Genomic DNA, 1,153,433 nt, shown 5'->3' on the forward strand with positions numbered 1-1,153,433 from the left:
CCTCTGGAACAGATGGGACTTGAATCCAGGTCTCCTGGCTCAAAGATAGGGATACTACCACTGCACCACAAGAGCCCTCCAAGTTAGCTCGATATCAATTGTGTTTAATGGTAGACAGGCGCTGGATATTAAACTGGGCATTCATTTAAGAGCCTGTAAGAAATAGGTTGACTTAAATTTTGGTTTTTGGGTTTAGAAGTAAATGTTTGTAAAATGTCATGTAAATAAATATAAGTGTGTGTAACGTTTGCCTCCAGTTCTATCCTTTACCAATCAGCTTTCTGAAAAAGGACAGTACAGATAAACAAACTACTAATACGAGTGGCACAGTTTAATAAAGCCATTTAATAAAAATAAATCAAAGCAACAGCATTCATTTTTAGCATGTTAAAGTTGGAAGGTTTATTGTAATGTTAAATTTTTATGCTACCTCAGGTACAGTACGGACTACTGTGCATAACTGTGGACTCCACATCAAGACATTAGAAACATTGCAAAAATTATTCATTGAAATGATTTCCAGTGCTCTGAAGTTATACACAATGATGGAGATTGAATGGCCTCCTCCTGTCTTCTCTTTTCTAATAGAAGATGGACTTCAGAGAGAGAGAGAGAGAGGTTTTAAAGAGTTGGACTTAGAAAAAAAGTTTCTGTTTTGTTGCCAAGACTGAAACTTGGCATTTTAAACATAAATTGAAAAACAGAATACTGCAGTCCCTGGAAATTTGAAATTAAAACCAATATTGTTGGATATACTGTGTGAACTGAGAAGCAGAATCTTCTAATGAGAAGTCATCAACTTGAAATGCTAACTCTTTTTCTCTCTGTAGATACTGACTGACCTGCTGAGTATTTCCAGTGTTTCCTGTTTTTATTTCTACCCTGATATTTAAGAGTCAGCAATAAATAAATCAAACCGCACACTCATCTAACTCAATAGCCTGTTACTGTTTTTTTTTTGTTCCATAACCTTTAATCCCTTTAGCCCTAATCCCACTCCTCCTAAAAATCATACAATGGTCTGGCCTCAACTGCTATTTTTTCATTACAAATTACTCAAGCTTACCACTCTCGAGGTGAACAAATTTTTCTTCATATCAATTCTCAATAGTTTATCCCATATCTCTGAACTGTGATCTCTAGTTCTGGACTTTCCTACTTCTCCTGCAATCTCACTCTTGTCCTGTTAAACTCGATCGTTTTCTATTTCCACTCATTCTCCTGATCTGCAGCAAATATCCTCCTAGCCCAGTCACCTTTCCACATAAATCAATCCTGCCATCTCAGAATCAGTTTTGGGTCCTAAGGAAGTTATGAGGAAGGGTCACTGGATCTGAAACATTAACTTTGATTTCTCTCGGCAGCTGCTGAGCTTTTCCAACAATTTCTGTTTTTGTTTATTGGGTCTTTGATCAGTTTGAAATAAAAGCTGAGGCACCCAACTTCACTTATCATAGTTCAAAATCACACAACACCAGATTATAGTCCAACAGGTTTAATTGGAAGCACACTAGCTTTCGGAGCGTCAATCCTTCATCACTACCACCTGATGAAGGAGCGACGCTCCGAAAGCTAGTGTGCTTCCAATTAAACCTGTTGGACCATAACCTGGTGTTGTGTGATTTTTAACTTTGTACACCCCAGTCCAATATCGGCATTGCCAAATTATTACTTATCACGTGCATGGCGTACTTTTTCTCTGATGGCTGGCTTCAATAATTGTATTTTCTTTGGGGTTGCCAACCGTGGCTAAACGTATTCCAGCAAATGTCATCACATGACCTTATACCTTGAATGGGCTCTCCCCCAGACTTATGCCATTGGTCATCCAACATGTCAGTCAGAACATGCCTTCCATTGGCTTTTCAATGAGTCCCTGTTCTGAATTTTGAAAATCTGGGCAGCATGGTGGCTCAGTGGTTAGCACTGCTGCCTTACAGCCCCAGGGACCTGGGTTCAATTCCAACCTCAGGGTGTCTGTCTGTGTGGAGTTTGCACGTTCTCTCTGTGTCTGCATGAGTTTCCTTCAGGTGCAATGTTTTCCTCCAAAGACATGTAGGTTAGGTGGATTGACTATGCTAAATTACCCGGAACATCCAGGGATGTGCAGGTTAGGTGGGGTTAGCCAATGGAAATGTAGGGTTAGAGGGATGAGGTGGGATGCTCTTCGGAGTGTCAATGTGAACTCAATGGGCTGAATGGGCTGCTCCTACACTGTAGGGATTCTATGGTCACTCGAGGTGGGAAGGCTGTCCAGAGAATGGAAGAGTGACAGTTAAGTCATGATCTTATCAAAAGGTAGAACAGGCTTGAATCATATGTATGGTCTGTTATCTTCATTATCAGGTTTTACTTTCATTCATTTTAACTTCTGAAAAGAAAAACCAAGAGAAAATAGAAATGGTAGTAAACGAGCAGGAAACATAAACACAGGCTGTAACGTTTTTATGGGTATGTAATCTAGATCCATTATAAATAGAGTCAGGAGAATTTGAAAATGAAAGAAATGAAATGGCATAGAAATGAAATGAATACTTGGCCTCTATTTTCACAGAGAAAATTATCAGTCTCCTACAGATAATGGAGAAGCTAGGGACTAGTGTAACCAAAGCACTGCAAGAAATTAATATTAGTTTTAAACCTAGTACTATAAAATTTGAGGGGACTTAAAGTAGATAAATCCTCTGGACCAGATGTTCTACGTCAGAATTTTGAAAGAAATTGCTATAGAGGTGTTTGGTAGTCATCTTTAAAAATTTTATATATAACAACATATTTAAGAAAGGAGGGAGAGATAAAATGGCTAACGATGACCTGTTAGCCTAACTTCAGTCATAGGGAAAATGTTAAAATTTATAATAAAGTGATAAAAGGACACTTAGAAAATAATGTTAAAAATCATGCAACACCAGGTTATTGTCCAACAGGTTTATTTGGAAGCACTAACTTTTGGAGCACAGTTTCTTTATCAGGTGGTTTTGGAGCAGAATCCTACAGCACAGACTTTATAGCAACAGGATTGCAGTGACATGGAATGTAATATTAAACAAATTTAGCTTAAATCTTTCATCTTTTAGAGCGATCATGTTAGGTTTGGTTCCTTCATATGTAAATCCTAGAACTTTTTAAAGTTGCATTCTCAAGATAGCCTTTAACAATACATGTCATCACTGAAGGTGTGAAGTTAAAGTCTGTCTGTGTCCCAATGTTAGGTCAAACTGATTCTATTTCCAAAGTGGGATTTATAGAATTTGAGATGGATTTATGCAGTTTTTGAGCAAGATAAGACTTTCACTTCACACCTTCAATGTTATCTGAGTTGAGATGGCACCTATTGTTAAAAGCGATCTTGAGAATGTAATTTCAAAAAAACTTCTGGGATTTACATATGAAGGAACTGAAACTAACATGATCATTCTAAAACAAGACTTAAGCTAAAGTTGTTTGATATTACATTCCATGTCACTGCAATCCTGTTGCTATAAAGTCTGTGAATTATGATTCTGCTCCATAACCGTTTGATGAAGAAGCAGTGCTTTGAAAGCTCGTGCTTCCAAATAAACCAGTTGGACTATAACCTGGTGTTGTGGGATTTTTAAGTTTGCCCACCCCAACCCATCGCAGGCATCTCCAAATTAGAAAATAATGGTAGGATTGGGCCGAGTCATCACTGATTTATGAAAGGAGAATCGTGCCTAACAAACTTGTTGTAGTTTTTTGATGAGAAGAGAAGAAGTGGGTATGGTGCGTTTCAATTTTCAGAAATCTTTTGATAAGGTCCAACCCAAAAGGTTAGTAAATAAAAAATGACACGTGTAAAATTGTGGAGGGAATATAGTGGTGTGCTGGTTGAAAGCTGATTCATGAGAAGCGGGGTATGGCAGGTGTCAATGCACGAGCTTCAGCTACTTACAATCTATACTGAATATTTGTGAGGATTAAATGTAATATTGTCAGTTTTCAGATGGCACAAAAGAGAGGAGTGGGAGTTTTGAGGTTTATGCAAAGAGCTTTTATAGAGCTGAAGTGAGTGGGCAAATTTGGCAGATGGAATACAGTGTGGAGAAATACCCAACTTTGGCTGGAAAACAGAAATAAAGAGTATTTCTTAAGTGTTGAGAGGCTGAGAAGGTGGTGTTGTGATGTGGTAATGTCACTGGTCTAGTAATCCAGAACCCCAGGCTAGTTATCCAGGCACATGGGTTTATATTGTACCATAGCAGGTGGTGATATTTGAATCCAATGAAAATCTGGAATAAAAAGCTCTCCTGATGGCAATCATCTAATCACTGCCAATTGTCATGAAAATCATTGTAGTGTAATGCCCTTCAAAGGGAAAATAAATTGCTGTCCTTACTCAGTTTGACCTACATGTAATTCCAGTCCCGAAGCAACATGGTTAACTCTTAACGCCCTCTGGTCATTTTGAGATAAGCATTAAATACCAGAAAAGCCAATGATGTCTACTGACTAGTAAATGAATTTACAAAGGTGTTAGCTTTCAAAAGGACTTGGATATTTGTATTCATGAGCCACTGAAAGTTAACATGGAGGTACAGCAAACAACCAAAAAGGATAATGAGATGATTTGATATGATATATAAGTAAAGATTATTATTTGGTGATATCATACTCAGAGTGTGCACTTTTGATATCCTTATCCATACAAAGTGGAGGTGCTGGTGTTGGCCTGGGGTGGACATGTGTGTGACTTCTGACCTTATCCATACAAAGATATACTTGCCAGCAAAGGTTCACCAAATTAATTCCTGTGATGGAGGGATTGTTGTATGAGTAAATGTTACATTGACTGGACCTATATTTTCTGGGGTTGAGAAGAATAAGAGGTGATCTCATTCAATTGTACAAAATTTTAATAGGGATTGACAGGGTAGATGCAGGAAAAATGTTTCCTTTGGCTGACAGGTCTTAGAATCAAGGGGATACTACCATAGAATAATGAACAAGACATTGGAATAGTGAAGAAGGCGTTTGGTATGCATTCCTTTATTAGTCAGAGTATTGAGTACAGGAGTTGGGAGGTCATGTTGCGGCTGTACAGGACATTGGTTAGGCCACTATAGGCATATTGCGTGCATTTCTGGTCTCCTTCCTATCGGAAAGATGTTGTGAAACTTGAAAGGGTTCAGAAAAGATTTACAAGGATGTTGCCAGGTTTGGAGGAATTGAGCTATAGGGAGAGGCTGAACAGGCTGGGGCTGTTTTCCCTGAAGCGTCAGAGGCTGAGGGGTGACCTTATAGAGGTTTATAAAATTATGAGGGGCATGGATAGAATAAATGTCTTTTCCCTGGGGTCGGAGAGTCCAGAACTAGAGGGCATAGGTTTAGGATGAGAGGGGAAAGATTTGAAAGAGACCTAAGGGGCAACATTTTCACGCAGAGGGTGGTACATGTATGGAAAGAGCTGCCAGAGGATGTGGTGGAGGCTGGTATAATTGCAACATTTAAGAGGCATTTGGATGGGTACATGAATAGGAATGGTCTGGATGCTGGCAAGTGCGACTAAATTGGGTTGAGGTATCTGGTCGGCATGAACGGGTTAGACCGAAGGGTCTGTTTCCCTGCTGTACATCTCTGACTATTTAGAGAAAAGTAGAATGATGTATCTTTCAAATTCTCTTCACCTCGAGCACTGTGGAGACTCTCACCGGGTACATTTAGTACTTAGATTAATAGATTTCTATATATTAAAAATATCAAAGGATACAAAGATGGTGTAGGAAATGGTGTTTGATCTCATTGAATGGTGGTGATGGCTTGAAGGGTAGGATGACCTACTCCTGTGCTGATTTCTTAGATTTTTAAAGGATATGTCAGTGGATACATTTTAATCATGTTACCGTGAATTTTTTTATTCATTCAAGGGATGTGGACCTTGCTGACCGGGTCATCCTAACTTGCTCTTGAGAACATGGTGGTGAGCTGCTGCCTTGAAGTGCTACAGTCATTGATTGGGGTTTAGACTCATCTACAGCGCTGTTGAGAATGGAGTTTGAGGATTTTGATCCCTCAGCAGTGACAGAATAATGATCTAGTTCTAAGTCCGGTTGTGTGTAGATTGAAGCAAATCTTCACATGTATCTGCACACCACATCATTCTAGGTTGTTGTGATTGGGAGGTGCTGCCCAAGGAATCATTATGAGTTGCTGCACAGCATCTTCCCTATGGTTCACGCTGTTGCACTGTGTGTCAGTGATGAAGGGAGTGAATGTTCAAAATGGTGGATACCTACACAGTCCAAGCAGAAACCTTTGTCCTAGATGGTGTTGAACTTCACGAGTGTTGTTGAAACTGCACTTTCCACTCAAACAAGTGGAAAGTATTCCATCACAATCCTGGCATGTTCTTTGTAGAAGGTTTACAGGCATTAGGGAGGTAGGGGGTAAGCTTTTCTTGCTGCATAATTCCTAGCCTCGGAATTACTTTTGTAGCCACAGTATTTATGTGGTTAGTCCAGTTCAGTTACTAGTCAGTATAACCCCAGGATATTGATGGTGGAGAAATTAGCAACTATAATACCATTGAATGTCAAGGGGAGTTGGTTGGAATTTGCCTGGCACTTCTGTCATCTGAATGTTAATTGTCACTTAGCAGCCCAAATTGGTGGCCTCGCAGCATATAGACACCAGCCTCTTCAATATCTGAGAAGCAATGAACGCTGTGGAACATTGTGCAATAACTTCTGACCTTATAAATCTATAACTTCTCAGGGTATGGGAGATCTCCACAGTAATAGAACATAGAACAGTACAGCACAGTACAGGCCCTTCGGCCCTTGATATTGCGCTGACCTGTGAAACCAATCTGAACCCCATCTAACTTACACTATTCCATTATCATCCATATGTTTATCCAATGACCATTTAAATGCCCTTAAAGTCGGCGAGTCTAGTACTGTTGTAGGCAGGGTGTTCCATGTAAGTACTCACAGTGGAGGAACAGTCGTTGAGGCCCCTGAAGATGGTTGATCCGAGGTCACTATTCTGCGGAGTTCCTGCAAAGATGCCCTCAGAATGAGATGATTGATCTCCAACAATCACAACCATCTTCCTTTTTGCTGGGTCTAACATAGACTAATGGATTTCCATTGACTCCAATGTTGCCACACTTGGTCAAATACTGTGAAGGAAAGTCACTCTCACTTCACCTCTGGAGTTTAGTTCTTTTGTCCGAGGCTGGATAAAGGCAGGATCTGAGTGGCCCTGACACTATACAAACTGAGCATCAGTGATAAATATGTAATAATTGCTTTCCTTATTGTTGATTCAGACATTCAATCCCATTTCAATTTTGATTTGGTAATCTTTTGGTTTAAGCCACTACCAAAGTTTTGATAATGTTAGTACTGATGGTGCAACTGTGCACAAAAAACTAAAAAATACGACACAGAATGATCCCGCCCCACTACTTGCCTGATGAAGGAACAGCCCTCTGAAAGCTAGTACTTCCAAATAAACCTGTTGGACTATAACAAGGTGTTGCATGGTTTTTAACATTATCCACCCCAGTCCAACACCGGCACTTCCACATCATGCCCAAAAACACTGTCAAACAATAGGAGTTAATGTTAGATTGAAGCCTTATTTTTATTATTGCTTATGGACATATTCTTGAGTATTTATTTTGAGAAATTAAATTAAGCTTGGATGGTTTCAAAAAACACCATGAAGTAATTCTTGATTTCAGCTTGCAGGATGGTCCATAGATATGGTTGTGGCACTGATTTAAATTTAATCCGCTGAAATTTCCATTTGCAGCCTCAAATTCAGGTCTATTTACGTAATGTTTTGCATGGGAGTACAAATTGTAAACAGCATTTTGCTGTTATTACAACTGCATATTTTGACAATTAAGCTATATCTTACATCTGTTTACAGGATTTTCCAGGATATGCTCGTGTGAGTCCAATACACTTAACCAACGGGAGCCCACGTACCTGCAGGAATCCCACGTTGGGTGCTGTAAGTCCAGATGGAGCCAGACTTGTCAACAGACGCAGGTAAGATGATCTCCAAAATGATTTATTTTTACAAGTGAATGCTTTTTGCAGATAAGATTCCTGATTCTTTTTTATTTTTATACGGAGAGCATGAAAGTAAAAAATTTTGTGTTGTACACATCTCCCTAATTACCCATTGGATCAGGTAGCTGAAAGAGCATTACTATTTAATTTCATATAGTTATTTTTCCTGATAGAGCACAATTTAATTCTAGTGATGTTTTCTTAACCCCACTGCTCTTCATTGTTGAAATAATTTCACATGTTTATGTAATTTGAAAACCATATTTCTTGTTGGGCACTTTTGGCTAAAGTAATAATACCATGTTAACCGCATAGTTCAGTTGAGACGGGAGAGGAAAACATTGCTCAAGGAGTTGCAAAAATACAACCTTCCTACAGAAAAACAAAATCCAAGCAACAATTTTATTTCTCTCCACCCACAGGAACTAAGTGGTACTAGAGTTAAATCCTTATGGTTCATTTAAATACCGTAATCCCATAATGCTAATATTTTGATTCAGCCCTTCTACAACCATCCAAATTCATGTGAAAGAACCTTATCAATCTATACATCTCAACGTATGTGACATCTGAGTGGTTTTCTCCACAATAGGTACTGACGTGAAATGTTCATTTAGGATCTCCTGTGATTCCATACATTGATGACCCCGTTGATCTTTTGGGGTCCTATTTTCTCTCTAGTTATTCTTCTGCCTGATTATACTTGTAGAATCTGTTTGGATTCTCATTAAACTTATCTGCCCAAGCTATCTCGTGTCCACTAATGGCCCTCCTGAATTCCCTCCCTACAGTGTACCCCTACATCCTCTATACTCCTCAAGGGATTCACTTGATCCAAGCTGTCTCTACCTGACATATGCCTCCTTTTTCATGACCAGATTCACAATATCTTTGTGTAATCATAAGCATATAACTTAGCTGAAAAGTGATTTTGAAACTTTTGTGGGACAGGCTGGCATTAGTTTATTTGGATAAAGAAAGTAACTGCCCAGCAACAGGATTTGGATTGGTTGTAACTGGGAGTTAGTCACAGCACTGAGAGGAGAGCAGACAGTTGGGATATTCCCACTATGGTCATGATATCATCCATCAAGCAGACACATTCCATTTGAACACTCCAGCAAAGCTTAAAGTTATTTCAATACACAAAGTATGCTGATTTATTTTTCGTATTTTACAGTGGCCACATTTCATTCAGATTGGCACAAGGTTAAAAAAAGATTAGACTTAAATCAAAAGACTGTTTTAATTATACAATAAAAGAATCTCAACCAGAGTGAAATAACCCCACAGAGGCCGGTATCCCATCACCAAGTCACCCTTTATTTACATATGGAGAGTCTTTGACACTGATCCAGCTCCCTCAGAGCCAGCTCTCAGATACAACAGGATGTCTGACCCTCCTGATCTGTCAGCCAGGCCTCTCTGGTCCGATTAACAGCCCCAATCAGGAAACTCATATTCTGTGAGGTCCACCTGGCTGACATTGTTACAATCACTACATCCTTTTCCCTCTGAGTGTGAGGACATCGGCTATTTTTTTTTTTGAAGCTCCTGCTGGGGTGTTTTAGCATTGGAACAGATTCCTCCAACTCTGTCTCTGATTCAGGGTGTGTGTAATGCACAGTAGCTCACCTCTTTTGCCCGGAGCATCTCGGAAGAAATTCATCCTCTTCTCCATCTGCCATGTGCACCTCAAGGTCTCTTCAATGTTTGACAGAGAGGGACAATCCACGGGTTCCAGAACAGATGTCAAGGAGCTGGGCACATTTTGCTCCCACAGCATTTTCAAGTTTGCACCTTTCATATGGTCCACATGCTTGTTCAGGACGGTCACACCGACCCAAACATTATACATTATTATTGGACCTGACCTTGTGTCGTCCATGCCTCTTATCCATGCAGGGTCATTCCTGTGGTTCCTTCACCAAACTTCATCCTATCGAGTAAACTTTCTCTCTCGCGTAGTGGAGTGTTGTGTCTGGCACTGATGTTCCTGGTGCCATTTCACCCCCCTTCCCCTGCGGTCCAGGAAGATCCGAATCAACCTGCTACAAGTCTTTTTCCCCATTAGCAACTCTGCTGGAGCTATCCCTGTAGTTGCATGAGGAGTGATCCTATAATCAAACAGGAACTGAGACAGTTTTGTATCTAGTGAAACTGTAAGCTGTTTCTTTAGACCTGCCTTCAAAGTTTGTATGATGGATGGGAGGAACTGTGTTTATGTCGAATATTCTTCAACTTTAGGAAATAATCAAATTCCCTGCTGGTAAACAATGTTATCTGTAACCAACACTTCTAGAAGTCCATGTATTGCAAAGGATGCATGCAGTATTTCCATAGCGACCCCCCACCATATTTGACGAATGAACTCTACGCATGTACAAACATTATGAATGGGCATCTACAATGACTAAGAACATTGAGCCCATGAAAGGACGTGCATAATCAACATGTAACCAAGTCCAGGGCTTACCCAGCCATTCCCACAAATATGGGGAGCTGGTGGTGGTGGGTTTTGTCCTTGTTGGCACTCTGGGTACTGCCTCACCAATGCGGCTATGTTAATGTCCAGTCCTGGCCACCAGACATAACTTCTCACCAACATCTGCATTTTGGAAATCCCGGGATGACCCTGATGGAGTTCAGCCAGTATCTGGTTGTGACATTGCTCGGGACAATCACTCTTGCACCGCATAATATCATACAATTCTCAACTCTGATCTGATATCTCCAGGTCAAAAAAGGTTTCAATTCTGATTGTGGTGGCCCTTTAGTTTCCCTCATCACCATCAGCTGTGACTGTCCAGATTGGGGGTCTGTCCAGAAGTTTTAAAACCGTTACGGATTCTTTCATGATGCTGCCAGTAGTCACATGAGGTCACTAATGGTGCCTGGATCACATTTTCCCTTCTAAGGCATATGCCCACCTTGGAGAAACATCTAAGGACTCTGACCAAGTTCTCCAAGTGCTCAAAATTGATCTCCCCTGTTATTAGCACATCATCTATATAAATGGTGACCTGGGTAGACCTTATAAGATGTTCTCTGTCATCTGCTAAAAGGTGGTACAGGCTGATGATACCCTAAATAGCAGTTTTGTATATTGGTACAAACCCTGATGGATAATAATTGTAGCATACATCTGGGAGAATCCTTATCTAACCGCAATTGCATGGCTGATGTCCAGCTTCATGAAGGACAGCATTCTGCCCTTCTTTTCTTTACCCCCCCCCCCACTACTGCCTAACTGCAGCAGTGCTTATTTTTCCTCAGCACCCATGTTGTGTGTGTGTAGGTGACAGTCCTGGTTTATCTGTCAGCCAGGGCTCCCTGATTGGACCAGGTGAACAAGCCCAATCGGGGAACTCATTGTATGAGGTCCACTGGCTGACCTCGTCATAATCACAACACAGAGAGCTGGCTCTTAGAAGACAATTTTCTGTGCCTCCATTGGGAATTTCTAAGTGTTGGGGCACTCTTAACCATTTTGAAGACAAATCCTATGTCTCTGTTCTGGTGAGCCATATTGTCATGGTGCTCCTTTGCAGCTCTGATTCAATATAATATCAGATGGTTCAGAGGCCCACCTAGTCTTCAAGAAAGTAGGTTTGAGAGGTTGGTAGAGTACTTCATTGAAGAAGAGTGATGGCTGACAAATTTTCTTGAGGACCACAGGGGATTGATTGTTAGCAGCACACAAACTATTTATTGCTTTGGAGCTGCTTGTTCTTAGCTGCTGACTCTTCTAAAGCATCTGTAACTCATGTACTGCTGTACAAGACATTGGTGAGGCCACATTTGGAGTACTGCATGTAATTCTGGTCACCTTGCTATAGGAAGGATATTATTAAACTGGAAAGGGTGCAAAGAAGATTTCTAAGGATGCTACCAAGACTGAAGGGTTTGAGTTCTGAGGAGACACTGGACAGATGGTGGGGGGAAGCTCTTTTTCTTGGAGCATAACAGGCTGTCGGGTGACCTTATAAAGATTTATAAAATCATGAGGGGCATAGATAAGGTCTTTAGCCAAGGTCTTTTCCCCAGGGTCAGGGAGTCCAAAACTAGAGGGCATTGGTTTAGGGTGAGAGGGGAAAGATATAAGAGACCTGAGGGGCAACTTTTTCACACAGAGGGTGGTATGTATATGTAATGAGCTGCCAAAGGAAGTGATAGATGCGAGTACAATTACAACATTTAAAAGGCATTGGGACAGGTACATGGGTAGGAAAGGTTTACTGCCATATGGGCTCCACACAGGCAAATTAGACTAGTTCAGTTTAGGAAAGCTGGTCTGTTTCTGTGCTGCATGGACTCTGATTCTGATTCTAAGAGACCTCACAGATCTACTTGTATTTCAAGTCTTTTTTTAAAGAACTCATAATCCAAATTTTTTTTCCAAAATAGTAATAATAAAACATGTGTGGTCCTTGCAAAGGCAGATTTATATTTCTAACTTAAATCAATGCTGACTGGGTTCAATGTAGGCTCATGTCTATGATCATTAATCTCTCAATACGTTCACATTCTGACATCCTATTCTCTTCTCTTTTCCAATTCCTGCACTACAACTCTCAGGTCTTAACTGGAAACATTCCAGTTTGGGATTTCCTGCAGCTGCTTTTTGGTTGACGTGTCAAGAAATTCACTTCAGTTTGAAGGTGACAGTGATCCCCTCATAACCCTTCAAAACATCCCTTGCATTAAAGAGAAAGCAGAGTTAACATTTCATAACACTAATGAAGGGTCATTGGACCAAAAACATTAATTCTGCTTTCTCTCCACAGATACTGCCAGACCTGCTGAGTTTTCCAGCAATTTCTGTTTTTTCTGATTTCTCAGTATCCGCAATTCTTTGTTTTTTATACCCTTTCCTTATACTTTGTTGGCAAACAACGGCAAATCTAGCTCTTGCAAAGTTCTTGAGAGCTCATGTACGTCAGTTGAGACTGAGATGTGAACTTCAAGAATCCACACTTTAAAGCTGCAAATAGCTGGTTGTCTTTATATTTGTCAAACGAACTCTCAATGAACAACCAGCATGTTGTATGAAGCATTGGGAAGAGAGTGGCTTATTTATGTACTAGTTTGCTATGAGTACCTCCTGCTCTTTAAACCACCAAAGTCAATAAGGAAAATAGTAAAATATTGGACTTTAAACTATTGAGCAACTTATTTAAAATTTCTTTCAATGCAGCACATCATTTACTCATGCTGCAAAATAAACAATGTCAATTTGTTAATCCTGGTGTGTGCTTTGCTGTTTTTTGCAGTCCATTAAGTTACCCAGCATTCAACAGGTATTCTTCTTCTTCATTATCGTCACAAGCATCAGCTGAAGTTAGCAACATCACTGGGCAGTCTGAAAGTTCTGATGAAGTTTTTCAAATGCAGGTATATCACGTCTTCTCCAAATAGAAATCACTGATAATAAAGGTAAAGTCATTATAGTCCTCCCAGGCCATAGGGCTGCACTCTCATTCAAGAGATGTCTAGTGGTAATTGAATCTGAGGGTCACCATACTTCAGGTGAGAGGAGAGATTAAAAGAAAAATGTCCTTCGTGGTCACCCAACTGGAGCAGGAAGTGAACCCAGGCTGTTGGTTTCCTTTTGCATTGCAAGCCAGCTGTCCGATCAACTGAGCTAACTGACCCCCAGCCCTGACAATATTCTTCTAGTCAATGTTTCCAGTTTTGTTTCAACATCTCCATATTTGAACTGGCTAAATTTATGTAGCTGTCTTGCGTCCATTGACATAAGTAGTTTTCTGAAATGAGACATTTCTGTACAATAGATATTGCTGATGCAAGATAGAAAGTGGCTCAAGTGTTGTTTTATTCACCCATGAGATATGGGTATTGCTGGCTGGGCTGGGCTGGGCTGGCATTTATTGCCTGTCCTTAATTACCTTTAAAAAGGTGGTGGTGACCTGCCTTCTTAAACTGCTACAGTCCACAATATTTTACCCTGAAAACACTGTCCATCTGCAAAAACCTTTTGCACATAATTTGTGTCATTCTCTGTATCTTTATTTGTTTCAGTTTGGAAAACAAATTTAGATCGGCATAGGGGTTGTCTCCATCAGTGGAAAACTGTGCAGTTGCAGCTTCTTTTCCATTTATGAGACGTGTGGGAGGACTCAAAACTGAACTGTTCATTAAAATAGCTGTCACTGACCTTGGGGTAACTTTCCTTGGTTGCATGGAAGAACTGCTCTTACACACAAATGAACATTTTTTTTCCCTATCATCAAATCACCCATAGTATCTTTTTCACCTGTTTACCACCACCAATAAATCACCTGGATTTTACAATTGATTAATTTACATTCAAAACCTGTAAAGTTTCTGCTTTATGCACTAATAGTTGACATTTGCACCAGTAATTTCAGCAGCATGTAATGCGATAAGAGATTAATAATTGACTCTGTAACAATCCAGACTTTATATATCTGTATATATCAGTAATAAAGGAAAGGACCCTCCGGGGTGGAGAGATCTCTCTACACCGGAGGCTCCCTGCCTTCATTACTGACGAAGGGCTTTTGCCCGAAACGTTGATTTTCCTGTTCCTCGGATGCTGCCTGAACTGCTGTGCTTTTCCAGCACAACTCTAATCTAGACTCTGATTTCCAGCACCTTTTGCCTGTCTGAACTCCTAGCAGGGCCTAATATGCCAGTTTACAGAATGTAGATATATGTGGTCTGTACCTCTGTCAGATTTCACTAAGTGTTGGCAATTCCTAAGTTCTCCCCTCCTCTACTGAGGCAATTGCAGAGGGTCTGTACCTACAAAGACAATTTGGCTACTTTGATCAAAACTAACTGGGTCTTAGAGTAATTTGAGACCCTTCTGGGACATGTGCCTTCTGATTACTTGATGCTCCCGGTTGGAGGCTGCAGTTCTTTTTAGACCAGTTTGGGCTATGAAAAAGAAATGGTTCAGAAGTGATGTTAAGCTTGTAATTTTTTTGAAGTACTAAAAGACATTGTGGGTAATGTTACTCAGCAGTGGAGCATAAATACCATACAGAATGATTAGATCAAATGGGGTTTGAGTAGCAGAGGAGCTGTGGTATGGATGACGCTGAGCGTAGTTACAGATATGGAAATAAGCAATCTTAGTGGTGGTGCATTATGTTCTTCATGGCTCGTCTCTGGGTAAAATGTGACATCAATGTTGCGGATAGTCTGAGTTAGATGATGGCCAGGGGAAAGGAATGTAATTTCCAATTAAAGAAGTAAGTTTTAGATAGGGATTGAAAAACAATATCTTCAATCTTCCCAAGTTTAACTGGAGAGTAATTCTGCATTGAGTGCTGGATATGTAATCTGACAAATTGAGGGATTTTTTTTTAGATTCCTTTCAGTGTGGAAACAGGCCCTTTAGCCCAACCAGTCCACACCGACCCTCCGAAGAGTAACCCACCCAGACCCATTTCCCTCTGACTAATGCACCTTAACACTATGGCCAATTTAACATGACCAATTCAGCTGGCCTGCACATCTTTGTGACTGTGGGAAGAAACTGGAGCACCCGGAGGAAACCCACGCAGACACGGGGAGAACTTGCAAACTCCACACAGCAGTCACCTGAGGCTGGAATTGAATCTGGGACTCTAGTGCTGTGAGGCAGCAGTGCTAACCACTGAGCCACCATGCGATTGATGTGCTGGTAATGAGCTAGAATTGGATGTTATCAGTGCATGTGTGAAAACTGATGATCTGATTATGGGATGCTGTCACCAAGGGAGGACAGTGGATGAAAAATAGGAGAGGCTGAAGCCTAAGTATTTCCAGGTCAAGGCAATGTGACTTGAAGGGGCTAAAAAGGTAAAAACAATGACTGCAGATTCTGGAAACCAGATTCTGGATTAGTGATGCTGGAAGAGCACAGCAGTTCAGGCAGCATCCGAGGAGCTTCGAAATCGACGTTTCGGGCAAAGACTTCGGGTAGAGATGGCAGGTTTGGAAAATGCTGTTGAAAATCCCTTTATGCATTACATTGTGCATATAGTAGCTGGTGTAGGGTGTAGCTACGCGGAGTGGATGATGGAGGGAATGTATGTTTTAAGGCAGCAGATAACCAATCAAGCCAGCTACTTCATCTGGATTCTTGACTATTGTTGAGCTTCACTTATTCAGGCAACTATATCTCTACATTGGAATAACTCTTATCCCATCACCAATTCACCCTTTATTTACATGTGTAAATTCCTTGACACTAATCCAGCTCCCTCAGAGCCAGTTCTCGGAGTGAACTAGATGTCTGCTGTTTTTTATCTGTCCTCCAGGGCTCCCTAATTGAACCAGGTTAATAGCCCCAATCAGGGAACTCCTATTCTGAGGTCCACCTAGTTGACCTTGTTACAATCACTTAATTTGTCTATCGTGAAGACATATGTTATTTTAAAATCATAGCTACTGCATTAATTTACACTGACTTTGTTCAAACAGTTCCTGAGCTTCTTATTTATCTAGCATTGGCAATGTCAGACTAACTCTGATATCATTCACCAGTGTATTTATATTTTTGTTTAAATTAACAATAGCTAGCATGCATCTTTAGGAGCATGCAATTATTTACTTTTCTCCTTTTTGCTGATTTGTTGAGACTTGATAGGCTGCTTTACATGATAGAATGTTTTCTTGGTAGTCATCTAGGTTTTATTAAAATAATTATGTGCAGCTGTATCAAAAATCCAGTAACTTCACCGACACTAATTGATTTGTTGCTATGTTAGCTAAACTTTCTTGACTTTGACAAGGTAACTTGCTTTGATCACAGTGAATTACCAATAATATCAGCAAAACCATTCAGTGTTTCTTCACAGTTCGTCGTTTTTGAGAGGAAATGTGAGAAATGCACAACCCAGCTGTTTCTGATTGCATTTGAAAATCTTCAACATCATGGGTCCAACAATATACTAATAATATTACTAATAATATAATATTAACATTAAATATATAATATACATTAATGTACTTCACTTGGCACCACTGAACACCTGTTGTGTGTTATTTCTAAGTGTCCAGCAGTAATGCTAAATCTAATGTAAGCATTTATTTAGTTAAATACACCTGCCCCTGTACGGCTAGCTATTTTATTATTCATTCACGGGATGAGGGCATCGCTGGCTAGGCCAGAGCTTATTGCCCATTATTAATTGCCCACAGTACAGTTAAGAGTCAACCACCTTGCAGTGGGTCTGAAGTCACACGTAGGCGAGACCATGTAAGGATGGCAGTTTCCTTCCCAAAAGACATTTGTGAACCAGTTGGGGTTTTCTGACAATCAGTAATGGATTGTTAGTCGTCATTAGACTCTTAATTCCAGATATTTCTGAATTGAATTCAAATTCCATCAGTTGCCATGATGGGATTCAAAATCAGTCCCCAGTACATTATCTGGGTCTCCGGATTAAGAACCCAGCAATAATACCATTAGACCATCGCCTTCCCCCCGAATTCTCTAGGATGTGATGCTATAACAGACTTTATAATAAAATTAGGTCAGGATTCGCTTAACAGTTTGGGAGTGAGTTACTGGTCTTTAAAAGTCAAGTTGCTTTGTTAATAATCAAATTGTGTATTATTTGTAGGCAAGTCCATCTACCTCAAGCTTAAGCTCCACTCATTCAGCATCTCCAAATGTTACTAGTTCAGCTCCATCCAGTGCCAGAGGTAAGTCTGTTCAATCCAATTAAAATGGTAACATTTAAACTATTTATTAAAAGATGTAAAATATTTTCAGCTCTGAATTATTTCAGAGTTAATAGAACTATTATGGCCAAACAGCTTAAAAGAAAGACCATTTGTTTCCTTACTGTATATTTTAGGTTCCCCGCTGCTATCTGATAAACACAAACATTCAAGAGAAAATACATGTTTGTCTCCCAGAGAACGACCTTGTAGTGCCAGTTATCCAATATCTATGGAACCTGCACAGGTAAGCATATGATAAAGAAAGCACATAGTGTCATTCTTTCTCTCAAATAAAAATACAAAAAGCCACATACAAAACTCTAGCTGCCCTGTAATTGATGTTTTCAGTTCCTAAATGTGGACTTTATCAAAGCATTTAAAATAGAATGAACCATTTCTTCTGAGAAAAAGTAGTTTAAGCTTTGTGATTAGTTTGGTGGAAAATAAAAGTTGGATACATGTCTTATTCAAAACACAGTCAAAGGGAAGTTGGCACATAGGTGATTAAATGGTCTTTGGAAACAAAGGCCTGTATCTTCTGATGTGGGAATGGAAAATGGCTCCACCTTAAGTTGCTGATATGCCTCTCGACTCTGAGAAAGTTCTGATGTGTGCACATGCACATTACATGTACATGAAGTTTAAATTTCCCAATGCCAGCTTTTCCCTGCTTGGCTTACTGCACAATTGTGAATTGGAATGTGATTGCCAGAACCCATCCAGACTGTCTGCCCTTTTACTTTCTCAATTTTTTTCGACAGATTCACTTTGACCTTTTTCTTGCAGCTGCTGATGATTTCAGCTTGAAGTAAATCAGCTGGAGTGTCAAAGCATTCCAGTACAACAGCAACGTTGACACATATCACACCGCTACTTCCCCCTTCCACAGCTCAGTGCACTTAGCTTCCACTACAAACACAGCTCAACATAACGTCCCCTAATTCTGCTCACAATCCACACATCCCTGACAGTTTACAAGCTGTGTCATTGTGAGTAAGCCCCACACCCCTCTCCTCTGATTGCCCAACTCCCTCCCAAGCATTGCCATCTGCCCTCTTCCTAACAATGTTCTCCCAGCCTCTAAACAGTGTTTAATTGCTGCACTTCATCGGCTCACCACTCCAGAATTCCCTGGCACCTATCCAACTGATGTCAGAAGAGTCAGCTTTATCGAGGCGGTGAGGGGGTGGGGGGAATGGTTTGCTGCATTGTTCAGGATGGAAAGGATGGGGGTGAGCCAGGAGGCGTTGAGCATTGTTTAAAGGAGAGCATTGTTGAAATATAGTGAGGGAGGAAGAATGCATTTTCTAAGGTGGGTAAGTACAGTGAGCATTTTGGGGTGTCTGGGAGGTGTTAGCATTTTTGGAGTGAACGTTGTGGAGGGGGGGAGTGAGCAAGTGACTGTGAGGCTTGGCAAGGGTGTCAGGGAGGAGCGACCATTATAAAAGGAAGTTGTGTAATACTGTCAGTGATAGGGACATTATAAACTCTGCACAAAAAAATGAGTCAGTGTCTTTAGTTACACTGTGTCACTAATCCTCTTGACTCTGCTTGTTGATGGATTCAAACTGGAACCCAGACTGGAAAGATGAAAGGCTCCAGTGCTGCTGACCTTAGGATCTGCTTCAACGACTTCTACACTCCTGACAACATGAAAAAGTGGAATTCAATCAGTTAACTGAAACTATTTTGATGAAGGACTTTAAGTGTGTCCTGAACACAGAATAAAAGAATAGAGGCTTACATACAGGATGAAAGTGAAGATTATTATCTGTCAATCCTGAACAGATCAATATCAACACCAGTTAACAAGATCATCAAATGAAATTAAGAGAAAACTGCTGCTTTAGATTTGTTTTTTTTCATTTCCACACACAAGTCACAAGATAATATACAGTGAGGATGGTAATCTGTTTTTCAACTTGATTTTGCATTTTCCTCACTTATTTATAACCTTGGGGAGATTAAAATGCTGATTGTGTATTATTCCCCATATCCTGATGTGAAACAGTGTCCTTTGGTGATGTATGAGGCGACCATTTATGTTTTATAATTGATAATGCTGCACAAGATATGAAATTAAATTGCTTTGTGGAAAGATTTTTAGCAATGATCTTCATTTTGAAAGCTTGTCACCAAAATATATCTTTTACGACAGATTCTGGATTCATAAAAAAAAAATCCCTTGTTGATTATGAACAAAGTTGAATTGTTGCGGTCTTTTACAATGCCATAATTTTACCAGATATTTTATTATAAGAATGTCTTATTTCTGATTGGTGCTTTAGCTAGTGGTTGAGAGGCATTGTACCAATTTATTATATTTTATGAACTGTGCTTCTCATGCATTGTTTCAACCTTCTGTTCATCAGCAGACACTTACCCAGCAGATTGGTGATCCCTGCATGCCCAGAAGTGATCCCAATTTATCTGCACCTGAAAAAGGTGGGTTTATGCTGTAATTTCCTTTCTAAATATACCTTTTTTTCAGTAAGTAACATTGTTGTTAATTAGTATTGGACAATAGATATCAGTTGCTCAGTCTAGAAATTGAACACAAGATCAGAATGTACAGATGAGGAGAACCCGCAGGCCATCATAATCCTTTCATCCTGAATTACCCCATAGTCTTTCTATTTCAGCATCTTAAATGAATCTAGGATTTTTACCTGCACTACTTGAGAAAATATTTATTGCATTGATTATCTGTTTTTCAAAGAATAGTTTCCTGATACTGTCTTAAATGTACTTACTTTGTAGCTGTGAATGCTTGCAGTACTCTTTGTTCAATTTAAAGCAATATTCTGAAGTTGCTTCTTTCCACTCTCCTATCTGTAAATTTATTTCTCAGGTGCCTCTTGTGGAGATCAAAGTGTTTGAGAGTGATTTGATAGCTTATCTCTGTATTCTCTCCACTGTCTCTCATTTTCCACGATTGGAACTGTTCACAGAACTTGAGTTGGTTTGACCAGAACATAAAGTTCTTACAATTTTGATGGATTCAAGTTAAACATTTTTGCTTGTAGTTCAATATTCTGTTATCTTTAAAAAATTGTATTTGCCATGGTTGAACATGTGGTGTGCAATTTTTGAGTATCTCAGCTTCATAATTGACCATTACAGCACCAATCATAAAGTACAGATGTTATCCATTTCACCTTCCTTTGTGCAGAATTTTATAAATGTCTGTTAGGTTTCACACATCACTGCTCTGTCCACACACATAGTTTGTTACGACACGGCAGTGAACTGTTAATTAAACCAAACACCCAGAAAAGCTCAGTTCACCTCACCTCATAATCTATTTAAAATATGAGTGACAAAGAACTCTCAAATTCCACTATTTAAAGAAAATAATATCAATTTATTCTTTAACTCTAAAAGTGAACATTAAACAACATCTGTTCACAACTCTGAACCCTCTTTCTCTTAACTGCTTATTATCTGCCTCCAACTCTAACAATATACTGTTCCAACAAACAGTTATTAAAATTACAGCAATTTAATTTCAAAACCATACAGTGACTATCATCATTGCTGTCTTTCTTCCTTCAACTGAAGATCTCTCTGAGTTGTCATCTTTCTTTTTACTGTGATGATGTTTCATATGAAAAAGGTACCTTTGATAGAGAGTCTTTCAATCTTTTGGGTCTCTTTATCGCTCTCGATGGCAGTTACTTTGTCTGATTTTCAAACTGCCTGCTTTTTTGTACCCCCAACATTGGATCATGTCATTGGTTTGTTGTTGACAAAAACAATAAATTCTAACTCAATTGGGTTTTAGTATCCTGGGGCATAATTTAAACTGGTTAAATTCAAATTGTTGTCAAAACAGCAACCAACTCAGATATCTATACCACAGCCAAATGTTACATCTTTTCAATTTTCCAGTACAATCTGGGATTGCTAGTTAGGCATATGACAGGTGTTTATAAGCTCTTAATGCAAAACAGCATTCATTCTCTCTTTAAGATACAGTACATGTCTTCAACTTCATTACACAACTAATTAATGCTGAATTTTAATTTTTGGAATGAGCAGTACATGGGCTGAAGGAACTTTTTTAACACTTAAATTCCTTCAAAGCTTTTCTTTTTGGCTTTTTCCTTTTCTGTTCTTACTAGCTCCTTCATTGAGTGATACAGTCAAGTTATAACAATGTCTTCTGTATTTGTGATGGTGTATGGGGAATTTGGACACTCACGGATGTATAATCAGAATAATTCAATAAATATTCTCAATATTTATCTATGCAGCATTAAACTTAAAGCCATACTGCACAAGGAAAGCATTAATTTTCAGATAGATTTGCTTTTGAGGTGGCATAAGATAGGCACAGAAACAGAAAGCCAACCAGCTTTCTTAAACTTAACTAGTGCCATTGCCTGCATTTGGCCTATTTCCCTCTAAACCTTTCCTATTCATGTAGCTGTCCAAATGTCTTTTAAATATTGTAATCATACCTGCTTCCACCACTTCCTCTGACAGCTTGTTCCATATACACATCACCCTTTGTGTGAGAAAGTTGCCCCTCAAATCCCTTTTAAAGTTTTCTCCTTTCTCTTTAAATCAATGCCCTTTACTTTTGGACTCACTTATCCTATGAAGGGAAAAAAACCTTGGCTATTAATCTTGTCTGTGCTCTCTCATGACTCGTATACTCAATGCTCTGACCAATGAAGCATGGCAAATGCCTTCTTCATCACCCTGTCTACCTGCGATGCCACTTTGAAGGAACTATGTACGTGTATGCCTAGGCGTCTCTGTTCGACAACACTCCCTCGGGCCCTACCATTAACTGTCTTGGGTTTTGTTACCAAACTAAAATACCTCACATTTATCTGCATTAAACTCCATCTGTCATTCCTCAACCCAAGATCCACTGTTAGCAGCAAAGATTTCTTTACAAAATAACTGACCCATTTCTACACACGCAATGCCATCACCCTAAACATGCCTGTATTTGGGTGTAATGACTGAATAAGATATATAAGATCACTTCATACCCAGGTATGCTTATAGCATCAGAGAGTTTATTGTGAGAAGAAAGCTTTGTGCATTTCAGGGACTTGTCCAGTTTTAATACTTGTGTTTTTAGCCCACTTTTGGTTGTTACAAACCAATCATATGATTATACATTTATCCAACCAGATGAATCATGTGATTGTGAGATCTGTCCATGATAGCTTTAGGTTGTCCAAGGATGTTTACCAGATTCCCTTATCCAGGCCTTCCCAACCTGTCTTACTCAACCACATTCCAAATGTTAGCTGCTGTACCAGTTACTCAGCGCTATCTTGTTAAAATCAACTTCTGCTCCTCGGATGCTGCCTGACCTGCTGTGCTTTTCCTGCACCACTCTAATCTCGACCCCCACTATCTTGTTAAAAGTCTAACTGAGACTGAATGTCTACAGAAATATAGTTCTTATCCAGCAGGACTCCATTGTATGCATTTCACAAGACCCACTGTTTTGTTTTAATCTCATTAACTTGGATATACTTTCTTTTGCAGAGTCAAAAATCACATGCCACCGGGTTATGGTCCAACAGGTTTATTTGAAACCAGAAGCTTCTAGAGCCACCTCTCCTTCCTCAGGCAGCGAGTGAGAGAGAATAAAAGGACACAGAATTAAATTCTCTCCCACTAGCTGCCTGAGGAAGGAGCGGGAGCTCCGAAAGCTTGCAGTTTCAAATAAACCTGTTGGGCTATAGCCTAAGTGTTGTGTGATTTTTGACTTTGTCCACCCCAGTCCAACACCGGCTCCTCCACATCACTTCTTTTACACAAGTGATCATTACTCCAACTTATAGTTTAAGTTCAACCATTAGGCTATGGAAGTCTGCAATTTTAGTTGAAAATCTTCCTCAGCCATTTTATGTCAACTGAGAACCACTTTTGGACATTTTATGTTAACTTTAGCCATAGCCAGCCCTAAAATCTGCAGATTGTTGAGGTCACAACTAATCTGCTTCTAGTTCACATGTACAATGCTGGAAGATTTTAACCAGGCAGTTAAAAGCTTTATTTTCATCATCTCTGATCTCAGTATTGGATTTGAATTGAATAATTGACAGTTTTTGTTACAAGGGAATACATCACATTTTTATACTTCTAGCCCCTGAGCTTGTGCAGTGTAAAGCTAGAGATTCCATATTAATTTTCAAGGAATTCATCTCATCAGCAATTTCAAGTTCATTGGCCCTAATTAGCTGCATATTAATTTGTTGACAGTTTAAAGTAGTTTTCTCTCCTTTTTGGACACTGTTCTTTCCAGTGCAGCCTCCATCTTTTCTCCTATCTCTTGCAGTCTCTATTTGCCACTTCATAGCCACCACTTCATCCCCATTGTGGTTTCCTTCTCTCCCCATCCCTGCATCAACCTCTTCCTCTTCTCCCTCTTGCAGTCTACTCTTCCTGCCAGTTGCAATCTCCCTCTCCCTCACTGTTATTACCTTTCTCTTCCCACCTGCAGCCTCCCCCTCCTTGCCTTTGCCACCACCTACTTCCCAACCTGCTCCAGCCTTGTAGACAGCTCCTCCCCGAGGCCCCAGCTGACCTGAAACTGCCTGAACCCCAATAAAAGTCTCAGGCAGCTTTAGACATTCAGAATTGTGCACCACCACCATTTACCTTCCCTACAGCTCACTGCTTAAGGAATCGGAGACTGTTTCTTTCCTATCCTTGCTAACAATAGTTTATGATCCCATCTCATGGTGGTACTGAACAAGTCAGATTTTAGAATGAAATCTGGCTTGTTAGTTTATTTTTGTTTAATTGGTTAATGTGATAGTTAGTCACTGAGGCAATCCCATGAGGCTGCATATTTCCTTTAACAACAGGATGGAAGTGTATTACACAAAAGAAATAAAACAATGATCCAAATATCACAGGCAGTTAGATTGATCTCAAAACACACAGTAAAACATATTTTCAATCTGTTAACTCTAAGGTTTTATTTAAATAACTAATTCTAGGTTCTTTTCCATTGATTGTGGGCACAGTTAAATGAGTCCTTACCAAATCTGTTGACATGAACTTTTCACAAATCTGAGAGTCTAAATGTTCTCTTTTCTAATAATCTGCAGATTTCTAACCATTTTTTCCTGTCTTACAAGCTTCACAATCTTAAACCCTTCTGTTGAGGTGATTTGTTACTGACCTGCACTGAATCCTTTCTCCAGGAGAGAAACTAAACTTGCTTGTAATCTCAAAGCCAGTGTCCTCTGAACTGAGCAAAAATAAAATCCCAAATTCTTCTGAACCGGAAACAAAACCTTGCAGTCTAATTCATTTGCTCTGCCTGTTAGAGGAGGCAATGGTCTCGTGGTATTTTCACCAGACCGTTAATTCAGAAACCCAGGTAATGTTCTGGGGACCCGGGTTTGAACCCCACCAAGGCAAATGGTATAATTTGAACTCAGTAAAATCTGGAAGTAAGAGTCTAATGATGACCGTGAATCCATTGTCAGTTGTTGAAGAAATCCATTTGTTCACTAATGTCCTTTAGGGAGGGACTCTGCCATCATAACCCAATATGGCCTATGTGTGACTCTAGACCCACAGTAATGTGGTTGACTTTTAACTGCCCTCTGGGCAATTAGGGATGGGCAATAAATGCTGGCTTGGCCAGCCACGCCCACATCCCATGAATGAATTACAAAAAAACCTGTTGTGCCCAGATTTCCATTAATACTAGAGGGGATTTTGCAGTCATCTGGTCTCTGACACATACTCAATTAGGTAACTTCCAGAATTACTCTCTGACCTTGTTTTTGGATTTAAAAAATCTTCAAAAGTTACCAACGCCCATATGATATGTATAAATTGTACACCTTTGGTCACAACATACACGTTATGAACAGTAAACTGAGGGGGAGAGCCATCAATGATTGGAGGAACAGCTTATCACAGATTCTGTCTCTCATATGTATTGATGACAATGCTTCCCTGATTGTTTGCACAATGATTGAATATTCCCAGGCATTTTGGGACAAGAGTGGGACAATGCACTAATACAACATCTTCCCCCGCCCAAAACCAGTATCTTTAGAGTGCTCCAGTTCATCAATATTTCTTTTTATTATATTCAGTATTCAGATAAATATTCATGGAAAATTATTGTGTCATACACGAATGTAGTATAATTCGTAGTGCATGACAACCTATCAGCTGTATGCATTTTGAAATATATGCCTATTTACAGCAATAATTTATTGCCTTTAACCTGGAAAAAAATCCCAAGTCACTTCATAGAGACCTTGTCTGACAAAACTGAACTCTGAGCCAAAGGTCTTTTTTAGCAGGGTGGATCAAAAATGTAGCCAAAGAGATAGATCTTGGAAGATGTAGAAGCAGAGAAGTAAGATGTTCGAGGTATTGGGACCTGGCGAGCTACAGGGAGGGCCAACAAATTAAAGTGAATGGAATACAGGATTCCTAACTGGTCAAATTTAGAGAACATGGGCATTGAAAGAGAAATGAAAGTATAAAGAAGCTTACAGGAGTATGGAGCACAAGGTTTCAAGGATTTGAACAGAAGGATGAAAATTTTAATTTGGAGACATTGTGGAACTTGAAAGCTAATGTATGTTAATGAACACAAGCCAATCCACTGAAAGATATAACCCCAAACATAAAAGAATGGAATAAATTAATTGGGGACTCGTTACAGGACTTTAAACAGTGCATGTATTATTCTTTCACAGTAATGAATCCAACTCCTAGTAGTTGGAGTCTAGACAGTGGTAAGGAAGCTCGAAACTGTGTACCAGACAGTGCAAGGCTGGTGTCACCTCCTGTCCCACCCAGGCCACCACATACAGGTAAAATAATGTAGTCAATCTCCAAATCAGTTAATGGCCAAACCTTGGCATTTTGACAAAACCACTTGAAGAAATTTATATGAAGACTACTGGCACAACGAATCAGAATGGCCATTATTCTATAATACAAACAGAAAATGCTGGAGAAACCCAGCTGCTTTGCCAACATTTGTGGAGGAAGAATCTGATTTAATGTTTTGAGTCCAATATAACACTATTTCAGAACTGACGAGCATGGAAAGGTGATTGGTTTTATGGTATCAAAATAAAGTAAGGAGGAGCAAGTGAAACAAATGGTCTGGCACAAAGCAATGGCAACAGGAATGCTAATGGCAATAGAGAAGTGATATAGATTGAGAGCAGATGTTAGTGACAGATGTTCATAGCAGAAAATAGGTCAACCCTGCTGAGAGCAAAACCAGGCAAACAAGGTGCTTTGGCAGATAAAATGGAAGGAAAGTTCAAAGTTTGTGCGAAGATTTGTAGCTCGGGTGCTCGTTGTTGTGGTTCTGTTCGCCGAGCTGGAAGTTTTTGTTGCAAATGTTTCGTCCCCTGGCTAGGCGACATCATCAGTGCTTGGGAGCCTCCTGCGAAGCGCTTCTTTGATGTTTCCTCCGGTGTTTATAGTGGTCTGTCCCTGCCGCTTCCGGTTGTCAGTTTCACACACGCAGACAACAAGCAACATGAATTCGACTGGGACAACACTACTATATAGGGCAAGCCAGACAGAGAACAGCCAGGGAATTCCTAGAGGCATGGCATTCATCCACAAACTCCATCAACAAACACATCGACCTGGACCCAATATACCAACCACTACAGCGGACAGCTGAAACTGACAACCGGAAGCGGCAGGGACAGACCACTATAAACACCGGAGGAAACATCAAAGAAGCGCTTCGCAGGAGGCTCCCAAGCACTGATGATGTCGCCTAGCCAGGGAAGGAAAGTGTTGACCATGTGATCAATATTGAGGAAAGTGTTCACGGTATAAGGTCATTAAGGTTGAGTCCTGAAGGTGGTTAAGTCCCAAGTCAAGAAATGAGCTTCCTGTCCTTCAGATTACATTAAGCTTTGCTGGAACACTGCAGCAGGCCTAGGACTGGCAATCTTTAAATGAAAGTAGAATGGTGAAACAGCAAGAGACCGAAGGAATAATTATGGTCATTATGGGAAAGAGGTATTTTGCAAAGTAATCACTCAGAATGCTTTTGGGTCTGGCCAAAAATTGTGAGCAGCAAACACAATTGCGGATTCTTGTGGTGCAGTGGTAGCATCCCTATCTCCGAGCAAGGAAGCCTGAGTTCAGGTTCTACCTGCTCCAAAGGTGTGTAATAACATCTCTGGATAGGTTGATTAGAAAAATATCTAGACTTGGTTGAAAGACATACAGGTAAATTGCTGCTTCATCTGGAAGTGTTTGTAGCCTTGGACAGTTAAGCAGAAAGTACATAAAGGAGCAAGTGTATTGGAAGATCCCATAGTGGAGGTGGGTGGAGGATGGTGATGGTGGTGGTGACAAAGGGGTGTTCAAAGTGAAGAAGGTTTAGACCATGATGTTACAGAGACTCCCTTGACTTGGCAAGTTTTTCCAGCATTTCTTGTTTGTATTTCACCTACAGTACTTTTCTCTTAATTTGATTGTTATTTTAATGAACTTAAAAGCATCTTTTATTCTCATTTGCGTTATTTTTTATTTATATTTTATGAGTTTTTTTTGGTGTATTTGTGATGTGCCTTCAAATGACAATGGAGTGGAGAATAGTGAGAGTAATATCATCATGAATATGTAATTAAAGGAATAATTTAAAACCTACCATGTCAGACTTAATTTACATATTTCAAACCAATTTTGTTATTTTATTTAATGAATTAGAGTATTTAAAACTTCACCTTTTATTCAACCCAAAATGCATACCCTCCACCAAAACGCTGCCTGATGTGGTTGAGTCATAGAGATGTACAGCACGGAAATGGACCCATCGGTCCAACTTATCCATGCCGATCAGATATCCTAACCCAATCTAGTTCCATTTGTCAGCACTTGGCCCATATCCTTTTAAACCCTTCCTATTCTTATACCTATCCAGATGCCTTTTAAAATTTTGTAATTGTAATTGTACCAGCCTCCATCACTTCCTCTGGCAGCTCATTCCATACACGCACCGCCCTCTGTGTGTAAAAGTTGCCCCATAGGTTCCTTTTATATCTTTCCCCTCTCACCCTAAACCTATGCCCTCTAGTTCTGGACTCCCCTACCCCAGGGAAAAGACCTTATCTAATATTCCTATCCATGTTTCCATGATTTTGTAAACCTCTATAAGGTCATCCCTCAGCCTCTGATGCTCCAGGGAAAATAGCCTCAGCCTATTCAGCCTCTCCCTATAGCTCAAATCTTCCAATTCTGGCAACATCCTGGTACATCCTTTCTGAACCCTTCCAAGTTTCACAAGATCCTTCCAATAGGAGGGAGACCAGAATTGCATGCAGTATTCCAAAAGTGGCCTAATCAATGTCCTGTACAAGCGCAACATGACCTCCCAACTCCTATATTCAATGCCCTGACCAATAAAAGAAAGCATACCAAATGCCACCTTCACTATCGTATCTACCTGCGACTCCACTTTCAAGGAATAATGAACCTGCACTCCAAGGTGTCTCTGTTTAGTAACACTGTCCAGGACTTTTCCCATAAGTGTATAAGCCCTGCTTTGATTTGCCTTTCCAAAATGCAACACCTCACAATTATCTGAATTAAACTCCATCTGCCAGTCCTCACCCCATTGGCCTATCAGATCAAGATCCCATTGTACTCTGAGGTAACTTTCGATGTCCACTCTACCTCCAATTTTGGTATCATCTGCAAACTTTCTAACTATACCTCTTATGTTCACTCCAATTCATTTATAAAAATGACAAAAGCAGTACACCCAGCATCGATCCTTGTGGCACACCAATGGTCACAGGCCTTCTACCTTCATAACTACATTAGTTCATTTGGTACTGACTTGGTCTGCTGTACATTTCCCCGTATTCCAAACTTTTCATGATCAATTTGCCATCTCCAAAAGAAAGTTCAGTTAGGTCAAAACTCTGCAATCTATGTTGTTTCTTACACCAATTCCACCAATCATACTTTCTACTCCTCTCCTCTTCCCCTTAACTCACAACTCCTCAAATAATTTAGAATTCTTATCCTCATATAAAATCCCTCCATGAGCCAACTCTTAGAAACATTCTATTCCTTTGCGTCTGATGTCTTGTGTAATCCCCACCCTTACGCCCTCTCACTCCATCATTGATGGGCTTCCCATCAGAAATGTTCTATGTCAAACCCCTTTTACCTGTTGTTTCATGAAATCTTCGGTCATCCTGTTAACACCCTCTTTCACTGAGCATCCATTTTTCTCTTGTGCCTCTGTGAAGTACTTAGGACTGCTTTGCTATGCTAAAGGCACAACTTAAAAACAAATAAAAGTATCTTTGTGGATACTCAGCCTCTCAGTACTCTCGTGGCAACATTATAGCAAGAATAATTTATATCGCTTTTGCTATATTTTTCTCAGTGAGATTTTTTGGGGATCCAACTCCTTCCTGAGTGGTATTAAAATGTTTGCGATTCACCCAGCAAATACTACCTTGGTAGTCCATGAAGTCATGCATATGTAAGGTGTCAGTGCATTGTTTGAGATAGGGCTTAAAAAAATAACTCATAACATTTAATACCTTTGAGATTAACATTTGTAATGCCTAAAGTAAAAGTCCAAACTTGCTTTAAGCAATAATTAAAATCCTTATTGTGCATCATATTCTGGACAACAGATTGTTTACATCTTAGTGGTAATAATACTTCGGGCTGGGAAACTTAATTGTTCGGTAGGACTGTTGCAGGAGTGTAGATGAATGTTGGTCAGCAGAAATAGCAGACTATTTACAGGTCTGGCAACAGTTATATCAGCTTAGCTCAATGTTCATTTTTAACGGAAAATACCTTTTACCACAAGTCTGTAAGCAAGGACTAACCATGCTTCTGTAGTTGCCACATATTTTCTGCTTCCCTCTTAATGTGGCATTTGTCAATGTTAATAGGTGAAGTTCTCTAATTCAGTTTTCTTATAGTAAATAGTGGTCTACAATAATAATTTCACCTCTGTGAACTATCAGCACTTATTTTTTTTTAAATTTAATACTACAGGTTCACCTGCAAAGACATACAGGGCCTTTTCTCCACAGGCATTTGAAACACCTCCTGCCCATCCCAGATCTCCTCATAAGGTATGTCTTTTAATCGCAAAGGCAATATGATACAATGTAGCTGTGTTTACGTAGTTTAACTTTGAGCCTGAATGAGTTTGTAACATGAAGTATTGGGAACATAAATAAGCTTTATGTAAACAACAGTTTTTGGACTATCGCAGGACATCGGTAGAAATAGAAGTTATTGTTTCAGTATCAGATTTATTCACCAATAAGGCAATGATACTAAGAACAATCTTTACCCAATTTTCATATTTGGACAATTCAAACAGAATAGGGATTTTTTTTAACAAACCTATTCAGAAATGTTATGACACACACCTGGAACAGATGGGACTTAACGTAGGATTTTTGGTTTGGGGTAGAGACACTACCACTGTGCCACAACAACCTTCAAACAGGAAAGAACAATAACAAATACAGACATAAATCAAATCTATTTTACTTTGGCATTTTGGGCTGAATTGTCAGGATACAGCAGCTGTATCTGGTCTGTGGAATATTGTTTGGAGATCCTTAATCAAATAGTTGATGTGTAAATTAATGATAAATGATGTTTCAACAAATATAAATACAATACATGTATACACAGCATGTCAATATGTCAAGTGTTCAATGCATGGAAGAATTTCTGTTTTATATAAAAAAAAATATATGTCTGCATATGAATATAGATAGCTTATACATCTGGGTATTCATTTATTAAATATATGTAATTAAAGGTCTGATTCCTTCATATTGCATTGAAGTTTGCAGAACTGAATCAATTTTGTTATCAGTGTAGTTGGGAAATCACATTTACTTAATCCTACATATTACTGTAACATTGGAGATAGTTGAACTCTATGCATATGTGCTGTGTTGAATTACAGGCATTGCTCTCTAGATAAATTGTCTCAAATATATTAATTGACCTTTCTGGCAGGCTTCATACAATCTGCTTTGTTTAATGTATAGACTGTGTACTTGATCATTTACAATTGCCTTTCGGTACAAAGTGCACGTTGAAGTGATTTCAAGATGTATCATTAAATATTTTACAACAGGCCTGATGAGAATTCGTGGATTTTGTGTGTGTGGCAGTCTGTCACCGAGGAAATGACAGACAATCAAAACCAATATATAAAGACGGAATAGGATGAGAGGAATGATAGTTCAATGAACTCAAATTGTTGTCTAAAACATCTTTCAGAATCTATCTGTTTCCACTTATATCTGATTAATTGTCTGTCCAAGTTACCATTTGAGTTCATTGGCACTATTATATATGAAATACCTAACAACATCCACCTTACCTCATGTCCTTCAATGTCAGCTTAAGTTTCAAATCATTTTTGAAATATGTAGCTCATTGACATGTAACAGTAAAACAAGATGATAGAAGGCAGGTGCTACACCATAAACATAGTTGTTCCATTTAAGGCAGCTATTGATTTGTGACTGGTACTTTGTTAATGCATTTTGTAGCATTGAGACATTTCATCTTTCCAGCAGTATTGTAGTTTTCATGTCTATTAGCTGGTCTTTGCATAATCGATGATGCTCTTCACTTATTTCTGTGAGAGATTATTGCATTCTTTGTGAAAGTATTGTGCACATCAAAAGCAAAAAAAGTTGACATTAGAAATACATTTTAAAAAAAAAACAAAAACTCAGGTAAAATCTTTGGAGAGACCAAAGAAATTAAAATTTGGATGCATACCCTTTGCAGATATTGTAATTTTAATAGTTGGGTTGTCCCCAAAATGTCCAGCAATTATGTTTCTAAAATAAAAATATGAAGAGCTGAAAATACTTACCAGTGCAATTAATATATGGTAAAAAAAACTATTAATAATTTGTTTTCTTCAAGATGGTAAAATAAGGGGACAGAGGACAGAAAACCATATTGATACAGTGACAGAGTTGGTGCATTTTATACAAGAGGCAAATAAAAATCAGAAAGAAAATTGACAAAGAGGAAATATTAAATAGTAAAACTGATCATCTCAGTTAAATAATAGAAGCATTAAAATAACGAAGAGACAAGTATGGTGTAAATATCTTCTAAAAAATCAGTTCATACAATAAAATGGGAGAGATGGAAAACCCGGGGATAAGGTATGACGTAACAGCCTGAAATGAGAATGTAGCTTAAGGTTAATGTTACACAAATTTGAATCTACATGTTTCCCAAACCTTTTTCTAATTGTATTAATATTATTTTCACTGTGAAGTTGTGAAATTATGACAGTGACTTTTTATTCTGCATCATTGTGTGATGCAGTGCAGTTAATTATTACAGTGCTGTGTTATAATGTTCTAATTATTACATCATATAGACATACTATTTTGGTTTTGGGATGGAAGCTATTAAAATTACAAGCTTAATTAGGTTATGATGTTTGGAACTCTACCTGTAATTTAAGATAAAATGAAAGGGATTAGATTAGGTTAGAATCCCTACAGTGTGGAAACAGGCCCTTTGGCCCAACAAGTCCACACTGACCCTCCGAAGAGTAACCCACCCAGTCCCATTTCCCTCTGACTAATGCATCTAACACTATGGGCAATTTAGCATGGCCAAATCACCTGGCCTGCACATCTTTGGACTGTGGGAGGAAACCCACACAGACAAAGGGAGAACATGTAAACTCCACACAGATAGTCGGCCAAGGCTAGAATCGAACCTGGGACCCTGGTGCTGTGAAGCAGCAGTGCTAACCACTGAGCCACTCATGTAACCTGTTCTGAAGTCTGTCTGAAAGGAAGCCTAGATGATTTAAATGTTAATTGTCAAATGTTTGATTGTTTTACTGAGGTCGTACAAATGATTTCTTTTTCTTTGTCGGCAGCAGTCTATGAATCAGCAGTGCAGATTGTTATAACAATTTTGCTTTAAATTGTCAGTTCAGTTCCAAGACAAGAATTGGACTCTTGAGAATGGCAGAAAGTGGGTACTACAGATGCTGGAGATTAGTCAAGATTAGAGTGGTGCTAGAAATGTACAGCAGGTCAGACAGCATCTGAGGAGTAGCAAAATTAACGTGTTGGGCAAAAGCCAATTGCTGATGAAGGGTATTTGCCCAAAATGTTGATTTTCCTGCCCCTCAGACTCTTGAGAATAGCTAGTTAGCATATTTACCTAGATGGAAGGCCTGTGTGATTCATGTTGCCAGAGGAAGCCCTTATGAACATCATGTATCTTGGAATATTGCTGAATATTGAAAACCCTGTTTGCAATCCACCTGGATCCAGGGAAGAGAGAATAAGTGGAGGCCAAAAAAACCCTCCAGGATTTATCATGCAGGAATGTGGTTGGAAGTTGAAGTTTTGATTGAAAAGACTAAATTCTTGGGAAATTAAAATAAGCTTGCAACGGTCATCTATCTTGGACTAGAGGAGAAATCTCCAGGAGAAAAAATGAACTCTGTGAAAAATAGATTTAAGATTTTTCAGAAGATTTGTAGCTCAGGTTGATAATTAAGTTAGCTGGCTAACTGGAAGATTTGTTTTCAGATGTTTCGTCACCATACTAGTAACATCATCAGAGAGAGTCTCTGGTGAAGCGTTGGTGGTATGTCCCGCTTCTCTATAAATAGTTCTTGATTTCTTAAGGTGGGTGATGTCATTTCCGGACAGGTGAAAGAAAGAAGCGCATGAGAATTCTTAGGGGCGTGGCATTCTAACCAGAACTCCATCAATAAACACATTGATTTAGATCCTCTGTACCTTTCCTTGAAAAAAGAACCATAAATAACATCACCCTCCTTTAGAAACCAAGACCTATAAATAGAGAGGTAGGACATACCACCGGAGACTCTCACTGATGTTACCTAGTATGGTGACGAAACATCTGGAAACAAATCTTCCAGCTCAGTGAGCTAACTTACAGATTTCAGATGGCACGTTACTAACATACAAATAAAAAATAAGCCCTTAGGAACTGTGAATCAATTTGGATTGTTTTGGGAAATCTAAATGTTTATGAAAAGCACAAGGTGTACCAGTGATTTTTCTTTTGTTGATCTGAGAATAAGAAATATTCCATTATATAATTTAAATGTATGTTGCCTATAAAAATGGTGTTTGGCCAATGGTGTTTTGGCTATTTTTTACCGTACAAGGTTTAACATATAATATCTTGTCATTTTTTTCAACTGTTATCAAGTGACAAGTAGGTTAGACCAGGGAAACCCAGTGGATGTGGTCTATCTAGACTTCCAAAAGGCCTTTGATAAGGTGCCACACGAGAGGCTACTGAGTAAGGTGAGGGCCCATGGTGTTCGAGGTGAGCTACTGGTATGGATTGAGGATTGGCTGTCTGTCAGAAGGCAGAGAGTTGGGATAAAAGGTTCTTTTTCGGAATGGCAGCCAGTGACAAGCGGTGTCCCACAGGGTTCAGTGTTGGGGCCGCAGCTGTTCACGTTATATATTAATGATCTGGATGAAGGGACTGGGGGCATTCTAGCGAAGTTTGCCGATGATACGAAGTTAGGTGGACAGGCAGATAGTGAGGAAGTGGGGAGGCTGCAGAAGGATCTAGACAATTTGGGAGAGGGGTCCAAGAAGTGGCTGATGGAATTCAATGTGAGCAAATGTGAGGTCTTGCACTTTGGAAAAAAGAATTCAAGCATGGACTACTTTCTAAACGGTGAGAAAATTCATAAAGCCAAAGTACAAAGGGATCTGGGAGTGCTAGTCGAGGATTCTCTAAAGGTAAACATGCAGGTTGAGTCCATGATTAAGAAAACGAATGCAATGTTGTCATTTATCTCAAGAGGGTTGGAATATAAAAGCAGCGATGTGCTACTGAGACTTTATAAAGCTCTGGTTAGGCCCCATTTGGAGTACTGTGTCCAGTTTTGGTCCCCACACCTCAGGAAGGACATACTGGCACTGGAGCGTGTCCAGCAGAGATTCACAAGGTTGATCCCTGGAATGATAGGTCTAACATACGAGGAACAGCTGAGGATCCTGGGATTGTATTCATTGGCTTTTAGAAGATTAAGGGGAGATCTAATAGAAACTTACAAGATAATACATGGCTTGGAAAGGGTGGACGCTAGGAAATTGTTTCCGTTAGGCGAGGAGACGAGGACCCGTGGACACAGCCTTAGAATTAGAGGGGGTACATTCAGAACAGAAATGCGGAGACATTTCTTCAGCCAGAGAATGGTGGGCCTGTGGAACTCATTGCTGCAGAGTGCAGTGGAGGCCGGGACGCTAAATGTCTTCAAGGCAGAGATTGATAAATTCTTGATGTCACAAGGAATTAAGGGCTACGGGGAGAATGAGGGTAAGTGGAGTTGAAATGCCCATCAGCCATGGTTGAATGGCGGAGTGGACTTGATGGGCCGAATGGCCTTATTTCCACTCCTATGTCTTATGGTCTTATGGTTATCGGCATCGAATTAAAAAAGTATCAGGTTTTGAAATCCTAACTCTTTTTCCACCAAAATGAGTTGGGGGAGGAGGGGAAAAAAAGGTTGTGTTTTAAGTTATTAGTCTCAACAGGGATCATAACGAATGAAATATGTTTAGGTCGTAGTTCAATGCTTGTGTACATGTAGGTGTTTGCATTGCCAGGGTTGACATAGCCAGAGTATTCATTATGTTTTAAAAATAAATGAAAGGCTTTTCAGGACAGGAGTGAAACTCCTGGATTTACTAATTTGTTTCAGATAGAAATTTATTTTAGGAAATGCATATTTCAGGAAATAAGTTCACAGGGTACTAATACAGCTGTAATTATTCTTGCACCGGCATGTATGAAAATTGAGGCCATGGTGTTTTCGGGATCTGATGCTTCTAATGTCAACTGTTCATTGCTTCTATTTTCATCCAAAAATGTGTATCACAGTAACTGAGATGCCATATATTCCCCATTGGGGCAAGTCATGTGTAATCACCACTCTCAACCCCTGATCCACATCTAGCGTGGTGGAAATGTATTAATGAAATATATCAGGCTGAGATTGTTCACATCTTTCTAGCAAATTTGTTTAAGCTCAAAAATAATTTAAAATTAATATCAACAAAAGCAAAAACAACATAGTTATAAGAAGGAAAGTAGCGTAAATTCAGAACAGATACATAAGAATCTGTAAATGGATAAATGCTAACATGTTTGAGTTGTGTTAAAAAGGTTGAATACCCAAAAATGCATTGTTTGTTTAAGAAATGAAACATGTTTAGGTCGTAGTTCAATGATCAGCCATGATCATATTGAAAGGTGGTGCAGGCTCGAAGGGCAGAATGGCCTACTCCTGCACCTATTGTCCATTGTCTATTGAAATATTAAAGAACCTGCTGTATTTTGAGTATTTCCTATATTTTAGGATTCTGCAGTTCTATAAGTTTGTTCAAGCATAATAGGACACATTCTGTGAGACCAATCTGCCCTTATGATATTGAAACCTGTAACTGTATTCATCTTGTCTTTTCCAACAGAGTTCTGTTCAATCATTGACTCCTTCTCCCACTGATTATCAATCCTTGGGGCCAGTTTACAACTCGCCTGTGCTGTCTGGAAGCAGTAGCAGTGGTATTTCTTCCCTGAGCAGGGGAAGTGTGACCGAGACGACCTTGACTGATGGAACAATTACATGCACCTTAATTGGGTCTGAGGAATTAATTAAAAGGGAGAATGAAACCTTTGCTTGTATGCCACCACGTTACAACTTATCTGAACACGGCACTGGAACTTCAAGACGTCGAGCTCCTCTACCTCATAGCCTGTCTGTTCCTCCCAATGCTGAGCCACCAGCTCTCCCTCCTAAACCTCATGTACTGCGAGTACATAGGTCAGAAGGTGAAAACCGAATGGATGAAATTCTTGTCAGACCCAGATCTCAGCCTCGAAAAGTGTCTCAACTATAGAAAATCTGAATACTGGCAAAAATTTTGTTCAACCTAAATGCTAATTTGGCCAAAAGAATCCAGGTGGGCACCTTAAACTTAAACTGTTTTGACCATATGTATGTACCCATTGATCAGTGATTCTGCTGATATGTAATGGAGCATTGTTATGCAATAGGTCAGGATGGAGAAACAGAAGTAACTAGCACATGAATGGTTATCCAGTTGCAATGAGGAGTCCCCTTTTTCCCCAATTTGCATTTGTGCTAATGATACAAATGCTATACTATGTCTAATGTCTGTTAGCCAGGGATCTAAAAGAAAGCACATTAGTTGATATAAAAATAGAGTCTGCATTCCACTTTGTTTGCCATTTTGATACTTGCACATATAGAATAGAACACATATAGTTCATCGTTCATGATAATGACTTTTGAATGAGAGGTGGCTTCCCTCCTGAAACTAATTTGGAAGGAGATATTTCTTATTTATCTCCCTCCTTCATCCTCTTTCTGTTTCTCAATCTTCATCTCTGTCTCACTTTATTTTTGAGCTCAGTACACTGTAGTATTTGCATTTGTAATATTTGTATTTTTCACCAAATTGTTCAAGTATCACATTTGGAAATCCATCTTACTATTTTTCCAGCAAAATTAGTTAGGGTAAGGGGTAAATAAATTGTTTAAAGATTGTATTTAAAACTAAATTTGTTTACACATTGAAAAAAGGCAAAGAAACAAAAAGTGTTTAAAACTAGCAGTTTTCCTCCAATAATGTACATGTATCATGTCCCAACAGCCTTAAAATGCAGAGCTTTTGGCTAATTGTCCAGCATTACAGGAAAGAAGAAAAACTATTTTGTTAGAAACTGTCTAATTTATGACTTGACTCCAAATCCTTTACTTAGTAACAGCACATAGGCCATTCATTAAAAGAGGTGGTGATTGTTTCACATAATGTTCCTCCCCTTGCCTCAGACTACCCTACCAATATATCCTTTTATCATTTTTCCCAGTTGCACCTATAAATATTGATGCAACAGTGTCCATATTGTTGCACAAAAGTAATTACAGCTGCCTTAATTGGGGTACAAGTTGAGATAGGTAATCATTTTTCACAGTTTGCATGTACTGAAAAATTTGTTAAGTAATTTGTAACTTTACACAAGCTTTTGCGAGGTTAATGGTGTAAAAGTACCGTTAATTCTACATTTTTAATTCTGATTTTTACAGACTGGGATTGACTTTGGGAGGGTCCTGTTTGTGGGACAGTGATCTTTGTGGCAATCAGCTATTTATTAGCTGAAAGCAGATGCCTGAAATGTCATCATCTAACTCTGCAGACTGGCTTATTTATGAGATTGTTGAAGTATATGAAATATCTTGTCCACTTTTCCCGTTAATATAAAAAGTCACAAACTGTCTATGACCTTGTAATTAAAACAAGAACCTATCAACCTTCGTTAAAATAATTCAAATTTCCTTTGTCAGTCAAGTGCCTGCCTGAATACTTTTAGGTTGAACAGAGTATATCAAATTTCTGGTCTGGCATTTGGCTACATTTACAGAGGGACTACTTAATCTGGTGCCAGTAGCCTTCATCAGCCCAAACTATTAGCAATGTAATTGTTCAAACACATACAGTAAATATTATCCATGAAGCAAAATTTGGAGAGGAGTTGCCAAAATGAGTTCCTGGAATTTTTCTTCAGTATTTCAAAATGTCATTATTAATGGAGAGGACAAATGTTTTAAAAATTTCCATTACATTTTAACAATGATTGTAAAAGTGATAAAAGGGCTAATTTGAATAATCTTCGAAAAGCACAAACAGTATCTATGAGTAAGAGTACTCAGAGCGAAGTCAATTTAAAAGGGAAGTGAATGTTTATGCTCGAAAGGTATATTTCTTGAAAAAATTACAAGTTGAATGTTTGAAGCAATGTATTATAATAGCACACAGTGAACGTACATTTTAAACATGCTTTTGGAATTTGAACAGTGTCAATAGCAAAGTTGGGGCAAAAAGAAGATATTTTCAACATTAAAAATGGAAAAAAAAGACTTTAAACAGTTAGATCAAAAAATGTTTTATGAATGAGCTGGTGGACCATACAAATCTACCTGTTTATCAACAAGAACTTTAGAAGAATGGTTACTTGCGAAATTTCAAAGGCTTTCAGCTGAAGTGTCCTATAATGTGGCTGCTTTTTCTGTTTTTGAAGGGAATGTATGTTTTTCCTGATCAGATATTTAAAGCAATCTTCAGAGACTGAGATACACAGATAATTGCGGTTTATTTTCAGAACATTATTCAATCATTCTCTGCATGCTTCTACGTAAACATTCTAAATTGCATATTTATATATTCTGGCAGTTTGCTCAGTGATCCAGTGAAAAACCTGCAAATAACCTATTTAAGTAATTTTACAGAACAATGCAGTCAAATCAGTGTGACTTTCATTCAATTGATACCCGACATAAAATGACCTGTGCTAAAGCTTTATATCATAGGTCAAGTCGAATGCAACAAACAATTCAATTCCTTTTTCATATCAATGTAAAAACAGACTTGCTTGAGATGCAGCAGGTGGAAATATAAACTGAGAAATTTTGTGAGCTTGTTCTCAATCATCAAAACCATATCTTAATTGCTGTTTTCTTTATTCAAAAATATGTAGGTCCTGTTGCAAATCTTAACAACTTGTTAAAACTGCCAAATTTAAATTTGTCACTGGCGGTTACATATTTTGACCTTGGTTGCTATAAAAACCTTCAGGTTCAGTAATGTCTTCAAGGGAAGGAAATCTGACATGCTCACCGAGTCGAACCTATGTGTGACTCCATTCCATTACCAATATAGTTGAGTCTTAGTTGTTCTAACTTGTATTATACCACTAGTGGTTTCAGAAAACCCACCATTACCACTTCAGCATAACCAGAGATAGCCAATAAAGATACTTCCTTTGACAATGATCCCCACAACTTACTTCATCCATTTAGAAAATTGTCCGTATTTCAGCATCAAATTTCTTCTCATAACATCTGGGTGTTCCCCTCCACTGTTCCATCTGAACATCTATTCTTTGCACTAATCACTGTTTTTCTAATGGAGAATTGTGTGAAATCCATCATAGACATACCTTTAACTACTGTTGGACCTGTGTTTCCCCTATTCTACTCTCACAAGTTAATTTATGTTCCAGATTTATCTTGCCCATTTCCATAACTAGCTTGACCACTGTGACTATAATTTCTTGGTAGACTAAAATGCACAATTTTCTTTGACCTTTTCCTGTAATACAAAACTTTGACACTGGATGTTAAACCATGTGGCCCTACTTGTGATGGTCTCTCGTATTTAGAAGGAAGATATAGCAATTTTCACCATGAAATAAAGTGTTGGGAAATTTTGACAGCTAATTTGCACAGGGCTAGATCACACAAACAAGGTGACAAATTACAAAGTAAAAATGTTTTATTCATATAGAGTGACAGATTTTTCAGCATACCAGGAAAACTCCCCTGCTTACTTTCAACTTAGTGTCATCCCACCTTTAATGTCCACATGAGGAAAAAAAGGTGGAGCCTGGATTTAATTTAGGGTGGCACAGTGGCTCAATGGTTAGCACGGCTGCCTTATAGCACCAGGGTCCCAGGTTCAATTCCAGCCTCGGGTGACTGTCTGTGTGGAGTTTGCATATTCTCCCCGTGACTGCGTGGGTTTCCTCCAGGTGCTCTGGTTTCCTCCCACAGACCAGATGTGCAGGTCAGGTGAATTGGCTATGCTAAATTGCCCATGGTGTTAGGTGCATTAGGCAGAGGGAAATGGGACTGGGTGGGTTACTCTTCAGAGGGTCAGTGTGAACTGGTTGGGCCGAAGGGCCTGTTTCCACACTGTAGGGAATCTAATCTAATATCTCATTCAAAACACAGCACTTTTCTCAGGTTCAATTATGTCTTCAAGTCCTGGAGTGGATCTTAATCCCATAATCATTTGATTTAGAGGAAAGGTTACTGCCATTGACTAATGCTTAATCTTTGGCTCGATTTTACTTTTCTGCAAATGGGTCATTCTGAAACTGTTAGAATCTTGCTTATTATTTCTTGCCAAAACTAGAATGGATGCAGCGTACATCTCAAACATAGTTTCCTCAGATTTATGCTCTGCTGTTTTGCCAAGCTGAACATCTGTTGCTTGTTTGGACTGTTGCTTTGTATTGGTCATACATGTGAATTGAGTCCGCTCAATTCAGAGGTCTCTTGTGGCTTCATCTGTACCTATTTTGTCACCATCCATAACATATTTGCATTGTTGTTCATTTTAATGTGCAATACTTTACATTATCTGTATTTTGAAGAAAGTGAGGACTGCAGATGCTGGAGATCAGAGCTGAAAATGTGTTGCTGGAAAAGTGCAGCAGGTCAGGCAGCATCCAAAGAGCAGGAGAATCGACGTTTCGGCCATGAACACGAATTCCTGAAGACGGGCTCATGCCCGAAACGTCAATTCATTATCTGTATTTACCCCATCTATGTTTGTTGTACCCACTAAATGTTTTTAACTAATTCTCTTGCTTTTAATTTATCCTCATTGCTTTGTGTCTTTTCTGTAAATTAGAAATAATGATCACAACACTAACCCTTCAATCTCCCATATAAGCTCTTCCCACCTGTCCTCTCCCAATCTATTGATAAATACTCACCTGTACCTAAACCATAGCTTTGAATGGAAGAAATAATCTTTCATATGGACCTATTTTGCAAAATTAGATTAGATTAGATTAGATTACTTACAGTGTGGAAACAGGCCCTTCGGCCCAACAAGTCCACACCGACCCGCTGAAGCGCAACCCACCCATACCCATACATTTACCCCTTACCTAACACTACGGGCAATTTAGCATGGCCAATTCACCTGCACATCTTTGTGATTGTGGGAGGAAACCGGAGCACCCAGAGGAAACCCATGCAGACACGGGGAGAATGTGCAAACTCCACACAGTCAGTCGCCTGAGGCGGGAATTGAACCCGGGTCTCCGGTGCTGTGAGGCAGCAGTGCTAACCACTGTGCCACCGTGCCGCCCATAAAATCTTCTGGCAGTCCAGTTATGTCCACCTGAGGCTGTTATTTCCTTAAAGGAATTGAGGTTTATTAGATTCTCTGTTGACACCAATTTACCACTTTTGTGCAGATAATCCTCAGATTTACAATTGATAATTGTTCCATTTTTGTTTTGTATGGAAAGGCGAATGAGCCTGCAGTTGTGATTGTTAGTTTTACCTCATCAAACCTTTTTAGCCATTCGAAATGCCATCTTATTTATATTGAGCACATTGGGAGTAAAATTCATCTTGGATGGTAGCAAAAAAAACACAGGTGATAACACATCAGCATGCTCGCCAAATTTTCTTTTCCACAAAATGCAACATCGGGCAAGTAGAAAATATAGTTGACTTGCTATGTTTTGCTGTGCACTATACCCAAGTTGAATTTTACTCTTGTTGAATTTAAATAGAATATCTATTTTAGAAGGGTATATGATAAATATCTTGAAATATTCATGTAGACTATTGTTATTTCAAATTACTCATATGTTATCTAGGTGCCTGCAAGAAATCTTTACGTAATGGTCACAAAGAGGATGTTAAAAAAGCTCAAATTAAATCACAGAACCCTGTTGCTGCTGCATTTGTTACTTAAAATAACTAAATGTGTGATCTCACTTTCTGAAGGAATTAATTAAACCAATAATGTAAGAGCAACGTCAGTTAAAAGGAAACCAATGTTGCAATTGTATGGAAGGTCAGGATTTCTATGGTATTGATATAGACAAACTACATCTGCTTTTTGTAAATGTAAAATATAACAACTAATGTTACTGTTCTATTAATTATCATTTTTATGGCTGCTGGTTTTTTAAGAAAAAGCATTATGGATACATGCTTTGGTATGTAGATGTTCAGTGCAATTTTGTCTAGTAGCACTGGTTTAAAAAAAACATGGAAAATTCAATAAAAGATCAGTAGTAAATGAAAACTATGTTAGAAGAGGTTTCCTGGGAGGAAATTAAACAAATGCACCCTCCTTCAGAGGCTCAGAATATTTTAATATCTGTTTGCTAGTCAAACACGGTTCAATATGCCAATTATCTTTGTGGCCAGATCCAGCTACTAAGCTAGTTGTTACTTTAGATTAAAAGCATGCATTTTCTTTTTTTTTCACCATGTCTTAAAACATGCCAGTTTTCAAAATAATCTGGCCTGAGAAGTTAATGCATTTACTAAAATCAAACACTTGAACACATTATTTTGGGAAATTCCAGTTGCTCTAGGTTGCCTTTGTGCATGCTGTACCCAACTACTAATTAAAACATTGGTCTGTCCTAATTATTAGTTAAAAATATCTCCAATCTACAATGTAGGACATCTTATTTCTATGCCATGTTTCAGTGTAATGACTTTGTACTACAAGAAAGCAAAATAAATAGTATGTTTTTTTAAAAAAATAAAGTACTTGGGTGAACTGAAGAAAGTAAGATTAGTGAATCAGTTTTTACGATAATTAAAGTTTCTGTAGATGTTTTCACATTTAAATTGACCTTTTTAATATTAAACTAAAGCAAATTACAGTGTGAATGTTGTTGCATTGCCAAATGTTTATCTATTAAGATTGTACATAAGTGTTTTTATAAGAATTCAGCCATATTAACTTACAACATTGAATGTTGGAAGAACAAATTCCTAATATATGTTTAGTATTTATATGATGTTTAGTGATGATATGTAAGCTCATAGGAACATGTTAATTTTATTGAGCATTTATTAAAATGCTAGTACTGGATTTCTCTAACTCTTGGTTCGTTTTGCAACAAGCTGAATTTTATCATTTATGAGTAATGTAATTTGTCGTCAAAGCACATGAAAGCCTAAATGACTGTATTTTATTAAAATAAATTGTTTGTACAATTAATTTTGCTTCCTAAATCTTGATAAGGTGTCAAAATATCCAAACTGTATCAAACCTGCTGACAGTATTGTCTTGTATGATATTTTTGTATATATGAAGTTGACCTGCTGTAAGTCAGTGTTTTTTGATTACTTGAAGCACAATATATAGTGTTTCATTGGTAATCATCCACTGATTCCACACTTTGAATGTTGTATACAAAACTGCCAGATATGACTACTTTGTATAGAGGAGGGTTTGCAATGGTTTCAATGGCTAATTGCACATTGACTATCTTAGAATGTTCACAAATGAAAATAAAGCATTTTATCTCCAATTTGACTTTCAATTTACACTTTTTTTAATGTCATAAGTCAGGTTGGTGTTTCTTTTTTTAAAGCTTAGATGTGTTTAGTGTTCTTAAAATGAAGACTGAAAAAAAATATTATTAACATTGCAACAAGACGTTGATGCAAGTAAAAATTAAGTTTAAAAAATCACAACATCAGGTTATAGTCCAACCGGTTTATATGGAAGCACTAGCTTTCAGAGTGCTCCTCCTTCATCAGGTGGTTGTGGAGTATAAGATCGTAAGACACAGAATTTATAGCAAAAATCTGCAGTGTGATGTAACTGAAATTATACATTGAAGAATTGATGGTCTGTTAAGCCTTTCATCTGTTAGAATACAGTGATAGTTTCACTTCTTTCATGTGTAAATACACTCTGAAAAAAGTGAAACTATCACTGTATTCTAACAGATGAAAGGCTTAACAGACAATCAATTCTTCAATGTATAATTTCAGTTACATCACACTGCAGATGTTTGCTATATATTCTGTGTTACGATCGAGCCCTCCACAATCACCTGATGAAGGAGCGTCGCTCCGAAAGCTAGTGTGCTTCCAATTAAACCTGTTGGACTATAACCTGGTGTTGCGTGATTTTTAACTTTTAACAATTAGTGTCATGTTGGCCCAGATAAGGCAGTGTGAGCTGCCCTGTGTGAGATTGTTTGTGCCACAATTATTCTAATCTTAAAAAATGGATTTACAGAATCTTACATGGATTCATGCAGTTTTTGAGAAAAGTAAAATGTAATTCTGCAAGTACAAACTCACCCCACAAACTTGTATGTGTATGTGTGCATATGTGTGTGGGGGGGTTGGGGTGGGGGCGGGGTTTATGAGTGTCTTTGAGTGTGTGTGTATAGTGTGAGTGTAAAGTGGTAGAAGTCTGTGAGAGGGTGCATGTATGAATGTGGGAGAGTACATGTGAGCGGATGAGGGAGTGTCTGTGCGTGGGTGTCTGTGTGTGAGTATAGTGCAATGGGGTCACCTGTAGTGTGACATGAGCCCAAGGTCCCGGTTGAGGCCATCCCCATGGGTACCGACCTTGGCTATCAACCTCTGCTCGGCCACTTTCCGTTGTCCCGAAGTCCGCCTTGGAGGATGGTCACCTGAAGGTCCGAGTTTCAATGTCCTGGACCGCTGAAGTGTCCTCTGGCTGGGAGGAAACACTCCTGTCTGTTGATTGCTGTGCAGTGTCCATTCATCCGTTGCCGTACCCTCTGCTTGGTCTCGCCAAAGTACCATGCCTCAGGGCATCCTTGCCTGCAGTGTATGAGATAGATAGCATTGGCTGAGTCGCATGAGTACCTGCCACATACATGGTGGAAGGTGCCCCAAGCGTAATGGTGGTATCCGTGTCGACATTTTGACACGTCTTGCAGTGTCCACCATGATAACGTTGTATGGTTTTGTCCTGAAAGCCGAGCAATTTGCTATGAACAATGATCTGTTTGAGGTTTGGTGGTGTTTAAAGGTGAGAAGTGGAGGTGTGGGGAAGGTCTTCGTGAGGTGCTCATCCTCATTGATAATGTGTTGCAGGCCGCGAAGAACATGGCGTAGTTTTTCAGCTCCTGGGAAGTACTGGACAACTAAGGGTAACCTGTCTGTTGCAGCTCGTGTCTGTCTCCTGAGGAGGTCATTACGGTTTCTCGCTGTGACACTTCAGAACTGGCGGTCGACGAGTTGAGCATTGTACCCCGTTCTTGAGTACTTCCAGGTGCCCATCATGTTCCTCCTCATCTGAACAGATCCTGTGTATGTGTAGATCTTGTCCATAGGCGATGGCTGTTTCGGGTGGAAGTTGGAGAAGTGTAGCATCGTGAAGTTATCTGTGGGTTTGCGGTAGAGTGAGGTGCTGATCCTTGATGGAGATGCATTTGTCCAAGAAAGAGACGGATAGTAGACGGTAGTCCATGGTGAGTTTGACGATGGGATGAAACGCGTTGATATCACTGTGTAGTTGTTTCAGTAACTCCTTGCCTTGGGTCCAGATGAGTCCTGCCTCCTCGCCTTTCAACAACTACCAAACCTCAAACAGATCATTGTTCATAGCAAACTGCCTGGGTTTCAGGTCAGCACCATACAACCTTGTCATGGTGGACACTGCAAGATGTGTCAGAGTGTCGACACGGATACCACCATTACGCATGGGGACACCTCCCACCATGTACGTGGCAGGTACTCGTGCGATTCAGCCAATCTCATACACTGCAGGCAAGGATGCCCTGAGGCATGGTACATTGGCGAGACCAAGAAGGGGCTACGTTAATGGATGAATGGACACTGCTCAACAATCAACAGACTTCAGTGGTCCAGGACATTTGACCTCGGACCTTCAGGTGACCGTCCTCCAAGGCGAATTCGGGACAGGCAACAACGAAAAGTGGTCGAGCAGAGGTTGATATCCAAGTTTGGTATCCATAGGGAGGGCCTCAACTAGGACATTGGGTTCATGTCACACTGCAGGTGACCCCATTGCACTATATACACACACACAGATAGACACATATACAGACACTCCTTCAGACACTCCTTCAGACATTCCTTCAGACATACATACTCTCTCATACGCTCACATATGCACTCTCTCAGACTTATACCCCTTTGCACTCTCACACGGACACTCAACCCCGTGCCCCCTCCCACTCCAACACACCCACGTTCACACATACACATACAAGTTTGTGGGGTGAATTTGTACTTGCAGAATTACATTTTACTTTGCTCAAAAACTGCATGAATCCATGTAAGATTCTGTAAATCAATCTTTTAGACGAGAATCAGTCTGACCATTGTGGCAAAGACAGCCTTACACAGGGCAGCTCACATCTTAAATGCATTATCTGGGCCGACATGACACCAACTGTTAAAGTTCACTTGAGAATGTAACTTACAAATGTTCTGCGATTTACATATGAAAGAACTGAAACCAACATATTCATTTAACAAACAATCCAGGTCTTTTTCAATATATAATTTCAGTTATATCACACTGTAAACTTTCGCTATAAATTCAGTGTCCGACCATCTTATACTCCACAACCGCCTGATGAAGAAGCAGTGCCCTGAAAGCGAGTGCTTCCAAATAAACGTGTTGGACTGAAACCTGGTGTTGTGTGATTTTTAACTTTGTCCACCCTAGTCCAACACCGGCAACTCCAAATCAGTAAAAATTAATTTTCATTCCTTCAAGTAGCAATCCCTATTTTAGGATAATCCACCCAACAGGTTCAGGGGTCAGACATGGGTTTTGTACCTTGCCTATTCTATATTCTGTTGAATTAAATAAAGCCTGTCCCTCTTCTCATAGAGTCATAGAGATGTACAGCATGGAAACAGACCCTTCGGTCCAACCTATCCATGCCGACCAGATATCCCAACCCAATCGAGTCCCACCTACCAGCACTCGGCCCATATCCCTCCAAACCCTTCCTATTCGTATACCCATCCAAATGCCTCTTAAATGTTGCAATTGTACCAGCCCCCACCACATCCTCTGGCATCTCATTCCATACACGTACCACCCTCTGCGTGAAAATGTTGCCCCTTAGGTCTCTTTTATATCTTTCCCCTCCCACCCTAAACCTATTCTCTCTAGTTCTGAACTCCCTGACCCCAGGGCAAAGATAATAGACAATAGGTGCAGGAGTAGGCCATTCTGCCCTTCGAGCCTGCACCACCACTCAATATGATCATGGCTGATCATCCTTAATCAGTATCCTGTTCCTGCCTTATCTCCATAACCGTTTGATTCCACAATCCTTGAGAGCTCTATCCAACTCTTTCTTAAATGAATCCAGAGACTGGGCCTCCACTGCCCTCTGGGGCAGAACATTCCACACAGCCACCACTCTCTGGGTGAAGAAGTTTCTCCTCATCTCTGTCCTAAATGGTCTACCCTGTATTTTTAAGCTGTGTCCTCTGGTTCGGCACTCACCCATCAGCGGAAACATGTTTCCTGTCTCCAGAGTGTCCAATCCTTTAATAATCTTATGTCTCAATCAGATCCCCTCTCAGTCTTCCAAACGCAAGGGTATACAAGCCCAGTCGCTCCAGTCTTTCAGTGTAAGGTAATCCCGCCATTCCAGGAATTGACCTCGTGAACCTACGCTGCACTCCCTCAATAGCCAGAATGTCTTTCCTCAAATTTGGAGACCAGAACTGCACACAGTACTCCAGGTGTGGTCTCACCAGGGCCCTGTACAGCTGCAGAAGCACCTCTTTGCTTCTATACTCAATCCCTCTTGTTATGAAGGCCAGCATGCTATTAGCCTTCTTCACTACCTGCTGTACCTGCATGCTTACCTTCATTGACTGGTGTACAAGAACACCCAGATCTCTCTGTACTGCCCCTTTACCTAAATTGACTCCATTTAGGTAATAATCTGCCTTCCTGTTCTTGCCACCAAAGTGGATAACCATACATTTATCCACATTAAACTGCATCTGACCACTCACCTAACCTGCCAAGGTCACCCTGTAATCTCCTAACATCCTCATCACATTTCACCCTGCCACCCAGCTTAGTATCATCAGCAAATTTGCTAATGTTATTACTAATACCATCTTCTATATCATTAACATATTGTAAAAAGCTGTGGTCCCAGTACTGATCCCTGCGGAACCCCACTGGTCACTGCCTGCCATTCCGAAATGGAGCTGTTTATCACTACTCTTTGTTTCCTATCAGCCAACCAACTTTCAATCCAAGTTAGTACTTTGCCCCCAATACCATGTGCCCTAATTTTGCTCACTAACCTCCTATGTGGGACTTTATCAAAAGCTTTCTGAAAGTCCAGGTACACTACATCTACTGGATCTCCCTTTTCCATCTTCAGAGTTACATCCTCAAAAAATTCCAGAAGATTAGTCAAGCATGATTTCCCCTTCATAAATCCATGCTGACTCTGACCTATCCTGTTACTACTGTCCAGATGTGTCGTAATTTCATCCTTTATAATAGACTCCAGCATCTTTCCCACCACTGAGGTCAGACTAACTGGTCTATAATTTCCTGTTTTCTCTCTCCCACCTTTCTTAAAAAGTGGTACAACATTAGCCACCCTACAATCCGCAGGAACTGATCCAGAATCTATCGAACTCTGGAAAATAATCACCAACGCATCCACGATTTCTCGAGCCACCTCCTTCAGTACCCTGGGATGTAGACCATCAGGCCCCGGGGACTTATCAGACCTAACAGTCTCTCCAACACCAATTCCTGGCAAATATAAATTCCCTTCAGTTCAGGTCCTTCAGCCACTGTTACCTCTGGGAGATTGCTTATGTCTTCCCCAGTGAACACAGATCTGAAGTACCAATTCAATTCTTCTGCTATTTCTTTGTTCCCCGTAATATATTCCCCTGTTTCTGTCTTCCAGGGCCCAATTTTAGTCTTAACCATTTTTTTGCCTTTCACATACCTAAAAAAACTTTTACTATCCTCCTTTATATTATTGGCCAGTTTACCTTCGTACCTCATTTTTTCTCTGCGTATTTCCTTCTTAGTAATCCTCTATTGATCTTTAAAAGCTTTTCAGTCCTCCGTTTTCCCACTTATCTTTGCTATGTTATACTTTTTCTCTTTTAACTTTATATGTTTCTTTACTTCCCTCGTCAGCCACGGCACCCTGCCTCCCACTTAGGATCTTTCTTCCTTTTTAGAATGAACTGATCTGCAACCTCTGCATTATACACAGAAATATCTGCCATTGTTCCTCCACTGTCATTCCTGCACACCATTGAACTTTGGCCAGCTCCTCCCTCATAGCTCCATAGTTCCCTTTATTCAACAGAAATATTGTCACTTCCGATTGTACCCTCTCCCTCTCAAGTTGCAGATTGAAGCTTATTGTATTATGGTCACTACTTCCCAATGGCTCCTTCACTTCGAGGTCCCTGACAAATTCTGGTTCATTGCACAATACCAGATCCAGAATTGCCTTCTCCCTGGTCAGCTCCAGCACCAGCTGTTCTAAGAATCCATCTCTGAGGCACTCCACAAAGTTTCTTTCTTGAGGTCCAATACCATCCTGATTCTTCCAGTCTAGCTGCATGTTGAAATCCCCCATAACAACCGTAGTAGCATCTTTGCGACAGGCCAATTTCAGCTCCTGATTTAACTTACATCCGACATCCAGTCTACTGTTTGGGGGCCTGTAGATAACTCCCAAGAGGGTCTTTTTACCCTTAGTATTTCTCAGCTCTATCCACACTGACTCTACATCCCCTGACTCTAGGTCCCCCCGCGTAAGGGACTGAATATCATCCCTTACCAACATATCCACCCCACCCCCTCTGCCCATCAGTCTGTCCTTAGGATAGCACATGTAGCCCTGAATATTCACTTCCCAGGCCCTGTCCACTTGAAGCCACGTCTCAGTTATCCCCACAATATCGTATCTGCCAATTTCCAAAAGAGCCTCAAGCTCGTCCATCTTATTTCTAATGCTTCATGCATTCATGGATAGTATTTTTAATTTGTTACTGCCCTCACCCTTCCCATCAACTCCTATTTCACTCAACCTTACAGCATGATCCCTTTCTGAGTTTTCTGCCTCATTGATACAGTTGTCTTTCTTGACTTCCCTTGTTCTAACTTTCCCTCCAATTTTCTTCTTAAACATCCAGTTTGTCCCCCCCCCAGCTACTTAATTTAAACGTAGCTGTGTTGCAGTAGCAAACCTGCCTGCCAGAATGCTGGTCCCTAACCTATTAAGGTGCAAACCGTCGCTCTTGTAGAATTTATGCTTACCACAAAACACACCCCAGTGATCCAAGAATTTAAATCCTTGCTTCCTGCACCAGTTCCCCAGCCACACGTTCAAGTCCATTATCTCCCTGTTTCTGGCCTCACCAGCCCGAGGGACTGGAAGCAAACCGGAGATAACCACCTTGAAGGTCCTGCTTTTCAGCCTTCTTCCTAGTTCTCCGAAATCCCGCTGTAGTATGTTCCTCCTCTTCTTCCTGACATCATTTGTGCTGACATATACCACCACCTCTGGCTCTTCACCTTCATCCTTGAGGATTTCCTGCACTCTGTCTGTGATGTCTTTAACCCTGGCACTAGGAAGGCAACACACCATCCTTAAGTCCCGTCGACTGCCACAAAAACTCCGGAAGGTTCCTCTTACTATGGAGTTCCCTATTACCACGGCTCTGTGCGATGTCCGACTCTTCCGCTCTGTCTCCATGCCAACGTTTGATTGAGAGACCTGGCCGCCTCGCGGACTGGCAGTGTCATCTATCTCGACTGTTTCCAAAAGATTCAACTTGTTTTTGACAGGTACTTCCCGGGCTCTTGTGCCCCTGTCTCCTCTCTGCCTTCCTCATCGTCTGATCTCTTCTGCCCTCTTCTGGTACGATTGGTGTAATAACCTCGCTGAAGGTCTTGTCCAGAAAGATCTCGTTCTCTCGGATGAGCCTAAGGTCCTCGAGTTCTTTCATCAGTGCTGCAATATGCTCTGTCAGTAGCTGAACATGCACACACTTTCCACACTGATATGAGTCATTGACCTCCCACATCAAGCACGTAGCGCACTGAACTAGCTTGGCAGTCATGTCTTCACCCTCTTCAACTGTGGCGTAATCACTTCACTCAACCTCCTTGTCAAAGACTCCTGAGCTAAAGCCTCACTCTTCAATCCACAGGAACTTCCTTGGACCCTCTTTTTGGGGCAAGTCTGTGGACTTTTAATTTAGGTTAGAGGAGGAGGGAGGGAGGGAGGTCCTACTTTGTAGGACCTGGGGTCTAGAACACACCCACTCAAATAACAATCACTTACCTTCCCGACTGGCTTTGCGCTCTGGCTTCACTTGCGCCCAGCTCCCGCCGCTCTCTGATGTGAAAAAAATAGACTTTGTATATTTATCCTATCCATGCCCCTCATAATTTTGTAAACCTCTATAAGGTCACCCCTCAGCCTCCGACGATCCAGGGAAAACATCCCCAGCCTATTCAGCCTCTCCCTATAGCTCAGATCCTCCAACCCTGACAACATCCTTGTAAATCTTTTCTGAACGCTTTCAAGTTTCACAACATCCTTCCCATAGGAAGGAGACCAGAATTGCATGCAATATTCCAACAGTCACCTAACCAATGTCCTGGATAGCCAAAACATGACCTCCCAACTCCTGTCCTCAATACTCTGACCAATAAAGGAAACCATACCAAACACCTTCTTCACTATCCTATCTACCTGTGACTCCACTTTCAAGGAGCTTTGAACCTGCACTCCAAGATCTCTTTGTTCAGCAACACTCCCTAGGACCTTACCATTAAGTGTATAAGTCCAGCTAAGATTTGCTTTCCCAAAATGCAGCACCTCGCATTTATCTGAATTAAACTCCATCTGCCACTTCTCAGCCCATTAGCCCATCCGGTCCAAATCCTGTTGAAATCTGAGGTAACCCTCTTCGCTGTCCACTACACCTCCAATTTTGGTGTCATCTGCAAACTAACTAACTGTACCTCTTATGCTCGTATCCAAATCATTTATGTAAATGACAAAATGTAGAGGACCCAGCACCAATCCTTGTGGCACTCCACTGTTCACAGGTCTCCAGTCTGAAAAACAACCCTCCATCACCACCCTCTGTCTTCTACCTTTGAGCCAGTTCTGTATCCAAATGGCTAGTTCTCCCTGTATTCCATAAGATCTAAGCTTGTTAATCAGTCTCCCATGGGGAACCTTGACGAACGCCTTACTAAAGTCCATATAGATCACATCTACTGCTCTACCCTCATCAATCTTCTTTGTTACTTCTTCCAAAAACTCAATCAAGTTTGTGAGACATGATGTCTCATGCACAAAGCCATGTTGGCTATCCCTAATCAGTCCTTGCCTTTCCAAATACATGTACATCCTGTCCCTCAGGATTCCCTCCAACAACTTGCCCACCACTGAGGTCAGGCTCACCCGTCTATAGTTCCCTGGCATGTCTTTACTGCCATTCTTAAACAATGGCACCACATTTGTCAACCTCCAGTCTCCCGGCACCTCACTTGTGACTATCGATGTTACAAATATCTCAGCAAGATGCCCAGCAATTACTTCTCTAGCTTCCCACAGAGTTCTCGGGTACACCTGATCAGGTCCTGGGGATTTATCCACCTTTGAACGTTTCAAGACATCCAGCACTTCCTCCTCTGTAATCTGGACATTTTTCAAGATGTCACCATCTATTTCCCTACAGTCTATATCGTCCATATTCTTTTCCACAGGAAATACTGATGCAAAATATTCATTTAGTATCTTCCCCATTTTCTGTGGCTCCACACAAAGGCCGCCTTGCTGATCTTTGAGGGGCCCTATTCTCTCCCTAGTTACCCTTTTGTCCTTAATATATTTGTAAAAACCCTTTGGATTCTCCTTAATTCTATTTGCCAAAGCTATCTCCTGTCTCTTTTTTGCCCTCCTGATTTCCCTCTTAAGTATACTCTTACTGCCTTTATACTCTTCTAAGGATTCACTCGATCTATCCTGTCTATACCTTCTTTTTCTTAACCAAACCTTCACTTTCTTTAGTCATCCAGCATTTCCTATACCTACCAGCCTTCCCTTTCACCCTGATAGGAATATACTTCCTCTGGATTCTTGTTATCTCATTTATGAAGGCTTCCCATTTTCCAGCCATCCCTTTACCTGTGAACATCTGCCTCCAATCAGCTTTCGAAAGTTCTTGCCTAATACTGTCAAAATTGGCCTTTCTCCAATTTAGAACTTCACCTTTTAGATCTGGTCTATCCTTTTCCATCACGATTTTAAAACGAATAGACTTATGGTCGCTGGCCCCAAAGTGCTCCCCCACTGACACCTCAGTCACCTGCCCTGCCTTATTTCCCAAAAGTTGGTCAAGTTTTGCACCTTCTCTGGTAGGTACATCCACATACTGAATCAGAAAATTGTCTTGTATGCACTTAAGAAATTCCTCTCCATCTAAACCTTTAATACTATGGCAGTCCCAGTCGATGTTTGGAAAGTTAAAATCCCCTACCATAACTACCCTATTATTGTTATAGATAGCTGAGATCTCCTTACAAGTTTGTTTCTCAATTTCCCTCTGACTATTAGGGGGTCAATAATACAATCCCAATAAGGTGATCGTCCCTTTCTTATTTCTCAGTTCCACCCAAATAACTTCCCTGAATGTATTTCCAGGAATATCCTCCTTCAGCACAGCTGTAATGCTATCCCTTATCAAAAATGCCACTCCCCCTCCTCTCTTGCCTCCCTTTCTATCCTTCCTGTAGCATTTGTATCCTGGAACATTAAGCTGCCAGTCCTGCCCATCCCTGAGCCATGTTTCTGTAATTGCTATGATATCCCAGTCCCATGTTCCTAACCATGCCCTGAGTTCATCTGCCTTCCCTGTTAGACCCCTTGCATTGAAATAAATACAGTCTAATTTATTAGTCCTACCTTGTCCCAGCCTGCCCTGACTGTTTGACTCGCTTCTGTTCTCAACTGTACTTGTCTCAGATTGATCTCTTTCCTCCCCAGCTCCCTGGGTCCCACCTCCTCACCTTACTAGCTTAAATCCTCTCAAGCAGTTGTAGCAAATTTCCCTGCCAGTATATTAGTCCTCTTCCAATTTAGGTGCAATCTGTCCTTCTTGTACAGGTCACTTCTACCCCAAAAGAGATTCCAATGATCCAAAAAAATGAATCCTTCTCCCATACACCAGCTCCTCAGCCATGCATTCATCTGCTCTATCCTCCTATTCCTGCCCTCACTAGCTCGTAGCACTGGGAGTAATCCAGATATTACTACCTTTGAGGACCTCCTTCTTAAATTTCTGCCTAACTCTCTGTAATCTCCCTTCAGAATCTCAACCTTTTCCCTTCCTATATCATTGGTTCCAATGTGGACAATGACCTCTTGCTGGCCCCTCTCCCCCGTGAGAACATTCTGCACCGTCTCTGAGACATCCTTGATTCTGGCACCAGGGAGTCAACAGACCATTCTGCTTTTTCTCTGCTGGCCACAGAAACGTCTGTCTGTACCTCGGAATCCCCTAACACAATTGATCTCTTCTTTTGAACAAAGGCTGGCTGTATCAGATGCTCTTAGTTCAAGGCTATCTCGACTATTGCATACAGTCAAGGCATGGGAGCTGCTCAAACCTATTGTCACCAATAGGTTATTGAGATGGCAGCACTAAATTTGTAAGCTGCCCACCTTCACCAGACCTGATGAGCATTTTATAAATCTTGATTAATATGCCTAAGAAAATAGGAAAAAACAATTGTTGAACCATTTCCCCTTCCTTCACAGAAAACATCTACGCCCTGTAAAAACTCCCTGCACACCCCTTGCCTTGGTCCATCTACCTCCTGAAACTTTAGTACATATTTCTCTCAATGTTCCTCTTGGTAGTCTGTCATCCTTCTATATTTGTAAATACTAATTTACACCACATTTTGCTGCAATCCTTGTATCTTATCCTCCTGGAAGTTCCATTTTTTCATCATTACTTTGGTTTCTAGCTCACCAGCACCTCAAATTTCAAATTATTATATTTGTGAGTGGCACAGTAGCTCAGTGGTTAGCACTGCCCACAGCACCAGGGACCTGGGTTCAATTCCAGCCTTGGGCTGGAATTGTGGAGTTTGTCTGTGTGGAGTTTGCACATCCTCTCTGTGTCTGCATGGGTTTCCTCTAAGTGCTCCGGTTTCGTCTCACAATCCAAAGATGTGCAGGTTAGGTGAATTAGCCATGTTAAAATTGCCCATAGTGTTCAGGGGTGTGAAGGTTAGGTATATTAGTCTGGGGTAAATGTAGAGCAGTAGGGGAATGGGTCTGGGTGGGTTACTCTTTGCAGGGTCAGTGTGGACTTGTTGGGCTGAAGGACCTGTTTCCACACCGTAGAGATTCTATTCTATATGTAGGTGTGACCTGACTCTGCTCTCTTCTCGATAACCCAATTCAATGCATCTCTCTTTTCCTCCAAACCTAATCTTCTGTACATCCTCATCCTCCCTGTGCAACGTGCATTTTGTAGTAGACAGCTTATGTGCTGAACTACAGAAATGTTACCCCACTAAACTTTAAAAGACTGAAAATCCTCTTCCATGGTTATGTCTTGTCCCTTAATTGGACACTTTTATTTTCAAGGACCAGTTCAAATCTATTCTCAACTTCCTCTAGCTTGCTTTTATCTTTCATTTCTAGCCTGGTAACTACTTTTCCTCAAACTGACTTTCATGGTATGTGTTACTCTGGGCTCCCTCCCTCAAGCCAAAGTTGAGCACAACATCCAGCCTCGTATAAATCTTCGTCTCATAAACTTGCTCTCTTGGAATGTGATGACCTTTCTGTTTTCTGCATGGTGAACAATAGAAGCACTCTTGCTTTCTCCCTGATTCTTACAGATTAACCTTCAGGTAAAAAAACACTGCTTCGAGACAATATTCTTTACTTTGCAAATTTTTTTTTACAAGCAGAATAAAAGTAGTAAACTAATCTTAAATTTTTCCTTGTTATTAATGCTTCCTTCATAGAATAATGTAAAACGCAATACGAAGTGTTTAAAGAAGCAGTTTTAATTTTAACCTTCCTCTTGAAGGGATTAGAATGCATGTCGGTAAAAATTAGGATGAGGATGACTTACTTCTTCTCTGGTTTGATGAGTTCTGGGATGGCTGAAAAGCTCAATGTGCAACCTGCAAATTCTGTCACGCATTTGGAGAAATAATGGAATTCTGATGATTAATGCTCGTTTCAGAGATAGCATTTTACATTGCTTTAAGCAGTTGAATAAATTGAATGTTTGGCTCCACTGAATTTTATTGTCACCCACAATTCAACATCTACTTAGGTGGCATATTATTAGATTGGACTCTTTCCAGTCCAGGTTCGTTAACCTTGAAATATTTTATTGAGAATAAAAATAATGAACATTGGACAAAATATATATTTAATAACATTACAAATTGCTTTGAGGAATCTGATCAACTAGAGAAAGGAATTATTCCCTGCATTCACTTCAAAATAATAGAAATCAATGGCTGGGGGAATGCACGGAACATTCAGGGCATCTAAATATGTCAACCCAGTACACCGATTCACCTGGATATTATTGTATTACAGTACAAAAATAAAATCATTACTAAACTTTTGAATTTTAGAAAACGAAACTGAAGAAAGCAATCTTCTGTGACGTTCTGTGGATTTAAAGAAGTTTGAAACAATGCCATTCAAGAAATTGAAATTAGCTGTATGGCTACTTGCACATGATGTGTTATCTTTAAAGCCAATATAACTTTAATGGACACTAAAATCATTTGAGCAAGAATGACTAAGTTTGATGACAAAATTGAGTTATTCAGAGAATTAAAAATATGCATAGAGTTATTGAAATATACTTTACCTGTTATTTCACGTCCCATAGTCATTGCCAATATTTTATGGAGATCTAAAGAACAGTGGAAATGCAGAAGTGCAGGAAAAATATATTTTATCTCTTCAAATGATATTTTATACTTCACTGATGAGAAGCAATACATTTAATCTATCTCTGAACCTAACATTTTTATTATTAAGATTCTGTGTTTTAAAGTAATCTGTCTTGTATAGTTTTAATACTTTTATAATGTTCTATAAATGTTATATTGGGTTTTTGTTATAGGACTATGATGTTATTTTATTAAAATTATATGGTGGTTTGGGGACACACTGCAATGCAACACAATGGAAGCACTTTTGAATACCTGCACATGTCAATCACTTTGTGGTAGAATGTCCCTTCCAAAAAGGAATTGAGTGTTACCAAGTAAGCCAGTTACAGAGTCATAGAGTCATACAGCATGGAAGCAGCTTTGGTCCAACTCATCTGTGCTGACTAGACATCCGAATCTGACTGAGTCCCATTTGGCCCATATCACTCTCTGAACCCTTCCCATTCACATACCCAAGCCAGATGCCTTCTAAATGTTGTAATTGTACCCATCTCAACCACTACCTTTGGCAACTCCTTCCATACACAAATCACCCTCTGAATGAAAAAATTACCCCTCCGGTCCTTTTGAAATCTTTCCCTTCCAATCTTAATCCATTTTAGGAAAACTACCTTAGCTATTCACTTTATCCATGCCCCTCATGATTTGGTAAACCTCTATAAATGAACATGGAGGGAAAAGCAATGTAAGATGGAAAATAAAACAGAATACTGAAGTTCTGACTAAAAAAGTGCTTCACAGATGTGTTTCTAGTCAGGTCTGTGGACCTCTGATGTGCCTCAGTGTACTTGCAAATGTGTATTGTAAATACAAGTAATTGCATTTGATATGAAACATTCTCTGGTACATATACTCCAAATGGTTTTATATTTACTTAGTATACTGCTGCAGAAGGGTTGTAGACTACGACCATTCCCTTTCAAACCTTTGTGGCAGCTGATCAAAGCCTTAGTACATCCCTCAGCATGTGGTCCTGGACTTGAAATGTGTCAGTTCATGATACACAGTCATTACTGACAGTCCTTTGTACTGTGTCATGATATTTTTAAGATACCATTAACACTTCTAATATCTTATTTGTGAAATTCCAAAAACCCAGGTATTTACTATAAGAATGAAGCCACAAGAGACACAAAATCATAATGATAAATAACAAGAACATTTGATTTGGAGATGCCAGTATTGGACTGGGGTGTACAAAGTTAAAAATCACACAACACTAGGTTATAGTCCAACAGGTTTAATTGGGAACACTTTGTTGGAGGGAATCCTGAGGGACAGGATGTACATGTATTTGGAAAGACAAGGACTGATTCGGGATAGTCAACATGGCTTTGTGTGTGGGAAATCATGTCTCACAACTTGATTGAGTTTTTTGAAGAAGTAACAAAGAAGATTGATGAGGGTAGAGCAAAAGATGTGATTTATATGGACTTTAGTAAGGCGTTCGACAAGGTTCCCCAGGGGAGACTGATTAGCAAGCTTAGATCTCATAGAATACAGGGAGAACTAGCCATTTGGATACAGAACTGGCTCAAAGGTAGAAGACAGAGGATGGTGGTGGAGGGTTGTTTTTTAGACTGGAGACCTGTGACTAGTGGAGTGCCATAAGGATCAGTACTGGGCCCTCTACTTTTTGTCATTTACATAAATGATTTGGATGCGAGCATAAGAGGTACAGTTAGTTAGTTTGCAGATGACACCAAAATTGGAGGTGTAGTGGACAGTGAAGAGGGTTACCTCAGATTACAACAGGATCTTGACCAGATGGGCCAATGGGCTGAGAAGTGGCAGATGAAGTTTAATTCAGATAAATGCGAGGTGCTGCATTTGGGAAAGCAAATCTTAGCAGGACTTATACACTTAATGGTAGGTTCCTAGGGAGTGTTGCTGAACAAAGAGACCTTGGAATGCAGGTTCCTAGCTCCTTGAAAGTAGAGTCGCAGGTAGATACGATAGTGAAGAAGGCGTTCGATATGCTTTCCTTTATTGGTCAGAGTATTGAGCACAGGAGTTGGGAGGTCATGTTGTGGCTGTACAGGACATTGGTTAGGCCACTGTTGGAATATTGCATGCAATTCTGGTCTCCTTCCTATCGGAAAGATATTGTGAACCTTGAAAGGGTTCAGAAAAGATTTACAAGGATGTTGCAGGGTTGGAGGATCTGAGCTATAGGAAGAGGCTGAACAGGCTGGAGCTGTTTTCCCTGGAGCGTCGGATGCTGAGGGGTGACCTTATAGAGGTTTACAAAATTATGAGGGGCATGGATAGGATAAATAGACAAAATCTTTTCCCTGGGGTCGGGGAGTCCAGTACTAGAGGGCATAGGTTTAGGGTGAGACGGGAAAGATATAAAAGAGACCTAAGGGGCAACTTTTTCACGCAGAGGGTGGTGCGTGTTTGGAAAGAGCTGCCAGAGGATGTGGTGGAGGCTGGTACAATTGCAACATTTAAGAGGCATTTGGATGGATTTATGAATAGGAAGGCTTTGGAGGGATATGGGCCGGGTGCTGGCATGTGGGACTAGATTGGGTTGGGATATCTGGTCGGCATGGATGGGTTGGACCGAAGGGTCTGTTTCCATGCTGTACATCTCTATGATTCTTTGACTAACTTTCGGAGTGTCACTCCTTCATTAGGTGGTTGTGGAGGACACAGATACTCTCACACACCCCTACAGACACATACACTCCCACACTCACGCATGCATCCTCTCACAGACTTAGACCACTCTACACTCCCACACACATATACACTCTCTCTCACAGACACTCACAACCCCTCACCCCAGACACACACACATACTCCCACACTCACACATTCACCCCCTCACAGAATTAGACACTCTACACAGACACTCACATATACACTCTCTCTCTGTCATTAACAACGCCCCCACCCCAGACAGACACGCAGACAAGAAAACCCACATGCACACATACACATATATGTTTGTTGGGTGAATTTGTACTTGCAGAGTTACATTGTACTTTGCTCAAAAACTGCATGAATTCATGTAAGACTCTGTTATCTCACTTTTTAGATTAGAATCAGTCTAAACATTATGGCACAGACAGACAACACAGGGGGCGAACACCTTCAACATATTGAGCTGAAAAATGTGTTGCTGAAAAAGCACAGCAGGTCAGGCAGCATCCAAGGAGCAGGAGAATCGATGTTTCGGGCATAAGCCCTTCTTCAGGAAATCATTTCCTGAAGAAGGGCTTATGCCGGAAACGTCGATTCTCCTGCTCCTTGGATGCTGCCTGACCTGCTGCGCTTTTCCAGCAACACAGTTTTCAGCTCTGATTTCCAGCATCTGCAGTCCTCACTTTCTCCTGCCTTCAACATATTATCTGGCTAACACCAATTGTTACAGTTAACCTGAGAATGTAACTTTTAAAAAAAAGTTTTGTGATTTACATATGAAAGAAGTGAAACTATCATGGTATTCGAACAGATGAAAGACTCAACAAACAATCAAGGTATTTTTCACTGTATAATTTCAGTTACATCACACTGTAAACGTTTGCTATAAATTCTGTGTCTTACAATTGTGTACTCCACAACCACCTGATGAAGGAATGGCGCTCCGAAAACCAGTGCTTCCAATTAACTCTGTTGGATTATAACCTGGTGTTGTGTGATTTTTAACTAAGAACATTTGAACTAGTCACTCATTTTAGAGATATTAAAAAGTAAAATAGACACAGTTGGTGATGCTTCAAACTAAATTCAAATTTCAAATTATAGCATTTGACTATCTTCCTGAAAAACTCAAGTCAAGGGATTCACATTTTTGGATGAGTATTCACATTTTTGGATCACTGGAATCTCTTTTGGGGTAGAAGTGACCTGCACAGGAAGGATGGATTGCACCTAAATTGGAAAGGCACTAATACACTGACAGGGAGATTTGTTAGAGCTGCTCAGGAGGATTTAAACTAGTAAGGTAGGGGGGGAGGGGGGGAGGGGGGCAGGGAGGTTGTGAGAAAAGTGATCAATCTGAAACTGGTACAATTGACAAAAGAAGCAAGTCAAACAATCAGGCAAGGACAAAACTTGTGTTGGGCCGAAGGGCGTGTTTCCACACTGTAGGGGATCTAACCTAATTTCAGTCCCTGAGGCTGCTACCATCAGAGCTGAACAGGTGGTGTAGCAAAAGTTTGAAAAAGGGTGGCACGGTGGCAAAGTGGTTAGCACTGCTGCCTCACAGCACCAGAGACCAGGGATCAATTCCTGCCTCAGGCAACTGTCTGTGTGGAGTTTGCACATTCTCCCAGTGTCTACGTGGGTTTCCTCCGGGTGCTCCGGTTTCCTCCCTCAGTCCAAAGATGTGCAGGTCAGGTGAATTGGCCATGCTAAATTGTCCGTAGTGTTAGGTGAAGGGGTAAATGTAGGGGAATGCGTCTGGGTGGGTTGCTCTTCGGAGGGTTGGTGTGGAATTTTTGGGCCGAAGGGCCTGTTTCCACACTGTAGGGAATCTAATCTAATCTAAAACAGAGAACAAGGGAAGACTGGTAAATTAGACTGCATTTATTTCAATGCAAGGGGCCTAACAGGGAAGGCAGATGAACTCAGGGCATGGTTAGGAATATGGGACTGGGATATCATAGCAATTACAGAAACATGGCTCAGGGATGGGCAGGACTGGCAGCTTAATATTCCAGGATACAAATGCTACAAGAAGGATAGAAAGGGAGGCAAGAGAGGAGGGGGAGTGGCATTTTTGATAAGGGATAGCATTACAGCAGTGCTGAAGGAAGATATTCTTGGAAATACATCCAGGGAAGTTATTTGGGTGGAACTGAGAAATAAGAAAGGGATGATCACCATATTGGGATTGTATTATTGACCCCCTAATAGTCAGAGGGAAATTGAGAAACAAAATTGTAAGGAGATCTCAGCTATCTGTAAGAATAATAAGGTGGTTATGGTAGGGGATTTTAACTTTCCAAGCATCGACTGGGACTGCCATAGTATTAAAGGTTTAGATGGAGAGGAATTTCTTAAGTGCATACAAGACAATTTTCTGATTCAGTATGTGGGTGTATCTGCTAGAGAAGGTGCAAAACTTGACCTACTCTTGGGAAATAAGGCAGGGGAGATGACTGAGGTGTCAGTGGGGGAGCACTTTGGGGCCAGCGACCACAATTTTATTAGATTTAAAATAGTGATGGAAAAGGATAGACCAGATCTAAAAGTTGAAATTCTAAATTGGAGAAAGGCCAATTTTGACAGTATTAGGCAAGAACTTTTGAAAGCTGATTGGAGGCAGATGTTCGCAGGTAAAGGGACGGCTGGAAAATGGGAAGCCTTCAGAAATGAGATAACAAGAATCCAGAGAAAGTAGAAAATAGAATTAAGGAGAATCCAAAGGGTTTTTACAAATATATTAAGGACAAAAGGGTAACTAGGGAGAGAATAGGGCCCCTCAGAGATCAGCAAAGCGGCCTTTGTGTGGAGCCACAGAAAATGGGGGAGATACTAAATGAATATTTTGCATCAGTATTTACTGTGGAAAAGGACAGGGAAGATATAGGGAAATAGATGGTGACATCTTGAAAAATGTCCAGATTACAGAGGAGGAAGTGCCTGGACCCAGGACCTGATCAGGTGTACCCGAGAACTCTGTGGGAAGCTAGAGAAGTAATTGCTGGGCATCTTGCTGAGATATTTGTATCATCGATAGTCACAAGTGAGGTGCTAGAAGACTGGAGGCTGACAAACGTGGTGGCACTATTTAAGAACAGCAGTAAAGACATGTCAGGGAACTATAGACCGGAGAGCCTGACCTCAGTGGTGGGCAAGTTGTTGGAGAGAATCCTGAGGGACAGGATGTACATGTATTTGGAAAGGCAAGGACTGATTAGGGATAGCCAACATGGCTTTGTGCATGGGAAATCATGTCTCACAAACTTGATTGAGTTTTTTGAAGAAGTAACAAAGAAGATTAATGAAGGCAGAGCAGTAGATGTGTTCTATTTGGACTTTAGTAAGGCGTTCGTCAAGGTTCCCCATGGGAGACTGATTAGCAAGCTTAGATCTCATGGAATACAGGGAGAGCTAGCCATTTGGATACAGAACTGGCTCAAAGGTAGAAGACAGAGGATGGCGGTGGAGGGTTGTTTTTTAGACTGGAGACCTGTGAACAGTGGAGTGCCACAAGGATCGGTGCTGGGCCCTCTACTTTGTTATTTACATAAATGATTTGGATGCGAGCATAAGAGGTACAGTTAGTAAGTTGCAGATGACACCAAAATTGGAGGTGTAGTGACAGCGAAGAGGGTTACCTCAGATTACAACAGGATTTGGACCGGATGGGCTAATGGGCTGAGAAGTGGCAGATGGAGTTTAATTCAGATAAATCCGAGGTGCTGCATTTTGGGAAAGCAAATTTTAACTGGACTTATACACTTAATGGTAAGGTCCTAGGGAGTGTTGCTGAACAAAGAGACCTTGGAGTGCAGGTTCAAAGCTCCTTGAAAGTGGAGTCGCAGGTAGATAGGATAGTGAAGAAGGCGTTTGGTATGCTTTCCTTTATTGGTCAGAGTATTGAGCACAGGGGTTGGGAGGTCATGTTGTGGCTGTACAGGACATTGGTTAGGCCACTTTTGGAAAATTGCATGCAATTCTGGTCTCCTTCCTATTGGAAGGATGTTGTGAAACTTGAAAGGGTTCAGAAAAAATTTACAAGGATGTTGTCATGGTTGGAGGATTTGAGTTATAGGGAGAGGTTAAATAGGCTGGAGCTTTTTTCTCTGGAGCAGACGGTGAGGGGTGACCTTATAGATGTTTATAAAATCACAAGAGACATGGGTAGGGTTAATAGACAACATCTTTTCCCTGGGGTGGGGAGTCCAGAACTAGAGAGTATAGGTTTACGGTGAGAGGGGAAAGATATAAAAGAGACCTAAGATTCAACTTTTTCACGCAGAGGGTGGTGTGTGTGTGGAATGAGCTGCTAGAGGAAGTGGTGGAGGCTGGTACCTTTTAAATGATGGATATATGAATAGGGTTTGGAGGGATATGGGCCAGGTGCTGGCAAGTGGGACTAGATTGTGTTGGGATATCTGGTCAGCATGGATGAGTTGGACTGAAGGGTCTGTTTCCATGCTGTACATCTCTATGACTCTCTGACTTTAAGTACTGTTGGAGAAAGATCTTAAAGTGGAGTATGAGTCATGTGTTCAGTTGCACAAATCAATCTTTACTGGAGCTCCATTTCCACCTATGGGAAAGGACAGAGACCGCTGCGTCAGCAAAAATATCCTTCGATTGTCTGTGTCAGTTAAAACTAAAACCCCGAATAGACATTTTGTCATATTCAGCCCTGCGCAACTACAACCACTCCCCCTTTTAGGCACTTGGCCTAAGCACCAAGCTGGCTTATATCTTACGCCATTGACATAAGCAATAATGCCTGTTTTCTCAATTCTCTTCCACCGTATTTTCCTTTTTTTAATTGCTCATTATCTTGTCCAATTAGCCCTTAATGATTAACTCTTCGTGGAGGTATATTTTGAAGATATCATTTTTATTCTTTCATTATGTACACTCTTTAATCAAGGCCATACATAAGCATGTACATGTTCAATAATCGCAAGATGACTATATATATATGAGAAAGTTTAAGGTCAGCTCATGCCTAACTGATGACTGATTATGGATTAACTTAAAAGATTCTCAACCTCTTCCTTCATTTTTACCTATCTTGTGGATATTTCTTCAGTATTTTTCCTTCTCTGTCTCCAATTGCAATTTTTACCATCTTCTCACCAATACCAAAAGTCAGTTTCTTTATGGATTTTGTCAGTGCCTTATCACTTAAAATACTTTTTTGCGCTCTTCCAGGCCGCACAAATCATTTAATCGAATAGGTGTACATGTCTGAGGCCTGATCTTCAGTGATATTTTCATCATGTGTTCCTGCATGTTTGTTACTTCAGATGTAGCATGGTGGCTCAGTGGTTAGCACTGCTGCCTCACAGCATCAGAGTCCCAGGTTCAATTCCAGCCTCGGACAACTATCTATGTGGAGTTTGCACATTCTCCCAGTGTCTGTGTGGGTTTCGTCTGGGTGCTCCGGTTTCCTGATATGCAGGTCAGGTGAATTGGCTATGCTAAATTGCTGAAGAAGGGCCTGTGCCCGAAACGTCGAATCTCCTGTTCCCTAGATGCTGCCTGACCTGCTGTGCTGTTCCAGCAATAAAGTTTCAACTATGCTAAATTGCCCCATAGTGTTAGGTGCATTGGTCAGAGGGAAATGGGTCTCGGTGGGTTACTCTTCGGAGGGTCGGTGTGGACTTATTTCCACACTGCAGGGAATCTAATCTAACTGCACTCTTACATCAGTTTACCAGGATTATGCCATACACTCTTGACTTTCAGATGATCTTTTTGAAAGATCAAAAGTCATTGGAGGGTGCCAGTGTATCTTCCTTACCTGATCCAATGCTCCTGGTAAAAACTCAAAAAAAGCTGCTGATGCTGTAAATCAGAAACAAAACAGAAATTGTTGGGAAAGCTCAGCAGATCTGACAGCATCTGTGGAGACCAATCAGAATTAATGTTCTGGGTGGAGTGATTCCTTCCAAAAAGGTTGATCTATGTTTTGAAAACAAGCTTGATCTATGTTTTGAAAACAAGCTTAAAACATTTTTATAAGTGGTGGCCAAATCAGCCAATTCAGTTTCCCGCAAAATAAACTCTCACGGCTCAAATATCTCCAAAAGATACGATTAGTTATCTAATTCTACTTACATTTTGATTTCATTGGATATATTCCATTTAGCTATCCACAAGGTGAATTGTTCCCACTTCCATTTGATGCTGTCACTTTTATTTTCCTGTTACTAAAGTTGTTGAAATTGATATTGAGTCCAAAAGGCTGTATTGTCCCAAAGTGGAAAATCAGGTGCTGTTCTTCCATATTCCGCTGAGCTTTGCTGACTGAGACAGAGATGTTGGCCTGGGAACAGAGTAGTGTGTTGAAACAGCAGTCAACTTGGAGCTCAGGGTTTTTTTGGCAAACAGGAAGTAGATCGCTCAGTCCTATGCTTTATTTCCCAATTTGGAGGAGATCACGTGAGCAGCGAATGCAGAAGATGATGTTGTGTGAATTGCAGGTAAAGTGCTGCTTCACCTGGAAGCTTTGTTTGTGCCCTTGGATACTGAGGAGGGAGAAAGTAAACAGATAGGTTGTTACACCTTCTCTGGTTGTAGGCGATGGTGTTGTGAGGTTGTAGGGGGAATGTTGGGAGTGTAGGATGTGTGAACTAGCATGTTCCGGATGGAACTGTCCCTGTGGAAGGCTGACAAGGGAGGGGAGGGGAATGGTAGTTACATCTCACTGGAGGTGGTGGAAATGGCAGCTAATGATCCTCTGGATGTGGATAGAACACATTCTTCTTGATTCCTGTAAAGACTCTAATCTGTTCTCCCAGTTCCTCGGTCTTCACCACATTTGTTCTGATGATGCCAACTTTAACAAGGGAGCCTTTAAAATGTCCACCTTCTTCCTCAACTGAGGATTCCCCTGCATCATTATTGACAAGGCCCTCAACCGGATCTGACCCATCTTCTGCACTTTGGCCCTCACTCCCTCTCTTCCCTCCTGCAAAAGTGATACGATTCCCCAATCACCCTCCTACAAACCAGGTGAATTGACAGGGCTCCAATTAGCTTTAATCATTTGGTCAATTTGTTTCTTATGTTTCGATGACGATAGTCTTGATTTTGATCCCTCCAGACCCCATTTGACATTATCCTTTTTTTCCCCTGTTCAATTGTGGAGCTCCTTACAGTCCCTGGGATGGACTTAGATCTGTCGATTGTCCATCACACATGGCACAACTCCCTTCTCTCTCTTAGTTCTTTTAGTACCACAACTTATGGCTAGGAATGAGGAGTCTGTCCTCTATCTAAAGGGTGTAACATTACACATACTCATCCAATTAGGGAACACATAGTTGTTCTCAAACCAGTGCAGTTCCCCGCTCGGGAAAACTCCAATGGATTTTGAATTAGTCTTAACCAGTCTGCCATCATTAGAAATTCAAAACTTAACTACTTGGTCTGAATACTACTTCAAAGAATCAAATAAGAATCAAGATTTCTTGGGCCTTCTGCTTACTTTAGGTAAAGTTGTTCCTTTCAGATATCCAACATTTGTAGATTCCTAGTTCAACATAGACACTGCTAACATTTTAAGTACAGCCAACTCGGGTAGGAACTCTCCTACTTCTAATATTGCTTAACTCTAGTCTTGCATCCAAGAAATTTCTTTCTCTTCTGAGCTTACCTGTCCCAGAGGTCCAAATGTTAAAACATACTTTATTATCAAGGGATTAAAACATGTTTTCGCTTTCATTATCAGGGGAATCAAGTTTAAGAGCTGCGAGGTTTTCTGCAGCTCTTCAAGTTCCTGGTGAGACCACACTTGGAATATTGTGTCCGGTTCTGGTCACCCTACTATAGGAAAGATACAGAGGCTTTGGAGAGGGTGCAAAGAAGGTTTACCAGGATGCTGCCTGGACTGGAGGGCTTGCCTTATGAAGAAAGGTTGAATAAGCTCAGACTTTTCCCTCCGGAGAGAAGGAGGAAGAGAGGAGACCTGATCAAGGTGTACAAAATAATGAGTGGAATAGATAGAGTCAATAGCCAGAGACTTTTCCCCAGGGCTGGATTGACTGGTATGAGGAGTCATAGTTTGAAGATATTAGGAGGAAGGTATAAAGGAGACATCGGAGGTCAGTTCTTTACGCAGAGAGTTGTGAATGCATGGAATTGCCAGCTGTGGTGATGGAAGCAGAGTCATTGGGGACATTTAAGCGACTGCTGGGCCTGGCATTCTAAAACATTTAAAAGGAATAGTTACCTAAAAATTTGAAAGGATTCTGGAAAATGATAAAATGCATGCACAGTCTCAGTGGTTTTAATGCATAAAAGATTGTTAGTGATTTTGAGGGAGTAAACAAAATATTGAATTTGGACAAATCTATATATAGATATACTAAATATCTAGAATGAGTTATCAAACAACTTTTTTTGAAAAAAAATTGGAGTCAACTCAAAGAAAGAATGAACAAAGTAATGTCTGACTTCTGTTTTAAGATATTACCAGAATATATTCCATGGACTGCAAATCTCTCCAGACTCTGGAATTAGATAGGATGGTACTATTTGAATTATGAAATTGGATGAGGGGAAATGTTTAAGGGTGGAGAATGAGGGAAATGTTACAGAGATATAGGAATGTGGACTCTGGGGAAATATAGTGAGCTGAGTGAAGGGGCCCATTGGATGACACACAGATACCCCACCTTGAGCTGTTGTATGATACATGTATTCCAGTATTTAAACAAGTAAGTGAAATTGTAATGTGTTGGGACTGTTAGTGAAGTGAAAGAAGGCCAATTTAAGACTCAGGTGGTGTAGGAGTGTGTAGTAGAGAACCCCAGGAAAAATAAAAGGCGGGAAGTATAAGCAGAAGATAAAGCCTGATGAACACACCACAATTTTTTAGAGTGGTTTTGTTTAATACCATGTACACTGTAGGTCAATAGGGGTATTTGCATAATGAAGGTAGTTACCATTCAATGATACAGCTATTCATAAAATTGGCAAGAAGGAAACATATTGAAGAAATATCCTCAAGATGGATATAGACAAAGACAGCTGGAGAAATTGTGTGATGTTATTTTTCTGTTATTAAGTGGGGTGATCTGTAAGTAGAGAACTGGAGGATAAAAAAGACAAATTAAGGAGCATGAATCTGAATTTATAATATTCAGAGGTTCCAGAATTTGTGCAGAGTAAATTTTAGAACAATTTATGTAAATAGATTAACTGAAAGAGAAAATGATATAGTTAATTTGAGCAGATCATTACACTCAAGGAAAGTAAGTGTAACTGCTTGATATTTCAAGATCAAGGAAATATTATGAGGGAAGGCTCACACTGCCTGGGCAGTGGTAGATGTTGAGGGAAACCTGATGGCCAAGCAGCAGATTCCTGGTAGACAGTCAGCCCAAGCAGCAGAATAAAAAGCCTGAATGGAAACACTGAAATGAGCCAGAGGTGAGAGAGTTAACATGTATACTGATAGCAGGTATGCCTCTAATATAGCATGTGATAATGTGATGGCCTGGGTTCTGCAATGGTTTATCACCTTGTCCAGGGACCAAATGCAACATGAAGATTTAGTTAACGATTTAGTGGAATCAGGAAAACTGTCCAAACAAACTGCAGTAATTAAAATTTAGGAAAGCACTGTACCAATACAAAGGCTGTGGATAAATCCAATATTGTGACTTGGAAAAATTGGGTATTGATGTTGAAACTGATGTTGAAATGAACTTCTCCTCTGGTATAGGAAACAAAATCAAAACATGACTGACAGAAATCTGTGAAGAGACAGCAGCAGGGACTGTTACCTTGCAAGACCTTGAGTGTATTGTTAGCAGCGTAATGTCACCCATGAGCCAGAAATTGTGAACAAAGAAATAGGAGCTGGGGGTACAGTTAGAGAAGAGATCAACAAGTCCCCTTCCTCCATTCAAGTTAAAGAAGCCCTCTGTGAAAATTAGATTGTTATCACAGAGAATTACCAAAACAATTACAAGTAGAGCATCCCTTACCTTCAGCTGAGATCGTATTAAGATAAGGAATAGTCCAAAAGCATCATACATTTAAGACTTTCAAACCTTATTTCATTGAAAAATTTAAAACTTCTTTTAAGCTGCAGTAGAAAAGATGTTGTGGTAAAAATATTTTTAGCTTGTTTTCAAAACATAGATCAGCCTTTTTGGAAGGATCCAATTTGAAGTCTGAATTTGGAATGAGAAATGTTTTGTTTGTATACCTACTTAGAAAATGTTTTCTTTAAGACAATAGAAATTTAAAATGTCAGTTTGAGATAAGTAATATAAAATTCTAAACAGTTTTTTAAAAACTGAATTCATCACCTTCTGACTTGGGCTCTGCCCCTTCTGAGACCAACAGAGTTAACTCTTTCTACTTAGAACATAGAACATGACAGCGCAGTATAGGCTGTTTGGCCCTCGATGTTGCACTGACCCACTAAATTAATCTGAAGCTTATATAACTTACACTGTTCAATTATTATCCATATATATGTCTAATGCCCATTTAAATGCCCTTAATGTTGGCAAGTCTACTACGATTGCAGGCAGGCTGTTTCACACCCCTACTACTCTCTGAGTGAAGAAATTACCCCTGATATCTATCCTAAAGCTATGTCCCCTTGTGATAGCTTTCACCATTCGAGGAAAAAGGCTCTCACTGTCCACCCTGTCTAATCCTCTGATCATCTTATACGTCTCGACTAAGTCACCTCTCAACCTTCTTCTCTGCAATGAAAACAGCCTCAGTTTCCTCAGCCTTTCCTCATAAGACCTTCCTTCCTTCCATACCAGGCAATGTCTTAGTAAATCTCCTCTGAGCCCTTTCCAAAGCTTACACATCCTTCCTATAATGCGGTGAATTGAATTGTACGCAACACTCCAGGTGCAGCCTTACCAGTGTCTTGTACAGCTGAAGCATGACCTCGTGGTTCTGAACCTGAATCCCCATACAAATAAATGCCAACACACCATGCCTTCTTAACAACTCTATCAACCTGGCAACTTTCAGGGATTTATGCACTCAGACACCGAGATCTCTCTGTTCATCTTCACTGTCAAGAATTTTACCATTAGCCCTGTACTCTGCATTCCTGTTACGTCTTCTGAACTGAACTACCACACACTTTTCCGCATTAAACTCCATTTGCCACTTCTCAGCCCAGCTGTGCATCTTATCTATGTCCCTCTTTAACCCACAACATCTTTCCACACTATCCACAACTCTGTCTTCTTTCAGCTAGCCAATTTCTAATCCAAACCGTTAAATCACCTTCAATCCCGAAACTCCTTATTTCGTGCAATAGCATACCGTGTGGAACCTTATCAAACACCTTGCTGAAATCCATATACACCACATCAACCATCTTACCTTCATCCACAGGATGCATGGAATTGCCAGCTGTGGTGGTGGAAGCAGAGTCATTGGGGACATTTAAGCGACTGCTGGACATGCACATGGATGGCAGTGAGTTGAGGGGTGCGTAGGTTAAGTTACTATATTTTACATTAGGATTAAACCCTGGCACAACATCGTGGCCAAAGGGCCTGTTCTGTGCTGTACTTTTCTATGTTCTATGTTCTATTACATAGCAAATGAATCTTCCTCAAAAGAGATGCTTCTAGCAACAAGTTTGTTCTAAACTAAAACTAAACCACTTGAAACAAACCATTTAAGAAATTATTTTTTGTTTACCATTTTTGTGAGGTGGCATGGTAGCTCAGTGATTAGTAGTACTGCCTCACAGCGCCAGGTACCTGGGTTCAATTCCAGCCTTGGGTGACTGTCTGTGTGGAGTTTGCACATTCTCTTTGCTATGTGGGTTTCCTCCCACAGTCCAAAGATGTGCAGGTTAGGTGAATTGGCCATGCTAAATTGCCCATAGTGTTAGGTGCATTAGTCAGAGGGAAATAGGTTTGGGTGGGTTATTCTTTGGAGGGTCAGTGTGGACTTGTTGGGCCGAAGGGCCTGTTTTCACATTGTAGGGAATCTAATCTAATTTAATTTTTATAACTATTGATTATCTGTCAGGGCAGCTAGGTAACATATTCAGTTACTTGGAAGCAAAGATTTTTTTTTTTAAATAACAAGAAACCATTTTCCAGTTGAATCTGGGTGGGATTTTTCCCTCCTCAATGTGCCATGGGAAATGGTGAAAATGTTAGGAAAATATAATGAGAAATTTTTAAAAATCAAAATCTCTACGTCAAGAAACTTTTTTTCTGATTTTATCCTTAAGCTTTAGATGACAACTTCAGAATCTTGCTATTAAGTAGTAAAAGCCATATTTCTATGGATTTGCATCTCATTATTAGCTCAACTCACTTTATTCCTGCATTTCTTCCAATTTTCTCCTCATTCCAAGAAACTGTATGGCACAAATTCCTGAAACATAAGTCAGAACAAGTACCTGGTGGCTACTGTTAGTTAATTGCTTGCCACCGTCATGATCCAAACATACCTTCAACAATATCCCTCCGTGCTTTTATGGCCACAATACACCTCCACACTTTTCCCTCACAGGGACACCTACTTACTACATCATTATCCCTGCTTTCGGAGCAACTTACACACTACTTTTTCCCCTCAATACTTTAGAGCTTTGACTTATGTGCTTCTGCCAGGTCGCTTTGTGCACAGGGACAGTTGCATCTAAACAGGATGCATATTATGGCTTAGTTTACTTTCTTTGCACTCATTTTGTACTTGCTTGGAGGTTATCAAACTCTGTGGCTTTCATTATGGTCTTCAATACTCAGTAACAGGATGCTACCCCTTGTGGCTTACATTACTTGTTAGCACAGAGGGAGATGCAGTCAGCTTGACATGGTGAGGCGCACTGAACAGTCAATGAAGTGGATGTGCAGCAGTATGGCATCAGGCCACATCAATGTCACATTTTCAGCTGCACCAGTACCTTACATAGCAAATCTTTTTTTTAATTATTCATTAACGGGATGTGTGTATCGCTGGCTGGACTTGTATTTATTGCTTATCCCTAGGTGCCCGTGAGGTGGCAGTGAGCTGCATTCTTGAGCTGCTGCAGTCCATATTCTATTAATAGATGCACATTTCTGTTAGGGATGGAATTCCAGGAGTTTGATCTACAGACTTTGAAGGAATGGCAATATATTTCCAAATCAGCATGGTGAGTGCCTTGAAAGGAAATTTCTAGGTGGTTGTGTTCCCATATATCTGCTGCCCTTGGCCTTGTAGGTTGACAATCTTGTGGATTTGGAAGGTACTGTCTAAGGGGCCATGGTGAATTCTACAGTGCATCTTGTATGTGATACACACTGCTGCGAATGAATATTGGTCTTGCCAAACACCCAAGAACTGTAAAGCACAGGAACAGCCCCTTCAGTCACCAAGCCTGTGTTGACACTTGACTCTTTTCTAATCTAAAAGCCTTTTGTCGATACATTGCCTGTATTCCTCTCTTCCTTGCCAATTCATGTATCTGTCAAGATATCTCTTAAATATTGCTATTTTGTCTGCTTCTACCACCTTCTCTGGCAGCACATTCCAGGCACTTATCACGGTCTGCATAAAAAAACTTGCCTCTTACAACTCTTTTAACTTTCCTCCTTTTACCTTAAACTTTTGTCCTCTAGTAATTGATATTTCTATTTGGAAAAAAGATTCCAACTATCCATTCTATCTATGCCTCTCGTAATTTTGTAAATTTCTATCAATCACCCCTCAGCCTCTGACATTCAAGTGATAACAAACTAAGTTTGTCCAATCTCTCCTCATAGCTAATACCTCCTGAAGAAGGGTTATATGTGAAATGTTGATTTCTCCACCTCCTGGTGCTGTCTGGCTTGCTGTATTTTTCTAGCTCCCTGCTGGAATACCTTCAAAACCAGGCAACATCAAAACCAGGCAAATTTTTCAATATGTTTCCATGTTGTCTGGTGGTGTGACAATCAGAACTGTATACAATATTCCAAATGTGGTCTCAACCACCTGATGAAGGAGCAACGCTCCAAAAGCTAGTGCTTCAAATTAAACCTGTTGGACTATAATCTGGTGCTGTGTGATTTTTAACTTTGTACACCCAGTCCAACACAGGCATCTCCGAATCATAACTAAAATTCTAATAGCTGTAACATGACTTGACAATTTTTATATTCTGTGCCCTGCCATTTTCAGTGAACTGTATATATCTAGGTTCCCTTGTATGACCTTCGAAAATGTAGTATCTTGCATTTAGTGTCATAGAGCTTTACAGCATGGAAACAGATACTTTGGTCCAACTTGTCCATGCCAACCAGATATCCTAAATTAATCTAGTCCCATTTGGCAGCATTTCACCCATATCCCTCTAAACCCTTCCTATTCATATACCCATCCAGGTGCCTTTTAAATATTGTATTTGTACCAGCTTCCACCACTTCTGCTAGCTGTTCATTCTATACACGTACCATACTGTGCAAAAAGGTTTCTCCTTAGGTCCCTTTTAAATCTTTCCCTCTCATCTCTAAACAATACACTCCAGCTTTGGACTCCTCCACCCTGGGAAAAGACCATGCCCTTCATGATTTTATAAATCTCTATAAAGTCACCCCTTTGCCTCTAGCACTCCAGGGAAAATAGCCCCAGTCTATTCAGCCTCTCCCTATAGTTTACTTTTCAACCCTGGCAACATCCTCACAGATCTTTTCTAAACCTTTTCGAGTTTCACAACATCTTTCCTATAGCAAGGAGACCAGAATTGTATACAGTATTCCAAAAGTGGCCTAAACAATGTCCTGTACAAACACAACATGACCTCCCAACTTCTATAGACATTGCACTGACCAATAAAGGCAAGTGTTCCAAATACCGCCTTCACTATCGTGTCTACCTGGGACTCAACTTACAAGGAACTATGAACCTGCACTCCAAGATATCTTTGTTCAGCAACACTCTCCAGGACCTTCCCATTAAGTGTATAAGTCCTGCCCTGATTTGACTTTCCAAAATGCAGCACCTCATATTTATCTAAATTAAATTTCATCTGCCACTCCTCGACTCATTGGTCCATCTTTATACTCTGAAGTAACCTTCCTCGCTGTCCACTACACCTCCAACTTTGGTGTCAACTGCAAACTGTCTAACCATACCTCCTATGTTCACATCCAAATCACTTATTGGACCCAGCACCGATCATTGTGGCACATGACTGGTCACAGGCCTCCAACTTGAAAAGCAACCACCCCACCACTACCTTTGAGCCAGTTCTGTATCCAAATGGCTACTTCTCCCTTGATTCCATTTTATCTAACCTTGCTAACCAGTCTAACTTTTAGATCCAGTCTATCCTTTTCCATCACTATTTTAACACTAATAGAATTATTGTCACTGGCCCTGACGTTCTAACCCACTGATACCTCAGTCACCTGCCTTGTCTTATTTCCCAAGAGTAGGCCAAGTTTTACACCTTCTCTAATGGGTACATCCACATACTGAATTAGAAAAGTTTCTCATACACACTTAACAAATTGCTCTCCATCTAAGCCCTTAACACGATGGCAATCCCAGTCTATGTTAAGAAGTTGAAATCCCCCTCCATGGCCATCCCTTTATTCTTACAGATAACTGAGACCTACTAACAAATTATTTTCTTAATTTCCCACAGACTACATGGGGGTCTATAGTACAATTCCAATAAGGTGAATATTCCCCCTTCCTTATTTCTCAGTTCCATCCAAATAACTTTCCTGGATGTATTCCCAGTAATGTCCTCCCCGTAATGTTATCCCTAATCAAAAATGCCACTCCCCTCCTCTCTTTCCCCCTCCCCCAACCAACTCCTTTCTATCCTTCCTATAACATCTATACCCTGGAACATTAAGCTGCCAGTCCTGTCCATCCATGAGCCACACCTCCATAATCGCTATGATATCCCAGTTCCATGTTTCTAACCATGTCCACAATTCATTTGCCTTACAGTGAGAAAAGAGATCCATCTGAGACTGATGCAGTTGGGAAGTGATCAGGCAGGCAGAAACAAAGCAGAGAACGAGGTAGCACTGGTAAATTAAGCTGCATTTATTTAAATGCAAATGCACAAAATGCCCCATGCTCGAGTTTTTGCCTGCTCCAGTTGCTGTGTCCTCCGTCCAGCCTCTCAGGTTCCTGCTCCCGATCAAGATAAGGCTTGAAACTAGTAGTTAGATTCGATTCGATTCAATTCCCTACGGTGTGGAAATTGTGGTGGCTATCACAACTTCTCCCACAATCCTCCTCAGTTGCCTCTCATTGGTGGCCTCAATTGGTTGCTCTTCCTCCTGTTGAGTACCACATCCTCGGCAAACCCCTTTTCAGTTATGGAGTCTATGCAAATTCTCCCACAAAAGCCCCCTCGGTTGGTTCTCATGGGCACCTGATCTCAGCTGATCACCTGATCTCACCTCAAGAATTCAGCTTACTTGTCCATTTTTGAATCAAAACCATAATAAGGTCAGGATCCAAGAGGCCCTTGTTTAATGAAAACAGGGCATCAGTGAGCAGGTGGCTTCATGACATCTTCGATCATTTTACTGATTATCAAATGTATATGGAGTGGTATTTGGCCAATTGGATTTGTCATGTTTTTAGTGTTCAAAACATACCTGGGCAGTTTTCCACTTGGGTGGGGGGTGTGGGTTGGGGGTGGAGGTGAGCAACCAGGTTCACGGAGCGCCTCAGTGGTGGGACACTCAGATCAGACGGAAGGTGATTCCACTTCCAACGCGAGGGTTACTTGCAATGTGTCTGGCTCCTTGAAGCCCCAGAAGCTAACCAGCACCTCCACATTATGATGGGCACCGTGCCTCTTGACAAGCTTTGGACCTATGCTGAGGTTCGAGGCATGCTCCAGGATCCTCCGATCCACTAAAATGTCCGATACTGTTCTTTAATTGGCTATTACAAATTTGTGGCATCTACAATTGTTTACCACAGGACATCCAGACTTTGCTGCAGTTAGCATACAGGACTCACTGGGTAACCGTAAAAAGCTCTATTGAATTTCCACTGAGCAGTGGCCTAATGTGGGCGCACGCTCTGACTGGCTTGGGAATAGCATTAAAAATGCCATCATGGCCACCGCACGACAACAGGCTGACTTTAGAGAGGTTACCTGTTGCCTGCACAAGGCTAACAAATCCGCCCCCAGTTATATGGGAGTCTTCTCAGGCATCCCCTTGTCAGAGAATGGTAAACTGGTGGTACAGACCCTTGTAAATTATGTGCTGCGCCGACATGCACATGTTTACAAATCCCACAACCTAACCTGCAGATGGTCACGTGGGGAGATGCACTCACCACTCTCAGCAATTTGGATCAACAGGGTCTGTTTGATTATAAAAAGGAAAAGGAGGCATACCCTTGGCTCATGCAAGTGTGGAATCAGGGGCAGAGCCACGGCCAGGGACAATGGCATTGGGACAAAAGTGCAGACAGATCTAGGGCATGTGGCAAACTGGGTCACCGGGAGCGGTATCGTTGGTCAGCATCATTGAAAGCTTCCACCTGTGCACTACCCTTACTTTCCCAGCAATACCATACTCCTTCACAGGGGCAGCCTCAACAGGTCACCTTTACTGCAAATGCCCCATTTCCCTGTGCCCCTAATGCCCAAGGCTGCCTCGATACACCTTTCCCACTCCCTGTCTGAAAATCCTATGATGGGTGTGGAGTTGGGAGGGGGTCATCTCATTTCAGTTTTCGTAGACTCCAGGGCCACACATTTGTCTGCACCTCCCTCAGAGAACCTTCCCCTCAGTTCTGATACTGTCCACACTGTGGGTATCTCTGAAGTGCCTATGGTTGAACCGCTTTCTAATCCAATGCCCTTTAGCATTATGGTCCCTGACAAGGCTATAATTTTCTTGTCCTGTTTGGTGGCCTTCCTGGGCCTCCAAACTCTTTGTAAATGGAATGCTTTTATTCATTGCTCTCCACAGGGTCTCACCCTAGAAATCCCTGATTCCCACTACTCTCTGTTGCAGGCTGCCATGACCACCCTTGTCTTCCTCTGTTCAGTCTGCCTACAGTTGGTCATGCCTGTCCAGACCTATGAGCACCTTTCCTGACCTTTTCCTTTCCTTTTACTGCATGCCCCTTTATCTCCCACAATCTCTTCCCTGTGCTGGATCGTTCTGACAGGTAATTTCTTACATGTATTTCACTGTACTGCGTCTTTCACACGTGAACCGGGGTCACCCTACTCTACTCTTGCCGATCCCTACCTCACTTTGCCCTCTACACTAACGTTGATTGGTCTTTACTTCATTAGCCCTGAAGCAATAGCTGTGGAGGTTCTGCTCACTGATAAGCAGACACTGCTGCTTCGCCATGATCCTGCCTCTGCTCCCTACATCTCACTTATTGTCAAGGCCCCATGGCATCCCAAGGACTTGGTACCCATGGTAACCGGGTTACAGTAACTGCCTCAGCATTTTGCACCACTCAACCCTGGGAAGATCTTGTCAGTTCAGATTGTTGTCACGGGCAGAAAGGATTTTGCGAGTGCTACCTCCCCTCATCCGTGGAGGTGACCTTTACTGTCCAGTCCCCTGGGACACCTCTCCTACGAAGACCCCTTACTACTTGCTGAAAGGTGCGCATAGGTCTGGACGGGCATTCACTGTGGGCATATCTAATCATGCAGGCCTAGTACTCTCCAGCCCACCACATAATGAAGCAGGAAGCTGTTCTGCCATCGGTGCTGTTACGACACAGGGTAAATTTTCCTGCTTAATTTAAAATCAGCAACACAGATAAGATTTATCCTGTGCAGTGATCTGTGAAAATTCGCTAGGCCAAGAACTAGTTAAAGTAAAATTTAACAACTTTATTTTTTAAGGTATAAAAGAGAATAATTAACTAACAACTATTTACAATTCCTTATTTTAACCTGTTACCTTGCTTTCTCCAATGTTAGTCTGATAAAACTTCTGATTACAGTTTACAAAACAAAACTTCTTATCTCAAAATCAGGCAGCCTTCGTTTTCTCTGAATTCCAGTCTTCTTTTCTTCTTCTTAGGGCTTCTGCTTCACAAGTTACTGATTGATAAAGATACCTTTTAAGAGAGCTATTTTTCGGGCAGTCTTTTTACATGCTGGGCTTGGCGGTTCTCCTCTCAACTGTTCAAATTTCCCTGGTCTTACACTCCCAAAGCATCGGATTGTGCCATTGGCTTTCAAGACTGTCAATATACTAAATTCAAACTGGATTGGAGTTTGGTATTTTTCAGGGTATCATTTAAACTGATTGGCCTAACTCAAATCTATTTTGTTGTTTCCAGCAGCCAGCTAATTGAGTTGTTCGACCAAATGGTACATTATACTTCTTTTCAGAACAATTGGTTCTGTCAAGTAGTTCTGCTGCTTTTAACTCTCTTAAAGGTAAAGTACACCCACATATTCATAACATATCCCACTTTAGAAAAAATGAACCATCATAATGAAAAGACGGCTTTTTTTTGTCTACTTTTAAAACACATTACCCTAGCATACAGATAAGTTTAATGTAAGTTCACCTTAACCTCTTCTCATATACCTGTGTATGCATAGCGTTTAGTAAAGATAAAGTTCATCTAAAATCTATCAGTTAAATCTGCTATAATGCATCTGTGATTACATTCTTCCAACCTGCAACATGTATGATTTTTAAATTAAAAGTCTATAGGACTCCAATGAAATTGTCTCATATTTTTGTCTTTAAAGCATTCTAAGCAGATTGTGATCTGTGTATACAACCATCTCCGACACATTGTTCGTGGCATACACATTAAAATGTTATAAGGCCAGTACCAAACTCAATAGTTCCTTTTCGATTGTGGAGTATTTCCTCTGGTGGATGTTGATCTTCAAAAAGTAACCAACAGGCAGTTCAATCCCATCATCATCTTCCTGGAGGATTACACTTCTAACTCCTATGTCACTAGCATCGATGGTAACATTAAAAGCTTTTGAAAAGCTGGGTGTAGCTGAAACTGGTTCGATGGTTAATATGGCTTTCAAATGGTCGAATGCCTCCTGACATTGTTCTGTCCACCGAAACTTCTTCAGCAAATCGGTTAACGGTGCCACTGTACTACTGAAGTTTGGAACAAACTTCCCATAGAATCGCTGAGTCCTAAGAATCGAAGCACCTCTTTCTTTGAGGTTGGTCATGGAAATTCCTCAATGGCCTTCATCTTTGCATTCCGTGGGGTCAACCTTCCATGACCAATGTTATGTCCCAAGAATGTCACCTCTGTTTTCGCAAATTCCGTTTTATTTATCACCAGTTTTGCTTCTTGTAGTCATTCCAAGAGCTCTGCCAACGGTACCATGTGATCTTTCTAGGACTTACTAAAGATCACTACCTTGTCCAAATAGATTATGCAGTTTGTTAACCTAGCCACAGCTCTGTTTATGAGTCTTTGGAATGTGGCAGGTGTGATCTTTATTCCAAAGGGCATCACTTTAAACTGATATAGCCCATTTGGGGTTACAAACACAGAAATTTCTTTTGCCTACTCTGGTAAAGGTACCTGCCAGTAATCACACATTAATTCCAACTTGGTGATGTAATTGGCTTATCCTACCTTCTTGATACAGTCCTCCAATCTAGGAATTCGATATGACTCTGACTTTGTAAGGGCATTGACCTTCTGATAATCCACACAGAATCATCGAGTCCTGTCAGGTTTGGGAACTAAGGTGATCGGCAAACTCCACTCGCTCTGGCTTGATTTGATGATGTCCTCGTTGAGCATGGCCTTCACCTCCATCTGGACTAGGTTGGCTTTGAAACAATTAAGCCGACAGAGGTGTTGTTTTATCGGAGCAGCATTCCTTATGAATACTTCATGTACAATAGCATTAGTCCTCCCCATCTGATTCGTATATATGTCCTTATACTGCAGTAACAAATCTTTTTTGGAGTTGGATAGGCTCCTGGGGCAGCGGTCTCCTACAAGGGCTTTTTGTCCTTGTTGTTGCTTTTATACTTCTCACTGTCCTAATTATTTTTTTTAAGCAGTGGTGCATGCATTTCAGCTCACTACTGCTGCCTTCTGTCCCACTGACTTCACACTTTGCCAAGACTCCCCTTCCTGAACGGCCCTGCCATGAAGTAGAACCCATTGGGCTTGACCACTCTGATTCTGAGGGCTACCTACCTGATTCCAAGCCTCCTTCACCAGGCAATCCCCCTGACTCTGGCTATACTCCCCGTTTTGCCAAAGCTCCTGACCTGCTCTTTTGATTGTAAAAATGGAGGGATTTTGGAAACGATTTTTAGGACCCAGATTGGGCTGTCTTCAGAGGGAACCATTTTTAGCTGAGTTGTTTTCTAACAAGTTGTTTATGAGAATTCTTTTGCTGACCTTTCTGCTGTATCTCCTCACCCACTGATAAGTTCCTCTCTCTTTATATGGGAGCTGTTAGAACTGTGCCATGGCTTATCTGGTACTAACTTCTGCAAATAATGTGCTACATGACTGCCTAATGTTGTTAGACATGCATTGTTCTGTAATTAAGTCAGTGATCTGTAATCCTATATAACCTGTGAAACCCTGTAGCTTGGCAGAGAGGTCATGGTCTATTTGTGCTGAGTGGTCACTGTTCTCTTCCCATGATACCATGAGTAAACATGTCAATTACTCAAGCCCTGCATACAAGATTTAATTAGCGAGAAACGGAAAGTGTCTACAATACCAGTCAACGTTGATAACTCCCAGCACAGCTGCTTCCTGACTGCAAACCACTGTGCTGCACCTGTTCTGCCAGTGGGACAATGATAAATTCTGGGATATTGTAAAGTGTGAATCTATGTCAGGTTATTTTGCTTTACTAGTTGTGACACAGTTCTCCTAATTTTGGCACTAGCCTCCAGATGTTTATTAGGATGGCTTGGCAGGGTCAACAGCTTTGTCATTGTCATTACCAATACCTAGGTCAATATCTAGGTGAACCATCCACTTTCATTTATGTTTTGAGACTTACTTATGATTATTACGACTGACTGGCTTTCTAGGCCATTTCAGAGAGCAGTTAAGAGTTAACCACTTTGCTGGTGGGTCTGGAACAAGGTCAGGATAGCAGATTTCCTTCCTTAAAGGACATAGATAACAGGTAGGTTTTTCTGACAATGGTCCTTATTAGTTTCTTAAATTCAAGTTATGCTGAATTCAAATTCCACCATCTGACATGGTGGGATTCAAACCCAGACATTACCTGAGTCCCTGGATTAATTGTCTGGCAATAATATCACTGGGCTATAATCCCCCTTTAAAAGACCTGGTCATTCTTGGAGTTTTGCTTAATAATAGTCAGGGTTCTTACGCTGTTTGGGAGGATCTAGTCAATGATTTAATTTGAGTCAGAATTGTTACTTACATATGCTTCAAGCAAATTACCATTTCAGAAACCCATAAGAGGAGCAGACCTTAGTGAGGTCAAACTATTGTCAGTCAGTGGTGACATCATATTGGGGCAAAGGGGTCATCTAATCACATGACGGAGGATTGACCACCATCAGTAGGCACTTGGTCCTATTGAAGATTGTTGTCCTTGCAGTTGAGGGATTAGGACATAATCAGTCCTGCAAGTCAACTGCAACTATTCTGGGGATTACAGGTACGTCATACTGTGGAGACACATTAATCTGGGGCTGGCTATGCTCAGTCTGGGCTATCCTGTCAAATCAGTGCAGAGGCTGGATCCTCTTCAGTCTTGGAGCTTTGCTCAATAATGGTTGAAGAGCTTGGGGTGGGACAACTACAAATTCATTTAATTTTAAACAGAATTGACTTCGGCATAAAAGATTCCACTGAGATCATGTCCAATGAGAAGGAAAAAAATTATTCTCAGGAAGGTGATTGACACATGCAGAAAAACTGAGGGCCTGAATGAGCAGCTAGAACCCTTTCATAACAGAAAAGACAGTGTTGAAGTACATTCCTGGCCGAAAGGGCAAACATATTATGGACAAAATTCAGGATGTAAATGCTTTGGAAGACATTACACAAAAAAAAGTATATGTCCAGAGTGGGGAAAGCAGTGTTCTCTGTAATACGTACTGTATTAAATGTTTGGTCAATATGTTGTACAACACATAGGTAACGATTGCCACTGGACAGATATCATTTGTGTGGTGGGCAAAATGTCTTTTTGGCTTGATAAACAACAACCCATTTTTAGAGTAAACCACCACTCATGGGGATTTCCTGCATTGTAACAGCTCAAGACAGCTAGCTTCACCTGTTGTTCAAATGTTTGAAACACCTTTTAGGGGAAAATGTTATGTACATAGTGCCTACCATGAGTTTTTACGACATACAATGAGTGATGATTTGATCAAGGTACTCGTTATCACACAGAGTAGTTTTATTTGCCAGTGTCAAGCTTACATGGTGAGAAGGTGACTAGGGTCCTATTCACGCTGTTGTCAAGAAGATTGATCTTGGAGGACCATAGGAACCCCACGTTTATATTGACCATTAAATATTGGCTTGAGGTAAATAGTTGTTAAGAACTCACTTTCAGACCTCTCAACTAATATGGAGAGCTCACAGTATGGCACAATGAGTCAAGACAGGTTGTGGGCTGCCCAACGTTCAGCTCTTCACACCTTATGAGGAGAAAGTCCTGATCAGTTGACTGATGGTGTCCAAGTCCCTTGACTAGTACCTGAAGCTCTGCTTGATTTATCTTCTTTGACTTGACTGAAGCCTGCTCACAACCATAACAAGCTTCCTTCCATTGCGTCAGCACAAGGAAAGACCGCTGTAATATGAGCCTGCTATCTCTGGCTAAGGGAGCAATTCCGAACAAGGCAAGTTAGGGATGCTCTAAGCATCCAGATAGGCTCAGAATGACAGTCTGCAATGACAGCAAACAAACATCCTCAAGATGCAATCCGATCGAGTCCCTGAGCTGGCTATGTGTCCCTCTAACACAATGTCCTTGCTACAGCATTGCAAAAATAGTTGTGACACAAAGTGCCACATTAAAATGTAAATTAATCCTGTCAATGTCTCAGAGCTGTGCTGTAAGGTTCTTAGAGGCTGACATGTCAGATGCCAATGTCCGTGAATTTAGAGTGCATGTGGCCAGTTCTTACTGGAGAATGCCCTGACATCCAATACGAAGGTTCTTCGAAGCAAACAGCAAGGTGATTTCACCAGGTATACTGAAGGTTTCCATGACATTTTGTTTGTCGGCCAAGTTTCAGAAGATTGCAAGCAGAATATTAATCAGGCAAGATGGGCTGACAACAAGGTGTTAATCCCCATTAATTGGTAACTTGCTGCTGCCAAGCAAGAATCTTGCCAGTCCACCTGTGAAAAGCACAAAATGTTCTTGATTGAGATGGACCTTGCTGAAAGTTTCATTCGATTCTCCCACACATCTCAACATAGCCCACATCACTCAGACCTCTGTAACATTTTGCCCTGTGATTCTAATAGTGGTCTACACTTATCAGACAAGTTCTTGTGAGAGTGAAAAGGTTCCAAAGCTTCATCCATGATCTATCCAGGATGTAATATTCAGTAGCTAACTTGCTTATATTGGTACTCATTACAAACACTTCATTGGGTGATTTTGTCCTAGATTCCATTTCTCATGTTTGACCAATAAAACACTTCTCTTGCCTTCCTTGGACTCAACTCTATCCCTCGGAATGGATTTACTTTATTATCTCTTCTATCAAATGTTTAGGGAAAATGACACTGTTTCTATGTACAGCTTGGGTTGTCAATTCATCTTTAAACATCCAGTACACTCTTGTGACCATTATTTCATGACTAGTTCTTGTAGCCTTGAGAGAGTTCCATCTTGATGGGTAATTTACTTGATTTCAGCAAGGCACTTGTTCATCAAATTCAAAATTCTGCTGGGTTGATAGCTTCTAGAGCATTTGAACTGCTGCATCAAGTTTGATCTGGAAGATTTCACATATACAACCCTCAACTTTCTTTATATGGAATGTTGCTCTTAACAGTCTGCCAGCAATCTACATTATTTCCCTTGCTTGGGTTTCGTGGCTGGATAATATATCTGTAACCAGATCAATATTTATTGCAGTCTAGATTAGAGTGGTGTGTCTAGATTAGAGTGGTGTTGGACAAGCACAGCAGGTTAGGCAGCATCCGAGGAGCAGGAAAATCGACGTATCGGGCAAAAGCCCTTCATCAGGGCCTGATGAAGGGCTTTTGCCCAAAACGTCAATTTTCCTGCTCCTCGGATGCTGCCTGACCTGCTGCGCTTTTCCAGCACCAGTCTAATCTAGACTCTGATTTCTAGCATCTGCAGTCCTCACTTTTGCCTAATATTTACTGCAGATGTTTTGGAAAAGACAGTAGTGATTTGAGGAAAATGTTTTGAAATAGTCTGTGGTTGGACTAAACTTTGTCCCTTCCAAGAAGGTATCAACAAATATTTTCACAGGCACTCTTTCTCACTCTTAGCATAGTTTTTATTGTTGCATTAAGGTTGTTCCAGCTCCTGACTCACTGGTGCCATACTGAAAGGTAATCTTATCATTAATTTCATAATATTTCAGCACTGATGCTGTCAACATTAGTTGCTTGATTTCTGTGATCATTGCTCTTGCTCTGTGCCTAATACCACTATGCATTCTTTGCAGAGAGTTGATATAACGGTTCACAGTCTGATGACAAGTTGAGCAAGAATTTTGCGAAGTAGATGACAAAACCAAATCATTGCCTTGCTTCTAAGTCTGTTGGTTGCTGCATCGCTGAAGCTCTCAGTTTTCCAGGATCTCAGTGAAGACCTTTTGCTCTCAGTACATGATGTATGCACTCAACTTCAGACATTGTTAATTGCACTGCAGATCATTGTCAGAAACGGCTTCTTGTAATGTGTCTCTGCACCCAAAAAACTATCTGATCATCCACGATAATTTCTACTCCAGGAAGATTGTTAACCATCTTATGCTTTCTTTGTTGACCCTTTCTGGAGTCGCAGAAATGCCAAATGGTGCGTGCAATTAGCTATCTCTTGATCATTGTCCAGAATGTAGTTAGTAAACTGCTGCTTTCAGTGAGCTTCTCTTGCCAGTAACCATCCTTTACTTCTAGGATTGTGAAGACTTTTACAAAGAAACGTGTAGCAAAATTCCTTCAATGATTGGCAAGGTGTAATGAGGTCTCTTCTAAACTTTAGTTCAATTCTTTGGGTTAGTGACTATTCTCAGCTATCCAGGATGTTTCACTACTCCTATACTGTTAATCTATTCTGTAGAAGTTGTTACTTGCTTGACTCGATCTTCTTTTCTAGTTATTTGATTCTGCCTTCTAGTCTGGCCTTTTTGGCAGCTGGAGCTCTACTTGGCAGATGCTGAATTGATCTTACACTGTTATCTGCTTAAAATAATATTCTTCAGGAAGACATCCTAACGTACATGATTTTACTTCTCTAGGCTTGTTCTGCAGTTCGTGGCACAATATTCTGTGACATATTGCAAATTGGAGAAATGCATGGAAATTTATTCAGTTCAAAGCCTAATGTCGTACCTTATCCAAACTACTCTTTGAATAGCAAAAAGCTATTGAAACCTTAAGCAGTAACAGGTGTGAGTGGCAACATCAATATGAAATAAAAGAAAGCAAGGCATGAGCACTAAGAGACAACTCAAGTGGTAACTGGATCTATATAGAGTAACAGTCATCTTGATCATATATGGTTGGAAGAGAATGACCATAGGTATTGTCCTTGGACGCTTACAGACAACTGGAGAAACTGGCTTCTACCAGTGGAAAATCAATCTGGAAGTTGTTAAATCGTCATCTGTACTGAGCACAGATCAACCATCAGTCCCAGAGGTTCACACCTCTCCAACAATAGAAATTAAACAAAAGGTACAATGGCAACTCTAATTTGAGATTAAAACTGTAGGTGAAGACATGTTACAAAGATGAACATTAAGAGACCTGCACAATTTAAAAACTACAAATACAATGCATCTTCAGAGAGAGATGAGAACTGCTAATGCATGAGAATAGCTGTCTGCATAACAGGTAATGTGGATAACTCACAATGTGAATGATAATACATGCAAATATTTTGAAAGAAGAGGGAATGGATGTTTGACATAGAAATGCTACTATGACTCCTGCCTTGTCATAGTCATGTCATTTACCATTTGACACTGCACAGCCAGTCACCTCATAGCCAAGCCAATAGTATATCTGAGTGTTATCCTAAGAGCACCTCACAACTTCCACCAGCAGCTTGTTCATTGGGATTATCGCTGTCCCAGTCGTAACATTTCACAATCGTTGCTAAGTAGTCCAACTCCAGGGAGGGGGAGAAAAAGCAAAATGCAACAGATTCTGGGAATCTGAACTAAAATCGAATGAATGTGTAAATATTCAACAGGGCCTGGCATCATCTGTGGAGAGTAATGTTTCAGAAGTGTAATGGGGGGCAGACAGACTCTCGGGGTTGGGTGGGGAATCCTGGTCGTGGGTGACGCGCAAGGCCCGGTGTCTCGGATGGTGTCGTTGGGTCCGGGATCGGTCTCCCACTGGCGGCGGCGGCGGGGGGTGAATGTTGGTCTCCGTGTGCCGGGGGGGGAGGGGGAGAGAGGCGCACGGCCCTGTCTCCGGGTCCCGGAAGAGGCGCAGGGCCCGGTCTCTCGGTGGGGGTGGGGGCTGAATGTTGGACTCCGGGTCCCGGAGGAGCCGCAGGGCTCGGCGCCAGGCCGGTCCGATCCGGTCTGGAGGAAGTGACGGCACCGTGCGGTGCGCGGGGTTTCCCGGGGCCCTGTGTCGGACTCGGGACTCGGTGAACAAACGGTAACTAGCGGCTCCGGAAAAGATTGGTTTAGAAGTTGTCTCTGGGTGTTACTGGGAGGGGGCCGCCTGTTTGTGATGCTGCAGCCTCTGACGGACTGGGTTCCTGGAGGCGGCGAGGCTCCGGCCCGAGCTCGGGCCAACGCTGAGAAGCGGCCGTTGGTCCTCACACTATCTGCTGCTCGAGAGCAGCTGCTTCAGCTGGGGAATGGGGGCGCGCGGGGGGGAGCTCGGACAGCATCTGACAGCATCTGACCCACACTCCAAACATTAATTAATTCCCTCTCTGCCTGCAGATGCTGCCAGACCTGCTGAGTTTCTCCAGTTTTTCCATTTATCTCACATTTCCAAAATTCCGCAGTATTTTGCTTTTATTTCCGCGGAACTGAATCCGCATTTCAGCTCCTCCCCCTTCCCTCTATCAACGCTTCAATTAGTTTCTATTTCCCCACCCTCTCCCAATAGTGACAATATGACAGGTCTGTGCTTCAGCAATATCTGTGGGCTTTTATTAGTTTTGGGTCAGTTGAAAAATTGGGAGCAATAGTGTATATGACATTGTGTTTCTGCTGATTAAATTATATTTGTGTTAAACCCAATATCTAAACTTTCAGTCTTTTATTTTTCTTATCATCTCTGCATCAACACCTGCAGAAAAAGTTAAGATCGAGATAATATGCGAATACCATATACAAAAATAAAAACTTTAAAACAATCTCATTCTAATAGATTGTACAGTTACAAGTAGAATGCAGCATTTTGAGTGGTAAAACAGGTCTGAAGGCATAACTTGACCATCTAAATCTTTTATATTTCTGTCGTCTTAAGGAATTTTGCTGGTAGGTGAAGATAGTTATGCTGTATTGTCCATTGCAAAGTTGTAATTTCAGTTGAAATTTAGTGCATTGTTGCCATTGTCTGTTCTCCATTTTCCACAGCCAGATTGCCACCATTGGTTGGCTCTGGCAATGTGGTGTCGTGAAAAGAATGAATAATGAATGCTTTATCCTCTTATTTTTGTTTTGCTCAAAATTTACAGAGCTTTTAAATAGTAACACTATGTAAAAATGATACAATATCAGCCTTGGTCTTGTTTTCTCAACAACCAACAGTAAGCTTTGCCCTCATAATTTGCTGCATCTGTATAATTACATTTTCAGTACAGAAAAACAAATGCCAAGGTGGTTTATAAAGACAAGGGGAAAAATATGAATGTTGAGCCAAAGAAGATTAGGAAGGGCTAATGTTATGAATTTATTTAAAGGAGGGAATTTGGGTTGGGACTTACATGGCTGAAGACATCTCACAATTATCATTTTAAGGGTGATGCACAAGAAATTGGAATTTGAGCATGATATGTTTGGATGGCTATTGAGTAGAAACATTTGAAATGAAAGACAAGGTCAAGGAATGTGTGAACAAAATAAGACTTTTAAAATTGGGGATTTGCGGAACTGAGAGACAGTGTAGATTACCATAGACTGGAGTGAATGGAGAATGGCGCCCAATATAGATAAGGATATATGCAGCAGAGATTTGGATAGCTGAAGTACATTGAGGGTGGCAATTGGAAGGCCATCAAGATTTTTTTGGTCAGGATAAAAATGGACAGAAATAGAGGCAAGTGATATTATGGAGTTAGAAGTAGCAGCTCTTTGTGATGGAGAGTGTGGGGGATCAGAGTTTAACTGGATCAAAGCATGCAATTGAGAAAATAGGTTATAATTCACCAGTGACAGATTCTCGCTTGACTTGGAATCTTCAATAATTCAAACTTAATTTTCTGGGTGTTACTGTGAATAACAAATTAAAAACAAAGTAGTCACATTAAGGGATGTGTACTTTCTTTTCATTTTCCTGTAAACCTTATTGGCCATGAGGAAAGAAGACTGACAAAGGCAAATTTAATGATGAAACCTCCAGGAATACTTCCACAACTTATGTACCAATATACTCCATGTGGACACATTTGAATTGTGTATCCATATCCATAGAGAACTAGGTTAGGAGAGTACGATCTCTTTCCAATTCCTAATTTTACTTTTGGATTTGGAGTTAAATCCCAAAAATGATTCGATTGAAAACTGTACAAACCAGCAAACTGCGGTACCTTCTCAGGAAGAGTCACTCGACCTGAATCATTAACTCTGATTTCTCTCCATAGATGCTGCCAGAGCTTCTGAGCTTTTCCAGCAATTTCTGTTCTTGTTTCTGCGATACCTTATTTAAAACATTTTTTTATGAAGTGTTTTACTACAAAGCATGTCCTAATCAAAATTTGTTGTTTTTAAGATATTTTTAACAAGAAGAGCTTTAGAGTCAAAAGCAAAATGCTGCAGATGCAGGTTTAAAATACAAACAGAAAGTGCTGGAGGAACTTGGTCCTGGCAGCATCTGTGGAGAGAGAAACAAAGTTAATGTTATTAGGCTAATATGACTCCTTTGGAACATGGAACTTAAGAACAATGGTCTTTTCCCTGGGGTGGGGGAGTCCAGAACTAGAGGGCACAGGTTTGGGGTGAGAGGGGAAAGTTTTAAAAGGATCCTAAGGGGCAACGATTTCACACACAGGGTGGTACGTGTATGGAACGAGCTGCCACAGGAAGTGGTGGAGGCTGGTACAATTACAACATTTAAAAGGCATCTGGACGGGTACATAAATAGAAAGGGTTTAGAGGGATATGGGCCAAGTGCTGTCAAATGGGACTAGATTGGGTTGGGATATCTGGTCGGCCTGGACGAGTTGGACCGAAAAGTCTGTTTTTGTGCTGTACATTTATGTGACTCTATAACAATTGAGTATGGAGGTAGCAAGCGTGTGTAAGGGATTTGGCAGTAGAAAGGCTGCAATAGGGTTCTTAGTGAATATAGTAGTGACAGATAGGATATGTGATTGAAAACGTTTTCAATCTTCTGTTGCAAGGTTGAATGCAATAGAAAAATGCAAGCAGTCTAATTAAGCCTTGCAGTGGGGAATGCGATCAGTGGCAAAAAAAAATTATTTTCTAGCAGGAGTTGAAGAATATGGCTTTGCTGTTTCCTAATTTTGAGCTCTGGTCATTTGAGATTCATCCATGACTTTGTGGGAGGGCAGTTAATTCAGTTGTCTAGGTGACTGGATTGTGATGCAGCGAGACACCAACAGCACAGGTTCAGTTTCCACATTGCCTGAGCTCACCTTGAAGATCCCTCTTTTGCCTGAGGCAATCAGGTTAAACCAACACCAGTCATCTCACCCGAACAAGAGAGCAGCCTATGGTCCTCTGGGACTATGGTGACTTTTACTTTGTGTTGAAGTAATCTAGCAGTATTGAAGTTTGGCACATTATAGAGGTAATGACATTAGAGATAGAATAGTTTTGTTGATTGAATTAAGACACAGAGGAACAGTTGTCGGCAAGGACAACCCGACGGATCCAGACAAAAGTAAGTTAGCATAGAAGGCTGATGGCTTGATCATGAACTGTACTGAATGCTGCAGAAACCATGAAGAAGAAAAAGTGCACAGATAGTATGATTTTGTTTAAGAATTTGCATCAGGTATGAGGGGCATGGATAGGATAAATAGGCAGAGTCTTTTCCTTGCGGTCGGGGAGTCCAGAACTAGAGGGCATAGGTTTAGGGTGAGAGGGGAAAGATATAAAAAAGACCTAAAGGGCAACTTTTTCACGCAGAGGGTGGTACGTGTATGGAATGAGCTGCCAGAGGATGTGTTGGAGGCTGGTACTATTGCAACATTTAAGAGGCATTTGGATGGGTATATGAATAGGAAGGGTTTGGAGGGATATGGTCTGGGTGCTGGCAGGTGGGACTAGATTGGGTTGGGATATCTGGTTGGCATGGATGGGTTGGACCGAAAGGTCTGTTTCCATGCTGTACATCTCTATGACTCTAAGTACATATGAACAGGAAAATCCTTGAGATGAATAATAGTGCATCTTGTTAAGATCTACTAACTCAGCAGGGGAGCACTTACTAAGCGATTGGGCAAGTTCATAATGTCTGCTCTGACTACATAAAAATGCTTAGTATTTTAAGTATAAGCATGTCAAGATAAATTCAATGATATTCAATAGTGTAAGCTTGCAGATTGGTGGTAATCTTGCCTTTATTTTGCAAAATGTGGGTTCCAGGCTACTTGCAGGTCTTAAATGCAAAATCTAGGCTGATGCTGCAGCATAGTTCTGATGGAGTGCTGCACTTTTTGAAGTCTTTTGGATTTAATTTTAAACCTGCCTGAGTTGGTGGATGTAAATGATCCCATTACCTGTATACTCTTTGAAAAACAGCATAAGAATTTGCCCAATGTCCTGAACAACATTTGACATCTTTTAAATAAATAAGTTTGTTATCTATTGCTGTGGGATTTGTCTGCAAATTGTCTACATACCAATAGTGCTACACTTCAATCAACTATGAAGCTTTTCGGAACAGCTTGAGAATGTGACTCATGCTAAATAATTGCAACTGTGTTTCAGTTAAGACAAATTCCATCTTTTATAGTTTATTTGGGATTTTACACACAGATCACCTATTTTGAACCACAATCTGAGAAAGAAATCTTCATTCTTGTAGGAAATAGTATGAGATCACTTTGTTATTTAGTAAATCCACCAACATTGATATATTTGATGGAACTATAGATATGAATAACAGTGACAAAAATCTAAAAATGGTCAGCATTTCATACACAGATCATATTACCAAAATTATAATTGTATGTAAATGACAAGCACAGCAGTATCTTTTAAATTGCCAGTTTTTGTTAAACGCAGTCAGTTCATCTTTAACTATAAGTCCAAAAATCACTTTCTGGAATCACAATGTGCAGGTCTGGAAAGTAAAATAAAGCTGGATCATACATTTGATACTATAACATGCTTGGGGGGGAATTTACATCTGATATTCTGACTAGTTTGACTGCAATGAGCTGAACTTCTGAAGAAATTGAGTAGAACATTGAATTACTTGCCAGTAATGCTGATCTTGCTCCTTCTGACTCGCTATTGAGGCAATAATAACTGAAGAACTGAGGTCGCCTTCTATTACAAAGAAGTTCAAAAGAAGCTTCTATATCAGAGCTTTTTAAAAGTCATGGTGGAACAGTAATGAGAGACAAGTGCCAATTCTTCTTTTCAAAAGTGTTGAAGAATTAAGAAATTATTTTTAGATTTAGAAGCAAGATCTATCACAGATGGCAAATACCTAATCATACACAGGAAAGAAGTTGGCCATTCAGCTCATTGAGCTTCCACCACCATTCAGTTAGATTGTGGCTGATCAAACCGCTGCAGGGTTTCTGTAAAGGTTATAACCCATCTATTTGTCCTAGACTTCCACAGTATAGCCTTTACAGGAACCAGCTTGTCAGTTGCACAGTTTCATAGCGAGAAAGCCATCACAGGGACCCACTTGGAAGGTTTGATCTTGCTTATTTACTTAAGAAAACTATGTTTATGATATATCTTTAAATTCATAATAGTACAATGTTACTGTGGATGACATTAATTTTCACTGCATTATTCCTGTATTTTCAGCATTTAATTTGTATGTAGCACCACTTTTCGTCTCAAGCAAATGCTATCCTTATTGCTATGCTAACAGCTTGTGTTTAAATTTTGTATTTTTTACAGTTTGTATCATCAGCATACAATTGATATCAATGCAGCAAATGATTTTAATGCTCATTGTTTCAACTGAGCACTTACAGCCAAGGCACATTATTCAGATACAGATTATAATTTGCTCTATTCTACCACAACAATGCAGTTATTTGTTACCACACAGAATGTGAAATTGCAGGAATAGAGGCTTTGTAAACTGAGTGCTAAAGTGAGGAATATTGTGTAAGTGAGATTTCTCTAGTAAAGTCACATATTGCATTCCTTAGATGCCAGAGTTGAATTCTGAAGAAAGAGGAGAATAACAGCTTTTGAAATGTGATTATGTTGGAGAATACTGAGAATCAGGCGCATGGACAGAAAGACAAATGAGTGGATTAGATTAAAGTTAGAATTTTATAAACCAAAGCGCTTGCAAACGTATAAGTAGAGAAAAATCATCAAGTATGCACATTGGAAACAAAGACATGGTGGCCTTCTCCTGGCAACTGTTGAAGAAGAGATTGAGGGTAAAAGCAGAAGAACTAAAGAAGAAAGAAGTATAAAACAGACTTAGAAAAAAAATGGATGGAGGATAGTATTGAGATGTGGACTGAGGAAGGTTTGAAGAAAGCCAAAGAATTAATACAATGTCAATTATCCCAATGAGGCTGTGAACAAAAAGAACAAAATGGATATATCTGCTAAGTATTTATCATGCTGTACTTCAGATTAGCATTGAGAATTTGATTTTAATCTGTAAAACTGCAAACTAGTTAAGATAAAAATTGAAAATGCTCACAATACTCAGCAGATCTGGCAGTATTTCAGTCCTTTAAAGTTTTAGGTCACTAACCTTTCATTAGGGCTGTTTATTACTTTAAACTCAAGTGAGGGAAGAATCAGGTGAAAGGAGATTTAGAAATCCAGAGAGAAAAGTCAAGACAATATAGATGTGCAGTGACTTAGAGTCATAGAATTTTACAATATTGAAACCGACCTTTCAGTCCAACTCATTCTTGCCCACTAGATTTCCCAAGCTAGTTTCATTTGCCTGCATTTGGCCTATAATCCTCTAAACTTTCCTATCTATGTACCTCTCCAAATGTCTTTTAGATGTTGTAACTGTACCTGCATCTCCTATTTCCTTTGGCAGATCATTTCATATACTTGCCACCCTCTGTGTGAAAAAGGTTACCCCTCAGCTAAAGCAAACTGAGTGGAAAAAGAATGGACAAGAAATTTAATGGTAATAGTTCATTAGAAAATAAGGTCATGGAATGCATAGTAGTAAATAAAAATAAAAGCCTTTTAACTGAATGTTGGTGGCAGGCCACTGATCTCTTCTGGTAAAAAAAAGCCATGGAAACAGATGTAAGCACATCTTTCACCTGCCTTATGGAAAAACCTCTATGTTTATCTGAATGTGAGATATATTCATAAGAGCTAGACACACAAAATCAAGATGAGTTGTTTTGATCTAATTGCCATTACAAATATATAGTTACTTGGCAAGGCTGGTTGAGAAGTAAACATGCAAGGATACACTTCATTTTGAAAAGGCAGAATGAAAAAAAAGAGGAGCAACCCCAATTGGAAAAGATTACTTGGGGGCCAGTAGTGAGAAAGGATCTTGGGTCAGAAGATCAAGAAATAAAACTAGTAAGTGAAGAGATTAGGAATAAGTAGAGCTAGATTCCAACTGTAGTTATGTAGTTGGACAGAGAATTAAGCAAATAAAAAACTTGGAGCTTGTGATAAAGTCAGTGTAGCAATCTTTTGGTAAAACAGTAAATTCATCAATCTTTCTGTAGATTGAATCAAGCAAATTAGCAAAGGTAATTTGGCAAATGAGATGCCAGAATGCTATCTTACCAGTTTTCTGCACAATATGTTTGTGGAAGTAACTAGGGGTAAATCTATTCCAGATCCTAATATTGTGTGGTGAGGCAGGTTTAGTTATCTCATCATAAAAGATCCTCTGTGAAAACACAATATGATTGAATTCCATTATAAGTTTGACATAGCCCAGTTGCGATAAGAATCTTAAACAGATTCAATTACACAGGAATGAATATAGAAATACCCAAGGTTTACTAAAGTGTACGGTGATAAATAATCATTTAAAGAGCAATTTAAAATGTTTATCAAACATACATTTAAAAATAAACAAAAAACTCATCAAGAAAGGTCACGAAGGAAGTTAATGAAAATATTAGATTAAAAGAAGAAGCTGTACTATTGCAAAAGATGACAATAAGCCTGAAGATTGGGAGTGGCTAAGAAACAAGCAAAACACCAGCAAAGAGACTAAGACTGACTAGTAAACTCACTTTCTGCCTGTTAAAGAAAAATTGCTGACATCCCTGACTGGATGGAAACACCAAGAACTTAAAAGATAACTAATATTCTCTACTGCTGACAGTCACAGAAATAAATTGACTGACTCTGGTCTCATTTTAAATCCTTACAACTTAAGGGCATTCAAATGACTCTACATATTCTTTTTTCTCTCTTTTGTATTGCACATTGTCCTTTATAACTTTGAATAAGTGTGGACCAACGAAACTACACAAAGGCCTTCTGCTTGGCATTGTGCTTTTGTTACTTTTCTTGAGCTAGCATGTAATGAATTTGCTCATTTTTGTCTCAGGAAAACCTTGTACACTGTAATTAGCTCCTTAATAGTTTCAGTGAAAACAGTTAACTACATTTTATTTGAATAAATCTGTAGCTGTGTGATGAGAAGAACTTAAAACCTCAGCTGCAATAAACTAGTGATAATGTTATTTAGGGGTTATTTTCTATTCCAAGTTATGTTTTTCTACATCCAATCAGGTATTTATAAAATCATTGACATTCTGGAAGTTGGATAAAATCAACAGAACTAATTGTGATGTTCTATTTTTTTCTCAAAAATTTGACAGAAAATTGAACTGTAAATGGACATTTGCAATCTGGCTTGCACATATAACCTGTAGTAACATGTCCAGGTTGCTTGTTTTGTGTTGTGGTGCATCTTTTAAAAAATTGTGCTCTCAATCTGTTCTTGTTGCAAGATATTTTCTAATCAACCTGTTCGGAGATGTTATTACACACCTCTGGAGGTTGGACTTGAACGCAGGACTCCTTGGTCCAGTGGCAGGGTCACTGCCGCTGTATTGTAGGATCTCCTGACTCACTTGCACCAAAGGTATTAGACAAAATGGTAGACAACTGATTGAAGGCAGACGTCTATCGTTTAGGACCACGGAAGGAGGAACGGCCATTGTTTTGCAAATGTGGAAGATAAGGGGTGTCTAGAGCCTGGAAGTAAAGGTAACTCCGTTCGGGAGAACAAAAGGTCCGGGGACCCTAAGTAAGAGAGTAGGTTTTGTTTATTCCCAGTGCCAGGGAGGTAATTAGCAGCTACAACCAAGTGATATCTGGGCATTATTGTTTCCCAGATACACTGATGAAACATAAATCTGTACAGTAGCAGATTTCAAGCATGCATGTATAAATACAAATGAGCTAGGTGACAGTAAGATTTTAATAGTGGCATCAGTGTTTTGCAAGAAGGTGGGAGGGCTTTTTCGATAACCGGGAAGTTAAGAATTCTTGCTGTATGTAGGGCATGTGGAAGTTCTGGGAAGATGCTAGTTCTGAAGAATTGAAAGGGAGGGATGATCTTGCTGAGGATAATAGTGTGGGACAGTTGTGGACAGGAAGGTGATGCACGTTTTTGTAGTGAGAACACTGTATTCACTGTCATAACCTGGGAGCTGACTACAAAGTATTTTAAATATTTATGGTGTTTCTTTATTTTGTTGTCTCATATCATCACTTCCACTCACATTTCTTTATATTATAACAACATAAGACTGCTTGTATTGTAATATATATTCAATGTCATGACTAGCAGCAATAAAGAGGTTTTGAGTGATGTTGCAGAGAACTTATGTTGTAATTTTGTTTTGTCAGATAATGGCACGTAGTTTTGGCAAACGTTACCTCAAGGCATTTGTTAGTGGTTTCTTTGTCGCTGTTCCTGTTACTGTGACATTTCTGGATCGTGTGGCATACATTGCAAGAGTGGAGGGTGCATCAATGCAGGTACAGTAGACAAATTTTGCTTTGTGCTCATACGAGGCAAACTGTAAGAATACGATGAAATTGAGCATATTTGCTTCTGTACAACTACTGGTCATTTCATTATGATTGTGCTTAATGTATATTTCGGTCTCGTGCTTCAAGTGCAGAAGTTCAACAGTTGAATACACTTCAGTTATTGGAATTTTGTAATACAGCTTGTTTAGCCATTTTTAACAACTGATTATGCCTATTTTCCTCCAGGAATTCTTGGCTATTAATTGTAGTAATCAAGACCAAATAAAATGTAATCCTTTTGTTTCTTTTATCAATTATGAATTTAATTTGTGAAAATATGAAAAAAAACAATTTAGTTTGAAAAATGCACATGTGCATAAATGCTGAATAATTGCTTAATCACAGTATTTCTGGAAACTCTTTGTGTACCCGATTCAGTTGTTAAAATGGTTTCTGGTGTCATAAGTGTGTAGAATATTTTATCATTCTTATGGCTATCAGGCTATCATTGGGATTTAGGCACTTATTATTTATTTATTTTACCCAATGCAGAGAGTACAAACCATAATTCAGGGCATCCAAAGCAGCTTGGAGCGCCAAATGGGATTGATAAGTGCCTTGGAATAGTGAATGCATCAAAGGATACTTAGGGAAGTAAGGGTGGAAATTATGGAGGCACCAGTCAAAATTGTCCAATCCTCCTTAGATACAGGGGTGGAGAATTGCAAATGTTTCATACTTATTCAAAATTTGATGCAAAGAAACTATAGGCCAATCTTTTAGAAATAATGATATAGATAATAGAAATTATAAATTAATATTGTAGAACAGAGGGGCCTAGTGGTGCATGTACAAAATTCTTTGAAGTTTGTGTCATTTATAGACAGAGTGGTTAAAAAGGCGTTTGGCATGTTGCCTTCATTGCTTAGTCCTTTGAGTATAGGAGTTGGGAAGTCATGTTGAGGTTGTACAGGACAATGGTGAGGCTTCTTCTGGAGTACTGTGTCCAGTTCTGGTCGCCCAGTTATAGGAAGGAAATTATTAAGCTGTAGAGGGAAGAGATTTACCAGGATGTTGCTGCGTATGGAAGGCTTGAATTATAAAGATAGGCTGGAACTTTTTTCACTGAAGTGTAGGAGGTTGACAGGTGATCTTATAGGGTTTATAAAATAATGAGAGGTACAGCTACAGCTAATGGTGGTTTTCTTTTCCCTAGGATGGGGAATTTCAGGACTGGGGGCACATTTTTACGGTGAGAGGAGAAAGATTAAAAAAAATATGAAGAGAAATGTTTTTACATGGAGGGTGGTTAGTGTGTGGAATCAACTTCCAGAAGAAGTGATAGATATGGGTACAATTACCATGTTTAAAAGAGATTTGGATAAGTACACGAATAGGAAAGGTTTGAAGGGTTATGGGTCAGGAGCAGGCAGGTGGGACTAGTTTAGTTTGGGATTACGTTCGGATTGGTTGGACCCAAGGGTCTGTTTCTGTGCTGTATGAATCTATGACAATGAGTCACTTGAGCAATGGTGAGGAGGATATGATAATGAGTAGTCAGAGGTACAATCTACATCAGTGGCTCTGGTGAGGAAACTGAGTCCATTGTACCTAAGTTTGCTGACGGAATAAAATTAGTTGAGAAATTAAGAATTGACGACATTACAAAGGCAAAACAGACGTTCTCAATTAGTGGACAAGAACTTAGCAGATGGAACATAATACAGAGAGCAATATGTATTTAGAAATGGATGCTCAGTATCATCAGCAAAGTGAGAGGGGAACGAGGCACCTCAACCTCACTTCTGGTGCTACTTCAACTTGAGCTAGGATGGTGCCAGCAGGCACCCACAGGTAGGAGGAGCAACTGGCAGGGACTCCAGGACCTCCCTCCAAACTATCAAGAGGTTCCTTCCCTCTCCGCCTTCCTTTTGCTCGTGACTCCATTGTTTGCAGCAGCTGAAGCCAAGGACGGTATGCCTACATCTGTTCAGGAAACTCTCAAGGTCGTAAGCCCTCAAAGGGCACTTGCCAAATTTTTAATTGTCATTGGGGTGTAGCACTCACCAAAAACTGTCCTCTACCCAGATGGAAGGGCAGTACCTAGATGTTGTGGTAGGCAATGGGAAGAAATTATATTTTGAGGGCACATTGGTGGCACAGCTTTGTAATCAATTCATATACTTTTCACCAATGTAGACAGAAAAACCACATGAACAGTTCAAACGTTTGCTGTAGTCTCATTTCCCCACTGGAGGATGACATGTTTGAAATGAAAGCATGGAACATCTTCCCCCATGACAACGGGATGCTTTTTTTCTATCAGAAAACCTTTGATTATCTCACACCATCAGCAATGTGTGTCTAAAGTTGCTCTCATCACCGAGTGAACCATTGACCAGTTTGGGGATAGCAGTCAAGAGTCAAGATTAGAGTGGTGCTGCAAAAGCACAGCAGGTCAGGCAGCATCTGAGGTCTTGACTTTGATCTCCAGCATTTACAGTCCGCACTTTCGCCAATATCAGTCAAGATTCTAGTGATAGCTTTCAAGGGCGCTTACTTTGTCCGACACATTCCCTTTGTCGTTCAAAAGGGATGATACTGGGGTTAGCCACAAAGTAGGTCCCACACAGCCAATTAATGGACAGTGACATTTGACTGGTATCTACAGGGTGCCCGAGGACAAGTTTTTAATGCCATAGCCTCTACAACACTACCAAATGCTCTCAGCATATGGGGCAAGGAATTTCTAGCTGAAATGTGATTCTCTGTGTTCCTTAGTAGGCAAGCATTTCCACTTGCACAGCCATGGTGTTGGAAGCAAGGTCACTGGGACCACTTTGTCCAAGGTATTTGGCCTCCATTTTGCAAGAGACATAGCCCATGTTGTTTTTGCACTCCATAATCCCCTGTTCACAGGGGAGTACCCCTACAATGTAGCTGCTGCCGATGCATTTTTAAAAATTCATTCGCAGGATGAAGGCCCCACCAGCATTTAGTGCCGATCTTCGAGGGCTGTTAGAGTCAGCCAAGTATAGTGTATGTAAGGATGGCAGTTTCCTTCCCTAAAGGAAATTAGTGACCCAGATGGGTTTTACTAACACTGGTTAGTTTTTGAAGAAACTCAACATCCACCAGAGGAAATAATCCATGATTGAAAAAGAACTATTGAGTTCGATACGGGCCTTCTAACATTTTAATGTATTCAAAGTTTGTGAGAAGATTTGTAGCTCGGGTGCTCGTTGCTGTGGTTCTGTTCGCCGAGCTGGAAGTTTTTGTTGCAAACGTTTCGTCCCCTCTCTAGGTGACATCCTCGGTGCTTGGGAGCCTCCTGTGAAGCGCTTCACAGGAGGCTCAAGCACTGAGGATGTCACCTAGACAGGGGACAAAACGTTTGCAACAAAAACTTCCAGCTCGGCGAACAGAACCACAGCATTTTAATGTATTCGTCACAAACAATGTGTCGGAGATGGTTGTGTACACGTATCACAACCTTCTTGCATTCTTTGAACGCTTTAAAGGCAAGAATGTGAGACTATTTCACTGGAGTCTTAGGTTACGGACTTTTAATTTACAAATCACACATGTTGCAGATCGTAAGAAAGTAATTGCAGATGTATTATCATGGATTTAACTGATAAAGTATAGATAAGATTGGTATCTATTCAATGTTATATATGTGGGAAGAAATTAATATGAACTTAGATGAAAGTTATGTGTATGTCATGATAATGTGGTTTAGGAATAGAGAAAAAAAGTGAAGCCATCTTTTCTTTCTGATGGTTCTTTTCTTCTCTTAAGGGGGAAGTGTTATCAGGTGTAGATGTGCACTCTACCCTTAAAAGAGAGGAAGCTAGTAAGGACTAGCATAGTCATCACGCAATAAGTCCAATTTGATGATGTAACTGGCTTGCCAACCTTTCTCGAAACAGTCCTCCAATCTCAGTATTGGTGATGAGTCCGATTTTGTTATGGCGTTGACCTTCCGATAATCCACATAAAATCATTGAGTCCTGTCTGGTTTGGGAACGAGGATGGTCGGCGAATTCCACTCACTCTGGCTTGGTTCGATGATATCCTCGTTGAGCATGGCCTCCACTTCCTTCTTTTCCTGTCTGGCTTTCAAAGGACTGAGCCGATAGGGATATTGCTTTTTTTGGAACAGTATTCCCTATGTCTACTTCATGTGCAATAGCATTAGTCCTCTCCATTTGATTCCTGCATATATCCTCATACTGAAGTAACAAATCTTTCAACTGCATACTATGCTCCAGAGACAGATAGTTTACTAACCTGTCCCAATCCTCAAGGAATTATTCATTTTTAAACATATTTTGAGGCACATCAAGATCCACAATATCTGGATTTGATTCCTCACTCTTCAGGGCAGTAACTAACACCTGTTTCTCCAGTTCTTTCTCTCTAGTATAATACGGTTTCAACATGACATATCCAATACAGTATTTTTCTATTGGTATCTTTACTAGATAGTCCACCTGACTCAACTTTTTCTCAATTTGATAGGGACCATTAAATCTGGCTTTGAAAGGATCTTCTATCACTGGTAACAGTACTAACAGGTCATCCCCTGAGGAAAACATCCGAATCTTAGAGGTTTTATCTGCCACCTGCTTCATTCTATGCTGTGCCCTCTTTAGGTGCTGTTTAACTAACTCACCTAATCAATTTAATCTGTCCCTCATCTCTGATACACAATCTAAGTGTGAGATCTCCGACTTTGGTCCTGTCAATTTTTCTTTAATTAATTTCAAAGGGCCTCTCATACATCATGCCCGAGTATTAACTTGAAGGAAGTGAACTGAATAGATTCATTTGGGGCATCTCTAATGGCAAACAATACGAATGGGATACCTTTATCCCAATCATTCAGGTAATCCTGCTAGTGTGCTGTCAACATGTTTTTCAAGGTCTGATGTCACCTTTCTAAAGCTCCCTGGGATTCATGATGATACACATTGGATTTAAAGTGGTGTATACTTAAGCTATCCACAATCTCCTTAAACAGCCTAGCAGTAAAATTTGACCCTTAGTCTGTCTGAATCGCTCTTGGTAGCCCATACCATGTGAAGAAAGCTACTAACTCCTCTACTACCCTTTTTGCCTTGATATTTCCTAAGGGAATTGCCTCAGGTAATCTGGTCGACACATCCATTATGGTTAACAAGTACTGGTTCCGACTTTTAGTTCTCAAGGAGGGGACCTACACAATCAATTAGAACTTTCGTGAAAGTCTCTTCAAATGTGGGAATTGGCAACAAAGGTACCGCCTGTGGCTTAGCTACCATTTGGCATGTATGACACATACGGCAAAAGTTAACCACATCTTTGTGCATTCCAGGCCAATAAAAATGTTTTTGTGCCTTAGCCTGAGTTGTTTGTATCCCTAGGTGACCTCCTACAGTTCATGTGGTACCCATAATACTTCCTGTCTGTATGCTACCAGCAAAACAACCTGGTGCATTTCAGCCCATTTCTCCTCTGCACTAACTTGCCATGGTCTCCATTTCTCACTTAGAGTTCTATCTTTCACATAGTAATCTTCAGGAATATTTTCTACCTCCTTTTCAGAGTACGTATCCACATATATATCTTTTAGCGTCTTGTCTTTCTGTTGCAAGTCCCTTAGCCTTTCAGGACTAAGCACTTCTGCCTGACCCTCTGCCTGTTCAGGTTTTCCCTGCACCATTTCTCTTTAGTTTTTGCTTCCTGCTGTGACTTATGATAGTGGGATCTGGTTACTACACAATCTAGGAAACTATCAGATATTTTTCTTTTAACTCCTCAGTTTCTTGGTCTTCCTTGGGCTTTTCCACAACAAGATGTGTCACTCCCACCTTGGACCCTGCTAAATCTTTCCCAAGAATAAACTGGATTCCTGGAACTGACACTCTGCAATCACTCCCACTATTACTTCCCCAGTCTTGAGTTGGCATTCCAACCTGATCTTACACAGGGGAATGCTAAATTTCTGTTAATCTAGCCCACAAATGACACTCTCAGGTAACAGATCAGAAAAAGTGCAAATTCGTTCAGTTTTACTTTTAGAAACTGGTTAGATCGTGTATCTCTCAAAATTATAACTTCTTGCCCTTCTCCCCTTGTTCTTTCTGAGTAAACGTTACCCACACAGACAAATTCTTTATAGAAATCAGGCACTAACTCCATACCCAGCCTCTGCCTAGGCTGTACATGCTCCTGCAGCTCCTTGGCTCTTCTTGGGGTTTCCTTTACTACTTTCACTAATGCCACTGGCTTAGCTTCTTTGACCACATCTTTTCCCACAGTGCCTTTCTTTAACAACCAGCACTTTGACTTTACGTATCCCACTTTCTGGCAGTGAAAACTCCTTTTCCAAGTGCCCTTTTTGAACCACCAACGCTGTAATTCTCTGTGTCCCATTCCATTACAGTGAAAACACTGAGGCTTTTCATCTCCTTTTCACCCTGTAAGGATTCTTTAATCTGTGGTAAACTCTTATCAGTGTTCATTGTTTCATAGTATAGGTTCTCCCCTTCTCCCAAATTCTGTCCCTCATAGGACGAAATTCTGGCAGGAAGCTTGTGTTATGCACCAACATGTATTCATCTGCTAACTCTGCTGCCCATCTCACTTCTTGAACTGTCTATTCATTCACATGAATTCCACCATTTCTAGAAGTGAGTTTTAAAGCTCCTCCAGCAGAATAATCTCTCTTAGAGCCTCATAGGTCTTATCTATCTTTAAGGCCCACACCTTTTTATCAAAGTGACTATGTTTAATTCTTTCGAACGCAACATACATCTGACCTGGTTCCTTCTTTATGTTTCTGAACTGCTGTCTATCCACTAGTGGTACCTGTTCATAAGCTCTTAAAATAGCTTGTTTGACCTCTTCATAATCTCTTGACCCCTCATCTGACAGCACAGCAAATACCTCACTCGCTGTGCCTACCAGTTTAGTCTGAACTAGCTTTACCCATAAATCCTCAAACCACCTCATCTGCCTAGCCAATTTTCCAAATGAAATAAAGAAGGCTTCAACATCTTTCTCATCAAAATGTAGCAGAGTTTTGACGTATTTGTATATGTCACTACCATCTCTTTTAATCTACATCCTGTTAACTTGACTTTGCTGACTAAGTTGAAATGTCTCAAATTCATATTCTCTCTTGTTGCTCAACCATAAACCTTCTCTCACTCTCTTTCTTCTCTTTCTCTCTCCCTTTGTTCATCTTCTAACTCCACTTTCCTCAATTGTAATTTAAGTTTTTCTGACTTGACTGCACTTCTCTATTTCTCTGACACACCTAAGTGTTCGAGTAATTCCCTTACAATTTCAGCTTTACTTTTGTCCTTGGTTAAACCCAATTCTAACTTCTTTGCTAATTCTAAGAATATGGGCTTTTTTGTTTCTTTGTAAACTTTCTTGGCAAATTTGGGAATCATCTTCAAATCCTAGAACCTCTTTAGCCATTTTAAGAGCCTTTTCTCTCATTTTTAATTTAACTAACTACAAGTAACCAAAATTAAACCATCTGTCTCACCGATGTTAGAAAAATACACAACACCAGGTTATAGTCCAACAGGTTTATTTGGAAGCACTAGCTTTCGGAGCACTGCTCCTTCAGGTGGTTGTTCATGAAGGAGCAGCGCTCTGAAATCTAGTGCTTCCAAATAAACCTGTAGGACTATAACCTGGTGTTGTGTGATTTTTAATTTTGTACATCCCACTCCAACACGGCATCTCCAAATAATATCTCACCTACGTTTTACTTAAAGATCTAGGACACTAACTGGCAAGTGTTTAAATCTACTGGGCTTTTCTTGTACCTCAAATCTGTCCAAATCTCAGACTGGATCTGTCTAAACCTATTGAAATCACGATTCTGAGACCCAAGCAGTTCAAATCCCAGCAAAGAGCCCCCAAACTGCTATGACACCGAGTAAACCCCTCTGCTAACTTAAACCTGACATACAGAGAAGCTTATCTCGTGCTGTAATCTGTTAAATTTTGAGAGGCAAAGAAGTATCCCAGAGGTCACTATTTAAAATAAAAATTAGCAAGTTTCTTCTTTAAGTCCAAAAGAGAACATTAAACAACTATTTGCAATTCCTTTCGCTTAAATCTATCTTTTTCCCCCAGTCTGCAATGCTGGCTGGATTAAAAAAACCCTGATTAATAATTACAAAAAAATTAATCACGGTTCAAAACCAGTCAGCTTTGTCGATTTTCCCTTGTAAATTTTCTTCTGTAGATTTTTCTCAAGGTCTTCAGTGTTCTCGCACAGATTTCTTATGGACAGGTACATTTCAGAGAGCTGTTTGGTTAGCAGTCTATGCTTGTTGGTGTTGTTGACAGTTCTCCCCCTAACTGTTCAAAAAGTCTGGTTTTATACCCCAAAACATCGGATTATTTCATTGGTTTGAAGTCATCAAAACATTAAATTCAAATTCAAAATTGCATATTTTAAACTGATTGGTTGAAATTCAATTTATTTTTTCCCTATGGCAATGCAACTCCAGCTATTTGTTTCAACCTAGTGTTACATTTTAAATTGTTCAGGACACTCTGTGCTTTTAGTCAGTCTTTGCTAGCTTCCTCCCTCTCTTGAATGTACAGTACACACTTACGCCTTCATAATGCCAAGGATCCCAAATATGTCTTTAACAGCTTTCCCAAATTGGTCTGATACCTTCAAAAACTGTGTACATGTACCTCCCAGTTGTCTCAGTTCTTGTACACCTATCAAAAAGTGTATATTTCCCACTTTTCCTCATAAAATTCTATCTGTACCCTGACTTCCCATTTTGCCAGTGGTTTTATGTTCTTGCTGAAGTCTCATAGTTTACTACCTTTCTGAATTTTGTATCAGCAACAAACTTTAAAATTATGCATTGTCTGCCAAGTTCGGATCATTATCATTAATCAAAAAAGTAGACTCCTAATGTTGACTACTGGGGAGCACCACTAAATACCTATCCATAACTGGAATTCTAAATGGATTGAGCAGTTCAAAAAGCCAGCTCCGACCGCATCTCAAGGGCAGTTAGGATTGGGCAATTAATGCTGGCCCACCCAGTGAAAAGCGCTCACATCTGCATGAATAATACATTTTTAAAATACTGACTTCTTTGGAATATAGGAGTAAGTGAGGACTGCAGATGCTGGAGATCAGAACTGAAAATGTGTTGCTGGAAAAGCGCAGCAGGTCAGGCAGCATCCAAGGAGCAGGAGAATCGACGTTTCGGTCCTGAGCCCTTCTTCAGGAATGAGGAAAGTGTGCCAAGCAGGCTAAGATAAAAGGGAGGGAGGAGGGACTTGGGGGAGGGGCGTTGGAAATGTGATAGGTGGAAGGATGTTAAGGTGAGGTGAGGTGAGTGGGGGTGGGCGCGGAGAGGTCAGGAAGAAGATTGCAGGTTAGGAAGGTGGTGCTGAGTTCGAGGGTTGGGACTGAGACAAGGTGGGGGAGGGGAAATGAGGAAACTGGAGAAATCTGAGTTCATCCCTTGTGGTTAGAGGGTTCCTAGGCGGAAGATGAGGCGCTCTTCCTCCAGCCGTCGTGTTGCTATTGTCTGGCGATGGAGGTGTCCGAGGACCTGCATGTCATTGGTGGAGTGGGAGGGGGAGTTGAAGTGTTGAGCCACGGGGTGGTTGGGTTGGTTGGTCCGGGTGTCCAGAGGTGTTCTCTGAAACGTTCCGCAAGTAGGCGGCCTGTCTCCCCAATATAGAGGAGGCCACATCGGGTGCAGCGGATGCAGTAAATGATGTGTGTGGAGGTGCAGGTGAATTTGTGGCAGATATGGAAGGATCCCTTGGGGCCTTGGAGGGAAGTAAGGGGGGAGGTGTGGGCGCAAGTTTTGCATTATTTGCGGTTGCAGGGGAAGGTGCCGGGAGTGGAGGTTGGGTAGGTGGAAGGTGTGGACCTGACGAGGGAATTACGGAGGGAGTGGTCTTTTCGGAACACTGACAGGGGAAGGGAGGGAAATATATCCCTGGTGGTGGGGTCCGTTTGGAGGTGGCGGAAATGATGACGGATGATACGATGTATATGGAGGTTGGTGGGGTGGTAGGTGAGGACCAGTGGGGTTCTGTCCTGGTGGCGATTGGAAGTGCGGGGCTCAAGGGCGGAGGAGTGGGATGTAGAGGACATGTGGTGGAGAGCATCGTCGATCACGTCTGGGGGGAAATTGCGGTCTTTGAAGAAGGAGGCCATCTGGGTTGTTTGGTATTGGAACTGGTCCTCCTGGGAGCAGATGCGGTGGAGACAAAAGAATTGGGAACATGGGATGGCATTTTTACAGAGGCCACGGTGGGAGGAGGTTTTTTATCTAGGTAGCTGTGGGAGTTGGTCCGTTTATAGTAAATGTCCATGTTGCTTCGGTCGCCCGAGATAGAAATGGAGAGGTCTAGGAAGGGGAGGGAGGAGTCTGAGACGGTCCAGGTAAATTTGAGGTCGGGGTGGAAGGTGTTAATAAAGTGAATGAACTGTTCAACCTTTTTGTGGGAGCAGTCATCGATATGGCGGAGGAAAAGGTGGGGGGTGGTGCCAGTGTAGCTGCGGAAGATGGACTGTTCTACATATCCTACGAAGAGGCAGGCATAGTTGGGGCCCATGCGGGTGCGCATGGCTACTCCTTTGGTTTGGAGGAAGTGGGAGGATTGGAAAGAGAAGTTGTTCAGAGTGAGGACCAGTTCAGTCAGTCGAAGGAGGGTGTTAGTGGAAGGGTACTAGTTGATACTGCGGAAAAGGAACAAGCGGAGGGCTTTGAGTCCTTCGTGATGGGGGATGGAGGTGTACAGGGACTGGAGGTCCATGATGAAGATAAGGCGTTGGGGACCGGGGAAGCGAAAATCATGGACGTGGAGGGCGTGGGTGGTGTCCCGAACGTAGGTGGGGAGTTCTTGGACTAAGGGGGACAGGACCATGTTGAGGTATGCAGAGATATCCATATCCGCCACAAATTCACCTGCACCTCCACACACATCATTTACTGCATCCGCTGCACCCGATGTGGCCTCCTCTATATTGGGGAGACAGGCCGCCTAACTTGCAGAACGTTTCAGAGAACACCTCTGGGATACCCGGACCAACCAACCCAACCACCCCGTGGCTCAACACTTCAACTCCCCCTCCCACTCTCCACCAATGACATGCAGGTCCTCGGACTCCTCCATCGCCAGACCATAGCAACACGACGGCTGGAGGAAGAGCGCCTCATCTTCCGCCTAGGAACCCTCCAACCACAAGGGATGAACTCAGATTTCTCCAGTTTCCTCATTTCCCCTCCCCCCACCTTGTCTCAGTCCCAACCCTCGAACTCAGCACCACCTTCCTAACCTGCAATCTTCTTCTTGACCTCTCCGCCCCACCCCCACTCCGGCCTATTACCCTCACCTTAACCTTCTTCCACCTATCGCATTTCCAACGCCCCTCCCCCAAGTCCCTCCTCCCTACCTTTTATCTTAGCCTGCTTGGCACACTTTCCTCATTCCTGAAGAAGGGATCATGTCCGAAACGTCGATTCTCCTGCTCCTTGGATGCTGCCTGACCTGCTGCGCTTTTCCAGCAAAACATTTTCAGCTTCTTTGGAATATAGAAGCACATTTTATTTTTAAGGAGAAGAGGATCACTTGAGCGCATAATTGGCTAAGAGATCTGGGCAGGACATAATGGTGAACAGCTGCAAGAACTTAATTAACTGAAAGGTTTTGAAAAATCTGCAGTGCATCTTTCATCTAGGCCGTATTGTCTGTGCAAAGTGAAGACAGTTCAGCAATTTCTGCTGACTTATGCTACAACTGACCAGCAATATTTAATATTATCCCTGATAAAGATATTCAATTATCAGACATTAAATGACAGACATCAACAGCATGCATTTTGTCAGGGGTACAAGCCTGGTAGTTGTTAGAAAAATTGTTTGGATGCAATTACAGTGATTAATTGTTTTTGTGCAGCGTAATCTTGAAGTCTTTGAAAATAATATATAAGCACATGTCCTTAGCTGTAATATGGTCATGCTTTTCTCCATGGAAGCTTTTTTTGTGAAAAGATCTAAGGTGATGGAATACCTGAGATAATATTTAGTCATTCATAACAACATAAATTGGAATACAATACATTTAAAATGTTGCAGATTTATAGGCACTCCTAAGAATTATAATTGGGGAAATCCATAAGTAAGATTGCTTTTATAACACAGATTTGCTAGCAGGTTCTGTGGTTATTTTGTAAACCAGCAAAACTGGATAGTTTTTGGTCCTTGGATGATCAAGCGAGACAGTTGCATTTTTAAGTATCCAACATCCCATTTAAAAAACAAAAAATGCTCAAACTCTTCTGACATCACACTGAATTACGTTTTTGTCAAATAAATGACAATAAACATTAGTTAGATATTCACTTTGTTCCTGAAGTAAGGACAAAAGACTTCAGTCACAATCAGTGAGTGATCAAATGAATGAATTAATAATTCTTGGTCATCAGAAGTAAGAAAATCAGAAGAATCTCATGCCTCTTCTTAATTTTGTTCTAAAAACTGGTAAACCCCAAACACCTTATTTGTGGAAAATATCATTTATCCTTAATTGTTGCGGGCAGTCATGTTTGATGCAATGTCTTACATTATGACTTCATAAAGAGGTCAACTATTGTGTTAAACTCAAAAATTATTCCATTGTTTTCATTATTAACTGTCTGAAAAAAAAACTATCATTTTGATTAGAAGATGTAATTGTAAGGTTATATTTTTATCTCTCCAGATCAACCGCTTTTATAGTTTGAATTTTGTATAATATATATTTCTGTGAATTTTGCAAAACAAATGAATTTCAAAGGGATCATAAGATAATTTGCAATGTTAGCAAATGGTGTTGATCTATTCTGTACTTTAAAAGAATAAGATATTGATGAAAGGAATAGCTCAAACACACAAATTCCTTCATGTATCCAGATGGATAGACATATTGTTGATTTTATCTCAACCAATCCTGATGTTATTCTGCAATTTAATTTGTAATTAAATGTACTAGATGTGTCTTTAATTTCTGATACAAATCACTTTCTAATTTCACACTCAGGTGGCTATTAAAACCATCATCTAACAACTTTCTTCCTACCTTACTGTTTCTGTACTGAATTGTGACTGTTACTTATTAAACCTTTTACCTTCGATGTGGTTTTAACACACTGGCAACTTGCCTTCATGGAGGAAGTAGAAACTGCATTACAGTTAGCTGAGCATTCCATTATGGTTCCATCCGCACACACTCCACTGTTGTTTATTACCTGCACTTCATGCTGATCTTCATACTTCATACTGTTGAAAATCTTTGAACATTACATAAATTAAATTCATGAATATGAGAATGTGGCACTTTAAAATTGAATAATTGTTTTGATTGATGCAGAATGTTGAAATGTTCAATTTTTAAAAATGAAGTTCTATTTAGCTAGATTCTGTTTGCTTATCTATGCCTATTGCACTTGAAACAGTACCTTCTCGTACCCTCTGAGTCTTTCTCTTTGAAAGCTGAAGCAAATTAAAAATTTTGTTTGTTCACTGTGCCATCATTCTCATTAGATATTTTCATTGGCTGTATTTTTGATTATTATTTTGGTGTTGATGTGCTTATTGCATAACTTATTATTTTCCTTTCTATTTTTTCTTAATCTATTAACTATCTTCATAACTTTTCCTTTTTTTTCAAGGTTTACTTTTTTTTGCATTGGAATTGTCACACATGTTTTAAATTCACAATTTAATTGCCCTTTCACTGTTGATCCAAGGTTCTTTAGGAAGTGTTGCACTCACTTTACTTGTGGGAATAAGTGGCTATTTAATCATTTCTCATTATTTGTCTGCCGTTTTGGCTACTAATTATTTGTTACAATTGGTCTGGACTACTTTCCTTTATATCTCATGAGAAGTATCATTGTTTCCTAAACTTATCAATTTTTATAACAAAACCAAATATTGTCTTTATCAAGATGGAGAGTGAGATAGTTGAGTCGGAGACTAGGATGCTGAATCTTAATGCAGGAGACAATAAAGATATGAGGCATGAGTTGGCCTTGATAGATTGGGGAGAGGTACTGAAAGGGATGACAGTGACTAGGCCAGAGGTGGGAACCTTTTCATGTTGGAAGGCTGCATTATGTTAGTTGTAGTCTAATAAGGCTGCATCCAAGAAACTTCAATTATACATTCTTCAAAATTCACATTATTTTGTAAAAATCTAACTACTATGTACTAACTAAAAAAAAATTTAAAAAATGTTAATTCTAAAGTTAACTAACCTTTTAATGACTTTGTTGTCTGTTTTTTGTAGGAAAGCATTGGAATATTTGGTTGCAGCAAGGAGGTTTGCAGTTTTAGCTGATCCTCTAGATGGCTGACCTATTTGTAACCTTAAATCTACATTCCTGCAGATTAAAATAAAAATAATAAAGGATGAATAAAAACATATTAATAAAAAATAAAAGATTTGTTCTGCAAAAATTGGATTCATTCAAAAGACCACACACAATGGCCTAGAAGGCTGCATGCGGCCTTAAGGCCGCAGGTTCCCCACCCCTAGACTAGGCAATGGCAATTATTCAAGGAATGCATAAGGGAACTGCAACAACTGTTGACTCCTCTCTGGCACAAAAGCGAAATGGGTAAGAGGACCAATCCATGGCTTACAAAGGAAATTAGAGAAAGTATCCAATCCAGGGAAGAAGATACAGATTGGCCAAGAAAAATAATAGAGACAAAAAAACTGTAGATGCTGGAATCCAAGGTAGACAAGTAGGAAGCTGGAAGAACACAGCAAGCCAGGCAGCATTAGGAGGTAGAAAAGTCGATGTTTTGGGTGTAACGTTTCATCAGATCTGAGGATCGGGAGCAGTTTAGAATTGATCAAAGAAGGATGAAGGGATTGATTGAAAAGGGGAAAATACAGTATGAAAATAATCTTGCAGGGAACATAAAGAATGACACTAAGTGTTTCTATAGATACGTGAAGAGAAAGCAGCTAGTGAAGACAAATATAAGTCCCCTACAGTTAGAAATGGGGGAATATCCAATAGGGGGCAAAGAAATGGCTGAGCAACTGAATACATACTTTGGTTATGTGTTCACAAAAAAGGAACAAATCAAACACCAGAAATGTTGGAAAATGCAAGATTTAGTGAAAGGGAAGAACTGAGGGAGATCAATATTAGTGTTGGGAAAATTCTGGGGATTGAAGGTGGGTAAATCCTCAGGCCTGATAATCTACATTCCAGAGTTCTTAAGGAAGTGACTGTAGAAATAATAGATGCATTGGTGGTAATGTTTCAGGACGCTACAGGCTCTGGAAGAGTCCCTGCAGATTGGTGGGTTGCGAATGTTACTCAAGTATTCAAAAAGGAAGGTCGAGAGAAACCAGGGAATTATAGACCAGTAAGCCTAACATTGGTAGTCGGGAAAATTCTCAAACCCCTTATCAAGAACTTTATAGTGGAGGATTTAGAAAGCAGTGGCAGAATCAGACAGAGGTCAACATGAATTTATGAAAGGGAAATCATGTTTGACAAATCTGTTGGAATTCTATGAAGATGTAGCTAGTAGAGTTGGCATGGGGTAGCCAGTTGATATGGTATATTTGGACTTTCAGAAAGTGTTTGACTCTTGCATAAGAGATTATTGTGCAAGATTAAAGCACATGGGATTGGGGTAAGTGTATTGAGTTGGATAGAAAACTGTTTGACAAAGAGGAAATAAAGAGTAATGTTATGACACGGGGTAAACCCTCCTGCTTCATTAAAATAAGCAACACAGAAAAGATTTACCCCATGCAGTAATCTGTGAAAATTCAAGTGGCCAAGAACTATTTAAAGTAAAAATTAACAACTATATTTCTTAAAGTATAGCAAAGAATAATTAACTAACAGCTATTTATAATTTCTTCCCCAAACCTATCTTTTACCTTCCCTTCTATAATACTAGTTTGATAAAACTCCCAGTTAAGATTTATAGAAAAATTCAAACTTTAAAACCAGCCAGCAGTCGAATCTTCTCTTTATCTTTGGCAGTAGATTGCTTCTGCAGGTCAGTTTTCATTGATTTTTTCCATGCAAACTCCTTCTCTAGACAGGTACCTCTCAGAGAGTTCTGACTAGCAGTCTACAGCTGTTGGTCTGGTGGCAGTTCTCCACTCAACTATTCAATTTTCCCTGGTCTTAAACCCCCCCCCCCCCCCCCCCCGCCCCCAAGCACTGGATTGTGTCATTGGCTTTTAAGATTGTCAATATATTAAATTCAAATTGGATTGGAGTTTGGTATTTTTTAGGGTATAATTTAAACTGATTGGCTTAATTCATATCTGTCATGTCATTTCCAGGCAACCAGCTACCCTAACTGCTGGACCAGAAGGTTACATAATAACTTATGCGGGCGGCACAGTGGTTAGCACTGCTGCCTCACAGCGCCAGAGACCCGGGTTCAATTCCCGCCTCAGGTGACTGACTGTGTGGAGTTTGCACATTCTCCCCGTGTCTGCGTGGGTTTCCTCCGGGTGCTCCGGTTTCCTCCCACAGTCCAAAGATGTGCAGGTCAGGTGAATTGGCCATGCTAAATTGACCGTAGTGTTAGGTAAGGGGTAAATGTAGGGGTATGGGTGGGTTGCGCTTCGGCGAGTCGGTGTGGACTTGTTGGGCCGAAGGGCCTGTTTCCACACTGTAAGTAATCTAATCTTAATGTGAACACTTGGTTCTGTCACTGCTAGCTTTTAACTCTCTTGAAGGTACATTACACCCACATCTTCATAACAGTAGGAATTAAAGGGGCCTTTTCAAATTAGCAGACAGTACCTATTGGTGCAAGGACACCAGCTATTCACACTATATATTAATGATTTGGATGAGGGAAAAAAAAGTAACATCTCAAAGTTTGCAGATGATACCCGATTGGATGGGAGGGTGAACTGTGACGAGGATGCAAAGGTCCTTCAGCACGATCTAGACAGGTTGGGTGAGTGAGCAAATCAATGGCAGATGCAGATACATTGGATAAATATGAAGTTATTCACTTTGGAAGCAAAAACAAGAAAACAGATATTACCTGAATGGCTGTGAGGGGAGTGTGCAGTGGGACCTGGGTGGCCTTGTGCACCAATTGTTGAAGGTAAGCATGCAGGTGATAAAGAAGGCAAATGGTAAGTTGGCCTTCTTTGCGAGAGGTTTCGAATACAGGAACAGGGATGTGTTGTTATAGTTACACAAGCCTTGGTGAGACTGCAGTTAGAATATTATGTGCAGTTTTAGTCTCCTTTTCAATGTTCTCTTTTGGACTTAAAGAATAAAATTGTTAACTTTTAGTTTATAGTTCTTTGCCTCTCGAAATTTAACAGATTACAGCACGAGATGAGCTTCTCTGTGAGTCGGGTTTAAATTAGCAGAGGGGTTTACTCCGTGTTGTAACAGTTTGGGTGTTCTTTGCCGGGATTTAAATAGTTTGGATCTCAGATTCATGATTTGGATAATTTTATACAGATCCAGTCTGAGTTTTGGACAGATTTGAATAGATTTAGGGAATTAAAAAAGCCCAGTAGATTTAACCACTTGCCAGTTAGTGTCCTAGATCTTTAAATAAAACGTAGGTGAGATATGATTTGGAGGTGCCCATGTTGGAGTGAGGTGTACAAAATTAAAAATCACACAACTCCAGGTTATAGTCCAACAGGTTTATTTGGAAGCACTACTTTCAGAGTGCTGCTCCTTCATGAACAACCACCTGATGAAGGAGCGGTGAGACATGGTATAGAGTCGTAGAGATGCACAGCATGGAAACAGACCCTTTGGTCCAACCTGTCCATTCCGACCAGATATCCCAACCTGCCAGCACCCGGCCCATATCCCTCCAAACTCTTCCTATTCATATACCCATCCAAATGCCTCTTAATGTTGCAATTGTACCAGCCTCCACCACTTCCTCTGGCAGCACATTCCGTACCCCTACCAACCTCTGCGTGAAAAAGTTCCCCTGTAGGTGTCTTCTTTATCTTTCCCCTCTCACCCTAAACCTATGCCCTCTAGTTCTGGACTTCCCCACCCCAGGGAACAGGCATTGTCTGTTTACCCTATACATGCCCCTCATAATTTTGTAAACCTCTATAAGGTCACCCCTTAGCCTCTGACACTCCAGGGAAAACAGCCCCAGCCTGTTCAGCCTCTCCCGACAGCTTAATCCTCCACTGTGCTCCGAAAGGTAGTGCTTTCAAATAAACCCTTTGGACGATAACCTGGTGTTGTGTATTTTTCTAACATAGGTGAGACAGATGGTTTAATTTCGGTGACTTATGGTTGGTTAAATTAAAAGTGAGAGAAGTGGATCTTAATATGGCTATAAAGGTTCTAGAGTTTGAATATGATACCCAAGTTTGCCAAAAAGGTTTAGAAAAAGAAAAGACCATGCTCTTAGAATTAGCAAAGAGGTTAGATTTTGGGTTTAACCAAGGACAAAAGTAAAGCTGAAATTGTAAGGGAATTACTCAAACACTTAGGTATTTCAGAGAAACAGACAAATGCAGTAGAGTTAGAAAAATGAGTTAGAAGATAAGCAAAGAGAGAGAAGAAAACGAGAGAGAAGGTTCTTAGTTGAGCAAAGAGAGAGAGAAGAAAAGGAGCGAGACAGAGAGTGTGAAGAATGAGAGTGATAGAGGAAAAAGAAAGAGAGAGAAGGTTCTTAGCTGAGCAAAAATAGAGAGAATTTGAACTTGCGAATTTGTGACTTAGTCAGCAAAGTCAATTTAGCTGGATGGAAATTAAAAAAGAAGGTATAGATATATACAAATATGTCAAAACTCTGCCACTTTTTGATGAGAAAGATGTTGAAGCCTTCTTTATTTCATTTGAAAAATTGGTTCGGCAGATGGAGTCCTCCGAGAATTTATGGATAATGCTAGTTCAGACTAAACTGGTAGGCAGAGCTAGTGAGGTATTTGCCGCACTGTCAGATGAGGGGTTAAGAGACCATGAAGAGGTTAAACAGGTTATTTTAAGTGCTTATGAATTGATACCAGAAGCATACAGACAGCAGTTCAGAAACACAAAGAAGGAACCAGATCAGACTTGAGAGGAGTTCGAAAGAATTAAACAGTCATTTTAGATAGATGGGTGCAGGCTTTAAAGATAGAGATGACCTATAAGGCTCTTAGAGGAATTATTCTGCTGATGGAGTTTAAAAGCTCACTTCCAAAGATGATAAGAATTCACGTGGCTGAACAGTGGTTCAGGAAGTGAGAAGGGCAGCAGAATTAGCAGATGAATACATGTTGGTACATAAGACAAGCTTCCGGCCAGTTAGTGCCTGATCTTGAGAAGAATTTGCCTCTGTTGGTAAAGTTTACTCAGAATAGGGGGAGAAGGCAAAAAGTTATAATTTTGAGAGATAGACGATCTAACCAGTCCCTAAAAGTAAGAGATGAGTGAATTTGCACTCTTTCTGATCTGTTACCTGAGAGTGTGGTAATTTGTGGGATAGATGGACAGAAATTTAGCATTCCCCTATGTAAGATCAGGTTGGAATGCCAGCTCAAGCCTGGGGAACTAACAGTGGGAGTGATTGACAGAGTGTCAGTTCCAGGAATCCAGTTGTTCTTGGGAAAGATTTAGCAGGGTCCAAAATGGGAGTGACACACCTTGTTGCGAAAAAGCCCAAGGAAGACCAAAAAAAACTGAGGAGTTAAAAGAAAAATATCCTGGTATTTTCCTAGACTGTGTAGTAACCAGATCCCACTATCATAAGTCACAGCATGAAACAAAAGCTAAAGAGAAAAATGAAGGAGTTGGGGTTCAGTTAGCAGACACCCTCTTTGAGGAAATGGTGCAGGGAAAACCTGAACAGGTAAAGGGTCAGACAGAAGTGCTTAGTCCTGAAAGGCTAAGGGACTTGCAACAGCAAGACAAGACGATAAAAAATATATATGTGGATGCGTACTCTAAAAAGGAGGTAGAGAATATTTCCTAAGATGGAAATGGAGACCACGGCTGGTTAGTGCAGAGGAGAAATGGGCCAAAGTACACCGGATTGTGTTGCCAGTAGCATGTAGACAGGAAGTTACAAGTAGCACATGAACTACCTGTAGGAGGTCATCTAGGTGTATGAAAGACTCAGTCTAAAACATGTTTATTGGCTTGGAATGCACAAGGATGTGGTTAACGTTTGCTGTACGTGTCATACATGCCAAGTGGTAGGTAAGCTACAGGCGGTAATAAAACCAGCACCTTTGTTACCAATGCCCACATTCGAAGAACCTTTCCTGCGGTATATAATTGATTGTGTAGGTCCTGAGAACTAGAAGTGGGAATCAGTACTTGTTAACCATAATGGATGTGTCTACCAGATTACCTGAGGCAATTCCATTATGGAGTATCAAGGCAAAAAAGGGTGGTAGAAGAGTTAGTAACTTTCTTCACACCATATGGGCTACCCAGGGAGATTCAGTCAGACCAAGGGTCTAATTTTACTGCTCGTGGCGAATTATCAATCAAGAGGAAAATGTAGCTTGTTAAATGTGTGATTGGCACTGCAACTTGCCTCTTTAATGTTCAGCTTACCAATCGGATTGAACAATCTGGATGTTGAGAATTCTCAACATAGAAGTCTGAGCTGACACCTAAAAACTTCAGCTCACTGTTGGCTGTGAGGAGCCTCCATATTTCTCTGCAGCAAACAGCATCTCAGGACACAATCCTTGACAATCAGTCGCATGCGTACATTCACAACTTAGGTTTATTTTTGGTCATTTGGAGTTAAGACTTTAATTTCTAAATCCAAAAGTAATGTGCACTATGAACTATGGAATCAGGTATTCACAACAGAACATACTTAGGTTGACAACTCAGTGCAGCAATCTGCATGAGCTGTAAATAAAGTAGCATTTTTCCCAGATGTGACATTCAATTGAGCCCCTGTTTCAGATAAACATAAAATATCTTATTATATTGTTTCAGGAAAAGGACGTTTCCCTTGTGTTGTGACCAATATGAATGCCTCAATCAACTTTATCTGTTTATTCACACATTGCTTATGGGACTTGGCTCTGGTTTTTTTTGTTTAGAATTTTGGGTCCAGTTTGCTTTGGATTCCAGGGGCTTCTGCCTTTTGGACCAGCTTTCTATCTGGGACCTTGACAAAGGTTGTACTGAAGTCCATTGAAACCACATCAGCTGCACTACCCTCATCAATATGTTTAGTCACCTTTTCAAAAAAAAAACTCAATTAAATTAGACAAGATCTGCCTCCAACAAATCTGTGCTGTTCAGGGAATAGAGTAAGGAGATGAGCAGTGAAATAAACGAGTTAGGTGAGAACATGAGGAAGATCAAAGCCAAAAGGATTGAAAGGAAGGGCAACCAAAAAGGAAATAGGAAGATTTGGGGAGTCACCTAGACTGAGAGGCTGAGTCTGTGACTCATTCCATGAGGTGTAACTGTGGCCCCCTTCGACTGTGATCCAAATAGCAAGTGTGCAATAGAGCTGAAAATGGCTGCCACATAGCTGGAGTGAGCAGAATAAGTGATTCATTCTCTGAAGGAAGGGACTGCATTTTAGTGCGCTGTGAGGTTCTTCAAAGAGTAGAAACATTAAACAGGCCCCAACACAGTGCCGGTGAAAGATACATGTCATCACAAAAGGCTACCTGATGAAGGAGCAGCACTTGAAAGCTAGTACTTCCAAATAAACCTGTTGAAATATAACTTAGTCTTTTAGATTTTAGATTACATTTTTTTTTAGATTAGATTTTTTAGATTAGATTACCTATAGTGTGGAAACAGGGCCTTCGGCCCAACAAGTCCACACCGACCCGCCGAAGCGCAACCCACCCATACCCCTAACCTAACACTACGGGCAATTTAGCATAGCCAATTCACCTGACCTGCACATCTTTGGACTGTGGGAGGAAACCGGAGCACCCGGAGGAAACCCACGCAGACACGGGGAGAACGTGCAAACTCCACACAGTCAGTCGCCTGAGGCGGGAATTGAACCCCGGACTCTATGTGAGGCAGCAGTGCTAACCACTGGGCCACCGTGCCGCCCACTAACATTTATGGAATAGTTATCATAATTCATTTGACTCCCACATAAGTATTTAGATTAGATTACAGTGTGGAAACAGGCCCTTCGGCCCAACAAGTCCACATCGACCCGCCGAAGCGAAACCCACCCATACCCCTACATTTACCCCTTACCTAACACTACAGGCAATTTAGTATGGCCAATTCACCTGACCCTGCACATTTTTGGATGGTGGGAGGAAACCGGAGCACCCGGAGGAAACCCACGCAGACACGGGGAGAACGTGCAAACTCCACACAGTCAGTCGCCTGAGGCGGGAATTGAACCCTGGTCTCTGGCGCTGTGAGGCAGCAGTGCTAACCATGTCATACAACATTACAATGGCTGTGAGGCCCAAGCAATAGTTTGCACCCAGGAAAGATTCACACTCATTACCAAACGAGCAATCACCTTCCAAGGTTGTACAGATTGCACAGGCTGCAACAGCTGCTCAATTCACACCTTGGATCATAAAGCACCTTGTAGAATTAAAGATGGTTAACTTCTGTACAGAAGTTGGAGTTGCAGATAAAATGGCATTCACTCACATGCAGATGATGAGTGAATATTTTAAAATGTAGTCATGTATTTATGTTGAAGTGCCACATACAGGTTCTCAGAAAGGTTGTCTCTTTTGTTTTCCTCCCACTACACCTAGCTGCAATCTCACACTCGGTAGTGAAGCAGAAGCAGCCTGCCCTGTTGACTTTGGAGATTTGGTTTGGTGGCCCGAGGGCAGTTGTGGCTGGAGAATTCAGATATGCTCTGTCTGTCCTGCCCAGAGGCAGGTTCACCCTCCTTGGTGTGATCCACTCCCAGCGATGAGAGTGACAGCCAGGGTGGAGGTGGAAGGCCTGCTCATCTCTGAAGTGATCTGACATAACACGCACAGAATTTACATTTTCACTTTTGGATACTTATTTTCTTCTAATTATTTCCTAGCCATCATTAAATCCTCCGGGAAGAACCACATGTGATGTCGTGCTTTTAAATCGATGGAGTGTGCGGAACTATGAAGTACAACGTGGTGATGTCATCTCCCTGGTGTAAGTAATATATCTTGTAGTTTTCAGTAAAATGGATGTGTTTCTGAATCACTTTCCAGCTTTGAAAATGTACATTGATTGTGTTACTGGCTTGTGTGTTTGTTTCAAAGACAATCTTCAGAGTATAATCTTGTGACTGGTATTCACGTTTTCAATTAAAGAATTCTCTAAAAGAACCATATTTGTTAAATATTTTTGATATTGATGTGATTGGTTGTTTTCTGTTTGCTTGCCTGGATCTGTTTGGTGTGATTCATTATTTCATGTCATCCAGTTATGAAAATGAAAGTTTGCAGAAAGCATCAGATAAAACTATGCTTAGCTTCACCCTAACAGTCTTCTCTACTCTGTAGACTTCTTTGGCCATGTATCATTTTGTGAATGAAGCAATCATGAAACAGAATAAATGCATTGAATTAATATTATTTTAAAACTCAATTGACTTACCTCTTTTCTTGTGATATTTCATCTCTGAAAGTAGAACAAAATATGAAATAAACTTCTCTATGAGAAGTTTGGGGCGGCACAGTGGCTCAGTGGTTAGCACTGCTGCCTCACAGCACCAGGGACCTGGGTTAGATTCCAGTCTCGGGTGACTATCTGTGTGGAGTTTGCACATTCTCCCCGTGTCTGTGTGGGTTTCCTCTGGCTGCTCCAGTTACCTCCCACAGTCCAAAGATGTGCAGGTCAGGTGAATTGGCCATGCTAAATTGCCCACAGTGCATTAGTAAGAGGGAAATGGGTCTGGGTGGGTTACTCTTTGGTGGGTCGGTGTGGACGTGTTGGGCCGAAGGCCCTGTTTCCACACTATAGGGAATCTAATCTAATCTTTTTTGCTGCATTTTCCCGGAGGGGTATGAGGGTTACTGTTCTCCTCCTCCAAGCTAGATAAATCTTCCAACTTCTATTCCTGTCATGGATTCCATCTCCAAACTGACAGCAAGCATTCTGTGCAGTGAACAATAAAGTGCTTTTTTTGTTTAAGGTAAAGGCCTGGCTAACATTTATTCCGTTTGCTCCCTCAACTTTCAGTCTATTCTTAGGCTAAGCTGCTTGTTTCTGGAAGCAGAGGCACAAAGTTACAGCCCACACTAAGGAAAGATCCCTGCAACCTATTTCCATGGTAACATGGCACACTGAGGATACTAACTTTAGCTTCAAAACCAAACCTTTAGACACTGATATCTATATGATGAATTGATATCTCCAATGGAGTTAACAGTCCCTTTTCCAGATTAGCTGTTTCCACTAACACCTATCACCTCTGTTTTCTCCCTTTACCCTAACCCCATCACTCCCCCTTTTCCCATCGCCTCCCTCCCCTTCTCCCATCACACCCTTTCCCCCTTCTCCCATCACCCCCTTCCCCATCACCCACCTTCCGCCTTCTGCTCTTACCCTCCCTTCTCCCATCTCCGTCCCTCCCCTTTCCTCTCTTTCCGTTCTCCCATCTCTCCCCTTTCCCTGCCCCATGTCTCCCCTTTCCTTATCTCCCCCTTTCCCCATCTTGCACCTCTCGTTCCTGCCCTCTTCTCATCTCTCCCATCCTCCCTTTTTACAAAGATGGTCTAACTTCTTCCACCTGAGAATTACTTTTATATAATTTAGATCTCTTATTGGGTAAAAAAGTTACAGCCCTCTCGTCTCTACTGAGCTCAGAGATAGTGCATCAATTTTCTTACTTCCAAACCTCAACTTATTAATTAAACAGACATTACCCTTGAACTGTTACTTTAAGTCTCTTTACCAGTTTCTCAACTAAGTGTTTCCATTTACCTTCATTTAAAATTCAATTTCAGTTATGCACTCTCTGGCACTATGCTTTATATTGATGCCCATGGAATGTTTGAAGCAGCAAAGTGATATTGAGGCAGCATCTTCATTTATGGATGTTGAGTTTCTGATGGCACAACCTGATGTGATCCCAAAACAGTTAATGAATACATTAGATGAGCTACAGTAAACTGGTGTTCAAGGGAAAGCTGACATGCAGAGATATTCCTTTTGGTGCCAAAGAGTGAAGTTGATTTATATGTTTTGGTTGATACAAAAATTGAATATGCCAGTACGTTAATTGTAATAAACTTCTCCCTTCTACTTAATTAGACAGTACTTGACTGACTGAGTTTAATTTTCTCCTTGCAAATAATTGACCTGATCTCTTGCATTCTATGCTGCACTCTTAATTGAGATTCTGAGTCAAAACCTGGGAACCATTTATTTTCTGAGCAGTCAATGTGCCTGTGACTAGAATTTAGCAGTTACTAAGAAGACAGTTTGTCATTTGAAAAACAGAATTTAACACGCATAAACATTATTTTAGTTTACTGTCTGTAAAGTACACTTGTTCCTATGTGCATTTTGATGATGTAAAATTCATTGTTACAAAATATATTGAAGTTATTCTGTTCCTGATTGCTGAAGAATATTGGTGATGATGTTTCTGTATTTAAGCCAGCTGCTGTCAGTTCAGTGGCTTTAGTTAAAAACTTGACTGTGTATTTGAACCCCAGTTCAGGCTTTGCATTGTCTGAGCACTCCTGGAATGCTGTATTGAGAGGAAGCAATGTTTTTAAGAGTTGCATTTTTTAAACTTTGCTTATAGGATGTGGGCATCACTGGCAAGGATAATTGTTTTGAACATCCCTCTTTGTCCTTTCAAAAGTGGTGGTGAATGCCTTATCGAACCACCGTGGTCAACATGGTGCATGGGTAACCATTACCATGTTAGGAAAGGTGTCCGATGGTTTTGGCCCAGCAGCAGTGAGGAATGCGATATATTTTCAGGTCAAATGGCATATGATTTGGAGGGGATATGAAACTCTCCCATTTGCAACCCTTGCGATTCCAGTTGTTCCAGGTCACGGATTTGAAAGGTCCTGTAGAATTAGCCTTGATGAGCTACTGTTGTGTTTTTTGTGGAGAGTGCAGGCTGCTCCCATAATGGAATGCTGATTGAGTGAGTGAATATTCCAAGTCATGGATGGCATGACATTACTTGAATCATTCGCTTGCTTTCGCTCCATGGGTGCTGCCTCATCTGCTGTGATCACCAGCACTTTTTGTTTTCAGTCATGATAATCATTTTGTTCTGGATGATGTTGATTTTTTTGCTAATTGTTGAAGCTGTTGTCATCCAGGTAACTGGGGAGTATTCTATCACCCTCTCCACTTGTAAATGTAAGGTAAAGTTGTCATAGTCTTACCAAAATATAGGGCTGCTCTCCCATTTGAGAGAGGTGATTGGTAATGAAATAACCTGGGGGTCACTATGCCTCAGGTCAGGGGAGAGATTGAGAAGGAGAGAATTCATGGTAACCTCAGCCAGTGCGTGAATTGAACCCAGACTATTGGCATCACACTGCATGACAAATCAGCCACCCAGCCAACTGACCCCCATTCCTGGCCTTTTTACCTTGTGTATGGTGAAGAGGCTTTGGGGAGGCAGGAGGAGAGTGATTCCACCACGAATTCCAGGTCTCCAACTTGCCCTTGTCGCTACAGTATTTGAATGACAATTATGGTTAAGTTTCTGGCCTGTAGTAAACACCAGGATATTTATCGTAGTGGGGAGGGGGCAGATTTAGTAATGAAAACCCCGTTAACTGTTAAGGGGGGATGGTTAGATTATCTCTTGTTGGGAATAGTCATTGTCTGGGCCCTTGTGCAGCGCAAATAGTACTTGTCAAATATTTGCCTTGATTATTGTCCGGATCGTTTTGCTTGTGGGCACAGAATGCATCATTATCTGATGAATTGTGAACAGAGAACTAACTATTGTGCAATCATCGATGAACATTGGCATTTCTAAATCAATGATGGAAGAAAAATCATTGATGTAACAGTGAAGATGGCAGGCCCTAGAACACTGCTGTCTTTCAGTTGTGCCTCTCTGGTGGTTCAGATAACTGTTTACAAATATATGACATTACTTAATAATAGGAATTCTTTGAGTGGCATTGTCCACATTCTTTCTTAAACATTAATATTAAAAACAAATTGTCTAAGGTATTGGTGGCAATAGCAATAATTCAATTTAGAAATGTGACTTTTTAAGAACATGTGTTGAAGATGCAAATTAAATCCGTTGGTTTAGTGTTTGTATATTTGCTTCAAAATATATGCAGATGGAACAAATCCATTATATCACCGACAGTTTGGCTGAGGCATAGGACAATTGGAATATCATGTTGTTTTAAACCTTTTTAACAATTTTCTACAAAAATCATATATCATACTTTATTTCTGGAGATAAATTGATATGTTCCACTTCAGCTTTGAAATGCTTATTTAGTTTTATTATTCTATTTGCTAAATCTATGTAATTTTGCCTTTTTTTGGATGTAATGGCGAAAATGGTTTCTGGATTCAGGTGGTTCTGCTGTAATGCCATAGTTACTTTCCAGCGAAACTTTGCTTAATCGAAAATCACTTAATATAAATAATGGGGCCTTTGGGAAAAGTGGTCTTAGGGGCAAACCAGCAAAAAATATCATTCACAATCGCTTAAAAAACACCCAAAAGTCTAACACAACGTACAGCACAGCCTGAATGAAATCAGATTTATTAACTAAAATAAGTTTAACACAATACATGTAAAAACTGTAGAAAGCTGTTCTCAATACACTACCTCCCACAGAAAGCTGCTCTGTCAGCAGCTAACATTGTGCATCATGGAACAGCATGAAGATCTGCGCATGCACAGAATGAAGCGTGCAAACCGATCCCCTCTGGAATTGCGCTATTGCGAACAGAGATAAGTGTTCTCAAAAATACCATTCCCTAATTCTTCAGTGATGTTATAGCCAAATCATGCTACTAGAACACGAGTTATCCAAGAAGTACCTGTAATTAATTTTCTTTTGGGTGGGCGGCACGGTGGCACAGTGGTTAGCACTGCTGCCTCGCAGCGTCAGAGACCCGGGTTCAATTCCCGACTCAGACGACTGACTGTGTGGAGTTTGCACGTTCTCCCCGTGTCTGCGTGGGTTTCCTCCGGGTGCTCCGGTTTCCTCCCACAGTCCAAAGATGTGCAGGTAAATTGGCCATACTAAATTGCCCGTAGTGTTAGGTAAGGGGTAAATGTAGGGGTATGGGTGGGTTTCGCTTCGGCGGGTCGGTGTGGACTTGTTGGGCCGAAGGGCCTGTTTCCACACTGTAATCTAATCTAATCTAATCTAATCTAAAAAAAAATTTTCATCGGAAGGCTGAAGTTCTGCACTCAGCCACAAGATGGCAATGCTTAGCTGACTAAAATACTGATTTGGAGCAGGCAGGAATGAAGTTCCTTTGTATAGTTTTAAGCAGGAAATATTCTAAGCATTGGTGTTGTCTGGTACCAATTCTTTGAACAGAAATTAAGTTAAATTAACAACTTAGGCTATTGCTAGGTCAGTTAAAAATAAAATTTGTCTGGATATTAGTGAAAGTGGGAGATAGTTTCACTTTGTGAAGTATTACAGTATTGCTTTTCCAGAATAAAGGGGCAGCAGTGTGGCTCAGTGGTTAGCACTGTTGCTTCACAATGCCAGGGAGCCAGGTTCGATTCCACCCTTGAGTTGACTGTCTGTGTGGAGTTTGCACATTCTCCCCGTGTTTGCATGGGCTTTCTCCAGGTGGTTGGGTTTTCTCCCACAATAGGTGGGATTGGCCATAGGAAAGGCAGGGTTACAGGGTGGGGGTGGGTCTAGGTGGGACACTCTTCAGAGGGTTGGTGTGGATTCGATGGGCTGAATTGCCTGCTTCCACATTGAAGGGATTCTATGACTTTGGAGTGTACAGACATGATGGCTTCAGTTCTTATTTGCTAATTTATTTCTACTATTGCTGCACATTATGAAATGTGATATTAAATAATTGTTGTATTTAGTGTTCAAAAGTATTTTGACTAGCATTATCTATAATAATAATACAATTTTATATTATTTATGTTTCTATTTATTGGCAAAATATACCGTATAATCAATGTTCATTAGAAAATCTGTTACTAATTTCCAGACTTATGCTTTTAACTATCTCCCCTCAATCTTATATCTACAATACTCCAGCTTTTATAATCAAATGTTTATGTGGAGTTAGATTTTCAGGATCTGTTATTCTGTCTGTACTCATTATTTCTACTATAATACTACCCTCACTAGACATTTCTGGCAATTCATAATTGTTACCAGACCTTCACTACTGTCTCCACACCATAGTATTTATTAATAAGCCAAACAATTTCCAATAATGTACATTTCTAGGAAACATTCACATCACGTATTGTTTCATGATGTTCAGCCTCACCTTATATCTCAACATTTGCAAGATGTCAACATTTTGTTGTTACCCTTCTTTGGCTCAATCTAAATTACAGAGTTTTCACATCAGACACCCTTGCTTTATGTCCAAGTTATTGATATAGGAAGTGAGCAGCAACTAGCCCTGAATCATGTGGAACATTACTATGCAGTTTGAATGACTTTAACAGGTTGTGATGTACAAGCTTGAGGCCTAGACAACTGAAGGCATGTCTATCAATGCTGGAGCAATTATATAAATGGGAATCTAAAAGCATCCAGAATTAACAGTACAGACATCTTGAAAGCTGCACTAGCTGGGAATTATTACAGAGGTAGAGAGTGACAGGCCTTGTGGGATTTTTAAGGAAGGATGATATTTTAAACTCAAGTTACTTGGTTGAGAGCCGATGTATGCCAGACAGCATTGAGCTGGTAGGGGTAGAATGTAGTGGGAGTTTAGACATGAAAAGTAGAGGTTTGGAGGGTGGAGTGTGTGAGACCTGTCAGGACTGCATTGAAATGGTCCAGTGTTTAGGTAAAGTTACAGATGAATGTTGCAGTAATAGATGAAATGAGTCACGACTGACATGTGGCAATGTTATGATGGTGGAAATGCATCGTCTTAGTGGCTGGAATATTAAGTCAAAAGCTCATCGCGGGATTAGATGTAATCATAGTAAGTACCTGACCTTTTCATTTTGGTTGCATATACAATAAATCATCTTCTATATTGCTTTAGTGTTAGGGGATAATTTTCCAAAATAAAAGTTTGAAATATATGTATGCAAACATTTGTGGATCTTTTAACAGACCTTTTTTAAATTAAAAATATATTTGACTGTGTAAGTAAGTTTGAAAAAATGTGTTGCTGGAAAAGCGCAGCAGGTCAGGTCAGGAATCCTGAAGAAGGGCTTATGCCGGAAACGTCGATTCTCCTTCTCCTTGGATGCTGCCTGACCTGCTGCGCTTTTCCAGCAACACATTTTTAAGCTCTGATCGCCAGCATCTGTCGTCCTCACTTTCTCCTGTGTAAGTAAGTTGGCATGTGTGCTAATAGTGCAGTAATTGCTTAAAAGCAGGGCAGCAAAAGAAGGAACTGATTGACAGCTGAGGAGAGGGGGGACGTTTCTGGAAATTCTGAATGAAACTCTACATAGATTAAGATGCAGCTGATGAATAGGAATGTGACTGAGAAAAGAATAATTGATTTTGATTTTATTATCATGTGTACTCAAGTATAAAAGTACAGATGTACGGTGAAAAGTGTATAATGTCGACACGCAAGGCACCATCTTAGAAACAAATGCCTACATACAGAATCTTAAGAACAAGGTAGAAAAGAAGAACAAAGTTAAATATTAAATGTTGCAGTAATTATAGTACAATGACAGCTTCTGACTTTTAAGTAGAAAATAAAGAAAGAAAGCTGAAAGTTCAAACATTACAGTCTTTCTTAAGTACTGTCAGATCTTATCAATGTTGATGGTAATGAGATTGTAACTTTGCTAGAGCCGGATGTAGGACAATTGTTAGAAATAGCTGCAAAAAGGAATTGGCCATCAGAAATTAGCAGAAGTCAAAACGGATGTATAGCTTGATAATCTGGATTATAAACTGTTGAAAGACTTAGAGAGGAAGTAACAGATGCTTTGGCCACAATTATTCAGTTCTTTTTGGATTTGTTATGATGATATTGTTGCAAAACGGTAAGAGTGGAATTTTAACAAATCAGACCCACACACAAGTAAGAGATCAGTAGTGATTGGCAAATCATTTGTAATTAAAGTCGATTTTGCTATAACTTCTTAAATTAGATTTAGTTTCACAACCAGTCAGAGAAGGCAGGCAAAATGATGTTCCTATTCAGTTGTAACACTGCTTTCTGGATGATGGGATCCTGATGTCAGAAAGGCTGAACTATGCATTGCTTTTTGTAGACTTAGCAACCTCAGGACTGGAAAGAGGGTTTGAGAAGGCTGTTCTCTCCTTGGCCTGGAGATCCTATTGTACATTTAAGAAACTGAAGTGAGCTTGCTATATTCCATGAATAGGAAGAAAGAGGCCAACTAAACTAAATAAGCATAGATGTAAGTTGTCAAGGAAGTGAGTAACAGGGAGCATGGCTTCTTGAATGTGGATACAGTGCCCAAGATGTTCTCCAATACTCTAGATGGCCAGGAAAGGGAATGGTGTAATACTTTGAGATTCCAGGCCCCATCCTCTGGCTTTACTAACATTTTCCTGCACAACAGTCCTCAGCCCAACGCATCTTGCAGCTTTATTTTAAGGTCATTCATTGATTCTATCACATTAAATGTTACCAAGTCTCATCTAATTTACTCACTGGTTGGTTTCAGAATATGTTCTGAGAAACTATCTCAAAAGCATTTATGAGCTCCACATCCAGGCTACTACTGCCAATCTGATTTTACCTAAAAATCACTTATGATTATTGCTGTTCCTTTAGACAAACACACAATTTTTCTTTCTTTTATACTTTGCCCCTTGACTGTGACCACATTGTGGGACAGTGATTTGGTTGCAACGGATGAGAAAATTAAACAGAACACATTGAAATGCCAAGCGTTTGTCTTAAGCCTTTAAACAGTGCGATACAGACAAATCCCAGGTTATTTTTGAGAAACAATGAATGAAGCAGAGACCACTATGGTGATGCAGAGAAGCACTGGATTGTGTTATTAACCAAGCAGGATGCTGGTAAGAGTTGGCTATGTTTGCTGTCTCATTGGAAAGTGCACTTATAATTGCTCATCTGGAGCACATATTTTACAATAATTCTTGTATAATTTTCTTGGAGTCAACCTAAGTCTATGCATGCATTGTGGAGACGGTCCCCGCCAATTTTAAAAAAGCAATGATTCGCAGTAAGTAATGATTATCTTTATTAGTGTAGAAAGGAGCCATTATCCCCAGCTATTCCTGTGAATTTAATAGCTATCATTAATAGTCTTTGAAACTTGGGATAAGACTTTATATAATGAGTCCAGATTATACCGAGCATACGTGCTGCAACATAGCAGAAATGCTAAATAGATGAAATAATTATACCTTGAATTGGAGCAATCCTTGGCAGGAGACAGAATCCAAACTTTAAACTGGTATTCACTTTTTAAGAGAAAGTCTAAAAAGGCATTCACTTGCAGCATCAGGTACTCAGCTTCAGTGTCATATCATTCAATTTTTATAGCTTCCCCAAAAGCATTAACTGCAGGAATTGCCTTTGGCCCTGAACGAGATCAATGATATCATTGGGTGCCCATCTTTACAACAAGTTCATTTTTCTGGCAGTTGCCTGCAACACAGCATTAAGGAAAAAAGAACAGTGTCTCCTATGTCATTGTAATGCTATCAGTCCATACTCGTTTGTCAGAAAACAAAGTGGCTAATTCACTTGGGAAATGCAGCAAATCGTTTTTTCCAGCACATTGCCAGAGGCCTGTTTGACAATTAATTTCAAACTTTCTTTCAACATTCTTGGGTAAAGTCATGTCTCTAAATAATTGCTAGTTACATTGTGTTGTATTTCACCTGTCTGTTGTGAAGAGCATATGGTCAATTGCTGTTGGAATGTTGCTATCTCTGGTTCAGTGGATCTATCTTATAGACTTCTATCTAAATATGTTTCGGAGAAGCTTTTCTTTCATTCTGGGACACCGAACATTTGTCAACAAAATGTACTCTACTATGGTAGCCTATTATGACTCTTTACTGACAAATTCTCAATTAATAGACAGTCAGGACTTTATACTTCCTGCCTGAAGAATGATTGCCTAATTAACAACAATTGCAAGGGTAGATTGTATTCTTTACGGTTCAATGTCTTCCACTGTTCTTTGGTGTATTGTATATTGAAACTGAAAGTGAGATTGAATTTTTACTTGTAAATTATCTGTTATGATGAGCAAGGTAGAGGTACTCCAGTTAAATGCTATAACCTACAATCACAAAAGTTAAATTGGATCTTAAATTAGTTTGGGATTAAAAGGACATCATGAAGAAACTGTGTTGGCAAACTAGAATGAATTACAAATGAACTTAAAGGCTGCAGGAAATTATTCTGGTTTCAGCTGTTTTTTTAAAAACTCCTTTCCTATACTACTCTATCGAACTACAGCCTGCAATATTTAGTTGGATGGGATGTGTTGTGGGAATTTCTGGGGTCTGATAATCGCCCCTATCCTCTGACTCTTATCCACAGAGTGACCAGAGATTTGTAGTGTTAAAATGGCCTTTGTTACTAGCTATAGTAAGGGACTGCATCTAAAAATGAATGTGGAGACCCCAAACAAAGGATTATAGAAGCAGTTATACTCTTGGACTTGGTCATTAGAAATTGACCAGTTAGAAATTGTACAGTTATCTGAATCCAATCATTACTATTGATTAGGTTTACATCATGAATAGAATGAGTACAATTAATCTATCACTACGTTGGTATGTCTAGCTAAATGTAATGTGGTGCTGGAAAAACACAGCAGGCCAGGCAGCATCCGAGGAGCAGGAGAATCGACATTTAAGGCAAAAGCCCTTCTTCAGCTGCCTGGCCTGCTGTGTTTTTCCAGCACCACATTTTTCAACTCTGGTCTCCAGCATCTGCAGTCCTCACTTTCTCCTAGCTAAATGTAATGTATGGTTAGCGTGAAGATATGTACATACTATATTGCACTATAGGCTCCAATTGTCCTTAACATAACGGTTTATGTCTGACTTGTGTATATCAATCATTCTCCCCTGTCTGATATCCCTGGTGTCTTAATGACTTATTTCACATCTCAGAGGTTCAATGAATAAGCAACCTCTTTGTGTAGCTGTGAGTTCTATTATTATTATTCCTTTGCTATCTTGCAGAGAAGTTGGCTCCGAGAAGAAATGATCCCATGTGTTGTTTAATGATCAGTTTTGTCCTTGTGAATTTATCCACAGCTAGCAGCTCACAATTGTGTGTCATTAAATGCTGCTCTTCAAGTTATTGTATTATTTTTAAAAACTCTTTCAGGAACTTAACTCATTGTGCTAATGTACTACATCATATTACTTAACTACAATATTCTTTATAATATAGTAACAATAAAGGATGAGCATTTGTCCTGATAAGTAAAAACACACCTTGAGAGTCGGATGTCTTGTTCAAAATGAGCGATCTTAATCAGATATGAGCAAGCAATAGGAATTCCAACTTTCACATCGAATTACAGGGATTCCATGGCACAATTAATTTGTACAGTTATAGAGATTTGCAATACTTGTCACACAGTTTCTGATGTTAGATGTGATTTTACGATTGGACAACATTTTCCAAATAATTCTGAATCTGTGAAGAACTACTCTGGCAGCAATTTAGGATTTCCAGTTGGACTTGCAGTGTGGTGCAATTCCATGCACTGAAATGACCTCTGTTAATACACAGGGCCTCTTCTTTGCAGACAAGAATGAGTGTGTACACACACTGCACATTTTTCAACTGTCCTGATGAGTGCAAGCCAAAAAGCTTCAATAAAATGTTTCTCAACAATACTCAACTTCTGAACTACTAGATAAACATTTTTTGGTTAATTTATAAAGGTACTCAAACTTCCAGCCTGTAGTACTTATGATTCTTTGTAATGTCCCCACAGTATTTATGTTTCTTTATAAAGCTAACAAAGTCTCTACCTTATGTGATTGGGTCTTAACCTTGAATCAATTATGCCTTACCCTTTTGAATGCTTATAACAATGCTAACCCTCTGTTAGGCTCTTTGCCTGCTGTGTATATTTATCTATGTGACTGATTTCTTCCCCTCTGCAGCATCTCTTGATCCCCTTCGATCCTAATTATAAAGACACACGTTCAAACACACACACATGTACACAAAAATAATCTATTTGTTCCACGTTCAGAAAAGACTAGCCCATGCCTTTAAAGGAAAGAAAACAAATAATTATGAAATAGTAAACATCAATCTGCTTTAAAACCGCCTGCAAAACAAACCAAGAAGGGGTAGAATAGACACTGGCCTGCAAACACATGCAACTGGAAGAGTTTTTTTTGCCTAATCTGTTTGTGTCTCACTCTAGAACAGAAGTAAGGAATTGCTACAACACAGTTAACAGAATCAACCACAGCCTTTTACAGTCGGTTTTTGATGAATATTCTGAGCTGATTGATGTGTCCTCTTTTCTATGTGCTCTTAGCCCATGATACCCAGGTCTACATTTCATCCAATCTGCCTGAAGCCATTCTCTTTTCTTCCAGTAGGGCTGAGTAAGTTCCTGAGCTTGGGATTGTCAGCAATAACTTATTTCTTATGTCTCATTAAAACCATGGAGTTCAGTCTTTTGGGAAATCTGGAGTGATCTTACGGCTCTTGCCCTTATGTCAATTTTCCATCTCAAAGGTGAGCTTCCCAAGTTCCTTAAAAGTGAATGAGACTACAAATTCCTTTTCTAACACTCCTAAACCCTGTGATGGTCCTGGATACAGAACTCTTTCCTCCAGGTCGTCAGCTTTAAACAAGCTGAGCACGTGGGCAAGTGCATGGCAGATGCAGTGTAATGTAGATAACTGTGAGGTTATCTTTTTTTATAGCAAAACAAATGGAAGACACATGATAATCAGAATAACTGTAAATTGAAAGGGGAATGTGCAATGTCCTTGTACACCAGTCACTGCAGGTTAGTACAAAGGTGCAGCAGATAGTAAAGAAAGCAACGAAACCCCTCGTTGTGGCTTTCACAACGAGGGGTATCGAGTACAAGAGCAGGGGTGTCTTACTGCAATTATACAGGGCATTGGTGAAACCACACCTGGAATATTTTGTGCAATTTAGATCATTTTATCTGAGGAAGAATGTTCTTGCTATGGATGGATTGCAGCAAAGACTTTCTAGCTTGATTCCTGGGATGGTAGGTCCAACGTATAAGGAGAATTTGAATTGGTTAGAATTGTATTTGATGTGATCTCATAGAAATCTCAAATACTACAAGGACTAGACAAAGTAGTCACAGGGTGTTCCTGTGGTTGGGGAGTCCAGAACTCAGGATCACAATGACGTAAACCTTTTAGGACTGCAATGAGGGGAATTTTCATCACCCAGAGGTCAGCCTGTGGAATTCATTACCCCAGAAAGTAGTCAAGGCCAAAACATTGTATGATTTCAAGGAGTTGGATATAACACTTGGGGCTAAAAGTATCAAAAGATTTGGTGGGGGGAAGCAGAAACAGGCTATTGAGTTAAATCAACAGCCGTGATCATAATGAGTGGCACAGCAAACATGAAGGGCTCTTATTTTCTATGTTTCTGTGTTTCATTGTTACAACTGAATCCTCTTTCTTTCTCCTCTATGCTGATTTTCTCTTTCTCTTCTTTCACTCGTCCACCTCTTTTGATCATGGAAACTATTTTCCTTAAATATATTTTCATTATGTACTAGCTCTTGAGTGTAGTCATCAGGATCAACAGTTGCAAACTATGTATAAAATCTTTCTGGTAACAGCATTTGCCATTCAGAAAATTGAATTGAAATTCAATGTCTTTGACAACTGAATACTGCTTGTTAAAAAAAAATGAAAAATTGCAAAAGGAACAAAATATTTTTTCAACAGTATATCAGCCATTGTCAGGGATGGTGTTAAATGTACCTATGCATCAGAGATGTAATTTAGGCATTGCTCATTTTTCCTTTAAGTTAAAAAGAAACTGTTAAATTGATGAACTGCCTGAGGAAAATGGTTACAAATTAATGAATGAACCACTGTATTAAAGATGCTGACATCATAATGATTGAATGCATTTAAATTTACTGCACCTCAGTATTCAGAGTCAGCAAAATCCACCCTCCATACTATTTCTGTGATTTGATTTAAGCATAATATTGTTTCAGCTATGTTATAAATGTACACTGCTGATTAAAACAACATGAATAAGTGTTTTCTATTTGCAGCTAGTCAATGATGTGTATAAACAATTAGTTACTCGTGGATTTATACATTGTTTCAGCTTGGAAAACATTCCAAACATCTGGTAGGATTGTACTGAAGTGTCTATAAATAGTATATGAATGGAACTGTCAATGTGTTCCAACAAAGAGTGTAACAATTAAAAATATTATTCTAAGTTTTATTTCAAACTTTGAATTTATATACAATAAAGGGAGATTCAGTTGTTACCAATTAGTTCTTTAATCAGATTTTGGTGACAGAGGCAATTACAAATTTTCTTTATCTACCATACAAAGTGCCAATTAGTCACCAGTGTTAATGCAGTCAAGGTGTGACCTTTACAACAGCACATATGGTTTAATAGGATTGGTAATGATTTTCTGTTTGCATGTTGTTGATTTTCTTTTGCACAATTATTTGTTGCTTGAATGCAGTTTTGTCATTTCTATAGACTACACACTACACAAGCTTCAGACATCAGTAGATCTTTGTATATGTAATTTGCAAAAATGAAATCAATTAGAAAAAGGCTGCTTCTAATTTAGAGCCACTTTTCTTTTTTGCCCAGACATTGTATTCATTGGTGATGTAACTGTGTTGGCTGCTGACATTGATAAAAGCTGCCCACAAAGACCTAGCAAGCTATTAGTGTAGATTTCACATATCCCCATGTTATTATGGTGCCAGCTAAAGGAGGTCTTTGACATTGAACAGTAATGTCATCATGCTGACTGAATAGCCAATCATATTGAAGAACTCATAACAAAAAGGTATTGTTTCATGGAAAGCAAATTAAAGGTGGGTTATGCACAAGAGATTAGATACTAAAATATTAAATACATTTCAAAAATAAATTAAATTTTTATGATTTTAAAAATCTGAAATTTTTAATGACAATTGAGAGTTTGGATATGTATAAATATAAATTCAATTTATCAGGACCCCAGCATTTTTTTCAATATTACTTATGACATAGTAAGCTGTTAATGAGGCTACACCTCAACCAATTAGGCTTAATTTATTTAAGGAACATTGCAATGAGAATAATGCCCAAGAAGAGGTAGTTTGTGTCAGTTCAGTGATTTTTAATCCACTTCTAACTGCAAGGATTTCAACAGTAAAGGATCTGGAAATGATTGACAACAATTTATGGATCTGCAGTGAACTCTGCACACGTGGACACTAAGAAATGCTGAATTTCACAGTAATGATGGATAATGCTGACAGTAACATCATTACAACTGCACAACCTGAGCCTAAACTTGTTTTGTTTTAAAGATGCCTTCAGTGATTATGCTTTTTCGTTGTGGCTACATAATATTAGAGTCACAGAGACGTACAGCACAGAAACGACCCTTCAGTCCAACTCATGCATGTCGACCAGATAACTTAACGTAATCTCGTCCCATTTGCCAGCACACGGCCCATATCCCTCCAAACCCTTCCTATTCATATACCCATCTAAATGCTTTTTAAATGTTGCAATTGTACCAGCCTCCACTACTTCCTCTGGCAGCCCATTCCATACACGTACCACCCTCTGCTTGAAAATGTTGCCTCTTAGGTCTCTTTTACATCTTTCCCTTCTCACCCTAAGCTTATGCCCTCTAGTTCTGGACTCCCCCACCCCAGGGAAAATACTTTGTCTATTTATCTTACCAATGCCCCTGATTTTGTAAACCTTGATAAGGTCACCGCTCGGCCTCCGACGCTCCAGGGAAACCGGACACAGCCTGTTCAGCCTCTCCCATAGCTCAAATCCTCCAACTCTGGCAATATCCTTGTAAATCTTTTCTGAACATTTTCAAGTTTCACAACATCATTCCGATCAGAAGGAGACCAGAATTGCAAATAATATTCCAAAAGTAGCCTAACCAATGTCCTGTATAGCCGCAACATGACCTCCCAACTCCTATACTCAATGCTCTGACCAATAAAGGAAAGCGTACCAAATGCCTTCTTCACTATGCTATCTATCTGTGGATAGGGTCTCTCTTGTTCAGTAACACTCCCCAGGACCTTCCCATTAAGTGTAGAAGTCCTGCTCTGATTTGCTTTTCCAAAATGCAGCACCTCGCATTTAGAGTCATAGAGAAGTATAGCGTGGAAACATACCCTTTGGTCCAACCTGTCCATGTGGACCAGGTATCCCAATCCAATCTAGTCCCAACTGCCAGCACCCGGCCCATATCCCTCTAAACCCTTCCTATTCATATACCCATCCAAATTCCTCTCAAATGTTGCAATTGTACCAGCCTCCACCACATCCTCTGGCAGCTCATTCCATACATGTACCACCCCTCTGCATGAAAAAGTTGCCCCTTAGGTCTCTTTTATATCTTTCCCCTCACACCCTAAACCTATGCCCTCTAATTCTGGACTCCCCGACCCCAGGGAAAAGACTTTGTCTATTTATCCTAACCATGCCCCTGATAATTTTGTAGACCTCTATAAGGTCACCCCTCAGCCTCCGACGCTCCAGGGAAAACAGCCCCAGCCTGTTCAGCCACTCTATATACCTCAAATCCTCCAACCCTGGCAACATCCTTGTATATCTTTTCTGAACCCTTTCAAGTTTCACAACATCTTTTCAATAGGAAGGAGACCAAAATTGCACGCAATATTCCAACAGTGGCCTAACCAATGTCCTGTACAGCCGCAACATGACCTCTCAACTCCTGTACTCAATACTCTGACCAATAAAGGAAAGTATACGAAGCGCCTTCTTCACTATCCTATCTATCTGCGACTCCACTTTCAAAGAGTGATGAACCTGCACTCCAAGGTCTCTTTGTACAGCAACACTCCCTAGGACCCTACCATTAAGTGTATAAGTCCTGCTAAGATTTGCTTTCCCAAAATGCAGCACCTTGCATTTATCTGAATTAAACTCCATCTGCCACTTCTCAGCCCATTGGCCCATCTGGTCCAGATCCTGTTGTGATCTGAGGTAACCCTCTTCCCTGTCCACTACACCTCCAATTTTGGTGTCATCTGCAAACTTACTAATTGTACCTCTTATGCTCGCATCCAAATCATTTATGTAAATGACAAAAAGTAGAGGACCCAGCAGTGATCCTTGTGGCACTCCACTGGTCACAGGCCTCCAGTCTGAAAAACAACCCTCCACCGCCATCCTCTGTCTTCTACCTTTGAGCCAGTTCTGTATCCAAATGGCTAGTTCTCCCTGTATTCCATGAGATCTAACCTTGCTAATCAGTCTCCCATGTGGAACCTTGTTGAATGCCTTACTGAAGTCCATATAAATCACATCTTTTGCTCTACCCTCATCAATCTTCTTTGTTACCTCTTCAAAAAACTCAATCAAGTTTGTGAGACATGATTTCCCACGCACAAAGCCATGTTGACTATCCCTAATCAGTCCTTGCCCTTCCAAATACATGTACATCCTGTCCCTCAGGATTCTCTCCAACAACTTGCCCACCACTGAGGTCAGGCTCACCGGTCTATAGTTCCTTGGCTTGTCTTTATGGCCCTTCTTGAACAGTGGCACCACGTTTGCCAACCTCCAATCTTCCGGCACCTCACCTGTGACTATCAATGATACAAATATCTCAGCAAGAGGCCCAGCAATCACTTCTCTAGCTTCCCACAGAGTCCTCGGGTACACCTGATCAGGTCCTGGGGATTTATCCACCTTTAACCGTTTCAAGACATCCAGCACTTCCTCCTCTGTAATCTGGACATTTTGAAAGATGTCACCATCTATTTCCCTACAATCTGTACCTTCCATATCCTTTTCTACAGTAAATATTGATGCAAAATATTCATTTAGTATCTCTCCCATTTTCTGTGGCTCCACATAAAGGCTGCCTTGCTGATCTTTGAGGGGTCCTATTCTCTGAGGAGAAAGTGAGGACTGCAGATGCTGGAGATCAGAGCTGAAAATGTGTTGCTGGAAAAGCGCAGCAAGTCAGGCAGCAACCAAGGAGCAGGAGAATCGACTTTTCGGGCATGAGCCCTTCTTCAGGAAGAAGGGCGCATGCCCGAAACGTCGATTCTCCTGCTCCTTGGTTGCTGCCTGCCCTACTGCGCTTTTCCAGCAACACATTTTCGAAGGGGTCCTATTCTCTCTCTAGTTACCCTTTTGTCCTTAATATATTTGTAAAAACCCTTTGGATTCTCCTTAATTCTATTTGCCAAAGCTATCTCATGTCCCCTTTTTGCTCTCCTGATTTCCCTCTTAAGTATATTCCTACTTCCTTTATACTCTTCTATTGATTCACTCGATTTATCCTGTATATACCTGACATATGCTTCCTTCTTTTTCTTAACCAAACCCTCAATTTCTTTAGTCATCCAGCATTCCCTGTACCTACCAGCCTTCCCTTTCACCCTGACAGGAATATACTTTCTCTGGATTCTTGTTATCTCATTTCTGAAGGCTTCCCATTTTCCAGTCGTCCCTTTACCTGCAAGCATCTGCCTCCAATCAGCTTTCGAAAGTTCTTGCCTAATACTGTCAAAATTGGCCTTTCTCCTATTTAGAACTTCAACTTTTAGATCTGGTCTATACTTTTCCATCACAATTTTAAAATGAATAGAATTATGGTCGCTGGCTCCAAAGTGCTCCCCCACTGACACCTCAGTCACCTGACCCTGCCTTATTTCCCAAGAGTAGGTCAAGTTTTGCACCTTCTCTAATAGAAATTTATCGAAATTAAACTCCGTCTGCCACTCCTCAGCCCATTGGCCCATCTGATCAAGATCCCATTCTACTCTGAGATAACCTATAATTTTGGTGTCATTTATAAAGTGAATAACTATGCCTCCCATGTTCACATCCATATCATTTATATAAATGACGAAAAGCAGTGGGCCCAGTACTGATCCTTGCTATGCACCACTGGCCATGAGGCCTCCAGTCTGAAAAGCAACCTTCTACCCCACCCTCTGTCTTCTACCTTCGTTCCTGTTCTGTATCCAAATAGCTAGTTCTCCCTGTATTTCATGAGATCTAACCTTGCTAACCAATCTGCAATGGGGAACCTTGTCAAATGCCTTACTGAAGTTCGTGTAGGTGACTTCCACTGCTCTGCCCTCATAAATCCTTTTTGTTCCTTCAAATAACTCAATCAAGTTCAAGAGACATGATTTCCCTCACACAAAGCCATGCTGATTATCTCTAAACAGTGCTTGTCTTTCCAAATACATGTAAATCGTGTTCCTCAGGATTCCCTCCAACAACTCGCCCACCACTGATCTCACGCTCACCAGTCTATAGTTCCTTGGCTTTCCTTTACCACCTTTCTTAAATAGTGGTACCACGTTAGCCAACCTTCAGTCTTCTGGCATCTCACCTATGTCTATCAATGATACAAATATCTCAGCAAGAGGCCCAGCTGGGGTACGTCTGACCAGGTCCTGGGGATTTATTCACTTTTATGCATTCCAAAGCATTCTGCACCACCTCCTCTGTTAAATGGACATTTTTCAAGATGTCAACATCTGTCTCCCCACATTCTATATCTTCCATGTCCTTCTCCACAGTAAATGTTGATGCAAAATACTCATTTCATACCTTCCCTATCTTCTATGGCCCCATACATAGGCTGCCTTGCTGATTTTGGAGGGGCCCTATTCTCTCCCTAGTTACCTGTTTGTCCTTAATGTATTTATAAAAAATCCTTTGGATTCTCCTTAATCCTATTTGCCAAAGCTATCTCATGTCCCCTTTTTGCCCTCCTAATTTCTCTCTTAAGTATACTCCGACTACCTTTATACTCTTCCAAGGATTCTCTCGATCTCTGTTGTCTATACCTCTGCTGACATATGCTTCCTTTGTTTTCTTAATCAAAACCTCAATTTCTCTAGTCATCCAGCAATTCCCTGTACTAATCAGCCCTTCCTTTCACCCTAACAGGAATGTACTGTCTTTAGACTCTTATTGAAGGCCTCCCATTTTCCAGCTGTCCTTTTACCTATGAACAACTGGCCCACTCAGCTTTTGAAAGTTCGTTCCTAATACCGTCAAAATTAGCTTTCCTCCAATTTAGAACTTCACCTTTTCGATCTGGAATATCTTTTTTCATCACTATTTTAAAACTGATAGAATCATGGTCACTGGCCCCAACGTGCTCCCCCACTGACATGTCAGTCACCTGCCCTGCCTTATTTCCCAAGAGTAGGTCAAGTTTTGCACCTTCTCTAGTACGTGCATCCACATACTGAATCAGAAAATTTTCTTGTACACACTTAACAAACTCCTCTCAGCTAATGTAATTAAAATTTAAGAAAATTCTCCTGATCTTATTTAATCTTCAAACTAGGGAGAATATTTATTGGGAAAGAAAAGGTGATGAACAATTCAGCAGTCACTGTACTAAATTTCAATGAAATGTCATTGAATTCCATTCAAGGAAAGTTTTTAAATATCCATTATATCGAAAAAAAACCAATTTTGGTATAAGTGGTCTAGTAATAAATATCTGAACTATCTGCTGCAAATATGTATCTGTAGATATTTGCAAGTTCCAAATTAATTTCTACTTGCAGATCTTCCTTGATGACTGTGAAAGAGCCTGTACAGGCCAGCAATTAGAAATCTGCATTACTAGCTCACAGGAATAGCCTAACTGCTCAGCTTGTTTGATGTTCGACAAAATGAATAGCATTGCTCAAACCAGCACTGCATTAGATCACAACATTGTTGTTAATGTCCAGACAGCTATTTACCGCAGAGCTGTAATTTAAAGTGAACGTATCGATGTACAGATGCAAAATGATATCTGAGGAGATAGTATGAAGGCACGATGACATTGTGATTTAAGGTGAAGGTAAAGAAGCCCTGCAGGACATTTTAAATTTATGAGAATACTGTGACACCATTCATTATTTTGACATCATGCTCACCTGATTTGAAATGGGTTTAGTGAAAAATAGTAAGAAAGCTCTGTCTAATGACTGTCAGTTTTGCGTGCAGAATTATGGGTCTTACATGTGGTTATGTGCTACCCTGGAGGAGTCTCAAATGTACCTTGTTATATAGAGCTGATAATTTCTGGCTGTGAGCCGATATCTGCAGTGGGCTATAAATTTAGCTATGATGTATTACTTTCTAGGTGGAGGATTTGTGCTGGGACTACAATTTGGAGCTTGATTAAATTTCAAATATTTTAAGTTAAAATTTTGTTCAACTCATCATGAAGGAAACAAAAACTAAACAAATTATCTATATCAGTCTATCATGAGCATGATCTTTCTTATTTGGATGAAATAAGTTTGTTTTTGTCATCTGATTAATTGCACTGAACTTCGCACATAACTCTCATACTGGAATAACTGCATCAACAACCACACTTCCATATTTTTAAAATGACAATGATATTTTGTACTAAATACTTTTGTTCATATGAAGAAAGATCATTCTAATAATTTATTTTTACTCTTGTGCATAGAATATTTAAAGCTAATTGTGGTCAAATGTCTTGTCTTTGTATATTTCCATTGATAGACTGCCATTTGATTTAAATATTTATAGAATAATATCTCAGCTGGGTACATTCTATTAAAATGTATTGTGCTATAATTTACCATGCATGCTACACCTTGCTGTGCATCATGTAGTGAAGCTGTTGTAAAATTGTCCAGCTTTCATAGCTTTTCACAGCAATCTAATTTATCCCTGTAATCAATTCTTGTAAATACTTTCTCCAAATTAACTAATACTATCAGTTTGCATGTGAAAAATTAGCTTTTTTCATATAATATATGTATATAAATTTATAGTGTCTGCCGTATTTCTTTTCTCATTGCAGGGTTGTCCTGTTTTGCAATTGTTAGATATTTGGACCACTTTGTGGAGAAGACTTGGATATAATTGAAATGTTTTATGGTAAATTATCAAAGTGAGAAATTCTTCTCCAACAGGGACAGAGAGGTTGATATGGTAATAAAGTTACACCTGAGTACTATTATCCAGGCTGATTCAGAGCAATCAGGAGACTTGTTATCTCATGTCAGGCACTTCAAGCAAACAGTCTTACCATCGGAAGTTTGAATATTCCTATGTGTTGAGGTTTGAAGAAATAGAGATAAAGTTCCATGTCAAGTTCGTGTGTGATTTGCAGGGAAACCTAATGATGGTGATCCCTTCCTCTTTTGGTTGGTGGAAGTTGAGAGTTTGGCTGATATAACTGAGGAAGTTCAAGCAGGTTGCTGCAGTGCATAAGCATTTTCTTGTACCTGTACTCATTCAAGAAACATCACTCTTCTCATTCATGCATTGGAAAGGTTTTGAGGAGTTTGGCTGAAGAATACCCAGCCCCTGGTGTTAATTAAATTTAGAGCTTTACAAATGGAGAGTACTGTTTATGTTTCTTAAACACAGATAAGAGAGGATTTGAGCCATTGAATGATGGTTAAGGAGGAGACAGATATTTGTAATTTTGCTAAATAAACTCGGTACTTTTCAAGATGGTTTCCTATCTTGCCACCTGTCTTTGACGTTTAACATCTGAACTGCTTCAGTAAATACAGAATTTATAAGGCTAGTCCAGCTAAATTTTCATTTTGTGTTTGGATGGGAGAGGTGGGACAATTAGATTAGGTTTCAGTTGGGAAATATTTGGGGGTCACTGGTCAAACTATCAAAGGTGCTAAATCCCAACATCTACAAGGAAAAACTCAGGAGTGTGATTTAATACTCTCCACTACCCTGGATGAATTCAAATCTTACAACATTTCAGAATGTTCATCACCATTCAAAACAAAGCAGCTTGTTTAATAGGCATCCCATCCAACACCTTTTACAATCACTGCCTCAACCCCTAATGCACAGTGGCAATACTATCTATAAAATGCACAGCAAAACTGATTAAGCCTCCATAGACAGCACATTTCAAACCCAAGACCTCTACCAGCTAAAAGGACAAAGATAGCTTGTATGTGGGAACACAATCACCTGGCACGTTCGCCTCTAAACCCCACACCATTCTGATTTGGAAATATATCTCCTTGTTTCTTAAACATATTCAGTAACTGACTCGCTTCCTACAGTCTTCTGCAATAGAGAATTCCACAGGTTCACATCCTTTGAGTGAAGATGTTTCTCCTCATCACAATCAGAAATAGTCTACTACATATCCTGAGACCATGAAAAATTGTCTAAAGCTGTCATAATTTTATATGTTTCAATGAGGATCACTCTCATCGTTCTAAGTTTCAGTGAACACAGACCCAGTTGACCCAATATCTCCTCTTGTGACAAACCTGCAATCCTACGAATCAATCTCGTGATCCTTCACTGCACTCCTGTATGGCAAATATTTTCTTTTAAATAAGGAAACCAAACCTGCATACTCTACTCCAAATGTGATCTCACCAAGGTCCTTGCTGCTCTCAAACCCTCTTGCATGAAGGCCAACGAATTTTAAAAGGTCTTTGATTAAATGCCCTATAGTAGGCTTGTCAGTAAAACTTAACTTTATGGAATGAAACAGCAACAGCACAGATACACAGTTGATAGAAGTCAATAGTGACTGTAAAGTGACAGAGTGACAGGAAAGTTTTTCTGACTGAAAGAAAATATAAAATTAGATTTCCAGGGTTAAATGTTGGGACTCCAGCCGTTCTTGTGCATATTAATTACCTATACTTGGATGTACTGAGCACAATTTCAAAATTTGCAAATAGCATAAAACCTAGAAATGTTGAGATGTAGGGAGGACAGTAATAGAGTTTGAAAAACCAGTAGGATGGGTAGACCAATGGCAAATATGGATAATGCAGTGTGAAGTGAACATGTTGGCAGAAGATTGAGTGAAAGCAATGTATACTAAATGGATGGTTGTAGCTGCTTTAAAGAGGACGTAAAAAAACATTTATGAACATGGCTCCAGGGATGAGGGACTTCAGTTATGTGGATAAAGTGGAGAAGATGGGATTCTTTTCCTTATAATAGTTAAAATTGAGAGGAGGTTTGACAGAGGTGTTCAAAATTTTGAGAAATCTATACGGTTTGTAGGGAGGTACTGTTCCTATTTTGTTGAAGGATTGAGAACCACAAGGCAGCTGTTTACATTGATTGGCAAAAGAATCAATGGAACCATGAGGAAAAACCTTTTAAACAATGAGTGGTACGATTTGGAATGCCCAGTTTAGAGTGTGTGGAGATAGATTTAGTCAGATGTTTCAAAATAGAATAGGATAGCATCCGAAGTAGAAGAAATGCAGGGGTGTATGGTAAGGCTCAGGGAATGACTCCCGTTGCACAGAATCAAAAGCTGTGTGATGTGCTGAATGACCTCCTATTGTGCTGTTACCTTTTTGTGCCATTGTCTCTTTGTTTGCAATCAAAACCTGAACTTCAGGAATTACATGTACTGTATGTAAATCAGTGTCATGCATTCTTCCACCCCATTCAACTTTCAGTATTGAAGAGATTTTCCAATTGTTTTCCCCATGACCTATTGTTAAAATATTAAATAATCATTTGTATATCTCCAGTGCTGCTACCTATTGCTTCTTTGAACTATAGTTCAACCTCAGATCTTGCTATGTTGCTTTGCTCTATGATACTTTTCCTCTTCTGGTGGCTGTTCTTGTCTTGCCTCATTACACTAACCATTCGTTTACTTGGAGGATTCTCTCATTAGTTACGTTTTCTGTCTCTATTCCTGCACCTCAGCATCTGCTTTCCCTTGCATCCCAAATCCTTACTTGTGACCCAGTATTTTTGCCACTCCCAGTTTTCATCCCTCTACTTTTCCATTTTCTTTCTTCTTCTTGTCCTCCATTCACTCCTCTATTCTTATCCTTTCAACTATATTTTCACACCATTTAACATCTTTTCCCCGTATGTTCACTATTCTCTTACTTGCTTTCCCCATCCATCTTCCTTCTTTCTCTCTTTTTCCATCTCGCTCCAATAGCACACCATTGTTAAAATTTTTCATTTCCTCTGAGAGATTGAAACCACTTAACAATATCACTCAATGTTATTTCCTCCACTGAGAGTTCTGTGCTCAAAATCATAGCTGCTGAGAACATTTATAGCATCAGGACTGACCCCATCCAGACCATTTAACATTGGAAGATTTGGAGAGCCAAATTCTCAATTTGAATAGTTGAGAAACTTGAAAATATTTGAGCACTCACTCCAGGCAGCTTCACGTGTTTGAGATCCGTTGAACCTTTCCCATTGGAAGGATTTGTAGTCTGCCCTTCTCTAAAAGATTTCTCTTGTCTTTTCCTACAGTGTTCTCCCTTTCACTTGGCCATCTGTCTCATCCTTACTTCTTCCCCTTCTTCTTCCTTACTCTTGTCTTCTGACCCTCCTTACTCTCTGATAGATTGGTTTCTTCTTCTAATTTGCCTCAACATCGGAGTACAATTGCATGAAACTATAATGCAGAATCAGGTCACATTGAATAAACTATACTTCATGGTATGAGATACGTGCTGAGGCCTTCAGATCACTCAGTCAGTATGTGTGCTCAGACATAGCATATTTCATGATTCTGGTATCAGTACAGCAATGATCACACAACTCTAATACTAATTCCAGCTTTGATCTCCACATTTGCATACATTCTTGAATTCATAACACATGAAAGATGTATATAACTGATGTCAGAATGACAACATAGATCTGACAAACATGCACTTAACTCCTCGATTCTTTCCAATCATTCTATTAACAGAGTTGTTGCTCTCTCAAACACTATGATTATACAGCCCACACATGATCTTTCTCTTGTTTTATTACTATTAAAAACAGATGATCAAATTCATATATTCCAAACAAATTAAACACATCCCACTACCCAAGTTAATCTAAAATAAACTTTGCTAAGTCTCATTGGCACAATGCATGCACATTGAGATATAAGCCGACTTAACTCATCATACTGTGGTCCCACAAACTATACGGGATATGGAGGTCCTGATAGAACTCTCATTTCCATTTCCACTTCTTACCTTTACCCCCTTTCTCCATTTGTATCTAATTTCTTTTCTTCCTTTTGACTTCATTCCTAAACTCGTCCCTCCTTCTCATTTCCAGTTTCTTTCCTCTTCCCTTTTCCTCTCCTTTCTCGAGGCTGTTGTCCTTGAAAGAGTCAATCATCTTACCTTGTTCTCCCTCCTTCATCTGCTGTCTCCTTTCCTCACTCTCTCTGTCCACATCTTCCACTGTCGTATTTTCATTTTGTTTCCCTCTGCTGTTGTCTGCTTCTCCCCCCACTCCTGTTGTCCATTCCTGTTAACCTCCCTCCCTCCTCACCCCCAAACTTACACAGTTCCCCATTCTCCTCTTTGTCCTGCTCCTGGCTGTCCTGGCTCCCCACAGCTCTCATCCTCCCCTTAGCCCTTGGTGTGTCCTGCACTCCCCCCCCCCCCCCTCCCAAAAAAAAGAAACATTTCTCAATCCCAAAACTCTTGGTTGACTCTCACCATTTTCTCCATTCCCCTATTGAATTTAGCCATTCACAATCACAAGTGCCTGTAGAATTCACTACCACAGAAAGTCAAACATTGTGTTTTTAAGGAGGATGTAGATATATCTCCAGGAGCTGAAGGGGTCAAAGGATATGGGGGAGAGCAAGATTAAAATATTGAGCTCCATGATCATAATGAATTGCAGAGCAGACTCGAGGGGTTGAATGGCCTACTCCTGTTACTATCTTCTATGTTTATATAGGTAGTCTCTGACTTTTAGCAGTATTCTAATAATTGAGTCTGTTAAGAAGCAGCAATTTAGTTATGATACATTAGTTAATTACATAAAGTATATAACCATGACAATTAGGGATGGTTCACTGATAGCAGAGGGTAAGCAAGCTGTTGGCGCAGAATGTTTTAGCTGAGCTGTTAGGGAACCTTTCCCTTAGTTGTCTTCCTCTTCTTCTTGTCTGTCTTCCATCTGCCACATGAGGACTGCTGTGGGGCCATCTGATGAGAACTGTTGCCTACAATGTCTGCAGGATGAGGAATGCCCTCTGCTGCTGTGTACTCATTGTTATTCACATTTGAAGGGGCAGGTTAGTTTCTCTATATCAATCAATCATCTGAATCCTTTAGCCAATAGCCACAGGACAAATACTCATAATGTTGAATGGCCATTGTCCCCTAGCCCTCCATTTGAAAATATGTTTGCATTCCTTCTAAGAAGAAAAACCTCTTTATCTTCGAAAACAATATACTGATAATAGGGTACGTTTAGCATTAGATAAACAGTTGATGGTAATTCTATGTGCATTGTGACCTCTGTGTATTTCTTCCTATCAGTATTCCCTTGCAGGAAATTAATTACTGTTGTAATAGCTGGAAAGTTAAATTTTTATATGTACAGTAAATACTCAGAAAATTCAGTTTTTATGGGCCCGCAACATCCAACACCCCCAGTGACTTTCGTTCTCCTCTTTCCACTCCTAATCTCCATTCCTGGCTTCCTCTATAGCTGTTTTCCCCACCTCCTAATTCTCTCTTTCTTTATTTTATTACTCATTTTCATCTCTGTCTCTACCTTCTATTCTCATCAACTTTGCTTAATCTGATTACTGCACCTAAGACCGAACTCCTTGCAGAAATCACCATTGTGGATCATCTAATTTGAATGAAAACTGCAGTGTTATGGCATTTTTTAAGATTTATCATATCAATATAACATCCAGCGTTAAATGTGCAAATATAGAAGTTATGATAACCCTCAAATAAAGAAGAATTAAAAAAATGTTTTTTCTGTGAGGTTGTTGATAAATAGTGCAGAGGCATAGTTATTAGCATGGGTCACAGAACACATTTTAAAGATACCAATTGGTAGCATTTCTTGAGGGAATTGCGGTCACAACTTCCTATTACAGTCTAGCCAAAACAGTGGAAAATCAGTTTTTCAGAAGCATTCTCATTTGCAGTGCAGAGACAATGTTCCAATGACTCTGGTGTAACCTTTCTGGTGTTTAGATCTTATTAAATGGAAATAGCTATACATTTTACAGTCTGAAATATCTGTTCAGTGGAAGAGGGACTTCTAGCCACAGCCCCTGTAGAAAAAATATACTCAGCTGCATGTATGCAGGAAATAATTTTAAATTCGAGTGGCATTCTCAAAATAAATCCAGTTTAGTTTCTGCATTGTAGCAGTAATACTCAATACATTCAAACCATGTAATAATTGGAGATATAGAGTTAAGATACAGCTACTCGGAATTCTAACGTATTAGAAACTTTCATTTGCAATCTGTTATCATATACTCAACATGACCAAAACACTTCATGACAATTGAATTGAGTGAATCATTGATAGCATTCAAACTATGCTAACAATATGAAACCTAGAGCGATATGTTGTGCTTCCTCCTAGGCATCAGGCCACCTCTCCTCAAATTGCTTTATAGTCTGTCTCTTTCAAATGCTTATCTAGATCCCCTTCAATGCATTTCTGCTATTTGGCTAAACTAAACCTTGCAGCAGTGAATTTCAAATTCCAACCACTTGCTGGTGTCACTGTAAATCTTGTATTCAAGGCTCCAAAGGGGCCTTGAAGCAAAAACCTGCTGGATCAGGAGTAAATAAGTTACCAAAAATACATGCAAGTTGGCCAAAAGTTGAAACATTACTTTCATTCATACTTTGTTAATATATATATATATATATATTATTGTTTAAAAATATTTCTCTTGAAAAAAAGTTTTATTGCATTGTGACCTCATCTGTAGAAATTTTTATAATGTCCTGTTTGAATCAATAAATATGCAAAATGTAATTTGCAACTCTGAGGGTGCCAGAGACAATACTAAAAATATTAACTTCCTTCAATTGGAAATGTAATTTTTCTTGCCAATATTTATTTCCTCCATCCATTCATGATTTGGAGATGCAGGTGTTCGACTGGGGTGTACAAAGTTAAAAATCACACAACACCAGGTTATAGTACAACAGGTTTATTTGGAATTACTAGTGCTCCACAACCACCTGATGAAGGAGCAGCGCTCTGAAAGCTAGTGCTTCCAAATAAACTTGTTGGACTATAACCTGGTGTTGTGTGATTTTTAACTTTGTCCATCCATTCAAGTCTTTAGTATCAACTATAGTCCTAATACTTTACAACTTTAGTATATTAGTATACTTTAGGAGTGGCAGAAACCAAAGCTGGCAAAATGCAAGTCCAAGTCTGTTGAAGTTTTTGATAAAAACTTGAAAAGATACATTTTTTGATATTTAATTTCAGAGCGGATAAGAAGATAATGCTGGCCTGAACTGGTATTGTTTGTTTAAAGTTATATCGAGTGACAGAAAAGTAACTTGGATTTTTAGAAATATTATTATTAATAAAAAACCTAGGAAGTCTCAAATTAGGGGGTAAAGTGATCATATATGTAAACACTTACTTTGGCTCCAATTGTTGCCATGACAGAGATCATCTTTGCAGTGAAAATGTAGAAACATGTATGGAATTTCAAATCTCGCCCCTGAACCTTTCTTCTGGGTAGCCAGGGTACATGTCTGGACAGCTGAAGTACCCATGCTGATATGGGCCCACAATATGTTGTGGGTGGATACAGGGATCCTTGGGGTTGGGCATTAGGTATCCTTAGGCTTTAAAGGCCAGGGATACATTGGGCGGAAGTCAAGAGTTTTTTGAGACTGTTAGCTGTTGAGGACATTGAGCATAAAATGTGCATAAGCATTTAGAACTGTCCAACTTGTCAAGAGGTGTCAATCAGCGTCACAGAGTGTTTTTCTTAAAAGTATTTTATCTGCAAATAAGACATTTATTTAATATAACTAAAAATAATCATTTGATAATACTGAACGTCAGTATTGCTGAAAACCTGTGTATTTTGTTAAAGTCTTGCATTCATCAGAATAATTGTCAAGAATGCCAATAAAAGGGTCATCCAATGTTTATACCGTATAAGAGGAGAGTGTTGTCTAATTGGGAAGCGGACTGATTCATAAAGGCATTGCCATGAAGAATGCAGCAATTAAGATTGGTCATTAACTGCCAGGGTTTGTTTAGATTTTAGGTTGAATTTGGTCAGGATAGTGCTGTGAGAAGAAAAAAAGCCAGTGATTGGCTGTCACCTATTTGACTAAGATGCAGTAGAAGTATAGACAGAGCATTTCCACACTCATGCTGGATATTGGGTGAGTTAGCCAGATAAGGGAAGGGCAACAGATGATGTGTACGGGAGGACTGAATTGCCAGTCCTACTCCATGATTCTATGTTGCTGCTTTATATTGACAGATTTGTTTATTACATAATGCAGTTTGTTTGTTTTTTGTGCCAGTCTCTCTCTTCCTGCAGCTAGTACTCTTCCATTACTTGTCAGTGCGTATTTCTGTCTGTATGTCATTCTGTTTTCACTATCACTATTTATCTGGCTGAAGACACTCTGCTCATTGTAATGTTTTACCTATCTATTGCTGGTTCTTATTCTTCATTTGCCAACTTGCTGTCGTTTTTCTCTTCATCTCTCCCAAGATGCATGTTCCTTCATCAGTGTAATTAGCTTTTAACTCAGGATATGCAACTTAGGGCTTAGAATGTCTGCTTAGTTGTACGTAACTCCTTAAATCCTGGATAAGGGCCAGGAGTAGGCAGGTGGGAATAGTTTAGTTTGGGATTGTTTGACATGGATTATTTGGACCAATGACTATATGTGCTCGGTTTGACTTCATAGAGATATCTCAAATGAATCCTCTCAGTTTACTCCCTTTGAGTAAATATTTGGACATGACGGGAGCAACCCTTTGAAATTAATTAAAGAGAAATTGACAGGATCGAAGTCGAAGATTTTCCAACTGGACTGTGTAACTGAGGTGAGAGAGAGATTAAATTGGGTAGGTGAGTTAGCTAAACAGCACCTGAAGAGGGCACAGCATAGAATGAAGCAGGTGGCAGATTAAAAATTCTAAAATTCAGAAATTTTCACATGGGGATGACATATTAGTATTGTTACCAGTGGTAGGAGATCCTTTCAAAGCCAGGTTTCGTGGTCCCTATCAAATTGAGAAAAAGTCAAGTCAGGTAAACTATCTAGTAAAGATACCGGATTTTAAAAAAACTGTATCGTGTATGCCATGTGAATATGTTGAAACTTTATTATAATATACAGGGAACTGGAGAAATAGGTGTTATTTACTTCCCACAGTGAGGAATCAAATCCAGAGGTTGTGGAGTTTGATGTGCCTCAAAATACATTAAACAATGAGGAAATCCTTGAGGATTGGGATAGGTTAGTGAACCATCTGACTTAGAAGCAAAGAACCCAGTTGAAAAGTTTGTTGCAGCAGTATGAGGACATATGCAGGAATAAGATGGGGAGGACGAATATTATTGTGCATGAGGTGGAAGTAAGGAATGCTGTTCTGATAAGACAACACTCTTACAGACTTAATCCTTTCAAAGTCACACAGGTCCAGAAGGAAGTGGATGTGATGCTCAATAGAGATATAATTGAACCGAGTCTGAGTGAGTGGACCTTGCCGATCGTGTTAGTTTCCAAACCTGATGGGACTCAATGATTTTGTGTGGACTATCAGAAGGTCAACACCATAACAAAGTTGGACTCATTCCCAATAGCAAGATTGGAGGACTGCATAGAGCAAGTTGGACAAGCCAGTTACATCACAGACTTGGACTTACTGCGTGATTATTGGCAGGTACCTTTTTCAGAAAAAGTGAAAGAAATTACTGAGTTTGTTACCCCACATGGGCTGTATCAATTCAAAGTGATGCCTTTTGGAATGAAGAACACACCCGCCACATTCCGACGACTCATGAGAGAGTTGCCTGAGTTAACAAACTTTGCAGTTTATCTGGATGATGTAGTGACCTTTAGTGAGTCATGGAAAGATCACATGGCACGGTTGGTAGAGCTCTTTGAATGATTACTGAGATGCAAAACTGGTAATAAACTTAAAGAAAACAGAATTTGCAAGGCAAAGGTGACATTTTTGGGACACAACTTGGTCATGAAAGGCTGACCCCAAGGAATGTGAAGATGAAGGCCTTTGACCATCCTTATAGAAAGAGGTGCTTTGGTTTTTGGAATTAAACGGATTCTACCGGACGTTGTTCCAAACTTTAGTAGCGTGGTGGCACCGCTAACAGATGTACGAAAGATCATTGGATACAACAATTCCAGGAGGCAATTGACATCTGTAACATTTTAATGTCCATGTGATGAGCAGTGTGTTGGAGACAGTTATGTACACAGACCCCAATCCTCTTGCATCCTTGGAACAATTTAAAGACAAAAATATGAGACACTTTTGTTGTAGTCTGAGGTTGCAGACTTTTAATTTACAAATTATACATATTGCAGGTCGTAAGAAATGTGATAGCAGATGTGTTATCATGTATTTAAAAGAAAAACTACAGATCAGATTGAACAGATTCCAATGTTATTTTTTGTGTGCAGAAATTATTATGAACTTAGATTAATGACCTTTGTATTTCATAATAATGGGATTAAGAATTAGGAAAAAAATGAAGCCATCTTTTCATTATGATTTTTTTTTCGAAAGGGGTGGCCTTGTTATAAAGTTGTGGGTGTGTACTATACCTTTAAGAGAATGTATGGTGTTCTGCACTGAGAGCTTACAAGAGCAGTCTCAGAGTTTACAGGAAAATTGAAAATATGTAACATTTGGTTGTGAAATAGATACCTGAGTTGGTTGCTGTTTTGACAACAATTCATATTTAACTAATCAGTTTAAATTATGCCCCAGGATATTAAAACCCAATTGAGTTTGAATTTATTGTTTTGCCAACATCGAACATTGAGACGGCCTGATATTTGGGATATTAAAATAGGCAGGCATTTTGAAAATCAGACAAAGCAACTGCCATTGAAAGCCAAGAACTTAGGAACACTGTCTATCAAAGATACCTTTTCATATGAAACATCTTCACAATAAAAAGAAAGAAGATGATCCAAGAAGATCTTCAGCTGGAAGAAGACAGACATTGAAGACGACAGCCACTGAATGGTTTTGAAATTAAAGTTGATGTAATTTTAATAAGAGATTTATTGGAAGAGTATGTTGTTATAGAGTTGGAGGCAAATAATAAGCAGTTAAGAGAAAGCAGGGCTTTTAGTTGTGAATAGTTGTTGTCTAATGTTCACTTTTAAAGTTAAAGAATAAATTGATATTATTTTCTTTGAATAGTAGAATTTGGGAGTTCTCTTTCACTTATATTTTAACAGATTATAAGGTGCGGTGAGCTTTTCTGGCTGCCTCGTTTAATTAACAGAGGGGTTCACTGCCATGTTGTAACAGTAGAGACTGTTGGGAGGATATAGCTTTCAATCCATTTCCCACAAACTACTTCCATCAAGTCTGGGTAATCCAAGATGGAGGAGAGAAAAATTGTGGCTGTAAGAGCTGCTCCTTTTTTGAGATGTTTGCAGTGTTAGCATTGACTTCCTCGAATTCTAGGATCAGTAATTACTGTTTTATAAGTTGTTGCCTTGTTTTGGAACTTTGGGAAAAAATATAAAAACAACAGTGCTTTAAAATGGAGGAAGACAGACAAAGGTAGTGACCACATGAGAAATGACTCAAACAAAGAAATAAACCTGCACTGCTGACTGACATAGTAGTGAGTCTGCACAGTTGACTGTTCTGCTGTTTAATTTCAAGTATCTCTGCACATTGGAATTCATAAAAAAACACAAACAGCAAAATTCTTAGTTGGCTTTGTAGAAACCTGTGTGGGAGAGCTCACAGTGGGGGAGCAGCTAAGTGGCTTTTTAAAGTGTAACTTTTTTTTCTGTAAATCTACTGCTTTTTGGAGGAGATACTAAATAAGTATTTTGCATCAGTCTTTACCTTAGAAAATAATATGGAAAATATAGAACTTGGAAAAATAAATAGAAACATCTTGAAAAATGGCCATATGACAGAGGAAGTGGTGCTAGATGGCTTAAAATGCATATAGTGAGATATTTGTGTCATTGATAGCCACAGGTGAAGTGTCGTGAGACTGGAGGTTGACTAAAGTGGTGCTACTATTTAAGAAAAGTGGTAAGGAAAAGCTTGGGCACTATACACTGGTGAGTCTGACATGGCTGGTGGGCAAGTTGTTAGAGGGAAGCCTGTATTTGGAAAGGCAAGGTCCTATTAGGGATAGTCAACATGGCTTTGTGCATGGGAAATCATGTCTCACTTACTTGATTGAGTTTTTTGAAGAAGTAACAATGAGGATTGAAGAGGGCAGAGTGGTGAAAGTGATCTATATGGACTTCAGTAAGGTGTTTGACAAGGTTTCTCATGGTAGGCTGGTCAGCAAGGTTGGATAACATGGAGTGCAGGGAGGACTAGCCATTTGGATACAGAATTGGCTTCAAGGTAGAAGATAGAAGGTGGTGGTGGAGGGTTGCTTTTCAGACTGGAGGCCTGTGCCACAAAGATCAGTGCTGGGTCCACTGCTTTTCACCATTTATGTAAATGATTTGAATGTGAACATAGGAGTTATAGTTAGTAAGTTCACAGGCACCAAAATTGGAGGTGTAGTGGACAGCGAAGTAGGTTACCTCACAGTACAATGGGATCTTGATTAAATTGGCCAATGGGCCAAGGAGTGGCAGTTAGAGTTTCATTTAAATAAATGTGAGGTACTGCATTTTGGAAAAGCAAATCAGAGTAGGACTTATACACAATGGTAAGGGAAGTGTTGCTGAACAAAGAGACTTTGGAGTGCAGGTTCATAGTTCCTTGAAAGTGGAGTCCCAAGTTGACAAGATAGTGAAGAAGGCATTTGGTATGCTTGCCTTTATTGGCCTATGCATTGAGTATAGGAATTGGGAGGCAATGTTGCTGCAGTGCAGGACATTGGTTCGGCCACTTTTGGAATACTGTGTGCAGTTCTGGTCTCCGTACTATAGGATATTGTAAAACCAGTAAGTGTTCAGAAAGGATTTACAAAGATGATCCCAGGGTTGGAGTGTTGGAACTATGGGAGGGGCTGAATTGGCTGGAGTGTTGGAGGCTGAGGGGGTGACCTTATAGAGGTTTATAAAATCATGAGGAGCATAGACAGGGTAAATAGACAAGGTCTTTTCACCAGGGTGGGTGAGTCCAAAACTTGAGGGCATAAGTTTAAGGTGAGAGGGGAAAGATTTAAAAGGGACCTAGGGAAACTTTCTCATACAGAGGATGGTGCGTGTACAGTATGAGCTGCCCCAGGAAGTGGTGGAAGCTAGTTCAATTACGACTTTTAACAGGAATTTCAATGGGTATATGAATAGGAAGGGTTTGGAGGGATATGGGCAAAATGCTAGCAAATGGGACTAGATTTATTTAGCATATCTGGTCAGCATGGACAAGTTGGACTGAAGGGTCTGTTTCTGAGCTGTACACCTTTATGTCTCTAAGTCCCTTGACATTATCACTGTGCTTTGTGCTTCTTACTCTCAATCACACATTAACCCTTCCTGATTCTTCCAGATTCATATGGAATTCCATTTTCAAGGGCATTTGAAGGTGTAAAAATTCTAACTTAGTTGGTTTAATTGTGTGGACAGTTATTCAAAAAGCAAATTTGTGCAATTATTTATTGTTCTAAAACAAGTTTACATTATCTGCAGATAGCTCTGAAGAGAAAGCTGCAATTGAAATTAATCCAGATGGCATGTCCTCTTTTAAGTAACTTGAAATCATCGAGACCTCTATTTTAATTGCTTTAATTAATTTAATTCAATGCTGAAACAGCAATATCAATAGGTTTGACACCAGTGCCACAGTAGCATCTAAGAATGGCAAAGGTTCCCCATAGAAGATTTAAATGCAGCTTTGAAATACGTAAAAAATTGTTAAAATCAATTTTCTTTTAATTCGTGCTGATGGTAGTGTTGTAAAGCTTGAATTATTTGTTTTATATAATTAAAGATAGACAATGATTTAACTTTGTTGATTAATATACGCATGAATTGTAATTGTATTTCCACAAATAGGTTAATATGATCCTATTTGCTTCTTTGCACAGATGCATCATATACTGTATAAAAAGCATAGAAATGTACATTTAGTCTTCCCTGTTTATTTAAATTTGCATTCCAAGTAATGCTTGTTTGTTGACATCAGCAATGATTTCTGCTAACTAAAGATTGCACAGAACATTACTCAATGAACCCGGCAAACAAAAACTTTGGGATTTGGACTATCAATAAATTGATTTTGGCCCTGAGCCTACAAAAGAATCTGAAAAAATATTCAATATATTATGCTCATAAACAAAATCACTGTCTAATCAAATCAAACGTGTTCCATTTGAAAAACTTCTTAAAAATCTGTCACCCATTTTAGACTTCTTGTTCAGTGTTTACAGAATGCTTAGTTTTCCACATTTTTGCAATTCATAATTCTATTTGATAGTAAATAGAATGTTTAATCTCTACCATTTCAAAGAGTTTTGGTCGCAGTGTGAGTTAATGTAAATTTAAAACCCAGTTTACTGAAAAGTGACTGTTTATTCTTTAGTATAGAGCTGAAAATGTGTTGCTGGAAAAGCGCAGCAGGTCAGGCAGCATCCAAGGAGCAGGAGAATCGACGTTTCGGGCATAAGCTCATGCCCGAAATGTCGATTCTCCTGCTCCTTGGATGCTGCCTGACCTGCTGTGCTTTTCCAGCAACACATTTTCAGCTCTGATCTCCAGCATCTGCAGTCCTCACTTTCTCCTATTCTTTAGTAAATGCTTCTTCTAAAAGTATCTTATGAAAATTGTACAGTCGCATATTGTAGAAGGCCAGGTGCTTGTGAAGACATGCTACAACATAAAATGAGAAGGCAGTTCTACATAAAACATAAGTTGTAACCAAGAAGGAGACACCTGTTTTTCTTAAATTTCTAATTAGGACTGGTTTGAAGCAACATAAATTAACACTTTTAAGAACATTAGTGGTCACTTTACCATGACATAGATGACTAAGTTTTACAACCAGTTGTGGATTTTAATTTGGTGAATTGTCACTATGCAGGAGGTCATATGGCATATACTGTGACTTTGTTCCTTTGGGTATAAATCTAGTGTGCAAATGCCAAGGGCTGCTGCCTTTTTATAATCACACAAACAAATTTGCATGAATTAGTCATGCTGAATCTGGAATGTGATGCTGATAATATGTTAATTATGTTTTTTAATCAGTTACTGGACAAGTACCAGCCTTTTATTAGGATTTTAGTACCAAGTATAACTGGCACCTGTTAATTGAGACAGCCAGGCAGAGATAAAATTATTCTATTCATCAGTTTGCTTCCATTGAGCAGAACTCATTGGTACTGATTTAAATACATTGGAAATCAATTGGTGCCAAAAAAAGTGCCCTCTGTAAATGATAGTCTTCATCACACACATTCCAATTAACTGACATTCACTGTAATTATAATATAGGAATAGGTGCAGGAAATGCATTTGCTTTCAAAGTGCCCTTTATGCATTATGCATTTCTAGAGTAATTGCTGTTGAGTAATCTGCCTGTACAGTAAACACGTATTTTATATCATACATATAGTCAGTCTGAATGATTTTTAGCTCACAATTTGTTCACCTAAATGTACAGTGAGTACAGTATTTTAGATTAAATTGGAAATTTATTTAACAATTGTTCCAATTTTGTTTTTCTCTGTATGTGTTCTATTTGTCATATCACAGAAATGAAGAAAAATTATGCTTTAAAGAAATGATGATGTTTTGGTTATTTTGCCTATAGAGAATATCTCCAGCTATACATGCTGTTAATGCAAATACTGTAGTTTGTGGAAAGCTGCACTAATACCTGTCTTCCCAGATGTGAAGCATGGATTGAAATTTCATAAACGATCTGCTCAATTGTTATCCCAGTGTGGCTTTAAGGTGTTAATAGTAATTAGTCTGTCACAAACACCAAATATACTTCAAAATCTAGTACTTTCTTGTACCTATCCAGTCTGCTTGAAACCAGCTAGCCTGACCAATATTGCTTGCTAGTTTGTTCTTTTGATGCAAAGATGATCGAACAATAGGTTAGCTATTTACAACCTAAGATCAAACTAGTTTGGGCTGCACGCCAAGACCCATTTTCCCTTTATTCTACAATATCAGTGTTAAACACCCCCTCGAGGGAAAGTCACATCTTGTTGAGAATTTTTAAACAGCTGACATAAATGTTGTTGAACAACGTCTCTGGACCTGAAGACTGTCTTTTTTTTCCAGTTGAAAAATGACAAATGTCTCCATTATGATTACATTTCATGTCTGTAATTCTTGGAAGGGCTTTTGCCCGAAATGTCGATTTCGAAGCTCCTTGGATGCTGCCTGAACTGCTGTGCTCTTCCAGTACCACTAATCCAGAATGTAATTCTTTTATTGTTGACTCCCATTTTAGTCTTATGTCAATGTATAAATATTTTATTTTGCCCTTTTAGATTGATTAAAAAATGAAGGATAACTTAATGTATTTCTTTGACTGCATAGTCTGAAATTGAGACCTTTGTGGGTATCAAGGTAAATTTTGTATAGTGTTACTTCGCCACTGATGTCAAACCCAGATGTTGCTGATGTGAATTTGAGAAAAGGTCCTTTTAAATCTTGGTAAAAGGATCATAACCTCTGGTACTATATATACATGCAAGAAATGGTCTCATTTCGACTGCAAAGAAAGTAAATCAATTATTTGTGGCTACTGATTTTTGGACAGTTCAAGTGCATTTGCTAAAAATTTGATTTTGTTTCCTTGTTAGCATGTTTTCTTGAATCTGCATTTATATTGAAAAAAAATGAACAGTTTTAGGTATTTATTCTGTTTTATGAAAACAAATTCAGAACAGCTCTCTTATCTAAGATTTTATTCTATGGAATTATTCTAAATCTTTGCTGATGCTAACAAGTTTCTTCAAAATTTTGAGATTGTTTAAAAAAAAGCCACAGAACTGCTGCCTCACAGAACCAGGGGCCCGGGTTTACTTCCAGCCTCGGGCGACTGTCTGTGTGGAGTTTGCACATTCTCCTCATGTCTGTGTGGGTTTCCTCTGGGTGCTCTGGTTTCCTCCCACAATCCAAAGATGTGCAGGTTAGGTGAATTGGCCATGCTAAATTGCCCATAGTATTCAGGGATGTGTAGGCTAGTTGCATCAGTCAGGTGTAAATGGAGGATAATAGGGTAGGGGAATGGGTCTGAGTGGGTTATTTTACGGAGGGTCGGTGTGGACTTATTGGGCCGAAGGGCCTGTTTCCATACCGTAGGGATTCTAATACTAATTCTAATTATAAAATGTTGTATGAAAGTGAAATTATTTTGTGAGAAAGTGACGAGCGAAGTGCAATTTTAGAACAAAGTATTTTTAGCTATTACTGACTTTAAACAAATTAAAATATAGGCAAGCATCATTACAGTTGGGTTTTTTTGGATTACCTGACCATGTTTCTAGAGATACTCACAGGAACACTAAAGTAGCTGGGGAGCATTTAAAAACATCACAAGCAGAATGAAAAAATGGGCAGACAGCTAGTGCTCAAGCAGGAGACAAAAGATTGATGTTATTACCTTTGCAAGGTACCTTTGAAAACAAAATTCAATGGTCCACCCAAGGTAGTTATCAGGGTTATTAAAACATTAAAGATAGATATGCCTGATCATAGGAAAAAGAATCAGTTGTATTATAAGCATGTTAAAATGATATCCTCACAGAGAGGAAAATAAGAAAAAAACATGTTTGTCAAATGGTAAGAGTAGTGGAGGCTGACAGAGACACTAAGAATAAAGTAGAAGAGCAATAGATGTACACAAAGTGAACTTCCTCTTATCAATTTGGCCAATACAGTACAGTGGGACAGTTAGTCAATGCATTCTTGTACATGGAAGTAAGACATTGGAAAGTTCTAGTCAGCCTAGGTCAGGACAAGAGTTGCCAAGGAAATTGTACGTGAAGGTCTTGATAGAATTCCCCATTCCTAAAACTAAAAATGAAATTGAGATTTTTGGGAATATATTGGTTTTATCAGAAATTGATGCCAAACCTCAATGCAATAGTCATAGAGATGTACAGCATGGAAATAGACCCTTCGGTCCATGCCGACCAGATATCTAATCCCACCTGCCAGCACCCGGCCCAAATCCCTCCAAACCTTTCCTATTCATACACCCATCCAAATGCCTCTTGTATGTTGCAATTGTATCAGCCTCCACCACATCCTCTGGCAGCTCATTCCATACACGTACCATCCTCTGCATGAAAAAGTTGCCCCTCAGGTCTCTTTTATATCATTCCCCTCTCACCCTAAACCTATGCCTTCTAGTTCTGGACTCCCCGAACCCAGGGAAAAGACTTTGTCTATTTATCTTTTTCATGCCCCTCATAATTTTGTAAACCTCTATAAGGTCACCCCTCAGCCTCCAATGCTCCAGGAAAAACAGCCCCAGCCCGTTCAGCCTCTCCCTTTGGCTCAGATCCTCCAACCCTGGCAACATTCTTGTAAATCTCTTCTGAACCCTTTCAAGTTTCACAACATCTTTCTGATAGGAAGGAGACCAGAATTGCATGCAGTATTCCAACAGTGGCCTAACCAATGGCCTGTACAGCCGCAAAATGACCTCCCAACTCCTATACTCAATACTCTGACCAATAAAGGAAAGCTAACCAAGCGCCTTCTTCACTATCCTACCTAACTGCGACTTCACTTTCAAGGAGCTATGAACTTGCACTCCAAGGTCTCTTTATTCAGCAACACTCCCTGGGACCTTACCATTAAGTGTATAAGTCCTGCTAAGATTTGCTTTCCCAAATTGCAGCACCTCGCATTTATCTGAATTAAACTCTCAACCTCTCAACCCATTGGTCCATCTGGTCCAGGTCCTGTTGTAATCTGAGGTAACCCTCTTCGCTGTCCACCACACCTCCAATTTTGGTGTCATCTGCAAACTTACTAACTGTACCTATTATGCTCGCATCCAAATCATTTATGTAAATGACAAAAAGTAAAGGGCCCAGCACCGATCCTTATAGCACTCCACTGGTCACAAGCCTCCAGTCTGAAAAACAACCCTCCATCACCACCCTCTGTTTTCTACCTTTTAGCCAGTTCTGTATCCAAATGGCTAGTTCTCACTTTATTCCATGAGATCTAAACTTGCTAATCAGTCTCCCATGGGGAACCTTTTTGAACGCCTTACTGAAGTCCATATAGATCACATCTACTGCTCTGCCCTCATCAATCTTCTTTGTTACTTCTTCAAAAAACTCAAAAAAAAAGTTTGAGAGACATGATTTCCCACGCACAAAGCCATGTTGACCATCCCTAATCAGCCCTTGCCTTTCTAAATACATGTACTTCCTGTCCCTCAGGATTCCCTCCAACAACTTGCCCATCACCGAAGTCAGGCTCACCAGTCTATAGTTCCCTGGCATGTCTTTACCGCCTTTCTTCAACAATGGCACCACGTTTGTCAACCTCCAGTCTTCCGGCACCTCACCTGTGACTATCAATGATACAAATATCTCAGCAAGAGGCCCAGCAATCACTTCTCTAGCTTTCCACAGTGTTCTCGGGTACACCCGATCAGGTCCTGGGGATTTATCCGCCTTTAACCGTTTCAAGACATCCAGCACTTCCTCCTCTGTAATATGGACATTTTCAAGATGTCACCATCTATTTCCCTACAGTCTATATCTTCCATATTCTTTTCCACAGTAAATACTGATGCAAAGTATTCATTTAGTATCTCTCCCATTTTCTGTGGCTCCACGCAAAGGCCGCCTTGCTGATCTTTGAGGGGCCCTATTCTCTCCCTAGTTACCCTTTTGTCCTTAATATATTTGTAAAAACCCTTTGGATTCTTCTTAATTCTATTTGCCAAACCTATCTCATGTCCCCATTTTTCCCTCCTGATTTCCCTCTTAAGTATACTCCTACTTTCTTTATACTCTTCTAAGGATTCACTCGATCTATACCTGACATATGCTTCCTTCTTTTTCTTAACCAAACCCTCAATTTCTTTAGTTATCCAGAATTCCCTATACCTACCAGCCTTCCCTTTCACCCTGACAGGAATATACTTTCTCTGGATTCTTGTTATCTCATTTCTGAAGGCTTCCCGTTTTCCAGCCGTCCCTTTACCTGCGAACATCTGCCTCCCATCAGCTTTCGAAAGTTCTTGCCTAATACCGTCAAAATTGGCCTTTCTCCAATTTAGGACTTCAACTTTTAGATCTGGACTATCCTTTTCCATCACTATTTTAAAACAAATAGAATTATGGTCGCTGGCCCCAAAGTGCTTCCCCACTGACACCTCAGTCATCTGCCCTGCGCTATTTCCCAAGAGTAGGTCAAGTTTTGCACCTTCTCTGGTAGGTACATCCACATACTGAATCAGAAAATTGTCTTTTACACACTTAAGAAATTCCTCTCCATCTAAACGTTTAACAATATGGCAATCCCAGTCAATGTTTGGAAAGTTAAAATCCCCTACCATAACTACCCTATTATTCTTAGAGATAGCTGAGATACCCTTACAAGTTTGTTTCTCAATTTCCCTCTGACTATTGGCGGGGTCTGTAATACAATCCCCAAAAGGTGATCATCCCTTTCTTATTTCTCAGTTCCACCCAATTAACCTCCCTGGATGTATTTCTGGGAATATCCTCCGTCAGCACAGCTGTAATGCTGTCCTTTATCAAAAATGCGACTCCCCTCCTCTCTTGCCTCCCTTTCTATCCTTCCTGTAGCATTTGTATCCTGGAACATTCAGCTGCCAGTCCTGCCCATCCCTGAGCCATGTTTCTGTAATTGCTATGATATCCCAGTCCCAAGACCATCACGGAAGCTCAAACTTCCTATCCATGCACTCCATTTATTATTGTCTGAGTGCCAAACTGCTTTTGAAAAGCTGAAGATATTCCTAATCAATTAACCAGTGTTGGATTCCTGTAACTTTTAGCATCACTAGCCGTTTTGAAAGGTTATTAAAGACTTAGTAGTAGGTGCAGGCTTATTACTTTGGGAATAAGTAGCTAGTGTGATACTTAAAAATTAAACCAGTATCAGAATAAGCACTCTAAAGTGAGTTAAAGGAGATGTTGACATAATTATTGACTTGTCAATGTTCCGAAATTGATGTCTGTCACAATTTGACATAAAGTCTTATATATACTAATTTTAGCTTTTGGAGAGAAATTTAACGTCCAAAATGTGAGACTGTTTCAATGAAGCTCATTAATTCAAACTTATAATATCAGAAATGTTCACATTGCTGGAGAAGACATAGATGAATTATCAATAATGTAATTATGCTGGGATAGTTTAAGAATTTGAGAGTAAAGATAACAAGATGTTTTGTAAATTTTCCTCCCGCAGTCCAAAGGTGTGCAAGTCAAGTGAATTGGCCATGCTAAATTGCCCATAGTATTAGGTGCATTAGTTAGAGGGAGATGGGCCTGGATGGGTTACTCTTCGGAGGGTCGGTGTGGACTGGTTGGGCCGAAGGGCCTGTTTCCACACTGTAGGGAATCTAGTCTAGTCTAGTCATTTAAAACGGACGTAAGGGGCAACCTTTTCTTGCAGAGGGTAATGTGTGTATGGAATGAGCTGCCAGAGGAAGTGGTGGAAGCTGGTACAATTACATTTTAAAGGCATCTGGCTGGGTATATGAATAGGATGGGTTTAGAGGGATATGGCCAAGTGCTGGCAAATGGGATTAGATTAATTAAGGATATCTGGTTGGCATGGACAAGTTGACCTGAGGGTCTATTTCTGTGCTGTACATCTCCATGATTCTATGACTCATTTCACCCTGTGTTCTGGACTTTGACAGAATTTGTTTCTCCCTGTCTGTTTTCTATTTGTAGTATTTATATTGAACCATCTGTTTTTTTGTCCATTTTGTGTTTGAATGTATGCATGTTTTGCATTTATCGAGGTATAGCTTAAGTTGTACTGGAGTAAATTATTAGCATAATCTTTTACCATTCATTCAAAAATAAATCTGTTTACAATAAATAGGTTAATTTTCCTGATAATGAAGAAGATTGTTGCAAATTTCTTTTGTCCGAGAAAACAGTCTGCTCGGTCAATTGATCAAATTGATAGGTTAATTACACATTTGTGACAGCTTAGGGAATGGTGTGGTATGATTATTGGCACACACTTTGCAACTGAGTCATGACACTGGGTAAGCTAACATTGATTGTGCATTTGTCAATGGCATGTTGAGGAGATGAGAAGATATTTGAAGAGGGATGAAACAAAATGTAAACACAAAATTCTCCCCGCATGACAGATTTATCAAAATCTGAAATAAACATATTGCCTTTCTAGAGCTGAGAAGTGCTTTGTCAGAACTGTGGAAGGTATTTGTTTTGAGCAGTTATGGAAAGTGATTGGTTTAATCCTTAGATAATTTCACTGAGGCATTGAACTCAGGCTTAATTTTGTAAACTTGCTGCACTTGTCATGGGTGGTTTTACTGGAAGTTCTTGTCTTTTTCTTTGACAAGATATAGTCCACTTTGCAGAGAGATATCTTCCAACCTGTGTGATGACCCCAGACTTGCAGAGAAGTATCTTCCAATCTGTGTGATGATCCCAGACCTGCAGAGAGATATCTTCCAACCTGCGTGATGTCCCCACAATTGCAAAGATATCTTGCAACCTGTATGATGACACCAGAATTGTGTAACAAATTAAATAGATAATTTATCATTTAGAAAGAAAATGAGCTGAATAAATGTTTTATGATGTTCTAAATCCTGATCCAAATGAAAGAAAAACTCTTTTAAAAATTTCTTAAGTAATGACAAAGAATGCCATAATTCAGACTGTTTCCTCTGAGCTCAAAGAACTGGAATTTCTTCTCCAAAATCTCCACCATGTCTTCCGCTCCTTGACCAAACTTCAGGTCACATATACTTGTATGAAAGATGTAAATAGCCATGAAGATACACAGAATGTTTGGAAATGAAAATGGTACACAATTATGCCAACAATAGAAAAAATTGCAACAGCTATGCCAGAATTCACAAGACTATTGAGGACCATAGAGTGCTGTGAAAGGAGATTGTAAGGGCAGATGTAAACTGATTCCCAGATTATGACAGATTACTACTAAATGATTTTTGCCTCAATCTCTACACCTCTAGATGATTCTTATGTTCCAGATGAGGCATGCTAAGTACTGAATGTCATTATTAATATTAAAGTTAATAGAAATATCATAATACAGTAGGAAAACTAAATGCTATTGAGTTTCAACTCCAGATAACAGCTATCCAAAGGAAATTAAAGAAATTGTTTCAGTGGGCCTCTCATCAGTCATTTTAGTCAGTCAGCAGAGTTACGTGAGTTCCTTTAGACTATAACTTGGTCATGTAGGTCTTATTTACTTAAAAAGTGAACAAATCAAAATCAGGAAGTTTCTAAATTTCTGAAACATTAAATGTTTGCCTCCACGCATGCTATCTGCTCAACATTTTCCATTTTTAGTAATACAGGCCTACTAACCTATTCCCCAAAATTGAGAAGATGCTAGCAGGAATCATAAGAAATTTAAAATTGTTGACAGTTTCCAAAAAAAATCAATTCACCAAATTTCAGAGTTTCTTTGGAGAAGTCACTTGTGCAGTAGGTGAGGAAAGTCTAGTTGACATGATCTATCTGATGTTTCAAACAGCATTTAGCATCCTTCACAAGATACCTGCGGAAATGTGAAATACTGGTCTGGAAGTTGGCTCCAATCCTGCAATCAGAAATGATAACTAACTAACTGATGTGATTCAGATTGGAAATAAAAGTGGTGATCCTTGGGGATTAATCCTCGTCCTAATGCTCTTTCTTCATTTTATTAATGACCTAGGAAGTGGTTTGGGGGTATAGGTTTGTCGATAATACCAAAATTTGTGGCTTTAGTTCACTAAATGTGAACAGTTTTAATTTAAGTAGAGTCATGACAATTAGCTGTTCAACTGTTATGGTTAAGGAAATGGTGTGATAATAAAGTCTGTTAGAACCAGGTAAAGGAAAGGAAGTAGCTCCCTCTTTAAGTTCTTCTCAGTCAGTTGCAACATGCAATTTTCTTTTCTTATTTTGTTTTCACAGTTACTGAGTGGGACATCAGGGGACTCCTGTGCTGTCTCTTTCTCTTGCACTGCCTGGCTTATTTTCTATCTGTCTATTTGTCCTTAAGTTGTGGTGTGATCGTTTCTTAGGATGTCCTATCACAAACATCTCTGCCTTGTGAATCTCCTTAGTGACTTGCTTGCTTCTCCAGAGTTACATCTTGTACCCTGGCATAAGCATTTTAGGGCACACTCCATAGACAGTGGCCTTGCACACCCATGTCCATGTATATTGACATTTGACATGTAAGAGTCTCATTATATTGTTATGACACATCTTTGTATCGCTTGCAATACATCGCTGCACTTTGGAGTGTCTCGCGCGCTCCCCCCCCTCCCAGGACATATTTTACAGATGGACAGGTACCTAATGAATTGGATCTCAGGATTCCTCCTTCCCTCTCTTACTGCTCATTCATTTTGTGCATATGTCATTGCTTGCAGCCTTGCTCTTGAGGGCATTAATGAGTTGCACCATTGTATTTTAGTGTTTCCTGCCATGCCTAGCCTTTTTGTGCTTTGTCCCCATAGCCAGATCTTAAAGACTTAACAGGAGTTTTGTCTTGCTTTGCTGTTCAGTGCTTGTCATGGTTATTACGAATCATCATCACTTAAGGGGATGAGCAAGTTGCTGTATGGCATCGTGCTACTTCAATCTTAGATCTGCACCATGTGCCTGCCACTTATATGATAAGGTCTAAGTGGAGTAATCCTCAAGTAACTTTAGGGAGAAAGTCATCAGTAAAGAAAAATCAGCCTCTAATATCTGGTCAGGGCTTGGGCATGGACGCTCATTGCAGTCACTGTCATTGCAGGGGTTCTGTACCTCTACATTCTGCAGTCCAGGGAGTTGAGGGAAGGCAGTCAGGGCTGGTCATTCACAGTTTAGGTCTGTACATCTGAGTTGCTCAAGAGGGAGAGTCATGAAAGGCCTAGTCACCTCTGGAGTGTCCTGATAGGAGAATTCTCATGGCTTGTATGTGGTTCCTCCTTTGGCTGGGTGCCTACTAGCACCATATTGTTTCGTGAGAATGGGGCACCTGGAGTGAGTTCCACATCTCTTGTCTTCTTTGTCACCTTACAATTGGTGCTGAGTACCAATGGCTAGAGTGATGGATTGCAGGTCTGTCTGCCTATCCTGCAGACTCAGAGACTGTTGGACCTGGATCCACATTGATCCCACCAATCTATCCAAGAAGCATGCAGATGATCCCATACCAGAGACAGCAGGGTCCCAACAGCATTAGTGTAGTCTGCAGCCTTGTGTGAGATGGTATAATGAAGGTAGTTTGGCAGCTTCTTGTAAATATGTTCAGTGACTGACCCCGACATTTATCAAATTGCAAAATAATCTATCAAGTCGGGTTTCACTCTTGAATCTGACTTATCCAGTTTTGCCATCAGCTGACATCATAACAAGGTCCCTTTCTGTTCAAAGTAAAGTTTTTATCAAAACTTATTTGATTACTCTGGGATAACCCAAAAATTGCCTATTTGTCTTAAAAGCAAGACATTTAAAAGTATTTACAAATTAATGGGTAAAGAGATTTATCACAGTAAGAAGGCAATGCTGAGTCTTAACTACGTCCTCCTTCCTTTTTTGTTGTCATTTTTACTTAAAATACACTTGCCACTTTAGTACAGTGTTTGAATGCTTATTATAGCAAGGCTTTTTGTTCAGATGTCCCCTGAAAAATTCTTTAAATTACAGTTTGCCAAAATAGAGGATTCTTTGAGCCAGCACTATGGAACTCTGTTACGGTGAGTTACATGAGATGTCCATGGAGAGAAGTGATTGTGGCCATAACCTTTTGCATAGCTCACATGAATTAAATGATTTACCAAACTTGATCCAACAAATGGGGAAGAAACAAAATATTTGATCCCTGGGGATAGAGAATATGTGTTATAAAGTGGAAATTGGTCAATAGATGTAACATTTTATTTACTCTGCAGATCAGACCACAGAGTTACTGGAGAAGGAACTACAGTTAAGTTAAATTTAAATAATCAAAGCATATCAAATGAAAAAGATGGGTTTTTAAGAATCATATTATGCTGTGGTACCCCTTGATTCTGACATGTTATTTGATAGCAATTATTAAATTGTTGTCTGATGTCATTACAGCTGTGCTGAAAGGATGGATCTAGGAACTTACCACTTGCAGTTACAGTAATAAAATCAGCAATTACTGGAAAACCCAGGTCTGGCAGCATCAGTGAAGAGAAAGTAGAGTTAACGTTTAATGTCCAGTGACCCTTCTTCAGACCTGCTGGACCTTTTCAGCAATTTCTGATTTTGCTTCTGATTGCCGGCATCTGCAGGTCTTTGTTTTTATTTAGTTACAGTAATGGTCGTGGACCATTCAAGACAGCATCAATTCTCTTTGTGTAAATCCACCATTCTTGCTTGCATTATAAAAACTGTTTTTCTTTGTGCCTTTTTTAAAATTGTAAGCTAAAATGAGAGAGAGTTGTTTTAAAACCAATGCCTAAAAGGATTGCTGCATGTTTTGAAAAGCAAGTAGCCTGACATCTATGGCGATCATTGTGCAAGTAGCTGTGAGAACAAGCAGGAAGTGAAGTGGTCAAAAACAATTTCAAGGCTTGGCATATTTTTAAGTTGAGAGAAGAGAGATTTTTTAAAAAAGGTGAGGGGCAATTTCTTTTACACAGAGGGTGGTTTGCATGTGGAATGAACTTCCTGAGGAAGTGGTGGATGTGGCACAGTTACAGTGTTTAAAGAACACTTGGATAAGTCCATGAACAGGAATAGTTTCAAGGGATGTGAGTCAGGAGAACCCGGTCGGACCAGTTTAGTTTGGGATTATGTTTGGCATGGACTGGTTAGACTGAAGAGTCTGTTTCCATGCTATATGACTCGATGACAAATTGGATTCTCTGTACAGCCATAGTTAGTCTATGGACTAGTGGCCAGTATCAATGACAAAATCCTTTTGCCTGCCAACAGCTGTGCGGTTGGTTCTTAGGTAACTGAACAGCTTGGAATTGGGACCAAGATACTCTATTCTTTGCCATCAAAACCATTTTACTTCTGAAGAAAGCAGTTCAGCTTTCCTTCACCAGTTGTTATAAGCTGTGACATTCATTTGACAAGTTAGAACCTTTTATCAGCAATCCAGTCATCTTGTGTCTCTTGAAAATTAGTGGAAGCATCCAGAAAAAAGTGATTTAAGAAGCAATGTTCTGAACTGAATCAAAACGATCATCTCAGCAATTTGCAAATAGGAACCATTAAACTGCCTCACAGATTTCTTCTCTGCCCATATCCTATATTTCCATGTTTGATTGTGTGTGTGTGTGTGTAGGATTATAAAGAAGATTAGATTTTTCATTTGTAGTGCTATATGCTGGCAGTTTTATAATGTTTTATCTGTAGCTACAGTCAATTGCTTGCAATAAACAGTAATTATAAATAGTAATAGAAATCTGCTCCATGTTTTCGATCAACCTGGGTCTGAAATCTGATAAATTGGGAATTTTTGTGTACTTATTTTAGAATCTTTAACTTTTGTGATGACTCGAGAATAACTAGACTTGATTTTGAGCATGTTAACCCAGTGAGTTGTGCCAGTATCTGTAATTCTGTATTATTTAATCTGCAATCAATCTGTAACCTGGACATATGCACGTTCGTGTTATCTGGAAGATCACCATGTACTAACAGTAAATTCTGTTACAGTTGTTATGACATTGCAGTGAACCCTTCTGCTAACACCTAGAAAAACTCACCTAACCTTGTACTCTGTTAAAGTTTGAGTGACAGAGAACTCCCAACTTCCACTATTTAAAGAAAAAATATCAATTTTATTCTTTAACTCTGAAAGTGAACATTAAACAACAACTATTTACAACTCCTTACTCTTAAAGGTCTGTTATCTATCTCCAACTCTATAACAATATACTGATCCAATAAAAGCCCCTCTTAACATTACGTCAACTTAATTTTCAAAGCCATACAGAGACTGTTGGCGTCGGTGTCTGTTTTCTTTCAACTAAAGATCTCCCTGGGTCACCTTTGGTCTTTTACTGCAAAGATGTTTCGTATGAAAAAGGCACCTTTGATAAAAATGTTTTGAATGGCAGTCTCTCTCTAGACGGCAGGTTGTTGCTATCTCTCTGGCCATCTCTCAAAATGCCAACTTATTTATACACCAAACATCGGATTGTCTCATTGGTCCTATGTTGTCAAAACAGTAAAATTCAAATTCGATTGGGTTTTAGTATCCTAGGGCATAATTTAAACTAATTGGTTAAGTTTGAACTGTTGTGAACATTTCAGCCAAATGTTACATATTTTCAATTGTCCCATACACTCTGAGACTGCTAGTCAGTCACATGACTCTCACTGCCATAACTTTCACTCTTTCTTAAAGGTACAGTGCATGCCTTCAATTTCATAACACTTTTTAATAAAAGCTATTTCTAAAATACAGTGAGTGCATTGATGAGACATTCTTGTGTTTACTGCTTATCATGTTTAATATTGTTATTTATAACAAATGGTTCCTTCAGGATTTTAACCAATGACTGGCATTAATAGACAATGATTTGTATTTGACAACTCTGGGTTCATGAAGTCACCTGTTTTTACAAATACAGTTACTAACAGCAGCAACTATGAAATGTTCAGTATTAAAGTTGCCCATTAGGAATCAATATTCTGGAAAATCCAATGTTGCTTCACATATCAGGATAAAGGATGATTATGGCTGGCCAATGAACTAAAAAATATGCTTCAGTGTTTTGATGACTACAACTTGTACAAAAAAAGTGCTTTACAGTGTTGGCTTTACATAAAACAGAATAAATATTACCGATAGGCACTTAGAACAATGAAGCTGGAGATATGTGCATTCACACTACATTAAAGATATCTTTCCCATTGCACATTGTTCAGTATATTTTATTTGTATAAAGTGTTTAATCTCCTTTAGAGAACAAAATTTGATAGCCTTATATGTGATTCAGACCCTCAGTTGACTCTTAATTGCCCCTGTGAAATAGCCCAACAAGCCACTCAATTCAAGGGCAATTAGGATGTGCATCAAATGCTGACCTTGCTGGCAATATCCATATCCCATCAATGAATAAAGAGAAAGATACTTTACAGTTGATTAGGTGCTTGCCAGCTTTAGAGGATTTATACTGTCTCTGACATAAAAAGTCAGTTTGTTTATCATATCAGATAGTTAGCAACAGCAAGAAACAGCAAATAATCTTGGCTGAAACCTCAGTTCAGGTGTTAATTTTCATGTAGCCACACTTGGAATGTGTTACCAAATTAAAAGTACTGTGCCATGCAAATTGAGGCTTTTGAACTGAGATTGCTGAATTGTTAGAGGTCTATTCATTGAACCTCTTTAAGTTGGATGTAAAAGATATGCCATGGCACAAATGTAGCAGAAAGATAGTTCTGGCTGACTAAGCACCAATCAATGTATGAAAATAAAATGTCCTGGTCCCTATTCTCATTACTGTTTGTGCGTCTTATCATGTCCGAATTAGTTGTGTTCCTAGAAAACAGTGACTACTTCGCAAAAAGAATTAACTCGTAATGAGATGCTTTGGAATATCTTGACCATATAAATAACACTAAAAATGTCAATGCGTTCTTTTTACGATGTAAGTGCAAATATCTTCTACCAATATATAGAAATCGTTATCAACTTCTAGGTTCTTAACTAGAACCAATAATGCCAGAAAGAAAGAGTACAAAATGGTTTTGATTTTCTGCAGTTTGTTGAAGCTTTAGCTGACTGTAAATTAATGATTACAATTTAACAGGTTAGTTATATTTTATGTAATCACAGTCTTATGAATATTATAATGTATGCCAGGATCTTAATTCTTTACAGTTATCCTTTCAAATTATAAAATAATTAACTTATACTCTACTATGTAAATCATGTGCCAATTCTGTAATTATATCACAATAATTTTTCAAAACTTTAAGTAAAAAAATGTAGTTTTTTTTGCTGGCAGTAATATTGTTTTCATTTTGAAGTGAATGGTTTATTGCATCAAAAGTCGAGAAAATAAGACTTCAAGTTACGGACAAAATTTGACTTCTTTACAGATACTTATCCTCAATATTCTCTTTGTTTTGAAACTTGCTGAATTTTCATAGAGTCATAGAGATGTACAGCAGAGAAACAGATCCTTTAGTCCAACACGTCCATGATGACCAGATATTCTAACCTAATCTAGTCCCATTTGTCAGCACTTGGCCCATATCCTTCTAAACCCTTCCTATTCATATAGCCATCCAGATGCCTTTTAAATGCTGTAGCTGTACAAGCCTCCACCACTTCTTCTGGCAGCTCATTCCATACGTGCACCACCCTCTGTGAAAAAGTTGCTCCTTAACTCTCTTTTTTATTTTTTCCCTCTTGCCCTAAACCTATGCCCTCTTGTGCTGCTCTCTCCCACCCCAGGGAAAATACCTTGTCTGTTTATCCTATTCATTCCCCTCATGATTTTATAAACCTCTATCAGGTCACCCATCAGCCTCTGACCCTCCAGGGAAAACAGCCCCAACCTATTCAGCCTCTCCCTATAGCTCAAACCCTCCAACCCTGGCAACATCCTTGTAAATCTTTTCTGAACTCTTTCAAGCTTCACAACATCCTTCTGATAGAAAGGAGACTAGAATTGCATGCAGTATTCCAAAAGTAGCCTAACCAATGTCCTGTAGAGCTGCAAGGTGACCTCCCAACTCCTATACTCAAAGCTCTCACAATGAAGGAAAACATCCTACACACCTTTTTCACTATCTTATCTATCTGCGACTCTACTTTTAAGGAACTATGAACCTGCACTTCAACGTCTTTTTGTTCAGCAACTCTCCCCAGGATCTTACCATTAAGTGCATAAGTCCTGCTTTGATTTGCTTTCCCAAAATGCAGCACCTTGCATTTATCTAAATTAAACTCCATCTGGAAAGTTGTCATACTTTCCCAACTCTTTCTGCCTTTTCTAAAAATTGGTCAGAGGCTTATGTGGAGGTCTCTGGACACTTCTGGAGGGCGGACAACCTATTTCCATGGTGGTGGTTGGCGAAAATACCCTGGGAACGGCCCTCCCTCCATAGACACTTTAACAAAATGAATTTATTCTCTTGGGAAAATATTTGTACTCCAAGATGCTCTGCAATAACGCAGGGATATCAGTTCATTTTTCAGAAAATGTGCAGGTCAACGACATTTAAAGTGATGTACAAGTTTTGAAAAGATACTTCCAAATATTGACAATAATGCAATGTAATGTTAATAATTTGTTTTAATCTTCCCTTTTTTATGAATTGCAAAGACAACATTTTGATCTTCTTATCAGCATCCATAAATTGGACAATTATTATTCCAAATTGTCTTTAAATTGTATGTAATGAAAGATTTGACATGAGGCCAGGGAGCACAGCACATATCTGTTGAATGAAGGAGGGAATGGGCTTGGTCCTGAGGTGAGACAGCAACACAGGTTGAGAGATCAAGGTGCTGAATGGACACAGGAAATGCAATGTGCAGGTGGGTCGGTGTTAGCTTGTATTTGGGGAGCAGTTTGGTACAGGAAGTGTAAAGTGTGAATCAGGAAGCACTGTGTTTCAAGCCCCAACTTTAATAAAGACGCAAATCTTGTGAAACTAGAACTGCACTGGCAATTTTGCTGTGGAAACAGTTTTTTTTCCTTCATTATATATCAGAAGTTTGATGTTTTCAAATTATATTTGTGTTTCTAAAACCTCAAACAATAAATTGCTATTCAAAATGATATTGAAGTTTAGAGAAAGGATTGAAGTATTAAAGAAATAAATAGGAAGGGGAAGTGCTGAAGAGGAATTGGGGATAGGCAAAATTGTGGGACTTGAAGCAGTAAGGGCAGGTCAAGGTCCCAAGTACATTCTGAAATAAGAAGTGAAGCAGAGAAGAGTGAATTTATCAGAAGGCCATTATTCGTGGAGAACAAATTTTACTTGGCTCCAGGAGCAGCTATGATGTGTTGGTGTACAGATTAGATTTTCCATTAGAGATTAGATATGTTGCAGATAAATTAGTGTATAACCTCCTCCAGTCCTAACTCTGTTCCAACTGTGGACTCTTTAATATACTTGTTTTTAATAACTCACCCTTGGCAGTCTTGGGACAACTGTTAAGATCTTAATTCTGGAATTTCCTTCCTAAACATCTTTTTCTGTCTTTTTACGCTGAAATTATTCCTTAAAACCTAATTCTTATATGAAACCTTTAGTTTGAAAATGCTCCTGTGATACACTTTAAGGTATTGTGCAATGTTAAGTGTACTTTATAAATACAAATTGTGAAGCAAAGTGTACTTGATCAAAGTGTAAATATAACGTTTCTTAAGAGAAGTGACAGGAGAATTAAGCCTGTGGGTCTGCAGTGACCCTAAATTTGGAAAGATGCAAGGTCTAGCAAACTCTTAGAAAGCAGCCAAACTTCGTTCCCAGGCCTATAAGAAAGTGCCGTTCAGACAAAACCTGCCATTATACAAATGGATAAATTATTTCTAATCAGCTGGATTTAGTTTCTGAAAAAGAAAACAACTTAGGCTGTACAGTGCTGTTGCTTAGAATATGGCCCATTAGAACTTAAGTCCCAATTTTAAAAGTTGCCTGTTTCTTAACTGCATGACTCATGATGCTGGAATTGAAATTATAAGCATTTTATTCATAAAGCTAGATTCCATTATTGTGCATTTTGTGTCTTTAACCTATGATAATGGAATGATTATTAATTATATTTTCAATATAAATCTCCATCCTTTTCAAAGGACATTTACCTTCAGAATGTGTATCGGAATTAAGAAATGCTAGATTAGCAAATTAAAATGAAACATTTCGGGAGTGTACCATCCGTAATATAGCAGTCTCCCATTTTGTGATTTTTTAAAATAAGTACATTGCCCCCAGCTCAACATCTCATCAATCAGGCTTTAATTTCCTCTGCAGCATGTGGACAACCCTCAATATAATATGCACTTGACAAGCTGATGTACAGTTGGCAGCTCAAAACCTTACTTTCCATGACTACCTTGACCAAATTAGACAGTATGTAGCAAACATCTTGCCCCAATTCAAGTTTGAGGGTGAGACCCTGGAGCTAAAATTGTTGTTCAGAAGGACATTATACTGGTTAGAGATTTTTACATGAAACTTCTGAACATCTGTACCCAAAGCCATATGAAAACAGAAGTTTGTGAAAATTGACATGTCCTAGGAAGCAAACTGGTGGAATATCTTTTACAGTGACTCCTGCATCATGGCAGATTATTTTCTCCCCTGTTTCTAAATGCGTGGGTTTATTTCTGCTTCATTAAGTACTAATTGAAGCTTTATTCTGCCTCATGGTCTTGAACACACAGGCCTGAACTTTAAAAATCATGCATTGCCTTGCTCATACAACAGATTTTGTCAACCCTGAAGATTTTGCAATGCAAACAGTTTTTTCTTCATGTGTGTTATGAATTTGATGTTTACAGCTAGCATTTGTTTTATTGAAACCTCTTACAATAAATTGCCAAAAACATTTGGAATAGAAGATGCATCATTTTCATGACACTTTGGTGAAGAACACTGAAAATGAGGGTAGAGAATAGGAGTGAATTAGCAGCATTTGTATAATAACGCAACAGCTATCTGGACCAAGTGAAGTAGGGTACTGATTATTTGGATAAGCATGAAGCTCACTGTGTGGCAGCCTTTGTGCAGGTGGAGACCATGACTGAACGCTGACAAAATAGTGCAAAAATCAGGGCAGATATCCTGATGGAAGCGGTATCTATTCTGAGAGAATAAAAGAAGAAATATGTCAAGCCCCTGCTTAACATTAACTCACTTAAAATTATTTAATTTTAACATCATTAACAACATGGTGTCACTATAGTTTCTGAATAAAATAGACTGAGATGGTTTATCTAATTTAGAGAAAATGGTATAGTATAAAGAACAAAAAGTTGGCTTGATAGAAGCTGTGCCGTCTTATTATTGCTTAATATATTTTGAATATGCTGTTAACAAAATAGTTTGGTGATGATGCACATTCCATTACATTTTTACTAAGTGTTGACATTTGTATGCATCATTCTGTATGTATTCATCATGAATTAGGACTTCTATTCATTACTGATTTGACATTTTTATTTTGTGACCATTGTTTGCAGATCTTGTATGATTGAGTACACTAGATTTGTTTCCAAGCAGAATTGTGACTGTAGATACTTGCGGCTATTCTTTGGAAGCAAACATTTTGACATTCAATTACTTGAGTGCAGCTTTGAGATGTTAGGATGGATTGAGTGCACACCAGCCAGCTTGTCGATGCAATTTGTCTCTGAATTATTCCTTTTTTTCAGTTTATAACACTTAATTTACATTTGAATGAGAGTTCTTTACTGAACTGGATTTGTTTCATTTGAAGGTTATAAGGATGAGTACTGTAATTAACGAGGAAGCGCAACATAATTTAAATCAGTTTCAGCAACAAACCAGAAAGAAATGAAAGGATCTTCTGGAGATGCATTGGCCCAGGTATATTGTGCATATGGGAAATACAAGTTCAGTTGGAATAGCTTTGACAGTGGTAATAAAAAAGAAATATTTGAAAATATGAAGCAAATTAGACCGCATCTGTGGACAAAGAGAGTTAATGTTTAAGGTCTGATCTTTCATCAGAACTTGGAATAAAATTAGAAATGTAATGGGCTTTGAGCAAGTGAAAGACAGGGGTGGGGGGGGGTGCAGGGCTGGGAGGGACATTGGCGAACAAAAAAAGATTGATGCTTGATGACTAGAAAAGACATGATGGGCCAAAGGGCCTCTTTCTGTACTGTAAAATTCTACGACTATAGGGTAAAAGGCAGGTGAGGTTAATGACAAATGCTTAAAATACAAAAGTCAAAAGAAGTGATCATGGTCAGACAATATGTTACTCAGTACAGCATGTACGGGCTTTGACTTGCTCTTGGAACCGCAATATTTATGTGGCTTCTGCACATTAGATTTTAGCCAGATTGACCCTCGAGGATGTTGCTGGTGGATAATTTTGATGCCAGTAATCTTTTTGAATATTGGGTGAAACTCTTAGATTCTTTCTTGACAGGAGATGGTCATTGTTAACAAATGTTATTAGTCACTCATTCATCCACAGCTGAGTATGGAGAAGTTGATTATTTGAGGAATTGTGAATGAAATTGTAGAATCATCTTTATATATTCCTACTTCTGACCTTATGGTGGAGAGAAAGTTATTGATGAAGCAGCTGAAGATGACTGAACCTAGGACACTACTGCAACAATGTTAATGTTGAACTGAGATAATGGGTTTCTGACAATCAGAACCACCTTCCTTTGTGTTCGGCATTACTCCAGCTATGGAAAGGTTTCATTAACTTCCCTTTGGTCAGAGTTCCTTAATGTGATCCTCAATCAAATGCTTCCTTGCTGCCTCCAGTAATTTGAATTAGGACTGCTGGCTTTGCAGAAGGAGAAGCTTACATCTGACAATCTTGAATATACTCAATCAACAACTTTACAAGTTTCCTTAGACAGCACCTTCCAAGCTCAAACCTCTCTCTTCCAGGAGGATTAGCCAGCAGATGCAAGTACCCCTCCAAGCTACACACCTTGCTACACACCATCCCTGTTACTTCAATGTCATTAGGTCAACATCCTGAAACTTGGTCCCTAGCATGACTGTAAGTGCATCTACACAATGTGGATGGCACTACTATCACCTTCTCATTTGAAATTAGGGATGGGCATGCGGGTAAGTGGAGTTGAATTGCCCATCAGCCATGATTAAATGGCGGTGTGGACTTGATGGGCCGAATGGCCTTACTTCCACTCCTATGTCTTATGGTCTTAATGCTCATGATCTGTGTATTAATTTTAAAAAAATCTTTACTCCATGTATAAAATTTAATGGCTAATCTGTTAACTTAATTTCATTTTATACGCTTTTGTCAGGAATCTTTGACTACTATTATTCCCTGGTCTTTAAATTTCCAGGTCATGTAGCTTTTCTGGACTAAGTGAGGAAAAAGCATTTCCAGATCATTAAATTGTGGGGGGTATTGCAGTTTCCTCCAGTCTTGTCTTCTGATATCATACTTGCTTAAATGCTAGTCATATTGGCCAATATTAAGAAGCTGGAACCTGAACTATATTTCCTCCTTTCCATAGTGCAGACTGAGATCATTTAAGTTAACACAGGTTTAGGGGAGGCAGTGGTTTTATTGCTAGACTATTAATCTAGAGACCCACGCAACATTCTGGGAACCTGAATCCTGCCAGAGCAGATGATAGAATTTCAATGCAACAAAAGTCCAAAATTAAGAGTTATTGTTACTCATGAAACCATTGTTGATTGCTGAGGGAAATAAAAACACTGGGTTCACTAATATCTTTTAGGGAAAGTAACTGTCGTCCTTACCTGGTCTGGACTACATGTGATTAGGATGGACAATATATGCTGGTGTAGCCAGCGATGCCCACATTCTGTGAATGAATCAAACAAATGTTGAAAGAATTTAATAACTGTGATTGAATACTCATTCAAAATGAATGTTCAATCAATATTGACCATCTGCAGTCATCTAAAATATGTTTTGAAGAGGTCTGGTTGTGGACAAAGAGCTATTGCTAAACCTGCATGAATCATTATTTTGGCTGTAGTTGGAATATTGTCTGTAGGTTTGGGCATCTATTTTATTAAGGATGTTAAGGCCACAGGTGGAGGTGTGTACTAGGTTTATTTGAGTCTAAATGATCTTTTGTGATATCTTTCATTGCACATCAAGATCACGTTTTAATTGAGTTAATTGGATCACGGATCATGATTCAGTCCTCTTTTTAAGTTATGTTCTATTATTGTATTACATTTTGGTTTGATATTGTTTATAGGTTAACATTCACCATTCGGTTGGGAGCATGCCTCTTAGACAGGAGCTTCTTTTTTCTAGTACAGTCCAGAGACTTGATCACAGCATTCTGGGTTCTAGTTTAGTAAATGGGGATTCCATTCCACAGTGTTAAAGGTTTGAGGTACATCATTCTGTAAATTCTCAATTTATTTCAAGGCTTTGATGATTTTCAACACCTACTGGCAGACATATTTAGAAAATGTTCTATGAATATAGAGAGAGATATGGGTGAGTTCATGGAAAGTCATCAGTGAGTGATAGCAGCTTTGGAGCTCACAAGTATCTTAAGTGGCTCATTTCTATAAACCACTACAATTCAATATATACTCCATTGATATAGTACTCATGAGCATTAGAACAGTTCAGTAACAGCATTTAAAATATTAGTCTTTACAGTGTGAAGTGATACTACTGTAAATCATGATGTGGATGTGCAGCTTTTCTTGAATGTCAGTCTGAGGCAGTTATTTGAAGGATGAGGCTGTGCAATGCAGTTTGAAAGTATAGGACTTCAGGTTTGGATGTGTCAGGAATCGGTTACAATTAACAGTTGTATCAGCATTTCCAGTGGATATTGTATCCACATGAATCGTTACATGTTCACTACAGAATCCCTATAGTGTGGAAGCAGACAATTTCAGCCCGTCAAGTCCACACTGACATTCCAAAGAACATCCCTTCCAGTCCCTATGACTATGCATTTCCCATGGCCAATGCACCTAGCCTACATACCTCTGGACACGATAGGCAATTTAGCATGGCCAATCCACCTACACATTTTTGGATTGTGGGAGGAAACCAGAGCACACTGAGGAAACCCACGTGGACACAGAGAGAATGTGCAAACTCCACACGGACAGTCATCCAAGGCTGAAATTGAACCCAGATCCTTGCCACAATGAAGCAGCAGTGCTAACCACTGAGCTCACATACCACGCCATGGTAGTTAGCAGAACAGTAAAATCCCACTATTATATGTTGCAGTTGTAAACTATGGCATTATTGTGACAGCGTACTTAGTTAATTTACCTTTTTTTCTGAATCGTTGAAAAGATAAGTTTGTTTGGCAAGGGAATAATTTTAGCATACATTTGTCAAACTTTGTAGGAGTACTAGGAAAAAGTGAGGACTGCAGATTCTGGAGTACCAGAGTTGAAAAATGTGGTGCTGGAAAAACACAGCAGGGCAGGCAGCATCCGAGGAGCAGGAGAATCGACGTTTCAGGCATAAGCCCTTCTTCAGGAATCTTCAGGATGCTGCCTGGCCTGCTGTGTTTTTCCAGCACCACATTTTTCAACTCTTTGTAGGAGTACTGTTTATTATTTATGAAATCCTGTATATATTTTTAATCAACTTATTTGGGCAAGATGTCACACAGATAGGACTGGAATTCAGAACTATGGCCGATAAGGACCTGGAATCTGATTGAGTTAAGGCTCTTAGAATCATACAGCATGGAAACAGACCCTTCAGTCCAATTTGTTTGTGCTGACCAGGTTTCCCCAAACTAAACTAAACTAGTTCCATGTGCCTGCATTTGGCCCATATCCTTCTTAATCTTGCCTATTTACCTGTCCAAGTGTCTTTTAAATGTTGTAACTGTACCTGCCTGTATCACTTTCTCTGGCAGTTCATTCTATAGACCTATCATCCTCTGTGTGAAAATGTTGCCCCTTAAGTCCGTTTTAAATCTTTGCCATCTCACCTTAAAATTATGCCCTCTAGTTTTGAACTTCCCTATCCTAGGATCAAAACCTTTGCTATTCACCTTATTGATGCTTCTCATGATTTTATGAATCTTTGAAAGGTCAGCCCTCAACATCCTATGCTCCAGGGAAAGGAATCCTGGACTATCTAGCCTCTCCTCATAATTCAAACCCTGCAATTCCAGTAACATCTTTTCTGCACCCTTTCCAATTTAATAACATCCATCCTATAGCAGGACCCCAGAATTGTACGCAGTATTCCAAATGTGGCCTCACCAACACGCCACAACACGATGTCTCAAATTGTATACTCAGTGGTCTGAGCATTGAAGACAAGTGTGCCAAATGCCTTCATCACCACCCTCTCTTAAGATTTTAAAACTTTTAAAAATGCAGCTTAGTAAATACCAGTTACAACATTTTTGACAAAACAAAATGTTTCGATGTGAAACTATAGACTGCATTTTCCATCTGAGTATGAGGTTTGACATCACTGATGTTAACATTGTGCTTATCATTTGAATCTACTCGAAATATGACAGCTGCAAAGAATGAAAAGTGAAGCTAAAAATTCTTGGAAAGGTTTCAAAGCAAGAAACAGCTAAGTTTGAAACATAAGTGGTATATTATTTATAATGCTCATTAGCTTCAGTAATAGAAGCGGTTAATAGAATTCTCATCCATTTATCACTGAGCTTAGGTAACTTTATTTTCTGTAGCTAATATGATTCTTTTAAATTAGATTTACAAATGATTTTGTTATCTCATCCCTAAGTGAGCGGATAGTGCAACACAATTTAATTTTAGTGAAAGTATACCATACTGTTACAATTAAAGATAACACACATGATTAATTGCTGTCTTTGGTGCACTTGTGTGTACTTGAACAGTTTACTGGAATGACCTAAATAACTTTGTAATTTTGAGTGTCCAGAAGTCTGTTAACTGCTAATTAAATGTAGTTGAATATAATCTAATCAACCGCACAATATAACCCATTGTACAACACATTTGATAGAAAATTTGTAGATAAAGTAAAAACACTCTCTGACACAATATATTGGTGGTGAAGGATAGTGCTGAAGGTGGAAAGAGGTGCAACTAATCTGCATTGTAAATTGGAGTTTTGCATCTACATATATTCTTAAAGTTTACGTTTGTTCAGCTTATTAAATCTTTACCAAGCTGTGTTAATGATATTAACCATTTCTATCATTGTTAGCTAATGTAGCTCCAAATAACATACCAAATACGTTTAAATCTTAGCATTTTATTGTTCTTAATAAAATTTACATGCAAATTTTTGTTTCTCTTGCAATTCTTCTTCACGTGTTCTTTGCATCGACCGTGCGTCCGTTGGAGTCAAATTAGAAGTGTAATTTGAACGCTAATGCTGTAAAACTTTATTTTGAGAAGGAAAGGTTTGGCACAGTTTCGCATTGAAACAATGGGTGGAATTTTACAGGGGTCAGAGTGATGTGGGCTCTGGTGAGATGTGTGACAGAATCAGGGTTAAGTATGGAGAGGCCTGTTTCAATGTTCCGATTATCTTGCTCCAATTTTTTAATGCTTTTCGGAAGCATCATGTGAGGTTCTGACGAGGCTTGATTGATTTTTTGTCCCATGTACCGAAGTACAGTGAAAAGTTTTGTTATTACAAGCAGTCTGAGGGCAGATCATAGCAAGCAAGGATGTATAGATCAAAAAGATTTTGAGGCATCCAGGTTACATTGCACAGGGCATGCGCTAGCTGAGATCAATGTTAGCAAGATCAGCATTATTTGAGGCTAGAGAGTCCATTCAACAGTCTAATAAAGGCTAGGAAGAAACTGTTCCAAAACCTGCGGATGTGTGTATAGGCTTCTATATCTTCTGCCTGATGAAAGACATTACAGGAGATCATTACTGGGGTGCGATGGGTCTTTGTTGGCAGCCTTTCCGTGGTAGTGAGCCATGTAAATGGAGTCCATGAATGGAAGGTTGGCTTCTGTGATGGTCTGGGCTATACACGCAATCTTCTGTAGTTTCTTATGGTCCTGGGTAGAGCAGTTACCATACAAGGCAGTCATGAACTCTGACAGTATGCTTTCAATGGTGCATCTGTATAAGTTGATGAGTGTCCTTATAGACATGCCAAATTTTCTGAGCCACTAAAGGATGAAGAAGTGCTGTTGTGCCTTGACCGTCACATCTACATTGAAAGTTCAGGACAGGTTGTCGGTTATCGTCACTCATCCACCATGCGTGAATGGAAGAGTGGACTCGATGGGCCGAATAGCCTTACTTCCACTTTGCTTGCACATATGGACTGGATGCTGGCAGAGTGGGACTAGATTGGGGTGGGATATCTGGTCGGCATGGACGAGTTGGATGTAAGGGTCTGTTTCTGTGCTGTACATCTCTATGACTGTGAGTGACTTGATGCTCTCCACCCTCTCAACCTCAGTTCTTTGATGTAGATGGGGGGCATGTTCTTCTTCTTCCTTTCTGAAGTCAATGATCAGTTCTTTAGGTTTTTCCGACCTTGAAAGAGAAGTTGTTCTCATTTCACCATGTCACCAGCAGTGAGATGCCAATTGACAAGATTTAATTCCTTGTTAACGGTGCAACTTGTTCATTAATATTCATCTTCCCATCTTCAGAAACTCCCCAAGTAAGCTTGATATTGGGAAAACTTGACAAAACCAAAGAGGGTACGTGGTAGACTCTTCAGGTTACTGCTTGCTCCATGTGACTTCTGTGTTGAAAATTGGGCACCAACATGTCAAGACATGTTTCATTGGCAACAGATACATGCACCCTATGAACATAAACATTGGTGTCTGACATGTGCCAGTTTCTAAGAACAAGGGACATCTCCAATCCACTTACAAGATACTTCTGCATTTTAATGCTGCTTCATGGAATGCATTAGCAATTAATGTGCTGGGAGCTCAGGGACATCCATCCAGCTCATGGACTGGACCACCATATTCGCTTGGGTTCAGAATGAGTGAGCACTATCTTGGCGGTCACAGCATCTGCCCCTTCAGCCAGAGATATCAAACTCACATTACTGCTGTTTTGCCTTGCTGTCTAGCACAGATAGAATGCCAAGAAACTTTTCTTGATATCAGTAGGCCTCAGTCAAGACAAAGAGGATAACCTTTTGCTGAGGGGATCCTAGCACACTAAGTCTAGCACAGCTGCTGTTACCAGTCTAGGACCTGCTTGGTGTCCTCAGAATTGGGAGGCTGTCCTTGTAAGGGATGAGGAGCAGACTCTTCTTGCCTATAGTGGGCTATTTTGCCCTGCTGGAATGAGGAAGGGCAGGTATTACATGAGATGAAAATGGGTGGCAGAGCCGTTACTTTTGGGACGAGTGAGAGGGTGTCCCTTGTGAGTAAGTGCATGGGCAGCTCCGAGGGCATGAAACATTGCTGGTGTTGGTGTTTGAAGTAGGTAAGGATGAATGGGAAATAGTGAAAGTGGCAGAGAAAAGCATTGGATTGAGGTAGGTGAGTAGACAAAGGATCATGAGAGTATGAGGTATCAGAGAGAGAGATATGGTGGCACTTGCCATGCAGAGTGGCAGAATAACATTGACCTTTTTCCCACATTACTGGACATTCCTCCAGATGGCTGAGATTGCTTTAACCTGGGTAGAAACTTCACTCCAGGGTGGCAGGGTATGGTGTCGTGGCCTCCATTGTTGATCCTAAGTGAGGGAGCAGACCCTACATTGACACCACCTTGTACAGTATAAGACTGCACGCAAAGTGGGTACCAATTGCCTTGTTGACCATGTCTGTGGCAAATGTCAGGAACAATATAAAGCAACTCAGGACTGAAAAGGTTTATCCAGGTGTACAAAGGGCTTTTACAGATGGCATTGGTGGAAATGATCAGCATTCACTTTAGACTGAACCCCCATCCCCGCCCAACCCGTAACCCACATGGGAATTTTACCATTGCTAACCCACCCAACCTGCATATCCCTGGACAGTACTGGGCAACTTTTAACATGGCCAATCCACGTAGTCTGCATATCATTGAACTGTGGGAGGAAACCAGAGCACCCGGAGGAAATCCATGCAGACGTGGGGAGAATGAGTGGAGTTTGCATGATCATCCAAGGCTCGAATTAGACTCTGGTCCCTAGAGCTGTGAGGCAGCAGTGCTAACCACTGAGCCACCTGAAAGAGAAAAGCCACCATAATCCTATTGGACCAGAGTGTTGCTCTCTCATTAACCCGGGGGTCACCACGTTTCAGACTAAGGGATAGGTTGAAGATATTTCTTCACAGTAACCTCAGTCTGCAGAACAAATGTTAAAATGGGCCAGTATCAGGATTTCTGCAGATATTCACGAAGTGGTGAGTTATTCTGGGAAACTGCTCATAGTATGGGTTGAAAATTGGACATGAGAGATCCATAGAAGCCTGTCAGGTATTAATGAGGTGATTTTGTAAGATAGGGCAAGCAAATTTCTTAGATCTTGCAGCTAAAACCCTCCAAAAAACTTGATGCAACTCAGGCTTAGCCAAAAAAACAGATGCAGCTTGGTATTTTTCTCTTGCTAGAGTCCTTAAACCTTTGTACCTAATGTATATCCAGAGAGCTGCAACAGACTTTTAAAACATCCTGAAGATCTAAATCTCCAGATATGTTGAATAGGGCATATTTAATGAACATTATCTTTTTTTACTTCGTTTAGAGGGATTGCCTGTCAATAATTGCTCTGACGAAGGCGGTAGTGAGCTGCCTTCTTGAACCATTTCAGTCCTTCAGGTTAACCGATCATCAGTCGTCTGTCTGTCTCTCTGTAATGAGAGAGCAGCCCAATGTACTGGTGAGACTGTGACAACTTTACATCCACAGTGCTGTTGTTATGTATTTCTTCAGGGTACTTCTTTTCATCCTTTGGTGATGTTCCCTTTTATCTAAATTTTTCGTTGTTGAAGATGGATGCAGGATGTCAATTTTACAACATCAGTTTGAGGAGCAGATAGTTACAAATGTTTTGAATTAGTCAATAATTTCTGCATTTATCACCCAATCCCCTCTAACTAATTAATCCACTTATCCTGCGTCAACTTCATTTAGGGAGTCCTCTCCATGTACATAGCCTCCAGTCATCCAGCTGGTATCACGGTTAAATCAAAATGTTGCTTTTCACCATGCACATTGATAAGCATTAACATTAATATTTTTCATCTTTAAAGACAGTTAATTCATTGAAGTTCTTTTGAATAACCAGTACTGTGGATTAAGGGGAGCTGGTAGATGTTTGGTTGATGGATTTCAAGAATGCATTTGACAACATGCCACACAAAGTTGGAGATCATAGTTTATGGGGTAACATTTAGCATGCATAGAAAAATGGCTGGGTGACAGAAAACAGAGGGAATGCAAAAATGGGTCTTTTCGGGTATGACGTGTGGAGTTCCACTTCTTACAGTTTGTATCAACATTTTAGCTGAGTAGAACAAAGACATGGTAGTTAGATTTGCAGGTGACACAAAGAAGAATGGAACAGTGTATTGTGAGGAGGCCACAAGAAAGAATATCAAGACAGAGAGGAAGACCTTCTTTAAATTTTTAATGTGGAAGAGAGAAGCCAGAAACAAATACAAGATCGAGGCTTTGCAATCGACCCAATTAAGCTACATATGTTGTAAATGTCATACACTGGTTGCAGTAACATGTTCTATTTTTGCTCTGTCAATGACATAGGCAGGACATTTGCAACTGCTTCTGTTATCAAAATCTTTGATTAGAAACTCAATTGGTATCAATGGGCTTAATTTCCCCTTATTGTGCATTGAACTCAATGATAGAACAAGAAGGCTGGAATCTCTGTTCAGTTGAACAACGTTTTTCAGCACAATTTACCTGAAATCACTAATTAAAGGTTCAAAATATTGCTGAATGTCAAGCACACATCAGGTTTCTGTGATCTTGTATGCCAGTTAAAATATATAATTGCAGGGATCCAAAATGGCGGCGATCTGAAATGTCTGCCCTGCTGAGCTCTGCACTACAGCTCAGGCGAAGTGGTACTTTTATCCTCCCCACCTAAGTTACTTCAGAAAAATTTGATAATTAAATATTGGTGGAATCGTTATAAACCTTTTTTTCAAGCAAGGGGAAATGACTAAAAGTAAAGGTTTGGGTAAGTCCCAACGCACAGAACATTCCCTGTCAGCATCGGACACATATGCTACCGCGCCCGCGACCGTGACTGCGACCGCAGCTTCAGTCTCCTCTACAACTCCGCTGGAATCACTTACTCAACAGACCTTGGCTGCAGAGTTCATGAAGCTCGGGGAGATGATCGAGGCTTCGACTGAGGAGAGTTGCAGCTGGAACCAATCTCAGCCATGCTACACAAACATGAGCAGGAGCTGGAAGGGCTTCGAAAGCAAATGGAGGAGGTTGAATGGTAGATTGCAGCATCAGAGACTATGATTGAGTCCTTGATGGAGCAGACCCAAGCCCTCGAGAAGCAAGTCCGGGCCTTAACAAAGCAGGTCGACGACCTCGAAAACAGAGGTCGGAAGAAGAATATCTGGGTCGTCAGGCTGCTGGAGGGAGCAGAAATCGAATAGCCAGTAAGTTTTTTTGAAGACTGGTTGCCATGATTTCTTGGTTGGGAGGCCAAGGTAGGCTGGGTGAAGGTTGACAGAGTTCACTGGGTTGTGGTGCGCAGGCCTGGTTCAAACCAGTGCCCCCGCCTGGTCCAATGCTGTCTTCACTCGTGCCTCGAGCAGGTGCTGTTACTCTCCATTCTGCTGCTTCCGACTGGCAGAGTAAGAGATAATTATCCCCTGAGCATAAGCCTTAGCAGTCTCCCAAGCAAAGGTTCCCCTTATTAGCCTGTTGTTTTTAGATAAAATGAGGACAATTGCCCAGTACTGTCAGAATCCAATAATTATTAATACTGTCAAAGCATGGAGGGCAATGCGACAGAGTGAGGGTAATATATCTAAAACTTGTTTTCATAGCCCTATAGTTGGTATGCCAAGGTTCTGGCTGGGGATAATGGACCCTGGGTTCAAACTCTAGGTAGCTAGAGAAGTTTCCTGTTTGGGTGACTTATTTGAGGGCAAAGCATTGATATCCTTTGCCGAAATAAGCTACAAGTAAGGATTATTTGGCAGAGACCTTTATTGTTTTTTTCAGATTAGGGACTTTATTCAAAAAGGAACCACACTCTTTACAGATCCGATACAGAGCTGAAAATGTGTTGCTGGAAAAGCGCAGCAGGTCAGGCAGCATCCAAGGAGCAGGAGAATCGACGTTTCGAGCATGAGCCCTTCTTCAGGAATCCTGAAGAAGGGCGCATGCCCGAAACGTCGATTCCCCTGCTCCTTGGATGCTACCTGACCTGCTGCGCTTTTCCAGCAACACATTTTCAGCTCTGATCTCCAGCATCTGCAGTCCTCACTTTCTCCTAGAAGATCCGATACAGAGAAGAGGGTACACCATGTCAAGAGCACTCTCGGTTTTTACTCTGTATAATCTATTGGGGAATGGTCCCACGGATGATATTAAGGAACTATGTGAGTTCTGGGAGAGAGTGTTAGGAGTTGAGATTTCCTCGGAGACATGGGGGGATATCTGTGGAAGTGTGAGAAAGATTTCGATCTGTAATAGGACCCATGCCATGCAGCTGAAGATTCTTTATAAGGTCCATCTGGCCCCAGACTGTCTCTCGAAATTTAAGGTGTGAGTATCCTCAGTGTGCCTCAAGTGTAAAATAAGTACTGGTACTCTCACTCACTGTCTGTGATCATACCACTGTACTGGAGTGCTGTGGCAGGGGTAATAGGGAGGGTCTTGAGGACCGAAGTTATGGTGGACCCGATTTCTGCTCTCCTGGGCTTGCCCAATTTATCTTCTTTAGACACTCATGGGAAAAAGTTTTTTAATATCCTTACTTTCTGTGTGAGGAGAAATATTTTGATGTGTTGGATGTCTGAAACCCTCCCCCCCAACCCCGGGCTTGTCGGGTTGATGTAAGCTAATCATGGAACATAACCCCTGGACTTTCTTACAAATATGGTGCACCAAAAACAGAAAATTTTTATAAGACATGGCAGCCCTATTTGGATTAACTAGACACAGATTTGTCTGCCATTTTAATTAGGGATTTTGTGTAGCCATGACGATCTGATTTAGAGAACTTGGTACCCCAAGAGGAAGAATTTTGAATAAATGCAAGTGTTATATTCAGTGCTCTCGAAGGTTGGGAGCTATTGTTTAGTTGTGCTAAGCAGTGTTATTTATTTATTTATTACTTCTGCTGGACTGTTTATCTTGCAAATGAGGAGAAAGTGAGGACTGCAGATGCTGGAGATCAGAGTCGAGAGTATAGTGCTGGAAAAGCACAGCCGGTCAGGCAGCATTCAAGGAGCAGGAGAATCAACGTTTCGGGCAAGAGCCCCTTCATCCGGAATCCTTACTTTCTGATGAGGGGCTTGTGCCCAAAACATTGATTCTCCTGCCCCTTGGATGCTATCTTGCACATGGGTATAGTTTTGTTTGGTATGAATTGTTTTTTTACTTTTTTTATATTCCTTTTTTTGTATATATAGAGTAGTGTTGTTGTTGGTTTAGTGTTGTTATAATTTTATAAAATAGGAAATCTTTTTTCTGTACAAATATTTAAAAAGATATAACTGCTCTAGAAGTAGGCCACATCAATAAGACTGGCCAGACCCATGGATCAAATTCATTGTTTTTGCACATTGCCACAAATGAAACTGGTTTGCAAGCTTCAAGAAGGCTCTTAAAACTGTGCGTTTTATCTCCACAAGTACACTAATTGGCATATTTTAAAAGCTTGTTTTGTAACTTAATAAAAAACTGACTAACATAAACATACAGAAGCATTTGCAAGTTGAAATAGCTTTCCATTTGTATCAATCATTGATAGAGTAGATACCAATTGAAAATTTAAATCCTTGTGATAAAAGTGTTTTATGGATATTATTTGAACCTGTTGAAACATTTGAAGCCTATGGCCTTCATTTGTTCTGATTCCATTAATATTTAAAATTTATTTAGCAGTCCCCCTAAAATGAAAAGCACATGAATAATATCTGAAAATACAGCCAGATGTACATTGATTAAAACTTATCAGAAGCTATTTTGATGTCACTTTCATGGAATTATAATGCTGACATAGATGCAGCAAGGAAAAAACCTTAGCCTAGAAAGCAAAATTATCAAGGCTGTGGACTCCATATTGATTGTGTTGCATTCAACTTATAATGGTAATTACTAGAGAAATCTCATCCAAAGTGTCCTACAATTGCATTGTGCACTTCATATTTGTTAGTTGGGATAAATGTTAGATTGAGGTTTTTCAGATCCCTCACATCTTTCTCAGTATCTCTGCTTATTTAGTCAGTTTAGGCTGTGGAGTTGTGAAATGACAGTGGTGATGAGTCCAAGAATGATTTATTATTATAATCATTAGAGAAATAACCAAGGCACACTTACAGACAATCTTAGCAAATGTATTTGTTTTGCTAAAGGGAAATTCACATTTATTACTCAGAATGCTAATGTTTATTAAACTCATTTAACAGCTAGCTGTTGCTACTTGGAGATACTCAAACATTGCATATGTAATTCTGTTGCTATGGAGAACAAATTAAAACATAATGGAGCTTTTAGTTTTAGCAGAGACATAATTCAAAGAGTTTCTCACCTCCTTTACTTAATGGTTAGCAATTCTTAAAAGGTGCACTTGGCCAGGTACAAAGTACAAAATAAAACAATTTGCATTTGTATTCGGGTGCATTCACATTTCACTTCTAGTGCAGGTAATTCTAACGCGCATTTCATTAACGCAAATTTGCTGTACCATGATTGACGAAGCATGGACACTTTCTAAAGCCTGAACTTTTAAAATAAGTGTTGGCTGAAACGCGATTACAGCGCCAACACTTAAAGCGCTGTTTCTAAAGTGCGATTTTCCTATAATGCAGGGTTGCACAAGAACACAACCATTGAATTATAGAAGAACTAACTATATTGCATAAATGCAAAACTCCAGTACTATGTAAACTGAATAAATGGCTAGTTTAGACCACTTCCACCTCAGTACCTCATCACCTTTTGTTCTTTCCATCAACAATAAAGAAAAGCATTTAAATGAGACCCATATCTAGTCAGAGGTCATTCTGACCTCAATGCCCCCAATTGCTGCTTCAAAGCTTGCAGCCCCCTAATCCTGTCTGACTACTCCACTGCCAGTCAGAACCCACAATTTTGGAAATGCTGCTTAAAAGGTGTTGTATCTCTGTCGTGGCAGCTCGAGATATCCAGTGCTCTAACAATTAGGTAAAGGTACTTACCCTAATCCAGTTGCTGATTTTCAATTGAAACTACAGGTAACATGTAAAACACTTGAAGAGAACAATGATAAGCTTTGGAATGGGCAGACTAGTGGCAAATTTAAATTAATGTGAAGAAGTGTGGAGTTATGCATTTTGCATGGGGAAAAGAAAAATTAAATTGATGGCCCTTTACCATTGACTCTTTAAAAACATAAAGTCAGAACTATCTTTCCAATAGTCGGTTGCCCTGCAAAACTTTCGGCAGTAATGAAAGGAAGCTCTTTTGATGCTCTTCCATCTGTTTCAAGTTGAAATAATCTGTGTGTTTCAAGTGTCCCCTTGTGACTATTGTTTCTGATGCCTGGTATAATCCTGGTGAAACAATACTTGATGTTCTATTTGCCTTTAATGCATTTACTATATTTAGTTGCGCAAAATATCTCTTCACTTGTACTTATTGTCTTTAAAATCAACAACAGCATTATATATTTTATAATGGTTATGCCTGCAAATGAACACTTATGTACATTAAAATGTATCTGTCATTTTTCTTTTATTCCTCTGAACTGATTTGTCCATCTGAAGTCCTTTACAGTCTTCTACGTTATTGGCCAAACCCCTATAAAGGCATCCTGTAATCTCTATAATATAATACTATTTATATTGAGGATGAAAATGAATTGTAATTATGACCATTTCCAATCTGATTTATACCTCTTAGCCCTTCTACTTTGTTTCCTGTCACTCATCCAACGTTGGCCAAATTGGACCTTTTATTGTGTGATTTTTCTAACCGTAACATGTTATTGAATGAACACAAGAATAAGAACAGCACATTCAGTCATAGAGTCATAGAGATGTACAGCACAGAAACAGACCCTTGGCTCCAACTCATCCGTGCCGACCAGATATCCTAACCTAATCCAGTCCCATTTACCAGCACTTGGACCATATCCCTCTCAACTTATCCTATTCATATTCCCATCCAGATGTCTTTTAAATGCTGGATTTGTACCAGCCTTCTCCACTTCCTGTGGCAGCTCATTCCTTACAAGCACCACCCTCTGTGTGAAAACGTTACTTCTTAGATCCCTTTTATATCTATCCTCTCTCACCTTGAACCTATCCTATCCATGCCCCTCATGATTTTATAAACCTCTATAAGGTCACCCCTCAGCCTCTGACACTCCAGGGAAAACAGCCCCAGCCTATTCAGCCTCTCCCTGTAGCTCAAATCCTCCAACCCTGGCAACATCCTTGTAAATCTTTTCTGAACCCTTTCAAGTTTTGCAAGATCCTTTTGATAGGAAGGAGACCAGCATTGCATGCAGTATTCCAAAAGAGGCATAACCAATGTCCTGTATAGCTGCAACGTGACCTCCCAACTTCTGTACTCAATGCTCTGACCAATAAAAAAAGGCTTACCAAATGCCTTCTTCACCATCCTATTGACCTATGACTCTACTTTCAAGGAACTATGAATGTGCACTCCAAGGTCTCTTTAGGACCTTACCATTAAGTGTATAAATCCTGTACTGATTTCCTTTTCCAAAATGTAACAGCTTGCATTTATCTAAATTAAACTCCATCTGCCACTCCTCAGCTCATTGGCCCATCTGACCAAGGTCCTGTTGTACTCTGAGGTAACTTTCTTCGCTGTCCACTACACCTCCAATTTTGGTATCATTTATAAGGTTAATGACTATACCTCCTATATTCACATCCAAATCATTTATGTAAATGACAAAAATTAGTGGACCCAGCACCGATCCTTGAGGCACACTACTGGTCACAAATCTCCATTCTGAAGAGCAATCCTCCAGCACCATCCTCTGTCTTCTACCTTTGAGCCAGTTCTGTATCCAACTGGCTAGTTCTCGTCCCTTGTATCTGTTTTGCCATTTAAATAGATCATGGCTGATCTATATCTCCAGTGCCATTTTGCTGTTTTTCTTTTCATGATGCTCTTATCCAGCAATGAAAAATTACACACTATCTGTAGCATTTTAATGTGTACTTTCCTTCTGAAACTCCATTTACACAGCATCTACTGCATTCATTTTCTCACTACTGTTAAATTTATCAGAGGCATTTGCCTTTATCGCATCTGTGCTGACTTTTTGAATTGTCCCATTCATCTTGGAATGCTCATTAATTTTATCTTGGATTAAGGATTTTAAGAATTTATCTACAAGCCACAGCTAACAGGCCAATAATTGATATAACTGTAGCCTTATTTTCACATGACTAATGGCATTATATGGACAATTGTAGTCAGATACACTGGTTTTCTTAAAAAAAGTCCAATTTCTTGGAGACTACGATTGAATTTGTATCTACCACTCTATCAGGCAGTGCATTATAAGATGCAAACACTGGTTTTTGAAAGTTGCAACAACAACTTATACTGTGGCCTTTAACGTAATGAAACATTTCCAGGCACTTCACAGGGGCATTATAAAACAATGTATGACAATCAAACTACATCAGGAAATATAAGTTGACCAAAAACTGAGACAAATGTAAAATATTTAACATGTTAAAGGAGGGGAAAATGAGCTGTAGAGCCTGCAAGAGCATATTTCACCAGAGCTTAGGGTATAGTCAACTGAAGGCATGGTTACCAATAGTGGAGTAATTGTGATTAGTCATCTCTGATTATCTTAAATCTATATATTCTCATTACCAACCATTCAACTGTTGGAAACCTTCTCTTTATGTACTCTGTCAAATTTCTCATGATTTTAATCACAAATTTAACTCCTGCTTGAAGGAGAGCAATGCCAACTTCACAAGTCAATGCTACTGTAATCTATTAGATCATTCTAAAAAATCAAATCTTTAACTTGTCTCTAATGACACTGCTAGCCCATTGGCCCACATTACCTAATCACTCTTCTTCCCATTCCCTGTCCTCCCCGAAAACCTGCTATCTTTCTTACTTCAAATACTTAAATCATTTTTCTGTAAAAGATATACCAGTCTCTGCACTGAACTAGTCCCTGGTCTTAAATACAGGTATTTTAGAATAAGTTTTTTTTAACTATTGTTCTGACAAGCAATTGCTTCACATCCTCTCTTTTGTATATCTAAAATCTCAATTCTACCATTCTTTTCAAAAATGATACAAAATATTTTATTTATTATTTATTTCACCTTATGTCATAATTTCTTCCAACATAAACCATGATTGCTAGCTGTTTGATTTGTTTGTCCCAAAACATTTTGCATTGCTCCCTGATATCCTATGCCATGTGCCTAGCAAGGGTATATATTAGATTAGATTAGATTAGATTACATTACAGTGTGGAAACAGGCCCTTCGGCCCAACAAGTCCACACCGCCCCGCCGAAGCGCAACCCACCCATACCCCTATATTTACCCATTGCCTAACACTACGGGCAATTTAACATGCTCAATTCATAATTTGCAACTTTTGGATATAATACGTATGTTCATTTGAACATAAAACTACCTATTGTGATTTTTTTTCTTCACTTTAATTTTCCTTATTTGGCAACTACTTGCTTATGCTGTGATTTTTTTTTATTTCTCCTCGCGGTATCGCTCTCCCAAGTAGTTGTAATTGTCAGGTCCCCGCACTGTCTCCTAGTTCAACAACAATTTTAGCACCTGCAATGTAATAAAATGTCCTAAGCTGCTTCACCTGAACTTGAAAAGTGAAAGTTGGCGAGTGAGCACATGAGCAAGGCTGTATTAAAGAGGTGAGTTTCCTGTTCATTTTAACTGAGAAGAGAGAGGTGAGGAGGTTTATGGAGAGAATTCTAGAGCTCAGAACCTCAGCAGCTGAAGACATGACCACCAGTGATGAAGTGATTAAAATTCAGAATGTCCAAGAAACCACAAGTGGTGGAGTGCAAATGTCTTGGAGGATTGTGAAACTGAAGGCGTGGTGAAGCCGTGAAGGGATTTGAAAACAAGGATGAGAATTTTAAAATTAAAGTGTTGTTTTATTGGGGCCAGTGCATTGTAACATTTCAAGGTAAGAGGGACATGATTAAGGTTTTCAGTAGCACATGAGCTAAGGTATGAGATAGAAGTAGCTCATATGGTGATGGCTGGGATTTATGTGGAAGTTCATCTGAGGGTCAAATGTGACCCTACAGTTGCAAACGGTCAACAGTTGCTAGAGAGAGGGATGGAATTAGTGACTAGGGAATGGAACAAACAGTTTGACAATTTAGACACCATGGAGGGATTAAAAGCAGTTGTAGTGAGGTAGAGCTGGATGTCATCAGCATACATAATCTTCTCCTGTTTCTCTTTCTCGATAATTTATGTCTATTGGCAGAGCACTATTGAAGAATCCTTCAGCCTACTGCACTGATGGAGTGTTCCAGCTGCTTCTCATGTTCAGGACCACAAAGTTCGTAAAATCAAACATAATAATTTTATGATTTAACTCCAATATAATTTCAGATTTACTGCACCTTGAGGCTAAGTTCCTGAGTTTTTGCTCTCCATAGATCCCATGCTGTGCCAGACTCTGTCTAGGCATCTCCCAGAATACTATTTGTTCTTTTATAAATCAAACCTAATTAGCATTCTGTTACTTGCCACTATATTTCAGAGCCTTGAGTTTTTTTTTGACATTTTATATTGTGGTGTTAGTTTTATGACTTTACAAAATCTTCAAAAAATATGAATTTTTAGAAGTGATTTTCTTAAGTCTTTTCTAAATAAATTTTTGAGAATTAAAAACTTTATTGACCTGATTCAGTGGAATTCATCAGTTTGGATTTTCACCGTGGTCATTTTCAACTCTAATATTCTGTTCAGGGATCGAATATTGTATTATTTATATATCACACCTTTCTAAAAATTTATGCAATGTCTATTGTCTAATGAATAAATATATCTACATGTGTGGGTGCAAAATTTACTTAACAGCCATAAACCAGCAGGTTCTTGCTGATGTTTCCAAACTATTTCAACTTGCCCCATAGTTATTGCTGCTGTGCGTTCTGTTCATTATTGCCAGAAAAGAAATATTGTACATAGCTGACACAGATTAACTATCAAATGCCCTTACAGTTTTAAGTGCCCATATGCCAGTTCTCATTGTGCACACAGAGCACAGAACACAACCTGGTAACTTGCCCAAATGGTGAAGAACCATGTTTCAACCTACAGTGAGAAATCTGGACAACTCAACCCCTTGAAGCCAGGCTAGGAAAGATGTGACTATTTGTTCCCCAAGTCAAGCATGATAAAAATCTCAAATTGTGACTGGCCAGCCAAGTCAGACCATTATCTATGTGCTGAACTTAGATCCTGTAAGATCCATTACTGGTGGCATTGCAACCATTCATAGTATGTCAATTGAAGCCATTTAATGAATTGTTAACCTTGATTTTGAACTGTAATTGCTTACCCAGCCATTTAAATAAGGAATCTCAGTGATCTTCTGATCTGTTCCTGTTGCAACCAATAGCATTTATTCATTTAATCATGCTTATTATTGAATACACATGAGAATTATATCTCATTAAGAAACTATTATATCCAATCAGATTGCTAGTTATGGAAATATTGTAATTAATAGTTGTAAAATCATATTAGGATGTAATGTTCCAAATGCATCTTTAATTTTTCATTTAGTTAAACATCAGTTGAAATAAAATTTATTCTAGGCTTCCTTGAGAGACCTTACAGATGCAGGTTCTTTATTGCTATCCTTTTCGTGTCCGTTCAGTCAAGTGTACTATTTTGTAGTATTGTGGTCCCACAAAACAGATCAAAATCCTATTACTAAAGCGAATATTAACAGTTTAAAATGAATGTACACGTCTGTCATATAAGTAGAATTAGCATGATTAGTATTGAGTATAATATTTTACTCCATTCACAAGTAAACATGCAATATTATGCTGAAATCAAGTTTTACACTGTGTCTGATAGTATTCAGGAATTATATTGATGCTTCTTGAGTGCACATTGCATTTTTAAATTGTGGAATGTCTGCAAAGATTTTCTGCACTGAACTTTTTCCCTAGTGTGGGAACATCAAATTCAAAGTAATTTTTTTCTCTATCTAGAGACTGTGAAATTGTTGCAAATTTAGTTTGCATGCTTAAACCATTGAATGTAATGGTATTTTGTTTAGGCTCAGTAATAATTTACAAATTAGTTTTGTTAATGGTTTTATACATGCTGCAGAACTGTACTGAACACATTACATGAGATCAAACAGTAACTTAACAAGCAATATCCAACAGTTGTGAATGCAATTCATTCTCAATTGTACCAGTTGCTTATATTTTAAGAAACGGTTATGAGGAGATAATTAATGTCTTAATATGTTTCCAGAATGTAGGGGTGTTCTGTCTCCAAGACACAATTGGTTTTAATTTTGTCCAACTTCTGATTAGATAACAAATGATGTTGATTCTTAAGGAATAGATAATCTTCTTGAATTTACTGAAATCAAAATTTCTTTCTGTCGAAGTCAACATAAAATGTTGAAAACTAAACATGCAGATACCTTTGAATCCATGCTGTGCACGTTAATGCTAACCTTGACAGCAGAATGTTTATTTCCGATTATAGAACTGACCAGATATTCAAAACTTTCAGTGAGATGTTTCACCCAGAAACCAGCTTACCTCAGCTGATTTCTCTTGACCTTAAGGTATCCTTTTATACCTTGTTAAATCTGTGCCAATCTTTGTTTTTTTAATGGATTATTGTGACAGAGAAGGTTAAGTATGTCTGTGCTTGGAATTTGAATTGAAAAATAAAACAATTCTTGTGAAAATGTCTTAATTATTTAATCAAAGCTGCTTCCTCTCCTCCACCACAGCTAACATCCTCCCCAGTGTTTTGTTTTAGCTGGTCACAGTGAAGCTAATTTGTTTTAAGGAATTAATGTCACTGTACAATAGATTTACGGAATTGCTCCCTGCACTCATGAATTGAATCCTTGTTAGATAGTGAAAGGAAAACCTAACGATTGTTGATATTGCTATTCAGAATTTATGGAACAATCTATATCCAATTTCATATACAACATCTGTTAATTGACTCGATGTCAGAAACTCAGAAAGTCACATTTTCATTAGTTAGAAGCATTTTAGATAAATCTATAGTCACTTATTTTGCTGTAATCGGCATGATCCTGTAATTTGTAATGTTGACATTTATAGTCAACAAAACAATTGACTCTTACTTTTAATTAGTTGATCTATTATGCCTCCCTCATTATTTGCAATGTGTGGAAAAAGAAGCAAAGTCGGATTGCTGTTTTCACTCAATTTTTCAAACACTGAGAAGCTAGGGTATGGAATGCACTGACTATAAATGTGGTAGAGTCATGTTCAGTTGAGGCATTAAAGAGGGAAATTGGGTAGGAATGCATGTGGGGAAAACCATGAATCATAGAATTCCTACAGTATGGAAGCAGGCTATGAGGCCCATCAAGTCCACACCTCCCCTCCAAAGTGCATTCCACCCAGACACACTGGTGTCCCGTACCCCCCCCCCCCCCCCCCAAAAAAAAAAAATTCCCTACATTTCCTATGGTTAATCTGCCTAACCTACACATCTCTGGACACTTCGCGGCAATTTAGCATGGCCAATGCATCTAACCTGCACATATTGCACTGTTGGAGAAAAGCAACACAGAAGCAAGGAGAATGTGCAAACTCCACACAGAGGCTGGAATTGAACCTGCGTCCCTGGCACTGTGAGGCAGCAGTCTAACTACTGAGCCACCATGTAGCCCTGAACATCTATATACGGCATCTCTATGTTTTTATGTTTCTAAATAATTGTTAGAGTTTCATAAAAGGTTCATAAAGTTTGATTTGCCCTGTTTGACATTCAGTACTGATTGACCAAAAGCCTCCTTTAAACAAATTCTTAGAAGATCAAAACCATTGGCAGTGGATGTCTTGCTAGCTGGCTACAGGACTAGTGGGAACCATGCATTGCTAAAAGCCTGTTGGAGGTATGTGCCTGCTGCCTAAACTTGGGCCTTCCCTGAATTTTAAGAGCCTGGGGGTGGAAATCCTACTTTCTGAAAGCTACAGCCTATTCAGAGGCCAATGGCTCCTCATTGTCTGTCAGCACCACAGGAGAAAATAGTAAGATCAACATGGGACAGAATCTTACTTTTCTTTGGCTAAATCTGAGTTGTGTCAAGTTTCTTTTGGTGGGTTTGTTGCAGTGAGGCCTAGCAGGTTCTCTCACATCTTACCAAACTGGTCTCATTAATTGTTTACCACACTTGTATGACCAATTTCCACCCCATCTTATCACACACGATTTCTGAAATAACTTACCACTCACTGGATATTCCAGAATTTATTGACATTCTGTGTGTCCATGCTATCTTTAAAAATCTCTTGCGCATCCAGGCAAGCACAAGGCTTGGTTGCTGACATTTACCCTGGATGTGGCAGACAGAGGCAAATTGGTGCCCACTTTATGAAAGGGTCCTGGAACTCCTCAGCAAAGCTTGGGTCAGGCATAAGACTTCCTTCTCCTCCAGGACTGACTATGGAGTCAACCATGTCAGCTTGGACCCAGCTTACCAACTGAGTTAAAGCAGTCTCAGCCACCCGGAGGAATGCTCAACATTGTACAAAAGTCAATTTTCTTTTTCATTGTGTCAGTATAAGTTCCACCATCAGTATTTTCTGTTCTTACTTCAGATTTCCAACATCTACATTATTGTGCTTTTACTTAAGCTAATTGTTGTGTCAAATGTTTTCATGAAACTCAGTGTTACATACTTTGTGTCTTTATTTAATATTCTTTTCACAGGATGTGACCCAAACATTTGCAGCCCACCCATAATTGCCCTTGTGAAAGTAGTGGTGACTCACTTTGCTGAATTGTTGCAATCCATTTGATATAGGTTCATCCATGGTGCAGTTCGAATCAAAGATGCAGAAGTTTGACCCAGAAACAGTGAAGGGATAGCAATGTAGTTCCAGATTAATATGGTGTGTGACGGAACTTACAGACATAGGTGTTCACATGCAATTGCTGGCCTTGTCCTTCAAGGTGATTCATGTCTTGGGTTTGAAATTCACTTGAATGAATCTTGCTGAGTTGCTGCACTGCATCTCATAGATGGTACACACTACTGCCACTGTATGTCAGTGGTGAAAGGAATGAATGTTGATGGATGGGGTACCAATCAAGCAGGCTGTTTCATCATGGATGGTGTTGGGTTTTCTGTGTGTTTTTGGGGCTGCACCTATCCGGCAAATGAGTATTTCATCACGCTCCTTACTTGCTTGTGCCCTGAAAATTGCATTCATATGGCTGGTCTAATTCAGTTTCTGGTCAATGGTAACCTTCAGGAGATTGATAGGGGGATTCAGCTTGTCTGATATTTGTGTGGCATGAATGTTACTTGCCACTGACCCAGTGTTGTTCAGGTATTGCTGCATACGGACATGGACAGCATCCGTGTCTGAGGAGGCGTGAATGGTACTGAACACTCTGAAATCATTCGTGATCTTCTCCAGTTCTGACCTTATGATGGAGGGAAGGTTACATATGGATAATGAAAAAGTGATTGCAACCAAGAGAGGAATTACTCCATTTATATCCTGGGGATGAGGTGATTGACAATCATCTTCCTTTGTGCTTGGTAACATTCAAACCAATGAATAGTTTTTCCCTGATACCAATTTGCACCTATTTTGTGTGAGCTCTATATTGTCACACGTGGTCAAATAAGACCATAAGACATAGGAGTGGAAGTAAGGCCATTCGGCCCATCGAGTCCACTCCGCCATTTAATCATGGCTGATGGGCATTTCAACTCCACTTACCCGCATTCTCCCCGTAGCCCTTAATTCCTTGTGACATCAAGAATTTATCAATCTCTGCCTTGAAGACATTTAGCGTCCCGGCCTCCACTGCACTCTGCGGCAATGGGTTCCACAGGCCCACCACTCTCTGGCTGAAGAAATGTCTCCGCATTTCTGTTCTGAATTTACCTCCTCTAATTCTAAGGCTGTGTCCATGGGTCCCAGTCTCCTCGCCTAATGGAAACAATTTCTTAGCATCCACCCTTTCCAAGCTATGTATTATCTTGAAGTTTCCATTAGATCTCCCCTTAATCTTCTAAACTCCAATGAATACAATCCCAGGATCCTCAGCTGTTCCTCATATGTTAGACCTACCATTCCAGGGATCATCCTTGTGAATCTCCGCTGAACACGCTCCAGTGCCAGTATGTCCTTCCTGAGGTGTGGGGACCAAAACTGGACACAGTACTCCAACCAGAGCTCTATAAAGTCTCAGTAGCACGACGGTGCTTTTACATTCCAACCCTCTTGAGATAAATGACAACATTGCATTCGCTTTCTTAATCACATACTCAACGCATGTTTACCTTTAGAGAATCCTCGACAAGCACTCCCAGATCCCTTTGTACTTTGGCTTTATGAATTTTCTCACCGTTTAGAAAGTAGTCCATGCTTGTATTCTTTTTTCCAAAGTGCAAGACCTTGCATTTGCTCACATTGAATTCCATCAGCCATTTCCTGAGCCACTCTCCCAACTGTCTAGATCCTTCTGCAGCCTCCCCACTTCCTCAGTACTACCTGCCTATCCAATGTTATGCATCAAGGAGCTCACATGCTGGGAGCAATCTGATGACTGCTCCCTGGAGGTGGAAGAGGCATGTGAATGAGTGGAGGATACAGAGTGGAGATCCTGCTGCCTTCCACCTCCCTCCAATACAATGCAGGGCGGGAAAACTGAAGCAGAGCCTTCCTGCCTGGAGTCCCATTGAAGCCCATAAGTGGCTCTTAATGGTTTCATCCTGTTGCTGCTGGAATTCTACCAGTAATAGGTAGGATAATTCCCTGGACTGGGTTTGCCTGTGACTTCTGTCTGTAGCCCAAAGTTTGAGGCACTGTGAATGATCAGAAACCTTACATCAGGAAAGTGGAGCTCAGTAAGAAGCAAGCCTCTGCCTTTTCTGCTGATTTCCCCCTTTCCCTGGAGCTCTCTTCCTGCAGCCTGATCTTGCTCAATTTACCTGATTACAATGAATTTGTCACTTCTCCTTCGCATAAGTCCCATTGCAATCCTAGCAGTGGTCACCGTACCTGATGACATTATTTATATTGGAGTGCTTTTGACCTGTGATTAACCTTCTGCTCTCTGGAACTGGTATACTCAAAGATTCCTTGATTTAATGTCCCCGATGGAGATCAGTGCACAGGTATCAGGATTTAATCGCAAATTAGGCACTTTACTTTGTCAGAGCTTCTGGAGATTGGGTCATCAGTTCAGCCACCAGATTTATTAAAGAGGACAGTACCCACCATCCATGTTAAACTCCATCTGTGGCCTTGACCCATCATGGCTCAGTCTGCCTCAGAGGGAATAAATGAATGCACATACAAGCACAGAAATCCACTCCAGAACACACAGGAGTTTTGTTGTTACACTCTTAGATTCCACTATTACACACACAAAAACACAGTTGCACACAAATATAATTCAGTTGAGGTCAGCTTGCACAAGAAGTAAATGACTAAGGTAATTTAGTGAGTGCCTCAAGTCAACTTGGTTAGATATCTATACTAGAGCCCTTTTTTTATAACTTGCAGAATAGCAATTCACTGACTTCCATGATATTTGAATACATTTTCTCAACTTTCCCCCATTTTTGTATCCAGTGCAGATCTTGTGCTGTATAATAGTGATAAAGGTTCCAGTTCCACTTAACTGTCTGCTGTGTCTTGCAGATAAAATGCAGGTGTAATCATTCAAGGAGGTCATTGAAGCACTCTCTGAAGTAAGCAAATTGCTTTTGCTTTTGTAGTTCAAACTTTATTTGTTAATTATGTTTTCACAAATTGATAAATACACACATCCTAATTTTTCTAGGAAGTTAGATGAGGCAGTGACTACTGAGCAATAAAGCATTTCTGAATTCTATTTTGTTTGGATTTGAGTCCTGTGGGTGAGCATTCTGAAGCATGTTAATCCCTATATTACACCACTGAATGACTACATAATTCATCATGTACTGGGTACTTGAATGATATAGTCCAAAATGTCAATAAGCTTTTTATTTTTCATGTAACCTATGGGGTGACAAGTCATTCATCACTTTTGCAGATTTTATTGAAGGAAGATTAGAGTTCTTACAGCAGCTGATAGGAGAAATAATCTTTACTGCCCAGACCATCATGTATTGTGCAATAAAATCTTCTTGTTAGAGAGAAAGATTTCATACAAGTTGGAAAAAATAACGAAGTTGTAAAGCGTTTTATTGTCCTGGAAGGCAAAAGCTCATTGGCCTTAATCAATAACTAGAACTTTACTATCCAGACTCTGTGAAAAATCTATGTTTGACTTACTTTCTACGATGGAAAAATAAATCAATTTTACTTGCGTAGTTCCTTGCTAACATTGCTTGGATGTTCTTTAGAAGAGAGGACACTGAAAAACAGCCTATTCTGTCATGCAGTATTGCTCGTTAGAAGAAATTTTATTTTGTTAGGCAGTAGTAATTATTTTTAGGTTCCAAACTCCTTAGTCATTAACCAGCCACTCTAAGATTGTGATCAACCAGCAATTTGAAAAAGTACAAGATTTTCATAAGATTGAAAAATAAAGTATGAAAATATTTTAAAAAAAGGATCATGAGACATGCAGCAGGTTGGCCAACATCCATGGGAAAAATAGAAATTTACATTTTGTGTCTTAAGACCTTTCCTCAGAAAGGAAAATATTATAAATGGATAGCAATGTCAGACAAAACGATGAAAGAGGTAATTCTCTATTTGTATAAAGCTTTGCCACAACTTCAGGATGTTCCAAAGTATTTTACACCCAATGAAGTACACTTAAAATGCAATCACTGTTGTAAGGTGAGAAATCTGGCAATCAAATTATGCATAGTAGGGTCCTGCAAACAGCAGTGTAATAATGACCTGACAATCTGTTTCTGGTGGTAATTGAGGGATAAATATTGGTTTAGACACTGGGGAGAACTCCAGTGTTCTGCCTTAAAATGGTGCCATGAGATCTTTTGCATTCACCTGAGAAGTAGACAATGTAGCTGTCTCAGCACTATATTAGGAGCATCAATATAGATTATTAGCTTGGAATGAGGTTTGAACCTGCAGATTCAGACAAGAGTGTTGGGAACTGGACCATGCCTGTAATTATGAATAGAAGAAAAAAAACAAGTACAGGATTATTAAAAATACCTGGTTAAAATTAAATATTAATAGATATTTCACAATGTGGAAGTTAGATTTATATTGCCTTCAAAAACTGTCATTTAATTTCAAAGACTATGTAGAGGTACCAATTGATGGAAATATGCAAATCATCTTACTCAAAATGTTGACATTGCTTTTGTGTCAAAATGGCCACTACATTATATAAAATATAAATTTAGAATTAGGCACTGTTTCTGCTATCAAAAGTATTTGTCGCCAAATGACTGTGATGTTTTCTGCCTCCTGCATGTTTCTAAGTGTGTCCACCTGCCGCTCCAGATGATGCATGCATTCTGTGAGGAGCTGCAGGTTGTCACAGTTCCTACAGTTGTAATTGTCAGGGAAGTTTGAACTGTCCCTTATTTCCCACACCTCACAGGAGAGGCATACCACACCACACACTGTTATTTTTAAACTGTTTAGTGACTACTGGACTAAAATAATAAACAAGTAGCAAAATGAATAAACTTTATCTAGTTACTTAAATGACAATTATTATTTACCAACCAACAGGCTTACTAAATGTATTATCCTCCAAACAACAGTCCAAATAGTCTACCTTGCACTACAATCAAATTCCCATTACTCTACAACTGTAAAACTATGTAAGAGTTTATAAATGGAAAGTAGGGAAAAGAAGTCATCTGATTAGTACTCACCGATTAGGAGGCTTCCTGTGCAGCAAGTCACTTTTGTGTTCGTGTCCCCAGGTAATACCTCTGAAGGTGGTTTTTTGCAATTCCTTTCTAAGACTTGGTGAGCGAGCTAACTTCTCCCAGAACCCTACTCAATTGCCTCTCTTTGTCGGTCTCTCTTGGACACTTCTCCTCCTGTGAAGCACCGAGTTCTTCACAGTCTCTTTCTTAGTCTCAAACAATGAAAATTCCAAACACTCACCCTTTACTTTAAGTGTTTTCATTACTGTCTGTGGAATTATGAGATGGTGGTGGTGGTGTAGGCAGTATCTGGGCTCCTCAGCCCAGGGCTCATTAATCCTGCCTGCTTTTCTTTTTTCTTGTTCTTCTTTCTAAATTTGTGAATTTTTTTAAAAGAAGAATCTTGTGGAGAGATCAGCAGTGATGTTATCGGAGTGGAGCAGGCTGGAGACCTGGAGCAAAGTGAGGATAGCCATTGAGCCCGGAGTGGAGCAGGCATGGCTGAGGGTTCGAAGCGGAGTGGGGAATGCCAAGGGCCTGGAATGGAGTGGGGATGGCCAAGGGCCCAGAGCAGAGCGGGGATGGCCAAGGGCTAGGGTAGAGCGGGGAGGATCTGGAGCTGAGTGGGGACAGCCAAGGGCCCAGAATGGAGTGGGGATGGCCGAGGACCCGGAGCGAAGCAGGGATGGCCAAGGGCCCGGAATGGAGCGGGGTTGGCCAGAGGATCCAGAGCGAAGTGGGGACGGCCAAGAGCCTGGAGCAGGAATGGCCGACGGCCCGGAGCGGAGTGGGGATGGCCGAGGGCTTGGAGCGGAGCGGGGGACGGCTGAGGGTATGGAGCGGAGCGGGGACGGCTGAGGGTATGGAGCGGAGCAGAGCAGGGACGGCCAACAGCCCGGAGCGGAGTGGGGACGGCCGAGAGCCCGGAGTGGAGCGGGGACGGCTGAGGGCCCAGTGTGGAGTGGGGGTTGCCAAGGGCCTAGAGGGGAGCGGGGACGGCCGAGAGCCCGGAGCGGAGCAGGGACGGCTGAGGGCACAGAGCGGCGATGGCTGAGGGTACGGAGCGGAGCGGAGCAGGGACGGCCAACAGCCCGGAGCGGAGTGGGGACGGCCGAGAGCCCAGAGTGGAGCGGGGACGGTTGAGGGCACGGAGTGGAGCGGGGACGGCTGAGGGTACGGAGCGGAGCGGGGACGGCTGAGGGCCCGGTGTGGAGTGGGGGTTGCCAAGGGCCTAGAGGGGAGCGGGGACGGCCGAGAGCCCGGAGCAGAGCAGAAATGGCCAGAGGCCCGGAGCGGAGTGTAGACGGTCAGAAGGCCTGGAGCGGAGCGGGGACGGTTGAGGGCCTGGAGCGGAGCGGGGACGGCGGAACCCGGGGCGGAGCGGGGATGGCTGAGCGCCTGGTGCGGAGCGGGGACTGGCCGAGGGCCTGGGGCGGAGCAGAGATGGCTGAGGGCCCGCAGCGGAGCGGGGACGGCCGTTGGCCCGGTGCGGAGTGGGAATGGCCAAGGGCCCAGAGGGAAGTGGGGACGGCCGAGGGCCCGGAGGGGAGTGGGGACAGCCGAGACCCAGGACTGGAGTGGGACGGCTGAGAGACCAGAGCGGGGACGGCCGAGAGCCCGGAGCGGAGCGGGACAGTCGAGAGCCCGGAGCGGAGCAGGGACGGCTGAGGGCACAGAGCGGGGACAGCTGAGGGCACGGAGCGGAGCGGGGATGGCTGAGGGTACGGAGCGGAGCGGAGCAGGGACGGCCAACAGCCCGGAGCGGAGTGGGGACGGCCGAGAGCCCGGAGTGGAGCGGGGAAGGCTGAGGGCACGGAGTGGAGCGGGGACGGCTGAGGGTACGGAGCGGAGCGGGGACGGATGAGGGCCCGGTGTGGAGTGGGGGTTGCCGAGGGCCTAGAGGGGAGCGGGGACGGCCGAGAGCCTGGAGCAGAGCAGAAACGGCCAGAAGGCCCGGAGCAGAGTGTAGATGGTCAGAAGGCCTGGAGCGGAGCGGGGACGGTTGAGGGCCTGGAGCGGAGCGGGGACGGCCGAACCCGGGGCGGAGCGGGGATGGCCGAGCGCCTGGGGCAGAGCGGAGATGGCTGAGGGCCCGCAGCGGAGCGGGGATGGCCGTGGGCCCGCAGCGGAGTGGGAATGGCCAAGGGCCCAGAGGGGAGCGGGGACAGCCAAGGGCCTGGAGCGGAGCGGGGACGGCTGAGGGCCCGGACTGGAGCAGGGGCAGCGTAGGGCTTGGAGGGATGTGGGAGTGGCCGAGGGCCCAGTGCAGAGCTGGGCGGCCAAGGGCCTAGAGGGGAGCGGAAATGGCCGAGAGCCCAGAGCAGAGGGGGACGGCCAAGGGTCTGGAGCGGGGACGGTCAGTAGGCCTGGAGCGGAGCGTGGGTGGCCGAGGGCCTGGAGCTGAGCGGAGCAGGGACGGTCAGAAGGCCCCGACTGGGAAGGACAGCCGAGGGCCCAGAGCGGAGCGGGGACGGCCGAGGGCCCGGAGGGGAGTGGGGACAGCCGAGGGCCAGGACTGGAGTGGGACAGCAGAGAGATCAGAGCGGGGACAGTCGAGAGCCCGGAGCGGAGCAGGCACGGTCAGAAGGCCTGGAGTGGAGCGGGATGGCCGAGGGCCCGGAGCAGAGCGGGGACAGCCGAGGGCCCGAAGCAGAGCGGGGATGGCCGAGGGCCAGGAGCAGGGAAGGCCGAGGGCCCGGAGCAGAGCGAGAACAGCCGAGGGCCGGAGCGGAGCGAGAACAGCCGAGGGCCGGAGCGGAGCGAGAACAGCCGAGGGCCCGAAGCAGAGTGGGGACTGCCGAGAGCCCGAAGCAGAGTGGGGACTGCCGAGAGCCCGAAGCAGAGTGGGGACTGCCGAGGGCCAAGAGCGGAGCGGGGATGGCCAAGGGCCAGGAGCAGGGAAGGCTGAGGGCCGGACCGGAGCGGGGATGGCCGAGGGCCCGGAACAGAACGGGGACGGCCGAGGGCCCGGAGTGGAGCGGGGACTGCCGAGGGCCCGGAGTGGAGCGGGACGGCCGAGAGCTGGAGCGGAGTGGGGACAGCCGAGAGCTGGAGCGGAGTGGGGACAGCCGAGGGCCCAGAGCGGAGTGGGGACAGCCGAGGGCCCGAAGCAGAGTGGGGATGGCTGAGGGCCCGGAGCGGGGATGGCCGAGGGCCAGGAGTAGAGCGGGGATGGTCGAGGGCCTGGAGCGGGGACGGCTGAGGGCCAGGAGCGGAGCAGAGACAACCGAGGGCCCGGAGCGGAGCGGGGACGGCCGAGGGCCCGGAGCAGAGCGGGGATGGCCGAGGGCCCGGAGCAGAGCGGGGACGGCCGAGGGCCCGGAGCGGAGTGGGGACGGCCGAGGGCCCGGAGTGGAGTGGGGACTGCCGAGGGCCAGAGTGGAGCGGGGACAGCCGAGGGCCCGGAGTTGAGCGGGGACTGCCGAGGGCCAGAGTGGCGCAGGGACGGCCGAGGGCCCGGAGTGGAGCGGGGTCAGCCAAGGGTCCGGAGCGCAGCGGGGATGATTATTGGACTGGGGACTGGTGCAATTAGTCAGCAGTTGGTCAGACCACTCGTGGAACTCCATGCATTGATTTACTGCAGGTTATTTATAGAATGATTGTAATGTTTATCTTTTCACCTTTATTTCTTTTTGCCATCGCAATTTGGCTGTAGTGCGATTGGTGAATTGGGGAACTCCCATTGGCTATTACATGATTCAATCCCTGGCCACCTTAAGTTCACTCGAGCTGTTTACTTCAGGTCAAGCAAAATAGGTTGGATGATGGGGAAAATCTTTTCTGGCCTTATTGTTGATGTTTTCAAGGATGTTTTTTGAAATTATTGCAAGAGAAAAGATTTGGATTTCAAGATTCTCCTCATTCTAGACAGTGCCAATCCTTTCTCCCACCATTGGTAAGCTTTCTGAAAACATCAAAGTGCTTATCTACCTCTGATAAAGCAACCTCTCTCATTCAACCCATGGACCAGGGTGTAATAGCAGCTTTTAAAGCTTATTATTTAAGGTGCACTTTCAGGAAGCTGATCGCAGCTACTGAGGGGGATAATGAGGACTGTGTTCTTCAATTTTGGAAGAGCTTTAACATTAAAAATACTATTGACATCATTGAGGAAGCCTGGGGTGATGGTCAGTAAGGACTACTTCCGTGTAGCTTGGTGGAAGCTTCCCCCAGATTTTCTTCATGATTTTAAAGGTGTTAAACCATCAGAGGAGGTTCCAGCATTCAAAGAACATTGTAGCTCTTGTAAAGCACGTTGGATTTGAAGAAGTGGAGACTGATCTACGACAACTTGTTGCTGTGGTGGGAATTGAAGCTCAAGATGAAAATGAAATCATCCAGGATGCAACACCTTGAGAATTTTCCAATTCTCTTTTGTCTTGTATCCTGAGAGAAGCTAAGAGGCAGTTGCAGCTCTGACTACATTGCAGAACACAGCAAGATAGCAGTTTGTGGCATAAAAGCTTATCTGGCACCTTGTCAACAGCTTCTTCATGAAAGAAGAAAGATGGCAAAGCAGCAAAAACGAGATGTCTTTTTTAAGCCAACCCACAAGAAACTGTCTGAGGACAATGAATCACAGCTATCCACTTCTGGACTAAATATTTTCTTTCCCTGTAACCCTGTACCCAGAACTGCACCTGAAGGTAATGATGGTGCTGATGATGCACCTCAGCGCCTGTCTTAAAACAGAACTGTGAGTCAGCAAACTTAGAAACCCCTTAAAGTGTTACATATTTTGAAATATTTTATTAAAATATAAGATTTTAGCATTTACTTAAACTGTGCTATTAGTTGTGTTAGGTTAACTCCTATTTTTGTTTTGATTTTTACTGAAATTGTTGGTGGTTCACCCCAACCCTATTTTTCCCTTAGGTCCAGTTATTTCTGTTGCACGATTTTCTATGTGAGGTCATAAGAGAGCACAACTACTGCATTATAGCAGAACAGACTATAACTTTATTTTTATACCTAATATTTGTACCTAGATACTTTGTATCCAAGCTAGCATCATGTGGGATGACACTGTACACATTTGTACTTGAGTACGTGACAATAAACCTAAACCTAACCCTCTTTGTGAAAATGTTTTCCCCCATGTTCCCTCTAATCCTCCTACCAATCACCTTAAATCGGTAATTGATGTCTCTGATCAGCGAATCATTGTTTCCTGTCAACTCTATCCAAGTCCTCATTATTTTGTACATCTTGATATAGGTCGCCCTCAGCCTCCTCTATTCTCGAAGGAGGAGAAGGTAATATATGGTCAGAAGAAACCTGTTGGATCTCAGTGCTTATTAGCGGAAGGTCATGCAGGTTTCCTATGCTGCTTTTTTGTCTTTTTGTATATATATTTGTGTTAATTATTTATAGTGATGAATGATAAGACATCACAATTTTGCATTCTTCCAGAATTAATGGATTGTTGGGCTTTTAGTACTTGAGACAAAAATAGTCACAGTGATTACAAGCAGCAATATTTGTGCCTAATACCAAGGGGGCATCAGCCAAAAATGAGCCAGGTGTTTTCTTTTTCATTTTCCAACAGTCACATCAGGATTTAGGAAACTATCATCTTGATTGATTATTCACAGGGTCAGGTACTTATCCGTATAAATCACTTCGTAGGTGATGTAGCAAATTGACTGTCATCCATTTTGTTTAAGACTATCATTGCACTTAAATTCCATTTGTTTTTCATTTCATCATTGTGGCATGGTGCTGTAAGCAACATTTTTTTACAACCTGATTTTAAGTTGTATTGATAGTTTGAAGTTTAGAAGAAGCTTTTCTACATTTGTTTATTTTTCCTTTTGCCAAGGCTTAGCAGAAAGCCTCTCTGTAAATTTGAACATGGTTTTATCACTCCTTTTGATAACGTTCAACGCCAGCAAATGGTTTGGAAATTCATGGAAAGATAGCTGGGGTCTACCTGAGCAAAAGGTTGACAGAAGTTTAACTTTAAGTGAGAAGTCTTAAGTGAGACATCATGTGATAGGGCAGTCATTGCTTAATGAAAGCTTACTGTAATTATTGTAAATAGTTTGAGATGACAATGAGGGAAAGTATTCCGAACATCATTGGAGCTTCCTGAACCTTTGAATTTCTGGGCTGCCCAAAACAAAGCAGCAACAAAAACCAATCAGTTTGAGCAAGCAGGTATTTTAAACACTATATTGAGGTTGAAAGATTTAACCAACTTTGCAGGTTTAACTGTGGCAGGTTCCCAGCATATTAGCAACTAAAATGCACTCTGTTATGTTCCCGTAAAATTTAGATCTTCAGTGCAGATAAATATTCATTATGTGTTTAAGAAAATTGCAAATCATTATTTGTGAAGCACAATGATAAAGTGCAAGGTTGTTTTATTTTTTAAAAACCATAGTTCTCATTTATTGTAACTATTCATCCATTCATGTGTGCTTTGCCTGGAGGCAAGTCCATTGCTAATTGTATGCTGATGTTTTATTCTGAACTGTTTCCTTAGATTTTTTTTGTCATTGGTGATCTGCTATTGCCTTTTATTCTCAGGGCAGACAAAGGAGGTAGGTTCCCAGTTCACCTCGGCTGGTACTGGAACAAGAACTAACACTTGCTAGCCATCTAGCTAACTGGCCCCTTAACAATACACCTCAAAATAACAATGCCTTTGGAGACAGGTTTTGCAGTGTTCTGTATGTCTAAAGCTATGCTGATTCAACTGGAATTTTCCTATTTAGTCCTTTTATTAAAGATGAACAACTTTTAAGTTGAATTATTTTAGTATTTTTCCTTCTGTGCGATGTTATGTCTGTCATTTGGAGTGCTCTTGTTGTTAGCTAGATGTAATCAAGTAGCTTAAAGCAGAATGCAAAGTGAACCCAAAATACCTTCCTTGAGCATGTTGCTCATACTTTCACAAGATGCTTTTATTATTTGAAACTTGTGGGAATTTGTGATTAACAGTGTTGATTGGCAAGAAAGTAGCAGCCAACATCTTATTGTAAGGTTATCGTATTTGCCTTTTAGTTGTCTCTTTTTAAGACATTTATTTTGTATTAGAATAGATTTCACAGTTTGAGTTTCTTTTAGGGTTGTAGTTGTCTTTACAAGTAGGTGAGTTGAATGCACTATTGGTTTGTTTGTGCTAAATTCAATTTGCAGTGTATTTCTAAGGATTAGTGATCGAGAAATTGCTTGGATTTGTTTTTGCATGGACGAATGGGAGAAGACAGGGTTTGAGCACCATCTCAAATTACATAAGGCACTTGAGTTCGCAGATGTGAGTAAGAAAATTGGGTCTTTTCTGTGCTTGACAGATGTGTGAAACCTCCAATATCCTGAGGGATAATTTCATTAAAGATAATAGCTTTTGACTGAAATTGTTACCATCCTGTGCAAAAATCACAAAATATGTATTCTACATTTTTGAACCAGGCTGGATTGATGTGTCTGAGTTGCAGGATCTGGCCTTCTGGAACAAACTTGGTTCAAGGTAAGCCAGAAGCACAGAAGTTTACAGTACAGAAAGAAGCCTTTCAGTCAATGGCTGCTGTCATCTGAAGCTTAAATCCATTGGCTTGTTCTCTCCCAACTCGTAGCATTTTCCACTGCTTCAGATAGTTACTGAAATTTCTTTTGAATGATTTCTCTCTGCCTCTGCCACATTCAGAAATCCAACAGAATTTTCAATGATGAGTTTTCTTAACCCACTATCCTTGCTTCCTTTGTGGAAAATTCAAATTGACCTCTTGTCACTGATTCCCCAAACAGAAGTACTCGTCTTTCTCTATACACTCAGTCCAACCTTTTGACAGTTTCAAAATATTTTGGGTCAAAGTGTTTTCTTTTATTGGTATTTTTGAAGAATGCTGAACAGATCATGCTCCACAGCACTAGCTGCCCCGGGGAAAATGAAGAGTCAACCCTCTCAATATCCCTATACTGTATCCTTCTGCTCCCATGGAAATAATCATAGTACCTCATTCCTTTATTATTATAGTTTTCTTTCTCTGGTATTGTCCTAATGAATCTATGTTAATCACTGTTTGTCAAAAGTATCCTTTCTTCTATCTGTGTCCTATTTATAAAACTTATAAATATGTTGACCTTGTAAAAGCATTATCTACTCATGTCCTACCTTTCAATGAAGGATGTTTATGAACTTCATTCTGTTCACCTATTTATCGTATTGAATGTGTCCAATATGTTTAATATTTGTCAAGTTGAACTGAAATTATTTACATCACAAATGCTTCTGCTGTCTTTCCATCCTGATGATTACTGAAGTCTTTTATAGGTCTTACTATTTGCCAGATTTTCTACTTTTTGTCATCAATACCTTTTGGTTTGTGTTCCCTGTGGAACACTGAAACATAAGACTTATGATAAGGAGTGGGCTATTTAGCCTTTCAATCCTGTTCCACCATTCAATGTGTTCATGGCTAACTTCTAGTGATCTCAACTGCATTTCTATATAACATCCTCCATTATCTTTGATTTCCTTGCAAGACAGAATTTTGTTCGAGTCTATCTAACTCAGGTTTGAGAATAATCAGTGATGCTCCCTCAACTGTTTCTGGGGGAAAAGAATTCCATAAACTAACAACCCTCAGGAAAAATAAATGCTGTCTTTTCCATCTTAGATGGGAGACCTCTTATTTTTAAACTGTGCCACAGTTCTCGTTTCATCCTTGATAGTACAAGTCCTCTCATAATACATTCTATTTATTTCCATGTGCCTATTCCCATGTTATTTGCTTATAGTGAGAACAAAGTGAACCCATTATTGCCTGCTGGGATACAATATCCCAGCAGGCAATAATGTGGGCGGCACGGTGGCACAGTGGTTAGCACTGCTGCCTCACAGCGCCAGAGACCCAGGTTCAATTCCCGCCTCAGGCGACTGACTGTGTGGAGTTTGCACGTTCTCCCCGTGTCTGTGTGGGTTTCCTCCGGGTGCTCCGGTTTCCTCCCACAGTCCAAAGATGTGCAGGTTCAGGTGAATTGGCCAAACTAAATTGTCTGTAGTGTTAGGTAAGGGGTAAATGTAGGGGTATGGGTGGGTTTCGCTTCGGCGGGTCGGTGTGGAATTGTTGGGCCGAAGGGCCTGTTTCCACACTGTAATGTAATCTAATCTAAAAAAAATATTTTTAACTATTTTACGTGTCTGAGAAATGCACGTTTACTCCTGTCCATCAGACCATTTATCACTTGTATCATGTCCTCTAATATCATCTGTCTGTTTGCCTGAATGTTCCTACCAAGCTTGTTATGAGGCAACCTTCTGAAAATATGTATTGGGTTATGCTGTGTAATGAGGCAACTGGCACTTACTAATGTAATCTTCAAGCATACTGGAGTGCTAATTCAGCAAAAGATAGAGATTTCCTCAAATTTGACATCCTTAATAAATGTTGTAAAATTTGGAAAACAAAGAAAATCTGCTTCTGGAACATAGTGCAGACTGCATTGTAATTATGATAGGTACAGCTGTTCCCTGTTATACCCTTTCCTACATAGAAAATACTGTGAATCCTCTGGAAAGGAAGGAAGCCTCCATAGTGAGGCTCACAGGAAGAAAGCTGATTGCTGTGTCCAGTGTTATGGACTAGGCCAGACCACTCAGTGCATTCTTAAGCAGGCAGCCGAGACCATAACTTTGCAATTTGTTTTGATAAGTATACAGTGAAAATCACCCGGAGTAAGGGAGCTAGGTTGACTACTAGGTTTTAAAACAGACAAAAATTTATTCACAAGGTTACACAATTAAACACAAAGAACAGAATAAAGATCCCTTACAGAACTCAGTCTATCCAAACTAGACTTAATCATGCTTTTACAATCCTAATAAGCAAACCCCCTTAAAACCCAGTACATATGGAACACATGCTAACAGATTGATGTTAGAAGGGCAGAAAGAGAGAGAGTTTGTTTCCACACAGCTCACTGTTGAATTCCCAACTAGTTCTGGACTGAACTGCTCAGCGAGAGAGCTGACCACCCCCCCCTTTCATTATACAGGTCACTTCTAAAACATGACCACTTTGGCCTGAAGTCTCATCTGTTCGCATATTAATAAAAAGGCCTCTCAATATGCTTTAACCACTGTACCAAACCAGTCTAATTGGCACCGGGAGCGATCTACGGCTCCTCTGAAAAAGCCAAGGACATAGTATCCTTGAGAAAAGGAACTGCTTTTAGAAAAAAGAAACCAGCTTTGTGATACCAGGTTGTGAAGTTTGCTAGCGATTGGAACTCTTATGCAACCATGGAAAATATTTCTTGCTTAAATATTTGAAACCTTTCATAAATAGATATTAAATTTAATTTTATATATTTATAAACGTTATCCTGGCTGATTTGATGAGCCTGAACACAAATTACGTCTGGAGACTCAGTGTATAATTAATTGAAAATTTATTCCAGGCAGGGAAAGTGCCTATCATCTATGATCAGAATTTTATCAGCTATCGGCAAAGTGTCAATTTTGGTGAATTTTGTGGAGGTTTCTTTTTGTGAACTCGAGAAAGATTTCTCACAGTATTCTCTGAATTTTGCCTCATTACTGATGCACCACATGTCGACGGAACCCCATTCGTTCTGTCTTACCTCAGGTCACTGCCTAGCTCCTCTGGGATTCCTGGTGTTGGTACAAATTTTAAAGCTCAGCTATGTACCAAAGTCAAATGCTGTCAGTCAGGAGTTGTGCTTCACCATGCACATAGTGGGAGTGGAATCAAAAACAAAGATTTCTCAGGGAATATTGCTAACACTTCCTTACAAATACATTCTTAAATCTATTGCTATTTCAGAAACAAGCTACACAGATTACCTGCCCTTCATAGCATCCCACCTTAAAACCCTGTTGAAGGCTGTTCCCAATGCCCTGTGTCGCCTAACATGTTGTTGTTCCATGTGGGAACATTACATACTGGAAAGCCTTGGGTGGTTGAATATATTCGCTTTTATTTATCAACCATCGAGGCAAAGAATAAACAAATACACAGAATCTGTATTTATCTCCGGAAACAGACAGGAACTGCTTGCCTTTTGAGCACCAATAACCGTTCAGTCAATGAGTGATCACCATGCTCTGCTCCTCAGTGGGTTACATAACAGAGCTTTTAGCATTGGCTGCAGAGTGTAGCTCTCGTCTCCCAAGAAGCATCCTTGCAAGACATCCAAACCTGGCACCAAAGCATGAACATGAGCATTCTCAAGGATGTAAACACCATGGCAGCTCCAGTGGTACCTTGTGCAGGCTTTGAGGACATGATACTGATGATCACAGATGACTTGAATATTGAAATTTGGAACCGTTTTGTATTGATGAAGTTAGCTTTGGCATGACATGATGCTGTCAGTGTAATGTCCCATATAAGTATAATGCTCCACACCTAGAGGAAGCTAGCTTTCTTTGCGAAGTCAACTGTGCAAACTGCAGCACTGAGCTTGTCATGGGGAAATTGGGTAAATTGCTGTGTTCACCCTTAATACATTTGTGGGTCAAGGGTTTTGCGATCCCACACAGATCCCATCAGTGCCTTGGAAGAAGCCAGTTGCATATCAAGTTAAATGCAGCTATCACCTTAATAGGCACCAGGGTAGGATGGCCATCCACTCCTTTGTATCGCAGCTCCCGATCTAGCAGCTGGTGTAGTTCTGTGACAGTTTCCTGGGACATCCTGATTCTGTGGTGACACTATGCCTCGCTCATCTGGTGGAAGTGACATTGAGGTAGATAGACTCTTGATATTCTGTGTCTAGATTTGAGTGGTGCTGGAAAAGTGCAGCAAGTCAGGCAGCATCCGAGGGGCAGGAAAATCGACGTTTCGGGCAAAAGCCCTTCATTAGGAATGAAGGTATTCTGTATCTCCTGCACATCCTGAGAGGACCTTCAGTTGTGACTTTTTCGTGTGGAGGTAACTGCTGGAAGTTGTTGCTAGCCCTGAACTTGCTGGTGCAGCTGTTCCTCCTTCTCTGAGTTCTCTTTGCACCACAGCAATGGTGGTAATAACCCCTGCTGTGACTGAATCCATTTGGCATGTTTCTGATTAGTTTATGTATGGAATATAAGAGACACAGTGAAGTGAACAGTTAAATAAAGTGAACAGTTAGCATCAGTTTGCATAATTCAATGGGTTATGGAGGACTTCATCAAGGAGAGCCGAAAATGTGTTGCTGGAAAAGCGCAGCAGGTCAGGCAGCATCCAAGGAACAGGAGAATCGACGTTTCGGGCATAAGCCCTTCTTCAGGAATGGCTTATTGCTGAAGAAGGGCTTATGTCCGAAATGTCGATTCTTCTGTTCCTTGGATGCTGCCTGACCTGCTGCGCTTTTCCAGCAACACATTTTCGGCTCTGGTCTCCAGCATCTGCAGCCCTCACTTTCTCCTCCTTCATCAAGGAGAGCCATGGATTACCACTGTGTGGACTTTTGACAAATGGACATCATTCTAATGAATACAATACAAGCTATGTCACACAAATATAGTAGGAGATCCTAAGTGGTATATAATTACTGATTCCTTTTCCTTTCACCCCTACATAACTCAGACAGAGGAAATCAGATCCATTCCTATTCTGCAGCTTCCAGATCTTGGATAGTTTTTGAATTGTGGCCCACAGATGCCACTTTTGAGGTCAGCTGTGATTACTTCTGCTTCATAAGGATGACTGTCTTCAATCTGCAATGACCAATGATACAGTCAAGATTGCTTGTCATCAGATTTATATGTGTGACAATGTATCCCACACGATTGGTCATTGCATGCATTTCATGTGCAGGGTTCTATGATCACAGATATCTTCAATCTATCCTGTAAAAGGGCCTGATTAATACAGTTACCCCTTGAAAGGATTTGCATCACTCACAAGTACAGCCATGTATTCAGATGGAAATAAAATCCATCACTCATTCCGGGTGTGATCACAGATTCTGCATTTCCATTGCATGAGGACGGAAGGCACGCAAGTTGCAAGTTTAGGCTGGTAATCCATGGACCCCCTCGAAGTTCCATCTTTCTTTCTTTCTGGTGGTCCTATCAAGCCAGCTGTGTTATGCTTCCAAATTTCCCACCAATTTCTTTGAATTACCACTTCATCTCAAAATTACTGCCTGAACCAAGGCCTGCCAGCTTAGTCATGCCAACCATCAATGTTGCCTTGTCCCCTATGGAGACCAGCATTGTTTTGCCCATCAGTGCACTCCCTTCTTCTACAACTCATGTATTCCAATATACTATTGTCTCCCCTCCTTATATATCGAATTTCCCTTTTCACAATTGTCTCCTCTGTACTGCAGCATGGTACCTTTAATCCTCACAATTGACTCCCTTATTTTCCAGTTTTCCCTACCACACCTGATACCGCCCCCCATTTTTCAGTGAGGTGACCCCCGAATGAATGCTGACATTCCTCTGACTGACATGGACGGACAGCTCACCCATGTGACAGGACCCCCAACAGGTCTTTGACTGACTCATTCCAATTCCCTGGACTGGTTGAGCTAGATTTGAAGAGCTAAACCTGGACCATTCCCTGGGATGTAACACTGTGACACCTTGACCCTGACAGTCGAAACAGCCAACTGACTGTGTTCAAGCTCATGGACTGATAGTGGTCACTGTCTTTGACTTTCAGTGCCATCCTGATGGAAGGCTGACTACTTTGACTTGACTAAGGACTATTCCCTTTAGACATTGAGACATGGCCATTTGGTTGTAACACGTACAAAGTGTTTGCATTGTCAGCTTGCTGGCACATGGTACAGATGTGAAATTGATGCTGTGCAAGTCCAGGAATTGACACCTTATAGGTTCTCTCCATCAATTGGGAGAATGCAAAACTGCAAAGTAATGAGGCGAGATTAGGTAATAATCATATAGGGTCTTCGATGCTCTCTCACAAGATTCACATCTCTCCACTTAGTACTTAGATGAAGAATCAGCTCTCAATCTCAAGAATGTTATTACCTCCAATCTCATTCTATTTCCCAACTTTCTCATTAATGTTCACCTTATTCTGGGCTGGGAAGATTCTGCCTTATGTATGATTGATGGCAGAGTTAACACTGGTACAGATATTCTGTTTTTCTATTTGGATATATTTGTGGGAATAGGTATATTTAGGTATACTTGTACAAGATGGAAGTTAAAGTTATTCCAAATATAGATTTCTATTTGATTGTTTAAATCATTAATATAGTTATTTTTTCACGGTAGTTTTGACATGTGTGAACTTAAAACAGAATTGTAACCTTATATTATTCAGCAAATTATTTTCCACCTCTTCCTTACCCTGTGATCATTTTTACAGCATTAAACAAATTGTTTCTACACTATATTTATGTTCATACTTTGTGTGCAAAAGTTAGATAATCAAAAATAGCTTATGTATCAATGAGGCAGTTTCACTCCATCTTTCAGCATTTAGTTTAGTTGTTGTGATTCTGTTCGCCGAGCTGGGAATTTGTGTTGCAGACGTTTCGTCCCCTGTCTAGGTGACATCCTCAGTGCTTGGGAGCCTCCTGTGAAGCTCTTCTGTGATGTTTTCTCCAGCATTTATAGTGATTTGTATCTGCTGCTTCCGGTTGTCAGTTCCAGCTGTCTGCTGCAGTGGCCGGTATATTGGGTCCAAGACGGTGTGCTTATTGATTGAATCTATGGATGAGTGCCATGCCTCTAGGAATTCCCTGGCTGTTCTCTGTTTGGCTTGTCCTATAATAGCAACATGAGTTCGACTGGGACAACACTACTATTATAGGACAAGCCAAACAGAGAACAGCCAGGGAATTCCTAGGAATTCTGATGAAGGGCTTATGCCTGAAACGTCGAATCTCCTGCTCCTTGGATGCTGCCTGACCTGCTGTGCTTTTCCAGCACCACACGCTTGACTCATGCTTTTCCTCTGTCTGTGCTCTGCACTGACCACCCCTAAACCCATGTTCCTGTCATGCTCTTTTCTTGACTCTGCTGAAATATTGCATTCCTGCCTTCCTCATCTTGTACTGCTATTGCATTTCTCCAAACAATGATCTTGGTCATTCTCTTGCTCCCAATCAAGCTCATCTCTTTGTTATTCTGCTTTCTGCCCCTGGTACTCTCCACAAACTTCTGATCTAATTGTGATGTGTTACCCCAGTGGTCCTGATCTTCCCTTACCTTCCTTGTCTTTCTTGATGCTCTTCGGTCCCCAGTTCCTGCTAGACAGGCTTTGTTATGAGAAGCAGGTCCATCCACTCACTTATAATATGTACGTAACAGCTTTGTTAAACCCTTCTTTAAAATGTAACTCTTCCAAAAATATGACTGGTATTTAGTAATATAATTTCAATAAGGCTGCTGTGATCATTAGTCTGTCTGAAAAGAGATGGTTCACAAAAATTTTGGGGAACCACTGCTCTACTTCATGAAAGCATTTTAACTTACAATGTTTTATTTGTTGTTTAATCTTCACCAAGTATTATTGTCTGTATGATTTTATTTTTTGCTGTGAGCATCAATCGTCTATTATATTTGTTTCTATCATCAGAGATATGCCTTTGCTTTTTCACTACTAAGTCTTTTCTGAGATGGCATCATTGTGTTCTTGTCTCTGATGTGCTGCATCCTCTGAAGCTCTTGCATCCGATTCATAATAGAACTTTTATTGTTACAATAAGTTTATTGTTTTTCTCCTTTTCTGTATTTTTTATACACTTCTATATTGTATGTTGGCAGCAGATCAAGAAATAATTTAGAAATGGGTGTCATTGTAAATGCAGACATAGCAGCATTACAATAACAAGTGCTGTAAAATTGTGGTTTCTTAAGGATGTAAATAAAGTTGGAAACATATATAATTACTTCCTACAAGTATTCATTAGAGAAGACAGTTGTATCATACGACCTACTATTGGGAGTTCTACTAAATTTATTTTAGTAATTTCAGTGTCACTGGATGATTGTGCCGAGAAGCATAAGAATCCCCAAACAAATAAATCCCAGGGCAGTAATGATGGCTCTCAAGGACTTAGTAAAATTAAAGCAGAAATCTGGAAAATGTTGACAGTGATCACAAGGTGGCTAATCATAAGCGCAGGAGGTCCACTGGGACTAAAACAGGTCACTATTATGTGTATTTTCACAAAGTACATGATGCGCTAAATCTGAATAACTAATAGTCTTTCTTCAATAATTGGCAAAATAATGAATGCCCATTCTAACTCACAGCTGACCTGCTAAGAATTTAACCAGTGCCTCAACACTGCACTAAACGTCAGCCTGGATTATGAGCTCAAAACTCAGAAGCTTCAACCCATTACTACATAACTGAAAGGTATGAATATTACTGCTTAGAACATATCAACCAAATGTGCTTTTATTTTGCTACGGAGTAAGTTCATGTGAAGTGATGCCTGAGTTATTTTTAAGTCAACCCAATTTTGGAAGATCAAATCCAGGTGCAAATTATACAATAAATGGCAGAACCCTTAGGAACATTGACATAAAGAGGGATGTACAGGTCCACAGATTCCTGAAAGTGGTGACACAGGTGGATAAGGTGGTCAAGAAGGCATTCAGCATGCTTGCTATCATCTGCAAGGACATCAAATATAAAAGTTGGCAAGTTATGTTACAGCTGAATAAAATTTCAGTGAGGGCAAATTTGAAATATTGCATGCAGTTCTGGTCACCACGCTACCACTAGAAGGACATTGATGCCTTGTAGAGGGTGCAGAGAAAGTTTACCACGATGTTGCCTGGTGTAGAGGGTTTTAGATGTGGGGAGAGGTTGGATGAACTCGGATTATTTTCACTGGAATGATAAAGGCTGAAGAGTGACCTGATAGAGGTCTACAAAATTATGAGTGGCATAGATAGGGTGGATAATCAGAGGCTTTTTCAAGGGGGGAGAATGCAGGGAAATGTTTTCACAAAGAAGATGGTAGGTGCCTGAAACGTGCTGTGAGTGGAGGTGGTGGAAGCAGAAATGTTAGCCATGTTTAAGGCATATCTTGATAGACACATGAATAGGAGGCGAATAGAGGGATAGAAACCCCGCATGACCAGTAGGTAGTGGATATAAATAAGGATTAGGAATTGGCACAGGCTTGGTGGGCCAAATGGCTTCTGCTGTATTGGATGTTCGTGGAAAACCTTTTGATAAATATCACATGCTATCTGTTGAAATGTAGCACACTTCATTTTTCCCACAGTAATTATGCATTTTACTCAGGTGAAACTTGGATTTTCTGCAATCATCTCAAAGTAATCATATTTAAACTCCAGCTGCAAATCTGCAATATTGTCCAGAAGCCACCTAACTGAGAAAGGAAAGATTTGGTGGTGATTTTTAAAATGTATATTGCTGGTAGCCACGAGTACTTGTGACAATGTGGCGAACACCAAAGCCACCCTTGCTGTCTCCAGTTCTTTCTCCAAATTTAAATCAGTGCTTGTCAATTAAGCATTTGTACGAACAAATTATTGAGTCACCTTCCTAAAAGTTTAATCTGTTAAGAGCTGGTACAAGGGAGGTGATAGTGTAATGGTAATGTCACTGGTCCAATAATCTAGAACTCCAGGTGTTGTTCTGGCGATGTGGGTTCAAATCCCACTATATTAGATGGTGAAATTTCAATTAAAAACAAAAATCTGGAGTTAAAATTTGCCTCATGGTGACTGTGTATCTAATGTCAATTGTCGTAAAAACCCATGTGGCTCACTACTGTCCTTTAGGGAAGGAAGTATACTTATCTTGTCTGGCCTACATTTAATTCTAGACCCATTGTTGTAGTTTTTGTTGATAGAATCAAAATAGGAGCTACCAATTTGTAATGAACTTAAAACTAGTTATCCAGTGTTCTCTTTATAAAGATTGATGATAAAGTTAACCTTTGTTCATTGAGGCATAACAGAATTTTTAATAATGTACTGAGACGTAATTACTATTGAGCGACTATCCTCAGACTGAAAAAGAAATATTACACGTGTAGTCTAATTCACTTGGAAGAAAATGTGAAAATTCTAGCTATCTTTTGAACAAAGTTTAGAAATTTTGTTGAAAATTTGTTTTGAAATTCAACTCTCTCTCTTATCTATGTATATCATATAATCTCCATTTTGTTTCCCATACAATAATTTAAATGAAATTTATATTTGTTGGAAATACCTATCTAGTTCAGTAATGTCCTTTAGGGAAGGAAATCTGCCATCCTTATCAGATCTGGCCTTTATGTGACTCCAGACCCACATTAATGTGGTTGACTCTTAACAGCTCTTTGGGTGAATTAGGATTGATCAACAAATGCAGGCCTGACCAGTGATGCTCTCATCCCATGAATGAGTAAAGAAAAAACAAGTTTGCTCTTTACTTTTTGCTATGTCTTGTGTAAGAGCTCTTCAGTCCAGTTAATTGTCCTGCCTTTAGTGTATACTGTCACTCGATGTCTTAGAAGGTGTCACAATCAAGCTGTTATTGAAATACAGGAAATATATACCCCACACCCAACTCAGACATTGTGAGCAGCTTTTATTGAGGCCAGTGGTGAGCACTGTCACAATATTATTGACCAGAAAATCTAGCCAGTAGATCGATTTAACATCTCAAGTTTACCTCATTACTTTTTAAATGTTGATTTCATGGCTTGAATTCAAGTGCTTCCTGAAATTACAAGAACCATGAATAAAGATTATGTGTGTATGACTGAAAAAATACATGCTGTTGAAGTTTTATGTTTTGCATTCATCAGATACAAAGGAAAGAATTGTCACAATTTGTACTACATGAGAAAATGATACTGATTTGTCAGCAAATTAATTCTGGTTGCAGTGTTGCCAAAGAGAATGTGCTGGGGACTTTTGTCCCCAGGCTCCTTGATCCAAAAAGGCACATTGCTTGGACATGATCCTTCTGGCTGCAGAAGGGAAATGAACAAAGGCAAAGTTAGCCATTTCACACTGTTACTGTACAATAACAACACAAGTGATATTTTCTACTAACCAGATACAATTGATTAGGCAAAAAGATATGCTGCCTACCATGCAATGAGTAATGTGGTACATGAATTATATTGTTAGCGTAATGCAATATACATAGGCCAAGAGCTTCAGTGACTGGCAGACAATATAAAACAGAACACTCCATTGGCTGTTCACTATCGAAAGTATTGATAATACTCAACTAGTCCTTGTTTGCACATCACAACTTACTGTCGAATATTAGATGTATATACTGTGGACAGCACTTAACTCAACAATTCTGAACATGCTAACCATTAATTCACAATAAATCTCACAATATAGTTCACCATTGCTTGTAATTCATACACAGGGACCTGTCCTCATGGTAAAAGAAAAAATGTGCATTATGCATCTTTTGAATTAAATTTTAAAAAGGGACAGTTGTTCCCTGTTGCATCCCCCATGACATTAAGTTGTGATGTGCAAACAAGGACCAGTTGAGAATCATCAATACTTTCTATAGTGAACAGCCGATGGGGGTGTTCTGTTTTATATTGCCTCAACCAATCAAATTCAACTTGCCAACCAATTAGTACTCTTTTGCGGTATAAATTGTTTTTTCCTTTGTGATGTGTTATTCTTATGGCTGTTCTGATGAGCGCAGGATGAAGAGCTTCAATGGATGTCTTTTTTACAACAATACTAAAGTTCTGCATTGTGAAGCAACTTATTAATTATGTAGTCATTTCATCATAATGACCGAAGTACAATTGCAACAGAGGCAAAACACAGTGTAGCAAAGCCAATAACAAAAACATCTTCTTGCTTTGTCCGATAATGTGACTAAAGCCTTTACAAATGGAAATCAACTTCATGTTTAATGTTACTACTTTTCTTTGGTTTGCCCCATGATGTTGCATTATAATGACCATAAAAGGATTATGTTTCTTTGATCAGAATGTTGGTTATCTGCCCTAATATCTGATGTGTCGTCTGTCAAATTTTGTTTGATAATATTTCTGGTGAAATGCCTTGCAAAGGATGTTATATTGATGCTTGTTGTCAATGTCGGTTTTCCACATACGTAATGTCATATTTTTGTGATGCACAGTGGCGTAATTCTTCGTGATCTTTAATGATTATTAGTTCTCATACAGTCCCTGCAGATTTATTGATAGAAACAATATTGAGTACTGTTGGTATTTCTATTGTTATGAAGTCATACAATTAGTTTTATCTTCATAATTGAAAATAAAATTAGATATTTGGTTACCCTTTAAAATTCAATGACATTATGGTAATTATTAATATTTCACAAATTTGCTTCTTTAGGCTGTGAGCTCAATGCAATATGATTAGCATATCATGTTATACTTAGAATACACAAGTCAGAGAATATAAAAAACTTGATACTGCTGCATTGTGTTACTCAATATGGCAAACATACTAGCAAATTTTAACATACCCTGACATCTATATTGTATTGTGTACCTATATACAATTTGTATAAAATCCTAACACTTCCTGGATATTTTACCTCAGGCCCTTTTCTTTTGTTTTTCTTGTAGATTTTACAGCTTAGGTAACCCAAATGGTCAAATGAGACCATTTATCACACTTTGTCCCTCTGGGAGGAATTGTTTTTATTTGTTCACAGGATGAGGGCAACCTGTGATAGGCCCATTGAGCTCTTTAGAGTCATAGAGTCATAGAGATGTACAGCATGGAAACAGACCGTTCGGTCCAATCTGTGCACGCCGACCAGATATCCCATCCCAATCTAGTCCCATCTGCCATCACCCGGCCCATATCCCTCGAAACCCTTCCTATTCATATACTCATCCAAATGCCTCTTAAATGTGGCAGTTGTACCAGCCTCCACCACATCCTCTGGCAGCTCATTGCATACACCCTCTGTGTGAAAAGGTTGCCCCTTAGGTCTCTTTTATATCTTTCCCCTCTCATCCTAAACTCATGCCCTCTAGTTCTGGACTCCCCAACCCAAGGGAAAAGACTTTGTCTATTTATCCTATCCATGCCCCTCATAATTTTGCAAACCTCTATAAGGTCACCCCTCAGCCTCCGACATTCCAGGGAAAACAGCCCCAGCCTGTTCATCCTCTCCCTATAGCTCAAATCCTCCAACCCCGGCAACATCCTTGTAAATCTTTTCTGAACCCTTTCAAGTTTTACAGCATCTTTTTCATAGGAAGGAGACCAGAACTGCACACAATATTCCAACAGTGGCCTAACCAATGTCCTGTACAGCCGCAACACGACCTTCAAACTCCTATATACAATACTCTGACCAATAAAGGAAAGCATACCAAACGCCTTCTTCACTATCCTATCTACCTGCGACTCCACTTTCAAGGAACTATGAACCCGCACTCCAAGATCTCTTTGTTCAGCAACACTCCCGAGGACCTTTCCATTAAGTGTATAAGTCCTGCGAAGATTTGCTTTCAAAAAATGCAGCACCTCACATTTATCTGAATAAAACTCCATCTGCCACTTTTCAGCCCATTGGCCCATCTGGTCCAGATCCTGTTGTAATCTGAGGTAACCCTTTTCGCTCCAATTTTGGTGTCATCTGCAAACTTACTAACTGTACCTCTTATGCCCGCATCCAAATCATTTATGTAAATGACAAGAAGTAGAGGGCCAGTACTGATCCTTATGGCACTTCACTGGTCACAGTCTCCAGTCTGAAAAACAACCCTCCACCACCATCCTCTGTATTCTACCTTTGAGCCAGTTCTGTATCCAAATGGCTAGTTCTCCCTGTATTCCATGAGATCTAAGCTTGCTAATCAGTCTCCCATGGGAAACCTTGTCGAACGCCTTACTAAAGTCCATATAGATCACATCTACTGCTCTGCCCCCATCAATCTTCTTTGTTACTTCTTCAAAAAACTCAATCAAGTTTGTGAGACATGATTTCCCAGGTACAAAGCGATGTTGACTATCCCTAATCAGTCCTTGTCTTTCCAAATACATGTACATCCTGTCCCTCAGGATTCCCTCCAACAACTTGCCCACCACTTAGATCAGGCTCACCGGTCTATAGTTCCCTGGCTTGTCTTTACCGCCCTTCTTAAACAGTGGCACCACTTTTGCAAACCTCCAGTCTTCCGGTACCTCACCTGTGATTATCGATGATACAAATATCTCAGCAAGAGGCCCAGCAATCACTTCTCTAGCTTCCCACAGAGTTCTCGGGTACACCTGATCAGGTCCTGGGGATTTATTCACCTACAACCGTTTCAAGACATCCAGCACTTCCTCCTCTGTAATCTGGACATTTTTCAAGATGTCACCATCTATTTCCCTACAGTCTATACTTCCATATCCTTTTCCACAGTAAATACTGATGCAAAATATTCATTTAGTATCTCTCCCATTTTCTGTGGCTCCACACAAAGGCCGCCTTGCTGATCTTTAAGGTGCCCTATTCTCTCCCTAGTTACCCTTTTGTCCTTAATATATTTGTAAAAACCCTTTGGATTCTCCTTAATTCTATTTGCCAAAGCTATCTCATGTCCCCTTTTTGCCCTCCTGATTTCCCTCTTAAGTATACTCCTATTTCCTTTATTCTCTTCCAAAGATTCACTCGATCTATCCTGTCTATACCTGACATATGCTTCTTTCTTTTTCTTAACCACACCCTCAATTCCTTTCGTCAATCAGCATTCCCTATACCTACCAGCCTTCCCTTTCACCCTGACAGGAATATTCTCTGGATTCTTGTTATCTCATTTCTGAAGGCTTCCCATTTTCCAGCCGTCCCTTTACCTGCGAACATCTGCCTCCAATCAGCTTTCGAAAGTTCTTGCCTAATACCGTCAAAATTGGCCTGTCTCCAATTTAGAACTTCAACTTTTAGATCTGGTCTATCCTTTTCCATCATGATTTTAATACAAATAGAATTATGGTCACTGGTCCCAAAGTGCTCCCCACTGACACCTCAGTCACCTGCCCTGTCTTATTTCCCAAAAGTAGGTCAAGTTTTGCACCTTCTCTAGTAGATACATCCACGTGCTGTATCAGAAAATTGTCTTGTACGCACATAAGAAATTCCTCTCCATTGAAACCTTTAATTTCGAGATTTTTTAAATTGAATTCTAATTTCACTGGCCCGTCTGCCCTGGTGAGATTCAAATTCAGAACTCAGAACTGGGTCTTTGGATTAACAGTCCAGTAATAATGCCATTAGGCTATTGCCTCTACATTTCTCCGAATCCATAGTACTAAGAATACAGAGCTCTTTGCATTATGTACCATGTCACAAATTGCAGATGCAATTTATTTCCTTGTAATTTGCATTTTGCTGGCTTTTTTGTGTAATTAAGCATGCTGGTTAGATGTATTATAGTTTTGATATACATTTATTGGAGAGTAATTTGATTTTTTTTCTCTGTAACTTAGCTGCTCATTTGCTAATGTAACAGACTGTCATTGGAAAATATCGTAACATATGGGCAAGTAATCTCCAGGACCTTGTCCAAGTCACCATCTTCATGTGTGAAGGACATTGCAGCCAGACCTTATCTAAGTAATTATGGATAGCAATCAGGAGCAAGAACCCAGGCTGCTTTCGTGATTTAATTACGCAGGGATGCTGAGATCAGTTGAGATACCCCTACTGCACTTAAGCTGAAGTCACAAAAAAATTGCAGCTAGGATGCTTTCTGGGCCATGTAGCTCATCCTGACACAGAACTCTCAGCAAATTCTATCACAACATTCAAGTATTAGTTAGATGTTTCAAATGTTACTTTATTTGTGAATTACATGTTACAAATAGCTCTTTGACAACCCAGTCTTTGATTTTCCTTAAAATAGTTTGTACATATTTCATTTTACCACACAATTACTTAAAACTAACCTTCCCTTTCCCATCTTGCTTTTTTTTAATACATCAATAAGGATCTACCTTATCTATCTACTTTTCCAAGTTTTTAGTATCTTTCTTTGTAACTCAGCCTCTTTAATGTGTCTCTTTACGACTGTGTTTGCAATGCTTGGTGATTGAGTGGAATGACTAAATGATTCTCTTGATAACTAGGCCCACTTCAAGCATGAAAGAGTTGCCCTACACCAGTGGGGAGAGAGTATCTGGACAGTCCAGGGACTTTCCCACCGATCAAATGAAAACGTACACTTTCATATTTGCCTTTAGTCTACTTTGTCTGTTACAAACCAATTAATTAATTGATTACTTATGTATCCAATCAGGTTAATCAGGTATCCATGGACAACTTTAGATCATCCTGTGATCTCAAGATGTTTACCAGACTCCTTTATCATTTATCCTCAGATCTTTACCATACATCTTATTAAACCACATTCCAGACTTAGCTCCTGCACCAGTCATACAGCACTTTCTATACAGCTAATAGAAAAGGGCCTCTTCTGCCTTAGACTGAATATCCTCAGGAATGTAGTTAACTGTCACAAGACCCTTGGTATATTATCTTCATCCAGTTATTTGGATATTCTGTGAAGGCAGTTAATTACCCTAGCTTACAGTTTAATTTCCCATAGCAGACTATAGAAACTGCTTTTTCAGCTAAAAATCTTGCTCAGCCATTTTATCTCAACTGAGAACCACTTTGAGCCATTTTATACTGCTTTAACTATGGGAAGTCCTAACAGATCACCTTCAGTAACAGAGTGGAGACCAATTATTGAACTTGGGTCCTTTCTAATCTATAGAAATCAATATGTCACCTCTTGGTTTATTTACCTAATGAGTCAGTAGGAAAGCCTATTGGCATTTGAGCTTCACTAATTTTAACACAAAGTTCACAAATAAACTGAGAATTCTGTATTTTTTAATTGGACAACTGAACCATTACTCTCTTTTTATTGAAGTGATTTGATATTTTTAATACGAAATGTAATATTTCTCTCATAACAATCTCCATTTCTATGGCTTAACTTTCTCAAAGAAATTCCTCACTATTTTAAAGCGCTTTTTGTAATGATTACTTGTAATTATAAAGTGCTTTAAATATAGGGTAAAATTCCCCAAGGAATATAGGAACACTAATCATGCATTTAATACTGAACAGTGTGTGGCAGAACAATTGAAATTGGGAATATTCAAGTGGTCAGATTTGGAGGAGTGGAAACCTTTTGGTGAGTTGTAGTCCTGGGGAAAGTTACTTTGATAGGGAGGGTTCAGAGAATGGAGGGAGTTGATAGCAAAGATAAGAATTTTAAAATAGAGCATTTACTGGAGTGGGGAGCCAGGTAGATCAGCAAGCACAAGCAGGAATGGGAGTTGGTGTAAGTTCAGATGGTGAAAGATGGGAAGTGGACTAGAAAGTCTCAAAATAGCCAAATCTAGAGGTGGTGAGGCAAACATGAGAGTTTTGACAGTGGATGAATTCGGCAGTATTAACATTTTTCAACCTCCCTAAAAATGCTGTCTTGATAAAATGTACCCATGCTTGGAATCTCATTATCTTAGGATCAATTAGTAAGAGGTGTCCTTGTCCTGTTTTGTCCATTCATTGAGGGAAAGACAGGTGCCATTTCTGTGTAAGTTGAATCTGATGTAAAGTTTTGATGTCTCATCAAGAGACAACATATATGAAAAGTTGGAGGAAACCAAGGAAAGAAGTCACTCCAGATATAATATTGCAGGTGTAGAAAGTGAATTGCAGGTCACTATTGGGCTGTAACTGGATATACAAAAGTAGAAAATACAAAGACATCTCTTAACCATGAGTAATTGCACATACTTAAAGATGGAACTGCATTCCATCTTTGAATTGTGCTCAAGAAGATAAATTTACGATATTTATATTTGTTCAAAACTCAAGCTGTATTTTCTTACATAGATTCATTCTAAGAATAGAGATAGATATACTAAATTATTCATTAAAATTCCACCTAAAACAGCATATCTATCTTCTGGACTGCTTATGTAAATTAAATTGTGTGTGGAGTGAGAAGAGATCTTTGGAATTGGAATGAATAATCATTTTATTTGTGTAAAATCTATTACAAATATGAATTGCAATTGGCACAATAACTGCAGTGACCTGGCTTTTATGGCTTGTGAACACTGAGCTAACTTCATGGAACTTAACCTTCTTCCTATTTGAAGAGAAAATTCCTGCAAAACTGAAAGTGAAACTGAACTTGTGAGCAGATCTCATGTGGGATTACTCACAGCAAGTAGAAATATATTTATTTTATAACAGAGTTGTGAGCACTGCAACATTCATTGCTATTAAGCATGGGAATAACAGCAATTTCCAGTGTAGTCACTTGTGCCGCAAGTCAGAATTAAAAAAAAAATCTTTGGGATGTGGGCATCGCCGACAAGGCCAGTATTTATTTTTCATTACTAATTGCCTTTGAACTGAATGGTTTTCTAGGCCATTCCAGAGGGCAATTAAAGTCTGTTCCATCGCTGTGGATCTGGAGCCACCTATATTTCAGGCTAAGTCAGGATAACAGATTTCCTTTCTTAAAGGAGACTAGTGAACGAGAGAGATTTTTTATGGCAATCAGTGCAAAACCTCAGTGCAATCTCATGATGGTCTGGGTTGATATATTGTCAATATGAGCTAATTGTTCACAACAAGCACTGGATCTAATATTGATTTATTTAGAATTGCAATTAACAGGCACAGAAACCTGCATGGAATCAGAAGTAGGCCATTTGGCCCACCAACTCTACTCTGCCATTCAATTAGATCTGATAATCTACTGATTAAAAATCTGTATCTCAGCCTTGAATATACTTAATGAACCAGCCTCCACGGATCTTTGAGGGAAAGATTTACACAGATTCACTATTTTATGAGAGAAGAAATTCCTCCATGTCTCTGTCTTAAATAGGTGACCCTCTCTAAGATAATATTCTACAATTTATATAGGCAGACAATAACAATAATACAGTAGTTTTCAGGTGAAGCAGGGGTTACACAACAGGGATCTGGTCCTACATCCTCCCACAAATATCTGAATTATCTTGTATGTTTCAATAAGGTCTTCTCTCATTCTTCAAAATTCCAAGTCCAACCTGCTCAACCTCTTCTCATCAGAAAATCCGTTGATACCCGATATTAACCTCGTGAACCTTCTCTGAGTTCCCTCCGATGACAGTATATCTTTGCTTATGTAAGGGGACCAAACTGTTCATAGTATTTGTAGGTGTGGTCTGACTAGTGCTGTGTATAGTTTTTGTAAAACTTGCCTATTTTTATGTCCATTACTTTTGAAATAAATGCCAATATTCCACTTGCTTCATCTGTACATGCTACATCCGAGAAAGGAATAAATTAAATGTAAGGAGTTAACCCTTTCTGTTTAAAATTTGGAAACAATTCTCAAACCATTTTGACTTAATTTGTACCAAGGATAAATTATTGTAAATAATGAAGTCCCAAACACTGAGTTCTAATCTTGTACAGCTGTTAATTCTTCAAATACTGGTGTCAGCAAAAGGACAGTACTGTGGCATCCTCGCACATTCATAGTCTTCAGAGGCTTTTTTCAGAGTTGCATTAACAGTTCTGGGTAATCCAAGATGGAGGACAGGAAAAATTTCTGGCTGTAAGAGCTGCTCTTTTTTTGAGGTATTTTAGGTGTTGGAGGTGATTTCCTCGAATTCCAGGAGCAGCAATTACTGTTTTATATGCTGTTGCATTGTTTTGGAACTTTGGGAAAACAAAATCAAAACAACAGTAGTTTTAAAAGGGAGAAGAGCAGACAAAGGAAGCACATGGTGCAGACAGTGCAGGAGAGAGAGAGAGCCTGCACAGTTACCGCCTTTGCTGTTTGAATTCGTGTATTGCTGGACATCGGAGTGCATCTGGGAAAATTCACAAACAGTGAAATTCTCAACTAATCTTGGAGAACTGTTGGGCGAAGTTCACAGCACAGAATCAGATAAGTTAATTGTTGTTTTAAGTCTGTCCAAGAGAAAGGCTGTATTAGTGAGTACAGTGGGTTCTTTCTTGATTATATGTTTTTGGAGATAAGTCTCTTGATTAAACTTAAAATATAAGCCATAGCTATTAATTTAACCTGGGGCAGTGTTTGTAGAGGAATAAGACAGTGTTATTTTCTGGGTCTGTAAATTGTGAAGGAGCAAAAATAGCCTTTGCAGTGAAATGTACTTCTTGTCAGATGTGGGAGTTTAAAGATTATATCTGCCATAAATGTGAATCTTATCAGATCGAGTGGATTGGTTGGAGAGACAGATAGAAGTGATGAGGAATTTGCAACAGCAACAGTATGTGATGGATGGCAGTGAGAAGGAAGGGAGGAAAGTCTCAGATACAATCACATAAATGGGTTAACTCCAGGAAGGGTAAGAGAGGTAGGCAGCTTGTGCAGGGGTCTTTTGTGGATATACCCATTTCAAACAGGTATGCTGTTTTGGAAACTGTAGGGGGTGATGGATTCTCAGGGGAACGTAGCACAAACAGCCAAGTTTCTGGTATTGCTCTAATGCAACGAGGGGTATGTCGGCTTCCAAGAGATCAATTGTGTTAGGGGATTCTGTAGTCAGAGCAACAGACAGATGTTTCTGTGGCCAGCAGAGAAAAAGCAGAATGGTGTGTTGTTTCCCTGGTACCAGGATCAAGGATGCCTCAGAGAGAGTGCAGAATGTTCTCATGGGAAAGAGGGGCCAGCAGGAGGTCATTGTCCACATTGGAACCAACGACATTGGAAGGGAAATGGTTGAGATTCTGAAGGGAGATTACAGAGAGTTAGGCAGAAATTTAAAAAGCAGGTCCTCAAGGGTAGTAATATCTGTATTACTCCCAGTGCTACGACCTAATGAGGACAGGAATAGGTGGATAGAGCAGACGATTGCATGGCTGAGGAGCTGGTGTATGGGAGAAGGATTCACATTTTTGGATCATTGGAATCTCCTTTTGGGGTAGAAGTGACCTGTACAAGAAGGATGGATTGCACCTAAATTGGAAGGGGACTAATATACTGGCAGGGAAATTTTCTAGAACTGCTTGAAAGGATTTAAACTAGTAAGGTGGGGGTGGGACCCAGGGAGATAGTGAGAAAGAGTCAATCTGAGAGTGGTACAGTTGAGAATGGAAGAGAGTCAAACAGTCAGGGCAGGCAGGGGCAAGGTGGGACTAATAAATTAAACTGCAGTTATTTCAATGCAAGGGGCCTAAAAGGGAAGGCAGATGAACTCAGGGCATGGTTAGGAACATGGGACTAGAATATCATAGCAATTACAGAAACATGGCTCAGGGCTGGGCAGGACTGGCAGCTTAATGTTCAGGATACAAATGCAACAGGAAGGATAGAAAGGGAGGCAACAGAGGAGGGGGAGTGGCATTTTTGATCAAGGACAGCATTACAGCTGTGCTGAGGGAGGATATTTTCGGAAATACATCCAGGGAAGTTATTTGGGTGGAACTGAGAAATAAGAAAGGGATGATCACCTTATTGGGATTGGAATATAGACCCCCTAATAGTCAGAGGGAAATTGAGAAAAAAAACTTGTAAGGAGATCTCAGCTATCTGTAGGAATAATAGGGTAGTTATAATAGGGGATTTTAACTTTCCAAACATCGATTGGGACTGCCATGGTGTTAAAGGTTTAGATGGAGTGGAATTTCTTAAGTGTGTACAAGACAATTTTCTGATTCAGTATGTGGATGTACCTACTAGAGAAGGTGCAAAACTTGACCTACTCTTGGGAAATAAGGCAGGGCAGGTGACTGAGGTGTCAGTGGGGGAGCACTTTGGGGCCAGCGACCATAATTCTATTCGTTTTAAAATCGTGATGGAAAAGGATAGACCAGATCTAAAAGTTGAAGCTCTAAATTGGAGAAAGGCCAATTTTGACGGTATTAGGCAAGAACTTTCGAAAGCTGATTGGAGGCAGATGTTCGCAGGTAAAGGGACGGCTGGAAAATGGGAAGCCTTCAGAAATGAGATAACGAGTCCAGAGAAAGTATATTCCTGTCAGGGTGAAAGGGAAGGCTGGTAGGTATAGGGAATGCTGGATGACTAAAGAAATTGAGGGTTTGGTTAAGAGAAAGAAGGAAGCATATGTCAGGAATAGACAGGATAGATCGAGTGAATCCTTGGAAGAGTTTCAAGGAAGTAGGAGTATACTTAAAAGGGAAATCAGGAGGGCAAAAAGGGGACATGAGATAGCTTTGGCAAATAGAATTAAGGAGAATCCAAAGGGTTTTTACAAATATATTAAGGACAAAAGGGTAACTAGGGAGAGAATAGGACACCTTAAAGATCAGCAAGGCGGCCTTTGTGTGGAGCCACAGAAAATGGGAGAGATACTAAATGAATATTTTGCATCAGTATTTACTGTGGAAAAGGATATGGACGATATAGACTGTAGGGAAATAGATGGTGACATCTTGAAAAATGTCCAGATTACAGAGGAGGAAGTGCTGGATGTCTTGAAAAGGTTGTAGGTGAATAAATCCCCAGGACCTGATCAGGTGTACCTGAGAACTCCGTGGGAAGCTAGAGAAGTGATTGCTGGGCCTCTTGCTGAGATATTTGTATCATCGATAGTCACAGGTGAGGTACCTGAAGACTGGAGATTGGCAAACGTGGTGCCACTGGTTAAGAAGGGTGGTAAGGACAAGCCAGGGAACTATAGACCGGTGAGCCTGATCTCAGTGGTGGGCAAGTTGTTGGAGGGAATCCTGAGGGACAGGATGTACATGTATTTGGAAAGGCAAGGACTGATTCGGGATAGTCAACATGGCTTTGTACGTAAGAAATCATGTCTCACAAACTTGACTGAGTTTTTTGAAGAAGTAACAAAGAAGATTAATGGGGGCAGAGCAGTAGATGTGATCTATATGGACTTCAGTAAGGCATTCGACAAGGTTTCCCATGGGAGACTGATTAGCAAGCTTAGATCTCATGGGAGAACTAGCCATTTGGATACAGAACTGGCTCAAAGGTAGAATACAGAGGGTGGTGGTGGAGGGTTGTTTTTCAGATTGGAGGCCTGTAACCAGTGGAGTGCCACAAGGATCGGTGCTGGGCCCTTTACTTTTTGTCATTTACATAAATGATTTGGATGCGAGCATAAGAGGTACAGTTAGTAAGTTTGCAGATGACACCAAAATTGGAGGTGTAGTGGACAGCGAAGATGGTTACCTCAGATTACAAGAGGATTTGGACCAGATGAGCCAATGGGCTGAGAAATGGCAGATGGAGTTTAATTCAGATAAATGCGAAGCGCTGCATTTTGGGAAAGCAAATCTTAGCAGGACTTATACACTTAATGGAAAGGTCCTCGGGCGTGTTGCTGAACAGAGAGACCTTGGAGTGCAGGTTCATAGCTCCTTGAAAGTGGAGTCGCAGGTAGATAGGATAGTGAAGAAGGCGTTTGGTATGCTTTCCTTTATTGGTCAGAGTATTCAGTACAGGAGTTGGGAGGTCGTGTTGTGGCTGTACAGGACATTGGTTAGGCCACTGTTGGAATATGCAGTTCTGGTCTCCTTCCTATGAAAAAGATGCTGTGAAACTTGAAAGTGTTCAGAAAAGATTTACAAGGATGTTGCCAGGGTTGAAGGATTTTGAACTAAAGGGAGAGGCTGAACAGGCTGGGGCTGTTTTCCCTGGAGCGTCAGAGGCTGAGGGGTGACCTTATAAAGGTCTACAAAATTATCAGGGGCATGGTTAGGATAAATAGACAAAGTCTTTTCCCTGGGGTCAGGGAGTCCAGAATTAGAGGGCATAGGTTTAGGGTGTGAGGGGAAAGATATAAAAGAGACCTAAGGGGCAACGTTTTCACACAGAGGGTGGTATGTGTATGGAATGAGCTGCCAGAGGATGTGGTGGAGGCTGGTACAATTGCCACATTTAAGAGGCATTTGGATGGGTACATGAATAGGAAGGGTTTGGAGGGATATGGGCCGGGTGCTGGCAGGTGGGGCTAGATTGGGTTGGGATATGTGGTCGGCATGGACAGGTTGGATTGAAAGGTCTGTTTCCATGCTGTACATCTCTATGACTCTAAACCACTGAATTTGGTCACTTCCCCATGATGTTCTTTTGCTGGAAGTTGCCATTATCTTAGGCCACTTGTTGAAAACAAACTTATTTGTCCACTCTAACCCTAATGTTCAACTATTTTAAAGCCTATAGTTGTATATGCAATTATTTAAAAGTTTACAGAAGTTTTTAAGAGAGTTTCAAAGTATTTGGAATAGTCATAAAACACTCTCCTGTCTTTGAGCTGAATGTCACAGAATAGTCACAACACTGAAGCAGGGCATTCAGCCCATCTTGACTACACAAGCATAACTCTGCTAGCCCTATTTTTCTATCCTTTCTCGAGAGCCTCACAAAGTCACTCTTGAGGTTCTGACTGACCTTAAGAGTTTGGTGTATGACCTGTCATGTCATTAGGCAACATGCTTTCAGTCTTTGTGCCACATTACAAGACCTCGCTCATCCTTTTGTTATTGAACCTTGCTTCCGTCAGAAATAGGCACTCTTGCCAATCATAGAATCATAGAATTTACGGTAAAGAAGGATGCCATTCAACCCACTGAGAGGCACTCAGTAGTCCCATTCTCTAGCCCTATCTCTGTAGCTCTCTAACTTAAGCAGTTTCAAAATTATATCCAGCTCTTTTTTGAAACCTGGTATGGAATTCACCTCCACTCTCAAAGGCAGCACATTCCAGATCCTAACAACTCTGAGTAAAGACATTCCTCCACATCTCACTGCTCGCTCTCTTGTTGAAAATTTTGCTAAAGCCTATTGTTGTCTGAAGTTTTTCTGTCTTCACTGTTCCTTCTCATGAATTGAACCACTAAAGCCCAGGCCTTATTCATCCATAAATGAAAACAGAGTTAATGTTTTGAGTCAGATATGACTCTTCAGTTAATCAATTGTTAATTCTGCTGTTCTCTCCAGAGACACTGCCATACCTGCTGAGTTTCTTCAGCTCTTTCTGTTTTTCAGATTTCTAGCATCTGTAGTATTTTGCCTGGATTAATCTTTAGAAGTCACTGCCCCTGTCCATGATCTGAGGCATCTTGAACTCTCATTGACTTATTAATGAATGACCAGTTAGTTCATGGTTAATCCTGGATTCATAAGCAACATGTCCCAAAAGACCCATTTGAATGTTTTCAAAATCTATTGATATTGTTTAACTATAAGAATCATGTGTATGACTACACAATAGTTGTTGATTCGTAAAGGAAATTAAAGCTCAAAATGACTATACAGATTAATACACACAGGTCTGTTACATATGTTAAGTAATAATTTCAAAATGTAGAAGACTTTTTAGTCTCAAAACACTTTCACATTTGTTAGCCTGCATTTACTTTAACTTAATCCATAGAGCAGCAATAAAAACAAACTACTGTTCTTTTCACCTTTCATACACCTTTCTTCCTTTCATCAAGTGATAACTAACCACAATTAAACAGTATAATTTAATGCAAAAACAGATGTTGCTGCTGCAGATCTTGCAGCATCTGTGAAGAGAAATCAAAGTTAACAATAGATGCTGCCAGACCTGCTGAGCTTTTCCAGCAACTTATACTTTGGTTTCTGATTTACAACATGCGCAGTTCTTTTGTTTTTTAATAGTATAATTTAATTCCTCACTTAACTAAATGCGCCAAAATGGCAAATTATTGAAAAACATCTTGATCCTTCAATTTATATGGGCAGACAATAACTACAATACAGTAGTCTTCAGGTGAAGCAGGGGTTACACACCGGTTATCACAGCATGCAAATATAATCCAGTTTTCATTTTTACATCTACATTTCCTCATTTTGCATATGACAGCAATTTGATGTTATCTTCAGTAATAGCAATATTGTTATAAGAGTAACAAGTAGCAATGCTTACTAAATTTTGGGAAGTAGAGTTGGGGCTTAGGAGTTTCTTTGCAGTTCATATGGAGGAAATGGAAGAGGCAGAAGTAAAGTGCTACTGCAGCAGAGATAGATGATAACAAGATTACATAATAAAATCAAACATGGACATTTATAAGGGAAGTAGTTATGAAGTATGTAGATGTACCAACAGAGCTGATATTTATGTAGCACTTTTAAAACATATCAAGATATTGCATAGCACCATTACAAAATTAGACACTAACTCACATAAGGTAAAGCTCAGACAGCCAAAAATGTTGTAAAAGAGGTTTTAAGGAATGTCTTAACAGAAAAAAAAGGGTTAGAGAGTAATTGTTAATATATTCTAAGTATATAATTATAGCTCAATTTATAGCTGTATCTAGATATGATTAAACTTTTTCAACATATGACCTATTTGTCATTATTACCCAAGGATCAAGAATAGTCTTCATGTGAAAAACAGGTAAAAGCTGGTTGTAACTAGATAAAGATCTACAGAATCTGAATTAGAAATCATACATTCTTTCCTTTATGGTTCTCTCCCCCTTATAAATTCCACTGTCCATAACTGTATACTTTTCATCAGTCTTCACTCCAGTATGTTGTGCACAATTGCTATCAATCCATTGCATCGGTGTCTCTCTAACTGAAAAATTCAAGGTAGTTGCAGATTGATTCCTGTAATGAATTAGGGATCTCAAACCAGGTAAAGCTCTTGTACTATCTCTGCCGGTCCTACCTTGATGTGAGTGTAAATCTGATGAGGCTTAAAGATTGAGAATTGTGAGCTGCTTGCTTTTATATTTCAGTTTACTAGAATTGTGGATTAAATTGGTGGTGTGAAATGTTAAATATGGAAAAATACACTGTCACATCTAAATTTGATGGGAAATGGACTTGTATTTGGCAGATAATATTACTTGTTGATAAATTTAGCAAAATACTTTAATACTAAGCATATAATTACCATGGAAGCTCTACTAAAATTTTGTCAGCAAGTAAAAGATCTGGGTGTAATAGTGTATGAATTTCTAAAGGTTAATGGTCAATGCCACAAGATGATAGCAACAACTCGTAAAGCAGTGGGATTTATTGCTGGGACCTTCCCATAAAAGATAAACAGCACTCAAGCGCCCTTGTGCATAATCTTGGTTAGACTTCATGGACAGTACTATGCCTACTTTTGATCTGTTCTATAAAAGGTTTAGCAGGGTCTATAGAATGGTGTTAGTTATGACAGCAGACTTAGAGAGCTATGTCTTTTTATTGGGGAGAAATGTAGATTTGTATTGGAGTTTGAGCTGAATTTTACCAAAAATTGGCTAAGTTTTATTCCGTGGACCCAAATGAGTGTTCTCACACTATCCTCTACGGATTAGTAAATTAGCTCTACAATGCACCCTGCTTGCGCTATCTTCCTTCTTCAGCAGCAAATGTATTAGTCACTGACGGGACTTAGTGGGAGTTCTAGCACGAGCACTGTTTTTAAAGCCTGGTCATGTACCAGAATAAACCCTGCAAGAAACACTTCTGAGGGCTCATAGGAGGTGTTTCTGACATGTCATTACAAATACAAGTGCACATTCATAAAGGCATTGTGGTTTAAGAAACAAGCTACACAGCTTGTCAGCCTTAGAGCCATCCCATCCTAGCACCATGTCTGTAGGAATGCAATTCTTTCCATAATGTCTGACAGAGCCAAACCTCTTATTGTTCAAAGTGTGACCATCGCATACTGAAAGGCCTTCAAACGTTTGAAAGCATTCACTTTTATTTATCAACAGCAAAAGCAAAGAAAGAACAAACAAATGCTCCCTTTCCTTCCAGGACTGCTTGCCTTTTTGAGCAACAAAGATTTATAGTCAATAAATGATTGCTGCACCAGCTCATATCTATTGGAGCCAACTGCTGATTAGGTCCTGTCTGACTTGTGCCTGATGCTGCAGCACTGGAACCTCCTCTTTAGCATGCCTATTGGCTGCTCAAGATGCTTGGCCTGAGTCAGGGTTGCAGAAGGTAGCCCTTGTTTTCCAACAACTATGCATTTGAGGTATTCGGCCATGAAGCAAACCAGAAACATGAGAATTCACAAAGATGTAGACATCACAGCAGCTCCCAGGATACATAGTGCAGACTTCCAAGATGTGATACCAATGATTACATTGGTGAATGGGAATTCTTTTCTGTTTGTGACATCAACTACGTTATGTTATAGTGCTTTGAATGTGATATATGTACAGTCTGTAGTGCCCTGCTCCTGGGGGTAGCCAGCTATGTTGGCAAAGCCTACTGTCCATGCTGCAGCACTAACATTGTCACAGGGAAATGAGATGAAGCAATGCGATCTGGTACAAATTAAATTAATTAACAGCAATGCTGCAGTCAAAGGTTGTGATCCACAAAGTCCCCATTGGATCCTTGGAAACAGCCAGTTGCATACAGGGTGCACCTGTCACCCTGACAACCATGGGGATAGGATGGCCACCCATTCTTTCAGGTTGCAGGTCCTACTCCAACAGTTGGCATAGCTCTGTGACAGTGTCGTAGGACATCCTTAGTCAGTGGTGACACCGTGTCTTGCAATTGGCTTCAAGAATGATAGACTTTGGCTCTCTTGGACTAATTAGTCCCCTCAGGACTAATGTGCATCCTGAGGGGACTTTCAGCTGCAATTTCAATTTTTTTTCTATTCATAGGTTCGGTAAATTTGTAGGTAATGGTTTGAAGTAATAAAGCAAGAAGTCTGAGAAACCAGACTTCTTAGTAAACCACACTTCTCAAGTCCAGTTGGCGTTTTGCAAGAATCACTATAACCAGGAGAATGTTGATCTACATGGCTAAAACAGTAGCAGACATCCCAGACATGAGTCGTGCCCTGGTCACATTGTATCTGGGCTGCCATATCCAGTTCTGATCATCAAAAAATACTAGTGAGACATTCATGTGCTGGAGGGAGTATGGAAAAGAGCTACAAGATTGGTCCTTAGTGTGATGGGCAAGAGGCTTGTTACTTGTGATTTTATAGAGTTATATAAAATAGTCAACGGTATAGAAAATATTAGTCCAGTACACCACTTTAAATTCATGAGAGTAGGACAAAGTTTTATGCTATAAATGGCAATTTGAAGATGATATCAAGAAGTTGTTCCTTGGAGTGTGAAATGGATTTCTGGGCAGAGTGGTGCAGATATCAAACCTCAGCTGTAATTAAGAAACAACTAGATGCAGTGATGGTTTTGTGGGGAAGTGGTAGGGAACTGTCTAGTGCTTCTGGATGGATGAATTTAGATTAGTATTTCTCATCCCCTATCATCACATCAAACTTGATTAAATCTAAAAAGTGGATTGTGAAGGATAATCTCTGTGAGAAAAAAAAACTCAGAGGGACCAAGATGTAATATTCAGGTAATAGAAATCATTTCTATTAACATCAAAATGTGCAGGAAGGGTTGCACTTCTTGGTTACATTATCATGTCACTCAAAATGTTTTAAATGCCTTCTGGTACATTGAAAGTGACAGTTATGCATCCAAATGTGGCAGTTATTCTTTACAAATAATCATTTAAATGGTGACTTCATCTACTTTCTTTAGACATATCATTGGCTGAGATACTATACTCTCTGTTATTTGGAAAGTGATGAAAAGATATTGTCTGTTTTCCTTAACCACTGGAATAATGAAAAGAGGTTAGGCTTAAACTGAAATTAGAGATTTATTGTCAAGTGAGTTGTATAGCTGAATCTCACATACATACATCAGGTTAGAATGGAGAAGGGAGTTATTCAGGTGAGAAAACTCAGTTGGGAGGCAGATGGAAAGATAAAGTAAAATGAACCAAAGAAAGAAATGTGTCACCTTTTTTAAAAGCTTCTTGCTTATTTAAACAATAATGATGTATTTTATTAAACATTTTGTTCATTTTCACCATTTAAGTACTTAACCGAACAAACTAGTTGTTTATTGGAGTCTATCTCTGTCTCGGAACTTATACGATCAGATTTTTCAAGCAATCCTGAAGTATCCTTTTGTCAACATTGAAAGTGCGCATAATTAATTTGTACCATTGTATATAATATTCAATTTTTAGTGTGTCTAGAATGCATAAAATTAAAAACTGGTTTTGATTGTGGACATCTATTTGTATTTACTCCAACACTTGAGAATCATAGTCATAGAGTCAATGCAGCACAGAAGCAGACCTTCAGTCCAACCAGTCCAGGCCAAACATAAACCCAAACTAAACTAGTCTCATCTGCCTGCTCCTGGTCCATATCCCTCCTATTCATGGATTTATCTCAATGTGTTTTAAGTGTTGTAACTGTACCCACACCCACCACTTTCTCAGGAAGTTCATTATATATGTGAATCACTGTCTGTGTAAAAGATTTGCCCCTCATATCTTTTTTAAATCTCTCTCCTCTCACTATAAAAATATAACCCCTAGTGAAATTGCCTATCTGAGGGAAAAGACAACTACCATTAACTCTATCTGTGTCCCTCATTACCTTATAAACATTTAAAAGGCCGTCACTCAACCTTCTATGCTCCATTTTGGTTTTTCATTTTTTTAGGAAGAGGTACAAAAACCCTGCTGTACACTTTTTGTCCTTTTTTATTGCAAAACGTTTTGATTATGAGTCATTTTATGCTTCAATGAAACATGCAGGCAGCTGTTCTTACTTTCCACTATATTGTGGCTCCATTTATAGGTCAAAGTAAGGAAGGTTTACCTTCATGTTTAGATAAAAACTTTTACCTGGTAAAGCAAAATTGTGCACATTATGATTCAGGCACTTGAACAGACTACAAACTTCCAATATGCATGTTATGAGATTTAATTCTTAATTTGTACTTATAAATATTTGTGTAAGAATTTGCTAAATTGACTGCAAAGTCTTAGTTGGAAAATGTTTTCTTGCAAATGCTAATTCTTTTATATTCTTCAATAAATAGTATAATATGTAATATCCAATTTATTGAGAGCTTGCATATCTCTGAAAAATCTTACATTCTATCATATCTCCATAAATCTATTAAAAGTTGAATGTATAATTTTACTATTGTGATGGAAATATAATAAAGCTGATTAGATGAATATGACTGATTGGGGTGATCAAACAAAATTGAATTGCTGAGACCACCGCTGTTTTTTTAAAAATTGCTTTGACAGCATCAGATTTGTTTGCTGCAAGGAAATTTCTTGTAAAATATAATTGAATGCGTCACAATCATAAATCAAATTTCTCAGCTGACTGTGCACTCTGGTGATGTGACAATTACATAAGGCCTGGCTGTGTTAGGAGGAAATGAAACTGTCTGCAACATGAAATAGTGTAACAGTTGTGCCATTTTAAGTGTCGCTCTTCCTTTTAATCACCACAGTGAACAAAGCAGCTGGGGTTGGGCTGTTTCATTTGCCTGACTAAAGTATGTCCAACAGGGTCCATTACTTGGCATACAACAGGTGTGACTCTATGTGTCTGATAATTAACTGGAGATCTAATGTCACTCTGTCTGAAGCAAGGTTTTGGAGTTCAAGCTGGGGTTGCTTTACCACTGAAATATTATTTCCCTTTAGGCAGTCACCTATTGTTCAAAATCTAAGTGTAAGGCTTTATTTTCTGTAATCTGCAGTAAACTGATCATAACTTTTGGGTGATACATAGAACATAGGATAGTACAGCACAGCACAGGCCCTTCAGCCTTCGATATTGTGCCGACCTTTTATCCCACTCTAAGATCAAACTAGCTTACATACCCTATATTTTACTTTCATCCATTTGCCTATTTAAGAGTCGCTTAGATGTCTCTAATGTATCTGATTCTAATATGGCTGGCAGTGCATTCCATGCACCCACTACTCTTTGTGTAAAGAACCTACCTCTGACATCTCCCCTAAAGCTTCCTCCAATCGCCTTAAAATTATGCCCTCTTGTAATAGCCATTCCTGCCCTGGGAAAAAGTCTTTGGCTATCCACTCTATTGATGCCGCTCTTTATCTTGTACACCTCGATCAGGTCACTGCTCATTCTTCTTCGCTCCAATGAGAAAAGCTGTAACTCCCTCAATCTTTCTTCGTAAGGCATTCCCTCTGGTCCATGCAGCATCCTGGTAAATCTCCTCTGCACAACTCTCTAAAGCTTCTACATCCTTCCTATAATGAGGTGACCAGGACTGAACACAATATTCCAAGTGTGGTCTAACCAGGGTTCTATGGAGCTGCAGCATAACCTCGCAGCTCTTAAAGTCAATCCCCCTGCTAATGAAAGCCAACACACTATATGCCTTCTTAACACCCCTCTCAACTTGGGCGGCAACTTTGAGGGATCGATGGATGTGGGCCCCAAGATCCCTGTGTTCCTCCACACTGCCAAGAATCCTGCCTTTAACCCTGTAATTTGCATTCAAATTCAACCTTCCAAAGTGAATCACTTCACACTTTTCCATCTGCCAATTGTCAGGCCAGCTCTGCATCCTGTCAATGTCCTGTTACAACCTACAACAGCCCTCCGCACTATTCACCACTCCATAAACTTTTGTGTAATCAGCAAACTTATAAACCCACCCTTTCACTTCCTCATCCAAGTCATTTATAAAAATCACAAAGACCAGAGGTCCTAGAACAGATCCCTGTGGAACACCATAGGTCACCGAGGTGCGGGCTGAATACTTTCCATCAGCTACCAGCCTCTGCCTTCTATGGGCCAGCCAATTCTGTATCCAGACAGCCAGGTTCCCTGCATTTCATGCATCCTTACTTTCTGAATGAGCCAACTGTGGGGAACCTTACCAAATGCCTTGCTAAAATCCATGTAAACCACATCCACTACTCTACCTTCATCAATGTGTTTTGTCACATCCTCAAAGAATTCAGTGAGACTTGTGAGGCATGACCTGCCCCTCACAAAGCCAAGTTGACTATCCTAATCAAGCTTTGCTTTTCCAAATAATAATAAATCCTGTCGCTTAGAATCCTCTCCAGTATTTTGTGCACCACAGACGTAAGACTCACTGGTCTGTAATTCCCAGGGTTATCCCTAATCCCTGTCTTGATCAAGGGAATAACATTTGCCACCATCCAATCATCTGGTTCTACTCCAGTGGACAGTGAGGACGCAAGAGATCATTGCCAAAGACGCAGCAATTTCTTCCCTCGCTTCCTGTAAAATCTAGGGTATATCCAATTGGCCCAGGGGATTTATCTATCCTCATGTTTTTCAAAATTTCCAGCACATCCTCCTTCTTACCATCAACCTGTTTGAGCGTATCAGCCTATTTTCACATTGTCCTCACAAATGGGAAGATCCTTCTTACAAGTGAATACTGAAGCAAAGTATTCATTAAGGACCTCCTCTATCTCCTCCGACTCCAGGCACAAGTTCCCTCCAGTATCCTGGTCAGCCCTACCCTCACTCTGGCCATCATCTTGTTCCTCACATAAGTGTAGAACACTTTGGGGTTTTCCTTAATCCTATCCACCAAGGCTTTTTCATGCCCCCTTCTAGCTCTTGTAAGTCCATTCCTCAGTTCCTTCCTGGCTACTATGCAGCCCTCTAGAGCGTTGTCTGATCCTTGCTTCCTCGACCTTAAGTAAGCTTCCATCTTCCTCTTGACTAGATGTTCCACATCTCTTGTCATCCAAGGTTCCTTCACCTTACCATCCTTTCCTTGCCTCAGTGGGACAAACCTATCCAGCGCTCTTAACAAGTGCTCCCTAAACAACCTCTCCACATATCCCTGAGAATATCTGATCCCAATTTATGCTCCACAGTTCCTGCCTAATAGCATTATAATTCCCCGTCTTCCAAATGAATACTTTCCCATACTATCTGCTCCTATCCTTCTCCATGACTATAGTAAAGGTCAGGGAGTTGTGATCACTATCACCAAAATGCTCTCCCACTGAAAGATCTGACACCTGACCTGGTTTATTGCCAAGCACCAAATTCAATTGTCAGCCTATCTACATATTGAGTCAAGAATCCTCCTGGACATACATGACAAAGTCTGCTCCATCCAAATATTTGCACCAAGGAGGTTCAATCAATATTAGGGAAGTTGAAAGTCACTCATGACAACAACTCTGCACCTGTCCAAAATCTGCCTCCCAATCTGCTCCACAGTGTCTCTGTTGCTATGTGGGGGGCCGGGGGGAGCGGAGGTGGGGGGGTCTATAGAAAACTTCATAAAGTGACTGCTCCTTTCTTGTTTCTGACTACCACCCATAATGACTCAGTAGACAAACCATCCTCAACATCGTCCCTTTCTGCAGCAGTTATAATATCCCTGATTAGCAATCCAGCTCCCAACCACTTTTACCTCCCTCCCTATTACTTTTGAAGCATCAAAACCTGGAACATCTAACAACCATTCCTGCCTGTGTGATATCCACATCTCCATAATGACCACAACATTGTAGCTCCAAGTACCTTCCATGCTCTATGTTCATCACCCTTATACCTGACACTTCTTGCATTAAAATAGACACACTTCAATGCATCACAGACTCTCTGCACGCTGTATCCGCCTGTTCCCCAGCTACCTCCACCTCTGATCCGTAGCTCTGGTTCCCATCCCCCTGCCAAATTAGTTTAATCCCTCCCGAAGAGCTCTAGCAAACCTCCTGCCCAGGATATTGGTGCCCCTCCAGTTCAGGTACAACCCATCCTGCTTGTACAGGTCCCACTTTCCCCAGAAGGTATCCCAATGAACCACATATCTGAAGCCCTCCCTCTTACACCAGCTCTGCAGCCAGGTGTTCAGCTGCACTTGGTCTCTGTTCCTAGCCTCACTAGCACTTGCTATTGGTAGCAATCGTGAAATTACTACTCTGCTTGTCCTGCCTTTTAGCTTCCAAATTTAATCCGTATATTCATTTTTCAGGTCTTCAACCATTTTCCTAGCTGTGTCATTAGTACCGATGTGTACCATGACTTCTGGCTGCTCAGCCTCCACCTTACGATTCCTGGAGACTCAATCCCAGACATCCCTGACACTGGTCCAGGAGGCAACATATCAGCTGGGCGTGTTGTTCACGACCACAGAATCTCCTGTCTGTTCCTCTAACCAATGAATCTCCTAACACTATCACTCTGCTATCATCCCCCCTTCCTTTTTGAGCCACAGAGCCAGGCTCTGTTGCAGACACCTGGCCGTTGTGGCTTTCCCCTGGTAGGTCCGCCCCCCCAACAGTATCCAAAGTGGTATAATTACTATTGAGGGGAATGGCCACCGGGGATCCCTTCACTGACTGCCTATTCCTTTTCTCTCTCCTCCCCTGACGGTCACACAGCAACTTTTATCCTGTAACTTAGGTGTGACTACCTCCCTATAACTCCTCTCTATCACCCCCTCAGCCTCCTGAAAGAGCAATACATAATTCTCTAGATATAAAGGTATTTTAATGAGTGATTTGCCTTAAAATACAATATTTAAATTTGAGGACACATATTCAAACATCCAATAAGGAATCTAAAACCTGAGTAGGGAATTTAATTTTAATGTGATAGTTAGTTGTTTAAGCCCTTGCATAACAAGTTTCCACTTCTTTCCTTTATACAATGAGTACATTTTATTTTCCGATTTTTTTCATGAGCAGCGAGATTGTGAAAGTTTTTCAAAGGGAAGTTGTGTTTGAGAATTCAGATATACAGACGTTTTGAGAATGTAACTAGTTGGATAAAAGGGAACCATTGGATGCAAAATATTTAATAGTTTTAAAGACATGTGATAAGGTTCCACATTAAAAAGCTGTTACTTGAAATAAAGACACATGGGTTTGAAGAATAATTTAGTAGTGTAGATGAGTAATTAGTTTATAAACAGAAAAAAAGAGTTGGAATAAACAGGTCATTCTGATCAGGAAACTGATATGAGTGGGATACTGTAGGATTTAAGGATCAGTGCTGAGATCTCAGCTATTTATAATATAGATCAATTACTTTGAAGGAATCATATAGAGTGTGTTCAAGTATCCTGATGATACAGAACCAAGAAAGAATGTAACTTGGGTGGAGTCCAATGAATCTGAAAAGGGCTATGCATATGTAATTTACCCACAGCTGAAGTCAGACATACAGGTTCATAGCTCCCCAGTTTCTTCTTACAACGATTTTTAAACAAAGGTATATCATTAACCACCCTCCAGTCATCAGGCAACTCATGCATAGTTATAGATGACACAAATATTTCTGCAAGTTTGAGTTTTGTTTTTCACAGAGGGGGTAATTGGTCAGGCTCCAACCATGCTGGGTTTGAAAGGTTTATTGGCACCCTTTTTGGTTGCCCCTAACAGATAATGCCTCTGACCTAAGGCATTCACGTTTTAAAACAAAAGGTATAGTCAAAGGGGAGTGACCAGCTAGCTGTGTAGCGAGCCTTCGTTTAGATTCGAGTTTTTGATTCAGTTCAGCAGCAGTGTGTATGAAGAAAGGCTGCTGAGGCAAGTCCAATTGGGTACTCTCTCTCTCTCTCTCGCTCTCTTCTCTCTCTAACTTCAAGCCTGTAAGCTTGTTTCATTTTTACTCTTTGTGCTAAGGGATTTGTTTATTGGGACTGTTGCAACTTTTTTTGGAACAGCATCATTACGTCAGGATAGTCTGTCAGGTTTTAGATAGGATAAGTTTTCCAGTATTCTATTTTCTGTTCTTTGTGTTTCCTTTTGTAATTTTGTAAATAAATTCTGTTTGTTTAAAACGTGGCAGTCAAACCAGTTAATTCACTCCGGGAATATCCACTATACACTTCCCTCAAACAAATATCAAAGTTACGGTCTGGGCGACCTGCCTAAAAATGTTTTGAGAGGTCGGGCCTGGTCAATAACACAATACACTCGTTATATTGATTGAGATTCAATTGTACCAAGTTGTTCAGATCTAAAATAAGTCACTTTTATTCTTGACTGGAACCACAATATTTGTATTCATCCATTGAGCCTTAATCTTATCAGCCTTCCCTTCACTCTAACAGGAGCATAGTGCCTCTGAATTCTTGTCATCACACTTTTGAACGCCTCCCACTTGTCAGGTATTCTTTTACCTGTGAACAGTCTAATCCAATCAACTCTTGAAAGTTCTTGTCTCATACCATTAAAACTTGCCTTACTCCAATTGAAAAAAATGACTTTTCCATAGGGAAGGGGAAGCATGGTGGCTCAGTGGTTAGCACTGCTGTCTCACAGTGCCAGGGACCCACGTTTAATTCCAGCCTTGGGCGAATGTCTCTGTGGAGTTTGCACATTCTCCCCGTGTCTGTGTGGGTTTCTTCCGGGTTCTTCGGTTTCTTCCCACAGTCCAAAGCTGTGCAGGTTAGGTGAATTGGCCATGGGAAATTGCCCATAGTGTTCAGGGGTGTGCAGGTTAGGTGCATTAGTCAGGGGTAAATGTAAAGTAATAGGTTAGAGGAATGAGTCTGAGTAGGATACTCTTCAGAGGGTTGGTGTAGACTTATTGGGCAAAATGGCCTGTTTCCACACTGTAGGGATTCTATGATAACCAGTTTGAAACTAATATAAGTATGATCGCTAGACCCAAAGTGCTCCCCCACTTTTACTTCAGTCACCTGTCCTGCCTTCATGCCCAAAGTAAGGTCTGATTTTACTTCTTCTGCAGTAGGAGCATTCACATATCGATACAGATAATTTTCTTGAACACATCTGACAAATTCTTCACCATCCAAACCTTTAACCCTATGGTAGCCATAGTACATGTTTGCAAAATTAAAATCCCCCAAAATAATACAACATTATTATGCTTACATATATCTGAAATCTCCTTACATATTTGTTTTTCAATTTCTCTCTCATTATTGTGTGGTCGATAGTACAATCCCATCTAAGTGAAATTTCCTTTCTGATTTGTAATTTCTACCCATATATTTTCACTGGATGATTTTTCAGAAATATCTTCCCTAGTTACAGCAGTAATGTATTCCTTAAATCGTGTCTCACAAACTGAATTGAGTTCTTTGAGGAAGTTACCTAAAAGATTGATGATGGAGTACATAGCAGTAGACATTATTTATTTGGATTTTAGTAAAGCATTTGACAAGGTTCTGCATGGTAGACTAATTAGTAAAGTTAGATCACATGGGATTTAGGGTGAACTTGCCAATTGGATACATAATTGGCTTAATGGTAGGAGACAGAGTAACAGTGGGGGATTGCTTTTTGGACTGGAAGCCTGTGATCAGTGGTGTTAGACAGGGATCGGTTCTGGGGACTCTTTTGTTTGTCATGTATATAAATGATTTGGATGACAGAAATGGTTAGTAAGTTTGTGGATGACACCAAAGTTGGTGGCATAATAGATAGTGAAGAAAGTTTTCTAAGATTACAAAGGAATCTTGATCAAATGGGTCAATGGGCTGAAAAAATGGCAGATGGAGTTCAATCTGGATAAATGCGTGGTATTGTATTTTGGTAAAACAAACAAGGGTGGAGCTTATACAATTAATGGTAGGGTTGTTGGTAGTATTGTAGAACAGAAGGACCTCAGGGTGCAAGTACATAATTCTTTGAAGTTTGCATGTAAACAGAGTGGTTAAAAAGAAATTTGGCACACTTGCCTTTATTGCTTAATCCTTTGAATATAGGAAAGTCATGTTCAGTTTGTACAGGACATTGGTGAGACCTATTCTGGAATATTGTGTCTGGTTCAGGTTGCCCAGTTGTAGGAAGTATATTATCAATCTGGAGAGGGTTCAGAAGAGATTTGCCAGAATGTTGCTGGGTATGGAAGTTTAGGTTATAAAGAGATGCCGAATTGGCTGGGGCTTTTTTCACTAGCGTGTAGAAGGTTAAGAGACGGCCTGATAGAAGTTAAGAAAATAATGAGATGTATAGATAGAGTTAATGGTATTTATCTTTTTCTGAGGATGGAGGATTTCAAGATTGGGGGCACATTTTTAAGGTGAGGGGAAAGAGATTTAAAAAAGATAAGAGGCTAATTTTTTTTATACACAGGGTGGTTCGTGTGTGGAATTAACTTCCTGAGGAAGTGATGGATCTGTGTACAATTACAATGTTTAAATGACATTTAGCTAAGTATAAGAATGGGAAAGATTGGGAGGGATATGGGTAATGAGCAGGCAGGTGAGACTAGTTTAGTTTGGGATTATGTTTGGCATGGATGGTTGGACCAAACGGTTTGTTTCTGTGCTGTATGACTCAGTCACTAAATAAGTGTATTAGGAAATTGCAGATGGCGCATCTCTATGACTGTGACTCTGTGAGTTAAAAACATTAAATAATGAGAAATTAAGAAATGTTGATATTCCAAAGAATTTGTTTATTCTCTCAACCACAGAAAATTAACCTGGAGTTTCAACAAGTAATTGGTTAATCCTTGTGGTAAAGGTAATTGACTTAACTTGCAAGTGGGGTGTTGTACAGGAGTAAGGAGGTTTTGTTGCAATTGTACAGGGCTTTGGTGAGATAACACTTGGAATATAGGATATCATTTTCTCTACAAAGGAGAGGACATGTTTCTCTTGGAATGGATGCAAAGATGGTTCAAATTGATATATGAATTGATATTATTGGATTGATTCCTGGAATGATAGAAGAGATTGAGTAGAATGGGGTTTCGATGAATGGGAGCTCCATCTCATTGAATAGGATTCTGAGAATCTTAGCCTAGATACACACTATGAATTTGCTTTTCCAGGATGTCTCGAATTCAGGAAGATTGCCTCAAAATAATTGACTTACTGTTTAGGATTCAAGCGAAGATCAATATTTTCACTTGGAACATTGTAAATCTTCAGAAATCTCTACTCAGAGAGCACATTATGAGTTGTATATGATGTTGCATTTTCCTGGAACAGTGTGAATGAAGGTAAATGAAATGGAGGCAATGGGTCCTAAACTTGGGCAATTGCTTGACAGGTGTGGCACATTGGCTCAGTCGTTAGCTCTTCTGCCTCACAGCACATGGGACTGGGTTCGATTCCACCCTCAGGCAACTGTCTGGGTGCACATTCGCCCTGTGTCTACATGAGTTTCCTCCAGGTGTTCTGGTTCCCTCCCGCAATCCAAAGGTATGCAGATTAGTTGGATTGGCCATGCTAAATTACCCATAGTGTTCAGAGACGTACAAGATAGGTGGATTAGCCATGGGGAGTGCAGGGTTACAGGCATAGAACAGGGGGGTGAGTTTGGGTAGAATGCTCTTCAGAGATTCCAAAGGGCTGAATGGCCTGCTTCCACACAGTAGGGATTCTATGATTGGCTCTCCGCAATAAACGAGTTTGGAGATTGTACAATTAAATCTCTGCCGGATTTGGAATCCGGTGCTGTCGACATGGTGTCCTCTACATTGGAGATACTGAGCACAAACTCGTGGAACAGTTCAGAGAATATCTCTGGTGTACGCACCTACCAACCCCACCTTCCTGTGACCATTCACTTCCCTGAGGGCATATCCATTCTGGATCTACTCCATCGCCTACACAAGGCCCTCCACAGACTGGAGGAGGAATACCTCATCTTCCACCTTGAGAGCCTACACCATACAACAAAAATATTAATTCCACCAGTTTCCAAATCTCCCCACCGCCCCCCAACGCCATCCTAGATCCAACCCTCCAACTCACATCTGCCCTCTTGACCTGACCTACCTGTCCGTCATCCTTCCCACCTATCCACTCTACACTTCCCACCATTCTATCCCCATCACCTCCTACCTTGGCTCAGCTATCGCCATCTCACCTACCTTTCTCCTAGCCCCAACCCCCCATTTATCTCTCAGCACCCTTCCCCCTCCCTTGTTCTGAAGAAGGGTTATGCCCAAAACATCGATTGTCTTGTTCCTTGGATGCTGCCTGATCTGCTGTGCTTTTCCAAAGTCACGTTTTATCAACTCTGACTCTTCAGTACCTGCAGTCCTCACTTTCTCCTTCTTCTTCTCTGTGCAAATCTCTTTCCCTATTTTTATTAAACAGGCTCTTCTTTATGCTGAAAAATGTGAACACTGGCTTTAAGCTATTACTGTCTCTTTTTCCTTGTATTAAGAGAGGATTCTGTTACCTTTGCTACTTTTCATGCCAGGTCAAATTATATCAGTCAACTGCACTCATGCAAAGCCACTTTTAAATCACAGGTACAGCATAAAATGTCAATGTAGGTCAGTTGGTAACATGCTTATTTCAGAATTGAAAAGTAGTAGGTTCCTTCTCAGTGCTGGAACTTGAGCATAAAATCAGTGTCATACAAAGGGAATGCACCACTGTCAGAGGTCCCGCACAGTAAGAGGTGCTGCTTTTCCGACTAAATTAGATGTTAAACTTGTCTGCTTTCTCAGATGCTGAAAGTCATTCAATCATAAAACTTTGAAGAACAACTGGAATCTATCCATTATTTTGGATAATACAGGTAGATGATCCTTTTATCCAAAGTTCTAAAATCCAAAACACTCTGAAATCCAAAGTTTTGTTTGTGAATTTTTTTTCATTAACAAGGTTGTTTGGCATGCAGTTAACACAAGTTAACTCACACTTGATGTGTGTCACTCAGATGTGACATGGGTGGTGTGGCCCAGCACCAGCAGGCCTGGATTTTCTCTCAAGGCCTGTTTTACTTAGTAAATTTGCCCCTCCAGTAAGATTTTTTAAAATTTCACCATCAAACTGTCACTTATTCTGAAATCCGAAAAATTCCAAATTCTGAAAAACAGCTGGTCCCGATGAGTTTGGATAAAGGCGGCATGGTGGCTCAGTGGTGAGCACTGCTGCCGCACAGTGCCAGGGTCCCAGGTTCGATTCCAGCCTCGGGCAACTGTCTGTGTGGAGTTTGCACATTCTCCTCTTGTCTGCGTGGGTTTCCTCCGGGTGCTCTGGTTTCCTCCCACAGTCCAAAGATGTGCAGGTCAGGTGAATTGGCCATGTTAAATTGCCCATAGTGTTAGATGCATTAGTCAGAGGGAAATGGGTCTGGGTGAGTTACTCTTCGGAGGGTCGGCGTGGACTGTTTGGGCCGAAGGGCCTGTTTCTACACTGTAGGGAATCTAATCTAATCAAGTCTACCTGTACTAAATCCTTAAACAGCAAACGAAACATATAAGTTGGTCATTATCACTCTGATATTGTAGCAGCTTACTGTGCGCAATATTGGCTCTGTGTTTACAACATTCCAACATTGGCAAAATTTTGAAAGTTCTTTCTTGGCTGTAAAATGCATTGGGGTGTACTGAGAATTTGAGAAGCATTATATAAATGCAAGTTTTTCTTCTGTAATTTCAGATGGACAGGTGAACTTGTATACTTACTTAGAGTTGAATAGTAAATAGCAGTTAAAACACATAATATATTGGTAATTTTTATTCCTATTAAGTGGTTATTTTAATAAATATGTTAAAAAATTCAAAGTTCAGTAGATGCTGAACTAGGGTGGGGCGTAGAGAGGAATGGCTGTTGATTTGTCAAAACAAGGAGTGGACAGATCAATGACAAATGAAACTCAATACAGTCAGAATCACACCACTACGTGTAGGAAAGACAATTAGCAACCCAGCACACTATGTTTTTGAAGTCACTAAGGGTGAAGTCGAAAGAAACCTTAACAGACTCAACAGGAGTCAGGGCAGCAATCAATAAAACCAATCGAATGTTGAATTATATAGCCCAAGCTGTCAACTAGAAGTCAAAGGAAAACAGAGCAGAAAAAGACAGAGGAAGTAAACAGAACTAGGGAATAGAATACATTCAAATTGACACATCGGGCAGTGATAGACCAAAGGAAGATCTATAATTTCGGAATTGTTCTGGACTCTGCTTGTACAGCTATCTGTGCATTTGTAGAAGAGATCTGGGAACAAGCAATTCTTGCGCTTACATGCTACGAATGCCATATGGAGTGTGGGGCTTCCACGAAAAGCAATGTTTAAAATGGGGCAGCAGGAGAGCTCACGTACTGCAGTATGATGTCGCCATGAATGCAATTTACAGATACTCAAGTATTAAATTGTGTTTACTCAGCTTGTTGTCATCTTATAAAATTGGTTGAAAACTTTTTAAGATTTGACTTACTTAATTTGGAATGCAGTCAGTATAGGGTCTTTTCCATGTTTATTGTAATGTCATGTTCTTTCTCCCTCTCTCTCTCACTGGTCTCTACATTTAACTTTTTAGCCTCCTCTTTCATTTCTTCTTTTCTGGAATGTGGACAACGCTACCTGGCCAGAATTTTATTGTCTTTCCTTGGTTCCTCTTGAGAACCTATTGGTAGGGTGCCTTCTAGAAGCACTGCAGTCCACATGCTGTGGCTTGACCCATAATGCACTCAGGGAGGGCCTTACCTTCATTTCTCACTTGAATTACATTTCATTTCTTTTCTCTCTGGTTCTGAGAATGTAATTTATATTATTCTGCTATCTTCTAATGACACTGGAAAACTTCCAACAAGTTGTAATTAAAAGCAAATGTTATAAGTCTTTTTAAACCTCTGTACCTTTGTTAGCTGAGTTAAAAGTCACACAACACCAGATTGTAGTCCAACAGGTTTATTTGAAATCAGAAGCTTTTGGAGAGCTGCTCCTTCGTCAGGTGATGTCAAACTCCGAAAGCTTGCGATTTCAAGTAAACCTGTTGGACTGTAACCTGGTGTCCTATTACTTCTGACTTTGTCCACTCCAGTCCAACACCGGCACCTCCACATCTTTGTTAGCTGAGGTGTAGGAAAGGCAAAAAAGTCTTTATAAATATGTATCCATGCTTTTTTTGCTGATCCTAGAGATGAAAGAACCCTGAAATTACAAATAAAAACAGATGTCCAAACATTTCAGGATCTATAACGGAAAATATGTAGTATTTGGGAGAATATCTAGTACTTTGAAAGCATGAACTCATTGGACTAGAATTCTGATGGTATTGCATCTGTTCAAGTAAAGAACACACACACTAAAGTGCTCAATATGGTGAAATGTGATGCGCTTTTTCATTGGGAGCTGAAAGTACTATTTTGATAGAAGCAGAAAAGGAGCTGTCCCGGTTCTGTAGCTGAAATAGAAATGGGGTGCCTAATACCTGGTTAAGGACCCATTCATAAAATTAAACTGCCCTGTAGCAAGGCAGGAAATTGTTGTCTCTCTGTCTTTACACGAAGCATGGGATGTTGCCAGCAAAAACATCAGCTTCATGAAAACAGCTTATTTGATTGTGAAGCCAGATGATGCAGGAATATTCTCCCTGACTCCACTTCAATGCTAAAGTCTGGGCCAACTCTCTCTCACTTGACGGCTGAAGCCAGCTTTTATCTGCTGAAATGGAAAATCTCTTGGGTGGCATTCTGCATATGAAACCCAGTATATATCTGTATCTCATGGGTCTCTGATAAACCTTTTTATACCAAGTGTGCATTGACAGACACCTTTCTCCTTTTGCGATTCTGACAGACCTGCAGTATATTTTCATTTATTTCTGCACCTGTTCTTATTAGGTAGGATGGAGTTGATTTAAAGCATTCAATTTCCAGGGAAAAAAGGAGAAAGAGAATCTAAAGTAGAAAAAGAAAATGTTTGAAATACAACTTTCATTCAGTGAGCATTTGAAGACGAAGATCTCGCGACTTGTATATCAGCATCTTCTTGATGAATGTAAACCTTTCAGTGCATAAAATTTGAAAAATGTAGAGGAAAGGGGGAACATTCATTTCAAGCATTTGCCCTTTCTACAGTTTGAATTGTGGGGGAGTGACATATAAAAGGATACAGTAGAATAGCATGACTTGTGTCTCAAACTTCGAAAGAGTGGTGTGAATCCAGTGCTGGCTTGAGTAATGGCTACACTGACAGAATCATTTGTTCATTTCTTAAGTAACATTAAATATCAAAAGTTCCCGGGGTAATATACTTTCTTGATATTCATTTACAAACCTTTGCTCAGAGGTAAGTGAAAATGACATTCATATTTTGGTCAAGTACAAAAGCCTTATCAGCAATCTCTCCTCTAATTTTTTTTGTTGTTGTGTAGCCCGTTTGTTTCAAAGCGTGGTACCTTCAAATGTTTTTTGCGTGGCCACTGATGCATGTATGTTACCTTCAAGAGGGGGCAACATATGATTGGCCTTCTGGGTGGCTGTACACATGCACAGAATTTTAGCTTTTACAGGATTGATATTTCCATTTTGAATTGATATGTGCAAGGAAGTGTGATGGTGGGAGAAGGATGCTGGGGAGGGACAGTTTAGGGTTCAGCAGCAGCTCCCTGCTTGATCCCTCAATTAGGCCCCAAGAGCCTTTGAATGAGGGACCCTTCTGAGAGTCCTTCTGAAAATATATCTGGGTTTACATGTTGTGCTTCCTACATAGTGAGCCCCCTGCCCTAAAGGTTAATATCAGTGGTGGTGTGTGAAGCAGTGGACACTGAATGCTCCTTCTTCAAGCACAAATCCAACCACAGAAGAGAAGCATGCAGTCAGGACAAATCACTGTCTCAACTATCTGCTGCCTGATCCCATTAGTGGTCAAATGAGGCACTGCAATAAATTAGTGAGGAGATCTTCTCTCTGCCTTGGCCCACTTCTGCATTCTGTGGCCAAAGATCAAGAATATTAGGGAGCAGTCCTTTAAATTTGCCAAGGGGTGGGGATCTACAACCTTAAATGCCTGATATAAACAGACTCCTCAGAAATGTAGGCAATCCATTAGTCCATGAACCAACCTCATTATGATTGTTAGGGACTAATGTATACTAACCCCTATCTCAGATTCCCAATGGACAAAGGGAGAACTAACAGGTCGAGAGCCCTGAAGTATCTCTTTCTAAGTGCTCAAATAATAAATGCCCCTAATGTATCCAACTACAAAGGGGCTTGGTAGCTTAAATTGAATTCCAGGTACAAAATATGCAATAAGGTACTGTGCGGTGAGCTGAATAATGGTAAATGCTTGTGTTACTTAGTTCAAAAAGGGGAAGCCTTGCCAAAAGATCAATCTTTTTAAAAAGTGACACATCAACTGAAAAAGGGAGGAGGATGTCTGTGTTAGGAAAAAACTCATAAAGGATGATTCATGATGACATAACACTTTGTTTGAAGCAATGTATATGCAACTGATTGAAAGGAAGAGAATCCATAGATTGAGAAAACATCAGCCCAAGATCAGTCTCTAATCCAGTATTGTTTGTGTGAGAAGTATTCTTTGTGATATCAGATACATGGCAGGTGGAGCTTCAACCTGCATCTTCTGGCCCAGAGGAGGGACATAGCCACTGTCCCACAGGACTTTATAACTCTCGCTCACCCCAGTATTAATTGAACTTGACTCATGGGATTCCATTCAACAACAATGCCAATTATCATCTGAATCTAATTGTTCATTGTCGATCAAAAAAAGGAGAACATTTAAAGCTCTGAACCTCAGCAGATTCTGTTAGTGATAGTATTTAAAATTAGGTAGATGAACAATAACTTGCATAATCACAGCAATAACGGTGTGGTGAGCGTATGGAATGGAGTTGCCAGAGGAAGTGGTAGAGGCTGATACAGTTACAACATTTAAAAGGCATCTGGATGGGTACATGAATAGAAACGTTTAGAGAGATATGGGCCAAATGCTGCCAAATGGGACGATATTAGGTTAAGGTATCTGGTCGGCATGGACAAGTTGCAGCGAAGAATCTGTTTCCATGCTGTACATCTCTATGACTCCATGTGGAACAAATTTTAATGCCCAGCGAATTGTTAGTCTGAGCAAGTACCTCGCCTGAATTCCATTCAATTCTGAATAGTTCAATTTCGTATTGTTCCTGGGTTATGATGTCAAAGGGTATATAAGAAATCAAAGTGTAATTTGGCAGGAATGGATCACACTAATCTATTTGTGTCAAATCATTCAGTGGTTCATAAATCTTATTATATTTTTGCAACTTACATTTTGCTTTCAGAAGAGCATCAGGACTGTTTGAATATTTGGAAAATTACGTGCATTATCAGATTTAAATAAGCTACTCTTTATAGATTAAAAAGACTTAAATGTCTAACAGAGCTATTTTCTTTCAATAACTGTTCACGATTTACAGGGATTGTTGAATCATCTCCCCATGTGTCTCAATTTAGAAATATCCAAATTGACTTCTGTCAGACAACATGTGTAAAGAAAGTGATGATGGATTTTACACATTATCTTTATAATGCAATAGAAAAAGCACAAAATTTGTTGTGAACCAACTAAATGCAATTTTTATAAAATAATTCAGAGGTATTATAGTATAGCTTTTAATTGTGCTCAACTTCTGAAGACATGTTCAATTGATCGAGCAAATTGTATCAAACGTGAATACACTATTCTTTAAAATGGTGTAAACTGGCTTTTCCAGTCAGGGTGGTGAAGCAATGACACTTGCCACTGACCTTGAAGAAAGCTGTCCACAAATATCTAACATACTTTTTGGATGGACTTCCCCTTTCCCTTTGTCAGCTTTGTAGGAAATTGCCAGGGGAAAATCTTTGTGTCATTTCTAACACAAACCGTAATTACAAGTTTTCGTGGAATATGTACACAGTTCATTATGGAACACAACAGTCTTGTCATCAAGAGTCAGAGAGAGCAACTAGTAGTATTGAAATATTTACACAGGCAGCAAAGCAAAAATTAAAATCAGTGAATCTCTTCATATTTAAATTTTGAAATTGTATCGTCAGCAAGATAAACGATTGGGACATACGCACGGAATGAAGATAAAGCTAACATTTCAAAGCTTTAAATAAAGTTATTGTTTAAATGGTTTTCTCCCAGAAATCTTTTAATTTTAAATTCAAATTTTAAGATTCTGCAAAAAATAAAATTATTCTCAGTGCCAGTGAAAATGTTTCACTGAAAGTATGAATTTACTGTTAAAACCTGGACAAGTTTATTTCAACATAATATAATACTTTTAAAGGCTTCTACAGTTAGATCAATGGTGTAAATTGTCATCCTTCCAGTGATTTTTAATTGACTGCGTTTGCAAGTTCTCAACGGTGCCTGTTTTGGTGAAGCATTAAACCATTGCCAGATGGATGTAGATTTTGACATGTAGCTATGAAAGATCAGACTCCAGGAGTTGTGATGGCAAACGTTGACAGTTTCAACATCGCTAGTTGTACAACCTTCAGGCCTGTGTTGGAAGAAATTAATTTTCCAAACCTTTTCATATGAAAAATTAGTTAAAAATTCTTGTTTCATAACAGTGCCTGTCTTTATTAATTGGCATACCCCTTTGCTTGCAGTTGATGCAACTTTTACCAATAAGGTCTAGTTGAATGCTCCATAGGAACAAAGGAACAGAAGAAATAGGAGTAGGAGTGGACCATTTGGCCTGTTGAGTCTGCTCTGCCATTCAGTGCAATTATGGTTGATCATCTGCCTCAACTACATGCATTTCCATATTATAGGATTCCTTGTGCGACCAAAGATCTGTCTATCTCATCATTCTGTGTCATTTGTTGTCTCTGAAAGACAAAGTTCCAGAAACCATAGCTGAAATTGCTTGGAAGACCCAGCAGGTCTGGCAGCATCTGTGGAGAGAAAGTAGAGTCAACATTTTAAGTCCAGTGACCCTATTTCAGAACTCTGAAATTCCAGGTTGAATTCCTCAAGGGTTGAGCACAAACACAAGGATATCACGGCAGCAAAGTACAAAGTAGGTACTTTACTGTTGGAGATGCTGTCTTTTGCATGATGCTGTCTTCTAACTTTTGGAAGAGTCTGTAAACTCAGTAAGTTCTTCAGGTTTTCTTTTTTTCTCTCTTCCTTGTTTAGTCCTGTATGGGCTTTCAGATTAGCTGGGTAAGGCTGATAGGGTAGTTCCATGCTCCTCCTATGGAATGTGGCAGGTGAGAGACATGACACATGTAACTGCCGACCACATCTGCAGGAAGTGCACCCAACTCGAGCTCCTCAAAAACCAAGTTAGGGTACTGGAGCTGGAGCTGGATGAACTGTGGATCATCCAGGACGCTGAGGGGGAAATGGAGAGGATGAACAGGGAGGTGGTCACTCCTCAGGCGCAGGATAAGGACAGCTGGGTTACATCAAGGGGAGGAATGGGAACTGACAAACAGAGCAGGGATCCCCGTGGCCGTTCCCCTCAGCAATAAGTATACCGTTTTGGATACTGCTGGTGGGGACAGTCTACCAGGGGAAAGCCATAGTTGTTAGGTGTCTGACACTGAGCCTGGCACTGTGGCTCAGAAGGGAAGGGGGGAGAATAGAAAAGTGCTAGTGGTAGGGGACTCAATAGTTAGATGGATTGACAGGAGATTTTGTGGTCAGGAATAGGACTCCCGGAAGGTATGTTGCCTCCCTGGTGCCAGGATCCAGAATGTTGCTGATCGTATTTACAGGATTCTGAAGGGGGAAGAGAGCAGCCAGAAATCATGGTACATATTAGCACCAATGACATAGCCAGGAAAGGGATTGAGGATCTGAAAAGTGACTACAGAGAGCTCGGTTGGAAGCTGAAGAGCAGGACGAGTAGTGTTCTCAGGTTTGCTACCAGTGCCATGAGATAGTGAGATGAGGAACAAGCAGCTTAACACGTGGCTGCGCAGCAGGTGCAGGAGGGAGGGCTTCAGGTACTTAGATCATTGGGAAGCTTTCTGGGGAAGGTGGGACGGCACATGAAGGACAGGTACATGAACTGGAGGGACACAAATGTCCTGGGTGGGAGATTTGCTCGTGTGATTCAGGAGGGTTTAAACTAGTTTGGCTGGGGTTGGGAACCAGAGCTACATATCTGAGAGGGGGTAGTTGTAGATGGGCAGCGACAGGATGTAGTGAATCTATCAGGGATTTTCATGTGATGAAAGGGATCAGTTAAAGTGTGTCTGCTTTAATGCAAGGAATGTCAGAAATGTTAGTCATGAACTTAGAGCATCGATCAGTACTTGGGACTGTGATGTTGTGGCCGTAACAGAGAGTTGGGTTTCACAAGGGAAGGAATGGTTGCTAGATGTTCCAGGGTTTAGAACATATAAAAAGAACAGGGAGAGGTGTTTAATATTGCTAATCAGAGAGTACTTCCACACTGTAGAGATTCAATGATTTCTACGATTCTATGACTTGAAACTGTCCTGTTTTTGCCTGCTGCCTGCTTCCTGTCTGGTAATAGATTATCTATCCTTGCTAATATAATTACTCCCAACTCCCTGAGCCCTTAGTTTGTGCATTAAGCTTTGTTGTGTTACCTTATCAGACCCAGGTATGATATACTGTTGGTTCCACCATATCTATGCTACCAGTTTGGTCCTCAAGTAAAAAAAAGAACAATGTCAAGCCCTATTTCCCTTTTGTAAACCATAGAATGGTTATAGCACAGAAGATCATTTGGCTCATTGTGTCTAAGCCTGCTTTTTGCCATTCCACACCCCAAAACTTTATGTCTGAAAAGATTTCCTTTTCTGATAATGATCTGGTTCTAATGGAAAACTAAAATTGATTCTGCATCCACGCTCTCAGGCACTGCATTTCAGGGCCCAACCTCTTACTGTACAAACAACATTCTTCTTCATGCCATCATTGCTGTTTTGGTCAACCGCCTTACATTCGTTTCCTTTCAATTTCAATCTTTCTATCCGTTTGGAAGAATTTCTTCCTTCATACACAGTCTAGACCACTAATGATTTTGAATTTGTGTGATCATACGGTGATATTATAAGGATATTGTTAGCACTTTGTTAATAAGAAACTCCAATATTAGAGTCATAGAGTCATAGAGATGTACAGCATGGAAACAGGCCCTTTGATCCAACCTCTCCATGCCGACCAGATATCCCAACCCAATCTAGTCCCACCTGCCAGCACCCAGCCCATATCCCTCTAAGCCCTTCCTATTCACACTCCCATCCAAATGCCTCTTAAATGTTGCAATTGTACCAGCCTCCACCACTTTCTCTGGCAGCTCATTCCATATACGTACCACCCTCTGCGTGAAAACGTTGCCCCTTAGGTCTCTTTTATATCTTTTCCCTATCACCCTAAACGTATACCCTCTAGTTCTGGACTCCCCGACCCCAGGGAAAAGACTTTGCCTATTTACCCTATCCATGCCCCTCATAATTTTGTAAACCTCTGTAAGGTCACCCCTCAGCCTCCAACGCTCCAGGGAAAACAGCCCCAGCCTGTTCAGCCTCTCCTTATAGCTCAAATCCTCCAACCCTGGCAATATCCTTGTAAATCTTTTCTGAATCTTTTCAAGTTTCACAACATCTTTCCGATAAGAAGGAGACCAGAATTGCACGCAATATTCCAACAGTGGCCTAACCAATGTCCTGTACAGCCATAGCATGACCTCCCAACTCCTGTACTCAATACTCTGACCAATAAAGGAAAGCATACCAAACGTCTTCTTCACTATCCTATCTTCTTTGAACAACTGATTTAAAACTAACTGGCCTGCAGTTACGAGTATTCTCTCTTACTTTCTTTTTAAATAGTGGTATTTGCTAACTTCCAAACCACTTAGACTGCTCTAGAATGTTTCTTATTGTTGAATTTTTATTTTTAATAACATGTATTTTTGTTGAATGGCTTGAATTCTTTCTATAACAGTCCTCCATAATGTATTTGCCATTTTGTTCATTCTCCAGCCTATCTTTCAGTTTGTTTGCACGGGCAACCTTCAAAAGCCTTCTTCTCATACAATGGAGTTGACTGTGTTGAAGCTTAAGATTCTTGTTTGGGGCTGGGCTATGTCACTTTCAAACTTGATATGGCATTTTGCAATATTATAGGCACATACCCAGTGGCTGTTTTACTGTACCATTGCTCAAAAGCCCTTCTTCATTGCACAAATTGTTTCAACAAATAATTCCAAATCTGCTTTCTCAATTTGATTAGTCCAGAGCATCTGAAAAGTGAAGGTGCCACAATTACCTTTGCCATAAGCTCCAATAATATCTTGCTTAATGCTCTGTCCTACAGTAAATGTCTGGGGGCTTAAAAACTACTCCCATTGGTGATGTTTTGACCCTTGCTATTCTTAAACTCCACTCATAATGATTCTACTTCTTGAAATGATTAGTGATAATTCTTTCTCTCAACTGGCCTATGTCACTATTTACTATGAGGTTTACCCTTCCTCCTTTTTCATCCTGCCTATTTGTTTTCTGAAATGTTATGCATTGTTGTGAAACCTCAACTAGGAAACAAAAGCAGTTAGCTGGAAGATTCAGTTTGGACTTTCTGAACAAACTCCAAATTGGAAATGGGCACCGACATCATGGAGCACGCTGCATGGACACTGGCATCCAACATGTGTCAGCATCTGAGAAACCTCACTGTACATCTCTAATCCATTTACGGGACGCTTCTGCACTTTAATACTGCATCATCAAATACTATTGTAATGTTGCAGTGAAGACACACACTCAATTCACAATCTGAGTCAGGCTGCACCTCTGTCCACTCTGAGCTTATCAAACCTTGCATTGCATTGCCTTGCTTTTATTGTGCTTTGTCCCCTCAGCCTGAAATACTAGGTTCAAATTATTGCTATCTTGGTATACAGTTTAGCGTAGGCATAAAGCAAGGAAGCTTTCGTAGTTGACAGCAGGCCTCAATCAAGACAAGGGGGATAGGCTTTGCTCAGGGCATCCCTGCACAGCAAGTCAAGAGCAGCCTCAAATACCAGTGCATAGCCAAAGAAAACTGAAATCAGCCCCCACATGTCAAGTGGCAGGCTTTGAAATACGACATGACTTTGAACTCTTCTTCTGTTGCCTTTGTCTCCATGCCCATTTCTTTGGACAAAGAATCCTCTCCTGGTCCCATAGACCCCTTCACCACCTGCAACACACTCCCTTCACCGGCCTCCTCGACCATTTTGCTCGACCTGGTCATCGAGAAGTGTCAACATGACATTGGTCACCTCAATTTCTCTGCCCTGTTTACGCATTTTTCCCTATCTCCCACTGAACTGACTGCACTCCGTGCTGTCTGATCCAACCCTGACTTTGTAATGAAGCCTGCTGTCAAGGGTGGTGCTGCTGTCTGGCAGACTGACCGCTACATTGTAGAGGCTGAGTACTTGCTCTCAGATACCTCCTTCTCTCTGTCTTGGGTCATGATCCCGCAATAGAACATCAGGCTGTCCTGTCCACAATGGTCACTAACCTAATTTAATTTGGTGATCTAACCCCGCTGCCTCCAAGTTTATAGTCTCCAAATCCCACATAGTGTGCTTCTACCTCCTTCCCAAAATCTACAAACAGGACTGCCGGGGCAGACCCATTGTTTCTGCCTGCTCCTGTCCCACAGAACTCATCTCTTCCTACTTGATTCAGTTTTTCTCCCCTTGTCTAGTCCCTTTCCACTTAAGTCCATGATGCCTCTGACCTTCACATCTGTGTCAGAATTTCCAGTTTGTGGCCTCCAGTCGCTGACTCTTTATCATATACATACAATCCCTTTACACTTCCATCTCCCATCAGGATGGTCTCAGGGTTCTTTGCTTCTTCCTGGAAGAAAGGTCTGAATCATTCCAATCCACCATCACCCTTCTCCATCTGAATGAGCTTGTCCTCACTCTGAGCAACCTCTCTTTTAAGTCTTCTCACTTTCTTCTGGTCAGTGCCTGTCTCTTTATGGGGTACATGCAAACAGGCCCTTTGATCCAACTAGTCCACGCCGACCATGTTCCCAAACGACTGATCCCTATGGAAGACCCACCCACAACTCTTTCTCTGGTATGTTGATGATATCATTGGTTCCGTTGCCCTCTCTCATCCAAAATTAGAAAAGTTTATCAATTTCGCTTCCAATTTCCACCATCCTCTCACCTTTACCTGGTCCATCTCTGACTCCTCTCTTCTCTTCCTTGACATCTCTGTTTCCATTTCTGGGGATAGACTGGCCACTGATATCTACTACAAATCAACCAACTCTGACAGTTACCTTGTCGATGCATCCTCATACCCTGCTTACTTAAAAATTTTTCTGTTCTCCTAGTTCCCTCATCTCCATCTTTTCTGATAATACCAGCTTCAACAGGGCAATCTCTTAAAAATCCACCTTTTGCCCTCAGCTGATCTGACCCATCTCCCACACTCCAGCTCTCATCCCCTCTCTTCCCTCCTCAACCAGCAATGGGGTCCCTCTTGCCCTTATCTAAAACCCCACCAGCATCCACGTCCAGAGCATCACTGTCCACCATTTCCGCCACCTCCAGCGGGATACCACTATCAGGTACATATTCCAACCCCCCATCCCCTTGTCAGTCGCAACTACCGTTTCCTCTGGGACCCCAAGGTCCATTCCTCCTTCTATGCCAACACCCTCCTCCAGCCCCACTGCATCTTCCCTTGCAAATGCAGAAGGTATGACACTTGCCTTTTCACCTCCCCCCCCCCTCCTCAGTATCCAAGGGCCCAAAACACAACTTCCAGGCGAAGCAGCGTTTTACCTGCACTTCATTCCATCTAGACTACTGCATTCCCTGCTCACAATGTGGTCTCCTCTACATTGGGAAAACGAAGTTGAGACTAGATGAACACTTCAGAGAAGTGGGCGGCATGGTGGCATAGTGGTTAGCACTGCTGCCTCACAGCGCCAGAGACGCCTCAGGCGATTGACTGTGTGGAGCTTGCACGTTCTCCCCGTGTCTGCGTGGGTTTCCTCCGGGTGCTCCGGTTTCCTCCCACAGTCCAAAGATGTGCAGGTCAGGTGAATTGGCCATGCTAAATTGCCCATAGTGTTAGGTAAGGGGTGAATGTAGGGGTATGGGTGGGTTGCGCTTCGACGGGGCGGTGTGGACTTGTTGGGCCGAAGGGCCTGTTTCCACACTGTAAGTAATCTAATCTAATCTAATCTAATCTAATCTAATCTAACACCTATGTTCTGTCTCCAATAAAGACCCTGAGCTTCCAGTGCCTGTCACTTCAACACACCAAGTTATTCCCTGGCCACCATCTCTGTCTCGGGCCTGCTGCAGTGCTTCAGTGAAGTTCAGTGCAAGCTGGAAGGACAACACCTCATTTTCAGCTTCGGAACCCTTTCTGGACTCAATATCAAGATCAACCATTTTAGAGCTTGAGCACCTTCCCCATGCTTTCCCCCACCTCCACACACCAAGCCTTATTGTCATATGGTCTGTTATTACACACAACCCATTGTTAGCCACAATTAGTCCCCACTAGCAGCTATTCATTCTCCTAAACTGACTGTTATCCATTCCTTTGTTCAACTGTTTTTCCCTCTCCTTGGGCTCTATCTCCACATCTCAGTTACTTCTTATCCCCTCCTCCCACCCAATCTTTTGCATAAAAAGCAATTTCTTTTCTAGTTACCATCAGTTCTGCAGAAGGGTCACTGGACCCGAAATATTAACTCTGCTTTTTCTTCTGAGTTGCTGCCGGACCTGCTCAGTTTTTCCAGCAATTTCTGCTTTTGTTTCTGATTTCCAGCATCCACAGTTCTTCCGTTTTTTTTAATTTTGCCAGACTAAACACCCTTGACAAATGAGGTATTAACAAATGAGGAGGCTTTTGTTACATAAATAAATTAAGATAGCCTATTCGTCTCTTCGCGATGTGGATACATTTTGTAGCATTTGGTCAGGATCTGGAATACTGTACTTAAATGTGAAAGCAGTTTCAATGAAAGCCTTCAAAAGAGATGTGTATAATTATCTGCAGTGGAATTATTTGCAGGGGAATGGAACTGGATGAGTTTTTCTACCATGGACCTGTGATACAGAATGATCCCTTTCTGTGCTGTTAACCATTGTACATTCCTATAAAATGATTCCTGTGTCAATCTGCTTAGCTTTACTCAAATCACTACACCATTACATTGACTCAACCTTTTGCTTTAGACTTCTAGATCTCTATTCACCCAAACCTACTTGACATTAATCCCATTTCAACAGAACATCCTCTTCTTTCTTGCACACTGGTGTCAGATCCTTCATTGGACTTCCAAGATGTCAGCAGCATTTGGCTTCTGAGCGCGGAGCTTGAATGCTTATGGCTCATGCGGCCATATCCACATGGCTTCATCGTTGTCTTTCCAGCTCAGTAACGTTTCTATTGGTTTTGGTTGCTCTGGGGTCTCCTCCTGATGTCCTCCAACCCGCACCATCTTGGGTGGCAGGATCGGAAGACGAGCCGACGGTCGATCAGAGCCAGGACCTGTTAATTGACGTTCAGCATCAGAGGAGGTGTGGGACCCATGGAGTGTGACAGTCCCCAGCTTGGAGATGGCAGACGCCCAAGTGACCATGGTGCTAGAAAAGGAGCACATTGCCAGGACCCTGGAGATGGTAGCAACTGGAGGAGCAGAGAGGGTGGTCAATGGAGAGGGGAAGATGAACTTTTGAAGCTGTTTCAGTTTTAGTAATAATTTATTCAGTATTTTGCCATTTATAAAATTTATTCAGTAATTTATTCTGTAATCCAAGATAGCGCTGAAATGTGGTGACATTATCCACTTTTTACTGTGCCTTGGTACAAGAGACAATATATTAAATAAATCTACTGAAAATAAATAAATCAAGAATCAAAATCCTTTCACACACCACTTTTTGAGTTACATCATTTTAGTCCTTTTTATCTTATGTAGTGAGCAGTTGTTTATGCTTATTTTCATATATTTTTATGTAATTAATTCAATCAAAATGATTCTACTTGACCATTTTCCTAAGCATAGGCAAAATCGCTTTACATATAGGAACTATACTTGTATGTTATGACTAGCATGTATAGTGACTTGCAGCTGAATCAGTTGCTCATTGACATATCCACCCACAGGGATTATTAATCGTTTACAGAAATGCAGTTTAGAATGTTGAATGCGAGTGATGGATTTATGTATTCTCTCCAATTTTAGGGGAATTGAGGTCTTAATTTATTGTTAGAACTGCTTGTGAGATTGATCTCTCAAGCAGTTAATATGTAGATTAATCCCCAGTATGGAACGGTGCCATTCCAGCTGATCTGGGGAAATCTAAGTTTTTAATGAGATGTAAATATCCAGTTTAAATTTTAGTTCAACAATGAATAGCAGGTGTTTATGGAATTGAAGCATTTTGTTTTTAACTCAAACTAAACTGAACTTCATAACAGTGGAGGGAATTATCATAGAAATCAGTTATGTTTTCTGCAAAATCCAATGTACAATCAAACAAGGTTCCTCCTTGTGTCACAAATGACATAATCCTTAATTGTAATCACAGTAAACACTTCCACATTGTGCTTCTCCACCTGTCTCCAGCCTTTACTTCAGTTGACCATACCTTCTCTACTGCCTCTATTTCATCTAGCTTTCCATTCTTATCTAATCAAACAGCATAATACTGTGGATGCTGCAAACATGAAATAAGAACAGAAAATGTTGGGAATACTGAGTGGGACAGATACAATGTTCAACTTTAATCCTGTTTGTCTTTCCTGATTATATTCTGTACTCAATTCCTACTTACTTAGTCATAGCCTGAGTATTAGTGGGAATAGTTTCTCTTTCAATTCCCATATCAATACTTGTCTGCCTCCTATTTTCTCATAGACAAACCACCCCTTGGCGATACCATCGATGATCACATCAGATTTCCACACGTATGCTGAGACTACTCAGCCCTAACACACCACCAATCTGCTTAACCTCTTCATTCTTTAAATTGTCAGAACGTTTCTGACACCCTGACTCAGATCCATTCCCAATCTAGATGAGAGTGTTTGAAACCTTGGTATTGAACTGGATATACACACTATCATCATAACTTCCTTACTTGTGACTTCATAATGTCACTATCCTTGCCTCAGTTCATCTATTGCTAAAAATCTCATCCATTTGTTATCTCTAGAGTATTCTAATTTGCTAATGCCACCTTCCTCCTTTTCACTTTCCATCATCTGAAACTCATCCAAAACTTTCTGGATGGCGTCTTAGCTTGCATCAAATCCCAAACAATTATCACTCCTGTGCTAACTGACATATTGATTTTCACTTGAGACACATCCTGATTTTAAAATCAAGGAATTATATAAATATAAACTGTTGGTAGAAATAATTAGGTGAATATTTAGAATTTCAAAATCACCAAATTAAATGCTTTTTTTTAATGTAAAACTGACATAACTTTTTAGCAAAGTTGATTGTTGCTATCTTGAATCGTGGATCTCAAAATATTAATATGCAAGCAAGGCAAATGACTAGGAAGTCAAATGGAATGTTGCATTTATTGCAAGGGGAATTGAGTATAAAAGTAGGGATATTTTGCGACAATTATGCAGGGTATTTGACAGTGCATCAGAAATACTGTGCACAGTTTTGGTTCCCTTACTTAAGAAAGGATATAATTGGATTAGAAGCCATGCAGAAGTGATTAACATGACTGATTCCTGGAATGAAGGGGTTATCTTCTGAAGAAAGGTTGAACATATTGTGCCTGTATCTAATGGAGTTTAGAAGATAAGGGACTTGATAGGGTGATGCTGAGAGGATGTTTCCCCTTATGACAGAGGGAGACGAGAACTAGGGAAGATGGTTTAACTAGAAGAGGCTTCCATTTACTGTTAGGATTAGAATTTTTCACTCCAGAGGATCATGGGTTTTTGGAATGATTTTCCCAGAGATCTGTAGAGACTGGTGCTGTGAATATTTTTAAGGCTGGATTCGAGAGCTTTTCGACTGGCAAGGGAGTAAAGGTTATTAGGAATAGGTAGGAAGGTGAAACTGAAGTCATAATCAGGTCACCCATGATTTTATCAAATGCAGAGCAGGCTCAAGGGGCTTAGTGGCCTATTCTGCTCCTAATTTGTATGTTAGACTGGACCTAAGCCATTTTGAGCAAATGGTGTTACAGCTTTAATTTTCATTTTCAGCAATTATATTCTCATCAATCAAACAGGGATATTTTGACCTTCCTAAAATGTAGGAACTGGGCAGAAACACCTTGAAAATGATGGCATCTGATCATTCAGAGCCCACCATTGATATCCTCCCTTGAGTTGAGTGGCATTTTTAATATGAAAATTGGGGTTCTATGATTCAGACTCCTGCCTAAGATTGAACTCCCCACTTGACTAGCACCCTAAGGCTAAAGTGGCTGCCTAATTTGATCCTAATTTGGTCCTAAGGCACTCATCTCAGGCTGGTCAGTGGGCACATTCTGCTGGCTGGCTATCCAAAAACACAGTGGCACAGTGGTTAGCACTGCTGCCTCACAGCGCCAGGGACCCGGATTCAATTTTGCACATTCTCCCCGTGTCTGTGTGGTTTCCTCCAGGTGCTCCGGTTTCCTCCCACAGTCCAAAGATGTGCAGGTTAGGTGAATTGGCCATGCTAAATTGCCCGTAGTGTTAGATGGATTAGTCAGGGGCAAATATAGGGTGGTGGGTTTCTCTTCGGAGGCTCGGTGTGGACTTGTTGGCTGAAGGGCCTGTTTCCACACTGTTGGTAATTAATCTAATCTAATCTCCATTTGTGTAAGTTGTCCTTTATCATTCTTGCAAAATTTGAAATTTTACCTACAGCACAAAAGGTGAGAAAGGTGATTGCATTTTCTGATTTTATGTGATATACTTTGGTGATAGTGTACTGTGATCTCTCATGCTACGTGCACACAGGTTACCCAGTGCAGAAGAGTAGACTTGTCTAACTTGATGCTTGACAGCTTGAATAGGTTGGGCAGTAAATATGATAAATGATCTTGGAGCTATAAAACTGCTGTTGGTACCTTAATACAGCTGCTGTGGGATTGCTCTTAACATAGACAGGTGTTCCAGCTGAAGCCAGAAAGATCTTTTAAATATCTAGGTGATACTATTTAATATAAAGTGACAGGATGAAATTGATATAAATAATTTGTGAGATATTAATGTAATGAAATAGAATATATTCTTATTGCTCAAAAGTAGAGTTGAATTTCCTTGAGCCTTACCTAACAAAATGCTTTCTTTGCTCTCTTCCCCTTTCAACAGCACGTGTGAAGCATTTCAGTCTCCTACACCAGATATCCTGATGGCTATTTTTTAATGAAACTGTCATGATCCTGTTAGAGTTGACAACTCTTCTACATTAACCTTGAGTAGGAGCCTGGGGAATAAGGGATCAAGGAGTAAGGGTGGAAAAGGATTGGGAGGGAAGAAAGGAAACTAGAGCATGAGGGTTAGGGAAGCAGGAAACCCAGGGAATAGGAGGGGCGCTGGGGGTGTCAGGGAGAGATAAGGAAGGCCAATTGAAGTTGTGAAGAGAAAAGCTGGATAATAGAGTACAGGAAACATAAACACTTTGGACTGAGGTTGGCTTAGAGTGTTGGTGTATTTATTACTCATAAGTGATTTGAGAAGAAGACAGTGGAGGCCATAAATTCTATTTATAAAAGCCAAACAGGAAAGGTAGTAGGAAGGTCCTTGAAGTAGTGCTATTAGATCATCAAATGTTTCACTAAAATTGGCTGCTGACATGAATTAAAACGTGAAGAAATGGAATAAGTGTTTGTAAAGGTGTTATGACAGAATCTGGAGGAAAACAACAAAACATGTTGGCACAGCCACTGGAGTCAAATGCTCTCCTCATGTACTTTGATCTTTCTTTAAAACTCCCCATTATTGAGTGTGAGCCTAGAGAGTGGTTTGAATTGTTGATACTGAGTTATATTAGGGTGACATGCTCTGTGAGAAATATCCCAAACATTGAGCTCATTGGCCTTTGCGTAATCTCTTTTTTTGGTTCAGGTGAGACCTTGCTGGCCAATTTTGTTGTATAAAGTCTAAATACAGATTGCCTATGACTGAGGCTTCCAGCTTTGCACAAAACCAGAACTGAAGAGAAAGGAAGAGATAAGGCCTATAAAAGGAGGGTCTGCATATAGTTTTAGGAAGAGTTTTGATGGCTATAAGATTACAATACGTTGTAGGTGAGATATTTCGATGATCCATTTATTATCGCCAGTTACGTCTAGGCATACCAGTGAATGATTATATTAATATCAGTTATGAAGAAGTTTGGAGTGTTATTAATCATTATCAGTGGAACTTCAATGAATTATCTGAGTTCCTCTCTCCTGTGGGTTCCCATCAGCAAATTGCTTTTTATTTTCTTTTTCATCTACTCATGAGTGCTTCTTGGTCTTTAGAGTTGTTATAGCAGCTCTACTCACATGAATGAACAACATATGGTTGTAAGCTACTCAGAACTTGAATATTAAGGCAATGGTGCCCAAAGTCTTTTGTTCTTGGACTATTGTTTAGATTTACCAAGACTTTGGTGTCCCTCATAGGAAGTTTCTTTCTTTAAATATCCCTCTTGTGGTAATTCATCTTGTAAATCACAATAATCATACAGTACAGGTAAACATAGTCATAGAGATGTACAGCTTGGAAACAGACCCTTAGGTCCAACTCATCCATGCCAACCACATATCCTAACCTAATCTAGTCCCATTTGGCAGCATGTCTAGAATTTTTTTTGATCATTAGCAGTCTTTATTCCCAATCAGCCTTCTCCCATTCACTCAACAGGCCCTCATCCCAAACACCTAACCTGCGTTCACTTCTTTTACCTTTTTATTAAAGGACCTCACCAGGGGAAAGGAGTTGGCCAGGCAGACTGAGGCGATGAGTCGATCAGCTGCAGTACCTGCTGGGACAGTGTTTTGGCCAGTAGCTGCTCCTCTCACATCACCTATGCTCATATTCATGTACCGACACTTTCCCAATGCTCGCTATCAGCAGCCAGTATGAGATATAAATAATTTGTGATTGCAGGAAAGTGAGTAGCAGCATATGAGCCTGAGTACCATAGACATTTATGTTTGGGAAGAACCTCTTGATAATGGAGAGTGAGAAGTGGAGGTGAGAAAAATATTTCATCTCTGAAAGTCTGCCACATGACCAAAAGAAAATATACCCGCTGAAGGCATCTGTGTATACTCTACTTTGGGAAACACTTATTTAAGCTATGTGCAGTAACATTTGTAATCATCAAACAATGAGAATGTGTGTTAGACTGTTGTTTCATAGGTATTCCAGATTCTCTGGTCAAAGCAAATTTGCACTGCAATGTACAGCCTAGGTTTTTTTTTACAAAAAGTTTCATGTTTCTATTTGCAAGACAGCAGTTAAATCTGCAATAAAAAGTGTGTGCACAAGTTTCTGCACAGTTTTTAAGAAGTGGCAAAGGGGCAATTTTTGTGAGGTGTCTCTGTTATGTGCAATAAGTTTGGTAGCTTCCTCCTGCCCAATGTTCTCATCCTGTTCATTGGAAGACTGTTCCCTTTCCCTCAGTTCCTCAGCATCTATCATATCGCCTCATTACTAATTCCAGTTGTCCAGAGCAAAGCATATGGCACATTCTGTTCAGACTATACTGGAGGCCCCTCAGATCGGTCCAGTAGTGGAACCGCACCTTCGGCAGTATCTGCTCCACCATGGCCCTTTTTGAGGCATGGGCAGCATTATATTTTCATCACGTGTTAGTCAAGAGGTTGCGTATTGGTGTTCTGAGTCATGGTTTCATTGGATAGTCCTTATCTTCCAACAACCGGCCTTTATAAGGCACCTGGAACTTCACCTGCACCAGATACATGCTGAGAATGTCGGAACCATGATGGATGCCAGGGTAGTGGGCGCATACCTCCAGGAAGTGGTAATGGTGATCATGGATGATCAGAGTTCCCTCTAAGCTCTGCTGTGACATTCCATGTATGGCAATAGTGTGCCATTGTGGATCACCCGATTCTTTACTGGTTTCAGAAGTCAGTGTCCCACATAGACTTCAGCGGTCCATGTTGAAGAAAAAAGAAACTAGCAGGAAGGCTGCATCTGAATTCTGCAGTATGTTAGTACAGTCCTCTCAGTGCCACATATGTACAGTCAAAGAGTCATACAGCATGGAAACAGACCTTTTGATTCAACTTGTCTATGCCGACCAAGTTTCCCAAACTAAACTAGTCCCATTTGCCTGCTTTTGCCCCATATCCCTTTATACCTGTCCAAATGTCTTTTAAATGTTGTAATTGTATCCTATAACAGGGCAGATTTTATAAATGTTTGGTTTGTAAGAGAAAACGCATGGACAGAATTATATATTGAAGCATTAAAACTCAGAATACAGGAGTGACCTTATAGAGGTTTACAAAATTATGAGGGGCATGGATAGGATAAATAGACAAAGTCTTTTCCCTGGGATCGGGGAATCCAGAACTAGAGGGCATAGGCTTAAGGTGAGAGGGGAAAGATATCAAAGAGACCTAAGGGGCAATTCTTTCATGCAGAGGGTGGTGCGTGTGTGGAATGAGCTGCCAGAGAAATGGTGGAGGCTGGTACAATTTTGCAACATTTAAGAGGCATTTGGATGGGAGTGTGAATAGGAAGGGTTTGGAGGGATATGGGCTGGGTGCTGGCAGGTGGGACTAGATTGGACAGGGACATCTGGTCGGCATGTACGAATTGGACTGTTTCCATGCTGTACATCTGTATGATTCTATGACTCTATCTGCGTCAAGGCAGATATACTAAGGTGTGGGACCCTCTATTTACATTAATGGCGGTCACAAAGAGACAGAGGTGGTACACGTTCATCCACCATTCCCTTGAAATACATGGTGGACAATAAACACTTTGAAAGGAATATTCCTCAGGTACTTTTATTGTAAGTGCTGGTGGATGGAAAATTGGGAGATTCAATTGAAATATTGAATTTTGTTTTTGGAGAGGTCAAGTTGTGTTGATTTAATATTTGGTAAAAGATTTCACATATTAGCTGAAAAATATTCTTCTTGTTAAAAAGGAAGATTCATCAGATATGAGTGAAAAGATTTTAGAAAAGCTGTCAGATGAATTAAAAAGATAGACACGTGATTATTCTATTGATGAGGAATATGAGCACCGTTTGTATGTTCAAGAGTTTCTACAGCCTAACTCCAATGCGTGTGCCAATGCACAAACTTTGAAGCAAAGAAGGAGCATTTAAAATGTTGAGAGCCAACTTGAACCTGTAATGGAATAAGATTGGTTATTCAAAAAGCTAGTTTCTTCAATGATAGCTGCTGGAATTATAACAGGCAGATTTCAAGGGAATGAAGTGTTTATTCCTTGGATAATATTGAACCCCTTAGATGGAAAACTATCTTTTCAACTCTGGAAAAAAGAGGCAGCAATTGATTCTTCACTTTCAATGCCTCTTTAGGTCACATGGTCAGATGTTTGCCCTGTTTTACATGTTACTTTATGTAGTTTTTCCGGCGTAAGGGGATTTGATTTTGTTCAAGTCTTTTGTGAAAGAATAACAAGAAATCATGTATTTAAAGAACTATTATTTTGGCTATTAGTATTTTGCTTGTCCCTTTTAGAATCAAAAGAGTGGCGTGGGATACATGGAATGGCAGAAGAGGGACCAACTGGCATGGGAAGGATGGCATAAAAGGGGTGGATGAAATTATAGAATTGCCTCAGTAAACAACTTAGACAGCAAATGGCTTGTTGATCTCTCCTAATTTTTAATAAAAGATAGGAAATGCTAAAATACTCAGCAGCTCAGACAATATTCATACGGAGTAAAACAGCAGTAACTTTTCAGGTCAGTGAACTTTATTCAGAGGCTTGTCGCTCCATTGTTGTTTCCAAACCTTTTGAGTATTTTCAGCAGTTTCAGGTTTTAATTCAATACCTTGGGTATTGTGGTTTAAAAATGATTAAGACTGAGTGTGAAAGACTCAAAACTCTGTCTGAATACTGAACCCTTTACTGTTGTCCCATATGTCAATAACTTAGATTTGTCGATCATTCACAGTTTACAGATGATACAAAATTGGTGATGTAGTTGTTAGTGAGGAAAAAGCTGTGGACTGCAGCAAGACATTAATAGATTTGTCAAATCGGAAAGATGTTGTGAAACTTGAAAGGGTTCAGAAAAGATTTACAAGGATGTTGCCAGGGTTGGAGGATTTGAGCTAATGGGAGAGGTTGAACAGGCTGTGGCTGTTTTCCCTGGAGCTTCGAAGGCTGAGGAGAGACCTCATAGAGGTTTTTAAAATCAGAGGGGCATGGATAGGATAAATAGACAAAGTCTTATCCCTGGGGTGGGAGAGTCCAGAACTAGAGGGCGTAGGTTTAGGGTGAGGGGGGAAAGATATAAAAGAAACCTAAGGGGCAACGTTTTCATGCAGAGAGTGGTACGTGTATGGAATGAACTGCCAGAGGATGTGGTGGAGGCTGGTACAATTGCAACATTTAAAAGGCATTTGAATGGTTATATGAATAGGAAGGGTTTGGAGCGATATGGGCTGGGTGCTGGCAGGTGGGACTAGATTGGGTTGGGATATCTGGTCGGCATGGACAAGATAGCTAGAAGGGTCTGTTTCCATGCTGTACATCTCTATGACTCTAAATGGACAAAAGAGTGACAAATGTAATTAAATCCAGAAAAGTGTGAGGTAGAATATTTGGGCAAAATAAGGTGAGGAAATACAGAACAAATTAAAAGGTTCTGAGAAATGTAGAGGAACCAATGAACCTTAGAGCACATGCTAGTGGTGACCATGTAATCATTGTCAATCATCATAAAAACGGAATGTCTTTTCGGGAACAAATCTACCATCCTTATTGAGTCTGGTCTGTATGTGACTCCAGATTCACAACAATGTGGTTGACTCTTAACTGCTCTCTGAAATGATCTAAGCAAGCCACTTCGTTCAAAGGTTTTTAGAGATGGGCAACAAATGCTGACTTCACCAGTAGTTCTTCCTCCCATCAAAGAATTAATAAAAATCAACTGATCCTATTTACTAAGGATACACATCAGCAATGGTTAGATACTTTTGATAATTTCTGGATCAGTGGTGCTGGAAGAGCACAGCAATTCAGGCAGCATCCAACGAGCAGCAAAATCGACGTTTCGGGCAAAAGCCCTTCATCAGGAATAAAGGCTTTTATTCCTCGTTTTTACCTCGTTACTTTTGATAATTTGACAGGCCCAAGGTGCAGAACAGGCAAAAGAGGATTGACAATGAACTATCCTAAACAACCCTTACCCTATACCATATATTGGCTGATGTGGCAGATACCATGAGGTATCACTGCTGGTACTGAGGGTACTATTAAAACTGCCATACCTATAAGGCAACCGGCAAAAGCTGAAAGTTATGATGAAGTTAGATTGCTCTTCTTGGCCAGCACAGATACAATGGACTAAATGTCCTCCTTCTGTCTCATAAATGTTTCCATGTTTTCTGTTCAATTCTGCACTGCTTGTGTCAATCATATCTAGCTTATATCAGGCTTTGTATAAATCTGCATTGTAGATACATTGTAGATTAATCTGCTTAAAAATGCTGCTATTCTTGGACTGGGTTTTTATGTCAACCTAGAGAGAGGGTGCAAAGGGGACCGAAATGGGAAAGGGCACCCTCCAATGATAGCACCTAATTTCTTCCCACAATTTTAAGCACTTATTTAAAATAAATGTGAATTCCACTTTACTTGGCAGCTCACATCAATCGTATTATGGTGTGGGCAGTGTAATATTGGGGTCAGTTGAGGATTTAACAAGCTCAATTGATCTTTAATTATTTACTTACATATAATGGGTGTGTCACCAATTTTGGCAATTGCCCACCTATCACCCAAAACATGCTTGCTAAGGATATGTAATATCCAGCTCGATCGTGTATCTGGAATTTATTTGTTGGTGCATTTTTGACTCAATGGCTAATTTTTTTGATCGCATTAGTATTCACTTTAGGAATTGAAGCTCTCAAATTGGAAATAACTGAGATGGATAAAATATTCAAACATCTTTTCTTCCTTGTTATCAAGCAGTTGCATGGTTCATTGATTCAAAATAAATGAAACTTTTAATTAAAACTATTTCCACTTTGCTAGCTTGTTAAAGGGATATAATTTTAGCCACTTTGGGTCTTTAACAATATTGATATTCATAGCATAATGACATTGTGAAACCTTGCCTGTGTAATTGGCTTTTATGTGATTCGACGCTCAGAGAAAAACCTGTTTTAATTCACTATGTAAAAGTTAGATCTGATTGACAGAAACTTGCTGTATTCACACTTATTGCATTGAGAAATAACAGTTATAGCTTTATACATTCGTAAAGGGAAGATATGGCTTTGGAGTTACTGACAGAATTCTACTTCATGATTTAAATTAATAAATCAAATACAATATTGAAATGATTCATATTCTACCATTTAACATATTAAATAAACAATATATTTTCTGCTGGAAATCAGCCTGTTGAGAATTTTGATCAAGCCTCAGTTCAGGCAGTTAGTGCTCAATTCTTATGCGAATCATTCTGAAGGGACCGCTTCCTCCATCACACCTGGGCACATTTTTCATTCATCTCCAATACTTTGCAACCTTCATGTTGCAAATGTAGGAGATGTAATGGCTGTCGTGTTTTTTGCTCTCACCACCCAACGACCAAAATACTTCCTACTATCATATGACTTTCAATCTTGTCAAATTTACTGCTCATAATGTGGTCTCCTCTGCACTGGGGAAAGCAAATGCAGGTTTGTTATGGACAATGTTTAGTCTGCAGATATGACTCTGAGTGCTGGTGGCATTTTAATCCTTCACCTTGCTCTGATGCTTTTATCTCTGTCCTGTGCCTTCTGCATTGCTTCAGTGAAATTCAGTCTTTGTTAAAGGACCAGCAACTCATCATTTGATTAAGCATTTCACAACCTTCTAGACTCAACATTGATTTCAACAATTTCGACAAAAACTCACTTTTGTTTCAGGAACAAATGAGACAGACAAAGCCAAAATAATATTCACATTTATGGGATGCTGAATTTTAAAAAAAAGTGTACCTCCATCCCCTTGTTGTTTGCTTAACTTTACACATTTAATTTTTTTCTTAATTTTTCTTCTATAGCATCTTGATATGTACTTTAGGTACTTTTTTTTTCTTTATCTCACAACAGATGCTACCAATAACGTATTGAGTATTTCTTGCATTTTCTATTTTTATTCAAAATCCCATAAATGTTAATACTGTTTTGGCTTTGTATGTCTCATTAGTTTCTGAAACAAAAGTGAATTTTTGTTGCAAACTTAGCATTCACTTGAAAAAGCCTCATGCAAACAAATTTTAATGCTGATCACGGGACTCACTATCCTACAGTGAACTGCTATATCCTTAGCCCATCCACAAATTAGTTCACTTCCGGTGCTATAAAAAGGTGGATTCGGTTAGTATAATTCCAATATCTGTAATCATTTGGCAGATTTCTGAAATTCTCAACTGGGATGTTTTTACATGTAGAACTACTGTTTTTGAGCCTTATAATTAGGCAGCCATTGGTCAGCATGGTACTTTTCTCAAATCAGGAATCTTTTTTGTCATTAATATTGGCCAGAGCAAATGTCAGTGGTTTGAACAGGTTGAAGAATCAGATGGTGTTACAACTGCAGAGAGGCCACAGAGGAAGAGAATTGTGACATTTTTACTCTGCCAGAGTTACATAACTACATTTAAAAAAAATTATTCCTTGCAATCATCTTCTTTGGTTCCAGTTCCTCCTACGTGCAACAGGGAATGTCAAAAAAATCAGAAACCCTTAACTCGTGCTTGGAATAGCTGGGTGACGATGCTATGTCTGTTACAACAAGTGACTTTGATACATCTCTGATAGTTAGTTTGAAACAGCAGATCTTCCAAGGTCTCGATGACCACAAATATCCCCAGCAAGCTTCTCTTAATAAGCCAATGTGCTTTGTAATTTGCCAACACGTCTCCTACATCAATGTGTAATTTGTATATGATACCAGTGCCGTGTTATTCCTTGGCACCTGCCATGACTCTTTATCTGCTGTTCGTTCATTCACCATCTTTCCCTATAAGCAGAGAAATATTGTAAAAACCATTTCCTGTATGCACATCTAATCACAGCTCTCAGAAATTTGGATTTGCTGTCTACAGAAAGATTCAAATGTCAATAGAATCCTCTGAATAAACACGATGTGCTCAATTCTGCTTCCTGGACAATCATAGAATCCCTGACGAGAAAGTGAGGTCTGCAGATGCTGGAGATCAGAGCTGAAAATGTGTTGCTGGAACAGCACAGCAGGTCAGGCAGCATCCAGGGAACAGGAGAATCGACATTTCGGGCATAAGCCCTTCTTCAGGAATCTGAAGAAGGGCTTATGCCTGAAACGTCGATTCTCCTGTTCCTGGATGCTGCCTGACCTGCTGCGCTGTTCCAGCAACACATTTTCAGCAATCATAGAATCCCTACAATGTGGAAATAGGCCATTCAGTCAATCCAGTCCACACCAACCTTCCAAAGAGCATCCCAGCCCTATCCTCATAATCCCATAACTACCATGACTAATCCATCTAGCCTGCATATTCTTAGACACAATGATCAATTTAGCATAGCCAATCCATCAAACCTGCACATCTATGGACTGTCGGAGGAAACCAGAGCACCAGAAGAAAACCCATGCAGACACGAGGAGAACATGCAAACTCCACATGGACAGTCGCCCAAGGCTGGAATCAAACCCGGGATCCTGAAACTGTGAGGCAGCAGTGCTAACCACTGAGCCACCATGCCACCCAGTAGTTTCTTCCAGTACAGCTTACAAAGGATATCTTATAGATTTGCAGTACTGCAGTGAAGTTGATACACTCTGGTGGTTCAGACAAAGACCTTTGAGATGCAAGTGGCCAGTAACCTTTTAATTCTTGACCCTCAGAAAGTCCAGCAGCTGATTATAGAATCTTAGCAGCTGCAAGGACAAAAATATTACAACGTTACACAGCCTATAAGGAAGGCCCAGCTGTGGATACACTGAGGGAATCATGTGTTCTGGGGTTGACTGCAAGTTGGCTTTAATGGCAGGGCCACTGGCCACTGTATGTTGCCTAGTAGCAAACTGGTTACATGCAGAAATAAACATAGAGTCATAGAGATGTACAGCATGGAAACAGATCCTTCGGTCCAACCTGTCCATGCCGACCAGATATCCCAACCCAATCTAGTCCCACCTGCCAGCACCCGGCCCATATCCCTCTAAACCCTTCCTAATCACACTCCCATCCAAATGCCTCTTAAATGTTGCAATTGTATTAGCCTCCACCACTTCCTCTGGCAGCTCATTCCATACACGTACCACTCTCTGCGTGAAAGAGTTGGCCCTTAGGTCTCTTTTATATCTTACCCCTCTCACCCTAAATCTATACCCTCTAGTTCTGGACTCCCCGATCCCAGGGAAAAGACTTTGTCTATTTATCCTATCCATGCCCCTCATAATTTTGTAAACCTCTATAAGGTCACCCCTCAGCCTCCGACGCTCCAGAGAAAACAGCCCCAGCTTGTTCAGCCTCTCCCTGTAACTCAAACCCTCCAACCCTGGCAACATCCTTGTAAATCTTTTCTGAACCCTTTCAAGTTTCACAATATCTTTCCGATAGGAAGGAGACCAGAATTGCACGCAATATTCCAACAGTGGCCTAACCAATGTCCTGTACAGCTGCAGCATGACCTCCCAACTCCTGTACTCAATACTCTGACCAATAAAAGAAAGCATACCAAACAACATTGCCAGATCACTGCTGGGTAAAGATAATCACTAAATTTATGCCAATGTTATCAGTCAATTAGAGCAGGCATTATACTCACTTCTCCTTTTTGGTCCAAATTAATTTTGAGGCATAAGATTAATTTTACAATAATTTAAATGCCACATTCTGAACTCCAAGATGTTGCTGAACAGAGATGTATACATTCTAACTGCTTTATTTTCAAGCATCTTTTCACAGCTAATACTGCATTGACATTGATGGAAGCCAGAACACAGGCCATTGACTTGTTTTTCTGTTTCTGATGGTTTGGATCTGAAAGGAATTTGGTAAGTTTTTTTTAATTTAAAAAGAAGTACGTGTAAAAAGGAAAAGATAGCACCTAATGGGAAACTGAATCTCAGTGGTTCTTTTTCAACAAATGTTAAAAATTGTAGCAAAGAAAATTTGTCTACTCCCTTTTTTTAAAAAAAGCAAAAGTAGCCTTCCTCCAACTTTCAAACAATTCATGTCAGAAAAATAAATCTGACAATCTTGAAGCTAGTCACTGCAGCCAAGACTGTTCTCCATCTATATTGGTGCTTCTGTTTTCCATTCACAAAGACATTCAAACTTGAGTTCAGACATTGCAGAAGAACAAATGGAACATTTTGAACAGCTGTGTTTTCTTTCCATCTGACAAAAGGATCAAGTCTGAATGTTCTGACAGTAACAATAAATCTGTTTTCAAATGTTCACATTTCTCTCCTGAAAAAAGGTAAGGGAAATACACTTTTACTGAAATTGGAAGCCTTGGCTAGTTTCACCACATTGGATGAAATTTGAGGTTGGGATTCATCTTACATGTAACAAAATGGTGATTTGGATTAAAGCAAAGTTGTCATTTATGCCCAGACCTGCAAATGAAAACAAATGCAAGGTAAATGCATTTTGTTCCATAAAGTAAATTTTCCAGCACAAAAATGTGCCATTGAATTATTTTACTTCAATTGCTCTTATATAGTTTAAAAATGAGAATTGTCAGGATTTTTTTGGGTTACAGAGATTATGCATTGAGAAAGTCTTGATGTATTTTCATTGCCACAGGTATAGAATTCCTAAACATTCATGATCGAGCATTACCAGAATTGAGTGTTATGAATCATTATCCTCAAGAATTAGCCAGATCTTTGAATATTTGCCCTCACAGCAAGTAAAGTTTCTACAGCAAGAAGCACTGCTTTCCTTATCCAGTTGGCGCAATTTTCCTCCTTTGTTGTATGAAGGACATCATGCCAAATATTTATGTGCATTTGGGACTCCAGATGTTAAAGAATGTTAAAATGAATGATTCCAGCAAAGTGATTTATTGCTGGGCAATTAAAGATTCTGGGAAGGAGAAGTGCACTGAGTATAAAGTGCACCTTGTGTGAGAGCAGACTTATTGTAGTGTTGTCCAAGAGATTTCACTTACTTGCCATATCACTGTAAATTTATAATCTGGCAGCTGTAAACTGTATTTTTGAGATCATTGGAGTGATCTCTACAGTTGCTTGTTATTGATTGTCGTTGCTTTCTTCTATTGGCCTGGACTGGTTGATCTAATTGGTTAAGGTGACAATGCTAACTACTGCTTTCTCCACACAATGTCGCTGATATTTTAATGGTCCAATGCTTACACTTGTGTTACATATCAAAGTAGCATTAAACAAAAAGCAGTGACCAAAGATAGTAAACACATTTGCACACACTGTTTTCCAGTAGCATAAAAGATTAAAGGATGCATTGCATACACAATTCAAGGATGAGTATTGAGGTGACATCTTATATAATATATATAAATAAATATAAATATTCATTTACAGTTCCGAATCAAAACTGTAGCTTGTCACTTCTGGCTTCCCAATTAACTTTATACAGCTAGTGGATAACATACTGCACAAGAGTCTGGGAAATTTGCAACTCTGAGACGGTACATTGATTGTAGTAGTGCAGTCACTGTTGAGAAACCTAGATGGGTTTATCATAATATAGAGAAATTATGAAGTTTGGGTACACATTTGGAAGTGTAGATGCTGGAGGTTTGAATTGGATTGTGAATTACTAATGAAGTATTGTAATAATAAAATGATAACTACCAGCTCTTTGATGTAGTTGCAAGAGTATATGTTGACGTGATGAATAGTTTGCCAGAATTATGCTTTATATCAAGGTCCAAGAAATGTTCTTTGCAAATCTTGTTTATAAATTTTAAAATTTACATATCCTCAAATTAAACATTGCAATATTGTTTTATCAAAGCGATAAGGTTAGTTTAGTTTTAAATTATCTCTTTGCACCAGGTACTTTCCCTTACTAAAGTGGCTTAGATATTTGTTTATCTGGGTTGATATCATTCATTTGATACTTTAATTATGTCAACACTTTTCCATTTGGCCTATACCTTTTGGGAAGATAATTGTCGAGGGAGCAGAGACTGGAGTTGCACATCAGGACCGTGTGGGTGTCCTGATGCAGCTGAATCCCCATGAATTGTCCCTGCCTTTTTGATTAGCCAGTACCTGACATCTGGAAGGTTTCAATAATAACAATAATAATCATCGTCATAATGTTAATAGTTGAATAGTTACCCAAATTCAAATCAACCAATTCCTGGATAATTATTAAATTGACTTCCCCCAACTCACCACAGACTTACAACTTCAACCTTACCATGGAAATCCAATTTGACAGTTCCCAACCTCTGACTCCCTTTCAGAATCCAATGTCCAATCCCTCAGTGAGCTACACCAGAATCATCGTCCCACAGGCCTAACTGTCTGCTCCCTTCCAACCTCAGAACCTGACTCCCCTCACCATACCCAGCTCTAACTCCATACCCTCCATATACCTTTGACAGACAACCAACATCCTCCCTACCTTGGACTGGATATTCACCACCTCTTAACCCCTCCCAGTAACCCACCCCAGCCCAATACCCTTCAACTCCCCATGCTCTAATCCCGCCCACTTCCTCTCCCCAGTCCTGACAACATCAATTATAAAATAATTGTGACTTGAGAAATCACTGTCATCTTTTGGATGACATTATTTCACGTGAGCTAAAGCTATCTTGATAAAGCAACATGTAATCAGGCTTTCGTGCAGTATTTGAATATTGTGATAAAGGGCTTCATGACTACGAATCTGATTAATTGTTTCAAATTCTATGAATGTTACCAACATTATAAAAGTACCTAATTTCTAATAAAGTCAAGATGAAGCAAATAATTTAATTTCAACAACAAACCAGCTTGTGTGATTGTATGTTAATGTTCTATAAATTACAGGCATCTCTTAAAGAGTCTGCATCAACTCGTTGGCTTATATCAATCGATTGTTTACCTTGAATTAATAAGCTCCAACCAAAGAATCATTCTCTGTGCAAACATTTCTTTGCTTTTTCTTACTTACAATTTAGGTTTTTTAATGTGCTATGATTGTCATGTTTGCAAAAAAGTGCAAGAGTGTAATTTTCAATGCACAATTCCTTTGAGATCTTTTCTGCTTTTTGGTGAATTTATTATTCATGTTTGGGTGCATCTCAATAATGTCGCTGATGCTATGACAATCTGCTCATAATTAATTATCTTAATACTGTATTTTTAATGCAGAATTCTTTAATTGGATCAATGAATATTTAAAGATGACTTCTTCAAGACCTCAAATTGATGATTTAAAAAAAGATTGGGTGAAACAAAGACAGAAAATCATATTTGGCACTTTAACATATAATGAAACGTTAGTCCAAAATATAGATTTCTTTTGCTGCCTAACCTTTTGGAATTTTCATTAATGACAAGTCACGTAGCAACCCCATAACTCTGACACTGAATGTGTCTAGTGTTACAGCCACCAACTGTTTCCAGAACATAGTAAGTTGAATCAATGTGCCTCATGTAGCACACCCCAACTTTAATTTGTAATGATTCAAGTTAATCAGTAGTCAAATCTCTTGTTTAAACTGGTTAATTTATTCCAAACTATTACAAAGAAAGAGATAAAGCTATTAACTAAAGATTATGATATCAAAATTAAAGTGTAGATAATGCAAAATAATACTTCCAAGAGGAATATCCTGATACTGACTGTAGTGTATGGTTGTGGTTTGTTGCTTGAGTTCCTTCTGACTCAAGTGAGGAGGTTAACACTTGAAGTCAGATCCAACAGTTGCAATTACTTCTGTTGTTCAATAGGTGATGCTTTCTATAAAATGGACCAACAGACAATAGATGTTGGGAGGGAGAGAAGTCACCTTAGGCTTCACTAATTCTGTTGTCTTGATACTTTCACACTGCCTATTTTTTCCTTTCGAAGAACAGTATTTAGTTTCTGTATGACTTTTCTTTTTGTCCTTCCCTCTCTGAGGGTGAACTTAAAGCTGCCTTCTTGGAGTTCTGTTCTCTGGCTGATCTTAACCATCTTTTTTTCAATACTCTTCAAAGTTTAAAATTATGCTGTTAATTTTGAGAAATAAAGAGTTTCTCAAAAGAAAAAGTAAGATGTTTTGATGTTCAGCATCTATCTGCTGTCCTGTCTGAAGCTTGAATTCTAACGCCTCCACTGATGCCTTAGAAACTCCTGGTATTTCAAAAGCATTTACATACCTAGGTATGCCCAAAGGCATAGGCAAAATCCTCAGAGCAGCAGAGATGTGTGTTTAAGAAACTGACCGCAGAATATAATGTGAAGATGAAGGGAATACACTGTCAAATGTTAGTTATTATCATATCAAATTGACAAGGATTCTCAATTTTAAAGCAACAAGACAGCATTCCTGAAAAGGAATAAATTGTTAAAAGTGGAACATCAATTTCTCAAGAAGGTTGTTTCTGTCTGCTCCTATATATTTTGATTGCTAACCATTTATTTGCTTCATCTTACGGCATTGCTTAGATTTAAATTATTCCTGTCTGTCTATTCTGATAATGAAACTTGTCGCACTACATTATGTTTGGTGTGGAAATTTGAACTGCAGTCATTTTTCTTCAAAAGTTCTTCCATCTAAAAGGACAAGAGCAGCATTTACAAGGTAACACGACCAAGTTCCCCTCCAAGCCACTCACCATCTTGACTTGGAAATATATCATTATTCCTTCATTGTCACTGGGTTAAAATCCTGGAATTCCCTCCCTAACAATATTGTACATAGACTGCAGCAGTTCAAGAAGGCAGATCACCACCCCTTTCTCAAGGGCAACTAGGAATGAATAATAAATGCTGGCCAGCTAGTGGCACCTACATCCTATGAGTGAATAAAAAAAGCAAAGCAAGCATCAGTATACCTGTAAAAGCAATTCTTAAAATCTAAGGCAAAATAGACTTTCATTTATCACAAGATTTTTTAAAAAGCCACAGGCCATTTTATCTGAAAATTACTTCTTCTCTGGAATTGTATTACTCTATTTGAAAACCTTCAAAGCTTTCTTCTGTTGCAAAAGGATGTTCCAAAATCATTAGTCACCTGAGGCTCTTTCCCTCCCCTTCCAAAAATAACACAGAGGTCTTCTTTAAGTTTTTTGCACGGTGAGGGCCTTCTTAATGTCAGCAGTTTAAAGAATGCAGGAGACCATGCAAACATTGCATTTGACCCAACATTCTGTGTTGTGTTATGAATTCAAGGCTGTAAATAGTTCTGACCACATTTTACTCAGTGTTCCCATATCTCTTCAACTTATTCCAGTTGACATGAACGATCTTAATTTGGCCTGCTGTTGAAAGGCTTTTGGGAAACATTTATTGTACAGGTACTTATAAATGAGGCAAAGTGAAATGATAAAATTAGCATTAGTTTACTGTGTTTCATATCCTCTAAGTTCAATTGTTGATCATCATCTGATCTAGCTTTTGGTATTTGTATTTATAATACAAATATTTTAAACATTTTTTTTATCTGGAGGTCTTGTATTTAAACGATCCATTCTTCAAAATATAACTAACTCTTGTAGTTTTGACCTCAAAGCTTCTTTCACAGCTGAAAGTATTTGTGAATACCTCCATAAGAGGTAACTAGTGTAACTTATGTAACTAGTGAGGAAGCTATATGCTCAACTGCAATACAAACTACCCTTCTTGAAGATAGTTAAAAATCACAACACCAGGTTATAGTCCAACAGGTTTAATTGGAAGCACACTAGCTTTCGGAGCGACGCTCCTTCATCAGGTGATGTGGAGGGCTCGATCGTAACACAGAATATATAGCAAAAATCTGCAGTGTGATGTAACTGAAATTATACATTGAAGAATTGATTGTCTGTTAAGCCTTTCATCTGTTAGAATACAGTGATAGTTTCACTTCTTTCATGTGTAAATCACAAAACCCTTTTTTTTAAGTTGCATTCTCGGGTTAGCTGTTAACAATGGTGATAGCTAGACAATATGTTGAAGGTGTTAGCCCCCTGTGTTCTCTGTCTATGACCTGATGATTCCAATCTAAAAAGTGAAATAACAGAGTTTTACATAAATTCATGCAGTTTTTGAGCTTAGAGTTCGACATGAATCTATGTGGTTTTTGAGCAAAGTGCAATGTAACTCTGAACTCACTATACACACACACACTTTCTCACACTCACAACCCCCACCCCAGACAGACACACACACACACAGACAGACAAAGACCCACATGCATACATATATATTGTGTGTGATGAATTTTTTGGGTACTTTCAGAGTTACATTGCACTTTGCTCAAAAACCACATAGATTCATGTCGAACTCTGAGCTCAAAAAATGCATGAATTTATGTAAAACTCTGTTATTTCACTCTTTAGATTGGAATCAATCTAAACATCAGGTCATAGACAGAGAACACAGGGGGCTAACACCTTCAACATATTGTCTAGCTATCACCATTGTTAACAGCTAACCCGAGAATGCAACTTTAAAAAACAGGGTTTTGTGATTTACACATGAAAGAAGTGAAACTATCACTGTATTCTAACAGATGAAAGGCTTAACAGACAATCAATTCTTCAATGTATAATTTCAGTTACATCACACGGCAGATTTTTGCTATATATTCTGTGTTACGATCGAGCCCTCCACAATCACCTGATGAAGGAGCGTCGTTCCGAAAGCTAGTGTGCTTCCAATTAAACCTGTTGGACTATAACCTGGTGTTGCGTGATTTTTAACTTTGTACACCCCAGTCCAACACCGGCATCTCCGAATCATTCTTGAAGATAGCCTTTCATAACCTTCCATCATCATAAACAGGCAAGTTAGTGAATTTTCACTTTGACCATGCTGTTCCACTATTTGAAAGCAGCCCTCAATGATTTATTGACTTTTCCTCAATTATTATTATTGCTAATCCAGTCCCAGTGGCTTTGGTGATATTATGTCATTCTACCTACCAACATTATAAACCTCTTATTTAACTTAGAGGTCTCCATTTGTATGACTGCTGTATGACTCTTGCTACAGGTATCTGTTGTATTATGTTCGTCTGATAATTCTGTGGTTCTTATTTTTGAAAGTCCTTTTGAATCAAGGAGCACAGTAATCCATACAGATACAGCTCTGTCCTTGTATAATTATAGGCTTGAATACAATCAGTATGAGTGGCTACAAATATAATATCTTTCCCAAATCAAATAACTATACGGAATATAGCAATCAAGGATTGGCAGAGGCCCTGTGCTCTGACAGCTTTCTCTTAAACAGCTCCAATGTGGATTTCTAATATGAGATGAATCCTTATGTTGTTGAGACTGCCACCTGCACTATCTGGCTATGTTTATGCTTATCTGTGAAACAAAATTGATCAAGAATAGGCCAGGCCAATTGACCAATGACAATCACTTCTTTTCGTAAATTCTCTGTTAATGACACAAATTATTAGTGTAACCCTTCTATTTTCACAGTTAGCATCTTGCTAAATTCTTTGATACTATTGTGTCTGTAGAATCCATTCCTGTATATTTATGTTTTACAAATATAACATTTCCTTCTCTTTATATGTTTTGTGCTGCTTCATTACAACAATATTGTATCTTTCATATTGTCGTTTTTTTTTCTCTTCCAACCATGACCTATTCACAATTAACACATTCTCTGCTGCACACTCACCAGCTAAAAAGAAATTTGGCAGTGCAACTAAAGGACTCTTACTTGTCCTTGAAACATTCTTGAGGTTGGCTGAGCAGTCCAAATGGTTGAATGAAATTGTCAACATTTATACTGGTTGGCTGGCTCATTAACTGCTTGAGAAGTGTTAAGGCAGAACATAATAGTAGGTTTTGGCTGATTTTTTTTGTCACTTTTTTCAGTTGTGTGCTTCCCTGTGGCTCATTACGTTCAACCAAATACATTGGCTCATCCCATTTCCCAAGAAAGTTTGAGAAACTTTTTGAAAAAGTATTTCTAAAATAAACATTCCTCAATTTTAATTTTTTAAATTTATTGTTAATAATTTTGCAAGTTTTTGTGTGGTTAGATATTCTATGATATCTCATTTGTCAGTGGACAAAAGAAATGAAAAAGACGTCTAATAATTTATATGTTTTAAAATGTAAAAATATATAGTAGAATATGTAAGAAATTACAAGAGAGTGAGAGACAGACAGACCCCAGGATATAATAATCCATATGAGGCAGAAGTATACCCCAAACCACCTCACTCTTGATTTTTGACCTATTCTAATCTACCAGATGCAGACTCACATTCTTTAATCAAGTCAGAGAGTTAATTATCACAAAGATTGTCAAAGTAAATACTCAAAATAATAATAAAAATGCTGAGAGTCTCAGCTCTAATGGTTCTTGCTTCTAAGCTCTCTGGGTCACAGTATTATCATCTTTTTTCTGTTTTCTGTTGGCCATTGTTTCGCTTTTAGATATATTCCAATACTGGTCTGTAATTTTCTTTTTATTCCGACAGAAAGACCCTTTATCTAGCTATCTTAAAGGGATAGTGCTTTTCTGAGAGCTGTGCTGTAATACAATTAAAATATTCACTTATCTATTAATAGGTTACCATCTGCAATTCTGCTGTTTCATGCTCATTTTATCTGTTATTTTTACAAGTGAGTCCTAATGACTTCTTATCTCCTCCATTATCAAAGAAATGTACAATCCCAACAGTGCGGAAAGGGCCATTTAGCCCATTGAGTCTGCACCAACTCTCCAAAGAGCATTCCACATAGACCCAGTCCCCCCTATCTATCCCTGTAACTCATCATTTACCATGGCCAATCCACCTAACCTGCACATTCCTGAACACTGTGGGGCAATTTAGAATGGCCAGTCCACCTAATCTGCACATCTTTGGACTACAGGAGGAAACCAGAGCATCCAGTGGAAACCCATGCAGAAACCTGGAGGATATGAAAACTCTAGGCAGACAGTCTCCCAAGGCTTGAGATGAACACAGATCCCTGGCACTGTGTAGCAATAGTGCTAACCACTGAGCTACATTATCTCTTCCAAGTTTGTGAGAAGATTTGTAGCTCGGGTGCTCGTTGCTGTGGTTCTGTTCGCCGAGCTGGAAGTTTTTGTTGCAAACGTTTCGTCCCTGTCTAGGTGACATCCTCAGTGCTTGGGAGCCTCCTGTGAAGCGCTTAGATTAGATTAGATTAGATTACTTACAGTGTGGAAACAGGCCCTTTGGCCCAACAAGTCCACACCGCCCTGCCGAAACGCAACCCACCCATACCCCTACATTTACCCCTTACCTAACACTACGGGCAATTTAGCATGGCCAATTCACCTGACCTGCACATCTTTGGAGTGTGAGAGGAAACCGGAGCACCCGGAGGAAACCCACGCAGACACAGGGAGAACGTGCAAACTCCACACAGTCAGTCGCCTGAGTTGGGAATTGAACCCGGGTCTCTGGCGCTGTGAGGCAGCAGTGCTAACCACTGTGCCACCGTGCCGCTTCTGTGGTGTTTCCTCCGGCATTTATAGTGGCCTGTCCCTGCCGCTTCCGGTTGTCAGTTTCAGCTGTCCGCTGTAGTGGCCGGTACATTGGGTCCAGGTCGATGTGTTTGTTGATGGAGTTTGTGGATGAGTGCCATGCTTCTAGGAATTCCCTGGCTGTTCTTTGTTTGCCTAGGGACAAACAAAGAACACTACATTAGTGTAGTGTACTACATGCCACAACCCAAAGGACTAGCCACACTACCATACATCAGGAGCATTTCAGAACTGACAGCCAGACTACTGCGACCACTAGGACTTATAACAGCACACAAACCAACAGCCACCCTCAGACAACAACTCACCAGAACGAAGGACCCGATACCCAGCATGAGCAAAACTAATGTAGTGTACAAAATCCCATGCAAGGACTGCACAAAACACTATATAGGACAAACAGGAAGACAGCTAATGATCCGCATCCATGAACATCAACTAGCCACGAAATGCCACGACCAGCTATCCTTAGTAGCCACACACGCAGACGACAAGCAACATGAATTTGACTGGGACAACACTACCATTATAGGGCAAGACAAACAAAGAACAGTCAGGGAATTCCTAGAAGCATGGCACTCATCCACAAACTCCATCAACAAACACATCAACCTGGACCCAATATACCGGCCATACAGCGGACAGCTGAAACTGACAACCGGAAGCGGCGGGGACAGGCCACTATAAATGCCAGAGGAAACACCACAGAAGCGCTTCACAGGAGGCTCCCAAGCACTGAGGATGTCACCTAGACAGGGGACAAAACGTTTGCAACAAAAATTTCCAGCTCGGCGAACAGAACCACAACAACGAGCACCCGAGCTACAAATCTTCACCCAAACTTTTAACTGTTTTAGTTTTCAAAAAATGTAAAGTGCATTATGGCTTATAGTCTGTGATGAATCACATTTTATTGTTCTATGAGTCTATTTCATCTATGAAACTTACTGTTTCTAATGCTTGAAACTGTACATAACCCACACATATGCATATCATTGGATTGACAAAATTTACAATTTTTAGTGAAGCTAACCATCATGCTTTTAGTCCAACATTGACATTATGATTTCTTAAGAAGAATACTGCAGAATTATTATTGAAGACAACACAGTAAAATCTACTAATTATTACAAACAGGACTTTATATTCTTGCATAATGAAATATTGAATATTAAATAATGTAGAGATGGTCAAACCTATTACAGATTTTATAAAGGATTTTGTCCTGACTTGCAAGTCTGGCATTTATTGCTCATCATGAGTTGCCTTGAGAAGGCAAATATTGGCCCTTTCCTTGAACTGCTATTGAACTGGTGAAAGTGCATCCACAGTGCTATTTAATATGATGTTCCATGATTTTCAGTGTGCTATGGTGAAGGAATGATGATATATGGAACCTGAGAGGGAGGGAGAAGGAGGTGATGTTTGCATGTACCTGCTAATGTTATCGTTCTTGATGATGGAGGCTATGGATTTGGAAATTACTGCTGAAGAATTGGCAATTTTTTAGGCGTCAATGACAGAACACTCTGCAGCCATGGTATGCCACTTTTCACAGAATACTCTTAAACACAGCAATTAGATGGCTGTCTCAGTTGAGTTTTTCATCAACAATGAGACCCCTTCCAATTGTACTACAATTGAATGTCAAGTGGAAGTGGCTAAATTTTCTCTTGTGCAAGATAGACATTGCCTGCCATTTGTGTGATGCATATGTTACTTGCCACTTAAAAGCCCAAGAGTGAATATTGTTCAGTTCAGTCTACATGTCGGCATTGACTGCTTAATTGTATGAGGAATTATATTGGAACTGAACATTGAAATAATTCATGAATAGCCTCACTTCTAATCTTTATAATGGAAGGAAGATCATCGATCAGCTAAAACTGGCGGGGCCTAGAGTTCTGCCCTGAGGAACTCATGCAGTAATATTCCAGGTTTGAAATGACTGGCCTCCAACAATTAGAGCCATCTTCCTTTGTGGCAGAATTTCTTCAGTCATTGGACAGTTTCCCCACTGCTTTCAGTTCTAATGGAACTTGTTGGTACCACACCCAATCAAAGTATGTCTTGATGTCAATGTTGGTTACACTTGCCCTCACCTTTGGAATTCAGTTCCTCGGCTCATATTTGGATCAAGACTGTAACAACTGGAGCTGAGTGATCCTTTTAAATCTAAGATGAGTATGTGAACAGGTTATTGATGAATTAGTGATACTGAATGATCTGGTTGATGCCCTCATCTCTGCAGTTAGTTGCATGTATTTTGGTAGGACATTTATTAGGTACAATAGAATTGTCTTGCATTTTATGGATGAGAAATATCTAGCTGATATATTGTCATGTAGACACCATTGTTTAGCAAGACTGGGACAACTTGACTTGAGGTATAGCACTTGTGAAAGAATTGGGAACAATGCACAGATTTAAAGTAATTAATGAAAGAAGCATAAGTGCGATGAGAGAAAATATTTTCACATGGCGAATGGTTAAGGTCTAGAATGCACTGCCAAAGAGTAGTTGAAGCTGGTTCAATCAAGGCATTCAAAATATTTGTGAGATATTGTTTCACACAACAAGTAGTAGGGTATGGAATGCGTTGTCTGAAAATATGGTAGAGGCAGGTTCAGTTATTGATTTCAGAAAGGGTTTGGTCATTATTTGGATAGAAATGGTGTGCAGAAAAGTGGGAAAATGGAGGAGGTTAGCACTAGGTAATAGAACTGATGCAGGCCCGATTGGCTGAATAGCCTCTTCCTGTGTCATTACAATTGTATGATTGTATGATTCTGAATTCTATAGTTACTAGCAGGGGTGCTCAACTGGGACATTTTGGGGTTCTACAGCGTTTTTGTGTTCTACAAGTCAGCCGATTCTTTGTGGCCATGGACTGAACAAAATTGGCTGAAGACCTTACATCTGTGATGGATGCATATATTTCAGCCTTGTCCTTTATATTCATGACCCTGAAACTGGAGATGTTTCTTGATCCTTCTCCCCCGATAGATGCTCAACTGTCCACATGTATTTATAATTAAAATTGGCAGTAATGTAGATCTTTGATTGTGGGAATATATGGCTCTATCTGTAGCATATGGCCGTCACTGATTAGCATACATGTTGTCTTGTTTTATAGCTTCATTGGATAGCACTGCATTTTCAGATACACTTGATGTTACGTTCAGCATGCTTTTCTACATCCTACATAAACCATGGTTGGCTGTTTGAATTGATTGTGACAGAGGAGCCTGCCTGTAAATTTATAGGTTGAAGTGGTACAAAATGGCATTGGCATGTTAGATCTGTTTTTAATCTATTGCAGTTTGCTCAATGTGTTGCCATTAGACATGTTGGACGGTGTCCACGATGTGACAGACTGCATAGTAATCACTCTAATGTCTTCATGAGCTGACATGTCCATGGTGGGTAGGTTGGTGTCAATAGGATCAAGTAAGCTAATTCACTGTGTTATTTCATCACTTACATAAGCTGAGTTTAGCAGTTATGTCCTTTTGGATTTGGCACCTAAGTTAAGCTACTTGTTGATAAACATTCAAATCCCTTATCCACAGTATTGTGTGGCCCTTGCTAGCTTCAGTGCTTCTTTTGATTGGTGTAATGGGTCAGCACTGAATCATCTGTTGAGAGGATACAATAACTGACAATCAGCTGTTTTTAAGAATGCCAGGACTACTCTTCCCTGACTATATATCATTGGTGCTGGATCAGTGGTGCTGGAAGAGCACAGCAATTCAGACAGCATCCGACAAGCAGCAAAATCGACGTTTCGGGCAAAAGCCCTTCATCAGGAAGGATGAAGGGCTTTTGCCCGAAACGTCGATTTTGCTGCTTGTCGGATGCTGCCTGAATTGCTGTGCTCTTCCAGCACCACTGATTCAGAATCTGGTTTCCAGCATCTACAGTCATTGTTTTTACCTCTATATATCATTGGTGGTTTGTCTTGCTCTGTGATGTACAAATGTAGAAATGGTGGTGAAGAAGTATTGAATGTGTACAGAGTGGAATTTACAGAATTTGGAATGCCCATGAGGCCAGAAATAGAGGAGCATAGATATCTGAGAGGGTTGTAGAGTTGGAGGGAGTGAGATAGCTGCAGAGGTAGTGAGCAACAAGGCTACACTGAAATTGGAAAGCCAAAAATCAAGACATTACATGACTAGGAACCAATCTAGGTGAGCAAGCACAAAGATGATAAAGGAATGAGATAACCTCAAGTTTACAGACTGTAGAATGAGAGGAATCAGCTAGGAGTGCAGTGGAATAATAGTTTTGAGGAAATAATGATGGAAGAGCAAACGTTGTCCATTCAACCCATCAAATCTGCTGATATGATAATCCCCAACGCCACATTCCTGCCTTTTCCCTATAACATTTGATTTCCTTCCTGTCTATCTCAGCCTTGTATAGGGCTTTTGCCCGAAACGTCGATTTCGCTGCTCCTTGGATGCTGCCTGAACGTCTGTGCTCTTCCAGCACCACTAATCCAGAATCTGGTTTCCAGCATCTGCAGTCATTGTTTTTACCCCATACTTAATGACTCAGCCTTATGAAACCTTGATACACAGGCAAAAGTGGGTGATGTTGTGGAGGTGGGAACAGACCGAGCCAATGATGGCTTCTCAGAATTAAATATGATGTTGCCCCAGTTGTTTTGGGAAATATTCTCGACTTGCATCCCTTTACATCCCCGCTCTCACCCTGTGTGTGTACATACAGAATGAAGCCACTCATGCTTCCTCCTATCCCATTGCCCCGTATACCCTCTAAGCCATTTTAGTGCCAATTCATCCCAAACCCATGTCTTGCCATCCACCATCCTTTGCCCTTTTATTCTCCATGCAAATACACCTTGGATACTATGGACCTCAGGATCCACATTGAAATGAGACAAAATAAAGTTTTAGATAGATATCACAGATATGAAAAAAACAGTCACTCGCGAAACCTCATTCAGTGCATGTAAATCCTCTCAAGGATTTAATCCCGTATAAAAACATTTATATTCATAATGCCATTTCAAAGAAAAAGCATTCAATGACCCCTTTGGGTTTGGGTTGCCCCTATGTGTAAGTGATACTGTCCCTGTTTTCAAAGATCTGATTTGTTTGAAATAGGGACAGAATTTTCAAACCTGGATTCTCAGTGCTGCTCTGAGTACGCTGTGGAGTCTTGATGACTGCACGAAAGTTTGGCCCAAGATTGCAGAATGACTTAATATCAGCCTGTTTCCAGGGAAATAGATACACCTGGTATCTACAGAACTGAGTTTGGAGTAGTCACTGAAAACAATGGCTTTAGTCTTTCAAATATTTAATTGGAGGATGTATCCACCCACCCAATACTGCATGGCAGTTAAATAGTCTGATAATTGAGTAACAAAAGCAGAAATTGCTGGAAAAGCTCAGCAAGTCTGGCAGCATCTGTGAAAAGAAATCAATATTAATGTTTCAGGTCCAATGGCCCTTTCTTCAAACAGATTTATGGATTTGATAATTGAGTAATGTTGGAGGAGTTGAGAGAGGTAATGGTGAGGTAGAGTTGGGTTTATTCAGTGTATGTGTGAAAACTAATAGTGTGTGTTCTGATTCTGTCACAATGGACAGCATGTAAATGAGAAGTAGAAAGGGACCAAAGATAGATCCTTGGAGCATACCAGAGATGATGATGTTGGGATAAGAAGAAATGTTACTCTGGCTGATGCAATGATTCTGATTCAATGAATAAGAATGGAACCAGATGATAGCAGTCCTACTCAGTCAGACAGCAGTGAAGAGATGTTGGAGGAGGATGTGATAAAACATGTCAGAAGCTGCCAAGAGCTCAAGACTGTTGAGGAACTTACCATTGTCTAATCCACAATGAGTATTGTTTGTAATTTTGGTAAGAGCCTTTTCGATACCACGAAAGGGCATAAACCTGATTGGAGTATCCACGCATAGAGTTCCATGAAAGATGAATTGCATTTTGGAGTTGACATGATCTTAAGGGTTTCAGAGAGGAAAGGCAGGTTAGAAATGGGACATTATTTCCAAAGGTTGAGGGTCATGGGTTAGGTTTTTTTGAGTAACAGAATTGCAAAAGAAGAGGCAATAATAACTCCTATGACTGTGATTTTAATTAGATGTTTAAATATTTCTAGGTTGTGCATTATGCTGTTGAAAATTAAATAAGCATAGCTGTGATCTCATAGGATATGTTTCTTTTGTTAAGAGGAGTGTGGCTTATTACAAGGAAAATTCTGGCCTGTGGGTTGTTAAATATAGCATGATACTGTTAATCATTATCAGAATTTATATTATTACTTTATGGATTATTTATACATTACTCCTTACTTTCAGTTTGCATAATTGCCTTGAAGCAAGTTATGGAAATTATTCAAGGAAACGGATGAACAAGTAGAGTACTAATTGCCTACATTAAAATGCATCATTGTATTTGTACTATGCAACATAAATGATTCCTTGATCTAAAAATGACCATATGTTAGGAGAAATATTGTCTTCATCCTGTAAATACAAGTCCGTCTTTTTTCTGAATTTCTGTCATGATCCTGATTTGTTCAATCAGAAGATAAATGGAGTTTGAAACTAACACTGGAATGGGCTCAGCTGTGATTGTAGAAAGGCGAACATCCACAATAAAATCAACACTTTTTATGGCTGTGCTGTGAATGCTTATTTGTGTGGAACTCGCATCCAGAGTTTTGTGTGCTTGAATGCTTATTATGCACAAGGCTTTTAATCATTAAGCCATTATAACATTAACCTGGATTAACTTCTTCACTGTTACTATCCATATTCTTGTAGTCAAGGTACAAAACATAGAGATCACATTCATAGTCCTTTGTGACAATGATCAGTATTTTTATAGATCAAATGCAGTGAATATTGTTTTGTTGTATTTTAAACAAAAGCATGAGTCATGTTCTATAATTATAGACTATTTAACTGAATTGCAGATAATTCAAACCAGAATGATTACATTCATAGATCAAATAACCAATTTGAAGAAATTATTGTCAAAAATTAATACATTTCTTTATCAGAGAATGACCTTGATACAGAAAATGAACAACTGCCATAAGAAATCTCCATATTTTGAAATGGGAAACTGATATCAATTTACAGATGAAGTGTGAAAGGAAGTGTAATGGTACTGCTTCCTTGACGTACCATTTTTATAACAGTTTGTCTGCTATGATTGCAGTTTGAAGAATGTGGATGATTTCTTTAGGGATTCTTCTGATAACCTGCCATTACATGGCAGAAAGGTTATGGAAACCAGCAGAAAACAGCTGAACCACAGGAACCCAAGAAGACCCCCATGGAAACTCAACCTTTAAAGTTTTATGATGGAGTTGATCTGTAACAATTCACCATACATGACTGACTTTGTTTTGACCAATAATAATGCAAAGGAAGAAGAAGCAGTGAGCAGTATAAGGTATTGAGGAGAAGATAGTGGCACTTAGGTTGGTGGAGTGGAGGAGGAGAGGTTCTTGCGTTGGCACTATCCCATTTAGCAGGACCTCCAGGACCCTGTCCTCAAATTGAGCATCAATTTAACCCTTTCTGCAATGTCCTGGACAAATGTTAATAACGGTGCAGGGCAGCTCCAGACTGACAGTGCTTGTCTGGGTGTACAACAGGCTTTTATAAATGGCATCAGCACAAGGGTGCTGGTGAATTCATGATATCTGGTGAGTGGCGTTTTGTTCCAGGAATGGCAGGTGGTGAGATAGGATGGAAAATGAACATGAATATACCTTTGGAGCATGGTAAATAAGTTGTGTGTGGCAACATATGGCAAACAACCTTGTGGCGACAAACCTTCCAAAAATCTCTTGCAACTCAGACCCAGACAAATATGAGATTCATTGGCACGCCGTTAAGAGAATCCTGCAAGCGATCTGTCGACTTTGAATATTTAATTCACCTAACAATATTTCAGGAGCAAAAACCCCTTCTTCATCCAGTCTGCAAAATGTATTTTCCATGATGAGACAATTATATGAATTATAAACTCTTCTGTTATTTATAGACTTGTAAAAAAATCTGTATGTGTATTTTCCTTCAATTTGTGTAGATGAAAGAATGAGTGGCATAGCTTTAAATTTTCAGAATGCATATGTGAAGAAATAATGTGTTTACTTAAACCCATTTTTGTTTGTTTGTTTGTTGCTGGTTCCTAACTTATGGACGCACTAATGACTGAAGAAATACATCATCCTGTTTAAATAAATAGACATTGGTTATGAATGGTAAGGGATGGAAACAGTCACTTTAGTAATTCTGTCTCATTCTGACTATAACATAAAGTTCTTGTTTGGGTGGTTGAAGAACATTACCATGATAGCTTTCAGCTGAAAATCAGTAGTGATATGCTAGTCAATTATGTAACAGAATATTGTATTATGATTTTTCCCATTTATTTGAACAACTGAACGAGCAACAAATTTCAAATTCTATTTGTGTAAATTTTTAAAATTGCATGTTCTAGAAATTAATGTTTCTCAGCTGGACTTAGATTTTTGCAGTACTTCATTGATAATGAAAATGAGGCAATGTCTTTGACTTAATTTGTTTTTAATTTCTGGAGTTTTTTTTCAATTTTTAAATTACATATCAATGTTTATTGAATGGAAGCAGGGAGATTAATATTGCTTTAATCTAAGTTAATGGAATGGTCTCTTCTGGATAATCATTCTTTGAAACCAAGCACTGTGATTCAGGAAACCATTATTACAGCTATAAGAAAAGGAATTATTTGCCCAAATCAATATTACATGTGCTATTATGCCAACCACTACCAGCTCGTGATTGGGCTAGTTATCATCACTAGCCCAATCACTATCCTTGACTGGGTCTATTGGTCTACTTGGTTTACAATGGGGTGGAGAGACTAAATAAGAAGAGTCTCTTGTCTGAAACAAGGTATAGTTTATTGTGTGATAGCAGTTAGGTAAAAGGTACATTAGTATATTAGACATTGTTATGAAGACCTGTGAACATTAGTCTTGAACCTACAAGATCTTAAGATAATCCACGGTTTCCCACTTAAGTCCTTGTGACATTATCAGATTGGGTGAACTTAATGTAGTCTCCATCATTAACACTTTCAGAACCATTACTTTATACAATATTAACCACACCCCTAAAATTAAACATGATAAGCACTGAGTGACAAATTATGCATATTCAGTAAATCCTATGGGCTGTCCTAGCCTATTACATCTTAAAGCAGGATTGCACAAAGTATTACTGCATGAAACACTTTTTATGATATAATTTTCATTCCACTTAGGTTGTTAAAGTAACTTTTTATTACCTTGCTATATTTTATTTCCCTTTTGACTTTGTGTGCATTTCTGGTGAGGTTTCATCCATATTAAGTCACAAAAGATATTGATTTGTCTCATGTCTTTAAATTTTGCCAATGAATAACATCCCATGGTTTCCATAAGACCAATTCCCAAGGTTTAAGCTATTCTACTGAAGCACAGGAAAAGAGACACATCCATTTTAAATCTTTCAGTTCTAATAAATTTTTGATAGTGTAATAAATGAAATAATCGATAATGTACCCTCTTCTATGATGCAGTAGTTTAAAAATGTCCTATGGTGGAGGATCTTTTTGTTTTGGAAAGCAATTTTGTTTCGTCAGGTTGCTGTGCTGAATAATTTTCAGAGCTTGAATGGGAAAAATCATAATACAATATTGTTACATAATTGACCTTGTTTTGGATAATTTATTTTTTATGTATTTCAGACATGCATTTTATGGTTTACTAATGCAGAAATCTGTTATTCTGATATGAGAATTTCTTACACATTTTCTCCATTATCACCTTATTTTTAGTCAACGATCAGTCTCTTCTCTTTAAAAAGAAGCACATACATTCTAGAATTATGGAGGAGCCAATTACTGCAGATGCTGAAATCTGTACTGAAAACACAAAATGCTGGCAATCACAGTGGATGCTGACTGACCCGTTGTGATTTCCAGCATTTTTGTTTTCATTCTAAAGTTGTGGTATTGTGACAATGCAATATATAGTCTTTTGTGAAAGCTTTTATATAAAGTCATAGCAACATGAAGCATAGTGTGAACACTGAATAAATTGATTTTATTGTACTTTAATTGAGTGTACTTTTGTGCTGAAGAAGTTCACTTTTGCTTCCAAGAATAGTTGAAAAGATCTACTGAACTTCCATGTTACAATGGAATGTGGTTCAGTTCAGTATAATTTTGGATTAATCACACTTGTTTTTTTTCTCAAGACTGAATCCTCCAATATTATAGGAAAGTGTTATTTTCGTGGAGTTTCACGGTGAGATTCTCTCGGCAAGGCCTAGCGAGATTTCTCACACTATAGCGCCAGACTGACCTCATTAACTACCTACTCCTCCACTGTTAGACCATTTTTATTTGATGCTAGCCTGGTTCTCCCCACTCACTCAAGCTGGAAATACTCACCACTGCTGGGATATCCTCACCTCGTTTTAAAAAGCCATTGTGCTCCTGGTTAAGTGTTTGCAGTCAGGAGCTTGAGATTAAAGGGAGTCAAGATTGGGAGAAGGTGCAAAATATTAATACTTTAAAATAAAACCAGGTTGTGTGTTAACAATGGGTGAGCTGTCAATGGCCAAAGTTCCAGAAAAATGATGAAAATTTTCGGTTGTAAACTTTTATTGTTGAAACAGTCCATTTACTTCCAAGATCAAAGAGAGTTAGGTTCTCATGGATAAGTAATCAGCATCGTTACCGGAATACAAGGCCCATGTGATATACATTGCCACAGAAATGTACTTTTAATGTGAAAGGGCTCCTTAGTTATGTCTGAAACTCTCAGTTGTAGTTAGTCTGCCAGATTCTGTGAGAAAGAACAGCTAGAAGGTGAAAGACTCTGTGGTTCTCTGTGATGGAACAGATGTAGGACCATATGCTCAGACTGAAAAAACCAAATTCCTGAGGAATTAAAACAAAGCTGGATGATTTTCTTATCTTTAGTTAGAGGGCAAAGTTTTCAGAAAAATCTTGCATTTTGAAAGACAGGTCTGGAGTCAGTAGTTTCCGAGCTGGGAAAGAAAAAGAAGTAAGAATAATTTTGGACTGACTCTGGGAGAATTAAATGTTTACTTAAAGAACTGACTAATGTAAACTTGTGTGTTTTTTAAAGTTACACTAAAAATATCAAGGGCATTGTTCTCTTCCATGATTTAACTTACATGTTACCCTTAAAGATAGTCTTTAGTCAGTTGTTCAAGTAAATTTATTAAAACACAAGAAATCTTGTCATCATCCTTTCAGTTGTTTGATTTTTTTTTAAAGTTATCAGTCTCTGTGCAGATCATATTGGTAATCAATAAGGAATTTTGATATGACAATGTGACAATTTGCTAGGATCAATGATGCAAAAAAAAAATCAGTCTCAGGAACAAGAGGTTACATATTTTTGTATAAATATTTGAAAGTACGAGAGAATGTTTTAGACTTAGTTTGTGGATTGTATAGTAAATATAGTAAGCATTTTTTCTGAAAGGAAGGAAATGGCCTGTTTTGATGCATGATGTAATGTTCACTCTGGGCTTACATTCTTATAATTTGCTATGGCAAAATAGAATTTAAAGAAGCTTTGGGATGATTAACAGCATGTAATATTACATTACATAAGGACCAGACACTGACCATCTCTGGTAAGAGAGAATTTAAACATCTTCCCTTGACATTTACTGCCATGATCATTGCTAAATCATTTACCATCAATGTTCTGTGAGTTACCATTGTCCAAAACTGAACTGGACCAGTCATTCTAAATACTGGTGGATGCAAGATTAGGTCCACCATCTACAAAACACAAGCAAAGAGTGTAATGAAATTCTGTACACATGTGGAAATCAGCAGAGTAACAGCATTCAAGAAAATCAACATCATTCAAGGCAAGGCAACCTGCTTGATTTTCACACCATCCATCACCTGAGACATTCGCTCTTGTAACACTAATGCACATTGGTAGCAGTGTGTACTGTCTTCAACAACTTGTCGAAGAGATGCTGTCCTGTTCGGTGCTCTACTCATGTTCCAAATATGAGTGGAAGCTTCTGTGATGAGATGCTTCTTCAAACAGATGCCATTTCTCTGATTATTCATTTGCTGTCCTCATTTCCTGTTGATAGCTTTTAAGCAACAAATGCAGGAGAGGAATGGCCTCAGATTAGAAGAGCCACAAGCTGTCACCCTGAAACTGCATTCTGGTAATAGCAACAATGCCGGTAGTCAGTCTGCTTAGAATGTGGGCAAGGCACTGTATGGATGTAATGCCTGCAGGGTAGGTGATGTTGAAAGAGGCTTTGAATTGCTGGAGAGACATTCAAAACCAGAGGAGGAGAACAAAGAACAGTATCGCACAGGAACAGATCCTTTGACCACCAACACTGTGCTGACACTTGAAGCCTTTCCAAACTAAAAGCCCTTCACCTCTACACTGTCTGTATCCCTCTATTCCCTGCCTATTCATGTATCTGTCAAGATGTCTCTTAAACAACGCTATTATATTCATTTCCACCACCTCCTCTGGCAATGCATTTACCATTCTCAATGTAAATAACTTGCCTCTCACATCTCCTTTAAACTTATTCCCTTTTACTTTTAAACTTACGTCCACTAGTAATTGGCTTTTCTACTCTGGGAAAAAAGACTCTGACTATCCATTCTATCCATGCCTCTCATAATTTTGTAAACTTCTATTAGGTCACCCAGCAGCCTCTGACATTCAAGTGAAAATAAACCAAGTTTGTCCAATCTCACCTCATAGCTAATACTCTGCAAATCAGGCAATATTCTGGTAAACCATTTCTCTACTCTCTCCAAAGCCTCCACATCCGTCTGATAATGTGGTGATCAGAATTGTACACAATATTCTAAATATGATCTAACTGAAGTTCTATACAACTGCAATATAAGTTGTTAATTTTTTTATACGGTATGCGCCAACCTATGACCGCAAGCATGACTAATGTCTTTTTGACCACCTTATCCACTTGTTGCCACTTTCAGGGAACTGTGGACTTGTACCCCTAGGTTCCTTTGTGTGTTGATGCTACAAAGGGTTTTGTTGTGTGCTTCCCTTCTGTATTAGATCTTCCAAAATGCATCACCTCACATTTGTCCAAATTAAACTACATCTGCCATTTCTCCACCCAAGTCTCCAACCTATCTATATCCTGCTGTATTCTCTGACAATCTTCCTCACTATCTGCAGTGCTCTCCTTTCTGCACAGATGCCATGCACTGCAGGAGTCCATAAGGATGCAATTTGGGTCTGTCAAATATTTTCTTGTGAAAATCCTATGTTCTTCTCCAAACATATTTGATATTGAGCACTTTTTCACTTCTATGATTAATTAGCCTTACAGTAGGTCGAGTGACCGTTGGGGATTCCAGGAAAAGGCTCAATATCATCTCTTACCAAACTCAAAGACTCTGTCAAAAGGGAAACTGGCCACTTTGAGGTCAATGAGAAAGGCTAATAGTGGGGTAATCATGCTGTTGGCAGTGGAAATGTTTGTAGGGCAGAGCTCCAGACATCATTTTTCTTGTAGCTTAAAGGGGCAGGGAGAGTCGGAGTGGAAGAATGGTAAGAGAGTGTTAAAGGGGTAAGAAAGAGAGAGAAAGAGTGAGAGGAAACGTGGGCAATGGAGATGGAAAGGAGTGAGAGCAAAAGGTAAACTGGAGAGAGAAAGGAAGTATTGGAAGCAGGAGAAGGAAATGTGCATGAAGGATGAGAGTGAGTAAGAGTAGGGTAGGCAATGAATATGTGAGGTTTGAAGAGATGGAGTGACAGCGAGGATGTAAACCCTGAGACTGAGTGAGCCGGATATAGACCATCCTTTTCCTTTTCTTTCTTCTTACGTGTCCACAAAGTAGGTTCAGAAAGGCAAAAAGCCCAGATTGAAAGGCAACCCACTTCTGACCCACACATTCATCTAATTTTCTCGAGGCCAGTTTGATATGTGTGACACCAAAGTAGGGTTGATTGAACTCAACTCCATTTATTTAAATTATTGATTTATTAGTTTGAATTTTTTTTCTAAATATCATATTTACTTTTGTGGCAAATCTTTCCCTCTGGCACCCTCAAAGTGAGAGAGAAACTGTCCAAAAAGATTGGACAGTGCTGATTGATAAAATGTAATGCAGCAACTGATCAAGGTTCCTTTAAAAGTGCCTTCCAAACCTGCAATCACTGTCAAGAGCAGCGGCTGCATGGGAATGATAGCACTTGCAGGTTTCGTGCCAAGACACACATCATTCTGACTTGGAAATATTTTCCTGTTCCTTCTACTCTTGTTGGGCCAGGAATTTGCAACTCCCTTCCCGCAACAACACTGAACATACCTACAGCACATGTACTGTAGCAGTTCAAGAAGGCCACTTGCTTTAGTGCAATTAGGAATGGAAAACAATCCTGGGCGTGGTAATGAAATAAACAACCCATAAGCAGAAAATAAAATGAAAACATAAATATTTTATTGCAAACTGAAGTTAACTAATTTTATATGAATCTGTTAAGTTTACCTATCAGTGGCTTTCTTCATTGCCATTAAAATAGAAATGCACCATTTGCACTGCTAGCAGGGTTACTAATGCTCACTGCTAAGCCTCTCACATGAGAATCTTCCTAAGCTTTTTAACTGAATGAATGAACAGTTTTCCATGAATCAAGTTCCTGGAACTAAGTACCAGTAAATCCTCTTCACACATTTATATAGGCAGTGGCTTGTTTCATTTGAAACTTACTATTACCATTAATATAAAAATGCACCACTTGCATCCCTGGAAGGATTAGTCATGCACCTTGCTAAGTCTTTCCTATGAGAATCTTGGTAAGATTTTTCATAAAAAGTAGGAACAAACAGCTTTCCTTGAATGAAGTTCATGGATCAAGTGCTTGTAAATCCTGTACACATGGCAGTGTGGTTACCCAATATATTTTGGCAATGTGCCCACACTTTAACGGGATAAGTTGAATGTTAGTACACAGAGATAATAGTAGATCAGAAATGTTCCTGTCCTGGGAGTATATGTTACAACTTATTTCAAAGGTGAATGTAACACCTTTCCATAAAATATTTTTTGCTCCCTAAAAATTAACAAACCAATTGTTTTTTTTTAGCTGGCTTAATTCCTTAACAGCATGTTGGTATGTAGTATAGAACATGTCAAAAATACTTTTAATGTACATTTTATGAACCCATTTTTGCTGCTGACTGTACATTGGGAATATTGTTAATGTAAAAGCTCTGTTATTAATTTTGCAGCAACATCATTTGACATGGTAGGATGTGTGTTTAGACATTCAGTCTTTTATATATTGATCATGGCCATGTATTTTGTGAAATATAGGAAGTGCAGACTACTTCTTCCCCACAGGAAATTAGTAGAATTTCAAAGATGGTTTACCTGTGCCATTTTCACATGTTTGCTTGCTGTTTACTTCAGAATGTTATTAATGTGGGCACACTTTCTACCCATGACTCTGTTGAGGACAATGGTGCTGGTAGAGCCAAAGTTCATAAGTTCATAAGATAGAGGATTAAAATTAGGCTATTTGGCCCATCGAGTCTGCTCAGCCATTCAATCATGACTACTCTATTTCTCACCTTTATTTTCCTGCCTTCTCCCCATAATGTTTCAACTCATTATGAATTAAAAACCTCTCTAACCCCATTTTAAATTTATTTACTGTCCCAGCATCCACCACACTTTGGGGTAGTGAATTCCACAGATTCACAACCATTTGAGATAAATAGTTTCTCCTCAACTCTGTTTTAAGTTTGTTACCCCTTATTCTAAGACAATTACCTCTCATCCTAGAATGCTCCACAAGAGGGAAGCATCTGCTCCATGTCTATTTTATCCAGACCTTTTATCATCTCGAAACCTTAATTCAATCTCCCTCATTTTTCTAAATTCCAGAGAGTATGGGCCTAAACTGTTCAATCTCTTTTCATTTAACAAAGCCCTCATCTCTGAGATCAATCGAGTGAACCTCCTCAGAACTGCCTCCAATGCCACTGCATCTTTCCTCAAAACTGTGCATGATACTCCAGGTGCAGTCTTTTCAATTTCAAGTGGACCTATAGTGTATTTATGTTTGGTAACATCCAATATTTTTGGACATCCGGCTAATGGTCACAGTTCACTAATCCTGCTTCCATCCCCAATGACTGCCTGGCCTCTCAGTGCCAGATGTTAACACCTGGTGCCATCCATTTGCTTGAATGCTCAATATGTTACAAACATCGAAACTGAGGTGTGCAATAATCCATTGGCAAGAGATTTCTATTTCAGCCTCTGAATGCTGTATTTTAAAAATAAATTGTTTATATTTCTAAAAAAGCTGAAAAGGCTTGAGTACCTTTGAAACTAATTAGTTGAGTAATGCATCTAATTCAAAATTCAAACAGCAATGGGCACTGATCATCCTATCAGTCTCTTTGTAAACAACTGACCTTTGTCAGAATCTTTATTATTAGGTATTACATCCACTATTCCCAGCTCTTGAATATTTTCAACAGCTGTCAGAGTTCACAGATAACTTATATTCTAGTTTGGATTTCTTGATCAGAATTTTGGGACTTTGTTTCCCCATGACTTTTCCAGATCAAGTTCAAGTTATATGAAGCTACAGACAGCTGAGTTTTATCAATTAGATGTTACATTTCTAACAAAAAATTGATAGTTCAGTCTCACAATCTAAACTAGAAAAAGTTAACAAATATTTGGATACATAAAACTTCACCTAATTGAGATTAATTCTGAATTGCAGTATATTCAGAAAGTCGACTTTTGATGAGGTTAAGTTAGGTGCCATCTGGTAGCTTGTTCATTTCTGTTCCATTTAACTGTAATGAGCTTGTATCTAATTATTGATATAATATATGAATTTGAACTTCAACTTCGTGTACCTAGGTTGAGTGTATGGTTTTGATATCATGAATCTGAAGTTTATCACTTTCACATTATCAGATGTTAAGTGTCCTGACTTTGAAATACCTCAAAATATGAAAAAATAAACCCAAATGGTATCAATTACTACCTTTGTAAAATTATGTCTGTTATAAAATAAAGATGCCATTTAATTTTATGAAGTATTAATTTTTAGTCTCATCACATTTTCTTTCAGTGTTCTTATGCTTTTTTGTCTAAACATTTGAGGAAACCACCAGCCATTTACCTCATGATGGCTTCATTGAGATTTGGATTACACATCATAGATAGTTTTATACGTGCTTTATACTTGTATGGCATTATATACTCTGTCTTCAGGCTGTCCTCTATATTCCTTCTAAAATTCAGTTTTTGGGGGCTTGCTGATTTTATGTTGCAATATATTTTAGCATTTCGCTTTTGATTAACAAAATATTGACTATGTGTGAAACTCATCTCTTCTTTTGAGTCTCCAGTTCAAATCTGTACTCACCTGTAGAGTATTAGTTTGCCCATTAAAGCATACACTGTTGGAACATATTTCAATTACCCTAGTCCAGGGAGCTTAAATTCGTATAACCAATGTGATGGGTTTTACTCGTGCTTGGGTGTATCTCTGAAATTTAACACAGATTAAGTGTTTAGTATTCCAACTTTGTGCCAATGTGCTTCATTGGTAAGTGCTTCGGTTGTGAAAGAACAGATTAATAGCAAGAAGAAAGAATATGAGAATGTCAGAGCATCAAGTTTGTGTTGTTCAGAGTGCAAAAACCAAAAGATAACTAGGATGGTAAAAAAATTTAGTTTGAAGAAATATATGTTAAATATATATTTATAAGTTTTTGCGGTCCACTTTACAAGTGAAACTTAAGTTAATTACAATTATAAATTAAGTTTGAGAGAGTCAATCTATTTGAGTCTAAAACTAACTCAAATAGATAGTTGTAAACAGTTTCTATAAAGGAAGAAAAACATACAACTCTGGTCAAAGTATGGTTATGGGTTTACAGTTTTATCATTGTGTCGCGACTCAGGTTAATGTAGAGTTTGACTAACACATGTGAAAATGCCTTGAGGGAATCGTATTTTACTCAAGGACACAACTATATTTTAAATTTTTAGTTTTGTAACTTAGTATGAACAGGTCTTGCAGGTCTATACATATACACACATACTCGAGGAACCTCGATTATCCGAATACCAATTATCTGAAAATTGGATTATCTGAAGGAGATCTCGATGTCCTATTGGAAACATTACATCAAAGACATAATGTTTTTTCTCTGTATTGTCACGAGTTTGGCATTAAGTGCCAGATTGCCGTTTTCACGGTAGTTACTGCTCAGCTTAGGGTTAACTTGGAGTACTGTGAGCAGATCTGGGCACTCTACTTTAGAATGGATATATTGTCCTTGAAGGGATAAAAATGTAGAGTTACAAGAATGATACCTGGACTCCAGTGGTTAAGTTATGAGAAATTATACAAATTAAACCTATTTTCTCTAGAATTCAGAATTTTAACAGGTGATCTGATGGAAGTCTTCAAAATATTAACAGGAAAAGACAAGGTACATAATATTTCCATGTTGCAGATTATAGAACTAGGGATCATAGCCTAAAAATTAGGATCACAGGAGAGATATTAGGAAGCACTTATACACACACAGGTTGGTACATATTTGGAACTCTCTTCCACAAATGGCAGTTGATGCTAAATTAGTTGTTAATTTTAAATCTGAGCCAGAGAAACTTTTCTTGAGCAAAGGTATTAAGGGATATGGGCCAAAAATAGCTATATGGAGTTCGGCCATAGATCAGCCATGATCTCATTGAATGATGGAACAGGCATGAGGGGCTGAATGGCATACTCCTGTTTCTGTGTTTAACCCTTTTGCATGAGTCATGTAACCAAAGAAGGTGTTTTACTGAACTTATAGTTTTCAAATCTTGCACCTGTTTGTCAATTTGTTTCTGGATAACACAGTAAAATACTGTATAATTATATCTTTGAATCACAGAAACCATTTTTCAAACATCATTTAGGATAGCTTATATCATATTTGTGAAGTAATTTGTTTTCGTCTGAATTATTAACTGCTAATCTATCAGTGAGAAGAGATTTTAAAACTGTATTGGACTGATCTCATGTACCTCTGAGTCAGTGTTCATGGAGAGGCAAAGACAGGGTAATTTGCCCTTCCTTTCATTGGGCATAAGAACTTCAGGAAGCTGAATAATGAAAGAAAATGTGATATATGCTGCTTATAAATATAAGTGTATACCATGTTGCAACTACAAATATAGAATTAGTTTACATCCAATGCTTGGATATAACTGTGTTCAATACACTAAATTATTTGGAGTTCAGAAAATGTAAATGTGCATTAAATCAAAAAAAGTTATTTCCTTAATAGTCAATCAACATGAACAAGAATTTTCCATTTTGCAGTATTTTCCATTCACAACTGAAATATAGGTCATGGCTTTTAGCGAATGGTCTCCTGGAAGTTTTCACCATTGCTATCTGTGGGAAAACCCTGCTTTTGCTTTGCCAGCTGCTTCAGTGACTAAGCAAAATTGAGCTCAGTATAAGATAAGTCACCAGTGTAAATAAACTTCATACTATTTTGCAGTGGAACTTATTATCAGTAAGTCTCTTTACTGGGCAACCAAGCTGCCTTTTCAAATTGCAATTTTTCACAAGTTGAGACATTTAAAGAAATCCAGTTTGCATATTTTAGCTGTTAAAGAGGTAAGCAGACTTCACTATATTGAAATATGTTCAGAAGTTGCATTGCTGTATTTAGTTTTCAAAATTATTTGATTGGCAGATAGAAGTATGTTACAAATCTCTGTTGCTTAAGAAATTATTGGTGATAGGGCATAGCATTTGAGTATTATGGAGCAGCACTTAACAATAGTAAGTACAACTGTAACTTCTCAGATTGAAGAATTTGAATTCTTCAAACTCATGGAAGAGTAATTACTGTAGATTGCATTAAATAAAATGCCCTTTGAATCGTTGAATCATTCTGAAGGAGGGAGCCAATTTGTATGTAATGTATAAAATGTGAACCACTCTTGTCAATACAGGAACATCTGTTTCTTTGTTGGTTTCCATTTGCATTGTGGTGTGTGTGGTCTTGTCTTGCCTAACACTCCCTTGCATCTTGTTGGCACAATGGACTGTTTTGCCCACTTGATCCCATGCACCTTGCATATAACAAAATATATTGTCATAAATCCTAAATGTGTAGTTGGTTATAGGTTTAAGCAAGTATTTTGGTGCTGAGAAAACTGCAACTTTAATGAATGAAGTCAACTTAAACAGCTACAGTAAGTAACATGATTTGTGCTTGATTACATTATATATATATATATATATATATATCTGCTGTTATAATTCTTCAATATTTTATCCCTAACTTCATTTTTATTAATTGATTTCTATAATTTTAACTGCAAGATAATTACTAAAACAATAATAAAGTTACTATGTGAAATGCAATGTGGAGATTGTGACTCTAGTGCTATTCACATAATTTTGTTAACTGGTGAATTATTCAACACTTGACAAATGATTGCAAATCAGATTTCTAAGCAAAATATTTCCATATTCCTTCAGCTACCACCTCAAAGTGATATTATATTGTCATTCACTGGTTTTCAGTGGTTACATATATTGTCTCCCATGTTTCAAACAAAGAAATACAAGACTCTTGAAAATCTATATTCAAATTTACACATGATTTCTTTTAAAATTATGCCTTCCTTGTAAAATTATGTTTTGTTTGATTCATATAATTGACTGAAACTCAGAAAGGAGCTTGTCCTGATTAATTATTTACACCACTTATTTGTGTAAGTAAATTTAATTTTGAGAAGGCACATAGATTGTTATGTCAGAACCATATTATTTATCTTACTTGAATCATTTATCTTTTTTTTAGTATTTTATGTATTATTTATATACATAATTATGCCTTGCATAATCTTGGTTTAGATCATACAGAATCCATCAAGCAAAACCTATTATATACATTAGGACCCAATTCAAATTTTCTTAATAAATTTCTGATCTGATGCTAAAAGATATTGGCCTTCAATTAACGACGGTTTGCCTAAACAATTGTAATAACTTAAGAGTTTTTCAAGACATATTCCTCTCCTTTTTCTAAGAAGATGACTCTTACTGGATTATAAGTTCATAAATACCAGCAGTGTCAAGAGTGAGTGAAAAACAGTTGTGTTGATAATCAGTTTATTACTCTGGGCGTTCTTGATATTTGAAAACAGTCATTTTATATAATTGTTGCTCATGCCTATGTTTGCACAGACAAAAATAAAAATAAATAATTTTCTACTTGTGCCCCACTCTTACTATTTTTCTCTGTCTGTGCCTTTGGGTGAATGTTTAGCTCATTTAGCTTTCACATTTATGCTGACAACTGACAATTTTACCTCAGCACCAACTCCCTCGATTCCTCCATTGTTGCTAAGTCATCAAGCTGATAGCACATCATCCAGTGCCAAAAGAGCAGAAATTTCCTCCAATTAAATATTGGGTGGACTAATGTTTCCCATCTGAATTCCAAACACCATTCTCTAGCTACTGACACCATCTCTCCGATGATAATAGTTTGAGATTAAGTCAATGCGTTAAGTCAATTCATAATCTTGGGGTCACCTTTGATCCCAAGATGAACTTTAGACCTCTTATTTGCACCATCACCATGACTCCTTTTTTTAACTTCCATGCAATAGCCTGACTTCACTCTGTCTCAGCTTATTTGCTGCTGAAATCCTCATCCATTCCTTTGTTTCCTCTAGAGTCAACTTTTCCAAAACATTTCCGGCCATCCTCCCAAATTCTATCCGCTGTAAATTTGAAGTCATTCAGAAACTAATGTCTGTGTTGTTATTTGTAGAAAGTCCCATTCCTCTATCACTTCTCTCTTTGCTGACCTACATTTACAAATATAAATTGCACGAGCTTTGCTTATTTCTATCTTATAAAACAATGCAATTTTGTAAAATCTATTTTTTGTCAATATAAATCTTTGGTAATTTGAAGTGATTGTCATTGAATATTTTTACTGCAGTGCCCTGTTTTACTTATAAAAGTGGTTCATCAAACAGATGACATTTTGTAACTTTTGAACTCCACTATTAATGGCTACTAAACTTAAGAGAGAATTAGAGGAGAATGTTAGATATATGAGCATGTTCCTGCTGATCTGTTCAATACCTGCATTGTAATGGGTTGTATTTCAAATCTCTTGCCTTTGACAAATCGCCTAGCACTAGAAGCTTTGTCCAAGGTGCTGAAATCTGTGGTGATGCATGAACAAGCCTACCTGATAAATTCGAGTGTCACATTGTGTGTGATGGTGATTTATCAATTTTCTCAGTTTTTTTTGGTGTGGAAAAGACATTAGCATTGTAAAGATACAAATCAGCAGTATTACCAGACATTTTGGAAGCTACTTCCCCATATTGCTTCAGTTTTAATTTTTCCAATAATGTAATGGCACTCTGAATCTGAAGAAAACCTCCCTGACTATAATAATTAGATAAAATTGCAGTGTTAGATCTTGAAATGATATTTATGAAAATGTATGATTTTGGAAAATTGCTGATTAAGGAAGGCATATTTCTGCTGTTCGATTTCATGAGTAAAGACAAAATTAGTTTGAAATGTGGATGAAGTTCAGTAAATGAAAAAAAAAGCCTCATTTCACCTGAAGATCAAACAAAACCAGGCACAAGTCAGACGCTCGTGCAGAAATATCTGCCAATTAGGTGAAACTGAAATTCCTGTTTATCTCTTTGCATAAAAAAAACTTATTGTGGTTACTGATAACGCACTTTCCATTCAGAAAAATATTTATAACACTTGAATTTAAAAGAAAACCAGACATAATTGCAAGTTTATTCAAAAATGTTAATTTTGTTCCAAAAAATCAATTTCACATACTGATTTTATTCACTGTGTGATCTACTCTAACGGATTGTATCCATTCAATAACACCACATCTGGCATTCTATTTTAAACTGCCCACCTTCTAAACAACTGCCAGCTAAAGTATTGTGTAAAACAGGACAGGAGGTATTGCTTGGAGACCACTATTACAGTCCACTACTTTACACATTACATAGTTAAATACAGGAAAAATACTTTTAACCTTTACTTAGCATCACTGTGCCATTGTACCATATCTTTTGACTGTAGTGAGCAGTTTAACATTAATAGAATAGAAGTTAGGCTGTTACAACTTATATTGGCTGGTGATTGTTTCTTTTGAAAGTTGTAATTCTTACAAGGACACTCTCACCAATCCACATCTTTGTCTTGTCTTTATTAGTTTGATGTATGTCTGTCCATCGTACAGCATGTACAGTATAGAAGAGGGGTCTCCTCCCATTTCCTGCAAGTATTGTGAGCAGGGCCTGTGCTTTTTTTTTCTTCTTCTTTTGTATCCAACGTTTAAAAGCAGTCCAGTTGTAACTGGCATTTTAAAATATCACCAATTTATGAACAGGTTGCTGATACATCTATTACCGTGGCTTTAACTTCCAGTGGTCCTTTCTTCTCTTTTGCTGTGTCCCAAATATTGATAATTGGAGGGTAGAAGTTGTTTGATGGAAATATTGCTTGACTTGGCATGTACTTTCCTGAACAGCTGTGGCCAGAATTATACTTCATCCTCCAAGTCACATAAGAGCAGAGACATGTCATGCTAATGACACCAAACATTGCACCAAGGACAGCCACAAGTGCTGAGGTTGTAGTTTGTCCATTTGATTTTACAGCGAAGTCCAATCCATTTGTTGTGACATTGGTACATTTCTTTTCAGTTTGTTGATGAAGGTTAGTTACGTGAACACATACCTCATACTCAGTTGACGGGTTCAAATGCGTTAGATTATATGTACGTATATCGATTGGAACTCTGGCTGTATACGTAAGTTGGGGGCTGTCAGAATTCGTTTTGGCAGACCATTGGATATTTGATGACATACAGTTGGAAACAGCCTTCCAAGACACTAAGATAGAATATGATGCCACATTTTGTATTTTGATATTCAGAGATTCATTCATGGATTGTGCAAGTGAACCATTCACTGTGATAAGAACTGTCTTCAAATCTGCTCCAACCAGATTGTGCGCCACACAAGTATACAAGCCTGTTTCATTGTTGCTTATATGAAATAAATCCAGTGTTCCTTCAAGTTGCATGTTGTATTTATTGGTTGCAGTGTTAGGCAGAAGTTTATCACCCGATGGTGTGATCCAGTAGATTTCAGGCTCTGGTAGTCCTGTAGCTCGACAGTGTAGAGATACTGAGCTCCCACTGCTTACATTTAGAGCAGAAGGGAAACTTCCTGATGCTATTAACGGAAGGCACATATCTGTCATTTCTCGGAAGGGAATCTCTCGGACATGCTGACCTTTAAATTCAGGTGGGTCAAAACAAAACAAAGACTGTGGTTCCATAAATCGAATGTGTGTTTTGTTCATGTTAATCCAACGAATGACACAATCGCATCTGATTGGATTGCTATGAATGCTGACTTCCTGCAGCTTGGGTAAAGATTCCACTGTGCCTCTGTAGAGAGCACTCAGTGCGTTGCTGTTAAGCATTAATGTTTCAAGTTGGGGAGCTCTGTAGAATGCGTTTGGATGGATATACGATAGTTTTGGGTTGTTTGTTGCTTCAATTTTTGTTAGTTCAGGCAAATTGTCGAGAGCAAGACAGTCAATAGAAACCAATTCTGCCATATTATTAATGCCTAACTCTTTCAAGTGCAACATATTTCTGAAATCTCCTTGCCGTATTCTCTGAATAGGATTTTTATTCAAATCCAAGAATTTGAGATTTGGAACTTTTTGAAGAGCTGCATGGGGCACGGTGATAAGTCTGTTGTCATAAAAAGAGATGCTTTCTAAATTGTTTAGGCCAACTAATGTATTGTCCCCCAGTTCTGAAAGCTTAATTCCTGCCAAAACCAAACTCCTCAGATTGATGAGGGGTTTGAAGCTCATCTCTTGAATTTTAGTGATCGGATTTTCCCCTATTGTTAGAATCTCTAAGCTTGGGATAGCTTCAAACCAGTTGCTTTTAACCGTTGTTAATAGGTTGGAATTAAGGTGCAATCTGAGAAGAGTATTAAGACCTATAAAGGCTCCCATTGCAATTCTGGAAATCTGGTTATGATTAACATAAAGTTCCTGTAGGTTGCTGAGTCCAAGCAAACAGTTGTCAGGCAACTCTGTGAGCTTATTTTCCTCCAGGTGCAGTGACATTAGCTGAAGCATTTTTCCCAGGTTGATATCACGGATTGATAAAAAATTGTTTTGAGATAAATCTATTTCTGTAAGGTTAACCAAATAGTCTATTTTGTTCTCGATTTTTGAAATGTTGTTACTTTGCAGTAGCAAAACTTGGGTCTCAGCTGGTATTTTTGGAGGAAGTGAAGCCAAGTTTAAATCATTGCATTCTATTGTAGGAGCTTCCATATAAATAGATCTTGGCGTGAACCATGGTCTGATTTCACAAATGCAGGATTTCGGACAGTCCATATTTCTTCCTACCGTTTGTACTAGTGCAGTGATTGCAAGCCCAATAAAAACACAGGCATTGAGCGATGTGTCCTTCATCATGGAATGGTTTCCTGTGCCCAATAATAGTTGTTTAAGGATTCTGCAATTACTTCTGTTCAGTTTAATCACCAGATCATTTGTTATCAAGCACTGAACATTTTCTGTCTCATATATTCCATGTGAGTGGCAGATTTTTGTCCTTGAAAGAAAGTAGTAAACTTTCAATTACCCCGTCCAAAGATGCCATGCATTTAAGGCTGTTCAATCCTTGATACTGTGAAAGTGATAAACTGGGATAATTTCTCAGAAAATTCTGTAAATATATTCTGAGCCTCATTTATTCTTCTATGGTCTGCTCATTTTTCCTGAACATCATGAAAATAACATTGGATCACCTACAATAAACAAAAAAAACTTCATTAGGCAATGTAAAGCTATGTATCCATACATTTAGAAATGCTTTAGCTTTGTATCTATACATTTGCATAATTAATTTGTATTGAGTAAACATACATAGATATATTTATGCTATAGGTACAAACTTCTAAAAAAGTAAACAGAAGTAACCACTGTGCCACCGTGCCGCCCAAATACATGTGTCTGCGTGGGTTTCCTCCGGGTGCTCCGGTTTCCTCCCACAATCCAAAAATGTGCAGGTTAGGTGAATTGGCCATGCTAAATTGCCCATAGTGTTAGGTGAAGGGGTAAATGTAAGGGAATGGGTCTGGGTGGGTTGTGCTTCAGCAGGTCAGTGTGGACTTGTTAGGCCGAAGGGCCTGTTTCCTGTAAGTAATCTAATCAATCTAAGTAATCTAATCAATATTACTTTCTTTACAGTATTCATTTATACATCAGAGTATTTGGCAGAGGATTTTGTGTTTCCCCAAACCATTGACTTTTCACAAAACAGAGATTTACTTTTTAAAGTAAATTCCATTGAAATGTCAGGACTTCTGTGGGAACCTAGAGAAGTGATTGCTGGGCCTCTTGCTGAGATATTTGTATTATTGATAGTCACAGGTGAGGTGTCGGAGGACTGGAGGTTGGCTAATGTGGTGCCACTGTTTAAGAAGGGTGGTAAGGAAAGCCAGGGAACTATAGACCAGTGAGCCTGATGTCGGTGGTGGGCAGGTTGTTGGAGGGAATCCTGAGGGACAGGATGTACATGCATTGGGCGGCACGGTAGCACAGTGGTTAGCACTGCTGCCTCACAGCGCCAGAGACCCGGGTTCATTTCCCGCCTCAGGCGACTGACTGTGTGGAGTTTGCACATTCTCCCAGTGTCTGCGTGGGTTTCCTCCGGGTGCTCCGGTTTCCTTCCACAGTCCAAAAATGTGCAGGTTAGGTGAATTGGCTATGCTAAATTGCCCGTAGTGTTAGGTGAAGGGGTAAATGTAGGGGAATGGGTTTGGGTGAGTTGCGCTTCGGCAGGTCGGTGTGGACTTGTTGGGCCGAAGGGCCTGTTTCCACACTGTAAGTAATCTAATCTAAGAAGTATATTTGAATGTGTAGAATACTGTGTTTGATTAACTTGTACTGTTAATAATGTTAATTGAGTCAATAATCTTCACTGATCAAAAACACTCTTTCATATGTTCAATATTGCACTTTCTCCAACATTATAATGTATGAAAGCCTGCATTAGCTTCTACAGAATTTTATTAACTGAAAGGAATATAGTGATCTGTTTTTGTTGTTACACACTAGGAAATCTGACAATATTGCTTTTATCAGAATTTTGAATTACAAAATAAGTGATTGACTAGCCCTAATCTTACTCTAGTCACTCTTTTACTCCAGTTGTGCTTGTACAATTTCTTGTAAAACACATTCAAAATGCACAACTGTCTCAGCATCTGTAAGGAGAAAAGATGGATTAATGGTTCAAGTGTAAACTCTTCATTACAAGTGTAAACTAAAAAATAGGCAAGCATTTTACTGGGGTTTGGAGGAAAGTGAGCACAGAAGTGTTTTGATGAAATTGCCTGAAAAAACACCGTTAGGAACTGTAAATGGGGATTTTTTTTTTTGTTTTTGGTGCTTTATCTTCTAATGGAGCAGACATTTTCACCATCTATTTGCACAATGCTTTTTTTTCAACTAATGGAAAGTGAAATTCAGACATGTTTTAAATTAGGCTGGTGATCATCCTCTTGGTCTATTTTCTGTGTAGAAGAGGGAACATAATGACCAGTGTGTTCTGTTAAATATCATATTCCTTACCTTGTAAATCACCTGAAATCTATGTTACCCTGAGCAGTGGTACCGATGATTTTCTATTAATATGTTAAAGAGAATGCATCAGAACACATGTGCAAATAACATAAAAAATGCACATTAAATTACTTGGTTTTTGAAGCCAAGACAACATTTCACCTTTTAAACTTATTAGCCAATAAAAACATGGGGCCAAATTTTCCTAAGCAGTATTAAGACAGAAATGAGGTATGATGTCAATAAAATAACACAGGTGGCTTGTGTGCCAGTCTGCTATCTGTTCTCCTATCTTTCCTAAGGACAGCAATGTACGAAGGACAGGCAGGAAATTAAATTGACTGCCTCATTAATTAGATGGATTGAGGTCATTATGTAGCTCATTGAATGATCTTCCAAGAGTTTCATGCATTTTGTTGGCTATTAGGAGTACTCTGAAGTTGTTGCAAACTGGGTGGGAAAAGGGGTGGCAGAATTTTATTAATTTGAAAAAAAGATGGAAGCCTGCACAAAACGTGCTTAGCAGTGATGAAATTTCACTAACCTATCTTTTTCCTACCTTATCCTTGGTCCCAGCTTGCAGCTTGTCTGACCACTTTAAAGGTAAAGATAATTTTTTTAAGACCAGGCATAGACAGCAGCCACAACAATCACTGCTGTTCACTTCTCTGATGACCTGTTGCTATTCCTGCCCATTAATTGGTGGCAGACCAATTTCTAGGATTGTCAATGCTCTAACCCTGTGAAAAGCTAATGCTTCACTGCAAGCTTAAATTTGTGGTGGCTCTACAAATTGAATGCACCTTCCAATTCCTGCCTTTGACACAAAAGTCTGACCCTTCAGTTCTGAATGATGCAAAAGTTTCATACTCTAATTTGTAAGTTTTCATATGGGGTAATGATTAAACAGTGAATGCCCGAAGTCTTTGTTTGCCTAAAACGAAGACTTTGTAGGTTTCCGTTAAGCTCAGTCAAAATTCGAGCCTAAATCACATAATACTAACATCCTCCTCAAGGGAAGGCAGTGGCATAGTGGGAAAGTCAGTGGTCTAGTAATCCAGAACACTGGACTAATATTATGAGGGCATAGGGTCAATTCCTGCATGGCAGTTTGAGAAACTTGAATTCAATAAAACATCTGGAATAAAAAAGATAAACTAATCTAATGATCACTATTTAGCCATTAGTGAACCAGACAATGTTCTTCTGGAAAGAAATTCTCTCCTTATCAGGTCTCACCTTCATGTGGTTCCAGACCCATGGCAATGTGTTTGGCCCTTATCTGCTCTCTGGCTAACTAGGTCTTCGGTCTAATGTTCACATCCATGAACAAATAAAGAAAATTCCTCTGTTCTTGCTTCTGTACAGAGCACCTCCACATGAAAACTTCTTGACTTAATGTTCAAACCCCTTTGTGATTTAGATCTGCTCTGACTTGCAATCTTCGAAAAGTTCTATGTTCCTCCATCTTTCATAGTCCTGTTCCATTACCTCACCAATATTTCCCAAAAGGAGGAGCCTATGACTTCCTTCTTCTCTTTATGTATTCATTAAATCCTACCTCTTCTGACCAAACTTTCGGCTATTTGTCCTATGTATCATTCTTTGACCCAATGTCAACTTTTGTCTCATAATGCTCATCTGAGCTGCCTTTGGATGATTTCCTACATTAAAATTGCTATATAAATACAACTTGTTGACTTATATGAACAGAGCTCTAACATACTATCCATGTTGTGGAATGGGAGACCTGTCTCTGAAGGATAGAGATTTATCTAAGAAAGCAGAGAGTAAGTGGGATGATTTAAAGGAATCATGAAGCAATTGTGTTTATTTTCTGGGAATCTGTTTACACATTTACTGCTTTGAGGAGAAAATCTGGTTTTCTCTTGGGAATTGTTTGTTTTGAATCTATTGTTTCCTAATCCACAACGAAATTTGACAACAGAAACTTGTTTTGATACTGCACTTGTCACCTACAATATTTCTCAAGGTGCTTTGCAGAGGAATAGCAAGAGGAAAGATGCACTGATGCAGGAGATGGTGAGAGAACATTATTCAATACAATGAACTTTGAGGAGGCAGGAAAAAGTGAGGCTGTGGTGACTTTGGCAGGAAGGATAAGGATGTCAAAATAAATGGTTCAGGAATAAGAACTTTATGCAGACCAGTAAATAAACAGACAATAGACAAATCTATTGTAGTATGAATGAGATCTGCTTTGCTTGAGATAAACTTGAGTTTATGAAGGGTAGCTGACAGAAGACCTGCAAAATGTGGAATAAAATATGGAAGTGACAAGGGCAGAGATGGGAATGATGTGGAAATAGCAGAAAGTCTACTTCTTGACATCCAAATTAAATATCTTGGGAGATTCATAGAATCATACATCTTAGTTTAAATTTGATGATCTAGCTATGATTGAGTTTTTTGAAAAAGTAACAAAGATGGTTGATGAGGACAGAGCGGTGGATGTGATTTATAAGGACTTCGGTAAGGTGTTCGACAAGGTTCCCCATGGTAGACTGGTTAGCAAGGTTATATCTCATGGAATACAGGGAGAACTAGCCATTTGGATACAGAACTGGCTCAAAGGTAGAAGACAGAGGGTGGTGATGGAGGGTTGTTTTTCAGACTGGAGGCCTGTGACCAGTGGAGTGCCAGAAGGATTGGTGCTGGGTCCACTACTTTTTGTCATTTATATCCAAATCACTTATATGAGCATAGGAGATATAGTTAGCACTTTTGCAGATGACACCAAAATTGGAAGTGTAGTGGACAGCAAAGAAGGTTACCTCCAATTACAACGGGATCTTGATCAGATGGGCCAATGGGCTGAGGAGTGGCAGATGGAGTTTAAGTTAGGCAAATGCGATGTGCTGTATTTTGGGAAAGCATATTTTAGCAGGACTTATACACTTAATGGTAAGGTCCTAGGGAGTGTTGCTGAACAAGGAGACCTTGAAGTGCCGATTCATAACCCCTTGAAAGTAGTCGCAGATAGATAGGATAGTGAAGAAGGCGTTTGGTATGCTTTCCTTTATTGGTAAGAGCATTGAGTACAGGAGTTGGGAGGTCATGTTGCGGCTGTACAGGATGTTGGTTAGGTCACTTTTGGAATATTGCATGCAATTCTAATCTCCTTCCTATCAGAAAGATGTTGTGAAACTTGAATGGGTTCAGAAAAGATTTACAAGGATGTTGCCAGGGTTGGAGGATTTGAGCTATAGGGAGAGGCTGTATAGGATGCGGCTGTTTTCCCTGGAGTGTTGAAGGCTGAGGGGTGACCTCAGAGGTTTATAAAATCATGAGGGGCATGGATAGGATAAATAGGCAAAGTCTTGTCTCTGGGGTGGAGGAGTCCAGAACTGGAGGGCATAGGTTTAGCGTGAGAGGGAAAGGATATAAATGGGACCTAAGGGGCAACCTTTTCACACAGAGGGTGGTGTGTGTATGGAATGAGCTGCCAGAGGAAGTGGTGGCAGCTGGTAAAATTATAGCATTTAAAAAGCATCTGGATGTGTATATGAATAGGAAGGGTTTGGAGGGATATGGGCCAAGTGCTGGCAAATGGATTAAGTTGGGATATCTGATCAGCATGGACGAGTTGGACTGAAGGGTCTGTTTTCGTGCTGTATGATTCTATGACTCTATCTGTAATGCATTCACTGTTGCTGAATTTTTGATGCAGGATATCCTATTAAAAGTTATTTCAATTAAAACAAGTTTGATAACTTAGCTATTGTAAATTCAGTAATAAACATTTTGACCACTTATTCTCCCCAGGTAAGAGCCTAATTGTACGTTGTTTCATAGGTTGAGCAATCACACAGCATGATCACTACTTCTCAGTGCACATTATTAGCACCTTGTTGTGGTTGCTATGCAACAACCAAGCAACCTGTGGCAATGTCTTCACTGGTGCTAATAATATGAAATGGTGTTATTTTGTGATGTCTGTCAATGGAATCAGATACACAGCATTCTAGCTAAAGATATGTAAAATATCTAGACAGATGCCAATAAGATCAAAATGTGACTTGCTAATGCTGCCTACCAATCAGTATAGTTTGAGATTATAACTGTAAAAGTTAAAACAGGTTTAATATGAGAATGTCAGTGCTAAGCATCTTCACAAATCCATGTAAAAGTAATTATATTGTGATTTTTAAACATTCTACAGACAGGATGTGAACATCGCTGGTAAGGCCAGCATTTATTGCTGTTTCTAATTGCCTTTGAGAAGATGGTGGTAAGCCACCTTCTTGAACCTCTGCAGTATGTGTGGTTTTGGTACACCCAGAGTGCTGTTAAGAGAGGGGCTTTCAGGATTTTGACCTAGTGCTGTGATTTCCCCATTTCTCAATTAGGTCTGAAGCAGGAGGGAAACTGATGGTCAAATGAGGTGCGCAGAAGGAAAGACCAGTAAAACTTGCAAATGGCACATTCTAGTCCTACTCTTCATGTACACTTCAAAATAGCACTCCTTTACATTCACGTCCAAGTAGTACTGTGTGTTTTCTCTCTGTCAACAAATCTATCAGATCTTCTAGCGATCAAGTAGCTGACAGGCTCATTGCAGGTATTAAAACTGCAGACCAGGATGACCTGCCCAACTGGAGTTGTAGCTAGTCAGAGGCAGCCTAACAGCAGAGGTTGTAGTTGCTGCAAGGACAGCCCCACCCTGAACCTGATTCCCAAGATGGAGTATCAAATTCTGTTTGGCGAACAGAACCACAACAAATATAGAGTATCACCGTCAGGAAAGGGAAGTTTTATTTAGGGTAGAGTGGTGGTGTTTCTGGGGTTGGGTTGATCACAGGGAGAGGGATCAGAATCAAGGGAATGGGAGTTGCTCTCAGTGGCCTGTCCTGGGTCCAGTCTCTTGGTCTTGCATGAATCACTCTCCTGCCTGCCTGTATTGGGTTACCAGTCAGGTTGGCCAACTCCTCCTTTTCCCATCTGGAGCTGAAGTCATTAATTGACCACTCAGGGCCTCAATTGAAGCCAAAATAACAAGGTCGAACTTGGGTCTTCCCAAACAGAATTTTATTGAAGCCTGGTTGGGTAGGTCTGCCATCAACCTAGCTAATTAAGTTGACTTCCCACTTTTTCAGCCTGATAGATTTAGCCCACAACAGGGAAGGAACAGTGAAGCATTTCTAAATCAGGATGGTGGATGCTTGGAGGGAAATGTGATGGTGGTATTGTTCTCATGCAGCTGCAGCCTTTGTCCTCCTACGAGTAGAAATCTTAAGTTTGGAAAGTACTATTGAAAGAGCTTTGGTGAGTTTTCCCAATGTATCTTATAATGGTACACACTGTTGTAGTTGCATATTGGTAGTGGAGGGAGTGAAAGTTGGTGAATGGGTTGCCAGTTGAGTTGGCTGCTTTTATATTAGATGAGATTAGATTCCCTACAGTGTGGAAAAAGGCCCTTTATGTAAGATGTTGAGTTTCTTGGAGATTGGAGCTGCATTCATTCAGGCACTCTACTTTCAAGGGGTTATGCCATCACACTCCTAACCAGTGCTTTGTGGATGGTGGATGCATTTTGGGAAGTCAGTATGTGAGTTACTTGCTGCAGAACCCCTATCTCTGACCTGATTTTGCAACCACTCTTTTGGCTGGTCAAATGTGGTCTCTGATTGATAGCAACCACTAGGATATTGAGAATTTGGTGATAGTAATGCCAAAAAGATGGTTAGATGCTCTGTTATTGGAAATGGTCATTGACTGGCACTTGAGTGAAGCTGGCATTCTGTAGGCAGGAGTCACACAATATCAGGCGATAGTCCATCAGGTTTATTTGAAATCACAACCTTTTGGAACGTAGCCCCTGAAGTGGATACACTCTAAAAGCTTCTGATTTCAAATAAACCTGTTGGACTATCACCTGATGTTGTGTGATTTCTCATTTTGTCCACCCAGTTCAACACTGGCACCTCCACATCATGGTGTTCTGCACGTTATTCTGTTTTCTGTTCAACAGTAGATACAAAACTTGAAACTAAACTTCATATTTATGAAAACACTGACAAATTATTCACCAATTTACATTGGAATGTACTATCACAAGGCTGACTTATAACTCTACAATTAATCCAACTGTGAGAGCATAGCATCAGAAGGGAAAATTGAAAAATATTTAGAATAATAACCATAAAATGCATAATAAATAGCATTTGGAATTTTCCTTCTAAAATTAAGTGTTTTAAAATTGAATGAAAGCTAAAAGAAAAACGAATATATAAATACATTTTGTAAACTAAAATATGTGTATAAGAATGGATTGGATTCTAGTCCAACCCAATAATGTTCTGAAAACTCTGTCACATTCCCTGTTTAGCAACGTAACTGTTTGTTTTCACAGACCTGTCATATCTGTTTCCACTTCTGATTTGCTACCAAGGTAGAATTGGTATATTCGGAAGGAAAGACCATCAGAAATTATACCTACTTCATGTTGTATTTGGATAAACCTAAATTGAAAACTTTCCATGTAAGTGTATTAATCTGTAACTGCTCCATTGATTTTGCACATAAACAAATCATATGCTTTGAAAAAAAGGCAGAAATTGCCAGAGAAACTCAGCAGGTGTGGCAGTATCTATGGGAAGAAAGCAGAGTGAACATTTCGAGTCCAGTGACTCTTCATCAGAACTGGTGTTTTGCTTTGATAGTGAGCATATGGGCAAGGAAAATCCCAGGGTCTGTTCGTGGTGTCTGCTGAGATACCAGGATATCTTTAGGGGCTGAACAGTTGCCTCAAGTGTTCTGCGATGTTAAGAAGGAAAATATAAAGATGGTTTAAAAGATAAACGTTGCCCCAGCCGATGATTCCAGTCTGCCTTCAAATATGTTTAGTGCTGCATGTTAGATATTGAAGTTAGTCAACAAAGCACAGCCAACACATTAACAAAGAAAAATAAACATTAAAATTTTCACATCAAGAGATTTTGCAATGTTTTTGGGAAACCAGGTATCTTGCGGAGCATTATATTAACATGATGCTAGCTTAATTTTATTACTGGACAACTCAAGATTCCTGAATAAAATAGAGCTTGATAGATTTTTAAAAAAAAAGTTAGTTAAAATGGTTGTCAGTCACTGGGACATATTCACATGAGACTGCAGACTTCCTTTAACAACACAATGAAATTTTATTATTTTAATACGGTATATAAAATGTAAAGCGAAACAAAGCTTCAACCTGTTTTGTTTTATACTAACCAATGGAGAGACTCAAATCCAGGGAAAGTACACTCCATCTCTGAACTTGTTTGGGTTTAGTTAACTGGCTGCTGACAGTTTGTTTGCTGTGGAATGTGGAGACTATATGATGCGTTTTTTTTCCCAAATCCACCAGCATGAATTCATCCACAATGGCAAGAGACTAAACTTTCTCACTTCTAATAACCGCAGATTTCTAACCAAACTCTCCTGGTTTCGAAGTTTCACAAAACAAACCTTTCCATTGAGGTGACTGTGTTTTCCCTGAACTGTTTTATCCTCCTTTAAGAGAAAATTTGCTTCTGATCCCAGTCAGGTCAACTCCAAATGGTCTTAAAAATTTTAAATCGTTTGGTTTTATTAACTAAATTCAATCCTCCACTATCCTGAACTGAAGACAAGCTCATGGCCTTCACTGTTTGCTCTACCTGTCATAAAAACTGCCATATAAGCATCTGATTCTATTAACGCTCCACAGGTTCACAGTCATCTACTCTGCAACACATCTGAATTAGGTCACTGTTCCAAAAGGACTGCCTAACCGCATATATTTTTTTTTAAAAGCTAACTTACTTGTGTTTAGAAACAAATTTCTTTCTTTTAAAAGGAAATGAATATGCCCATTTTAGAAACCCTTCATACACTAACAAAAAATATATTTCTTGTCAATTCACAAATTGGACACCTGAATTTGGTGTCACTTCACTGGTTATTTGAAAGGCTTAAACTAATGTAACAAAACTCAAATAGTAAAATCAACAGTACATAGTCAACATGGCTTTGTGCATGGGAAATCGTGTTTCACAAACTTCATTGAGTTTGTTGAAGAAGTAACAAAGAGGATGGATGAGGGCAGAGCAGTGGACGTGATTTATGTGGACCTTAGTAAGGTATTCAACAAGGTTCCTCATTATAAACCGGTTAGCAAGGTTACAGAAGAACTAGCCATTTGGATACAGACTGTCTTAAAATAGAAGACGGTGTGAACAGTGGTGTGCCACAAGGATCAGTGCTGGGTCCACTGCTTTTCATCATTTGATTTTGATATGAACATAGGAGGAATAGTTAGTAAGCTTGGAGGTGCAGTGGACAGTGAAGAAGGTTACCTCAGAGTACAATGGGATCTTGATCAGATGGGCCAATGGGCTGAGAAGTGACAGGTGGAGTTTAATTTAGATAAATGTGAGGTGCTGCATTTTAGAAAGGCAAATCAGGGTGTAGGTATAGTTTTAGGGTGCAAGGGGAAAGGTTTAAAAAGGGACCTAAGGGGCAACTTATACATTTAATGGTAAGGTCCTGGGGAGTGTTAACAAAGAGACCTTGGAGTGCAGGTTCATAGCTCCTTGAAAGTAGAGTCACAGGTAAATAGGATAGTGAAGAAGGTGTTTGGTATGCTTTCCTTTATTGGTCAGAACATTGAGTAAAGGAGTTAGGAGGTCATGTTGCTGTACAGGACATTAATTAGGCCACTTTTGGAATATTACGTGCAATTCTGGTCTCCTTCCTATCAGAAGGATGTTTTGAAACTTGAAAGGGTTCAAAAAAGATTTACAAGGATGTTGCCAGGGTTGGAGGGTTTGAGCTATAGGCAGAAGCTTAATAGGCTGGGGCTGTTTTCCCTGGAGCATTGGAGGCTGAGGGGCGACCTGATGGAGGTTTATAAAATCACGAGGGGCATGGATAGAGTAAATAGACAAGATCTTTTCCCTGGGATCCATAACTAGAAGGTAAAGGCTTAGGGTGCAAGGGGAAAGATTTAAAAAAGGGACCTAAGGGGCAATGTCTTCAAGCAGAGGGTGATCATGTATGGAATGAGCTGCCAGAGGAAGTAGTGGGGCTGGTACAATTGCAACATTTAAAAGGCATCTGGATAGGTATATGAATTGGAAGAGTTTAGAGGGATATGGGACAAATGCTGACAAATGGGACTAGATTAATTTAGGATATCTGGTCAGCATGGATGAGTTGGACCAAAGGATCTGTTCCATGCTGTACATCTCTTTGACGCTATGACTCTAATAGCTTCCACATGGCTTTTCTATACACATCTCATAATGGTGTGATTCTACACCTTTTACTTTCTTCAGTTAATTGATGTACATTTTCAGTTATACCAAGTAATTTTAATGTTTTTCTTTTGCTTATTACAAAATGTGTTTCCTCCGCATTACTAGGCATTCATCTGTTGATTTGTTTTCATAAATTGGACTGTGTTCTTGGTGTATGGGCCATGTTGTACACAATCGACACTGTGACTATGTAAAGCTGGCTTGGTCTCTCATTCCCAGTGTTTTAACATGATCTTAGTTATTGGTACAAAGTTAGATCCATATCTTTTGGCTTCTGTGGCATCACTCATCCTGAGGATTTTACATTTGTGGAAATGATTCAAACTGCCCTTTGGGTCCTTGAGCAATAGGATTACTAGGGTCTGACCTCAACTAAATATCATTACTGTTTTCAAAATATTTTCTTAAATTTCTGTGATGAAAAACCAGACAACCACTTGTTAAGACAAAGCTTGATACAAAACATTTTATTGATCTGAACTCAAATTTTGTTTGATAATGTTTCTGTGAATCATTTTATATGTTTTGCTACATTAAGATGTTATGTAAATGCAGTTTGTTGTTTTTAAAGTCTGATTATGGTGGTGTCCCGGTCTTTCTTGTTCACAAACAATCAGAGGTCAATGAATTTTAAAGCAATGCATATGAGCAATTTTGTAATAAATTTGATAAGCTGACATTGTTTAATTTTGGAGAAAAATGCTTTCACAGCACTGGCATTTGAAATGTTAATCACATTCCACTTTTTTTAAGCTCACAAGACCAGGCTTTAATTAAAAAAGCCAAATTATTTAATGTTGAAAATAATCAAAAATGATTTGAACCATGGAAATTATGGTCTGAAATGCGGACTTTTAACTGTATACTGTATTGTAAAAATTGATACTGTTCCCGTTGGAACCTTTTCCTTAATTGAAACATTTCTTTGTATTTGTTATTAATTGAAGATTAGTGAGTTACAAACCTTGATTATAGATAATAAATAAATAAATGTGATGGTTCCCTTTAACTTTGTTTTCCTAAACTGCTTCCCACTTCCAAGTTGAACAAGAAACGTTTATTTTCCTCCAACCTAATTTGCCAGAGAAGAAAATAATTTCACAGTTTGCATTACCCACATACTTAACCATAGTCTAAAGTATGCAAAGTATTTATTTCCTCTAATTCTAAAACTGTTAAACACACAGCTTTGAAGTTAAATGGATAGTGTCCTAGGTCAGCTGATTCACCAATGAACTTCCCTCCAACATAAGGTCAGAAGAGGACATTCGCTGATGATTGCACAATGCTCAATACCATGCAGCAATACCTGAACAATATCTAACCTGGGCTGATAAATGGCAAGTAACATTTCAGCTGCATAGGTGCCAGGCAATGACCGTCTGCAAGAAGAGAGAATCTAACCATTATTCCCTGCCATTCAATGTCACAATCATTGTTGAATATGACTGAGCTGATCTAGTCACTTAAGTAATGTGGTTTCAAGAACAAGCCAGATGCTAGGAATCCTGCAGCTAGCAACTCATATCTCAACTCCCCAAAGTCAGTTCACAATTTACAAGTCATAAGTCAGGAACATAATGGAATACACTAACAACATTTGAGAAGCTTAACATCATCCAGTACAATGTAACCCCCTTGACTGGCACCAGATCTACAGTTATTCACTTCTCAACCTCTTGTCCCATCAACGAATTAAAAAAAACTCTCCACTGCAATACCATAGTGGAGGGTGATCCCAAGGATAATGTGAAGGTTCACTTGAAAGTCAATTATCATGTCCAGAGTTTCATTCAATGATGTACCACTTGAATGTATGTGAAAAAAATCACTCATTCAAAAAAACACTTGTCATCGAATTTGGCAGCTTCTCAAAAGCTTGCCTTTGGCTGATCTGTCTGGTTGTTTGTGGCTCAATCTCTTTACATAAATTTCCTCTAGGATTTTATTCTTTGATCTGCTCCTTTAGACCACAAAATCCAGAAAGAAGAATGTTCTCTTTTATTACAAGTATTGTTTTGCAACTATCCTGACATAAACACAATATGAATTTTTGGTTTTAAATGTACGATATGCTATTGCTAATTTTGTGATAAGTGGTTTCTCACGGTTGGTGCTACTAATCACAAATAAAAAATAGCTGCAGTCCTCTGTAGCCTGGAGTGTACTTTTTTTTCTGTCCAGTATCTACTCAACCACAATTTATGACTCAGGAATCATGTAGTTTGTTGAGAGTGTGGTGCTGGAAAAACACAGCAGGTCAGGCAGTATCTGAGAAGCAGGAGAATAAACGTTTCGGGTTGCCTGATTCTCCTGCTGCTCAGATGCGGCCTGACCTGCTGTACTTTTCCAGCACCACATTCTCAATTCTATAATCTCCAGCATCTGCAGTACTCACTTTCGCCTAATCGTATGATTTGTGGTCACCATATATTGCTGACAATTAGCAAACAGGGTGCTAGTGGACATCTAGCTTGTGGTTGATGCCATCTGTTGTCTGAAAATGGTGGTGCTTGGGCCCATCTGCATGTGCCCCTGCTCAAAACAGAATTTTACATTGGCTCCAGAGTCCTGAACCTCCCTCAAGAGCCCACGCTCCTCAACTTCAAGCTACCTCTTAGCTAAGTGTAGTGTCTTTCCACCTTGCAAAGAGGTGTTTTTTGTGCAGGCTGTTGCTGCACACCTTCCTACGTTCACTGCCCAGAAATGCCTTGGCCGCTTATTAGCTGTCGGACGGTGGGGATCCCCAATGGAGGGCGCTTTACACAGGAGTCCTCCCATTTTCCATCAAGGACCTGGGGTGGAGGGTGTTGCGTGCAGCAGTCCCATGTAACCGCAGATTGTGGCAGTTCATGGACTCCTAGCTAAATGTTTATTTTGCAGCGCAGTGGAGTCTGTGGACCATGTATATATTAGTAGTGGATGTTTGCATCGCTGTTTTTAGTTATTTGAAAAATCTTTTGATGCATTTGTTTGGTTGCAATTCAGCACCATGCTCCTAATCTTTGGGCATCCAGTGCAGAGGAGAGTAGGCAGATAAGAGGAACTCTTAGAGAGACTGCTCCTGGACCTGGCCAGGCTGGCTATAAATAGGTCCAGACAGCCGGGTCTGGAGGGAGCCATCTCTACTGACTGTCTGTCCTCTGGGGTTATGTTTGTGCCCGGGTGTCCATGGAGCAGGAGCACACAGTGTTCATCAGTGCTCTCGATGCCTTTCGAGAGAGGTGGCATCGCTGGGGATACAGTGCTTTATCTCCCACCCCCACCCCTGTTATTCTGTTATTTTGAAAATAATCCCCTTTTCGTTTAAAATCTTTCTCTGACACACATTCTACATCGTTTCCAATTTTGATGTTAGTTCGATGATCATCCTTATTTAGGATGGAAGTTTCCACTAATGATTGAAATGAGTGCCCTGAGATGATGATTGTTCTCCTTCTATTCTTTTTGCTCACTCTACAAAGAAGGAACCTGATTCAGAGACCTTTGCAATTAACAGAAAATATCAATTGCTGATAGTGTTTAATTCACTAACATGAAACCTCACTATCTTTAATTCTTTCCTGACCATGTCCTGAGACAACATTTTAAATCTTAGCATAAAAGCTGTCTTTACTCATTCTGCTATATGCAAAAGAGGTAGGTATCAATCTAGTTTCAAAGCATGATTATAATCTTTGCTTCATTGCATATTGATATCTGGATAATGGAACAGTTTTAAATTTTAAGGTAGTGTGTCTTTCAAATGTTCAAGCTGCACCGTCTTAGAATCACACATTTTTTTTGCCTAATTTCATATCGTCCTTTAGAAATAAAATTCTTATTGCTGGTGTTAAAGCAGTACAGTGAATTGAGCTATAATCTGTGCTCTGAAGGAAGATGGGACGTATATTTGAACTACTGGATGTACATCTGAATCCAGAAAATGAGCCAAAGCTGAACAAATGCTTTAAAATAAGGTGAAACAGTCCACAATACAGATCCTGATACAAGGTGTAGTAGTGTTTGACTCTTTTGCAAGGATGAAAAAGCATTGCAGGTCCACTGGCTCTGTAGAGTTCATTTATATGTTACAGACTGGATATAAGATTGTTGAAATTCTAAAATTTAGTTTCTAAGAAAGTCTGGGTGTATTTCCACCACAGAATTTTGGTTCTTGATACATTTGGTTCATTTTCAAACTTATTGTTTTTGTATTAAATTTCAGCTATAGGTGTTGCCCTAAATAGTTTGCAGGATCCATTTACTTTCACTGGAAGCTAACCACTGAATTAACAGACATGCAGTGCACTGCAGGTTCGAAAGATAAAACTAGTTTGTTGCTCTATTGTTTCTTATCCTGGATTTGATGGCAGGCTAGATCTAGATAGGAAGTTATCTGATTTGATTATTTTAAACAAATACTTTTCTTTAAATTTAAGTAACTTCAGGAGGAATGAGGCTTAGTTGAAACCAGTTAAACCAAACATTAGAATAAACACCCAATTAAGAGTCACAATAAAATATTAACGATTTTGTCATCCTGTTTTAGATGTTGACCGATCTGAAGTATATGAATTGACTGCTATTTAAACAGAAACGGATACCTATTTAAAACAAACAACTGACCTGACCAGTATTGACAGTTTCTACTAGACCTGCTGTTCAATTTGACACCACCAATCCCAGATTAGAAAAGAATTTCCTTGTGAAATGCTGACAAGCTTGCACGTAGATTAAATACTGACTTTGATCGTTGGCATATATGATAACAGCTGTAAGCAGCTAATAGTGTAACCATGGCAACATTCTGGACATGCAGGGAGTACTTCCTATTTCAGAATGCTAAATTATAGCAAGGCACGAAGACTAGTAAACTGAAAAAATCAATTTCTTGTGATGTACTGTGGCTCATCAACTCTGACTAACATTGAAAAGAAAAAGAAATAAAATACCATCCTTCATGGATAGGAAAAAATGAGGACTGCAGATGCTGGAGATCAGGTTGAGAGTGTGGTGCTGGAAAAGCACCGCTGGTCAGGCATAAGCCCTTGCCCGAAATGTCGAACCTCCTGCTCCTAGGATGCTGCCTGACCTGCTGTGTATTTCTGGCATCACACTCTTGACATCCTTCATGGATAGTCAAGCCTGTTTTCATATTACATCAGTGCTAAGCAAGAACATTATATAAAATTGAGCACAACAGCAAAAAATGGACACTTGAGATGATGGGTGAACAGGATGCAATCAACGTTTGACATTTGGCACCCCACAAAAATGCATTGCTTCTGCTAGCCAATGTTTAAGTTCCATTGATACTTATGACAAAACATGAGATGTGGGCTGCTTCTTGAACCATTGCAGTCCATAGGTGAGGCATGCGGGTAGATAAACCCACAGTTCTATTGTGGTGTTTTTCAAGGATTTTGACCCAACAGTGAAGGGACAATGATATAGTTCCAAATGAGGATGGTATATGGCTTGGAGGGGAACTTGCACCTGTTACCTTTGCTTTTCTGACTGATCGATGTTGCAGGTTTGGAAGCTACTATTAAAGGAGTCTGCTGAGTTGCTGCAGTACATGTTGAATATTGTACATAGTGTTCTGTGTGTCGGTGGTGGAGGGTGAATGTTGAAGGTGGTGTGATGGTTAAATAGGCTGTTTTGTCACTTCTTGAGTGTTGTTGGAGTGCACCCATTCAGATAAGTGGATATTCTGTCAAATCCTCAACTTGTACCTTATAGATGATAGATAGGATTTTGGAAAAAGAGGAGGTGAGTAACATGTTGCAAGATTCCTAGCCTCTAAACTGCTTTTGGAGCCACAGTATATTTACATGGCTGGTGCAGTTCAAGTTCTGATCAATGATAACCCCAAGGTTGTTGACAGTGAAGGATTCTGCAAAGGTAATACAAATGAAAATCATAGGGTGATGGCTAGAATTTCTTTTGCTGGAGATGGCATCATCTGGCAATTGTATATAATGATTGTTACTTCTTACTTGCTAGCCAAAGCCTGAATGTTATCCAGGTCTTGCTGCATATGGCCAAAGATAACTTCATTATCTGAGGAATTGCAAAAAGTGCTGAGCATTGTACAATCATCAACAAACATCCCCACTTATAATCTCATGATAGTCATTCATAAAGGAGCTGAACAACTGTGACATGATTCTGAGGTACACCTGCAGTGATGTGCTAAGACTTAGATGCTTAACTTACAATCACAAACATCTTCCTTAATGTAGGTATGGTCCTAGTCAGTGGAGAGTTTTCCATCAATGCACATTGATGCCAGTTTTACTCAAGCTCCTTGATGCTATATTTGGTCAAATGCTGCCTTGATGTCAGTCTGAGCTCATCTTGCATTTTGATTGTATTTAGACCAAGACTGGAATGAGATGAGGACCTGAGTGGCCCTCGTGAAACTCAAATGAGCGGTGATATTGCTGAAAAACTGGCACTTGCCAATGACTCCATTCATGGGTGGTTTAAATAAGAAATGTGGCAGTGAGATTTCTGGGATTAAACTTAACAATTTGAATAAAAAGTATGTTCTTTTAAAATGCGCAAGGCATTTAAGGATGCCATGCTTTTTTCTACAAATGAGATATAATATAGCAGATAAAATGAATTAATTACTTGCTCTCAAAGATAATGTCACATCACTCAAGCTTGTTTGCTTTTAACCTGGTTTGTTGATATTTCTACTTTGATAGCATGCTGTAAGTCTGCTGGTGAAGGACCTGAGTAAAAGAATGTAACCTTTCCTTCTCTCCTTCCCCACATAATCAGATTTGTAAGTTCCCAGCTTTAAGGAACTGTGCCAAGACTGGTTATTGCAGTCCATGGTTGATCTCTGCTATCCCCATGTTTGATCTCTGCTATCCCCATATTTGAAGTAGTTCTACATTGGCAGGAAACCACAAGAAATAGAACCAGTGAGAAAGTTTTTTTGTGATCTGATACAAACTATTATTCACATTATAAAGATTTAGTTTGCTAAATCACAATGTATTACTGTTTGAATCACCTTATCTTTTTACATCAGCAGTCTACCTCCTGGTACATCATTAGAAATGTCATTTTATGTTTTATAATTTAAAAATGATGACTTCTTCCTCATGTAATATGAGAATATACATGAGAAAGGTCTATTACATTCTAATTGGACGATCTGAAATCTACAGTTGAAAAATATCACCTAATACCATTCAGCAGGTACAATATGTAAATGTAATCATTTAGTTTAAAATTAACAATATACCACAAAGATGGTCAGCAGTTTAAGGTCTCCTCTGGTAATCTGATCAAATTATGTCAAGCCATGGGGATTACAACATTTCTCAATATAATGAAGGGAATGTTAGACAGGTGAACAATTCCAAATAAAATTATAAGTTGCTTACTTAGTTTTCCATACACAGAGAAACCTTGATAATCTGACATTCGATTATCTGAACATCGGATTATCCGGCAAGATCGTAAAGTCCTTAAACTTGGCTAAACTATGTTATCCGGCATTCGATTATCCGGAATTCGATTAACTGAACAAATTATTCCCCGCCCGTGCCCTTTGGATAATCAAGGTTCCTCTGTACTACAGAATTGGAATATTGAGGACCTACATAAACTGCACAATATGGACTGCAGTGCTTCAAGAATGTAGCTCACCAGGCCCATTGGAGGTGCATAATGAATACTACTTGGCTTGTGATACCCACATTCCATTAATGAATTAAAAATGCATAATTTTCAAAAAAATAAAAAAAATCCTGTGATAGAATAATAAAATATCTGCACATAATCCAGTAAGAATATTTTTGCTAAAGTTAAAATCCCACGATAATTTTCACAAATCCTGGTATAAAAAGGATTATTGCGAACTCCAAAGTGTAAATATTTGTCAAAGACTCAGCTTCCTGTCTTTTTATGAACTGCATCATGTGATGTTGGCTTCTCACTAGTTACAGCACAAAATTAGCATGACTATTGCAATAAATTTGCAACTTAAATGACTTGTCTTACCCACTACACTTAAAAACAAAACGGTGGTTTCTCACAAAATATATTCCATTATAGCTAGAGAATTTACCTTTAATTTGCAAAGGCCCCTTTGTAATAAATAATGAAACTCTGGACAGATTAATTGCAGTATCATGGTGATAGAATATGATTGGAATCTCATAATTAGATTTGTTTCACATGCTGTCAGTCTGTATATTCCACGCTTCACTTCACAAGGAGAGGCGACATTGTTCCTGATAGAAAGGCGTTCTCAGCTAGGATAAGCCAAGCATTGTTGCTCATCACCAGAGCAACAGAGAAGTAAAGCAAGACAAGCAGGAAGGAGGAGTAAAAAAAGTGTGGTGAGCCTTGGCACTTGTTCTGTTTCCACTTCAATTGTTAGAAAGATGGTAATTAAAAAGTAAAAATGCAGCAGTTACATAGTACCATGCCCTACTGCCAATAAGGCGAGCAACTCAGCTTATCGCACCATTTTACAGGCTGTGAGCATTTTCAAAGCCCAGCTGTTGCTCCATAATAGCCTTTCTTCAAGCACAATGAATTAAAGAACTGCTTTACACTTTCTGCCTTTGCAGTCATTCATAGAATCCCAACAGTGCAGAAAGAGATCATTCGGCCCATTGAGTCCACACCAACCCTCTGAAGAGCATCCCACCCAGACCCCCACCTTAACCCCATAATCCCACATTTACCATGGCTTACCCACCTAGCCTGCGCATCCCTGGATACTGAACAATTTAGATGGCAATCCATCTAATCTGCACATCTTTAGACCGTGGGAGGAAACCGGAACACCTGGAGGAAACCCATGGAGACACAGGGCAAACATGCAAACTCACACAGACACAGGGTTGAATCACACCAGGGTCCCTGGTGCTGTGAGGCAGCAGTGCTAACCTCTGAACCACTGTGTGGCCCCATTTTAAGTCTAACTTCCTACAGCCTTGTAAATTCACCTACAGAAAGGGAAAAGAAAGCATGATTTAATACAATATTGGCTTTCTGAATTGTAGTTAGCTGAGAAATGTGACCATGCGTTGCACTTAGCAAATCTGGACTGCTCTTTTTCAAAATGAAACATGTAGACTGTAGTTTGATGGGGACATTTTAATACCTGTCCTGTGTTCTCTTTGTGGTGGATAGGAGCTGGCAGGGAATGCGTAAGGATGAGTAGGGGAGGTGGCTTGTCAATAATTTGACTTAGAGGGTATGAGGGGTGCTAGAAGTTAGGGGGTGTGGTGACAGGTGTTGGCATGTATGGTAGAGTGAGGTGGGGGGGGGGGGACGTCTGAGGGCCTAATATTCAACAAAACAACTGGGACAAAATTTCCAGACAACCAAAATGAATCTTTTAAATAGCCGATCTTGATACTCAGTCATCTCTGTGGCTACCTTGAACCTGTGTTGAGGGACAGTGGCCTGACTGCATCCCACACCAACCCCATGCACACAGCAAAGTTCTGTTATTTAGGGAAATTTCTGCCATGATGTCGTGGCACGCCTGAGAGATTTTCCAACTTGAACAATCCAACCCAGGATCAAAAAACTAGACTGCAACTGTTTGCCATAAGGTTAGAAGTGGGGATATTTACTGGTGATTGCTCAACGTTCAGAATTATTACAACTCATCAGATACTGAGGCAGCCTGTGACCAAATCCAGGAAGATCTTTGCAACATCCAGGCTTGGACTGAGAAGTGGTAACATTCACACTATAGTAGTACCAGGCAATGACAATCCCCAGGAAGACAGAGTCTAACCATCACCCCTTGATGATCAATAGCATTATCATTGCTCTCCCACTGTTACTATCAACCAGAAACCGAAGTGGACGAGCCATATAAATACTTCATCCATAAAAGCAGTCACAGACCAGGAATTCTGAGATGAGTAATTCACCTTCTGTTTCCATAAACCTTGTAAACCACCTACACAGCATAGGTTAGGAGTGCAACAGAATACTCTCCACTTGCTTACAGTTCCAACAGCACTCAAGACGTTTGGGAGAATCCAAGATAAAATAGCCCACTTGATTGGCACCTCCCTCACTACCTTTAACATTCACTCTCTTCACCACCAATGCACAGATGCTACCAGATGCATTGCAGTAAGGCTCCTCCAATCAATCCCATGAGCTTTACCACCAAGAAAGTGTATGGAAACACCACACATCATCCTGACCTGGAATTTTGTCATTATTTTTTCATTGTCACTGAGTCAATATTCTAGAGCTTCCACATAGCTCTATAGGTTTCCCTGTTCTCTAAAGAATACAGCAGTTCTAGAAGATAGTTCACTACCATCTTGGATGATGAGCAATAATGCAGGCTTAGCCATGAACAAATAAACAAAAATATGAACCAAAAGTATGTTGTTACCCTGAGTACATTTATGTTTAAGATAAAATGACAAAGAACGGGAGATAATTCCATTGCTCTGGAACAGCATACTACATTACATGTTTTATAAAACTTTGCTGCTTAAACAAAACCTTAAATCACCAATAGCATTCCTCAGAAGAGTGATATTGTTAAATAATTCTTCACGATTATTTTTATCCTACAATTTGATCTGTTCCTGACAAGGATAATTCGTGAAAAATGCTGTCAAAGAAAATGGAAATCATGCACAATGAAACTCCAAAAGGTAGCTTTTAGTTGTAACAGACAAATGAACAGCTCACTGATGGGTCAACAACCCTGTCTATTCAAATTCCCAGAGTATCTCCAAGAAAAGTAGGAGCAAATTACTACAGATGCTGGAATATGTACTAAAAGCAAATTGTGAACCATTTCATCCCTTTCTTTTAGCTTCTTATCATGCCCTCTCTTCTCTCCACCCATCTCCGTGTCAGTCCTTTCAAGTCTGGCAAGAAACACACCATTGTTCTGCCATTCTCACATTCCAATCACTTAATCTGAACTATCAACATCTTTCTCTCCCAGCATCCTACACGCACTCCCCCGAACTCTCCAAACTATAGAATAAATGCTGCCCCCTCCACACTTCACTTCAGCTCTGATGAAGAGTCATCTAGACTGGAAACATTAGCTTGCTCTCTCTCTCTCTCTATGGATGCTGTCTGACCCACTGTGATCTCCAGCATTTGTTGTTTTCAGTATCTCTAAGAAATGCTGCACTGATTGGGAGATCTGGGGACCTATGGTGAGGAAGAATACATAGCTCGCCTATTGAGAATTAACCTTATGGCTTCCCAAACTATTAGTTTCTTTTAAAGCATTTTATTAAATTATTGAAGTGGAAAAAAAAGGACTTGAAAAACAACAAATGCATATATAAGAAATGAAAACAGTACTGACGAAACTCAAGTATGTTTGATAGCATCTGTGGCAGAGTCGATGTTTTGAGTCCAATAGGACTCTTCTTTGAAACTGAAGAATTCAAATCTCCAGCATTCAGTACGTTGTTTTTATTTTAAGTTATGAGACGAGCACACTTTGTTCATTGCCTTCTCTTTTGTCACTGTCAACAGTTGATTAGTGTACTTCTTCCAATAGAATCCATAATATTACATACTGAGGCAGGGACATTCATTACTCTATTATGGTCTCTTCAAGAGAATAATACCGTTGTGAAGATTTATGAAAGTAGCAATTCTGTTAGATTATTATGAACAGTTCGACTGACTTCCACCTCATGGTAATGCTGATTTGTAATATTCTTTTGAACAAAATTATTTTTACACAATTGTGAAATAAGGCAAATTAAACCAGGCCAGTGGTCTGTTACAGGAAGTCAATAATTTAAGGTTCTCCTTTTTAAATGACAATCAAATGTTCTATCAAATGCAATATGATCTTATTTTGTAACATGGAAATACTGGCTTGTACTGTTGAATTATGGTCCTTTTATAGCCAGTAATGGCTGGTTTCAGGAATTCCTATCTAAAGATCTTCACGCATTATCAAAATGGATGTGTTTTGTGCAGTAATGGGTTTATTGTCAAATTAGACTGTAATTTAGAGTGACTGATGTGTGAACTGAACTGCTGATTAGCTAAGTGGGACCTTGATGTGCAAAAACTGCACATTGTGAAAATCTAATAGCTCTAATATTTCCTTCCAATGTCATTGATGTTAACACAAAAGAGAAACAGAACTTCCTTTCACTTTCATAATTCAACTTTGTATTCTACAGCATAAATGTGCTCTGGGGATATGGTCAGTTGGTTTGCATTAAGTGTATTTAACATGGTTAGAACTGTACCACGTTGGATTGGGCTTTAGTTACATGATGAATATGACTTCCTGCAGCTCATAATAGTTAATCTGCTGTGCTTCACAATTGATTCATAATTATATTTTTCTGGAACTCAGCTGAAGAAACTATCCTGTTTTATGATTTCAGCAGCATTAGTAACAAGGGTATTTAAGTATTTTGCACACTTCAGAAATGTGCAGGTTATGTTTGGTTTTACAGCACTCAATCTTGGTTTATATCCAGCATAATGAAAGGTAAAACTAACATGAAGAACTAGTAGAAAATCAACCATTTGATAATGTTTAATACTGAAGATATTTGATTTTTTTGATTAAACTCAACCAGCATACAGCCCATGTTATTTACAGTAGTTATTGAAAAGACTAGCACAATGCAAGCCTCAATCCTCAGGTGGATTCTTAATTTTAGCATTTATATCCATGCCATTCTTGCTGTAGTCCCAGACTCTTCTATTACCACATCAGCAAAACAAATGATAAGAAAGTTGCATTTAATACTGATTAGGTATCATCTAATTAAAAAGTCAAATCAGCCAGAGAACAGACAAGAACGAAGGGCAGAAATGTGCCAAACCTGCTGCATTTTATGTTGCAGGGGGAGTTAGGACATTATCCCATCTAGAAAAATAAATGAATATTATTAGAAGTAGGCAAGATTAAAGGAAAATTATGGTGTCTGCTTTGTAATTTTCAATTCATAGTGGAACTTAAATAATCAAAAAATATTATCTCAACATAACCAAGTCAATAGCAAAATACTGAATCTCAAATCAAGTTCAATTTGTGTTCCTTAATTTATTGCACCATTACATTGAGTTTTCCAGTTGGAAAGCAAAATATTTGTTTTTGTTTGTTAACTCTGAAACATTTCCAAAAGACTTGCATTTATATACTGTGGTGGCTTTCTTGTTTTAGGACATCCAAAGTCCTTGCCACTAATGAAGCATTGTTCATTTAATTATGTAGGAAATGTCATATTTCAAAATTCTGTGTTCCCAGTATAGAAATGTCTGGTGTGGTAATGTCAAGCAAAACCAGCATAATTTAGAAAAGTGTAATACCAGATTGGTTCCTGTAACAATGATGGGGGAAGGGCTACCCTATATTTGAAACATTACAATTCTTCTCTGCACTTGTCACATGGGTAAATTAACTCAGCAGTTGCAATCTTGTTTCTCAAGTCAGAAGGTCATGGGATCAAGCCCTCTTTTAGAAATGAGGCAAATGATTTGGACTGTCACTTCAATGCATTATAGAGGTACTGCACAACTGGACTGTCTTTCAGGTAAGATATCAAAGAAAGGCTCTGTACACCTATTCTGGTTGTACTATTTGAAGAAAGCAAGAAGTTCTCTGTGACCTGAGCAATTTCCTTTCCTTCACCCAGATGTCACTAAAGCAGATTGTCATTATTACGTTCAATAGACTCTTACTGTCTTGCAAATTTGCCAACATGATAATAATCACCATTTCAAAAATAATTAATTGTTTTTAAAAGCTTTATGCAACATGATATCGTGAGAAGTATAAGATTTGTCCTTAATTCCCATGTAAAGCAGTCATAACAGAAATTTAATTTTTTTTAGTGGAAAGTTGCCAGATCAGTAACTGCACTACTATTAAAAGTACTGTTATTAGTTCAGGTCTGTTCTTTGGGCTTTTTTTTATTTCAGTTGAGTCAGTTGCTTTTGCAAACAGAATTACCATTATGAAAGCTAATTCATACTCCTTTATATCTATTTGTACTTTAATAGGACCTGGGGGTCCACTTGGTGAACTGAGATTAGTACCTGTGGCCTTTGTCAATACATGCCTTCAATATTCCTGAAAAAGGTCCAAGTTAATAATAGATATGGAGACGCTGCTCATATTATTTTGATCCATAGTAAAGTGTACATGCAGCATCATAGTTAAAATCAGATTTGCTCAGATTTCAATAGATCCAGCTTATTCCTGTGCATCGACATGAAAATAATGAAAATATTATGCTTCCTTTCATTTATGGGCTATATTTCTTGAATTAAATATTAAGGCATTTTAAAAATTTGACACTTTTCCTAGCCTTTATTGCCTGTTATTTCTTTATCATAACAGTAAAATAAATTACTCTTGGCATAAAAATGGGAAAAAATTGCAGATGCTGTAAATCAGAAAGAAAAACAAGTTGTTGGAAAAGCTCAGCAGGCTTAGCAGCATCTGTGGAGAGAAATAAGAGTTAACGTTTTGGGTCTAGTGAGCCTTCCTGCTTTCTGAGGAAGTGTCACTCAACCTGAAACGTTAACTCTGATTTCTCTCCACAAATGCTGCCAGACCTGCTGAGCTTTTACAGCAATTTCTGTTTTTGGTTCTATATTTGATATGTTTAATTGTCTGCTCTTTTCCTGATTTTTCACAATCAGAAGGAAATCCAAAACATTCCTACATGATGGATGTGAGATATTCACATACAAGTTAGACAATTAGCATCTTGGATCTGCTTCTTTTTATTACAGTTATCAGTCATACAGATAAATGCTCTGAGCTAAGTCTTCATTTGGGACATATACCATTTTAAAGGCTTATGGAAGTATCAATAATACTATGTACACCTGTTGAGCCAAGCTTTTGAAACTCAGCCAAGCATTCACAACAGAGAAGATTATCATTTTCAATACTAAACTTTAACACAGCACAGCACAGTATAGCACAGCATTAAATTTTCACACTTCCTGATGTTTGTGAAATCACTGTGAGGTTCACTGTCTGTAGTGGTATCATATACTTAAATTTTACCCAAGCTTTTTTTTTTGGCAATTCCCATCCCCCAGGAGTGAGAACGAAAACAGACTGATGTAAAAAAAAATACACTTCTGGAAGATTATTACAGAATATTAGCATAAGACATCGGAAATCAAAATTGCGCCTGTGTGAAGAATATGGGCTAGATTTTATTGCTGTATGCCTGATGCATTTTTGGCAGAAGTGGAGAGGGGATGGGACAAATAGATCTGTAATGTGACTAGCCCATCACCTGCCCACAGATTCCCAACCCAGTCCCAATTAAACAGTAGATGGCTATTGATTTTGGTGTCACTGACTTCTTTTACAACAAATGGACAATCAAGCTTGTTAACAAGTCTATGATTGAAATTACTCAAAAAGCAGAATACTGCTGATGCTGGAAATCTGAAATGAAACAGTTGGAAAACCTCGGCAAATTAGGCTGCATCAACAGAGAGAGAAACAGAGTTAAATGTTATGCGGTGCAGACCACAATATGCATTTGGGCAAGGAATGTCGTAGGCTTTTCTTTTTAACACAGCTGGTTAAATGGGCCAAATGAGGGTGGGGGGGAGGGGGGGTCGTCTGCAGACTGTGCATTAGGTTCATACAACTCCCCCCTCCCAAAAAAAAAAGAGTTGCCCTGGCTTTGATATTTCCTGCCTAGCCCCCAAAACGCAGCATCCATGTTTCCTGTCGCCATTCCCCCCTCCCCAAAAACTATCCTGAGCCTCCCTGATTCCAGAACACCTAAAGATGCCCATGACTTGCATGCACCTGGAATCTATCCTATTTCAATGCAGTCTGCAATACTTAAAGTCCCAGCCACACCCATTAATTTCTTCTGGAGTTTCTTGGATAGCTAGGACTGTTAATTAACCAAGTCTATTGACAGTTCACCAGGGCAAGACATACTCCCACTGAGGAGCAGGAATCGGATCAGCACCTGCCATTATGGCTGTGGAGGGGTCTTGCTTAAAATTTGGTGCTAACATCTTAGCTGGCGCCCTGCTCCAATTCAGTAAAAATCAGTCCCCCATGTATGGATCTTCATTTGCAATGTCACTGCATGCACGATGATACCCTATTCACATTTCTGTACTTGACCTCATTTACTGCTTTGCCCCTTCTAACTGTGCTATAGTTTGCAGACAATTTTTCCATTTCAGGAACCAAGCTTACTGCTTAATCTTTCTCTTGCTGAATCAGTAGAATATTAACTAAGACAGTGTAAATACAGGCAACTAGTTAACTGATACTGATTGTGATTTCTTGCGAGTATATCCAAACAACTGTGGCTATTGCAAGATAACGATCATTGTATGGTGCTAATGATTAAAGGATGCAAAAAAGATTTGTTGAGTATTATTAGTTTATCAATAATGCGAAGACTTTTAGAAGACCTTTATTTTTGCAGAATATTTGCATCTGCAGGATTGACTACTAAACTCGATAAACAGGTTAGCGTATTCGCAGAAATGATTCGAGCTAAAACTTGGAAAAACTCCTAATCTTTCCAAATGATTGATAATTTTTGATCTATAGATTCAACCAGACAGCACAATGTGGTTTAGTGTAGGAAACTAATAAACATAGTTTGTTGGATTAGTTAGTGGAGGACTGTGTTATGACATAACACTACAGGAGTGTCAAGTAGGAGCCAGTGGGTTCTTTTGTCATTTTTATTATATTTTAAATCTGAGTGACAGTTTAATCTTCATTGAGACTGCATGGTCTACTTATGTTCAGAGTTCCTGCTCCTGGATTGGGAAGGATATTAGTAACAGCTAGTTTCCGAATTGAGTGAATAATAATCTCCACAAGGCCAGATGGAGGTTGCATCCAGACTGGGACCTCAGTGCCTGACTCATTCTTCACAGGTAAATGACCAACCCAGATTCATTGTGGAGGTCATGCTAGGCATACATAAAGATAAATTATCAACCTGTTGATACTATACCACAGACTGCTAAAAAATGAAGGCAGTATCATATAGACCAAGCAATGCAATCACACAAATGACAAATTATGTCAAAACACTGCCACATCTAGTTGTAAATATTGGTGGACCATTAAGCAATGAAAAGGAGGTGACAAGTTCTCCTTTTAACCTTACCTTCTGTTTTCTTGCAAGATAATAAGTGAAACCTTTAGCATATTTCTTTGTCCAAATATGTTACTTTACCTGCTGACTATTTTGAGCATTGTCTGTTGTTATATAAAATTGTATAGATATGCTGTTCGAACAAAAAGCAGTGCATTGCTGCCTTGTCAATTCACTCACAATCATCTGCAACCTGATGGAAACAGTGTCTTCAAGCAGCATTTACTGATCTCACCAACCCCTCGGCTCACAGCCTCATTCCTGATGAAGGGCTTTTGTCGACTCTCCTGCTCCTCGAATGCTGCCTGACCTGATGTGCTTCTTCAGCACCACACTCGACATTCAATTCTCCCAGATCATTCCAAAGTGATTCTTAGCTCTCGGAGGTTTTCTTTGTTTTTTTGCTTCTTCAATTTAAGCAATTTTAAATTCAGAGTTGTCTTCTACGACGAGGTTTTCTTTCCAGAGATCCTAGCTACGTGAATCTCCCAGCCCTTTCTTGAGCTTTCACATTCCTGTGTGGTACAACATACCTAGTGAAAATTTCACAGTGCCTGGAAGATGGTGGAAAATATGATGAGAATGATAACAAGCAGATTCTCAGTGTTGAGAAAATGAAGTCCAATTTTTCCCTTAAGGTTTCAAAGGCTATAAGAGAATCTGCCTTTAAATGGCAATGATTCTATGCAGCTCATTATTATCTAATCTCTCCCTATTTATATGCTGTTTGTGATTATCCTTGGTATGGTGAGGATCTTGACAGTTTGGGCAGATACGTGCAGCTTGCTGATGGCTTTTTCAGATCTTCATGTTGACCATCATCCTCAACAACTTATAGCATGCTCTATGGGCAGCAACTGCCTCCATTCTTTATCCACTGAAGTCAGCTTTGGCAAATAAACGGCCTTACCACATCATCATGGTCAATCTTGGACTGATAACGTACAATGCACTTAAATCTCCAGGTTCATTAATATCTTTTAAGGAAGGAAGTCTGCCACCTTTACCCAGTGTAGCCTACATGTGACTCCTGAACCACAGCAATGACTTTTAACAGCCCTCTGGGCAACGAGGAATGAATAATAAATTCTGGCCAACTAGTAATGCCCACATCCCATAAATGAATAAAAAGCACTTCACTTCAACACTGAATTTTGGAGCTTGTAGATGCCTTAGATTGTAATGATGCGGTCAGGTTGCTCTTTGTGTAGGGCGACATACCCATCTCAGGCATCTGTAAAGTGTGCATCTCAGACGGCACAGCCTGCTTTCATCATATTTACTCTCTTCACAGCTACTTGGAATGAGTATCACTGCTTTGCCTTTTACAACAGACAGAAACCCAGCTTCGCATGGTTGCCAGCACTGAACAGTAAAGAGAATGGTCACGTTGCCATATGGCACCATACTACATTGAAGTCAGAGCTACAGAACATGCCATCTGATTATGCAGCAAGCGCACGGCATGTGCTTCCATCAGGTAGCTATGTCTGAAAGTCTAAACGAAGTAACCCTTAGTCAAGTCAAAAGGGACAATGCTTAGTCCAGGGTCACCAGCTTCAGTTAAGAGCATCGTTTGATCTCAGTTCAGAGGTTAGCAACGATCAGAATTACTGCTGTTATGACGGAGATGGAAACCATTCAGCCTACTACATTTGCACCAGCTCTCCAAATAAGCATAATTTCTCTGATTCAGTTCTGCAGGTCATGTCCAACTGGAATTTACGGGCATCTGTGTCAGAGTGTTGGGAAGACATCAGTACAAGGGGCAGTGGGACATTTCTTCCTGCAGTGGGACAAAGGCAGAGATTGAATATGTTGGAAGTGAATATAACTGCATGTCTTTCTTTAACCGTCCTTAGATTTTCACAGATGATTCATCCTCTCATAAAAGGTTTCTTTCAAAAGAATGTAAGGCAATTATTGGTTTGGAAAACTGATATATGAAGGATTGCTAACACATTTTGTTGTTTTTGTGGAAAAGTTTTTTACCAGAATGTTCTTTACAGCACTCCCACTAGGCAACAAAATTCTGATGAACTGTTGGTTTTCTACCAAATCATTTCCCTCGGTCATTAATCTACATTCACATCAATATTCAGTCTTGAACTCAGAGACTGTACCAGGAATTCACATTCTCAACTCTATCAAACAACATTGAAACTGGTTGCACAGTTATACGACTAGTCTCAAAGACTGTAATTAGCAGAATTTGTAACTCACTGTATCAGAAACAAAACTTGAGATAGTTTTCACTCAATTATCAGAGGCTATCAAAATGAATATTTCTGACTCATGATAATAATCTTTTAAGTTTCCATTCACTAGGCACAAAGATTGGTACATCTTTCAAAACTGCGTAGAAATGCATTTTTGAAAGGAGATTCAGAGGTGTAGAATTAGCCAGGGTACTGTTTATCTGGGAGGTAGACCTGAATTCAAGACCCACTTAGTCCATAGGTGTGTAACAACATCTGATCAGAAAGTATCCTTAAGTGGAACGGACTCTGCAAGCCTATGTTGACTTATACTCTGTTAATCTTGTATATTACTAGATGGACAAAGAAATGTAATGAGAACCCTGCAAGTCCCAACATGAAACACATCATTAATTTTTATTGAGAATGTCATGCAGACAGCTAAGCTCCAAGTAGATGGATGCTGTCATGCATACAATATAAATTTGAGATCTGCAATTGAAACTCTAAGATAGTGTGTAAGTTTTACTTAGCTCAAATGGTACAGTTAATTTTACTTGAGAGTACAATGGAGAGGCAATGGCCTAGAAGTATTATCATTAGACTATTAATTCAGAAACTCAAACTAATGTTCTGGGGACCCACATTCAAATCCTGCCACAGCAGATGGTCCAATTTAAATTCAATTAAAATAAATCTGGAATTAAGAATCTTCTGATGACCATTAAGCCATTGTCAGGAAAACCCATATGACTCACTCATATCCTTTGCATATCTGTGGACTGTCAGAGGAACCCAGAGCACCTGGTGGAAACACGCAGGAAATCTCCACTGTCACCCAAGGCTGAAATCAAACCCTGGTTCCTGGTGCTGTGAGGTAACAGTGCTGCTTATGTGATAGACCAGTTAGCTTGATCCTGGTCATTGGTAAAATTTTAGAATCCATTGTTAAGGTTGAGATTGCAAGTACTTGGAAATGCATGATAAAACAGGACTGAGTCATGACGGTTTCATCAAAGGGTCTTTTTCAGGATGGCAGCTGGTGACTAATGAAGTTCCACAGGGTCTGTATTGGGACCATAACTATTTACATACCTTAAAAATCTGGACAAAGGTGACTGAGGGCATTGTTGCTAAGTTTGCAGATGACACAGATAGATGGAGGGACAGGTCGTGTTGAGGAAGCTGGCGGCTGCAGAAGGACTTGGACAGGCTAGGAGGGTGAGCAAAGAAGTTGCAGATGGAATACAAGGTGGGAAAGTGTGTGGTTATGCACTTTTGTGAAAAAAAGGCATAAACTATTTTCTAATGGGGAAAGAAATCATAGGCATAAAAAGAATTAGGAGTCCCAATTCAGGATTCTCTTAATATGCAAGTTCAGTTGCCAGTTGGGTAGGCAAATGCAGTTTTAGCATTCATTTCAAGAGGGCTAGAGTACAAGAGCAGAGATGTACTGCTGAGGCTGTATAAGGCTCTGGTCAGACATGATTTGGATTATTGTAAGCAGTTTGGGCCCCCTAGTTAATGAAGGATGTCCTGGCATTGAAGGGAGTCCAGAGGAGATTTACAAGAATGATCCCAGGGATGAAGACTGTGGAAGGAAACTGGAGCACCTGGAGCAAACCCATGCAGACCACAGGGAGAATGTGCAAACTCCACACAGACAAACACCTGAGGCTGGAATTGAACCTCGGTCACTGGCGCTGTGAGGCAACAGTGCTAACCACTGAGCCAGTGGATGGTTAATCTGTGGTATTCATTGTCACCGAGGGCTGTAGAGTTCAAGTCATTGAGTGCATTTAAGACAGATATAGATGGGTTCTTGATCAGTAAGGGGATCAAGCGTTATGGGGAGAAAGTGGGAGAATAAGGTTGAGAAACATGAACAGACCTGATGGACCTTCTCAAGGGTAATTTGGGATGGGTATTAAATGCTATCCAGCCAGTGAAGCCTACATCCCAGAACTTTTGTTTAAGATTTATATAATTGATTTGAATCTGAATTTAGGGGACATGGTTAGTATGTTTGCAGATGACGTCACAATTAGTGGTACAGTGGACAATGAAGAAGGTTTTCTCAGATTGGGTCAATTGGGTCAATGGGCTGAGGAGTGGCAGATGGAGTTTAATTTGGATAAATGTGTGGTATTGCATTTTGGTAAAACAAACAAAGGCAGGACTTACACAATCAATGATTGGTCCCTGGGTCATGTTGTAGAACAGATAGACCTACGGCTTCAGGTACATAACTCTTTGAAATTGTGTCACATGTAGACAGGGAGCTTAATAAGGCATTTAGCATGCTTGCCTTCATTGTTCAGGCCTTTGTGAATAGGAGGTGAGATATCATATTGAGGTTGTACAGGACGTTGGTAAGGCCTCTTCTGGAATACTGTGTACAGTGGTGATCGCCCTACTATAGGAAGGATATTATTAAATTGGAGATGGTTCAGAAAAGATTTCCCAGAATGTTGCCGGGAATGGAAGATTTGAGATACAAAGATAGGCTGGATAGGCGAGAACTCTTTTGCACTGGAGTGTAGAAGGTCGAGGTTTATAAAATTACGAAGGACATTGATGACATCTGCTGAGAAGATTAGACGGTGTTTTAAATATATAGTTATCCCTAAGTTGGCAAGTTTCAAACATGTACATTTAGATTAAATCTCCAAAGTAGTTACATGGAATATTATCCTTGTGCCAAGCATTATTATTTGAATCTGTCTCCAGAGAGATGCAATTTGGCAGATCTTTGATTCTATCTGCCTTGGGCTGCAAGCAGACAGATTCTCCTTTTTTGAATATGTGCACCACTATGAGAACTAAGACTGACAAGTGAAGGATCAAAAAAACAACACATTATTTATCTTTAAGTGTCATAGCCTTTGTTCTTCAGATTAATTTCTTTTCCTAATACTACATCTAGCACATTCATTGCCTCCAGAATATTCACTTCTAGTTTTCGATGATTTCTCTAGTATTGGATTTTCTGTCATAGGTTGAAAGCATTTTCTGGATTCATGCTATCTAGTTTGAAGAAAGAAATCAGTGGGGAGCAAAGATTACATGTGTATCAGAGGATTTTTGAAATTTCACATGCTGGTTTTCAGATTTTAATTTTGGTACAAATGAGGAACTGCAACCTTGGACCATATTGTGGTATAGATAGAGTAAAGTTATCCATAGATATACTCTTCCTGTTGCAACGAACTGGAGAAAAAGCGAATGAGAAAAATGAAATATTGGACATATAATCTAAGGTACCATATATATCTGAGTAACAGTTGAATTTTTTGACTTTTTAAAGTTAAATTTATAGGATCGACGATTATGTGGACACTACCTTTGAGGGGCTGAAATTCATGCCCGTCAAAATTCTGACCGCATCATGATCAGAAGCCCAATTGATCTAAGTGAACCTGGAGAGGAACACACCAGCCAGTGGGCTGGAAACCAGGAGTGGAGTGGAACAACCGGCAGACTGGAAAGCTGGAGTGGAACGTGACAGCTGGCACACTGTTTCATAAATGTTGATCTGTTATCTGTGAAGAACTAGGGTCGACTTTTACAGAAGATATATGCAAAATTCCAGGTTATTTGGCCAAAAATAGGGGGTCGACTTTTACATGAGATCGATTATTACTCGAGTGTATATGGTAGGTCTTGCAACTGATTACTTGCAATTTATTGAACAGCAAACACTGAATTATTAACTTGACACTATGTCTGTCTATATCCTGTTCCACAGAAGTGATTAATGACATTATCAAATGTGCTTTAAGCTTTAATATTGCCATACTATAACAAGTAAAAAGTAGATATTACATTCATTTCAATATATGTGCATTCAAGTAGGTCACACTGTTTGATGATTTCAGATAATTTTAGATAACAATATAATTAATCACTCGTAATTATATCTAGTGAGTGTCCTGTAATCAAACACGATATTTGCAAGCATGGTACTTCCTTATTTTGTTGGTCAAACAATTTTGCATGACTGCTGTTGCTTAGTCTTTCTGAGATTAGTAAAGCTGTCAAATGAAAGTTGAACCATATGCTTTTTGTTTAGAATGACTGCCTGTTACTTTGCTCAATACTATATATTGCAATCATTGGATTTAGTGATCAGTGTACTTTTGGGTGTAAAATGTTGATTTGGTATTACAACTCATTAATCCTTATTTCCCTCTCTTACATGTTTAATGTTTACAAGGAGCTTTTTGCACTGCTGCGCAAGCTTAGATGGCAGTGCATAGCCAGAAGAATGTTCATGATATTACAAGCAGTAGTCAATGGTAATACTTTAGAACAGTTTTGAGTGTTTGGTGCAGTCAATACCAGTACAGCATAAGACTTTCAAGCTGGAGTTTTCTTTTCTTAGGTGATAAAAGTGGTATCTAAAAGGCTGAGCAAATTAGACACAGGAGCTATTGAACTTTCTCAGTATAAAGACTATAATCAGATATTTAAATTGTGAACATTTTTCTCTATCAAGGCAAGAGTTCAACAGAATATCTTATATTCAACCTGCTTATTCTGTTGTGTGTAAATAGGTGTTGTTTCAGCCTTTTCATACAAGGCCTGGTGCTTCAGGTTTTTGCTAAAGTTGTAAACCATGATCTCTAGAATCAATATGGTGGTTCTCCTCCTACATGAAACAGACATCAGCAAATAATTAAGAAAACATACATTACAGTGTTTTCTCTACATGCAGTAATTCAAACAATTATACAAAATTTTGGTGAACCAAACTATAGAAAGCAAAGATTAGATTAAATGTCTTGCTAAATCCAAAATGGCAGCTGTGTTCACTGACGCAGGCCTTATGTAATCCAAAAAGTACTCGAATCAAGTATATTAAAAGTGATTGAAAAAAAATATCTAGCGAAAGTGTTTTCCACCCCTCATGGCATGAGGCAGTCCTTAAAGTCTTTCAATGTCACTTTTAATGATGATCACCAGGGAATGTTTGAGAATGAAACAAATTGACTTAGCTAATAATTCTTTCTCTCTTTCCCTTTCTCTGGGAAAGTGTCTTTCCCAGTCCAGCTGGTTGAGATCAGGAATTCACAAAATGTCACCACATTGTAAACCAGAGAAGTAGTATACACTTCACTGTTTGCTAGCACAGTACATTAGTCTAGCTTCACAATGCACCACCAAACCACATGTTAGTTATCATGAACGTTTCATTATCAGTTTCTGTCCAGTTTTTTTTTGTGACAATTCTACATTGATTTTCTAAAATTATTTGAATCGTAGTTAGTGAATTTTTTGGTGTGGAATCCACGTTAGTCAGACAGTACTGATGCTCATGAGATGTATATTTATGATGATAACAGCTCAATATAAAGTATAGCAGATTATTTGTCAGACTAAAAGGCTATCTACTTCTATTTCAGCAAATCGATACATTTTACAAAACCTACTTGCCTTAGATTCTGGATGGGTCATTTCTCCTGCATGCACTAAAGTATCCTTTATTTTAGAATTTGGACTTTGAACTAGTGGGCTGTAGGTTTTGCTCTGTGTGTATGAGGAAGTAGAATGTTAACCTACCTGTACTTTTGGAGCTAGGACTTCTTTAAGCCATATGACAGAGGGGGTCCCTGGGGTTATAATTTGTTTGTGTTGGAACAGTTTTACAAGTGAACAGTGTAAACATTGAGAAACATTAGGTTGTTTTCAGTTTAGACATATCAGGCTTTTTTGTATAGGAGAAAGCCCGTAGCTTGGAAAGTATTTCATTTCACATGGATCTCAGTGAAAGTTCTGTGTATGAGAAAGGTTCTCCTGAAGGAAACAAATAGTTTAGAACCTTCAAAAAATGTTTCCTCAGTGTCAGGATTTAATTTGAAAGTTCCAGACCAGAAGTGTTTGGTTATAGCCCAGAGGAGTTATTCAAATATTAGGAAAGCCTAAGCTAAGTTGTGTAACTAATCAAAGAGGTGGCTACTAAACTCTCAAAACTGAAATGGGAAAAAAACAGGTTAGACTTATAAATGTGATGGGCAAGCAAAGTGTCTTTCTTTTTTGAGCAATGTAATAAGATGGTCGTGTAATAGATGGGATTGTTTCTTTACTAAGATATTTTGAAATGTTTCAAATTGTGTTATATATTAACAGCTTGTTTTATTCTATTTTATCTTTTCTTTTGTGTACAAGCTTCTGTTTATTGTTACAAGTAAATCTGCAGCATTGTGCTTGGGTTTCAGTGAAAGATTACTTTTTAAAAAATCTATCAAATCAGAGTTCAATCTGCAATCTGACTTGTCCAGTAAAAAAAATAATCAAGGGATCATAAAACTGACATACAAGACCTTCTTTTATATAGATTAATCAGTGATTACCAGCAATAAATGGGCGGCACGGTTGCTGAATGGGCAGCACGGTGGCTCAGTGGTTAGCACTGCTGCCTCAAAGCGCCAAGGACCCCCCGGGTTCAATTTCCACCTCGGGCCCTTTCTGTGTGGAGTTTGCGTTCTCCTCATGTCTGCGTGGGTTTCTTCCGGGTGCTCCAGTTTCCTCCCACAATCCAAAGATGTGCAGATCAGGTGAATTGGCTGTGCTAAATTGCCCACAATTTTATGTCCATTAGTCATGGGTAAATGTAGGGAAATGGGTCTGAGAGGGTTACTCTTCGGAGGGTCGGTATGTGCTTATTGGGCCAAATGGCCTATGTTCACACTGTAGGGAATCTAATCTAAAAAAAATGTGTTTTTACTGACGGAATAATGAAGCTGGAATTTTGCAGACTTTGTTCCTCATTTTATTAAAAAAAAGCATACTGGCCAGCAGAGGAAACAGGGTCATACTTAAAAGTGAATAAGGACAGTTATGACAGAACGTACTCCTTCAAACCCCAGTATCAACCGTGAACACATCACTTGAAAATTGAATTACATTGACCATAATCGAGAAGAGTATTCCAATGCCTTTACCAGCTTCCGCCAAAATACCTACATCAGCCAAACAATTAGAAGAGCGATAAAGTGACATGGGATATTTTGTCAAAAAATCTTTCCCTCATTACAAAGAAACATACAACTTTCACATTGTCTCACTAAAAAACTTGGCAAAAGGTGAAAATTAGGCATTTACTATGTTGAGATTCATTGGTTCAATTTAGTTGCACAGGAAATATTAAATAAAGTCACTTTATAATAGAGCTTCATAAAAAAAATGTTTCCAAGGACCTGTTAAAAAGAAATATTTTGTAAAGTTATAGATTTTGTTATCTGTGTGCCATTTTATTAATTGTCATAATTTGTTTCTACTGTCTTATTCATGGTAGTGAGAAATCTGTTCTTTTTCAGGCCCCCTGGGTTGCCATACCAATTCTGCATTTGCTCAGAACCATGAATGCATTAAGCTAAGCTACCATTATATATTTTCATATTGTTTTAGCAAGAAACTGATGAAAACCTGTATGACCTGATTAAATAATAAAGATCCATCTGACCACAACAAGGATGAGAGCAAATATTTCATGTAACTGAACGGCATGAAGACATAACCTCACTAGAGTTTATTCTTCAAATAAAAATCAGATTAGGGACAAACCCATTACAGTTAAGCACACTGATGATAATGGTGAGCATAGGTGACTTACATTATAGTAATTATTTTTATTTAAAAAGCTAATTATATCATTATTTACATTAATATGGCTTCATTGACTCTAAGGCACACATCAAACAATTCAGAAATCATCAGTTGGGATTTCTACAACGAATTAATAAAAACTGGTTTTGGTTTATTTTGCCAAAGAAAGTTATACATATTCCTTAAAATAAGAGAATTTGAGGTAACTGACCGTAAAGCCATTGAGTTTCACATTTCAGTTTAAATATCATCTTCACTGGTTCAATGGTACTAATTATCTTTACTATTGATAAGATGCTGCAACTGATTATTTTATGCAGCTAAACTCACAACATCACCTTATCTCTTGATTGGTTTTATGTGCTGCAGTGGTCATAATTAAGACAATGGATTTGTAAATATGAAAGATTTCCCAAATTATATTTTGATTAATTAAAGGCTAAATTGGGCTTCTTGTCTAGCACTTCTCTAAAATTTTTTGTTTGAAATACTGGAGCTCTTATCCTTGATAACTATGAATTCTTACTGCATCCTGCACAATCAAATATGTGCATGTACACAAGTTGTATTTCTAACGCAACCCAAAGAACTCTCTAAAGAGATCATGGGCTTCATCATGTAATGATACAGCGAAGGTTTTCTAGTGAATGTCAGATTATTTAAGATCAATTGCCCGAATGTTGCCATTTTGTAACATTTTTAGAAAAATCAAAGATTTATATATGTACCAAGTACAGGCCTTATGGGTTTGGGTCATTGTGGACCTACCAGAAATCAATATTGAGACTTCGGAATGTACGGGTTGTTAAAACGCAGTTATATGCATGGTTAATTCGAAAAGGTAGCTGAAAATGTGTGGCTGGAAAAGTGCAGCAGGTCAGGCAGCATCCAAGGAGCAGGAGAATCAATGTTTCGGGCATGAGCTCTTCAGGAATGAAGAAGGGCTCATGCCCGAAACGTCGATTCTCCTGCTCCTTGGATGCTGCCTGACCTGCTGCGTTTTTCCAGCAACACATTTTCAGCTCTGATCTCCAGCATCTGCAGTCCTCACTTTCTCCTAATTAGAAAAGGTAGACAGACATACAACTGAAAGTATTTACCAAATAGTCACGTTGTAAATTTTTGAATAACAGTCTCCATAGGGATAAATTAAGATTTTTAACAATCACTATTCATTTCCCTATAGAACAACAGTACACTGGTACTTTATAGAAGTGGAATCAGTGTGTTTATAGAAATAAATTGTGCAAGTGCTTTCTTCACTCAACATTTTTACTCAGCAAGAGACTGTAAAGTGTATAGGTACTGTTAATTTATAAATTATAATTGCATAGGAAGACTGTTACAAAAATCATGATCATACTGATGATTGTAATCCTAATGGAGCAAGGCCATCAATAGCAAATGGCATGGTATTGAAGATCAATGTTGTCTTTCTCATTGTCAAAAGTTTTGATCTATAAACATCAAGATAACACTATAGCGTATGTGACTATATTAATGGGACCCTTTCCCCTCAAGTACTGCAAATAAATGTTACTTGTCCACAAAGCACTTACTCCAGTGAAATTTGGTAAACAGTGAAAAAAGATCATCAAATCTCAATACTTTAGTGTTTAGCTGTTTCCATGAAGTAGGCACAACTACTCAAAAAAAAACCTTCAGTGATGGAAAGATTTGGGGCCAATGGATCTTAAGTCATCTGTTGAGAATGGTATCTGCTAACACTGCTGTATAAGGACATTTTCAATTGCATTAAAATGTGTTTTATAATTACAATTTGTTGATGCTTCTCCCAGGAATATTTACAGGAATGCTTTTGCATATTCTCTCTCTCTCATAGCAGTGGTTAAAGTTACAGCTGCTATCAATCCTATCTCCCAATTATAGATTTTAGTCCCAGATTTTCTTCCTGTTATGTGTTCCTCTTTGGCTTTACAGCAGTATATTGTTGTTCCCGAATTCCTATATGATAATATACTTTCTTATTGCATATTTCCTTTGTCCATTCATATAAAAAGTGGGAAATAAGAACACAGTGTAGCCTCTCATTATTTCTTCTGCCCTCAGCCAATATTCTGAGGGTTGCATTTATTACAAGTGATGGTTGCAAGTTATGTCAGAGAGTGACATGTACCGCCAGCACTTACATCAATCATTCAATGGATGTTTTGTATTTTAAACTTTTAAAACCAGCATTGCCACTCCATTAAAAAAAAGGTTGAATGTGGACAACCTCAGTGTCTTGTTTGACGGTATTTCAAAATCTATTATTGACTGCTTACCTCTTGACTGGTCTCACCCTCATATGTACTAAGTCATGGTTTCTTCAACAGCGTCTTTGCTAATGCCCTCAGCCCCATCTCAAACCAGTTCCAAATATTTCAAAATGTTGCCACCAGAAACTCTTAGGGAATTAAGTTCCATTTTCCCTCCTGTGGCTTACTGCTTTCCCAAGATTCCTTGTCCTTGTTATAAATTCCTTTATGGTTGTACTCTCCAACCTCATCTCTGCAAAGTTTTGATGTGCACTGCTATACAATCTATACATCAGTACTTAATCGCTGGTCTCCTGTGTATCACCCTCTATTTGTTCAGCCATTTTCTCCCTAAAGCTATCTCTTTTTCTGCATGATTTTGAACTAGGTTTTTTATTGCATCTCCAAAATTTTGTTACTTCTCATTCACTCATTGTATGTTAAGAACTTTATTATATTCAGAGCTTTAAATATAATGTGTTCTTGCATCACATGGACTTAGGTACTTCAGATCACCAAATTGCCAAATAGAAAGATTCATAGCATAATTTCTGAAGCACAGGATTAAAATTAAGCATTGGTAAACACTACTTCTGGCGACATAACTACTTTTTCATTTATATTACTACTTTGGTAGTGATTTTGGCATTGCAGAAAATTGGCGATACAAATGTGCTCTAAATGCTAACCAACTAGTGCTAAACATCCTGAAATTTGTAGCTATAAAATAATAGAACACAAATCTCCTTTGCTGCTGTTGTAACTTGGATAGAAAGTTTAAATGGCAGCAATGGATAATTGAGCCATTTATGAAAGCTGAGGCATGTTACTGTAGGTCTAACACTTCTAACTGATGGGAAAAAGACATTAATTATAGCAACTATTAGCTCTGCTGTTCAGCATAAAGGTTAATGCTTCAAGTATGAGGGCTGTAAATTTTAAAAAATAATCGAAGATTTATGTGTTTCATTGTACAGAGGCGACAGTAATTGAATCTTAAGGCAAATTGGTGAATACAGTGCACTGATATCAAGGTCAGATGTTGGACCTGCTCTGTATTACAATGTTGTCTGCTTTTATGCTTTTATTTCAGATTGACAGCATTGGCAGTGTTCTTTACTTAAGGCTGTTTTCCCATTCACCCTTCCTACTTGCAACACTCACCAAATCTTCCCTCCCTCCTCCAAACACCCCTCCAACCACCACCACGCTCCCCCAACCCTGAATCCATCCAAGTATTTTTGTCCAAGCTTCCCTTTATATTTCCCTGTAGGTGAATGGTTAAAAGCACAGCAGGAAATCAAAAGTATGAAAACAATTTAACTGTTCTCACAAAAACGTTATTGTGACCTTATGGGGATGACGGAACATCTATTGATGCAAATTTTAAATTACAAGAGCATGGATGTTTTAAATGCGGCTGTACAGGGCTTTGCTCAGATCGCATTTGGAGTTCTGTGTACAGTTTTGATCTCCTTATTTGAAAAGCTACGATATATTGCATTAGATTCAATGCAGAGGTGATTCGTCTGACTCATTCCTGGAATGAAAAACCTGTCTCTATAAGATAAGCCCAATTGCCTTAAAGCCATTGAAGTTTAGAAGAATAAGAGTTGATTGTATTGAAAAACATATGCCGGGGTAATGTTTCCTTTTGTGGGCAAGACTAAAACTAGTGGACACAGTCGAAGAAGAAAGAGGTCTTTTTAAGATGGAGATTTTGAGATTTTATTTTTTTCAGAGGATTTTCAGTGAATGAAATTATCTTTCCCAGTAAGTGGAGGCTGGGCCATTGCATTTATTAAAGGCAGAATTTTGTTGGAAAATCAAGGGTTATGGAGGAATGATTGGAAAGTGATGTTATTTTTTTTGAATGGCAAAGCAAATTAAAAGGAGCAAATGGCCTACTCTTGCCCCTAAATCTGTGTTCATAAGTTCTTCATGGGTCCGTCCAAGTCTTGTTCGTTCTTCCAACTAACATTGTGCGCACACTTCCTGCCTCTACCACGATTCTCTTAAGCTATATATAATGATATGGCTTCCTCTTTTTCTTGTCCAATCTCATTGGGAAAGCTCTAGCCTATATTTGGAGTAGTTTATCTCCTAGCACTTTATCAGAGAGTATGTTGATACTGGTGTCAGTTATGAGGATTTTAAACTTGTATGACGATTTCATCCTTATTACTAAAACTGGTTTGTTGTCATAATTGTGTCATTTAGACACAATTTTGAAAATTCCAATGTTATTGATTTTTTCGTGCATGCATTGTAAAATATACTGGTATCAGTAGATTCAAAATTGGGTGTTTGTCAAAACCTAATGTTCTTAGATAGCAATTATTTTTGTATGGCCATCTCAGCATGCAACCTTTATTAGATTATAAATCTGTTTTCATATTTTACTTAGTGGATCTATTTGTGCCGGCTAGTCTGACTTACAGTACAAATGAAATTCCATATAATGAGATGTAAACAGCAATGGTTTCCAGTTCCCACCCATAATATTCATCTGGTGCTTGCTGTTGAGAACTTGCTGAGTCCAGCAAAGCAGCTTTAGAGCAGTTGCAGAAACCAAGTCTGTCCTTGTCCCTACAGCATGCCACTACTATTGTGTTTCTTTTGTATATTGTTTACTTTGCTACAGACACACTGTAATGTTAGAATATTAGCTTCAAATATGTTTGAAGAACTGATACCTTTAGAGTAACTCTCACCACCAATCAAGAACATATAATCAGGAACAAGTCTCTTCTTCATGGCAGTTTTCACCACGGCTTATTAAGAAACACACGTGGAGGCGGATTTTACAGCAAATGTGTTCTATTGCTACTAACTTTTCTAGAAGCCAGACTGATTTAAGAGGTGTAGATTAAAATGGGGAGCTAAAGAGTTTCCTTCACAACTTGCAACACAGAATTATAATTCCTAATTTGAATTGTGATTATAGCACTTAAATAATTGTACTTAATATGTATCATAAAAGGAGAGCTTGGCTGAAATGAGAAATGTATTCTGGAAAAATTGTTCTTGTATTAATGCTATACCAGTGGAGCATGCTGGATATGACTAAATCAGATCTCAGTGTAACCATGGTGAAAACAACGTGAACACCATCTTCGGTGATTTAATCTTAACAACTTGGTCTCAAATCATTGTAAACCATACAAGGTCTTTTTGAATTGAATTAAATGGGATTTAGATTGTGAACATCAATGAGCTAAAATTTACATATTTATTGTATTCCTTTTTTAATTGCTTAAAACACTGGTGGATTCATTTTGATGCATTGTATGCTGACAAAGTTACTTTGACTACAGTTGACTTCACTTCCTTTCTTGTTTGAATGCTGCTAATGTATTGCATACATTTGCCATGGTTCATTCTTTTTGTTTTTGTTGTATATGCCAGTTTACAAATACAATATTTTTCATATTATTCTACCAACTTAGCTTCAAAATTTACAATCTCTTTATCAGATATACAGACTTGGGTATGGAATTCATGTTGTATTTGCAGTTTTTGCAGGATTTCAAATTTCTTCTAGTTGAAAAGCAGTTTCCTATTGAACAATTTATATAGATGCATTTTTTGGCTGTCAGTGTATAGGTTCTTACAGACATTAGGACATAATGGGGGGAAGACAGTAACTTATTATCATGTGTATACCACCCACTACTGTTCATGTCGGTATACATTAAAGGTTAGCATTTGCTGAAACATTTCAGTTGTCTTGCCTACTTGCATTTAGTAAGTACTTAAAATGTTTACAAAAATTAATTTGAATGAATGTAAGGCCTTGTTGACAACCTAGTAGAAAATGGAAGTAAGTGGTCATGCTTCATCAAAGTTAGAGACAACATCACTTCTCCACTTCACTCACCCACTGCAATTATGTATGAACTGTTGTTCTTTTGCAATTTAATGAATTTCTTTATCAATGAGATTGTCCTGTAACAAGCAGTAATTATATATTTAGATGTAAGATTGATCTAGTATAGTTCTATTAGAAAAACCTGTATGAAAGACAATAGATTTAATAATACAATAGACCTATTCAAACTACAGTTCTTTTATTATTCAGTCATGGAAAAAAGACAATGTTGCCTCATGCTGTAGAAACAGCTTTATTATAATTTACCAAGGTTGTTTGATTAAATTAACTCCTTAGCATCTGAGCAATTAATTTAGGACCTTTTTCAAAGGGTGAAGCCAAATCAGAGTTTTGGATTTTTTAAAAGAAAAATCCTGATCTAATAGAAAACAAAAGTGTTCTTTGATTTTATATAACAATGCAGCACAGTATCAATGTTGGACAGTCTGATAACGGAAGGAAATGTTAAATGCTTTGAGAAATATTGTCAGATGAAGATAACATATAAAAGCTCCAATTCTACAATCTTGGTCCATATGGATGGAGTTAAAAGTAGTAGATATAATGTTATTTTATCTGTAGTTATTTTGCACCAATATGTCAAATGTATCAGCAATTGGATTTTATAACTGCCCTATTTTTGTTGAGCTGTTTTAAAGATTGTTATTTACTACCAATCTGCAGACCTAGATCAACAGAAGGTCAATACGCTTTCGTAATAAGCTCATTTTGTCTTTGTGCCATGAGTTCATTTTGTTCATGATCCAAGGCAGATCACAAGCTTTAAACTAAAACCACCTTTTTTAAAAAGAGGTTACCCTGTGTTCACTATTAGTTACTTAGGATAGATAACTGAATGCTCATCTTCAACTGCAATAGTCTCCCTGCTCATTTCTACTGATATGAAACATAAGATTTAACATCCCAGGCACCTTTTGTATTATACCTGTGCTGACCTTTTTTTATTATATCTACACTGACAATCTCTTCAAAATTTTATTTTAATTTCCGTTATGCGTTTTCTGATTTGACGCCTTTAAGAATAAATCACAACTTTATAAATCCCAAATATTCATAATGTTCTTGATTAAGAGGAGGGATTGGAATAAGAGAGTTCAGTTTAACTAAAGACTCATTAATCTAAGACACATGCATCTGTTGTGCATGTGTTTTAGTAATAATACTGTATCTGGAATTGACATGAAGCATTAAAATTAAAATGTAAAATGAGCTTACCGTAACATCCTCAAGCATCTAGTTCAATCCGCTTGGTTTCTCCAGAGCTTCTGAGCAAGGTCTGTTTCAGATAGGAAAGATGTTCAGAAGCATGTATCCTGCTCTCGGATGAGCAGCAATACTTGAGCTGTGTCTTAACAATAAGCATCTGTTTGTATTGTTTGCAGTACCTCTGCCGTCGAGCCGAGGCTGACAATCCGGTGTATGAAAATGCTGCTAAGCTCCTTTATATTTCCCCTCGTATCCAGAGTCCTTAGTGGTGCATGATTCACACTATCAGTTGTCACATTATCGGACTGCCTGCTCAGCGGTCATTAATAACTGAACACCCTCCATTCCCCAGAGAACAGCCAATGATTTCCAAGAGCCAAGGTGTATCCTTTACAACTGCTTGAGTCTGGTTGGATGAAATAACTTGTCCATCATCTGGCAGTTCTGCTGAAGAGTGGGTAAAAGGACCGAGTGTTCAGATTTCCCTTTGTATCCTCAGGAGCTGCTCTGCTCACAGTCGGGGACGTAACAGCGACACTTCTTGAGACATTGTTGGTGCCTTGCACTTAGCAATGTTCGATGGTGCATTTGATTTTAATGATTGGCGAAACTAACCTCGTTTTATCTCTGAGGGCTGTGAGCATCTCGCTTTATTTGTTTTCACACTGTAGGGATGGTGACTAACTCCTGGCAGGAAAACAAGCCGTGCCAGACACATGTGATAAGGTAGTGACCTCCCTCCCCTTTCCTATTAATTCATCAACAACAGCACCGAGCTTGGCGTAGACACGCGCATATCTGTGCTGTTCTCCTGTGCATAAACTTTAAAAAAAGTGTCTCGCAATATTTGCGAAGCATCTACTGGATTGTATTTGGAATCCATTTGGAACATAAGCTTTATCCTGTAACGGTCTTGACAGCTACAGGATCAATGGGTTCAGGAGTATTATTTTAGGTTTTGCTTCATTTTCTGTTATGTCGTCGTAGAATACTGATTTAAGAGTTGTATAGTTAGAAAGCCTTCGGTTATGTTTTACTAGGGAACTTGGTAACCTTAACGGAAGTACATGTGAACTCTGCTGAATTCAAATAAGGATAACGCCCGAGAGACACATGACTGCACTGTAAATACAAGCGAGGACAAAGCTCTTTGGTCTGCTGCAGTTTGAGGAAGTTTTGGTGTCTGTTACTGTTTTGTGAGCCACCTGCCCACATTCTGATTCTTTCCCAAGTGATACAATTAAAGGTTTCAGTTGTCTGGAAAGCGGGGAAGCCTGAGCAATTTGTACAGATATTTAAACTGACCGTGAGCATTATTCGATTTTTGAAAAAAAATGATTGCCCCCTTCGTTTAGGATTTTAAAAACGTCAGTTTAATTGAGAATTCCCACTCACCAGCAGGACAATGCACTTGGCTTTCCTTAATTTTTATTTGTGTAAAATGTTTGAAACAATATTTAACCACATATTAGTAAAAATAGGTGGTTATATTCCTGAATCGGTGTGCAGTCCTTCACGTCATATTTGTGCTGGGAGCGTTGGTGAGGCCGTGCCTAGTGTATTGAGAGCAATTTTGGACTCCTTCCAGAGGGAAAAATCTACTTCCCAGATTGCGAGGGCAACAAGGTTCATTACTTTAGTTCCTCGGGTGGAGGAATTTTGCTATGGGGCAAGATTAATAGACTTGTCCTATATGCTCTGAAGTTTACAGAATAAAATGTGATCCATTGGAACCATACAAGAGACAGAATTCTTACAAGGACCTTCAGACTGAATGCAGGGAGTATGTAGAGGGGAGGGGAGAAGTTCTACAACCAGGGGATAAAGTCTCAGAATAAAAGACTGATCATTGAGGACTGAAGTGAGAAATTTATTCATTTAGAGGGGATGAATTTAGAATTCCCTATTACAGACAGCTGTGAGTGCTCAATCAGTGAGTATATTCAAAATTAAGACTGATTGATAGATTTCTACATATCAAAAACATATAGAGGCATGGCAATAGTGTAGGAAAATGGCTTAATCCAGAGGTGAAAGGTCAGTATTCAATCCAGTACCATCCCTGGAAGCATGGTTAATAATGGTTCAGTTCAGATTCAGTTGAGTCACAAGTATCTGTTTGTTAACTGGTTTTCTCCTCCAAATTTGTTCTTAATACAAATTCTCTAGAGTTCAACAGATGTCAATTAAATCCCTCTTCAAAGGATTGCTGTTGTGAATTTTTCAATAGATTGAATTGAATAATTGATTGGCATGGACAGGTTGGACCAAAGGGTCTGTTTCCATGCTGCACATCTCTATGACTATGACTCTATAAGTTGAAGTTTAGAAAACTAAAGCTGGTGACTCCAGACCCTATTGAAATTACAATTCAGCAAATAATGAGACATTAAAAAGCATACATTACTACTAAATTAATACTAGTACCTTTCCCATGCAGGTCTTTCTTCTATTTTCTTTATTGCGTTCAGTTGCTTGGCCAAATGGTAGATATGCAAATACAGGTTTCATTCAGGAAGGCAACGATTGACAAGTGAGATTCTGTAATATATTGATAATGTGTGCAAGGTGATTCTGGAGGAAAGTGTGACTATTTTACTTTTAATAAAAAGAAAGTTTATTTGAGAAGGCACAAAACACATTGAAGGACTTCATGAAGGGCATGCAGAAGTGAAGTCAAAGAGTCAGAGACAGAGAAAACTCATCTACCCAATTCTTCAAACATCATCTTCTTTGCTCTGTATATGGCAGAGTCTGCACAATATCTAATGAAGCTGTCAGCCATCTCAGATCTCATTGAACTGGATTAGCAGCAAGTTACCCTTAGTTCCCAATGACTGCTTAAGAAAATTATTGGAAAGAAATAGTTATAAATTCTTCAGAAGTTGTGAAACGTTCTGTCAGACTTGAAACGTTACTCTGTTTCTGACTCTACTGATGCTACCAGAACTGTTAAGTTTCTCCAGCATTCTCTGGGGTTGTTTTAGTTATACTTCTTCTCAGTTAAGAACTGGTTTCGAACCAACCTCAAAGACTAGTGCCATTTTTACCTTCAGAAAGCACATTTGGGATTCCTTTCTCTGTAAGATTATTTTAATTCTTTTACGTGTCTAAGCATCATTGGTAAGGCCAGTTTTTGTAGCTGTTCTCTAAATTTCTTGAGATTTGGTGGCAAGCTGGTGAGAACAGTGATGAATGCCTTTTTCACATTTATTTGAGGTTCCTCCCAGCAGCAATTCAAACAGACCATTCAGAAACAAAAATGTATAAATGAGGTGGTGTTACTACCTGTTTGTAGCTGAGGCACTATTTAAACAGTGCTTTTTGATAATCTAGCTCTATTATAGATTCTCTTGAACTGGTTTAGTACTGCGTGGACCAACATTCAAGATTTAAAATGTAAAATAAAAGTGTTGTTAATTATCAAAAGTTTTGAATTATTCATTATCTAAGTGTATAATTAACTTTTTTTAATGAAACCTCTTGAGTTAAAAAAGGCTTCATCTGATTCTTGGTCAATGGATCAACCATTTAAATGGCTAATTTTGAAATGACTGCATGTAATTTATTGCTGAACTTAAATGAATGCACCATTATACTTTAAAAACAATGTAACAATCAATTGTAATTAAAAAGGTATTTAGAAATCATGGGTAAAACTTGTTTTTGCCACTAATAAGGTAATTATTACACGCATGGGAAGATTTTTGATTATTCATCCACTCCCCTAATGAAAATATCATTAGATGCTCAAGGACGTTAGGCGTGTATCTTGCATACCCTCATTATATTTATGTTTTTTCACCAACTATTTAAATTTGTCTTGGTATAAAATTGGTACCAGCTTGGTGGTATAACAATAGATGCCCTGTTTCTTCTATAGTTGATAGTTCATTTCACTTGCTCCAGCAGCATTTCACATGGAAAGGTTTTGAATATGGTTTCATGTTGTATTGGTTCCAGTATAACAGCGTACATCTCCTAGTGTAAATGGAAACTAGTAATTCTTGTTTGTGGTGTATTTTCAACCCTTCACAGAATGGATAGATCAGTCCTGGTGCTGAAAATGTGTTGCTGGAAAAGCGCAACAGGTCAGGCAGCATCCAGGGAACAGGAGAATCGACGTTTCGGGCATAAGCCCTTCTTCAGGAATCTTATGCCCGAAACGTCGATTCTCCTGTTCCCTGGATGCTGCCTGACCTGCTGCGCTTTTCCAGCAACACATTTTCAGCTCTGATCTCCAGCATCTGCAGACCTCACTTTCTCCTCAAAGATCAGTGCTGGTAACAAGTTTCATGTGTGAGTGGCTGGAAGAAGTAAATATATGGTGTAAACACACAATGTATAGTTCAAGTTCTTCTAAGTTAGGATAGAATGCATCAAGCATATTGCTCCTTGTGTGGGTGGCCCAGATATTGTTACCATGAGACTAGCAAGGCTATCAACGTTTACCATGTTGACAAGGTAAGTCTGTCAACAACTCTGGCTTCTCCATAAGCCTAGTGAAATGTGAAAATTGTTAAGTTTCTTTAAGAGATATCTTGCTTGTCCACAGGGGGCACTGGTGCAATCCTTGCTAATAGACTGAAATCCCTGTAATGGTATGAATTTGCTGTACGCAGCCTCTCATTGGTATGCTTAGGAGTAAGTTGAGTTTTTAACAATGTAAAAAGTGATAAGTATTGCTGAACAACCACATTATCCTGGAGAAAAAAATAATTTTATAAGTTTACAGACTTTATTTCTCAAGAAAAATAATATTACAGAGGTTTTGTTTTGCTTTTTCTGTGTTTCTTTAAAATTTATCTCTGTTTCTTAATCTCATCTGTATTTCCCAAGCATTATTGCCCTTCCTAGAGTTAGTTTAAATAGAGTTTTTATTTCCAATTTTTTGCTTTCTTAATTTGATTGATGTTGCCCAATGAAGTTACTTCATCCAAATTGGCCAGCCTTTCTGCTGCTTGCACTGTTCACAGATATTACTAATCCTTTGTAGGAAGCATTGCCCAGACAAATATGTCAAATTATTGGAACCTCCATTGATAACTTCCGGTAATGGTAAGCAAGGGAGCAGGAAAACGTCTTTCTTTGCTGGTGAGGGAAAAATCTAGACCATTATTGTTTTATTTACTCAGTGTTGACATTATAGAAGAGTTCACAGAAAAGCTAGTGAGAAGATTTTAAACTGCCTAACTTGGTCTTGTATTGTGTTCAAAGAGTAACCATTTACTGAAGTGTTTATAGTCGGTCAATAATGTATGTGATGTGGCCTCATGCTTTTTTCATTTCAAACAGCCTGCATATTGGACACTATTAATCCATCTTCTAAGATGTAAACCATAGTGTGCCAATGTAACATAATGGTGGCAGTTCCCTTGGAGGATACACAATTGTGTTATCACAAGCAAGATTGTCAAACAGTTTAAATTTTAAAGAATTAGTTGTCAAAGATCTTCATACCTTTGTCTTTGCATTGAAGATACTCTGCACCATATTGTGTTGTAATTTTACACTGCTAAATGGGATAGACTTGAACAGATCTAGCAACTTAAAACTGGGCATCTATTAAGTGGTGTGGACCATTGGCAGAATTGTATTCAGCTACAATATGTAACCATTTACCCCAGCATAATTCCTAATCTACCATTTCCTATCAAGTCAGGAGATCAGCATTGTTTCAATGCAGAGTGCAGGAAGGCATGCCAAGAGTATCACCAGACGTATATAAAAATGAAGTGTCAACCTGATGAAGCTATAACACATGATGAGTCGGACAGCAGAAGCAGATAGGGCTAAGCAATCCAACAAACAAAAGATCAGATGTATACTCTGTAATCCTGACACATCCAGTTGTGAGTGGTGGTGGATGATTAAACACTAGTACCATTATCCTGCATTTTTATTGATAGGGAAGCATATCACGTCAGTGTAAAAGACAAAGTTGAAACTTGAGATCTACCTTCAGCCAGAAGTGTCAACTGGATAGTCCATTTTGGCCTCCTCCTAATGTCCCCAGCATCATAGATACCAATCTTCAACCAATGCAAATCATTGTGTCTAGTAGCAAGAAATGGCTGAAGGCATTGGAGCCTGCAAAGGCTGTGGAGCCTGTCAATCATTTGGCAATATTACTAAGAATCGTGCTCAAGAACTTGTCGCATCTCTAGACAAGCTGTTCCAGTAGTGACACCACTGGTATGTACTCGACAATGTGGAAAATTACCTAGATGTACCTTCCCACATTTATAAAGGAATAACATACTTGTTGATGTTCAGTTTGTGTTCTGCTCGGTCCATTTAACTCCTGATCTAATTATAACCTTGATCTGAATATGGACAAAAGAGCTGAATTCCAGAGGTGAGGTGAGAGTAACTGGCCTTAACATAGAAGCATAGGAAATAGGAAAATAAGGTTTTTTGGCTTTTCAAGCTTTCTCCATCAATCAATGTGATTATGGGTGATCATCCAACTCAATTCCTGTTTTCTTCCCAAACCCTTTGATCCCTTTAGCCCTACAATCTGTATCTAACTCATTCTTGAAACTATTCAATGTTTATGCCTCAACCAGTTTCTGTGGTAGAGGATTCCACAGGCTTACCATTCACTGCTAAAGGAACTTCTCTTCATCTTGGTCCTAAACGACTACCCCATATCCTTAGACTGTGACCTCTGTTCTGGATGTTCTGGACATCAAGAAGCATTTGTCTGAGTGTAACTTTGAGGAACTCTAGCAAAAATGGAGTCAATAGGAATGATCTGCTATTTGAAGTCATACTTGGCACCAAGGAAGATGGTTGATGGCGATCAATAATCTCAGTCCCAGGACATCTCTGCAGGACAGTCTCAGTCTAGTGTCCTCAGCCCAATCACCTTCAGCTGCTTCATCAATGACATTCCCGCCATACAAGGATTGTGAGCCTGTGGAATTCTTTACCACTGTGGGCTGTGGAGACTCAGTGTTTGTGTCTAAGGAAAATGTTGATAGATTTCTAATTAGCAGTAGTTCACAGGTATATAGGGATGAGGTTAGTAAAAGTGTTCGATGACCATGATCATGTTGAATGGTGGGCAGACTCAAGAGGCAAAATGGCCTACTCCTGTTTTGGTGTTCTATCACCGAATCAAGGACAAAGCATACTGCTTGTTTGGCACCCCATCAATCACGTTAAACATTTACACACATGCATCTGATTCATTTCAACACACAGTGACAGCAATATGTACCATCTTCAAGATGCACAATAGTATCTCTCTGAGGCTCCTTTGATGGCAGCTTCCAAATCCATAACCTCTACAGCTTAGAAGGACTAAGACAGCAACTGCAACCATTTGCAAGTTCACATCCAAACCATGTACCATCCTGATTTGGAACTAGATCATTGTTCCTTCATTTTCACTAGACCGTGCTTCCTAACAGCACTGTGTGTATCCCTACACCTTACTGACTGCAGCTGTTCCAGAAGGAAGGTCACTCCCACCTTCTCCAGGGCAACTCGGTATATAAATGTTGGACTAGTCATCAATGCTAACATCCCATGAACAACGAAAGAAAATATGCAAGATAAGGCTAGAGTTCTCCTAATTCTAAAGCATTGCTGTGCCATTTAATTATTGACAAAATACTTTTATTATTGTGTTTACTTTTTGTTTGTCATTATTGATAACGAGAGTTGCAAGGCATAAAATATATTTCATTTTCAACTATTGGAACAAATTAGACCTATCGTGTTCTAATAAATATAGGTAGTGTTTACATAATATTCCAGGATTGCTTTGCTTTCAATACTAGACACAATTGAATTGTCTTTATGGTTAATTTGTGAGAGAAAGATGATGAAGTAGAAAGTGATGGTTGGTAGAAACTTTACATTTTGGAGGTGATTACGTTTAGAACACAAACTGTCTCTGAAACAAAATGATTTTTGACAAATGGATGTTTTGTTGTGATAGTAAAGTGCTGAGTTAATTAGGTTTACTTAAAATCTTCACATACGAAGCATGCAGTGTAATGAGCACTTAGTTCATCCCATTTAGCTTGTTTGTGTGGTGTTTACCATTAACAATTGTTGCATATCTTCCTTGTTTTAACCTCCTAAAGACTTACCAGTACTTTTCCAACAGTAGTAAAATAGTCAAGCGTAGAGTCTGTTTAAAATGTGTTTTTGAAAACTTGATTTTAAATAATTTGCTGAACATAATTTGCGATTTATTGTTTTATTTTGTCATCAATTCCCTAAGAAAGAGTCTGTGCACTATTTGCTGAATGTCACTTGGCTTTCGCCAATGGATCTCTAACTTTAAAAACAACCTGTTCTGATTCAGAATTGCGAAGTTTATAGATCCAGCCAAACCTCTAGAGGTGGGAACAGCAGCGTAATTATAATTCACATGGTACCCTAAAAATGGTATTGTATTCAATTATCGCTTGCCACTCAGAACAATTATTGGAACCTATTATGTGTTTCCTTGAGGCACCATTTTCCTTTCTGATTTCCCCAAAATTGGCTCTCTTCAGATGGAGCAAGACCATGATTAATGGTGATTTTTTTTTAAATTCACTCATGGGATATGTGTGTTGCTGACTGGCCAGTATTTATTGCCTGTCCCTAATTACCGTTGAGAAGATGGTGGTTATCTGACTTCTTGAAACGCTGCACCTTTTGTACCATAGGTAGACCACATTGATATTAGGAAGGAATTCCAGAATTTTTGACCCCGCGATACTGAAGAAAGATGCATTTCTAAATCAGAGTTAAAAATCACACAACACCAGGTTATAGTCCAACAAGTTTAATTGGAAGCACACTAGCTTTCGGAGCGATGCTCCTTCATCAGGTGATTGTGTTGGACTAGTCATCATTTCTAAATCAGGGCAGTGAGTTGCTTGGAGTGGACTTGAAGGTTGGTGGTCTGCCAAAGTATCAGCTGCTGTTGTAGATGGAAGTGGCCATGGGTTTGGAAGGTGTTGACTAAGGACTTTTGCTCAATATCTGCAGTATGTAGAGTTGCAACTGAGCGTTGGTGGTGAAGGGATGTGGTGCCAATCAAGTGGGCTGCTTTGTCTTGGAAGGTGTGAAGTTTCTTGAATGTTGTTGGCGCTGCACCCATCCAGGCAAATTGAGAGTATTCCATCACATTGAAAGGACAGACAATTGGGCAGAGGGGGTGGGCTTGCCTTGTCAGTAACAAATGAGGTTCGTGACTAACAAAAAGTCATATAGGATGAGAAGGCATAGAATCTGTGCGGGGAAAGAAGAGGAACTGTAAAGGAGAAAAGACCCTGATGGGAGGTGTGTACAGGCCTCCTAGCAGTAGTCAGCATATGGGGAAGAAAATAAATGAGGAGATAGAAAAGGCATGTCAAAAAAGCACTATTAAAATAAACAATGTGCAGGTGGAATGGGAAATCCAGATTGGTAGTGGACCACCAGAAAAGGAGTTAATGGAATGTCTGTGGCAGAAGACAGAAAATTATAGGCCAGTTAACCTGACCTCAGTTGCTGGTAAAAAAAATTTAGATCCATGCTGAAGGATGAGATTGCGAAGTACTTGGATGTGCACAGTAAAATAGGACTGAGTCATTACAGCTTAATAAAGGGGTGGCCTTGTCTGACAACTCTGTTATCATTCTTTTGAGCAAGTAATGAGCAAGTTAGAAAAAAAAGAGCCAGTGGATGTGTTCAATTTGTATTTCCAGAAGGCTTTTGACAAGGTGCTGCACAGGAAGCTGCTATACTGGCAAGGATAGAGGATTGACTGATTGGCAGAAGGCAGAGCGTAGGGGTAAGGATGTCCATTTCAGGAGGGCAGCCGGTAACCATTAGAGTTCTGTGTTTGGATCACAACCATTCATGTTATACTTTAATGATCCAGTCAAAGGAACTGAGGACATTGTTGCTGAGTTTGCAGATGACACAAAGATAGATGGGGGTGGGCGGGGGTAGGCCATACGAGGGAAGTGGGGAGGCTGCAAAAGGCCTTAGACAGGCTAGGAGATTGGGTAAAGAAGTGACAGATGGGATACAATGTGGAAAAGTGTCAGATTTTGCACTTTGGTTGGAAGAATAGAGGCATAGACTATTTTCTAAATGGTAAAGGCTTTGGAAATCTGAAATGTAAAAGACAGGGGTCCTAGTTCAGGATTCTCTTTTAACATGCAGATTTAGTTGGAAGTTGGGAAGGCAAATGTAATGTTAGCCTTCATTTTAGAAGGGCTAGAATACAAGAGCAGGGTTGTACTGCTGAAGCTGTATAAGGCTCCAGTCAGAATCTTCTGAGCAGTTTTGGGCCCCATGTCCAAGGAAGAATGTGCTGGTGTTGGAGTGGGTCCAGGGGATGTTTACAAGATGATCCTGGAGATGAAGGGCTTGTCAAATAAGGACTGGTTGAGGACTCTGGGTCTGTTCTTAAAGTAATTTAGAAGGATAAGGCCTGAATGAAGTGGACGTAGAGAAGATATTTCTACTAGTAGAAGAGACTAGGACAGAGGACACCCTCAGAATGAAGGGATGATCCTTTAGAAGTTAGAGGAAAGCATTTCTTCAGCTAGAAGGTGGTGAATCTGTGGAACTCATTTCTACAGAGAGTTGAGGAGGCCAAGTCATTCAGTATATTTAAGTCAGAGAGAGGTTCTTGATTGGTAAGGGGAGCAAGGGTTAGGGGGAGAAGGCAGGTCATAGAGTCAGAGAGATGTTCAGCCTGGAAACAGACCCTTTGGTCCAATCCGTCCATGCTGACCAGATATCCCAACCCAATCTAGTCCCACCTGCCAGCACCCGGTCCATTTCCCTCCAAACCCTTCCTATTCATATACCCATCCAAATGCCTCTTAAATGTTGCAATTGTACCAGCCTCCACCACATCCTCTGGCAGCTCATTCCATAAAAGTAACACCCTCTGTGTGAAAAAGTTGCCCCTTAGGTTTCTTTTATATCTTTCCCCGCTCAGCCTAAACCTATGCCCTCTAGTTCTGGACTCGGTGACCCCAGGGAAAAGACTTTGCCTATTTATCCTATCCATGACCCTCATAATTTTGTAAACCTTTATAAGGTCACCCATCAGCCTCCGACGCTGCAGGGAAAACAGCCCCAGACTGTTCAGCCTCTCCCTGTAGCTCAGATCCTCCACCCCTGGCAACAACCTTGTAAATCTTTTCTGAACCCTTTCAAGTTTCACAACATCTTTCCGATAGGTAGGAGACCAGAATTGCACACAATATTCCAACAGTGGCCTAACCAATATCCTGTACAGCCGCAATATGTCCTCCCAACTCCTGTACTCAATACTCTGACCAATAAAGGAAAGCATACCAAACGCCTTCTTCACTATCCTATCTACCTGCAACTCCACTTTCAAGGAGCTATGAACCTGCACTCCAAGGTCTCTTTGTTCAGCAACACTCCCTAGGTGAATGGGTTAGAGAAATAGGTCAACCATGATTGAATGGTGAAAAACACTTAATGGACCAAGTGGCCTAATTCTGCTTCTATATCTTATGGTCACTCTCGAATTGTGCTTTGTAGATGGTGGGCAGGCTTTGGTGAGTTAGGAGCTGAGTTACTCGCTACAGTATTTGGAATCTCTGACCTGCTTTTGTAGCCACTGTATTTATATCGTGAGTTTCTGGTCGGATTGGATTTAGAACATAGAACAGTACAGCACAGTACAGGCCTTTTGGCCCGCTACATTGTGCCGACCTTTTACCCTACTCAAAGATAAAACTAATCTACGTAATCTTCATTGTACTATATTCCATGTGCCTCTCCAAGAGTCGCTCAAATGTTCCTAATGTATCTGACTCAACTCTCTGCACTAGCAGTGCATTCCACGCACCCACCACTCTCTGTGTAAAGAACCTTTCTCCAATCACTTTAAAATTATACCCCTTGTGATAGCCATTTCTGCCCTGGGAGAAAGTCTCTGGCTATTCACTCTATGCCTCTTGTACACCTGTATCAAGTCACCTCCCATCCTTCTTTGCTCCAATGCTTTTTGTATACAAGACATACTGGACAATTTTCCAAGCTGTCGGTAGTTGCCAGTGTTGCAACTGTATTGGAAGAGTTTGGTTGGGGAAATTTTGGAGAACATGTCTTCAGTACTATTGCCAGAATATTGTCAGGGCCTAAAGCCTTTGCAGTATCCAGTGCCTCCAATTGTTTCTTGATATCATGTGGAGTCAAATTGAATTGGCTGAAGATTATCATCTGTGATGCTGAGGACCACTGGAAATGTATAAAGAATGTTGTTCAGAAAACTATACTTTTAAAAAAAATTTAAGTCATGTTCTGGTATGTTCATATTGGGTGACAATGTAATAAAGCTGGAAAAATGCTGCACATGACACAGTGCAAATTTATTTAAGTGTTTTGGGATCATCAACAATGAAATGCAAAATGATGCTACATGTGATCAGTCCTTGCACATTGATAGCATTTAACTGCTTGTATTTTTTTATTAATGGACAAGTAATTTATTCATATTTTAACTTTTATATCTAAAATGTGGCCAAATAAACTTAATATCATTTTACATTATCAGTCTTTTCTCCTTTTATATTAGTCAAACTAAATACATTGCATAAAAACCTCTTCTATCAGAGATTTTAACATAAACTGTAATTTTATATCCTGTGACTAAGAACTTGATAGCTAATGTTATCTTGTAAACGTGTAGTGTGTTCTACTTAATCAGTTCATATTTTGTCCCAAAGCTATAGCACATCTGATAGTGTGCTACAATAAATATAGAATGTGACGTTATTGAAAAATCTGAGTAATGAACAAATATTCTCCATAATGTGCTGTCAGGTGGATGTGAAAAAATATTAAAATGTTCCCATTTAAGCAAAATATTGCAGATGCTTGAAATCTGAAACAAATGAAAAGAATGCTGGAGAATCTCAGTCGATTCCTCTTTTTCTTTTCTGGCAACTCAGTCAAATTTAACCATGCTGCTACTCTTCTATTTATCTCCATGCTGAAAAACCTTAAATGAGTCTATCAAATGACTTTGGAAGTCCACATACATTATATCAACTCATCTACCCACTCTAATATTTCTTCAAATTAGCTGATGTGATTTACCCTTAATGAATTAGTGCTGACTGTCCTTAAATAATACACATTTGCCCAAGTGACTCTGAATTTTGCCATTTCTAAATGCTTTCCCAAATTATGGTGCCTTCCTTGCAGTTGCTGGTTTCATCCTTTGTTAAATTGATGTACCATCTTTACAATTCTGCGTTCCTCTAGACCATCCTTGGATCTAAAGTCATTCTAAAATTTCCAGCCTTGCTTCACTCAACGTGTTTAGATTCATACTTGCTTGTCTGAAGTTGGGCCTCCCACAACTAATTGACTCAGATTTTCCAATGCCAGATAGTCATTAGAGCAGCATGGGCTGGAATTTTGCACCTTTTTAATCAGCAATTTCCTGCATCTGTAGAAAAAAAGAGCTTAATTAATGTTGGAGAATTGAATAATAATTTAAAATTTTAAAGAGGAGTACAGTCAGTTGTATCTGTTTCAATAGTAATCTGAATATTTGGCCATTATTTTTACTCTGATTACTTTTGTGCTTTTCTATAGCTAATGGAAAACTTATGATAGTATGATCACTGTTTCCAAAACACTCTTATACTGACAGTTGATTCACATGTCTGAGCTGATTCCCTAGATCTAGACCCAGTATTGCCTCCTTCCTCACTGATTTAAAACCTGTTGTAGAAAACTCTCCATAAAGGTATGACACCTATAAGAATGACTGATACCTTTAACTTTCATATCTATGGTTGAACTGAATTTACCACATATGTACTTTAGTACAATGAAATAAAAAGAAGTGGTGGGAAATGCATTTACTCCAACCATGGGGAACAGATTAATGGATTGATTTGAAACTTGCTTAAAAGTAAAGCAGGAAATTGTTGGTTAATTTATCAGCAAGTTAATGAAAGGTTATTGAGAAAGACATTAATTTGTTAATTTTATTGTCATTTCATCACCCTATTGACATGTACATTAATATTGTAACTAATAGTCCACTACCGGTTTCAGATAATCCATTTATTTCCTCCCCATACTTTGTATATTTTATATTCTTCCTTCCCTTTTTTCTAACAATCCTACTTGTCTAATTTCCAATTTTCAGTTTTGAAGAAGTATTTTAACTTTGTATGCATGCAAATTATGCCAGTTGTGTATCTCAGTTTTGAGTCTGGGATGACCTTTGTCTGATCTTAGCTACTCAGAAGGTAAACTTGCTGAACATTGGAAAAATATGGGCATTCTATTTCAATAATGTTGTCATGTTTTGTTGAGAAACATGGTTATTTTAAAATAAATTAACCGAGATGATTTCATTGCGTGGTAGAGGGCACATTAATTCATTCAAGCAGCTTGGGTTCAGCATCAGACTGCAAGCAAGGTGTAAAATTAAAACAAATGTGGGCTGTATTTTGTTGTCAAATGATTTCTGTGTAAAAACAACTGTTCTCATTATCAGTCTATGTGCTTTATAGCTTTATCAAAATTCAGAAGTGGTCTTATTTGAGTCACAAGTAAATTGTATAAATATTCAACATTGGGAATGATAAATTTGGAATAGTATCAAACAATGAAGTTAATACAAATCAACAGAAATATGATATAGATATGCTAGTAAAAATGCGATCAAGTGGTTGATGAAAATTCATGTGAATAATTGTGAGGTGATGCATTTTGGCAGAATGGAGAGGAAGAGGCAATATAAACATATAACATAAAAAGCACAGTTCTAAAGTGTATTTAGGGATTAAAGAGACACTGGAGGGGTATATGAATAGACATTGAAAATGGCAAACATACTAAGAGTGTGGTTGGAAAAGCATGTGATATAGGATTTTGAGCTTCATTAAAAAAAGGTACTATATATCAAAGAATGGAGTTTATGTTAATTTTGATTAGGACACAATTAGAATTTTGCATGCATTTCTGGTTGCCACACTTCAGAAAGGAAGAGCGAATGCTCCAGAAGATTGCTGTGAAACTCATGGTTTCAAAGCTTCTAATCTTTGAGATGTTGTAAGGAGAAACTGAACAGGGGTACTGACAAAGGAAACTGACCCTTTTTGGTGGTTGCTGAGGAAACTAAGGCTGAAACTGAGATTGAAAACCAAAACTTCTGATCTGAACATTCTAAAAGGAGACAGAGGGAACATAGCTCAGGAGAGGTTGGTAAGTCTAGTGGTGCAGTACAGGCAAGCTGAAGAAGACAGCAGTGAAATCCAGATGCTGAAAATAATAAATGTACTGTTCCTTCAACTATTTCTTTTATTTTAAGTTAACATTGATCGATACTACAGCATTCAGAAACTGTATCACTTTTTGTAAAGATCATACCCAAGGAACTTAAGTGTAAAACGATTAGTTGAGGATCAAGGTAAATCTGAAAAGAGGATCTGAAATTCTACAAGAGGAGCCCAGAGTTTTGAAAGACTTTGTGATGAAAATTGATGCCATATTTGCTGGATTGATTGCCAAAACAATTTAAATTCTGTTCTAGCTATATCTGTCATTTAATATCTAATTTATAGTTTATAATTGACTGCAGTTTGCTTGTTAATTCTTGTTTAACTTGTTGATTTCGGTTTTTTGAGTTTGGGGTTAGCTATGATGGTTTTAATGTTTGCTTTGTTTGAATTTTAAATCATAAAGACTCTTTTGCTTAAACTTTGAAATCTTGTGCCTTGATTTCACATTTTTCTTTCTTTAAAAATCCCAATTTGACTGAGCTGGTAACAGAGTGCAGAATTGCTGGAGTGGTTCCAGATTAGATTGGAGAAATGGGGCTGTTCTCCTGGGAGCAAAGAGGATTGTGGATAGATTGTGAGAAATGTACATAATTACGATAGGTCTGGATAACATGGACCCAGAATAAGATTTTCCCATTAGCTGATATTACAAGGACTGTAGTCGCGTTTAAAGCACTTTGGCAAGAAGTGCTGAGGGAACAACATTTTTATGCAACAAATGGTAATAGCCTGCACCTGGTTTTATGTGCAGGACTATCTTTGCATAACAAAGGATTTTGTACTTGGGTGTGTAATCCCACAATCAACTCATGACTCTTCCATCCTCCAATGTGTTTCTGTTGTGTAATACCTAAATAAAACTGGAGCCAGATATCTGAAAAATTTAAACTGAAAGCATTGCTTACATTTCTTGTGCAGAATTTGTATAAACTAACAACATGCAGGAGTGTACTTAGAAATTCAAAACTGCGTCATCCGGTATAGAGCTAACTATTGGTCTCAGCAAACAGTAATTTGTGATTTCTCTGTTTGTACTACATAAGAATGGAGTGAGTATTTTGCAATATGAGTCAGTCTCAGTGTGCAAAATAACTGCAACCTACTACGTTATCTCACTATCAAGAGGCTCCCCTTTGAGCTAAATGAAAAATACATCCATAGCTTTCCTTGGAAGATGAAAGATTCCACCTGCCTGCTCTAGCTGTTGAAGTTATGTCTATATCTGAAGTTGGTTCTTAACTGACTTCATTTGAAAGAAACTGCCCACTGCCAAGATAATAAATTTCATTAACCATATATGTGACTGATGCAGTGGACCAAACCTACAAGTGATACATGACAAAATCATTAGATTTTATAGCACAGAATGTGTAGGATTCATTATGTAAATTCAATAATAAATCATATTAGTTATTTATACATAAGACTGATGAAAACTCTTCAATGACTGAGAATTAGTGGACCTCGTTTATTGTGTTATAGTACTTTCAGAAATTAGCCAATTATTTGTTTAAACTCTGCCTGTGGAATGTGAGTTCAGTTGTATTTCGTTGAAGCTAGCCATTTTGTAAATTAGCTTTTTCATGGTCTGTTGAACCTAGTTTCCTCATCTCCATGATTAAAGAGCAACCTGTAGGAACAGAATGAATTTGTTTCTAATTTGGAGTAAACTGCTGTGTGGCCAAAAGCACTGATACAAATGATGGATTAGCAATTATAAATAAATCCAACCTCTATTTTTGATTAAATAACCTCTATAAAACATACCTGTGATTACCATTTAAAATTATGTTTGGCTTTGTGGCCGACAAATAAAATGTTATTTACTTAGATTAATTCCTCATCTGATTTCTAGAATTAGGTTAGTTCAATCTGAAAGTAACTTTTCAGATTGAATTTGAAAACAGTGGCAATTTGTATTCATGGTGTTTTTGACATATACTCCCAAGGTGCTTTACAAGCACATGATACAAAAACATTTGACACTGAGCCACATAAGGAGATATTGGGTCAAATGTCAAAAGAAAATTAGGAACAAAGATAGGTTTTAAGTATCTTAAAGATTGACAGGTGCAGAGTTCAAGGGAGGGAATACCATTAAGAAAATTTAAAGTTTAAATAAAATGCTGCAAACACATCATAAACAAAGTAAAGTCTTTATTAAAAAAACTTAAGCAAGATTAAAGGGATTGCAAGAATTCAAAAGTTTTTTTTCATTGCCACATTAAGTACTTGATTCAGATAATACCAGCATGCCATCCTGATATTTAGGAAAAATGTGTTAACATCTTTTCACATAAAAGATATTACGTGAAATATAGAGACTGTGGAAGAGCTTGAGACTAAGGCAAATATAGCTAAGAGGGTAGAACAGTCAGGGAGAGGTTGCTGAGCTCAGCAGAACTGGAGGCTTGGACTGTATTTCCTTTAGTGCGAGAACTGTAACAGGTAGGATGGATGAATTTAGAGCCTGGATTAATGCATGCAGTTATGATGTTGTTGCTATCACAGGGATTTGGTTGAAAGAGGGACAGGGTTGGCAGCTTAATGCTTCAGAATATCAATATTTTAGGTGAGACAGAGGTGGAAGCAAATGAGGTGAGGGAGTTGTAATGTGGTTAGGGTGCATATCATAGCTGTGTTGATAGAGGATACCCTGGAAGGATTTTGCAGTGAGGCATTATGGGTAAAATTCAAGAATAGGAAGTGTGCAATCCAATCCCTCGTGGTGTTCCACAGGGATCAGTGCTGAGACCTTTGTTGCTTGTAATATATATATATATAAATAATCTGGAGAAAAATGCAGGCAGTCCGATTAACAAGTCTCCAGATGATTGGTGAAATCGCAGATCGTAAGGGGAAATTGGCAAAAGGATACAGCAGGATACAGATAGATTGCAGATTTGAGCAGAGAAATGGCAGATGGAGTTCAATCCAGACAAGTGTGAGGTGATGCATTTTGGAAGGTTAGATTCAGGTGTGAATTATACAATGAATGAGAGACCCTTAGGAGTATTGACATACAGAGGGATCTGGGTTTACAGGTCCGCAGATCCCTGAAATTGGCAACACAGGTAGCTAATGTGGTCAAGACAGCATACAGCACGCTTGCCTTCATTGGCTGAGGCATTGATTTTAACAGTTGACAGGGTATGTTACAGCTGTCTGAAATTTCAGTTAGGCCAGATTTGGAATATTGCATGCAGTTCTAGTGACCACGCAACCAGAAGGATGTGGATGCTTTGGAGAGGGTGTAGGGAAGGTTTACTAGGATGATGCCTGGTCTGAGGGGTTTTAGAGATGTTAGATAAATTAAGATTGTTTTCACTGGAAAGATGGAGGCTGAGGGGCAACCTAATAGAGGTCTACAAAATTATGAGAGACAGAGATAAGGTGGGTAGTTAGAGGCTTTTTTCCCAGAGTGAATGTGTCAACTACAAGAGGGCATAGATTCAAGGTGATAAGGGGCAAGTTGAGGGGAGAGGTGCAGGGAAAGATTTTCACATAGAGGGTGGTGGGAGCCTAGAATGCAGTACTAGTGGAGTGGTCGAAGCAGGCACACAGCAATGTTTAAGGCACATGAATGTGAGGCAAACAAAGGGATAGAAACTGCATTTGGGCAATAAGTAGTAGGTATAAGTAAGGATCAGGCATTGGCTCAGGCTTGGTGGGCTGAAGGGCAAGTTCCTGTACTGTATGATATTGTTTGTATTGATGTGCAACTTGCACTCATTCAAAGCAGTTAGTGTTAAGTGAACACATCTGGTTGAATGTGTCTAAATAGGCACTTGTAAAATTTAAAGCATTAATTGATTGAAGGATTTCTAAAGATAACAAATAAAATAGTGTGCATTTTAATACACTCCGAATCGCTTTATTCAGCTGTCACCTTGCTTTTCTTTCAACAATATTGAGTTCTTAACTTGTGTAGCAGATAAAATTGTTACTGCTATATTTTTTCTCTTTTGGTCTTTACCTATTAACCCATAGAAAAATTGAAAACGTAGTTTTCTTTATTAATCTCATCATTAGTTGATATTTTACCTTCAGTCTAATTCATTGTTATAAATTATCTAATCAATCAATCAGAAAAATTACAACCATAATGGTGCAGTATGTTGAGTTTAAACAGAATTTGAAATTATTGCAACACTACTTATAAAGGAGATACATATATGTGCATATGAGTGTGATTAAAAAGTGAATACTCTTCCAGGTCAAACATGATAGCAGGCATGTGCCAACAGTTCTACCTTTTCTCCTGCCTCACGCCTCCCCCCTCCCCCCAATTTATCCTTAGGAGTTTCTCCACATTGCTTATCGCAATAGCGTCCTTCGAAACTGGATCCTTTCTAACCTTTTGCAAAGGTGTTATATCTTTCGAACCCAATTATGCTCTAAAAGTTTTTTTTAAACAATAAAATGTCCAATGGTGCATCTGGCAGATGGCAAATAAAATGGAAAAGATGTTCACTTTGGAAGGAAAAATAAAAAAAAAGCACGGTATTCATTAATTGGGGAATGACTGCAGAATTCCAAGCTGCAGAGCAATCTAGATATTCTCGAACATGAATACCAAAAAGTTAGTATATAAGTACTGCAAGTACTTAGGAATGCTAATGAAATGTTATCCTTCAGTATGAGGGGAATTGAGCATAATGTAAGAATTTTCCTTCAGGCGTACAGGGCACTGGTTATATCTCCAATGTAACGCACAGTTCTGGGCTCCTTATTTAGGGAATGATATATTGGCATTGGAGACAGTTCAGAAGAGTTTTACTAGATTGATACTGTTATGAGTTGAATAGGTTGGACTTGTTTTCACAGAAGCTTAGAGGGTGGGGTGATGACTGAAGTATATAAAATCCTAAAAGGTCTTGATGAGGTGGATATGAGAAAACTATTTCCCTTTGTGTGTCAGTCCAGAACAAGGGGAGACAATTTAAACATTAGGAGTTATTTTTTGGGACACAGGTGAGGAGAATTTCTTTATTTTAGAGGGTTCTGTGGCTTTTGAATTCTCTACCTCAGAAGTCACTAGAGATTGGATCACTGAATATTTTTAAGAGTAGAGGTAGCTAGAAGTAGGTTATTGGAAGAAGGTGGGAATGTGAAATTTGAAATACAAACAAATCAATCATCATCATATTGACTGGCAAAGCAGTCACAATGGGCTGAATGGCCTATTTCTGCTGCTAATTTGTATGTTCATAGGAGTTTTTTTTATTTAAACCATAAAGTGAAAACCAAACCTGTTGTTATTTGCCAACTTTCAGGAGTCTCCAGAATCATCTTATACAATTTTTATCCTTTGCCAACTAAAACTTCAAACCATCTTCTCTTCCGTAATCTTATGCTGTCTCCTGTGGTTTATCTCATAACTCCCTTGAAACATCACATTTCCAGCCTTGAAACTATTTTATCATGGGTTTCATTATTTCATCTATCCATGTTAGTAGCTTATACTCAAAAGTTATTCATAAGGATTGATAACAAGTTGTTCATAATGATTATCAAGTCCAATTGTTCATTCTTATCCGCTTATTAAACGATGGCATGATTCACTAAAGTAACCTTTATTCTACTTCCACAGACTTATTAGTTTTCTCATTTCACAAGCATTTTAACAGAAAGACCTAATATAGTTTTGTAGGATAGTTTCTCGTTTTAAGTGTCCAGTTATTGTTTTACTAATGCAGTGGTTTCATCTATACATGAACCTAAGCTAGCTACCATCACCTAAGAACTATTATAGCTTTGTTTCTGGAGAAATGAAATTTTAAACAATTTCCAGCAGATGAAGCTTACAGCACCAACCTAGTTCTATATTGCAAGTTGGTTAAATATATGTTAATCATCTTGCTAATTTCTGGCAATGGGCAATATGTACCTACCAGGACTAAGTATATTTATCAAATTGTCAGTTCTTATGACTAACTGGAAAAAATCATCAAAGAAACTAAGATGCAAATTCTCTCGACAAAGCTTTATTCATTGAAGCAACAAGATGTGCAATAGCCTGGTGAGAGTAACATGACACAAAAATGTATGTGGAGAAAGTGAGGACTGCAGATGCTGGAGATCAGTGTTGAAATGTGTGGTGCTGCAAAAGCACAGCTGGTTAGGCAGCATCAAAGGAGCATTAGACCATTTCTTCTGTGGCTTCTTTGTTAGGTCCCCACCCCCTACCAAACCACCCTCCATTCCCAGCACCTTTCCCTGTTACCACAAGAAGTACAAAACCTGCACCCATACCTCCCTCCTTACCTCTGTCCAAGGCCTCAAAGAATCTTTCCACATCCGACAGAGATTTATCTGTACTTCCACACACATCATCTACTGTGTCCATTGCTCTCAATATGGTCTCTTCTACATTGGGAAGACAGGACACCAACTTGCGGAATGTTTCAGAGAACATCTCTGGGACACACGCACTACACAACTCCACTGCCCTGTGGCCGAACACTTTAACTCCCTCTCCCACTGTGCCAAGGACATGCAAGTCCTGGGCCTCCTCCACCACCAAACTCTCTAGCCACCCGATGCCTGGAGGAAGAACACCTCATCCTCTGTCTTGGGACCCTCTAACCAAAAGGGATCAATGTGGATTTCACCAGTTTCCTCATTTCCCCTCCTTCCACCTTATTCCCAGATCCAGCCTTCCAACTCGGCACCGCTCTCTTGAACGGCCTTACCTGTCCATCTTCCTGCCCACCTATCCATTCCAACCTCCTCTCGGACCTATCACCATCACCTCCTCCACTTTCATCTACCCATTGCATTCCCAACTACCTTCCCTCAGCCCCAACCCCAACCCCTACCCCCATTTTTCTCTCAGTCCCCTTGGGTTAACCCCTCATTCCTGATCAAGAGCTTTTGTTCAAAATGTCAACTCTCCTGCTTCTTGGATGCTGCCTGACTGGCTGTGCTTTTCTAGCACCACACGTTTCGACAAAAACGTATGTGTAAACTGCAAAGAGGATTCATTACTCAAAAGCTTGTATATATGACCTCAAAAGAAGTAAATTGATCTAACTCCGATGTTAGTTCATGAATGCAACAACATTTTCATTTTTTTATTGAGTCACTTTTTTTGGCTTAATATTAGATTATGACAAAGCAGTAAGATTGATCCACTGACAAATGCAACGTGTGTATTTGTGACACTGTACATTTTGAAGACCCTGATATTACATTATTTTCCCTATTTTGCCAGCAGCTACTGAAGTGCTTGAGAGGCTAAAAGAAGCATTGGCAAATTTATTTTCTTCTCTTCGGCAGACTATTATAATATTGTATGTGATGCAGAAAATATCATTACCTACTGCTTTTAAGATCATTATCAGTGTAATGTTTTGTTTGAATGCCCTTAATAAATGTCATTGGGAAACAATAAATACAAATATGTATAGGTCAAAATGTGTGGTGAAGGAATACAGTTGATTAAAAAAGGAAAGTGATGAGGACAACATACTATGTGAAAACACAGCTGAAAATGTGTTGCTGGAAAAGCGCAGCAGGTCAGGCAGCATCCAGAGAACAGGAGAATCGACATTTCGGGCATAAGCCCTTCTTCAGGAATGAGGAAAGTGTGTCCAGCAGGCTAAGATAAAAGGTAGGGAGGAGGGACTTGGGGGAGGGGCGTCGGAAATGCGATAGGTGGAAAGAGGTCAAGGTGAGGGTGATAGGTCAGACTGGGGTGGGATCCTTTCTTCTCCTATGTGAAAACACAGCTTACTGTACATATTGTTATCTTAAACTACTACAAAGTCTAGAAGTTAACTATAGACAATTTCATAATTTAATACTGGCTAAAAAAAATGAGTTCAGTTCTATTTATGTTCTATAATGCATTTTTCGTGTAAACTGGAGCAAGTATGGATTGAGTATAACAATTTTATAGTGGGAAAGCATTTGTATTAATTCTGTACTTGACCAACTTTATTTATTCATGTTACATGTTATGACACAGGGATAGCAAGCCAAACCAAAACTAAGCTCACTGTTACTGGATTTGTAACACAGTGAAATTAAAACTTTTAATAACCCTTAAATTTGCTAAGTTATTAGTAACCATATTTTACAAATCACAGATCTTGAAAGCCAAATTTTTACCTTCAACAAATTAACAGTTTATAATTAAGAATGCAACTTCAGCAGAACACTGATAAACTACAAGGCAATCTAATTAATACCTACGATCCAAGCCCAATCTTCTTTAATGATAGACTCACTCTCAAGCATTGGCAATCAGGCACTGTTAAGAGATAAATTAAAAAAGAAAATGAAAAATATTGAATTTATCTGTTTGATATCCATTTCAATAATAAATACCTGGCCTTCATGAAGTCCTTAGATGACAGCTTGTATTCCTGGCACTGTATAACATGCTTCAGAAGTCACTGGTCAATGCAAACAACTTTTGCAAACCTCAGGAGACTTACTTATTTCTTATAGACTAGCATTCTTTTCTCAGAACTTCCAACAAATCAATAACTGGAGGTTAACTAAAAACAGCAATAGTCAAAAACAGCCCCAGTCCGAAAGTTTCCTAAACAAAACCTAGTCAGAATCAGTTAATTATTTTATTTTCACTTTAATTCTCAATCTTCGCTTTGGTTGGCTGCCCAGCACTGGTCATCCCTTGATTGACCAGTGTATCATCCACCTATCTCCAGTCCCAAGCGTAGCAAAATCTCAGTGCTGAATTGTCTGCTGTGTCGAGCAGTAATTAACCTCTATTATCTTTTCGGGCCAGTTCCCAATTCTAACTGCTCTTTTTTTAAAGTTAGCTGCTGTTCAAAATTCAAGTCTCAACTGCAACTATCAGTTCCAAACCAAAAATAAGAAAAATAAAAGAAAAAGAGTGCTTTGTCAAATAATCATACTCTACCTTTAAATGTCTGCAAAATATTTATTCCCATAAGTCCAGTAAATGTCTGAGGCAGCAATCAGCTGAGTTTCATTTTGCAAATGCATATTTCTCACTGTCTAAATTATTTCACAAATCTCCTCAAACTGTTAGAAATAGGGTACTAAAACCAGCATTGAGAAAAAGTTAACACATGTAAAAAGTAAAGTTCCATAACTTGTCACAGTGCACAATAAACTGTATTTATGCAATCTAGTTGAATTTTCAGAACTTAATTTAGCTTGTCATTTGATGTTAAATTTATTCAAAATGAGCTTTTAATGTTGCTGACATTAAAAGAGACAAAAGATTGAAGAAAACTGCCCAGTGAGCTCCACCTGTGTAAAGGAATAGAATAACAATGAATGAGAAACTTCTAAGCACAAAAATGCCTCAGGCTTCAGCTGACATTGACAAACTATTTAACCTTTCTCTTGCAGTTAATGACATCTCACCCTCTGGATGCTTCCTTCAGATTAAAAATAAGAATTTGTGTCACAAGATTATGACCTTTTAGTAGGATACCTCTGTATGATGTTATTAAAATTCTAAAGGATTTTGGAATTACCATTTAGATTTCCATTAGGTCTTATGAGACTTGAGAATTTAAGAATCAAATACTTAATTAAAATTAACAGTGCTATCCCAAGTTTATTGCTGCCATTTCACAAACAAGTTAATAACATCCAGCCAAGAATGAATAGACTCCCTATGGAATAAATGTTCTAGAGAGCAGAAAATTCTAGAAAAGGTTCCTGACACAGTTGCAATATAAAGTGATCATTAGGATTTTGGTATTGTCCTTGGGTTCAAGTCCCATTTGCCCCAGAAGTATGTATAAACAGGTTAATTCTGTAATATCTATAAAGGGATTGTGTTAACTCCTTACACATGTATCCTTCAAGCACACAGACAACCTAGACCTGGAAAGTACATTGATGTCTACCCATTATACTGATATGAAATGGACACCTATACATCCAAAATTGTTTTTTTTTTCATTCTTACATGAGTTGTAGGATTTGTGAGCAGGTTGTCCATCCTGAATAGCACTTCAACTGAATGGCTTGCTAGGGCATTTTGGATGGCACTTCAGAGTCAACCCTGATGAAGGGCTTTTGCCTGAAACATCGATTTTACTGCTCCTCGGATGCTGCCTGAACTGCTGTGCTCTTCCAGCACCACTAATCCAGAATCACATTTCTGTAGGTCTAGAGTCACAAGTAGGTCAATTAAATAGCTCCACAGAGGCTGGTATCCTGTCACCAAATCACCCTTTATTTACACATTGGAAAGCCCTTGATACTGATCAAGCTTCCTCAGAGCCAGCTGACACTCTGTTTATACCTGTCAGCAGAGCTCCCTGATTGGACCAGAGTAACAGCCCCAACAGGGACCTCATTATTCTATGAGGTCTACCTGGCTGATGTTACAATCACTACAGTCAGGATGGTGAAATGGCAGCTTTCTTTCCCTTCTCTTTATTAGTAAACCAGATGGAATTTTACAACAAGTGATGTGCATAGTCACTGTTACTAAGATTAGCTTTAATCATACTCTATCTTTAAATGTCTGCAAAATATTTATTCCCATAAGTCCAGTAAATGTCTGAGGCAGCAATCAGCTGAGTTTCATTTTGCAAATGCATATTTCTCACTGTCTAAATTATTTCACAAAATCTCCTCAAATTTGATTTAGGTTCCACCAGCTGTGGTAAGATTTGAATTCAAGTCCCCAGATGTTAGCCTCGGTCTCCTGATTACTACTGCATACCATTATATTGGTATGATATTACCATTATAGTGAAGTCTGTGCATTGTGCTGAAGTTTATTCATTGATAGGATTGCAAATCCACTATATTGAATTGGGCTCATTCACAGATTTCTACAATAAATTCTATATGTCATTTGAATAATACTGAACTAGCGAGTCAGGAATTCAAGCTAATTTTTTGAATGCAGATGATGATGGTTGAATTCAGTAATGTCTGAAATTGAAAGCTTGTATAATAGCAACCATTTGATCACTGGTGATTATCATAAAGAAATCTGTTTCACTAATGTTGTCAAGGGAGGGAAATCTATTGCCCTTACCTGGTCTGGATTACATGCCACTCTAGTTCCATAGAAATGTGCTTGTTCCTTAACTGCCTTCTGAAATAGTCAAGCAAGCCACTCAGTTGAATGAACTACCACAAAGTCTAAAGAAAGCAATGCAGTTGGGTGAGTAGCCCAGCAGCGACCCAAGCACCAGAAATAATAATGGCAAACCCATTCCTGCCAATTTTGCAAGGTCCTCCATACTGACATCTGGGGGGCATGTGCCAAAATTGAGAGAGCTGTTTTATAGAACATTCCAGCAAAAGTTTAGTACTGATTATTCAAAAAGTCTGGTTAGGAATTATTGGGGTCAATTTTGAGGACCTTTGAGCACCTGATTTTGCCAGTCACAGAATCACACCCTGCAGACAATGTCCCAACACGAGTAACACCTTCCCTGTGTATGTCCTGCTCCACCAGTAGGACAAATCCACCAGAGGGGAGGCACAATTGTATATGGTCAGAAGATCAGCATAGTCTCCCTGTTCTTGTACTCTATACCACTATTTATGAAGCCTGGGATATTCTGTGCATTAATAACTTCTCTCTGCAACTCTCTGTCCTATCACCTTCAATGATTTGTGCACCTGCATAGCCAAATACCTCTCCTCCTGCACCCTGTTTCAAATTGTATATCTTGTTTATCTATGTTTTTCCTACTGTTACAATAAGAAGGTAGACAGCCAAATCAAATCAGCCTCACTATCTTTTATAAACAACACGGTTAAATGAAAACGTTCAAAGGTCCTCAAAATTGACCCCAATAATTCTACTACAAACCAACCGACTCCCACAGCTACCTGGACTACACCTCCTCCCATCCTGCCCCCTGTAAAAACGCCATCCCATTCTCCCAATTCCTTCGTCTCCGCCGCATCTGCTCCCAGGAGGACCAGTTCAAAATACGTACAACACAGATGGCCTCCTTCTTCAAGGACCGCAATTTCCCCCCCGACGTGGTCGACGGTGCCCTCCACCGCATCTCCTCCACTTCCTGCTCCTCTGCCCTTGAGCCCCGCCCCTCCAACCGCCACCAGGACAGAACCCCACTGGTCCTCACCTACCACCCCACCAATCTCCATGTACAGCGCATCATCCGCCGTCACTTCTGCCACCTCCAAACAGACCCCAGCACCAAGGATATATTTCCCTCCCATCCCCTATCAGCTTTCCGTAGAGACCACTCCCTCCGCGACTCCCTTGTCAGATCCACACCCCCCACCGACCCAACCTCCACTCCCGGCACCTTCCCTTGCAACCGCAGGAAGTGCAACACTTGCGCCCACACCTCCCCCCTCACTTCTCTCCAAGGCCCCAAAGGAAACTTCCATATCCGCCACAGATTCACCTGCACCTCCACCCACATCATCTACTGCATCCGCTGCAGCCGGTGTGGCCTCCTCTATATTGGGGAGACAGGCCGCCTACTTGCGGAGCGATTCAGAGAGCACCTCTGGGCCACCCAGACGAACCAACCCAACCACCCTGTAGCACAGCATTTCAACTCCCCCTCCCACTCCACCGAGGATATGCAGGTCATTGGACTCATCCACCGCCAAACCACAACAACGCGACGGTCGGAGGAGGAGCGTCTTATCTTCCGACTGGGAACCCTCCAACCACAGGGGATGAACTTGGACTTCACCAGTTTCTTCATCCCCCCTCCCCCCACCTTGTCTCAGCCGAATCCCTCCAGCCCGGCACCGCCTTCCTGACCTGCAGTCTTCTTCTTGACCTCTCCGCCTCCATCCTACTCCGACCTATCACCCTCACCTTGACCTCTTTCCACCTATCACATTTCCAACGCCCCTCCTCCAAGTCCCTCCTCCCTACCTTTTATCTTCTCCTGCTGAACACTCTCTGCTCATTCCTGAAGAAGGGCCTGTGCCCGAAACGTCGAATCTCCTGTTCCCTGGATGCTGCCTGACCTGCTGTGCTGTTCCAGCAATAAAGATTCAACCCAATAATTCCTAACCAGACTTTTTGAATAATCAGTACTAAACTTTGTGAATATCGATATCAGATGCCAAGTTTCTAGCTTAAACAGAGGAATTAACAATTTTTTGTTGATACAGTAGCTTTAGTCAAGCAAAGTTAAACAACAAGATAATCTATTAATGTCTATGATACAAACCCAATCTTCTTTGATTCAATCCAAGTCTCTCAAGACAGACAGTCAAACCAAAACTGTTAAGGAATAATTCAAAATTTAAAAAAATAAATGAGGTGTAGTTGGTACCCTCACCTAAGCAGTTCCATGATCAGTAAGATCACAGGCACGTGGAATTCTATCTTGCTTGGTTTCTGACAACACCAGTCATTGCAAACAGCTTCCAGTAGGCTCTGAGGAATATTCTCTTAATGCATATAAGTAAGATTTTATTCTTTGAACTTTCAATAAGTTGATAATGGGACGAGAACCAGGAAGTAATCAAACCTCCAGCCTATAGCTTTGGCTGTCACAATCCTTCTGACAAAAATACAGTTCAAAACCCATTTAAACTTTAGTTTCCCTTTCTGTGTTTTTTTCAACATTTTCGTAGTTAGACTGATTGGCAACATAACTCCACATGAAGCCTCTGTTAACATTCAAGTCTCTGGCATGTATTTGAGCACAATGCATCTCCAGAACCAAAATGTCTATAATATTCTTTGAACAAGAGTCAACCTGAAATTAATCTCCAAGCCTGTCCTCAAAAGCATATATCAGTTTGTGTATTTTTGAATTAGTTGCTCCTTCAGTCCAAAGGTCACCTTCAATTCTCTGTTCTAAACCAAAAATTACAGCAAAAATTAAAAAGAATGGAAGTCTCAACACTACCAAAATGTGTCCACTTCATACTTGAACTTAATTTCCCATCTATAGAAAGGGAGGCAAGAGAGTGGCGTTTTTGATAAGGGATAGCATTACAGCTGTGCTGAGGGAGGATATGCCTGGAAATACATTCAGGGAAGTTATTTGGGTGGAACTGAGAAATAAGAAAGGGATGATCACCTTATTGGGATTGTATTATAGGCCCCCCCAATAGTCAGAGGGAAATTGAGAAACAAACTTGTAAGGAGATCTCAGCTATCCGTAAGAATAATAGGGTAGTTATGGTACGGGATTCTAACTTTGCAAACATCGACTGGGACTGCCATAGTGTTAAGGGTTTAGACGGAGAGAAATTTCTTAACTGTGTACAAGACAATTTTCTGATTCAGTATGTGGATGTACCTACGAGAGATGGTGCAAAACTTGACCTACTCTTGGGAAATAAGGCAGGGCAGGTGACTGAGGTGTCAGTGGGGGAGCACTCTGGGGCCAGAGACCATAATTCTATTCGTTTTAAAATCTTGATGGAAAAGGATAGACCAGATCTAAAAGTTGAAGTTCTAAAAGTTGGAGAAAGGCCAATTTTGACGGTATGAGGCAAGAACTTTCAAAAGCTGATTGGAGGCAGATGTTCGCAGGTAAAGGGACGGCTGGAAAATGGGAAGCCTTCAGAAATGAGCTAACAAGAATCCAGAGGAAGTATATTCCTGTCAGGGTGAAAGGGAATGCTGACAGGTATAGGGAATGCTGGATGACTAAAAAAAATTGAGGGTTTTGTTAAGAAAAAGAAGGAAGCATATGTCAGGAATAGACAGGATAGATCGAGTGAATCCTTAGAGTGTAAAGGAAGTAGGAGTATACTTAAGAGGGAAATCAGGAGGGCAAGAAGGGGACATGTGATAGCTTTGGCAAATAATATTAAGGAGAATCCAAAGAGTTTTTACAAATATATTAAGGACAAAAGGGTAACTAGGGAGGGAATAGGGCCCCTCAAAGATCAGCAAGGCGGCCTTTGTGTGGAGCCACAGAAAAAGAGGGAGATACTAAATTAATATTTTGCATCAGTATTTACTGTGGAAAAGGATATGGAAGATATAGACTGTAGGGAAATAGATGGTGACATCTTGAAAAATGTCCTGATTACAGAGGAGGAAGTGCTGGATGTCTTGAAACAGTTAAAGTTGGATAAATCCCCAAAACCTGATCAGGTGTACCTGAAGGAAGCTAGAGAAGTGATTGCTGGGCCTCTTGCTGAGATATTTGTATCATCGATAGTCACAGGTGAGGTGCCGGAAGACTGGAGGTTGGCAAACGTGGTGCCACTGTTTAAGAAGGGCGGTAAAGACAAGCCAGGGAACTATAGACCAGTGAGCCTGACCTCAGTGGTGGGCAAATTGTTGGAGGGAATCCTGAGGGACAGGAAGTACATGTATTTGGAAAGGCAAGGAGCCTGATTAGGGATAGCAAACATGGCTTTGTGCATTGGAAATCATGTCTCTCAAAATTTTTTTTTGAGTTTTTTGAAGAAGTAACAAAGAATATTGATGAGGGCAGAGCAGTAGATGTGATCTATATGGACTTCAGTAAGGCGTTCGACAAGTTTCCCCATGGGAGACTGATTAGCAAGGTGAGATCTCATGAAATTCAGGGAGAACTAGCCATTTGGATACAGAACTGGCTCAAAGGTAGAAGACAGAGAGTGGTGATGGAGGGTTGTTTTTCAGACTGGAGGCCTGTGACCAGTGGTGTGCCACAAGGATCGGTGCTGGGTCTTCTACTTTTTGACATTTACGTAAATGATTTGGATGTGAGCATAAGAGGTACAGTTAGTAAGTTTGCAGATGACACCAAAATTGGAAGTGTAGTGGACAGCGAAGAGGGTTACCTCAGATTACAACAGGATCTGGACCAGATGGGACAATGAGCTGAGAAGTGGCAAATGGAGTTTAATTCAGATAAATGCAAGGTGCTGCATTTTGGGAAAGCAAATCTTAGCAGGACTTATACACTTAATGGTAAGGTCCTAGGGTGTGTTGCTGAACAACGAGACCTTGGAGTGCAGGTTCATAGCTCCTTGACAGTGGAGTCGCAGGTAAATAGGATAGTGAAGAACGTGTTTGGTATGCTTTCCTTTATTGGTCAGAGTATTGAGTACAGGAGTTGGGAGGTAATGTTGTGGCTGTACAGGATATTGGTTCGGTCACTGTTAGAATATTGTGTGCAATTCTGGTCTCCTTCCTATTGGAAGATGTTGTGAAACTTGAAAGGGTTCAGAAAAGATTTACAAGGATGTTGCCAGGGTTAGAGGATTTGAGGTATAGAGAGAGGCTGAACAGGCTGGGGCTGTTTTCCCTGGAGTGTCGGAGGCTGAGGGGTGACCTTATAGAGGTTTACAAAATTATGAGGGGCATGGATAGGTTAAATAGACAAAGTCTTTTCCCTGGGGTGGGGGAGTCCAGAACTAGAGGGCATAGGTTTAGGGTGAGAGGGGAAAGATATAAAAGAGTCCTAAGGAGCAACTTTTTCACGCAGAGGGTGGTACGTGTATGGAATGAGCTGTCAGAGGATGTTGTGGAGGCTGGTACAATTGCAACATTTAAGAGGCATTTGGATGGGTATATTAATAGGAAGGGTTTGGAGGGATATGAGCCAGGTGCTGGCAGTGGGACCAGATTGGGTTGGGATATCTGATTGGCATGGGCAGGTTGGACCGAGGGGTCTGTTTCCATGCTGTACATCTCTATGACTCTATCTACCCACACAACCACATGTGTTATAAAATTTTGAATTTCTACGTTGTTTTTCTCACTGTTTTACAATTCTTGCGAGTTTTGAGTCAACTGCAACCTTTAAGGTTGTCTCTTGCACATCTCAATCATGAATACATATCAGTAGAATTCAGAGTCAGATGTCAAGTTAACAGGTCTGTAGTTTCCTGCTTTCTGTTTCACTTCATTTACTGTTTCTCCAAATCTCGGAAATTTTAGGACATTGAAATCAGCTAATCACTATCTCACTAGCCACTTCTTTTAAGACCCCAAGATGAAGTCCATCAGGACCCAGGACTTGTTAGCTCCAAAACTTTATTCAGTATCACTTTCTTAATGATTGTAAATTTCTTGCTTTCTTCCTTCCCTTCTACTTCTGATTCACAGCTATTTTGATGTGTTACATGAATCTTCTACAGAGAAGACTGATGCAAATGATTTGTCAAATTTGTCTGCTATCTCCTTATCTTTCGTTATTAATTTCTGCTTTCACTTTTTGTACAACTAGTACCTACCTTGTTAATTCCTTTCTAAAACGTTTGAAGCTCTTGATGTCTGGTTTTATATTTCTAACAAAATTTCTCTAATTTTTCCCTCATTCTTTTTTTTAGCCATTCCTTCCTTTTTTGTATTTCTATAGTCTTCAGACCTGGAACTTATCTCTGTGTAATCTCTTTAAATTTGATACTAACTTTGACATTTTTTACTTAGCCTGGCATGATGGATCCTCCCATTGCATTTTTTTCTTGTTGCAGCTAGAAAATTAAAAATATGTCCAATTAACCACTCTAGTCTTAATGTGTAAGTATGAAAAGTGTAAGTACTTTACTCTTTAAATCAGTCATTGTAAGCATAATGATAAAATTAAGTTTGTACTCTATCATGCATTAGGAAGGTTACTGTGGAAAAAATACAAATGAACTTTTGAACGAGACATTGATATTTTATCAGGCAAGTGTAATATGTGTTAATTTTGACACAGTTTATTTTTTTAAATCTGCTAAATATACAAATATATATTGGTCTATTTCCAGAAAAACTTCTTATTGTCACATTTATTGGCTAGTGTAATCTGCAGTGTTTCCACTGACTGACATGTTTGTCAAATCATGTGACTTAGAGCTTTACGTAACATACACCTAGTTGATTAGAACAATAAAAGTGGATCCAGAATCCAAAAATGAATTAATAATGTCAGCAAAGCATCTTTCCGGTGTCCAGTACAATGTATGATGTAAGGGAAAATGACCCACATGACTCCCCCCTCAAATATGTTATTTTGTTTGAAGTCCTTATCCATGAAATATTGAAACTATGTTCTCCTCGTAGTATAGCTGGTATCTCCATGCTCATGGTTAGTGTTTTACTATTTAACAATGATGATATTCAGTGATAGAATTCTGAAGTGTCATGCTGACATAATCAGAAAGTCTCTGTAGTCAGTAAATGTTCATCTCGTAAATGTGCTTTCAAAACATTTAATATTGCATGCAATTTTTGAAACGTCACTCATCGTGCAAGCAATGTGAAATGTTCAACCATGAAATAGGATTCTCATTCAATCATTGAAATGCCTGCATATAAATTACCTCAGAGTTATTAGGTCCTTTTCAGTCATTACATAGAAATGGTATTTCATGGCTAAACATTAGGTATATTCAATGTATATGTAGATAAATCAATCATAAGTAATTGGATTGAATGTCAGGAGAGAAAGGGAAAAAATAGCCATTCAGCTTGTAACTTGCCATCAGTCTGTGCATGTTCAAGACCTGTTAATTTTCTGTTTTGTCAATTTCTTGTCTAATTTTTCTCTCCTTGCAGGGATATTATTGAATAATTGTCTGTCGTTATCCCATCCATATTATTAATATTCTTGCTAGAGCTTTGTAGTTGGGCTATTTGTTCACAAACTATTCCTTTTCTTGTTTAAGTCCTTGCACATTCCCAGCCGATGGTGTGGATAGTAACTGGATGCAGGTGCCCTGGATGGTTTCCCTTCCTGAAGCTATTGCAGCATCTAAACAACCATCTTATCTGATATACAGCTGGTTTGGTCAGATCAAAACTTAGATTTTCCTGACTCTGTTCCTCAGCTTACTCATTGGCGAAATACATTGAGCCAACAATAGACACCATCTATTTTTTCAAATGCTCGGCCAACTTCATGCACCATCCATTCATTTGATTACAGTTCAAAGTGAAAGGTTGTTAGACCATATGAGAAAGGAGATATTACAGATTGCAGCCTATGGTGGTAACTTGCTGTTTTTTTTATTTATTGATGCACCAATTCTACAGAGAAACCCCAAAACTATATCATCTACCAATTATTCGACATAAATTCTTGACATTTTTCAATATGCCATCTTTTAAAATGAGCTTTCTGCCACTGGTTTCAGCATTAAATAGGTTGGAATGTTAATTTTAAATGTAATGACTGACTTCTCATGGGAATGGCGTGAACAGCAATCTCTTGGTTCAGCAATGTATCATAATCTCCTTAATGATTTATAGATTTGTATTAATTTTCTGATCAATTATGTTTTTTTTAAATTGCTTCTTCCAAGCCACATCTCTGTGGTAAGACATCTGCATTTTGCCCTGGCAAATTAAGTGATAGTAATTAGTGACTAAATACAAGTTGTAATCTGATGTGTAGGATTCTCATTCCTCAATATTTCTTCACACAAGGCCAATGAGCTGTGCTCAGTTAAATAGAAAGATCTCCCAATGGTGAAGTACTGTATTTCATAATAAATGCTATTTCCAAAGTAGGTCACTGATTGATCCTCTTGTTGAAGTAGAAATGCTAGTCAAATGCTGCCTAAAGAATTGATGGCTGGTAATTTGACTGACCTTGCTGGCTATTTATTAGCCCTTCGGCTGTTCTTTTTCTTAAAAGATGTTGATCAACTCTGAAAGCATTCAGAGATTCTGAAAAGCAATTAAGATTTCATATGACAGAAAACCCTGATTTCTGCAAAGCAGTTGTGATTTATAGATTTCTACAAGGTTAGGTCAGAGATTTGGTAACTACAAAGTTGTTCATTATTAACTGCCACTTCACATTTCCATACGATGCACTAAATTCCTACATTTGTGAATATTGTCTTTGAAACATTTAAGTGAGGATGTCAGCTGAGTTAACTCAAGGGATTTGAGGGGAAAAATGTCACGTAAGAGATGCAATCATTCAGTCATTTCAGTCACTGCTTGATGATTATCTGACCTCCGTTAAGTTAAAAATAGATATTAAGAGTTGTCTGCTGCTCTCATTTAGATATTTAAGTTGCTAGAATACCGACTACAACTTAATGATAAAAGAACAGAGACTCTTGATTAGAATGTTAAGTGTTCTCTATTAGATTATGAAGTGTACTTTATGGCACTTTAGCATACCTTAGGAGAAATGTGCTGAATTGAGGATTAGTTTCATTTCTTCTAACATGAATACATATTCATCCTTAGCATGAAATAGAAAGATTTACATTTTTCCACCAGTGACAGAAAGAGATAATCGAGCTTGTTGCAGTAATCAAGCTGATATGTTTGTACCTATTCTGAACAATAGCACTGTTCAACAACAGTGCCATTGCAACATTTGAAGCAGTCTGGGGAGTGTATCCTGCAGCAGCATCGCAGTGAGGCAGTCTGGGAAGAGTATCTTGCAGCAGCATCGCAGTGACGCTGTCTGGGAAGAGTATCCTATAGCAGCATCGCAATGAAGCAGTCTGGAAGATAATCCTGTAGCAGCATTGCAATGAAGCAATCTGGGAAGAATGTCAAAACTGACATGGAGTGAGGAAGCAGCTAATTGAATGACTAAGGTCAGGTGAATATATATACTATTTTTACCAATTACAGTTTGTAATATCTTTATTTTGGCTTTATAATTTGTAAGGATATTAATGCATGTGTTCCAAGAAAAAAAGACCCTAGAGCAAAATTTCTTTTAATTTTGTTTTCTTCTGATTGGACCTCCTGAGGTCAGTACTTGGCAATGATTGGTAATCAATGCTGCAAAAAGTGTGGTAAGCACAGAATGTTAGAGTAGCTGGCACACATGCAGCTTAGAGGAAACACTGCCCTAGAGCAATGAATATTACTTATTTTCAGGGCACTCTGAGGGTTAATTTGAAGAGATAAGACATGGAAGGAGAGCTCAAAGGTATTGAATGCTCCTCCTGCTCTTTTTGGGAAGTTGGGCATATTTCCAGTGCCTGAAGTGTCTCCAGCTGCAGCTACTGGAAACTTGAGATTTGGAGCTGGAGCAGCAACTGCAGATACTGTAAGTTGGGAGTGTTGTGGATAATATGCACAGAGAGATGACCATTCTGCAGGCTAAGACTCTACAGTCAGGGAGGGAATTGATGACTAGCAGCAGATCAAGAGGACTAACTAAACAATGCAGCAGTCCCCCTTGATCATTCCACAAAATGCAAAACCACTTCGGAGATAGTTGGGGATAATGGCCTCTTGGAGGAGAGTTTCTGGATCAGTGGTGCTGGAAGAGCACAGCAATTCAGGCAGCATCCGAGGCTGCCTGAATTGCTGTGCTCTTCCAGCACCACTGATCCAGAATCTGGTTTCCAGCATCTGCAGTCATTGTTTTTACCTCTTGGAGGAGAGTAGCAATAGCCAAATTCATTGCACCATGGTTGGCTCTGCTGCACAGGAGAAGAGGAATAAGTGTAGACATGCTATAATATTAGGGTCTTCAACTGTAAGGAAAAAATAGATAGACATCACTGTAGCTGCAAACAAGACTCTGGGATGGTATGTTATTTCCAGGGTGCTTTGGTCAAGGAAATTTTGGAGCACTACAGGACACCCTGTGGTTGGTGTGTACAGCTAGTGGTTGTGGTACATGTCAGTATCAATGGCGTGTTTAAAGAAAACGTGCTGAGGTCCTAAAATCAGAATATAGAGAGTTAAGAAGCAAGTTAAAAGTAGAACCTTAAAGGTAGTGATGTCAGGATTGCTACCAGTGCCATATATTAGTCAGTGTAGAAATAGCATGTGAAAACATGGCTGGAGAGATGGTGCGAGGGAGAGGGTTTCAGATTTCTACTCTATTGGGACCAGTTCTGGGGAAATGGGATAAGTACAAGCTGAATGGGTTACACCTGTGAAGGACCAGAACTGATGTCCAAAGGGGAGTATTTTCCAGTGCAGTTGGGGAGGGTTCAATTGAAAATGGCAGCAGGCTGGAAACCTAGAAAAGGGATAGAAGAAAGAGAAATAAAGGAAAAGACAAACAACGGAATGGAAAATAAGAAAAATGATACTCAGATAATTCAAAGGCAAGAATCAAATAGGAGGCCACAAGACAAAATAATATGAATGAGATTAAGAAGATTAAAACGACAAACCCTAAATGGGTTTGATGTAGTTCGGATTAGAGAAACATGGCTGTATGGTGACCAAGGTTGGGAACTGAATATTCTGGGATATTAATGCAATAGTGAGGAAAGATATTAGCTCTGGGAACTGGAATCTGTTTGGGGTAGAGCTTAGAAACTCCAAAAGGTGGAAAATTATTGTGTACATTGTGTACAGACCCCCAACATTGGGAAGGTATTAAACAGGAAATTAGAAACTCAAGCAATAAAAATGCCACTGTAATTATGGACAATTTTTCAAGGATGTAACTAGTAGAGTTGATAAGGGAAAAGCAGTGGATATTGTTTACTTGGACTTTCGAAAAGCTTTCAGTTATGTTCCACATAAGAGATTAGCATGCAAAATTAAAGCACCTGGGATTGGGGTAATGTACTAATGTAGAGAATTGGTTGGCAGACACGAAATAAAGAGATGAAATTGCCTAATGGGATACCACAGGGTGCTTGGACCCAACTATTCACAATTTTTATTAATGATACAGATGAGAGAATGAAATGTAATATCTTGCAAGTTTGCAGATTCTCCAAAGCTGTAGGTTGAACTGTGAGAAGGATGCAGAAATTCTTCAGTGTGATTTGGACACATTGAGTGAGTGACCAAATATGTGGCAAATGACGTTTAATGTGTGTGAATGTGAGGTTATCCATTTTATTGCAAAAATAGGAAGGCAGATCATTATCTGAATGACGACAGATTGGGAAAGGGGAGAGGTGCAATGAGACCTGTATGTACTTGTCTACCAGTGGTTGAAAGTCTTGAAAGTAATCCTGCAGGCATCACAGGTGAATAGTATGTTCGCCTCAATAGTGAGAGTGTTTAAGTTCTGGAGCAGGGATGTCTTGCTACAATTATGCAAGACCTGAGTAAGACCACACTTGGAGTATTCTGTACAGTTTCTGGTGTCCTTATTTGAAGAATAATGTTCTGGCTTTGGAGAGAATACAACAAAACTTTGCCAGGCCAATTTCTAGAATGGCAGGACTGATGCATGAAGAGAAATTGGTTTGGTTTGGGCTATAGTCATTGGAGTTTAGAAGAATGAGGGGAAAATCTCACAGTAATCTATAATATTCTGTCAGAAGTAGACATGGTCAATACAGAAAACATGCTCCCTATGATGGGGGAGTCGAGAAGCAAAGGACACAGTCTAAGGATACAGGCTATGATAGTTAGAACTGTGATGAGGACAAACGTCTTCATTCCAGAGAGTGGTGAACATGTGGAATTCTCTGCCACAGAACGCAGCTGAGGTCAAAACATTGAATGTTTTCAAGACGATGGTAAAATATAATTCTCAGGACAAAAGGGATCAAATAGTGTGGGGAGAAAGCAGGAATAGGGTACTGAGTGGAAAGTAAGCCATGATCATGTAGAATGGCAGAACAAGCTTGAAGGGCTAAATAGTCTACTCCTGCTCCTATTTTCTATGTTTCTATAATTTCTTGAATAAAGCATAACTCAAAAAAATGTTTGAAGGACAAGTTGTCAACATTTTGAATAATTGGTACCAAACTCGTCTCATTTATTAATGCTAATGATACTGCATTTCATGGAGACCTTCACAATGTCTTTATAGAATATTGTTTGCCCTTCCCTGACTTCACTGATTTGAGAGTTGAGAAAAAAGTATCTGACAGACGGGACACATTTCAGCAAATTGACCAACAAATCTATTATGGCTGATCTTGCAGGAGTTTTGTCTGAATATTTTGAGAGCTGGCTTCAAAAGAGACACTGGTGTTTGTTTGATGAGCCTCCCATTGAATATGGAAGATGCAGAAGGGCACATTACTGATGCAATTTCTCTTAAATGTCACTGCCACACAGTCCTGCTCTCACTTCTGTTGAAGGAGCCATGGTGAATTTCTACAGTACATCTTGTACTTTATTGTTGGTTGAAAGAGTGACTAAAGTGCAATTGAATAAGACTCAATCATTCAGGATGGCTTTCAAGCTTTTTTAGTGTTGTTGGAGTTGTAGTTATCCAGTCAAATTTGGAGTATTCCATCACACTCCTGACTTATGCCTTTTAAATGGTAAACAGGGTTTGGGGAATCAGAAGGTAAGTTTTCCATTGCAGGATTCATAGCCTCTGACCTGCTTTTGTAGTCACAATATTTACATGGCTACTCTAATTCAGTTTCTGGTCAATATGGATAATAAAGGACTTAGCAATAGTAATGCCAAATATTGAATGTCAAGGAATGACATTTTCTTGTTGGAGATGGTCATTATCTGACACTTGTATTGTGTTGAATGTTGCCACTTATCAGCCCAAGTTTGGGTATTGTTCAAGTCTTAATGCATTTGGGCATAGAATGCTTCATATCTGAGGAGTTGCGAATTATGCTGAACATTGTTTAGTCATCAATGAATGACCCATTGCCTTCTGACCTTATGATTGAAGGAAGATTACTGATGAAGCATCAGACAATGGTTGAGCAAGGAGATTATCCTGAGGAACTCTTATGGACATGTCCTGGAACTGCGATGACTGATGTCCAGAAACCACAATAACTTTCCTTCAGGCCATGTATGACTCCAAACAACAGAGGGTTTTCCACCAGATTTCCATTTAGTCCAGTTTAACTTTCATGGCACACTCAGCCAAATGCACCCTTCATATAATGGGCAATCATTCTCAAGTCGCTTCAGCTCCAGAGTTCAGTTGCTTTGTCCCATGCCTGCCCCAAGGCTATAATGAAGTCAGGTAATAAGTGGCCCTTGTGGAACCCACACTGAGTGCCAGCAAGCATTTTATTTCTAAACAAGTGCAGCTTGATGGCACTGTTAATGGCCCCCTTTCATCACTTTACTGATGATTAGGAGTAGAATGATTGGTGTTAATTGACTGGGTTGGATATCTTTTCCAGCTTGATCAACAGTGTTTAATACTCATTTTATTATTTTATGTCTAAATTGGAGTATTATATAATTGTTATCTTAGTCATTAAGGCATTATGCCAGTTACTTGAGAAGTTGCCTTCTTTGCCAGTAAGCAGAATGAAATACTGTATGCAATTAAGGAAAAGTGAATTGGGTATTTGAGAATTCATTGGTAACTTTCTCTATCCAAACCTCATTGTGCTCAGGTGGAGAAATTGTGAAACTTGATGATTTTGACTTCAGATCATTTCTTATTTGAGCCCAAGGCATGGATTGGCCACAAGGCAAAAAATATAATCGGTAAAACAAGGCTGCACTATATTGGAGAGATTGAGTGAAGCTTACCCTGGCTCCTTGTGCTTCTTCCTCTCCTGAGTTGAAATTTGTGGCATTTACAACACCAAGATGATTGACAGATTATAAACTTATGCAATTGGAAAGGACAAGTCAACAAAAGGAACCCTTTATAAAAAACATATAGTTCAGAAAATAATTATCACTATCAAATTAGCTAGCAGTTAAGATTAGTATTGGTGCCATATTTAATATTTATTTGTTGCAAATGATGAATCCATCTTCCTGATTTAAAATTCAGCCATCAGCTGTGAAATGCTGTTATATAAGATCACACTACAAGTTGTAGCATCATATTCATGTGGCTGAGAAACATTGCAAACTATCAGAACACTGTTTTGTAGTTTAGCAAAGTTAACCACAAGATTTATTGCGTCCTTGAAACCTCTTGTAGTCTGCATTATTCTGTATAACATGACTGCAAATCACGTTGCTGGCAGTGTTTTTTCAGGAGGAAGTTTTAGCAGCTGATGGAGGCTGGTGTTCAAACAGACAATGAACTCTGAGATTGACTGGACAAGCTATTAGGAGGAGAAAGTGAGGACTGCAGATGCCGGAGATCAGAGCTGAAAATGTGTTGCTGGAAAAGCGCAGCAGGTCAGGCAGCATCCAGGGAACAGGAGAATCGACGTTTCGGGCATAAGCCCTTCTTCAGGAATGGGGAAAGTTTGTCCAGCAGGCTAAGATAAAAGGTAGGGAGGAGGGACTTGGGAGAGGGGCGTCGGAAATGTGATAGGTGGAAAGAGGTCAAGGTGAGGGTGATAGGTCAGACTGGGGTGGGGGCGGAGAGGTCGGGAAGAAGATCTCAGGTTAGGAAGGCGGTGCTGAATTTGATGGATTTGACTGAGACAGGGTGGGGGGAGGGGAAATGAGGAAACTGGTGAAATCCGAGTTCATCCCTTGTGGTTGGAGGGTTCCTAGCCGGAAGATGAGGCGTTCTTCCTCCAACCGTCGTTTTGTTGTGGTCTGACGATGGAGGAGTCCAAAGACCTGCATATCCTTGGTGGAGTGGGAGGGGGAATTGAAATATTGAGCTATAGGGTGGTTGGGTTGGTTGGTCCGGGTGTCCCAGAGGTGTTCTCTGAAACGCTCTGCAAGTAGCCGGCCTGTCTCCCCAATATAGAGGAGGCCACATCGGGTGCAGAGGATGCAATAGATGATATGTGTGGAGGTGCAGGTGAATCTGTGGCGGATATGGAAGTTTCCTTTGGGGCCTTGGAGGGAGGTGAGGGGGGAGGTGTGGGCGCAAGTCTTGCACCTCCTGCGGTTGCAGTGGAAGGTGCCGGGAGTGGAGGTTGGGTTGGTGGGGGGTGTGGATCTGACGAGGGAGTCACGGAGGGAGTGGTCTTTACGGAATGCTGATAGGGGAGGGGAGGGAAATATATCCTTGGTGGTGGGGTCCATTTGGAGGTAGCGGAAATGACGGCGGATGATGCCCTTCCAATCCTCCCACTTCCTCCAGACGAAAGGAGTAGCCATGGGCACCCGCATGGGCCCCAGCTATGCCTGCCTCTTCGTAGGAACAATCCATCTTCCGCAACTACACTGGCCCCACCCCCCACCTTTTCCTCCGCTACATCGATGACTGTATCGGCGCCGCCTCGTGCTCCCACGAGGAAGTTGAACAGTTCATCCACTTCACCAACACCTTCCACCCCGACCTCATATTCACCTGGACAGTCTCAGATTCCTCCCTCCCCTTCCTCGACCTTTCTATTTCCATCTCAGGCGACCGAATCAACACGGACATCTACTACAAACCAACCGACTCCCACAGCTACTTGGACTACACCTCCTCCCATCCTGCCCCCTGTAAAAACGCCATCCCATTCTCCCAATTCCTTCGACTCCGCCGCATCTGCTCCCAGGAGGACCAGTTCCAAAAACGCACAACACAGATGGCCTCCTTCTTCAAGGACCGCAATTTCTCCCCCGACGTGGTCGACGATGCCCTCCACCGCATCTCTTCCACTTCCCGCTCCTCCGCCCTTGAATCCCGCCCCTCCAACCGCCACCAGGACAGAACCCCACTGGTCCTCACCTACCACCCCACCAATCTCCATGTACAGCGCATCATCCGCCGTCATTTCCGCTACCTCCAAACGGACCCCACCACCAAGGATATATTTCCCTCCCCTCCCCTATCAGCATTCCATAAAGACCACTCCCTCCGTGACTCCCTCGTCAGATCCACACCCCCCACCAACCCAACCTCCACTCCCGGCACCTTCCCCTGCAACCGCAGGAGGTGCAAGACTTGCGCCCACACCCCTCCCCTCACCTTCCTCCAAGGCCCCAAAGGAAACTTCCATATCCGCCACAGATTCACCTGCACCTCCACACATATCATCTATTGCATCCTCTGCACCCGATGTGGCCTCCTCTATATTGGGGAGACAGGCCGGCTACTTGCGGAGCGTTTCAGAGAACACCTCTGGGACACCCGGACCAACCAACCCAACCACCCTGTAGCTCAACATTTCAATTCCCCCTCCCACTCCACCAAGGATATGCAGGTCTTTGGACTCCTCCTTCGTCAGACCACAGCGAAACGACGGTTGGAGGAAGAACGCCTCATCTTCCGGCTAGGAACCCTCCAACCACAAGGGATGAACTCGGATTTCACCAGTTTCCTCATTTCCCCTCCCCCCACCCTGTCTCAGTCAAATCCATCAAATTCAGCACCGCCTTCCTAACCTGAGATCTTCTTCCCGACCTCTCCGCCCCCACCCCAGTCTGACCTATCACCCTCACCTTGACCTCTTTCTACCTATCACATTTCCGACGCCCCTCTCCCAAGTCCCTCCTCCCTACCTTTTATCTTAGCCTGCTGGACAAACTTTCCCCATTCCTGAAGAAGGGCTTATGCCCGAAACGTCGATTCTCCTGTTCCCTGGATGCTGCCTGACCTGCTGCGCTTTTCCGGCAACACATTTCCGTCTCTGATCTCCAGCATCTGCAGACCTCACTTTCTCCTCATTAACTAGGAAGAGTCAGCAATGTTTGTTCTAAGGGGAAGATGTGCAGGTTCAGATGGATTAGATCCGGGAAATGTAAGTAATAGGGTAGGGGGAATGTATCTGGGTGGTTTATTGTTCGGAGTGGACTTGTTGGGCCGAAGGGCCTGTTTCCACTCTGTAGGGATTCTCATTCTAATATCAAGTGTTTAACTGACTTGTTGGCGTTCTCTGAAGAGGTAACAGAGTTGATGAGTGTTCCAAAGGGTGTTTGATACAATGTCTCACATCAGACGCAAATGAGAAAATTTATAGCTCGTGAAATAAATAGGACAGCAGTAACATGGATATAAAATAGGCTGGGGGTTAGAAAACAAAAGGTAATGGTTGATGGTTATTTTTCAGGCTGGAGGAAGATTCGTCGTGAAATTCCCTAGAGGTTTTTCCTGACTTAGATTTGAACATGGTTGAATCAATTTCAGTTAGTTAAGGGTTAAATAGGGATATGCAGTTTAAGTTTGAAGTAATTTTAGCTTAAAAATAAATGGGAATATAAACAAAGAGACATTGACATGTTTGTAGGATGGGAAGAGACCGGTAAATGGCAAATCTGGAGAGGTGATATGTTTTGATAGAAAAATATGGAGGTACAGTATAAACTAAAAGACTGTTCAGGAGCAGAGACAGCTGTGTCTATATCTGCACGTATCACTGGAAGAAGTAGGACAAGTAGAGTGAGCAGTTAATAAAGCATACAGTGTACTTTTTTAAAAAATTGGTATAGAGCACAAGAGCAAGGAGGTCATAGAGTCATCGAGATGTACAGCATGGATACAGACCCTTCTGTCAAACCCGTCTATGCCGACCAGATATCCCAACCCAATCTAGTCCCATCTGCCAGCACTTGGCCCATATTCCTCCAAACCCTTCTCTCCATATACCCATCCAAATGCCCTTTAAATGTTGCAATTGTACTAGTCTCCACCACTTCCTCTGGCAGCTCATTCCATACACATACCACCCTCTGTGTGAAAAGGTTACCCCTTAGATCTCTTTTACATCTTACCGCTCTCACCTAAATCTATGCCCTCTAGTTCTAGACTCCCCCACTCCAGGGAAAAGACTTTGTCTATTTATCCTATCCATGCCCCTCATGATTTTGTAAACCTCTATAAGGTCACCCCTCAGCCTCTGACGCTCCAGGGAAAACTTACATAAGACACTGGTCAACTGGGCTATTAGCTACAATTTTGGGAAGACTGTGAATACATTACAAAGCGTGTAGGAGAGTTTTAGGAGAATGGTTCCAAAGATGAGAAACATCAGTTGTGAAGATAGATTGAAGAAGTTGGGACTACCTCCCCTTGAGAGGAGAAGAAGATCTGACAGAAGTTTCCTAATCATGAGGAGGTGATGATGAGAAACTGTTCCCTCTCATAAAAGCATCAAAAATGACAGGGCACAAATCTTTGCAAATTAACTTCCAAAAAAAAAGCCATATGAAAAAATTAACTTTTATACACCGCGAGTAGTTAGTGTTTGGAATTCACTACTTGGAATTGTGATGGAGGCAGGTTCAATTGAAGCATTCAGGAGGGATTTAGATGATTATTTAAATGAAAACAATATTCAGTATTATCGGAAAAAGGCAGGTGAATAGTACAAAGTCACCATGCTCATTTACAGAGTTAGTGTAGCCACGGTCATCTTCCACAACTGTAACAATTCTGTCATTCTATGAATAGGTGCATTCAACTGACTGTCCTTAACATCAGGCTGGTACTTAATCAACTCCAACATCTAAATTTTGTAGGAAAATTGAAGGCAAAGTGAGACCTGGATAAAATTCAGGCTTGCGCTGAATGCCATCCACCACAAAATCAGCTTACTTTATTTAGTACCCCTTTCACCACCTTTTAAATTTACCACCTCCAAAACAAATGCAGATTGGTAGCAGCAGGTACAACCTATAAAATGCACTGCACAAACCCATCAAGGCTCTTATAATAGCACCTTCCAAACCTGTGACCTCTACCATCTCGAAAATACATGAGAACACCATCACTTGCAAGTTCCTCACCAACCTAAACACCATCCTCATTTGGAATGATATCACCAACCTTTAACTATTGTTTGAGTTTAAATCATGAGACTCCTTTCCAAACAACTTTTTGTGTACCTACATCATGTGGACTTCAATAGTTCAAGAATGTGGAGAGACGCTGACATACCATGAATGAATAAAAATAAGCTTGTCTGCATATTTCTCTGACTTTCAAAATCCGTTACTCTGAAGCTACTTTCATACATAAGAGCCAGGTATTTGCAAAATTATGTTGATATGGTTAGTCAGATATTAAATAGGACAGATCACAAATTGCAGGATTCCTGTTGTAATTGCTCAGAAGATACTTATGTTTGTTTTAAAGTTACTGGGGTGACTTGGGCTTCTACAATTGACTTAGCTATTACTCTGTAAGGTCCCAATTTGTTTTTATTCTCCCCTCTTGTGACCTTTGTGAATTTTTTTTAATGCATTCATGGGATGAGGGTGTCTCTGGCCAAGCCAGCGTTTCTTGCCCATCCCTAATTGCCCAGAGGGCTGTTAAGAGTCAACCACATCGCGGTGGATCCGTAGTCCTATGTAGGCCAAACTGGGTAAAAGTGGCACATTCCTTCCCTGAAGGACATTAGTGAACCAGATGGGCTTTTTCTAACAATTGACAATGGATTCACAGTCATCATTAGATTCTTACTTCCAGATTTTACTGAGTTCAAATTACACCATCTATTATGGCAGGATTTGGACCCGGGTCCCCAGGACATTACCTGCGTCTCTGGATTAAAGCCTAACGATAATACCATGAGGCTATTACCTTCCCCAGTGTGTGTTCAAACTCAGTGATACATAAAGATACCTTTGCAATTGAATAGCCATAATTATTCAATATTTAGATTCACCCTTAAAGAATTACATGTGGGTGCCAAATTTGTTTTGGTGACTTGTGTCAACTGAGGTTATAGCACAACGTTTTTATTCACAAAGCTATAAGAATGCAATCAGAAAAGAACCAGATCTATTTTATTTTTCACGGTGTGCTTTCCAATTTCATGTAATATTCTCTCACAATTATGTTGTGCAGTAACGTCATTCACATCAAAATGTCACATTACATCCCTTAGTCAGTGCCTTACTTTTCATCCTTTTCCCAATAAAAAAATTGTCATAACAAGTGTCCATTTGAATTACCAACTCAAGTTTATGAAAGGATTATTGTGAAATACCAGTTTTGAAGGTATAATTTCCACTTCCACTGATAACAGTACACATAAAACATGATAAATAGCTATAATTGAATAGCAATAATGAACTTAACAGTGACTGTTTTAACAGGCTTTACCACACTAGCAAATTAATTATGGCTAATTCACTGTTGAAGCACTAAATGAGGATTTAAATGCAGAAGTAAAGAAATGCTGGTACTTCCAGAAATTATTTAAAAACTCTCAAAGGCAATGAGAGCTTCATGTGTCATTCTGAATTAAAACATTTGTCAGGCCCATAAAGGAAGAAGTACATCTAAACCCTATGGCTTTAAACAAAGTATCTACTTTACAGCTATAATTTTATGTCCACAATAATTTTAAATGCAGAGATTTTCAGTATCATGTCCTGCCTCTTCACTTAGGAATATTGCGCCTTAGATTTATGTAAAATAAATTAAAGATGGTCAATACTTCAGGTCCCAATTTTAGAGTCACCGCGATGTACAGCATGGAAACAGACCCTTCGGTCCAACTTCTCCATGCTGACCAGATGTCCTGAATTGATCTCACCCCATTTGCCAGCACTTGGAATATATCCCTCTAAACACTTCCTTTTGTGGGCGGCACGGTGGCACAGTGGTTAGCACTGCTGCCTCACAGTGCCTGAGACCTGGGTTCAATTCCCGCCTCAGGCAACTGACTGTGGGGAGTTTGCACGTTCTCCCCGTGTCTGCGTGGGTTTCCTCCGGGTGCTCCGGTTTCCTCCCACAGTCCAAAGATGCACAGGTCAGATGAATTGGCCATGCTAAATTGCCCATAGTGTTAGGTAAGGGGTAAATGTAGGGGTATGGGTGGTTGCGCTTCGGCGGGTCGGTGTGGACTTGTTGGGCCGAAGGGCCTGTTTCCACGCTGTAATGTAATCTAAATCTATGTACCCATCAAGATGTCTTTTAAATGTTGTAATTGTACCAGCCTCCACCACTTCCTCTGGCAGCTCATTCCACAGTCTGTGTGAAACAGTTGCCCCTTAGGTCTATTTTAGATCTTTCCTCTCTTACCTTAAATCTATATCCTCTAGTTTTGCACTCTCCTAACCTGAGAAAAAGACCTTGGCTATTCACCCTTTCTATGCCCCTTATGATTTTATAAACTTCTAAAAGGTTACCCATCAGCCGCCGATGCTCAAGGAAAGATAGCTCCAGCCTTCTTACACTTGGAGAAATTTAGAAACAGGAGAATGTCAAACAAAAAAAAACACTTTTCCAGTCCGTCTGTCCTGCATCGCTCCAAAAAGGTACCAAATTGCCTAAAACCGTTATTTCTCATTTTGCTATACCTTCTGACCTAATTTTGTTTTCATCTTTGAGCTGTGACTTGCATCTTTTTCAATTAGAACAAATCCTTAGCTTCCTTATTTTGATATCTTAATTTAAATTCCGCGCACTGAGAAATATCTTACTTGTTTACCTTATTTAGACATGCTATGACACACCATCAAGGTAGGAAGAACTTGAACCCAGACCCTCTAGCCTAGAGTACAGACACAACCACTGTGCCAGAAACTCCTCCTCGCTTGCTCAATTTTGCAACAAATTACACAATGAAAACTTGGACATGAAACTCCATTTTGGAGGTGGTTTGCACCTTATTCAGCAAAGAACAATGTATGCATTTTTTTGGCAAATTTGATCCACCAGTACTTTCTTAATCTTTGTTTTCATATAATATCTGCCAAACCATCCATTACTTGTATGAATATTTTGTCTCACGCTTGCTGAAAGGTATTGCTTACGTAACAGCGAAGAAGCAGTTAATGTAGCAGCTAAACATAAATCAAGAAGATCAATAAAACCCACACAAATCATCAAATAAAAGCAAAATACTGCAGATGCTAGAAATATGAAAACAAGACATAAATTGCAGGTCTGGCAGCACCTGTGGAAAGCTAAATAGAGATAACATTTTGAGTCCAGTATGAATCTTCAGTACTGGACTCAAAATGTTATCTTCCACAGGTGCTGCTGGGCTCAATAAAATGTTGCGAAGGGTCATAGGATTGTACAGTACGGAAACAGACCCTTTGGTCCAACTCATCCATGCCGACCAGATACCCTAAATTAATCTAGTCCCATTTGCTAGCATTTGGCCCATATCCTTAAACCCTTCCTATTCAGGTGACCATCAGATGCCTTTTAAATATTGTAATTGTACCAGCCTCCACTAGTTCCTCTGGCAGCTCACTTCATACATGCACCACCCTCTGCGGGAAGGTGTTGTCCCAAATGTCACTTTTAATCTTTCCCCTCTCACCTTAAACCTATGCCTTCTAGTTTTGAACTTCCCTACCCTGGGGAAAAGACTTTGGCTGTTTAGCCTATACAAGCCCCTCGTGATTTTATAAACCTCCATAAGGTCACCCCTCAGCCTCTGCACTCCTGCAAAAACAGCCCCAGCATCTTCAGCCTCTCACTATACCTGAAATTCTCCAACACCAGCAACATCATTGTAAATCTTCTCTGCACCCTTTCAAGTTTAATAACGTCTTTCTAATAGCAAGGAGATTAGAATTGAATGGAGTATTCCAAAAGTAGCCTAACCAACATCCTGTACAGCCACAACATGACATTCCAATTCCTATGCTTGATGATGTTATGAGTAAAGACAAGTGTACCAAATGCCTTCTTCACTATCTTGTGAACGATACACCCCAAGGTCCCTTGGATCTGCAATACTCACCAGGTCCTTACCATAAAGTGTATAAGTCCTACCCTGATTTGCCTTGTCAAAATGCAGCCCCTCACATTTATCTAAATTAAACTCTGTCTTCCACTCCTCGGCCCATCAGGTGACCCGATCAAGGTCAGAGAGAACCTTCTTCACTGTCCACTACGCCACCTATTTTGATGTCAACTGCAAGCTTACTAACCATTCCTCCTATATTTACATGCAAGTAATTTATATAAATGACAAAAATCAGTGAACCCAGCACCGAACCTTGCAGTACACCACTGGTCACAGGCCTTTAGTCTGAAAAAAACAAACTCCACCACTACCCTCTGATTCCTACTTTCAAGGCAATTTTTTATTCAAATTGCTAGCTCTCCCTTGGATTCAGTGAATATAACCAATTCATAGTCACTAGTCAGCAAAACCAAACAATCATGGCAAGGAAAATGGAATTATTCAAAATATCTTTGAGAAGTTATTTTGTCTGATATTTAAAACAACTTGTATATATAAATAATACCCTCAAATGGTTTGCTGGCAATACATTAATTTTGGTGAGAACGGATTGGAGAGGGTAGCTTGACAGAGTTGAGGAGTATATTACATTGCCGTTGCTGAAGTGATATATATTTTCTAATCAGCCTGTTCAAAAATGTTATTACACACCTGTTGAGCAGGTGTGACTTGAACCCAGGCCTCCAAACTCAGGGATAGGGATATTGCCAGTGTACTACAAGAACCCTGGTTGCTCAAGAGGATATGAATCAGTTAACTTTTGGCATCATCCTCACATAATCTTGTTACGCCCTAATTTCAGAAACTGTGATATATTTAGGTCTTTAGACAAAGTGGCAACTTCAGTAACTGTACAGTGAACAGAATAATTAAATAGAGCTTCATCTTAGCCAGGAATTACAACTGTGTACCTGAGACAATGTGTGAGACATTTCGCCAACTATCTATAATTGTCAGCATTACCTTTGATGAAATCTACCTTCGCATCATGTTCATAATGTACTTATTGGTTATTGTACATGTTTATTTTTATATAAATAAATATTTCTACACAGAATATTTGCATTTTTATTAGTTACAGATCATCATAACACATTATAAGAATTACACTAGCCTATTTAGCATGAGGCCTGGACTGATGAACCATAGATATGAGGTAAGTTTATGACACTTTCAAAATCCACCCACTGGCAAACAGTTCAAATCAAACCCTGTGTTCATGTGCAAATGTGACATCTGGGGAATTTAAATTTAGTTAATTAAATAAATGTCTGAAATAAAAAACTAACACCGGTAATGATGACTGTGAAAATACCAGATTGCTGTAAAACCCATCAGCTTCTTATTCTTTTGGGGAGACACCTATGGGCTTTACCTGGTGTGGTCTATCAGTGTCTTCAGACCCATATCAATGTGATTAACTCTTACTGGGCCTCCAAAATGGCCAAGCAAGCCACTCACCATCACATTCTTAGAGGAAATTAGGAATGGGTTATAACTGTTGACCCTACCAGCATGCCATCCTGTTAATGAATTTTAAAAAAAGCAATTGAAATATTATTCTGTAATCCTCAGCACATTAATAAAAAATAATAATAAAAGTAGGAATGATGCTATTAAATAGGAATTGGCATGAACTTGAAGATGCAGTTAAGTGTGCATATATTGATTTTGTCGTGAGGAAAATGGAAAATAAGGATCAGCAAAATCAAAAAGTAAAATGACAATCCTAATAAGAGGGGAAAATTAGTAAAGCAAGTTGTAACCTATACAAATGAAATAAAAAGATGTGCTCAAATCAATGTTAAATAAGAAATGAATACCTTTAAAGATGAAGTATGTAAATAATGAAGCAGAGTTTAGAATTTTTTTCCAACTGCAGCATAGTTTCCTCTGAAAAGCTATATTCCCAACATAGTACTAAAATGGTGCAGCATGGATCTGAGTTTATAGAGACATTAGTGGTCAGCAATTAAATGGACATTAAACTGGAATGCTTGGAGGTTAATAAAGTACCAGGCCCATATGGAATCCATTGGAGAGCACTAAAACAAATGAGGATAGGGATGGTGTGACAGAAATTTTGCTAAGTTCATTGAATGCAAGCAAGGTATGAGAGAAGTGAAAGTCAGCTAATGTATTTCCAATCTATAAAAATTAAAAAGTTGAATCCTGGAAATTAGAGGCTTGTAACCTAACCTTTGTTGTGACAAAATGCATTATTAGAAAAGGAAGCAATTAAAAGACATTCAGTGAGGTTAAAGGAAATTATTCCAAGCATATAGAGTCATAGAGATGTATAGCATGGAAACAGACCCTTCGGTCCAACCTGTCCATGCCGACCAGATATCCCAACCCAATCTGGTCCCACCTGCAAGTACCTGGCCCATATCCCTCCAAACCCTTCCTATTCAAATACCCATCCAAATGTCTCTTAAATGTTGCAATTGTACCAGCCTCTACCACTTTCTCTGGCAGCTCGTTCCATACACGTACCACCCTCTGCGTGAAAAAGTTGCCCGGTAGGTCTCTTTAATATCTTTCCCCTCTCACCCTAAACTTATGCCCTCTAGTTCTGGGCTCCCCGACTCCAGGGAAAAGACTTTGTCTATTTACCCTATCCATGCCCCTCATAATTTTGTAAACCTCCAAAAGGTCACCCCTCAGCCTCCGACGCTCCAAGGAAAACAGCCCCTGCCTGTTCAGTCTCTCCCTGTAGGTAAATCCTCCAACCCTGGCAACATCCTTGTAAATCTTTTCTGAACCCTTTCAAGTTTCACAACATCTTTCCGATAGGAAGGAGACCAGAATTGCACACAATATTCCAACAGTGGCCTAACCAATGTCCTGTACAGCCGCAACATGACTTCCCACCCAGAACCTGGTTCATGTTAAACACATTATTAAAAAATTTTGAGAGTTTAACACAATTAGTTAATTAGCCAGGAAATGGTAATAGTTCAATGAAGGACAACAGGGATACAAACAAGGGACGATAAATGAGATAGGTTTACACTAAAATAAGGCAAATCTAATTTAATATGACTCACCTTGAGCACCTTTGTTTCCAGCAAGAAAGTGGTAGATTGAAGCCCTATTCAAGAAATTCAGGCACAAGTCTAGACTGACAGTCCGGTGTCACTGAGGGAGTACCACAGTATTGGAGATGCCATCTTTTGAATGACAGATTAAAACAAGACACTGGCTGCACTTCAGGACATGCTCTTTCAACACCAACAGAGATTTAGGAATAATTCAAAGAAAATCAAGGGATTTCTGCCCAATGTCCTCATCAATATTTATTTTTCAATTACCATTAGTAAATAACCATTATTTCCTGGTCATCATTTTTATTGATATTTGTAGGAACCTGAGTGTAAATGCAGCACATACATACAAGTGTTTGTCTTATTTTTTGTAAGTGGAATAAATGTGGCTCATCACAACTGTACATTGACTAAGCAGCCTGACAAGATAGAGGTGATCAAGAGAGACCTGGCAAGATAGCGATTGGAGGTTCATGTGTTTATATGCTTGTGAGATATACAGCAAGCAGATGAGAACAGCAAGGCACCAAGGATATGTCATTTGGGATCTTGGGAGGAAAGGTGTGTGACTGAAATACACAATTTTTGATTGGGTAACTAAAAGTGGATCTATCTGAGTTGGCAACAGAAGAAATGAATGACATGATGCGAAGACAGAGGAAGGATAATGCACTGTAACTGTGGATATACTTTGTGACTGGTTATAGCCATTTCCGTGTAGGTGTAAGAACAGAGAACTGATTGAAGTTTTGAGAAAGATGGACAAAGATTTGGTGGCAGTAGCAGTCAATATGGATTCCAAATTCAACAGGAAACCTATTTTGCTGGTCCTGAACAAGAACTCAAAAGGCAGAGCAATATTTAAATGGACAAAAGTGAGGCTCGGATGCTGCCTGAACTGCTGTGCTCTTCCAGCACCACTAATCCAGAATCTGGTTTCCAGCATCTGCAGTCATTGTTTTTATCTAAAAAGTGAGAACTGCAGATGTTGGAGATTAGAATCAAGAGTGTGGTACTGGAAAAGCAGCAGGTCAGGCAGCATCCAAAGAGCTGCCTGACCTGCTGTGCTTTTCCAGCACCACACTATCAATATTTAAATGGTCTGATTGTTTTTTGTTATTTCTATTATCTTACCATATGTCAATAAAAAATGTGACAGTGCTATATTTCCTTACAAATCTCTGTGTGTATGAAAGGGATATGAACAATTACTGTTTCTGGATGTCTTGAAATTGCAAAGGTCAGTTTTATTTCACCATACAAACAGAAAAAATTTCAATCTATTTATTTGTCTGACCATTGCAGATGCTTAGAGCAATTTAGATTTCCAGTGCAATGTTATACTGTTTTATTTGTTGCTTTGGCATTGTTCTCATCATCTTGCCACTGAGTTTAGAATTTTGCCAATAATTTAACTCTGTTGAAGCTCATTGATTGGGATTGTGGTGACCCATAACCTTTCATTTTTCAAAATGTATCAGCTAATGCAAAATTTCATCCTCTTGTTTTAAGCAATTAGTAACTCAAATGTTTTAAATGAATTTCTTGTGTAACTAGAAAATTAATTGAACCTTTATTGCAATTACATCATTGTCTCCTAACATTAATATACATCAACTGACATATTTAGCTTTTAAGTTTAAGAAAAGTGAACTATGATTAAGGTGCTATTTGTCATACTTGAGTTAAAATAATTCTAAGTAGTTGAATTGCATTTCTTGCATGAAGTTTCTGAAGATTATGCTATTTTAATAAATTGAACATTCCTGTTTAATGAATTTTGAAGACGCATGAAATTATGCTTTGTTACAATGTGTTGAACTTCAATATTTCATGAATTTGGAAATGCATAGAATGATGTAATGTGTAATTATTTAACTAACTTGTTCAGGAAGGTCAGTGAACTTAGTTGGCTAGACAGCTAGATTATGATGCAGAGTGATGCCAACAATTTGGGTTCAATTCCCACACTGGCTGAGGTTGCCATGAAGGACTCCACCTCTTTGTGGTGACCCTCATCATCAGTCATCTCTCTTTAATGAGAGAACAACCTTATGGTCTGATAAAACTGTGGCAATTTGGTATAGGGAAACACAGGTGATTGCATCATAACATTTGACACACTTTACAGTGACTTTGAGAATTCATTCCGTATTTGATTGAGAAATGTATGTACTATCTCCAAACATTTAATATAGCAGAGCTTGTGCAATGAAATACTCTTGTGACATCTTTGAAAGCACATTGATGCTTATATGCACCTGATAGTACAGAACTTCAGTCTTGCTGAAACAAAAGGCATATTGTACAAGCTTTTTGTTCTGCACTCATCAGGACAGACATAAGGATGCCTGATTTCAAAGAGAATAACAATTTACATGCCCATGTTCAAAGAATGTTGATTGGTTGGTCAGTAAATGCTGGTTGAAATATTGTCATAGAGAATTCACCAGAGAACAATCGTCATCACACTTCTTTATTTCAACAACGTTGCAGTATTTGGAGATGTTTCTTTAGTCTGTGGAGTACATGACCTTGTATGTGCATGTATGTACCTTCTTGCAAGTGGAAACCTGACTGAGAATCTGAGGTGCTTAGTAATATGTCAGCTGTTGGGACGTATTACCTATAAATCTACAAATCTCACCACTGAAATTCATTGAACTAAAGAAAAGTCTTAGGACTTGAAATGTCAATTCTGTTTCTCACTTCATAGGTGCTTTGAAGATCTTCTGAATTGCATCAGCATCTCCTTTATTTATTTATCATTTCCAGCATCTGCAATATTTTGCTTTTATTTACTGAAATTCATATACTGTAATGGCAGAGGGGATAATAGTGTCCATGACAATGCTTCAATGAATCAGTTGACTTGCCAAATAATCAACACTCTTTGCTTATATAGCATAAATTGTTGCTCACTTTGAAATTTAGCATTTTCGCATCTGTCCTGATAAATACAAGATCAAAAAATTTGACTGTATGTCTTTTTCATCAGTAAGATCTCTGCTGTGATTTCCCCTTGTAACTACAATATTTGGGCACGTCAGTGGGAAAACAAATGAGATAAGATGGTTGACATCTCCCCTCGAGAAAGGGAATAGATGTGGTTGTGTAACTCGCAGATATGGTAGTATATACCCTTGCTCTGTCCTGAACAGCATTGTCAGTTGTATGACAAGCTGTTCTCCTGAATAGGCAGTGATTCACATTGCTAAGTCGAAGTGTGGGACGAAATGATTACTTTCAAAGCAATGACGACATTTCTAAGCTGCTTTTACTTTGAATATAAGCAATAGTAATCTTCAATGAAAACTGTAACATCATGACACCGTTCAAGTAATCTGATTTTTGTTTTGTGGTACAGTATAAGATCCATCATGTCTCTGAGCAGAAATGAATTCACAATCATATCTGCCTTAAATTTTAATCTTGGATTGAAGATTTTGTTTTATTTTAATCAAATGAAAAACAGCTGAGAATGTGTGTAATTGCTTGCTTCTTGGTACTGGTTGCATGAAGCCAGGTGTTTTGAGGAAGATGAAGGCCATCAATAACTACAGCAAATACTTATTCTAAGGGTGATTTTGATGCTCTGTCGTTAGTCCTATTCCACATATATAGCTGGGCTACACCTTACCAAAATTAATAATCCTGCCATTGGTGCAGTGAAGGGAGAAGAAAACAATTTCAGAGTGGTTTCAATCTTCATTCTTTTGCATGTGAAATATTTCAACGTAAATTTGTTAGGAGGAACATTTTCTCAATTGCCAAAAAGATTCATGCGTTTGAGGTACACATTGCAGAATTTATTAATTTTGAATTCTGTGTTCCACTATGTAAACATAGTTAGATTAGAATCTTGTAGCTGCAACTAGAGGATCATAGATTCAAGATGGATCATCTATCTTGTTGAAATATATTGGCAAACATTAATTTTTGAGGAACAACCAATACAAAGGAATCTATCTGTGCAAACATCTTCACCTGATGTTACGAAATGTGAGCATCACCTTTGGGCCAGTGATATCAGACAATGTAACTGATTACAGCATAAATGTTTGGCTAGCTGGAATATTTTTTCTCATTGTATCAAAACAAGTAAGTGTTTATATTATCACTTAAATATATATCTGAAACTGAATTTATACTTATTAACAGTACAATCAATTAACCTTGCCTGGTGCTATCAAAATAATTGTTGAAAAAGGACATAAATATCAAAAATTTAAAACAGAATTTTTCAGCTGTTTGGTTGCACCATGCAAACTTCTCCAATAAACTGTTCTGCTTGGTGTTTCAACTGTGGATGTGGCCAATTTGAGGGGGACTACAATACAAATCATTTCTTTCTAGAATCTTATCATTTGCTTTCTGGGCAGAAATTTTATTTCCTACGAAGCGATGAGGAGGGCAGCGAATCAGGCAGATTGGCATTGGAAAGACGCCCATCCTCTTTGCTCGCCCCCACCCCCACCCCAGAAATGAAGTTCTACATGTGAAGATCCAGCTTTTTCCTCAGCCTGCTATCAACGATAGTCCATAAGTGGTCAATTAATATGGTGGTAGTGGGAGTGGGTGTGGGGTGGTGTTCCCCTCAATCGGCATTGAATTATTCAAGATGGGAGGGATTGTATCTAAAGCAAGGAGTTGGTCTCTGACAGATACACCTGCTCATGCTTTCGATACTCCTCCATATGACCTCCAAGCCAAGATCACCACCCAGATACTCTTCCCAGATGACATCTTGTATTCTATGAAGTGATCCTCCATCTGAACACTGAGGGGGGGAGGAGGAGTACTGAGTTCCAGTAATGCCAGCCTCTGTTTTCTTGGCATCTACAGGTGGGCAGGACTGGGTTGGTAATTCTGGCAGAAATCCAACAGCAGCCAATCAGCTGTCTGTTTGATGGAATATGAAGCACGCTTTCTGGCCATAGATTTTGTTCAGGAGACCCCTCCACCTTACAGATGTAGCCCAAAAAAAGGAAACCTCCAGCTCCGTCTAGATTGATAAACTAAAATCATTTTTTTTCTGATGCCTGTCATTTTACAAACTAAAATTATGTGTGGTATTTTCAAACCATTTCCTTGTGGGTAATGAATGGTTTCCTGAAATTATAAAGAATTATGTGCTATTTTGAATGACACAATTTACAAGTTATAAGGATATGCAGTGCATAAAATCATAACGTCATCCAAAGATGAATACTAGACCTAAGTTTAATCTGAGACTTAAATAATTTATTTAAACCCCCTCAATAAAGTTTTGTAAGTATGTTCATTTTTGGCCCAAGGGAATTAACAAATAAGAGAAGGATCAGGATTTTGTGGTACTTGGTAATGTCATTACCTTTGGGCTAGAAGATTTGGGTTCTAGGCCTATCTGTTCCAGCGGTATTTGAACAGTTTGATTAAGGTAACTATAAGAGGGAGGATCCTTGGGAAAAACAAGTGAAGAGATTTTAAAAATACGCTATAAATCTTAATCTCGTGCAGATATGAATACATTTAGAATTCACAGTATAACAGTAGGTCAGAGCATCTAGTCTTAAAATGATACCAAACTTGAATTGAGAGAATAAATGAGATTTGGACAATCAGCAGAATAACAAGTGTTGTATCAAAAATATAATGTAAAATCAAATACAGTGACTACTTTCCTAAACTTAGTTTTATCATACGTAATAAAATGTGAAAAAACTAATAAAATGCAAAACGTTATTGTTAGCCTATAACTTTCTAATATTCAGTCAAGCTTGTCTCAGCACTATTATATTCATTATAACTTCTAATATTAGGCAGTCTGTAAGGTTAATTATTCTGGTACTTACAAGATAGCCAAATTAGGTAACATCTCATATTAACTAATTATCCATTAGCCACCTTAATGATTAACTATTAATCTTCTGTGGCATCTATTTGGAAACCAAATGGAAGTGATATTAAGTATTATGTTTAAAATCAATTTTAAGTAAGAATTGCTGTAAAGTTAAAATAAATGCAATGCATTTTAAGAGATCATCGTATTCAATGTAATTCTGCTTTTAAATATTCTTAAAATAATTAGAGTGAGCTAGTTTCACAAAATGTCACATTGATACATTTGGAGGTGGATACTAACATATCTATTATGTATTGTTATGGTCCTGTACAATTTGCAATGTGTTTATGCAGTGAAACATGTTGAAAACTATGCTTTGGCTGCAAATCAGAATTGTTTTGTGGTACTTTATCCTCCACTTTCTTATTTATTCTGTTAATGAGGTTATGTATGTCAATGTGATAATAGGCAGAGGAGGACAGCAAAACAATTTAATATGCGAGATGTAATGTCAGAAGGCATACAAGATGCATAAAGTATTGAACCAGTGCCACTGTATGTTACTGCTTACAAATCAGTTCTGAAAAATTAAGGGAAAATGGATTTGGAGCAAAGGAACACCAATATGAAATACCATATTCTGGTGTATTGTTTGCAAAACAAAAAAAAAATCCCCAACCTTTCTTTCCAGTTGAATTAATCGGGAGATAAACAGGAGCTATGAATCATTGAATCTTACAAAAAAAAGGAATCTATTCAGCCCAGCATGTCTCTTGGAAAGAGCTATCCAATTAATCTCAATATTCTGCTCTTTCCTCATAACCTTTGAGATTTTTCATTTCAAGTTATATATTCAATCTACTTTTGAACATTACCATTGAATTTGCTTCTGCTACCATTCCAGGGAGTGCATTTCAGTTCATTGCAACTCTCAGAGTTATGGAATAACTTCTCATCTCCACATTCATTCTTTCACTAATACACATTTCCAAGTTACTTGCATGTCGAAATTTTCCACATTTCAAGCTTGTTTGATGAGTTTGGCTGAATATTATTGAGGTATAAATCTTCGAGAGAAAGTGAGGGCTGCAGATGCTGGAGATCAGAGCTGAATATGTGTTGCTGGAAAAGTGCAGCAGGTCAGGCAGCATCCAAGGAACAGGAGAATCGACGTTTCTGGCATAAGCCCTTCTTCAGGAATGAGGAAAGTGTGTCCAGCAGGCTAAGATAAAATGTAGGGAGGAGGGACTTGGGGGAGGGGCTTTGGAAATTCGATAGGTGGAGGGAGGTCAAGGTGAGGGTGATAGGCCGGAGTGGGGTGGGGGCAGAGAGGTCAGGAAGATGATTGCAGGTTAGGAATTATTATTGAGGTGTGTTGACTATTGATGATGTGTTTAATAACCAATATTCATTGTTATTTGGCGTAAAGAGAATGCCAGCACCCCACTCCTGAGCAGCATAAAAGATGACACGAGATGATCCTTACATTGTGATAGGCCTTGCTGTACTTGTTGCCCAATTCTACCACACATCTGGCTATAGCCCATGCGGTTCAACCCTCTACAAGATTCCACCTATAGTTACTTCAGGGTTGAAGTAGATTTTAGTTCCTCTAATTTTCTCCTGGCTAAATATTAAGCTAAGTTTATTGGAACCAATTCAGAGTTGGAGACTCAGTGGCTTCTAGACACCAGGTAATTGCCCATCAAAAGTTTCAACTTCCAGAGCAATTCCTGAAGTCAGCTGTGTCAGGACTTTTGCATGGTCCTGATGTACAGCTCCAGTCTATGCTGCTGCAAAGACTATCTTTCCCATTGGAGTAATTTGGGTAATAATTCCATTTCTCTCACCACAGATGCTGTTATATGTTCAGAACTTCATTTTTATTTCATATTTCCAGTAGCTGCAAATATCTAGCTTTTATTTTAGAAGAGTTCCATGACTTTGACTCAAGAAATGATGAATGATCAACTATGTATTGCTAATTGAGGATTTTGTATAACTTGGAAATAAACTTGAAGACAATGTATTCATTGGGAGTTTAAAAGGTGCCATTGAAGTAGGCTTCATGATTTGCTGCTATGCAACTTTAAGACTTTATTGACTGCTGCATCTATGTATCATTAGTGGAGCACATAAACGTTTAAAACAGTGATGTGGTGCAAATCTACTGGGCGGCTTTGTCCCGCATGTAGTTGACGTTCTTGAATTACACTCATCCAGGTAATTGGAAAGTTTTTCTTCACACTCCTAATTTGTTCTTTGTTGTTGGAGGACAGACTTTGCGCAGTCAGTCACCATGGAATACCCAACTTATTTTTTGGCAATAAGTATATGGTTGGTCCAGTTAAGTTTCTGGTCAGTGGTGACCCCCCAGGATTTTAATTGTGGATATTTGGTGATGTTAGTACTGTTCAATGTCAAGGGAAGGGGGTTAAATTTTCTCTTGCTGAGTATGACCATTGTCTATCACTGTGTGATGCTTACATTATTTGCTAACTCTCAGTTGAAGTATGAATGTTGTCCAGCATCTATATAAGGAGTTGTGAATAGAACCAAACACTGCAAATGTCTTGCTATATCCCCACTTTTTACCTTATGAAGGGAAGGGTATTGATGTAAAAGCTGAAGATTGTTCAGATGTTGGGCCTTGTAAACTGACCTGAAGTCTAGCAGCCGAGATTATTGAGCTCCAATAACTGCAACTGCGGTCATTTTTCTTTGTGCTGCCTATGACGAGTGGAGAGTTCTCCCAGTTCCTATCAATTTCAATTTTACCAGAACCTTTTGATGTCAAGGGCAGTCACTCTCACCTACTTCTGTGATTCAGGTTTTTGTCTGTGTAAGAGCCATAATTGTTCTGAGATGAAGAGTTGAGTTGTGCTGTCAGAGTCCAACGTGGGCACTGGTATTGAGTAAGCGTGCTTGATACCTCATTTATTTCCACCTTTCATTTCTCTTCTGATGATTAAGAGTTGGCTGAAGGAGTGGTAATAAGCCAGTTTGAATTTATCTTACTTTTAATTGGATGGTGCTCCTAGAATTGGCCTTTAAATTAGCTGTCACCTTGAAAATCTCATCCATAGCCCTGGCAACCAAGTCCCAATTACCTATCAATAGACAACCCAGCATTGGAACAGAACTCCAGTACTACAATTGACCCCTTTATTCCTCATGAAACACCTTCTGATGCTGAATATCTCTTTTTACAACATGAAAAATACAACAAGAAGACATGTAAGTACAGAGAAAGCAAGCAGTCATTTTTGTAATCATCAAACTAAAAATGAAGACTAAATTGTGGTCTGATACTTACTCCCTCTGTTACAGATACTTAAGTTAATACCAGCTAATTTCTTTGATCTTCAAGTTCTATAAACTATCATTGAAATAAGAGAGATATTTACAATCCAGTATCTGGTAATGTAACCAAAGCGCATTTATACTGATGATTAATGTGAGAGATTGATAATGCATTACAATTATTAAAGAAAGGCTTAATGTATGTCTTGAAAAGACTAAGTTTATTTGGACAAATTATTAGTGATAATATTTTCCTTTGGTATTTTGAGAAAGGCACAACATGATGGGCCAATAATAAGTGAAGCACAATAAATACCATAAATAAATAGCACTCAGCATTTTAGCTTTCCTTTTTATATAAACTGACATTGAAGTTTGAAGCAAGTCTTTTGCAGCTAGTACAAGAAAATTAATAATCTTGTTCCTTTTGTCTAGATATGACACATTATTGTATTTTCCAAATGTGCTGTGCTTGCTTAAAAGGCTCATGGTACATTGAGAAATTTGCTATCCCTCAGGTGTAAAATAAATTTCTTTTGTACCTAGTCTTTAATGAAAGTACATGGCAGGAGTCATTTCTCTATCGTTGGACAAGAGAGGAAAAAAAATCACCTCATCTCCCTGGTGGTTCCTTTTGCTCCCTTCAACATAAATCCACTGTCCGTGTTGGTGATTTCCTGGCATGGAAACTGTTTCATGGCATCACTTCCTGTGTAGAGAGCTCTTCCTGTGATCTTGCTCATTTCAGTGTACTGTTCAGTTTTAGTTTGCACTATGTCTGCTCAGATTCCAAACCACGTGTGTTGTGCTCTCACACTTGGAACTTGTTTTTACCATATTTGTAAAAGGCTCTCTGATCATCAGTCACAACATTGTTTGTGCAAATTAAAGGAAATTGCCCATCTAACTAGCCTAAGCAAGGTTAAAATTTACCTTCTTTTAATCTGTCTAAGTGAAAATCACAAGAGATTTGATTTATACATGACTAGCTCCAGTATCTATACATGGTAAGAACAGCTTAAGATTAAAGTCAATTTGAACGCAAACAGGGGATCATAATTTTATACAATGTTTTCTTATTTGAAAGCTCTACATTAAATCCTGTTCCCAAAAGGTGAATCTAGATTTTGAAGAGTTCGAGTTCTGAGGAAGGGTCACTTGATCTGAAATGGTAACTTTGACTTCTCTTGACAGATGCTGCCAGAGCTGCTGACTTTTTCCAGAAGTTTCTGTTTTTGTTTCTGATTTAAAGCATCTGCAGTTTTTTTCAGTTTTTTGTTAAATCTAGGTTTTCTGCTTTCCTCTCTTGAAGGTAGCCACAGGATATGGGACCAGCTTATCACTGAGTCAGACTGACTCCAGAGCACTTTAAAAATGTTGGCTAGGACGTAATTCCAGATTCCCAGATTTATTGCCAAGTTTTCACATTTTCACCAAAGCCTTTTATGCTTTGTAAGCACACACTCTGCATTCACATCTCAGCTGGCTCCATTGTGGAAATAGGCATAGCCTCTCCTCCTCAGTTTTAACCTGCTTGGAGCGGATTTTTTAAGGACTGTAGTTCATCATAGATCAGAGATGTTGTGATCCATAGTCTGCATGAGAATCCAGTTGAAAGGTCCTTCTCAAGCTGCCCACTGCTAATCTATGCCCTCCTTCTCACCCCACATGCCCTTTATGCACCTATACCTAGATATGGCATTTGCGTGCTGAGTCACACGCAATACATTATTTCAGAGCAATGAACTCTATATTGACAATTATAAAAATAAGCTTTGGAAAAAGATTCATTCATAAATTTTCACTACATTGTTTTAAAACAATGTTTGAAAAGTACTCTTCACTGCAGCCCAATAAAAACTAAATCATCCTTATCCTTTATATTAGATTAGATTCCCTACTGTATGGAAGCAGGCCATTCGACCCAACAAGTCCACACCGATCCTCCAAAGAGTAACCTGTCCAGACCTTTTCTCCATACCCTATATTTACCCCTGGCTAATGCACCTATCACTATTAGCATGGCCAATTCACCTGACCTGCAAATCTTTGGATCTTTAAATTTCCAATATCATTTAAGCATTTGTAAACAAATGCTACAAAATTGAGAGCTGAGATCAGACAGCCAGAGCAGGCATTTCCAAACAATAATGGTTGTCTGCACTCTCAGCTAAGCCTCATTATGTCTTCTTCATGCCACAAGTTGAGATAGAAACAGAAGTACAGTTCCATTCAATTGTGAAAATAGTGCTCTTTAGTTGTGCTGCTCCATTAACTTTGGGGAAAACGTCATCCAGTTAGCTGGTTCACCATTCAAACTGATTGAATTACATGAGGCTGCTGTGCTTATGAACCAAAATTGGCACACAAATTAAGTTTTCACTCTTGCAGTCTAATTAATCTTTTAATCACATAGCTGTTAATTATTGCCACTCAACCCCTCTAATGCTGAAAATTAACCATTACTATTTCTTCAGGTTTTCATTGTTGTTAGAGATTTTATGATTTTAAAAAATTTATTTTTCTGCCTCTCTTTTCTATTGTAATTTTCTCTCACTTGCTTTCTCTCACTGATTTGAAATTGAATCATCCATTCTAATTAGCACTTCCTTCTTTGTCCTTGCCCTGATAATTTCACAATATATCAGTATGACTGGTTAAAGAGAGATGTCATTTCTTGTCCAGTTTGTTCAGCCTCCAGCTATCCAGTTACCATCACTGTAATGTTATCAGATTGCATTTTCAGCAACGTCCCAAACAAAACATTAAAAACCTGAATACTCAAGACCAGTCTAGCTAATGCCAGAAAGTGTTAAAGTGTTAAATACAAATGATAGGAGACCAATTCAAACATCCAATCACAGTCACAGCATTGCTATGGTGCAGAAAGAGGCCATTCAACCCACTGAGCTTACACTAGTCCAATAGTGCCAACTTCCTGCCTTTTTCGCATATCCCTGCACACCATTTCTATCTAAAAATCAACCATGGCCTCTTGAATGTCTGACAAACTACTGTACAATGACTATACTGAGAAGGAATGGCCATTTGTTATAGGAACTTATAGCAGTGTTGTGTCTTTCAAAAGAGTAGCATATAAAACATATAAACCAATACATGAACATCATTTAATTCTATTTGCGTTCACAATGAAACTTTACTTATCCAAGGTGATAGCTGTTCCTGAGAGAGGATGCAGACACATTGCAGTTGCAATTTTACAGTGACTGATTATTCCTTTACACAGCCTCTATTAAGGGCTGCCACCTTCCCCAGCAGAATCTGCTGCTACATTCAACCTTGATCTCTGTGGCAGGCATATTCTTCTGCCCTTCTGCTGCTTCATCAGAGTGCCGAGAAACATTCCAAACGTTTTATAGTTATGATACCTGACAAATACCACAGGCAATGAACAATTGGAAATTATTGGGGGTTGTTACCAAGCTTAATAGCTTGTTATTTCGTCATTTCAAACTATATTTTGATGCCGGTTTGTATCCCAAATTTGGGAGTCCTGTGTGATGATATGGTATTGCTGGTCAAACATCATCACAATATATGTTATTTTGCCAAGTTTTTGTTTGGGGTATTGGGCACAAGTAAATTCCAGCCTCTATGCTCATAAGTGGGAACCATGATGCCTATCAATGATTGTTTTTAAAAAAATTAGTTTGTTTACTAGTGCCCTTTGGGCAAATCTGACATCCTCCAGTCTGACAGACATACTCTCAGAAATGTGGTTGACTCTAAAATGCCTTGGCAACTCACTTAGCTTAGGGGCAATTAGAGATGGGCAAAAATTCATGGCTTTGCCAGAGGAGTCCAAAAATAAATAAAACTTACATTCTTCTTGAAAAATGTTATGGGATTTTACACTGCATTAATCGTTGGTTTATAAGCTTGTTATGCTTTAAAATGTGGAAATATTTGTATGTGGTATGAATGCTGTGATGGACATGTCGTTCAGTTTGGTTTTAAATAATTTTCCCTTATCTTGCAACTATAAATAATTTCCTGATTTACTTTGTCACACTATTCAGAAGAAGTTATTTTGAAAGCCTCACAGCCAGTCATTTTTTTATGTATTGCTTTTAGATGATGGAGTTGGTTTCTGATAAGATGTAACTTCACAGTGGATCTTAACTGTGATTGATACAGCATGTCAAGGAGCACAGTGGCTCCCATATGGCTCTAATGGTCTCTATTTCTGTTTTCTAATTTCAATGAGTTTCTTTAAATGAATCGAATGTTAGAGGACATAATGGATTGTATAATCTTGTCCTTTAATTTTAGGTCACCTAAAAATCCAGAACAGAAAATAATCAAGCGAGTGATTGCCCTTGAAGGAGATATCATCAGGTAAATATTCTATTCTGTAATGACTTGGTTCTTAAGGTTTCTGTGATACGTGACAGTTAATCAACTATAAAACCCAGCTGAATGTCCATACTGGATTCTTGTGATTGCCATGGTGACATATTAGAAAGACCACTTTGTTCTGTTGCTTTTTAAGAGACGTGCTGCCTTTTCATGTTCTGACAAAAGTAAATTCAATATTGCTCATCTACTTCTGATTTAAGACTAAAATCCTAAATATCTAACAAAACTCCCCCGGCAGGGAGAATGTATATTTTGCCCATTTTGTGGTTGGTTTTGCCTGCCAGGTAAATAACTCTCTCAGTGGCTCTCACAATCTTATATTAAAATGGTTCATCTCTGCAGTTCTGCATTGCAAGGTGATCTTGAAATGTGAATCCAAATGGCAGGCAGTAGCAGAACTAATAGGGTTTTGAAATTGATCACCATGGTGGTTATGAGATTTAAATGAGAAATGGACAATAAATGACTCTTACCTTTATCATTATTCTTTTATTCTCATTCTGGTTATTTTGACACCAGGTTGGAGTGCAGAACATTTATTGATAAAAATTAATTGTTTTTAACATGGTAGATAATAACTGATTAAATATAATGTTTGTGTCTTGCACTTGGTTTTCTTGCAATGTTTTCTATTACTAAAACATGTAATGTATCTCTGAAGACTTATTGAGTATCAGTTTCTCGGGAGCTGTCTTGGTGAGCAATGTTTAAGCTATTTATGTAGTGTTGTGTAACGGATCTGACACAGTCAGGATATTATGCAAAGATCAACTCACTTGTATAGGCATTGCCAGAAAATGGCTTAGGTTATCAGTTCTATTGACAAAAATGATGGATGAATCTAACTTGGAAACGAAAAACAGAAAATTAACAGCCGATCAGTCAGTATCTATAAAAACAAAAGGTTTATTGATGTTTTCCATCCTTCACCAGAACTGAAGAGTGAAAGATAAATAGCATTTTACTAAGCTTGGAAAAACATTGAAGAAAAATAGAGGTGGAGGAAGACAATTATCACAAATGATACTCCTACAGATTGCTTAACTAGGTGGAGTGATCTGTAAACTCCTTAATCAAAATATTTGTTGAGATAAGAAATAATTTGTGACATGGAGAAATATAAAAAGGCAAAATAATATGCAGATCATGTAAGATATAGAGATACTCTGACAATGAAATCAATTAATGATATTTCTGTTAACCTTTACAATTTACATGTGGTTTGTGAAGTAAGCATACGGTAGAAAACTAGAAATATTTTAAATATTGTGTGATTGGGTAAAATGATTCAAAAACTATGTAATGTATTTCCCTCTTGATGTCTGTCATTTTTAATTTGTCCTCTCTAATTCTATATTTTCTTGTCTATTCCTTGTATCCTTCAGTCCCGATTTTAACAGAAAATTAATAAGGTATGGGTGATAGGATGAGCATCAACCCAGTTCTCAATCCCTGATATCACTCTTAAGGAATCTGGATATTTTAACACGTGTTCGTTATTTGAATATAATTGAGCGATCCACCATATTTTGCGAACTGAGCAGCAAACCCATGTTTATGGAATGATTCCTGATGACTCTCCTAAGGCCTACTTAAAGGACAGTTAGATTCGCTTCTGCCTGATTCATTTGTTGTATTACTACACCAGGGTTCATTTAGATGAATGACTCTTTGCAGCGCTAACAATGTAACAACAGTGACTACACTTCAGAAACACATCATCAGCTATAAAGTGTTTTGGGAAATACTAAAGTTATGAGAGCTGGCATATAAATGCAAATCTTTCCATTTTTATTTCTTGCTTGCTATCTCCTTGTATGTCCTTGTAGGGGAATCAGGGCAAGTGGGGAACCATTGTCTTCTACCATCCCTGATATCTCTCCAGGATGAATATTCAGCAAGTCTTCAGACAGGTGCCTGAAAGAGTCTATGTCAGTAGCATCACCTTAAGTGCTTGGTCCAATAGCTTAGCAAGGATGAGGTTCTGTGATCATTTGCACAAGTGTTGTGCCGTCTAAAGCCTCTGCTGTTCTGTATGTATCGCCATACCCATGTAATTGATCAATTTGCAAATGCTACCTGCATTTAAACAGGAAGTGTAGAAATATGGCCCAAAAAAAGGGTCAGCATCTCCCAAAAGTTATCTGATATTTATGTTATGAAGATGTAGGAGTACTGATTGTTTAAGAGCGTGGAAAAGCTGGCAAGGACTTAGAGAAACACCGAGTACTGGAAAATTTAAAATATAACATTTGGTCAAACAGCTAGATTAGTTGGGTTGCCTGGATACAAAAACAAATTTGAATTCAGCCAACCAGTTTGAATTATGCCTCAAGATACCAAACTCCAATCGAGTTTGAATTTAGTATTTTGACAATATTAAAACCAATGAAACGATCCGATGTTTTGGGGTATAAATATTAGACATTTTGGAACAGTTATCCAGAGCGGCGAAGAGAACTGCCAATCACCAACAATTCGAGGGAGACTTCTTGCAGAAATATCTGCTCTCTTAAAGTTAGCTTTACCTATCAACAACCTGTGAACCAGAATCCCTAAGAAGAAGAAAAGAAGACAGGCAAATACAGAGGACACTCGGCAAGTTGACTGGTTTTGAAACATGATTATTGTGTTTTGGTAAATCATAATTGGGATTGTATTGTAGAGGGGAAGGTAAAAGATAGGTTTAGATAAATGAGTTGTAAATAGTTGTTCATTATTCTCCATTAAACTTTAAAAAATAAACTTGTTAATTTTTACTTTAAATAGTAACTTTTGGGATAGTTCTTTGTCTCTCAAATTTTCACAGATTACAGCACGGGGTAAATCTTTTCTGTGTTGCTGGTTTAAATTAGTGGGGGTCGGGGGGGAGGTTACCCCATGTTGTAACATTTATTAACAGAGTGCTCTGGAACATAGAACATAGAAAAGTACAACACAGAACAAGCCCTTTGGCCCATGATGTTGTGCCGAGCATGAATCCTACTGTAAAATAAAATAACTTAACCAAGCACCCCTCAATACACTGCTCTCCATGTGCATGTCCAGCAGTCGCTTAAATGTCCCTAATGACTCTGCTGCCACCACCACAGCTGGCAACACATTCTATGCATTCAGAACTCTGTGTAAAAAAAACTTCCTCTGACGTCCCCTCGATACCTTTCTCCTAATATCTTAAAACTATGACCCCTCATGCCAGTCAATCCTGCCCTGGGAAAGATCTCTGGCGATTGCCTCTACCCATTCCTCTCATTACCTTGTATAGTAATACTTTACAACTTCACAGTAATATTTTAAATATCACGTAATGAGATCTGGACTTCCATTGACCAAAGTGCTATCAGTCTCAGTGAAATCTTTCTGATCCCTAGACTTAACCTTGTGTTCAGGAGTCTGAAACTAAAGAATTGCCTTCTTAGTACTACTGTCCTGTAAAGTCATGGAAGAAGAGAACCAGTAGTAGCACAAACAAAAGTCTCAAAGTGATATGCCATTGCAGAATGTTATTACACAGCAGTAAACCCTTCTGCTAATTACACCAAACACACAGAAAATCTCACCTCGCCTTGTAATCTGTTAAAGTATGAGTGACAGAAAGCTATCCAAATTCTACTATTTAAAGAAAAAATATCAATTTTATTCTTTAACTCTAAAAGTGAACATTAAACAACAACTACTTACAATTCTATACCTCCTTTCTCTTAAAGATTTGTTTTTACCTCCCACTCTGTAATAATATACTGATCCGATAAAAACCACTATTAAAATTACAGCAACTTAATTTTCAAAACCAGAAAGCAGCTGTCATCTCCAGTGTCTGTCTTCCTCTGTATGTAGAACATGTATAAATTGGTCTTCTGCTGCAAAGATGTTTTATATGAAAAGGTACCTTTGATAGAGAGTGTTTTCAGGCAGTCTCTTGATGGCACTTGGTGCTCTTCCTCTGGTTAACTCTCAAAATTGGCTTATTTAAACCCCAAACAACGGATCGGCTCATTGGTTTGATGCTGTCAAAAGAGTAAAATTTAAATTCGATTAGATTAGATTCCTACAGTATAGAAACAAGCCCTTCGGTCCGACAAGCCCGCACCTACCCACCGAAGAGTAACCCACCCAGACCCATTCCCCTACCCTACACTCATCCCTGACTATTGCACTTAAGACAATGGGAAATGTAGCAAGGCTAATTCACCTGACCTGCACATCTTTGGATTGTGGGAAGAAACCGGAGGACCCGGAGGAAACCCATGCAGACACGGGGAGAATGTGCAAACTCCACACAGATAGTCACCTGAGGTGGGAATTGTGTTTTAGTATCCTGGGGCATAATTTAAACTGATTGGTTAAATTCAAATGGTGGTCAAAACAACTGAGGTGTCTAGTTTACAGTCAAATGTTACATATTTTCAATTTTCCAGTGCACTCTGAGACTGCTAATCAGTCATATGACAGTTGACTGCAAACTCTCACTGCCATTCACTCTCTCTTAAAGGTAGAGTACATGCCTTCAACTTCATAACAAGAAGACAACAAACCATTCACCATTATCCCTTTTGGAAGTGGTGTGTTTTGTGCTTTTGTTTTGCCAATTTTATATTTCCATAGTCCAATGAGTTCCAAGAGTAAGGTGAGCTAAATTCCAGTTATGAACTGTTGTGTATAAAGAGGTATTTAACCCAGATTTTCACCCTATTGCTATCAAATCTTAGTTTCCTCTTTGCCAGTGCTATCACAAGCTTCAAAATACATTATAAATTGAGTGTGATACAGGTTCAAAATCCACTGTGGCGAAGGGTGAAATACGACTTCAATAAATTAAAGAGTAATCCAGTAGTGACTATCTAATAGTTATTGTAAAAACCCAACTGGTTCACTAATGTCCTTTAAGGAGAGAAAACTGGTCTGGCCTATGAGTGACTGCAGATCCACAGAACATGTATAAATTGAATTAAGGTGATGATTATTGCCATTCAAAATTCTGGTCAGTCTAGAGAGTCCTGACTTAATTCACCATTTGGACACATTGTGTAGGGAGTTGGTCGCATCATGACTGGGCTCTTCGCCAACTAATACCTAGAACATAGAACATTACAGTGCATTACAGGCCTTTGGCCTTGATGTTGCGCCGACCTGTGAAACCAATCTGAAGCCCATCTAACCTAAACTATTCCATTTTCATCAATATGTTTATCTAATGACCATTTAAGTGCTCTTAAAGTTGGCTTCTGAACAAAAAAAAGACTTTCAGCTAATATCTAATATCAATTTGTGAATGACAGCGCTTTGTGGGAAGGATTAACTTAGGAGGCATTAGTGGGTGGTATAACCTATGTTTTGAAAAGCATCCACCCCAGTTCATAGGTTTTCAATGATTACAATGTTATATTCACACTGCCTCAGCCCAGTGATGCTAAAGGCACAGACAGCTCATGATTCCTTGTCTCTCTTATTCTTCCTGTGTCCTCTTGAAATCTGTGCAATGAATTTCAAGTGAGTCCTTTTTGTTCTTTGTAGCCCGAGGCTCTTCCTGTGTTGTCATGTCCTGATCTTGTTACTTCATCCATCAATTCTTCAATCTTGGTGATCACCCACGGTCAAGACCCAGGCAGCATATCCTTTACATATGAACAGACCATTGTTAACTCTTTGCTGAATAAACATTCACAGGATTGTAGACCCATGATTCTTGTTACAATGTGGTTCCATTTAACTCAAGCCACACAGAAAGTACACATCTAAAATTAGTTCTCCACTACCCAAAGAGCAGACACATAAAAAGAGTTTGTTACATAAAGACTAAATCTTATGGTTCTTTTGGCTAAGTTCAAGTTGAATCAAATTCTTCCGAAGGTTTTGGGCCATGAGATTTAGTGACTTTTCTCACGGTATCTTATGAAATTGATCTCATTAATTACTTACCAGCCCCTTTCACGTCCGATTGCTGCCACATTTTACCACATGGCATTCCCAGAATGATTCGCAGTTCAGCAGACATCGTAGTATTCACTGCCATCCTTTAAAGCTCTTTGTGCATCCATACAAGTGCTATCCGTCAAGATGTGCCCTACATGGTTCCTGGCATTTGCCCTGGACCTGGCAGAGAGGAGGGGCGTATATCAGCACCCTGCTTTGCATGGATGTTCCTTGCAGTTGTGCTATATGGGGTATACAGGTCTTTTTCCCAGGAGCAGCAATCACCTCACTGAGGCCTGTTGCCAGGCTTTGTGCCAGGCTTTGGCTGTGCACTAAATGGCACAGCAAGGCAACAGTGTTATAAGCCCAGTATCTCTGACTGATGGGCCAACAAACAAAAAAGCAAGGCAGTACAATGCAGAGGTGGTGTGAATAAAGAGATAAGGATGAAGCAAGTGAGCACTATGCCAGTGAGGGAAGAACCTAAAGATGATGCCTGGTCCAGTCCATGAACTGGGTGCGTGTTCCTGAGCACACAGTGTCCTTGCTGCAACATTGCAATGATAGTTGCCAGAACATTGAAGTACAAAAGAGACCTGTAAGTGAATTGGAGCTATGCTATAAGATTTGTTAGAGACTGATATGTGTCAGAAACCAGTGTCTGTGTGACTGGTATCCTTGGAGTGTGCCCTGAGATATTAGTACCTGGTTTCCAACATAGTGGTTGTTTGGAGTTGCGGCGAGCTAAATCCAATAGATACCCTCTCAGGTTTCCATGTTGAGTTCTCCAGACATCTAATTTGTTTGGTAAGAAGCGAGGCTGAATATTAATATGGTGAATTGTTCAGTTAACAAGGTGTTCCACAAGTGTCAGTCCCCATAAATTGGCATTTTGCTGCTGTCCAGTGAGAACCTCACTCACCACTTGTGAAAAGTTTAAAAAATGGCGCTATGGAGATGGACCTCACCTGACTTTTCCACACATCTTGCAATTGTCCACATTGCTTCGACAGCTATAAGATCCCACCCATTGTATAAAAATACAAAAAGCAAAAAAAGTTTCATCTTTCCTTCTCGCAAGACAGTCAAACTATAGATGGATGTACAACAGAGTGAAAAGGACTGCTGCTTTGCGGTTTCTGAGAAAACTGGGAAATAAAATTTCATCCTGCATCCCAGAATCTATATTATATTTCAAAGGAAGCTAATGTGCAATATTGTTAGCTGGGCCTATTCAGGAAGTCTCCCTGAAGGGTTTACTGGAAGAGTGTATTTCCTGCTGGCAGTGAAATCTTTCCATTGTAAGCTATTATTTCTACAGCTTCCTTTATCAACAAGACATTATAAAATATCTCTGCTGGTTTCTTATGGCCCTTTCAAAGGAGTCTTGGATGAATGCTATAAATGTTTGCAAAACAATTGCTGTCAGGAAATCTGTAGAAATTCCAATTGTTGTCTGTCCAGTGTGTGTCATCATCTCACAAGGTTTTATGCAATATAGGGCTTTTTGCCTGACATTGGAACTGTAGGGTGCCATCCAAACCCTAAAGTCAGTTTGAGGTACTGGTTTGCTTGTGAATGTTACAGCTGATTTTGCAAGCAATACATTGTTCAAGGTACTGAATTTTCATGAGTTGAGTGCAGCTCAGTCAACTAACATAGTGGCTAGTAGCATTGTTTTTTTGCATTAGCTAATGAAAATTGATCTAGTTTCCTTGGTAAATTGCGAATGGTGTGTATAAATCAACAGAGTGTACAAGTTGAAATGCATCTGCAGCCGCCATCATTATCTGTACCCACAGGTGTGTTAACCTACAGGACATCAAATCTAGAGGTACTGGATTTCAAACATGGCCCATCTGACATGTCAGCAGGTAGAACATACCACTGGTTTAGTTTTCATGTTCTTATAATGCTATTAACAAGTAAAAGAGCTCTCAGATATGTAGTACATGAACAGTGGTACAAAATCAGACCATACTGTGGAAGATCATGAGAGAAGTGGGGCAAGGACAATAATTGCTTAATTTCCATCTCTTTCAGGAACAATAAAATCTTTCACCACCATTCCCCCACTTAGCAAGCTGTATTGTCAACATGCCCTAGTATCTACATGATGAGAGTGTGACAGGACCTGTAAAACAATCCTCAAATTGCACTGACCTCAAGATTCTGCCAGTGTAGCAGACGCTGGGTCAGCAGATGAATCCCTTTTCAGAGAGGTCAGTCTTGGGTTGGATACCTCCCCCTTTCATCTAACTTCTTATAGGTTTAAACCTACTAACTTCTTATAGGTTTTAACTCAGACCATGGCAATACAGCATTTTTCAGGCTTCCAAAATGCTACAGCCCATTTATCTGTCCTTCTTGTGGTACTGCAGAACATTTCATTTCCCTGGAAAACAGAGATTGGCTTTCTATGCATGAATAAAGAATCAAACCATGTTGGTGAGAAGCTACGCTCCATCCTTCCCCAATGGAAAATCATCCTGGGGAGATATCAGACAGAAAATGGATTTAGTGTCTTTCTATGGAGAGTTTTTTCAACCTTTCTGCTATTTCCTAAGCTTGTTGATGTTGGATAGCCTAGAGCACTCAATAGCTTGTATCTAAGCTATTGGGTTTTTCTGGAGAGATGATCTTACTTGTTACCAATGAAGTGGTTTCCGAAACAATGTTGCTACAGCTAATCATAATCAAGATTTAACCATTGAAAGGCTCAGAATAACATCCAAAAGAGTACTGCAGATTTTTTAGCTTCTTGCAATCTTTTCTGCCTGAAATTGCATGAGAAAGTCCAAATGAGAAGAAGAGGCAATCTTTGGCTCATCACTTTATCTAAAACAATGAGCCAAACCTCTCAGCAATATTTGTGAGCATCATTCTTTGAGAAAATTATATTATTGCTTCTACCTCTACCTTAAAAGAGTGGACATATTAATAGTCTTGAAATTCTGATGTTTTTGATGTTGCAATGATGTTGTACTGGCACGTGATACCAGAATTGGGGCAGAAATAGGATTTGAACAAAGTATTAACATCTAAATAGTGTCTTTCACAACCTCAACATTCTAAAATGTTTTGCAATGAATGGAGTACTTCCCAACTGCAGTCACTTTTCTGATACGTGAAGAATGGCATCCAATTTGTACACAGCAAAGATATAAAAAACAATAAAATAATCATATTATTATTGTGTTATGAACATGTTATGTCTTCTTTGATTGATGTGAGGCTGAATGAAGGAAAGGTGACACAAACATTCAGTCTGCTGATGTTTGGAATTCTTCTGTTCCATCAGCCATATACCTGTGCTCAGGGTTTTTCTGATTGGCAGTAACCAAATCCTTCTTGGTGGTGGAGGTCTCTGCTTGAGTAATGATCCTGATACTGGGTACATGATTTCGAGTATTGGGCAGAGTTTTCTCTCCAAGGAGTGGAAAACTATTTCTGAATCGTGAACTCACTTCCAGGCAAAGGAATTATCTTGCATGAGGTCAGCCTTTAATTGGTGGCAGAGAGATGTTTGAGGAGAAAGTGAGGTCTGCAGATGCTGGAGATCAGAGCTGAAAATGTGTTGCTGGAAAAGCGCAGCAGGTCAGGCAGCATCCAGGGAACAGGAGAATCGACGTTTCGGGCATAAAGAAGGGCTTATGCCCGAAACATCGATTCTCCTGTTCCCTGGATGCTGCCTGACCTGCTGCGCTTTTCCAGCAACACATTTTCGGCAGAGAGATGTGCCATCCATGTGCCAGTCAGGTGAATTGGCCATGCTAAATTGCCTATAGTGTTTGGTGCGTTAGACAGTGCTAAATATAGGATAGGGGAATGGGTCTGGGTGAGTTAATCTACAGAGGGTTGGTGTGGACTTGTTGGGCTGAAGGGCCTGTTTCCATACTAAAGGAAATCTTTAAAAAAATTAAGGATGCCAGGCAGGCTCTCGAAGCTCTGGCCAATCAGACACCTTCCTGATTTGAATGAAACCGTTGGCTTAAATGTAGAGTAAATAAGGTGTTTCAAAGCGGAACTGCCCTCTATACAGCTTTATTTAGACTTCAGTTTTAAAATTGGATTTCATAATTCACCCAATGCTAAAGGTGTGTATGTGGTGGCCTTACACCCAGACAGTTAAGGAGGGTCTGTTGGACCGGGTATGTTGGACCCTCATTCTGTTGCTGGAAGCCATATCCATGCACTTTAGGCCATAGTCCTGACGAAGGGTTTCAACTCAAAATGTTGACTTTGCTGTCTGACCGGCTTAGCTCTTCCAGCTTCACGTCTATTGACTCTGACTTTCCAGCATCTGCAGTCCTTACTGTCTCCTAGACTTTTAAAGAGCCTGTTTGGCTGGGTAACACTGATACCAAATCCTGCAATGCCCTGCCCCACCCCATCCTGCATCACTCAACAGTAGCCTGGTGGCAGGAGAGAGCAGGGAAACCAGAGTGCACGGCAATGTTTTACTTTCTACTCCCAATGGGAGCTCAAAATCCCACCAATTGAGTGGAACTCATGCCCTGACGTTTTGATGATTAAAACAAAATCCAGGCCATTATCATTCATTGTACAACAACAGCGAAGGAACTTTCTTTTTATTTGTGGCCACAACAGATATAATGAATTCATCATGAACGATTCTATTGTTTGTGCTCTTGACCATAAACTTGGAGTGTATAGCTGCTGCTCTATTTCTTTAGAGGGTGGTTAACCTGTGGAACTCATTGCTGCAGAAGGCAGTTGAGGCCAAGTCATTGAATGTATTTAAGACAGAGATAGTTCTTGATTAGTCCAGAGGATGAAGGGTTCAATGGAGAAAGCAGGAGTATGTGGTTGAGAAACATATCAAGCATATCTCAACATATTGAGAAACATGATCAAAAGGTGGAGCAGACTTGATGGGCTGAATGGCCTAATTCTGTTTCTATATCTGATGGTCTTACACCCCAACAAAATGACATACTATTAACAAAGTATTCAAATTGTTTCAACAGTAGTTGCTCACTTAATTTAACACATGTTGTTGCCTTTGTTTCATTGTTAGATTAAGCCATAAAAGAACAAGATGTTGACCATTGATTATGAAACACTGATCAGAGTGGATATTGCAATGCTTTTTTAACTTGGCAAAGAGTGGTCATTTAAAGAATCATTACCATGCTGTGTGATTTTTAACTTTGTACACCCCAGTCCAACACCGGCATCTTCAAATCATGACTCCCAGCTTAGGTTGTTTAACATCAAACTGCCAGTTCTATCTTGCTCCAGACTTACAAAACTCATACCCTTTGTGTTTTCCTTTCATTTTCTAATCCACCATCTTGTCCTGTCTGGAAACACACCTGGACATTTTTAGTATTATTTCACTGTTGAACCAAATGATGGTGCACATTGTGTGTCACAGTATGTACTATTTTTTGGATCAGAGTGGTGCTAGAAAAGCCTGGGTGCTTTATTTCCATTTTACTTGAATACTACACAGGAAGATAAGCGCCCATTGACTTAGATTCAAACCACAGCCTTAGGCATGTGAAGAAAACATTAGCTGTGAAAATTATGTTTTTTAGTACATCGTGTCCTGCGTCTGGTTCTGGTGTTTTGTACTAGGACAAATGCTTGCATGCAGCTCAGCAGTCAATATTAATTACATATAAGGAATTTACTTTAACATGCTTGACCATAGACATTTCACAGCAGTTAAAATCTGGAAATAGTGTGCAGATTTCTATCACATTATTTTAATCGTTACCAAAACATTCACCACTTACATTTCACATGTAAGGTTAAAACCTTTGATTTTCTACATTAATACAAATGTGTCTTTTTAATGTTATAGCTGAAAATGTGTTGCTGGAAAAGCGCAGCAGGTCAGGCAGCATCCAGGGAACAGGAGAATCGACGTTCGTTTATGCCCGAAACGTCGATTCTCCTGTTCCCTGGATGCTGCCTGACCTGCTGCGCTTTTCCAGCAACACATTTTCAGCTCTGATCTCCAGCATCTGCAGACCTCACTTTCTCCTTTTTAATGTTATAGCCTACTGTCTTTTAAAGTACTTTTGATAGGCATCTCATTTGTTTAAAGGTTAGGTCAATAATATTTTTAGTATAGTAAGGACTGCTCAACTTTATATGTCATTGTAGAATTGGATCTTAAAATATTAATTCAATGAAAATATGCAGATTAGTTACTCCAAGAAATGTGCCCCAACATTCGTTATCTTTTTGAATTAGATACCTCAATAAAATTAATCATATGTTTTATAAATAGTTATGATCACCCCTATGTAATTTCATTTTGGGACAATAAATCATTTCATTATTTCAGAGAAATTATCACTCCATTGTAAGAGAGTCAGATGCTTGTAACAGAAGTCTGTAAGCCCAGAAGAAGTGAACAAAAACGCGAAAGGGTCAAAAAATCTCCTGTGCCTGCCAGCCTTGTCAGCTGGATGATGGAATAGTTGGAGTAGAGGCCTGCATTGTTTCACATAATTTGTTTAATGGCTTCTACAAATTAAAGTGAATCTACTTACAGCAGAGGGAAAGGTCACCTGACCTTAGCAAGCTAGCCAATGCTCTTGCATGCAAATACATTCTTCTAAACAACTCACCATTCATAAAAAAGTGCATGCATAACCACATATCTTGCCTATTTTCCCAAAATGCATGGTTGCCAAAAAAACTATGTTAATTCTAGTGAATCCCATTTGCATCGTTCGCTGCATTTCATGCAGAGTTTTTAAATTGTGCAGGTCTTTTAATGCTGCATATGTGCATTGTCATTGGCTGTTTAACTAGCATTTGCTTCTTCGAATGATGACAATCCTTATTGTGGGAATTTCATTTCTGTGGTGAGTCCTAATGCCATAATAGCTGTTATTGCTGATGTTGCATCATTTTTCACTGTTGGGGAAGAGTGGACCCCTGGAAGTACTCTTTGTAGATGCCTTGAAGCAGATAAATACTTTGCAGAAGATGGTCTGAGTGGTTTGTGGTTGGACACCAATGCCTCTTTGTCTCTCGCAAGCAGATTTTGATTAAATGCTCACAAGCAAAGGTAATGGCCATACACTGTTTCCCAATCTGAGCCTAACATTGTTCAGTCTACATGAATGCCTTGGGCACAAATGCAATTGGTTGACTTTTCTGCACAAGAGTCACTCCAAGTCCTGTCTCACTGGCAAGACAATACAAGGTGACTTCATCATTGACATTGTAATATGTCAGTACTGACATTGCAATCACTGGTTGCTTGACTTCTATAGACTATTCATTTCCATTTCCATATCTCCATAGACTAGCAGATAGCTTCCACTTCAGGAAGATCACTGACTATCTCGTGCTGTCTGTGTTAAGACTCTTCTGGGACAGTGTATGTATCAAAACCCAATCATCTGTATCTCCCAAAAAGCATCCAAAACTCATTTAGAAAACTGTTGCTGTCATCCAGCCTGTGAACATCTTTTGCATCAAGGGCAGTAAAGGTCTTTGCTTTGGCAAGTCATGGTAGAATTTCTTCGGTGGTTGGCATGGAGTAGCAAGATCTCTTCAAAGCATTTTTGAGATCCTTTGCACCTGTTTTCCATATTCAGTTTTTCATAGTATTTTGCACAGTTCACATACTGCTAATCGAATCTGTAGCCATTGCCCCTTTAATGACTGTTTCCTTATTTTCCACCTCTTCTATCTTATCTCTTAGGCTGGACTTGAGGGCAGCTGGAACTCTGCTCAGCAGTTACTGCATTGATATCAGATTCATATCCATGATATTCATTAACCAGATTTTTTTTGTCTTTGTAGTCTTCTGGGATCTATTTGGGAGGTGATGGCTTAGAAGTTTACGAAATGTTGGAAATCTTTTCTGTCACATACCAGGTTACCAGTCTAAATTTTAAACTTGCTTTAGCTGAAATGAATGGGTTTGTGCATTCCACCAACATTTACTAGATTTTCGCCCTCCATGGAAATTTTGGGGCCACTGCTGCCAGAACCTCAAGTAAATACCAATTGTTCTCCTGTCACATTGCAGAACAGGGTTAACTGAAGTAAAATCCTGCAATATTTATATTAGTTAAGTGGGAGAGCATGGTGGATGGGTGAGAAGCGTTACAGGAAATTTCCAATCTAAAATCTAGCCCAAGAGAAAACAAAGAAGACCTCACTCTGAACCATAATGAGGTACTTTGTTTTGATATAGTGAACTTTACACCAGATTTTGTTTTCTGGCCCTGCTTTAGGTTTCAGAGGATTTTCTCAGCAGAAATGCGGTTTGAACCTGCAAGACTTTAGTCAGCTATGGGAGTATTGAGCTCCTGTAATTGCCATCCATCTTAATAATGTCATTTACCTGAACAAAGCATAGATTTGTCTGTTTGGTGAACAGTTTATCAATAAGTTCATAATACTGATATATTATAAAACACGACACAAAAACTATACAGCACAGGAAAGCTCCTTTGGTCCATCAAGCTTGCACTGATTCCTAATCCTTATTTGGATCCGCTACTTATTGCCCACATGTGGTTTCTATCCATCTGTTCACCTTCCATTCATGTGTCTATCAATATTTGCCTTAAATGTTGCTAATGTACCTGCTTCTACCACCTTCACTGGTATTGTGTTTTAGGCACCTACCACTCTCTCTGTGAAAACTTTTCTCCACACTTCTTCCCTAAACTTTGCCCTGCTGTCCTTGATCCTGTGCCCTCTTGTAGTTGACCTTTCCACCCTGGGAAAAAGCCTTTGACTATCCACCCTATCTATACCTCTCAGAATTTTTTAGACATCTATCAGGTCACCCCTGAGCCTCCATCTTTCCAGTGGAAACAGTGTTAGTTTGTCCAACCTCTCTTCATAACTAAAACCCTCCAGACCAGGCACCATCCTGGAAAAGATTAGAGTGGTGTTGGAAAAGCACAGCAGGTCAGGCAGCATCCGAGGAGCAGGAAAATCAACGTTTCGGGCAAAAGCCCTTCATCTGCTCCTTGTATGCTGCCTGACCTGCTGTGCTTTTCCAGCACCACTCTAATCTTGACTCTAATCTCAAGAATCTGCAGTACCCACTTCTGCCTAATATCTGGATAAACCCGTTCCAAAGCATTCCATCCTTCTTGTAGTAAGGTGACCAGAAATGCACGCAAAATTAAAAGTGCAGCCTAACTAGAGTATTATACAGCTGTAACATAACTAGCCAACCTTTATGTTTAATGCCCTGGCCAATGAAGACAAATACACTGTATGCCTTTTGACCACCTTATGCACCTGTGTTACCACGTTCAGAGATCTACAGACAAGTATGCCCAGATACCACTGTATATCAATACTCCTCAGGGTTCTCTCATTTATTGTACAATTTGCACCTGAATTTGATCTTCCAAAATGCATCACCTTGCATTTGTCCAGATTTATCTCCATCTGCGATTTTTCTGCCCAAATCTACAATCTATCTATATCTATTCTTTGACAATCCTCCTCACTATCTGCAACTCCAAAAATGTTGGTGTCATCTGCAAACCTACTAATGAGAACACCTATATTTTCATTCAGATCATGATACATTAATTGACTCTGCAATTGTCATGAATCCTTTGAGTTATCCAATACATTTTGAACTGATTGCCGTAACTCAACACAGTAGCGTGACCCACATAGCACAATTATCATTCAGAATTATTTTTAAATGATGAATAAAAGCCAATGTTTGCACTATCTGAAGCAACAATTAACTAAATGAAGAGCATTGAAGGAGGTACTTACATGGGTTCCTTGTCTCTCAGAGTAGTAAATTTAAAATCATCATCCTTATCCTCATTGCCCCATCTGCCTATTTAATTTCATTTTTGGCCTCCATCTTCCCCTTGGCCTCAGCTGAATTTCCCTATTGATAGCAGAACATTTAAATACTTAGGACACTTTTTATTTCCCTGTGGCTTCTGAACCCAGCCATCAGGCTCAGAGGGAGTTTATACATCCACAAATGTGAGAAACAATCGTAGAGTCATAGAGATGTACAGCATGGAAACAGACCCTTCAGTCCAACCTGTCCATGCCGACCAGATATCCCAACCCAATCTAGTCCCAACTGCCAGCACCCGGCCCATATCCCTCCAAACCCTTCCTATTCATTTACCCATCCAAATGCCTCTTAAATGTTGCAATTGTACCAGCCTCCACCACATCCTCTGGCAGCTCATTCCATACATGTACCACCCTCTGTGTGAATGTTGCCCCTTAGGTCTCTTTTATATCTTTCCCCTCTTACCCTAAACCTATGCCCTCTAGTTCTGGACTCCCCCACCCCAGGGAAAAGACTTTGTCTATTTAACCTCCCCATGCCCCTCATAATTTTGTAAACCTCAATAAGGTCACCCCTCAGCCTCCGACGCTTAAGGGAAAACAGCCCCTGCCTGTTCAGAGTCTCCCTATAGCTCAAATCTTCCAACCCTGGCAATATCTTTGTAAATCTTTTCTGAACCCTTTCAAGTTTTACAACATCTTTCCGATAAGAAGGAGACCAAAATTACATGCAATATTTCAACAGTGGCCTAACCAATGTCCTGTACAGCCGCAACATGACCTCCCAACTCCTGTACTCAATACTCTGACCAATAAAGGAAAGCATACCAAATGCCTTCTTCACTATCCTATCTACCTGCAGTCTATATCTTCCATAATCTTTTCCACGGTAAATACTGATGCAAAATATTCATTTAGTATCTCCCCCATTTTCTGTGGCTCCACTCAAAGGCCGCCTTGCTGATTTTTGAGGGGCCCTATTCTCTCCCTAGTTACCCTTTTGTCCTTAATATATTTGTAAAAACCTTTTGGGATTCTCCTTCATTCTATTTGCCAAAGCTATCTCATGTCCCCTTTTTGCCCTCCTGATTTCCCTCTTAAGTATACTCCTACTTCCTTTATACTCTTCTAAGGATCCACTCGATCTCTCCTGTCTATACCTGACATATGCTTCCTTTTTCTTAACCAAACCCTCAATTTCTTTAGTTATCCAGCATTCCCTATACCTACCAGCCTTCCCTATGGTCGCTGGCCCCAAAGTGCTCCCCCACTGACACCTCAGTTACTTGCCCTGCCTTATTTCCCAAGAGTAGGTCAGGTTTTGCAACTTCTCTATGGCACTATGGCAGTCCCAGTCGATGTTTGGAAAGTTAAAATCCCCTACCATAACTACCCTATTATTCTTACAGACAGCTGAGATCTCCTTACAAGTTTGTTTCTCAATTTCCCTCTGACTATTAGGGTGTATGTAATACAATCCCAATAAGGTGATCACCTTTCTTATTTTTCAGTTCCACCCAAATAGCTTCCCTGGATATATTTCCGTGAATATCCTCCCTCAGCACAGCTGTAATGCTGTCCTTTATCAAAAATGCCACTCCCCCTCCTCTCTTGCCTCCCTTTCTATCCTTCCTGTAGCATTTGTATCCTGGAACATTAAGCTGCCAGTCCTGCCCATCCCTGAGCCATGTTTCTGTACTTGCTATGATATCCCAGTCCCATCTTCCTAACCATACCCTGAGTTCATCTGCCTTTCCTGTTAGGCCCCTTGCATTGGAATAAATGCAATTTTAATTTATTAGTCCCACCTTGTCCCTGCCTGCCCTGACTGTTTGACTCACTTCTGTTCTCAACTGTACCAGTCTCAGATTGATCTCGTTCCTCACTATCTCCCTGGTTCCCACCCTCCCACCTTACTAGTTTAAATCCTCCCGAGCAGTTCTAGCAAATTTCCCTGCCAGTGTATTAGTCCCTTTCCAATTTAGATGAATCCGTCCTTCTTGTACAGGTCACTTCTACCCCAAAAGAGATTTCAATGATCCAAAAATGTGAATCCTTCTCCCATACACCAGCTCCTCAGCCATGCATTCATCTATTCTATCCACCTATTCCTGTCCTCACGAGCTCGTAGCACTGGGAATAATCCAGATATTACTGCCCTTGAGGACCTCCTTTTTAAATTTCTGCCTAACTCTCTATAACCTCCCTCTCTGTAACCTCAACCTTTTCCCTTCCAATGTCATTGGTTCCAATGTGGACAATGACCTCCTGCTGGCCCCTCTCCCCCGTGAGAAACATTCTGCACCCTCTCTGAGACATCCTTGATCCTGGCACCAGAGAAACAACACACCATTCTGCTTTTTCTTTGCTGGCCACAGAAACGTCTGTCTGTACCTCGGACTATAGAATTCCCTGACACAATTGATCTCTTGGAAGCCGACGTAGCCCTCGTTGCATTAGAGCCAGTCTCAATACCAGAAACTTGGCTGTTCGTGCTACGTTCCCCTGAGAATCCATCACTCCCTATATTTTCCAAAACAGCATACCTATTTGAAATGGGTATATCCACAAAAGACTCCTGCACAAGCTGCCTACCTCTCTTACCCTTCCTGGAGTTAACCCATTTATGTGACTGTATCTGAGACTTTCCCCCCTTCCTATAACTGCCATCCATCACAACTGTTGCTGTTACAAATTCCTCATCGCTTCTATCTGTCTCTCCAACCGATCCACTCGATCTGATAAGATTCGCATCCAACAGCATTTATGGCAGCTATAATCCGCAGTAACCCTTAAACTCTCTTTAAACTCCCACATCTGACAAGAAGTACATATCACTGCAAAGGCCATTTTTGCTCCTTCACAATCTACAGACCCAGAAAATAACACCGTCTTGTTCCTCTACAAAACACTGCACCTGGTTAAATTAATAGCTATGGCTTATATTTTAAGTTTAATCAAGAGGCTTATCTCCAAAAACATATAACCAAGAAAGAACCCACTGTACTCATTCTCTTGGACAGACTTAAAACAACAATGAACTTATCTGATTCTGTGTTGTGAACTTCGCCCAAACCGGTTCCTCCAAGATTAGTTGTGAAATTCACTGTTTGTTAATTTTCCCAGATGTACTCCAATGTCCAGCACACATGAATTCAAAAACAGGCAGTAACTGTGCAGGATCTCTCTCTTTCTCTCTCTCTCTCTGGAACCCAGGCAGGCAAGGAAGGCCTCAAAGACACCTGGATTACAAACTTTTGAGGAAATCAACTCCAACTCTGAACATACCTCAAAAAGGAGCAGTTCTTACCGCCACAATTTTTTCCTGTCCTCCATCTTCGATCACCCTTTTTATATTGTACCAACATGCCCTTCCACTCTCAAAGATCTATGAACAAACACTCCAAGGTCCCTTTGTCCCACAGAACTTCCTGGTGTCATGCTGGTTATCCCTATCTTTAACTCTTTGTCGACCCTTTCTACTCTCATTCCTTTTATGTTCTTCTTGCCTTTGCATCACTGTTTCTCTACTGCGCACCTAAAGGTCTTACGTTCCCACCTCTTTACATTTCTAGTAATTTTGTTGCTGAGTCACTTCCTTTCTGTTAATCGTTTGTGTTATGGCTTGGAGTACTGGGCAACTCACAAAATAAATGCAATTGAACAGTGTGGAGTGTATTGAGTATTTCATATAAACTTGACTTTGGCATGAGTTGTTGTGCCTCACATTTTAAAATTCAAAAATAACCAAATTGCATGATGGTTAATGACTGTGAGCAAACAAATTCTGCAAACACTCAATAGGTTAGGCAGCGTATGTCAGGAGAGAAACAGATCTTTCATCAGAATTCAGAGGGAAGAACATACTGAGATTAGCTATTGTTCAATCTGATCAGTGAATTACAAGTTGTAACAGTACTTAAAAAAATTGTTCAACTGCTAACTGAATTCCAAGATAAGAACAATTTGTTTCCAAGTATATAATATAAAAATACAAATGTAAAAAGGAGCGTTAGCGCATTAGATGTAATGTTCAGGAAAATTAGCGTAGCCCCACAGAATTTATATTTTGCTGTTTTATACTAATTGGAGCTTTACTGATTATACAATTCTCTTACAACAACAAGACTTTGCTCTTAAAAGTAAAGCTGTCTGGCCTTTCATGTTCACAAGGTACTTGAAAACTGGTAGAAGGTTAGCTTTGATGTGTAATAGATCAGAGAAAGGGCACATCTCATTTAATCTTTTCATCTTGCACTATATCGCTCATGACAGACTCCTTGCTCAATGCTACTGTAGGTTACATTTGCATCATGAAAGGGGGCTATCAAGCTGTTCTAAGTGGCACGTCATAAACTCTGATTAGTAATAGTCTACTGTATGATCTACTTGAAAGCCAAGTTGATAGACCATAACCTTTATTTGGGCTACAGTTAGCAAACTGGACTTAGAACCATATCTCAGCAAGACCTAGATGACATTTATTGTTATGCTAAAAAAGGAAAACTTGTGCATAAATTGTTATCTGTCTACATAGACTGTGTTTACTAACATACCCATTTGTATGTTTCTCCAAACAACTTTTAAATGCTCCTCATGTTCAAATAAATTAATCTCAAAAGCAAAATACTTGTGCGTTCTGGAAACCTGAAATAAACACAGGGTTATGCTCAGCAGGTCAGGCAACCTCTATTAGGAGAGAAAACTTGAGTTAGCATTTCAGGTTGATTACCCAAGTTGTGATAAAAGGTCATCAACCTGAAATGGTAATTCTCTTCCCTCCACACAAATCTTGCCAGAGTTGTTGAGTGTTTCTTACATTTTCTATTTTTATTTTAAACAAATCTCAATATACTCTTTTCAAAGCCTCACTTTGATCTACATTTCCTCCATGTCAGTGAGATGTAACAGTTAGCATTCAAGTAAAGCCACACTAATTATGTGGACCTATGGAAAGGTGGAGGTGGGAGGCAGAAGATCTTGGACAAAGAACATGAGTGCTTGTTTACCAGCACGAAATAAAGAAAACAAAATGCTCCCTGAAATGTCCATTATAAACTACAATCCTGCTTTTGCTGGAAAATTAGTCCCTATATTATAGAAATTGAACATTGTGAGATATGTGTTGTAAAAACATTGTTGAAAAAATTACAAAGCTATGATATCATAAACCTAGCAAATTATGAAGATTGACTGTTGTGCTTTTGGATTTTATTTTCAGCTATTTTCAAACTATCTTCATTAAAGATGGATCTGAAATGTATTGGATAGTTAAAATTCAATCAGGAATTAGTGAAATTTCACATAGTTAAAATTCAGATGTGCCTGCATTTACTTAAATTGAAGTAAATTTGTTTTTTTTAAATTAAGTCAAGGCTGCACATCAGAAAGTTACTAATATAAATAACCAAGAGATTTACTCTTCATAACCCTCTGATCCCTAAACTGGCTGAATTTGTTTCCATCCATAATATACTGAAAGTTGTGTGTCAGAATTTTGACCTCCATAACATGGCATGCACAGTTTGGATTGCGGTTCCTGTTATTCCAAAGAATGTATTTGTGTGGAATATTGTGTGATGCATTTTTAATACAACACATGGAATATTCAGGGTGGAATAGGAATGGTCAGATGAATGCAAATAACTAGAACTGAAGTATTCAAGAGGCAGTGATCTTATTAGTTTATTGATAAAAGAGAGAGAAGGGAAATTACAGCAAAACAGAGTTTTGTTATATTTGTAGTGCTGAAACAGGCCCATCAGCCCAACAGGACTATCTGTTGTTTTTGCTTCACTTGAACCAAATAAAAAGCACCATAATTTCTGACATCACAAAGAAACTGTAACCAATAATTTACATCATTGTTCTGCTATGAACAAACCAGCTAATTGCTGATGTAGGAAATGAATTGCTTGTCAGACAACAAATATTTTCCTGAATGCCATCCAGCAGTACATGAGAGGTGAACAAGGTGACACAGTTGATATACCTTCCCTGCCACTTAGCTGTATGAGTGAAAATGAACCTTGTAAAACTGGTATACAATAGAACTGTGTCTATAATAAGGCTGTCACAGAGCTGTGTCATTTCCACCATATGTAATATCAGTGTAACAAAGCAGCTCGGTCAAAATCAGACTCCCCCTTAATTATCACATACTGTGTTCTTCCTCAGTCAGCATTAGGGATATCTACAGTGTTAGCCAGCTTTCTGTCGAGAAACACTTCCTGAGAATGACGTATGTTTGTACAATGGGGCCAGTGACTTCAGAACTTCTGCTGCTGATGACTTTTTTTTATGGTTCCAGCTGATGTTATTATCAGACAAATCAGATTCCATATTCAAATTTGGCTTGATAGATTTTTTTCTTTGGTTTTGATATGGTTGTCTTTTACTGAAACGCAAATGTGTAACACTGCAGATTTGGTATTAAACATTAAACAGAAGTTTATTATGCAAAATAAATCAAGATGAAATAGAATAAACCAAACTGTGTGTATATAACATGCATTTAAAGATTTTCCTACATGTCCTACAAATCTTTATAGCACTTCTTTACAATATTCAAACACCAAAGAGAATCTCTTTCTCTTTCACATCTGCAAAACTTAATTTCACTGTGGCTTTTATTCTCCTCTGTCTTGAGAATCTGATAACTTCTTCGTTGAACCTTCATAGAATCGAGTGTAGACTTTGTCAACTTCAAATGACCCCTTCAGGTTTTAACCAAACATTTCTGCTCTGGTACTTTAAACCTGAACTCTTTACACTGAGGTGTCCTATTTCTTAACAGGTCTAATCTAATTTACAGCTCCTTTGATCAGGAGCAACTGTTTTTTACATTCACCTTTAGCCAAGACTACTAAAAGTGCCAAACCGAAACTCAAAGTTTTCTGAGTTATGAGTGTTTCTCTAATCAAAGAAAAAAAGGTCAACAACCTTTTAAACTGAAAACTTATTTCATTATCCTCTTTGCTTTGTTTGGTTGTAAACTCTCCTGATGAAAACAAAACCTCATTACATGCCAGGAACTCAAACTCTAATAGGTTTTTAGAAAGAATCTCACAAATACTTACAATTTAATTGTTAAATCCCATCAGGCAAACACAACAAAACATACATGACACCAGCTTAAATCCAAACTCATGACCACCGTCATCCAGAAGGACAATGGCAGATACATGAGAATGACGTATGCCTCGCCCAGTGAGTTCCCCTTCAACTGACGTACCATTCTGACTTGTAAACATGTTGCCATTCCATTCATGTCACTGGGTCGAAATCCTGGAACTCTTCTTTAACAGCATTGTGGGTGTGCCTGCACCATTGCCCTGTGGCAGTTCAAGTAGACAGCTTAACACCACCTTCTGAAGGACAACTAGGGATAAGTAAGAAATGCTGCCGGTCAGTGATGTCCAACACCCTGTGAGTGAAAAAAATAGATTAATCACACATCTTACGTCTCAACTTACAAATTAACTTGAAAGGATCCAGAAGGTCACCAGTGATACCCTTCAAGGCTCTCATATCTAATTTAAGTTGAGAAATTAAGCATATTGAGATGTGAAGGTATGTGGTGTGGACCCTTGCAGTTTCTCAACAGTGAGTTGCAAAACTGTTCAGATATTGAGCCTTGAGTCTCATGCCTATGTTGCTATTGAATCTTGAAGACCCATCAGTCAACAGAATCTGAAAGTTGGGTCGTTATTAACATTACAGCAAACCTCAGTAAATTTTAGAGGGATTAAGAAATGGTTCCAGGTTTGAGATCAGAGTGAGGGCAGAGTGATTAGGAATTGGAAGCTACAGTGGTTGGAAGTGGTAGAGGGTTGCTATATGTAAAATTGGAAATAGCAGATGTTATTTATCTTCTTTATTGCAGACAAACCATTGACGTATCCTGCCTCAGAGAAGTGCTTTGTGGATGGTGGTCAGGCTTTGAATCCAATCTTGGTTGAGATATTATTCATTACACATTTTCTAAATCTTTTAAAATGAGGTATAAACTTGTGATATGCAATGGCAGAGAACATATTTCTACATCTTCTGCGAAAATACTTGGAAAATTGCTTGTGATTGAAGATGGTAATACGTTTTTCACTGAAGACTATAAAATAGATTTGTAAGTTATTCCCCAGGCTAGCGTATTCTTCTCTGTGGTAAATGAGCTAGCTGAAATATATGGGCTAAAATGATCAAACTTAATGGATGTTTTAATACCACATACAGAAGGAAAACAATAGGAGAGAGGAGATGGGAGGCAGGGTTTATATGGAATATGCAATGATGAGGACTTCAAATTAATAATTGGGAACTATGACAAAGGCAAACAGGATGTTAAGCAAGTAAGGAAGCTAATTACTATCATTGTGGAAACTTTGAATTTCCTACCCAAAACCTAGAAATGGCAAAATATAAAAGAAAAGCTGAAACTATAATTACATTAAGATCATAAAGATAACTGTTAAGAAAATTTGTGACAATTTTTAAAAATAAAAACAATTTGTAATCTAGAAATGACTGAGTATAGAAGTAATTCTTTACTATTTGGGTGTTAAATATCTCTTTGTAGAGTGCAGAAAAGACATTCTGACCCAGAAGATCACACGTATTCTAATAGAGACTGCCTCATTTTCCTCCTTTCAAATGAATGTTCCTCCCCACAGATTTTCTTTTCTTTGCTCCGCTGAAGTGATCTACAACTCCCAGGTGGTGAAGATGAAAATCTGCTACTGGGTTTCGTGCACGCGCTATTTATTAAGATGTGATTTTGTAAGAAAGGCCAAGGACAAAAATAATTCAGATCTGCAAGACTTTGAATGAGCAGCATACCTGAAGTGTTCCAGGGAGGATAAAGTAAGAGGAACTAGCAAATAAGGCAGCAAACTATTTATCATTAAGGGCTGTGAAGGCAAACATGAATTACCATTTGAACTCCGAGCTCTTTAATGCAGAATTAATTTCAATAATCTTAATTCCCTTAAACATCAAGACTTCACTATAAATGCATGCCAAACAATTAACACCACAGGCATCTTTGGTCATAGCTGTTTCTAATGTTGTTTTGCATTGTCTACAATGCTACTGCACAGTTGTGTTACTCAATATGCATGCCAACATATAAAAGCATGATCTGATATGAATTCTTAATGAACGCAGTACTGAAGTTTACAAACTGCTCGTGTACAGTGCATATCACGTCCAGATCCAATATCACAAGTGGGTGCATAATCACTGAGAATCAAATTTAGGCAAGAGAGAAGAAATAAATTGTATGCATGTTATAATAAACTTCTGGTAGGTTGCTTTTTTCATCAGTGCAACATTTTCTTTCGGCCAGCTTCTCTATCACAGCATTTCCCTTGATTTATGCATCATTATTTGTTCTGATATGTAATCCAATCTACTGCAGTAGGAACCATGGAGAATGCCCACTTAATTATGAGAGAAGCCCCCTCATCAGTGTAGTGAGGCTCATGGACTGTGGGATCTGCAAGGCTTTCCTCTACCTCCTGAATGAGATTCCCCAGCAAACACTGTTTGGGTTAGCAGCTCCTTTCTGATGAGGGTGGAAGAGGGCAAGGACTCTGTGCTCAGTTATTTGACTTCACATTAAGATGGGAATTAGAGATGGTGGTTACTGAATGCCATTTTCCTGTATCCCACACTCCTTTTGAATTCTAGTCTGTGACCCTCATGCCAAGCTTGCTCACCTGTGGCACCTCAGTGTCAGAGCTTTCCTGGCAGTTTCCAATCCCAGTAGTGAGGAGTCACTGCCCTCTGATTGACCAGCAACTCTCAGTTGGCAGGATTAGCACTTAAAGCTACGATAGTTCTCCTGAGGAAAAAGGTAGGCATTGACATACGGACAGGCATACATGCGTGTGAGGGCACACACACCGATAAACTACTTTTTGCATTTCATTAAAATATGTCTTCTGCCATTTAAACTAATTTTTTATTGCAAACTTTTCACAATTTGTTTCAAAAGGTGAGACAGAAATCATGCACTAAGTATTTCAAATAGGGAAAGGTGTTATTTAGAAAGAGTGCTGATTGAAATTTGATTCTAATTTTGCTCATCAACAGGTTCATAAATAATGTATTGTTCCCATCTTTTCAACATGTAATTGACATTACATATTTCTTAAGTTATACAATATAAGGGAACTGTGAACTACTTTACAGTTTTAATACAATATATTAATCTCCTAATAAAACAGCCAAGAAGGTGGAAGCAAATTAATATGTAATTCACAAGATGCATAAACATCATATATATATAACATATATATATATATTTCTTGCTAAAAGCTGCAGGTAATTTCAGTGTAAAAGGTTATTTGTGAGCAATACGGATAATATGGTCAGAGCATTGAGTATAGGAGTTGGGAGAAAGTGAGGTCTGCAGATGCTGGAGATCAGAGCTGAAAATGTGTTGCTGGAAAAGCGCAGCAGGTCAGGCAGCATCCAGGGAACAGGAGAATCGACGTTTCGGGCATAAGCCCTTCTTCAGGAATGAGGAAAGTTTGTCCAGCAGGTTCAGGAATGAGGCAAGTTTGTCCAGTATAGGAGTTGGGAGGTCAGGTTGGAGCTGTACAGCACATTGGTTAGGCCACTTTTGGAATATTCTGTGTAATTCTGGTCTCCCTCTAATAGGCAGGATGTTGTGAAACTTGAAAAGGTTCAGAAAAGGTTTGGAAGGATGTTGCCAGGGTTGGAAGTTTTGAGCTATAGATAGAGGCTGAATAGGCTGGGGCTGTTTTCCCTGGAACATTGGAGGCTGAGGGATAACCTTGTAGAGGTTTATAAAATCAAAAGGGACGTGGATAGGGTAACTGGACAAGATCTTTTCCCTGGGGTGGGTGAGTCCAGAACTAGAGGGCATAGTTTTAGAGTGAGAGGGGAAAGATTTAAAAAGGACCTAAAGGGTAGCTTTTTCATGCAAAGGTTGGTGTGTGTATGGAATGAGCTGCCAGAGGAAGTGGTGGAGGCTGGTACAATTACAGCATTTAAAAGGCATCTGGATGGGTGCATGAATGGGAAAAATTTAGAGGGATATTGGCCAAATGCTGGCAAATGGGACTAGTTTGACTTAGTATATCTGGTCAGCATGAATGAATTGGACCGAAGGGTCTGTTTCTGTGCTGTACATCTCCATGACTCTAACACAATAATAACATGAATAAATAAGGTCATAAAGCTGTACAACACGGAAGCAGGTTCAACTTGTCCATGCAGATCAAATATCTGGGTGTTGATGAATTAAGTCTGCTTGACCTGGAGGAATCAGTTTGTATACTTGGTCCCATAACTTCCTTGTTCTTTTCGAATTCTGGAAAACAAATTCACAGAGCAGGACTTTCCCTTTTCTTATCTCTGTCTGGGGGTGGACATCTTTAAGATTGAGACATTTAATGCCTACTCCAGCAGCAAGAAAGCCACTGGATCAAGGACCAGTGAAGCTTCTTAGCCAATTAGTTCCCTTGACAGATGGGTCGTACTCCACTCAAAGAAGACAGCCAATCAAAGGGATGGGCAGAAGATTCTGTTGTAGCAGTCAGGAAGGCTATGAGAATGCTGAGGCCCTTCAGTGGTAGCTAACCCACCCCTTAAGGACTGTAACTATGGCAGGTTGGGAGGGTTGACCATGGGCTTTCCTGCTCGGGGCTTAATTTGTGAGGTGGTGAGAAAGGGCAAGTTATCTCCCAGTCCTAGTCCATCAAATTATTTAACTTTCCTGTCACAGAAAATGCGACACACTGAATTCATCGTGGGCGGCATGGTGGCACAGTGGTTAGCACTGCTGCCTCACAGTGCCAGAGACCCGGGTTCAATTCCCACCTCAGGCGACAGACTGACTGTGTGGAGTTTGCACGTTCTCCCCGTGTCTGCGTGGGTTTCCTCCGGGTGCTCCGGTTTCCTCCCACAGTCCAAAGATGTGCAAGTCAGGTGAATTGGCCATGCTAAATTGCCCGTAGTGTTAGGTAAGGGGTAAAGGTAGGGGTATGGGTGGGTTGCGCTTCGGCGGGTCGGTGTGGACTTGTTGGGCCGAAGGGCCTGTTTCCACACTGTAATGTAAGGTAATCACATTTCAAGTTTGAAACCCATTATTCCTGAGCTCCCTGCAATTCAGTGGTGGCTCAGGGATTAAATGGGAGCTATTCTGCTGTCTCCTGTAGGTTCCCCAGCTATCTTGTTGTGTTTGCCTGCACCCTCCCAAGGGGGGGAGGTGGGGGAGTTGCAGGGAGGATTTCCTCATTATCATACATTCTGTACCTGACTGAGAGAGTAGGTTCGGGGTAAGGGTTGAATTTCACTGAAAACCACCCCTTTTTACCCCTTCTGTGACCACTATTCCTTTTGGCCTGAGATCCTTGATAGTCTGCTGGGCACATTCAATAACTGCTACTGATTGTGCAGAAGCATGTTCAACTGGACAATATGTGTAAGGGGTTACATTCGAGGTCCACACTGAATTGAAAAATCCTTTTATTGTTATTATCACCATTTCCTGCTTTTTACTTGAGATATGTGACTGGGTTTGATGCTACTGGTCATTCCATTAGCATTCCACATGTATATTGAAATCAATTGTCAATTGTTGTTCAGTGCTGGCCCTCACTTCTAAGTGGTATGAGTTCAAGTCTTATTCCAGAAACATGAGTTTTGCAGGTGGTCATCCAAGTGCAGAACAGAGGCAATGCTACACTCGGAGGTGTCAGTTTTTGAGCAGCACATTAAGTCAGTCTGTCTCCCCTTTAATCCACTGCATTTATTAAAGAATAGTAGGGCAGTTCTTCTGGGTATCCTTGCCAAGTTCATTTCTCAATCAACATCACTAAAACAAGATGACAACAACTTTATTTATATAATTTGTAAAAGGTGCTATATAAACACAAATCTTGTTTACTATCTCCGCTGTTAAGTATCTACTTAAACAATAGCATGACCTGGGGCTAGCAATGAGAATCTTTACTCTGTATAACAACTATTGGAATTTTTGCGGATGTTGTCACGTGAATTCTATTATCTTTGGAGAAAGAGAATTGAAAAGAGCATCAAGACAATGCACTTCAGCCTAATAATTCCTGTACTTTATACAAAATGCAGGATACAGTTTTCACAGAAATAAACATCAAGTTTCATGCATTTTATTATGGAAACAATAAAGACACAGTTTACTAACTCTGAGCTCATCTTCTCCACTATGTTTGCTCAGGCTTTTAAAATGCAAAGCAAGATTTTGTTGCAATTGTGAGACCATCACCTTTGCGCATCTGGAGAGGGATGGCACCAGGAGACTTCCAGTACTATTAGCAGAGCTTTAATTCCTTTGCAGTATTTATCTCGCTTCCTCTTAAATGTACCTATGATATTCACCTCCACTCCTACCTCTTCCACATTCCCTGTTTACTTCTGGGAAAGACGTCTCTCCTAACTCTCCTGTTAAATTTATTGTTGATTACCTGAGGTTTGTTCATTTAACTTCCATTTCCCCTGCAAAGAAAAACATATTCTTTACTTCCTCAAAACAGCTTCATAATTGTAAAGGTCTCTGTTGGGACACTCCTTCATTCGCCTTCTGTTTTTGAGAAATAAAAGGAGCTTGTGCCCAGAGCTTTGCATTTTGGTTAACCCAGTTACAATGCAAGTTTAATATGATATCTATGCTTTTCAGTTTGCACAATATTCTTCCCTCTGATCAGCTAATTTGTCATTTTAATCAGAATATTAACCATTCTATTTGAAAGGTGCTTACTTATCGTTTAAAATAAACTGCTGAATCATCTAATTTAGGACAAATCTTCTGCTCCTGGTGTTTGTAAGCTTGAGGTGGGAAAGGTTCTTAATTAGGCAGTGTGTTAGTGCACCCAAACCCTGCCACTTTATTAGATTAGATTAGATTACAGTGTGGAAACAGGCCCTTCGGCCCAACAAGTCCACACCGACCCGCCAAAGCGCAACCCACCCATACCCCTACATTTACCCCTTAACTAACACTAGGGGCAATTTAGCATGGCCAATTCACCTGACCTGCACATCTTTGGAATGTGGGAGGAAACCGGAGCACCTGGAGGAAACCCACGCAGACACGGGGAGAACGTGCAAACTCCAGACAGTCAGTCGCCTGAGGCGGGAATTGAACCCAGGTCTCAGGCGCTGTGAGGCAGCAGTGCTAACCACTGTGCCACCGTGCCACCCACCTCCTCCAGAATTAAGCTGTCAGCAGAAAGGCCTGTGGCATTCTTACTCCTTTGCCAACTGAGGCCCTTAAGTTTGTTTTTATATTTATGCATGAAATGTGGGCATTTCTGATTAGGCCAAAATTTATTTCCCATTCAGAATCATCCTTTATATTGAGTTGCTTTCTTAAACTGCTGCAGTCCATCTGTTATGAGTACATCCACAGTACTGTTAGGGAGAATGTTCAAAAAGTTTGATCCGTTGTCTATGAAGAAACCATGTTATATTTCGAATATGTCATTTAAAGGAAAATGGACATGTGGTGGTGTTCCCACGTATTTGCTCCTCTTGTCCTTTTTGGTGGTGGTAGACTTGGGATTTGGAAAGTTGTGCTGAAGGAGCTGCAACAGGTTTCTTCAATGCACCTTGTAGATGGTGTACATTGCTGCCACTGTGTATCATTGGTGAATGTTTAAAGTGGCGGAGAGAGTCCCAGTCCTCTTTGGTTGCTTTGTTTTGGAATGTATGTCCTTGGTGGAGTGGGAGGGGGAGTTGAAGTGTTGAGCCACGGGGTGGTTGGGATGGTAGGTCCGGATGTCCCAGAGGTGTTCTCTGAAATGTTCCGCAAGTAGGCGGCCTGTCTCCCCAATATAGAGGAGGCCACATCGGGTGCAGTGGATGCAGTAAATGATGTGTGTGGAGGTGCAGGTGAATTTGTGGTGGATATGGAAGGATCACTTGGGGCCTTGGAGGGAAGTAAGGGGGGAGGTGTGGGCGCAAGTTTTGCATTTCTTGCGGTTGCAGGGGAAGGTGCCAGGAGTGAAGGTTGGGTTGGTGGGGGGTGTGGACCTGACGAGGGAGTCACGGAGGGAGTGGTCTTTTCGGAACGCTGATGGGGGAGGGGAGGGAAATATATCCCTGGTGGTGGGGTCCATTTGGAGGTGGCGGAAATGACGGCGGATGATACGATGTATATGGAGGTTGGTGGGGTGGTAGGTGAGGACCAGTGGGGTCTGTCCTGGTGGCGATTGGAGGGGCGGGGCGCCAGGGCAGAGGAGCGGGAAGTGGAGGAGATGCGGTGGAGAGCATCGCCGATCACGTCTGGGGGGAAATTGCGGTCTTTGAAGAAGGAGGCCATCTGGGTTCACCCTCACCTTCACCCTCACCCTCACCTTACCTCCTTCCACCTATCACATTTCCAACACTCCTCCCCCAAGTCCCTCCTCCCTACCTTTTATCTTAGCCTGCTTGGCACACTTTTCTCATTCCTGAAGAAGGGCTCATGCCCGAAACGTTGATTCTCCTGCTTCTTCAATGCTGCCTGACCTGCTGTGCTTTTGCAGCAACACATTTTCAGCTCTGATCTCCAGCATCTGCAGTCCTCACTTTCTCCTTGTTAAATAGTGGACAGACTTTGGAGTCAAGAGATAGTTACTGCTGAATTCTAAGTCTCTACCCTGTTCTTCTAGTCACAGCTAGCCCATTTCAATTTTGGACCCGAAGATGTTTTATTTCAGCACCTGTAACGCTATTGAATGGCAAAAGCACATGGTTGGATTCTCTCTTTGTAAGTGGCCACTGCCTAGCATTTAGAACATAGAACATAGAACAGTACAGCACAATACAGGTCCTTTGGCCCTCGATGATGTGCTGACCCTTTATCCTACTCTAAGATCATATTAACCTACAAACTCTTCATCCATGTCCCTACTCAAGAGTCATTTAAGTGCCTCTATTGTCCCTATCTGACAATACTACCATGGTTGGCAGTGCATTCCACGCACCCACCACTCTCTGTATAAAGAACCTACCTCTGACATCTCCCCTAAACCTTCCTCCAATCACCTTAAAATTATGCCCCCTTGTGATAGCCATTTCTGCATTGGGAAAACCTCTCTGGCTGTCCACTCTATCTATGCATCTCACCACCTTGTGCACCTCTATGAAGTCACCTCTTATCCTTCTTTGCTCCAATGAGAAGAGCCCTAGCTCCCTTAATCTTTCTTCATAAGACATGCCCTCCTGTCCAGCCAGTATCCTGGTAAATCTTCTTTGCACCCTCTGTAAAGCTTCCACATCTTTCCTATAATGAGGCGACCAGAAGTGAACATAATATTTCAAGTGTGGTCTAATCAGGACTCTGAAGAGCTGCAGCATAACCTCACGGCTCTTAAACTCAATCCCCCTCCTACTGAAAGCCAACACACCGTACGCCTTCTTAACAACCCTCTCAACTTGGGTGGCAACTTTGAGGGATCTATCTATCCATCTGTTCCTCTACACTGCCTAGAATCCTGCCTTTAATTCTGTAACCTGCATTCAAATTTGACCTTCCAAAATGAATCACTTCACACTTCTCCAGGTTGAATTCCATCTGCCACTTATCAGCCCAGCTCTGCATCCTGTCAATGTCTCGTTGGAACCTACAACAGCCCTCCACACTATCCACAACTCCACCAACCTTTGTGTCATGACAAACTTACTAACTCACTCTTTCATTTCCTCATCCAAGTCATTTATAAAAATCACAAAGACCAGAGGTCCCAGAACAGATCCCTGTGGAACAACACTAGTTACTGAGCTCCAGGCTGAATACTTTCCATCTACTACCACTCTTTGTCATCTATGGGCCAGCCAATCGGTATCCAGATAGCCAGGTTTCCCTGTATCTCATGCTTCCTTACTTTCTGAATGAACCTACCATCGGCAACCTTTGTGTGGTAAGAATGTTATTTTCCACTTACCAGCCCAAGCCGGAATAAGTGCAGGTCTTGCTGAATATGGTGCGCCCTGTTTCAGTAACTGAGAGTCATGAATGGTGCTGAACATTGTGACCTTATGATGGAAGCAACTGTAGGTGTTTGATTGTAAGACAATACTGTTGCCTTTGAAATATTCTACACAGACATTTCAACTAATTTATTACTCATAGAACGCATTTATCCAGATACTCTTACTGAATGAGACAAGTAAAGGACTGCAATTCAAACTATTTTTTATTAAAACACAATCAAGTTAAAGAAACAAATCTTACAAATAAGTAAAATAAATTAAATGAACTTTTCCCAAACTAGGCTGCCTGCCTGCAAAACACACACTACTCGCTGTGGTGAACTTGTTGGGGCTGCGGGATCCAATTCACTAAATTCTGTCGACAAGGCACTCAGGTGAATCTTGCATGGAGTTTTCACTGAGGGAATGGCTGCAAGATGTCCCTTCTCATCCTCCCCTTTCTGAGCCTTTCTGGAATATTCTCTGACTTCAACCAATAGTGTCACAGGCAGGGGTCACAGTGCCAAATGAGGTCCGTCCAGGTCATCCTTGGTGTAACTGCACCCTTTCCAAGATGTGATTTATTTCGTGGTGCCAAGTGGTCTGGCCAAAACTGGGAAATACACAAACATTACATTTCTCCTTATTATTCCGGCTGAGTATTGCTTAAAGCATTTCAAGTCATAATGACACTTCCTTGTTAAAGTCAACCGCCTTTGTTCAATATGCAGGACAGATTTGGGCTGATCCTTGATAGCTTTTGACCTGTGGTAAACTTGACCTTTTCGCATTCCATGAGGTCCTGCTTGCATAAACTGTTTAGCTGATTTTATGTTGGGCCTAGTTGTTTAGGCCATTGGCTACTTGGCTATTATCTCTTCTCTTGATCCCATAGCTCTCAGTGAATATGATTACACAAATAAATAAGAGTGTGGTGCTGGAAAAAGCATAGTAGGTGAGTTAGCATCTGAGGAGTAGGAGAGTCAACATTTCGAGCAGGACCTTTCATCAGTCTACTGTGACTCTGCAGTCCTCTCTATCTTCTAAACGATCACACAACCTAAACTGAGTTTACCTTGTCAGGCAAGCATTTAAATCTCAGTTAGCCAAAACTATTCTGAGGAACTCCTGCCACAATGTCTTGGGATAAAAGTGATAGACCTCCAACAACTCATAACCATTTCCCTCCCTATGAACTGTGTCCAACCAATAAAGATTACCTCCTCCCCCCCCGATCTCATTAACTTTAATTTTACTAGGGCTGTTTGATAGCTGTACTCAGACAACTACTGATTTGATGTCAAAGGCAGTCACTCTTACACCACCTTTTGCGTTCTGTTCTTTTGGATCAAGAATTTAATGAGGTTAGGAGCTGAGTTGTCCCAGAGAAATCCAAACTGAACATCATCAAGCAGGTCTTGATAGCACTGTCGAGCCTCTTCCACCACTTTGTGATGATCGAGAGTGGACTGATGTGATAATAATTGACTGGGTTAGTTTGTCCCTTGCCTTGTGCAAAGAACATATGTGAGAGATTTTCTACACGGATAGTTGCCAATGTAGCTGTACTGAAATTGTTTAGCTAGAGTATGGCTACTCCTGAAGCAGAATTCCTCTGTTGCATAGCTGGAAGGTTGACAGGATTTTTCCCCTTTGTAGCTTCCATTGCCTTCAGCCATTTCTTGGTGTCACATAGAGTGAATCGAATTGGCTGAAGATTAGTATCTGTGATGCTGGGCAACTCAAAGAGGATCCTCCACTTAACACTTGTGACTGAAAATGATTAGAAATGCTTCAGCCTTTTCTGTTAGACTAATGTGTTGGCTGCCCCACCATTAAAGATTTGTGGTGTCTCCTCCAAATGTTAATAGTTTAATTGCTCACTGACATTCATGGCTGGACGTACAGAACTGAAAAACCTAGATCAGATCCATTTTCAGTGAGATTGCTTAGCCTTGAGCATTGTATGTTGCTTAAGCTGCTTGGTATGTAAGTAGTCCTGTGCTGTAGCTGCAGCTGACTGACACATTAGTTTTTGGTATGTTTGGCGCTGCTCCTGCCATTTGCCCCAGGATTCTTCATTGAATCAGGTTGATTCTGCAGGAGTTAATAATGATAGAATTGGAGTATGCAAGGAGATTATGGAGTTACACATTATAATGTTTCTGTCTTAATGGTTAAGAGCCATAGCTTATAACAACTACTGAGGGAACAATAAACTGGCTTTCTTCAAGTTTATGGTTTTTTATTACTGTAGAGAAAAGAGATCCTCCTGCCCTTGCAGAGATCTGATGACTTCTTTCAAGTTGTTTCAGCTACCTGGGAGCCAATCACATAGTTATTAGCAGAAGAAGACCTTTGTTATTAATAACTGATCACCATATCACAGACCAATCAGTTGCTTGTTGCTAGCTGAAGCTCCATTCATACACACCTCTTGGCACCAGCTTATTTGTAACCAGACTTCCACTACTACTTAAACAAGCTTCCACAAAGAGTTATAGGGGTAGAATACAGGGATGCCAGTTAATCATAAGGAATACCTCAGCTAGGATATTATATTCAGTTCTAAACACTGTGCTGCAAGAAAATGCCAGTGTTTTAAGGTACAGTAGAGTCTCTCAGTTGTGATACCATGCATGAGGACTTCAGTTATGTAAATAAATTATAGTTGTTTTCAAAGGGTAAAACATGTTGAGAGGAGGTTTGGTAGAGGAGTTCAAAACCATAGAAGGTTTTAATAGTAATATATCAGGAATATCTGAAAATGGAAAAACCAATCAATTCTGTCTTATTTTTAAATCTCCTTCTGCAACAATTCAGCCCCATCTTCCCCCTCAATAGAAATATCCTATGCCTTCATGGACATCTTATGGACATACAAATGACATTATAAATAAAAGTTTCATCTGTGTAAGCACAACATTACAGAAGATAAACTAACAAGAATTTTGTAGTTAAATGCTTATGATAATGTTTGCACTGTGATGCACCAAGGAAATATTTTGTTTTGCTAGTTATTAAAGAAAACAGTTTTAAACCAGAATGTTATGATGACAATAGGTCCACTCCTCCTTGTGTTTCACTAACTTCCTACCTTAAAAAAATAGCAAAATATTTGGGAAAGAACACTAATACACAGAAACCTTTGATTGCTGTGAAATCTCAGTGGAAGTTTTCATGTACCAGATTTTTCCAACTGTCTCCAATAGCTGATTTCTGCATTTCAGTTTCAACTGTGATAGATTGAAGTTACCAGCTAATAGTGATTTTATTTTGCTCATATACAGTTACTAGTTTCTAAGCAAGTTTAGTCTGATAGGTGCTTAAGCAAGTCATTTTGATTTAAACAGGGGGAAAGTATATTTCACAAATATTTACTAACCAGAAAGCAAAATGTTCTTAAAATCCCTCATCTTCAGCTTGCTGCAGATTGGCTCCACAGACTATGAATATGATAACATATATTTTCAGCTTGGAAATCAACCATATTTTCCTCTTGTTGAGAATGCTTGAGTGACATTCTACATGTTCTAAATTACGTGGATTCCATGGCCAGCCACCAAAATTTCCATCAACATTTATAAACTTCTCACTGGGATAGTCTGTTTGAAATCAAGCCCAGTTATTCCTGGAGTTGTCAGAAAAGTTAAAGATTTCTAAAATTATATTGAATTCCCCCAGTTTAACATTGACGTTAACAGAAAGCATGGACCAGATTTCTGACCTTTATAAGGATTGCTATTCATTATAAAGAAAATTGTTTGCAGGTGCGAGGTGCTGCATTTCGGGAAAGCAAATCTTAGCAGGACTTAAACACTTAATGGTAAGGTCCGAGGTAGTGTTCCTGAACAAAGAGACCTTGGAGTGCAGGTTCATAGCTCCTTGAAAATGGAGTCGCAGGTAGATAGGATAGTGAAGAAGGTGTTTGGTATGCTTTCTTTTATTGGTCAGAGTATTGAGTACAGGAGTTGGGAGGTCATGTTGCGGCTGTACAGGACATTGGTTAGGCCACTGTTGGAATATTGCGTGCAATTCTGGTCTCCTTCCTATCAGAAAGATGTTGTAAAACTTGAAAGGGTTCAGAAAAGATTTACAAGGATGTTGCCAGGGTTGGAGGATTTGAGCTATAGGGAGACTCTGAACAGGCTGGGGCTGTTTTCCCTGGAGCGTCGGAGGCTGAGGGGTGACCTTATGGAGGTTTACACAATTATGAGGAGCATGGATAGGGTAAATAGGCAAAGTCTTTTCCCTGGGGTCGGGGAGTCCAGAACTAGAGGGCATAGGTTCAGAGTGAGAGGGGAAAGATACAAAAGAGACCTAAGGGGCAACTCTTTCATGCAGAAGGTGGTACGTGTATGGAATGAGCTACCAGAGGATGTGGTGGAATCTGGTACAATTGCAACATTTTAGAGGCATTTGGATGGGAGTATGAATAGGAAGGGTTTGGATGGATATGGGCCGGGTGCTGGCAGGTGGGACTACATTGGGTTGGGATATCTGGTCGGTTGGACCGAAGGGTCTGTTTCCATGCTATACATCTCTATGACTCTATGACTCTATAAACAATTCTGAATCACTGACATACAATTATATTGGTTGAAACTTTAACCCACTTATAAACACCTCTTCCCTCATACTGAGACACATAAATTGGGAGTTATGGAGGAAGGAGAAGGCAGGGAAGTCATTTCAATGGTCCATTTTCCCAGGTATCACTGAGATGGTCGATTTTAGCTTGTAAGGAAGTGTTGCTGCTTGGTTCTCCTTCTCCAAATGTTGTCATTTGTTTGCAGAAGGTGTATGTTGGCTGCTTCAGACTTATAAAGCCTTTGTCTTACAGATTAAGAGTCACAGCTTACAGCAACTGCTGAGGGAATGATAAACTGGCTTTCTTTAGCCTTAAGGTTTCTTATTACTGCAGAGAAAAGAGGTACTCCTGCCCTTGCATTGATCTGATGACTTCTCCCAAGCTGTTTCAGTTCCCTGGGAGCCACCCACAGAGTTATTGGAGCAAGGAGACCTTTGACATTCATAACGGGTCATTGAAGCTCCGTTCATACACACCTCTTGGCACCAGCTTATCTCTAACCAGACTTCCACTACTGCTTAAAATAAGCTTGTCACAGAGTTATGGGGGTAGAGTCCTTACGTATATTTACGGCTCAGATTTTTGATCAGTTATAGGGTTATAGTAAAAGGACAGGAAAGTGGAAGTAAGGAGTGTCAGATCAATCATGATGCTCTGGAACAGTCTAGATCAGTCTCGAGGAGCTGAATGGCCTACTTCTATTCCTATTTCTTACGTTCTTATGTAATGTCAACTGCAGTACGCTGTAAATAACACTTAAAATGAGGGTCAAATTACTTGCTGTTAAAGAATGCAGCAAATCTTCAACAGTCCTTGTTTTTTTTTCAGTAGCACTTTTCTTATTTCAGTCCATAATTAAAAATATAGAAAACTCAAAAATATACAATCTTTGCAACTTCATTAGCTACAAATTTCCTGCTGATTGACAACTATCTGAGGAACTACCTACTTTTCTGGATCATCTGTTCCCAACTGAATAGCATTGAGCAGCTCTATTGTTATTCACAAGAACTAGTCATGATGTAGTTTTCCGACCTTATTGTCAAATTAAAGGAATCAGAATGTATTTCAGTGAGAGTTACATGATTGTATGTCAATTCAGCTTCAGAACAAATTGGTTCACTTCTAATTTAGATATGGAATGATTATAACAATACTTCACATTATGTCTAGATCCTATGACAAGACAAGACTTCTCAGCTTCCTTGAGAATTATAATTTTTTATGATACAACTGGTGAACTGCTTAACTCCCACAGAGTGTTGTATTTTCAGATATTATCACTGCCAGCATATAGCATTCTGGTTAGGGTAGTTCACTGCCATCAATTCTCTATGCTCAATCTAAGATCTACCTAATTATCAGTAGTAGAAGATAGACCATTGGTGCATCTAAACAAAAGAGGCACTTGCCTTGTCTAACAAGATAGTTTCCTACACAATAGATGCTGCCAGACCTGCTGAGCTTTTCAAGCAATTTCTATTTTTGTTTCTAATTTGTAGCATCAACAGTTCTTTTGGTTTTATTTAGGAATCAGTACAGTTTACATTAACTTGCTGAGTATAATTACTCAGGGGATTATTTTTTATTTCACCTATTTTTCTAAACAACCTGTTCAGAGATGTCATTACATACCTCTTGAGCAGGTGGGACTTGAAACTGTGCCTGCTGTAGGGGTGTGGACATTACCACTGCACCACCAGTAGGCCCTCGTAATTGCTAAGGACTCTAAGCCAGAATACAGTTGCTCTCTTCAAAATGAACTCCACTGCCTCCAGTGTCACCAAGCTGGTCCTTTTTTTAAAAGCTGTTCCTTTTCTCAAGGATACTGTGTCTTTGGCTTTTTCAGAGGGGTCGTAAAAACAGTCCAGGCTCTGAAACAACTGGTTTGGTACAGAGATGAAAGGGTTTACTGAGAGGTCTTTTTGTTCATATGTAAGCAGATGAGAATTTAAGCCAAAGCTTTAATGATTTAGAAGTGATGTGTATAATGAAAGGAAGTGGTAAAAACAAGGACTGCAGATGTTGGAAACCAGAGTCTGGATTAGAGTGGTGCTGGAAAAGCACAGCCGTCAGGCAGCATCCGAGGAGCAGGAAAATCGACGTTTTGGGCAAAAGCCCTTCATTCCTGCTCATCGGATGTTGCCTGACCTGCTGTGCTTTTCCAGCACCACTCTAATCTCGACAATGAAAGGGAGTGGTCAATCCTAAAAGCTGAAATCTTGGTTGAGTCAGTTCAGCAGTGGGCTGTGTGGAAATAGGCTGCTGGACTCTCTCTCCTTCTGCCCTCCTAACTTCGACCTGTAAGCCTCTGTTTCAGTTTTACTCTATGTTTAAGGGGTTTGTTTATTGGGACTGTTGTGTATTTTTGGAACAGCATAAGTAAGTCTATATTCTGTTCTTTGTATTTTATTCCGTAATTTTGTGAATGATTTTTTGTCTGTTTTAAAACCTGATAGTCAACCTAGCTAATTTACTCTGGGTACTTTTCACTGTACACTTACCAAAACAAATTGCAAAGCTATGGTATGGGCTGCCTGCTTAAGAATGTTTTGAGTGGTCTGGCTGAGGCCATAACACCAACTAAAGACTGTGTAACATTATCAGACTGGGTAAGCTTAATGCAACATGAATAGAAACTCTCCAGAACCATTCTCTTCTCCAACAAAAGCTACTAAATCACTAAATCACTATGCTTGAGTATTTGTGAGCATCTAATTTTCACTTAACACCATTAATTTTCCCACCTTCTGCAGAGGTATTGATGTCATCACAAAAATTAATAACATTTTGTTTTGTTTGCTAATTAAACATTTTCAAATTAACACAGCATAACATAAGATAGTATATAGTAAATGACACAAAACAAGGGAATTTTCCATGATAAGACAGAGGATACACTATTTTATGTGGATGGGTGGTTTACGTTATCATGGCCAGCTGTTTTTATTGAAAGTCACAAAGCTCAATTGCTAAGTAATCAAACACCGAAGTCATTATTGCAAAATGCCAGAGCAGAATTCTGGTTTTCTTTATTCCATTACATAACCGATGAATTCAGTTAAGGTTAAAATATTCTGATGTCTGACTTAAGTCAATTTCATTTGCTGAGGGCATCATACATCCAAGAATCTGCCTTGTTCTTGTTATGCTTCTCTGTGTGGCACAAATTTGCAATTTGATGGAGTTAGATGGTAAGAAAGGTACACCAGATGTACTGTTTCATTATATCAAATAGAAAAATGTTAAATGGGGCAAATTTAATGCATGAGTCAATGGTATCGTTTAAATTTCATTCTTACTCAACAGTCAGACTGATGCAAGTCTGGAAGAACTTACAATTATCTTTATTACAAAAATAAATCACTACAATATGTGTAAAATACATTTTTAAGAATAAAAATTTGATCATTATGTTTTAAAGAACTATGGGATATAGGAACAGATTCATAAAGATTCCCAATGGCCAATTATGGATTGAAGGAGATCACCATGGACACAGCTTTGACAGCAATGCTTTTGGACCTGTAAGTTTATTCTTTTTTTCTTCAGTCTGTTAAATTAATGTTGTACTTGCAGCAATCAAGATCATGAAATAATGGAAGAAGTAACTCAAATAGATTCTGCAAATTGTTCAATTAGCTTTGTACATATAATTCAGACTGGGTATCTTAATAGGCATAGAATGATGTTATGATGTGCTGTATTTTCACTTGACTACTTAATGACTTTCTGTAAAGCATGGAAAGTTATCGAAATTGTAGAATAAGTAAGTGCAGTCTCATAAAGATGCATATTTCTTATTTAATTATTGGTAAATGTCTTCTATAAGAAAACGAATAGTAAGGCGCTAGAAAGAAATACTTTGAAGTGAAATTCTATTGCTGCATAGCATTTATCATGGAATCATTCTGTAATTTCCACAAAAAACTCCATTGGTAAAACATAATCTGTCCTTTAAAATATATATATACACTTTGTAGCAAATACTTATTTCACATGTTTTAGTTTGAGAAGTTAAGGTGTAAATGCAAAACATGGGTTAAGTGCAATTGAAGCACATGATTTTAATTGTACTTAACAGTTTGGAGCAATTTTGTTTTAAGAAGTTACCCATATCGTTTCATTCAATCAAAGTAGACAAGCTTGTTTGATTTGCGAATTAGAGTAAATTAGCTTTAACGTGTTCAGTGAATTCTAAAAGGCTGTAAAATTCTGAGTAGTCTACATTTTCTTCGAGATGATGGATCTTAAGAAAGTTCCCTGGTTTCAGTTTATAGAGGGAGCTATTGCTGGAAGACATCAGTGGCACTTTGGGGCTGGAAGAGTGCTAAAGCAAGGAAGTGACTTCAGGCAGCTTGTGTGTTGCTGTCAGTAGACTCAGTTAGTTAGGGCAGGAAGAGTCCCTGGGAGCTATTTATAGTTCAGTGCAGTTGATGATGGTGTAAAGGAAGCCAAGAAATAGTATATGTTTGATACACATTGAAGAATGAAGATCTTGGAGTACTCACAGGAGTAGTGATAACTTCATTGTCTATAAGAGAGCTGGAATTGTGTTGAGGAGTTGAAGCTGGGGTGCAGTCTTGGGGACTCTAGTGAAATGCAGTCTCAGGAGGTCAAATTAAACTACCTCAACATGAGAAATCAATGAGATCATTGCTGTCAGAGACGTTTTAGGAAGGTTGAAGGCTGGATTTTCAAGAGTGAAGAATTAGGATCCCTTGTAAAGGAGATAATGGCTAGTATTTTCCAATTTGCCTACAAGAGTGATGGCAAACATAAAATGAGGGATACCCCCAACCATTGTAAATAGGATAGCCCACTGGACCTTCTACTTCTCAGCCATGTAAGATGGTCTCTCAGTGGGCATTTTGTTCAATCACTTCCTACAAGGGCATTATCTTGCACTGTCTAAGGTTGTCAGTCAATCAAATGCCAGCAGTCACAGTGAGCATTACTTCTGAAACCAAGGCTACTGTTGGCATGGTAACCATGAATATAGGAGCAGTGAGAATGGCACGCTTGGGGAGGGGGGGTGGTGATCAGATGGTGGAGATGACAAAGTGAGGTATGGTGGAAGGTAGGGAAGGGTGTTTGTTGTAAGAATGTGGCTTTCATGGCCATCCCTGAATCTCAGTCATTCCCTTAGTGTCACCCAGATTATGGCAAATTGAGTTTCATCCCAATCCTAGTACCAGTTGGGAAGGATGTCTCGTTCTTGCCTGCCAAGAAGAGAATCATAGTGAAATAGTCCTTAGGTTGCTGTTAACTGACTACTTAAGAACCTCAGTTGGTGGTGGAATGGGAAGATTAAGCTTTTGACTTCCCACTCAGGCTTTAATTGCTGTAATGGCAGGAATATTGAATGTATCTCCTGAATGTAAACTTGTCTAATTATCTTCCCATTCTGCCACTTTCCTCACTGCTTTTCAGGAGGGAAGAGTCCACCTGAAATTTTAGTGAGATTTGACAACATGTCACATCACTGGGGTGTCCTGTTTTGACCACATGTTCTATTTGATGTGCTCCATTAGGTATTTGTCCATAATTTCTGTTAAATCATATTCGTCATGTTTATTATGGATATTGTAGTTATATTATGCTTGATTATCTTTGTATAACAAAATTTAATGTGTGTGTTAAAAACAATAGAATGGTATGGCATTATCCTCTTAGAATCATCTGGAACCTCAAACTTTGGTCACTTCAAGCAAAATAAAACAATCCTTTTTTTCGCCAGACCTTAACACTCAGCCCTTCTACCACTGATGAGTAGTGGCAGCAGTGCATACCATATGGAAGATGCACTGTAGCAATTTAGTAAGAATCCTTTGGCAGCCCCTTCGAAACGTGCAAATTCTACCATCAAGGGTAGCAAATGTGTGAGAACACAACCATCTCCAGTTTGTCTCCAAGACACACACCAACCTGACTTGGAAACGTATCACTATTCCCTCCCTGCCAGCAGGTCAAAATTCTGGAACTCTCCCAAACTTTGGTGTACTCAATCTAATAGACTGTGATGGTTTAAGGAGTTCACTGCCACCTTTCAATGGCAAATAGGATGGGCAATAAATGCTGACTGATCCATCAGTACCCACATCTCAAATGAACAAAAAAAAAAGACTAAACGTGGAGATCTCATCAAGGAACATAACAGCTGACTATCACAGATTACCCAAAACCTCTCCAATTGTCACTAACGTTGTCCTATATTCTAGATTAATAAAATTAGACCCATAAGTGACATTAATGCATCTGTGATTTCCTGGCTTTTCCCACTTCTCAAACAAGAAATTTTAAACTAAATTGCAGTCCTTAAAGGAACTTTCAGTTTCCAACAAATCTTTGGTAAATTCTATTTTATACGTCCTTTTACTCTTCCCAGACATGAAAGAATGAGTTTACCAATGGCGAAAATTATCTATATTAAATTTATATTATTTCCCCCTTGCCCAGTGTGTCTAGAACTTGACAAAAGCCAAAGTATATTTACAATATCACAACTAAAGAATGAGTAATAAAAGGGGATAAATTCAGGAGGATGAAAATCCCAAATATTTTTCCCTTTTCAAATCCCTTTTCTGGGCGGAATCTTGTGCTCCTAGATGTCGTGAGGTGGATGCAGTGGTGGGATACACAAATCCCTCACCTCCACCAGAATTAGATTGAGGCTAAGAAGGCCCATGACCAACCTACCCATACCATTGTTAATTGTGGCCAATTATTTGACAGCCACTGTTTGCCTCTGCAGGGATTAGCCCAGCTGTAAGTGGACTCGTCACCATTAGGTTACATTATGAGGGCAGTAGGTTAGCTGGTGGCATGTGGTGGTTCCCTCATCAGAGGAAATCATTGCCTGATTGAGGGACTGGACATTTGACAGGAGCTGTTTGCTGGGAACAACCCTGCTGTCCTTGCCTCCACCACAAACCCCCCCAACCAATCCCCTTAAATGACTGTGTGGAGTTTGCACGTTCTCCCCGTGTATGCGTGGGTTTCCTCCGGGTGCTCCGGTATCCTCCCACAGTCCAAAGATGTGCAGGGTCAGGTGAATTGGCCATACTAAGTTGCGGAGAAAGTGAGGTCTGCAGATGCTGGAGATCAAAGTTGAAACTTTATTGCTGGAACAGCACAGCAGGTCAGGCAGCATCCAGGGAACAGGAGATTCGACGTTTCGGGCACAGGCCCTTCTTCAGGAATCTAAGACCTTGTGCAAGTTCTGACCAACAAGATTTATCAGCTACTCAGTTGATAATCTGCCTAGAGGAGGCAGTAGTTGTTGCTGAACAAACATACTAAGTTGCCCCTAATGTTAGGTAAGGGGTAAATGTAGAGGTATACGCTACGGCGGGTCGGTGTGGACTTGTTGGACCGAAGGGCCTGTTTCCACACTGTAATGTAATGTAATCTAATCTAATCTAATCTAATCACTTACTTTAGTCCTTGGTCCTCTGTAGTTCTGGGATTCGTGAGATGTTTGTTCAGCAACAACTACTGCCTCCTCTAGGCAGATTATCAACTGAGTAGCTGATAAATCTTGTTGGTCAGAACTTGCACAAGGTCTTAATTCCCAGGTGAAGAATCACTGATGGCCTTCCAATGTCTGATTGGCATGTGATTTGGCAGCTGGTTGGAGTGGTAGCATCGAACTGTTGAGACTCCTGCCACATCAGCATAATTCCACTTCCATCTCCTGCAATGAATTCCTCCACCTGTTGGACAGAAACTTTGTGTAGATGTCATTGTCAACTGTCTCCTGTTCTGTCAACTCATAACTCAACCTCGCTGTCCTTCTTAATCCTCAGTCACTGTGTTCAGTTTTCCCTCACCAAGCTGAGCTCTCCTGGTGGATTAAGTGAGATCCTGTTCTGATAATCTCCTGCTCTCCCTTTCTGACCATTCAATTCCCTTTCCTAGAACAGTGTTTGTAGTTAGTTTTCTCAGACCCTTTGCCAGTTTTAAACCACTGATATTACTGTCTATTTGAAAGATTGACCTTTGGCTTGTATATATTATTTAAACAATGAAATTAAACATTAATTTGGTTCAAAATAATATTTCTGACACTCCACTGTTTGGATAATATATGTTGCAACATTTTGTCTTTGGCTGACTTTATTTTCCAAAACAAATACATGTTTGTTCCTTGCAATTCAGTTTAATGCTTGATGACTACTGTACTGTTTATTTAAAAAAATGAACTGCATAACATTAGTTTTTTCAACCTAAAGTTCCCATTAGATTTAGAGTACACAATGTAAAACAGCATATTACAACCAGTTTCTGCTTCATTTAGAGGAGCATAGCTCACTACTTTACAGTTTGATGGATTTTCAATGTAATTCATGCAAAGTAGCATGGTCCCCAGGGTGGGAGTGGTGTCATGGTGATGTCAATGGATCAGTAATCCACAAGCCCAGTTCAAATTCTATCATTGTAGCTGAAGGAATTTAAATTCAGTTAGTTGCATCAGTAAGTCTGGAATTGAGAGCTGGTGTCTGTAATGGTGACTGTGAAACTTGATTGTAAAAACCTATCTGGTTCATTCGTGTCCTTTTGGAAAGGAAATCTGCTGTCCTTACCCAAGATACGTGCATCTTCAAACCCTTATCAACCTTTAATTGCCCTCATGAATGGCTCAACCAGCCACTGAGTTGCACTAAACAGGTAGCAGATGGGTTGCAGCAGTTTAGCCTTTGCGGGACATTTAGAAATGACAAATTCTGACCTTACCAGCAACTGTCTACAACCTATGAAAGAACAAAATAAAGGTGATTTGTATCATGAAGCTGACTGATAGTTTTGTAAAGATGAATGGCTGCATACTTTTCAGCGTTACCTATTACTTACAGCTCAATTTCTTTCAATTGCTGTAATGTTTTAAATTAGTACCTGTAAACAAATAGAGAATTGTAGAAAGAAAAAGAAGTGGATGGTATGCTTCAAATCGTATAAAGGATTACTACTTGAACGAGAATTAATGGTGCAAACTTCCTCTGGAATGCTTTGAAGGTTTCAAGGTTAATCAGTTTCTATTTCAAAGTACTGCTTGTACGTCAGGATAAATTATTGCATAGAAGAAAAATAATAATGTAGTAGTGGCAAAATTTATCATGTCACTCCATTAAATATTTTGAAGGATGGAATTTTCCCATTTTCAGTTTAAGCGTTTTGTTGAATGCAATCCATGGTGTCTAGTCCAGTGTGGATTGGAGCAAAGTTTCTCATGCAATCTTCCAACCTACACCAACTGGAGCTTGGATGCTCGTCTTCTTAAAATCATGGGGAAGGAGAGGTGGAAGTTCTTGCTGCTGCTAGGATCTTCAATGGTTCATGCCTCTGACACTATATTGAAAGTCCAATTGCACACCACTTCAGATGCTACCAGCCAGGACATTCTATGGTGCTGGACCATAGGGAAAGGAATTAGTACCTGCTTCACCTGGAGGTACTAATGAATGGGCTGGCAGAGAGAAGGACCATCCTTTTTCTTGTGGACTGCCACAGGAGGCCATTCCACCAAGCTTATCCAGGCTGGACACAGATAGTAACCCATGTTACTGCTGTGACCCGGGTTAGAGAGAGCACATGTACAGGAAAATGTCACTGACCTTCTCCACTATGAAAGGGTAGCTGTTATCATTTTGTCTTTGCTACCTCACACACACAGGGCCACCGCTCAGCAACTCTACACTGCACAAGCCTTTCGTCAAGGCTCATGGACTACAGCTTTCACTATTATGTGCATCATGTTTACACAATCCAACCTATCCTCCAAAACTACTCATCCTTTCTGCCCTCTGCACTTCCTACTCACTAAGGACAGCTCACCATGTTTCCTACTGCTAAAATTTTGCTGCTAAACAATGACCCAATTGAAAAGGCCATGGCAAAAATAACAGAGATCATGTCCTTCAGAAATCCAAATCCAGTTCATTTGTCTTGGAATGAAGCTTCAACAATGTTACCTCTAGTTTTCATGTATCAATGCATTGTTCTACCATACTGTCTTGGAAATGTGCTGATCCGCATCTTCATCCTCAGAATGTTGCTGTCAATGCCCCATTTCATCCATATCTGGTACATCTCCACTTTTTGAGCTTCAGTTGTGAAGGGTACAGCTAGCGACAAATGAAATGGCACACCCTTTGTGTGCTATACTTCAAGGATTTGCCAGAGTGATGCCAGACATTAAAACCCCTACACTATCTTTAGGAAAGTTTAAGGAAATTGTGACAAGTCCTGTAGATCAGGGTCGCAAGATTCTCCTCCACCCCTTTTGTGAATCTTTACCTGCTGCTTCTCCTTCTGGAGGCTGCATGATTGCTGCTGGAAATTTTCGTTCTTATTGGCTTGCTCTTGATATTTTAATTGTTGTTGTTCAACTCCAAAAAAAATGTCAAAAGACTCCAGGTACATAAGTAGATAATCTCTGGGGATTGTCAGAAAGCAAATACAATTTTTATGAAGGAGGCTGAGCTTTCACATCCATCACAATGAAATCTCATGTTTTGCCCTCACACAGTATGAGTGTGCTTTGCAAAATGTCCTGCCTTCACATGGAGCTTTGAGGTCCATTACCTTATCCAAATGCATGTTGCACAACCAAACTTTGTGTACTATACTGGGAGAGTAGAATTCTGCCCATAAGCCAATATTATAGTTTCCTGCCACCACCACCAAATAAAAAGCTGCCTTGCAAATCACAGATCACATCTTTACAATTCAATTTGCAATTGTGGCAGTTGCAACACATTGTCCTCCAGTGCTGACTGCGGAATTTGTTTGTGAAAACGCAAAAGCAAGTGCAGCTTTTAAACACGTTGGTCTACTTAATTTGATTATCTGACATAACAAGGAGTCAATTAGTGCAAGCAATGTAATGCTCATGATGGCTTGAGGCCGTAAATTTTTAATATGCATTCTTAGGTAATGAATGACCTGCTGATGAAGTATAAATTGAAGCCAGATGGGTGGCATTACTGAATCAGTGGAGACATGATTACCTGCAATTGGCCATAGCAGGCCCTCACAATCCAAAGAGAAAAACTGTAACTTACTCCATTCACTTTGCATGCAGTTGGGGCCATTTTGTGTAGTTATTGTACAGTTGACTTTCAGTCTGACATGGCAATATTCCAACTTTGTTTCTGTGCAAGTGACTTGCAGGGCTTCCCTGCGATGCAAGACCTTCCCCATGTTTCTTTTTTTCTTTGATGTTGCTGTCCTTGTGGCCCCTATGACCTTTTAGCCTCCTTGTGTTTCTATTGAACTCCTTTATATGACTATTAATGTCACCACTTTAACCACCAGAGACCATAGCTTTGGAAATTTCCATGCCTTTATTGCCATTGAGAGGCCTGAGTTACTATTACCTGTTTGTAACCCCACTTCCAGTCCATCTCAGTCATTATGAGGTCACATCTTACTATAGCTGAAAATGTGTTGCTGGAAAAGCACAGCAGGTCAGGCAGCACCCAAGGAGCAGGAGAATCGATGTTTTGGGCATGAGCCCTTCTTCAGGAACGCTTTTCTAACAACACATTTTTAGCTATGATCTCCAGCATCTGCAGTCCTCACTTTCTCCTACATCTTACTATATCCAATTGTCGTCCATCACTGGCACCATTCCTCAAAAACTCAGTGCAATGAAGCCCATTTCCAGATACGAGTTGCTCGCTTTTCCCAGGACTCTATGGGCTCCCCCCCCCCCCGATAAGCACCATGATCATTCTTTGACCAAATTTCTATGACTGGCTATGATCCAGTTCTTCACAGTAACATGGCAGGACAGCCCAGAATGACCCAGCCTCCAGTCTGAGGTGTTCATGACACTTGTAATTCCTGATTACATTTGGCCTGCACGACTGACTGTGGCTCAATCGCTGAACTGTAGGGACACAGATCCCCTGACTTTGGTTGAACCAAGTGCCTGACACATGGTGGCCAACCTCAAGGTAGCCCACTCTAACCCTGGGAGTCATACGTCAGTACTGAATTCAGCGAGAGTGCAATAAGAAAGCAATATGTAGTAGACACAGGCTGGACAGAGGCCTCCAAATAAGTGCAAGTAACTGAGTGTAAAGAAGGTAGATGCATCTCATGTGCAAATACATGAGATGCTTATACTTGTGGACAAAGCAACCTGGCAGAAGCATGTAAGGGACTCTGTATTGAATTGCTGAAGTGGTGTGTAAGTTGGTTCCAAGTGCAGGCATTGTAATGTGGTGAGGCTGTTAGTTTGTCATTGCTGACTTGAATGGACCAAGGGTCAGGGAGAATGCTGTCCATGGAGCGAGCATGAACATTAAAGTGAACATTAAAGTAAATGGTGGTTGGGATAAAAATCATTAAGTGGCAGCTGACAGATACCCACTGTCTGTTTTACATGTCACAATTTTATGTTTAGTTTCTTGGGGATGGACAGGAGAGGGGGTGGTGGTATGTAAAAAAGGTGAGTTCAGCTATTAATGAAATGCAAATGTATGCAAATTAGACATCCTTTGAAAGTAAGATTTTGAAGTCACTGTTTCTGGCTTCAGTAGAAAATTGCAAAATTCATCAAACTCAAATTATGAACTTTCATTTTGTATTTTCCCAACTTTCTCACCATTGCTCACAGCGCACCAGGAATGGAAAACAAAATCTGTCTACTGTGGATCTAACATTAATCAAATTGCAAGATTCAGGTTCTGTAACATTAAAAAATAACTTTCAGTGACAATGAGGTTGTTTGATAGTAATTATTAAGAACAGATAACTAGAAGTATTATAAAATTTACTTACAGGTGTTTAGTATGTATCTAATGTGTATATTTGGATCTTCATACCCTTCATGAGTTGAGGACTGCAGATCACGCTACCTTCCTTTAACACAACCTCTACAATGTCTTGACTTCCACCTTTAACTGTTTCTATCCAATTTTGTCTATATGAATGGAATGTACTAATTCTTTCACCAGTAATCCTACTGTAAAATTTGGGCTTGTGTCCTCTAAATTTAAAATCTAATAAACAAGTTGTTTCAACAATTTTGGTTGCACTTGGATTATTCTGTGAGATTCTGATCAATAGGATCTCTGAGATAAGACTGAAATCACTGAAAGCAGATCAGCAGTGACAGCACTGTAACAATAACTGGAGTGAAGGTATATGTGTTGTTTTCCTCTAGCTGTTAAATTTGGCATTTCATTTACTCAGGCCTTTATAAGAGTGACACATTTCCTTAAAAACATCCCAGTGTAATTAAATTAAATGTTTTATTCTGCAGCATTCAGTCACTCCCTTGAGAAACACAGTGAGAAAAATAGTTGAAAGACAACATTATCACTGACCCATACTGAACTCATTGCAGTAATTCTTAATTATTTCTGTCAGCAGAAAATAGACAAAGTTTAAGTTTTGAATCCAGCCGTCTCATAATTCAACAATGTGTAAAGGGAAAATTTTAATTATTGTAGTGTTTATAAAGGGAACGTAATTAGTGTCAAATGTTAGTTGATGCTTAATGTTTAGAACTAGTGTGGTGAAATTCAATATTTGCTTTGGAATAAACTTTTATCTATAAATAATGGCTAGATGTGGAAGCCCTTATGTATTATTTCATTTTTCGGACTGTGATGAGAACTGAACAAGTTCATACTTCAAAATACTTTTTTCATTCTGTTAATTTCAATTTATTAGATTTTGTGTCTCAGCAGAATATGCTTTTAGGACAAAATTATCCAAGACATTTCATACAAGTGTGACTAAACTCTATGGTCAAAGTATTCTGTATAAAGAAGATGTGAAAGAACAACAAAGAGGTACAGAGGTTTAGGGGCTTTTTCTAGAGCTTGGACCATGGCGATGACACAGCATCCAATAGTGGGCAAAGTATGTCTTAAACTAGAGATGGACGATCATGGAGTTCATGGAGGACTGTAAGACTGGAGAAATTAACAATAAGGGAGAGTGAGATCAAAAAAGGAGTTCAATAGCAAGTTGAGAATTTTCAATGGGAGTCTTTGGTGAACTGGGAGCTGTGAAGGCCAATTAGGAGAGTGGGCAGTGATGGAATTTCGAGGTTTGATTGATGTGAAGTTTAGCAGGGTAATATTTGGGAGTCCAGGCGGAACACCACTGGCATAGTCAGACTTGAATGTGACATAAGCACAGATGAGAATTTCTTGAACAAATGTTGAAAGTAGGGTTGGATGCTGGATAATATTACATATGGGGAAATCATCAAATCCCTACAATGTGGAAACAGGCCATTCAGCCCATCAAGTCCACACAGACCCTCAGAGCTTGATGTGTAATCAAAGGTTTAGCTTAGCATAAAAATGTCAGCTAGGTTGGAAACAGTCTCCTTTATCCTAAGCTGGTGGCAACAATGGGGATAGTATCAATAACACAAAATCAGTGTTTTGGGGAGGAGGGGCCAGTATTGAACTGTAGGATATCATGGCTTATCCAAAACAGTTGGCAACACAATGGCAGTAGAGGCAGAGGGATGGTCAAGATGTAGAATTGACTATAGTTGGTACCATGGACTGAATTTAAGATATCCTGTTGATCATTTGACTGTTTTAACCTTGCTCAATACTCAAACCTAGCCTGCACCATCCTCATCCTGTTGGGCTGTATCCCACCTCAGAGGTCCTGCTGATACTCTGGACTCATGTTCCATCTGATACGCATAATCTCCTCGTCTTTGGGGAATTAGCTTTTGTCCCAATTACAGCCATTAGCTTCACCCTGGCCTAGTGGGGTTATAGAGCTGCTGACTAACAGGATTTTCCAATAGCTCTCTAAGGTAAGAGTTTCTTCTGAGATGGGTGTCACCCTGATCCAAATAGTCATCAGCTGCAGGGCAACAAGCTTTTTCATAAGCGAACTCCTCATCGATTTTGCAGTTGGTCGATGAGGAATGGGAGAGTGGGTGCAAAGATATGACCTTGGGCTATTTTGGTTGGAGGGGTTTGGGGACAGGAAGAGATCATTTGCTAGATGTTTTATGATAAATAAACCTGTGGCACAATAAAGATAGATATGGTTATTCATACCATGTAGGAGATATATCAAAGGAAGACAGTGTTGTCAGTTGTTTCAAACCTGAACCAAATTGAGTTGACAACTAGAAACGTCTACTTAATATTTGAACTATAATAACATTTTTCCTTAAAAAGATTATGAAATCTTTACAATTCTTTAATAAGTTTATGAATAATCATCTCAATTTTGATGCCTTTGTAAGTATGTCATAACAAAGCATTGCGTATCATTCAATGCAGAAAACAAATTATTATTATTCAACAATATTTTAAATATTGTAGTAAAACTGAATGTTGTGTTAAAATAGTGTAGGCACTGTAAGAAAAGCTTCACTGCATGCATCTAAGATGTTGAAAATGCACACTAGGCTTATCTATTATACTTATTCCATGATTCTTCTTGTGGTTTATTTAAATATTGGTAATTAAAATGCTATTGCAAATATATTTCAGTAGTTTGCTTGAGGGTACAGTACCTGATACACATACTGTAACAACTGCTACTAATAACCTTTTTATTGGAACAGCTAGAACATGCCACTAATATGGTACACATCTAGAGATACATCTTTAATTGTTTAACCAAAGGACTTGTTTTGTCACTTCTACGTAAGTATGGTGTTCATTTCTTATGTGTGGAATCCTTTATGATTATATTTTGAGCAGTTTTAAGACATGATCCTTCAGAGTCAAGGCATAAAATGACAAAACAAATCTCATTTATGAAGTTTATCCTGAACTAACAGACTGGGTTGTTATATTTATTGACATTATTAAGTGTGCTTGTAAGGTGAGCTATTTTTGCAAAAAAGTATGCCTTCACAAAGTTCCCAGAAGAGAAATTGAACAAGTTGCATGGCAAAAGTATTCAAGTATTGAATTCTGAAAGCCATTTTTTCCTATTCTGTTTTTACATAAAGAAAGACTGTTTTTCAACATGCTTAGACTGTTGAAGACACCTTTGGGGATGCATGCATTGATTGTTGAATAGGGTGCAAGATGGGTAAGGTGGCTGTGGTATCGTGGGAGGAACACTGCTGAAAGGGATGGGGATGTGATGGCTGGGGGGGGGCGAAACAGAGGCATGTGTAGAGATGTGCATCAATGATGGTGATGGGAGAATCTATAAGTATAAAGGACAGAAGGCAAAAAAAGCAGAGGAGGGCATGATAGACCATAGGAAGGAAGGTTATTTGCAGTAACCATCACTTTGGCCTCACCAGGGTGAGCATCAGTAAGGTGTAATCATGGTGTTCGGGAGGACATTGGATGCAAAGCTTAATGTGGTGGATCTCCACATGGGGAGGATGGGTAGAAGAGTAGAAAATATCTGGGACAGCTTCAAGGCTGGGTGGATTCAGTGTCAATGTCAGCCATCCTCTCTGGGTGGCTGGAAAGGTGACCTTGAACTTTGATGTGACTGGCTCCTTTAGGGAGTGATAGCTGACCTGTGAGGGATCTCTCAGTCATTCATCAAGAGGTGCACCAGGGCTGGTACCATCCCTGCTAGGTTACACCAGTTCGTGTTGTTTCCTGATGATGAGCTCAGTGCTGCAATCCCAGGCAGTAGGATTCGGAAACATAACTGGCTTCCCCCAGGTACAGGGTGCCATCGGCATTCTTGTCCTCGTGCATAATGACCTTTTAAAGATGGGATGAGCTCAAAGATGCCAATCTTTCAGTGGATACCTGATGAGTGGTGAGTTGCTCTGAGAATGAAACATGGTGATAGGGATTAGATTGGACAAGAGGGATACCATTGGGTTAGGGGTCAGTAGTTAATGAGGCAAGTTTTCGAAGACATGATAAGAAACCTCACTCGATCTCATGCATCAAAAACTTACAGGAGACCTGATGCAACTGGCACGTAACCAAAAAGACGTAAAATTCAGTTTTAGGATTCTAACAAAGAAAAACACACTTGAACTTTTTGCCGTGCCTTGTTTTCTCAATAGATTCCTCCTGGGATGCTGAGTAATTAGTTTGGGTTTTTATATCAGATGCCCTTTTTGTCTCCTGCAGGAAACCTCATGTTGCTGGCATTAATTTATTCCACTATTCGGTCAGTAGATTAGACTGAGACAGTGGTGCTGGAAAAGCACAGCAGGTCAGGCAGCATCCAAGGAGCAGGAAAATCGATGTTTCGGGCAAAAGCCCTTCATCAGGAATGAGACACATAATGTACAACATTGGTGTCCTGCTGGTAATCGAATCTTTAAACTTGACATCCATTCCACGATCAACATTGCCTACATTAATCTCTGCAATATTTCCCATTTGTGATCCTAGCCCTTACCCGACCTGCAGTAAACCCTAATCCAAATTTTAATTCACTTTGTGTGTTATTTCCCCTCTGCTGTCCCTGCTATGCCATTATATCCTGTTGCATAACTCATATTCTGTACTGTGTCAAATCCTCCATTGTTCCAACACACATCCTATTATCTAGAATTCTTCAGTCCTCCCTTTCCCATTTTCAAACAAACCAGTTGAGACTTTGATCACTTACCTGGCTTTGCCATATCCTGCTCTTGTTAAGAGGCACAGAAGCAATAGAAACGGGAGTAGACCTAATCTGCCATTCAGCTCGATCATGATTGATTTTCTACCTCAAAGTCATTTTCTGAACAATCTCCATATCACATTGTATCTTTAGTAGAAGTCTGTTAATGTCTGTCTTGATTAAACTGAATGACTGAAACTTCATGGTCATTGAGGGAGAGAATTTCAAACATTCTTGACCATATGAGTGAAGAAATTCCTCTTCATTTTTGTCCTAAATGGCTTATTTTATTCTGAGACTATCGCAAATCAAGAAAAGCACTCTTCCTGCATCGCCCCTATTGACACCACTTTTGAATTTTGTATGCTTCAACTAGAGCACAATCTTATTCTTCTAAACTCCTAGGTCTAAGCTTTGCAATAAGAATAATAATATTCCTTTACCTCATCATTGGGAGCTGCTATTACTATGGTAATCAGATTCTGTATCAAGGGCCAGGATAACTTTGGTTGGCAGTATAATTCCAAATGCTGACATCTTATTGATAGTTTATTGCAGGGGATCTTGAATAATGGATAGTGTTGGTCAAAAGGACTGAGCAAGAGCATCAGCTCCAATCCCATACACAGAATCATGGCATGCTCGCAAGAGATTGGGAGAAATCAAACACTGAGGTGAATTACATTTAGGATAGGGATTCAGTGTAGGTGGGATTAGGGAGAGATACAGAGAACAAAGCTTGGGAGAGGTTGTGTGAATGCAATTCCTATGATGTCTGCCAGATAAAAGACATTTCCCTGAGCAGGGCAAGATTGAAAAAAAATCCTGTATGTACTAGAGAAACATGTTCTTTCAAGAACAAGGAAAAAAGTCAAAACATTTATTTAGCTTGTGCAGTGCATTTTGTGAAATATTGGTGCTCCACTTTCAAACTAGATTATGCTCAATATGTATTTTCAACTGGAGTCACATTGTTCAATTAAAGTCCCATTAATAATCAGATCATTTGTATTTTTAAAACCCCAAAAGTAATTGTTTGCCTGTGTCTTGATAATTTTCCATTTGTGATTGTTTAATTACTCATTTTATAAATGCATGCATGGACAATGACAAGCCTGAGGATTTCAGGGCAAAGTATCCGTTGACAGTTTTTCCAGTTTAATTGGTTATGATAGCAATTAGTGTCACTTATTCTCAAATACATCACATTGAAGCCAACATGACTCAACAGAACAACTCAACTTAAAAGATTCACAAAATTAGCCAATATTTTAAATTGTTAAACACCGTGTGAAATTTACTGGAAATAGGCATGTTTATGATTTTACAATTCAGTAAATCATGCTGATTTTATTGTGTGTGGTAGTTCCCTAGAAACAAAATATTAAGGTCGCTTGAAGACATGTTGGGCAGAAAAGTATTTTGGATTACAGCAGAAATATAAGTTGTGCTGAGTTGGTAACGTTCTTGTTTTCTGAGTCAGATTGTCCTGCTTGAAGGGCTGAATTCAGAGGTGCTCAACAGCTAAACGTAGCCCCATCAGCTGTTTTTTTTCCCCTCCCCCCAACTCCATCACTCCTCCTGGCTATTTTTGAGGATTGGCAGCCATCCTCATATGAAGTCAAAAGAGAAAAGGTATAACATAGCAAAGATAAGTGGGAAAACGGAGGACTGGGAAGCTTTTAAAGAACAACAGAGGATTACTAAGAAGGAAATACGCAGATAAAAAATGAGGTACGAAGGTAAACTGGCCAAAAATATAAAGAAGGACAGTAAAAGCTTTTTTAGGTATGTGAAAGGGAAAAAAATGGTTAAGACTAAAATTGGGCCCTTGAAGACAGAAACAGGGGAATATATTACAGGGAACAAAGAAATGGCAGAAGAGTTGAATTGGTACTTCAGATCTGTGTTCACTGGGGAAGACACAAGCAATCTCCCAGAGGTAACAGTGGCTGAAGGACCTGAACTGAAGGGAATTTATATTTGCCAGGAATTGGTGTTGGAGAGACTGTTAGGTCGGAAGGTTGATAAGTCCCCGGGGCCTGATGGTCTACATCCCAGGGTACTGAAGGAGGTGGCTCGAGAAATCGTGGATGCGTTGGTGACTATTTTCCAGAGTTCGATAGATTCGGGATCAGTTCCTGTGGATTGGAGGGTGGCTAATGTTGTACCACTTTTTAAGAAAGGAGCAAGAGAGAAAACAGGAAATTATAGACCAGTTAGTCTGACCTCGGTAGGAAAGATGCTGGAGTCAATTATAAAGGATGAAATTACAACACATCTGGATAGTAGTAACAGGATAGGTCAGAGCCATGGATTTATGAAGGGGAAATCATGCTTGACTAATCTTCTGGAATTTTTTGAGGATGTAATTCTGAAGATGGACAAGGGAGATCAAGTGGATATAGTGTACCTGGACTTTCAGAAATCCTTTGATAGAGTCCCACATAGGAGGTTAGTGAGCAAAATTAGGGCACATGGTATTGGGTGTCAAAGTACTGACTTGGATTGAAAATTGGTTGGCTGACAGGAAATAAAGAGTAGTGATAAACAGCGTCCTTTCAGAATGGCAGGCAGTGACCAGTGGGGTACCGCAGGCATCAGTGCTGGGACCGCAGCTTTTTACAATATATATTAATGACATAGAAGATGGTATTAATAGTAACATTAGCAAATTTGCTGATGATACTAAGCTGGGTGGCAGGGTGAAATGTGATGAGAATGTTAGGAGATTATAGGGTGACCTGGACAGGTTAGGTGAGTGGTCAGATGCATGGCAGATGCAATTTAATGTGGATAAATGTATGGTTATCCACTTTGGTGGCAAGAACAGGAAGGCAGATTACTACCTAAATGGAGTCAAGTTAGGTAAAGGGGCAGTACAAAGAGATCTGGGTGTTCTTGTACACCAGTCAATGAAGGTAAACATGCAGGTACAGCAGGTAGTGAAGAAAGCTAATAGCGTGCTGGCCTTCATAACAAGAGGGAATTGAGTATAGAAGCAAAGAGGTTCTTCTGCAGCTGTACAGGGCCTTGGTGAGACCGCACCTGGAATATTGTGTGCAAATTTGAGGTCTCCAAATTTGAGGAAAGACATTCTGGCTATTGAGGGAGTGCAGCTTAGGTTCACAAGGTCACTTCCTGGAATGGCGGGACTATCTTAAGTTGAAAGATTGGAGCGACTGGGCTTGTATACCCTTGAGTTTCGAAGACTGAGAGGGTATCTGATTGAGATGTATAAGATTATTAAAGGATTGGACACTCTGGAGGCAGGAAACATGTTTCCGCTGATGGGTGAGTCCCAAACCAGAGGACACGGCTTAAAAGTACGGGGTAGACCATTTAGGACAGAGATGAGGAAAAACCTCTTCACCCAGAGAGTGGTGGGTGTGTGGAATGCTCTGCCCCAGAACGCAGTGGAGGCCCAGTCCCTGGATTCATTTAAGAAAAAGTTGAATAGAGCTCTCAAGGATAGTGGAATCAAGGGTTATGGAGATAAGGCAGGAACAGGATACTGATTGAGGGTGATCAGCCATGATCGTAATGAATGGTGGTGCAGGCTCGAAGGACAGAATGGCCTACTCCTGTACCTATTGTCTATTGTCTATTACCATCAGGGCTATTAGCTTATAAATGGTGGGTCTCAGACCATGCTCATGACAAACCTTAAAAAAGAAGGCTGGCTCGAACCTTCCCAGTCAGCATAGGTGCCTCGCAGCTGGAGCTGCCACCCTCCCATGCTGTGGTGGCCTAGCTGCTTTGATGTAACTGAACCTCCATCTTAAAGTCTCTTCTTTGTGTCACATAACTTTCTTTTTTTTTGTTGTAAAAGCAGTTGCAAAACCGAAAGACTTTATTTCTCCAGTTCCAGGAAATTTTGTGTTACATAAGAAGGTTTTGGAGTTGGTGCGGTGTGTGGAGGTTGATTAAGATGGTCATCCCCCTGACACAAACAACAACTAGAGGAGACTGCATTGTAAAAATATATATTGAATTAAATGATTTCTACTGGAGTATATGTTTCAATATATCAAGTATGATATAGACTGCATGTAGAAATAGATTCCATTAATATATGAGATACAAATACAAAACATTGTCAAAATATTTCATTTCAAATACAGAATTATTGTTCTCTATATTCCAAAGGTTACTCTCTATAAGTGAGTGTAGAGTAATCACAGCATCAGAGCATAGGTGAAACTCAATGGATATAAAGCTGTAGTTTCACCATCCTTCTGTATGGAGCTCAATAATGGGTCCTGTATCATCGTCATGTACACCTTCGAGAGAGCTTTCATTAACACTGCCTCTGCAGCATCATCAAAATCCGCAGGCAGGACCTCATTACAAACATTAACATTCCAGAAAATGCCAGTATCTCCAGCATTGAGGCTATTACCCTGCACTGGGCAGATCACAGTGCCTGGATGGACAGTGCCCAAGATTGTATTGTATGGAGAGCAGAGCATTGGTAAATCAAATAGAAGGGCTTCATGCAAGAAGTCTCTGAAGAAGTCCCTTTCTGTGTGCCACATCAACCATTGCCAGTGGGAAGTACACAGAATCAATCCTGATGACTGAAGGAGCTGCAGTGGGATGTTTATAAACACCTTTGAGACTGAGTGAATAGACCATATGAAAGAGAAAAGGAAGGGAAGGATAAATCCAAATTCCCCACCTTCATCTGTCTCTGCTGTGTGAGGATCTACCAGTTACGCCAGTTCTGACTAGCCACCAGTGAGCATGTAACCAATGAGCTTCAACCTTCCAAAAATCTTCATCCACGAAGCATTGCCAAGAGATGTTCAATATTTAGAGTATTTGTGAATATAAATGAGGACGTACAGAAATTTACTGTAAGGATTGTCTTTTAAGTAATGAATTATACCTTATCAGATTATGATATCAGTTATTAAATAGACCATGTTGCAAAACCAAAATCTTTATGGATTTGTAACCTGCCTTTTTGAATAGTAGATTTAAAAACTCTGATTGACACTTGAGCTTTCTCTGACAAAGATTGTTTAACTAGCACAGATTGTGGCATATAATTTGAAAAGTGTCTCAGTTGCACCAAAAATCAAGTTTTTGCATATGTGTGGTTTCTGTCGCCTCTCTAATTCTACTCATTTGCAGCCTGATAAGTTATATAGGCACTAAAAGTCACTCACAACTGACTCCAAACCTACAGCCCTGTGACTGACACTTAATTGACCTCTTGGCAATTAGGATTGGGCAACAAATACAGGCCTGGCCAGTAACACCCAAACCTATGATGAAGTGAAAAGAAAGAATCCATTTTTTATACTCAGTGTATAAATTAACCATTGTTTTTACAGGAATTTTATCAGGTTTCACCTCTACGTTGATATCTATCATTAGGGGATGTTCTCATTATAGGAGGCTGGAATGATATTTCAGTGTGGAAAAGGGAAATTAGGGCATTGGCTACCTCTTGAGTGTAGTCCAGGATGACGTTAAATATTGAGTGACATGGTTGATATTGGATCATGGAGGGCAATGGGAAATTTATGGAAAATAACCTCTGGTCAGTTTGGAGCTGCAGGCAGAGACAGAGTTTGTCATGTAACATGGTTGGGTGCATTGTGCCAGTCAGCCTCCCCTATTTGTCCCAATGCCAGCTATGTGGAAAGCCAGCCATGAATAGGATTTGAGTGGACACACAATTGCAAGGGAGCGTGCTGAATGGATGGTGACAAGAAGTCGGGAAAGTGAGTTGAGAAAGAGAATGGTGCAGGTTTGGGAGAATTCGGAAGAGTTGGGTTTAGATTTGTCGGCATGAGGGAGGCTTAATGAAATTCAAATGGGCTCTTTTTGAATGGCTTTTAAGTCATATTATCCCGACTAATCTCTCTCTCTCTCTCTCTCTCTCTCTCTCTCTCTCTCTCACACACACACACTGATCGTATGCACATGAACACACATGGCTGATTTAGCACATTTACACCAAAAATAAAGTTTTTTTGTCCTGTCTGATTCCTTAAACAGGTGTCCTTTTATAGTCCCAAGAAAGTTTGAGACCTGCAACCAATTGTATATTCAAGACTAAAGGGAAACTTTCTCCCATTATCTTTTTATTATGATCACTTTTAGACATGTTACTGTACCTCTGTTGAACCTTTGTATCCCTCGATGTGAAAAAGATCACATAGGAAGTGGAATATTTGATCAGTTCAATCTTGTGACAGCCATCACTGCAAATTGCAGTGCCATGAACACAGCAAAATGTTCCAAGGCATTTGAGTTTTAGCTAAAAAAGCCTAGTGTTGTAACATCTCTCCTTGATTTTGATACTAGATCACTATGATCAGGGTTTGCATCAAGATGATTTTTCTCCTCATCCTTCCTAAGATAAAACTCGAAGCATCACCCTATTCAGATTCCCAACTATCAATATCTTTCGTGTTGCATTTAAAAGCTGATTAAAAACTCTAAATAGAAAAGATATAAAGACTTGTGATGTTCACCTATGAAAGAGATCAGATTGAATAAAGAATTGTGCCAATTTCAGAGAGGATTAAAAATGAAAAAGGTCAATATTGAGTCAAAATATTTGAGGTAACCTGGTTATGTTATGTCATTGGTGCAATTTAGCCTGGAATGCAATGTGCAGCTCTAGGCAACAAAGTATAATAAGGATACTGTGCCAACTGTAAAGATGTTGAAAAGAATGTCCAAAATGATTAAGGGGATGGAAGGATTGAATACTGAAGAATAATTGTGTAAACTGGGCATGTTCTCACTTAAAAGAGGTTTCAGAAGTGACATGATCGCTTTTTTTACTATTCTAAAGGGAATAAATAATGTAGACCATGACAAGCTATTTCACCTTGTTCAGAGCATTAGAACCAAGAGGTAAAAATTGTGTTTGGAATTAAATAGATTTCTTGCAGAATGTAACATCTAAGTGACAGAATATCTGGATAACTTGTGACATAGAATTTAGTAAGTGTAACATATTTGGAAGGAACAGATGACTTTGGACCTATGAGTCACAAAGATTTCCATCAATGGGAATATTCTTAGTCCCTGGGTCAGTTGTAGACTGGCTGATAGAGTCAGGTTGCTTTGATTAGTCAACAAGACCATTCATACAGGATGGTATCAGGATGCTAAAAGTTGAACTATGTGGAGTTATGGTTTTTCTCAACTAGAAAATCCTATCTCCATATAAAACTGAAATAGTAAGTGAGCTTGAAATAGATTTCAAAACAACATGGAGGAGAAACTTACAAAAATCTGCATGAAATGAGTGGAAGTAAAAATAAATTTTCAAAGCTTTATCCCTGAGATTTTGAAGGATGCATTCTTTAAATTGAAGATGATTTAACCTATAGATAATCATGAACAGGTTACTCTAAATATTTCTAAAAAAAATTGCATTGATAATCATTTCAAAAACTTAACGATTCTTGTAGTATTTCAGTAAAGGGCATGGTGGAAAAGTGCTCAGTTTTTAGCCCAGATGTCAATGAACGAAAGCCATCTCTGCTACAGTGTCCACAGTATCAATTGTAGCTCTGTTGGTAGCACTGTAATCTGAGTCACAAGGTTGTTGCACTTGAGCACAACATTCCACTGATGTCCCGTGCAGGACTGAGAGAATGTTGCCCTGTCAGAGGTGCTGTTTTTTGGACGAGACATTAAACTGAAACCTCATTTGCTCTCTTAAAGGCATAAAAGATTCCATGGCAGAACTTCAAAGAAGAATAGGTAAATTATTTCCCGTATCTTGGCCAATTTTTATGCCACAAATAAAATAAGTGCTGAAATCCTGAACAACCCTACAGTGAGAAAGTTGGAAAAATATTGTGAGAGGCCAAGCAATTCCTTTTCAATGCTGAGACCAAAAAGTTGGATTTTCCAACCAAGTCGCAGGCATCAGGTCAAGATTGTCACGAGTGAGTGGTGATGATCTATTAATGGCAATAGAAACTAAACGCTGAGAATTCCAAACGTCAAAGTCTAAGTAGGTACCTTGCAATTCCAGCTCACCACTTGCTCCTTCAAGCCTTCAGTTTGGACACCAAGAACCAATATTTCAGGGCACACTCCATCGCCAGTGGTGCATGTACACCTATGTCTACAGGTCTTGGAATCCCACCTGTCCCAGCCTCACACCATCATAATGGCACCTCTCTGATTCAGTTGCAGAATCCCTGTGTGTTTTCTGATAGAAGGTGGTGCCACTTAGCTTCATGGAGTGGAGGTCTGGTGTTATAATCTCTTCTGCCAGGCCTACAGGAAGAAGATGGCCCTTCTCTGCATCACTCCAATCACCAGGATGTCCAGATCTCTGTGCGCAATTGAGTCACGAATTTCCCTTTATCCACCATGTCCACGGTAAATGTTTTGAACTGCTCAGAGCAGCTATGGACTGCTAGTGCTTAACAGAATGCAGAACAGTCTTGTAAAGGTGGTGCGAACGACAGGAATCCCACAATGCGTTGGTACAGTCAAGAACATCTGTCAATGCTGAATGAGAGAATCAGGCGAGCATCAGACAAGAAGGGTTCTATAATGGTGTGGTATCTACTTCATGAGGCAAATTTAGGACAATCATGTGAGAAAACCGGCCAGGCTTTCTAAAGAAAAGGCATCCAACAATGACACTCAGTTGATTTCTCGTAAGATTCAGTTCAAGTTTGCTGCATTCATCATGCGTGAATTTTAAGAAGAGTGACAAAGCCTCCTTTTTGACTTTAAACAAACTGTTGATAATTATAATTAGTGTGAAATGAGAGTTGTGGCATATCACGTAATCCTAGGACAAGAGGCAAGACTGTGTTCTGCTCTAGCAGAATGAGCAGTGCAAATTAAAAATTACAAACATTTATCAGTGGCACGGTGGCTCAGTGGTTAGCACTGCTGCCTCACAGCACCAGGGTTCCAGGTTCAATTCCAGCCTCAGGTGACTGTGTGGAGTTTGCACATTCTCCCCAAGTCGGCATGGGTTTTCTCTGGGTGCTCCGGTTTCCTCCCACAGTCCAAAGATGTGCAGGTTAGGTGAATTGGCCATGCTAAATTGCCCATAGTGTTAGGTGCATTAGTCAGAGTGAAATGGGTCTGGATGGGTTACTCTTCAGAGGGTTGGTGTGCACTGGTTGGGCCAAAGGGCCTGTTTCCATACTATAGGGAATCTAATCTAATATAATTCTAATTGACACTGGCAACTTCAGGGATCTGTGAATTATTACCCCAAAAACCCTCTAAGCTACTCAGTGTCCTGCATTCATTAAATACTCTCTTGTTTATTCTTCCAAAGTGCATCACCTCACACTTATCAGGGCGAAATGTTATCTGTCCCACTGGTCTGCCCATCTGACCAACTTATCTATATCTTCTTGTAACCTACAACCATTTTCATGGCTCTTAGCCAGTCGACTAACCTTGATGTCATCTGCAAATTTGTTCAACATTCCCCCCACATTTTCAGATATGTTATTTATATATACACAAACAGGTAAAGATCCTAGTACTGATCCTTGTGGTACACCGTTGGCCACCAGCCTCTAGTCACTCAAACAGCTTTCTATTACTCCCTTTGTGTCCTATTAATAAGCCAGTTTTTGGTCCATCTGACCAAGTTTCCCTCCATTTCATGTGCTTTAACCTTTTCAGTCAGTCTTCCATGTGTGACCTTGTCAAAAACTTTGCTAAAATCAATATAAACTACATTAACTGAACTTCCCTCATTCACACACTTGATCACATTTTCAAGAAATTCAAATATATTTGTGAGGCATGACCTCTCTCTGACAAAGCCATGATGACTATCCCTAATTAACGTATGCCTTTCCAACTGAGTATTAATTCACTCCTTCAGAATTTTCTCTAAGAATTTGGCATCACGGTGGCTCAGTGGTTAGCACTGCTGCCTCAGAAGCACCAGGGACCCAGGTTCGATTCCACCCTCAGACAATTCTCTGTGTGGAGTTTACACATTTTCCCCATGTGTACTTGGGTTTCCTCCAGGTGCTCCGGTTTCCTTGCACAGTCCAAAGATGAACAGGTTAGGTAGACTGGCCGTGCTGAATTACCCACTGTGTAGTGCAGGATTAGGGTGGGTCGGTAGGTCTGGGTGGGATACTCTCTGGCGGGTCAATGAGGACTCAATGGGCTGAATGGCCTGCTTCCACACTGGAGAGATTCTGTGATTTTCCCTACTACTGATGAGTGACTCACGGTCTGTAATTTCCTGCTTCATATCGACCACCCTTCTTGGTAAAGTGGAACCACATTCGCCATCCTTGAGTCCTCTGTTACTTCCTCCCCTGGCCAGAGGGAAATTAAAAATTTGTGTTAGAGTCCCTGCAATTTCTTGACTCACCCCCCCGCCCCACAGCAGCTTGGGATGCAATTCATCTGGGCCAGGATATTTGTCTGTTTTTAAGTCAACATAGCCTCCCATACCTCCCTATTTACTACGTCAAACTGTGCAAGTTCCTCACAGTCCCTTTTCCTGAATTTCTTACCTACATTCTCCTTTTCTAGAGTGAAGACTGAGAGAGGTATTCATTTAACACCCAATATCCTGCTGCTTCACACTCAAATTGCCCCCTGAGTCCTTAATGTGCTCTTCTCATTCCCTAGTTGGACAAATGAAGATGAAGATTATACAGATAGAGTTACAAAATCAGAGACAATATGTGGTTTGTATTGGACATAAGGGATGCTTTGGACAAATTGGACCAAATGACCCATTTCTGTGTCTCAACCTTATGTGAAACTACCTAGAATAGTGGAGTTCATGTGGAGAGGTTGTTTCTGGGAGGCTCATTTACTGGAGGATATAATTTTTGAGTAGGGACTTGAGATCGTTGCTGAACAAAGAGACCCGGGGTGCCAGTGCATAGTTTCTTAAAAGTAGCTTACAGGTAGACAGGGTAGTGAAGGAAGCATTTGGTACGCTTGCATTCATTGGTCAGAACATTGAATTTCGGAATATCATGTTGCAGCTGTACAGGATATTGGTGAGGCCACTTTAAAAATACTGTGTACAATTCTGGTCATCCTGCAGTAGAAAGGATGTTGTTAAACTTGAGAGGGTACAGAAAAGATTTACAAGGATATTGCCAGGACTGCAGTGTTTAAGTTACAGGGAGAGGCTGAATAGGCTGGGGCTTTTCTTCCCTGGAGGTTCAAGGCTGAGAGGTGACTTTATAAAGGTTTATGAAATCATAAGAGGCATAGATAAGGTGCATAGCTAATCTTACCTTGGGTGAGAGAGTCCAAAACTAGAGGGCATAGGTTTAAGGTGAGAGAAGAAAGATTTTAAAAAGACCTGATGCGTAACTTTTTCATGCAGAGGGTGGTGCGTGTAGGGATTGATCTGCCAGAAGAAATGGTGGAGGCTGGTACAATTACAGCATTGATAAGGCAACTAGATGGGTTTAGTGGGATATGTGCCAAATGCTGGCAAATGAGACTATGTCAGATCAGCATGGACGAGTTGGACTGAAGGGTCTGTTTCTGTGCTGTATGGTTCTATGACATGCAAACCAAAGAGAAAACTGTTTGTCTCTACAAGTTGTTATGTCATGCAGCCTTTGACCACAAGATTCCTTCCATAATGATATTTTTTTCCATTGTCCAGTTGGGTGGGACTATCTCCTGTCATTCAGTCTATTTCCTAAGTAGGTCAGTAATTTGCATTTGTTTGAGCAACATTTAACAGATAGTCTTTTATAGAAAACCTCATCCAATTCCTCCAAAACTCTGTATAAATAATAGCCATAGGCATTTCCCTGAGCACTACTTTAATTACTTCTTCAAAAACTTCAATCAGAATCTGAGACATGTTCTACTCTTTACAAATCCATACTGTCTGGGGTCAGCTGATGTTGTTAATAATGAACAGCCTCCCTATCCTTAGTTAGATTTTAGAAATTTCCCAGCAACAAATCTAAAATTCCCTGATTGTTTTCTAGCTACTTTCTTAAATAATATGCAAGATTTCTAGCCATCAAGAGAACTTTGCAAGATGATAATTAGCATATTAGCAATGATCTCACATACTTCCTTTAAATCCTATGACTGAAAACATCTCATCCTGGGGATCTGTCACTGTTTACCATCATTATTTTCTTAATTACTATTGTTATTGTTACAATAACTTTGTTGAATCCCTGACCAAGTCTTCTTTGGGTATACAACGCATTGATTTCTTCCCCATCTTTAAATACTGTTGCACTGCAGTTATTGAGCATGTTCACCATTTCCTTTTCAGTCGTAACTATCTACTTTGTTACTTTTTGCTTGTGTTAGTATATTTCACATTTGCCAGAACTTGTATGTTTTTTTTCATCTTGTATGAATTTTCTTCTAGTTTAAAGTTGTCTCTTACCTCTTTAGTCCTCAGGTCAGTCTTTCTCAGCAGGTAAAGCTTTTGCCTCTTGGGGATGTAAACTGGTTCTGAATTATATTAAATGACTTTTTTTCCCAAATATATACTTGAACGATAACATTTAAGAAGTAAAGATAATTGAATATAAATTACAGAAAATGTAACAAAATTAAACTTTCCTCTATACAACATATTTCATGAAATGTCTCAATCCAGTTTGGAGCACTTGCTGGGCTCCTATTGATTTGTTAACCACGTAGTCCAATTTAATGTGGACAGTAACTGCCCCATTCCTTTAAAGTCCGACATGTGGTAAATATAAAATACAAATTATTGTTTCCTGGCTGGCCAAGTGTAAATAATGTATTTCCAAAATGAATATCTGCTAAAGTAAGGGCTGAGTGAGAGTTTAGGCAATCTATGGTGCAGAATGACATTGAGAAATTGGTCAGTGGGGAAGGGGCTTCTGAATAATTTAAACCAACTGCATAAATAAATGTATAAATAATCTAATTAATTAGATAAAAGAGAATAAAATTAACTAAATAGAGGATGTCAACATTAAAAGAATCTAAATTGTATTCAATCAAGAGCTGCTATACAATGTTGGGAGCAATGCCACAGGAAAGAAGAGGAAGGAGGTCCAGCTGAGGCAGTATCAGCAGCTTTCATTACCTACTGCATCTATTAGAAGAACAAGGACAGCTGATGCATGAGAACAGCACACCTCTGCACATTCTCCTCTAGGTCACACTCTTGCCCCATCTGGGAAAAAGCACTATTTCTTTATCATTGTTTGATCAAAATACTGGAACTTTGTATCTAATAAGAAAAAGCTCAGATGAACGTTGAGCTTTATTATGACCATAGCTGTACCAAAGTTGACTCCTCAGTTTGTGTCCTATCGATCCTGAACCTTGTTAACAATCTTTCATTTTGCAAACTCTAATGTAAAAGTTCAAATTTTTAGCTATAAATTGTAGCTCCCCTCCTACTGGCTGCAATGTAACACTATATTCTGGAAGGTTCTATCAATTCCTGTCCAACAAAATTGACCCCACAATTATTGGCCTACTTTTCGAAGTTTGTGATTTAGCTCCTGTTATTATTCTCATGCTGTTTCTGAATTCCATAGTTGTTACCTGCTAGAATGTAATAAACCGCCTGCTCATAATCATTGTTCTATTTACCTGCATTTGATAAGCTGTCTGTTCAGGGATACTGCTAAGTAAAAGCAGCTAGATGTGCAAAGATACAGTACACACGGTCAGTCATGTTTCACCTAAACTCTGTCTTCTCACAAAATCTATGAATGAATGTCAGTAAGTGTGAAGTAGCAAATTAATTATTTCCTCCAGCATCACTTTTAGTCATATCTGATATTGTACTTACTATATTCAGCTATTTTCTATTGTGAATCTATTTAATTTGAGACTCAATTTACAAGTTTACGAATAAAAATATGTTTGTAATTTTGTCTTGTTAAATGCTTTTTCAAATTTGGAAAAGCTTTTCAATAATTATTTTACTGACTATATTGAAATAGAGAAGTTTATTTGCACTTAATTTTCAGATGCTTGCTATTTTGGTCTTTTTCAACCAAGAAATATTTTAATGACACCAACAGAAAGTAATTATATAAGTTATAATGGTGAGAAGGATATTAGCTGAAATGTAGGAATAACTTTAATGTTAGGATAAATAAACAAAGTCTCTCCCCTGGAATGGGGGTGTCCAGAACTAGAGGGCATAGGATTAATGTGAGAGGGGAAAAATATAAAAGAGACTTAAGGGTCAACTTTTTCACACAGAGGATTGTCCGTGTATGGAATGAGCTGCCAGAGGAAGTGGTGGAGGCTGGTACAATTGCAACATTTAAAAGGCATCTGGATGGTTATATGAATGGGAAGGGTTTGGAGAGATATGGGCCGGGTGCTGGCAGGTGGGACTAGATTGGGTTGGGATATCTGATCGACATGGACGAGTTGGATCAAAGGGTCCATTTCCGTGCTGTACATCTCTATGACTCTACTGGCTAAAACATAAATACCTCTTGGACAGCTGGGCATATGGAATGACAAATCCTGTTGCTTTTCAGCAATGTATCAATTCAGTAATTAATTGTATGTCACAGGTAGTCAACATGATAATTATGAACTTTTGTGTTCATCATCATATTCTTAGGGGTTGGTTCTAGACTTACGTTTTATAAAAGGATTGAGGGTCATTTGTATCTTATTTCTAAGTAGGCTATCAGACTGTAAGCATTGCATCTCTCAATGCCACACTTTGTGCTGCTGCATTGGCCAGTCACTTCAATTGTGAGAATGATTTGGAGTTGCCGGTGTTGGACTGGGGTTTACAAAGTTAAAAATCACACAACACCAGGTTATAGTCCAACAGGTTTATTTGGAAGTACACTAGCTTTTGGAGCTCCTTCATCAGGTGATTGTGGGAGTGATTTTAAAGACCTGTAACATTGTCAGTTCAATGGTTCAATGATATTTGTATCAGTATGGGCTCATATTTATATGCATGAAACTGAGAAAGTTATGATGTAAGCATAAGGCTGAACAGAAGGACAGTTATCGAGAATGGAGAAGACATATCGCTTTCACCTTGGTCATACAAGGTGTAAATGAAGACTTTAAAGAAAACCTTAATACAACCAGGAAGCTAGTTCAGCCATGACATGTGTCGTTCGTCAGGAAGATAAGCCCAAAGTGGCATTATTTCTGTGAAATTTAATAAATGTAGAAGGTTTCATACATAAATGGTACTTAACAAAGAACAAGTGAAAATCTAGTTAGTCTTTATAGTCTTTACCGCCCATTTCTACCTCCTGCCCAAAATCCACAAACCCGACTGCCCCGGCCGACCCATTGTCTCAGCCTGCTCCTGCCCCACCGAACCCATCTCTGCATACCTTGACTGTCCTGTCCCCCTTAGTCCAAGAACTCCCCACCTACGTTCAGGACACCACCCATGCCCTCCACCTCCTCCATGATTTTCGCTTCCCCGGCCCCCAACGCCTTATCTTCACGATGGACATCCAGTCCCTATACACTTCCATCCCCCATCACGAAGGCCTCCAAGCCCTCCGCTTCTTCCTCTCCTGCTGACCCAACCAGTACCCTTCCACTGACACCCTCCTTCGACTGACTGAACTGGTCCTCACTCTGAGCAACTTCTCTTTCCAATCCTCCCACTTCCTCCAAACCAAAGGAGTAGCCATGGGCACCCGCATGGGCCCCAGCTATGCCTGCCTCTTCGTCGGATATGTGGAACAGTCCATCTTCCGCAGCTACACTGGCACCACCCCCCACCTTTTCCTCCGCAACATCGATGATTGTATTGGCGCTACCTCATGCTTCCACGAGGAGGTTGAACAGTTCATCCACTTTATTAACACCTTCCACCCCGACCTCAAATTTACCTGGACTGTCTCAGACTCCTCCAACCCCTTCCTAGACCTCTTCATTTCTATTTCGGGCGACCGACTCAACACAGACATTTACTACAAACTGACCGACTCTCACAGCTACCTAGATTACACCTCCTCCCACCCTGCCCCCTGTAAAAACGCCATCCCATATTCCCAATTCCTTCACCTACGCCGCATCTGCTCCCAGGAAGACCAATTCCAATACCGAACAACCCAAATGGCCTCCTTCTTCAAAGACCGCAATTTCCCCTCAGACGTGGTTGACGATGCTCTCCGCTGCATCTCCTCCACTTCCCGCACCTCTACCCTTGAACCCCGCCCCTCCAATCGCCACCAGGACAGAACCCTACTGGTCCTCACCTTCCACCCACCAACCTCCGGATACATTGTATCATCATCCATCATTTCCGCCACCTCCAAACAGACCCCACCACCAGGGATATATTTCCCTCCCCACCCCTATCAGCGTTCCAGAGAAACCACTCTCTCCGTGACTCCCTCGTCAGGTCCACACCCCCAACCAACCCAACCTCCACTCCCGGCACCTTCCCCTGCAACCGCAAGAAGTGCAAAACTTGCGCCCACATCTCCCCCCTCGCCTCCCTCCAAGGCCCCAATGGATCCTTCCATATCCGTCGCAAATTCACCTGCACCTCCACACACATCATTTACTGTATCCATTGCACCTCTACATTGGGGAGACAGGCCGCCTACTTGCGGAACGTTTCAGGGAACACCTCTGGGACACCCCACCAACCAACCCAACCGTCCCGTGGCTGAACACTTTAACTCCCCCTCCCACTCCGCCAAGGACATGCAGGCCCTTGGCCTCCTCCATCGCCAGACCCTGACCACACGACGGCTGGAGGAAGAGCGCCTCATCTTCCGTCTAGGACGGGATGAATGTAGATTTCTCCAGCTTCCTCATTTCCCCTCCCCCCACCTTATCTCAGCCCCAACCCCCAGATTCAGCACCGCCCTCTTGACCTACAATCTTCTTCCTGACCTCTCTGCCCCCACCCCCTCTCCGGCCTATCATCCTCACCCTCACCTCCTTCCACTTGTCGTATTCCCAGCGCCCCTCCCCCAAATCCCCTCCCCCCTACCTTTTATCTAAGCCCACCTGGCACACCAGCCTCATTCCTGAAGAAGGGCTTATGCCTGAAACGTCGATTCTCCTGCTCCTTGGATGCTGCCGGGCCTGCTGTGTTTTTCCAGCATCACATTTTTCAGCTCTGGTCTCCAGCATCTGCAGTCCTCACTTTTTCCCAGTCTTTATAATTATCCTAATTGTGCTTTGGACAGCACGCGTGACCCATTGTTTTTTCCACCCATGTGTATATGCACTTACACAGTCTAGATCATTTTGTCTCTTCATTGAGAATGTTCCAGCCCACAGGAAGAACTGAGTTACAGAAAAATATAGTCTAACCATGTGCTTTCTATATCCTGCATGCAACTTGAATACGAACTTGGTGAATTCTGATTGTATGATGGATCCTCCACCACTGCTCATCATGTTCTAAGAGTAACATGCCTCTTGGTCATCATAGAGTAGATTTGCTGTCACTGTCTGTCTTTTAGGTTGGAATCGGCAGGCCCTGTTTTGTCTAGTGTGGCAGAGGAAATCTAGCAAGTTTTCTAACAAGAAGACACTCTTCTTTTAAATGAGATGTAATTTGTACAGTAACAATCCGGTACAAGTTATATTGGTATGATAGACATTGTTACTAAGACTATGGAAGACCTAAATAGAGCTGTACTTCCCATCTCGGTGCTTATGAATCATCTTAGTGGATTGGGCTTATTGTTTTCTTCAACACAAATCCTTTCAGAACCAAACAACTTTCCAGGTATAAGAACCTGTGAACTGCTTCATCACAGCTTTTTCTGTTCTTTGTTGTTTCTGATTCTCTTTCTTTGGCAGTGCAACCGATGATGTTGATGATAATGAGAGTTTTGACTGTATCAAACTCAATGCAATACATTTAGTTTATAATATTTTACACAGTAATTGTAGAGAACTTGAATATTGGTGTAAAAGGATACATTTTACCATTTTTGATAGAGAATTCTGGAAATTTTTTAAGCTGAAAGGAAATGCTTCTAGTTGAGGGAGAGAAACATTTAGTTTCACTTTTGACTTTGAAAGGGTGAGTCCTGTGAAATCCTTGCAACAGAATTTGTTAGAAAAGGCTTGCACTCATCAGGACATTTGCAAGAAGACCATTATTATGATGTTATTAACAGACAAGTCATGTCCCAGACAAGAACGTGGCTTGATCAAATTTTATTTGTTTTGGTTTCGACAATATAGTCTCTCTCTGAAACACACGCTCGGATTGATGTACCTTTTGTTTTGAGTAGCAACATGCAACAGCTAACTTCAAGTCTTGCTCAAACTTTTGATTGACTTTACATTTGATCTGAGGAAAAGGGACACATTTCAAGACCACAAGGTCTGCTTTAGACTATTTCATGAATTTGTACAATATACAACATAAAATCATCCAGTTATGGTAGCCATTATTCTGCAGGACTACTATGATGTGTCCTGTGTCTGCATGTTTGTGTGCTAAGCAAACAATTTGTGCCCTATTTATAATAAAGCTACATTTGAACTAGAGTAGGGAAATTAATTTCCTTTCCTCAATGTCCCAATTACCAAGAAGGCCAATCTCATAATGCATAGACCTGTAGGAATCCTAATATGTATACTAAGCAGTGAATGCAGTTTAGTGGTAGACAGTGGTCAGGATCCCCTGGACAAATTCTCAACTAGGATATTGAAGAAAGGGAGTTAATTTGACTGGTCTAGTCAAAGTGAATTTGAGCGCAGCCTGGAGCCCATGATGGCATGTAAGGAAATTCTTTCATGCAACTGTAGATTCAGATATAGGATCATAGAATCCCTACAATGTGGAAGCAGGCTATTCAGTACATTGAGTCCACACTGATGGTCTGAAGAGTATTCTCCCCAGACCCACCCCGACCCACCCACCTACCCTATGCATTTCTGATGGCCAATCCACTTAGACTGCACATGCCTGAACACTGTGGGCCATTTAGCATGGCCAGTCCATCGAGCACATCTTAGGCTGTGGGAGGAAACTGGAGCACCCACGCAGACACAGAAAGAATGTGCAACCTCCATACAGACAACGGCTCAAGGATGGAATTGAACCCGGGTGCCTGGCACTATGAGGCAGAAGTAGTAATCACTGAGCCACCTTGCTATACTAAACGTATCATCTACAATTCAGAAATATGCAAGGAGTAGGATATTAATGACTGTTACATTCCTAATGGAATCTAGATAATTTCCAAGAGCTAGGCATAGTGGGGATCCTGTGGTAAAGCTATCTAACTGGCATGCATCGTGTTGTTGAAACTGAACTCAACTGTGTAAGTGCTGACTTATAAGTTCAAAGAATACTATTCACACAATGGTGTCAGCTCTAGATCATATTGATAGAGTGCTGCAGTGCAGAGTTCTGATTTCTTTCAGTGAGATATTGGTGAGCAAGAGAGCATTGTTACCGAAATGCCACTCCTATATAGTCTTGCAAATGTGAAGGAATCATTTACTGTGTACGTAGGCAAATAGCATGAAACCAGTTGTCGAAATTCACCCAACCATGTGGCCAGTTCATGATGTGCAGAACTGGTCGTAAATATGGTAGGTTGTGAAGAGACATAATTTTGTGTGGCTTGGGGAACGTGTACATGTGTGGGTGCAGTGACCATGTGGAGGAAACCGATCATCTATATCGGTGGGCAGTTCATTGCTGCTACTTAAATCCAGCAGCTACGTTTTTCAGCTTGCTTTCAAGTAAGGCTGTGACAAATCCAATTAATACAAATTTGGATCTGTAATTAAATTAGTTTGCATTTTGTTGATACGGTGACACTTGATAAGGATGACTCTTATAATCCTTTATTAGGTTTACTGATATTTATGTCCAGGTTGGACATGAGGCTTTCAACACTGCCAGACATTCACATTTCAATTTGTTGGCATTATTTAAGAAGTTCATGGACTTTCCTCGATCAAGTTTACTCAGCTTTGATTCACAGCTAATGGTATTTTGTCGTGTTTTGAATATTTATGATTTTAGTTCTTCTTTGCTTCACATGTTTTTGCAAAAGTTTCTTTTTCCAATTGTCGATCTACATTTAATTTGCTTAGCCTACTTGGGTGGATGTGTTTCACTTCGAATTATGGACATGCCAGAAATATCTTAACTGCAAAATAACTGATTTCTAACCAAAGTGGAAGACACTGTACTGTTGGAATTCTGATCATCTTCTGTTGGAGAATTAATTATAATCAATAATACATGTGTGGAGACAATGGCTGAGATCTTCTGATGCCCAAATTGTCATTATTCCTGCACAGATGAGAGATAAGAACCCTGTGGAATCCTCATTATAGCAAAATCTGCAGAAATTTTCTGGAAAATTGAATATTCCACTGGGTAATTACCCTTTGCCTCGAACCCTCTGAAAATAACTATTTATGTTAAAGTGATGAAATTAAGTAAATAGTTACATATGGTTTGTCTACTTAATTGTCTAACTTTTCTTGCGTAGTCATTTACCTAATTAATTAGACAATTAAAAGCTATTGAATATAAGGTAACTCCCTCCTGAGTAACTATACAACTCACCCTGTGCTTACCTAAATACCCCCAACTACAAGTCCCCCAGACCACTTCAAGCCCCAAGACCATGATCTGACAGACCCTCACGACCTGAACTTGCTCCAAACTTGCTTCCTCCTTTCCCTGCTACAGCTTCCTCTGCCACACTTTCCCCTGCTCCAGACTTACCCCATTTCCCCTGCCTCCCACCCTCTTTTACCCCACACTGGACCCAATTTTCTTCTACCCCAAGAATACAGCCCCTTCCTTTCCCTGATCTGGATCTGATCTGTCTATGCTCTCCTCCCAACTTGCTGTCCACCCATGGAACCTGATAGCACTCCTTGCCACCTTTCTGTAGAGGGAAACATGGATGTTGATGGAGTTATGAATTACTTGTTGGAATATAATTTCTAGCTCCAGTGTTGAGCTAATAGACAGCAGTATAGTCAATGGATAGATACAGTTCTCTATAGTGAGAAGGCTGTATTACCTGTCTGGCATCACAGTTTGGGACATGTGCTTGGGATTGGAGAGGAACTTGCAACGATCCAACTGTGGTAGTTCACAAAGATACCAACAACATCAATAGGACGAGGAAAGAGGTTTTGCAGAGAAAGTATAAGTAGCTAGAAATTAAATTTTAAAAAAGGCACATCAAGGACAAACAGAATATTATGTGGGACAATGTGAATTTGTCCATTTTGGAAGGAAGAATAGGTAAACAGTACCCTACATGGAGAGAGATTCGGAACTAGAGTGTCCTGATATGTGAATTACAAAAGGTAAAGCAAATTACTCAGAAGGCAAATCAACTGTTGGTGTTCGCTACAAGGCAAGTGGAATGTAAAAGACAATAGACAATATGTGCAGGAGTAGGCCATTCTGCCTTCGAGCCTGCACCACCATTCAATATGATCATGGTGGATCATCGTTAATCAATATCCTGTTCCTGCCTTATCTCCATAACCCTTGATTCCACTATCCTTGAAAGCTCTATCCAACTCTTTCTTAAATGAATCCAGAGACTAGGCCTCCACTGCCCTCTGGGGCAGAGCATTCCACACAACCACCACTCTCTGGGTGAAGAAGTTTCTCCTCATCTCTGTCCTAAATGGTCTACCCTGTATTTTTAAGCTGTGTCCTCTGGTTCGGCACTCACCCATCAGCGGAAACATGTTTCCTGACTCCAGAGTGTCCAATCCTTTAATAATCTTATATGTCTCAATCAGATCCCCTCTCAATCTTCTAAACTCAAGGGTATACAAGCCCAGTCGCTCCAGTCTTTCAGTGTAAGGTAATCCCGCCATTCCAGGAATTGACCTTGTGAACCTACGCTGCACTCCCTCAATAGCCAGAATGTCTTTCCTCAAATTTGCACACAGTACTCCAGGTGTGGTCTCACCAGGGCACTGTACAGCTGCAGAAGAACCTCTTTGCTTCTATACTCATTCCCTCTTGTTATGAAGGCCAGCATGCTATTAGCCTTCTTCACTACCTGCTGTACCTGCATGTTTACCTTCATTGACTGGTGTATGAGAACACCCAGATCTCTCTGTACTGCCCCTTTACCTAAATTGATTCCATTTAGGTAGTAATCTACCTTCATGTTCTTGCCACCAAAGTGGATAACCATACATTTATCGACATTAAACTGCATCTGCCATGCATCTGACCACTCACCTAACTTGTCCAGGTCACCCTGTAATCTCCTAACATCCTCATCACATTTCACCCTGCCACCCAGCTTAGTATCATCAGCAAATTTGCTAATGTTATTACTAATACTATCTTCTATATCATTAACATATATTGTAAAAAGCTGCGGTCCCAGTACTGATCCGTGCGGTACCCCACTGGTCACTGCCTGCCATTCCAAAAGGGAGCCGTTTATTACTACTCTTTGTTTCCTATCAGCCAACCAACTTTCAATCCAAGTTAGTACTTTGACCCCATAAGTGAAGGGGTCACTTATGGGGTCAAAGTGCGCCATAAGTGAAGTTTTACTGTAGCTGTGCCACATCTAGAGTACGATGTACAGTTTTGGACTCCTCATTTGTAAAAGGATATGAATATGTTAGAATCATTTGAGAGAATGTTCACTCAACTCATTCTTGGGTGAAAGGCATTTTATGAAAAAGAGTTAAATGGGTTGAAGCCACAGTTAGGGTAAGGCTACCAGATTTACTTCTCCAAAGGACCAGGTGGGGTTTTATGGCATTATATTTATGACTTTTCTTGCTTTCAATTCTAGATTTATCAATTGAATTAAATTCCACCAGCTGCCTGGGCCACTGGAGTATCAGTGCAGTCATAGTACCATTAACCCCTTAATTTCAGAAAATTGCAGGTGGCTTGCATAAACAAATGGCTCAGAGGTTTGTTTTTATCTATTACTCTAAATTTCTCAGTGTTCAGCAAAACATTGTGAGCTGAAGGGCCCACTCCTGTGCTGTACAGTTCTATGTTCAATATCTTGCTTATTTGTGAAATATGATAAACTATCTTACTATTGAGTGATTTCAGAATGTGTACTTGGAACATTCTAATTGTAACCTGTAATGAGACATTTTTTATGCTGTGGACCCTCAGTATTCTATGATTTTATTTTTGCCACAACTTCATCACACACAAATTAGCAGGCACTGATCGAGAAATCAGAACCAAGAGGAACTCTTTGAAGTCTTACTGTGTTCATAGTGCAATGTTAGCAATGATAAATGAAAGCTTAGTGACTAGTTGCTTAAAACTCCTGTTGATACAGTGGACAAAAATGTCAAAATGGTCAAGGTCTGAGCAATTTTAAGCAGGCTTGTTTAGTTACAGTACTCCAAGAACTGAAACTTGGTAATTAAATAAAGATAAAGCAATCCTTTTGAAGTTCAAAGGAAGATAGGTTGGGGCAAGATTTACAGATAGCAAGTGAGTTGCTTTCAGCAATTAGTAAAGCTGAATCCAAAGACCCTGCATAAAAAAAAACAGGAAAAACTGGAACCTGGAAATCAGAAACAAAAACAGAAATTACTGGAAAAGCTCAGCAGGTCTGACAGCACCTCTGCGGATAAATCAGAGTTATCCTTCCTCAGAACTGTTCTTATTTCTGAAGATCCTGCAATTCAGTTCTTGCCTCCTGGTTGTGTTCCCTCTCCCTATGATTTGTTGTCATAGCTGAGTACTCTTTCCATGTCCTTTTTGTTTCCTGGGAGGAAATGTAGAAATATCAAAGTTTAAAGTAAAGCTTTCTACTGACAGAACTGCAACAATAACAGTTTGATTTTGGCACAATAATGATGGAAAATTCCTATAGGGACAAAATAACCCCCTTTGTTAAATGAAACAGAGTGCAGTCTTTACTCACATTCAATTATGATAGCATTGTTTCCTCAGTGAAAGGAATGGAGATGTGATAAGATGACCAGCCATTCATTTTAAAAGAAGAAAGGAAGAAGAATAACTTTAAAAGCCTGCCTCTGAGTTTGTGAACAGTTCTACTTGTTAAAGAATGAGTTCAAATTCAGTTTAACTGCCCAGATACATGACAGACTTGGTGGATACCCGGTTGTCTATCACATTAACTTGCCAAGTTAACAGATATTATACTGATCACAGTTCTTTCGCTACAAGTTGCCTGATTGTTCTACCATCGTAGAAAAATACACATGCTTTTTTTCTGCAGCGTAAACTTGCCACATACAGAAGTAAAGTTTGTATGAAGTGGTTTTGTTTCCTAAGCTCCATATCTTTAAATCTTGAAACTTGTCAGACTTCAGGAGAGTTTACCTTACATCATGAACACAGAATACAATATAATCTAACTTTCCAGGGCTTGGTTCATTTTCCCTTCCAGCTTAATGCATGGTTGTAAAACACTGCTGAGTGTCAGGTTTCATTATTTATTCCTGAACTTTGTCAGTAATCCTGATCCCACTCATCATTACTCACTTACCTTTCCTTCCTTTGGCTTAGCCTGTTGTAAGTGCATTTGTCTGGAATTTCCACTCGATTGCAATTTTAAGGTGCAGTATGTTCACTATTAATGTAAGTGGCACAGAAGATCTCAGAATTTTGAGTGCAGATTTTATTTAACATATATTCGCTTACCAAACTTTTGTGCTAAACTTTAAAGCATTGTGTGTATGCAGGCCTGTCTCTCAAATCAAGCTGTACCCCAGAATGAATTCATCACTATTGTCATAGAGCTGTGCAGCATGGAAACAACCTCCTCAGTCCAACTCATCCATGCCACCCAGATATCCGAAATTAATCTAGTCTGCTGTGGCTCAAATCTCTTTAAACCCTCTCTCTTCATGTACCATCCAGAAGACTTTTATGGAAACTCATTCCATACATGTTTCACCCTCTGTCTGAAAACAATTGTCCCTTAGATCCCTTTTAAGTCGTTTCCCTCTCATCTTAAACCTATGCCGTCAAGTTTTGGACTCCCCTACCATAGAAAAAAGATCTTGGCTATTCACCTTATCCATGCCCCCCCCCCCCCCCCCCTATATCTTTAGAAACCTTTACAAGGTCACTCCTCAGCCTCCAACACAGTAGGGAGAAAGACCCCAGCCTATTCAGCCTCTCCTTATAGCTCAAACGCTCCAACCTCGGCAACATCCTTGTAAGTCTTTTCTGAATCCTCTCAAATTTCACAACATCTTTCCTGCAGCAAGAAGACCAGAATTGAAGGCAGTATTCTAAAAGTGGCCTACTGAATGTCCTATATAGCCGCAACATGATGTCCCAACTCCTGTACTCAATGTTCTGACCGATGAAGGCAACCATGTCAAATGCCCTGTGACTCCATTTTCAAGGAACTATGAACCATCATCCTAAGGTCTCTTTGTTCAGCAACATTGCCCAGAACCCTACCATTAAATTTATAAGACTTCTCCGATTTGCCTTACCAATTGGATGCCTCCTTTAATAGCATTCATTTGTGGATATTCAAGGGGGCTCAGAAATTAACATGGATACTTTGAGTACAGTAATCCTAACAGATAAGTTTTTTTTAAAGATTGAATTTAAATATTGCTAACGAACTGATTACTGGAGGCATGTGTGACTTTGAGACTCTCTGCCTTAGAAAGTGGTGGAGGGAAACTCATTGAATATTTGTGAGACAGTATTGGCTGGATTCTTGTCAGACAGGGAATCATCGGTTGCCAGAGTAGATTGGAATGTGGAATTTGCAACATAAACAGGTCAGCCATGATCTTATTGAATAGCTGAGCAGTCTTGAGGGGCTGAATGGTCTAATTTTCTTCCTATTTCATACATTCATGTATTTATATTTTTTTAAAGACCTCTTCAATAATTTAAAATCATTTTACTCAGGCATTGGTTGACAGTTTTTATAGTACTATACAAAAATTATAGCACACAAAGAGAGCATTTACCATTTCCTATCAACGTAGTTGAAATAAACCAGCCACCTATTCTAATCTGCAATTCACAATGCAGATACACAGTTTTTTTTATTAAATCCCCATTTTCAGCTGTATTAAGAAAACTTTACCAAGTTTCTATTTCTGAAGATGTCAAAAACATTTGTTAAAGCATTTTTAAAATAAATTTTTAAAACATTGTTTCACAAAAGATTTGCGTTCTGTGAGTTCACTGAGCATGCAAATAAGTTCAATGGGCACTAGAGCAAAAATTTGAGGAAACGAAAAATCTCTTTTCAGAACTTGTACAGATTGTAGAGAAATTTAACTGTTTACAACCAAGTGGAAACTCTAGTCACTATAGTGATAGATGTTGATGTTACAATTGCTTTTTATTTGGATTGATACAATGCTTTAGAAGGATTGACATAGGTAAAAGGTCTTGCTGGACAATAGAGTTTTAAAAGTTAGGCTTAATAAATCGACATCTCTTCTGTCGTATAATATTCTGTTCCATTGCAAAACTTATTTTTAAGCTGTACTGACATGAAAATGCAGATGTTGTATCTAATACATTTTTCAATATGCTGTTGCAAAGTGCTATAGATTAAGTAATAAATGACTCTAGTGCCCACAATAGGTTACTCTAGTCCACTCAGTCCATATTAAAAGGGCTATCTAATAATTGTTTATTTGGTTAAATATTTACTTTCAGTTAATTGCTGTATTTTTTTCTTGAAAGCAAATATATACGTTGGTGTTAGGTTATACATGGTACTTTCCTATACTCTGTGTTCACTTTGTCAAAATATGAAAGTTATATGTTTGTAAATGTTTTGACTTGTGACTGTGATATTGTAGTTCATTAATAATGACATCCTCATTGTTATACAGCAAATTTATATCAGCAGAAATATGGGTAAATATACTTTGAATTCGTCAAACAAAATAATTATTTATTTATTTATGCTGATGTCATTTTGCTTCCATCAGAGTTTCTTTTAACCTAATATGGCAATTCTTATATTAGAATAGATTCCCTACAGTGTGGAAACAGGCCCTTCAACCCAAAGGTCCACACCGACCCTCCGAAGAGCAACCAACCCAGCCCAATTCCCCTACATTTACCCCGGACTAATCCACCTAACATTGCAGGCAATTTAGCATGGCCAATTCACCTAACCTGCACATCTTTGGACTGTGGGAGGAAACTGGAGCACCTGGAGGAAACCCACGCAGACACGGGGAGAATGTGCAAATCCCACATAGACAGTCGCCCAAGGCTGGAATTGAACTGGGTTGGGTCCCTGGCACTGTGAGGCAGCACTGCTAACCACTGAGCCACCGTGCCACCTAGGATATGGATGTAATGGTATTGAAGAATCCACAGACATTCATCATAACTAATTATTATGCATAAATGTTACCTTTATGGCACATCAGTATATTGGTTAATATTAAGATATTAAATTATACAGAGCAGCATGCTGTGAGTAGCATTTAGGCTTCAATGATATGAGTTAAGACATTATCTGGCTCTCACCAATTGTTACAGTTAACCTGAGAATGTAACTTCTAAAAAAGGTTTTGTGATTTACATATGAAAGGAGTGAAACAATCAACAAACAATCAAGGTATTTTTCACTGTATAATTTCAGTTACATCACACTGTAGACTTTTGCTATAAATTCTGTGTCTTACAATTGTGTACTCCATGGACTGTAACCTGGTGTTGTGTGATTTTTAACTGAGTTAAGATAGTGCAAGTGATCTTTATAGCCTTTATGTCATTGTCAATGCATATGGAACGTTACAAATCACACAACACCAGGTTATAGTCCAACAGATTTAATTGGAAGCACTAGCTTTCGGAGCGCTGCTCTTTCATCAGGTGGTTGTGGACTGTACAATTGTAAGACACAGAATTTATAGCAAAAGTTTACAGTGTGATGTAATTGAAATTATACATTGAAAAATACCTTGATTGTTTGTTAAGTCTCTCATCTGTTAGAATGAACATGTTAGTTTCACTTCTTTCATATGTAAATCACAAAAGTTTTTTTAAAAAGTTACATTGTCAGGTTAACTGTAACCATTGGTGTCAGTGCAGATAAAATGTTGAGATGTTGAAGGTGTTCGCCCCCTGTGTTCCCTGTCTGTGCCATAATGTTTTGACTGATTCTAATCTAAAAAGTGAGTTAAAAGAATCTTACGTGGATTCATGCAGTTTTTGAGCAAAGTACAATGTAACTCTGCAAGTACAAATTCACCCCATAAACGTATATGTGTATGTGTGCATGTGGGTTTTTTGTGTGTGTGGCTGGGGCAGATGTTTGTGAGTGTCTGTGAGAGAGAGTGTGTGTGAATGTAGAATGGTCTATGTCTGTGAGAGGGTGCATGTGTGAGTGTGGGAGTGTGTGTGTCTGCAGGTGTGTGTGTGTGTGTCTGGGGTGGGGGGTGTTATGGGTGTTTGTGAGAGAGAGCATGTTTCCTCAAGGTATACAAATATACTGATGCAATGTTTTTTGTAATGATTCAGGGATTGAACCTACATTTGTTAATCTAAATTCACTTGCAAAATGACTTCTAGCAAATTCTTGTTCACTCTGTTTATTTTGTACATGAGGAAGTGGTTGTATTATCTGATTCTATGTTGTTAGATTATTAATGAGTACTTCATTATAGAAAGCAGTAACTTATCCTGAAAAACAAAAAGATTTTTTTTCAGGAATAAAGTGTTGAGCTTCTCCCCATATGGATGCACTCACCTTCAATGAATTAAGATCTATTTTTGGTCATTCAATTCCAGCTTTCCTGGGTGTGTGTAATGTTACATTCCAAAGGTATGTGCAGCATTTACAGACTGTGTTAGTCACTTCACTAGGTAAAGAATGACACTGAATACAAACTTAGTGAATAAAATCACAAAGGTCAAGTTCTCCATACAGTTAAAATTGCAAACAGCTCCAGTACTTGCTTTGCTCATTGTATGAATCTGAGGTAGTCCTTTCAGCTTTTTTTAAAGAGAACTCTGTACTATCTCTCTGTAAAGACCATTTTTCCAGAACATTCTGTTTTTTCAGTCCAGTTTAATTGTTCATTAGTTCAATCTGTATTCTTCTACAATATGCATGGTGTAGTTTACTTTTATTGAAAATTTTAATTAAGTGCCAGTAGGTAAAGAGATTCTGATTTGGAATGTTACCATATTAAAGGTTACTATGCCAAACTGCTATTGTTATGATATAAAAGCATTTAATCAAGGTCACATCTAATTCAACATAGAATCCCTACCATGTAGAAGTAGTCCATTCATCGAGTCCACATGACCCTATGAAGAGTATCCCACCTCGACCCAACCCCTACTCTATCCCTGTAACCCTGCATTTCCACAGGTAATCCACCTAGCCTGCATATCTCTGGACACTATGGGCAATTTAGCACGGACAAACTTCACATCTTTAGACTGTGAGAAGATACCGGAGCCCTGGAGGAAAGCTGCACTGATGGGGGAGAATGTGCAAACTCCACACAGTCGATTGAGGGTGGAATTGAACCTGGATCCCTGGCACTGTGAAACTGCAGTGCTAACCACTGAGCCACTGTGAGCTTGAATTTATCAGTCATTATCATCTACTTTTTTGCAATGTGATTGCTTTCTGACAAACCTCTATATGGGGCTATCCCTGAGTGCAAACGCAAATCTCTGAGTATAATGGTTAATGCTTTAACTGTCCTGTGAAGCAAGACCAGCAACAATTGAAAGAAATAGATGATTGTCAGGGACTGTACTGTCCTGCCATGGATGAGAATTGTAACACTTTGTTTGACTCTTCTTTGCTTCATGCTACAAATAGAAAACTAATACTTGTGAAATGTTCTTTACACATTACTCTCTAGTAATGAATAGCATATTTGATGTCACTTAATGTGAAATTTCCATTTCTTTTTGTCCCAAGCAAAGCTGATGTTACGAGGTAGACAGTTTACATGAAGTTAGTTGTAAGTATTGATGATGTGGAGGTGCCAATATTAGACTGGGATGGACAAGGTCAAATGTGACACGACACCAGGTTATAGTCGAACAGGTTTATTTAAAATCACAGGCTTTTCGAGCACTGAACCTTCATCAAGTGAAGTGACTGCACCTGATGAAGGGGCAGTGCTTCAAAATCTTGTGATTTCAAACCAACCTGTTGGAATATAACCTGGTATAGTGTAAGTATTATTGAAAGATATCAATCAAATGGTATAAAATTCATTAATTGATATTTTCATGGATTCTTAATTTAGGATTTAGAGTTAAAAAATGTACACAGCAATAACGTTGAATATCGTTTTCTGCTTGTACATCATTGCTTTGCTAGTTATCTCTCACTTGAGGGCACTTTCAGATGCTAATTCAACTCTCCCCCTCTCCCTATTTTCGTTCCTGCTCACATCCTTATTCTACAGCTAGTAATATCTCACATGATGGGAGTGGGGTTAGGAATCTCAGGTTCAACCTGGAATCAGGTCCCACCTATTATTTTTAAATCTTTGTGTCTTCTTTCTAACATGGAAGGCGGCATGAAAATCTAGATGTGCTCTAATTGAAAAGACTGATTCTCGAACTCTGTGCCACATAGTCAAATTGATAGCATTTTGTAAGTGTTGAGATGCAAAATTGTATAATTCTAAACTAGAAAGAATGCTCTTACAGATTTAAACTGGTTTCAAGATTGAAGAAAACGTATCTATACCATGGGGATTACTATTGACCAGAAACTGAACTAGACCAGCCACTTGAATACAGTGGGTACAAGAGCAAGTCAGAAACTGGAAATCCTGAGGTTAATCATATATCTCCAGACCTCCACAGTGTGTCCAACATCTATAGGCATGAGTCAAGAGCATGCTAGAATATTTTTCACTTGTGTGGATAGGTGCCGCTCCAACAACATCAACAGCACTCAAAAAATTTGGCACCATCTGGGAAGTAGCCCACTTGGTTAACTCTCTCCTGCACCAATGCCCAGTGGCTGCTGACGTTCTATACAATGTGCACTATAGCAGCTCACCAATGTTTTTTTGACAGCAGCCTGTACCAGTGAGAAGGACAAAGGCAGCAGATGTAGGGGAATAGCACCATCTGTACATTTTGCTTCAAGCCTTACACCATCCTGACTCGGAAGTATATCTCTGATCCTTCAATATGCTGGCTTCATATCCTGGAGCTTCATTCCGAAAAGCAATGTGAGTGTACATGTACGACATGTGCTGATTCAAGAGAGCTGCTCAACTCCACCTTCTCAAGGTCAACTTAAAATTGGACAACAAATGCTGTCCTTACCAGTGAAGATCACATCCTTTGAAATATTGAAAATAGAAGATATTTTGACAAGATCACACTGATGAGATACATTAGAATTAAATTATTATCATCAATTGCTATTGTTTTTGTTAGGGTTCTGCTGATCTTTGTCTGCACATAACCAGTCAGATGAGACCTCTTTTATGAAAATTCTAGATCTATGTTTTAGAAAAATGGGGCAATAATTAGTGATAAATAATTAATAATAATTACATATGAATATATTAATAATGTGGTTCCATTTCGCTGCTATATTATGCTCTGTATCATTCTATATCGCTGTCATTTTCTGCACAATGTAGGTTTTTATTCAGTGTTGCCTTTAATTGTTTAGAGACAAAGAAACTGCAGATACTGGAATCCAAGGTAAACAAGCAGGAGGCCAGAAGAACACAGCAAGCCCGGCAGCAGCAGGGGGCGGAGAAGTCAACATTTCAGGTGTAACCTGAGAACAAACGTAACCTCAGGGAACATTTCGCCAAGCAGCTCAACTGGGCCCGCAGGGGCCGACCTGACCTCCCAGTCACCGCACATTCTAATTCCCTTTCTCACTGCCTTTCCGAGATGACCATCCTTGGCCTCCTCCATTGCTACAGTGAATCAGAGTGTAAATTGGAGGAATAATCTGGGCAGCCTACAGTCCGGAGGACTCAACATTGAGTTCTCTAATTTCAAATAGCCTCACGTCCCAACCCCTGACTCCCCTTCCAACCCGTCCCCCTCCCTTCCATTCCTCTGACCAATCCTTTTCTCCAGCTACTAACTGGATTCATTCCTCCCATCGACCAACCAGGTCGTGCCCTCTACCTGTGCTCATCAATCCCTAGCTCACCACTCTGTCCCATCTTCCCACCTAAAGCCCTTCCCTCCCCACTTTATCTGCAGCTCTCTTTGCACCCACTCTCAGTCCTGAAGAAGAATTACACCAGAAACATTGATTTCTCCACCTCGTGATGCTGCTTGGCTTACTGTGTTTTTCCAGCTTCCTGCTTGTCTGCCTTTAATTGTTTGTCTCATTACGAATACAAACAGTCATACCAGCCATGTGGAGGCAGATTTGGTGGTAAGTGGGTGTCAGGAGTCTTAGTCAGAATTCACAGAAATCAAAACTAAAGTTCGATCCAGACCTGAAAGTTTAATTGCTTCCGAGCTCCAAACACACAAGTTAGCTGACAGCAGAGGTGTGGCTACACAAATAATAGATACACAGCAAGATGAAACTCCTGGATGTTTCCCAGATCACTTATTGATATGAAAAATGTCCATTCTAGGAGGAAAAACTGTAGGACCTGAAACAATCAGTGAGGCAATGTAATGTTCTTACAAAGAAGGGATGATTTGTCCTATGTTTAAAATCCTGAAGACTATTTGAATTAAAAAAAACACCTTTATCATCTTTCATTCAGAGCAAAATACATGACCACTGCTCCTGGATTGCTTTAATTAAGAGGACATTTGGTGTAGCTTAATAGAAAAAAGGCTACTTTTTTTTAGTTTTAATTGGCTCCAATATTTGTGTTGTTATTGCTGCTGAGGCTATTGTGAATTCTTTGCTGAGTTTCAGAAATATTATGGCCTTCACATAGATTTCAGCAGCTTCCAAATCTCCCCACCTCATCCCAAGTCCAGCCCTCCCTCTCTGCCCTGCCTCTTCTCCTGACCTAACCTGTCTATCTTCCTGGAGAAAATGAGGACTGCAGATGCTGGAGATCAGAGCTGAAAATGTGCAGCATCCAAGGGGCAGGAGAATCGATGTTTCGGGCATGAACCCTTCTTCAGGAATGAGGAAAGTGTGCCAAGCAGGCTAAGATAAAAGGTAGGGAGGAGGGACTTGGGGGAGGGGCATTGGAAATGCGATAGGTGGAAGGAGGTTAAGGTGAGGGTGATAGGCCGGAGTGGGGGTGGGAGTGGAGGCGGAGAGGTCAGGAAGAAGATTGCAGGTTAGGAAGGTGGTGCTGAGTTTGAGGGTTGGGACTGAGATAAGGTGGGGGGAGGGGAAATGAGGCCTTGGAGGGACATAAGGGGGGAGGTGTGGGCGCAAGTTTTGCATTTCTTGCGGTTGCAGGGGAAGGTGCCAGGAGTGGAGGTTGAGTTGGTGGGGGGTGTGGACCTGACGAGGGAGTCACGGAGGGAGTGACTCCCTCCAGGGATATATTTCCCTCCCCTCCCCTATCAGCACCAGGGATATATTTCCCTCCCCTCCCCTATCAGCGTCCCACCACCAGGGATATATTTTCCTCCCCTCCCCTATCAGCGCCCCACCACCAGGGATATATTTCCTTCTCCTCCCCTATCAGCGTTCTGAAAAGACTACTCCCTCCGTGACTCCCTCGTCAGGTCCACACCCCCCCACCAACCCAACCTCCACTCCCGGCACCTTCCCCTGCAACCACAAGAAATGCAAAACTTGCGCCCACACCTTCCCCCCTTACTTCCCTCCAAGGCCTCATTTCCCCTCCCCCCACCTTGTCTCAGTCCCAACCCTCAAACTCAGCACCACCTTCCTAACCTGCAATCTTCATCCTGACCTCTCCGCCTCCGCCCCCACCCCCACTCCGGCCTATCACCCTCACCTTAACCTCCTTCCACCTTTCGCATTTCCAACGCCCCTCCCCCAAGTCCCTCCTCCCTACCTTTTATCTTAGCCTCCTTGGCACACTTTCCTCATTCCTGAAGAAGGGTTCATGCCCGAAACATTGATTCTCCTGCTCCTTGGATGCTGCCTGACCTGCTGCACTTTTCCAGCAACACATTTTCAGCTCGTGTCTATCTTCCTTTCCACCTATCCAGTCCACTCTTCCCACTGATGTATCACAATCGTCTCCCACCTCTATCCACCTATCACCATCCAATTTCATTTTCTCCAACACCACCCCCTCATTTACCTCTCAGCCCTCTTTCTCCTTCCCATCCTGATGAAAGGTTCCAATCTGAAATGTTAACTCCCCTGCTCCTCTGATGCTGTTTTGATCTGCTGTGCTTTTTGCTGTTCCACACATCGTTGACTTTGACTTTCCAGCATCTGCTTTCCTCACTATCTCCAAGTTTCAGAAAACACCAAAACTACTTAACACCAAAATTCCTATTTTAAGTTACATTTTAAGGAATTAATAAATTATTATCTATCTTTGAAATAGTTGATGAAGTTGATGTTTGGTTATATTTACAACAGTATGATCACTTGAGTGAACTTTTTTTTTGCATATGTTCTGTGGCTAAGAGATTTTCAGCAGGAAGTGTGTGTGAGAGATCTGTTAGATTGTTAGAAATTTAATTTTTGTTCTCCTCTCCATTTTAAATGCACAGTCTGAGGTCTGCGCATATTTGATGCAGGGTAAAAGGAAAGGAAGACAAATTGGAGGGGGAGGGGTTATTGGGAAAGAATAAGAGGGACATGGAAGGGTAGTGGCGGTAAGGCAGGGTTGGTTAGCTCAGTCAGCTAGATGATTGGTTTGTGAAACAGAGTGATGATGCCACCATGGGTTCAATTCCTGTATTGGCTGAGGCTACCATGAAGGATCTCCTTCTCAACATCTCCTCTTGCCTGAGGCTTGATGACTCTCAGATTAAATCACCACCAGATTAAATCTCTCTCTAATGATAGAGCAGCCCTATGGAATAATGGCAACTTTACTTTATGGGGGCAAGGACGAGACTTGAGAAATGAGGGTTTGAGGCCTGACATTAATCATTACATCTGGAGCAATAGTCAGGTAAATTGGGGTAGGCATTCAAACTTCTGACCTGGCCAAACCCGGCTGCCTTTATGCCTGACTCTATTTTATCGTCATTTTGCCTCTGTCTCCCTAACTCATGGATGTGGTAGGCAGAGATCTTTTTGAAAGAATAACAGTGAAATACTATGGCTGTGGAGATCTGAAAAATTTTTGGAAAAAGGAAGTACAGAAGAAACTCACCATGTCTGGCAGCATTAGAAGAGAGGCAAGAGCTCTCTTATCTAGCACTTCCTGTCTTTTTAAAGGAAACAGACTTTCAAGTCAGGCGGTTTCTCACCTTGACCTTCCCACTTCCTGAATGAAAATCTCGTCCATGACTCCTGACTAATCTCTTGAACACTGTTTGGTCTTCAACACTTAAATGACATTTTTCATGTGTAAACCTTGGCAGAGAATTGGTAATCTGTACGTCTGCAGGGTAATCAGCTGAATCTGACTCAGTCTTCCTCTGATATCAACATCCTATATACTTGCAGCTAAGACGCTGAAATTCATCGTCATGACCCTGTAACAAACCTGCCAGTGATGAGCCAGCCAAACACACATTAGAAATTGATGAACTCTGGGAACATTTTTTGTATTATCAAAACTCTGTAGCATTGGGTGGACAATGTGTAGGTGCATGTATAAGGCTTTGCTATATTAAAAAGTCTAAATGAACTTCTTTATTTAATTAAATAAATGTGTACTGTGTTTTGTAATGTACTGTAAACTTAATTTCCTTATTCAATATCAAAATTTAATTTGCTTACAAGCCATGAATATGCTGCTTTGTGATAAGCTAGCCTTTCTGAAAATAAAACCTTGCAGAGTCAATTTAACTTAGTGTAATGTAATCTAATGGTCTTTATGGTGAAGGCACTTTTGTGCATAGCCATATTGGATGCTGTTCTTGAAGTGTATTAGACATGCCATTCACTGTAACATATTGGAATTTTGCTCATCCAAGTGCACAGTCAGAAATATTTCAGAAACAAAATTTTCAGAAGGATGATAAAAATAGTTTGAGAGGAATATTTACTGGATTTTACTGAACAGAAAGGTAAGCTTCCCTTAGTTTTTCAACTCCAGCCCCATTTGCCTATAGCAAATTCAGGAAACCATAACTGCTTTTCTTTTAAAAAAAATGTTCTTAAATGTGGTCATGGAAGCAAAATATCATTTATTGTGATTCTTCAGTTGAGTTGGTATTGGCTCTCAACATGCCAGTCTTGTGTAGAGAAAGCAGCACCAAAGTAAAATTGTAGAACTTGCTCAGGCCAATGGTCACAAAAATTCCATTTAAAATGTTCTACAAGTGATCCATTCATGAGAGTTGCCAGCACTAAAATGTAACCATTGAAAATGTAACTGCACGCTTTAATTCTATTGAAAGCATAATGGAGCTAGATTTATCATGATAGACACCTGTCTCCCAGAATTCAATCATACAAATATCAAATTTAAAATAGCATTATTCAATAGCGGGGTTTGGTTTTGGTGTGTGTCAGACCATCATTATTTGAGATGTTGGTCTTTCTTTTGTAAATGATACCTGACTGTAATAAATGTTCAGGTCTTCTTGTTTCCAGCAACTGTGTACCTGTCAGTCTTAAAAAATCATGTTTTTCTGCATGGCCTAAATTAACTGGATGGCTGCAGACAAACATAGATAAATATCTTTAAAGAGTGTGTCCTCACAGAACTATTATTTTAAAATATGTGAATGCATTTTTGTATATATATGTGTACACATGAAATATATATCTTCAGTTGCAAATAACACTGTAAATACTATACATGCTGAAGAAAAAGTGAGCAAAGACCATAATTTCTTTACTTCTTTTGTGATTCAGATGTTTGTTCACTAAGATTTTTATGCAATTGCCTTTGAAATGATCTATGCATTCCTGAACTGTCAGTTTACAAATTTATTCCATGGTTGGCTGTGTGCTGCATGATGAAATATATTTTTCAGAAAAACCACATCCCCTCAAGCTTCTTTCTGTTATTGTAACACATCTATTACCAAAATTGGTTTGAGTAAGCTATTGAGACCATGGTAAAACTGAAAGCATTATGTGTGGTATTTGCTAAAAGGAACTGACACTAACTAGATGACAAACAAGTTATCAGAATATCACAAATTTGAAATACATGTCAGGTATTATTTTCAAATATATTATGTGATGTTTAATGATTCAGTCCAACTCTATATCCTAAAATGACTTCAGACTTGGGAAATTAATCTATCAAGATCCTACTGTGTTTTGCAGAAAGCTATGTTTTCTATTTCCTGTTGTTTGCAGCAAATCAAAAGTTCACATAGAATGCCAACAGCCAGGAATGCACTTTGCAAGTCAACTGCTATCATTTGTGCATATTATGCTGCCTAAGAGTTTTCTTTTGAGTTAAAAAAAAGTAATATTTATTGTATACTTCTGTCTCTGTGGTATTTCAAATTTTGGATTCCAACCAGTTCAGTGACAATCCTTAATTAGCAGATTGTAGGGTAAGTACAAGACAAAACTAATTTATGATATTAATTATTGTGCGCTTTACATTTAATGTATTATTTCTAACATTCTATATGCAGAGATTTTATATTTAACATTTTTAAACCAAGTTCCTCTTGCGACTTGAGTGCCTTTGTCTTGTTATTCATATTTATCCCTGTGACTAATGCATTCTTCTACATAATCTTTTTTGAATGCAAGAAAACTAGCTAACACAAAAGCCAGGATATTTTTATTGAAAGGTCAGTTTTATTTGTATTTTAACAGCAAAATTAATGATGATCACTTTTTGTATTCTACAAAATAATATATATGATGTGCATGAACAATCCAACTTTCTTTGGATTGAAATAATATGGAACACACAGGTTTTCCAGTAGAAGACGGCGAACAGTATAACTTAGGTTCCCAAGGAATTGAGAACTTAAACTATTTTTGTTGCATATATAACAAAGGAAAACAGGGTCCAGCTCCAGCTAGGAAGATTGTGTCAGCTGCTGGTTGTCTCAGCTACATAAAATGCCACTGCAATATACGTATTGGACTTTGTCCTACTTTCTACAACAGGATCTATTTCTCACCAAAAAATAAAAATCAAAGACAGCCATTAAGTGCTGATGGACATTTTAATTGCCAGATTGTGTGTAGAAGCATAATATTGAGTAGGACTGCATTAATTTCAACGAACTACAGGATATCTCTTAAAGTCATGGTTCTGTTCCTTGAAGTTGGAAGTTCTGGTGAAAACATTTGAAGTGAAGCAGTGATTCCCATTGAAAGCAATGTTAAAACTGGAGTTAGGTTCCACAGGGCCTTCCTGAGCAGAAAAAAATTAAAGCATCATACATCTAATCTCTAGGTTGAAATATTTATGTATTGGTAAATGTTAAAATAAAATGAATTTATAAGGATAAAAGAAATTATACTTATAATATCTTCTATAATGTACCTTCCAAAGCACTGAGGCTTTTTCCTGGTAATATCTCTACCTGCAGCACCACAGGTATAGGGCTAATTGCTGATGGGGAGATAGAAAGAATTTGAGTCCTGTCTGTCTTGGAATGATGGCTGGTCCAGATGGAGTTCTCCTTCATTGTTGAATCATAGAATCCCTACAGTGTAGGAACAGGCCTTTTGGCCCAACAAGTCCACACTGACCCTCCGAATAGTATCCCATCCAGACTAATTCCCCTACCCTATTACTCTGCATTTACCCCTGACTACTGCACCCAGCCTACACATCCCTGAACACTATGGGCAATTTAACATGGCCAATTCACCTAACCTGCACAACTTTTGGACTGTGGGAGGAAACCGGAGCACTTGGAGGAAACCCACGAGACACGGCGAGAATGTGCAAACTCCACACAAACAGTTGTTCTGCTGGCTGCTGGTTGCACTGCCTCAGGGCCCCCTGGTATTCTGGTTCTATCATTTTCAAATTGATCTTGTTAGCAAGATAGGTAGCGATGCTGGCAGCTATGGCAGCTGGCTTGTGTCCTGATGGGTGTGAGTTCCTTAGTGAAGACTTCAGACAGTGTAGCACAGGAAGAAGGCTACAGCCTCATATTTGACAGGGAGGTATCACTCCAAAATGCTGTCATCCTGGTCAGGTAAAATACTGCAGTTCTGTAAATAACATTTCTATGAATCCCCTAACGCTCAAAAAACGTTCAGTCCTAATAATGTTATGTTAAAATGAAATAACACATAAATAGTCAATTTTAAATTCAAACGCTTTGTAATTTGATTTCCTTGAACAACTTGAACAGGTCTTGGATCAATGGAAATTATTTTAAAAATGAGAAAATATCAGAGCTGAGATCAATCCTAGAGTCATAGAGATGCACAGCATGGAAACACACCCTTTGGTCCAAATCGTCCATGCTGACAAGATATCCTAAATTAATCTAATCTCATTTGCCAGCATTTGGACCATATCTCTGTAAACCATCCCTATTCATATACTCATCCAGTTGCCTTTTAAATGCTGTAATTGTACCAGCCACCACTACTTCCTCTGGCAGCTCATTCTCTCCACGCACCACCCTCACATGAAAATGTTGCCTCTTAGGCCCCTTTTAAATTATTCCCCTCTCACCTCAACCCTATGCTGTCTCATTTTGGACGACTCCACCCTGGTGAAATTATCTTGTCTGTTTACCCTATCCATGCCCCTCATGATTTTATAAACCTCGATAAGGTCACCCCTCAGCCTCCGACACTGGAGGAAAACTAGCCCCAGTCTATTCAGCCTCTCCCTGTAGCTGAAACCTTCCAACCCTGACAGCACTTCTTTAAATCTTGTCTGAACCCATCCAAGTTTTACAACATTCCTCCTATAGCAGGGAGACGAGAATTGTATGCAGTATTCCAAAAGTGGTCTAACCCAATGTCCTGTACAGCCACAATGTGACCGTCCAACTCCTATGCTCAATGCACTGACCAATAAAGGAAATTATACCAAACATCCTCTTCACTATCCTATCTACCTGTAGCTCCACTTTCAAAGAAGTATGAATCTGCACTCTAAGGTCTCTTTGTTCAGCAACACTCCCTAGGACCTTAGCATTAAGTGTATAAGTCCTCCCCTGATTTGCCTTTCCAAAATGCAGAACCTAACATTTATCTAAATTAAACTCCATTTCTCACTCTCAGCCCATTAGCTCATCTGATCAAGATCTTGTTGTACTCTGAGGTAGCCTTTTTCGCTGTCCACTACATCTCTAATTTTGGTGTCATCTGCAAACATACTAACAATACCTCCTGTGTTCACATTGAAATCATTTATATAAATGATGAAAAGCAGTGGATCCAGCACTGATCCTTGTGGTACACTGCTGGTGGCAGGCCTCCAGTCTGAGATAATCTCCGCCTCCACCAGCATTCTCTTGTCTTTTACTTTCAAGCCAGTTCTGTACCCAAATGACTAGTTCTCCCTGTATTCTATGTGATCTAACCATGAGGAAGCTTGTGGAATGTCTCACTGAAGCCCATAGAGATCATGTCCACCGTTATGCCTTCATCAATCCTCTTTGTTACTTCTTCAAGAAACTCAGTTAAGTTATCAGAAAGATTTAGTATGCTGGTGCCCTTACTTTAGAAAAGAGAAAGTTGAGGAGTTATCTGATAGATGTCTAAAGTTATGAAAGTTTGATGGGTAGGCATGGAGACGCTGTTTCCATTTGTGGATGAGAAAACAACCATAAATATGGTTATTAAAATTAAATAGAGAGTTCAAAAGAGGTATCTCTCATTGTCATAGTAAGTAGTTGAGATTAGTAACGTATACATATTCAAGAAGAAACTGGATAAACACATGAAAGTGAAAAGAGTAGCAGTATTTCTTGGCTACCTGAGAAAGGACAGTGTGGGAGGATTATAATGTGGAGCATAAGTGCTATATGAACCTATTGGACCAAATGGCCTTAATTGTAATGAAGAAAAAACTGTACAGAGAGCATGGTGCAGTATGTACTGACCTGGATTTTGTAGTTAGCTGTGAAGTAAGGCTAGTCACCGCTGACCTCAAAGAAATTCTTGCAGACAGACATACCAGTCTTTGTGGTCAGAGCTTTAACTCTTGATGTGCAGTGAATTGTAATGTTTTTTAATGAGGATTATCAGCATGTAGTGATGAGATCAAGCTGGATCAACAGCCAAACAGGATAATCACTCATCAGAACAATTTGTAAGAATACTGATTTAAGGGAAGCCAACATATATACTATATTAATAAAGAAAGCCTACTTATCCGGCAAGTGGATTCTGATTTGTACAGGCATTGCCATGGAGAATGTACCAGATAATGATGATAAACAAATAATAGCCAGGCTTTGTTTAAATTTTAAACTAGATCAGACTCAGATTATCTGACCAATATTGTCCAATTGAAGAATCACATTTAATGTTGCATGTTTTCTAAATGTGAGCTTATTGGGTACAGCTGGTATCTTGTTTGTTGTGAACAGTCAAAAGGATACAATGTTTGATATAATCTGTCAGTCTTTGCAATGTATAGCCTACATTCCTGGCATCACATTGGCACTAAAATTCACATACCACATTATTCATTAGTGTAATCGATAGAACTGCTTTTTGGTTTAAAGACAGCATCCTGTTAGTGGCAAACACCACTCGTGTTGCTACTGCACATCGCACAAACTCATGAATGGCTGTAAGGCCATTACCGTTAGTTCTGAAAAGGGCTCAGTTTATCTCAGACTCAGGTATAGTACCTTAAAAGTATGAGCAAAAGGTGAAACTAGCAGACAGCCAGCAGGTTTAGTTTTATCCCTTTCTGCTTTCTAAGATTGGCTCAGAAGTTTCCTATCTCCTTCATTCCTGTAGTACCTCACAATTGTTGTGCTTTTCACATGCACCATTTAACAATTTATTTGTTTTAAATGGCAACTTTGAAATGACCTTGTCACTACTTTTCAGGCTTACCTTACCTTCTCTCCAGTTGTTTTGATCTGAATGTTATTGTGGATTAGGAGCTTTGATCCTGTATCTATGTTTTCCAATTTAATCAGAAATCCAACTTGCATATCTAGCAATAATGCACAATAATCCATGAGAACAGTCCATTATGCAAATTATCGATACTGTTTGAAATAATGTTTCCACTCCCCTCTGAATTAAATTTATTTTCTTCACTGTGGAGAGGTTCCTAGTTTTTAGAACAAGCCTGAACAGCTTATCTTGCTACATTCTCATTTGTAGGAAATCTTCACATAGAGACACCACAAAATTATATGATATTCCAAGCCTTACAAAATTAAATGTGCAGATAGCACTACTTCCTTAGCAAACATTTAAAGCTAGTTTTCTCAATCATGAAATGTGATTGATGTAAGGTGAAGGATGTAAAAAAAATTTAAAACAAGTTTTAAACAAAATTTTGTTTGTTACTTTTAGTGATTTCAATAAAGCCAAATTTAGCTCCTCCGATTATTCACAAGTAGTTGAAAATCAGAAACTGTGACAGAATTTTTAATATTTTAATACTCTGTGAATAATTTCATCTGTTTATGATTTTTCACACAGATACTTCCTGTTCTATGTTGTCCAAGTTTAGACATTTTGTTGAGCTGTTAAGTAGCTCTTCACACAACTTTCCAGCCTTGAATAATGTGCATTTATATTCAGCTGCAGGGAACCCTGTTTTCCTTCTATTTGAAGTTATTCACATCAAAGAAATATATGCTGAAATCACAGTAGCATCTGAGGGAGTGGAGGAGAGTTGGCTGTGTGGTCTGGAGATCATGTATTTGGGAGCAGAGAGACTCAATATCTTGAGTGAGATTTCAGAAAATGGTTTTGTCTGACTAAATCTGCTGTCAAGAAAATGGATAATTTGGTGTGTAGGGTGTGGGGAGTGCAGAGACAGGCAAGTAAATAAATTGCTCCTAATATTTTGAACATCTGTTTAAAGTCTTTGTTTGTGTTCAGTAATGGCACAAAGCATAGTACATTTTTGGGTATACTTTGTAAAACCAATCAAACAAAACTTTATGCTGCATGTTTTTTTTTCCTAAAATAAGCTTCTAGTTTGTTTGATATTTAGCTTTCTAAATAGGGTTAGTGAATGCTAAAGCAAAGGAAAACATGCCAAATCTTTACAAAGTACTGGTTAGGCCTCAACTGGAGCTTTGGACAGAATTTAATGACGTAAACAGGTGAGTTCAGAATTGGGAGGGAAGGTCCATGTAATTGGGCAGGAGGGTGTGGGACCACTGCTGTTTGTCATTTTTATAAATGACTTAGACGCAGGCATAGGTGGATGGATTAATAAATTAAAGTCGGTGGAGTAGTGGACAGTGTGGAAGAATGTTACAGGTTGCAGGGGATTTGAATAAACTGCAGAATTGGGCTGAGAGGTGGCAAATGGAGTTCGATGCAGCTAAATGTGAGGTGATGCACTTTGGGAAGAATAACAGGGAGGCAGAGTACTGGGTCAATGGAAAGATTATTGGTAGTGTGGATGTACAGAGGGATCTTGGAGTCCATGTACATAGATCCCTGAAAGTTGCCACCCAGGTGGATAGTGCTGTTAAGAGGTCATACGGTGTGTTAGGTTTCATTGGTAGAGGGATTGAGTTCTGGAGCCGCAATATCATGTTGCAACTATGTGGCCACACTTTGAATATTGTGTACAGTTCTGGTCCCCATATTTTGGGAAGGATGTGGAAGCATTGGAAAAGGTGCAGAGGAAATTTACCAGGATGTTGCCTGGTCTGGAGGGATGATCTTATGAGGAAAGGCTGCGAGACTTAGTTCTGTTTTCATTGGAAAGAAGAAGGCTAAGAGGGGATTTGATAGAGACATACAAGATGATCAGAGGATTAGATAGGGTAGACAGTGAAAGTCTTTTTCCTTGGATGATGATGTCACCGTGTACGAGGGGGCATAACTACAAATTGAGGGGTGGTAGATTTAAGACAGATGTCAGAGGCAGGTTCTTTACGCAGCGAGTGGTAAGGGCGTGGAATGCCCTACCTTTTAATGCAGTCAACTCAACCACATTAGGGAGATTTAAACAATCCTTAGATAAGCACATGGATGATTTTGGGATAGGGTAGGGGGATGAGCTGAGAATAGCTCACAGGGCCAAAGGACCTGTTCTGGGCTGTATTGTTCTATGTTCTATGTTCATGAGACCACCAGTCCTAATTTTGTTTGATAACCGTAATGTGAAGAACCTGGAGATATTTTATTATGTTCAAGTTGTTATATAAGTGCAAATTATTGTTCTTTAAGGATTGTTTGTGTAAGTTTGCTATATTATACTACTGTCTGTAGGTTGTAATACATTATAGTAAACATCAATAGTTGTCTAGACTCCCTGTAAACAACAATGCAAGTGATGCACTAATCCATTAAAAAAGAAAAGGAGCAAAGTCTGGAAATGATCAATGGGGGAGTCAGAAGAAGAAATCTCTAGAATCAAGTGTGCAGAAAGTGATGGGGCAGGCTGGTAGGCCTATATGTAAAAAGACAGTAAATTTGGAACATAGATATATACTGATCTCTATTAATAGTGAGTTTGCTGCACTATTTTCCAGAATCCCTGATTATTATTGTTGAGAATAGCTGATGAAATTCCCAGTAGAAGCAGCCAAATTAACCATTTTCTTTAATAACAAAAGTTTTGAGTTGCCACTTCAGGGATTCTTAAATTCTTCATATCTCCCTGTGAAATATCACAGGTAATCTTGTCTTGTGTCATTAGATAAAGGAATGGGCCCATAATATAGATTTATAAATGAAGTGTTTCCCACATCTGCATATGTGGTGATGTTGTACCATTTGGTTTGAAAGTATCTTTATGTATCATGTGTAAAATTATCTCCCAATATAAAAAGTATACGAAAAGTCAAACAAAAGAGATCCAGTGTAGCACTGCTTGCAATAGATATTGTTTCCATAATTATATCTTTAAAACACTTTCACAGATATGTAGTTTTTTATGAATATTTGCTTATACATATGTGAAGATATACGTGTAAAATTGACACTTGTACAGAGAAGAACTATAGTATGAGTAAAATAATAATCTGTATATTATTTCAAATATCTGGTCTGAGGTGTACAGTTTCTAATAGACTTTCCCTGAAATCTGCTATTATAGAGTTATTAGTGTCAAATCGATACCAGCAGGTTTATCATCCCTTGAAACATTAATGATCTCACAATTCCAAAGCAATTGAAAAGCATTTATTTGAAAATGATGCTGGATGCTTTACAACAACTGTTATATTTGATTCCCTTGAGTTGGCAGTGTTAACTAAGTGCCAGATAACATCAGGACTAACAAACTCTGAATAGACTATTAAGCACAACAGCTTTCTGCAGAACTCTAATGTATATTTTATCACATTATAAAATATTCCTCCTAAGTAAATCCACATTTTTGGAAAGTTTGTTACTGTAATATACATTGCATTTAAAATATTGTTTTGCTTTATAGAGACTGCCAGTGTGCGCACAAATGCTTTTATTTTGGTTGCTGACCATTTCAACCCAATTAACTTCATATATTTCATGTATTTGTTACAAACTCTGCATTTTATTAACACCTTATAGCTACTCAAACTGTACAAATCAAGTACAGGAAACTTACACGCTAAAGTTAAAATTGGAAACAGCCGGAAACATTTTTTTTAATTAAAAATGCTTTGGGAAGGTGAGCAGAATGATTTTTTTCTCTCTTTTTTTAAACCAGTGGCTGCTTGAAATGTTGTTGCTATCCATTCTTCACTGGCTAGTTACATACGTGGAGTTTTGTTAATCTCAGCACCAGAGATATGATCAATCAGATTTACTCCTCATAATACTTTTTCCTTCTCACATGGATAAATAATTAAATAAATAATTGCCTAACAAGTGACCAGCAGCATTGCACAGGCACTGGTCCTGGGTCCATTTTTGTTTGTCATTTATATAAATGATTTGGGTGAGAATACAGAAGGCTTGGTTAGTAAATTTGCGGATGACATCAAAATTATTAGTATTATAGACAGTGAAGAAGGTTATCTAAGATTAAAAAGAGTTCTTGATCAATTGGGTCAATGGGTTGAAGTATGGCAGATGGAGATTAATTTGGATAAATGCAAAGTTTTGCATTTTGGTAAAACAAACAAGGGCATGACTTATACAATTAGAAGTAGGGCCTTAGGTAATATTATAGGATATGAAGACCTTGGGGTTCAGGTACATAATTCTTTAAAGTTTGCATTACAAACAGACAGGGTGATTAAGACATTTAACATGCTTGTCTTCACTGCTCAGACCTTTCAGTATGGGAATAGGGATGTCATGTTGAGATTGTACAGGATGTTTATGAAGTCTCTTGCGGAGTACTGTGTCCAGTTCTGGTCACCCTATAATTAAACTAGAAGAAATTTACCAGGATTTTGTTGGATATGGAAAGTTTGAGTTATGGGGAGAGGCTGGATAGGCTGAGACGTTTTTCCACTGGAGCATCAGAGGTTGAGAAGTGACCTTATAGAGGTCTATAAAATCATGAGGGCTATCGATAAAATGAATAGTAAGGGTATTTTTCTAGAGTGGGGGATTTCAACACTAAGGGGCATATTTTTAAGGTGAGAGGAGAAAGATTTTTTAAAATGTGACAGGCATTTTTTATACACATAAGTTCATGTATGGAATGAACTTCCAGAGGAAGTGGTGGATGCAGATACAGTTACAGCACTTAAAAGACATTTAGATAAGTATATGAATAAGAAATGTTTGAAGGGATATGGGCCAAGTGCAGGCAAGTGGGACTAGTTTAGTTTGGGATTTTGATCAGCATGGACTGGTTGTACTGAAGGGTCTGTTTCTGTGCTGTATGACTCTATGTAAATCAAGGCAGAGATTGCTAATTTAGCTACAACTGATGAGAACTTATAGACATTCAAGCAGGGCACTTAATTTGCAAAGTCCATACTTTACATATTAGTACAAACAGATTCAATCCTGACTTTCAAATGGGAACTGAATAAATATTCGAAGAGCAAGGAATTTATGCTGTAGGATAAAGACAGGGGTTTAGAATTAATTGGATAGCTTTCACAGTCATGATTGTGAGATGACACTATGGCTTTAAGAAGTGTATTTTGTCTTTTTTTTTAATGAAAAAAGGTTGAGACAGAGTTGACGAGTGGCCTACTCAAAGCCAATCAAGTAAACAGCTTATGAGGCTTTGGGGCTTTTATTTTAAAGTTGAAACAATAGAAGCAGCCTGCTAGATTTTTAGTTTTAGCTCTGCAATTGCTGGGATCTTAAAGCTGGATGTGAAAGCTCTTATTCCTCTCTCTGTTACAGCTAAAAGTTGGGGTTCCCTCCCTGCTGCTAGAATTACATTTGAGACAATCTGTTTTACTGAATTTGCCTTTGCCAAGGGTATGTTCATGGGATGTTATTACATTGGAATATTTAATTGGTAATAGTTAGTATATTTATTATTTTATTAAGCATTTCAATAGAGTTACAGTTAAGCCAGCTCTCTTCTTTTATTCTTATATTGTCTGTATTTTAACTATACTGTAAAAAGAAAGTGTGTTTTGCTTAATGGGGAATAATTTGACCAATTGAATTGCATCTGGAACACAATGCCTTACACTTACCTTTAAAATAAGAAAAAGTTAGGTTCTAGACTATCTACTTAATATATTTTGAGCTGTTCCCTAACAATGGGCTGAATGGTCTCCAGTTCTGTGGCATTCTGTGATGTAAATCTGAGACATATTGAGTAAATACTTCGCTTCCAATCTTTGGTAATGCATTTCTGACCAGCAACAAATGAAAACTTGTTGGTGTCACCAAACTGGGAGGGAATACAAGTTGTGAGGAGGATGCACGGAGACTTCAGGAAGACTTTATGGTAAGTGAATCAGCTAGAATATGGCAGCTAGAACATAGTGTAAACAAGACAAAATTATTTGTTTTAGCAGAGAAACAGAAAGACAGAATACTTCCTTAATGGTAAGAGATTGGGAATTGCAAGTGTCCAAAGTGACCTGGATGTCCTCATCCTTGAGTCACTAAAAGTTAACATGTAAGTTTGCAATTAGGAAGGCAAATGATATGTTAGCTTTCAACATAAGGGAATTTGAGTGTAGGAGCAAAGATCCAGTTGTGTAGAGTCAGTGTAATTTGCACCATTATCTAAAGAGGGGTAAACATAGCATAGAGGGAATGCAAAGGAGGTTCACCAGATTTACTCCTCAATTTCAGGATTGTCTTATGAGGAGCGCTGGAAGAGGTGCGCAAGAGTTTGAATGTGACTTGGAGGCGAAAGGCTGATTATTTTTGCTGTTGAGGGAAAAACACATAAGATTCAATATTTCCCAACTTGACAGCCTCACCTGAGTTTAAATGACTCTGTTAGACTTAATTTTCATTCTAGGGATGTGGATATGGCCATAGCTGAACCCAACAGTCCAGAACTAGGTGCTAGGTGGTAAAAGAATGGGTGATTGCTGAAGTTGTTTAGAAAGCCCAAGTGGGATTTAATCCCAGTTGTTTTAGAAGCTGATAGGCCACCTAGTCTTCATCTTTACCTCCCAATCTCCTTTCCCACCTATCTGCTCCACGCTCCCCTCTGACCTATCACCTCCATTCCCACCCCCATTCAACTATTGTACTCTTTGCTACCTTCTCCCCAGCCCCACTCCCCCCACCCCCATTTATCTCTTAGAGGCTTCCTACCTCTATTCCTGATGAAGGGCTTTTGCCCGAAACATCAATTTTGGATGATGCCTGACCTGCTGTGCTTTTTCAGCACCACTCTGATCTATACACCTAGTCTTCATCTCCCATGCAAGTGAATAAAAATTGGTCTCGCAGAGTTTTTTTTTTCAAAAGGTTTATTTGAAAACTGCAGCTTGATTTTTTAAAGAGTGGGGGATTTAGAAGATAACTTCAGATCATGACATATCTGACCTTCATGAGAGTTTATATCTACTGCTTGAATTTGTAACTCTCAAATGTAAATCAGGTCCATTTAAACTCAGAATTAAATTGAAATGGTCCAGTTGAGCTCAGGTCTGCCTCCTTTGTGAATTATTCTCCCCTTCTACTTGCAGGAATCGGATCTGCTGGAAATGGGGTTGGGTCCTAACAATCTATTTACTGTTCACCCCAGCTGCCTTTGTTATTATTTAGTCAGAATAATTGGCTTGAACACACATATGGTCACCAAGTTGGCTCCTGTGCTTGCATAAATGGACCTAGTGATGTCAGTTACTGGCAGCAGCTGCCCTCAGCCAGAATGTATTTGCATATGTAAGGTCAGTGTCACACAGTACAGTTGTGCACAGATATATAATTAAATGGGCAGCTGGCATTGCAACTAGAATAACTGGGGATAACTGAGTGAGAGGGTTAATATTTATGGATGTACAAGTATTTGATTTGTTAATGATAAACTGTTTTAAGAGTTTCTTGGAAGAATTCAACCTCAGGTCAAGAATTAAGTGGAAAATATTTCATGGGATTACCTGAAGCTTGCAACTAATGGGAACTTGATGCAGTCAAATCCATTGATTTGCAAAAAGGCAGTTATTTCCTTCTTTTTGGAGGTTCTGAGTTCTATATGACTGCCTGAAGTTTTTTTTTCTGATGAGAACAGGAATGTGTGATAGGATACAGCCATAATATAGATATTTTGTTTCCTTTCCCTCAGTTCATCTACCTTCTTTTCTGCAGTTCAGAAATTCAGGAGAGAGATCCCAGGAGGATTAACTGAGTGACAGGCATTTTCTGGGAAGATGGGGATATGGATTTTTTTTTCCATTTGCTGAGATAACCAGCAAAGGGCTTACTTTCTTGGGAAAAGACAGATGGCTCATGCAAAGTGAGTTTGCCAGTAACCCCATGAGCATATGACTCATGAAGTTGCAGAAAACTAACATAGCAGCACACACTTGTGCATCCCATTGAGGATGCTACTCCATAACAGCTATTATGAAAGGTGATCACTACTGATCAGAATTGAAAAAGACATCATTCTTTTATGTCACTCACAGAGTCACACAGCACAGAAACAGACACTTCAGTCTGAAAGTGATAATTCAAAACTAAATTAAATCTACCTATTATATACTTTTTAAGAAATTGTAGGACTTGACTTTAACCACATCAGTTTATATATTTTTGAAGAAAGCTGATGCTGTTGAAATGTAAAATATTCAAACTAGCACCTTCAAAAATAACTATTACGGTAGGAGACATTTATTAGAGATCATCTTTCCTCGCTTTGACATTATCAACAACTACGAGAATATTTTCAAACTTTCATAACACTATAAGATATCAGAACAGAATTAGGCTATTTGACCCATTGAGTCTGCTCTACCATTTCATCATGGCTGATATGTTTCTCAACTCCATTCTCCTGCCTTTTTCCCCGTAACCCTTGAGTCCTTTTAAACATTCTGTCGCCAAATTGCCTTTTCAGATGTTAAAATTTGTATTGTTGAACATGGTAAGACTCGCATCTTTGAGATCACATCATTGGCCTGAATTTGAATAAAAATCAGCTGTCAATTTCAGAGGATGTCTTGGAGGGTTTCTGTCTATAGGCTCCAATGTGTTACATCATGGAATTCTCCACCACCCGCCTCATTCAGTGTGCACCATGCATCTTTGAGTCAAACTTATTCTATCATGCAGTCAACAGCAGCAGAAGTACTTGCCACTTTCGGGACCTCCTGATACTCATGCCACTGGCACCATCTTTAAATCCCAGTTGTGCACCAGATCAAAAGCTACAAGCCAGAAACTGTTATTCACAGTATGTTTATGCGCAGTTCTCCAGGATATAGCTGTGGAAGAGAAATAGCATCAAGCATCACCTAGAGTTCTTAGTGGACAGGATGACGAAGAACAGGACTGTCCTCTTTCGTCATTCCGGTAGAGACCACAACACCACACCCTACCAGCCTGATCTCAAATTATCACCTGGGTCAATGCAATGCCCACAGTCCAGAGGAATACCCATCAATGTAGGAAGAAGATTAATGATCATCTGTGCTGCAGAAGGGTAAGTGCCACTATCCTCTCTCTTCTCTCTCTGCTACCTCATGCTCACTTTAACCCTGCCACTGCTCCCATCTGTTGCCAAAGCACATGATCTATTACTTTTACTGATGCATGCAGCATCTTCCCACAATTGATTTCCCGCACCCCACACCTCCACCTAAATTACTAGCCCTGCACGCCCTCTGGACTGCCTACTCATTTGTTCGGGGCACATCACCAGTAACAGCTGTACCAGTCACTTTCATTTTACTTAATCCCTATTTGTCTCCTGGAAGGAGAAAACAGCTCACAATAAGACGTAGACAGCTAAGACGGGGAATGGGTGTACAACATTTGAGTTCTCACCCCGTATGGGTAGACATAGCTTCCTTACAGAGAGAGGACTGTGATTAATGCGGCAATGCTGAGACCTACAAGTCCCAGCAACCAAGCACGATTCATTATCAAGTGATGCCTGCGTCTCTTTACCACTACTGTGAATGCTATTCTTAACGTGCCCAAGCTTCTGCCCTGATTTTACAAATCAGTCTCTGTCTGGGTTTCTTGCAGACACCAGCAGCATCCATAGTTTTCACCTCGAAGGGAGTAGCCACTCTAAGAAATAGTCGCTCCTCTACCTCAGTGGGAAAATACACAGATCCTTCAGAGGACACAGTGGCAAGAATGCTTCCTGCACCCTCCAATAGCTCAGATAATGACACCTCAGTGGGTATCTCAGCTAGATTAGAGTGGAAAACATAGGTTGGTTAGGAAATCACTGCTGCGTCTCTGCAGCTGATCAACAGAGAATCGCCTCAGGTTAAGAGCACTAAGAGGACTGCTGGAGACCAAACACCTGCTCAGCCTCAGGCACGAGAGGACCCATGATGTGCAGCATTAATAATTTCATAAAAATGTATAGCAGACAAGAAAGTGCAGGCAAGTTTGTCAGAGATACATAGGAGACTGAATTGAATTTTGGAGGAGTTCAGTAATGTTAACAGTTAAGTTATATTATGGATAGGCTGCCATGGAGACCAAAGCTCAGCAAATGTGCAGACAGACATACACTCATCCTTGTAGCTGTTGCGTCTCAGCGTCAAGTGCAAAGTGACAGGGCGACAAGTGACCTTGATCTCTATCCATGTGCCCCTTCCTCACCAGGAGACTGATTGGTGCTAGGAGGCACCCAGCAAGAGGAGGAACCACATAACCTATACATGATTCGGAGATGCCGGTGTTGGACTGGGGTGTAGAAAGTTAAAAATCACACAACACCAGGTTATAGTCCAATAGGTTTAATTGGAATCACACTAGCTTTCGGAGCGACGCTCCTTCATCAGGTGATTCACCTGATGAAGGAGCATCGCTTCGAAAGCTAGTGTGCTTCCAATTAAACCTGTTGGACTATAACCTGGTGTTGTGTGATTTTTAACTTTGTATAACCTATACAGTTCATGATAGGGCCCTGGGGAGTGTTGTCAAACAAAGAGACTGAGGGGTGCAGGTGCATAGCTCCTTGAAAGTGGAGTCGCAGGTCGAGAGAGTGGTGAAGAAAGTGTTTGACTCTTTGGTCAAAACAGTGAGTGTAGGAGTTGGGATGATGTCATGCTGCAGCTGTACAGCATATTGGTGAGGCTACTTTTAGAATACTGAGTACAAGTCTGATCATTCTTCCATAGGATAGAATACAGAAAAGATTTACAAGGATGTTGCCGAAACTGGAGAGTTTGAGTTACCAAGTTAGGCTGGGGCTATTTTCCCTGGAGTGCCGGAGGTTGAGAGGTGACCTTATAGAAATTTTAAAAATCATGAGGCGCATGGGGATAGGATGAATAGCCGAGCGCTTTTTTTCCCAGTGTGGGGTGTCCAAAACTAGAGGGCATAGATTTAAGGTGAGAGGGAAAAGATTTAAAAAGGACCTGAGGGGTAAGTTTATCACTGAGAGGATGGTGCGTGTATAGAATGAGTTACCAGAGGAAGTGGTGGAAGTGGGTACAATTATAACATTGGATGGGTATATGAACAGGAAGGGCTTAGAGGGGTATGGGTCAAATGCTGGCAAATGGGACTAGGTCAGATTGGGATGTTTGGTCTGCATGGACGAGTTGGACCAAAGGGTTTGTTTCTATGCTGTGCTGCAAGACTCTATGACTCTGTAAGTCCCCCTAGATGTTTCCTCTCTAGGCGCCTAGCCCCTTCACTGTCCCCACATGCATTCTCCAATCCTGTGGAAGTTCAAGAGAAGGAGAGTGAACCTGCAACTGATCAGGATACTCTCAGCACATCCCGACTCTTTAGCTACAAATGCCTGGTGTTTACTCTCTGAAACATCAGGCCAACAGACTCCACAGTAGGGCAGGGTCCCTGTAACCCTGCTGCAGATCCCAGTACTGCTCCTAGACAATGGGAGGGAAAGGTAAAGGATTGAGGATGCATATGGGCCAGGATTGACGCTAACCTAATTACTGAAGCCTTGAGATCATTTACACCCACCCAATTCGGCAGGCGGGACCTTGGTTTCACATCTCAACTTCAAGAACACACCTCCAAAATTGCAGCTCTTCAATGGCATGTCAGCTTTGGTTTTTGTGTTCCAGCCCTGAAGTAAGACTTGAACCAGAGCTTCTGACTCTCAGGTAAGAGTGCTAGCAACTGAGCCAAAGCTGAAATGACTACCATTAATGTCTTGTGCCAATTTTGTCGGGTTTTGAGGAACCCTTACTTGGAGTACTATGTTAAATTTTCATCTAATTTCTGAAGGATGGATATACTTTCCTGAGAGAGGATGCAACAAAGGTTCAGTAGTTTGATCTTGGGTTGTCAATGAGGAGAGATTAAACAGAAGTATTCTCCATGGCTGAACTTTATGGATGACTTAGCCTTGCTCCCTAAGTAATAAACCAAAGGGGAAGTGAGTCCAAAATGTGACCTCTTCCCAGCAGGAATTTAAAGTTTGGGGTGGAGTTAATTGCTGTCAGGCTTTCTATCCCTTTTCTTGTGAAAATGAGTGCCACACTGCTTTTTTTCCTGCATCTTCCTGCTCGCAGCCTCTCCTAAACTGAATCAGCACATCCATGCATCTCTGCTGACATCTTCCAATTGCAGCAAATAAGCAGTTGCATCAGATTAGACCTCATGAACAAATATTTAAATCGTTGCATCTCACATTTCTTCAGAAACATCGCAGGGTATCAGACAAGCTCCTTAAACAGTGGACTCATGTTCTTCACCATCTCCCACTTTGAGAACTTTTCTCTGGCTGGCTGCATCAAACAGGTTCATGCACCATTCGACATATGGCCATGACTGGCATCGCAGCTTCATAAAGCATCAATTGGCAGTGCAGCTCAAATACTCTCTGAATGTGTGGCTTTAATCATCAAATGTGTGGCATGTAGAGGAGACTTGGGACCCTAATCATGCTCAACAACTAAAACTGACAGGCTTCCCACATGGCATAGGCATTCTCCTGCCACAGGTAAATACTGATGTGAGTAGGATGGGCTATGATGTAGGCATTAACTAGCCAATGAAGGGTCTCAATACCCTACAGATACATAAGCCACTCAACACCTCTCTGTACGATTTTGAACTGCTCAGTGGAGAGGCAGGTAGGTGATGGGATTTTCTGTGCTCCATTAGATTTTTTGTGCTCCATTAGATTTTCTGTGTTCTCCTCACCTTCAAAACCGTGGTAGGTTGAGAGGAGAGCACACTGTCTGGAATCTGTAACAACGAGAGATGCAATCGGTAAAAACATAAAAGTCTTGGAGGTTTTAGCAGGATAAATACTGAGAGGATGATTTCCCCTGACAGAAGAATCTAGAAATATGGACCATAGGCACTGAAATTGTGATTGCCAGGAATATACTTTGGCAGCAGTTTTTATTGTTCATTGGGTTGGAAAATGTTGCCAAGACTTATAATTTCAAATTAAAGCAACAGAGAGAATGAGGAACTGAAATGTCACAAAGAGTTTGTGCTTCTCTTCAGTGGGCTTCAGGTGTGGTGAAAAGTCTATTGCTGATCGTTATGAGTCCATTTCATGCTGCGCTTTCATCCAATTTCAACCCCATTGTCTCAAGGTACACAGTAGACCACTTAACACAGAGAGGAGGAAAACCTCCTTCATTCAGAATGTGGTAGAGTTTGGAAACCTCTACCTCAGAGTTTTGTGAGTGCTCAGTTTGTGCATATGTTGAAGCCAGTTTGATAGATGTTTTGAGCACTAATAAAATCAAGGGATGCGGAGATAGAATGGGAAGGTGAAGCTGATGTACAAGTTCGGGCACAATCTTATTGATTGATGGACCAGTCTTGAGGGATCATATTTCTTGAATTTCATATGTTGTTAGAAAGAACAGTATGTTTAAAAATGTAATAATGGAAATGTTCTTTTTTTAGCATAACAGATTCTGATATCTTTCAAAATAAATCATTCAAATATGTGGAAAATGCAGTGTAAGTCTCAACAAATAAAAATAAAATAGCTATAAAATATGAGAAATAGTATTATGCTATTCTTCAGAACTGACATAAATACATGGAATTTGCATATCCTGTGATTTTTATCTGGCAGCAAAGGTGTGTTGAGCAATCTGAGGTTTCAGTGTGTGCACTTTTGGAACATTGCAAATAATTCACGTGTAGCAGGTAGAATTTAATCCAGCCCCTTTCAGTGGCCAATATGGTGTCCAGGCTTACTAACTTAGGGAGGAGGTAGCCTATTCATGGCAGAGAATCTTCTATGATTAAGTCACAGGTGAGAAGGAGCCAGTGTACACAAATTACCCTCTCGTAGTGGGAAGGTAATTAGACTCATTAATGAGCCTGCTAAACTTGATTTATTTCTGCCTTTGCACTGTTACATAAACTCCATAGGTCTCTCAGGACTTCTGAAACATATTCACTAAAACCTAATGGCTTTAGAGGGGTATCTCTCAATTAATATAAGTTTTAGGCTGATCTGCATTAAAATTGACTCCATTGTTGTGCTAAGTAGTGGTCCCAGAGACGACACTGCCTCTCCCACAAGATCAAAACTATACTATGCCCATTGTTGGAGGTCAACCTTCGCCCAAGGAGTTACATTTTTTACCTCATGCCATTTAAAGTTACAGCAGTCCTGACTGCCTATGCCATACGCTTCTTCCAGTGGTCTACAGGGGACTTTATGAGTTCTCCCAATACGTCAGTCAAGAAGGCTCATCTTCATAAAATATTGAATGAACAAGAATAGAAAAACTGAACAGTCCAAAGACCTTGGAGGGAATGGCAGATTTTCCATGCGCGCATTGTGCAACCAACTGCACACATGTCATTATCATAGCACCCTCTAACCAACTTCTTTAATCAGCCTGAAGAGATACTACTTCAAATATACAGGTTGCGTTTGATCATTGGATATGAATGCTTCAGGTATGTGCTTAGGTATCCAAGCGGCAGTCAAGATACCTAAATACACTGAAACTCCTGGCTGCCATGACTGCTCACATCATAACAGCAACTCAGTGAATGGAATCTTGGAGATAAGCGATATCCTCTCTGGACCTGACTCATGATGCCTGTGAGCTACACTTACATGGGCCTCTTTAGAGATAGAGAATTATTCAGTTAATCCAACCACAACCCATGAAACTCCTCCTGCCATGACTGACCTCTGGCCTGGGTCACTTTGTAATCCTGAGCTTCAAGTGGCTGTTATTCAGCAGCATCCACCACCTCCCAGTAACAGTGCTAAGCAAACAACTGTTGACCTCTAATTGGTTGGTTCTCAGCAGGTAGGATTTCATTATGGGGTCCTGAACTGGAAAGTTGGCTTCTCAACTGCCTGATTGGCTTGTGTTTTGGTGGGCCTTTCAACCGAAGCAATAAAGATCACTCAATAGACAGTTTAGCCTGTCATTGCCATGACAAGATTTGTCCTTAGTATATCATGCCAAGGCTGAACATCTTAGAAAAGAATTTTTCCTTAGTATTGGGGCACCATAAGAAGGAATGGAATGGAGTCTGTTCAGTTCTGTCTGCTTGCTATGTACAGTCAATTGGAGCAAAATTAATGCTGGGTTTGAGAAGATAACACCAAAGCATTCAGATCTCCCAGATGAATGAGACTGATACATTGAAATTAAGAAAAGGTTAAAAATTAAGAAAGACTAAATTAAGTAAAATGTTAATTGTTTTTATTGATATTTTATATTTTATAACCCATAAATCTGACACTACCTCCATTAGAAAATCTAGCAGCAGTATAGCAAAACATTAATACCATTTCCTTTCTCATTTACTTAAGTGTCAATTAGTTTAAATGAACAATTCATTTATTCGTCAGTCCTATCCAAATATGATAGATTCTACACAAACAATGAAGAGAAATGTTCTACATGCATGTTTGTGGTAAATTCAGTGTTCTGAGTTTGAACAATGTTTAGGTGTAAATACTTTTAATATAATTCAAATGTTTGGCTCTACAATAGATCTTTTCAATTTTATTTGAATAGCAATTGTATTGCATTGTTTATTCTTTTCAACTAATTCACAAACTTAAACAAGGGCGAATGACATTGAAAACAGAGCATACTTAAATGCAAACATTAAAAGCTGCAATAGCCAGTACAATACTTAACACTACAAAAGTGGTCTTATTGGCAAAAATGATAGATTGTATTTGTCCCGACGGGGAGTTTTCTTTTATAGGATCTCTTTTGAGATGGAAAGTGTTTGTCAAAGGATAGGTTTCTGTCTATCATCCCTCTGCAGCAAATGTCTATATGCTTACATTTGATGTGAAATGAAGTCTGAAAATGAACTGCCTAGCAGTTCTGATTACTAGAATGGCAAATAACACTTAAGAGAAAGCAGAGTTGATATAAGTCTTTGGGCAGAATCTAATAGGATTCTGATCAACATGGGCTATGGCAAGAAATGTGGCCAAATTGCATCAGAAGTCCAATGAGGCGAGTCTCAATGTTGGGAATGACTCGCAGCATCTTTTAACTCAGTTCCAGGCATCAAGTCAAGATTCTTGCCAGGCAGCAGTACATTGCCTGTTAAGAGGGATTATTGCATGTTAATGCCATTAGTAACAGCAGATCTTGCCTCAATATGCAGATTTCTATTGTACACAATGAACAAAGTGGTTCTGACGTTTCTCAAAATAAAGCTGGAGCAGGAACCTGGGAACTTCACCTTGTTACTAGCCGTGAAGAGCCTCCATGTTGGTTACCACACAATAGCATCTCACGACACGCTTCATAGGCACCAGCCATATGCACCCGACAAACACAACATTGATAATCTCTAAGAATCCCCCAACCACTTTCTGTCTCCTTTCATATTTCAGTGCTGCATTCAACACACAACTACAATTGTCAATATAAAGCAGCAGCAAGAGTGCTCAGGGACATGCACCTACTCATGGACTGGACCAAGCTATCTGGACTGCTTGCTTGCTCTTTTAGCACTCACTCACTTTGAGTTGACCTGGATACTCATGGAATTTTTGTCTTGCTCTTTTGTGCCTTACCCCTCAGCCAGAAATATCAGGCTCGTAGTGTTGCTTTATTTCTGTGCTATTTCTTGATGCCTGGAACTGAGTTAAAAGATGCATTGAGTCCTTTCCAACATTGACATATGCCTCACTGGACTTCTGATACAATTCAGCCACATGTTTTGCCATAGCCCATGTCGATCAGATCTCTGTAAGATTCTGCCCAAAGAGTTAGATCAACTCTGTTTTCTCCTAAGTGTTATTTGCCAGGAAACTTGTCATCGTTGCTAGCAGTCTTCAGTCAAATTAAGCGAGACAGCCTTCTTTTCTGGGGTCCTGGCACCTTAAGTCAAGGGCAGCCTGTGATACCAGTCAAGAGACTTTGACACAGTCAGTCAGTACAGAATCAGAATCCATTTCTCAGAAGAGCAACATGGCATCAGTCCTGATTCTTTTGCCCTATTGTGGGTTATGTTCCTGCTGAAATGAGAAGGAGATGAAAGTGAGTGGCCCCACTGTTACTTTTGGTTAAGACGTGTTTAGAGTGAGTGAACACACAGCATAGAGGGCATGCAGTGTTAGTGGTGTTGGAATGGATGAGAGCAATTGAGGGAAGATGCTGCAGACAGTGACAGTGGTAGAATATGAGCCTTGATGGGATGTGAATACAGAGTTAAAGTGAGTACGAGGAATTGGAGAGAAGTTAAGCAATTGGAGGAAAGAGAAGCACTTAAGCTGGTGGAATACAGAAGGTCATTGACCTTCTTCCTTCATTGCTGGCATTCCTCCAGACAACTGAGACTATACTGACCTGGATGTCAACTTCTACCCAGGCTGGCATAACCTACTGTTATGGCCCCTGTTACTACCACTTCAGAAAGTATACTGATTCTCAAGCCTCTACTCCTAGGGTTGCCACAAAAGCTTAAGATTTAATCAAAGTATTTAAAGTCCTCAATTTATCTGTCTCATTGATTCAAGTCAACAGAAAATGCTGACTAGGTTCCTGTGCTTAACAGGGTAAACTATGTATCACAAATAAGTACATTCTGATCACAATAAACAGTTATGAACTATGGCTCTACTAGTTAAAAATGCTTCTCCCACCCTTTTAAACCTCTACATGTACACATAACAAAAAATCTAATTTTATGCATGGAGAGCAAAATAATGGGAAATACAGTTCAATAGCACAAGTCTATAGGGTGTGTTGAGATGTTTACTTTGGATTGTCAGGTCATTCTGTTTTTCAATTTCCTTTCTCCACATTATTTTACTTCTTTGCAGAAATATAAGGGTAATCGGAAAACTATCTTGGTGTCTCTTAGAGACAAAATCTTTTAGTTGCTGGTTAAAGATAACAGCTTACAGCAACTGATGAGAGAGCATAATTATTTTCCCTATTGCAAAGAGAAGGGGACACGCAACCATCTACATCATTCACAACTATGACCTGTTCATCTACTCAGGACCCAGTGAGAGAGTTGTTGTTAGTCTGATGACTTTTACCATCCATGACTGATCAAAATTGCACAAACCAATCAGCTACTTGATGCTGGCCAATTCTCACTCTGCACACATGTTTTGGAGCTGTGCTGTCTACAATCATCTTCCTCCTACTGCTTCATCAACGCAGCAGTGTAAACACCACACACAATGAGTTTGTTTTTAAAAGTGCAAGAATTCCACAATCTGTGATCTTAAAATTGTCCATTTTAGTCCGCAATCAAAATTGGAGGAAATAAAATTATATGGTATTTACACCTGCTCTGCTGGTCTTGGTGGAAATGTATATCCGGCTTCTGCACTACAAGGATCTCCACCTCCCTGACCGCAAAGTGAGGCATCAGTTTTCCCTTCTCTGCTATGTCTGGCGAGAATACCAAAATGCATGCAGTTCCAAACTTAGTGCTTGTTTGGGTGCATAACTGTCTTTTAAAGATGACATAATTGCCAGGCCATTCTAGACTATCTGGGCAGAAATGAGTTGTTCTGAGTATGACCAGTAGGAGAATGTGGCTAGGATCAGACAAGAGGGACATCGTAGGAGCTGGTTAAGTAGTTAATGAGATGTGTTTATTAAGATGTGGTGAGGGAACTCACTCAGCCTCATGGAGAGAAAGCCCTTCATGAAACTTGACAAAACTGACATGGTCAAAAAATGTCAAGTTCAGCCCTTCATGCTGATAGCTGAATTTTATTGACTGTGCTATCAAAATCTTGGCAGATGATCTAACATATATCCATTTTCAAAACTTTTAATTCTCTTTTTGTTTAAACTCTGGGTATTTTAGATCTTTGAATTCCCTTGGTGCACTGGCCTTGATGGTCCCTGCGATTGAATGGACGGTATTTAACTCCAAGAGTTGTCTGTAGCCCAGGTCACTAAACTACTCCAGCATCTGCAGTTCAATTCCATAACAAATTTAAACAAACACATTATCTGCTGTATTAAAACCTATTTTCTATTTGTAATTTTGGGATAGAAATTCATGTTGAGTAGGAGTACAAAGAATCAGAACCTAATTTTTACTCCTACCCAAGACAAAGTCCACCATTTACATCAAGCTTTATGTTCCCCTTCTTAAAAACATCAAATAAGACATTTCATCAACATTTAGGTACCATTCTCTGCAGAATCATTATCATTCCTATTGCTTTTTGTATATAATAATAAGGTTAGTCCCTCAAAAACATTTCCAAGTCAGGTGTAGTCTTGTAAATAATTTATGCAGATGTGCTTTTCCTTACCGTCGGTAAAAAACTGTTCCTCTTTCATTCTAAAAGTAAAGACTGAGTAGGATGTGAGGGATGAGGCCGGTTATTTACTAAAGCATAAACCACTGATCAGTGTCAGCAGTTTAACCCATGAGTGGAAATGTAAAGTGAGTTATGCAGACCTGAGTCCCTGGTGATCTACCTTTGGATTGACCACAAACTCTGGTCTGATCTTTCTGGACAATACAACATATTTATTTGTTCTGAGTGTATTTATGAGGAAACATTTTACTTTTAAAGTATAGCCTTGTCAGAGGTTGTTTTCCTCCTGTTTTAGACTTGCTACTTCTACAATGAAGTGCTCACCCATCCATTTGTAGCAGTACCCATTTTGATGCTAAACCTTCCTAGCAAGGTGCATCCTGAACCAACTTAAAATCACTGTGATAATTTCCACTGGAGTAATTCAATGACATGTGCATTGCTAACCTCCACTGATAAGAAATCCAAATAGCTAGTTCTCAGCTGGAAGTGGAAAAGTACGAACGTGAGTATTTTTTTTAAAACACACGTAGCTATAAGAAAATATTCCTCCATATCATTGTTTATTCTTTACTAAATTGAGACAACATAGTATCTTAATTATGTACGGTTTACTATAATGAAAAGCTCTGCAGGCTGAGTGAATGGAGTCATTGCACCATGTGACACAGATGGCAGTTACAAAATTATTGCAGATGCGGAAGACCATTTGGTCTTTCTTAGTTTATCCATCCAGAATGACCTTAAAGGTTTTTATTGCACCATCTAATTACTTCTGAAATTATTCCAGGCTTTTTATCTTCAATACTCTGTCTGGAAATGAAGTCCGCTTGTTGATTGCACTTAGTGTGAAAGGAAACTTCTGATAATGGTCAAATATGTTGCTTTTTAGTAGATTATACCTGTTTCTGTAATTTAAACTGTCAGTCCAGTTAGTGCTTTCCATGTCATTTACAATCTAGAACAATGGTGAATGATGTCGAGAGTGTGGTGCTGGAAAAGCACAGCAGATCAGGCAGCATCTGAGGAGCAGGAGAATCGACGTTTTGGGCAAAAAATCCTTCATCATGGTGAATGATGTCAGGACAAGGAAATCATCTTTAGGACTAAAATGAGAATTCTTTTTCACTTAAAAGGAATGTGTATCTTCAGTATTCTCTCAATTTCATAAAGCTGTGGATGCTCAAATGCTGACTATATTCAAGATAGATATTTGGATACTAAAGCATTCAATGGATAGGAGGATAATAGAATAAGGTAGATTTGAGGTTGAATCTCTGCTTCGATCCCATTAAAACATGTTGCACAAACTCAAAGTTTCTCTTGTCTTTCCTCAAAGTTATGATTCTAACACTAACACAGGGATAATCTCAGTGGTTCTTTCCTGGACTGCCTCCAAGAATGGGGTACAGTCCTTAGTGTGTGCTGACCATGCATAGTACCATATTGTATGATCATGCCTTTCTCTGATCACCTATTTTGGATACCTTAATGTTCTTTTAATTAATGTTCTTTTGACCTTGTAACCTTTTACTGCACACTGGTTAGATGTGTTATGTGAATATCTACTCATACTCTTAGACCATTTACAATTTTGTTCTTGGCTACTTGAGCTCCGGCAATTTACTTTGTGCAATTCTTCCTCATTATTTATACCAAATCTAGTCTCCTGTTCTTCCTGTTTTCAGGTTTTACCAAATGTATTGCACGATTTCTGAGCTTGAACAACTTGCTGCCTTTGAGTCACTAAGTGAGGAACAGTAATGCTCCCAACACCAATTTGTGTATCACTCAACTCTACTCAATACTCCTCTTACTCAGTTGCTGTCTAACCATTAGACTATTCTGATCCTAGAGTCATAAAATTATAGAATTATTACAGCATACAATGAGGCCATTCTGCCCATTCAATATCAGCACTCTGCAAGAACAATTCTGCAAGAACAATCCAACGTTTCCCCATATGCATGCAGACTTTTTCTATTGAGATAATTATCTGATTTCCTTTGCAAAGCTCCATGATTGGTTCTGCCTCCAGTACACCATCAGGCAGTGCATTCTGGATCCTAACCACTCCCTGCTCCTCATTTCTGTTTTTGTCCTTTTGCCATACACCTGAAATCAGGCCCTCTGTTTCTCAACCCTTAAGCCAATGGATGTTGTTTCTTCAGAATCATTACAATTTTGCACACCTCTTTCAAATTTCCTCTCACTCACTTTTCTCCAATCTATCTACAGGAGGAAAGTCCCCAGATCTGGAGTCATTCTCATCAAACCTTTTCTGCATGCTCTCCATTGTCTTCCCATCCTTCCCTAGTTACAATGGTCATAATTGAAAATATTTCTCCAGTTGAGGCTGGCTAAGTGTTTTATAAAGGTTGATAATAATTCCCTTGTTTTTATATTTCATATGTATTACTGACAATTTTCTCGAACTACATTAGTTTTTCAATGCTCTTTTGTGCATTAACCCCAGGTCCCTCTCATATTTTATCCTTTATTTTGTTTTGTCTCTAGTCATTCTTCCTACCTACCGAAGTCTAGTACTTCACTCTTTTCTCCATGAGTTTTCATTTGCCACATTCCACCTGTCTTTTTATGTCCTGTTGAACTCAATTGTTAACTCCTCAAAGTTAACAGTGTTTTTAAGTTTTGTATCATTCTCAAGTTTTCAAATTGTGCCTTGCATGACTAAGTCTTTGTTATTAATATTAAAAAAAAGTGATCCTAGTTCAGACCCTTGGATAACTCCACTTCCTTCGGTCTGCAAAACAATAATTCACCGCCACTCTGTTTCCTATCACTCAACCATCTTCATTCCCATGCTGCTATGTTATCTCTTTTATTCAGGCTTTAACTTTGCTGACAAGCCACAAGCCTTTTATGTGACAGCTTGATAAGCATCTATTGGAATTCCATATCCAGTACATCAACCATCTCTGTTACCTCAGCAAAATAACCAAGTTGGTTAAACACGATTTGCCTTTAACAAATCAGTTTTGGTTTTCCTTATTAATTAATCCAGATTTGTCCAAAGATTGCTAATTTTGTCCAGGATTATTGTTTCCTAAAGTTTTCCCACCAGTGAGGTTAAATTGACTAGCCTGCAGCTGCATCCTTCAAGGCTTTTTTTGAATAAGAGTGTAATATTGGCAGTTCTCCAATTGTCTGACACTATCCACTTATCTAAAGAAGATAATTATCAGCAAACCCCAATTTCTATTCTTTCTTCCCTCAGTGTTCTTTGATATCTCACATACAATCCTGGTGACTTCTCAACTTGAAGTACAGCCAGCCTAACTAACAAGCCCTCTCTATCAATTGTTAACCAGTCCAAGATCTCAACTCTTCTTCTCTTTCCCTGTCACTTTTTTTTTCTTGGTAGATACAGTGTAAAGTGCTTGTTAAGTACTTCATTTCATTTCTCCTGGTCCTTTATGAGCCCCCTCCTCTTTTAACCATCCAAGGACTATTTCTATACCCATAGCAGACATTGGATTCTCTTTTATATTAGCAGCTAGCCTCTAACAATTTATATTTGCATCTTTTGTTTTTACTTTTGTTCTAAATCATGTTTTCAGCCTGAGTCCTGCTTGTATTGCCAACGTAATATCTGATATAGTTTCCTTTTTCTGTTTCATTCTGCTTTCTATCTCCTTCCATGTCCATATTCATCCAGAGTTACCATATCTTTGAGATTAACTGAAGATGTTTGACGAAGTAGCCACTTGCTGAATGAGTGAAACTCAGAAGTGCAATAACATTAAAACAAAAGTTTTTTTGATCGGCTCCAAGGGGAGATGACTTGGTCTTCAACTCACTTGTTACAACTATATTATTTACTCACTAAAAAATGCACAACACCAAATCATCAGGATTATTTTGAACAAAACATTCTTTCCTATTATCTGTTGAGTTAGGACCTCCTTCATTGTCACTGGATCAAAATCCTCAAATTTCCTCCTACATGCCTCATTGGAAATAACACCACAACACACACTGGGAGGGTTTCAGAGGAAGGTGCTGCATCTTATTTCAAGGCATCCAGGATTGTGTAAAGCAAAAGATGACATTGAAGCATTTGCTACAATCTTCAGCCCGAATTGCTGAGTGTTTGATCCATCTTGGCCACCTCCAGTGGTCTAGCACCTCATAGATACCAGTTGTCAGCCAAATTGAATTACACCATGTGATAGCAAGAAATGATTAGAGGCACTAGATGTTTCAAGGTCCATGGGCCCTGACAACATCCCAACAACAGTTCTAAAGGTTTCTGCTTTAGGACTTCTGCATCTTTAGCCAGGCTAATTCAGTATAGCAATAACAATGGCCTCCATCCCACAATATGGAAAATTGCTCAGGGATGTCCTATATACAAAAAGGGGGACAAATCCAATCCAGCCAGTTATTGTCCTATCAGTCTCCTCTCAATCCTCAGTAAAGTGTTTGGAAATGTCATCAACTGTGCTATTGTGTAGCACTTGCTTCGCATTAACCTGCTCACTGTTGTCCATTTTGTGTTCCACCAGGGCCTCTCAGTTCCTGACCTCATTAGAGCCTTGGTGCAAATATGGAAAAAAGAGCTGAATTCCAGAGGCAATGTGAAAGTGACTGCCCTGGACTGCAAGGCCACAGTTGGCTAAGTGTAACATCAAGGAACCCTAGCAAAACTTTAGTCTGTGGGAATCAGGGGTGAACTCTTTGGAGTCTTGCCTGATGCATAGGAAGATGGTTATATTGTTAGAAGTCAGTCATCTCATTTCATGGTCATCTCTGCAGGAGTACCTCAAAGCAGTGCCCTAGGCCCAACCATCTTCAGCTACTTCATCAATTATCTTCCTACCAGCATAAGATCAGAAATGGGGACGTCTACTGGTGACTGCACAGTGTTCAGCAACACTCATCATTTACGAGCACAATTCAGGGGTTTGATGGAATACTCCTCACTTGCCTGAATGAGTGCAGTGCCATCAACAGAGAGAAAGTGAGGGCTACAGATGCTGGAGATCAGAGCTGAAAATGTGTTGCTGGAAAAGCGCAGCAGGTCAGGCAGCATCCAAGGAACAGGAGAATCGACGTTTCGGGCATAAGCCCTTCTTCCTGAAGAAGGGCTTATGCCTGAAACGTCGATTCTCCTGTTCCTTGGATGCTACCTGACCTGCTGCGCTTTTCCAGCAACACAGTTTCAGCAGTGCCATCAACACACAAGCTGTCACCATCATCCACAAACATCTGCTTCCCCCACCATTGATGCTCTGTAGAAGCAGTGTACCAAACATAAGATGCACTGCAGAATTCTCCAAGGCCAGTTAAAGAGTACCTTTCAAACCCATAGCCACTTCCTTCCAGCAGTACATGAGTAGCAGATGCACAGGAAAACCGCCACATTCAAGTTCCTCTCCAAGCCACTCAACATCCTGACTTGTAAATATATATTGCCATTCCTTCAGAGCCATTGGTTCAAAATTCCTAACAACATAAGTCTATTCACAGCATATGGACTGCAGCAGTTCAAGAAGGCAGCTCACCTTCTCAAGAGCCGCTGGGTATGGGCAACAAAAGCTGGTCCAGCCAGTAATGCCCATATCCCATGAGTGGAGAAAAAAAATTTGTGTGGAAAATTGCAACAGTTCTCTAAAGGTCTAGATACTGCACATCATTGTGCTTACAATAGTTCACTTATGAAGTCACTTCTTCAACAACACTAAGAAGGTTGGTCAGGTAGCAGTTTCCAGTTTGAATTCAGGTTGACATTAATCAGATGATAAAGTTAATTTTGAATCTACTGTGCTTCCTTTATCCTGAAGCATGGTTACACAGGTACAAACATTCTTTGTTTTCAGCCAGCATTGTTTCCATTGCAGCTTCCAAGAATCTTGAAACAATGCAAATGTATTGAGATAAACACCTAGTTATTTAAGATATGTTGGTTTAGGATAAAACATTGGCAGTTAATTAGGAAGAACTCCCTGTCCTACTTTAAATGGTGCTGTCGAATGGTTCATTACTGCCTGACACTGCTAGGTGAAAGTGAGAACTGCAGATGCTGGAGATTAGAGTTGACACTGTAGTGCTGGAAAAGCACAGCAGGTCAGGCAGCATCCAAGGAGCAGGAGAGTCGACGTTTCAGGCCAAAACCCTTCTTCAGGAATGAGGGTGTGAGCCAGTGGATGGTGAGATAAATGGGGGGGGAGTGGGGCTGGGGGGGAATGTAGCTGAGAGTGCGATAGATGGATGTGGGGGTAATGTTGAGGGGAGGGTGGAGCAGATAGGTGGGAAGGAAGATGGACAGGTCATGAGGGTGGTGCCGAGTTGGAAGATTGGATCTGGGATAAGGTGGGGGGAGAGGAAATGAGAAACTGGTGAAATCCACATTGATGCCTTGGGGTTGGAGGTCCCGAAGTGAAAGATGAGCGTTCAAACAGCATTCTGCCTGATACTGCTGACTTCCTTTTGGTCAACATTCCATCTAAGAGATAGTATCCCAAACAATGTCCTCACTGGCAGCCACTGCCACACCTTCCATTTTCCCAGTGTTAGGAAAAACCAGGCACTGGTCTGAGGGGTCAATTGTACAAATTAGACTGCTTAGCGTCTTTGGGGGCTGGTGGTAATGTGGGGGGCAATTGAATAGTTTCTCAGGAGTCCGGCTTAAATAACTTTCCCTGAGTAACTACTTACTTAACTGCAGCGAGACCTTCCAAGTTCTCAATTCAAATAGATACCTTCAATGTAGAAGAATTGCCAAGGGAAATCTTAAATTTCCATATGACCGTAAGATATAGGAGCAGAAATTAGGCCTTTCAGCCCGTCGAGTTTATTGTCCTGCTTTCTCCCTGTAACCCTTGATACTGAAAAGCCTATCTATCTCCGTCTTAAATATACTTAATCACCTGGTCCCCACAGTCTTCTGTGGCAATGACTTCCATAGATTCACCACTCTCTGGCTGAATAAGTTTCTTCTTATCTCCTTTCTAAAAGGTCTCCCCTTTATTCTAAGGCTATGCTCTCAGGTCCTAGTCTCTCCTACCAATGGAAATAACATCTACTCTCTCCAGGCCATTCAGTATTCTGTATGTTTAAATTAGATTCCCCCACCCCCACCCCCCACCATTCTTCTAAACTCCATTGAGTATAAACCCAGAACCCTCAAACATTCCTCATATGTTAAGCATTTCATTCCTGGGGCGATTCTCATGAACCTCCTCTGAACACATTCCAGGGCCAGTTCATGAGATATGGGACCCTAAACTGTGCACAACAGTCCAAAGATGGTCTGACCAGAGCATTGTAGAGCCCCAGAAGTACATCCCTGCTTTTAAATTCAAGTTCTCTCAAAATAATTGCATTTGCCTTCCTAACTACTGACTCAACCTGCAGGTTTACCTTGAGAGAATCCTAGACTAGAACTCCAAAGTCTCTTTGCACTTCAGACTTCTGAATTTTCTCCCCATTTAGAAAATAGTCCATGCCTCTATTCTTCCCACCAAAGTGCATGACCTCATAGTTTCCCACGTTGTACTTCAATTTTCTGACATTTCCTTCAGAGTCTGCTACGACAAGGATTCAACAAGTGATCAGATGCACAGCTCCCATTTTCAGTGCAGAAGTGATAATCTTGCCAACAGAAAATTTGGGTCAACAACCTTAGCACGTTTCTGACATAAAATCAGGTTTTGGCTGTTGAATAACACCAATTCCAAAATATGCCTAAAATCACAGTACTACTATTTGTTGTAAAATTGCAGTTTTTCTTGGCAGAATGAAAGGAAACAGTTTTCTCACTCTAATTCATAGCAAGAAACAGTCTGTATCAGCCAGACCACAGGCAGGAACAGTTGTGACAGAGTACTCCCCACAGGCTGGGAGGAGGAGAATGGAGGACAAGTATAGAAACTGGCTCTAAAGCAGCAATAACAAAAGGAAGGAGCTACTTAGTCACCAGCCCACTCAATTGGGAATGGTATATGCCACAATGTAATCTGAAAGAAGAACATTTTAAAATGGGCCATAAATTTTTATGTTTACTTCAGTATTTTCAAAAGATGTAGCTTTTTGACTCACCACAGAAATCCATTATTAAGGTTGCATGAGATTAACAGATCATACAAGATAAAAATGCAACAGTAAGTAGAAAACATCTGAATTTATGGAGTCATAGAGTAATTGATTCATAGAGCACAGATACACACTGTTCGGTCCAACCAGTCCATGCCAAATGTAATCCCAAACTAAACTAGTCCCACCTGCCTGCTCCTGACCCATATCCCTCCAAGTCTTTCCTATTCATGTACCTATCCAAATGTCTTTTAAACATTGTAATTGTACCCACATTCTCAGTAAATTAATTCTACACACGAACCACCCTCTGTGTAAAAAATTTGCCTCTCATGTCTTTTTAAAATCTCTCTCCACTCAACATAAAAATGTGCCCCCTAGTCTTGAAATGCCCCAAAATAGGGAAGACAGCTACCATTAACTCTATCTATATCCCTCACTATTTTATAAACTTCTATCAGGTCGCCTCTCAACCTCCTAAGCTGCAGTGAAAAAAATATTAACCGATTCTTCCTTTATAGCTCAAACCTTCCGACCCGCCAATGTCCTGGTTAATCTCTTCTGACCCCTCTCCAGCTTAATAATATCCTTCCTCTAACTGGGCCACCAGAACTTACTTCATCCTTATCAAATAAAACTGCAAAGATTTCAGTAGGAAAATTGTTGAATTAGTATTTGTGAGTGCTTCACATTGGATACAATTGCTGTAAAATAAATTACAGAATGAGACCATTTGACCCATCATGCCTGTGCTGACTCTTGGAAAGCTATACATTATTGTACATTATTATGTACCTTCAAGCAGCCCTGCAAGTTGCTCATCATTATATACTTGTTCAACTTGCTTTTAAAATTATTATGGAATTGACATCCATCACATTTTCAGAACTTAGCAACTCTCCATTATTGAAACTAAGCATCTCCTCATCTTTCCAAGAAGTCTATAGCATGTCAAGTTGATAAGGTGTTCAAAACTCTACTGGGTACTTGGGATTATAAATGGAGGGATATGATAGAAACAATGTTAAGACTTTACAAATCATTCATTAGGCCTCAGATGAAGTATTGTAGACAATTCTAGATACCACAGCAGGAAAAATCTAAAGGTCTTTGTTAGGGTACAAAGAAGGTGTGCACTAATATTAACTACATGTGTAAATCAAGTTAGAGCCAACAACTTAATTTTGATCTCGTTTTCAGCTGAAGTGGAGTCAAATCTTACCTCCTCATGCTACCTGTAATAAGAATCATAGCACTTTGCCTTGGTTCAATAAATAATCACCTTTGACAAGCCTTTGGGTAGAACACTGAAGAAGATGATTATACTAAATATATCAAAGTGAATATATAACAATGAAACCACATCAGTCACTAGTCAATATTGCTAACTGCCATCCATATACTAAAATAGAAACGATGGAGGTGCTGGTGTTGGACGGTGGATAAGGTTAAAAATCACACAACACCAGATTATAGTCCAACAGGTTTATTTGGAAGCACTCGCTTTCGGAGCACTCCTCTTTCATCAGGTTACCTGAAGGAGCAGCAGTCTGAAAGCTAGTACTTCCAAATAAACTTGTTGGATTATAGCCTGGTGTTGTGTGATTTTTAAAATAGAAACAGTAGATGCTGAGAATACTTGGCTGTTAGAGCAACATCTATGGAGAAATAAATGGAGTTAACATTTCAGAATGATGTGCCTCCATTACATTAGCTATGATGTGGAGGTGCCTCCCAGCATGTACTGTTTCTATTTTAGTATATGGGCAGTAGCTAACATTATTGACTAGTGGCTGACGTGGTTTATTGAGCCTTCACTATTATGTATTCACTTCAATATATTTAATAAAATCATCTTCCTCAGTGTTCTTCCCAAAGGCCTGTCAAAGATGATTATTTATTGAACCATGGCAAAGTGGTTGGAATACATACAAACTCTAACCTCACACCTTTACTGCATTGTCTGAGCTGAGATGTCACCTTTTATTATCAAACCTTATGTTATCTTGGGATTGTGACTTGAAATAAGTTCTGGGATTTAAATATTAATGAATCGAAACCTACAACCCATTCTAAAAGATGAAAGACTTAACAGCAATCTATGTTTGTTCAATATATCATATCAGTTGTATGACACTGATCTTTTGCTATAATTCTGTGTCGCATGATCCTACTCCACTAGCTACCTGATGAAGGAGCAGCGCTCCCAAAGCTTGTACTTCCCAAAAGCTTGTAAAACCTGTTGGACTATAACCTGGTGTGTGTGATTGTTAACATCATTAGAAATAGTAATAAGGAGCACATGTTTGCATCTCCTACATTTGTACAGGAAGTTTAGGAACAATGATGGGGCCAATGTTTTTCTGATACATAACTAGGGAAGAAGAGACTATTTCGAAATAAATAATGAAAGCAAGAGATCTGGGGGAATTGATGGAGAATAAAAGGATAAAGCTAAAGGCTGTGCATCTAAATGTACATGACATTTGAAGCAATGCAGACGAACTAACAGACCAAATACAAATTAAGAAATACGATCTGGTAGCCATTAAAGAAACATGGCTGCAACATAACTTGGAATAGGACTTGGAATCTGAAGATTACAGGATATATAGTTATGGTAGGAATCAAGGAAAAGGTGGAACAATTGTTCCTTTAGTTATTGGTGGTATTAGCACAGTCAAGAGGGATGACCTAACTCAGATGTAGACGCATTTTAAGTCAAAATGATTAATAATAAAGCCTTTTGGGTGTGGTGAACAGGTGGTGTTTCCTAACAGTCACCACATAGGGTAGGGTAGAGCATAAATAAAGAATAATGAGACATGTCAGAAAAATACAGTGATAAACATAGAGGATTTTAATCTACATAAAGATTGGAAAAGTCAAACAGGCAAAGGTAGCCCAGATGAGGAGTTCATAGAAATTTTCAGGTTAGCTTTCTGTAATAGCATATTCTGGAGCTGACCAGAGGACAGGCTGTACTGGACCTGGTATTGTGCAATGTGACAGAATTAATAATTTCCTAAGTAGCAGTGACCACATTATGATTAAATTGTTCTCTCAGATAGAGGGTCTGAGACTTTTTAAAATTAAATGGACAGAATTATGAGGCCATGATAGTAGAGGTAGCTAAATTGAATTGGCCAATCTGGTTAAAGCAGAGGGTCAATACTGATGTAGTGGCAGAAGTATGTCTATGTGTCTGCATAAAAGAGCACATTATTATGGCAGTTTGATAGCTGGTAGGCTCTGGCTGAAGGGCCAACACGCTAACAGGCAAGACACAGCATAGCAGGGAAGGGATGCAAGCAGTCCTGAGATTCAGCCTGGTCCGATCCATGAACTAGGTGACTGTCCCTGCACACGAAGCCCCCTTTCAATGCTAATCGGGTGGCACGGTGGCACAGTAGTTAGCACTGCTGCCTCACACCGCCAGAGACCTGGGTTCAATTCCTGCCTCAGGCAATTGTCTGTGTGGAGTTTGCAGATTCTCCCTGTGTCTCCGTGCGTTTCCTCCGGGTGCTCCGGTTTCCTCCCACAGTTCAAAAATGTGCAGGTTAGGTGAATTGGCCATGCTAAATTGCCCGTAGTGTTAGGTGAAGGGGAATGGGTCTGGGTGGGTGCTCTTCGGAGGGTCGGTGTGGACTAATTGGGCCGAAGGGCCTGTTTCCACACTGTAAGTAATCTAATCTAATCTATCTAATTGCTAGTATGCACCTCAATACTGATCCATGCAGATCCAAGAGGTACTATATGGATGGTGAGGGATTGGCAAATGTTACATGCCGCTGTCCATGAATGAAGAGTGTATGAGGCTAGTGTCCATGGAGCATGCCTGAGATGTTGTTTCGCCATGAACAACATGCAAGTTTCTCACAGCAAGTGGAGAGCTGAAGTTGCCAAGTACCTGCTCTGTCAAGAATTCTCAGCATCTAGCTTGTTCGCCATGGTTGATAAGCTAAATATTAGCGAGGTGAGACATACTGTTAATGAACTATAATCCATCTAAACTGATAACTCACCACTACTAAGTGAGGAACTTGCCTTACTGCTCAACAGAGGCATGTATAATGTAACAAGTTGCTCCCAGCGTTAAGACCTGCCTCCCCAGATTGCCCCAGAAGCTCAACATAGCCCATGTCATTCAGGTGCCTATAAGATTTCACTCTGAGGTTTTGAGATGGGACAGGGAATGGACGATTTACTGTGGAATGAGATTTCTGTTAACCAGTTTACGTGCTTTCATTGACTTTCCTTTGTGGATTTTTTAATCAGTCCTCATAGATTGACTGCAATGAACTTCCAAAAATAACCTTGTTACATTAATTACATCCTAGTGATACATGCTCTGACTGAATTTTGAATATGATAGCAAAATCTGATCACTGACTAATTAAGATTGGACACGTGTCAGCCATTTCATTAATTGCAATTAAACACAGGGTGCATATTTGTATGATCTACCTCTCGGCCAAGATGCCTGAGTTCAAGTCCCATCTGCTGCAGAGGTGTGTAATAACATCTCTGAACAGGTTGATTAGAAAATATCTGCAATAATTAGATTGCACATTATTATTTTTACAAACATAGGGTAATTGGTTTCAACAATTCTAATATGAAGACAAACATTAATACAATTATCAAAACTGGTTTATTTTAAAATGGCTATTTTGTAACAGTGGTTAGATTTTCCAGTAAAATTAGAGATATTTAGACTCCTGTCCTTTGAATCTGAAATGATTTGCAGACAGTGTTTGTTGATTTTCTCAAATAAGGATCATGGTTCTTACATGTCCCTTAAACAATTTAACCTCCCCCTTCCAAAAAGCTGTGTAAATTTAACCAAGAAAATAGCAGAACATTTAATTTTTAAATGAATTGCTTAATTTTTGCTCTTTCTTCAGAGGCATTTCAGATGCCAGGGTAGAAGGAGGTTGGCATCAAATTGATATCAGGAATTAACAGTCTTGTTTTCTTCCTGCGTATTCTTCACCTTACTTATGAGGTCGTTAGGTATTATGTCACGTTGCTCCAATCAATGTCAATCATTTTGATCCCATGCTATCCCTGGGTTGGAAATGATCTGTACTTATACCACTGGCTTGCTGTCTCACAGTCACCAAGGGGAATCAAGCAGAAAAGGCTGTTTTTATCCCTCACAGGAGCCATGAACTTCGAAATATCAAATGAAGAAGTTGCAAAAGTAGGAAACAGCCAGATATTCTATTTATCAGTCTTTGGAGCAAGACTGCCTTTCTTTGCTCCACTAAATGAGTATTCCGCTTCCACGTGAGGAACAAACTCAGAAAAAAGATACTTGAAATCTGAAGTGTAAACAGAAAATGGTCAGTGTCTGTGGAAAGAAAAATGTTTTATCAAAACCAGTTCTGAAGGACGGGCTACTCCAAAACATTCAGCCAGAAATTGCTGTGGTTGCAGATTTGGTAGAGAATTCTTAAATTGGGTTGCTCATCTTTGATAAACACTATATTTCCATGACAATTGCTGGAATGTTGATCTGATAGTGGGACAGTGATGTTGATTGTTGCACGTTGGACCTTACAGTTGATTTTGTATCTCCTTGTTTAATGAAAAAAAATGATAGAGTAAGAAGTAGAGCAAAAAGCATAAGGGATTAGGGTAAATTAGAGCCAAGCTGAAAATGTGTTGCTGGAAAAGCGCAGCAGGTCAGGCAGCATCCAAGGAGCAGGAGAATCGACGTTTCGGGCAAAAGCCCTTCTTCAGGACTGAGGAAAGTGTGTCCAGCAGGCTAAGATAAAAGGTAGGGAGGAGGGACTTGGGAGAGGGGTGTTGGAATTGCGATAGGTGGAGGGATGTCAAGGTGAGGGTGATAGGCCGGAGTGGGGTGGGGGCGGAGAGGTCAGGAAGAAACCCACCCCCACCCCACTCCGGCCTATCACCCTCACCTTGACCTCCCTCCACCTATCGCAATTCCAACGCCCCTCCCCCAAGTCCCTCCTCCCTACCTTTTATCTTAGCCTTCTGGACACACTTTCCTCATTCCTGAAGAAGGGCTTATGCCCGAAACGTCGATTCTCCTGCTCCTTGGATGCTGCCTGACCTGCTGCGCTTTTCCAGCAACACATTTTCTGCTCTGATCTCCGGCATCTGCAGTCCTCACTTTCTCCTCTTAAATTAGAGCCAAACAAATATGAAGACAGAAAGAGGAATAATGAGAGGGGCATGAAGAAGGGAGACAAAAAGAAAGTTGAGGAAAGTTTAAGAAATGTAAACAGAATGAATGTATAGCTCAAGTTAGTGTTTAGACATAATACTGGTAAAAACATGACTTTTGTGGCAATCAGTTAGCCTAACATATGTTAGTTCTGTTTACAAACATATATTACATGCAACCATTTTTTTACAAGTAGAAGTCAGACTAGCAAACATACATTGCTGGAGAAACTCAGCAAGTTTGGCAGCATCTGTGGAGAGAAAATAAATTTAGGATTTTCTCTCCACAGCTGCTATCAGACTGGCTGAGTTTCTCCAGCAATTTCTGTTTCCATTTCAGATCTTCAGCATCCACAGTTCTTTGTTTTATTGACAAAAGCCAGATTGACACTTCAGACAAAACTAAGATTGGATGAGTGTAGTGACATGGATGAACTACAAGAAAAGCAACTCACCTGGGTGCTGTATATTAGAAAATAATGTTTTGAGCATAGTAAAGCATGAAGATTATAAAATCTGCTTAAGCTGCACAATTTGCTTAATTGGCTTGAAACTCACAATATGTCTCGATGTGTTTTGACTGTTTAATATATCTCTCAGCAGTGACAGTTACACCTAAGCACACAAGTTTCCTAGTTATGAAAATAACATTTAAATCCCGCTGTTGCTGAGGCAAATACTGTTACAATCTGCAGCCATTCCAATCAGAGCAGAACATAAGAGCAGGATGGGGCTAACAGTTCTTTTAATGTGTTGCTAAGCAGATTTGATGCAACCATTGTCAGCACAATAAATTCTGGCAGTCTTACGAAAATAAACAAAATTCTATCCATTTGTGTCACCTCAAACCCTTGGTGGGGATATGTGATTTCTGCACATAGATACTGGGGAGGTTTCAAAGAGAAGGAAGAGCACATTGGTAATGGCATTCCATTCGAATTTTGCCACTACTTAAGCATTCTTGTCACAACTGCTCCAGCATCTATGAAAAGGGGAAAACCTACCCTGTGTTCAGCTGTAAAACTGAAACAAACAGAAAATTCTAGAAATGCACTGCAGGTTAAAAGAGGAAAAATATTTCACAAAGAATTCTTCATTCTCAAGAAGGATTACATCCAAAACACTGTTCTATTACTCTTTACAAGTATTTACCGATAGAGTCAGCATCTATAATTTTGTTTATTATAATGCTCATTGTTTTCCAAAAATATATATTATTCATAAAATTTGCAGTAAACCAAAACATAAAAACACTTTGGCTTAAACATTATAAGACTTGCAAGAAACTTCAACTGATATGACTGTTACACTTAAAATTAATGAAATACATTGCATATCAGGGCAGTACAATGATGAAAAAGCACTATTTTCCCAATATAATGAGGTCTCTGAACCTTTATCTGAAGGAAGCAGATGATCTTTTTATTTGTGATGTGTTTGCTCATTTTTTTCCCAAGATCTCCAACTGCAGTTGTAGTTCTGTTGTGATCATAGCCAGTAACTCATGTTATATTAGACTGGACAGTGCTATTCAATGGAATCTTTGTTTTATTCTGTGTTATGCTGGATCAATTAAATCTAGTGCCGTCTGCAGCTGGAAGAATTTGACCAAAACTGTAATAAAATAGTTGAAATTCCTTCTTTCTCTGTGCATCATAGTAAAGTATGTTGGAACAGGGAAGAAACTGGCTGCTTGCCATATTGTTATGAAATCAATCATAACCATTTTACTATTGGGGATAATAGATCGGTGATTTATGTTAAAACTACCAATTTGCATACAAAGATTATGAGAAGCATAGACTTTAGCGCATAACTCAAAAAAATTAATTGGGTGAGTGTGGGATAGTGATATAAGTTAATTCCATTAATTATACTTAATTCATGTTTGCAACTCAGCTGCATTAAAAATAGAATTGATTCTATAAGTACAAGCGAAACATTCTTTATAAAACTTGGGAGTATATAATTATTATGTCATTGTAATGATTTAGTAAAGAATTGGGCTAATTAAACCTAATTTATATGTATAAATTAATTACTATATTACCATTCTACAAGTTAGAGTTATAAATGTTGTAATTGTACAGCTTGGAGGACATAGTGTAGCTTTGGGAAATACATAAATGGGGCAGCGCAGTGGCTCACTGCTGCCTCACAGCGCCAGAGACCTGGGTTTGATTTTAGCCTCAGGCGACTGTCTGTGTGGAGTTTGTACATTCTCCCCATGTCTGAGTGGTTTCATCCATGTGCTCCGTTTTTCTCCTACCGTCCAAAGATGTGCAGGTTAGGTGGCTTGGCTTTGGGAAATACAGAGTTACAGGGATAAGGTGGGTCTGGGTTGGATCCTGTTCAGAGGGTTGGTATGGAATTGATGGGTCAAATGGTCTGCTTCCACACTGAAGGGATTCTATGTTTTTACAATATACTAAAAAGAATATTTTCTACCATTAAAATCTAAGTCTATACTAAATAAACTCCTCCTATCTCCCTTCAACACAAAAAGGTTCCAATTAAATATTTGGTGAATCATATATTCCTGTGTTTTAAAGTGATTTTTTTCCGATGTGTGTAACAGAAATTTCACATATCCTCATTGCATTCGAGTAGTGTTCTGGGATTTTGGTACTGATAGGTTTGGTTTTACCACTTCCCAATTTATCAGTGGATCTGGGGCAGGGTAATTTGAGGACTTACGGCATTCCCACCATCTTGCTGTTTCCAATGGCTGGATTGGACAGGACAAATGACCCTTTTCCCCCTAAGGCAGGATTATTGATCACAGGTTCCAGGCTCAAAGGACCGAATGACCTATTCCTATCCCTAATTCCAATATTCCTATGAGTTACCTGCGAGACCCTGACATACAGCATTCCTTGGTCAGCAGAAGAGGTGCAGTCCTGAAACATTAACTGAATCTTCATCTAAATGATTGATTCCAGTTTATTCTCTTGCTGTTCTAACTACAATCATCCATCGTAGTTCCATATAAGAAAGTTTAATGATACTGTACAATATTTTTCAGAAACAAAGGTTGCTGCAAATGGCATATAACTGACTTAATGCAACAAGTTGACAATGAGTGCAGTTTTTTATCTGGGATCAAATTATCCTTTCTTGGTTCCAATGGAGTGATAGTGAAATAACTTTTCTGCAAAAGTGGTCGTATTTTCTAATGCCACCATGTCCTTGCTCTTCAGTAACGATGATCATGATTTTTGCCTTTATGTCATCATTGCTATGGCAGTATAACCTAAAACATTTATTGGTTAGGTCACAATGCTTTTTCAATTTCAATTAGTAAGAATGACTAACATTTGTACAGTGCCTTTCACAACCTCAGAATGCTCCAAGTGAGCAACTAGGCATTTTTCAAGTTCAGATGTTGTTACAGTGTAAGAAATACAGCAGTAATTTGTGCAACATAAGAACTCTGATATGAGCAATGGAATGATGACCAGACAGTCTGCTTTAGGTATGGTTGAGGTGAAAATTGGCTAGAATGCTAGAGATGGTTACCTCCCTTTCTTTGAAATAGTGTTATTGGATCTTTCAGAGCTTCAGTATGGCACCTCAACCAAAAAAGGGCACTTTTGACAGTCCAATACTCATATCAACCAACAGCAGTGTTAGCTTAGATTTTTGTCTTCAGTGGAATGAGACTTGAGTCAAGAACCTTCTGACTTAGTGATGAAAATGCTAAACTGACTGAACTATTGCAGAGATACGACCATAGTTCATAGTGCATTCATCTTTGTGCTTTTGCAATGTTCGTACATTACTGAGCATGGTATCTTTGCATTTGTAAATGTTGTTGAGAATGGTTTATTTCCACTTGTGAGAATCTAATTGGAAAATTAATGAAGGCTGTGAGTGAAATTGAGGCAGTGAAAGACAGACAGGTCCCAACAAATTTACATCACACACAATGAAGGTTCATTGAGTTTGTTGTATTTTATCATAACATTTCAGCAAAATTTCAGGTCATGGAAATTTGCTTATGAAGTAATAACCCTGTAAAACCTTGGTGGCTACTATGTAAGTCTTCAGTTCCTTTCAGAATCAGATAGAGATCAAACTCCATGAGTCACAGCAGTAGGAAGAATGACTGGAAGAAGGACCAAAATGGCAAAATCAAATCAGCATTAAAACTTGAAAACACTATGAGCAGAAGACGAGTGAATAGAGTTTCTATATAATGAGTACTCATGTTTGAAAACTCACCTTTTTAATATAGAAACCACAATAGAAAGGGACATAATATAAAATTGTGGTGGCTATGATTTATAGATGAGATTCTATGTTCTTTATAAATCCTATCAGTCTCCTTTGAGGAAAAAAAATTATAACTATCATGCTACCTGCAGAGTCATGTTAAAGAAAAATATATAGTAATGATCTGTAGATATATATCATATACTGTAGATGTATCAATGCAGATGACAAAAACAAACTCTCATATCAGCTAAATTCTAATACTTGAATGTCAAGAGGGGAGCACCTGCAGTAGGTAAGCTGCTTGGTTGCCTTTTCCATTGACCACTTCAATTATCACATAACCAGTCATGTTTGAAATGTCTGAACAGATACTCATATAGTCTGGATGCAATGTTCAAATGATTTGATTATGCATGCATGCACAGAGCCAATGCTGAGCAATCCAGGTGTTTCTGCACCAAGGTTCAAGATGACCACAGTTTATGTATGTTTTCTTATCGGGTGTAATGAACAGCCACAGCACAATGGCCTCCAGTGGGCTGATAGTTCTATAACTGTACAATTAAATTTTGGTAGCAGCATTCCAGATACTTGGTATTGTTTTTCCAGAGACAGAATAGAATGTGAGTTTATTTTATGTGAAAGGTTTATGGAGGTGAATCAATGTTGTTTGGAGTCATCTGGCTGTTTGACAGTGTCCCTCTCTATTTCTTAATTAAATTATCTTGTGTTATTGTTTATGCTGCTGGAATGCCTGAGTTTAACCATCCAGTCTCCCTTCACATCCTCTCTGTCCCTTTGTTTAGAATGCTAATATCCATTTGTTATTTGCACATGTTTAGCTAAATTCTGCTTAATTCGAGCTCTACTATAAGACTGTGGTTGTCTGTGTATGTTTCATTACCGTGTTTCTGCTGTTAATTGACACTCTAAAGCCAAATTCTGCACCTTCACCTTCAAATTGTTAATGCACACTAGCATTGTTATATATCTAGCATTTGGAGGGATCAGTCACCAATTTTTAATCTATTCCCAGTGTCTCTGCTTTGTCAATGTTTTCAAGCAATCTGGGTGCATGAGTTCTAGAGCAAAGATCTAGCTGATATCAGAGGATACTGGATGACAAGAGTAAAGCGTGCCATATCATGAGTAGAATCTCTGATCAAACTAATCAGCATTGAACTGATTTCAAAATGCTGCTATGGAGAAATCTGGGAACTGCCAGTTCTCATTAGACAATTTGCCAGGGGTATTCAAAATTTCATGTTTATTAGGCATATTATTGGCATTGACAAGCAAGGAAACCTTGATTTGTTTTACATGAGCTTCAGGTGGTTTGTTAGTAAACATTCATTCATTCTGAGGCTTGTGAAGCTCAGAGCACAACTTTGCAAGATTGTCCTCATCTCATTTCAATTTCTCTGCCTCCAATGGGAAATTCTTTCTGGTTGTCAAGCCATGGAGATGCTGTGTGCAGTGGTGAGGTCCCTGCCTTTGAACCAGAAGATCCAGATTCAAGTCTTACTCCATGACTTGATTTGCATAGTGGTTGTATTGATAATGTTGCCACACATTTTTCCAACATATGCCATTGGTAAATAGTAAGAGCAGGAGAGATTCAAATTGGGAGTGGGGAAGGCATGGATTAGGTTGACTGACTGAGTTGGCTAAATTGCTGGCATGGATCAAAATGGCACCAATAGTAAGGGTTTTAATCCCTCTTCTGGGTGGCATAGATTTAGAGTCTGCTTTTGCCTGTGATGGAGATTGTGGTGCTGTGAGTCAGACTACCCTTCGAATAGAGAACTGAAGACATGATGCTATCTTCCACAAATACTGTTTTTTCAGAGAAGTGAAGATATTGTGTATATTATTAGAGCAGTAATCTGGAGGCCCAAGCTAATGTTTTGGGGATATGGGTTCAAATTGCTCTGTTCTTGGAATTTAAATTTGATTGATAAAACTCTTGAATTATAAAACTAATTTAATCAATGATGATGCTCGTTTAAAAAAAAAACAATCAGGCTCACTCATACTGTTTAGGGAATGAAATCTGACCTACAGCCAGATCCACAGCAATTCGGTTTACATTTTATAACCTTCTAACATGGACTAGCAAGCCGCTCGTGTCAAGGTTAAGGTCAATTAGAGATGGGCAACAAGTGATGGTCTTACCAGTGATACCCAAACCCATAAAAGAGCAAAGAAAACAAAACTTGCATTTTGTTCCAGATTTCCTTGGACCTTTTTCTTAGCATTTAAGTTGAACAAAGTAGCACTTCTGAGAAGTATCTGTCCTTCAGGTTGTTGAACTTATAATTGGAAGTTAGGTGATCAACCATGGAGACTATTTGTCCTAGTAACTAGGTTTGTACAGAGTTAAGCATTACAATATGGCAGCAATTTTTATCACAATGATTGGTGTTTGCAAAGTATAAATTTCGAGAAAATTCCAGCGAGCCTTGGCTTCCTATTTCAGATATTCATCATCTCTAAAGTCGCACTTGTTCATTCCAGAATCCTATACATTATTTCTCAGCTTTGTCAAATAACAGGCTATATTCAAGTGTCACTGTAGCTCTGCCAAGTCATTTTTAGCTAAAAATTTGAAAGCGCAATCTTTGGAAAGAACAGCTGAGACATGAAGTACATTAACCAATAGTTTTCCTTTGAGTGATAGGTAGTATTACAAGAGCTGAAATACCTATTATTGCCAATTCTAACAAAAAGTAAGTGGGAGAAGCAAGAGATGAAATACCACTCATTTTTCATTTTGTTAAAATTAACAAAGACAATGAATTTCAGGATCATGCAGACTTGATTTATTATTCCCTTGTTTATGAGGAAATATTGTACATCTGTTCCATTTTTGACATTTTTATGTTTTTTTGAATCCACAGAAAGCCATGATGATAATTGACAATTTAATTGCATAATTGTGTAAACAAATTCTTTCATTTGGGCCTCCTGCTTCCATTAGTAACTTAAACTAATTAAATGGGAACAGCAGTACTCAGAAGAGCCTTCTAACTATACTGACAGCTGTGATCTTCAATTACTTCAAAATCTGTCATGTGTGCCATCTAAATTGGTGAACTATATAATAGAATATCTCATTTATTTAAAACTATAGCATCATTACAACATGAGCCATTTTTTGTCATCAATCTTCCAAGTTTAAACTCTTAAAAACAAGGATGGTCAACATTGGTGTACTCATCACAGTTATCTTCCATAGTTCTCAGTTTCTTAGATGCTGAGAAGTGTGCATCCTTCCCAGAAACACATAAAACCCATGAAAGAAGAAACAAAAACAGTATAGTTTGTTTAGGATTTAGACAAATGGCAGAGTAGACTTGGATGCACTTAGAGTCATAGAGATGTACAGTATGGAAACAGACCCGGCCCATATCCCTCCAAACCCTTCCTATTCATACACCCATCCAAATGCCTCTTAAATGTTGCAATTGTACCAGCCTCCACCACATCCTCTGGCAGCTCATTCCATACACGTACCACCCTCTGCGTGAAAAAGTTACCCCTTAGGTCTCTTTTATGTCTTTCCCCTCTCACCCTAAACCTATGCCCTCTAGTTCTGGACTCCCAGACTCCAGGGAAAAGACTTTGTCTATTTATCCTATCTATGCCCCTTGTAATTTTGCAAACCTCTATAAGGTCACCCCTCAGCCTCCGACGTTCCAGGGAAAACAGCCCCAGCCTGGTCAGCCTCTCCCTGTAGCTCAGATCCTCCAACCCTGGCAACATCCTTGTAAATCTTTTCTGAACCCTTTCAAGTTTCACAACATCTTTCCAATAGGAAGGAGACCAGAATTGCACACAATATTCTAACAGTAGCCTAACCAATGTTCTGTACAGCCGCAACATGACCTCCCAACTCCTGTACTCAATACTCTGACCAATAAAGGAAAGCATACCAAACGCCTTCTTCACTATCCTATCTACCTGCGACTCCACTTTCAAGGAGCTATGAACCGGCACTTCAAGGTCTCTTTGTTGAGCAACACTCCCTATGACCTTACCATTAAGTGTATAAGTTCTGCTAAGATTTGCTTTCCCAAAAGCACTATTCACTTCCTCACTATGGCGGAAATGCATTAAAGCATCCATTTTGAGCTCCCGTTTTAGTCGTCATCAAAAAGTGAAGAGTAGCACAGCCACTTTGTAAATGCAGTTAAAAGTCTGCTGCAGAACCGCCATATTTTGACACATACTATATTGCTATGTCCATTGTTAAAAATCACACAACACCAGGTTATAGTCCACCAGGTTTATTTGGAAGCACAAGTTTTCGGAGTGCTGCTCCTTCAGGTGTTTGTGGAGTACAGGATCATAAGATGTAGAATTTATAGCAAACGTTTACAGTATGATGTATCTGAAATTATATATTGAAAAAGACCTGGATTGTTTGTTAAGTCTCTCATCTTTTAGAATGACCATGTTGGTTTCTCAAGGGAACTTTAACAATAGGTGCCATGTCAGCCCAGATAATGCATTAAAGGTGTGAGGTGCCCTGTGTATGCTATCATTTCTGTGAACATGTGTCAGTCCAGTTCAATTTCTGTTTTACCACAAATATTCATTGACTAACAGTCTTTTAGATTACATTTGGACACGGTGTCACAGTTTAACAGGTTGTTTTTCTGAGCATAAAATCTAGAAATTTGGATTTTCTGTGGCACAAATAGGCAGAAAGGACGTAGCATAATGTGCCTGAAAACACAGCCCTAAGCGGTGCCTTGTGCCTGAACTGCATAAAAGCAGTAGGTTGCATGTTCCTCAATTCCACTTCCTGACTGAAGCCTGGACAAGTTATCCAGTTCCATGTTGAGTCAAACCACAAGTTGGCATGTGGTGTTAGGCAATAGGAGGGGGTGAAGACTGGGCCAGCTGAAATCTGCAGTGTACCGATAGAGTTAGGAGAATTCGGAAAAGTAAGTAAATAAAATCTTTAATCAACTTTCTTTATGTGTCTCGAAAGGTTGTTTAAGCATCTGTAGTTAGATGGTAGTAAATCTGGAATAGTTGTCTGATGCAAGTTTCACCTTATCTGCTGCAATTAGCATTTGTTTTTAATATTGGGTGCTGACTCTCATTGGCGTAGTAACAGAATTATTTCCTGTTGTAGGCTTGTGCCGATGACAATGAGAAATCACTATCTTCTAAAATTGGCAGCCAATACACTTCTAGAGAAAATCAGGCACATTAAATTGCTCCAGGAACTGGCACATTCAATGAAAATCTTTGCCTAAAAATGGGTATAATGGAGACTGATTTTAACTACCTATTTGAAACTAATTCCACTTGCTTTTGCCAGTGCATGAACGTATGCTGAGAAAACTGACTAAATATTGGCCATTGTTTGCAAAGTTATTCATAGAGCATCTGGACTTTTGTCTTTCATTTGGGATGCGAATTGGGTCAAAAAAGGCTGAACTTAATGAAAGAAAACTATTTTCCTCAGTATTCCCAATACCATACCACTTTTATGTGAAAAATCACACAACACCAGGTTTTCGTCCAACAGGTTTAATTGGAAGCACACTAGCTTTTGGAGCAACGCTCCTTCATCAGGTGATTGTGCATCAGGTGACAATCACCTGATGAAGGAGCGTCGCTCTGAAAGCTAGTGCTTCCAATTAAACCTGTAGGACTATATCCTGGTGTTGTTTGATTTTTAACTTTGTACACCCCAGTCCAACACCGGCATCTCCAAATCATGACTTTTATGTGACCCTTTCTCAGGACAGGTAAGTCGTGGGTGCATATGCCCCTTACATGGGATTGGGTCACCATTGTAAGGATCACCAGTAAGCTACATTTCCTCATGCATGTTTCATCTGCTGATGTGAGTTTTGGAAGCTCTCTAAACTGCGTCTTCTTTGAGAGTTCATGACTACTGAGTGAAGACACCCCATGCGACCCAAGGCAAAGTGACATGTTGGATCCAAAATTGGCTGAGAAACAGGAAGCTAAGGGTGATTGTAGTTTCCGTAACTGGAAATGCATTTCCAGTTTCCCAGGTCTCAGTGCTGGGGTCTTTGTTGTGTGTGGTATGGATATGTACCCCAAGATTGCTCTGTTCCTTTGAGCTTCCTAGTTTCCTGCCATTCATTGAGTACAGCTCTTGTTGCTTCTTTCAAAGTGCATCACCTCACATTTATCAGGATTAAATTCTGTCTGTCACTGATCTGCCCAACTAACCAACGCATCTACATTTTCCTGTAACCTAAGACTTTTGGACTATCGAGACTATACTACCAAAAAATACACTCTAACCCTCACTAATCCCACTTTCCTGTACTCGAGCCATAGCCATGAATATTATGATCATCCACGTACTTCATAAAGAATGTGAGCTTTCCTGTCTCAACTACCCTCCCAAACAGTGCATTCCAGAACTCCACCCCCCCCACCATGGAAAAATATTCTCCTTATTATCCTCTCTAAACCTCCTCCCATACTTTTCAAAAGCGTACCCCCCTTGTTCTTAAACCTTTTCTCAAAGGGGAACAGCTGTTTTTTATCTACCCTGGCCATACCCCTTACAATCTTATGCATCTCTATCATGAAAACAATCTGATTTTATCCAGCTTCTCTTCATGGATGAAATACTTCAATCCAGACAACATCCTGGTAAAACTTGTCTGCATCCCCACCAGTGCAATCACAAACTTCCTACAAGATGGTGGCTAGAACTGGTCACAGTACTCCAGTTGTGGCCTAACCAAAGTGTTGTACAGCTCCAACATAACATCCCAGCTCTTCTAAACATGCCTGGACTGGTAAAGGCAAGCACCCCATGCCTTCTTAACTATCCTATTAGCCTCCCCAGCCACCCTCAGGGATCTGTAGACATACACCTCTAAGGTCTTTCTATTCCTGTGAGCTTCCTAGTATCTTGCCATTCATTGAGAGCTCCCTTGTCTTGCTACTTCATCCAGCCTATCACCTCACATTTATCAGGGTTAAATTCCATTTGCCAAAGATCTGACCATCTGACCGTCTGTAACCTATGGCTTGCCTCCTCACTGCCAACGACCTGGCCCTTCGTTATGTCATCTGGAACTGTATTTATAATCGTCTTCACATTCTAATCTGCATTATTTATGAATATCACAAACAATGGGGACCTAGCACTAATCACTGTGGAATGCCCCTGGTCACCAGTCTCCAGTCACACAAACAGCTTTTTACTATCACCTTTTTTCTCCTGCCACTAAACCAATTGTGGATCCAATTTGCCAAGTCACCCTGAATCCCATGAGATTTAAATTTCTTTATCAGTTTCCCAGGTGAGACTTTCTTGTACAGTAATCATTTTGAAATGATCAAGAAGTTCATGGATGATGCAAAAATTAGTAAGGTCATAAAAAATTAGGAAGATAGCTGTAAATTGCAAGAAGATTTCAATGGACTAGTCAGGTGGGCAGATCAATGGCAAATGGAATTCAACCAGGAAAGTGTAAGTGGGGATGGCTAACATGGCAAAGAATCACATTATGAATGGTAGAACCCTGAAAGGACCTTGATGGGCATATCTACAGAACCCTGAAGGTAGCAGTGCAGGCTGATAAGATTGATAGGAACATGTACGGGATACTTGGCTTTTGTTTTTGAATGATTCTGTCCATTTCAGGCAACTTAGCTGGAAGTTTTGGTTATGGAAGCTGTAGCCATAATGAATGGTTAACCTGGTTACTGCTTGTTTCAGCTTAGCAGGTGGCCTATTGATCCTAAAATGATTAACACATTTAAGATGCTGGAATAACAAAATATGTCTTTGAAGCATTTCTTGTTTATTTATAGATTTAATAGGAACTTAAAAGTTTATCATATTTTTCACTGGAGTAGATTTTGTTTTCTTTCCAAGATCAGAGATACTGGGTTGGAATCAATGGTTTTATTGGATTGGGAAAAAAAAATTAAATTTTTAACAATGATTTTAAGATAACTGTCATCACTGCTGCATATTTTCTAAGGTATGTGCATAGTGGGTACTGAGTGAATGAATATGGAGGGTATGTGCTGCGTAAAGGGAGTGGTATGGATAATCTAAGGGCGGTAGGGATGGAGTAGTATGGGCATGAGATGGGGGGTGAACTATTTTTGCAATAAGGTTTGGAGGATTTTCATAAATAACATGAATTTGGCTGCTATTATGAAGAACTGAGGCAGGCATTCTAACCTGCCGGCTTCAGTTCTCACACTCTTCACACAGTCCGTCGTGGTTTGCAAAATTCACTGTAAATGGATCACTGTGTGAAAAGGCAAAAATCGTAAGCAAAGTCATACTTGCATCATTTCAGGAGGCAGAAATATACGCAGTTCAGATTTTCCTGTGAGTTTTTCCTAAGGGAAAATCTGAGCCAAGGTCTCTTGAATCATTTTTTTTTAGCTAAATGTATATCTACAGAAGGTATTTAAACATTTACAATTAAGGTATTGAGTCACCAATCCCAAGACAATTTTTAATAGCTCTGACAATGATTTCCATCTGTTGAACTAATTATATCAGTGTAATATGGTATAGTACCCACTCAGTCTTTTATACTGACAGTGGAGGGCATATCGACACAATAAAAAAGCAGATTTATTCTCGAGCAACTTAATACTAATAATTTAAATGTCAAATAATATTCATTGATTATGTTGATATACTTAGATTCAATCAACAGATTTATTAAAACAATGGAAAGAAGACAGAGTACAAATTAATTTGCCAGTTCTGTAGTTGTAAAATCAGCACAACACCTTCCAATTTTCAAGCCCAACATCTGAAAGGCTTTCAACCCAAAGATTAAAACAAAATACATAACTATATAAGATGACCCAGAAGTCTATGTTAAACTCCCTGGAAAAATTGGAGCACAAGGAGCAGTGCCTAGCCTGCTCAGTTTAATTTTGCCTGGTCTAAAATTCAGCCATGGCAAGAAAACTACTGACATACATTTTAAACGTTCCTTAAAGATTCCTCTCCCAGGCCCACAACATTCCCGATGGCCACAATCAGCTAACTTTTACCCTGCTCCTATGACCCCAGCACTTAATTGAGGGCCATCAACTGTTTTGCAGAAGATTATAAAATTCAAATCCCCAAGAAATCAAGCTGCTTGTGAGTGTGAGACCTGAAGCCTAGCTTTGAGCTGGAAAAGTTGGGGTCAAACGCCCAATGATGTGCACCAATATGTTTTCAGCTCTGTGTATTTATATTAGAGTAGATTCTGACAGTTAAATACTGCAGTATATTTTGTTTTCAGCTCTGAATTCCTATAGTCATTGTCATGAATGAGCTAGTTGTGATATTCTTGTAATATTGGGGGAGACAATGTCAGAACAACAATGGCTATTATTGCTGGACTATTAATCCACAGAACCAGAGAACATTCTAGGGACCTGGATTCAAATCCGACCAGGGCAGATGGTAGGATTTAACTTCAATAAAAATCTGGAATTAAGAGTCTAATGACAATCATGAAGCTGTTGTTGACTATTGGAAAAGCCCATTTGGTTCACTAATATCCTTTAGGGAAGGAAATTGTCATCCTTCCCTGGTCTGGCCTATATGTGACTCCAGATCCGTATCAATGTGATTGTCTCTTAACTGCCCTCTGGGCAATAAATGCTGATCTAGCCTGCAATTGCCACATCCCATGAATGAATAGATAAATTCTTTGAAAAGCTAATCTGTCTTGAAATAGAGAAAAGAGACCTTGAAAAATAATTGCCAGAAGTCACCGGACCTTCCAACTATAATGTTGTCAAGCTCCTCGAAGGCTCCAAGCTTATTACAGACAGACATACCAGACTCATGTGAAGATCATGTTTATTTCCACAAAGGGAAACACAAACAAAAACTAATTGAAAGTGGCTTCTCAATTGTACATCCAGCTTTTACTTTACCTACCTCACCAAGTGCCTAAAATGGGGAAAAAAATACCCCAAAGAGCTGCAGATGCTGGAAATCAGAAACAAAACACAAATTGCTAGGAAAGCTCAGTAACATCTATGGAGACAAAGCAGAGTTAGTGATTCAGGTCCTGTGACCTTTCTTCAGAATGAATGCATGATTTGTCAAAGTTAACGTAGCAGCTACCTTAAGTTTTGATCTGGACAAGTTAACAAACATCATTGGAAACAGAACACCAAGAAGAATTCTGGTAAGACAGCATCAGAAAGAGGATTCTCAACAGGCAAAGGAGAAAAGGGCAAACCAGTCAATGATTGCTGTACTGAACAAGGATGCCAAGGGCCACAAATTGCATTGCCATGGAAATAAAAGGAGCCTGCACTCCCTCCCAGAAACAAACACAGAGAATGCTGGAAAAACTCAGCAAATCTGGCAACATCCGTGGGGAGAGAAACAAAATTAACATTTTGACTCTGCTTCAGAATTGAAAGGTGTTGAAAAATAGATTCATATTTATGCTTTTGACAGAGGCAGAGGAAGAGCCAGAGGGCAGATGGTGGAGAATGGCAGTGCAAAAAACAAAGGTGTCTTTTGTAGCTTTGAAAGAAAAAAAGAGATGGAAAATGGATGTAAATTTAGGTGTGAAAGAGTGTGAAGTGGTCCTCAGTACTACGTACAAAGTAAACAAGACACAAACATGACATGGCTGAGAGTGATTTGGGAAGAGAAACTGTAAAAAAAATGTAGACAAATATCATGTGGTCAGTTTCTGAAGTTATTGAATTCAATTCTGATATGTTGAGGCTATTGAGTGCCTAAGCAGAAAATAAGGTGCTGCTCCTCAAGCTCTCATTGTGCTGCATTGGAAGATTGCAACAGGCCCAGGACAGAAATGTTAGCATGAGAGCAAGGTGATTTATTCAAACAGCAAGCAACTGGGAAGTCAGGGTCATTCCTATGGGCAGAATAGGGATGTTCTGCAAAGTAGTCATCCAGTCTGTATTCGTCTTGCCAAAGTAAAGGAGACCATATTGTTAGACGTGAATGCAGTGGGCTATATTGACAGAAACAGAAAGTGAGGATTGCAGATGCTGGAGACCCGAGTTAAAAAGTGTGGTGCTAGAAAAGCACAGCCGGTCAGGCAACATCCGAGGAGCAGGAGAGGCAGCGTTTAGAGCATTAACTTCATTCCTGATGAAGAACTTATGCTCGAAGCGTCCACTCTCTTGCTCTTCAGATGCTGCCTGACCGGCTGTGCTTTTCCAGCACCACACTTTTTGACTCTACATTGAAAGAAGTACTGGTAAAATGCTGCCTCACCTTGAAAGTATGTTTGGAGCCTTGGACAGTATGGAGACAGTAGATGAATGGGCAAGTGTTAAACCTTCTACAATTGGAAGGTACCATGGTGAAATGAGGAAGTGTTAGAGAACTTAGAGTCACAGGTGGACAAAGAAGGCATTTGCCACACTTGCCGACATTGATCAGAGCAATGAATATAGGAGTTGGGACATCATGTTGTGGCTGTACAGGACATGTGTGAGCTACTTTTAAAATACTGCGTACAATTCTGGTCACCCTTGAAAGGGTGTAGAGAAGATTTACAAGGATGTTGCTGGGACTGGAACATTTCAGTTATAGGGAGAGGCTGAATAGGCTGGGGCCTTTTTCCCCAGAAGCATCGGAGGCTGGTGGGTGAGCTTATAGAGGTTTATAAAATCATGAGGGGCATAGATAGGTTGAATATCTAAAGTGTTTTTCCTAGGGTTGGGGTGTCGAAAGCTAGAGGGCATAGGTTTAAGGTGAGAAGGAAAAGATTTAGAAAGGACCTGAGGGGCAATAGTTTCATGAAGAGGATGGTACATGTATGGAATAAGCTGCCAGAGGAAGAGGTGAAGGCAGGTATAATTGCAAAATTTAAAAGGCATCAAGATATTTATATGAATAGGGAGGGCTTATAAGGATATGAGCCAAATGCTGGCAAATGGGACTAGGTCTGATTGGGATGTCTGGTCGGTATAAACCAAAGGGTCTGTTTCCATGCTGTATGACTCTATCACTCTTCTGCTCAGTTCACCTGTGGGCAATACTTCCAACTATTCAACTCTGTTGCCACTGTTGAATCCTAACTTCAAGCTTCCAAATTTTTTTGTCAGAAAGAGAAATCTTCAAACAAATAACATGCCTGTAATGATAACAAACTGATTTGATTGTCATCTTTAAAAATTTTTTTTAATCTATTTCTACCTATAATCTTTGTATCTTAATTAATAACAATTATCAATCTTTTATCTAGTAACTTTAAGCAAGACTCGTTTAATGAACTCACTTATAACCTTATTTAAAACTAAAGCTTTGCTGTTGGCTTTCTAAATTGTAACACTCAAAAACTAGAAGGAGATTTAAAAGAACTACATGATTTTGCAGTTCTGCAGATATACCTGTTGTAGACGAGACAGTAGTACATTTTCAGCACTTTAGATTGACTGGTATTTGCCTTCACAGTGTTGCAATAGTGTATGCATGACGGTATTATAGATCTTGAAAATCTTATTTTAAAGGTTGCATTTTTAAATGGACTCTTAGTTGACGTGAACTCCTTGTGAATTCAACCATTTCCCTTGTCTCACTAGGAGACAAAACATGACATTCTCAGACATGAAAGACATTGGAATTCAATAGATGTTCCTCCAGTGTAAACAGAAGCCATTGACTTTGATGGTTTACTTCCAGACACAAAATACATTAACTGATAAGAAATTTTAAGGCATGAAAGTCACCACAGCAGGTGAGAAAAATACTTCAAAGTGCTGATTAAAATTATCTCAATGCTTTATTTGGAAGCTGACTTGGAATTTTTTCCATGTCACATGATATAGTAGCCTCTCTACTCAAAGTTTGGCAAAAAAATTATGAGCTGTAGACAATTAGTCAGAACTTCCATTTCAGAGTGAGAGAAGATGCTGAAAGAAAAGTCATGGCAGCATAGTGGCTCAGTGGTTAGCACTGCTGCCTCACAGCACGAGGGACCGAGCTTCAACTCCACGCTTGTCTGCGTGGGTTTCCTCCGGATGCTCCGGTTTGCTCCCACAGTGCAAAGATGCGCAGGTTAGGTGAATTTTATATAGGGATAGGGCAGGGAAGTGAGTCTGGTTAGGATGCTCTATCGAGTGAGGGCTGGGCTGAATGTAGGGATTCTATGGACTGCTGTGGCTAATTGTGCAACTGAAGTGTCTCACCGCAGCACCATAAAAAAGAGAAAGTCTACTTTAACATCTTCAACTTTACCTGTGAAGACATTCTATGACAGATTAACTAAAGAAATCATTGCAACTATTGAGACATCTGTTCAAAACAACAGGCCTGTACTGAAATAGAGATTCAGTCTTTATAAGTATTGTTTTTATTTTCATCTGTACCTAACCAATGTGTGTGAACGTGTGAGAGAGATGTTGTTTTCTTTTGTAACCTCCTTAATAAGAATGTGGAAAAATAAACTAATTTTTTAATGTTGCTAGATTATTTAAAATTGACTGACTCGAAGCACAAGAAATCATAGAGTCCCTACAGCATGGAAAGGGGTTATTCAGCCCATTCCCATTGAGTTTGCACTGCCCCTCTGAAGAGCATCCCACCTAGACCCCACCCTAACCCTACCCTAACCCTATAACCCTGCATTTACTGTGGTTAATCCACCTAATCGGCACACTTCTGGACACTACGGGCAATTTAGCATGGCTAATCCACCTAACCTGCACATCTTTGGACTGTGGGAGGAAAATGGAGCACCTGGCAGAAACAAGAAGTAGGTGCAAACTCCACACAGACGGTCGCCCGAGAGTGGAATCGAACCTGGTCCACAATGCTGTGAGGCAACTGTGGTAACTACTGAGCCACTGTGCCACCCACGTACACAAGGACATGTCAAATGCAAATATATCGATCAACTTTAAGGAGATACCTTAAAACTGTGACAACAGAAAAATGCAAAATATTAGCAAAGATTCGTTATTGATTTGAATTCGTAATAATTCAAAAATATAACCTGAAATATTTGTGGGTTTTTTTGACATTATCTTAGATTGCCAGTCTAATTAGAATGTACTCAGGGATGTATTAAACCCATAGACTCCAAGATGATTGTCACGCAAATTAATGTCGTCAGACCCAGGAGATGGATGATATGTTCTATGTTTCACCATACTTATTTCAAGGACAATTTACCCCCTACAGATACTCTGATGCTTTAAATTACCTTAATGTCTCAGATTGGATAATTTGCTAATGCAGTGTGATAATTTTCACCTAAGGCTCAATTGTGTGCAATGGTTGACCAGGCTCTCTTTCAGTGCATAATTCTGTATAAATGTGAATCTCATTTTAAAAACACTGTGAGGATTTACATTGGCAGTGTCTGAATTCCTTCCTCGAGCAGTAAATGTTACTGATCTTACCATAATCGTTTGCCAGTACTTTTTGTCAATTTGATTACAATTCAAAGTTGCAGAATGAACCAAAGAGTCTTTCTCTAAGTAGAATAATTCAGGTATTAAAGTGAGAAAATGTCACATTTCAGTAAAGTTTCAGTTATTGCAAAAGGAAATAACACAAGAAATATTTTAAAAAGTGGTTTATTGCCAGTACCATGGGAAATTATGTGTGCTTAGTGTCCTATTCAAAATGTCAGTTATACTACAGCACTCATTCAGATGATTGATTGCATAAGCATTGCTGATGACAGTAAAGAAATGGCTGATGTGGTTTTAATGTTTTGAGGTAATTTTAATGTTGATTAAGGTCAAAGATTTCAATTAGATGGACGGAAATCATTTCCAATTTTTGGACAAAGTCCACGTTATCCCCTTGTAGGTAAACCACAGTGTGCGTTAACTGCCAGCTGAGCCACTGCAATAACATAGTCTGAACATTACTTGAACTGCTAACCTTTCCTGCTTCCTATATTAGTTTGCATTGTGATTTTTTCAGGTTCTGCTGGTTGATTAGTCCCAATTTATGCTGAACAGTCAGCAGCTTTATGCAGTGTGTGATGTACTCTATGAGTCATACCCTTTGGGGTAAGAGACCCTTTGGCCTACTGGGCCTGTGTCAACCTACCTTCACTAATCCCACTTTCCAGCATTGACCCCCAGCCTGTAATGTTATGATATTTCAAGTGGTCATCCACATACTTTTTAAATGTTGAGGTTCCTATCTCTACTGCCTTCTCAGGCAGAGGATTCTAAATTCCCAGGCAGAGGATTCGAAATTCCCACTACCCTCTGAGTGAAAATATTTTCACTCAAATCATCTCTAAACCTCCCGCCCTTCATCTTAAAATTATGCTCCTTCGTTATTGACCCTTCAACCAAGGGGTGCAACAGCTTCCTATCTACCCTGTCCATGCCCCTCATAATCCTATATACCTTAATCAGGTTCCCCCTCAGTCTTCTCTATTCTAAAGCCATGATGTGGAGGTGCCGGTGTTGGACTGGGGTGGACAAACTTAAAAATCACATAACACCAGATTATAGTTCAACAGGTTTATTTGGAAATACTGGCTTTCGGAGTGCTGCTCGTTCATCAGGTAGCCTTGGAGCAGGATCACAGACACAGAATTTATAGTAAAAGATCTCAATGTCATGCAGCCTAGATTGCTGATAAGTCATTCATGGGTTGCAGGTTTCGATTCATTAATATGTAAATTCCAGAATTTCTTTTAAGTCACATTCTTGAGATAACTTAAGGATTTATTTTTAAAAGGCAACAACTCAGCTCAGGCATTGCATTAAAGGTGTGAGGTTCGAGTCTGTCTGTGTCCCAGTCTTGAGTCACATTGGTTCTATTTCCATAGTAGGAATTTATAAAATAATACATGGATTGACTGCCTGCAGCTTGTATGCTTTTTGAGCAAAATAGAATGTGTGCTTAAGTTATCTCGAGAATGTGACTTAAAAGAAGTTTTGGAAATTACATATTAATGATTCAAAACCTGAAACCAATTCCAAAAGATGAAAGACTAAACAGCAATCTAGATTTGTTCAATATATTGTTCCAGTTGCAATATGTGATCTTTTGCTATAAATTCTATGTCTTAAGATCCTGCTCCACAGCTAAAGATGAAGGAACAGAGCTCTGAAAGCTAGGACCTCCAAATAAACCTTTTGGACTATAACTTGGTGTTGTGTGATTTTTAATTTTTTCCTATTCTAAAGCAAACAACTGGAGTCTATCCAGCCTTTGGTCATAGCCAAAATGTTCATTTCTCGGTGACATCCTGGTGAATCTCCTCTGCATTCATCCAGTGTAATCAGTGTAATCACATCTTCCCTATTGTGAGAGAGCTAGAACTGCACACAGTATTTCAGCTGTCGCTTAAACGAAGTTTTGTACAGCTCCAGCATAACCTCCCTGCTATTATAATCTAATCCACATCCATTTAGCACTTCTGACTGAAGATTGTTGCGAATGCATCAGCCTTATCTTTTGTGCTGATGTACTGGGCTCCTCCATCATTGAGTATGGGGATATTTGTGGACCCTCCTGCTCCAGTGAGTTGCTTAATTGTCCACCACCATTCACAACTGGATGTGGCAGGACTGCAGAGCTTAGATCTGATCCATTGGTTGTGCAATTGCTTAGCTCTGTCTATCACTTGCTATTTATGCCATTTGGCACGCAAGTAGACCTTGCTCTGTGCAAATCGACTCTGACATTTCAGTGACCAAATTTCCAAAGTACTTATTCACTAAGTGATTGGATTGCTGTGTGATTGAAAAATTCTATATAAATAGAACTCTTTCCTTACTATTCGAGAAAAGTTATTTTCTTTTCATCAGGCTGAGTTAGATTCAAACTGGATCTTGGAAGTAAACTAAAGGTGTTCTTGCCCCCCGTGACAGTGACAGCTTGTGACCACAGAAAAGTGGAAAATAGGTGCAGAGGTAGGTCATTCAACCCATTGCATCTGCTGTAACATGATCATGGTCCTGCTCCCTCCCCAAACCCCTTGACACCTATAGTTTCTAGCATAACTGTACATGCCTAACCAAGGCAACAATGTTACCATGATAATGTGTCCTTTATGCATGTGTCATTTTATTTTTTTATTCCAAAGCTAGCTTTTATTATATGAAGAAGCAAGACCAAAGTATACAGTAAGATGGGAACCAATGAGCAGATGGCAGAAGTGAAAGCCAACCAACACTTGGCAAAGTCAGCTTCCTTTCTTGAATCCATGATGCACATATCCCAATATGCACATTATAAACCTCCACTGCTCCCTGTAATCCCACAGCCTCGCAGCTCCCGCCCATTCTTGTTCTGTCTCTTTTCACCACAACCACCAATCACGTCCACATTGCCCCCTGCTCCGAACTTCAACTCCAGTCCCAAGCCAAGCCACTGCTCACTTAAATAAAAACAAAATAGTCCAGAAATCCTAAATAATAACAGAAACTGCTAGCGAAGCACAGCAGGTCTGGCAGCATCAGTGGGAAGAGAAATCAAGGTAAAATTTGAGTCCCAAGATTCTTCTTTGGAACTGTTCATTTGGCACCTCTTCTTGTGGAATTTTCCAGCTTTATCCTGCTCACCTGGTGCTCAAGCTGCTGCTGACCAGCACACAGAAGTCCAAATGTGGCTGAGCCTCAGCTTTCTGAAATCTGGATATACTTTTGAAATGCTGTGCTGAGTTATGCATTAAGTCTGGCCACAATGGGAATGGCTGATTTACATGCCAAGAATTTCAAAGCAGTCTAAAGCATGAAACAAAGGTCTTCTTTCAACTTGTTTCATGCTACACAGCTATTTACCAAAATTGGAACCTGTTCTCTTTAAGATTTGATTGTAATAAAGCAACTTTATAGCAGCATTGAGGATTTTATTGTAGGATTGCATTAGATTACTGCTTGCATTTATGTTGTTGTGAGCTTCAGGGGAAATATATATTTCCTGTATATTCTTGAGTTAGGAGAGGTTGAGGATACATTTATTTTACTGCAGTAGCTTCAGTTGAATGGTTCAAATGAAAATCATATGAAAAATCGATTATAAATCTAGAATCAGAGTTCAACGTGACTGAAGCAGAGTTTCTCAACTATCAATTGCAAGTGTCAGAATATTGTTGTTGAAATATGAAGTAGCATATTCTAAGCTTATACATTTGCATTATTTGTTCACTATATCAGTGAAATTTGTTGCTGAGGAGACACAGGAGAAAGTTTCTTGAATTCTATTTTTATTCACATACATTTAGTAGGTAATCATGTATATTTTTCATATACGTTTTCAAATTTTGATCAATTTTGAATTTCGAAACACAAATTCTAGATGTGACGTTAAACCAACACTCCAACTGCCTTAACAGATTTATGTAAAAGACACTGTTTTGAGTAAGGGCAATAGAGTTATCGTCAGTGTTCCAGCCAATGTCTTTCGCTCAAGCAGTGTCAGAGAAACAGATTATCTGATTAGAATTAGAATTAGCTTTATTGTCACGTGCACTCAAGTACAGATGTACAGGAGTACAATGTCACCACACATGTCACCACCTTAGATACAAAGTACCTAGGTACAAATCTTAGATATAACATAGGGAAATAAAGGAAAAAAGTTACATGACCTTACAATTATTCATAGTATATGTTGGAAAGATAAGAAATACAGAGAGGAGGAATGAAAAAAGAAAAAAAGAAAGAAATGGACGGATGGATGGTCCCTGGGCTGAGGAGTCCAGATGCTGCCTACTCCACTGCTGTCATCTGGGAACCTATTGTGTGTAGTTTTGTTGCTGTGCTTCCAACCTTACAGTTACTCTTCAGAAGCACTTTGTTGAATGTAAAACACTTTAAAACATCCTGATGTCTTGAGAAGCATTATGCACATGCTGATCTTTCAAGTCTCTCTGAAGATATAATCGATAACCTTCTAAAATGCAAGATACTTTCCAATGTTTCATGGATCATTTGTGTACTTCCTGGTCATCAATGTGAGACTAGTTATTTTACAAAATCAAAAGGGCTGATTTTTTCCACCCTCTAAATAATATGGGCAATGGTGAGCCAGGTATATGGCAAGGATAAAAAATCGAGTCTCGATGTTGTGAAAAGAAATGTCAGATTATTAATTTATGATTTTCATAGCTAAATGAGACTCTTGCTAATGAGCAGTGAAGAACCTATTTGCATGCAGTTTTGATTAACATAATACAGCTCAGTGCTTCAGTACTGCACTTTGGATGTCACTGACACCTTACATTGCAATTGCTCTTAGCTTGTTTTCTTAGTGTTCACTTTCTTTGTGGTTACTTGGATGCTCACAGCATCCCTTCATTGCGTTGTGTTTCAGTGCAGACAGAACACCAGGCAGTTGGGTCATGTTTGCCTAAGATGAAAAATCAAAGGAGTGGACATGTTGCTGTACAGAACCCTGCAACATCAGTACCTCAGCCACAACATGTGACAGCAGTTACTGTAACAAACACACGGCATAAGCTTCAAACAACATGTCTAGAAAAAGTGAAGTAGTCTTTAGTCCAATTAAGGGGGATTATGACCACTCAGGGGCTTAGTGGTTAGGTGTCCCAGGTGAGTGAGTAGAAAGTGCAAAGGCTATTGATTTGGAGAGGAATGAGGTGGGTGTGAGACATTAAGAGAAGATGAAGGACTCATGCCCGAAACGTCGATTCTACTGCTCTTCGGATGCTGCCTGACCTGCTGTGCTTTTCCAGCACCAAACTTTTCAACTATAATCTCCAGCGCTAAGGCGTGTTGGTCACAAGTTTCCTGTTCTCGAGTTAGACCCTAGTTTTTGAAGCTTTCATTTGTCAGCACTTTCAATTCCTTCATAATTATTCAAACATATTCAGAAAATATGGGGTTTTTTAATCCTAATTTGGATGAAGCTTTGTACATGACAAGGTGCAGGAAATTGGACATCTTTCATGACTTAGTTTCCATGTGTCAGCAATAAATATCAATGTCACCTCAGCTTTGGCGTTCAGTTCTTTTGGCCAAAGATGGTATGAAGTTCTGTTAGAGCAGAAACTGAAGATTGTGACTAGGACATTGATGAGTGCGTCCCTCTTGATAGCATTATTGAGACTCTTTCCATCACTTTGCCAATAATTGAGAATAGATGGCATGGTAATTGGTTAGATTGGATTTATCTTGATTATTATGTTATGTTTGCAACCTACACGGGCAACTGCTCCTCCCCAAAATGAATATTTTGATACTTTGGAAACTGATGAATATTATGTGCAATTTTTTGTCTATCGTACTTCAGCTGAAATACGTAATCGTTTCTACAACTGATAACTGTTCACATTAAATGTGTTTGATTCATGACGCTAGTAGTACCATGAAGTACCCAAAGGATTCATTACTGTACTTAAGGTCGGCATAATCATAAGAAAATTATCAAAGGCAAGAAAATTTACTGACTTGAGCAAAAGGAATTAAAAATCGACATTCCATTGGAAAATTATGCAGTTTTTATTTTTTTCCATCTTACTCATATAACACTTGAACATTCAAAACTGCTAAAATGTACAAAAAATCTTGCAAACTACTTTACACATGGCAGCTTATGTCTAAGTGATTTGGATGATTTAGCTTGCTTACTCCACAGCTCATTGAACAAAAAGAAAAACAACTGTAAAATTGAAACTCTTTTTTTGAAGTGGTGAAGACTCTATTCATTCGCAATGTTCAGCAGTTACTCACTGTGCACCTGACCCTCCCATTTAGAAAGCTTTACACACTAGTCAAATTGATAGAGTGAAGGAGCAAAACAGAATTTTGGAATATGCTTTTCTCATAAATGCAGTTTAAAAATATTTATTCTTGGGAAGTCAAGAGAAATATTTTACCAGAAGTCATGATTAGGAGATGCCGGTGTTGGACTAGGGCGTACAAAGTTAAAAATCACACAACACCAGGTTATAGTCCAACAGGTTTATTTGGAAGCACTCGCTTTCGGAGCACTGCTATTTCATCAGGAGTTGTGACCAGCAGTGGTTACAATCTGGATCTGTGGAGCCAAATTGAGTTGAATAGGTGCAATAAAGAGGAAGCTAACTAAGCAGATAGGAGAAAAGGGCACAAAATGTTGATTGGGGTTAGTTGAGATGCCAAGGTACACAAGACTATGGGCCAAGTGCTAGAAAATGGGATTAGAACAATTAGTTTGAATGGCACGAACCTGATGTGCTGAAGTGCCTTTTTCTATGCTGTCGACCTGTATGACTCTGTGTCAAAGGCAGGAAATGGCTTTTGTGGAGTATAAACACCACATGAACCTTTTGGGCCAAATTACTTTTTGCCATGCCGTGAATATTTTGTAGTTCATATGTTTAAAAGTCTCTCTTGTTCTTTTAGGCTCTAGAAAATGGTTGAAGCGGCAGGTAACTCAAATTAGGCAATCTTGTAACTTGATAAACATACTGTTGGATGGTGTCAAGCCTGCCGCGCCCAAAAGCAGAGTGTAGGCAGCCACAAGTAGGCACAGTTGTGACATGGGCTTGTTAGATGGCCCTCATCAGTTCAATGTGCCTTTGTCCCAGTTGTTTTAAAACATTTTAGGCCCACTAGCCTTCATCCCCAAACTCATCCAAATGTCCCTTCTTATACTCCAATACATCGCCACAGCCATCATGGGATCACGTTCAAATAACAACTGTAATCGGTAAGTGGTGAAAATAGCCTCTTTATTCAGCAATCGCAGTAGCACAGTTTGAGGCGGAAATAGAATCCTGAAATACAATTATTATAGTAGCCTGGATGTCGGTTTGCTCGCTGAGCTTGAAGATTCATTTCCAGACATTCCGTTACTTTACTAGGTAACACCTTCAGTGGGCCTCAGGTGAAGCACTGCTGAAAATTCCTGCTTTCTATTTATATGTTTTGGGTTTCTTTGGGTCGGTGATGTTATTTCCTGTGGTGAAGCCACTTCCTGCTCCTTTTCTCAGGAGGTGGTAGATGCGGTCTAACTCGATGTGTTTGTTGATAGAGTTCCGGTTGGAATGCCATGCTTCTCGGAATTCTTGTGCATGTCTTTGTTTGGCTTGTCCTAGGATGGATGTGCATGAGACATGCACAAGAATTCCTAGAAGCATGGCGTTCCAACCGGAACTCTATCAACGAACACAAGTTAGACCCCATCTACCACCCCCTGAGAAAAGGAACAGGAAGTGACTTCACCACAGAAAATAACATCACCAACCCAAAGAAACCAAGCATATAAATAGAAAGCAGGAACTTTCAGCAGTGCTTTGCCTGAGGCCCACTGAAGATGTTACCTAGTAGGGTAATGAAACATCTGGAAATGAACCTTCAAGATCAGCAAGCAAACCTACATCTAAAACCTCAATCTGAGCTACAAATCTTCTCAAACCTCGCTGTTATTGTAGCCTCGTTACACTGTTCTTACGTGTATTAAAGTTCCATCACTATGATGTTAAATTTTTTTATCTATAGTACACAAAAGTTTGAGGAAACAGGACATGGCCTAAACATTTGCTAAGTGCTAGCTGTTACTGCTGATAGGAGTAATTAAGAAATCTGTCCGGTCTGTTTGCATAATTAAGCGGTGTTAGTTCTTTTGTCTTTTAAGTTAGTAAATGTTCGTAAAAATGCTAAGCCTATATACTCTAAATAAATTAGAAATTATACCTGTACTCAATGAAAGAATAAAGGATATTAAACTGATTACTGCAGTTGGGTTGTGAGATTTGTTTGCTATTTGCCAATATAGTTTCATTCGTTTGTGCAGTTTCACGGAAACACTGATTTGTCAGTTAAGGGGATAGTGGCCTTGTTGAATGGTATTCAACAAATACATACTAATTCGGGAAACTGGTGTTCTGTAATCTATTCAGGTCCGAGAGATGGTTGGTAAGGGCTGATTAACATTATAATGTTTCGTGGAGACTTAATGGGGATGGTATTGTTTCCAATATTGACACCTATTCAGAGGTAGTCATGATTTGGAGTTGCCGGTTTTGGACTGGGGTGTACAAAGTTAAAAATCGCACAACACCAGGTTATAGTCCAACAGGTTTATTTGGAAGTACTAACTTTTGGAGCGCTGCTTCTTCTTTAGGTAGCTGTGGAGCAGGATCATAAGAGAATCTAGGTTTGTTCAATATATCGTTTCAGTTGCATGACACTGTCGTCTTTTGCTATAAATTCTGTGTCTTATGATCCTGCTCCATAGCTACCTGATGAATGAGCAATGCTCGGAAACCAGTACTTACAAATAAACCTGTTGGACTATAAGCTGGTGTTGTGTGATTTTTAACATTGTCCACTCCGGTCCAACACCGGCACCTCCACATTAATCTACATTGTAACAGTAAAATATACTGCAAGTGCGGTTCTATGAATAAATTAATAAAGCCGGGTTATAGTAAACAACTGGTTAGTACAGGGTTATGAATGAATGAATGGGAACCCCGTATTCATGAATATAGTAAGCTGGTAAGTGAGTTGGTAAAGATAACCTATAACACAATATCTCACTCCATTTACCTAGTATCCACCATTGTCAGACCTCTGCTGCAATGTGGAGATGAAATAAAATGAGCTTCCAGCAATCTAATACAACTTTCACTATACAGTCTACATATTTGAAAAAAAATCCCAGTCGTGAAATCATCAAAGTTTTTAAATTTCCATCAGTAAAAAAACAAACATCTCTCACCTTGCTTCTTTAATAGCATCTTCAAGCATCAATCAAACCTAATTCCTAGTGGAGATGATAGGAACTTTTAAAACCAGACACACATAAATACCCTTAAAGAAACATAAATAAAGAACTCCTGCGAAACTATTCAAACTCATGCTATAACAGATGGCCTTTCAATCAAAGCTACCAAAGCTACACAATCACTGACAACTACAATTAGTTCTCTTTTGCAATTTAAAGAAAACTTTTAAAAATTATTCCGATAAAATGTGTTAAACATACCTTTTCTTCCCTGAAAGAGCATTTACATCTATTCCATAAATTTGTGACTCTGAACTCTAGGTTAAGTCCCCTACAACAGCCAAAATTCAGCACAGAGTTGAAGTGGCCTTGCTGAGTCCAGGTTTTCTCTTCTACATAATCCGGACACCATCATTTTTCCTCTATCAGCAAACATTATATGTGTCTGGACTACCTGTGACTTCACTTTTAAGGAACTATGAACCTGCACTCCAAGTTCTCTTTCTTCAGAAACACTCCCCATGGTGTAAAAGTTCTGCCCTGATTTACCTTTCCAAAATGCAGCACCTCACATTTATCCAAATTTAACTCCCTCTGCCTTACACAGGATCACAGTGCTGGGAAATGGGCATGGGGTAATAGATAAAATTAGACTTTTTGGGTGTTCTCCGCTGTTGAAAAGCCTGCTAAGAAATCGAAGCTTCTAAACCCAAAAAGGAGTTAATTTTGAGGGGAAAGCCAAATGATGAAACTGGTAGCAAAATGAAAGAAAACAAGAGGAGTGCTATTTCACTTTCAAAGATAGCATTATGCCAACTCAAGTAGCCTTTAATTTCAAAGAATTCTGACAGGAAATTGTTGAAGCTTTAACATTGTAATAATCTGGGTTTAATATCTGTCCATGGAAGATGTTGAGTCATAGAAATGTCAGAGAGGAAGTCTTTCTTAGCTTGTCAATTGTTCATAACGGAAAGTACAGCTGTTTCTTAGTAACATTAGTTACTGTTGCATTAAAACAGTGACTACACTTCCAAAGTAGTTAATTGGCTGTAAAAAACTTTGAAGGGCATTGTATAAATGTAATTTATTTGACACTCCAACTGAGTTTATTACTTTCTGTGCATCTCTTGCTGTATTCTACTCTTCCATCTTCTCATTGACCTCCATGTACAACATGATTACCAGTATAATGGTTACAGAGAACTACATTTTGAGTTTCATGTTCATTGTACCTTATCATCAAACATTTATTTCTCAGTAGAGATATGCAAAATATTTCAGTTTTGGATAGTATCTTTCAAATAACACCTTCTGAATTTTCATGTTATATCCATGTCTGATTCCTGAGGAAGGGCTCATGCCCGAAGCGTCGCTTCTCCTGTTCCTTGGATGCTGCCTGACCTGCTGTGCTTTTCCAGCAGCACATTTTCGGCTCTGGTCCAAAGAAGAGTCAGAGTAGACTCAAAATGTTATCTCTGATTCTCTTTCCACAGATGCTGCCAGGCCTGCTTAGTTTCTCCACCATTCTTCTTGTTTGTTTCAGTTTATCTAGTTTATCTTGTCTTGGCTTAAGTCTCATGATTTCTTGGAAATGCTGTTCTGCCCTTCTAAAGAAAAGGGTGACCTTCACAGCAACTAAAACCAAAAACACATTTTCCTCTACTTTGGAACCTGAATTCACAATATAAACTTTCATCACAATGTGCAGAAAGTCTTTACAATGGCAGTCCATTCATTTATAATAATCTTAACAAAGTGTGAAAACAGATGGATCACCTGGCATTGTCTTGGCACCAGAAATAACAACAGTAAAAGCAGCCCTGATGATCCTCCAAAGTCCTCCTTACTAACATCTGGGGATCAATGCCAAAACTGAGAGAACTGTCTCACAGATTAGTCAAGCAACAGCCTGGCATGGTCATACTTACAGAATCATGCCTTGCAGTCAATATCTGAGACAACACCATCACCATTACATCCTGTCCCACCAGCAGGACTGGCCCAGCAGAGGTGGCAGCACCGTCAGGAGGGGGTTGGCCTGGAAGTCCTCAATATTAACTCTGGACACCATGAAGTATCATGTCATCAGGTCAAATATGGGCAAGGAAACCTCCTGATGATTACTACCTACCATCCTCCCTCGGCTTATGATTCAGTGCTCCATCATGTTGAGCACCACTTGGAGGAAGCACTGAGACATAGGCCTAGAATGTGAGAGATTTCAATGTCCACCACTCTGGGCATCCATGAGGCACTCTGGGCCATTAGTAGCAGCAGAATTATGTTGTAACATGATCTGCAACCTCATGGCCATCATATGTCCCTCTCTACTATTATCATCAAGCCAGGAGATCAACTCAGTTTCAATGAAGAATGTGAGAGAACATGCCAGGATTAGCATCAGACACATTTAAAAGTTAGGGGTTAACCTGGTGATGTTACAAGACAGGGCTACATCCCTGCCAAACTGCATAAGTAGTTAGTGATAGACAGAGCTAAACAATCCTACAGCCAGCGGATCAGATTTAAATTCTACAGTGCTGCCATATCCCGTTGTGAATGGTGGGGGATCCCAGAACATCAGAGCAAAGAATAAGACTGAACGATTCACAAATCTTCAGTCAGAAGTAGCGAATGAATGATCCATCTTAGCCTCCTCTAGTCTTCAGCGAATTAAATTCACTTCACCTGATATCAAGCAACATTTGGAGGCACTGAATGCTACAGAGGCCCTCATAACATTCCAGAATAGTACTGAAAACATATGCTCCAGAACTTACCACTCTCCTAGCCAAGCTGTTCCAGTACAGCTACAACGTTGACATTATACCCAATAATTTGTAAAAATTCCCAACTATGTTCTGAAATAAAAAACAGGACAATTCCAACCTGGTCAATTACCGCTCCATCAGTCTACTCTCGATCATCCCTAAAGTGATGGAAGGTGTCATCAACAGTGCTATCAAGCAGCACCTGCTCAGCAATAATCTGTTCAGTCTTGATTCAAACATGGACAAAAGAGCTCAATTCCAGACGTGAGGGTGAGAGTGACATCCCTTGATATCATGGCGAAATTTTGACCAAGTATGGCATCAAGGAGCCCTGACAAAACTAGAATCAATGTGAATGAGGGGAAAAACCGTCCACTGGTTGGATTCATACCTGCCACATAGAAAGATGGTTGTGATTGTTGGAGGTCGGCCATCTCAGTTCCAGGACATCTCTGTAGGAGTCCCTCAGGATAACCTTTTCTCCATCATGAGGTCAGAAGTGAGGATAATTTGGAGACGCCGGTGTTGGACTGGCCTGTACAAAGTTAAAAGTCACAACAGCAGGTTATAGTCCAACAGGTTTATTTGGAAGCACTAGCTTTTAGAGTGCTGCTCCTTCTACCTGATGAAGGTGCAACGCTCCGAAAGCTAGTGCTTCCAAATAAACCTGTTGGACTATAACCTGGTGTTGTGTGATTTTTAACTAAGTGGGGGTGTTCACCAATGATTTCATAGTGTTCGGCACCATTCACAAATTCTCAGATACTGAAGCAGCCCATGTTCAAATACAACAAGATCTGGACAATATCCAGGTTTGGGCTGACAGGTGGCAAATAACATTTGTGCCACACAAATTCCAGGCAGTGATATCTCCAACGAAAGGCAATCTAACCACCATCCCTTGACATTCAATGCTAATATCATCACCAATATCCCACTATCAACACAGAGTCATAGAGGCATAGAAATAAACAGCACAGAAACAGACCCTTCGGTCCAGCTCGTCCATGCCGACTAGATATCCCAACCTAATCTAGTCCCATTTGCCAGCACTTGGCCCATATCCCTCTTAACCCTTCCTATTCATATGCCCATTCAGATGCCTTTTAAATGTTGCAATTGTAGCAGCCTCCTCCACTTCCTTTGGCAGCTCATTCCATACACGCACCACCCTTTGTGTGAAAAAAATTGCCCCTTAGAATATGTGATTTCAAACAGCAAAGGCAGTAACTGAGCAGATTCACTGCTGTGTCAGTTTTCTTTCTTTCACTGACCATGTACTGCCTATTGCCGTCCTACTCCCTTATAAAAGTGTTGTTGGTTTGACATTTTTTCTCCAAAGTTCCAAAACAATGCAACAGCATATGAAACTGTAATTGCTGCTCTTGGAATTTGAGGAAATCACCTCTAACACCTAAAATACCTCAAAAAAGAAGCATCTCTTAAACCACACATTTTGCTGTCCTCCATCTTGGATTACCCAGAATCTTTGGGATAACCATAGACCAGAAACTGATCTTGACTCATCACATAAACAGAGTGGCTACAAGTGGAGGTCAGAAGCTAGGAATACTGTGGGGAGTATCTCACTTTCTAACTCCCTAAAGCTTGTCCACTATCTACAAGGCACAAATGGGGAGTGTGCTGGAATACTCTATGTTTGCCTGGATAAGTGCAGCTCCATCAACACTTACAAAGTGTCACATCAACTAGGACGAGGCAACCAGAAACATCCATATCCACCCACTGACACTCAGCAGCAGTATTCTATACCATCTACATGTTGCTCTGCAAAACTTCAAGGCTCCTGAGACATCACCTTCCAAACCCTCAGTGACTACCATCTAGAAAGACAAGAGCAGCAGATACATAGGAACATCACCACTTGCAACTTCCCTCTAAGCCACTCTCCATCCTGACTTGAAAATATATCACCATTCTTTCACTGTAGCTGGATTAACTTGCTGAAATTGTCTCCCTAAAGGAATTGTGGGTCTACCTGCAGTGAGTGGACTGCATTGATTTAAGAAGGCAGCTCACCATCACTTTCTCAGGGATCATTGAATTGAATCCCTACAGTGTGGAAGCAGGCCATTCAGCCCATTGAGGTACTATGAGGCAGCAGCGCTAATCGCTGAGTCACTGTGCCCTACCAGGCACAGAGTACATCTCATAGGGACGAGCAATAAATGGGAGCCCAATCAGCTACGCCTATGTCCTCAAAATCAATAAAAGTGACTCAGGGGCTGTCATGATAGGACCAAATCAAAGTGATTATTTTGAACATTCTGGGAGCTTTGCTGTTTCGATACAGAACTCTACAGTGCAGATAGAAGCCATTCAGACCATTGCATTTACTCTGACTCTCTGAAGAGCATCCCACCCAGACTAATTTCTCACTAGCTGCCATTTTAATTGCTCATTAGTTTTGGTTGGTTCAGGTACAAGCCAGAGGCAGGCAATAGCAACATGGACTATTGCAAATTAATCTGTAATATTGTTAAGGCTCACTTTTGCTTTAATGTAAAAAACATTAAAATCTCATCGAACCTCCACATTTCTGATAAAAACTAATGGGATTGGTCCTGTCATGTTGTTTGGATGATCAGGGACAAGTAATCTTTAAAATTTGAGAAAGAAGCCATCTTCTGGATAAAATGATATGGAAGATGTAAGCTCACAAACTGTGACAAATGGCATTGAAGACCAAAATGCCTAACATGATGTCAAACATAATTACCTTCTGATTGGTTATCCTAAACAAGAAGACATAATCTGAAAATTAGAGCAAAACCATTCGACCCAATAGAAATTATTTTTGTATATGACAGGTAGTGAAAATCTGAACCAAAATGCTGGGCCATTTGAAATTTTCAAGACTAAAATTGACAGATTATGGTTCAGCAAAAACATCTTGGGATTTAGAGCAAAGACAGGTAAGTGTTCCTATGGCAGTGAGCTGATCTCTGGTTGCACAGTTATAAATAGAATACAATTGGGATCAATGCCCTAGGGCTGAGGAAAAGAAAATATCTCAAGTTATTACTTCTGATGGCTGGAAAATCCATGCATTAAATTCCAAGTCAGGTCAGGATTTTTTTTTTTCTGTGCTCCCTGCACCTCCCAATTGCATTGCTTACTGTGACACAAGAAGAATAATTATTAGGGAAAGATAATAGAACATAGCTGGTGTCTATTCAACAAGTAGTTATCAGCTTTAAAAGAAGAGGCTAGGACATTGTCAATGAAAAACCAATTAGTAAAATATATGCAGTGTAAGCAGATATGAATGGAAAGGGCAAAAGTGCAAATATAAAATAATTTTGGAACTGCCGAGTGGAACAGGTTCCACTACCCACATTCTACAACAATCCTACCTCTTGGCACATTTACTGGATGCTGCAAACAACAGCAACCACAACCTGCTAACTGACCCAAGTGGTGACATCCCAAGTTTCAACCTTCCATAGATAATATGGGGAACTTTCAACCTCTTGAGGATGGATCAGGTAAAATATGACCCCATTTGCTTCTCAAATGAGACATGCACGGTAACTTAGTGGTTAGCACTGCTGCCTGACAGCACCAGGGACCTGGGTTCAATTCCAGCCTTGAGTGACTGTCTGTGTGGAGTTTACACATTCTCCCTATGTCTGTGTGGGTTTCCTCTCGCAGTCCAAAGAAAAGCAGGTTAGCTGGATTAGCCGTGGGAGGAAATGGAGGGTTATGGGGATAGGGTAGGGGGCTGTGTCTGGGTGGAATGCTCTTTGGAGGGTCGGTGCAGACTTGATGGACTGAATGGCCTACTTCTGCACTGTAGGGATTCTGTGAGGAAAGTTATGCAAATTATGACTGTAGCCATCTAAGTTAGACTATCAGCCATTAACTGAACACTTACCTCAAAACATTCATTCAGGTAGCATCACAACCTTCACATTGGATTAAGACATGAGTGAATGGTTAACATTAAACTATAACTCCTTCCCTAGCCATATGACAAAATGTTTTGGAATTTATATAATTTTCTTTCAATTTTACACTCTAGTTATTTATAACATACAAGTTTCAAGTGTTTATCAATGTTATATCATTTTTAAAACAAAAACATAAATGTTAGATATCAACCAATTATTGTGAAAATATAATGTTTGAATATAGCACATTTTAAAACTTAAATTTGCAGTAGATCTGTAGTGTACTCAACCATATTAATTTATGCTATCTTGCTGATCATCTGCATTGAAATCTGTTTTGTAAATTTTGCCTTATGATCAAATTTCTAGCATTAAAATTATGCAGATGTAATTGAGACTAAATTGACATGGCACCGAGCTAATTTTTTTATAAATTATAATTCAACTGAACATTAACATAATGAGCAATGAAATAGTACATAACAGTAGAAAAATGAAGCATTAATGCAGAGATGTCACCGAAATATAGAGTCACAGCAATGTACAGCATGGAAACAGACCCTGCGATCCAACCAGGTATCCTAAATTAATCCAGTCCCATTTGCCAGCATTTGGCATCTATCCCCTCTAAACTCTTCCTATTCATATACTTATCCAGATGTCTTTTAAAATATTATAATTGTACCAGCCTCCACCACTTTCTCTGGCACTTCATTCCATAAATGCAAATATGTCGACTATTGCACAAATATTTACGTCTCCTGGAATGCAAAGATAACCTGGCACCAAACATTTCCCCTTCCTCCACACTGAACTCTCATCTCCAACAACAAAAACAGTTTAATGGGCAGACTTCTCACTAAGATGGAGATTATTTAGCTGCCTCTGCTATAGATCCTGACCCCTCCTCCTTGCCCACAAGCTAGATGTGCCCTCTAAGATAGGCATCAAATCACAAATGCCATTTTCTGTGACTGTAACTGATTATTATCCCTCTTGATGCTTCTCAACCCCGCTGCAACCATTAACACATTTATGAGTTAAAAATCACACAACAGCTGATACTTCAGAATAAACCTGTTGTACTATAACCTGATGTTGTGTGATTTTTAACTTTGTCCACCCCAATCCGACACAAGCACCACCATATCATGACATTCATGAGTGGTAGTGAAATTGCTTCAAATGAAATTGAAGGTGAAGTTCTCCCAGCAATCAATTCTCTTCTGGGAAACTCTAAGCATCTATTCTTTCCCTCCTTTTCTCATTCACATACTGACTGTCAGGGAGGTGATGGCCTAGTGGAATTATCATTAGATGACCAATCCAGAGATCTGGGGATAATGTTCTGGGGACCAGGGACTGAATTTAATAAAAATCTGGAATTAAGGTTGTAATGATGATCATGAAACCATTGTCAATAGTTGAAAAAAAGCCTTCTCATTTACTAAAGCTTTTTAGGGAAGAAAACTGTCATCCTTACCTGGCCTGGCCTACATGTGAATCCAAAACTCTAAACCAGGGAATTATAGACCAGTCAACCTGACATTGGTGGTGGGAAAGTTGTTGGAGGGAATTCTGAGGGACAAGTTGTACATGTATTTGGAAAGACAATGACTGATTAGGGATAGTCAACAGGATTACAACAGGATCTTGATCAGATGGGCTGGCAGATGGAGTTTAATTTAGGTAAATGTGAGATGCTGCATTTTGGGAAAGCAAATCTTACCAAGACTTATAAACCTAATGGTAAGGTCCGAGGGAGTGTTGCTGAACAAAGACACCTTGAAGTGCAAGTTCATTGCTGCTTGAAAGTAGAGTCGCAGGTAGATAGGATAGTGAAGAAGGCTTTCCTTTATTGGTCAGTGAATTGAGTACAGGAGTTGAGAGGTCATGTTGCGGCTGTACAGGACATTGGTTAGGACGCTTTTGGAATATTGTGTGCAATTCTAGGCTCCTTCCTATTAGATGGTGTTGTGAAACTTGAAAGGGTTCAGAAAAGATTTACAAGGACATTACCAGGGTTGGATGATTTGAGCTATAGGGAGAGGTTGAATAGGCTGGAGCTGTTTTCCCTGGAATGTTGGAGACTGAGGGATGACCTTATAGTGGTTTATAAAATCATGAGGGGCATGGATAGGATAAATGGACAAAGTCTTCTCCCTGGGGTGGGAGAGTCCAGAACGAGAGGGCATAGGTTTAGGGTGAGAGGGGAAAGATGTAAAAGAGACCTAAGATAGCTTTTTCATGCAGAAGGTGGTACATGTATGGAATGAGTTGCCAGACGAAGTGGTGGAGGCTGGTACAATTGCAATATTTAAAAGGCATCTGGATGGGTATGTGAATATGAGTGGTTTGGAGGGATATGGGCCGGGTGCTGGTAAGTGGGATTAGATTGGGTTGGGATATCTGGTTGGCATGGACGAGTTGGACCAAAGGCTCTGTTTCCATATTGTACATCTCTACATCTACATATAACAGTGTGATTGACTCTTAACTGCCCTCTAGACAATTAGAATTAAGCAATAAATGCTGGCCCAGTAAGTGATGCCTTCACCCTGTGAATAAATAGATAAAGTAATTGGCAGGCATGGGGTCTGGGTCTGCTTGTGCCTAGTGATAGAGAGGGGACACCAGGCTCTACATTTCCATTACAACAGATTTCCATGCCATTTCCTCTGTACAATCAACCTGCTCATTCAACATTGATTCTTGGATAATCTACGGTTTTCTGCAATTGAACATTGAAAAATCCAAAACTACAATCTTTGGTCACATTTGAAACATTCACCAACTGACTTCCAGTTCCAGTAATTTTCTTGATTGTTGTCTCAAGTTGAAACCAGTTGTTCAAACCTTTGGTATACACTTTGACCCTGACTTGACCTTTCCTCATTTTTAGCAAAAAGATCACCTATCTCCATTAAAACGCTTCTCTCCATGACTTAGTTTGTTGCAAAATCACTCATTCATGTATTTGTCCAATGTAAACCTGACAAATGGTCAACCTGCCTTGTCCTGCCCCTGTTCATGGAGAGAAGGAAGGGGACTAGGAATGGTAAATATGACTCAACTCTAGGTTTCTCAACAATTCAGGCAGCATCCAAGGACAGGCTGCCTGAATTGCTGTGCTCTTCCAGCGCCACTGATCCAGAATCTGGTTTCCAGCATCTGCAGTCATTGTTTTTACCTCTAGGTTTCTCAAACCCATTTCCAGCACCAATATTCTTTGCCACTGAGAGATAATGGTGTACCCTGCACTCTCAACCTAGCTGTTCCATTACAGGGGTAAGCATCTCATACCTCCTCCCCACAATGTTCATGGAGTTCTATCAACTTCTAATGGACTCATAGTTCAGGGCACCTCAGGGAAACCATGAGTCCTGGTCTGGATGTTGGACCCTTTTGAAAGATTTGTTTAAAATGGTTACTCATGGTTAAAATGGTTACTATCCCTTCAATGCTCCCCCCATGCCCTCTTTGCTAGTATGCACTATATACAGAACCAAAGGCTCAAGTCTTAAAAGGTCCCATAAAAAGAAACACTCAAACAGAAGTCTTCTTTGAAAAAAGAATGATGCTCTTAGAAATTTATAAAAGTTTCAACCAGCCAATGTTATTCAAAGTTCAATAACAACATCTTTGACCCACTCCGTTCCTCCTAACCTTGTCAAAATAACTGTACGAATGTTGAAAGGGAAAAAAAGTCAAAGAAATAAGAAAAATATATATATTCATAAAGATGTCAGTCAATCAAAACCAAAATTCCAGCTTGCATCAAACAGATCTGTTGAACTAATTCCAGTGAGACCATCTAGAGAAACAGATGTCTGGCCATTTATTTCTTCCGACACTTGTGCCAGACAGTCGAATGATGAATGTTTGGTTAAACTCCAAAACTCTCGTAGTGATCTGTTCAGATAAATAGAAGGTGAGCTTTTCTGCTGACTGCATCTTTAAAAGATTATAGAATATTAACTTTCTTTCAACTGCTTTTTTCAATGTATGGCTATTTGGTCAAGACTTAGAGATGACAAGTAAGGTAAAGATTCTGTTACTTTATAGAACATAGAACAGTGCAGCCCTTTGGCACTCAATATTTTGCTAGCCTTTTATCCTACTCTAAGATCAAACTAACTTCCATATCTTTCATTTTAATATCTTCCGTATGCCGATCCAAGAATCGCTAAATGTCCCTAATGTATCTGACTCTACTACCACTGCTGGCAGTGCATTCCCACACTCACCACTTTCTGTGTAAAGCACCTACCTCTGACATCTCCCCAGACTTTCCTCCAACTACCGAGATCGCTGTGGGAAGCTAGGGAAGTGATTGCTGGGACTCTTCGTGAGATATTTGTATCATCGATAGTCACAGGTAAGGTGCCGGTAGACTAGAGGTTGGCTAATATGGTGTCACTGTTTAAAAAAGGTGGTAAGGACAAGCCAGGGAACTATAGAACAGTGAGCCTGACCTCAGTGGTGGGCAGATTGTTAGAGGGAATCCTAAGGGACAGGATGTACATATATTTGGAAAGGCAAAGACTGATTAGGGATAGTCAACATGGCTTTATGCTTGGGAAATCATGTCTCACAAACTTGATTGAGTTTTTTCAAGAAGTAACAAAGAGGATTGATGGGGGGCATAGCGGTAGATGTGATCTATATGGACTTCAATAAGGTGTTTGACAAAGTTCCCTATGGGAGACTGGTGAGTAAGGTTAGATTTCATGGAATACAGGGAAAACTAGCCATTTGGATACAGAACTGACTCAAAGGTAGAAGTCAGAGGGTGGTGGTGGAGGATTGTTTTTCATACTGGAGGCCTGTGACCAGTGGAGTGCCACAAGGATCGCTGCTGGGTCCACTACTTTTCATCGTTTATATAAGTGATTTGAGTATGAGCATAAGAGGTATAGTTAGTAGGTTTGCAGATGACATAAAAATTGGAGGTGTTGTGGACAGTGAAGAAGGTTACCTCAGGATCTTGATCAGATGGGCCAATGGGCTGAAAAGTGGCAGATGGAGTTTAATTCACATAAATGCGAGGTGCTGCATTTTGGGAAAGCAAATCTTAGCAGGACATATACACTTAATGGTAAGGTCCTAGGAAGTTTTGCTGAACAAAGAGACCTTGGAGTGCAGGTTCATAGCTCCTTGAATGTAGAGTTACAGGTAAATAGGATAGTGAATAAGGTATTTGGTATGCTTTCCTTTATTGGTCAGAGTACTGAGTACAGGAGTTGGGAGGTCATGTTGCAGCTGTACAGGACATTGATTAGGCCACTGTTGGAATATTGTGTGCAATTCTAGTCTCCTTCCTATCAGAAAGATGTTGTGAAACTTGAAAGTGTTCAGAAAAGATTTACAAGGATGTTGCCAGGGTTGAAGGATTTGAGCAATAGGGAGAGGTTGAATAAGCTGGAGCTATTTTCCCTGAAGCGCTGGAGGTTGAGGGGTGACCTCATAGAGGTTTATAAAATCATGAGGGGCATGGATAGGATAAATAGACAAAGATTTTTCCCTGGGGTGGAGGAGTCCAGAACTAGAGGGCATAGGTTTAAGGTGAGAGGGGAAAGATATAAAAGAGACCTAAGGGGTAACTTTTTCACGCAGAGGGTGGTACATGTATGGAATGAGCTGCCTGGGGAAGTGGCAGAGGCTGGTACAATTGCAACACATAAAAGGCATCTGGATGGGTATATGAATAGGAAGGATTTGGAGGGATATTGGCCGGGTGCTGGCAGGTGGGACTAGATTGGGTTGGGATATTTGGTCGGCATGGACGAATTGGACTAAAAGGTCTGTTTCCATGCTGTACATCTTATGACTCTATGACTCTACCTTAAAATTATGCTCCCTCAGTGTTACACATTTAAACATAGAACATTACAGCACAGTACTGGCCCTTTGGCCCTCAATGTTGCACCGACCTGTGGAATCAATCTGAAGCCCATCTAGCCTACACTATTCCATTCTTGTTCATATGCTGATCAAATGACCATTTAAATGCCCTTAAAATTGGTGAGTCTACTACTATTGCAGGCAGTGCATTCCATGCCCCACTATTCTCTGAGTAAAGAAACTACCTCTGACATCTGTCCTACATCTATCACCCCTCAATTTAAAGCTATGTCTCCTCATGCTAGCCATCACCATCTGAGGAAGAAGGCTCTCACTGTCCAACCTATCTAACCCTCTGATTATCTTGTATGTCTCAATTAAGTCGCCTCTCAACCTTCTTTCCACCATGGGAAAAGGTCTCTGGTTATCCACTCTGACTATGTCTCTCATTATCTTATACACCTCTATCAAGTCATCTCCTATCCTTCTTCGCTCCAATGAGAAAAGCCCTGGCTCCCTCAATCTTTCTTCATAAGCCTAACAGCATCCTGATAAATCTCCTCTGCACCCTCTCTAAAGCTTCCACATCTTTCCTATAATGAGGCAACCAGGACTGAACACAATATTCCAAGTGTGGTCTAACCAGGGCTCTATAAATCTGCAGCATAACCTCGCGGCTCTAAAATTCAATCTCCCTGCTAATGAAAGCTAACACACCATATACCTTCTTAACAACCCTAATAACCTAGGCATCAACTTGGAGGGATTCATGAACATGGAACACAAGATCCCCCTGTTCATCCACACTGCTAGGAATCCTGCCTTTAACCCTGTATTCTGCATTCAAATTCGACCTTCCAAAGTGAATGACTTCACACTTTTCCAGGTTGAATTTCATCTGCCATTTATCAGCTCAGTTCTGCATCCTGTCAATGTCCTGTTGCAACCTACAACAACCCTCCACCCTATCCACAATTCCACCAACCTTTGTGTCATCAGCAAACCTAGTAACCCACCTGTCTACTTCCTCATCCAAGTAATTTATAAAAATCACAAAGAACAGAGATCCCAGAATAGATCCCTGCAGGACACCACTGGTCACTGAGCTCCAGCCTAAATACTTTCCATCGACCACCACCCTCTGTTTTCTGTGGGCCAGCCAATTCTGGATTCGGACAGACAGATTTCCCTGCATCCCATGCCTCCTTACTTTCTGAATGAACCTACCATGAGGAACCTTATCAAATGCCTTGCTGAAATCCATGTGCACCATATTCACTGCTCTACCTTCATCAATGTGTTTTGTCACATCCTGAAAGAATTCAATAAGGTTGTGAGGCATGACCTGCCCCTCACAAGGCCATGCTGACTATCTCTAATCAAACTACGGTTTTTCAAGTAATCATAAATCCTGTCTCTCAAAATCCTCTCCAATACTTTGCCCATCACTGACACAAGACTGACTGGTCTGTAATTCCCAGGATTATCCCAATTCCCTTTCTTGAACAAGGGAAAGCCAAAGGCACAGCAATCTCTTCCCTCGCTTCCTGTAGTAACCTCGGGTATATCCCGTCTGGCCTAGAGTGTTTATCTATCCTTATGTTTCCACCTGTTCGAGCATATCAGTCTGTTTCACATTGTCCTCAGAAAAGACAAGGTCCTTCTCAGTAGTAAATACTGAAACAAAGTATTCATTAAGGACCTCCCCTACCTCCTCCGACTCCAGGCACAAGTTCCCTCCACAATCCCTGATCGGCCCTACCCTCACTCTGGCCATCCTCCTGTTCCTTGTTTAAGTGTAGAACGCCTTAGGGTTTTCCTTAATCCTACCTGCTAAAGCTTTTTCATGCTTCTAGCTCTCCTAAGTCCATTCTTCAGTTCCTTCCTGGCTACCTTATAACCCTCTAAAACCCTGTCTGATCCTTGCCTCCTCAACCTTAAGTAAGCTTCCTTCTTTCTCATGACTAGATGTTCCACATCCCTTGTTATCCAAGGTTCCTTCACCCTACCATCCCTTCCTTGCATCAGTGAGACAAACCTGTCCAGCACTATCAGCAGGTGCTTCCTAAACAACCTCCACATTTCTGTTGTGCATTTCCCTGAGAACATCTGTTCCCAATTTAGACAGCCCAGTTCCTGCCCAACAGCATTGTAATTCCCCCTCCCCCAACTAAATACCTTCCCATGCCATCTGCTCCTATCCCGCTGCATGAGTATGGTAAAGGTCAGGGAGTTGTGATCACTAAGACCGAAATGCTCTCCCATTGAGAGACCTGACATTTATGCTGTGAACTATTCCATCTGACATTTCTATCCGGTTGTAACTGCATGATCCCTTTTTGCCAACTAATCCAGTGTGCATTATGTTTACAACCAATCAGCAAAATAACAAAAATGACAAGCCTTGAAATGCTCATGAGAAAGAAAACACCCAATCAGAAACTTGCTTTGAGAAAAATGAGCGCAATGAGTAGGCATGGCGAATGAGTTGGGTGAGAGTGGTTCTTAGAGGTGAAGGTTAGAAAGTCTAACAGTCTTTAATAGAACCAAGAACCCAGAAAACGAAGATGGGGCTTCTAAACCGCCTGCCTTAACATTTGCTTGACTTCACAGTCACTTCGAAACTGCTTCTGGTGGCTGATGGGCCTAACTGAATCCTGCCTTCATGGTGGTAAAATATCCCATGTTCGCGGCATTTATATTGAGTCAGACTTGCTTCATTAGCAAAATGTGCATTGTAAAGAGTGGGCAGGCTTTTGGAGTCAGGAGGTAAACTCCTTGCATCAGAATGCCCTTCCTCTGCCTGTTGCTGTAGCCACAGTATTAGTAGAGAAGTTCTTGTTAGATTTCTAGTGACCGTGATACTAAAGATGTTAATTGTTGTGTGATGATTGCAATGCTATTACTTTGAAGTCTTAAGCCTGAAGTTAGTTTTTGCCTTAGTTTTAGACTTTGCCTTTTCCTCAACCAGTCTGTCTTGCACCCAAAGTCACAGTGTGTCATTGAGCCACACGATAAAAGAGTGACTACAGTGACATTGATTTGTAAAGAGTGACAGCTAGACTCTTTCTTGCTGGAAACATCACAGTCTAATATATATACATCAACCCTCCTAGTTTCTTATCAGCCCAAATATGAATCTTATCCAGATCTTTCTACATGTGGACATGAACTGCTTCATTAGCTGAGGAATTGAATCTCTTCACCCAGCTGTGCTCCTTCAAGACCCTCCTTAAAATTACTTAATTTGACCAAACTTTTAAGAAATCTACTCAGTTACTTTTTTTTCTCTCTTAAATTTTGTTCAATTATACTCCCTGTGAAGAATTGAAAGCCTTCTTAAAGACATTAAACAAATTTTAGGTATAATTTCACAAGCAGGGAAAGTCTATCTGACAGATAAGCAAATCACGGAAACTTAAATCTAATTTCGGCAGTGTGTTTAGTATAATTTGTTAAAAATTGGATGGAGTTAGACAGATAATACATAAATAAATAATTAAAGTGAAGACGTCAACCATTATAATCCACTATATACACCATCTTGTTTTCATTTATTATGCAGATTAGTATCCCAGCAAAATAACTGCTACTTATTCTTTTCAACACAATAACATCTGGAAATGTTTAACAGAATTAAGGAAAATCCAAAGGGTTTTACAAATATATTAAGGACAAAAGAGTAACTAGGGAGAGAATAGGCCCCCTCAACGATCAGCAAGTCAGCCTTTGTGTGGAGCCGCAGAAAATGGGGGAGATACTAAACAAATATTTTGCAACAGTACTTACTGTGGAAAAGGATATGGAAGATATAGAATGTAGGGAAATAGATGGTAATACCTTGCAAAATGTCTATATTACAGAGGAGGAAGTGCTGGATGTCTTGAAATGCATAAAGGTGAATAAATCCCCAGGACCTGATCAGCTGTACTCTAGAACTCTGTGGGAAGCTGGAGAAATGATTACTGGGCCTCTTGCTGAGATATTTGTACCATCGATAGTCACAGGTCAGGTGCCGGAAGACTGGAGGCTGGCTAACGTGGTGCTACTGTTTAAGAAAGGTGGTAAGGGCAAACCAGGGAACTATAGACCAGTGAGCCTGACGTCGGTGGTGGGCAAGTTGATGGAGGGAATCCTGAGGGACAGGATGTACATATATTTGGAAAGGCAAGGACTGATTCGGGATAGTCAACATGGCTTTGTGCGTGGGAAATCATGTCTCACAAACTTGATTGAGTTTTTTGAAGAAGTAACCAAGAGAATTGATGAGAGCAGAGTGGTAGATGTGATCTATATGGACTTCAGTAAGGTGTTTGACAAGGTTCCCTATGGGAGAATGGTGAACAATGTTAGATCTCACAGAATAGGGGGAGAGCTAGCCATTTTGATACAGAACTGGCTCAAAAGTGGTGGTGGAGGGTTGTTTGTTTTTCAGACTGGAGGCCTGTGACCAGTGGAGTGCCCCAAGGATCGATGCTGGGTCCACTACTTTTTGTCATTTACATAAATTATTTGGGTGTGAGCATTAGAAGAACAGTTAGTAAGTTTGCAGATGACACCAAAATTGGAGGTGTAGTGGACAGCGAAGAAGGTTACCTCAGATTACAAACAGACATTGGAGTGCAGGTTCATAACTCCTTGAAAGTGGAGTCACAGGTAGATAGCATAGTGAAGAAAGCATTTTCTATGCTTTCTTTTATTGGTCAGAGTATTGAGTACAGGAGTTGGGAGGTCATGTTGCAGCTGTACAGGACATTGGTTAGGACGCTTTTGGAATATTGCGTGCACTTCTGGTCTCCTTCCTATCGGAAAGATGTTATGAAACTTGAAAGAGTTCAGAAAAGATTTACAAGGATGTTGTCAGGGTTGGAAGATTTGAGCTGTTGGGAGAGGCTGAACAGGCTGTGGCTGTTTTCCCTGTAGTGTCGGAGGCTGAGGGGTGACCTTATAGAGGTTTACAAAATTATGAGGGGCACAGATAGGATAAATAGACAAAGTCTTTTCCCTGGGGTTGGGCAGTCCAGAATTGGAGGGCATTGGTTTAGGGTGAGAAGGGAAAGATATGAAAAAGAGACCTAAGGAGCAACGTTTTCACACAGAGGGTGGTAAGTGTATGGAATGAGCTGCCAGAGGAAGTGGTGGAGGCTAGTACAATTGTATCATATAAAACGCATTTGGATGGGTATATGAATAGGAAGGGTTTGGAGGGATATGGGCTGGGTGCTGGCAGGTGGGATTAGTTTGGGTTGGGATATCTGGACGGATTGGACTGAAGGGTCTGTTTCCATGCTGTACCTCTCTATGACATTAGAAGGTAAAGGAAAAGCAAGTTGAGTGCATCCCAGTTTATGAGGAGAGAATCAAAATTGTTATTGTAATATTATAGGTAATGTTTAGGAGGTCTGACCAAGTCTGAAAAACAGTTTAAAACCTTATTTTAGCTGGCGTGGTGGCTGTTCAGCCAGTTTTGTCTCGAAGCCCATACATTTTATCTTGCAAGCCCCATTTAAATTTATCTGTCCTGTCTCTCACTCTAACTGGGAGTAGATGATGTGAGAACCAGTGGATGACTGTCAGACCCTTGGCTGGAGAACAATTCTTTTGGAGACCTAACATCATGACCCTTGATGTAAGGATCGTGCTGGTCTCTGAAAACAATATCAGAATAAAAGGAGAGAATAAATGGGGAGGCCCAAGGATCATATAGCACGACCCAAAGGAGCTCTCCAGCTCACAAATATTTTAAAAACTAACTTTCGCCCAGCAAATTCTGGCCATTGTTGTTGCCTACCACCAGATTTTACTGGTGAGTTCGGTACCAAATGGTTTCATGCAGTTGTGTTACAAATACTCATCATCTGATCAGGCTGAGACTTGGACATCTTCATTAAGAGCACTGCTAATCTTGGGCAGCCTCCACACTACTGACATTCTGGCAATTTAAATGGTAGGGGTTTCCATCTTGTGCCATTTGGCCCTGTCCATTTCTACCAAGTGGACTAGGTTCAAATCAGAGCTGAAAGTTGATTAAACTAGAACGTTTTCTATAAAACATTAATTTTTCAAGGTGTGTTACATAAAACGTTTATAAAGTTCAATTGTAGCTACATCTTATGTGGAAATGTAGGGTTAACTTCTGAATAATTGAATTTCATAAATAACAGTTTAACTGTATTCTTTAAAGCATTCAACTTCTGTCGAATTCTTTGCATTTTTGTCATTGAATAATATACTCTAGAAATATTAATGTAGAAAGAACCATAAAAAATCTTAACTTGCAATGTTCTTTGCATAATCTGTGAATTGCTATTTTTATTTTGAGTACAATATAATGTTATCCATTTTCCAGAATTTTAACCACGATAATAAAACTAATACATGTCATTCAGTTCCTTGTATAAATTTTGCTGGAAGAATATTTTTGAAAGTCATTTCAATGCCATGCTGCATGTTGGAGTAGTGCAAATGTAATCTCCCTTGAATTAATATGTTTACACTACACAAGGTAATCTGAATTATTATTAATCTATAATGACATCAGATTAAATGTGTAATTGGGAACATGACGAGTTAGAAAATGTCCTTGAGGCAAAATCTAAAGACAGTTGAGTTTTTGCACTCTGTATTTGCAAAGTGGTGTTTGGGATGGAATAGTTCTATTCTTTATGGGGCTAGACATTTAGTTTTGTGAGACCAGTGTTGTGATTTTATTATGTACAATAGCATTTCAGTAAGTACTTAATACCTGCAAACACTAATATTATAACATAGATAAATCTCAAACCAAATATTGAAAAAAACAAAGATGACTAACCAAGTTGCTATTCTTTTTCATTGTCAGTATTTCAGTTGATTGACACACTACATACTCATAAGTTGCATCATCTGCAGATGCACTGAAAAAGTTCACCAAGGCTCTTTAGACAGTACCTTCTAAACCTGCAGCCACTACTATCTATAGAGCAGAGTTAGTAGATACATCTGTAAGTTCTCCAAACCAAACCACACACCATCCTGACTTGGAAATACTGTTCCTCCAGTATCGCTGGGTCAAAATCCTAAAACACTAAAACACCCTCAAAATTGCGTTTTGGGTCTACCTATACCAAATGGGTTGAGCGGATTAAGAAGGCAACTCAATGCCACCATCTCCAGGGCAAACAGAGATGGGCAATAAACAGTGATCCCCATACCCCGTAAATGAATAATGACGTTTCATTTGAATCTTTAGCTTTTCAACAAAATATTTGAAATCTGAACCTATACCTGAATGCATGGTATTCAGGAGAGATAGGGAAGGAAAGAAAGGAAATGCAAACAAAGTACTACAGATTTGGAAGATCTGAAATAAGAATATGAAATGTGAGAGAAACTATGCAGGGTTGTGGCAGTATTTTGGGAGAGCGAAACAGGGTTAATGTTCAGTTCTCTGCTACTGAAAGGAGGTAGATATTTGATGGTTTTTAAGCTTTTGAAAAGGGGAAAGGAACAAGTGAAATAAAAAAAACTAGTGAAAGACTAGAAAGCAGAAGATTAAATTCAAAGGTGTCATGAAACAAAAGGCAAAGGGAGTGTAATGGTTGCTCCAGGAAAAAGGTTAATAGCAGAATGCATGTTAGCTCTGACTGAAAGCAAAAACATGGAAACAATATACAGACTAGCACTTGAGAAAAGAGAAAAAAGTAAAAATGGTGTACAGAGTTCATGGAGTGACATTTTGAACTTTGAGAAGAAGGCTGCAAAATGCCTAACTGGAAAATGTAGTGCTGTTATTCCAAATTGCAGCAGACTTCACTTGAAACATGGAACAGGATTGGGTTGGAAATGTGAACATGGAACAAGATGGTTTATTGGAATGGCATGCAGGCAGAAGTTTGGGGTTATGCGTGCTGACAAGGTGGAGGTGTTCCTCAAATTGGTGACTGTCTGAATTTTATCTTCCCAAAATAGTGGAGACTGCATTTTGAACAACTAATACGGTAATCTGAAATGGAAGAAGTAGAAGTATATCACTGCTTCGACTGAAAGGAGTGTATGGGGTCATGCACAGCGAGGGGGGAGAAGGTAAAAGGTCAACATTTACATCTCCTGTGATTAGATGGAAAGGTGCCATGGTACCAAATTGAGCTTTGTGAGATGTGATAGAGGAGTGGACAAGTATATCTCAGACAGAAATGTACCTGCAGAATTCTGACAGAGGATGGGAGGGGAAGTGAAGATGTGTTTGGTTGTGGCATTGTGCTGGAAATGGCAGAACAGGTACAGAATGATCCTTTGAATGTGAAGGCTGGTGGGGTGAAAAATGAAGTCAAGGGGAACTCTATTCTGTTCTTAGGAAGGATGGGAAGGAGTGGGGTTCTAAAATTCATTGCATGAGAATGTGGTGAACGTAGGGTCATAAGGAGATTAGGCAGTGATTTAAAGATAAGATATTTGCAGTGTAACAAGGAAAGGAAAGAGGACTGAGACTAGCTTAGTTCTTCTTGCAGAGAGATGATACACTACAAATATTTTATCTTTAGATCACTGCCTAATCTGGTGGGCTGAATGGTCTCCTCTGCTGTAACTATTCTGTAAGTCTACATTGGACAAATTATAGCAGAGACTTCAGTTCTAAAACTGTTAGAGCTGTTTTTAGTGGAATAAACTTCCCTGTTAAATTTAAACAATGTACTTCGTGAAGGAATGAAAGTGTAAAGCAGAAATTGTTTTGTTATTGTGTTTTATTGTCAGTGAGGATTTCATCAGTTCTGAAGGGAATAATGGATACCCAGGGGTTATTAGTGAATAACTTCCAGAATATTTTTTAGATGGTATCGTGAAATGCAAGTATGAAACTTCATTTTGTAAGCAATATCTGAGCAAAGCGATGAGGTTAAATCAGCGGTTGTACTGGCACTTTCATGTCAATATAAAGCAGTTTTAGATGCATATTGAAAGGGGTTCTATTTGATGTAAGATCCCATTGTAATCCAAACTCATTTTTAAGCTAGGCAGTCTGAAACATATGCATGGGAAATTTCTCACATCTATTTGCAATCATGCAACCTACAAAATAGCTTGGGAACTTTTACGAACATTGTCAGTCCACTTCCAAATGTGTGCAAGTTTCATTGAAGATGATTTTCTTGCATAATGGATGGATGTTGAGCTGGTATTATAAGTGCAGTCTGGTGGTTATGCATCACACTTTCCCGATATGGGATTGATATCTACAGTATAATTGCAGCCACGTATACAGACATGTTTATTTTTTGTCTATTATTTTTGCTATGTCATTGAAGAAGATGGCTGTTCAGTGCCTCTGCTTCCTGCTTACTATCAGGTATTCTCAGCCAGGCCTCTCCATTTATACAAACTCATTGAAGAATTAATCATTATGATGTGTCAATTGAAGGCATATTGAGTGACAACTTTCTAATTATGTAAAAGTGATATCTGTTATGAAATAATCACTGAAACAAAACTGAGTGTTTTGGGACTATCACAGCTGTACACTAATTAGATTGGTAACTAAATTTGCTTGGTAGAACATGACTATTGAACTAGATTAACAGGACCATCATGCAATAAATTGAAATGAAAATGAAATGACTCAAATGTTGTCATTTTGAGCTTATTTATGAATACTTTCAATTAGCATAAGTTCAATTCATTTAAGAGTTATGGGCACCAGTAAAGAGTACATTCTTTCTGTGCACTACTATTTTTTCATTTCATTCAGGATGTGGTGGCTGATATCTAATGAGCAGCAGAGTGCCAGTATTTTTGGATTCAAAAAGAAGTTTTAATAATATTTTAGATTGAGTGTTTCAGTACCAGAAGCTGGCATTGCTGCCTTTACTAATTTTAATGAAAAATGTAGTGTCAGATATGAAACAGTGAAATTCCACTACTCTGTTCCCTAGCTACTTGATCATTTTTTGGTTCTAAGCTCGTTCCTGCCAGATTTACAGAACACAAGTGTTCTTAAGGTGTCAGTAAAGATCTTAAGTGAAGAGACTTTGATTGGACTTAACCAAAGTTTGTAATCAGCATAAATATATAGTATATTTCTGTTAATTTGGGACATAATAGCAGACGTATAGGATGACATATAGGAAATTATGAATCCAGTGGTATCATAGCTTAAGATCAAAATCCACTATGGAGTAAATTTTGAGAGAATTCCAAAATTAAGATTGTTTGATAGTGATGTTTGGTACTGAAAATAGATCAGTTTCACTTTTGATGCCCTGCATTAGGAAGAAGTTATGGTCCTGAATTAAGAGGATGAACAGTTTCATTTCTGATGCTCAATACACTTTCCTTAGAAGGCAAACACTTAGGGATATGGGCCATGAACAGCAGGTGGGACTAGTTTAGTTTAGGATTATGTTTGGCATGGATTGGTTGGGCCGAAAGGTCTGTTTTCATGCTGTATGACTTTATGGCTGTATAACAGCAAGCATTATGCCAAAGGCACTACTCCATATAAAGATTTTAACTACAGTTTCTTTATTATTCAGACATCAATTCTGTCAAAGCTAAGAGTCTTAACTTGATGTTTCAAGGACTTTTATTGCTATTGCATTGGATCGATCATTGATTAAAATAGTAGCTGATGAGAAATTTAATTAGATATATATGAATAATAATTATTTTGAATGCAATAAATGTGATTTATGTGCAATGAAAATACTTTTCAAACTGAATATTAATTGTAATAATATTTTTTTAAAAATATTCAGCTTTAGAATTCAACATAACTGTAAAATTAATGAGATACATTTTTCCCTCAGTCTTAAGTGAATGGCACCAGCCATTCATTACACTCACACATACCCGTAAGATTCCCTATCAGATTTTTACTGAAACTTACTGCAATAAGAGAATTAACATAACAGAACCACAACCATCTGATGGAGGAGCAGTGCTCCAAAAGCTTGTGCTTCCAATTAAACCTGTTGGACTATAACCTGGTGTTGTGTGATTTTTAACATGACAGATGTTTCACGTTTTCATACATGCAGTTTTCCATTATGGAGTCATACAGCATGGAAACAGACTTTTCGGTCCAACTTGTCCACACTGACCATGTTCCCAAACCAAACTAGTCCCACTCGCCTGTGTTTGGCTCATATCCCTCCATACATTTCCTATTTCTGTACCTGTCCAAATGCCTTTTAAATGTTGTAACTTCACCTGCATCTACTACTTCCTCTGGCAGTTCATTCCACTTATGCACCACTCGTAAAAGTGTTGACCTTCCAACATGTCCTTTTTAAATCTTTCTCCTTTCGCCTGAAAAATGTACCCCTGGTTACCCCATCCTAGGGAAAAGACCCTTGCCATTCACCTTATTTGTGTCCCTCATGATTTTATAAACCTCAATAATGTCACCCCTCAACCTCCTACACTCCAGTAAAACAAAATCCCAGCCTATATTTATAACTCATATCTTCCATTCTGGCAACATCCTGGTAAATCTTTTCTGAACCCTCTGCAAATTAATAATATCCTTCCTATTGCAAGGCAACCAGAACAGTACACAGTACTCCAGAAGATGTCTTACCCAAGCCCTGGACAACCTCAATATTACATCCCAACTCCTATACTGAAAGGTCTGAGCGTTGAAGGCAAGCATGCGAAATGCTTTCTTAACCACCCTCCACCTGTTACGCATATTTCAAAGAATTATGTAGCTGAAGCTGTAGGTCTCTCTATTCTACAACATTACCCAGGGCCCTACTATTCATTATATAAATTCCGTTTTTGTTTTACCAAAATGTAATATCTCATATTTATCTAAATTAAACTCCATGTGCCACTCCTCAGTCCATTGACCCAATTGATCAAGATCTCTTTTTAAGCTTAGATAAGCTTCTTCACTGTCCACAATATCACCAATTTTAGTGTCATCCACAAACTTACTAAACAAATCTCCTGAATTCTCATGTAAATCTGTTTAAAAAAAATGACAAACCAAAGCGGACCCAGGACTGATACCCGTGGAACACAGCTGGTCACAGGCCTCCAGTCTGAAAAACAACCTTCCAGCACCACTCTCTGTCTCCTAACGTCAAGCTAATTTTGAATTGAATTGGCAAGCTCACCCTGAATCCCATGTGCTATAACTTTACTAATTAGTCTACCAAACGAAGAGATTCCTGTTTCAAGCATGCAAACAATGAAAACTAGAAAAGCCAGGTTTGAGATAAAGGAAAAAAAACCATGAGACATTCTCACTACATACTAAAAGTGAATAGAAAAGAAAATGTAACGGCAACATTAATATTCATAAATTATGTTGTTTATTTTACAGGTTTCCCTTGGACTAGTTCATGCCCGTGCTTCACACATCATCTGGCCTCCCAATCGTTGGATGAAATTACAAACAGATCTCCCCGTGGAGCGAAGGCCTTTGTTGATTGAGGGCAATGAATCGGTGGATGGGACGTCCATTTAGCACTGAATGAAGAAAGCAAGCTTCCAGCTTGAAATTGAATTGATCCAGTAGCTGCTGGAAAAGGAAGATTGCATTGTGTTGTTCTGTAGCGTTGTATATTCCATACACTGGCCTTTCCCAAGCCATAAACACTTGTGTTCTACATTGCAAAATTCATTATTACACAGACTTTATTGAACACTTGCCATAATTTTTAGTTGTTTTTCTTACGTGTTTTGAATGATTTCACTGCCTATTGAGCCAAAACTCATCTTGAATTTAGGATGAAATATAAATGAAAGAGTTAATTCCAGTGGAGACCTGGGAGGACACACTGCAGTTTTACCAAGGAAGCCATTAATATACCCTTGATGTTATTGAGATGATGTCAGTCTAGAACCAATAGATTAGGGCCTGAAAATCTCTTATGATCAGTTTGCCAGCGTAAGTGTGGACAATTACAGTTAGCACCTTTCCTCACCTAAAACAAGGAATCTTGTCTCAAACTTCTGGGAAGTTAAGTTCAAAGAATGTCATTTGCATAACTGGACCAGACTGAGATACGTTTACGTTAAAAGAGCAGGGTCCTCTATCATGCAAAAGGCTAAACAAGTTTTGATCTTATATGTAATACAGGACCCATTCTGATGAGAAAATGTAAGAAATATTTCTATTTTTGCATTCTTTAGAAGAGCTCAAAACATGTCCCCCGCACCTCACCCTGCCCATTGGAACTGGCATCTTTTTCATAGCACCACCATTCCTGATGTAAGTAAAGTAGATGCATGATATGTAAGCAGCCCACCAGAACCGAAGGTCCAATCTACATCTGCATGAATCCTGGTAGCATCAGGATCAGACCCAAATTCTGTCTTGGGCATGAAAGAAAACTTAGTTTCACTGCAGCCCCAAGAATATCATGGTCTGGGACTTTTGGGAGGATTTGGTTTTAGCGGACTTTATATAGAAAGTCATTTCATTCATGGCTCCTAGCTCAAAACCTAACTTAGGAGGAAATGACTATTTTCTCTCTCTCTACTGCTGATGAAGGTTTCAATCCAGTTCATCATGGCTGTAGGTTTGCAACTCACAAAGGTCTGGAGTTTACTACAAATTGGCATGCATTTTGGTATCTTATAACAAGATTTAATTAGGGAGTAGGTAAAGTAGGATACTGCTGTTGGGACATAATTGAAAGAACCTTACTTTCTTTGAAATATGCAGCTTTGAAACCAAAGATTACTTAATATTGAATTGACATTGGGTGATACAAGGGAATAGATGCTCCATCCCCCAGCACTGACACTCCAATTTCCTACCCTATTGCCACTGATACAAAGTGTAACACTGAATATTTTTAATTTTTGTCACATCAGAGCAGATCTGAATTAGACTCCACTGCAAGATGGGGTTTTTTTCCACTATTTCAGGCAACTACCCTATTCAAGTAAAATGTTTCTTCAGAGCTTAGAATGTTGTGGCAGTGAAGGCAATATGCTTGACTCAAAAAAACAAATAAGTAAGAATGAGCCCTTGCAATCTTTTATCAAGATAACCAAAAGCATAATTCTTCAAACAGAAACTTCCTTGATCGAGCAGATTCTGAATGACAGTAACATTGAAAAGGATTTGCAGGCTCCTAAGTCATGACATTTTTTAGAAACAGAAGATTTGAGGCACAGACAGAAGTCAGTCAGCCCATTGTGCTCTGAGCCACCCAAGAATGAATTATGTGACTGAATTCCACTGACCATTCCTTGATCCGTAATTATATAGCTTGTGATATTTTATTCCTTTTTAATGTAGTAATGGTTTCTATCACCCTCTCAAGCAATGAGCTCCAGATCTTCACCACCTTCTGGATTCAAAAAAATGTCTCTTTAAACTTTTCCTGTCTGTCCAACTATTATTTTAAATCTTTGTCCCTTCTCATATTTGACTTCCCTATTATGAGATCGAGGTTCTATCTACTACAATTTTTTTTATAATTCTATAATATCTTGCCCCAGCATCCTCTGTTCAAAAGAAAATAATTCTAACTTTTTCAGTTTTTCCACATAACTAAAATTCTTCATTTCTGGCAACACATTTTAAATCTTTATATACCTGAACCAAAAGTATTTCATCCTTCCTGTAATATGGTGACAAAGTCCCTGTAGTACTCTGTATGGTGTATTCTAACTTGTCCTTGATCAGAGTCGATATTTCTATAATTTGAAGCCTTCTTGATTTTGCATTATCTGTATTTTATTCAGTGTGAGCTCAATTTATTAATATGTTCTGTTCTTTACTTAAAATTCACTGGATTGCCACGTATTCTCAGTGGTTCAACTATAAATCCATGAGATGTCATGGCAATCTTTCATACAGCTTGGAAAGATGCCAGGTTTGATCCCTGTAGTCTCAGCTGATGACAGCAGTGCAAAATCATTCTTAACATCACCCAGGGAAAAAATAACCAGAGCAATAGAAACCAGGATTCCTTATTGTCTAGCAACTCCTGCTGGAAGTTTGCATGTTGGATGCAACTATAGTGAGACCTGCTATGGTGGTATTCTTGTGTTTCATGTTAGGATCTGAACTACAATTGTCCAATAAAGAAGGTCATACTTTAGACATGTCAACACAGCTAAATATAATTGTTCATAGATTTGTTCTAACTTTTGAAATGCAAATTTGACTTAAGAAGTAAACTCCATGGAAAGCCAGTGAAACCTTGAATGGCATTTCACATTAGGTCACAAAGGAGTTACATAGAAGCACTATGAAATTTTTTTTTGTGTTCCTTCTAAAACTGGCAAACTAAGGAAGGTGCATCAAATCTTTTATTCCCCTTATGAGAAAGTCAAGGCTAAGGCAGATAAGATAATTACAGTTAAGATAATTGGTCTGGGACAGATCAATGTGAGATCTTTACCCATCATAAATTTTGCAGGGAAGCAAAGTATCTTTGTATTGTAATTGATATCAAATTATTTCTGGAAACTTTAGCAATTAAAGTGGTTAAATGGCCTAATGCTGAATTGCCCTATTCAAGTAGAGCAAGTGGGGCAGCACAGTGGCTCACTGCTGCCTCACCGCCAGGGACCCAGGTTTGATTCCTGCCTCAGGCGACTGTCTGTGTGGAGTTTGCACATTCTCCCCGTGTCTGCGTGGGTTTCCTCAAGGTGCTCAGGTTTTCTCCCCCAATCCAAAGATGTGCATGTCAGGTGAATTGGCCATGCTAAATTGTCCATTGTGTTTGGAGCATTAGGCAGGGGTAAATGTAGGGTAGTGGAATGAGTCTGGGTGGGTTACTTTTCAGAGAATCGGTGTGGACCTGTTGGGCCGAAGGCCTGTTTTCATAATCTAATCAAAAGTTATTCTAACCCCATTTTCCTACTATGTAGAGGTTCTGGTCTTGGACTGGGGTGGACAAAATCAGAAGTCACATAATAGCAGGTTATAGTCCAACAGGTTTATTTGAAATCGCACAAGCTTTCAGACCACACCACCCTGTTCTGTATCTGTAAAATCTTCCGTACTTTTCTGTTTTGATAGCATCACCTTGATAAATTGTCATGATCTTTCTATTTTATTTAGTTTGTTCAGTATTGAATTACTTATTACACTCTCTCATGCACTCTCTCTTTCACACATGCACACTCTCTACAGGTGCACTCTCTCACACACACACAAACATGTGATCTCTCATACTCACACACTCTCACATGCACTTGGGGTGAATCATTTCATCCAAATCGTTTTGTTTATTTGCAGATACATTCTATTTTGTTCAAAAAACACACAATTTATCATCACAGTCAGTCAATATGGCATCTTATAAATTCCAGCTTTCGGAATAAAACCAGCTTGATTCCAGGTTAAAACTCTGAGACAGATTCTGAACAAAGCCCCACACCTACAATTCAGTGTCTGACCTGAGATGTCACCTTTTGTGTGTTCCTATCGCTCTGCCTGATTGTCATGACAGCACAGCACTGACATTGACTTTACGAACACATTTCATACCATCTAACACTCTTGGTCACCTGCAGAGACTTATTATCTGACACTCAACTCACACCAGTTGTGTGATCTTTTGATCTCTCTGCCCTTGATCTCTGCCTATAAACTCTGTGTCTGAGTGTCCTTCTCTCTCATTGAAGGACAAATAGACAAAATATTTTCCTTGGGGTGGGGGAGTCCAGAACTGGAGGTGTTGGGCTTAGGGTGAGACGGGTAAAATATAAAAGATACCTAAGGGGCAACGTTTTCACTTAGAGGATGGTGCGAGGATAGAATGAGCTGCCAGAGGAAGTGGTGGAGGCTGGTACAATTGCAACATTTAAGAGGCATTTGGATGGGTAGATGAATAGGAAGGGTTTGGAGGGATATGCGTCGGGTGCTGGCAGGTGGGACTAAATTAGGCTGGGATATCTGGTCGGCGTGGACGGGTTGGACGGAAGGGTCTCTTTCCGTGCTGTGCATCTCTATGACTATGACCTCACAAAGGGCCTATGCTCTGAAAGCATGTGTGATTTCAAATAAACCTGTTGGACTATAACCTGGTGTCATGTGACTTTTGATTCTGCCTTTTTCCTTGGATTGAACTGTTCTCAGACAGGGAGAAGGAAACACAGGATCACCAATTCACTCTGCAGTGGGGAAGTACATTTCCTTTAGGTTGATCATGGACTGGTTTGCATACTGGCCATCAAACTACACGATGTATGGTAATGAATTAATGTTCAAGGGAAAAAAAACTAGTGTTAAATTTAATTATGGTCTTTTCAGAAATTTGAAAACTAAGATTAACCATTTAAATGTACCAGGTAAAGTTTCATAAGTTTATCTAATATGTTAAGTATATGGTCAATTGTTTGAAACTCTAAAATTGAGGCATATCAATTTTGGAAACAGAGAATAATCGAAGGTTTTTCTTTGAAGATGTAATATTGAACAAAGAAGGAACTCTGATTTTACTTTGCCCAGAGCTCTATTAAAGACATTGTGGCACTTACGGATTCCATAAAGTGCTTTGTACCAGGAAGCTCATGCAAAATAATGTTATCTCTTATCATCAGTCTGAGTTAGGAAATTTTGCAGCCATACTTTGATATTTTTAGTAATCTTATAATGGTATTTTTGAAGTAATTGATATTTTTAATCTCATAATTTAATGCTATCAGATCATGAGCATATCCTTGGCATAATGAAAGTTGCCTTTTCTTTAAGTATTGCTTAAAAGTACACATTTTGCAGATGCTTTTCATCTTGCATTCATTGAGATAATTTGAAATATCAATTTTTTGGGAGTGAGGGAATGAATATATAAACTGTAAGAGAGGAGAATGGTGATTGGAAGCATTGCCATGGAAAATGCACCAGCTAATAATGATTGCCAGTTAAGTGCCAGACCTTGTTTAAATTTTAAAGCAGGCAGGTTCACTCTGATTAGACATGGCACTGTCCTAAGAATGAACCACCGAATGAGTTGAAACAGGCACAGTGCATCTACATGCTTGTTCTATCATTCCAATGTATTCCTATCCTGTGTAGCTTCCAGTACACAGAAATGTCCCATACTGCGAGTCCAACTAGCAATCTTTAATCAATAGTCAGAGTAATGCTTCACTTACTCAGGATTATCCAGCACGATATTCCTCTCCTATTTTTAAGTACACATACATGGAAGCAATGACCAGTACACAAAAGGTGATTCACAGGGTATGCAAGAGGTGTTTGCCTATGTTTACAAATGAATATTGAAAGTCAATGCAATTCTTGGAAACTTCATGCAATTGTAAATAAAAATGTGAAAACAAACTGATGTTTCATTGTTGTACACCATTCTACTTTAATATGTTTGTGAAAAATATCTGTGATGGCATATAGGTAAGTATTATAAATTAATAACCCAAATGTTCCGATGGCAGGTAGTCATTGGAACAACACAAACTGAAGTTATCTGTTGGGAAGATATGGAACCCTAAACACAACAGACTGCACGGAAATTGCCTGGGAAATTAAAGATCTGATTGGCAATTTTACATCTGGAACCCTCTTAGAAAACCCTTAAGATCAAAGAATTTGGAGGCTTACAGCTCTATTAATAGTTATCCAGGAAAAGATACATGATTAAAAACTTAGTTTTAATACCAGGGTAACTGTTAAGATGACATCCCAATTATCAATTTATGACCAGTGCTCCTCCCCTAATCGATCACCATCACCCTATCACTCTCTTCCCCCCCCCCCCCCCCCCCCCCCATAGCACTTACCTGAGTGTCTGGCCCTGACACTATCATGCCTACCAGCCCTGACAACTCCTCACCCCAAACCCCAGCAACTTCTTTGACCAGTGCAACCCCAATAATCCATTCTTCCCACTGCAAGTCACAAGGTACAATCTTGTGATCCAACAGTGAGAAAATCCCCAAAAAAGACACTAACGCTACCCATGCTGTGGCAAGATTAATTTACTTGAAAAGCTCCTTGAAGATACTAGATTCAAAGACATTATAACAGCGATTATAATGAGGTCAGCCAGATGGACCTCACTGAACAGGAATTCCCTGACTGGGGCTGTTAATATGGTCCAATCAGGGAGCCCTGGCTGACAGACATAAACAAGCATGTCAGAGGTTCTGTTCATTTGAGGAGTTAGCTCTGAGGGAATCGGTGTCAACAACTCTCCATGTAAATAAGGGGTGAGTTGGTGAAGGCCTACCAGCCACTGGAGTAATTTCAGTAGCAACAAGAGTAAACCACGATCCTGAAGAAATTCACTTCCAACAGTCATCTTTGAGTTAGGGTAAGCATTTCTGACGTCATGTCATTATTTGGGAAGTTTGACTCATTTGATCATGCCATAAAAGACTGGGCCCAGTATATGGAAAGAATATGATTTTTTTTCTGGGCTAATGACATTGGGGCAGATGAAAAGCAATGATTAATTCTCTTGATAGCTTGTGGACCCACAGCTTTTTCAGTTATTAGGAACCTAAGTTTCACTGAGGCACCAGACATGAAAACCTATGAAGAGCTGGTGGATGTGGTTAAGAAATATTACAACCCAAGACGCCTTTAATTCTGAGGTGCTATCATTTAACCTTGCAATCTGAGAACCAGAGGAATCCCTATTGGGATTTTTTTCACAAGGTTAAGATAACTGAAAAAGTGTGACTTTGGTTTAACTCTTAATGAGATGTGAGAGACTGGTTAGTACATGGGAATACTGATGTAACTGCAAAATCGTCTAATAGCTGAAAACCAACTGGACTTCAAACAGGCACTACAACTGGCTTCATCATTGGAAAATGCGACAAGTGGAGCATTTGAGTTGCAGGGTATTCCAATGGAGGGGGACACCCTCAGGAGTACTACTGAGCTTAGGGAACACCACTTGAGTGAAGGTAATTGCACAGCCTCACTCAGGACATATACTGAACAGCCCATAGCAAAACCCCAAAACAAAACCAAATGGTAAAACGTTTTCTTCGGATCCGGGTCAGAAGGCCAATGTAGTTGCTGCTAGTATGCAAATTCGAAACAGCAAAAGAGTTCCACCAGACCTAAATTGAGTAAGTGAGCTCATCAGCCGGTATCCAGGCGAGTGCACACTCTGGAAAGTCCATCTTCATCTGGTTTGGAACAGTTACATTGCTTAGCAACATCTGAATCAGAACCAATCAAAATAAGCATCTGGTTCTAATGAAAGCCATAAAGTCACAGAATCAAAGAGATACACACCACAGAAACAGACCCTTCTGTCCATTTTGTCCAAGATTGACCAGATATCCCAACCTAATCTAGTCCCATTTGCCAGCATTTGGCCCATATCCCTCTAAACCCTTCCTATTCAAATACTCATCCAGATTTCTTTTAAATGTTGCAATTATACCAGCCTCCACCACTTCCTCTGGCAGCTCATTCCATACACACACCACCCTCTGCATGAAAGGGTTGCCCCTTAGATACCTTTTACATCTTTCCCTTCTCACCCTAAACCTATGCCGTCTAGTTTTGGACACCCTCACCCCAGGGAAAAGACTCTGTCTATTTATCCTATCCATGCCCCTCATGAGTTTATAAACCTCTATGAGGTCACCCCTCAGACTTCAATGCTCCAGGGCACACAGCCCCAGACTATTCAGCCTCTCCCTATAACTCAAATCCTCCAACACTGGCAACATCCTTAAAAATCTTTTCTGAACCCTTTCAAGTTTCACAACATCTTTCCGATAGGAAGGAGCTCAGAATTGCATGCAATATTCCAACAGTGGTTTCTTGAGACTGTACTCTTAACATCTATTCACAGTCACAAGTTGAGCTCTTTGCAGTCAGCTGGGCTTCATAAAGCTGACTCTATTCTTTGATTTTTCTCCACGTTCAAATATTGCTCAGCTTCCTTTATCCCATTCTCAGTCACACTAAGCAAATACTGTTTAAACATAGCTGAAAGGAGATAAGAGGTTGAATCTATTCATCTTGCACTCATCCGATCCAGGACACAAGATACAGACTTAAACAAAGAATCACCATGCTATGCAATGGAGAAGAAGGCAATTTGTTGGGCTGTCATTAACACGGTGATTCTGGAAGAACAGTTACCTATCAATTTTAAATAAAAGGCTAGGCAGGTAAATTCTGATTGGTCAGGATGTTGGAATGGTAATTAATCAGAGATTGGCTATTTCCATGACCCCTACAAGATCAATCTTATTGGTATCTTTATGATCCTAGTCATCCACTTGTATTAAGCTTGATGCTGAGCTAAATGCATTGGAACCATCCTGCATGATAATGGCTACTCCGATTGAATCATTACTCAAAGTAAAAAAACTCATGACAGGTTCATTGTCCACTACGTTTGGCCCTGAACAGAGCCCAGTGTGCCTCAGATTGGTCTGGATGGGAAAGATGTCTCAAATATTTGAATAACAGGTATAGCTAGCTATCTCACACTGCTACTATTTAGTAAATCAGTGAGTTGTTTTCTCTGATAGCAGGATGCTGCATGAAGTTCTGTACTGCCAAGCAATTTTAAAAATATTGCTTGTGGGCTTACTTCATGGACCTCTCAGCTGCACTGTACTATCAAGGGCTTCCCAGGACTTCTCCTGCTTTAACTGTCTGGAGTCTGCTAACAATAATCCTTGTGCTGCCTGAAGTCAATTCTTTGCATAATACTCTCTCAGCTTCAAACTGCAACTAACTTGGCCCAGCAAACACACCCTCACATAAATTGTAACCAGAAAGTCATCTTACTCTCCACCCATCGTCATGAAGGCTTGGCCTGCACTGAGCTTATGCATGTTGCTTCCTTTTAGAGTTCACTCAATTTAATTTAGCTTTAACCCCCAAACAATCTCTCTCAACTGTCATTATTACAATATACAGCACATGTTTCTAACTCAGCAAGCCTACCAGCTATGATGATCCAACCTTTATAACTCTAACCTCAAAAACAATATGAGCATAATCTTTTAAGTGTGCTTTAGGATGTAGGTTTGCTCGCTGAGCTGTAGGTTTGATATCCAGACGTTTCATTACCTGGCTAGGTAACATCATCAGTGGCGACCTCCAAGTGAAGCGAAGCTGTTGTCTCCTGCTTTCTATTTATATGTTTGTCCTGGATGGGGTTTCTGGGGTTTGTGGTGATGTCATTTCCTGTTCATTTTCTGAGGGGTTGATAGATGGTATCTAGATCTATGTGTTTGTTTATGGCGTTGTGATTGGAGTGCCAGGCCTCTAGAAATTCTCTGGCATGTCTTTGCTTAGCCTGTCCCAGGATAGATGGGTTGTCCCAGTCGAAATGATGGTTTTTCCCTCCGTGTGTAGGGCTACGAGGGAGAGAGGGTCGTGTCTTTTTGTGGCTAGCTGTAAGCTTTAAATGTGCTCAACTTAAAGGTGCTTCTGTTGTCTTATCCAATTTTCTACTGTTAATCTGTAATATCTCTTTGTAACCAATCAAATGATTCTTCAGATTTGGCTGATGACAGCCATATTGTCTACTGCTCAAGTGTTGGTTCTGATCCTGTTTGCCACAGCTATCAAAATTCAGGACCCATCTGTTGCAATTCTATTAAGGAAGATGGGTTGGGCATGTCAGCCTCATTCTCTTTGCTTTCATTCTTTTTTATTAAGTTTTCAAAGATAGTGTTAGGCAGCTGAATTTACATGTCACCTCCCTTTTTATAAACAACAACTCTTGGCTAATACAGTAAAGAAGCAACACAGGAAGGTCCTCCTGTAGCATCTCAGTTTCATGACTTCCAATGATTGTTCCAACACTCTCTGTGAGGCTAATATTTTTGAATCAACCAGGTCACACCAGAGGATAAATGCAGTTTATTCTATATAGTATCTATAACTTCTCCACTTACTTATTCATTCCTTAATCCAACTCTACACAATAAGGTCCGAGGGAGTGTTGCTGAACAAAGAGACCTTGGAGTGCAGGTTCATAGCTCCTTGAAAGTGAAGTCGCAGGAATATAGGATAGTGAAGAAGGCATTTGGTATGCTTTCCTTTATTGGTCAGAGTATTGAGTACAGGAGTTGGGAGGTCATGTTGCAACTGTACAGGACATTGGTTAGGCCACTGTTGGAATATTGCGTGCAATTCTGGTCTCCTTCCTATCGTAAGGATATTATGAAACATGAAAGGGTTCAGAAAAGATTTACAAGGGTGTTGCCAGTGTTGGAGGATTTGAGCTATAGGGAGAGGTTGAATAGACTAGGGCTGTTTTCCCTGGAGTATCGAAGATGGAGGAGTGACCACATAGAGGTTTATAAACTCATGAGGGGCATGAATAGGATAAATAGACAAAGTCTCTTCCCTGGGGTGGGGGAGTCCAGAACTAGAGGGCATAGGTTTAGGGTGAGATGGGAAAGATATAAAAAAGACCTAAGGGGTAAGACATTTTTCACGCAGAGGGTGGTGCATGTATGGAATGAGCTGCCAGAGAAAGTGATGGAGGCTAATAGGATTGCAACATTTAAAAGGCATCTGGATGGGTATATGAGTAGGAAGGGTTTGGAGGGCTGGGTGCTGGCAGGTGGGACTAGATTGGGTTGGGATATCTGGTCGGCATGGGCGAGTTGGACCGAAGGGTCTGTTTCTGTGTACCTCTATGACTCTTATAATGGGCCTGGATTGTAAACTCCAAGTATAATTCCAATTTTTTTTCTCTTCAGCCACTCTGGAAAGAAAATCATACTATCAGCCAGCATCAGTGGTTGATTTGCTTCAATATCTTTATTAGTTTAGCTCTTTGAGTAACTAATAAGAAAATAGCTCTCCCTTTGAACTAAAATATTCAGAAACTCCAGTGGTCTGATTGTCTATCAATGATAAAGGAAGAATTTATCTGACTATCCTGAAACTTGTATCCCTTCTGAGTTGGTTCTGAGGAAATACATGATACTGCTTTAAATTTAATACCTATCTCTTCTCCAGATGCTCTTTTTCCTATTGCTGTTATTGGTCTCCCATTTAAATTCTAGTCAGTAGCTTTAATACATCCAGTTTTATTACAAAGGAAGGACATTATTTTCTTTATTTCACTTTTAATTTCTAGCCTTTTCCTTTATTAATGTGCCATGGTTTTGTTTGTTACCTAAAAGTAATACCATTTCCACTTATAGATTTTCTATTCTTCCAATTTCATTGTTGATTCCAGTATGACTATTTGCCTGCATGTAACTGTTTATGTGAGATATCAGAGCTGACTGCCAGAATTTCAGTTTTCAGATCCTTGATGCTTACTTAGATGAGTCTTAAGATTGCTGGAATACTACTGTGTTAATTTTCCATAATCATGATATCTCTCACATTTTCAAATTTCTTCTCTGATATCAGTCTTCAAAATCATTGATGACATTTATTTTACTCATGCAAATTCTGCACATGTGTTATTAGGTTTCTTTCTGATATTCCTCAGCTTTAAGGAATAAACTTTAAGAATACACCCATAACTTGAGTATTGCACTTTTTACAAATTTCCCTACAAATATATCCAAATAGAGTCAAAAAGAATTGTGGGTGTTATGGGCAGAAGCCTGGAAGGACAGTTCAATGTCCCTGTCTACAAGATCCATTGAGGTGATTCCTTTTGGCTTGTCAGTTCCTACTGCTGCTTTATCTTCCTTTTGCAACTGCTTTCACTTTCTTGCAGGAGGTACAGGTAATTGGTTCATACTTGTAAGAGCTTACAAATGATGAGGGTAAGCAAACTAGCTTTCTTCAGGTTTGGGGTGTTTAATCATGCTGCAAAAGACCTTCTTTTCTGGAGGTCCAAAGGCTTTTGACCGAAGATTCACCCCCAAAAGCTGTTCAACTACCTGGGAGCCAATCAAACTGTTGTTGGCAGACAGCCAGCCTTTGACATTGATAACTGTTAACCACTCCACAGACCAATCAACTGCTTGTTGTAAGCCGAATCTCCCTTTGTCCACAACCCCAGCTCCAGGCTGTCTATAGTTCTTCCCCCACCACTTCAACAAGTGGCAGTGTAAAAAACATTTACAGTGAATGTGAAGTAACTTGTTTTTAAAAACTGCAGCAATCCCTTCCCAATCTTCAGTTTTAAAATCAGTCCACAATCAAAATACAGAAAAATATAAAGATACTGTCTTTACACAGAATTGAAAACCAAAAGGCTATTGACCTGTACTTTGCAATCCAAGTTCCCACATAATGATCATTGTATATCATAAACTTTTAACAATATCTGTGATGTAATATATGAATTATTTGTTAAAATGTTTTTTGTTGACATGCTAACTCTCAGATAGACTTTGAATACCTTATTAATTCATGCAATGGCACCAATTGCTTGTGAGTTTTACCTCAATGTAAAATAATGGTAGGTTCTGTAGGTTGCTAGAAACGCTGTAAACTGGCTGAGAACATATGGCGATCCATTACCTATATCACAAGTCTCTGGCAAACTCCATTTTGTAAAATGTAAATGGGTCATTTTGCGACTGTACAGGACATTGGTTAGGCCACTTTTGGAATATTGTGTGCAATTCTGGTCTCCCTCCTATGGGAAGGATATTATGAAACTTGAAAGGGTTCGAGAAAAGATTTATAAGCATTTTGCCAGGGTTGGAGGGTTTGAGCTGTAGGGAGATGCTGAATAGGCTGGGGTGTTTCCTGGATGTGCAGAAGCTGAGGGATGACCTTGTAGAGGTTTATAAAATCATGAGGGACATGTATAGGGTATATGGATAAGGTAATTTCTCCAGGAAGGGGGAGTCCAGAACTAGAGGGCAAAGGTTTAGGTTGAGAGGGGAAAGACATAAAAGAGACCTAAAGGGCAACCTTTTCATGCAGAGAGTGGTGCATGTATGGAATGAGCTGCAGGAGGAAGTGGTGGAGTCTGGTAAAATTACAACGTTGAAAAGACATCTGGATGGTTATATGATAGGAAGGGTTCAGAGGAATATGGGCCGAGTCCTAGCAAATGGGAATAGATTAGTTTAGGATATCTGGTCAGCATGGACAAGTTGGACTGAAGGGTTTGTTTCCATTCTTCACATCTCTATGGTTCTATGACCTAAGTGATGGTTATGAAACCTTTTGTGTTGATTTCCAGCCATTTGCCATGTAGATCATGAACAAGAAGCAAAGAAAATTATTGCTGCAGGCTGGTTGCATTTCTCTAAAAAAATCTACTTGGAGTAGTTGCCATGATTCTGTTGGTAGTGGAGTTGATTGGACAGATGCAGGATGCAGTTAAACAGATTTTTCGCTGAGTATTTATGCTGCACTGTTTCTGGCAAGGTCTTCTATTTTAGAATTCAGCGCTATCCATCAGACTGCTTCATGCGATGATTGTGTAATCTGAACAACACCCAGATGTTATTCATGGACAAGTTGCAATATGTGTTGCTGTAACACTCTTGGATAATTGCTTGAGTTCTGCGTAGGATACAGCTGTCATCAAACAATGTGAGCACATTGAATATGCTGTAGTACAAGACCATTTCTTCTTCTATTTTGTCAGGCATCTTGAGATTTAGGTACCATTTTACTTTCTGCGGTCCACTGTCACAAATTCTGCAATCAACTCCTCTCATGTAACAAGATTCACAATTGTATGTGTGAAATCATCACATTCACATCTCAAATTCCGTTGCTATTGGTAATACTCCTGTGATAGTTCTATAACTACTGAATGTGCATACATTTACAAAGAACCGATGAGATACTCAATCTCAAAGTTCTACTGTGAAGAAATTCTGTCCACCTTTAGAGGCAGAGAGGTCAATGTTGAGCTCCTGAAACAGATGGTAATGTAGTCAATGCTTGTTGGTCAGTGCAGAGAGTGAAATTTCTACAATAGGGATGCATGTGCTAATATGCATAAGCATAAATCGAGGTAAGTGCTTCCTGCTTGTTCCTCAAGTATTTGTATTCATTTCCTAACAGAGGGTGTGACACTTAAGTGATTTCCATTTGCTTCCTCCAATATACTATGCAAGTACAATTTCAGTTGCACTTCCTAACACGTCTGTTATAGCTTGCATTTTCATATGTAATAAAATGTTGAGATGCTAGCTTTGCCTTTAACATGTCCCATGCTGTTTGCTGTTACAATGCTCCATTTCCATATTTTGCACAGCAGCTTCTGAAAAACTTCTGCGACCTTTGTGTATTTGGATAGGAATTTATGGTAAAAGGAATGATGTCAATTCTTTCATGTTAGTTAAGGCTATTCTTGTCAGCCGGCTTCACTCCAGCTGCTGTCACTTTGTGCCTAGGGAACTCAATGCTGTGAATGTGCATTTTTCCCGATTGAGCATCAAATTGTGTTTTGTAAGTCAAGTGAGTATCACTAATAACTGCTGATTTTGTTCTATTTTGTCCCTTCCATGAATAATAACTAAGTAGTGTGGATAGGTTTAGTAACCTAAAATTTGCTGGGTTAGTAATATTTAAAATGAAAGCCTATAAAGCCTGGTCTTTTGAAAAGTCAATGGTTTGATAATGATGACCTAATGATTAGAAAATCACTGGTCTTAATGTTTATATGTCTAAAAGAATATGTGTGTAAAAAGCAAGTCTCTTCAACTCAGCAGTAACGGACAGGAACTCTGAAAGGCTGGCGTCTTGTTAAAAACAGACCTGGTAGTGTGGACTATTTATCAGCTAAACAGAGAGTGTTTGATCTCAGAATTCTGCTGTGTAAATATCGTATGGCTGATTAGGTCCATAAGCATGACAACAGCATGAGCAATAAGCCTGAAATCAAAGTTTATTAAAACTAAAAAAAAGCCTCTTTCTGTGAAAACAAGCAAATGACTTCATGAGTAATTGATCAAACCAGTCATTGTAGATGACACATTATGAAGTTTGCCAATGATCAAATTAATCAAATTGCTGGAGACTGGACAATGTCAAAGTTGGAACACACAGCCTGTCTGAATGGAAAAGAGTAAAAGAAAGGTTCCCTCAGAGCAATAGTTAGCTCGCTCAGGACAAAGTAATCTCAACAGCAACTTGGAGATTGAAACAGAGTGGACTGCTCACCAGTTTCAGTCTGATCTTTGGAAAAGTCCATGTAAACTGGGTCACTTGAGATTGTAAACCTTGTAATGTATAATTATTATTGCACCATTTAGTAGTGTACTTTGCTTTAATAAAGAACAATTGGGTATACCCCATTGTTAAATGAGATTGACTAAGAGAGGAAATATAATACATGAGAGTAAACTCGCAAGGAAAAATAAGTCTGCTTGTAAGACCTTTTATAAATATATAAAAAGAAAATATTGGTGCAGACAAATGTAGGCTATTTACAGTATGAAGCAGAAGAATTAATAATGGAGAACAAGGATATATCTTGGTTCTGTTTTTATAGAAGAAGACATAAATAACTTCCCAAAAGTGCTCAGGAAGCAAGGATCTATTAGGAAGGAGGAATTGAAAAAAATAGTACTAATTAAAAAAGGTGGTGGAGCAATTGATTTGTTTAAAAACTGATAAATCCCCAGGCTCTGCTAATCTACATCCCAGGGTACTAAAGGTATAGCCAGAGAAACAATGGACTAACGCAAAATTCTGTAGATTCTGAAACAGTCTCCACACATTGAAGTGGGGCAAATGTTACTCCACTATTTAAGAAAGGAAGTAGCAAGAAATCTGGGAATTACAGATCTGTTGGCCTAACTTCAGTGGTAAGGAAAATGCTGGAATCTATTAAAAAGTATGTGACAATAGGATACTTAGAAAATACCAACAGCATTACACAAAGCTAACATGCATTTGTGAAAAGGAAATTGTATTTTAAGTTGAGTGAGTGGGCAGATGCAGCATAATAGGATATGTGTGAAGTTATCCACTTCAGTATGAAAAAGCGAATAGCAGAGCTTTATTTAAATATTGATAGATTGGGAAATGGTGGCATACAAAGGACCTGGGCATCTCTGTACACCACTCACTGAAAGCACGCAGTTGCAGCAAACAAATAAGAAGGCAAATGGTACATGGTCTTCATTGCAAGGCGGTTTCAGTACAGGAGTAGGGCTACTCTTATTACAGCTCAACACTTCACCCGATGATGCAGCAGTGCTCCGAAAGCTTGTGATTTTAAATAAACCAGTTGGACTATAAATTAATGTCATGTGACTTCTGACTTTGCAGTTCATCAAAGCCTTGCTGAGATCACAACTAAAGTCTTTTGTGCAGCTTTGATCTCCTTATCTAAAAAAAAGATATATTTGCAATAGAGGGAATGAGCAAAGTGCAGTAGACTGATTCCTGCATTGACAGAATGTCATATGAGAAGAGATTGGGTCAACTGAATTCACTAGAGTTTAAAAGAGTGAGAGGGGGCCTCATTGAAACTTTTAAAATCCTGAATTTAAAGGACTGAACAGACTGAATGCAGAAATGATATCCTCTTTAGCCAGGGGTATCAGAAAAAGGGTTCACCGCTTCAGGATATGGGCTAGGTCATTTTTGATTAAGATGAGGAGAGATTTCTTTAATTAGAGTGTGGTGAACCTGTGGAATTCTCTGCCACAAAAGGCTGTGGAGGCCAAGTCTCTAAATATGTTCAAGAAAGAAGTAGATAGATTAGTAGAGACTAAACATGTCAAGAGGTCTGGGGAGAGAACAGGAGTATGGCACGAGGATAGATGATCAGCCATGATAATGTTGAATGGTGGAGTGGACTCAGTAGACCTAAATGGCCCATGCCTGCTCCTATTTTCTATGTTTTAAATTGATCACAAATTAACTTTTTGATCACTGTACCAAATTTATATGTAGAATATCGGAACATAGGAACAGAAACAGGCCTTTCAGGCCCTCAAGCCTGTTCCATCATTTAATGAGATCATGGCTAATCTGTGGCCTAACTCCAAATAGCTGCCTTTGGCCCTTATCCCTCAATACATTGGCTTAACAAATGCTTATCTATTTCAAATTAACTATTGATCCAGCATTCATTGCTGTCTGTGGCAGAGAGTTCCCAATATCTACCATCCTTTGTGTGTAGAAGTGCTTCCGAACATCTGTCCTGAATAGTCTGGCCTTAATTCTCAGACTGTTCTAGATTCCTCAACAGTGGAAATAGTCTCTTTTTATCAACCTTGTCTTTTCCTGTTAATATCTTGAAAAGATAAACTTCCAAATTCGAGACAAAACAAGCCTAATTTGTGTAATAATTTCTTATAACTTAACCCCTGAAGTTCAGGTAACATTTTTGTACACGTATGTTGCACTCCAACCAACAACCTTCCTAAGGTGAGCTTGCTAGATGTGCTCATAGTACTATTGCTACAGCGCAGTCATGTATTGTTTTATGAGCTCACCATTTCACCTGGCATCTCCAGCGGGAAGAGTATTTCTTTAACCTGAAGTATCTGTCATGAACTCTTGGTGATGTATTAAAAGTTCACATGTCTTCTGTGAGCTGTTCAAATCTTGACTGTGCTTCAGTTCCAAGGCTATGGATAGTATCACCTTACTGTGGGTTGCTGCTATCTGTGGATCATCCATACCATTAGAGCCAAGGTTTTGAACCACGAGATCCGTTGATCCCATGGCATGCATAGATCTCTCTGTGAAGAAGGAAGAAGTGCTGGAACTGGTAAGCTTAAAATGTCTTCCATTCTCATTGTCAGATATTGTGTTTCACACCTCAGAGACATTCAGAGATAACTTGCACCAGGTTCTGTGTATGAACAAGAACTTTATTACAATGTTTTTTATAATGTCTGCTTTCTCATATTTACTGCTTGCATTCTGTTTTTCTAACCACAGCCGCAGGCTTGACTCACAGCACACAGCACAGTGAGCAGTCAACATTCACACCAACCAAACAATTGACTCCAAAAGCAGGCATGGGTAAGAGCTTAATGACAGGGTAGAGAATAGCTGCATCAAAGTAGCATTTGACAGACTGATGAAAACACATTCCCTTTTCTGCGTGCTGCTTATGGTTTATAATTCGACTTGTGTCATTTGGCATGAGATGTTTACTTTGGGTGACTCTTGTATAAACGATATTCTAATATTTGAGGAACAAATTTAATGCAGTTTTATTGTGTTATTATTTGTGTTCATTCTTTTGTTTCTTGATAGTATTGAGTTTTGTACTATCAGTGTTCAGATTTATTGCACAATTAATTATGCTTTCAGTATTTGATTAACCAGTTTGACAGAGCTGTAACTTCCTCTTAAAATAAAACTGCGTTAGATTATTGCAACAATGAAAGGCAGGGAGACCAAAACATTGTACAAATGGTGGAAGCAGAATGTCCACAGGCTCAATAATAAGTCTCTGAGGGTGATCAAAGGTATGAGACTAATAAGTGTTGACTGAAGTCAACATTAGGGCAAGGGGCACCCCTTCCAATGACTGGAGTCACATTAACAAACGTAATTTGAGACTCATTTTCTTGGATTTCTGAGCTGTACTAAATACTAGAATATTGCACGACAAAACTGCATTGCGGTTATTGTCCAGCTAATAACAGAAATTTCCTAGTACTATTTTGACCAGGGAGACAGAAATCCTACAGCCAAATCAAGTTCCATGTTATTTTCTTTAAGTTCCAAAATATTTCTGTGTAGAATCTTTTTCTGAATATAAAATTAATTGTGAGTTTAATTCTGGGATTCCAATTAAGAAAGCAAGTACTTAGGTTTATGTACCATTCAACTTGACATCCCAGAGCACTTCACAACCAATTGAGCATTTTGAAGGGTATTTACCATTGTGATGTTAGGAAAGATAGTAGACAATAATGGCACAACAAGGTCCGACAAACAGCAATGAGATAAACAACCAGATAATCTATTTTTGTGGCATTGGTGAAGGAATAAATATTGGCTAGGATAACCTCCTCTTTGAAATGGCATCATTTACATTCACTTGAGGGAGCTGGTATCTCATCTGAAAGATAGGTTAATAAAAAAAATTCTAAATTTACCTTGTACTTCAGTGTCTTTTGACACATTTGTGCTCTTTTCCATAATATATGTTTCTCAGTAAATTCAATTTTGAAGTATGATCTTGGTTAGGATCATTCATACAGCTCCAGTTAATAATAGTCCAGGAAAATGTCTTGAAATGACCTGAATAATTGAGCCCTATTCCCACAACAATTTACTTTTTAATCTCAAGAAATATAGTTTAAATCATATTAGAACTTAAGCAGATGAGATAGTTGTTTCAGATCATACTTATAGAGCAGTTTTTATTTCTGCAATTGTCTCTGAAAGCCCATATTTTGAAAGATGGAGATTCAGCACATCCTTGATTCGAAATCAAAGGTTCATAGGATTTCTCCAAAGAGAGAAGGTTATTGATTCATTGCGTTCACACAGCTATTGTTTATTTCTGATTCTGTGTGGAAAAATGACTAAGATCACTCTCAGGGGACAAGTAATATGCTTCACCTTAACCCGAGGGGGAGAGAGAAATTGATATTGAATTCCTTTCTCTCCCAAGGTGCAGTAAGACAAATAACTTAAACATTAATTAATCAAGTCTTGCAAGGTGAGCTGCCCACTGACAGTTAATTTTCAGATACTTTTTGCGTAGTTGTAGTTTCAAAACATACTCCAACTTAGAAACTTTTTTCAGCAACTTTGAACATCTCTGGGTCAATGACAAAACGCAAGATGGGTATCTGTGCTCTTTTTCTCCAGGGGTTTGCATGGAACCTGCAGGGTGTGATTTTGAGCACGCTTATGACAATAACAATGAAAACAACCCACATCCATGTTGCACTTTTACCACAGAAAAATTTCCTATGGTGCTCGAGACACAGGATGAAAATAGGTGCCCTTGGAGATTTTGAAGTGATCAAAAATTTGATCAGAGAAGTGATTTTTATTACAGATCTTAATGGAGTAAATCAATCTGGAGATGCAGGGCACTTAAGGTGAGAAATCTGGAATATTTCACCAAGGTTATTCAAAGCCTGGCTACCAATGGAGTGGGACTGGGAGGAGGGGCTTACATAAAGGGCCAGAGGTTGAAAGAAAGCGAGCGGTAATGTCACAAATAAATGTAAACACAAGAGATGACAGTTTTAAATTTGAATAGCTGGATTATTGTGAGTCAAGGGCATGAGGGATATGGCAACATCATCCCTCCGGGTTCTTGTTCAAATCGCACAGCATTCTGACATCAAAATATATTACTTTTGCTGTTGAGTCAAAATCCTGAATCTCTCCAACAAATAGCACTGTCGGGGTGCCTTTGCCACACCAATTATAGTGGTACAAGAATGTGAGTCACCATCACCTTCGCCAGCTAAGGATGGATAATAAACATTAGCCCAGTCAGTGACATCTTATCCCAAGAATGAACTTTTAAAAGCTTCTGTGTTTTCCTTCTTCATTTATTGATATGACCTCACAAATCTTCCATCACCTACTTCTGACATATAATCCAAAGCCCTGACTGGACGTATTAAAATTATATTCACAGCTGAATTTATGTTTGTTGAATCATATTGTACATATGCCTGCGGGAATTTATATCTTTCTTCAACTAAGGAGATTGTAGGGCAGCTTGCCGTATGCTCGAGGAGAAAAATAAAATGCAAGTTATTAATAAATTAGAAAGCAGTTAAAATATGTCAGCAAAAATAGATTTTAAAAGCCTGCATTTCAGACAATGAAGACAAGGTTGAAGTTCCTTGAGGTATTCCAGACTTCTGAGGTCCAGAGCAGAAATGGTATTTGCATGAAATGAAAGAGACCTAGAATTGATGTTCCCCTGATTGAAGTTCAGTGAAAGCTGAGACATTGACCACCATACGGAGTATCACAGCTTGGTTTGCAAATGTTATCTTGTAGTTGACAACCACTACCACACTCAAAAGGATAGCCTCTAAATGCTGCATGAGGCTCTGTGCCAAGTTGGATCCAAACTCTCTAAGATCCTTCTCAGTGATAAACTACTGTCTGGCAGGCCTATCAATGCATTAGGCTTTTTGATGAGCATTCTTGTCAGTGTTGTCCCAAACCTTGCCACATCGAAGCTTTTATTTAAGTCTCCTGCAGTAGAGCTTCATATTCAAGGGAGCTGATGCACAAATTGTCTCATCCCTGTGTTTTGACTGTAGCCTTTTTATGCCTGGTGACTAACCAAATTCTATACTCCACGTCTTAACGTATATGAGTTTAACTTGGTGGATGTATTTGTCCTTGCAAGTGATGGTGACCTTTCTTCAGTAATGTGGTGTTACTTTCTCCCTTATGAGGCTGCAGTGGCTAAGCAAGTGGCTCATTCCCTTGATTGACCTAACCAGACAGCCCCAGATGAGAAGTGCCCAGACCTTGGACTAGTGGCTTATATTTCCCTACTGTATTATCCCATTCCCCAGACAAAAGTTGATAGTTGGGAGGATTGGTGGTAGATGACATTCAATGCAGAGTAGTGTGTGCTGATTGACCTTGGTTGGAAGAACACTGAAAGACAATATAAAATAGGGCACACAATTCTAAAGGGACTGCAGGAGCAAAGGGACCTGGGTACACAGAGCATTGAAGTTGGCCGAACAGATGGAGAGAGCAGTAAATAAAGCAAACAGTGTTCTCAACTTTATTAATAGGGGCATAAAGTACAAGACCAAGGTGATGATGTTGAACTTGTACAAGACTCTTGTTAGACCTCACCTGGAATATTTTGTAGAATTATGGATGCCACATTGTGGGAAAGATGTGAATGCATTGGAATGCAGATGTGATTTACTCGAACGATTCCAGGTATGAGAAACTTTCGCTATGAGGATAGATCGAAGATGTTGGGACAGTTCTCCTGGAAAGAAGGAAGCTGAGAGGAGTTCTGACAGAGGTTTTCAAAATCATGAGTGTGCTGAACATTGTAGTTACGTAGAAGCTGCTTCTGTTTTGTAAAAGAGACAAGAAATTACGGCATAGATTTAAAATTATGTGCAAATGAAGCAAGGGTGATGTGAGGAAGAAACCTTTTCACACAACGAGTAGTTAGGGTGTGAAAAGCACTGCCTGAAAGTATGATGGAGGCAGGTACCATTGAGAACATTGGATGGGTTTTGGAAAGTAATGTGTGCGTAGGTATGGGGAACATTTAGGGGATTGGCACTAGATAATAGAACACAATTAGGTAACAGAGCAGTGCAGGTACAATGGGCTGAATGGCCTCCATCTGCACCATAATAATTCTGTGATTTTGGTCAGGGGTGCTGTGTCTTTGCAGTCCATGGAATGGGTCATGGTATGTCCTGTTGTTCCAAAGTGGTTGAGAACACTGTTTGCTTTATTTACTGCTCTCTTCATCTGTTCTGCCACCTTCAATACTCTGTGCACCAAGGTCCCTTTGCTCTTGCACTCCCTTTAGAATTGTGCGCCCTATTTTAAGGTCAATCAGCACACCTTACTCTGCTTTGAATGTCATCTACCACCTATCCTCTCAACTACCAATGTTTGGAGTTCATCGTTGTCCTCTCACAGTTTGCAATTCTTCAAATTTAATGTCATCTGCAAACTTGAAAGTTGTCCCCTAGATACCAAGATCATTGATGTGTATCAGGAAAAGAAAGGTCTCAGCACCGACCCCTTGGCTACTCCACTATAAACTTGAAAAGTATCCCTTACTCTCTGTTTTCTATCATTCAGCTAATTTTGTATTCACATTGTCACTACCCCTTTTATCCCATGATCTATAACAGTCCTCACAAAACAATTGTGAGATACTGTATCAAATGACTTCTGAAAATGCATGTACAGGCCATTCTGTTATAACGCATGTTACGTTAAATGAGTTCGCTGTAACATGATTAACAAATTGGGGACATTGTTTCTAAAGCACAAACTGTGTGTGTTGGCCGTAACGGAATTACATCACCAACACTTTACGTGCTGCTCCTAAAGCGCAGATTTTCTGTAATGTGATGTTGTACAAGAACGCAACCATTGTGTTATAGAAGAACTATCTGTATACCACTTCATAATTGTTACCTTCATCAACCCTTTTCATTCAAAAAATTCCAGCAAGTTAGTTAAACATGATTTCACTGATTGCTCCTAATTAACCCACTTTCTTTTATGTGACTACTGATTATATCCCGAATACTTGTTTCTGAAGGTTTCCCCACTACCAAAGTTAAACTGAATCTTTTTATTGAACAAGTCCAAAGGTACATGGTGTGAAGGCAGGCCTCGGAGAAAGGAGGGGAAACATCTCCAGCAGTTTTTGCAGCCAAGAACTCTTCTCCTGCACCAAATTGATTTCCAAGTGGAATCGTGCTTGCAAAGCAGTCTTACAATTTTTAGGACAATAATGTTGAGTTGTCCTCGAAGGAAGAATTAAGAAGACATAAAAATACCTTATGAGATGGTGCAATCACTTAACTTCAACCAGCTGATAATGTAATGAACAGGAACAGCATGGAGGATGTTTTATATATGAACTAAGAAGTAAATTTCATCAGACACCAACTCATTCACATTCATTCATTAGAAAAAAACTGTTGAAAGACTCATCTTGTAGAGGTAGGACTTTTCAAATGGGAGATTATCCACTTACTAGACGACAACATTTTAGCTGCTGACTTTTCAGAACTGTGAGAAGTATTATATTTGCAATTGAAAGAAGGGGTTATACCTTAGTAGCCATTGGTATGTATATGGAAGTTAAGGAATCTAGTCATGCAATCAGCTTGTTATTGGTCATTCAGAAATACTTCTGGATGCTTATGAGAAAACAACTATAATAAATTATGATATAAAGTATTTTATTATTGGATTTGTCTTGAATCAATGAAATAACAAAGTGTAACATTGTACTGTAAAAACTACTTTCAACACTTGTGGTTAGCTCAGTATAGAATTATTTTAGCTTGGGATGGGAAGATGTAGATGCTGAAGACAATTCAGTGGATTTGGACAACTCCAGCCCTACAAGTGGTGGTCATTCTAATGGTAGGTATCTATAAGCAATCCCTTTGATATTGTGAGCACAGAGCTACTTTTGTCACAGTAATGATGGATCTATTTTATCTCTGTAACTATTATTGCTTATTTTTATGTATTTTAATTATCATTTCTAATATACTAAGCAATCGAGAGAAATGATAAGAGAAAACTAACACCAATAACAATCACAAGAGAAAAAGTACTAACAAAACAAATAAGGATAATGTTGGATAAATCCCTGGAACCTGGTGGTTTGCATCCGAGGATTTTAAAGGAAGTAGCTACAGAGATAGTGGTTGCACTCGTAATAATTTTCCAGGAATTATTAGATTATGGAAAGGTCCCAAAGGATTGGAAAAACACCAATGTAACACCCTTATTCAAAAAATAAGATAACTATCCATCAGTTAGCTTACTGTTTACTATAAAGAAAATGATAAACTCTATTATAAAGGATATAACAGTACAGCATTTAGGAACATGTGTTATAATCAAGCAGGGTTAACATGCCTCCATGAAGGGGAAATCAATCCTGAAAAATGTATGAGAGTTCCTCGAAGACGTAACAGGCAGGATAAAGGGGAATGAGATGAGGAGGATTTTTTTCTCGCAGAGTTTCGTGAATCTGTGGAATCTTTTACCACCGAAGGGCGAGAAAGGTGAGGTCATTAAGCATATTCAAGGATGAGATCGATCTTTCATCAGTAAAGGAATTAAGGGCAATAGGAAAAAGGCAGGAAAGTGCGGTTGAGGATTATTAAATCAGTCATGATCTCAGTGAATGATGGAGTAGACATTATTAGCCAAAAAGCCTACGTCTGCTACTTTGCATTATGATATTTTCTATGTTCTATAAAAATGTGAATTATGCATGCATTGTCAAGTTTGTATAGTATTATATTTTCAAAGTAATTAATCCAATATTGGGATTGAAAAACAGCCATGAAGATTCCATTTCATGTAAAGAACATGTTTAGACTTGTTTTGCTCATTTAGAGAATTCAAGATATCAACACTGTTCTATGTCAAAAGTTAATGGGTGGCACTTCCTCTAAACACTTGAGATTGCATTTAATTATGCACCCTGGTACGGACCAGGCCAGGCTCCCTCAAAACATTTCAGGAAAGTGGCTCAGACCCTAACTTTGCAAGTTCTTTTAAACAGATATAAAGTGGATATTCCAAGAGAGATGCAGCTGGTCAAACCACTTAGTTTTAAACAAAACAGAATTTATTTACAAGACTACCACATGAAATACAAACAAAAGAGAAGAGGATACCAATCTGAAGATACTTATCCTATCTGAAGACCCAACAGATTATCTCAACTTAATGATGCTGTTCCAAATACTTGCAACAATCCCCATAAACACCCCGTGGCACAAAAGGTAAAATCAGGGTCTTACAGGAGAGAAATCAGAGAGAGAGTACCAGCATGGACCTGCTTCTTTGGATTCAGCAGCTTCACACTACTGCTAAAAACCAAACCAAACCAGAGAAAAACTGAGCTGGGAGAACTGGCCACCCCCCTTTCATTGTACAGTTTGTTTTAGACTTGAAAGCCTGTTTCCTGAGGCAGTATCTGTTAGCTATAATCAAATTGGCCCTAAAACCCTTCAGCCACAGACTTTTTGGAGTCTGTGTCATTTAAAACCACTCTGAATAAAAAGCCAAGGGCAGCATAACAGGATAGCCCCTTGTTAAAGGAACAGCTTTGTCACAACCCATTTTGGAGAAAGTGAGGACTGCAGATGCTGGAGACCAGAGTTGAAAAATGTGGTGCTGGAAAAAGACAGCAGGCCAGGCAGCATCCGAGGAGCAGGAGAATCGATGTTTCGGGCATAAGCCCTTCTACAGCTCATGCCCAAAATATCGATTCTCCTGCTCCTCGGATGCTGCCTGGCCTGCTGTCTTTTTCCAGCACCATATCTCACAACCCATATTATCAATATCAGTTCACACTTAAATTTCCCAGGTGATTTTATTACTATAAGACAAAACACAAAGATAAGTAAGCAGAAATCATATAAATTGGAATGTGAGAAAATAAACTTGCACCCTATACTTGACCCACAAAAAGGTAGCTCCCAGACATTTTGCATTTGGACAGCTGTTAATCAGCCATTCATACCTCATTTAGATACATAAACCCAAAAGAAACAAAATCAGAAATTAATGGAAAAATTCAGCAGGTCTGGCAGCATCTGTGGAGAGAAAGAGAGTCTATGTTTTGGGTCCAGTAATTCTTCTTCAGAACTCACTGTGTTGCATGTGTTTGGAGGATGAAGTGGAACTGGGGGTCAGGGCAGTTATGAGCCAGTGTGAGGTGGTGCTGATGGAAAGAGAGCGTGAGAGTGTACATACCACAACACATGGCACTGAATGTGGATCTCAGAATATCCCAAGAACAGCTATCTGAAGAACATTGAGTGCCATCTAAATAGATCTTTTGTTCTTTAATTTAGCCATTACCACTCTCATTAGGCAGCTAGTGCAGGAGTCTTTTGTGGATATACCCATTTCAAACAGGTATGCTGTTTTGGAAAATGTAGGGGGTGATGGATTCTCAGGGGAACGTAGCATGAACAGCCAAGTTTCTGGTATTGAGACTGGCTCTAATGCAACGAGGGTTACATCAGCTTCCAAGAGATCAATTGTGTTAGGGGATGCCGTAGTCCGAGGTACAGACAGACGTTTCTGTGGCCAGCAAAGAAAAAGTAGAATGGTGTGTTGTTTCGCTGGTGCCAGGATCAAGGATGTCTCAGAGAGGGTGCAGAATGTTCTCACGGGGGAGAGGAGCCAGCAAGAGGTCATTGTCCACATTGGAACCAATGACATTGGAAGGGAAAAGGTTGAGATTCTGAAGGGAGATTACAGAGAGTTAGGCAAAAATTTAAAAAGGAGTTCCTCGAGAGTAATAATATCTGGATTACTCCCAGTGCTACGAGCTAGTGAGGGCAGGAATAGGAGGATACAGCAGATGAATACATGGCTGAGGAGCTGGTGTACGGGAGAAAGATTCACATTTTTGGATCATTGGAATCTCTTTTGGGGTAGAAGTGACCTGTACAAGAAGGACAGATTGCACCTAAATTGGAAGGGACTAATATACTGGCAGGGAAATTTGCTTAAGCTGCTCGGGAGGATTTAAACTAGTAAGATGGAGTGCTGGGACCCAGGGAGATAGTGAGGAAAGAGATTGATCTGAGACGAGTACAGCTGAGAACAGAAGCAAGTCAAACAGTCAGGGCAGGCTGGGACAAGGTGGGACTAATAAATTAAACTGCATTTATTTCAATGCAAGGGGCCGAACAGGGAAGGCAGATGAACTCAGGGCATGGTGAGGAACATGGGACTGGGATATCATAGCAATTACAGAAACATGGCTCAGGGATGGGCAGGACTGGCAGCTTAATGTTCCAGGATACAAATGCTACAGGAAGGATAGAAAGGGAGGCAAGAGAGGAGGAGGAGTGGCATTTTTGATAAGGGATAGCATTACAGCTGTGCTGAGGGAGGATATTCATGGAAATACATCCAGGGAAGTTATTTGGGTGGAATTGAGAAATAAGAAAGGGATGATCACCTTATTGGGATTGTATTATAGACCCCCTAATAGTCAGAGGGAAATTGAGAAACAAACTTGTAAGAGTAATAGGGTGGTTATGGTAGGGGATTTTAACTTTCCAAACATCGACTGGGACTGCCATAGTGTTAAGGGTTTAGATGGAGAGGAATTTGTTAAGAGTGTACAAGATATTTTTTTGATTCAGTATGTGGATGTAACTACTAGAGAAGGTAGAAAACCTGACCTACTCTTGGGAAATAAGGCAGGGCAGGTGACTGAGGTGTCAGTGGGGGAGCACTTTGGGGCCAGTGACCATAATTCTATTAGATTTAAAATAATGATGGAAAAGGATAGACCAGATATAAAAGTTGAAGTTTTAAATTGGAGACAGGCCAATTTTGACGGTATTAGGCAAGAACTTTTGAAAGCTGATTGGGGGCAGATGTTCGCAGGTAAAGGGATGGCTGGAAAATGGGAAGCCTTCAGAAATGAGATAACGAGAATCCAGAGAATGTATATTCCTGTTCGGGTGAAAGGAAAGGCTGGTAGAAATTGAGGGTTTGGTTAAGAAAAAGAAGGAAGCTATCTAAGGTATAGGCAGGATAAATAGAGTGAATCCTTAGAAGAGTAGAAAGGAAGTGCGAGTATACTTAAATCAGGAGGGCAAAAAGGGGACATGAGATAGCATTGGCAAATAGAATTAAGGAGAATCCAAAGAGTGTTGACAAATATATTAAGGACAAAAGGGTAACTAGGGAGAGAATAGGGCCCCTCAAAGATCAGCAAGGCGGCCTTTGTGTGGAGCCGGAGAAAATGGGGGAGATACTAAATGTAGGGAAATAGATGGTGACATCTTGCTAAATGTCCATATTACAGAGGAGCAAGTGCTGGATGTCTTGAAACAGGTAAAGGTGGATAAATCCCCAGGACCTGATCAGGGGTACCCTAGAACTCTATGGGAAGCTAGAGAAGTGATTGCTGGCCCACTTGCTGAGATATTTATATCATCGATAGCCACAGGTGAGGTGCCGGAAGACTGGAGGTTGGCTAATGTGGTGCCACTGTTTAAGAAAGGTGGTAAGGACAAGCCAGGGAACTATAGACCAGTGAGCCTGACGTCGATTATGGACAAGTTGTTGGAGGGAATCCTGAGGGACAGGATGTACATGTATTTGGAAAGGCAAGGACTGATTAGGGATAGTCAACATGGCTTTGAGCGTGGGAAATCATGTCTCTCAAACTTGGTTGAGTTTTTTGAAGAAGTAACAAAGAGGATTGAAGAGAGCAGAGCGGTAGATGTGATCTATATGGACTTCAGTAAGGCGTTCGACAAGGTTCCCCATGGGAGATTGATTAGCAAGATTAGATCTCAAGGGAGAACTAGCCATTTGGATACAGAACTGGCTCAACGGTAGAGGACAGAGGGTGGTGGTGGAGGGTTGTTTTTCAGACTGGAGGCCTGTGACCAGTGGAGTGCCCCAAGGATTGGTGCTGGGCCCTCTACGATTTGTCATTTACATCAATGATTTGGATGCGAGCATAAAAGGTACAGTTAGTAAGTTTGCAGATAAAACCAAAATTGGAGGTGCAGTGGGCAGCGAAGAGGGTTACCTCAGATTACAACAGGATCTGGACCAAATGGGCCAATGGGCTGAGAAGTGGCAGATGGAGTTTAATTCAGATAAATGTGAAGTGCTGCGTTTTGGGAAAGCAAATCTTAATAGGACTTATACACTTAATGGTAAGGTCCTAGGGAGTGTTGCTGACCAAAGAGACCTTGGAGTGCAGGATCGTAGCTCCTTGAAAGTGGAGTCGCAGGTAGATAGGATAGTGAAGAAGGCGATTGGTATGCTTTCCTTTATTGGTCAGAGTATTGAGTACAGGGGTTGGGAGGTCATGTTGCAGCTGTGCAGGACATTGGTAAGGTCACTGTTGGAATATTGTGTGCAATTCTGGTCTCCCTCCTATCAGAAAGATGTTGTGAAACTTGAAAGTGTTCAGAAAAGATTTACAAGGATGTTGCCAGGGTTGTAGGATTTAAGATATAGAGAGAGGCTGAACAGGCTGGGGCTGTTTTCCCTGAAGCATCGGAGGCTGAGGGGTGACCTTATAGAGGCTTACAAAATTATGAGGGGCATGGATAGGGTGAATAGGCAAAGTCTTTTCTCTGGGGTCAGGGAGTCCAGAACTAGAGGGCATAGTTTTAGGGTGAGAGGGGAAAGATATAAAAGAGACCTACAGGGCAACTTTTTCACACAGAGAGTGGTACATGTATGGAATGAGCTGTCAGAGGAAGTGGTGGAGGCCGGTACAGTTGCTACATTTAAGACGCATTTGAATGGGTATATGAATAGGAAGGGTTTGGAGGGATATGGGCCAGGTGCTGGCAGGTGGGACTGGATTGGGTTGGGATATCTGGTTGGACCGAAGGGTCTATTTCCATGCTGCTCATCTCTATGACTCTATCTAAAAAAATTAAATTCCAATGAGCTGTTAAACTTTAAACCTTTCCACCATGAAACCTTTTGTCGTTTTAACTTTGTTTTAATTTCCACAGATGTGGTATAAACAAATCAGAATTTCCAGCATTCCCTGTGTCTATTCCAGATATTCCTTCTTTGGTACAATCATCAACAATCATGCCATTTGGCAAATATTTATGCAAGTTAAGCACAAGATATTAAAAACATGCAATCATGGAAGGTTTTTAGTATTTATTGGTATTTATACTGATGGCATTCAAAGAATCAAAAATCCAGCGCAATCTCTGAATGACGCAATCACTGAGAACAGTACCCACTTACTTAAAAATCACACAATTACAGGATGGGGTCCAACAAATTTATTTGGAAGCACTAGCTTTCAGAGCACTGCTCCTTCATCAGGTGGTTGTGGAGTATAGGATCATAAGACACAGAATTTATTGCAGAAGATTACAGTGTCATACAGTGATATGTTGTTCTGCAAAAACTTGATGTCTGTGTCAATATACGCAATCTTCTTCTACCCACCTATCTACTGGGCTGTCTATTGCAGCAAATTGGTGGCCCTCCACTCAGTGCAGATAAAGCAATGCCATACACTGCATGATGCCAGTGGAACTGGGAATGTCCCCTAAGTGGAGCAGCAGACACCATCGGGGTTTAAACTGCAAAGCAAATTGATTTCAACTTCTCTAACATTTTTAAGTGATCGCATAGTTTCTTTCTTACTTTTTCCTTTTTCCTTTTAACTTGTAATATAGTTAGTATTGTGAATGTCTTTCTTTTTACTTCTTATAAACTTTTAATGCTGTTATGTAATAATTCTAAGTCAATTTTTTCTCTTTGATTCTGAGTAAATGAGTGTCACTGAGGTAGATAAGCAGTTAAGGAGGTAGGGTAGTGGTGGGTGGGGAGACGGGCTGGGTAGATGGTGGGGGGTGGAGTAGGGTGGCAGGTTTGCAGGTGGATAAGGTGGTAGCTAAGTAGGATAGCAGGTAGATAGGGTGGTAGATGTGTAGAATGGTAGATTGATTAGGGTGCAAGACTGGAATGGTGGTAGTTGCATAGGTTGAGATTAGCATATGTTTAGGGTGGACAAGAGGCAAAGGTGGAATGTTAGTGGGTGAGGATGGTAGTGTGGCAGGTGGGTGAGGGGTTGAGGTTGGTCATTCAGAGTCAGGTGGTGAGGTTTGGTTCTGAAGATGGACACAACCTGAAAATTTAAAATGGGGGAGCCAACTGAGAGGAGGCAGGATCATTGCAAAAATCTATACTGAAGTGTGGGAAGCCACGATCAGCACATTATCCACCCAAAGTATCTGCACAACTTGTTTGCATGTGCATATTTGTTCATAGCAGAGATTCAGCTTTCAGATCATCTTTTATTAATGACCCTGATTCTATTTTTGCTGGCAATAATTTTTGTCTTTCTGCCTGCGAATTTCATTGTTACTCTTGAATTAATCTTCATTCTACTGGTGATAAATCACTTTCACTCCTGGCTGCATCTTATTAATTTAAATTTATTTAACCTTTTATGATCATCTTCCATTCCCTCTTTCTGGATTTCTTCACAATTCGTTCCAACCCTGCTTAAACAACCTACCACAGGTCCTTGCCCATGCTGCTCTATGACCAGATGTCAGGAGATACCAGTTCCCCATCCTTTCTTTTTTATTGGGAAATGCCAACTCCCACTTGTTGTGTTACCACTTGTAACTAATAATACTGTAAAAAGTATTATCAGAAAAAGTAGACACAAGCCACAATGCTAATACTCAGTGCCACTGTACATTAACCTAACATGCAAATATATGACACAAGACCTTTCAACATTACAACAAAGCCAATGTTTCTGTTCCCAACATTAAAAAAATTTCAATATTTGTCGGAGAGCTCAAGATCAAAGGAAATAAAATCAAAGATGTTGTTTAACATATCTTTCAAGAATTAAATTTTACCGGTGGATCTTTGAGAATAATTTCGGAATGTAAAAGACATTGAACCGACACTGTAAAGTAAAATTTGGCTATTAAAAGCCTGGACTTTGGGAAGAGGAGAAATTCAATTCCTTTTTCACATTAAAATGAGTGATTCTCTATAACAATCCTGCTGAGCTAATGTTTTCAAGGAAGTAATTATCAGTCCTTTGTTTTCCAAAATTATAGAGATAAAGTAGTTTTGCCAAATTGTATACAAGATAATTAAAACAAAACTCTTTTCATATTGACAAGCTTTGTTTCATATGTTAATGGTTTACATCTTGGCCAACTCTGTGTTTAGGATCAGATTGAGCAGCATCTGTGGAAAGAGAATATTTCAGGTCAATAAAAATTCTCGAACTGGAATGTTTAATCTGTTCCTTTCCTCGAAGATGCTACAGGGCGTGCTGAATATTTTCAGCATTTTCTGTTTTTAGTTCAGGTTTCCAGCATCTTCAAGACAATATTTTACACCTGTGTGGAATGGATCAGCAGCCCCATGCTAGCATGGAGTCTCTCCTGTATTTACTGCTGCAAAGACAGTGGGATAGAGGACTCAATGGACTCTGTTTTCTCAGAGCCTACTGCTCAACCAACTGTGCTTTCTGTTTCTGCTGAGTTCTTCCAATACCCTACAAAGTGTCAACTTCAAGGCATCATAGCTCTCAGTTTACAGTGTCAAAATCTTGATATCTCATTTGCAGGTTTCCTTCTAATGGGAGTACAACTGTCTAGGACTAGTGGCCAGTTCGCTTTACAAAAAGTCTTTCGATACACAGCATGATCCATTCAAACAGTGTGACTGAGACAGCATACACATTGTTGGTGTATTAAGGAAGACATTCTGATGAAATCAACACATTCCAGACTCCTGTATTGGTGACCTAATCCTGCCAAGAATACATCCGAGACAGTAAAAGCTGAAACTATTCAGTTTTTCTCCTGCCTAGCGCATGTTGTCAGGTCTTCTCCCTGACAGAGGTTCACTTGGGACAGAGGTTTGGTGGATTCCTGGTTTGGTGAATTCCTAGTTTGGTGTCCCACACCACACACTTTGACTTTGCTTGCAAAGAACAGCTGTAGCTTCAGTGGTATGTGTGTTGTATGAACAATGTTCAGCAGTGACCATCTTGTGTGATAGTGTCTGCACTATGCTCAATATGGAGTGAGTTCACTGCCACCATCCTCATTTACATTAGAGATCCATAGCCCCTATGGAGCCTGATTTGGTGGAGGAAACCACATTAGTCTATGAGAAGATGATCTTAACTTAAACAAAATGTAGTTTATTGCCTGTTAGCAACTATATACAAATCATACTGGATGTGATAGAGATTGTTAGGGAGGCTATGAAGAGGGCCTGGATGGTACAGTTTCCTGCTTTGAGATACTGTGTTGCTCTCCCACCATGTCTGTATAGCATCATGGTGAGTTTGCTTAAGACACTCCTCAGTATTAAACCTTGCAGAATAATATAATACTTATCTTCAAGTTTTTTTTCCCATTATTAATAGTTATGAGTTTGTATATATGATTAACTCTACCACTACTCCATCCCATCCCCCACCCCCACCACCCCAAGTCTTTGACTTCAAACTTCAGGCATTCTGAGGTTTCACTATTTTCCAAGAATGTTTTTCTTTGGTGTTGGAGGATTAGTACATCTCTGGATTGAAAACTGTGACTTCGATCCTGTTCCTACGAATATGAAGGGCTGAAAGTCCCTTTAGACTGGACATTGCTGAATCTCTTGTATTTCCTTCATGGAGGTTGTCTTTCCTGATGAAATAGACATTTTCTCCATTGCAACAAGTTGAGGACCTTCAATCTGATTTGTTTGCTTCATGGAGGATGGTGGCCCTGTTGAATCAAGTTTAAAATCACACAACATCAGGTTACAGTCCAACATGTTTATTTGGAAGCACTAGCTTTTGCACCGCTGCTCCTTCATCAGGTACTGTACATCAGGTACATACGCAACCAGATTAATGGGTTCGACATGCGTTTCTTCTGCCGTCTCCGCCTCCAGGCCCACTTTTTCAATCAAGGCTCCTGCCCACCCACCGAGGACCCCTTCTCCCACCTCCAACACACCCCATCCACCTGGACTTCCTGTACTGGCCTGTTACCTGCCTTTGACCTTTCATTTCTATCTGCCGCCATGGCATAGACAGCCTCAAGCTGTCCACCCCCCTCACCCACTACAATCTCCTGCTCTTGTAATGCGCAGCCCTCCACTCCAACGCCAGCATCACCATCAAACCAGCAGACAAGGTGGGGCGTGTGGTTATTTGGGGGACCAACCTCTACACTGCTGAAGCCAAGCGCCAACTTGCAGACACCTCCTCCTACTGTCCCTTTGACCACGACCTCCCCTCTCATCACCAAACCATTATCTCCCAGATCTACAACTTCATCACCTCTGGGGATCTCCCATCCACAGTCTCCAACCTCATTGTCCGCGAATCCTGCAACACCCAATTCTACCTCCTACTGAGGATTCACAAATCTGATTTCCCCAGCTGACTCATTTTCTTGACCTACTCCTGTCCTATTTCCTGATGAAGGGCTTATGCCTGAAATGTCAATACTCCTACTCCTTGGATGCTGCCTGACCTGCTGTGATTTTCAAACACCACAGTCTTGACTCTGATCTCCATCATCTGCAGTCCTCACTTTCTCCTACTGTTGAATGAAGGACTGTCATTTTTACTTTCTCCTACTATCAAATCAAGGCATGTCTTTTTTTACCGTATTCTAGATCACTAACTCAGGCAATTTTTTTGTATACTCCTGGATCTCTAGATAATGGTTGGCCCCTCTGAGTTTTGACTTTAAAGTGGTTGTAAGCTCCACATGTTCAATATGTACCAGCAGACTTTTACCCTCAATCTGCTTGTTAGTCTTTGTTGAAGTGTGTGGACTGTTTATTTTGTCTTTTTAATTAGTTTGGACATTTCTATTTGATCTCAGTGATTTCAATATTGGTGAAATCACAATATTACTTCCTTCTGTCTGCTATTTAAGAATTGTTTCTTCTTGGCTTGATCTCTGTCACTGTTACTGAGGATTCTTCCCATTTGGGTGGCACGGTGGCTCAGTGGTTAGCACTGCTACCTCACAGCACCAGGGTCCCAGGTTCAATTCCAGCCTTGGGCGGCTGTCTGTGTCGAGTTTGCACATTCTCCCCATGTCTGCGTAGGTTTCCTCCGGGTACTCCGGTTTCCTTCCACAGTCCAAAGATGTGCAGGTTAGGTGTGTTGGCCATGCTAAATTGCCCATAGTATTTGGTGCATTCGTCAGAGGGAAATGGGAGTAGGTGGGTTACTCTTCAGAGGGTCGGTGTGAACTTGTTGGACCGAAGGGCCTGTTTCCACACTGTAGGGACTCTAATCATTAATATAATAAATGAAATTCTCTGTTAGAACTTGTGCTTTCCAAATTACCTCAGCATCTGCCATCGGTCTTAAATCTCTCAAACTGATTTTTCACCAAGCTGTGCTGCACTCTGAGCTCCCTCAGTGCAAGATATATTAATGAGCTCAAGTACTGCTCATTGGTTATGTAGATGTTAGTATTCATTTGCAAACCTGGCTGAGCTTTGCAATCTGAATTCTCTTTTGTGTTGATACGCTTAGAAAGTATTTCTGCCAATCCAGTATAGTCACAGGTTCCCATCTTGTTTATAGCACAAAACAAATATTTATGCCAACATAATCAATCTCAATGGATTCCCTCTTCAGTTTGGGATCTATTATGGATCAAGGGAGCCCAATGAAATCTTCTACGCATTGTTCTTGGACCGGCCAGTTGTTTCTTAATCGGATGTTCCTTAATATATTGTGCCATGACTGGTTGTTCATGCACCAGTTGCTTTTTGACCGAAACAATTTCATCTGTTTTTGAGGAAAATTAAATTAAAGACATGCATTTCATACTCAAGAGTGAGAATTATTTATTGTGAAGTGTCTATAGTTTTTCTGCTCTCTGAGTCATCCTTTATGCTTGAGAATTATTATAGCATACCTTGAATATTAAGTGCTATATCTCCTATATCATCTAATCACAATTTCATCAGCTGTACACAGTATGTTTTCAACCATGGAACCTTATCTGATGATATAGTGACACAAGTCCCTGAATCATGTTTCAAATTAATAAGATGCCCATTGATATAAATATGCTTTTGCAAAAAAGCTTTTTCTATATCATCAATTCTGCTCAGAACACTATAGGCTTTTCTTCAATTGTAGGTTGTTTTACTTCATTAGTCACTTCATATAGAGAACGGTTTGACTTCCTGCTTTTCTGTGACTGTGTCCTAGTTTGGTACGTTTTCTGTAAGTGGCTTATTGTGTTACAGATAAAGCATTCCTTTTTAATAGCTTTGCATTAACTGAGCCTTTAATGTTTGATGATCCACAGACCTGACAAGGATCCTTTGAATCTGGTGTCTATCCTACTCACTGTTCTGGTTTCTCACTTTTGTCTTTTGTGGTTTCATACCTTAACAGGTGAATGAATTCCACTGATTTCCTGTGATGAGTATGATCTTCTCCTCTGAAGCTTAATCGTGCTGCTTTTGGACTTTGGCTTTGTTCACCATTTGAATGATTTTCTTTAGAATGAGATCTTCTTTTATCTTCAATAAATTTAACAAAGGCTTATCAGCAATTCCGAGAACAATTTGATAACTTAAGGAATATATCTTTAAATCACCAGAGTTGTATTCCACATCCCCCCCCCCCCAATTTGTAGTCACCCTAAATGAACTAATCTATTGATTAGGTGATGATCCTACTCCTTTAACAAGGTTGTGTTGTCCTTGGTGTTCTTTAAGGAGGTTGTAAAAAGCAAAGATTCCCATTTGTCTGAGCTAGGCCACTTTGATTATAGCTAACAGATACTGCCTAAGGCAACATTCAGGGAAAAGGGCATTTAGTTCTTTTTTAAAACACTTGTACAATGAAAGGGGAGTGGCCAGTTCTCCCAGTTCAGGGATTTTTCGAGTTTGGTTAACTTTTTTTTTAGTTGGGGATTTAGAGAAACAGAAGCTGAAGTGAAAAGTGGTTCCATATTAAATCTCTCATGGACATCTCTCTTGTAAGAGTCTGGGTTTGATTACCTTTTTTGCAAAGGGATGTGTTAATGGGGATGTTGCAGGAAATTAGAACAGCATCATTAAGTTAGGATAGAGTTGGTTGGGTTTTCAGATAGGCTATGTTATTCTATAGGTAAAAACAATGACTGCAGATGCTGGAAACCAGATTCTGGAATGGTGGTGCTGGAAGAGCACAGCTGTTCAGGCAGCATCCGAGGAGCAGTAAAATCAACGTTTCGGGCAAAAGCCCTTCATCAGGAATACATGTGTTCTCTTTTGTTCGTGTTTCATTCAGTAGTCTGTAAATAAATTTTGTTTTGTTTAAAACTGTGTGGTTTGACCAGCTGCCTCACTCCTGGAATATCCACTGTACACCTGCTTAAAACAACTTGCAAAGTTAGGATCTGGGTGACCTTTTTGTCATGTTTTGAAGGGGTATGGCCTGGTCCATAACAATTATACCAAATGTTATTAAATCTTGTTTTTTCAACAATGCTATTTGTTCTGAGGTTGAAATAATTGTCAAAGGTTGGGGTACTTCTTCAAATGTATATGTTGTTTCTTTCACACCCTGTTAATCTATAACATCATCAACTATACTCCTAAACAAACATAGCGAATGCTAGAGAAACTCTGCAAGTCTGGCAGCATCCATAGAGAGAGAAACTGAGTTACTGTTTTGAGTCCAGTATGATTCTTCTTCAGAGTGCTATAGGACTACTTTCTATGTAGAATGTATTAAAGTATTCAGCTTATGATTTCGCCTCTTATTCTGTACCTTAAGAATTGTTTTCTCCAAGCTGCTCAATGCTGTGTTTTATTTGGCCCATCTCTGAAATGAAATCTTCCTTAGAATATTATTTCTGTTGTCATGTATTTTTATTTCTTTGCTTAGTTTTGCAGTAATGGCAGTGCTGCTACTTTATATTGCTACTGCAGGGTTTTTCCACATTCTTCCAAGGTGAAATGGAGGATTACCATCCTTTTCCCAACGTCTCTGGATGAATCCTACTATTTGTGACTTTACTTCATGCCTGGGTCTTCAACCTCAAATTGAATTGCTTCTGTGGTGCCTGATTTCCCTTATTCCAGCCCTGCCTCATGGTACTTGCTCACTATGGTGACTACATTTGGTTGGAGGTGAAATTGCTCTTCTTTACTTGTAGCTGTTCCAGCCTATATTTATGTATCATTTGTAAAGCTTTCCCTTGACTACAAAGAATTTTGATTTTACTCACAGATCTCTGATGTCTGTTTACTTTCCTACTGAATCCTGATTTGAGACTCCCTCAATCTGACATGTGTCCTTAAAGCAGGCTAACACTCTTGGAATGACTAGTGGTACCAGAACAAAACTCTGGTTGATTCCTTTGCAGATCTCAAAGGGCTGCAATGTTGCCTTATCATAGCTGGTCATATTCACCATGTTGTCAGGAAAAGAGGAAGCCACATTGTGCAACTTCAGAAGTCTATTTTCTTGAGCAAATTACCATAAAGTAATTGTGGAGAGTGTTTTGCTATAAATTCTTATTAAAACAGTCATTGACTTTAATGGCTACAATATAGATAACAACTAATTTTGCAAATTGTAATATATTTGTAATACAGATTCATTGAAAATTCAGATTGTTTTTCAAAATAGTTGAATATGTAAAAGCAGGTCTTAATTTCTAACTTATTATAGAGTATATCAGTCAGCAATGCAGAGCATCATGCAATTTAGGAAAAGTCCCTTTGTCTCACCATGTCAATGCAGACGAGCAAACACCAAATTACACTAATTCCATTTACTTGCACTTGGTCAATAGCCTACTAATCCCCAGCATTTTAGACGCTCATCCAGATGCTTCTTAAATGTTGTGGGGGTACCTACCTCCACCACCCTCTCAGGCAGTATGTTTCTTATTTCTACCGCCTGCTGGATGGTTTTTTATTTCTCTCAGATCCCCTCTAAACCACTTCCACCTCACCTTAATCTCATGCCCTCTGGTCTTAGACACATCTGCCGTGGAGAAGACATTTGCATAATCTACTCTGTCCATGCCTCTCATAATTTTGTATACTTCAATTGGGTGCCCCCTCAGCCTCCTCTGCTCCAACGAAAACAAACCCAGCCTATCAAGTCCCAACTCATAACTGAGCCTTTCATTCAGGTAACATCCTGGTGAATCTCCTCGATACTGTCTCCACTGCAATCACATCCTTCCAATAGTCTAGGGCTATAGTGCCTTAGTTCTGATATGCAGTGGGGGAATGCTACTGCATCACCAACTCATGAGATGTGCTTTCATCAGGAACTAATCTGCAGTTTTAATTTGGGTTCATGGGGTACTGGAACTCTTAATTCACTTTCCTGTTTACATAGAGGATTTCTAACACTTGGCTACCCAACAGAAGGCTATAGTCACTTTGACTGATGGGAAAACATTGAGCTGAGAATTTCATTACACTTGTATTCCACAATATTTAGTTATCTTGAGTACAAGGAAACATAATGATACGATCAGCAAGCAATTGTATCCAGAAGTAAAAGAAAATCAGGATTTTTGCAAGATTTGTGAAGGTTTGTAGCTCAGGTTGAGTTTAGGGCGTAGGTTTGCTCGCTGTGCTGTAGGTTTGATATCCAGACGTTTCATGACCTGGCTTGGTAACATCATCAGTGGCGACCTCCAAATGAAGCGAAGCTGTTGTCTCCTGCTTTCTCTTTATATGTTTGTCCTGGATGGGGTTCCTGGGGTTTGTGGTGATGTCATTTCCTGTTCATTTTCTGAGGGGTTGATAGATTGTATCTAGATCAATTTGTTTGTTTATGGCGTTGTGGTTGGAGTGCCAAGCCTCTAGGAATTCTCTGGCATGTCTTTGCTTAGCCTGTCCCAGGATCGATGTGTTGTCCCAGTCGAAATGGTGGGGTTTTTTTCTCCGTGTGTAGGGCTACGAGGGAGAGAGGGTTGTGTCTTTTTGTGACTAGCTGGTGTTCATGTATCCTGGTGGCTAACTTTCTTCCTGTTTGTCCTACATAGTGTTTGTGGCAGTCCTTGCACGGAAATTTGTAGATGACGTTGGTTTTGTCCATGGGTTGTACTGGGTCTTTTAAGTTTGTTCGTTTTTGTTTGAGAGTGTTAGTGGGTTTGTGTGCTACTAGGATTCCGAGGGGTCTTAGTAGTCTGGCTGTTTTTTCTGAAACTTCTTTGATATATGGTAAGGTGGTTAGGGTTTCTAGCTGTGTTTGGTCTGCTCGTCGTGGTTTGTCCTTGAGGAATCTGCGCACTGTATTTTTTGAGTATCCGTTCTTCTTGAATACGTTGTATAGGTGGTTCTCCTCTGTTTTCCGAAGTTCGTCTGTGCTGCAGTGTGTGGTGGCTCATTGGAATAGTGTTCTGATACAGTTTTGTTTGTGTGTGTTGGGATGGTTGCTGGTGTAGTTAAGTATTTGGTCAGTGTTTGTCGGTTTTCTGTATACGCAGGTTTGTAGTTCTCCGTTGTCCTTTCTTTCGACTGTGACGTCCAGGAATGCGAGTTTGTTGTTGGTTTTTTTCTTCCTTGGTGAACTTTATGCCTGTGAGGGTGTTGTTGATGATGTTAAATGTCTCTTCTATCTTGTTTCGTTTTGTGATTACAAAGGTGTCATCTACTTGGCAGACCCAGATCTTTGGTTTGATGGTTGGTAGGGCTGTTTATTCCAGTCTTTGCACTACCGCTTCTGCTATGAAACGAACCAACGGCACACCCATGGGATCTCCGCTATCTTTGCTTATTGGGACAGTTGTGTATATTTGGAATAGCATAATTAAGTCTAGTTTAGGTAGACTGAGTTCTATAGGGGTTCTTTATTCTGTTCTTCGTGTTCATTGTGTAATTTCATGAATAAATTTTTGTCTGTTTTAAAACCTGGTACTCCACCTAGTTACCTCACTCTGCGTAATTTTCACTGTATACATACTGAAACAAATTGCAAAGTTTTGGTCTGGATTGCTTTCTTAAGAATGTTTTGAGTGGTCTGGCCTAGTCCATAACAGAGGCTAGGAATGTTAGACAATAGACAATAGACAATAGACAATAGACAATAGGTGCAGGAATAGGCCATTCTGCGCTTCGAGCCTGCACCACCATTCATTATGATCATGGCTGATCATCCTCAAATAGTATCCTGTTCCTGCCTTATCTCCATAACCCTTGATTCCACTATCCTTGAGAGCTCTATCCAACTCTTTCTTAAATGAATCTAGAGACTGGGCCTCCACTGCCCTCTGGGACAGAGCATTCCACACACCCACCACTCTCTGGGTGAAGAAGTTTCTCCTCATCTATCCCTTATTTTTAAGCTGTGTCCTCTGGTTCGGGACTCACCCATCAGCGGAAACATGTTTCCTGCCTCCAGAGTGTCCAATCCTTTAATAATCTTATACTTCTCAATCAGATCCCCTCTCAGCCTTCTAAATTCATGGGTATACAAGCCCAGTCGCTCCAATCTTTCAACATAAGATAGTCCCGCCATTCCAACAATTGACCTTGTGAACCTACGCTGCACTCCCTCAATAGCCAGAATGTCTTTCCTCAAATTTGGAGACCAGAACTGCACACAATATTCCAGGTGCGGTCTCACGTGGGCCATGTACAGCTGCAGAAGAACCTCTTTACTTCTATACTCAATCCCTCTTATTATGAAAGTAAACTGGCCAAAAATATAAAGGAAGATAGTAAAAGCTTTTTTAGGTATGTGAAAGGGAAAAAAATGGTTAAGACTAAAATTGGGCCCTTGAAGACAGAAACAGGGGAATATATTGTGGGGAACAAAGAAATGGCAGAAGGGTTGAATTGGTACTTCAGATCTGTGTTCACCAGGGAAGACACAAGCAATCTCCCAGAGGTACAGTGGCTGAAGGACCTGAACTGAAGGGAATTTATATTTGCCAGGAATTGGTGTTGGAGAGACTGTTAGGTCTGAAGGTTGATAAGTCCCCAGGGCCTGATACATCCCAGGGTACTGAAGGAGGTGGCTCGAGAAGTCGTGGATGCGTTGGTGATTATTTTCCAGAGTTCGATAGATTCGGGATCAATTCCTGCAGATTGGAGGGTGGCTAATGTTGTACCACTTTTTAAGAAAGGAGCGAGAGAGAAAGCAGGAAATTATAGACCAGTTAGTCTGACTTCAGTGGTGGGAAGGATGCTGGAGTCAATTATAAAGGATGAAATTACGACACATCTAGATAGCAGTAACAGGATAGGTCAGAGTCAGCATGGATTTATGAGGAGAAAGTGAGATCTGCAGATGCTGGAGATCAGAGCTGAAAATGTGTTGCTGGAAAAGTGCAGCAGGTCAGGCAGCATCCAGGGAACAGGAGAATCGACGTTTCGGGCATAAGCCCTTCTTCAGGAATGATTCCTGAAGAAGGGCTTATGCCCGAAACGTCGATTCTCCTGTTCCCTGGATGCTGCCTGACCTGCTGCGCTTTTCTAGCAACACATTTTCAGCTCAGCATGGATCTATGAAGGGGAAATCATGCTTGACTAATCTTCTGGAATTTTTTTGAGGATGTAATTCTGAAGATGGACAAGGGAGATCCAGTGGATGTAGTGTACCTGGACTTTCAGAAAGCCTTTGATAAAGTCACACATAGGAGGTTAGTGATCAAAATTAGGGTGCACGGTATTAGGGGCAAAGTACTGACTTGGATTGAAAATTGGTTGGCTGACAGGAAACAAAGAGTAGTGATAAACGGCTCCCTTTCAGAATGGCAGGCAATGACTAATGGGGTACCGCAGGGATCAGTGCTGGGACCGCAGCTTTTTACAATATATATTAATGATATAGAAGATGGTATTAATAGTAACATTAGCAAATTTGCTGATGATACAAAGCTGGGTGGCAGGGTGAAATGTGAGGAGGATGTTAGGAGATTACAGGGTGACTTGGACAGGTTAGGTGAGTGGACAGATGCATGGCAGATGCAGTTTAATATGGATAAATGTATGGTTATCCACTTTGGTGGCAAGAACAGGAAGGCAGATTACTAACTAAATGGAGTCAAGTTAGGTAAAGGGGTAGTACAAAGAGATCTGGGTGTTCTTGTACACCAGTCAATGAAGGTAAGCATGCAGGTACAGCAGGTAGTGAAGAAAGCTAATAGCATGCAGGCTAGGAATGTTAACTTGAAGGCACTGGATAACCAATGGATAACTGCATCAGAGGCAGGTAAGGCAACAGTTTACCAATATAATTAACTTTTCCAATAATGTTTTATTAAAATCAATTTATCTAATACATTTCACATATATGAAAGTGTTGACAAGGAGATAGCAGAGGCCCTATTACCTATATAAACAAATTCATTAAAGAAACATAACAAAGTCAATGATAGCTAAATTCATTTATACACTTAAAAATCAAGACAGAAGAGGTACTTTATGTTAGTGGTGGAAAAATGTGAAATCCCGATTCACTAACGTAAGAGAAAAATGTCTAGAAACTAAAAACATAACAGTTGGCATGGATTTCAAAAGGGAGTTAAGATTAGGGTGGTGCTGGAAAAGCACAGCCGGTCAGGCAGCATCTGAGGAGCAGAAAAGTCGATATTTCGGGCAAAAGCCCTTCATCAGGAAACCCTTCATCACTCCTTCAAAAGGGAGAGTTGTGTATAACCTGTTTTGTTGAATCAGACGAGTAGCAAAGTGTAGTGAAGAGAAATGTGGTAGAAATAATTGGATTTTTAGATGGCTTCCATATGATGTGGAAGACATGTGATGAAGATCTAAATATATGGAGGCAACATAACAACCTGGCTATGAAATAAAACAGTATATAGATTAGAGGTTCTTTTTCAGACTGGCAAAAGGTGTGATGTTGTTTTCTACAAAGATAGGTGCTGGGCCACTATTGTTCACTATCTATTCAAACATTTGGATGCATGAACCATAAATAAAATTTCAACATATTTAATGGATGATATCAAATTGTGGGGAAGAGTTAATAAAGGGGAAGATTGCAACAAAGTTTGGGAAGACATTAATAAACTTGCCAATTAGGCATATAATTGCAAATGAATTCCAATATAAATAAATGCAATGTGGTATATTTTGACAGGAAAATTAATAATGTCTGTTTCTCCGTCTCAGATTGTATCTACGTGAATCACTAAAAATAGAGACAATCCCGTTTATAAGGCCACTCAATAATGAACTAAGGACTGGGGTTCACTCCAAAGGAATATAACTGAAAATAATTTGAATTAATTAAATAAATTAATAAAACTAAGAATACTTTTCCTGATGAAGGGCTTATGCCCAAAACGTGGATTCTCCTGCTTCTCGGATGCTGCCTGACCTGCTGTATTTTTCCAGCACCACATTCTCGACTCCGATTTCCAGCATCTGCAGTCCTCACTTTCTCATGAAAATAAATTATGTTAACCTTTGATAGAACATTTGCTATATCACACTTTAAATGCTACAAATAGTTCTATCTCCATATTGTAAAAAAAGGATCCAGAGGCACTGGAAAAAGTGCAGAAATGATTTGCTGGAATTATGCCAAACTGATAAGTTTTGCATTGCAGAAAAGATTGAATTGGATAAATTAGGGCCCCTTTTTCTGCAAAACAGAATACACTGAGGAGGTGTAGGGGTGGTGCATATCACATTAATGATAATGAACCAATAATTAATTGCTCATCAGAGATTGATATCTCTGTTGGTTTATTTAATACAGTAAAACATACTTTAGTTTGTAAAGCAGAGACTACAGCAGCCAACTGATTTCTGGGTGTGCAACTCACAACACAAAGCAGATTAACAGCCAGGAAGAGTTGCATCATCATACACATTAATCTTATGATGTTCTGAAAGGTGAATTTTCTTAAAAGTGTGACACACCTCTCCTGTCCAAAAGAAAATTTAATTGTTTACAGTGTCAAGTGAGAATATGAACTTTTATTATGTATATGTACTTTTTGGATATGTTCAGATCTTGTGATTCTGTCGAACTGTTATCAAGGACTGCAGTTTTCATGGACTGCAGTTACTGATGCATAATTTGCTTATCCTGATGCACTACAGTCAGGCTTCATTCCAGATTAATCACTAATTGATCTCAGTCTTAAACGTTTCAAGTAGTTCAAAGCTCTTGGCATTTATTGTTTTGTTTCTTAAGGGCTCCCAATTCATTTGGAAGCTTCTGCTTTGACACCCTAGATTCTTCCAAATCCATCAAATGTTTTGCCTTATGTCAGTCCACTATATTTTCTCCTTCAGAACCTGTTGTAAGAACTGTCTGGCATTTTCAAAGTTTTTTCTTTTTGTCTTCTTTGAAGCTTGGACCAATTGCATTTGCTACTTCGATTGTTGTTCATTTTCGTGTCTGTCCTGCTTGAGATTTTTCAATAGAACATCATTGTTGGCATTTATTTCTAAAATAAAAGGAATTAGAACATAGAACATATAACATAGAAGATAGAACAATACAGCGCAGAATAGGCCCATTGACCTTCAATGTTGCGCTGAGCTGTGAACTATTCTAAGCTCATCCCCCTACACTATCCCATCATCAACCATGTGCTTATCCAAGGATTGTTTAAATCTCCATAAAATAACTGAGTTAACTATATTGGCAGGTAGGGCATTCCAAGCCCTTACCATTCTCTGAGTGAAGAACTTGCCTCTGACATCTGTCTTAAATCTATCACCCCTCAATTTGTAGTTATGCCCCCTCGTACAAGCTGATGTCATCATCCTAGGAAAAAGACTTTCACTGTCTACCCTATCTAATCCTCTGATCATCTTGTATGTCTCTATCAAATTCCCTCTTAGCCTTCTTCTTTCCAATGAAAATAAAACTAAGTCTCGCAGTTTTTCTTCATAAGAGCTTCCTTCCAGATCAGGCAACATCCTGATAAATTTCCTCTGCACCTTTTCAATGCTTCCACATCCTTCCTGTAATGGGGCGACCAGAACTGTACACAATATTTCAAGAGCAGCCACACTAGTGTTTTGTATAGTTACAGCATGACATTGCGGCTCCGGAACTCAATTCCTCTACCAATGGAACCTAACACATCGTATGACTTCTTAACAGCACTATCAATCTGGGTGGCAACTTTCAGGGATCTATGCACATGGACTACAAGATCCCTCTGCACATGCACACTACCAATAATCTTTCCATTGACCCAGTACTCTGCCTTCCTGTTATTCTTACCAAAGTGCATCACCTCACATTTAGCTGCATTGAACTCCATTTGCCACCTCTCAGCCCAATTCTGCAGTTTATCCAAATCCCCTGCAACCTGTAACATTCTTCCAAACTGCCCACTACTCCAATAGCTTTTGTGTCATCTGCAAATTTACTAATCCATCCACTAATGCCTGTGTCTAAGTCATTTATAAAAATGACAAACAGCAGTGGTCCCAAAACAGATCCTTGAGACACACCACTAGTAACTGGACTCCAGGCTGAATATTTTCCATCAACCACCACTCGCTGCCCTCTTTCAGAAGCCAGTTTCTAATCCAAACTGCTAAACCACCCTCAATCCCATGCCTCTGCATTTCCTCCAACAGCCTACCATGTGGAACCTTATCAAAGGCTTTACTGAAGTCCATGTACACCACATCAACTGCCCTACGCTCATCTACACGCTTGGTCACCTTCTCAAAAAGCTCAATGAGGTTTGTGAGACACGACCCGCCCTTGACGAAACCATGTTGACTATCTCCAATAAAATTGTTGCTTGCTAGATGATTATAAATCCTATCTTTTATAATCCTTTCCAAAACCTTTCCTACCACAGAAGTAAGGCTCACTAGTCTATAATTATCTGGGTCATCTATAATGCCCTTCTTGAATAAGGGCACAACATTTGCAATCCTTCAGTCCTCTGGTACTAAACCTGTAGACAATGACAACTCAAATATCAAAACCAAAGTCTCCACAATCTCCTCCCTAGCTGTCCAGACAATCCTCAGATAAATCCCATCTGGCCCAGGGGACTTGTCTACATTCACTCCTTCTAGAATTGATAACACCTCGTCAAAACTAACCTCGATCCTTTCTAGTCTAATATCTTGTATCTCATTTGTCTCCTCTACAATATTCTTCTTTTCCTGAGTGAAAACTGATGAGAAATGTTCGTTTAGCACCTCTCTGTTCTCCACAGGGTCCACACTCAACTTCCCACTTCTGTCTTTAACTGGTCCTACTCCTACCCTAGTCATCCTTTTATTCCTCACATACCTATAGAAAGCTTTAGGGTTCTCTTTTGTTCTATCTGCTAAAGACTGCTCATGTCCTCTCTTTGCTTTTCTTAACTCTCTCTTTAGATCCTTCCTAGCTAATCTGTAACTTTCCATCGCCTCATCTGAACCATCTTGTCTCACCAACACATAACCCTCTTTCTTCCGCTTAACAACAGATGCAATTTCTGTAGTAAACCATGGTTCCCTTACCTTATCACTTCCTCCCTGCCTGATTGGGACATTCCTACCAAGGACATATCTGTTCCTTAAACCAGTTGCAGCCGATTGTTGTGTATATTGTGCATCTGCACTTGTTTTTGCAGGTCTGTACGTTTTTCCAACACTGCTCTGCGCTCAAGCCAAATTTTTCAAAGTTGTTTTCCGATTTATTTTATGTACAATTTGCTCCAGATCTTTCTGTAAACCTGCAACTTTTTCATTGGATTCATCCTACTTCCTTTCTTTCTCCTTCAGCTCTTCTGAGCTGAGCTGAGATATCCCCTAAATATTTCATCACCTCAGAAATCATGCTCTTGAGTGTGAATCGTTTCTGAGCTAGTAGTTCAGCCTTTTCCACTTGAACTTACATTTTTCATCCCACAACAAAGAATTGAGATTTTAGCCCTACCCATTCAGAAGAAAATGTTCATCCTTCTTTCTTATTCAGTTCTGCAAATGTTTTTTGAATAGTCTGTAGCAATCTCTGTTGTACTTTCAATGTCTGATTGATTCCATGGATTGTGACTCGTGCAAGGTTCTGGCATGATGGTATTAGCAGCAATTACTGATCCAGCAGATGGCATGATGTAGAACATCTGTAATATCCAAACAGTTTGATTGTATATGCACTCCAGCACATGGGAATTGTAAACCATTGTATGCTGAGGGTTTTGTATTATATTTATATATTTATATCATAGCTTTCCATGTCTGTGGGTACATGTGTCTTAGCATTCATAGGGGTAGTATATTGGCTCTGGAACCCTGTGTCATGTTAGTCAATCGTGAATAGTCACTCTTTTCCTGAGGACAGATGCATTGAATTTTTGCAAACACTTCAGACAGTGTATTGGAGAGGGATTTTAAAGAGGAGCCTGAGTCCTGTGTTCAGAAGCACAAATCAATCTTCATTTGGAGCTTCTTTACCACACATGTGGGAGAGGTCAGAGGTTCTGAATTGGTGGCCGAAAGTGGTCCATGTCTTGTGGGGATCTTTTAGCTCTTTGGCTATTAATCCCAATGTGTTAACTCTGTATAGACTGTTCTTTGAAGTTGCCAAACCAATCATATTGGCTTGGTTTTCTTCATTGGACACGTATCAAGGTATAGACCACAATTCTGAATGCTGTTTAAATATTTCAAATTCTGTTAGGAAGTTTCCTGTGTCCCAATTTCAACCAGGAAATTATGTGGGCATTCTGACAATATCCTTTGACATTCACTTTCCTGCTATTAATTAGACATGCAATCTGCTCACTAGCCTTTCTCAAGTGAGTTAAACTGGTCCATCAGTCGGGATTTGGCTTCCTTTTAACCAGCTGTATTTTCAACACTCTCTAATGCAGTGCTGAACAATGATATTGAGGGTTGTCTCATACACATTACACCTATTGACCATGTATTTTACCTGTATACACTTAATGGTAAGGTCCTAGGGAGTGTTGCTGTACAAAGAGACCTTGGAATGCAGGTTCATAGCTCCTTGAAAGTGGAGTCACAGGTAGATAGCATGGTGAAGAAGGCGTTTGGTATGCTTTCCTTTGTTGGTCAGAGTATTGAGTACAGGAGTTGGGAGGTCATGTTGCGGCTGTACAGGACATTGGTTAAGCCACTGTTGGAATATTACATGCAATTCTGGTCTCCTTCCTAGCGGAAAGATGTTGTGAAACTTGAAAGTGTTCAGAAAAGATTTACAAGGACGTTGCCAGGGTTGGAGGATTTGAGCTATAGGGAGAGGCTGACCAGGCTGGGACTGTTTTCCCTGGAGCGTCAGAGGCTGAGGGGTGACCTTATAGAGGTTTACAAAATTCTGAGGGGCATGGATAGGGTAAATAGGCAAAGTCTTTCCCTGGGGTTGGGGAGACCAGAACTAGAGGGCATAGGTTTAGAGTGAGAGGGAAAAGATATAAAAGACTCCTACGGAGCATCTTTTTCACACAGAGGGTGGTACGTGTATGGAATGAGCTGCCAGAGGAAGTGGTGGAGGCTGGTACAATTGCAACATTTAAGAGGCATTTGGTTGGGTATATGAATAGGAAGGGTTTGGAGGGACATGGGCCGGGTGCTGGCAGGTGGGACTAGATTGGGTTGGGATATCTGGTTGGCATGGACGGGTTGGACCGAAGGGTCTGTTTCCATGCTGTACATCTCTATGACTCTATGACACAGCACATACGGCACTTATGCTGGTAGTGTACTTACCTCTGAACCAGGAGGTTCAAGTCTCACCTGCTCCAGAGGTGTGTAATAAAATCCCTGAACAGGTTGATTAGAAAATATTTACACACAGAACATGGAAACGTTAGAGGTAAATTCTCCAAAAGGCATGAAACAGTGATCTATTCAAAGTCTCTAAGATTATGAAATAGTGAGGCAGAGGAGAGAAGACAGCTCTACATGTGAAATATTCAGTAATTCATCAAGGTTTCTTCATCAACAAACCCACAACTTCTACCAAATCGAAGGATCATGGCAACAGGTAACTAAAAACACCATTTCCTTCCAAATCACCCATTATCCTGGTGTTGGACATATACCATAAATTCACCATTCTTTTCTGACCACTTTCCTGAACTGTTGTAATGTAGAGAATGATAGATTTTGACCAGTGACAGTGAAATAAGGTGATTGACTATCACCTTCTCAAACTGTTATGGTTCATATAAAGGACAACGTTTCAGGATTTTGAATAATGATGAAAGACTGGTGATATATATTCAAACACCACCTTCTCAATGGCAATTAGGGGATGGGCAATAAATCCAAGCTTTGTCCACAGCCCACAAATATGTAAAAAAAAGCATAATTTTGCTAAGTAAGGATGCTAGTACTTTCATCAACTTTATGTACCTAGTGGAATTCAAATAAGATACATTTCACAATGTGACAAGTGATGCACGTCTCCTACACAGTTGAATAGAAAATGTATTAACTTGAGGATTCTCAGACCTATGTATCTGATTTATAGATTTGCAACAAAGCTCTTCATTTGAAAAGGAATTTTCTCTTGTAATGAATGAAGTGTATGATAATTATTGTCACAATGTATGCACACCAGCTGTTGCAGTCTCTTGATTGCACTGGCTTTCATCAGGTACTAGTTATTTATTATTTTTCTATGAGCTTCCTTCTATTATTTTCATGTTTTATTCATTAGGTTACTGTACTGCATTTCGTATTCATAACTACCTTTTGTTGTATTATTTAGGTGCTACCATTTTGATATTTGTATTAGCATGAGAACACTCATTAATAAAATTATAAATCTGCCTGTATATTTCTGTATGTGAGCCAGTTTTCATTCTTAGATGGACGACTGTGATTAGATCAATGACTTCTCATGGTGTGTATTTATGTTAAAGTCTGGAATAAATTTCTTCCAGCATTTAGAAATGTGATTTTAATTCTATTTTTACATGCAGAGATATAATTCTCTCTGAGGGACTTGATAAGGAATAGGTATTCAAACAATATTGTTTTACCACTATTCAGGCCTCATTCAACTGATACAAAACAAATTTGTTTGCAAGGACAAAAAAGTAGGATTTATAAAGAAGTGATTCTTCAAAAACATTGATAATATTTATTTGCATATGAAAAAAGGCCATTTTAAATACTGTGCAGTTATAACCTTTTGGGGATATAAACAATTTGCTGCAGTTCTGAGATGTTCAATGTGGTTGTCACAAAAGTGTCTTACTGTGTTGTTTTCATAAAAAGCTATGGGAACTACTAAACAACTGAGAAATATTCCTCATGGCAATGAAACATTGGGCATGAGTATCAGAGCCTACAAAATAAAATTGTTTTTAATTCCCCAACGTCATCCAAAGCAATCAGAGCACAGGGCTGAGCAGGGGCCCTGAACCCCACAAATTCTTCCAGTGTCAGAGACCTTGGCTGTTACAGTCTCCTCCATCCACAAGGAGGTGTCTGTAATGTGCTTCCCAGTTCTAAAGCTGCAGACCCTCTCCAACCTATGCAAATGTAATTCTGCAGGTGGAGAATTACAATTGATAGAACATTCTTTAGACTGGGGCATTGTCCCTAGAGGTAGAGTCTTCAGTTCTGTTCAGTGCTGGCATTGTGATCAGATGATAGGATCCACCAGTGAATACCCATCACTACAACATAATCACACGTCTCCCGTATTCACAGCCAGGCCTTCACATTTTAACTTAAATTATAGGTTGCCAACAAACAACATTAGCAGAGCTGAAATCTAATCTGCCATCAGGATGCATGCACTCCTTAACAAATCTTGTTCATGAAATATTTCAGTTCGGAAGAAGCAGTTCAGTACAGGAAGAAGCTGGTCAGTCCATCTGGCTTATGCTTGTTCTCTGAAAGAGTCATTGTTTGTCTTTTCCCTATATTCTGTTACTTATTTTCCCTTTTAGATATTTACATTTTGTTTTGAAAGCTTCTGCTTCTATCACTTCCTAGTGCCCTAACAATCTTGTGCCTAAAAACGTTATCCGAGCTTCTCTGTTCTTGTCATATTGATCCTAAATATATGTGCTCCTGTTACTGATTTATTTGCTGGTGAAAATTTTACCTTAGTACTTCCTGTATTCTTATTAAAAATTGCTCATTTTGATTACCGTTGCATTGCATCGTATTTCTATATATTACTCTGAAAAAATAGTGTTATTAGAATTAAAGCAACACTGGGAATTAGTATCTGTTTATGAACACATCAGATTTTTATTGACTCAGATTTTATATCGTTAGGTTGTAAAGGCAACATTTGGTTTTCTTTTGTACTGATGAAATTATGTTTATCAACAATTAGGGCAAGAAGTAACAGACAACGTTTTCTGGGTAGAAGCTATTAATACAATGTCATCTGATGCTTCATGGCATGCGAATGTGTTATCTTCCACTTGTGGTTAACGCGGCTGTAAACTGGGTACGGCTCTGTGGTCACAAAAACAGAAGAGCAGATGTATGACAGCAGGACACTCTGCACTGGCTATAGAGCAGTTCATAATCATTTTTCGTGTGTCTCACATAGATAAGGCATTTGAATAAACACGTATTTACTTAAAAAAAAAATGCAAATACATAGTTCCTAATATACCTGAAACAAAAGCTAAAATTACAAAATACTCATGATTTTGCTGACCTGTTACCCAAAATTTGAGAGCACTGAGCCCCAGCCTTAGTAATCAGAATTTTTATAATATTATTCATAACAATATTCATAAAAAACATATCTGTTGAAGATTATATTGCTTCTTGAATTTGTGGTTTAGCAGCACAATGTGCACACTGAGGGTTATTTATTCTTGTACCAGTAAAAGATTACTAGTGAAGGAAAGTAGATTATGTAACTGTTTTTCCATTCTTCAATGAGATGCGGGTATCACTGGCAAGGCCAACATTTGTTGTCCATTCCTAGTTGCCTTTGAATTGAATCATTTGCTCGGCCATTTCAGAGAGTAGTTAAAGACAATCACCTTACTATAAGCCTGGAGCTACATTTGCAACAATCAGTGATAATTTCATGCTAACTAGTACTAAGGTCAGTTTTCAAAAATAATTATTTATGGAACTTAAACTGGGATGCTGGGATTTGAACTCATGACCTCAGAGCATTAAACTGAGATTTTGGATTACTGGTGCAGTGACATTACCACTACACCACCAGTTCCCTACTTGTACCTTTGCTAACAGGTGGTCACTTGTCGTAGGTCAGGTCTGCTGCCAGTTTAATCCTAATGGCAGCTGGATGAGATTCTTAAATACACCTTAATTGAAGAGGAAGCATGGAGCAAGGGTTTTGGGAAAGGCACACTGTCTGATGGATTAAAGGCACCTTGCTGCCCTCAAACCTGCCAGCAGGAGAGCATTAAATGCAGTTCTTATGACTTGCTTGAAGTCACAGTCTGGGACATTGCTGTCACTGGTGCTGCTGAGACAATAGGATAGACAGCCAATCTGATAGGCAGCTGTCAGAGGAAGAGGCAGAAGTTCCATCTTCATCCAATTCTCATTCTTTTGATGAAACATGGCTGTGGGGCTGCTGTGAGCTCTGGGACATGAAACCCTGCTATCCAAAAAGCACTGCCCCTTGTATGACTGGCTGGCAAATTGGCTAATGTTCTTGGGTTTGTTGGTAATTGCTGGAATTTAAGTTCCATAAATAATTCTGTTGAATGATAATCTAGTCCTAGTTACCTTGAAATTATCATTGACTGTTCAAGTTTTACTGTCATTTTAGGAAGAAAATCTGCCATCACCGTGTCTGGAGCTCCAGACCTGCTGTAATGTCATGTCATCGACCAGTATCACAATCAAGGACCAGTTTTATTTCTAACTTGGCATAAATGGCTCCAATTTGATTAAAGGTAACAAGCCAATTGATAACATATTTGAACCATAATGAACACACTATAAAGTAAAATATTCTCATCTCAAATCAAGCTGTTGTCAACCTTTGTAAACAGGAATTGTTATTTTTCGGTGAGAACAAAACAGAACATTACCAATTTAGTACATGTTTTCCCCTATTGATTGTGTGTTTAGCACTATTGATAGCTCAGAAACTGTAACAACTCCAGAGTAATGTACATTCATGTTTGACAGACCAAAGCACTAGAGACTTCACTTGCGGAGAATTCGTGGAACAGCTTTTTGGTGCTAGGCGAAAGTGAGAACAGCAGATGCTGGAAACCAGAGTTTAGATCAGAGTGGTGCTGGAAAAGCACAGCAGGTCAGGCAGCATCTGAGGAGCAGGAAAATCGACCTTTCGGGCAAAAGCCCTTCATCAGGAATAGACTCTATTCCTGATGAAGGGTTTTGCCTGAAACATCGATTTTCCTGCTCCTCGGATGGTCCCTGACCTGCTGTGCTTTTCCAGCACTACTCTTACCCCAGCTTTATTTTGCATTCTGTCAAAAATTTCTTCCCATCCTGATGATGCTTTATTCGCAAAAAGAAACATTAATATAGATAAGTGCTACTAATACAGTTTAGGAAAATATTAGCAAATGGCATATGCAGAAGTTTACTGTCTCTTTAAAATGTTATTAATGTTAGCAGCAAGTGGACATTTTCACAGCTGGTATGAAATAGTATTCTCTCTGTTTTTATGTCTTGCATGGATATTGAGCCTAGCCTGACCTATCAGCTTGTTAACTATGTCTTTACATGCACCAGGCAACTTTAGTGGTTACATCTTTTTATTCTATATTGAAATCACTTAGTTGGCATGCATATGTCAGCTGAAAGATGTGGCCCATGCAAAGTCATAAAATTACCCCTCACTCCACAGATTCAAAATCATTGCTACATTTAATTACCCATTAAACACACACTGCAAGTCAGCCAAGCTAAGTATCAATAGGAAACATCATTGTGAAATGCTCACATAATATTTTAGGTTTATAATTATGTGAAAAAAGTATTGAAGGTGAAGTACAAATGCTAGTGCAGAGTTGGAAAGTGGAAGAATGCAAATTTGATTTTAGCTACTCCAATCTGTGAGTTTCTAATCATTTTTTTCAAAGGGTAGATAAGGTGTTGATTGTAGGAAACATTATTTTGTTGCTTTAAGGAAGATAAAAAGGAAACAATATTGTTACTGTGTCGTTGCCTTGTACTATTTGGCGTGGATCAGAAAGATGAATCTGTCTAACCCTTAAACCCTTAATGGGATTAAGAAATTGAGGGAATCTCTTATTGTCTGTGGACTGAATATCCGAAAAGCAAAAGAGATTACATTCCTTGGAATAATTCACTTAGAAATCCATTTGATTTGCATTCAGTATTGAAATTCAAATGGTGTTACAACAATGATAAATATGGGCTATTGAATTTTAGCTTCTCCCATTTGATTGTTACACCTGAGACTGTCAATGGAGTACAAGGACAAAGCAACATGGACACAAAACAGTTACAGTGGCCACCTGACCACTGATTGAGGCAATATTTGGGTGATCCATAGAATAATCCAAGCCGTCTGCTCTGAAATTATCATTTTCATCAAAAAAAGACAAACAACTGTGTCAGTATCAGGAAACACACAATTCTCACATTTTAATTCACACTGGTATGATAATTTCACATATCAGAAGATGAAAGGCTCACATATCTGTTTGCCTGCTTGGAAAGACAGTACAGCTTCACTCAAAATTATACAATGAACTATTTTTCAACAGCTGCATTTGAGCAGTGGAAGGAAAGCAGATTAGTAAGCAAGATCCTGGAGACTCTATCTTGCCCTGCCTATTCATCTTGGAATACAATGTATCCATCACAATTGAAGCATCAATTACCAAGATTTTCTTCAGTGAAAGAAAGAGGAATTTTATTTCCTACTAACCCTGAAGAAATTATAAAGTAGAACTTCAAACATGCATTTAAATGTAAGAAGTAAATGTAGAATGATTTGGTACAGACAAGGTTATAACTAAGGTTACATTGTTTAAAAGTCCTTAAGAATCCTTGAAGTATTATTATCTGTGAACATATTTGCTTAATTATTGAATGATTTCCTCAGCAGTAGTGAAATCTTAAATATGTTTGAGTTCTTGGTTATTGGCTATTTTCCAAATTCATTTTCCTATAGCTTCAGCCACCAGCAGTCAACTGAAGTCTTGCCCAGGTCTGTTTCTCATTCTGATGCTAGACTTACTTCAAATTCAGTTAAAGTTAGTTCAGAATTATTTACTTGATCTGTCCTTGGTATATGAGACATGTTGTCAGTTGTCAGGATGATTGATTGATTGGCATGTTTCTTCAGCTGTACCAATTATTTGAACACTTTTTCAGCTTAAATAATTTAAGTTTCGTTATCTTGAACCTCCTATGTCAGGTTCCAGTTGATTTGTGATCAATAACGCTGCTTGATTGCTTCGATTCATGACAGATATTACATTTAGGCTTATATTACTGGGTGGAACTTAATCCTACAAGAGAGGTGGTGCAGCATCACATTTCAGATGCAATTTAGATACTTAATTGCAATTCAGTATTAAGTGCAATTTAGATACTTATTTAACCAGTGGCAGGCCTTCCCCAGGATGCAAGGTGCTGCTGGCCAGTCAGAAGCTGATAATTTATTATAGGCACTACCAGCACTGAATCCAGGTTACAAGTGAGTGAAGGCATGATGGAGGCCATAGGAAAGGAGTGCAGTGGTCCAGCAGCAAAGGGAAAGCAGTAGTTTTCTGTGGCACAGCCTTTCTTGATGTCATGGAATCAGGCACCATGTGATTTTGAACAAAGGATCCCTTCATTGGATATTAGATTAGATTACATTACAGTGTGGAAACAGGCCCTTCGGCCCAAAGTCCACACCAACCCGCTGAAGTGCAACCCACCCATACCCCTACATTTACCCCTTACCTAACACTACGGGCAATTTAGCATAGCCAATTCACCTTACCTGCACATCTTTGGACTGTGGGAGGAAACCGGAGCACCCGGAGGAAACCCACGCAGACACGGGGAGAACGTGCAAATTCCACACAGTCAGTCGCCTGAGGTGGGAATTGAACCTGGGTCTCAGGCACTGTGAGGCAGCAGTGCTAACCACTGTGCCACTGTGCTGCCCAAGTATATCTACAAGTAAATCCAATTGGGTTTTGATTTCTGAGTCCCCTGCCCACTGCTGGTTAAACAGCAGTGGCATTGGGATTTGCTCTTTAAGTAGCACTGCCTACTCAGTTGGTGTTGAGGTGATGGATGGAGAGCTATCATGCCCTGGACTTAATCAAGACAGAGATGGAAGTGAGTGGGGTTTCCACCCTGGACTGGCTCCTGACTTCAAATGTGCCTTGAAAAAAGGCTTTAAATTCCATCCAATTAGTTTGATCAATATGCAGTGTATTAGCAATTATACTATCAGGATTTCCAGGCCAAGGAATGGAGTACATGTGCTTTATCCTTTAAGATATTTCGAGTACTTCATAGGAACCCTATTCTGAATTTTTGTTTTCTTCCATTTTGTGACTCAAAGTGTGGATCTTATGCTGTGGGTGAACCCACTGAACACCAAGTGTTGCTGGATCCTGGAGATGGAGGAACCATTAAAGGTGTTATATAATTAGAAGTTGTTGTTATAATTTATTAGTCAACTGTACTAGGTTTCTGTTATGGCTTTTCTTGTATTGTCCTAAATCATAGCAATGAAAGAGGAGGAAGGCTCAGAACTGAAACAGTTTAGATATCTCTGTATGTTGTTTTTTTTTAAAAATGTTAATATAGTCATTGGTAACCCATTTTGAATGTGTTACTTCCCTTTTCTCACAAAGAAAATTTGAATACTTACTTCTGCATTGTTTTAAAGACCTTACACTTGTACCTGAACTACTGAAGTTGTGGTGTCTGGGGTAACTTTGTCACTGAGCAAACCAAGATTCTCTTTCCAGAAATACAATTTTAAAAAAAACTAATCCCAAAACTATTGGTTATGAAGGTAGCTTCTCACTGTAGTGTTTACTAAATTTAGCACTTTGTTCACAATGCTAAATTCATTAATACCAAGGCTGTTCAAAAATGTAAAACCATCCTCAAAATTCAAGTTGGAGAAAAGATTAGTCCCTATCATGATAGGAATGGCATTGTGGTGTGAATAGTGTCATCGTACACATTAAACATTATTGTTTATGTCTCCTGCTGATGTAATGTGAATCTTTGAAACAATATGAATGACATTATAAAGTTATCAGTCAAAAAAAAATGATTTAGGTATTTTAATGCTTGTACATTGCTTATATGCAACTTAAAGTCTGCTCCAGACTCAAATATGTAATGAAGTTGTCAGTGTGACACTAAATGATGTGTGCTGTTTTGTCAGAACTGCTGATTTTGCAGTGTCACTATTTGAAGAGAAGCGTGAACTTGGTGCAGTGTCCTGTGCAATGTTTACTTCTCCACAATCATTGATAAAAACGGGTTAACCTGTCAGTTGTCTCATTGCTTTTTGTATACTCTTGTTCTGCAGAGACTGGCTGCTACATTTTGAAAATAACAGTGACTGCACTTCAAATAATTAATTGGCTCTAAAGTGCTTTGGGACATTCTGTGGATGCTATTGCAATATATTTTTGTCCTCAGAATGTGGTGATGCTGGCACAGCTGCGTTTATTGTACATCTCAGTTATGCTGAGAAGGTGGTGATGAGCTTTCTCCTTGAACTATTAAAGTTTTTGTGATGACGATGTTACTAAGTAGGGAATTGCAAATAAAAATGCACTGACAATGAAAGAATATTTTATATATGTCCAAACCATGAGTTGAAGGGGAGCCTGGAGGTGATCATGTTCCTATGGTATTGCAAATCTGTATCTCTGTGGTAAAAGGCAGGGGAAGGACATGCTGTTGTTGTAAACTTTCTTTATTCACAAACAGGGTGAAACTTTTTTAAGGAGTCAAATATGTTCTGTCAGGAGTTACTAACTCACTTACCCTCTGGACCAAGCATTTTATTTACCTGACAAGATCTTGATGATTTTTGTTTATCTCAGAACACCTCTCTCAAAGATTTTTTACTATTTTGTTATGCTGATCAAATAGATAAACAGGTGAGGCAGCATCTGAGGAGTAGGAGAGTTAACCGTTCGGGCATAAGCTCTTCATCTAGAATGTTTTACTCAGGAAGCGGTTATGCCTGAAACATCAGCTCTCCTGCTCCTCAGATGCTGCCTGACCTGTTGTGCTTCTTCCAGCACCACACTTTTCGAATCTGACTCACCAGCATCTGCAATCCTCACTCTCTCCTGATCAAATAGATAAAACTACTTTAAATATGGTGCATGGACAGACAAGTATGTCTCATATTAAATAATTTTTTATTGAAGCATGAAAATAACAGCAAGCCTGGAATGAATTGAGATGATAGTAAAATAATGTGGATAAATAACTTGGTTGAACTGGAGGTAAAGAGTAATCCTTTATGATCTAGCAGTTGTGATTTATACACATAGATATTTCCAAAGAATTATCTATTTGTGGGAATCAAGGTTTCTGATAAAATATTAATTAAGCAATGTTAAGGTTACCACAAGTAACAAAGCACACAGGGACAGAAGACTGTTGGCAACAAGCTAGCTTAAGATCGGTCCTCTGAATTCCTTAAAAGAGAATTATTCTATTAAGATTACCCTGTGTGTTGTGGCATTTATTGTAAATGGGATGAAAAGTTGTTATGACTTATTAATGTGTTGTGAAGTGGCCATTTAGTTATTAATTATACTTTCAAGGCATAGTTATGGTTTCCTTATTCTTCGTGTTTTTGTGACTAAATACAGGAGTATCTCTGCAGCTAACCTCTGTTTATGCTGGGACTGCTGTACCATGTCCTTGTCAAACATAATGTAATGAGCTCTGGGGGATAGAGGCAGTCTGGCAGTTAGAGTAGCTGGAAGTCTTAAGATTGAAATTGCTTTGCATTTGACCTGGTCGTTATACAATAAAGTTATTTCTGTTTGTTCTAACTGTGTGGAACAGATCTGCCTCTTCTGTTGCACACCTCCTGAATATAATCCTTCAACATTTCAATAATAATTACTCTGCCTGTGGTTTGTTCCAAAACAGACTGCTCTTAATTTAGAATTCCTGTGGGATCTGAGTCCATGGCTTCAGAATACAGATTTTGCTGTGAACTGAAATGAGCAGGTGTAATGAATAGCATAAGTTGCTTGCATCTGCTGTACTATGACTTGGGATAAACAATTGTGAATAAAGAAATACCAGGACACAGGGTTAGGAATCTCACTTAACTGACTAACAATATTAATAATCTGTACATCAATATTTAGGCAATGGAACAGCTTGAAAGCTAGACGTAGGTGTTAATTACACAAAAGCAGTCCTAAGCTTCTTTACAGACCTTCAAATATAAAGGTATTCAGGAAATTATACATGTGTCTTTTACATTTTCTTGGAAAAAACATCAGCTCCTGACAATATAAAAGGTAAGTAAGCATTTTGTCTCCTAATCATTATGTCTTTCTTTTCAGATGCTGGCAGTCCATAATTTTCTCAAACTGTATTCATGCAAAATTCTAAATAATAGCATTCTATGGTGGAATATTATTGAGGCAGTGAGGTCTTTTCAACTGCCTTGAGATACCCTGGAAAAAATAGGTTTTTCACTGTGTGTCATAAACCTAATATCAATCAGATATTAACAACGCCATTGCTGTGCCTTTGACTGGAACCAAGACCCTTTAACAGGGGTACTGCCTCGATCTTACACACAGGAGTGAAACAGTTCCACAGAAACCAGTATCCTGTCACCAAGTCGCCCATTTTATTTACGCGGGCACAATACTTGACACTGGTCCAGGTTCCTCAGATAGCTCTGAGTGAACAGAACCTCTAACACTCATGTTTATATCCGTCAGCCAAGGCTCCTTGATTGGCCCAGGTTAACAGCCCCAATCAGGGAACTCATGCAGTCCTCCTGGCTGACCTCGCTACAATCACTACATCTTCCCATCTAAGTCCAGGAATGTAGGCCTGTTCTTTCTCTTGTAGCATTTTTGCAATGGGTCCAGTTCCTCTGACTCAGCCTCGGATATGGGAACACATACCAGACTGTAGCCTGCCTCTTCCAGCTAGAGCATCTCGAAAGAAATTCATCTTCTTTTTCAGGCAGTGAAAGTGTCGAGGCTACGACACCCACCATGTCCATCTCCGACTCCGAGCTTCTTCGATGTTAGACAGAGGGGGAGAATTCACTGGTTTTGACAGCTCTTCCGGCAGTTCTCAGGGTTCGGATATGTTTTGCTTCTGCCCTGTTTGCAGTCTTCATGTGATTCACGTGCTTATTCAGAATGGCCGCACCTACCCAAATTTTGTACATCATGGAACCAGACCGTGTGCCGACCACACCTCTTGCCCATGCCAGTCCATTCCTGTGGTTTTGGAACGAACCTTTACCCCCTGAAATAAACTCTCATGCTAAGAGGAATCTTGTGTCCAGCATTGGCATTCTGATGCCATTACACCCCCCCCTACCCCAAAGTCCAGGAAGATCAGATTTAACCTGGTGCAGTCTTTTCCCCCATTAGCATTTCTGCTGGCGCTGACAGATATAAACAAGAATGGCTGACAGACCTGTTAGCCAGGGCTCCCTCATTGGACCAGGAGAACAGCCCCAATCAGGGAACTTATAGTCTGAGGTCCACTTGGCTGACCTAGTTACAATCACAACAGGGAGTATCACTGAGGGAGCCATAGCTGCTGGGAGAAGAGCAATGAGGTTCACAGTGGAGCAAGGTAAGTAATTTCTAGGGAAGGGGGTTTCTGTGGTTGATGGCCCTGGAGGTATGGGCTACAGGGTTTGGAAATAGGACAACAGTGTGGATCCCAGCAGACAATCTCTGCCCTAGATCCAGTCCCTAAATCAAGTATTTCTTGTCTTTAATCAAGGCCCCACTCCACCCCAACAACCTGCCTGCACAGTTTGACCAGTTGGACAGGCTGCATGGCAACAGGCTTACTTGTTGATTGCTGGTGGTGTACTAAGGCCTTTAAATAGTCAATTGGCCTCTTGAGGTTCTGAGAGTAATTGGTCAAACATGGATCTTCCTGCCTCAGTTTTATTTCTAGTGGAAGTAGGAAGACAGGAGTTTTGGTTACACCACTTCCCCACCTACTCAAGTGTCCTTTTTTATCTCCAAGCCTGTGACGTGCAGGAGACCAGAATTCTGCCCCAACATAAAACATGCAGAGCAGATTCATATGCTCTTCCTTTTAATTCAGAGTAAGTCGCATCCATTTTCCTAAGTGACAGCATTAGTTGTTAACTATTAGCATTATATCTAATGAACCCAGCATCATTTTATTCATGATAGTGAGCTTATTAAAATAAAGTTCCAGAATTCAATCAAACAAAGTGTTACATTAAAAGTAAAATTATCTTTGGAAGTGGATTTGAAACTGCTTGGAGAAATGAGTGAAAGAAAGTGTTGGCAATATGGTTAACAAATGCAGTCCAGTAGCTGTAATTCAATAGTCAGTGAGGCAAGATCACAATTAACCGGCCTGGCTGCTGCCTGACAGGAACTTTAATGATTTTGAGAAATGGAACCATGCTGGAATATCGTGTAAGCAGTGTTCGCATTGATAACAGATTTGTTACAAAAGTGAGGAGAGAATCCCTCTTCTCAAGTTATGAGTTTAAGAGAAGTTAATGCATCAGAAATCAAGTCTATGGTGAACTTTGAGAGCCTACTAATCAAACCAGATTTGACACCACTCTAACTTTGTACTGCTTGTGGTGTCATACAAAGCAAAGGTGAACAACTCAAACACACAAGTCTGATTTTACAATTAATAATCAATGAGACCAACTAATTAAACTAAATAAAAATGCTATTTCCGTAGTTTTCATTGCACAATGAAATACTAGTGAGTAGAATGTTGTGCATGTGGCTAAATACAACATCCTGATGAATATCATTGCTACCCAGTTTGTCTCTGTAGTTTTCACTTTTTCTGGGTTTGATAATGTAAGTGTGGCAACTGATCTGGGGCAATCTGTTTGATTATTTAAGCCTGGTTGTAGACTCAGAAAAGTAAGCAAACCAGAGGAGTTGCAAGAAGAGCTGGCCATCACAGCTGAAACACAGAAAACATTTCAAAACCATTACAAATTAAAGCCTGTCACACACACACAGGGACTTGTTTCATCTTTACAAAGCTCACAGATACAAATATATAAAAATGGCAGTATAGTGATTACATATCAAAATACTTTAGACAGGCTCAAAACTGAAGGATTTTTTAAAATCGTCTTATAAAATTGCATTGTTCTTTTCTCAGTTAGGTAATCTATGATCCTTTTGCCAATTATCTTCCTGTTTGCTTCTCTGTAGATATGTCCGGAATCATTTGAATACATGGTACCAGGCTTGGGGGATTATAAATGTTATACCCTTCAGAAAAGGGAGAAACAGAAGGCTGGTAATTAGATGTTAGTCTATTTAGTGTCAATGGTGAGGAAATAATAATTATGATTGGATTGAAGTGCAATCATGTACAAATCTTCTGTCTGCTCTGTTACAGTTATGTGATCTGCACTGAGGTGCACACACTGAGGACAGCCATCTTTGAAGCACTTGCAATTTAGGACAGACCAGTCTGCTGCTTTGTGTACATAGAACATGGTGCCAGAAGTGGGGTTGAAATTAAGTGTTGAAGAGCTATTTTAAAAAAAAAAGAAAATGTACATCTACAGACAGTGAGACACAAGAATATTCAGAACTATGAAAAGTTTAAGAAACAGTCCACAGCTGAAACACTGGTAAGAACCAAAGAATGTAACTTTTTCTCTCCTGGGTCCAGTCAAAATGAAAGGTGACATGAAGCAAAACTAGCTGTTCTTCCAAACATAATGGCAAAGTTACAAAATAGCAGTTTTGTTTGACCAAGCCAGAGCAGCTCAGAATAGCCACACTTGTCACTGTTGGGAAGAGACTGTGTGTTTCAAAGTGTAGTCCACCCTAAATATCTCTTTAAGAATAGAGAAAATAGACTACAGAAATGTTGAAAGTTTTGAAGGCATGCTTTACACTCTTTGAATGTAAATTACGAATGACAAATGTTCAATATTAGGGCTCCTAGGTTTTAAAAAAAAAATCCACTGAACAGCATGTAAATTCATTAATTCAGCTCATGAAATTCTATGAATTTGCATGATGAAAAAGTGATACAATTAAAGAAGGATTACGTTAGACATAAGAGATCCTGCAATGAGAGCAAGTGTACTCAGGAGAAACTTATTCTGAGGAAAACATTTGACAGGTGCTGTGGTTATGATTTAGCAGCAAGACCATATTCATGGCAGAGCAGACTGGCGTTGCAATGTGCTGATAGATACTCCAGGGCAGAATGGACAGGGTCAAAAGACAGGATGTAATTTTACACAGAACAACAAGCAAAAGAGTAGAATACATGTCTAGTGTGGGGAATCAACCTTCTGGTTGTACAAATGTTTAACTAGAAGCAAGTGCAAGAGGGCAGCACGGTGGCTCAGTGGTTAGCACTGCTGCCTCACAGTGCTAGAGACCCGGCTTCAATTCCCGCCTCAGGCGACTCTCTGTGTGGAGTTTGCACATCCTCCCTGTGTCTGCGTGGGTTTCCTCCGGTTGCTCTGATTTTCTCTCACAGTCCAAAAATATGCAAGTTAGGTGAATTGGCCATGTAAAATTGCCCGTAGTGTTGGGTAAATGTAGGGGAATGGGTGGGTTGCGGGTCGGTGTGGACTTGTTGGGCCGAAGGGCCTGTTTCCACACTGTAAGTAATCTAAAATGTTGGAGATTCTGTCAACCATTCTACATTTAATAACAGGTTGGTTCAGTCCTATCGATAAGTATTGGAATGATGACTTCCAAAGGAGAACGTCATGTCTGATAGACACTGATAAGTCATGTAACATTTGAACTTGAGCAAAGTGGCTCAACTTGCAATCCAAAAATGAAGCCCTTTAAAGTGAGGTTGAGAGTAGGTGATGGTACCATTCTCATGCTGAAGAACAGATTATTTTATTTGAGCCCACTGCAATGACATTAATAAAGGTCTGGAGTTCCAGATCATATATAGCAAAAGTCTGTCATCTTAGCTGAAGCAAGTTAAATGCTTGGACTTGTAACCTTCTATGTGCCAAAACAGATTTGCAATGTATCTCTGCACACTAAACCACTGATAGAGGAATACAATTATGTGTTTACAGGCTTACTGTCATCCTGGAGAATATCCGCTTGACGTAAATGAGTGCAAGACCAATTTGATGTCTGCTGAGGAAATGTCCAGCTGTCCTGAAAGACCAGAGAAGAGCTGAAAAAGAAAAGAGTAATCCAAAAATTGTTATCACCAGTTGTTTTTTGGGAACATGCTAGTTGAACTGTGCCCCAATGTCACTGCATGTCCTTGGCTGTGAGTTGGCACAATAATTGACACAAACCTGGCAAGACATGTTGATGAATCCGTCAAATGTTTGCACTGCTTTTAACTCTGGTCGCCACATTACTTTTACAGTTCTTACTCTTGATCAGGTAGAGTGCTAATCCTGTCAATACATGGCTTACACACTTGGTTTTGGGCATTTTAATTTGCAATTTATTTTCTTGTTCAGCTTCAAATTCTTCTAGCATGCTCTTCCTAGCAGTCACAAGTGAAAAATGCAGCCGCTTCATCCAGGTTTGGGGAATTCAACCCCACACATTGCCACTCTATCTCCAGTCAAATAGAAAGGCTGAGGTGGCAGTGAAAATCTTCAAGAAATTAAGCAAAACCAGCCCAGATGTATATAAGGTAATCATCAAGTAGAGAGAGAAACTTACTGAAGGGATGGAACGTAGCCAGTCCAAAGATTAAGCCATGCTCCACTGAATATGTTTTCAATAGTGAAAAATATACTAAAACCCAATGTCATAACAGGTTGGAATAATATCAAATTAGAACAACAGAGCCAAATTTCACTTTTGCCAAGACTGCCAAAGCTTTGCCAGAGTTAAGCATTGGAGAGTCGGTCATGAAGTTGTAAACTTACCATTTGCACAGATCAAACAGCAGAGCAGATGTCCACAATAACCCAACAACAGAAATGGACCAACACAAGGTATCACAGCAACAGGAGAGGAGCTTTGGCATAGTGGGAACGTCATTAGACTGGTAATTCAGACCCCAAATGAATGTTGGGAATCCCACCAAGACATGTGAAATTTGAATTCAACAAAAAAACCCTGAAATTAAACACTAGCCTAAGATTAGTCATGTTACCATTATTTTTAAAAGGCTTGCTAATGTCCTGCAAAAGAAAACATCGGCCTTGGTCTGGCTAGATATGACTCTAGTTCTACAGCAAAGCTGGTTGACTTTTAATGGCCCTCTGGGCAATTAGGAATGGGTAATAAATATTGAACCACCAGCAACACCCACATCCTGGGAAGTAATAATATAAAAACAACATGTGATAGAAAGGATATGCCAAGGGGAAGGAACGTTGCCCAGATTAATGGCCAAAAACAATGTGCATGGATCGCACTTAAAAGACCAACATGATTTAAAGACTATGAACTGAGTTTTACCAGAAATTGGCTACGTGACAATTTTAGGGAGTTTCATAACATGCTGCTCTCCATGAGCTCTAGCAAGTAATCTCTCTCAATTCTTTGCTGCTCATCTCATTATTTAGGGTAGACAAGCACGAGACTGGAAGACACAGCAAGCCAGGTAGTATCAGGAGGTGGGGAAGTCAACATTTCAGGCATAACCCTTCTTCAGGACAAGTTGTTTTTCTCCATCTCTGTTCTTCAAGCCTTCAGCTTGTCTACCTTGGATTCCTGCATCAGCAGGTTTTTTTTTGTGTCTCACCTCATTATTTAGGCACTACATTGCAATGGTGGCAAGCTATCTCATGTTCACCAATAGTTGTACTCCTCACGGTCAGGACCTTCCTGGATTTCCACTATCAGCACAATTTTTGAATTGCAGCTGTGCACCAGATCTATTGCTGCCAGCCAGCATTAACACTTTCTAGTACACCTAATAGGGAAAAAATAATGTTAAACTTCTGTGGGCACATAGGTGGCACAAGTGATACTTAATTGGATATTGAAGCTCACTTTTGGGAATGTTTTGCTATTAAACATCAGCTGTCTGATTGACTTTAATTGTAACTGAAGCTACATAGGCCACCTAAAATTAATACCATACCATGTTACAACCCTGTCTAAGGGACTGTGACTCTTAGTAACATTCAATATGGGAGCATCACATGTTGGAAAAGCTTGAAATGACACACAAATAGAGACTACATCCTCAGAGGAAAAACACTTACTCTGCTTGTGTGGAATATGCGCAGCCACCCAAGGCTGGAATCGAACCTGGTGCTGTGAGGCAGCATTGCTAACCACTGAGCCACCATGCCATCCTGACAGTCATCATCACCCTTCTTTTAACAGGGGTCAGTCAGTGTCTCATGATGGTTGGCATGGGTCAGTTGGAGTTCAGGGATAATGGTGGGAAATGAAGATCTCTGTGGAAGAGTTGGATGGAAACATGTGGAAGCTCAAAATGGAGATGATAAGGAGTACAAGAAAAACTAACTGAACAATCTGCAAAGTGGGACCTACTCTCATCCAAATTACAAAAAGGTGCAATAGAATTGGAAAATGCCTAAGGAAACTCAAGTTGTTATCATCTCATCCCCTGGTCCTAGACATAACAATTATTCAGCTTTCGCTGAGTTCGACTATCGCAAGGTCGAATTGAATGTTTACAGAATTCAAACAGAGATAAGTTAACATCAAACCTTCATCAAAGCATCGTTTACAAATCTCAGTACAGCATTGATTTAAAATTGACTCATTCTCTTTAAATTTCACAGTAAATGGATAATTAATTTCACAGTAAATGGATAATTTTCCATTACATTTTCCCCCTTTTTGTCATTTTATGACAACAAGGACAACTACAGCAACAATTAAAAAAAATACAGAGCCAGATTAGCTATACATCAGAAAATGTTTAGGAAACACCAGGCCTTTCCTCAGATACCATCTCCATGAAACACAGCTTTGTGGTGGTATCGTCACTTGCTCTGGTGTGCCCTGTACGTAGTCCATGTTCACATGTCATACTCATCAAAGCCATGGTAGGGTGGGGTCCACGCAATGCCCCTGCCCTTACGAATAGTCTTACCAGGGCGCTTGCTAAAAGTGTGAGCTGGGGCAGCCCCATATTCGTATGAGGCTTCTAATCACTACTTGCACTTAATTGGTTCCGGTGCTGTCCGATGTCTCCTCAGGCCCAGCTACACGCTTGCAATGGATGGCGTGTATCCACGTGGCTCTTTCTGCAATCTTAACTGCTGTCTGTGTTGTGAGGAGCATTTGAGACGGTCCCAGCCACCTCTTCGCCTTCCAGTTTTTCCTCCTGAAGTCTTTCACCACTACCCAGTCTCCCGGTTCTAGATCGTGCAGCTTCCCTTTGGCTGGTTGGGATAGTGCTGCTTTCACTTGATTCTGTATTTGAGATAAAAGTGTATACAGTAACACAACATCTCATCCTCACAGTGGCCTGTTATCTGTCTTACCTTAGGTGTTGGGCCAATTCCTGTGTTGGGCGGCATACCAAACAAAATCTCAAATGGGCTAAGATTAGCTCTTCCTCTCCTCCTAGATCTCATATACATTAGCACAATCGGAAGTGCCTTTGTCCATGTCACCCCTAGGTCCTTACAATGTTTTGTCAATTTATTTTTTAGGGTAGCATTTTCTCTTTCCACTGCCCCACCACTCGCTGGGTGGTAGGCACAGTGTTGTCTCATATTTATTCCCAAGTAATCTGTTTGTCATTTTTATAAATGACCTGGAAGAGGGGTTAGAAGGTTGGGTGAGCAAGTTTGCGGATGATACGAAAGTCGGAGGAGTTGTTGACAGTGAGGAAGGATGTGGCAGGTTACAGCAGGATATAGAGAAGCTGCAGAGCTGGGCAGAAAGGTGGCAAATGGAATTCAATGTAGCTAAGTGTGAGGTGATTCACTTTGGGAAGAATAACAAAAAGATGGGGTACTGGGCTAATGGTCGGATACTTGGTAGTGTGGATGAGCAGAGGGATCTTGGTGTCCATGTACACAGATCTCTGAAAGTTGCCACCCAGGTAAATAGTGCGGTGAGGAAGGCATATGGCGTACTGGCTTTTATTGGTAGAGGAATTGAGTTCCCGAGTCCTGAGGTCATGATGCAGTTGTATAAGACTCTGGTGCGGCCGCATCTGGAATATTGTGTGCAGTTTTGGTCCCCATATTATAGGAAGGATGTGGAGGCACTGGAACGGGTGCAGAGGAGGTTTACCAGGATGTTGCCTGGTATGGAAGGAAGATCGTATGAGGAAAGACTGAGACACTTGGGGCTGTTTTCATTGGAGAAAAGAAGGTTTAGGGGTGACTTGATTGAGGTGTACAAGATGATTAGGGGTTTAGATAGGGTTGACAGTGTGAACCTTTTCCCGCGTATGGAGTCGGGTATTACAAGGGGGCATAGCTTTAAATTAAGGGGGGGTAGATACAGGACTGAAGTTAGGGGTAGGTTCTTCACTCAGCAAGTCGTAAGTTCATGGAATGCCCTGCCAGCAGCAGTGGTGGACTCTCCCTCTTTATGGGCATTTAAGCGAGCATTGGATAGGTATATGGAGGATAGTGGGTTAGTATAGGTTAGGTGGGCTTGGATCGGCGCAACATCGAGGGCCAAAGGACCTGTACTGCGCTGTATTCTTCTATGTTCTATGTTCTATGTAATCACTGATCTGCTGTAAGGCATTATTGACAAATGGTGTCCCATTGTCACTACTAAGCCTTTCTGGGATGCCCCATCTCAGAATTATCTCACTTAGCAAAGCTTTGGTGACTGCACTGGCATCCTGTTTAGTTGTGGGGAACGCTTCCACCCATTTGGAAACCATATTAACTATTACCAGACAATACCTTTTCCCTTCACTGGGCGTTAGTTCAATGAAATCCATCTGTAAATGTTCAAAAGGTTTTGGGGGTTGGGGGTGTGCTGCCTGACTCATCTGTATTCCCCATCCCACATTATTAGTGGCACAGATAAAACAATGCTCACAATATTTCTGGGAGTAATGAGTAAATCCCTTAGTGTACCAGTGTGCTGAAATACTGTCGTACATCCCCCCTTTTGATGCATGGTCCTTACCGTGTGTCAGTTTGGCATAGAATGGAAATAATGATGGTGGTAGACAGGGTTTACCATTGGGGCCACACCATACTCCTTCCCTCACATACTGCATCCTGCTTTCGTACACTCACGCTTTTCTCCTGGTGTGGCCTGTGACTGTAACTCCCGTACGTCTGCTGTTGGGGTACAAATTTTTGTCATACGCATGTCAGTCTGCTCACCTATTGGCTGCTGGGCTGCTGTTTTCACTGCCGAGTCTGCCCTTGCATTGCCTTAAGAAATAAAATCATTATTTTTTGTGTGGGCTTCACACTTACACACAGTGATTGATTTAGGCAACAGGACCGCTTCCAGGAGGTCAGAAATCAGGCCACGGTGTGTGATGGGCTTTCCGGTGGAGGTCAAGAAGTCCCTATGTTTCCACAGGGTTCCAAAATCATGTACAACCCCGAATGCATATCTGTTATCAGTGTAAATATTCACTGTATTTCTCTCAGCCAATTTACAGGCCTCAGTCAAGGCAATCAGCTTCGCTGCTTGTGCTGACAGATGAGAAGGGAGTGATCCCGCTTTGACTATCTCGTAGGTAGTCACTACAGCATACCCATGAATGCTGACTCGTCCACAAAAAAACTCCATATTCGGATTCTGAAGTGGTGAATCCTGCAAATCTGGTCTAGGGCTGCAAATTTCATTAGTTACAGTGACACAATCATGTGGGTCTCTGTCTCCTGTGGGGAGAAGGCTAGCGGGGTTAAGGATGTAACATTGCTTTATTGTAATGTTAGGCATTTCCAAGAACACAGTATTATAGCTGAGCCAACGTGCTGCTGACATGTGTGCGGTCCTTTCCTCGGACAGCAGTAAGGATACTGCATGTGGGACCAGTAGGGTTAATTCACCATAGTCGACTATATCCCTGGACGCTACAACAGCTTTTTCAGCTGCAGCCACGGCACGCAGGCATTTAGGCAATCCTGCCACTATGGGGTCTAGTTTAGCTGAAAAATAAGCTACTGGCCTCAATCATCCCCCATGATCCTGCAGCAGCACCAATGTCATGCAGCCACGCTTCTCATCCACCGTTTGTACAAAAGGCTTGTTTGGGTTCGGAATCCCCAGTGTAGGTGTAGTTTGGAGCACCTTTTTTAATTCAACAAAGGCACTCTCGGCCTCTGGGGTCCACTGCAACGGACTCTGGTTCTGCAAACCTTTGCCATGGGCTATATCACTTAGGGGTGCCTCATGGGTTGCGTAATGTGGGATAAATATTCTACAGTAGGAGCACATGCCCAAAAAGGACAGCAATTGTTTCTTCGTGTGAGGCTTTGGAATTTGCTGGATTGCTTGAACTCTGTCTTGACCAATAGCTTTCCCTTGTTCGGATATAGTATAGGAGTTAGGAACATTTGGGGCGCGCGTAACAACAGCGCTATTGACTGCCTGCAGGTCTTGAACAAACCTCCATTCCTCCGGTTCACCGGGAATGTTTGCCTTTTTGACCGGAACAATAGGGGTTCTCACCGGTGAGTTTTCACAGGGAATTATCACTCCAGCCTTTAGGAGAGATTCAAAGACTGGAGTAATTCCTTCTATGGCTTCGGGTTTTAACAGGCATTGTGCTCTGCAAGGACGATACTCAGACTTCGGGGTTATCCTTATGGGCTCACAGCCCCGTATGAGCCCTACATCATGTTTGCCCTTTGCCCACAACTCAGTAAGGACCATTTTTAATTTTGAGTCCGAGACTTCTATCTCAGGGAAATGCTAAGCTACTCTCCTAGGCTTTTCAGGGCTAGCGGGGTTACCTGGACTGTCCTATCTGCCTGGGTTAGCCAATTTAGTTTCTTCTTATATGTTCACATATCTGCATTGAACCAAATACCCACATCATCCCTGAAGACCCAACCTGCTACCTGTCACCAGGCACCTTTGCCAGTGACACGTGAGGAGCAGAGCCTTCCACATCAAAAAGATAGGGTCTGCTTGCTGTTACAGATACCTTAAATAAGTTCACACTGACTGCACATCTGTGATCACTCCAATAAAATTCGCACAATAACAACTAATCTGATCTAACCAATCTCCTGAACCACTCCTTCTCATATAGTTCGTCAGGGCCATCATGGTGTATGTGTGCTGTGCAGTGCAGCATATCTCCAGCAAGAAAATCTGTGGTAATCGGATTAACATTGTTGCTTGCTTCCAGGGTGAGTGAATCGCTCACTGAACTTATCGCTCTCTGGCCTAATCGTCAATCATAGACATACATCAGGGGTCGTGGGTCATATTTTACAGCCTGCACTGGTAAATCCTCCCTTTGAATTACCTGCAAGCCCGTCGGAGTACTGACCAAGTCCAACCCCAGTCTCACTATGACATCCCGAGCCATCAGATTTAAAGGACAAAATTCCGATAACAAGAAGGAGAATTGGAATGTTTCCCCGTTTTGCACAATAGGGGCGCAGAAAATCTCTCCCGCACCACAACTCCTGATACACCCATTGTATTCAGGAACCTTTCACTCATCTTTATTTGTGTCGATTGTCTAAACTGGCTTAATGTAAGGACTGAATATGTTGCCCCTGTATCTACCAAAAAGGTAACTGATGTACTTTCCACATATAACATAGAGATGGGCATTGACTTATACACCTCATTGTGATATTGGACATACTGTCCACACTTCGCAATCTCAGTGCTCAACGTAGAGGTGTGACATGTCTCAGTGCCCGTAAGGTTAGTAGAAGAGATTAGCATAAACGAGTCTTTGTTGCCAAGCATAAGGGAAAGAGGCTTACCTCTACCTTGTGGGCTGCCCACCTCCACGTCAGCCTTCCCCTGTCAGTCACCCTGCTGTCTAGCCTCCAGGGCCGATTGAGGCTGTCTGTGTGGGCACTGTCTCGCCCAGTGGTCCATTGCTCCGCAAATAAAGCACCCGCCGGATCTACCTCTGCCCGCGCCTCTTCCGAGACCACTTCCATGACTCTTCCTCTTCCGCGATCTCCACCTCTGCCTCTCTCTCTACCTGCAGCACCTCCGTCCAACGGCTGGGTGACCATTTGCATCAGAGTAAGCTGAGCTTTATGTGCTTGCTGTTCCATCTTTAGTTTCCGCTTATCCTTCTCTTGGGTAAGTAATTTTTCAGCATGGATTGCATGTTGTTCTATCAAATTCAGCTTTCCTGTGTCCCAGGTAATATATGTATCTTTTACCTTTTTCACTATCATCCTTCATTCCATTGATGAAGCTTTTCCTCAGGTGTGCCTCATACGGCGTGATTTCTGCTGCCATTATGACTTCCCGTTGTTTGCACATTGCTATTTTGGTCATGTCCATTCTCACTGGGAATGCCTCCCTACAGGCGGTTGCCAGCACTGCAACAAAAGAATTAAAGTTTCCGTTCTGCTCCGCTTGCAGGTTGGCTACTCTGGCATGGACATTTGCAGATGGCCAGGTATACTTGATTTTGGTGACATCAGCAACTAGTTTTCATCCCAGGAGACGTCTCATCTCATGTGACATGGGATGAAATTCAGTACAGAACTTTGTCACTTCTTCGACAAACTTATTACCTCCAACTTCGAGTGGGTCAGGCAACTGCCCATAGGCACCTTCCAGATCCCTCATGGTCCATGGCCGGTGGACCAACACTGGGCGCCCTTCTGGACCTGCAACTTCAACCATCAGGGCTTGCAGAACTGCCTGGTTAGATGATCGTGCTCTAGTATCCTCGCTGTCTGACTCATCATCCGTCGGGGGGTAATTACGAACAGGCCTTGGATGCCTTTGCATCATGAAGTGGCCATCTTTCTTTTGGGCTTCTTGCTTCAGTTGGTTGCTGGTGTGGTGTGCTATCGGTGATCCAGCAAGCCCTGAGGCGGCGGTCGCTGATGTGGAACCTTCACCAGGCGGACATCATCGGGGGGCTGCAGGTCTCGGAGGGCAGTCATCAAGGTCAGGATCTGAAACAGACTTAAGACACTGTACAGCTTCATTAGGTTGTTTGCCGCGCATCTGCATGTGTGCTGGTGTTTGCACGTATATTTGATCTATCTTTCACTTGAGATTTCCTTTCTCTGATATCAGCCTCAGCCTTCCACATGTTATAAGCACTCCAATTCACAGGTTCTATTTTTCCCTTCCTTTTCTCCTTTTCTCTCTCCTCCAACCTCGACTTCAATATTTCCAGCTGTCTCTTACTAAAACTTCCTCCCTCCGGAAAACCACATTCCTTGATCCATAATTCTAACTGCTTCACAGACTCTGGGCCATAATTATTGAGCATGTATTGTATTTTTGGTTGGCCATTCCAAGTCCTGTGTGGACACTCCCTTTGTTTGCTCTTGCTGCAGCCCATTTTTAGTGTCACTGGAAAAGTGTTCAGTTCTTTCTCTCTCTTGCGGTACCATTACCTTTTCTTTTTTGACTTGCTTTTTACCTCCGGAGGTCCCATCTCACATTGGGCGCATCCGCCTCAATACCTTGGTTTTCATAAACCAAGAAACCATGTACCCAGTACGTCTTAGGCGAGTGCACCTCAGCCAGTGGTGGTTCCAAGTCTAAAACCACCCTTAACCTTGCTGTCTCCTAAACACTCTTGAGACTGCAAGCCCCTTCCCTTGGGGTTTTACTCTAACACCACGCGAGAGTTCACTGAACACTTTTCCTGCTGTATTTATTCTCTTAGAATGAGTCTCTTTACAGGATTACCTTACCCACGACTCTTACCCCGATCTTATTTGATTCAAAACCCCGGCGCTAGGGTGATCCACAGATTCCCAGTCCTCTCACGCAAAAGGGCCAATTCAGTGCTCGCGATGAAGTGAAATACCTTCAAGGTGCTCGCGCGTGCGCCTCCTTAGAATCTTCAGAATCTCACCCAGTCGCGGGATCCCGGACAAGCCCCCGGACAAGTCGTGGAAATTAAATTGACTTAACTCAATAATTAGCAAGAGCAAAGCAAGGGTCTTTATTAAAAGTCTTACAAGATTGACTCATTACACTGTCAGATGCCTCAATGCAATGAATAACGAAAAATTACACAGACGCCTGCCATATAGCGTTCCTTATCACACTCTCAAGGGCAGAGACTGGGGAAACTCAAGTTGTTATCCTCTCATCCCCTGGTCCTAGACATAACAGTTATTTAGCGTTCGCTGAGTTCGACTATTGTAAGGTCAAGTTGAATGTTTTCAGAATTCAAACAGAGATAAACTAACTGCAAACCTTCATCAAAGCATTGTTTATAAATCTCAGTACAGCATTGATTTAAAATGGACTTATTCTCTTTAAATTTCACAGTAAATGGATAATTTTCCATTACAGTAACCCACACATTATCTCTACGCATCCTTTTTAAATGTTGAGTTCCACTAGTAACAATCATTGTTTCCTCTGCATTGCTAATAATCTGTCTCCAATCACCACAATTGACACTCTCTGGAAACAACCATTTTAGAAATACTTTGATAAAGTACAGACCAATCTACTGCCTTGTGAACTTAGAACAAATAACGTCCGGGAAAATCCATTTTGACCACAATGGGCTAATATAAGAAAGCAGACATGATCTTGTTAAAGGCAAGCATTGTTTGACTAACTTAATTGAGGTTTTCTTGATGAGGTAACAGTAGATGGATAAGGGCTTTACGATGGATGTGTGCATTAACTTTCAAAATGTTTCTAAAACTATGGATTACACTTGTTAAAAAAATTGAAAGCATTGGATAAAAGGGGCAGCAGCAGCACGCATTCAAAATTGGTTGAGAGATTAAAAAATAGAGTTGGTGTGAATGGCTGTTTTCATACTGAAGGGAAGTAGATGGAGGAGTTCTCTAAAGTTCAACATGAGGATTACTGCTACCTTTGATATACTTTAATAACATGGACTTGGGATCCAGGGCATGATTTTAAAATTTGCACGTCTTTATTTTGAATCTCTAGTTTCTGGATTATTTTGCATTTATCTTAGCTAACTCTGTTTTACCATCTTCAGCAACTTCAATATCCTTCCTTCTCTCTATCATAAAATCACAAGTGGGGATGTTCACCAAGGTTTGCACATGTTCATCACTATTCATGACTCCCTCAGATTTCAAAGCAGTCCATGTCCAAAGGCAACAAGACCTGGACAATGTCCAGGATTGGTCTGAAAAGTGACAAGTAACAATTGTGCCAAACAATGGCCATCTCCAACAAGAGACAGTCCAACTACTAACCTTTGACATTCAATGATGTTTTTGTTACTGACTTCCCCACTGTCAACATCCTTTGAGTTACCATTGATCAGAAACTCAACTGGAATCTCCACATAAACATAATGGCGACAAGAGCAGGTCAGAGGCTAAGAATTTTGCAGTCGGTAACCCACCTACTGACTCTGCAAAGCTTGTCCACCATCTACAAGATACAGGTCAGAGCTGTACCCCCCACTTGCCTGGATGATTGCTTCTCCAAACAACACTCAAGGAGACTGGCACCATCCAGGACAAAGCAATCCACTTGCTTGGCATTACATCCATAAAAAGCTAGTCACTCTACCACTGACGCTTTGCATCAGTGGTGTTTTTGTTCTACACTATGCCCTATAAAAATTCAAAGATCCTTAGACAGCACCTTTCAAAACCATGGCCACTTTCAAGTCTAAGGACATGGGCAGGAGATAGTACATGAGACCACGACCACCTGCAAGGTGCCCTTGAAGCCACACACATCCTGACTTGGAAAAAATATCACAGTTCCTTCAGTGGTACTCGCTCAAAATCCTGGAAATCACTCCCGAATGGCATTATAGATTAACTTAGATAACATGGTCTGCAGTGGTTCAAGAAACAGATCACCACCATCTCTTCAATGGCAACTGGGATGGGCAATAAATGCGGACTCATCCAGTGACACCCACATCGCACGAATGAAAATTCTAACTCAGTTGCCCAGCACTTTGAACAAGCATATACATTGAATAATGTAACGACCTTCAATAGTTCACATGTAATGTATTATTGACTCATTTTCATCACTCAAGCTCATGGTCAGTACTGTGTGAGAATGAAAGGCAGCTATATCAGTTCAACGTTCATAAAAATACAACAAGCTTGAAAATAGTTCCAAGGGAGCTAAATGCTGTTGTACCATTTGGGGTTCAAATTGACAGATAAACGTATCAAGCTATGGTCTCACAGTTTGATAGCAGGTGAATCTCTTGACTATGTTGTGGTTGAATAATTCCCACCAGCTTTCCATTCTTCTTTACACATCACTGCGTTTGAAATGTGACAGAATGATAATTCACAAGTTATAGAGAATCCTTCTACTTTTTAAAAATGGTGCAAGATGGGACAAACCCAAGAGACCAATAAAGAGCAGGTCACTAAAGTACGTTCTTTTAGAATTTTTAAATCAGTTTGTATTTCTGCTATGATGGTACAATGCTTTCTGGTTTCAGGAACTGTATATTCTGCATAGGAGTTAATTTCCAGAAATAATTAAATTTGGAAAGCAGATACATTTTCACGCAGGTACATTTGTATTAATAAAGTATGAGATATGGAAATTTTAAAATAAATGCTTAAAATTTTCCAAATAGGATGGTATATCATTCTTAAGCTGCAGAAAGTTAAACAGATTTTACTGTCACTGTTCATTAGCAGTTACATTGTTAATTCGGTAAAATCTTATTGGAAAATGGTGTGCATATTTTAGTTCTATTAGCTGTCTTCGGCCTTCAGCTGATGGTAAATTCAGCTTTTTGTTCTCACATAATATTAGTTCTCATCTTTATTTTAGACAATAAGCAAGTTCTAAGAAATAATCATTACATTTCTGACTGGACACATTTTAGAGCAATTTGTTTAATAGGTAGCATTTCAGTCAATGCTTTAGCTTTCTCTCTTTCAGTGTCACTAGTATAATATCAATCACTATTTTTGCCATTTGTGTGGAAAAGGCATGTCGAATTGAGTGCCAGCTCCAAATCTGATGGATCATTAGCATATTATAATGTGTCTCTACATAGTTCTCAATTTCAAGTAGATTTCAGGCATTAAAAGAAATCCAACAAATTACTCTGTACTGACACACAAATGTAACTGAGCAATAAAGAAGTAATTGTTGGTAGTACAGAACATAAACTTTGCTAAAATGAGCCAAGAAGACTAAGATTTTTATCTTGCACTCAACAGAACTCGATTGCATGAAACAGACTTAGAGAAAAGGATACCAATTTCTACAGCATGAGAAGAGGATGCTGATTGGTCGCACCATCACTGACTTGGTGATGCTGCAAAAGCAGTTAACTATCAGCTTTAGTTCTCAGACCAGACAGGTAGGCACTGGTCAAGGCATGCCCAAGGCAATACAGCAGATATTGGTAGTCCCCATGCCCCCTAATATTTTCTTGCAAAACATGTATGTACAAATTTCTTTCACCTGCATAAAACAAACCTGTGAGCCCAACTGATAACCTCTTATGTCTGGTGGAATTCTTAACTTCACATTTTCAGAGAGAATATGCTCTTTTTCCCCCCTCAACGTTGGTGAGCCCTCATCTTCTATTAAATGGAAAGACGTGTTCACTGAGTTTTAACTCCTTCAATACTAGTTAACTCATCACAAACCAACATGCGACAAGTCTACTGAGACCCTTAAAGCACACCTATTGGACCTGGCACATTCACATCGTGAAGCACCTACTGATTTGACAGATTTTTCTTCTGCAACACAAATGACTGGTAGCGTTGCATAATCTCAAGGCAAACGCCAATATAAATCTGACAAAGGGACTGAAGTAGTCATACTAAAAAAAACACCCCACAATTGCATTAACAAAATGCTGCTGTACTCAATGATGGTTCCATGTTTATATGAAAACCTGCCATTACAGATGATCAGACAGCTACATTTAATATCTTAAAATGATTTTACAATCAACAGATTACAAGTAGACTCTTTATTTCGGATGTTGCATGCCTTCAGTTCGAACTTTTTACTTGGTGCAATCTCCTCCCTGTTTAAAGAAAGAAAGCTTGTGTTTGTCCTAAAGAAAAAAAAATCCTATATTTCAATTTACTTGTGTTTGACAGTGTCTGATAATACATGTTCTGGACAAGTACAATTGTCCATCCTTACCCACTTATTAAATGTTCTGATTCTTTTAAAATATGCAACATCATCAAAAATTTGCACCCCCTTCAGTGTCAGCATATGCATGATGAACCTGGTGGATATCTGGCTGATGGTAACAACAATGGCTGGATGTCACATGGACACATTGTCAAAAGATGTATAACAATGCAGGAACAATAGTGGTAATACAGAGTTGTGTACACTAATTGTATGGGGAATGTCTACATGACACAAAGTTAAAAGTCATCCTGTTATAATTAGTTGTGACTCAGAGCTATGTGAACAATGGCACCATTGTCAGAAATTACAGTTATATGGCTCTTTTAGAAATTTGAACAATGCCAGTCAGCATTTTATTTTGGTGGTGACTCAGCTGGGACTAAAGTGCAAACACACTGATTTGTTTTATTTCAGTCTTGCTGCTAAAACATTTAAGACATTTGTAACCATTGCTCCAAAATGGGAAATAACATTAAATAACATCAGTGAAACAGTTTGGTCTTACTAAATGTTTTTAGGAATATAAAAACATAAATGCCCCATCATTTAACAGGATTGTGGCTGATCTTCTACTTAAACTCTGTCTTATTGTAGTTTTGCTATACCTTTCTCAAACTCAAAACCAATTATCCTCCATCTTGAATATATTCAATGACCATTCTGACAATTCACTGTAGCAGTGAATTTCAATGAGTTAATCCTCTTAATGAAGAAATTTTCCTTTTATTTCAGTCCAAATAACTTCCCCCATATTCTGCAACTCTCACTTTGTGGTCTAGGTTCTCCATCCCCAAGGGAAGTTTTTGCTCAACATCTATATCACAGGCCTCTTAATGTTATGTTTCAATTAGTTCATCTCTCATTCTTTTAAACTCCAGGGAACACAGCTCCAATCTCAATGTCTCCACATAGGATGACTTACTCATCCCAAGAACCAGTCTACTCAGCAAATCAAGGGAACCCTTGCTACATTCTCTCAAGGCAAATATATCCTAACTTTGCCAAGGAGATCAACTGCATACTGTTCTCTAGACAAATTATTTTTGAGAGTTAAAATTCACACAACACCAGGTTATAGTCCAATAGGTCTATTTGGAAGCACTAGCTTTCGGAGCACTGCTCCTTCATCAGGTGGTTGTGGAGTATAAGATCATAAGACACAGAATTTATAGCAGAAGATTACAGTGTCATAGAGGGATAAATTATTCTAGATAAACCTGATGTCTGCGTCAATATGCGCAATCTTCTTGTACCCACCTACCTGCTGGATTATCTATTGCAGTAAGTTGGTGGCCCTCCACTCAGTGCAGGTAAAGCAATGCCATACACTGCATGATGCCAGTAGAACTGGGAATGTCTCCTAAGTGGTGCAGCGGACACTATCGGGGTTTAAACTGCAAAGCAAATTGATTTAAACTTCAAGGATATTTAAGTGATTACAGTTGTTTTTTCTTTTTCCATTATCCTTAACTTGTAATATTATTGTTATTATTGTTAACGTCTTTCTTATTGCAAAAATTATTGCCAGCAAAAATAGAATCAGGGTCATTAATAAAAGATGATCTGAAAGCTGAATCTCTGCTATGAACAAATATGCACATGCAAACAAGTTGTGCGGATACTTTGGGTGGATAATGTGCTGATCGTGGCTTCCCACACTTCAGTATAGATTTTTGCAATGATCCTGCCTCCTCTCAGTTGGCTCCCCCATTTTAAATTTTCAGGTTATGTCCATCTCCAGAACCAAACCTCACCACCTGACTCTGAATGACCAACCTCAACCCCTCACCCACCTGCCACACTACCATCCTCACCCACTAACATTCCACCTTTGCCTCTTGTCCACCCTAAACATATGCTAATCTCAACCTATGCAACTACCACCCTTCCAGTCTTGTACCCTAATCAATCTACCATTCTACACATCTACCACCCTATCTACCTGCTATCCTACTTAGCTACCACCTTATCCACCTGCAAGCCTACAATCCTACTCCCCTCACCATCTACCCAGCTGCTTATCTACCTCAGTGACACTCATTTACTCAGAATCAAAGAGAAAAAAATGGACAGAATTATTACGTAACGTCATTAAAGGTTTATAAGAAGTAAAAAGAAAGACATTCACAATACTAGCTATATTACAAGTTAAAAGGAAAATAGTAAGAAAATAATTATGTCATCACTTAAAAATGTTCGAGAAGTTTAAATCAAGTTGCTGTAATCTTCTGCTAAAAAGTCTGTCTTATGATCTTATTCTCCACAACCACTCCAGAGCAGTGCTCTGAAAGCTAGAGTTTCCAATTAAACCTGTTGGACTATAACCTGGTGTTATGTGACTTTTAATTTTGTACACCCCAATCCAATACAGGCATCTCCAAATCATAGTTTTGAGAGAACTTTTACCACTGAGAAACCAGCAGAGCTCCATCTTAGAGTAAACTGGAATTAATTTTACCTTAAACAGAAGCTGGCATCTAATTTCGCAGTTGAGGTAGACCTTGAACCCAACCCCCCCCCCCACCCACTTAGGACCCCTTCTCCTGCCTCCAACACACCCCATCCACCTGGACACCCTGTGCTGGTCTGTTACCTGCCCTTGGCCTCTTCATTTTAAACTGTTGCCATGACATCAACTGCCTCAACCAGTCCAACCGCATCACCCACTCCCACTCTCTCCCTCTCAACGCACAGACCTCTGTTCCAACCCCAACCTCACCATCAAACCTGCAGACAAGAGCTGGGGAGTGCAGTAGTAGTGTGGCGCACCGACCTTGACACTGGTGAAGCTATGTGCCAACTCACACACCCCTCCTCCTACTACCCTTGTGATCATGACCTCACATCCCATCACCCATTCATCATCTCCCAGACCAGCCATAACCTCATCACCTCTGAGGATCTCCCACCACAGCCTCCAACCTTATTGTCCCTGAACCCTGCACTGCCTGATTCTACCTCCTTCCTAAGATTCACAAACCTGACTGGGTCGACTGTGGCATTGTCTCAGCCTGCACCTGTCCCATCTGAACTCCTATCTTCCCACCTTGACACCATCCTGTCCCTGTTAATGTGGAAACTCCCCACCTATGTTCGAGACACCACCCACGCCCTTCACCTCCTCCAAGATTTTCATTTCCCTGGCTCCCAACACCTCATTTTCACCATGGATATCCAGTCCCTGTACACACCGATCTGCCATGACAAAGGTCTGTTTCTTCCTCTCACGCCGTCCCAACTAGTACCCTTCCACTGACACCCTCATCCGCCTGGCTGAAATGGTTCTCACCCTCAACAATTTCTCCTTCCAATCCTCCCACTTCCTCTAAATCAAAGGGGTAGCCATGGGCACCCGGATGGAACCCAGCTATGCCTGCCTGTTTGTTGGCTATGTGGAATAGTCCATCTTCTGCAGTTACATTGACACCATCCCCCACCTGTTCCTCCATTGCATCGATGACTGTATCGGCGCCGCCTCGTGCTCTCACGAGGAGGTTGAACAGTTCATCAACTTTACCAACACCTTCCACCCCGACCACAAATTTACCTGGACCATTTTGGCAACCTCCCTCCCCTTCCTGATCCTCTCCATCACCATCTCTGGCGACCGACTTACCACAGACCAGAAGCCCACCAACTCCCACAGCTACCTGGACTACAACTCCTCCCACCCTACCTCCTGTAAAAACCCCATCCCTTATTCACAATTCCTCTGCCTCATTTGTTCCCAGGATGACCAATTCCACCTCAGAGTACCAGAAGGCCTCCTCCTTCCACGATCTCAACTTCCCTTCCCACGTGGTTGACTATGCCCTCCAGCACATAACCTCCACTTCATGCACCATCGCCCTTGAACCCCACCTCTTGACGCAACAAGGACAATAGCCCTGTGGTCCTCAACTTCCACGCCAATAACCTCCGCATACATTGCATCATGTTCTGCCACCTCTAAATGGACCTCACCACCAGAGAGATATCTCCCTTCCCACCCCAATCAGCGTTCCGAAAACACCATTCCCTCTGCAACTCCCTCATCAAATCCACACTGCCCCTCCCCCCCACCAAACCATACCCCTCTCCTGGCACCTTTCCCTGCACAAAACCTGCGCCCACACCACTCCCCTCACCTCCTGCCAAGGTCCCAAGGGATCCTTCCATATATGTCAGAAATTTACATGTACCTCTATCAATGTCACGTATTGCATCTGTTGCACCCGGTGTGGTCTTTTCTACATTGGGGAGACAGGATGCCTTCTTGCGGATCATTTCAGAGACCATCTCTGGGACACCCGCACCTAACAACACCCCCCCCACCCCTCCACCCCCACCTGTACACTTCAACTCCCCCTCCCACTCCATCAAGGACATGCAGCTCCTGGGCCTCCTCCACTGCCAAACCATTACTACCTGACACCTGGAGGAAAAACAGCTCATATCCTGCCCTGGGACACTGCAACTACATGAGATAAATGTGGATTTCAACAGCTTCCTCATTTTTCCTCCCCCCCACCCCCCACATTATTCCAGTCCCAAGCCTCCAACTCGGCACCACCCTCCACACCTGTCCATCACTTTCCCCTCCCCCCACCCCCAACCTATCACCTTCTCCCTCACCTTCATCCATTTATCACACTCCCAGCTACCTTCCACCCCCAACCTCATTCCACTCCCATTTATGTCTCAGCCCTAGCCCACAAGCCTCATTCCTGATGAAGGGCTCATGCCCGAAACTTCGATTCTCCTGCTCCTCAGCTGTTGCCTGACCTGCTGTGCTTTTCCAGCACTACACTCTTGACTCTCACTTTTTCTTATAAGGATTAAGCAATCCAAGTTAGATTCATTGAGGTATACAGCAAAGAAAAAGATTATTTTGGTCCATCAAGTCTTGGCCAGTCAAAAACAATCAGCTAACTATTCTAATTCCATTTTCCAGCACTAGGCCCATACCCTGGTATGTCTTGATATCACAAGTTCACATGTTTTAAGGGTTACTGCCTCTACAACTCTTGCAGGCAGTGAGTTCCAGATTCCCATAACCCTCAGAGATAAAAAGGTCTTTCCTCAGATCCCCTCTAAACCTCCTGCCCCTTACATTTAAATCTATGCCCTCGATCACTGATTCTTCCATGTAGAGGAAACATTTCTTCATGTCTCCGCTATCTGTGACCTTCATAATTTTATAGATTTCCACCATGTCTCCCCTGAGTTTCCACTGTTCCAAGAAAATATCACCCTAAAACTCTTCAGCCCAGGCAACATACTGGTAAATCTCCTCTGCATCCCCTTCAGTGCAATTAAATCCCTTCTATAATGTGTATTCCAGAGGTGCACATACTATTCTAGCTGTGGCCTAACCAATTTTAATACAGTTCCAGCATAACCTCCCGGCTGTCAAAGTCAATATCTCGTCTAATAAAGGCAAATATTCCATGTACCTTCTTAGCCACTTCACCTGTCCTGCTACTTTTAAGGGAATGGTGGACAAGAACACAAAGGTTCCTCAGATCCTCGTTGCTTCCCGGGGTCCTATCATTCATCATCTATTCCCTTACCTTGTTTGTCTTGCATTATGGACCAGACCAAATGCCCTGAAAATATCTTAAGAAGATAGTTTGCACCCTAACGTTTTCTTATTTTAAAGGTAAGTGTAAGGCATTGTGGTTCAGATGCATTTTGAATGGTCAAACTATTGACTTCAGTCAAAACACTTTTTATTTTTACACTACAGTTAACATACAGACAAAATAGAAAATTTGGCTTAACTGTGTAACTCTCAAAATTCTTAACAAAATAGATATTAACTACTACGAATTAACTGTTCTAGTATGGCAACATTCCATAAACATATCCTTGGCAAAGCAAAATAGATTGTCTCACATGTAATTCTAGCAACAGGATAAGAATCCCAGCTTTTAGGTGTAACAGAGGAATAGGAATTCCACATCCAGCTTCAAGACTCCAGCAACTGCTGAAAGGTAAAACTAAAAATCTTGGTTCTGTGGGAGCTTGACCCCAGTCATGCAGGCTACTTCTATTGTTCCGATTTAAAAAAAAATCCCAAGGCCTCATAAGCTGTTTGTTTTTTGGCTTTGGAGCAGGCTGTTTGGCACCTCTATTTCAATCTTTCTTCTTCATTTTTTTTAAAAAACAGGACAAAATAAACCTCTTAACCATAGTATCGTCACTCTGCCCAAGTGCATCATCTCACACATACCTGGACTGAATTTCATTTGCCATCAATCAGTCCAACAGATTAGCCTGACCAAATCCTTCCATAATCTAAGACTAACCTCCCCACTGTTTGCCACCCCACTAATTTTCATATTATCCACAAACCAATTGATCAATCCTCCTATATTCTAAATCATTTCTACACATAACACAGACAGCAAGTGCCTCAACACTGATTCCGGTGAAATCCTACTGGACACAGGCTTCCAGTCACACAAACAACCCTTGACTATCACCCTCTGCTTCCAACTGACCTATTTTCCTTGGATTCCATGGGTTTTTACCTTTTGCTATCAGTTTCCCATGTGGGAACATCAAAAGCCGTGCTGAAGTCCAAGTAGACTATATCGAATGCATTGCCCTCCTCTGTATGCACAGTTACCTCTTCAAAATATTTAATAAAGTTGGTCAGACATGACCTTAACAAAACCATGCTGATTGTTCTTGATTATTCCGTGTCTTGCCAAGTGTCTCTGAGAATATTTTCCCTGCCACTGGCATTAGACTGACTGGCATATAGTTTTCTGATTTATCTCTTACTCCTTTACTTGAATAGGGTGCCATATGGTCAGCCTTCAGTGTTCTGGTACCTTTCTTATAGCCAGAATTATTGCAAGCAGCCCTGTAATTTCCTCCCTTGTCTCACATAACAGTCTGCAACACATTTCATCTGGTCCTGGAGATTTATCTACTTTTAAGCCTGTCGGTCTATGCAGAATCTCCTCCTCTGTCTGTGCTAATTGCTTTAATTATATCACAGTTCTTCCAACCCTCCCTACCAATTTCTATACCTACATCATCCTTCTCGCTGGTCAACACTCAAAGTATTCATTTAGAACCTTATCCATGTCCTCCAGCTCCTCTCATAAGAACCACTGTGGTATGTATTTGGAACTGACCTTTCCCCTAGTTTTCCTTTTATCATTAATGTACTTGTAAAATAACATAGGATTTTTATTTATTTTACCTGCCATTGCTCTTTCTTGCCCTCTTTTTGCTCTCCTAATTTCTTTTGAAAATTTCCCCCTTGCATGTTCTATATTCCCTCTCTGACTTCTGTTTCGTGTTTTCAGCATCTGCCATAAGCTTCCCATTTTCTCTTTATCCAATCCTCTATGTCCCTTGCTATCTCTATATATCCTTGTTCTTTATTGAAACATGTTGACCCTGTATTCTTCCAGTTTCCTTCTTCAATGTGCCCCACTGTTCTGACACAGATTTACTTAAAAGTAACTACTAGTTCCATTCTGGCCAAAATCATACCTGCTCTTGTTAAAATCAGCCCTCCCCTCTGTATGGAAACCATCCTTTGTCCTTTTCCATAACAATTGTGAATCTTATGATCACTGTCTGCCAAATGCTCCCATGCTGATATTTCAACCACTTGCCCAGCTTTATTACCTAAAATTAAGTTCAAGACCACCCATCTCTCTTCTGGAACCTTCTACATGGCTGAAAAAGCTCTCCGTGATACAATTTAAGAATTCTGCCCCTGTAATACCTTTTCACTGGGATTGGTGTACACATCTGCTATACCTTTTCTGTCAGACTATTAGGGGGTCTAGAATGCACTCCCAGCAATGTGATTGGTCCTCCTTTTGGTTTTTAAGTACCACACATATGGCTTAATTTGAGGACCCTTCTAAGAAATCATCCCTCCTTACTGCTGTAATTGATTTCCTGATCAATATTGTGACACTCCTCCATCTTCCCCGTCTTGCCCCTCTTGCTGTGGGCAGCACGATGGCTCAGTGGTTAGCACTACTGCCTCATAGCGCCAGGGACACAGGTTGGATTCCTGCCTCGGGTGACTGTCTGTGTGGAGTTTGCACATTCTCCCCATGTCTGCGTGGGTTTTCTCCGCTTGCTCTGGTTTCCTCTCTCAATCCAAAGATGTGCGGGTTAGATGCATTGGCTATGCTAAATTGTCCATAGTGAAAGGTGCATTAGTCAGGTGTAAATATGGGGTTTAGGTCTTTTTGGGTTACTCTGCGGTGGGTCGGTGTGGACTTGTTGGGCTGAAAGTCCTGTTTCCATACTGAAGGGAATCTAATCTAATTTCTCTCAACTGTGTCTCAGTGATAATAATTACATCATATCCTATGATTTTAATTTGTACCCTCAACTCCTCTGTCTTGTTTGTCAGATTCCTTGCATTAAAAGAAATACCATTCAAACTTCATAAACTCCCTTGTGCCTTAACTGGCCTATAACTTCTGTGCCTCCTTGACTTCCTTGCCTTCTCTTCCATGCTTGGTTGTGCATTTTCCCCTTCTGTATCTTTCCTCTGGATCCTACCCTCTGCTAAGTTAGTTCAAACCCTCTGCAATAGGAAACCTCCCCACAAGGATGTTGCCCTATTCTGGTCCAGGTGCAACCCATCCACCTTTGACATATCCCACCTACACCAGAACCTGTCCCAATATCCTAGAAATCTAAAGCCATCCCTCCTGCACCATCTCTCCAGACGTGTATTCAACTGGGCTAACCCCTTATATTTACACTCACTCACTAGCTAATTATTTTAAAAGAATATTTGTTTTAATTCAATAGAGTCTGCAGTGGTGGTATTTTAACATTCTAAGAGAGTGCAATAACTTTTGAACACTCATTAAAATGTTAATCATTTTTGATGCTAAACCCAGTGACGGTGCCATAAATATTAGTTAATTAGTGAAATTAAGTCCTGTCAATGGCTGACCAATTTCAATTTAAATAAAGTTCAACTCTTGACATTTATTCACAACAGCTGCTTAATCTATTGATGCCACCTAATTTTTTTAATGATTAATTAACATGAGAATAATTAATTGCTCAATTTTCGTGTTGGACAGAAAAGAATGACAATTTTTTTAGACATGTTTGCATAAGTAATCAATCAGTTGGGAAAAAGAAAACTGATCAAATGCTTCTGACCTTTCATCATAAATCTAAAGAACAGCTAAAACAACATCATCAAACAAATTGAGTTTGTTTTTTTGGTGCCCAACCACAAATATGTCAAACATATCTTAATTTATGGTAAAAACACGACTTGTGCTTGTCATATTCCTAAAAGAACTTTTGTAGTTATGTTAATGCTTTATTTCCACAAAAGTTTTGAATAGTGCATCATCACATACCATTTCCTTGTTATCCAGTGGTAAATACATATCACTTCACTGAGGACTTGGGACAAACATTAAAATGATTAAAGGCAGTCAGCATACCTTTGCCAAAGGTAGATTATGTCTCTCTACCTGTTTTTATTTTGGAGCAGGTAACCACCATGGTGGATTATAAGGAGTAAAATCTTTGTGACTTTTATGGACTTAGCGAAGGCACTCAGCAAATTTCCTCAGAGACTGCTAACAAAAATGACTGCATGCCGAATTGTGTATGGATATGGAATTGAGTAGGATCATAGAGTCAAACAGCATGGAAATAGACTCTTCGGTCCAACCCGTCCATTTCCAAACTAAACTAGTCCCACCTAAATCCATCCAAACATCTATTATTCATGGACTTATCTAAATATCTTTTAAACATTGTAACTGTACCTCCATTCACCACTTCATCAAAGTTCATTCTACACACAAATCACTCCGTGATTTTTCAAAAAAATTGTACCTGTTTAAAAAAGTTTTTCTCCTCTCACTTTAAAAACATGTCCCCTCGTCCTAAAATCCTCCACCCGAGGGAGAAAATATCTGCCATTCACCTTAACGATCCTCTCATGATTTTATAAACCTCGAAGGTCACCCCTCAATCTCCTAAGCTGCAGTGAAAAAAGATCCCAGTCTATCCAGCCTCTCCTTAAGACTGAAACATTCCATTCCCAGCAATATCCTGGTAAATCTCTCCAGAATGCTCTGTAAAGACAAAAGAGGTAGTATTAATAATACTTTACTGACCAGTGGAGTTCAACTGGGGCCTTAGCTTTTCATTGTATTCAGGTGGAGGACTTGGTGAAAAATAATGGTAATATTATTGGAATAATTAATCAATTTAATACAGGATTAACACTCTGCAGTCAAGGGTTCAAATCTTACCAAGACTTAGTGGTTAGCATTGCTGCCTCACAGACCTGGGTTCGATTCTATCCTTGAGCCTGCCTGTGTGGAGTAACACACACACTCTCACTGTGTGTAGGTTACACATTGTTCCTGTAGCTGCGTGGGTTTCCTCCAGGTGCTCCAGTTTTCTCCCACAGCCCTAAAATGGGCAGATTAGGTGGATTGGCCATGCTGGATTTCCCATAGTGCACAGGAATGTGCAGGCATTTTTGGAATATTTAGGGTTGTAGGGATGGGGTGGGTCTGGGTGGGATGCTTTTCAGAAGGTTGGGATTGGCCTGCTTCCACACTGTTAGGATTCTATGACTGTCCAGTGATTACATACTTCCAGAACACTGTAGATAGTTAGTTGTTGGACTCATGGAGAGCTTTTCTCAGGCCTAATTTAAACTAACTGACCATGCTGAGTGCCTTTCACAAAGTAATATTCCCACTATCAGCTTTCAGTTCCAGTGAATACAAGTCAATCAGCACACAACAGAGCCAAACTGGGCTGTTGGGTTAGGATGGACACTGTAATAAAAGTGAGCCAATGAGGTTCACACGATCAGGAACCACTGAGGTTAGCTGTCCTTTAGGTTAACTGCATCTTTGTTTCACTGAGGTCATGTTCCACATTTTATCTGTGATGTCTGTATCATTTTGTTTTGTGCAAAATCAACACTTAAAAATTGGAACAATGGACCTTTGAGCACCTCAATGGATTTTAATTTTGGAAGCGAGCATTTTTCTAGCCTGTGAGTCATGTACTCAGAATGTTGCTGATTAAAGATAAGTTTCAATTCCTCTAATGTAAGGCTGGCAAGACCTCTGTTCTGGCAAAATTCTGGTGTGTTTTTTTCCCCATCTCACTGCTGACCCAGGTTACTGAACTGTTCATTCGTCACTGCTCTTGATAGCCACAAATCCTGTGACTGTGCAATTTCGAGATGCTAGTTCGAGCCAGTTGCTGAAGGTGGAGAATGGAACACGTCTGTTAAATATAGCTGTTCCGAAAAGCTGCACTCATTTACCTTGCAGTTGCAGACAGCGGGTGGCACAGTGGTTAGCACAGCTACCTCACAGCGGCAGAGACCCGGGTTCAATTCCCGCCTCAGGCGACTGACTGTATGGAGTTTGCACATTCTCCCTGTGTCTGCGTGGGTTTCCTCCGGGTGCTCCTGTTTCCTCCCACAGTCTAAAAAAAACGTGCAGGTTAAGTGAATTGGCCACGCTAAGTTGCCCGTAGTGTTAGGTGAAGGGGTAAATGTAGGGGAATAGGTTTGGGTGGATAGCGCTTTGGCGGATTGGTGTGGACTTGTTGGGCCAAAGGGCCTGTTTCCACACTGTAAGTAATCTAATCTAATCTTTCCTTCACTCCCTCAAATACGATAGCTTAAATTTGCTCACAAGTGCCCAAAAGTGGTATTTAAATCAAAAGTAAATGGATTATGATCCCTGAAGAGATAACCAAATTTATGTTGAGGTCTGGCTAGTGACTGGTACCTTTTTTGTTTTGTTTAAAGTAGTGAAAAGTTTAAGATTCCAGCTGGTTAGCAAGAAAATAAACACTCAGCATTTAATGCTTTTGAACAAACAAAATAAACTTTACTATTCAAAGTTAAAAGAATAAAATAATCTGTCATATGCACAAATGCAACTACTCAATATCCAGAATTAATAGTCAAACACCCCATGGAACACATTAAATAGTCAATGCACAGACTTCTCAGCAACCTCTAGATGTTAATGGCACTGAGTCACCCAAATCTTGTTAAATTTTTGACTCTTTTACAACAGATTCCAATTAATCACGTTAATGATTGAGTCTTGAAACTCTCTGAAAAGCTGCTTTGTCACAGACTGCCTGAATAACTGCTTACATCCGAGTAGTTCAATCTCTTCCTGAGGAGATTGTGTTCCACTGGATTCTCAAGACTGCCTTTCAACATCAATATACTGGCTCAATTTCAGTTATTTTGTGGACAGCCAACAAGACTCCCCCTGGGCTTTCTCCAAGCTCAGTAATTTTCAACTGCACCAAGGAAGTGGTGGGTGCGCTTCGGCGGGTCGGTGTGGACTTGTTGGGCCGAAGGGCCTGTTTCCGCACTGTAAGTAACCTAATCTAATCTAGTACACTTGTGGATTTCCTTCAACTGCATTCTCAGCTGTATTGATCTGTCAATGGCTTTAAGTGTATTCTCCTGTCTAACTAACTAGTGTCCGAACATCAGCATTCATTTGGCTTGAATGTCACTTTGTTCTGCAATCGCCCAGCTTCAAATGACAACTAATTGCTCCCAGCAAACCCACAGATAAATTGAAACTAACCAATTTTCTTAAGCTCCACCTATCTCCACTATATCCAGGGCTGCTCTGAGTGCCTTAACTTGACCTTTCAATTTTAAGTCAGCTCTATCTAAGACTGGGAGTGTTGATAGTGCACAATTAGTAAGCTTCATATGAGCAGTTGGGGAGGGCAACTCCTCAGTGAGACACAACAAGAGTGAACGTGTCTTTCTGGAAATTTGGAGCACAATGGGAATTTGGTGCAAAGAGGAAGAGGAGCTCTTTGCTATTTTTTGTGGATTCTAGTTTATAAGGATTATATTCTACAAAAACGAGGACCAGGAAATAATGGCCCTGTAGTAATTGATGTTATTTGATATTAAGCATCTCACAAAAGTTTTAATTGGAAACAGGTAAGTCATTTCAGGAGAGTACAAAACTATGGTGTGTACATCCTGCTCCACATGGGACATCAGAGACATTTCCACAGCTCGGCACCAGTGTGTGTACAGCATGTGTTTCCAGCTGCTGCTCCTGAACGCCTAGGTTTTGCTGCAGGAGCGAGGGCGAGGAAGCATCCACTAGGTGGACCGTGTCATGGATAACACTTATTGAGAAGTGGTCATGCTGCAGGCAAAGACTCCACAGACAGGAAGGGAATGGGTAACTACCAGTCAGATCAAGCAGAACAGGCATCTCCTAGGGCTATTCTCCTGAAAGACAAATATACCACTTTGGATACTGTTGAGGGGAATGGCTTCTTCGGAGAAAACAGCAACAGCCAAATTCATTGCATGATGGTTGGCTCTGCTGTGCAGGGGAGGAGTACAAAGAATGGGAATGGAATAGTTATTGAGGAATAAGGAGAATAGTTAGGGGTTTCTGTGGCTGCAAACAAGATTCTGGGTTGAATTGTTGCCTCGCTGGTGCTAGGGTAAAGGATGTTTCAACATGACTACATGACATCTAGAAGGGGAAGGATGAGCAGCCAATGTTCATGGTACACATCTGCACAAATTGCAGCGGTTTTAAAAATAGGAAATGAGGTCCTCAGGTACAGACTAGAGAGTTAAGAAGTAAATTGAAATGTAGGACCTCAAAGGTAGTGATTTCAGGATTTCTACCAGTGGCATGTGCTAGTCAGTGTAGAAATAGTAGAATCTATCAGATGAATATATGGCTGAAGAGATGGTGTGAGGGGAAGGGTTTCAGATTCTTGGAGCTTTGAGACTGGTCTGGGGAGGTGAGGCCAGTACAAACTGTATAAGGACTGGGACTGATATCTTCGGGAGACTATTTGCCACAGTGGTTGGTGACACTTTAAACTGACATGGCAGCGGAATGGGAACCTATGAAAGGAATCAGAGGTAAAGGGGAGGGGAGGGGGGAGTGAACAATAGGGGAAGATAGACCACAGTGAGCGAAAACAGCAGTTGGACAGGCAAAGGAATAGATAAAGGTCAGCTTGGGGAATGAATAGCTGCTGACATGGACAATTAGCAACTGACAATGGGTTGGTTGTGGAAGCTGCCCGTTGACTTAACAAGACCTGGCATGTGGAAGTTGGGGTAAGGATATGGGAGAAGTGCTCAGGCTCTAAAAATTACTGAACTCAATACTGAGTCCTGAAGGCTGCAGTGAAACACGAGATGTCGTTCTTCCAGCATGTGCTGAGTTTTACTGGAGCACAGGAGCAAACCCAAGACAGAAATGTTGGCCAGGAATGCATTGGTGTGTTGAAGCTCTGGGTCATTTTGCAGATGGAACGTAGGTGTTTCATTCAAGAAGGAGTTAGGTATAGCACTTGGGACTAAAGGGATCAAAGGATTGGAGGGGAAGAAACAGGAACAGGCTATTGAATTGCATAATCAGCCATGATCATTTTGAATAACAGAACAAGCTCGAAGGGATGAATGACTTACTCCTGCTCCTTTTTTCTACGTTTCCAAGTTAACTATCAATCATTTGTATTTAAACTTTAATCTGCTTAAGTAAATTAGTGTTACCACCTTCAGAGTTCATTGAATGCTTTTAAGTTAACTTAACTCTAACTTTCCAAAACTGTCTTTTCTATTCTGAGTCGACCTTTCTGGCATTTAAACCTCCTAAAGCAATATGATCTTTTTTAAGTTTAATAGATTTTCATGTGCTTCAATTTCTTGTATCCAATTTTCCACAGTTAAACTTTATTTCTTAAAATTATCTATTAAAACACATTTACCGGGAACTAGATATTCACAACTACAGCATTAATGTGACCCAGTAAATGAACTGGCCATCTAATCACTTTTCCCAGCAAAAGAAGAAAACAGCAACAGAGTGCTGGTGTCAGTTTATCTGTGGTGAACACCAAGCCGACAGCCATTGCATGCAGCACTTGCTTTGAGCATTTGGGTTTATACAAAATGAGGGCCAGCCCATCAGCCTCTCTCTGTGGATGATCAGTTCCACTGTATCTTGAAAAGAGTACTCCCAGTCTATCCACTCTCACAGTGGGGGTGGATTGGGTGTCAGGTCTGATCTCATGTTTAGGGAGAAGGGACAGATATGTTAGGTCTTGTCCCACAGTAGGCACGTTGGGTCAGGTCAGATTTTAAAAACTAAAGGTGATTTTTTTAGGTAATTCAGAAAGACTGAAATAAAACTCTCAGTGGCTTTACTGTCCTTCCACTTCATATCCTCCCAGTTATTGGATGAGGAAACAGCGCAAAATAATTTTGAAAATAGGAAAAGTAATATAGCTGAGAACTTAACAACAGGAGAAACTGTCAGCATGGAAAGAAGAAGACAATTAAGTAATTGTTTAGTAATAAAAGGATCCTGAGTGATGAATAGTTACTGTAAAACTATTGCTTAGGAACTGATTGAGGAAGAAGTCAACTGAAAATTATTCTGCAACACTGGTTTTCTGTTGCTAAAGTTATGATGTGTTAAGTGCTTTATGTATAACTAATAATTCACCTTTGACTTCCAGTTGAATTTGCCTCATTTTAAGTATATACAGAACTATTGATGTCACTGTACATTTCAGATTCATTCTTTGACTAATTTGCAATTACAGGATAGAAAAGATAGGCAATTATGTTTAATCCAAAACTTAGCACTATAGCAACTGGAGATGAAGATAGTTGCAGATTTCAGCAGAACATAGACAAACTAGTGAAATGGGCAGGCAGATGATAGGTACAATCTAATACTATAAGGATAAAATGATACACTTTAGGAGGAATAACATAAGACAAGGTTGGTAGTGAGTGAATGCAAAAGCAAAGCCAGCAAAATGTATGAAGGGCAAGTTGGGAAAGCAAGGTGGTATTGCTAGGTTATTAACCCAGAAATTCAGTTAATGTTCTGGAGACCTTGATTCAAATCCACCCATGGCCAACGTTGGAATTTGAATTCAATAACGAATGTGGAATTAAGAGTTTAATGATGACTATGAAATCATTATTGCTTGTTGGGAAAAACCCATCTGATTCACCAATGTACTTTAGGGAAGGAAACTACCATCCTTACCTGGTCTGGCCTAAATCTGACTTCTGATCCACAGCAATGTGGTTGACTCTTAACTGCCCACTCAGCAATTAGGGATGGACAATAAATGCTGGTCGAGCCACATCCCATGAGTGTATACACAAAAGGGTCCAGGATAGAAAAAAGTACGTTGTAGTAAACTTTTTACAAAATACAGTTTGACCATGGAGAGTTTACCAGGATGTTATCAGAAATGAAGAACTTTTGATAATGTAGAGAGATTGGAAAAGCTGATATTGCTTTCCTTGGAATAAAGAAAATCAAGGGGTGACCTAATATAACTATTTCAAATTAGGAGGGGATTTGATAGAGTAGATATGGAGAAACCATTTCCTTTGGGAGTGGATTGATAACTAAAAACCATAGCTTTAGAATAATTGCTAAAAGTAGATGGGAATTGAGGAGATTTTTGTTTTCTGTACAGAATTGTTGAGCAAAGAGTTGGAAAGCACTACCTGAAAAGCTGATGAAAGTAAACTGCCTCAGTAGGTACCAATTAATAAATGCACATGAATTTGGAAAAAAAAAAGAATTTGCATTTATAGGGAAGAAGCTGGAATTTGAGAGGATTTGGGCAGCTCCTTTAATGCATAGGACATTCATTCTGAGATTCCTTCTGTAAGGTGTGATGTGATGGATATTGGATGTAAAATTGCTCTTGGATACTAACTTTTATTGGGAGTTCTTTGATGCGAGAATATCTGTTCAATGTTTGGGTTTCTGCTATGGAGCTTTACGTGTCTGAACATGCTGATTTTCAACCAACAGGTCTTTGAACACACTGGGCAGGATATCCACTAGGCAATAGGATCCAGAGAGCAGAATTTGCCTCTTTTTCTTTCCTTCTCTACCTCACCATTAAGGCATTTGGATTTCAATTATGATGCAGTCTAATGGACAAGTTGCTGCCATGCCAAATGATTGGCTCCCCCTAGCCATTACTGCCAGTGCTGTGGTGCTCAAGGAGAGATTCAGAGTGCCTTGGAAGGTTTTGTTTGTCCTCCCCTGGAATGCTGGCAATCTGAGAGTTGGAAACGTATCACCTAGTGAAGTAACTTTCTTCCTGCGTTAAAATAGGGAATGGGCAATAGGAAATTAGGAGCTAATTATACTGCATTGCTTTGTGTTCTATTCCATTGACTTCAATGAAAATAGGATGCTGATTCATTGCCTCCTATTTTCTGCTGCTTGACAAGACTAATTTCACCCATAAAGCCAAGCTATCTCTTCCCAGTGGTAGGAATTTAAAATGAAATATAACCAAACTGACGGAAAAGTGACAACAGCTCCTCTGATAAATTAATGAGAAGTATGTGATGTTTAAGCATAAAATAGATCAAAACAAATAAACCAGTCACACTTCAGAGGGTTTGTTTCATTTTTGGTGAATTAAATTTGTTTCAGTTGAATTCAGGTTAATCAGATAAAGTGGTCGAAGTTCAAAGATTAAAAAATACATTCACAGTCACATTGATCCAGCATGATTGCAATGATTCAACTTGATGCAACACCTCATTATCGAGTATTTAACTTAAATCTGAAAAACATTTATTTTTATCATTCCATTCAGGACTTCCTATTAAGTGTGTAATATCGAGTAACTGCAATAACACATTCACTGAAATTTCAAAATGAATGTATTTTGAGTTGCAATGGAACTGTGCAATGTTTGCAAGTCACACTGTCAATAAAAGCTGAAAATGTGTTGCTGGAAAAGCGCAGCAGGTCATGCAGCATCCAAGGAGCAGGAGAATCGACGGTTCGGAAATGAGCCCTTCTTCAGGAGGGCTTCTTCCTGAAGAAGGCCTCATGCCCGAAACGTCGATTCTCCTGTTCCCTGGATGCTGCCTGACCTGCTGCGCTTTTCCAGCAACACATTTTCAGCTCTGATCTCCAGCATCTGCAGTCCTCACTTTCTCCACACTGTCAATAAAAGGCTGCTATAGTTTATCTGATACACTGTGATCAGTCTCCTTTGTGTCAGCATTTTAAGTGTGGGAAGTGTCATTCTTTATTTGAGATTTAACTTTCTCCAATTGGATCAATAAGGCTAACTGGAAGGTCAGGGATAAACCCCAACAAATCCAGTGAGACAAAGGTTGGTTTCTTATGCAATGTATGGGACAAATATACTGCAGGTGCTGGAATCCAGGGTAGACAATCAGGAAGCTGGAAGAGCACAGCAAGCCAGGCAGCACCTCCTGATGCTGTATGAGGCAAACCAACAAAGCAGGGATTTGCTGTTCAGTAAAACACTCCAAGCAGGTTGGTAGCCTGGAGATTGGTGAGCATCTGAGATACTGGTGGTAATTTTAGGCAGAAAAGTTGGCCGGTGTGTTTGCCTTTGCTTAACTGACTTCCCTGACAGCAAATTAATGACCATTGGTTTGCTAATTGGCTCATGACAGGACGTCTGCCCTCATCTGGGAGGAAATCCCACTTTTGAGAATTGCCAACCAAGCAAATAGCTTCTTTCCAGCAGTGTCACTGGGAGCAATGCCCACTGTTGGGATTGCAGGGAATCCTCCCTGAAGAGGATTCCCTGCAATGGTGGTAAGTCTAGGGAATTGTCTTGACAGTAGGGAGGCTACAGGCATGTCTGGGTAGGCATGTCTAAGATGCTACAGGAGATTACCTTGGTGGGAGCAAAGCTTTCCTGGACACAGGTTGCCTAAACTGAACACAGACATAGACTTGCCACATGGCATGTCTACCTGCTGCTGGTAAAATACCAATCCGTGCAATGATAATGTTTTTAAAAAGAAGTAAGATAAACACATGAGGGATGACATAACAGGAGGATACACTGAAAGAGTTAGATGAATCATAGAATTCCTACAGTGTGGAAGCAGGCCATTCAGGCCATCAAGTCCAAACTGACCCTCCAAAGAACATTCCACCCCATTCCTGCAACTCTGCATTCCCCATGGCTAATCCACCTAGTCTGCACATTCTTGACACACTGGGCAATTTAGCGTGATCAATCCACTTAACCTGCCCATTTTTGAACTTTGGGAGGAAACCGGAGCACCCAGAGGAAACCCACACAGACACAGGGAGAATATGCAAATTCCACACAGACTGTCACCTGAGGGTGGAATCAAACCCAGGTCCCTGTTGTTGTGAGGTAGCAGTGCAAACCACTGAACCACCATGTCACCCGAAAGAGCTGGTGAAGGTAGGCTCACGTCGAGGATAAATAGTTGCATGAACAAGTTCTGTACTGTGGATCCAATACAACTCAATATATAAGGAACAAGAGTTTTGGATCTTTGAGAAACGTTTGAGGATATGTATTTAAGACATCATACTTCAAAATAGGACAGAGCAAAGCATAAATTAAGGGGATGTTGAATAAGACCTAAAAATGTGAATAGTTAATACATGGCCATTCGTTCTGATCCAAAAAACCTGATTGCAACATGCAGCCTTCACTATGCATGCTAGAGAATAGCTGCATGCCTGAAAAGGGACCCCTCAGTGCTGAGAGGCTAGCATGAACTCCAGCTGCATTCTGCTACTTAAATCAAGCCTGTACCACATACAGGGGAAATGCAATTTAGCTGAAATATGCTGAGGTAAAGGAATTGCTTGCTGAATATCTTGGGTGGGTCTGGCGTCCACTGAGAGCCCTCCCCTCCTATTTCTTTCCTCCCTCCTTTGCAGAATGCTGTTCATTTTTATTTAATGTCCTGAAAGTTGCATGCCAGCCTCAGCACCTTACATTTGTTCATATTGACTCTATTGCAATTCACTTCAGTACATCAATTCCCTTAGTTTTCTGGGCTGTACTCTCTCAAAGTCATAAGGTTATATAACAGTGTTCAAGTTTGATTGGAAATATTTGACACTGGACTGTATTGTAATTGAATATTTCTGAAAGGAATGCCAGTGTAAGACTTTGTGTTGATAAATTTCCAATTTTTGCACCATTTACACTTACAACCACTTGAGGTAGAATCAATATTCCACAGTTATTTCATTTATTGACTTAAATACAGTAACTAATATTTGGTGCAGCTGAGAAAAAGAGGGACAGAAGCAGAGTGAGTGGAAAATGAAAGCATGTCTAGCTAATATTTTTCAAACCAATCCATTACAAGACGCTTTTATTTTTTTGAGAAAGATTAACAGGTTTAAAAGGGAAAACATATGGAGCCAAACAAGTTGTTGACAATTTTTGTGGATGATCAGTGCCCAGGGAGATTTCCATTTGAATGGGTAGTAGTTTCACTTTTCAATATTTTGTGTTTTACGTTTTTGATTTTGTGTTGGTAATTCAATTTGCAAAAATTGCTGTCTTTGTGACATACTGGATAAGTCACAACTTTACCCTTCTTAAAACTAGTTAAAATGAAAGGTGATAGATAAGAGCCCATGGTGTTAGGGATAAGGTAATGGCATAGTTAAAGGATTAGCTGACTAGCAGAAGGTAGAAAGTGGAAATAAAGGGGTCTTTCTCAGGAAGGTAGCCTGTGACTAATGGTGTTCTGCAGGGGTCACTGCTAGGACTGCAACTATTCACATTATGCAGTTACAATCTGGATGAAGGAACTGAGGGCATTGTTGCTAAGTTGGCAGATGAAACAAAGGAAGGTGGAGATGAGTTAGACTGGAAAAGGGTATTGAAGGTGAAGGAACCCTTAGGAGGCAGTGGTCATAATATGATTGGATTTATTTTGCAATTTGAGAGGCAGAAGATAGAATTAAAAGGTAATGGTATTACAGATGAATAAAGGCAACTACAGAGGCATGAGGGAAGAGATGGGTAGAATTGATTGGGAGAGGAGCTTAGCAGGAAAGACACTGGAACAGCAATGGCAGGAGCTTCTGGGAGTAATTCAGGAAACACTGTGGAGATTCATCCTGAGGAAAAAGAAACAAGGCACGGGGAAGGTGAGGCAACCATGGTTGACTAGGAAAGTCAGGGATCGCATAAAAACAAAAGAGAAATCATATAATGTGGTGAAGGGCAGTGGGAAACCAGAGGATTGGGAAGCTTAAAAAGACCAATAGAGGGCAACAAAAGAGAAATAAGGAGGGAGAAGATTAAATATGAGGGTAAGCTAGGGAGTAATATAAAGGAAGACTGAGAGCTTTTTAAAGTATATAAAAGGGCAAAAGAGAGGCAAAAGTGGACAATAGGCTGCTGGAAAATAACACTGGGGAGATAGTGGGGAGCAAGGAAATGGCTGTTGAACTGAATAATTACTTTGTGCCAGTCTTCATAATGGAATACATGAGTAATATCCTAAAAATTCAAGGAATTGGGGGGCAGAGCTGAGTACGGTGGCCATTACCAAGGGGAAAGTGCTAGAAAAACTGAATGGCCTGAAGGTGGATAGAATTAGGGAAAGTCCCAGAGGACTGAATAATCACTATTGTGACAACTCGGTTTAAAAAGGGAGTAAGGCAAAAGACAGAAAATTACAGACTGATTAGCCTAACCTCGGTCATGGGTAAGATCCTGAAATCCATTGTGAAGGATGAGATTTCTGAATACTTGGAAGACTATGGTAAAATAGGGCAAAATCAGCATGGTTTCATCAAGGGGCGGTTATGCCTGACAAATCTACTAGAATTCATAGAGGAAGTAACAAGCAGGTTAGACCAAGGACAGCCAATGGATGTTATCTACCTAGACTTCAGGAAGGCCTTTGACAAGGTGCCGCACAGGAGGTTACTGAGTAAGATAAGGGCCCATGGTGTCAGAGGCAATCTGCTAGCATGAATAGAAGCTTGGCTGTCTGACAGAAGGCAGAGAGTGAGGATGAAAGGGTCCTTCTCAGGATGGCACCTAGTGACAAGTGGTGTGCCACAAGACTTCGTGTTGGGGCCACAACTTTTCACTTTATACATTAACAATTCAGAAGAAGGATCTGAAGGCATTCTAGCTACGTTTGCAGATGATACAAAGATAGCTAGAGAGACAGGTAGCATTGAAGAGGCAGGGAAGCTGCAGAAGGTTTTGGACAAGTTAGGAGAGTGGGCAAAGAAGTGGCAGATGGAGTTCAATGTGGGAAGGTATGAGGTCATCCACTTTGGTAGGAAGAATAGAGGCATGGAGTATTTGCTAAATAGGGAGAAAATTCAGAAGTCTGACATACAAAGAGACTTGAGAGTTCTAGTCCAGGATTCTCTCAAGGTAAACTTGCAGGTTGAGACAGTAGCTAAGAAGGCAAATGCAATGATGGAATTTATTTTGAGAAGACTTGAATGTAAAAGCAGGATGTACTTGTGAGGCTCTATAAGGCTCTGGTGAGACCACATTTGAAGTATTATGCACAGTATGGGCCCCATATCTCAGGAAGGATGTACTGGTCCTGGCATGTGTTCAGAGGCGATTCACGAGAGTGGTCCCAGGAATGAAAGGCTTAACATTTAAGGAATGTTTGAGGACTCTGGATCTATACTCTATGGAGTTTAGAAGGATGAGGGAAGATCTAATTGAAACATACTGAATGGCCTGGACAGAGTAGATGTTGGGAAAGTATTTCCATTGGTAGGAGAGATTTAGATCCGAGTGCACAATGTGCAAGTAAAGGCCAGCCTTTTAGAACTGTGATGAGGAGGAGCTATTTCAGCCAGACAATGGTAATTTGTGGAACTCACTTCCACAGAATGTTGTGGAGGCCAAGTCATTGAGTGTATTTAAGACAGTGATTGGTTCTTGATTAAAGGTTTTGGGGAAAAGACTGGACAATGGGATCAAGAAACATATGGCCATGATCCAATGGTGGAGAAGACTCAGTAGGCTGAATGACTAATTCTGCTCCTATGCCTTATGGTCTTATGGTGATATGAAACAGAACTGGCTGCATTTCCATGCACACTCTTCATAAAAGAAGAGGCTAATGAAGTAGTCGATGCATTGATTTTAATTTTCCAAAACCCACTTGATTTGGGGAAAGTCACATTAGATTAAAAGATAGGAATTTTGACTACTTTATTGAAACAACAACCAAAACAAAAGCCAAAGCAGGAAACTGAGGGACAGTTAGCTCAACATCTGGGATAGGGAAAAATTACAAGCTGTTCTGAAAGAAGTCCCAGCAGGCCACTTAAATAAGTTCAAGGCAGAGTCAAATGCTTTGTGAAGGGCAACTAATTTCAATAAATGTTTAAACATTATTTGAGGAAGTAAGGATTAAGGGGAACTGAGAGACATACTGTACTTTGATTTTCAGTAGGTATTTGATCAGTTCCACATCAAAGATTATTGTGGAAAACCAAAGCTCACGGTATGAGGGTCAGAATATTTACATCGAGAAAAAAATGGCTGGATAATAGGAAGAAAAAAGTTGGCATAAATGAATCCTTTTCAGGTTGGCAAGATATAACAACTGGTGGGGCATTGTATCGTTGCCGGGATCTCAACAGTTTAAAATCCCACAGGAAGAAAGAGAAAACAAATTTACTCCCAGGAAAGCAATCGTCATGTGCACAGGCTGTAAATGACCAATGAAAGCAGTATCCTTGCAGAACAGACTAGGCTTTGCATTATGCTGACAGACATTACAGGCTGATAGGGAGCAGCAATTATAGACATAAATACGATGGATAAACAGGGACAGTGACAACAGTGTCACTCCCTGACGAAGGCACATTATCCAGAAAGGAATGCAATACTATATAAATGTGCTTCTTGGCTTGCTGTAGTCAGGTGACCTCTTCCATAAGGCAAACACTTTATAGCCAGTTCAGTAAAGACACAGTAGAAGCCAAGTGTTTATACCATGAGCTCATAACACATTTTGCTCAGTGCTGTACTGGAATATCAATTTTGATTTTTGTGAATGGGTTCTGGAATGCTGTTTGAACTCATAATATTCTGACTCTGAGACAAGACTGATATAACTGAACCACTGATTATACACTTTGGGGTGGCATGGTGGCTCAATGGTGAGGACTGGTGCCTCACAACACCAGGGATCTGTGTTTGATTCCAATCTTGGGTGACAAATAAGGGCATGACTTACTCAGCTAATGTTAGGGCCCTGGGGAATGTTGTCAAACAGAGAGACCTGGGGTGCAGGTACATAGTTTCTTGAAAGTGACATCACAGGTAGACAGCGTGGTGAAGAAGGAGTTTGGCACATTTGCCTTAATCAGTCAGAGCGCTGAGTACAGGAGTTGGGATGTCATGTTGCAGTTGTATAGGATGTTCATGAGGCTACTTTTGGAATAGTGTGTGCCATTCTAGCTGCTTTGCTATAGGTAGGATATTATTAAATTGGAAAGGGTGCAGAAAAGATTTACAAGGATGTTACAGTGACTCGAGGGTTTGAGTTGCAGGGAGAGGTTGGATACTCTGGGATGTTTTTCCCCTGGAACTTGAGAAGCTTGTGAGGTGATCTTCATAGAGGTTTATTGAATCATGAGGGGCATAGATGAGGTGAACAGAAAAGGTCTTTTTCCCGAGGGTAGAGGAGTTCAAAACTGAGGGGCATAATTTTAAGTTGACAAGAGAAAGATTTAAAAGACACCCGAGGGACAACTTTTTCACACAAAGGGTGGACCGTATGTGGAATGAACTGCTAGAGGAAGTGGTAGATGCAGGTACAGTTACAACGTTTAAAAGACATTTGGAGAATTACATGAATAGGAAGGGTTTAAAGGGACCTGGGCCAAGGGTGGGCAAATGGAAATGGTTTAGTTTGAAAAATGTAGTTGGTGTGCATGGTTTGGACCAAAGAACTCTATACATCTATGACTGAATATCTGTCTCTGTGGAATTTACATGTTTTTGCCCATGTCTGCATGGGTTTTCATCCAGTGTTTCTTCCCATAGTCCAAAGATGTGTAAGCCAGGTAGATTGGTAATGCTAAATTGTCCTATAGTGTCTATGGATGTGCAGGCTAGGTGAATTAGCCAGAGCAAATTGGCCCATATTGTTCAGGGATGTGCAGGTTAGGTGGATTAGCAATTGTAAGTAAGGGGATAGAGTGGGGAGTTGGGTTTGGGTGGGATACGCATTGGAGAGTTGGTGTGAACTAGTTGGGCGAATGGCCTCCTTACACACTGTTGAGATTCTATAAGAGATTACTGTGTTATAATTTCTGAATAAAAAATGCTTTCATCCATACCAAACTCTACTCAGCCTGACTTTAGCATTCACAAAGTTTCCTTTTCCTATTTAAATTAAACTGCACAAATTCCAGATTGAGAATTACAATGATCAGAATTAAATAATTGTTGGAAAATAGCCTGGCCACCCTCAAGGATATTATGACCACAATGAAAATTTGACCTTTATCTGCCACACTGGTTTTCAATTGGCTGAATTCATACCAATAAAACACAATCAAAATGGAAGCATAGATCAGACTATTAAATATACTCTAGATAATGCCAATAGGAATGTAAGTAATTTTTCAATAAGTTCAAATCAGTTGCTCTCCTGCAGTTTTATATATTAAGTAACCTTAATTATAATGTGCATGCAAGACATCAAAGCAATTGAGGATGATCACTTTATTTGTCAAACAAAATGTTTAGCTCCTATGTGAGAAAATGTGTAACAACTGATTCAGGATTTCCTGGAGTGAGGAAAATTGCCTCATATCTCTGTAGGAAGCAAATAATTTCCTTCCCAAACTCCTCACTAAGTACTAGATACTGAGTAAGACAATAAAAAAAAATTGTAGTGCGTAATAATTTTAATCAAGCCAAGCTTTGAACAGAATGTCAAACATAATAGCTGATGGGTTTAAGAAATATGACTTTAATCATTTGGAATATCCCATATTTCTTTTCAATTTGGCCGAGTCATTTAATGTTTACTGACTAATCCATTTCTCTCAGGTTTCCTTTTGTTAGGATGCACATTACTGGAGATGTTGTTTTGTTTTCTTAGCAGTGGATAATGAATTTTCAGTTGGACATAAATCCTATCTTGATAAATGACCAATGTGTGTACTTATACTAGATTCTTGCACATTCTCAGCTAAATTTAAAACTATTAACCTTCCAAGAGATCAGCCATCCTATAAAATTTCCATTGCTCATTAGTCTATGGTTGAATGAAACTGAGGAATCTAATTGGCTAGCTAAATAGTTTCTAATTATCATTAAGGATTATCACATCTAAATTAACCTTTATAAAAACATTTAGATATATAAGTGATTCCACCCAACTAACAACTGATAGGATTAAGTAGATTCTATTATAATTTAATAATTTCAATTAAATTAATAACAATTACAGCCATAAAAAATACTTTTGCTCAAATTTGACAATATGCTGTTTTACAACGAGCCACAATTCACAAACAAGCTCAGGTTCTGATAAAACCTTCGTTCTCAAGGCTAATTATGGACAACACACTACAACCCATGAAAAGAGTTTTAAAACAACACTTTGAATCTAAAGAAGTCTATACATCTTTAATACAAGTTATCTTCGACTTTTTACTGATGGTGGTTACTTTTCTGAGCAAGGTTTAAGACTGCTTTTGTCATCTATGTAAATGATTTGGATGTAAATATGGATGGTATTGTTAATAAGTTTGCAGGTGACACCAAAATAGTTGGTGCAGTGGACAGTGAAGAAGATTATCTCAGATTACAATGGAACCTTGATCAGGATGGGCCAATGAACCAAGGAGTGGCCGATGGAGTTTAATTTAGATAAATGTGAGGTGCTGCATTTTGGTAAGGCACATTAGGGCACAACTTCTACACTTAATGATAGGGTCCTGGGGAGTGTCGCCAAGCAAGAAGACCTAGCCTAGGGTGGGGGGAGTCCAAAACTAGAGGGCATAGGTTTCAGGAGAGAGGGGAAAGGACCTGAGAGGTACCTTTTTCACACAGAGGGTGGTGCATGTATGGATCAAGCTGCCAGAGGAAGTGGTGGGGATGGGTATAGTTACAACATTTAAAATGCATCTGGATGGGTATATGAATAGAAAGGATTCAGAGGGATATGGGCCAAATGCTGGCAAATGGGGCTCGGTCAGAGTGGATGTCTAGTCAGTGCGGATGAGTTGGACTGAAGGTCCTACTTCTGTACTGTATAACTCTACAACTTTATGGCCTCTTCCCTCTGACCCTCTTGTAAGGATAAGCCTCCCTTCAGACCTTTTTTAAGTAATTCAAATCTACATACTAGAAAAGAGACCCAGTCATCTCTTGAGAGCGCCAACTGTTAAACGTGTCTGTTAATTTCACCTTTGATTAAATCGTGGATGATGTCTGTTGAAATGAATGTTGGACATTACTGCATTTGGTGCAAATAATTTGAATTATTTGGAAGGAATAGTATTTACATGTGTTTTCTTTACAGTCCATATTTCACTTTGGAGGAAGATTTCTTTCTTTAGCATGTGGAATTGAAATTCTGTTCAGTTTTCCAGTTTGCATTTGATTCGTCCTAAGTTCAATTTTAGAAAGAAATTAAGTGAGTAATTAATTATCCTTAGTTCCACTGAGAATTTGGAAAAGATATATTTGCTAAACTCAGTAGCGTAAATGCACTCTTCTGTTTTCATGGCTGTTTTAAAATATGTAGTAAAAGCTTAAGGTTAAGATAGGTTCTGTGGGGTATATAATTTGAAAATTAAAAAATATTCTATATCTGTGAAATGAGAATTTATTTCATACTTTCTATATTTAATATTGTATTCTTCATATCACTGTGGGCCACAGTAAAAATGAACACAAAACCAAACATTGCTATAGAAGTTTATGAAGTGTTTAAAAAAAAGAGCCTTTGACACAAAATGTTGTCCAAAATGCAGAAAATTCTGCCACCCTAAGTTTAGGTAACATTAATAAACGTACTTCTAAAGATTAACCTGGTAGAGATGATAAAACTTAGGAGATTAGTTTCCTGGCGCAGTCCTTGCTTCTCTATTCTCTTGACTGTGTTCTTTGCCATGGCGTAACTGGGAGTTTAAAAATTAATTGTGCCATTTATTTTGCTGAAATCATTATAAAGATATCCAGAATAGATGGGTGCGCCTGTGAAGACTAACAGGGGTTTTAATTATATTGTATTCTTTTCTGAATTTGCATACAAACTAGCTGATTGTTCATTTCAATATGCAATCTATCAGTATATCTCTTTCAGTATTTACAATTAAAGTAAAAGCTTCACAATATGAAAATGCAGTTCCATTACTAGTTAAAATGTACCCTTCCTAACATTTAATTTTAATGTAACTTGTGGGCAACCTGATATGTTTCTAAAGAGATTCATTTCATACAAGTTTGGATTTTAACTTGAATCCATAAAGCATATTATGATATAAAGATGCTTTAGGCATGCAATAATTTCAGGAGATACAAACAGTAATTGTTTTGTCAGCAGGGGATATTTGATCAGGTCAGATGGTGATGAGTAGGGACCCTATCACTGCCCCAGTTGTGTCAGTGATGGGAAGGCTTGTAACAGCCTTTTCACCCTGCTGCTGATTAATATGTGGACAATTTACTATCACTTAAGGACTTCATCTTTTCTTCACCAGTAGTAGGGGCTCTTGTGGTGTCCCTATCACTGAATCAGGAGACCCAGGTTTAAGTCCTAATTGCTCCAGAAGTGTGTAAAAACATCTCTGAACAGGTTAGTTAGAAAGTATCTTTACCTACCAGGAGACAGAGTGGTTTGGTATGTGGACGGGCCTGAAAAGTGAACCTTGTCAGGGTTGCTTGTGGTGTCCCAAAGGAAGCCTTTCATTTAGAATTTCTTTCCAAGCACATGTTTTTCTCCCCTATGCCCGGCCATCAGCATGTTTTGGCAGGATTTGCAGATTGTTAATCAACTTGTTTGGCTACATTCGTGCCCAGGTGTCCGTGGAGAGGGAGCACGCAGTGCCCACTAATACTCTTGATGCCTTTAGAGAGAGGACACCGCACGGAGTACAGGGCTTTATTTCCCCTTTCAACTCGATTTTGATTTAGCCTCCTGCCCTTCACCCTACCTCTCCCTCACCTTTGATAGTTTGCATTGCCTTTAATGGGCTTTATATGTCAGCAATGTTTGAGAAGATTTGTAGCTCAGGTTGATGATAAGTATGTAAGTTAGCTCGCTGTGCTTGAAGGGCTTTATATGTAAATTATTCCATTGGAAACATGACAATTAACTGGTATAGGCAGCACAGTGGCTTAGTGATTAGCACTGTTGCTTCACAGTACCAGGAGCCTAAATTCGATTCCAGCCTTGGCTGACTGTAGGTGTGGAGTTTGCACATTCTCACCATGTCTGTGTGGGTGTGCTCCAGTTTCCTCCCACAGTCCAAAGATGTGCAGGTCAGGTGAATTGCCCATGCTAAATTGCCTATAGTGATAGGTGCATTAGTCAGGGGTAAATACAGGGTAGGAGAATGGGTCTGGGTGGGTTACTCTTCGGAGGGTCGGTGTGGACTTGTTGGGCCAAAGGGTTTGTTTCCATACTGTAGGGAATCTAATCTAATTGATGTTGGTTACTAGATAGAAGAAAATACTACGGGTGATGAGGTGATAGGGAAGAAAATGTTCACTTCAGCTTAAGAGCACTTCTGCATATATAAAATAAAGAATCAGCCTGTATGATTATATCATGATTGCAAATTCCTTGGCCAGTGGTCCTGGGTGGGATTTGAACTTCCGAATGAGAAACAGTAGTACTACTCCCTACACCACAGCCATCAAATAATACATCACAGACCTTTAAACTGAATGGGTGAGATACAAGGGATGGTCTGCAGACACTGCCGGGAGATATGTAAGACCCTTGAGCCTAAATTATTTGGTGTTATTTGATTTTTTGATAAACGGAAATACAAGTAATGTATGTGGTTAAAAGACTTTGTTTTTAAATGGATGCAGGACTGACCCAAAATCATCAAGCTTCTGATTCAAAACTAAAAGAAGCTTTGCTAGATTCATGTTCTGTAAGTAATGGCTGTGAGAATTGCAATATAGTGAAAACAAGTTCACTGTAAAAATAGAAAATGACCATGAAGTGACAAAGAGCATACTAAATTGGAAAAGACACCTGCAATGGGTGGAGAAGAGATTGTCCCAAATTGTATAGCAACACAACTAAAAGGTAATTTAATAGACTGTCAAGAGAAATGTTCAAACATGAGATGGATAAAGTGCAAACAGCACATTAATGTAATTTGAATAAGAAACACATCAGAAAATAGAATTACTGGAGAAACATGGATTAAAGTTAAACTGAAATTTAAAGAAGGAACATATCACAACATTAGGGCTGACAATGGAAGTCAGTCATCTCAGCTCCAGGACATCTCCACTGGAGTTCCTCAGGGTAGTGTCCTCAGTCCAACCATATTCAGCTGCTTCATCAATACCTTCTCTTCATCATTAGGTCATAAGTGGGGATGTTTGCTGATGATTGCACAATGTTAATTCAATTTGTGACTCCTCAGATACTGAGCGGTCCGTGTTCAAATGCAACTAGATTCTGGCATTGTTCTGACTTTGCTGAAATGTGGCAAGTAATATTTGTGCCTCACAAATGCCAGGCAATGACCATCTCAAAAAAGGGACAATCTACTACTACCCTTTCGCATTCAATGGCATTACCATTACAGAATCCTTCACCATCATCTCCTGGGGATTTCTATTGTCCTGAAACTGTACTGGACTAGCCATATAAACACATTGGTTACAAGAACAGGTCAGGGCTAGGAATACTGCAGTGTTCTGCAGTAACTCATCATCTGACTCCCCAAATCCTGTCTGTCATTTATAAGGCAGACATCAGGAACATGATGGGATACTCCCCACTTGCCTGGTTGGGTGCAGCTCCAAATGTAAAATGTTTTTCATTCACAGATCCTACAGTCAAGTCAGAATGTTAAATCCAGGATCTTTTTATTCTTACTCTAATAAGATTTCTCCTTGCCATTACCATTCAGTCCACTGACATCTGTTATTTTCTTCCACAGTTAACCAGATTAGATCTCGTTTGTGAACCCATAGGCTATGCACAAACTCCATCCATTTAAATATACTCAGCATGCAGATTTTCAGCTAGACATCAAGCAAACACCATATATACCAAGCCCTGTGATGATGAGCAAGTGACAATTGGGACACTAGGTAATGCTGCTGTCAGTCTTCAGCCATAATGCTCTAAATAGGCATTCTGAGGATGTCTGCTGTTCTCCGCAGATAGGGACAGACTTATATTCTCCCGAGGTTACAGAGCAGACCTTTTCAGGCACAGCTCCGCTCCCTACAAACCAGAGAAGAAGAAAGACAGGAAGCCTAAACACTGTCCACTCTCCCTCTACCTGCTGATTGACTGACTGCAACAAATTGATCTGCACATGAGCAGTAAAATGCAAAGAACAAGTCTACAAGCCATTGTCTGAAGCGATCTTCATGGAATGTCAGAACATGCCACAACAATGAGTTAAAACTAAAGTACAAAACCCACTATGACATATGTCAATGTTTAAAAGAATGGAATTAAAATCTAGCCTAATGGTGACAATGTAACATTGTTGTCAATGCCTCTGTTTTATTAATGTCCTTTTAAGGATGGAAATCTGCCAATCTTATCTGGAGGGCCTACATGTGACTTGAGACCGATGACAATATGATTGACTCTTAACTGCCCTCTGAAAAGTCCTTGCAGGCCATTCAGTTCAAGGCATTTTGAATTGTGCAGCAGAGATGCTCACATTCCGTGAATCAACTTCGAAAAGAAATGCAAGAGCCATTTCCTCACCTAAAGTGGTTAAAGTAGGTGATGCAATACAATACAACCTTGCTATTAGGTTGCTCATCTCAGTTTGGGCTTTGCTGAGTTTTGCTGAAAACTGAGTTCTAACAAAGGATTATTGTACCCAAAACATTATCTGTTTTTCTCTCCACAAATGCTGCCAGACCTGCTGAGTTTTTCCAGCACTTTCTGTTTTTATTTCAGACAGCCCACTGCCAATTATACTTTGAAACCATTAACATCTTCTTCAAAGGAGGAGACATCTACCATATTATCATTGCTGGAGCAGCACAGTTTCATAAACACTTGCATATGAACTAGAAGAGCTGGGATTTGAATAAGAGGAGTTGTCTATTGGAGTAAGAATGTCTTGGTGCAGTCATACAGGGCCTTGGTGAGGCCACACTTTGAGTACTGTGTGCAGTTTTGGTCTCCTAGTCTGAGGAAGGACATTCTTGCTATTGGGGGAGTCCAGCGAAGGTTTACCGGACTAATTCCCAGGATAGCGGGACTGACATATGAGGAAAGACAGGATCAACTGGGCTTGTACTTGCTGGAGTTTAGAAGAATGAATGGCATATCATAGGAACATATAAAATTCTGATGGGACTAGACAAGGCTATAGACATGAGAAGAATGTTCCCAATGCTGGCAGAGTCCAGAACTAAGGGTCACAGTCAAAGAATAAGCGGTAAGCCATACAGGAAGAATTTCTTCACTCAGAGTTATGAACCTGTGGAATTCTCTCCCACAGGAAACTGTTGGGCCAGCTTGTTAGATACATTCAAGAGAAAGCTGGACATGGTGCCTGTGGCTAAAGTGATCAAGGGATATGAGGAGACGGTGAGAATGGGATACTGAGATCAGTCATAACCATATTAAATGGTAGTGTAGGCTTGAAGGGCTGAATGGTCTACTCTGGCATCTATTTTTTATGTCTCTAGCTTCAGAAATATCAGCCAGAGTGTGCTAAGGAAACATCTTTGGTTCATTCCAGATTCCTGCTGAATGCTGAGGCTACTCTTGATTCTACATCTCCTAACAGTAATATCACTACCTCTATTAGTTTTATTGATTCAGTCACTTGCCTATCTACTAATAATGATGTAATAAGTCTAATAAGCACAGTTTGTTTTGTTAGGTAGGCTGAAACACTATTGTGTAGGCATAAAACAATTGTGAGGATCTCATGAATAAGATTGTGAGTATTAATCCAGAGTCTGATGATAAAGTAAATAGCTATTAATAGAAATACATTTGACAAGGATTTTACTTATTTGTTCCTCTTGTCTGTTAATTATGTCATGCAAGAAATCCCATGGAAGAGTTGCTAAATCTAACATGGAGGTAACTATATTAAATGTCATTAGGTTAAAGGTTATTAAATATATTATAGTAAGTGGAATCTTCCAACAAATAATTCAATATTTGGAGCGATAACAATTACATTTTGGATGGCAAACTTGAATTTTAAAAATGTTTTTTGGAATTATCGGTTACACAGAGGCTTTGGAATGATACTATGATTGAATCAGACATCGCAAACATTTGTTCAGCCATAAAATCAATGAAATGTTTTTACTGACAATCCTCCATTATCCCTGTGCTTGTCAATCTACATTGTCTCCCAGTTAAACAGCACCTCAATTGTAAAATTTCCTCTTTGTTTCCAGTTAACTTCATGGCTGCAATCCTCCATATCTTGTAGTTTCCAGTCTCTCTGAGATGGCTGCAATACATCAGTCCTGGCACCCGGTGATTCCCCAATTTCATTGATCTATCATTGGTAATGCTGTTTATTGTTTACCATATATTAGACTGCATAAGATATATCATGAATTGTTGCATTCTGTTGAGTTGGATATCTTACAATTTATTTACAATGCTAACTATTCAGAGGTTATAATATCAGACTGAGTTTTATGCCTACTGATGGACTGTACAATGCACTAACACAACAACTGACTGCATTGACCTTATTCACGGAGAACTAATGTGAAGATGGAGCGTATACCTTTACACTGCAACATTGTGTTATTATGTCATGTAAATTATGAAAGGTGACTATTCTGGAATATCTCCTTAAATGTTTGCCACTGCGTCTCTACCTAACTCTTAACCTAATTACATTGTTCACTTTAGCCAGTTCTGTCTTCATGCCCTAATAATTTACCTTTTACATCAGTTTAAAACACTAGCTTTTAATACACTTTTTTTCCCCTTAAATTGAATGCGGGACTTAATCATATGATCACTGCCTATAGGTGCCTTAACTATGATCATTCATTAGTTTTTACTCCATGCACATTATCAGATCTAGTCTAGCCTTTTGACTGGCTCATTCCAGGATGCATTGCTCTAAGAGTGTGTCCCAAAATTGCTCCATACACTCATCATCCAGGCTACCTTTTTTAACCTTTTAATTCACTCACAGAATGTGGGTGTCACTGAATAGGCCAATATTAATTGACCATCCCTAATTGTCCAATGGCAGGTAAGGGTCAACCATCACTGTAGGTCTGGTGTCATATGTAGGCGGACAGGGTCAGGACAGCAGTTTCCTTCCCTCAAAGATATTAGTAAATTTTTCTGAATGACAATGTTTTTTTTGACAATGATTTCATGTACATCATTAGACTCTTGCTAGCAGTTTTTAAAAAATTGGATTCAAACTCCACTATTTGCCAAGAAAAGGACTCCAACTCCGATTCCCAAGGGGACTGGGTCTCTGCACCAAATAGTGTAGCGATAATACCACTAGGCCATCACCTCTGTGTTTATCAGTGCACTGTTTCTCATAAGCTTCCACAATTTTGTGCTGTATACCTACAAAGTTGTTACTATTAGGAAGCTTATACATCACTTCTGCAAGTGACTCCTTACATTTACCTTTCACCATCTCTGTCCAAACTGATTGTACATCTTGATCCCCAGAAATAAGGTCATTTTTCTCCAATGTGCCAATGTCAAACTTAATTAACAGAGCCACCACTATCTTTTCTTAGCTTCCTGTCCTTCCTACATGTCATGAATATTCAGGTCCCAGTCTTTGTCATTTCTATTTTACTGTCAAAGTTATCAGGTCATATTTATCTATTGTAATTTGTGTGATCAATTAAATTGTTTTGTTGCAAATGCCAAGTGCATTCAAGTATAAAGCATTCACTACTTATAAATATTTTTATAACCGTTAGCCTTAGCTGCAAGTGTAAATTTATGGTGTAAACCACCCAGTTAATACTCTCACCTTACTTACCTTGTGCCAACTTGCTTGTGGCTCAGGAAGTAATCGTGAAATTATTACCTTTTGAGGTTCAGCTTTTTTTAAAGTATAGCACAACTGTTCATTTTCTGTTTGAATCTCTTTATTTCTTCTACTTATATTATTGATACCTACTTGGACCATGATCACTGGATCTTAACCCCCCACCTCCCATTGTAAGTTTCTCTGCAGACCAGTACTGGCATCCTGAACTCTAGCACTTGGCAGGCAACACACCCTTCGGGACACTTGCTCTTTCCTATAGACAAAGCTGTGTCTATCCCCTTGTCTATATATTCCCCTGGTCCCACTTCATTCCTAATAATTGTCTTCATCTGAAAGGCTTCCTGAGTGTAGTACTAGGATCAATATACTCATCCACCCTGCAACACTACTTTCAATCATACGGATTGCTAAAACCTCAAATCTATTCCCTGTTAAGACAATTGCAAAGATTGAGTCTCCTCCTTTTGTACGTGTGAGAATGACATAAACCGACTCTGCTGTTGCTGAGTTCTCCTTTTTCTGTGCAGAGAATTGGGTAAGCTGCGTTTATAGGCCTGAAATCAGTAACATTCCATGTGAATAATTACTTTATCATTTTTTTGGCACAATGTTTTGAAGAAACTAAATACAATTGTATGTTGTGTTCCCAAGATCAAAGAAAATAGGTTGACACCTATCTTCACCCTTCAATGTACTTTTTAAATAAATTAAACTTACCTTATATATCGTCTGAAAGTTGGGATTCTTTTCCTGTACTCAAACATTGGCCTGGAGAGTCTGAGGAGTGGCAATCAGTCAGATTGACACTCGATCCTATTTCTTCCTGTTCGGATTGAGCTCCTCATTTCTTGTTGGCAATTCCAATCCTGGCTCCTTCAGAAATTGGGGAGTATACCTCAAATCAAACAGCTCGCTCTTGGTTCAGGAACATCAGAGCATGTCAAACCATTGGCAACTCCTTGTAGTAGTCAGTGTGGCATGTTGTGAGATTTCCTTGTGCAGTGCACAGACAGCCACTTTGACAGGTGCTGTGAAAAGATAAGCATGTGAGGGAAGTGTGGGGTCAGGGTGCCATTGATAAAACGATGGGTACTGTTATGAGGTTGACGGCATGTACTGTACCTTTTAAGAGAGAGTGAATGCTGTTCTGAACTGAGAGCTTACAAGCACCTGTCATATGACTAACGAGCAATCTCAGTGTACTGCAAAATTGAAAATATGTAACATTTGGCTGTGAAATAGATAGGGAGGGAGGGGTTTGTTTCTATTGTTTGGAGTGGAGGATGTTGGGTCTTGGAATGATATTGCAACTGGTGGGTAGTGGTAGCAAATCAGGTTTGGGGAATGGGAGGAATTGGTGAGTTGATACCTGGCAGAGAGAGGGAATTGTATCAGGTGATGGGGATTCAGGCCGGAAGTAGCATGTGTTGATCCCATGTGGTGAGTAATATTGTACTGGTTGCAGAGATTTGTGCATGGGGATGATTGTGAGGGGTCCAGAGGTTGGAAGGAGTCAGAGAAATGTGAGGTGATGCATTTTGAAAGGTCGAATTACAGACCGAACTATACTGTTACCGGAAGAACCTTGGGAAAAGTTGATGAACAGAGAGGTCTGGGAGTTCAGGTCCCTTGTACCCTGAAGGTGGCTGCACAGTTGGAGAGAGTGGTCAAGAAGGCATATGGTATGCTTGCCTTCATTGGATGGGGCATTGAGTATAAGAGTTTAGATCAGAGTGGTGCTGGAACAGGTTGGTTGATGAAGGGCTTTTGCCTGAAACATCGATTTTCCTGCTCTTCGGTTGCTGCCCGACCTGCTGTGCTTTCCCAGCACCACTCTGATCTAAACTCTGGTTTCCAGCATCTGCAGTCCTCACTTTTGTCTTATTAAGCATAAGAGCTGGCTAGTCACATTAAAATTGTACACAACTTTAGTTTGGCCACATTTAGAATACTGTGTGCAGTTCTGGTCGCCAAAAGGATGTGGATGCTTTGGAGAGGGTGCAGATAAGGTTTACGAGGATGTTGCCTGAGATGGAAGATGCTAGCTATGAAGAGAGGTTGAGTAGGTTAAGATTGTTTTTATTAGAAAAAAGGAGATTGAGGGGGACCTGATTGAGGTCTACAAAAAAATGAAGGTGAATAGGGTGAATAGAGATAAGCTTTATCCCAGGGTGAGGGATTCAGTAATGAGAGGTCATGTGTTCAAGGTGACAGGAGAAAAGTTTAAGGGGGATACATGTGGCAAGTACTTTACACAGAGGGTGATAGACAGTGGAATTGGATCGGCACAGGCTTGGGGGCCAAAGGGCCTGTTGCTGGGCTGTAAATTTTCTTTGTTCTTTGTCGGGAACATGTGGTTGTCAGAGTCAATGATGAGTTTTGGGATCAGCCTAATGGTTATGCAGGAGTTAGACTTGGTTTTTAACCCTCTAAATCTTCTTGGTTAACTAAAGGCTTAACTGAGGTGGACCTTTGTAGATTGTCTGACATCGATGGATTCTTTTGGAGAGTTCCAGATGCAGGAGAATTACATGCTAGAATCTTTAGTTTCCCCAGTGATTCACACAGAATTTACTGGCTCTGCAATTCTACATGGTCCTGAAGTGTATAACTGCTCCAGCGACCATCTGGCCATCCGAGTATCTGGCTCAATGATTCATCATTAGCATTGCCTTGAGCACAGAATTGGATAGGAGCTCTGGAAGGTATTGTGAACCTAACTTTCTTCATCCAGGACTTGTCCCACTGGTCTTCTGCAGCATCTCTCCCATGACTGCAGCAAGATCTGCAGCAGGGACAGGGACAGTCAGAAGCTTTGCTGAACCATTCCTGTCAGAGAGGTGCTGCATTAATTGATCTCAGTTGGGTCAGCAGTAGGAAGTCTCATAGTTGGCCTTTATCATTTGCATTAGGGAGCAGCAAGTAAAACTGAAACATCACACTCAATCTCAACCATGTTTTTTTATTGTTGCCTGTGTTACTTAGGTTCAGTTTTCAGGGGTCACGAAATAAGGAGAAAATTGCAGATAAAGTTGGAGCCCAGATTAAGTAAGAGACACACAAGTGAAAATCTGATTTTATTTTATTTGTAACATGATTGGAACTCAAAGTATGAAGGGGACTGAAATTAAAGAACATCTGGTGATTAGTACAAGGTTCACATCGATATACCTCAATATTTACAGGAGAAAACATTGGAAATTTATTTTTGAAACATATAGCTTCAAGGTTTTTCACTCTTGAACACTGGAAGTGACAAAGCAATTGCAGTTGATTCTGTTTCCAAGGAAGAAAACTGTGAAAATTGTCAGGCTACTGTAATTTAAATCCTCTGAAACATTTCTTAAAGGGTCGTACAAGATTGGATCCTCATAATATTGTGTAGGATTGCCAAAATGCAACACTTTGTGGATGTAATTTATGCTTTTTATATCTCTTTGCCACAGTGCAAATGAAATATTCAATTCTTGAAATAGCATTGAAGATTTTGAATATAATCTTTCGAAGAGGCAATCACTATCAAAATTCCAGTTTTCTCTGCTATATCTGAGCCATGCTTATAAGAAGCAGTCTTCAAATGTCACCTTTTCATCTCACAGGATCATTGGTGGAGAGAGTGGGAAGACCCCTTTTAAGAAGTACCCACTCATTAGTGCACTGGAAAGGTTTGGGACGTTGAAATATTTTGGTCAAGATCCTGGAATTCCTTTCCTAACAGTACTGTAGATGTATCCATTCACCCATGGTCTGTAGAAATTCAAAAGAACATCTCATCCCTACCTTCTTGCCCAGTTATAGTTGTGTAATTATTGCTGGCTTAGCCAGCTACAGTCACGTAGAGTCATAGAGACCCTTCCGTCCAACTCATCCATGATGACCTGATATCCTAAATTAATCTAGTCCCATTTGCCAGCATTTTGCCCAGATCCCTCTAATCCCTTCCTATTCATATATCCATCCAGATTTTTAAAAATGTTGTAATTGTACCAGCCTCCACCATTTCCGCTGGCAGTTCATTCCATACATGCACCACCCTCTGTGTGAAAATGTTGCCCGTTAGGATTCTTTTAAATATTTTCCTTCTCACATTAAACCTACACCCTCTAGTTTTGGACTCCCCTACGCTGGGGAAAAGACGTTGACTATTCACCATATCCATGCCCTGTTGATTTTATAAACTTCCATGAGGTCACCCTTCTGCCTCCTTCAGGGAAAATAACCCTAGCCCATTCAGCGAACAAGAAGAAAAAACAAATCAGCTTAATTTGTGAATGGGTGAGTGGGTGAATGTGTAGATATGATTGGGAGTTATGTGAGTGAGGTAAGTGGGTGAGAGGATAAGGTAGAAGGGTGACAGGTTGACAGCTATTCAGAAGGAATAGCCAGTAAAAATTTGTGAATGATGCATCCCTGTCCACCTTGTCTTGTACACATCAGAGCTGTGCTCTGGTACATCCAATACTTTCATTTCCAAGTATTACTTTTTTTTTTTAACTGTGTTTTCCCTCTGGGCATGATAGCTATGTTGTTCAGCTAGCTATCATTGATAGTTAACTGATCCAGCTGCATCACCATGCTAACCCTGACCCAAACAATCTGCACCTCTTTTCATGCTGTAGATATTGGTATGGCCTTTTAAAGTTTCTTTTCTTGCATCCCAGTCATGATGACTGCGAGACAAAAGTGCTTCAATATTGTGTCTCTTGTTGGCAATGTTTAAAAACACATTTCCCGTGTAAATGTTAAAATGCATTTTTAATAAATACTCAATTCTGATGAACACGACCAAAGTTATAGAGTCATAGAGATGTACAGCAAGGAAACAAACCCTTCGGTCCAACTAGCCCATGCTGAACAGATATCCTAAAGTAATCTAGTCCCATTTGCCAGCACTTGGCCTATATGCATCTAAATCCTTCCTATTCATATACCCATCCAGATGCCTTTTAAATGTTGCAGTTGTACCAGCCTCCACTACCTACTCTGCCAGCTCATTCCATACATGCACCACCCTCTGCATAAAAAAGTTGCCCCGTAGGTATCTTTATTTCGTTCCCCTCTCACCCTAAACCTATGCCTCAAGTTCTGGACTCCCCCACCCCAGGGAAAAGGCTTTGTGTATTTATTCTATTCATGCCCCTCATATTTTTATACACGTCTATGAGGTCACCACTCAGCCTTTGACGCTCCAGGGAAAATAGCCCCAGCCTATTCAGCCTCTCCCTATAGCTCAAATCCTCCAACCCTGGTAATATCCTTGTAAATCTTTTTGAAACACTTTCAAGTTTCACAACATCCATCTGATAGGAAGGAGACCAGAATTGCATGCAATATTCCAAAAGTGGCCTGAACAATGTCCTGTACAGTCGCAACATGACCTCCTAACTCCTATAGTCAATGCTCTGACCAATAAAGGAAAGCATACCAAACGCTGCCTTCACTATCCTATCTACCTGCGACTTTACTTTCAAGGAGCTATGAACCTGCACTCTAAGGTCTCTTTGTTCAGCAACATTCCCTAGGACCTCACCATCAAGTGTATAAGTCCTGCTCTGATTTGCTTTCCCAAAACGCAGCACCTCGCATTTATCTAAATTAAGCTCCACCTGCAACTCCTCAGCCCATTGGCCCATCTGATCAAGATCCCGTTGTAATCTGAGGTAACCTTCTTCATTGTCCACTACACCTCCAATTTTGGTGTCATCTGCAAACTTACAAATTATACCTTCTTTGTTCATATCCAAATCATTCATATAAAATGAAATCTTATCTGCCATTGCCTTCTGTAATTTCCCTTTCTAAAGCTAGTACCAAAGCTGCCTTTCATGGGGAGAGTATTACTGGAGAGCTTTCTACAAGTGCAAGGCAGGCAAATCTTGTAGCTTCATTTCAATTTCTTTTCAATCCAGGTCTGAGCATCCACCTACATTCTGCTATGATGAAACATAACAAACGTTTGATCTCCAGCTACGCTTTCTCTTCTGAATCCTAACACACTAACCTGTCAGTAATCAGTTCCAGTTCCAGTCCCAGTTCTGAAGAAGGATCACTGGACCCAAAATATTAACTCTGATTTCTCTCCACAGATGCTGCCAGACCTACTGAGATTTTCTGGCAACTTCTGTTTTTGCTGTTGAACTTGTCAGTAACACTAAGTGATATCTCAGTGAAGCTTATAACCCAATATTACAATAGGTTTCTCTGTGCTCTTCCCAGCTCCAATCCCATTAATATGGCAGTACAGATCACATTGACCTTGTATCTATATAGAGATATTGATTATCAATCCTTGAGACCAAAACTATATTTTATCTTTGAAATAAATGGACAATTTAAAGCATAACTGTTTTCTACCAAATACTGTCAACACTTTTCTGGGACATTGGCGACTCTCAGTGTATTCATTGTTAACACACAAACTACAGCCATTGTCTCCAAGCATAAACATCTTACATCTCCAGTAAAATAATTTGTGCTCCCTTCAATTCCAAAAATCAAACCATTCAGGCTTGCTGTCAGGCAGACTTCAGAACGGGTCACAACACTCTTCCTTTATCCCTTAAATAGACAGAGTCTTCTCAGGTAGAGAACAACCTGTGCTTTTGAGGAGATGTTTGGGAGAATCATATGAAATTAGCAGTGAGGAGCCTTTCACCATTGACAAGGTGAAAGTCACATTTTTCCAACTAAGTGTTGAACTGCGAGATAGGATTCTCTCTAGAGAGGCCGAGTTATAAATATTAGTATATATTAATATCTTCATTATCATGTCATTTCACCTCACTGATATGCAGTTTCCCATTTGCCCAACCACTGTCAAGAAACCAGCAGCAACAACTTGTGACATGAAAGTCAGGGTGGAAACCTGGAGACTTCAGCTTGCTACTTGCTCTCTCAGACTTCCATCAGTCACCAGACTATCAGAACGTGCTCCATGGACAGCAGCAACTTGCATTTCCCAACATCTAGGACCTCTAAGTTCAGTATTTCAGGGGCAATAACATGAACTGTGCAGGGCAGCTGCAGACTACCAGTGCAGGCACAGCTTGGCTTTAAATAAGGCACCAATGCCAGGAATCATGGCAAGTTTTGGCATAGGCAGTTACCTCTGCCATTGAGAAGTTTGAGCATATTACACATGGGATGCTACAGGGGTGGGATGCGTAGGTGATATAGCAAATTTGGGAAGATAATTCTCAGGGATTGTAGAGAGATTCCCTCCATGAAACTGACACAGACAAATTCTGATAAGATTCACCCCAGAGTCCCAAAACATAAGAACCTTACCAACCTCATAATATGCATGTTAATAATTCTTGTGAATTCTCTGTAGGATTGTGAGCTTTGAATGTGATACTTCACATCCACATTGAAGCAAAGGAAACTTACAGGCTCTCTCATCTCCATATTACATCAGATTCCTGATGAAGGGCTTATGCCCGAATCATCGATTCTCCTGCTCATTGGATGCTGCCTGACCTGCTGTGCCTTTACAGCACCACACTCTCGATTTCATGTCTTCCATCCATGAAAGAATAAAATAAATTATTATCTACCTATGCAAATAGTATGGCTTTCCTGATACTGTATACAAAATTGATCTGTCGAGACACTTCATGCTCAATTTCTTCACACTTCCCTCACCAGTGATTTGAATTTAATTTTTATTGACAGGATTTAGTCTAACATTTCCCAAATAGAAGTTAAGTGACAAGTTATGATTGAATTTATCATGGTTTCCAAGCCCATTTTGCTGATCAGCACTTTAAGGTATTAGTTTGGGGGAAATGGTGGATTAATACGGTGAAACAGTTATGAAGTATTTTTATGTCCAGAATCAAAGAACAGTTAAATTGTGTTGGAGTGTAAACCAAGCAGCAGATCCGTTCTCATTCATTTTACATCAAGTGAATTAGGTTAAAATGACTTGTGTAATTCCTAAGGTTGTTGCTTAAATACTAAATGTAGGTTCAGTATTCTGAAATAATAACTGAGAATTGCCAAGGTTTTATAGCTTGATTAGACCATTGTTACATTTAAAATTTATGGTGTTGAAGCCTTACTTTTTTCAATGAATGACTTATTTAGCTCTTTTAAAGGAGCAAAATTTGTTTGCAATTTATGTGTTTTGAGGAGATTTTCCTTCAGGAATAATTGAGTCGAGGTATTTTGTCACAGATGTGTTCCAGTAACACAATGGGAGCAAGCCTCGGAGAGTTAATGGACAAATGAAATGGTTTATACTTGCCTGACAAAAGACAATTTTCTTTTCAATGAAGAAATGTGGAAGTTTTTCAAATGAATGTGAAGGCAGAACCTAGAATTTGACAATGCTTGAAACTCTGGGCATAAAATATTTGCCTTTTCCTTTTATTATGCCTGATATATGCAATAAATCACCAAACAGTCAAAATGCTCCCTTTCAATTTGCATTTAAGGCTGACAGTTCTGAATGGCAAAATCATCCCTTGAAAAAGCAATGGCAAGTTTTGTTTATCAGGACATATTTAATGATGTTGACTGGCAATGAAGAACAACAGGCTGACAGGTAAATGTAAGTCAGATCCAGGTCCCCAGAGCATTACCTGAGTCTCTGGTTTAAAAAGCCAACAATATTACCACTAGGTTGAAGTTGTCTTTCATGGAACTTGCCTATTGTGGTTTGTTTCCCTCAGGAGAATCCATCAAGGTGTAAATTATACATTACTCTTGAAACAAATAGTCTTATAGTTGAGAGAGAATGTTATATTTAAAATATGAATATTTATTTACACAGGCCAGATCAAAAGTGAAAGTAAAATTCTATGATTCCATGCTATTTTGCAGGAATCGTGCAAAAGATAGAACATGTTGCAGTAATAACATCTATATTTCAACATTGGTAAATAATTTTAATTTGTTATTGTTTTAATGGTTTGAGTTGGTCTACATTTACCTGTCAGCCTGTTGTTCTTCATTGCCAGTCAACATGCTGTATACAAAATTGATCTGCCTTGACACTTTATGTTTAATTTCTTCACACTTCCCTCACCAGTGATTTGGATTTAATTTTTATTGACAGGATTTAGTCTAACATTTTCCAAATAGAAGTTAAGTGACAAGTTATGATCGAACTTATCATGGTTTCCATGCCTACTTTGCTGATCAGTACTTACACAATAACTTGCATCAAGATTTCTCATTAAGAGAAATGCTAAGGTACAACAAAGGCGTAAGTTGCAGATCAACCTGCTGTATTCCCTTTTAAGTCCCTATTTATGTATGAAAATTAAAAATTGAAGCCATAACACCATCATTTATGTACATAGGCAAACTGTGCTCAAGAACATGGAAGCTTTTTCATTCTTAGTTCAATTTTGCTGATATTCAGTATATTCATGAAGGAGACCAATAGATTTAAGGGAAAAAAAGGGAATTAAACAATATGCAAATGGAACAGAATAGTGAGGATTATGGAGAAGATCAGACTTAAGTGAATAACAACAAGCTCAAAGATCTTAGGGCCTACTCCTGCTCTGATTTCTTATATCCTTACAATTTTGTCAAAGATACAGAAATCACAGTGTAGTTATCAGTGAAGAGCTTTTTTTGAAAAAAATCACTATATAATGCTAGAAATATGACTGTGTTCTGCAGCACCTAAACTTTGCATTTAAATTTACTACTCATTCAAATTGGCTTAAATGCTCTGATGTTATGCATAAGGGAGGCAGAGAACTATTTAATGAGCAGAAAAGTGTACTGCTAGATGTTTCGCTGACTCAGTGTAAAAGATATTGAGGATGTTCAAGCACAGTGCAAGAAACTAATACACTAATTTTCTCAATCTTTCATGCAGAAAAGTCGCCATTTTGTCTGTTTAACTATATTGCACATGTCACACACACCTTAGCCTCCCAGATGATGCTTGAGAGTTTACAACATTATGGGAACAGGAGGATTCTAAAACTGAGAGAATATGAAAGAATCTGGGTAAGAGTTTAGAAATTTTGACATAGATTTTATACTATTTTTGATTGGTTTCTAAACAAAAAAACTATTCCTCAACATATCCCTCAGTGAAAAGCTAGCTATTTAGTAGCTGGACAAGAAAGACAAGTATTCTGGATCAGTGGTGCTGGAAGAGCACAGCAGTTCAGGCAGCATCCAAGGAGCAGCGAAATCGACGTTTCAGGCAAAAGCCCTTCATCAGGAATAAAGGCAGACAGCCTGAAGCGTGGAGAGATAAGCTAGAAGAGGGTGGGGATGGGGAGAAAGTAGCATAGAGTACAATGGGTGAGTGGGGGAGGGGATGAAGGTGATAGGTCAGGGAGGAGAGGGTGAAGTAGATAGGTGGAAAAGGAGATAGGCAGGTAGGACAAGTCCGGACAAGTCATGGGGACAGTGCTGAGCTGGAAGTTTGGAACTAGGGTGAGGTGGGGGAAGGGGAAATGAGGAAACTGTTGAAGTCCAGTTGATGCCCTGGGGTTGAAGTGTTCCGAGGTGGAAGATGAGGCGTTCTTCCTCCAGGCGTCTGGTGGTGAGGGAGCGGCGGTGAAGGAGGCCCAGGACCTCCATATCCTTGGCAGAGTGGGAGGGGGAGTTGAAATGTTGAAAAGACAAGTAGGCATTTAAAGTTTTATTGTACTTTATATATCAGAACTTATCAATGATATGACAGCTCCATTTTTAAGTGCTCAGGCTACTTTGCAAACCTCTTATTGATTACCATTGCTGCTAATGAAGACATATATCCTTTGTTCTTTTATCTGTATTTATCCTTCTGTAGTGAAACCAGCAGAGACAAAATGAAGTATGAAATTAAAAGGAAGAATGACCCAGATTTTCTGATCAGGATCAGAAATCTAATTTCCAATCCTAATCATACAGAAAAAAAACACAAAAATAAAATAAAGAACTGCAGATGCTGGAAATCTGAAACAAAACCAGAAATTGCTGAAAAGACTCAGCAGGTCTGGCAGCATCTGTGGAAGGAAGGCAGAGTTAACCTTTTGGGTCCAGTAACCCTTGTTCAGAACTGAAGAAAATTGAACACTTTGTTTTAGAGGAGGTCTTCCCTCACATTTTCTGACTAGAAATCTTCCTTTCCAAAAGTAGCATGAACGATGCTACATGGCGGCACGGTGGCACAGTGGTTAGCACTGCTGCCTCACAGCGCCAGAGACCCAGGTTCAATTCCAGCCTCAGGCAACTGTCTGTGTGGAGTTTGCACATTCTCCCCATGTCTGTGTGGGTTTCCTCCTGGGGCACTGGTTTCCTCCCACAGTCCAAAAATGTGTGCAGGTTAGGTGAATTGCCTGTAGTGTTAGGTGAAGGGGTAAAATGTAGGGGAATGGGTCTGGGTGGGTTGCTCTTCGGCGCGTCGGTGTGGACTTGTTGGGCCGATGGGCCTGTTTCCACACTGTAAGTAATCTAATCTAATTCCATGAAGATAGGAGTGGAGAGGTTAGCATGAAAAAAAAATGTAGAATGTTTTAAAAAGGACCTGAGCAGTAATGCAGAGGGTGGTGCATGTTTGGAACAAGCTACCAGAGGAAGCGATAGAGGTGAGTTCAATTGCAACATTGTAAAGATATCTGGATGAGTATGTAAATAGGAAGGGTTTAGAGGACCTTGGGTTAAATGCTGGCAAACGGGACTAGGTCAGATTGGGATGTCTGATTAGTGAGGGTGACTTGGACTGAAGGGTCTGTTTCCATGCTGTATGACTCTGCGTTTCATCCTGTCACCGAAAGACTAGCCATTTGAAAAATGTCAGAGAGAAATTAAGTGTAAGGGTTGGGTATTCAGTAGATGAATTGTATTGGATGCCAGCTGGGCGAGGGGTGAGGGTGGCAAGTGGACGAAGAGGAAGAGTGCCAAGTAGGTGGTGGATTAGAGTGTCAGATTGGGGAAGGGGTATGATGCCAGGTGGGTTAGGGGCTAAGATGGCATGGAGAGGATAGGATACCAGATGGGTGAGGGGTTAGGGTGGAAGGTGGGTGAGGAGGAAATGTATAAGCTGGGGAGGGGGTAAGCTGAGTGTTGTGATAGGGTGCCAAGTCTGGGGATCTTTGGTGAGGAGTGGGAAGGGGCAAGTGTGAGGTCTGATGGGAACGGACCAGAGGAACCAGGTTTGGGGGTTAATTTTTCAGGGTCGGAGGGATGTAGGGATAGTCTGGTAAAGGTGTTAGCAATAAGTCAGGATTTCAGTTTAATACACACTCAGGACTTCAGCAACTTTTAATCCTCCAACATTTGAGTGGGAGCAGCGTCGAAGTAAAAGTGAACCCGGGAGACTACAGCAAAGGTAAGACAGTTTGTTTTAAAATTGCTTACCTGTAGCGGGCAGCGGTGTGTTTTTTTTTACTCTCTCTCTCCACAGAAAGAGCGGGAGCAGCAGAGGAAGTGACGGCAAGCAGACGGGCAGCTGGGAAGGAAAAGTGAGTATATACGTCAGGAAGGCTTATATACGAGATTCTTGCTCCCTGTTCGGATGAGGAAAAGGGCTCTGGACAGGATGAGCCAACTGACCAAGGCACCATGGTGCAGAAGGCCATTCAAGAGGGGGGAGCTAATAGACAAGTAGTGGTTATAGGGGATTCTATAATTGGGGGACAGATAGTATCCTTTGCAAGCCGGATCGGGAGTCTCGCATGGTGTGTTGCCTGCCCGGTGCCAGGGTGCGAGACATCTCCGACCGGCTTGAAAGGATATTGGAGCGGGAGGGGGAGGATCCAGTTGTTGTGGTCCACGTTGGTACCAACAACATAGGCAAGACTAGGGTGGAGGACCTGTTTGGGCATTACGAAGCACTAGGCAGGAAATTGAAGCACAGGTCCTCAAGGGTCATAATCTCCGGATTACTGCCCGAGCCACGTGCCAATTGGCATAGGGACAAGAAAATTAGGCAAGTAAACATGTGGCTAAGGGATTGGTGTGGGAAAGAGGGATTCCACTTCATGGGGCATTGGCATCAGTTTTGGAACAGGGGGGATCTGTACCGTTGGGACGGTCTCCACCTGAACCGATCAGGTACCAATGTTCTAGCGAAGAGGATAAATAGGGTGGTCAGTAGGACTTTAAACTTCTGAGTTGGGGGGAAGGGAAAGTGAAAGTGACAGGGAGTATGGAGGTAAATGGCAAGATAAGCAGCAGGATAGCATGTTTCCAGGTGGATTTAAAATTGAGGCAGACTGAGAATGCAGTAAAAAGCAAGGATAACTTAGGACATATGACTTCCAACATCTCTAATGATAAGGAAGTTAGCATTAAGGCACTTTACCTGAATGCTCGTAGCATTCATAACAAAGCCGATGAACTAATGGCACAGATAATAGTGAATGATTATGATGTAGTAGGCATCACAGAGACTTGGTTACAGGGGGGTCAGGACTGGCAGTTAAACCTCCATGGTTTTTCAACTTATCGAAAAGACAGAGAGGTGGGCAGAGGGGGTGGGGTTGCCTTGTTAGTTAAGAACAAAATTAAATCTATGGTATTGAATGACATAGCGTCGGATGATGTGGAGTCTGTGTGGGTGGAATTGAGGAACCACAAAGGCAAAAAAAACATAATTGGAGTTGTGTATAGACCTCCTAACAGTGGTCAGGACCAGGGACGCAACATGTACCGGGAAATAGAGAAGGCATGTCAGAAAGGCAAGGTTACATTGATCATGGGAGACTTCAATATGCAGGTGGACTGGGGAAATAATGTTGCTAGTGGATCTAAAGAAAGGGAATTCATGGAATGCTTACAGGATGGCTTTTTGGAACAGCTTGTCATGGAGCCCACAAGAGAGCAGGCTATTCTGGACCTAGTGCTTTGCAATGAACCAGACTCTATAAAAGATCTTAAAGTAAGGGAACCCTTAGGAAGTAGCGACCATAATATGATAGAGTTCAGTCTGGAGTTTGAAAGGGAGAAGGCAAAATCGGATGTAATGGTGTTACAGTTGAATAAAGGTAATTATGAGGGCATGAGAGAGGAACTGACTAAAATAGACTGGAAGCAGAGGCTAACCGGGAAGACAGTAGAGCAAAAATGGCAGGAGTTTGTAGGTATAATTGAGGACACTGTACAGAGGATCATTCCCAAGAAAAGAAAGATTAACCGGGGAGGGATTAGACAACCTTGGCTGACAAAGGAAGTCAGGAAATGTATTAAAGAAAAAGAGAGATCCTATAAAGTGGCTAAGAACAGAGGGAAATCAGAAGATTGGGAAGGATACAAAAGCAAACAGAGGATAACAAAGAGTGTAATAAGAAATGAGAGGATCAAATATGAAGGTAGGCTAGCCAGTAATATTAGAAACAATAGTGAAAGTTTCTTTCAGTACATAAGAAACAAACGACAGGCAAAAGTAGACATTGGGCCACTTCAAACTGATGCAGGAAGCCTAGTGATGGGAGATAAGGAAATAGCAGGAGAACTTAACAAGTACTTTGCATCAGTTTTCACAGTGGAAGACATGAATAATATCCCAAAAATTAAAGGGTGTCACGGGGCTGAGTTGAGTATGGTTGCCATTACGAAAGAGATAGTGCTAGAAAAGTTAAAAAGTCTTAAAATTGATAAATCTCCTGGCCCCGATGGGATACACCCTAGAGTTCTGAGAGAGGTGGCTGAGGAAATAGCAGAGGCATTGGTTGAGATCTTTCAAGAGTCACTGGAGTCAGGAAAGGTCCCGGATGATTGGAAGATGGCTGTTGTAACCCCCTTGTTCAAGAAAGGATCAAGGCAAAAGATGGAAAATTATAGGCCAATCAGCTTAACCTCGGTTGTTGGTAAAATTCTAGAATCCATCATTAAGGATGAGGTTTCTAAATTCTTGGAAGAGCAGAGTCTGATTAGAACAAGTCAACATGGATTTAGTAAAGGGAGGTCATGCCTGACAAACCTGTTGGAATGTTTTGAAGAGGTAACAAGTAGGTTAGACCAGGGAAACCCAGTGGATGTGGTCTATCTAGACTTTCAAAAGGCCTTTGATAAGGTGCCACACGGGAGGCTGCTGAGCAAGGTGAGGGCCCATGGTGTTCGAGGTGAGCTGCTGGGATGGATTGAGGATTGGCTGTCTAACAGAAGGCAGAGAGTTGGGATAAAAGGTTCTTTTTTAGAATGGCAGCCGGTGACGAGCGGTATCCCGCAGGGTTCAGTGCTGGGGCCACAGCTGTTCGCATTATATATTAATGATTTGGTTGAGGGAACCGGGGGCATTCTAGCGAAGTTTGCCGATGATACGAAGTTATGTGGACAGGCAGGTAGTACTGAGGAAGTGGGGAGGCTACAGAAGAATCTAGACAGGTTGGGAGAGTGGTCCAGAAAATGGCTGATGGAATTTAACGTGAGCAAGTGCGAGGTCTTGCACTTTGGCAAAAAGAATAAAAGCATAGACTACTTTCTAAATGGTGAGAAAATTAATAAAGCCAAAGCACAAAGGGATCTGGGAGTGCTAGTCAAGGATTCTCTAAAGGTAAACATGCAGGTTGAGTCCGTGATTAAGAAAGCGAATGCAATGTCTCTTATCTCAAGAGGGTTGGAATATAAAAGCAGAGATGTACTACTAAGACTTTATAAAGCTCTGGTTAGGCCCCATTTGGAGTACTGTGTCCAGTTTTGGTCCCCACACCTCAGGAAGGACATACTGGCACTGGAACGTGTCCAGCGGAGATTCACACGGATGATCCCTGGAATGACAGGTCTAACATATGAAGAACGGCTGAGGATACTGGGATTGTATTCGTTGGAGTTTAGAAGATTAAGGGGAGACTTAATAGAGACGTACAAAATAATACATGGCTTGGAAAAGGTGGATGCTAGGAAATTGTTTCCGTTAGACGAGGAGACTAGGACCCGTGGACACAGCCTTAGAATTAGAGGGGGTCATTTCAGAACAGAAATGCGGAGACATTTCTTCAGCCAGAGAGTGGTGGGCCTGTGGAATTCATTGCCACGGAGTGCAGTGGAAGCCGGGACGCTAAACGTCTTCAAGGCCGAGATTGATAGATTCTTGTTGTCTAGAGGAATTAAGAGCTACGGGGAGAACGCTGGTAAGTGGAGCTGAAATGCGCATCAGCCATGATTGAATGGCGGAGTGGACTCGATGGGCCGAATGGCCTTACTTCCACTCCTATGTCTTATGGTCTTATGGTCTTATTTTCTGGGTAGCAACTAAGCTTGTCAGTCACAACCCTCTAAATTCTAATTCTTTTGAGACTTCTTTGGCGGGTAATTGCCAAGGAACATTCAGTTCCCTGGACAATACATGTAGAATCAGTTGTGTCTGGACTTTAGCATTGCCTCAAATCACAATTTCAGTCTTTGCTACTGCAACCAGTCTCTTCCTATCACAAAATCCGGGACGATATTCCAGTTGTATTCTTTGACATTTCAGTGTTTACTCAGTTTTCATCTGCATTGGTATTGCTGGGAGATGTTAGTTTTGGTTTAAACTAAATAGCGCAACAAATTAAATCCTCCATAGGAACTCCTCTGATTTGCTGAGAATATAAATGTACAGGTAATAAGTGTAGATATTGAGTTGTAATATCGTTAACGAAAATAGCACACACAATTGACATTTGGGAATTAGGGTTAGTAAGAACTTGAGCTCTCTCTCTATCTGTCTGTCTCACTCTGTGCCTGTGTCTCTCTCACACTGTGTCTCTCTCTCTCTCTCTGTCTCTCTCTCTCAGAGGGAGAATGCACCGAATTAAAAGCATGCAACTGAATTCCCAAAAAGGGCCACTGATCAATGAAATTTAAAAAATGCTAGCTGCCTCAATATCACATGTTGTTAATGTCACTTAAAAACAATGGGTACCTCATAAAGGGAGTATGCTTCGACTGTGGCAACTATAACTGAAGATTGTGAACAGCGATGCATACAGGAGAATACACAAATACTCTTCACTTTTCTGAGTCTGCATTGAAGTATTAGATGGAGTGTTTAGCAGGGGGTGAAATAAGTTCTATCATCTAGATAGCAAGAAGAATTGCTGCCAACTACTATCATCCGAAATGAGTATTCAAACCTCTTACCCAGTATTTTTCTCTTATGTGAAACACAAAATGCAGGGAGGTGACCAATACTTTAATCAACAAACTCACATTATTTTAACTCTAAGTATTAGTACTCAATATAAAACATATATTCATTGCAAAATTTATTTCTTAATTCAACCTAACTTAACTTCAAATTTAATTCACTTGATTTAACTTCATTTTAGTTTAACTTTAACTAAATCCCCATTTAACCCCAACTCTTACTTTAACTCTGTAAAGTTAAAAGTCACACAACACCAGGTTATAGTCCAGCAAGTTTATTTGGAAGCACTAGCTTTCAGAGCTCTGCTCCTTCATCAGGTAGTTGTGAAGATTAAGATCATGCTCACAGAATTTATAGCCAGAGGAGTCCAGTGTCATGGAGATGTGATACAGTAAACAATTTGAGATTGATTTGGAGATGCCAGTGTTGGACTGGGGTGTACAAAGTTAAAACTCCAGGAGCAGCACTCCGAAAGCTAGTGCTTCCAATTAAACCTGTTGGACTATAACCTGATGTTGTGAGTTTTAACAATCTGAGATTAAAACTTTCATCTTTTATAATGCAATATGCTGGTTTCTGTTCTTTGATATCCCAGAACTTCTTTTGAATTACATTCTCAACGCAGCTCAGGTTTTTAAACAATAGTTGTGAAGTCTGTCGGTGTCCCAATGCTATGTCAGACTGACAAACCCTCTGCATAGTTTTACCCCGTTTTACATGGAATCATGCAGTTTTTGAGCAAAATGAAATGTAACTCTGCAAAAACAAATTCACCCCATAAGCTTATATGTGTGCATGTGTTGGAGTGACAGATTGAATGTGCACGTGAGTGTGTGTGTGCGTGTGTGCGCATGATATATGTGTGAGAAGGTGTATGTGTCGGGGTGAGTGCAGGAGGTGTATGTATGTGCATATGGGAGAGAGCTTGTGTATGAGGGAGGATCTGTGCGAGTGTGTGTGCGAGTGTGTGTGTGTGTCATGCATTGGGGTGACCTGTAGTGTGACATGACACCATTCCCATGGGAATCAAATTTTGCTATCAGCTTCTGCTCAGCCACTCTGCATTGTCGCTTGTCGCGAAGTCAGCCTTAAGGGATGGTCACCAAAAGGTCCGAGGCCGAATGTCCCAGACCGCTGAAGTGTTCCCTAATGGGGAGGGAACACTCCTGCCTGGTGATTGTTGTGCGTTGTCCATTCATCCGTTGTCGTAGCATCTGCTCTGTCTCGCCAATGTACCATGCCTCAGGGCATCCTTGCCTGCAGTGTATGAGGTAGACCATGTTGGCTGAGTACCTTCTGTGTGCATGGTGGGAGGTGTCTCCATGTGTAATTGTGTTACCCAAGTTGCTTCTCTGACATGTCTTGCAGCGGCTGCTGCGGCAGGGTGTATGGTGGTGTTGTCCTCAAGGCTATGAATCATGATCTGTTTAAAGTTTAGTGGTTGTTTAAAGGTGAGAAGTGGAGGCGCAGGAAGGTCTTGGTGAGATGCTCATCCTCATCAATAATGTGTTGCAAGCTGCGAAGAACATGGCGTAGTCGTTCAGCTGCTGGGAAGTACTAGACAACATACTAACTCTATAAGTTTTAATTCTATAGTTTTAACTCTATAAGTTTGACTTGAAACAAATACTACTCCAATTTGAGTGAAGTGGCCAACTTGTGCTCTTGTTGTGGACCTGGCCTCGTGGTTCTTTATCTTCTCTGAGGATAAATTCAGGGCATGTGTTTCTCAAATGTTGGTCCTAAAGTTTCACTCCTGCAAACTGCTCTGTCTTGTGAACTTTGTCCCAAAGTGTGAACACTCTTTAGAAACTCCTCTGGTATTCAGGCAATGAATTGATCAAACCCGATGGTAAATGTAAATGTGGGAGTTTACTCCCAAGTGCTTATACAAAGTCATGAGCCACGTGCCATGCTCCATATGAAATGAAAATTGAAAGAATTGCGGTTGCTGTAAAACCACCTGATGAAGGAGCAGCGCTCCGAAGGCTAGTGCTTCCAAATAAACCTGTTGGACTATAAACTGGTGTTGTGTGATTTTGACTTTGTCCACCCCAGTCCAACATCGGCTTCTCCAAATGATCATTCTGAGGGCACCAATCTCTATTTAAACCAAGATCTGCATTCAATAGAAGACATGAGCTGAATTTTCCGAGGAGTGACGATCCCACAGACTGCACTTCAGTCCTTTTCAGAAAAAGAGAGAACTCAACAATTCTGACAGGTGATTTCAATCAGAGGTCCTTCAGAAATGCAGAGCCATTTGACAGTTCTTTCATAGTGCAGAACAGTCAGAGGAAAGCAAACAATGCTCCTTTTTTTCACAGCAATCAGTTGCTGTATTCTGAAACTTAAATGTTTGGAATCACAGACAACTATTTCAAGAGCTGTGGTCAAACATTATGTGCTGAGTGTAAGGTTAGAATTCCAGGAAGGTAGGGTGCTCGATGGGTAGGGAGGTTGGATGCCGATTAAGTAATGCGGCAGGTGGGATGGATGTCAAGTAGGTAAGGGGATGGGGTGCTAGGTGGTTAGGATGCCAAATAGATACAGTGGTAAGTTTCCATGGGATAGGGTACCAGGTAGGTAGGATGCCAAAAGGATGAAGGGTAGGTATTTATCACTCTTCATATTTGACAGATATAACTAGCGCATATGCTTCTGGGTTTCAGCATGTGCAGCTGAGAATAAATGTGGGCAGGACATGGGTGGGACCATATTGAACAATTTTGAAGCTGATATTTCCTAAGATAGGTTGTGGTTGTTGCCACTCCTTTGAAGCATGGTATAATTTAATAAGATAGGACAAACTGCATGGCATTATGCAAAAGAGTTTCTGCTAGTGTTGCTTGCTATTGCTGCACTACATTGGCGTACAGCAAGATCTAGGTATACAATAGCTGTTGTTGGCAATTGGACATTGAGCAAATTTAAGGAGGAGGTAGACATATTTAAGGAGGAGGTAGACATATTTAAGGAGGTGGTAGACATATTTAAGGAGGAGGTAGACATATTTAAGGAGGTGGTAGACATATTTAAGGAGGTGGTAGACATATTTAAGGAGGTGGTAGACATATTTAAGGAGGTGGTAGACATATTTTTTATTTTGTAATGGGTTGGGCAGGAAAATGAAGTTGACATCGAGGTGAGGTCAGCCATGATCGTATTGAATGACGGAGAAGGCTGGAGGGACTGGATTGCCTACTTTTGCCTGTGCTTCTTAGGTTCTTATGTAAAGGCCAAACGAACATTCTGTGGCAGTTTGCTATTATTTAGCATATTTTTAATGAGACAATCCAGCCAATGCCCCATCCACCCTTTCAGATGGCTATAAAAGATCCAAGGACAACAGCTGTAGAGTTCTTTCCAGCATCCTGGACAAAATTTATCCTTGAATGACAGCATTGTAATAGATTATTTGACCATCATCACATTGCTGTTTAAGTGCTGCAGGTAGATTAGTTTCCTGCACCATAGTTATTTCGACAGTCCTTCTATGACTGTAATGCACCTTGGGACAACCTAAGGTTGTGAAGGGTGCCATCTAAATGCAAGCTATTTTGTTTTCTTTTAATATTCATGATGTGGAATATTCATAAAGGGGCAATAAGCAACATTTCAGATGGTAAACTAAACACTTATTTTCATTTTATGCCATCTTTAATCAGGCACCAGGATACACATGCCCACATACATACACATTTAATCATCAATATTCTTTTCCCATGGAGCTGCAAGAAGAATCAGAGGCCTTGTCATCAGCACTTTCGGAGTGGGACAAAACTGCAAGGATATACTTAATTTCATACAGTTTTTCTGTCAGGTGGCATTTTGCAGACAGTACTTTCTAGGCTGAATCATAATTTAAAAGCTGATTTTGAAAGCCTTGCGAATCAAGAAGTAAAGTCACTTCCTGAGAAATTGATACCTTCAGCAGTATTCACAAGGAATGAGCTCAGATTTAGTTAAAAGGCTACCTTTAATTAATCTTTCAGAAAAATGTGGTACAAGAGCTATTGCTGTTTCTAATTTCGAAAAAAAAGCTGATCAGTTTTTTTTAATCAGCAGATTTGCTAATAGAGTGGAACTTTAATACATTGTTCTTTTGTGCAGTCTGCATTTGTGATGTTCTGCCATTGCTCCCAGAAAGTAAACAATCAAATCCACACTTCCCACTCTTAGCAACACAAACACTGTTTTGGCATTTGCTGCAGTCTTCCTACCTCACACTTTCCGCCTTTCATTACAATATCAATTTGCATTTATACAAATATCTGTAGTAAAAAATGTCCCAAGGTGCATCACAGAAGTGCTATCAAACAGAATTTGGGATTGCACAACATGGGAGGTGTTAGACAGATACTCAAAGCTTGATCAAAGAGGTAAATTTTAAGGAAAAGCAGCAAAAGACTGCGGATGCTGGAAATCTGAAATTAATGCAGGAAATGCTGGTGAAATTCAGAACTGGCAGCATCTGGGGAATCTTGAAGAGTGCCCTAAAAAGAGACAAGTAGAAAGACAGGAATGTTCATTTCGGGAATTCTGGTGTTTAGGGCCTATTCAGCTGAAAGCACAGCTGCCAATGGCGGAGTGATTAATCATAGGGATGTTCAAGAGGTCAGAATTAGAGGAGCATGGAAATCTCAAAGCGTTGTGGTACTGGAGGAATTTAGAGTTACAGTTAACAAGGGCAGAACCTTAGAGAGATTTGACAACATGGAGGAGAATTCAAAAATCATACCCTCATATGTGTAGCCAGTGAATATGATTTTTGAACAATTAATTGTAGGTGTCCCCTGGGAAGTAAAGTCACCATAGTCCCAGAGCACTGCTCTCTCTTTGGAGAGAGAGAGATAACTGCTGCTGAGTTCAACCTTAGGGTTACCACAACTCAACTGAGGTTGAGAAACCTCAGTTGGTGTGGGAATTAAACTCACTCAGTATCACAAACCAACCATTCAGGCAACTGGCACATTTCATTGGATAGGCATATGGACGAGAATGAAATAGTGTAGGTTAGATGGGCTTCAGATTGGTTCCATAGGTCGATGCAACATCGAGGGCCAAAGGGCCTGTACTGCGCTCTAATGTTCTATGTTTTATTCCCCTCTCCTCCCTTGTCAGCCTTCAGCAAGAACCATTCCCTTTGGGACAAACTGGTCCAATCCTCCTTCACTCCCAACAACAGCAAAACCACCTCCCTCTGCACACCTCCCCTACCCCCCCAACACCCACAGCACCTTCCCCCTGCAACCGCTGAAGGTGTAACACCTGCCCATTTACTCCCTCCTCAGTATCTAAGGGCCGAAACAAAACTTCCAGGTGAAGCAGTGCTTTACTTGCACTTCACTCAATCTAATTACTGTATTCACTGCTCACAGTGCTGTCTCCTCTACATTGGGAAAATGAAGTGTAGACTGGGTGACCGCAACATACCACTTTGTTCCCTAGCCACCAACTCTGTCTTCCAAGCTGGGAGAACAACACTTCATTTTCTGCCTGGGAACTGTACAGCCCTCTGGGCTCAAAATCGAGTTCAACAATTTTAGGGCTTGAGTTTCACCTTACCCCAACCCCCACCCACCAGGACTTGTTATCAAATGGTCTCTATTATACACAACACATTGTTAGTTACTAAAAGCCCATTTAGCAGCTATTTGTTTTTCTAGTCTGACCGTTATCCATTGCTTTGTCTGTCCAACTGTTCTTCTCTCTTTGGCTGTATTTCTACTTGTCATGTACTCTTTACCCACTTCTTCACCATCTTCTGCATAAAAAACAACAGTTTCCTAACTACCATCAGTTCTGAAGAAGGGTCACGGGACTGGACCTGAAACGTTAACTTTGATTTCTCTTCACAGATGCTGCCCAATCTGCTGAGCTTTTTCAGCAAAATTTGTTTTTGTTTCTGCTTTCCAGCATCAGCAGTTCTTTTGTTTTTTTTAAAGTCAGTCAACTGAGTTAACCAATTCCATTGGTGCCCATATGCACGCACACACACGTACACACACAGACGTACACACACACACACGCACATACACGTACACACAGGCACGTATACACACACGCACACACACATACCAGCAAAATAGTCTGTGTTCTATTGGAGCAGAATGATTGAATGAATCATGTGACCATTTCCAGCATTGAAGAGTTGATTGTTTTATAGTGGAGTGATTCCACTATACAAAAGAAAACATACACTTTTTATACATTTTGCTTTTTGCCTGCCCTGACTCTTACAAACCAATTGTATTATTAGTTGATTTTAATGATGGGACTGCAAGATCAGTTTATGGACAGCTCGAGACCGACTCATGATCTCACGATGTTTACCGGATCTCCTGAACAATTATCCTTGGGCCTTCACAATGCATCTTCTTCAATTTCATTCTAGGTTTTAGCTCTTGCACCATTTATTCAGTATTCCCCTTTAATAACAAGGGGCTTCTCCTATCTAAGAGTGTATACACATGGAAATGCAATTAAATCCCTTAATGCCGATATAATTAAAACTCCATTTTTTATATAACCTGTGGCAACCATTACTTGAGGGTCTTCTATCCCATGGCCAATATCAGACAATGGACCAGCCTAGTACGGCGGGGGCTTGTGTCAGTATTTCTCAATGACATTCCTTATTAAATTGTCTCTATGCAAGCAGTGCTGCATTTTTCCTTCTTATTCAACAGGACTCTTCTGTCTGCATTTCACAAGATCCTTTGTGTGTTATTTTAACTTTGTTACTGTGGGTATACTCCTTCTATGAAGACAGCTAGCTACTCTAGTTTGTAACTTAGCTTCAAACATCGGACTACAGATGCTGCTGTGTCAGCTAAAAAAGCCTTCCTCAACCGAAAGCCACTTTCAGCCATTTTTATGCTGCTTCATCCATGGACAGTCCCTATCAGGCTGTGGTCTGTTCTATTAACTGTTCATCCATGTTTAAAGTGTTTCATCTAATTTTTCAGTTGGTTTTTGAATTAGTGCTGAAAGGATCTAATAGTTCCCAGTTAATTCAATGATAATCAAGGAGTGGAGTTTGCATCAATGGTGGGAAACATGACTTTGGAATGTTTCTGGATTCCAAAGCTGTCCTAAAGAAAACTGTACCCTCTTGGGGATTTTTGTAGAGATGTTCCCTTGATTAGTATGGAGACAGATTTCCCTGTTAATTAAGGGAGGTCACCAGCCTCTTCTTAATATTGGTTGGCCATTTAGAGATCTTTCAGCTTGCGAGGAACAACAGGCTGTGTTGACATTGTTATGGACCAGGCCAAACTCCCTCAAAACATTTCAAGAAGGTAGCCCAGACCCTAACTTTTCTATTTGTTTTGAGCAGGTATATAGTGGATATTCGAGGCATGATGCAGCTGGTCAAAACCTCTCGGTTTTAAACAAAATACAGTTTATTTACAGAGTACCGAATGAAACACAAACAAAAGAGAATAGAATACAGAATAACTTAACCTATCTGAAACCCAACAGATTATCCCAACTTAATGATGCTGTTGCAAATTCCTGCAACAATCCTCTAAAGACCCCTTGGCAAAAAATATAAAATCAAATACAGGGTTTTATAGGAGAGAGAGAGAGAGAGAGAGAGAGAGAGAGAGAGAGAGAGAGATTTAGAATTCAGCACCTTCTTCGATGTCACTGTTCCTTTTGGATTCCCAGCTAACAACTGACCAGCAGCTCTGAACAAGCAAACTGCTAAAAGCCAAACCAGAGAAAAGCTGAGCTGGGAGAACTGACTGCTCCCCTTTCATTGTACAAATTTTTTTTCTCTAAAAACTTGAAAGCCTTTTTCCACAGGCAGGATCTGTTACATATAATCAAATTGGCCCTTAAGCCCATCAAAGCCAGACACATTTGAACCTGTGTCTTTATAAACCCTCTGAAAAAAACCCAAGGAGAGCATAACCTTGTTACAGGAGCAGCATTGTCACAACATGCACAGAAAGGGCACTTTACCAAGGAGTGTTTCTCACAATCTAAAAAAAAATTCCTGCAGCCAGGTTATTGTGGCAGACAGGGAAGGCCTATAGGCTTGTTTGAATCTCTGACTCACTCCCCCACCTGCCTCCAATTACATTGGTCCCTTGTTGGCTCAAAGAGCAGGCGTCCAATTGAATTTCCCAGTTGCCATCCTTTAATTGCAGTTGATAAAGTTCTTAATGAACCTAATCAGGTATCAGCCTCAGGAGGTCCCCGTCAGGCCTCAAGCCTGTCGGTCATATGGAGTTAGCACCAGTATTTTTGGGCTCTTCACCATTACACAGGGCTTGAAAATCTTGCCCTATTTCTCTGATGATATACTTTTGTTGTGTTTGCTGTGAATTGCATTTGATTGCTGTTCTTACCATTAGAACTGCTACTTGATTGAAACATTTGCGCTGATATTTTGAAGTTCTTCTTGAATTGCTTATGTACTTTCATTTTGCCTATTTCCTGTTTCCATTTAGAAGTTGAGTTGACTTTGTTAGAGAAATGGGTTTTCTAAAGGCAGTCCATAATTATTAATATGCTTTTGGTGTAACTTAACTAGAAACCATCATGCAATATAAGGCAGGTTAATCTGAGCTGACCTCCCCTCCATTGGAAATACGTAGCTGGCATACATTTTGTAAAATTGACTTTGCAAACTTTGATTCAGAAGACAGCACTAGCTGAGCTCACAAATTTTCCACTATCTCCTTCCGTCATACTGTCTTGTTAGTAAAATACCTTGGAATAGTAAGGAAGGTCAAGCTTCTTCTTGCGTTATGAGTTAGAATTATTGTATCAGCTGATCCTTAAAAATATGTTGATGGTAACACCATTATGAACTGAAGGTATGAATGTCTTCGACTCCATCTTAACTGAGGTTACTTGAAGCATGACACTGAAGTATGCAACTATTTGTAACTGGAATAGCTTAATGTCAAATTTCACTGAAGTGTTTGTGAATCTAATGTTTGTATACAACCATAAATTGGAATAAATGTCCTTTTTAATTCTTCAAAGTATTACCCGCATTACTCTTATGATATGGAAGATAAAAAAGCACTGTCACACTGAATCAAAATACCCTGCATGAAACAAAAGACACATCACTCCTTACTATCACCTCATTCTACACCATATTCCAATTGCTAGCAATCAAATAGGGATTGGATCGTTACTCTGTCTCTTCACTCAGTTACAAACTCTGTTTTCTTTTTTTGTTGTTGTACAAGATTTTCCAAAACATTTTATTTATTCATTTAGCCACTGCAGCTTAAAAAATAATTAAATGTATTTGATGTTGTTATCCAGATTTAGGATTCTAACACACTGTCAGAGCTGCAATTTTCCCTCTAAGCTGCACAGCCCTCTGAATGTGTCACAAAATGTCAGCTGGCGTGTGGACACAGTGGTTTCCAATTCTGGAAGTAGTTGCTGTGTGTGGATTTTGGAGATTCGCACTGCATGTATCAGAAAAGATTTGAAGGCCACTGGTCCTTTGACTGTTCAATAGATTCCAGCAGTCCTCTCTTTACAATAAACCTCCCTTTACAAAGATGCTCTTATGAATCTTCAATATCTTCATGGTGAACATCACCTTAAAGTAAATGAGAGTGAGAGACCAACTCCGTGTGCCCAGGAGAGTTACTGCTGCCCTCAAGGACAGCTGGAAAGGTAGGATAGAGGAACAAGTGGCCTCACTAACCTAGGAGGTGGTAACCAATCAAAATAATGATAAATAAGTCAATAAATAGCTTTTGTTCTTGAGGAGCTGGCAGCTGATGATAAGCAAGTTAAAGCAGAAAACACAGTCAGCACACAGCAACAGAAAGAAAAAAAAAGGCGAGAAAAAAAAGAATAGAACAAGAGAAAAGGATGCAAATGAGGAACTTTAAGTCTACTAAATAGGTCATATACTGTCAGTGGATGGACTTAAGCCAGATCCTGACAAGGTGAGAGCAGTAACCGAGATGTCCCAACAACAGGTGTGAAAGCAATGTGATAACATTTTAGATTTGTGAATATCTAGCAAAATTCTTGACTAATTTGTCATCAGAATGTGAACAGCTCACTGTTAACTGTATACATTAATATTGAGGATCAGAACAAGATGCACCATTCACCCGAGTCAAATAAAAACTAGCCACAATAATGAAATGATTTGCAAGCATAGCATAGCAAGCAAATATGATGTTAGAAAGACCTTTTTTGCAGAATGAGCAGCTTGCATCTAGAATCTAGGAGCGTAGTAGATGTTTATGCCCGAAATGTCGATTCTCTTGCTCCTCAGATGCTGCCTCACCGGCTGTGCTTTTCCAGCACCACACTCTCTTCAACTGTAATGGATGCAGAATCAATTGAGGCATTAAGGAGGGCATTGCATGAGTACTTGAATAAAAATTATATGCATAGGTATGGGAAAAGGCAAATGAATGGTATTACATCATAAATCTTGTTGGAGAGCAGGCTTAGATAAGATGGGGATAAGTGACCTCCTGTGCTACTACAACACTATTAATCATATGAAAGTCATCAACCCAGCTGACTCACCGAATGAATATATCAATAATGGTTTGTAGCTCACTCAATGCGCACACACAGGCAACATCTGTGTACTGAAGACTGGTGACAGAAGTTGGGGCAGTCTTGGTTCTGGCTTGAAGGCAAAGGTTGAATAATTCCCATTTATCCTTTAGGTTAGCTCCACTCCGGCAGAAAGCTTCATGGAGATGGAGGTGAAGTGTTGCAAGCAAGGAAGTTGGAGAAGAGTATTGGTACATCGATGCAATCCTGCTTGACTCTGGATTGCACTTATGCCAAGTCTATGGTGGATTCTTTGGTGAGATCAGAGTTTGCATGTCATCATTAAGCAGCCAGAGAATGGTGATTAATTTCTGTAATGGCTGAATTTGAGAAGGACATTCCACACATTCCAACTGTGTCCAGTTCTGGTCTCCCTGTTACAGGAAGGATTCATTAAGATGGAGAGGATTAAGAAATGTATCACCATATTGCCAGGAGTGGAGAGTTTGAATTGCAAAGAGAAGCTGGATAAGCTGAGACTTTTTTCACTAGAGCAGAGGAGGTCTTGAGGTGACCTTGTAGAGGTCCTAAAATAATGAGGGGTAAAGATGAGGTGAATGGCTTATCCCTGGAATGTGGGATTTTAAGACTAGGGGCATATCTTTAAGGTTAAAGGAGAAAATTTTAAATAAGACAAGAAGGGCAATTTCTTTACACAGTGGTTTGTGAGTGGAATGAACTTCCGGAGGAAGTGTTGGATGTGGGTACAGTTACAGCATTTAAAAACATTTAGTTGAGTACATGAATATGAAATGTTTGGAGGGATATGGGCCAAGTGTAAGCAGGTGGGACAATTTAGTTTGGGATTATGGTCAGCATGGATTGGTTGGACCAAAGGGTTTATTTCCACACTTGTATGACTCAATGACTCTATCTGAAAGATAAACTTCGTGCTCTTATCATGTTCTTACCATGTGAATATCATCCCATGGGAAAGAGCATCACCCTGGAACAAGCAGATCAACTAAAAACAATAGAAAAGTTATTAAATGATCTGAATGCTTTAGAGATAAAGGATAAAATGTATGTACAGAAACTAAAGAAAATAGGACTGCACTGAATCAACTCAGAGTTTTGCTAATAAATAATGACTTTCTTTGTTGGCCATGCATATTGGGAAATGGCTAATTTGTAGTGGTATATGGGAGTGCATATTTTATTTTCGTAAAAGGTAGGATATTTGGAGAAATGTACTTGAATGTAGCTTACTGGTTGGCTTGCTGTAATCATACATCTCTACCTCTGCTGTGACTTCATTTTCAATTCAGATTGTGGCAGCAGTTAAACATATTACTTGAAAAACACACTCATTTGGTTTCAAATGCCACGATAAGCAAAAAAAAGCATAAAAGATTCTATGCTTCCCTCTAACATGTAGAGACTTAGTGACTATAAAAACAAAAATGTATTTTATCCTTCTTTGATTGAAGGGTGCCAGGTGTCTTCTAACCTTATGTTGGAGGTGCTTTAAGTGACAAGTGTAGCCCGTTACCCTTGAGAGATGTTTACATGCAGTGTAAAGACCTTTTAAAAGTGCTGCAGTAGCTCATTGATTTTATCAATGCAGAGTATACTGCATTAAACTGCATGATATAAACATCTAAAGATCAATAACCTTCAAGCAGACTGCTTTCCTGTCTATCCAGTCAGCAATGCCTCATTGATAATAATGAAAGAATATTAACCAGTGTGCCTAATTGAGACAGTAGCTTTAAGAACAGCATAATTTGACCACTTTTTAAATTCTGAAATTGTTGCAATGTTCCATTTAATGTAATTTTTGGTAATTACTGCTTTTGGCAATCCTAAACACTTATGTTCTTATCTTTCTCCTTGCTGCTTATGTCATTAGGGAGAGAGGCTTTTCTTAAAGGATTGGATGAATATCAATTTATGTGACACTCATCAAAACTTTAATAATGTTAAAAACAAAGTAAAAAGGTCTTATATTTATACATTTGTACAGTACCTTTCACGACCGACAGATATCCCAAACAACATTTTAATGAATGAAGTACTTTTGCAGTTGTTATTCTAATGGATGGAAAACAGCAATCAAGTTGGATACAGCAAGCCCCCACAGACAGTAATGCAATAATGAATAGATGATTTTCCTATAACATTGATTCAAAGGTAATTCTGTCGAATTACAAAGATGAGGAAGTCTGGCATATCTTGTTAATTCAAGGGGATTTATTCAATTAAAATAAAAGCAACTATGAGAATGAAACATATTTCTTTTGGTACTCCTTGTATAAAACATTTAGAGTCATAGAGATATACAGCACAGAAACAGACCCTTCAGTTCAACTCGTCCATGCCGACCAGATATTCTAACCCAATCTAGTCCCATTTACAAGCACTTGGCCCATATCGCTCTAAACCCTTCCTATTCATATACCTATCCAGATGCCTTTTAAGTGCTGTAATTGTACCAGCCTCCAGCACTTCCTCTGGCAGCCCATTCCACACATGTACCACCCTCTGTGTGAAAATGTTGCCCCTTAGGTCCCTTTTTAATCTTTTCCTTCTCATCCTAAACCTATGCCCCCTAGTTCTGGACTCCCCGACCCCAGGGAAAAGACTTGACTATTTATCCTATCCATGCCCCTCGGGATTTTGTAAACCTCTGTAAGGTCACACCTCAGCCTCCGACGCTCCAGGGAAAACAGCCCTCGCCTATTCAACCTCTCCCTATAGCTCAAACCCTCCAACCCTGGCAACTTGGTTGTAAATCTTTTGAATCCTTTCAAGTATCAAAACATCCTTCCGATAGGAAGGTGACCAGAATTACACACAATATTCCAAACGTGGCCTAACCAATGTCCTGTACAGCCGCAATATGACCTCCCAACTCCTATAGTCAATGCTCTGACCAATAAAGGAAAGCTTACCAATTGCCTCCTTCACTATCCTATCTACCTGCGACTCTACTTCCAGGGAGCTATGAACCTGCACTCCAAGGTCTCTTTATTCAGCTCATTTGATCAAGGTCCCATTGTACTTCTTCGCTGTCCACTACACCTCCATTTTGGTGCCATCTGCAAACTTACTAACTATACCTCCTATATTCACATTTAAGACCATAAGACATAGGAGTGGAAGTAAGGCCATTCGGCCCATCGAGTCCACTCCTGGCTGATGGGCATTTCAACTCCACTTACCCTCATTCTCCCCGTAGCCCTTAATTCCTTGTGACATCAAGAATTTATCAATCTCTGCCTTGAAGACATTTAGCGTCCCGGCCTCCACTGCACTCCGCAGCAATGAATTCCACAGACCCACCACTCTCTGGCTGAAGAAATGTCTCCACATTTCTGTTCTGAATTGACCCCCTCTAATTTTAAGGTCCGAGTCTCCCCACCTAACGGAAACAATTTCTTAGCGTCCACCCTTTCCAAGCCATGTATTATCTTATAAGTTTCTATTAGATCTCCCCTTAACCTTCTAAACTCCAATGAATACAATCCCAGGATCCTCAGCCGTTCCTCGTATGTTAGACCTACCATTCCAGGGATCATCCGTGTGAATCTCCGCTGGACACGCTCCAGTGCCAGTATGTCCCTCCTGAGGTGTGGGGCCCAAAACTGGACACACTACTCCAAATGGGGCCTAACCAGAGCTTTATAAAGTCTCAGTAGCACATTGCTGCTTTTATATTCCAACCCTCTTGAGATAAATGACAACATTGCATTTGCTTTCTTAATCATGGACTCAACCTGCATGTTTACCTTTGGAGAATCCTCGACTAGCACTCCCAGATCCTTTTGTACTTTGGCTTTATGAATTTTCTCATCGTTTAGAAAGTAGTCCATGCTTGTATTCTTTTTTCCAAAGTGCAAGACCTCGCATTTGCTCACATTGAACTTCATCAGCCATTTCCTGGACCACTCTCCCAAACTGTCTAGATCCTTCTGCAGTCTCCCCACTTCCTCAGTACTACCTGCCTGTCCACCTAACTTCGTATCATCGGCAAACTTCGCTAGAATGCCCCCAGTCCCTTCATCCAGATCATTAATATATAACATGAACAGCTGCAGCCCCAACACTGAATCCTGTGGGACACCACTTGTCACTGGCTGCCATTCCAAAAAAGAACCTCTTATCCCAACTCTCTGCCTTCTGTCAGACAGCCAATCCTCAATCCATGCCAGTAGCTCACCTCGAACACCATGGGCCTTCACCTTATTCAGCAGCCTCCCGTGTGGCACCTTATCAAAAGCCTTTTGAAAGTCTAGATAGACCACATCCACTGGGTTTCCCTGGTCTAACCTACTTGTCACCTCTTCAAAGAATTTGTCAGGCATGACCTCCCCTTACTAAATCCATGATGACTTGTTCTAATCTGACCCTGCTCTTCCAAGAATTTAGAAACCTCATCCTTAATGATGGATTCTAGAATTTTACCAACAACCGAGGTTAGGCTAATTGGCCTATAATTTTCCATCTTTTGTCTTGATCCTTTCTTGAACAATGGGGTTACAACAGCGGTCTTCCAATCATCCATGACTTTCCCTGACTCCAGTGACTTTTGAAAGATCTCAACCAACGCCTCCGCTATTTCCTCAGCCACCTCCCTCAGAACTCTAGGATGGAACCCATCGGGGCCAGGAGATTTGTCAATTTTAAGACCTTTTAGCTTTTCTAGCACTATCTCTTTTCTAATGGCAACCATACTCAACTCAGCCCCCTGATTCCCTGTGATTGTTGGGATATTACTCATGTCTTCCACTGTGAAGATTGACGTAAAGTACTTATTAAGTTCTCCAGCTATTTCCTTACCTCCCATCACTAGCCTTCCAGCATCAGTTTGAAGTGGCCCAATGTCTACTTTTGCCTGTCGTTTGTTTCTTATGTATTGAAAGAAAATTTTACTGTCATTTCTAATATTACTGGCTAGCCTACCTTCATATTTCATCCTCTCCTTCCTTATTTCTCTCTTTGTTATCCTCTGTTTGTTTTTGTAGCCTTCCTAATCTTCTGATTTCCCAGTGCTCTTGGCCACTTTATAGGATCTCTCTTTTTCTTTGATACATTTCCTGACTTCCTTTTTCAGCCATGGCTGTCTAATCCCTCCCCGGATAATCTTTCTTTTCTTGGGGATGAACCTCTGTACTGTGTCCTCAATTATACCCACAAACTCCTGCCATTTTTGCTCTACTGTCTTCCCTGCTAGGCTCTGCTTCCAGTCGATTTTCGTCAGTTCCTCTCTCATGCCCTCATAATTACCTTTGTTTAACTGTAACACCATTACATCCGATTTTGCCTTCTCTCTTTCAAACTGCAGACTGAACTCTACCATATTATGATCGCTGCTTCCTAAGTGTTCCCTTACTTTAAGATCTTTTATAAAGATCTTGATGGAATATGGTTATTGCTGATAAGGCCAGACTTTTGTGTCCATCCTAATTGTCTTTGAGAAAATGTTTGAACCATGTGATGTTGTTACACCCATAATTCTAGTAGGCAGAGAATATTTTGCTACAGGGATCTGGGCCATAATGCAAGCCTGGCATTATTCTCACTTTGACTGATGGCACAGCAGCTGCAGAAAGCAAATGCAACACCAAATCTGTCTAAGGACTTGAGATGTGGCATCTCCCACATCATTCACATGTCATTTTTGCATTGATGGCCATTCAGAAAACTTGCATGAAAATTGCTTGCACTGGCAATACCACATTCATGCCTAACACATGAGTTACCCAATGCATTCCTGCACTAGCAGAAAAGGTGTTGGATAGGCTGCAGATCTCTTACACATAAATCTGTAGTTGGGCTTTCACCTAACTCTAAAGTGATGCAGTCAGAAGACGTCTCCTTCCTCGTGTTGTATGCGCAATAGCTAGAAAGATGGGAAAATATGGGAACAATAAAATAAGGTTCTTCTAATTGTTATAATAAAAGCAAACTACTGTAGATGCTGGAAATCTGAAATAAACACTGAGAACACTGGAGAAACTCGGCAGCATCTGTGGGGAGAGAAACAAAGTTGAGGTTTTGAGTCTGGTATGTCTTCTTCAGAACTGAAGAACTTCTTGGGACAGCTGCAGTGATCATGTCTCACTGATTCCCCAGTTTCCTCCATCTCCCTTCAATTTGCACTTAGCATATTGTCAAGGAATGCACATTAAAGATTATGGCTTCAAGTAATTGGCATAATATCATGCACATGAATTGTCTTTTTGTCATATCAGCTGAGATGACTTCATGAGAACAGGAAGCTAAAAGTATAACCTGAACTTCCTATTTTACAACCATATTCCAAAGTGAGGCCTAGAAGACGATGAATTGCACCTGTCAGATTGTCTCACTGAAATGTAAGTCTGCAAGGACATGGCGTGTTATGTGGAAACAAAGCCTTTTTTTTGCATCTGACACGTTAGTGTTATTTTCACCGAAGCACAGCTTTTCACTATGTCCCCCAGGATGAGAAGAGTTAAGTAATTTGAGTAGTGGGACTGTCCACTACGGTTGGTTTCCCCAGGCGCAGGGCACTATTGGTCATACCTGTTTTGCTTTAAGAGCACTATATCATCAATCTTCAGAGTTTGAGAACTGAAAAGACTTCCACTCCATGAATATTCAAATTAAATGTGGCCATAAGTGCCAGATTTCCTGGGAGTTGCCATGTTATTTTCATATTGGAAAACTCAGAGGTTGCTGCATCACTCCAATGTCCTCCTTCTGAGCTGGTGCCTGGTCACTGGTGCATACTCTGAGGGTTCAGTTGTTTCCTCCTTGGAGGTGGAATGGAGCTAGAAGTTTCTGCTGCTGGCCATATCCTGTAGGCATGGCTACTGGGAGACGAGGGGGCGACCCTCCAAATTTTGCTCATAACACTTTTACGAAACTCAGACTGATGCAGAAATGAAGATACAATACTTCTCAGAATTCAGCCAGGATCATTGTGGAACAGACCATAGACTCTAAAAGTTTTGATGTTTGGACAACTCTGGTAGGGTTTTGCAGTACAGCTCAGAAAGCATGTCCCACACCATTGTGGCATAGTGTGCCCTTTATAACTTGAATCAATAAATGTTATCCTGGATGCTAATGGAATGACAGCTGTCTTCTGATGATGAAGATGAGGCTAGGGATCAGGACATTGACCTGAAGGACTGTACAAAACAGCATAACAACACAATCTATTACAGTCCAAGAACCTAATTGTAACTTACTTTTAGGCTAAAAGTTGGATTTGGCGTTCCTTTCATTGTCTCAGATGCTGTAGCTAGCCTGCATAGTAGCCATTTAGAGCAAAAGAAATGTTATCCTTGTCAGTTTTGTGGGCCTTGTTATTTTTGCAGATCTTGACCATTTATGTTGCTGATTAAATGTCTCATTACCCATATGATTATATGCTTGATGTCTTTCTGTGATCTCACTTTAAAATATCTACATGTAATCTATCCTCCATGACTTACATGGGAAAAAGCAACCATCAGTGCATCAGTATTCATTGGTGCTAAGGATAGATGGCTCCTAACACATCTACCAGTATATGACATCCAAGTGTTGTGTAATGAAGTCCCTCAGAATAGCCATCAGGTTGACAGGAATCTTGTAGAGCCTCCTTTTTCTGTAATTGGTAACATTTCAAGGTTTCTGAGTTCCTGTAGATGATAAAGGTGCCCTGAAATTCTTGAGCACTGTCTAAGACAGTATTGACAGATCCTGAGAAAACACCACTTTACCCAGCTTCTCTCTGTACAACAACATGCTGTGAGTGAGATTTGACATGTAAACTGCCTATTGTACATCTTCCAACCTTGAAAGGCAGTGAGCTCTGTTGAAAAGCTCATACATAGAATGAAGAGGTATGCCGAGTCATTCACAAGGTTTGTGTAAGCTTAGAATGATGCGTGCAGGCCAGTATGAGCATTCCCCTGAACATAGCATTTAATCTCAATGTTGTCCATATTTATGTCCAAAAGCTTGGATGCAGTCCTCAGTGTCAGAGTTCAAAGGATTCCTGACAAGGCGTCTTCTGACAGTCTCCTAACCAGATTAGGGTTGCAAGCTTGGGGTGTGGGGCGTGGGGCCTGTGGATGGGTTGTTGAAGGTTGAGGAGGTGGAGTCCCTGTGTATCTCTGATGAGACCTGTGTGAGAGATCCTGTCTCTCAGTCCTCCTCCTGAGTGCCGATTAGCACAACTTTGTCTTTCTGAGATGAAAGGGTGCCTGGACTGGTCAGTGTCCTTCACCATCCCACACTTTCCCTGCCTTATTATTAATAGTGAGCAGCCATGGTGAAAATGGTGGAGCACCAAACCATCCATGTATCTGGCAGGCACTGAGTGTGTTCAACCTGGCTCAACACGGTGGATGCCAACCTCTCCATGGATACAGCCTACCAGGGGCATACTGGACTTAGAACAGCACTGATAACATTGGACACCTCAATCCTTCATCCCAGCTGAATGGATGCCTCTGGCAGTGCTGTCTGGTTTTCCTGTGTTTGTGTCCGCAGGTTGACCAAGTTATTAAGGCTGAGAATGGAGACATGTCATCTGCCTGGCTCTAAGCAGGTGCCTGGTCACTGGTGCATTCTCTGAGGGTTCAGTTGTTTCCTCCTTGGAGGTGGAATGGATCTAGGAGTCTCTGCTGCTGCCAATGTCCTATTGGAAATTAGTTGGATTCTGCTATTGCCAAAACGTGGGAATTGGTTGTTAAAGATACTAAAAAACTTGTGCAGATTAAAAATAGGCTGACACTGGTGTTAATAGGTGAGCCATTAAGTACAACTTAATGAATCTTACTGGACTGTTGCCCATTGAGGTCTCAATATCCCCAAATGAGCAGTCCTGCTCTTCTCTGGCCGGATCTACTATTCCTCCCCCATAAGGAGGTAAGGTGTGGAGACTGATGAGCGCCAGTGCTACCTCCATCCTCGCTCCCTTTATCCCCTCCACTTCTACCTTTCAGTCAGTTACATGTCTCTTTTTCTTACAATGTGGTAATGGGTGGGATTGTGTATGATGGAAGTGATGAACAAAGTTGGTAGTGATGCCATGGTGGAATAGGTGGTTAGGTATCCCCAGTTGGATGCATAGAAAATGCAGAGGGTAAGAAAAGTTAGTAGTTTTGGAAGAAGAAGTGGGTGAAAGCCCTTGAGCAGTCATGATGCATGTAACAGTGAGAGCTACAGTACATGAACCTTGATGGGATGTGTGTGCAGTAAGAAAACATTGGTCTTGTAGGTATGAGGTAGAGGATGGCAGCATTTACCCTTGTAGAATGCCGATGATCATTCATATTTTTGTGCTTCTGGGCATATCTATACAATCAGGGCACTGCACTAGCTTGGGCTTCAATATTTGTCCTGGCTGATTTGTGTCTAATGGTATGGCCTCCTTTTGCAAAGTCTGTCCTCCTCTCCACTATTCTGTCACGCCAACACCTCGAGTCTCTGTCCAGTGGGCGAGCGTGCCTTTCTTCTGGGCCATCTCTTTTGTGATTAGGCTTGAACACCATGACATGAAAGGTACTTCCAGGTATGAAGTGGTGTGTTGCTCAACTTTAAATAATGTGCCTGAGGCATGAATGCTGCAAGAACCTGCCAGCGGCAAGTGCTCCCACCTCTGTGGTCACATAGTTTCCCAGAAAATGTACCAAAGAATTTGGAAGATTGCATGAGACAACCACTTTGGCCCTTGGCAGAACGGGCACCATGAACTCACTTGGCATAACACTTTGTCTGCAAATTGGAAACCTCAGTCCAATGTGGGAGTCCCTTGCAAGGGTTAGCTCCGTAATTCGTAACATGTAACTCCAGTCTGCTGTCAAACCAGGTTTGCAACTTGGCCAGGTTGTCAATTTTAAAGCAGGTTGCTGCTCCCATTAGCACTGTTTAATTATTGGAACCTAACTGCTGGAAGAGGAGTTTTGTACCTGTCTATAATCACATACACAGAATTCTCTCCTCAGGAAAAGAATTGAGATTCCAGCCAGCGAGTTCAAATAAAGCATCATGTTGCCGGAACCAGTTCTGAAAGTGTACCTTGAGTCCTGTAACTGCAATAGATGCCACATAAACCTAGTCGACATTACATTCATAAATCTTCATGGCATATTCTGAATTTATAATCTCATTAAATTCTCATTTAAACTTTAGTTAAGTTAAAATTCAGTTTGGAGTAATCTTCTTTTGCTCATTTTGGCTCATTAGTTTGCCAAATTCCCAATTAAACAGGCTTTCCATTTCTGTGTAATCAGCTTGATTATTGAATCTTTCCATAGATGACCTTAATAGAAGTAAATAAAGTTGAGAAATAAAGTACGAGAAACTATAATGTTTCACAATCTAAATTGTGTTTTGTAATACTCACTGAAAATTTCCATTAACTCCATATTTCACTATTTACATACATTATACAGGTTATAATCATTAACTTTAAATCAAACGAAATAGATGTACTAACTTTTGATGGATATTTTATGCAGAATTATTCTATTAAACCTTGCACTTATGCAAGTATTTGGGCATTAATAGAAAACTTGACTGTTTATGGGCATCACTACTGTGAAATTTTGCCAATTTCTTTTTACTGAAGCAAATTGACAAGGAATAAATTCAACTTTCAATTTATTTAGACACAGATATCTTGAATATGAGTGTAACCAAAAAGGTTATATTTGCTGATAGTTTATTTGCTCCAAGCCTTGCAGAACCCTGACAGGGTTTCAGGAATGTCATACAGTCATAGAGTCATAGAGATGTACAGCATGGGAACAGACCCTTCGGTCCAACCCGTCTGTGCCGACGAGATACCCCAACCCAATCTAGTCCCACCTGCCAGCACCCAGCCCATATCCCTCCAAACCCTTCCTATTCATATACCCACCCAAATGGCTCTTAAATGTTGCAATTGTACCAGCCTTCACCACTTCCTCTGGCAGCTCATTCCATACACGCACCACTGTGTGAAAAAGTTGCCCCTTAGGTCTCTTTTATATCTTTCCCTTCTCACCCTAAATCTATGCCCTCTAGTTCTGGACTCCCCGACCCAAGGAAAAAGACTTTGTATATTTATCCTATCCATGCCCTTCATAATTTTGTAAACCTCTATAAGGTCACCCCTCAGCCTCCGATGCTCCAGGGAAAACAGCCCCAGCCTGTTCAGTCTCTCCCTACAGCTCAGATCCTCCAATCTTGGCAACATCCTTGTAAATCTTTTTTGAACACTTTCAAGTTTCACAACATCTTTCCGATGGGAAGGAGACCAGAATTGCACGCAATATTCCAACAGTGGCCTAACCAATGTCCTGTACAGCCGCAACATGACCTCCCAACTGCTATATTCAATACTCTGACCAATAAAGGAAAGCATACCAAACGCCTTCTTCACTATCCTATCTACTTGTGACTCCACTTTCAAGGAGCTATGAACCTGCACTCCAAGGTCTCTTTGTTCAGTCTTTCTGAGCAGAGATTTTACACCTCAATGTGTTTGAGACTGAGACCATCCAATCAGCTGCCCCTGCTTGATCTGTGCTTTCCTCAATCATTGACCAATCTTCTTCACCCTATCTCTGACCTTGCATGTGCCTGCATTCATGCCTAACAGGGAAAGACTAGTGATCTGCTCTACACAGGTTCAAATCTCACTACTTATCTGAGGGATCTTCTTACAAAATGCCTTACAGGACTGTTGGTTTGTGGCAATATAACCCACTTATTGGTTTTGTGGCCTCTGACACAAAGCTATCCAATGGAAACTACTAACAACCTACATCACAAAGAGAGACCGAATTTCAAAGCAGCTTTTGAAATGGCTACCTCAATGGAGTTGGCAGCCAACGAAGCAACCCAATTGGCTGACAACACCCGGGTACATCAAGTAATGGAAACTCAGCAGAGAGTGGTACCAACTGTAGAATGCCACCCATGTGGCAATGGTGGCCACAGGAGTCAACATGTTGGACTCGAGAAGCCTAGTACCTGTAAGCGAGATATTGCCTGAAATTGCTGATTACGGTGCAAACAACAGAAAGGGAGTCAAGAAGAAACTACTCCAAGGGCAAGGCAAAGGGTACTCACTGCCAGCCAGGAAGTAGACAGAGAGTCAGCCAGGTCTGCGGGTGAAGTAGAAGGCCCAGAAACATCAGAGTTTTGATTAATCATACTGTCGGTGCAGAATGGCTGATTGATTTTGAGTTTTTCCCAAAATAGAAGGGAAGACAGTAAAAATGGAAATGGATACAGGTGCGTGGTGTCCCTGATTTCCGAAACAGCCTTTCAGGAGAAGTTCAAGGCACTGCCATTGAAGCCTGCTAAGATTGAATGACAGACATATGTGGAACAAGTGGTGCCACCAAGGGGCTATGTACTGTTGAAATTACCATTAAGGATCAGTGTGCAGAATTGTCAATTAACATACCTTGCATTAGTCAGATGCTCCTGGTTACAATAAATAAGTTTGAACTGGGTGTGGCTAATAGGCTGGTGGATTCAAAAATGAATTTGCAAAAGATCCTGGACAAGTACAAAGACGACTTCAAAGGAACCTTGGGAGGTACAAAATGAATCAAAATTGAAATGTAGCTGATGCCTGAGGCTTGTCTGAGGATTCTGAAGGCACGTCTAGTACTGTACATTATCCTGCCGAAAGTGGCTGTGGATCCAGATCAGCTGGTGAATGTGGGAGCATTTGAACCATAACCACCAGTGAATGGGCCACTCCCCTTTTTCTGGTCTTAAAAACATATGGTGCAGTGAGGACTTGTGGTGACTTTAAGGTCACAGTCAACCCAGCCCTGAGTGTAGATCAATACACCTTTCCACTCATAGAAGACCTACATAGCGGACTGGCCAGGGGAAAGAAGTTTGTAAAAATGGACTTACAAGTAGGGGTCATAAAGAAAAATTGCAGCTGACGGTAGTGACACCCTAGGGGTCTATTCTTCTATAAGTGACTTGTTTTAGGCATCATGTCAACACCAAGTCAGTTCCACAGGGACATGGATCAACTTGCAGAACGTTTCAGAGAACATCTCCGAGACACATGCACTAAACAACTCCACTGCCCTGTAAGCGAACACTTCAACTCCCCATCCCACTCAAAAACATGCAAGTCCTGGGCCTCCTCCACTGCCAAATCTTAGCCACTCAACGCCTGGAGGAAATATACCTCATCCTCTACCTTGGGACCCTCCAACCACATGGAATCAATGTCAATTTGACCAGTTTCCTAATTTTCCCTCCCCCTACTTTATCTCAGATCAAACCCTCCAACTTGGCACTGCCCTCTTGCACTGTTCTATCTGTTCATCTTCCTTCCCACCTATCCACTCCCCCCCCCACTCCGATTTATCACCATCACCCTCCAACTTCATCTACCTATCGTATTCCCAGCTACCTTCCCCCCAGCCCCACACCCCTCCCATTTATCTCTCAATCTCCTTGGGCCACCTCTTCATTCCTGATGAAGAGCTTATGCTCAAAACATCGACTCTCCTGCTCCTCAGGTGCTGCCTGACCTGCTGTGCTTTTCCAGCATCACACTTTTGTTTCTGGATTAAAGGTCCAGTGAGATTATCACTAGGCTGTCACCTCTACTTAGTGATAGTGAAAATCCTGTGTATTAGTAAGAAACGTGTCACCATTATTGCACTTTCACTCATGGGAATGGCCTCAATCACCATGGCAGCAGTTTCACATTGATTTTGTGGGCCTGTGGAGGGGTGGATGGTTATGATATTGGTAAGAGTGGAAGCAATGATAGACTGACTGGATGAAATGCTAGCAAGTTGTGAATGATGATTGTCCATAGTTTGTTGTGTGAGAGTTTGAGGAGTATCTGGAAAGTCATGGAGTCAGTAGTCTATGAGTGGAATATCTTGTATAAGGGGGGACTGGTCATCCTTCGATGTTTGTCATGCTCTATAAATATTCCTGACTATGTACATATGTTGGCTATAATGCCCGTATAATCTGTATAATTGATGTGTACATGTTTATTATTGGGAGCTTTCAAAACAAAGGCGTGGACGTGTTATGTATGTAGTTGGGGATGTGACTCTTTTAAGAGAGTTGGCCAGGTGATGCAGAGGGTGAAGTTTGGATCCAGTTTAGAGCCAGCTGTGGAGGTGTGAGTGTTCTTGTTTAGATTTACCATTTGTCTACCTGGTGTATAATTCCTGGTTCCAAAGGAGGCACCAAGATATCACGTAGGGTTATGAGTGAACAAGCAAAGTCCCAGGGTCGGACATTATGTGGCAGGTAGTTGAGGAGAGAGTGTGGGAGATGATTAAGAGTATACATGTGGCAGGTAAGTTCATGAGATAATGAGTGTTGGGAAATGTAAGGTTGTAAGCTAGTTGGCTGTTCTTGGGGATAGGATGGGGTAGGTGTGTCTTCATTGTTGTTTTGAGGCATCAGTTTCATATGTAGGCTGGATTTAGAGCATTCTTTAATGTCTCTAATTTTTCCCTGTGCAACTATTAAAGAAAGTAAGTCAGAGCACTTTAAAGTTTACAACTCTAACTGAGAGCTGAGGAGCTTTTCTGAGATTCTAAATGCTGGGTAGTTACCCATTGGAAGTGTAAACTTCCTGGGCATTTACTGCATAATCAGTAGTTGGAATTTCCAAAAGGTACTGTCGTGCATCTGTCATGCTGTGTCTTGTCTCCAATAAATTGAAAACCTGTGCATGATGGGGGAGTTTTGTGATGTGACACTCACAGTATGGAGTCATCGTTTGAAGCATGAGGTAGAGAATTAATATCTAGTTCATGTTGTCTATTTCCACAATTTTCTCCCTTCTGGGAGAACAGAAGATCACCCCTAAAATACTTCCAGAAACATTTGAATATTCTGAAAGCAGTGTATTAATTAATGAGTATTGTGTCACAATGATGGACATATCCACATTATGGAGTGTTGATAGTGACTCCATAATGATTGTTGAAATTATTAATGCATTCTCAGATTTATAAAGGTATTAATTAATACATTTAATTTATGTAGATAATATATATCAATACCATTCTTGAACAGGGGGGATTACAGACACAGACTAATTAACAATGTTCACTTATTTTAAAGAAACAAAAAAATCATGTCTTCTTGAAACTGATTCTAAATTGACATCTTGAAATGTAGCTAGAATGTAGAATAATACAGCACAGTACAGGCCCTTCGGCCCTCGATGTTGCATCAACCTGTGAAGCCGATCTGAAGCTCATCTAACCTACACTATTCCATTATCATTCATATGTTTATCCAATGACCATTTAAATGCCCTTAATGTTGGTGAGCTGAAAGTGTGGTGCTGGAAAAACACAGCAGGTCAAGCAGCATCCGACGAGCAGGAACATCGACGTTTTGGGCAAATGCCCTTCATCGGGAATGAGGCTGGGAGCCTTGGGGATGGAGAGATAAATGGGAGGGGGGGCGGGGCTAGGTGGAAGGTAGCTGAAAGTGCAATAGGTGGAAGGAGGTGGGGGTAAAGGTCGGAGGGGAGGATGGAGCAGATAGGTGGGAAGGACATGACCTAATGTCCAGCATCTGCAATCCTCACTTTCGCCTAGTTAAAAGTTGGCGAATATACTATCGTTGCAGGCAGGGAATTTCACACCCTTACTACTCTCTCAGTAAAGAATCTACCACTGACATTTGTCCTAGATCTATCACCCCTCAGGTTAAAGCTATGTCCCCTTGTGCTAGCCATCACCATCCTGAGGAAAAAGGCTCTCACTGTCCACCCTATCCAATTCTCCGATTAGAACATTAGAACAACAACAGCCTGAAGTCTCTCAGCCTTTCCTCATAAAACCTTTCCTCCATACCAGGCAACATCCTGGTAAGTCTCCTCTGCATACTTTCCAATGCTTCCACGTCCTTCCTATAATGCAGTGACCAGAACTGAATGCAACACTCCAAGTACAGCTGCACCAGATTTTGTACAGCTGCAACATGACCACATGGCTCCAAAACTCAATCCCTCTACTAATAAAAGTTAACACAGCTATCAACCTGGGTGGCAACTTTCAGGGATCTATGTACATGTGCACTGAAATCTGTCTACTCATCCACACTACCAATTTGAATTGAACAATTCTACTTTTAATTATTGAGGATTCACAATGCCTGGAATTGATGACTCTGTCACCTTGAAACAACTTTTTGAGCATGTCAGGGAGTGAGTGGCTCAGGGAGTATGTCTGCTCAGCCAGATAGGACACTGCCTTTCTTGCAGGGACAGAACAGTCTTGAAAGCACATTCAACATTTATCTTCATTGAGAGCAGATGAGTTCATGGAAAAGTAAACATCAGTATTATCAGAAATACAAAACAGATTAGTGTAGAGTGGGAGAGCTCCTTACACATTTGATGGGAACTGCCATTAATTGTATCTGTATTATTCAATTTTATCCTATCACAAATTGCTAATGCATAAAATATGAATCAATGGTTTTCTTTTAAGAAATGTTTTTTCCAGGTAATTGTACACTACAATTAAAACCAGCATAAGTTAATAGGCTGATCATAAGATTGATTATAATTGGTGTTTTTCTCACTAACAGAAAATAAGTTGGTTTCTTTCTCATTTGAAATACTAAGTTGGTGAACAAAATAAATGAAAATGGCCTCCCATTATAATCTGTTTTATTTAAAGGAATTAACTTTTGAAGATTTTAAATCTTTGTTTCAAAATTGTACCCTTTTATTCATTCATAGGTGAGAGCATTGCTGGCTAGATCAGCATTTCTTGCCCATCCCTAATTACCCAGAGGGCAGTTAGAGTCAACCACATTGCTACAGGTCTGGTGTCATATATAAGGCAGACAAGGTAAGGATGGCAGTTTCCATCCCTCATGGATGTTAGCGAACCAGATTGGTTTTTTCCAACAATCAACAATGATCATCCTTAGTCTCTTAATTCCAGATGTTAATTGAATTCAAATTCCACCATCTGCCATGGTGGGATTTGAAGTTGGACCCACAGAACATTACCTGGGTCTCCATAATAACAGTCCAGTGGTAATGCCACTAAGCCATTGCCTCTCCAGCATCCATATTTCTGTGATTTCTTGGAGTCCCATAATGAGCAAATGGAGCATATGATCAGCAATTTATGTAAAATGGCAAAATGCAGGCGGGGTGGCAGGATGTGGTAGTAAATGTGTTCCAAGTGCTGTTGCTCACTGAGACAGTGAGGCACAAGTCTGTCATTTCCAGAAAGCTGTAAAGAAGATATCCTAGCTCAAAGACTCAACTATATGGCTGTGAATTTCTTTCAGAAAGCAGTAATCGAGTGGCAAAGCATAAGCTGTCTTCTGTACTCTTGCACACCAAATCTATCTTGTGCACTGAAGCAAATTTTCAGCACCCCATTTGCCCTACCCTGCCCCCTCTCCCAACTTCCACCTTGTTGCCTGTGTCAGGTTGTAGTTTTCCTGTGAAGCAATGTTCGTGAGGCAGGACTGTTATAAACTGTTGTAAAAGATGTGCTCAATTGGCACCAGATTATTATAGGATCTTCTTCAGATAGGATTCTTCAACTATTCTAACATCAACTCCTCTTTTAATATTAGTCTGTGATGTTTATTAATATGAAGTGGTGAAAGGTTAACCACAAACACCTTGAATCACAAGAAGTAGTTTATTACATAATAGTAATATAACAGGTTACATTAGCTTTAGACTGGGTAATTACATTAACACTAGGTAAGATACATTGCTTTCTCCAACGCCATATGGCTGTAGACTGTATAGCAGATTAACAAGCTGACCAGCATATTCCAGAAATAGATATTCATTTACCAGTGGAGAGGACTATTCTAAAGCTTCTAAGTAAACCCTTTCAGGCCAAGTGCTTTAGACAACTTTGCGAACTTAGCTATTTTCCCTTGACTAGTGCATTGTGTAATTATTTACAGAAATATATCATGTTTACCTTATCCCTTCGCTCATCCAAGTCTCTAACTTTGCAAACTTTTCTTTAGTTGGATGAGTCAGTAATCATTTGCTTGAGGGTGATCTGCAAAAATGCTACTGTTTGTCATCCTTTCCAATTGATAGGTCTTTCATTTCTTGAACGTATTCCACTGAAGATGTTCATTGGTGCTCATGTTTCTGGGGTCTGTATCCTATTTGGAAGATCTTTAATTTCTTCAAAGCATGCAATATAAGACAATTGAGTTGGTGGAAGATGTAATCTTCGTTTAACTTTATCACAGGTAGATTATGAGAACCTTTCACAAGGTTCTTTTTAGAGTCTTTTTAGAGTCATAGAGTCATAGAGATGTACAGCATGGAAACAGACCCTTCGGTCCAACCCGTCCATGCTGATCAGATATCCCAACCCAATCTAGTGCCACCTGCCAGCACCCGGCCCATATCCCTCCAAACCATTCCTATTCATATACCCATCCAAATGCCTCTTCAATGTTGCAATTGTACCAGCCTCCACCACGTCCTCTGGTAGCTCATTCCATACACGTACCACCCTCTGCATGAAAAAGTTGCCCCTTAGGTCTCTTTTATATTTTTCCCCTTTCATCCTAAAGCTATGCCCTCTAGTTTTGGACTCCCCGACCCCAGGGAAAAGACTTTGCCTAGTTATCCTATCCAAGCCCCTCATAATTTTGTAAATCTCTATAAGGTCACCCCTCAGCCTCCGACGCCCAAGGGAAAACAGTCCCAGCCTGTTCAGCCTGTCCCTGTAGCTCAGATCCTCCAACCTTGGCAACATCCTTGTAAATCTTTTCTGAACCCTTTCAAGTTTCGCAACATCGTTCCGATAGGAACAAGACCAGAATTGCACGCAATATTCCAACAGTGGACTAACCAATGTCCTGTACAGCTGCAACATGACCTCCCAACTCCTGTATTCAATACTCTGACCAATAAAGGAAAGTATACCAAATACCTTCTTCACTATCCTATCTACCTGTGACTCCACTTTCAAGGAGCTATGAACCTGCACTCCAAGGTCTCTTTGTTCAGCAACACTCCCTAGGACCTTACCACTAAGTGTATAAATCCTGCTAAGATTTGCTTTCTCAAAATGCGGCACCTCGCATTTATCTGAATTAAATTACATCTGCCACTTCTCAGCCTATTGGCCCATCTGGTCCAGATCGTGTTGTAATCTGAGGTAACCCTCTTCGCTGTCCACTACAACTCCAATTTTGGTGTCATCTGCAAACTTACTAACTGTACCTATTATGCTCGCATCCAAATCATTTATGTAAATGACAAAAAGTAGAGGGCCCAGCACCGATTCATGTGGCACTCCACTGGTCACAGGCCTCCAGTCTGAAAAACAACTGTCCACCACCACCCTCTGTTTTCTACCTTTGAGTCAGTTCTGTATCCAAATGGCTAGTTCTCCCTGTATTCCATGAGATTTAACCTTGCCAACAGTCTCCCATGGGGAACCTTGTCGAACGCCTTACTGAAGTCCATATAGATCACATCTACTGCTCTGCCCTCATCAATCTTCTTTGTTACTTCTGCAAAAAACTCAATCAAGTTTGTGAGACATGATCTCCCACGCACAAAGCTATGTTGACTATCCCAAATCAGTCCTTGCCTTTCCAAATACATATACAAATACACATGTCCATCAGGATTCCCTCCAACACATTGCCCACCACCGAGGTCAGGCTCACCTATCTATAGTTCCCTGTCTTGTCTTTACCACCCTTCTTAAACAGTGGCACCACGTTTGCCAACCTCCAGTCTTCCGGGACTTCACCTGTGACTATCGATGATACAAATATCTCAGCAAGAGGCCCAGCAATCACTTCTCTAGCTTCCCACAGAGTTTTCGGGTACACCTGATCAGGTCCTGGGGATTTATCCACGTTTAACCGTTTCAAGACATCCAGCACTTCCTCCTCTGTAATCTGGACATTTTGCAAGATGTCACCATCTATTTCCCTACAGTCTATATCTTCCATATCCTTTTCCACAGTAAATGCTGATGCAAAATATTCATTTAGTATCTCCTCCATTTTCTGTGGCTCCACACAAAGGCCGCCTTGCTGATCTTTGAGGGGCTCTATTCTCTCCCTTGTTACTCTTTTGTCCTTAATATATTTGTAAAACCCCTTTGGATTCTCCTTAATTCTATTTGCCAAAGCTATCTCATGTCCCCGTTTTGCCCTCCTGATTTCCCTCCTAAGTATATTCCTACTTCCTTTATACTCTTCTAAGGATTCACTCGATCTATTCTGTCTGTACCTGACATATGCTTCCTTCTTTTTCTTAACCAAACCCTCAATTTCTTTAGTCATCCAGCATTCCCTATAGTTACCAGCCTTCCCTTTCACCCTGACAGGAATATACTTTCTCATTTCTGAAGGCTTCCCATTTTCCAGCCATTCCTTTACCTGCGAACATCTGCCTCCAATCAGCTTTTGAAAGCTCTTGCCTAATACTGTCAAAGTTGGACTTTCTCCAATTTAGAACTTCAACTTTTAGATCTTCCATCACTATTTTAAAACGAATAGAATTATGGTCGCTGGCCCCAAAGTTCCCCCTCCACTGACTCCTCAGTCACCTGCCCTGTCTTATTTCCCAAGAGTAGGTCAAGTTTTGCACCTTCTCTAGTAGGTACATCCACATACTGAATCAGAAAATTTTCTTGTACACACTTGAGAAATTCCTCTCCATCTAAACCTTTAACACTATGGCAGTCCCAGTCGATGTTTGGAAAGTTAAAATCCCCTACCATAACTACCCTATTATTCTTACAGATAGCTGAGATACCCTTACAAGTTTGTTTCTCAATTTCCCTCTGACTATTGGGGGGGTCGGTAATACAATCCCCAAAAGGTGATCATCCCTTTCTTATTTCTCAGTTCCACCCAAATAACTTCCCTGGATGTATTTCTGGGAATATCCTCCCTCAGCACAGCTGTAATGCTATCCCTTATCAAAAATGCCACTCCCCCTCCTCTCTTGCCTCCCTTTCTATCCTTCCTGTAGCATTTGTATCCTGGAACATTAAGCTGTCAGTCCTGCCCATCCCTGAGCCATGTTTCCATAATTGCTATGATATCCCAGTCCCATGTTCCTAACCATGCCCTGAGTTCATCTGCCTTCCCTGTTAGGCCCCTTGCATTGAAATAAATGCAGTTTAATTTACTAGTCGTACCTATCCCTGCCTGTCCTGACTGTTTGACTCACTTATGTTCTCAGCTGTAACCATCTCAGATTGATCTCTTTCCTCACTATTTCCCTGGGTCCCACCCCCCCACCTTACTAGTTTAAATCCTCCCAAGCAGTTGTAGCAAATTTCCCTGCAAGTATATTAGTCCCCTTCCAATTTAGGTGCAATCCGTCCTTCTTGTACAGGTCACTTCTACCCCAAAAGAGATTCCAATGATCCAAAAATGTGAATCCTTCTCCCTTACACCAGCTCCTGAGCCATGCATTCATCTGCTCTATCCTCCTATTCCTGCCCTCCCTAGCTCGTAGCAATCCAGATATTACTACCTATGAGGACCTCCTTTTTAAATTTCTGCCTAACTCTCTGTAATCTCCCTTCAGAATCTCAACCTTTTCCCTTCCAATGTCGTTGGTTCCAATGTGTACAATGACCTCCTGCTGACCCCTCTCCCCTGTGAGAACATTCTGCACCCTCTCTGAGACATCCTTGATCCTGGCACCAGGGAAGCAACACACCATTCTGCTTTTTCGCTGCTGGCCACAGAAACGTCTGTCTGTACCTCTGACTACAGAATCCCCTAACACAATTGATCTCTTGGAAGTCGACGTACCCCACATTGCATTAGAGCCAGTCTCTGTTTGTGCTACGTTCCCCTGAGAATCCATCATCCCCAACATTTTCCAAAACAGCATACCTATTTGAAATGGGTATATCCACAAAAGACTCCTGCACAAGCTGCCTACCTCTTACCCTTCCTGGAGTTAACCCATTTATGTGACTGTATCTGAGACTTTCCCCCCTTCCTATAACTGCCATCCATCACATACTGTTGCTATTACAAATTCCTCATCGCTTCTATCTGTCTCTCCAACCGATCCACTCGATCTGATAAGATTCGCATCCAACAGCATTTATGGCAGCTATAATCCGCAGTAACCCTTAAACTCTCTTTAAACTCCCACGTCTGACAATAAGTACACATCACTGCAAAGGCCATTTTTGCTCTTTCACAATCTACAGACCCAGAAAATAACACCGTCTTATTCCTCTACAAACACTGCCCAGGTTAAATTAATAGCTGTAGCTTATATTTTAAATTTAATCTAGAGACTTACTTTCTTTCTTTATTTATTTCTTTCTTTCTCTCTTTCTTTCTCTCTTTCTTTTCCTCTCTCTCTCTCTCCTGCAATGACCTCACCATGTGCTTCCTTTGTCTGCTCTTCCTTTTAAACTGCTGTTGTTTTGACTTTTTTTTCCAAAGTTCCAAAACAATGCAACAGCATATAAAACAGTAATTGCTGCTCCTGGAATTCGAGGAAATCACCTCCAACACCTAAAATACCTCGAAAAAAGGAGCAGCTCTTACAGCCAGAAATTTTTCCTGTCCTCCATCTTAGATTCCCCAGAATCCAAATTTTTGCTAATGTTATGATTTGTTTGGTTCACTATTGTTAGTGACGCTGGCTGTAGAGTATTATAAATTCTTTTTCTGAATAGTTATGCTTTCTGGACTGAGTATTATAAGTTCATCAATGGTTTCAGATGGCATTCATGATGTGGAGGTGCCAGTGTTGGACTGGGGTTTACAAAGTTAAAAATCACACAATACCCGGTTTATTTGGAAGTACTAGCTTTCAGAGCACTGTGCTTTGAAAGCGAAAACTTCCAAATACACCTGGTGTTGTGCGATTTTTAACTTCAGATGGCATGTCCATGAGAGTTTTCTGAAAGTCAAGGCCTAAAGATTTTTCCATACATGGGATCTAATAAATCGGTAGTTCTGCCTAGTGAGATTGGTAGTTTCTTTTATGTTGGTAATATGAATAGTTGTTTAATACCAGCAGAGATGATCCCAACTGATGTGAATTTCTTTCTGGCTTCAATTAAGGCCCCTCTTGTGGTGCACTAGTAGAGTCCCTACCCTTGAACCAAGAAACCCAGGATCAAGTCTCACCTGCTCCAGAGGTGTGTAATAGTGTCTCTGATTTCAGCCAACATTCCTGGAGATCAGTGAAGCCTTCTTACTGTTGATCTATGCAAAATGGGTCAAAACAAATGACTGAAATTCTTCCTAAAGTAACCAGATTTTATTGGGCAAAACATGCTCTGCTGCTCAGAAGGCAAGTCTTCTGGCTCTGGGAGACATTTGCATGTTCTTCAAACTTAATTGTATTTATAATAGACTAATCTCTTGAACACAAGAATGGTTCAGTTGCTTCAGCAATGGAAAAGGCTGTAGGGTTCAGTTGGTATGACATCACTTTACAACATTGGATTTTGTAAACACTAAGAGATAATGCAGAATGTGTTCCCCCTACATAGTGGGGGATGCGTAGAAGGGAGGGTGATCAATAGGAAGGGGGTATGTTGGGGGTTAGATTCATGCTGCACAGGTAGGACAGGATGCAGTGGGGATAATGTCGTGATTCTATCAATGATGATCTTTATGCCTTAACGAAACTTTGAACATTTCATTATTTTTCCCCCTGTCCCTGTATCTTACATCATTAGGTTGTAACTTTGTTTTTCAACAAAGGATTTTATAGGATAATGTAATGATGCTCAGTCTTGTATTAAACTGTATTGATTGGATGTCCGTTGATGTGGATGACCTCTGATACGGGTGATTCAGATGGGTCACCTATTCCTTTAGGGCTGTGTTATTTTCTGATAAAGAAGGTACGTCAACATCTAAGAATGCACATTCTAAGAAAATAAGCTTGGGATTCAGGACATTTTCTAACAGTGGTTGGTAGACCATGTTGACATCTTTGCAGATGTAACCAACATTTTTCTATTGTTTCAGGGTTGTTTCTGGTTTTTGCCCATTTTTGAAAAAATGTCAGACTTGCTTTGAAAAGAATGGCATTCATGTGATAGAGCTGGATATTGCTGCTGTTTATTTGCTGTACACTTTGGACAATAACTTCTAGCTTCAAAAGAATTGAACACTTTGTTTTAGTTTTCCTCATGATTATTTGTAATATTTGTACACTAGACAATCAACTGGTACTGATGGTTTTCTGAAGTATATTTGTCCATGTGTTCCCCAGACTATTGTGTATTTTAGAATTTCAGATATAATAGAATTTTACAGTATAGAAGGAGGTCGGTCAACCATTGTGTCTATACTGGCTCCTGAAAGAGCTACCCAGCTAGTCCCATTCTTCATCCCTATCTCTGTAGCCCTCTAAATATTCATCATCTTCAAATATATAACTGTTTCTCTTTTGAAACCATCTGTGGAATCCACCTCCACCACTCTCCCAGGCAGCGCATTCCAAATCTTAACAAATCTCTGAGTTAAGGAGTTTCTCTCTGTCCTTCTAGCTTTCTTCCTGATGGTCTTGAAATTGTGATTCCTAGTTACGAACTTTCCAGCTAGCGAAAACAGAATTACTTTGTCTACCTTGTCAAAATTGTTTGTAATTTTGAACACCTCAATAAGGTCACCTATTAATCTTCACTAGTCCAAGGGGAATCAGCCCAATTTCTCCAATCTTTCCTTTTATCTAAAATCCTTCATTCCCAATATCATTCAAGTAAATCTCCATTGTACTTTCTTCAGGACTTTGACATTCTTCCATGAATAAGATGTTCAGAACTGAACACAATGCTCCAAATGTGGTCTTATCAATGATTTATAGAGGTGTAGCATCACTTCTTTGCTTTTATACTCATGCCTCTAGTTATAAACTCAAGGATCTTACAAGCCTTCTTGACAACTGTTTCAACTTGTCTGGCCACTCTGCTCCTGTATTCCCATCAAAGTTGTAACATTAAATTTATGCTGTCTCTCGACTAAAATGCATTACCTCCGAATCGAACCTAATCTAGACAACCTTTTCCTGTGTAAGATCTTTTTGTGTTTGTAAAAGATCTGGAAAAGATGAATCAGAAATTCTGTTGAAAATTACGTCTTCCATTAGACAGGTTACAATGCTTGATGTTCGCAAGATTTGGGAAATAAAAATCATTCAAGCTGTTAACATGCTCACCTAGTCGCTGAATTCATTTTTTGAAATTTTCTCCTTCCAAGATTGGTTCTTAAAGGAAAATTGTTGTGAAATCCTTTTAAAATGTCAAAGTTAAAAGTATTTTCTTTAGCATTTTGTCTGTTATTAACATGGTCTGCTAATCATCTCATTGAACAGTATGTTGATTTGCTCTGCTTGTGACTTTTTGTCTCAACCTGAACCAAAGAAGTTCCTGAACACTGGAGGTTGGCTTATGTGGTGCTATTACTTTATAAAGGCTGCAAGGAAAAACCAGGGAACTGTAGACCAGCGAGCCTTGCATCAGTGGTGAATACGTTGTTGGAAGGGATTCAGAAAGATGGGATTTGGAAAGGCAAGAACTAATTAGGGACAGTCAACATGTCTTTGTGTGAGGGAAATTGTGTCTCACTAACTGGATTGAGTTTTATGAGGAGGTGACAAAGAAGATTGAAGACAGAGCCATAGACATTGCCTATACAGACTTAGCAGGGCGTTCAACAAGGTTTCTGCATAATAGACTGTTTAGTAAGGTTAGATTACATGGGGGTCTGGGGGAACTAGCCAATTAGATACAAACTTGGCTTGAAGATAGGAGAAAGAGGATGATGTTAGAGGATTGCTTTTTGGACTGGAGGCCTGTGACCAATAGTGTGGCACAAGGATTGGTGTTGGCTCCATTGCTTTTTGGCACTTTTATAAAGGATTTGGATGTGAATATTAGGAGGTCTGGTTAGTAAGTTTGCAGATGATACCAAAATAGGTGGTGTCATAGACAATGAAGAATATTATCTCCAAGGATAACAGGACCTTGATCAGATGGGCCAACGGGCCTAGGAGTGGCAGTTGGGGTTTAATTTAGATAAATGTGAGGTGTTGCATTTTGATAAGGACTTATACAGTTAATGGTGGGGCCCTGGAGAGTATCGCTAAACAAACAGACCAAAGGATGCAGGTGCATAGTTCCTTGAAAGTGGAGTGACTGGTAGACAGGGTGGTGAAGAAGTCATTTGGCATGCTTGCCTTCATTGGTGAGAACACTGGATATAGGAATTGGAAAGATATGTTATAGCTGTACAGGACATTGATGAGCTGAAAATGTGTTGCTGGAAAAGCGCAGCAGGCCAGGCAGCATCCAAGGAGCAGGAGAATCGATGTTTCGGGCATGAGCCCTTCCTCAGGAATTCTGCTCCTTGAATGCTGCCTGGCCTGCTGCGCTTTTCCAGCAACAAATTTTTACTTCTGATCTCCAGCATCTGCAGTCCTCAATTTCTCCTAGGACATCAATGAGGCCATTTTTATAATGCTGTGTACTATTCTGGTGCCCTTGTACAGGAAGGATGTTGTTAAACTTGAGAGATTGCAGAAAAAAATTTACAAGGAAGGTTCGAGTTATGGGATAAGGCTGGATAGGCTGGGGATTTTTTCCCTGGAGCGTCAGAGGCTGAGAGGTGACCTTACAGAGATTTAAGAAATCATGAAGGACGCGGATAGGGTAAATAGCCAAGGTCTTTTCCCTAGGGTGTGGGAATCCAAATCTAGAGGGCATAGGTTTAAGGTGAAAGGGGAAACATTTAAGTAGGATGTGAGGGGTAACTTTTCTACACAGAAATGTACAGAATGAGTTACCAGAGGAAGTGGTGGAGTTAGATACAATTACTACATTTAAAAGCCATCTGGATGGGTATGTGAATGGGGAGGTGGGGGGGCGGGGAGCGGTTTAGAGGGATATGGGACAAATGGTGGCAAATGGGACCAGGTCAGAATGGGATGTCTGGTTGGTGCAGACCAATTGAACTGAAGGATCTGCTTCCATGCTGTCTGACTCTATGACCTAATTCTGTTTCTCACTTAATGTTTTTTACATGCTGACCGATTGAATATTCTATCTGAAGAATCTGTCACCTTGAATCTCCTGGAGGTTTAATAACATTCTCAATTTTTGCTTAAACTAAATTGAAACTTAAATTTCTGCAGGTTTTATAAAGTTATTTAGATTCTGCTGTACTTGCAGCTTTTTAGCTTTAGGTTTGAACTGTGGTTGCAATTAAATATAAAGGTTGTCAGAAATATTGTTGGCTTTGAGAAAATCGCAACTGAAAATATTCCTTCTCCTTCTGCCCCACACTGAACTGCAGCCATAGCATCCTTCTGCTCACTTTAACACTGAACCCTTCTGTTAACTGTGTCACTTGATCTGTTCTTTTCTGTGACCCTGTTATCCACTCTTAAAGCAATCAATCATCACCCTGGAGTGAATCCTGCTCTTCTCTTGGGGATTGTTCCCGTTCACCTTTTATAATATTATTTGATTATCTATGCATTAATATGTAACCTTAATTAATTAACCAACTATTAAAAATTGATTGTGTAAATTTAATCTAAGGAATCCCTTTGGTTCCTCTAGACTAATTTAGTGCATAATATCTTTTAACTAAAAACTTCTGTCTTTAAATTAAACACTGGCATGTGTTCAACAAGCTGCAGGTAGCACCAGCAACTTCCACACAGATGGCGTCCATCTGTTGGGATCAAAGATTTTTACATTAACAATGTGCAGTTGTTGCAATTTCTTTTAAACAAACTTCAGAAATAAACGGCCGAGCCTAATTTGATCACTGGAAATCTTTAACTGCTGACAAATGGACTATAATTCACTCAATTCTTTAGTCAGTCAATCAGACCTGTTAAACTCTCGGCTCAAATTTCATCCTTGCACAAATCTAATCAGACCAAATAATTATAGTTCTCGCATAACTGATTTTTAAAAAGCTAATCAAATTATATGTTTCTGTCCATGCTGTGGCTAATCACAGCCCCTGTATTTTATGTCCGTTGAGTAATTTATCCATTTTTGAAAATGATCATAAAGTCCTTTCAAAGAGATGCATTTCACACAATAAATTAAGTCAAAATGGGGAGTCAACACGACATTAAAAATTAAAGCCAAGTGACTCAGGAATCAAGTCAAAAAGTACTTCTTCACCAAAACAATATGGAACTTCCTTCTCTAAAAATATGTTGAATCTCGATCAATTGTAATTTTTAATAGATTTTTGTTGGGCACAAAGATATTAAGGGCTTCAGAACCAATGACAGAGTTGGAAACAGATCAAGCGTGATCTAAGGGAATAGGTAGCAAAATTGAGGGGTTGAATGGTTTATGTTCATTCATTCACAGCCTGCCAGCATTTATTGCCCATCCCTAATTGCTCAGCAAAGGCAATCACATGGCTGTGGGTCTGAAGTCATAGATAGGCCACACTAAGTAAGGATAGCAGTTTCCTTCTCTAAAGGATGTTAGCGAGCCACTTATGTTTTTCTGACAATCAACAACGATTTCATGGCCTCCAGACACTTAATTCCAGATTTTTAAAAATTGAATTCAAACTCCACCATCTTGTCATGGCTGGATTTAAACTTGATTCACTAGAACATTATGTGGATCTCTAGATTTACAGTCCAGCAATAACACCACTCCGCCCTTGCCTCCCCACAATCTAGTCTCAGTAAAGAGCTTTGCCCTTTAAAGGAGATATAATTGTCCCACAAGAACATATGTCATGAATATTCCAGGGTTCCACTGGAAAACAAAGAGACAGGAACCCTAATTGGATACAAGACTATTGATACAATTTACATTGTTAAATAATAGAAATTCAGTAAGATTTAGAAATAAATTTTTAATGTGCTTAAACTGTTCAAATTAGAAAAAATAATCATTGGCCATAACACATCTTATGCATATTCAGACAGCTATTCTGTTGAAAATCGAGAAGAAATGTTGACAAATCTGGCTCACGTTTGAAAGTTGAGCGTGTTAATTTATTCTGAAGCCAGATGGTTAAGTAGGAAACCAGACCCCAACCTTTCACTTAGTAGTCGACTTATTTTCAGAATATGCCATTATACATGACTGCTTCCCACCTAAACAATACCCAGTTTTTATTTTCTTAAATGGAATCAATATACTAATCAATCAATGTCTTTCACCTCTCTATCCTTAACCTCGGTCATACAATTAACATACCATTAGCAGAGTCAAGGTCAAATTTGGTTTTGTTTGTGATCATTTCATGTAAGGTTAGATTATGGAACTAATTTGTAATAACCCTCTGGGAAAACTAGATCAGGAATCATCTGCCCATATCCTCTTTTTAAAATAAAAGCTGTTCTGCAGTCGCAAGAACCTTTTAAAGACCTGTTTACAGAAAAGAGATATTTTGACAATTGCAAGTATTTTAAAAATCCAGCACATGTACTTTAAAAGAAGAGATGTGGAGGGTTCCAATGGCACGTTGGTAGTATCCCCAGCTCTAAACCAGAAGGGTTAAGCTCAAATCCCATTGGTCCAGAGATGTGTAATAACAATTTAATTAAAAATATCTTAAAAAAAAGTAGAACCTGCTGACTAAAACATGCTTAGTGTTTTAGATCTAGCATCAAATGATTTTCATAGAATAAAATTGAGTAGTATATGCATAAAATGTGATGTGACTACGGATGTAGTGTGTTTTCTGACATTTTCATATTTTTAACAATTTAAGTACATTAAAATGCAATACCAAATCTTACTGATTTTATAAGATTGATTTGTAAGATTTGATTTTGTAAGATTGGAAGTAGAACCAAGAAGTTACATGTTACAGGTCGATAATAAGTTATTGCAAGTCAATGATTCAAAGGCAAAGTTTCATTTAGATTAAAGTCAAGCTTACTTGGTATCAATCTGGGAAGGGTGCGAGAAATATTTAGAAACCATTTTGTGTGTTCCGAGTGCATGAAACTGATTATGTAGCATTGATTTGGTGACTTTACTTTACATGAAATCAATATTAGATTGATATTAAAAAATCATTTGCTTTTATTTCCATCTTTACTTCAGTTCATACTCTGTAATGCTGCTAGAGACAGTTATAATTAACTTTGGGAGACAAGGAGAAGATCTCATTGTGAACATCCTGTCAGCTTCCTTACAATTCCTGTGGAGAACTATTAGACTTTTATTGGTAGATCTCGCTAATGCGTAGTTAATGTTATAATATTACAATCATGAGATACTTAAGGTTGCTATGTTTTTGTATTGAGCTTTAATTTAGGGGGAAAATGAGAGAGTTCATATGACATACTCTGCAGTCTGCCTGGTAGTATGCTGGTTTGATAGGTTGAAGAGGGCCCAGATTACTTTAATCGGAAAAAAAAGTACAAACTGTTTACACCTGGAGATAATAGCCACAGACTTTGTACTAACAGCAAGGCCATATGGCTAATGTAATCCTCAACTCAAATTTCCTGCCTTATCTCCATCTATCATACAATTCGCTCATTGATTAAACATTTGTCTATCTCAGCATTTAATACACTTAATGACCTACAAACTTCCACAGATTCACTATCCTCAGAGGGAAGAAATTCCTCATTCCTATTTTCAAAAGGTGCCAATTAATTCTGAGATTATGCCCTCTGATCCTCAACTCTCCCACAAGGGGAAACAACTACTTTGAATCTAACCTGTCAAGCTCCCTAACAATCTTGTGTGATTCAATAAGGTCTCCTCTTTTTTTTTCTGTACTAAAATGTGTACAGGTCCAACATATTCAAGCTCTCCAAATATGAAAATCTCTGCACACCTGAAATCAACCTAGTGAACAATCTCTGGACTGCCTCTAATGCCAGTATATCATTCGTTAGATAAGGGGACAACAACTCTTATATCCCTCTGTGCTTCAGCTTTCTACAGTCTTTCTTCACTTAAATAATATTCATCTCTTCTATTCTTCCTGCCAAAGTGCAAAACCTCACATTTCTCCACAATGTTATTCCAGCTGCCAAATTCTTGCCCAATCACATTACCTGTTTTTATGTCATCCTCACCACTTGTCTTCCCATCTACTTTTTATGTACATAGATAGACTATGCGCCTCTAACATCTCAGAAAAATATTGAGAATATTGGATTGTTTTCATAGAATCCCTATAGTGCAGACATAGGCCATTCAGCCCATCAAATTTGCACTAACCCTCTGAGGAATATCCAACCCAAGCCATGTAACTTCGCATTTACCAAAGTTAATCCACCCAGCCTGCATATCTCTGGACACTATGGGCAATTTTAGAATGGCCAATTCACCTAACCTGCAAATCTTTGGTCTGGAGAAGAAACTGAAACACCTGGAGGGTGACATGCAAATGCTGGGAGAAGGAAAAAAAACAGGCAGTCAGCTGAGGATAGAATCAAACTTGGGTTCCTGGCCCTTTGAGGCAGCAGTGCTAACCATTGTGCCCCAGTGATAAAATTAATTTTATTTTCAAGATAAAAGGCAGTTAGCTTTCGAAGGATAGCTACTTAGCATACCTCCCCAGCTAGTCCAAGGCCAATGTGATACATATTGCTAGCAAGTTGGACCCTGAGAAAGAAAAGGTGCTGAAAATTCACGTACAAGGTTAGTTTACCAGGATCAAGAGAAGGAGACCTCCATGGTTCACTACCAGAATGTGGACTCAAATCTGCTTGGATCAAAAAGGCCAAATTCATGATGAGTTAAATTGAAAGGTGGAAAATTCACCTACTTGTGGGTTGAGGAAAAATCTCCAGGGGAAAGAAATGAAAAGTCCTCAGGTTAGGGAAGCGAATTAAGTTGAGTGCTTACTTAAAAAAATAATATAAAGTATGTTTTTGAATTGAGTTTCCAACTGTGCAAGCAGAAAAAAGATGAATGTTTGTTTTGTGGTTTAAAGTATGTGTTACCTACCAAGATAGTGTTTATTTTAAAGTGCTTCTAGTTTTGTTTTCTCATTGTCAATGTCTTAAAACATGAAATCTTGTCAATTGTTCCTTTTCAGCTTTCACATGAAAGCACATTTTTTTTTTGTTTAGAGCTACAGTTTCTATAGGGATCATAAAGAAACCTCTACGTTTTGTTCTCCAAGTTAAAATTCAGATTAAATACTGGATGACCCAAATTTACAGCTAATAAAATATTGTTGAAATGTAATCACTTTTTATTCTTTTGCTGGTTAATTAACCAGCAATTATATCAATGCGTAAGCTTGCAGCTATTTGAGGATATGGACATTTTTTGTTTTTCCCAGTGCAAATGGATTATGCAGATATCATCTGCCAATATTAGCTTTCCTCTCATTTAAGGGAAGTTGTCATTCAAAGATGGTTTTCAGACTGGAGAGATGGAAATAATTTTGCGCTGCCTTCCACAGCATTGTAAGAACCCTCATCAAAGTTGCAGATAATATCCCTAGTAACACTTTGCACAGTGTATTCTCCCTTCTTGTATGAACATATGAGCTTGGAACAAAAGTAGACCACTTGCCTTTTGCGCCTACTCCTCCATTCAATAAGAAGACCCTGGCTAATCTGATTTTTAACCTCAACTGTATGTTCCTGGATACCCAATGATCTTTCATCCCCTTGGTAATGAAAAATCTATCTACCTCTGCCTTAAAAATGTTTAAAAGTTCTTCATCCACTGCCTTTGGAGGAAGGGATTTCCAAAAACTCACTCCCTCTGAGAGAATTTATTTTCCTCATCTCTGTTTTTAGTAGGTGCCACCATTCTTGCTGTTTTCAATCTCTATGCAATCTTTACGTGGCTAACTATACTACTGTCATAGAAAATAGGAGCAGGAGGAGACCATTCAGTCCTTCAAACCTGATCTGCCAGTCATTTTGATCATGGCTAATCACACAACTTAGTAATCGGTTCTTGCTTCGCTCCCACATTCCTCAATTCCTTTAGCCCAACGAATGAGATCCAACTCCTTCATAAAATCATACAATATTGTTACCTTGACTGCTTTGTGTGGAAGTGAATTCCCAGGCTGACTACTCTCTAGATGACAAAACCTCTCCATATCTCAGTAGGGTGGCACGGTGGCTCAGTGGTTAGCACTACTGCCTCACAGTGCCAGGGACCAGGGTTCGATTCCTGCCTCGGGTGACTGTCTGTGTGGAGTTTGCACATTCTCCCCGTGTCTGCGTGGGTTTGCCTCTGGGTGCTCTGGTTTCTTTCCCACAATCCAAAGATGTGCAGGTTGGGTGAATTAGCCAAGCTAAATTGCCCATAGTGTTAGGTGCATTAGTCAGGGATAAATATAAGGTTGGGGAATGGGTCTGGTTGGGCTAAGCTTCGGAAGGTCGGTGTGGACTTGTTGGGCTGAACGGTGTGTTTCCAAACAGTAAGGAAACTAATCTAAATGATGTCTTCTTCAACACAGTCATCTCACAGTCAGCAGAGCCACAAAGAATCCTCCTAGCACTAGTTTCAGCTCAGCCGAGTAAACTGATAGTCTGTGGGGAATGTCATAGGAATATATTGAATGAGCTGCCAGAGGAAGTGGTGGAAGCTAGTATAATTGTAATATTTAAAAGGCATTTGGATGGGTATATGAATAGGAAGGGTTTGGAGGGATATGGACCAGATCTGGTTGGCATTGACAAGTTGGACATCTCTATGGCTCCATATATGTAACAGTATTTGGGCGACACAGTTGCACAGTGGTTAGCACTGCTGCCTCACAGCGCCAGAGACCCGGGTTCAATTCCCGCCTCAGGCGACTGTCTGTGTGGAGTTTGCACATTCTCTCCAAGTCTGCGTGGGTTTCCTCCGGGTGCTCCAGTTTCCTCCCACAGTCCAAAAATGTGCAGGTTAGGTGAATTAGTCATGCTAAATTGCCCGTAGTGTTAGGTGAAGGGGTAAATGTAATGGAATGGGTCTGGGTGCGTTGAGTTTTGGCGGGTCGGTGTGGACTTGTTGGGCCGAAGGGCCTGTTTCCACTCTGTAAGTAATCTAATCTAATCTAAATGGTTTACCCTATACCCTTGGGTTGTGATGCCGGGTCTGGATTTCCCTGCCATTGGGAACATCCCTCCTGTATCTAACATGTCTAGTCCTATTCACATTTTATAAGTCTCAAAGTAGTGCAATTCAGTCAGTCTCATTCCCTCTGTTCTTCTCCCATTTAGTTTGCTATTTAATTCCCTCAAGTTCCTATATAACTTTCTTTTGAAATCATTGAAAGTATCTGCTTTCAATATGTATGTAGTGTGATGATGCTGTTCCTTTAACAATGTTATGCTGTCCTTGGCTATTTTCCAGAGAGGTCATAAAAGCAGTGAGTCTGAAATATCTGGCTTGGATGGGCTTTAGGGCCAATTTGATTATTGCGAACAGATACTGCCTCAGACAAAAGGCTTTCAAGTTTTTGAAAAAGACTTGTACAATGAACGGGGAGTGGCAAGTTCTCCGAGTTCAGCTTTACTCTAGTTTGATTTGGTTTCAGTGGTCTGGCTATTCACTGAATGTAATCAGTTCAGTTTGAGGCTGCTGGCCCAAGAAACAGCTGCATGGAAGAGGGCATTCCATGTTGCTATCTCTCTCTCTCCTGGAAGACCTTGTGTTTGATTCTACCTTTTGTGCCAAAGAGTGTTTATGGGGATTATTGCAAATGTTTGGAACAGTGTCATTAAATTGGGATGATCTGTTAGGTTTTCAGATAGGTTAGGTTAGAACATGGAACATAGAACATTACAGCACAGCACAGGCTCTTCGGCTCTCAATGTTGTACCGCCCTATGGAACCAATCTGAAGCCCAGCTAACCTACACTATTCCATTTTCATCCATATGTCTAACCAATTACTATTTAAATGCCCGTAAAGTTGGTGAGTCAACTACTGTTGCATGCGCCTACTACTCTCTGAGTAAAGAAACTACCTCTGATGTCTATCCTATATCTATCACCCCTCAATTTGCAGCTATGCCCCCTTGTGCTAGCCATCACCATCCGAGGAAAAAGGCTCTCATTGCCAGTCGATCTAACCCTCTAGTTATCTTATATGTCTCAATTAAGTCACCTCTCAACCTTCTTCACTCTGACAAAAATAGCCTCAAGTTCCTCAACTTTTCTTCGTACCAGACAACATCCCAGTAAATCTCCTCTGAATTCTTTCCAAAGCTTCTATATCCTTCCTATAATGCAGTGACCAGAACTGTACGTAATACTCCAAGTGCGGCCGCACCAGAGCTTTGTGCAGCTGTAGCATGACCTCATGCTTCCGAAGCTTGATCCCTCTACTAATAAAAGCTAATACACTGTATGCCTTCTTAGCCACCCTGTCAACCTAGATGGCAACTTTGAGTGATCTATGCACATGGATACCGAGATCTCTCTGCTCATCTACACTACCAAGAATCTTACCATTTGCCCAATACTCTGCATTCCTGTTACTCCTTCCAAGGTGAATCACCTCACACTTTTCTGCATTAAACTCCATTTGCCACCTCTCAGCCCAGCTCTGCAGCTTATCAATGTCCCTCTGTAACCTACCATATCCTTTGGCACTATCTATAACTGCACAACCTTAGTGTCGCCTGCAAATTTACTACCCCATTCCTTCTGGGGATCCCTCATCCAGGTCATTGATTAAAATGGCAAGCAGACATTATGAAATGATACATAGGTTATTCTGTATTCTGTTCTCTTTTGTGTTTCATTTGATAATTAGTTTAGATTACTTACAGTGTGGAAACAGGCCCTTCAGACCAACATGTCCACACTGCCCCGCCGAAGCGTAACCCACCCATATCCCTACATTTACCCCTTACCTAATACTATGGGCAATTTAGCATGGCCAATTCACCTGACCTGCACATTTTTAGACTGTGGGAGGAAACCGGAGCACCCGGAGGAAACCCACGCAGACACGGGGAGAACGTGCAAACTCCACACAGTCAGTCGCCTGAAGCGACTGAGGGAATTGAACCCGGGTCTCTGGCGCTGTGAGGCAGCAGTGCTAACCACTGTGCTACCGTGCCGCCCACTTGTAAATAAATTCTGTTTTATTTAAAACTAAGTGGTTTGACCAGTGACATCACTCCTGGAATATCCACTTTACACCTGCTTAAAACAACTTGCAAAGTTAGGGTCTAGTCTACTTCCTTGAAATGTTTTGAGGGGGTCTGGCTTGGTCCATAAGAGATTAGGGTCTTGTCTGGGATTTGGTCCATAGTTCCAAATTATGGGTGACATGGTGGCTCAGTGGTTAGCACTGCTACCTCACAGTGCCAGGGACCCGGATTCGATTCCTGCCTCGGGCGACTGTGTGTGTGGAGTTTGTACATTCTCCTTGTGTCTTCGTGGGTTTCCTCCGGGTGCTCCGGTTTCCTCTCACAGTCCAAAGATGGGCAGGTTAGTTGAATTGGCCATGCTAAATTGTCCATATTGTTTGGTGCATTAGTCAGGGGTAAATGTAGGGGAATAGGTCTGAGTGGATTGCTCTTTGGAGAGTCAGTGTGGACTTGTTGGACCAAATGCCCTGTTTTCACATTGTAGGGAATCTAAAGAAAAGTTGGGATTAAGGTTGTTGGACTCGAAGGCAGCAAGTGGTAGCTGTTAGTGTCCCTTTGTTCCAGGTATTGAATTCAGCTGGTTTAAGCGATGCTTGGGATTGCAATAACTCTTTCAGTCACCAGGGGTTTTCTGGAGGTAGGCAAAGTGACTTTGGGGGGGTTTTCAAAAGGTGATTAAGGCCAAGTTACTGAAATTGGCAGATAGGCTGGAGCTGGAGCTGCCTCCTTTCATGAAGGAAGGAGAGATAATGACAGCAATAGCCAACATTTACATTTGCTGGAAATGCCACCAGAATCTTTAGAGATTAAAATGAAAATGACGTGGCTTGAGTTAGAGACAAAAGACAAGGAAAGGGCAACAGAAATGAAACAGTTTGAATTACGATTAAAAGCAGAAGGAGAAAGACAAAGAGTTTGAGCTAAAGGAGTTGCGACTTAGTCAGGAGTTCAAAAATTCACTCCCTGAAGTAGAGAGAACTTGAGGAAGAACAGAGAGTTAAAACAGCAAGATTAGCAGCTGAAACGGCTGATGAGTATGACTTGGTCCATCAATCAAAGTTTGGCTTCCAAATCAGTTTCAATCCATGAGGGATACAAATTGGGGAAATGAGAAATCCTCCGGTGGAAAGGGAAAGGTAGATCTCGGTGAAGATCATAAGGATAACTTACCACAGGGTAAAAAGAAAACCCTTTATTGGGAAAGGGAAGTTAGAAAACTCCAGTGTATTCACTGCAATAAAGTAGGCCCCATGATATTACAGTGTTAATGGGTTAGGAAAACAGGATAAGCCAGTGAAATTTGTTAGAGTGGTAATAGAAAGTACAGTGGAGGTTAAAAAGGCTACACCAGAATGGTCAGAGGTTGGTTAAGGATAAACTACATACTTGCATAGGCTGGACCTGAAGGTAAAGAGGTAGCAATATTAAGAGATACAGGATTCTCTTAATATATGATGTTGAAAGATGAAGAGATATGTATCTCTGAAGGACTACTGCCAAAAAAGGTATGAGTAACAGGAATTCACAATGCGTTAAGAAGTGCTCAATTATGTAAAGTGAGGTTAGGGTGTTCAGTGAAGAGTGGAGAAGTTGTGGTAGGAGTACTAGACAAAACTCAGCTTCAGGAATACAATTTGCCGTTGCTAATGATATAGCTGATTCACCAGTATGTTTGCTGCCTACTGTGGTTGAAAAGCCAGTGGAAACTCGGGCAACTGAACGATTCCAGAATGCATATCCTAGGGTTTTTCCGGACTGTGTGGTAACAAGGTCACAATGTCACCAATTGAAACAGGAGAGATCAAAGAGTACAGATAAGAACGTTGAAATGGAATTAGCAAAAACCCTGTTTGATCAGATGATTGACACAAATCAGAAGCAAATAGATGACAAAGCAGACATTCTTAGCTCAGATAAATTAGCTAAGTTACAGCAGAAAGATGAACATTTAAAGCAATTGTATCAAAAGGCACACACAGAAAAGGAATCAGAATGTATCCCTGAATGTCACTACCTTAAAAATAATGTCTTAATCAGGAAATGGAGACCCTCACATGTTCCGGCAGATGAGAAATGAGCAGAGGTTCATCAGGTCATATTGCCAGTGGGATATAGAAAGGAGGTCAAGATTAGAGTGGTGCTGGAAAAGCACAGCAGGTCAGGCAGCATCCAAGGAGCAGGAAAATCGATGTTTCGGGCAAAAGCCCTTCATCAGGAATGAGGCAGGGAGCCTCCAGGGTGGAGAGATATATGGAAGTGGGGTGGGGCTGGGGAGAAGGTAGCCAAGCGTACAATAGGTGGATGGAGGTGGGGATGAAGGTGATAGGTTGAAGAGGAGAGTGGAATGGATAGGTGGGAAGGACGATTGGCAGGTAGGACTGGTCATGAGGATGGTGCTGAGCTGGCAGGTTGGAACTGGGGTAAGGTGGAGGGAAGGGAAATGAGGAAACTGGTGAAGTCCACATTGATGCCTTGGAACACTTTCTGCTCCTTGTATGCTGCCTGACCTGCTGTGCTTTTCCAGCATCACTCTAATCTTGACTCTGATCTCCAGCATCTGCAGTCCTCACTTTCGCCTGTAGAAAAGAGGTGTTGCAGGTGGTGCATGAGCTACCATTAAGGGGGTCATTTAAGAGTGAGGAAAACACAAGCTAAAAAACAGAAACATTTTTAATGGCCTGGACTGCACAAAGATGTAGTTGAATTTGCCAGACATGTCATACATATCAGGTAATTGGAAAACTACAGGCAGTAATAAAACCCACACATTTAATAACTATTGCTGCATTTGAGGAACCTTTTACAAGAATCGTAATTGATTGCATAAGACCCCTATCTGAAAGTGGAAATCAGTATTTGTTATCAATAGTAGCTGTGTCCACTAGATTTCCAGAGGCTGTTCTGTTACGCAATATCACAGCTAAAAGGATTTTGGGGGAATTAACCAAATTTTTCACTAGATACAGACTACTCATAGAGATACAATCAGATCAAGGGTCAAACTTCACATCAACATTATTCAAGCAAGTTATGGACAGCTAAGGAATAAAACAATTCTAGTCTACTGCATACCAGCCAGAATCACACGGAATGCTAGAAAGGTGGCATCAGACATTAGGACCATGTTGATGGCTTATAGTCAAGACTACCAAGGTGGTTGTGATAAGGGAATTCTGTCTGTGCTTTTTGTGATCAGAGAGGCATCAAAAGAATCGACCAAATTGAGTCCATTTGAATTAGATTTTGGGTATGAAGTGAGAGGACCATCAATGCTGATTAAGGAGAAATAGGTAAGTCAGAATTCAGAGACCACATATTTGAACTATGTGTTAAATTTTAGGGAACAATTAAATAGTGCTGGGGAGTTGACTAGACAGCATTTAAAAGTATCACAGCATACAATGAAACAGGAAGCAGACAAGAAATCAAAACTCGCAATTTTGCTATTGGAGATAAGGTGTTAGTGTTACTTTCAGTGATAGGTGAACCTTTAAAAGCTAGATTTAGTGGACCTTATCAAATCGAAAGGAAATTGAGTGAGATGAACTATTTGATAAGGACTTCAGACAGAAAGAAATCTCACAGTGTGTCATGTGAATATACTCAAAAGGTATTTTGACAAGGAAGGAAAGCCAAAGGAGACTGTGTTATTGGTTACAGTACAGAGGGAAGAACCAAGTTCAGAGGATTCTGAATTAGTCATTGGACAATGAGGAAGTTGTCAAAAATTGAGATAAAGTATTAAGTTACCTTCCAGTGGAAAATCAAAATGACCTGAAAGAGTTATTAGATTTGATTCCCTACAGTATGGAAACAGATCCTTTGGTCCAACCAGTCCACACCAACCCTCTGAAGAGTAACCCACCCACACCCATTTCCCTCTGACTAATGCACCTAACACTATGGGCAATTTAGCATGGCCAATTCACCTGACCTGCACATCTTTGGATTGTGAGAGGAAATCCATGCAGACACAGGGAGAATGTGCAAACTCCACACAGACAGTTGCCCGAGGCTGGAATCAAACCTGGGACCCTGGTGCTGTGAGGCAGAAGTGATAACCACTGAGCCACCATGCTGCCCCACTGTCACATTGTGAGAAATGTGGAAATAAGCTGGGATGTACCAACCTAATTATGATCCAGATATAGGAGATGCTGTTCCCATTAAGCAACGACCTTATAGGCATAACCATCTAAAGTTAACACAGGCTCAAAAGAAGATTGAATGCATGCTGCATGGCAACATAATCGAAGTGAGTTAGTGACTGAAGGTCACCCATAGTGATGGTGCCAAAACTAGATGGCACTCAATGGTTATGTGTGGACTATCGCAAAGTCAATGCAGATATAAAAACTGATGCAAATCCAATTCTGCTTTTGGAAAACTGTTCAAAAGATGGGACAAGCAACTTATATTTCAAAGTTGGACTTGCTCAGAGGGTACTGGCAGGTACCTCTGTCTGAAAGAGCAAAGACAATTTCGGCTTTTGTAATGCCGAATGGGCTATATCAGTTTAAAGTCGTACCATTTGGTATAAAAAATGTGCCAGCCACATTTCAGAGACCAACCAGTAAGATCGTTGCCAGATTACCCAATTGTGTCATATATATAGATGACCTAGTGATTTTTAATTACACATGGAAGGAACATTTGCAACATTTATCAGACTTGTTCGGTCAGAAGGCAAGCCTGGTGATAATCCTGGCTAAAAGTGAATTTGCCGAAGTCCAAGTCATCCTCCTGGGCCTGATTATTGGACATGGACAAATGGCCTCAAGAAATGCTAAAGCAAAGGTAATTGGGGAGTTTCCCATACCATCAATAAAAAGAGCAGTACAACAATTCCTGGGATTGAGTGGATTTATCAAAACTTTGTACCAAATTGTAGCAGTTTGGCTGCTCCATTCACTGAATTGCTAAAGAAAGGCAAGAAGTTTGTCAGAGGCATTTGACAGCCTGAAAGCTGTGTTAACTGCTGCCCCAGTATTAGTGACACCTACTTATGCAAAGTGATTCAAGATGGCTATCAATGCAAGTGGTGTGGGTGTCAGTGCTGTGCTCTTACAGGAAGATGACGAGAAGTTAGAAAGACCGATTGGGTATTTATCCAAAAAATTGAACATTCTTGTGAAGGAGACTTTGAGCTTAGTGTTGGCATTGCAACATTTCAATGTTTATGTTATCAGTAATAAATCTGTGACAATTATATATACTGATCATAACCTATGTTCAGTGCCGACGAGAAAACATGATTGCCGATGCATTGTCAAGACTTGAATGAGAAACTGAAGAGTTCAGTGGCAGGCGTAAAACAGAATGTAGTAGTACATGTTTGCATGATTATTGTCAATGTAATGTATATGTGTGTTGTAGAGTACTAACAATTTAAGATTAAGGAGTTTTAAAATGAAGCCATCTTTGGATATTGATGGTTCCTTTTTTAAGGGTGGAGGCATGATTATTCTGCTCCTTTTAGCAATGTTATGCTGTCCTTGGCTTTTTTTTTGAGGGAGGTCTTAAAAGCAGAAATTCCGAAAACTGGCTTGGTTGTGTTTTAGGGTCAATTTGATTATAGCTAATGGATACTGCCTCAGACAAAAGGCTTTTAAGTTTTTAAAAAACTTATGGAATGAAAGGGGAGTGGTGAGTTCTCTGAGCTCAGCTTTTCTCTGGTTTGACTTGGTTTTAGCGGTCTGGCTGTTCACTGAATGTAATCAGTTCAGTTTGAGGCTGCTGGTCCAAGAAACAGCTATATGGAAGGGGGGTGTTCCACGCTGCTATCTCTCTTTCTCTCTCCTGTAAGACCCTGTGTTTGATTTTACCTTTTGTGCCAAGGGGTGTTTATGGGGATTGTTGCAAATATTTGGAACAACATCATTAAGTTGGGATTATCTGTTGGGTTTTCAGGTAGGTTACATTATTTGGTATTCTGTTCTCTTTTGCTTGTATTTCATTCAGTAATTTTGTAAATAAATTCTGTTTTATTTAAAACTAAGTGTTTGAGCCGTCTGTATCACTCCTGGAAAATCCAGACTCACCTGCTTAAAACAACTAGCCAAGTTAGAGTCTGGCCGACCTTCTTGTAATGTTTTGAGACGGTCTGGCCGGGTCCATAACAGTAGGCTGTGAGCTACAATTCATTATCACTTGTGACCTAAAAAATATCCTTTCATTACATTTGCCCTTGCCCAAAACATTAAATCTGTCTTTGTACCATCAGTTAATGACAATATATTTCCATTACTCACCTTGCCTAAGCCTATCTTAATCTTGTACACCTGGCTCAAATCTTTCCTCAACCATTTTTGCTCCAAAGAGAACAACTGCAATTGCTCCAACCGAGCCTTGTGGCTAAAAGATCTAATTACTGAATATCTTAGTGAATTTCTTTTTGAAGGACTGTTGTATCTTTCCAAAATTGTGGTGAGCAAACTGCATACAATACTCTTGTTGTGGTCTAAGCAGAGCTTTATGAATATTCAGCCTGACTTTCCTGCTTCTGTACTCAATATGTTTTACTTATGAAGCCCGGAAACCCATATGCTTCATGAATGATTCTCTCACTGTGTCCTAACACCTCCAAAGTTCTATGTGCTTGAACCCGCTGTCATTTTTTAGATCTGTGCCATTGAATTTTCATTAGCTATCCCCATTCCTTTTACCAAAATAGATCACATCACATCTCTCTGAATTAAATTCATTCTGTCACATTTTTGTCCATTCTGCTATCTATCTATATCCTGTGGCAACTTGTGGATACATCTTCACAGACTGTTACAGCTTCAAAATGGGTATTGAAATTTTACTTTGTATTCCAATATCCAAGTCAATTATATATACCCAATTTTAAAAGTGGTCACAGAACTAACCCATAAGGTCATACATAAAGGTCAACTACTTGCATCTCCATAATGTCACCCACCACCATCTTTAAACTTGACTATTCAAACATTTTCCTACCTAGCTTCTGATCTTTCACACATCCAAAATTCTGCTTCATGTATCTTACTTCATCTATCCATCAGCCATATTCTCACTGAGCTACAATAGCTCCAATTTCCCTGGCACCTCACATTTAAAATTGTCATTCTTGTGCTTAAATCTCTTTGAATGTACCTCTCTATTTCTGATCTCCTTGAGCCCTATAACCTATTCCTTATGTTCACCTGCTTCAACAATCTTGTGTATTCCCTTATTCTTGTTCTATCCGCATTGGTAGCTGTGCCTTTGGTACAGTAAGTTTAATAATCTCTATTTCTCTTTTTGTCTTTCTGGCTTCATCTCTTTCACAAATCTTGATTAAATAATACCTCTTTGACTAAACATTTCATTACATCTTTAAAATTTCCTTCACGGTGGTTTAGTGCTGCCTCACAGCACCAGGGTCCCAGGATAGATTCCAGTCTCGGGCGACTGTTTGTGTGGAGTTTACACATTCTCCCCGTGTCTGCATGGGTTTCCTCTGGTTTCCTCCCACAGTCCAAAGATATGCAGGTTAGGTGAATTGGCCATGCTAAATTGCCCATAGTGTTAGGTGCACTAGTCAGAGGGAAATGGGTCTGGGTGGGTTACTCTTCAGAGGGTCGGTGGGGACTGGTTGGGCCGAAGGGCTTGTTTTCACACTGTAGAGAATCTAATCTAAATCCTTTTTCCAATTACGTCTCTGTGAATTTCTTTAAGATATTTTACTACATTTAAAGGACAACATAAATTATTGAAGTCAACTCGAAAGACTCTGGCACTGGCGTAATGATGCCTGGCTTGGAACTAGGGGCTAAGAAACAGTTTTCTAAAATGCATGCTTATAGTGGGGAAGCTTTCCCAAAGTTGAATAATGACAGGGATTAGCTGTTTGCTCTGTGCGGGCTGACAGCAATTAAAATTGTTAAAATCCCCACTGGGCTGATTTTACAGGCTCAATGGCATTTCCCCACCAACAGAATGGCTCCCTGTTGAGTGAAGAAGCTGATGGCTCAATGGAGATGATTTCCCTATGGGAGTGGGTCGGGGAAACCACTGGATACCAAGGTTTCATTCTCCACTGATGGGGACAGAGCCAAGAAACTCAGTTAAACTGATAGCATCTTCATAGTCTGTAGCAGGCTGACACTGAAGTAATGAATGGCAGTTCTAACCATTGGTAATTGATGGATGCAAGTAGATCCAGCGGGTAACCCTTCATTTCTACTTGACTCTAACATTATTTCTGGAAATATTCCTCAGCGGATCTGAAATATGACAAATAGAGATCAAAGCTAAAGATTAAATCTTAATCTCGTTTCCTGGGAAATATATCCAGTTTTCCATGTGATTCATGGGCTTTTTTGTGAAAATTGTTGAACTAGTCAATCTCCCATGGTATTGCTCTGAGTAAGTTAGAGGATGTGTCATTTTATAATAATAGATTGTGTTTCCACTGGTTTCTGAGTAAGTCAAATTCTATTTGTACTAAATGATGCATTGGGATTTTATTTGTGCTTTAGGGATCAATTTTCATGATTTCCCTATTATTCTGTGTAACCTGTAACTGAGTAGATTATATTTTACATAGCTTATCTTGCTGTTGTAACAGATTATGATTGAATACAATGCTGAGACTGAGACCGGTCACTAATTGGAGCAAGGTGCCTGGTACTTAGTGATACTAAGCAGTGAGACTTGTTGTTATATTGTCCCTGTGATCACTGGTTCTGAGAAGCTTGTATTTGAGTAAGAAGCTAATGGCTGAACTCTTGAGAAGGATATGAAGTACAGGAATCTTCCGGCCATCAGACTAGGTAGAGGAAATTTGGTGATCCAAAGAATGGTGGCACACACATAAAAAGATTTGCAAAAGAAGAAAAGAAAAGCTGAGAGTGAAAAATTTTACACGATGAGTGGTTTTTGTGTCTGGAATACACTGCCTGGAAATATGGTGGAGGCTGGTTCAATTCAGGCTTTTAAGAGAGCATTGGATGATTATTTAAATAGACATAATATGCACAAATATGGGGAAAGGCAGGAGAGTGGCACTAAGTCACAATGCTCACTTGCAGTGCTGGTGTGAACACAATGGGCTGATTGGCCTCCTTCAGCACTGAAACACTTCTATGGTTTTGTGATTTCCAGCTGATCTGGGAGAACAGGAAGTGAATTTTGCAGGTCTGTGCTTACTTTCTGGGTGATTGTCATGATTCCTTCATCATGCAAGAAACCTATGTTCTGTAGAGCTTCCCGTCAAAATCCTGACCCTGTGGATGACTGTAAGGGGAAGTGTTATCCTCTTAACACTCACCCAGACTATTTAGCAGGGGGCTTTCAGGAGACGAGGGGTATCTTTGGGGAACCAGCATGTATAGCATCTGCGAAGTTCAGGATGCAAAAGTATAAAACTATGCCCCATAACAGACAGTGTATAAATTAATTCTCTTGCAGTGTGCCTCCCCACCTTTATCAATGCTGTGCATATTGTGTCCACAAGGCTTTGCGCTGCTCTCCAAGTGCCCCATATTGTTTCATACTGATCCTACTGTCCTTTTCTCCTTTCAAATGGACAATAATTGCAACCCAGCTAGGCAGCATGGAAAATGGAAAAGGAGAAGACAATAATTCAACAGAAGCATCATCATCTCTCCAATTTACAGGCACCAGCTCAGATGCTAACACTGTGCATACATTTAGGGGATAGCGTAAGTCCCCTGCATACAAGGGGACACCAGGCATGTGTAACATGTGCCAGGGCAGAGAAAAGAGTTGTGAGGGTACTGTGCTTGATGAGACACTGCAGAAAATGTCTTATATAATGGATTAAATTTAAACTAATCAAGTCCACTGTGACTTGTCAGGAATTGTCCATGGAGATGGAACTGTCACCATAGCCCTTTCTTCAGTGAAAAAAATGCAATGTATGGACATATTCCTCTTGCATACAAAGCACAGGGCACTGTGTGTAAATAAATATAGCTTCTAACATGTTTAAATGAATCACATGGTTAGTCCAAGTGATAACCTTACATTAATTTCTGGTGTCATTCTCAACGCAGTTAGGATTATTTTAAAATGTTTTCCAATAGCTGAATCACATTTATTATTGGGTGTTTTTCAAGCATAACTGTTTGCGTACATTTGGCACACTGCCCACTGCAGACAGTCAAAGACATGTGTTGTCTGATTTATTCTGCTAGCCATTGAGATGTACACCATACATAGCTGTCATCACACACTGACACTGAAACACATAATACCCATTTCTGTGGTTGCTGCAGCCCATTCATCTCATCCTGTATTAAATCTGGGCTATCCACTTGCTAGTGTCCTAGACCTAACTATCTGTAGCTGCTTCATGAATGGCCTTCCCTCCAACTTACGGACAGAATGGGGTTCTTTGCTGATGATTGCACAATGCATTTGTGACTCTTCAGATACTAAAACAGTTTGTGCTTGCAAGTGACAAACCCAGACAACCCTCAGAATTGGTCTGATAAGTGGCAAGTAACATTCGTGCCATAAAAACCCTACCAGAAAATGTTGACATCATTTTGTACTCAATAGCCTCATTCACACTCATTTGCGATGATCTGTATTAAAAGCCATCAGTCACCATTTAATAACAATCAATTGAATTCATCAATCTAAAATGAAATCAAAAATGAATTATCTCAGTTGCAAACATTATTTGCCTTCAGAGTGGTCAAAGCTGTTAAATGAGATGGAATCCACAGTCAAGCTGAAAGAAAAAGAAGCCATAGCATGAAAACAGTCTACAGAAAGGTTCTTCTAACAACTAGAAGCTGTCAAGTGGCAAGTGATGATCATCTTCAACAAGAGAGAATCTAATCATCTCCCCTTAACATTAAATAGCTTTAGCATTAGTAGGCACTGTAGTGGGACATCTTATAAAACATTTCACTGTATTTTTCATGTAAAAGTATGTAACAATAACTTTCTATATTCTATTCTATTTTGTTAATTACTGAAATCCTGCTATCAACATCTTGGAAGGTGACCATTTACCAAAAGCAACTGGGCCAGCCAGATGGATATCTGTGAAGATACACTCCTCTTTAATGGTGTATTGTCAAGCTAAGTACTCCTTGAGGTAAATGACAGTTACATCTTACAAGCACTCTATGTGTGTAAAAATCAATTGGAGAAGGTCAACATTCAACAAAGTCAATATTGATATTCTAGTGTTATTGCAGACTCTATCTTAAGTTAAATCTCAACTTTTTTAATAGGCTCTAATCTTATTGAACGTTTGATTGTCAGCTTAAATTGTATTAGTTTTGATTCCTTTGATGTACTTATTTAAACTGTTTCTAAGTTTCAATGTCCTTCATGTTGACATCTAACTTTTGGTAAAATTGATATAAATTATGTTTAGCTAAATGTTAATTTTCAAACTGTAAAAAAAAAATCTGCTCCTTATTCATCCAACACCATCATTTGCAAATATGTTTTATGATATGCCCATGTAGATAGAGTCATGGAAACAGGCCCTTCAGCCCAACTCATCCTTGCTGACCAGGTTTCCTAAATTGAACTAGTCCCATTTGCTTACGTTTGGCCCATATCCCTTTCCATTTTATATATTTGTCAAAATATCTTTTAAATGTTGTAACTGGATCTGCCTCTACCACTTCCTCTGGCAGCTCAGATCTAAAATGAATTTGCGAAGCGTTTTCAAATGGGCAGTTTGAGCAAAAAAGGGCCTAATTCCAAAAGTCTTTGAGCTTTATTAACCTCGCGAAAAGCAAAAAGCTGTTATTTTCAAAGATCCAGTTGATTTAAAAGCACATTAATTTTTATAATTTTAACTAAAGCTTCTTTCAAGTTGTGACTTATAAGAATTTGCTGAATTTTCTCAATTTTTGAGAACAGAAAATGTTGGACCCTGCATGCTCTTGAGATCATTACGCAGCCAGTTGATTAATTCTGTGGTGATGGAAGCATTGACAAATTCAAGAGTTTACTTTGAAAAATACAATGATAATGAAGTTCACAACTAATCCACAATGCAGTTCTGTTAGCCTAACTAACTAATGCCTTTTAAAGTTATAAGCATAACCGCATGGAATGGCACAAGAAAGTGTTACTAATATATCAGTGAAGGACCTGAAGGCATTTGGATTCATGATTTTGAATTTAGAGAATATTATATGGGGCAGCTGACAGATTGAGGATACAGCAGATGGCTGGCAATGGGTAGTGTAATAGCAGACATAGGCGTCTTATGCCAGAGACTGAAAGAGCGATCCCTGGCACTGTGCTAAGTGTATAGGAGGACTTTCAATTTGGGACTTTAAAGCAATGGAATGTGATACGTGGTTTTTCTTTTTGATTAGATTAGGTTCCCTACATTGTGGAAACAGGCCCTTTGGCCCAACCAGTCCACACTAACCCTCCGAAGAGTAACCCACCCACACCCATTTCCCTCTGACTAATGCAACTAGCACTATGGGCAATTTAGCATGGCCAATTCACCTGACCTGCACATCTTTGGACTGTGGGAGGAAACTGGAGCACCCAGAGGAAACCCACGCAGACATGGGGAGAATGTGCAAACTTCACACAGACAGTTGTCTGAGGTTGGAATTGAACCCAGGTCCTTAGCACTGCGAGGCAACAGTGCTAACTACTGAGCCACCACGCTACCGCAACTCAATCTTCCTATTTGAGGAATAATTCTACTGTCTCGCTGATCTTGAATTCAAAATCCACAAGAAAACAGGGGGGCGTCAGCACATTTAAAAAACCCCTGGACTGTTTAAGGTTAAGTTTGCCCTTGAAGTGTCATAATCTCTCATTCATAATGGTTGGTCAAAAAAGCATTCAACAAATGTGCAAAAACAAAATAAATTTTAAGTAAAACTCAAATTGATGAATAACTGACTTGCTTCAGTGAAATAAATGTTTTTGTAGAAGACCTAATTGTAGGATGTTTGATATTCTACCACAAAAATGGGGGTATAGAATATTAATTACATTGTGATGGAGTTGATGCCCATTTAATTATCAGGCTTCCAATTACATCCTCTGAATAATATAAGAGAATTTTCTCAGTAAAATCATATGCAATCATTACTAAACAGCATCTGTCATTACCATTGTATTGATAAAAGGCCTGCAATCCCATAAGCACATAGGTACACTAACATAGGATAAGTCAACAGGCCACAGACCAGCTGCTATTTTTATCTTTGTTCCTCAATAAATATTTCTACAAAAGAACTCTAAGCATTGTAAAAGCCAGAATGCCAAAGTTTCATAATGTAATCACATACTGGTCCCTTCATACGGGTCATTGTAAACATCCACCCATCTTACGAAAGATTTTTCCATTTCCACCATCAAGACCATCATTATGCAATGAAAGATTGAATTTCACTCCTGAAAGTAAACTTTCCAAAATGTCCAGAAAAGGCCATTGAGCACAGAACAATTCTTACAGGAAGGTTTCACTATTTATTCAATTATCTTTTCACAGGCATTCGATGATTCCCTAGGAGAAAGTGAGGACGGCAGGTGCTGGAGATCAGAATCAAAAAGTGTGACGCTGGAAAAGTGCAGCAGGTCAAGCAGCATCCGAGGAGCAGGAGAGTCGATGTTTCAGGCATAAGCCCTTCATCAGGAATGACACTCCTGATGGAGGGCTTATGCCTGAAACATCGACTCTCCTGCTCCTCAGATGCTGCCTGACCTGCTGTGCTTTTCCAGAGTGACGCTTTTTAATTCAATGATTCCCTGTTTACTATTGTCAAACAACAAGTTTTTGTGCTTTGGTAACAAAGCAAACATCACAAACAAAAATCTAATTACTTTTATAGTAGATCTAAGTTGAGTTTATTAGCATCTAAAGATTGATGTATTAAGAAATGTGGGGAATTTGGAAAAGATGTGCTGCCGCATACTCCTCCTGTCTCCTCTCAAACTTGCAAATAAGTGCAACGATGGAGTTCTCTCAAGTTTAAATATTATCACATGACAGAAGGTGGTTTATCTTAAACTCAATTAAGAGGTCCAAACTTTCATAAAAGTGATCATATAACTTATCCCCAGACATAGGTAAATTAAGAGAAACAGAAATGTGGGAAGATTTGTTTTTAGATTGGTGTTAATATAAATGGTAGCTGTTTCAGAGCTTGACTCAAATGCAAAGTCTGCTTAGGAGCATTTATTTGTTGATGTGTTGCAGAGTGCTTTGAACAGAGGGGTTACTTTGGTTATTACAAGATAGATTTTTGTCAAACAAATTAATCTGTCACTTTACAAAAATTCTAGATGTGCTACAAGTCACCTGACCATACAGCTTCAAATTTCAAATGGATTGCACAGAAAGGTGCCCAGATATGTTACTTCCGAGATGAGGGTTGTTATGAAGTTCATTGAAGACTTATTGTGCAGATGTAAATTAGGCATTAACCAGAAGAAAAATGTGGAGAAATCTCGAGAATGCCAATGCTGTCTATGAAAGATGCATCAGACACCCAGAAATATTACCCGTATTAGCTTGGCATTTAAGAATTATTTGAAAAAGCAAGCTGCCGAGACACAGGGACATTCTATCTTGAACCCTCTGGACAAAAGACATCCCTCCAAGCAGAGAGAATGAGAGGAAGAGAGAGAGAGAGACATTTCAAAACAATTAGCGGTCAATAGACAATAGACAATAGGTGCAGGAGTAGGCCATTCTGCCCTTCGAGCCTGAACCACCATCCAATATGATCATGGCTGATCATCCTTAATCAGTATCCTGTTCCTGCCTTATCTCCATGACCGTTTGATTCCACAATCCTTGAGAGCTCTATCCAACTCTTTCTTAAATGAATCCAGAAACTGGGCCTCCACTGCCCTCTGGGGCAGAGCATTCCACACAACCACCACTCTCTGGGTGAAGAAGTTTCTCCTCATCTCTGTCCTAAATGGTCTACCCTGTATTTTTAAGCTGTGTCCTCTGGTTTGGCACTCACCCATCAGCGGAAACATGTTTCCTGCCTCCAGAGTGTCCAATCCTTTAATAATCTTATATGTCTCAATCAGATCCCCTCTCAGTCTTCTAAACTCAAGGGTATACAAGCCTAGTCGCTCCAGTCATTCAGTGTAAGGTAATCCCGCCATTCCAGGAATTGACCTCGTGAACCTACGCTGCACTCCCTCAATAGTCAGAATGTCTTTCCTCAAATTTGGAGACCAGAACTGCACACAGTACTCCATGTGTGGTCTCATCAGGGCCCTGTAGAGCTGCAGAAGAACCTCTTTGCTTTTATACTCAATCCCTCTTGTTATGAAGGCCAGCATGCTATTAGCCTTCTTCACTACCTGCTGTACCTGCATGTTTACCTTCATTGACTGGTGTACAAGAACACCCAGATCTCTCTGTACTGCCCCTTTACCTAAATTGATTCCATTTAGGTAGTAATCTGCCTTCCTGTTCTTGCCACCAAAGTGGATAACCATACATTTATCCACATTAAACTGCATCTGCCATGCATCTGACCACTCACCTAACTTGTCCAGGTCACCCTGTAATCTCCTAACATCCTCCTCACATTTCACCCTGCCACCCAGCTTAGTATCATCAGTAAATTTGCTAATGTTATTACTAATACCATCTTCTATATCATTAACATATATTGTAAAAAGCTGCGGTCCCAGTACTGATCCCTGTGGTACCCCACTGGTCACTGCCTGCCATTCTGGAGTAAAGCAATTGGGCAGCCAGTTTAAATCAGGGAGGCAATGACCTAATGGTATTATTGCCAGACTGTTAATCCAGAGACACATGTAACGTTCTGGGGACCCAGGTTTGAATCCCACCATAGCAGATGGTAGAATTTGAATTCAATAAATATGTGGAATTAAGAGTCTAACGATGACCATGAATCTGTTGTTGATTGTCAGGCAAAATCCATCTGGTTAACTAATGTCCTTTAGGAAGGAAACTGCCATCCTTACCTGGTCTGGACTACATGTGACCCCAGACCCACAGCAATGTGGTTGACTCTGGGCAATTAGTGATGGGCAATAAATTCTGGACCAGCCAACAATGCCCTTATCCCGTGAATTAATTTTAAAAAAGCAAAATGTGCCATGCCTCTAGAACCAAAAGCATGGAATCTTTGCTCTCACCCAAAATCTGCTCCCCCCGTCCAAGTCTGTTTTTATAAGAAAATACCAACTATCAAATTAAAGAAACCATTAGACCTACTTGATCAAAGTTCATATGTTAATCTCTTCACTACAATAATAAGAAACCCGGGCGATGGCCGCAGTGGTATACCATAGGAATTCACAGGGACTTCCTTCTTATTTAGTTTTGGTTTACTTGTCTATTTTGGCTTATCCATTCTTGGTATTCATAATTTCTTGTTAATAACATCAATGATGTCAACAAGATGGTTGTGTAAAAGGGTTCCTGAGCCAGGGCTCATCTGCTCTGACTGCTTCTCTTTTCTCCACCTTTTTTTACTCTTTCCTGGTATTTCTTTTGTCTTTTCCTTTACTTACCTCTTGTCCTGAGCTTGGATGGCATCAGCAATAGCGAGGGATCCCAATGCAGAGGTTGTGTCAGCGGTGATTGAGCCCAGAATGGACTTGTGTGAGCTTTTACTTGCAGGGCGAACATGGGACCTGACATAGGAATTGACAGCTGCTACATTGGCAGAGATGACGTCGACAAGGTAGGCCCAGCAGTGAAAGATGGCGCCTGAGGATCAGCAACTTCGTCATTGGTTGTGTTCAGTGCTTGTGATGGTGGAAGGTCATCATGGTGACATTGAGGTGGGCCCAGTGATGAGGGTTGCATCTCTGATGTTTGTGAGCTTTGTGCAGGCAGCAGCGAGGCAGTGGTGGAGAAGAATTGACCTTGCAGTGAAAAGGTCCCTGAAGAGTGGTGACTGTAACATTGGTTGGGTCTAGTGTAGATGGCGGCGAGGCAGTGGAGGAGAGTTGTTGATAATGATCTGGATCAGGATTGATGGACTCTCTTTCTTAAGGCTATATCTTTCTATTAATATTTTCTTCTTAAACTATTCAAAATGGCACTAGATCATGGCGACAGTGGGAAAGCTTTTCATTGTATTTTACTGTTTTTATCACTGTTAAATACATATGACAATAAAATCATTGATATTAATTTTCTTCCCCTCTAAGGAGCCCAGTAACATAATAAAATAACCTTTAACTTGTTTAAACCAAAAGCTTAATGATTAATCTACTTTAACCTGAATCATACAAATTAAAAGGGACTAAATGAACTACATTAATTTAAAGGAGAAAGTGAGGTCTGCAGATGCTGGAGATCAGAGCTGGAAATGTGTTGCTGGAAAAGCGCAGCAGGTCAGGCAGCATCCAGGGAACAGGAGAATCGTCGTTTCGGGCATAAGCCCTTCTTCAGGAATGGGGAAAGTTTGTCCAGCAGGCTAAGATAAAAGGTAGGGAGGAGGGACTTGGGGGAGGGGCGTTGGAAATGTGATAGGTGGAAAGAGGTCAAGGTGAGGGTGATAGGTCAGACTGGGGTGGGGGCGGAGAGGTCGGGAAGAAGATCTCAGGTTAGGAAGGCGGTGCTGAATTTGATGGATTTGACTGAGACAGGGTGGGGGGAGGGGAAATGAGGAAACTGGTGAAATCCGAGTTCATCCCTTGTGGTTGGAGGGTTCCTAGCCGGAAGATGAGGCGTTCTTCCTCCAACCGTCGTTTTGTTGTGGTCTGACGATGGAGGAGTCCAAAGACCTGCATTTCCTTGGTGAAGTGGGAGGGGGAATTGAAATGTTGAGCTACAGGGTGGTTGGGTTGGTTGGTCCGGGTGTCCCAGAGGTGTTCTCTGAAACGCTCCGCAAGTAGCCGGCCTGTCTCCCCAATATAGAGGAGGCCACATCGGGTGCAGAGGATGCAATAGATGATATGTGTGGAGGTGCAGGTGAATCTGTGGCGGATATGGAAGTTTCCTTTGGGGCCTTGGAGGGAGGTGAGGGGGGAAGTGTGGGCGCAAGTCTTGCACCTCCTGCGGTTGCAGGGGAAGGTGCCGGGAGTGGAGGTTGCATCCTCTGCACCCGATGTGGCCTCCTCTATATTGGGGAGACAGGCCGGCTACTTGCAGAGCGTTTCAGAGAACACCTCTGGGACACCCGGACCAACCAACCCAACCACCCTGTAGCTCAACATTTCAATTCCCCCTCCCACTCCACCAAGGAAATGCAGGTCTTTGGACTCCTCCATCGTCAGACCACAACAAAACAACGGTTGGAGGAAGAACGCCTCACCTTCTGGCTAGGAACCCTCCAACCACAAGGGATGAACTCGGATTTCACCAGTTTCCTCATTTCCCCTCCCCCCACCCTGTCTCAGTCAAATCCATCAAATTCAGCACCGCCTTCCTAACCTGAGATCTTCTTCCCGACCTCTCCGCCCCCACCCCAGTCTGACCTATCACCCTCACCTTGACCTCTTTCCACCTATCACATTTCCGACGCCCCTCCCCCAAGTCCCTCCTCCCTACCTTTTATCTTAGCCTGCTGGACAAACTTTCCCCATTCCTGAAGAAGGGCTTATGCCCGAAACGTCGATTCTCCTGTTCCCTGGATGCTGCCTGACCTGCTGCGCTTTTCCAGCAACACATTTCCAGCTACATTAATTTAAAGTCCACTGGCTATGTGTGGACATGCCAAATAGTTGTAACAGGGAGTTTATCTAATTTGTATTTAAAAGTAAAGGGCATTAAGGGGATATGAATACAAGTTAGCTATCTTCTTTTTATTAACGCAACTTGTAAACCAATTTAAAAATGATAAGTAGAAAGCGTGAATAGAATGTGCCCATTTTGGAGAAAGTTCATTAATTATATCACTTCCCAAGAATTATTAGCAGAAAAAACAACCTAAGTCTCATAACTTCCTAGAATGTTTTCTTATGAACAAGGAGAATTATGCCATGATTTCCTCAGGAAATTTTTATATAATTGGAATACACTGATTTTGTGTTGAACGTGTTTGATATTTTGCAATGCTCTCAAGTCTTGTGCACCTTTGACCGAATAAGGTAGTTTTGCACCCACGCCAAAGAACAGACAATAAGAGTTTCTGAGTGAGTGTACATATACCTTTCACGTTTTAGGACTTGCAAGACTCAAAGTAACTATTTCTAGTGTTTTATTAAATTTTTCTTCCAACTTCCAAGGCTCCTCTTTCATGTCACTTTGTTTAATAACTCTTTGAAAGACACTAATTCTCACCGCACCTTTGAAGTTCAGCACTTTTGTCCATGTTTTGGGCCAAGCCTTGAATAAAGTCAGGGGTTGAATGATTCTCGGCGAACCCAAACTGAGCATTTGTGAGCAGGTTGAAATATTTTAGATTGTGCTAATGTTGAAGTCTTAGTGGGCAAGTTTTAGAAAGTTTCTCTTATCAAAAGAGTATGATATTTGTAATATTCAGTCATGTTAAATCATGTCATAGACAAAGAACTGGACACCTTTATTAATTTTACTTATTTTTGATAATAGCCCCATTACCCCACCAGACCTACATCTTGCCTGCACAACATAGTCCAGCCTATTCTTTGGGCAATGGTTTACTACGTATTGAGGACAGGCTTCTGGATCATACATGGCTTTGCTGTGACATCTACTGCAGCGGGGGGGGGGGGACTTCAGAATCATATTGTTCTAACTCAAATTGGCTAACATCACCTGAAGACATTACAATATGCAAAATTCTACTTTCCAAAATCACCATTATGATAGAGGAATTCAGAATGGTATATTTGAATGGTTTTTCTGTTCATTTCTTTTCTCATAATAGCATAGACCTCAATTCCCTTTGAATCTGACCATCTATTGATCTCAGCCTAACTGTACTCTAGAGATTCACAACCTTCTAAGTAGTTATGATCCGAGCTGATGGTACTACTGGATTGGTCAGATCCTGGAATGAAATCTGCACTGACAGATGCTTTTTAACTTATAGTTAAAGTGGAGGTTATTCACTGAATCTTGGTCCTACAAGGCTGCAGAGCTCTTTTGATAATATAATAAGTTCATTGCACAAAATACAATAACAAAACTAAAAATCTAGTTATAGAATGCAGCTAGAAAAAGAATTAAAACACTCAGTAATACCAAGTTTCCACAGAAAAAAAATCATATATTACTACTCCTGAATGTCTCTGATACATTAGGATTTAGGCACTATTCTGAAAGGACTTTCTGAAGAAGTTGTTATTTTTTTTAAAAAACCTTCAAAAATGTTAACAACTACATGTCACTTTCATTAAATCCAAACTATGAAAGCGTTACTCATAGATACAAATCAAACACCTTTCATCGTAGCATCCTTAATGAAGAATGAAAATGTATTGTTAAGAGGAATTTTCATTTCATCCTAAAAATGTTTCCAAACTATTTCCATGTTACATTAATGGTAATAATTTATTGGCATTAAATATACAATGAGTATTATGGCAACCATATTGTTTGGGATCCCAGCATTCAGTTTCCTTTATATGCTCTAGCTAAAGCATCTGCTACGACATCAACTTTTACATTGTATTCACATTTGTCCTTTGAACATAAATGGGTCATTAAGTGGTAACATTATCAGAGAGACAACTTCTCCTAGTAAATCTTCTTCTAGCCCTTCTTCTGTGGCAAGGTTTCATCTTTTGTGTCCTTGTCATAGCTTACATTTACACCAAGTTTTGTATTGTAAGGAAACTTCTATAAATTACACTGGTCTCTTCAACTGAATCATTAAGTTTGGGTGTAATTGAAGATCCTGTTGCATGCCTACTAGTAACACTCTACCAACCTGAAAGTTAGTTATTCGTAATCTCTGTTTGCTGTTTCATCAAACTTCCATACATGATAATATATTAAACTTAATTCCACAAGCCCTCTACAACAATTTTTGAGTGACAACTTATTAAATACTTTTTGAAAATCCAAACATACTTCATCTGCCCCTTTTTGTACACTGCTCATTAAATTACACACTCATTTAGCATATTACCATGGAACATTGGCGATTCTTATGTACAAATACTAAATCAATAGGATTAAAGCTATGGTTTGTTCCTAACATTTTGGAATGTATTCATTTGGAATAATGGGTCTCATCTAATACAGTCCCAAGTGGAGGTGATTCTCATTTGCTGATGCCCTGAATTTTAATGATTTTAATGATCCTGGTGATAATGCAGCTTTATGGTTTGCAAGAAGTTGAGCTGAGGGCTGAGAAATCTACATGCTGGATTGATGTTAGGCACTAATTTGTTATTCTAATGACACACTAATTCCTCATATATGCCTCAACTAAAGCATTTGCAAATGAAGGTGCAAGTTAGGAGGGTAATGAGCAACCCTTTCCAATTTCCTCTAATGACATTTTTAGGCTACTGGCAGCAATGTGTTTGGGTGTTCTCATCACAGTTACACCTACAGGTTTGTGGTATTATTATATTGTGGAACTACCTTGTAATTTCAGAAAAGTGGAGGAATGAAGGGAGTGACATGCTCTGACATTCTGCCCAACAACCAACGTGGGCAGCTTAGGAATTAAGAACACAAGAACTCGGAGCAAGAATAGGCAATTCAGCTCCTTGATCGCACTCTGCCACTTCATATAATCATAGCTAATCTCATCTTGGCCTCAGCTCCACTTTTCTCCATAACCCTTCGAGCCACAGCTAATTAAAAATCATTCATCTCCTCCTTAAATTTACTCAATGTCTCAGCATGCAACACACTCTAGGGTAGAGAATTCCACAGATTCACCACCCTTTGAGAAAAGTAACTTCCTCTCATTTGTTTTAAATCTGCTACCTCTTAACATAAAACTGAGGCCTCTCATTCTGGATTGCCACACATAAGGAAACATCTTTTCTATGTTTACTTTGTCAGTCTTCTGAAGCATTTTATATACCTGAATTCGATCTCCTTATTCTTCTAAATTCCAGAGAGTGTAGACCTAAACTCCTCATTTCTTCTTCATCTCTGGAATTAATCTAGTGAACCGACTGTGAATTGTCTCCAATGCAACTACATACCTCCTTGAGGGTACTCCAGGTGTGGTTTCACTAATGCCTTGTACAATTGCAACACACTTCCTTACTTTTACACTCTGTTCCTTTCGCAATAAATGTCAAAATTCTATTTGCTTTCCTTATTACCTGCTGTACCTGCATACTACTTTTCAGTGATTCATGCATGAGGACACCCAGGTCGCTCTGAACTGAAGCACTTTGAAGCTTCTCTCCATTTAAATAATAAGTTGCCATTCTACTACTCCAATGAAAACCTCACATTTATCTACATTAAACTTCATCTGCCAAATTTTGGCACATTCACCTAATCTACCCATCTCCATTTCTGTGTTCCGTACCATGAACTCCCCAGTCTCTTACTCCAAGGATCCAACATTCACTTTAGCTACTCTCTTCCCTTTCATATACAAATAGTGGCTTTTGCTGTCCATTTTTATATTTTGCACTAGTTTTCTTTCATAATTTACCTTTGCATAGAGTCATAGAGATATATAGCATGGAAACAGACCCTTCAGTCCAACCCGTCCATGCCGACCAGATATCCCAACCCAATCTAGTCCCACCTGCCAGCACCCGGCCCATGTCCCTCCAAACCCTTCCTATTCATATACCCATCCAAATGCCTCTAAAATGTTGCAGTTGTACCAGCCTCCACCACATCCTCTGGTAGCTCATTCCATACACATACCACCCTCTACATGAAAAAGGTGCCCCTTAGGTCTCTTTTATATCTTTCCCTTCTCACTCTAAACCAATGCCCTCTAGTTCTGGACTCCCCGACCCCAGGGAAAAGACTTTGCCTAGTTATCCTATTTATGCCCCTCATAATTATGTAAACCTCTATAAGGTCACCCCTCAGCCTCCGACGCTCAAGGGAAAACAGCCCCAGCCTGTTCAGCCTCTCCCTATAGCTCAGATCCTCCAACCCTGGCAACATCCTTGTAAATCTTTTCTGAACCCTTTCAAGTTTCACAACATCTTTCCGACAGGAAGGAGACCAGAATTGCATGCAATATTCCAACAGTGGCCTAACCAATGTCCTGTACAGCTGCAACATGTCCTCCCAACTCCTGTACTCAATACTCTGATCGATAAAGGAAAGCATACCAAATGCCTTCTTCACTATCCTATCTACCCGTGACTTCACTTTCAAGGAGCTACGAACCTGCACTCCAAGGTCTCTTTGTTCAGCAACACTCCCTAGGACCTTATCATTAAGTGTGTAAGTCCTGCTAAGATTTGCTTTCCCAAAATGCAGCACCCCGCATTTATCGGAATTAAACTCCATCTGCCACTTCTCAGCCCATTGGCTCATCTGGTCCAGATCCTGTTGTAATCTGAGGTAACCCTCTTAGCTGTCCACTACAACTCCAATGTTGGTGTCATCTGCAAACTTACTGACTGTACCTCTTATGCTCACATCCAAATCATTTATGCAAATGACAAAAAGTAGAGGGCCTAGCACTGATCCTTGAGGCACTCCACTGGTCACAGGCCTCCAGTCCGAATAACAACCCTCCACCACCACCCTCTGTCTTCTACCTTTGAGCCAGTTCTGTCTTAGCTTTTTTTAAGGTTTCTTTAACTTCTTTGCTTAGTCAGGGAAAAGGTTTATTCCTCTCTTATAATCTTTCTTCTTTTTTGGAATATATTTTAAATTATGAGCAATTGACAATGTCAAACATCTGCTATTGCTCATCAACTATTCTACCTTTTAGTCTTCCCGTTCAGTCCACTTCGGGTCAGATCTGTCATCATGCCTATGTAATTACCTTTGTTTAACTCCAGAACCTTACTGTGGGATTCCAGTTTCTCATCTTCCAACTGGATTTGTAATTCTACCATGTTATGCTCACTGCCTTAGGTAAATCCTTTAAAGGTTAAAAGTAGGACCTAAGTTGTTTTACAAGGAAGAAGATGCAAGAAATCACACTTAGTTAGAAGGCATCAATGTAAGTCTGAGATGAGGAGGAATTTCTTGTCTCGGGGGTTGTGAGTCTTTGCAATTCCTTGCCACTGGGAGCTGTGTGCATATAGGACTGAGACAGATTGTTGATCACTAGGGGAATCAATAGCTGTGCGGAAATTGGAAGGAAAATAGATGCGAGGAATGCCAGATCACCCATGGTTCTTTGGATGGCAGAGCAAGCTCAAGAGGTCAAATGGCCTACTCCTGTTCCTATTTCTTATGGTCTTGCATTCTGAGTCACAGAAATGCTTGGAGATTGTAACACATGAAAGACTGTTTAAATGTAAGAGACTTTCATTTGGAATTCCATCTGCACCTGCATGGATGAGGTTTTAAGGGGTTAGACATTTTCCAGTCTTGTCTAGATGATATTTTAATCATGGGCAGAAATGAGAGACAGCATTTCCACAATTCAGACGCTACTCTGCAGAGGCTCAAAAAATGTGGTCTAAGAGTCAAGGAAGGCACGTGTCAATACTTTCAACCTTCCACTGAATATTTAAGTCATGCCATTGATGTTCAATGACTGCACAAATCATCTTCAAAGCCACAGCTGAGGCACCAGCAGCCAGCCACCGGGAAAGTATTAAAATGGCAAAATACAGCCTAAGGAGCCAAGAGGCAAGAGGTCGTCTTATGCTTACTTGTTCAGACTTCCTGTGGAGAACACAAGAAGAAAGGATTTAGATGCATTTGGAGAGGCAAGGACTGGTTAAGGATAGTCAACATGGCTTTGTGTGTGGGAAGTCATATCTCACTAACTTGATTGGGTTTTTTGAAGAGGTGACAAAGAAGATTGATGCAAGCAGAGCCATAGACTTTGTCTTTATGGATTTCAGCAAAACATTTGACAAAAATCCACATGGGAGACTGGCTGGTAAGGTTAGATCACATGGGATTCAAGGGGAGACTGGCCAATTGGACACAAATTGGCTTGAAGATAGGAGCCAGACTGGAGGCCTGTGATCAGCGATGTGTTACAAGGATCAGTGCCAGTCTCTCTGCTTTTAGTCATTTATAAAAATTATTTGGATGTGAATATAGACAGTATGGTTAGTAAGGTTGCAGATGACACCAAAGTAAGTAGTAGAGTGAACACTGAAGAAGAGTAAACAATTAATAATAGAGCCCTGGGGATTGTTGCTGAACAAAGAGGCCTAGACATACAGGATTTGGAGATGCTAGTGTTGGACTGGGGTGTATAAAGTTAAAAATCACACAACACCAGGTTATAGTCCAACAGGTCTATATTTGAACAGTACATGTGAAAGAACTGAAACCAACATGGTCATTCTAAAAGATGAGAGACTTTACAAACAATCCAGGTCTTTTTGAATATATAATTTCAGTTACATCTCACTGTAAACTTTTGCTATAAATTCTGTGGCTTACAGTCTTATACTCCACAACCACCTGATGAAGGAGCGGCGCTCCAAAAGCCAGTGCTTCCAAATAAGCCTGTTGGACTATAACCTGGTGTTGTGTGATTTTTAACTTTAGACATCCAGGTGCATAGTTCCTTGAAAGTGCAATCGCAGGAAGACAGGGTGGTGAAGAAGGCATTTGGCATGCTTGCCTTCATTGATCAGAACATTGAGGATACGAGTTGGGATGTCATGTTTCTGCAGTATAGAACGTTGGTGAAGCCACCTACTGCATAGAAGTCTGGTCACCCTTCTATGAGGAAAGATGTTGTTAAACTTGAGAGAATGCAGGAGAGATTTACAAGGATATTGCCAGGATTGGAGGGTTTGAGTTATAGGGAAAGGCTGAATACCCTGGGGCATTTTTCCTGGAGCGTTGGAGGCTGAAAGAGGCTAACCTTTATAGAGGTCTATAAAATCATGAGGAACATGGATAGGTTGAATAGCCAAGATATTTTTCCTGGAGTGGGGGAGTCTAAAACTAGAGGGCATAGGTTTAAAGTGAGAGGGTAAAGATCGAAAAAGGACCTGAGAGATAACTTTTTTGTGCAGAGGGTGGTGAGTGTATGGAATGAGCTACCAGAGAAAGTGGTGGAGGCCGGTGCAAAACAACATTTTAAAGGCATTTGGATGGGTATATGAATAGGAAAGATTTAGAGGGACATGGGCCAAGTGCTGGTAATACATCAGATTGAGATGTCTGGTCTGCGTGGATGAGTTGGACTGAATGATCTGTGTCCGTGCTGTATGATGCTATAAGCTGTTCTGGTTGTGGACAGATTTTTAGTTCCACAGGGTGTGTAAAGAATGCCAGTTGTTATAAATATTTGCACGTTAAACTTTTTATTTAATTCAAAGACAGGATGGAGTTGAAGAATTGGAGATTTTGAATATAATTAATTATCATTTCCATTTAGATAGAAAGCCTGTGTGATTTAAACATTTTTCGAAATGTTATTGGTCTCTACAGAGATTGTCCAGTCACAAAGATTCAACCCGTTCAAATTGGCAGGACACTGGTGCATAAAAAAATTTCTTTTTTGAGAAAAAAAAATTTATTAATTCCTGCCCCAGAGCATATTCTGTGCAATATAAATCATGCATTTATAATAAACAGCAGATGGACTTGATGTGAAAGAACTTGGCATGTTTTGTTGATCGGTTTTCAGAACTTTTTTGTATACAAACTGACTGTATGACATTCAAAACCACCTTGCTGGGTACAAGGTGCCCTGTAACACTGGAAGTAGCTATATCAATACATATCCTTTCTTCCTGTTTGACCTGCTTATGTGGATGTAAGAAAAGGAACAGGATATTCAGCCGTGAACTTGCTCTGCCATTCAAAGATATCTTGGCTGATCTGTATCCAACTCTATCCATCCATGTTTACTCCATATCCCCAGTCTCTCAAATTTGCACTTTTCTTGATTTTTTGTACGCATTTCTGTTTCAATTTATGATATTTTTCATCCCTTTGTTGACATAGTTTTTTTTTGATTGGTTAAGTTCTTAGCTGTTAACGTATACACAATCCTGTATTAAGTTAAATTATTTTTGAACAGCTCCCACTGTTATTTCTGAGTTAAATCTACGAACAGTTTTTGTTGTCAGTTTCCATCTAATCTCATTAAAGTTAGCCTCAAACAAAATTACTGTCTTAGTAACTGTATTAAATTTTCCCTTTCTCTTTCTCTCAATAAAAAGCCTGCCAAGTCATTTTTTGAAAGATCCATTTCCATGGAAACAGAATATCTGGAGATTTTTTTTCCATCCTGAAAATAAATGCGCTGTTATCTCAATAAAGCAAATGCTAGAGTTGCTTGAACTTGCAATAATTTAAGGACAGTAGATTATAGCATGCTGCATTAGAGTTTTCGACAAATATGAATATACGATTCAGGAAAAGAAGAAAACTATTGGGCCGCTTGAGCCGGCTCTGCCATTGAAAAAAAGTCATTGTTGACCTGTTTGTATTCTGAATACCACATCTCTAACCTCATCCAATAGCTTTTAATACCCACGCCTAACACAAATCCATCTTCCTCCTCTGTAAAAATATTCAATGATCCTGCCTTGACTGCCTCCAACGTTGTGCAATTCAGAGATAAACCACTTCTACCTGTCTCTGAACTAAAAGGGTGTCCTCTAATTTTAAAATGGTTTCTCCTCATTCTGCATTCACCCACAAGAGCAGACAACATTTCCACATCCCCCTCTTAAAGACTATTTAAATTTTCGTATACCTTAATGAAGTCGGCGCTCAGTTTTCTAAATTCTAGTGGAAATAAGCCTAGTCGGTCCAAGCATATAAACATTTTCACTAGTTCCAGGTACCAATCTGGGTTACTGCCTCTGCATTCAAATACTTCCTTAAATAAGGGGATCACAACTGCACACAAGATGTTGTTTCACCAATGACCTGTCTAACTGAAACATAACATTCTTACCTTCAGTTCAATCATCTCATAATAAAGGAAAGCTCTCCCTTAGCTGCCTTAATTATTTGTTTTACCTGCATACTAGTAATTTTGGAACTCAGGCATGAGAACACATGGATCCCTCTCCATCTTGGAATTGTGCAGTTGTTTTCTATTTAACTCTAACTTTGTTCTTCTGATCTTCCCATGCCATATTTTATCTGCCAAATTTCTGCCCATGCATTCAACCTACCTATATCCATGTGTATCCTCTTTAAGACCAAGTCACAACATAGTTTCCTGCCCGTTTTTGTGCCATCTGTAAAGTTAGCTACAATTTTGTTTCCCTTAGCTAAACCATTGATATTTATGCCATGTTTTCTTTGATAAAGTATAATTATGTTTTCCTTTGAATAGATTTAACTTTTTTATCAGTTAATTAAAAGGAATAGAAATGCATGTGATTAAAATGTCTGGTGGCTTCTGCTATGAGTGGTTTGCTGTAGAATGGGATCAGAAGGCTTATAGTTGGAAGATATTACTATATACCAATGATTATGTTGAACCAAGTTATTGTAGATAATAAATGAAGTGGAAAATTAATAAACCTGTGCCAAATTTGGCCAGCATTATACTCTGGGTTTCCAAGATAGCATTATTAATACTAATAATTTGCCAAAAGCAATGAATACAACCATTTTGCTTGTTTAAAAACGAATGGAGGGAACACGATGGAGAGTTTGTGGCCTCCATTCTAGAGGAAATGAGATACTAGCATCATGATAATGCAGCAATATGCCTTGCATCCATTCCTATTATTGCTCTGGTGACTGAAGTCTTCCTAAGATTTATTGCAGAGTAGTTAGAAAGCCTGCCTGAGTCTGATGGTGGCCTGCTTTACTTGGTAAATTGCATCCTATGATGTACATTGAACCCTCTATAGTTCATGATCAGCTGGCAGTGCAGGTGAAGAGAAGGCCATAAATATATCTTTCTCAATTTTTGTGGGACTGTGAGGATTAGGAAATTCCATACTGGAAAAGTGAAACCAGCCTTACCCATTGTAGTAGTAAGGCCTACTTGCAGAATGTTTCAGGGAACACCTCAGGGGACACCCGCACCAACCAACCCAACCGCCCCGTGGCTGAACACTTTAACTCCCCCTCCCACTCCGCCAAGGACATGCAGGTCCTTGGCTTCCTCCATCGCCAGACCCTGGCCACACGACGCCTGGAGGAAGAGCACCTCATCTTCCGCCTAGGAACCCTCCAACCACATGGGATGAATGTAGATTTCTCCAGCTTCTTCATTTCCCCTCCCTCCACCTTATCTCAGTCTCAACCCCCGGATTCAGCACCGCCCTCCTGACCTGCAATCTTCTTCCCGACCTCTCCGCCCCACCCCCTCTCCGGCCTATCACCCTCACCCTCACCTCCTTCCACCTATCATATTCCCTGTGCCCCTCCTCCAAATTCCCTCCCCTCTACATTTTATCTCAGCCCGCTTGGCACACCAGCCTCATTCCTGAAGAAGGGCTTATGCCCAAAACGTTGATTCTCCTGCTCCTCGGATGCTGCCTGGCCTGCTGTGTTTTTCCAGCACCACACTTTTCTACACGAGTAGTAAGTCCATGCCAAAGTATATTCTGCTTGCTCTCCCCTTCAGGTATAATGCAAACACTATTATTATTATCAAAGTGAGTCATCATGCACATCATACTCCAAAATCTGTAAAAGCAATTATGTCGTTATCATTACTAATAGAGCTATTCTAGTGATAATTTCACTATTTGTGGTGTGAAGCTGCAGTGATCAGCATCAACAATTCATTATTGAACTATATTTTCCTCCCAAGTCAGTTTTCATATTGCTACCTTCATTTCAGTTGCTTTGCTTGAGGCAGAGAGCTCTTATTTAAGGTTCACATTAAACTGAGGTGCACGTTAAATGAGGCTATGCTAGGGTACCTACTAAACAATGAAAACTGAAACCTTTTAATTTAGTCTGTTCCCTAAAGCAAGTGTAAACCTTCCCTCCTGGCAGCATTTTTTGGGCAGCTGGCTTGTAGACTCCACTCAGTGGTTCTCAGGAAGGGTCACTGACTCCAATACATTTAACTCTGATTTCTGATGCTTCCAGACTTGCTGAGCGTTTCCAGCAATTTCTATCTTTGTACCCAACTGCACTGACAGATGGCCCTGTCCATTGAGAGGGCTAGAGCTTGTTAACATAGTACCTGTCTAAAGATGAACACACTGGAGAAACTTGATACATTCAGAATGGATTAAGTATTCAAAGGGATTCCAAGGGGAGGGGGAGTTCTGTTCTTGGTGATTACCACTATAGTAGTTTGCTCTTGTTTTAGAATCTATCAAGGTCTTCTCTACACTTTGAAAGAAAGTAGTCATTGTGGTGGAACAAAGGATGGGGAAAACGTTTTCACAAAACAACACAAATATGAAGCACAAAACATAAACAATGGTAAAAACTTGGGCATTGTCTAACTTCTGAATCAGAAAGCTGTGTGTCCAACTAATGCTGTGATATTCATATGAGTAATGTTGTGAGAACTGATCTCCTTTATACTTGCAATAAGTTCAAAAAATCCACTGGGAGGCTTTCCAATACTTCATAAAGATGCCGTGTGAGCCCAGCTCTTTTATTTTTATGGTTCCCTGATGTGTCCATTTCTGTCCTGCTCAGAAAACCTTTGGGAGGACCTTCGTCACCATTTCCCTGTCACCTGCAGATGTACCCACACCATGTAACAGACATGAACTGCCATCCTGTGTATTTGTGTTTGGGAGGGATGGAACATTTAATAGTGCATCCTCAAGATTGTTACCTTCCTCTGAGGGTTTTTTTCAGGAGGGCTTTATTGCTGAGAAGGTCCTAAAGAAAGGAGGAAATGTCGAGAGGAAGAATTGCATGAACGGACTTGACTTAAGCAGTTAGTCTTGAGAAGGCAGATTGAAACTGTCAAGTTGGTCAGATATGTAATATGCTAAGGTTAATGAAGGGTTATTACATTAGGCGGCCACCCTGATATGTTACCAATCTCACCTTCCTCAATGCTGTTATCTTTTTCTAGGCTATCTGTATTCAAATCTTCATGCTGCATTTCAGTGAGAATTGCAATGTCAAGTGCCCATCCCTCAGTCTTTCCATTACCCCTTACGTGATGTCTTGTTCTATAGATAGAGAGGATGAGAGTTAACAGTGAGTGGCTTTTCAAAGGAAAGTGGAGAGATCAAGCATTTGTGCATGTGCTGCATTTGCTGAGAACTGCAGGAAAAGCACGATGGAATGACAATGGGGAGAAGATGGATGGAAAGTCAAGTGTGCAGGAAATGAAATAAGGAAGGTGTCCTGGGAGCAGCTGCAAGTGTTGGGATGTGAGAATCGAATTCTGCTAATGTGTGATGTGGAGAGCGTGCACGATGAGGTGAGTGTGTTTAGAATCAGAAAGATTTGGTGTTATGTCCTCTTGTGATTGTCTAGTGAAGGATGTGATAGAGGGGAATGAATTGTTGAAAGTGCTTGGTGGGGGTGAAGCTGAGTGTAATGAAGTGCTCCTCAGACATGAAAATAAATGTTCATACTGTTCAGAGGAAATGTGAAAACAGAAAATGTAACTTGGCTTTTTTGAACAACCTGCTGGAAATTGTACCTTGATCTGGATAGACAGCATTATTTATAATGGAGTAGTGATTTGACTTTTAGATACCAATGAAAATGGTGCTCTATTTTACAGATACCAGGGAAAATTTAATCTCCAAGCTGTCTGTTTATTCATCATAAAATGGTTGTAACACTACCACCTTTCACAGCATTATCTACTGCAACAAAGCTATACCATAATTTATACTGGACACCACATCAGCTGGACAATTTTTAATCATCAGGACAGCTGGAAAAACATGCAAGCTCTTTAAAATGCAAATCTTACATTGGTTTTATCCCAAATGCAGGAAAACTAGCCTAATCTACTCTGCACAAAGACTGTATTGGAGAAGAGATGGAGCAGCCTAAGTAATAATCTCTAAAGGGACTGAGTTCTGGAGGCTGCTTAAAAAGTCATTGTCTAGCAAATTGTCAGCTTTTGCTTTTAGTGGGAGAAGCTAGAGAAGCATGAGATCTCATACGAATCCAAGCATTTTAGGAGCTTCAGGCAGGATTACCTGACGAGCACTCAAAAACCTTAACTTTGGCTAGTTCATTTAAGGGCTGACAATTTCTTGCTCTTCTTGAATGGTAAGCTGCACTGGACCATCTTTTTGACATGCAAAAACACCCAAAACCATTTCTACATCAGACTGAGACAGGCTAGTATCAGCACTGTTTCTAGTTCAGTAAGATAAATTTCTTGATAATCTTAAAAGTGAAATACTGCAGCTGCTAGAATTATGAAGTAAAAACAGGAAATGTTAAAAATACTCAGAAGCAATGTACAATGTTGTTTGTACCACATGGCTGATTTGTTTCTGTGCATGGTCCCTTTAAATTCTTTTGTGCAGTCATACAGACCAGTAACTTAAAAAGGGCCAACTTGTGCACAGTATGCAAGGGAACTCTTGGGTCTTTGAGAAGAAAGGACTTTGTCGATCAGGTCAGACAGCAACTGTTAAAAGAGTGCCACAATTAATAGATGAGACTTTACCAGCAACGGTAGTTCCCATGGTATAATGCGGTTAATGGAAGTGAAATTGTAATGCTGTCAACTATTACTGTCATGATTAGCTGGCAAGGTGGTGAGCAGACATGGAGTTATCCCAAATATTGAACCGCAGTGTAAGATGAGGATCAGTCACCTGATACAGTCTGGTAAGTCAGGCAAAATACACTCAATCGTGGATGAATCTGATATAGTCACCAAGTTTGGCCATCCTCCAGATTACCAATATAGAAAGTTCACATTTGATGTGTGGCTGCCTTGACTTGTCTTGACTTCAAGTAAAACAACTTTAAGTGAATCATAGGTTCCCAAAGAATTCTGTGTGAAAGCAAACGTTAGTTGCTTCATACGTTTATCAGCTGGAAAAGACAATGTACCTGTTGAAAGACTGTACTATACACACGGAGCACTGGATATTCTGAGCTGAGATAACTTTAAAAATAAATTAAGTCATTAAATATTAAAGAAATAGTGTATTATTTGAAGGGAACATTGCAATTTGCATGGTGGGTTTGAAAATGGGCATTTCTGGTAACTTAGCAGCTTTTCTACCAAGGCGTATGTGAAATACAAAGTGGGCAGTAATTATTTTGCCATAATTTGGAAATCACAGCCCGACAAATGCTATCATTTAATTAATTACATTAGTACCGCACTTCAACAGTAAGTAAGAAGGAAGAGCTAAAATTGAAGGAAGTGAACTTTTTGGAAGAATTGTTGGTGTTGTGTTGATGTTGTCTCTTTTTCTGGGAGTGATCTTTTCCGGCCTACTTCATGCCTAGTGGTTGTCAGAAATTCATATTTGGAAAAACAAGAAGGGTCCATATTTCCTCAGATTGAATCAGCAAATCATAAAACTATAACGCTACAAGCTATAGGAGTAGAGTGAAGCCATTCAACCTATCAGGTCTGCTCCACCATTTGATCATGGTTGACATGTTTCTCAAATCCATTCTCCTGCCTTCTCCAACTAACCCTTGATCCCATTTTCAATCATTATCTTAAGTAAATTCAATGTTTGGCCTTGACAGCCCTCATGGCAATGAGTTCCACAGATCCATCACTTCCTTGCCCAACAAATGCCTCATCATCTCAGTTCTAAAGGGTTGCTGCTTTACATTGAGGCCGTGCCCTCAGGTCTTAGACTCTCTGACCAGTGGAAACATCTTTTCCATGTCCACTCTTTTCAAGGCCTCTCAGTATTCTGTAAGTTTCAAGCAGACCCCCCTTCATCCTTCTAAAATCCTGTCTAGACTCAAAGTCCTCACCCATTCCTCACAGACAAGCCCTTCATCCCTGGAATCATTCTTGTAAACATCCTCTGGATCCCCTCCAATACTGACAAATCCTTCCCCAGATAAGGGGCCCAGAACAGATCACAATATTCCAAATGCAGTCTGACCACAGCTATATACAGACTCAGCAGTACCTCTCTGCTTTTGTATTCTAGCCCTCTCGAAATGAACGCTCACATTGCATTTGCCTTTCTAGCTGCCAACTGAACCTGCATGTTAACCTTAAGAAAATCCTGAACTAGGACTCCCAACTCCTTTTGTGCTTTAGATTTCCAAAACAGTTCCCTGATTTGAAAATATTCTACTCCTCTGTCCTTCCTACAAAAGTGCCTAACCTCTCACTTTCCCACACGACCTGGCCCTCCACCTATCTTGGTGTCATCTACAAACTTTGCAACAATGCCTTCAGTTCCTTCATGTTAATGTATAATGAGAATAGTTGTAGACCTAATACTGACTCCTGTGGAACTCTACTAGTCACTGGCTGACATCCTGAAAAAGACCCCTTTATCCCCACTCATTGCCTTCTGCCAGTCAGCCATTAGTCCTTTATCCATGCCAGTGCCTTGCCTCTAACACCACTGGGCTCTTCGAGTTGATTTGATTTATTATCGTCACACACTTGAGCTTTTTTTACTTCTCTTTCCTCTCATGGGTTTCTTTTTGTAATTCTGTCATAAAGAGTACTTATTTTTGGAATTTCCAGTTAAATTATCTGCTTATCCCTAAACCTCATTGGACCTGTCTTGTTTCTCGTTTTTCAGCATTCAAAAAAACTTGCAGCCTTGCTTTCTTCGTCCGAAAGTTATCACATTACATTTTTCCTGCATTGAAATCCATCCAGCACAATTTTGCCCATTCACTTCATCTGTCAACATCTCTTGTTTAATTTTGTGCTCCTCTCTGCAAAATTTACTGTACCACCAATTTTTGTGTCAGCAGTGAGCTTGAATGTATAGCTGTCTATTGTGTTAACTAAGATAATTCTAAATATAATGAAGAGTTGAAGCCTCAGCACAAACCCTTATGGGACACACCAAGTCACTTCTTTCCAATTCAAGTACATTCCAATTATCCCTCCTCTTATTCTTTGACTACCCAACCATTAATTAAACCAGTTCAATTTTACCTTCAAATCCATGAGCTTTCATGACTCTCTCTGCTAAAAGGCTATTGAAAATTGAAATTTTCAAGACTGATATTGACAGATTGTGTGTGTGTTAAGTAAGAGTTTCAAGGAGACTGGAAAAGAAAAGTTAAATAAGTGGAGTTGATGTTCAGATCATCTATGATCAAATAAAACAGACTTAAAGGAATTAATGCATAATAAAACATTGGAAATCCATATAAATTAAGTTTCAAGTCCACCATCTACTGCTTTTGTTACTTCCTCAAAAATATCAATTAGTTTCTTCAAACATGACCTAACTTTTATGAAACAATGTTAGCGAAATGTGAAACAAGATCAGGAAGTATTGGAAAAACTGAACAGGCCTGGTAGCATCTGTTTCTGACAAAGGGTCACTGGACTCACAATGTTTACTCTGTTTCTCTCACCACAGATGCTGAGTCTCTCTAGCACATTCTGTTTTTGCTTCAGGTTTCCAGCATCCATAGTTATTTGTTTTAGTTTAGAGCAATTTGAGCTGATTAAATCTCAAGTCACTTCAAACTTAATTGTTGGTTACAATAACTTCCCACAACAAAGAGTACACCAACAGGGCCACAAATTCCTGTTAGTTTTCACTCTCACTTTACTAACTTTTTCTGGAACGATCTACTGTACATTGTTTTAGATCAAACATCTTGTTTTTTAATTGACTTTGCTGAATACATTACTCAATATGATCTTGAAATGAAACAGTTGAGCAAATATGATCATAAGTAAATGGGATTCCTAAAATTAGGGACTTCTTATCTAGATTGACTGTGATAACCTTGGTGGAAATTAGAGGAAGCTCCATTTACATGGCTCATTTCAGATTTCAATTGAGTTTCCAGCCACATTTATGGCAACTGATTTCTTTTTCGGAAATAAATTCTCATTGTATGCTCCTGTGTCCAAATGTGTTCATTTCCTTTACAATAATTAATAGGTTTTCTAATCCATGCAAATCCTTATGTGGCTATTACAACACAAGTATAAATACTGACCATTTTTGCCACACAATCAGTTTTTCATTTGATTTTCAATTTTTTAAAAATTTAAGCAGTAACATTTCACAATGAAAAATGTGCCTTCCTCAGAGTACAATAATTGTCTCTGACCAGCTGTGAAACTGCATTTTATCAGAATTGTACAATACATAGCTCAGGCTTGAAGGAATCCCAAAGGACATTTTACATTTCCAAACAGAAATGCTGTATTAACAGCCTGATGTGTTTTTGATGTACGCTGCATTTAACCCAGAACAATATGTTCATGCCCAACAGTACTGAACATACTGATCAGTAAGAGTTGTTTATTATCTTTTCACACCGAACAATATCTTTAAGGGGAAATTTTTGATGTCCATCATTCATTGAGTGAGTGATAAATTCAGTGGGAGGTTCAAACCATTTTAACTTGCATGTAAACTGTTAGCATTACTCCTGTGTTTGGTGGGTTTGCTGCTGGAGCTGGCAGCTGGAAATCTAGTGGCTCCTGCATGGAGTCAAACTGAAAGCTTCCTATTAAAGGGAGGAATGATAATCTGGTGATGTTGGGGAAGTGGAGGGGCATGGAGGTTTCTACAGTATCTACCAAGCATCTATCAGGACCTTTCAGGATTTTGTGCGTTTCAAAGAGATTTCATCTCAGGAACCAATTGAGTAAATTTCCTGCATACCATTCTGTCTGTGACACACTGATCCTCCATCATTCCCAATGCTTCCTCACTTCCTCACACAATCAAAGAAAGTGTAGGACTTGCCCATTCACCTCCTCAAAGTCCAAGGCCCCACTTACACATTCCAGGTGAAGCAGCATTTTACTTGTAATTTACATTCAATGAAGTCCCCTGTATCCACTGCTCACAATGCAGTTTCCTTTACCTGGCTAAGACCAAACACAGACTGGGTGACTACTTTGCGGAACAGCACCTCTCTGTCAATAGGAATGATGCTGACTTCATATTTGCTTGTCATTTCAATAAACCACTTTGTTCTCACCTTAACATTTCTGTCCTGGGCCTGCTGCAATCTTCCAATGCAGAACAACATAATTTCAAAAAACAAATCTCTGCCTAGGAACTTTATAGCCTTGAGGTCTCATCATTGAATTCCATACATTAAACCTGATTGCATGATATCTGTTCTCCATTTTTTATTCTTTCCCTTATCCTCCCGCACAGCTTTGTCTTGTTTATGGTTTATTTAAAACAGAACAATACAGGCCCTTTGGCCCACGATGTTGTGCCAATCATTTATCTTAATCTAAGATCAACCTACTCTACACACTCCTCAATTTACTGCCATCCATGTGCTTGTCCAGCAGTCACTTAAGTGTCCCTAATGTCTCTGACTCTACTACCATCACTGGCAGTGCATTCCACGCACCCTCCCCTATACCTTCCTCCAATCACCTTAAAATTATGACCCCTTGTGACAGCCATTTCTGCCCTGGGGAAAAGTCTTTGGCTATTTACTCTATCTATGCCTCTCACTACTTGTACACCTCTATCAAGTCACCTCTCTACCTTCTTCTCTCCAGTGTGAAAAGCCCTAGCTCACTCAACCTCTCTTCATAAGACAAGCCCTCCAATCCAGGCGGCATCCTGGTAAATCTCTACTCCACCCTGCCTAAAGCATCTATATCCTTCCTGTAGTGAGGCGACCAGAACTGGACACAATATTCCAAGTGTAGTCTAAGCAGGGTTTTATAGAGTTGCAGGAAAATCTCACAGCTCTTAAACTCAATCCCCCTGTTAATGAAAGCCAAAACATCATACACCTTCTTAACAACCTGATCAACTTGGGTGGCAACTTTGAGGGATCTATGGACACGAACCCCAAGATGCCGCTATTCCTCCACACTGCCAAGAATCCTTTCTTTAACCCTGTGTTCAGCATTCAAATTCGACATTCGAAAATGAATCACTTCACATATATCCAGGTTGAATTCTGTCTGTCGCTTTTCAGCCCAGCTCTGTAACCTGTCTATGTCTTGTTGTAACCTGCAGCAGCCCTCTACACTATCTACAGCACCACCGACCTTTGTGTCATCGACAAACCTACTAACCCACCCTTCCTCTTTTTCCTCGAAGTCATTTATAAAAACAACAAAGAGCAGAGGCCCAAGAACAGATCTCTGCGGGACACCACTGGTCAGTGACCTCCAGGCAGAATACTTTCCATCCACTACCAGTTGCTGTCTTCTTTCGGCCAGACAACTCTGTATCCAGACAGCCATTTTTCCCTGCATCCCATACCTCCTAACTTTCTGAATGACCCTACCATGTGGAACCTTATCAACTGCCTTACTGAAATCCACATACACCATATCCACTGCTCGACCTTCATCAACTTGTCACGTCAAAGAACTCAATAAGATTTGTGAAGCATGACCTGTTCCTCTCAAAGCCATACTATCTTTAATCAACTATGTTTTTCCAAATAGTCATAAATCCTATCTCTCAGAATCCTTTCCAGTGCCTTGCTTACCACAGATGTAAGACTGACTGGTCTGTAATTCCCAGGGATTTCCCTATTCCATTTCTTGAATAGCGGAACAACATTTCCCTCCCTCCAATCATCCGGTACTACTCCCATGGAGAGGATGCAAAGATGATCACTAGAGGTGCAGCAATCTCATTCCTCACTTCCCTAGGTAACCTCGGGTGTATCTGGTCCAGCCCTAGGGACTTCTCTATCTTGATGCTTCCCAGAATTTCCAGCACATCCACTTCCTTAATATTAATCTGTTCAAGAATAGATTTACTCTGCCCTTACTAGACAGGACCCACTCTCTCCCTTTACTACACCCATTTTGTTTCTTTCAAACAAACATTAGCAACTCTTTTGTCTTTTGCACTAACCCTTAGCTTTGGTCAAAAGTATATTTTTTAAAAATCCCAACCCCTTTCAGTTCTGAAGAAGTCATACCAGGCATGGAAAGTTAACTCTGCTTCTCTCTCTCCACAGATGCTGCCATACCTGCTGAGTTTCTCCAGTTTTCTCTATTTGCTGCATTATGGCCCCCTAGTGTGATTTGTGAATCATTAGGCATCATCCCTTCCATTTAAGCTTTCAGAATGGATCACTTTCTTCATGACATCCTAGTCCACAACTCCAATACACATTAATCTTCCAACAGCACCTTTCCTGCAAGCTCAGGAGATGTTAGAGCTGCCCTTTTATCTTTGATACTCCCAGAATCCAAAGCCCCATTAAGTCTCTGCACAAGAAGCAGAAATCTACTTGTAATTCTTTTTAATAAACTATGCTGCTTATGCTATTTATAACATAGTACCCTCATTGGTGGAAACATAGAACATAGAACATAGAACATAGAACAATACAGCACAGAACAGGCCCTTCGGCCCACGATGTTGTGCCGAACATTTGTCCTAGCTTAAGCACCCATCCATGTACCTATCCAATTGCCATTTAAAGGTCACCAAAGGTTCTGACTCTACCACTCCCACAAGCAGTGCATTCCATGCCCCCACCACTCTCTGGGTAAAGAACCCACCCCTGACACCTCCCCTATACCTTCCACCCTTCACCTTAAATTTATGTCCCCTTGTAACACTCTGTTGTACCCGGGGAAAAAGTTTCTGACTGTCTACTCTATCTATTCCTCTGATCATCTTATAAACCTCTATCAAGTCACCCCTCATCCTTCGCCGTTCCAATGAGAAAAGGCCTAGCACTCTCAACCTATCCTCTTACGACCTATTCTCCATTCCAGGCAACATCCTGGTAAATCTTCTCTGCACCCTCTCCAAAGCTTCCACATCTTTCCTAAAGTGAGGTGACCAGAACTGCACACAGTACTCCAAATGTGGCCTAACCAAAGTCCTGTACAGTTGCAACATCACTTCACGACTCTTGAATTCAATCCCTCTGCTAATGAATGCTAATACACCATAGGCCTTCTTACAAGCTCTATCCACCTGAGTGGCAACTTTCAAAGACCTATGAACATAGACCCCAAGATCCCTCTGTTCCTCCACCTCACTAAGAACCCTACCGTTAACCCTGTATTCCGCATTCTTATTTGTCTTTCCAAAATGGACAACCTCACACTTGGCAGGGTTGAACTCCATTTGCCACTCCTCAGCCCAGCTCTGCATCATATCCAAGTCCCTTTGCAGCCGACAAGAGCCCTCCTCACTATCCACAACTCCACCAATCTTCGTATCATCTGCAAATTTACTGACCCACCCTTCGACTCCCTCATCCAAGTCATTAATAAAAATTACGAACAGCAGAGGACCCAGAACTGATCCCTGCGGAACTCCACTTGTAACTGGGCTCCAGGCTGAATATTTACCATCTACCACCACTCTCTGACTTTGACCGGTTAGCCAGTTTTCTATCCAATTGGCCAAATTTCCCTCTATCCCATGCCTCCTGACTTTCCGCATAAGCCTACCATGGGGAACCTTACCAAATGCCTTACTAAAATCCATGTATTATACATCCACTGCTCTACCCTCATCCACATGCTTGGTCACCTCCTCAAAGAATTCAATCAGACTTGTAAGGCAAGACCTACCCTTCACAAATCCGTGCTGGCTGTCTCTAATCAAGCAGTGCCTTTCCAGATACTCATAAATCCTATCCCTCAGTACCCTTTCCATTACTTTACCTACCACCGAAGTAAGACTAACTGGCCTGTAATTCCCGGGGTTATCCCTATTCCCTTTTTTGAACAGGGGCACAACATTCGCCACTCTCCAGTCCCCTGGTACCACCCCCGTTGACAGTGAAGATGAAAAGATCATTGCCAACGGTACTGCAATTTCCTCTCTTGGCTTCCCACATAATCCTAGGATATATCCCATCAGGCCCGGGGGACTTGTCTATCCTCAAGTTGTTCAAAATGTCCAACACATCTTCCTTCCTAACATGTATCTCCTCGAGCTTACCAGTCCGTTTCACACTCTCCTCTTCAACAATACGGTTCCTCTCATTCGTAAATACTGAAGAAAAGTACTCATTCAAGACCTCTCCTATCTCTTCCGACTCAATACACAGTCTCCCACTACTGTCCTTGATTGGACCTACCCTCGTTCTCGTCATTCTCATGTTTCTCACATACGCATAAAATGCCTTTGGGTTATCCTTGATCCTATCTGCCAGAGATTTTTCATGCCCTCTCTTGGCTCTCCTAATCCCTTTCTTCAGGTCCCTTCTGGCTATCCTGTATCCCTCCACTGCTCTGTCTGAACCCTGTTTCCTCAACCTTATGTAAGCCTCCTTCTTCCTCTTTACAAGACATTCAGCCTCCCTCGTCAACCAAGGTTCCCTCACACGACCATTTCTTTCCTGCCTGACCGGTACATACATATCAAGGACACGTCGTATCTGTTCCTTGAAAAAGTTCCACATTTCCACAACATCCTTCCCCGACAGCCTATGCTCCCAACTTATGCTCCTCAGATCCTGTCTTACAGCATCGTAATTACCCTTCCCCCAATTGTAAAACCTACCCTGTTGCACACACCTCTCTCTCTCCATAACCAAGGTGAAAGTCACAGAATTGTGGTCACCATCACCAAAATATTCACCCACTAACAAGCCCATCACTTGTGCCGGTTCATTACCGAGTACCAAATCCAAAATGGCCTCCCCTCTGGTCGGACAATCTACATACTGAGTTAGAAAAGCTTCCTGGACACACTGCACAAACACCGCCCCATCCAATCTACTTGATCTAAAGAGCTTCCAATCAATATTTGGGAAGTTGAAATCGCCCATGACTACTACCCTGTGGCTTCTGCACCTTTCGAAAATCTGTTTCCCAATCTGTTTCTCCACATCTCTGCTGCTATTGGGGGGCCTATAGTAAACACCCAAAAAGGAGACTGCACCTTTCCTATTTCTGACTTCAGCCCATACTACCTCTAAAGGCAGATCCCCCTCGAACTGCCTTTCTGCAGCTGTTATACCATTTCTAATTAGCAATGCCACCCCCCATCCTTTTTTACCACCCTCCCTAATCCTACTGAAACATCTGTAACCAGGAACCTCCAACAACCATTCCTGTCCCTCTTCTATCCACGTTTCCGTGATGGCCACAACATCGTAGTCCCAGGTACCTATCCACACCTTAAGTTCACCGACCTTATTTCTGATACTCCTTGCGTTGAAGTATACGCACTTGAACCTCTCTCTGTGTCCGCAAGTATTCCCTGTCAGTGCTACCTTCTTCACAGCCTCCCCACACACTTGGACATCCTGACAAACAGCTAGCCTACTTGCTGGGCTACAAGTCCGGATCCCATCCCCCTGCCAAATTAGTTTAAACCCCCCCGAAGATAGCTAGCAAACCTACCCCCCAGGATATTGGTGCCTTTCTGGTTCAGGTGCAACCTGTTCTGCTTGTACAGGTCCCACCTTCCTCAGAATGCAGTCCAATTGTCCAAATACCTGAAGCCCTCCCTCCTACACCATCCTTGCAGCCACGTGTTCAACTGCACTCTCTCCCTATTCCTTGCCTCACTGTCACGTGGCACCGGCAACAACCCAGAGTCTGTCCTAGCTTTCAGCTTCCAGCATAACTCCCTGAGCTCTTGAATGACCTCCCCACCTCTCTTCCTACCTATGTCGTTGGTGCCAACGTGCACCACGACTTCTGGCTGCACACCCTCCCCCTTAAGGATTCTGAAGACACGGTCCGAGACGTCTCGGACCCTGGCACCCAGGAGGCAACAAACCATCCGAGAGTCTCGCCCATGCCCACAGAATCGCCTGTCCGTCCCTCTAACTAGAGAGTCTCCTATAACTAGCGCTCTTCTCCTCTCCCCCTTTCCCTTCTGAGTCTCAGAGCCAGACCTCACGCCACAGACCCGGTCACTGCAGCTTACCCCTGCTAGGCTGTTCCCACCCCCAACCAGTATCCAAAGCGGTATACCTATTGTTTAGGGGAACGACCACAGGGGATCCCTGCACTGCCAGCTTCCTCCCCTTCCCACCTCTAACTGTTACCCAGCTACCTCTGTTCTCTGGCGTAACTATGTCCCTGTAGCTTCTATCTATCACCTTCTCAGCCTCTCGAATAATCCTCAGTTCATCCAACTCCAGTTCCAGTTCCCTAACTCGTTCTGTGAGGAGCAGAATCTGACTGCATTTCCTGCAGATGAAGTCGGCAGGAGTATCGGTGGTCACCCCTACCTCAAACATCCGGCAGGAGGAACATTCCACTGCCTGCGCTGCCATTACTCTACACATCGTCTCCAAAGCAAGAACACTGAGTCGCTTACCTGTGAACTTTAAAGTTAGGTTAGAGGAGGAGGATGGGAGGGAGGCCCTACTATGTAGGGCCTGGGGTATAGAACACACCCACTCAAATATCAATCACTTACCTTCCCGACCAGCTCTGCGCTCCAACCTCACGTCCGCCCAGCTCGCGCCGCTCTCTGCTGAGAAAAGACCGTTGGCGTCGAGGTAAGTTCTTTATATATCACTTACCTTCCCGCCCAGCTCTGCGCTCCAACCTCACTTCCGCCCAGCTCACGCCGCTCTCTGCTGAGAAAAAGTTGCTGATTATCCCTACAGTAATCACTACCGATATGATGCTTTCATTGCATTTATATATTCATCTTTTATCCTTTCCTTACTGTGATCCTGTTTCTGAGTGAGTTTCCAGGGAAAGACTGTCTCTGATAGGGTGGCACAGTGGCTCAGTGGTTAGTACTGCGGCCTCACAGCGCCAGGGACCCGGGTCCAGTTCCCACCTTGGGCAACTGTCTGTGTGGAGTTTGCACATTCTCCCCGTGTCCGCGTGGGTTTCCTCTGGGTACTCCAGTTTCCTCCCACAGTCCAAAGATGTGCAGGTCAGGTGAATTGGCCATGCTAAATTGCCCATAGTGTTAGGTGCATGGGTAAATGTAGGGGAATGGGTCTGGGTGGGTTGCTCTTCGGAGGGTCAGTGTAGACTTGTTGGGCTGAAGGGCCTGTTTCCACACTGTAGCTAATCTAATCTGATATCAGCAATCCATTCACTGACAGTGAACACCAAGGGAATTAAGACCTCAATCAAAGGCCATTTGCTGAAAGTGATGTGATACCTGTATCACATAGACCACCAGCTGTACTAGAGTCAAACAATGCTTCAGAAAGGACATCACAGCTGGAGGTGGGAGGTGCAACAGAAACTTATGCAAATTCCTGAATTGGGGAGCACAAGTCTCAAACAGGAGAAACTGTTCAAAACATATTCATGTGAAGACGTTCCCTTCCATACTGCAGCCATTATAATTCTGGGCCTTATTTTTTAATACTCCTTCAGGACTCCTTTGAGAAAATTTCCATTTGAGGTACCCTTGAACTCTCTTCCTTTCTCAGCTGTGCTCACCTCCTCTGACTGAACATTCTTTTTTTTTTCCCTAAACAAAGGAGACTTTGAATCTCCTGTTTATTTATTTTATTAAACAAATTACAAAAACAGTTTACACCAAAAGTTACATTTACAGCAATTTTACAAGGGAGAGGAGCAGCAAAGCCAGGCCCCAAACCCTACCATTCAAACAGTTTACAGGGACATGACGACAAACCTCAAATCCCAGTTTTGACTGAACATTTTTTTTTCTTTATTTTTTTTCCCCCCACACTACTGCCGAACTGCGGTAGTGCTTATTTTTTCCCCAGCACCCATGGTGTGTGTGTGCAGGTGTGAGACACAGTGAAAGGCACAAAGTGCATGAATCTTTATTCAATTTCCACCACCAGGAAGATAGGAAAACACCCGGGTGGCCAGTGACTGAACATTCTTTTTTTTTGTAACCGCGGACACTCCTGTTTTTTTTTCACCTGTTTATTTTTTTTTCTTTTTTTTGTGTGTGTGTAGGTGGACACTCCTGTTTATTTATTTTTTTCATTTTTTTTTAATTAACCCCCACACTACCACCTAAGTGCGATAGTGCTTATTTTTTCCCAGCACCCATGGTGTGTGTGTGCAGGTGTGAGACATAGTGAAAGACACAAAGTGCATGAATCTTTATTCAAGTTCCACCACCAGGAAGATAGGAAAACACCCAGGTGGCCAGTGACTGAACATTCTTCTTTTTTCTCTTCAGTGACAAACACTGCCCTTCACTTCAAAGGGCAAGCACACCTGTTTTTCTTTTTTCCCCCCACACTACCACCTAAGTGCGGTAGTGCTTATTATATATTTTTTTTCCCCAGCACCAATGGTGTGTGTGTGCGCAGGTGTGAGACACAGTGAAAGACACAAAGTGCACGAATCTTTATTCAAGTTCCACCACCAGGAAGATAGGAAAACACCCGGGTGGCCAGTGACTGAACATTCTTTCTTTTTCTTCAAAAAACCCCTGTTTATTTTTTTTTGTGAAGGGGGGGACAGCCCTTTTTTTTTTGTGTATACGTGTGAGACACAGTGAAAGACACAAAGTGCACGAATCTTTATTCAAGATCCACCACCAGGAAGATAGGAAAACACCCGGGTGGCCAGTGACTGAACATTCTTTTTGTTCTTTTTTTTAAATTTTTTTTTTCTTGTCCCATGTATTTATTTATTTTTATTTTTATTTTTTTTTTTTATTTTTTAAATTTAACCCCCACACTACCACCTAAGTGCGGTAGTGCTTATTTTATCCCCAGCACCCATGGTGTGTGTGTATACGTGTGAGACACAGTGAAAGACACAAAGTGCACGAATCTTTATTCAATTTCCACCACCAGGAAGATAGGAAAACACCCGGGTGGCCAGTGACTGAACATTCTTTTTTTTTCGTAACCGCGGAAGAGGGGCAGGCAGTCGGCCGTGGTATAGCACTTTATTTTTTTTTTCTTTTTACACTCCTGTTTATTTTTCTTTTTAACCCCCACACTACCGCCTAAGTGCGGTAGTGCTTATTTTATCCCCAGCACCCATGGTGTGTGTGTGTGCAGGTGTGAGACACAGTGAAAGACACAAAGTGCACAAATCTTTATTCAATTTCCACCACCAGGAAGATAGGAAAACACCCGGGTGGCCAGTGACAGAACATTCTTTTTTCTTCTTCTTCTTTTTTTTCTTTTTTTTCTTTTTTCTTTCTTTTTTTTCTTTTTTTTTTCTTTGGCCAGTGACAAACACTCCTGTTCTTCTTTTTTCTTTTTTTTATCTTTTTTTTATTTTAACCCCCACACTACCACCTAAGTGCTGTAGTGCTTATTTTATCCCCAGCACCCATGGTGTGTGTGTGTGCAGGTGTGAGGCACAGTGAAAGACACAAAGTGCACAAATCTTTATTCAATTTCCACCACCAGGAAGATAGGAAAACACCCGGGTGGCCAGTGACTGAACATTCTTTTTTTTTTCTTTTTCTTTTTTTTTAAAACAGTGAAGGGGAGGGTAGGGAACACTGCTGTTTATATTTGTTTTTTCTTTTAACCCCCACACTACCACCTAAGTGCGGTAGTGCTTATTTTTTTCCCCAGCACCCATAACATTCCTGTTATTTTTTTTCGGGTGGCCAGTGAACACTCCTGTTTTTTGTTTTTTTTTCTTTAATCTCCTGTTTATTTTTTTATTTTTTTATTCCCCCCCCCCCCCCCCGACACTACCACCTAAGTGCGGTAGTGCTTATTTTATCCCCAGCACCAATGGTGTGTGTGTGCAGGTGTGAGACACAGTGGAAGACACAAAGTGCACAAATCTTTATTCAATTTCCACCACCAGGAAGATAGGAAAACACCCGGGTGGCCAGTGACTGAACATTCTTCTTTTTTTCCCTTTTTTTTTCTTTCTTTCTTTTCTATCTTCTAAAGACACAAAGTGCACAAATCTTTATTCAATTTCCACCACCAGGAAAATAGGAAAACACCCGGGTGGCCAGTGACTGAACATTCTTTTTTTTTTATTTTCTTCTTTTTTTTATATTTTTTTTATATATATATTTTTTTAATTTTAACCCCCACACTACCACCTAAGTGTGGTAGTGCTTATTTTATCCCCAGCACCCATGGTGTGTGTGTGCAGGTGTGAGACATGACTGAACATTCTTTTTTTTTTCTTTTTACAGTGAAACACTCCCCTTTTTTTTCATTTTCTTTTTTCTTTTTTTTTCTTTTTTATTTTTACCACCTAAGTGCGGTAGTGCTTATTTTATCCCCAGCACCCATGGTGTGTGTGTGCAGGTGTGAGACATGACTGAACATTCTTATGGGGTTTCCTGTTGACTCTCATAGGTCCACCATCCTTAATTAGACTCAGGACTTACTAATGAGCCACCATTTTGATTCCCAATGCTTCTGGAGCAATTCGGTCCATTAGTTCTATATTTCTCTTCACAGGCGCTGCCTGACCCATTGAGTTTTTATTTCAGAATTGCAAAATTGGCAAACACCAGGAGTCTATAAATTCTGTGTTTTTGATTTCACCATGAAAGGAATACAAAACATAAAGAAATAATGGAGCAGATTGAGAAATATTGGATCATGTAGTGCAAATGCTGGAGATTCCAATCCGGCTAGATTTAGATTTGTTGATGAGAAACTCTTGCTGGAATCTGGAGAATCACACTTTTAAACCCTGTTCTTGTTCAGAGATGCTGTGTGAAACACAGAAAAGTGGTGAATTAGTCCAGTTTAGAGGATAGAGTGTCTGACAACAAAAGTCCCATTATACAGAAACGTGTCTGCTACCACTGACAGCAGAATACAGAAGCAAGCGTGTCTTGTAGCATGTGAAGAATTGAAATGGGTCAATATCTTTGCACTAAAACAATATATAATTCTGATAACTTTCTTAGTGATTTGAAATGTTTTTAATTTTGGGTGGGAATAGATTATTCTTTCCCAGTATTTTGACCAGGAAACTTGGCTGGTTGCGAGTTTTGTGTTTGTGCAACAAAATATGAAGCAAATTTATTTTATATTTTAAAGGAATATGCAGCAGAACACCAAATTTGTGCACAATCTCTGTCTCTGAGTTATGTTATGCACTAATTCTCTTTTCCACTCGCACTAACTCATAACAATAGCCATTAAAACTGTCTACAAGTGAATATAATTATAATTAGGATGTTCGTCATCTGAAATGTCTCAATGTCAATCTTTTTTCTGAGTGTTAGCTGGTGGCTATATCTCATTGTGTGCAATCTCTTAGCTGCAATGACATGTTAAAATTGGAAAGAAGATCAAGAGAATATGTTAAAGCAACCCCAGGCAGTTTTCTAATTGTCTTAATGCATATTAGTTTGCGAGCTATAATGAAGCTGATAATTAGGAGAGAGATCTAGCAGTATTAAACACTTATTATTACTGGCAAAGATTTCAAAGAGATTTATCTGTGTAAAAGTAACAGGCTTGGAAAAGAGATGCAGAGTTTAAAATGGCCTATCACACTTTGATTTGTCAGATCTTATAAAATTCAAAAGAACTGAAGTATTAAAATAACCATATTGTTTGAAAAAGGTTGTATTTATTAAGGTATGCATTACATAAGGTTGCATTAGCAATGACACTATCTCAGTGCAATGAAGTAAGTAATTTTGTTAAAATTTCCTCTAATATAGTGCATTATTCACAAACCAAAAATGTAGTCAATGCTTTGTTTGAAAAACCTTCCATGATCACAGATCATATTTATCAGCCTATTGAAGACGGGTTGAGAGACCTGAGATTTTGTTAAATACTAACAGAAGACATTGTGGTCAGGAAATATTTGGTTCCTCTCCCAATGTGATATTCCTAGAAGTGTAAACATAAGTGGCTTGATTGTTCACTGAGTAGAGGAGGCAGCACAATGAATTCAATCAAAAGTCCAATTGACATCTTCTCTATACCTTGGCTGACACCTGCATAGACCCCTGCTTTGTGGAAAGACTGTGTGGTACATGCATTTTGATTCTCTGGAGAATAGTTGGGACTCTAAACATGCCATGACTAAGGAAGGGATCTACCAATGGCAATGACTATTTCTGTAACCAGCTGCTGCGACTGGAGGGTTCATTGCTCCAATCTTAGGGGGGATGTTGAGACCTGGAAAATATTTCTTACCTAACCTTCAAGGGTGCCTCCCATTATGGAGATGCCTTTTTCTCACTGCAGCCTCAGCAATGGTTGCCATCATTGATGGTATTAGCAGTGTTGCTGAGCTGCTGGTCCTCTTATTCAAATCCCTCCAATCTTATCTCTCTCTCTCCTACCTCTAATCTCTTCCAGTTTGACAGCAGAATTGTCTCGACTAAGCTCTTGATCATGCCTTCAGTTACTTAGATCTTAAGCTCTGGAATACTTTCTTGCACCTTCTGCCTCACTCTTCTCTATTAATATTCCCTTCAAATCTACACCTTGGGCAAAGCTTTAGGTTTTGAGACTCAATCTTCCATGTGGTTTGGTTTCATACTTTGTTTTATAATGCTCCCATGAAATATCTTGGATTGTTTTCATCCTTTAACGTCGCTACATAAACACAAGTTGTGACTGTTATAAAACCTAGATAGTACTTTTATTATTAGATCCAGTTCCACTTCTGATGTGTTCTTGCACATGTACTACTCAAATGTTATGTTGCTGCAAACCAGCTCATTATTATGTATGTAGAAGATTAAATTCCAGGTATTAGTTACAACATAGCCTCAGAAAAAACTCATGATAGTAATTTATTAAGTAAAATATACAAATAAACAAACATTTCCTGACTACAAGGTAATAAATATTGTTTCAATTCAAATATTGTGTTTAACAAGCATCACATCAATAAAAAGAGAGAGTATAATCTTCTAGTTTTACAGTGTTTACAATTTCCAGGTCCCAACCCTAACAATCAGATTTGCTGAAACAGGGGCCAGGTTACCTCTGTGGTCTAAACAAGCACAAAGCACATTCAAACACCCCAATGCTCTCAGTAGTCGGTAGCCCCATTAGGAGTGGCAGGTGCTGATGAAGCAGGTAGGGAAGTGCAAAGATGCTTCAAGCTGGAAATGCCTCTGCTAATCTGCTGAAGATTTAAACCTGGAGGGCCTACTACTCTTAGGGCCATCAGTGTGAAGGGGAAGAGCCCAGGCTATGGTTTTTGCTTGATGGTGGCCAGTAAAATGTAGTAATGCTCAATTTCCTGCCAGTCTCTGCAGCCTTCTGGACTCGGCAGAGGGCCAATCCTGCAACTGGAGAATCTTGATAGCATCGCCATCTTTGCAGACCATAGCAACACAACGGCTGGAGGAAGAGCGCCTCATCTTCCGACTAGGAATCCTTCAACCACAAGGGATGAACTCAGATTTCTCCAGTTTCCTCATTTCCCCTCCCCCCACCTTGTCTCAGTCAAATCCCTCGAACTCAGCACCGCCTTCCTAACCTGCAATTTTCTTCCTGACCTCTCTGCCCCCACCCCCACTCTGGCCTATCACTCTCACCTTGACCTCCTTCCACCTATCACATTTCCAACGCCCCTCCCCAAGTCCCTCCTCCCTATCTTTTACCTTAGCCTGCTGGACCCACTTTCCTCATTCCTGAAGAAGGGCTCCTGCCCGAAACGTCGATTCTCCTGTTCCTTGGATGCTGCCTGACCTGCTGTGCTTTTCCAGCAACACATTTTCAGCATCGCCATCTTGGCCATTACAGGACCTTGGCCATTTCTTAACTGTTGCCAGTCTTTATCAGGTGAGAACTTGTCCTTTAGAGCACCAGCATGGAATCAATAGGCACAGGGAAACTAGCTCATTAGAACTTTATCCACAGCCTCGTCCACAAAGCCAGCTCCATGGGGATGGGACGGTTCTGCCCAAAGTGTTCAAATACAATTTTTAATCACTTCCATGACTTTTCCTAAAAGAAATTTACCTATCTGGGCATCCTTTTTCCTGCTTTCTTCATTCGCATTGGACTGACATGAGTGGGTTCCAGGGCAAATAAGTCTACCACGGGCTCTGACATAGTCCGCAAGTCTGGATATTGTTGTGACTTTGAGGTTTATTGGCTGTGAAGAAAGAAGACAAAACTTGCAATGATTCACAGTAACAAGTTGCAAAAGCAACTTTAATCAGAAAGAAACAGTCTGCTCATCTCTTTAATTTTCCCAAAGGTTTCCCTGTTTGGCAATAAGAATTTGGTATTTACAATATGATCTAATTACACACCAAGTTGAAAACCTTGATTTTCTACTCTGTGATTAAAATCAGGATGAAGTCATTCCTTTTGTTCCATTATATCACTCACTGTCTCCCATTTAGTTGTACAGAATGTTTGTTCCCTGGCAGTTTTTTTTTTATTTCTCATTCTAATTGAGCCTGATGTTTACTTGTCTTATTTTTCCCTACTCGTGAATCCCTTGTTGCAACATTTTCACTTGCTCTGTAAGCCGTGGCCGTTTGAACTCCAGGAGCAGTAAGTAATGTCATTTCTCGATGTAATCGTGTTGTATTGAAACATGCACTAAGCATATATCAGAGTTTCTTGCATGGGGGTTTCTTACTGACCATAGATGAGAGAGGTTATTGGAGGCATTTGGCCATCTCTAATGGTTGTCAGAAAGCTGGTGTAAATTTGGGAGCAAAGGGTGATTGACATGTCATTTTCTTCTATATCAGAGTGTTAACAGAAGGGAATGACAGTTGATCTTTGAAGGGATTCAGCAGGCTTGACAAGAGAGTGATTGATAAAAAGTATGTTAAAAGTTTGACACACTGTCTGGTGCAAGTTGACTCAATTCCCATAATTATTGAAAGACTTCAGGGGGAAAATTGAATCAAACTTGAAAATGAGCATGGGGATCATAATAAGCCTCTACGCTGTGCTCATGAGTGTCATGCAAACTAAGTGATGTCTGCTACATTAAATGGTAATAGTATGTAGCCCAGCACAACATGCTGAATGGCTTCATAATTCAGCAGAGGGCTCAATTTTGTGCACCATTTAAAGTTAATCGGCACCGTTAGCTGACTAATTCTGACTGCAGCAGCTACTGGACTTTGTTGCAGAAGACATTCTCAGCAGGAAGAATGATGGAAAAGATGCAACAAGACAGCATGCACCAGGGTTATCAGGCACACCATTGGAAATTTCACAGAGATCAGACATCCAGTGTTGTTAATCAAGAGTCATAGAGATGTACAGCATGGAAACAGACCCTTCAGTCCAACCCATCCATGCCGATCAGATATCCCAACCCAATCTAGTCCCACCTGCCAGCACCCGGCCCATATCCCTCCAAACCCTTCCTATTCATATACCCATCCAAATGCCTCTTAAATGGTGCAATTATACCAGCCTCCACCACTTCCTCTGGCAGCTCATTCCATACCCGTACCACCCTCTGCGTGAAAAAGTTGCCCCTTAGGTCTCTTTTATATCTTTCCCCTCTCACCCTAAACCTATGCCCTCTAGTTCTGGACTCCCTCACCCCAGGGAAAAGACTTTGTCTATTTATCCTATCCATGCCCCTCATAGTTTTGTAAACCTCTATAAGGTCACCCCTCAGCCTCTGACACTCCAGGGAAAACATCCTCATCCTGTTCAGCCTTTCCCTGTAGCTCAGATCCTCCAACCCTGGCAACATCCTTGTAAATCTTTTCTGAACCCTTTCATGTTTCACAACGTCTTTCCGATAGGAAGGAGACCAGAATTGCATGCAATATTCCAACAGTGGCCTAACCAATGTCCTGTACAGCCGCAACATGACCTCCCAACTCCTGTACTCAATACTCTGACCGATAAAGGAAAGCATACCAAACGTCTTATTCGTTATCCTATCTACCTGCGACTCCACCTTCAAGGAGCTATGAACCTGCACTCCAAGGTCTCTTTGTTCAGCAACACTCCCGAGGACCTTACTGATAAGTGTATATGTCCTGCTAAAATTTGCTTTCCCAAAATGCAGCACCTCGCATTTATCTGAATTAAACTTCATCTGCCACTTCTCAGCCCATTGGCCCATCTGGTCCAGATCCTGTTGTAATCTGAGGTAACCCTCTTTGATGTCCACTACAACTCCAATTTTGGTGTCATCTGCAAACTTACTAACTGTACCTCTTATGCTCGCATCCAAATCATTTATGTAAATGACAAAAAGTAGAGGGCCCAGCACCGATCCTTGTGGCACTCCACTGGTCACAGGTCTCCAGTCTGAAAAACAATCCTCCACCACCACCCTCTGTCTTCTACCTTTGAGTCAGTTCTGGATCCAAATGGCTAGTTCTCCCTGTATTCCATGAGATCTAACCTTGCGAATCAGTCTCCCATAGGGAATCTTGTCGAACGCCTTACTGAAGTCCATATAGATCACATCTACTGCTCTGCCCTCATTAATCCTCTTTATTACGCCTTCAAAAAACTCAATTAAGTTTGTGAGGCATGATTTCCCACGTACAAAGCAATGTTAACTATCCCAAATCAGCCCTTGCCTTTCCAAATACATGTACATCCTGTCCCTCAGGATTCCCTCCACAACTTGCCCACCACTGAGATCAGACTCACCAGTCTATAGTTCCCTGGCTTGTCTTTACCGCCCTTCTTAACCAGTGGCACCACGTTTGCCAACCTCCAGTCTTCCGGCACCTCACCTGTGACTATCGATGATACAAATATCTCAGCAAGAGGCCCAGCAATCACTTCTCCAGCTTCCCACGGAGTTCTCAGTTACACCTGATCAGGTCCTGAGGATAGTCAAGAGTGTGGTCCTGGAAAAACACAGCAGGTCAGGCAGCATCTGAGGAGCAGGAGAATCGATATTTCGGGCATATGTCCTTCATCAGGAATGGATGAATGGCTTATGTCCAAGCCATCGATTCTCCTGCTCCTCGGATACTGCCTGATGGCTGTGCTTTTCCAGCGCCACACACTTTACTCTGATCTCCAGCACTCCTCACTTTTTCCTAGTGTTGCTAATCAAGCTGGGGTTCATGTGTTTCAACTCTCTAATGGTTGTCAGGCCTCTCCATCAAGCCTCATTATTTTTAGATTTTGAAATATCATCATGCTTGATTGAAAACCGTAAAGCTCAGGAATGAGATTGTATATCCCAGAACCATAACTCACCCATCATTTTTCTAAAGATTTCCCAAGTCAAACTAAATTGAATGAAAATCTGCCCCATATTTCAGAACTTTTAGTGATATGTATACTATTAAAAGCTTTCACTGCCATTTTTATCTCAAGAAGTAGGTTTTAAATTCAGTATGTAAAATGATCAGGGGTCCATAAAGGTCTACACTATGTTGTTTGAAGTGATTTAAGGTACTGTTTTAACATCCAACTCATCGTTTGTATCCCTCTGTCTCCTTTAATCTCATAGATTGTGCATGACTGCATAATAATTATTTATATTGGACAATATGTCATCCCATGCTGTTTGTCATACGAGAAAGAGAATCCTTCTTTTAAGCCAAGTTGGAATTTAATCTGCATCATAAACATGATATTTTGAGTTTTCTTCACTGTTTGGTAACTTCTATTGGGATAACTAAAATCTCATATTTCTGGTATTAAATATAATTTATACACTCAGTTTATTAAGGTTTAAATTCTCCTTTTGGATTTGATCCCATTTGCTGATCTAAATGTGGTTGTCCACTAGCTAGGACTGAGCCCACCAGTCATTTGTCTGTGGAGAATCTTTAAAGTATTTTTTCCCAACAATATATGTTCCATCATTGTCTGCAGTATTGACCGCAAAGAACTTCCACGTCACTAATCATAGCCTTTAATTGCTTTGACTTTGGGGTCTCTGTTGTCTTTTAATTGTTTACTGTTTGAACAATCTTGTTCTTTGTTCAGCATCGAGGATTACAAAGTGGAAAAGCTCACAGTGGTCTGCCTTTGTTGTGCAAAAAAAAATATTCTGTTAGCTCCCGGAATGATGTCAGCATTGAAACACATCTTTTAGAATGCTAACTATTACCAAAACTTGCAAAATTGCAGAGATTTGCCTTGGTTTCTTTTTATTTCTATCACAATGCAAAGTTGCCATGATTTAGAAATTGGCTGCATAGGCTGATTCCATCTTCCTGCAAGCTTGCAATCTATTTGTATTGTATTTTTATCAGCTCCTGTGTTCAAGGTGGGTAGATTGTGTCCAGTGGACCAGAAAACTATTTAGACCATTATCACCACATGCTCATATTCTACAAACTCCCTGCTCTATTCACTGCATGGTAGAAAATAAATTTTGAATAATGTCTTGCATCAATTTTTCATTATCTTGCTTTAATAACTGAATTCACGATTTTTTTGTAAATGCTGTAATTATTTCAAGATTCACTTTCCTTCTATTATTCTACTGAATTGTTATCTATATCAAGCTTAACACCAAGGAGATAGTATGTTGAAACACTAGGTGGACACTTTCAGACCTAGTCCCCAATATCTTTTGCCAGTCAGTAGTCCAACTGGTGAAGGAGTGGGCTTAGCCATTCCATTTCAGGATATGTGTTATCATGTGTTACAAGAATTCATGAGTGCTTGGATTTTTGAGGCTGCACCAACCACAGGAGGCTGGGAAAATCTCACCCCTCAAGCATGTAACTCTTACCTGGACCTCCTCCTGTGAGATCTGACAGGCTGCTATGAGGATGTGCTTTCCCAAAGATGGGACAAAGAGGGCATCTTTTCCAAACATAGAGGTAGGCGAGATGGAAGTGGTTGAGGAAGTCAGTTGCAAAGACACCATCTCTTCAAACTGCAGACAGTGCACAGAGAGGTTTTCAGAAGTCAATGGTGTAACATTTCCAAGTATCAAGCTCTGTACTCTAACGTCCTTACATTACTTGGACCAATGCATATTCAAGCTCTTTGAGCACCTCACACCCCTCTCTGAGCAACCAATACACAGTTTCCTCCTTTGCCTATTGCTGCGATACAACAAACCTCATAATACTCTCCATAAAAGGTATCCTTTATTTCTCTATCGATAAACAATCACTTCTCTACTTTGACAAGTGAAGGAGGGAGGGAGAGGTCAAGCCCCTGTTTTTCAACAATAGCTGTGCCTTCAAGTATGTTTTATTTACAGGTTACAAGTTAGTCAATAAATGACTAATGGATGAGTGGATGAGCTGAGTAGGTAATCTGACCTGGTGGGATAGTTACTAAGATGGTCCGAGGTAGTTGGATTTTGGAATCTGTTTCACAGTCAGAAACACAAATAAACATTTACCTGCCTCACCAAATTGTCCTTAAACAGGAGATATTAGTATAAGCTATTACCTTGACTAAGATCAAGTTAAGGAGAAAGTGTGCACTGCAGATGCTGGAGATCAAAGTTGAAAAGTTGGATTTTGTTGGATTGTATTTGGGTGGCCAGGGAGCTGGTTAAACCAGGTTAGGTTGTGTTTGGATGACTGGGGATTGGGTGGCAGTTGGGCAGATGGGTGTTTGGGTCTAAAGTTTAGTAGTCAGGTGTTGTTGGGTAGTTGGGAGAGTACTTAACTTCAGTAGAGGTGGTGGGGTGTAGGGGGGTGAGGGGGACATGATCTTGTATTTAAGGGATGGTCTGGCCTGGTTGCTGTCATAGCCAGGTGGTTAGGGAGATACTGGACTTCAGTTTGGAGGCTAGTTAACTCGGGATAATTGGATCTGTTGGCTGCTAGTCAGCCAAATGGAGGAGTGAGTCAGGTCTAGTATGGGGGTGTGTAATTGACTCTGGTTGGAGGGGTTAGTCAGGTTGGGGGTTTTCTGGGGATTTCCATTGTTGTGCTCAGATGATTTACTGTTAGACTATGTAACATTTCCTGAGTAAGTATCCAGTTTGAGCTTTGACAAAGGGTCAGTTAGACTTGAAATGTCAGCTCTTTTCTCTCCTTACAGATGCTGCCAGACCAGCTGAGATTTTCCAGCATTTTCTCTTTTGGTTTCAGATTCCAGCATCCGCAGTAATTTGCTTTTATCCAGTTAAATCCTGTCTTTCTGGTCTGGAGCTTCACTTAGATGTTTGCAGAATTTACCAGGCAGCAAGGAATCACAACTTCTGCTTGATCAAGATGTTCATCTCCTGACTTAATTCCCATCTCTGATGATGTGGACACCTGAAGGTCTGAGTCAATGTCTGGTCTATGAATTGGAGACTTCAGTCCCGGAAAGAGAAAATTTCTGTTTTTAAGTTTAAATAAATATGCACTCTTTTTTACAATGTGTAATTATCTAATTTTTGTTACTTTAGTGAATCTTCTCTATTTTTGGCTATGTCTTTAATTTTACATTACCTGTATCACTTTCATTGCTTTCACTTTATCTCCTTTTTTCATCTGGTCTGATGTGACTATAGGAAATGACGGTCGACAGATGTTTTTCTCAGTACAGTTGTCATTAAGTGTGAGATTTCTGTTGGTGTGATTGTATCTGTCAGTACATAGTGTAGCGACATCATGTTCTCTTTCTCTCAAGAGGAATAGATATTGATACAGCTCACACTTTCCTGACCAGAAAATAAATCATGCATTTCTCTGTACCAGGCCCTATATGCAGAGTTATAGATTCCGTGATTTTCTTGAGTTGACCACAAACTTAGAATGTGCAAAGCTAGTGTTCTGGGGAATTATGATAAGATATGGTGCTATTGTTATCAACAAATCAAGTTCTTGTTTGGTTTTCTTGCTTAAGCAGCAGCTTGGCATGAGTAAACACTTTTGTGAAACCTTCCTGTTTCTAATTCAATTTAATTTTTCCTCCACTTACAGAACCAACATCCCAGTGAAGTGGTTTTAGACATTCATAACTGTCTGCTGAAGAGACTGTGATTTACTTGGCTATCAAAATCCTATGCACACTGTGAAAGCTCTCCTTCCCTACTTTACATCTTTCCTTCTTCCTCACTCATTCTTCATGCCCTTCCAATCCAAATTATGATGTTTCTGAGCTTCATGTTATTGGCTATTTTTATGGTTGAGTCCTTCCCATGGTCCTGAATGTCAGAGCTGAGTTCCCTTGTATTAACCTGTGTTCAAGATTTTCTTCCCTAAGTTGTATTTTCCATGGAGTATTCTATGAAACTTTGGGTAAGCAAAACCAAATTGTTTGCTCCCATTTTCTTAGGTGCTACAAGCATATGTCAAGCTCCAAAACAGCATCCACAGCATACACACCCTGGTATGAGGGGATCTGATTGAGACGTATAAGATTATTAAAGGATTGGACACTCTGGAGGCAGGAAACATGTTTCCACTGATGGGTGAGTGCCGAACCAGAGGACACAGCTTAAAAATACGGGTAGACCATTTAGGACAGAGATGAGGAGAAACTTCTTCACCCAGAGAGTTGTTGTTGTGTGGAATGCTCTGCCCCAGAGGGCAGTGGAGGCTCAGTCTCTGGATTCATTTAAGAAAGAGTTGGATAGAGCTTACAAGGATAGTGGAATCAAGGGTTATGGAGATAAGGCAGGAACAGGATACTGATTAAGGATGATCAGCCATGTTCATATTGAATGGTGGTGCAGGCTCGAAGGGCAGAATGGCCTACTCCTGCACCTATTGTCTATTGTCTAGTGTCATAATGGATGCAGTGTTGGTGAGGGCACTAACATCCATTCAGTGAACACTGATTGCATTATGCAGAGCAAGAGGATCATGGCGTCATTCAATGTGCAATTCTAATTTGATGCCAGTGGTGTCACTTGGATGCTCAATGGTTAATGCAATACCCTCATAACATCACCCAGTTAAACAAATGTTCAGCAGCAGGAAACCTCCACCCGCACTATCTAAATGGATCTTCAAGTAATTGCAAATGATTTGCTGCTTGACTTTTCTTTCCTTATGAATTCTACAGCTGTTTGGTACTTTCTAAAATTCATTGAAGATACCAATGTCTACAGGGAGTGTAAGGTAGACAAGTATGAGGCTGGAATAATACAGCAAGCCAGGCAGCATCAGAAGGTGCAATGGCAGTGATGAGGAACCTTTGCTAACTTGAAAGCTTCTACACGATACACTTTTCCCAGATATGCGTGCTATAATAGACACTTTCCCTGGAATACAGACTATGAACAGATGTCACACACAGTGAGATTTTCTGCTGGAAGAGGGAGGAAGCAAAAAGGGATGAAGACTCTCAGTTACAGACAGTTTAAGCACAGAGTTATCAGGAGTAACTCTCCAACTTGGCTCTTGGTAAGGACCAATGCGTGAGATGTTTGCACTTCAGTCAGAATGCCTTCACTGAAACTTGCTTCCAATACACTTACAAATACTGCCTTAACCCAATGCCCCAATTGCAAGTGGTTGTAAAGGTGATTGATGATAATTTTTTATGCATTTGTTTTCTTCCAGAAATTCTGATAGTCTATTGGCATACAGATTTATGATCTAATGTGACATTCTGCGAGCCACCTTGTAATCCACAATGCGGGTGGTGATAATGATAGGAGCAGTCTGAGCTAGCCTGAGAGCAAGCCCACCTTGTATCACAGAGCCCTGAGTTTCCACTCAAGCATTCTGGGAACGGCGGTATGCTATTTGTGCTGCAAAGCAACCTGTAAAATGAGCCATCAGATATTGTCTTTAAGTATATTGATGAAGTTGGCCAATACTTTCCAAACTAGACGTGATAGTCTCCAAACTCTGTACAAAGCTCTGTGCCAAGTTGGTACAGAATTCATTTAGGATTTTTGACTTTGACAGTAGCATTTCTGGTAGACCTTCAAATTCACTAAGTGTTTCATTGTGCATATGTATTTGTGTGTTCCCTTGTCTTCTGCAGCAGAATTAATATACACAGGAATCTGCTATGTCTTTGTCCCATATCCTGGCTATTCTCATCATGCTCAATGTCTCAACATAGAGAGTGTGGTGCTGGAAAAGCACAGCAGGTCTGGCAGCATCCGAGGAACAGGAGAATTGATGTTTCAGGTAGAAGCCTGATGAAGTGCTTATGGCCGAAATGTCGACTCTCCTGCTCCTCGGATGCTGCCTGACCTGCTGTGCTTTTCCAGCACCATACTCCCAATTCTGATCTCCAGCATCTGCAGTCCTCACTTTCTCCTCAGTGTCTCAACATGCTCAGGTTGCTCTTCAGTACTGTTCTCTAGTTTAGGTGCAGTGCCGGTCTTTGGGGTGGTGGCTATCAGTGTAAAATTGAGTGACTTTTTTTTTATCACTGGCTTCTTTCTCCACTGACTGACGCGACTGTACTACTTGGATAGTTGAAAGGAGAAAGACACCAGGGGATGACAGTGGTATGGAGAATGGGCTAAAGTGACAAGGACGTGCTGGCATCATCTGCTGCTTGTAAATCAGAAGAGGTGGTTGGATAGGAGAGAAGCAGATGTGAGAAGCAAATATCCTCATGTATAATCCATCCCCTTCAATGGGGTCAGTTTCTGAAAGCCATGGAGCCCACTCTCTTTCCCACTTGTTAACATTTTCTACATCAATTTGTTTTTTAGACATTCGACCTGTCCAGCATGTTATGACATACCTCTAGAGCAGATGGGACTTGAAACTGGGCCTTGTGTGGTTTAGTGGCAGGGACATTACCATTGCACCACAACAGTCCCTACCTAAGTCAAATTTACTTCCTACACTATTGCCATCATCTGCTCCATCCACATCCAGTCCACCTATTTAAGAAGTGCAGATAACCAATAAACAGCACAGACAAGTTGCAACTGGTTCTAACCACTGCTGATGTGTCTAGCTCATTGATAGCATGGTTGCTACTAGCTGGAGGTTGAAATCAATAAAATGAGTAAGCAGCATGAAGTTGGCATGTTGACCAAAATTACAATCAGTGGACCTGTTGAACATGCTTTGCAATCCCTGAAGCTGTTTTTAGGTGGTTATGAACAAATTATTTATCCATTTTACTGTTTTTAAAAATCTTTGCGATGAACTCACAAAGCATTCTTGAGCTTTTTACTTGAATTTTTTGAATTAATGGCTCTCTATGGTTAACTGAGCATTTGTTTGTACAAGGATGGTGCTATCCATCCTCTTTCCTTTGCCTGGGTGTAAAGGCCTGATTGGTTTACGGTAGCAAAGGATCACCAGCTCTGAACCTTGGTTAGCTCCAGTTGCTTGGAGGTCAATGGCACATGCTAGTGTCCCTACTGCTGGGCCAGTACCTTTGGGTTCAAGTCCTACCTATCCTGAAAGCATGCTATAAACAGGTCCAAACAGATTGATTTAAAAGTTTATTGCACAATAGTAATTAGTTACTTGATAAGATTCAGGTGATTGCTACTACGATGATATGGATCTGCATCCCATGTGACTTCAATATATTCTGCCTTATCTCCATCTAAGTCTGTATGATATCATCAGATTAGGTGGAATTTAATATTGTCTCTAACATTAAACCTGTCACATTCTTTATCTTATGCAACATGTGGCGAAGCTGCTACTTTAACAAGATTATGCAGTCCTTGGCTTTTTTTCAGAGAGGTTGTAAACAAGACAGACTCCAAACAATCTAGGGTATAGAGTTTCAGGTCCAATTTGATAATAACTAACAGAGACTGCCTCAGGCAGAAGGCTTTCAAGTTAAAAGAAACACTTGTACAATGAAAGGGAGTGGCCAGTTCTGCCAGCTCAGCTTTTCTCTGGTTTGGTTTGTTTTAGCAGTAGTGTGAAGAAAAGCTCTGGACCCACAGAAGCAGGTCCAGGCTGATACTCTCTATCTGACTTCTATCCTGTGAGAACTTGTGTTTGATTTTATCTTTTGTGCCAAGGAGTGTTAATGGAGATCGTTGCAAGTATTTGGAACAGCATCATTAACTTCGCATGATCTGTTGCGTTTTCAGAGAGGTCAAGTTATTAGGTATTCTGTTTCTGGTTGCTTATAACAATGAGCAAAGTTAGGGTCTGGGCTACCTTCTTGAAATATTTTACCTGCTATCCACCAATATTATTTATTGTATCCGTTGCTCCCGATGCGGTCTCCTCTACATTGGGAAGACTGGATGCCTCCTAGCAGAGTGCTTTAGGGAACATCTCTGGGACACCCTCACCAATCAACCACACCGCCCTGTGGCCCAACATTTCAACTCCCCCTCCCACTCTGCCAAGGACATGGAGGTCCTGGGCCTCCTTCACCACTGCTCCCTCACCACCTGACGCCTGGAGGAAGAACGCCTCATCTTTTTTCTCGGAACACTTCAACCGCAGGGCATCAATGTGGACTTCAACAGTTTCCTCATTTCCCCTTCCCCCACCTCACCCCAGTTCCAAACTTTCAGCTCAGCACTGTCCCCATGACTTGTCCTACCTGCCTATCTTCCTTTCCACCTATCCACTCCACCCTCCTCCCTGACCTATCACCTCCATCCCCACCCCCATTCACCTATTATACTCTATGCTACTTTCTTCCCACCCCCACCCTCATCTCATTTATCTCTCCACCCTGCAGGCTCTCTGCATCTATTCCTGATGAAGGGCTTTTGCCCAAAACATCAATTTTCCTGCTCCTTGGATCCTGCCTGAACTGCTGTGCTTTTCCAGCACCATCTAATCTAGAAATGTTTTGAGGGGTCAGGCCTGGCCCATAACAAACATAATTACAGAGGGACAAGAATATCAGGTACCAATCAATGTATGAAGATTTATTACATGGATTTGGAGTTGAATATTCTTGTGGAAAAAGTTGTGGTGGTGTGTGAAGGGGACTAAGTGTTAAAGACAGATTTATTAGAGAGATTTAAATAAGAGATAGGGGAGAGGCAGTCATAATGGGCTTCTACATTTATGCCTACATTTTCCAGAGTCCAGTGTTGGATAGTAACATCAGTGATCAATTCAGGATCATGTATTCTTTTCCCTGAAATCATAGAAATTAGCAGCCCAGAAGGTTGCCCATCATGTCCACACCTGCTGACAAGGACTCATCTGGTGATTATTCCTTATGGTCTGCAATCTTTGGTGGTTTAAGGTTTCATTTGTGCAGGTCATCATCAAGTTTCAAAACCCTCAAATGACACTGATTGTTGGCCTGTTTGACCACGGGAAACATCACAGTCAAACTTGATCCTACCTTCTCAAAGCTTCTATACATGCACATTTTCAACATGGAATCTGTTTTACAGTCAGAAACACAAATAAACATTTACCTGCCTCACCAAATTGTCCTTAAACAGGAGATATTGGTATTAGCTATTACCTTGACTAAGATCAAGTTAAGGAGAAAGTGTGCATTGCAGATGCTGGAGATCAAAGTTGAAAAGTGTGGGCTAGAAAAGCACAGCAGGTCAGGCAGCATCTGAGGAGCAGGAAAGATCAATGTTTCAGGCATAAGACGAACATTCCTGATGAAGGGTTTATGTCCAAAGCGTTGATTCTCCTGCTCCTTGGATGCTGCCTTACCTGCTGTGCTTTTCCAGTGCCACACTTTTTGACGAAGATCAAGTTAAGTTAACAAGATCAAATTAACAAGATGTAAGTATAAACTCATCAAGCTATCTGAAGAAATTTGTATAAATTTGTAGTGAAAACTTACAATTTCCACAACTGGTAATTCAACTACTTAAAACATGAGTACTATCTGGAAAACATTTATATTTACACATCATCAGGGATAAAATAGAAGATTTTAGACTTTTTCAACATGCTGTCCATTGTAAAGAGTTTTTAACCATGTGGTTTTTTGGACGGGAAGCCAAAATATTAATATGTGCTGAAAATCACCTACTGTTTACACTGGAATCAAATGACTTTGGGAAAGCAGCTAATCAAAGCATTTAAAGAGACAAAGGATGGAAATTATTGTGTAGCAGGTCAGAGTGTAAAGTAGATATCACAGAAACTGCTCTCATGAAATCCTGTTCTCAGTAGAAGTCCCTGATAGAATTTCCAATTACCAGCCTTTCTATCCAACTGGTGAATCCCAAATAGCTGAACTGTGGCCAGATTCTGGGAGAAGTCCAAGTGAGATGGAATCAGAATTAGATCCATCATTAATCTATCATTGTCAACAATTTGTCTTTGTCAGTAGGGAAAAGTGGTTATGAGAAGTCATCTTGTTCAATCCTGTATTTCCAATCTGTTGGTCTACCGGGGTTGTTTCACAACTTTTTTTAAATAACAAAGTCATCTCTACAGAGACTCATGTGAGTTTGTCTTGTGTGGATTAAAGGGATAAAGCTTTAATTTCAGAACATAGCTGAGATGCAAATTTGTAAGTTGTCACTTGCTTGAAGAAATTTTTTTTATTTATGATAAACAGATTATTTTGACTTCATTAAAGATGTTTCTCTTATTCTGGATTGTAGTCCAAATGGTGGAATTGTCCATTTTGATAATTGAATCAACACATTTACAATGAATGGTGTGACTGATAGAGTATTGTGGTTTGATTATCAGTGCAGTCTTCCTGTGACAGTCATAACATTATCACACTGATAGCTGGTCGCTATTTATTCAAAATGTACTTCAGAAAGATATTGGAACTCTGCACATAGTAAAGAAAAAGTAATTGTAGTTAATTCATTTCCTTAGAGATGGACTAATACTTCACTCAGTTCAGAGACAGGGTGAATAGTCGAGCTTTGGGATCACTTTCAACATTTAAAGGGTGTGTCAATTCAGTTATTAGGCGTAGTTACAACATCCAAAGTAAATGTATTCTACATTCTGAGTCAATCAGCCACCTGAATAAAATGTTTATAATATGGCACAATTACTTTTGTTATTCCCTTCTCTCTCTGCTACCTATGCTCTTTATGGGCAAAATCTTAAAAACTTGAACCATTTTTGGGTCCCTTGAGGTTCAAGGGAATAATCTGGGGAAACAATCAGTTAAGAGGCTGCCTCCCTGTTCACTCTTCAGTGATGGATAGTGGGTTGGTTCTCGAGGTGGGAGCATGGACATTTCAGTATACTCCAATGGAGAGAGGCGGTCCCCATTGTGAGACCAGAGGGACTGATGCTGAACACTGGACGTAAAAAATAGCAGAGAGGCCGCTATAAGTGATATTAGCATTATTAGCATTAGCTAGCTCAGAAACTTAATGTATGTGAACAGGCAGCAATCTTATCATTTTGCTATCCCTGAGCTTTTCCATGGCTTGAAAGCTTATAAAACTTTGACATTCCATTCTCTTAGCACTTGGTTCAAGTTCTCTAATCAATATCTAAGTTACTCTTTAAGTATTTACCTGCCACTGCAAATAGGTAACTATGCTGCATTTAATTGAAAACATTCACCGTGACTGGGACACAACCATGCACAGACCTTTGCAAATTTACTATTGCCTCCATTTTGCTTCGTGCCTCAGATATGAAAAGATGACTCTCACTAAGTTCTTTGTATGAGCTTTATTAGGATGCTTGTTTCAGTTTCTTTGACCACACTCATATGAGTGGGAGTAGGCCATTCAGCCCCTCAAGCATGCTCCATCATTCGATGAAATGGTATATTTGTGGCCCAACTCTGTACACCTATCTTTAGCCTACATTCCTTAATGCCTTCACTTAACAAGAATTAAAATGAATAGCTGATCTAGCATTAATTGTCATTTATGGAAGATATTCCAAATCTCTACTACCTTTATGTCTAGAAATGCTTCCAAGCATCTCTCCTGAATGGTCTACTCGCAATTTTCAGACTGTACTCCTTGGTTCTGTAATTTCCAAGCAGTGGAAATTGTTTATCTTTATCCACCCTGTGTTTTCCTGTTAATTTCTTGATCAGATCACCCCTTAACCTTCTAAATTCTAGAGAAAACAAGCCTAATTTATAAATTCATTCCTCATCACTTAACCCCTGAAGTCCATGTATTATTCTTGCAAATCTATGTTGTACTCCCTCAAAGATCAATATATCCCTCCTAAGTACTCATAGGCTTGATTCATAGCACTGAGTAGTAAATGGACACATCTAATTAAACATTGGACCATTGAATACAAACATATTTTCCTCATTGTAAAACTAAATTCCTTTACTTCAACTTTCCAAAGCATCAAACATGATGCACCAAGTAATTTGTTAGATTAGATAGCATTCATTTTCTCCAAGTACACAAGTTATCTGTGAAATATGAAGATGGCTGATTGTGGTTCTGAGCTGTACAAACTTGAGGTTGTCTTCTGTGTATTCACATTGATAACATGCACCATCACCATTATGGTCACTTATCAGAAAAGTACTTCATTCATTCATTCATTCATTCATTCATTCATTCATTCATTCATTCATTTATTCAATCATTCAAGAGATATGGGCTTTGATGTCTGGACCTTACCTAATTGTTTTGAGAGGATAGTGATGGCCTCCTTGAAATGTTGCAGTCTGGGGTAGTTTCAACCATAGTGAGTTTAGGGAGAGAGTTCCAGTATCTTGATCCAGCAACGGTGAAGGAACTGTGATATATTTCCAATTCTGAGTGGTAAGTAGCTTAGAGAGGAACTTGCAAGAATTGCAAGAAGCAGAGTTTCCATATATCTTCTGCACTTGTCCTTCTACATGGTAGAAATCTCAGATTTGGAATGTGTTGCCTAAGGAGTCTTGCTGAATTTCTTCATTGCATCTTGTAAATGGTACACACAGCTGCTACTGAGTGTTAATGGTGTAGGCTGTGAATATGTGTGGGATGTGCCAATAAATCAATTAATGACCACATCCTGATGTGGCTAACAATGTAAATATCACTTGATTTTTTTTTCCCAAAGAGATACATGTGTCAATGTTACAAGCACAAATGGAGGTTAGTGCTTTCCACTCTGCGGTAGTGTATTTGCATTGAGTTTCCGATAATCACTGCAATATGTCAGTGATTGGTCATTCACTCCCTTCAATATACTGTAAAAGTACAGCTCCAATAGAATTTGCTGATGCATCTGTTGTGACATATGGTTCTGCATGAAAGTTGACATGAATCAGGATGGTGAAGGTGCTATCTTCAACTTCAGTGTTTTACAGTTTGTGGTGCAATTGTCTGTACTATTGTGCATCTTATGTTGTCTTTTTCAAAGGAGCTCTGAAATCTCTGCATACTCAGGAACAAATTTGTGATAGAATTGGTAGCACTGAGATATAATGCCAACTGTTTCATTGGATGGAATTGGAAGTATATGGATGACTTTGACATTATTGTTTGTAGACTTTCCTCCTGACACTTACACTATCCTAAGAAGTCAATAGGGATGTTATAGAGTTTGAAATGAGCATCAAATTGTGTTTATGTGAGGTGTGTGAGTGTCACTGATAATCATTGATTGTGTTCTGCTTTGTCTCTTCATGGACAATGACAGCATCAAGTAAGTTGAACCTTCCCTAGCTTCTGACAAAACTGAGGAAACAATCTCCTCAAAGGTGTTATCTTCTGAACTTAGTGCAGAGTTTATTTAGTGATACTGCCACAACATCACGTGTAACAAAAACTGTAAGATATCAGCGTTGATGTGCTAATAAAATCTGAAGATAACTCCATCACAAGTTGAGCTTCATGTAGACCATGGAGTCACAAAATGTTACCAATATTTCTTGAACTGTGGGAGATGGACACTTGTCTAAAACTATTATTTTGTTAACCATCTACACACCATTACACAATTCAAGTTTTCAATTTCTGAGTTGTGCATTGACCAACCTTGTTATCCAGGGGATGAGTTGATTTGTTTAATGATACTGTCTGCTTCAAGTCACCTTGGATCCTGTGGCACATCAGCATGGCTCACAAATGGCAACCATCTCACATTTTGCAACAACTAACAAAACTGCTGTGTGAAAATGAGAAACATGTCAGGACCTATTTTTCTTCCCAAATCCAGTAAATAAGGATACTGTGAATTACATGAATGTGTTCTCCAGCAGGTTTTTCAAGTTTGAAGTCACCTTACTGAACAGATTCACTTCCATTTTGCTTCTGCCACTGGTTACATACTGGAGAGCATGAATTGTAAGCATTCAATAAACATGAATGATCAAGTTTTTGTAAGTTTGAAGAGTGTCTGTTGCAGGAACCAACGTTACCAAAAATTACGATTGTACAGTTTGTCGCTTAATGTAAATACTTTCACATCAACATTAATGAGGTCTGACATTAAGGTGCCCATGATCTTGACTGAGCAATCTTTAAATGTCCTGGTGCTTTACTGTCTGTGATTGTGTACATATGCTCTGCTTCACTCTCAAGAACACATTTCTCTTTATGTCAAACTGAGGAAATTTTCTTCACTAGTCTGTACACCATGTTGAATGGATTCCTTCTTGAGCATTAGCAGTATATTTGAAATGGATGTGGTATTGTGAACTAGTGGGTACCTCCATGAGGTAGCTAACCTACATGGGATAAGTGTTGATGAGATTGTCTAGATTTCTGTCCAGAGCCTTTACATTTGAGCTGATTGAGTAAAGTGTGTCTCTAACTCGGAGACTAATGGGTATATCAATATATACTCTTTAAATAAAACATGGCAGAGACTTTTTAGAATGATATAGTCGGCATTTTTTCTGAGGTCACACCAACATTTTCCAAATTTATGGAACTGATGTTTTTAAATAAGGTGGTCATGAATTGGTTCATTAGTGTACAAAATCGACACACAGAAACCGATTGGCATGACATTGGCATGTATTGTTTAATGGGCTCACCACTTCCCTACCATGTCTGGCAAAGTGTGCTTCATGAACACTTACCATCAATGTGGACATACTTTCTATATGTTTCACAAATATGTAGTGGCCTTTAGCCCAAGACATTGGAGGAACATTGACCTCTGGCAAGCTGCTGTCACCTGCAGCCCATCCATACCAGTCAACATCCACAGTGTGTCTGGTTGATTTGTCTTGACCTCCAATGTTCTTATTTAGCGAATTTCCTTTGGGCTTTTTCCTCCCATTATGATCTTGTTTATTTAAAAGTTATCTAAGCCTTATAAATTTACTTCCCACTGCCAATCAAAATAAAACTCTAACTTCCACCAGTTCTATCTTTAAAATTATTATTTTTAAAATTACTTTTTGAGTAATTAGTTATAATGGAGATCTGTAATCTTATTAAGAATGAAAATAAAACCAATTATTCTTTTAATGGCAAGCATACTTGAAAAGATATTTGTTTTATTTGAGTGGACCTACATTTTACAGTCAAGGAAAATCTATATTACAGGACGTGGTTTGATTCTGATATTCAGTGTGTAACTACAGTAAGTGAATTTTGGAATTTGTCCTGTGTTAGATAAACTATTCAGTCAAAGGCATCAAGATAGCGTGAGACAATCAATATTGAAGTGTCAATCTGAAGGAACGGAGCCAACACCATCCAGATAACATGGGACTTAGATCCATAATAGACTCAGAATGATGTGTAGACAAAATCAGTAGATCAAAGTATGCCAATGGCATATATTCCCACAGGGTGACAGACTAGGGCATGTTATTTTGCTTAGACTCTGTTGACTAGCAGTGCTTGGAGAAACAAAATGTTGTTTCCTCTTGATACCTGGAGGTACTATACAATTGTCTTTACCTAGAGTTTGCATCTTATACTTTCTACATTCTCATTTCTTCTTCTCTTGTTTTAGAGAGAGCGCTGGAAAAAAATTAAAGGTTTAATGCTCCTTGCTAAAAATAAATGATTCTAACAGCTGGCTGACATTTGCCTTTTCATTGTAGGTGTAGTTAAAGTTATAATTATATCCGCACTTAATTATATAATGTCAGTAATCTTCTTGAAAGTGCCTCTGCTTTCTTTTTAAGCTGGTTGTATAATTAAGGGCTTGCTTTATTTTTAAAAAAAGTTTCAGGGTCAGTTACAAGGAGTAAGGGTGAAACAACATTGTGACAACTATGCAAGTATTTCTTGGAATTTAAACTTCTGATAGTCATTGGGTGACTTCATCTATATGGAAGAATAATGAAATGCAGAAATACTGGACTTAGTTTTGATATTTTGAAAATAAAAAAAATTTATAAAATAAATAAATTCTGTACTCAATTATTATTCATGTCATACTGCACAACCTTTGGTTAGGAAAGGTTTGAACAGATCTTGGCCAGGAGCAGGCAGGTGGGACTATTCAGTTTGGGATTATGGTCAGCATGGACTGGTTGGACCAAAGGGCTTGTTTCCATGCTATATGAGTCTTTGACTCCATGATACTGGAATGGAAGATGTACTTAATCCACCTTGAGTTATGCAATGGTTCATCAGCTAGTGTCAAAAGATGTCCAGGTAGAACAGAAATGGGGAGGTATTAATAAAATACTATGGACTAAACATTACTCATTAATCAGATGCTGGAATGCAAAGATAAATCCAATATATTTTTCTTTACTGCAAATCATCTTCACAAATTCTTCTTCCCTGATCCCTCCACCATTGTTCCATCAATAACTAAAAGGAGTTTGTGTACTTGTCTGTCCTCCCCAGCTTCACTGAATCAAATGCTCTCTGGTTTCACACCTAAACCCACTTTGTCTGCTCCCACCTAAGTGACAACAGTGACATTAGAAGTGTTCTCCACTAGTGATCCATGCTGATGAAGTCTTAGCTAGTCAGGTTGGGTGGGGAGCTGAAGAAGTGCAAGGTCTGTAGAGTCGACAGTGAGAGCTAGCAGCAAGGGATTTTTATGTTTGGGTGTTCACTAGCACAGAGAGACTGAGCCTGAGACTTGCTGAGGAGCAACTGCTGTTACCATCCATTGTGCTGTCAATATCAAGAATGGAATGGGGATGAAAATGGTTGCAACCAAACCCAGATTTGGACAGGGAACATGTTTTGTTCTGTGACGGGGAGTGGGGGGGGGGGGGGGGGGGGGGGTTCAATGTTGAGCAATGTGAAGCTTTTTAAAGGGAAATGGCATTACACAGACAGTGAAGCTGAAGCACACCTGAGAGTTATACGTACTTTCTAAATTATAGGCATTAGTCTACTCTGTGTAATCACTCCTGCCACTTTTGTACCTTAAAAGGCTTTCTTCATTCTTTCAGCAAGGGTGCCAATTACACTTGATGGCAACCAGCACCACCTCCCTTCTCAGTGTGACCCATTTCCCTCTTCCCCTTATATATAGAGTCACTCTTCTTCAGTGTTGTGATCCTTTCTGCATCCCAGTATTCTAACTCCAATCCAATACTGAGTCATCCAGCCTCCTCCCACAGTTGTGACCTCTGATGACCTCCCCTTGATTGTATTTCAATGCTTTCCCAGGTTCTGCAACTGAACTAGAAGGAGTTTGCCTTATAGTGGAACCCGTTGGTCTTCCAGGCTTGGTTGGGTGACCCTGGAAGTGTTTTTATCTGGAGGGCCCAGACATGCTGAGTATGTCCTGCCCGGATGCAGGTGCAGTCTCCATGACTCACTCCATTAGGGCTGATGGGTACAGACAGGGTGGAGTGGAAGGCCCCTCCATCACTGGAGTGTGCTGAGAAGAGAGTTATAGGGGGCCACTGTACAGTTCCTGCTCTGACTTTGTGCCTAATTGCACTGCCTATCTCCTTGCGAGGAAAGGGTACCAAGTGTGAGTTCAGTGTTCCTCCTCCCTCTGTAACCTTGCTGTTTGTACTGAACACCAGTGCCGTTAATTAAATTGTGCAATACTTGCACAGTAAACATTTTTCTTTATAATGTGAAATCTTGTGGTATAGTTCTTTCTGTAATATGAGGAATTTGTATTTTTCTTTAAACCATTGCTGGTCTCGATGCGGTTGTAACAAAATATACTACATTTTTCATTTATCTATATTTCATAAATGCACTCATATTTCCTCATTACGATTAGAATAAACACACTTTTCTCCACTAAAGTATTGTATAGCACCGACTTTGAGTCATAAGACACCTCTCAGTGGTTAACCTGCTTTTTCACATGTTTATTTAACTGTCATTTTCCATTGTTTCTTTATTTGTGTTTTTTGGGCTCTCTTCCAGTCAATTTGAGCAATGTGCCAGTTCAACAGTTGGTGCCATTGTGATAGTCCCAAGAGATTAGGCTTCAAAAAGATTACGTTGTAGTCCTCCCATTGTTGATGAAAGGGAATTTCACTGTATGAAGTAAAATCCATCAGGCTTTCTGAAGGAATACAATCACAGATCAGGGAAAGTCTGTAGCCATGTCTGTGGAAGTCTGAATATTTTCAGTTAAATATGGAACCTATGATTGTAAATTTGTGAGTTTGAATTCCATAGCCCTTATTCACTCTTTGATTGAACAAAAAGTAGAAAAAGGAATATAATTAATTAGAATGGGTCAAAAGCACAAGACTATGTATGTTATGTGCCACATTGCAGTATCCATTTTTGGATACTCATGATAGTCAGCAATAGAAGTGGAGATCAGCAATGAAAAGAAATAGACCAGCTGTGTGTCGAAAGGAGAGTTATCATGTGGATTAACGTATTTTAATTTCTGTTAGTTCTAAGCAGCAAAACATAGGTTTGGATAAGCACATTATCTTTAATTACTGCATATATACGATCTCAATGCTGCCCATCTCTTCCCTGAGCTCCTAATAGCAACCTAACCAATGATTTATTTATGTTTACTTCATGTCCCTTGTTTTAAAATCTATCCTTTCCTTTATCAGCTCCCTCTCTAATTTTAAAGGCACCTAATGGAACCACTATGTCTTCTATTTTTAAAAATTGTTTTACTATTTAGTGTGCAATTTCTCTTGCACTTTCACCTGAAATATATTGTCACAAGAGTTAAGCTGTTGACTGAGGTTAATTGATTAATTAAGTGACTAAGTAATTATAAAAGGGGCAGTACATTTGTGTCCCAGTGTCCATGGAGACGGAGTACATGGTGTTTACTAATATTCATGATGCTTTAAGTGAGAGATGGGCACCACAGTTGGGTGGAGTATCTTATTTTCCCCTCAATCTCCATTTTGATTTAATCCCCTCTGTAGCTCTCCCTCACTGCCCCTATTATTACACTGCTTCTGATGGGCTTTGTAGGTAAATTGATTAAATGGAAACGTAGGTGATTTAGTAGTGGTGGATAAAGATCCAAAGTAACACCTTCTTTTAATGTGCCCTGCACATAAATTGAACATTTGGAAACATTGGAGATTTAATGGTGGTGGTTAATAGGTGAAAATTGTCATAGATGATTTTGCAAAAACTATTTGATTGTGTGTACAGCACTTACACACATGAAAAAGATACAAAGTAACTCCCTTCTTCCAGATGTATTTCTTTTGCTGGGTGTGTGACCTCTGTAATGCCATGCAGCTCCTGTTCAAAGATCAGGAGGGTCTGCAGGTCTCCCTCAGGATGCTGTCTGTCTTTTATCAGGATCTGATCAACGTCTGGAACATGGTCAGCCAGGCCTCCCAGCCATCAGGAATAGTGACTATCATCAGAGAGCCACTGCCCAGGAATCAGCACCTCCACCATCGTGGGTTCAAGTGGCTAGTGGAAGGAAGGATCCTTCATCCACCTCCCAGCCATATCTTGATGTATGTTTTACCGCTAGGTGGCAGGGTCCCCAGTGGAGGGGTCTCTATGCAGAAGGAGTCCTGCTTTCCATCGGGGGCCTGGTGGAGCAGTCCTTTATAACCACAGATTGCGGCTGTTCAGGGACTCCTAGCCCATTTGTTTATTTTGTGGTGGTGTAGAGTCTGTTGATCATGTATGTATTGGTTATGGGTGGATTCATTCGCATTTTAGTTAAAAAAGTCTTTTGTTGAGCTTTTGGTTACACTTTAATTCCATGCTTCTGATGTTTGGGCATCCGGTGTGGAGGGATATGGGCAGATTGGAGGATCTTCTCGTGGGTCCCTATACCTTGTGGTTCAGTAGTAGTTTCCTTACCTCTGAGCAAGGAGGCCTGGATTTAAGTCCTGCCTGCTCCAGAGATGTATCATAACAACTCTGAATAGATTGTGGAGAAAATATTGAAAGGAGAAACAGGTGGTACCCAGTATGGAATGAACTTTGTGACTTGAGTATTCAATGAAGTCTATCCACAAGGAAACCTGCCTTGAATTCTATTTCACCATCAGGCATGGATCTGAATTGTCAATGTATCACCTCAATTTATTCTCTTTCTTCCCACTTCCTTTTTTTATTACATTTCCAACGGTTTTGAGTTTGTGTTTTTTGACAAATGAGAAGTGGAAGGTGACAAAGCATGAAGCAGATGCTCTACCAGCCCAACTGATAAATACATTCATGGATTAGCCATCAATCCCTTAAAAGGCTGGGTAATTCGTTAATGCTAAATGCATGGGGATGGGGTTGGGGATGGGGTAGGGGACAGGGTGTGGGTGGGATGCTCTTTGGAGGGTTGATGCAGACTCAATGGGCTGAATGGCCTCCTTCCAAACTGTATGGTTTCTATGATTCTAGATCAGAGAGAATTCCAATTATATATAGAAGCTAGAATTTAATGAAGTTTGCTGAATTAGAAACATTTGGATAATTATTTTGGCTTAAATAAAACTCCTAATACAATCAATGTCTATGGTGTGGTGTAGGTGGTGTAGAAACAAAACAATAAAGGGCTAACTTTTATGCTTTGGGTATTTTCGGGTCATCTTGCTACAAGACTCAGTGAATTTTCTCACCATGTTGCAAACCTGCTGCAATAATTGCCACTCCCATCCTTCAGATGACCATCACGTCTAATTTCTGTCCTATCTTACCACAAACTTTCCCCAGGGCAGCTTACCACTCAGTGGCTATCTGCTGTAAGAACAGCATCCCTTGTAGCCACACTGTTTTTGTAAGTCTGCTGCACACATGGCGAATTGCTGGCATTTGGCAGCTGCCCGGCTCATGACTGAGAAGGAGATGTTGGCATCGTGGTTCTCCAACCAGGTTCTGGAACCAGGTTAACACAATAGTGCAACAAAGGAATGTCTTCTTCCTAGAGGACCGTTGGAGGATTCTGTGCCACCAAATGATGCCAGCCTGGTCAGAGATCACCACCTAGGTCAGTGGCAACTCCAGGATGTGGAGGACTGGCCTGCAGGGCAGAAAGAAGCTTGATGGCCTTCTCTGCATATCCCCAATCCCACCCCCCCAACCTCTCCCCCCCCCCTCCCCCCACCACCCGAGTCTGTGTCATACTCTGCTCTCTGCCACCGCACACCCCTTCCACTAAGGCTTGTGCTCTAATGTCTTTCCTCACCTGTTTTCACTACCTGCATGCTTTCACACCACTAACCTTGCACCCTCTCCATGCTGCCTCCTCACTCCCACAAGATACCTCAATACCCATCCTCCACATCCCCAGCACTAATAGACCTGGAATCCACTTGAGTCATATCACTTGCTCCCTTTTATATAATCACAGGAGAAGACATCCCATGACAGGGCAGAATGATGCCTGATATCTGTGTCCTCAAACCTACGAGGACAGAATTCTTGCCCTCACCGGAAAAGACCGGGATTGATGCTGTGGTGATGCAGACATCTATATCCCTGAAACTAGCTAGGTACAACCTGTAGCAACATTCACCAGCAGTGAGTGTCATACATTAGACACCACTTCCAAACAATGGCAACAATGCAATCTGCCTGTTATGCCTTACACATGTAGCCAGCCACCTGAGTACATCTGTGGAGTGTTGCCCATCACCTCTGAAAGACACCCTCGACCTCTTTGGACAAAGGTTCTGTGTCCCAGAGGAAGTGTCAGCAAGTCTGCAGCTGCCAACAGATCCAATACTGACACCTTACTGAGATCAATGCGTTCACAGAGTGTGTGATTCTGGGAATAGCGGGGTTTGATTTCCAGCCTAATACTTGAGTGAAGTGTGGCACTGTGCCAGTGAGGTGCAATACAGAGGGAAGGTCAATGCTGCAACCTGCATGCCTGTGTCATAACCAGTGCTTAGATCCCCAGCCTGTAAAAGCCCAATGGCCAGTGCTAGCTACAGACGCCTCCCTCAAACATCAGCTCTCTAACCTGTCCATTCCCAGGGCACTTGCAGCCATTTTCCTCCCCATTGTGCACTTTCCCTTTGCTTCATGATGGAAGCCAACAGTGAGCAGTTATCAGCCAGTGACCTACAATCTCTGCCTAAGAGTACTGCTGAGCCCTGAGACATTACTGACCCCTTCCTCGGTGCCCATTCCATCAACCTCACAGGCTTCACACTTCCCTATATCTCCATTCAAACTGTACACATGTGCCTCTACTTGCCTACCGCCTCACCTACCCCAACCCAATTTTAATTCCCACAAACATAATATCCCATATTGAGATCTGCAAATGTGACATTGCAAAGAACCTCATTGGACTTCTCATTCAATTCTGCCACACACTTCATCATAGTTCAGGCCATTTGGACACTTAACAGGAGTCTATCCAACATATTACATGCTCTGTCAGAGGTAGGATCACAGCTGAGCACGGTGAGCATGTTTAATAGAGCAGTTATATATCATTCCCTGATCAAATCTAATATGGCAAAGTGCAAGCTTTGTAATTTATTACAGAATATGTCTTAATGTACTCCTGAAAGTTCTAGAATTGACCCATCCTATGTCTTTATAACAGTTTAAAAATAAAACAAGAAGTCTTTAAAACACTTTGACAATTGCTGCAATGACCTTGAATGGCAGTTAGTGAACATTTATAAAACAGACGTCAAACATAGGTGCTTGATCTGACACTTTTGTTTTTAGCTTCTTGTCAGTGTAAGGCCTTTTGGCTGAGAAATATTCCCCTATGTCCACTTGCCTTACAAATTAGTGACATTGTCAAGTGCAATAAGGATCACATTGCATGTGACATCTGATGAATTTCATACTGCTATTCCCTTAAGGCGCTTTGTGCCTTTTGGGCTAAGCAAGAAACATTATAATTGGCAACATGTAATTAAATTCCCACTTCTTAGTTTATCTTATGTCTCATTGAACTCACCCTTACTGAAGAGTTAAATTACTTGCTCAAATCTATCAGGTAGGTATGGATTTGGGCCATGAATTTTCTTTACTTTCTCCATTGCTTTGCTAAATTTCACCTCTTTCTCTTGCCTAAAGTTGCTCTCTCTTGACTGGGATACATTTTCAGTGCAGGACTGTTAAAGCCTCACCTAAGTGCCTAATATTAATGTACGAATTGTAATCGCGGGCACTGTCAAGCTTTATTGCACTGAGTTTACAGTCAAGTTTGAACTGATAGTTTTCTCAAGTTTTATCAACAGTGTTATTTATATTTCCCCACTGAACCCCAAAACACTGTGACCATTTGCATCAGCCCCATATACTGCAGACCCTTTTTATATTGACTTCTCTTAATCTGGACCACTCCTGTCATGATAGGTCCTGCCCCTCAATAAATGTATTTTGCAAACTCCCTCTTTCACAAATCTTAATCTCCAGCCCCTCTCTAAGGACTGATTTAAAGAGAATGTGGAACTTTTTTTAGTGAATGGAACCATCAACTGACTCATTGTTCCTCCAGTGTGAAAGCTCCTGAGCGGGAGACTGAATGGAAACTTTACCAAGTGCCAAGGAAAGCTGTCGCATCCTTATGCAGTCTCAATGTCCTGAGTTGCCACATGCATGCTCTTGATCTCTCTCTTGAGCAATTACTGACTCACCATCGCTCAAAGCTATCCTAATCCAGAGTTTCATTCCATGCCCCCCTCAATCAGCACTTTAATATAAAAGGTGTTTATCTTTCTTATGCATGCAAAGGATCACAAGCTTCATCAACTCATGTACCAAATCCATTTGGTTCCTTTTCCCTCATTCCTGAGTCACAGCCTTTGTGATGTATTCACAATGCCTTCTGAACCCTGAAGACTGTCTTTTGGAAAGACCTCGGCTTCATTTTATATCCCCACCTCCATAAACTTTGAGCCTGGCATGTGCTAAGCACTTCTTCCATTGCTTCAACCTCCAGGCCTACATCTTTATCAGGTCACTTCCCAACCATCCTGTACAAAACTGAGCCATTCACCCATCATCATGTTTCTCTCTAACTAGGCCCCTCTCTCTGACCTCTTCGTCCCTCTTTATTTTGAGAACTGTGAATTAAATCAATTAAGCCAACTCAATTTCTCTGTTCCTCAAAGTCACTGTTATATGCTTAAGTGCTCTGTTTTCTGAGGTCCAACATTAACATTAACATCAAACATGCTGACAAGGCTGGAGCAGTTGCTGTCTGGTATACTGATCTCTTTGGCTGATCGCCAACTCTCTGATATTTCTTACCTCCTTCTGGTCCATGATCCCACTACTGAACATCAAGCTATTGTATCAAAACCATCACTGATCTCGTATTCCGTGGAGATCTTCCATTCTCTGCCTCCAACCTCCTAGTTCCCCAACTACAAGTAAACCATTTCTTCCTTCTTCCCAAGATTCAAACAAGATTCCCCAGTTGACCTGCTCCTGTTAGACTTGAACCTATTTCCTTCTAGGAGAAAGTGAGTCTGCAGATGCTGGAGATCAAAGTTGAAACTTTATTGCTGGAACAGCACAGCAGGTCAGGCAGCATCCAGGGAACAGGAGATTCGACGTTTCGGGCACAGGCCCTTCTTCAGGAATGAGCAGAGAGTGTTCAGCAGGAGAAGATAAAAGGTAGGGAGGAGGGACTTGGAGGAGGGGAGTTGGAAATGTGATAGGTGGAAAGAGGTCAAGGTGAGGGTGATAGGTCGGAGTAGGGTGGAGGCGGAGAGGTCAAGAAGAAGACTGCAGGTCAGGAAGGCGGTGCCGGGCTGGAAGGATCCGGCTGAGACAAGGTGGGGGGAGGGGGGATGAAGAAACTGGTGAAGTCCAAGTTCATCCCCTGCGGTTGGAGGGTTCCCAGTCGGAAGATAAGACGCTCCTCCTCCGACCGTCGGGTTGTTGTGGTTTGGCGGTGGATGAGTCCAATGACCTGCATATCCTCGGTGGAGTGGGAGGGGGAGTTGAAATGCTGTGCCACAGGTTGGTTGGGTTGGTTCGTCCGGGTGGCCCAGAGGTGCTCCCTGAATCGCTCCGCAAGTAGGCGGCCTGTCTCCCCAATATAGAGGAGGCCACACCGGCTGCAGCGGATGCAGTAGATGATGTGGGTGGAGGTGCAGGTGAATCTGTGGCGGATATGGAAGTTTCCCTTGGGGCCTTGGAGAGAAGTGAGGGGGGAGGTGTGGGCGCAAGTGTTGCACCTCCTGCGGTTGCAAGGGAAGGTGCCGGGAGTGGTGGTTGGGTCGGTGGGGGGTGTGGATCTGACAAGGGAGTCGCGGAGGGAGTGGTCTCTACGGAAAGCTGATAGGGGAGGGGAGGGAAATATATCCTTGGTGCTGGGGTCTGTTTGGAGGTGGCCATCCCATTCCATTCTCCCAATTCTCCCAAAACGCCATCCCATTCTCCCAATTCCTTCGTCTCCGCCGCATCTGCTCCCAGGAGGACCAGTTCAAAATACGTACAACACAGATGGCCTCCTTCTTCAAGGACCGCAATTTCCCCCCCGACGTGGTCGACGGTGCCCTCCACCGCATCTCCTCCACTTCCCGCTCCTCCGCCCTTGAGCCCCGCCCCTCCAACCGCCACCAGGACAGAACCCCACTGGTCCTCACCTACCACCCCACCAATCTCCATGTACAGCGCATCATCCGCCGTCACTTCCGCCACCTCCAAACAGACCCCAGCACCAAGGATATATTTCCCTCCCCTCCCCTATCAGCTTTCCGTAGAGACCACTCCCTCCGCGACTCCCTTGTCAGATCCACACCCCCCACCGACCCAACCACCACTCCCGGCACCTTCCCTTGCAACCGCAGGAGGTGCAACACTTGCGCCCACACCTCCCCCCTCACTTCTCTCCAAGGCCCCAAGGGAAACTTCCATATCCGCCACAGATTCACCTGCACCTCCACCCACATCATCTACTGCATCCGCTGCAGCCGGTGTGGCCTCCTCTATATTGGGGAGACAGGCCGCCTACTTGCGGAGCGATTCAGGGAGCACCTCTGGGCCACCCGGACGAACCAACCCAACCAACCTGTGGCACAGCATTTCAACTCCCCCTCCCACTCCACCGAGGATATGCAGGTCATTGGACTCATCCACCGCCAAACCACAACAACCCGACGGTCGGAGGAGGAGCGTCTTATCTTCCGACTGGGAACCCTCCAACCGCAGGGGATGAACTTGGACTTCACCAGTTTCTTCATCCCCCCTCCCCCCACCTTGTCTCAGCCGGATCCTTCCAGCCCGGCACCGCCTTCCTGACCTGCAGTCTTCTTCTTGACCTCTCCGCCTCCACCCTACTCCGACCTATCACCCTCACCTTGACCTCTTTCCACCTATCACATTTCCAACTCCCCTCCTCCAAGTCCCTCCTCCCTACCTTTTATCTTCTCCTGCTGAACACTCTCTGCTCATTCCTGAAGAAGGGCCTGTGCCCGAAACGTCGAATCTCCTGTTCCCTGGATGCTGCCTGACCTGCTGTGCTGTTCCAGCAATAAAGTTTCAACCTATTTCCTTCTATCCTAACTCAGTTGTCTTTCATCTTGTATAGTCTTTCCAACCAACAACCATGATTTTTCTGATGCCCTACATCACTCTAATAGTTTCCTTATCTGAAACACTTTGTTACAATGAGGTGAGAAAGGGTCAATAGATTCCCATCTTTTCAATTCCCCAGTAGATCGCAACAAATGTTTAAGGTTTTCTTTTATATGTAGCTGCAGCTTTTTCCAATTCAAATGTCGTTAATTATTTTTAATTCCAGAATAGAGCCAATCGCAAGGTTGTCTTATATTAAAAAATGCAAAAAAGGTTCATTACCTGCTAAACCCAAGAAAAAGCAATGACAAAATGTCAAGTGTAAGTTCCTGTGCACTCACTTAGACCCTCAGGCATGCACACAGGTACAAAGCTCAAAGGGGATAGTGTCCAGGATAAAAGAGCATGCAGTTTAGAGACATTTAGGTGTCTTTGAGGTATACGGTTTTAACAGAACAGAGGCAGAAACAGTTCCCATATCACCACCGTGTTCCTCTGCCTGACTAAGCATGTTCTCATTCTGAGCAATTGTTCCTTCAACAATAAAAGCAAAGTACTCCAGATGCTCGACATCTTAAATATAAATAAAAAGTGCTGAAGAAATTCTGCAGACCCAGCAGCATCTGTGGAGAGAGAGAAACAGAGTTAACATTGCAAGTCCAAAATGACTCTTCTTCAGGCTGGAACAATGATAGTTTTGATGCTGTGGAAAAGCAGGGAGGAAGAATAAATGCAATATATGGAAAAGGTGCCTCAGAGCAAAATGCTGATGGAATTCTAATGGTGGGAGAGAAATCATTTCCTTGAAGTAAAGGCAATGGTGGTAGGCTTTTTTAAGCAGAAAATAGGTCAGCTCTGCTTAGAGCAGTTCTGCAATTTACATATGAAAGAACTGAAACCAACATATTCATTCTAAAAGATGAGAGACTTAACAAACAATCCAGGTCTTTGTCAAAATATAATTTCAGTTTCACCAACCTGTAAACTTTTGCTATATGTTCTGTGTCTTACAATCTTATTCTCCACAACCACCTGATGAAGGAGCAGTGCTTCGAAAGCAAGTCCTTCCAAATAAACCTGTTGGACTATAACTTGGTGTTGTGTGATTTTTAACTCTGCTTAGAACAAACTCTTTGAAACAAGACAGAGATAGGGAGGGGTATAATCAGAACAGAGGAAGGAGTTTATGGTCTGAAATTGTTGATCCATTACTGAGTCTGGAAAACTGTAAAGTGCCTAGATGGGAAATTAGATGCTGCTCTTCCAGCTTGCATTTTGCTTCATGAGAACACAGTAGCAGGCTTGAGACAGAAAAGTTAGCATGAGAAAAAAACAGTGTATTGAAATAGTAAGTGACTGGAAGGCTGGGATTATTTTTGCAGAGCAGAGGTGTTTCACAAAGCAGTTACTGAGATGACATTTTTTATACGGTCCAAAGGTTCTTTGCTACACACTTATGGGCCTACAACGATTGAGAACAGCTTGAGTAATTATGTCAAAAATTAAATCTTTTTAAACAGAGTCTCTTTGAAACTGTGTTCACTTTGTCATGTAATGGATTTCACATTTAAGCTGTAAGAGCTCACAGCAGTAGTTCGTAGCAATAAAAAACAGCTGATACTATGTGACAAAGTATGCTTTGCACGGATCCATTCCATTGGATTTTTAAACTGTAAGGTAATGGCCTTTGGCAGATTATGTGCAATTCATTGCAAATAACCAGAAAACAGAAAAATGGCCTGTATATACAAGAACCGACACAAGAGTGAACAGCGGTGTCGCAGATGGACTGCTGAGATCTGAACTGCTATTTCTGTGCTTGTCAGGTCATGTCAAAAGCAATTGAAATAGCACAACATAGTAGACAGCTTTTGGTGAGGAAAACACTTTAGGATTAAAGTAATTTTCTTAAACAATAGTAGTCCACTGTTGACCATAATCTATTAAAAAAAACTTTGTTGCTGCAGGTGATTGACTAAAAATATTTGAAGGAAAGCTGCAAACAGGAGATTATTTTCCTGTTTTTGGGGTTTAGGTCAAAAAATTAAATCATGTAGAACCTGCATTTCAGCTGAATAGCTCAGCATGTACTGGATATGCTCTATATGTCATTTTAGGAGGATGTGAGGACTGCAGATGCTGGAGATCAGAGTTGAGGGTGTGGTGCTGGAAAAGCACAGCAGGTCAGGCAGCATCCAAGGAGCAGGAGAATCGACATTTTGGACAAAAGCCCTTAATCAGGAAGCTAATGCCTAAGAAAACTGGGGCCTAACATCAATTCCAGGCCCTTTCTAATATTCAGCTGTGAGTGAACACAGTGTGTGCTCTGTTGTCAGTTTTCTCAGGAGCTACCTAAGCGCAGCAGGTCAGGTAGCATCCAAGGAGCAGGAGAATCGACGTTTCGGGCGTAAGCCCTTCTTCAGGAAGAAGGTCTTATGCCCGAAACATCGATTCTCCTGCTCCTTGGATGCTGCCTGACCTGCTGTGCTTTTCCAGCAACACATTTTTCAACTCTGATCTCCAGCATCTGCAGTCCTCACTTTCTCCGAGTTGATTTTAACCTACTGCGAATCCTCTTGCAAGGATGCCTTCGTTGAAGAAGCTCTCTTCCTCCCTCTACAAGGATTTCAGTGAGTCCCTCTCTCACTGCACCCCCCAGGTCATCTCCTCTACCCTGAAGCTCTTCAGCCACGTCCTCAAACAGACTCGCTACCACAGCCACATCTCCTTCCTCAGCACCTGTCTACGGAACCAACTGACCCTGCATGGACTCCGGACTACGTTCAGACATTCCTGAAGGAGGGCTTATGCCCAAAACATCGATTCTCCTGCTCCTTGGACGCTGCCTGACCTGCTGCGCTTTTCCAGCACCGCACCCTCAACTCTGATCTCCAGCATCTGCAGTCCTCACTTGCTCCTCAGGAGCTACCTAGCCAAACTAATGATTTTAAAGGGTCTTCTTCCCCAACAGATTCAAGTTGATGGTTAATTGTTTGCCATTATTTGGAGTAAGGCAACCTTTGAGTCATCAAGCCAACTTTACAGGACATTGAAAACAACCATCACAAATTTATTCTAAAAATAGTGGTCTTTTATACTTTCGAAAAAGAAATTGCTATCATACGATGTGTCTGTAGGTTTAGGATTGAAACAATCAGGTAAATAATCTTGCATTTCCATGTACACGTATACTAACAGCTATATTTCTGTACTTAGAAGCATAGCAACCTAGAGTTAGCAGCAGGATTCAGCCATTCAGTTCTTCAAATTCCCTCACTAGTGGGTTTTATACATTCAGGATAGTTTTGCACTTTAAATTGAGGTGTGATAGATATAGGACAGATGTCAGAGGTAGGTTCTTTACTCAGAGTAGTAGGGCCTGCAACAGTAGTAGACTCCCCAACTTTAAGGGCATTTAAATGGTCATTGGATAAACATATGGATGAAAATGGAATAATGTAGGTTTGATGGACTTCATATTGGTTCCACAGATTAGCGTAACATCGAGGGCCGAAGGGCCTGTACTGTGCTGTAATGTTCTATGTTCAGGATTTTATATGTCTCATTAAAAGTAACTCTCATTCTTCTGATACAAGCCCACCCCGTGCAATGCTTCTGATAGGATGACCTCCTCATCCCAGGAAGGAGCCAGGGGAACTCTCTCTGAACTGCTTCTAATGTAATTTCATCCTTTTTCAAATAAGGAGGCCAAATGTGATCTCACAGAGTCTCTGCACAGCTGCAGCAAAACCTCCCTATTTTTATATTCTATTTCCCTGATATAAACAATGACCGTCACATACTTCCTCATCAATTGTTGTGCCTGCAACTAACATTTTGTGATTTATGTACCAGCATACCCAGAACTCCATACCTTGGAGTTCTGCTATCAATCTCCACTCAGTATCCTCCATTTGCCAATGAATTGCTCACTCATCCAATTTATCAATATCCTTTTGCAGCATTTGCACCTCCTCTTTACCTAAATATCTTGGTATCATCAGTAAATCTAGCTACTTGTATGTTTGGCCCCTGCAGCCATATTATTGGTATAGCCATGGAGGTAGATTGTAAATATTTGAGACCCCAGAACTGCTTACTGTGACCCTTCACTATTTACATTCTGTTACCTTGTAAAAGAACTATTTATCCCTACCCTCTGCTTCCTGGTTGCTCACCAATCCTTTATCCATGCTGCTCTGTGTGCTCTTACCTTTTGGAGCATCACTGAATAGGAAGGGTTTGGAGGGATATGGGCCGGGTGCTGGCAGGTGGGACCAGATTGGGTTGGGATGTCTGGTAGGTATGGACAGATTGGACCGAAGGGTCTGTTTCCATGCTGTACATCTCTATGACTCTATTTGGACAATTTATCAAATGCCTTTTTGGAAATCCAAGTACACTACATGTACCAGTTCCCCTTTATTCCCCTATGTGTTAACTTTCTCAAAAGTCACTAATTAAGATTTCCCTTTGATTCTGTTTGATCACGTTATGATTTTCTAAGTATCTTGTTATGACTTCCTTCATGATGGATTTTAGCATTTTTTTTCTACAGCAGATGTTAGGCTAACTGGATTTTTTTGAAAATGAGATTGTAAGTTGTGTGTAATGCCACTTTCTCACAAAAGATTCTGCTGAGTCTTAACATCATGCACTTGTAATGCTGAACTGATTTATTTGGCAGTTTGGATTAACAACAAATTATATTTTGGTTCATTTAATGTGAATGTGCTGAATTGTTATTTTTTTCAATTTAGAGCATAGGTCCATGTAGACAAGATAAGAGTGGTGCTGGAAAAGCACAGCAGGTCAGGCAGCATCTAAGGAGCAGGAAAATCGACGTTTCCTGATGAAGGGCTTTTGCCCGAAACGTCGATTTTCCTGCTCCTCGGATGCTGCCTGACCTGCTGTGCTTTTCCAGCACCACTCTAATCTTGACTCTAATCTCCAGCATCTGCAGAACCCACCTCCGCCCATAAGTCCCTGTCGTCAGTTTTGTCCTTTCTTTGATCTTTGCTTCCCTTGAAGACAATGATAAGTCACACAAAGACAGTTTCCCCAAATGTGAAGTACAATATTGGGTATCAAATTCTTCTATGAGGACATAGAAATTATGCTAGTTCTTGATGCTGTGTCTAAATGGCTGCTCTCATATTTTAGACTGGCACATTTATGAGTTTGCATGCTACTTTTATGGAAATGTCACATAAAACAGATTGCTTATGTTTTGTCAATGAGCACAATAAAATGAAGAAACATTTATGATTTATTCTGTTGTCAAGGCATTAACTTCAACTTACAACAGTGGTTTTGGCATAGGGGCTTGTTCAGATTTTATGAGATATTGGTATGGATTTTAATTTCAGTTTCTTGTTGAGTGCAGTGCTTCAGATGAATTAACTTTTGTCCTTATTTGGTTCTGTTTATATGCTCGTTGCTTCAATTTGTATCCATGCTGTACAGCCGCAATAGGACATTGGAGGAGGAGTATCTCATAACTTCTCCATACGTTTAGGTGATAAATGAGGGCTGGAAGTGCAACTTTGGATCCTAGAGTGATGAATTCTCTGAAGTAGCTCAAGTCAAAATGTTCTTGACATTACTAATCTCTTCTTGACGATTAGCAAATTGAGATTCTATGCTGTTCAAACTGCAGATGTACGATGAAATTATTAGTTACATAATCCTTTCAAAGGATATTTCTTAATCTGGTATATTCTTCTCTCCCCTTGCAGATCCTGATGTTAATCCCTTTACTATACATGCACTTCTGGCAAATTGGAAATTGGAGTCTTCCAAGTGTTTGTGATGCCTGTGTAAACAGGAGTTAGCTTCTGTTAATATATAAATTCAGGTCCTTACATCAGCTTTAGGAGTCTGATTACAATTCATTGCTATTGGGTGTGCTAGTTGCTCCATGTCCCAGTTATTGCATCAACTAATGAAAAATAACAATTCCTGTATTGAATGAGTTATCAAGTTATTGCAATTTATTTAGTACTTTGTCACTTTCATGTATATTGCATCTTATTGCATTGCTCAGAACTATCTCGAAGGGCTTCATCTATAATTCATTACTTTGAAATGCAGTTATGGACTGAGCATGGCAGTCACTTTGGGCACAAAGAGTGCCACAAACAGCAAGAACGAATGATTAGAAATCTACTCTTGGCATTATACATTGAAGGGAAATTCTGTTCAACGATAGAGCAATAACTCCCTGCTTTGAGCAGTGACATGATTCTAATGTCCACAGATTTGATAGGTCCTGGATTTAATGTCTCACTGAAGGATCAAACATTCAACAATGAAACATTCCTTCAGTTTTGTACGAAGTATCATTTTAATTATTCACGTTCATTTTGGAATAATGCTTGAACCCACAATGTTCTAATTCAGAGCTAAATGAACTGATATTTCAATAATAGAAACATTGTGCCAGTGTTTAATTTGTAGAAACATTGTGTCGAAGATGAACAATTATATCTAAGATTTAGTTACAGATATGGAATAAGGATTCAATAGTGACTGTTGTGGCTGTGACTGCCATATTCATAATCACTGATTTATTTTCTTATAATAATTGGCTCCAACAACATAAAAGAATTTCATGTTTCCAATAAACACAAGTTTGGATTATTCAAAAAATATTTATGATTTAGAGAAACCATGGCAACTATCATTATTTCCAAGAATGGATGATAGTTACACATCTTAATTACATAATTTTACTGTACTACTTGTATCTGTAAGTTATATGAAGATTATATGTAAATCAAAGCAGAAGTTTAATACCCAGCATCTTTAAAAGATCACTATGATGTTCATAGTTAAAATTTTATGAATAGTGCATTATAAAAGTCAATTGCCTGGTGACACCCTATGGGCTTGATAATGACCTGAACCTGGGAAGGGAGGTAATGGAGAGTTTGCAGATGGGAAACCTAGAAGTAAGCATTTCCTGGATGCCCTGCAACTTGAACAACTGAATCTATACATTAATAAAATGAGAGGTGCTGCATTTTGGAAAGGCAAATCAGGGCAGAACAGACTTATACACTTAATGGAAAGGTCCAGAGGAGTATTGCTAAAACAAGAGACCTTGGAGTGCAGGTTCATAGTTCCTTGAAAATGGAGTCCCAGGTCTAAAACATGATGAAGAAGTTGTCTGGTATGCTTGCCCTTTTTAGTCAGAGCACTGAGAAATGGAGTTGGGAGGTCATGGTGCAGTTGTACAGGACATTAGTTAGGTCATGTTTGGAACACTGCATTCAATTCAGGTCTCCCTGCTATAGGAAGGATGTTGTGAAACTTGAAAGGGTTCAGAAAAGACTTACAAGGATATTGCCAGGGTTGGAGGTTTTGAGCTATAAGGAGAAGCTGAATAGGCTGGGTCTATTTTCCCTGGAGCATCAGAGGCTAAGGGGTGACCTTAGAGAGAATTATAAAGTCATAAGGGGCGTGGATAAGGAGAATAGACAAGGAGTATGGGAGTCCAACACAAAAGGGTATAGGCTTAAGGTGAGCGGGGTAAGATTTAAAAGGGACCTAATGGGTAAATTTTTCACACAGAGGGTGATGTGTGTATAGATGAGCTGCCAGAAGAAGTGGTGGAGGCTGGTACAATTACAAGGCTGCTGGATGGTTTTATGAATAGGAAGGGATTAGAGGGATATGGGCCAAGTGCTGGCAAATGGGACTAGATTAGTTTTGGATATCTGGTCAGCATGGACGAATTGAACAGCTCTATGACTCTAAGTTTCCTAGCCAACAGCAATTTGGGACTGTTTGTACGAACTTAAAAATATGAGAAACAGAAGCAGCAGTAGTCATTTTAACCTCTCAATGCAGCCTTGCCTTTCAGTGAGATCATGACTGATCTGCTCTCAGCCTCAACTGCTCTCTCTCATGCCACCTCCTCATAGTCCGAAACTCTGAATATTTCAACCTTCATTGTTAAAATGCTTCCAGCTGAAAAGCTGAAAGACAGGTATAAAACAAATGGCAAGGAAGTTCGATATCTGGTGAATGGAGGTCATTAGAGATTGGGGTATTGAACATTGCTGGGAGAGTGAATATCACAGGCTGATGATTAGGGGCAGGGGAATCTGGAGAACAGCATTGCTGGAGGTTTGAATCAATCTTCACAGGCAGGATTGAACATTGTGGCTGGGGATCAGAAGATCAGGGAGTTTTTAAAAAGGAAAATTTGATGATTCAGAAAGCACTTGTCCTCCTCTTGGCTCACATGAAAGGCAATAACGTTCTTGCCTCATGAACCCAGCCCTTCTCGATAGCATTTCCACTTAATAAATAGATATTAAGTTTAAAACGTTGATCAACATGGAGATACACAACTTCTTCAACCTCCTTTTAACAACTATTCTATGTTTTGAGAACAGGTTGATTGTCCTTACCCTTGTGTGTCTTTGTGAGTTTTTGTTTTCAGTCAATGTGTTATGCAATATGTAAATACTGAATTCAGCTGTGAAAGGGTGTTTGCATAGACAGCGATGCTCATCAGCTGCAATAACTGCTGTACCACAGTACAGCTAGAGTGGATATAAATTTATTTCAATTAAATCTATTTTTGAATGACCAAATTCATTCGTAGAAAATATGAATACATTACATAGCTCAGTTTTGAATCTGGGTTTGGTGTATAGGCTGCTGGAGAGTGTCTTATACTACATTTACAGATGAAAAATGTTATTTCAGTAGCATGATCTACCTTATTTGAGTAGGATCCTTCAAAGTGAACCATGTTTTCTGCCTATATTATTGCTTTTCTCTTAAACAGTTTATTAATTATTTTTGTTCTTTACCAAATATGTTTTTGAGATATGACCTCTGGACTTTATTTTTGTCCAAAAATGGCTATGCGTCCACGTAAGCTACTATGTCTGTTAAAACTGTCTTATCTTCTGTTACTGTAGCATGACAACACAATACCTCTTCCTTAAAAAGCAGACAGTATAAATCAATGCTGTCTGTTCACTTCATCCCTTAAAAAGTCAGCAATGTTGCCCATAGTATAATTGGGGTAGGAGATAGATTTTGTGTATGTATGAGGTCAGAAATAGTGTTACATAAACCAGATGTCAATTCAGTTATAAGCCAAGGTCTTGAACCTTGCAGTTCCTGTTTCCATGGTAGCAATTGTACTGCGGATATATTACTTAAGGCAGTATTGAGGCCAACAGTGAAGGTGCCCTGTTGAGAACTTGCTATGTAATGGGGTCAGTCCTTTGATTTGCAGCAACGAATGCTGAGACAAAATTGGATACCAAGAGTCCTTTTGTTCCTGCATATTGAAGGAACAACATTTAAGAATGCAAATATATGTTTAAATTACACCACCCATATCACCAAATTTAAACTTCAACAGCATACACTATTAATGAGATTTTCAACATTAAATCAATAATCTTGTGCAGTTTAACTAGTGGCAGGCCCATTAGTGTGTGTATATGTGTGTACGACGCTATGGACAGCACTAACACAGAAAGGGACCTGTTCCAATGGGAATTTCAATTAGACAGTTTACACAAGACTGTTAATTAGAATCAGTTGGTGTTCTCTTTGCTCGTGAACAAATATATTTTTTTCCTGCATAAGAGATCTTTCCGCTTATGTTTACATTAACTGTTAGATTTCTGACAGATCTGTGAATTCTGTCTTTTATAATTGATCTATTTGTAAAATATTTTAAAATGAGGAGGTTTCAGATTATGCGGTGAGGTGCTGAAAAATCTGATACAGTGATAATAGGCTAAAAGTTAATGGTAAAGCTACAGTGCTCACCGCTAACCTTGGAGAAAGCTACTTAACTAATATCAAGCAACCTCTGTCGTGTGGATTTCCCTTTTCTGTACAGTGATCTAAATCTGATCAAGGGAATCGTATCAGGATTGGCAATTCATCACATTGGAGTATTCTCATGAACAGCAAAATGAGAAGCAAAACAATTCAATTCCTTCATTTTTAATTTTTAAAAGATGGTTTGGTAATCCAGAGCCCCATGCGAATGCTCTGGGTCATAGGTGCAAAGCTCACCCATGGTAGACTCGAATTCAATAAAATGTGGAATTATTTTTTTAAAAAACTGGCTTGACTAATAGTGACCATGTAACCATTTTCAATTATTGCAAAAACCTATTTGGTTTGCGAATGTCCTTTGGGAATAAATATCTGCTGTACTTACCTGGTCTGCCGGCATGTGACCCCAGTCTGTGGAAAACTCAGTGGTGCATTTTCTGCTAAAGCATAGAAGTACTGATAGCAACCTCAGAATTTCGATCTTTGAATGCACGTGTGCAGATTTGGAAGTTACTGTCAGTTTCAGAGGGTTAACAATTGGCATTGTTGGTAGTTTCTCTGGAATTACTGTTTTTTGTGGATAAAAGGATGGTCCGACTTCTTCCCTCTGACTGGCTCTAAGGCCTAGTTGGTTTACAGTGGTCTAGAATGAACTACTATTGAGCCTTAACAAATAGAGCCCCTTCTCTTAATAATATCTAAATTATTGCACTATAGAAATTAGATGCAAGGTGAATCAAGAGTAACCCTGAGGTGGCAGGATAGCTTAATTTTGCAAAATGTTACAGCATAAAATATTAATAACTAATATAAAAAGTAAAAGAAAAACATAGCTCTTTTTTTTAGTGAAAAAGTTGTATTTCCTGTGGTTTCTCAGCCATAGTTACTGTGAAGCCGTGGATTAGTTTGCCGAGCTGGTTTTCCTGCAAGGTTTCATTGCTAGGTGACCAGCACTCTCTCATTTCCACCCATACAGACAACGAAGGACACAAGTTCAACTGGGACAATGTAACCATCTTAGCACAGGCAAAACTCAGACACGCCAACAATTAATTGAAGCCTGGCACTCCAACCGGAAATCTATCAATAGACACATTGAACTTGACTCCATATACAAACCACTCAGTTACAGAACCAGAAAAGTACCAACAAACAGAGACATATAAATACCAGGAGGGACAGACCACCAACAACTTATCAAAGACACATTGATGATATCACCTAGCGAGGCGACAAAACAATTGCAGAAAAACACACTAACTCAGCGAATGAATCCAAACTTCATCCACAACACGAGCTCCAAATCTTCTCAAGAACTCTATAGTGACTATAATTTCAACCATCACTTGCCACAATGTTAAAAACCTTATAGCAATTGTAAAGTATTTTTCAAAACCGAAATAAATTACTAAGTTAACTCAATATGCTATGAAAAGATAAATCACCAACTCATTTGCACTTTGGGTGTGCATTCTATGCCTGACAATGTTTGATGATTTATTTGTTTTTGTGGGAAGTCACTGAGCCACATTAGTTATTAGGAGGCAAGTTATTAAATTGGAGAAATCTTTTACTGCGCATTGTTGAAAGCATTCCATTTAACAGGTGATAGTGGTTCTGCAAGATAGTCACCAGGTCAGAGTTCATTGAAAAGCAAAAGCTGTTGCAATATCCAGCTAGATTTCATTTAAAAAATGAAAATATTCTGACAAATCTGCTTAACATTACTTGTTTTTACTTCAATCTGAGGACTCAATAGCATAGTAAAGTAAAACCATAGCATAGTAAAGTAAAGTAAAAACACAAACCAGAATGAGACATTGGCCAATTATGTTGAAAACAAAAAGTGCTAGAAATCACAAAGGGTCAGGCAGCATCTGTGGAGAGAGAGCAAGCTTACATTTTGAGGCTTGGTGACTCTTCATGAGAGTTGACATGAAGTGTAGAGAGGGCAGCATTTATGCAATGGTGGGATGGGGTGTGAGGAGTGCTGTGGGAGGTACAGTGTTGATAGTACAGGTTAAGTGATTGGAACATGAGAATGGCAGAGCAATGGTGTGTCTAACTGCCAAATGGGAAAGAACAGACAGTCCCACTAGGCTGGGGTGAGGGGAGAGAGGATATGGTGACAGAGAGTACAACAAGTAAAGTAAGAAGAAATGGGAGTGAGTTCACAATCTGAAGGTGTTGAACTCAATATGAAGTCCAGAAGGTGGTAAATTGCCTAGTCTGAAGATGAGATGGTGTACTTCCAGTTTGCGCTGTGATTCGCTGGAATATTGCAGCATGCTGAGGACAGACACATGGGCATGTGAGCAGGATGCTGTGTTAAAATGACTGGTTCCAGGAAAGCTGTTTGTGCATGGACTGGAGGTTTTCTGCAAAATGGTCACCAGTCTGCGTTGTGTTTCTCCACTGTAGAGTAGCGCACATTGGGTGCAGCAAATGCAATCCAATTGGCCAACTACAAATGGGTACAGGGGTCATGATTTGAGGATACCCTGCTCTCAATGCTTTCAATGAAGGCAGCATGCAAACATTGTTACCTGCTAACTTAAATGACTGTGCTCAGCATGGTGTGGAGTGACTGCACAACTGGGTAAAAACAATGACTGCAGATGCTGGAAACCAGATTCTGGATCAGTGGTGCTGGAAGAGCACAGCAATTCAGGCAGCATCCGAGGACAGGCAAAATCAACGTTTCGGGCAAAAGCCCTTCATCAGGAATAAAGGCAGAGAGCCTGAAGCGTGGAGAGATAAGCTAGAGGAGGGTGGGGGTGGGGAGAGAGTAGCATAGAGTACAATAGGTCAGTGGGGAAGGAGATGAAGGTGATAGGTCAGGGAGGAGAGGGTGGAGTGGATAGGTGGAAAAGGAGCTGGGCAGGTTGGACAAGTCCGGACAAGTCAGGGGATCGAGTTGCTGGAGGTTAGAAACTAGGATGAGGTGGGGGAAGGTGAAATGAGGAAACTGTTGAAATCCACATTGATGCCCTGGGGTTGAAGTGTTCCGAGGCGGAAGATGAGGCGTTCTTCCTCCAGGCATCTGGTGGTGAGGGAGTGGCGATGGAGGAGGCCCAGCACCTCCATATCCTCGGCAGAGTGGGAGGGGGAGTTGAAATGTTGAGCCATGGTGCGATTTGGTTGATTGGTGCGGGTGTCTCGGAGATGTTCCCTAAAGCGCTCTGCTAGGAGGCGCCCAGTCTCCCCAATGTAGAGGAGACCGCATCGGGAGCAACGGATACAATAGATGATATTAGTGGATGTGCAGGTAAAACTTTGATGGATGTGGAAGGCTCCTTTAGGGCCTTGGATGGAGGTGAGGGAGGAGGTGTGGGCACAGGTTTTACAGCTCCTGCGGTGGCAGGGGAAAGTGCCAGGATGGGAGGGTGGGTCGTAGGGGGGCGTGGACCTGACCAGGTAGTCACGGAGGGAACGGTCTTTGCAGAAGGCAGAGAGGGGTGGGGAGGGAAATATATCCCTGGTGGTGGGGTCTGTTTGGAGGTGGCAGAAATGCCGGCGGATGATTTGGTTTATGCGAAGGTTGGTAGGGTGGAAGGTGAGCACCAGGGGCGTTCTGTCCTTGTTGCGGTTGGAGTGGTTGGGTCTGAGGACGGAGGTGTGGGATGTGGATGAGATGCGTTGGAGGGTATCTTTAACCACGTGGGAAGGGAAATTGCGGTCTCTAAAGAAGGAGGCCATCTGGTGTGTTCTATGGTGGAACTGCTCCTCCTTCGCCACTGACCTATTGTACTCTATGCTACTCTCTCCCCACCCCCACCCTCCTCTAGCTTATCTCTCCACGCTTCAGGCTCTCTGCCTTTATTCCTGATGAAGGGCTTTTGCCCGAAACGTCAATTTTGCCTGTCCTCGGATGCTGCCTGAATTGTTGACTGCACAACTGAGCAGGTGGCAGCCCACAAAAACAATACTTGCATGCACCATGGACATCAGTGTGAAGAAATGGTACTCATAGTCGCAAAAACTGGACAGGAAGGCCACTCTCATTCTCTTGAACTTGCCACTAATAAGCATGTAATTCAACCATGTCACTGCAGGGCCTCAGGCAAGACTTATCACGAGATGGGAATGTAACACGTGTACATTCAAAATTAACTGATGAGGCCATCGTTGAAGCAAATTGGCATGAACAAAAGGAAAGACTTGCGTTTATATTGCAATTTAAAGAGCTGTCAGATGTCTTAAATGCTTACAGTGTGATGGAATCCCTGATTTCAAAACTAGTATTTTTTGAGACACACCCTAATTGAAAACTAAACTGAAAAAAGAAGCTGACTCTTCCAAATTCTCAGGAAACAAAGATTGAAAATAAAACTTCTGAGGAGACTGACATCATACACAAAGAGACAGGGACATCAGAGCTCAGATGATGATCCCTGTGGAGAACTATAGGCAGTTGAGAGAAGATGGAGACGAGATCCAGAAACTGAATGTATGCAGATATTTGATTTGATTTCATAGAGTCATTGAAGTCATAGAGCTGTACAGCACGGAAACAGACCCTTCGGTCCAACTCGTCCATGCCGACCAGATATCCCAACCCATTCTAGTCCCATTTTCCAGCACTTGGTCTATATCCATCTAAACCCTTCCTATTCATATACCCATCCAGATGCCTTTTAAATAATGTAATTGTACCAGCCTCCACCACTTCCGCTGGCAGCTCATTCCATACACACACCATCCTCTGTGTGGAAAAGGCCCTTTAGGCCCCTTTTATATCTTTCCCCTCTCACCCTAAACCTACGCCCTCTAGTTCTGGACTAGCCCATCCCCGGGAAAAGTCCTTGTCTATTTACCCTATCCGTGACCCTCATGATTGTATAAACCTCTATGAGGTCATCCCTCAGCCTCCGATGCTCCAGGGAAAACAGCCCCAGCCTACTCAGCCTCTCCCTATAGCTCAAACCTTCCAATCCTGGCAACATCCTTGTAAATCTTTTCTGAACCCTTTCAAGTTTCACAACATCCTTCCACTAGGAAGGAGACCAGAATTGCAAGCAATATTCCAAAAGTGACCGAACCAACATCCTGTACAGCTGCAACATGACCTCTTGACTCCTGTACTCAATGCTCTGACTAATAAAGGAAAGCATACCAAACATTCTTCACAATCCTATCTACCTGCATCTCTACTTTCAAGGAGCTATGAACCTGCACTCTGAGGTCTCTTTGTTCAGCAACACTCCCGAGGACCTGACCATTAAGTGTATAAGTCCTGCTAAGATTTGCTTTCCCAAAATGCAGCACCTCATATTTATCTAAATTAAACTCCATTTGCCATTCCTCAGCCCATTGGCCCATCTGATCAAGACCCCTTGTAATCTGAGATAACCTTCTTCGCTGTCTACTACACCTCTAATTTTGGTGTCATCTGCAAACTTACTAACTATGCCTCCTATATTCATATCCAAATTATTTATATAAATGATGAAAAGTAGTGGACCCACACTGATCCTCATGGCACTTCACTGGTCATAGGCCTCCAGTCTGAAATACAACCCTCCACCACCACTCTGTCTTCTACCTTTGAGCCAGTTCTATATCCAATAGCTAGTTCTCCCTGTATTCCATGAGATCTAACCCCAGTCTCCCATGGGGACCCTTGTTGAATGCCTTACTGAAGTCAATATAGATCACGTCTACTGCTCTGCCCTCATTAATCCTCTTTGTTACATTTTCACAAAACTCCATCAAGTTTGTGAGACATGATTTCCCATGCACAAAGCTATGTTGACTATCTCTATTCAGTCCTTGCCTTTCCAAAAACGTATAATTCCTGTCTCTCAGGATTCTCTCCAACAACTTGCCCACCACCAATGTCAGGATCACTGGTCTGTAGTTCCCTGGCTTGTCCTTACCACCTTTCTTAGGATGGTACCATGGTAACCAACCTCCAGTCTTCTGGCACCTCACCTGTTACCATATTGTTATCACCACCTTAGGAGTGAAAAGGTGCACAGTCTTCTCCATCTTCCACTTCAGCGTGGTGAGGGACTCTGACATCACTTATGGTTTGGGCAATATAATGGAGTTGGGAACACATTAGCAGACAATGTCCTGTGAAACAAGCTATCACACTCAATACCACTTAAGGAGAATGTATAAACGTTAATATTCCCTTTCCAAACACAAATGTTCCTGGAAATGAAGTTTAGATTGAAGCACTGTCCCTCATTTCCTCCAATGATTGATTTCAGGCTTTTCCATTGTAATAAAACACAATCCTTAACCTGAAATAATGAAAATTAGACAACAAAGTTAATGCAGATTTCTATTGTCATTTGGATTTGTGATAGATTTTAGTCTGAAAATTTAAGTACTTTCCTTCCACATAGCACCAGTCACAGTGCAAGTATGTCACTGCCATTGGGAACTGGAATTGCCAAAGCTGGTGTCAACTACTTGGTTTCAGATTGTAGACTCCTTTCTGCTCTGTTTGATGGCCTTTAACATGTTCATTTGTAGCAAACATAATGGGGAAAGACATTTTTTCTATCAGATTATATTTCTGAATGCAGTAAGGAAATGATGTTTAAAGGTTAAGTCACTTACACCATTTTGCCCTTGGTAATTTATCATTAACATTTTGGGAGAACATTTTTAATACAAAGGAAGTCTGTCTAATTAAATTTACAAAAGTAAATTGCCACAAATTCTAAGAAATAGTTATGTTATTTTGCTATGAAAACATCCTAATTATATAGTATCACAACTGAGAAGTTTTACAAGCTACCTGGGAGACAATCACACACAGAATTCCAAAAGCTATTCATTGAGAGATGTAATAGCCCCAATTCAGAAACATTGCCTGTATTGGGAAGTCTGTACTTTCTAACATTTAGCGCTGTGTCCCGTTGCATTTTATTTACTCAAGCTGTTGCTTTCATGTTTCTTGGACAGAAGCACATTTCTTTTTCACAAAACAATAATTGGTAGCTTAGAATCTCGATAGTGTCGAAGCAGGTTCAAACGTGTGGTGCTGGAAAAGCACAGCCAGTCAGGCAGCATCGGAGGAACAGGAGAATCGATGTTTAAGACATAAGCTCTTCATCAGGAACAAGCCTCATGAAGAGCTTATGCCCGAAACATCGATTCTCCTGCTCCTCGGATGCTGCCTGATTGGCTGTGCTTTTCCAGCACCACACTCTCGACTCTGATCTCCAGCACTCACTTTCTCAGTGTCGAAGCAGATCATTCAGCCCATTGAGTCCACACTGCCTCTCCAAAGAGCATCCCACCCAGATCCACCCCATCCCTGCAACGCCCACAGCCAATCCACTTAACCTGCACATCTTTGGACTGTGGGAGGAAACTGGAGCACCCGGAGAGGACCCACGTGGACACTGGAAGAATGTCACTCAAGAATTGAACCTGGGTCCCTGGTGAGGCAACAGTGCTAATTACATCATTGGAAGCAATGGGATTTGAACTCACACCTCTATCAAGACTGGAACTTGGGTTCAGCGCCTTAGACTGCTTGGCCACACTACCACGTCTCCTCAAGGACCAAAGTGGACACGTATATGTGGAACCACAGGATATGGGTGAGGTCCTTAATGAATATTTCTCCCCTGTGTTTACTGTGGAGAAAGACATGAAGATTTGGGAACTTGGGAAAGTTAGTGGTGATATCTTGGGGACAGTCCATGTCACAGTACAGGAGGTGTTGCACATATTAGAATGTATGAATCTGCTCCTGACCAGATATATCCAAGAACCCTGTAAGAGGCTAGAGAAGAAATTGCGGGGGCCCTGGCTGATATATTTATATTATCGTTAGCCATGGGTGAAGTCCCCAAAGACTGGAGGATAGCAAATGTTATCCCCTTATTTAAGAAGAGCTGCAAAGATAAACCTGGGAACAATAGACCAGTAAGTCTAACATATGTGATAAGTAAGTTACTTGAGAAGATTCTGAGGGATAAGATAAGTTCTTTGATAAAGTGACCAGGAGGGTAGATGAGAGCAGGGTGGAAGACATAGTCCATATGGATTTCAGTAAGGTTTTGATAGGTTTCCACATGGTAGGGTGCTCTGCAAGGTTAGATCGCATGGAATTCAGGGGAAGCTGGCAAATCGGATACACAATTGGCATGTCGGTATGAAGGGAACGGTAATAGTGGAAGGATACTTGTCAAACTGAAGGCCTGTAACTAGTGGAATGCCTCAGGGGTCGGTGCTGGGCCCATTATAGCTTGTTATCTATACTAATGAGTTGGTTGAGAATGTAGAAGGCATGATTGGTAAGTTTGCAGATGACACTGAAATAATTGGTATCATGGACAGTGAGGAAGTTTATCAGAAGTTGCAGCAGGATCTTGACCAGCTGGGGAAGTGGGTTGAGAAATGGCAAGTGGAGTTTAATATAGGTAGGTGTGACGTGTTGCATTTTGGAAAGTCAAATGAAGGTAGGAGTTTCATAGTGTGTAGTATGGCCTTAAGGAGTATAGTGGAGGAGAGGGACCTTGGCGTTCAGGTGCTTGGTTCTCTAAAAGTGGAGTCACAGAGAGACATGGCAGTGAAAAATGCTTTAGGCACACTGGCCTTTATCAGTGAGGGCACTGAGTATAGAAGTTGGGAAGTTTTGTTTAAGTTGTACAGGATGTTGATGAGGCCACACTTGGAGTATTGTGTTTAGTTTTGGTCACCTTGTTACAGGAAGGATGTTATTAAACTGGAAACTGAGCAGCAGAAATTTATAAGGATGTTGCCAGGATTCAAGGGACTGAGTTATACGGAGAGGTTGGACAAGCTCGGACTTGGCATGGATAGGGTGAATGCACTCGGTCTTTTTCCCGGTTTGGGGAATCGAGGACTAGAGGGCATCCATTTAAAGTAAGAGGGGAAAGAACAAATTGGAACCTGAGGGGCAACTTTTTGTTTGCACAGAGGGTAATACACATATAGGGTGAGCTGTCAGCAGAAGTGGTTGAGGTGGGTATATTAACAACAATTAAAAGGCAATTGGACAAATAGATAGGAAAGGTTTAGAAGGATATGGGCCAAATGCAGGGAAATGGGGTTAGTGTAGATGGACATTTTGATTGGCACGGACCAGTTTGGGCTGAAGGGCCTGTCTCCATGCTGTAGGACTCTATGACTCTAGCCATCTGTCATATTGGAATTGAATGTATGCTGGAGTTTCAGTTGGTGCACATTCATAATTCTTACATTGTGAGGGCATAGAAGAACAGATTTCTATGAAGAACTGGAATAAACAGACATATGGGCTCAAACAAGAGAGAGAAAAAAACAGCAGAGGTGAAAAGGTGGGAAAGAAATGAAACATTGTGGCAACATACAAAAGGAACTAATCCTTTGACCTGTTTTTATCTTACAAATAGAGTTTTGAACCAACATGTGGTACAAAATCTAAAACGACAGGAAATAATGATATGAACGTATTAAATTTGCATCATGCATCTTTCAAGAGTTTAAATTAATAGCTTATTAATCAACCAGAATAGAATGCCAATTCAGTATGCCAGCTGGAATATGGCTTTGTCAGCAGCAGAAAGCACAGCCAGGCATGATGTGAGGGATGGGTATTCTTTTCCTGGGTTTATCCTGCAAGTGTTTAAATTAACATAAACACCCAGAAAATCTTCTTAATCTCAACTTATTTATCAAAATGGTTACAATAGAGGATAGTGACAGCAGAAGAAGAATGGCTGGTTCAGCAGTCCTAACGTAATTTGCTTTGACATATCAGATGTAGCTTTGGTTTAATGAGAAGCTGCAACATCAGTCTTGAACATTTCACCATAGTACAATAGCAAGAAGAATACTTCTAATGAATTGTAGGTTACATCTCATATATATTTAACAAAGTCAATGTTTGGTGTTCCTGATGTGATTATTTTCACATATTGGTCATGGCATAATATTAATAGAAGAATCTCAGTATTTGTTGTTGCTTTTCTCCACTACTGTTACATAGAATGAAAATCATAAGACATTGTTGTAGGAAGTAATTTTCAGATACTCCCTTAAGGCCTATACTTGTTAGTTTGGAAACAGGAGTTTGAATTTTCATTAAACAATGGAACATGCACTTAGCACTTGATGTTTAATTCACAAACCTCTCTTTTGGAAAATAAGGAAATTTTAAATATCTTCCAATCATTCACTATAACATGGAGCTGCAGAAAAGTGGCATAAGTGACATTTTTGTCAGTGTTTCAAAGCTCCTGTAAATCTGCTGAACTTACAGCAGATGAGTGGGAGAACCTCTGCAGGAAATTACCCCATGGTTCCTTCCTTCATTGAAAGCTGTGGAAGGAATGAGAACAAAATAAATATTGTGTATTAAGAGCTTAAGAAATCAGAGTGGAAGTAGGTCATTTGCCCATTAAGCCATCCAATAAGGTAATGGCTGATCTGCCGCAGGACTCAACTTCTCTTTCATACCAGTTCATCATCACCCTCAATTCCTCAATATTTCGAAAATCTATTTACCTGCTGTTTAAGTTCTTCCACTGAGCTGCCCTCCACAACTCTCTGGGGTAGAGAGTTCTAGACATTCCAAACCCTCTGGGAGAAGAAATTCCTTCACATCTCAGTATTAACTGAATAAACCTTTATTCTGCAAATGTGTCCCTTAGTTTGAAATTACTTGCACTTGGGAAACATCTTATCAATGTCTCCTCTGTCAAGACCCTGTGAACCTTGTAAGTTTCAATAAGATTCTTCATTCTTCTAAAGCCTAATGAATAAATGGCTCATTTGTTAAGTTGCCCTTGATAAGCCAACCCTTTGATCCCAAGAATCAGCCTAATGAATTTCTTTTAAGTTGTCACCAGTGCTGATACATCCTTTTTTAAGTACAGGGATGAAAACTGTACACAGTCCTTCAGAAGCAGCCTTAGCAACATCCTCAACAGGTGTACGACAACTTCCTGATTTTAAACTGCTCCCCTTTAACAATAAAGAATAATCTGGAACTCTAATATTACTCAAATAAAGTCCTAAAGGAGCATAAAAAAGACTCATTAGCAATTCTACTATTAGGAAGCCACTGAAAAAAAGCATATATACATGATATATGCTTCAGCAACTCCGCTAGGTGTATTTAACATTGCACTTGAGATTTCTAACATTACAAGGTACTCTGCAAGACATCTGATTGATTAAGAAAGGATGCCTCTCTTGTAAAATTGATAAGTGCTTGTATAGTTGATACATTTTTAAGGAGAATCTGATTATCATCTCACCAGGGATGGTAATAATTAATTACTTTGGGACGTGCTGCCAAATGGAAAAGAACATAATGCTGCCTCATTCAACCACCAACTGTCCATGAGGAAATAGAACAAATGCTTACTCTCAGAACAAAGCATAAGTGACCTACTTTTCATTCAGTTATGGAGGTGTGCATGACTGCCAAAATTGACATTTATTGATCTTGAGAGTAGTGGTCAGTCACCTTCTCGAACCACTGAAGTCGATGTAATGCATAATATTCTTTGTAATACACTCCAATACTGTTACAGAAAGGGCTCCACAATATTAACGCACAATATTAAGTGACTATGAAATCAACTTGATTTATGGCTTATGTCTACTGTCCTCATTCTTTGAGGTGGTTAAGGTTATGAGTTTGTAGCAGTAAAAATGGTGAGTTATTGCAGTGCATCTTATACATGGTCCTACTGCAGTCACAATGCACCAGTGCTTGACATGCTGGCAATCAAATGTGCTGCTTTGTCCGAGATGGTGCCATGCATCTCAAGTGTTGTTGGAGCTGAACGTGTTTTTTGTAGATGGTGAAAACGTTTAGGTTATCAGGAAATTAATTATTTGCCAGAAATTAATCAATCATTAATGAACTCATCTAGCTTCTCAGGTGAGTTCAGTTAAGATTCGTGTCAGTGGTGACTTCCAGGCTGTTATTGGTGGGGAGTAGTGCTGCTGAATGTCAAGGAAAGGTGGTTAGACTTCCTCTTGTTGGAAATAGCCATTTCTGGAACTTGTCTGTAATGTTGGTTATTTCCCATTTATTGGCCTTTTCCTGAATGATATTTACGTCTTGCTCCATGCAGATAGAGACTGCTTCATTTTCTGAGGAGTTGCAAGTGGTGATGACAACAGTATAATCATTTGTGATTATCTCCACTTTATGATGGTGGGAAAATTATTGATGAAGCAGCTGAAGGTGGTTGTGTTTGAAGATCTCCTATAGTCTTGCTCTGAAATGAAGTCAAGTGGTTCCAACAACCACAACCATCTTTCTTTAGGCTTGGTATGATCCTTCAGTGATGGAGAGCTTTACTCCTAATTCTGATCGACTTGCATTTTACTTAAGTCATTGATGCCACACTCTGTCAAATGCTACCTTGAACTAAAAGTCACACCTCACTCATTCACACCTCTTCTCTAACATTTGGCTCTTTTTTTCTTTGGATCGAAGGTTGGAATGAAATGTGGAATGTTATAGTGGTTATTGGTATCTCAATCATTGGTTACAGAGCCAGTGTGACTCCTCTACTTTGCCTCCTTTTGGCAAGACACACTTCATCTTGTTCCACTTAGACACTTGACAGGCCAATAGCAGGCTATTTCACATGATGAAGGACCCTGGGCATGGAGGTCCCATGCACCGAGAGCTGTTTGTTGTTTTCTCACCATGGCAAGCTTCTGCCTGTCAGTGAATTAACAACATGATGTGGGATGAGGACTGTAAAATGGCATTCATTGCCTACTAAAGCCTTCAGTTGGCACCAAGGTGGGAAAGCCATCCGCAAGCCTTACCATCATGACTTTATCAGCTTGGAGTCAGGAAAGCACCAAGGTCCCCACTTACCATCCTCCAGTAAAGTTAAATGTCCAATGCCACTAAAGTTTCCAAAGGAAAAGGCTCAGAATTCCCATAGAGTCTGGAGTGGTCCTGGTGGAATGGTTGCTAAATGCAACTTGATGGCACTGTCAGTGACATTTTCCATCACGTTAGCACTGATTAGAATTGATTGATGAGACAGAAATTGGCTGGGTTAGATTTTTTCTAAATTTTGTTGATAGGCTATATCTGGATAATTTACATGTTGTTGGGTAGCTGTCACTGTTGTAGCTGTACTGGAATGCCTTAGGTAGGGGCACTGCAACGTTAAATGCCATGCAGGGGAATGCAGGTTTTAAGCACTACAGCTGGGGTATTGTCAAAGCTTTGCTGTAGGCATTAGACTCAGCTATTTCTTTATATCGCATATACTGAATGGAAATAACTGAAGGTTGGCATCTGTGATGTTCGGGTCTTCAGGAGGATGTTGAGATGAATGACAGTTCGGGCATGCATTATGGCACTGTCTTTTGGACCAACTTGCTGGGTGTGCCATCATGAGAATGAGAAAATTCATGAAGCCTCCTTCTCCCTTTAGTTATTTAATTTTCGACTGCTACTACTGATTAGGTGTGGGAGAACCGCATCACTTGCATTGCCTAAACCATTCTGTTATGTTTAGTATGCATCTAGACTTGTGTTATATCTTCACCAGGTTAGCACTTCATTATTAAATAATTCTGGTGCTGCTCCTAGCATGCTTTCCTGCTCTCTTCTTTGAACCAGTATTGGTTGTTTGATTTGATGATAATGAAGAGTGATGCTGGATGGTGATGCCAGACTATTAGATATTATTTTGTGATGAAGGATAATTCTCCACCCATGGATAGCCACCTTTGAACTATAAGATCTGTTCTGAATCTATCATTTTTAACTGGTTGTGATAGTGCTATACAATCCAATATAGGATGTCCTCAGTGTAAAGAAAATGACTGTGATGATCATTGCTACCAGTTGTAAAATGAACAATTGTATTTGCAATAAGTTGATTAAGTGAGGATGAGGTAAACTAAAATTTCCCCTTGTGTTGATTCTCTTTATCGCAGCCCCAGTCTACCATCAGCATCCTTCGGAATTCTACCAGCTCCAATACCAGCCTTTAAGCCACTCTTGATAATCAAGTTGAAGTTTCCTATCCAAAATATCCGAATTCTTGTTCCAGGTGAGACGCCACTTGCTAGAGTACCTAGGGTTAGGGTTAGCATTGACTGAAGAAGGGATTGTAACGCAGTTAGCCAGGTAGACCTCTTAAAAAAATGATTTTACGGATTGGGGTTGTTAATCTGGTCCAATCAGGGAGCCCTGGCTAACAGATAAAAACAGGAGCATCAGACATCCTATCAATCTGAGAGCTGGCTCTGAGGGAGCTGGAGCAGTGTCGAGGACTTTCCACATGCAAATAAAGGATGACTTGGTGATGGGATACTGGCCTCTGTGAGTTATTTCAGGTACTGGGCGGCAATCAACAAAAAATGTACTTCTGCAGTTTGACCTGATGCCCTGAGCCACCTTACTGCAATGTTGATGTCTCTCTGTGCCACTCCTCCCTGACTATAGACCACTGGTGCCCCCACCTCTGGTGATAGTGATTGAGAATTTAGGACATTGGCTGATTGATATGCTTCTGTGAGTAGGTTTTTTGCAACACTGATATTAATTCTGGTAAGATAGAAATACTTATATTATTTAAATTTTAATTGCAGCAACTTAAAATGCATGGCTCAACATTTTTGTAAAAATTGAACTGCCAATGCTATAATCTTCCATTAAATTGTTGGTTTAAGTCACAAGAATTCAAAGTCCCTGTTTGTCATGAAATGATGACTCTTTAAGAACAAACAGAAAGTTTTATATTATTTTTCTTAAATGTATCCACCACACTCATGGGTTCATTTTACAGCAGATAAGAAGCTGTACAGGTAATGTATAGGAAAGTATACTAAATCTGACTTGTATCACTGCTGCTTGAGACTTCTTAACAAGTCATGCATTCAATACATTATATGCTATTGGTTAAGAGATGCCTTCTTAAAGGTATATGCATATCATGTCCCAGCATCCTCCATCCCCCTTTCTAAAGAATCAAGCCAATTACTTGATAGAATAAAAGCAAAACAAAACAATTTTATGTCTACATGTGCTTTAACACAGAGCAATAAATGTAAAAGTCTCTCAAATATATTGAGCTTTGTTTATCTGCCCAAACTTATTCATGCTGATTTTTGTTTGTGTTTGCGGTGTGTTTTCAAAATGGTGGTTAGCATTGCTTTGCTCATGTTGAGACTTTGAGGGTTACCTGATGTTGCTGGTTGTGACATTGTCCTGATTTGTTATCTGCTTTGTTACATTGCAATGTAGTTTGATGTATGTAATTTGGATTTCATACTTTCATGGTTTTGGGCATTTATGAATGATTTCTACTGAATTTCAGGTGCCATAAATTGGATGCTGTCCTTGAACTCACCATCATATACTCAGTTGTGCAATTCACTAACCACATGCTGGTCATGAGGGTCCTTTATCTTTCCAAGTATCAACAATAATAATTGGAAAGGTTTATCTACATTTGGCTGCCCAATAGCGATGTCAATTTTGCAGCGGAATAAAATATGGTTATTCAGGATGGGTATGCATATTTAGTTAAAATAGTATCATGAAGCCGATGGCATTTCCCTTACAGCGTTAAGTGATATCTTTCTAGCACAAACATGGTGGTCTATGGCATTTGTCATTGTCTTGATAGTACCATGACAGGTCCTTGGACATATGTAAATTTACAATCATTGAATGGTTTCTACAATATAGGAGAGCTGAAGTGATGAGTATGAGCCATTATAGCAACTGTTGGATGTACTAGATCTGAGGGATGCAATCTCTGTTATTGATTGGTCGCTTGCCACTTTTGTGATCCTGACATATCAGTGTTTAATAGAGAGGCATTTGTACCTGAACTGGCATCTTCTTTTGAAAATATGCAATGATGTGCCCTTCATCTTTGGACATAAGAGCTGGACGATCAGGAAGACTTCCATTGATACCACTGTGTCAAATCAATCTTTGTCCACAATCCTAAATGCCTACTTACTTTGTGAGTAATGTTCTGCTCATTCTCAATATCTGACTTTGCTAGATATTTTGAGGATCTTGTCTTCAAGTTGCTTGGTATGTTCACTTTACTGGTTATAATTCAGTCACCATCCAGCCTCTGCTTGTGACATCTCAGGATGTTGGGAGTTTGTGGCCTCCTGTTTTGGTCTGTGCTTCTAATGTCCTCTAATGCATGCATTGTTTAAAAACTGGGCATTTTCTTGGTCCTTGAGTGAGACTGCACCAGCTGTACTTTCTACTCAGGTAGCCTGCATTGGCTATTGTACTGCTTGTGGATGGATTATGCACCCAACCTGTGGACTCTAACTGCACATTAGTAGGACTTAATATTTACTTTGAGAGTGTGGTGTTGGAAAGACACAGCAGGTCAGGCAGCATCTGAGGAGCAGGAGAAGCGATGTTTCGGGCATAAGCTCTTCATCAGGAATCTTGATGAAGGGCTTATGCCCAAAACGTTGATTCTCCTGCTCCTCGGATGCTGCCTGACCTGCTGTGCATTTCAGCACCACACTCTCGACTCTGATCTCCAGCATCTACAGTTCTCACTTTCTCATAGTTGACTTTATAGTTGTGTCCATTTGTAGTCAGGCTACCACAGTGTCATCTTTGAGTTTGTCCAAGAATCTTTCTGGAACTCTTCCTTTTGGGTGGACATAAGCATGAGTTTGATTATTCTGTTGGATATCTCTGCTGCTGTCAATTTTCAATCATGCCCACTGACTCTGTATCTATTTACGACTTGATCAATGTTCTTTGTTAGCTATTGACAAAGGGACAGGAATTCGAAACAATGTACTCAGAACTTGAGATGTTGTCATAGTTGATCTTCAAATGTCAACCGTGTTTTGTTGTCTAACTTCTGAAGATCAGCATCAGACAGAGCTGATTTGTTCAGACCTTTGGAAAGCTGTGTTGCCAATAGCAATTTAAGTTTTTAGTAGCTTTTTAAATTTAGTTTGAAGATATTGAGATTCAGAAAACACAGCTTGATGTATGATCAGAACAGTGTAAATTCAGAATGGAGATCCATGACATTTCAATTGAGTAATGGGAAATTGTAGCTTTTTATAGATTTTATTTAATGATGTTTGGAGCTTTTAATAACTATACAAATTTTTTTTTCAAGTTTCTACTGTTAAATTAGGTCTGAGTCACAGTAGATTTAGTGACTACCGTCTTCGCTGGGCACAGGCTACCGCTTGATTACAGTGGGTCTGTTGAGTTTTTTTTCCCAGTTCTTCTGAGGTTTACTGAAGCCGAACCCACAAAACAGTTTTTTTGACGTGAAAATCATACTGCCTGTTTCAACCGATACATTACACAATGAGTAATGCTGTTATTATATTGTTCTCTAGTAGCTGGGAGTGTTAGTAGGTAGCTTCTTCCCAGCTTAGTTTGCAGTATTTAGCTTCAACAGTAATGAATGTTCTTTTTTTTTGGAGTTCTCATTACAATGAGAGCAGACCTGCAGCCTTTTGTTTAATCTCTATTCCTGCACAACATCACGACAAATAGATTTGTACTTCCCGAGGAATCCTAAAATTCAACTATCTCACCGTGACTCAATTCCTGCTGACTGGAATGAGGTTTGATCCTGGAATTAAGATACAGTATGTAGAATCCCTACAAACCTGCTGAACTCCTACACACATTGTGATTTGATGGATGTTTCATTTTCGCACTCATTCTTTTCTCTTTCCTGCATGGATTGAGGCTTGTACGTTCTGCTCAGTCAAATCCTGAAGTCATGCTGCCGTCATGTTATGAAAGACGTCCTTAAAAGTCGAAATTTTTCAGAAACCACAAACTACCACTATGTTATATCTGCTTCTTAACTGTAGACAAACCAATCATACACAAGGACTGGTGAAACACTGATGTGGGTTATTCATTTGACGTACAATAACTTTCAGTGGGAGCTCAGTATAGTGTATCTGACTTCACAAACTGCTGCTTCAGAATCGAAAAGTTTGGTGCTGGAAAAGCACAGCCAGTCAGGCAGCATCCGAGAAGCAGGAGAATCGTCGTTTTGGGCATGACGTTCATCAGGAATGTTCCTGTCATGTTATGAAGGATGTACATAAAAATCAAACTTTTTCAGAAACCACAACCTATTACCATGTTATATCCTTGGATGCTGCCTGACCGGCTGTACTTTTCTAGCACCATACATTTTAACTCTGATCGCCAACATCTGCAGTCCTCCCTTTCTCCTGCTGCTTCAGTATATCTAACAGGTAATGAAATGAATACAGTGCATCCTATTGGTGATGATAGTTTCCAATATGTCCCCTTAAAGATATGCTCACATTATATCACAAGAGTAACCAGTGGTCATTCTGGTGAGAATCAGTGGGATTAGAATACATGCAGAACTTAATTCTACAACATGTTTTAATGTAGAAATTAAGGTTTTATCTTTGTGTTTTTTTGACTGGAGCTTTAACTTGTTATATTGCCCTTCTCTTCAAATACCTATATCTGGGCCTCAAGTTTCCCATCCATGTTTACAACCCTCCTCGTTGCCCATTCCGCACCATTGTATCCTGAGTTAGTTGTAAAATATATTGTTAAAAATCACATAACACCAGATTATAGTCCAACAGGTTTATTCGGAAGCACTAGCTTTCTGAGTGCTGCTCAGGAACAGCGCTGCGAAAGCTAGTGCTTCCAAATAAACCTGTTGGACTATAATCTGGTGTTGTGTGATTTTTAACTTTGTCCACCCCAGTCCAACACTGGCACCTCCAAATCGTAAAATATATTGTAATGTTTTGTCTCAATCACATTTGAGAAATGGTGTTCTTGGTCTTGGAGATTAAAGCTGATGCTATTAAGGAAGAGGACAATTTTTCACTTCAGTCATTGAGTGCTGGCATTGCATACCAGGTCTGTAGTAAAGTTCTCATTAATCTGCTCTATTAACATGCCTTAATTGCAGCTTTGTCTGGTTTTGGTTGATTTTCTGTCATTTGAGGTTGTTTCTATTTTTGAAACTCCATCACTACCACTGAAAACTCATTTATAATGTCCAGATTTTGCTTTGCTGGCATTTCAGTATCATTGGAGCATTTTTTGATGTTCTACCGGGACCTGCTGTGGTGAATGTAACAGTTAACCAACAAAGGTCACATTTCTGATTTGTCAAGGTATTTAACATGATTATGCATTAGCTCTGCCAATACTCCCTCCAAAAATCAACCCAAAGGACCATTCAGTCAGCAGTTTGAAAGCTATGCCCCAGATGTTTTGTTCAACCTTCAACTTGTTTTCAAAAGATTGTCTAAATTGTTTAATTACATAGGAGAAAGTGAGGACTGCAAATGCTGGAGCGTCAGAGTTGATCAAGTGTGGCACTGGAAAAAGCACAGCAGGTCAGGCAGCATCCTCGTCAGAAGGGTTATACCCAAAATGTCGACTCTCTCGCTCCTTGGATGCTGCCTGACCTGCTGTGCTTTTTCCAGTGCCATGCTTTATCAACTGCTTAATTATATGCCATAAATTTTATTTTCAAAGAGAACTAGTTGTTCAAGCTGGGATCTAAGTGTTTGGGAAGTGTCTATACCTATTGAATTTCAACAAATCCTTCTATCTTTTGCATGAGTATTATTCACCTCAACCATTGCATATGAACATTTATTTCTTCAGCTTCATAAAACTTAATACATTTATTACTGCTTGCAAAGTACATGGGCCTCTATTGTACTCCAACAGAACTGTAAATCACAGATAACAACCACTTAATGTGCATATTTAGATTCATATGGTAATTATATAGCCTAAGTATTTGGAGCAAGAATTAATATATAATATAACATATTTTAATCAGCAATTTCCCCAACGTGAGCATCTGTCAAATTGGGGAAGTACATAATTTTCTTTGATAAACATGGCCTGCACTTTACAAAAAAAAATGAATTAATCATCTTAAAAAGATTTTTTTTCTATTTATAGAAGCAAGCAGAACAATATTGGCTCATTTTAGACCTTGATGATACATTGCTTGTGTTTATGCTTTCCAAGACATTAAATTTTTTTCAGAACTTTAACACAATTTCAAAACACTGTTTTGAGATAACAAACAGATTTTTGGCTAATTGCTTTTTCAATTGATGTAACCAAGAATCCCATTTGTCATTAATTTTCCATTTTAATTGTTGCTCATGGCTGAATTTTTAAAGCTATTTTCACAACATGCAACCTTCTTGAATTAACGTGTTTTGATTTACAAGCAGAACGTGAGATCAGAGTTGTATCAAACCAAAGCCTAATTAAAGCTGAGAAATAGGAAAGATTACAGCGTCCTAGCATGTAGCGTAACTGGGATCAAAATTCTTGTTGCAAATTTAGATCTCTACTGGTGTCCACGGATATCCACTGGTCTTCAATGGTATAGGCAATTCTTTCGAACAGATTGATTACCTACCGCTCTGTGGAAGTTGACTCCTGCTGCTTTGTATCTATCAGCATGTTACAGATACCCAAGAATGTAAGAAAACTATTTTTAATTTGATCTCCATTTCATTATTGTTCAATCTCTTTTTTAATTTCTGCCAATGCAGGTTATGTTAATGATAGACAAGACATTTTTTTTGGTTTGTAAGTTCCATGATAAACACAGCACACAAAACAAAAAGTGTGATGGAAGTCACAGTGTTGATTGTAATTACTTGCACAGTCACAGTGCAAATGATCTATGAAAGTCAACTCTTTTACTCCCACAGTCTAACATGTCTTTTGGTCTCAGAGATATACACGATTATTGTTATATTTTATGAATTTCCTGCTAAATCATAACTTTACAATCACAAAGTCAATGGAGTGAGAAGTCAGGCAATTTATTTTTGCCATTGGATACTCTGTTGCTGATAAAGACAACAATTTCTACAAGGCTCTGAAAAACCACTTATTCCATGGAAGAAAATCAGTTTATGGAGGAAACACAACAATTTCATTTTCGGTTTTGGGGAAAAAAAGGATTCTGGTTACAGTGAACATCATCAACTTGAATTTATATAGTGTGTTTAAGATAGCAAAATATTTCAAGATGTGTTAAAAGTGGTTTTTAAAACAAAATTTGACACTTTTGTATATAAGTGGAAAGCAAAAGCTTGGTCAAAGTGACAGATGTTAAAGAGCATTTTAAAGGAAAAAAGAGGTCCAGAGAGGAAAATAAGAGCGTGGCTGCCATTTTAGGTGAGGAAGAGGTTATTGTTAAAATTGCTGCCATACAAGAGGCCAGAATGAGATAAACACAGATATTTTGAAGGGTTGTAGGACTGGAGGAGACTAGTGATAGGAGAGGAGAAAGTGAGGACTGCAGATGCTGGAGATCAGAGCTGAAAATGTGTTGCTGGAAAAGCGCAGCAGGTCAGGCAGCATCCAAGGAACAGGAGAAGGGCTTATGCCCGAAACGTCGATTCTCCTGTTCCTTGGATGCTGCCTGACCTGCTGCGCTTTTCCAGCAACACATTTTCAGTAGTGACAGGAGAGGCTGAGACCATAAAGGGATTTGAAACAGGGTTGGGAATTTTCAAATGAAAGGAAAGTACTACACATGCTGAAAATCTGAAATAAAAACAGAAAAAAAGACAAAGTTCTGGAGAAACCTGGTAAGTCTGGCAGCATCCAGACGGAGAGAAACAGAGACCAGTATGATCCTTCTTTGAAGCAGCATTACAAAGAATGGTCACATTGGAATTGAAGCATTAACTCTTCTCTCTCCACAGATGTTGCCAGTCTTGGCTCAGCTTATGTATAGTTGGTAGAAGATAAAAAAAACTGGACAGCAGAATGTAAATACTCAACTCTGTAGGTAATAAACCCCAATGGATGGGGGTTTCAGCAGCAGTTGAGGGCATAGTTAGGTAATAATAGTGATATTATAGAAGTGCAAATAGATGGCTTTTGTGATGACATGGATATGTTATTGAAACTCATCAACATCAAGCACACCAACAAAGCTGGAAACATTCTGGTCCAGCCTCAGTCCATTATTAGTGAGAGAAGTCGGGTCAATGACAAGGGGGTAAAATCTGTGATGGGGGTTGAAGACAATAGCTTTTGACTTCCCAGTATTTAGTTGCAAGAGATTTCTGCTCATACTGAATGCTGGAAAAGCAGACTGACGTTTCAGAGATGGTAGAGGAGTTGTGAGAGATGGTAGAGCTGGATGTCACCAGTGTACATGTAGAACCTGTTTTGCTTTTAGATGCTTCCTATTGAAGGCTAATATTTATGTGTGGAACAGAGAAAACCAAAGATCTATGGAGCACATATCAGCGCAGAGGGGAAGAGGAACAGTAGCATGAATTGAAGGTGAATAAACGACCATTGATAAGTTGGCTGTTATTCTTTTCTGGATCCAGAAAGATAATGAAAAAAAGTGAAAATTAAACAAAGGGAAGGAATATGAGATTGAAATGAAGCAATGGTTATAAATATGCATGAAAGGAAAATTTCATGGTAAGAGTCAGTACACCTATAATGGTGATCATAATATACCTCAAGACCCTGTAATTACAAAATGCAAATTAAAATTCATGGTAACTTAAAGGGAGAGATTCTACTAAATTTTACACTATCCTAAATTATTTAAACAGCTATCAGGGGAGAAATCTGTACTCTTGCAAGTATATTAACGAATCTCCTTGTTCTGGTGCTTTTTCAAACTACACCAGATGCAGCCTGGAGGCAGATATTTTATGTAGCAGTTCCTCAAGCAGATTCATGAATCTCTCTAATTACCTCGTAAATCTGAGGTGCTATCCCAGTCTTCCATCCTCCTTCACAATGACACTAGACAGGAACTTTTGTGTAAAATGTATGCTTCCTGACTGCCTCAGTTGTGCAGTTTGGAAATATAAAATGAAAGATCAGAGAAGACTGAAATATTACAAAGTATCTTCTATGTAATACGTAGAATTAAGTGAAAATTTGGTACAAGACTTTTTCTTTCAATAGGTATCAAGACACGACTGTCCCATTGGGAAAGTGGAACAGTGCTGGTGTGACATACATCCTGCCGTAGGTAATAAATGTTGGCAAAGAAATGGTTATTTACAAATCCTTTGTCATTGTGAATGGATTATTTATAAACCTAATTTGATCAAATTGATGTTTAATGAGTGAAAGCTGTACCCACGAACAGGCTCATTCTTGCATCTCTTTTCTAAGTATACCATTTCACAGCATCCACTGACTTTAATATATTGCATTCAAACCTTGATCTCTACTTTCTGGATAAAGGCATATACTTCCCCTAAATTTTTTTTCTGGCTCTTAAATTGAATTCAGACAACACGGTGTTTACTTATTTCACAATTGAATAAATAGACTATCAAGACTTAAAGACTTTTCTGAGAAAGGTGTGATTTAATTGGCAGTCAAGGAATCCTTTACAATGAGTATTGGGTAGTTCTGATTGATGGTTCTGATTCTCCACTTTTTTCATTCACAGTGGAGAAGAGTCAAAATAGTTGCACTCTTGGTTAAGCCTGCCCAGCAGAAGTGATGAATGCAGAAAATAACTGATAACAAAAATACGCTATAATAACATTTGTTTTGGAGGCAAGATTTCCAATATTGTTTCAGTTGACCAAATGTGGGCTTTATATATTTTTAATTCGACAAAAAAATTATTTGGGGACATTGCATACTTCAGAAAGTAGCTTCTGATTTACATGGAAATTTGTAACAAAATCAATATTTCTGAGCGAGATAACTCCTAAATAGCACTTCTACTGGCACTGATTTTATAGTGTGATCCAAAGACTTTGTGACTCAAATTGTGAATTGGCAAACCAGTATACTTCAATGTTTTAAAGCTTGATACTTCATAAACAGTTTATTGCAGCTTTCATTCAGTTGGTGAGTGATGCAAAATGTAATTGATCAGCATTTATTGACCATATACAATTTGCTCAAAGACTGTCAAGCCTTTAATTTCCCTGTGGTACTGTAAGAGAGAATTGCATTTATCCTTTGCTTTTCATGTAAACAGTTGAAAACAATGTATAAAGCCATATGATATATCTTTAAGTTTATGAAATGTCTTCAAATCCATTTTGATTACTGAAAATCCCTTAAAGCACACATTAAGACTAGCTGTCTCATATTTGTCATTACTTATTCAAGTTTGCACCCAGACACCAAAGATTAATAATAATAAACAAAAGGCTTGATGGAAATAATTTCTCAATAGTTTAGTATTTGCCCCCCTCACATTGTAAAATGTATTGAAGATCGTCACTTTTTTCATTTAAGTACCTATTTGCAGATTTCAATTAAATGGCAGAGTTAATGATCGCTTTTAGTGCTCAGATAGATCAACAGACAAACATTTCATCATACAATCCTTTTTACAGTCATTGTAAACAATATAATTAAATGAATTGTCAGATTTAGTGTCATCAAATCAGAATGAAAACACTTTCAATTATCCGTTCATTTATACACCCAGGAAAAAAATTGGGCTATATTTCCTCTGCTCAAATGTCAAGAGAAATGTCTGATTTCACTTGTAATTTATGAGCTACTAACAGATTTACAGGAAGATTTGAGATTTGGAACCAGCAGTTCCAGAGAGTACAGTTCCATTAGTGATAATGAAGAAAATAACAGGCTATCATAACACAGCTGTATCAGCAATTCTTTAAAACAATTTAAGCAGTTAATAAGCCACTTAACTGGTATAAAATGGAATTTTTGTTAATCCAGCTGTGCATTCTGCATGGGAAATAGCTCAATAAAAATTGAAAAAAATCCTGATTTATCCCAAAGGCTCTGTTTTCCAAATATTTATCCACTGCATTGTGAAAAGAATCAGATTTGAACGCCCACAGCTCTATTTTAATGAACCATACTCTACCACAAACTCAGTCACTACACAACTTGTTTGCATTTTACGAAGTTGTGAATTAACTTTTAATTTGATTTAGCAAGGGAAGAATATTTAGTTACTCAGTTTCAATCTAACACACAGAAACTAAGCTAGGCCTGACATCTGATTTTTGGAAATCAAATTGTTGGCAATTGAAACATTCCATTCAAATTACCAAAATCTTCTCTCCTTTAACACTTTAGTTTCTGGTTGATGTGTTATTTTCCTCCCCAAATGTCTCTGATACATGAATCTTAGCTCTGTGTTTACAAAGGAAAAATTAACTACATTTTAGATTCCCTGCAGTGTGGAAACAGGCCCTTCGGCCCAACCAGTCCTCCGAAGAGTAACCCAACCAGACCCATTTCCTTCTGACTAATGCATCTAACCAAGGGCAATTTAGCATGGCCAGTTCACCTGACTTGTACATCTTTGGACTGTGGGAGGAAACCGGAGCACCCGGAGGAAACCCACGCCGACATGTAGAAAATGCGCAAACTCCACAGAGACAGTCGTCTGAGGCTGGAATCAAGCCTGGGATCTTGGCGCTGTGAGGCAGCAGTGCTAACCACTGAGCCACCGTCAGATTTCATGCAGTATTTATTAACATTCCTTACAAACATATGGAGAGATTAAAGCACTCTTACAGTGGTGCACTCTTTCAGTAAACCACAGCAGATTGGTTTCAGCAGAGACTCTGAGGAAACTCTATGCACACTATTGTTTATAGTACAATTATTGTTGGATGGTTCCTCCTTCCGTTTGATGTCTCTCTCCGGAACCAAGGTAGTGAAACTTATTCAGATGAAGCACTAAGAGTGAATAGAGATAACGAAGACATCAGATACATCATCTTTGTTCTGCAGCAAATTATGCAAAGTAGGCTGTAACTTGCTAAATCACTGTCCTCTGTGGGGATTGAGTCACTTGTTGCTGGGGTATAGTCAGCTGTCAGCTCAAGGTGTTTCAGCCAAAAAACATTTCAATGTGTTTCAAATATATTTCAAAAGTAGGAACAGCATGTGGTAAATTGATTTTAAAACAGAAGTATAGAAGGAAGGAAGATGTTTATGAAACAGAGAAATGGTATTGGAGAAATTGAAGGCTAATAAATCCCAGAGCCTGGGAATCCACTTAACGAACTGGTCCTTGAAATAGTGGATGTATTGGGAATCATCTTCCAAGATTCTTTAGACTTTAGAACAGTTCTTACAGATTGGAGGGTAGCTAATGTAACCCCACTATTCAAAAAGGGAAACAAAGAGAAAACATGGAATTATCGATTAATGAGTTTAGAAGAATGAAGGGGGATCTCAGAAACCTTATAAAATTCTAACTAGAAAGGATAGGTGCAGGAAGAACCTGCCTGATGGTGGGTGAGTCCATAACCAGGAGTCATAGTTTAAGGATAAGGGGCAATCCTTTAAGGATTGAGATGAGGAACACCACAATCACATGCGAAAGACAAACCAAAAAAAAAATTCTTTTTAACTTGAAGTTTGAGTTAAATGAGAAAAAGGAAGTTAAGAATGACATACCACCAGGTTGTAGTCCAATAGGTTTATTTCAAAAAGGAAAGAACAAAAAGGCTAGTAATAGATAGAGGCCTGGACTTTTTCAATGGCAAAGAGCTACTCCATCATTGTGGGAAAGACAGACAAAGATGAAAATCAAAAGTTTTGCTGTACTTAAGATGGAGTAAAGCATTAACTGTACCTTTACTATGACATTGGCTAGTAAGCATGTATTTTAAGTGATATGTCAAGCTGACATTAAACCACGTGTAACTGGGACCCAAGTGTGTAGGGGTTGCTGCTTCATGTTGGAATGAAAAGACCTGTGGTAAGTGAAAGCTGACATATGGAGAATAGACGTGATAGCAAGAGCTCTCATAGCACAGTAGTAAAAACCCTTCTTCAGACCTACTACATGCCTTTCTTTGAGCACACAAGCAACATGGAGGTGGCTGTAGAACTGAAAAATATTTTCTCCAATCAGAAGGACCTATGGCACAAGTATTGGCATGAAACTTTAAAACAAATGTGAACAGCCATGTTAGTCTTGTTCCAATGCCAGGAACAAGATTGCTGCTCAGTGGGACAGGAAAACAAATTGCTGCTCAGTGGGATTTGGGAAGCAATTGAAATGAAAAGAGGTAAAGGAAGAAAGCTATAACAGAGTCTTTCAAGATGACTGGCTGGGGATGGTGGTGAACCAGTGAATGTGGACCAGTAAGTGAATCGTCAGGTTGTCTCTCTCCAGTGGTAAACGAAACCTCAGAGCTGCCACACTCCAGTAGTAGATACTATCAATAGATGATGGAGTAAAGAGAATCCATTGGCAAATTAAATCTTCATGGCAAGCAAAACCAGCAGACCATAGGGCAAATGAGCCCAATCACAAAGGAAACCAGCAGGTCTTGAACAACAGCATGTGAAAATGGCAGAAATCATGACAATCGCCCTCAACTAGTACGCAAAAGAGTTGGAAGGAAGTTTACCCTGAATCCTAAAATAATATATCACAAATAAATTGTATAATGGGGAAGAACTTCTACTATCCAAGCCAGTCCATCCAATGGAGAGCCAGGTCAATGCACATAATGGCACAACTGGTCAATGTTTCTAATGCATCTGAGTAACCCCAAGGGTCTCAAAGGAACGAGAGAGAGGTGGAGCATATATACATTCATGTTTATATATTCCATGGGAAACTGTCCTAATTATATTTTGGCAAAATGAAGGATTGCCAAGGATTCACTAAGATATGTTCAGGCACTGTAGGCTTTTGAGTACATTGATATGAGACCAAACAATGTGATTGACTGTGCTGAGTTTTACAGCTGCACTCAAGAACCAGAAGAGGGAACAGGCTTGTTTGCGAATACCTCATTCTGATTTGCAGCCTATGCAACTATTGCTCCTTGTGGGGCTCTGTGAGGAGGCTCTATCAAACTTCTTGTGGTCCAGAGAGGATGTGGGAACCATGGAAACAGAACAAGCACTAAATTAATGGGGAATGAGATTCTTCATATGACCACTTCATGAAGTCAGTACTATTCATCAACCAAATCAGCTTCAACCGCTCTCTGATATGAGTACGTATAGAGCCCTGACAGCAACCAGATGAAACCCATGGAGGAGAATATCCTCATTGCACTCTGCGAAAGGTCACTGAAGGCAGTGGCCAGGAGACCAAACCTCAAACCAGCACAGACCATATACCATCTATGAAGATTGCACAAACATACACACAGAAAGCCAGAGAATCCACCAGTTCAGTCATGGGCACACCAGGCCACAAAGAATGCAGGATCAATCTCAGAACAGGGGTCACTTCAAAGAATGATTCCATTGAGGAAATGGCACATGATGCACTGTGGGTACTTTGGGAACCAGGGAGCTAGAAGATGGCCCCTTGTCATGAGGTTAAAATCCTGAATGTTTTAATTCTCAAAGGGAAGAAGCAGAAATAGAAAATACAATAATATTTGGAAACTAATGCAGTGGATAGACTGGACTTCCATTTTGAAGTGTAAAAGATAATTTGGACTAGTGTGTCTGAATTGCAAGGCTGACTGGATGTTCCTTCTGAACAGCACTGTGGGTGTGCCCAAATCCCAATGACTGCAATAAGTGCAGAAGTTGAAGAAGGCGACTCCCCACCACCTTGACTTGGGCAATAGGTGTTTGCTTAGCCATTGATGACTACTCCCATAAGTGAATGAAAAAAATTGTTTTCATATGACTCTATGACTCTAAGAGTTACCCAAAGGTAAATCCAAGCAAGGGTTCCATGACTCTTGAAGTAGTGCCATTCCTGCTTTAGGTAGGTCTCAGGAATCTCATTGGAAACTTTGTGCATCAACTTCGTAGGCTAGTATAACAGCCCATCAATCATGTTAAAATCAGGCACAGGAGTTAAAATTGCCTTGGTGCAAGTCATAATTGTCTAACGCCCTCACCCATTTAGTTCACTCTCTGAAATTGGGGTTACAATTATTTTTAATTGTTTGCACCCATATGAGTTTAAACAGTATCTAGAATAATTCTAAGATTTACTTTTATGCTAGATACATCTTGGGCAAAAGGACATTTCTTTTAGAGTCTCCAAAGTGTGGATACAGGCAAAAGTGGGTCCTGCAGATGCTGGAGATTAGAGTCAAGATTAGAGTAGTGCTGGAAAAGCACAACAGGTCAGGCAGCATCCAAGGAGCAGGAAAATTGACATTTCGGGCCAAGGCCCTTCATCAGGAACCATGCTGATGGTTCAGGCGGGGGGAGGGACGGCAGCATGGTGGTTCAGTGGTTAGCACTGCTGCCAGGTTTGATTCCAGCCTCAGGTGACTGTCTGTGTGGAGTTTGCACGTTCTCTCCATTTCAGTGGGGGTTTTCTCTGGGTGCTGCAGTTTCCTCCCACAGTCCAAAGATGTGCAAGTCAGGTGAATTGGCCATGCTAAATTGTCCATCGTGTTAAGTGCATTTGTTGGAGGGAAATGGGTCTGGGTGGATTAGTCTATAGAGGGTCGGTGTGGACTGGTTGGGCCGACGGGCCTGTTTCGACACTGTAGGGAATCTAATCTAATCTAATCTAACCCAAATTATATTAATATCTATAGAAACACACATTTATCGGAGTTGTTTGAAAAGCAATATGTCCATTGCTACAGTATTAATTCAATTTGGTGCTGCTACAATTGTTAAAAACACTATTCCAGCAGCACTATTGTGATCATACTTTAGTCCCAAGAAAACAAATGAATACAAAATAATGTAGAAATATGAAAAAAATCACTAATTGAAAGCCATCTTGCATACTGCCTTTTGACCAATTGTGTCTTAATAAGAACTTCTGTAAAGCAAAGCACTGTGGGGGAAAAAAAGAAATAGTTAGATGGAGATTTGTCTTTGTTGTTCAACTGAATTATGCACCAGTGATGGCCACGATTCCTTCCTGAAACTGCATCATTACCAGAGCATCAATTGATGCCAATTTGATGCTCCCAGCTTTTTCTGCCATGTCATCAAAAATTCATAGCAATTTGCACAGTTGAATGCAATTGAATACTACACTTAGCCCAGAACTAGGGGGTCAAGCTAAATCATCTGAAGATTATTAGAATCATGAAACAATTTTTTCTTCTTGCGGCAGTACTCTTCAGAATTTCACCCATGGCAAGGTTGTGATGAAAAAGCATCAAATACAATTAGTGTATATTCTGTGCAGTGCAAGCATGTTGAATAAACCAACTAGACACATGAACCATTGTCTCCAATATCTTGTTCACTCCCTAGCAGGTTATGCAGTGCCTTCACCAAAGGGTTGTGGACAGAAATAATCATTCTGTAAGTACTGCATCCTTGAATTCTGTGTCTCTGGTTTGTTCAGTGGAACCAGATAATGGAATAGGCCTCTGTATTGTCATCTCTTGGCACTCCAGATCAACCCTAATCATTTCCATGCATTTGTTCTTAATGAAATGCCTAATGGGGTTCACTGCCTGAGCCACACTACCTAACACAAAATGAATGCTGCCAATGATCTGTTTGATATTAACTTTCAATACTGCATCTAATACTTGTTCACCATGTATTTTCTAGAACGTTAATATTAAATTCATTGGGAATGATGCTCTTGCATCAAACTCCAGCACAGAAATGACATTAAATATTGTTTTTAACTTAACTTAAACACATGGGGCAGCCCAGTGGCTCAGTAGTTAGCGCTGCTATTTCACAGCACCAGGGACCTGGGTTCAATCCCAGTCTTGGGTGGTTGTCTGTGTGGAGTTTGCATGTTCTTCACATGTCTCCATGGATTTCTTCTGGGTACTCCACTTTCCTCCCACCATCCAAAGATATGTTGTTTAGGTGGATTGGCCATTCTAAATTGTCCCTCGGTGGCCAGGGATATCCAGGCTAGGTAGATCAGTCATGGTAAACGCAGGGTTACAGGAACAGAGTTGGAGACTAGGTTTGGGTGGGATGCTTTCAGAGGGTTAGTGCCAAATCAACAGGCCAAATTGCGCCTTTCCACACAGTAGGGTTTGTATGATATGAATATCGTGAACAAATCCAACATTGATTGGTCATCACTACCTCTTGAAAATGTATTGATGGGCTTTTCTCTGGAAATGCTGAAACCCAAGTGGTAAAGCTGCTCTCATGTTATTGGTTGATAGGAAGCTCAAGGGCCAATATTTGAATTTACTCTCTCCCATTCTAACTCAAGCGTAGATAAGTAATTGAGGTGATGTAAACTGCCCATCCTCATGTTTTCCGTTGGATCACTGCTTATATAATTTGAAAGACAGTGATGGTCTACAAATAATTTTGATATAGTGGAACACGGAGAGAAGCTATCCAAGTGAAGCAAAAATGACTTGACATTCTTTCACAGGTGCTACGTGAAGCCAAAAGAAGGACTTTTCTTTTCAACTTGACACATCAAACAGTTCTTGAGCTTTATAAGAATCACTAGTTAGGATACACAAAACCTAATCTGAAACATAAATTGAAGTTTGAGTTTGACAGCATTACTTGTTAATTTTTGATTGCATGTTATGACTATAGTTATGCCTATTGCATTATGAGAATATACATAAGGCATAATATATGCTATGAACTATTGACTTTATTAACCTCATCTTTGTGAGAGCAGAAGAGTAAAGGAAGCAAAAATAAAGTAAGGAAATTCACCTGTGCAAGAAAACACTTAAACAGAAATGTATTTTTGACACAAGGTGTGCAATGTATCCAAATTTGCTGATGATATAAAAAAGGGTGGGAGAGAATGTTGTGACAAGGACATAAGGGGTTACACATAAATTGAATGAGTGTGCAAAAACTTGGCAGATGGAGGTTAACATAGAAAAGTGTGAAGTCATGCACTTTGATCAGAAGAATCAAAAGATAGACTATTATTTAAATGGAGAGAGACTCCTAAAAAAAACACAGCACAGCAGGAGCTGGTTGATCTTGTCCATGAAACACAAAGAGTTAGCACGCTGGTACAGCAGGTAAGTCCAAAGACAAATGGAATTTTGGTCTTTCCTGCTAGAAGGTTGGAAATGATAAGCAGGGAATTCTTTTTACAACTGTCTAAAGTCTTGATATTGCCAGACCTAGAGTACTGTATATAGTTTTCTCCCTTTATTTAAGAAAGGATATATTGGCTTCAGAAGCACTTGAAAAGAGAGTCAGTCGGCTGATTCCTGGGATGGAGGGGTTGACATCTCGAGAAAAGCTAAACAGGTTAGGCATGTATTCTTTAGAGTTTAGATGAATGAGGAGTGATCGTTTTGAAGCAAATAAGATTCTGCTAGGTCTTGAATTTGAGAAGATGTTTCCACTAGTGGGGGAATCTTGAACTTGTGGACATAGGGAACGAATGAGGGAAAATAAAACTGACACTCAAAAAGATTTCTTCTCTTGGAGAATACTGAATGCTTAGCATTTTCTATTCCATTGAATTGTGGAGACTAGGTCACTGAAAATATTTAAAGAGGAAGAAGACAGATTTTTGAAATATTAAGGAGTTCAGGGCTATGAGGAACTGGCATGAAAGAAAAGGTTGAGGGCTGGAGCAAATTAACTGTACGTTTGTTGAATAATGGGGCAGATTTGACTGCTAAATGGCCTACCTTTGCTCCTAATTCTTATGTTGTTAGGTTCTAACCCTTTCGTTTCCATGTTAAAGTACTTGAGGGAGTGAGAAGGGCAACGTTGAGAAAGAAACCAGTAGTTACCCTTTTCATAAAAGTCAAGACATTGAAAGGCAAGGCTCCAGTGGAGCTGTGTGAAAGATTCAGTCTTTTGGTTATCATCTAGACATCAGAATCCAAACATCTTTGATCTTTGTTTAAACACAAGGAGCCTGAGCAAGAGAGGCCAGTTGTACTGTACTTTAAAAAGTAATACATGGGCTCGATTGGGAGGACACTCATAAAATGAGGTCACAATTGAGTTGAGAGTTTATAATTTTTGTTTGTCTTGGATGATCTGAACTACAGGGAAAGGCTGAACAGGCTGAGGCTGTTTTCCCTGGAGCGTCGGAGGCTGAGGGGTGACCTTATAGAGGTTTACAAAATTATGAGGGGCATGTATAGGATAAATAGACAAAGTCTTTTCCCTGAGGTTGGGGAGTCCAAAACTAGAGGGCATAGGTTTAGGGTGAGAGGTGAAAGATATGAAAGAGACCAAAGGGGCAACCTTTTCACGCAGAGAGTGGTATGTGTATGGAATGAGCTGCCAGAGTACGTGGTGGAGGCTGGTACAATTGCAACATTTAAGAGCCATTTGGGTGGGTATATGAATAGGAAGGGTTTGGAGGGTTATGGGCTAGGTGCTGGCAGGTGGTACTAAATTGGGTTGGATATCTGGTCGGCATGGGCGGGTTGGACCGAAGGGTCTGTTTCCATGCTGTACATCTCTATGACTCTATGACTCTATTAATGGATCTTGCATCTTGTTATACACTTGCTTGATTCACTATGTATGTCCTTGAAATTTTAAAACATAGTTGAATAAAGTTAGTTTAAGAATGTTATTATCTTGTAGCTTGATTAATGTTATTATTTATTCCATTCAAGTCTGAACCTTCGAAACAGATTGAATGTTAAAATGCACCATGTATAACTTTTGCATCTGATGTGGACAGACAAATATAGCAATCCAGTGGTAGAGGAGTTGTTTTAAATGTTGAAATGATACTTGCAATCATTACATTTGGACAGTAGGGCCAACTAATGCAAGACTCAACTAATTTAGGCCTGTAGAATAAGCACAATGTGTTAAACTCTGATTTCCTTTTGTCTGCGCATACTTCCTCTGTGCAGGTAACTTAGTTTTTGTAATATTCCTTCATACCTTTTGATTCTACTTATCCATTTTAAATTTCCATGTCCATGTTTGGAATAGAAATTTCCCGCAATCATATTTTAACTGCACTCTCTGCCTGTGGTGGCTATGTATCACTTTTGTTTGTAAGCCAATTGTTATCATGCTGCAAAACACCTCTGCTTCAACCAAATCAGCTTCTTCACTTTCCCAGTTGGAATGCAGCAGTAAACTGAACATTTGGATTTTGGTTTTACAAGCTTTGTTTTGTCAGAACTAGTAAAATGTGAAAAAGTTCTCAAACTACCATAGTAGCAGAGCCGTTTGTTGCAAAAAATGTTACTTTTTTCAATATTGTATACGGTCTCATAAGTTACTGCAGAGAAAAGATGCCAGTTGTGATCGTTATCAATAGTGCAGTGTATGACACCATGTTCAGTTCTGTGGTGAATCATGTTGGTGAAAATGATGTTGAACAGCAGGACAGAGTAATGCAAAGTGCTCCATTTAACACAATGCATTGACATTTGTCTCCTATTGTTTTGCTAGGGCTCCTTGATGTAACACTCGGTTAACTGCAGCCTTGATGTCAAGGACTGTTACTCTCACCTCATCTCTGGAATTCAGCTGTTTTGTCCTTATTTGAACCAAGGATGTAATGAAATCAGGAGCTGAGTGGCCCTGCTGAAAACCAACCTGGGGGTCACTGAGCAGGTTGTTGCTGAGCAGGTGCTGTTGATGACACCTTCCATCACTTTATTGATGATGCAGAGTAAACTGTTAGGGCAGTAATTGGCCAGGTTGGATTTGTCCTGCTTTTTGCATACAGGACATACCTGAGCGATTTGCCTCATTTTGGGGTAGATACCAACATTGTAACTGTATTCAAAGTGCTTGGCTAATGGAACGGCAGTTTCTGGAGCACAAGTCTTTGGTACTATTACCTGAAAGTTGTCAAGGCCCATAGCCTTTGCAGTATGCAGTGCCTCCAATCCTTCCTGTGAATTGAACTGGCTGAAGACTGGTATCTATGATGCCATGATCCTTAGAAGATAAACCACTCATTCCAGGTATTTGTCTCCAATGCTTTTGCATACTTTCTTAAATAGGGTGACCAATACTGTACACAGTAGTCCAGATATGGTCTCATTAGTTCCCTATGTGACTGAAGCATAGCCTCGCTAATTTTCAATTCCCTTCATGATACTATTGAATTATCTTTCCTAATTATTTGCTGTTTTTGCATACTAGTCTTTTGCAATTCATGCACAAGGCCACTCAGATTCCTCTGCAACTGAGAACTCTGCAATCCCTCACCATTTAGATAATTTACTTCTTCTTTATTGTTCTTTCCAAAATGGACAATTTCACATTTCCCTCTCATTTAACCAGCTATTTTTTTTAGCCTCCCAATGTCCTTGTCACAGCTTACTTTCCTACCTATCTTTGCAGCATCAGAAAATTTGGCAATCATACCTTCCATTCCTTTCTCTGCTACTTCTGCCAGTTCCAGCACAATGCCATCATCAAATACAGTTTTAAACCCCTCTCTCCAATTCCTGTCATCATTCCAGGTGGATCATTCCTCTGTGACACCCTGACTCACTCACCTATCACCCCAACTTTTAATTCTGTTCTGTCATACTTTCTCATTCAAATGTAACACTTTTCCTTATACCCCCTTTCCCTCACTGTCCAAGGTCTAAAGCTCTCTTTCCAGGTAAAACACTGGGTCACTAGACCTCTTTCACTCTAGTCCATTGTACTATTTGCTCACAATCAAGTCTCCTGTACAGTGGGGAGCCCAATCTCAGACTGATATCCACACCTCCATTAAATAGATTAAGATTAGATTAGATTACCTACAGTGTGGAAACAGGCCCTTCGGCCCAACTAGTCCACACCGACCCTCCGAACAGTAACCCACCCAGACCCATTCCCCCTAACTAAACGGGCAATTTAGCATGACCAATTCACTTAACCCGCACATCTTTGGACTGTGGGAGGAAACCAGAGCACCCAGAGGAAACCCACTCAGACACGGGGAGAATGTGCAAACTCCACACAGACAGTCACACGAGGCTGGAATTGAACACGGGTCGCTGGCGCTGTGAGGCAGCAGTGCTAGCCACTGAGCCACCGTGCCATCTAATCCACCAGCATAACCCTGATTTCTGGTTTCTTGCTATTTTAATACACCATCTTGCTCTCACACGTAAGTCTGCTCCAGTTTTCCAGTGATGCCTGACATATGTTAGAGAAAAAAACTCCTCGTTTTCTGTTTAGGCATTTTATAGCTGTCTGGACTCAATATTGAGTTCGGTAACTTCAGACCCTGAACTCTATTCTCCATATTGTTTGCTCCACCTTCACCCTTCCCTCCCCATGTCTGATTTTCTTGGTTTTACTTTCAGCAGAGCTCACTGATATTCTGCTTTTAACACCTACTCTGGATTCATCTGTCTTCCTTACAACTGTAGCCATTCTCTTTACCTGTTGTTCTGTGACACCTGTGATTTCTAATCTCACTTGCCCTCTAACCCATCTCTGACCATCCCTCCTGTTTCACTTGCACCTCCACACCTTTTTCTTTACAGTATAAAATGATAAGGCCGCCATTTGAAGAGATTTGATTATGTAGGTGAACCTGTTCAAAAGGAAAGCATCAGAGTTGTGGCATCGGAATGGGAACATGTTGTGCAATTGATTAAAAAAGGTACAAAGTTACAAGAATTGCTGCTTCTCACTTTCTCCAAGTTATGTGGCAACTGAATGATTCATAAATGTTACTTGCTGATCTAATTCTGTTAAAACTCAGTTAGCGGTGTAATTATTTAAACAGTGCTACTAATTAATGTGAGGATAAATATATAATCTATGTGTAAGATTAAAAACGTTGGCCTTTTTGAATGTGCATTTGGATAAAAATATAAAGCAAATTTTTAAAGTGAATGAGGAGGTAGAATCTTAAATGTAATTATTGTACAATAATCATAAGCAATAATCTGCAAGTTACATTAATAATCTACAAAAGGATTTCAAAATTGCTCTTTACAAATGAATAGCACGTTTCAAAACATTATGAAAAAGCAGGCTGGGATTGAAAGGTGATGATTTTTTCAGAATTTGAATACACTTAAAATTAAATATTATCTGTGTCTCCAGGACACTTCAGGAGCAGTGAAAAATGATTGATTTGTATTATTCCAGGTAACGTTTAATGCTTCACTCTATGATCATTTAGAAGTTTAATGAAGTAACCCATAGAACCCATTCAAAATTTATTTTTTCAATGTATTACAACTATTCCTCCATTTCATTTCACTCCTGGTGCTGGAACCTGCCACTATGTTTGTTGCTTTGGCTAAATAGACATGAAGCTTTAGTTTTGGACATCACTATGGTTTGCATTGCTCTTGCGTTATTATAGCCTGAGCAATGTCCTGCAACTCACCTCTCTTTAATTTTCCAATTTAACTAATTTTACAATTATCTGAAATTTGCATTTTCATCTTACTCTTCAACAATTCAACAATTTAGTTTCTTCTGGCAAAATGTTATTCAGTTACTTGCAAAGTCAGGTGGACTGACAGATGACACACCTCACTACTATTCTACCAACAGGAGAGGGATACGTACCAACACCGTGTTAATCTTGCCTCATAGTCTAATATCTAATTCTTAAAATACTTTTTCACGATCTGAAACAAGTTCACCTTTTTATCAGTAGATCTCAAATTTTGACTGAACTGATTCCTTCCCTGTGTCCAAGACCTTCTGGACTTGTTTTGTCTTAAACCTTATACAGGTACTTGGAGAATTAGGACTATGAGGAGATGGAACACCATTCAGGACTTGTATCCCTGTTTACAGAAGTAATTGTTTCTGTCTTCCATTATGTAAACTCCTGCATTTCTCTAATTCTATGTTTGGGCAACCACTTATTTTATGGTACAGCTAATTTGTTCAAAAACTGTTCTTACCCTGAAAACTAGCAATCAATATTGATAACATAAGAAATGTAACAGTTGGGAGCAGGGTCAGACTGTCCATAGCCCTTCCAAGCTTGCTTTGCCATTCAGTGCAATTGTCGCTGAATTTTTCTCCCACTTAGTCTTCTTGCCTGCTCCACAAATTCCTAGATTCCCTGTGAGACCAAAAATCTAACTAGTGCAGGCTTAAACATATTCAATGAAGGAGCATCCACAACCCTCTGAGATGGAGAGTGCTAATGTTTATAATCGTTTGAATGAAGGAATTTATCCTCATCCTGAAACCTGAAAGATTGATACCCCCAGCTTTAGTCAGTGGCCTTATGTTCTAGTCTCTCCGATAATGGAAACAATATGTATCCACTCTGTGAGAATCTTGTTTATATTAATAAGGTTGCCTCTCATTTTCCTAAACTCTAGACAGTACAATCTCAATTTTCTCAGTTCCTCGTCATTGGATAGGCCTCTTATCCCAGGAGTTGAGAGTGTTTTGCTGGAAAAGCACAGCAGGTCAGGCCGCATCCGAGGAGCCGGAAAGTTAATGTTTTGGGCTGGAGTTCTTCATCAGGAAGAGCCAATCTAATTCAATTATTCTCATTCTATTTCGTCCACAAAGCACCTGTTGGTCACCTTATACCCAATCTCACTTGCTACTGTAAAAAAAAACAGAATTAATGGGAAGAAATTGTGATGCTTTTAATGAGATCTCAGTGAGGTCAGGTTTGGTTCCAGGCTGGGCACCTTCCATCTCAAGTCATGTAGTTTTACGAATACGTTCAGATGATTTCTCTTTGTTTCCAGTTCCACAAGTGTTAGAACTCTCATTGCACACTTGTATGTTGTTGGGGTTAACTGCAGGTGTTTTAGAGCTACGACAGTGAGTCCAGGATACTCAGGCATCACACAGAGTGACTCATCCTTCAAGCTTTTCCCTCCAATACAAGCTTTGGCATTTGGCATTTTGGACCAGTCCTACATCATCTGGAGGTCCATGGACCAATACTTTGATTAATTTGTGCACATTCCCTTTACCTCCTCCAATGCAAGCCTATCCTTCCTTAAATTGGACACCCAAACCATAGACAGTACTCCACATGTGAATTCATTAAAAGAACTATACATTTGGAGCAATACTTTCTTATTCTTGTATTCCAACCATTTGCAATACACCATTTGCCTTGTTTGCTGTAACCATGTGAGCTGAATAATCCTTGTCTGGCATGCCCCAGTCTTTCTGAACATCAAGACATAGAAATATTATGCCTTTTAAAAATATTCTGCTCTTTCTATTCTCACCATCAAAATGAATAACTTCAGTCTTCCCCACTTTATTCTCCATCTGCCATTTATTTATCCAATTCCTCAACTTATGTATATCTCTTTGCTGTATTTGTTTGATTATACTCTGTTGAAGGAGGGATGGGAAAACCACACTCAGACCAATAGGTTGCAGAGTCCCAGCCTATTACAAATCCATCTGATTAAATACTCCACCCATCCGACCCAACAAGCTCAGTACAGTGCATTACATTCAATCTTCAGATATTAAGTTAGCAAATTGTTCGAAAAACACAGTTTCCCTTTAAGCATATCAGTGAGTCACAGATTATCATCTGATGAATAAGTACTGTTAGTATTGCTCACTGTTTACTCAGGCTGCATTTATAAACTATCAGAAATATGGAAAATATCTACATTACACACTTTCTAACAGATGCTAATCAAGCAAAGAAATCCCAGACAGCATCAATAAAGAAGCTTTTTCCTCCAGAACCTTTGAAATACTTTTTTTTTGCAACATTACTGAAAATAACAAAAACTAGTTTTCAAACTTCAGGGATGCTAGATTTCCTTCTGGACATTTCAAAAAGTATTTGTCCTCAAAAGAAAAAAAAATCTGTGAAGACATCAAAAAAGAAACTTTAATTTATTTGCAGTCCACTTGCCTTCCACTTCCATTTATTTCCTGTTGTTAAGGCATTTCTTTCTCCTCTTATCTGTTCTTCTAGATTTGGTATAAAGAATTCCATAAATGCTCTGACAGTGAAAACTATCTGTCATCTGCAGAGTTTGTTTCTTCATTTCCAATTTTCTGTTGCTATTTCCCTTCCTTTATCTGTTTTTTTTTCTCTCTGTGGGAGGAAAAGTAGTGTGACTTTGTTCCTTTACAAGCTGTCAGAATTTTGGAAAGTAATATAAAAATACAAGATACATTTTTTGGAATTATATAACTATAATTTGATTCCAGTTTAGGTCAGGCATGCTATATTTGGCAAATATGACTGAGAGGTGCATATATTAATACTGTAGCCAATTCAAATGAGCATTTCACTCACCATATTAAAATATAACAATCTTGAACAAAAATATAAATATTGAAAAGTCAATATTTCACCATAAATTCATCAATGAAACATGACTAGTAAATATTTTATCTACTTTTATTTTTGATTTAATTTTGCATTAATAATGCAGTGAAATGAGTATATCGTTGTGATCCAATAATTTTTAGAAAAAAGCTCTTGAAAGGCCTCTGTGTTTTAGAAAAAAGCTATTCTGACTGTAACTCAACACAAGAGGCTAAAACCATAGTTGCTACATGTCCCCTGATTAAGTGGGTTTCCACATCCAGACATGGAGAGACTCTTGTCCAATATTTTATCGGTGACTCGTTGTGAAATGTAAATTAGGTTAGTTATTGACCAGCGCAAAACTAAGAACCTCCCAGGTAGGAGAAGAGCTGGTTCTGGAACATTCGTATTTATATACAATATGAGTAGGTCACCTAGCAACAGCAGCCTTCTTAGCCTGCAAGTTACAAATAGTAGAAAAGGCAAGCTGCTTAAACAAAGGGAGAATCTATCTTGAAACCATTTCTCACCAGACAGCGACAGAGAGGGAGAGAGAGAGAGAAAGAAAGAACTAGGTAGCTAACTGACTAACTAACTGCTCCACTGTAGAAAGTAACTGGGCAACTAAAAGTGCCATGTCTGCAGAACCATCACAGGGACTGGATCTGACTTCAAGTTCTCATTTTGACAACAAGGAACTCAAGTGGCAGGTCCCATTGAAATAATACAGGGACTTATAGGGATTTCTTTCCTATAAATATTTTTCTGCCTTATCTATACTTTATTCCTTGATTATTACAGAATCTTAAGTAATATCTTCTAATAGACTAATCTTTAACCTATTTAATTACAAAGTTTGACTGCTGGTTTACTTTAACTTATGTCATTACAATTTGAATTAAAAGACTATATTAATTTAGTTCACTGACCATATGCGGACATGTCTGGTGATGATGATGTATGCTATCAACATGTACCTTTGTGTGTGTGAGGCACACTATTTAATATGTAGAGTACACGAAAATTACAGGATAAATCTCTCATGCTCCCTCAACTGATACTATGGCCATTATTTACCAGTATTGCAGATCCATGAACAGAAATGATGAGCTGATAATGCAATTAAAAGGAAAACTGATTGCTTTCCCTCGATCTTAGGATTGATGGCATTGTACATTCAAATCCCCAAGAGAAGTATCAGCAATAATACACAATTCTGACATTTTTAGATATTTGAACTGCACGAGTGAACAGGAAAATTACAATTTCTAGACCATGTTTGTCTAGGTTAATTGGATACTTTATGTATGAAAGAGAAGTATTGACTATCATCAGGATTACTTGAAATATTTTGATTGCAGTAACCTTGAGAATTTAACCCTTAAAACAAGCAGCCTCTCTGTTCATTAGTAATGCTTTATGTTTATTGCTAAATTCACTGACAATGGAAAACACTTCATGAGATAATTGACATAAGTTGTGAAATTATGTACATTGCTTTAAATGTAGAATTTTGTTCATGCAAAATTAATGTGAAATTACCCACGGACTTTCTTATTAGGAGATGTTTCGTAATGATATAAGCTATAGCTTATAACCACACTCCAATTAATGTCTTACATGCTACTTTCAGTAAGAGATCACATTTTCATTGCTCCTAATGTAACCTCAAGACGACCAGCCATGGAATTTGAGCAAACATTTGTTGCAGAGGAATTGCTCCCTCTGATAACATTGGTGTTTCATCACTTAGGCTACATAGTTGTCTCTGAAGCCATATCTTTCTATCAGATCAAAGCTTCAAGTAAAAGGGGACATATGCATTAGTTCATTAAAAATGTGTGTTGGACTGTTCAGTGTTCGTGATTAAATGGTAATTCAATTACATTATTGCTAAGTAATAGTTTCAAGTGAATTTACAGCCAACAGTTATAACTTGTAATTAGGTTTTGCTTAAAAAAAATTATTTCATCTACTTTAAGTGATGAACTTGTGTGCTTTTTGAAGGTTAGATTGAAATTCAGGTGATAGTCATATATGTCAAGCACTTGACATTTCAAAACCTGAAAATTGATTTTCACATGTTCTTGAAAGAGAAATTTGCCATTTCACTTCAGCTTTTGAAGTAAAGCTATTCATGACCTTGTTATTCACTTTTGACTTGCTACTGATTCAAGTCGTTTTGTATTGCTTCGGAAACCCAGGTTGTTAGTTGCAATCCAAGACAACTGGATGATATTATTGGAAAAAAAATTAAGAGAGAACTTTGAAGTGAATCTCTCTGGCATATATTTGTCTAAAATATGACTACGTTGAATTCTAATAAGATCTGTAGTTCACATCATTAGTCAGAGGATTGGTTGGAACTGATTGTGGTGCAATGATAGAAGTATACAAATCTCATTCAAGTTGTCAATTAAATATGGAGAATTTGTTTATAAGTCCAATTATTTTACAATTTTAACATTCAAGAACTTACTCTAATGGAAAGATATTTCACCAGAAGTAATTTTAGGCTTTACGCTTTAATAATGATCAACCTTTAAAATTTCAATCAGCTTATAAAATGCTTTTATTAACTTCCTGAAATATAAGAAATTCCAATAAATTGTGTAGTCATTTTATATAAATTTATTCATGAATGAGAATGTCACGGCCGGGCAGCACTTATTACCCATTCCTAGTTGTTCCTAAGAAGATGCTAGTGAGCTTCCTTCTTGAACTATTGTAGTCCATTTGGTGTAGATACACCCACAATGCCGTTACGGATGGAGTTCCAGGATTTTGACCTAGTGACACTGACAGAACAGCAATATATTTCCAAGTCAGGTTGTTGAGTGGCTTGGAGTGCAACTTGCAGGTGGCCATGTTTTCATGTTTATGCTGCCCTTGTCCTTTTAGATTGTAGTGGACATGGACTTAAAAGGTGCTGTTTAAGGACTCTTGGTAAATGTTTGCTGTGTATCTTGTAGACGATCTACATTCCAGTTACTGTTTGGTGTTGATAGAGGGATTGAATGTTGTGAATATGCTAACAAGCAAGTGAGCTGCTTTGTCCAATTTCGTGTCAAGTCTTTGCGTCGTAAGAGCTGCTGTGAAGAGTATTCTATAAAACTCCTGGCTTGTTCCTTGCAGATAGTGGCCAGGCTTTGGGGAGTCAGACTGTGTGTTGCTTTCTGCAACGTTCTTAACTTCTGACCTTGCCTTATAGCTTACAGTTCTTAATGGCTTGTCCAGTTCAGTTTCTGGTCAATAATAACCATCAAGATGTTGATATCTGGAGTATAAATATGCAATTCGTACTACATTGAATCAAAGCATTTTGACACTAATTTTAGTTTTATAGAAATAAGTACCACTAGAATTGTTTTGGAAAACATGAAAGTATGGAAAAGATGATATAACTATCTCAGAACCAATTAATCAATAGAAAATCTAATTAACCTAAGAGAAACATAATTCAAAGAACTTTATGACTCACTACAAGTTATCTCATGCTCAATTCAACCATAGCCCCACCAATACGACAAATGATTTGGATGTTGCTGAGCAATTTAACTGCTCCAAACCAGATGGAGGTGGACTTTCCAGGGTGCACACTCTCCTAGATACCGGCCTTTGAGTTCTCTTACTCAATTCCCTGTTTTGAGTCTGCATACTGACAGCAACAACAATGGCTTGCTGGCCTGTATCCTATAGATAATTTTAACTGTTTGGCTTTGTTTTGGGGTTTTGCTGTGGGCTGACCTAGTATCCCTCTGTTCAGGATATGTCCTGAGTAAGGCTGTGCAATTGCCTTCACTTAAGTTATGTTCCCCAAGCTCAGTCAGATTGGTGAAGATGTCCATTTCCATTGGAATACCCTGCCATCCAAATGCTTCATTGTTGCATTTTCCAATGATAAAGCCAATTGTAGTGTCTGTTTCAAGTCCAGTTGGATTTCAGCCAATGGATGCTTTTGCATCTTTACATTATTAATCCCACATACCAAGCAGTCTCTCAGAATCTCATTAATGGTTAAATCAAAATCATATGCCTCCGCCTGTCATTTTAACCGAGTCAAAAATCCCGATACAAATTCCCCTGGTTTTTGAAATGCCAAGGAAAACTGATAAAAATTAGAGAAGGGGGAGGATTGTAATATTCCTTAACGAAATCTGTCAATTCTAGTATTTGGTCCCTTGGAGCATTAGGATCCTAATCACCAAAAAAGCCATGGGTCCACAAGCTTTCAGGGGAATTACTTGTTGCTTTTCAAGTAGCCCAATGTCATTTGCTTGGAAAAAAATAGCTCATTCTTTCCACATGCTGGGCTCAACCTTCAATGGCAGGATCAAATAAGTCAAGCTTCCCAAATTACAGCTTGATGCCAGAAATGCCTACCCCAATTCAAAAGCAATCTTACAAGTGAATCTCTTCAGGAGCCTGTTTTTTTATCATCCCCACTGAAATAATTGCACAGAGGCCTATATCCTGTCACCAAGTTATCCTTTATTTACATATGGAGAGTCCTTGACATGGATCCAGCTCCCTCAGAGCCAGCTCTCAGACTGAACAGGATGTCTGATACTCCTGTTCTTATCTACCAGCTAGGGCTCCCTGATTGGACCAGATTAAAAGCCCCAATCAGGGAACTCATATTCTATGAAGTCTACCTGGGTGATCTTGTTACAATCACTACAACGACCATTATATCTGGTTCAAACATTTAACTCAAATTTGGAATTTTAAAATTTCTTTTGAGTTGGCCGTTTGGTCTTTCTTTGAAGTTACTGAAAGTTGTGCTCATGAATAATCAAATGGCAGAATCCAGTCAGGAATGAAGCAGCATCTTCTCTGCAAAATCTCATTGTAGTAGTCAAGGAGTCAAAGATGAATTAAGATTCATAGATTCAAGATTAACTGTGAGAGACTTAGAAAATAATGCAGGGTGACTAGAAGTTCTACCTTTTTCAAGGCACCAAGAAATTGTTTTGGAGACTCTGGAAATGACAATCCATCTTTACCTGTTTTCTTGGTGTTTTCATCTATTTCCTGCTATTAGAACCTTTTAGAAATGTTGGGTCTTCGTACTTGAACAGAAAATGATGATAATGATATAATGGTGCAAGTGATTACATACAACTATTCTCACAGAGGCCACCTTCCCATAACAGAAGAGACCTATCAATACCAAAGGCCTTAGCTTTATTCATCAGTTTGTTCGATCTATCACTGTGTTGGAAATAACTAGTTGTAATGGTATAGCATTGATCTGATTCTGCTGTCTAAAATGTTTTGAAGTTATGCCTGTACATATGTTATATTTATACCTGATATATATCATGATAGACAGACAAAAAACAATTCAGGGCACAGAATGTAAAGAGATGATCAGTTGAGACCAAACCACCTTTAAATTGATGAGTTTATTGCAATGCTGCTAATTTAAATTGAAAAGGCTCATCAGAACTGACAGGCAACATTTGTTTCAATTATTGCTTTTATACAGTAAGTTATTTGTAATTCAACACATGGTTCATGGCATACTATAACTGTGGATGACCAACATCCAATTTCTGTCATCTGTTTTTAATACTTGAGACTTTCATGAACTAATATGGTTTTTAAAAAAGGAAGAAACATAGACCTAAAATGAGTGCAATGAACATTTAATCACAAATTGAGGCAAATTTGGACAGGCAATAAATATTGGTCAGCCAGTGTTGCCCATGACCCAAGAGTGGATAAAATAAATGATCGGGAAACGAATGTGAAATAAACAAAATCATCTGAACTGGCTATATTATCTTATCTAAAGACATTCAGATCAGTCAACTGAGTGAGGCAATGAGACACTAACAACTCCTTGTTTAAATTTACACTTGTATGAAACATTGCAAATGTTGGACATGAAATAGTGTCTACAATGGTACAGCTTGGAAAGATAATGTTGCCACACTTGGGAATACCCAAATTAACCGTATTTCAATCATTACTTGGCACAGTGGCATGAGAGAGAAAGATGGGGCTTTGGAACAGCTGGGACTGGAAAGTTCTTTCTCAATCTCCCTGCTTCCTTCACATCATTTCAAAAGTTAGCATTGGTGATAAAGCAGTTGGAGGTATATCCATTCACTGAGAACTGAAGGAATCTACAAATATGTTGCTGCTGAGGATGTAAATCATTGCTGAACAACAATAATCATAGGTTAATCTGCAGCAACTCAAGGATGCGAGGGCATTTTAAACAGTATGTTACTTATCTTCATAATATCCAAATTCTCCTATTTTTAGACTTTATACTAATGTTTGCATGTGTGTTTGATGTGGAGTTTTGTTATATTTCTTCTAGGCATTAAGTGATAACATTCATCTTTCCTTCACTCAAGAAAACCTTGTAATTGGTTCCTTAATGTTTACTATTACTGCATTTTAATTGGCAGTTGATATAGCTGTGTGTTCCAAAGAAAATAGAATATTTGTTGCAACTGATTGAGGGGAGTAAAAAGGGGAGCCATTCACCCTTTTTCCTTGGTGGTAACAACATCACTTCCTGCAAAATATTTACAAATATCCAAAGAGCTATTAAAATTGATTGCTATTTGATTCAGCATGTTCCAGTGCTTCTTGTGATGTTGAAAATCCAGATTGGCCCAAATCGTCTTAAGTTAAAACAAGAATCTTTGTCTATTCCTAACAGCTCACTGATTAAATCACACATTTCAGAATTTGTATGTTCCTGTGATTTCATTGGCAGATGTATTTCCAATTTTTTAAAAAAACTAGTCCTTTGACAACTTACTAAAAGATCAGGTTACAAAAATAGTTCTTAAGAAAAATGCCATGGTAACGTTAATCTCCATTTAAAAAAAATGCAACAAAGTCTGCTGAATGGGGTTCTTGTGAGATTTTGCTGTTATTTCCCAATTTTCTCCAAAGTCAACAGTGAGGCACTAATCTCTGAAAGCTAGCTTCACTCGACAGGACTTATGGGATCTATGCCTTATACCAGGCTCCCAAAGCAACTCTACTCAGAATTAGTTGAGACAGGGGAATCTCAGGTTGCAAGGCTGTCCTCAAATCATCTGTGAAATGGTCAAATGTCCCCATTGATGCATTAGAGGTACTGTCTTCTGACTGACCAAAACGGAGAAAGTCTAGTTAGGAAAGCACTAAATACCTTAAGAGGATTTGTCAGGGGCACATGGAGGTGAGGTCAAAATTTCAAAGAGAGTGCCCAAACAACTCATCTACTCAACCTTTTGTACATCTTTGTAAGAATTTGCAGCTTACACATCAGTTTCACCAGATATCTCAGAACCTTTCTAACTGGAGTGGCAGCAAGTCACCTGCAAACACAAAGGCTTGCTTTGGAAAGTGAAGGTGTTACGGCCCCACAATAAGAGAAAATGAGATATAAATATTTGCACACTCATTATAAATGAACATTTAAGGGCTGGAGAGGGAAAAACCGTCTTCCTTTGTGTTAAGTATGACTCCAATCAATGGAGAATTTTGTCCCTGATTCCCCTGGATTTCCACATTTCTAGGGCTTCTTGATGTTGCACTTGCTTCAACATTGATTTTAATGGTGATCACCCTCTCTGCTCCTCTTGAGTCAAGGTATTTTCTAATCAACCTCTTCAGAGATATTATTACACACATCTGGGAAGTTGGAACTTGAACCTTGATCTCCTGGCTCAGAGATGGGGACACTACCATTATGCCACAAGAACCTTTCCCTCTTGAGTTCAACTTTGTGTCCATATCTGCGATGAGTATATTATGAGGTCAAGGAGATGAGTGGCTCAAGTGGAACCCAAACTGAGCATCAGTGAGTGGGTTATTGCTGTCTTAGCACAACTTGGCACTGTTGACACCAATTTTCATCATTTTGCTGATGTTCAGCAGGGAGTTCATTAGCCATTAATTGGCTGGTTTGCAGCTCTACTTCTTATATTCAGGACATACCTGGGCACTTTACTTGTTAAGTAGATATCAATGTTGGCTGGTGGCAGAGCTAGTTCTACAACAAAATTCTTCAGCACTATTGCCAGGATGTTGTGTACACCTCCTTCCTGGCTGTTGCTCTATGAATAACACAGATTTGATTTATTTAAAGCCAACTTTCTACACTCCTTTAGTAAGTTGCTTTAGCTTATGACATTTCCAAAAGAAAGCTCTAAGAACCAATGAAGGAAATTGGTGGTGAGAGTTTTGTTGATATCTTTTAGTGTTTCATAAATATATGAGAAATAAGTAAAATATTAAAAGTAGCTAAATATAGCCATTATTCAAAGAAGCAACATTGCTTGAGCCTCAGGGTGGCATGGTGCCTGAGTGGTTAGCACTGCTGCCTCACAATGCCAAGGACCTGGGTTTGATTCTGGCCTCGGGTGACTATCTGTGTGGAGTTTGCATGTTCTCCTCATATCTGTGTGGGTTTCTGCCAAGTGCTCCGGTTTCCTCTCTCAGTCCAAAGATGTGCAGGTTAGTTGGATTGGCCATGCTAAATTGTCCACAATGTCCAGGGATGTGCAGGCTAGGAGGACTAGCCATGAGAAATGCAGGGTTACAGGGATAGGATAGGATGGATGGATCTGGGTAGGATGCTTTTCGGAGGGGTAATGTGGACTTAATTGGCCAAATGGCCTACTTTCACTTAATAAACAAGTGGGAAAAACACTTAAAGATAATTATAGGAAAGTATTGATAAACATTCAAAAATTAGAATTATTGTACAGAATCTTCCCAGACATTATGGGGACATTGGTGAGAACATTTGGAAAATGACTTGGTCTGTGTGGAGCTTCTCGATGTTGAAATCCCATTTTCCAACCAAGCATTGAAGGCTGAGACGTGATTCTCACTAGTGAGCAGTGAAATGTATATTTGCATGCATTAGCACATATAAGCATTACATTAGTATCTAATCTCACCTTATTTATATGCAACTGGTTAGAAACTACATGGCTACAATTCATGACATGAAAGTCAAAGCAGATTACTGCTTGCTCCTCCAGCCCTCTACCTTAGACACAAGGCATCAACATCTCAAAGTATTCTCCATGGGCAGGGACTGCCCAAATCCCTTACCCATGGACCTTGGCATCCTTCTTGTTCCAGCTTCAACATTTCTGATTGGCTTAGTGTTTTTCTGGACTTCAAGATGGGTTTTGGAGCAAACTGGTACCTTTAATTGTACTCTCTCTGCCAAGACGCTTTGTGCGCAAGTACAGCAACACAACACATGGAATGGATCAGGATGCATCTCAGGGCTCCTAACACTTAGCATTCATTCATTTTGCACTTGCTTCAATATTCCCAGCATCTCTGTCTTGCCCGATGTTGCCTTGCCTGTTTTGAGTTTAAAAGCTCAGCACATTTCTATTTTGACTTGCTAATTAGTATATATGATACTGTGCCTTTTAGAGATGTGTTCTGTACTGTTTCTGTTGGAGAGGTGTTGGTCACAGTGGGGGCAAATGGCTTTCAAACAGGCAGTTAGTAAACAGCTTTGACCTCTTCCTGGGTGTTTCTTTAAAGTAAGACTAAAGGATCATGAGTTCAGAGGGGTGGTCAGACTCACACAGACCCAAAAGAATTTTGGTTTTACTTTCATTTAGTTGGTGGGTTTTTGCTGGCTATTGGAGCTAAAAGCTTGAATTCTCTACCGTTCGAGTGAAGTCTTCTACAGAGAGGCTTCCTCTTTTTAAAAAAAATCATAACAGGCAGAACCTTTCTTTCGGGGTGTAAGACAATTCGACGCAGCCACTTTGGTACGAGCGATTCGGCGCGACCCATTTCAGCTCGAGTGATTCGGCGCAGCTCTTATTTATTCCTTTTCAGGTTTACTTACAAGCATTAATGAAAGCAATAAAAGGAAAAATAATGTTTATTTTCTTCAGTAAAAATATTTAAAAAAAAATAAAAATGAAAGAAATAAGGCAAATACAAAATTGTTGATGGCATTTTAATGGGTTTATTTTATTTTAATAATTTGTATATTAATATGTTTTATTTTAATATATTTTAATAATTTTAGTAATAGTAGTTTAATAACTACTACTGAATAACTACAAAAGAGTTCTGCGCTGAAATGGGTCTGCGCCGAAATGGGTCGTGCCAAACTGGCCGTGCCAAATCGCTCGCACCAAAGTGACTGCGCCGAATGGTCCCACTCTGTTTCTTTCAGTGTTTCTTTGTACTGGCCCAGAGAGGGACAGTACATGAGAATAAGACTTGTGTTGGGAAATTGCCTTTGCCACGGCTGTGTTTATGGGATGCTGTCTATATTGAAACAGTTGATGACTGGTAGTTAAAAAGTACATGGAAGATCTAGCACCATCCAACATTGGGTAATTTGGTGCACTTACTGAAGAAAAGCATCACTGAGAATGTTTAAAGATACATTCTCATTGAAGTCAATGCTGAATAGTGGTCAGGTTTGATTGTTCCATTTTAGAACTTGTCTAATGATTGTACCTCTAACATGCTGTAAAATCAAAAGTTTAATGATTGTCCAACTATTAATTTGTCAATACTCTAGGACTGTGGACAGAAACATAAGTGTCTCTTGATATGAATTGCAATTTCACTCAATAAGTAAGTGTTTCAAAGATGAATGCTATTTTAGCTATCTTATTATTTTCTCTGCAGGTCCATTGGGCTTCAGTATCGAGTCATGTCTGTTGAGTGCATTGTCATGATAGATCTAATTTCACAGTGCCATAGCAATTGATGCAGAGAAATGGCTCCAGGAAGGATCAGAACCCTGCTTTTATGATAATTTAGAGTACTTACTCATGCTGTCATTTGAGGTTAAATGCCTTGCATTTGAATCAGATGTTAGAGAAAGCTGAAATTCTGCTGATGGCTTTTGCTTTGTTTTATATTTCTAACGCAAGTTACACTTAGAACGTAACAGGAAGTTGAGAATTAATATGCATTTGAAGAAAATATTAGTGCATTGATTAAATGTTAATCTAATCTTCAAATTCTTTCATAAAATTAATGCAAAATACCCCACTGCAACAGTTTATGACACTGTATTAAAAATGTATATATTTTTTCCATTTCTGATGACATATTTCAGCTTTTGTAAGTAAAATTGCCAGCATCTTTTCGGTAATCCATGCTTTGAACTTCTGCAACCATCACAAATGCAGCAACCATGAATTTATTTATGAATGTGAATGAGTACAAATTAATGGATGCAATTGACAGATAGAAGTTACCTGTTTAAAATAATTAAACACTTCACTCAGTGCTGTGAGCTGGAAACAGCAGGTATGCAAAAGACTTGTACAATTAAAACAAATTACTCCAGGACGACTTTGGTTTCAAAGTCCCGTTCCTTCAGCACTGAATCTATAATGCATAATTTTTTGGAACACAACTTATGAGAGATACCCAATATAAATTCTTATGCATGGCAGGTTTGCACTTAGTTTTGATCTTCTAGGAAAATATGGGCCCCCGTGGTTTGTCTGGCTACCAATATTCATTACAAAATTACTAACTCCCGTAGTTACCTGGAGTATACATCCTCATGCTGCTTATTGTGAGGACTCCATTTTGTTCTCCAAGTTTCTCTGTCTCTGTTGCATCTGTTCTGACAATTTCACCTTCTGCCTAGGGGCCCCAGAAATGTCCACCTTTTTCCTTAACTGAGGAATCCCCAGCACCATGGTTGACAGGGCCCTCAGCCGTGTCTGACTCATTTCCTGCACTTTGGCCCTCACCCATTGTCCCCCCACCGACAACACAAATAGGATCCCCTGACTGGGGGTAAAGGTAAGAGAGCTGGGCAGCTAATGCAGAAGTCTTTTGTGGCTATACCCATTTCAAACAGGTATGCTGTTTTGGAAAATGTAGGGGTGATGGATTCTCAGGGGAACGTAGCACGAACAGCCAGGTTTCTGGTATCGAGACTGGCTCTGATGCAACGAGGGGTACGTTGGGTTCCAAGAGATCAATTGTGTTAGGGGATTCTCTAGTCTGAGGTACAGACAGACGTTTCTGTGGCCAGCAGCAAATAATCAGAATGGTGCGTTGCTTCCCTGGTGCCAGAATCAAGGATGTCTCAGAGACGGTGCAGAATGTTCTCACTGAGAAGAGAGGCCAGCAAGAGGTCATTGTCCACATTGGAACCAACAACATAGGAAGGGAAAAGGTTGAGATTCTGAAGAAAGCTTACAGAGAGTTAAGCAAGAATTTAAAAAGGAGGTCCTCAAGGGTAGTAATATCTGGATTACTCCCAGTGCTACGAGCTAGTGAGGGCAGAAATAGGAGGATAGAGCAGATGAATGCATGGCTGAGGAGCTGGTGTATGGGAGAAGGATTCACATTTTTGGATCATTGGAATCACTTTTGGGGTAGAAGTGACCTGTACAAGAAGGATGGATTGCACCTAAATTGGAAGGGGACTAATATACTGGCAGGGAAATTTGCTAGAGCTGCTTGGGAGGATTTAAACTAGTAAAGTGGGGGTGGGTGGGGGTGGCTGGGACCCAGGGAGATAGTGAGGAAAGAGATCGATCTGAGACGGGTACAGCTGAGAACAGAAGCAAGTCAAACAATCAGGGCAGGCAGGGACAAGGTATGAGTAATAAATTAAACTGCATTTATTTCAATGCAAGGGGCCTAACAGGGAAGGCAGATGAACTCAGAGCATGATTAGGAACATGGGACTGGGATATCATAGCAATTACAGAAACATGGCTCAGGGATGGGCAGGACTGGCAGCTTAATGTTCCAGGATACAAATGCTACAGGAAGGATAGAAAGGGAGGCAAGAGAGGAGGGGGAGTGGCGTTTTTGATAAGGGATAGCATTACAGCTGTACTGAGGAACGATATTCCTGGAAATACATCCAGCGAAGTTATTTGGGTGGAACTAAGAAATAAAAAAGGGATGATCACCTTATTGGGATTGTATTATAGACCTCCTAATAGTCAGAGGGAAATTGAGAAACAAACTTGTAAGGAGATCTCAACTATCTGTAAGAATAATAGGTATGTAAGATATAGACTGTAGGGAAATAGATGGTGACACCTTGCAAAATGTCCATATTACAGAGGAGGATGTGCTGGATGTCTTGAAATGCATAAAGGTGGATAAATCCCCAGGGCCTGATCAGGTGTACCCTAGAACTCTGTGGGAAGTTGGAGAAGTGATTGCTGGGCCTCTTGCTGAGATATTTGTATCATCGATAGTCACAGGTGTGGTGCAGAAAGACTGGAGGTTGGCTACCGTGGTTCCACTGTTTAAGAAGTGCAGGTTCATAGCTCCTTGAAAGTGGAGACATAGGTAGATAGGATAATGAAGAAGGCGTTTGGTATGCTTTCCTTTATTGGTCAGATTGTTGAGTACCGGAGTTGGGACGTCATGTTGTGGCTGTATAGGACATTGGTTAGGCCACTTTGGAATATTGTGTGCAATTCTGGTCTCCTTCCTATCGGAAAGATGTTGTGAAACATGAAAGTGTTCAGAAAAGATGTACAAGGATGTTGCCAGGATTGGAGGGTTTGAGCTATAGGGAGAGGCTGGGGCTGCTTTCCCTGAAGCATCGGATGCTGAGGGGTGACCTTATAGAGGTTTACAAAATTATGAGGGTCATGGATAGGGTAAATAGACAAAGTCTTTTCCCTGGGGTCAGGGAGTCCAGAAGTAGAGACGGGAAAGATATAAAAGAGACCTAAGGGACAACCTTTTCATGCAGAGGGTGGTACGTGTATGGAATGAGCTGCCAGAGGAAGTGGTGGAGGCTGGTACAATTGCAACATTTAAAAGGCATTTAGATGGGTATATGAATAGGAAAAGTTTGGAGGGATATGGGCCGGGTGCTGGTAGGTGGGATTAGATTGGGTTGGGATATCTGGTCGGCTTGGACAGGTTGGACTAAAGGGTCTGTTTCCCTGTTTCCATGCTGTACATCTCTATGACTCTATGACCATTTCACCAGCATCCAATTCCAAACGATTATTAACCACCATTTCTGTCACCTTCAGCAGGATGCCGCCATGAGACATGTCGGAAGCTGGGGGTGACCTTATCCAGGTTTATAAAATCATGAGGGGAATGGAAAGGTGAATAGTCAAGGTCTTTTTCCTCAGGTGGGGGCGAGTCCAAAACCAGACGACATAGTTTTTTTTTAGATTACTTACAGTATGGAAACAGGCCCTTCAGCCCAACAAGTTCACACTGACCCTCCAAAGAGCAAACCACCCAGACCCCTTCACCTAACTCTATGGGCAATTTAGCATGGCCAATTCACCTGACCTGCACATTTTTGGGCTGTGGGAGGAAACCGGAGCACCAGGAGGAAACCCACACAGACATGGAGAGAATGTGCAAACTCCACACTCACAGTTGCCTGAGGCAGGAATTGAACCCGGGTCTCTGGCACTGGGAGACAGCAGTGCTAACCAGGTCTAAGGTGAGCAGGGAAAGATTTAATAAGAATCTGAGGGGTAACTTTTTCATGCAGAAGATAATGAGTATATGGAATGAGTTGCCAGAGGAAATGGTGGAGGTGGGAACAGTTACAACATATAAAAGACATTTGGTTGGGTATATAAATAGGAAGGTCTTAGAGGAATATGAGTCAAATGCTGGCAAATGGGACTAGGTCAGAGTGGGATATTTTGTCAGTGCGGATGAGTTGGACCGAAAGGTCTGTTTCCATTCTATATGATTCTTTGAATCTAGAGCCTCCTCCTCTCCCTTGTCAGCTTTCTACAGAGTCCGTTCCCTTCAGAACACATTGGTCCACTCCGAACATCATGGCACCTTTTCTTGCAATCACAAAGGGTTTAACTCCTTACCCATTTTCTTCCTCCCTCTTCACTATCCAAGGATAATGAAACACCTTTCAGGTAAAGCATTGATTTACCTGCACTTCATCCAATGTAGTTTACCAACTTCGCTGCTCATAATGTGGTCACTGGGGAGATGAAACACAGACTGGGTGAATGCTTTGTAGAACATCTACGTTCTGCCTGCAAAAGTACCCTGAGCTTTCAATTGCCTGCCACTTTAACAGACCACCCTGTTCCCTGACCATCATCTCGGTCTCAGGCTTGCTGCAGTGCTCTGGTGAAACTCAGCACAAGCTGGAAGAACAGCACCTCATTTTCCACTTGGGGAACCTGCGGCCCTCCAGAATTAATATTGAGTTCCATAATTTTAGGACCTGAAAGCATTCTCCTGTGTCCTTACCCCAACATCCACAAAGCAGGCCTTGTTATCATATGAGCTGCTACCACAACCAACCCATTGTGAGCCACTAATCGTCCCCATTAGCAGCTATTGATTCTCCCAGGCTTTCCTTTACCTATTTCTTTATCTGCCCAATTGCTGTTCTCTCTCCCTCTGGGCTTCCTGTCCACATATCATTTACTCCTCCACCACCTGATCTTCAGGAAATCTACCAAACTTTTCCTAGCCACAATCAGTTCTGTTGATGGGTCACTGGACCTGAAAAATTAATTCTGCTTTGTCTCCACAGATGCTGCCAGAGTTTTCCAGGCAATTTGAGTATTTGATTCTGATTTCTAGCATCTGTGGTTTTCCGTTTTTCTTGGAGGATTGGATTGTTGTCAAAAGTAATCATTATCTTTTGCAAAAAGTCCAGCAAAGGAACTGTGGATGAGGGGTAATAACAGGCACAATCTATTTGGAATGATGTAAGGCCATGGACTGGCAGAGGAAAGCATAAAGTGGATTAATTACTGAATGGAAATTAGCTGTGGAGTTTCAACCAGAGAAAAGATTTTGGAATTTGGATAGAGAAATTGGCAAGAACTGTGTACAACTGAAGAGGGAATTTTAAATTAATTTCATTTTTACTGTAGCCACATCTGGAGAACCATATGGAGTTTGGATCTCCATACTTTAAAATGAATATTTAGTGACTCTTGGCAGTGCAAAGGAAGACTATTAGCTTAATTCGAGGACTATGGAGATAAAGCTTAGAGCAGAGCGGTGTTTATCTTCAGTTTATTTTCTCTTAGAAAATCATATGAAATGATTTTGATAGCCTTTTTTTAAAATATTTGTTCATGTAGTCACTGTTATAGAGTTACACAGCACAGTCCAACTCGTCCTTGCCAATTAGACTGATCTAGTCCCATTTGCCAGCATATTGCCCACATCTCCCCAAACCCTTCCTATTCATATACCCAGAAGAAGGTGAGGAGTGCAGATGCTGGAGATCAGAGTTGAAGATTGTGACGCTCGAAAAACACAGCTGGTCAGGCAGCATTTGAGGAGCAGGAGAATCGACGGACTCCTGATGAAGAGCTTATGCTCGAAACTTTGATGCTTCTGCTTCTCGGATGCTGCCTGACCAGCTGTGCTTTTCCAGCACCACAAACTTCAACTATTCATATATCCATCCAGCTGCCTTTTAAATGCTGTAATTGTACCAAACTCCACCACTTCCTCCGGCAGCTCATTCCATTCATGCACCACCCTCTGCATGAAAGGTGCCTTTGAGGTCCCTTTTAAATCTTTCCCCTCTCATCTTAAACCTATGCTCTCTAGTTTGGACTAGCCTATACTGGAAGAAAGAGCTTGACCATTCACCCTATCAATGCCTCTCATGATTTTATAATTCCCTATAAGGCCACCCTTCAGCCTCCAACTTTGCAGGGGAGAAAAGCTCCTATTCAGCGTCTCTCTATAGCTCAGATCTTCCAATCATGGCAACATCCTTGTAAACCTTTTCTGAACCCTTTCAAGTTTATCAAAGCTTTAAATTCAAGAATTAAAACATAGCAACATTTACTTTCTTCCAACAGTTTTGTCCTTTCACATTTGCAGTCACCCCTCTCACTTACTGTATTGAATCAGTGTATTTTTTGAGTATTTTTAATCACCAAATATATTTGTGTTTACATTGTAACTTTCTTATTTTTCAACCTCCTACTCTCAGATTGTTGGCACAGCCAGTGACGAATGGCACTCTGTTAATGCCTGCAGAGTTTGAATGCAAAGCCTTTTATTGGAGCAAGGAACAATTCTATCTCATAATATGGCACCTCATTTACTTTCTCCTTAAAATTATCTCGGTGAAAGATTATCCTCTTATGTCATTGTTGAGAAACAAATGAAAATCACTCTTGGATGAGAGAGTATAGAAATGTAGGAGCTGCTGTAGGCTAATTAGATGTTTCTTAAATGTGTATTTAGATGTAGAGCTGAACAACTGAAATGTTGACACCTGAAATTCAAAACATAAAAGTATAATCAGGAAAAAAATGTGCTCTCAATGTGGAAATTAAATAATTACATGCAATGCTGGTTTAAAAAAACACTGTGAAAATATTCAAGGACAATGTATGCCTTTGATTGAGTGTGCACATTATTTATAGTTGCTGGCTGTTAAATGTCTTCTAATCTTCGATGGGTTAGGAGTGCAAAATAAATTTTAACTATCTGAAAACACACTGGTGTGTTTCAAGAACTTCAATTGATTCATTAAATGCATTGCATTGATAGGTTTGGGACCTACTTTTTATTTAATGAACAACAAGTTTAATTTACATATATTTGTTCTGTAAATCAATCCCAAGTTATTTCACAGAAGAGGTATCACCCAGAGTTTAATATTGAGCCACTGAAGGAAATATTAAGATAGATGAACAGAAATTTGAAAATAGGTAATTTTTAAGGAATGTCTTTGATGAAAAGATAGTGATTAGGAAGGGATTCTAGCATTTAGGGACAAACAACTACGAGCACAGAGCCAACGGTGTTATCATTTAAAAAGGGATGTTCATGAGACGAGGATTTGAGGAGTGCAGAGGTCTTGGAAATGTGTAGGACTGAAGGCAATTATATGAATATGGAGGTGATATTGATTTAGTCAATGAGAACAGATGAGGGCCGCAGTGATTGGTGCAAGTTAGCACATAGAGTTTTGTATGAACTCAAGTTTGTGGACGCTACTTGGAAAAAGGTTGGAATGATCAACTTCAGAAGTTATAATGGCATGAATGAGAGTTTCTAAGACACAGCAGGAGTTAAGGGAGATGAAAATATGTGATTTTAGTGATGGTGTGGGTGTTTTGTTACTGCAGGAGTATTTTTGTGTAGCACTTAAATTTAATTTGAACAAAAGCAATTGGTGTGGGTTGAATATTGGGGTCAGAAGTAAACTTAGAGTCTAGATGAGATTTCTGGCATGAGATGCTTTACAGTTGAGTGAGTAGCCATGACCAGGATTGTATATGGTCTGTTCAAGTCATCAATTTGATTATCAAATGTACATACTGCATGTGTTAATGTGAAATCATTGCCACATAAGTATAAAGAAATATTAAGGCAGATTTCTTTAGATATACTGTACACTGACCTCAATTTTTGACATTCGCAGTACTTGTCTGATGTGAGGGATTGTAAAACAGGAATTTGCAAAGCATCTTGCACATCAGGCGATATATTCCATGATTTCTCAATGTAGTATTTGAATATTTTGACTTTCTTACAGAACTGTAATTGAATTATCAATGTACCGGCAGGTTTTCAAAAACTTCCTCACATTTTCTGTAAGTTAAACATGAATGTAAGATTCCAGCTGAGAAATCTGTCTTCTCATAAGAACCTGTCATGGCCATATTTTTGTTGTGTTTTTGATTGTTGCATGAAATAGGAAATCAACTCTCTTAAAAAAAAAACAAGTGATGATTTAGATGTGAATAAAGGAGGTATGGTTAGTGCATTTGCAGATGACAGCAAAGTTGGTGACGTCATAGACAGCCAAGAAGGTTACCTCCAGGGACTTTAATCAGATGGGCCAAGGAGTGTCAAATGGAATAAAATTTAGATAAATGTGAGATGCTGCATTTTGGTGAGGCAAATCAGGCAGGATTTACATATTTTATAGTAAGGTCCTGGAAAGTGTTGCCGAACGAAGAGACCTTGGAGTGCAGGTTCATAGTTCCTTGAAATTGGAGTTGCAGGTAGACAGAATAGTGAAGAAGGTGTTTGGTACGCTTGCCTTTATTGGTCAGTGAATTGAGTATAAGATTTGGGAGGTCATGCTGAGGCTATAAAAGACATCGGGTTAGGAAACTTTTGGAATACTGTGTTCAATTCTGATCTCCCTACTACAGGAAGGTTGTTGTGAAAATTGAAAGGGTTCAGAAAAGATTTACAAGGATGTTGCCTATAGGTTTGAGCTATAGAGAGAGGCTGAACAGGCTGGGACTATTTTCCCTGGAACGTTGGAGGCTGAGTAGTGAGTTTATCGATATTTATAAAATCATGAGGGGCATGGATAAGGTAAATAGACAAGGTTTTTTTCCCCAGGGTGGGGGATTCCAAAACTGGAGGGAATAGGTTTAAGGTGAGAGGGGAAAAGAGTTAAAAGGACCTAAGGGGCAACCTTTTCATATATAGGATGGTGCGTGAATGGAATGACTTGCCAGAAGAAGCGGTGGAGGCTGGTACAATTGCAACATTTAAAAAGCATCTGGATGGTATGTAAATTGGAAGAGTTTAGAGGGATATGGACCAAATGTTGGCAAATGGCACTAGATTAGTTTGAGATAGAAGAAGGATTACACTCAAAACATCGACGTCTCCAACTCCTGATGCTGCCTGGCTTGCTGTGTTCCTCCAGCCTCCTGCCTGTCTACTTAGGATATCTGTTCGGCATGGATGAGTTGGACCAAAGGTCTGTTTCCGTGTTGTATATCTCTATGACCCTATGATAGTATGAACATCTTTCCTATAGCAAGTAGAGCAGAATCAAATGAAATATTCCAAAAGTGGCCTAACCAATGTCCTGTACAGCTGCAACACGATCTTCCAACACTGATACTTAATGCACTGACCAATCAAGGCAAGCTTACCAAATGCCTTATTCACTATGCTGTCTACCTGCAAATCCGCTTTCAAAAAGCTATTTATAGTGTCACACTATTTATATAGCTGGTCCAGTACAGATTTTGAAAACCTCTGGAATGTTGGCAATGGGGAATTCTGTGATGGTAATGCTGTTGAATTTTAAGGGTGGCTGGTTGGACTTTCCCTTGTTGGAGATGATTATTTCCTGACATTTGCTTGGCTTAGATGTTGCTTGCAACTATTAACCAAAACGGGTCTTGCTGCAAATGAACACGCACTGCTTCAATATTTTGAGGACTCATGAATTTAGTGAATATTATACAGTCACCAGCAAACATCCACACTTCTGACCTTCTGATGGAGGGAAGGTCATTGATGAAAGAGGTTCAAAATAGTTGGACCAAGGACACTTCCCTGAGGTACTCCTGTAGAGATGTCCTATAACTGAGATGATTGACCTGTAACAGCTACAAATGTTGTAGTTGTCTTGGAATAGCTTGCCTAGGAACATGACTAATTCTGGAGCACAAGTATTAGCCATTTTTAAGATTAAAGGGGATGTGGCCAATGTGGATTCAAATTCATTTTATTGCTGTGTGTCATGAACAAGGGCTCCTGGTTTCAAATTAAGGGCACAAAAACAATAACCTCATGCTTTAGAACAAGTGATAATGTAAATAGGAATTGGTAGCCTGACCATACTCTCCCGATGAAGGGCTTTTGCCTAGAATGTCGATTCTCCTGCTCCTCGGATGCTGCCGACCTGCTGTGATTTTCCAGTACCACACTCTTGACTCTAATCTCCAGCATCTGCAGTCCTCACTTTTGCCTTACCATACTTGAACACTACTGAAGGAATCATCATTATCTTACCAGTGGATAATTGAATGTCCACTTGTTTCAATTGGCAGGTCCAATTCAATATGCAGATCTTGTTCATGGCGCATTTTTGTTAGAAACAGTCAGCATGTGTGTGTGCAGTGCATACATTGATCATTCCTACAGGCTCTGCAGCCAGACATAAAATATGAAGCAAGTGTGAAGTAGCATTTATTGGCAGGCATGCTACTCACAGACCCCCTAAATAATTTTAATTGCAATTGCCCCATCTCCTGACTCTCTGCAAATTTTGATGGTAGCTGAGTTGGCGCAATGTTAGCCAACCTCAAACTAGAAATTAAGCCGCATGATACCAGCCCGATCCACCATTACACAACAGCCCGATTGATGGCAGGTTAGTTACTCAAAATTGCAGTTGTCTCTTTGCTGTGGATACAGAAAGTTGCCTAAATGGCAAAATTGTAATGTCTTATTTATTTAATTTCTAAAGCTATTCTTACCATTATTAAATATAATAGCCCAGATCTTCTGATCAGAGTTGATCTTGTTTCTGATGCTGACCTGGTAAACATCTATCCACTTACCTACCTCTATTGCTCCAGTCCAAACATCCAGTGGAGGCTCCTGAGGAAGTCCTTCTGAACATGAAACCTTGGAGGCAGCAGAAAAGAGAATTTGTGAAGCAGCTGCACTCCTTTCAAATGGTACTAGCTGCTGTGTTCTTGAAAATGGTTAAAGGTTCCCAAAGTTTCTCAGAAAGAGAGTCTGAGTGAACAGCTGAATAACAGTATAAGTGCATAGGTGTGTTAGTGGGTAGGATGGGTGAAGATAATGCAGAAGGCAATAGATTGGGTGAGGTATGTGGGTGTGGTGGCAACTGGATAGGGTGATTTGATTTAATTTATTATTGTCACATTTACCGAGATACAGTGAGAAGTATTGTTTTGCATGCTAATCAGACAAAGTATACCTTACATAAGCACATTGGGGTAATAGAACACAATGCAGAATATAGAGTTACACCTCCAGAGAGGGGGAAAAACAAATCTAATATATAAGGGGTCTGTTCACAAGTCTGATAACAGTAGGGAAGAAGCTGTTCTTGAATCTGTAGGTATGTGTTTTCAAACACTTGTATCTTCTGCCTGATGGAAAGGGGTGGAAGAGAGGATAACTGGGGTGGAAGGGGTGTTTGATTATGTTGGCTGCTTTCCCAAGGCAGTGGAAAGTATAGACGGAGTCAAGAGAAGGAAGGCTGTGTTCACAGCTCTGTAATTTCTTACAGTCTTGGGCAGAGCAGTTGCCATATCAAGCTTTGATTCATCCAGCTAGGATGCTTTTGATGCTGCACCTATAAAAAAATTAGTAAGAGTCTTTATGGACATACCAAACTTTCTTAGCCTTCTGAGGAAGTAGAGACATTGGTGAGCTTTTTTGACTGTAGCATCGATGTGAATAGACCAGGACAGATTATTGATGATATTTACTTCCAGAAATTTGATGCTGTCAACCATCTCCACCACCACACCAATGATAAAGATAGGGTCACGTCTTCCACTTTGCTTTCTGATGTCAATGATCAACTCCCTTGAGGGAGAGATTCTTGTCTTTACACCATGCCACTAAACTCTCCATCTCTTTCCTGCACTCTGACTCATCATTGCTTAAGATCTGACCCACTACAGTGATGTCATCTCAACAAATTTGTAAACTGAATTAAAGCTGAATTTGGCCACGCAGTCATGAATGTATAAGGAATACAGTCTGGGGCTGAGTAAGTAGCCCTGCAGGGCACTGATGTTGAGAATTATTGTGGAGGAGGTGTTGTTGCCTATCGTTCCTGTTTGCAGTCTGTGAGTCAGGAAGACGATGATCCAGTTGCAGAGGGAGCAGAGTCCTAGGTCTTGGAGTTTGAAGATGAGTTGTTTGGAATTATGGTAGTGAGGGCAGAGCTAAAGTCTATAAATAAGTGTATGATGTAGGTATCCTTGTTATCAAGATGTTCCAGGGATGAGTGTGTATGTGTGTGTGGGGGGGTGTGTGGAGATGGCATCTGCCACAGACCTATTGTGACGGTAAACAAATTGTAGAGAATCAAGGCAATCTGGGAGGCTGCAATCAATGTGTGCCATTACTAACCTCTCAAAGCACTTCATAATGATGGATGTCAGAGCTACTGGGCGATAATCATTAAGGCACATTGCCTGGGCAGTGAGGAGAGTGGAAGTTGGCAGGTGATGGTGGTGGACAGGGTGGGGTCAAACTGGCATTGAGGGCTAATCATGGCTTAAGGGGATGTTTGCAGCTTTTGAGGGAATGTTGACCATAGGGTGGTCAAGAGCCAGAATTGAGCCAGCTATGGTGTGTGGTCAGTCGTATTATTAACCAAGAGTTAGTCCAGGAATTTTCCACCTTTCCTGGGTAGAAATTCAAATAACTCAGAGTTGGAGACATTTTCAGAGTGACAAAGGGAGCAAGAGAATTTCTAGTTTAAACTTCTCAGGTAATTCCTGTGGTGTGGGTTCACCAGAACTCTCATGAGGTCCTGACAAGGGCTTATGCCTGAAACATTGACTCTCCTGCTCCTCGGATGCTGTTTGGCCTGCTATGTTTTTCCAGCACCACACTCTTGACTTGGATCTCCAGCATCTGCAGTCTTCATTTTCTCCACATATCTTTAATTGTATATCACATCTCCAAAGATCCAGCAACCGTAAAAACTGGACTATGATTTGTAAGGTGAACTCAGTTGAAAATAATTGCATGTTATAACCTCTTTGTGGAGGTTGACTTTAATTCTCGTTGTCAGGTGATAAATATGTGATACTGAATCAAAAATCCATTTTGTGTTTCACCAGCCTATTTTTTCTACACAGTCAGTGGGAGGAAAATCAGGCAAAATATAAAGTGTGTTCTGATTTGCTACCTTTTCTCTTTTGGCCAGTGATAACAGTTATTTTATTTTCCCATGTGGGTCATTATTTTTGGTGTGGGATATAATAAAATATAAAACTGGTTAGTAAAGGAGTTGTCATGTTTACTTTATAATAAAAATAATGGCATGCTACTGAATATGTCAAAACATACTGTGTTTACCAACAGTGTGAGCAATTGGTGAGGAGAATGTGATGAGGAGAGTTCATGGACTGAAACCCTGAGGCATAGCATAATTAAGCTTGCAGTGAAGATCCTGTTGCCAAGATGTGTGCCCTCCAGACTGAGGATTACTTTGCAACAAAGTAAGATGCCTGCTTTTGTGACTGCACTATGTATCATGGTAAGGCAGACAGGGATGTTGCTGTAAGCCTGCAGGTAGGCACTGGGAGAGTGATTGCTAACAGAGCAAAATAAGCATCCCTGAGATGCTACCTAGCTCAGTCAGTGAGTTGGATGCATGTCCCTATGTGCAAAGTGTACTCACTGCAGCTTTTCAATACTAGTTGCTGGTGTGCCCTGCAAAACAGGTTTGTGATTTTTTTAGAACCCCTACAGTGTGGAAACAGGCCCTTTGGTCCGACAGGTCCACACTGACCCCCCGAAGAGTAACCCACCCAGACCCATTTCCTTCTGACTAATGCACCTAACACTATGGGCAATTTAGCATGGCCAATTCACCTGACCTGCACATTGTTGGACCGTGGGAGGAAACTGGAGCACCCGGAGGAAACCCATGCAGACACAGGGAAAATGTGCAAACTCCACGCAAACAGTCGCCTAAGGCTAGAATCGAACCTGGGTCCCTGGCGCTGTGAGGCTGCAGTGCTAACCACTGAGCCACTGTGCTTCCAGAATGGACTGTCAGTGAAATAGGAGAAGCGCCAGGATGTTTGTGATGGGTTAGAAGGTGCCAGGTGCCTTTGTCCATCAAGGAAGGGTATGAGCAGATGGTGCTGGCTGAGTGTGTCCTCGTTTGGTCACAGGCAACATGGAGGTTGCTCGGAGCCGAATCCACCAGGAAGCTGCCCTGGTTTCCTTGTCAAGCTTTCATGACATTCAGCTTGTTTGGCAAGTCTGGCAAAATGGAGTCTGAATATTAATAAGATGAATTGTGATGTTAACAAGCCATTTAACAAATGTTAATATTCTTCAGTTGGCATCTTGCCACTGTCAAGGGATAATCACACCATGCTGCTAGTGAAAAACATAAATGATAGAGAGATGATCTTGACAATGGGAAGGTCCTCCTTGGACTCCTCATCTGATTCCGACACACATCCAGCCAGAGCCCACATTGCTATAAGATTCCACCCAGAGATATATTCATACAGGAAATTATTTATCACTTGGCCTTGGTTGTTCTGTGAAGCTAGATTAAATGATGAGTGATGATGGCTGGCAGAATAGTTACGAGGCAACATGTTACAAAATTTTAATAAGGAAGAGAAAGTATGGGAGAAGGCACCATTAGCAAGAATGGGGAGGTACATGTTGAGATTTGCTTTTTTCAATCAAATCTTTTCTGTCCAAAACATCAATAATGGAAGTGGGAGTGTTCTTTGGAGCAGACTCCACTGTGTGCACATTCAGAGTCGGTAAGCTTTATCCAAATTCTTAATGTGGAGAGAAAATGAGAAAAGCGGTTTGTAAATTGCATACAAATATATTTCTCCTTGAAATCTACCCACGTGGTAAAATGTTTTTTTTTTATATTAACATAAGAGAGATCATAAGAAATAGGAACAAGAGTAGGTTGATCAGCCCCTCGATCCTGTTCTGCCATGCAATAGGATCTTGGCTGATTAATTTTTGAAAAGAACAGATGCACACTTGCATGCAGATTAAAATACACAACACACACATACAAATGTAATAAATAAAAACTGAAAATGCTGGAAATGCTCAGCAGATCTGACAGCTTCTGCAGAGAGAGGAACAGAATTGCAGGTTAAATTTCCAATCAGCTTCAAGACGATATGGAGAATATGGGGCATGCATATCATCAGGTCACCTTCTTGTCAAACCTCCAGGAAACAGCAGCTAATTGGTTGTCTTCATATTTATTGTCCCATTAAGGACACTGAGCTGGTTCCCATGAAGTGGGACGCCCACTCAGAGAGCCCTGAGAGCATTGATGGAAATAGGGAGCATGCAGTCACCTCAAGTTTGTAGTGTCCTATGGAACAGTTCAGCAACGTTTAAAATTAAATTGTTTACCAGGGTGTCAGAACACCATAATGGACAGGTTACTCATCTTGCTTTTAGCTGTAGCTGTGTGGCTGGTGGTGAGAAGGGCACTGCCTGTGAGATCCTTTCGGCATGAACAGACTCTCTGCACCACTGCATGCTGCCCTTGAAGCGGCTGTGGAGGGGATGGGACTGTCATACGCCTCCTTCTGGAATGTACCTATGCAAAGGAAGTCTGGAGAGGAATGCAAAGATGTCTGTTGAGGTTTGTCCAGAGCAGCTTCATGATATGCCACTCCGTGCTCTACAGTTTGTTTCCCAGGATGCACGCATAGATGAACATCAACTCTGCCTGGAGATCATCAATTCAGTAAAAGACACTCTTTGGCCTGCCCGAGACTTGCCAGTCTTCCAGTTAAAGGAGTTAACCCTGACAGAATGTTGCAGACTGGCACATTCCAAGGTCCTCCTACGTGCTGAGGGACGCGCTGAAGCTTGGGGCAGCTGCCGCCAAGATGCGGTGGGGAAAGACCACCATGTAAGGTCCCTCTGCCAAACAATAAGGGTGAGGGGGGGACTCATTCAGTAATTGGGCCCCGCTGTCACCTCAGCTATAGGCCAAGAGGTTGTCTGTAAATATAGAGTATGGTGGACATCAAAGACTTAATTTGTCATCTGTAAGTGAGAAGAGTAAAGATCTGAGTGGATTCATTAACTGTCATAGATTGGTCATAGCCTCCCTACAGTGTGGAAACAGGCCATTCAGCTCAACAAGTCCACACCAACCCTCTGAAGAGTAACCCACCCATAACCATTCTCCTACCCTATTATCCTATATTTACTCCTGACTGATACACTCAGCCTCAGTGAATATTATGGGCAATTTAGCATGGCCAATTCACCTAATCTGCACATCTTTGGATTGTGGGAGGAAACCCACTGGGAGAATGTGCAAACTCTACACAGACAGTCGCTCGAGGTTGGAATCGAACCCGGGTCTCTGGCTCTGTGAGGCAGCGGTGCTAACCACTGAGCCACTGTGCTGCCCCATGTACCAAAGATTTATTTTCTATGAATAAAGTATATTTTTGAAATAAAAAGATCTTGCTTTTAGCTGTGGCTGTAACCTTCTGACTATCATGACTTTGTCATGGGTGACATCAAGGAAGTTGCCAATGTTTCCACCTCCAGTCTGCGACTGGTACGTCAGCTCCAGGTACCTGATAGGAGTTGGCTTCACTGGGAGGTGCTTGCAATGTCAGGAAGACCCTGGCAGATTCTCCCCACAATGGGCACTTAATTGTTCTCATTTATCTCCACTGCCATAACAATGTGCAACAATGACCAAAGGTCATAGTCATAAAATGTCAATTCTGCCTCTCTCTCCACAGATACTGCCTGAAGTGTTGAGGATTTCCTGCAGCTTCCATTTTAATTTCAGAATTTCGGCGCCCAGAATATCTTGCTTTTATTCACACAGCAAATTCCAATTTCTAATCCAGACTCAGATATATTCTGTTGCCTGAATTCAGTAGCACTTCAACTATCATTATCTTGTTTCTAATGTGAAGAAAAGACATTTTCTACTGTGTCGCGAAGTGGCGTCACTAAAATAAGCAAAATTTGGGAGAATTAATTGTGCCTCCAGACAAAGGAATCTGAAGCAACTAATTTAGATTCAGATGTCAGCTGGGAATGTTGCATTGTAGATAAAGGATTTTCTGTTGAAATGGCAGCTGTAATTTATCTGTCCGAAGTGATATGACAGCTTTCTGATTGCAAGAGACTCAGCTGCCCTTTTGTACTAGAAAATGATGACAAAAATCTTCTGTCAGAGCAGAGATAGCATTAATATTCAAGCAGGGTGTGCTGTACTTGGTTTTCTGGAGTCTCTAACAGTGACCATAAATGTCCGTACAAAATTTATTAATAAATATTGTGTGCTTGCTGGAAATTTTGGCAGTAAAGTTTTTCTTTCAGAAGCGATATATAAACATACTAAAAAGTCTGACCTTGTTGCCAATAACTTCTATTCATCGCACCGCAGCTCTATCCTGGAAACTGATTTACTGTGAGGCTGATTCTTACCAGAAACAGGCAAATTATTATTTTTGTGAGTTTCCAGGAAGGTTACACTCTGTGAGTTCTCTTGTTTTCTTCCAAATTTGCCTCATTACTGATGTAGCACTCTCCTACGGCAGCAGTCCCTGGCCGTGGTACATTAGTAATGGTACCGTCTTTAAAGGCCAGCTATGCACTCGGTCAAGCACTGCCAGTCTGCACTGCAGAATTTGGTTTATTTGTCCCGGACCAGTCAGACTGGCACCCAGCATTGCTGATGTGAATCTGGAGGTCCCTTTGGATGGGGAGTGCGTGTAGTCGCTGACCAAAGAATGTGCCCTGGGATGATGGAGAATGATGGAGGTCTGGAGAAGCAAATGTCAGCTGGAATCACCAGGTGACCACCCTGACTTGCATTTTGGGAATTGTTGCCATCCTGTGTGAAGCATATGGGAGAATTGCAAACTACATATCAATGAAGTGATTGATGTAATGATGATACATTACTGCATATTACTGCTTAGGCCTCTCGCTGCTCATTAATGAGACTATCATCTCATCTTTCAAAAATGGGACTTCTTTGCTTTTAACATTAGGAAGCTCCTCGCTGCTGATATTGTGTGACTCATGTACCTACATTACCAATACTCGCATTTGGAGCATGGAAACATTCCACATTATATTTGGAAGCTGGAAACAGTTATTGATTTATAAGCATAGACGTGGGACCAGAGTTTCACTACAGAAATGGGAATCTCCTGTATCCATAGGAATAACCCCTACATACAAAATGTTCACTCTTTGGGGAGGGGGAGAGTGAAACAAATAGTGTTTTGAGTCCAATATGAACCTTTAGAACTCTAAAAGTAATCAAGCTGTGTCTCTCACTTTGGAAGACAATTCAGAGGTGGTAACAGAGCCAGGTAAATGACTGTTTAGGGGGTCTACCTCAGTTCTCTGAAACTTCTGAGCAGTCTTATGAAGAAGTCTATTGACACTCTAGGAACTGATGGTAATTTTTTTTTCCCTGAGCTACACCAGAAGACCTGTCAACGAATGCCCTTCAGCATGGGATGCCTTTTTTTTCTCTCTGCTGACAGCTGCAGTTTGGCTTTTAAATCACTTCAGAGCAGGACCCCCTGGTCTTAGCCTCAAGCAACTTTACATCTACATAAATTCATATTTCTCAAAGTGCAGCTTCAGGCCATTGAACCGTGAAAATGGAGTATGTTTGAACTCGGTATTAATTTAAAATGACTCTGCTGAGTTTGAGTTTCCCACATGCATAATTCATATAGTGCCCCCTTCCCTCATGAGCAACAATGACATCTGCTGGAAATGTGGATGGAACAACTGCATCTGGGTCGTGCTTGGTCAGTTTTTAAGGCCTCCCGAGTTGATCCGATTCTGACCCATCTAAAATCTAACCCATAATATTTCAACATTCTATGCAAGTTTACCTCTTCTCTTTTCTTTACTATTCAGAAGATAAGATAATTATGAATCAAATGCTGGGGTGGCGCGGTGGCTCAGTGGTTAGCACTGCTGCCTCACAGCACTAGGGTCCTAGGTTCAATTCCAGCCTTGGGTGTCTGTCTGTCTGTGCGGAGTTTGTACATTCTCCCTGTGCCTGTGTGGGTTTCCTCTGGGTGTTCTGCTTTCCTCCCACAGTCCAAAGATGTGCTGGTCAGGTGAATTGGCCATTCTAACTTGCCCATAGTATTAGGTGCATTAGTCAGAGGGAAATGGGTCTGGGTGGGTTACTCTTCGAAGGGTCGGTGTGGACTTGTTGGGCCGAAGGGCCTGTTTCCACACTGTAGAGAATCCAACCTAAAAGGCCATTCCACCCTGTACATCTGACTTTTAAAATTGTTTTGAGAAAACTGATCTTCATTATCCTACTTGGATATTTATTCTACATGCTACAAGCAATTCTGATTAGAGGTTCCTCACACAAAAATAGGATAGAAATGCAGTGTAATTTCTATGTGTTTGCACCCTAAGCTGGCTGAGTGATTCTATTAGGCAGCTTTCATCACAGGTTGAGTAAACAATTGATTTTGTAAGCGGAACTTTTGTTACTCTCTGTGTGGATCAGAAGGTAAAATAGAGCAGTTAAACAAAATGACAACATATTTCTTGCTTTATCTGAGGAGATTGACTGATTTTTCAAATATGGGTTGAAAAGTATGGCGCTGGAAAAGCACAGCAGGTCAGGCAGCATCTGAGGACCAGGAAAATCGACACTTCGAGCATAAGCTCTTCTTCAGGAATGTAAGGATTTTTCAAATATTCTGTTTTCAGTAGTGTATGTGAATGAGTTGATAAATAACTCAAAAACAAAGCAGTAAGTCATAGATCCTGCCCTATCTTTTAGGATAATGCCACTTTGTTATCTATTGTTTGTGACAATGTTTTTTTGAAATCGATACATTAATTGTATTTGATGTTTATCACTGGAGGGTATATCCTGATTTAGTTTAACTGATATCTTCAACGTTATAGACGCCATTGTAGGGTGTCTTAGAACACTTTTAATTGTATTTTTACTGTTAAAATATATATGACAATAAATTTTAATTCTAATTCTAATTCGTGGCTGGAACTTCTTTCATTTGTAGTCTTGTGCACTTAGCAATTAATAAGAAGAAGCTGTTTTTTGCTTCTGTTCTCTTAATGTTACAAAGCATATACTTGCTATTGATGTAAGATATTACTGTCCATGAATCAGAATTTTACATAACATATTCAATTCAATTTACCTTACTTACATGTCTAGTTATGGTACAGTTGAATTTAATTTCAGCATGCTGGTGATCTGTTTTCTATGTTGTTGGAGCAGAATTTCAAACTCTGCGTGTACAGAAAGCTGATCCTTTACTTCACCACCAGAGTTACCCTCCATTGGCTAACCCACAATTAATTTCTCCAGTTCACCCTCCATGTTGTTTAATATGTTTCTTTTAAAGGAAATACCTAATTCACTTTCAAAAGAAAATACTGTCGATTTTGATATAACGCAATAGTTCCATTCTCGTATTATATGAAAATCATGGACTTGCCGCACTGTTTCAACTGAATCACGTCATAGCCAATACAGGTAAGGAAAGTTTGTGTTCTACAAGTGACGGTCTAAATTCTTCAATCGCATTGAAGCAAATTTGCGGTGAAGAAACATGCGTTACATCAGAACTGACTATATGGACATTACCTCAGTACTAATGATTGAATGTACCTTGTAATAACTACCCTTTCAAGTGTGCTTTTATTAAAGTCTCTTTTAATTCCTGTCATGAACGAATTTGTACTTTTTTGTCACTTTGCAACCCACAAAACTACCTTATTTGCGCAATACTAATCCTTCAGAATCTTAGAACTTCCTATCGCAACTGTCTCAGTGCCAGGTGAAAGACAACTTCTCAAGGGGTTGATTTAGCTGGTCAAAACCAGAGTTACTGCAGGGATAATATCTCAAAAGGAGAGGTAACTCTCAATGCTGCATTAAAGGTCATGTTCTGTGAATGAACAGCCTATTCTTTTCGATTGCAGGCTCCTCTTTAATATGTGTGCTTAGGCTCTTAATTGCTACTAAAGGATAGAACTGTTTGGAGTGTACACCATGCTAAGACTAACCAGTTCCACTGAGCAAATAGCTGAAGAGGTCCTGGAACACAAATTTTGAGCTTGTGGAGCAGGAACTGAACCAGCGTCCCTCGTGTGGGAGATGCTGCTTCAGAAAATCTAAGTGCTGTAAGATCTGCTGTGCAGTCCTCCTTTACACTATTAAGCCTAAAAACAGCAAATTTAACAATCGCACAATTCAGTTTCACATAGCAATCAAACATAAAAAGAACTTTATTTATTTTAAGAACATTAGGCATAAGCCGCCTTTTAAAAAATTCATTTGTAGGACGTGGGCATCTCTGGCTGGCCAGCACTGATAGCCCATCCCTATTTGCCCTTGAGAAGGTGGTGGTGAGCTGCCTTCTGAATCACTGCAGTCCCCTTGCTGTGGGTTGACCCACAATGCTGATAGGGAGGGAATTCCAGGAGTTTGACCCAACGACTGTGAAGGAATGGGGGTATATTTCCAAGTCAGAGTGGTGAGTGGCTTGGAGGGGATCTTGCAGGTGGTGGTGTTTCCAAGTACCTGCTGCCCTTGTCCTTCTAGATGGAAGTGGTTGTGGGTTTGGAAGGTGCTGCCGAAGGATCTTTGGTGAATTTCTGCAGTACATCCAGTAGATAGTAGACACTGCTGCTACTGAGTGTCAGTGGTGGAGGGATTGAATGTTTGTAGATGTGGTGTCAATCAAGCAGGTTGCTTTGTCCTGGATGGTGTCAAGCTTCTTGAGTGGTGTTGGAGCTGCACCCATCCAGGCAAGTGGGGAGCATTCCATAGCACTCCTGACTTGTACCTTGTAGATGGTGGATAGACTTTGGGGTGTCAGGAGGTGAGTTACTCGCTGCAGTATCCCTAGTCTCTGACCTGTTCTTGGAGCCACTGTGTTTATGTGGTGAGTCCAGTTGAGTTTCTGGTCAATGGTAACACCAAGGATGTTGGCAGTGTGGGATTCAGTGATGGTAATACTGTTGAATGTCAATGGGCAGTGGTTAGAGTGTCTCTTATTGGTGAAGGTCATTATCTGGCATTTGTGTGGTGTGAATGCTACTTGTCACTTGACAGCCCAAGCCTAGATATTGTCCAGATCTTGTTGCATTTAAGCACGGACTGCTTCAGTATCTGAGGAGTCGCGAATGGTGCTGAACACTATGCAATCATTGCCGAACATCCCCATTTCTGACCCAGAAAGAAGGCCATCGATGAAGCAGCTGGAGATTGTTGGGCCAAGGACACCTACCCTGAGGAACTCCTGCAGAGATGTCCTGGAGCTGAGGTGACTGACCCTCCACAGCCACCAGCATCTTCCTTTGTGACAGGTATGACTCTAACTAGCGGGGTGTTTGCCCCCTGACATGCATTGATTCCAGTTTTGGCAGGGGTCTTTGATGCCATACTTGGTCAAATGTGGCCTTGATGTCAAGGGCTGTCACTCTCACCTTACCTCTGGAATTCAGCTCTTTTGTCCATGTTTGAACCAAGGCTGTAATGAGATCAGGAGCAGAGTGCCCCCTGATGAAACCCAAACTGGGCGTCACTGAGCAAGTTGTTGCTGAGCAGGAGCTGCTTGATAGCCCTGTTGATGACCCTTTCCATCACTTTACTGATGATGGAGAGTAGACTGACTTGGCAATAATTGGCCGGGTTAGATTTGTCCTGCTTTTTGTGTACAGGACATATCTGGGCAATTTTCCACATTGTCCGGTAGATGCCAGTGTTCTAACTGTAATGGAAGAGCTTGGCTAGGGGAGCAGCAAGTTCTGGAGCACATGACTTTAGTACTATTGCCAGAATGTTATCAGGACCCATTGCCTTTGCAATATCCAGTCCCTCCAACCATTTCTTGGCATCATGTGAATCGAATTGGCTGGAGATGGTATCTGTGAAGCTGAGGACCACTTGAGGAACCTGAGATTGATCGTCCGCTCAGCATTTCTGACTGAAGATTGTTGCAAATGTATCAGCCTTATCTTTTGCACTGATGTACTTGCCTCCTTCATCATTGAGAATGGGGATATTTGTGGAGCCTCCTGCTCCAGTGGGTTGTTTAATTGTCCATCACCATTCACAACTGGATGTGGCAGGACTGCAGAGTTTAGGTCTGATCCATTGGTTGTGATATCGCTTAGTTCTGACTATTACTTGTTGTTTATGCCATTTGGCACACAACCTGTTTGTCCTGTTTGGTCGCTTCATCTGGTTAACACCTCGTTTTTAGGTATGCCGGATGCTGTTCCTGGCATGCCCTCCTACACTCTTCATTGAACCAGGGTTGATCTCCTGGCTTGATGGTAATAGTTGAGTGTGGGGTATGCCAGGCCATAAAGTTACAGATTGTGCTAGAGTACAGTTCTGTTTCTGTTAATGGCCCATGGCGCCTCATGGATGCCCAGCCTTAAGTTGCTAGATCAATTCAAAGTCTGTTCCCATTTAGCATGGTGATAGTGCCACACAACGCGATGGAGGTTATGCTCAAAGTGAAGGCTGGACTTCATCTCCACAGGGACAATACGGTGGTCACGGTTACCTATGCCATCATGGACAGATGCTTCTGTAGCTGGCAGATGAGTAAGGATGAGGTCAAATATGCTTTTTCCTCTTGTTGGTTCCTTCACCACTTGCTGCAGACCCAGTCTAGCAGCTATATCCTTTAGAACCCGGCCAGCTCAATCAGTAATGCTTTAGCCAAGCCATTCTTGGTGTAGGACATTGAAATCGCCCACCCAGAGTACATTTTACACCCTTGCCACCCTCAGGTGGAGGAGTATTGATTCATCAGTCAAAGGAGAATGGTATGTGGTAACCAGTAAGAGGTTTCCTTGCCCATGTTTAACCCGAAGCCATGAGACTTCATGGGGTCCAGAGTCAAAGTCAAGGACTCCCAGGGGCAACTCCTTCTGTCTGTATAATACTGTGCCACCACCTCTGGTGGGTCTATCCTGTGGTGGGATAGGACATATCCAGGGATGATAATGGTGGTGATTGGGGTGTTATCTGTACGGTATAATTCTGTAGGAATGACTATGTGAGGCTATTGCTTGACTAGTCTGTGAGACAGCTCTCCCAATTTTGGCACTAGCCCCCAGATGTTGGTAAGGATGACTTTGCATGGTCGACAGGGCCGTTTGCATTTTTGCCGTTGTCTTTTCCTGTTTCAAGGTTAATGCCAGGTGGTCCACCTGGTTTCATTTCTTTTGTGACTTTCCAGCGATTGATACAACTGATTGGCTTGCTGGGCCATTTCAAAGGGCAGTTGAGATTCAACCACATTGCTGTGGCTCTGGAATCACATGTAGGCCAGACCAGGTAAGGAGCAGTTCATCGACTTCACCCAAAGCTTCCACACCACCCTCAAATTCACTTGATCCATCTCAGTCACCTCTCTCACCTTTCTTGTCCTCTCCATTTCCATCTCTGGCAACAGTTTCCAGACGGATGTCGACTCCAAACCCACAGACTCCCATAACTACCTGTACAAACCTCCTCCCACCCAATATCCTGCAAGAACTCCATCCCATTCTCCCAATTCTTCCGACTCTGCCAAATATGTTTGAATGAAGAGACATTCCACTCATGAGCTTCCCAGATGTCCACCTATTTCGAACAATGTGATTTTCCTCCCTCCATCATCCAGGCAGCCCTCTGTCGCACCACCTCCATTTCCTGTTCCATTGCTCTAAATGATCCCCCAACGCAATAAAGACAGAGCCCCCTTGTCCTCACCTACCACCCCATCAGTCTCCGCATCCAATGCAATATCCTCAAACACTTCCGCTCACTCTAAATAGACCCCGCTACCAAGAACATCTTTGCCTCCCCACCCCTCTCTGCTTTCCGCAAGGACTGTTCCGTTCAACAATCCTTGGTTCACCCCATTCCTGCAATCGAACCCCCAGGTACCTTCCCCTGAAACCGGCAAAGATGCAAAACCTGCCGGTATAGCACCCCCCCTCAGCTCCACCCAGGGCCCCAAACAGTCCTTCAAGGTAAACAGAAGTTCACCTACCTCTCCTCCAACCTAATTTACTGCATCAGGTGCTCCCAATGTGGTCTTCTCTACATCAGGGAGACTGAATGTAAACTTAGGGAACAATTCATCGAGCATCACAACTGGTTCTGCAGGGGCAGACTGGACCTCTCAGTCATCACCCCCAACCACTCATTTTCTGACGACCATCCTTGGTCTCCTCCATTGCCAAAACAAACCTAGCTCCTATTGGAGGAACAACACTTTATCATCTACCTGGGCACCTTACTGCCCAGAGGACTCAACATTGAGTTCTCCAATTTCAATCTACCTCTGATTGGTTTATTTCTGACCCTTATCTAAACAATGGCATCAATTTTTGAACCTTCAGTCCTCTGGTCCAAATTCAGAGAATATTATGTGATATTGAAAATGGAAGATGAAGAATTTAAAACAGCTACTATTACGTCTCCAGTTTACCGCAGGACCTTGAAATATAAACCGTCAATTCCAAATGCTGCTGACTACTGTTAAACCTAAAGTAAACTGAGGTAACATTAAAAATATTTATACATTAAATGGCAATATGCAACATTCACACTTAACATTGTAGAGATTTTCAAATGACCAGATTTATAAATCTTTGAAGCATTCATGCCTAGAAATGTTTCAAAATATAAATTGAACAAAATTAATTTGTAACATAATGGTTTGAAATAGAAAGAAATATTTTGACATTGATAATCTTGAATATTATTCCGTATGTCTGGACTTTCCCTGGATGGCCAAGCACTTTCATCTAAGCCTATTCTGAGGATCTGTATTAAAATCTTTTTTGTTACTTTTCTTTTTTAATTGATGAGTTTTTTTTTGCTGTTGGCAGCAATATGAGTCACTTTAATTCAAATATTTCACTGCGCTTTACAAATGATGAGCAAATCCTGATTAAAGATATTAATCAGGACACTTGAATTCTTTTTTCTGATTCACTAATCTTCTTTCTTCTTTGCTGAAGGTGTCAACTTATTAATATGGTCGAGCTAAATTGGTGCTTTAACTCAATTGTGTGTGCTTGTCAAGTGATACTGCAAAGTATTAAAAGGGAAACTTATTTTGTCTTTCATGTGTCTTTCATGAAACAGGACCTTTCATTTACCATCTGTTGAAATACTATTGTAATCTAAGAAATACAGCAGTTAATTTCCTCAAAGAAAGTGCCCAAAATCAGGTGGGCATTTATTCTTTTGTGCCTGTTAAATAACCTAATAATCTATCGCAAATAATCCATCTTAAGTAATCGTATCCCCTGGATAGAAGCATTTAAATATGATCAAGGCTATTTTATTCCATTATATAATCCATTTGATTTATGTAATTTCACATTATTATCTAATAGTGAGAAATAATTATTTAGATAGATGTAGTATTTATGCAGTATCTTACAAGGACATATTCCTTCAGTGCATTACACTTAATATATTTTTATGAATTTGCCTTATATTTGTATGTTGAACTACATGGTCATTGCCTGCCTTGGATTGACTGTACTGGTCTTTCATACAAAGATTTGCTTCCCACAAGTATCTTCCCCACACTTTCACTCATGACAGTGATTGCTATAAACTGAACTCAGCATTTTTAAGTTTTCTGACAACCTACCTTCTGCAGACCATGAGGTCATTGATTTCCTGATAAATGAAAGTCATTGGATCATGTTTTTCACATTGTATATATGAATAAAGTTCAAACTCATTAACCATAGGTCAGATATTACTCACTATGCTACAAATGTAAGCAATTTAATATAGATTCAATGAAGTATTGCAGGAGTGTGAAAACCATCTGGGACTGTAAAACTGATGGTATTGTTCAATGCTTCTCAAAGGTGAGTAGCGATCGCGTGAAAACATGTTGTGACAGTGCAGAATTTTTTGTCTGATTTAATATTCTTATAAACAATTTGGAAAACAGAATACTAAAAATATCAACAGTCATCGACATGACTAGGATGTCAGATTTTTTTTCTTCTGTGGGAAAGTGGATTCAGTCAACTTGCTGCTGTATGCAAATATTTTTCATTATTGGTTTGATTTGAATACTCTGTGTGAAATACCATTTATCAATGAAGTCTATCTTAGTGTGATGGAGAAGACTACGATATAATTTCCATTTGCAATCACACACTAACATCGTGCAGAGGAAATGTAGAAATGTTCTGAGAATTAAATACATCAATCATAGACTATCATCCTATTGTTTACAGTGTGAAGATTTTTATTTACTTGACTTTTCCATAAATATTTACTCTGACATAAATATGGTTTAGATGGATAAATTCGACAGAGCTGAATGTGATGCTTTGTTGTATTGCTACATCGTTCTGGGAAAATAGCAGGATTCAGAAGCAATAGTAACTGTTTTGCCTTGAGACGTGTATGGGGAACTTTCAAAGTGTGTTCAAAATGGGCATTGACGGGGGGGCAATAATTGTGCCCCTGCTCAGTGTGTCAACACTCCAACAAGTTGGCTGAGTTATTGAAGCATCGATAGGATCCAATGTATAGGATCCAATGACAAAACACTTGAACCCAATAAAAACTGGTGGTGAAGCCAAGTCACTGAGACTGAAAATGAAACAAGAAGGAACAAAATCTGTATTCGATCTACACCTGGCTTGGAAAAGCAGAAGTTACTGTCAACACCAACAAACTTCAGTAATCAGCAGGACAACATCAGTAATAAATGGTACAACATACCAATATCATCAGCAACAGCAAGCTAGGAGTGACACCCACAATGTGTATCAAGTCATCACTGACAGAAATGAGTGCCAACAAGATCAAGGCAAACATCCCACCACCAAAGGGATACAATGAGTCATAATTTAAAGAAAGAAAATAAGCTGTAACAAACTCCAAGCTCAGTTTAATTGTAATAATACTTGCCAAAAAGTATAATATGCCTAAAGAAGACCAACAAAGTTAATGTTTGGAAATGTTTTATCAATGTAGAGACACTTTTCATTAAAAAAGATGGATGCTATATTGTCACATTATTAAAAGCGTAATTGTTAAGTGGATGGACATACAGAGAGCCATATTTACTACTGTTCTTCAGTTAAGGGCTGAGAGTAATGCATCATTCCACCATTTGGAGAGCAGCAAGGACACATTTGATGAAGCCCCAGCATTCTAAGTCTAAATGTATGATCTTTTTTCAAAAACTTATGGAAATCTGAAGACATAACAAGGGGTAACCAGAATGATAGTGCCCTCCCATGGTGAAGTAGATAGGATTGGGAGTACAGGAGGTGACGACTGGTCTGCATCTTCAGAAAAGGAGCAACAAGATGAGGAACCTGATATGAAGGGCACCTCTGACAATCCACTTAGCTGCCAATGGCATCTAGGCTAGATGATTCAGGCATCATTCTGAGGTTGGGAATCCATCAGCCACACCAATTCTTCGCTTGACTGACACCCAGTTTGTTGTGAAACTTGAATAGGCCTGGTGGCATTGGCACTGTTTTATACAGGGGCAAGACACAATTGGGACAGGACTCAGAATGTGATATTGCTTACAGGTGGCCATTCTAGCTAGATTTGTAAAAGATACAAAGACATGAGATATCATGGTGCTCACAATTGGAAACAAACTCCTTCAGTCTCTTCCCAGTTACGGGCAGTGTGACTGAAAATGCTGACAAAATCTCATAAATGTTCTCCTGCTGCTCCAGAAAAGTCCAGTTTAACCATGCCTCCAAAGACCTGCCTCTGAGAGCCTCACAAGGTACATGTGAACCTGGTTATTATGCTTTTTCAGAGAATGTGGCCTCCTCCGGGTGCTGCATTGTTGTCTGGCACTGGCTCCTGCAGACAACTGAAGAGCCTGTGGGAGGTAAAGGAGATGAATTAGATCTAACTATCCAAGGAATTTTCAAGTCGGTCTTGAGCAGATCATCCAATTTCAGTCACTACTGATATCAGGTGAACATGAATAACTATTGTAAGCCACATGACTTCAATTCATATCATCAATTCTGTCCCCAGCTATTTGGAGACACTCATCTTCTCATTGCCAGACATTCTGAGAACAAGCTTTTTCTTCTCCTTAGCTGTCAAGGAGGAGATGAGTGGAAGGCCGCCTCTTCTCCCTGATTCCCCTCTGTTTTCTATGCTCTTTCTTCCTGCAGCATAGAAAGAAGAGAGCTATTAGAATGAACTATGGAATGTTTAAAGGATAATATTTATGGAGGGTCACTATCAGGACGACTGTGGCATTGTTTTAAGAGAAGGGTGAATGTAAGTTTTAATGGTCAAATGGAAATGTGAAGAGATGTCTCAACAGATAGAAATGTATGTACTGTAAAACTCTTTGATCTGAGGAGTGATATGCAGGAGTAGTAAAAGGTTTGTGCTTGCTTTATCATGACACTTGTATTATGCAAACATCCTGAGTTTTTTTAGACTCTTTCATGCAATATCAATGGGCAGGCCAGCATTTATTGACTATCTTCAATTGCCCTGGAAAAGGTGGTGGTTAGCCAAATTCTTGAAACACTGCAGTCCTTGGGGGACGCAGTTATATTAGGAAAGGACTTGTAAGATGCTGACTCAGTGATGGTGAGGAAACAGTTCCAAGTCAAGGTGGTGTGTTTGAGGGAACATGCAGGTGGTAATGTTTGAATGTATCTGCCATGTATTCTTTCAGGTTAGCAGGGCTGGTGGATTTGGAAAGTGCAGTGAAAGGAATTGTGGTGAGTTACTACAGTGGATCTTGTAGATGGTACACATTGCTGCAATGGTGGGGCAGTGGTGAAAGGAGTGAATGTTGAAAGTGTTGGATGTGGTGCTAATCAAGCAGGCTACCTTTTTTTGGATTGTATCAAGTCTTCTTGAGTGTTGTTGGAGCTGCACTCATCCAGGCAAGTAGAGAATATTCCCTATTCCAATCCTGACTTGTGCCTTATAGATGGTGGACAGATACTGGGAGACAACTGATACGTTAGGCTCTGACCTGCTTTTGTAGGCACAGTATTTATTTGATCAGTCCAATTTGTCTCCTGGTCACTGGTAACACTCAGGATGCCACTAGTGGGGGATTAAGTGTTGGCAGTGCCATTGAATATCAAGGGGCAATAGTTATATTCTCTCTTGGTGGAAATGACCATTTACCTGGTACCTATGTATTGCAAATGTTACTTGCCACTTGTCAGCTCAAACTTGGATATTCTCCAGGTCTTACTGCATTTGGACATAGACTGCTACCTGAGGAGATATAAGTGGTGCTGAACATGATATAGTCATCGATGAGCACCCCCATGTCCTATCCTATGATGGAGAGAAGGTCATTGATGAAGCAGCTGAAGATTATTGGGCATAGGGCACCAATCTGAAGAACTCTTGCATCCCAAATGACCGCCACCCCAAACCTGTCTTTGTGCTAGGTATGACTCCAACCAGTACAGAGTTTTCCCACAATTCCCATTGACTTTAGTTTTGTTAGGGTTCCTTGACACTCTGTCAAATGCTGCCTCGATGTCAGGTCATTCCATTTCACCGGTCATCATCACATCAGTCCACTCCAATTTTTTGGGGAACCCAGGAGTCAGATACAGTTACAATGGCTGTGATTAAACAGAGCACTGATAAAGGAATGACTGAAACTTGCAGCTTCCTGATGCACTGTCAGGTTCCCTGAATGTGGGTTCAAAAGTTCAAGCTCAGCCGACTGAGATAAAACCAATAAAATACCTTCCTGAGTCTTTGTACTTTAATGTTTAAAACTTTGACCAATAAGAGGAGAACGTAAAATTAATAAAATGAAAGAAAAAAGCTGTAAAAGAGAAATGTGGATATTTGTAATAAGTAAATAAAACAGAAAGGAAGGCCAGGCAGTGAAATGATTGCAATCAAGGTAGTGAAAATAAATCAAACCCCAACTGATAAACACAATCCATCAACAGACAATTTAACATCTTCACTTGTCAATCAGCAGATTGGTTCACAACTCACAAAAGCAATGCAATGAAATTGAAACCAGAAGAAATACTGGCAACAGCATAGCATTTCAATTGTTAATCAAAGTCCAAACACCAGCTCAATTATACTGAAGTCTTTGCACTTCAATAGATAAGAGAATCCTTTGCAACGAGAAAGGTATCAATTTCCTAGTTAACTGATACTTTATTCATATATTTTCCTCAAATACAACATATTATTACTCACAATTAAGATTTCATGGTTTTGATCATGGTTTATTTTATTATTTCATTTACCTCCTAAACTTCAGTCGGAAAGTGCACTACTGGAAGTCACCAGGTTGTGAATGGGTGCTGTTTTGGAGTTCACTTGCAAATTGATTTGTACACAAGTCAGAACACAATGGAGGATAATATAAAGAAGTAATTTGTGAGTATAGGATATATTCAGGTCTTTAAAATTACACCCCTGTATGAGATTGCATTCTTAAGTATGAGATTTTGTAAGTCAGACGTTCATAAATTGGGGGCCCCCCGTTATGTAGCTAGTCCACACAGTTCAGCAGACTGAAAATTGGCCTTTAATCACAGCTTGACTAGCAAGAGGGGGATATAATTGACCATAACCTATTTCTTGGGGAACAAAAATTCGTGTTCCTGATCAAAGGACCCTTTCTGAAAGCTCCGATGTTTGTCCACAGAAGGGAGGAAGAGGAGGCTCTGAAAGATTGCCACTGATTCCACCAGCTTAAAAGCGACACAGTGCATCCTGAAAATCATGGAGGTGAGGTCACCATCTAACTCCCGCTCCTAATCTGGGTAATACCATCCTGAATGAAACCTACTAAGCAACCATCTATAGGAGATAGTCAGGATTACTTATTCTTCAAATTCCAGATAAAGTATCTCATATATAAATTATAGAAAACTGATATATTGCATATTTTTGTAATTATAATATTAGGCGAGAAGGATAAATAGGTTGGAATTACAATTTTGCACATGCACTGCATTTGTCCATTCAGTCAGATGTACAAGTTGGCCCAGATAATTGCCTTCATTTCAGAGATGTCTTACATTTGTGGAAGAGAGTTTGTATCTGCCTAACTGAAAATCCCACTGTAACTTGTGTAGGTGAGCTTGCAACAATACTTTGGCCTGCATAGGTGTTCTGAGAAATAATTACATTTCCAGGAAATTGATGCTTACAGAATTTTGGGGAGACAGACACTCTCAGGGTGGAGATTCACAATTTTGTTTAAACATATGGAGATGAGAATGTAAAGTGGTAACCAACATGCCATCTCCATTGATGAGAGAACTGACTCAAATAAAAGCAAAGTATGACAGATGCTGGAAAGGTAAAATGAAAATAGAAAGTGTGAGAGAAACTCAGCAGGTCTGGCAGCATCCGTGGAAAGAGAAACAGAGTTAATGTTTTGATTCCTAAGACTCCTTTTCAGAGGTTTTTCTTCAGGTTCTGTTTTTACTTGTGATATCCTTTGTCAATCAAGCTTGTGCAATTAAATTGTTTACTAGGCCTTTCCAAAGTCAACTGCATTCCTGTTCATCTGGAGTTGCATATGGCCCAAGATATTAGGAAGGAACAAAGGATAAGGAAGATATTGTTTTTCATAAAGAATATGAGTGAATCAGATATTTTTCATGACCCAATACTTGCATGGTGACTCCCTCACCTCCAAATAAGGCCCTAAAGGAGCCTTCCACATCCATCAAAGTTTTACCTGCACATCCACCAATATCATTTATTGTATCCGTTGCTCCCAATGCGGTCTCCTCTACATTGGGGAGACTGAACGCCTCCTAGCAGAGCACTTTAGGGAACATCTCTGGGACACCCGCATCAATCAACCACACTGCCCTGTGGCCCAACATTTCAACTCCCCCTCCCACTATGCTGAAGACATGGAGGTCCTGGGCCTCCTTCACCGCCGCTCCCTCACCACCAGACGCCTGGAGGAAGAACGCCTCATCTTCTGCCTTGGAACACTTCAACCCCAGGGCATCAATGTGGATTTCAACAGTTTCCTCATTTCCCCTTCCCCCACTTCACCCCAGTTCCAAACTTCCAGCTTAGCATTGCCCCCATGACTTGTCCTACCTGCTTATCTTCTTTTCCACCTATCCACTCCCCCCACCCCCGACCTATCACCTTCATCCCCTCCCCCACTCACCTATTGTACTCTATACTACTTTCTCCCCACCCTAACCCTCCTCTCATTTATCTCTCCACCCTTCAGGCTCTCTGCCTGTATTCCTGATGAAGGGCTTTTGCCCGAAACGTCAATTTTACTGCTCCTCGGATGCTGCCTGAACTGCTGTGCTTTTCCAGCACCACTCTAACCTAGACCCCTTGCATGGTGACTGGTATTGGTACCAACTTTTCATTTCATATTTATTTACTAAACTGAATTTAAATTTCTCAGCTGCCATTTGAACTTGCATCTTATGCTGAAATGCATCTATTTTGAAATTATAATTCCAATTTTCTGCGTACATGTACTTCGAGAACAAAGATATAATAAAATTAAAGTATTTATAAAAGATACGTATCGTTTTGATCAAATATCAAGAGTAAGAACTTTCTGCCTGCCTTTCATGCCAGTTTATATTTTCTGATGAACTCCAATCACTACCATTAGTATAATACAACATAGCAAAAGGCAGCCATTGAGTTTTATAGATAATTTTAATCTGGTATTACTTACAAACTTGAATTGATTAATATACTTGATATTCTATAATAGAGACCATGAAATCTGTATCAGAATATATAGTGCTCTACTCATTTTCATAATGTCCACATGTGAAAACAAAAGAAAAGTCTACGTTGGAATCAAGTGTAATTCAAATGTTTTAGTTACCTTTGGAACAAAGGAAAAATTGACAATCTATTGGTTCAAAACCAAGCCAAGAGAGATAAGATACCTTCATGTAAACAGTGTGATAAATTATACCCTGAATTTTCTCAGAGAGGCAAGGGGCTTCTGACTTAGTCAATATGTCTCTAATTTTGAAAGTTCTGCCTTTTAACATGTTAGCCAAAGGGACAAATGCACATCCATGGTTTACATAAACAGCTGCACAAATTTTAAACTGCATTTAGACATAATCACTTTTTGTTGATGAGATGTCCAAAATATGATAGATTGGTTTCAGATCTTTGGAGAGAAGGTTAAAAGCCATCAGGGCTGTTTGGAGAGATAGACCACCATGTTGAATAGATCCAAGAATCCTTTTAAGAGAGGTAAGAAGCATTTTGGGATGGGAAACATTGCCTGTTCCCTGTAATTTTTTTTTTGACACTGCAAACTCTGAGATCTGCACACAGCAGCAGCTTCATCAATAGCCAGCATGCAGCTTCGAGGGAACATTGTTGGTAAGGGACACAAGAACAGCATTCAAGAAATGCCTGGATGAATACATGAATAGGAAGGGGATGGATCCTGTAAGTGAAGATAGTTTGAGTGTGGAAGGGCAAAATGTGTTGGTGGAGGCTTAGAGGTCTGAAGGGCCTGTTCCTGTGTTGGATTGTTCTTTGTTCTTGTTCTTGAGATAGATAAGTAGGGGGATGAGCAGGACTTCTGCAGGAGGGGTAGCCTGTTCAGTGCCAGTAATAAGGACATCTCCACAGGATTAGAAAGGAACAGGGATGGATCCTGAAATATCTTTAAGGAGGGAAATGCAGTAGAAAGGCTTATGAAAGGAATTTCAGAGCATAGATCTTACGTAGCTGAAGGCAATAGTGGAGTGAATAAAATCAGGGATGCATAACATGCTAGAATTGGGGAGTCAAAAGAGATCTTTTGGACTGGAAGAATTTTCAGCAATAGGGAGAAACAATCCAACAAAGGAATTTGAAAACAAGGGTGAGTCGGGATCCAATGTGTGCCAGTGAGCACAAAGGTGATAGAATGAGGTTTTGATTGAGTTGGGAACATAGAACATAGAACATTACAGCACAGTACAGGGCCTTTGGCCCTCGATGTTGTGCCGCCCTGTCATACCAATCTGAAGCCCATCTAACCTACACTATTCCATGTACGTCCATATGCTTGTCCAATGACAACTTAAATGTACATAAAGTTGGCGAATCTACTACTGTTACAGGCAAAGCATTCCATACAAATACTACTCTCTGAGTAAAGAAACTACCTCTGACATCTGTCCTATATCTATTACCCCTCAATTTAAAGCAATGCCCCCTCGTGCTCGCCGTCACCATATTTGGAAAAAGGCTCTCCCTGTCTGCCCTATCTAACCCTCTGATTATCTTATATGTCTTTATTAAGTCACCTCTCAACCTTCTTCTCTCTAACGAAAACAGCCTCAAGTCCCTCAGTCTTTCCTCGTAAGACCTTCCCTCCATATCAGACAACATCCTAGTAAATCTCCTCTGCACCCTTTCCAAAGCTTCCACATCCTGTGGTGACCAGAACTGTACACAATACTCCAAGAGCTGCTGCACCAGAGTTTTGTACAGCTGTAGCATAACCTCATGGTTCCGGAACTCGATCCCTCTATTAATAAAAGCTAAAACACGTATGCCATCTTAACAACCCTGTCAACCTGGGTGGCAACTTTCAAGGATCAGTGTATCTGGACACCGAGTTCTCTCTGCCCATCTACACTACCAAGAATCTTACCATTAGCCCAGTACTTAGCATTCCGGTTACTCCAACCAAAGTGAATCACCTCATACTTGTCCGTATTAAACTCCATTTGCCACCTCTCAGCCCAGCTCTGCAGCTTATCTATGTCTCTCTGTAACCTACAACATCCTTCATCACTATCCACGACTCCACCGACTTTAGTGTCACTTGCAAATTTACTAACCCTTCTGCGCCCTCATCCAGGTCGTTTATAAAAATGACGAACAGCAGCGGACCCAACATCGACCCTTGCGGTACACCACTGGTAACTGGACTCCAGGATGAACATTTCCCATCAACCACCACCCTCTGTCTTCTTTCAGCAAGCCAATTACTGATCCAAACTGCTATATCTCCCACAAACCCATTCCCCTGCATCTTGTACAATAGCCTACTGTGGGGAACCTTATCGAACACCTTGTTGAAATCCATATACACCACATCAACCGGTTTACTCTCATCTACCTGTTTGGTCACCTTCTCAAAGAACTCAATAAGGTTTGTGAGGCACGACCTACCCTTCACAAAACCGTGCTGACTATCCCTAATCAAATTATTCTTTTCTAGATGATTATAAATCCTATCTCTTATAACCTTTTCCAACACTTTCCCAACAACTGAAGTAAGGCTCACTGGTCTATAATTACCAGGGTTGTGTCTATTCCCCTTCTTGAACGGGGAAACCACATTTGCTATCCTCCAGTCTTCTGGCACTATTCCTGTTGACAATGACGATTTAAAGATCAATGCCAAAGACTCGGCAATCTCCTCCCTGGCTTTCCAGAGGATCCTAGGATAAATCCCATCCGGCCCAGGGGAATTATCTATTTTCACACTCCGCAGGATTTCTAATACCTCTTCCTTGTGAACCTCAATCCCACCTAATCTAGTAGCCTGTATCTCAGTATTTTCCTCAACAACATTGTCATTTTCTGGAGTGAATACTGTCGAAAAATATTCATTTAGTGCTTCCCCTATCTCCTCTGACTCCACACATAACTTCCCACTACTATCCTTGATTGGCCCTAATCTTACTCTCGTCATTCTTTTATTCCTTAAATACCTATAGAAAGTCTTAGGGTTTACCCTGATCCTATCCGCCAACAACTTCTCATGTCTCCCCCTGGCTCTTCTGAGCTCTCTCTTTAGGTATTTCCTGGCTATCTTGTAACCCTCAAGCGCCCTAACTGAGCCTTCACATCTCAAGCTAACATAAGCCTTCTTCTTCCTCTTGACCAGAGATTCCACTTCCTTCGTAAACCACGGCTCCCTTGCTCTACAGCTTCCTCCCTGCCTGACAGGTACATACTTATCTAGGACACACAGAAGCTTTTCCTTGAATAAGCTCCACATTTCTAATGTGCCCGTCCCCTGCAATTTCCCTTCCCATCCTATGCTTCCTAAATCTTGTCAGGAAGCCCTCCTGCACACATTGGACAAAAACTGACCCATCTATAGTACTCGTACTATAGTGTTCCCAGTCAATATTTGGAAAGTTGAAGGCCCCCATGACAGCTACTCCGTCTCTCTCACTCCTATCCAAATAGTTCCTTTCGTCTACATCTCTGGAACTAGATTACATTACAGTGTGGAAACAGGCCCTTCGGCCCAACAAGTCCACACCGACCCGCCGAAGCGAAACCCACCCATACCCCTACATTTACCCCTTACCTAACACTACGGGCAATTTAGCATGGCCAATTCACCTGACCCTGCACATCTTTTGGACTGTGGGAGGAAACCGGAGCACCCGGAGGAAACCCACGCAGACACGGGAAGAACGTGCAAACTCCACACAGTCAGTCGCCTGAGGCGGGAATTGGGTCTCGGGTCTCGGAGGCCTATAGAAAACTCCCAACAGGGTGACCTCTCCTTTCCTGTTTCTAACCTCAGCCCATACTACCTCAGTTGACGAGTCCCCAAACATCCTTTCTGCAACTGTAATACTGTCCTTGACCAACAATGCCACACCTCCCCCTCTTTTACCATCTTCTCTGTTCTTACTGAAGCATCTAAATCCTGGAACCTGCAACAACCATTCCTGTCCCTGCTCTATCCATGTCTGCAAAATGGCCACAACATCGAAGTCCCAGGTACCAACCCATGCTGCAAGTTCACCCACCTTATTCTGGATGCTCCTGGCATTGAGGTAGACACACTTCAAACCAACTTCTTGCTTGCCGGTGCCATCTTGCGTCCCTGAAACTTGATTTTGGATCTCCCGACTCTCAACCTTTTCTATACTCAAACTACAATTTTGGTTCCCATCCCCCTGCTGGATTAGGTTAAACCCACCCCAAAAGCCTTTGCGAATTTCCCCCCCAGAATATTGGTACCCCTCTTGTTCAGATGAAGAACATCCTGCTTGTAGAGGTCCCACCTACCCGAGAAAGAACCCCAATTATCCAAGAATCCAAAACCCTCCCTCCTGCACCATCCCTGTAGCCAAGTGTGCAACTCCTCTCTCTCCCTATTCCTCATCTCAGTAGCACATGGCACGGGCAACAAACCAGAGACAACAACTCTGTTCATCCTAGCTCTAAGCTTCAATCCTAGCTCCCTGAATTTCTGCCTTAAATCCCCATCTCTCTACCTACCCATGTCGTTGGTGCCTATGTGGACTTTGGGCTGCTCCCGCTCTCCCTCAAGGATCCCAAAAGGATGATCAGAGACATCATGAACCCTGGCACCTGGGAGGCAACACACCAACAGTGAATCTCTCTCGTCCCCACAGAACCTCCTATCTGTCCCCCTGACAATGGAGTCCCCAATGACTACTGCTCTGCTCCTCTTCCCCCTTCCCTTCTGAGCAGCAGGGACAGACTCTGTGCAGAGACCTGTGCCCCGCTGCTTTCCCCTGATAAATACCCCCCCCCCCACCGGTATCCAAAACGGTATACTTATTGTTGAGGGGAATGGCCACGGGGGATCCCTGCACTGCCTGCCAGTTCACATTCCGTCCCCTGACTGTAACCCATCTGCCTTTTTCTTGTACCTGAGGAGTGACTATCTCCTTGTAACTCCTCTCAATAACCCCCTCTGCCTACCGAATGATCCGAAGTTCATCCAGCTCTAGCTCCATTTCCCTAATGGGCAGCAGAGTCTTTAATGGGCTCACATTTATGAGGGTGGAATATGGAAGGCTGACCAAGAAAGTATTGAAATAATCAAATCTAAAATAGTGAAAGCAAGGAAGAGGATTTCAAAAGTGGCAAGAAACTGAGCCATTGGCAAAGCAGGCTAATGTCACGGAAGAGTTGTTAATTTTAGTGATAATGCAGAGGTATGGTAGGAATCAGATCAAAATCAAAGGTGTGAACCTTTGGGTGCAGTTCCAGACGGTGGTTGGGAATGAGTGGAAATACATCAGAAACATATGGCTCCTGACAGCCTTGTACAGCCGAATCAGTACGTCTTTCAGATATATTCATGCCGTTCCCAGCATTTCACACAATGATTTTCAAGAACTGTGACTAAATCAGTTTCAAACATGCAGGACAGATATTTGATTATGTTTGCGGTTTGGAGTACAGTATTGAATTTGAAATACATGTCATTTTGCTGCCCTCAATTCTTATGTCTATTCCAATTGCTTTTGGACTAAGCAAACAAAATTAAACTACGCCAGCAGTTGTCACATGGCTCTTGTTAGCTTCCACATGCTGCTATATGGAAAGGCAAACTGTAAAGGATTTTCTTTCCTAAATTCTTACATTGATCTTGGAAGCAACCTAAATAACTCTACACCTTTCCACCAGTAGTTTGCATTTTTCAGTAACACAGAAACTCTTATATTGCAATGGATTACAATGCTCTGCTTCCCAAATTTCCATGGGTTTTGGAAAAATATTTTAATAAGGTAAGTTTGTCTGATTTTTAAATGTGGTTGGAAGTATGGCAGTGCAGACTGATCCAACACACAACTCAAATCAATTTTACCTCGAGGTTATGCTTGGGCTTCACTCCATATGAGCAGAACCTTTACAAATGTTGCAGGATAGCAAACTACCACCCCTAAACACCACCCCCCCCCCCCCCCCCACCGACTCAATAGAAAACAGTCAAGTTATAACAATTCTACACTATGCACTTGCCTGTTCAGTTTTCTCATTTTAATTTAAAACATTATTTTTCCTTAACATTCTCAGTAATCATTAAACCCTTCCAGGTTAGATCAGCAGAATCCTCTTGAGTTTCTATCCAATTGATCTCTTCTCAATTTGCTTTAGTATTTTATTACATCCTACCTTTTTAGCTTTTTCTCATTTTCTTCAATGCCCTTTCCGTTTACGTATTCATTTTCCTGGTTTGACGCTCAGCTGACTTGCAGACTTGTTTAAAGTGAACCTCTAGGTTATTCTTGCCTCCAGTGCTGACAGCAGTTTTCCCCTTGGACTTTCTATAATCACTTCCAATATCCCTCTGTTCAATGTCTGGCCAATTCACTACATTTCAAATTAATAAATATTAATCAAATTAATCCATTTTTAAGTTTAATTTCATTTTCAGATATTTAATTTATATTTTCCACTCAGCAATTTAGCATTATTTTAAAATATTCAATTCATAAATATTAATTTTAATTTACATACTGAATCATATGCATTAATATTTAAAATTATAATTTTAACATTTTACTAAGTTACCTTAGATTACTGATAATTACTGTATTTCTCATGCAATGTACCAATAACTTGATTTTCATATTTTGTCTCGTATCATTCATTATTATTTGGACACTTTACTGATTCAGATTTAAAGATTAATTTCATTTTATTATTTGTTGCTTATTTGCTTTTCTCTTATTTGTTTTGTGTTTAAGCAATAGTGGCACAGGCACATTCATTTCACATTCATAGTTCTCTGAGAAGCAATTCTGCTTGAATTAAAGCAATCATTTGATGCTTCCAAACGGGCTTCAGAAAACAAATCTCAAGGGTGCTGACCTAATGAAACTGGGGACAGAGCAAGCCATGCCCAAGTCTGAGAAGTGTGCAATTTGGAAGGACCTTGGAGGTGCTGATGTTTCCATGGCAATACAACTCTTGTCCTTTTCAGTAGTAGAGACATCAGGGAATATATTTATTGCTCATGTAACCTTTGTGAGTTGGAGTATATACAGATATATTGTCATACATGTTAGAGTTACAATGCAGTAATTATTGACAGAAGAGATTTTGAGGGGATGGTATGGCCTCTTATCAAGTAAACTACTCTGTCCTAGATGGTGGTTTTTTTTTTAGTATTAACATGCAGTTTAGTTTGCAGTTCAGCTAGCAAAACTGATGTTTGACAGTTAGGGATAGGCATTTCTGGAACCATGAACATAATTATTAAATGGCATGTTGTCTCTCAGCTGTTAGAGTTAAGAATATTGAGCAAGTGCAGGACATTTACGGAGGGGATTAGGAACAAAGAGGTCCTTGTGTAAAATGGATTGATTCTACCTGAGCAAAACACTGATATTCTTGCAGGGGGGGTAACTGACATTGTTGAGTAGAGTTTTAAACTAATTTGGCAGCAATAAGACAAGTAGAAATGAGAGGAGTGCCAAGAAGTATAAAAGAGAATAAAATCAGAAATGTCACAAAAATTACAGCAGAGTTAAAAGTGATAAATTCTATGTACGTCAATATCTGTAATGTAGCCTTAGTCTGAGTACAGTGGGCCTAACCTTTAACGTAGGCCTGTTGATAAGGAATTGCTCTGGTAGTCTTCGACATTGATTCCAAACCTCATGAAGTCACATAACATCAAATAAGACCCTTGAAGGGTCACTAGATCCAAAACATTAACTCTGATTTCTCTCCACAGATGCAACCAAATCTGCTGAGCTTTTCCAACAATTTCTGTTTTTTTTATTTCAGGGTTCCAGCTTCTGCAGTTTTTTTAAATTTTGTTTTGTCATGAGCAAGGAAATCCTCTGATTATCACTGACTACTGACCTGATGAATAAATACCCTTCCCTGTCAAGCCACCTTGGAGGAGAGATTCATGTGGCAAGAACATGATGTACTATAGATAAGACAGTTCAATGTCTACCACTAAGTGTAGCTTAGTAGCACCAATATAGACCAATTCCTAAAGGCTACAATTGCTAGCCTGAATCTGCAGCAGTTGATGAGAAAATCCAAAGAGAGAAGTATTTACTTGACCTTGTCTTCAACAATCTGTTGTAGATGCATTTGTCTGTGACAGTATCAGCAAGAGTGACCAATTGCTAGCCTGAATCTGCAGCAGTTGATGAGAAAATCTAAAGAGAGAAATATTTACTTGACCTTGTCTTCAACAATCTGTTGTAGATGCATTTGTCTGTGACAGTATCAGTAAGAGTGACGACTGCTTTGTTGTTCCATCTCCATATTGAGGATATTCTCCATCTTGTTATTTGGTACTATCACCATGCTAAATGGGATAGACTTCAAGTAGATCTAGCAACTGAAGACCAGGCATCCATGAAGTATTGTGGGCTGTCAACAGCAGTAGAATTGTACTCTAACTGGAAGATGCTGCTATATTGAATGAAAAGTAATTTAATGCATGTTGATATTGTAGACAATGTCATAGAGACAATGAGGAAAGCCTGGAAGTTCAAGGCCTTAAGTTGTTCTGCTGACAATTCCATAAGCCATAGTGGCTGATGACAATGGCACTTCTCAGCATTAATTCTTTCTGACATTTCAGAACCACATGCAACAAGAAAGATTAACGGATGCAGCACATCTGTTGTTAACATGTTCAATACATAGCAATGTGATTTGGACCTACATTTGTGGTGAACATGAAACTGCCACTAAATATTTGCTAATGAATAGGCAACTTTGATGCTTTCATCTATTTATACGCCAATGTGGTCATTCATAAAATGATGGATTAAGGTGTAAGTCTATGTTGCTAAAAATTAACCAACTGCTAACAGCTTTATTGTTGTTAACTGAGTACAATGTTTCTTCTGATCAGAAACCTGCTGTTTTGCCTCCACCTATATTCCACGTGGCCTGCCATTTCCTTTAACTTCATGCTTTTTCTATTCAGGCCTTTTTTATTATTGTTGTTTAAAGGATTATGCAAAACTCCCTATAGAATTTGCAATTCAATATTAAAATGTTCTAACGCTCAGTTATAGTTATATAATAGAATGGTAATAACTACAGGACTTAATATTCATAGTAGAGTTTTGCAGTAAAGTTTGTTCTTTAGAAAAATATAAACTAACCATCCAAGTAATTACTTTGTCCACTGTATAAAAACATTCCATGTTTCAAATTATTCTGGTTTCATTGCCTCATTGCAGACTGTATTTTAGCTAAGAACATTTCAAAAGCAACAATGTAACCATTGAATATTCTTGATATTCTGAATACCAATTTCACTGCAAGTGTCAAAACAGTCTGGTATCACAATACACTGTCTCTTAGCTTAATACCATACTGTGCTATATACTGTATCTGTTTAGGTATAATGCCTCTCAGCTTTTGAATGTGCTTGTATTCAGTCTAGGGAAACAGGTCGTTCATAATCATACTGTCACAGAAATTCAAGAGAAAGAGAGCTGAAGAGATAATTAAAGGCAGATTTGGAATTTTTTTTCTATGATTGCCACACATCTATATCAGAAAGGCAGGTGTTCATTCTTTAAATGTTGTTACCAAAATATATTTCCTTCTCATGCTGTGGCCACAAGTCTGAACTGTCAAAACCATTAAAATCTATTTGTCAAAGCATAAATGAATTTACAAGATCACATCAGAATTTTGACTTGCCTGAAGTGGAGTTACTCTGACATGTCTGAACAAATCAGAAAATAATTCATGCTAATTATTACACAATGCATCATCTGCTCGCTGCTTGGGATGGAGTTGGCAGCTAGCACATTATACTTGCAGCTACAGTTTGTCTCATGTATGTGATATTGTTTGTAGAAACAACATTTCTGTCTTAATCAAAGGGAAGGAACCCTAACCTAAATTTTTAATGTAGGAAGTGGTAATAGCTTCTTGGTATATTGTCATTGTCCGTCTCCCTGCCAGTTGTGTTTTAACATTCTAGTTATAACCAAACAGAAAAAAAAGTAATATTGTTTTAAGAATCCACACCATTCTACTGTTAGTTTGAAGATATTACCTGTAATCATTGGTTGAAAGTTAATATTACTCTGCTCTGCTACTATTCCACCTTCTGTCCAAAAATTCAAGTGGAACCCTGCGCACTGAAAACTGAACTCTATCTGTGGCAATTCAAGTAGCTGATGATATTTTTTTGAAACAGGCAAGTCACAGTGGAACTGAATTTATCTCTACTCGTCTTGAAAAGTGACAGGTAATTCTCTAATGAGCTCCCTCCTGCTCCTTTGCCTGAAACAGGTTTTTAACTTCCAACAGCAAAATCTTGCTATCTGACATTCATTTTATCATAAGCTAAAAATCATTGCGTGCATGTTGTCTGCTATTACTAACACAGAAAATATTTGCCAGTGATATATTCTCTTATGTCAATACTTTTACCTTATTGCTCATAATTTTGAATCAAACATTAAGGTAAAATTTAGTCTTCATAATGTCCATTTGACAGGCATGAAAAGGCTAAGTTCAAGGAGTGACACTGTTCAGTCTATTGTCAATGGAAACACATCCAAAACCCCAGAATGGAATCAAACCTTGTTTTGCAAGGGTCCAGGACTGCCTCCTGAAACAAGCAGTAGGTCCCTACTTTATGGTAATGTGAGGCCTAAGATCTGTTCAAGGATCTTACTTGAAACTGGATAGCCCTTTGCAGGAACTCCTCAGTACAGATCCATATAAATGTACATATATATTATATATAAAAATATACACAACATGACAACAACTGTTGTGATGGTAAGTAGACATTTTATTAAAATTTCTGTAGAATATGTGGAACAGTAATGTTCCTCTTGAACTATCTGCACTTTCAATGGCTCAAACAACCAGCCCTGATTTTGCTGGTAATCCTCTCCCATCATCTGGAACCTGCCCGTGAGGCAGATGGTGCAAAACTGCATGTTTCCATCAGCCGAGCTGGCCTTGAGTGTGTAGGCCAATGACTAATATTTTCCTCTCCTTGGACTTATTTTCCAGCATAGGGATCATTCCTGTTAATAAGCCTCAGCTATGTAATTTCCACCCTCTTACTTAAACACCAAATTGGTTTGAGTATTCAGCAATCCCTATATTTAATTGACCAAACTGAATTTATTTCCCATAGTAAGATATACTGCTCCTCAAAACAGTCGGGGTATGCTCAGCACATCAATGAGGCTGGAACTGAACAGGCAAACTACATTGGACATGATGTTATCTAATATTGGGAATTGTAGTTATCATTGAGATATGATTTTTAACTGAGGAGAAAGGGAAATATATAATAATATTTTTAGCTTGCAAGTGAAAATGCTACCCACAAGGACATAGAATAAGATCAATTTTAATCATTTATTCAAGATTCATTTTAGGTAGGATAGAAAATCCATTGAACTTGAAAGCATTACAGTTTTAAATTTAAAAATAAACTGAGGAAATATAGATAGCCATCAGTGAATACATAGTTGAGGATAAAAAAATTTGTAATCGTATTAGGTTAAACTCACATCTTGAATGCCAAAATTACATATTTTTAAATCAATTACTGGGAGTTATTAGTAAGTATGAGCTCCTGGAAAAGAAATGCAAGTGTGTAAGTAAGAAATATTAGCACCATGTTCCATCTCTGTTTGTTCTACTCCATAAGGGCTGGCAGAATGGATCAGCAGGGTTTCTGAAATGTCAGCTCAGTCTGTTGTTTGAGAATAATTTGCAATTAATGTGTAAGGTTTTTGTGGTGGGTCGTCTGGCAAGAAATGTGTCATAAAGAAAGGTATAAATAATATTTAAAAGAAGTCAGAAATATTGCACAATAGGAGAAAGTTTGCAGTCTTGAACCAGAAAAATATTGTCATACTTTCCAATTTAGGATTATTAATGAATAACTGATCATAAATGAAATCAAAAACCAACCAAATTAGCAAGTAGCACTTAGGGCATAGCTTTACCAGCAATAGACATTTGAGAGTGCATCGTATCAGTAGGAATGTATTTCAACAGCAGGAGAGGGAAATTAATGAAAACAACAACAAAGAACATGAGAATAATTGATGTTTTGTTGATATTTTTCACTTGGAACTCTTTGGTGTTGTGTTTCTTGGCATTGTATTGTCGTGTTTCTGAATATTGGCTCAATTTTTATTTGTTTTTCTTTGAGGTATGTCTAATTTTCCTTCTGACTTGGCTTATCATCTCCATGCTGTCCGGCCATCTGTTCGATCATTTATTAAATTTGTACCTCTACAGTCTCCCTACAACTTATATCCAAACCTGTTTTTTGTTCATTGCACTCAGATTGTCACTCTCTGAGCAAGGTCCTGCCGTCTCATTGGCTTGCCTCCTGGTTGTTATATTAAGGCCTGTGATATTGGCAGAAGCTTCAGTGAAAAGTAAAGAATTGACAGATAGTTGTCGGGAACAGCATGTTGTAATGGGGTGGAGCCACCCTGAAATATAACTAAACTGCTGTCGGATAGAGCTCGATTAGCAATTATAATCAGTGCTTAGATAAGGCAATGATTTTGTACCTCAGGGTAGAAATGAAATGGTCAATGTTAGCAAACAGCTCTGCAATATGTTGATAAATAAGTAATGAGAAATGAGCAGTAGCCACAATTACCATAGTGATGCTAAATTATATTGTATATTTCCAGCACACAATTATTCTATTCCACAATAATTTTTGTTTTAACAGTAAATAGGAAGGAGATAGAGATAATATACAGTATATTAGAGATGGATTTTTCTCTGTAATACAGGAATAAATTAAGAAATGGATGAGTGCCAAGACCTTTTTGTCAGTATATCTGTTACTCAATCTGCCTTGCAAATTTGCATGAGGTTCAGTGCTCATTGAAGTGGGCTACAGGAATGGGTTCGGGACAACTGATGGCTTTTTTCTTCATTATAGAGTTTGAACAACGCTTTGTAGTTCTTTTCTTCCTCCTGAAAATAACATAGTAAATTTAAGTGAAGGAGTTTTAAAGATGAATTATATTTAAAATGTGCAGATGAAAAGGTCAGTGAATCTGGTAAAATGCAGAATGAATATCATTGTCACCATGCCTAAACAGTAGCTCAATGCATTACTCAGCATACAGGCCACACAGACACTTTTACTGAAGACATTTTGTAGCATTCCATCAAAAACAAACAGATCCATCCCCCCATATTCCTACAGTCTGGTTCAGCATTCTCCTCTAATACAATATAGATGCTGCATCCATTTACTTTAGCATATTTTGTGAATTGTTGTAATGAGTGTAGAGCGAAACAATTTGTCAAAGTTGGCCTATTTTCAATAACAGTGAATTTAACTTACAGCAGGTGTCATGATTGAGCCCAAGTCCAGGGAACGTTAGCTAGGCACTCGGATGATTTGTGACACTAATACTGAGTATTTCCAATATTGAACACAACTTTTCAGTATTTCACTTTTATTTTAACATTTTTGGAAGGTTGGGAGTGCAGCCAGTCATTCGTCATGCTAGTATGAACAATGTTGATGCTGATCGGAATTTTATCTCTTTAGTTTGCAATTGGCTTTCATTACTTGAATGATAAAGTTATACTAACAGGCTTGTTGTGAGTGGCAAGTTGCACCGTTCAATCTTTAAGGAGTTAATTGTTTAAATGGTCATGATACTTACACGGATTTCTTTAACATTGTCAAACCTGTGAATGTATTTGATCAGAACAGAAATATAACATTTTGTAGCTGATCTAACTTAATCATGGCAGATTAAGGGCTGAATTTCGAATAATGTGGTAAGACAGTTGGCAAAATACCATAAAAAGCTGATAAGCACTCATTCACTTTAATGTTCACAGCATATCTGCCTTGCCTTGCCTTGCAGAGTAGACAAAATACCAGGCAGCTTGTCATGTTTGCCATCAATGAACAAAGGGTGGTCATGTTTGTAGATGATGTGGAGGTGCCGCTGTTGAACTGGGGTGGACAAAGTTAAAAATCACACACCAGATTATAGTCTAACAGGTTTAATTTGAAGCACCAGCTTTCGGAGCGCTGCTCCTTCATCGAGTAGCTTTTGCAAAAGGAACAGAGCTCTGAAAACTAGTGCCTCTAAATAAACCTGGACTAGAACCTGGTGTTGTATGATTTTATGTTTGTGGGTGGCATTGTGCTACAGTCAATGTCATGCCTACACCATGTGTCAGTAGCTTACTCAGCAAACACACTGAGTGCTTCAACCAAATGTCTGCCTCTGAAAATCTTAGGGGACCTTGGTTAATCAGCAGCTGGGCTGTCCTCGGTCAGGAAAGGTGGTGAGGTGTCCTGAGTGAGTGAGTAGGAAATGCAAAGAGCATGAGATTAATGGTTTGGGATGATGGGATGGCTGACAGCCATTGACAGAAGATACTGTATCAATATAGAGAGTAGTAGATTTTGGGATTTGGTGGGATATTGACACAGTGGTAGAGTTAGGGTGGGTGTGAAATAACAAAGAGAAGATGCCAGCATTTACCTTTGTGGAACAGAGATGTTTATCAACCTTCTTGCAGTATTGCTGCATTCCTCCTGACTATGCATACAGCACTGACCTGGGTGGCTAATACAGAATAGGCTGGCAGAGTTTGAAATGTTGCGCCATGGAGTTTTAAATATGGTGCCTGTGGTGTGAATGCCATGAGGTACCCAGCACCAGTGAGAACGTCTACTGCTGCTGAAAGCAGAATAGTGCAAGAGCAGCACCATGAAGTCCGAGTGCAGATTATTGAGGTGAGCAGCGTAAAATGGCATGAGAAAGACGCTTCAGTGACACAGTCAACTTCTGAGAGACTTGAGATATGTTGCTTTTGAACTTGTGTACAAACTTAGAAGGATTGGCATTACAATCTCTTGGAAGCATTTTTTCAAAGAGAGTAGACTTTAATGGATGGTCAAAGTCGATGGGATATAACCTTCCCATTCCTGCAGAACAGATCAGAAACAGCAACACCCTTTGTTTAAGTCCATTTGAAGCCGGCAAGAAGAGTCAACAAGTAAACATATGACCAGTCTTTGGCGATGATTTTTAATTTGCTACCACACTGTTTATGCCTAAAATTGGAGTGGCAGCAAGACCAACATTGAACAAGATGAATTACATGAAGATAAACCCTCTTATTCAGCACGACAGGACCATTGCCTGATCCTCACTGCTGCATCCTTCCCTTCTCCCACTGCTTCTTTCACTTTATCCCCCTGCCCAATCATTGCCTCTTTCACCTACCCACATTTAATTCCCCAAACCTCCTTTCTTCTATCAATGCTCCCTTCCTCATCCAATAACTTCCTCCATCACTTAGGAACATAGGAGCAGAAGTAAGCCTTTTGAGGTCTTCTCTCCTTCAATATGATTGTGGCTAATTGTCCTTTCCTGGTAGGTATCTGAAACTCTGTCAGTTTCTATTTTAAAGATACTCAATTACTGAGCTTCCAGAATCCTCTGAGAATTCCAAAGATTCAAGTCCTTGTAGGTTTAAATAGATCTTATCATCTTGGTCCAAAGTTGTTTTCTCCTTAGTTTGGAATTCCATCCCCAAACAGGTGAACCATCTGACCCTCATCGACACTGTCTATTCCTTTCAGCATTTCGGTTTTAATAACGTTTCAATGAGATCACATCTCACTCTTTGAAACTGTAGAGTATATAGGCCCAGTTTGCCCAACCTTTCTTAATAGGACAATCCCTCCAGCCTGATGAACATTTGTACACTCTCTATGGCGATAAAGGTTAGGTATCCTTTATCCAAATGTCCAAAACTAAAAGGACCAAACAACGAAAGGTCTTTTTGAAACAGAATCTTAGGGTTATACAGCATGGAATCAGATCTTTCAGTCCACCTCATTTGCACTGACCAGGTATCCCAATATGACCTAATTCCATTTGTCAGCATTTGGCCCATATCCCTATAAATCCTTTCTATTCACATACGCATCCAGGTGCCTTTTAAATACTTTAATTGTACTAGCCTCCACCACTTCCTCTGGCAGCTTGTTCCATACACGCACCACCCTCTGCAAGAAAAAAATTAACCCTCAGGTCCTTTTTAAAACTTTCCCCTCTCCCCTTAAACCTAGACCCTCTAGTTTTGGATTCTCCAACTTAGGAAAAATACCTTGACCACTCACCCTATCCATTCTCTTCATGATTTTATAAACCTCTATAAGGTCTCTGCCCAGCCGCCGATGCTCCAGGAAAATAGCCCCTGCCTTCAAACGTACTCAAATAGATCTGTAGACACGCTGAGTATAGGACCTCAGACAAAACAAAACATTGCTTGAGCTGAACAGATCTGAATGGACCAAAAAGCAAAGTTTTCTTTTATAAAGGACCCACACTGATCTGTACAAACCCAAACGGACATAAGTGGTAGCAACAAGTGGAGACAAACAATAAAAAAATGCAGAGATATGAAACAAATAGTTTACTAATATAATCAGGTTTCTAATTAAGATAATATAAATTCAGACCCCACCAGACTCGGGTACATTGAATTGAAGAGTTAAATGAATATTTTGCTTTTGGTACTGAGATGATTAGTGAGAGATTTTAGAGAGCAAGTGTCTCTGAAACCAAAAATATTAATCATCCAAAAAAAATGCCAGCCCTGAGATTTACCAATAATGGATTCCGGCCCTTCCTAAGATAAAGAGACCAAAACAGCGTACAATACTCCAAGTGTGGTCTAACCAAGATCCTGTGCAATTGAAGCAAGACTTTGCTACTCCTGTACTGAAATCATACTGTGATAAAGGCTAAAGTACCATTAGCCTTCCTTATAGTTTGGTTCACCTGTATATTAGCCTTTACTAGCAATTTATTGAAGAGGACACGCAGGTTCCTTTGTACACCTACACTTTCTAGACTTTTAAGAAATATTCTTCTTGCCAAAGTGGATAACCTCTCATTTTTCCACAGATAATCCATTTGTTATATCCTTGCTCATTCACAAAGTCTGTCCAAATCTTCTTGAATCTGCTGTGCATCTTCCACACATGTTCCTACCTAACCTTATATCCATCCACTTGGAAATATTACATTTGAATGCCACATCCAAATTAGTGATACATATTTTGAATAGCTGGGGCCAGAGTATTGATCCTTGCGTTACCTCATTTACAGTCTGCCAATGTGAAGATGATCCATTTATTCCTATTGTCACGGAGACTCTTTATATTTCATGTTGCTTAGAAGACTTAAGTTTTGAAGCATTGTGGAAAAATTAATTTATTTCAAGTTTTGTGGACACAACTGCCGTGGATTCTTCAAAAGATGTCATTGAAATTTCTCAGTAGATTTTTTTTAAACAAGGCTTCTGATAAATGTCTTGAATGATCACAACTGTTTACTTTGCTGTAGGTGATGCAGGGGCTGTCTATGATCAGTGACTGCCTTGGAGAGGTTCTTGTTTTACCTGGTGTAGTTGGAGGAAAGCCTGCTAAGAACCAACAGAGTTGGAGGAAAGCTTGCCGAGCTGATCTCTCCCATTTCTGAAAACAAAAGTCCGTGCATCACTTTGGGATCAAACCTATATGTTCTTTGAAAGAGTAATTGAAGGAACATCTCAGGAGTGTATTTCACAAACAAGCTGTGCCTGCTAGATTTTGGAGACAATTGTGTGTAATTTTTGACTAGACCGTATGTGATAAAACATCGCAGCAATAGATTCTAGCACATTCTACTATACTTTGCCTTCAAGAATAATCCATTGGCCAAAGTTACCTTTATTAGAAAGCCAGTCTCTGTAGAAAAAAATCTTTATTTTCTATTCTTCTGAAGGTTGTATGTGTTTTAAGATATCTGGCAGGCTAAGCATTTATACTTTATTTCTTTTTATTCACTTGTAGAACATTAGCCATCCTAAGTAGCCATTGAGAAGGTGGTGATTAGCTGCCTTCTTGAGCTGCTGTAGTTTATATGCTGTAGGTAGACCCACAATGCCTTTAGAGAGAGAATTCAAACATTTTGGTGCAATACCACTAAAGGGGTGTGATATTCTTCCAAGTCAGGATGGTGAGTGGCTTGGAGGCAGTGTTATTCTGTATCGGCTGCCCTTGTCTTCTCAATGGAAGTGATCATAGATTTGGATAGTGATTTGGTGAGTTTCTGCTGTTCATTTTGTAGCGGGTGCACACTGCTGCTATTGAGTGTCAATGGTGGAGACAGTGGCTATTTGTAGATGTGGTGCTAATCAAATGAGCAGGATGGTGTCAAGCTTCTTGAGTGTTGTTGGAGTTGAATTCAACAAGGGAAGTATTCCATTACATTCCTGACTTGTGCTTTGTAGATGGTGGACAGCAAGTCAGAAGATGAGTTACTCACTGCAGCATCCTAGCCTGTGATCTGCTCTTGTAGACACAGTTATTTAGATGGTTAGTTCATGGACTGCTTCATTATCTGAGGAGTTGTAAATGGTGCTGAACATTGTGCAATCATTGGTGAACATTCCAACTTCTGACTTTATGATGGTGGGAAGGTTATTGATGAAGCAGCTGAAGAAGATTGGGCCTAGCACATGACTCTGAGGAACTTCTGCAGAGATGTCCTGGTGAAAGGATGACTGACCTCCAACAACCACAACTATCTTCTTATATGCCAGCTATGACTCCAACCAGCAGACAGTTTTCCCTCAATTCCCATTGATTCCAGTTTTGCTAGGGCTTCTTGATGTCACACTCAGTTGAGTGTAGCCTTGATGTCAAGCGCAGTCATTTTCACCTCACCTCTGGAATTCAACTGTTTTCTCCATGTTTGAACTGAAGCTATAATGAGGTCAGGGGCTGAGTGGCCCTGAAAGAACCCAAGCAGAATGTGTATGTTAACCAATTATTGTATTTTTATTGATTATTAAAATAATAAATCTATAATTCTGTTAATTAAGAAATCTGGTTGATAAATATTTAAAATTTTATAAACAGGCAGTTCTTCCAGAATGCGATAGTTGCATTCCAGTGTGACCCCATGTTACATAAAAATTGTGCTATACAAATAACATTTAAAGTGTTGGTGAAGCAATCACGCTATAGCCAACAAACATTTTAAAGGTTCGCTTTTTAGAAAAAGAGTCCCATATTCATCAATCGTGTTACAGCGAATTCACGTTGGTGATACGCACATTATAGTAGAATGATAAAATATTTAACTGGCCACCTTGGGTAATGAATGAAGATCTTTTTATTTTGTATTGCAATACTGGAGTAGTGGAATCCATCTTCAGTTGGAACACTGCTCTCTGCTTTCTTCCTTTCACCAATCTTTAATCCATCTGAGTACATTACGTCACTCTTCCATGCTTTTTTAATTTTGCTAACCCAATCTTCTGTGGGAGACCTTTTCAAAAGATTTCTAAAAGTTCAACGATACTTCCCTTTCTCAACTCTGTTAGTAACCTCCTTCAAGAAATACCAGCAGGTTAGTCAAAGATGAATTCCCATTCCCACATTCATGCTGACTCTGCCAATTACATCATTATTACAAATGTCCATTTCTCACATTCTTCATTATGGATTCTAACATTTTCCTACTGCTGATGTTAGGCTAATGGGTCTGCAGTTCTGTTTTCACGTTCTCCTTGGTCGTAGATGGATGGAGTAATATTGTCACTCTCTGATCTGCAGGAACCATTCCAGACTATGGGTGGGCACAAACGTCTGGGCCTCGAAATTTTGGTCAGAACACCCTGGATGCCTGTATAGTACCAGGATTAAACAGACTGAAACCACTTTGAAACCCAGGATTAATTTAAGAAACAACAACATGGTTTGAACACCAAAATAAATGTCTGGACATGGCTCTCCAGAACCACCACAAAATCAGGCCTGGAGGTAGCAAAATAAATCATGCAATAGGGGGACACAAAACTGTTAATGAAGGAAGGGGAGCTCAATTTACTTTTAATGGTTAGGATCATTCCTATTTATTAGGATCCCACAAAAAATAAAAATGAACTTTGTTTTGGGATCTCTTATGCTCATTAAAACAGTGTGGCATATACTGGGTTGTGTTCACTGATAAACAATCAGCCTCCTTATTACGTCATTTATCACTCGAAACAGGCCAGGTCACTTGGCCACCCAGCTGTTTAGACCCCTTTAGAAATTACCGTAGACAGATAGTTAGGGTTCACAACCCCACTTGTAGGGTCTCGGTACATTAATTTGGTCAAGTTATTAATGCCTCCTTAGATTCTGTGAGAATTCTCCTGCAGAAGTGAAAGAAAATAAGATTCTTCAAGTGATCAAATTATGTGAGACAGAATTGAATATTGAAATGTGAACAAAACCCAATTTTTGCAAATAGAGATTAATGAACAGTTAAAAAAGGAATTAAATAAGATGCATTTTACAAAATGATCTAGTGCAAATATAAATTTATAAACGCAAGAGTTTTGCATGTCTGCTTTTCCTCCATCCAACTGAACTCTTGATATCATGAATAGGAGCAGTTGGTACAGAATTGATGCCATCTTGCTTTGTTTTGTAGAGTAGATTTTTAAAAAATACACTTGTGAGATGTGGCTGGCTGGCGGGCAGCATTTATTGCTTTTGCCTAGTTGCCTGTTAGAATTTGGTGGTGAGCTCCCTTTTTGAGTTGCTGCAGTCCATTTGCTGTGGGTTGACCCATAATGCCGTTAGTAAAGGAATGGCAATATACTTCCAAGTCAGGAAGGTGAGTGGCTTGGAGGGGAACTTAAAAGTGGTAGTGCTCCCACATATCTGCTGCCCTTGGCCTTCTCGTTGGAAGTGGCTGTGTGTTTGGAAAGTGCTGTCTGAGGACCTTCAGTGAATTTCTGCAGAGCATCTTGTAGATAGTACATGCTGCTGCTACTGAACAGTGTGGTGGAGGGAGTCAATGTCGTGCCAATCAAGCAAGCTGCTTTGTCCTGAATGGTGTCAGCCTTCTTGAGTGTTGTTGAAGCTACACTCATCCTGGTGAGTGGGGAGTTACACTTCTGACTTTTGCCTTGTATATGATGGACAAGCTTCAGTGAGTCAGGAGGTGAGTTACCTGCTGCTCTGACCTGCTCTTGTAGCCACTGTGTTTATGTAACAAATCTAGTTGAGACTTTAGTCAATGATAACCCCCATGATATTGATAATAGGGGATTCACTGATGGTAATATCATTGAAAGTCAGGGGGGTGTGTGTGATTAGATTGTTGTTTATTGGTGATGGTCAGAGCCTGGCTTTTGTGTAGCTGGTCATAGCCTGCTTCAGTATCTGAGGAGTCACGAATGGTATTGAACATTGTGCAATCATTGGGGAACATTCCCACTTCTGACCTTATGATAGAGGGAGGATCATTGAAGCAGTTGAAGATGGTTGGGCCAAGGACACTACCCTGAGGAACTCCTGCAGAGATGGATGTCCTGGAGCTGAGATGACTGACCTCCAACAACCATCTTCCTATGTGTCAGGTGGAGAGTTTGTTCCCCCGATACCATTGATTCCTGTTTTGCGAGGGCTCTTTGATGTCATTTGGTCAAATGCAGTCACCCTCACCTCACCTCTGGGGAATTCAGCTCTTTTGTCCATGTTTGAACCAAGGCTGTAATGAGGTCAGGAGCTGAGTGGCTCTGATGGAATCTAAACTGGGTGTCACTGAGTAGGAGCTCCTTGATAGCACTGTTGACGGTGGGTGGAATGGGGTGAGTGCCATCACTTTACTGATGATTGAGAGTAGACTGTTGGGGCCTTAACTGGCTGGTTTGGTTTTGTCCTGCTTCTTTTACACTGGACATCCCTGAGCAATTTTCCACACTGTTGAGTAGGTTCCAGTGTTGTAACTGTACTGGAAGATCTTGGCTAGGGGAACACAAGCCTTCAGTACTATTGACAGAATAGTGTCAGGGCTATAGCCTTTGCAGTATCCAATATCTCCAACTGTTTCATGATTTCACGTGGAATGATGCGAATTAGCTGAAGACTGGTATCTGTAATTATGGGGACCACTGGAAGAGGCCAAGATGAATCATCCATTTGGCACTTCTGGCTAAAAATTGCTGTGAAAGCTTCAAACTTATCTTTTGCACTTATGTGCTGGGCTCTTCCATCATTGAGGATGGGGATATTTTGTGGAACTGCCTCCTCCAGTAGCAGGATCATCCACCACCATTCATGAGTGGATGTGACAAAACTGCAGGGCTTAGATCTGATCCATTGGTTACAGGATCACTTAGCTCTGTCTATCGCCTGCTTATGCTGTTTAGCATGCAAGTAGTCCTGTTTGGTAGCTTCATCAAGTTGACATCTTATTTTTAGGTATGCTTGGTGCTGTTCCTGGCATGCCTTCCTACACTCTCCATTGAACCAGGATTGATCTCCCAGCTTGATGATAATGGCTGAGTGGGGGTATGCTGGGTGATGGAGTTACAGATTCTGCCACTGTTGATGGCTCACAGTGCCTCATAGATGCCCAGTGTTGAGTTGCGAGATTTATTGGAAGTCTGTCCCATTTGCCACTCACCGTAATGGAGGGTTTTGTCAATGTGAAGGCAGGATTTCATCTCCACAAGAACTGTGCAGTGGTCACTCTTACAGATACAGTCATGGACAGATATATCTGCAGCCAGCAGGTTAATAATTATGAGGTCAAGTATGTTTTTCCCTCTTGTTAGTTCCTTCACCACCTGCTGCAGACCCAGTTTAGCAGCAATGTCCTTTAGGACCCGATCAACTCCATCTTGCTGCCAAGCAGCTTTTGGTAGTGGACATTGAAATCCCCCACCATTTTTTTCCCTTGCCATTCTCAGTGCTTCTTCTAAGTATTGTTCAACAGGGAAGAGTGCCGATTCATCAGCTGAGGGAGGACAGAATGTGGCAATCAGCAGGAAGTTTCTGTGCCCATGTTAAACCTGAAACCATAAGACCTCATGAGATCCAGATTCAATGTTGATGACTCCTAGGGCAACACTCTCCTGACTATATACCACTACGCTACCACTCTGCTGGGTCCATCCTACCAGTGGGACAGGACATATCCAGGGATGGTGGTGGTGGTGTCTGGAACATAGCCATACTCACAGAATCATGTCTTATAGACAATATCAGGCAGTTGCTCTCTCAATTTTGGCACCAGCCCCGAGATATTAGTAAGGAGGACTTTGCTATTGTTTTTCCGGTGCCACGGTTGACGTCAGGTGATCCATCTGTTTCATTTCTTTGAGACTTTGTAAAACATTTTATAACTGATTGACTTGCTAGGCCATGTAGGCCAGACCAGGTGAGGATGGCAGATTTCCTTCCCTGAAGTGGACCAGATGGATTTTCGGGATAATCGACAATGGTTTCATGATCACCAATAGATTCTTAATTCCAGATTACTTTTTAAAATTTAATTCAAATCCTACCATCTGACATGATGGAATTAATGTTCTGGAGACCTGGGTCTGAATCCCACCACAGCAGATGGTGGAATCAAGTTTCTGGATTAATAGCCTAGCAACAATACTACTAGACCATCACCTCCCCTGTGTTATGAAAAATACAATGAACAAAATCGGTTATTAGACTCATTTGCTGTCTCTTTCTTAGTTGTTAGAATCTCTGCTTATTATCCTATTGTTCTCCCGTCTCCATTTTGTTAAGTTCTGTAAATGAGCTCATTTGTCTTCCAGTTTTAGTTCTGATGGGCAGTCTGTAACATGAGGCTTTCTTGTTTTGAGATGGTGTCAGACTTACTGTGTGCTTTCAGTCTTTTATTTTCGAGCAAAACCATGTTAAAACTCAAGACATAGAAATCAGACTGTCAAGAATGCATGAAGCTGCTCTCTCTGCAGTTAAAATCTAAATATGCAACAGCGCACAATTACAACATTATATTTCACACAATGTCAAAAACCAATTAGTATAAAGCTCAATCTTGACACTGGGTTTGTAATACTGCCCTCTTAAGTCATGTCTGCCTCAAACTTTGGATTTAAACTGCAACCTTGGAATTGGTGTGAAATCAAAATCATTTACATTGATGTTGCATTAATCACTGAGGTGATGGTTTTTCTCTCACATGAAGATTGTGTAGACTGTGGGAAAGGCTTTCATGGGAGGCAGTGGTGGAGTGGCAGTGGGGGCAGATGGAAAGTGTCATCTTTGTGACAAATGCTCATTTGAATGCAGTTGCGAAACTGTCAGTGCAAATCGCACTCCTGATCCGCAGTTTGTCAACAAGGAAGGTAAAAATCTGAATGATTTGAAATATATCATATTTCCAGTGATGCAGAGAAATCTTTGGCGACAAACACATGGGTCTTGACAAAGCAAGATTTACGCCACCTTAAAAATGGCAAATGATATTACATTCTAGTCATATAAGGAAACTGGCAACAAATGGGGGTTGATGATGAGCCTCTGGGAGACATTGATCGTGCTACTGAACATTTAAGTGTTTTCACTTTTCTAGAATATTCCTTTTGCCCAATAGGAACACTTTAAGCCTCTCTTGCTCTCAGCTCACCCCTTGCCAATTTTACTTTTTGACCGTTGCTACCCTTATGTTGATAGCTGGTAATGTCTCACTCTCTGAGATTCTGCTGTGCCCTGTAAGTGTGGCTTCCTGCTTATTTACCAATGGCACAGTGGTAAGGTAAGTGAGTTAAAATCTCTGTCAAGGTTGGAGGTTGTTTTGCGCAAGCCTTGTCCTGCTCAAATCCTTCTAAATTATAGCTCCCAAAATTGAGACTGTTGTTTCCAGTGGTCACTGAATCAGTAGCAAAGAGTGACAAAGTCAGGTTAAATACTGAAAGGAATCGATACAAAAATGTTTCTCCAGACAGAATGGGCATTAAGATAATGAATGCAGTGGTTACTGAAGCCGGCTTCTTTCATCATATGCCCAAAGAGTTGAAGAAGTTCCAGAATTTTAACCCAGCATCAAAGCATTAACAATATAGGTCCAAGTCATGATGGGTGTAGAGTCATAGATGTTCAGCACAGAAACAGACCCTTTGGTCCAACTCATACATGCCAACCAGATATCCCAACCTAATCTAGTCCCATTTCCTAGCACTTCGCCCACATCCCTCTAAACCCTTCCTATTCATGTGCCCATCCAGATGCCTTTTAAATGTTATAATTGTGCCAGCCTCTATCACTTTCTCTGTCAGCTCATTCAATAAACACATCACCCTTTGTGTGAAAAGGTTGCCATTAGGTCCCTTTTAAATCTTTCCCCTCTCACCCTAAACCTATGGTCTCTAGTTCTCGACTCCCCCACCCCAGGGAAAAGACCTCAACCATTTATCCTATCCATGGCCCTCATGATTTTATAAACCTCTATAAGGTCCCCCCTCAACCTCTGACACTCCAGAGAAAACAGTCCCAGCCTATTCAGCTTCTCCCTATAGCTCAAATCCTCCTACCCTGGCAACATCCTTGTAAATCTTTTCTGAACCCTTTTAAAATCCAAGATGGAGGATGGGAAAGATTTGTGATTGTAAGAGCCGCTCCTTTTTTGAGGTATTTTAGGTGTTGGAACTGATTTCCTCAAATTTCAGGAGCAGTAATTACTGTTTTATAAGCCTTTGCATTAGATTAGATTAGATTAGATTAGATTAGATTAGATTACTTACTTAGATTGTTTTGGAACTTTGGTGAAAATGACAGCACATTCAAAACGAGAAAGAGAGACAAAGGTAGAGACTACAAGGTCAGTGTAATTTGCAAGTGGTGGTATTCCCACACATTGGGTGCTCTTATCCTTCTAGGAGTTTGGAAGGGGCTGTTGAAGAAACTTTGGTGAGTTATTGCAGTGCCTCTTTTAGATGATACTCTATGTCTGTGCATCAGCAACAGAAGGAATGAATGTTTTGGAGCAATGGCTGCTTTTTCTTGGATGGCATCAAGTTTCTGGAGTGTTGGAGCTGCACTCATCCTTGCAAGTAATACGCATTCAATCAACTCCTCGTATGCCTTGTAGATGGACAGGCTTCAGGGAGTCAGGATATGAGTCATTCAGTGCAGAATTCTTAGCTTCTCACTTTCTCTTATAGTCACAGATGGCTGGTCCTGTTTCTGGTAGCCTCCAGGATGTTGATAATGGGAGATTCAGTGATGATAATGGCATTGAATCTCCACGGGAAAGTATTAACTTCTCAATTCATAGAGATATTCATTGCTGGGAACCTGTGTGACAAGAATGTTACCTGTTATTTATCAGACCAAACCTGAATATTGACCAGGAGCAGGATCTTATAGGGGAACTAGGTAATATGACATTTGTGACAGAATCCGAAGAGAAGTCTAGCGAAACCAATCTCAACTTCAATCACAACATTGCATCTTTTAAGCAATTGCTGGGAGTCGAGGTGAGATTCTGCCTAGGCAGTAGTGACCTGCTTAATAACAGGAAATATTGTTTTTTAACAAGCTTTATTAACTGCATATTATATCCCACAGAGCGGCAGTGGCCTAGTGGTGTTATTGCTAGTATATTAATCCAGAGACACAGTGAAGATTTTTGGGGACCTGAGTTTGAATCCCAGGCAGATGGTGAAATTTGAATTACGTAAAAATCTGGAATTAAAATCGAATGATGAATATGAAACCATTGTCAATGGTTCAGAAAACCCATCTGGATCACTAATGTCATTTAGAGAAAGAAACTGCCATCCTTGCCTGGTCTGATCTATACATGATTCCAGACCCAAAGCAATGTGGTTGACTCTTAACGGCCCTCTGAACCAACTAGGGAGGACAGAAAGGAGACAAAGCTCAGTGACTCCATCTGGTGGAAGAAATGGATGGAAATGGTAGAGATAAAAAGGACATGAAGGCTCCGAGAGTGTGTGGAGGTTGGGATGTAACTGGTGACCAGGCAGAGCTCAGTGTTGATGTCTTCACCACAAGATGTGTTCCCTCCCATCACTTGCCAATCTCTAGAAGCCAAATGCAAATGGATAATGGCTGGCCAATGCCCCATGATGGTCAAAGTATCTCTTTGATGGACAAAAGTATAGGATCCATGTTTACCAGAAGGCTAGAATATTTAAGAGATAAATGCATGAAGCATCCAGATGAAGACTGCAGCTACATTTGATTTGCAATTATTTTATTGTCAATTTGCAATGCATTTGGAGTGGTCTTAGGGTTCATACAGAGGTTAAAGGTGATTTGCACCATGCCTGTGGTGCTTGTAGATCAAACATTGTTGCTAACTTCTCCATCATTGAATTGCCAATGACTTGAAAAAAAGGAGAATACAGGCCAAAAGTGTCCCATAACCTGTGAAACTTCCAAGGTTGCGATGGGAGATGGAGACTATTGCTTTGTTATTGGTCATTAGATTAGATTAGATTAGATTAGATTAGATTAGATTAGATTACTTACAGTGTGGAAACAGGCCCTTCGGCCCAACAAGTCCACACCGACCCGCCGAAGCGCAACCCACCCATACCCCTACATTTACCCCCTTTAACCTAACACTATGGGCAATTTAGCATGGCCAATTCACCTAACCCGCACATCTTTGTGACTGTGGGAGGAAACCGGAGCACCCGGAGGAAACCCACGCAGACACGGGGAGAATGTGCAAACTCCACACAGTCAGTCGCCTGAGTCGGGAATTGAACCCGGGTCTCTGGCGCTGTGAGGCAGCAGTGCTAACCACTGTGCCACCGTGCCGCCCGGGCACGGTGCCGCCCAGTCATGTAAGGACTGCAATGGTCTCTCCTTAACGCAATAAAAAGCTAAATAATTGACGTAGCTCTGCAATGGGAAGGGGGATTGGTGAATGGAAGGCACTCCCTTTTTGGTGTAATCTATTGGTTACAGTCAACACAGCAACTTCTCCATGTTGTAACCAGACCAAGGTTGAGCAGATGATTGAGCTCCAAAGATATGGTTCCATTGCCTGAACTAATCGAGAGTGCTCTCCAGGATAGTCCAGACAATGTGTGCTATATCATCCAGGTGTGCGGTACTATGCCCAATTGGAGCAGGTAATGAGACAATGTGATAGATGCAGAGAAACTGGAGGAACAGAAAGCAGTCTCCTGAGAAGGATGAGATCAATGACAGAGCTCAGTTATAGAACATAGAAGAATACAGCGCAGTACAGGCCCTTCGGCCCTCGATGTTGCGCCGATCCAAGCCCACCTAACCTACACTAGCCCACTATCCTCCATATGCCTATCCAATGCCCGCTTAAATGCCCATAATGAGGGAGAGTCCACCACTGCTACTGGCAGGGCATTCCATGAACTCACGACTCGCTGAGTAAAGAACCTACCCCTAGCATCTGTCCTATACCTACCCCCCCTTAATTTAAAGCTATGCCCCCTTGTAATAGCTGACTCCATACGTGGAAAAAGATTCTCACTGTCGACCCTATCTAAACCCCTAATCATCTTATACACCTCTATCAAGTCACCCCTAAACCTTCTTTTCTCCAATGAAAACAACCCCTAGTGCCTCAGCCTTTCCTCATACGATCTTTCTGCCATACCAGGCAACATCCTGGTAAACCTCCTCTGCACCCGTTCCAGTGCCTCCACATCCTTCCTATAGTATGGTGACCAAAACTGCACACAATACTCCAGATGCGACCGCACCAGAGTCTTATACAACTGCAACATGACCTCAGTACTCCGGAACTCAATTCCTCTACCAATAAAAGCCAGTACGCCATATGCCTTCTTCACCGCACTATTTACCTGGGTGGCAACTTTCAAAGATTTGTGTACATGGAAACCAAGATCCCTCTGCTCATCCACACTACCAAGTATCCGACCGTTAGCCCAGTACCCCATCTTTTTATTACTCTTACCAAAGTGAATCACCTCACACTTAGCTACATTGAACTCCATTTGCCACCTTTCTGCCCAGTTCTGCAGCTTATCTATATCCCGCTGTAACCTGCCACATCCTTCCTCACTGTCTACAACTCCTCCGACTTTTGTATCATCCGCAAACTTGCTCACCCAACCTTCTAACCCCTCCTCCAGGTCATTTATAAAAATGACAAACAGCAATGGTCCCAAAACAGATCCTTGCGGAACATCGCTAGTGATGGCACTCCAAGATGAACCTTTGCCATCAACTACTACCCTCTGTCTTCTTCCAGCCAGCCAACTCCTAATCCAAACCTCCAACTCACCCTCAATGCCATACCTCCGTATTTTTTGCAGTAGTCTACCATGGGGAACCTTATCAAACGCCTTACTAAAATCCATATACACCACATCTACTGCTTTCCCCTCGTCCACCTCCTTAGTCACCTTCTCAAAGAATTCAACAAGGTTTGTGAGGCACGACCTGCCCTTCACAAAACCATGCTGACTATCCTTGATCACATTATTCCTATCCAGATGTTCATAAATCCTATCCCTTACAATTCTCTCTAAGATTTTGCCCACAACAGAAGTGAGACTCACCGGCCTATAGTTACCAGGGTTATCCCTACTCCCCTTCTTGAACAAGGGAACCACATTTGCTAGCCTCCAATCTTCTGGCACTACTCCTGTAGACAACGAGGACATAAAAATCAAGGCCAATGGCTCTGCAATCTCCTCCCTTGCTTCCCAGAGAATCCTAGGATAAATGCCATCAGGTCCAGGGGACTTATCTATTTTCACCCTTTCCAGAATTTCCAACACCTCTTCTCTACATACCTCAAAGCCATCCATTCTACTTAATTGTGACTCAGTATTCACATTGACAACAATGTCCTGTTCCTGATTGAATACTGACGAAAAGTATTCATTCAGTGTCTCCCCAATCTCTTCAGCCTCCACACGCAACTTCCCACTACTATCCTTGACTGGACCTATTCCTACCCTAGTCATTCTTTTATTCCTGACATACCTATAGAAAGCCTTAGGGTTTTCCCTAATCCTACCAACTAAGGACCTTTCATGTCCCCTCCTTGCTGCTCTTAGCTCTCTCTTCAGGTCCTTCCTGGCTACCTTATAACTCTCAATCGCCCCAATTGAACCTTCACGCCTCATCTTTACATAGGCCGCCCTCTTCCAATTAACAAGGGATTCCAATTCCTTATTAAACCATGGCTCCCTCACACGACCCTTTCCTCCCTACCTGACGGGCACATACTTATCAAGGACACTCAATAGTTGCTCCTTGAACAAGCTCCACATATCAATTACACCCTTGCCTTGAAGCTTACTTTTCCAGGCCACACATCCTACGTCATGCCTCACAGCATCATAATTTCCCTGCCTCATTTCCCTGCCCCCACCTATAACTCTTGCCCTGTAGTGCACACTTATCCCTCTCCATCACTAGAGTAAAAGTCACCGAATTGTGGTCACTGTCCCCAAAGTGCTCACCTACCTCTAATTCTAACACCTGGCCTGGTTCATTACCCAGAACCAAATCCAGTATGGCCTCACCTCTTGTTGGCCTATCTACATATTGTGTCAGGAAACCCTCCTGCACACATTGGACAAACACTGACCCATCTAACGAACTTGAGCTATAGCTTTCCCAATCAATATCAGGAAAGTTAAAGCCCCCATAACAACCACCCTATTACTTTCACTCTTCTCTTGAATCATTATGTTATGTTGGGCCTCACAAGCCAGACAGGGCCGGATTGATGCCCAGTTTCAGTAGATGACAGGTAATAGTAAAATAGTCGTTGATTATCATGCCATGGGTGAACTGCACCCTCTACCAATTTCATTTGTGGCGGATTTCACTAGCTATAAATAAAAACTTACGTTTGGAATTATCCAATTGTTTCAGATTATTGATGCTCACCTCCTGGACAATTGCAAGGTGCAGGTGTCCATTGGGTGTTGGGTAGCAGTAACTTAGTGTATTTAGATGGGATGTAGCTAAGGTCAGGTAAACTTTGTGGTTTGTTGGTTAAACAGTAACTAAAGTGTTGGAATGGGGTTATATATGGAGGGAGAGTCACCCATTCCAGTTTTGTGGTATGAGTAATGTGGCTTTGTAGCTGCTGTGCTATTACATTGCCAGTGAGGGGCAAAGCTTAATTGTCACCCTTGTCCGGGTACACAGTGACTTTTTGAAATGGCAGGGCACCAGAGAATTGGTCTTTCTGGAGATTCCGGTAATTCAGTGGATATCGGTGTTTGAATGGATATCTGGTGAATGGTGAGTTGTTCTGGAATGTTATGTGGTAAGGTAGGGACTAGAATGGGACATGAGAGGAGAGAAGGGATTGGACTGGTAGGTCTTCTTGAGCATTCCTACTCTGGATCTAATTGAGGCAGAGATAACAAAGTGGTGGGTTCTGCACTTTGGACTTAAATGCTCCCTAGCTCCAAACTCACCTTGAAGGTAGGAGATTAAATTCAGCCCAATGTTACAGAGTAAAACTGAATGATTTCTTGTTGATTTCAGTTTAAGGGGTCTTCAATGGTGCACTTATGAAGAAATATATGTAATATATAATGACTGACAGTGATTTCTAGATTTGTGTGTTTAACTACTCTAGTGTGAAATCCGGATATTGTTTCTTTTCCTAGAGAAATAATCATATTAAGCCCTGACAGTTTTGCTGTCATTATGGCAATTAAATCTGAACCATTATTTTCAAGACAGGCAATGTTAAAATGAAATAGTTTGGAGAAATGTTAATTAATACTCTTCGAAGATGTCATGATTATGGCATGAAAGACTTAGTAAGATAAAACAGAATAGTTTGAATAACTGTTTTAAAACTCTAAATGCACTCAATGTTAGAATTGAAGCTATGTGGAACTAAGGTTTTTTTTTCAAATAACTAGACTCACTGTCAAATAACTAATCCTTGTAGTATAGGATAAAGCTAATGAGGTTTCAGTCCTACTGACAACTCTGTATAATGTAAACCTTTTCCGTTCATGTACATGATTGGTATATACTGAACTGCCCAATGGGTCAAAAACGACAGCCAGAAAAATGATTAAACCAATGATGAAATTACACTATAAAGACTGAGAAATGCTCATAAAAAGAAAGCTTTTCTTCAGAAATATACAATAGCTTTTCAATCTACTATAATAAGAATTACAAACATTGGAGTGCTGGAACATTCTTGAAAGGTCATACAAGTAGGTTATCTATTTCTGCATTAAATTATTGCTATGAAAATAATTTTCCTATACCTTATGGTGTATGAGCACTTACAGCCACCTTATTCAAGGGCAACTATTTCTAGTGTTGATCTTATCGAACCAGTCATTTTTTTTTGAGTGAAAGTTAATGATTAAGATTCAAAATCTTGCATCATTCATCTGAAAAGTGGGTGTTCAGTTTGATTGCTGTCTCATTTCTTCTCACATGTGGTAACTGCTGCCAGGATAATTGTTCCACACTAGAGGTCCATGCTGTCCAAACAGATTGACTTTAGAAAACACATATTAGTACATGAAAACCACAGGGTAATTTCCATGGAATTTTCTTCAGTTTTTTCTTTATTTAATTTTAAGAGAAATGCAGTTGCTGGCCAGAGCATTGAAATACTGATGAATAAACTAAATTCTAGTTGACTGTGTAAATATCATCTTTTTATTTTTCTGTAGTTTTAAGTTGTGGGTGGCACGGTGGCACAGAGGTTAGCACTGCTGCTTCACAGCGCCAGAGACCCGGGTTCAATTCCTGCCTCAGGCAACTGTGTGTGTGGAGTTTGCACATTCTCCCCTTGTCTGTGTGAGCCCCCCTCCGGGTGCTCTGGTTTCCTCCCACCGTCCAAAAATGTGCAGGTTAGGTGAATTGGCCATGCTAAATTGCCCATAGTGTTAGTTGAAGGGGTAAATGTAGGGGAATGGGTCTGGGTGGGTTGCTCTTCGGATGGTCGGTGTGGACTTGTTGGGCCGAAGGGCCTGTTTCCACACTGTAAGTAATCTAATCTAATCTAAAGGTGGACTGAAATCAGAAGACGACTGTATTAAGAAAAGTATTGCTGGAGGATCGTGTCATGTTTTGAAAGCAAGTAACTTGACACTCATTACAAACATTATTTACACAGCTGCTTGTTGAGCAGTGTTTGCAGACTAACTGGCACTGAAGGGCTTTGGTTGATAGAAGTAGATAATTGGCCTGTGGAGTAGTGACCAATTATTGATGACAAAAGCATACTGCTTGCCTATATATGTGATTAACTATCAGGTAGTTGAACAACTTGAGGCTGTGAACAAGATATAGAGAAAATATTACAAGGTCAGAAGCTCTCCCTATTCTCTGCAGTGAAAAACATTCAAACCTGAAGAAAACCAGATTATCCTTGCTTCAATAATTGCTGTAAGCTGTGATGTTTAAATGATGAGTCAAAAAACATTTGCCAGCGAACCAAGCATCCCGTATCTCTTGCAAATCAATATAAGCTACCTCAGAAGGATGACTGAGAAGCAATATTGTAACCAGCGGAAAAATCATAAGAATCATCTTGGGATTCACCAAACTGCCTTCCCAGTCTTTCCCTCTGTCCATAACAACCATTATTATTCCCTGTCTGTGTTTGTCGAAGAGTGTGTGTGTGTATGTGTACAGCACAGTTTATAAGGGGATTATAATTATAATTAGAAGGATCATATGTGAGTAGCTCATAATTGTTTACCTATAGCTAGATTCTAATTAAATGTAATAACCTCTGTGCTTTCTGTCAACCTGGATCTGAAAGTGAGGTAAACTGGGGAATCTTTGCTTTCTTTTAAAAATCTTTCTTTAACGTTTGTGATCATTCCAGGAATTCCGGACTTTGATTTCCAGCATGCTACCCCAGTGAGACAAGATAATTGATATGAATCTTCAACTTTACTTATGTCAGGTCATTCTATTCATCTGGCATGGTAAAAGAACAAAGCCCTGGCAGGTGTCTCCTTTCATGGTGCTTGCATATACACAGAAGCCTCGATTATCCGAAGGACAAGGGCGGAGAGTACTTCGTTCAGTGAATTGAATTCTGGATAATCGAATGATGGATAACATTGTTTAGCTAAGCATGGGGACCTTGCGATCTTGCTGGGTAATTCAATATTCAGATAATCGAATGCCAGATAATTGAGATTCTTCTGTAAACCAAAGGACACCAAAAATGTCTGTCCATGGCCGGAATCTGCAAGCTGTTTGACAAGGAAATGCCATAGTTTGGGGGAGGAGAAATTACATTTTTTTTAATAAATGATTACCTGTTCTCTATAGTGTCGTCCAAAGGGTTCCTAAGCTTTTGTACAACCAAATTTAAATGGCATTTTAGTTATCCATAAGACAGTATAGAGCAGAATGTAACTTCTATCAGAAACAGAATAATCATTGAATTGAGACTCTGTCCACAAATGATGAGAGTTATCTATTTGTTCATTCTTCTGGACAATGTTCTTCACCACAAGCCTTCAACAAAACTGAAAGATGCTGGAAATCAGAAACCAAAACAGAAATTGCTGGAAAAACTCAGCAGTGTCACTAAACCTGAAATATTAAAAATACTTTCTCTCCACAGATGCTGCCAGACCTGCTGAGCTTTTTGATTTTGTTTCTCAAAATGTTCATGTTTGGGAGAAATTAATTATAAGGAAATACAATAAATGAATTAAATTAGTGAACTAAGGTGAAAACCGCAGTGACAATTTGCCGAGCCACAAATTAATGGGATCGGGTCCACACTTGTCCAATACCCCACCAATTTTATTTAACTCTGAACTCAAGAGAAGGGGACATCAGACAGGTTGTAAAGCATAGAGCTGATATGATCTATTTGTTTCCTGCCAGGCAGGATAGCTTGAAATATCTTTTGATCTTATATAACTGCATATTAAATTTAGTTTTCAGCAGCGTACAATTTCATCTGGTGTAAGCCTTCATTTACAGCTGTAGGATTGTGGATGATTGACAGATATATGAATGCCAGCAGGATTTTGGGATGATGGATTCTAGTTAAGGGCAAGTGAAGCAATCCCCTATTTTAATTAACAGATAACACCAAGAGGCTAGTAGCTGCTGGGAATGACATTTCACAGTGCTTTGGCGGCAAAGTCATAATTGGTGCCCATAAATGAGAAATTTAACTCAGTTATCTTGATTAAAGCATCTCAGCTTTCTGAGGAAACTTTTCAAGAATAAAGCATCAAATAAAAATTTACATGAAAGGTAATATTTGCCTCAATTACTGTAGTACAAATAATTTGATGTTGTTAATTAGGTCGTTTGAAGTGACCTAATTGGTGGAACTAATGGAAATTAATCTCTCTGTCATATTTACCCTAATAGACAACTTGGGCATGAGCACTATTCCATAACATATAACTCTTCTCCACCTATTCCGCTATTCCTCCCCACATCCCCACCAAATTGTGTGCTGTATCAACTTTGAAGCCAGTTGATGCATGCTACAACACCATCCAAAACATCTCAGCAGCTCCTTAGTTTGATAAGGATGATGCCCAAGGTCCAACTTCCAGTCTCTTTGGGACCAGGCACACAGACACAGATTCCAGTCATATCGCTTATTTAACCCCAGTTCATGGAAGTACACAAATTTCTCAGCTAACAACCTGCCCAGACTATGGTTATACCTAACATGGGATTAACTCTTCAAGCAATTCCAATGTCATAATGTGAAGGATATCAATCTTGGTAAGGGATTGAAAACCATCAATAAGAAAAGGCTTTGTAGAGGTGAAACCTATCAGCAAAAAATGATCTCCGCCAGCTGAATGACTATATTTATCTTCAGTAATTCCATCGATTGCAGGACCAGTGAAAAGCAACCAGGATACTGTTGCTATTCACACTAGCAATTTGTCTTCGCCATTAGAGATGTTTTTGGCTTCAGTGAAATATTGAGCCAGTTTTTGTTAAGTTTCAAGCCAATTATTTTTTCCAATGCCCTATCCAAAAAAAAATGACTGAAATGCCCTTGGCCTCCTTTAGATGTAACATTAACCTGAACAAATAAGATACTGCAAAACAATCAAAATAAATTGAAGTCAATCTCAAATATAAATTTGTGAGCAAACCTGTTGCTTGGATACTCGAGGCCAGAGATGTTGGTACAAATGTGGTGCAATTCTGGCATATGAAATTGGAATTTGGTGAATAAACAAACATGCCAACATTAAATGCTCTATAGAACAGACTCAGTTCTAGTAAAATTGATTAATGCATGGAATGTCCCAACCTTAAATTTACACAGATTACCGGATACTCAAAAGGTAAAGGCATTACAGGTGACTCCGCAATCCGCAAGTAGGGTGTTCCCATAAAACCTTTCATAAGCCAAAATGGCGAAAAACGAAGAAACAGTTACCATTAATTTCTATGGGAAAAAAATTTGACCTTAAACAAACCCTACCAAATCATACCAAATAATGCATAAAACCTAAAATAACACGAACATATAATAAAAGCAGGAAAGATAAGATAAATACACAGCCTAAGTAAAGTAGAAATAACACACATTCAGTGTAGTTTCACTCACCAGAATCGTGAAGACAGCAAACACACTGGAGGGTTGTGAGGTGGTGGTGGTGTTGATGGTATGTTCGGCTGAGTTGCCAGAGGTTGGGGTATTGGGAGGTACAGGAGACTGGGATATAGGAGAGAGAGGAAGGGGGTCATCTATTAACACTTCCAGGGAAGGCGTTTATCGGCGCTACTCTCGCTGCACGCGCTTTCTCATGGAAGTGAAAATCTTCTTTCAGATAGCGAAACCAAATACTAATGTTGGTCTTTTGTAAAAGCGAATTGGCGAAAAGCAAACATTCGAAAAGCGGGGGAGACCTGTTTCCCCAAAATTTCACCATTTACAGCAGTTTGCTCCCTTTTTTTTAGAAAAAAACTGATCTGAAGGATTTGTTAACCGAGGGAATTGGTGAGACCATAGGGTCTGAATGTGCACAAGCGCTGATTCATCGGCTTTCAGTGAAGTGGCTAGAAGAGTCCTTTCTCAGCAACACCCTGTCATTTTGCTGGCTCTGTACACTACAGAATGGCAGAAGATATATGTCATTTAGCTAGAAGTGATGATCTTTATTGACATACTTTACCTTTGCTGAGATCAAATTCTGAAAGATTGCCATATCAAGCAAGAAAACCTATTCATCCCCAGCTCCAGGACCCCTTTCTATGGATATCCCCATATGACGGAGGCAGAAGAGAACAGGAGGAGCAAGGAGTGCAAAAGACCCACTAAATAAAACTGTAGCATTGGAGAAGATTGGGGAATTATAGAATGGAAGCAATGCACGTTAGGTCCAAATGGCTGTCTACAACAGCAACTCTGAGTGCCACTCCCCTGCCCTTCCCCCATAGCTCTGTACTCTTTTCACTTTGGATGATCATCCAACTCACTTTTGAAAGCAACATTTGAATTTGTCTAATTCACAATTTCACACAATACGTTTCAGATTCCTGCCAACTCCCGGCACAGTTTGCATCATGACCTTTTTTTATTGTTTTCTTTTTGACAATCAATGGGTCCTTTGTTTCTTGACCTCCCTGCAATGGGACTATTTTCAATCTACTGTGTATAGATGTCAAAAAATGTGGAACACATCCATCAAATCTCTTCTCTGACTTTTCTACTCTGAAGGAGAACAAACTGCAGCTTTCCCAATCTAAATAAAATAACTGATGATCCTCATTTCTGAAACCATTTTCATGAATCTTTTCTGCACCTCTGTTTCATTCATGTGTGGCTGAGCCAGCATTTATTGCCTGTCCCTGCTGGTTTTTGGATACAATGGAGTGGCTTGTTAGACCATTTTATAGGGCAGTTAACAATCAACCACATTGTTGTGGGTCTGGAGTCTCCTGTAGATCATACCAGGTAAAGGCAACAGTTTCCTTCTCTAAAGGACATTTGTAAACCAAATTGTTGTTTTAAAAAGCAAGCTATCAAAAGTGGTTTCATGGTCATCATTGAACATCTAGTTCCAGGTTTCATTTCTCAAATAGGGCCCATTAGGAACCAAGAGGCAATCTGTGCATGGAGCTGAAGGACATTCCTAATGTCTAAGAACATTCAGGACTGAATAAGAAGGAACAGAGTGAGTCATTTAACACGTCAAAAGGGAGCAAATGAATGGAGGGCCTAGTAAAATAAAGAAAGTCTATGGAGAACATAGGAGAACAAATTAGAAGAGTGAAAAGGGGGCATGAAAAAACACTGGCAAGTAAGATTCAGGAGAATCCCAAGCAGAAGTGTCAGAGGACTGAAGGACACCTAATGAGGTTCTACTGTTCGGGAAGTGTGATAGAGATAAACCAGAGAATGACAGATGAGTGAGATTTCAGATTAGTGATAGGGAAACTATTGGAGAAAATTCTGAAGGAGAGAATTAATCTCTACTTGGCAGGGCAAAGGTTGATCAGGGATAGGTCAGCATCATTTTGTCAGAGGGAGGACGTGCCTAACAAATTTGATAGAAATATTCGAGGAGGTGGCCGGCTGTATAGATGAGGGTAGGACGTTGATGTAGTTAATACAGATTTCAGGGAAGCCTTTGACAAGGATCCACATAGGAGACTGATAACGAAAGTAAAAGCACAGGGGATCTCCAGTAACTTGGCAAGTTAGATCCAACATTGGCTTAGTTGTAGGAGACAGAGGTGGTGGTAGAAGGCTGTTTGTTACTGGAGGTTGAGTGCAGGTTTTAGGGTTACAGGACAATGTAGAAGAATTGGTCAGGTGGGAAGATGAGTGGAAGATGGAATTTAATCCTGATGAGTGTGGGCTGATGCACATTAGATGAAGTAACAGGACAGGGGAGTACTTGATGAATGGTGGAACATTTGGTAGCTCAGAGTAATGCAGAAATCTTGGGATGCTCATCAAAAGACCCCTAAAAGTGGTCGAACAGTTTAATAGAGTCATTTAGAAGACACACAGGATTTTTGACTTTATCAGTCATGGTATAGTTTATAAGAGGAGGGAGGTTATTTTGGAAAAAAAAACAAAAATTGCTGAAAAAAGTCAACAGGTCTTGCAGCGTCTGTGGAGAAAAATCAGAGGTAATATTTCAGGTTGAGTGACACTTCCTCAGAACTGAAGGAAGCTGTCCTCAGTTCTGAGGAAGAGTCACTTGACCCAAAAGGTTAACTCTGATTTCTCTCCATAGATGCTGCCAGACCTGCTGGGCTTTTAGCAACTTCTGTTTTGGTTCTGATTTACAGCATCTGCAGTTCTTTCAGTTTTTAATTGGAGGTTATGTAGGAGCTGTGCAGCCCACAGCTGGAATTGTGTTCAGTTCTGGTCACCGCACTGTAGGAGGGATGTGATTGTACTGGAGGGGATGCAAAGGAGATTCATAGGATGTTGTCTGTGATTGAGAAGTTTAGTGATGATGAGAGGCTGGAAATGCTGGGATTGTTTTCTTTGAAGTAGAGAAGGTTAAGAGGAGACAGGTGGGGTGTATAAATTATGAAAGGCATGGACAAGGGAGATAAAAGGCAGCTGTTCCTCTTAGTTGGAGGGTCAATACCAAGGAGGGATAATTATAAAGGTGATAGAAGGTTCAGAGCGGATTTGAGGAAAAGCTTTTTCACCCAGAGGGTGATTGAAATCTGGAAAACACTGGCTGGGAAAACTAACAAAATTAAAACTCAACAACTTCTTCACTTTTGTATGCTTTAAATCAAGAATGAACCTCAGTTCTTTCTTTGTTTCTTTATGGATTTACTGAGCTGCATTGTAACCTTTTTATGATTTGTGCAACTAAACAACACCCACCCACTCCACCCCGACTTCCCCCAACCACCTGAACCGTACTCTTCCAGTATTCCATGTGAACACTTACCTTCTTCACTGATATGTGGCCATGTTATTCTTCTTATGAAAACATACAACCGCACTGTTTCTAACATTCATTTGTTAATTGCAAGCTCATTAAATGTCTTCCTGTAATTTACTCTAGCTCTCCTCTGCATTAAATCAACTCCATAATATAGTTTCGTTAGGCCTATTTTGAAAGTGTAATTCCAAATCCTGAGTACAAATTGTTTTTGTAAATGTAAATGGTTTGATGAATTTTAGGAAAATGTTACTACCCCCTGTTGAGTGAAATAACAAGTACCTGAACTGCTTAATAGAAATCACAAGTAAAGTGCCACGCAAAGCATATAGGAGATTTCCTGGGAAGAGGTAAATAGTTCCATGTTTGTGTGTATTATGGGTTCTACATGTGATCATTAGAGTGTGTGCATGTGGTCCCTCAGTGATGTTAACTGTGTTTAGCTAAAGGAGCAAGTTAAAATTAATCATAAATTGAGCTTTATCTTCTCACAAGAAACAATCACATATCTCAGGTGTGATGTAACTTACAAATAAGCAACACATCATAAAACTAATGATAGGCAGAAAATTGCTCATCAATTCTGAGCCTAAGAGTTTGTTTGGGCATCCTTTCACACATCAGCTTAGACTGACACCAGCGAAAAGGTTTGTGGCAGCAAGTCTGCCCAAGACATCTCAGATGGTTCCAACAGAAACTGACAGATGAGATTCCAAGTTGCCAACTTGAGTAATGCATGTGTGTGCATGTATGTGTTTGAGTTTCAATGAATAGTATGTAACTTCTTCACTTGAATTCATTACGGAGTAAGCAATGTCATTGATTATAATCAGTGATGAAGTATAACATACCATATAAAATACCCCACTGCATTGACTATTTAATTTAATATTATTAATTTTTATTTCTGTTTCATTTTTCTATTATATAAAATTAACTATTATCATAGTAATTACTGAAGAAGTTCAATCAAGAGTCACTTATGTCCCCACCCTCATTATCAAGAATAAAGTATGTTGCATGTTATAATGAGATATGCGCTGTAGTTAATGGCCCATAGCAGCATTCTAAATGGAATATGAAAATCAAAATCAGGTTTCCAATTGGATTAGTTTTGAAACAAGCTACTGTTATGCTGGGGAAATGTACAGTAAGGATAAAATGTTAAGCAGCAACAATCAGTGTCATTTCACTTTTCAGCAGCTTTGGCAATAATCATTTGGATGGTTATCCTACGTTTTTTGAAAACTTTTTTTTGCTGCATTTATAATCGTGTTCTGTTTGATGTTTCTGTGAAGCATAAATTCTTCTGCTCCTTGGATGCTACCTGACCTGCTGCGCTTTTCCAGCAACACATTTTCAGCTCTGATCTCCAGCATCTGAAGTCCTCACTTTCTCCTATTACCTTCATAAAGTCCACATCAATATCACTTTTAAACTGTATTCCTCCCAATAGTGTTATCTGCTGGTTCAAAGATTTCAAACCAGTGATTGTGGATGCTAGGGATTAGCAGATTGAGCTAGTAAGTTTTACAAGAGATTTGACATTCTGAATACAGTTTACTCAAAATTCTGCTTTATATAGATTCCTGAACTATTTGTCATATTAGTACATGATTAATCTTTCTGTAAACTAATAACAGTGTTTTGGCAATGACAGCATTCTGTTTTGCTTTACTAATGCTGTCTTGTTAATAGGTAAGGCAACTGAACACTAAAGTGCTACAACAGTTCAAAATATGCATCAGATCCAGAGTTATTCAGCAGCTTGAGGTGACCAGAGATGTCATCCACATGTTAGATAAATAGCTTGCCATATCCTACTCCATAGAACAAGGAAATTAGTAAGAGGTCAGGGAAGGATAACGCAACAGATACAGAAGAAATGACTGTGACAAATTTGGTTCCGCAGTAACTACATTCTCAGTTTCAGTCAGCTCAGTTATTCATCAGAAAGATCCAACTAGTCCACCTTTAAACAGTTAAGTTATGATGTTCTCCATCCTACTTATACAATGTTGTTTTTGGATACTCCGAATGGCAATCACTGTCAGGTTGACACTTTGCTATTTTCCTCTAATAGTTCTGAGCTCGAGATTTCTCATCAGGAATTCCAATCCTGGCTCCTTCAGAAATGCAGAGCATACCTAAAATCAACACAGCTCACCCATAGAGGAGGACATCAAACCTCGCTCCTTTTTGCACCAGTCAGTGTGCTGTGTTCTGAGATTTAAAAGCCCAGCAGCGTAGTCAGACATGTTGACAGCTACTGTAAAAGGTTAAGTATGTGAGGTAAGTGTGGGGTTAGGGTTCCAGTTGATATGATGCCAGGGTGCTAAGTGGTTAGAGAGATAGGATGCCAAGTAAGTAGGTTGCCAGGCAAGTGGCAAAGTCTTTAGGGTGTGTAGGAGGTGGCAGAGTATTCTGGATCTCTGGGAGTTGGGAAGAATGTTAGGTCCAGTGGGAGGGTGGGATTTGTTAATGTAGGCAGTGACCAAGCTGATGGGGTAGGGTGTCGGTTTGAGGGGGTTGTTGTGGATGGTGGTTGTGTAAAGTATGGTCAGTAGATGAGGGGGTTTTAGAGCTGGTGGCAGTTCAGACCAGAAGTGGGACGGCTATCATTTGTTGGAAATTAGCATCCTTTTAAATCTAATTTTTTCATGATTTCCTGTATAGCATGAGATTTCATTAAACTGCTGCTTCAACAGTTACTTGTCTTCCCCAGACATTAACAATTTCCAACAACTAAGCACAAAAGAAAAGTGCCAATAAAGACCAGCAAAACCACTAAGATCCATAAACTGATGTCAAAGAACCATGACACACCACTGTTATCAATGCAATGCTTAGGAAAACAAAAAAACATGAAATAATCATGAAAAGAATGAAAACTGACTGTCAGACTAAGATGGATAAGATGGAAGTAGTTATGCTGACATTATGAGTAGTTGTCCCATGTCCATTGGATTCAAATGGGTGATTGACACAGTATAAAGTCACAGCCCCTAGAATCAGGTTAACCAACAAGTGCTCAAGGTCAGGGGGCAGTCTAAGATCCGGCCCCCTACTTGTAGGGGGCAGACCTCATTAGGAAGCTTTCTTCTTCAGATAAAAGTGGTAGGGATGATGGGAGCAAAAATAATTCAGGAAAGACCCAGGGAAGAGTTGGCAAGTACTTTGCTTATAGAGCAGGATGCCTACTTCACAACTGAAGTGAAATTGACATATTTTGTTCTAACTGCCTTGCCTGGTCACACTATGATATATGTAAACCATCGACAATTGTCACAGATTATATAATCTTCTTTGTCTAATTGGCTAATGTATTGCGTCTAAACTTCTGCCTTTTAAAAAAACTTAATGATTCCTTATGAATGGTCAACTGCTTATGCTATTTAACTGTGATTAGGTTTCTTACAGTGTGGAAACAGGCCCTTCGGCCCAACAAGTCCACACCGACCCGCCGAAGCGTAACCCACCCATTCCCGTACATTTACCCCTTTACCTAACACTACAGGCAATTTAGCATGGCCAATTCACCTGACCTGCACATCTTTGGACTGTGGGAGGAAACCGGAGCACCCGGAGGAAACCCACGCAGACACGGGGAGAATGTGCAAACTCCACACAGTCAGTCGCCTGAGTCGGGAATTGAACCCGGGTCTCTTGCGCTGTGAGGCAGCAGTGCTAACCACTGTGCCACCGTGCCGCCCCTGTGGTCAGGAACCGTCAAATCCAACTGGTTCTCCAGTGGCTCAGGCCAGCTATGGGAGGGAGTGTTGCATCTTGGGAAAGGGGTGTGGAATTAGGTTGGTTTGGGGTGTCTGGATACACTTGGGGTTGGCAGTAGAATGGGAGGTGGTTGTCAGGAATCAGGTTTACAAGGGATCAGGGAGGTATTGTTGGGTGTGGAGAGAGTCATTAGTTGGTGGTTCCATCTAATATTTCTTGAGTAATGACAAACTTTAACAGAAGCTGGGTCCTCCTAATTTTTTTTGCCTTTAAATGGATTATTTCAGAGTGTTCCAGAACTAGGGTTAATTACTTATTGGAATCTTCAGTCTCTTGTGTAATTCTAATGAGTCCTCCATATCTGGGATTCTGCACTGTCATGATGTGCTGCTCCAATGGCTATCTACTGGAATATCCAAACCATTGTTAGATCTCAAAGTTATGCTAGTGTCGCTTTGTGATCTTTCCTACTTGTCAATGTGTCATCCACAAACTTAACAACTACATTTTCAGTCTATTTATTCACGCAATCTTTATAAATTGGAAAATGTTGAGGTCACAGCATTGTTACCTGTGGCACGCCAAGTGTTACCAAATGCAACCAGACATTGACCTATTTATGCCTCCTTCCTGTTTTCTAATGGCCAATCAATGTTCTATCCACAACCATATTAACTTTTATTTTCTGCAAATAAAATTTGGTTTGGCACTTTACACAATAAGTTCTAAAAATCTGAGCATTGGTCTCTTTTATCCAAAGATGTTGCATTTGCAAAGAATGCCAAAGCATTGGCTAAATGTGATTTCCCTGTTCCAAATTCCTGACAGAGAGGGAAAGAGAGAGAGAGAGAGAGAGAGAGAGGGGGGGGGGGGGGATGGCAATGGGTGATTTACTGTATTAGAGGCACCATTTGAATACAGAATTATTGAAAGTTTGAAGAACATTTCTTGTTAAAGAAAGCTATTTTACAATTAAACATTATTTGTAACAACTTTTCTCACCAGCAAGTCCAGCATTGACTGTCTACCCCTTGTTGTTCTTGGGAAGGTGATAATAAGTCTTCATAATGAATGGTGCTATTCCATGTGAAGGTAGTTTCCATAGTGCAGCTGCAGAAGGGAGCTCCAAGATTTTGGTCAAAAGGGAAGATCATAAATCAATAAGTGATTTGGTTGTTAGTTATCTCATTGGTTAAGTCATAGAATATTTTGACATAAGCTTCAATTTTGGAGTATTGAAGTACTGAAACCTTTCAATTTTAGTGTAAGATTTACTTTGCAGATTAGCTGTGATTTTAAAATCAGCCTGCTCTTCAGTAGTAAGGTATCAATTCCAGTTGAACTCTAATCGGCATACGATTGTGAGGTACCAAGAACATTGTGCAGGAAATAGAGCAAAGATTGAATTCTTAATTAGTTAGCAAATATTGTTTCTGCTGGTTCTGGAACTTCAAGGCATACTGCATAGATCATCTAAAGCTGAGATATTGTTTCAAATTTATATTACATCAGCTGAATAAAAATCAAAAACTGCATACACTTGAGTGAAATGTATTAGTATCATTTAAGAGAATCAAGATAAAGACAAAAGTAGAGAGAAGGAGGATCTAATGTTTAAAATGTGGTAAAGGAAATTACAAGTGAATTTCTGCTTCAGCAAGTTCAACCTTGTCACCAGGAGCTAAACATGCTGCTAGGGAACATTCATCAGGTTCGGAAGAAACCAGAAACCTGAGGAAACAGGTAAGAACTGTTTTTTTTAAGAAAGGTTATTGTTTGCTTGTTATGTGCTACAAGAGGCCCTGGAGCTGTAAAAGATGCTACACAAATGTAAGTTATTTTCTTATATCTGCCCATACAGAAATCTTGCTTTTCATCACTATTTCCTCCAACAAGAGAAAGTTGGTAGGATGTGAATTCCTTTGGGAGAGTGATAAAGCAGTTCTGAGTTTCAATAAAGAAGTATATTTGCGAGGACAAGAGAGGAAGATGTATCTTAGAAAGAATGGCCAAGACAGACCTTCTTATGTTTCCCAAAGAAAGCTATCACAAAGTCATCTCCTTGTGCCTTTTTCTGGGGAGAATTCTGAATGCTTGGCTGGTTGTGCCAGTGGGTGCATTAAATTTTTATAAAGCTAAATCCTTCTAAGCACAGCTGGTGAAATTTACATGAGCTGTCAGTTCAGTGTCTACAAATATTTCAAAGACGTAGCAAATGTCTTACTGCCTTCTGGACAGGAGCATCATAGATATGGTTCACTACCCAGGTGTCAGTGTTTGAGAGTGTAGATAGATTGTATCTAAGAGATCATCTGATTCATAAGTCCTCCCTCACTTGTTGTTCCTTACTCTGACTCAATCAGTCATCCATTATCTGGCTAAAGTTCAAGACTTTGAGCTTGCAATCATTGGTATATATAGGGAATGAAAAGCACCGGCAAGGTGGTGGTGAGGGGAATGAAGTCTGCTTTGGACATAAAAGTAATGGTAAACCAATAGTCATTTTCCAGTCTGGCTGATTTCCCCTTCTGTTCACTTCAGCGGAAAGGAGGATTGCAGAATGCAAAACAATTGCTGATGGGTTATTCTTCTTTTGGTGCAAAAGCCTAAGGAAAATACAGCTCCGCCCAAAGCACAATGATGCTTGCTTGTGCTTATGGGAGATTTTGTGCTTTATTTTTCATTACCCACTTTTACTGAGATACCTAAGATGCAAGGGGGTCATTCATTTGTAAGGCTTTTCTTTAATTAAAACCTGTTGTCTGCAATTTAATGTTTTTTTTGCATGAGAACAAAAATGCATTTGTGTAATTTAATGTAAGACATGTACAGTGATAGATATGTATCCAACCTGTAAACTAATCAACATGTCAGCAAAGAATAATTCAGCAGGTTGTACTTCAGAGCCTGGCAATGTGTGTGGCAAGATGCAGCCAATTCATCTTTGACATATTTCATTATATTTAAACATGCAGGGACTAGTGACATTGATACAAAGACTGTGCCAAACTCACTATTCTTAGTGAGACTAGCTCACTACATGTTAGCTCAACATAATCCAATCCGAACATTGCATACTTTAGGTTTTCATATTGTGGTCACAGTGTAAGTGTGATTTGACCATTACTTCCAATTTCATTAAGGCACAAATGTTCACGTTTGACATTTTTGTTTTGGGATGCATTTCAATCAGCATTCTTTCAAATGGAAAGAAAGTATAAGCTACTAACACAAATTAAAAGCCCACAAATTAAGTTATTGAAATATTAACATTTCATTAAAACAAGAATACTGATCAAGCAACTCTCTTATGTTTCCAATAATCTCTCATTTGATAATATGCTGCAGATCAAAATGAGGTTGATATAACTTTAATTGTCATACCAATGACTCTTCATATACTAGGATGTTGCTGGACTTAAGTGAAGAATATGCTTAATAATGTTCAGATTTGAGGGACATTTTAAATAGATGCAAAATGATTCATGAATCATTCTGATGTTTTGAAGTTTTAACATCACAGGAATTTAAAGTACACCACTGATTGACAAGAGATTTATAATTGTTCTGTCAGGTCTATTTTTACAATGTGGTTTGACAGAGTTAGTACATTTTTCTTAAAATGACCCTTGAAATACTGAAAATAAATAATTCTCAGGTAATTTTCCATTTCTTTTTATCTCCCTCATTTTTATTTTCTTTTTTTAACAACCTATCTGTTGTATGCTGTTGGTGCTATCTTTAGGTGCAGCATCATATCTGCATATGTTTGCTGGAAGAATTCTTCCTATTGAAGAATGTAGAATTAAGGGGGAAACCGTTTCAGGCCCTAGTGACATAGGCTAAAGTAAGACATTTGGTAAAACCCATCTCAACATCGAGATCATCGCATCACAGCTTGTGCACTTTTCTCAAGCTCACTAGACAGCAGCACATTCCCAATTAATGTTTATTGTTACTTATTAACAGCCTAGCCTACTTTGACTTGTGATCTTACCAAACTTGTCATAGGAACAATTTAATATGGAATTCCTGGTGGATTCAACTCACTGCTTGTTCTGATCTACCTTCATGTTGGTCACCAGGCATCAACACCTCAGAGAGACAGTCTACAGATATTAGCCACATATCCCACATCCATTGACATTGGCATTTGGCATGTGTCAGCCTCTAAAAACATTAGATTAGATTAGATTAAATTAGATTAGATTCCCTACAGTGTGGAAACAAGTCCACACTGATCCTTCGATTAATGGCACATGCCTGTGAGTAGTCTGGACATATCTATACTTCAACACAACATGCCTACAACTGGCAGCTATTGTTGTAATGCTAAGGAATGGACACTGCGCAGACACATGCACCCAGCTTACTGCCTGGGCTTTTGAATCACTATCACTGTCATGGTGCTCACTCATTGAGTGTACCTGAATACTCACAGCATCCCTGCCTTACATGGCCTTTTTGCACATTGACCCCAGCATTAGAGATATCAGGTTTATATTACTGCAGTCTCGTCATGTCATTTACCACAGACGCAAAGCCAGAAAGCTCATCATAATTGTCCAGTCAATGAGGATATGCTTCATTCAGGAGATCCTTGCACAGTAAGTCTAGGGCAGTCTCAGATACCAGTCCCTGCATGGGGTGGTAAGAATCAGGATCAGAAGGGGTGAGGAGCCAAATGACAAACAGCACACCATTTGTCTTGACTTCTGCTACCCTATTGTGGGCGGTTTTGATCCAGGAATGAAATAGAAGCAGGTCAAAGTAGATGGCACAGTTATGGCACAGTAGATGGTGTAGGTAGAGATGTTTCCTGAGCAAGTGAATAGACAGCGCAGAGGACTAGAAAGCTTAGTGCTATCGGACATTAGGTGTAGTTAAGAAAAAGTGTGGAAGATGTTGTAGTCAATTGTGAAAGTGGTAGGGCATGAACGATGGTGGGGTGGGGGGGTGCAGTAACAGAGACAGAGTGAGTGTGAGGTATAGGAGAGAAGATGGTGGCATTTAGCTGGTACGGTGAAGAAGGTCTTTGAGCTGTTTCCTACAATGTTGGGCATTCCTCCAGACACTGCAGACAGTTTTAATCAAGGCTGCAACCTCAGACTAGGCTGGCATGGCCTGGTGTCAATCTGGGGAGAAAGGAAGTCCTCCCTGCGCATCATCCTGTCAACCAGGTGCTCCAAGACCCTGCCTACAAAATTGAGGGCGGTGGGAGGGGTTATAGGGGTCCCCATTTCCCATCTGCCACACCTGGGGTATATGTCAAAATATGCGCAGGGCAGCTCCAAACTGATCTTGCTTGCTTGGGTCCCTTTTTAAAAAATAGCACCGCGGTTGCTGCTCAATTCCTCATGTGAGTGACACGTTACCCTGGAAACAGGGCATGATTAGAAGGGACAGAAATCAGACCAGGTACTCACCATAAGGAGCAATTAACACAAAGAGTTTGGTAAGATATTGAACCAATGACGAAAACCATTCCACCAAACTTAGCCAAAAAAACAGAAGATTCAGGTCAATATAATTCTTCCATGTGTGGGGATAAATGTTGACAATAAGTTGTCTTTGAAACAAACCCCTTCGAACTCTGTATCACTTGGAAGATAATGCACACATCCATCATTAAACAGATGTTTGACTTTTCTTACATTCGAGCCACCTTAATGCCAACTAAAATGCCATGACATTTATCTTTTGGTTAGTTACAGATAATCAGAACTGCCTGAATCCAGTTATCAGCTCTAATTTGTGTCATTTCTTCTGGCACCTACTGCACAGCAAAATGTTGATGCTAGCACTTCAAAAACTCAAAGCTGTAGGCAAAATATTTTTTATGCTGGAGCGGAGGATGAATGAAACATGAGTAGATAAGATAGTGGGAATTAGTTATTAAGTCAACTCACTGGGTGGTATGAATCTTATCTGTATTGTGGGCTGGGATCTTCAACTCTTGGGACAACACTTATCAAAGGAACATTTAATTGCATTTATTTTACATCATTAATGGCCCTGAAATATCATGCTAGTGATTTTAAACACTGTTTGTAAAACAATCTGCAAGTAGAGTATTGAGTAATGATAAATAAGCATTGCTCTGGAAACTGTACAAATATTAATGATCACACTAAATACTAGGTAAAAACAAAATGGGCAAATTTATGTCACTACTATGTCATTTGTACCAAAACACCTATACTTCATATTTGACAGGATATTCAAAGTGACCTTACCTGCAGTCAGGAAATACTGGATGAAGATTTGGGAGACAGTTTTATGGCAGTCTCCTATGCTTTTGAATCTTGAAAAGCTTCCAACTTTAAAGTATTCATGGTATAAGTGTAATACAAAAGATGCTTGCTATTTTGAAGTGCCAGTTGTTTTCATTTCTAAAGCTTTGCATCTCCATCTCCTTTATCTGCAGCAGGCCCTTTGATTTCTGCTTCCCTGCCTCCATAGCATTTTAATCTGAAATGGTGAATGCCCCACCTAGTCCAGCAGATCCTGGCTCCTGACACTATTTAAACAGGGACTCAGCTGCCACTCACTGGATTATAGGGTCTTTGCTGGCGGCGGTGCCCAGGTATTTCCCAGCTTCTACATGTTTGTTGCCTTCCAATCATTTAGTAAGTTTGCTTTACTTCCCATGGGTGTGTTGTTCTTTCTTCTGGCTTAGCCAAGGCAGAGCAGCCACAGTAGCATATTTAATAAAGACAATCTGGGAAGGAGTGGGAACAGCAAGTTAGGAAACTACATCGGTGCCTTGCAGACAATAGACAATAGGTGCAGGAGTAGGCCATTCTGCCCTTCGAGCCTGCACCACCATTCATTATGATCATGGCTGATCATCCTTAATCAGTATCCTGTTCCTGCCTTATCTCCATAACCCTTGATTCCACAATCCTTGAGATCTCTATCCAACTCTTTCTTAAATGAATCCAGAGACTGGGCCTCCACTGCCCTCTGGGGCAGAGCATTCCACACAACCACCACTCTCTGGGTGAAGAAGTTTCTCCTCATCTCTGTCCTAAATGGTCTACCCCGTATTTTTAAGCTGTGTCTCTGGTTCGGCACTCACCCATCAGCGGAAACATGTTTCCTGCCTCCAGAGTGTCCAATCCTTTAATAATCTTATATGTTTCAATCAGATCCCCTCTCAGTCTTCTAAACTCAAGGGTATACAAGCCCAGTCGCTCCAGTCTTTCAGTGTAAGGTAATCCTGCCATTCCAGGAATTGACCTTGTGAACCTATGCTGCACTCTCTCAATAGCCAGAATGTCTTTCCTCAAATTTGGATACCTGAACTGCACACAGTACTCCACGTGTGGTCTCACCAGGGCCCTGTACAGCTGCAGAAGAACCTCTTTGCTTCTATACTCATTCCCTCTTGTTATGAAGGCCAGCATGCTATTAGCCTTCTTCACTACCTGCTGTACCTGCATTCTTACCTTCATTGACTGGTGTACAAGAACACCCAGATCTCTCTGTACTGCCCCTTTACCTAAATTGATTCCATTTAGGTAGTAATCTGCCTTCCTGTTCTTGCCACCAAAATGAATAACCATACATTTATCCACATTAAACTGCATCTGCCATGCATCTGACCACTCACCTAACTTGTCCAGGTCACCCTGTAATCTCCTAACATCCTCATCACATTTCACCCTGCCACCCAGCTTAGTATCATCAGCAAATTTCCTAACGTTATTGCTAATACCATCTTCTATATCATTAACGTATATTGTAAAAAGCTGCGGTCCTGGTACTGATCCCTGTGGTACCCCACTGGTCACTGCCTGCCATTCCGAAATGGAGCCGTTTATCACTACTCTTTGTTTCCTGTCAGCCAACCAACTTTCAATCCAAGTTAGTACTTTTCCCCCACTACCATGCGCCCTAATTTTGCTCACTAACCTCCTATGTGGGACTTTATCAAAAGCTTTCTGAAAGTCCAGTACACCACATCTACTGGATCTCCCTCGTCCATCTTCAGAGTTACATCCTCAAAAAATTCCAGAAGATTAGTCAAGCATGATTTCCCCTTCATAAATCCATGCTGACTCTGACCTATCCTGTTACTACTATCCAGATGTGTCATAATTTCATCCTTTATAATAGACTCCAGCATCTTTCCCACCACTGAGGTCAGACTAACTGGTCTATAATTTCCTGCTTTCTCTCTCCCACCTTTCTTAAAAAGTGGTATAACATTAGCCACCCTTCAATCCACAGGAACTGATCCCGAATCTCTTGAACTCTGGAAAATAATCATCAACGCATCCACGATTTCTCGAGCCATCCCCTTCAGTACCCTGTGATGTAGACCATCAGGACCAGGGGACTTATCAACCTTCAGACCTAACAGTCTCTCCAACACCAATTCCTGGCAAATATAAATTCCCTTGAGTTCAGGTGCTTCAGCCACTGTTACCTCAGGGAGATTGCTTGTGTCTTCCCCAGTGAACACAGATCTGAAGTACCAATTTAATTCTTCTGCCATTTCTTTGTTCCCCGTAATATATCCCCCTGTTTCTGTCTTCAAGGGCCCAATTTTAGTCTTCACCATTTTTTTGCTTTTCACATACCTAAAAAAGCTTTTACTATCCTCCTTTATATTATTGGCCAGTTTACCTTCGTACCTCATTTTTTCTCTGCCTATTTCCTTCTTAGTAATCCTCTGTTGTTCTTTAAAAGCTTTTCAGTCCTCTGTTTTCCCACTTATCTTTGCTATGTTATACTTTTTCTCTTTTAACTTTATATGTTTCTTAACTTCCCTCGTCAGCCATGGCCACCCATGCCTCCTCCTAGGATCTTTCTTCCTTTTTGGAATTAACTGATCCTGCAACTTCTGCATTATACACAGAAATATCCTCCATTGTTCCTCCACTGTCATCCCGGCTAAGGTATTGCACCATTGAACTTTGGCCAGCTCCTCCCTCATAGCTCCATCGTTCCCTTTATTCAATAGATGTGAAGAATTATCTCATAACTCACACCAAGTCCCTTTCACCCAATACTCTGGTAGACCTCATCCTCCCTATCTCTGTGAACTCCTCCAGCCTCAGAACCCTCAGATGTCTGCACACCTCCACTTCTGGTTTCTTGCTTATTCTTAATTTTTAATCTTTCCTCCATTAACCATTGTGTCTTCAGCTGCATTTCCACAATTCCCCTACCCAAGGTCTGGAATTCCTTTCCCAAATCTCTCCAACTCCTGTATTAATAGAAATTGTGGTTAAATGCTTGAAAATAGAACAAAAAAGAACTTTTTTGTGATCTGCTCAACAACTGACCAGGTGGGTTGTCATGTTGATAAGTTAAACAGGGAGATATCTGTTTTGTAGCTCAGAGTACTATTGCCTACTAAGTAGTGTTTCATGGATATCACATTTTAATTTGATTGAATCACAGGCATCTTTGTGGGTGTTGGTGAAGCAGGAGATTTGCAAACCTGCAAGCATTTTGAGATACTGAGAGAGACCATTGCACCATTGCCAAAATAATACATTGAGTCTCATGACTCTTCTTTAAAAGAATAGATAGAAGTCTATAGGCAGTCACCCTTCTTGGGTGTTAAACTTGTGTATTGGTGAATATAGTGAAAGGTGTAGAAGTAGCAAGTTGACATAGCAATAAAGGGAAGTCAGTGTGATGTGATGTGCTGTGATGTGAGGAAGGAGTGGTGGGATTAGTTAGCAGTTGCATTAGTAGCCGTACATGAAAAGTGTGTGGATATGGGAAAAATAGGACTATGTTTCAAATGAGCGAGAGAGTATTTTAGTGTGCTAGCTATGATTCTTCAGTAATGATATGATGGAGACAAGAGAATGTTGACAGTAATAGGAAAGGAGGCCAGAGGAATTTTGTAAGGCACTGGGGACAGGTACTCACTACCTCTACTAGCTTCTTGAGACCAGCAGATCCTAAACATCAGAACCATAGAGTCATACAGGATGGAAACAGACCCTTTGATCCAACTAGTCCATGCCAACCCAGTTTCCCAAACTAAGCTAGTCCCACTTGCTTGCATTTAGCCTCTAAACCCTTCCTAGTCATCCAAATATCTTTTAAAGTTGTAACTGTATCTACATCTATCACTTCCCCTGACAGTTCATTCCACATCTAAGCTATCCTGTGTGTGAAAAAAGTTGCCCCTCAGGTTTCTTTTATATCTCACTGCTCTCACTTTAAAAATACACCCCCTGGTTTTGAACTTCCCCACACTTGGGCAAGAACCTTTGCTATCTTATCCATGCCCCTTATGATTTTACAAACCTCTATAATGTCACCCCTCAACCTCCTACACTACAGTGAAAAATGTCTCAGCCTATCCAACCTAACTTTATAAAACCCTTTGTCACAGCAACATCATGGTAAATCCTTTTGGAACCCTCTCCAATAATAGCCTTCCTATAGCAGAGTGACCAGAATGATATACAATACTCCAAAAGCGGCCTCAACAATATCCCATTGAGCATTGGGAGCCACAGTCATGTTAACAGAGCTGATATTGCTGGGGTTGATTAGAATCCATGTGGTATAGAAACTTTGACACCAGCTGGAATTGATTCCATTATTCTGAGTGCTGCATTCTTACTGGCTACCCAATGCCATCTACCATCTCATGTTAACATCTGTTGACCAGTGTGCTACAGAATTCTCCTCTGCAGAATGGATTTGTGATTCTTGCATTACATTAAATGGATATCTGGAATAATAAGTGTTAACTCATGATCAGTGATTCACCACTCTGAAGGACAAGAGCAGCAGATATATGGGAACACCACTACATGTAAAATCTCTGAAAGTCACACACCAACCTGACTTGGAAATATATTGTAGTTCCCTCTGCAATGTTAGATCATAATCTGGAACTCCCTCCTCAAGAGCATTATGGGTGCACCTACAGCCAATGGACTGCAGGGGTTCAAGAAGGCAGCTCGCTGCTATCTTGGATTTTCCTGCTGCCGGAGGAACACCTGTTAAATGCTGATGCTCTCTACAAATCATTTTTTTTGGGGGGGAGGGGGGAGGGGTTTATGCTGCTCATGTCAACCAGAGAGTCGATGGCCCAGTAAAAGGCTTACAGGCAGGAAAGGGAGTTGCAGTCCAAACAAATAGTTTGATCAGAGCAATTTCCTCTTGCTCCAAGCAGTCTGCCAGCTTTCACCCTCTAATTCTGAGATGCTGTGCACATCTCCAAGGGTGTATGCATGTTGAGTTACTCATGTATTCTTCTGAACACCTGAACTGCATCTATCTGTTCCCATGGGAGCACTATGAAGCTGCTAAACCTTGAACTATGGCTGTGACCTCAAGAACCTTCCTGCCTTTCCTCCTGGAGGTGGCTCGAAATTGGCCACTCCTGGGAATGCTGTGCAGATGCGTGGCTCTCATAGAATACTAGGGATGTGACCCCCCACCACCCCCCCCCATCCCGTCTGTCTCTGACGGATGAATATTTTCAAAAGCAGCAAGGGTCTTCCCTAAGAGATCAATATGCTTACCTTGGCAACTCTGGTAAAGTTTCTGATTTTATTTTGAGGCATTTCAAACCAGGAGCTAAGCTCCTTAGAAATCTCCTCCCACCAAGCAGTAGAGATGTTACCTTGAGCACTTTCAGAATCTACTTTGAGCACAATTGAATTTATGAGTCCTAATATTTCATTTGCAATGTTTCTATTTTTAATCAATAATTTCTCGTTTGGGCCTTAAGTCTTTCTTACTACATGTTTTTCAGAGCTGTTATCAACTTTTGCCTCAAAAGTGATTTTGTCCAAATATTTCTGTCAGGTAAGCCAGTATAAAGTTTGTATAACTGCCACTAAAATATTACTATAAAGATAATGAGTACTAAACATTTAGCTCTACAGAATTTTGGCAGATGGGGAATTACAAAATCGTTCGGCATCAAATGTCAAGAACATTGACAGTTTCAGCAAGAATATATCAAATAATGAATGTTTGCAATTTAATGAGATACAACTTCTAAGATATCTTAATGTAAATATGCTAATAAAAAGCCGCAGGATGTTAGAATATAACGCTTCGAGGTTGCATAGAGTAACCTAATGCTATGCAATTGCTGATTTGCAAAGCATATTGAATGGAATAGAACCACATCATTTACTAATACATTTTAAAATGTTGAGTCCTTTTTTTGAACATCATATATGAATGTTTTGATAGGAAACTGAAGTACAGAGAGACTGTCATGAGGTCTCATACACACACCATTAATTTAAATTTTACTTTATCTATTATCGTTGCAAATGTCATGGTTTTCACAAAGGCAGATACAGATGAAGGATGTCCTTTGATTTGGTTAATTGATCTTTCAACCAAAATCTATAGTTCCCACTATCTCAGAAACCAGTTGTCTCTTGAATAATTCCAGAACTACACCTCCACTCACATCTCCAGAAGAAATGCCATGTATAATAATTGAGTGAAGGAATGCTTCCTGAAACTAGTTACAAAATTGGTCTTTTTTATTTTGTATCAATGACCCGAGTACTACTGTCATGGTTTGAGCCGAGAAGACTTTTTCTTGCACTTTGTATTTACTTAACCTTAATAATGAAACATCAAAGGCTTTTTAAAATGTAACTTTAAGCCAAGTATCCGAGCATCAGGGATTAAGCTTGAATCTTTTCCATCAGAATCACAGCATTGTTCCAGCCCAGAGGAAACTATTTAGCCTATCACCATCTGCACCCATTCTTCAAGTGAGCGTGTTTCACTTAATGCTATTGTCTTGCCTTCTCCCTGTAACCCGTACATTGTTTCTTTTCAAATAATAATTTAACTCCTTTTTAAACTCACTGTTGAACCTGCCTCTGTCATCCCCTCCAGCAGTGTATTCCAGACCTTAATTTTAGCCTCTTCAACAAGCACAATTCGAACTACTCTGACTTATTTTCATTCTGGAACCATTCTTGTAAATCTCTTCTGCAACCTCTCCAACACCTTTCCAGCATTGGCAAAATGCAGTGCCCAGTACTGGATCCAATATTCTAGCTGACCTCAAACTCATGTTTTATACAAGTGCAGCAGAACATTCTTGCTGTTACACTCTATCTCACTGGAGTTATCTTTTCACTTTCTTATGAAGAAGTGTTTTGTGTTTGTAATTCTTAGTTGTCGAAGGAAGAGTGAAAAGTTATGCCTCTGCAATTTCCATTCTCATTTCCCGCGTATCCAGTGTTGATGCTGTATCAATTTTAAGTACAGATAGCCTATCCAATAAGTCCCCCTCACCTATTGCAAACCCCTCAGTGACTGAATTAAACCCCTTTGTCCATGGCCTGCATAGCATTTTCTTCCATGGTTAAGACATTTACAAAATTTTCTTTAATACTTAGGCTGTGTCCTGCCTCCATATGTAAAACCCCTTTTGGATCCCTAACTGACCCTGCTTCTTCTTTTACTACTTATATGCCCCTATAGAAGATTTTGGGATCCATTGTTATATGTGAACTTCCAGTATCTTTTCATACTCCAATTTTCCTTCTCTAATTTGCTTCTTCACCTCTCTCTGTACCTTTTATAGTTAGCCTATTGCATTTTCAGCCTGACTTTGGACATAGGCACACAAGAGCTTTCTCCCCAATTTCTATTTTTTTTTGCTGCAGCCCAGTGATCTTTGGATATGTTTATACCACCCTTTCCTTTCAAGGGAGTAAAACCTTAAATTAGAATTAGAATTAGAAATCCTACAGGGTGGATACAGGCACCTTGACCCAATGAGTCCACACCGACCCTCCAAAGAGTAACCCACCTAAACCCATTCCCCTATCCTGATGAATGTACCTAACCTACACATCCCTATGGGCAATTTAGCATGGTCAATTAACCCAACCTGCACATCTTTTGTGCCTGTACTCTCTCTTTGAAAGTAGTCTATTCTTTGGCTACTGATTTACCTGCCAACCTTTAGTTCCAATTTATTTGGCCCAGATCAGTTTTTACCCTGTTGAAGTTGATTTTCCTATTTATTATTCTTGCTCTGGATTGTTCAATATCCTTCTCCATAGCTACCTTAAAAGTTTTGATACAGTGATCACTGAGGAAGCATTTGAGGAACAGTAACACTTGACTTATTTAGTCCATCTCGTTCCCAGTTGCAGGTCTAGCACTACCTCCTTTCTCATTGGACTGGAAACATACACTGCAGAAGACTTTCCTTAACATAGTCTCAGAACTCTGTCTTTTCTCTGCACTCTAACTACGATTGCCCCAGTATATGTTTGGTTAATTAAAGTCCCTTCTGTAATGAATGTTTTTCCATGTCTTGTAATTTCCTTGTAAATTTGTTCTTCTACATCCTTCGCACTAGCTGACAGTCCACAGATTGTACTGAGCAATATAATTGCATCGTTTTTGTTCCTCAGTTTTAGTCAAATTAATCCTGTTGTTGACCCCTGTGGGATATCTCTTCCTTCATACCAATGCTCTTCTTAATCTTATGCTTCCTTTCTTTCATGCCCATCTTCTTGAACAACTTAGAACTGGGTGTTAAATATTCCTTGTTACGTCATTCTTTCACAAAATTATAGTCACAGCATAATAAAAGGCAAAATACTGCAGATACTGGAAATCTGAAACAAATGCAGCGAATGTAGTAGAGACTCAGCAGATTTTGCAGCAACTACAGAGAGAAAGAAACAGAGTTAATTTTCGAGTCTAGTATGACTCTTCAACAGAACTCTATAGGCACAGCTTCATATTTTCACATTGCAATTTGTGCTTTCAGTTCGCAAATCTGATCTCACAAACTCTGCATGCACAGGAACCCTGATTTAAACATGATTACTTTTTCCCTTTTCTCTGATATTACCTATCAATTTAGCATGCTTTATTTAGAGTAATTTGTCTCTCCCAGTACTCTATGCATCATGATATTCCTTTATTATCTCCCAGTTCCCACCCCTCTGCCATATTAGTTTAGTCTCTTCCCAATGACACAAGTAAGGCTCCATCTCAGTTCAGTTCAAGTGCAAACCCCCATCCAACTTATACAGATCCCAGTTCTCCCAGAGCCAGTCTCAATGTCACAAGAATCTGAAGCACACTCACCTTCACTATGTTTCTAGCCACACATTTATCTGCCAGATCCTCCAATCTCTATACTTATTTGTGTGGGGCATGGGGGGGGGGGGGGGGGGGGGTAATCAAAATACAGAACCAGATCCTTTTCTATCTATTCCCCAGTACACTTTTGACCCTGATCTGAGATGAATATGTAGCCTAGGTGATTAAAAATGCTATAATTTTAATATAGAATTTTCATAACTTAACTTGCCAAAGTTGTATCCAATTGTATAATGTGCTCTAGATTCTTAACTGTTTAAATCAGATTTGGCTATATAGGGATAGTAGGAGTAGGCCATTCAGCCCCACCAGCCGGTTCAGTCATTCACTGAAATCATGGCTGATCTGTGACTCTATCATAGATTAATTTTGTTACGAGGTTTGTTCCAATAAGAACAAAAAAAGTAAGAAAAAAATTAAAAGCCTGTACATTTTTCAGAATTCTCTCTGATGGGCATTGACTGTTTTTGTGAACAGTTCCTCTCCTTTCCTCATGTAAATAAGATGGATTATTACTATGCAGCACATGAGTATGCTGCTGATTGCAGCTCAAAGCATGTGTTAATAATGGTTTGGGGAGCCAAAGTAGACTTTTTAGAATAATAAAAGAAATAATGGCTTTGAATTGGAATTTGAATTTCTAAAATGATGTGTAGTGCTGACATTGAGAAGCAATTGAACTCAAATCCAAGCATTCTGATCAATCATCGATTATTTGTTGAAATTAAAAGCTCAAAACACAAGCACAATGGGTGCCAAACTTCATATGTTCTCTTTAATACTATTGCATATTCTGGTAATTTTGTTAAGCAGAAGTACTCCATAATGTTATAAGCAAGAGTGGGGCTGGATAGGACTGAATGTGGAGATGAGGGCACTCAGATTATTGGTTAGACTAGATAAAGGAATAATATGCCCAATATACCCCTACATACATTGTCAAATGTATGAGTGAATTTTCACCAAACTAAGATGCCTCATTTTGTATCAAGAAAAAAAATCCCAACTTTTGTGCCTCTACTACATATTTACATTAACATAAAATGATTCAATAAGATGTTTTGTCTAAATTTTCAAAGCCTGGGGTATGCATGATCAGCCACATTAATCCACCTAGTTTTATTCAGTCCAACTAGCCTGGCAGATAACAGGCTGATCACCTTAACTTTAGTTACCTTTAACACTTTACTATCACCCACATTAAGCACCACAGACTAACCTATACTCTTTAAAAAAAAGCTTCCTTATCTTTCTTCATGTTCCTCATACCTGATCCAGCTTTCTCTTTGGTTTGGTTCCATAGTCTCTGGAGGCTAATAATATCATTGCTTAAATTGCAGAACCAAAAACTAACAGGGGTATTTCAAAAGTCATCTGCCATAAGAGAGAACCTAAGCACACCATTTAATATTATAACAATCACTAAAGACTAAACTCAATTGGAGCCACGCGAAACATCTGGCATTCTAAAGTGAAGAAAGGTCAAATGATCTCCTACTTCCCACCACAAATGATCTCCTACTTCCCCAAAGACTCTCTGCTGCCTAGATTAGATTAGATTACTTACAGTGTGGAAACAGGCCCTTCGGCCCAACAAGTCCACACCGACCCTCCGAAGAGCAACCCACCCAGACCCTTTTCCCTACATTTACCCCTTCACCTAACACTACGGGCAATTTAGCATGGCCAATTCACCTAACCTGCACAGTTTTGGACTGTGGGAGGAAACCGGAGTACCCGGAGGAAACCCACGCAGACACGGGGAGGATGTGCAAACTCCACACAGACAGTTGCCTGAGGCGGGAATTGAACCCAGGTCTCTGGCGCTGTGAGGCAGCAGTGCTAACCACTGTGCAACTGTGCCGCCCATTTTTTAGAATGTTTGTTTAATTTTTTAAAATTAAACAATATTCCTTACAGTGTGGAAACAGGCCCTTCGGCCCAACCAGTCAACACCGACCCTCTGAAGCGTAACCCACCCAGACCCATTTCCCTCTCACTAATCCACCTAACACTACAGGCAATTTAGCATGGCCAATTCACCTGACCCGCAAATTTTTGGACTGTGGGAGGAAACCGGAGCACCCGGAGGAAACTCATGCAAACATGTGGACAATGTGCAAACTTACAAGGAGCGAAATAGACAGGCAGGAAGCTGGAAGAACACAGCAAGCCAGGCAGTATCAGGAAGTGGAGAAGTTGACGTTTCAGGTGTAACCCTTCTTCAGGTTTGGGGTTGGGTGTAGGGGGAGCTGCAGATAAAGAATGTGGGGGGGGGCATGCTGGTGAAGTGGGGATAGGTGAAGACAGGTAGAGGCTATGACTTGGTTGGTCAATGGGAGGAATGAATCTGGTTGCAGGCAGGGAGGAGTGGAAGGGATGGGAGGGGCTGGGAAGGGAGTCAGGGAATGGGAAGGGTGGTTATTTGAAATGGGAGAACTGAATGTTGAGTCCTCTGGGCTGTAGGCTGCCCAGGCAGAAGATGAGGTGTTGTTCCTCCAGTTTGTGCTGTGGTTTATTATGGCAATGGAGAAGGCCAAGGATGGTCATGTTAGAAATAGAGTGGTGGGGGAATTGAAATGGGCGGTGACTGAGAGTTCCAGTTGGCCCCTGCGAACCCGGCTGCGATGCTCAGCGAACCGTTCCCTAAGTTTATGTTCGGTCTCCCCAATGTAGAGAAGACCACATCAGGAACACCTGATGCAGTAAACTAGTTTGGAAGAGAGCCAGGTGAATCTCTATCTCTCCCCTGGGAGGAATGTTTGGGCCCTGGATGGTGGTGAAAGGAGTGGTGTACTGGCAGGTTTTGCATCTTTTCTGCTTTCTGGGAAAGGTAAGGGGGGGGGGGGGTCGGTGGGTAGGGTGGTGCAAACCAAGGACTGTCAAAGGGAATGGCCTTTGCAGAAGGCAGAGGGTGTGGGGAGTGGAAGATAGCCTTGGTGGTGGGGTCTAGTTGGAATTGGCGGAGGTGTTTAAAGATGAATAGTTAGATGCAGAGACTGGTGGAGCGGTGGTTGAGGACAAGGGGGACTCTGTCTTTATTGTGTTGGAGGGTGGTTTCGAGCAGTGGAATCGGGAATGGAAGTGATGCAGCAGAGGGCTGTCTGGATGACGGAGGAAAGAAAAGCATGTTGTTCAAAATAGGTGGACATCTGGGAAGCTCGTGAGTGGAATGTCTCTTCATCCAAACAGATGCAGCGGAAATGGAGGAATTGGGAAAATGGGATGTAGTTTTTGTAGGATACTGGGTGGGAGGAGGTGTAGTCCAGGTAGCTTTGAGACTCTGTGGGTTTGTAGTATACATCCAGGCAAAGGTGAGGGCTGCAGATGCTGGAGACCAGAGTCTAGGTTAGAGCGGTGCTGGAAAAGCACAGCAGGTCAGGCAGCATCCGAGAAGCAGGATTTTCCTGCTCCTTGGATGCTGTCTGACCTGCTGGGCTTTTTCAGCACCACTCTAATCTCGACCCTTGTAGCATACATCCCTCTGGAGACTGTTGCCGGAGATGGAAATGGTGAGGTCAAGAAAGGGTACGGAGGTGACCGAGATAGACCAAGTGTGTTTGAGGGTGAGGTAGAAGTTGTGGGTGAAGTCCATGAACTATTCCAGTTCAGCCTGGATGCAGGATGCTGCACTGATGCAGTCATTGATGTAATGGTGGAAGAGTTGAGGCATAGTGCCTGCGTAGGTACTCAGGAGGGACTGTTGGATATAGCTGACAAAGCGGCAGGCATAGACAAATGGGGCCCACCTGGAAGGAGCAAGTCAGAATTATTGTACCATAATGGCAAACTCATCTTGTTGCTTTTCATGCATTTCTTTAAATGTGAAAAGTAGTTTCTACTCATTTACCTACAACAACAGCCAACAGTTCCTGCTTTAGGAACAATAGTCCAAGTTCAAATGCTTGATAAAAGTGTGCTAGTTTTCTAAAAACTTTTTTTGCTCAAATTTTCACTCACTCATTTGCATATGTACCAGTGTTTTAGAAGATACTCTTATTTGAAAATAAAAAGGTGCACGAGATAGTACTAGGGATGATGACCTAGTACAGTTTTGTTATCATAGCTAAAGGTAGGTTTATCACAAAAACTGCATTTTAAACAGTGACTTGTCTACCATCTGGTTGAAATGCAATATTAAATAACTGACTTCAAAAAACAATACAAGAATTATTTATGAGTTACAGTGATGTATTACTTGGTAAATTAGAATAATCTGAAGTTAATGCTATTACGTATTTGTATTTTTGAATTTCAAAATCCTTGTTGCAGGATTACAAACAGCAGAACTTTACCACGGCCATTCAGGGGTATGGTTGGTTTTGTGCAACATTTGTAAAACTGGTGCAAAACATCTTATTTTCCTGAATATTATTTGTACTCCAATCAGAAACATTTTACTGGTTAGTGTGATTTTGGATGAGCTGGGCTGCTAAAACTCAATGCAAGCTAACAGAAAGAAACCATCTTACAGCATACCAGGAAATCTTTGCGATTATTACTTTGTTTTAAGTGTTGTAACAGTGCGTTCAACAAATGTGAAATACCACACAGGGGGCAGTGGAGAATAAGCCTCAAACAAAATATATGAAAACATGAATACAACACCAACCTTACTACAACTACCATCTGATTGTAGCAAGTAATTAGGAAGACAAATGGGATGCTGCTTTTTATTGTTAGTGGGATGGAGTATAAAAGGAGGGGACATATGCTACAATTGTAATGGGCATTTAGTGAAACTATATTGTAGTGCTTTAGTCTCCTTGAGTATTTTTCTGTTCACTCATAGATTGTGGATTTTGCTAGTTGAGTCAGCATTTATTGCCCATCACTAGTTGCTCCTGAGAAGAAGGTTGTGGGGAGCTGCCTTCTTCAACTGCATTTGCTGTGAATAAACTCATAATGTTATCAAGAAAGGAAATCTTGGATTTTTATCCAACAGCACTAAAGATTGGAAATACATATCCAAGTCAGGATGGTGTGTGATGTAAGGAAATTTCAGGTTGTGGCATTTCCATGTATCTGCTACCCTTGTCTTTATCGATTTGAAATTTGGAACATGCTGTCTAAGAAGCCTCGGAGAATTTCCACAGTGCATCTTGTGGTGGAGGGAGTGAATGTTTGTGGCTGTTGTGCCAATCAAGCAAGCTGATTTGTCCTGAAAAGAGACAAGCTTCTTAAGTATTGTTGGAATCGTATCCATCCAGGCAAGTGAAGAGTATTGCACCACACTCCAAACTTATGCTTTGTAGATGGTGGACAGTCTTTGGGGAAACTTGAGGCAAGTTACTCACTGCAGTATTCCTAGCCTCTGACTGGCTCTTGTATCCACTATACTTATATGGCTATTCCAGTGCAGTTTCTGATTAATGGTAAACCTCAGGATGTTGATAAGGGGGAATCCAATGATGGCAACACCATTGACTATCAAAGATGATGGTTAGATTCTCACTTGTTGGAGATGGTCATTGCCTGATATTTTTGTGTGGTGTGAATGTTACTTGCCACGTTTCAGCCCAAATCTGGATATTGTCCAGACCTTGCTGCATTTGCATATGGACAGCTTCTGTACCTGAGGATTGTGAATCATGTTGAAGACGATGCACTTCCAACTGCTCCAGACGTTTGTAATAGTACCTCTGAATAGGTTGATTAGAAAATGTCAATAGAATTACTGATGTTTACAATACATAAAGAGTGATGATCTCTTTATGCTTTAGCAGTGTCTATGCTAGAATAATGTGGAACTAATCCCATCTGTGCCCTCACTACATTCTTCTCTGTGTCAAATCCTTATCCAATTATCTTTTTAAAAGATGCAATCATCTCAGTGTAATCTCTTTCTGTGATAAAGTACTGTAATGCCTCTCCTCACTTTCACTGATGTTTTAAAGTGGTGAACCAATCATCTTCCCAACCAGAGAAAATCACCTTTTCCTATTTTCTTCATCAAATCTCTTCAAGAATTTTAAAACCATTCTGAACTTTTTCTGCTCCTATGGAAACAGTCTTTGAAGTCAATCCTCAGAGTTCACTTTCCAAGTGATGGCAACAAGAGTCCATTCAGACTGATCTCAGCAACCTGGATTTAGATGGCTGCAGAAGTCAGTGGCTGAAGGGAATCTGGCAAAAGGATCAATGATCTACTGTGCTCAGACATTGCACATGCACCTGGCTATGGTATGTTTCATGCCCCTATGAGTGTGAAATGCCATTCTGAGGTTGCCACTGTCACTCTCAAGAATGGATGTCAAGTATCATTGTCATCATCAAATGCTTTACATGCAGTCAATGTCTGCCACTTTACTGCAGCAACCAATGTAACACTAATTGCACCAGTGACACATTCATACGTTTGCCAGGGTTCACATTTAAAACAGAAAAGGAGCTACAACACTCAGTAGTTCATGTCCCATCAGATCACTGATCTTTCATCACAATGAGGAGAACATGCATGTTTGACAACCTTTCACCAAAGACTTACATGGCCCATGGACGCCAAGATAAAACATTGTTTCAGAATGGACACCTCAAATATCTCCAGCACGCACATCTATAATACTCTATTCTTACCATTAACTATAGCTTTTCAACACAGCCATCTTTCAACTAGGACCCTTTACACCTATCATCCTCCATGCCACATCCTTCGTACAAGCATTGTACATGGGCAATCACAGCTCCTTCTATATCTGTCAATGCAGGCGAAGTATGGATATACCCATGCTAATGTCTCTTAATGCGGTACTCCTTCTGCAGGCAAAGAACACATGCAGTCAGCATGAATCTCCACAGTGGAGGGGATTAGAAAATGCCTGTCACAAGATTCCTGAACCCCTTGAAGGAATGGGGAATTGTGTTGGCAGGATATCATGCATAATGTGTATATGCTGAAGGGGAGGTTGGATTTATAAAACCTTCTATTGAGAAAGCTTCCAAACAACGATTTCCAATAGCATATGAAACAAAAGCATTGGATATTAATGGTAGCTAGTGACACTTTCAAACCTTTATGTGTTTCCATGCAGCACCCACATCACCCTCCCAAATCAGAAACAGAAGAGCTTCAGCTCCCAGGCCTACCTCTATCAGCACCTTGTAGCACAGCTCTGAGTTATATGAGCCTCACAGGATGCACCATCAAGGCATTCCTGTCCACCTTCCACCTGTTCAGAGACATTTACCTCCTTGGACTAGGCTCATGGTCACATCTGATGAGAATTGGCATGGGCCACAGAGCTAGAAGAAGGAACAGACAAGGTCTCTGACACTGAGGATAGTTGGAGAACAGGCCACTGTTGAATTTGGAGAGGTGGAGAGCTATGGATGAGTTGACAGAGTCCCAAAGGCAAACAGGGAAATAGTTGGCAGAGGTGCCAGACTGGAGCAAAGGGAAGAGGAATTGTCTAGGCTCTGCTATCATGGCTCTGGCATGTGAGTGATTGACTACTTTCACAGACAGGATAATGGCAGTTGTTAAATTTTGCACTGGACTCATTCACCTTCTTGTGCTACACTATACTTTCTCCACTGTCACTGTGGAAATCCTTCTCCTTTTCACTGACTGCTTCAACTTGCTGGTGACTATCATCCCTTTCACCATCTGCTTTAATTATTCTACTCTCCTCCTGATCTTGCTCCCATCTAGATTTCCAGCCGTAGTCCTATATCACCCATTGCTCACGTGACTCCAGGCCTACAGCAATAGAGTTGACTTATAGCTGCCATCTGAAAAGTCAAATCATTCAATTCAAGGGCAATTGGGGATGGACAACAAATGTCAATCTTGCTGACCACACCCACACCCCATGAAAAAATTTGGGTAAAAATGCACTAGAGGAGTAAACAACAATTGGTGATGATGTCAACAGCAAGTCTCGTAAACTGTCAGCATGGCTTTAATAAGATTTGGTAATCCATTACATCATTAGTATTTGGAGGGGGCAGGGATGGAGAAATCTATGGAATTGGTCCTTATAATATCTGTTAATTGATGTGCATTGTGTGGTGTTCAACCACAGTACATTATCAAAATTTACCACATATTTGAATTGAGTAACATGACTGGGCTAGCGATCCCGAACCCTTGGATAATGTTCTGGGACCTGTGTTCAAATCCCATCATAGCAGATGGCGATATTTGAATTCAATAAGAATTTGGAATAAAATAAGTTTACCATGGCAACCATTGCTGATTGTCACTACATTGCATCTGGTTCATGCATGTCCTTTTTGGAAGAAAATCTACTGTCCTTATCAGTTCTGATGTACATGCCACTACAGCCCCACAGCATAGCAATGCAGTTGACTCCTAACTGCTCTTTGAAAGGCCTAGTAAGTCATTCAGTTTGAAGGTGATTGGCAATAAATGTCAACTTGATGATGACATCTGCATGCCATGAAAGAATTTTGAAAAAAAAAAATTAGTTGGAGAAATAAACCAAAATTGGCTGAAGAATGAAGGCACAAGCTGTTCCAGGTGGTAGAGAGAATAAGATGGGATGGAATTATTCAGGCCATTATGAATAGGCTATGGCAAGATTAATGGCAGAATCACAGGAAAGGTCCTGTCATGTTGGGAGCATCTACACCCTTTTATATTTTTGACAAATTGCTAGGCAATGTCTATTGGCCAATTAAAAGGAATTGTTGCTTATTAATGGCTCAACATACTTCATTAATATTCAGCTTATCTTACTAAACAATCTAGACATTGAGAAACGTGACAAGGAAATCAGAGTGCATTCCTGGCAGATTCAACTCACCACTTGCTCTGAAGGAGCTCTCACGTTGGACTCTGGGCACCAACACTTCAGGGCACTGGCCACATGTATGCCACAGCCACAGACATGGCAACTGATATGAGCCAGCCTCTATGAACTATTATGGCACAAGTCTGATCCACTTGCAGGATCCTTCTACATTTCAAAGCTGCGCCTCATCTGTACCAGCAATTATCAGTGTAATGCTGCAGCAAGGCCACCACACACTCAGGGACACACAGCCAGCTCATGATCTGGATCAGGCTACATCTCCAGAGACTTTTCTCAGTGTCATACTGCTCGCTCACTGACCTACCTGGATGCATACAGCATCCCTGCTTTGGTTTGTCTTGCCTTGTCTATGTGCACTTTGACCACTCAGCCAGAGAGAGCAGGCTCATGGTTCTTCTGTCTGGCTTTGCCATTTAAGGTGCACACAAAAGCATTGTCATTGTTTTCAGCCAAGTCAAATGGTGCTAGCACACTAAGTGAAGTCTTCAATACCAGTCCAGGGGCTTGAACACGAGAGGGTTCAGTGTGTCCACCCCAAGTGGTTCAGATAGAAATGTATTACTGTTTTATCAAATCCTTGGATTCTGGTGACTTTATTCCCTGAGTAGTCCTGACACCTGACATTTTGTCTGTTTAAAATTAAAGAGTATCCTTGATCAGTCTGGCCTGGGATCAGGATAATATGTTAAAGAAAGAAAAATAGGATGGGAGAACTAATCCATCTAAAAAAGGTTCTGCAAATTTAACAATAAAGCCTTAATCTGCTATTGGAAAGCCATATTTTTGCTTCCCTCACAAATTCCTCCCTCATCTTAACAGCTCTTATGGAAGATTCTGTCCTTTGTTTTAACCTAAAATTTACAATATATTCCCAAATTCTTTTTATGAAGAAATGAGGATCAAAATCCTGAAACACAACTTTCAGAAAAGTTTCCCCAGTTTTTTTAAAAAAGAGAAAAATCTGACAAATGCCAAAATGTTACAACTGAGCTGGATGCAGATTCAATATTGATATTTATGGGCAGGAAAATGAGTAACTAATGGTGTCTGATTCCAACGGACTGCAGGCTGTTTTTATTTCCTTATCTTGCATATTATGTTCCTGATGTACATGCACACAGAAAAGTCTGTTTGATGGATCAAGAGAAATTTTAATAATATGTTCACCCTTTGGGGTTAGGTAATAGCTATACTCAGTGCAAGTCAGCTGTGAATGATATTCATCATAAAAAGCATAAAAGAATCTTGGCAATTTTGTTTTAGAAATCTAATAAAACTCATGTTCATTTCACCACAGCCATGGCAAATGTTCTTAAAGCCTCCCTGTGTCCTTGTAAACTTAAGAACAAGTGTTTACAAGGAACACACCATTTATCAGCCCTGACGGGTTAAGTAGCACATCACTTTTATCTTCAACTTAACAGTAACAGGAGACATGGAGATACAAAGCAGCAATAGATAAGAAGGTGACATTGCTATATCAAATCATGTCTGCAGACCCCTTATTTAACCTAAACCTTTAGCACTGATTCGAAAGAAAGCTGAAATCATTGTGGTCCATTTTTTAGTTTTCCTTATAAAATGTAAACTGATGAAGTACATTGCCAGAACTTGTTCTGTAATTGCCTTTGATTCCTGCTTTCGTTGCAGCATTGATAACAGTTGATCTATGGCTCTGAAATTTAACAAGCATTAACGTTCTTACGTAATCAGATAGAAAATAGTTAGATTTAAATAAATGGGCACCTGCAATTAGCTTTGGGCTTTTAATTGATCTTTCTTTTATTGAGCCAGATAAATTAAAGCAATTAAATTAGATAGTGTTCAAAAACAGGATGTGATGTATTAGACACTTAATTGATGTACCAGAAGAAAACCTAGTTAGAGGAAAATCTGAGAAAATAGCAATTGTTGTTCCTCCATGAAAATGAGATAGTTTGAAAAAAAATATGCACTTGACGTATGACATCTTGCTGATTGATCAGTGTACGTGCTTGGTTTAAATTTTCAGGGCATCAGATGGAATATAAATTACTCTAATCATCTGATGAGCAGCAATCGCCATTGAATTACTGCTTCACTATTTTGCTCTACAACTGAGCTTGGCAACGCTGGCTGGACTTTCAGATCCCGATTCCTTTAGAAATGAGGGGTATATCTAAAAGTGAACTCCTTCTTTGTAGCCCTGGATCACTGGGAGCAGTCAAACCACATCTGTCTTTTTTTAAAATGGCACTAGTTGCCTTACTATGCAAACTCTTCATTAATTAACGTATTGAAAAGCTTTGGGACATTGAAACATCTTGTCAGTAAATGTGTGAGGGTGTGTAGGTGTGTGAGGGAAGTGTGTAAAAGGGGTAGGGTCGGTTAGGTAAGCAGCTGGTTAATGGTAGATAGGTAGGGTTGCAATTTTGAAGGGCGGCAAGGTGATGGCAGCTGGGTGAGGTGGGTAAGCAGAGTAGCTGGGTTGGGTTGTAGGGAGTTAGTCATGGAGGTTAAGAAGTCAGGGAGAGTCAGACAAACAGTTTTTTTTAAGGAAGGGTAGGGATTGAATGGTGGCATCTAGTTGGGTCAGAAGATTGAATCAGTTGGGTACTAGCTGGTGGGATCCATCAGATTGAGTTGGGGGGAAATCGGGGATGAAGAAGTTAGGATTTTGTGTCTGATCAGATGCATAGGGAATGTCAGGGGAAGAGTCAGATGGTGGAGCCCAGTCAGGTTGAGTTGGACTGAGGGAAGATTCAGCTGGAAAGGGGTCAAATGCCTTGTCTCTTACTATCTGGTGCTGAGAAGATCTGGAATAAAAGTATTTGGAGAGTACATAATACATCTCATTCTGCAGGCAATTCACTGATTACACAAACCATAACCTAACAAGTTCAATAAGCTCAGGGGGTGTCTGCATCCTTTAATTTGCTGAAAAGAAGAAACAAAAATCTCAGCTTTAAATCAACAAATAAATATGAAAACCTAGATGCACATGAGAACAAGTATTTTTGCTTCAGCTTATATTTGAAATTGTTATTAAATTTTTATTAAAGTCAACTACCATTGCAGCCAAATACTGAATTAAAAGTTACAATCAATTTTAAATGAGATGAAAAGATATAAATAAATACAAACAGAAGAAAGGAATTTGGGGTAAAACCCATCAATAGCACCACTAATTGATTCATCAAGCAGTTATAATTTTATTGTGTTATGGAGCAGACCAAACCCCCTCAGTATATTTTAAGAAGGTAGCCTCGATCCTAACCTTTTCTTATTTTAAAGACAGGTGTGTAGTGCTGTGTTCCAGATGTGATTGGTGAAACTACTCGACGTTAAGCAAAACACAATTTATTTAATCGCTGTAGTTAAAATACAAACAAAACAAAGAAGAATTTAGTATAACTTAACCAAATTATAGATACAGTATCTATTACTAATTAACTGTTTCAATTTAGTAACATCCCTTGGCAAAAAGGCAAATTCAGACAGATTCTCAGATGCAGTTCTCCAATCCAAGAGGAAAAAGCATCAAGAGAAAATTCAGAGAAAGTACCAGCTGGGAGATATTCACAGAAGCTTCCAACTCTGAGATCCCAAAGGCCTCTGCTCAAAATTAAAACCTGAAAACTAAAAATAAAATTAAAAAGCTTGCTCTCAGAGAGTTGGCCACACCCAGACTACTTTCATTGTTCCAACTTTAAAGAAAATCCCAAGGCCTCACAAATTGTTTACTTTCTTAGAGAGATTGTAAGGCAGAGGTGATGAGCTTTCTCTTCAAAAAAAGGGACAAAATAACCTCTTTAAAAGTGACAGCATTGTCACAATTAAAATTGTCAAACACTAATGACAACTCTTCATTTGGTGCAGAAATGCTTCCAAGCTTTTGTTTTCTGATCATAGTCGGACACAGAGTACAGTACACAGAGTGAACACCAATAGTCGGACACAGAGTACAGTACACAGAGTGAACACCAATAGTCGGACACAGAGTACAGTACACAGAGTGAACACCAATAGACGGACACAGAGTACAGTACACAGAGTGAACACCAATAGTCGGACACAGAGTACAGTACACAGAGTGAACACCAATAGACGGACACAGAGTACAGTACACAGAGTGAACACCAATAGACGGACACAGAGTACAGTACACAGAGTGAACACCAATAGTCGGACACAGAGTACAGTACACAGAGTGAACACCAATAGTCGGACACAGAGTACAGTACACAGAGTGAACACCAATAGTCAGACACAGAGTACAGTACACAGAGTGAACACCAATAGTCGGACACAGAGTACAGTACACAGAGTGAACACCAATAATCGGACACAGAGTACAGTACACAGAGTGAACACCAATAGTCGGACACAGAGTACAGTACACAGAGTGAACACCAATAGTCGGACACAGAGTACAGTACACAGAGTGAACACCAATAGTCAGACACAGAGTACAGTACACAGAGTGAACACCAATAGTCGGACACAGAGTACAGTACACAGAGTGAACACCAATAGTCGGACACAGAGTACAGTACACAGAGTGAACACCAATAGTCGGACACAGAGTACAGTACACAGAGTGAACACCAATAGTCGGACACAGAGTACAGTACACAGAGTGAACACCAATAGTCAGACACAGAGTACAGTACACAGAGTGAACACCAATAGTCGGACACAGAGTACAGTACACAGAGTGAACACCAATAATCGGACACAGAGTACAGTACACAGAGTGAACACCAATAGTCGGACACAGAGTACAGTACACAGAGTGAACACCAATAGTCGGACACAGAGTACAGTACACAGAGTGAACACCAATAGTCAGACACAGAGTACAGTACACAGAGTGAACACCAATAGTCGGACACAGAGTACAGTACACAGAGTGAACACCAATAGACCTCTTAACGTTGTTTCCACAGACCAATTATAACATTGAAAATATTTGTGATTGAGTCAAACATTTGGACAGTGAGCTTCTAAGTCTATATCCAAACCTTGGAGGTACAGTGAGCCACAGTTATGCCAAAAAAAAAATTGCATGATATTGATAACCTGTTTGAAGTATGTTCAGTATGTACCACCTGCAAGATACACTGCAGAAACTCACCAAGATTCCTTCAACAGTACCTTTCTAAATCATGACCATGATCGTCTAGAAGAGAAAAGGCAGACAATATGTGAATACCACCATCCAACGCCTGCAACTTCCCCTCTCTGCTACTTACCATCCTGAAGTATATTACTGCTCTTCATTTTGTTGGGTCAAAATCCTGGAATAATCACCCACAATGTTGTTAGGGAGAATCTACACCGAATGGACTGTAATGGTTCAAGGTGACAGATCATCACCATCTTCTTAATAAATGCTGGCCGACCTAGTGATGGCCACATCCCATTAACTAAAAAAGAAAATTTCCTTGACTCCTATTTTGTTCCCTTCAAAATAATTTTGAATTACATTTGCTATCCTTGCCCATTTCTGAAATCTTTCTTTTTCTGCAATAAACTTCTTAAAGTATGATATCTTAAAATTTCTCAAAGTATGTCCACAATATTGTTTTTTTAAATTCATCCATTGACTTTGACCCATTGACTGTGAAGGAGTGCGTATCTCATTACAAGGCAGGATGGTGTGTGGCCTAGAGGGGAACTTCTAGTTGTTTTCCCCATGTATCCACTGGCTATCGAACCGAGGAGCTCACAAGTGATAGTAGTAAATGTGTTGGACGGAGTATTTATGAAGTAGAATGTCCTAAATGGTATTACTGGAGGTGCATTCATTCAGCAAGTGGTGAATATGCCACTCTCAATCTAAATCTACTGGATGCAGACAGGCTTCTGGGAGTCAGGAAATATGTTGCCCACAACAGAATTCCCAGCTTTTAACTGATATGACTGATGCAGTTGGGTTTCAGGTCAAAGGTAATTACCAAGATTCAATGAGGATAATGCTGTTGACCAAGGATAGAGAAAAAAAACAAAGTGAATGAAATAAAGAACCTAGTTTGGAAACAAGGTCTCTGTTTTTCACTCCACAGATATGTCTTGCAACTCTTCACAGCATTTTTGGTTTTCATTTCAGAATCCATAATATTTTGCTCTTGTATCACGGCAAGATAGTTAAATTCCTTACCATTGGAGATAGCACTGGTATGACACAAATATTACTTTCTACTTATCCCCAAACCTGAATGTTGATGTATCTTGCTGCACATTAAAGACTGCTTCAGTATCTCAGCAGTGGCAGGTATTAAGCAACACTATGGTCCCTATGGCTTTCTGACTGAATGTAAGCCACATCAAGTTTGGTGGCGTGATTCTCACAATAAGGGTGAGTGGGTTTATTGTTGAATCTTCCCAATCTTGCAATTTCATGAATTGCAATTTCTATCTCATGGCATGTGTGACTTCTCATTTCCCAGAACAACGTGCCATTACCAGGATATCATGGAATTCACTGTCATCTCTGGCATAGGCACCATCTGTAATAGGTCATTGTGCACCTAGACAAGCACCTCAGTCTGGAGCCAGCCTGCACAGTCCCTGACGTTTGTCCCAGGCACAGACAGGGGGAAAATCAGCATTCTACTTTGCTGGCAGGATCATGCAGCTTCTTCTAGCTGAGTAGTAAACAGGCAAAACTTACCCTTCCATCCGGACCAACAGTGGAGGCCCACCGCACCAAATCATGCCAGTCTGGTCTGAGGTAGCTACCTGGGTAGTTTTGTAAATTATCTGAGAAATACCCAGGGCCATTGAACTTCTCCACTCTGCCAGTGAAAGTGGCATTATCTTCTCTCTGATACATTACACTCACTATCTCTGCTACTGCACCCATCTCCCACTAAAGCCCCTGCTATAGCATCCTCTCTGTTGCCTGCAACATCTTTCCTCACTCATCCTCACCCATATCACGTGGCAAAACCACTAACCCTGCCTGCCCTCTATGCACATCACTCACTTGCCTTGGGGCATTTCCTGACCTGCACTGACAGTAACAGCTGTGCTACTCACGTTCATCTTCTTTAATCCTTGCCCCTTTCTCACTTCAGGAAGAAAGACAGTCCACAATAGGAGAGAAAGAATCAAGTTGGGTGGTACGCTGCCCATCATTCAGACCCTCACCTTTTATGAGAGCATCCTGATTCTGTTCTTCTCAAATAGGTCTCTAGGCAAATGCTGCCTATCTCGTCCACTTATGATTTTGAATGAGAGTGTTTCTGGACGGGATAGGGAGAAGCTGTTCCTGCTCATAAAAGGAACAAGATCGAGAGGAGCACAGTCTTTGTCACATTCCACTGCACTAAGGTGGCAGTGTCCAGGCTCCTGAGCCCAGGCCTCGTCCATTCGGTCTGCCCCCTTTTTTTTAAAGAAAAACCCTATTTTTCCTTCTCTTTTAAGTATTTTGTTTTAAGTCTGCAGAGCGCTCGGCTGTGGAGGCAGCAGCAGTGACAGAGCATGGCAGTGGCTGGAGGCCTAGAGCAGGACTCTGGTGGTCATTGCAAACCCAGCTGATGGTCGGTGAAACCTGGTGATTCCAGGTGGTGGTCAGTGAAACCTGGTGAGTCCAGGTGGTGGTCGGTGGTGATGTGGCAGTTGTCAGCGAAGCATCTGGTAAGCCCAGACAGGACTTGGCCCAGCACAGATGAAAGCAAGCCCAGAGGAGAGCAAGCTCTCATGGGGAAAACCAGCTTGGAGTATCTGCAAGCCCACAGCTTAAAAACTGTAATATTGAACTTTTTAACTTATTTCCTTATTTTTCTATTTTTGCACCTAGGTACCTTTGTACCTAAGATGGCGCCAGGATTGGTGACTTTGTACACATTTCACTGTACCCCTGTACTTGAGGACATGCAACAATCAAACCTAATTCTAATTTCATCTCTTCTGTCTCTTTTGGGGCTGAGGCCGATGTCTGGAGTTGAATGACCCTGGTGAAACCCAAACTCAGATTGGTGAGCTCTTAATGCTATGTGGGTGCTGCCTGATAGCTTGCCAAAATTTGAAATAAAGTGATGGGAAAATAATTTATCAGATTGAATTTTCCCAGAATTTCTTTTTGAACAGGACATGGCTGCATGACCTACTAATTGTCATATAGGTGCCAGTGTTGCAGCTAGTTCTGGAACATAAATCTCAGTGCAATGGTCAGGATGTTATTTAAACTGGAAAAAAAACCTGGATAATTAATTCAATATTCATTTGATTTGAGTCCCCAGTAACTCAAATTGATACTGTGCTTCGAAGTAGCACCCAGTAATATGTCATTTTATATCTTGTTCCATCTTTAAATTTTGTGCAAAATCATGACCAACATCTTTGGAACCCACTTATAGATCAATATTTTTTCCACCCATAAAATTGATCTTAGTAATACAAATGCTCATATTGAGGAAGGATATCTACCTGAGGGCAGGTTCCTTCACAGACACCATGAAGTCTTGATTGGCTGGAAATGGCATTTCTGCCCCTCATTCTGGAAGATGCCCAGTCTTACAGGATGAAACAAAAAGACAAAGAACTACAAATGCTGGAATTCAGTTCCAAAGAAGGGTCACTGGCCCTGAAACATTAACTCTGCATTCTCTTCACAGATGCTGCCAGACCTACTGAGTTGTCCCAGCCTTACAAAGCTGCTCTGGACAATTTGATTGGCAAGGAGACTGTAGTGCCAGCAACATCTCATTTTAGTTGTGGCTACTGTTGGAACTACAGGCAGTCCTCAAAGAAGAGGAGCTAATGGAAGCCAGACTTCAGGAACTCTGGGGTTTAAGCGAGATCTGGATAGAAAGAGTGTGGTGAGTACATAAACATTTCTAATAACTCCTCAGAGTCTGGGAGAGTTGAGGACTCAGTTAAATACTAATGCAAATTTATTAAAACTATGTATAAAAGCATTGATAGTGCCTTCTCCCTTGAGGTCTCAAACCCATGTGATCTGACATCATTGTAACATAGCTGCTTGCACACATGCTCAGGAGATATTGTTGGAGCACTGATACAGTTAACCCTTTATGCTACATCAGCAGGATAAAGAAAATAATGAAGATTGAAGTTGATCGTTCTGGGGGCAATTTATTTTGTTAATTTAATAAATGTTAATATTAGAGTACAATCAGACCATTTTTAAAATGCACTAGACCATCACAAGAAATCCAAATGTAAAATGAACAATAATTTTACACTGTTGCTCTTTATTAGTGTTCGTTATAATTGTCACCCAATGCAAAATATGAAACTTTATGGCCTTTAGATAAGATTTCTCATTCTTGTTTTGACAAGACGTTAATGTAGATGTGAGTCTAAGACATCTTTAATTAAATAGAGTGAATTAGTAAAAAAAAAGGCAAAAAAGATTATTGTTGTAATCTATTCACCATATTCAAATCTAAGTTAAATTTCCATGAAATCAGTTACAGTTTATTGCAAACAATAAATACAACATATCTGAGTCTTAAATCAGCCAATTATTTTAATATGGATAAATCTCAGGAAATATTAATTTGCTACTTGCCAACAATAACATATTAATGAATAGCTTGCAGTTTATAATGAATCCAAAGGCATAATATACAGAATTCAAATGATTTATCATAAATTTAATATAGATGTCAACATGCTTTAACAATTTTTAAAACTTTGCAGCAACATTTATTTCTGGTAAATACATTGGGAATAATTTGTATTAATTAAGTTTAACTGGCATAGTGGGAAAGCTACTCAATTTTTAAAAAGTTTTCAGAAGGATGTTTAAAGATAAGACCGCTCATCCAATTCTGCAAGATGGCCTGAAAATGAATAAAATGCTTTAGTGAACTGTTTTCTTTTGCCAAATCCCAAAAGTTGCAGGGTGAAGGATCCTCTTGCCCTCTCACCATCTCTATATGGCACCTCTGTTGATATGGGAAACACAAAGCCAAGTGTCATATTAATTCCAAAACAGCATGCTAATGAATTCTCTTCTGAAAGCAGCAGAACTTCCACATGATATTGTTATCTATCAAATACCCTCAGTGAGCAGCTTCTTTTAACATTATGAAGCCTGGAGGTTATTTCATGTCCCAAAGAGTTAAATGTAATACAGACTTTCAAATCTTTCTGGACTTTATAAAATGAGCTTCTATTATCACCATTGAGATGTCAGCTCCTTTGATATTTCTGCAATATGTAAGTAATGTTTATGATATTCTACATAATCATTACCCTCAGCTCTTTGTTAAAACGCGATGCTTCGGAGATAAGTCCCATTGAAAAATGTTTACTAAGGCAAAAGAGATTTGAACGGTGAGTTAATATGTTTTTAAGAAACAATCAGAGGTGGCAATGCTTTGGCCAGGAAAAGCAGACAGAAACATTTCTGTTGCATGATGACCCTTTAATCCTTACACAATATTTTTGTTGGATTCCTGCAGAAAATAATCTTAGCGCTTTACTCAATACTTGCGAACAGCAGGATCACTTCAAATCCAACATCTATTCAACATCAAAAAAATATACTGCTTTACTTTTACTAAACCAGAGTCAATAAACAAAAGCCACAGTTCAGAAGTCAATTACTGGTTTGTCAAATAGTAATGTTCACAATAAACAGAAGGTGGACAATGTATTTTGGATATTAAATAAAAGAGGAGATAACATTGATCAAATATTTCCCCCACAGTCTTCTCACAACCATTTAACCATGATTTGATTTTTAATAATTTCCATGACTGTATTTAAATTGTATCAATGTGCTTTTAACAAGCATTTCATTAATATATATGCATTTAACTTATGATCTTCCTTTGTGCATTTAATTACACTGTGGAAGATTTTCATTATGTGTTATTCATGTCAGAATTTATTGTGACATAAATAATGAACAGTAATTTTCACTACTTACGCTTCACATTTTCTTGATTTATCAGTAACCAGCTGCTGATCAGTCTTTACCAATTATGCAGCCTTCAGCTAAATATCAATGATGATTACTGCACAGGATCCTACACAACAGAGAGTTGATTTGTTGTGGAAATAATGGTGTTCAAGAATGTCACTGTTAGTTGTTTGTAAATGGCCAGCAAAGTTGAGTGGCTGAGCAGCTATTGTTAGACACATAAATTTGAAAATTGCTGTGGAGATACCCTGCTATTCCAAAAGCTGTGCAATAACTGCAGGCAAAAGTTTGAGAATGGAGGGCAATGGGTGACATCTGCACATGAGCTTGGATCTGGTCTCTAAACATTATTAGAGAAGGTCAGGTGTCCTTTTGGATGCCTTTTGGGGTAGGTCAGGGGATCTTTAGAACTGTTAAAAATAGGCACGTGCATAAAAATGCATAAATTATTTACTATGGAGTTAATTGGAGCAGTCAACAGACCGTCAAAACAATCAGAAGTGCCAAATAGACCTGTCAAAATTAGCTCTCAAGTTGAAGGTAGTTAAAAGGATTTGCCTATGGAGGAGGTGATGACCTCATGGTATTATCATTGGACTGTTAATCCAGAGACCCAGGTAAATGTTCTGGATTCCTGAGTTTGAATCCTGCCATAGCAGATTGTGGAATTTGAACCCATCTGGTTTACTAATGTTCTTTAGGGAAGAAACTGCCATCCTTACCTGGGCTGGCCTAAATGTGTCCCAGATCCACAGCAATGTGGTTGACTCTTAACTGCCCTCTGGATAATTAGGGATGGGCAATAAGTACTGGCCTAGCTAGAGTTGCCCTCGTCTCATCCCGTGAATAAATTTTAAAAATTGAAAAAACATCCAGAGTGTTAAACAAAATCTTGCTACTTCGCACTGCCTGTAGACAAAAGCTTAAGAATCTCAGTTATTGAATTTCCTCTGCAAGACTGATTTGACAGCCATCATTATCACAGTCGGGTTCTTGTCATTGCATTTTGATTGACAGCCACAAGTGGTTATAGACTCTGATGTGGGACTATGAATTCCAGTGCATAAGGGACTTTGAACTTGTTGATATGATGATTTAATTAGTTAAAGGACTGTAAATGTAGTAAATGGATTTGTATAAAATGAGTGCTTTTAAGTGTAATTAAGGCTACAGTAAGCCCTTACATGAGCCCCAATGTCTGCCAATGATGGATACGAGGTGAATTGGAATAGCATGTGCAAGAACAAAGTGTGGAGGGGCAAAGGTTGACACAGCAGGTCTGAGGAGATATTGGGTGGGGAGCATGAGCTCACATGGATAGGGCATGGACAGTACAGTGTATAGGATGCTGAGAACTGAAAGGACATTTTTTTTAAAAAAATGGTGCTAGATTCCCAAACCAGGTGCCCCATCCAGCACAGCTCCGAACCTAACAGCCAGTTTTTCTAGAGTTGACTGCCTTAATCCTCCCCACAACCCCCACCCATAGCAATCTTAAAAGCTTGGTTTGTGGTGTCAAGAACTCCCCCAGCTCTGCACACCCAACCCATAAGCAAAACATCAAACCTATTTTGTTCTATATATAATTTATTACGATCTCAGCTGATGTTATTACTGGATAAGCCAGATCTGAAATCTGGCTTGAAAAATATTTTTATTTTATTTAACGAGGTGATATTTCAATGAATAATAAACACACAATGCTGCAGGTCTGGTTTTAACAATAAAACACAAGCTTAATCTGAAAAGAAACCAAGATAAAATAGAATAACCCAATCCCTTCACATAAAACACAATTTGAAAAATTTTGAAATGAACAGTAAAACTATAATATTCTAGCTATCCAAACAGCAAACTTTTACAGTCCCCAAAACACCAGAGAGTTCACATTTATAGGGTTTGACATAACTATTGTTTTTAATATCAAATATTTAGAGTCTGATAGCCTTTGCCTTGAGTATTCCTACAACTAAACTTATTCATTTTCATGTTCAAATAACCACTCGGTATTCTAACCAAATACTTCTGGCTTGGAATTTTAGAACTAAATGCTTATAAAAAAGTAATCTAACTTTTCGTTTTCCTTTCTACAAAAGAAACTTTCAGATATCCAACTTCTGCAAACCAAGAACAAAAACATTTCTAAGCAATGGGTGGTTACTCTAAGTAAAATAAATCAATTCCAGGTCTTCTAACTGAAAGCAACCTAATAAATCTTCAATATTTAATCTGTTTGCACATAAAACTCTCTCAATGCAAACAAATTCCCATTAGCACTCCAGGAGCTCTCTTGATCATACTCATTTAAAAAAAATCTGACTGCAGAAATATCTGCAAGTTAATCATTTAATCTCTTCACATAGAGAGACTAAATCGGACATGTGGCTAGTTCAAAATCCAAAATCTATAATTATATATAGGCATATATAAAACATACCTTACATCACAATATACATACATATTCTAATACAATATTGGCTCTTATTTGTGCCATCTATCTAAAATTATAATTAAGGAAGTAAGAAGTTAAATGAGAATGGGGAAGTGGGGAAAATAGAGGAAACAGGGAGTTTGGTGAAAGAGGGGAGGAGGTAATCATTAAATCCAATCATTTCCCTCCCACTGATGTTAGACTCACTAGCCTATAGTTTATTCCTACCTCCATTCTTGAATGATGGTACCACATTAGTTGTGCTCCAGTCCTCTGGCAGCCCTCCTGAGATCAGAAAGAATATATAAATTAGTGTCCAGGCCCCTGAAATCTCCATCCCCGGCTCCCTCAGCAGTCTTGGATACATGCTGAAAAATGTGTTGCAGGAAAAGCGCAGCTGGTCAGGCAGCATCCAAAGAGCAGGAGAATCGATGTTTTGGGCATAAGCCCTTCTTTCCTGAAACGTCGATTCTCCTGCTCCTTTGATGCTGCCTGACCTGCTGCGCTTTTCCAGCAACACATTTTTCAGCTCTGATCTCCAGCATCTGCAGTCCTCACTTTCTCCCAGTTCTCTGATGTTCATTTTACTGCAAAGAGGTATTCCCAACCCACATTGGTTGGATCCTGTCTTATCACAATAAAACATCGGCCATTCCCACTCTTCCTCTCCAATTCAGAGCCATTATTTCTGGTTAATCTTTCATTATTTTTACTTTACTCCATCATTATTTTAAATCCTATTGATTTGTGGTCACTGTCTTCAAAGTGCTCCCCCACAGACACATTTATCACTTGTCCAATTTGTTTCCTAAAATTCATTCCAGCACTGCCCCCCACGCATTTGTCGACATGGCCGATATTGGGCAGCAATTTTTTAAAAATCCACGTTTCACTGTGCTCTCACCTAAGGTTGCTCAAACATTTGTGTGCAACATAGCAGAAAATAGCATTAGCCTGTAGGTGTTATCGAGTTTTAAAAAGATTTGTAGCTCAGGGTTTAGATGTAAGTTTGCTTGCTGAGCTGGAAGGTTCATTTTCAGATGTTTCATCACCATACTAGGTAACATCTTTAGTGAGCTTCCAGTGAAGCACTGGTGTTACCTGCATTAGAACATTATTTCAATGAGCCACCACACACTGCAGCACAGAGGAGCTACAAAGAGCAGAAGAAAATCACCAATGCAGTGTATTCTAAAAGAACGGGTAGCCAATGAACACAGTCCACAGATTTCTCAGCAACAAACCCAAATAAGCAGACGAAATGTACCGAGAAACCCTCACCACTCTCTCCTACATCAAAGACATCTCGGAAATGACTGCCAGACTACTCAGACCCCTTGGCATCATGGGAACCCATTAACACACCAACACACTAAAGCAACAACTAACGAACTTGAAAGACCCTATACAGACAACAATCAAAACTAATGTCATTTACAAAGTACCATGCAAGAACTGTAACAAACTCTACATTGGTCAAACAGGCAGGAAACTAACTGCCAGGATACATGAACATCAACTAGCCACAAAAAGACATAACTCACTCTCACTCATATCCTTACATACAGATGAAGAAAGACATCACTTTATCTGGGACAAGATAGCCATCTTAGGACAAGCCAAACAGAGACATGCACGAGAATTCCTAGAAGCATGGCATTCCAACCAGAACTCTATCAACAAACACATTGACTTGGACTACATTTACCACCCTCTGAGAAAAAGGACAGGAAATGACATCACCACAGGAATGCTATCACCACAGGAAATGATATCACCAACCCAAGGAAACCTAAACACATAAATAGAAAGCCACTCACTAACACCAGTGCTTCATCGGAGGCTTACTGATGATGTTACCAAGTATAGTGACAAAATGTCTGAAAATGAACTTGCCAGCTCAGTGAGCAAACTTACATCCAGCATTAGCCTCACGATTATTTTGACTGCAAATTCTAGCCAATCTTAAAGCAATGTATTCAGTTCAGTAAAAGAAACAGAAATTGCTGGAAAAGCTCAGCAGGTCTGGCAGCATCTGTGGAGAGAAATGAGAGTTAACGTTTCAGCTCAATTGATTCTTCCTCAGAACTCAGGAAGTTTAGTTTCAGATTTATAGCGTCCGCAGTTCTTTCAGTTTTTATTCAGTTGAATGTTGTATTTTGAGAGAGGAAAAGTACAAATTGAAACTGATTCTGAAACATTAGCAAAAGTCTTAAATTTTCTGTTTGTTGACTGAACACTGTGACACACAATACTCTAGATTCAGTGAGGTTTGATTTCTCAAGTCATTAAAATAACCCCAATTTATATAAAAACTAAACAGCCAGGAGAAAGCCATTACAATCTGTAACAAATACTGTCTGCAACAAAATACAGATGAAATGATCATTTATATAAATTTGCAGTTTAAGTCAGGGTCTAGCGGGTTCAACTGCTTAGAAAGTGCTGTTTTCCCATCCTTGGTTATATTTAGCAGCCTGATGAATCCTTGACAGAACCAACAGCTGTGCAGTACAATGTGCTCTCTGCACCGGAGGCTTGGGTATTTAATCATCAACCAGCACTAGTCATAACTTGTCTATTAGGAAAAAAGGTGCTTTCATTTGCTGCGTTGATTAATAGGTTGCTGTGTAAGCTTGGAGTAAAGTTCCAAAATAGGACTGGGATTATCAGAAAATGTTGTAGCAGAAGTCCAAAAGGCAATAGAGTGTGCAAAGGACATAATTGGCTGTTCTTAAATCTTATTTATAACATTCAATTCAAAATACTGCCAATCATAACTTGTCGGTTCAACAGCACTTTGATATTTGACAAGCTGCTCAATAGATAGATTATGGATATTCCAAACATAAATGATGCATACTTTTAATATTGCTTGTATTAAATTCATTAAACATAAATTATGTTATAACTAATTTTTAGCATGTTAAAAATATAACTCCCAGAAAGGATTTGTTTTATTGTAATGAATACAGTAGATTACGTTTGCTCGCTGTGTGTAGGTTCTTGTCAAGTGTAAATCATCTCTAATTGGATTTTCACTTTTAACACCTGCCTGAATACCTACTGCTGATGGCATTCAACTTTCAGGTCTATCCACATTGCATAATTATTCAAATACTTTTGGTGGAAACTCAGATATGTGTCGAGATGACAAAAAAGTAGTGAGGATAATTAAAAGGATGATGTCAAAATGGGGAAAGATCAGCTACAAACATTTTGATAAATTATTTAAACACATCCTAACCTATCAGCAACCTTTGCCAAAGCTGTGAGGAAATTGGATTTAAAAAGGTAACAGGCCAAGGTGAAGAGGAAAGAATTCCTTGGTGCGAGCGGGACCTTACAGACAAATAATGTCGTAGCCCAGCAGCCACCGTGCTCTTTAAAGTCAAGCTGGTGCTGCATTAAGAAAGGAGAGTTTTTGTTGCTGCACAATACCATCTCACAGATGGTCAGGAATACAAAAGGAGAAATTTCAGGTGAGAGCTGACCATTGCAGTCCCTGCATGCTGCAGCTACTTGTCACATGATAGATGCATGAACCCTTGTAACAGATGGCTGAACACAGCATCTGCCAATCTGCTGATCCAGATCCTGAACAGGCAAGATATCATAAGCAGATTGGATTGCTAGGTCTGACTGTATCCTTCCAAGAGTGGCCAAACAGACAAATCTGGGTTTATGTAGTACCATTTATTGAAATGCATGTTATGAGTTTTGAAGTCATGAACTGAATGACCCTGGTTGAACCCAAATGGAATGTCAGTGACTATATTATTGATAAACAGGTACTCCCCAATAGTACTGTTGCTGATACTTTCTACTACCTTACAGATGATGAAGATTAGATTAATAGGGCACTGCTTGGCTGAGTTGGATTGGTTGTGATTTTAGTGCACAGAACCTATCTGGGCAATTTTCCATATTGTTAGATAGGTGCCAGTGTCGTTATTACTGGAATGGCTTGACTAGGGGTGCGGCAAATTCTGAAGCACAAGTCTTCAGTACTATTGCTGGAATATTTTTAGGACCATATAACCATTGTAGTATCCAGTGTCTCTAGCCATTTTTTGATAACAGGTTGAGTAAATTGAATTGACGGAAGACTGGCATTGATGTTGCTGGGGACCAATGTTCCCTCAAGCTGCATGTGGAGATCCCATGCATGCCGATTGGCTTGCTGACACATTGGCTTCTGGATTTGGAAGTCACCGTCACATGTGTGCTCTCAAAAATCCATGTGGCAGAAAATCAAATTACAGAGATCATAGCTGGGGATCTCTGGAGAAGGCAGAGATGAATCATCCATTTGGCACTTCTGGCGGAAGATGGTTAAAAATACTGCAGCCTTATCTTTTGCACTGATGTGCTGGGTCGAACCGTCAGAGGAAGGGAGTATTTGTGAAGCCTCCACCAGCTCGTTGTTTAATTACCCTCTGCCATTCCCGACTGGCTGCAGCAATACTACAGAGCTTAAATCTGACCAGATGGTTGTGGAACCAGTTAGCACTATCACTCATTCCTTAGCAAGTAGTAGGACAAGTAATGCAGTTTGGTAGCTTCACCAGGTTGGCACCTCATTTATGAACATGTCTGCTGCTGCTCCTGGCTTACCCTCCTGTATTCTTCATTAATGAGAATGGTACACTGGGGGGTATACTGAACCACAAGACTGAAATATTGTTCTGTTTAAGTCATGTAGATGTGTTTTGATATCAGCAATTGGCATTAGTTTGCTGACCACATCATTAATGACCTATTCTTGAAGTCCCTGTCACACACAGGTCTTGGAGGTCTATACACTGTTAAGAAAATTAAGAGGGAATACTGGTTATAAATTGTATTTGAATACACAGATGGCCCACAGCGCCTTGTAGATGCCCAGTCCTGAGTTTCTAGATCTATTCGAAGTCTGTCCTCTTTAGCACAGTGAAAATGCCACGGAACACGATGTGAAAGCAGTACTTTGCCTCCACTCTTACAGATACTGTCATGGACAGATACATTTGCAGCAAACACAAATTGGTGAGGATGAGGTCAAATATGGTTTTCTGTCTCATTTGTCCCCTTACCAACTGCAGTAGAACCAGTCTAGCAGCTATGTCCTTTAGGACCAGACCAGCTTGATCAGTAGTGCTGCTGCAGAGCCTCTATTGGTGGTGGAAATTGAAGTCCCCCACCCAGAGTACAATCTGTGCTTTTGGGGTCCTAAATGGTTCCTCTAAGTATACTCAACATGGAGGAGTACTGATTCATCAGCTTTTGGAGCTGGTAGGGCACGGTACATTGCTCTCAATAGGAGGCTTCCTCGACAGTGATGCCATGAGACTTCATTAGCTCTGGACCCAATGTTGAAAACAGTATTTTTGGGGATTGTGTGCAAGGTATAGTTCCATGAGTATCGCTATATCTGACTGTTGCTGGACTAGTCTGTCATAGAGCTCCTCCAATTTTGGCACAAGTAAGGATGATGTTGGAGGCTCAAGAGGACTACATTTGCCTTTGTCGGTACCTGATGATTTGAACAAAACCATATCTTAATAAAAGTGTCCAAATGTGTTATTATCAATGTAACATTACACATTGACAATGGGCTAGGTAATTGGTCTACTGTACACATGATGTATTGGTTGAAAATGGGTAGACCATTTACATTGGTACAAAGTTTGCTTTTCACATAATGTTTCAGGAATGGTCTATTGTATATATTTTAAACAAAGCTAACTGCAACTAACTACAACCCATTCCTGATCAAGGGCTTATGCCCAAAATGTCAACTTTCCTGCTCCTTGGATGCTGCCTGACCTGCTGTGCTTTTCCACTCGGATCTCCAGCATCTGCAGTCCTCCCTTTCTCTAACTGCAACTGACAGCTGTAGAAAGCAAAAAAAAAGGACTTGTAGTCATTGTTATTTTACTAACGGGACTATTTAGTATCATTCATATTGCAATTCCTGATCTTGGCCATAGCCCAGATCATGCTGTTAATACCGCTGTGCAAACTGAGTATCAATATCAGGTGAGTTAAACTTTGATTTTAGCTGAAAATGTGTTGCTGGAACAGCGCAGCAGGTCAGGCAGCATCCAGGGAACAGGAGAATCGACATTTCGGGCATAAGCCCTTCTTCCTGAAGAAGGGCTTATGCCCGAAACGTCGATTCTCCTGTTCCCTGGATGCTGCCTGACCTGCTGCGCTGTTCCAGCAACACATTTTCAGCCCTGATCTCCAGCATCTGCAGACCTCACTTTCTCCCTAAACTTTGATTTTATTCAACCCAACATCTAAATGCAGACTATAAAAAAGGTTATAACTATAAAAACATTGAAATCAGCATAAACACATTAGAATGGATAAATTGGATAAAGACAATTTGACATTATACAATACAAACTATATAATACTACCATTCATTTAAACTTATTTCACTAAATGAAATGCAAATGTGTAACAGTACGAATCAAGTCCTTTTGATAAGAATTGTTACCTTTTCAGGGAATCTTCTTTGTTAAATACATAGCAGCTTACAAGAAATGAAATCTTTGCAGCGTGCAGCACCAAACAAAACTTCACATCCGAGTTTCCCTGCATCCTGTTTCTGCTCAAACTTAGATTGTAAACTAGTTCAATTTATAGCCTAAATGCTATTGCTTTCTAGTCCTGAAGGGATGACAGATCTGGCTTGTTCTGAAGGCAGAATCAATAAGTCATTGTTGAAGAGTATTGTGTATTATTGAAAATAATTTCAGCTGAAATCACCTAAAAGACTAGAAGTCCTGCTATGTCTCTGGAGAAACAGAAGTCAGATGATTCATGTTTAAGACCTTTCCTCAGGTCTTGCAGATATTACAGATGAACAGCATTTAAGCTACCGAGGTTAACCTGTGACATAACTGAAAGGAATGTCAATACAAAATAATTGTGCTTGGTTTAAAGACCCTTCTTGGGCAAACATGCTTATAGGAAACATCAGAATAACATTTATGTTTGCAAAAGTATGAACAATATTTTGAAAGAACTGGCAGCTCTCCCAGTTCATCATTCTGTTAATACAACAAGTAAGAGCTTATTGAAAAGCTATCCAATAGATACAATTATTCTCTGTTATGCAATAGCAAACCTCTGACCTTTCAGGTATGCTCCTTTTTACAAAGAGCAGCAAGGAATTCAAAGAGGAGATAAAAAGACAATAAGAGTGTATTAGATTATATTAATTTGCAGAATATGCTTCAATTGCAAAATATGGTTCAATGCATTGAGATCAATGAAAATCTCAGATCTAGCAATATTAAATCTGTCAATATAAAGCAATAGAAATAATTGTTTAAGAGTTCCATTTAAAATTGTCCTTTCGCAATCTGTTATGATTAGCTGAGTAGATAATATTCAGAGGCAAGAACACCACCATCTAAGCAAGGAGTTTTGGTTTCAAGTTCGACTTAAGACTTATTTGTTAAAATGCTGTTGATGAGATTCAACCCTAACCCAACACAATCAGCACTCTTACCCCACAATTCCCTGAAGAGAAAAACAATATACCAAACAGATAATAGCATTAAAATCATCACAACTCTTCTTTCAATTACCTCATGTGAAACTGAAACAAATTAGAAATTTGATTGATAAGTAGATCACTTATAGTTCAATTTTTTTTATCTAGGCTTGTGTCAAGAGGTTGAGCATCCCAATTAAACTGTTTAATTTTGAAACATTATTCAGTAATGAACAGTAAGTTTGCATTTGTTTTTTTTTAATGCAAACATATGTTTTAATTGCATTTACAGTTACAGGATATATTCCAAAGCTAAAACTTGTAACATTGTAGACTCAATGAGTTTAAAGGCAGCAAGTTTCAATCAAACTGGGTCTAAACTGACCGAAATGTCTACCACACTTGCGACAATAGAAATGTAGTAGAAGCACCGAACTGATAATTCAATATTATTTACCGACCTGAATTCAATATGGTCTGCCCTTAGTACAAATACATTCAGAGCACAGTCAATTAAGGTAATCCTGATACAAATTGAATGTGACCTCCACAGGTCTGCATTGTGAACAAAATACAGACAATCTTTAACTCAAAATGAATCGGTTCTTTGTTTTAACACGTATGACTGTTTATATTAATTGAGCATCCAATCATGAATGTTGTATTTATGATCTCAAAGCACATCTCACAGCTTGTCAATTTTCAGTAAGTGCTTCAGTTCAGTAATAATGAGTGAAGCAGTATTGTTTTGTAGAATACACGCAGCAAATGTTTCAGGCTATTAGCAATTAAATCTAGCCAATTGTTCATTCCTCCAAAGCATATGATGCCTTGTTTGGAGATCAATGCTACTGAGAAAAGGTCTGAGCAATTAATTATTTTGACTGTCCTGTTCAACTGCTAAGCACAGTTTGAATAAGATGAATAGAAACTTGAATTTCTTTTACACCATTTGCATTAATTGCTACCTCTTTGAGAATCCTGTTTACTTAAATACGTCCTCAGTATGTACAATGAATTGAAACTGATCAGCATCAGGGATTTTGATAAATCTCCATGCCACTTGTGTTTGAAGACATTTTTCAGCCCCAACCATATAGTCATCACACATATGCTTCCTTACCATCCAAAATTTATTCTACTTTGTCTCTTCAAATGTATGTTGATCACTTTTTCCCATGGTTTTGTGTTTCACGTTTGTCAACTGTAAGGTCTTAGTTGTAATGTTAAACTGTGAAATTGGTTAGTTGCCTATCGTTCCACTGCCCCATCAATTGTTAACATTTCCTGCTGTGTTAAAAACTCCTGGATCTCATGCTCATTGATTTCCTATGAGTCCAGTTTAAATGATTTCTTCTTAGTTCTGGTGGATTTTCAGCAGAGCCATTGTTAATTGTTTGATGAAATTCATTATTTTAATGATTTTCACTGTAGCTAACATGGTGTATCGGCATTTTCATGTTTGTATGTCGTTTGATGATTGATGGATGTCTGTTTCATCTAGCTGACAATGTATTGTTTTGAGACTTCATTAATTCTAATTAAGGTGTTACTTCTTGTGTAGACCACATGTATAAGTTCTGAGACTCCATCTTAATTTATAATTCAGGTGAATCACTTATTTCGCAGTGTTAATTTGTTTTTTGTTTGTTTTTCTGTGCTAATTATTCCAAGTAGAAAATTTTAAGTTGACCAGACTTTTTGTTCATGAACAAATTTTGACTTCAACCTACAATTTGTGAGATAATTTGTCTCACTCTAATATCATCAGCTCCTGCAAAGTGGAAAGTTGCTGTCAAAATAGACTGGGTTGTTTCATTGTTGATCATATTTTTGACTGTCTATCCCAACCTTTCCACAGAGCTACTGGATTAAACAAAATGAAGGCTGGAAGCAAAACCAAAATTGCTGGAAAAACTCCACAGGTCTGGCAGCATCTGTGGAGAGCAAACAGAGTTAATGCTTTGGGGTCAGTGACTCTTCTTCAGAATGTTAACTTTGCTTTCTCTCCACAGATGCTGCCAAACCTACTGAGTTATCCCGGCAATTTCTGTTTTTATTTCTGATTTTCCAGCATCTGTGGTTATTTCAGTTTTTTTGTTGAGGGCTCGAAGTAGATTGTCTGAATTCCCAAATCCTTGTACAGAGGACCTCGATTATCTGGCATTCAATTAACCAAATTTCGGATTATCTGAACAAGATTACAATGTATCGATGATTGGCTAACTATGTTATTCAGCTCTCAATTAACCAAACGAAATGCCCATGTCCTTCGGATAATCGAGGTTCCTCTGTATATCTTGTGATTTCTGAACTAAATCTAACTAGTACAGAGCTCACCTGCTATGTCCTGCCTTGGAAGTATCATTATGTTTATCACAGTCATATGTATTATACTAGATATGCAATGACTTGTTTAAGAAAACTATGGCAGTAGCCTATTACTAGAATGTGCTTTGTCGATCCAGTGTGAATCACTTATGGGACACTGGTGTCACTGACTGAGCCAGGATTTATTTCCCATCTCAGATAGCCCTGGAGAAGGTGGGCATGAGCTACTTTTATGAACTCATGCAGGAAAACCCACAATGCTAGGCGGAAGGCAATTCCAGGATTTTTGCCCAGCCATATTGAAGAATGGCAATACAGTTCCATGTCAGGATGATGAGTTGTTTGGAGGGGAGCTTACAGGTGGTGGTATTCCCATAAATCCACTGCCTGTATCTTCCTAGATGATAGCTGCCATGGGTTTGGAAGGTACTGGCGAAGAAACTTCAATGAATTTTTACAGTGTGTCTTGTAAATGGGATGCATGACTGCTACTGGGGTTTCTTTTATTCATTCACAGGCTTGGGGCATCATTGGCTAGGTCAACATTTACAACCCATCTCTACTTTCCCAGCGGGCATTTAAGAGTCAACTACATTGTTATGGGTCTGGGCTCCCATGTAAGCCAGGCTTACCTTTCCTGAAGGACATTAGTGAACCAGAAGGGTTTTTCCAACAATCAGCAATGGATTCACGGTCATCATTGCACTCAATATTCCGATTTTTATTGAATTCAGATTCCATCATCTGCCATGCAGGTTTTGAGCCCAGGCCCCCAGAATGTTACCTGGGTCTCTAGGTTCACAGTTGCACAATAATACCATAATCTCTTCAATGTCAGTGAAGAGGAAGTGAATATTTGTGTATGTGCTGTCAATCAAACAGGCTACTTTCTCCTGCATGGCCTCGAGCTTCTTAAGTGTTGTTGGAGATGCATTCATCCAAACCAATGGGAAGTCTTCCATCACAGTCTTGATGTTTGCCTTGGAGATGGTGGACAGGTTTTGAGGAGTCAGGAATAAATTATTTGCTGCAGAATTCCTAGACTCTGACCTGCTGTTATAGATACAACATTTGTATGGCTCATCTAGTTACTGGTTTTCCTCACTTTGTGTATGTAACTTGCTGGAATTCAAGGAGCAAATTTTACTTAATCCAATCCACATACAGCAGGCAGACTAGTATTGATTGGGGAGCCATTTGTAATTAAAGCAGACTTTGCTGTGTTCTTTTATAATGTGCCATTAGTGTCCTACTGTTGGATTCCCAGCTGAACAGAAAGGACAGCTGTCCTGACATGGCAAATCTGTCAAAGCAAGGATGACGAATTGAAGGGATCCTTGTGACGAACAAAGAGCCTAAATTGCACATTGATACTTGAACAGCTCCAGGCTTGGAGGGATCATTTGAAGGTTGCTCCTCACCTCCCAAAACTCCTATATCTTGGGTTTTTACCTTGAGTTTCTTCAGGACCTAGGCTCTTTGGAAATAGGTTGATATTAACAAAAGATAGGAAAAGGCCAGTTTTTCAGCCTCAACAGTACATATCTAGGATTTTTGAAATGAATGCTAACATTGTATTTGCCCTCCTAACTTCTAACTGAACCTACATGTTAACCTAAGAGAATCCTGAAGTAGGACTCTTAAGTCCCTTTGTGCTTCAGATTTCTGAAGGTCTTCCCTTATTAGAAGCTAGCCTATACCTCTATTCTTCCTATGAAAATACATAACCTCACACTTTCCCACAATGTATTCCATCTGCCACTTCTTTGCCCAAACTCCGAGCCCATCTAAATCCTTCTGCAGCCTTTCCACTTCCTCGACACCATCTATCTTTGTGAGACAGCTCTTACAGATTCATAAAGTTGAAAGAATCTGTAATTGCTAAGTATATCGAGCTTCTAGCCCATCCTTACTTCCTTGCTTCTTACTTGGTGTGACTATGTGAATCCTTTAACAAGGTTATGTTGCTCTTGGGTTTTTTCAGAGATGTTGTAAAATAGACTCTGGAACGTCTAAGCTTAGAAGGGTTTTAGGGCCAATTTGATAATTGCTAACAGATACTGCCTCAGGAAATAGACTTTCAAGTAAAAAAAACACTTGTACAATGAAAAGGGAATGGCCAGTTCTCCCAGCTCAACTTCACTCTGGTTTGATTTGGTTTTAGCACAGTAATGTTTGAAGCTGCTGGATCCAAAGAAGCAGGTCATAGAGTTATAGAGATGTGCAACACAGAAACAAACCCTTCGGTCCAACCTGTCCATGCCGACCAGATATCCCAACCCAACCTAGTCCCGCCTGCCAGCACCCGGCCCATCTCCCTCTAAACCCTTCCTATTCATGTACCCATCCAGATGCATTTTAGATGTTGCAATTGTACTAGCCTCCGCCACTTCCTCTGGCAGCTCATTTCATACATGCACCAGCCTCTGAGTTAAAAATGTTACCCCTTAGGTCTCTTTTCCCTTAGGTCTCTTTTACATTTTTCCCCTCACGCCCTAAAGGTCCATGCTGGTCCTCTCTTTCTGACATCTCTCTGTAAGATCCTCTGTTTGATTTTACCTTTTGTGCCAAGGAGTATCTTATGGGGATTGTTGCAAGTATTTGGAACAACATCATTAAGTTGGTATATTCTGTTGGTTTTTTGGATAGGTTAAGTTATTCTGTTCTCTTTTGTTTGTGTTTCATTCGCTAATTAAATTTGAATTTAAATTGAATTTGAATTGAATTTATTGTCACGTGTGCAAAGGCACAGTGAACAGCTTTGTCTTGTGAGTAATACAGGCAGATCACAGAGTTAAGTAGCATAGGTAAGTAAATAATAGGTAAATAGGGGCAAAAACAAAAACACAGGTACAGGTGAATGTTAAGAGTTTGTGAGTCCATTGAGTATTCTAACAACCGTAGGGTAGAAACTGTTACAAAATTGGCTGGTGCGTGTGTTCAGGCTTCTGTACCTTATCCCTAATGGTAGAGATTGTGGAAAAGCATTGCCAGGGTGGGATGGATCTTTGAGAATGCTGGCAGCCTTCTTTTGTAAATAAATTCTGGTTTATTTGAAACTAAGTGATTTGATCAGCAGCATCTCTCCTGGAATATCCACTTACACCTGCTTAAAACAACTGGCAAAGTTAGGGCCTGGGACACTTACTTGAAATGTTTTGAGGGGGTCTGGCCTGGTCCATAACACTTGGTCTGAAGTGAAAGCGTTCACCATTAAGAACTGTTGATGCTTCCATGAGTTTCCCTCCATGCTGGCTGCTTCACTGCCTTGCTATAGCTACTCATAAACTGAATGATCAGCTCTTAAATTGGAGAACCTTTAAACTTGTAAATGGAAATTTCTTCTATGTTTGCTGAAATTGTCCTATGCAGCTAAATCAAATTCTAATCTGCATTTCTGCTCACTATGTTGCATTTGCTTTTGGGATTCGCACCAGTGGCAGTATAAGGTTAGGGAAATTTTCTGTCACTTACTGAATCTTAAAAAGAAGAAGGTCTTACCTTAAACAAGCTGTAACTTATTAAAAGATGATAATCAACTACAAGTTAGATTAATGAAAAAAACATTGCTGTTACTCAGACTCTGGGGAGGCCCATGGTTATAAGTTTACACTTTGTGACATCCCTATTCCCACCCACGCCAGACAACAGACTGGCTGGAGCTCAATGCAGTGCCTATCATTATTCCTTTCAAAACCATTACCATCTGTAACACCTTTTTATGAAGCAATAGGGGAGTTGATGTTATTGTTGGACTGTTAATCCAGAGACCCAGGTAATATGCTGGGAACTAGCATCCAAATCCATCCATGGCAGATGCGATATTTGAATTCAGTTTTTAAAAATCAGGAATTAAGGATCTAAAGCTGACCACAAAACCATTGTTGATTATTGGAAAACCCAGCTAGTTCACTAATATTCTTTAGGGAGGGAAATTGCCATTCTTGCCTAGTCTGTCCCACATGTGATTCCAGACCCAGAGCAATGTGGCTGACTCTTAACTTCCGTCTGGGCAATTACAGATGGGCAATAAACACTGACCTAGCTCACAATGCCCTCATCCCGTGAATGAATTGCGGGAAGAAAAAGGAGGGGACTAATTTTGCTCCTGGGAATGTTAATGTTGCTGGTGCCATTGCTTGCGTTCTTCATCAGAAGTGCGAAGTGGAGAGGCATATGCTAGTCCCGTGTCCTAGTGATGTCTGACAGCACGGTACATCAGCAATTGGAAATCCCATGGCAAAGAGTGACTTGCAGAAAATATACTGTGCGCAGCAATCTCTCACCTAGAGAGGGTTTGCAGCTGTATAGTTTCACTGCATGAATGTTCCCCAGCCTGTCAATTGCATCAAAGTAGATCTCCACTGTGCTTTCAACTTATTGACCCCAGTGAATATTACACAGGTGAGGTAACCACCTTTTTAAAAACAGAATGTTGAGCTAATTTCTATTTTGTATGTTTCAATGACTGACCCAATAATTGGACTGGTGTGCCAAGTTTGCCTGCAAATCAGCAAACCCAGAGGTGTGAGGGATCATATCAGATTTGGCATTTAATCCCTGCATTTAAAATTCTGCTACTATTTCACTATGTTGGAGACTCATATGAGCAGCGTGGTACTTTCTCTGCTGCTTTAATTCACCATGGTAAATACAATGATATAGTGCATGCTGTCAGCATTTCTGATGCAGAAATATTCTTCATGTAACTTCAGGAAGATTAATTTCTGCATACTTGTAGGGACCATTATCTTAATCCTTGTGGACAATTTCTCTACCACAATCAATTCTTCATGTCAGTTCCAATATTCACAGACATATAGAGAAGAGTTATGTTTTACATCTGGCTATCCTTCCATAAATCACTGATTTTTAAGCATCAGGCTTTCCTTTAGACTTCACTAATTCTGTGAACCAATTTAGTTATGCTTCAAGATCGCTTTTTTGTTTTAGGACTCTGTCTTCTTTTTGTCCACTGTATATAGCATTCATTACAACTTACTACCCTGTCCATGAGCTTACTTCTGGTGAGTCTTACCAATAAAATGCACCTCTGCAGTCTACTCATTAGCTTTTGAATTCTCAATAACTCATTGTTTGATAACTATTGACAATAACGACTAATTACACAACACTTTGTAAATATGCTAGTTCAAGCTTTCACAAGAAATATGACCACTGATAATTCAGAATTTCAGTGTACCTGGTCTCTGCTGAAGGGATGGAAAGCATGGATAGCTTTTAATCATCTGCTTTTATTGTTTCTGCTCCTGGCCCTGCTTTAGATGATTACCAGAAATTTAATGGACTTAAGGACAACAGCAGGATGGTTTGCCAATGCACAGTCCCGCAGTGTTGGCTATGCCTGTTTCTCAAAGCTGCTTGACTCTTTTGTCTTGTTCAAAGCAAGGCAAACATTGTAAACACATTCAATATAAATTTGGTAGAATAATTCACAATATTTAAGAATCATATCAGAGTAGTGAGGGCTGTAGGTGTACCATATGTTTGACAGTTGCCACCATTTCAAGCTTCTGTTTCAGTCCTTGGTCAGTCAGAGCATTACTAATAAATGTGAGCTGACTCCCTTCATGCTAATACTTTGTAGTTTGCACATCTCCCGCCCAATTTTTAACTGCCAGATGAAAGCAGGTCAAAGCAAGCAATAGGCCACATAGTTGGGCAGAGAGGCTGCTTGGCAATAATGGCTGATATGTTGGTGGGACTTGCCAACCCAGCCATTAACATTTGATGACAAGAGTCTGCCATGAAGGACTAGGGAACAAATCCTGCCTGAAGGCATGCACCCTTAGTCATGGATGCCAGACTGGGAAGAGAGTGGGAGGCCAGATCTGCATTTTGTGGCTTCTGAAGATATATTCCTCTCTTCTTGCTGAACAAAGAATTTTCTAAAAAGCTACAATAAATGCATCTTCCTCCTTCAAAAAGTAGAAGAAAGAAATTCTGAGCATAAAATAGCAAGTAATATTAGAATTTTCAATAAGAGGATCATAGTGTGTGTATATAAGGATTAAAGAAGCCAAAGTGAACATAATCCCCTTTGATAAAAGCAAATTACTGCGGATGCTGGAATCTGAAACCAAAAGAGAAAATGCTGGAAAATCTCAGCAGGTATGGCAGCATCTGTAAGGAGAGAAAAGAGCTGACGTTTCGAGTCTAACTGACCCTTTGTCAAAGCTGACAAAGGATCAGTTAGACTCGAAACGTCAGCTCTTTTCTCTCCTTACAGATGCTGCTAGACCTGCTGAGATTTTCCAGCATTTTCTCTTTTGGTTTCATAATCCCCTTTGAGATTGAAGCTGGGAAAATCATAATAGGGAACAAGAAAATGGCAGAAGAATTGTATGAATATTTTTGCATCAGACTCATGGTAGCATTGTAAACATAATAAATAATCAAGGGACAAAGTGGGAAGAGGAAATAAATGCAATAGCTATCACTGGAGTTGAAGTTTTTTATTTGTTCACTCAGAGGTATGGGCATCACTGGCTGGTTCAGTATATATTGTCATTGCCTGGAGTTGTAGGATTGTGACCCAGTGACATAAAAGTAACAGAAATGTATTTCCAAGTCAGGATGGAGAATGGCTTGGAGGGAAACTTGCAGGTGGTGATATTCCATGTACCATGTTGCTCTTGTGCTTTTAGATGGAAGTGGCAATGGGTTTGGAAGGACTCTGGGTGAATTTCTGCAGTTCATTCTGTAGATCATACATATCGCCGCGCCTAAGTATTGCTGGTGAAGGGAGTGGGTGTGCTGCCAATCAAGCAGGATGCTTTGTCCTGGTAGTGTCAAGCTTCTTGAGTGTTTTTGGAGCTGTACTCATCCAGGCAAGTCGAGGTCTTCCATCACATTCATGATTTGTGCCTTGTCGATGGCAGAAAGGTTTTGCAGAGTCAGGAGATGAGTTACTCACTGCAGTATTCCTAACTTCTGATCTTATCTTGTAGCCACTGTATTTATATGGCTAGTTCAATTGAGTCTCTGGTCAATGGTAACCCCCAGAATGTTGACACTAGGGCATTTAGGGATGGTAATGCCATTTAATGCCAAGGGATGATGGTCAGATTGTCTCTTATTGGAGATGGTCATTGCATGACATTACTAAGCACAGATGTTATTTACCACTTCAGTCCAGTCTAGTGTTAGGAAAACTAATGGATCTAAAGCACCTGATGGATTGCATTGTATGATAATATAAGAAGTATCTGCAGAGACAGTGGATGCACTAGGAGTGATCTTCCAAGAATTATTAGGTTTTTTAAAAGTCCTACAGGATTGGAAAGCTGTTATTGTAATGGGGAAGGAAACTAAAAACAGGTAACTAGAGGAAACTTAGTTTACATCTACCATTGGGAAAATGTTGTAGACTGTTGTAAAAGATGTAACGTAGAACATTTAGAAAAGAATAATATAATCAAGCAGAGTCAGTGAGGCTTTGTGAATGGAGAATCATGTCTGAAACCATGTCTCGGAATTCTTTGAAGAGGTAACAAGCGGTATAGACAAAGGATATCAGTAGATATTTTATATACTCCTTAATAACATAAAAATGCATGATGTTCCGGGGGTGTAGGTGGAGGGGGTTATAGTGCCTTTATCATAGGTAGAGGAGTGGCTAACTAATAGAAGACAGTACTGGGACAAGGGGAACACACAGTGTTGAGAGCTGTAGTCCACGTGCCTTGATCTGTGCAATGACATGGCAATGTGAGTGTAAGGTTGAAGGGAGAAGATGGTGGTGCTCACCCTTGCAGAACAGAGGAGAATATGAACCTTCTTCCTTTCTTGCTAGGTATTTCTACTGGGTATTAACCCAGTACACTGTCCTAGCACAGGCAGGCTGAGTCTACTGGTGAGGATTTCTTTGCTCATCAGCAGGAGAAAGGATGGACTTGCTCTGCATTAGCACTCCTGGTTGTTGGAGCCAGATGGGGACATTCCTTTATGGGTCGTTTCCCTGGTCATACTGGTGGGTCATGCTGAAGTGAAGGTCAGTTGCTGACTTACTGCATCTGAAGTGCCATGGACTTGGGATTAAAATATGGTGCCAGTATTGTGAATGTTGTAAAGTGCTGGCAGCAAGGAAATGTGCCACTATTCCTGTGAGTGTCCTGTACAGAAGAAGCCCGTTGCTTTCTTAACGAGATAAAGAGCAACAGAATGCATGAAAATGTTGACATGGGACACAGAGGACCAGATGGCATGAATCTCACCCAAAAATACACTCATCCAAAATATGGGAAATTCCAGCCCAAAACATTTGGATAGACAATAAAGTGCCGTCACTGTTACAGGAAACATGATGGTTAGTTTTACGCTTTGCAAGCTTTGCAACAATGTGATAATGGAGAAAGTGAGGGCTGCAGATGCTGGAGATCAGAATCAAAAAGTGTTGGACTGGAAAGACACAGCAGGTCAGACAACATCCAACCGACTGTGCTTTTCCAGCACCACACGTTTCGACAGCAATGTGATGATGACCAATTAATCTAATATTGACTGAGGCATAAATGATTTACTGGAACATTGAGAACTCCCTTGCTCTTCTTTGCAATCATGCCATGGGATCATTTGGATCCACTAGAGCAGATTGGTCTGAGTGTTTGGCTCTGGAGGGGGGGTGGGATAAAGGCTGTGTTAGGGAGGGTGAAGTTAAGTGTCTCATCTAAAAGATAGCATCTCCAGCAATGTAGCGCTGGAGTATGAAAATGTTAGCTTTGCGGGAATCTGAGGGTGGGTGTTGGAACTATGTGGAAAGATAACTCCCTCCCTGACAGCACTGTGCCACATGACTGCTGCAGTTGAAGAAAGCAGTTCACCTCTTTCTCAAAGGGGGTTAGGCTGCACAACAAACACTGGCCTTGCTCGGGATACCTAGATTACATTAATAATTTTTTTTAAAATGACGATTGCAAGCAGCAGGAACTGAAAACAATTCAGAAATTGAGGTTGCAAATGTCCAAAACTAAATCTCAGTTTTCCAACAAGAGAATATTCCATTGCAGATGTTAAAATCGACGCATCTCAAAGCTACACTAATCTTATATAAAATCTCATTTTATGATCTGTAGTTGATGTATTAGCTCCAATGTAATCAGAGTTCCAATTTTTTTTAAGCATCACACCCTTCCCTAGAGTCCCCATCGGAACATGCAACCCTCTGCATCCTCCACTCCAACACCAACCTCAACCTCACCATCAAACCTGCTGACAAGGCCAGAGACCCGGGTTCAATTCCCGCCTCAGGCGACTGACTGTGTGGACTTTGCACGTTCTCCCCGTGTCTGCGTGGGTTTCCTCTGGGTGCTCCGGTTTCCTCCCACAGTCCAAAGATGTGCAGGTCAGGTGAATTGGCCATGCTAAATTGCCCGTAGTGTTAGGTAAGGAGTATGGGTGGGTTGCGCTTCGGCGGGTCAGTGTGGACTTGTTGGGCCAAAGGGCCTGTTTCCACACTGTAAGTAATCTAATCTAATCTAAAAAAACATTTACACTTATGGCCCACCTCTCATCACCAAATCATCATCTCCCAGACTTTCAACAACCTCATCACCTCTGTAGATCTCCCATCCATAGACGCCAACCTGATAGAACCAGGTGGTGCAGAATTGAGGAGCTATCTCCTCCCTAAAATCCATAAACCTGACTCTATCTGTCTCTACCTGCTCCTGTCCCAGTCAACTCATCTCCTCTTATCTCAACCGTCCTCTCCTCTTTGGTCCAGGAGCCCCCACCACCTACATTTGGGACACAACCCACACCCTTCAACTGCTCCATGACTTTCAATTCCCCGGCCCCCAAGACATCACCTTCATGATGGACATCCAGTCTCCAAACCTGTAACCCCCTGAGGAGGGCTGAAAAGCCCTCCAATACTTCTTCTCCCACAGACACAGCCAGTCCACCTCCACCGACGTGCTCTCTCCCTTGAATGAGTTAGTCCTCACCTTTAACAAGTTTTTCCTTTGACTGCTCCCACTTCCTACAAACCAAAGGTGTGGCTATGGGAATCCGCATGGGCCCCATCTATGTCGTTCTCTTCATAGGGTATGTGGAACAATCCATCTTTCATAGTTACACCGGCACCACCCCCCACAATTCCCTTCATTACATTGATGACTGTATTGGTGCGGCCTCATGCTTCCACGAGGAGACTGAAAAGAAATTAGGCCATTCAGCCCATCGAGCCAGCTCTGCCATTTAATCATGGCTGATATGTTTCTCAACCCCATTCTCTCCCTTTCTCCTGTTGCCCATGATACTCAAGAACCTATCTAGCTCAGTCTTAAGTATACTCAATGATCTGGCCTCCACAGCCTTCTGTGGCAATGAATTCCACAGATTCACCACTCTGGCAGAAAATGTTTCTCCTTATCTCTTTCTGAAAGGCCTTCCCTTTCCTCTAAGGCTATGCCCTCAGCTACTCGTCTCTTCTACCAATGGAAACATCTTCCCAACATCTACTCTGTCCAGGCCATTCAGTTTCAATTAGATCACCCCCTCAGCTTTTTAAACTTCATGGAGCATAAACCCAGAGTCCTCAAACATTGCTCATACATTAAGCTTTTCATTCCTGGGACCATTCTCATGAACCTCCTCTGAACACCCTCCAGGGCCAGTGCATCCGTATGGGACCCAAAACTGCACACAATACTCCAAATGTGGTCTGACCAGAGTTTTATTGAGCCTCAGAAGTACATCCCTGCTTTTATATTCAAGTCCTCTCAAAATAAATGCCATCATTGCATTTTTCTTTCTATCTACTGACTCCACCTGCAAGTTTACTTTGAAACAGTCCTGGCCTAGAATGCTAAAGACTCTTTGCACTTCAGACTTCGGAATTTTCTCCCCATTTAAAAAATAGTCCATTCCTCTATTCTTCCTACCAAAGTGCATGTCCTCACACTTTCTCATGTTGAACTCCATCTGCCACTTCTTTTCCCACTCTCCTATCCTGTCCAAATCCTTCTGCAACCTCTCAACCTCCTCAATGCTACCTGTCTCTCTACCTATCTTTGTATCATCTGCAAATTTAGCCAGAATGCCTTCAGTTCCTTCATTTCGATTGCAAATGTGTAAATTGTAAAGTTGTGGTCCCAACACTGAGCCTTGTGGAACACCACTTGTCACCGGCTGCTATTCTGAGACAGACCTTTTTATCCCCACTCTCTGCTCTCTACCAGACAGCCAAGCTTCTATCCATGCTAGCAGTTTGCCTCTAACATCACGGGTCAAGATTAGAGTGGTGCTGGAAAAGCACAGCAGATCAGGCAGCATCCAAGGAGCAGGAAAATTGACATTTCGGGCAAAAACCATTCATCAGGAATCCTTTCCAGCTCCTAAGATGCTGCTTGACGTGCTGTGCTTTCCCAGCACCACTCTAATCTTGACTCTAATTTCCAGCATCTGCAGTATCCACTTCTGTCTAATGCCATGGGCCTTTATCTTCCTCAGTAGCCTCCTGTACAGCACCTTGTCAAAGGCCTTCTTGAAGTCCAGGTCGAACACATCCATTGGCTCTCCTTGGCGTTACCTGCTATTACTTCCTCAATTCTCGAAGATTTGTCAGGCATGACCTCCTCTTGATGAAACTAGGCTGACTTTGACCTACTTTACCATACACTAGCAAGTATTCAGAAATCTTATCCTTCACAATGGATTCCAGGATCTTACCCATGACCGAGGTTAGACTAATTGGTCTGTAATTTTCCGTCTTTGGCTTTACTCCTTTTTAAACAGGGATATCATGTTAGTGATTTTCCAGTCCTCTGGGACCCTCCCTGATTCTAGCGATTCCTGAAAGATCACCACTAACACCTCTGCTCTCTTCAGCTCTCCGCTGTCTCTTCCTTTGAACTCTGGGGTGTAGTTCATCTGTCCCAGGTTATTTATTCACCTTCAGGTTATTCAGTTTTTCTAGCACCTTCTCCTTGGTGGTGGCCACTGCACTCAGCTTTGCCCCCTCACTCTTTTGAATTATTGCGATATTACTTGTGTCTTCCACTGTGAAGGCACAAAATAATTATTCAGTTCCTCAACCATTTCCTTGTACCCCACTACTGTCTGTCCAGTGTCATTTTCCAGTGGCCCAATATCCACTTTTGCCTCTCTTTTGCCTTTTATATGTCTCAAGAAACTCTTAGTGTCTTCCTTCATATTACTGGCTAGCTTACCCTCATATTTAATCTTTTCCCTTCTTTTTTTGTTGGTCTTTGTACTTCACCACTGCACTTCACCACACTATATGCTTTCTCTTCTGCTTTTATACTGTCCCTGACTTCTCTGGTCAACCGTGGTTGCCTCATCCTCCCTGTACCATGCTTCTATTTCCTCGGGATGAATCTCTGCTGCATCTCCTGAACTGCTCCCAGAAACTCTTGCATTTTCTCCTCCATTTCCTGCATCTCAACCTTCAAATGCCTCCCCCACAACCACAATAAGGACAGAGTCCCCCTGGTCCTCACATACCACCCCACCAACCTCCAAATCCAATTTATCATACCCCGCTAGTTTTGCCACCTGCAGTCTGACCCCACCACCAAACAGATATTTCCTTCCACACCCATATCTGCTTTCCATAGGAGCCATTCTGCCTGCGACTCCCTCGTCAGGACCACCCTCCCCTCCAACCTCTCCTCTACTCCCAGCACCTTTCGTTGTAACCACAGGAAGAGTCACACCTACCCCCTACACCTTCCTTCTCACCTTCGTTTTAGGCCCCAGACAATCATTCCAAATACAACAGAGATTCATCTGCATTTCTAACCTGGTTTATTGTATCCACTGCTCCCGATGTGGTGATCTCTACATTAGAGACCAAGCGCGGACTCTGGGACCGGTTCATTGAGCATCTATGCTCTGTAAGATCCAATCAGCACCACCTTCCAGTTGTCAGTCACTTCAACTCCTCCTCCCACTTCCTTGGTGACATGTCCATCCTGGGCCACCTTCACTGCCAAGATAAGGCCATAGACAAATTGGCCGAACAATATCTCATATTCTACCTTGGGACCTTACTGCCCAATGTAGAGTTTGCCAGCTTCAAAAGCTCCCCTTCCCCAACCTCATCCCATATCCAGCACTATCCCTCCTCCTCGCCTACCTGACCTTACCTGTCCATCTTCCTTTTCACCTATTCGCTCCACCCTTCCCATTGACCAGTCACAATAACCCCATACCTGCATCCACCTATCACCATCCCACCTACTTTCCCCAGGTCCCACCTCACTCTAATTATTTCTCAGCACCCTTCCCCCTCCCCATTCCTGATGAAGGGTCCCAACCCGAAACCTGACTTTCCTGCTCCTCCTGTGCTGCCTGACCTGCTGTGCCTTTCCAGCTCCACTTTTTATCTGACTTCCCTAGAGTTACCGGCAGGACAGCTGTACTATTTTACTTTGAATTATGTACAATTTTAAAATGATGCACATTCCTCATTACTCTCTAGTGACAGCTGCTGGAGAGGTGTGGGCATGGACTTGCACTGAGGACATGATCAGTCTGAACGTACAATCTCATCACAATTAGATTGTAAGGATCACAAAAGGAGTAATCTTATCCATAAAAAGAGATTTCATGAGGAACCCATAATCAAAAAAGGAGGCTTCACTGGAAGGACAATGATAGTACAAAATTTGGTCAGCAAAAAAATTAATTGTTAATTAAATTTTTTATAATGTAAATTACACATATAAATGTATGAATTATATTCTGAATTTTAAATGTAGTCATGTGATATTTTAATAATTTTTGTAGATTTTTTTAAAGAATTTATAGGGTATTGTTTTAGCAAACTCTTCAGAAATTAGTGAGACAAAAAGTAACAAGCTGTTTGGTCGTAGTGAGGAGAAGACATATTCTCAGAGCATGCACACACAAATGGTATGTGTACCAAAAAATGGCTTTATTACATATAAAAGGAATTGTTCCTTCTCAATCTGTCTGTGTACTTCAATTACCGAGACCTAATTGAGTGAATCTGTGTGCCACAATTGATTTGATTACTCAGCCTGGATTCCAGCACTGGGACGGAGCTCAAGCAAGACTTCAGCAGACAATGAAGTTCATGGAACATGGGGAAATGGCTATAGCACACACCAAGCTGAGTGAGCCATAGAGGAAAGGAAAGAACACAAATATTAAACCATGTCAAGCGTACAGAAATGAATGCATCATAAAATGAACTGAATGAGTTATAAGCAATTCGCGTTGACCTGAGCCATAAGAAAATTGATGTAACACAAAGTTAAGAGGCTTAAACACACAAAAGTAAATGTAATGCATGCTGAGCAGAGGCATCAAGCAGTGGGAACAACATACTGGGGGAAGTAGGCTTTAATAAATGACAGGCACACACCTAAGTGACTGAGGCATGTTAAAATACCATAGACAATGAACTGTGTAAATCTTATAAAAATGAGATGAAAACTCTCAATTGAAATCTCTTGTGAGACTGCCACTTCATTGAGAAATCTTAATGGAAATCTATGATAATGGAAGTTACTGCGATGAGGATTGCAATGGAATTTCTATATTAAAAACATGACCAAGATTAGTTTAGCTTGTTTTTTTTAAATGTCATGAATTTAAGTTGTTCTTCACTGCAAAGCTACCAAGAATTACAAGAAAACTAATAATTCCCATTACAAATAAGCCATGATATAACTGGATAAAGGAATGGGCTTAAGAATTTCAATGGCCTATCCCTGTTCCAGTGAGAAACATTAAATTAATGGGAGGTGTTTCTTTTCCCCTAGGATGGGGGATTTCAAGACTAGGGGCTTATCTTTAAGCTGAGAAGAGAGAGATTGAAAAGAGACATGAGGGCCAAATACTTGACAGAGGGTGGTTTGTGTGTGGAATGAACTTCCTGGATGTGGATACAATTACAACATTTAGAAGGCATTTGGAAAGGTTTGGAGAGATAAGGGTTTAGATTAGAGTGGTGCTGGAAAAGCACAGCCAGTCAGGCAGCATCCGAGGAGCAGGAAAATCGACGTTTTGGGCAAAAGCCCAGTCCTGATGATGGACTCAAAACGTCGATTTTCCTGCTTCCTGGATGCTGCCTGACCGGCTGTGCTTTTCCAGCACCACTCTAATCTGGACTCTGGTTTCCAGCATCTGCAGTCCTCACTTTTGCCTTGGAGGGATAAGGGCCAGGAGCAGGCAGGTGGGACCTCATTTAGTTTGGGATTATGTTGGGCATGGACTGGTTGGATCAAAAGCTCTGTTTCCATGCTGTATGACTCTATGACTCTGAGTATGGGGAGCAAATATTTGAATAGATGGACTAAATATCCACCCACCTGCTGCTTGTCTGCCAGACAGATCAACAGCCCGGTGTGGCATCTAACTTTTAAACCCTTGAAAATTGAGCAGGTTCTACAAAGGATGGGCAATCTGCTCATCTAGGTTACAGTTCCAATGGTGAAGGTGAAATTTATCCTGAAGGAAAGGTGAGGAAAATATTTCAATACAAATATGTTGGGCAGAATGGTCTGTTTGTCTGTTTTAATATTCTGAGTTAGTCCAAGTACTCTTTAATATGATTCTTCGTGTGTTTATCCAGTCTGCAGTTAAAGGAATACCAAAAGAGCAAGGCAAAAAATGGAATTTGGAAGTGTTTGAAGTTTGCATAATGAAGAATATTCTAAGAAATGCCCTCGCTGTTCTTTTCTTTTCCTGTTTTTTTTCCTTTCTTTTTTTATATTACCCCCACACTACCACCTAATTGCAGTGGTGTTTATATTTTCCCCAGCCCCCATGCGTGTGTGTGCAGGTGTGAGACACAGTGAAAGACAACAGGTGTACAAATCTTGATTTATATTTCACCACCAGGAAGAAAGGAAAAGGGCAACGCTGAGTGATCAAACAGTGAAGGGAAGGGCAGGGGTGAAATCAAAATAGAGTTGGAGGGGGAAATAATGCACTCCACTCCCTGCGGGGCCCACCTCTCCCTCTCTGTTCTATTGGAGCAGTATAAATTAAGTTAGTCCGTGCTGTACATCTCTAAGATTCTAAGATAGTTAAATAGCATTTGCAGATGAGCATTACTTTTACTCAGAGCAATACACAACAGAAATCATCCAGAAGATGATGAGACTGGATTGGAATTTTCTTTTAGATTGCATTTGAGAAGTTAACTACTGAAGAACATATAGTTGGAGCGTTTTGAAAGATTGTTCCATGTGCACCCTACATCATTAGACAGCATGATACGTAGTTGTAAAAAATGAATAGGGAAAAGACAATATGAATATACGTTATCGAGGAACATAATGGGAGAATGATAGAAGTTTCCGTCTATATAAAAATTAACAAGGGCAGCTGTCAGTTCAATTCCAGGTGGAGACAGACTATTGGAGATAACAAGAAAATGGTGGAGAAACTGAATATTAATTTTGCCTCTGCCTTCATAGGAGGGGATACTGAAAATCTCCCAGAAAAATTAGGCAACCAGGGGACTCTGTAACGGAGGAACTACAAGAAATCAGTATTAGTAAAGAAGTAATATTTGAAAACTTTCCTGAATTCAGTGTTGCTAAATCACATGACCTTTGTCCCACAGTGTAGAGGTAATGGATATGAGGTGGTAATATTTCATAATTGTGACTGTAATTGGAAGATAAACTTAAATCCACTATTTAAGAAAAGAGGGAGTGTGGAGAACTACAGACTGGTTAGAATCACATCAGCAGTAGTCATGAGAATATCAGAATTTATTCTAAAAAATGTAATAACTGGACGTTTAGAGACCAAAACCATACTTTCCAAACTTGTTGTAGACTTTGAGATATGACCTGTAAGATGGACAAAGGAGAGCTAGTGGATGTAGTGGATTTGGATTTTTAGAAGGCTCTTCATAATGTTCCAAACTAAAATTAGTCAACCTGGGATTGACAGGAATGTATTGACTGAGAATTGGTAAATAGACAGAAAGCAGAGAATAGGAATAAATATATCATTCTGAGAAGGCAGGCTTCCACTAATGGTGTATTGCAAGGATCAGAATGAGGTCCACAACTGTTCACAATCTATCAAAATGGTTTATATCTGGAAATAAATTGTACTTTGTCCACATGTGCTGATGCCACCAAACTAGGTGGGATTGTAAGTTATGAGCAGGGTGCAAAAATAGACAATAGACAATATGTGCAGGAGTAAGCCATTCTGCCCTTTGAGCCAGCACCACCACTCATTATGGTCATGGCTGATCATCATCAATCAGTATCCTGTTCCTGCCTTATCCCCATAACCCTTGATTCCACTATCCTTAAGAGCTCTATCCATCTCTTTCTTGAAAGTATCGTGAGACTTGGCCTCCACAGCCTTCTGGGGCAGAGCATTCCATACACCCACCACTCACTGGGTAAAGAAGTTTCTCCTCAACTCTGTTCTAAGTGGCCTACCCCTTATTTTTAAACTGTGTCCTCTGGTTCGGGATTCACCCATCAACAGAAACATGCTTCCTGCCTCCAGAGTGTCCAATCCTTTAATAATCTTATACATCTCAATCAGATCCCCTCTCAGCCTTCTAAACTCAAGCGTATACTAGCCCAGTCGCTCCAATCTTTCAACATAAGATAGTCCCGCCATTCCGGGAATTGACCTCGTGAACCTACGCTGCACTCCCTCAGTAGCCAGAATGTCTTTCCTCAAATTTAGAGACCAGAACTGCGCACTATATTCCAGGTGCGGTCTCACCAGGGCCCTGTACAGCTGCAGAAGGACCTCTTTGCTTCTAAACTCAATTCCTCTTGTTATGAAGGCCAGCATGCTATTAGCTTTCTTCACTACCTGCAGTACCTGCATGCTTGCTTTCATTGACTGATGTACAAGAACACCCAGATCTCATTGTACTGCCCCTTTACCTAACTTGACTCCATTTAGATAGTAATCTGCATTCCTGTTCTTGCCACCAAAGTGGATAACCACACATTTATCCACATTAAACTGCATCTGCCATGCATCCGTCCACTCACCTAACCTGTCCAGGTCACCCTGTAATCTCCGAACATCCTCCTCACATTTCACCCTGCCACCCAGCTTAGTATCAGCAGCAAATTTGCTAATACTACTTTTAATACCTTCATCTATATCATTAATGTACATTGTAAAAAGCTGCGGTCCCAGCACTGATCCCTGCGGTACACCACTGGTCACCGACTGCCATTCCAAAGGGAGCTGTTTATCACTACTCTCTGTTTCCTGTCAGCCAACCAACTTTCAATCCAAGTCAGTATTTTGCCCGCAATACCATGTGCCCTAATGCTGCTCACTAACCTCCCATGTGTGACTTTATCAAAGGCTTTCTGAAAGTCCAGGTACATTACATCCACTGGATCTCCCTTGTCCATCTTCAGAGTTACATCCTCAAAAAATTCCAGAAGATTAGTCAAGCATGATTTCCTCTTCATAAATCCATGCTGGCTCTGACCTATCCTGTTACTGTTCTCCAGATGTGTCGTAATTTCGTCCTTTATAATTGACTCCAGAATTTTTCCCACCACTGAGGTCAGACTAACTGGTCTATAATTCTCTGTTTTCTCTCTCCCTCCTTTCTTAAAAAGTGGGACAACATTAGTCACCCTCCAATCTGCAGGAACTGATCCCGAATCTATAGAACATTGGAAAATGATCACCAATGCATCCACGATTTCTAGAGCCACCTCCTTCAGTACCCTGGGATATAGACCATCAGGTCCCGGGGACTTATCAGCCTTCAGACCTAACAGTCTCTCCAACACCAATTCCTGGCAAATATAAATTCCCTCCAGTTCAGGTCCTTCAGCCACTGTTACCTCAGGGAGATTGTTTGTGTTTTTCCCAGTGAAGACAGATCTAAAGTACCAATTCAACTCTTCTGCCATTTCTTTGTTCTTGTCGCTGATATCCTCACTCCGGTCGGGGTTATCCTCACTCCAATCACTGGTATCCTCACTCACGTCGCTGGTCGCTAGTATTCTCACTCCGGTCACGGGTATCCTCACTCTGGTCACGGGTTTCCTCACTCTTGACACTGGTATCCTCACTCACGTCGCTGGTCGCTAGTATTCTCACTCCTATTGCTGGTATCCTCACTCCGGTCATTAGTCGCTGGTATCCTCACTCCGATCGCTGGTCGATGGTATCCTCACTCCGGTCGCTGGTAGCCTCACTCCAGTCATTGGTCGCTGGTATCTGCACTTCGATCGCTGGTATCCTCACTCGAGTCGCTGGTAGCCTTACTCCACCCGCAGGTCGCTGGTATCTTCACTTCTGTTGCTGGCATCTTCACTCAGGTCGCTGGTATCCTCACTCCGGTCACTGGTATCCGCAATCCAGTCACTGGTATCCTCACTCCGTTCGCAAGTCACTGGTATCTTCACTCCGGCCACAGGTATCCTCACTCTTATTGCTGGTATCCTCACTCTGGTCGCTGGTATCCCCACTCCGGTCGCTGGTCATTGGTATCCTCACTCCGGTTATTAGTCGCTGGTATCCGCACTCCAATTGCTGGTATCCTCATTCCGGTTGCTGGTCACTGGTATCCTCATTCCGGTCGCTGGTATCCTCACTCCAGTCATTAGTCGCTGGTATCTGCACTTTGATCGCTGGTATTCTCACTCTAGTCGCTGGTATCCTTACTCCAGCAGCTGGTTGCTGGTATCTTCACTTCGGTTGCTGGTATCCGCACTCCGGTCGCTGGTATCCTCACTCTGGTCGCTGGTATCCACATTCCGTTCGCAGGTCACTGGTATCTTCACTCCGGCCACAGGTATCCTCACTCTTATTGCTGGTATCCTCACTCTGGTCGCTGGTATCCTCACTCCGGTCGTTGGTCACTGGTATCTGCACTTTGATCACTGGTATCCTCACTCTAGTCACTGGTAGCTTTACTCCAGCAGGTGGTTGCTGGTATCTTCACTTCGGTTGCTGGCATCCTCACTCCAGTCACTGGTATCCGCACTCCGTTCGCAGGTCACTGGTATCTTCACTCCAGCCACAGGTATCCTCAGTCTTATCGCTGGTATCCTCACTCCGGTCGTTAATCGCTGGTATCTTCACTGCAATTGCTGGCATCCTCAATTTGGTCGCTGGTATCCTCAATTTGGTCGCTGGTATCCGCACTCCGGTCGCTGGTATCTGCACTCCAGTTGCTGGTATCCGCACTCCGATCGCTGGTCGCTGGCATGTCATTCCAGTCACTAGTAACCTCACTCCTGTCACTGATCGCTAATATCCGCACTGTGGTCGCGGTTATCCTCACTCCAATCACTGGTATCCTCACTCCTGTCACTGGTCACTAGTATTCTCACTCCGGTCACTGGTATCCTCAATTTGATCGCTGGTATCCACACTCCGGTCGCTGGTATCAATTCAATCGCTGGTATCCTCACTCTGGTCGCTGGTGTCCTCACTCCGGTCGCTGGTCACAGGTATCCTCACTCTGGTCGCTGGTATCTTCACTCCGGTAGCTGGTATTGTCACTCTAGTCGCTGGTAGCCTTACTCCGGCCGCAGGTCGCTGGTATCTTCACTTCGGTTGCTTGCATCCTCGCTCCGGTCGTTGGTATCCTCACTCTGGCCACAGGTATCCTCACCCCGGTCGCTGGTATCCTCATTCCGGTCGCTGGTAGCCTCACTCCGGTCGCAGATTGCTGGTATCTTCACTTCGGTTGCTGGCATCCTCGCTCCGGTCGTTGGTATCCTCACTCTGGTCACAGGTATCCTCACCCCGGTCGCTGGTATCCTCACTCCGGTCGCTGGTATCCTCACTCCGGTCACTGGTATCCTCACCCCAGTCGCTGGTATACTCACTCCAGTCGCTGGTATCCTTACTCCGGTCAAGGGTATCCTCACTCCGGCCACAGGTGTCCTCACTCCAGTTGCTGGTATCCTCACTCCGGTCACGGGTATCCGCACTCTGTTCAAAGGTCATTGGTATCTTTACTCTGGTCACAGGTATCCTCACTCGTGTCGCTGGTATCCTCACTCTGATCATGGGTATCCTCACTCCTATCGCTGGTATCCTCACTCCGGTTGCTGGTATCCTAACTCATGACGCTGGTATCCTAATTCCGGACGCAGGTATCCTCACTCCGGGTCACTGGTATCCTCACTCCAGTTACTGGTCGCTGGTATCCTCACCCCAGTCACTGGTATCCTCACTCCGGTTGCTGGTATCCTCACTCCGGGTCAATGGTATCCTCACTCCAGTTGCTGGTATCCTCACTCCGGGTCACTGGTATCTTCACTCTTATCGCTGGTCGCTGGTATCCTCACCCCCGTCACTGGTATCCTCACTCCGGGTGCTGGTATCCTCACTCCGGTCACTGGTAGCCTCACTCCGGTCACTGGTATCCTCACCCCAGTCACTGGTATCCTCACTCTGGTTGCTGGTATCCTCACTCCGGGTCACTGGTATCCTCACTCCAGTCACTGGTCGCTGGTATCCTCACTCAGGTTGCTCATATCCTCACTCAGGGACACTGGTATCCTCACTCTTATCGCTGGTCGCTGGTTTCCTCACTCCCGTCACTGGTATCCTCACTCCGGGTGCTGGTATCCTCACTCCGGTCACTGGTAGCCTCACTCCGGTCACTGGTATATCCTCACCCCAGTCACCGGTATCCTCACTCTGGTTCCTGGTATCCTCACTCCAGTCACTGGTATCCTCACTCCGGTCACTGGTATCCTCACCCCAGTCGCTGGTATACTCACTCCAGTCGCTGGTATCCTCACTCCGGCCACTGGTATCCTCACTCCTGTCACTGGTCACCAGTATCCTCACTCCCATCACTGGTATCCTCGCTCCGATCACTGGTCGCTGGTATCCTCTCTCTGCACTCTGGTATCCTCACTCCGGTCAATGGTATCCAGTCTCTGGTCACTGGCATCCTCACTCTGGTCACTGGTATACTCACTCCGGTCAATGGTATCCAGTCTCTGGTCACTGGCATCCTCACCCCCGTCACTGGTATCCTCACTCCGGGTGCTGGTATCCTCACTCCGGTCACTGGTAGCCTCACTCCGGTCACTGGTATCCTCACCCCAGTCACCGGTATCCTCACTCTGGTTCCTGGTATCCTCACTCCAGTCACTGGTATCCTCACTCCGGTCACTGGTATCCTCACCCCAGTCGCTGGTATACTCACTCCAGTCGCTGGTATCCTCACTCCTGTCACTGGTCACCAGTATCCTCACTCCCATCACTGGTATCCTCGCTCCGATCACTGGTCGCTGGTATCCTCTCTCTGCACTCTGGTATCCTCACTCCGGTCATGGGTATCCTCACTCATGACGCTGGTATCCTAATTCCCGGCGCAGGTATTCTCACTCCGGTCAGGGGTATCCTCATTCCGGTCAGTGGTGTCCTCACTCCGGTCGCTGGCATCCTCAATCCGGTCACTGGTATCCTCATTCCAGTCGCTTGTATCCTCACTCTGGTTGCTACTATCCTCTCTCTCTGGTTGCTGGTATCTTGACTCTGATTGCTGGTATCCTCACTCCGATCGCTGGTATCCTCACTCCGGTCGCTGGTATCCTCACTCCGGTCAATGGTATCCAGTCTCTGGTCACTGGCATCCTCACTCAAGGTCACTGGTATCCTTACTCCAGTCACTGGTCGCTGGTATCCTCACTCCGGTCGCTGTTATCCTCACTCCGGTCGCTGGTATCCTCACTCCGGGTCACTGGTATCCTCACTCCAGTCACTGGTCGCTGGTATCCTCACACCGGTTGTTTAAATCCTCACTCCGCCTCACTGGTATCCTCACTCCAGTCACTGGTCACTGGTATCCTGACTCTGGTCACTGGCATCCTCACTCCGGTCGCTGGTATCCTCACTCCGGTCACTGGTATCCTCACCCCAGTCGCTGGTATACTCACTCCAGTCGCTGGTGTCCTCACTTCGGCCACTGGTAGCCTCACTCCGGTCACTGGTATCCTCACCCCAGTCACTGGTATCCTCACTCTGGTTGCTGGTATCCTCACTCCGGGTCACTGGTATCCTTACTCCAGTCACTGGTCGCTGGTATCCTCACTCCAGTCACTGGTCGCTGGTATCCTCACTCCGGTCAATGGTATCCAGTCTCTGGTCACTGGCATCCTCACTCAGGGTCACTGGTATCCTTACTCCAGTCACTGGTCGCTGGTATCCTCACTCCGGTCGCTGTTATCCTCACTCCGGTCGCTGGTATCCTCACTCCGGGTCACTGGTATCCTCACTCCAGTCACTGGTCGCTGGTATCCTCACACCGGTTGTTTAAATCCTCACTCCGCCTCACTGGTATCCTCACTCCAGTCACTGGTCACTGGTATCCTGACCCTGGTCACTGGCATCCTCACTCCGGTCGCTGGTATCCTCACTCCGGTCACTGGTATCCTCACCCCAGTCGCTGGTATACTCACTCCAGTCGCTGGTGTCCTCACTTCGGCCACTGGTAGCCTCACTCCGGTCACTGGTATCCTCACCCCAGTCACTGGTATCCTCACTCTGGTTGCTGGTATCCTCACTCCGGGTCACTGGTATCCTTACTCCAGTCACTGGTCGCTGGTATCCTCACTCCAGTCACTGGTCGCTGGTATCCTCACTCCGGTCGCTGTTATCCTCACTCCGGTCACTGGTATCCTGACTCTAGTCACTGGCATCCTCACTCCGGTTCACTGGTATCCTCACTCCAGACACTGGTCGCTGGTATCCTCACTCCAGTTGCTGGTATCCTCACTCCGGTCACGGGTATCCGCACTCCGTTCAAAGGTCACTGGTATCTTTACTCTGGTCACAGGTATCCTCACTCGTGTCGCGGGTATCCTCACTCTGATCATGGGTATCCTCACTCCTGTCGCTGGTATCCTCACTACGGTTGCTGGTATCCTCACTTGTGATGCTGGTATCCTAATTCCGGACGCAGGTATCCTCACTCCGGTTGCTGGTATCCTCACTCCGGGTCACTGGTATCCTCACTCCAGTCACTGGTTGGTGGTATCCTCACCCCAGTCACTGGTATCCTCACTCCGGTTGCTGGTATCCTCACTCCGGGTCACTGGTATCCTCACTCCAGTTGCTGGTATCCTCACTCCAGGTCACTGGTATCCTCACTCTTATCGCTGGTCTCCTCACCCCCGTCACTGGTATCCTCACTCCGGTTGCTGGTATCGTCACTCCGGTTCACTGGTATCCTCACTCCAGTCACTGGTCGCTGGTATCCTCACTCCGGTCGCTGTTATCCTCACTCCGGTCACTGGTATCCTGACTCTGGTCGCTGGCATCCTACTCCGGTCGCTGGTATCCTCACTCCGGTCGCTGGTATCCTCACTCCGGTCACTGGTATCCTGATTCTGGTCACTGGCATCCACACTCCGGTCACTGGTATCCTCACTCCGGGTCACTGGTATCCTCACTCCGGTCACTGGTATCCTCACCCCAGTCGCTGGTATACTCACTCCAGTCGCTGGTATCCTCACTCCGGCCACTGGTATCCTCGCTCCGATCACTGGTCGCTGGTATCCTCTCTCTGCACTCTGGTATCCTCACTCGTGTCATGGGTATCCTCACTCAAGACGCTGGTATCCTAATTCCTGGCGCAGGTATTCTCACTCTGGTTGCTACTATCCTCTCTGTCTGGTTGCTGGTATCTTGACTCTGATTGCTGGTATCCTCACTCCGATCGCTGGTATCCTCACTCCGGTCGCTGGTATCCTCAATCCGGTTGTTTGAATCCTCACTCCGCCTCACTGGTATCCTCACTCCAGTCACTGGTCGCTGGTATCCTCACTCCGGTCGCTGGTATCCTCACTCCAGACACTGGTTGCTGGTATCCTCACTCCGGTTGTTTCAATCCTCACTCCGCGTCACAAGTATCCTCACTCCAGTCACTGGTCACTGGTATCCTGACTCTGGTCACTGGTATCCTCATTCCGGTCGCTGGTATCCTCACTCCGGTCACTGGTATCTTCACACCGATTGCTGGTATCCTCAGTCCGATCGCTGATATCCTCACTCCGGGTCGCTGGTATCCTCACTCCAGACACTGGTCGCTGGTATCCTCACTCCAGTCACTGGTCACTGGTATCCTGACTCTGGTCACTGGCATCCTCACTCCGGTCGCTGGTATACTCACTCCGGTCACTGGTATCCTCACACCAGTCACTGGACACTGGTATCCTCACTCCGGTTGCTGTTATCCTCACTCCAGTCACTGGTATCTTCACTCCAGTCGCTGGTCGCTGGCATCTTCACTCCAGTCGCTGGTATCCTCACTCTGGTCACTGGTAGCCTCACTCCGGTCACTGGTATCCTCACTCTGGTCACTGGTAGCCTCACTCCGGTCACTGGTATCCTCACTCCAGACACTGGTCGCTGGTATCCTCACTCCGGTTGCTGGTATCCTCACTCCGGGTCACTGGTATCCTCACTCCAGTCACTGGTCGCTGGTATCCTCACTCCAGTCACTGGTTGTGGTATCCTCACTCCGGTTGCTCATATCCTCACTCAGGGTCACTGGTATCCTTACTCCAGTCACTTGTCGCTGGTATCCTCACTCCGGTCGCTGTTATCCTCACTCTGATTGCTGGTATCCTCACTCCAGACACTGGTCGCTGGTATCCTCATCTCCAGTCACTGGTCGCTGGTATTCTCACTCCGGTTGTTTGAATCCTCACTCCGCGTCACTAGTATCCTCACTCCAGTCACTGGTAGCCTCACTCCGGTCACTGGTAGCCTCACTCCGCTCACTGGTCGTTGGTATCCTCACTCCAGTCACTGGTCGCTGGTATCCTCACTCCAGTCACTGGACGCTGGTATCCTCACTCCGGTTGCTGGTATCCTCACTCCGGTTGCTGGTATCCTCACTCCGGTTCACTGGTATCCTCACTCCAGTCACTGGTCGCTGGTATCCTCACTCCAGTTGCTGGTATCCTCACTCCGGGTCACTGGTGTCCTCACTCCAGTCACTGGTCGCTGGTATCCTCACTCCGGTCGCTGTTATCCTCACTCCGGTCACTGGTATCCTCACTCCGGTCGCTGGTGTCCTCACTCCAGTCACTGGTATCCTCACTCCGGTCGCTGGTCGCTGGTATCCTCACTCCAGTCGCTGGTATCCTCACTCCGGTCGCTGTTATCCTCACTCCGGTCAATGGTATCTTCACTCCGGTCGCTGGTCGCTGGCATCCTCACTCCAGTCGCTGGTATCTTCACTCTGGTCACTGGTAGCCTCACTCCGGTCACTGGTATCCTCACTCTGGTCACTGGTAGCCTCACTCCGGTCACTGGTATCCTCACTCATGTCGCTGGTATCCTCACTCTGATCATGGGTATCCTCACTCCAGTCGCTGGTATCCTCACTCTGGTCACTGGTAGCCTCACTCCGGTCACTGGTATCCTCACTCTGGTCACTGGTAGCCTCACTCCGGTCACTGGTATCCTCACTCCAGTCACTGGTCGATGGTATCCTCACTCCAGTCACTGGACGCTGGTATCCTCACTCCGGTTGCCGATATCTTCACTCCGGTTCACTGGAATCCTCACTCCAGTCACTGGTCGCTGGTATCCTCACTCCGGTCGCTGTTATCCTCACTCCGGTCACTGGTATCCTCACTCCGGTCGCTGGTGTCCTCACTCCAGTCACTGGTATCCTCACTCCGGTCGCTGGTCGCTGGTATCCTCACTCCAGTCGCTGGTATCCTCACTCCGGTCGCTGTTATCCTCGCTCCGGTCAATGGTATCCAGTCTCTGGTCACTGGCGTCCTCACTCTGGTCACTGGTATCCTCACTCCGGTCAATGGTATCCAGTCTCTGGTCATTGGTGTCCTCACTCTGGTCACTGATATCCTCACTCCGGTGAAGGGTATCTTTACTCTGGTCACAGGTATCCTCACTCATGTCGCTGGTATCCTCACTCTGATCATGGGTATCCTCACTCCTGTCGCTGGTATCCTCACTCCGGTTGCTGGTATCCTAACTCATGACGCTGGTATCCTAATTCCGGACGCAGGTATCCTCACTCTGATCATGTGTATCCTCACTCCTGTCGCTGGTATCCTCACTCCGGTTGCTGGTATCCTAACGCATGACACTGGTATCCTAATTCCGGACGCAGGTATCCTCACTCTGGTCGCTGTTATCCTCACTCCAGTCACTGGTATCTTCACTCCGGTCGCTGGTCGCTGGCATCCTCACTCCAGTCGCTGGTATCCTCACTCTGGTCACTGGTAGCCTCACTCCGGTCACTGGTATCCTCACTCTGGTCACTGGTAGCCTCACTCCAGTCACTGGTATCCTCACTCCAGTCACTGGACGCTGGTATCCTCACTCCAGTCACTGGACGCTGGTATCCTCACTCCGGTTGCCGGTATCCTCACTCCGGTTCACTGGTATCCTCACTCCAGTCACTGGTCGCTGTTATCCTCACTCCGGTCACTGGTATCCTCACTCCGGTCGCTGGTGTCCTCACTCCAGTCACTGGTATTCTCACTCAGGTCGCTGGTCGCTGGTATCCTCACTCCAGTCGCTGGTATCCTCACCCCGGTCGCTGTTATCCTCACTCCGGTCAATGGTATCCAGTCTCTGGTCACTGGCGTCCTCACTCTGGTCACTGGTATCCTCACTCCGGTCAAGGGTATCTTTACTCTGGTCACAGGTATCATCACTCATGTCGCTGGTATCCTCACTCTGATCATGGGTATCCTCACTCCTGTCGCTGGTATCCTCACTCCGGTTGCTGGTATCCTAACGCATGACACTGGTATCCTAATTCCGGACGCAGGTATCCTCACTCCGGTCGCTGTTATCCTCACTCCAGTCACTGGTATCTTCACTCCGGTCGCTGGTCGCTGGCATCCTCACTCCAGTCGCTGGTATCTTCACTCTGGTCACTGGTAGCCTCTCTCCGGTCACTGGTATCCTCACTCTGGTCACTGGTAGCCTCACTCCGGTCACTGGTATCCTCACTCCAGTCACTGGTCGCTGGTATCCTCACTCCAGTCACTGGACGCTGGTATCCTCACTCCGGTTGCCGGTATCCTCACTCCGGTTCACTGGTATCCTCACTCCAGTCACTGGTCGCTGGTATCCTCACTCCGGTTGCTGAAATCCTCACTCCGGGTCACTGGTATCCTCACTCCAGACACTGGTCGCTGGTATCCTCACTCCAGTCACTGGTCGCTGGTATCCTCACTCCAGTCACTGGACGCTGGTATCCTCACTCCGGTTGCCGGTATCCTCACTCCGGTTCACTGGTATCCTCACTCCAGTCACTGGTCGCTGGTATCCTCACTCCGGTTGCTGAAATCCTCACTCCGGGTCACTGGTATCCTCACTCCAGACACTGGTCGCTGGTATCCTCACTCCAGTCACTGGTATCCCTACTCTGGTCACTGGCATCCTCACTCCGGTCACTGGTATTCTCACTCCGGTCGCTGGTATCCTCACTCCAGTCACTGGTATCCTCACTCCGGTCGCTGGTCGCTGGTATCCACACTCCGGTCAATGGTCTCCAGTCTCTGGTCGCTGGTATCCTCACTCCGGTCAAGGGTATCCTCACTCCGGCCACAGGTGTCCTCACTCCAGTTGCTGGTATCCTCACTCCGGTCGCGGGTATCCGCACTCTGTTCAAAGGTCACTGGTATCTTTACTCTGGTCACAGGTATCCTCACTCATGTCGCTGGTATCCTCACTCTGATCATGGGTATCCTCACTCCTGTCGCTGGTATCCTCACTCCGGTTGCTGGTATCCTAACTCATGACGCTGGTATCCTAATTCCGGACGCAGGTATCCTCACTCCGGTCGGGGGTATCCTCACTCCGGGTCACTGGTATCCTCACTCCAGTCACCGGTCGCTGGTATCCTCACCCCAGTCACTGGTATCCTCACTCCGGTTGCTGGTATCCTCACTCCGGGTCAATGGTATCCTCACTCCAGTTGCTGGTATCCTCACTCCGGGTCACTGGTATCGTCACTCTTATCGCTAGTCGCTGGTATCCTCACCCTCGTCACTGGTATCCTCACTCCGGGTGCTGTTATCCTCACTCCGGTCGCTGTTATCCTCACTCCGGTCACTGGTAGCCTCACTCCGGTCACTGGTATCCTCACCCCAGTCACTGGTATCCTCACTCTGGTTGCTGGTATCCTCACTCCAGGTCACTGGTATCCTCACTCCAGTCACTGGTCGCTGGTATCCTCACTCCAGTCACTGGTCGCTGGTATCCTCACTCCGGTTGCTCATATCCTCACTCAGGGACACTGGTATCCTCACTCCGGTCGCTGTTATCCTCACTCTGGGTCACTGGTATCATGACTCTAGTCGATGGCATCCTCACTCCGGTCACTGGTATCCTCACTCCAGTCACTGGTCGCTGGTATCCTCACTCCGGTTGCTGGTATCCTCACTCCGGGTCACTGGTATCCTCACTCCAGACACTGGTCGCTGGTATCCTCACTCCAGTCACTGGTCGCTGGTATCCTCACTCCGGTCGCTGTTATCCTCACTCCAGTCACTGGTATCTTCACTCCGGTCGCTGGTCGCTGGCATCCTCACTCCAGTCGCTGGTATCCTCACTCTGGTCACTGGTAGCCTCACTCCGGTCACTGGTATCCTCACTCTGGTCGCTGGTAGCCTCACTCCGGTCACTGGTATCCTTACTCCAGTCACTGGTCGCTGGTATCCTCACTCTGGTTGCTGGTATCCTCACTCCGGGTCACTGGTATCCTCACTCCAGTCACTGGTCGCTGGTATCCTCACTCCAGTCACTGGTTGTGGTATCCTCACTCCGGTTGCTCATATCCTCACTCAGGGTCACTGGTATCCTTACTCCAGTCACTTGTCGCTAGTATCCTCACTCCGGACGCTGTTATCCTCACTCTGATTGCTGGTATCCTCACTCCAGACACTGGTCGCTGGTATCCTCACTCCAGTCACTGGTCGCTGGTATTCTCACTCCGGTTGTTTGAATCCTCACTCCGCGTCACTAGTATCCTCACTCCAGTCACTGGTAGCCTCACTCCGGTCACTGGTAGCCTCACTCCGCTCACTGGTCGTTGGTATCCTCACTCCAGTCACTGGTCACTGGTATCCTCACTCCAGTCACTGGACGCTGGTATCCTCACTCTGGTCACTGGTAGCCTCACTCCGGTCACTGGTATCCTCACTCTGGTCGCTGGTAGCCTCACTCCGGTCACTGGTATCCTCACTCCAGTCACTGGTCGCTGGTATCCTCACTCCGGTTGCTGGTATCCTCACTCCGGGTCACTGGTATCCTCACTCCAGTCACTGGTCGCTGGTATCCTCACTCCGGTCGCTGTTATCCTCACTCCAGTCACTGGTATCTTCACTCCGGTCGCTGGTCGCTGGCATCCTCACTCCAGTCGCTGGTATCCTCACTCTGGTCACTGGTAGCCTCACTCCGGTCACTGGTATCCTCACTCCAGTCACTGGTATCCTCACTCTGGTTGCTGGTATCCTCACTCCGGGTCACTGGTATCCTCACTCCAGTCACTGGTCGCTGGTATCCTCACTCCAGTCACTGGTTGTGGTATCCTCACTCTGGTTGCTCATATCCTCACTCAGGGTCACTGGTATCCTTACTCCAGTCACTTGTCGCTGGTATCCTCACTCCGGTCGCTGTTATCCTCACTCTGATTGCTGGTATCCTCACTCCAGATACTGGTCGCTGGTATCCTCACTCCAGTCACTGGTCGCTGGTATCCTCACTCCGGTCGCTGTTATCCTCACTCCAGTCACTGGTATCTTCACTCCGGTCGCTGGTCGCTGGCATCCTCACTCCAGTCGCTGGTATCCTCACTCTGGTCACTGGTAGCCTCACTCCGGTCACTGGTATCCTCACTCTGGTCGCTGGTAGCCTCACTCCGGTCACTGGTATCCTCACTCCAGTCACTGGTATCCTCACTCTGGTTGCTGGTATCCTCACTCCGGGTCACTGGTATCCTCACTCCAGTCACTGGTCGCTGGTATCCTCACTCCAGTCACTGGTTGTGGTATCCTCACTCTGGTTGCTCATATCCTCACTCAGGGTCACTGGTATCCTTACTCCAGTCACTTGTCGCTGGTATCCTCACTCCGGTCGCTGTTATCCTCACTCTGATTGCTGGTATCCTCACTCCAGATACTGGTCGCTGGTATCCTCACTCCAGTCACTGGTCGCTGGTATTCTCACTCCGGTTGTTTGAATCCTCACTCCGCGTCACTAGTATCCTCACTCCAGTCACTGGTAGCCTCACTCCGGTCACTGGTAGCCTCACTCCGCTCACTGGTCGTTAGTATCCTCACTCCAGTCACTGGTATCCCTACTCTGGTCACTGGCATCCTCACTCCGGTCACTGGTATCCTCACTCCGGTCGCTGGTATCCTCACTCCAGTCACTGGTATCCTCACTCCGGTCGCTGGTCGCTGGTATCCTCACTCCAGTCGCTGGTATCCACACTCCGGTCAATGGTCTCCAGTCTCTGGTCACTGGCGTCCTCACTCTGGTCACTGGTATCCTCACTCCGGTCAAGGGTATCTTTACTCTGGTCACAGGTATCCTCACTCTGATCATGGGTATCCTCACTCCTGTCGCTGGTATCCTCACTCCGGTTGCTGGTATCCTAACTCATGACGCTGGTATCCTAATTCCGGACGCAGGTATCCTCACTCCTGTCGCTGTTATCCTCACTCCTGTCGCTAGTATCCTCACTCCGGTTGCTGGTATCCTAACGCATGACACTGGTATCCTAATTCCGGACGCAGGTATCCTCACTCCGGTCGCTGTTATCCTCACTCCAGTCACTGGTATCTTCACTCCGGTCGCTGGTCGCTGGTATCCTCACTCCGGTTGCTGGTATCCTAACACATTACACTGGTATACTAATTCCGGACGCAGGTATCCTCACTCCGGTCGCTGTTATCCTCACTCCAGTCACTGGTATCTTCACTCCGGTCGCTGGTCGCTGGCATCCTCACTCCAGTCGCTGGTATCTTCACTCTGGTCACTGGTAGCCTCACTCCGGTCACTGGTATCCTCACTCTGGTCACTGGTAGCCTCACTCCGGTCACTGGTATCCTCAATCATGTCGCTGGTATCCTCACTCTGATCATGGGTATCCTCACTCCAGTCGCTGGTATCCTCACTCTGGTCACTGGTAGCCTCACTCCGGTCACTGGTATCCTCACTCTGGTCACTGGTAGCCTCACTCCGGTCACTGGTATCCTCACTCCAGTCACTGGTCGATGGTATCCTCACTCCAGTCACTGGACGCTGGTATCCTCACTCCGGTTGCCGATATCTTCACTCCGGTTCACTGGAATCCTCACTCCAGTCACTGGTCGCTGGTATCCTCACTCCGGTCGCTGTTATCCTCACTCCGGTCACTGGTATCCTCACTCCGGTCGCTGGTGTCCTCACTCCAGTCACTGGTATCCTCACTCCGGTCGCTGGTCGCTGGTATCCTCACTCCAGTCGCTGGTATCCTCACTCCTGTCGCTGTTATCCTCGCTCCGGTCAATGGTATCCAGTCTCTGGTCACTGGCGTCCTCACTCTGGTCACTGGTATCCTCACTCCGGTCAATGGTATCCAGTCTCTGGTCATTGGTGTCCTCACTCTGGTCACTGATATCCTCACTCCGGTGAAGGGTATCTTTACTCTGGTCACAGGTATCCTCACTCATGTCGCTGGTATCCTCACTCTGATCATGGGTATCCTCACTCCTGTCGCTGGTATCCTCACTCCGGTTGCTGGTATCCTAACTCATGACGCTGGTATCCTAATTCCGGACGCAGGTATCCTCACTCTGATCATGTGTATCCTCACTCCTGTCGCTGGTATCCTCACTCCGGTTGCTGGTATCCTAACGCATGACACTGGTATCCTAATTCCGGACGCAGGTATCCTCACTCTGGTCGCTGTTATCCTCACTCCAGTCACTGGTATCTTCACTCCGGTCGCTGGTCGCTGGCATCCTCACTCCAGTCGCTGGTATCCTCACTCTGGTCACTGGTAGCCTCACTCCGGTCACTGGTATCCTCACTCTGGTCACTGGTAGCCTCACTCCAGTCACTGGTATCCTCACTCCAGTCACTGGTCGCTGGTATCCTCACTCCAGTCACTGGACGCTGGTATCCTCACTCCGGTTGCCGGTATCCTCACTCCGGTTCACTGGTATCCTCACTCCAGTCACTGGTCGCTGGTATCCTCACTCCGGTTGCTGAAATCCTCACTCCGGGTCACTGGTATCCTCACTCCAGACACTGGTCGCTGGTATCCTCACTCCAGTCACTGGTATCCCTACTCTGGTCACTGGCATCCTCACTCCGGTCACTGGTATTCTCACTCCGGTCGCTGGTATCCTCACTCCAGTCACTGGTATCCTCACTCCGGTCGCTGGTCGCTGGTATCCACACTCCGGTCAATGGTCTCCAGTCTCTGGTCGCTGGTATCCTCACTCCGGTCAAGGGTATCCTCACTCCGGCCACAGGTGTCCTCACTCCAGTTGCTGGTATCCTCACTCCGGTCGCGGGTATCCGCACTCTGTTCAAAGGTCACTGGTATCTTTACTCTGGTCACAGGTATCCTCACTCATGTCGCTGGTATCCTCACTCTGATCATGGGTATCCTCACTCCTGTCGCTGGTATCCTCACTCCGGTTGCTGGTATCCTAACTCATGACGCTGGTATCCTAATTCCGGACGCAGGTATCCTCACTCTGGTCGGGGGTATCCTCACTCCGGGTCACTGGTATCCTCACTCCAGTCACCGGTCGCTGGTATCCTCACCCCAGTCACTGGTATCCTCACTCCGGTTGCTGGTATCCTCACTCCGGGTCAATGGTATCCTCACTCCAGTTGCTGGTATCCTCACTCCGGGTCACTGGTATCGTCACTCTTATCGCTAGTCGCTGGTATCCTCACCCTCGTCACTGGTATCCTCACTCCGGGTGCTGTTATCCTCACTCCGGTCGCTGTTATCCTCACTCCGGTCACTGGTAGCCTCACTCCGGTCACTGGTATCCTCACCCCAGTCACTGGTATCCTCACTCTGGTTGCTGGTATCCTCACTCCAGGTCACTGGTATCCTCACTCCAGTCACTGGTCGCTGGTATCCTCACTCCAGTCACTGGTCGCTGGTATCCTCACTCCGGTTGCTCATATCCTCACTCAGGGACACTGGTATCCTCACTCCGGTCGCTGTTATCCTCACTCTGGGTCACTGGTATCATGACTCTAGTCGATGGCATCCTCACTCCGGTCACTGGTATCCTCACTCCAGTCACTGGTCGCTGGTATCCTCACTCCGGTTGCTGGTATCCTCACTCCGGGTCACTGGTATCCTCACTCCAGACACTGGTCGCTGGTATCCTCACTCCAGTCACTGGTCGCTGGTATCCTCACTCCGGTCGCTGTTATCCTCACTCCAGTCACTGGTATCTTCACTCCGGTCGCTGGTCGCTGGCATCCTCACTCCAGTCGCTGGTATCCTCACTCTGGTCACTGGTAGCCTCACTCCGGTCACTGGTATCCTCACTCTGGTCGCTGGTAGCCTCACTCCGGTCACTGGTATCCTTACTCCAGTCACTGGTCGCTGGTATCCTCACTCTGGTTGCTGGTATCCTCACTCCGGGTCACTGGTATCCTCACTCCAGTCACTGGTCGCTGGTATCCTCACTCCAGTCACTGGTTGTGGTATCCTCACTCCGGTTGCTCATATCCTCACTCAGGGTCACTGGTATCCTTACTCCAGTCACTTGTCGCTAGTATCCTCACTCCGGACGCTGTTATCCTCACTCTGATTGCTGGTATCCTCACTCCAGACACTGGTCGCTGGTATCCTCACTCCAGTCACTGGTCGCTGGTATTCTCACTCCGGTTGTTTGAATCCTCACTCCGCGTCACTAGTATCCTCACTCCAGTCACTGGTAGCCTCACTCCGGTCACTGGTAGCCTCACTCCGCTCACTGGTCGTTGGTATCCTCACTCCAGTCACTGGTCACTGGTATCCTCACTCCAGTCACTGGACACTGGTATCCTCACTCTGGTCACTGGTAGCCTCACTCCGGTCACTGGTATCCTCACTCCAGTCACTGGTAGCCTCACTCCGGTCACTGGTAGCCTCACTCCGCTCACTGGTCGTTGGTATCCTCACTCCAGTCACTGGTCACTGGTATCCTCACTCCAGTCACTGGACACTGGTATCCTCACTCTGGTCACTGGTAGCCTCACTCCGGTCACTGGTATCCTCACTCTGGTCGCTGGTAGCCTCACTCCGGTCACTGGTATCCTTACTCCAGTCACTGGTCGCTGGTATCCTCACTCTGGTTGCTGGTATCCTCACTCCGGGTCACTGGTATCCTCACTCCAGTCACTGGTCGCTGGTATCCTCACTCCAGTCACTGGTTGTGGTATCCTCACTCCGGTTGCTCATATCCTCACTCAGGGTCACTGGTATCCTTACTCCAGTCACTTGTCGCTAGTATCCTCACTCCGGACGCTGTTATCCTCACTCTGATTGCTGGTATCCTCACTCCAGACACTGGTCGCTGGTATCCTCACTCCAGTCACTGGTCGCTGGTATTCTCACTCCGGTTGTTTGAATCCTCACTCCGCGTCACTAGTATCCTCACTCCAGTCACTGGTAGCCTCACTCCGGTCACTGGTAGCCTCACTCCGCTCACTGGTCGTTGGTATCCTCACTCCAGTCACTGGTCACTGGTATCCTCACTCCAGTCACTGGACACTGGTATCCTCACTCTGGTCACTGGTAGCCTCACTCCGGTCACTGGTATCCTCACTCTGGTCGCTGGTAGCCTCACTCCGGTCACTGGTATCCTCACTCCAGTCACTGGTCGCTGGTATCCTCACTCCGGTTGCTGGTATCCTCACTCCGGGTCACTGGTATCCTCACTCCAGTCACTGGTCGCTGGTATCCTCACTCCGGTCGCTGTTATCCTCACTCCAGTCACTGGTATCTTCACTCCGGTCGCTGGTCGCTGGCATCCTCACTCCAGTCGCTGGTATCCTCACTCTGGTCACTGGTAGCCTCACTCCGGTCACTGGTATCCTCACTCTGGTCGCTGGTAGCCTCACTCCGGTCACTGGTATCCTCACTCCAGTCACTGGTATCCTCACTCCGGTTGCTGGTATCCTCACTCCGGGTCACTGGTATCCTCACTCCAGTCACTGGTCGCTGGTATCCTCACTCCAGTCACTGGTTGTGGTATCCTCACTCTGGTTGCTCATATCCTCACTCAGGGTCACTGGTATCCTTACTCCAGTCACTTGTCGCTGGTATCCTCACTCCGGTCGCTGTTATCCTCACTCTGATTGCTGGTATCCTCACTCCAGATACTGGTCGCTGGTATCCTCACTCCAGTCACTGGTCGCTGGTATTCTCACTCCGGTTGTTTGAATCCTCACTCCGCGTCACTAGTATCCTCACTCCAGTCACTGGTAGCCTCACTCCGGTCACTGGTAGCCTCACTCCGCTCACTGGTCGTTAGTATCCTCACTCCAGTCACTGGTCGCTGGTATCCTCACTCCAGTCACTGGACGCTGGTATCCTCACTCCGGTTGCTGGTATCCTCACTCCGGTTGCTGGTATCCTCACTCCGGTTCACTGGTATCCTCACTCCAGTCACTGGTCGCTGGTATCCTCACTCCAGTTGCTGGTATCCTCACTCCGGGTCACTGGTGTCCCCACTCCAGACACTGGTCGCTGGTATCCTCACTCCAGTCACTGGTCGCTGTTATCCTCACTCCGGTCGCTGTTATCCTCACTCCGGTCACTGGTATCCTCACTCCGGTCGTTGGTGTCCTCACTCCAGTCACTGGTATCCTCACTCCGGTCGCTGGTCGCTGGTATCCTCACTCCAGTCGCTGGTATCCTCACTCCGGTCGCTGTTATCCTCACTCCGGTCAATGGTATCCAGTCTCTGGTCACTGGCGTCCTCACTCTGGTCACTGGTATCCTCACTCCGGTCAAGGGTATCTTTACTCTGGTCACAGGTATCCTCACTCATGTCGCTGGTATCCTCACTCTGATCATGGGTATCCTCACTCCTGTCGCTGGTATCCTCACTCCGGTTGCTGGTATCCTAACTCATGACGCTGGTATCCTAATTCCGGACGCAGGTATCCTCACTCCGGTCGGGGGTATCCTCACTCCGGGTCACTGGTATCCTCACTCCAGTCACCGGTCGCTGGTATCCTCACCCCAGTCACTGGTATCCTCACTCCGGTTGCTGGTATCCTCACTCCGGGTCAATGGTATCCTCACTCCAGTTGCTGGTATCCTCACTCCGGGTCACTGGTATCGTCACTCTTATCGCTAGTCGCTGGTATCCTCACCCTCGTCACTGGTATCCTCACTCCGGGTGCTGTTATCCTCACTCCGGTCGCTGTTATCCTCACTCCGGTCACTGGTAGCCTCACTCCGGTCACTGGTATCCTCACCCCAGTCACTGGTATCCTCACTCTGGTTGCTGGTATCCTCACTCCAGGTCACTGGTATCCTCACTCCAGTCACTGGTCGCTGGTATCCTCACTCCAGTCACTGGTCGCTGGTATCCTCACTCCGGTTGCTCATATCCTCACTCAGGGACACTGGTATCCTCACTCCGGTCGCTGTTATCCTCACTCTGGGTCACTGGTATCATGACTCTAGTCGATGGCATCCTCACTCCGGTCACTGGTATCCTCACTCCAGTCACTGGTCGCTGGTATCCTCACTCCGGTTGCTGGTATCCTCACTCCGGGTCACTGGTATCCTCACTCCAGACACTGGTCGCTGGTATCCTCACTCCAGTCACTGGTCGCTGGTATCCTCACTCCGGTCGCTGTTATCCTCACTCCAGTCACTGGTATCTTCACTCCGGTCGCTGGTCGCTGGCATCCTCACTCCAGTCGCTGGTATCCTCACTCTGGTCACTGGTAGCCTCACTCCGGTCACTGGTATCCTCACTCTGGTCGCTGGTAGCCTCACTCCGGTCACTGGTATCCTTACTCCAGTCACTGGTCGCTGGTATCCTCACTCTGGTTGCTGGTATCCTCACTCCGGGTCACTGGTATCCTCACTCCAGTCACTGGTCGCTGGTATCCTCACTCCAGTCACTGGTTGTGGTATCCTCACTCCGGTTGCTCATATCCTCACTCAGGGTCACTGGTATCCTTACTCCAGTCACTTGTCGCTAGTATCCTCACTCCGGACGCTGTTATCCTCACTCTGATTGCTGGTATCCTCACTCCAGACACTGGTCGCTGGTATCCTCACTCCAGTCACTGGTCGCTGGTATTCTCACTCCGGTTGTTTGAATCCTCACTCCGCGTCACTAGTATCCTCACTCCAGTCACTGGTAGCCTCACTCCGGTCACTGGTAGCCTCACTCCGCTCACTGGTCGTTGGTATCCTCACTCCAGTCACTGGTCACTGGTATCCTCACTCCAGTCACTGGACGCTGGTATCCTCACTCTGGTCACTGGTAGCCTCACTCCGGTCACTGGTATCCTCACTCTGGTCGCTGGTAGCCTCACTCCGGTCACTGGTATCCTCACTCCAGTCACTGGTCGCTGGTATCCTCACTCCGGTTGCTGGTATCCTCACTCCGGGTCACTGGTATCCTCACTCCAGTCACTGGTCGCTGGTATCCTCACTCCGGTCGCTGTTATCCTCACTCCAGTCACTGGTATCTTCACTCCGGTCGCTGGTCGCTGGCATCCTCACTCCAGTCGCTGGTATCCTCACTCTGGTCACTGGTAGCCTCACTCCGGTCACTGGTATCCTCACTCTGGTCGCTGGTAGCCTCACTCCGGTCACTGGTATCCTCACTCCAGTCACTGGTATCCTCACTCCGGTTGCTGGTATCCTCACTCCGGGTCACTGGTATCCTCACTCCAGTCACTGGTCGCTGGTATCCTCACTCCAGTCACTGGTTGTGGTATCCTCACTCTGGTTGCTCATATCCTCACTCAGGGTCACTGGTATCCTTACTCCAGTCACTTGTCGCTGGTATCCTCACTCCGGTCGCTGTTATCCTCACTCTGATTGCTGGTATCCTCACTCCAGATACTGGTCGCTGGTATCCTCACTCCAGTCACTGGTCGCTGGTATTCTCACTCCGGTTGTTTGAATCCTCACTCCGCGTCACTAGTATCCTCACTCCAGTCACTGGTAGCCTCACTCCGGTCACTGGTAGCCTCACTCCGCTCACTGGTCGTTAGTATCCTCACTCCAGTCACTGGTCGCTGGTATCCTCACTCCAGTCACTGGACGCTGGTATCCTCACTCCGGTTGCTGGTATCCTCACTCCGGTTGCTGGTATCCTCACTCCGGTTCACTGGTATCCTCACTCCAGTCACTGGTCGCTGGTATCCTCACTCCAGTTGCTGGTATCCTCACTCCGGGTCACTGGTGTCCCCACTCCAGACACTGGTCGCTGGTATCCTCACTCCAGTCACTGGTCGCTGTTATCCTCACTCCGGTCGCTGTTATCCTCACTCCGGTCACTGGTATCCTCACTCCGGTCGTTGGTGTCCTCACTCCAGTCACTGGTATCCTCACTCCGGTCGCTGGTCGCTGGTATCCTCACTCCAGTCGCTGGTATCCTCACTCCGGTCGCTGTTATCCTCACTCCGGTCAATGGTATCCAGTCTCTGGTCACTGGCGTCCTCACTCTGGTCACTGGTATCCTCACTCCGGTCAAGGGTATCTTTACTCTGGTCACAGGTATCCTCACTCATGTCGCTGGTATCCTCACTCTGATCATGGGTATCCTCACTCCTGTCGCTGGTATCCTCACTCCGGTTGCTGGTATCCTAACTCATGACGCTGGTATCCTAATTCCGGACGCAGGTATCCTCACTCTGATCATGGGTATCCTCACTCCTGCCGCTGGTATCCTCACTCCGGTTGCTGGTATCTTAACGCATGACACTGGTATCCTAATTCCAGACGCTGGTAGCCTCACTCCGGTCACTGGTATCCTCACTCCAGTCACTGGTCGCTGGTATCCTTACTCCAGTCACTGGACGCTGGCATCCTCACTCCGGTTGCTGAAATCCTCACTCCGGGTCAATGGTATCCTCACTCCAGACACTGGTCGCTGGTATCCTCGCTCCAGTCACTGGTCGCTGGTATCTTTACTCCAGTCACTGGACGCTGGTATCCTCACTCCGGTTGCCGGTATCCTCACTCCGGTTGCTGGTATCCTCACTCCAGTCACTGGTCGCTGGTATCCTCACTCCGGTTGCTGAAATCCTCACTCCGGGTCACTGGTATCCTCACTCCAGACACTGGTCGCTGGTATCCTCACTCCAGTCACTGGTATCCTGACTCTGGTCACTGGCATCCTCACTCCGGTCACTGGTATTCTCACTCCGGTCGCTGGTATCCTCACTCCAGTCACTGGTATCCTCACTCCGGTCGCTGGTCGCTGGTATCCTCACTCCAGTCGCTGGTATCCACACTCCGGTCAATGGTCTCCAGTCTCTGGTCACTGGCATCTTCACTCCGGTCAAGGGTATCCTCACTCCGGCCACAGGTGACCTCACTCCATTTGCTGGTATCCTCACTCCGGTCGCGGGTATCCGCACTCCGTTCAAAGGTCACTGGTATCTTTACTCTGGTCACAGGTATCCTCACTTATGTCGCTGGTATCCTCACTCTGATCATGAGTATCCTCACTCCTGTCGCTGGTATCCTCACTCCGGTTGCTGGTATCCTAACTCATGACGCTGGTATCCTAATTCCGGACGCAGGTATCCTCACTCCGGTCGGGGGTATCCTCACTCCGGGTCACTGGTATCCTCACTCCAGTCACTGGTCGCTGGTATCCTCACCCCAGTCACTGGTATCCTCACTCCGGTTGCTGGTATCCTCACTCCGGGTCAATGGTATCCTCACTCCAGTTGCTGGTATCCTCACTCCGGGTCACTGGTATCCTCACTCTTATCGCTGGTCGCTGGTATCCTCACCCTCGTCACTGGTATCCTCACTCCGGGTGCTGGTATCCTCACTCCGGTCACTGGTAGCCTCACTCCGGTCACTGGTATCCTCACCCCAGTCACTGGTATCCACACTCTGGTTGCTGGTATCCTCACTCCAGGTCACTGGTATCCTCACTCCAGTCACTGGTCGTTGGTATCCTCACTCCAGTCACTGGTCGCAGGTATCCTCACTCCGGTTGCTCATATCCTCACTCAGGGACACTGGTATCCTCACTCCGGTCGCTGTTATCCTCACTCCGGTCACTGGTATCCTGACTCTAGTCGATGGCATCCTCACTCCGGTCACTGGTATCCTCACTCCAGTCACTGGTATCCTCACTCGGGTTGCTGGTATCCTCACTCTGGGTCACTGGTATCCTCACTCCAGTTGCTGGTATCCTCACTCCAGGTCACTGGTATCCTCACTCTTATCGCTGGTCTCCTCACCCCCGTCACTGGTATCCTCAATCCAGTTGCTGGTATCCTCACTCCAGGTCACTGGTATCCTCACTTTTATCGCTGGTCTCCTCACCCCCGTCACTGGTATCCTCACTCCGGTTGCTGGTATCCTCATTCCGGTCGCTGTTATCCTCACTCCGGTCAATGGTATCCAGTCTCTGGTCACTGGCGTCCTCACTCTGGTCACTGGTATCCTCACTCCGGTCAAGGGTATCTTTACTCTGGTCACAGGTATCCTCACTCATGTCGCTGGTATCCTCACTCTGATCATGGGTATCCTCACTCCTGTCGCTGGTATCCTCACTCCGGTTGCTGGTATCCTAACTCATGACGCTGGTATCCTAATTCCGGACGCTGGTATCCTCACTCTGATCATGGGTATCCTCACTCCTGTCGCTGGTATCCTCACTCCGGTTGCTGGTATCCTAACGCATGACACTGGTATCCTAATTCCGGACGCAGGTATCCTCACTCCGGTCGCTGTTATCCTCACTCCAGTCACTGGTATCTTCACTCCGGTCGCTGGTCGCTGGCATCCTCACTCCAGTCGCTGGTATCCTCACTCCGGTCACTGGTAGCCTCACTCCGGTCACTGGTATCCTCACTCTGGTCACTGGTAGCCTCACTCCGGTCACTGGTATCCTCACTCCAGTCACTGGTCGCTGGTATCCTCACTCCAGTCACTGGACGCTGGTATCCTCACTCCGGTTGCCGGTATGCTCACTCCGGTTCACTGGTATCCTCACTCCAGTCACTGGTCGCTGGTATCCTCACTCCGGTTGCTGAAATCTTCACTCCGGGTCACTGGTATCCTCACTCCAGACACTGGTCGCTGGTATCCTCACTCCAGTCACTGGTCGCTGGTATCCTCACTCCAGTCACTGGACGCTGGTATCCTCACTCCGGTTGCCGGTATCCTCACTCCGGTTCACTGGTATCCTCACTCCAGTCACTGGTCGCTGGTATCCTCACTCCGGTTGCTGAAATCCTCACTCCGGGTCACTGGTATCCTCACTCCAGACACTGGTCGCTGGTATCCTCACTCCAGTCACTGGTATCCCTACTCTGGTCACTGGCATCCTCACTCCGGTCACTGGTATCCTCACTCCGGTCGCTGGTATCCTCACTCCAGTCACTGTTATCCTCACTTCGGTCGCTGGTCGCTGGTATCCTCACTCCAGTCGCTGGTATCCACACTCCGGTCAATGGTCTCCAGTCTCTGGTCACTGGCATCCTCACCCCGGTCGCTGTTATCCTCACTCCGGTCAATGATATCCAGTCTCTGGTCACTGGAGTCCTCACTCTGGTCACTGGTATCCTCACTCCGGTCAAGGGTATCTTTACTCTGGTCACAGGTATCCTCACTCTGATCATGGGTATCCTCACTCCTGTCGCTGGTATCCTCACTCCGGTTGCTGGTATCCTAACTCATGACGCTGGTATCCTAATTCCGGACGCAGGTATCCTCACTCCTGTCGCTGGTATCCTCACTCCTGTCGCTGGTATCCTCACTCCGGTTGCTGGTATCCTAACGCATGACACTGGTATCCTAATTCCGGACGCAGGTATCCTCACTCCGGTCGCTGTTATCCTCACTCCAGTCACTGGTATCTTCACTCCGGTCGCTGGTCGCTGGTATCCTCACTCCGGTTGCTGGTATCCTAACACATTACACTGGTATACTAATTCCGGACGCAGGTATCCTCACTCCGGTCGCTGTTATCCTCACTCCAGTCACTGGTATCTTCACTCCGGTCGCTGGTCGCTGGCATCCTCACTCCAGTCGCTGGTATCTTCACTCTGGTCACTGGTAGCCTCACTCCGGTCACTGGTATCCTCACTCTGGTCACTGGTAGCCTCACTCCGGTCACTGGTATCCTCACTCATGTCGCTGGTATCCTCACTCTGATCATGGGTATCCTCACTCCAGTCGCTGGTATCCTCACTCTGGTCACTGGTAGCCTCACTCCGGTCACTGGTATCCTCACTCTGGTCACTGGTAGCCTCACTCCGGTCACTGGTATCCTCACTCCAGTCACTGGTCGATGGTATCCTCACTCCAGTCACTGGACGCTGGTATCCTCACTCCGGTTGCCGATATCTTCACTCCGGTTCACTGGAATCCTCACTCCAGTCACTGGTCGCTGGTATCCTCACTCCGGTCGCTGTTATCCTCACTCCGGTCACTGGTATCCTCACTCCGGTCGCTGGTGTCCTCACTCCAGTCACTGGTATCCTCACTCCGGTCGCTGGTCGCTGGTATCCTCACTCCAGTCGCTGGTATCCTCACTCCGGTCGCTGTTATCCTCGCTCCGGTCAATGGTATCCAGTCTCTGGTCACTGGCGTCCTCACTCTGGTCACTGGTATCCTCACTCCGGTCAATGGTATCCAGTCTCTGGTCATTGGTGTCCTCACTCTGGTCACTGATATCCTCACTCCGGTGAAGGGTATCTTTACTCTGGTCACAGGTATCCTCACTCATGTCGCTGGTATCCTCACTCTGATCATGGGTATCCTCACTCCTGTCGCTGGTATCCTCACTCCGGTTGCTGGTATCCTAACTCATGACGCTGGTATCCTAATTCCGGACGCAGGTATCCTCACTCTGATCATGTGTATCCTCACTCCTGTCGCTGGTATCCTCACTCCGGTTGCTGGTATCCTAACGCATGACACTGGTATCCTAATTCCGGACGCAGGTATCCTCACTCCGGTCGCTGTTATCCTCACTCCAGTCACTGGTATCTTCACTCCGGTCGCTGGTCGCTGGCATCCTCACTCCAGTCGCTGGTATCCTCACTCTGGTCACTGGTAGCCTCACTCCGGTCACTGGTATCCTCACTCTGGTCACTGGTAGCCTCACTCCAGTCACTGGTATCCTCACTCCAGTCACTGGTCGCTGGTATCCTCACTCCAGTCACTGGACGCTGGTATCCTCACTCCGGTTGCCGGTATCCTCACTCCGGTTCACTGGTATCCTCACTCCAGTCACTGGTCGCTGTTATCCTCACTCCGGTCACTGGTATCCTCACTCCGGTCGCTGGTGTCCTCACTCCAGTCACTGGTATTCTCACTCAGGTCGCTGGTCGCTGGTATCCTCACTCCAGTCGCTGGTATCCTCACCCCGGTCGCTGTTATCCTCACTCCGGTCAATGGTATCCAGTCTCTGGTCACTGGCGTCCTCACTCTGGTCACTGGTATCCTCACTCCGGTCAAGGGTATCTTTACTCTGGTCACAGGTATCATCACTCATGTCGCTGGTATCCTCACTCTGATCATGGGTATCCTCACTCCTGTCGCTGGTATCCTCACTCCGGTTGCTGGTATCCTCACTCCAGTCACTGGTATCTTCACTCCGGTCGCTGGTCGCTGGCATCCTCACTCCAGTCGCTGGTATCTTCACTCTGGTCACTGGTAGCCTCTCTCCGGTCACTGGTATCCTCACTCTGGTCACTGGTAGCCTCACTCCGGTCACTGGTATCCTCACTCCAGTCACTGGTCGCTGGTATCCTCACTCCAGTCACTGGACGCTGGTATCCTCACTCCGGTTGCCGGTATCCTCACTCCGGTTCACTGGTATCCTCACTCCAGTCACTGGTCGCTGGTATCCTCACTCCGGTTGCTGAAATCCTCACTCCGGGTCACTGGTATCCTCACTCCAGACACTGGTCGCTGGTATCCTCACTCCAGTCACTGGTCGCTGGTATCCTCACTCCAGTCACTGGACGCTGGTATCCTCACTCCGGTTGCCGGTATCCTCACTCCGGTTCACTGGTATCCTCACTCCAGTCACTGGTCGCTGGTATCCTCACTCCGGTTGCTGAAATCCTCACTCCGGGTCACTGGTATCCTCACTCCAGACACTGGTCGCTGGTATCCTCACTCCAGTCACTGGTATCCCTACTCTGGTCACTGGCATCCTCACTCCGGTCACTGGTATTCTCACTCCGGTCGCTGGTATCCTCACTCCAGTCACTGGTATCCTCACTCCGGTCGCTGGTCGCTGGTATCCACACTCCGGTCAATGGTCTCCAGTCTCTGGTCGCTGGTATCCTCACTCCGGTCAAGGGTATCCTCACTCCGGCCACAGGTGTCCTCACTCCAGTTGCTGGTATCCTCACTCCGGTCGCGGGTATCCGCACTCTGTTCAAAGGTCACTGGTATCTTTACTCTGGTCACAGGTATCCTCACTCATGTCGCTGGTATCCTCACTCTGATCATGGGTATCCTCACTCCTGTCGCTGGTATCCTCACTCCGGTTGCTGGTATCCTAACTCATGACGCTGGTATCCTAATTCCGGACGCAGGTATCCTCACTCCGGTCGGGGGTATCCTCACTCCGGGTCACTGGTATCCTCACTCCAGTCACCGGTCGCTGGTATCCTCACCCCAGTCACTGGTATCCTCACTCCGGTTGCTGGTATCCTCACTCCGGGTCAATGGTATCCTCACTCCAGTTGCTGGTATCCTCACTCCGGGTCACTGGTATCGTCACTCTTATCGCTAGTCGCTGGTATCCTCACCCTCGTCACTGGTATCCTCACTCCGGGTGCTGTTATCCTCACTCCGGTCGCTGTTATCCTCACTCCGGTCACTGGTAGCCTCACTCCGGTCACTGGTATCCTCACCCCAGTCACTGGTATCCTCACTCTGGTTGCTGGTATCCTCACTCCAGGTCACTGGTATCCTCACTCCAGTCACTGGTCGCTGGTATCCTCACTCCAGTCACTGGTCGCTGGTATCCTCACTCCGGTTGCTCATATCCTCACTCAGGGACACTGGTATCCTCACTCCGGTCGCTGTTATCCTCACTCTGGGTCACTGGTATCATGACTCTAGTCGATGGCATCCTCACTCCGGTCACTGGTATCCTCACTCCAGTCACTGGTCGCTGGTATCCTCACTCCGGTTGCTGGTATCCTCACTCCGGGTCACTGGTATCCTCACTCCAGACACTGGTCGCTGGTATCCTCACTCCAGTCACTGGTCGCTGGTATCCTCACTCCGGTCGCTGTTATCCTCACTCCAGTCACTGGTATCTTCACTCCGGTCGCTGGTCGCTGGCATCCTCACTCCAGTCGCTGGTATCCTCACTCTGGTCACTGGTAGCCTCACTCCGGTCACTGGTATCCTCACTCTGGTCACTGGTAGCCTCACTCCAGTCACTGGTATCCTTACTCCAGTCACTGGTCGCTGGTATCCTCACTCTGGTTGCTGGTATCCTCACTCCGGGTCACTGGTATCCTCACTCCAGTCACTGGTCGCTGGTATCCTCACTCCAGTCACTGGTTGTGGTATCCTCACTCCGGTTGCTCATATCCTCACTCAGGGTCACTGGTATCCTTACTCCAGTCACTTGTCGCTAGTATCCTCACTCCGGACGCTGTTATCCTCACTCTGATTGCTGGTATCCTCACTCCAGACACTGGTCGCTGGTATCCTCACTCCAGTCACTGGTCGCTGGTATTCTCACTCCGGTTGTTTGAATCCTCACTCCGCGTCACTAGTATCCTCACTCCAGTCACTGGTAGCCTCACTCCGGTCACTGGTAGCCTCACTCCGCTCACTGGTCGTTGGTATCCTCACTCCAGTCACTGGTCACTGGTATCCTCACTCCAGTCACTGGACGCTGGTATCCTCACTCTGGTCACTGGTAGCCTCACTCCAGTCACTGGTATCCTCACTCTGGTCGCTGGTAGCCTCACTCCGGTCACTGGTATCCTCACTCCAGTCACTGGTCGCTGGTATCCTCACTCCGGTTGCTGGTATCCTCACTCCGGGTCACTGGTATCCTCACTCCAGTCACTGGTCGCTGGTATCCTCACTCCGGTCGCTGTTATCCTCACTCCAGTCACTGGTATCTTCACTCCGGTCGCTGGTCGCTGGCATCCTCACTCCAGTCGCTGGTATCCTCACTCTGGTCACTGGTAGCCTCACTCCGGTCACTGGTATCCTCACTCTGGTCGCTGGTAGCCTCACTCCGGTCACTGGTATCCTCACTCCAGTCACTGGTATCCTCACTCCGGTTGCTGGTATCCTCACTCCGGGTCACTGGTATCCTCACTCCAGTCACTGGTCGCTGGTATCCTCACTCCAGTCACTGGTTGTGGTATCCTCACTCTGGTTGCTCATATCCTCACTCAGGGTCACTGGTATCCTTACTCCAGTCACTTGTCGCTGGTATCCTCACTCCGGTCGCTGTTATCCTCACTCTGATTGCTGGTATCCTCACTCCAGATACTGGTCGCTGGTATCCTCACTCCAGTCACTGGTCGCTGGTATTCTCACTCCGGTTGTTTGAATCCTCACTCCGCGTCACTAGTATCCTCACTCCAGTCACTGGTAGCCTCACTCCGCTCACTGGTCGTTGGTATCCTCACTCCAGTCACTGGTCGCTGGTATCCTCACTCCAGTCACTGGACGCTGGTATCCTCACTCCGGTTGCTGGTATCCTCACTCCGGTTGCTGGTATCCTCACTCCGGTTCACTGGTATCCTCACTCCAGTCACTGGTCGCTGGTATCCTCACTCCAGTTGCTGGTATCCTCACTCCGGGTCACTGGTGTCCCCACTCCAGACACTGGTCGCTGGTATCCTCACTCCAGTCACTGGTCGCTGTTATCCTCACTCCGGTCGCTGTTATCCTCACTCCGGTCACTGGTATCCTCACTCCGGTCGTTGGTGTCCTCACTCCAGTCACTGGTATCCTCACTCCGGTCGCTGGTCGCTGGTATCCTCACTCCAGTCGCTGGTATCCTCACTCCGGTCGCTGTTATCCTCACTCCGGTCAATGGTATCCAGTCTCTGGTCACTGGCGTCCTCACTCTGGTCACTGGTATCCTCACTCCGGTCAAGGGTATCTTTACTCTGGTCACAGGTATCCTCACTCATGTCGCTGGTATCCTCACTCTGATCATGGGTATCCTCACTCCTGTCGCTGGTATCCTCACTCCGGTTGCTGGTATCCTAACTCATGACGCTGGTATCCTAATTCCGGACGCAGGTATCCTCACTCTGATCATGGGTATCCTCACTCCTGCCGCTGGTATCCTCACTCCGGTTGCTGGTATCTTAACGCATGACACTGGTATCCTAATTCCGGACGCTGGTAGCCTCACTCCGGTCACTGGTATCCTCACTCCAGTCACTGGTCGCTGGTATCCTTACTCCAGTCACTGGACGCTGGCATCCTCACTCCGGTTGCTGAAATCCTCACTCCGGGTCACTGGTATCCTCACTCCAGACACTGGTCGCTGGTATCCTCACTCCAGTCACTGGTCGCTGGTATCTTTACTCCAGTCACTGGACGCTGGTATCCTCACTCCGGTTGCCGGTATCCTCACTCCGGTTCACTGGTATCCTCACTCCAGTCACTGGTCGCTGGTATCCTCACTCCGGTTGCTGAAATCCTCACTCCGGGTCACTGGTATCCTCACTCCAGACACTGGTCGCTGGTATCCTCACTCCAGTCACTGGTATCCTGACCCTGGTCACTGGCATCCTCGCTCCGGTCACTGGTATCCTCACTCCGGTCGCTGGTATCCTCACTCCAGTCACTGGTATCCTCACTCCGGTCGCTGGTCGCTGGTATCCTCACTCCAGTCGCTGGTATCCACACTCCGGTCAATGGTCTCCAGTCTCTGGTCACTGGCATCTTCACTCCGGTCAAGGGTATCCTCACTCCGGCCACAGGTGACCTCACTCCATTTGCTGGTATCCTCACTCCGGTCGCGGGTATCCGCACTCCGTTCAAAGGTCACTGGTATCTTTACTCTGGTCACAGGTATCCTCACTTATGTCGCTGGTATCCTCACTCTGATCATGGGTATCCTCACTCCTGTCGCTGGTATCCTCACTCCGGTTGCTGGTATCCTAACTCATGACGCTGGTATCCTAATTCCGGACGCAGGTATCCTCACTCCGGTCGGGGGTATCCTCACTCCGGGTCACTGGTATCCTCACTCCAGTCACTGGTCGCTGGTATCCTCACCCCAGTCACTGGTATCCTCACTCCGGTTGCTGGTATCCTCACTCCGGGTCAATGGTATCCTCACTCCAGTTGCTGGTATCCTCACTCCGGGTCACTGGTATCCTCACTCTTATCGCTGGTCGCTGGTATCCTCACCCTCGTCACTGGTATCCTCACTCCGGGTGCTGGTATCCTCACTCCGGTCACTGGTAGCCTCACTCCGGTCACTGGTATCCTCACCCCAGTCACTGGTATCCACACTCTGGTTGCTGGTATCCTCACTCCAGGTCACTGGTATCCTCACTCCAGTCACTGGTCGTTGGTATCCTCACTCCAGTCACTGGTCGCAGGTATCCTCACTCCGGTTGCTCATATCCTCACTCAGGGACACTGGTATCCTCACTCCGGTCGCTGTTATCCTCACTCCGGTCACTGGTATCCTGACTCTAGTCGATGGCATCCTCACTCCGGTCACTGGTATCCTCACTCCAGTCACTGGTATCCTCACTCTGGGTCACTGGTATCCTCACTCCAGTTGCTGGTATCCTCACTCCAGGTCACTGGTATCCTCACTCTTATCGCTGGTCTCCTCACCCCCGTCACTGGTATCCTCAATCCAGTTGCTGGTATCCTCACTCCAGGTCACTGGTATCCTCACTTTTATCGCTGGTCTCCTCACCCCCGTCACTGGTATCCTCACTCCGGTTGCTGGTATCCTCACTCCGGTTCACTGGTATCCTCACTCCAGTCACTGGTCGCTGGTATCCTCATTCCGGTCTCTGGTATCCTCACTCCGGTCACTGGTATCCTGACTCTGGTCACTGGCATCCTCACTCCGGTCACTGGTCGCTGGTATCCTCACTCCGGTCACTGGTATCCTCACTCCGGTTCACTGGTATCCTCACTCCAGTTGCTGGCATCCTCACTCCGGTCACTGGTCGCTGGTATCCTCACTCCTGGTCACTGGTATCCTCACTCCGGTCGCAGTTATCCTCACTCCGGTCGCTGGTATCCTCACTCCGGGTCGTTGGTATCCTCACTCCGGGTCACTGCTATCCTCACTCCAGAAACTGGTCGCTGGTATCCTCACTCCAGACACTGGTCGCTGGTATCCTCAATCCGGTTGTTTGATTCCTCACTCCACCTCACTGGTATCCTCACTCCAGTCACTGGTCACTTGTATCCTCACTCCAGTTGCTGGTATCCTCACTCCGGGTCACTGGTATCCTCACTCCAGACACTGGTCGCTGGTATCCTCACTCCAGTCACTGGTTGCTGGTATCCTCACTCCGGTCGCTGTTATCCTCACTCCAGTCACTGGTATCCTGACTCTGGTCACTGGCATCCTCACTCCGGTCACTGGTATCCTCACTCCGGTCGCTGGTCGCTGGTATCCTCACTCCAGTCGCTGGTATCCTCACTCCGGTTGCTGTTATCCTCACTCCGGTCTTTGGTCGCTGGTATCCTCACTCTAGTCGCTGGTATCCTCACTCCGGTCGCTGTTATCCTCACTCCGGTCAATGGTATCCAGTCTCTGGTCACTGGCATCCTCACTCTGGTCACTGGTATCCTCACTCCGGTCAAGAGTATCCCAACTCCGGTCACTGGTATCCTCACTCCGATCGCTGGAATCCTCACTCCGATCGCTGGTATCCTCACTCCGGGTCACTGGTATCCTCACTCTAGACACTGGTCGCTGGTATCCTCACTCCGGTCAATGATATCCAGTCTCTGGTCCCTGGTATCCTCACTCCAGTCACTGGTCGCTGGTATCCTCACTCCAGTCACTGGTTGTGGTATCCTCACTCCGGTTGCTCATATCCTCACTCAGGGTCACTGGTATCCTTACTCCAGTCACTTGTTGCTGGTATCCTCACTCCGGTCGCTGTTATCCTCACTCTGATTGCTGGTATCCTCACTCCAGACACTGGTCGCTGGTATCCTCACTTCAGTCACTGGTCGCTGGTATTCTCACTCCGGTTGTTTGAATCCTCACTCCGCATCACTAGTATCCTCACTCCAGTCACTGGTAGCCTCACTCCGGTCACTGGTAGCCTCACTCCGCTCACTGGTCGTTGGTATCCTCACTCCGCTCACTGGTCGTTGGTATCCTCACTCCAGTCACTGGTCGCTGGTATCCTCACTCCAGTCACTGGACGCTGGTATCCTCACTCCGGTTGCTGGTATCCTCACTCCGGTTGCTGGTTTCCTCACTCCGGTTCACTGGTATCCTCACTCCAGTCACTGGTCGCTGGTATCCTCACTCCGGTCGCTGGTATCCTCACTCCGGGTCACTGGTGTCCTCACTCCAGACACTGGTCGCTGGTATCCTCACTCCAGTCACTGGTCGCTGTTATCCTCACTCTGGTCGCTGGTATCCTCACTCCGGGTCACTGGTATCCTCACTCCAGACACTGGTCGCTGGTATCCTCACTTCAGTCACTGGTCGCTGGTATTCTCACTCCGGTTGTTTGAATCCTCACTCCGCGTCACTAGTATCCTCACTCCAGTCACTGGTAGCCTCACTCCGGTCACTGGTAGCCTCACTCCGCTCACTGGTCGTTGGTATCCTCACTCCGCTCACTGGTCGTTGGTATCCTCACTCCAGTCACTGGTCGCTGGTATCCTCACTCCAGTCACTGGACGCTGGTATCCTCACTCCGGTTGCTGGTATCCTCACTCCGGTCGCTGGTGTCCTCACTCCAGTCACTGGTATCCTCACTCCGGTCGCTGGTCGCTGGTATCCTCACTCCAGTCGCTGGTATCCTCACTCCGGTCGCTGTTATCCTCACTCCGGTCAATGGTATCCAGTCTGTGGTCACTGGCGTCCTCACTCTGGTCACTGGTATCCTCACTCCGGTCAAAGGTATCTTTACTCTGGTCACAGGTATCCTCACTCATGTCGCTGCTATCCTCACTCTGATCATGGGTATCCTCACTCCTGTCGCTGGTATCCTCCCTCCGGTTGCTGGTATCCTAACTCATGACGCTGGTATCCTAATTCCGGACGCAGTTATCCTCACTCTGATCATGGATATCCTCACTCCTGTCGCTGGTATCCTCACTCCGGTTGCTGGTATCCTAACTCATGACACTGGTATCCTAATTCCGGACGCAGGTATCCTCACTCCGGTCGCTGTTATCCTCACTCCAGTCACTGGTATCTTCACTCCGGTCGCTGGTCGCTGGCATCCTCACTCCAGTCGCTGGTCGCTGGCATCCTCACTCCAGTCGCTGTAATCCTCACTCCAGTCACTGGTATCTTCACTCCGGTCGCTGGTCGCTGGCATCCTCACTCCAGTCGCTGGTCGCTGGCATCCTCACTCCAGTCGCTGGTATCCTCACTCTGGTCACTGGTAGCCTCACTCCGGTCACTGGTATCCTCACTCTGGTCACTGGTAGCCTCACTCCGGTCACTGGTATCCTCACTCCAGTCACTGGACGCTGGTATCCTCACTCCGGTTGCCGGTATCCTCACTCCGGTTCACTGGTATCCTCACTCCAGTCACTGGTCGCTGGTATCCTCACTCCGGTTGCTGGAATCCTCACTCCGGGTCACTGGTATCCTCACTCCAGACACTGGTCGCTGGTATCCTCACTCCGGTCACTGGTCTCCTCACTCCGGTCGCTGGTCTCCTCACTCCGGTCGCTGGTATCCTCACTCCAGTCACTGGTATCCTCACTCCGGTCTCTGGTCGCTGGTATCCTCACTCCAGTCGCTGGTATCCACACTCCGGTCAATGGTCTCCAGTCTCTGGTCACTGGCATCCTCACTCCGGTCAAGGGTATCCTCACTCCGGCCACAGGTGTCCTCACTCCAGTTGCCGGTATCCTCACTCCGGTCGCGGGTATCCACACTCCGTTCAAAGGTCACTGGTATCTTTACTCTGGTCACAGGTATCCTCACTCATGTCGCTGGTATCCTCACTCTGATCATGGGTATCCTCACTCCTGTCGCTGGTATCGTCACTCCGGTTGCTGGTATCCTAACTCATGACGATGGTATCCTAATTCCGGACGCAGGTATCCTCACTCCGGTCGGGGGTATCCTCACTCCGGGTCACTGGTATCCTCACTCCTGTCGCAGGTATCCTAAATCATGATGCTGGTATCCTAATTCCGGACGCAGGTATCCTCACTCCGGTCGGGGTATCCTCACTCCGGGTCACTGGTATCCTCACTCCAGTCACTGGTCGCTGGTATCCTCACCCCAGTCACTGGTATCCTCACTCCGGTTGCTGGTATCCTCACTCCGGGTCAATGGTATCCTCACTCCAGTTGCTGGTATCCTCACTCCGGGTCACTGGTATCCTCACTCTTATCGCTGGTCGCTGGTATCCTCACCCTCGTCACTGGTATCCTCACTCCGGGTGCTGGTATCCTCACTCCGGTCACTGGTAGCCTCACTCCGGGTGCTGGTATCCTCACTCTGGTTGCTGGTATCCTCACTCCGGGTCACTGGTATCCTCACTCCAGTCACTGGTCGCTGGTATCCTCACTCCAGTCACTGGTCGCTGGTATCCTCACTCCGGTTGCTCATATCCTCACTCAGGGACACTAGTATCCTCACTCCAGTCGCTGTTATCCTCACTCCGGTCACTGGTGTCCTGACTCCAGTCGATGGCATCCTCACTCCAGTTGCTGGTATCCTCACTCCGGTCACTGGTATCCTCACTCTTATTGCTGGTCTCCTCACACCCGTTTCTGGTATCCTCACTCCAGTTGCTGGTATCCTCAATCCGGGTCACTGGTATCCTCACTCCAGACACTGGTCGCTGGTATCCTCACTCCGGTTGCTGGTATCCTCACTCCGGTCGCTGTTATCCTCACTCCGGTCAATGGTATCCAGTCTGTGGTCACTGGCGTCCTCACTCTGGTCACTGGTATCCTCACTCCGGTCAAGGGTATCTTTACTCTGGTCACAGGTATCCTCACTCATGTCGCTGCTATCCTCACTCTGATCATGGGTATCCTCACTCCTGTCGCTGGTATCCTCCCTCCGGTTGCTGGTATCCCAACTCATGACGCTGGTATCCTAATTCCGGACGCAGTTATCCTCACTCTGATCATGGATATCCTCACTCCTGTCGCTGGTATCCTCACTCCGGTTGCTGGTATCCTAACTCATGACACTGGTATCCTAATTCCGGACGCAGGTATCCTCACTCCGGTCGCTGTTATCCTCACTCCAGTCACTGGTATCTTCACTCCGGTCGCTGGTCGCTGGCATCCTCACTCCAGTCGCTGGTCGCTGGCATCCTCACTCCAGTCGCTGGTATCCTCACTCTGGTCACTGGTAGCCTCACTCCGGTCACTGGTATCCTCACTCCGGTCACTGGTATCCTCACTCTGGTCACTGGTAGCCTCACTCCGGTCACTGGTATCCTCACTCCAGTCACTGGACGCTGGTATCCTCACTCCGGTTGCCGGTATCCTCACTCCGGTTCACTGGTATCCTCACTCCAGTCACTGGTCGCTGGTATCCTCACTCCGGTTGCTGGAATCCTCACTCCGGGTCACTGGTATCCTCACTCCAGACACTGGTTGTTGGAATCCTCACTCCGGGTCACTGGTATCCTCACTCCAGACACTGGTCGCTGGTATCCTCACTCCAGACACTGGTCACTGGCATCCTCACTCCGGTCACTGGTCTCCTCACTCCGGTCGCTGGTATCCTCACTCCAGTCACTGGTATCCTCACTCTGGTCGCTGGTATCCTCACTCCAGTCGCTGGTATCCACACTCCGGTCAATGGTCTCCAGTCTCTGGTCACTGGCATCCTCACTCCGGTCAAGGGTATCCTCACTCCGGCCACAGGTGTCCTCACTCCAGTTGCCGGTATCCTCACTCCGGTCGCGGGTATCCACACTCCGTTCAAAGGTCACTGGTATCTTTACTCTGGTAACAGGTATCCTCACTCATGTCGCTGGTATCCTCACTCTGATCATGGGTATCCTCACTCCTGTCGCTGGTATCGTCACTCCGGTTGCTGGTATCCTAACTCATGACGATGGTATCCTAATTCCGGACGCAGGTATCCTCACTCCGGTCGGGGGTATCCTCACTCCGGGTCACTGGTATCCTCACTCCTGTCGCAGGTATCCTAAATCATGATGCTGGTATCCTAATTCCGGACGCAGGTATCCTCACTCCGGTCGGGGTATCCTCACTCCGGGTCACTGGTATCCTCACTCCAGTCACTGGTCGCTGGTATCCTCACCCCAGTCACTGGTATCCTCACTCCGGTTGCTGGTATCCTCACTCCGGGTCAATGGTATCCTCACTCCAGTTGCTGGTATCCTCACTCCGGGTCACTGGTATCCTCACTCTTATCGCTGGTCGCTGGTATCCTCACCCTCGTCACTGGTATCCTCACTCCGGGTGCTGGTATCCTCACTCCGGTCACTGGTAGCCTCACTCCGGGTGCTGGTATCCTCACTCTGGTTGCTGGTATCCTCACTCCGGGTCACTGGTATCCTCACTCCAGTCACTGGTCGCTGGTATCCTCACTCCAGTCACTGGTCGCTGGTATCCTCACTCCGGTTGCTCATATCCTCACTCAGGGACACTAGTATCCTCACTCCAGTCGCTGTTATCCTCACTCCGGTCACTGGTATCCTGACTCCAGTCGATGGCATCCTCACTCCAGTTGCTGGTATCCTCACTCCAGGTCACTGGTATCCTCACTCTTATTGCTGGTCTCCTCACACCCGTTTCTGGTATCCTCACTCCAGTTGCTGGTATCCTCAATCCGGGTCACTGGTATCCTCACTCCAGACACTGGTCGCTGGTATCCTCACTCCGGTTGCTGGTATCCTCACTCCGGGTCACTGGTATCCTCACTCCAGTCACTGGTCGCTGGTATCCTCACTCCAGTCACTGGTTGTGGTATCCTCACTCCGGTTGCTCACATCCTCACTCAGGGTCACTGGTATCCTTACTCCAGTCACTTGTCGCTGGTATCCTCACTCCGGTCGCTGTTATCCTCACTCTGATTGCTGGTATCCTCACTCCGGTCGCTGTTATCCTCACTCTGATTGCTGGTATCCTCACTCCAGACACTGGTCGCTGGTATCCTCACTCCAGTCACTGGTCGCTGGTATTCTCACTCCGGTTGTTTGAATCCTCACTCCGCGTCACTCGTATCCTCACTCCAGTCATTGGTAGCCTCACTCCGGTCACTGGTAGCCTCACTCCGCTCACTGGTCGTTGGTATCCTCACTCCAGTCACTGGTCGCTGGTATCCTCACTCCAGTCACTGGACGCTGGTATCCTCACTCCGGTTGCTGGTATCCTCACTAAGGTTCACTGGTATCCTCACTCCAGTCACTGGTCGCTGGTATCCTCACTCCGGTTGCTGGTATCCTCACTCCGGGTCACTGGTGTCCTCATTCCAGACACTGGTCGCTGGTATCCTCACTCCAGTCACTGGTCGCTGTTATCCTCACTCCGGTCGCAGTTATCCTCACTCCGGTCACTGGTATCATTCACTCCGGTCGCTGGTATCCTCACTCCGGTCGCTGGTCGCTGGTATCCTCACTCCAGTCGCTGGTATCCTCACTCCGGTCGCTGTTATCCTCACTCCGGTCAATGGTATCCAGTCTCTGGTCACTGGCGTCCTCACTCTGGTCACTGGTATCCTCACTCCGGTCAAGGGTATCTTTACTCTGGTCACAGGTATCCTCACTCATGTCGCTGCTATCCTCACTCTGATCATGGGTATCCTCACTCCTGTCGCTGGTATCCTCACTCCGGTTGCTGGTATCCTAACTCATGACGCTGGTATCCCAATTCCGGACGCAGGTATCCTCACTCCGTTCGGGGGTATCCTCACTCCGGGTCACTGGTATCCTCACTCCAGTCACTGGTCGCTGGTATCCTCACCCCAGTCACTGGTATCCTCACTCCGGTTGCTGGTATCCTCACTCCGGGTCAATGGTATCCTCACTCCAGTTGCTGGTATCCTCACTCCGGGTCACTGGTATCCTCACTCTTATCGCTGGTCGCTGGTATCCTCACCGCCGTCACTGGTATCCTCACTCCGGGTGCTGGTATCCTCACTCCGGTCACTGGTAGCCTCGCTCCGGTCACTGGTATCCTCACCCCAGTCACCGGTATCCACACTCTGGTTCCTGGTATCCTCACTCCAGTCACTGGTCGCTGGTACCTCACTCTAGTCACTGGTCGCTGGTATCCTCACTCCGGTTGCTCATATCCTCACTCAGGGACAGTGGTATCCTCACTCCGGTCGCTGTTTTCCTCACTCCGGTCACTGGTATCCTTACTCTAGTCGATGGCATCCTCACTCCGGTCACTGGTATCCTCACTCCGGTCACTGGTATCCTCACTCCAGTCACTGGTATCCTCACTCGGGTTGCTGGTATCCTCACTCTGGGTCACTGGTATCCTCACTCCAGTTGCTGGTATCCTCACTCCAGGTCACTGGTATCCTCACTCTTATCGCTGGTCTCCTCACCCCCGTCACTGGTATCCTCAATCCAGTTGCTGGTATCCTCACTCCAGGTCACTGGTATCCTCACTTTTATCGCTGGTCTCCTCACCCCCGTCACTGGTATCCTCACTCCGGTTGCTGGTATCCTCACTCCGGTTCACTGGTATCCTCACTCCAGTCACTGGTCGCTGGTATCCTCACTCTAGTCACTGGTCGCTGGTATCCTCACTCCGGTTGCTCATATCCTCACTCAGGGACACTGGTATCCTCACTCCGGTCGCTGTTTTCCTCACTACGGTCACTGGTATCCTTACTCTAGTCGATGGCATCCTCACTCCGGTCACTGGTATCCTCACTCCAGTCACTGGTATCCTCACTCGGGTTGCTGGTATCCTCACTCTGGGTCACTGGTATCCTCACTCCAGTTGCTGGTATCCTCACTCCAGGTCACTGGTATCCTCACTCTTATCGCTGGTCTCCTCACCCCCGTCACTGGTATCCTCACTCTGGTTGCTGGTATCCTCACTCCGGTTCACTGGTATCCTCACTCCAGACACTGGTTGCTGGTATCCTCACTCCGGTTGCTGGTATCCTCACTCTGGGTCATTGGTATCCTCACTCCAGTCACTGGTCGCTGGTATCCTCACTCCAGTCACTGGTTGTGGTATCCTCACTCCGGTTGCTCATATCCTCACTCAGGGTCACTGGTATCCTTACTCCAGTCACTGGCATCCTCACTCCGGTCGCTGGTATCCTCACTCCGGGTCACTGGTATCCTCACTCCAGTTGCTGGTATCCTCACTCCGCTCACTGGTAGCCTCACTCTGGTCACTGGTATCCTCACTCCGGTCAAGGGTATCCTCACTCCGGTCACTGGTATCCTCACTCCGATCGCTGGTATCTTCACTCCGATTGCTGGTATCCTCACTCCGGGTCACTGGTATCCTCACTCCAGACACTGGTCGCTGGTATCCTCACTCCGGTTGCTGGTATCCTCACTCCGGGTCACTGGTATCCTCACTCCAGTCACTGGTCGCTGGTATCCTCACTCCAGTCACTGGTTGTGGTATCCTCACTCCGGTTGCTCATATCCTCAATCAGGGTCACTGGTATCCTTACTCCAGTCACTGGTCGCTCGTATCCTCACTCCAGTCGCTGTTATCCTCACTCTGGTCGCTGGTATCCTCACTCCAGTCACTGGTATCCACACTCCAGATTCTGGTCGCTGGTATCCTCACTCCAGTCGCTGTTATCCTCACTCTGGTCGCTGGTATCCTCACTCCGGGTCACTGGTATCCACACTCCAGATACTGGTCGCTGGTATCCTCACTCCAGTCACTGGACGCTGGTATTCTCACTCCGGTTGTTTGAATCCTCACTCCGCGTCACTGGTATCCTCACTCCAGTCACTGGTCGCTGGTATTCTCACTCCGGTTGTTTGAATCCTCACTCCGGTCGCTGGTATCCTCACTCCAGTCACTGGTCGCTGGTATCCTCACTCCAGTCACTGGACGCTGGTATCCTCACTCCGGTTGCTGGTATCCTCACTCGGGTCACTGGTGTCCTCACTCCAGACACTGGTCGCTGGTATCCTCACTCCAGTCACTGGTCGCTGGTATCCTCACTCCAGTCACTGGTTGTGGTATCCTCACTCCGGTTGCTCATATCCTCAATCAGGGTCACTGGTATCCTTACTCCAGTCACTGGTCGCTGGTATCCTCACTCCAGTCACTGGTTGTGGTATCCTCACTCCGGTTGCTCATATCCTCACTCAGGGTCACTGGTATCCTTACTCCAGTCACTGGCATCCTCACTCCGGTCGCTGGTATCCTCACTCCGGGTCACTGGTATCCTCACTCCAGTTGCTGGTATCCTCACTCCGCTCACTGGTAGCCTCACTCTGGTCACTGGTATCCTCACTCCGGTCAAGGGTATCCTCACTCCGGTCACTGGTATCCTCACTCCGATCGCTGGTATCTTCACTCCGATTGCTGGTATCCTCACTCCGGGTCACTGGTATCCTCACTCCAGACACTGGTCGCTGGTATCCTCACTCCGGTTGCTGGTATCCTCACTCCGGGTCACTGGTATCCTCACTCCAGTCACTGGTCGCTGGTATCCTCACTCCAGTCACTGGTTGTGGTATCCTCACTCCGGTTGCTCATATCCTCAATCAGGGTCACTGGTATCCTTACTCCAGTCACTGGTCGCTCGTATCCTCACTCCAGTCGCTGTTATCCTCACTCTGGTCGCTGGTATCCTCACTCCAGTCACTGGTATCCACACTCCAGATTCTGGTCGCTGGTATCCTCACTCCAGTCGCTGTTATCCTCACTCTGGTCGCTGGTATCCTCACTCCGGGTCACTGGTATCCACACTCCAGATACTGGTCGCTGGTATCCTCACTCCAGTCACTGGACGCTGGTATTCTCACTCCGGTTGTTTGAATCCTCACTCCGCGTCACTGGTATCCTCACTCCAGTCACTGGTCGCTGGTATTCTCACTCCGGTTGTTTGAATCCTCACTCCGGTCGCTGGTATCCTCACTCCAGTCACTGGTCGCTGGTATCCTCACTCCAGTCACTGGACGCTGGTATCCTCACTCCGGTTGCTGGTATCCTCACTCGGGTCACTGGTGTCCTCACTCCAGACACTGGTCGCTGGTATCCTCACTCCAGTCACTGGTCGCTGGTATCCTCACTCCAGTCACTGGTTGTGGTATCCTCACTCCGGTTGCTCATATCCTCAATCAGGGTCACTGGTATCCTTACTCCAGTCACTGGTCGCTGGTATCCTCACTCCAGTCGCTGTTATCCTCACTCTGGTCGCTGGTATCCTCACTCCGGGTCACTGGTATCCTCACTCCAGATACTGGTCGCTGGTATCCTCACTCCAGTCACTGGTCGCTGGTATCCTCACTCCAGTCACTGGTTGTGGTATCCTCACTCCGGTTGCTCATATCCTCACTCAGGGTCACTGGTATCCTTACTCCAGTCACTGGCATCCTCACTCCGGTCGCTGGTATCCTCACTCCGGGTCACTGGTATCCTCACTCCAGTTGCTGGTATCCTCACTCCGCTCACTGGTAGCCTCACTCTGGTCACTGGTATCCTCACTCCGGTCAAGGGTATCCTCACTCCGGTCACTGGTATCCTCACTCCGATCGCTGGTATCTTCACTCCGATTGCTGGTATCCTCACTCCGGGTCACTGGTATCCTCACTCCAGACACTGGTCGCTGGTATCCTCACTCCGGTTGCTGGTATCCTCACTCCGGGTCACTGGTATCCTCACTCCAGTCACTGGTCGCTGGTATCCTCACTCCAGTCACTGGTTGTGGTATCCTCACTCCGGTTGCTCATATCCTCAATCAGGGTCACTGGTATCCTTACTCCAGTCACTGGTCGCTCGTATCCTCACTCCAGTCGCTGTTATCCTCACTCTGGTCGCTGGTATCCTCACTCCAGTCTCTGGTATCCACACTCCAGATTCTGGTCGCTGGTATCCTCACTCCAGTCGCTGTTATCCTCACTCTGGTCGCTGGTATCCTCACTCCGGGTCACTGGTATCCACACTCCAGATACTGGTCGCTGGTATCCTCACTCCAGTCACTGGACGCTGGTATTCTCACTCCGGTTGTTTGAATCCTCACTCCGCGTCACTGGTATCCTCACTCCAGTCACTGGTCGCTGGTATTCTCACTCCGGTTGTTTGAATCCTCACTCCGGTCGCTGGTATCCTCACTCCAGTCACTGGTCGCTGGTATCCTCACTCCAGTCACTGGACGCTGGTATCCTCACTCCGGTTGCTGGTATCCTCACTCGGGTCACTGGTGTCCTCACTCCAGACACTGGTCGCTGGTATCCTCACTCCAGTCACTGGTCGCTGGTATCCTCACTCCAGTCACTGGTTGTGGTATCCTCACTCCGGTTGCTCATATCCTCAATCAGGGTCACTGGTATCCTTACTCCAGTCACTGGTCGCTGGTATCCTCACTCCAGTCGCTGTTATCCTCACTCTGGTCGCTGGTATCCTCACTCCGGGTCACTGGTATCCTCACTCCAGATACTGGTCGCTGGTATCCTCACTCCAGTCACTGGACGCTGGTATTCTCACTCCGGTTGTTTGAATCCTCACTCCGCGTCACTGGTATCCTCACTCCAGTCACTGGTCGCTGGTATTCTCACTCCGGTTGTTTGAATCCTCACTCCGGTCGCTGGTATCCTCACTCTGGTCACTGGTAGCCTCACTCCAGTCACTGGTCGCTGGTATCCTCACTCCAGTCACTGGACGCTGGTATCCTCACTCCAGTTGCTGATATCCTCACTCCGGGTCACTGGTAGCCTCACTCCAGTCACTGGTCGCTGGTATCCTCACTCCAGTCACTGGACGCTGGTATCCTCACTCCGGTCGCTGTTATCCTCACTCCAGTCACTGGTATCCTGATTCTGGTCACTGGCATCCTCACTCCGGTCACTGGTATCCTCACTCCGGTCACTGGTATCCTCACTCCGGTTGCTGGTATCCTCACTCCAGTCACTGGTATCCTCACTCCGGTCGCTGGTCGCTGGTATCCTCACTCCAGTCAATGGTATCCAGTCTCTGGTCACTGGCGTCCTCACTCTGGTCACTGGTATCGTCAATCCGGTCAAGGGTATCTTTACTCTGGTCACAGGTATCCTCACTCATGTCGCTGGTATCCTCACTCTGATCATGGGTACCCTCACTCCTGTCGCTGGTATCCTCACTCCCGTTGCTGGTATCCTGAATCATGATGCTGGTATCCTAATTCCGGACGCAGGTATCCTCACTCCGGTCGTGGGTATCCTCACTCCGGGTCACTGGTATCCTCACTCCAGTCACTGGTTGGTGGTATCCTCACCCCAGTCACTGGTATCCTCACTCCGGTTGCTGGTATCCTCACTCCGGGTCAATGGTATCCTCACTCCTGTTGCTGGTATCCTCACTCCGAGTCACTGGTATCCTCACTCTTATCGCTGGTCGCTGGTATCCTCACCCCCGTCACTGGTATCCTCACTCCAGGTGCTGTTATCCTCACTCCGGTCACTTGTCGCCTCACTCCGGTCACTGGTATCCTCACCCTAGTCACCGGTACCCTCACTCTGGTTGCTGGTATCCTCACTCCGGGTCACTGGTATCCTCACTCCAGTCACTGGTCGCTGGTATCCTCACCCCAGTCACTGGTCGCTGGTATCCTCACTCCAGTCACTGGTCGCTGGTATCCTCACTCCGGTTGCTCATATCCTCACTCAGTGACACTGGTATCCTCACTCCGGTCGCTGTTATCCTCACTCCGGTCACTGGTATCCTGACTCTAGTCACTGGCATCCTCACTCCAGTCATTGGTAGCCTCACTCCGGTCACTGGTAGCCTCACTCCGCTCACTGGTCGTTGGTATCCTCACTCCAGTCACTGGTCGCTGGTATCCTCACTCCAGTCACTGGACGCTGGTATCCTCACTCCGGTTGCTGGTATCCTCACTAAGGTTCACTGGTATCCTCACTCCAGTCACTGGTCGCTGGTATCCTCACTCCGGTTGCTGGTATCCTCACTCCGGGTCACTGGTGTCCTCATTCCAGACACTGGTCGCTGGTATCCTCACTCCAGTCACTGGTCGCTGTTATCCTCACTCCGGTCGCAGTTATCCTCACTCCGGTCACTGGTATCATTCCCTCCGGTCGCTGGTATCCTCACTCCGGTCGCTGGTCGCTGGTATCCTCACTCCAGTCGCTGGTATCCTCACTCCGGTCGCTGTTATCCTCACTCCGGTCAATGGTATCCAGTCTCTGGTCACTGGCGTCCTCACTCTGGTCACTGGTATCCTCACTCCGGTCAAGGGTATCTTTACTCTGGTCACAGGTATCCTCACTCATGTCGCTGCTATCCTCACTCTGATCATGGGTATCCTCACTCCTGTCGCTGGTATCCTCACTCCGGTTGCTGGTATCCTAACTCATGACGCTGGTATCCCAATTCCGGACGCAGGTATCCTCACTCCGTTCGGGGGTATCCTCACTCCGGGTCACTGGTATCCTCACTCCAGTCACTGGTCGCTGGTATCCTCACCCCAGTCACTGGTATCCTCACTCCGGTTGCTGGTATCCTCACTCCGGGTCAATGGTATCCTCACTCCAGTTGCTGGTATCCTCACTCCGGGTCACTGGTATCCTCACTCTTATCGCTGGTCGCTGGTATCCTCACCGCCGTCACTGGTATCCTCACTCCGGGTGCTGGTATCCTCACTCCGGTCACTGGTAGCCTCGCTCCGGTCACTGGTATCCTCACCCCAGTCACCGGTATCCACACTCTGGTTCCTGGTATCCTCACTCCAGTCACTGGTCGCTGGTACCTCACTCTAGTCACTGGTCGCTGGTATCCTCACTCCGGTTGCTCATATCCTCACTCAGGGACAGTGGTATCCTCACTCCGGTCGCTGTTTTCCTCACTCCGGTCACTGGTATCCTTACTCTAGTCGATGGCATCCTCACTCCGGTCACTGGTATCCTCACTCCGGTCACTGGTATCCTCACTCCAGTCACTGGTATCCTCACTCGGGTTGCTGGTATCCTCACTCTGGGTCACTGGTATCCTCACTCCAGTTGCTGGTATCCTCACTCCAGGTCACTGGTATCCTCACTCTTATCGCTGGTCTCCTCACCCCCGTCACTGGTATCCTCAATCCAGTTGCTGGTATCCTCACTCCAGGTCACTGGTATCCTCACTTTTATCGCTGGTCTCCTCACCCCCGTCACTGGTATCCTCACTCCGGTTGCTGGTATCCTCACTCCGGTTCACTGGTATCCTCACTCCAGTCACTGGTCGCTGGTATCCTCACTCTAGTCACTGGTCGCTGGTATCCTCACTCCGGTTGCTCATATCCTCACTCAGGGACACTGGTATCCTCACTCCGGTCGCTGTTTTCCTCACTACGGTCACTGGTATCCTTACTCTAGTCGATGGCATCCTCACTCCGGTCACTGGTATCCTCACTCCAGTCACTGGTATCCTCACTCGGGTTGCTGGTATCCTCACTCTGGGTCACTGGTATCCTCACTCCAGTTGCTGGTATCCTCACTCCAGGTCACTGGTATCCTCACTCTTATCGCTGGTCTCCTCACCCCCGTCACTGGTATCCTCACTCTGGTTGCTGGTATCCTCACTCCGGTTCACTGGTATCCTCACTCCAGACACTGGTTGCTGGTATCCTCACTCCGGTTGCTGGTATCCTCACTCTGGGTCATTGGTATCCTCACTCCAGTCACTGGTCGCTGGTATCCTCACTCCAGTCACTGGTTGTGGTATCCTCACTCCGGTTGCTCATATCCTCACTCAGGGTCACTGGTATCCTTACTCCAGTCACTGGCATCCTCACTCCGGTCGCTGGTATCCTCACTCCGGGTCACTGGTATCCTCACTCCAGTTGCTGGTATCCTCACTCCGCTCACTGGTAGCCTCACTCTGGTCACTGGTATCCTCACTCCGGTCAAGGGTATCCTCACTCCGGTCACTGGTATCCTCACTCCGATCGCTGGTATCTTCACTCCGATTGCTGGTATCCTCACTCTGGGTCACTGGTATCCTCACTCCAGACACTGGTCGCTGGTATCCTCACTCCGGTTGCTGGTATCCTCACTCCGGGTCACTGGTATCCTCACTCCAGTCACTGGTCGCTGGTATCCTCACTCCAGTCACTGGTTGTGGTATCCTCACTCCGGTTGCTCATATCCTCAATCAGGGTCACTGGTATCCTTACTCCAGTCACTGGTCGCTCGTATCCTCACTCCAGTCGCTGTTATCCTCACTCTGGTCGCTGGTATCCTCACTCCAGTCACTGGTATCCACACTCCAGATTCTGGTCGCTGGTATCCTCACTCCAGTCGCTGTTATCCTCACTCTGGTCGCTGGTATCCTCACTCCGGGTCACTGGTATCCACACTCCAGATACTGGTCGCTGGTATCCTCACTCCAGTCACTGGACGCTGGTATTCTCACTCCGGTTGTTTGAATCCTCACTCCGCGTCACTGGTATCCTCACTCCAGTCACTGGTCGCTGGTATTCTCACTCCGGTTGTTTGAATCCTCACTCCGGTCGCTGGTATCCTCACTCCAGTCACTGGTCGCTGGTATCCTCACTCCAGTCACTGGACGCTGGTATCCTCACTCCGGTTGCTGGTATCCTCACTCGGGTCACTGGTGTCCTCACTTCAGACACTGGTCGCTGGTATCCTCACTCCAGTCACTGGTCGCTGGTATCCTCACTCCAGTCACTGGTTGTGGTATCCTCACTCCGGTTGCTCATATCCTCAATCAGGGTCACTGGTATCCTTACTCCAGTCACTGGTCGCTGGTATCCTCACTCCAGTCGCTGTTATCCTCACTCTGGTCGCTGGTATCCTCACTCCGGGTCACTGGTATCCTCACTCCAGATACTGGTCGCTGGTATCCTCACTCCAGTCACTGGTCGCTGGTATCCTCACTCCAGTCACTGGTTGTGGTATCCTCACTCCGGTTGCTCATATCCTCACTCAGGGTCACTGGTATCCTTACTCCAGTCACTGGCATCCTCACTCCGGTCGCTGGTATCCTCACTCCGGGTCACTGGTATCCTCACTCCAGTTGCTGGTATCCTCACTCCGCTCACTGGTAGCCTCACTCTGGTCACTGGTATCCTCACTCCGGTCAAGGGTATCCTCACTCCGGTCACTGGTATCCTCACTCCGATCGCTGGTATCTTCACTCCGATTGCTGGTATCCTCACTCCGGGTCACTGGTATCCTCACTCCAGACACTGGTCACTGGTATCCTCACTCCGGTTGCTGGTATCCTCACTCCGGGTCACTGGTATCCTCACTCCAGTCACTGGTCGCTGGTATCCTCACTCCAGTCACTGGTTGTGGTATCCTCACTCCGGTTGCTCATATCCTCAATCAGGGTCACTGGTATCCTTACTCCAGTCACTGGTCGCTCGTATCCTCACTCCAGTCGCTGTTATCCTCACTCTGGTCGCTGGTATCCTCACTCCAGTCTCTGGTATCCACACTCCAGATTCTGGTCGCTGGTATCCTCACTCCAGTCGCTGTTATCCTCACTCTGGTCGCTGGTATCCTCACTCCGGGTCACTGGTATCCACACTCCAGATACTGGTCGCTGGTATCCTCACTCCAGTCACTGGACGCTGGTATTCTCACTCCGGTTGTTTGAATCCTCACTCCGCGTCACTGGTATCCTCACTCCAGTCACTGGTCGCTGGTATTCTCACTCCGGTTGTTTGAATCCTCACTCCGGTCGCTGGTATCCTCACTCCAGTCACTGGTCGCTGGTATCCTCACTCCAGTCACTGGACGCTGGTATCCTCACTCCGGTTGCTGGTATCCTCACTCGGGTCACTGGTGTCCTCACTCCAGACACTGGTCGCTGGTATCCTCACTCCAGTCACTGGTCGCTGGTATCCTCACTCCAGTCACTGGTTGTGGTATCCTCACTCCGGTTGCTCATATCCTCAATCAGGGTCACTGGTATCCTTACTCCAGTCACTGGTCGCTGGTATCCTCACTCCAGTCGCTGTTATCCTCACTCTGGTCGCTGGTATCCTCACTCCGGGTCACTGGTATCCTCACTCCAGATACTGGTCGCTGGTATCCTCACTCCAGTCACTGGACGCTGGTATTCTCACTCCGGTTGTTTGAATCCTCACTCCGCGTCACTGGTATCCTCACTCCAGTCACTGGTCGCTGGTATTCTCACTCCGGTTGTTTGAATCCTCACTCCGGTCGCTGGTATCCTCACTCTGGTCACTGGTAGCCTCACTCCAGTCACTGGTCGCTGGTATCCTCACTCCAGTCACTGGACGCTGGTATCCTCACTCCAGTTGCTGATATCCTCACTCCGGGTCACTGGTAGCCTCACTCCAGTCACTGGTCGCTGGTATCCTCACTCCAGTCACTGGACGCTGGTATCCTCACTCCGGTCGCTGTTATCCTCACTCCAGTCACTGGTATCCTGATTCTGGTCACTGGCATCCTCACTCCGGTCACTGGTATCCTCACTCCGGTCACTGGTATCCTCACTCCGGTTGCTGGTATCCTCACTCCAGTCACTGGTATCCTCACTCCGGTCGCTGGTCGCTGGTATCCTCACTCCAGTCAATGGTATCCAGTCTCTGGTCACTGGCGTCCTCACTCTGGTCACTGGTATCGTCAATCCGGTCAAGGGTATCTTTACTCTGGTCACAGGTATCCTCACTCATGTCGCTGGTATCCTCACTCTGATCATGGGTACCCTCACTCCTGTCGCTGGTATCCTCACTCCCGTTGCTGGTATCCTGAATCATGATGCTGGTATCCTAATTCCGGACGCAGGTATCCTCACTCCGGTCGTGGGTATCCTCACTCCGGGTCACTGGTATCCTCACTCCAGTCACTGGTTGGTGGTATCCTCACCCCAGTCACTGGTATCCTCACTCCGGTTGCTGGTATCCTCACTCCGGGTCAATGGTATCCTCACTCCTGTTGCTGGTATCCTCACTCCGAGTCACTGGTATCCTCACTCTTATCGCTGGTCGCTGGTATCCTCACCCCCGTCACTGGTATCCTCACTCCAGGTGCTGTTATCCTCACTCCGGTCACTTGTCGCCTCACTCCGGTCACTGGTATCCTCACCCTAGTCACCGGTACCCTCACTCTGGTTGCTGGTATCCTCACTCCGGGTCACTGGTATCCTCACTCCAGTCACTGGTCGCTGGTATCCTCACCCCAGTCACTGGTCGCTGGTATCCTCACTCCAGTCACTGGTCGCTGGTATCCTCACTCCGGTTGCTCATATCCTCACTCGGTGACACTGGTATCCTCACTCCGGTCGCTGTTATCCTCACTCCGGTCACTGGTATCCTGACTCTAGTCACTGGCATCCTCACTCCGGTCACTGGTATCCTCACTCCAGACACTGGTCGCTGGTATCCTCACTCCAGTTGCTGGTATCCTCACTCCAGTCACGGGTATCCGCATTCCATTCAAAGGTCACTGGTATCTTTACTCTGGTCACTGGTATCCTCACTCCTGTCGCTGGTATCCTCACTACGGTTGCTGGCATCCTCACTCATGATGCTTGTATCCTAATTCCGGACGCTGGTATCCGCACTCCGATCGCTGGTATCCTCACTCCGGTCGCTGGTATCCTCACTCCAGACACTGGTCGCTGGTATCCTCACTCCAGTCACTGGTTTCCTCACTCCGGTCGCGGGTATCTTTACTCTGGTCACAGGTATCCTCACTCATGTCGCTGGTTTCCTCACTCTGATCATGGGTATCCTCACTCCTGTCGCTGGTATCCTCACTCCGGTTGCTGGTATCCTAAATAATGATGCTGGTATCCTAATTCCGGACGCAGGTATCCTCACTCTGGTCGGGGGTATCCTCACTCCGGGTCACTGGTATCCTCACTCCGGTTGCTGGTATCCTCACTCCGGGTCAATGGTATCCTCACTCCAGTTGCTGGTATCCTCACTTCGGGTCACTGGTATCCCCACTCTTATCGCTGGTCACAGGTATCCTCACTCATGTCGCTGGTATCCTCACTCTGATCATGGGTATCCTCACTCCTGTCGCTGGTATCCTCACTACGGTTTCTGTCATCCTCAATCATGATGCTGGTATCCTAATTCCGGACGCTGGTATCCTCACTCCGATCGCTGGTATCCTCACTCCGGTCGCTGGTATCCTCACTCCGGGTCACTGGTATCCTCACTCCAGACACTGGTCGCTGGTATCCTCACTACAGTCACTGATCGCTGTATCCTCACTCCGGTTGCTGGTATCCTCACTCCGGGTCACTGGTATCCTCACTCCAGTAACTGGTCGCTGGTATCCTCACTCCAGTCACTGGTTGTGGTATCCTCACTCCGGTTGCTCATATCCTCACTCAGGGTCACTGGTATCCATACTCCAGTCACTGGTCGCTGGTATCCTCACTCCGGTCGCTGTTATCCTCACTCTGGTCGCTGGTATCCTCACTCCGGGTCACTGGTATCCTCACTCCGGTCGCTGGTCACTGGTATCCTCACTCCGGTCGCTGGTATCCTCACTCCGGTCGCTGGTTGCTGGTATCCTCACTCCGGTCACTGGTCGCTGGAATCCTCACTCCGGTTGCTCATTTCCTCACTCAGGGTCACTGGTATCCTCACTCCGGTCGCTGGTATCCTCACTCCAGTCACTGGTTGCTGGTATTCTCACTCCGGTCACGGGTATCTGCACTCCGTTCAAAGGTCACTGGTATCTTTACTCTGGTCACAGGTATCCTCACTCCTGTTGCTGGTATCCTCACTACGGTTGCTGGCATCCTCACTCATGACGCTGGTATCCTAATTCCGGTGGTTGCTGGTATCCTCACTCCAGTCACTGGTCGCTGGAATCCTCACTCCGGTTGCTCATTTCCTCACTCAGGGTCACTGGTATCCTCACTCCAGTCACTGGTTGCTGGTATTCTCACTCCGGTCACGGGTATCTGCACTCCGTTCAAAGGTCACTGGTATCTTTACTCTGGTCACAGGTATCCTCACTCCTGTCGCTGGTATCCTCACTACGGTTGCTGGCATCCTCACTCATGACGCTGGTATCCTAATTCCGGACGCAGGTATCCTCACTCCGGTCGAGGGTATCCTCACTCCGGGTCACTGGTATCCTCACTCCAGTCACTGGTCGCTGGTATCCTCACCCCAGTCACTGGTATCCTCACTCTGGGTCACTGGTATCCTCACTCCAGTCACTGGTTGCTGGTATCCTCACTCCAGTCACTGGTCGCTGGTATCCTCACTCCGGTTGCTCATATCCTCACTCAGGGTCACTGGTATCCTCACTCCAGTCACTGGTTGCTGGTATCCTCACTCCAGTCGCTGTTATCCTCACTCCAGTCACTGGTATCCTGATTCTGGTCACTGGCATCCTCACTCCAGTCACTGGTATCCTGGCTCTGGTCACTGGCATCCTCACTCCAGTCACTGGTTTCCTCACTCCGGTCGCGGGTATCTTTACTCTGGACACAGGTATCCTCACTCATGTCGCTGGTATCCTCACTCTGATCATGGGTATCCTCACTCCTGTTGCTGGTATCCTCACTCCGGTTGCAGGTATCCTAAATCATGATGCTGGTATCCTAATTCCGGACGCAGGTATCCTCACTCCGGTCGGGGGTATCCTCACTCCGGGTCACTGTATCCTCACTCCAGTCACTGGTCGCTGGTATCCTCACCCCAGTCACTGGATTCCTCACTCCGGTTGCTGGTATCCTCACTCCGGGTCAATGGTATCCTCACTCCAGTTGCTGGTATCCTCACTCCGGGTCACTGGTATCCTCACTCGTATCGCTGGTCGCTGGTATCCTCACCGCCGTCACTGGTATCCTCACTCCGGGTGCAGGTATCCTCACTCCGGTCACTGGTAGCCTCACTCCGGTCACTGGTATCCTCACCCCAGTCACTGGTATCCTCACCCCAGTCACCGGTATCCTCACTCTGGTTGCTGGTATCCTCACTCCGGGTCACTGGTATCCTCACTCCAGTCACTGGTCGCTGGTATCCTCACTCCAGTCACTGGTCGCTGGTATCCTCACTCCGGTTGCTCATATCCTCACTCAGGGACACTGGTATCCTCACTCCGGTCGCTGTTATCCTCACTCCGGTCACTGGTATCCTGACTCTAGACACTGGCATCCTCACTCCGGTCACTGATATCCTGACTCCAGACACTGGTCGCTGGTATCCTCAATCCAGTTGCTGGTATCCTCACTCCGGTCACGGGTATCCGCACTCCGTTCAAAGGTCACTGGTATCTTTACTCTGGTCACAGGTATCCTCACTCGTGTTGCTGGTATCCTCACTCTGATCATGGGTATCCTCACTCCTGTCGCTGGTATCCTCACTACGATTGCTGGCATCCTCACTCATGATGCTGGTATCCTAATTCCGGACGCTGGTATCCTCACTCCGATCGCTGGTATCCTCACTCCGATCGCTGGTATCCTCACTCCGGGTCACTGGTATCCTCACTCCAGACACTGGTAGCTGGTATTCTCACTCCTGTCACTGGTAGCTGGTATCCTCACTCCGGTTGCTGGTATCCTCACTCCGGGTCACTGGTATCCTCACTCCAGACACTGGTAGCTGGTATCCTCACTCCAGTCACTGGTTGTGGTATCCTCACTCCGGTTGCTCATATCCTCACTCAGGGTCACTGGTATCCTTACTCCAGTCACTGGTCACTGGTATCCTCACTCCGGTCGCTGTTATCCTCACTCTGGTCGCTGGTATCCTCACTCCGGGTCACTGATATCCTCACTCCAGACACTGGTCGCTGGTATCTTCACTCCAGTCACTGGTCGCTGGTATCCTCACTCCGGTTGTTTGAATCCTCACTCCGCGTCACTGGTATCCTCACTCCAGTCACTGGTCACCGGTATCCTGACTCTGGTCACTGGCATCCTCACTCCGGTCACTGGTATCCTCACTCCGGTCACTGGTATCCTCACTCCAGTCACTGGTCGCTGGTATCCTCACTCCAGTCACTGGACACTGGTATCCTCACTCCGGTTGCTGGTATCCTCACTCCGGTTCACTGGTATCCTCACTCCAGTCACTGGTCACTGGTATCCTCACTCCGGTTGCTGGAATCCTCACTCCGGGTCACTGGTATCCTCACTCCAGACACTGGTCGCTGGTATCCTTACTCCAGTCACTGGTCGCTGGTATCCTCACTCCGGACGCTGTTATCCTCACTCCGGTCACTGGTATCCGCACTCCGGTCGCTGGTATCCTCACTCCAGTCACTGGTATCCTCACGCCGGTCGCTGGTCGCTGGTATCCTCACTCCGGTCGCTGGTATCTTCACTCCGGTCGCTGTTATCCTCACTCCGGTCAATGGTATCCAGTCTCTGGTCATTGGTGTCCTCACTCTGGTCACTGATATCCTCACTCCGGTGAAGGGTATCTTTACTCTGGTCACAGGTATCCTCACTCATGTCGCTGGTATCCTCACTCTGATCATGGGTATCCTCACTCCTGTCGCTGGTATCCTCACTCCGGTTGCTGGTATCCTAACTCATGACGCTGGTATCCTAATTCCGGACGCAGGTATCCTCACTCCGGTCGGGGGTATCCTCACTCCGGGTCACTGGTATCCTCACTCCAGTCACTGGTTGGTGGTATCCTCACCCCAGTCACTGGTATCCTCACTCCGGGTCAATGGTATCTTCACTCCAATTGCTGGTATCCTCACACCGGGTCAATGGTATCCTCACTCCAGTTGCTGGTATCCTCACACAGGGTCAATGGTACTCTCACTCCAGTTGCTGGTATCCTCAATCCGGATCACTGGTATCCTCACTCTTATCGCTGGTCGCTGGTATCCTCACCCCCGTCACTGGTTTCCTCACTCCGGTCACTGGTAGCCTCACTCCGGTCACTGGTATCCTCACCCCAGTCACCGGTGTCCTCACTCTGGTTGCTGGTATCCTCACTCCGGGTCACTGGTATCCTCACTCCAGTCACTGGTCGCTGGTATCCTCACTCCAGTCACTGGTCGCTGGTATCCTCACTCCGGTTGCTCATATCCTCACTCAGGGACACTGGTATCCTCACTCTGATCATGGGTATCCTCACTCCGGTCGCTGTTATCCTCACTCCAGTCACTGGTATCCTGACTCTAGTCGCTGGCATCCTCACTCCGGTCACTGGTATCCTCACTCCAGACACCGGTCGCTGGTATCCTCACTCCAGTTGCTGGTATCCTCCCTCCGGTCACGGGTATCCGCACTCCGTTCAAAGGTCACTGGTATCTTTACTCTGGCCACTGGTATCCTCACTCGTGTCGCTGGTATCCTCACTCTGATCATGGGTATCCTCACTCCTGTCGCTGGTATCCTCACTACGGTTGCTGGCATCCTCACTCATGATGCTGGTATCCTAATTCCGGACGCTGGTATCCTCACTCCGGTCACGGGTATCCTTACTCATGACGCTGGTATCCTAATTCCGGACGCAGGTATCCTCACTCCGGTCGAGGGTATCCTTACTCCGGGTCACTGGTATCCTCACTCCAGTCACTGGTCGCTGGTATCCTCACCCCAGTCACTGGTATCCTCACTCTGGTTGCTGGTATCCTCACTCCGATCGCTGGTATCCTCACTCCGGGTCACTGGTATCCTCACTCCAGACACTGGTAGCTGGTATCCTCACTCCAGTCACTGGTCGCTGGTATCCTCATTCCGGTTGCTGGTATCCTCACTCCGAGCCATTGGTATCCTCACTCCAGTAACTGGTCGCTGGTATCCTCACTCCAGTCACTGGTTGTGGTATCCTCACTCCGGTTGCTCATATCCTCACTCAGGGTAACTGGTATTCTTACTCCAGTCACTGGTCACTGGTATCCTCACTCCAGTCGCTGTTATCGTCACTCTGGTCGCTGGTATCCTCACTCCGGGTCACTGATATCCTCACTCCAGACACTGGTCGCTGGTATCCTCACTCCAGTCACTGGTCGCTGGTATCCTCACTCCGGTTGTTTGAATCCTCACTCCGCGTCACTGGTATCCTCACTCCAGTCACTGGTCACTGGTATCCTGACTCTGGTCACTGGCATCCACACTCCGGTCGCTGGTATCCTCACTCCGGTCACTGGTATCCTCACTCCGATCACTGGTATCCTCACTCCAGTCACTGGTCGCTGGTATCCTCACTCCAGTCACTGGACGCTGGTATCCTCACTCCGGTTGCTGGTATCCTCACTCCGGTTCACTGGTATCCTCACTCCAGTCACTGGTCACTGGTATCATCACTCCGGTTGCTGGAATCCTCACTCCGGGTCACTGGTATCCTCACTCCAGACACTGGTCGCTGGTATCCTCACTCCGGTCGCTGTTATCCTCACTCCAGTCACTGGTATCCTGACTCTGGTCACTGGCATCCTCACTCCGGTCACTGGTATCCGCACTCCGGTTGCTGGTATCCTCACTCCAGTCACTGGTATCCTCACTCCGGTCGCTGGTCGCTGGTATCCTCACTCCGGTCGCTGGTATCTTCACTCCGGTCGCTGTTATCCTCACTCCGGTCAATGGTATCCAGTCTCTGGTCATTGGTGTCCTCACTCTGGTCACTGATATCCTCACTCCGGTGAAGGGTATCTTTACTCTGGTCACAGGTATCCTCACTCATGTCGCTGGTATCCTCACTCTGATCATGGGTATCCTCACTCCTGTCGCTGGTATCCTCACTCCGGTTGCTGGTATCCTAACTCATGACGCTGGTATCCTAATTCCGGACGCAGGTATCCTCACTCCGGTCGGGGTTATCCTTACTCCGGGTCACTGGTATCCTCACTCCAGTCACTGGTTGGTGGTATCCTCACCCCAGTCACTGGTATCCTCACTCCGGGTCAATGGTATCCTCACTCCAGTTGCTGGTATCCTCACACCGGGTCAATGGTATTCTCACTCCAGTTGCTGGTATCCTCAATCCGGGTCACTGGTATCCTCACTCTTATCGCTGGTCGCTGGTATCCTCACCCCCGTCACTGGTTTCCTCACTCCGGTCACTGGTAGCCTCACTCCAGTCACTGGTATCCTCACCCCAGTCACCGGTGTCCTCACTCTGGTCGCTGGTATCCTCACTCCAGTCACTGGTCGCTGGTATCCTCACTCCGGTTGCTCATATCCTCACTCAGGGACACTGGTATCCTCACTCTGATCATGGGTATCCTCACTCCGGTCGCTGTTATCCTCACTCCAGTCACTGGTATCCTGACTCTAGTCGCTGGCATCCTCACTCCGGTCACTGGTATCCTCACTCCAGACACCGGTCGCTGGTATCCTCACTCCAGTTGCTGGTATCCTCACTCCGGTCACGGGTATCCGCACTCCGTTCAAAGGTCACTGGTATCTTTACTCTGGTCACTGGTATCCTCACTCGTGTCGCTGGTATCCTTACTCTGATCATGGGTATCCTCACTCCTGTCGCTGGTATCCTCACTACGGTTGCTGGTATCCTCACTCCAGACACCGGTCGCTGGTATCCTCACTCCAGTTGCTGGTATCCTCACTCCGGTCACGGGTATCCGCACTCCGTTCAAAGGTCACTGGTATCTTTACTCTGGTCACTGGTATCCTCACTCGTGTCGCTGGTATCCTCACTACGGTTGCTGGCATCCTCACTCATGATGCTGGTATCCTAATTCCGGACGCTGGTATCCTCACTCCGGTCACGGGTATCCTTACTCATGACACTGGTATCCTAATTCCGGACGCAGGTATCCTCACTCCGGTCGAGGGTAGCTTACTCCGGGTCACTGGTATCCTCACTCCAGTCACTGGTCGCTGGTATCCTCACCCCAGTCACTGGTATCCTCACTCTGGTTGCTGGTTTCCTCACTCCGGGTCACTGGTATCCTCACTCCAGTCACTGGTCGCTGGTATCCTCACTCCAGTCACTGGTTGCTGGTATCCTCACTCCGGTTGCTAGTATCCACACTCCGGTTCACTGGTATCCTCACTCCAATCACTGGTCGCTGGTATCCTCACTCCGGTTGCTGGCATCCTCACTCCGGGTCACGGGTATCCTCACTCCAGACACTGGTCGCTGGTATCCTCACTCCAGTCACTGGTCGCTGGTATCCTCACTCCGGTCGCTGTTATCCTCACTCCAGTCACTGGTCGCTGGTATCCTCACTCCAGTCACTGGACACTGGTATCCTCACTTCGGTTGCTAGTATCCACACTCCGGTTCACTGGTATCCTCACTCCAATCACTGGTCGCTGGTATCCTCACTCCGGTTGCTGGTATCCTCACTCCGGGTCACTGGTATCCTCACTCCAGACACTGGTCGCTGGTATCCTCACTCCAGTCACTGGTCGCTGGTATCCTCAATCCGGTCGCTGTTATCCTCACTCCAGTCACTGGTTTCCTCACTCCGGTCGCGGGTATCTTTACTCTGGTCACAGGTATCCTCACTCATGTCGCTGGTATCCTCACTCTGATCATGGGTATCCTCACTCCTGTCGCTGGTATCCTCACTCCGGTTGCAGGTATCCTAAATCATGATGCTGGTATCCTAATTCCGGACGCAGGTATCCTCACTCTGATCATGGGTATCCTCACTCCGGTCGGGGGTATCCTCACTCCGGGTCACTGGTATCCTCACTCCGGTTGCTGGTATCCTCACTCCGGTTGCTGGAATCCTCACTCCGGGTCACTGGTATCCTCACTCCAGACACTGGTCGCTGGTATCCTCACTCCAGTCACTGGTCGCTGGTATCCTCACTCCGGTCGCTGTTATCCTCACTCCAGTCACTGGTATCCTGACTCTGGTCACTGGCATCCTCACTCCGGTCACTGGTATCCGCTCTCCGGTCGCTGGTATCCTCACTCCAGTCACTGGTATCCTCACTCCGGTCGCTGGTCGCTGGTATCCTCACTCCGGTCGCTGGTATCTTCACTCCGGTCGCTGTTATCCTCACTCCGGTCAATGGTATCCAGTCTCTGGTCATTGGCGTCCTCACTCTGGTCACTGATATCCTCACTCCGGTGAAGGGTATCTTTACTCTGGTCACAGGTTTCCACGCTCATGTCGCTGGTATCCTCACTCTGATCATGGGTATCCTCACTCCTGTCGCTGGTATCCTCACTCCGGTTGCTGGTATCCTAACTCATGACGCTGGTATCCTAATTCCGGACGCAGGTATCCTCACTCCGGTCGGGGGTATCCTTACTCCGGGTCACTGGTATCCTCACTCCAGTCACTGGTTGGTGGTATCCTCACCCCAGTCACTGGTATCCTCACTCCGGGTCAATGGTATCCTCACTCCAGTAACTGGTCGCTGGTATCCTCACTCCAGTCACTGGTTGTGGTATCCTCACTCCGGTTGCTCATATCCTCACTCAGGGTAACTGGTATTCTTACTCCAGTCACTGGTCACTGGTATCCTCACTCCAGTCGCTGTTATCCTCACTCTGGTCGCTGGTATCCTCACTCCGGGTCACTGATATCCTCACTCCAGACACTGGTCGCTGGTATCCTCACTCCAGTCACTGGTCGCTGGTATCCTCACTCCGGTTGTTTGAATCCTCACTCCGCGTCACTGGTATCCTCACTCCAGTCACTGGTCACTGGTATCCTGACTCTGGTCACTGGCATCCTCACTCCGGTCGCTGGTATCCTCACTCCGGTCACTGGTATCCTCACTCCGGTCACTGGTATACTCACTCCAGTCACTGGTCGCTGGTATCCTCACTCCAGTCACTGGTCACTGGTATCCTCACTCCGGTTGCTGGAATCTTCACTCCGGGTCACTGGTATCCTCACTCCAGACACTGGTCGCTGGTATCCTCACTCCGGTCGCTGTTATCCTCACTCCAGTCACTGGTATCCTGACTCTGGTCACTGGCATCCTCACTCCGGTCACTGGTATCCGCACTCCGGTTGCTGGTATCCTCACTCCAGTCACTGGTATCCTCACTCCGGTCGCTGGTCGCTGGTATCCTCACTCCGGTCGCTGGTATCTTCACTCCGGTCGCTGTTATCCTCACTCCGGTCAATGGTATCCAGTCTCTGGTAATTGGTGTCCTCACTCTGGTCACTGATATCCTCACTCCGGTGAAGGGTATCTTTACTCTGGTCACAGGTATCCTCACTCATGTCGCTGGTATCCTCACTCTGATCATGGGTATCCTCACTCCTGTCGCTGGTATCCTCACTCCGGTTGCTGGTATCCTAACTCATGACGCTGGTATCCTAATTCCGGACGCAGGTATCCTCACTCCGGTCGGGGTTATCCTTACTCCGGGTCACTGGTATCCTCACTCCAGTCACTGGTTGGTGGTATCCTCACCCCAGTCACTGGTATCCTCACTCCAGGTCAATGGTATCCTCACTCCAGTTGCTGGTATCCTCACACCGGGTCAATGGTATTCTCACTCCAGTTGCTGGTATCCTCAATCCGGGTCACTGGTATCCTCACTCTTATCGCTGGTCGCTGGTATCCTCACCCCCGTCACTAGTTTCCTCACTCCGGTCGCTGGTCGCTGGTATCCTCACTCCGGTCGCTGGTATCTTCACTCCGGTCGCTGTTATCCTCACTCCGGTCAATGGTATCCAGTCTCTGGTCATTGGCGTCCTCACTCTGGTCACTGATATCCTCACTCCGGTGAAGGGTATCTTTACTCTGGTCACAGGTTTCCACGCTCATGTCGCTGGTATCCTCACTCTGATCATGGGTATCCTCACTCCTGTCGCTGGTATCCTCACTCCGGTTGCTGGTATCCTAACTCATGACGCTGGTATCCTAATTCCGGACGCAGGTATCCTCACTCCAGTCGGGGGTATCCTTACTCCGGGTCACTGGTATCCTCACTCCAGTCACTGGTTGGTGGTATCCTCACCCCAGTCACTGGTATCCTCACTCCGGGTCAATGGTATCCTCACTCCAGTAACTGGTCGCTGGTATCCTCACTCCAGTCACTGGTTGTGGTATCCTCACTCCGGTTGCTCATATCCTCACTCAGGGTAACTGGTATTCTTACTCCAGTCACTGGTCACTGGTATCCTCACTCCAGTCGCTGTTATCCTCACTCTGGTCGCTGGTATCCTCACTCCGGGTCACTGATATCCTCACTCCAGACACTGGTCGCTGGTATCCTCACTCCAGTCACTGGTCGCTGGTATCCTCACTCCGGTTGTTTGAATCCTCACTCCGCGTCACTGGTATCCTCACTCCAGTCACTGGTCACTGGTATCTTTACTCTGGTCACTGGTATCCTCACTCCTGTCGCTGGTATCCTCACTACGGTTGCTGGCATCCTCACTCATGATGCTGGTATCCTAATTCCGGACGCTGGTATCCTCACTCCGGTCACGGGTATCCTTACTCATGACGCTGGTATCCTAATTCCGGACGCAGGTATCCTCACTCCGGTCGAGGTATCCTTACTCCGGGTCACTGGTATCCTCACTCCAGTCACTGGTCGCTGGTATCCTCACCCCAGTCACTGGTATCCTCACTCTGGTTGCTGGTTTCCTTACTCCGGGTCACTGGTATCCTCACTCCAGTCACTGGTCGCTGGTATCCTCACTCCAGTCACTGAACACTAGTATCCTCACTCCGGTTGCTAGTATCCACACTCCGGTTCACTGGTATCCTCACTCCAATCACTGGTCGCTGGTATCCTCACTCCGGTTGCTGGCATCCTCACTCCGGGTCACGGGTATCCTCACTCCAGACACTGGTCGCTGGTATCCTCACTCCAGTCACTGGTCGCTGGTATCCTCACTCCGGTCGCTGTTATCCTCACTCCAGTCACTGGTCGCTGGTATCCTCACTCCAGTCACTGGACACTGGTATCCTCACTTCGGTTGCTAGTATCCACACTCCGGTTCACTGGTATCCTCACTCCAATCACTGGTCGCTGGTATCCTCACTCCGGTTGCTGGTATCCTCACTCCGGGTCACTGGTATCCTCACTCCAGACACTGGTCGCTGGTATCCTCACTCCAGTCACTGGTTGCTGGTATCCTCACTCCGGTCGCTGTTATCCTCACTCCAGTCACTGGTTTCCTCACTCCGGTCGCGGGTATCTATACTCTGGTCACAGGTATCCTCACTCATGTCGCTGGTATCCTCACTCTGATCATGGGTATCCTCACTCCTGTCGCTGGTATCCTCACTCCGGTTGCAGGTATCCTAAATCATGATGCTGGTATCCTAATTCCGGACGCAGGTATCCTCACTCCGGTCGGGGGTATCCTCACTCCGGGTCACTGGTATCCTCACTCCGGTTGCTGGAATCCTCACTCCGGGTCACTGGTATCCTCACTCCAGACACTGGTCGCTGGTATCCTCACTCCAGTCACTGGTCGCTGGTATCCTCACTCCGGTCGCTGTTATCCTCACTCCAGTCACTGGTATCCTGACCCTGGTCAGTGGCATCCTCACTCCGGTCACTGGTATCCGCTCTCCGGTCGCTGGTATCCTCACTCCAGTCTCTGGTATCCTCACTCCGGTCGCTGGTCGCTGGTATCCTCACTCCGGTCGCTGGTATCTTCACTCCGGTCGCTGTTATCCTCATTCCGGTCAATGGTATCCATTCTCTGGTCATTGGTGTCCTCACTCTGGTCACTGATATCCTCACTCCGGTGAAGGGTATCTTTACTCTGGTCACAGGTATCCTCACTCATGTCGCTGGTATCCTCACTCTGATCATGGGTATCCACACTCCTGTCGCTGGTATCCTCACTCCGGTTGCTGGTATCCTAACTCATGACGCTGGTATCCTAATTCCGGATGCAGGTATCCTCACTCCGGTCGGGGGTACCTTACTCCGGGTCACTGGTATCCTCACTCCAGTCACTGGTTGGTGGTATCCTCACCCCAGTCACTGGTATCCTCGCTCCGGGTCAATGGTATCCTCACTCCAGTTGCTGGTATCCTCACACCGGGTCAATGGTATTCTCACTCCAGTTGCTGGTATCCTCAATCCGGGTCACTGGTATCCTCACTCTTATCGCTGGTCGCTGGTATCCTCACCCCCATCACTGGTTTCCTCACTCCGGTCACTGGTAGCCTCACTCCGGTCACTGGTATCCTCACCCCAGTCACCGGTGTCCTCACTCTGGTTGCTGGTATCCTCACTCCGGGTCACTGGTATCCTCACTCCAGTCACTGGTCGCTGGTATCCTCACTCCAGTCACTGGTCGCTGGTATCCTCACTCCGGTTGCTCATATCCTCACTCAGGGTCACTGGTATCCTCACTCCAGTCACTGGTTGCTGGTATTCTCACTCCGGTCACGGGTATCTGCACTCCGTTCAAAGGTCACTGGTATCTTTACTCTGGTCACAGGTATCCTCACTCCTGTCGCTGGTATCCTCACTACGGTTGCTGGCATCCTCACTCATGACGCTGGTATCCTAATTCCGGACGCAGGTATCCTCACTCCGGTCGAGGGTATCCTCACTCCGGGTCACTGGTATCCTCACTCCAGTCACTGGTCGCTGGTATCCTCACCCCAGTCACTGGTATCCTCACTCTGGGTCACTGGTATCCTCACTCCAGTCACTGGTTGCTGGTATCCTCACTCCAGTCACTGGTCGCTGGTATCCTCACTCCGGTTGCTCATATCCTCACTCAGGGTCACTGGTATCCTCACTCCAGTCACTGGTTGCTGGTATCCTCACTCCAGTCGCTGTTATCCTCACTCCAGTCACTGGTATCCTGATTCTGGTCACTGGCATCCTCACTCCAGTCACTGGTATCCTGGCTCTGGTCACTGGCATCCTCACTCCAGTCACTGGTTTCCTCACTCCGGTCGCGGGTATCTTTACTCTGGTCACAGGTATCCTCACTCATGTCGCTGGTATCCTCACTCTGATCATGGGTATCCTCACTCCTGTCGCTGGTATCCTCACTCCGGTTGCTGGTATCCTAACTCATGACGCTGGTATCCTAATTCCGGACGCAGGTATCCTCACTCCAGTCGGGGGTATCCTTACTCCGGGTCACTGGTATCCTCACTCCAGTCACTGGTTGGTGGTATCCTCACCCCAGTCACTGGTATCCTCACTCCGGGTCAATGGTATCCTCACTCCAGTAACTGGTCGCTGGTATCCTCACTCCAGTCACTGGTTGTGGTATCCTCACTCCGGTTGCTCATATCCTCACTCAGGGTAACTGGTATTCTTACTCCAGTCACTGGTCACTGGTATCCTCACTCCAGTCGCTGTTATCCTCACTCTGGTCGCTGGTATCCTCACTCCGGGTCACTGATATCCTCACTCCAGACACTGGTCGCTGGTATCCTCACTCCAGTCACTGGTCGCTGGTATCCTCACTCCGGTTGTTTGAATCCTCACTCCGCGTCACTGGTATCCTCACTCCAGTCACTGGTCACTGGTATCTTTACTCTGGTCACTGGTATCCTCACTCCTGTCGCTGGTATCCTCACTACGGTTGCTGGCATCCTCACTCATGATGCTGGTATCCTAATTCCGGACGCTGGTATCCTCACTCCGGTCACGGGTATCCTTACTCATGACGCTGGTATCCTAATTCCGGACGCAGGTATCCTCACTCCGGTCGAGGTATCCTTACTCCGGGTCACTGGTATCCTCACTCCAGTCACTGGTCGCTGGTATCCTCACCCCAGTCACTGGTATCCTCACTCTGGTTGCTGGTTTCCTTACTCCGGGTCACTGGTATCCTCACTCCAGTCACTGGTCGCTGGTATCCTCACTCCAGTCACTGAACACTAGTATCCTCACTCCGGTTGCTAGTATCCACACTCCGGTTCACTGGTATCCTCACTCCAATCACTGGTCGCTGGTATCCTCACTCCGGTTGCTGGCATCCTCACTCCGGGTCACGGGTATCCTCACTCCAGACACTGGTCGCTGGTATCCTCACTCCAGTCACTGGTCGCTGGTATCCTCACTCCGGTCGCTGTTATCCTCACTCCAGTCACTGGTCGCTGGTATCCTCACTCCAGTCACTGGACACTGGTATCCTCACTTCGGTTGCTAGTATCCACACTCCGGTTCACTGGTATCCTCACTCCAATCACTGGTCGCTGGTATCCTCACTCCGGTTGCTGGTATCCTCACTCCGGGTCACTGGTATCCTCACTCCAGACACTGGTCGCTGGTATCCTCACTCCAGTCACTGGTTGCTGGTATCCTCACTCCGGTCGCTGTTATCCTCACTCCAGTCACTGGTTTCCTCACTCCGGTCGCGGGTATCTATACTCTGGTCACAGGTATCCTCACTCATGTCGCTGGTATCCTCACTCTGATCATGGGTATCCTCACTCCTGTCGCTGGTATCCTCACTCCGGTTGCAGGTATCCTAAATCATGATGCTGGTATCCTAATTCCGGACGCAGGTATCCTCACTCCGGTCGGGGGTATCCTCACTCCGGGTCACTGGTATCCTCACTCCGGTTGCTGGAATCCTCACTCCGGGTCACTGGTATCCTCACTCCAGACACTGGTCGCTGGTATCCTCACTCCAGTCACTGGTCGCTGGTATCCTCACTCCGGTCGCTGTTATCCTCACTCCAGTCACTGGTATCCTGACCCTGGTCAGTGGCATCCTCACTCCGGTCACTGGTATCCGCTCTCCGGTCGCTGGTATCCTCACTCCAGTCTCTGGTATCCTCACTCCGGTCGCTGGTCGCTGGTATCCTCACTCCGGTCGCTGGTATCTTCACTCCGGTCGCTGTTATCCTCATTCCGGTCAATGGTATCCATTCTCTGGTCATTGGTGTCCTCACTCTGGTCACTGATATCCTCACTCCGGTGAAGGGTATCTTTACTCTGGTCACAGGTATCCTCACTCATGTCGCTGGTATCCTCACTCTGATCATGGGTATCCACACTCCTGTCGCTGGTATCCTCACTCCGGTTGCTGGTATCCTAACTCATGACGCTGGTATCCTAATTCCGGATGCAGGTATCCTCACTCCGGTCGGGGGTACCTTACTCCGGGTCACTGGTATCCTCACTCCAGTCACTGGTTGGTGGTATCCTCACCCCAGTCACTGGTATCCTCGCTCCGGGTCAATGGTATCCTCACTCCAGTTGCTGGTATCCTCACACCGGGTCAATGGTATTCTCACTCCAGTTGCTGGTATCCTCAATCCGGGTCACTGGTATCCTCACTCTTATCGCTGGTCGCTGGTATCCTCACCCCCATCACTGGTTTCCTCACTCCGGTCACTGGTAGCCTCACTCCGGTCACTGGTATCCTCACCCCAGTCACCGGTGTCCTCACTCTGGTTGCTGGTATCCTCACTCCGGGTCACTGGTATCCTCACTCCAGTCACTGGTCGCTGGTATCCTCACTCCAGTCACTGGTCGCTGGTATCCTCACTCCGGTTGCTCATATCCTCACTCAGGGACACTGGTATCCTCACTCTGATCATGGGTATCCTCACTCCGGTCGCTGTTATCCTCACTCCAGTCACTGGTATCCTGACTCCGGTCACTGGTATCCTCACTCCAGACACCGGTCGCTGGTATCCTCACTCCAGTTGCTGGTATCCTCACTCCGGTCACGGGTATCCGCACTCCGTTCAAAGGTCACTGGTATCTTTACTCTGGCCACTGGTATCCTCACTCGTGTCGCTGGTATCCTCACTACGGTTGCTGGCATCCTCACTCATGATGCTGGTATCCTAATTCCGGACGCTGGTATCCTCACTCCGGTCACGGGTATCCTTACTCATGACGCTGGTATCCTAATTCCGGACGCAGGTATCTTCACTCCGGTCGAGGGTATCCTTACTCCGGGTCACTGGTATCCTCACTCCAGTCACTGGTCGCTGGTATCCTCACCCCAGTCACTGGTATCCTCACTCTGGTTGCTGGTTTCCTCACTCCGGGTCACTGGTATCCTCACTCCAGTCACTGGTCGCTGGTATCCTCACTCCAGTCACTGAACACTGGTATCCTCACTCCGGTTGCTAGTATCCACACTCCGGTTCACTGGTATCCTCACTCCAATCACTGGTCGCTGGTATCCTCACTCCGGTTGCTGGTATCCTCACTCCGGGTCACTGGTATCCTCACTCCAGACACTGGTCGCTGGTATCCTCACTCCAGTCACTGGTCGCTGGTATCCTCACTCCGGTCGCTGTTATCCTCACTCCAGTCACTGGTCGCTGGTATCCTCACTCCAGTCACTGGACACTGGTATCCTCACTCCGGTTGCTAGTATCCACACTCCGGTTCACTGGTATCCTCACTCCAATCACTGGTCGCTGGTATCCTCACTCCGGTTGCTGGTATCCTCACTCCGGGTCACTGGTATCCTCACTCCAGACACTGGTCGCTGGTATCCTCACTCCAGTCACTGGTCGCTGGTATCCTCACTCCGGTCGCTGTTATCCTCACTCCAGTCACTGGTATCCTGATTCTGGTCACTGGCATCCTCACTCCAGTCACTGGTATCCTGGCTCTGGTCACTGGCATCCTCACTCCAGTCACTGGTTTCCTCACTCGGGTCGCGGGTATCTTTACTCTGGTCACAGGTATCCTCACTCTGATCATGGGTATCCTCACTCCTGTCGCTGGTATCCTCACTCCGGTTGCAGGTATCCTAAATCATGATGCTGGTATCCTAATTCCAGACGCAGGTATCCTCACTCCGGTCGGGGGTATCCTCACTCCGGGTCACTGGTATCCTCACTCCGGTTGCTGGTATCCTCACTCCGGGTCAATGGTATCCTCACTCCAGTTGCTGGTATCCTCACTCCGGGTCACTGGTATCTTCACTCATATCGCTGGTCGCTGGTATCCTCACCGCCGTTACTGGTATCCTCACTCCGGGTGCTGGTATCCTCACTCCGGTCACTGGTAGCCTCACTCCGGTCACTGGTATCCTCACCCCAGTCACTGGTATCCTCACCCCAGTCACCGGTATCCTCACTCTGGTTGCTGGTATCCTCACTCCGGGTCACTGGTATCCACACTCCAGTCACTGGTCGCTGGTATCCTCACTCCGGTTGCTCATATCCTCACTCAGGGACACTGGTATCCTCACTCCGGTCGCTGGTATCCTCACTCCGGGTCACTGGTATCCTCACTCCAGTAACTGGTCACTGGTATCCTCACTCCAGTCACTGGTTGTGGTATCCTCACTCCGGTTGCTCATATCCTCACTCAGGGTCACTGGTATCCTTACTCCAGTCACTGGTCACTGGTATCCTCACTCCGGTCGCTGTTATCCTCACTCTGGTCGCTGGTATCCTCACTCCGGGTCACTGATATCCTCACTCCAGACACTGGTCGCTGGTATCCTCACTCCAGTCACTGGTCGCTGGTATCCTCACTCCGGTTGTTTGAATCCTCACTCCGCGTCACTGGTATCCTCACTCCAGTCACTGGTCACTGGTATCCTGACTCTGGTCACTGGCATCCTCACTCCGGTCGCTGGTATCCTCACTCCGGTCACTGGTATCCTCACTCCGGTCACTGGTATCCTCACTCCAGTCACTGGTCGCTGGTATCCTCACTCCAGTCACTGGACGCTGGTATCCTCATTCCGGTTGCTGGTATCCTCACTCCGGTTCACTGGTATCCTCACTCCAGTCACTGGTCACTGGTATCCTCACTCCGGTTGCTGGAATCCTCACTCCGGGTCACTGGTATCCTCACTCCAGACACTGGTCGCTGGTATCCTCACTCCGGTCGCTGTTATCCTCACTCCAGTCACTGGTATCCTGATTCTGGTCACTGGCATCCTCACTCCAGTCACTGGTATCCTGGCTCTGGTCACTGGCATCCTCACTCCAGTCACTGGTTTCCTCACTCCGGTCGCGGGTATCTTTACTCTGGTCACAGGTATCCTCACTCTGATCATGGGTATCCTCACTCCTGTCGCTGGTGTCCTCACTCCGGTTGCAGGTATCCTAAATCATGATGCTGGTATCCTAATTCCAGGCGCAGGTATCCTCACTCCGGTCGGGGGTATCCTCACTCCGGGTCACTGGTATCCTCACTCCGGTTGCTGGTATCCTCACTCCGGGTCAATGGTATCCTCACTCCAGTTGCTGGTATCCTCACTCCGGGTCACTGGTATCTTCATTCTTATCGCTGGTCGCTGGTATCCTCACCGCCGTCACTGGTATCCTCACTCCGGGTGCTGGTATCCTCACTCCGGTCACTGGTAGCCTCACTCCGGTCACTGGTATCCTCACCCCAGTCACCGGTATCCTCACTCTGGTTCCTGGTATCCTCACTCCGGGTCACTGGTATCCACACTCCAGTCACTGGTCGCTGGTATCCTCACTCCGGTTGCTCATATCCTCACTCAGGAACACTGGTATCCTCACTCCGGTCGCTGTTATCCTCACCCCGGTCACTGGTATCCTGACTCTAGTCACTGGCATCCTCACTCCCGTCACTGGTATCCTCACTCCAGACACTGGTCGCTGGTATCCTCACTCCGGTCACGGGTATCCGCACTCCGTTCAAAGGTCGCTGGTATCTTTACTCTGGTCACAGGTATCCTCACTCGTGTCGCTGGTATCCTCACTCTGATCATGGGTATCCTCACTCCTGTCGCTGGTATCCTCACTACGGTTGCTAGCATCCTCACTCATGATGCTGGTATCCTAATTCCGGACGCTGGTATCCTCACTCCGATCGCTGGTATCCTCACTCCGGGTCGCTGGTATCCTCACTCCGATCGCTGGTATCCTCACTCCGGGTCACTGGTATCCTCACTCCAGACACTGGTCGCTGGTATCCTCAATCCAGTCACTGGACACTGGTATCCTCACTCCGGTTGCTAGTATCCACACTCCGGTTCACTGGTATCCTCACTCCAGTCACTGGTCGCTGGTATCCTCACTCCGGTTGCTGGTTTCCTCACTCCGGTTCACTGGTATCCTCACTCCAGACACTGGTCGCTGGTATCCTCACCCCAGTCACTGGTCGCTGGTATCCTCACTCCGGTCGCTGTTATCCTCACTCCAGTCACTGGTATCCTGACTCTGGTCACTGGCATCCTCACTCCAGTCACTGGTATCCTGGCTCTGGTCACTGGCATCCTCACTCCAGTCACTGGTTTCCTCACTCCGGTCGCGGGTATCTTTACTCTGGTCACAGGTATCCTCACTCATGTCGCTGGTATCCTCACTCTGATCATGGGTATCCTCACTCCTGTCGCTGGTATCCTCACTCCGGTTGCGGGTATCCTAAATCATGATGCTGGTATCCTAATTCCGGACGCAGGTATCCTCACTCCGGTCGGGTGTATCCTCACTCCGGGTCACTGGTATCCTCACTCCAGTCACTGGTCGCTGGTATCCTCACCCCAGTCACTGGTATCCTCACTCCGGTTGCTGGTATCCTCACTCCGGGTCAATGGTATCCTCACTCCAGTTGCTGGTATCCTCACTCCGGGTCACTGGTATCCTCACTCTTATCGCTGGTCGCTGGTATCCTCACCCCCGTCACTGGTATCCTCACTCCGGGTGCTGGTATCCTCACTCCGGTTCACTGGTAGCCTCATCCGGTCACTGGTATCCTCACCCCAGTCACCGGTATCCTCACTCTGGTTGCTGGTATACTCACTCCGGGTCACTGGTATCCTCACTCCAGTCACTGGTCGCTGGTATCCTCACTCCAGTCACTGGTCGCTGGTATCCTCACTCCGGTTGCTCATATCCTCACTCAGGGACACTGGTATCCTCACTCCGGTCGCTGTTATCCTCACTCCGGTCACTGGTATCCTGACTCTAGTCACTGGCATCCTCACTCCGGTCGCTATTATCCTCACTCCGGTCACTGGTATCCTGACTCTGGTCACTGGCATCCTCACTCCGGTCACTGGTATCCTCACTCCAGACACTGGTTGCTGGTATCCTCACTCCAGTTGCTTGTACCCTCACTCCGGTCACGGGTATCCGCACTCCGTTCAAAGGTCACTGGTATCTTTACTCTGGTCACAGGTATCCTCACTCGTGTCGCTGGCATACTCACTCTGATCATGGGTATCCTCACTCCTGTCGCTGGTATCCTCACTACGGTTGCTGTCATCCTCACTCATGATGCTGGTATCCTAATTCCGGACGCTGGTATCCTCACTCCGATCGCTGGTATCCTCACTCCGATCGCTGGTATCCTCACTCCGGATCACTGGTATCCTCACTCCAGACACTGGTAGCTGGTATCCTCACTCCAGTCACTGGTCGCTGGTATCCTCACTCCGGTTGCTGGTATCCTCACTCCGGGTCACTGGTATCCTCACTCCAGTAACTGGTCACTGGTATCCTCACTCCAGTCACTGGTTGTGGTATCCTCACTCCGGTTGCTCATATCCTCACTCAGGGTCACTGGTATCCTTACTCCAGTCACTGGTCACTGGTATCCTCACTCCGGTCGCTGTTATCCTCACTCTGGTCGCTGGTATCCTCACTCCGGGTCACTGATATCCTCACTCCAGACACTGGTCGCTGGTATCCTCACTCCAGTCACTGGTCGCTGGTATCCTCACTCCGGTTGTTTGAATCCTCACTCCGCGTCACTGGTATCCTCACTCCAGTCACTGGTCACTGGTATCCTGACTCTGGTCACTGGCATCCTCACTCCGGTCGCTGGTATCCTCACTCCGGTCACTGGTATCCTCACTCCGGTCACTGGTATCCTCACTCCAGTCACTGGTCGCTGGTATCCTCACTCCAGTCACTGGACGCTGGTATCCTCACTCCGGTTGCTGGTATCCTCACTCCGGTTCACTGGTATCCTCACTCCAGTCACTGGTCACTGGTATCCTCACTCCGGTTGCTGGAATCCTCACTCCGGGTCACTGGTATCCTCACTCCAGACACTGGTCGCTGGTATCCTCACTCCAGTCACTGGTCGCTGGTATCCTCACTCCGGTCGCTGTTATCCTCACTCCAGTCACTGGTATCCTGACTCTGGTCACTGGCATCCTCACTCCGGTCACTGGTATCCGCACTCCGGTCGCTGGTATCCTCACTCCAGTCACTGGTATCCTCACTCCGGTCGCTGGTCGCTGGTATCCTCACTCCAGTCACTGGTATCCTCACTCCGGTCGCTGGTCGCTGGTATCCTCACTCCGGTTGCTGGTATCTTCACTCCGGTCGCTGTTATCCTCACTCCGGTCAATGGTATCCAGTCTCTGGTCATTGGTGTCCTCACTCTGGTCACTGATATCCTCACTCCGGTGAAGGGTATCTTTACTCTGGTCACAGGTATCCTCACTCATGTCGCTGGTATCCTCACTCTGATCATGGGTATCCTCACTCCTGTCGCTGGTATCCTCACTCCGGTTGCTGGTATCCTAACTCATGACGCTGGTATCCTAATTCCGGACGCAGGTATCCTCACTCCGGTCGGGGGTATCCTTACTCCGGGTCACTGGTATCCTCACTCCAGTCACTGGTTGGTGGTATCCTCACCCCAGTCACTGGTATCCTCACTCCGGGTCAATGGTATCCTCACTCCAGTTGCTGGTATCCTCACACCGGGTCAATGGTATTCTCACTCCAGTTGCTGGTATCCTCAATCCGGGTCACTGGTATTCTCACTCTTATCGCTGGTCGCTGGTATCCTCACCCCCGTCACTGGTTTCCTCACTCCGGTCACTGGAAGCCTCACTCCGGTCACTGGTATCCTCACCCCAGTCACCGGTGTCCTCACTCTGGTTGCTGGTATTCTCACTCCGGGTCACTGGTATCCTCACTCCAGTCACTGGTCGCTGGTATCCTCACTCCAGTCACTGGTCGCTGGTATCCTCACTCCGGTTGCTCATATCCTCACTCAGGGACACTGGTATCCTCACTCTGATCATGGGTATCCTCACTCCGGTCGCTGTTATCCTCACTCCAGTCACTGGTATCCTGACTCTAGTCGCTGGCATTCTCACTCCGGTCGCTGGTATCCTCACTCCAGTTGCTGGTATCCTCACTCCGGTCACGGGTATCCGCACTCCGTTCAAAGGTCACTGGTATCTTTACTCTGGTCACTGGTATCCTCACTCGTGTCGCTGGTATCCTCACTCTGATCATGGGTATCCTCACTCCTGTCGCTGGTATCCTCACTACGGTTGCTGGCATCCTCACTCATGATGCTGGTATCCTAATTCCGGACGCTGGTATCCTCACTCCGGTCACGGGTATCCTCACTCATGACGCTGGTATCCTAATTCCGGACGCAGGTATCCTCACTCCGGTCGAGGGTATCCTTACTCCGGGTCACTGGTATCTCCACTCCAGTCACTGGTCGCTGGTATCCTCACCCCAGTCACTGGTATCCTCACTCTGGTTGCTGGTATCCTCACTCCGATCGCTGGTATCCTCACTCCGGGTCACTGGTATCCTCACTCCAGACACTGGTAGCTGGTATCCTCACTCCAGTCACTGGTCGCTGGTATCCTCACTCCGGTTGCTGGTATCCTCACTCCGGGCCACTGGTATCCTCCAGTAACTGGTCGCTGGTATCCTCACTCCAGTCACTGGTTGTGGTATCCTCACTCCGGTTGCTCATATCCTCACTCAGGGTCACTGGTATCCTTACTCCAGTCACTGGTCACTGGTATCCTCACTCCGGTCGCTGTTATCCTTACTCTGGTCTCTGGATTCCTCACTCCGGGTCACTGATATCCTCACTCCAGTCACTGGTCGCTGGTATCCTCACTCCAGTCACTGGACGCTGGTATCCTCACTCCGGTTCACTGGTATCCTCACTCCAGTCACTGGTCACTGGTATCCTCACTCTGGTTGCTGGAATCCTCACTCCGGGTCACTGGTATCCTCACTCCAGACACTGGTCGCTGGTATCCTCACTCCAGTCACTGGTCGCTGGTATCCTCACTCCGGTCGCTGTTATCCTCACTCCAGTCACTGGTATCCTGACTCTGGTCACTGGCATCCTCACTCCGGTCACTGGTATCCTGGCTCTGGTCGCTGGTATCCTCACTCCAGTCACTGGTATCCTCACTCCGGTCGCTGGTTGCTGGTATCCTCACTCCGGTCGCTGGTATCTTCACTCCGGTCGCTGTTATCCTCACTCCGGTCAATGGTATCCAGTCTCTGGTCATTGGTGTCCTCACTCTGGTCACTGATATCCTCACTCCGGTGAAGGGTATCTTTACTCTGGTCACAAGTATCCTCACTCATGTCGCTGGTATCCTCACTCTGATCATGGGTATCCTCACTCCTGTCGCTGGTATCCTCACTCCGGTTGCTGGTATCCTAACTCATGACGCTGGTATCCTAATTCCGGACGCAGGTATCCTCACTCCGGTCAGGGGTATCCTTACTCCGGGTCACTGGTATCCTCACTCCGGTCACTGGTATCCTCACTCCAGTCACTGGTCACTGGTATCCTGACTCTGGTCACTGGCATCCTCACTCCGGTCGCTGGTATCCTCACTCCGGTCACTGGTATCCTCACTCCGGTCACTGGTATCCTCATTCCAGTCACTGGTCGCTGGTATCCTCACTCCAGTCACTGGACGCTGGTATCCTCACTCTGGTTGATGGTATCCTCACTCCGGTTCACTGGTATCCTCACTCCAGTCACTGGTCACTGGTATCCTCACTCCGGTTGCTGGAATCCTCACTCCGGGTCACTGGTATCCTCACTCCAGACACTGGTCGCTGGTATCCTCACTCCAGTCACTGGTCGCTGGTATCCTCACTCCGGTCGCTGTTATCCTCACTCCAGTCACTGGTATCCTGACTCTGGTCACTGGCATTCTCACTCCGGTCACTGGTATCCTGGCTCTGGTCGCTGGTATCCTCACTCCAGTCACTGGTATCCTCACTCCGGTCGCTGGTCGCTGGTATCCTCACTCCGGTCGCTGGTATCTTCACTCCGGTCGCTGTTATCCTCACTCCGGTCAATGGTATCCAGTCTCTGGTCATTGGTGTCCTCACTCTGGTCACTGATATCCTCACTCCGGTGAAGGGTATCTTTACTCTGGTCACAAGTATCCTCACTCATGTCGCTGGTATCCTCACTCTGATCATGGGTATCCTCACTCCTGTCGCTGGTATCCTCACTCCGGTTGCTGGTATCCTAACTCATGACGCTGGTATCCTAATTCCGGACGCAGGTATCCTCACTCCGGTCAGGGGTATCCTTACTCCGGGTCACTGGTATCCTCACTCCGGTCACTGGTATCCTCACTCCAGTCACTGGTCACTGGTATCCTGACTCTGGTCACTGGCATCCTCACTCCGGTCGCTGGTATCCTCACTCCGGTCACTGGTATCCTCACTCCGGTCAATGGTATCCTCATTCCAGTCACTGGTCGCTGGTATCCTCACTCCAGTCACTGGACGCTGGTATCCTCACTCTGGTTGATGGTATCCTCACTCCGGTTCACTGGTATCCTCACTCCAGTCACTGGTCACTGGTATCCTCACTCCGGTTGCTGGAATCCTCACTCCGGGTCACTGGTATCCTCACTCCAGACACTGGTCGCTGGTATCCTCACTCCAGTCACTGGTCGCTGGTATCCTCACTCCGGTCGCTGTTATCCTCACTCCAGTCACTGGTATCCTGACTCTGGTCACTGGCATTCTCACTCCGGTCACTGGTATCCTGGCTCTGGTCGCTGGTATCCTCACTCCAGTCACTGGTATCCTCACTCCGGTCGCTGGTCGCTGGTATCCTCACTCCGGTCGCTGGTATCTTCACTCCGGTCGCTGTTATCCTCACTCCGGTCAATGGTATCCAGTCTCTGGTCATTGGTGTCCTCACTCTGGTCACTGATATCCTCACTCCGGGTCAATGGTATCCTCACTCCAGTTGCTGGTATCCTCACACCGGGTCAATGGTATTCTCACTCCAGTTGCTGGTATCCTCAATCCGGGTCACTGGTATCCTCACTCTTATCGCTGGTCGCTGGTATCCTCACCCCCGTCACTGGTTTCCTCACTCCGGTCACTGGTAGCCTCACTCCGGTCACTGGTATCCTCACCCCAGTCACCGGTGTCCTCACTCCAGTCGCTGGTATCACTCCAGTCCGGTTGCTCATATCCTCACTCAGGGACACTGGTATCCTCACACTGATCATGGGTATCCTCACTCCGGTCGCTGGTATCCTCACTCCAGTCACTGGACGCTGGTATCCTCACTCCGGTTGCTGGTATCCTCACTCCGGTTGCTGTTATCCTCACTCCGGTTCACTGGTATCCTCACTCCAGTCACTGGTCGCTGGTATCCTCACTCCGGTTGCTGGTATCCTCACTCCGGGTCACTGGTATCCTCACTCCAGACACTGGTCGCTGGTATCCTCACTCCGGTCGCTGTTATCCTCACTCCAGTCACTGGTATCCTGACTCTGGTCACTGGCATCCTCACTCCGGTCACTGGTATCCGCACTC

General features: G+C 41.0%; 3 protein-coding genes across 15 annotated transcripts in view; 2 read left to right on the plus strand and 1 right to left on the minus strand.

The window, feature by feature from the left end:
* Positions 1–44,957, plus strand: part of LOC122559665 (dedicator of cytokinesis protein 4-like) — a 569,310-nt gene extending 524,353 nt beyond the window's left edge. For 3 of the 7 annotated variants that reach the window (XM_043709516.2, XM_043709518.2, XM_087997225.1), the window contains 8 exons: positions 7,900–8,021; positions 13,319–13,439; positions 17,648–17,729; positions 17,885–17,994; positions 20,123–20,195; positions 26,459–26,575; positions 30,771–30,850; positions 37,265–44,957. In XM_043709516.2, coding sequence (XP_043565451.2) covers positions 7,900–8,021; positions 13,319–13,439; positions 17,648–17,729; positions 17,885–17,994; positions 20,123–20,195; positions 26,459–26,575; positions 30,771–30,850; positions 37,265–37,693 — 1,134 coding nt within the window. In that variant the 3' untranslated portion in view covers positions 37,694–44,957. The remainder of the gene's footprint in view (positions 1–7,899; positions 8,022–13,318; positions 13,440–17,647; positions 17,730–17,884; positions 17,995–20,122; positions 20,196–26,458; positions 26,576–30,770; positions 30,851–37,264) is intronic. The other 4 variants (XM_043709517.2, XM_087997226.1, XM_043709519.2 and 1 more) reach the window with 3 other exon arrangements.
* A 43,765-nt stretch (positions 44,958–88,722) lies between these two features.
* immp2l (inner mitochondrial membrane peptidase subunit 2) lies at positions 88,723–621,383 on the plus strand. Of its 2 annotated transcripts, XM_043709513.2 has the most exons (7): positions 88,754–88,861; positions 95,615–95,707; positions 98,422–98,553; positions 121,578–121,681; positions 432,418–432,483; positions 473,187–473,289; positions 615,458–621,383. In XM_043709513.2, exons 2-7 carry the CDS (start codon positions 95,705–95,707, stop codon positions 615,599–615,601), a joined length of 552 nt encoding a protein of 183 aa, XP_043565448.1. In that variant the 5' UTR covers positions 88,754–88,861; positions 95,615–95,704; the 3' UTR covers positions 615,602–621,383. The 2 variants fall into 2 exon arrangements, with proteins under 2 accessions (XP_043565449.1, XP_043565448.1); XM_043709514.2 differs by lacking the exon at positions 95,615–95,707 and having other exon boundaries at positions 88,723–88,861.
* Positions 317,970–366,909, minus strand: LOC122559662 (leucine-rich repeat neuronal protein 3). 6 transcript variants are annotated; one of them, XM_087997228.1, is made up of 3 exons: positions 366,461–366,863; positions 349,470–349,804; positions 317,970–321,057 (listed from the first exon to the last, which is right to left on the minus strand). In XM_087997228.1, the coding sequence occupies exon 3, from the start codon at positions 320,720–320,722 to the stop codon at positions 318,590–318,592; it is 2,133 nt and encodes a 710-aa protein (XP_087853354.1). In that variant the 5' UTR covers positions 320,723–321,057; positions 349,470–349,804; positions 366,461–366,863; the 3' UTR covers positions 317,970–318,589. The 6 variants fall into 6 exon arrangements, 5 of the variants coding, with proteins under 5 accessions (XP_087853354.1, XP_043565446.1, XP_043565445.1 ...); XM_043709511.2 differs by lacking the exon at positions 349,470–349,804 and adding an exon at positions 356,018–356,138; XM_043709510.2 differs by lacking the exon at positions 349,470–349,804.
* Positions 621,384–1,153,433: the final 532,050 nt, after the last annotated feature.

This window comes from Chiloscyllium plagiosum, unplaced genomic scaffold, assembly GCF_037043375.1.
Source record: "Chiloscyllium plagiosum isolate Xiang-an unplaced genomic scaffold, Cpla_swu_hap1 HiC_scaffold_19, whole genome shotgun sequence".
Lineage (NCBI taxonomy): Eukaryota > Metazoa > Chordata > Chondrichthyes > Orectolobiformes > Hemiscylliidae > Chiloscyllium > Chiloscyllium plagiosum.

What these genes read in the sequence shown, in the direction of transcription:
- immp2l (XM_043709513.2), top strand. An exon ending in CTTGAAGGAGATATCATCAG is followed by an intron (nt 432,484 to 473,186) that starts GTAAATATTCTA and finishes TATGTTTTAAAG; the next exon opens with AACTATGGGATATAGGAACA. An exon ending in ACAGCAATGCTTTTGGACCT is followed by an intron (nt 473,290 to 615,457) that starts GTAAGTTTATTC and finishes TTTATTTTACAG; the next exon opens with GTTTCCCTTGGACTAGTTCA.
- LOC122559662 (XM_043709510.2), bottom strand. Translation starts at nt 320,722, where the DNA reads ATGATGAAGGACACATCGCTCAATGCCTGTGTTTTTATTGGGCTTGCA.